At 41.5% G+C, this 1,011,690-nt stretch overlaps 13 protein-coding genes and 5 long non-coding RNA genes across 53 annotated transcripts; 8 read left to right on the forward strand and 10 right to left on the reverse strand.

Moving 5' to 3' along the window:
• Positions 1 to 136,362: 136,362 nt before the first annotated feature.
• On the reverse strand, positions 136,363 to 148,159 carry LOC310881145. Its single transcript, XR_014572140.1, has 2 exons — positions 140,300 to 148,159; positions 136,363 to 138,757 (listed from the first exon to the last, which is right to left on the reverse strand). It is a non-coding gene; the product is annotated as an uncharacterized lncRNA (long non-coding RNA).
• A 73,159-nt stretch (positions 148,160 to 221,318) lies between these two features.
• On the reverse strand, positions 221,319 to 232,500 carry LOC310880643. Its single transcript, XR_014571836.1, has 3 exons — positions 232,122 to 232,500; positions 224,911 to 225,135; positions 221,319 to 222,492 (listed from the first exon to the last, which is right to left on the reverse strand). It is a non-coding gene; the product is annotated as an uncharacterized lncRNA (long non-coding RNA).
• Positions 232,501 to 246,686: 14,186 nt separating this feature from the next.
• On the reverse strand, positions 246,687 to 492,797 carry LOC310880763 (uncharacterized protein). The gene is made up of 20 exons (XM_083797053.1): positions 492,695 to 492,797; positions 485,973 to 491,540; positions 484,059 to 484,217; positions 482,049 to 482,121; positions 480,541 to 480,713; positions 477,454 to 477,594; positions 465,068 to 465,469; positions 464,404 to 464,495; positions 439,199 to 439,269; positions 435,163 to 435,216; positions 429,061 to 429,124; positions 425,710 to 425,858; positions 416,417 to 416,537; positions 413,322 to 413,436; positions 406,337 to 406,433; positions 314,362 to 314,469; positions 313,880 to 314,090; positions 257,109 to 257,212; positions 255,812 to 255,899; positions 246,687 to 252,125 (listed from the first exon to the last, which is right to left on the reverse strand). The coding sequence occupies exons 14-18, from the start codon at positions 413,335 to 413,337 to the stop codon at positions 257,168 to 257,170; spliced, it is 477 nt and encodes a 158-aa protein (XP_083653179.1). The 5' UTR covers positions 413,338 to 413,436; positions 416,417 to 416,537; positions 425,710 to 425,858; positions 429,061 to 429,124; positions 435,163 to 435,216; positions 439,199 to 439,269; positions 464,404 to 464,495; positions 465,068 to 465,469; positions 477,454 to 477,594; positions 480,541 to 480,713; positions 482,049 to 482,121; positions 484,059 to 484,217; positions 485,973 to 491,540; positions 492,695 to 492,797; the 3' UTR covers positions 246,687 to 252,125; positions 255,812 to 255,899; positions 257,109 to 257,167.
• A 174-nt stretch (positions 492,798 to 492,971) lies between these two features.
• Positions 492,972 to 507,876, forward strand: LOC310880764. The gene is made up of 2 exons (XR_014571908.1): positions 492,972 to 493,111; positions 494,900 to 507,876. It is a non-coding gene; the product is annotated as an uncharacterized lncRNA (long non-coding RNA).
• A 10-nt stretch (positions 507,877 to 507,886) lies between these two features.
• SMARCA1 (SNF2 related chromatin remodeling ATPase 1) lies at positions 507,887 to 537,735 on the reverse strand. 2 transcript variants are annotated; one of them, XM_083797051.1, is made up of 24 exons: positions 537,336 to 537,735; positions 534,341 to 534,427; positions 530,846 to 531,012; positions 529,803 to 529,903; positions 529,578 to 529,678; positions 528,526 to 528,705; positions 526,930 to 527,085; positions 526,560 to 526,691; positions 525,761 to 525,829; positions 524,919 to 525,028; positions 523,972 to 524,198; positions 523,306 to 523,427; positions 522,766 to 522,918; positions 521,462 to 521,594; positions 520,339 to 520,487; positions 519,611 to 519,730; positions 518,298 to 518,408; positions 517,976 to 518,089; positions 517,149 to 517,271; positions 515,507 to 515,639; positions 514,447 to 514,565; positions 514,020 to 514,232; positions 509,027 to 509,137; positions 507,887 to 508,350 (listed from the first exon to the last, which is right to left on the reverse strand). In XM_083797051.1, exons 1-24 carry the CDS (start codon positions 537,432 to 537,434, stop codon positions 508,279 to 508,281), a joined length of 3,102 nt encoding a protein of 1,033 aa, XP_083653177.1. In that variant the 5' UTR covers positions 537,435 to 537,735; the 3' UTR covers positions 507,887 to 508,278. The 2 variants fall into 2 exon arrangements, with proteins under 2 accessions (XP_083653177.1, XP_083653178.1); XM_083797052.1 differs by having other exon boundaries at positions 529,578 to 529,697; positions 537,336 to 537,466.
• An 8,493-nt stretch (positions 537,736 to 546,228) lies between these two features.
• On the forward strand, positions 546,229 to 603,289 carry GAB3 (GRB2 associated binding protein 3). Of its 3 annotated transcripts, XM_083797395.1 has the most exons (11): positions 546,319 to 546,451; positions 565,309 to 575,820; positions 583,031 to 583,334; positions 588,530 to 588,746; positions 589,621 to 590,093; positions 592,549 to 592,604; positions 593,581 to 593,836; positions 594,858 to 594,939; positions 596,417 to 596,519; positions 597,718 to 597,831; positions 598,779 to 603,289. In XM_083797395.1, exons 3-11 carry the CDS (start codon positions 583,070 to 583,072, stop codon positions 598,893 to 598,895), a joined length of 1,683 nt encoding a protein of 560 aa, XP_083653521.1. In that variant the 5' UTR covers positions 546,319 to 546,451; positions 565,309 to 575,820; positions 583,031 to 583,069; the 3' UTR covers positions 598,896 to 603,289. The 3 variants fall into 3 exon arrangements, with proteins under 3 accessions (XP_083653519.1, XP_083653520.1, XP_083653521.1); XM_083797393.1 differs by lacking the exon at positions 565,309 to 575,820 and having other exon boundaries at positions 546,229 to 546,451; XM_083797394.1 differs by lacking the exon at positions 565,309 to 575,820 and having other exon boundaries at positions 546,229 to 546,451; positions 592,552 to 592,604.
• LOC310880917 lies at positions 598,828 to 616,188 on the reverse strand. The gene is made up of 2 exons (XR_014571989.1): positions 614,520 to 616,188; positions 598,828 to 607,430 (listed from the first exon to the last, which is right to left on the reverse strand). It is a non-coding gene; the product is annotated as an uncharacterized lncRNA (long non-coding RNA).
• On the forward strand, positions 616,142 to 646,463 carry LOC310880891 (phosphatidylinositol-binding clathrin assembly protein-like). 17 transcript variants are annotated; one of them, XM_083797384.1, is made up of 22 exons: positions 616,142 to 616,581; positions 623,317 to 623,459; positions 624,565 to 624,640; positions 625,448 to 625,550; positions 625,730 to 625,823; positions 625,924 to 626,035; positions 627,164 to 627,270; positions 627,815 to 627,856; positions 632,241 to 632,326; positions 633,169 to 633,292; positions 635,077 to 635,213; positions 635,480 to 635,583; positions 636,424 to 636,570; positions 637,028 to 637,087; positions 637,184 to 637,294; positions 638,136 to 638,267; positions 638,401 to 638,431; positions 638,931 to 639,051; positions 641,089 to 641,145; positions 641,480 to 641,587; positions 642,129 to 642,183; positions 645,059 to 646,463. In XM_083797384.1, the coding sequence occupies exons 1-21, from the start codon at positions 616,452 to 616,454 to the stop codon at positions 642,141 to 642,143; spliced, it is 2,040 nt and encodes a 679-aa protein (XP_083653510.1). In that variant the 5' UTR covers positions 616,142 to 616,451; the 3' UTR covers positions 642,144 to 642,183; positions 645,059 to 646,463. The 17 variants fall into 17 exon arrangements, with proteins under 17 accessions (XP_083653510.1, XP_083653509.1, XP_083653512.1 ...); XM_083797381.1 differs by having other exon boundaries at positions 616,278 to 616,581; positions 627,815 to 627,862; positions 642,348 to 646,463; XM_083797382.1 differs by having other exon boundaries at positions 616,278 to 616,581; positions 627,815 to 627,862.
• Positions 646,464 to 648,258: 1,795 nt separating this feature from the next.
• On the forward strand, positions 648,259 to 655,618 carry VBP1 (VHL binding protein 1). Its single transcript, XM_083797443.1, has 6 exons — positions 648,259 to 648,415; positions 650,228 to 650,352; positions 651,379 to 651,445; positions 651,905 to 652,003; positions 653,735 to 653,873; positions 654,396 to 655,618. The coding sequence occupies exons 1-6, from the start codon at positions 648,335 to 648,337 to the stop codon at positions 654,464 to 654,466; spliced, it is 582 nt and encodes a 193-aa protein (XP_083653569.1). The 5' UTR covers positions 648,259 to 648,334; the 3' UTR covers positions 654,467 to 655,618.
• Positions 655,619 to 656,935: 1,317 nt separating this feature from the next.
• Positions 656,936 to 664,892, reverse strand: RAB39B (RAB39B, member RAS oncogene family). 5 transcript variants are annotated; one of them, XR_014571979.1, is made up of 4 exons: positions 664,472 to 664,885; positions 660,295 to 660,515; positions 658,822 to 658,987; positions 656,936 to 658,056 (listed from the first exon to the last, which is right to left on the reverse strand). XR_014571979.1 is itself a non-coding variant. In XM_083797445.1 (3 exons), the coding sequence occupies exons 1-3, from the start codon at positions 664,684 to 664,686 to the stop codon at positions 657,824 to 657,826; spliced, it is 669 nt and encodes a 222-aa protein (XP_083653571.1). In that variant the 5' UTR covers positions 664,687 to 664,888; the 3' UTR covers positions 656,936 to 657,823. The 5 variants fall into 5 exon arrangements, 4 of the variants coding, with proteins under 4 accessions (XP_083653571.1, XP_083653573.1, XP_083653572.1 ...); XM_083797445.1 differs by lacking the exon at positions 658,822 to 658,987 and having other exon boundaries at positions 664,472 to 664,888; XM_083797447.1 differs by having other exon boundaries at positions 656,936 to 658,987; positions 664,472 to 664,886.
• Positions 664,893 to 670,139: 5,247 nt separating this feature from the next.
• Positions 670,140 to 742,733, reverse strand: LOC310880888 (synaptotagmin-like protein 2). 10 transcript variants are annotated; one of them, XM_083797351.1, is made up of 19 exons: positions 742,673 to 742,733; positions 739,580 to 739,654; positions 727,989 to 728,105; positions 696,791 to 697,351; positions 694,674 to 694,825; positions 690,023 to 690,116; positions 688,664 to 688,757; positions 688,081 to 688,174; positions 686,349 to 687,455; positions 684,924 to 685,022; positions 683,111 to 683,202; positions 682,614 to 682,715; positions 680,524 to 680,693; positions 679,578 to 679,680; positions 679,243 to 679,404; positions 678,892 to 678,970; positions 677,465 to 677,564; positions 676,111 to 676,316; positions 670,140 to 674,362 (listed from the first exon to the last, which is right to left on the reverse strand). In XM_083797351.1, exons 4-19 carry the CDS (start codon positions 696,889 to 696,891, stop codon positions 674,217 to 674,219), a joined length of 2,901 nt encoding a protein of 966 aa, XP_083653477.1. In that variant the 5' UTR covers positions 696,892 to 697,351; positions 727,989 to 728,105; positions 739,580 to 739,654; positions 742,673 to 742,733; the 3' UTR covers positions 670,140 to 674,216. The 10 variants fall into 10 exon arrangements, 9 of the variants coding, with proteins under 9 accessions (XP_083653477.1, XP_083653475.1, XP_083653478.1 ...); XR_014571967.1 differs by lacking the exons at positions 727,989 to 728,105; positions 739,580 to 739,654; positions 742,673 to 742,733 and adding an exon at positions 708,223 to 710,076 and having other exon boundaries at positions 670,140 to 671,068; positions 671,549 to 674,362; XM_083797349.1 differs by lacking the exons at positions 727,989 to 728,105; positions 739,580 to 739,654; positions 742,673 to 742,733 and adding exons at positions 699,957 to 700,166; positions 701,392 to 702,444.
• On the forward strand, positions 704,646 to 715,667 carry LOC310880912. Its single transcript, XR_014571984.1, has 4 exons — positions 704,646 to 708,170; positions 710,631 to 710,906; positions 710,984 to 711,118; positions 713,187 to 715,667. It is a non-coding gene; the product is annotated as an uncharacterized lncRNA (long non-coding RNA).
• VSIG1 (V-set and immunoglobulin domain containing 1) lies at positions 715,960 to 743,251 on the forward strand. 2 transcript variants are annotated; one of them, XM_083797434.1, is made up of 7 exons: positions 715,960 to 719,520; positions 722,421 to 722,581; positions 734,738 to 734,936; positions 736,381 to 736,536; positions 737,263 to 737,382; positions 738,043 to 738,169; positions 739,518 to 743,251. In XM_083797434.1, the coding sequence occupies exons 1-7, from the start codon at positions 719,472 to 719,474 to the stop codon at positions 739,699 to 739,701; spliced, it is 996 nt and encodes a 331-aa protein (XP_083653560.1). In that variant the 5' UTR covers positions 715,960 to 719,471; the 3' UTR covers positions 739,702 to 743,251. The 2 variants fall into 2 exon arrangements, with proteins under 2 accessions (XP_083653560.1, XP_083653561.1); XM_083797435.1 differs by having other exon boundaries at positions 738,043 to 738,156; positions 739,518 to 739,651.
• Positions 742,883 to 747,672, reverse strand: PSMD10 (proteasome 26S subunit, non-ATPase 10). Its single transcript, XM_083797444.1, has 5 exons — positions 747,501 to 747,672; positions 747,296 to 747,394; positions 746,270 to 746,416; positions 745,999 to 746,165; positions 742,883 to 744,991 (listed from the first exon to the last, which is right to left on the reverse strand). Exons 1-5 carry the CDS (start codon positions 747,633 to 747,635, stop codon positions 744,838 to 744,840), a joined length of 702 nt encoding a protein of 233 aa, XP_083653570.1. The 5' UTR covers positions 747,636 to 747,672; the 3' UTR covers positions 742,883 to 744,837.
• Positions 747,673 to 747,747: 75 nt separating this feature from the next.
• Positions 747,748 to 759,578, forward strand: ATG4A (autophagy related 4A cysteine peptidase). Of its 2 annotated transcripts, none has more exons than XM_083797422.1 (13): positions 747,748 to 747,856; positions 748,930 to 749,040; positions 750,174 to 750,245; positions 750,706 to 750,804; positions 751,591 to 751,692; positions 752,240 to 752,312; positions 753,666 to 753,745; positions 754,280 to 754,467; positions 754,577 to 754,655; positions 755,535 to 755,680; positions 756,702 to 756,758; positions 757,912 to 758,023; positions 758,299 to 759,578. In XM_083797422.1, the coding sequence occupies exons 1-13, from the start codon at positions 747,847 to 747,849 to the stop codon at positions 758,361 to 758,363; spliced, it is 1,194 nt and encodes a 397-aa protein (XP_083653548.1). In that variant the 5' UTR covers positions 747,748 to 747,846; the 3' UTR covers positions 758,364 to 759,578. The 2 variants fall into 2 exon arrangements, with proteins under 2 accessions (XP_083653548.1, XP_083653549.1); XM_083797423.1 differs by having other exon boundaries at positions 747,795 to 747,856; positions 748,969 to 749,040.
• Positions 759,097 to 890,063, reverse strand: COL4A6 (collagen type IV alpha 6 chain). Its single transcript, XM_083797341.1, has 46 exons — positions 889,931 to 890,063; positions 889,653 to 889,805; positions 889,506 to 889,560; positions 844,200 to 844,283; positions 806,435 to 806,569; positions 804,216 to 804,260; positions 798,693 to 798,809; positions 796,945 to 797,013; positions 795,485 to 795,520; positions 795,002 to 795,064; positions 794,395 to 794,430; positions 794,210 to 794,251; positions 793,249 to 793,341; positions 792,168 to 792,221; positions 790,731 to 790,790; positions 789,938 to 789,982; positions 788,852 to 788,905; positions 787,544 to 787,613; positions 786,684 to 786,794; positions 785,695 to 785,844; positions 783,522 to 783,626; positions 782,458 to 782,618; positions 781,399 to 781,578; positions 780,622 to 780,805; positions 777,963 to 778,034; positions 777,458 to 777,565; positions 776,116 to 776,337; positions 775,691 to 775,852; positions 773,548 to 773,718; positions 772,736 to 772,879; positions 772,367 to 772,492; positions 771,873 to 772,054; positions 771,545 to 771,608; positions 770,956 to 771,030; positions 770,439 to 770,546; positions 769,743 to 769,850; positions 769,247 to 769,318; positions 768,676 to 768,801; positions 768,200 to 768,316; positions 767,328 to 767,489; positions 765,796 to 765,894; positions 765,370 to 765,516; positions 764,280 to 764,396; positions 763,356 to 763,547; positions 762,842 to 763,128; positions 759,097 to 762,267 (listed from the first exon to the last, which is right to left on the reverse strand). The coding sequence occupies exons 2-46, from the start codon at positions 889,664 to 889,666 to the stop codon at positions 762,007 to 762,009; spliced, it is 5,085 nt and encodes a 1,694-aa protein (XP_083653467.1). The 5' UTR covers positions 889,667 to 889,805; positions 889,931 to 890,063; the 3' UTR covers positions 759,097 to 762,006.
• COL4A5 (collagen type IV alpha 5 chain) lies at positions 890,051 to 973,208 on the forward strand. Of its 2 annotated transcripts, none has more exons than XM_083797340.1 (51): positions 890,051 to 890,175; positions 912,625 to 912,684; positions 922,172 to 922,261; positions 923,502 to 923,546; positions 924,270 to 924,314; positions 924,420 to 924,482; positions 925,262 to 925,315; positions 926,961 to 926,987; positions 928,246 to 928,326; positions 929,356 to 929,418; positions 929,920 to 929,955; positions 930,109 to 930,150; positions 930,259 to 930,351; positions 932,562 to 932,615; positions 932,722 to 932,778; positions 934,867 to 934,911; positions 935,012 to 935,065; positions 935,240 to 935,281; positions 935,763 to 935,895; positions 936,727 to 936,900; positions 938,050 to 938,133; positions 939,387 to 939,479; positions 940,058 to 940,128; positions 940,335 to 940,526; positions 940,974 to 941,142; positions 941,797 to 941,889; positions 941,980 to 942,084; positions 942,654 to 942,751; positions 943,019 to 943,169; positions 943,815 to 943,928; positions 947,521 to 947,688; positions 948,537 to 948,626; positions 949,435 to 949,584; positions 950,806 to 950,904; positions 951,872 to 951,961; positions 952,675 to 952,814; positions 954,616 to 954,742; positions 956,066 to 956,146; positions 956,695 to 956,793; positions 957,369 to 957,419; positions 958,245 to 958,430; positions 963,881 to 964,014; positions 964,414 to 964,486; positions 964,635 to 964,706; positions 965,100 to 965,228; positions 965,492 to 965,590; positions 966,883 to 967,095; positions 967,432 to 967,609; positions 968,166 to 968,280; positions 968,644 to 968,816; positions 970,360 to 973,208. In XM_083797340.1, exons 1-51 carry the CDS (start codon positions 890,158 to 890,160, stop codon positions 970,439 to 970,441), a joined length of 4,995 nt encoding a protein of 1,664 aa, XP_083653466.1. In that variant the 5' UTR covers positions 890,051 to 890,157; the 3' UTR covers positions 970,442 to 973,208. The 2 variants fall into 2 exon arrangements, with proteins under 2 accessions (XP_083653466.1, XP_083653465.1); XM_083797339.1 differs by lacking the exon at positions 890,051 to 890,175 and adding an exon at positions 890,197 to 890,436.
• Positions 973,209 to 976,687: 3,479 nt separating this feature from the next.
• Positions 976,688 to 999,236, reverse strand: IRS4 (insulin receptor substrate 4). Its single transcript, XM_083797342.1, has 2 exons — positions 995,651 to 999,236; positions 976,688 to 979,052 (listed from the first exon to the last, which is right to left on the reverse strand). Exons 1-2 carry the CDS (start codon positions 999,003 to 999,005, stop codon positions 979,048 to 979,050), a joined length of 3,360 nt encoding a protein of 1,119 aa, XP_083653468.1. The 5' UTR covers positions 999,006 to 999,236; the 3' UTR covers positions 976,688 to 979,047.
• Between the last annotated feature and the right edge of the window lie 12,454 nt (positions 999,237 to 1,011,690).

Genomic DNA, 1,011,690 nt, shown 5'->3' on the forward strand with positions numbered 1-1,011,690 from the left:
ACTTTACTCCCAAAAAGTTGACTAACACACTTTTTTTCTATCCTCCATCAGAAATTCTGTGTGAACAGCTGCGCTCATAAATAGAAGACTGAGACTTAGAGAGCCTATAACAACAAATTTTGTAAATTTATTAAGAATTGATTACCACTGATTAAAGTGGTACCTTACACTAAACACAACATTGTATAATCACAGATGCAGTTTTATAACTTTTCATAGATATAATTATGCAACTTGATTTCATCATTTTGTCCTCAGTCAGGAAGTAAAAATATCTTTTTATGAAGGCAGAATATCAAATTCAGGTTTTGCTGACTGTGTAAAGATGAAGAAGAAATAATCAAGAAATACGTTAGCTGATTTGCCTCTGGATTTTCCTTACCCTTCCACCCGTACAATTTGTACCATGGTATGAGATTTTATCAGTGTTTGTCCCCCGTATTTCAAGACTGTCCATTGTGCCAGTATTCTCATTAAAAAATAATAAGTTATTAATAACTTATTTTATTATACTAAGTCTTTTCTTTAGCCAACAGACTTGAACATACAAACTAGAAATGATCTGGTATCATGCAATCCCCCTGGGTGAACTGGCAGCAATGCATGGATCTGTGGTAGGAACGTAGTGTCCAGATATATTGAATATTACTTTATCTGCTAGACATCCTGCCCTGGGCTGTAATTAAGAAACCTAGTTCCTGGTTCCAACTCAAGACAAGATATGTTCATACATCAAGAAATCATCTCTGTGTATTAAAAGGCTAGTCACAAGATTTTTTTGAAGTTTGATAATCTCTTATTAGGAAAAATAACCTAAAAACCATCAGAAAATAGTTGTTTGGTACTACTGTTCTCTTTCCAGAAAATCATGTTTTCACTGAAACAGACCAGCAAAGTGACCAACTTGAAATCCCAATGGTCAAAAACTTCTTGCAAATGATGAAAAGCAGTTATTTTCTACAGAAAATAAGTGTTTTCCCATTAAGTATTTACCATTCAAAGCACAAATACCTTTCAAAACACTTCAGTGGGATAATTTAGCTACCACTGTTGTGAATGTGTTTTTTTTTTTTGCAGATGCAAACGTAGGTTTACATCATCGAGAGAAGAGAGCGAGCTCTGTGTCCACAAGTGACCCGCAGGAGGACTTCTCCATAACTTCTGAGTCTGGAAATGGAAAATGTATTCCCAAATGCTTCGTTAGCCCACAGTATGGTAAAGTATTTAACCTGAAGTCCACACCACAAATAATTGCCCTTTTAAACTGATAGCTTTAAACTAATAAGTCTTCACTTATAACCCTGATAATTTACTATGTAAGGTGTCTTATTTTTGCATTAACTTTCATTTTTTTCCAGTATATACCATGAAGGAGTTTGTTTAACGTTTTTGAGGGAGAAAAATCTGAGTTGAAGAGTCATCGTTCCGAGTTACTGAGTTACAGGATGAGCAAAGAGCTGCCGCACGGATCACTGTCCTCCGTGCAGGAGGTCTGCCATATATCACATCTCAGCTGTTTAAAACAGGCATTTTGACTCTGCAGCCAAGTCATCTTGTTTGTAGTTATATCTACATAAGGGTCTGAAAAAGTCTTAGGAGCCAGCTATCGTGATACTGCCATGGTTGGTTAGATGTTTCTTCCTGACTGTATGTGCTCTGTAATATTCAGGGAAATGGGTTCCTATTCTGGGAGACACGTTTGCTCTCTAGAGCAAATCTGATACTATTGGCTTCATGCTTTTATTTTCATTTTATTTTACTTCTGCAAGTCTCGGTTCAAAGGACAAAGTGCGGTCACAGGCTGGGTGCTTTGGCATAAGGGGGCACATGTAGAAATTTCAGCAGCCTTACAGCTGATGGGGACCTGACAAACCAAAAAGAAACAGAGGTACACACACACATAAGTCCCATCTGGCATTACCCAAGGATATTCCCACTTCATTCTTTAGGAAGGAGAAGGAATAAAGAAGTTCTGCAGACAAAACAGCTTAAGAAAGTCAAAATGATAAATAGATTAGTGTCTGCTCTTCTGAAATTTTCCATTCACCGCTGATGAAAATGAAAATATGCATCAGTTAACTCTGACGGGGCCTGTGTCAAAGCACAACCCTGGCTGGACCCTCCTGGCCTTCAGAAACTGATCATGAGCCAAAGAGATCTGGTAGATCTTCAGTACCCGATTACGTCGGCAGCTCTTCACTCTGAGTGCATAAGGAAGATGAATATGAAGAGAGTTTTTGAAGAAAACACGGCTTACACAGGATTGATGCCCCTCACCTCCTTGTAAAGCAAACATTCAGGAGCTGCAAGTTAGTCACCTGGTTCCTGGGTAGCCTGGTAATTGCCTTCCACCAGTGAATTCCCCAAGCAGGGCAAGTGTCAGGCTACCCTGACTGTTCAATCACATATGTGCTTGATAAAGCACACGAAAATACAAGAAATAAAACTAAGAAGAAAGATGGAAAATACCCTCCAGCTGAGGGTGAGTGTTCAGCTTTCTTTCGCTGTGTCAGGAAAGTAGTTCACTTTTCTGTTTCCAGGTTTCTTTTTAACATCTCTCAAGTCCTTTCTTCATTGTATTACCTTCATTTTATATATACTGCCCAATAACATATCACATATTAATATTAAGCTTCAGGGCAAAATCCTAACTTCTCTGAAGTTAATAAGTGTTCTATCACTCAGCTTCCTGGGGCCATAATTTAATTGCTGGATGAGATATGACCAGTCTAAAAAATATGCAGGTGTCATCTCTGTAACTAATATACTCCAAGGTAAACAAAATCATGAAAATAACTTAGTATTAACACTATTAACCTAGCATTCCTTTAGCTCAAAAAAGGGCTTGTCTTCATTAAAATTACATCCAAATATAACTTATCAAATTGGCAGATCTCATTAGTTAGATTTTGCCTTTAAAATCTAATCAGCATCATGGTCCCAAATCATTTTTATGCTCCTTCCTCACCTCACTACAAAAACTGCTATTCTCAACTTAATCAGTTTTACTACTTAGTTATATTTCATTAGACACAAAAAAGCTGCAAGAGTGGGGCAGTCTATTAAAGAAAACATTAAACCTAGAGCTTGCTTTCAGAGAAACAAAGTGTTCTGCCGGACCCCTAAGAGAAGAGACTGGACAAAACAGCACTCTAACAAATTTAGGAACTGTACCTTGCTATTTATCATTAGGCTTAAAATGCATTCTGTTTAAAGGAGCTCTCAAATTCATTTAAGTGGAGTTATTGCCAGTGCTTAATTAGAGAGGCATGTTTATTTTTCCTGCTTGCAAACCTACTAATTCAACAGGAGTATCTCAGGTATGCATTCATACCAAAGTCTGATCATTTATCAACCTGACTGAAAAAAAATACCACTACTAGCAAACAAATGAAAAAAAAAAAAAATTTTTTTTTTGGAGGCAACAACTACAACAGTGAGCAAAATCCAACGGTTCTCATCTTGGTTTGAAGGCTATTAGATTACAGAGCCAACTTGGAATTCCCTCCCAACCCAATGAAATGAAATTCACAGGAGCTTATAGGAGACACATGTAACTGTTTTACCAAGCAAATCTCTATTACTCTGTTTTGATGTTCCTCTGATTACATAATACATATGAAAAGCTGACCAAAATATTTTTGTCTCACAGCAAAAAGAAACTGTTCGTTTTTTGTTCAAATCTACATCACAATTCTGTCCAAATGCATCTTGTATAAGAAAACTTAAAGAAAACTATAGAGGTGGTTAATTCAAAACCTGAAACCCCATAACAATACTGTGGCAAGACATTATTCCAATTCAAATTGGTCTGAACTAAGCGTGGTACTAGATTAGTAGCTTGAGCTCCATGAAGCTTGACACCAAGATTTTTTATAATAATAGTGAGAGCTGCCAAATGCTTAATTTGCACCTCCTTAAAAAGGCTGATTTTCTAAAAGCACCGAAGGTTAGATGAAAAATCAGGGTTCTACATGTTGGTTTCAGCTCATCACCTGCAGACTGCATCATTCTGTGCCAGTTCTTTCGTTTAAATCCTTGCTTAAGTGTCCAGCTGTCTGAGCTAGACTATCAGTAGCAGTGTTAGGAACACTGCATTTAAACTGAACATCAAAACTCAGTTCCTGGCTTCTCACATGTTAGGAGGAAAGTCACACATCATTAAATCTAAACTTTAACTAAGGCTGAGCCCTAAGGCACCTCCCATCCACACTGCGACCCCCTGGGTCCTATTTGAGTCTCTGACCATTTCCCAAAGCTCTTTCTCAGTGCTGGTGCAGCAGAAGCTAGGGTCTGACTTCTTAGAGCTTGTCCTAAGTGAAGATTAAAACGATGAGGCACTTCAGTTCATTTCAGTGTGGAGGCCATCTGATAGTTTAAAAGGTCACTGAGTACTAGTTTTGGTCAACTTGTTTGATTTTGCTCTGAATTAGATAAAAGCATTCAAAACTGTCCCTGTGTCACAGCTGAAGGCAGAGACCAAAGGCCACATGCAAAGGAAACTGCCCAAGGCTACTCTTATACAGGTACCATCTCCAAAGCACAACACACAGAGAAAGAAATTTAGGAATCAAATTACCAGTGAGGCAGGGTACGTGGTCCTAAAGCCAAAGCTTAGCTACCACACCTGCTGAAGATCTGGGTCCCTTTGCTGCTTGTACTGTGTCAGCATGTGTTGCTGCTGTGGACACAGTGACAGCGACATTTGCCCAGCCCAAACCCAATCTAAACTGTGTACCAGGAACAGATTTGCAAGTTCACATCAGTAAGACTGACCATGTGTCATCTTTGGCATAAGTCTTCTCCATTCAATTCTTTTACTTGCTAGGAAGGAATACATTTTCCTCATCATCACCATACAGAAGTGAGGAAAACTCTACATTAAAATAGCTCTTACAAAGGGCAAAAGAGATCAGATCACGGTACTGCTTGAATACAGGAGAGACTACATGCAATATAAACTTCAGACATGCGAGAGATACTACTGATGTGCCTGCTGCCCAGGAAAAATTTACAGCACCAATGTTGTATGAATCAGTGTGATGGTTGCTGTCAGCTACAAATATCATCTGCATATTACGCACCTACCACATGCAAAATACTCCCTCAATGATCTTATTAAGGAGGCTGTGCCATACATCAAAACAATGTTATACCTACAGCAGCCTGTAGCTACTAAATTATGCCCTTCCTGCTTATTTTGTACACAGTGAAAAATGACACACTTGTGGGTAAACTTGTTCATTAATTCTGACAGATAATTCAGAATACATGCTCGATACCACAACTTAAGTATCTAAAAGCTGTAGAAATAGAAATGTTTTAAATGTTAGAGAAAAAGAAAAAGAAAGAGGGATGACAACATAATTATTTGAGCTACACAGAATTTTAGATGGGTAATAATTAACTGCGTGGTGAGCAGCTGAGATGAGTGATAGAAAAATCTCAAAAGCTTTTTTTAGTATCTAAAAATAAACGGGTCTGAAACAGAAGAGAGTTTTGCAACAATCACTCTTGAGTTTCCTTCTTCCATCCAGACTCTCCTATGTACTTCAGTATCTAAAAAGCAAAAGAAGCTGGACACAAACGTGTAAGAATTGAGGACCAGCCTGTACTTGTCCACAGCCTTGAGATAAGCGTTCATTAAGATTAAGGCTAACCTGGGCAGGACAGCCTCCTCATTCCTACTCCATTAAGAATGCCCAAGTCAGAGGCTGAATGGAGAAAGAAGCCCCCGTCCTGCCAAGCATGGACAATACGGGGCCCAAAAGAGATGACAGCAGCAGCAGAAAATCCACAAGATGAGTGTTCGCTTGCATGCCAGAAAGCAGCTGCAGTTTCACCAAGAGCTGGGATGTGACAGAACAAAAGCATTTCCTGGAAGAGCTTTGTGCCATGAACTGAACCGGCTCCTCAGGAACCAAGTTGATTCCTCTCCACATTTCTTTGGCTGTAAAAAAGCTATGCATAACCCACCCTTTCCCACATTTTTCAAGCAGGGCCAATTACATTGTTCATCGAAAGGTCAGGCCAACACATATGGCATGCAATTCAGTGCAGTAAACATGACAACATTTATCATTAATTACTGTAACCCTCAAGTGAAAAAGTAAACGTAAATAGTTACCTACAAAAAATATTTCATTTTCTATAAAAGGAGTGGCAGTAGATGCTCACTAGCAACAAGTTTATGTACATGGTTGGTGCTCCAGCCAGCAAATAAAGTAGGCAATTACTGCTACTGTTAATGTGCCTGACTAATTTCTGGAGCCACATGTCGAGTGCTTTGCCCTTAAGGTGGCTTGAGCAACTGGCCTGTGTTTTAACAGAGAGAACCATATGCAACCAAAGTGGATCTTTCAGGAGACGGGCCATGGTTCTAAATTGTTCTTGTTGCCAGAGTAGCAATTGCAGTGAAATGGAAGAAAAACAAGTACACACCTACTACATGCAGATGGCTAATAAAAATTTGGGGCGCTCTTTCAATACAGAAATTTAATTTAAAAAGACACCTACATAACAAATGCTTGGACATGTGGTCTCGTTTTATAGAATGCTTGAAGATCTGCTCTCCAGTTCAGTAGTTCAACTGTTTTTTACTTTACTGCCTATTATAGGCAGAAGTTTCACAATACATATACATCCAATACTTAACTTTTATTATAGGTTATCAGACACATTCACGCTATGCATGCAGTAGGTATTAACTACTAATGTGCCATCTGCAAATATCATAATGAATTTGTATGTTAAACATCACAGGTTTCTGACCCATCATCGTTAGGTATAGAGTAGTCCTGATGAAATTAGCAGGTTACAATATCCAGTAAAAACATATCTTGGTCTGCTGAGGTTTACTCATGCCTGCAAATGTCTGCTCTTGTTTTGTACTTCCATCTGAAGACAAATATTTCCATTTCCTCTAAAACGTTGACAGGTGAATCAGTGTTTCAACATTAAAGTAGGTCAGCCCATGTTGCATTATTCAGTGTAGCAACATGACACTTCTAAATGATAAAATATGGTCTAATACAAATTTGAAGTGATACAAGCATATATCTGCTTTCTGCAGAAGAAAAGTTGCTTTAATTTGAAATTGTCCCTTCTCTATCTGGAAGAAAAATGTAAAGTTTTACAAATCAATTCTTTTTGCCTGCCTATCCTCTTCATGCTAGTCAATACCTGGACAAACAGTCGAAATGAGGACAAGCACATCTGCTCCAAGGAAGCACAAGTGACAGCTGATTTAAAGGAGTATCATCAGCTTCAAATATAGACAAGTAAAAGCAAAAAGAAGAATCAGGTACAACAAACTTCTTGGAGTCTCCCCTACCGATTTAGGGAGGCATAACCAAGCCATTTACTTTATTTTAAAATGCTTTCTCTCCCGTTTCTGTTTGAAAACTCATACCCCTAGGGAAGTCTCAGTGCTCTACATCATCTATACACAGAAATAATAGTCAGCGGGAGAAGGAAATGAAGTAAAGCTTGCATGTCACCTGCCTAATTTGCAATAATTCTGCATAGCACTTTTAGTCACAGGAAGCTGGATATTTTCAGGAAGTGTTTATCAAACGATTACCTGCCCTTGAAAACAATACAGAGAAATCAAAATTGTATCTCTAACAAGAAATCAATAAAATTATTTAAACCAAGAAATGCTGTTACATTTTCTTATTCGAACACATTATTCTGTCACAGACTGGTGACACCATGCACCTACTCTAAAGTTTCCTCCATGGAAAGGAACGAGATTGTTAAGGATGCAGACACAGACCTGGAGTGCTTAGCTCAAGGTGCACTTTTCAGAACAAGAACCAAATTCTTGTACACTTTCTTTTTTCTTTTTTACTCATGTCCTCTGCATAATTTAGGGAATTATTTATGAATTAGAAAGATCACTGGGTATTTGTGCACAGGCTCAAACAATAAACTATGGAGTACCCAGCCTGAAATGTCATTTTTTTGGGCATTGTAGAAAACAGGCTCCACATGCTTGTTCATCTTTATGTTCAAGCAAATATACCAAAATATACAAGAAAACATCCTTGCAAATGGAACAGCCCATGATCAGAGCTGCAGCTGATAAGATGGAAGAAAAAGCCTAGAACTTCCTCAGCAATATTAGCAGAGCAAACAGGTGTGGATTTATCCAAGGATAGAGAAGGAACAGCGAAGTCTGTTACCGCAAGGTCACCTCCTCACCAGCAGCGTGGTCTACTGTAGTGGCTTTATTCGCTTCTGACCCTGAACAGATTCAACAGCAGACAACTCAGCCCTTCTCCACCACACTTCATAAAACCTCCAAAAAGACAAAGGGATCAGAAGTGACCGGAGAGAGGGCACTTAGTCTCCAAATGTACAACAGTTAACTCACTGTAAAGGCCAAGCTGATGTCAACTGACATTTCTCTACTAAATTAACTGATTACAAAAAGGCTGTTTTGTGGTCATTTTTTTTGTTTGTTTGTTTGTTTTCCCCATTTTTTGGAACTTTTCAGATTATCAAAGGAACTCAGAAACCCTCCAAGCATGTGGCTGAAGGTAATACTCTCCAACAACTCCACTCTAGATATGTATACACACAGGAGCACACTTTGACATTTTCTGTACAAAAGGAAAAGATAAAAAGACTGCTGTTGGCAGCATTAAAAAATTTGGCCAAACATGTGAGTGGGGAGGCTTGGTTCTGGCTACCAACACTAGTTTTCCAACTCGCAGAAATTAAGGGGAGCAAGGAATCTAGCTGAAACGATAATGAATAAAATCACTGATAGTCTTTCTCTCAGTCTTTCCCCAAATCACAAATACTTTCTTTTCCATAAGCTCATTTACAGCACATGCCAAATAACCCAAAGCACAGTATGACAGCATGTATGCTCCTACATGCTGTTGATACCACACTGGTAAAGACAATAGCCAACTATTTTGATGGCATGGATTTCTATGGGTCTGCCTTCTTGAACATGAATTCTCCACACTTAGCTTAATGGCAAACAGGAGAATAAATATCTACTAAAACTTCAGAATCACGCCTCTGCATCATTTTCTTCCAACACTCCTATCAAATACCTACCTACTCGAAACCACAAAGATATTTTAACTCTGACCATGGTTGTTAGCTGCACTGAGATCATTCTTTTGTACTTTCTGATCAACCATAACTGAATACATTTAACATGTGAACAGGCTTCATTGCTCTGTCTGTTCCAGTCACTATATTTATCACAGAATGGCTCTTATTTTTTTTAAAGCAGTTTCTCTTTCCTTTAGTACACTTATCACAGTAATTTAGAGACTCAAAACATCCTATTTGACCAGCACATTGTCACACAGCACCAGAGTGGGAGCATTTAAAATGCTCTTGACAGCTCTTGCTTCCATCCAGGTAATTCTAATTATGTTGCAGAGCCAGATTCCCTCAATATTTATGGATTGATATATACTGTCATCAAAAAGCATGGATGAACAGGTTCAGGTTCTGTTTTTCCAAGCAGGAGTTGGCAGTGTCTGCACTGGAAAATGATAGCATTTGTTTGATTCCACCCCCCCCCCCCCCCCTCTGGTTTTGTTAGTCCTCTTTTTTTCTTTTTTTTTTTTTTTAATATATATATATATTCTTCCTCCTCATTTTCCTTCACTAACAGTAGGGGAACGTATGGCACAGAACAATCACCTCCTCACTGAAAGAAAACTTATGATAAGGTGACATATCAGTTACTAATTTTAATTCGTTTGTTTTTATTGTGTCTTGAGAACACCAAAACAAGATTGTTTTTCCAATTAAAGTGTGAATCTCCACAGAAAACTGACTAAACAGTGACACCATGGGGTGCCTTGCCTGTTCACGTTAATTAATTTTCACCTAAAATTACATACCATGCTAAGCGTTCCAGCTTCTGCCCCTGTGTAATTATTCAGGGGGAAACAAAAAGGGGGTATTTTTCACTTGCCACATCACTAAACAATAGGAATCAGGGAGCAGTCGGAGTGTAACGGTGATGGCAGCCGGACGGCAAGGCCCAGCCCTGGGCGGATGGCGGGCTGAGACGAGGTTTGGGAGCACTGAGGAGATCTGGAGGCCCTGCCACAGTGCCACAGACCTCGGCCTGGCAGGCCAGTGCTGCTCCAGGCCAAGGACAGCTCTCATCCCCTCCGTGTGCAAACTGCTCCTTCACGTGCGCTTTGAAACATCCTTATTTTTCACTGCTGTTGATGCTAAGGGATGCTAACCCATAAATAGGAACTTTTCTCTCAGGAGCTCAGCTCATTTCTCAGAGTTGTAACCTCTGACCGTGCCGTTACCGCCCGGGTGTGAGGTGACAGGGCTAGAGCACGGCTGGCATTAAGGCCAGGAATGAGGCTGCAGGAGGCCCCGGCCCTGCACTGCAGCTCGCCCTGCACAAGGGGCCTGCAGGCACATGGCTTGGGCACGTCCAAGTTCAAGTCACCACTGTCACACACTGGAGGGTCCCCTCCAGAAGGATTACATGGAAGCAGATTTTGTTATACATTATATTATTTGTAGGTCCCCTCATTCTGAACTATTCCAATTACATGCTAGTCAGTGACGCTGCTGTAATGACTTATTATTTTCTCCTGAGGTATCAGTGGGTCCCCATGCTGAACAACTCTGTGGTCAGGTTCTTACATTTTACACAGACATTGAATAAAAACTGTTTGATTGCTTTCTAAACCGATCTAAACCAAAATAGCAAAATAATGCTGAGTGCATATCAAGGTGAGGATGCTGCAATGGATCTAACTTCAGAGACAAAGTTGTTAAGAGTGATCATTAAAATGCTGGTGACAAATATACAGAGATACATTTGTTTTCCCATATTTTTTTTTTGTTTAAAGCACAAATTACTTGCATTCATTTTCACTAGGGAAAAAAAATCAAGTCAGAAATTCAGTTTTAAGAACATAAATTAAAAGATATTTCTGGAGATAAAAACTGAGGTACAGATGAAGTTCTGTGTTTTTAAAAACAATTATGATAGTCACATTCATATCTGACCCATTAATTTAAAGGTCTGTTATAATTATGGCTTTGCCTGTAAACTCGATATCTCTATTTCAACTAATTTACAAATCCAGAACTGAATTAATATTCATTATTCTAATTTTAGTCATATGAATGAATCCCAAATCAAGACTTAGGGTCACACTAGATTTGGCATTTTACGCACTAACATGACCCCAAAATCTCTAACACATCTTAATATGCTTAAACATAATTAAAACAATACAATTAATAAAAGATAAAGATAATTATAAAACAAAAGCAGACTGCAAGATATTTTTTTTCCACTATAGCCAACTGTTTTTCTCATTGTTCCTTATCTTTTTTTTTTCCCTCTTTCAATGGAATTTTCAGTTCTCACTTGCTTAGATGAGAAAAATGAGGTCGTTTTTCACAAGCTTCAGAGGCATTCCTCGTAGTATGCCTAATCCAATCCTTACTTTAACAAGCTGGACAATTTTCTTCAAACAACTCCAAGTTCAGTCTGTATCAGAAGTTGCTCCCCGTGCCCGACCTTGCCCTGCTAAAGTAAGTGGGAAGCTTGGTACTGACCTCAGTGAACCTCAGATTTCATATACTGCTTGAGAGGTCATGGAAGTTAAAGCTGAACCTTGAATTTAGTGATCCAGTTAAACCCAGAAAATGATCAGATCCAGTTGAACACTTCAAATCTAGACCCTGCCTCTAATGATAAGAAAAAAACAACCTATCCTTGTTCTGACTTCACACCAAGAAATATGAATCCAAGCTTAGTTTGCAACTGACACCTTTCAATTAAAGCAGATAAACTGTGAGAAAAGCACCCATACATTCAGAAATGCCATCAACCAACACACCTGAGGTGCCTATAAACCATGATGTCGATACTACACAGTACCTTCCAGATTTTCCTGCATTTAAGTTATAGTCCATGTGGCTAGCTGCTTTGAATATCTCAACTCTCGGGCACCAAATATGAGACATGTCATATCAGTTCTTTGAAACTAGATGCATTCAAGAGGTCAAAAGCTGGGTATGCCAAAAAGGGAGGCACTCAAAGTCATTTTGGAAAGGTGTGCTTTAGATCAGGAACAGACAGAGTAATATTGAAAAAAAGTTATGTTAACTCTTTCATAAATGAGGTTCACTCAAGTGGGCTGAAAAAAACATCTGCCCCAAGGAAATGAAGTCAGCACGCTGGTCATGTTCTGCCCAGAGCTCATGTGTTTTGGGTGCACATCTCTAGACTCAATGCCCTGGGTTATTATTTGTTTTCTGAAACTATTCTCCAAAGTGTTTTTCTGAAACCTGTGTCTCTGGCTTTCTCAGGATGACACAATACTGTGTGAGACATCATGTTTGATTACATCAGTCAGGCTGCATTAGGCTATGTCAGTAATGACTGCCAACTGGACTGATGTAACTGCGTGTGACACACCATCACATGGGTTCCTCATCCCTGCCACATGAGATGGATCTGGGGGAAAGGAGAACAGGAGAAAGGAAAATCTAATACAAAAAAGAAAGTGAAGTTAAAAAAAACCTGCTCCTGTACTCCCTTTCAAAACCAAAATTGTTTGAAAACCTTTCATTACATTAGGGACTAAAATAAGAATAATCAGGTGTAAAATGTCCCTGCGGTCAGGTGTGCAGATGTCTTTGTTGTGCTGAGCGTATCTTTTTAAAGAAGAGTATGAAAAGTGCAGGACAGAGCCATTTTGCATGTAAGGAAGTAGTACTGATTTAAAAGCCTGCACCATCACACATCCAACACTTCGAGAAGAATGCTCTCTTCTTTAAGAATTCTGTGTATGTGAGCACAGCAGGTAAAGCAAAGCAGTCTAACACTTGGACACTTCTGGAAAACTGTAAAAATTAGGTGGATCCTTAGGGTTCTGGTTACAATTGTACGATTAAGTATGAAAGTATTATTAATCTGCCAGTCACTAACAAATTTCTAAGAACTCTTCCTGTGCCCTTCTGATTCTTTTAGCACTGGCACAGGACCAGCAAAAGCGTTTGCTTCCCTCGGTGACTGACAGGGGATTACGGTCCGAGTATGCCCAGACTGCAGAGCAAAAGCCAGGAAAGCTTGCAGTAAGAGATCTTTAAAAGCCTCAGTCTTTCAGTACTAATGTAGGCTTCACAGATGAGATTTAAGCTACCTTCAGCAATGCCAGCATTACAGAAGCCAGCATATTATTTGCCAGGATACATCCTCCCCAGCCCTCAAAAAAAATGAGGCAGTCATGAGAATCCAAAACAAATCAAAACCTGGAAAGCAGCTAGGACTTTCATATGGTACACAGCAGGGAAACTAAAAAAAAAAAAAAAAACAAAAAAAAAAAAAAAACAAAAAAAAAAACAAAAAAAAACACAACTTATTTAAACTTCTTTCAAAGCAGAACCCCTTCTTAAATCCCACATGAAACTGAGACAAAAAAAAAAAAAACTGACTAGTAACAAGCATAGAAGGGTCATTTATCCTTTTAACTTCCTACCATATCTTTTTTTTTTCACGGCCACTTGGAAAATTCTCATGGCCGAGCCCTGAGACAAGCTAGCTGTATGGGAGCTGTCACACTGCTATTTCCAATATTAAGCACTTTACTTGAATTGGCAGAGCCACATCTTGAGCAGCAAGATGAATCTGAGGCTCTTCATCTTCCAGCTTTGCCTCTCTGCTGAAATTACGCGAGGCATGTTGACATCCTGTGTACCACCAGTGCTAGAAATTGGAGTTACCTAACAATTTGTGTGGGCTGACACTCACCTGGCCATAAGAGTTAACCAGCCTCGTAGTATTGTAGCAGAGGAAATCACACACAATCAAGTCACACTCACCAAACTAAATCTGAGTTTACCCTAGTGAAGGTTCACGGGAGGACAGTAGCCCCCCTGCCTTTTCTAAGGCAATAAAGCCTCAGCAAAGGACTTTGGGGTTTGACAGCACCCTGCGCATGGAAAGAGTGCAGCACTACCAGCTAAATTAACTCCTATTAATTAAATCCATTACAAATAGCAGGGATTACAACCCAGGTAATTCTGGGGAAAGATAGCCTGTTGTTGTTTGCTGGCCAGTTGCCTCAGCAGTTGAGAACATTGAGACCTACCAAAACAACTGTCACGCTGTGCCTTGCAGTGGCCAGAGGAAAGTGAAGTCACACCCACAGAGAAATGCATGCCACGTTCCAAGCCAACATATTGACCCTCAGTAGCCAATCTTCCATCCTGCTCTCTGCCAAGTGCTCAAGCCTGGATTAGTTTTAGCTAATGGCCCAGCTGCAGGGGTAGATGTGCCTGCCAGCAAGACCATACGCTCAGTCGGCAGTGCGATTCACAGGGAGGGGAAGAAGACTGCTGGAGTTAAAGGCATCTTTGTTCTGGTTACAGCAGTACAGCTGACAGGACTTCTACCCTGTCTATGAATTCCTGTGTGCAGGTCTTTAAGCCAGTCTTTTGGGTCAGCAGGGACTCAACCATACATAAGTAACAGATATAAACTTTAAAGAGTGCTTACCATGGGGGTAAAATAGAGTGAAATATGTTTTTATATGTATGGACAAAAATGAATCCTTTAAAAAAAAAAAAAGATTGACTTATATTAAAGCATTCACTTAAAAAAAAGATTTCACAAACATGGAAACACCTATTCCATACTACAAACACAAAGGCATTTAAATAAATTGACCGTGCTGAGCTTTCACCTCAAAGGCAAGTATACAACGAGCAGAAGAAGAAATAATTGGCCAATGTCGAGTCACACAGGTACATTTGAAGGTCCATCTCCATCCTCAAACTCCATTTCCAAACGCATCCGAGTGTTCTGATAAAAATCAGCCCTCAGTGTAAAAGAGGAAGTGAATGCATTTTTCCTTCATTTCAGCCTTATCTCCGAAGGTCATCTCTCCCCCCAACACATTTTGCTTGCAACAGAAAAGAGACAATATTTTCCATGATGTTGCCTCAGTAAATTGCATGAGTCAAATTAATTTGCGTGTCCATTTTGCACAAAAAGTTTTCTGAAGCCTAGAGCTCTGTACAAGAGAGTATGTATAAATTAACTGTCTTCGGAAGGATATTATGTGAATATTGAAACTGGGAACTTGGTATGCAAACTTTAGCATTAAAAAGCTGAACAGAATGCAGAGCATAAGCCCATAGATGGAAATACAATTTACTGCAAATACCTTTATATCTCATGCAGAAAAGTTGCATTTGCCACTTCTCCAACTTACACTCTGCTGAATATAATTAGAATTACAGGATATCCCTTGCTGGACTTCCAGTAGGAAAGGAGCTAGTGATATTTCTAACTTAAATTGATCAAACTTCAATTCTAACTTCTGATTCAAATTCTGCTTTCCACTTTTATAACCAGCCTCAGAGAAACAGAGTTTTCAACAAGTCTAGTTGAGTACCTAGTTCCAGTGACTTTCATCAAACGCCTTCTCCAGGACACAGCAATTCTTCCTGCTTTCAAGAGCTTTCTCCTGCCCAGCACAGTCACAAGGCTATAGGCACAAGGATACTAGCATCTGATACTACCTTTTTTTCAGAAATTACTCTTCTGAAACACCGAGCATCAGCCTCGCAAGCATCATAATCCAAATTTAGTAATTTCCAAACATTACCATTTCACAATTCTTCATGCAGCTCTTTCTGCAGAGAATGTACAGCAGGCTTAGTCCTTCTGTGGCTGCCCCCATCTTTGTCAGCTTAGCAGCTGAGATTCACTGGGGGAGTTTCCTAGTCCAGAATTTTAAAAGGAAGTTATCAACCCTGTCCAGAGTACACGATGATCTAAAGAGAGCATTAAACATGTTAAACAGTGGAGCAGAACTTATTCTCTAGAAAGGCTCGTGCTAGAAAACAAATTCATTGCCACTGGTGCACATATTATAAATGAAATTGTGAAGAGTTAACCAGCCCAATGACACCTTGATCCTAGTCCTGCCCAACAATGAGCAATGAACACAGACGTGGCTGAGATGTCTGCCTGGAAGCTATCCTCTAACCCAGATGACAGCAATAGAAAAAATATATTCAAGAGCTTGGCATCTGAGTCTTGCAGCTGTCAGAGCAGAGTGGCCACAGGTGTTACTTCCAACCACAAAATCCACTTGGGAGGGAGAAGGCAAATTAGACCACAAATGCTACCAGCAAACCAGGGAGAACAGGCAGACAAGACAAACAAACAAACAAAAAAAACACCTTACAAGTGCTACCATAGCAGCTTAGATGTCTTCTGCCTATATGTATATTGTGATGTAGACACGGCAAAAAAATTGGTAACCTTAAACTTGAGCATGTACCTTGAATGCAGGTGAGTTGGCACCTGCCAAAAACAAACAAAAAACAACAACACCTTAAAAATAAGGGGGGATTAATTTTTTTTAAATATATATATTTTTTTTCAGAACACTGAATGACTGCAAGAAAAAGAGTGGTTTGCTTTTTTTCCCCCCTCGGTGATTGCTCAGTGATCTGGAGATGTACCCCCTTTCCTATTCATTTTTCTTCTTGCTCTGTTTAGGCCTTCTCCTTTCATCCCCATGGTCAGCTGTCATTTCTCATTATATGAGCCATCCATGCAAGATGCTGCTTCTAAAAGTGTCACCCTTACTCATGTCCTTTCTACTGCCACGTAAATATGTGCATGAAACCTAGTAATGTTAGAGGTGAGTCTGTAAAAATCTAGGTATAGGCTTTAAAGCTCTGCTACCAAATTTAATAAAATGAGGGAATTCAAAAAAAAATATATTTAGGTCCAGTTTATAATTCTCTTTTTCTTTTTAAAAAAGTATGAGACTATGAAGAAGGAAAGCTGTAGAAGTAAGTCATCATAACAAATTTTGCGTTGGCTTATCTTTTAATAGCAGATTTAACAATTTAAGCCAGTGAGACACAGTGAAATTGGTCCAAATGCCAGCTCTTTATTTTATAAGCACTTGCAATCTTACGTTTAAGAGGTCATTTAACTCAAATTCCAGTGAATGGCTGCACAGGGACAATGATATCATACAGTCTACAAACACCCTGCATTTTCCTCTTGCTTTTAAAAAGAGACTGTACAAGGCAATATCCAGTAAGATTATTTTTACCTTGAATTTTGTCTAAAAAAATAAAAAGAAGAAAGAAAAGAACACTATTCAAGTTATAAAAGTAAACAATTTAACCATTTTTCTAATGAAATATGAATTTCTGAAATGCGCTTGCTCTCATTGTTACATGCAGCCTAATCCATCAGTAATTACCAGCAGCTGGAGCTGGCTTGCAGCGAAGTCATGGTTCTAGACACGCACAAGGGAAGATTCCCAATTGATCTTTCCACAGTTAACTCGCCTGAGCACAAAAATATTGCGTTAAGACAGGAAGGCACAGAGTGCAAGGGTCTGTGAAAATAAAAAAACCTGCTATCTATAAAGGCCAAGGAACTCATCTAAACTTCCTAAGGTTACAGAATGAGGGTAATGGATCACCAGCAGCATTCATAGCAGAAGAAAGGTCACTCCCAGTGAACCCCAGTAAAGTCATTCCCTCCTCTCTCTTTAATTCCCTCCAGAATACATTTGCGCATAAGGTGGAAAGCTTTAACAGCAGAATACTGGAGAAGTCATTGCAATGGCACAGTTCTGCAACACAGACGTGAATTGAAGGGTTTTACTGCTGCAACCACAGGAAGATGCAGGTCTCAGCTATCTTCCTATAAGCTGCTTACTCAATCCAGGAGTGAATTTCACCAGTACCTCATTTTTGTGCAGATTTTAACACCTTTCCCCACACCCCTCCACATCTTTTTTTTTTTTTTTTTAAACGTAGAAATCCACACAGATCAGTAAGAGAATTTTCCTTGCAAAAAATACCTTAATAGCAATAGAAAGCACTACTTCAATCATGTGAAGTTTAAATAAAAAATATCTGCTTTTCCAGCAACATAGTAGATAAAGATTTTTTTTAAATGTTATCAGATCCAAACGTTTTAACATCTAGATTCGTTTCCCTTTCCCTTTGTTCCCTTTATTTAGAAATAAATCTGTGATAATCAAATATATGCACAATGCTAATTGACTTGATTCCTTAATCCAAACAAATACTGAAAAATTAGCTAAATCCCTTCCTATCCAGCCTAAAAAAAATAAAAAATAAAAACAAAATAAAAGACACCTTTGCCCCAAACAAAACAGCTGGACCTAATTCTTCCATGTAGCCTTCTGAAAATACAAGAAAATAGTTGCTGTGTAACCACATCACAACAACTTTTAGATCACAGTCCTATAAATATGTGGAACAGGACATGGTTTAAGTGCCTTAGATTTTTAACTGTGGCGTGTTCGAACTATTAAGGCTAATGATATAGCTCTTAGAATTGTAAAAGTGGTATTCATGGAGAACTTTCTACAGCTAAATAAAAGAAAAGGCTAATTCCCCTAGTAGCCTATACAATTGGTCTCAATATCTATTTATTCCAAAGCCTTTGCATTTAGGAATTGCACTTTGCAACTTAAAGTCTTGGAGCACGAGATGATTTACTCAAACTGAACAGGTGATGCTGATGTTTAGCAGTTATTGTTTAGCCACTAGTTAAATTTCTTACCAGGGTGATGGTTACTTGATGTGGGGGTCCACACTAGGACCACACTGTCACACTTAGCGATAATGCAGAAGATCAGATAAACAAACACCATCCCAAGGACCATGGCTCCTTTTGGGTTTTGAGCGCCCCTACTCTGCTTATACATGTGAATTTCACTAGGCATCAAAAAGATGGATAGCAGCTAATGATTACAAATTTTTTTCAGTACACTGCTAGCACTTATGATTCTATATCTGTAGCAGAGCAAGTACCAGTGCTTCAGAAAATATAGAAGTTAGCGCGCACCAGTTTTACAAACTCTATTTTTAAATACCGATGGAATCTTAGCATGCAACTCATTTAGGTGATTTGTTATCTAATATCACCAGTTTGCAGCTAATAGTGCCTAAATACATTAATTGTAAATACATTTTATCTACATGCATGACACAGCCCAATTTAACTTCAGTAAAAAAAAAAATAAACTACTTTAATGGAACGGTTATTTATTATTAGATTTATTTTACATGGGTATGTGAAAGTATGATGAATTGTAATAGACTTGCAATGTTGAAAACCATTTACAGCTTTCAAACAGAAGGAAAAAAAACAGGTATTGTTGTTGTGTCCATTAATGCCCATCTTGAGATAAGAGACTGGCTTTCATAAAAGCCACAAAAAAGTCTATCACTGCTTTCCTGTCTTCGTTCTCTCCCCCTCCTCCACTCCAAGTTTAATTACAGACTGCAGCACAAGTTTTTCAGATCTGATGCCTGACAGTGAAATGGAGAGACTATTAAAGCATTGTATCCAATCATCATCCCAAGTCTCGATATAAGTTAGTTACAACCTACAACTTGCAAAGCCTCCTATTTCCAGTGACTATGAACAACGGACTAAATGGGGTACATTCTATGAACTTACATCACCAGCCTTTTCCAAAACTCTAATGTATTCTGCCTTGTCCAACATCTTTTCAGTGAGATGAATAGAGAGATCTGAACTACAGAGGCATCAGGCTCTGCAAAAGCCAGATGGGCAATTTAGAAAAATGGGGAATGCAGGAAAATGTCAAGGTAGGGCTGTTCTAGGAAGGACATGACTCATAAAACTCAGGATTTCCATACATTCTCTAGTGATATAAACAACCATCTGAAAATATAAATGGTAAATACAGAGGTCCCATCACAATGTACTAAGCTCCATCTTAGTGCAACAAGTATTTTTTCTGGAACAACGTATTTTTAAAAGTAATGTCAGGTGTTTTCCTTCCTGTCCCAATGCATGTTTTTGCATTACAATATGAGTTTCTCAGCCCCAATGTGATGGGACCCCAACCTGACAATTAGCTTTAAAAAAAGAAAGACTGAAGCAGCCTCTGAGAGTGCATAGACCAAAAGACGGAAGGAAATATGGTATTTATGTTCTGTTACCCTCATCTCTGCCTTGTCTTCATCATGATGGGAAGGACTATTACCTGTCACTATTGGAGATAACCTAGGGATCTGAAACATCCATGTAAGATCACATATAGTCATTATCGTGAGAGTTAGTAACAATTCCCAAGAATGCATGGTTAGCAAAACAAATACCAAACCACCATTATCTATATAATCCCCAGATAAATTAAAGTTTATTCAATTCATAATTTCTGTGACTTATTTTTAATTGTAATTTCAAGATTGTTATGCTCATGAACAATTACTAACCCAACGTGGCTTTCTTATTATGTTTAAAAATGTGTTGATCTTCTAGGAAATATACCTTCTGTTTCATAAAGCTAACTACTTCAGATATTTAGATACTTTAGATCTATTAATTACATTAATAGGTAACTAAGGCTTCAGTAAAACATTACTATGATAATTAAGGACTAGGTACTTCAAGATGCTAACCATTTCTCTAACCAGAAAAAATGGTACGATGTTGATGTAATTTATAGGATACTTCACTGCCGCAATGTGGCAACGCGTGACACTGCATATCTCAAAAACATTGTTAAAAATGTTAAAAACTTGTTAAAACTTGCTAAAAAAAATCACAGTCAGTCTAGACGATATCATTAAAAAAGCACCCTCGATTTGTTTTCATGATGGGACATTCATATCACAAAATATCGAGCAAAATTCACAACTGAAGTTCATACAGCTGTTTGTTTTTACACCTGCCTGCAACAAAAGATCTTCCTCAAACCTTAAAAAATCACATTAAGTAACAAATTATAATTTCCTTGATGACCTGTGCTCATTAAAATCTATGTTATTAGGTAGGATTGCTGTCTTGATGTCATTAATAAAGACTTGTTATTAAGCCACTTTACAGTGAAACTAACAGCAACTGAATAATTTTTCCATATTGTGGAAGTGGATTAAATACCAATTATGGACAGATACTGAATTTCCTGGAGTTGGATGGGAGATTTGTTGCTTGTGTTCAGGAGACCAGGACAACACCCTGCATGCTATTTGTGTTTTAAAGATCAAATTCCGTGTTCATTTAAAAGGCCATTTACTGCTGTGCTGAAGATTTTTAGGAATCTGAAAATGTGCCCAGTGATATGAAGCTGTACAGGAGCCTCTGTTCATGTGAAGCTTGGGTAACTGCTTTAGATTTTGTGTATGCTTTCTGTATTTGCTGAAGATAAATAACTCTCTAGTCAGACTTTGTCTTTATGAACCATGACTAAATGCTATGCTCAGTTTCAATTTACCAGATGAAGGCCCTAAAAATGCGTGGGGTTTTTTTTTTTTCAAATTAGTTTTTTTCTTTGTTAGCATTTCCATTTGTATTCCAGTGTAGGTGAAATTCAACAGCTAAAAGGCCTCTAAAGTACGCAGGCCCAGGTCATGAGGCAGATAGCATGGAAAGAAAGATAAGCTGTAGGCAAAGCACATCAGCTCCCAAACAGCATTTGGGAAAGCAGTCAGGTGCTCTCCATGTCCCCCCGGGATGCAGCAAAACTTCAGCATGACACAGTACAGTCAGACTGCAAAAGCTAGCCTGACTGTCAGAAATCAAGACCACTGTAATTCTAAAAACAAAGACCAAAGACCGCCATAAGGTTTGTTAGCTCACATATTAACTACCAGTTTCCAGCTAGCAAATCAAGAAATATTTCACAAGGTGAAATTCAAGCTCATCTGGCCTGGTTTAATTTGCTAAACTAATGATGCCCCTAGACTTTATTGCAAGACTAGCAATTAACTATTTTTTTCTTATGTAAATGAAAAAAATTAGCTTGGAACAAACCAAACCTGTGATGTTTTGTTTTTTCCCTCACACACAAGGAAAAACATATTTGACATGAAATGTTCCATTTGTTCTAACGTAAAACCTAAGGACAGCTTTGAACGTAACCATCCAGATGAAGGAAAGTGTGATACATAATATTACACAAGTATATTGTTTCTGATCATATCTCTCTAAATGGCTGGTAACCAAACTCCAAGCTCTTCAAAAGAATTACTAACTTTATGCATGTCCAAAATGTCAAAAATTGCTTTGCATGTGGTGGAAAGGGCAATGGAAAAGCACTTGTGTCTGAGGTGAGTCTCAATAACAGAGCTGCATAGAACAACTAGTGAAAAAAAAAGTCTCCGGGGGGAAAATCATGAGGGAAAGTTCTGTTATTTATTTATTTATTTGTTTATTTTGGCCAAATCCAGAAGCAGTACACCTGTACCTTTTCCTTAGGATCCCTCCTGAATCTCACACTGCATTTCCTCAGTCCTCTCCTTTGCCTTTCTTTCACTTCTTCAGATAAATGTTTATGATCTCATTGAAGTGCCCTCTTCCTATACTCTCCCACTCTCTATCTTTGCTCCCAAGTGTCTGTCCTCTATTACCTCTGGGCCCTTACTCAATTTCTCACCATCTATCATCTCTGCAGAAGTCTTCCCATCACCACATGAGCTTTCCAATATGTAGTTCTAGAAACTGTTTCTCCAGCATCTCCTTGGGAAAGCCTGCCTCCATCTTATACTATACACAGCAAAGCTGAAATTTTCGTATTACCTACAATTGGGGTTATTATAATACCGTCCCTCCTTATTACTTAAAACTTAATTTCTTTTCCCTGGGTTTGTTTTGGTGGAACTAAGATTTTCCTATAAACTAGAGATTGAAAATGCAAGAAACATCCTTGTACAAATCATCCAGGAGAGTGAGTTTGCTTGGCTCAGATTCCCACGCCCCTTTTGGGGATTCCCATGAGTTTCATCAGCATTCACTGCAGGCACAAAGGACGCAGTGTGCTGGGCTCTTTGTAGGACCAGAGCCAAACTCCAGTATAAATGACTACACAGTTCTGCAACACAGAAAATATATGTATGAAGATCTGAAACCCCCAGGACCTAGATAATTAATACATATAATTAATATTATGTTAACATAGGCATTTGCATGTTTTCTGAAGTATCATTTGTTTCTTTTTTATACTGATTTTCAAGGAGAGACTTAATATTTGATCGTTTACCCACAGAGGATTCTCTAACTATAGTATCTCCTATGTGCAAATTTGTTTACAATGAGGAACTCATTTGTTTTAGGGCAGAATTGTTGATAGCCTCCAAAAACAAATACAATATCTGACTTAATAAAGAGATTATATATCTAATGGATTTATGAGGCTATAAAAAATATTAAACCCATGAGAACTCAGCTTACAGTGGCTCATAAGTGTTATTTCCAACTGCTAAGTTAACATTTTATGGTATCATTATGCAACTTTTTCAGTCCCATTGGAGAATTTTTTCTATTCTCACTTCTCAAATGAATAGCCTGAAACAATGTACTCCCAAACTGTTCCAGCTGAAAATCTTAAAACACCCTGTTGAGAATCATAGTTAGGTTATTATCTCTGGAAAATACAAACATTTGCCTCCCAAAACATCCAGGGATGCCATATTACTAAACAGTTATTTCTTATTCATCTTTCAGCTATTTTATTAAACCTTTATAAAGTTATTTTCAAAACAGACAACTGAAAATGAAGCATTACCATGTGTCTTATTGTTAAGATAAAGTTCATGAAAAGCACAGGGATGATTAATTGGTCTTTACTTAGAATGTGATTGAAAGGTTTTCTGCATCTCTGTTGTGTCATGGGGAGTGAATGCAATGAGGATTTCCACGTGTAGCAGGTATCCTCTCACGGCAGTGCCACTGGTCACTTTACTGATTTGTTATCCTACTGCACTAGGAAATGCTCCATTTTGGAAAGATGCACACAAAAATAAAGAGGATATAACAAAAAAAACTACTAAAACCGGCTCAATTTGGAGACAGACCTTCAGCCAACAGGAGAGGGTTTTTTTTTTTTTTTCCTTTTTCTTTTTTTGACAGGATTTCTACCAGACTAGAAGCTAAGAGATTAATGCAAAGTTATGTTTTCTTAAAAATTGGGCCATTCTTTCAGCTGGACCCTTCAAAATTTGAGGGCTTGTGTGACTTATTGCCAGCCTCAATCTAGCTGCAGCACAGGTGAATCCACACTTGGGAATCTCAGTATTTCAAGCCCCATGGGGCTGAGAAATTATTACAAAAGAACTGAAAGTAAATTCAGCATCTTCTCACAGAATTATGTAATAACGTATCAACAACATTAAATAACAGAAATTTTAGGCACAAAAATCTTAGCTTCAGTGTCCGGCGATACAAAGAAATGTTGCTATTGAGGCATCTTTTTTGAGGAGTCAAGTTCCTAGTCAGAACAGAGTGACAATATTATCAGATTGCAGAATAATTTGGGTTGGAGGGGACCTCAGGGGAAATATGTTTTAATAACCTGCATCACTGAGGTCAGGTTGCTCAGGGCCTTGTCCAGTCAAATTACGAGCATCTGTAAGGACAGAGATGGCACAGAAAGCTCTAGGCAGTCTGCTCTGGTGTTTGACCACCCTCATGGTTTTCCTTTCGAAGTGGAATCTTCCATGTTTTATGTTGTGAGTCTGACTGTCTTCACATTGGCTTCAGCCATGGTATAATTCAACTCTTCTGCATTTTAAAGTGTCAGATTTTGAATACAGATGTGTCTTTGTAGCGTTGTACCGCTCATATCAAGACCCTGCTGCCATTGCCACTACAGCCTTTGGCTTTTGTTGGAGCACAAATATTTAGAGGAGCACAATGTAACAGGTCCTTAGTGAGAAAGTTCTTTTCTGTTTTGGCACTGTCTCACCTGGTAAAGGCATGCACTGTGCTTCCCTCCCTAGCAAATTTTCCATATTGTGTGACAGTGTTAGACATGCACAGAACACCACCTGTGAGTCCAAATCCAAAAGCTAATTTTATGCATTAACCTGTGGAGCAATAAAATATCTATTGTCTACCTGGCAAATTAAATTTTAGTGCTACTGATTCTATGGGGGTTGGACTTCTGATAAAGCCAAGGTCTCAGCCAGTGCCCTATCTGCTACCACTTACTCAGAAAGCTACCTGCAGCTCAATATCGTCTCCCCACAAGAAAATTCAGTTCTGGCTGGGACAAAGATTACCAACTTTTATGGGAACTAACAGAAAAATCTTACACAGAGCCACAGAGCTCCACAAATTTCTCATTAAAGGTAATTAAGACAGACACAAAGATTGAGACAGAAATAACTTGATAAAGCTTACTAGTCTGAAGTTTGGAATGAATCACACTAGATGATTTCAGCAATCCTTGTTTATAAACAGAAAATTAAGAAAAAAACGAAAAACAAATCAGTAAACAAATATGGGCAAGACCTAATGAGCTCCACCCCAGGGATGATAACTGTTGCAACAGTTTATTGTCAAATAGAAACCATGATGTTTCCCTTAAACACAATGCCCAGTCCTGCTGTGAGGGCAGTAAAGGGGATTTTGGTCATTGTTTTCAAAGATAACAACTTCTGTTCACTTCTACAATTTATTTGAGTAAAATTAACTGCAATCATTGGATTCTTATTGCAGCAACTAGTAAGGAGATGTACAAAACCAAATACATTCCAACATTGGCCACACCTCGAGTACTGTGTTCAGTTTTGGGCCCCTCACTACAAGAAGGACATGGAGGTGCTCGAGAGAGTCCAGAGAAGGGCAACGAAGCTGGTGAGGGGTCTGGAGAACAAGTCTCACGAGGAGCGGCTGAGGGAGCTGGGCTTGTTCAGCCTGGAGAAGAGGAGGCTCAGGGACGACCTTATCACACTCTACAGGTACCTTAAAGGAGGCTGTAGCAAGGTGGGGGTTGGTCTATTCTCCCACATGCCTGGTGAAAGGACGAGGGGGAATGGGCTAAAGTTGCACCGGGGGGGGGAGGTTAGGTTGGATATTAGGAAGAACTTCTTTACCGAAAGGGTTGTTAGGTATTGGAATGGGCTGCCCAGGGAAGTGGTTGAGTCACCATCCCTGGAGGTCTTTAAGAGACGTTTAGATGTAGAGCTTAGTGATATGGTTTATTGGAGGACTTGTTAGTGTTAGGTCAGAGGTTGGACTCGGTGATCTTGGAGGTCTCTTCCAACCTAGACGATACTGTGATTAGTTTGTTTTCCAAGAATATTATTCAGAAGTGTTTTTAAAAAACAAAAACATTTCCTGAAATTAAGTATAATTGTTTATAAGCTACAATCTTTATTTCTACTAAAATTGATCTAGCCCTTATTTTTTAGTAATGCCATGAAAAGCCTCCATTGCAGGTGACTGTTTCAGGAATATAGTAATTTCCTTCTCTGAATCTAATAAGGTTACATGCCACTGTTACTTCAGGATGACATATAATAGTCCTCTTTTTTATTTTTTCCAAATTATTTTGCAATCAAAAGTTTCCAAATAATTCCTCCCAGACATGGAAAAATTACAGCTAGGAAGCCAACTTTCTATGCTAGTTTTTTTCACCTATATCCATACTTCTGATTCAATCTTTTAAGATACCTAATTACATTCCGAAGTTAACTTTGCATTTTAACAGATTGTGTTTTGCATGCAAGCAATGCAGTTTATGACCTGTTTACATTTTAAATCTTTTGCCCCTCAATGTTTTAAAAGAAGCCATAAAATTTGTTTTCTGTTACAGTGCTGCAGGGGTCTTGACATTTGCTTTGTAATCTGTCTGTACACTAAAAAAAAAAAAAACTCACACATGCATCTTCTCAAAGCTTATTACATTACTTCAGCATTGAGCAAAGAGGGTATATTTTAAGTATAGCCACACATTCCACTGCCTTCAGTTTTGATTTACATTATTATTCTACACTTTAAAAGATTTTGAGCTTGTAAACAAGGTGCCAAACTCTAGGGCATTATGCTGGTGCAAACAGATGATCAACAAAAAGAATCAACTTTAAAATACTCTGATTTGATGTAGAAATGACAGACTGAGGTAAATTGAGGGGAAAAAAAAAAAAGTAGTTTGTATTAGGCTGCAAAGAAGCGATTACAACTCAATGGGGGAAAAAAGTACAATATGAGAAGCTTAAAAAAACCTGAAAATCACAGAGGTTGGTCTGCCAGAGGTCAAGTCAATAAGAAAGAGTCTAACTCCAGGCCCATACTCAATATGTCAACTTCTACAGAAAACTCAGAAACTGACTTTCTTCAGAAGAAGCATATGTCATTCTAAATTTAATTCATTCACTTCTGATCATAAAACTGAAAAGTACAAAAACACCTGCAAAATGTGCAAGGAAACAGAGGTTTGAGCACAAAGTCAATAAAAATGTTCAGGAAGGCACATCTCTGCAACCACCAGCAAGCTGCCCCACTAAAACCATACAGCTGACTACTGTCCCCCGCTGGTTTTACACACAACATGGGGCTTACCATAAGAAAACATTAGGACTGGGCATTAGTTTTATGTCTGTGATGCAGAAATAGCAGGGCTAATGCAAAGCAGTAGGATACAGAGAAATAGTTATGCCTGTATAGATCTGCTGGAAAGGAAGAAAGAACAATATTGCAGTCATTGATCCTCACTTGGCAGGACAGGGTCAGAGACTCAAATATTTTGTTTTATGAACTGATTACAGCACTCGTGCTTTTAATTTTTTGGCATTAAAATTTCATAAGAGCTTTAATGTTGACTTACTGCACATTTACAATAGCCACACTGATACCATCAACCACGATGACTCTAAAAGCTTTTTAACAAACTATATGGACTATAAACTAGCCTTGACAAAGTAGCCTTCAGAGACTTTCAAATGCAGTAATGTATGCTTTATTAGGGCTTCTTGCTAATTCTTCATGTCAGTCTGAAATTTAGGTTTTCTTTTTGTTAAACTTCAAAGTTTCTAAAAAGCTGTGTAAATCAGGTGAGGTGAGGACTTTTGGGATTGGTTTACAAACTTCTCATAGGTGCTGTAGCTCATATTACTTCAGTTTTCATTGAATTTCCATCAGTATCTTTCAAGATGTACAACAATAAGCTAGAACACAAAATGCTCCGTCCACCCTCCTATGTACTACGGAATACACTATGTGTATTCTGTATTCAATTAAGTACTGTATTCAGTTGTTTCCCCCCCCCCCAAATTTTGCCTCTATCCACGTGCTACTGATTCATGAGCAGCTTCTGATTTTCTTGGAAGAATTATTTTTATCTCATCTTCCTTTACAGCTAATAACTTAACTGCAGGAAATTTGTAGTTTACCTACTCAAAATTCATACTAAGAAAGTTAATTCCATTTGGAGATTCAGTTCACGTGATATTATTTCTCCTCCCAAACTGGATTAATGTAATTATTTTATTCAGTATGCAAATACCCACATTTAACACAGACGATTTTGACTTTTTAAATTTCCTCCAGTTTCTTCAACTTTTCTACTTGCTTTCCACTAACATGGTTTTATGTAGAGGAAAAAGTCTTTTTTCATTATTTTATCATTTAAGTAATATTTGCTAATTAAAACTAACCGTAATAATCACAATCATAATTTCTGTAATTTGCATCTTGACAAAAAGATTTCTTAAAAATACATCACAAACCAGGAACAATATGTTTCAGATTTTATGATTAATATATATGGATAGCGTAAGGCAATCCTCAAGGAAACTGAAAGGGAAAGATGAAAAAGATAAATGTATTTTAAAGCACCCTTTATATATAGTACCCAATCAACTAATAAGAAGGCTGTCACATTAATCAGAACAGCTTGAAGCTGCCCCATGTAATCTGAATCTAATAAAAACGGACAATCCCACCACTTAATTCAGGGTGTACAGGCTTCATCAGAACTCAAACCATGATCCTTGATTTCTCCAATCCACTTCAGTCAGTCTACATCACCTTCATCAGTCTGAAGAAGGTTATGACTACACCATCCCTGCCCATGGCAAATTACTGCCAGAGAAATGGTTTCACCCAGGGCACTTCATACCACATCAGGTAGTGCAAAATGCTGCCTCAGTAAAACCTTTGTTGGGAAGATAATTAATGGGCCAGAAACAAGGAGAACCCTCTTTGTGTATGCTGCTGCACTGCATATGACCACAGATCACAATTTTTTCATGTAGATATGTCACAGGTTTGAGCAGTATGAAAAATAAGTCAGCATACTTTAGCTTTCAGAAGAAAAAAAAAATTTAAATTAAATGATAGTTTACTATCGAGTTGACAGAGGATACTTCTCCCTCTAATCATAACCACTCTGTTTGTATATAAACTTTTTCTCTCCCTTCTCCCCCCCCCCCCCTTTTTTTTTTTATTTCTTGTTAATTATCCCACAGGATAAGGAATGTACGAGCAACATTACAAGTAGGATATTTGTTCGTAAATGGGATTGGAAAAGGCAACTGAAAGACAAGTGGAAAGGTGAAGAGTTGAAATATCTGCTGGAGTCTTGTTTGTTTAGATTAGCAACTGATTACCACTTGCCCACATCAACTGCAATCAACAGTACTTATATTTACCCTTGGCATTTCCTTCTGAGCTATCAATCAAACATTTCTTTCCGGTTTTCATGTTAATGTCCTCTTCTAATCTCCAATATATGTGCACTTAGTCCCTAATTTGACAACACAAGTATTATTAAAAGTAAGAAACACTCAAATAATTTAGTGAATATGGGTGAATTTTTGTTCCTGATTCAAAGCTTGTGCTCTCCTTTGGAGTTTAGCTGAATCGAAGCTTCATTAAGGTCAAAATTGCTCCAAATACTTGAAAATTTACTTTTCTAATAAAAACTAATGGAGAGTATTTAAAGACTATTATTCTGTGTGTAGCAATAAATTATCAAACCCCAGTTTGTTTCCTGAAAATAATGTTTTAACTGAAAATACACTTACAGAGCTCGAGCTGTAGATCCATCAGCTCTTCCTGACAACTTAAAGATGTTTCATCTTTATGAGCATCCTCTAAATGTGAAAAAAGTGTGCAGATTATTAGTTTATATTCACTACAAAGATTTAAAATATACACTCATGCGTGATTCATTTCTTGGGATTTTTTTTTCTTTTTTCTTTTTTTTAATAAATTCCACTAACCTATTTCAGCAACTATTTAGTGCTGCTGTCCAAATATGAGCGTAGCAGAACCTACCATTCTCAAAGACTGCAAGCAATGCTAGCGTGTTTCCCAAGTACAGCAAGTACAAGACATTTCACAGGAGAGCTGCAGTGTTTGCAGCTGCACATTTACATTGCATCTCTGGGTACACAGACATAACCTCTAGTTTGACCAGTTCTTCCAAATGAATTGCAACATGCAAAGAAATTTTCAGTGAGTTCCTAGTATTGTCAGAATTGCCTCCTCATTGTATGATAGTCGGCTCCCGAAAATGTACTGAATTACTATTTTAAATACAAATATACCAAACTTTCAGACAGATAGAACCTTATGAATGACTTTTCAAAACCTAAAAGGCAGGCAAAGACTTTGCATTTAAATTGATTTTTTTTTTTTTTTAAGGGTTTCCTGAAAAGCCCTATTTTCACAACCACACTTAGTGATATCTAGCAGGATACCATAAAATACGGGTAGCCTGGAATAGAACGGCATTCATTTACATACAGATGAGCTCATTACTATTGATTTTTTTTTATCAGCCTTGATTCAAAATTTGAAAGATGTTTTATGAAACTACATAAAATATTAAGCTATGGCCATTCTGTTATCAGTGTTTATCATTACTAACTATTTGTACAAGTTTTTACCTGCGTTTTAGTAACCATCATTTCATATGTTGATTTGAATCAAAATCATCCACCCGCCAAATCTTAATCTCTGTTAGGAAGTATTTACAAGTATAAAGTGCATTGCATTGCCTTGTCATGAGAAGTTTATGCTATAATATGACAAGCTACCAAAATATAAGCTCATATTTTAATGGAACCAATATGCTACACTTTCTGTCAGGGAGATGTGTCTTCTACCTATCACTTGAACCCACATCAAATTTATGGGCAATCTGCAGAAACTTCCTTGAATAAATGTTGACTTCAAAAGGATTGACACACATCTTTTCAGAAGCCAGTTCTTAATGAATTTTTTTTTTTTTTTTTTTTTTTTTTTTTTTACACAAACATGCACTGGCTCAGGAGATGAACCATTAAGAAATATCAACCAGAAGGATGCTGCACACCTTCAGTGGTGTTGTCAACTCTTTCCTCTGCAGAAGACCACCATAATTAAATGACTGTTGATAATTTAATATGAAAACCTTAAAAGTTATCCAGAAAAAAAGTGTGTGTGTGTGGGGGGGGATTCTATCCTAATGCAGCAGTACAGACTCTGGAATGTGTGCAATAAACTCGACCACAATGCCAAAAATTATCCCTAAAGAAGTGATGTCCTCCTAAGCTGACGTGGTGTAACTGAACGAGGAGTCCCATGCCTCAAACAGCAAAAATATGATGCTATGAATGTAATGAGAGGTAAAGGTATTCACACTGTCCAATTAGTGCCCTTAGTCAGAAGCCCCCAGTGATGACCCGTAGCCCCTCATGTCACAGAAAGCCCAGCTCCTCCTCTTGCCTCACTTAGGTCTGTCCCTCACCTCACACCCTGCACGCTGCCACTTCGATGTATTTTCACCCTGACAAAAGACAGAGTAAAGCCTTTCACTGCTGTGAGATCCAACTGGCTTAAGCAGCGATTAAGCACACAAAATCAAAAGATGAACAACGCAAAACAAAACAAAAAAGCTTGGATTTGGCCACATACTGACTTAAAATAGCCCAGCTTGAGGGCCTAACCACAAAATTTCAGCAGGATTTCAAAAGGTGGTTTAGACACCGACACTGTTTTTTCATGCCAGCTTTTGATTTTTCTAAAGGCGTGGCAGTGTACAATCCTATTCAGATAGCTCTTGGATTACAACCCTTCCCATCACTGAGCATGAATTAATAATTTCTGAAGTGGCAGATTTTAGTTTAAACGTTGCAGTGCATTATTGTTAACATTACAGCCTCTGAAACTGCAGATTGTGTACTATTGTTCAAGAGTTTCCTTCCTGCAGAGTTTTTGGAGGAAACGAGCGTTCATGAACAAAGCTTTGCTAATTAGCTCGGAGCCTGCCTGTCTGAAGGGGCCATCAGTAATGAAAAATGAGACGCAATCAGCGAGAGACTTTAGAACACAAGAAATTGGCAAGAAGATCACAGCAAACCAAAACATAATTGTATTCTAAATACTGCATCAGCTTCAAAATTAAAAATATATAAATATGGGAAAATTCTTTAACACAGATGATAAGCATAATTGGAAGGTATAGAGAGTTGATTAACACATTCAGACAAACCCGTTGTATTTGGAATACATTATTCTTCTCATGTGCTGGTGGGTAAGTATCTAGCTTTCATTTCAACACTTTTATATGAATTAGCCACGCTAGAAAACCATTGAGGGTATCAGCAAAAACTCACTTGAAATTCCATCTTTTGCACTTGAAATTTAGCTTATACAGACTTGACTGTTTGTCATTGAGAAGATCTCATATGCATCAAAACAGAACATTACACCAACAAGAGAGGTTTCTGCAGTGCTTAGCAGAACATTCCAGAGCAAAAGCAGAGATCTACCCCTGCGGAATGAAAGATGTCTTCCAGATATTACATTAAAATATTGATGCATCTTCACAATAATATAGCTTGAAACTGATAAACCACAAAAGGTATATCAAAAGTCCAGCTTTATAATCTGATTAATAACGACTATGTAATAGAAACACCCACTCCAAGATTAATCAACAAAATGATTGCAAACTTTGAGCACTGAGGACACAAAGCATTTAACAGTGATGCAGTTTATCATAAGGCCCTAATACACACGCAATCATTCAATTATGTCCCAAATTGTTTCCGAGAAACTGTTTATATTTACATGAAATGGTAGGGTTATCTAGACACCTAGACAGATTTTTCTAGGTTGTCTTTTTTTTTTTCCCCCCCTATGCTAAATTTCTCAGTAGAATTACAGAAAAAAAATCTCCAATAGAAGGAACTTGTTTTTTTATGCTCAGACTATTCCCATAAGAGAGATGTGTTATCAGAATCTCTGCACTGGAAATTAAAATAATTCCATTACATTTAACTTTCCAAAAACATTTTCTTTGAGCCAGGACTGTTGCCCTTTATGAATAAGCCAGCTAGAACTTGGACTAGGCTTTAAGAGAAGACACTTTCTTTTTCACTGTACCTTATATTTCAGTGATGTCTATACTCAATCCATGTTAATAGATGTGTCAAGGCAGACATCCAAAATAACAAAAGAAACTATTGCTGTAAATTTTCAAGTTCCAAGGAGAGAAAAAATAGTTGCTAACAAAAAGTCACATTTGGATTCTTCAGAGAAAAGCCACAGGCATGTATCAACATTTCAAATATTTAATCGAAGCTTTACTTAGTCTTTGTAAACCTGTCAAAGTTTGACTGTGACTAATTGTCTGGGAGATCACTGATAATTTCATAGAAGTCATCAAGGTCTATTGCATAAACTTCTACATGGAGTTGGAAAATCTATATTAGCATGAAAGAACATAAAATCTTCGATTTATAAATGGTTTGGGAATAGACAGAAGACAGAACTATTTAATAAAATACATACACCTATATAACACAGAAAATAGCTAATAACGTACAGAAAATACTTCTATGAGAATTGAAGGATTTTTGTTTGTTTTTCCTGAAAGTATATGGAAGTAAGGAAATTGAGAGCAAACTGTGTACTATAAAGTTTATGCACCACATGTATTTTCTATTTACAACTTTCTGGCTTCTGTCATCTTTTATTTCAGAGTCATTGTGTCAGTTCTTTCTCTTCTGAAGGGCACAAATATTGGCTTGCCCTTCCTATACTGCTAGCACAAAACAACAGCCCCTAGGCACCAGGAACTATTTTCAGAAATATCACAAAGCAGTATTTATGTACATGTACACACACAGATGCATCATGTATAAGCACCTCACACAACAGGTCATTAAATTGGATGGAAGTGACAGAAAAAAAAAGAGAAATGAAGTAGAATCAGTAATCCGTTATTTGCTTCATGCAGTGGTAACGTACTACAGAGCATTTCTGTAACCATGAAAAAAAATCATAAAAACTGGACTGTCTAAACCTTCATGAGTCCAATGGGTTATTCATTTGACCACTGTCGCTAATTGTTCAGACAAAATGTCTAGTAAGATACAGTGCACATACATGTGCTTATTTTTTCAAACAGGTATTCCCAAGCAACTTGCAGGGAATGCATTTTACTGTATATACAGTTTGTAGGGCAACAGCAACAATTTTCAGCTGAGCCAAACTTCTGGACACTAAGAGTCCATATTAACTAACAGAAAGCTCCATGCAAAACGTAGCAGTCATTTTATCATGAGAAGATCCTAGTAATAAAAATAATTAAAATACAAGACAACATAAATGCATGTCTTCCAGGGCACTCTGCTGTATACTTCTGCTGTTCTTTGTATAGCCAGACTATTTTATAGTCCTCCACATCAGAGACAACACACCAGACTGAACAGATCACTGCTCTATATGGAAACTCAAAAATTTCTGCAGAGGAATTTTCCTCCACTGGTAAAGTAGAAGCACTTGGGTTTATCCCACAGGACCCAAAGTAACCCTGGATACTTTATCAAAACATTATGATATAAAAAAACTTCTAGCTTTCATGAAGAATGATACTGCTCATACTAATACCAGTAGGACACTTTTTTTTTCTTTTTTCCAAATGGGGAAAAAAAGATTTATTTTGATTTATCATTGAAAGAACTTGTACAATTGGAAGAGATACATATGGGAAATAACAATGGAAATCATTTGATGATAGTAACATATTTACTAATTGCTTCAATCCACAGGAAGCAAAAAAATATCCAGAAGTTCCTGGCTTTAATCCCCTTCTCACATCAACTTTTTGTTAATTAGCTATCAAGTAAACCTTTGTACATTATGCTTGTACAGTCCTCTGATATTCTGGTTGTAATACATAAACAGTTCCTTTTGCTTCCTTACGCCCTTTGGACAGAGTCTTCCCTGAGTAAGTATGTGGAATAAATTGAGTGTTTTTTGTGTATTTGTGTACTCAGTCATACTAGGTGGAAAGACCAATTTTTTCTATCTATACTCAACAAGATTACCTTTCCTGCGAGGAACTGTTCAATATGAAAGTAAGGAGAGCAAAAGATAGTTCGCTGTAACGTTATTTTGGTTTAGGTTCCTCATGAGGGTTGATCACATAATTCTGCTCTGCCTTTTCATTGGAAATCTGCCTCGAGTCTTGAGGGAAGCATGCAACTAATCAAGTATGTGCATAAAACTACTGTTTCCAGTAACACACTGCTGAAATTTAAATCAAAATTCATGCTTAATTTCTACAAAAGGGCAAAGTTTTCTGATAAAGATACAAGAAGTTTACAGCATTCTTACTCATTTTCTGAGCATTTGTACATACATTTCTAATGTTCACTTTTAGGTTAAGATAGGTTGGTTTGTTTAATCCATGATAAACCTAAAGTATAATTCCACAGAACATATTTTGAATAATACAGTGCAAGGTCATCAAGAAGGCTAAATCTTCAAAATGAAAGTTGTTAGCAGGGAATATGCTCTTTCTTCCCCTCCAAACAGAGATTTATCATCTTGAACTAGTGCAGGTCCTTGAACCCTGAAGACAGGGAATAATCCTGTTCATATTTTTGTGCTCTTAGGGTTTTTCCTTTGTGGGTGTGTAAAGTTAATCATTTTGTACTATCCTTTTTGGCTAGCATTACATTTCTGTTTCAATCTTCAGGTATTCCCTCCAAAATGTTGCTGGAAATAAAAGGAGTTATTAAACATAGGACATAGTGACACTTTATGTCATGCTGACCTGATTTCCTGACCCTTCTTCATGTGTTATGACATTAGTTTATCTTTCTAGTATCCACCTGCATTATTTGCAACTGCCTGATTATCTAATACAGTAACACAGTACTTCCATGCACAAGTCTTACTTAGATTTAAATGCACTGTAAAACAAGTATGAAGAGGAGAGATCATACTTCATGCAAAACTTCGATATCACTATAAAGAAGAAAAATAGCCTAAAAATCATTAAAAATGAATGAATTAAAAGATTATAAATTTCTTTCATGAACTAGTGAGAAACATTCTTTTAAGTATTTTATTACAATAAATTACTTCATATTTTAAACAAAGTGCATTTTTCAAGACTGATTAACTATTATACATGTTTAAAATGTTAGCTAGAGTTTAACATATTTAAAAAATAAACTATAGATGTCTGCTATTGCTCAGTGTTTGAAATCTTGAATTTGGATTTAAAAAAAAAAGTCTTAATTTTTGTTTGAACTTGCCAATATTTGCCAAAATGTTTACAGTTCTTTCAACACAGAGAAGAGATTTAGAGCAGGTATGAGCAGTACCTGATTTTCCAGCCGTAATCTGTTTCATATTCTTTTTTTCAACATTCTAACTACGTGCTATGGATTTGATTTTTGAACGTACAAGTAACTAATGAGGGAAAAGGTCACATCAGATAAGGATTGGAAACACACCAGACTTTTAATCTGAGAAGTGACAAAGCAGAAAACATATACCTCCTTCCCCGTAATGCAAATCTTGATTTTTTCTTAAGTGCACTCAGGAGTATCATGAAATAGGAGACAGCTGTACAATCAAGCAAGTTTTCTTACTTTCTCTCTGATGCTTTTTTTCCCTGCACTTACATCCCTTACATACCTACAGCCCACTACTCCTTGCTGATTTAATCAAGTTGCACTAGGAGAAAAAACATTCACAGAACACAAACTGATTGCAGTTGTATGAAATAAGATTGTTACTTTCAGGTTTCTCTCAATTTTCAATATTAGGTTCCTTTGTGTTTAAGTTTCTTGCCTTTTTTTTTTTCGTCATTTCATACATTTAATAAAAAAGATTTCTTTCTCTGCTGAAGCAAATTCTATCCCAGAGAAAGTAAAATTACACATAAAATTAGAGTCACTAATACATTCATACATAAGAGCCCTAACATTTCCTCTAAGGACTTTCAATTTCATTTTTTAGGAAATCACAACAGGCGTTCAACGTTGTAAGACAACGTCCCATGGAGAATCCTTCACCTTTCTTGTTCTCTTCAGATTATAGTTACTGTCATACAAGAAGTCTGATTTGACAACTACTGTTTGATTTTGAATGGGAGGAACATGTTTATGTACACCCAATATTTTCAAGTTTCCGCTATGTTAATCATGTATAGCAAAAATACTCCACCAGAATCATGGAAGTAGAAAGGCTTTATTCTGTAGCTTTTATTTTTTGGAATTGCAAGAACAAACAAACGGAAAAAAAATACACTGAGAATACTTCCTAGATGATGATGATTTAGAAAGGACAAAGTAAGAAAGGCTGAGCATGCCTGCTGGCTACACCAACTGCATCCTTTGTACGTGCGCCAAGCCCCTAACACCAAGACTGAGGTGTGGAATATTCTTACACCCTGACAAGGCCTTGGGTGATTTGAAGAATACACAGCTGAATGGAACAGCTCATTTCTTTAAAAATATCTTTTTTTACTTAAACTGATTTGTCTCTCTTCAGCTAAGACCCCAACCACTGAGATGGATAGACTATTCCTTTTGAAATGTCTTTCAGATAACCTGAAATTCACAGCACATTTCCTTGATATTTGACCTATTGTATAAGGACTGGCATTTAAAATCAAGGTTATGTAAGTCATGAATTCCTGAGATAATATAAGTACCTTTAAAAAAAAAAATCAAATCTATTTTAGAATAGGGTTCTTCTAGGAGTCCGGGGTGTTAAGCTCAAACCCTAACATAGCTCTTATTAAGCTCAAAAGAGGTTTATTCAGATTTTTCTTGCCTCAACAAGTACAAGCAACAATATTTCCATTTACAGATTAACATTCTGCAAGCTATTCAATAACAAGTTAAATGTAAATATGAGCAAACCCAACTGCAACCCAACTAGGTATGTCCTCTGCGGAGGTATGGATGAGTTTCTCTATGCTGTCACAAAATGAGAAAATAGCTCACAGATCCACACATGCAAATCCATAAGAAGGCATGTTTTTAGGAAAGTTTTTGTGAAAGAAACATTTCATTCAGATATACACAACACTACCTGCAGCCAAAAGTGCAAGACTCGTCACGCACTAATGGTTTCTGAAATGTTAATAGCTCAATTAAATGAGAAGGGAGAACTGGATATGTGGAAAGGGACCCATATTTTCAAGCTGTATGATTGAGACATGCAGTACAGCGTACATCAGTCTTTTCTCAGGTGCTTAAAGGTTACTGTAACCACTGTGTAATAAAACTGCCAAGTTATTGGGACACTATGTCCCAATATGGTGATTTCTCTCACCAGCCCTGTTAGCAGCTCTGAATGCTTCAAACTGTAACACTGAATAACAGGATTACAAGAAAAGAGACTTATGTAATATCTTTCACCTTGAAGGAAACTCTGCACAGCAAACCTGGGCAGTTCTGTTGGAAAATCTCTTTTCCTTTAACAAAAGATCCTGAAGAATTCAATAACATCTTCATCAATGTGGAGCCATAGTTGCCACGGATGACTTTAGTCCATTCGAAAACATCAGGTTTTCTCAAATTCAAGTTTAGTGACTGTATTTCTTTGTTTTGCCTTAGGTCTCTGCTACTAAACAATCCTAATGCACAAATAGTCACGTTTGCTTTTGAAATATTCTGATTAAAATAACATATCAGCACCCTGTTCCACTAAAGTAATTTAGCATTTGCCAAATTTTACTAGCATAACCTTTTCCTAAACTCTTCACTTTTAAGCATATGCTACAATCTTACTGTTCACTTTTAGTTGTCCAAAATTAAATCTACACTTTTACCTATAGGGCTGCTGAGAGCTCCCATGCAGCAAGACCATCCCTTGCTGCTGACACAGTCTACCATGTGCAGATTGGAAAAGAGGCCTGATGGGAACACACATGCCACCTTTTCAGCAGGTGGAACCAAGGAACTAGAACTTAGCCTACCAGCTTATACATGCATAATCAGCACAACTCTGCCAACTCACTGCAGGTGATCCATCAGTATCAGAGTATTGGTACCATACAGTTTTCTCCACTCGCTCACTTGGGCAGACCAGTTCCGACACCAGAGAACCAACATTTTACTTTGTGACACTTAAAATGCCACTTGCATGGACTTCACTGGGAGGTATTTCCATGCAAATGTAATTCTAATAAAATGTTTGCCATTGAGTTTTAATTAACTCAAAATTCCTTTGGTTGGTCATACTAAAAAGAAAATATCTACATGAAATTGATTATATATATATATATATATATATATGCAACAGTACTGCTAAATTCTTTACCTAACGCATCATCTCTCTTGAATAATCTTATGCTTAGGCTACCCTGAATTTAAATCTAAGCCAAAACCACAGTAAGAACTTTATACAAAGTAAGAATACAAAAGTCATATAAATAAGAATAAGCAATACTTTCCTGCTTACATTTCTCTGAAAGTTAAAACAACCAAGTTTACTCCCCAAGGCAAGTTTAATACGTCTGGGATTTCTAAATTACCATTTCTTAGGTTTAATACACATCCCAGAGGAAATGAAAGAAAGTTGTCTTAATGTATTTCAGCAGAGAGGTTGCTCCCCTGCCCGAAAGAGCATTAATTTTAAGGCTCTGCAGCTTTCTAACTTCCTTTTCCTCAACAAAGGACGATGATGAGGTCACCCAACACAGGTGCTTGTCTATCTCCTGAACCTAAAGTCAGCTGAGAGTATTTAAGCATGTTCTCACGTACTTTAAGGATTTTGTAGTCTTTAGTAAGCATCACTGATTGTCCTGATTAGCTGGTTGAGAAATTTGACAAAATGCACACTAGATGCATCTATTTCTGTTTTAATAAGATGGATAAACATGACAATATATAGTTCATAGAAAAAGCAGAAGCCCTTACCAGCAGGTAGCACCTAATCTCCCATTCAACATACATCATTACTACAGATAAAACAGTTAAACATTGGCTCGCTATAGATAGAAAGGTGGAATTATTGAAACCAAAGCAGCAGAAAAAAAACACACCACCACCAACAAAAAACAACACAAAACCCACACACATTTTAAGTCATCAGATAGATAGTCTATAGTCTGTGGGCATATGCAGCCAGTGAGGTGACCCAAGGCTGAAGGAGAGGGATGGGGGGAAAAAAGAAGAAAAAAAAATATGAAAAAAACAAAACAAAACAAAAAAACACCAGAAGCTTGGAAAATGCAGCTAGGTCCACTAAGCACAGAAGTTCTAGAATGTTTCTGTTTTATCCTGTGATGGGGTTTGTTTGTTTGTTTTTTAATTCTAGCTGTGAAGACATTGACTGCAGAGCTAAGGTGAAAAATGCCATCACAAAGCAAATTAGGCATCATTTTGCCTTATCTAGCCTTGCTTTCCCTTGAAACAAATGCTTGAAACAAACAGAGGCAAGACAATGAAGTACATACAATTCAGCATATTTAATGCAGTTTTACCTGTAAACCTCCAATTTCTCCAAATGGTGCAATATTTACTTTTTTTTTTTACTTTTTTTTTTTTCTTTAAAGAAGGGAAAATCTCAACACTTCCATTTTAAGGATTTCTAGAAAGGCTTAAGTAGTATTATAATTCAGAAGTAAGTCCCAAATAACTTGTTTTGGCCCTACTTAAAGTAACTGGAAAAATTCTCAGGACTTTGGGTTTAGCTCCTTGCCATATTTGTTGCTTTTCCTGAAGCTGTAGCTGAGCTGCTGCCACCTCCTCACTACTTCTTTAGTTAAACTTGGACCAAATGAGAGCTAAAAAGTTCTCACTCACTACTCAGAATTAATGCAAGGTATCTACACTTGGCTTCTCAGTAGATCTGGAAACGGTGCAAAATCCCCTTGTGGCACTGCATGCACCCAACAGACCTGCAAGGGTTAATTTTGGTTCTAGTTCTTTCTTGCATGTGATCAGTAATGGTCTTACTCCTTTTTATGAGGTATATTCACCTAAACAAAACATTTATGTTTATCAAAATTACATTACTGGCCTTACAGGTGTTGCAATCAGACATGGTAGAGTTATTACAATTATCATGGCTACATACTGTGGCTCAGCTATAGCTGCACAACACCATGCGAATCCTGGCCCATAACAACATCCTTTCATCCTCTTTCAGCTAGATTAAAGCAAAAAACAACCAGTAATCACATCTCTATCAAAGCCATATTATAATTCTACCAATACTTTCTTGAATACCAAACTTTAAAAAAAAAAAAAGAAAAGTCTGCACTTGTTTCCTCTCATCACAGACTGATTCTTACAATGAACTACAATAGGGCTGCACCGTATTTCTTTCACTAGAAGTCAGAGAATGCCTGAAAAAGAGAATTCTTCCAAGTACACGCCTTGATGGACACTACAGAATTCACCCCTCAGTTCAGGTTTCATGGATTAGCTGCTGTCAAGCTGCAAACTCTGATCAAAGCCTTAATTGACATAGCCAGGACATTCACAATGCTCAATGTGATTTTTTACATGACATTAAAAATAATAATAATAATAAGAGAAATTTCACACTACATATTTCCATGCCCACAGTTAGATTTAAAAAAATAAAAATAAATTTAAAAATCTCAAGATGCCAATGAAATCAATGGCAACACTGAAGAAAACAGACATGTACCTCCACTCACTAGATTAGATCAGATGACATTATTTTTTTTAAATCTCTTATTATCCCTTTTCTCTGGAATTTGTAATACATACTTACATGCAATATACATGTATATACATACATATATATATAAATACACATATAATTGTGCTTTCAAAGCTTCCTAAAGCTATTCAGATGCTTAATTTCAAAAGAAGTTTATATAGTTAAAACTATGCTAGTCATGATAATTTAATTATTTTTCTACTGATATTTTTTACTACTGCATTTCACACTTTACTTGATTATTTATGGGATATTGTAATGAATTTCTAGTGCTTTATTGCATTTAGTAAACAAAATAGCAAATTACGGAAGTAGAGCAATAAAATTCAGGTGATTTAGCAATAAGGCTGAATTTTAAATAAATTATGGGAAGATAGTTTTGAAGATGCTAAAAGCAGGATGGTTTACTCAAAGGCAGCAAACAGTTCATTCCTGTCTGGCAAAAATGAAGAAAATGTTCTAGTAGTTTCATCTGAATTAAAAAGAAGAGGAAAAAGGAAAAAAAGCATAAAGTAATTTTCCCCAGCAGAATTAATACAGATTACTGCATATTGTAAGGTAGTTCTGGGGAGAAAATGAAAACGAACATTCCAGCAGATTCCCCTGCTATCAGCATTTCTTCAAGCTTTCATTCCCCTAGAGAGACATTCACAAAACGTACAAGTGATGATGGTGGAAAAAACCCTCAACCCCAATATACATAATCCAAAATGTCTAAAAATATTAATGCATGCAAAATATTTATACAACTCTATACAACTATATTTATACAGCTTGCCATTTATGTATAAGTTAGAAGATTTTTCAGATTCATATTCCCTTTTATAAGATGCTTCAGATCTGTAATATTGATACTGAATTTTTAAGGACAGCATTCCTGGATTTGCCATTACTTGGGAAAACTGCATTACCAGATTGCTTGAGTAGCGATGTTTCGTTCTTGGCTCAGGTACCATACACTGGCTCTACCTTGGTTCGAGTGTCCTGGTGATTCTTTGCTAGACACAGCCTCTCTGGCATTACAACCCAACTCTTCCACCACAGGAACGGGGTCGTTTCCTCTGGACAAATTCACTTTTGAAATTCCTAAAGAGGTCAGTGGCTCTTCTCTGAACCACAGGAAAGCTCTTCTTGTATTCTACCTAATTAATAAGCTAATGTCTTCTCTTTAGTTAAGACCTCAGCAATTTGGCTTCCCTGCAACATATGCTGATGGGTCGGGTTGTCTTTGGAGCGTCTGAGCAAGCCAGAGAGCAGAGCAAGCAGACAGATTAGGCTCCTTCCCTCTAAATGTAAATATGGTAATATCCCAGGAGAGTAGCCCATGATAATATAAGGCATGTGCACACTCTGTACAGGTATCACTCTGCAGGCAGTAAAAGAGTATCTATAATATACTACTTGTTATTCCTTGCTTAATATATATCTAGTATTCAGTTGCCATATACTCAAACAATTGAAGTTTTCCCAGAAATGAACGAAGTTCTAACAAAAAAAAAAACACTCAACTATTTCAACCAAAGTCAGGGTGTCTTCATTCTAAAAATAACATCTGCTGCTATGGCAAATTATATGCAAACCAACAATATTAGATTGTGCTTTTTTTTTTTTGTCTTAATATTTATTTTTCTTTCTCTCTCCAGCCCTCTCTATTATTCAAACAGACATTCCAGTTTACTTCAGCCATGGAATAAAATCCCTGGGTTTTGTGAACCTAATTTACTTTCATTCTAGATAACAGGAGCATGAGATTATTTTTGTTATTAGTATCTCCCTTCAGCTTTCTGAAGATAGGAGTAACAATTTAAATATGATGTTTCAGAAATACCATATTCTCCTGACTACACTAAAATAACCCAATTAAATAGGAAGACCAAAGGCTTTTTGTTGCTCATGCAATGACATTGTGGAGCTTTTATTCTCTTATGGAATATAAAGGGGAACAGAAATACAGCATACTATGTGGTCTAAGATAAAACAGACACTCTTCTTCCCTAAAAAGCATGCACCACTTGCAAAATGGTGCACATACAGTGAATGTAATTTTTAAAACATACATCTTTTTTTCCTTAGAACTAGTCCAGGTAGTGTGTTAACTTACACAATTGATGCATCCACACGTGAGATGGAGGATAGAAAGCTAGCAACACCGTGATCCAATATAACACAAACGCAAATGACAAAGTGACAGTGATGACTGAGATGACAAATGACAACATTCATATTAATAAGCGCTAGATGACATTCAATCACTGTTCAGTCCTGGCTACAATGAAAGATAATACAATGTTTAAGCACAGCAGCAGCAGAGAGATGACAGTGTGGTTTTTTAACAGCTTCCACAACTTAAAAAGTCAGCAGGAAAGGGACAAGGTTACACACATCTATAAAGATCTCCTGGAAGTGCTCCCTGTGCAGAGATGAAATAGGTTCTTACCCTGAAATGGAGGCAAGAGAAACCTCTGCACCTTCTACGCCACCCCTTCAATGCAGGTTTTGCAGATTCAAGTCATGGCCCAAATTGCTCAGCTGATCCCGCTCTGAGTGGGGACAGCAGGGCTCACAATGGGAACATTCAAACTCCCCTCTGCTCCTCGTTACCTCCCCCTGCCATTGCTCCCTCTCTCCCAGCCTCCCCACAGGGAGCTACAGCATTTATTTCAGCCCCACTGCCAACAAGAGCACGGAAAAATCCTACCCTTTCTTCAAAGTGGGTTACCTTTCCCCCTCTGGGAATAGACCCCATGCCAGCCCCAAACCATTCCATGGTAGAGCTCCCGGGTGCAAGCCCACGCCGTGCCCAGGGAACGACTAAGTTGGAGGAGCACTTCCCAACACCTGGCTCTGCTTACAGTGACAGCACAGGCACAGTCTGGTTGTCCCAGGCTTGGGAGGGCTTCTCCTGCTATGTGCAGGAGTGTTACAGCTGCGGCAGCAGCACAACCTCTGGCCAGCTGAAAGGCATTTAAGTCACACTGACATATTGACCCACTAGGCACAGGCTGGGCTTTCATCATCAGGGAGAACCACATTTCCCAAGAAAGGCATCGGATAAATTTAAACCTAACTGGAAACTCAATTAACAACATATGTAGGCATAGATTGATAACATTAAGGATCCAAAACTTGCCACAAACATCAATAAATTCAAACACTATGCAGCTGGCTCTGGTTTCCACTGACATGTGCACACACATTTCCCCAGTTAGCCCAAGCTCTTCAATGATTATAAACCTTTCCTATGCTCTGGTATTGTATAGCGTATCATCAAGCAATTTTTGCATATGGCCACGGAAGCCAAATATTTACTCTGTTACTTGTATTAGCAAAAGGTGTGTTGCACGTAGCATCTTTCATGCACAGGTAAATATTATATACAAATTAACTAGGAAATATCATGAGCTAAGTGCCACATTTTTGCAAAGTAAAATGGAAACATACGCAAGCAGCTTGCATTAAAAAAGAAATGGGATGTACACTTTTTTCCATAAAAGCCAGGAGATACTCGTTGGCAGCCAAGGGATTTGCTATTGCAAAAGGTGGAAAAAATCAAAAGAAAATGTTGACTAAAAGAATGAACTGCAATGTTCTGTTTGTTACTGCTGATGGTTTTTACTGCAGTTATTTGAAGACTGTGATAACCCAGACAAATCATAATTTAGGAACACTGAGGCACATACACTCCAAAATATTAAAGCAACATATATTTTGATACAGAGTGTTTTATCACCTTCCCCTGTAGAATTGCTCATAGCACATCAATAGAATAACAAAACACTTTCAGAAAAAAGCAAGAAAAGAAAGCAGGAAGTCTGTAGGAAGTTACGATTTTGTTGAAAAGCTGCTAATAATCAGGTATCTCAAGTAAAGAGTTCAGCCTGTGAGAGCTTGCTATTTATGTTTTGTTTCTTTTGTCTCCTCTCAACTTTTTTTTTTCCTTTTTCCAAAGGCCCAAATGGACATCATGATTGAAAGAACGACTAGACTCTGGTTCGACAAGGCATTTACCTTATACCTTCAGTGCAGTAAAAAAAAAAATAAAATAAAAAATGTGTAAGTAGTGTGTGGCTAATATACAAGATGGCACATTCGAGTCTCGGTAAATGCTTTGGTCTCACGTTTGAATTTGCTATGGTCTCTCTGTACTTGGAGCTTTGCAAACAGAGATTAACCCCACTAACAACGGAGTAGAACATGGGACATCGGGCAGGATAGGCAGCAGAGTCTCATACAATGCAGCAAAATGGCTCATAAAGACTGTGGAAAAGAGCACCCAATTGTCCATGGCTGGCCAAGTGGCCAATATGCTTAGAAGGAGATGCTGCAATGCACCTAGGGGATGTGCAGCTACCCCCTGTGGCAGCTGCTGCAGTGCTGGCTAAATGCAACGCCTTGCACTGCAGGAGGGCTTCCCCGCTGAGCTGTGCTTGAATGCTCACACTATAATGCATATGCTTTATAGAGCAACGCAAATTAGTGAGACAGTCTGTTTTCAGATTAAGCTTTTTCCAATAAAATCTATACCAAAGGATCCAGTCCAATGCCATTATTACATAATTCCTTGTTGGCAGAAGAGAGTCCTCTAGGTACTTCCAGAGCTCTTTCAAAACAACAAAAATGTATATGTATCTATGAAACATTGATGAATCAAGTCCTGCCGTGTCTGAGTAAACATGCAATTTGGATTTAGCGTAATGTTTTCTGAATATTCAACAATCAGTTGATTGTGGAAAGCACTTAGAGTTTAATAGCCGTATTAAAGCAAAATACACTTGCCAGGAAATTACTCAAAAAATTCTCATGATGTATTAGCAGGTATAAGGATGTGGTTTCTGACAATATTTGAGTTCTCTTCCTCAAGAACTGAATCCTCTCTCCTTCAGTGAAGATCTCTCCTCCCTTTTCTTTTGTATTATACCAAAGCCCGTTATATTGAATTGAAGATAAGAACAGCAGTACTAAAACAGCATTTGAATTTGCCATAAACATTGGGGCTTAATTTGACATTAATTTATACTTTTTCTACCATATAGCTTTGAACTCCAACAAGAAGAAAGAAGGTTTCTTTAGGGATATATCACTATTGTCTATGTTCTTTGCCTCACAGTTCTTCCAGCACTCATGGGCCTTGCTGGCCACAGAGATTAGGGAGTTCTGCCAAGGTCACTACTTCTCCTAGGACAGAAATTATTCCTCTTTCCTGCTACTTTCCAATGCAGCTGTTTCTCTGTTGCTTATTCCAATTCACATCCCCAGCCCCTCTCTGCCTCCTGTTCCTGTTTTGTTCAGGCTGCCACCTCCTGGAGTGGCTGTTTAAGTTTGCTGCCTGCTAACATCTGAAGAAGGTACCTTCTGTGCTGTTCCTTCAGTTGCACCTTCCAGACTGTTTTTTGGAGTGGTTACATCCCATAGTACGTCTTTCCATCACACCATAATTGTGTGGATTTTTCCCTTTGGTTCTGCTAAGAACACTTATTCCAAGCCAAGGTAAAAGATTCAGAAGCTACTAGATTCTGAGGGGCTACATACCACAGTGGGTCCAATAAGATAAATGAAGCACTTCCAATAGGACAAAAATGCACTCACAATAGCTGAGAGAAGTTTTAACCCTTAAGAAAAACACATTAAAACAGAGATGCAGGAAGACACAGGATATTGTTCCACGGGCCTTTGGACAGGGCAGCAAAATCTACAAGTCAGCTTCGGATGTGTGCACAATCAGCACCAGTCCACCCAGCTATAAAAGCCTTCTTGAGGCTGCCACCCCAGCTGCTCTTCAGGCAAGCTCTATCTCCCCAGGCTCATCTGCAGGCACTCTCCATCTCTTCAGGAAGAGAAATCAGAAATTGTTTTTCCTTACAAAAGGAAAATAAAACAAAGATACATCTCCTGAATTTCCTCAGTTGTGTTAGATCACAGTTTAGCTTTCAGATACTATACATTCCATTCGTTTGTACCAAGAAGCCTATTTCATTTAAAGAACTGATACTAAAATATGACCACTAGTTGCTGGGAAGCATACAAGTCCTAACGTACTCTATGATGACTCATAACTGTACAAAGCAGCCAAATTTAAACCCTGAACAAAGCCTTCTCATTGCATGCTCAGCCGCCTGAAAACTATTTGCATTTAAACAGATTATTTCATCCACTTTGCCTTAAAAGCAGATCAACTCAATGATCTTTCCCACCTGCTCTGTCTCTCCTATGATTGCAATGCAGAGGTATTCATGATCCAGAATCTCAGCTCTGTTCCAGAAGATTTTAGAGATCTGCCAGTTTCTCATCCTCTCACTAGGTTTACATCACTCAACAATTCTTTGAATTTTTTTTTCTGCCTACCAAAGAAGAATGCTAATAACCAACATCTGAGTGCTCATTTGTGCTACGCTGGCATATAAATCCACAGAGAAGATGGAAGCCTGTTGTCTTCATAAATTTCAGGAGCATTGCTCCAGCTGGGTAGGCACTATAGTATCAGAACATTACCAGAAAGCCCCCAGAAAACAGTATAAAACTAACCTAATACATGCGGTGAAGAATGTATGAGGAAAAAAAAAATCATTTTACATAAATACAGTCAAAACATTGTCATGTCTAAGTGCTTGGAATGCTCAGGAAAGCTGATGAGGCAGAACAGCCATGGAAACATTTTTTCCTGCTTTTTGGCAAAGGCAACAGAGATAGGAATTTTAGACCTAACTGATGAGTCCAGTGCGATACTAAATCCAGCCTGTTAGAACTAGAAAATAGCTTTTCATGTTGATGGGATGAATGCATGATAAGCTGTATGGGATCACTGCAAATTCAGCACGGTTTTAAAATTGAAAACTATCTTGAGATGTACAGCACAGCTGCCTAGACTCAGACACAATACTCCTGTGAGATACTCGGTGGTGGTTAAGGATGAATAAAAATCACATACGACTGACAAACTTCCTACAGAGAAGGATGCAATATGTCTTTTCATACTCCACTGAACCATGTAGTAGAAGTATGCAAAGATTGTGTTGACAATTTGTATTAAAAATTTTCCTTTTAAATATCACTTGTTCTCACTAAAACTGTAGTGTATGTTATCTATTACCTCTCAAAAGCATGTATAAAATATAAAGTAACTTGTTTTCTCCCTTATTCTCTTTCCGAGCCATTAGGCCACTTATCTACTCTCACTGCTGTCTTTGACTAATATCCTATTATTAGACTGCTACTACATTGAGACTTTTATAAACAGTTTCCTCTCAGTGCTGACTGGGATCAGTCAAGGTGGTAATTAATTGTAAGCACAACTACTTCATTTAGGTCCTAATCGCTTGATTGCAACAGTGCAGCACATGTTTGTACAACTAAATGCTGTCACTTTTATCTGTAACTCGTTTCATACATAGAACTGTAGGTGCCAAATTCCAAGCTATGAGTTAAATCTTAATAGAAAACAAATCTTAATAGAAAACAAACAGCAAACAAACAAACAAACAAAAAAAAAAGAGGAATTGTTAATGGGAATGCACCGTTAATCTTTGAAGATGCTATTCTAGGACATGCTATTACTTCTTCCTCTCAAAAAAAAGGATTTGCATGGAACTGACTTTGCTTCCAGCTGTGGGGGAGTCAGCATGGCTGGTACTGGTCTGCTATGAGCCTCCAGCAGTGGGGATGTGGGCAGGTGGATGGATACTACAGATGTTATAACTGGAGCAATATCGAGTCCATCTCTGACTGACAGACTCTCAAGGAATCCTAAAATTTATACAGATTACAACAGCAGCCAAAAAAGCTCCTAAAGCCTACAAATCTGGAGCAAGCATAGGCAGCTTTAAACCCATATGTTTAAGTAGATTAAACAAAATCCATATCCTTCCAGTCTAACCAATTTAGCCGAGACATCTTGGGGTTGTAGAGAGATAACCAACATTCACAAGTTGCCGTGCATGTACCAGTTCCCAATGCTAGTGTGCACTGCTGAGAAGGAACTTTGCAGGTTCTTCAGCTGTGCTGCAGTGCACTTCTCAGGGCACAAATGCATGCTCTGATACATAACAAAGAGGCAGTCCTCACAGCACTTACTGCAAAAAGATGTTCCTAAAGGTTATTTTATTCTATTCTTTCCCCTCATCCCCCAGAACAGCTATTAAGTGAAGGACATTTCACCCAAAGGATAGACTACTGTTTCCTTCTGTACAGCTAAAAGTCCATACTTAAGGTGTAAAAAATATCAATCATGAAGGTCTTTTTCATGACTGTTGCCACATCAGCATGCTCTATATCTTTTCTACTCAAGTGATTTAATTCACCTTTCTATGCATCTATTCTTCGGAGTTCACAATCTATTTTCTACTAAGTAGCAAGCTTACATTTATTAACTTTATTCCATCAAAATGCAAAGTTGAACACTTCTCAAATGCACACTTAACTACCACCATTTAAATACATCCATATTAGCAGACAAGACCCCACAAGACCTTTTTTTTTTTTTCCAAAAAAAAGTACAAACAAAGCCAGAATCTAGCTACAGGATACTTTTAAAATTATCATTACCATTCTGTGGAAAAGAAGGGCTTGTTCATCAGCCTCCCTTTCATGAGGAGGAAGAGATCAGTCTCCAGAGGAGCCCGACTTCCTTATCCCCACGTTGATCTGCTGCCTCAGCTGTTCTATGGAGACCTTGCTAACAGCCTGAGTGTACACGGACATGTAGAGCATAGCAGATTAGAAAGTTTTGAGTGAAATGGGCTGTGGTGCTTGCACATGACTTCTTCTACTGAATATCTAGCAGGGGGTTAACAATAAGCACAGAACAAGATGATACAACTGCAAAGAAATCAGTTTTGTAGCTAGCCTTGCCTCTAAAGAGAAGACATCATTCTTATCTTGTGGGAGTGCCTTTTACAGCCTATGTCCTCCCCTCAGGACCTAAGAATTTTCCCTACTGGTCAACTGTTTCATTCTTTTTCTCCACTCATTTGTTTTTCACCAGCTTTTGTCCAGCTATCAAAAGCAAATGGTCCACCACCATTGACCACATAAGCATTAGGGGTGTTTCTGAGGTTTTGTTTATCCTGAAAGCATGAAATCCCACACTTTCTTTCAGTAAAATGTATAATTATGTAATTATTTGTACAATTATAACTCCCTGCTCCTGCAATGACAGAGCAAGAAAAATGGAAATTAAAAAATGTTGTGTGGTGTTTGTTGCTGTTGTTGTTTAAAAAAGAAAAAAAAAATCAGATGTAAAACCTGAAACCTAAAGTGGGGAACTTGCTTAGTAAAGGTTAATCAGCAGACCTTCAGGTGAGAGAGAAAGAGCCTTATTCAGTACTTCACCCTCTCAGTTTCACCATATCAAAAATGAATAATTCAATGTACTCAGCTACTAAATGTGAGACTTGAAAAAATGGGACATTTCCTTTTATAAAGGACATGTATCCTAGATCAAACAATACATACAGCCAAGAAATAGGAGTACCACTGTTTCTAAGGCAGGAAGTACCATTGCATGAGTGATGCTACCGCTCAGCAGTTTGCAGCAAGCAAACTACCAGGTACGGTTCACAACTCTTGTTCTTGGCGCTGCTTGACCCCCATACATGTTACTCAACTTTTCTATCTTGATTTCTTCATCTATGAGTTGCATATTAAAACATTTTGCTGTAAAAATCAAGAAAATGCTCTGTTGAAAATAAGCATTAATAAGTTCTAAAACCAAATATTGTAATAAAATAAATAAATAAATAAATAAACAAAACCCAAAAGGATTCTCCTTTTGTCATTTACATAAATAGGCAAAAGAACCTGCTTCTTGTTTTATATGGAAAAGTCTCTGGATGTTGCTTTCAGCAGGAGTCTAAGCAGCGCACTCTCATAACAGCTGCCTCTGCTGAGAATGATGGATATCAAGGGCTGAATAAAACATACTTTCTCATTTCAATACACTATATTTTTAAAAAACTTTTTTCCTCTACCAATTGGAAAATCATTCCCACACCCTTGCACAAATCATTACAAGTTAAACCTATTTAATAATAGCTTGTTGGACACAGCTGAAAGAAAAATCACATATGAGGCTGAACAAACTATCATTTTACGAGAAGATATGGCTTTCACTTGATGAGCTATATGCAAAGTAGTCATATGGGAATCCTCACTACACTGTTTTGGGATTAATGTTACTTCACTCGAATTTTAAAAATTACTTTACATCTGTTTGATATCCTTTACAGTCAGCCTCCAGCAGCTGAGTATGATTCATAGCTGAATATGCCAGCACTTATTAGCCAATTACATGTAGTTCATGCTTTCTTGTATATTCTTGCGTTATTTATTCTTGCTGCATTTCCAAAGTGACCTGCAGACCACACTAATATTTAGCTCCTAAATCACAGCATAATTTTTCAGAAATGCTGAGCTTCACAACTCTGGGGAAAAGCTGCCGCTACCTCACATTAGATTGTCAGCCTCCTACATGACCATGCAGATACTGCAGATGTACTTTCTGCACCCTCACAAACAGAAGCACCAACATACTCTTTATGATGCTGTATTCTTTCAGTTATTACAAAGTATTTATCAATACAAACCGTGATATCATTATGGATTATTTTACAGTAATCATATTTTTCAAAGTATTTCTATAAAGTAGTAAAGTGTACTTTACAGGTATTACTGCAGTATGCTGGTTGGTGGTAGGTGAATTCTTAATTTAATAATACATATGTAAGCTTAAACAAACCTGAACTTAAATACAAAAACTGTTTGAAGGTATTTATAAAAGACTGTGTGTTTACACAAGGCCTTAAACATTAATTAAAACGACTAATGTTAATTTTGCTAAAATGTATTTTGAAATTACCTACTTTGTAGTGACACTAGAATGCTTCTTCACAGGATTTTGGCTATTAAATGTTTTGGTTACTTCTAAAATCTCTCTTTAGCATTACAACTGAGTGGTAGCATTTCTGGGAGCAATACTTGACAGTGAAGTGTGACACTGGGTATCCATATGCAAAGTTTAGGACACCAAACACAGCCCACAGCCCCTAGACAGCAGGAAGATTTTTTTTTATTTTTTTATTTTTTTTTTTAAGTCCCAAACCTAAATGATGTCAATTAAAGTATCACATGGCTTAGTTATGTTGGGATATTGACTTCAACCATTGCTACAAAATAAATAAATAATAAAGAATCTTGGTTTAACCACTTAGCAGTATTGAAAAGCCTGGTTTATGCAACAGATCACTTAACAGTGTCTTCTTTAAATAATGATCACGTTGGCAGAAGAAAAAGACTTAACTCTACTACTGCTTCAGCCAGCAGCTTTATTACAGCTAGTCAAGCAGTACACATCTTATTTGTAAAAGAATATACCACAGTTTGTGTCAAATATGTGTAATGGATACATTAAGAACACTGTTAGCTAAAAAGCAATAAAACAGAGACGAAGGATAAATTCAGTTTATCATGACTTTCCATGCAAGGACCTTAATTTGCTACCTTACCTGACAATCTCTGGAACCTGTCTTTCTTCTATTCTCCTAGTTTTCTATTAACTTTACTACTTTTCTATTTAACGTTAAGAACTACAGTGGAATCAGCTACACTGATAACAATTTAGAACTCACTATTGTTTTTTTTTTTGTTTTTTTTTGGTTTTTTTTTTTTTTACAGAAGGCAATTTATTGTATTAGTTATCTATGTGTCTGGTCGACAAAAAATATAGCTATTACAGATAGCTTCCTAGGAGGAAGCTTGAGTCAATGTATGACAGCTTATACCTTTAACATATAAGCTCAAGTCTTGTTGTCTTTTCTGTCAGGCAAGGATATGGCCATTTATATCTGCTCCATCACATAATCTCTGCCTCTCAGCAGTGGTCCTCACCCCAGTCTTCTGTATCTTGCAGGCATATAATACTACATTTAGTTGTCCTGTCCCTGGAGTCCCAAATTCTTATCCTAGAACCGGCTGCATCCTAAATGAAACTAGGAACTTCTAATAGATCTAAGAACAATCCATTTACCCTTTTTCTCAACTACATAAGTCTTGTAAGACTTAGCATTAAGCCTTCAGCTTTGGCCCTAACAATACAAAATCCTTCACCCTCAGGCAAGCACAGAAAACCACATTTACCCAGAATCTACCAGAACCATTCACTGTTAACAATACTCTCCCTCACTGAAAGCCAGTAAGACTTTTGAGCCATGAAGTAAGCCTGAGATTTATTCCAACTCTAAAACTAGCCTTCTCTGAAGCTACTGATAAGCTCTTCCTTCCTGCTGTCTTTTCACCCCAGCTAGACTTCTAGAATCCCAAACAAAAACTCTGGATTTTTATAATCAAATTACATTCAGAATCTGCAATATCCTATGGCCCTGACATTAGTCCAATACCTAAACACCAACTCAGGGCATCCTACACCAAAGAACAAGTGTAATTCATACGCTAACATCACCAGCTCCTCCCTCAGTCTCCAAAACTTTCAGGACAAGCCCTGCAATCCTTGACAATGACATTCAGTGCATACCTGAGGCTTACACAGAACTTGAACTAAGCCCCATGGCATCTTTGGCCCAAATCCTAGCCCTTAACTCCCAAATCCTAACTCTAGATTTGCACCAAGGCAATGGATTTCAGCCACAAGGCGTTATTCCAGGCTTATGGACCCTGCAGGATGGAGTGATAAAACTTTTGCCCTGAAATTCAAAGCGCTAAGCCCAGAGACTCCTTCTGGCCACCCAAACACATCAGGAACCACTAGTGACTTGATCGTAATCCCAAAGTCTTTCACTATTACCCTATTTCTTTCACCTTTTCCATCCCAAACCCTAATGTCATGGCCAATATAAAATCAGCCCTCCCCCACAACACCAGGTGACAAGGGTCTACTCATCTCTAATGTAAAAAGCAGTAAGATCAGTTTACAAAACATGCACTAATCCTAAACTGAATCTGAAGAAGAATCCTAAGCTTTATTTAACATTAGGAATTCTTCATGGTTATGAACCATAAGTTTTCCATCAGTATCCTCACTGGACTTCATCCTATTTCTGTCCTAAGATGTGGTCCAGAAAAGTGATCACCTGCTCATCCCATTTAAAGGATGTCACAAGGCATTCTTAGGACTAGGCTTTGAGATAGAGCTTGGGAAAGAAACAGCAGGCCTTGATTTATTAGTTGATCTTGCAAGGCTGCAGGACTAAACATGAACTGTGTGGCAACAGTAAAATAAATAAATAAATGTTACTATTATTTCTCAGAAGGCTGAGCAATGCTTATGGTAGAGTTTGAAACAGGTTTGAATTTACTGCAGAGGACAAACATTTATTGGTGGATCTTGAAAGGCAGTCTGAACTAGAATGAGTGCTGGTGCAAGATGAGACAGTTTATCCTTAGCTTCAAGCAGACATATATCCACTAGCCTGTGGTTAAATCTAGAATTAAAGGTGATTTGGGAAACAGAGGTTGAAGATCAAAATTTACTGCATACTTCTATACTTGTAAGTCTTCTGAAATCCAGGAATAAACTCAGCTGCTCAAACACCGCTTTCTCAAATGCCAGTCCCTATCTTACTGTTAACTTTAAACGTACCCTTAAAATAAATCTTGTGATTCTTACTCACCCGCACCATAAGGCTTTCATTCCACCTAAACCAACTCCTTCATATTAAATCATACAAGATCCAGAAACAAATGTAGCTACTGTCACTCTATAGTCTCCAATCCTAATCTTTAACATAACCCCAACCTTATTTTTAGCATTGTAGTGAAGAGACTTTACACATCCTAGAACTAAGCACAATCCATTTATCCTACCATATATCAACTCTCAAAATCTTGAGCAATTTGCCTGATTCAGGAAAAGAAAAAAGAAAAGAAAAAAAGGAAAGAAAAAAAAAAAAAGAGTTCTTCCACCAGTTCCCCATATTGCTGTTCTATATGTTTTATAATTAATTTTTACTTTGTGGTTTGCATTTATGCATGTATGTGTAAATCTTGAGGGGGTCTATATAAAAATGCTATCATTTCTATAACCGACAGGTGTATATAAAGTTGGAATGGTTCAACTTTTAACAAAATGATAGTCTGTGTTTTTAATGGAGTAATTAAAGTAATTGATAGTGTAGAGCATTAATTTGCTAGCTTGAAGTGTTTTTATCTGAGGTAATGAGGATATCTGAACTTCAAATGTTCTGAAAAGACATTGTGGAGTCATCCAATGTTAAAGCTTAAGTTTCTTAGAATGCCTCCAAGACGAAGCTCTTATAATGATGCAGATGGCTTTATGCTGCTATTAATATCCATGTAATGTGAATGCAGTGCTAGCTAACAGAATACAGTTTCCTAAATATACATGCTCACTTATCTGATAATATAAGTGGAAGATATTAAAGAATGAAAATATACATTTGAGAGAGCTGGTTTGAAAGGTCTTTTCTGAAAATGAAATCCCTTCCAAACTTATTCATCAAAAGCCGAAGAACTGGTGAGTATATGAAATCGCACTGTTTGAATATTTGTTTGATTCAATCCAGACAGAATACAGTTACATGTTGGCTGTTTTTCCCAAGAAAACATTCAACATTATAGTAACTAATGTTTTTCATGTGCCTTTTCTGGGTTTCAACCTGATCATGAACTATTTAATGGACTGATTTTTGACGCTGAACTCAACAGATATTTAGTCAACAGGCACTTATATATTCCTTTGTTTTATTTTTAAAACAATGATGCAAAGGATAATGAAAACATCAACATGCTTTCTTCACCTTGGTTCGAAGCTTAAAATTATCTCTTTAAATTCATTGTTCAGAACAAGGAGCCAGCAGCAGTTCAGTTCTGCAAAACAGCATACGCAAAGCAACTCCTAGCTGACTCACCCATTATCACGTACCCATTTGGCTTGTCAAGAATTTTGCTGCTACCTGGTCTTCAAACAGCTATTTCTATTTAGATATGAATGAAAAAAATTCAGGCAGGAATAAGAATATTCATCATTAATTATTTTTTACTGTCTTAAATTCCAGTTTACCCATCAAGATACAGCAAATGGACCATGAAAAATGGCACACTACAAATAAACAAACACTCTAGAAGCACGTAAAATGCATATAAGAGCTGCTAAAGTGGGGAGAGTACAGTGATTTATAAGCTCAGGAGTGGCATGAAGAAGATGAAACAAGAACAAAAGAGAAGACAAAAAGGGCAGCTGGACTCCAGCAAAGGAACTGAATTTGAACTGAACCCCAGGCAGTGCACAGTGCAGAGGACAGAACTCACACTGGTTGGGGTCAGCCCTGTGTATATGTTGCGTTTGGTTTGATTTGCTTATTCCCATGTCTTTTTGTGCTGTGTATTCAAGGTGTAGGTGAAGCACACAGAGGAGACGGAATTTCAACTTGCAGATTTTCTTTTTCTTTCCAGGCTTCGACCAGCTAGCAAACACTTCATTACAACCTACCCCATTGACATCACATACTTCCTTTTTTTTTCATTTGAAGATGTTAATATTTTAATAAAAAATATTGTTTATTAGCCAATGCAAGCCCAAATATTTTAAAATAGTAGACAATGAAGAAATTACAAATTACTCAAACTTATGTAGTGTCGTATCTTATGATTTTTTTTGAGGCAGTTTAAGAACTTATGATTATTATCATTACTATTCGCCTGTTGGAGAAGTAATAAATCTACACCATGGAATCAGCAAAACAAACCTGTGTAACGTAGGACATCGGACAACTGTGTTAATTTAAACCAGTCAGGAAGGCTGTTTAAATTAAACTGCTGGCTTTCTCCTATAGCAGATGAAGTGGATTTGTATAATGCTCCAATCCTAGAAGTAATTCAGAGGGGAAAGTCTCAGACTGTAGCGCACAGTTTCTCAGTGAACCTCTGGCCATAGCCTCAGTGTTCGTTGTCCTCAGCTCACAGCAGTTAACCATTGTGCCCACCTCATGGCCATACAGCCTGATCCTACTCCTCGCTGCAGGTGCTGCTCAATGAATACAATGGATTCCGGGACGCCAGCACAAACATGCAATTCCTATTAACTGAGACTCATAGACACAGTTATCTAAAATTCATGCAACAGTATAGGGAACTTTCAAATTCATAGAAGTACCTTTACAGGTAGTAATTATATTGAATGCATTTCTGAAACCAATTATGTGGAAAAAAAAAAAGAAAAAAAAGAAAGAAATATGGAATTAAAATATTAAAAAAATCACCAGTTGAAGATCTAGCATATACCACTGAACAGTCATGTCAACCAAAGCTCTGGCCCAATGGTTTCTAATCACATTTTGACTTAAAAAAAAAAAATAATAATAATAATAAAATAAATCTTGCTCTGTTGTTTGAAATGATACCTAAAAAAAACCACCTTATTCCTTTAATTTCAGAATTCCTTGTATGACATTAAATTGAAAACATGACAAAAGTTTGAAGTCTCAACAAAACAAGAAAACTAATTTTGATTGATATCTAGCATTCTATGAATATAAAAAAGGATATCAGCAAGTCTGTCACCATTCTCATTCATTCAGTAATAAAATAAACACAAAGCAAAACACAAACACATATTCTTAAAGATGAAAGCCAGATACACATTAAAAAAAAAAATTCTCTCTATTTCTTTGATTCCACTTTCATTCCAGCCTTCGTTACTACCTGTCTGAACATATTAGCCTCTTCCCAAGGAAACATTCCCAGCTTAGACAGACACCATCCGAACAGACACCACTGAAAAGAACAAAACACAGGTTTCCTGTCTTCTACAGGCTACATCCGTCCAACTGATCAGCATGACTACTGTGGACAAGGACAGTCCTTTCTTTTTCTTAACAAGACATAAGGAAGTACTCTTTGCAACATTATTTCCTTCCTGCTGCCCTGAAATACTGAAAATAAAAAAGCAGGATTCCTGTATTTTACGTTAAGTTATGCAAATATGCAAAAATCTCTTGTTTTGTCTCACAAACAGATTGTTGTCATGCAACGAAATGCCAAAGTGTCACCATTTTTCAAATCATATACTTAAGTAGTTTTTCAGTTCATGAAAAAGAACTGTTTTACAAATTAACAGAAATATGTATTTAGGGTTAAAAGACGTAATTTTTAACCACTATCTAAAAATGTCAAGACTTTCTAAAATACATATTTAAAACATTACAACAGACATCTTTTAAAATGAAAAATCATTTTAAGCTATGAAAGCCAAATGATTCCTATAAACTAAGATGACTATATGAAATTAAGATGACTATTTGAAATATTTTCTGCATTCAAAAAATAACGTCTGATAATATACATCTTTGGGATGGCCAAATCCTTACTTTTTGCCCAGTTCTTTCAAAGGTGAGCTACTCAAAAATACCTTTGTAATTCAGATCAAATTCTACTTTGATTTACTTTAAAATTGGTCTTAACAGCACTTTGTAGGTCTGGGTAGGTAGCCATGCTAGCCATAAATACAGGGCTATGGCAAACACAGAGCACAACTGCGGTAGCACAGCATCCCTCAGCAGAGTAGATTAGGTCAAGCAGAGCACTGCCCATCTAGCTGGGATATCTCAGTGCCAAACGACATGGTGGTGTGCAGAAAAAGTGCTAGGTACCTAAGTTGCTTTCGGAAAGATTCAGATACTGAAAATTAGAGGCCTAGATGACTTTTGAAAGTGCAACTCAACATTTCTTACAGCATGGAAATATGTCAAGTGTTTTAAAAACAAGAGCAGACTCCCAGCAAGTGATCATACACACATATCATGGCAGCAGGTGTGCCCTATCAGATTTCTTGTGCCACTCTTGCAGTACTTGGTTATTATTTTTGCACAGTATATTACTTCTCATTAACCAGCAGTCCTATTTTGAAACCCCACAAGCCTGCCTAATTAAAAAGTGATTCTCGGTTCCTTTTCACCTCACCTTTGGTAAACTTTGCATTCATTACTCCCTCAAATTTAGAATAATCAGCAGATTTGCTGCTTCACGTTTGCATTCTGCTGCCTGGGCCATTCATGTAGATTAGAAATAGGGCTAACGGGTAACTCTTACAAGAACACAGTCAATTCTCTCTGCAGATAAACGTACCAAATTAATCCTGTCTTGAGTACGTGTTTCCTACTATTTTAAAATTTCTTTACCTATCTTCATACTTGGCACTCTGGCTTTAAAATACATCCTGTGTGGAAACCTGCCATGGGGAACAAAGCTTTATGTAAACCCCAATGCTGCAAGCGCCACACAATTATAATCTAAGGTCAAACTGCTGCCTTTATTTGCACATAGTTCCATCCAAGCCAGCAAGTACTGTGAAGGAAACCTGTCTGTGCAGTTTTGCAAAACAAAACCAGGCTCTGTTATACGAGAAGCGTGGGAGGAGGACAGCCGCAAGTGCACGTTTAACTGCACATTTTGTGAAGAAACCCATCTACAGATGACATGGGTTACATACAGCAAGTCAACAGCATGGGGGAATCCCAAGAAACCTTCTGGAACAATTGTGTTAGCACTACAAAATATCACTTTGCAGGACAACAGATGGGAAGTGCAGAGACTTTTCAATGAGCAACATAGTTTGGAATAAAGAACCAATTAACATTGTACCATATTTTTTTTCCATTTTTTGAAACAAAATTATCTGACTTCTTAAAGAAATATTTTAGAATGAGTTGTTGGAAGGACAGTAAGTGACATCTGTGTAGATGTGATATATACTTTAAGTATCATAATGGATAGACTGAATACTATAAAGAAGCTACATGGGGCGACAACAGAGATTGACTAAACCACTTCTCCCCTGCATTATATGTCCATATTTACTCTGGATTTTTTCTCAGGTTCACCTTTATTCAAGCTCTAAACTTGGTAATTTAGGGACTTGACTCCTCATTGGTTCTAGAACAGTGCAAAGAGACATGAATTGAGACCTCATTACACCAGGCTTTGAAGATTATCCAGCTTTGAAGACTGCAGGTAAGGTGCTTCTTGCCTGAAGAAGCTACTGCGAGATGCCAGCCCTACAGCGACTATTAGAGCTCCATTGGGGTAGCATGCATAAATGCCAGTGTACCTGCACACAGCATCCTCCTCACACTGGAGGATTAGCAAGGACTGAATGAGAAGGAAAAAGAAAAGAGAGGGCAGTCCAGTACAACTACAGACACCAGAACTAACTGTTCTCCTTCTTAGGAAAGCCTGCACCCTTTTAAAACCCCATCACATTCAAGATAGCAGAGGCCAGGCTGGCTTTGCACATTTGCTCCTCTCCGAGGTCTGGTAGCATTAGCAATGCAGCTCCACCGCAGAACTCGGATGGGATGGCCCAGCAGTGCTTCTCTGACACTAGTTTCAAAACAAGCACGCTTTGCATTTCAACCACTTGGTTAGGGTGTCCTGCAAACTTGCCTTCATGAAAGTCCTGAGGACCACAGGGCAGTTCCTAAGTATAATACAAACAGATTTTTAAGTGATTTTAAATGTTGATATTTAATACGGGATATAAATATAATAACTACACAAAACATGATTTCAATTTCTGACCATTAGTAGTGTATGTTAAATAACATGTTTAAAATTGAAGTAATAACAGTGTTTATAGACAATTTTCTGAACCAGTAGAGTTTCAGTTGCAGCAAACAGAGAACTGCGATGTTTGCAGGCACGTTGGTAGGCTGTGAAATTTAGCTAAAGGAACAGCTAAATGCCATATGATACTACTTTTCAATGCCATCCATACGTTTCTCAGTCTGCATAAACATGTTTCCTTTCTTTTAATATTCTCACAACTCTTCAACCAGCTGCTAAGTAGTAATGCTTCCCATTGGTTTCTCAAGTCAGCAGCTCACAAGAGAACATCTGTATTTACCGTCTTTTGCTCTTTTTAATCTGTGCTGATTACAGGGTAAGTGGCTAACATCTCTCTCCTGTTCTTTCTCCACATTTGCTACCAATCTCCCAGATTTAAAAACATACCTAGATGATTAGTCCAGTATGCTAATAGTGTCAGAACGTAGCTACCATTTTAAACCTTGTTCTCCTACCTCCTTCTGTCCTAAAAAAAAAAAAAAAAGACCTCACATGGCATGCTTACTCCTGTAATGTAAAAATTGTTTTCTCAGGGAAGATATTGTGAAGTCAGTTCCAACGCCGCTATGTACAAAAACATCCTCGGGGCACAAGTGACTGACAAACAGGATCAGGTGGCATGAAAGGACAACGTGTCTTTTGTAGTGGCAACGTTTTCTATGTGGGCATCGAGGCTTAGATCTCCTGAGGAACATGAGTGCCATGCTGTAGCGATTCTCAGACACAGCAGATGCACACATGTACAAATTTCTCATAACAGAATATATGTCAAAGACAAAGCATTCAAATAATCAGGCGGTTTCAGTTCATTGCAGATTTTACCAAGCAAAGGACCAAAAGTCAGCTACGCTGTCATCAGTACAACTCCCTCTAGGACATCCAAAGTAAAAAGGACGCCAACATGCGAGTTGTACCATGGAGCAGCCATGCTCTATGTGTACTCACAGTTATTGATCTTCTTGTTGCTGTGCATGGGGGGAAAAAAACAAACAACAACAGAAAAACAACTAGAAAGTGCAACTGAAATCTTCTCTGAAAGGTCATCATATGCACAATCGGCTATTTACATTGAAAATACTGGAAATATCAATTGGGCTGGAAAGGAAATAGAAATGGTTAAGGTTGAGTCTTGTATTTTAAATACAGGAGATGTAAAACTGATGTAGCACCAGGGAAAAATTTGAGATAGGTAGCACAAGAACTCAAGAGTACTCTTTTTTATTTAGCAAACTAAATGAATGCTTTTGCTGTTGCTGACGAGGCACACGTGCCCCCAGATTTCCAGAGAGAGCTGGGGTGATGACACTGATGGGTAAGACCTTAGGAACTGCTGTAGGAAAACATACTCCCCTCATTTCCCTGTGGTTCTGTAGAAAGCCTGGCCATGGTCCTACTCCTTGGGCTCTGCAAGGACAGTGTCACGTTCAAAGGCTGTGGACAAGGTATTGGCTCAGCCTTTGTTCTTATCAACTATTGTAGCCAAGCAACTGGCAATAAAACCTGCATTATGTCCTACGTGCAAAACCAAAAAAATTACCTTCTCTCTAAACACATCTTACATACAAGAAAACTGGAATGGAGTGCTATTTTCAAAGTAAGACAGGCAAGCATATTTGTACAAATGCTTTTGCAAGGTGTTGTTGAAATAAACATGTGTCAATGTAACACCTTTTTTTTAGCATCTCAGCTAATTTTACTCTTGCGGAGCTCCTCAGCCTATTTCTAATTTTAAGGAGTTCTCAAAGTTCAAGACAGCTCAGAAGATTCTAATTTCAAAAGCAAAATGTGTGTTAACAGCAAAAAGACCAGATGAAACTATAACTACTGTATATGCTGACTGTAGCAACACTGAAGTCTGCATTTTATTGCTTTGACTCTGATCAAGTGCATGTAATCAATGAGAATTATTACAAAAGAGTTAGGAAATAATTCTGAGGATACATCAAAAATGCAAAAATTTGAAAGTTAGATGAAGTTGAGATGGCTCTATTGATTTTGAAAAGGTTTGTAAATTACACAGAAACATCACCCTGTTTTAAAGTGGATCTGAAATCTTTTTAAGCAAGCTCTATTATTATACACAGTTCCCAGTGCAGCATTTCCTTCTGTGAGCAAACTCATTCTTAGCCCTTAGCCTGCTATGTGCGTGCTTGTTTTTGAAAGTGGGAAAAAGGTCCTGTGTTAACTAATGCCAGATAACTATGGTCATTCTCTTTTGGAAGCCTTCTAGACCAGTATTTTAAGGAATATAAGCACAGACTCAGTAGCTAGTTATCACCCAATATTATTATTTTATTTCTGAGGAAATTTCAATGCACACTGAGGCTGAAAAGAAGGTATTCTGCTAAACCTACATAATCACTACCACAGTAATTGCCACCAAATTTGTGACCTAGCCAGTATGTTACTGTATTTTGTTTTTCAAAGGTTCATGCCAATGTTTTATTGTAGTTTCCAGCTATGTGAATTTCCCTATATCAGGCTGAAATCTTATGCAACTTAATAAAATAAATAAATAAAATCACAGTATCCATGAGATCCATACACAACTAAGCTTTACTAAGTCTTGCAGTAAATCAAGTCTACATTTTGAATTTTCTGTGAGATCCAAAGAGAACCAAATAACATAGGTGTCTAGCTTTCAAAGTAAACATTTCACAAAGTCTAGTCTAGAGGTTCTATGCTTGATTAAAGATCATAGCATGTCCTGAGTTGGAAGGAGCCCACAAGGATCACCAAGTCCAACTCCTGGCTCCACACAGAACCATGCAAAAATCAAACCATATGTCAAACAAAGATGTATGACAGTCACAGGAGTTTTGAAGTGATAGAGGCAAGAATAGAATAAAGTAGGGAATTTCCAATTGAAACTCAAGTATGTACATGAGTAGGTGTAATCTAACCAACATCCTTCTCTCTTTTGGGGTATTATTGTAAAATACTCCATAGGACCCAGGCTGAAGAACGTAAGGTTCTGTACTCTGATGTTCCCACCCTGAGCCCTCAGCCTTTCACAGGAACCAGTGAGGTTCACTGTAAAGCACTCTGTCTTATTTAACTAAACAACGAAGAGTTGAAGCAAATTGAAAGTCCTAGACAAATTAAACAAATAAGTATACAAAAATGCAATAATCTCCACAAGAGAAAAGACAATCTACCATTGTAAGACCAAGTTTAACTGAGTCTGTTCCCAATCATCTACGTCAGATCATTCAGAAATCAAGCATACTTTGTGTTTAATGACATAGACAACAGACAATTTTAAGAAACAATTCTTCAATCTTCTGTCTGATCTACCTATTTAAGTAGTGATAATATCAAACAAAACATCACGACTCTAGTATGTTCTTATAAAACACTGCTATTTTGCCTTGGGATTAGATCCTACTGAAGTACATGGGACAGGTCAAAAAGCTTGCAGTAGGACCAGCGGTATGTATTTAAAGATCAAAAATTGGACTCCAAACTCTGCAGGTAGGGCATTTTTTTTTTCCATTTGACAATAGATATTTATGGTGATCTAAACACAACAACATCTTACAATCAATAATTATGGAATGAAATAGGATGAATAACATCGAGGCTGACTATCATTTGCAAAGAGTGAAATATTTTAGTTAATATATGTCTTTGTTTGGCAATTTGACTAGTACTAAGCCTCCTGGCTTCTGCAAATAGACTTTTTTTTCAGGGCAAGAGAGTTCTTCTAAGCTGCTTCTCTGCCCCTTATAGTAGAAGAGAAACAGAGAAACAACATTGTAAAGAATAGTCATTTTCCACTTCACCTTCGAGAACCGTCTCCAAGAATTTTCCTAACCTGTAGGAGTTACTGTATCATCAATTTCAGCCAAATTTCAGTACCTTTAAATTGCATGACAGAACTGAGAATGTTACAATGAAGTCCAGAAGATCAGTAGCACAATACTTCACTATTGGTTGATTATGGTGGCTCATAGAATAAATTTGATCTGTGTGAAACACTTAAAATACACTGAAGCCATATAAGTAGAATGAACATAGTTTTTCAAAAAGGTAAATATAGTGCTAATATATTATTTGAAATTTGAATGCCCTAATATTTAATTACTTCATTTTCTGTAAACACAGCACAATTATTATTAAAGGGATTCAATTATGATTACTAAAAATATTACAGGTAATTGCAGAAGACCTTAATTGTAAAGATGAACTCATCTTCACAAGAATAATATTTTCCCTATGTATTGAAACTATGCCTTTATTTCTATTAACGAGGTGCATAATAATGACTCTGGCCATTTGAAAACTTAAAAGTCTGTAATTGAACAATTATTAGTGTCACACTGCCTTAAGGGCACTATTTATCAAGAGATTTACATGATGGGCAATTATATCCACTCAGCCTTGAAGGATAGATAATAATATCTTCTGATGGAAACAAATTACCCTTTATATTTCATTTTTTAAAAAAAAAAGTTAGAAGTTTAGCATCTCTATTTTATTAGTTAGATGTTCCATACTACAGTCTTTCAGAAGACTTGCTTTTCTGCTACAGTACAATAAAATTGCCAGCATCAATTCATTATGTTAGTTACCCCATCATACAGAGGAGGTAGGGGGAAAAAAACAAAACAAAACAAAATTTTAATTCATGTCTTTGACCTATGATGTTTCTTTTGCTAAACTTTCATGATGTGAATAGTTTTGTAACTGTTACTTCTGAAAGACAAAAGAAGCTTAATAAATACACAAAAGATCTTCCAACTTCTGCACATATTTAATTACAAACTTACCCCTTATTATTTAAATGATTACTTAAATGTCTTTAACAGATTGGCATGTTAAAAAATGCAGACATCCAAGCCTTTGACCTTTCTTTCTTAACTGCTTTTCAAGTCTTCAAGAAGTATAGACATAATCCTTGCCCCTCTTTCCCCAAATGTAGCTTTATCTCTCCCAAATTTATGAGGGGGGGAAAACAAACAAAGAAAAAAAAAAAAGCACACCATTGTAATCACCTCAAATAAGAAATGTTATGAGTGGACTCATTTTGTAAGGTCCAGATCCTAAAGCCGGGTAAAAAGAACTTTATGAATATAAATGCAAGATTTCTAAATGCACAGGATTTTTCTTTTATTTTGTGTTGGTTTTCCAGCTGAGACTGACTAAGTTCAAGGAACCTGATTAGACTGAGCAGGTTGTGATTTGAAGGAGAAACACTTAAGTACAGGAGCTTCAAACCCTGGCAGGACACCAATCCAGAGCCTCAAGGATACCACACAATAACGAAGGCATGTAGGTATGTTTTTCCCTCTATCTAAAGTGCAGAGTGATTAGTTCTGGAACCATTCATTAAGCCTTCACACTGTGTGCTTTAACTACTGCCTGTCTCTGAGGAGATGAACAACAAACTGGCAATCTTGCGATAGATTTTTAGATCAGAAAGGTCCATACGTCTCCTTAAAACATTTCCAACAAAAATAACCAACTTAAAACTTGCATGGAAGGCCAAAACCCAGAAATACAGTCTGCCACAAGGAGAGCAGAGTGATCTGCAGCATTACAAACATCCTGTGCTTTACTCCAGAAAGAATAAAATCGTGCTGTAACCAGTAGAGCCATCCTTTTGTGGTAGATAGGGCAGTGTCTAGCAGAGCACTGCCTAGTACTAACACATAGCTTATTTACTACAAATAATCACAAGCTAGATATAATTAGGACATTAATTATTTATTACATCAAGATTACTGTGACTGTTCAATGCTTCACAAGAAGATAGGACAGTCACTAGCCACCTTTTAAGAAGGACTGAAGAGCCACTTTAGGCATGAAAAGAATTCTTTCCCAGGAAGTCTCTGGGATCCGTCACTCTCATTATCTTTGGCAACCCAAAAGAAACGAGAACCAAGGCTGTACATTCTGTTTTTGGAAGACTTAATCCATGTGCTTCACTGACACATTACTATTATCAAAGCCTGAAATGCTCTTCATGTGTTATTATTTGCGTTAAACAAAACACAGTGGTAAACACTTCATTCTTTTCACAAATTCTGTTTCTGTCAGCTCAACCATTATTGTTTTCTTCTTGTCAAGTTTCAGCAAATAGCCTGCTAAAAAGCTATCTGCAACTTAATTAAAATACACATTATTAATGTCATGTTTATATGGGAAGTCTTTGGCAAAATAAGTAGCCTCTAGCTTTTGAAGGAATCGCAATTAAGTCTGTCAATATGTACTAGTTGCTGAAATACATGAAGAAAACAAGACTAAGTGAAGCAATTTGACCTGCTTCAACCACATCTGCATAAAATGGCATTTCACAGAGTATCTGATCTAGAAAACTACCAATGGATTAATTACCAGTAACTGTCAGTTGTGAGACATAATGCTAAACTAAAGGTGCTAGATTATTTAAAGCTGATTTTCTTTAAACAAAATAGGTAAAATCCTGTCTTGATTTAGATACATAGGAACTTTAGCACTAGTTCCAATATAAACATATTTTCTTTGGATTACAGAAGACGTAATCCTAATATAACTACGGCACTAGCAGTGGCTGTTCAATGCCCAGCTGAAAGCACCCCAGAGTTCCAAGTTTGTTTTTTTTTTTTTTTTTGGGGGGGGGGGGATTTTTAATAACTGAAAAGTGTGAATATTGTAAGGGGAGTTTCAAAATTTATGTTGAAGAAACTTTCCTTTCTAATAGGATTGCTCTCAGGACCGTTCCACATACTACCTTTCAAATATTTCTAAACTACATATAGGGTTAAAGAAACAGGTACAAAATTGCAGAGAAAGAGACCCACCCCACATTAATTTGCAACCTGTTTTAGACTTCTTGTGGTTATCAGTAAAATGCAACATCACTGAAAATCCTTTCTCCTCACCAGTACACGACACCACGTTTTGCCTAACGTACTTGTACTTGCCTTCACCTGGAAGGGGAACCCTGGGGAATGAGATGGAGAAAAAGCTCAAGAGGGCTTCTCCCCCTGGGGATGTGCTCCTGGGGGCAGGGGGGGCCTCAGCAGCTGAGAGGCTGCGCCAGAGCACTGGGGATGGTGCACACTCACCTGGTGGGGAGCACATTCAGGAGGTGGATTAAGGAGGTTCTTCAAATGGGTTTGATTAGCCAAGTGTTAGAGAACAGAAAATCAGTGAGAATTTCCTTCTAACTCAAAAAAAAAAACCCTCTGAAATATTATCCAATAGGAAATTTCTTATATATATGTTATATATACATAAACATATACAAGCATCAACCTGTCAGTATAAACATTAGCAAGCCAAACAATGCCACTGTTTGGGTACTGTGCATCTCACACCAGCTCCACCATTTTCAGTTTGGGCTTTTTCCCCTTTCCTCCAGCAAGACTGATGAGAAGGTATATTGAGGTTTGATTCAGTCAGCGTTATAATGAATGAGGTCAGGAATGAAAAACCCTCAGCATATCTTTCTCAGCCCCCTACAAAGTGGGGTCACGTAAAACGGGCAGGTGCACACAGGTGTACTCAATGGGGAATGACCAGAGAGGCAGGGAGAGAGGCAGCAATGAGGTGTCGTTAATGAACTGTTCTTTTCAAGGTCCCAGTAGACAGCACTGCCTGTAGCACAGATAAGGTTTACCAACCACAGCTGAAGCAGAGGGAAAGAGGGAAGTTGCAGAAGTGCCCTGTAAGCTCATGAAATGGAAGCACAATGGCAAGGTAACACAAGCACAGTCAGACATGCGGCACTCCCGCTGACCGCATGTGCCTGATAGGTCTATGAAAAAAGTTTTTCTTCATCCACTGGCTTTGTGAATGCCAACATCTAGTTATATGGTTTTGAACTACATAAAATCATAAATGTTATTAAAAAATGAAATTATTATGCAATTTAGAGTGAATAAAACATTAAACCACTGGCAGAAAGGCACTTAAGTAGAACATTTTTGAAGCAGATTCAGTGTTTCTTTTTTTCCTTTTTTTTTTTTTTAATTTTTAAGAAAAAGTGTTTGAAAGCTGGCATTTCCATCTGAGCTTTTGTTATTTTGAATTCCCGTACTGGTCTGAAAGAAAATAAACACCAAAGCTTCCACTGTTCCCTGGGATGGAAATCCCAAAAGCTAATCTGCTCCTTTGTTAATAAATACATATCATAATAACTGTACTGGCAAGAATTACAGATTGCCTACTAAATTTTAGATGATTTAATATTGCCTGTATCTTACTGTTTCTCCACATATGTACCAAATACAGGATAGAGAACAGAACTCTCATTCATTGTGACCAATTATATCTTTATTCACCATCATCCCTTTTTTGGGACATAAGAAAAACCATCTATACTTAAGGCAATTCTGATTTCTTGAATAAAATAATAACTGTACAATCTTTTTGTTTGTTTTTATCTCCAAACCAAAAACTTCTTGATATGGAACATGTTTGGAATTAATATAAGAGTGGAAGCTGACAACTGCATCCAACCTCACAAAATAGCCACATTAGCAGGATGTTTCCAGTAAAGATAATTAAAACTGTGAGCATTTAAACAGTGTTAACAATAAGATACAGAATTTTATAAGCAGGGAAATGACTTGTGATTCCATTAGTACTGATTTCAAATGTTTTCAGACTCAAGCCCTTCTTACACTATAATTTCTATCAGTGCTGCGATGCACACCTGTGACAAGTGCAGGTCCCAGTTTTTCTGATATAGATATAGCCAGACACGAAATGATAATGACTCTCCAGGTACCTTATGTAATAACACCCATGCAGAAGTTTTCAGAAACTGTGAATACACTGAAATGTCAGAAAACTTGGGAAAATCATAATCTCATCACAGTTTGGTATGACAGTAGCAGAAAAAAAATGATTTTGTATTTCCTGATTTATGAATGTTCAGGAACGATGAAAACACCCGCAAAACTCTGCCTTATGAAACAAACCCAGGGAAGCTCAAAACACATATTTTTCCTTAATGTTTTCTTCAAGAACAAACTCTTGCAGCACATTAGATGAAATTCTAAGACCCAGTGAATACAATGACATAACTCTTACTGATTTCAACAGAGAAACAATTTCATCTCAGGCTCACTCATGACGGCCAATACTCGTGTATTCCACAAGCTACTAATAGTGCATGTGACTGCTCAGAAACAAGAGGGATGCAAGACGATCCTTGCAGGGATCAAAAATGTGGAATAAGATGTCATATACTTCAAAAAATACACAGTAGTTAGATTAAGTATTAAATATAACTTATTAAGTGTTCAAGAACCATTTGATGATAAAACACAATACTCTATATTTGCAAATACAAGATAGGATTCTGGGGTTAGAAACAAGCAAGTACCTGAAATACCTCTAAAAAGATGGAATCAGTGCTATATTAGTTCACACTATAGTATTATTCAACGTTTTTGATAATATGAGATAGGAAACCATTTTATAATGAAAGATGAGGTGACCTCTGAGGAAAAAAAAAAAAAAAACAAAAAACCCTATTTAATGTCTTTTAATTATACTTCATCTTTATATTGCCCCAGTCATGGGGCAAGAATCACTTGGCAATGGAAACGTATTTGCTAGGTGTGGGGGAAAAAACATGGAATGTGAGTAGTACAAAAATTACAGTAGATTAATGTAAATAAAGACAGAAAATTAAACCTATATTAACTGTAGATGATTAAGCTTATCAATGCTGAGATGTTACCAGAGAACAATTTCAAGCAGCAAATAGACAAATAATTAATTTGACATTTTCCCACTTACATTATCCAACTATAGGCCCATACTATTAAAATAACAGTAAATTAACAATCACAATTTCTATAAGTTGGAGCATTGCAAAATATAAGAGTGGAATGCATAAAACACACCTTGCTAGAGCCTATTTTTCACTTAAATGTTGGATCGACATTTTAGTGTGAGTAACTAATGGATAGATATGATCAAGTACAAACAAAGGCTTCCCTCTCTATTCTCTGTTATGAATTCTGTTTAACTGTAAGAGTCATTAAAAACAAGAGAGTCATTAAAAACAACCCCCAAATTATTGAAATTGCCCAGGTAAACAAAGTCATCATAAATCAGAACAAAATGAAATATTGAAGCACACGCTGAAATTATTATCCAAGAACAACTCCAACAAGCTGCCTCTGATTACTGTAGTACCCACTTAGGAACAGTCTAGGTGAAGCCATAAATGCTGAGAATGAAAAGCTTCTTTTCTTGCCAAAGTGGGTATCGACCAAAATCGTGCAATACCCCAAACACTAGTTCAGCAGTAACTTAAAAAGAATCCTTAATCAGGTATCTCTTTCTCTTTCTTTCTTTTTTTTCTTTTTTCCTCTTTTCCTCAGATTGCCTGGTTACAGATATCCAGTTGCAAAAGATAACTTACAGCTTTAAAGTTTCGTTTTCACTAGTAAGAAAAAGTAGAAAAGCTTTCAGAAGAAACGAAGTATTTCACTTTTATTAAATGCTCCCTTCAAAGATATATTCACAGGAAGGCAAATTCCAAACTGTGTTCATGCCTTGAAAAACTTATACTAAACATTTTTCACTCTACCAGAAGAGCAAAGCAGATAATATTTTATCTTAAAGAATATCTGACGGGCCAGACATTCACCTTTTCTGAAGTATGTATTATTCTCTATGGGAGCAAAATACTCTTTTTTTCTCCATGTTCTAAAAATGTTTACATCTCCTCCCTATAATGAATTAGTGCAACAAATACTTCTTATTTCCTAAAAGGAAGACAGGAAAATTATAGGCATTAGAATATTTCAGACTGAGGAATGACTTGACTGAAGTGATGTTTGAGATGAGACAACTGCCTCAGGTCTCTGAGCTGTAGGTCTACTTCTATTTTTGTGCGAATGTTCTAGGCTATCAAAAAGCCCATTCTAACACAAAGCTATGAAATTACACTAAGTAACTTTTCAGAAGTGCTACTCTTATAATCCCATGGAAATACATGAATTAGAAACGTTTTATAATGCTAAGTACATAGAGTCCAAATGTAGTCTATTCACATGCACAAATACATACTATTAAAAAAAAAAAGCCAAGTATCTATCTCAGTGTTGTTGTAACAATGAATGTAAGCAACATCAAGTAAAAAATAAAAAATCTGTTTGCAGTAATGAGCATGCTTAAAAGAAAGGAAAAGCAGGACCAAAAAAGAAATAAAGAAATGCTCTCAAACGTCCTCCCACACACACAGAGAATGGTCAGGCTTACTACGCCTCTCTGATTTCTCAGGGTAGCTCAGTGTGCCGAGTGTTTCACAAAGCCCAGTGAGACAATATGCCTGTTCTCTGAATTACCCTCATCACTCAAAAGGTACAAGCTGTGTTTTATTTGGTATGACAATGTTTAAGTGAAAAGCCATAGAATGACTGGTAAGTGGGTTTATTGGATATTGCAACAAGTGCTTAAATATTTGGATTATGCCTCAACCTAAATCCACCAGTAATTGCTTACACCTTAAGGCTCTAAAATAATTCAACAATAAGCTTTCAAGTATCCTTGAATAAACTCCATTTCTTCTTCATCTCTAATATATCCATCTGCTTTGGGTTCTTCACTACTTTATGCATTGTGTGATAATTTTATCTGGCCTATGCAAATTCAATGCAGTCGTATGCTTCTGGAAGCATTTCACATCCCTTTTGCCCAGTACACATCTAGGTCAGAATGGGATCAAACACACTGTGGGCTGACAAGCATGTAATTGTAGTTCGTTTTGGTATTTATAGAATAAAACCACCTGAAATTAAATTCTTTCTTACAAGTGGAAGAGATCGGGCAATGTTTGCTCTGCATTATCTGAGAAGTATTTATAAGCCTTCAAAATCTAGAACAGGGACAACCTTTCAGAAAACCTTGAGACTCAAAAAAGGGTACTCACATTGTGGTGACTGACAAGGGAAACTAGAATCACTCAGCCTATGGAGGGAGGCTTCTGGCTAGAGGAGATATGCTGCAAGAGAAGAAAACTAAACTCAGATTAAGTCAATACACTGGACTTCATTAACCAGTGAGATATTTTTCAAGCTTCTTCATTAATAGGCACGTATTCAAAAAAGGACAGAGTTGTCAGCGGAATTTCAAACATTCTAGAACACGTCCTACATAAATGACACCTTTTATAATTCAGGAAAGGCAGGTCTAAAGCTGGACTGTCTTTCTATTTAACTGTCTGATTCGACTGACCTTTAGATTAAATTTGCTAGGGTAGATTTCCCATTAATATTAAATGATACCCAAAAATTTACCTCTGAACTCCACATTTGGATTTCTTTGGGCTCTTGATGATTTATGTGCTCCAGTTATTTACTTAGCCTATTAATACAAAGATACCTAAACTAGTATCATGACCAGCCTACCAATTTCAAAACTAGCTGAATTTTAATTACTTACGTAATACTGAAGACAAAACATTTTATTAAATGTTCTCAAGCAAAACATATATCTTGAGCCCTTGCCACATATTTCCTCTTAACAAATAAACATACACATGGTCAGGGTGGTGGGACAGCATGATCCTGCTTCGGAAGGAAGTCATAATACTGCAATCAACATTCCCTTAGACTCGTCATCCCACAGAATTCAGCAGAAAGTCTTTCCATGCAGTATGGAAAGAAAGGATGCCAACAAAATGTCCATGCATACACGTGGAGAAATAATGACAACTGAAGAACTACTTACGGGTGTGCTGGGAAGCCCCACATAGTCCCATTAGCAGTAAGTGATGCTGGTGGAAAGTCTGTCTTTTCTATATTCCACAGCTGTATGGCCAGCCAAATCTGAGGACCCTGCCAGTAATGCCTGCATGCTAGTTTCTATACTATCTGAGAAACTCTCAGCCTCTGTAGCATTTTACCATGTATTTAGATAATGCATGCAAACTGAAATCCAAAATTTTACAGGAGTCAGTAAGTCAAGAGGTTGAATTTCACAAACAACATGGCATACAAAGTATATGCAGAAATGCACACAAATAAAAAAGTTGCATTTCCCTATGAATACCCATCGGTTAATTTTATTTTACAGAAATTAAAAGTGAGGCCTCCCAAATCCATGAGATAGCTACCCTGGTCATTTTATTGACAAGAAATATAAATCAAAGAACAGCTCAGCTCAGCAGCTCAGCTTGACAGAAGCTTTGGGTTACAAGCAGAGAAAAAAAAAATAATATAACTCATCCAGCATGTAATCAATAGCCTAAAAATGACACCCTAATGCCTTCAAAAAATAATAGATACAAGTATAGAATACTGCATATTTATTTCAAGAAGTCCCTTGGCTCAGTACCAATATATTAGCTTTAAGGCAGTATTTTAGAAATTATTTATGCTTTCTTTCAAAAGAATAGGCTACACGTTATTACTAGCATACAAAACACACTGTTTTATATTTCCTGTACCTGGTAACAATTCTAGGACACAGGACTTTTCAAAAAAATAACCCCCCCGCAAAAGCAAACAAACAAACAAAAACCCTGCAAGCTAAATAGCTCTGTTTGAATTACCATTGTGTTTAGGTTTCAGTTAAGCAAATGAATTTCATAAAAACCTTAAACCAATTGATTTCCCCCTTTAGGAATCGGTCAGAGAAAGTATTTTTATGGTGGACCTTAGGCACTGAATCATGATTAGAGAAGCAAGCAAGCATCAAAACTTTCACAGTACCACAAGCTATTTTCTTCTCTCCTGATTCTTAGACAGTTATTACTTTTGACAACGAATTACAGAGAAATATTCCTGTAGGTATTTGAAAGTACGGAGGCATTCATTATTAACAGATTTTTTTTTTTCTACCTTGGTAAAAATATTGTGTCAGAAAGTACCTCTCAGGGAGCTTGAGGGAGAGGAGAGAGAGGCTGGACTTCATGTATGTTGTATCAGAGGTTTTAAAGATCATCCAGACTTTTTTTTTTTTTAATTCATTATTTATTTCTACTTTAAAAAAAAAAATTTTTAGTGACCACTGATGAACTTCACATATTTTCACTGTACAAGTAATCTACAGAAACTGTTGGCTGAAAAACTTGCCCTGATGTACACAAGTAAGCTTGTACCTTCACAGTAGAATACATAAATTTATGCACATTATTATATATATTTTTCTATTTTGCAGTATGCTGCAGATCATAATATACAAAACTTCAATTAAATTATGTGACAAATCACTTTTTTTTTTTTTTAATCTTATTCTAACTTCTGTTTTCTCTGAAAACTTGAGGATATACATAGATGTTTCAAGTATTTGGTAGTATATATTTTTTTTCCATAACTATTCTTATCAAAGCTTAGTGGTGAGAAAATGTGAGGAGAGACTTACCACTTCAGCTCACTGCCAGATGGACTATTCCACATACCTCTTTCCCACAATAGCATTAACTTTAGTTGATTCACTTAGAATATGAAACAGTGATTTTGGTAGAGGAGGCATGAGCCAGAACAAAGTAATCTGAGAAAACATCAGGTTCTTTTACAAGAACAAATTGTAGCCTGATACATAATATCTCAAGATTTGATGGTAAATTTTCTTCGCAATAAGTGTAGCTATTGGATCATTTACATGACTGATACTGAAAAATGGAACCACCTGCACTTGGGATGAATGTTTTAGAGTCTCACTCTAAATAGGTTAATGGAGCTGCTCTTTGAAAGTTAGTTAATAACACTGTCAAAAAATCACACTAAATTCACACTATTGTTTTCCAGCTATTGCTGGTAAACAGTTTAGGAAAACTGTTATACTTATCTTTAAGTGGGGATTTTCAGGTATATATATAAAAAAAAAGGCATTAAAATAAAAACCCTTACATTTCTTGCAGCCCTTAGGAAGGTTTCTTGTTCTCTAATCTGAAATATTTTCATGTTCATAACATGACAGGCACCTTCACATCACGTTCCTATTAGAAATAAGACCTTAATTTGACTCATGTAATTTCAAATCAATATACTCTTCCAAATGAGATAATGTGCCCACCGGTTTTCCTGCTACATCCACTTGTGCAGCATGGACTTTCACCATGGCTTAGTTACACTAATCAGGAGTTCTGTCTGTACCCCATATCAAAACAGTTTGTACAATAAATAAATAAATAGATAGATAATATTTCAGGATTCTGAAAACTACTTGTAGATGCACAGGGCTGTCAGATGTCTCATCACAACGAATATGATTATGATTCTTTTTCCATCGCTTTCTGACAGAAAGAAACTGAATATCACAGAAAAGAAGTCCTCAAATTATAGTACGTAATTTGTAGGTATATAGATTTATGCAGTAATATCATAAAACAAATGCTTATTTTACCCTTGAAAAGTGTTTTGATTTGTATTTTATAAAGAAATTAAACAACTGTTTCATCAGACAGTTGTTCATATTACATTAAAGTGCAGGAACATTTAACATGTACAGTAATGTTTATGATTGTACACCACTTTACCAAATGAAGAAAGAAGGAGCACAAAATAATGCAACTAATTCTAAAAAAAATAACCTTATACTTTCTTAATCTGTTATGGGGGGAGGAAGGGATTAAGTCTCCAAAGTCATTATAGGTATATGGTCCAAAAATACAGTCACAACTAGGCTTTATAGATCAAGGTAATACTTTTTATGAGACCAATAGGTTTGGAAAAAGCAGACAAGTTTTTTGGCACACAAGTCCTAGTTAAGGTCTGAAACAAAAGGAGAAAAGTATAAAGCAAACTGTAATTAAGATATTGAGAACAATTACTCAGAATATCATTAAATATGTATTAGACTATGCAGGAGAAGAGGAAGGTGTACCTGGGGAGTCAAAGAGACTCAGCAGGGAGGAGAGGCGGTTGCCTTTCAGGGGCAAGAGCTAGAGATAATTTATACCTGGTGGAGCAAGGTGACCTCCATAGCCGGTGGGGGCAGGCAGGGGGTGCAGGTAATGGGCCAGCAAAATAGCACCTCCAGTGAGTCTATAGCTTTTGGTATCTACTATGTTATGAATTGGAGTTTCTAGACTTGCAAAAGTATTTTGTAGGTCATTCTTTAATTAAGTCAGAGCAGTTGCTTCCAACCTGAATTTTGCTTTGAAGTTTGCTGCTTCTGTTTCAGACCTGAAGAACTACTTCTGTGCCTGAGAGCTTATCTGCTTTTTTTCCCAACTATACTTAGTCTAATTAAAGATGTTACCCCTACCTGTAAATCTCTTAATAAGCAACTCTATGGATTTGCTGATGGCAAGTGCAAGAGTGGATCATTCCACTGCTATCAAACCAACAGGGAATTAAACTAAACATGCTGACATGTTATTTCTTCATTTAAAAACACAATAACACCTTTTCCTTTCTAACAAGACTAAGACTTCAAAATGCTGCCCTACAAGAACTTAACATTCTTGTGCTGTCTAAGGGACCAGCGAGCTCATGCTGTAGTGGCTGCAGAACAACAAAGAAATGTAGTTAAAAACCTCTTTGAAAGTTTCTCTGGATTGCAGTTGTCACAAACACAGAAAAGATGAGATAGAAGAAGTGACATCTGGAAAGAGTTAAAACAAAGCTGAACTCATTGAAGAATAATATGTTGTTAGTGAAATGGAATAGGACATAAAATAGTAATGTTGTTGGACAAGACAAAGGGAGAGTAAACTCTGAGTTGATTGGCATACTGTTGAAGAGGTTAGCTCTCCATGTCCAGTACATATTCCCTACAGAAGATATGCAGGAATGCAAATCAAAGCAAAATTTTTTTCACTCTTGGGATTTAAAAACTTCCATTGAAGTATCTATCTTCTCTCCACTTTAAAACCAAAGCCAGAAGACTCAAAGGGCAAAACAAGCAGATGGGAAGTTGTGAGTGACGTGAGGAACAACTGAATTGTTTGTTGAAGCGCTGTACGTACAATGATGTGCAAAGATTTAAAATGATGAAGGGAGGCTATTGAGCTCACCTGAGAAATTCTACCATTAAAGAGAATCTTCTCCACACACCTCCCAAAGAGAATTAATCTGTTATTAGAGAACAGATATTTCATAATTTCACTGAAATATCCTTCAGAGGCTCTCAAACTTTCAGTGCTAACAAATCACTGGCTTTACTGCCTTGGTGGGGTAAGGGTGGGGAGGAGAATATACAGATGATCAATTATTAAACTCCAAAATAACAGCGACATGAAGCCTAACGAATATTTTTAGGTAGTTATACAGAAGATAAAATGTATCAAGGCTTTATCTACTACTTGTGTGTGTGTGTGTGAAAAAGAGTTAAGCAGTCAAACAATAAAAATGTAAGTGTATGTTCAAGGGCACAGAGCACAGGCATGCAGCTAAAACCCAATGCACTAAAACCCTTCTGGAAAATCACCACACCAAGTGTACACAATGAAAGACATCACAGAGAAGACCAATAAAGCAGCACACATTTCAGTGGTGACTGTCTCTTGCAGTGTGGTATATTGAATCCCTATGAATCCTTGCACACTACAACATAATTCTCCCTCTTTCTAGAATATGACTGCCATATACTCTGAGTTCAACAAGTCAAATATTCATTGTGGCAATTTGGAAAAGTTATTACAGATTGAATCTCATGAGTCACGGGCTCAGAGGACTTCCTAAAAACAGCTGATGTCCCTTTTTGGCATGGTAAAGAAGTGTACCAAACAACAGCTGCCACTGGTCACAGTAAGCGTGCTGTACCATGGCTCCTGAACTCATCTATCAGTGTTGCTTCATCTCCTTCTACACAATATGTTATTTATTCTTTCATCTAAAATAATAATTAGAAAATCTGTGTATTCATTCTTCATATTTTCAGATATTTTAAATCTTTAACTTGCATAATTTACGGATCTAATCTTTACAAGAGTAGCCCATGCTGCCACTTCTCCTGCTAGCCTTTCTTCAATAAAAATACATAAATAAATAAGCACTTCATTAACATTCACTTTGTGAATTATTGGGTCAACAATGGCTCAAACAAACTCTGGATCCCCATATGCTGTAATTTCTCTAACATTTGGATTCAGACAATACAGTCTGGGTGCATCATTTCTTTTAGTATTTATGGGAGTCCCATGTGTTAATTTTCACTTAAACACATCAAACTAAGCTTGTGAAATGGTTAAAGAAATGCACTGTAGAAACCAGTGATTCCAGAATAAGAGCTGACAGTGCTGACTTAGAGTACTGTATTAATTTGAAAATGAGCAGGAAAAAATAACAATGCATGATTACCATTCTTACTTGTCACGTATTTATCACATAACGTGCATTAAACACCTTTGATTGCCAGGTTAAATAACAACAACAACAAAGTATAGCTACCTTCTCCATTCAGGCTTTCTATTAAAACAAGAAAACAAAACAAAACAGATGCAACTCCAACCACAAGATACAAAATGCTAAGAAGGTGATTGGCTAAAAGCAGTGCAAGTGATAAGGACGCTGTTTATTTTAATCTGAACTCTGGAGCTTCTCTGCCATTTTCTTTCCTCCTATGAGAATGACCGTTCAATATTTTATATTACAGGTCAAATGCAGTTTCAAAAAGAGGTGAATGAAATTCAGCAAAAGGATTCCTTAGATAAGATTCCCCAAATTGAAATATGCATACAGTGTTATGGCAACACCTTAAGATGGTAGGCAGCAGAAACTTAGTTACTGTGTCTCGCCACTGTAAATACTGACAGACACATGAAATAGGATCCTGACTCTACCTACATAGAAATGAGCATTGACCAAAATATAGGATCAGTTCCAGCTGCTGCTTGGCCACACGCTGAGATAAGAGAAGCCAGATGCAAAGTCCCTGACTTGCATACACTAAGAGAGGCGAAAGCCAGATCATCCAGGGGATCAGTGCCCTTCTGGTGAAGGAGCTGGAGGCCAGCTGGGCCTACTGTGACTTAAGTAGAGGCAAATGGATCTCACTTGGTTTTCTCTGCATAGCAACTCACGTCCCTTTTATCTGGTACTAATGCTCATTTCTGGTTCCTTTCTTTCCCCCTAATCTACACTTGAAACTATTTTCCCTACCTTCCTTGCTTGCACACCCACACTACAACAGGCATTGACAACTTTGATTTGATCTGTGCCTTACACAGCTTCACCCATCAAGGTGACTAAATCCTAGTTTGCAGGTCAGTTACTTCTTTCTGGAGAAATCAGAGTTAAACTCAAGCTGCTGTTGAAGTGACTTACTTGCCTGTTTTACATAGTTAACTTTTACCAGAATTTCTAGAGCATATCCACTATGACTTGACAGATAAAAAATAATTTCTCATGGTGTTCTCTCAGGCACATCTGTCCTGTTATTTATTTTAGTCAGTGTTGCTTCCATACCTGCCTAGTGCAGAAGCTTCTGTCCCTTGCTCACAAGGGTCTCTCGTGCATGCTTTTAACAGATGTCTTCCCATAATTGTCATCTGCATGAAGCCCCAGTGAGATGATAATCATCCCTGCAGCTTTCAGCTTCCTCTAAGAATCTTCTCTTGCTTAAAACTTCTGCTCAGCCTCACAAAAATGAAACTCTTTTTAACAACAGAGCCCTTCTGTCAAGCACGTTCTCCTGATTTTAAATTTCATCCCTTTAATGAGTTTATAAAAACATTAGCCAAACTTTCTTTTGAAAAGACCAGTGTCTTTGATCCACACTTCTCTGCTACAAGGCCTTCTTACTAACTTTTGAAAAAGTAAAAACAAAAACAACAAAAAAAAAGAGCCACAACAACAACATGAAACCTCACAGTCTCCAGCACAATAGATGCAGTAATCTCCAGATGTCAGTTTATCGACCACAGGACTAGGGTCAGATCCCCTGTTCTCAGAAAGGAGGCATGGAAATCCCTGTATGTTGAGAACAGAGCAGCCCTGAAGCACACTAGGGCATGCATGTGCTCACCCATCTTCAGAACTCAGGATCCTTCCCCCAGGCTCCATGGAACTACAGTGATGACACGCAGTTTCCACCACAGTCTAAAACTGGAGTACTCACAAAAGAAGTTACAGAGCTTAAATCAAATCCTTCCTCATAGCCCAAGGGGATTCAAACCATTATCTCTTAGCTTTCCCAAGAATATCCTGACCATTGGACCATGGTGTTATCTGCAGCTGCAGGTAACCACACACCCTTTACAACCCCTATTAAGGTTCTAACACACGATGCAGAGGAATCCCAGGCTCAGCACAGATGGGAAACAAACAGGAAGAACCACCCACTACTCAGTAGAAAGAGGCCACCTCATGTTGTTGTCCCTCCTCTCTTAATTCATTGATATGCGACCCAAAAACAACTTTGGGAGCAGGAACTGGAACCGCCAACGTCATTGTGTCTCTCCTCCAGATGACAAGATTCAAAGACTAAATTGCTGAGAGCCGGGCTGGTGCCGTTGCATGCACAACACAACACTTCAGAACCTTCCAGGCCAAAACAGAGGTGCCTGGTAAATTTAGGCCCAGTAAATACATGGTGGCATAGGTGACTGTGGACTACTGAATTGCCATGTTTAAGTGCCAGTGCTGAGTGTTTCTTCATTTAGAGACCCTACTTTCTACTACAGTGTTTCCACTGCTTCCTATTTCCATGCTACTTCTCAAGCAGCAGGCCCTAATTATGCTCTCCTCTCTGAGTGCCCAAGCTGGGTAACTGTCTAGCTCTGGAGAGCTAGATTAGATGGACCCACTCTACTACGACTTGCTTCTTTTCTTTCTATCATCTCACTAGGAAAGATGCATCATATTTTGCTTGCCATCTTTGCTCGGTGTTTACCCATCTGATCATTGCTGCAAAAACACCTGAAAAAAATCACGCACAGAAAGATCTCTAAGGAGCAGAAAGTGTTGAAGCAGTCTGTGATTTTAATCATTAGCAATATAAATGCTCAAACACATCTTTCTCCTGTCCTATTCTCCTTACTTTCCAACATAAATGGCAGAGATGCTCAGTTTTAAATCTAGTGCAAGGTACCAGATGTGCTAGACTAACAGCACTGAAGCTAAAGAATAGTATTTGGGTAAAAACAACATATACCATATTAGCATACCTCTATGCCCATATTTTAATTTTGTAGAGTTTTATTGATGCGTGTTTCTCACAGAAGATTCACCATGTACAATTCAAGATACCTGGAATCAGTTTAAACACAACACACTGTGAAATCACTGAGGGCTCTGCACAACAGAGGTAGCTTGAGATATACTTTATGGAGCTACAACATAAAAGCAGCCTCACTAAAGCCAGCTGGAGAGAAAAACAAAACAAAACAAACCACAAACACATTTAAGCATGTATTCAGGCGTTTACTAGACTGGGGACTACTTCTCTATTAGAAATGAAAACAACCCCAATGTGAAGATGAGTATTAAGTCAAGCTCAATATACTAAATACACATGGCATTTTGGATTATTAATTCTTTCTGTAGCAAAGAGAATAGTCACAGCATAAGACATGATTGTAGAAAAGTTTTAGATGTGGCCTGGCTAATATTCTTGAATGTAAGGTCATGTACAGTGAAAGAGGAAAGCATCACAGCTATTTAACTCTTGGCTGATACCTTAAAACAGCACAGAACTTCAAGCAGGACTTAGCCAATTACCAACATCAAATTTATCACCTTAATAAATGACATGACACATTAAGTATGAAAGCCCACTTCAAACTGGACACTTCAAAGAAAGTCATTACCTTCTGACTGCCCGTACCAGATACGGAGTCTATTTAATATTATATGATTGTCTCATCCGGATTTTTTATGGCTGTGTAACCATCAGAAAATCCACAAAGGGGCTAATTGTCTGGATTCTTGTCTACATTCTTATACTTCAGATTAAGGTGCGAAGGTAGATTATTATGAAGGCAATTTCTATAAACCCCTGGTAGCACATGAGGAGGAGCACAGTGTAAAAAGAAGTCTGCAAATTTTAGTTTTAGTTTCTCCTGCTAAAACATACAACAGTATTGCTAAATGTCCAGACACTAGGACTAAATATTTCAAATGACTTAAGAGTGAAAGTTTAACCAACAAAGGCGGCATTTATACTTGGGGAAATGAGTCTTATTTAAAGTTAATGGCTGTAGGAGACTAAAACCATTTTGAAAACAGGACTTTGAACGCATTTAAGTGAACAGAACTGAGTTAGCCCTGCTTCTGTTTGGACAATACACCGCGGAAGTGATGCATGTCCAAAAAGCTCCTATTTTCTGTCAGGCTCTAGCTGAGCCACTGCAGTGTGTAGGTGCTGCAGCAGTGCAGGGAACCAGATGAAGGGCCAGGATGGACCAGTTAAAAGTAAGCTTAAAGTTTAAAAAGTTAATCTGCATAAGCTACAATTGATCCCTACTATTTTTGCTGCTCTTTTATTTGGATTCATTCATCTCTGGTCACAGAAAAGTTTTCAAAGAATTGGATGTCCTCTTGTGTCCTTCGTCACCAGGAGAGATACTGGTGTAACATTTTATCATCCTTAACCCCCATATTACCACAACCTTTTTTTCTAGTCCTTTCTTACAGTCTCTCTCTAAACTGATCACACCACAGCCACCCGTACGAAGGACAAAGCAAAGAGTCTGCATATCAGGAAACAAATGCATAGCTTACAGCTAAAGCCTGAAGACTCAGTTCTTAGGGATTATCCTACTTCATTGACAGGTTACTGCCGCACTCTGCCATTAACGGGTTACATTGACACAGACACTATATAATGTATGCCTATCTTTGCATGGGTTAGCTCTTTACTTGCCAGAGGGCAAATGACTGGTGATGGAGAGCTTTCTTTTACTTACCCTATAGGGACTATTTTATTTTTAAAATGCGAAGAACTGTTCCGGATGCTATTTCAGACAAGCTGACACTTGGAGATCCCTCTCTTAAGCTTCCCCCTTATTTACCAAGGGACTTGTTAAAAATAAAGAGAAGAGATGTTAGACTTTTGTTCCAGGTATTTAGCTTGTCCTATCAAAGGAACCCTTCGTTTCAGGATGCCTTTGTTGCTGCCGCCTCTGCCTCTTCCTGTCCCTGACATTACTGCATGTTCTCTACCAAGGGACATCAGTATCTGAAGTGATAACTGGCAAGAAACCTGGCACACAGACAAAATCAATATCATTTTTAAAGACTAAATTGAGAGGTGGCTATCAAAGGAACTCTGTCTGGAGGTAGAAGAAAATAGCTCCTCGTTCCCTCAAAAAGAATGCTTGTGAAAAACGTAAAATATAAACTAATGATTTTAAGTAAAGGCTAAACTAAAGAGCTTGATTTTCAAATGAGTGAAAAAGGAAGCATTCTGACTAACCAAATGCCAGCCATCTAGAGTTCAACAAAGCCAGCCCAGCCTGTGCTCTGGATTAGATTTATCATAACATTAGCTCATCTAATTAGGTAGCATGGACTAGCAAAAATTCTACATGTTAAAATCTTTTTTTACTCTTTTTGTCCTTTAGTTCACATTTTATTGCTGATAAACAATAGTTCATAAAAGACCCTTTATAAAAACCTAACTTCAATTTTAATACTCATTCAAAATGAAATGAGTTACATCAGACGCTTCCTAATTTTTCAGCTGAAGGTTAAGTGCTATTTTTGTTTGCTTTGCTAGAGCAGTAGAAATTGTTAACCCTGATCAAGAGATTCCTTACAAAAGACTGTGCTCCACCAGCAATGAGCTCCAATAAAATTCTCTACACTCTACACATGCCCCTACACAACCCTGATGCAAAGCTAAGTTCTTAACTAGACTTGTACTGTGCCTTTGAAAGCAGGACTTCACTGCCGAATGATGATATCTGTGCTGACTATGGGTCATTGAGCTCTCTGCATGTTTTGAGATACCTAAAGCAGCACATTTATTTCCTAGGTTTCACAGACACAATATATAAGCTGTGTCTTCCTGAACTGAATGGTTGCAAACACACTCTCCACAGTAATTTGTTCTCCAAAATCATGACTCCACAAACTAATTACTTATTCTGTCTTCTAACCTAAAGCTAATTTTTTTTTCCCCCCAGTGCTATGAATAAGGTTTAGCAGTTTACTTTGTTGCTTCAACTCTTCCATTTATAGAAACCATCTGTAGATAATGAAAACATGTATTTTTAAAGCCTACTAGAAAGCTTATAAAACAATATTTAAAAAAAAAGTTTTAAAATAAAACGTTAGTTAAAAAAAAATACAAAACAGAAAATACATAAAAGATTCTTAAACTCCTCTAATCACCAAAATGGCAATGCTAAGGAACATCGCACTCATATCTATTTATGCTCTAACTTCCCCTGCATCACCACAAATACAATCATGAAATTAGTACTTTTACCAGGTCCACCCCTGGCCTCTCTTTTATCAGATGCAAAAAATTTATAAGATCAAAGATGCCAATTGTATTCCAGCTCAACAGATTCTGCTCTTGCTCAAGTATGAGTAGATGTACATGACTTTCTATACTTATAGATAGCTCTGAATTTTTTTTTCTGAATCATAAAAATTCAACACCAGAAACACTGCATTTCTGTTCAGTAGTCTCCTCAAAGCTGAACACCATACCTGATACAGAATGTAGTAATTCAAACCATCATGTGATTCAACAACAATTGCTTGGGTATTTTGCAACACGGTGGAAACCCTATCATTTGACAGACAGCAAGAAAACTTATAACTGTGGTTTTGGTAATAAATGATGGATTAAAAAATGGACTAAAAATTTGTAATATTTCTGTATAGCCATTTAGAAGATACATTTTAAAAATATCATTAACATTTTAAAAGAAAAGATAATGAAAACTATTATAAGCAGAATTTTATTATAAAATGTACTAACTCTCTGTATCACACCTTACTGAACTGTCTTGCAACTGCTTCCACGGAAATCTTAATCCCACACATGGAGAATACCACAAACTTTACAATCCCTTGGTTATAACTGAGCAAAGTGAACTCGTGCAATGAGTGTCACTAAGTTCTAATTGTTGCCTGTAACTTGTTCTGAGTAGGAAAAAAATAGCAGTCTGGCTGAACTTGAGGCAATCACATCATGCAAAGAAAATGTGTTAAAAACAATCAGATTGCAATGTGGCTCAGTAGTAAAAGGTATGTATACCACGGTGACTTCAGCTAGCAGTGGTGTTCAGCAGTCTCAAAATCAGAACTGAAAATCAGCATTGTTTTAATGCAATGGAAATTTCCATAGGAATCTAATTGCTTTTATTAATTCCAACACAAGCTTGCCTCGTGTCTGGGAAGTTCACTTAGCAGTTCAAGCACTCAGGTATATCCCATGCTGCAGCAGTTGCAGGGTTTGAAAGCAGCACCATCTAGCACACAAAGAGATTCAGGGCTATTTCAATTAGCTTCAAAATAAACAGAATTTCAGCTTTCTCAAAATGACTTGAAATTCCTATTTTGCTTGGCTTAAAATACACAATTGTTAAACTACAGTCTTTCTTTTATTATTATTTCATTACCTCTTGCAATATGTGTATTCCAGGGCCAGCTGCTTTTGGGAGTCATTTTAACATTTCAGCATTCATATTTTTTGTTGAGAAATGATAGGCTAGTCTAACCTTGCCTAATAGAGATTTTTAGGAGAACCATAAAAGTAGTCATTAATCATATCACACCTGAATACTCTCATAGAAAATTATCCCATTTGAAGGACACGCATCTTGCAACCACTTGAACACAGGCAATTTTGCTCACAGGAATAAGCCAGCAGGACTCAGGGTGGTATACATGAAAATAATGCCATTGCATCTTCAAGGGTTCACTGAATCCTCACCTGTTCGGTGCCTGAATATATCTCTGCCTGTGCCCGGACATCCCAGTTTGAAACCAAACAGCCTGCAGGCTGTATCTGCTGGACTGTTTGATGAAAATTCAGCAGAACTGAACAACTGGCCTCATGTTCTGAATAAAGCTAGCTGTAACAAGTTAGAGTAACGTGATATTCTGTGATTCTGTGTGATAAGAGCCTCATTCCCATATGCAGAGCAAGCCAGACGCTGAATCCATAGTGAGTGTGAATGCAACGTGCTTTTGCTCTGCACTTTCATGCAGAGTACCCAGGGACATACTAGCACTGTACAAATTCAGTCATGGAAAGATAATAGAATACTGAATCTGTATTCAGAACCTTGTGTTTGGGGAGACTTAAAAGACTGCAGTATATTCTGCTTAGCTCTTTCGTAGGGAATGAACAGTGAAAATTTACCTAACAGACTGGAAACACTATGTTAATTTTCAAGTAGCAGAAAAAGCACGGCCCAACGTACCCCACCTCTGATGCCCCTCCCTTATATTGATAAGGTACTGGCCCAGTGAGAGGGGACAGTCTGGTTGAAAACTAATCGCATTGTTAGCAGGGTTCATATGGTTCAACAAACCAAGCTAACTCAACACATAACCTCGCCACTTCTCATTAGATAGCAGGAACACCCAGCTAGAGAAAAATTTCCAGCACAACCTTATATCAACCTATCATGGAACAGCACAATGGCTTCTTTTGCCTACTCTAATACCACAGTTTGTTCCAGCTCTCTTTTAATCTATTATTCTCATTTAAGTCTTTGGGATAGTGCAAGAAGTCTGCTCCTTACGTTATCAAATTCCCATGTAAATTCCTAAGAGAAAAGGCTAAATAGGTCCTAGGCCAGTACCCAAAGTGACTTGGGCAGCTCTCAGAATCTGTCTCGTGAAGAAGGTTCTCTAAACCTCACTGTGTTTGGAAAGACGCCCTGTGTCCCCTTGCTCAAAGGCATCAGGAATTGCCAAGTACTGAACATATTTAAACGTTTGGGTCCACTTTCCCCCCACACACTAGTACCCATTATCAGACTGTTATAGAATGGAGATATAAGTATATAAATAAAACTCCTCTGGTAACGGTTTAGGTATTTAATCCTTCAACCTTTCATCTTTGAGCTATCGTTATTCATGTCGGGATCTCTCAGCATGTGAGTTACAGCAGCTCAGGTCCAGAAGGAGTCTGCCCCTTTAAAATGCATCACTTCACACTGAGAAATGACTTAGTGGTTTTGGCTCTATTTTTTAAATAATGGATATCACAAGTTGCTGTATCTTACATTAATGCTAATGGGTAAAATTCTAAGCGAACAATTTAGTCCTGCTTCAACTCCCTCTGAGATGAATGAAAAAAACTTTGTTCTGCTTTCAGTGAAACAGGATTGGGAGTTCAGTTCTACCTCAGGCCTGGCTCCTGCAGGTTTTGCACGTAAGTCAGTGGGAACTAGCTTGAACAAAGATTAAGGACCTCAAGATCCAGCCTCATAAGATCTGAATCTCTCATTAACAGGATTAGGCCCATACACATTACTTGAATGCTGTTGAGAGAAAATGAAACATTTCCATTTGACTGATTCATATGAGATTTGAAGAAGAGGCCTATTATTTGAGAACAATATCAGAAACTACATTACAATCCAATAAAATATGAAGACATATAAAGAAGTCAGTTCATCTGTATATTTACCAAAATAAAACTTATTTGCAACTTATATGTCTACCAGCTCTAGCAGACAAATAACTTTCAAGCTCCAGCTATGGCATTACAAGCTCAAAGTTAGTAATACATTTTATCTATTTAATGCAGTAGAGGAGGCTTTGTGTACCTCTCCATTTATTAATTGAAATGCACAGTGAGGCTACATGAATAATGAATATTAAGAAAAGACACCTGCTGCCAAGGGTTTAAGAAACCCAAACCTCTAATACAAACAGGTTTAAAATGCATTTCTGAGCTTTTCCATTCTTCCCAACGTGACAACTTTGAGAAGGCTCCACTGAGCAAAATGGGTGCTGCTTCCTTTAAGGTTCACTATTTAATTTCTTCTGACATTTGGAAATTTTTTCACTCCATTCTGCTCTTTCTCCTCTTTGTTATTTGTTAGACTCACCTATTCCTTTCTTGTCTTTCATGTCAGAAAATAGATGAAATGATTTGTCTCATCACAGTAAGAGAATAGCTCATACCGTTTTTCTTTCAGTTCTGGTTCTCTATTACTTAACTGCAGCCCTGGCTGGTTCTTTGTATTACATTTTCCATCTTGGGAATTAATAAATTAAACAGAACAAAAATTAAATTAGACTTGGCATGCTTGCAATAGCTTGTGATTTAGGTACTTCCTCACATCAAATTGAGAGGGAATGTTTCAGTATCCTAGGGGAGAACAAATGGGGTGAATACCTTGAAAGAATTAAAATTTGTTAGGAAGATGGAAATAATAGGGAGCAACTTCGGAAAAAGATCTGAAGGACAGAAATTTTATTTTTTTCAAAATCTCTTTCAGAAAGAGGGAACCATTTGATCTACCCCAAGACCTCTTCCGAAACCTGGCACGCTGAGAAATATCAAACTATCACATACTTTCTGACAAGCTGATATCGCTTCTACCCGCAATTTTCATTTTTAACTCCAAGTAGGATAAAGAAAGCATCGGTTTTATTGGCAATATAATAAAAGTGAAATTGTGCCAGACTGTGACGGACTCTAGTTGATTTTGCTTGCTTTCAGTTTGCATGACACATTTCTTTAAGCACGACTGGGTCAGGGCAGTTCCTTGGAAAGACGTGGTGATTGTCCTGAGCAACATCTGATAAACCTGAAGGAGACTGAGCCACAGACTTCCATACAGGATGGCACAGACATGAGAGATGGTCACAGCGGGGGCAGGAAGCCTGCAAGGAGCACTCAAACCTCAGAGGTGACGGAAAGCCTTTCTGAAGGCTAGAAGGGATGAAGCAGTTTGCCACAACTCAGGAAGTCATCAAGTTTACTGAACTCAAACCTGGAACAAAGGACTTGCCTGCAAAGTTATGGAGATAACAATTCACACCCCCTCGCTTTCCTAACTGGTCATTTTGTGGTGTCTCTAATAAAGGAGTCATTCTTCCTATCTCATGAAACATTCAGGTTTCAAAGTCTTTCAGGAGAACACATTAAAAGGAAAACATCCCAGTACAACGGCCTCAAAACGTCTGACTGATTCAGCACTACCTCCTGGCGTGACAAGACATGGTTAGAACAGAACTGCATCACCAAGCCCGATTTGCTCTAACAAGAAAACAGCAGATCGTGCAATGACTTATTTTACTCGAAGCAAGCGTTGGGCCTATAAATTATAATGAGGAGACTGCACTGAATAATTTATAACAAATATTTATATCAAATGATTTGCTTTATTTTGCATTCCATTAACACATAGCCAACTTTCTCAAAAACTTCTGTAATATGCATCTGATCAAGATATTACTCTACTTCATGTTCATTTATTTTCTACTTGTTTATAGCCTTAATAAAAATTCCAATAGTGCTTCTTAGTATCAGCAAGTCATATCAAATGGTATTTTTACCTTTCTGATAGCTCATATATCTGCTGTTTCCATGGGCTAACCAGCAACCCCCTTGACATTCATGCAGGACAGCAGAACAGGTTGCCTGCGCACAGCCCAGGAGGCCCTAAGTCACAGTCTGGCACAGCAGCCTCAAGTGCTGGTATAGGTGATTTTTTAGAATATCAGGTCTGAGAGCAACATTTGAGACACATTACTTGTTTTGCAGCCTTTTTTGGGGAGGTAGCTGCCACCGAGAAGTGGTGGGTACCTGGAGGTAATAACGCCCTGTTGTGGCCGGGCAGTAACCCCAGCAACATTTAGCAGGGGTGGCTGGTCATGGCTATGATTCATCAACAGAAAGCACATCTCTTATCACAGCTTACGTGTTCATGCAACAGTACTGACATTCTCAAGGAGAAAGCATGCCCAGGCATGAAACTAAAGGAGAGGAGGCAGCACGTAGTGCACTTAACAGGAACAGTTTAGTTTGCCAAACCTGTTTTCACCTTGTCATAAATTGTAAGTTCTCATGCTAATCAAGTAAATTGGAGCCAACTCAGCATAACCCCCAAAATATTAAATATATAACTATCGATCCAACAGAAAAGTATGTCTTTGAGTTTTGACTGAAAATGAAGTCTAGTTAAATTGCTTGTGCCAGACAATACTTGCAGTCAAACTGAGTAGTATGTCACTGCTCTGCTCTCAGGAATAATAGCACAAATGTTTCAAACCCCAAATCTTAATCAGGTTAAAAAATATTCAAGTCTTTCCATGCTATATATTGAAGGAGTGTCACCTGCCTGCTGACAACATACAAACTGATGCACAGTATTCAGTGGAAAGGGCTGGAGAAAGGAAGAAAAAACAATGCTGGCCCAAATATTCAAAATTACATGTTGTTGAGATACAGCTTTTTTCTACCAATTAAAATGAAGGAACTATTCTATCACCTTCTCTTCATGAATTATTCCAGTTTCAAATGCCTTTTTCAATTATTCCTGAAAGCAGGACTGTAACCCTTCCATGAAGACACCTCTTCCTGCACTGACCTGTACTGTCTTATTTTTACAACTAACTGGAGGGAATACATGTGTTGCGATGGTCACACAAAGCTAGCCTACCGGCAGACATGATGGCACAGCAATCAAGCGGGATTTACTACTGCAATTCACTGTAACTGGGGCTATAATCACAGCCCTTCTTTTTCCAGCACAGCTAAGAAAACCATAAGGTGATTAGCTGTTATTTTTTCACTGTTTGCTTTGGGTTCCAAACACACGGGGAACTGTGCTGCTTCTCAGATCAGACACTCAATCCAAGCAGAGTCTCTTCTACGTGAATACAGCCACAAACAAAATTGAACCACAATATTTATTTGGCTTTGGGACTGGCCTGCTAGATAATGATCGAGATTTTTCATGGTAAATGTGACTAGTCAATGAGAAAAGTTAAATAAAGATATCTCCGTTAACGAGCAAAATTGGAATAATCCATTACAAAGCACACTCAGCTCTTCAGACCCTTCATTATGGAACCTAAGAGGTCATTTGATTAAAGCTGAACAGAAACATCTATACATCTCTCTTTAAAAGGCTCACTGAGTATAGTGCATTTAATAATGTTAGTTACGGTTGGCTTCTAGACCCAGATCTAGTAAGAGTTTTAGCACTGCGATTTCTAGCCCTCTGGGATGAGCCCATAACCCTGCGTTAGGTGCAAAGACAAACTATGCAACACACAAGAAAGCACAGACCCTTCAAACAGGAGTAAAAGCTTCAGGGATGAGAGCTTTCTCTTACCAGAAGAGTCACTTAATTTCCTATAGGAATAAATCTTAAATTTGCCCTTAGATATATTATCTAGAGCTGCATTGGGATGTTTCTGTCTGCGTGGCAATAGCTGCAATAGCCAAAGAGTAGTATCCATCTTTTGAAGAGCTGAACAGACTGGCACTTTTCTTTTAAAAGACTGCTATTAGTATTAAGGGTTGTCAAATAATAGTCTTTATCTAATTTATATAATTAGATCATTAGCCTGGAGACAACTCTACATGGGGAGATGTTAAGCAAGAAGGAAATGCAGCATGTTGAGTTGCAACTAAGTGGTGCTGTTAAAGTTTATAATTCTGCCCTCTGCTTTTCACCTAATCCTATTTTATATCCAGCCCCCAAGGGTATCAAGTAGCTGAGGAAAAAAAAAAAAAAAAAAACAGAAAAAATTAAAACCCCTTTTATTTATCCAACCCAGCCAACCCAGTCACAGACATTAGTAGCTGAAATCCCTTTGCAGTAACTGTCTAAACACTGAACTTAATTTTTTTCTTTGTTAATCAAAATGGTCATCTGAGAAATAGCAATCATCTTGATCACTCTCTAAAGACTACAGAGGAATTATCCTAAATTTAATGAGTGCTGGATAAGTCCACAGAGCATCTTCATTTTAATTTATGAAATTAGTATTTCATTTGCTGACCATTAGTACGTGGTTTTGTTTTGTTGTTCCCTTTCAAATCACTTTACATATCCAGAGTTAATTGATGTGTTCATTAAAACTGTATGTCCGTAAACTTCAAAGAAAAAGCCATACAATATCTTAAAAATATCCCGCTTTTTAAAAACATTACATGTAAAGGTATTTATTGAATTTCTGCAAGACTGAAAATCCATTGCCAAATGAACTTTGCAATTTCCACAACATAATTTAGTTCAAATACTTAGGCACTAATGCCCTTATAATTTTGCCAATTAATAACTACTGAAGAACTTTCTAGAAAAAAAGAAGAGTAACCTTTTCCACTTGGCTCAACATGTGATTCTCTGCAATCTCAACAGGAAGAAGATAAACAAGATCTACATTTTAAAGAATAAGGTTCTATGCTTTTTATTAATAATTGATGGATGCAGTTCTATCAAATTTCCTGTGAAATTTACTGAGCTGAACAGAGTAGTTGAAATACCTGTGCATCAATCTGAATCAATCTGACCTGAAGCTTCCTTTCTCATTTGGAAAACAGAGGATTATTTTATATATAGGTTTAATCTTTAAGGTCCGTTCCAACCTAAGCCATTCTACGACTCCATGATAACGCGATTAGCTGTTATACTCTGTTTCTTCTCAAATTCTTCTCAAACTACCTTCTTTTTAATAAAGTGTGAGTGAAATGTTGGCCAAACTGGGTAAAACAAACAAACAAACAAACAAACAAAAACTGACAATTCAGGTGCCTGAATTTCACCTAACATTTTGATACATATTAGTGTTTTGTGATCAGAGAATTTCATTATCATTGCAAGTCATAGCTTCTTTAATAAATAAACAAACAAACAAAAAAAACCTACTGTAAAATAGGAAGGCATCACTATCTGCATTTTAACAAGGGGATGCAAATGCACAAACACTGAAGTGAATTATTTCTAACCTTCCTTCCCTCCTTTGACGTTCAAATGCCTCAAGGCCATTGGCATAACCTAGTCATCCCCTGGCATTTTCTTCAGATTGGCACTTCTTCCCATAATGATTGAGAGTCTCTCAAGCACCTTCTTTTCAAATACTGAAATTATATTATATTCACTCCCACAACAAGGATTCTGAAATCATTCATTTGCTTACCATTATTACATGGGTTTGTTGTTTTTGTTGTTTTCTAAATCACTTTGTATATTCAGAGTTAATGCTCCAGTACCTAATATACCATACAGCATCACTAGTGATCAGTACTTGTCTGCAATGAATACATGCATCTACTTCAAAAGCAACATACCAAACAGCGTGTTTCTAGATAGTGAAATAAACTACAGCCTTTGCAAATTCTGCAAGATATTAAGATAGAAGGAAAAGAAGGCTATGAGGCTATGACAACAGCTACAGTATCACTATCGCATACATGTGATAGCTGACACAATAAAGAGCTCAGTAACTCCAATCTAACCACAACCACAGAAGACAATGACAAGTTGTAAATCACTTGATTGGTTTTCCAAGCCAGCAACAGTGGGTTAGGGACAATGTATGGTCAACATACCTAGAAATGGCTAGCTAACTAGAAAAAATACCCGGGGTATTCTATCAAATCAAAGATATTAGCAAATACTCTCATGATTATTTAAAGAGATGTAAATACCAGTAATATACTTTGCGCAAAAACCTAAGTATTCGAAACTCCCAGTGTTCACTCCTGTGCATTGCATGTTGCACCCCCTGCGCTTTTTCCTGTTAAACGGTAGTGCTCTCTTGAGGTTAAAGTCTATCTCAAAAGTGGGAATTTCCCATTGACAAGTGGGAGCATGATGCTTTTGAAGAAAAAAAGATGGAATATGATTTATGAAGATTTAATACCATTTGAAGCAACTCACATCTATCTGACTTAAAGGAGAGCCTAAAGGAAATTTAGTAAAGAACAAACCTTAAGTCAATCTGACATTTGCTGTCCTGTGTGTGAAAAAGCATGCCTTGTAAATATTAGGCTTTATAGCTTTATGAGAACCCATAATCAAAATTAATATAAAAGTTTGTTTTGTTTTGCTTTTTTTGGCAACAACAAAAACCTGAACAGGTTGATCATTTAGGTTCATCAAAACAGACAACCCCTATCATTATTTCTAGAAAACAAACACAGGACGGAAAGCAGACATTTAGCTCTAGCTCCCAAAGCATCAAATAGGGTGCAGCTGCTATCCCAGTGTCAGAACTTGTCTCAACATTAATCACACTGCTACTGATGAAAGATCTCACAGGATCTTGTTTTATTCTAAGTCCGTGAGGTCCAAGACTGTTGTCCTCTTGTCAGCTTTCAATAAGGACAGACCTAAACAACAGAAATAGAGGCTGAATACAAAACTATTCCCAACTCTTCACTATCTTCTGCTTTTGGTGCTTCAATACCTTGTACAGAGAAGGGCCAAACATGAGACTGTAGTTCAGATTTAGATTCTGAGTTCCTAACAAGTCTTTATCATTATAAATGTTGAAAGCTCTCCCAAGACTATCAAGGGCAACACTGTCATATCTTCTGCAAAGGATAAAATCTTCTCTTTGAATCTGTGCCACTTAATTCGATTGATTGTTAACTTTTGTTCAAATTCTAGTTTAGATGAGCATTATCCTCAGATGACATTCTCAGAAATGCAAGGTTAGACATATCTGATAAATTAATTCCCTTTGGATGTTATGAACTCCCTTTTCTTGCAGGCCTCAGCTCTATTAATTACCAATGTTTTGCTTTATGAGCTGACATTTGAAGCTAAACTCCGTTAGCTTTTTTCATGTGAATTGTGAGACCCCTGAACTTGTGCAGAGCTCACCAACTGTGTGCAGTACACATAAAGCAATTGCAAAAAGGAGAAAAAACACAACAGACATTCCAAATATTATCCTCTAAAAGAAAAAGAAGTCTGGGACAGAAAAGGAGCAATGGAGACTGAGTACTAGAAAAGGTGTTACAATTCATAAGCAAAATTAAGAAAGATGTTGAAAAATGCCCAAAATGTGACACAGTAATTCACAGCTCGCATATTGTTTGAACAGCATGACGACTTTTATATTAGAAAGCAGTCTATCATTGATACAAAAGTGAAGGAGAAGATAGGCACTGAGAAGACACCTTGTAAGTTAACCAAGACAAGTCATTAGTGATTTAGGAGAGGGCAATTTCTGTTTGGCTGAGGAGAGACTGCAGCATTAGCAGGTCCAGAGAGACCTGTTAGTTCATCCAGATAATAATGCTGTCTACAGATCCCACAAGGAAACCTTAGTTTTGTTCCTTGGATATTTATTTTTTCTATTTCCTGTTTGCTAATATGCTGACTTCTCTTGGGATTGACGGATTATGAGTTTGTTTGTTTTTTAAACAGATTAAATTCTTGATACAAAAGACGTGAAAACATACTGTGCTGTAACTCCCCTAGTTTTCAGTGAGTATTAATACATTTCAAGCTTGTGATTAATTTGGTTACACATAAGACTTTAAAAAACACAATGTTTTTATTTACAGGCCATATTCTCCCATATTCTTATGGGAGCAAAACCACATTAAAACAGACATTTTTGAACACCTATTAAAAAAACAGTAGCTTTCATTAATCTAATGGAGGAAAAATATGCGTTTTTTAGTATGACCAAAAAAAAAAAAACTGAAAAATGAGGTGCATTTGCCCTCTTATTACATTAAAACTTTATCAGTTCCTTTGGGATGGCGTTTAACACTAGCACCTGTTTTGTCGTGCCACATAACCCGCCTCTGTGTCCCATCAGATACTTCCTCTAAGGGCAAGCAAAATACCGCATGAATTCTGCGATTATTTCAAGGCTGCTGCCTTGTGTGAAATAGGAGACATACACAGCTCAGATTAACCTAGGGCTCCTACATCACTTTGAAAAGCATCAAGCTGTGTAACGTTGTACGTCAAACAGTAAAGAAGCCAAATACTAGTGAAATATTCTTCTTGCCAAGAGAATGAACTGCATTATTTTCTTTCTTAATAACAATTTTATGGAAGTTACCTTTAGCGTATTATCTTCAGGTCTTTGCTACCATCAGAGAAAAGAGAATCAACTACAACAGTTTTAGAAGTGATATTCCTTTAAAGTAAATTGATTTCTTAATACTTTTTCTGTCAGAACGGAAGTTATGATAACGTTATTAAAATACAGGCAAAATCTGTCCATATGGCATTTCTTATACGAGTATGACTGCATGCAAAGAATTCCTCTCCCACTACACAGATTAGTTTGTGATTTTAATGTCAATATTTTCAAATAAACCTTAAAAATAATCACTAGTGTGAATAGCAGAGAGGTTTGGTAAGCATTCTTTTCTTTTTCTCGCCCCCACATCCCCCACACAATGCCTATAGAAAGACAGAACAGACCCCATCCATCTAAACAAATGGAAATACAGTCAATTCACAAGATTCAGCCTGTTTGTTCTCAACTTTCTGCATGTATCAGGTCAGATTGTAAACTCGTTATGGTGAAGAAACCTGCCATGCACATCTCACACATCAAAGAGTCATCAAGCTTTCAAACTAGGCACTTAGCTACCCAAAATAGCCATAGCACCATAGGGCTCCTCCTAGGCCCAGTTTACGTTGCTTCTGGAGTGGTGTCCCTGGCAAACCACCTTGGGGACTTTCAACCTGCTGCAGAGCTGTCTTCACGCTCTTTGGAGAAAAGCCAGCCCCACTGTGACCACATGCAGCTATTTCATAGCGGGTTCCTAAGATCAGGAGGTGTAAAGGCAAGCACACTGCAGCCATGAACGGCGGCTGTGATATGGGTGATGAACGGGTGGCCATGCCCTGCTAACCCACCTTCACCTGCTGCTGAAAATCTGTGGTGTAACTGAATCTCCTGTGTCACCTCAGGCATGCTTCTCACATTTGATAATGAAAATAGCCTATGTTGCTATGAAATTCTCTTAAAACTCATCCTTGTTGCTTAAGCCATAGCAAGAGCTGGCTGCATAAGGACTGAGGGAGACACTGTACTTGGCTGGTTGGGAGGGGGCTGGCTGGAGAAATACTGTGCTTCAGCAGGCATTTTAAATATTTTTTTCTCCTTCAATGAAAAAAAATATATTTTTTCTTTTATTTTAGGGCTTACTTTCCAGCCATAGCTAAGTATTATGCTCAGTTTTCATTTCTTCAATATTAACCACTCTTGGTCATTAGTAGGAGATAAAACCTGCCTTCAATTATGCCGTACGCTTCGGTATTCTTTTTTACCACATTTACTTCCTTCTTACACAGCATAAAAGCACTTTTCTTTCAGCTTTTCCTCACACCTCCACAGACCCTCCCCCCGCCCCCCCGGTTCCCGCCAAACCCCTCACAGCCGCCCGCCCTCCTGTGAGCCCCGGCGGCGGCCCCGGCCCGCTCCGCGTCCCGCAGGCTGGGGCTGGGGGCTCAGGAATGCCATTTCTGTTCTCTTGTAAACGAAAGCGGTTGTACCTGCGGCTGTGTCCCCAACCCCGGCTCGGGCCGGTGTTTGTCGCCGTCTTTGTGGACTCGGGTCACCTCACAGCCGCCCCGCGCTGGAGACTGCGGGGAAAACCCTCACAATAGTGTTGCTTCAGGGGAAGGGGGATTTCAGTATGAGAGGGGCGACACTTTGGTGGAGAAGGGTTTAAAAAGGAAGACGGGGAAAAAAAAAAAAAAAAAAGTTTAAGAAGGCGAAAAGGAAAACGGCAGGAGGGGCTTCCTGTCAGCCAGAGCCGTTGCCCAGGCAGGGGCCGGCCATTTTGGAGCACTCCCAGCGTCTGGGAAGTGGCACACGTTTCTTCTTCAGCTCTTCTGCATTAGAATCGCTGTGAATTATGCCCTGTTAAGAGCTGTTCAGAAGTTTTGGAAACTGGATTTCCAACAGGAAGAAAAAAAAAAGTTGAAAAAATTGCCTGGGGAAATGAATATCTGGTTGTTCCCCACAGTTTGACTGGCAGAAACAGAGAGCTGTGTTTTCCTGGCCTGTTGGGCCTGTAGGGCTCGATTTCTTCCCCCACATACAACACTTCTGTAAAGAAATAAACCACCAGCTCCAGTGAAAAAGTATTCTAAGAATTGTTACTGATTCTACGTTAATGTAAAATTTTCATAAAGCAAAGTACATAGAATGTTGAGAGGTAGAAAAACTTCTGCTCTGAGTTAAGCTACCTCTAACTCAATTTTTCTTTCTAATGGTGGAAACGTTTAAGTCAATATTTACTCATTTTTACTGATGAAGAAGCTGCCTTTAAATCGTGTGTAGAGCTTACTTATTTTTCTGCCTGGTATGGGGAAATGCAAAAGCAGATACGTACACACTAGTACTCTTAACAAGTTATATTACATCAGACATTTCTCCTTCTGACACCAGATTTTGGATGGTCTGCTCCACCAGAAAAGCCTTATTATGGTCCTGATCCTGCAGGACACACAGTGCTTTCTCCTTCCATTCGGATCAATGAGATCTGAGAATGCTGAGCGTCTCCAAGGAGCCTGTTGATACTTCACAGAACTGTGTCTAAATTGACCCACTGCTGGTCCTGAGGAATTATTGTCTACAATACAACATGAAAGAAAGCCTTATTGATGACTTGCGGTTATTGAGATGTTACTAACCCTCTCAAAATGAGTCACTCTCTAAGCCTCTAAGGAGGAGAGAGGAAGTCAAAACAAAGAACATAAAATAATTTTAGCTGTTAATATTTAATATTTTACCTTTTTCAACCCCCCTTTACCCTGTTCTCATGCTAAAACAGCCGGGATAAAAATGACTTTTATTGTTCTTTAGGGAGACTGTTTTGTTATATTACATCTGTTCTTTAAACCCACAAACCCTGGAAGCTGCAGAAGCAGATAAATCTCTTTGTCAAGAAGACATACTCAAGGTTCCAGGGACAAAACTGATCTTTGCCTCATGGGTTAATGGCATTAATAATTGCCATTTTGCTAAGTCTAAATGTAAGAAGCCTGCTCAGACAAAAGAGTCAACCCTTCAAGAATGACTATCCATGATAAATTTTCAAGAGCAATGAAAATTGTCACTCTGCCAGCTTGATAAATTATAGCCCCAACTGGCAGAGCCATTTGCCTTGCAGTAAGCACAAAATGACAGATCTTTGCTGAATACAAACTATATGCTTGCACCTTTCACAGCTGGTTTAGCTTGTAAACGCAGCAAAAAGAGAGGCTTTAATAAAAACTGAAGGTTATGCACAAAAAAAACGTTTCTCAACTAACTGCTTCTCTCAGTTTAAGGACATTTCTTTTATATTGGAAAGTAGTCTTGAAAGAAACCCCTCAACTGTCTATGGGATCATGCTCTAAAATACATTCACAACTACACAATGGTAGTTTCTTCACTGAAATGATTCAACAGTGCAAGTGCAATCATTTCAAGGGGAAAAAATGGTATTTTTAGTATCACCTTAATATTTACGACACATACACATCCCTCATGTGAAGAAGATACAAATCCATATTGAACTGCATTTAAAAATAAAAATAAATTCAGTTCCATTGTCTAACTGCTGATCCATCTCCTCAATCACTCATTCTAATCTTCAAATCATTCAAATCTAAGAGCATTTTTAATATACATTTAAAAAAAAAAGAAATTGCTTTTTCAGATATGCTTAATTCTTGTCAATAGGTGGAATTCCTTCTCAAAAAAAAAAAAAATCACGCTTGCCTGAAGCCATTTTGCATAATATATTCATTATGCAAACACTGTAACATTGATATGTAATGGCTCTGTGTTGCTAAAAATTGATGTTTTATGCCTTCAGAAGGAGATTTCTACCTACCTGACACAAGCAGCCATTCTTAGTTCTAAAAGTACTTTGTATTAAATAAGAACAAATGTTAATATGTGATAACTACAGACTACTTTAGGGCATATTTAAAGATTCTAGCTCTCCTGAGCCATAGAGAAGTCACTGATGACTTTACTACCATACCGTTTGATAAAGAAGAACTTTAGAAACTCCATCCAACTTTCTTAAAATAAATATGTCTGTAATAGGCATTATAATGGTCAAGAGAGGTTTATTTTAAAGTCATTTTATTTGACTTAGCCTATCCAAAAGATCAGATTTTGTTTTCTTTTTAAAACGCTACCTCTATCCAGCATATCGTGTGTTTTGGTAAAATGTAGCTTCAAGAACTGGTAACCTTTTGGTGTGTTTAGACACGTTGACTTCAAAGAAACCTCTAGCAGCTCTACCTCGCAACTCTGGATGTGTCTGCATAGCTGTCGTACCACTATGGGCAAACATGCAGACCACCTTGAAAAGCGAGAAACACGTATTTAACTGGAAATTCTGAATGTATCAAGCACTGGTATTCCGTAATACCCTGATCTCTGACTACTTAATAATAAATAAATAAATAAATAAATAATAAAAAAGAAGCTTTAGAAAACAGAAAATGCCCTTATTTAACAAAATGGGAGAAGTATGGAAGAGTTTTAAACACTTAATATCTTTGAAAGTGGTAAATAACTAAATCAATGTCTCATCTCTTGGCAAGTTTTATGGCTCAGGAAGTCTCAGTAGTAGGGTTCCAAGTGTTTGCTACACCTATTTATAAAATCATAAAGGTTGGAAAAGGCCTTGAAGATCATCTGGTCTAACCATCACCGTACTACCAATGTCACCCAATAAACCACATCCATAACCACCAAGTCCAACCTTTCCTTGAACACCCCCAGAGATGGTGACTCCACCACCTCCCCGAGCAACCCATTCCAATGCCCGACTGCTTTTTCTGAGAAGAAATGTCTTCTGATTTCCAGCCTGAACCTCCCTTGGCATAACTTGAGGCCATTCCCTCTTGTTCTACTACCACTAGTTACCTGCGAGAAGAGGCCGATCCCCAGCTCCTCACAACTTCCTTTCAGGTAGTTGAAGAGAGAATAAAGTCTCCCCTGAGCCTCCTCTTCTCCAGACTAAACAACCCCAGTTCCCTTAGCCACTCCTCACAGGACTTGTGTTCCAGGCCCTTCACCAGCTTCATAGCCCTTCTCTGGACACGCTCCAGGGCCTCGATGTCCTTCTTGTAGTGAAGGGCCCAAAACTGAACACAGCACTCAAGGTGTGGCCTCACCAGAGCAGAGTATTAGGGGGACGATCACCTCCTGGTCCTGTTGGCTGTGCTACTCCTGATACAAGCCAGGATGCCATTGGCCTTCTTGGCCACCTGGGCACACTGCCGGCTCACGTTCAGGCGAGCATCAGTCAGCACACCCAGATCCTTTTCCTCTGCACAGCTTTCCAGCCACTCTCCGCCAAGCCAGTAGCACTGCATGGGGTTGTTGTGGCCAAAGTGCAGGACCCGACACTGAGCCATGTTGAAGCTCATCCCATCGGCCTCTGCCCATCGACCCATCCAGTCCAGGTCCCTCTGCAGGGCCTTCCTACCCTCCAGGAGATTGACACTTCCCCCCAGCTTGGTGTAATCTGCAGACTTACTGAGAGTGCGCTCTATTCCCTCATCCAAGTCATCAATAAAGATACTGAAGAGGATGGGCCCCACCACCAACCGCTGGGGAACACCACTGGTGACCGGTCGCCAGCTCAATTTCACTCCATTCACCATCAGCCTCTGGGCCCAGCTGTCCAGCCAGTTTTTAACCCAGCGAAGAGTATGCCCGTCCAAGCCATGGGCTGCCAGCTTCTCCAGGAAAATACCATGGGAGACCATGTCAAAGGCCTTGCTGAAGTCTAGGTAGACTACATCAACAGGCTTTCCTGATACACCCAAGGATGCTGAGGGAGTTGGCGGGTGTGACTGCTTGACCGCTTTCCATCAACTATCAGCGTTCATGGTCATTGGGAGAGGTCCTGGATGACTGTAGACTTGCTAATGTGATGCCCATCTATGAGAAGGGTCATAAGGGGAACTACAGGCCTGTCAGCCTGGCCTCGGTGCCAGGAAAGGTGGTGGAACAGGTCATCTTGAGTGCAATCACACAGCATATGTGGGACAACCCAGTCAGCATGGATTCATGAAAGGCAAGTCCTATTGACCAACCTCATCTCCTTTTATGACTGAGTGATGTAGAGCTTACAGACATCCATGTTCTCTCAATACAGCACTTAATATGCAACAAATTTTATCAATTATACTTTATTTTCTTAGTTATATCCTGTCAATAAAGTGTGTTTTCTGGTCTCATTTTACAAATAAGATTATAGTGAACTTACCTGACTTCTATAAGGCAGCAGAGGAAGCCTGCATCAAGCCAACAACAGAACTACTGGGTTCTTAGACCTGCTTGCAATCCTGTTTTGGGATAACTAGATGACGACATTCAATAGGACTCAGTATTTTGGGAGTTTATCATATACACCACATGTAAACAGAGTAGAAAAATGAGGTAGGGGATGAGTAATACCAGAAGGTGGGGGGGGGGGGGGGGGGGGAAGAAAAAAAAAAACTTGTTACAACGATGATCCCCAATTTTCTGGAAACATTTCACCATACTTTTAAAGATTTTTGCCCTGCGTGTATATGAAATTTGCCTAGAAAGAAAAGAGTAGTTTTGAAGAACAGAAACATACGCATTGATTGCTGAAGTACTTCAGCCTTTGATAGTATTCCAAAAAAGTAGAAGAATGGCATTTCACAGCCTTTTATGCTAAGGCTAGTAACAAACCAGGTAACATTACAGGGATGTGGTGATTGCTTTGAGAAAGTGCCAAGAATGCATAAAAAAGGAAACTTTCAGTGATTTAGTAGCAAAGATTGGGTGAAGATATCAAGCATAATCAAATAGATTTCCTTCTGCTACAGTCATACTTATGCATTGTGCTGAAGCTACCTATAAGACAGTATATAGTCTCCTGGGTCACTTTTCCCATGTTAGCCCCAGAAGAACTGTCTATATGCACATTGACTCATAGCATCCTCTACCTTTCCTGGAACTTCTCTTTGACAGCACATTAATGAGGTTAATTATTTAACACCCAGATAGCTTTTTTTTTTTCTTTCTTTTTTTTTTTAAAGGCAGCCAAGTGCTGCACAAGGCAGTCTTGCAGCCTACAGCTGAATACAGGTCTACATGAAATTTCATTTATCCTGTGATCAACCATCTCCTGAAACACAGGACTGTTTCACAGTTCTGGCTGCTATCATGAATTCTACCTAAATTTGTTAAACTCAAGAAAGTTGTTGTCTTGTAAAATCCTCATACAGGGATGTTGCCATCATCATAAGCATGATTTTATTTAGAGATTTACATTTACAGATGCATATGAATTGAGAAAAGACTGGAAAGCTGCTTTTGAGAATTGTACTGAGTCTAGGCTTTTACACTTCTGTGTTGTAGGACACATTTCCTTACAACACATCCCCAAACTCACTTGAAATGTAATTTCCTCTTAGTAAAAAGATGTTATTAATTTTAGCTGTCTCAGTTTTAATTATGCAAACTGTGTAGATCCAAAGAAAAAATGGGTTGCTGAGGTGGGGCATCAGATTAAATTATGACCAGTATTCCAGTATATTATCTTACTGACAACATACAACACATAGGGGAAAGTACCATAGTTCATGAGGACATAACTAATTATCACCTTACAGAGAATGTATAATAATACTCTTGACCCACTCCCACTGAAAATAAATTAAAGATTAAGTTCAAGAATGATGTCATGATGAAAAAAAAAGAGAACATGTATTTTAAAATGCATACAAAACATGCCACAGAAAACCTAAGATAAATAATGCTGTAGGTAATGATAAAAGTGAAAATAAGATAGAGCTTTCAAAAGAGGGAAATTTGCAGCATGGTGAAGTGTGTTTAGATGAGGAATCATGTTCAGAAACATATACCAATATCGCCTCAAGAGTAGCTTGACCTCAGATCTTTAGAAGTACAGATAACAGAACTGCTGTCCAAAGGGAGAGTTAATGGTTATAGCACGTTTGTTAATCAGGGTAGCATATGAAATGCTTTGGAACAATTCTAGACATTGTGGTAAAAATGGACACAAATTACTGTGGTTAGAGAAGGGCTAAAAAGATAGATCAGGGAAAAGGAAATGACTGTCCTAGAATACTTAGATAACCTATCCTTTTTGGCTTGTAAAACTGAATGGAGATAGGATAGACTGCTCTCCTAGAGCACTTCTATTTGAAGTAAAGACCAGAACAGAAGACAAGCTATTTAAGCTGAAGGACAATTTTGTCATAAAAAAAAATAGGTAAAAATGAAGCACCAAAAAAAAAAAAAGTATCTTAGAAAAGAGAAGGCAGTTTCTAACTCCAACACTTGAGAGTTCAAAGTAGCCCTCCAAAGGAGCGGTGAGCAAGGGAAAGACACCTAACTAATTTTAGAAGGAAAGATATATGATGTTGCTGGCTGAAATAATAGGATACTGTGACTTGACCCAGAAAATCTTTTCACTTCATACATTTACAGTACTGCCAATAAAAGCAAAGAGAACATGCAGTCAACAGAGAAAGAGGAAAATGGAGAAAACATCTAGGTTCTTGACTGAAGTGAAAGCCTATATTGTACAGGCCGTTAGAGAAAGAAGATTCCTCCTTGCTGTTCCAGCAATGAAGAACTTTTTTTTTCCCCAATGGATTTTCATTCTATCTGAAGTTTCTCTCACTTCTCTCATCCCTCTATCCCTCTTCCAACAATATTATAGCAGGAATTTTTAATCTGAAAAAGTCAGATAACTGCATGGTTACCTAAAAAAAAAAAAAAAATTATCAGTGGAGGTCATTTTCCTAACCAGTGAAATGTCAGACCACACACAAGCCACAATCTACCTTTATTTATTTTTAATTATTTGGAGTACTTCTTATGAACTAGAGAGCTGAATGTCCTTTAGCCATAACACCAGACTGGTTGACAAAGATACCTGAATGACATGCTCCAGACTCTGTATGTGCAAGTAACTCCATAGGCAGTGTGACTTCCTAAGCAGAGAGCTAGGAAAATGCTCCTATAGATTTAATATAACAAAGTTTTCTGGTCACAAGCTAAATAGATACCATACATGACGTACAGAAGAACTTCACTGTAGTAGACTAATAATCCAGGCCAAATTGTTACATTTACCAAGAAGAGCTTTTCTTCCCTCACTTCCAGTGCTTATCTTTCTTATATTACTTATCCAGCAGATCAGTTTGCTTAAAACGTAGCTTTCTTGAGTGAAGAAATAAAACTTTGAAATGAGAATACAGCTGTTTTATAAGGAGCATAAGGCTGATCACATGCAGTACAGAGGGCTTGACTGCCCACAGGATAAAAGGGCCTGGACCCTCATCTCAGCTCGAAGCAGAAAGAGACGTTTGCCCCCAACACCCACGGTGCCACCAACCCCCACAGTGTCCCTGGGTAATAGATTTGAGGCTCTCAGGCAGGAAAAGGAAGAGGTTGAGGGTCTGGACAGTAGTCCGAACCCAGGAAGCAACCCTGAGAAGTGTGTCAAGATTGGGGGAAGTACTGAGCATAGGGATCAGGGCCGGATGGGGCACTGCATCACAACCAGTGCCACAAAAAAAGGAGTCTTAGTGATCGGAGACTCCTTGCTGAGGGGCACTGAGGCTTCCATTTGTTGCCCAGATAACCTATCCAGAGAGGTGTGCTGTCTCCTGGGGCACGTGTCAGAGACGTTAGGAAGGCTCTGCCACAGCTCATTAAACCGGAGGACTACTATCCTCTTATTGTCATTCAGGTTGGATCCCAGGAAGCTGCAACTAGAAAAATGAGGAATATTAAAAAGGACTTTGCATTCCTGGGAAGGTTGTTGAAGGGATCGGGGTGCAGGTAGTGTTCTCCTCTGTCCTCCCGCCAGGTGACCAGGACCCAGAAAGAAGGAGGAGAATGGGACAGGCGAATGACTGGCTGAGGGGGTGGTGTCTGGACCAAGGATTTGGGTATTTCAATCTTGGGCAGTCCTTTGAGAAGCCGGGTATGTGGGCTGCTGACAGACTCCATCTCAGCAAGTGGGGCACAAGTGTGTTGGGGAGCAAGCTCTCTGGGCTGATTACCAGGGCTTTAAACTAGGTTTGACGGGGGAAGGGAGGGGAGCTAAAAGTGACAGGGAAGGGCTGGGGGAAGTTGTCTCTGCTGTCACTGTTGAAGATAGTAGGGAAAAACTTCTGAGTTGTCCCATAGGATTGTCTGAGAGCTCCTCAGAGAAGATAATGATCCCGATACCCTGTCCGGAATCTTCTTCTTGCATCCCTCCAGGGGTAACTGTGCCTGCTGCTTCCTTAAAGTGCCTGTATACCAATGCGTGGAGCATGGGAAATAAACAGCATGAGCTGGAGATCTGTGTTCGTTCGCAGGGCCACGTTGCGATCACAGAGACATGGTGGGACAGCTTGCATGACTGGAATGCTGTCATGGAGGGCTATGTCCTTTTTAGGAAAGACAGGCTGGGGAAGCGAGGGGGTGGGGTTGCCCTTTATGTGAGGGAGCAATTAGAGTGTACCCAGCTCCACCTGGGGGCAGGTGAAGGACAAGTGGAGAGCTTGTGGGTGAGAATTAAGGGGTGGGCTGGTATGGGGGACACTGTTGTGGGGATGCACTACAGGTCACTAGATCAGGAGGAGGAGGTCGATGAGGCCTTCTACAAGCAGCTGGTAGTAGCCTCATGATCCCGGGCGCTGGTTCTCATGGGGGACTTCAATTATCCAGATATCTGTGGGGTAAGCAACTCGGCCAGGCATGCACAGTCCAAACAGTTCCTACAATGCGTTGAAGACAATTTTCTGATGCAGGTGGTGGAGGAGCTGATGAGGCAGGGGGTGCTTCTGGACCTTGTCCTTACCAACAGGGGGATGTGAAGATTGGGGGCAGCTTGGGATGCAGCGACCATGAGATGGTGGAGCTCAAGATGGAACTTGGTGTAAGAAGTAAGGCTAGTAGCGGGATTGCTACTCTAGACTTTTGAAGAGCCAACTTCAACCTCTTCTGAGACCTGCTTGGGAGTATCTCAAGGACTAGGTTGCTAGAAGGCAAGAGTGCTTGTGAGAGTTGGGCTACATTTAAACAGCACTTCTTCCAAGCTCAGGATCGGTGCATCCCTAAGAGTAGGAAATCGGGGAAGGGGGGCAGGAAACCTGCGTACATGAGCAAGGAGCTCATCGATAAGATCAAAAGGAAGAGGAAGGTCTATCAAATGTGGAAAAAGGGCCTGTCCTCTTGGGAGGAGTATAGAAGTGTTGTCAGGGCCTGCAGGGATGCGACGAGGAAGGCTAAAGCCCACCTAGAGATGAGGCTTGCAAAAGAGATAAAAGATAATAAGAAGGTTTTTTTTAAGTATGTAAACAGTAAAAGGGAGACTAGGGATAATGTGGGTCCCTTGCTGAACGAGGGGGGTTTCCTGGTAACGGGAGGTGCCAAGAAGGCAGAGATACTGAATGCTTTCTTTGCTTCAGTCTTTGCTTCAAGGACTCCTTCCACCCCCCCCCCCCAGGACTCCTCAACTCTAGCGGGAGGAGAAAGGATCTGGGAGATGGAGGGCTCCCCCCTGCTTGATGAGAGAGTGGTTCAGGAGCATTTGAGTGGGCTCAACACACACAAATCCATGGGTCCCGGTGGGATGCATCCATGTGTGCTAAAGGAGTTGACAGAGGTGATCGCTGAACCACTCTTTATCATCTTTGAAAGGTCCTGGAGAACAGGAGAGGTGCCTGAAGATTGGAGGATAGCCAATGTCACTCCGGTCTTCAAGAAGGGCAAGAAGGAGGATCCGGGAAACTACAGGCCAGTCAGTCTCACCTCTGTCCCTGGAAAGGTGTTAGATGTTGTTCAGGATGCCATCTCCAAGCAATTGGAAGAGAAGAATGTTATGAGGAGTAGTCAGCATGGATTCACCAAGGGGAAATTGTGCTCAACCAACCTCGCTGCCTTCTATGATGGCATCACCAGCTGGGTGGATGGGGGGAGAGCAGAGGATGTCATCTACCTTGACTTTAGCAAGGCTTTCGATACTGTCTCCCATGACATCCTGATAGCAAAGCTGAGCAAGTGTGGGATAGAGGAGTGGGCAGTAAGGTGGGTTGAGAACTGGCTGACTGGCCGAGCTCAGAGGGTGGTGATTGGCGGCGCAGAGTCCAACCGGAGACCTGTGACTAGCAGCGTTCCCCAGGGGTTGGTGCTGGGTCCGGTCTTGTTCAACATCATCATAGACGACCTTGATGAGGGAATAGTGTCTGCCCTCAGCAAATACGCAGATGACACAAAGCTGGGAGGAGTGGCTGACATGCCAGAAGGCTGTGCTGACGTTCAGCGAGACCTGGACCAGCTGGAGAGATGGGCAGGAAGAAAACAAATGAGGTTTAATAAGAGCAAGTGTAGAGTCCTGCACCTGGGAAGGAACAACCGGACGTATCAGTACAGGCTGGGGGACAACCTGCTGGAGAGGAGCTCTGAGGAGAAGGACCTGGGGGTCCTGGTGGACGACAGGTTGACCATGAGCCAGCAGTGTGCCCTCGTGGCCAAGAGGGCCAATGGGATCCTGGCATGCGTTAAAAGGAGCGTGGCCAGCAGGTCAAGGGAGGTGATCCTCCCCCTCTACTCTGCCCTGGTAGGCCTCACCTGGAGTACTGTGTCCAGTTCTGGGCTCCCCGGTACAAAAAAGACAGGGATCTCCTGGAAAGAGTCCAGCGGAGGGCCACAAAGATGATACGGGGCCTGGAACATCTTCCCTATGAAGAAAGGCTGAGAGACCTGGGTCTGTTCAGCCTGAAGAAGAGAAGACTAAGAGGGGATCTCATCAATGTGTATAAATACCTGAGGTGTGGGAGACAGAGGGATTTGACCAACCTCTTTTCGGTGGTTTGTGGGGATAGGACAAGGCGTAATGGCCACAAGATAGAGCACAGGAAGTTCTGCACCAACATGCGAAAGAACTTCTTCACAGTGAGGGTGACGGAGCACTGGGACAGGCTGCCCAGGGAGGTTGTGGAGTCTCCTTCTCTGGAGATATTCAAGGCCCTTCTGGATGCCTACTTGGGCAGCCTGCTCTAAGGAATCTGCTTTGGCGGGGCGGTTGGACCCGATGATCTCTCAAGGTCCCTTCCAACCCCTTCAATTCTGTGATTCTGGGATAAGCTATACTCCTGCATAACGTTTCTGTGGAAGTCAGGAAAGTATTACTTTCATGATGTCAGATAATTTTCCTAGACTCTACAAAATATGTTTTAAATGTCAGAGAGACAAACACAACAGAAACCCAACATCCTATTGCATTGGTTGATACTTTTATTAATACATCTTCCACATGCAAGTTTTGCAAAGGATTTTCTTTAATGATTTTTCTTTAAGGTAGAGTCTTCTAGACAGCAATTATGTGTGTACTGAAAAAAAAAAGATTACAAGAATAAGTTGTGAAGCCAGGAAGTCCATTATGGTCATTTTACTGGTATTAATGTCCTCCCTCCTTTTCACATTTACCATTTCTCTGATTTCTCCATAATATGTAAACAGGAGCAGAGGTGATTTTGTGTTTTATTCCAGGCCACAAATACTAAAATGTCTAATCATAAAGGGCTGAAAATACCTACTTGGAGGCCTCATTAATCATACACCTCTACTGATACCTGTGTTTTCTAGTCAGTTCAACATTTACCATCAGTTTGTACAATTCTGTTGTCTCAGACAAAATGCTTTACAGCATCAAGTCAAACATTATGTATGGTTGTATTTATGTTACATTTATGCTGTTAATTTAGACAGTAAAATTAGTGTCATAAAAACAGTGTTCTTCAATAAGATCAAAATAAGTTTGCTTGTGTTGCCATTGTTGAGTTATTTATTTAATCAAGTCTGAGTTGTTCCTTTTTTTTTTTTTTTTAATGCCAGCACCAGTCTGGCATTCCCACTGTTATCACGGCTGTCTACCTTTAATCTTTATAAAATATTGTTGCAACATTTCTTCTTTATTTCTGGCCTTCAGCATCTGTTACCATACTAAAAGCTGACACTTTCTAAGCCAAATACTTCTTATCAAGGGGAAAAATAATTCAGGCTCTTGGTAGAACATTCACTCTGGTCCTGACATTCTTACCCATTTGGATCAACTCCAGAGAAGAGTAAACTACAGAACACGATGTTCTTACAGTGAATAACTCTCTGAGTAACGGGAAAATAAAAAGTACTTCCAAGAACCATATTAAAGAAGAGGTTTTTTGGAGCTCTGCACAATACTGAATCGTTAAAATTTTATTTGGGGTTTGTTTTGACTCCTTTATGAAATATTTTTATGGTCATGTAAATCTTCTATAAATGACCATGTCCTCTATCTATTAAAAGTAACTCTATGTCAATAACTTGGATAGACCTTACCAAGAACTGAAAGAAGCTTTGTATTTGAAACAGTAAAAGACCATTGCATCAATTATCCAATACTTAATTAATGGCATGGGCAAATAAAACTATGAATATGATTATTACCTTCAGAAGACAAGAGAGAAAAAAAATTAAAATAATACATGGCTTCAACGTGGCTTCACTAAGGGCAAATTGTTCCTGACCAATCTGGTGGCTATGATGGAGTGACTGCATCAGTTGGCAAAGGAAGACTGATAGATGTCATCTACCTGGACTTCTGCAAGGCCTTTGATACGGTCCCACATGACATCCTAGTCTCCAAATTGGAGGGAGATGGATTTGACGGGTGGACCATTCAGTGGGTAAGGAGTTGGCTTGAAGGCCGCACCGAGAGACTGGTGGTCAATGGCTCTGTCCAAATGGAGGCCAGTGATGAGTGGTGTCCCTCGGGTCTGTCCTCAGACCAGTACTGTTTAATATCTTTATCAATGACATAAACAGTGGGATCAAGTGCACCCTCAGCACATTTGCAGATGACACCAAGCTGAGTGGTGCAGATGATACAACAGAAGGAAGGGATGCCATCCAAAGGGAACCGGACAGGCTTGAGAAGCAGGCCCACGTGAACCTAATGAGGTTCAACAAGTCTAAAAGCAGGGTGGTGCACCTGGACTGGGGCAACACCAGACATGAGCACAGACTAGGAGAAGAACTCATTGAGAGCAGCCCTGCAGAGAAGGACTTGGGGGTTCTGGTGGACAAAAAGCTTGACATGAGCCAGCAGTGTGTGCCTTCAGCCCAGAAGGGCAACTGCATCCTGGGCTGCATCAACAGAGGAATGGCCAGGAGGTGGAGGGAGGAGGTTGTCCCTTCTCTACTCAGCCCCGGTGAGGCCCATGTGGAGTGCTGCATCCAGGTCTGGAGCCCCCAGCACAAGAAGGATGTGGGGCTGTTGGAGCGGTTCCAGAGGAGGGCCACAAAGATTATCAGAGGGCTGGAGCACCTATCCTACAAAGACAGGATGAGAGAGCTGGGGCTCTTCAGCCTACAGAAGAGAAGGCTCCAGGGTGACCTCATCACGGCCTTACTGAAAAGTGTCTTATAAAAAGGATGGAGAACTCTTTACTTAGGTAAATAATGATAGGACAAGGGGGAATGGTTTAAAACTAAAAGAGGGAAGACTTAGGTTAGAAGAAAATTCTTCCCTCAGAGGGTGGTGAGGCACTGAACAGGCTGCCCAGAGAAGCTGTGGATGCCCTTGGAGGTGTTCAAGACCAGGTTGGATGAGGCCCTGGGCAACTTGATCTAGTGGGTGGCATCCCTGCCTATGGCAGGGGTTGGAACCAGATGATCTTTGAGGTCCCTTCCAACCCAAACCATTCTGTGATTCTATAATTCTAATACATTACCACAGATAATCTTTCACAGCTGGAGGTGAGGATTTAACAAGAGCCTACACTTTAAATAAGGTTGAGAAAGGTGACACACTGACACAATTGCTATCAGATGACTCTTCCTCACTATATGTAGTCAATACTTTAAGACCATGTGATATCACAAAGTTTAATCAAAGAAAATATCTGGTATTATAAAACTCAAAGAGGAGGTGTTACTTATGTGTGGAAATACTAATTTCAAAAGTAAAACTCTTAAGAGCTACAAAGCCAGACTGTGATGGTTTAATGATAAAATGAATGTATTTCAGATTATTCAGAAATTATTCAGATTATTCAGCACTGTTTTAGTATGTGCTTCATGTACACCAAGTAATAATTAAAAAAAAAAAAAAAGAAGAAAAGTAGGTTTATCTAGACTTCCATTTAGAAAGCAGCATGTTGATGTGCAATATTCTATAAACTGCCAGTCATATTCTTGAATGCACAGCTCAACAGACCCTGACAAAGTTCTCTATTTTCATGTCTTTCAAGGAAACTTGCTAATCCCATAGCAGTAACTAATGGAACAATTCATCCTATTGAATTAATAGACCTCCTACAGAAAAAAAAATCTTTAAACACAAAGTCAAGCAAGGGAAGTACCTTCACTTTTTAAAGTGAATAGCTGATTTAGAGACAGTATCTCTTGTTGCACAAAAGGAAAGCTGATGTATTTAGCTAACATTCTGAAAACTGGATTGGATTATGATTGTTCACACCATCAAAACCAAAAAATATGTATTAATGTTTTCCTATGTTTCAGTTGCTATCCTTACCATCACGTGTACTTTCCAAAAACCCATTTGTGTTCTGATCTTGTAATTTCAGAAACTGGTTCATGCTAGTATTTGGATCTTACGAAGCTTATAGAAAAACTACAGTTACTATCAGTTTTCTTTTAAGAAGGATCAAGTCATACTCTGACATTTGTGAGCACTTAATGTTTTTCACTTCATTCTCGTACTAATCTTTGGGGGAGCATCTTCAAAACAATGCTTGTATTTTTTTTCCTTTGCCTTTGTACATGAAATCTTTCATGAAAATCCTTTCTATTCTATTACCGGCAGTACTCCCAGTTGTCTAATTTCTGTTTATTATATCGATATTATATAGCTGGATGTTTTTTCTGTTAAATGATTACAGTTGCTTCTGTAAATTTCTTTTAGGACTCTCATGCGAGTGAGCACAGCCTGTTAGGTTACCCACTGTGCTTAAACAAGGAGCAGGTAGTCAGTCCCTCCCGGAAAGCAGGAGGAATTTCAGTTACCTTCTAACTGCATCAGCAACAAGGAGAGAAAAGAGTTTTTTGTGGGGATTTTCTTATGGTGTATCCTTTTGTTAAGAAGCCAATTTCTGTTAATTTTGGGACATATGTAAGAGTATCACACACAGTCACGTACATATGACCATATCCCAGAACTGCAAGTATCACCCTTAACCCCAAATTAGTAAACACACAATTTCTTCTTAATTATGCACTTTAAGGAGTTCTTTAAGCTGAAAATATTTACAGTTTTTGTTTTGTTTTCGTGGCCTGTAATGACCACTTAAATTTCTACTATACAATTTAATTTTTCACTTTAGTTGAACCACAAAATGTCAGCTTGGCTATGGAGGGAAAGAACCTAAGTGAAAGACTGCCCAACTGCTCAACACTGATCAGGAGAAAACAGAGTTTAGGGATCAAGCCCAAAGGTGATATATGGCACAGTATAAACATAGGTATATACAGATCCATATAATAATTCAAAAAAGAGGCATACTTTACTATTGCTTTTTTGCAATCATTTCCTTGTATCTTCCATAAATTATCCGCAATTTAGATATCCTATTTTATCTCATGGTGTGACACCTAGCCATTCATTTATGTTCCTTCTTGATCTAAAGGTATTTGGACAGAATTTAGCTAAGAAACTAGAGGAAAAAAAAATGCAAGCTCAAGCCTGAAGCAGTGAAGCAGTGAAGTGACGACAGTGATCCTTACTAGACAGTGATGCCAATGGCACATGCAGCACAGGAATTTCACCAATAGCCTCTTTTTGTGGCCTTTTTTTTTTTTTTTTTTTTAAATTTTAAAACCAAGTCTTGAAAAATTATATTGAGGAGCGTAACTGATTTTCAAGTGTTTTTGAAAACCAGAAATTCCTAGTGCTCTGAGATTTTTAGTCAATGCCCTCTTCAGGTTTGAAATTGCTTTAGTACTGCTTTGTTACTCAGAATAAATGTAATGAAAGTCGCAGCAATTTCCTCCTTATGAAAACAAACCTTCTATTAAAGGCAGTAGGAATTTTCTCTGTTTAAAAACATATGCATCACATCTCAGTCCAAAATCCCTTCTAACCCACACTTAGCAACTTTGGAGTAAGGATTCAGACCTCCTAAATTTTCTTGAGGAAAAAAAAATCCTCAAAAAAATTCCTTTGTTTATTTTCTTCAAGAAAATTTAGGAGGTCTGAATCCAAAGGATTTTTTCTTTTCCTTTTATGAATCCAGTACCCTCCTGTTGGTAAATTACATTTTCAAACTAAAACTGCATTGCAGATAAAAGTACATTGTCTATTTAATAAAGAGGGCAGAAAGCCATGCATGGTTTTGATGGGTTACACGACTTAAAACACACATTAATTTATTAACAATATGAATGCTATGCACATAGTAGGCTGCAATTATCTTCAGGAAGCAATGCACTTTAAATGAGAAAGTTCTTCACTGCAAGAATACACATAATTTACTATAATACTGGAAAAGTAGAGATAAGCATGCTCCAGAAAGAAAGGATCCCTGAATGCTTTCAAGTTCAGTCTGGAATTTATCTAAAATAAGGTTTGAAAAATTAGGTTATAAGTACAAAACAAGATGTGTTTAGTACATTTTATTAAGAAGCTTATGAAGTATTACTTTCAGTTAAGTTTCCAATAATGTAATTAAACCCAGCACATGTTCTACCCCATAATGAATTGCAGCAAAACATGGTATGCTGAAAACTTAGGTGTGGACAAAATGTACTTACTATATGTACACAGGATTATCAAAGCAGAGACAAGGAAGTGAAAGATAATTGTTTTAGATAAGGATCCTACGGAGAATTAAGCAATGAAATCACAAAACTGGGTCAGCTTGCAATTTGGAAGTGCCTGTAGTTTGATGTACTCGACAGAAGTGAGGATCAAAAGCTGAATTTTATACCCAAAACCAGGCATAAAACCTTAACAGAAAATGTCAGGGTGCAAATCCAGTGCCTCGCCTTATAGCCTAGGTGTTGGCAGGGCTCCTTTGACTCAAATGAAAAAAAAAAGAAAAAAGAAAAAACTTAAAATGAAAAAAAATAAAAGATTATAAACAAATGGACCACAAATCTTGAAAAAAGAGCCTGCGAATAATAATAATAATAATTTTAAAGAAGTTCTCCCCATCAATTATTGAAGGTCTTTTATATCTGTGCATCATCTGGCTTGGTTTTTATGTGCCGTTGTTTAAAAATGTGAACAATGATAATTTTGGAAATGTAAAAGAATTTTCTTCCTGACATTTTCTTCCCTCCGTTAAAAGGCATACCTTGTTATTGAAGGAATGCTTGCAACTCGTCAATTGCTGGCAAAGAATTACCTATTTAAAAATGGCCCTGAAGATTGTTTGGAGTATAAAAAACACCTGAATAAGCAAATGAACTACAAAACATGACGGAAGAGAAGAACCTTAGCAGCCCCTAGACTAAACACTATCACTGCAATACTCCGGACTGAATCCGTGGAGGTTTTCACGCAAAAGTAACAGGAAAAATCAACTTTTGTGATCACTTTATACTTTGCTTTATCCTCCTGTTATTGTTTCTCCTGCCTTGTCCTAGGGCCATGTGAACAGGAGGACACAGCCCGTGTAACTCAGCAGTTTTAAACACTGGAGGGGGGTAGGAGGGCAGGGAAGAGGATGGTTTCAACCTCAGAGATAGCTCCAAATACCTGCTTATTCTTTCACTTGATTTTGAAGCTGAGCATATGGTGGTAATGACGTTCGAGAGCCACCTTCTCATAGAGCATCCTTTTTGCACCGACCCGTGGAAGGTTCTTGGCGGGTGACCTAGTGAGGTGAGGCGGGTCTGAACAGCCTGATAGGAGGAGCAGCAGCATGGGGACATGTGCTGCATGCTAGCTGACAACCATCTCCACTTGAGAGGCAGCTGCTTTAACAAGGAGGTTCCCTTAATATAATTAAGGCTAATTTGGGCTAGCAGTTTATGCAGCAAATTGTATAAATCACAGCTTAGTCATAAGGAGTCAAAATAGCTTCCAATGCAAACACGCAAGGATTCACATTTTGCTTAATTTTATTTCCATTATGGAAAAAGCAAATTATTTATTATGACTATAAAATTACAAAAGGGAAAGCTTTTTGCTGAAGTCTGAACCTCAGCTTTCTGCCACTGCAACACAGAGGGCTAGGACAACTGATAAGTTCAATTCAGCCCCATGCCTGTGGTGCACTGCTTGATCTCATGCTCTTAATACAACTCTCATTCTTCAGCCATGACGATTACAGTAATCAGCTACTACATATAAAACTTTTTAGTTTCTCTTCAGTTCGGTAGTCTCTATGTTTTTAAAGCCCATAAATAAGGAAATGTTGCAGTGGACTGAATGCCACTGTCATGATGAATGAGGCTTGCATTTACACTACAACACTGACAGGTGAACTGGAGCAGCAATAATGATTTATTTTTTTTTACCCCTCCCCTCATTCTTAGCACCTGGTGCTTGAGGGAGACAAGCTAGCACAAGAACTGCAGTTTCATAGTAAGGAATTCTCAGATCAAGGCAAATAACAGAAGTTATTAGTACAAAAAATAAGTGAATATATCAAAAAGGATCATTTCACAAGTAAAATCTGTTTGGGGTTATTTGTCACTGGCCACTTCATTTGAAAAGTCTCCTAGATTTTCATTATTTCTAGAAAACAATGCTATATAGGGAAAATGTGGATTTTTGAAACTCAACATTAGATCAGTTCATGTCAGTAGTAAGACAATTAATTGACTAGCACGCTGCCAGGTCTCTCTGAGAAGGAAGTAACGTAATATAACGTAATTTTTCCAAATTGGATTCTAAAAGGATCTAATTTCTTTGCAAATAAATACAAGAGGAACGGGAAGGAGTAAAGGAAAAAAAAAACCACAAAGGCAGAAAATAAACATTATTTCAATGGATCCTGGGGTCTAGGGTAGCCCAGTGCGCTGTTTGCAGCTTGCTGAGGATGTATTCAGCTCTCCCCTCTGAAGGCTGCTTGCACACTGTCACCAATTATTATTGTGCTCTGGAGCTCAGCAAGCTGCTAAGTGTCTTTTTAGCTACCGTTCGGTAACCTTTCCAAAACTGACCTTTTCATTATCATTTCACATCACTCTGTTGTGTGTCATAGAGACACACTTTTTAATGTCATGTTTATTTCCACCGGCTCTTAAGCTTTTTGTCAAATATACTGACTTACCATACATTAAGTGAAAAAGAACAAATTAATCTTTCAAATATACATAAACAAATAAACAAAACACATTTTTTTCATTCTCTTTTTCGGGATACCATTGAACCATGCTAACCACTACACAGTGTGTGAACATTATTGCCAATAGCTTCATACCATGACCTCAGACTTAGGTCTAGAAGCAATTGCTGGTTCACCTCAGAGAACAGCAACAAGCCCCCTTCCCAACCAAAACCAGCTGGAAATCCCAAATATCTTCATGGGAGATTGATTCTCCTAACAGCTGTTAGCATTCTGATGCATAGGCGCTGTTGAGCTCTCTAATTCCTTTACAGAGTGTGTGGGGTTTCTTAAAATGCCTTAGAAATAATCCTCCTGTGAAAAATCCTGTGGAAATGTGAGATGAGTGTTGGCAAAAAGGTATACTAAACAAAATTGTAATATGAATTTCTGTTTCCTGAGGTAAAATGCTTTTGACAAAATTCTTAGGACTGAGGCCAAAATTGTGGCTTCATCTGCATGGTTTTGTAACAAGTTGTGCGCAACTGATCCAGATAAATGGCTACTAGTTATTGGTTTCTGGTAGTGTTAGACTGCCACGTGATTTGCATATGTCCTTCCCTATTGCTGCAGAAGGCTTTAAGAGCAAACAACAGCTATCGTGTACTTTGAAAGTTGCAGTGTCCATCCTAAGCTTTCAAAAACCTGGCATCGGTACCCCTAAAATCTTCACAATTCCTCTAAAACACAGCACAGTACCCCCAGGCTCTAACATACATGAATACATTCTCTATTTTTCCTTTTACAAAATATATAGAAAAACAACTCTATGATGCCTTAAACTTTGATATCCAAGCTTTGAAGGAGGGCATACACGAGCACAAAAACCCCACAGCAAATGCAAGCTTCATACACAACAATTGCGGAAAAATAACCTTTTGTACCCATATTTCAAGTATGATTAGGATGAATTCAATGCGTGTGTTGAATATTTATGTACATAGCTTCATCTCCATCCACACGTAACTTTGGTGTAATCACAAGTACTGAAATTAATGTTCAAATGGAAAAACAGAAGCCTGGCATTCATCATTACCAAACAGTGCTGCAAATTTAAAAGATAAAACAGGTCCACCTAACTAACTCGATATCAGTTCACACAAATTCTCACCAAGACCAAGACCTGGATGCATAGATCAGTTTGACGGTTTATATTTCAGTGACAACCATAGCCTCGGTATCTAAACTCTGTGATAACTGAAGGACCGGGGTGTGCGAGCAGATAAGGGTTATTATATAAAAAGATTCTATGGTTACTTAGATAGTCCTTGTGAAATTAATTACGTTCTAGGTATAAAACTTTTAAATACCGAACATTTATCACAGCACAGATCCTTCTATCATCAATCACTTTTAATGCCTCTTGCCTTCTTAAAAGAGGTTCAGAAGATGTCATTAAAATTATTTGAACTTCTGCATTCCCCATCTCGGTGAAGTCACCATCTTCTCATAGCAATGAGTTTCTAGAGATCACTTATGTCTGAAAAAAAGTGAGCAGTCAGTGGATACCTCCTATCTCACCTGGGGGGTTTTCATGTTTTAGTTTCATGTTTCTCATACATGCTCTTCAAATACAGCCTACCCTCTCATTCCCAACTCTACATTTCCTTTGCTTCCCTTTGCCATACGTTGAAGACTATGTGCCTGGATGGGTCACACAACTTATTTAAAGATCTGCTTTTAGGTCCTCTGCCCAGAGGCCTATCAAAAAATTGTTGGTTACTCATGCTGTCCATTTTCTACCCTCGTCCCTCACATTCTCAAACACTTGTCTAGTCTCTGCTTCCAACAGTGTCTCTGTGTCCTTGAATCTTTTTTTCACAGATTCCACTAGTTTTCAGGCAACACTTAACGTGCAAACAAATATTGTCAAGCACCTACTTGAGGGTAATATTAGTTCTTCACCTTCTCCACACAGTTTTTTTCATTAGCTCCTCCACTTCAAACACCTCAACTCCTGTATCAATGGCCATCTCTTTAGAGAAAAGAAAGGTAACTTGGCTTCCATCAGCCCTCTCTTGCCTCCTCACTGCAACCAAAGAATAGAGTCACACATCCACTTAACTCCAAGAACAAGCTGACTGCCACTAAATCTGAACAAGTTAAAAAATCTCTCCAGGACGAAGTTAGATTTCAGTGGATGAGCCTAAACAAAATACGAGTTGAAAAGTTTTGATTCATGTTCTCTTCTTTTATTACTTTTAGAGCTGAACAAGATTCGTCAATTCTTTATAATCTTGAAATGATGATTGTTCTGTGTATATCCACCAGGCAGTACTTAGAGCCACGTGCAAAATGGAACAGCTCTATTTTACACAGCAGGACAAACAAAGCCAGATATTACCCCTTCCTATTAGCTCCACCCTCAGACCAGTCACAGTCAGAAATGGCTTTGCTTCCAAGCTGCCTTTCTCTCTTTCACTTGCTTGCTTCCCACAACAAGACAGACTCTTCAAAAGCTTAAAGACAAGATGCAGTGACAAATCTGTAAAATCCCTATTTGTCATAGCCATTTCCTTTATGACAGTTTTGGAGCTAAGGAAGAAAGTAATTACAGAGAACTCTAATAGAAGCTTATGAATCAAAAAATGGGTTTTTGGTGGTAGCTACAGTTTTAATTCCCCAGTTATTTACTGGGGAATCAAAGGATAATAGTTGTTTAAAACAAAATGAAACATAAAACCAGTTGCAAAAAAGGGGAATCAACCTTTCCATCTCTCCTTCCATTATATACAATTGTCTCAGTAGATTCCTCTTGTCCAGGCTCTGACCTTTACATCTTTTAAGTTCCCCACTCTTTCCTTGCCCCTCTGCCCCGCAGCACAAGCGCCCACTTTTTATGCTTAACAGCCCATGCCATTGGTCTCTTGAACATCAGACAAGCGCCATCTATTTATTCAAATATTTGACAGATATTCTTTTATTCAGAATTTGTTTGCTTTGGTGGCTTCTTGGGGGCAGAGGAATACATTAAGCAGCAAGGCAAAGCATTGGAATTTTAGCAGAGTCACTGTTTCATCGTAGTAAATTTTATTTCACTCATCTCTGTATCATGCCTAAGGCAGTGCAATTTTAATCTACATGTGCATTAATGCCCTCGAAGCATAAAGACACCTGGAAGTGTTAAGCATCAGGCTAAAAGAAATGAAACATTGAATTATTTGATACGCACCTCAAGTAAGGAACAATGAACCATCTGGGGGCAAGCTACAGGTAGACGATCTGCTCTTTATCATTACCCGTGAGTCCAGATGCTAGCATTGTTTAGTCTAACTCTACCTCGGCATCAGCAGTTTCATGTTATGCAGTGCTCCAGGCTATTAAAGCTTTGGAAGAACATACTGATACTATGCACCTGGAATATCTAAATGGGAGTAGCGCAGGTTGTTTCTCTTGAATATAGGAATCACATTGTTTATAAGGCACTACATGGCTCCTGGTCTGCGTCTGGGCAAGCACGTGACTGCTTCACCTTTTGCTCAACAGCAGAACCAAAGACTCAGTTACAACCTTATAGATAAGATGAAACTAAAAGAGTTTCAGTGGTACTCATCACTAGAGACAGAAATTCATTCTACCAAAAGTCAGTATGGAGAAAGAACATGGAAAACATTGTAGTGCCTAGTGGTAAGAATTATTTTGAATTTTGAAGGATTTACTGAAGAATAAGCAGTAAGCTAGCATAGGTCTTATACATTTCCATATACAGTTGAAACTCTGCTAAAGATATATTGATGGAGTATTTCTTTCTAAGAATAATTAGGATAAAGCTTCTTTTATGTATTATGAAAACTTTGGATTTAACTCTGGTCTTTCACACACAACATCTTTTGATGGTGATGGGAGGAATAGAAGAATTTAGACATTTCTCCTTGCAGAAATGTTTTGTTCCACCACCACCCCCCAAAACTAAATATCTACAACAACATATGTCCCAATGGATTCCTACACAGCTTTGAGACTCCAGTTCTATATTTAAGTGGCTTCTAATGATGAGCTGCTTACAGATGCAGAATATGCACAGTTTTTGCCCTCTGTGGCTCACCAGTCATGTCAGAAGGAGCCTAGGACAGAGAGAGAAATGGAATAGACACAGCATAGACTTCTTGTGTGCAGCAACTTGAAATGTGCTGGGGCTTTTTTGTTGTTTGTTTTTTGTTTGTTTGTTTTCTTTTCTTTTGTTTAAGGATTTAAGCTACCCAGCACTACATTTCCTAAGTCAGATAAGATGAAGCAGTCAGCAAAGGTGGTAACCACAGCCAATACACAGGTCAGAGGAAACATATCACATATGTTCACAAATACCATTTATGACTTACTCTAAAGGAATGTTGGAGTTGACTTTTACTGAGATGCTGCATGTTATTGAATTCAGAAACAGGGAAGAAAAATAATGCTAAGAATTTAGATTTCTTAACCTTCAGTGAATCATAGCTATCTTCATGGTACAGTTTATTCAGACAGTCCATCATGACCACAAGTACCTTTAATCACACAGGGTTTAAAACTACTTTCAAGTCACCAATACACCTGTATTTGTAGACACTGTTTTTGTAGATACAGTCCCTTTCATACAGACATAAGGAAAGTGTTTACATCATGCAAAAAAATAATCATGCCACAACTGAAACATGCACATGCAGGGGTATAAGACATAAATACATTGCAATAATCAGAAGTCAGTATTATTTATTCTTGTAAAAAAAAATAGAGGTAGCATTTGCTTGCAAGCTTGGATTAAAAGATTTCCTCCTGCTCTCCAGTCACTGTCTGGCTCTTCCATGGAGCTGTGTTTCTGGTCCATGCCAAATACTCCAGAAAAGGGGTAGGAATGCTTTCCGGCAAGGCTTCTGCAAACCATATCACAGCCATGTATGTTGCTCTGCTGTACAATCTCCTGAAAATTCTTATTAGCAGTATATGTTTTATGCTGACTTCCTGGTATCTTAATGAAAAGACTTTATTAAAGCAAAACTGTATAAACATGAAGAGGAAGAGCTGTTCTCCAGCAGTAAATAATTCCTGTTTCTTTGCTTAGCCCTTTTACCACTTAAAAACTGTTACTTTTTTATGCCTCAGGCAAATAAATATTGGAAAATTTATTACTAAAACTGGTAGATAGTATAGCTCCCCTAGTTATGCAGTACAATTTATGCTGGTTTAAAAAATTGGGAGCCTGACTGTGAAAATTATAAATGGTTTTAGAACACGTTGCATACATCAATAGATTTTATTGTGTAGAGGTACTGTAGAAGAACGGATTTCTGAGTTCATGGGAGATCAACTGTGGATTCTGTAGTCAGGATCAAACCAAATATAGACTCTGGATTAAGACTGAGCTATTCACTCAGATCCAAACGGTACATGTAGTTTCTCTGAAAGAGGAAATGACTATTCAAGCAGTTTTCCCCTTTTGCAGGGAATTAAGTGAAATTCTAATTCCTTTATTTGCAAGTCAGAGACACTCAGCTGTCTACAAGAAACATCCAAAGAAAGCTTTTGATTTTGGTAATTCGCCCCTTACATAAGTGAGGCCTGATGTACTCCAGAAGAAATTTAGAAGAAATGCAATAATTAAAAAAAAATAGAAGTTCAATTTACGGTATCAGTAAACTAGGTATGGACAAGCAAATTTAAATGACAGACTTAAAATGAGAGATTGACCTCAGTTTATTCAGCTGATATGAATTAAAATGACCAATTGTCAACACATACTATATTGCCTTCTGTAAGCCCAAATACAATGAGCTTTTTTCCTTTAGAAGGTGCTCAGTTTTGTCCTAGCTCCAGCTAAGACTTTACAACACCCCAGGACAGAAAAATAAATAAATAAATCATAGCTAGTAATTCTTGCCAAAAAAAAGTCATAAAACAGAACTAAGATGGAAGAATTATTAGTTCCCACCCTGCTCTACTTGCTGCTTATGCAGAATTGTTCCCTAAGGCACATTATGTAGTGTTTCATCCAGACTTATTTTAAGTGTTCAACTCAATTTCAGCCATGAAACTGCAGCTAACGAATGATCTCCTTTGGTTTATTTTTATCACATTCTCAAGTATGCATTAAAATTAGCATAATTGATGGTGTAATTAAAGACGTCAGCACAGCTCTGAATACGGGGTTTGCTAGTTAACACGTATTCCGCACCAGTTGGATGTTAGAATACGATTTTCCTCCTAGAAGCTTTCAACCAACATGACACTGGATTAATTTAAAGACACTTAGTTCCTGAATTATTAGCCAACAGGTTACAAGATTTATTAGCCAACAGGTTAGGACTAGAAGGTGTTTTGAGCAAATTTGCTGACGACACCAAACTTGGAGGAGTTGTGGACTCGGCTGAGGGTGGAAAGCCTTGCAGAGAGATCTGGACAGACTGGAGAGCTGGGCGATCACCAACCACATGAAGTTTAACAAAAGCAAGTGCCGAGTCCTGCACCTGGGACGGGGCAACCCTGGCTATACGTACAGACTGGGCGACGAGACGCTGGAGAGCAGCCCCACACAGAGGGATCTGGGGGTTGTGGTTGACAGCAAGTTGAATATGAGCCAGCAGTGTGCCCTGGCAGCCAGGAGGGACAACCGTATCCTGGGGTGCATCAAGCACGGCATCGAGAGTCGGTCAAGGGAAGTGATTGTCCTGCTCTACTCTGCACTGGTGCGGCCTCACCTCAGGTACCGTGTGCAGTTCTGGGCACCACAGTACAAAAAGGACATGAAACTGTTGGAGAGTGTCCAGAGGAGGGCAACGAAGATGGTGAAGGGCCTAGAGGGGATGACATATGAGGAGAGGCTGAGGTCACTGGGCCTGTTCAGTCTGGAGAAGAAGAGGCTGAGGGGGGACCTCATCACAGTCTACAACTTCCTCGCGAGGGGGAGTGGAGAGGCAGGTGACCTCTCTCCGTTATCACCAGTGATAGGACCCGTGGGAACGGTGTTAAGCTGAGGCAGGGGAAGTTTAGGCTGGACATCAGGAAGAGGTTCTTCACTGAGAGGGTGGTTGCACACTGGAAAAGGCTCCCCAGTGAAGTAGTCACTGCACCAAGCCTGTCTGAATTTAAGAAGCAATTGGACTGTGCGCTTAGTCACATGGTCTAAACTTTTGGGTAGACTTGTGCGGTGCCAGGAGTTAGACTTGGTGATCCTTATGGGTCCCTTCCAACTCGGGATATTCTATGATTCTGTGATTCTAAGATGCTGCACTAGCTTTTAGAGTTACAGTCATAGTCTCCTATGTGATGTACATTTTTCCTTTTGAATGGTTAGAACACAATTCAGCCTGCTCCGGTTCCACATATCCATTTGTGTATATAAATCTGATACCAAACATGAAGGTAGACTCTCCCTATGCTTTTTTAAAAAGTCTACCAGTACTAGCACAACAGCACAACCACCTCAACAAGCACAGCAATTTCCAGATGCCTAAAGAGGCATCAAAGCTTAAGCAGCTGCCCTTAAGACTTCTCTCTTTGAGGTGTGACATTAGTAGAGAAAAAAGCCATGGGCTCCATACAGCTGTAAGTGAAGTGACAGGCTTCCACTTCCTTTTCACATGTGCTCAGTGCCATCGGGATTCTAGGGACCAGTGCTGAAGTTCAGTTAAGGCTGTTAAAGTGACCTGAGGAATTAAGTTTATGAAAAACACTCCCACACTCCATACCAGCGAGTTTGTGTTCTTTCATTTATGCCCTCATGGACTTGGAGCGACAATTATCCTGCTTCAAAGATTACAGCAATTCCAAAAACGCTCACAGCTTAATATTTATTATATTAACATCTTAATTATATTAAGGCCAGCACCCATTTTACAGTCAACTGTTGGACTATGCAAAATCTTTGAACCTGATTTCAAGTATCCGATGTTCTTACACCGTCTCATCCATTCAGTAAGATGTTCTTGTACTGTCCCCATATGCTATGTAACACAAAGCTGTTGCTAGCCTCAAAAAAAAAAAAAAATTGACCTCAAGTTCTCACTCAGATTAATTCATGCTGGTAGCATGCTTTTGAAAATGTTGGAATTAGCAAAAGAAGTGATGAGGTGCTTCTAAAACAACAGCTCCCATTATACTTCTCCTTTTGTACCAGAAATTGCACAGCTGATAGTCCTAGCTCTACAAATCTGCTTGATTTCAAAAGACCTCACGAATAAGTGGATTCTGAGGAGTGTTTTGTGGAATACTGCCTCAAGTGTATACTCATTCAGATAGTCTATGATATAGTTATACCTGGAATGGTGTGTTCCAAATTTATGGAGAGGCCTAACTTCTATAAGTGAATTCACTACCATCCATGAGTTGTCCTCTTATCCTGAGATTAACTAGAAAGCAGACAGCAAAAATATTAGAATAAGATATAAAACAGTTCTCATTATTCTAATATAAAAAGCAAAGGTAGAGTTGGAAATGACCAAAAGGACCAAGTATGTTGGTCGCAATTTGAAGTGCCATCAAGATTAGCTCAAAACTATGCCTCATTTGGTACAAAACAGAGCTGTAGGATCTCCCTGTGCTTGATGATAACTGCACTAAGAGAAGATTTTAATCATGGGTGACATACAAGAACAGTGAGTTCAGTCGCAAAAGGGAGAACTATTTCTGCACTTGTATGCAAAATTTAAGAGCTCTTAATGAGAATTAATGGAAGGCATCCATCTCTAAATTGTTTATTCAATGAAAGATGCTCAACTTGCATGAAGCAGAAAGGGAAGTTTCATATCCGTACAGTTCTTCATCATGCATGAGTTTATGGCTTTATGTTCAAAAGACTTGAAGGAATGACTTGTGTTTCAACATAGCGTGTACATATGCTAAAAGTATATTTTTAAATACAGCACCTGATGTTGATTTCTGATATGTAAACCATGCAGAAGAATTTGTGCCTGTGATTTGGCACAATTCCATTATCATTTTCCATTTCATTCTTTCAAATACTCCTCTGCTGCATTTCATCTACCTTATAGATCTTCTCCCTCAGCTTCCTTTTCATGAATCCATTACAAGAGATACCTTACCTGTTTTATACTTCAAAATATCTTTGAAACAAAGGGAGAAGAAGATAAAAGGATAAAAAACATCAGAAGCAAGCCTTGATAACGAGGCAGACTTTGAAGCTTTGATATAAATACAGCACAATGCTCTTTCTAACAGATTTTTAATTTAAAATCTCACATTAAAACAGAATAATTACTAGACCCAGTGGCAATGCAGGAAGACACATGACTTAAGTGCATATCTAGAGAATGCTTCTGTGGTATTGCTTACTTTCCTGCTTCTTTTACTTTAATAATATTTCAGCTATATAATTGTTCTGGCAACTACTGCCTGTAAGAAGCTTTTTCAAAATGTAATCAGTCTACAAAATTGAATTGGTCAAGCAGTACAAGTTATATCAGGAAGTACACTTTGGCAAGATATGCTGGAGCTGCATTTGAATATAGTTTACTCTAATCCAAATGCATGAAGTGACAGGTTCATCCGCAAGTTCTTGGAGATCAGAAAATTTAGTGCAAAACTATTCCCACAAGCATTCCGTTATGTAATAGCAAAGCCCCTTTTGGTATTCATATTCTCACCTGACAGTTAATGACAGTCTAAATGTGATTTGCAGTTGGTAGTTATTAAGAAAACATCACATCTCTCTTGGTAACGAGAATTAAGAGCATAGGCCATGGAGGTCATGAGTTTTTATATAACTCAAAAGCAATTATAAATTTATTTGAGTTACCTTGGATTACTTTAAAATTAAAGCATTAATGGATTCACATGTAAGGTAATATTTTCAAATGAATCATGATCATTTGGGTGATAAAGTCATTTGGCCAACAAAAAAGAAATGGAAAATGTCACGTGAGAAGAACATGAATGTAGCAGACAAGGAGCTCACAACCTAGTGAATTGGGACCTCCACCATGGTCCATTAACCTCAGTGCGCCAAATGACTGCATGCTTAAATTGACTCTGAATCACAGAGACTCGAAACGCAGTCTAATTAAGTAGGAATTATTCAGTTAACCTATAAGGAAGAACTTATCTCCTAGGGAGACTGAGTCCTAAAGAATCTAGGTCTAATTTCAACAGGCATGGATATCTATTGGGTTAGTTCATCTAGATTTACTGTATTTGTCTCAGGAAGATATCTAGGTAAAAGATCTCTAGGTAAGAGATCTAGTTCACTTTAAAATGTCAAGCCTACTCATTTCTTAAGGCTTTTCAAAAATCACAAATGCATTTTGAAATATATATTCTCAAAATGTGCATGTACATACATAGTGTACCAATCTAATATAAGCCTAAATCTCATTTACTTGTAAGTGTTGCAATACCAGTAGGTTTGAGTAGACAAGTGCGTAGGCAAATCAGTTTTAGTTTATTCTGTGTTAAATGAAAACAGAAAGCGTGAAATGAGTTGTAAGAAGAGTCCAAGTAAAACTACTTCATCTACACTGCCTTTACAGCTATAAGTAGAGTCAAAACTCTTAGTGTGTGTATGCATTTACAGTCATCAGATACTGGCATAATCCAATATTATGTAAACTTATCTTTCTATCTGCAATTCTGGATGTGAATGAGAAAAAATGCCTGAGAATAATACATACAAGTTGGAGTTAACAGCATCAAATAATGAGAACGACAAAGTGAAATCACTGAAGACCTGATTGAGTGACAACTACTGACAAAACTTTGGAAGAAGAAAGGAACATGGAAGCAAGGAGACAAGGAAAAGTAAAAGCATTTCTAATCACTTTCACTAAGTATAAACCAATATAATGCTTAAAAATAACCAACATGCTGTCATCTCATGCTTCCAAATATGACTTCTCAAAGCAGTTTCTAGTGTGCATTCTGACAGCCATGAATCAGAGATCTTCTATTTGGCATTAAAATCCAGAAACCAAATTGTACACTGCCAGCATAAATGTACCAAAAGTAGTGAGAGTCTGAAGGCAATATGTCAACTTATCCACACAGTACTCAAAAATGAATATTTTGTTAAGATGTGTGTCGCATAGACAACTGGGAAATAGCGTAAAGGAATATAGCCCTGCTAGTGAAATACTTCAATGTAATTACAAATCTGTTATCCATCGCTGTGGATTACCTAGTGGTCTAGCACACCTTCAATGGACAGATTTTTCAACTTATTTTTTAACCTCCATAACAGGCCAATGCCCTACCCATCAATTTTACTCTCCCTTCCAGATAAATGAGGCAATGACCCTATTAACTATTTCCTTGAGCAGCTACGTGACGGCACAGCACTCGCTTTGCAGAGCCTGTTACAAATACAGCAGTGATACAGCCTGACAAGCCACTTGACTGCATGTTATTTAATGCTCAGAAGGCCGCTAAGTGTGCGGTGAAATTTGTGCTCATAAGATAAACTAGCCAGCACTGACAGTTGTTTCATTCAGTGGGTAAAGAGAATTCTCCGAGGAGGTTACCTAAATCATCCGTGCCAATGACCCAGCGTGGACAGAGGAGAAAAGGACAGAAGCAGGGAGGGCACAAGGGGTAATGCAGGGAGTTACAACAGTCTTGAATCAGACATGTTAAATAAATTCTGAACTCCAGTGTGTTTGAGGGAGGTATTCTGGAGCGATTGTGAAATTCCCAATGCAGTCAGAAAAATCTTGAAAACAGTTTTTAACGTGGCTCCATCAAACTCCTCTAAGCTTAGCTGAATGAGGATCACAGATCCAGTTTATCAGAGGTAACTGCAGGAATCAAAATTGGCAGTATTTCTTATTCAAAAAATGCTATTACTATGCCTCAGACAGCTTTCAGGTCAATTTAGAAGAGCCGAAGCACCTTCAGCATCTCCCTTGCACAAAAGTTTTACAATATTTTGAGATTGCTTTACAATAGCCATTTTTCTATGACATCACTACAGTCACAAATACGCATAGATACCCCAAGCACATCTCAGTTAAATAGCTTGAGGTTGTTGGTACAGAAGGCTGAAAGCCTGTGTTTTGTTTTTTTAATCATCGTACATGAGCTTTGCAGTGAGTGTTCTGAGGAATAAGTCTTTGAACACCCATCTGAAACAGTCAATACTTGCATCATTTGATTGCTTTCCATTTTCTTTTGCCCTTCTGAAAAAAGAGTTTTTATTTAGTTAGTTAAAGAGCATTATGATGAACCTGAAATAACAACAAAAATAATATGGCTAGCACATCCGGGACATTTCTTATAAGGAAGCAGATGTAGAATACCCCAGGATTGATTCCACTTGGCCATTTATAACTGCTGTTTAGAGAAGTCAGAGTGGAAAATACGGATAACGAGAATGAAGAACTGTTGCTCTCTAGTGCCTGAAAAAGTAATCCCTTGACAAAGAGCAAAGAGATACTGTACAGGAAAATCAATTAAGTGATTCGTATATCTCTAGCATTTACCTTTAAGCAACATGATGCATTTCATGGTATTCTTAACATTTTGCTCCAAGATAAAATATTTTCAAGAACCTAGAACTACACAAAATCAAAACAACTTCTTTCAGTCAATCATGTTCCAACCATCTTTCAAATAACTCACAGATAAGAGTTGAAAAAGATGACTTGTCAGAAGCTAGGTTGCAGTATTTCTGTTATGTGATTGCATTACAATATTTACTAAAAAGAATGGATTAGTTTTAGGTCATTCTCTTTGAATTTAGTATTTATTATGAATAAATTATCATGGAATTTTAATGCATTGGACTACTTCATGTATATTTTCATTTATGTATCAGAGTACAAGTGCAGAAAATAGTACATTTATCCATTCTTATGGCATTAAGAACATAATCTCCTTGCTCTTGTAAGCTGTTTTCTTCTATTTTATTTATTAGTTGACAGTACTTTGCTTTTGTATATTGGATTGCATCATTTGCTGGCAGAAGCTGAACTTGACATAATTTTAACTACTCTAGGCTTTTACTGTTATTGTAGTCAGCGCTCTGCTTATTTTCCCAACTCTGAAAATTATAATGCATTTTAAAGTAAAATTACACTTCCTTTCTCAAAGCTGCTTAAGCATTACTCTACAATTACCCTGTTTTAAATATACTGCCTCTGTAGCATACTCCCAAAGATCCGTTAAGACATTAACTAATGAATCACATAACATATCATCATGCCACGCATTTTGGTATTTTTATGCACTTTGAAGCAGGCCCCAGAAAACCGAGGACAGAGTCCTCTTGTTATGCAAAGCCTTGTTCCAAGACCAGACTGAAATGGACTCCTGCATTTATTTAATACTCCAAGGGTTTCACACAGCTCCTCTGCCTTTCTAGCTTGGAGGCCTTGCTCTTCAGCTGTTAACCCTGCCAGGCCTTGCATTGGCCTGCCTGCAGGAGTCAGGTCACATCTCATGTCTTGGGCTTTTTCCCGAGGGGATGGGCCTGCAGACCCCAAGGAGGACCATCAAGTCACGCGGAATTTGAGATTTCCTACTTAGTGGAGAGGTGAACCGTGAAAAGGTCAACATGCCCAGCCTCGGAAAGAGGGCAAAGAAAGAGAAGAGGTGCTTCAGCCTCACTAGCACAACCTCCCACTCCATGGGGATCATCCGGACGTCCAGGCAGACAGTGCTGGAAGGGGCTGGCTCTTACAATGCAGCCCCCAGTAGCCGTAACGCCTGCAAGTGTTCGCTCGTGTGACAATTGGAAATCAGCTGCCATACTTCATTGTGAATGCACTACGTTTGGGTTTTCTCACCCTTAGAAGGGAGCTAAAATACTAGGTAGAGCATTGCTTTTGACCTTGGCAGCATTTGAAATAGTCTCCTGATACTAACAGCAAGTTCTGGTCTGTTGTGTCCAGCAACAATGAGCACTACCTTAAAAGAGCACATATCGATTCTGCTGCCAGTTGTCAGCCCTTACTTATTCATTTCACAGCACTACAATAAGATCGGTGCTACAGCCATGCCACCCTGATCATCACACTACGATATAATACAGACGGTGACACATTTTGCATTTAAGCAACAGCATTACCAAAAAAAAAAAAAAAAAAGGATAGCTCAAACTATTTCTTCCCTTAAGATTGATGGTAACATCAAATAGGTAAAGTCTAATTGGTCTTACTCTGGTTTTACTGGAAAAGCACTACAGCCTGAAAATATTACCCATGTTGTTAATGCAAATGAATTCAGAAATTTAAAGAGAAAATATAATTATTAAAAATGAAATTTTAAGCAAGATCATTAGAAACTACTGTTTATTATTTTCCCCATAGAGCATGCATTGATCATATTTATGCACTATGGGCGACTTTGACTGATTGCAATCCTAGACAAGTTATGAAAAATCAGAGTATAAATAACCACAAACACCATAAAAAATAAAAACAAACCTAACCATGAAAGAGCTGTTTTCAAACCTCTGTACTTATACTCTCCCTAATGCCATTAGCCACTGTTCAATTGATATATAAGAACGTCTAAAACTAATGATTTTTGTAAAGACAGAAAAATCATAATCATTTGTGTATTTAATTTCAAGATAGTAAAAGTCCTTTTTCAGGATCAAACCATTAACACCCTTTCCTAAGCAGTGCAATAATGCTATTTACAAGAAACCTTGCCAAAAAGAAAAAAAAATGCATGAAAGAACTGAAAGAGTTTGGTGTTATCTCCCTTGAATCTTTCTAGGTTTTAGTTTCATGATTATATTAAGTCAGCTATTACACCTTTGGATTTGATAGTCTTCAGCAGATTTAGGTTTTTATGAAATTATTTAATCACCTTCTGAATCTATATAAACTTTTGCGTCCCACAGATTAAACAGCACAGAGAATTAGAGTTTAAAAATCTTGTTGAACAAACTTATTTGCTCATTCAAGTTCTGTCCCTTAATGATTTTATTTGTAAATACCACCCTCCTTCAAGGAGTTCTTTAGCATAAGAAAGAGTGAACTCACCCTCAACACACTTGTCTTAAGAATTATGAACAGAGCAACTCCTACATTTCCCGTTAGTTGTCTCATTCCTAAACTGCTCCATATCTTTGATCGTCCCCATTTTTACGCCCATTCTGGCATTGCTATTTTTGACGTAAATGAGGATAAGATGAAGAAAAGCACAATCAAAACGTACGTGCAGGTGATAGAATAGTTCACTACTGTCCTCTCTGTCCAGCCTCTCCTCCACCCCCAAGCTACCATAACAAAATTACCATTGATGACTGACTTAGAAAGTATCTGTATCTTTTTCAGGCTATAAAGGTCTTACAGGGAATTGTCAGCCAATCCCTAAGCAAAGACCCAAAGACTACCTAATATCACAAAGAGTTATTTAAAAAAAAATTCCCATGACTCTATGATCTAAGGATCACTCTACACAGCATGCAAATAAACAGTTAGTTTGTCACACCCTGTGCAAGAGCATGCTAACAAAAAGGCATTTCCATATGGATTTAGTGCTACAAACAGGCAAGATCGTGCACCGAGTTAGACTACTTTCTGAATCCCAAATACAGAGCTGAAATACTTTTCATACCAAATTATTGCCATTTTTAAATGAACATTTGAAACTGGAAACAAAACAAAGGCTAATCTAGTCATTAGAAGCACAGGGGTGCATGTTGCCCAAACTCAGAGGCTTAATCTGAGCAGCTCATCTTCCCACACCCCACACAGAGAACCGCAAAAGCCTGACCATCCAAGAGAGTCAGAGAACCAGGCTCCGAACTGCGAGCAGCACAGAGGATGCACAAAGAGACAGAGACAGGGATGATGGAGCTGTGACCATACCCAAAGCGACACCTGAGTGGTCAATTCAGAAAGGCGAGGGTGACAGCTCCCCAGGACAGACAAGTGGATTCGCTGGAATTAATCAGACACAGATCAGATCAAGAGCAGTGCCTTTTGACACGCTGATCCTTTGTAAGTAGAGCATGTAAAGACCTCTCTCAAACGACAGACCTCTCCTGTGCAAATGTTGAGAGATTAACATCTCTAGAACTGCCAAAAGCACAGACAGAGTGGGAGAAAATGAAGAGTCATGAAGTTATCACACGGATTCATTAACCAACTGATTGGCGCTTTCCCATTGCTCCTGTCATGAAAAAGGACAGGAAGACAGATTCACATTTATCTTAAACACTTCATAGCAGCAATTCTCAGGGAAAGTACTTCATCTCATCTCATCTCTGAAAGGTGTCTAGCACTAACATATTTTGAAGATAGCAGGTGCTAACTGCAGAGCAAGCAACTTTTATTAAGTACAGACTTACTAAGAAAACTTAGCATTTGCCACAGTATTTTTGGTATTTCCATTCTTAGTATAAGGAGTACAAATACTGAAAGTGCAACCACTAAAGATTCAAGTATTAAAGAGAAAGAGCGTAAAACTCAGATTTCCTTTAAGCACTTCTGTTTTGAAGTTCAAAAAAAAAAAAAGTAAATCGCATAGAAATAAGACTGAGAGATTAATTAATACTTAGTTTCATCTGCTTGCTGAGAGTTGTAATCATTAACAAAAATTTGCTGTAGCAACATTTTATACCAAAACTAAGATTACAAATCACCAAGATGCTCATTTAATAACAGGTGGTTCCTCAGGCTAAATTCAGTATTCTAAATTATTTGAGTATTGCTACAGTAACACAGCATTTACCAGTACATAATTCATACTGTGTTCTGGACAACAGCTTTCACGGACAACGTTCCTCTGCAGAGTATGCTTCAGAAGGCAAGTACTGTCATCTATTTTACCTTCAGTTTAGGTTCTCAATTCAGAATAGCCTAAGAGCATGAACAATGAGATTTTGCATCAAGCACACAAAAAATGATGGGGCATTAACACATCAGCTATGAAGATCCTACAGTTACACCACTATCTACTGGTAGATGTTTTCTCTGCGGGCTGTAGGAACCCATACAAGCATGTTAAGAAAAGTGGTTATTGATAAGAAATAGGTTCCTTGCTGTGATTTTTCCCTAAATAGAAAGTGACATTTTAGAAAACAAATACGATCGGTAATTACAGTTTTTATATTGCACGATTATTCAGTGCCTCCAGTTAACTGCGTGGTTGCATCTTACTGGATGCTGCAGAGAAGTCCACACAAAGTAGTGGCTGTCTATTAGAATAACTTAAAACCTAAACAGGTGACAAGAACCAGGAAGACAATACAAGAAAAGTCTACTGAAAGAAACACACAAAAATACTGAATGTATATGGAGAATGCTTACTAGAATTAAGCAATGAGGAAGAAGGCTCTGAGAAACAAAGAAATAGAGCTGAGAATCACAGCTCTCCTCCCTGCCAATACCAATGTGCAATTCTGCTTCGTTTCATCTCCAAGGTAAATGTATCGGTGTGACAGGAGCAGATGCCACAAGTGCTAACCTAGCAGGAACACTTGCTGTAACAAAGGAGAGAAGCAAACAAAGGAACTCAACAGCAACCAGTGCAAGTAACAGTTTCTGCATCAGGCATTACCCTTTTCACTCTCCCACTTTGGGGCAGCACCACAGCCTTTGGTTTTCCTACTCTCAAAGAGCATGAGAAAAGCTACCATAAGGAACTGCAAGCTTTGGGGTTAGTTCTCTTGCAACCCTGGGAGCACCCAAGTTCAGTATAGCAGTAAGAGCAGCACTCCAAGTTACAAATAAGTAGCCTGATGTACACTGTTGTGCAGAGTTCACTTTTTATCTGTTAGACACTTTCAATAATAAATGATGTGCTTCAAGAGGGTCAAGGAGAGTTCTCTTTGAAAAGCCCAAGAAACACCTTGATTGTTGTCATGACATTCCTTCTTTTCTGCCCTCATGGCTATTCTACATTTCATTCCCAGTAAGAATTTCAAATGCCTTAACAAAAAATGCAAGAAATTGGCTCCACTGAATGTATTTTTAATGTCTCTAAAAAGATTAAAAGTAATAAGGTATATTGGCATTTGGCTGCAATCCTGTTAATATCTCGCTTTCTCTCTCCACCTGCAGTTCTGCAACGTGACTGTTTGGTGCTGGCAGCTGGAGGACTCTGGTTTAAACCTGACACTGATGTTGTTGGTTAATATGCGACTACAACTAAGACTATCACTGAAGCTAATATAAGGCCAGTCTGTCCCAGTCTTACACCTCTGGATGCCCTCAACAGTACTGCTACACCTTGTTACTGGGCCTTATTTTTTCCCTAGTTCAGTATCAGCATGGCTTATAAAAGTCAAGTTTCACCACAACTATCTATTCTTCACACCTGCACCAAAAATGATTACTTCAAAAAGCCCAGGCTAAGACTTGTGTCTCTCTGAAGTAGGACACTTTATCCTAAATCAATTCAAGCAAAACTCTGTGAGATAAATTTATATGAAGTTTGTCAGCTGTGTGATTCAAGCTATAGATTCTTAATAGAGAAGAACTGAAACCCTTTAAGAGGCACAGGCAGAGATTGTGAAAGGTGTGAGAAGAGGTGGCAGACGTGAGGAGTCATTTCGATTGCTTCAGTCTTCTGTAATCATGCGTTTTCCTGAAACTGAATGTACTGGAAGTATGTATTCCCTAATCAGTCCTTTACAGTGCTTAGTTTTTCTACATGCTGCAGCCATTCTCTATATAATGCTATAAAAAAGTAGAAATTCCACGCTTCAAGAAAGAATACTGGAGTTTCAGGTTTTAAATTATTACCTTCCGAGTACTTCTCCCCCAAGCCAAGGCTCCACTTACTTGCTACCTCTTCTCACCTATTCAAGCTGCCAACAAAATCTAGTCTGTCTTTGCAATAGATATTTTGAGAGAATTGTGGATTTGGGGGCTCCTGGGTCTTTGGGTCTGCTGAAGAGATAAATAATATTTATTTTCTGAAGACGATGGGCAAGGTTTTTTCACAGTAAAGGAGGAGTTGTCTTGTCACTGGAACCGACTGGTCTAGAAAATATGGATAGAAAATTGCTTCCCACTACAACCTCCAGTTTTAAAAGAACTTGAGCAGAATCAACCTAAGAACAAAAAAATCAACAAAATAAAATAGAACATTCTTGAATAAGGCTACTTTTAAGAAATTCCTTCCTTATCTTCAGTCACACATTTTAAAAGACACTATCTTGGCTTCTGTTGCTGACCTAAAGACTGTCCATTAACAAGGTACAGCCAATAATTCAGCAGCAAAATCAGAGACAAATAAGTCTTGATACTGAAGGTGAAGAAGAAATAATAAAGAAATAATAATCCAGTGAAAATTCAAGATGAGTAGAAGAAAAGAAAAAGGAGACACCAAAAGAAAACTAAAAAAAAAAAAAAAAAAGGCCTGTACTTGAGCATGGTGGTTCTAAGAAGTCCCTCTTGGCAATACTAGTCTGACAATAAAACCACAATTTAAGCCTGCAATTACCATTTGACAGTATTGGAGGAACTTCAGTTATTATCTATTCTCAGAGCTACTCCAGTACCCTCAGGCATTGTGGAATAATAGGATACATTTCTATTGCTATCTCCTGGATGTATGCACACAGGCAGGGATCAGAGAGAGATGCTCCTGCATCTGGAATACAAGTATTCTAGAAGTGAAAGAATAAAAGATGTTCTCCCAAGGTTACTGGGCTTAAATTGATGTGGATCCCAAAGTGAAGCCTTGGGAAGGAAGGAAGGTAATCTTGTAGCACTACACAAGAGCTAAGTGAAGTCAGAAGATCTGTTTTCTGGGTACTCCCAGCACTCCTGTGCTCCTTTGTTGACTCCAGCCACTCGTTGCCCCCACAAGAAGTGAAGTGTCAGCTGCAGAAGGGTTCTCCTAACCCAGGAGAGTCTCCTGGTGAGATGGCTGCTTCCAGCCCACAGCACCCTCAGATGTGCAATGATGGTGAAAATAGCTTTGGTGAGATTAAACGTAAGAGGTGGCAAGACAGCCTGTGGAGACCACATTCTTCATGTACCAAGAAAACATGTCCAGGCTGGGTTTAAAGGTAGCCTTAAACAGACAAGTGTGTGATTGCAATCTTCTCTTGACACAGTAACAGCACTGGGCACTGCTGAGGACTAGACCAGCATACAGTTTGCATATTTAGTGGTTTTCAGAAAAAAAGAAAAAAAAAAGTAGTTTATTTTTTTTTACTTTACTGTGTAATAATTCTTCTCAACCTAAATTAATATTTAAAGGGATGATCTGCCATGTTTGTGTTGGTCTGTCTTTTCCTATTTTTCCCACCTCCTTCCCTGTTCTTCCTTGTCCAAGTTTTTATCTTCTGGCTTTTTCTGTCTTCTTTCTAGTTTCTCCTTTGCCTTTGTCACTTGAAGTTTCCATTCTTTTCTTCCCAGCCAGCTCTCCCCTCCTGTACTGAATGGACCATTCAGACAAAGCACCTCCTCCTGTTCTGTGCTCACTGATTTCACACACCAGAGATGAGATGTTGCTTTCCAAAGTACCAATTCAGCTCAGCAAGGGGAAAGTGGCTAAGACCAAGAGCAGCAAGAAATTAGTATCATTTCATTATGAGGCGAAAAAAATAATAAAACCCTACAAAGCTAAATTCAGATTAGCAGGATGGGAAAGAGATGGTAATTTTATGGGAGTCTATTGATACATTAAGGCACATTCTCAAGTAAAGGACAGTTTACACAACAGGAGTTCAAGCTTATCTTTGTTCTATTTGCAATTAACACATGGCCCCTGTGGATCTAAACAATGGAATTTGGGAAAATCAGATTAAAGTAGATTGATACCAAATATTTTATCCAAACAAATATGCAGGTAGATGTTTGCAGGGTATGTCTTTACAGAGAGAATAAATCAGTGAAAGTAGGCTGCATTATCAGTGCCATTACGACACTGCAACTCTTTCCAGTCAGACAACACTGTTCTAGCAATTTACGATTTATGCTGATTTCTCCCATCCTCATTGCAATCCAAGTAAATCAAAATTGAACCACACAAGAACCTTGCGGTATCTGAATTACAGAACTGATTTCAATATTGACCTCTCCTTTTAACTGCTTGGAAGCAAGACCTAGAAGTGATTGCTCTTGAGGCTAGCTCCCTTTAATCACAGGTAGGCAGGTTAGATTTTCCCTTTAAGAAATAGCAATTTCTCCACCTGGAAGACCAGTTAGATTTTCTGACTGCTATTCAAATTGGCTCTGGAATATCAAGCCTCTGAACTCCAGACACCTACTTGTTTCCATCTTAAATATATTTACATTGGCCTTTAACTTACTGTTCACCTTCTGAGAAATTTATTTGGCTGAACTAAACAAGACAAAGTCTCCTCATTCCTCCTCTTATGAAAGGTTTCCCATTCTCCTAAGCATCCTACTCAACTTTCTTCCCACCTGTTCCAATCTGAACTCCTCTGACTTAAGAGCAGGCAAAAAGAACTATTAAAAGAATCATATATTCTGGTTTCTGCAGGACCTCATGGAAAAGTAGTTGCTATTTCCCTCACTAATGCAAATATCTCATCCAGCACAGCTAAGATTTTATTTGCCCTTTCATTGATGTACTGCATTGGTGGCTTACAGTCATCCTGTGACTTTCTCCTACTCTGTCATATCCAATTAACAAGCTCCTAGCTTATAACAGAAATATATTGTTTTTGTGCATGATCTTGCACTTTGTCCTATTGAATTTCATTCAGCTACTATTACTGTAGCCCTCAAGGTCATCTTTCTCTTCCTGTGTGGTATTCCAAACTCCCTGTGACAGTGCCCACAAAACTTTGTGGGAATCAGAAGAAATGAGCAAAAGCAATTTTTTTGTCAAAGGAATTGTTGACATTTTTAAGCAAGCAATATCTGGAGCAATTCTTGAAGGACCTTTATGTAACCCCACGATAGTATTCTTTGTGTAGCTTCAGTTAGTCTCCAGCTGATTACAATAATGGGTATTATTACTGTGATGACTTTGAAAAGACTTGAAGCAATATTCAAGCTGACATCAGTTTTTTCTCTCTGAAGAACTACCATAGGTTTCACAGACATCTGAGCTGTTTTACTTACCAAGGAATCAGATGCTTTGGTGGAGGGAGAGAGAGCAGATCTTTTGCATTTCTGCTGATATCCATACACTGTCTAAACCAAAGCAGTTCAAGTCTCATGGCAGCATAACTGTAAGATAAATACAATGTGCAAATCTAACAAAAAGACAAATCTATCATTTATCATCTTAGGGCACTTGGAAAGTAAGTTTAGAATAAAACTGTGTGGTCATCCTAGCTCCAGGTCACTGGGAAACTGAAATATAGATCATGTTGATGAACAAACCAGTGCAAATTCCATAAGAATGGAGTGAGTCTTCACCGATCTCTGGTGATTTTTTCTGGGGGGTGTTCCAATGAAACATTTATTTTTCTTGCTTTTGAGCTTTCCAGTTCAAAGGATTGAATGATGATCTATTTTGAGAATAACTGTTTTCATAGTGTGGTGGTTTGTGGGTTTTTTTGTTTGGTTTGGTTTTTTAAACAATACAGCTTGAAAATATTTAGAAGATTTGATTGATACACATAAGGACTTCAGAAACATTAGCTACACAGGCAGTGATAACAACAGCAAAACTGAAGAGTGGAAAAGGGTATTTTTACTCCATAGCTAAGATATCAAAAGCACTGAAACTACTTGTCACTTTTGCCCTTGGTTTGTTTAAGCAACCGTAAATCAATATTTTGAATATCAGAAGTCGCTATCTATCCTGAAGAAAAATTTAAGTGAAACAGTCATTCTCCTATTACGTGTTTTAAAAATAATGAATGTGGAAGCAGGTGCTGCTATTGTGCTGCATAGCAAAAGCCAGCATCCCTTGGGAATCATTTGTTCTTTTCCCTTCACCCTCTCAGCATCCTTTTTCCTTTAGGAACATGCAGGGAGGGGACAATCTTTTACCATGGCCTTAGATGTCTCCTTCAATACTCATTCTGACTACATGTTGTTTCAGGAGGACAGACACATCTACACTTATCTTCCCCTTTAAGCCCCAGCAAGAATCCACCCAGTTGACACCCTCGTCAAGATGCAGGGAGTACATTGTGCAGATGTATACACTAATTCTTAATACCTCTTCCTAAAACATCACAGAACATTTAAGAAATTGAGTTCCTTTAAACATGACATTCGCTGGACTCTGTTGTCACATACAGTTATTCCTAAAAGTGTAAATGTAGCTACAAAACATTCCTAAGTAAACATGTCAGCTTCATCAACTTCAAGTAAAAGCGTAATTAATTGATAGTAAAGTGGAAGAATTGGAGCTCTTCCCAGAGCCTCCCAGAGGATTCACTCGAGTCTAATAGCAAAACTTTTCCATTGTCACAAACTCCAAACACAACAGCCCAAAGGATTGTAACATGAACAGATTCTGAAAATCTAAAGACTTAAAGGCAGGTACAGAGCTCTTACTTTTTTCTCCTCTCCTCTGATTTGTTACATTGTTCATAGGAATAATTGGAAGATTTGCCTTGACACAATTTTAAGACCTAAAAAATCATTTTTGTGCATACTACTACATATTTAGTTTTTTTAATAAAGAAATATTACAGCTCACTGTCAAATTGTCAGAAACAATTTTAGAGAGGAAAGCCACATGAAGACAGACTGTTCTGGCTGCTATGGCAGAAAGACTCTCAGAGCATGTGTCCTACTGTAAATCTCTCAAGAATTGCAAGAGTCAAGGCAGTAAAAATGTTTAATGTCCTGGGCTATTCAAGCTAGTTCCTATGAGCTCATTCTATAGGACAGTTGATTTTTAATTGTGCATTTCTGTAAAGAATCAAAATTAAACAGGCTTAAGTGACAGGGACTTGGTATTTTCTACTCAGTAACCCAAACCAGTAATTTTTAACTAACACATCTATCATTGCCAATGCCCCAAAACATTCTGATTTTTCTTTTTCTCCTGAAGGCATTCTGGCACCTAAGCCTGCTTTTTGCTTAATTTTCATTTGTTTTGTTTAAGTGTACAATTCATCAAGTGTCAATATAAACTGATCTTGACAAAACCCACATACACAAGAAAAGCATTGATTAGCAATCACTTGTGCTATAGGCACAAAAGAAAACTGTGGGTTGCACCGTACACTAAGACTAGAAGTACATAAACTATAGGCAAGAAATATTCTATGTTTGTTGTTTGAAACAACTGTTGACTTGTTTTTTACCCTTCTATTGTGGAATTACAACCAAGTTGGATTCAATTCAATTCTGAGGATAATTACTGATAAATTCTTTGATGTATTCTTTAGCTAAGGAATTTCAAGCAATGAAGTGTAGTGTACTCAAAACCTGTATATCTTCAGAATTCTAGAAACCTAGAAACTTCTCTAGTGCACCTGAAATTCATTCCTTAGCCAGGTTTACAATATGTAGATGTGGCTTCTCTCACACGCTTGTAAGCTTAACCAAGCCCCCATCACCGATCCTCACCCCCTTGTACCTAAACAAGCCCCCCAGCGAAAGCTGGGTGGCATTGTTATTCCTGTGACTGGCCCAAGTACCAGACTTTTGCACCTACCAAGTGACTGGAAGTAGCTTGCTGCATATTGTGAGTATTCACTTCATGAGGCAACAAATTACTACCCCAAGGTGCCAGTACTGCAAACCCAACTGAACTTAAGTCGTCACACTTCCCTACACCGGCAGATCACCACCAATAGCAGCTTCTGCAACTAAGCTGACAACAACTGCATTTGGCCTACATCACCCAACATACCAAAGAGGCTATTACAACAGACAACACTACTAAAGGGCATGGCTCACAAAGATGTTATTCTCACATGATATTATTTATTGCCTACTTTCAACCAAGTATTGATCTCTGTACAGTACCTGGAAACAATGGCAGTCCCTTCTTTAATTTGTAAATTCTATTCAAATTATACTTCAAGAACCATTTGGGAAGAATTAGTTCAATTTTATTTATTTTTTATTTTATTTTCCTTATTTTTAACATCTTGAAAGCATCTAGAGAGTTCAGTGTCTTACGAAACTAAACAAATACAGCAGCAGCCCAGATGCACCCCAGGAGGCTGGCATTACACTCGATGCCAGGTAAACAAAATGACTCTGGCATGGTGTGCCTGGGAATAAGACGGAAGGATGGACCAAACCAAGTTAGGAATCTCTTGTTGAGAGCACCATACATTTTTTTTTTTTTTTTTTTTTTCAGGAAACTCTGCTGATGAAATACTTGGGCAGTTTTCCTGTTCAACAGTGAGAAAGATTCACGTGCAGCTGGTTTTCTGTGTGGCTACAGAGGCACCCAAGGATGAATACTGGGTGAGAAGTCCAACGCAGCTGATAATTCAGCTCCAAGCAGTTGACCTTTGGTTTCTGTTGCAATAAAGTCACACTCAAGTGCTTGGGTTTCACATCAGTGCAACATATAATTCTGCCTGAATTATACCCACTTACGTTGATACTAGATAATTAGTTTATAGTAACGCACCAAAGAACAATTAATTGCAAATATTTGTGTACTTAAAGTCACAGTTTATTTGAAAGCCAGGCACTGATGTTTTTACCTGTATGTGCTGAGTAGTCTCTATGCTAGTTTCTGGAAGATCTACACAAAGTATTAATAATGTGTTACGTACTATACTAAAACAGAAAAACAGTTTGCATCTTACATAGTATTTTTTCTTTTCCTAGCAAGAGGATATAGAAGTCTGCCATTCATTTCTGCAGACCTAAAGATTTCATTATGTTACGTGCTGGTTTGATGTTAAATCTAGCAGATGTCCTGTAGGCAAACATAAAGGTACTAGCCAGTCAAGAGAACATGAGTTTGCCTCATGTTCACCAAAACACTGATGTCAGTAGCTCAAATGGATATGTACACCAGGAAAACCTACTTCATTTAAACAGCTGTCATTTTAAATAAATGCATCACAAATTGTACAAGTTTACTGATTTATTTATTTATTTTTACCTTTACTGCTTCTCTTTAATGATGTTTGTCTTCTCCGAGAGCTTTGCTTTGCACCCATCTAATTGACATTGAAGTGAGGAACAAGCACAGGAAACAGCCAACAGCACAACCATTTCACAAAGATCAGTTCTTTCTCAGAATTACAGTTGCTTACATTTTCTTCTTTACTGATAACTCCCAATTGCTATACACCTTGATAGGTAGGGTGCTGAACAGAGAGATCCTCCTTCTCCCCACCTCCTGTACATTTAACAATAAGTTGGTTTACCCAAAGAGGTACTTCAGAGCAACAATTATTATACCAATCTAACGCACTATAATGTAATAAAAAGATCAGTCTCCCATCTCTCTACCTCCGTTGCAGCTCTCCAATAAGGAATCTCAATCCTGAGAAACGTTACCAACCCTGGAAAAAAACATCAATCTTGGTACTGCTTGGTTACTTAAATTCAAAAATAAGCTCTTGTGAACTGTACAGAGCATGGTTTGTGTTTTCATAGAACATATACTAAATGCTAGCAAGACTTTGTGTTTTCAGAGTTTAAGCCCATTATGGTAAAATATATATATATATATATATGAGTATTTGCGTTTGGAAAGACGGTATCATTTTTTGTACTTGATAAGATTCAGACTAAAGACTCCCACAAGTCAGTGTCTTCTTTTATTACTATTTTTCTAAGTTACTTAGATTATATTTAACTTTTGAGGTCTCTTTTCTTCTGCCCACATTGTATTTGGGACTCATTAGATACTGACCTAAATCCATCTCCCTTCATTTCATTGTAACATGGCAAGTTTTGTGATGGTTCTAATCAACCCAGTAGAGCTGCCCACCTCAATTCCATTAACGAAAAGTCAGCTCAGGGTGTAAGCATGCACGTGTTATTGACTATTGCTGGATCAAACAAGTAGAGTACACACAGATAAACCAGCTATGGTACTTTAAAAAGTAACAATGATACATAGCTTGTTTCTCTCTCTTTCTGCAGCCACTGAAAACCAAGACAATGAAATAGAAAATGAAACATTAAACAATACTGGGACTTCAAGTAAACCTGTTAAAACAGCAGCTGTTCAGCTTCCTGTTTATTTTCTTGGTCTCCCACCATTCAGCTTTGCTTTTGGTGCAGTTTTGAACTCTGAACCAGGCTGAGGATAACAAGAAGACCAAAACATCCAAAACATTTTTTTTTTTTTTTAACTAGTTCTACCCGTCCTAAGAATGACCTACAGCAGAAAATTTTCCCCATGCTAAGCACTGCTTGAATCAGGTTGGGAATAAATTTCTATCCAAAGTCATAATTTTATTTATACAAAAATAGTCAGAGAAGTCTTTTTTTTTTTTTTTTTAGAATAACAGTATACTAAGTAATAAAGTGTGCTAACAGAAAACGCAATGAAATTTCAGAAGAAAAAATAGACAAACACATTTATACCTACTGCCTTGTAGGTATTATAAATCCAGCTTCATAATGACAGCTTTTCCATGTAACATCAAAGGATGGTAACAGAAGAAATTAGTGAGTCCCTAGCTACTAAAATATATAGGGCAGATAAAGAAAATATGCCACACCTAACACACAGGTGGAGCAAATACCCACCTCAGAATTTGCTCTTATTTTAGTTAACAGCCAGTTTGTTAGAGCATTAATGGTCCAGCAACCAACAAACCAGCAGTTAATAGCTAGTAATGATTGGTTTCTTGGGGATTATTGCCTAAATAAATCTCAAAAGTTTTGTGCTGTTAATAACTCACTATTTTCTTAAAGTTGGCAGTGAAGTCCAGTGGTAGTCATGTTAGTCACTTATCCAGCCCCACCATTAATTCTGATCCCCTGCATGCATAGAAAGCAAAGTACAAGAGTCCCTTATCTTCAAGTGTTCATCTGTAAAAATATTACCAAACACCATGACAGTGGGCAAAGGGATGCTCTGCTCCATACTCCCAGTAGAAAGAACACATGCCTGAGTGTGGACCTGTCTGTTCACCCTAAGCGTGCAGCTCTTGCGCCTCAAAGCATACCAAGATGTTTTTTTTTTTTTTTTTGAAAATCCTCTTGTATATATTTGCAGATTCATCATAGATTACTGGAACTGTGTTTAGTATTTTGCTTCCAAAAAACAAAGAGCTTGTTAAAATTAACTAAAGTTATATCAAAAGATAATGGCCACTCTGAAGACCCATAATAATACAGGATTATATCAACACCTACAATTTCTTATACTACATCTTGATAGTCCTCATACTAATGACATACTTGATTGATTAGGTATGATTGATTGAAATCTGCCTGCGTGATATCTTAATGACAACAGTACTGCAGTAAAGTCTCAGAAAGCACCAAGAAACATCAACTACTTTTGCTTTTAGAGAGAGAGACCTTATGTTTCATGTGTCATCATATGAGACCCTACCAACAAACCTGAGGCTTCCTTATCTTATTTCTGATGGCACTAGGTGACCTTGTTCTGTATCACATGGATGCTGGAAAAAAAAAGTCACTGATAAGGTCTGGAGCCAGTAGAAACCAATAGAAAGGTAGGGAGCCTTGGTCAGAGGCACTAAAATAAGGGGGTGCCCACTCATCGTTATGTGACTACTAGGGATGCCAGCAAGCAACTCCTCTGGTAGTCAGATCGGCTTATTTTTCTGATTAATAAACCCGATCATCACAAGTAGCACCATTTTTTTTTTTTTCTGAGAAATCCTAAGATGTGTGTCTGATCTACTCTTTTAGATATTTAGACATCATAGATTTGCTAGCTGTGACTCCTGAACTCCTGAGGAATCTCATTAAAAGTAATAGGATTCCCCAGTGGGCCAGGGCCAACCCTCAAACCCCACCGAGCTATCTGTAGAAAAGTAGTTTCCTCCAGGGCAGGGCTGAAGCACAAAAGGGATTTCTACTGCCTGTTTTTATAAGTGAAACAAGAGTTTCAGTCATGAAGGAACCAGTGGTTGTTCAGCAGGGTTACAGTAGGGTGAGCTACAGGTAATGTAAAAAGAGAGATTATTGAAGTCAAATTGATAAGCTACAGGGTAGTGTGTCAAAACAGCAAATCTACATAAAGCACCACTTGTGTGAATGGGAGTAATTTGAAAACTCAAATATGCAGTATGCTTCAAAATAGGCAGCTGCCAACACATGTATTTAACGTGAGTAAAAGAGGCATAGAAAGGTAGAGACCTGCAAGCAACACGAAGCTGAGAAGAAACCTATATATTCTGATGCTCAGTTCTCTGGTGATCTGCAGTGTGAAAAAGAAGTAGTAAAAACAAAAAAAACCAAACACCTGAAACGAAAGTCAAGATATAAGGCCTGAGTCGATTCACCAATTTTACTGAGAACGTATGAGGATTTAACGTTCTTAGGGATAGCATTTGGATTGGAGGTTAAATGAAGAAAATTAAAACAAGCAAACAAATAGTTATCCTTTGCCTTCATCTTCTCTGAAACCCGCATTTTATAAGTTTCTGAAATGCATTAAGGTGTGTTCAGCTTGCTACCCACTCTTCTTTAAGGCAATAATTCACTTAAGTATTACATCAAATCATACTCATTAGAATAACAGAAGGACATAGATATCATTTTCTTAATCACACAGTTCATATATCAAGAGAAACTGAAGTCAAGGTGTCACTTTCCCATTCCAGTTTTCTTCCTATGTCAGTTTCTAATTGAATCAGTACTTTGTAAGTGTGAATTCTCCCAAGCACTGAATTTCTCAAAGAGATGAAATGGGTACAACTCTCCTCAGCTGCTGCCAGCTCCTCTAACCAACCCTAGTCACTAGCTAGATCTCACCTCTATTTACAGCTATAACTCTCAAAGCCATTTCTTTTTTAAATCTACTTCGGTTTTAACTCTATCAAATATAATTCTCAATTTACAAGAACTGCTTTTTTTCAGTATGATCATCAGAAAGAAGACTATGGATTTACATCTCCTCAATAGCTTTTTGAGGGATAAGAGTCACAGGATAGCCCCCTATATATTGTTTAATGGTCTTTCTGCATAGAGGAATTACATACAGGAAGAAGTTGTGTGGGTATAATCATCACAGAGAGCTCTACTATTATCAGATATTTTGCTTTTTGTTACAGCAGTTGTGCTTAAGCTCTGTTTTAAGCAATATTTTCAGGTTTTCCTGCAAGCAACAGAATCTTTAGACATAGCATCCTTGCTCGTGCCACTGCTTACACTTTAAAAAATATATATTTTTTTACACTTAATAATTCACTGTTACTGGTCTGATTTACAGAAGAGAATGCTAAACCTTGCAAAAGTTTGCCGCAGATTCCCTTAGTGCTCAGAAGAGAGTGACTTAAATTGATCAAACTATTAAACTTTTAGAGCCCCACAGACACCACGGTGCACCTTGCAGGATCAGCTCCTAAGCTCTGAACTTGTGTCTTCATCACACACAACAGCTCCTCTTGCTTTTAATGAACTTACCAAGTCACATGACTGTCACGATACAGAGATTGAACAGATGTAACCAAAGCGTTCATTCACATGAATGCACACAAATACAAAATACTAGGAAAAAAAACACTGCACAAAAGGATCACAAAGCTTGATTGTAGGATTTTCTCCTCCTCCTCCCTTTCCCCTTCATCCTTCTGCAGTACTAAGATGGATAAAACAAGCAAATATGACCAAAGGCTTCATCCCACCCCAGACCTCAACCATGGCAGGACATACCTCCATTCCTGCACACTCTCCGAAGGCAATACTGTAAAGCAAATATTGTAACCAGCTCACTATAATCATTACATTCATTTATTAGCAAAAATATTAGTCTACCATGCAATACATAGCTACCTCAAGAAAGTTTAGAAAAGTCTTGATATAATATACATAATAACTATGAAAATATAGTAGACAGCTGTCAAAATAACTTGGAATATGCTAAAGCATATCTGCTTACTTTCCAGCACACAAAGAATTTATGGTAATAAGTTTTGGAAAGTAATACAGCAGTGTTGCTAAAAATGCAGAGCAGCTGTTTCTGTTATTATAAGATGGTTAATTTTTACTCATTTGTGACATGGTTTTGTAGACAGGGAACAGCTGCAGTTTCACCCAGCTGCATCCTGATGCTAAATGCACACCTCCAAGCAGTCAGACCAAAGTATAGATTGCTTTACTTAACAGCGCTAAGTACCAGTGCCTTTCCAAGAAATACCCTGAAGGTCATTGGCAATTAAAGCTCCCCAAGGTCTCTTTCACTCGGGGAATGGTGGCTAACAGACACAAGGTCTCCAGAAGTCAGCCACCACATAGTAACATAGCGAGTAGTAACTGAGCTGCATGAATTAAAGAGGATGTTGAAAGGGCTTCCTACCTGGTACAAGTTGCTACTCCCCCTCACAGCCTGGAACCCTAGATGCTGGCTCTTCTCCTTAATTGCTGAGATAACACGAATTTCTCTAGTAAGAAGTAGGAAAAAAAAAAAAAGAAGAAAGGTTCTATTGGCTGCTGCCTCCTCCTTAAAAAGGTTACTTCAAATGCCTCTCTTGCTCCCTATTTATTTTCTGTCCCTCCCAGAAGAGCAGTTTAGAGGGAGAGTAACGGAGTGTTTATCCTGGCTCTGAGGATGCACGCTTGTGCGATAACTGCCTGCTCCCTGCAGTATAGCCGGCATGATGTGATGTGCATACTAAAGCAGTTTGCATTAGGCAAGGCTTAGCAGAGCCAGCTTCCCAGTCTCCACCTTCTGTATCATAGAGCAAGCCTGCTTCTTCGAAAACAGCGGGGCTGTAACAACAAGGCGATCGGGCTCTGGTTATAGGATAAATGCATTTTCTTTGAAAACAGTTTTTAAGGATAAGGTTGTATTTATGTGTCACCTCACCTGTGAAAACACAGAAGGAGCTAAGACTGAAAACACAATACAGTCACACAAATGTGTAAAAATCCCCTATTATTTGCTGACAGATGATACTAAAACCAAAAACTAATAAGACATCCCCGGATAGGAAACATTTATCTGCTGCCTTCTATCAAATAGACAAAGGACTAAATAAATATATACAGCCCTGAAGAATACAGAGACTTAAATGTCTACAGGCTCAAAGATAAATGCGGGATTTTTACACACTAGAGTCACGACTGAACAATGGCTACATTATTATTACATATACATACATTAGAATTAGCTCTAAAGTACTACATTTATTGTAAATCTGAATAAATATTAGAGAAAGGATCAAGCTGTAAAACCCTAATTTGGATTTTGAACAGTCTAGAGCTCAAAAGTGCCTGAATCTGGGGATTTGACTCTGGACTGTCTGCATTAATATCTCACGCACACACTGACAGAAGTGTGCAAAAATACTAAGACCATACATGATGACATGAAAAATCCCATTTGTTGCACAGGAGTACAAACATGACAGTGAGTGCTAGTGCATGAGCCGCTTATACTTTTTTTTATTTTAAATCCATGATTCAGTCCTTCGTTATGAAGCATTTTCAAAATAGCTCATTTCTTGTCTGCAGGGGAGGAGCTCAAGATGGATCAAAGCTTTCGGGCCCAATTTTTCCCTTCTGAGTAATGTGGTAGCCAAATGCTTACATGGGTGTGCAGTGCTGCTTATTTATGCCAGCTGACTTTATTACTGAGCCTGCTCAGAACATGTTTCTTTCCCGCATTTTGTTTTGATTTTCTTGGGCTTGCTTCTCTCCCGCGGGGTGAAGGAAAGGTTCAGTCAATACAGCTCTATTTCCATAGAAGTAATGTTGCTGCCTGCTTCTCAGCGGCTTTCCAGTAATCACAAACCCACAGTTAACAATGAGAAAGGATGTAAAAACATTGACCGTCTTGCATGAATTGCCATCAAAAACACCACATGGAGTTATGTCTCAAGTTGTTGAAAAGGATACGTGGATAGATTTATTTCTAATGTGCCTATATGTTTTGCTTTTTAGAAAAAAAAGCAAATACGTTGGCTGTCCAGCTTTTGGCTTTTCTGGAAGACAGAGGACTTAGGCTGATACGTCCGTCTTCCCGTGTGGGAAAGGACGTTCAAAGTTTTAGCTCCTCTTTAAAACACCTGCAATAGTCCTCATTTGCTTATTTTCACCTACCATAGTAAACGCTCAGCTATTTAAACAAGAACTGAGAAGGTCGACAGGGTAGGACACCAAGTAACAATTTTGAAACCCAATTTAAATCCTTGACTTCTCCAGGCAAAGCTACAGGTACACAGCTTGTCCTCCACTGCAGTACCTCAGATGGGAAATGCAGAATATTTAGACAATGAGTCTAGTGAGAGTAGGATAAGAATATTTTCATTCATGATCCTGAGAAAAGAAAGTAAGTGAAAAGCAGAGAGAAAGGATTTTTATGCATTCATAGGATGCCAGAAGAGGAAGAAAAACAAAACCAATCCCTCACAACAGCAAAAGTTTGTATACTATGACAAAAACAAAATGCATGCCATGTGGCTCAGCACAAAGTAACAAACTTGTCCATGCTTTAAAACAGGATATCCAACTGCTATTTCACACTGCTAACTTGAAACTTCCCAAGTATACACTGGATCTGTCTACCAGGTGCTATGCTACAGGGGAAAGCAACATTTTCCTCTTAGCCACCCTGATTCGGCATGATTTCCCAAGTCACCTGCCAGACAAAGCTGGATCAGTGAGCATCTTGCTGAACTGTCTGGGCTCTTCACCCAGCTTGGATGGTGCTCAGGCTCCCAGGAGAACAGATCGAGGAGCAGCCATGAACACCCAGGGACACTGCTGCCATCCTGCCACACTAGACTGGCTGTCCTAGTGCCCGGGGACCTTGCCTCAACTCCCGAGATAGCCTGATTCATTTCAATAGCCACAGACTCTTTGGCTTATATTTCACTTTTCTTTAACTACTTTTTTCCCCCCCTCTGTGCTGTTTAACTCCAGCTTACCTGTATATTTATAAGAACACCTCAGCTTTAGGCGACTGATCTAAGGGAGCCAGTCTTAAAGTTCCCACCTCACACATCCTCATCTTGCACAAGAGTGACGAGGACAGCGCATGGTGTTCCAGCAAAAAGCTGAAAAACAATATTAGCATACCTTCCTCTCTATTGAAAATAATTTTCAGTGCTTTTAAAGATCACTTTTGCCTTTTTATTGTTCTATCACTCTGGCAACCATAATCATCTTATCAATTTGTATACCAAAAGCCTTCCCATTGGATGAGTTCTCACCTTACAGCAGAATTTAATGTTAGGATTTCTCATACATATGGATTTATTTTTCATATTAGTCAGTTTTATTTCCTTTTATTCCTGCAGTTCTTATGCTTCCCCCTCTATTTTGTGTATGATGTTCTAATACCCCTTTGTATTGACAGTACTTCTTATCTTTATGTGCAGCAGAATTCATCAGCACATCATCTATACAAGGATCATTCTTGAAAATATGCTTTTAATTGGTCCCAGGACTGATTCTTGATGAATTCCACTAGTACATTTCCTCCAGTCTATTACTTCCATATATTATGCAAATAGTCTTCAAGCCAGAAAAAAAAAGTGATTGGATATACCTTAGATTCAGAAAAGCCTATTGCGTAGTATTGCTGCTCAATATTCCTCTCCACAGAATCATACAGAATAATGACTAACTTTATACCTAGGCATCTAGATAGTGAACTCCCCCTTCGTTTGAATGGTCTGACTGAAAATTCTCAAAAATTCGTGTAACTTTCTGTTAAAAGCAAATCAAAAAATGCCCACATGAATCCTCACTACTATTTGAGAAGTGTCTATAGACCTGTTTCATAATTCTGTAATCAAAATCTAAAGTACTTAAAGCATTCATGCTATCCATACATTGGAAATTATGCACAAGTGTGCACAATTCACGTGCACATAGATGGTCCACAATAATACATCTGTACTATTCACAACAGCAAGCACTGAATCCTCACAAGCTTACAAGATTAAAAGATGACAGAAGAAAAATACTAGTGAAAGAATCCATATCTATGTGTACCATTGAATCTACTAAAAGATGTTTTTAGTGCACTATCAATTATCAAGCTTAAGACCTCTATAGTCAAAATTGATTCAAATATTGTCACCTTGGATATCAATGATAAGAAGTCAGAAGAACTTGACCGTTCCTTCGTAATTTTTTAAGACCTAGCATATCTTGACAGATATCTTAACAAATATCTTCAAAGTAATATATATCACACATCTCAGTGTGTATAAATATGCATGTATATATTTACAATACTGCTATTGCCATTAGATTTTCAGTAGAGCACTTTCCTATCCACAGACATTTAAAGAAAGCTTGAAAATAGCGTGTTTTATATATAATTGCTGCCAGGAGTTACTCAAAAGGCTAGCAACAAGAAAAAATGAGACTGCCTGTTGCCAATTTTAATACAACCTGTTATTCTTCCCGTCCCATGACAGACATGAGCTCTGAGTGAAGCAGAAGTAACATTTGGCTGGCTAAAAAATCTTTACAGACAACTCTGCCAACAGACATTACACATTAACATTGACAATGTCTGATGTTCATTGTGCAAACATTCTCCTTGTGTTTCAAGTTGGAGCCAAAAGATATTTTATGGCTTACATAAAGTTTAGTGGCAACAGCAGAGGCATGTTTTTATGGACCAGTACAGTAAAGTCCTACTGTTCCTGAAAAGGCTGTTGGGAAACTGCTGGCAGTCACAACCTATTGAGAAATATAGATATTGAAATAGAGAATAAATTATACCTGCCACCCTTGCACTTTCCAGGATGGACACAAAAGACCACGCTCTATACAGTTCTCTGAACATTGATTATGACTTCCCACAGAACTTGAGCTTACACTTTTGAAGTGGACTCAAAGATTTACAATAAAACCAGTTCCCACTGAAGTCAAATTAGGGGTTTGGGAGGGGCAGGGGCTAGGAGGAAGCAGTCATCCAAAGAGTCCAGATTCCTTTGAAACAAAAAGGTCAAATGCTCGCCCAGACCATCTAAAGCTGACAACTACACAACTGGACATTAACAGAAACACAAAGACTTTTGAAAGGCATTTTCTGCCTTATAGAACGAATGCAGAAAAAGCACATACTCAAAATGAAAATGAAGTCATCCAAAGATACATTCTTACAAATTTAAGTCAAAAGGTTAGTTCTAAAATATAAGGATTATATATTATTCATAGCAATCTTCATATTACTGTCTTACATAACTTAGTGTTACTATCTTATATAGCTAGACTTCAATCATCGCCTACCAAATTGTGACACACATTTCAAACATCTTAGTGTTTCTTCCCTTATTAGTGTTGGCAGGTGCCACAGTCAAAAAAATGCTCTGTACCTCTCTGTGTATAACTTTGTGAAGTCTTATTGTAGAATGGTAATATCACCATTCCATGGCGACAAGCTTTGTTGATGATAATTTCATTGCATGATAACCAGGCAGGCTTTACACATCAATGTAAATAGAAAACTGGAAATAGGGCAGTGCCGCAAAGCTGATCTCACTCCTCACTTACTCCAAAGTGAGAGGTGCTTTGAACAGGGCCACAGTGTGCTGGTCCACTAAGGTAAGTCTGAGACTGTTTTAATTTCAAGCCAATAACTTCTCAACATCCAGAGCTCTTCAAAGAAAAAAAAACAGCCTGCAAAGATATACTAGAGAAGTCTGCTTAGTAACTGGCATATGACCAGTATAAATATTTAAGTGCTTGCTACTCATTAATTAAAAAAAGATGGGAAAATGTCCCTTTTTGTCTCTCATATTGAATTTGCTTTTGCAATAGGCAAATCTTCATGCTTCTTCATTAAATAACAGCTATATTTGAAAAGAATGTTCCTGTTCATTACCTGACAGAGCTTAAGTGTAAAAAGGCTGAAAGCCAAAAAAAGTGCTCCATATGATTAGCTCTGATTCTCTGTTCTACATAAAGATCATCATTAAAATGAAATCATCATTCACTGTAACCAATATAATTCAATCCAACTGTTAGAATTCGCGTTTTCTCAAACCGTGTATTAGGGGAGCGATCCCATCTCCTCTGATATGCATTTTTCTAGGAACATAGACAAGCAGAGTACCCAACTCCCATTACATTTGGATGCAAGCCACTGGGAGATAGGTCAAAAACTTTGCACAGATTACTAGCTTCTTTGATCAAGAAGTTATTTAAACGGTGTTATTTAGTGGTTAAATATTCAAAATAGAAATAACCATACTGTGGCTTCACAGGATTTCTTCTCCTTTTTTAACTATTTAGGAGAACGGTACAAAAGATCTAAAGCATCAGAACAAGATAGCACTTTTTTCTTCCCAGGAAAGCTAATATATATTTAATAACAGAGCACTAAGAGAGGGACACTCATAACAGGATGAGAAATATTAAGGTGTTTCTCTTGTTAAGTAGTGAAATATAGCTATTAAATCGTTAAAACCTCTGTAGTGCTTAAATATGACAGAAGAAAATTGGTCCCAATGAGATGATATGATCTTGTTAGAATGGTGAACGTGGACAGAAAGATTGGGAACTTGAGTATTTTTTTCAATGAAATTTCAGGGCATATCCACAATTGCACTGAATCAATTTTGACTTCCCAGAGAGATTTATGCAGAGATGTGTAATACAGCACATTAATCCCCTTGTGTCCCCAGTGGGGAAACACATGCTTATTCAACAGCACTAAAAAGAGAAAAAATGGCTTTTCAGACATGTATTTGGCCTCCAAAACCAAAATGAACAGTTTGGATAATAGGAATATTTTCCCTGAAATAAAAAAACAACATCCCCATGTATGTAATGGTACAGCTACATACATCATAACACGAAGGGACCGCAGTTTATCATTTTGCCTCTGCCTGGGTGAAGCTCTGGGCACAATGTGACCAGGACACCTGAAATGTTGCTTTAGAAGCTCGCTTTTTGAGCCATGGACAGCTGGCCAAAATCTGAAGCAGATCTGAAGCTGATCAATGCTGCTCATGGAACAAGGCACAATCAGTCCCTTGATTCCCAAGGCAAAGGGGATGGAGAATAATGTTTTAAATATTTCCAAAGCACAGAGTTTCCTGAGTTTTCTTTTCATACCAGTTTGTGTCTTGCAAATTGAAGTAGCTTCCCAATAGAGAAGAAAAAAGTAAAGAGAAACCCTGCATTATATTGTTTTCCCTATAAATCAGTGCTATAAAGAGATGATAGAGTATCTGTAGCCTACAAGGCACGCAGAGTGCACCATCTTTCCTCTTGTGCATCTGCTCAGCCACGGTACAACCATGAGACATTAGCAGATGTTTCTGAAGACAGTAAGAGCAACAGTGAGGTACCAGGACTCAAAATGGTCACTTCATCAGGCGATTAAGAAGGAGCATTGCTCAGACTTCAGTTTAAATCACCTGTGTACTACTGTTGATACACATCAAAACCTTTTCAGATAGCTTTATCACCACTTCTGCATTTCTGTCATTACACATATCTATACATTTGTAAAAGCACGCATACTTCCTTACAATGGAATCCTACTCAGCCACCAAAAATGAAAAATATCAACAAATACCATTTCAACTCTAGTTTTATAGACCCAGACAGCCTTCAGCAGCTTTACCGTTTGCTAATTCCTTTAATAACCTTATTTTGCAGCATCATATGTTACGGTTTATGACTTCCTTTTTAAATCAGGTTGTATCACCCCAGAGGAAACAAAGCATCTACTCCTAGCAGTGTGGTGAAAACAGCACAGCTGGAGAAAACTAGTAATCATGAGACATTATTACTTCTCCAGCAATTCTACCACCAGTGGCTCCACAGTGCTTTGCTAAAGCATCAGGCTTTTTTTTTTTTTTTAATTAACTCCAATTATTTCATTTTTAATAACGGCATCAGAAATCGTATTTATGAAATTGATTGTATATTGCATCTAAGAACCTAATACCAACCCTGAAATCTTGATTTTGTACCTATTTTCAGAAGGTGGAGGGTATATTTCCGCATATTTAGTGGATATTTTATTGATAATGGGCTTGGGCCACATAGGTAACTGCAAATACTTTCTAAACACTTCTCCACGTATTACGCTACCCATGGTGGCAGGAGGACCCATTTTAAAGTAGTGTTTGAGACAACATAACATGTTTTTTTATTCTGATTCCTTATTTCAGGTTCCTCCACAGGTAATATTAGGGTGCCCTTGTAAGAAAGTCCTGACTCAGTGACCTTTGCAACGAAAGATAAGAATTTATAACTCATTGCAGAACTAAATCAAAAATACTCATGTACCTTCTCCACAGTCAGTAACGTCAAAGTAGGTCATAAAACATTAATAGAGGAAAGTGAAATTTAATTATACTTAAGACTTAATTCAATATCCCTGGTATCCCAAGTATTTTATTCTTATACTACTGGTCAATTTAACTTTCCCTTCTCCTCTTGTCTTTTCACCTTTTTTGCTACTTTGAATATAATAACCAATGCAGAACTTGTCAGGCTTTTTTCACATTTCAGGTTTTTTTGGATTAAGTTTTGTGGGCTAAATATTTTCTTTGCCCTCCAGATGCATGAGGGAGGCTTGTAGCTTCCCCACATGTTAAGAGACACAGAAAGCTATTTAGGAATTTAGCCAATTCTCTTTTCTGCAGAAATACAGGAATTCAGATACTCAGAAGCAACATGTTGCCTCCATATATTCAGGAATTAGTGGAATGGAGCAATTCTTTTAAGCATATTGGATTTAATGTCATATCTTTTCGTACTATGTTTTCTCTTGTGGTCCTCCTACATGAAGCATCAATATCATCACAGAATTAATATTGTGAGAAAACTATTTGACTTTACTGAAGAAAACTAAATTTTAATCAATATAATCCAAATCAGTGCCTCTGTTCCTTGTTTTCATTTCAAAATAAAATGAAAATGTGTTCTCATGGGTAGAGAATTATTATCTGTAGAGGAGAAGCATATGAGCTGATTCAACACAAGCGAGTGGCAGTAGCAGACACCTCAAGTACTCTTTCAGAAGCCCAGCGGAACTAAGAACTAAACACTTTTTTTTCTTTAAAGAGAACAGGTTTTTGTATTTTTATTTTTTTAAGCAGGCCTAAGGTTATACATAGCTCAATTGAATGAGAACAAGTCAACGAGCTACTAATACTGGGAAAACAACAGAATATGGTTGCCAGTGCATTTGACTAGCAGGACGACCACCTCCCTTTCCTCAGCACAGATAGCAGTGTTATTCACAGAAAAGCCTGGGGAACGGGGCCTCCCACAGAGCCTGGTGTCCATCCACACAGGCTAGCAGCATCCAACTGAGGTACTCATGCCAATGCTGCCCATCTAAACGCTGCACATGCTGGAGTGCAACTCACAGCAACTCCCAAATATCAGACACTGCACATCTGAAATATGCTGAGAAGCAGAGCTTGGATCTGATTTATTTACAGCTGAACCCCATGTTGTCATTTAGTTAGTGGCCAACCTCTCTGGGCAAGGAGAAAAGACCCCAACTTGTACTCCACTGTACACAAAAGTAGTTTATCACACTTCTATACCATAAATGACAATACCATCTTCCACACCATCATGACTTGGGTAATAAAGAGCCCCCTTTTATGGTCTTTCTGCCCCCCCCCCCACCCCCCCCCAGACACAGGCTGGGGACTTGCATTACATTACATTACAACACATGCATAGACCTAAAGACTTCTTTAGGTCCATTTCTGAGTCTAAGAAGCACCTGATCCATTGCACTCTAGTCCTCACAGTTTTTAGGAGCTGCTTAACTAATTACACCATTAACAAGACTATTTGTTTTCTGAGGTCAAGGTGGCAGGACAGCACATGAGTAACTGCCTAGACCGCCCCATCTTTCCAGAAGACTTATGCAGCTCTGTTTCATGTTGCTGTCAGTACATTTATCAGCTATACTAAAGCATTCGGTGATTTTTCATGCATAAACAGTTTCTACAGAGTCACCATACACAGAGAATTAGAAAATAGTAACTACCTATTTTAAAGACTCTGTAAACTTCCATTCAAACAGAATGCTGAATTTGCTTACTCTGTCTTGGTGGGCTTTCATGTTTGGTTTCTGTAACCCTCTAGCAGATGAAGATGCTTGCAGAAAGTACTGAAACGGTAAACAGAAACTTAGATGAAAAAACAAACACCAACTGCATATGAAGGAAATAAATGAAGCACATTGTAATGTAAAGCTATACCATCTTATCAACCTTCCCCAATTAAGAGAGATTATATTCTCCTCTTCGAACCAATAAAAAAGAAAAGAATCAGGCAGATCAGCTAGTCCAATAGAAGACACAGGACCACAACACTCCAGCATTGCTCTGTATCATGAGACAGGCATTCTTGCATACACCTTTCAATCTCTCCTCTGCCTACCACAATAGGTTTGGTGATTTTCCCACATAGCAATAGCTCATACCTCAGGATCCTAACCAAGTTTTATAAAACGCCCAGAAGGCACCTCTCAGGAGGTGGGGATAAACATAAGCTACACAGGAGAAGCATATTTCTCCCTGCTACATAGAAATGGACTAGCAGTCCCTGCCAGTGAGAAGAAATCCTAAATGGCTTGGAAGTAATGATTCTAATCATTTAATTTACACTTGCCGTTTCTGTTCCTAATTCTGCCTTTCACCAAGAGTGTATCCCTTCTTCATTGTTAGTATGCAAATACTGTCTCCGTTTCCTCATATAGCTGTATCATTGTTATACTGTAAGATATCGTACATTAATGCATTAGTTTGCCTACCCTTATTTCGGGAAATGAATTGATCTGTGCCCTCAGCCTAGCATGGCACGCTACAGACCTAGCCAACAGATTACACTATCACTGTGACATTTTTCCATCATACCACTGTGGGGGCTTTTCCCACCTGACTCTTTGGAATACGTGAAATTCACGCATAGGGAGAGAATTTACAGAATACAAACACTCATTTTGAAATTTGCCTGATTTTTATGCAAATCGCATAGAAATAATGCTGCATAACTAAGCTAAGAGGCAGTTCCAGAGCAAACCTTTTGTCTGAAGCCTGAAATTGCATGCACAAAAGACTAAGCAACAGAATATATTGTACACAAGTATCTATATTAAAGGAAGTTAGCATGGAAGCCAGGTGTGCTTAGCAAATAGACCTAGTTGTTTTTTTTTATCCTTTCTTGATAAATGTGTGGAAATTACAGCAAATCCCCCCCGCCCCAATATCAACAGACATGAGATAAAACCTCAGTGTTGTTACGCAGCAAGCAACAGCATGAAGTATATTCCATTTGGATTTGATAAACTGTATGTACTTCAGACCCAACTAAAACACATCTACATCAGGATTTCAAAATTATACCAACACAACAAAATTAAAAGAAAAAAAAGTCCATTAAAAAAAAAGATTTTCATTAAATTTGTTCATCTAAGTGCTTCCACATCTGAAAACAGCCATAAAGAAAATGTCTCCAAGTTTGTCTAAGAGGGACTGGGAATGCTTTATGAGAGCCACATGCTTCCTTCTCAAATATACACTGTATGTACTTATTTAGCTGTACTTGAATAATGCGTAGAGCTACAGCAATAGGATTGGAAGTTGGCTGTCCCTGCTGTTGAATAAAGCAATAACACCAACAAAAAAAAGATTGCTGCTTTCCTCCAGAGAGCTCATACAACAAGACAACAGGTGGAGACAGGAAAAACAAAGGGAGCACCAAAACCTCTGAGAACATACTTCTCAGTGGGGGAGGCAGTACTGATACTAAATCACCTGCTGCATCCGTGTTGTCAAGTTTTGCAGCCTTTCTAGCACAGGAGATCTCAAAGGGAGCTGTGAAGCAGGATGCTTGCAGATGTTTACAAAGAGCTTCTCTTACGTGAGCAGAACAGAGGAAAAATGTGACAGGCTTGTTTGGAAGCACACACAGGCAAACACGGCACTCCAGAATAAACCTGTTTTTATACACCTGTGTTTGTATTTGCTGTTAACCAAGAGCAATAACTTGGACTGCTTGTGTCACAAGGGAACTTTAGCACACCTTTACTTACATTTACAATTATCAGAATTGCAATAGTTTTTATCATAAATGATCTGTTCTTCCAGAGGAGCAAAGAGAAGTGAAATGAAAAGGAAAACTGTTTACCAAGCGACTATGTGAGGAGCAGCTCTACTAATTCAGGGAAGAGCAAAGAGCACATTTCTGCCAGTTTCCCTGACCCAGATGTAGATGACAAAAGGCATTAGCAAACCAAAATATTACCCATCAGCTATCACAAACCAAGAGTCCTAAGAGCTGGATTTGTGTGTATGTGCCAGGAGGGGGGAGAAAATGTGCCTGGTGAGAATAATCAATATTATTAAGAGTTATACTCATTCTGAGATTCATCCCCTTTATACCACCTAAGTGGCTCAAAGGGGCCTTAATCCAGTCCCAAACTGCCAATAGAGAACACCCTATGAATGAAAACTGCTGCAACATTTGTGTTGGGCTTTGATCCTACAAACACCACAAGATGAGACACGTACCAGTAGGACAGAGCTCTCTGCAGCTTCATCTCCCTATCAGGAACCACCTCTGAATTTGCAGAGAGCACAGCAAGCAGCCCCAAATACCCTCAACTCCATGCACATCTGAGAAAACCAGGTACTGTCTGCCCAGCAGGGATGGGGCAGAGTGATGGCTGCGTGCAGCCTGAAACTAATTTTTGGTTGTTTCAAACTGTACAGAGCTGCATGCTTACATGATTTTATGATCTCTCCCTATTTTTTCCCTCCTGTGGAATTCCTAGCAGCTTCTGACTGTACAAAGCAATGCTCCTGAGATGAAGAAACAGGCTCCACTACAAATTTCTCTAAGCAGGAAATCAGGAAATTTGGAAGTCTCATGCCAAATTTGAGCAGGAGTCTGTTCTCAGCATCTTAACTCAGTCTATGGTTGCTGCCAAAAGCCTGTCTCTTCCTAACTGCAAGGAATAAGTTCCCAGAAACATGATGGTTTCTATTGGTCATCAAGTGATAGAATGTGGATACTCTGTGTAGCACACATCCCCAACATCCACACAGTTGGCCAAGCGTGCCCGAAGATCTCGGTGTGATTACTTAAGTTTCCAACTTCATCACTACACACCTTAGAGGTAGTTAAATGGCACAATAGCACTTTTTTTCTTTCCATTCCAGACCTGTACCTTAAGAGAAGATCAGTCCTCCTTTGATGGAAGAGGGACAAAAATAAAACTAACAAAAATTAAAAAAAAAAATCAGATAACAGAGCTCTTGGTAAAGTTTGAAACCAAGAACAGCACTCCTTTATAGCTAGAGGTCTATAATAAGCTCAAATTCTGGAGTAATAAAGAGACTAGTCAATGTTTCATTCTTTAATTTCTTTAAAAGTCATTTAGAACTACTCTACAGAGTAGATCCCAATTTTAACCCCGTGTGAAGATAATGCTGTTGACCTACAGCCAGGATTTATCCTGTCAGAGTTTGCTGTAGTGTGCGTTCTGTGTGTATTACTTCCCCAAACTGCAAATACCTCTTTGCACTTAAGCAATGGCTGCTGGCAGTTATCCAGCTTATTTCTATGTCTGTGCTCCATCAAAGCTCAATTACCCTGAAAACTTCAATAAATGTTACCAGGATCTCTGCCACAGTTCTTAGAGGACATGCAAGAAGATTGGTTTTTAAGTAATATTACTGCAATGAGAAAAAGTAACTGTGAAGTCACATCTTTTCCAGGGTAGGGGGTAAGCAAAAATAAAAATCTGGTGTGGGAAAACATATTAAGAATGGAATTTTAAGTGCATCTTATAATGAGAGTCACTGTTTTTCTACATATATTCTCTGCACTGATTTCTGAAAGCACTTGGCTTTTTGGGTTGTTCACCATACTGTAGGTACTTTGTAATGGTACAAATCATTTGCTGTCCTGTTTATGTTTAAGTAGAGAGGTTGAACACGATACTAATTCATTTTTATCAAAGAATACCAAGAGGAAAGGAGAATAAGTACAAAATATTAAAATGAAAAGCACTATACAATATTAATATTGCAGGGGAATGTTAAGTATTTGGTGATGGCTAGTTGGTGCTGCTAACACTGGAGGCATGGAAATCGATGTTTTTTGCAAAAACACCTGACAGAACGCAGCAATTTTTGTGACATCCCAATGAGCCTTTGAAGCCACATTTGCAAGTGCAGAGAGGCAATGAAGGGTAGCCTCGAAGCACACAATGTGGCAGGCTACCACAAATGAACAGCCAGCCTGCAAGGGCTGTACAATAAATCTGAGCAAATAAAATTGGAAGGAATATGGCTGCTGGAAATCCCTAATGCATTCCTCCCAAAGCACAGCCATGCAGCCAGGTATATACTTTGACTGCAAAATAGAGAGATGAACATGTTTTTCCTTTAGTTCTGTTATGGATGAGCTACAAGGGAGCGGAGCTGAGACTCTCTGCAGGAAGGGCCGGAGCTCCACAGGAAGCGCTTACTGCTGCCGAGCCTCAGAAATGAAAACAAGCCCATCACCCTCTGGTTTTACATACTGACACAACCAGCTTTGCAATGACCAGACCAACACGAACAGTTTCTCATGTGAATATTCATTAAAAATCATTTTTTAATTTCATTTTTAATCATTTTAATCATTTTTAAAAATTTGCAATTTTTAGCTGCTCAGCTATCACTGAGCTAATTACAGAAAAGCTCATGTAACTTCATGCTAATTCTACATAGCCCATATTCCTCCATCACGCAAAGTCCAGCAAAAACCTGTTTTGAAACAAATATTAATGTCTGAAGAGTTCTACCATTGGAAAAAACTACTGCTGCTCCATAAAACAAGAGACTTTGTACATCCAGGCAGTATATGCTGTATAAGATCCTGAAGCAAACCACGTGCTGCAGTGCCTTAATTTTAAACTGAGAAAACTGACATCCACAAAGACATTGATCCAAAAACCAACAGGAGTGCTCAGTGGTGTAAAAAGCCTTAGAAAATTGCCTTATCCAGAACATGATAATTCGCCTAGGGTTAACCATTAATTTGAACTATTAAGTACAGTGATTGTGGCAGCTACAGGGGAGCCTCTCACCCTGGACAAGGAACCTGCCCCTACAGAGGATGTATTGGCTGCTGAAACCTGTGTGCACACCTACCTGTCTTCCCTCATGAGTTTTATATTTTACATTTGTGCACTTTTATGATTCAAACAGGCCAAAAGTTCGTCCTTGTTTGGATAGTCCCCCTTGTCAAAATTTATAAGTAATAGCTTAACATATGGGGTTTAAGTTCTCTGGTCTGAAACATTTTTTCCTCTTTGAGAACAAATGCAGCCATAAATCCTACAGAGACTAATAGTGCATATACCACAGCTGAAGATTTCCACAAAACCCAAAGGCCATGAAGTTTGCCATATTAGATTTAAAACCGGACGCTTTGCAATAACCTGTGTTTTAACAGTGCAGGACTGAAATTCACTGTGCACGTGCTTTTTATTTTTTATTTTTAAGCCAGAAAGAAGCTGATGCTCCAGGCCTTTAAAATATGTATTTTAAACTGTTCTTAATATTTGGTCTCCTAAAATTCAAACATTTATAGACATCCTAAGATTTTACCAAAATAGCCATCAGCACCCTGAGGGTACTAGCAGGTCCCCGTGACCACAGCCAACCTTGCCAGAGGCCCTCCCCAGCACCCACTTTAGGGTTATGGAATCATTAAGGTTGGAAAAGACCTCTAAGAATATCTAGTCTAACCTGTAACCCAGTACTACATCCACCACTATACCATGCTACTAAGTTTTAAGTCTACACATTTCTTGAAGACCTCCAAGTACAGTGATTCAACTACATCCCTGGGCAGCCTATTCCAATGCTGCACAACTCTTTCAAGTAAAGAAACTTCTCCTAATAACCAACCTAAAACTTAACCATGTGTGTTCGAAGTTGTGTCAGACCCTGAAGGCAGCCCTGGCTCTGCCACCTACCCACAGGGCTTCCCCCTGCTCATCCTCCCCAGGCATCCCCACACTTGCTCGTCCTTGGCACAGAGGAAAGGTTTCAGATGCTACAGTGTCACCCCAGTACAGAAGGACCAGCTTTGCTACCCTCAAAGCTGCCCAAGCTCCAGGCAGACACCCCAGCACCCGGTCTCTTTGGGCTATCTTTGCAAGTTCGATGCTAGAAGTTAAATAGGGCTTTGGTTCTGTACAAAGCTCTAGTTTTTATACAATATACTGCTCATCTTGTGCCCATTAAGTAGCAGCTGACTGGTTGCAAGGTTTTAGAGCAGATAAAAATTTAGAAAATGCTGGGGAGAAAAAAGAGAGCAGCAAAACCAGTTATGGAAAATATGAAATATCAATACTATTAAATGGAGTTGCACAAATTTGAGCTATAAAACAGAGATACCTCTTCTATACCATTCAGCAAACATGTCATTTTGCTGTACCCAACACCCTGTAGCTTTAAAGAAAAGATTCACCTGCCCTGTTTCAGCAGTATTTATACTGAGTTTTGTTTCTAAGGATGCTGGTAAAACCCTCCTTGGGTACAGTTTCTCTCATCAAGTGATGTCCAAGCATGCAGAGTTTGCAGTTGTTTGCATTTTCCTAAAGAGTAATACCATGTTTTGACCTCCATCTCCACTCCAAGCTCCAAACTAACCCCTGCATTTCTCCTGGAGAAAATACTCTGCTTAAAGTATGGATAGACAAATATGACTACTCACAGGTTTGCCAACACCAAAATATTTCAAAAGATTAATTTTGGGTTTGGTTTTGAAAGCATGAAAACAAACATGGAAATGCTGAGAGTAACAGTACTTTGTCATGTTCCTCTGTATATGGAAAACATGAAAAGAGCCCAAAGGCTCTGCAATTTATGGCTGCTGCCATCACCTTCCTGGGGTGTCACAGAGCAGCCTTGGCACGCAGGTGCAGCCCAGTGGCACCCCAGCAGTTAGCAAAGCACAACACACTCAGCTCATCCTTCCCTCCCACGCCATTCAACAGCCATCTATTGTTAAGGAGCTTACAGACAAGAAATGATAAGAATAAGAGTGCTTCCATCACGTTGCACACAGACAATAATTTAGAATCAGATGTATTAGCAGATAAGAAAAATATAGGAAGTCCAACAGCGTCAGATTTCTAGATGCTTCACACTAAAGTCATCAATCAACTTAAAAACCTAATAAAATTCGTAAAGGAATCTAATTATCTATAGTGCCCATTCAATTATAAAACAAGATGAAGAAAAAAATGACAAAAATAAGACTGCTGTCTTGTGTTTACTGATCCATCTAGGGGTTGCTACTTGTATGCATTAAATTAATATTTTCCTCATGCAGATAGCTGGAATATTTATTCCAGACACTGAGGAATGTAATCATTATTTAATAACAGCAGTGAAAACCTTGCCAGCACAGGAAGGTCTTATTATCCACAAATTCTTAGGGTAGATGTATATACATGTAAAGAATATATATTATGTGTGTGTATATATATATATATAAAATGCAGTTTTGATATGTTCTTGTGGCTTATCAGCTATATAAGAGAAGTTAGTCTGGCTTCTAATAACAAATGAAGTCAAACTTTTCTAACAGAGCTCATTCTTAAATGTTTATTTTCTCCAATTCCAGAGGGTAAAAATACAGGGTTTCATCAAGGTTTTCAGTAAGTTGGTACTTCAAATTTACAGATTTGGGTTGCTTATTTTGGAAAGAACTTTCCATAAAAACAACAATAAATGAACAAATAACAGAAGACCACTGCAACAACAGAGTTGGTCAGATCTAGTCCAGAAGCCACTGAGAGTGTGTTATTGTGAGATCCTTCCTCTTCCTTGAAACCAGTTCTCAAGAGTGCTGAGCTACCACAGCTTCCATCAACTGCAGCTTGAGCTGTGATTTCTCAGCATCATTAAAGAAAAGAAATCTCTATTTGGTTAGACATTGACGAGGATTTAGATTGTTCTGGGTCATTAGATTGACATGAAGGAGACTTTCAAAGGTAGATTGAATCTATGGTAAATGTAACCCCCAGTAGTTTGATATCTTCTTTGACTGATGTGTTTTTTAACTTGGACCTTGTCTATTCTTTAAGCACAGAGCCATATTAGTTAACATGAAAAATCAAATGACCATGTCTGGGGAGATTGAAATAGCACTAAAAATACTGAACTGTCCAAGTATACTTTGCACCTTCGGTCACTCAAAAAGTAAGTGGTCATATTTAGAAAGCACTAAGAATAACTGACTTTACTTGTAAATGGTAGCTTTTTTTGTTTTTAAACCTGTATCTAGAAACTCACATATTTACACATTTTAACTTGGTGTGAGGCATTTTGATGTCACTAGAAGTCAGCCAAATTTCTGAAAGAGGTATTTTACTAAAGAGCAAATCCCATAAAAGAGAAAAGTACCTGAGCAAAAAATAAATGTGCAGTAATCATTAACAGACTACTGCACAGACAACACCACAAAGATTTGAAGACAGAATGAAGTAGATTTATTGCCTGCAAAGACAGCATGCGTTGTTGAAACTTGAGAGTTGTGAGCCACAATCAGAAGCTCACAAAACTTGCAGAAGTTTAGTCTGAAAAAAAAAAAAAAATCAGCTGGCATATCTAAGCCTTTTAACAGTATCCAAATGGCTAATCCTGAGAAATCGGACAGGAGATATCCTGGGAAAATGTTTTCTTAGAAGAGAATTCTCACCGAGTAGAACATGAAAACAAGATTTCCAGCAACACTTCAACCACTGCTGGCTGAACTCGTAAGGTAGAGATGCAAGAATGTGTAAGCAAGGGACCAGATCAGACTTCTGCAGTACTCGTTAGAATGCAGCTGGGTTTCTTCAGATAGTAGTGCTGTTTGAATTACCTTCTCCAAGTTCTCCTGAACTTTCTTGCCAGGTTTTGCTGCTCTCTGTGCTCAAGAGAAGTCTAATCCCAATGCTGCACAGAAAAAAAAAAAAAAAGAAAGAAAAGAAAAAAAAAAGAAAAAAGAAAAAAGAAAAAAAAGGTGGCACCACTCACATACCACATTGCCATACATTTTAAGTGGTAACTGAGAGGCAGTTACTTAGTCCCCTTTCTGTTTCTGGCTGCCTTAATTTCTATAAGGCAAATATCAGTTCCTTGGGCACTGTTACTTTTCTTCTACTTGGCTTGGGCACTGAGAGATTTAAATTCAGAGACAGAGGTTTCTCACGAAATGAAAAGAGTTGTCATTTGATCTCCAGATATAGATATCTAACCTAATGCAAGCACCCTGGAAAATAAAGATCTGACACTATGTAGCTACCATAAAGAAACATCTGGTGTGATTTAAAAGTGTGGGTATGTTTACTGTTTCATGCTTTCTTCTTGACAGTAGAGTTGACTTTTCAAAAGTAAAGTTGACTTTTTCCTTACTATTTGCATGAGTGTTAAAGCCCCTTAAATGCTTTAAGGACAGAAAAATTAAAATAACCTCAGAAACCTAGCGGCTTTTAGGCCTTGAAGGGCCCTCCAAAAGTAAACTTAGGGAGAACATTGCCAAATCAGCCAAGGTTCTGAAACAAAGTAGTTCAACATGTGTGATTCTTTCATAAGACCAGATTCCGGATAGGCACAAAGTCTAAACTCCGTGTCCTGCTGTGTGTCTCTATCACAGAAAAAAACAAATGTCTTTGACACTTCTGGGCACTTTTTCATTTAGCAGTCTTATAAAACTCTACCTCTGAACTTGGCTCTTGCCTGTGGTTTTCATGAGAACCAAGTTTACCTGATTTCATTTTCATTTTAATTAGGAGGTAATATTTGATATGGCTTGACAACATAAAACTCACTGCAATACAGTGATTTATCTTAGACTATAACACTTTTCACCAAAGCCTATTAATGTCGCTATCTGTAAGCCAATTCCTCAGGTTGCTTAGAAGAGCAATAACTTGGAAATTAAATCACAATCAGATATTCTAAGCAAATGATTTCAAAATAGAATACATTAATCAAAAATATATAATTAACTGTAAATGCAATAGAACCAATTATTGTAAATCCTAAGGATACAATTACTTTTAAAAGGCAGTAAAAGAGGAAGGGAAAAGCAAATTTAATTTTGATAGAGTTTATTCTACTTGGGCACAAAATGTGGAAAAAATATCAGTATTTTCAAAATATGCTTTATCCTGTTTCCTATAAGTTAGGAATTTTGCCTTTGCTCAGGATTTGTGCTTAATGCTTCTTGCAGTGTGCCCATTTGGGGATATATACCTCTCCATCAAGCTCAAAAACTGTAATCTCTGTCCTTCCCATGAGTCCCACTGGCTGCGTTCTTGCCTCCTTATATTTAAAAAAAAAAAAAAGAAAATGAATTTTAACAATATCTAAGTCTGTATCTAGTTCTGGGATAGTCCTGCTACACTGAGAGGCTGCTGGATTTCTTTGTTATACGTGTCTTATGTACCCTAATCTGCAATCACCGAGGGGGGAAAAATACTATTCTTAAAACTATCATTCATTATCCTTCTAAGTAAAAATCAATTCATTAAAAGCAGAGTACAAGAAGCAGTACTGAAATCAGTGATTTAGAAACATACAAATATATCCTGAGCGGTTGTAACCTTGCTGAAATATCTTGCCTCAATCAAGTCTTCCTGTACATACACACAGCAGTCATACAGAAACCAAAAGAACCAACACTGAGTTGAAGTCTTAGTTCATTCCTGGAGGTGGTGTCATAAAATGAGTTGTTTTTATTCTCTCCACTTCCAACATGTTTTAATAGTAATGAATACTAATGCAATATCACTTCTTGATGGGATTTTTTTTTTTTAATGATACAGAGCACTTTAAAGGATTTTTTTTTTCCTCTCCACCAAGTGTAATGGTATTTTAATTATGCAGTTCTAAATGCTCAAGAACTTTAATGAGGAATTTGATAGACTAATTGAATGAGATGCAGCCAAATATAAAAACTTAAGTAGATGCTGTACACGCTTTACGATTCCTGGCAAAGGTGCCTGAAAAATGCGTTGACCCGTTTATGCATCATCCTCAGTATTTCACTTTGCTGTATTACCTTCTACATCAAACAGTCCAACAGATGACAGAGAACAAGAGGATACTAATTCAGTCACAATGTCACCATCTTCATCTGAGCACTTGCAATATAGAGGCAGCAGTTCTGCACATCGGGGTGACAGGTTTCATTAACGAACAGGATAGGCAACTGTAAGCAAATCTACTTATAGGCTTGCACTCCATCACAAACACATTAGGAGTACCTTTTTCTTTAAAGCAGCTCTGTCTTCCCTAAATTTGCAGTTTTTAGAGGCCTAACACCATCACTGCTGCAGGTGGGAATGCATGCCAGCCTCCCCAGCAATCCAACATGCCCTCCAATGGCAGTCCTGTAAAGTAATTTGGTCTGTTGCTTCTTACTGAGAGCTGCTCTGATTACAAAATGAGTGAATGATAATTGACAGTAAAGCCATCCTTACCATTTAATATTCATTATTACACATTATTACAACAACACACCTTATTGAAGTGCATTGCTTATTAAATATGAATATTCAAATAACTGCATATTTGCTAATTTACCCTTTCATTCTAAATATTCAGGATGTGTGCAGCACAAACCGAAAGTCTTCTGTTTATTTAGATATAACAATTTATTCTTGTGCAAACATTAGTTCACCTTCCATTGATTCACCTTCCAAGGAAAGGTATTTCATACTCAAGTTGTTTTAAATTTACTTTCATTTCTGATTTCTTACAATGCAGCCCCTTTTACCTAAAAAATTACACTCTAAAATGTAAAACAATTTTGCCTTCAATGCTTTTTAGGATAGGCAATTCTAAACAAACACTGAGGAACAGCTAGGTTGTCATTAAATCACTAATAAGAAAGACTGATTTTAACCTCACAGCACACATGTTCTGTCATACAGAATGCTGCATCTCCCACAGCAACCAGAGGCAGCTGCTGGAGACTCAGCATATCCTATAATGGATGATCATGGAATAACTCACTTTCTGGGGGAGGTTTCTTTTCACTTTGCAGGTTGCCCAGCAGTCAGATCTGTGAGGGTTACGCTGTCTATCACGCCCGTGGACATTCAATAACTGTATAAATACGTGGTCAATGGACTCCATTAAGAGCTTACTATTTTGTGGCAATGAGTTCTATGGATTAATTCAGCATTTGGTAGAAAGTAGGTACAATTAATTTGTAACCTAGCAATGTGCTCAAGTTGCTTTTGCTGGCACTACATCTGACCTGCCTTGCTAATTTGTTTGCATCTTCGTGTATATTTACATTTGTTTACAAGCTGTCTAGAAAACTACTAGCAGTACCTAAATAATTGTATTGCTAATGATAATTAGGACTGCATTGTGCCATACTGCTAAGTTTACTGAGTAATAAGACTTACATCAACAGCAAAGTAAAAGATAAAGCAAAATGCTGTGTCCAGGCCTTGAGGCCTTAAACCTTGTTATTAGATGGCCTGAAGCAGTGCTTTGCAGTTTTCAAGGCCATTGCAAGTGTTCTGCAGCCGGTCTGTAGATGGTATGTGCTTTGTAATGTTAAAAAAAAAGTGATGATTCACATAAAAACCTGATATGAGTGATATACTGCAGGATGACAGACTATTTTTAATATAAAACTCCTGAGGATCACCGGCTTAGAGAATCATCAGCATAATTTTAGGAAGAAATGTGTTGTGTGCATTTGTCTTTGTACACTTCCCTCCACGCGTCTATCAGCTAACCCAAAACAAAATGTCAGAAATCTAATGTCTCAGGCATTTCTAACCTTGGTACACATATAAACCTAGGAATCATCTACTGAGGCGATGTGTAAGTTGTCTTGTAGATGCTCTTCTCCACAGGTGTGACCTTTCTTCCATGAACCGGGAACATTTGTATTAATGACAAGTATAACACATCTACAGCTTTCCTAATGTGCTCCAAAACCCAGTGTATGCTTCTGTGACTGAGTGCAGTAACGCAGAAGCTGATGCAAATAAGCTCATGCTACATCCTAAATAACCATCTACTTAATATGCATATGCCATCCATCTATCAAAACAGGCAGTTTTCAGATAAACTGCATTTGGGCAGCCCATGAGAATTAAGAGCCCAAAGTGATTCTCAGGTCCAAATATGAAAATTATCTCTGTTGCATTATAAGATCAGGGCAGTACTTATCTCATTCTGACATCCACAAGATACTGCACTGAACTGAGATTCACGCCAGTGAAATTCAGTGTAATGACCTGCAGGAATTTGTGCTTTTTCATTGAAGAGATTGCACTGAGTTGTACCATTACTGCAAATACAATTCTAAGCTTTTCTGAAGATTGTGTTTCAATTTTGAATCAAGTTCTGTGATTGAGCCTAGCATTTACAAAAGGGTGTGTATACCACAAGAGTTTAGATGTTAACAAACTGATGTTAAAGAAAATACTTGAGTACTTAATTTGAAAAGGGGAAAAAAACTATAGGCACTGAAATTTTGTCCAGTAAGAAATTATTAAAAACCTCGTCTAGGAGATCCATCGAAGAGTCCCACTGATCCATTCTGTCCAGTGGCCAGATTTTTCCAGAAGAATCTCTCATTATTTGGCCTTTTTTTTTTAAGTGTTGTTGATTGCATTCCAAATTCCTGTAGATTTTTGCTGTAAGAAAAATACTTGCTGCAGGACATTAAGGCAAGTTCCTGTACTTGGTGCCATGGTCTAAGGATCTATGGGGCTGAAGACACATCTCGTTCCTTCTCCAAAAGCAACCTTGTATGTTTACATTGACTTTACACTTCTGAGGGAGCATATGTAAAGGGCACAGATGAAATACATTCAGCCATCCTACACTTCCTAGAATTCACATTAAACTGTGAGAACACAGTTAAAAGTCCATGCCGAAGAAAACAAAAAGCAGGTGCCTACCTCAGGCTGACAAAACTATAGAAACTGAAAACGAAGGCTGCCATGCTAGTGTGTATTGTACGCACACAAGTAAACCTGTTCAATACAGGTTTATTGAACAGGGTTCAATAACCCTTATTGAATAAGGGTTATTGTCATGGGGGACTCCCTTTTGAAAGGGACAGAGGGCCCAATATGCTGACCGGACCCAACCCACAGGGAAGTCTGTTGCCTCCCTGGGGCTCAGGTGAGAGACTTTGCTAAGAAAGTCAAGCACCTGGTACAGCCCACCGACTACTACCCACTAGTGGTCTTTCAGGCTGGTAGTGATGAGGTAGCAATGAGAAGTCCGAGAGCAATCAAAAGGGACTTTAGGGCGACTACTTAAAGGATCAGGGGCAGAGGTTGTATTTGCCTCTGCCCTTCCAATAGGAGGGATCGATGCTGACAAGCATACTCATCACATTAACACGTGGCTTCGGGACTGGTGCAACCAGCAGAACTTCAGGTTTTTCGATCACAGGAAGGTCTACGCGACACCAGGCCTGCTGGCACCAGATGGGATGCACCTCTCTCAGAGAGGGGTAAGGATTTTTGCTCAGGAGTTGGCAGGGCTGATAGATAGGGTTTTAAACTAAAGTCGAAGGGGGAAGGGGATAAAACCAAGCATGCCAGTGATGAGCTAAGGGAAGGTGCGCTAGAATCAGAGGGACTGTGTGCTAGTGAGGTCCTTTGGTCTGCTCCACAAGGTGCTCCGTGTAGGGAGGTGCATTTGAAGTGCTTCTACACAAACACACGCAGTATGAGGAATAAAATGGATGAGCTAGAAGTCTTGGCCCAGTCCCACAGCTACGACATCATCGGCATAAGCGAAACCTGGTGCGATGAGTCCTGTGGCTGGTGTGTTGCAATAGATGGTTACAGGCTCTTCAGGAGGGGCAGGCAGGGTAGGCGAGGTGGTGGGGTGGCAATGTATGTGAAGCATGGGCTGGACTGTGTGGAACTTCAAGTTGGTGATGGCAAAGTTGAGAGCCTCTGGGTAAGGATTAAGGGACGAACAAATAAAGGGGATGTGTTGTGGGAGTCTATTACAGACCACCTGGCCAGGACGACAACGCCAATGAATTATTCTTTGCAGAACTAAGAGATGCCTCGAGATCAACTCCCCTTGTCCTTATGGGGGACTTCAACTTGCCAGATGTCAACTGGGATCACCACATAGCTGACACAAGCAAGTCCAGGAGGTTCATAAAGCACCTAGATGATAACTTCTTGGTGCAGGTGCTAAGGGAGCCAACTAGGAAAAGTGCCCTCCTAGATCTGTTGCTGGAGAACAGAGAGGGTCTTGTGGGAGACGTGGCAATTGGCAGCCGTCTCAGTCATAGTGACCATGAAGTGGTTGAGTTTAGAACTTATGGTGACAGAAGGAAAACTGCCACCAAAACTTCAGCCCTGGATATAGGGAAAGCAGACTTCAGGCTGCTCAGAGAACTAGCCAGCAAGGTCCCCTGGGAAACTGCTTTTGAAGGCATTAGCGTCCACCAGTGCTGGTCAATCTTTAAGCACTGCCTCCTAAAAGCACAAGGTCAGGCAATTCCAAAATATCAGAAGTCAGGCAGGCGGGGCAGAAGGCCAGCCTGGCTGACCAGGGATCTTCTACTGGAGCTTAGGCGAAAAAAGAAAGTGTACGGCTGCCAGAAGGAGGGTCAGGGGACGAGGAAGGAATACAGGGATGCTGTTCGTGTTTGTAGGGAGAAAATTCACGTGGCCAAAGCCCAACTACAGTTGAAGCTGGCCATGTCTGTGGGAGACAATAAAAAAGTTTTTTTTTTTTAGATATGTGAACAGAAAAAGGAGAACCAAAGAAAACATAGGTCCGATACTTGATGGGCAAGGTTTCCTCACAGACAATGACATAGGCAAAGCAGAAACATTTAATGCCTTCTTCACCTCTGTCTTCAACACTGATGATGGGCTTTGGGACCCAGGGTGCCCTGAGCTGGAGGACCATGACGGTGGGAATGACAAACTCCCAACCGACCCTGAACGTATGCGGAATTTGCTGCTCCATCTGGACCCATACAAGTCCATGGGTCCAGATGGGATTCATCCCAGGGTGCTTAAAGAGCTGGCTGACGTCATCACAGGACCTCTCTCAATTATTTTTCAATGATCTTGGGAATCTGGAGGTCCCAGTAGACTGGAAGCTGGCAAATGTTATGCCAATTTTCAAGAAGGGTAAGAAAGAAGACCCTAGCAATTACAGGCCTGTCAGTCTCATGTCAGTGCCTGGTAAAATTATGGAGGATGATTCTTGAAGTTATTGAAGCACACCTGGGGGACAATGCAGTCATTGGTCCCAGCCAGCATGGGTTCATGAGGGGTAGGGCCTGCCTAACAAATTTGATTTCCTTTTATGATAAGATCACCCATCTAGCTGATCAAGGGAAACCAGCTGATGTGATCTTTTTGGACTTCAGCAAAGCTTTTGACACGGTTTCCCATAGGATCCTACTGGACAAAATGTCCAGCATACAACTTAACAAAAACATCATACAATGGGTGAGCAATTGGCTGACGGGCAGGGCTCAAAGGGTTGTGGTAAATGGGGCCACATCCGGCTGGCGGATGGTCACTAGTGGGGTCCCCCAAGGCTCCATTTTAGGGCCAGTCCTCTTCAATGTTTTTCTAAATGATTTGGATGTAGGACTAGAAGGTGTTTTGAGCAAATTTGCTGACGACACCAAACTTGGAGGAGTTGTGGACTCGGCTGAGGGTGGAAAGCCTTGCAGAGAGATCTGGACAGACTGGAGAGCTGGGTGATCACCAGCCACATGAAGTTTAACAAAAGCAAGTGCCGAGTCCTGCACCTGGGACGGGGCAACCCTGGCTATACGTACAGACTGGGCGACGAGACACTGGAGAGCAGCCCCACACAGAGGGATCTGGGGGTTGTGGTTGACAGCAAGTTGAATATGAGCCAGCAGTGTGCCCTGGCAGCCAGGAGGGACAACCGTATCCTGAGGTGCATCAAGCACGGCATCGAGAGTCGGTCAAGGGAAGTGATTGTCCTGCTCTACTCTGCGCTGGTGCGGCCTCACCTCAGGTACCGTGTGCAGTTCTGGGCACCACAGGACAAAAAGGACATTAAACTGTTGGAGAGTGTCCAGAGGAGGGCAACGAAGATGGTGAAGGGCCTAGAGGGGATGACATATGAGGAGAGGCTGAGGTCACTGGGCCTGTTCAGCCTGGAGAAGAAGAGGCTGAGGGGGGACCTCATCACAGTCTACAACTTCCTCGCGAGGGGGAGTGGAGAGGCAGGTGACCTCTCTCCGTTATCACCAGTGATAGGACCCGTGGGAACGGTGTTAAACTGAGGCAGGGGAAGTTTAGGCTGGACATCAAGGAAGAGGTTCTTCACCTAGAGGGTGGTTCCACACTGGAAAAGGCTCCCCAGTGAAGTAGTCACTGCACCAAGCCTGTCTGAATTTAAGCAGCGATTGGACTGTGCGCTTAGTCACATGGTCTAAACTTTTGGGTAGACTTGTGCGGTGCCAGGAGTTAGACTTGGTGATCCTTATGGGTCCCTTCCAACTCAGGATATTCTATGATTCTGTGATAATACGCAGTGTCACCCACTCTGGAATTACAAGTAAAGGATCAGATCACATCATCAACAGCTACCTGGAAAATGCTTATGATGTTCAGATGTTTATTTTTAACTATTAGATGTATACAGCTCAAAAATGCCCCATCTTGTGTTAGACTGTTACTGTAATTAATGCCTCACCTCTGGCATGATCAGAAACCCCTCACAATCAGCACTGATACCTTGTGCTGAAATAAGATGCATCTCTGTGCTTGCATCAGAAATGGAATAGCAATTCTTATTACTGATGCTACCAGCACGATGCAAATCTGAGCTCTTCAGCATACAACTGTTTTGCGTTTTTTCTGTTCTATTTCTTGATGTGTTTCTTTCCATATAAATTACATTTTTGAGCCTGTGTGTATTTACATGTATAAATATACTTAAGCACGTATGTCCTGAGTAGTTAGGCAGAAATAGGGATCTCCAGAATTGGAGGATGCTGGGGTATTACCAGATAATCATATTCCTAGGAAATCAAACACCAGCAGTTACGCTTTGTACCTTTAAAATACTCCAGGGCTTGATTATTTTATGATAATCACAATCCCTGCCATGCCTTATTACACAAATAGTCATCTCAGACTGTTTGTGAAACTGGAGGAACATGACCTATAAAGTTTATCTACTGCAGCAGTTTTCTTCCTTGGTGATTTTGCTGTCAACATTGCATTAATCTATGTCTATTTTTGAGCAAGACACAAACAGCATTATCATGGAGAAGACGACAAATGTTAATGAAGGAAACAAATCAGCTTGTGTTTCTGAATATAGGATTGCAGGACAGAAGAGATCAATAACTATGCTGTTGGTCTCTTAGCTCACCCATGACCCAAGACTTGGCAAGACAAAAGGGCCATCTTGTGGACCTACTTCATATCAAAGCTATTTTAAAAAATAAGCATAAATAAAATATGAGATTATTATTCAAGAATTAAAGAGGAACTAGTTTGTCAGATAGCAAGTAAATCATGGTAAATTTATGAGAAAAGCATTCTCATATGATTTAATGAAGAACAGAGTTTTGGCAGCATTTCTGAAGAGCATTAGAACAGAGTTCACCTGACAAGCAAACGCCGCATGGGTACCAGGATGAGGAGGTGTTGTTACAGTCCACCTTTGCTATGTTTTCAAATTCAAATGTTTGCTTGATATTCTCACCTCTCATCAGTCTCTCCAAAGTGCTAACAGTCACTTCAGAAATTAAGATTTATGAAAAGGCATTTAAGAAAAGTTTACCTTTAACACTTCAGGCTCTAAACACTTCTACTGACACTAAGTCAAGACATAAAGGGTCTCCATGGCTTCATCACAATCCAAAGTCATCATACAACTCTGATCAATGCATTGTCAAAGCTTTTCCCTGAAGATCCAGGTTGCACTTTTTTTTAAACACAGCATTTAAACCTCAATCAGATAAGTGCTGAGCTGACTCTGCTGCAGAGGTAATTGGTAGACAAAAAGAAATAGTAAAAATTGGTAGACAAACTGATTTAAGAACAGAAATTCATTTTTCCATAAGGAGTGCAGAATTTCTGAGTGCCTGGATTATCTGGTGAACACTTCAAGTGACATCCACTGTGTGGATGCAATACCAGTTATATTACTCTGGGTATTGCCAGTGCATCCTTACGCTCTACACAGGATTAGGAGCAAGATTCCCACATATCTACATTTACTGTAAGTGCATTATGCATTACTAATTATGCATTTTACATGCATGGAGATTATCTGCAATAATCTTTAATCACTTGCCATACCAGGATCACAGCACAACTACGTTACTCGAGCACTTCACCAAAAACATGAAGTATGGGGGAAATAACCAGTACTCTAAATGGCAACATCTTGCTGCAGGCACCTGGAAAGCCAGCCCCATATCACTGCTGTGCCCTTCCACATGCTGCCAACACTACCCCGGCCACTCTGTAGGTGTCCAAGCAGCTGCTCAGTGCTCATTAGTGGACTCTCCCGCTATGCCAGGTGAGCGCCCTGAGAAGCTGTGCTCTAACTACTGCTCCAGTCCCAGCTATCAACACCACGGTAGGTGTAATGCAACGCACAAGCAGTCTGGTAGGTGATGTGCAGCATGCCTTTAGGTATGGCTAGCAGAGGTCAAACAAATACTGTGACAGTTTCAAGGGTACTTGTTTTAGCCACACTTTCTTGCTCTGTAGTAGCTATTTCAAGGTGAGTAAAAGCAGAAAACACACAACCTGCTGGCTGTATTGTATGTTCCATATTTTCAATGCGTCCCTCCTACAGAACATCCAAGTAAACATCCTAATTTTCTGTGTCACATTCAATACCACTCCAGCTTAACAAGAGGAAGGATACAGCTGTGACATTATCACCCTAACTTTCCATAAGTTACCTCTGCTGTATCTCACTACTTCTTTTTTCTTCTATGTAAAAACAATACTCTTGGAGCCCCCTGATTACTTCATTTCTTTCCAATATCCCTTTATGTTAGGCTTAAAAAAACAACTTGAGAAAGTTCAAAATGCAGTTTTTCAGTGCTATAGCCAACATCTGTCTTGTAATAGTCTGTTCTGCATTCCAGCTGCCCTACAGAAACCTGCTATTTTGTTATCTTTGCCTATGGTTACAGTGCAAATCACTCCTTCCTTGAAAGCACGAATAAATCTTTCTAGTGATGCACTATGTCAGAATGGCAAAGTGTTGCTGTGACATTTTGTATCCTACTTAATTCGAAAAAAAAAAAAAAAAGACAATTAGAGCTTTTAAAGTGAGCATTACATTCTGATCTAGCCTGCAATTTACCCAGGAACTCTTTGCTTCCAAAACACGAATTTCACTCTTTCTGGTCCCAGCACTGCTATATTCACCCTAATGCCCAGGATATCTGACGAAATAAAAACACAGCCCCCACAAACATAGGCCATTTATCAGGCACGTACATAGCTGACACAGATCTAAACAAAACAGTGCTGGCAACATTCAGGTGCAAGTGAAAACATTTAGGCATGATGCACATTTAGTAAAACCCTTGAGATAATTATGCTATATCTTCTATTTCTATGGAAGTCCCTAACCACCGAGATGGGGGAGGCAGACTTAGCCTGGCTTTAAGTGTTATTTCCAGTGCCAGTATCTGTGGAGTTTCCAGATCTGGAATATGGGAAAGACAGACACTAAAAATCTCACATTATTATTAGAAAGACCTGCTGCGTATCTATTGCAATTACTTAAAAAAAATCAAATCTAAAACCTGAGGTATCTTAAGCCTGTTTTCTAGATGACGACTGTCATGAAAGAAAAATTAAAATTCAAGAGCAATCAAATTCTACCAGGCTCTATCCAGTAACTTTTCAGATGCTTAGCAGGATCCCATGCCTGAGGTTAAATATGCCTGCTTTACCCATTTCAATCCTCCAGCAACTTCTGGAACCACTGACCAAGTTCAGCCAAACCTGTCATATGAGTAAAGATCTCTAAGATTAACTTATAAAAAATAATAATAAAAGATTAAGTACAGGAGCCCCGTTCACATCAGCTGTGGGTCCACATGCAGTTGGTCTGGAGTCAAAATGCAATTTACTTCTTGCGTTCACCATAATACAGGAGCAAACAGAAACTAATTTAATAGAAATTAGGGGATACAGAACATGACTGGAAATGCTATGGGGAGGATGAAGTTGTAAAAGCCATGGAAGAGCACAAATTTCTAGAGACACGAGTAAGGTATAAGATGAGGTATAAGATGCAAACCTGTAGGTACAAGCATTTGTTAGTCCTGCTGCTCGTGCAAGTTTGCTCCCTGAATGTAAATTCCTACACACCATATGTTGTGCAGATTTCAGTTATCTCAGATTACTTTGGGACTTTCATACATCCGTTAAAAGCTTTAATCTGTGCCACACAGAGCCTGTAGGCCACTTCTGACCCCATTTCAGTACTCTTACAGGTGATTTTTCAATGGCGAGTTTGCCAGACAATCTACATTCATGAGGCTGTTAGTAGTTTTGAAATCAATATCACTACAGCGAGCTGCCTTCCCATCCTAAAAGCTCTGTCACAGTTATGGCTGGAACTCCTTTTTGTCGGATTAAAGCTGAAACTTGAAGTTGATCTTCAACCAGCATAAATCATAACCTATATGGCACCAGTGAAGTTTTAACTGCTAAGAACAGCTCAGAGCTTCTTCCTCACTTTCCATGCAGCTTCATTTTGCCAAGGTAAGGAATTTAGAGGCAAAGGCAATGGACCTTTCATTCTCATCTTCCATCAGATGTGAAATTACTGCTCCTATTCCACTTAGGGAAGCATCATAACGTAGCTTTATAGACAAAAGTGGGTAAGGACTCTCTCACACAATATGAGCACCATTACTCATAAAAAGTCCCCAAATGCCACGTGAATCAATGTGTTTCTATTCATTCTGTAATAGTTCATTCTGCAGATCGAATGTTGTTACTGCCATAGGCAAAAACCTGGAGAAGTAACTGACTATCTAAAAAGGGGTGCGCATCATGAACATTTGAAGGTTAAGACTCTTAAAGATAAATTGCAGGGCTAAGGTGAAACTGCCAGCCATAACACAGTTGAATTTTCAAAGCACTTCAAGTTTCTCACTCCCTTCAAATTCTTGACAATTTCTCAGCAGTACTATTTAAGGTGCTTTATCCCACTAACTTCCACATAACACTGAATGCCAGGAACGTTGTTAAACACCTGTTTAATTGTCCATTGCCAAAAACTGAGTACTGATGGCATTGATAGGATTAGCTGGTAATATTACAACATGCCTTTGAAGAGGTATTTCTTGCCATCAACTTCAAACCCATATTTTATAGACATATTTCTGTAGGTAGACTCAGGAAGAGTGCTTACGATTAGCTAATGGAATAAGTTCATTCACTGTTTCAGTTAAAAATTACTAACTTGCAAGTATGAGTTAATCTTGAAGTCAGTTTGGACACAGAGCCTCATCTGTTTTCATCATAGCTAGGGTAAAGGTACCCTTGTGCTCCACCCTCCCTTGCTATCATATGATTTCAACAGGGGACTTCTGTGCTGCCTCTTTTTTTTTTTTTCTTTCCTAAGTACTGAAGAAGCCTAGCAAGATGTATGACTGGTCTCTCCAGAAGAGATTTTTTTCTTGCATAAATTTAAGATAGTAATATTACCCTGAAGTCTGCGGAAAGCCATGTTGAAGAGGCCAGTTAATTTCCACTGAGCATCATATATGACCTCCCCCTAACACCCACCACTGAAAGCCTTAGGTATTAAGCTCCATCAAGCCATCTAAATCACATTCTCAGCTGCTGTCCATTAGGCAATACATGATGTCCTCCCTTCATGGCATGCTAGAGACAGTTTTTGCAGTTGCACGTTACCTCCTTAGAAAAAACTCTGAAGGTACATATTTTTGCTGCACAATTAAAGCATCAAGTCTTGCTGGTGCCTGCAAATTCTGTCAAAGACATATTTCAGATTCTACTCCCTCCACTTCTAACAAAATCCAATAGCATTTTGCTTACTGTATGCCAAGTTAAATAGCTGTAGAGATACTAGGGGTTTTACGATAGACTGTGATAGACTGCAGCAGATACCATCCTCTGCAGCCTCTCAGTTCTGAATGTGTTTTATGGTACCTTCATAAGGGGCAGTAGGTTTGGCAGTGACCCACATGTTTTCTCTGCATACCCCAGTTTCTTTTAGTTACTTCAGATCAGCACTCACGCATGCAATAAGACAGAGACAAGAAACGCTGCTTTACTCATCTGGTTTGAGCCTCCTGCTCAGAATGCAGTTCTGCAGGTTGCCTACGGCTTTTCAGTATCCTCCGCTGCCCTGCCGCTCTCCCATGCGCTGCTTTGGATCAATTACTCCAGTCAATAACTATTTCTGAACTGTTTCATTTTTACATATAATGCACTATCTAGTCTCTTAACACATCATTTAAATTATTTCTGAACTGACAAATTCAAGAATTGTCTCATTTTCTCTTTTGATCCTCTTCATAAAAACAGATATGCTCTGCAGATACCAGAAAGGTAATTCTGTACACCTTCCATGATCTCAGCAAATGTTTTGTCTGCTGATTTAATACCAGCTGTTAAGCCATACAGCAATTTTTAAGTTTCAGCCCTCATTCAATTAAGGAATGAAGTTCTCATTGCTGATACCACTTGTTATAATATATTGTTCCAATCTCCTGATAAGGATGAGTTGTCTATCAAGCTATCAACAACCACGTTTTCTCCAGTCCTTCTGAATTCCCCTCTATCCACGCAGTGTTTGCCATCCTCATCCTGTTTAATCTTTCTCTGCTGCTACATTCTTGAATCAGGCTTCCACATGCACTCTCTTGTCATGTTAAGAAGAGACACAGACAAAACTGGATTCCAAAACCTGTACCAAAACTCTGAATAAATACAGAGTGAGCAGACACAGAAAGATACTTCATAAGAACCTAGTGTCTTCTACCAAGTAAATAGAACCATCAGAAATTTATATGCTATTTAAAGGGATATTAAAAGAGTAGCCTGACCGGGTTTCGAAGACCCAATCATCATTTATAAATATAAACTGATATAAATATGAATTTATAAGTTTGTAAATCACATTTATAAATACAAATTAAATTTAATTCAGAGTCTGCACTTACTCTGAAAAAGAGATGGTCATATTCATGAGAACTGTGTTTGAGACACCAACCGCACATCCTGAGTTACATTCGGCAAAAGCAGCTACTAAAGGTTTGAATTGGTGCAACATACCTGCAGTGGGAATAGCTTACTGAGAAAAATCAGGACTTTCTGAACCACACTGGCAATATTGTCTGTAATCCTGAGAGATGGCTAGAAAAGTATTTACCACTGTTTATCAAATTAGTTAACAATGAACAAAGTTATAGAAGTTTTTCTTCCATCCGTGCAAGCCACCCATAATGATTTCTCTTAGGCTAAAAAAAAATTTAATAGAAAATTTGCTGAAACATGACATACTGATTCAACTTTCTTAGAAATGACTGTCGCCCCATCCCCTTAACTAAACAAACTTTTATTTTAAAAAAGTTTTAAGGTCAAAACAGTTATAATAAGAGCTTAAAATTTGGATGGTGTGTCAAAAATTAATAGATTGCTTAATTTAAAAAATAAGACACTACTACTGCCTTCAGAAAATGTTGATGTTAAGTTTGTTTTGAAAACAAGGATACATACAGTACTTAGGAATCTAAAATCAGCCCTTTCAAAGTACCTCTTTTGAAGGAATCTGATAAGTCGCAATTTTACAAAATCATTTTATGTGGGATTTAAATGTTTTCTGAGCACAAAAATGTCATTGCTAGTAAATAAATTAGTTTTTTAGAATAGCGATAGATCTAGGTTTAATTTTGAAACTTGGGATTGACTGGGTGAGCAAACAAGTGGTGTAAGTTATAGACTGTATATTTGGGGCTACTTAAGATGATAGATCATGGCACACAAAAATGAGTTTAAAGCCACGTGTTACTCCATTCCAGGAGATTTTCAGCTGTAAAATTTATCTGAGAAGAAATTAGGGTGAAAGGCTAAATGGATGAAGTTGCTTGAAGGATTATTAATTCCTTTCTGAGACCAAGAGATAAAGTCTACAAGAGGCAGATAGAGTAAGCGAGGGACTTGTGAGTATGATGCAACAAACTTGTGGAAGGAAACACAAGTGAGAGGAAGAGAGAAATGTTGAGATTAGGCAACAGCTCAGCTCAGACAGCAGAAATGAAACATGTATTGAAGATCTGGGAAAGGAGCATTGGAGGACAAGGAAAAGCAAAGACCAGGAAGTAGCATGACAAAAATCAATTAGGAACCTAGATAAAATGTTCAATTAGATCTTAATAATAGCTTCCTCCCCACCCCCCCCATCTCAGTTTGTATGTCAAAATAATAGGAAGAGACTGAGGTAATACATAACCATACTTGTTTAACAGAAGGCATTTGCCTCCACCCTGTCCCAGGGTTCCAAGATGCTCAGTGCCAGGAGGGCAGTACCAGTACTCAGTGCAATAGAGTCACAAGTTGGGCATAAACTTGTGTACACATCCATAGCTGGCATACAACACCATTATTTCTCTGATTTGGAAGGAGCTGAAAATGAAGAACTTCTTCCCACAACAAATGCCCACCTGTTAACAGAAAAAGAGACTGGGAACTCCCTTCAACACTTTGTAAAATAGCCAGCTGGAAGCGATTTATTTCCAGCAAAGAACAGGTAGCCAGAAAGATAAGAAACAAGAAAAAGCTCTCCCAACAGTAGTCTCAAGCTGTAGGATCTCCAGGCATAAATGTACTGTCTTTGCTCAGTGTACCCAGAGATGGGGAGAAATACTGCATTCGCTGCAAACTTTTTTAATGGAGAGAAATTCCACTGAACACCTCTCCAAAGGCAGGTCCCTCCAAAGATGAGCTTCTAGAACCTATCCATCACATTTCCATACATATCTGTGTTTATCTAATAGGAAATCTCTACTCCTAACACTCATGTTGAAAAGGAGAAAAAGGAACTTCATCATTAAGGCTGCAGATCTTCACAGGACCTTCCTTTGAACAGAGCATGAATGAATAAGCCAAGAAAAGAAAATAGGAAATGTATCTGAGAAGGACCAGAAGACAGACAAATAGACCCACTGTAAGGTACCCTTCAGGAAGAACTGGACTGAGGCCAATACGAACACTAATTGACATCACTTTTGTTCTTCGGGATAAAAAGAAAGCGTCTGTGTCATACTGACATTACTTCTCAGTATCAACCAAACCACTTACCAGCTAATTCAACATCTTCGTAGAGATAAAAATGCCATGGATTAGACTATCAGCAGAAAAAAATAATGAGGATTTCATCCTAGTGCTGTCTTAAATTAAGATGTTCAGAACTTCTTTTCCCCTACCCATACACCTGTGAGTATTTGCAGGAACAGAGATTTTTTTCTCCTAAGTCATTCCACAACCTGACTTGCACATATTTACCCCAAATCAGGTGGAGTGTCTCTGTTCCATAGGAAATGTCACTGTTAACTAGCAATTACCCCTTTAGAAGGCAGAAGGACCATCACTCCTAGGAACACAGTCCCAGCCAGGTAGCTATACACAAATGAAACAGGATAGAAGGAGGGTTTACAATTTACAGGTAACTGCAAATGCTCTCAAATTAAAAATGTGCTAGTGGGTAATAGGAAAACAAGAAAAATGAAATATTTCTGTTGACTAAAAGCAAGACAGCATTTCACGGATCTTTCAACTTCGTTTCAACATTGAGAAAACAGCATTATATAAACAATATAAATCTGTTTGTAGTGCTTAGAAACCCCTCAGATCCAGCAAAGTTTGCACTTGTCTGTGGGGAGTAGTGGAGATCTTTGTTTTCTCCATCTCTACCACATCATAACACTACAGGCTGGGAAGTCAGAAGTGATATCAGGAAACACTTCAGCTAAGCAATCATATATTTTACTATTTATTCGATTTTTTGTCATTTGCTGATCTTGCTTCTGGACCAGCATGGTTAATCTGTAAGAGCAAACAATAACTGATATTTTTAAGGCATCGAGACAAACCTGAAGATGGAAAGTTACTTGAGATTTTTCCTAAAACTTTACATTTTAAACAGATCATCTGCAATATTGAAGTGTAGGAAGCAAGAACTTTCATGTAGCAAAAAGAGGCAAAGCAGAAAAGTTACATACTGGATTCTTAATATTGAAAAAAACAATATTTTGATCCCCCAAGGATAAAACAATATGAAATATCTCTTCCTGATATTTCACTCACTTTTGTCTATATTTTTCCTAAGGTAAAAAAAGTAACACTTCAGCTAGCAGTCACTGAATGAAACATAAGCTAATATAACCAAAAAGGGAAGAGGAGAGAGAAAAACTGTGACTTTCACAGAGCGATTGGCTTGGGCAGGAGGGAAGTGAAGAAAGGATATAGACAGTGAGATCCATTTCACTTAAGCCTCACACAAAGGGCCCATAAAGGAAGGAAGGAATTACAAAGACATGGTTTATTGACTGTTCACCACTGAGATAGAGTTTTCCTGTAAAAAATTCTTCCTTAGAAGGTTAATTAAAAAAAGGTTAGGGCCCTGATCTGAAAACCCTTTATTCACTAGCGTAATCCTTATTCACACAAGGGATTCCATTGATTTCAGCGGACAAGGGATCGCTCATGTGGCTTAAGGTTTGCAGAACTGGACCCTGTGGTTTTGAGGCACTGAAAAATGGGAATGCTTTCAGGTAACAACACATGCAGCCTAGGCACAGCAGTGCAGCTTAGCTTGAGTACAGGAGCAACACAGAGCTCCCTGCACTATCGGCTAACTTTTATTACAGGAGTAATTACCTAGTAGTAAACACCTACATTAAAAACCAGCACGCATAAACACAAGACAAAGAAAGATCATTAGATAGTCTGGACTGGTTTATTAGCCATTAAGTACATTGGCATGTTGAAGTAACACCCCAAACCAAGAACGCCTCTCATTTCTGCATCAGAACTGGCCGCATCCCTGTCAAGCCCAGGGCTGTAGTAGGAACAGGACATCGGTGCGCACCACAGCACATCTCACAGCTGCCATGGATAGCTGTTGAAAGCATCAGCTCCTCACAGCGCCCCCATGAACTACCACAGTGTCAAGATTGGTAGCAAATATAGCTGGAACCCTCTGCTCAACAGGCAAATAAGCTTCAAGTAATGTTTACATCTCATATCCTATTCACAGGCCCCCCCTTTTTTTTCCCTCCACAATAAACTTGCTTCTTCTGCTTGCCTCACTGTCTCTTTATATATTCCAACTGTAAAATGCACAGGAATTTTATCACTTCAGCCTGCGATGTGTGCAAAAACAACATGTAAGGATGAAATCAGGTCTGTAGCATAACATCCACATACAAAAACCCTAATCAGTCCTACATCTCTTGGCTTCTGTTTGTTTCAATTCACTCCCTCATTTTACAAGTTTTGCAATTTAATTTTAATTCCTTATTTACTTCCAAGTAGCTTTTTTTCAGGTTTATAATAATATGGTCCCACTTCATCATTCATCACTGATGATCCTGAAGAGGGAAAGCAGTGGTGACAGTGAGACCACTGCTATCCGCCAGGCAGTATAACCACGAGAAGTCAGTCCCTGTATTTTCTAAAGGGCAAATATAGAGGGATTGAATGAAAAATGGACCAAGGATAGAGCAAGACACCTGTGTTCACTGTGTACATGCTTAATAAGGCTCTTCCATACATCACCACTGGAACGGACAGTCACATAAGAAGATACTTTTGTGTGTGATAGGTGCCTAGACTTCTTAGGAAAATTAAAGATATTACATAAGAAGAAATGTTGTACCTTATGTGCTAGCACTTTTAACGTTAAAAAAAGAGGATTTTGGAGGAAGCTAAATGGTTCATGGATACCAACTGTTTTGTAAGACTAGACCTTATGTAAAAGATCTTACATAAGAAGAGCTTACATAAAGATATCAACTTAATCTATATCAAAACTAGAAAAATACTATAATAGTCACTTTTAGGAGTCCTTTAATGTTACAGGGACAGAAAATCACCCATAGTATTAATGAGATAGCAAGTTTCCACTAATAATTACGTACAGAAAAGCTGTAAAATGCTCAGGCACAAGCCACCCATTGAGCATACACAGAAAATAGAGATTCGATTCCCTTCCATGATAACATAGTAAATCCAGGGACACAGGCTACTTACAGAGATACAATAATCATGAAATATATATATATATATATAAAACATAACATTGTTTCCTTCAAATCTCCTCAAACTTAAGTATAAAAAGATAAAAAAAATAAAAAAGTAAATAAAAAGGAGTTAGAAAAGAGTCACTCTATGAGTCCAGGAAAGGTGATGCAGGGCATGGCTTAGGGTAAGAAATCTTATCATACCTTTTGCAGCCAACTCTGAAGAACAACACTTCAAATGCAGAAAGGCCCCTGGGCAATCAATAAGTCCTCATGAAAGGAGAGCCAAAGCGCTCAAAGCTTCCACATCCCTGTGGCTAGCATTACACCTATCCTTTGATGGCAGGGTGATCCATGAAAACAGCTGGCAGCCCCCAACACAGTGCTGGTGCCACAGAAGTGAAACACAACAAACCCCACCACCCAGATCACTGCAGCACCCCCCTGAAAGCCCCCAATACCTTCCTCAAGGCACCACCCCAGCTGTAGGGGCTTATAGCATGCCTACAAGGAATTCACAGGTATTGCCCCTTGCCTGGTAAATTACCACAGGTTCAGGTAATCTGTGGGTGAGAGATGCCCTGAGTCAGCGGTTCCTGGTGTTTAATTGCCCTGTGTAGATTCATTCACTCAATAACCATGTTTCTTTAACTCTACAAACCTTCAATATCCAGAATATCCCTAAACAATGGGCACCACAGTTTAATTAAGCTTATGGAAGAAGAAAAAGGAAAAAAAAAGTGACTTTCTTCTAGGTTATTTTATTCTTTGAGTTGTATACCCGAGATGTTTACAAGGTGCCCCGTAAGAAAACCAGGAGCAAAGTAGCAGAGCTAGAGCAAGCAAGATGGGCAGGAAAGCTGCTGAGCTGCTGTGTAGGGAGCCTCATGGCACCTTCCTCCTGGGGAAGGAGCCACAAAACTACTGACAGGCACGGAATAAAAGATTATAAAACTGTAGCGCAGTGCAAAGAAGATGAATAGGAAGTCTTGCTCTTTCTCTTGAGATTAAGGTAATACTAGAGAGTCTATATTATTTTACATTCAAAACTGTTGCACCTAATAGCAAGTGTGCTGTCTTCTTTCTATAGCTGCATTTTGGGGAAAAGTATTTGGGAGTTACAGCTCCAAGAGTAATCAATGGCTACAAATATGCCTTATGATAAATTAAAAAAAAAAAAAAAAAAAGATGTAAATCTATTTATTTATTCATATAGAAGGTTTAGATGCTGGCCACCCAGAAGCCAGCACGTGGATGGGAAAGTTTTCCATTCTAAAGAAAACAAAAGCTTTGCAGTCACAACTCAACATTTTCAAAGTGAGAAAAAAAAGGTACATGTTTTTGCCAGTGAGGGTAGCTAATACCCAGGGTACCTACATGGATTTATTACTAGTTAAATGTTAAGTATAAACTTTTTTTTTTTTCTAACAGACAGACTTTGGTTCAAGTATTATTATTAAACCAGTACCAGGAACTAGAGGAGGGAAATTTTATGGTCTGTATTACAGAAGAGGCCAGAGAAGACAATAATCCCTTCTGGCCATAATATATATCAGTCTGTGACTCTATTAGCGTAACTTCAGTTTCCAACATGTACAGTCACCAGTGACAAACCTCCAGTGGAAAAATGTTGATAGCTGCACAGGTGTTAGAATAAAAAATGGTGAAATCTGTTTTTCTAGCTGGGAACAGAAGGTGGATTATGTTGGAAGTATGTTTGATAGTTATGAACACCAGATACAAGACGGTGTCATTTAAAGACAACTTGAGCAGATGGATGGCAGAGTGTGTGCACTGTGAAGTGATGTTAATTGAATGGCCTGGGATTATGTTTAAAAATCTTAAAATGAATCATAGGAAAACAATTAAAGAAGCAACTACAATCTGCAGATTCCAGGGCCGCCAGCTGGCCTAGGAGGTTGGATTGAAGATACATGAAACACAATTTCCCCCTCCTGATTTTCACATAAGAAAGCTCAAGATACAATGTTCTGTGTATTTCTCCAGGACATTAAACCACCGTTCTTGATGCAAAGCAGTTTTTTGTTTTATAATAGCTTTCACATTGGCAGGATCTCAACCTAATTTTATTTAGAACTGCGTCATTCCTGTAAGCAAAACATCAGGCTGTCAGAGCAGAGTTTCCTTACATTTTGTCAGGATAATTTGAATGAATGGGCTGCAGAGATGTGGGTTGCTGCCACCTCTTTGGAAAGAGCTCTGACACAGTGATATAAGTATGACAGACCTGGTACTGTATCTGTTTTGTCTGCTGCAAAGACCACTGATTTACACGTGCGGTGGGAGCAGTCTGGATTCACTGCACACATGCTGTGGAACTGAGTTTCACTGTGCAGGTGGCCAGAAGTGGCACACACATACTGACGCTGACCTCAGGTTTTCAGCCAGAAGAGCCAAATGGGAGAGCAGTTTCCACCTCTGTGTTCTTTTTATCAAAACCAGTGTAAATTTAAGCAGTGTCCCTTTCGCACATCCCTATCCTTCTTCATTCACTCTTTTCCTCCCTCCATCACTATTGCAAAGGCAGATTGTGGCCTTTCCTGGATATCAGGAAACGGTTTCTCACCAAGTGAGTGGTCAGTCCCTTCCAAGTTGGATATTCTATGATTGTCTTTTACTAACAAAACGATACACAAAATTTAGAAAAGGGATCAGATGTTCAGCAGTACCATGATAGTAGGGTTCAGCTGTGCAGACTACTTACTTCTCCTGTAGTGCTGTGGCCAGGACCTGCCTTCTGCAATCATTTCTGCAGTGCTCTCTTTCAGTCTCTTTAGCACTAGAATCCCAGTGCACCTTGAAATTATTGAAAGGCTCGGCTGATTCTTCTGCATTTCTGGGGCTGGTAACAGGTTCTTGTTTGTACCAAGCAAAATTGGGAAGGAAACAGCACTGTGTTGTAGTTCTTTTGATGACAGAGCATCTGGCACTTTGGAAAAAACCTTGTGGTACCCAGGGCCACTGCAGAGGATGGAGATGCTCCATCCCAAAAGAAGATTTACATGACAGCTTCAGCAGCCATGGAAACCTTCCTTCTGTGAAACGCTGAGAGGCACAAAGAACTCCAGCTCTCACAAGATTATTAATATCATTTTGTATTGAAATAATAAACCAAGAGAGACTGAATGTAAAATAGGTAACCAGTAGTGTGGTTAGAGTGTGACTTCTGCATTTATTATGAGGGAGCAGCATTCAGAAACCATCACAAGGGCCATGGCCCCACTTTGAAAGTTAATTCTGAAAACTGCTGTTCTTAAAAGACAAATTGAGCTGATGAACCTTCTGCCTTCCTTGAAATCCTTTCCTTGTAATATCAGTGATTTTCTGGAAGGACTAAGAACAGCATTTGGTTTTCCACGTGTCTGATTTCCAAGTTACCGAGAGTTATCACCCTGCATTTACTTCCTGTTCTAACTCCAGAGATGGGGTCACATGTGAGATGTCCTGCCTACATGATAGAAAACACCAGTGGTACCTCTGGTACCACTACATTGTACCTGTTGGGAAAGTGACTTTTCCAGTGCCCACTACAGTAACATCTTTAACCACTACATATTTCTTCCAATCCATCAAGTGCAAACTTCAGTACCAACTTAATTTGGAATGGCTCAGATTAAACACTTCCACAAGCTCCAGCCCTCAGTGTATTCCCCAAGCAGCCATCAGCACTCACAGGCTGTCTGCGCTGCTTCACAGCATTCCCATCCAGAGCGCCTCTGCTTCAGGAGATGCACTCTGGGGACTGTTAAGGCCCTGATGCCTCTAATAGCTCCAGTAAGAAGCAGAAATAAGTATAAAGAAGAGAGAGAGAGAAGCATTTGGGTGCATTGAGCATTCAGGCAGGTACTCAGCTGCATGTGTGGAAATAGTGTGGAGAGGGAAGCTCAGCTCCTTGTCACAGAGTATCTGCTGCCCAGCAAATGGCACAAAATCAGGCACTCACCTTCCTCTGTCACACAGTAATGTGTCAGTATGCTGGTGGGCGACGCAAGAGAAGGGGATGTAGGGGTGTCCAATGCTGGACTGATACCTCTTTCAGCAGCACAGGGTCTGCAGTCCCCAGCAAAAGCAGTGCCCTTTACTGGGCAATTCTTCATTCTGTGGGAACAGGAAAAATGGGGAAACTTTGCTTTTGGGTGGCCTCTGGAGATAATTTATCTTTGCTCACAACATCAGTAGATCTGCTTCACAGGACATGTGTTTTTTAACTTGCACCCCAGAGAGGAGACCATCAGGCAGGATTGATAACATGCCATTTGGGGAAGCTTATTTAGCATTTACTAGGGCGAGGGCTGTGTTAGTGCCTAGATCTCACCCCTTTCCATCATCGCCTCACAGCGGCACAACAGGGAGAACAGCACAAAAACAGTGAAACGAAAAACATTATCCAAATATTTTGAATTGCCACACTAGTGAATTGAATCCCAGTTTGGGCTAAGTTTCATGAATGTTTCTATTTTTCATGTAGACTTTTAGTTGATTTATTTCAACAACAGTCTCAGGTGGATTTTACTGAGGTTCATTCACCAGCAGATGTGGGATTGCTGTTCTCACACCTTGGCCACTTGCACTCCTCCTGGCCATCAGCCCGGGATAAGTACTGCAGGGGGAATTCCTACACAGACTCACATTCCAGTCCTGTTTTGTCTATTTCCCAAATATATTCTTGAAAACATGCTTTCCAGAGGGAGTATTTATAGAGGAGCTAATAAAAATACTTGAAATATAGAAGATCAACATTGCTGGTAACTTTGTGGGCTTTCAAACATGCCCCAAGCCAGCAAAATATAAGCGTGTATTTAGAGAGCATTCAGTAAAAAGATGATTGCAAACTTACAGCAGAAGCTGGGGTTAAAATCCTCCTTTGTATCTCTGAAAGGCCCGCGAAATGGCTGCACTGGGGACGGAGGTGTTATTATCATGCTTTTAAGCTTCTCAGATGCTTAAATGATATGAATTAGAAGTGTGCTTTATTTCCTGGAATATCTTGAAGGTTAGCCAGCTTCGTAGCTCTCCTTTCTAGAAACTCCAGTGAAAGCAAAGCAAGTTAACGCTTCTGAAAAGCTCTGCCTTTCCAGAAACTGAAGGGCTTTCCAGCCAACGTGGCAGAGGCTGGGGCTGGTGACCATGTAGCCACGCCCCAGGCTGTGGGGATACCCTGTGGCTCTAGGGGCTCTCCTTACCTCATGGGCAGATCTTGCCTTCCTCCAGGCAAACCTGAGACTTGCTTCTGGTGTCCACATCACCCCAGTAGAGCACTGCTGGCCCTGAACACAAGAGCAGGTGCTACAGCTGCTGCCCTGATAGGGTCTGGTTGCTCAAGGCTAGCTCTGATCTGGACTCCCGCTGCTGGGGAGAGATATGAGAAGCCTGGGCTGTGTCCCTGCCCCTAGTTTCAAGAGGAGTTTCTAATCTTAAGCCCTCACCCGAGCCCCACCAGGTGCCTCACTGGTCCTGACCCCGCCTTGCAAAGTCTCCACCTGGGACCTCCATGATGCACTCACTACCTGAGGCGGCCATTCCCACGGCCACAGAGCAGGCAGGGAGAGGGAGAGGAAGGTTTCAGACACTGAAAAGCCACACAGCCTGCAGAGAAGTGCCCAGGATTCCTGCAAGCACCTGCTCCAAAAGTCAAAATGTTTTTTGGAAAGATGGAGATGTGCTGAATTATCTCAGGGGATGGATTAGATCCACACCCTGGCGCAGACAACGGGGCTGCAGGGTGTTGTGAGGAGAGGCCGGGGCTGCCCCAGGCCAGTCACAACCAGTGCCAGCCGGCTCCAGCAACCCCACCACAGGGCCAAGCTGGATCCAGCAGCGGTGCTGGGAGCACTTCAGGGAAAAGGGATTTCAAAGAGGGCAAAATAGTGCCAGCAGCGAGGGGGGAATCGTGAGGAACAGTCCTGAGGTCAGGGCAGGAGGGGCTCCAGGCCAAGGGCTCCTGTGGCCTGAGGAAAGCCTGTGCTGGAGCAGGGGAGGGAGGGCAAAGAGGAGCTGCCCCAGGCTCACCGCAGCCCTGATCCTCATCCTGCTGCTCTGCTTGGGGTACAGGGGAGGGAAAGGAGCTGGCAGTGAAGTTGAGCCTGGGAATAAATGGTCACCCCCTTTCTTTTAAGGGTGCTTAAGGTTTTGTTTGTATTTCTTACCATCCAACTCTTTAATGGCAATAAAGTATTTTAATTTTCCCTGTGTCAAGTCTGTTCTGCTCACAACAGTAACCAACCTCCCTGTCTTTATCTCAACCCACGAACCTTTTCCCCTTGATTTCTCTTGCCATCTCGTTGAGGAGCGGGAACATGCAGTGTCTGGCCCCATGACAAGGAAACACCTACTGTGATGTTCCCCAAAATAGCAGGGAACATTGCTGGGGAGAGCAAGGTGACTTCTGATTAGATGAAGGAGGAGCTCTGTTAGCTACAGAGCAGCTCTCAGACAGCAAAGCAATACTTTCACGTAGGAAATAGCAGTGGCCAAGCCACATACAAGCTGCAGGGAATTCCCTATGAGCTGAAGCAGGAGCCTGAGCTGGGGTACAGCAGCACCTCCAAATCTCAGCAGAGTCCTTCTCCCCTCCAGAGTGCAGACAGCAGTGTTCAGCCTTGTATTTGTTCATGCTGGTGGCTAAACACTACCCACAGATCCGAGGGAGGTGATTTCAGTCAGCAGACCATGATAAATCATGTCATGTGTTTTCACTGACAATTTAAAGCACTTACACTCTTCACTTGTTATCCAAACAGAAATGACATTTAGTCCCAATAGGAGTACTGTGCATTTACGTCTCTAGACTACATCCTTATATGGTTTTAATACCAAAAAGGCCCATATTTTTCCGATAACCATATTGTATCTTTGAGGTATTTTTCGTCATGTCATATTGTGATGAATCACACAGTGCCGTGCCCATTACGTTAGGGAAGCAGATATAAAACAAATGTTGCTCAAAAAAAGGAGAAATGACACATTTATAAAACTACATATTAGATGTACTCTGTTTCAGCATTGCTAATATGAAGGTGCTGTTTTCCATTGGATACAGACTGTGCAGTCTGCAGGCATCTGTCTCAGCACCTTACAAACATGACTTCCTTATAGACTAACTCTCAAGTTCCAGATGGATTTTTTTAAGCTCAGGTTTTGAGAACCTGGGCTTTAAAACCATAAGGGAAAATATATTCTCTTACAATATCAATAGGTGAATCAGTCTGGAAAGACTTCTCCCTTAGGGATCTGAAAGCCATTATACTAAATTTGTGCTCCATAATAAAAAATGCATATTTTTAGAATAAATCAAAACCATAAGCACTTTTCTCTTCAGTTCTGTTAAGGTGAGTGAGGGTTTCAGGTGGCTGAATCCAATGGTTTGAGAGTTCAACAATAAATCACAGAGATAAGACAAAAAGCACCCTCCTATCCTTGCATTCCTAATATGTAATCAGCTGCTTGGGAAAGTTAAATGGCACTTTAAAAGACAAAAAATAAAGCACCACTTATCTTCTTACTCTTAAAGGTAATACAAAAAGGCAGATACCCAATCCCTCTGTTGCTTTCAAAGGAATATTTATCTTTTTCTTGGGCAAATGTGAGCAGGCAGAAATTGACTGCAGGTCATGTGTGACACAGCTTATACATCTGATTCCGTATTATTTCTGCAAGGCGTAGAGTAGCTTCAGGATGTAAGTATAGACCAGACAAAGAAAAGTGTAGTCTTTTGTCCCCAAAGGAGACAAGACATCTACCATTGCGTAAGGGAAAGTCTCACCATCAGTCTTGGTCCTTTGCATTAAAATAATAGCTGAGATTGTTAGGTTGTTGCTTTCCCACTATGTAGATGTGAAAACTAAGTTTGGACATACTGTTGCCCTACACAGCTAAAGAAAAGTCAGTTTTGAACATAACGTTTTTTTTGTGGATTTTTTTTTGTATTCTCTAAGCTCTTTGTTGCTGCTGCTATGCTTTTCTTGTTCTCTCCCCTACAGTTCTGCTCTTGCTTTTCATCTCCCCTCCCTTTTGATCCTCTCTTCTTCTGCCTTTATATTTTCTCTTCACGCTCCTCCTCCTCTTTCCACCTCTATCTCAATTTATTTCTCCTGCTAGATCTTTTTGTTGTCAGGGGTTTTCTTACTTTCTCCAGAAATGCTTGATTCCTCTAGCGCTGACAGGGCTCCCCGTTGTCTCAGGACAAGAGGAGCTCAAAGACGGTGTTTTAGGTTGCAGAGGAAGGCTGCCAGGAGTGAAACTCTCCTCCAGAAGAAGCAGAACGAGCAACAGAAAGTCTGAGGAGGGTATAACACATACACATGCCATGCATGGTACTTGTCTACTCCTGGAGCAGCCTTAAAAGTGTTCTTGCTGTTAGCAATGCTTAGCCTGGGGTTTCCTGCTATCACAGCTGCAGTAACCAGAAAAAATAATAAAAAAGGAGGCAAGTTAGTGATGCTCAGACACCAAGAAATACAGATTACACGAGGAAATATGATAGGGTGATAACGCTGCCAAGTTTTTCAAGCAATTCTATTCTGCAAACAAATAGCATCATCTGTAAAGTGAATGGGAGGCACTAGCTACAAGTAATGAGCCCTCATGCAGCGGGATTACAACGTGACTGCTACTCCTCTCCTTGTAAGCTATGCAAAATCCCAACTTCAGTTCTACAAGTGTCAATGTTTTGATATTTGTTTTCTTAAATTAATAATAAAAACTGAAGCAATCAGCATAATCTAGAGGCTTTCTGAACAACTTTAAGTTTGATAATGTGGAAATTATACATTTCTTTCCAAGGCCCCATTCAGCCACTGATACTCTTTTCAGCTAGAGGACAGTCAATGGTTCTGCAGGACCTCTCCCCACACCTCTGTGGCTACCCCAAAGCACTCTGTGCAGTTCAGAAAAGAGTCGGTCCTGCTGAAAGCTACTGGATATAGTTTTAAAAGTTTATGTTAATATTTTAGCCTGCTGATGAAGAAAAAGAATGAAGTATTCCTTTCAATCTCCATTCCCATTTATATCCCTCCATGTTAGGTGTATGCAAATACATATATAAGCAACAACAACAAAAAATACTTTAGCTCTTTGAAGCAGATGAAATATTTCAATTCAAGACAAATTTTCTCTATGGAAAAAAATCTGGAAATTTCTGGGAAAATTTGAGACGCTACTGGGGCCAAAGTCCAAAACTCTAAAATAAACTCTTACAGTTGGAAAGGCAAATCCAAACATGTCCTTTCTTTCTGCTCTGGATGATACACACTCCTTTAAGCCTACTTTTTCCAGAAGCTGTGAAAATGTAATATCTAAAAAGAAAAACATTTCACCACCCAACTCTGATAATAGGAAAATGAAAGAAGAAAAAATAAAAACACAGTCTTGATGCTAACATTGCTCAATGAACTAACGGAGGATATTCAACTACAATCAAAACAAACATGGTATAAAGGTCATATGTATGGTGTAAAAGACAAAAGCATCTCTCCTCCCCCTGGGGATAACGAACCCAAAGTGACTTTTCCTCCTGTTATTCTTACAATCACTTCCAGAAAGCTCAGGTCCAGCGCCCACAGAATTAAAAACGTTCAAAACGTCAGGGAACTGCCATGATACACTGGGGCTGATTTTCATGTAGACAAAAACCCCTTTATAGTGACTTTAAAGATATGTTTTTTGCACTGCAAAAACACTTTAAAGTAGCCTTTGCATGAATCAGTGTCAGCACTATGGTCTTTAATTGATTAAGATGCTGGAGGGTCTGAAAAGAAAATGGTTGTACTGTAAAAAGCACAGCTCCTTCAAGGTGTTAAAACCTAATGAGTTTTTTTCCCACTTGTTCATTCAGGGCATCTTTTGTAAAGCCTCCTCAGCTCCACTGCAGAGCTAAATGGAGCTGGCAGAGAAAAACATTTTAAGCTGCTTAATTATTGTTTCTTCCATTGAACATCAAGCCCAATTATTAGATATTTTTTCCCAAAACTATCTGGCCATCTCTGTTTTTTCATAGATGTTCTGAACCAGAGGATAGGATTCTGACTGAATTTATTGTAAACTGGTACGTATTTGGTAGTGATTCCCTACTCACCACATGAGTATGTTGTAACTAGCAGTCACACCAGGTTCCCCATTCTTCCAAATTTATGAAAGTTCAAGTTAATCTTTTTGAATGTGAAAGTCCCTCAATAAATCCTTTCGCTCGTTCCCTCTCAAGCAAGGCCTTGTAATACAGTAGCCTTGGTCTAGGGTTTTCATGCCCCTGGTAAGAGGCAAAAAAAAAAAAAACAAATGAGAAAGGAAACATGCACTTAAGGGGGAGATAAAATAAGGAGGAGAAAAAATGAACTGACAGACTGCAGAAGAATAAATTGTGGCAGTAATGACCAGAAAGTAAAAATCCATTCCCCCCAGTGTTTTTCATTTAAAATTTCACTCTCCTGATTAAAACTTTGTAAATAGTAATTATTATCGCAACAATATTCATAAACAGATGTTTTTAGAAATGCAAGTGACTTCACAATTCAGAAAATACATTTATGTGCCACAGGGAATTTAATCTTGGAAAACAGAAATACACCAGACTCCATTTCCAACATAATATAGTAAATCAGTACTGGAAGCAGTGCTTTTTTCCCCCCTCTCTCTCTACTTATTAAATATGCTAATGGAGATCAAAACCTATTATTTACTGAAGACTATTTCTTTTGTATTGCATTTGTATTCATAGGAACCTATAGAGTATATTTAATTTAAAGTCATTTTATTAGCATAACATAAAACTGATGTATAATTATATGAACAAAAATAAAAATAGTTTCTATTAATATCTATATGCAAGTATCTACAAATAATTCAAAAGGTACATTTTGCCTTTTTTTTTTTTTTTTGCACCCCCTGGAAAGGAAACATTTGTCTAAATCAGATGCACTTCTGGTAAGAAGAGCTTTCATAATTGTCATTTGTTCATGAAATACAGCATGAACTATTGTTTCTGTGAGGGTAATTGGGTGTGGATTCTTTTCTATTTCATATCATGAGATACTACTAGAAATGATGAAATACTATAGATTCTAAAATGAGTATGGTCACTTAATTTTAAAGCAAAGCAATTACTGTTCTATTACCAGGTATTCTGAATCAATATCTTGTCTTGCAACTTGCACTCACATCCAGAATAAATCTATAATATTACAAGTAATCAGAAGTAAATAGCAACAGAGCAGAATAGATATTCAACAGGAGTCCTTGGGTATAGTTTGTGTAGGTTATAGACTCGGCTAGGCCAGCAGTGAAAATATAGGTTGCTTATCGGTCTTCCAAACATCTCAAAATATCAAACTTGCCCAAGGATATACAGAATTGATGGAGCTTCTGGAAACAATAAACTATATTTCATCAAACAAAGAGGTAATTCTTACTTTATTTTCAACAGCTCGAGTTAGTCCCTTTGACATCAAAGGAACTAATAAAGCACAATTTGGATTGTGTTGGATTTGACCTGAAAGACTCGCACATGCTTTTATATACAAGGTAAAATATTATTGGTAAAGGTAAGCCTCATAGCTGAGTTTTTGACTGCTTTTTTTGTTCTTGATTTTTCTTCCTGCCTCTACATGTTGAATAAACACCATATTGCTCTCATTGCTCACTGACTAGAAAAAATCTCTCCCTCTCACCAGGAAAAATAACAGGATCCCAGTGTTTTCTTTTAGTAAAAACTAAAATAAAGAAGATGCATAATTAACAATTAGAAAAGCGATCACTGCTACAACTAAAAAAACAACGGTAGATTAGAAGGCTACTACTTTTTCTCCAGCAGAAAATTTTTTTTAATGCTATACTTGTTTTTTTAATTGGTGCTTTATACATTAGCACTTATAAAGTTCAAACATCTGATTTTTTTTAATACTTCAAAATAACACAGGGCTACACGTCTCAAAGCCCTGCATCATAACCTCTACTAAATTAAACCTCCTTGGGCCCTCTGTACCCGTAAAGCAGGTAAATGCCGTCTCCCCTACAGGAGCTGAAGCAGGGCTACCAGAGGTAGGGATGCTTCACCCCACTCCCATGGCAGGAGGGCACATCAAGGGGTGCCACGTTGCATTAATCACTAGGCAGTGTGGTCACATAACACCCAAGGAAACAGGCTTCTTTATTGGAATTTGGAATTGCACGGAGCAACATTACAGCCTGGGTTTACTGGGGAAAGTCTGTGCTGTGTGCATTCAGAGCAACACCTACCGAGGAAGTGTGTCCAGTTCCTGCTCATTCTCCTGCATGACATAGCCAAGACTGCAGAAACAGAGCACTGTGAATTTTATTTATTCCTACCCAACAACTTTTCCTATTCTAGTCATGTAAGCACACAGAAAACAAGAAGAAAGGCGTATGTATCACCAAGAATCTAACCAGGAGCTAACCCACGTTTATAAGGTGTGTGCTGCTATTTCCACATCTCTACATAGGCCATCTCCCTGCTAATTCAAGTAAAAGAGAGGTCATGGCTAGACGGTCTGTGTTGTTGCACTCGAAACAGGTGGACAGCAGGTAGAAGGGGAAGAAGTTTGCTCAGACAGCATAAGACTTGCTCATAGGTATGTTCCCATCACGTAAATAGGCATTTAGGGGGGCTCAGTTTGCAACTGGCCAATTTGAACATATTTTAAGATTCTGATCAGTCTGGCTTGGTTCACGTGTTTGCTCCTTTTCTCTGCCTCTAATTTAGCAGATGGCCAAAATGCAGGAAGTTCTGCAGTGCTGGTAGGGAAACTGGCATTATACTATGCTGCAACTTAAATCTACAATTAAGGCTATGTAAATAGTGCTCAAACACTGAAAGATATGGCTTAAAAAAGCAAAGTGAACTGGTCTTTCATACCTGACATACAAGGTGGTTCTGAATATTTGCAATTTAATCAGGGAAGCAGTAAAGAAAAAAAGATGGGGCCAAACTTTCTCATGTTCATCCAAGAGAGGAACCATCTCGTCAGATACCTGTAATAGTATACCTCAGGACATAAGCAGAAATTAAAGGGGTTTGTTTCAGATAAATGCTCTTTCTTCCTTCCAACCCTACTGAAATCCATTCTGTGACTCTTGTCCTGAGGCCACCTCCACAATTTCCCTCCAACTGGAGAAAGATCCCTTCTTACTTGGAGGAACTAATTCAGCCAGAAAGCAAGGCACAATCCCTATTTATTAATAATCACCTTAGCCACAGTCACACAGTCCAAATGCTCCTTTAGCATCTCCCTCCCTCCCTGACCACAATTCACCCTCCTAGGCTGGTTTCCTGTGTCCCCAGACAACCTGCTTCTGCACGTCTGCAGCATGTGCAGGGCATTTGTCTCCAACAGGAGGAAAGCTGGCTTTCCTCCTTTAAATCCAGCCCCTGGGGACAGGCAACAGACTTTTTTTTTTTTTAAAATAATAAAACAACAACAAAACCCACAAGCATAAGCTTGGGGATGATTCTAGTTTACATTCAACACTTAGTATTGCATGTTATTTACTGATGCTATGTAACGCCACATACCCATTACCTCCAAAATGAAAAAAAAAAAAGGCACGGTCACAGCTCATGGTGATACTTCCCACATTCAGCTCTTTAAAAAGAAACTTGTCATACCGTATGGGAGTTTAATTCGGAAGTTTGTCACTGAGGCTGCCCGAAGAGTGACTTTCCAAACAGTATTTCGACAGCACTGTTCTAGACAGTGTCTGAAGTAAGATTATAGCGTGTACCCAAGTTGTCAGCAAGTACTAAATCAGTCTGCCAGCATTTTTAAATGTATGACATTGTGCTCAGGTCCATCTCTCTTTCTGGAATTCCTAGTCAGAGGGAACAAAGCAATTCCCTCCTATCTGAATTCTAGGAGGACATCGGAGAACTGTGGGCCACCAAGAAAAAACATCCTCCTGATGGTAGCCTCCTGTTGATGCAGTCACAGGTTAACTCACCTCTTGAATATTGTAGGAAGTAAAAAATGGAGCTAAAAACTGCATTTCTAGGAAGATTCAAATGCTAGCACATGAATATTAGCAGTGCTGGTGTCCACAGGGATTTTAAAGAGTGGTTTTGAAACAATCTGTGCATCCATAAATACCACATTTTTCAATGAGCACAGGAAGTCTGCAAAGCTTTTTGTGCAAAAAGCAAGGTTAAAACTCATTAGAGCTCACATCAGGCATTTGATGGGCTTTACAAGCTGCCTTACTGTCTTAAAGTGAAAAATAACCGGTAGAAATTGGTTTATATTTTTAAGTGTCCTGGATTTTCCTTCTAGCCAGAAAGTAAAATTGCCCCACACCAGACCTATATTCCCCTAGTAATTCTCCTCTCATCGTTTTAAAAGTATGAGTTTTGACAAGGGTTATAAAGATTGCCATTAAACTCTGCTTTTGAGGGCTGCAGTGGAGTGCTGGGGAGAAGGTAAAAATAGTGAGGATTTGGGCCATACTTGCCTCCATCTTAGAGGGCAGAAGGAATGATGATTTCTATCTGGAGATCAGGTTTCACACTGGGATCACTTAAACATGCTTTGTAACTAGTCCTGGTCACTGGGACCGCATCTCCCAAGAGCTCCTCTGGATAGTATTTGCCTGGGGTGGAGGAGCCAGGGAATTTTCCCCACTGCAATCCTCCCTGCTAAGGAGAGCCAGACTTGGGGTTGTTTAAGGGATATGCATCCTCCCAAAGTTTTGTAAGGGACAGGCTGTTAGGGAGGGTGAATTTATTTCTAAAAAGTTAAACTGCTGGTGGATAGGCGCTGATCTAGGGGGTTTTAATATTTCTTAAATAAACCAGGAAAATAAATAACTGCATAACAAACAGTAAGCCTCAAGCTGCAGTTTATGAATAGTGAACATATCTAGTGAAAAAAATTTATTTAAAATACTAAAAAAAAAAATCAAGTGCAACATATTTTTAAGGTCTTAGATTATTGTTTCCTATTAAGTGGAATTTATCACTTGGTTGTGAACTGCACTGCAGAGAAGATGTGGTGCAGAGCACAGCTGAAAGCTCCCAGCACCCGGAGTGTTTGGGAGATCAAAGGAGCTGACTGGGGATGTTTTGTACTTCTGCAGTTTAGGCACCTCAAAATAAAAGCACGGTGGAGGAAATTCTGCTTTCTGCAGGTATATCAGTCTGACAGGCATCTGAAATAAGGCAGAGTAACTGGGAGTGTAAGGGAAGAAGATGCAACCAAGAAGAAGAGAAATGCAGACGGGGTTCTGGTGCTTGCTATTTTAAAATCTGACTCAACGCTCTCATGATCTCTTTGGTGAGGAGAGCTTAATGTACCGAGGCTCCAGGCAAAGTCACAACTGAAAATTTAAAGTAAATAGGATACAAATCAAACTCAACAACATTCCTGCTGTGATTAAAAAAAAAAATAGAAGGAATACAAACATGCCTGTGTATAAAGTATGCTATCTCTATAAACATGGGGAGAAAGACCCCAAAGACCAAGCCACGCAAGGGACATTTTGCTGCAGCAAAATCCTATAGTGGAGAGCATTGGGAAGGGCTCTAGTTAATTTTATTCTGGAATTCAAGGAACTAATCTGTATGATGAATCATATAACACCACAGGGTCTCATTACCACAGGATAACCCTATCCCCTATCGCTTATTATCGAATAAATAAGGGCAGTCAATCAATCCTCTGTTTATTTATGTAATTAATGCAAAACTCACAGGATTAGCACCACATTTTGGTAGATTTTATTACCTTGGGGAAGGATAAGAGTAACAACCCCTGTGAACTGTGCAGTTTTTGGAGAAAACTAAGACTCAGAGAACCTTTTTGGCATTACAACCCGCTGATTGTTTAACACACCAGGTAAAAGGAGCAAAACTGAGCACAGCAAAACAGGATTCAAGAACCAGATGACTCTAAACTGAGCCCTCCTCCACAGGAGCTGTAGAGCTCTGAAGTAGCACAGACCTGGCCAAACTGGAACATTGGGAAGAGCTGGAGGAATTGTTGGATTTTGGGATGCCCAGAATCCCAACAGGCACACAGAAGCTGGAAGCAGTCCAACGCTCCTATGGACATATTAGCAGGAGAAAAAACTACAATTTCCTGGTCCTCACACTGCCTAGACTCTTCTAACCTGACTGCAGAGAAGACCTCAACACCTTCCTCCTCCTCTCTCCTTCCAATCTCTTATTGCACAGCTCTTCCCATTATAGCAAAGTCATAGGTTGGCTCCCACCTAAAGAAATAATTTGCCAGGGAGGAAAACTTGTGAGATTAAAACCTGTGAACTAAAATTCCCAGTGTACGCAGGCCCAGATTAAGTTTTCTGTTTTAATTTTAAGAGCTGTCAAGAAAACTACAAAAAGAAAAATAATGTATACAGAATGAAGTTAGACAGAAGAAAACAATAAAAACATTATTGGTAAAGCAAAGCAAAACACTAATAAAACATTTACAACTCCTCTGTAATTTTTTAGTTCTTTTATCTGGTTTGGCACATGAAAAAATCCTTGAATTTTAATTTGGAAACTGACTGTAATTTTTCCTATATTCGGTAGTGTCAGTACACAAACCTGTTTGTACAGTTTACATTGTCCTTTGTAAAACTAAATTTGTTTCAAGGGAACTGTGGATGTGATCTAAATAATTAAGCAAGAGAATTGTGTTAAATATTTAGAAAACATGTATTGACATTTTGATATTTTACTGTACTGCCCTATTAAAATTTATGGTAAGAAAGATTCCGTTAAGCTTCTGAGACACTAAGCACTAAATAATCCCATGGGGAGAGGAGAGGAGGGAATTTAAGTACTTCCTTGTAGCTAGGCTGTCTCCAGAATTTTCAAGTAAGCAATACTACAATCCCATTTTCATTCAAAATTGTTAACACTGATTGGATGCAATGAAAATCATTTTGTCTAAAAAACAGCCATCTACCCAGACTTCATGAGTCTGCAAATACAAAGAATTCGACATAGATACAGCAGCAACTGCTGTTCTGTCTAAATGTTCCATCTCTTTACTTCTAGACTTGGGTAGAAATTAAGAGCTGTACAACTTGGATTCATCCTATACAGGCTCAGATGTTGCTTCACCTGAAGCACATGGATAAGAGAAGGGAAAAAAAAGTCAGGATAGCTGAAAAGTGAGGGAGGGGCAGGTCCAAGAAAGGGGAAGCTCAGTACTATTTCATGGAAGTAGTAGTAAAGAAAGAGGAAACCTCCAAAGTTACTTATGGCTGAGAAGTGAGCTCTTATTTACCCAGGTAACAGTTGCATTAATCACGATTACCATCACCAGTCAGATGAAGACAAAAAATAAATTAATTAATTAAAAAAAAAGGGGGGGGATTTACTGCAGATTAACTGTGGAAGCACAGCAGACACTTGTCCTAAGTTTTCTGATTTATTTTAGACAGAATCTTTCAAATATCTAATATAAAGTAACCCAAAGCTGGAGCAATCACTACCAGTGTAACTCTACCATCAAAAGCAGTCAGATGGTGGGACCTTAATGACAGCCTGAGAATTCTGAAATTATTTCTTAAAAGTTAATGTTCATACTGTTTCCTTGACAATTTTCCCTTTGGCTAGCGATAGAACTGACTCCTTTTCTTAATTACTTCTGTGACTCATTTGCCAAAAAAAAACATTGCAAGAGATGCTGCTTCAAGATGACAAGCATCTCAAGATGCCTGAAAATGTGTTTTGCAACACTGACAAGTGAGATTAAACAAAAGGTTGTGTCAAACAGTACTAAACAGGTCTGGGAGGGTCACTCCCTGACTTTCAGTTTCTGACGTTTTGTCTCAAATTGCTCCGTTTTTTCTTGTTTGCACTCTGCTGTCACTAGAATGCTATGAAATGTGTCTTTCTTTTTGACTACAGCTATTTAATTTCATTATTTCCCATTCTGCAGCTATCTCAACCACATTGCCTGTACCATAGTTCCTATACAGCAGCCAGCTAAACTCCAGGCATCACAAGATCACTTATAATTTTATATAACAGAGTCAATTCAATGACAGAGTAAGAAGGGACAATTCAGATTCACCAGCATTTGCAGACCAGAATGTCCATTTCATATCTGTATTGGGTGAACCTTGGCTTCTAACTCACCCTCAAACCTGTCTGAATCAAGCTATTTTAAATCAGTAAGTAAAATCTAACATAAAATATTCAGAATTTAATGCACATTAACTATCATTATACATAAGCCACATGACAGTGTTTATGTTCCCAAATTAGCAACTGTGCAGGCACTTTCAAAACAACAGCAATACAGATGTCAGAGGGACACCTCTGTGCCCCAAAAAGCAGAGGTCTGTGATTTCAGGCACTACACAGTCAGAGGAGTTGACAGTTCTTTTCATGAAGAGCTTAAAGTTAAAAGACAAAATTCAAATATAAAGAGCACTGAATGAATGAGGGTTGCTTGGATATTAGGTTGCTTAAATACACACAGATAGACACTGTACCAGCAAAACAGTGCTCTTGCAGATACTGCCACAAAAATGTTGCTCATTCACATAACCTTGATTTTTCTGGAAGTGTTAATCATTTGAAACTCAGTCACAAAAGTGCTAGAGGAATACAGAAGCAGAAATGACAGAAGGTTTAGCAATTTTGTTTTGTTTATTTCAGCACACGTGCTAATGGTTATTTTGCTGTATTTTCTCACCTGCAAGAGCAAATATTTAAAAGAACTTGAGAAAGAGAGGTCTTAGGGAAGTTGTAATTAAAATCACATGGTGAGGGGTGTAGGGAGCTTTGTGGAGATGAGACAAACTCCAAAAGTGTATAAGGCTTAAATTTTAGGATTCCATCAAAACAGTTAAATACTTTTTTAATAGGCACATGGAAAAATTAGTAGTCTCTGTTTCTACAGAATAAGATTAGACAAAACAGCTCTTTAGACTTTTTTTTTTTTAAATACATGTGTTCTGTCTTCATGCCTGCAGCCCAGGTTTAAGAAGGCTGCAGTTCCTCTTTGAAGCTGATGTTTCCCCAAGAGCAAGCTGAGCTGTGCTGCCCTGCTGGGCCTCCAAAGCCACTCACGTGCTTATTTCACCCATCTTCAAAGCCCATGCGAAGAGATGTTAGGTGCAGGATCCAGCCCAGCTTCAGCATCCACGTGAGGGCGTCAGAGCTGTTGGAGGGGAGTAACTGAGCACAAGCTCTCACAGCAGACCATCCAGAAACATTTTTTATTAGCAGATGAGCCTTATCCATCTCTAGAGCCTCAGTCTCATCTCTACAGAGCTACCCACATCCCTCACAATGAGATTTTAGCTTCAGCTGCCCTACCTTCCCTCTTCCTCCAGCTTCTACAACAGTCTTTTTCCCCTAGAGAGTCCTTGTGCAGGGCCACCTCCCTGTGCCACCTCACATAGCTATGAAACCCACCTGAGATCAAGGTCTGCTACCCAAGCCAAGAAAACACTAGCTTTTTTCTCAGCACAACCTAGAGAACCAAAAAGTCTGATGTTTTAAACACTAGTCTCATCTTTTCTCTTAGTTATACTGATTCTATAGATAAAGCATATATATGGGCATTTATTGCACAGAGAAAGAAAACTCCAAAAAAAAAGTGTGCCAAAGGTAACAGCTCCAGGCATTATATGCATAACATTAGAACACACTTCTAGACATATTGACATTCCCCTCACAATACAATTCACATCAAATAAAAAAAATCCCCTCATACACTCCTGTATCCTCTGCACATCAGCCCCCTGCACAGCAGCTCCCCTTCCCAGCTCACTCCCATACAAGTTCCATGCTACAGCATTGCATCTCAACAACCCAAATACCAAAACGGGCAATAGCAGGTAGGAGGAAGAAAAAGCACTTTAAGAAACCACAAAAAAACTTAAGACTCCACAGCCTTTAATCATTACCAAGTCCCTGTGCATACACCAGTGTGAGCAATACCCCCACCCCCCAAACTACTGCACCATTAATTCCTGCTATCACACCTACCTGCCTTACTATTAAATACCACAGCACACAGTGTTAGACTACATTATCTCATTAAGAAAAATGGGCTTCTCTTACATTTATGACAATTCCTGTGATAACTGAAGAGCAGCTGAGTGCTGCTGCCTGGCTGGCTGAAGCGCAGCGGCTGGGTCTATTTACACTGCTAATGAGCCTGGGATCCTGCCTCTGCTTTGCCTCTGATAAAAGTTTCAAAAACCAAGTCATTCTCACAGGTTTATTCAATGCCTGCTAATTAGCTAACCCAGTGCAATTAATCTTAGAATTAGAAACCAGTTGAGTGTTCATTGCTGTTTAATCAGATTATTAATAATACAAGCAGTCTTTTAATTATTCTTCCACAGTAGTCCTCCCTTTATACAAACATGTTTTGACTTTCAAAACACACTTATTAGGACCAAGTTATTTTTCCCCAAAGTAAAGTTTAAGTAACCCTGTCAATTGCCTGCTCTGGCTAGTGACATATCTCAAATCAAATCCCGCTAGATGTTCCTAAAATGTTCTGTATCTCCTGCAGACACTTTCAGATTCACTGAAGATTTTCTTTTTGAAAATTAAGTTCTGGTGTGTGATGCCATTACTTAATGGTATGAGCAAAAACACTCAGGCTTTCCATCCAAATTCAAATGTCTTGATGCCCCAGGGGAGAACACAGAACATAGCAAACGTGCATCACCTGAATGAACTGCACTGAGTAAAAAATAAAACGCAATTAGAAAAAAAAAATCACTTTCTGTGGAAATGATCCACCAAAATATACACAGCAGTGGAAGCAGCATTTGGCCTGAATAAGGGCTTTTCCCTGAGGATGTGACACCAGCTGGATTAAATCTCCTTCACCTTTGCTGCAGTCAGAGGGCAGACGCAGGGCACAAGGCGATCCCACGGGCAGGAAGCGCTCCACACAGCCCGCAGGGGGTGTCCTGCATCCCACCCCAGGCTCTGCAGTGCCCTGAGCCTGTGTCCTGATGACTGACAAACACTCATAAAATAGCTTACATAAACCTGAATTAATTAGCTCTGCATAAAACACAGAGATCATTTGCACCTTGCTGCCTCTTCGACCAAATGCAGCAAGTTATTAATGGCCATACGCAGCAGTGTTTACTGCATGCAACTTGCTTCCAGAGCTCTTATCCCAAAGAGTTTTTCCTCCGTACTTTTTAAATATAGATGAGTGGTTTTTCAAAAATGGTAGAATTATTCAGTTCTTTGTTATTGATAAAATACTCACAAAGGTCGCAGATGCAGCACTTTATAGATGATAAATACTCCCAACAGGAAAATCCACTGACAAAAAAATACTGTGACCTTTTATCCATTGCAAAATGATTTCCCAGGCAGTAACAGCCTCATTTTGCTTCCTTTTTTTTCCCCCCTCCCATGAACTTCAAGGATGTCTTTTATTAGTCATTGCAGGAAAAAAAAACCAGCAACACAGCTAGGAATATTCAGCAAGAGTCTTACGATAATTCTCATAACAGAAAAGAAAGCAAAGCACTGTTCACAAAGAAAGTAAGTGAAATAAGGATGTCCTTCACAATATTATTGCTTTACTAATTATACCACTGACGTTCTTATATTCTTTACTGCGTAGCCAAGATGTGCACCTATTCCAACTGTTTTTCTGTACTCACATTCATGCATTAATGTTCATACATTCATCCACATGCACCTAAAGAAAACATATGCAGCTACATATTATTTGCATAGAAAAGGAAGAAAGTAATATTAAAATATTATTTTTAAGCCAAACTCAGAGCTTTTAAGGTCCTAAAAGCAGGTTTTCAACTGCTGTAATTTGACAATGGGTAAAGACACTGCAGATGAGTGCTGACGGTGCTGGTTTGTTACTCCATACCATCAGGTGTACTGTATACGTGTACTGTACATATTATTTTATAATAAAAACTCATACATGCTCAGGAGTGCTTTACAATGTTAACAATACCATATTTTGAATCAGACAAGTATCATTCATAGCCTTGAATCTGACTACAAATGCTCTGAGGAGACAAGGAAAATATTTTTTATACTCATCAAGAAACCAATAAAGTTACTTAAATTAGTTTTTCTATAGATAACAAGACTACAGTGCTATGGTCTAGCATTTTAAGACACTGCTTCCCAGTATGAAACCCGGAAATGTCATTAATAAAGACCTAACCCAAAGCCCAGGAAGGGTTATTGCTGTGGAAGAGCAGAAGCCCAGGCAGGTGACAGCTCCGTGACCGAACCCTGCCCACAGCTGGGATGCACAGCTCACACCATACACACTGAGGCAAGGAGAGTTGATTTGGAAGTACTAGCTCTCTTACAGATTCATTCCTGCCAACATGACAATCAACTGTCAAGTGCTTCCTAACTAGCATCAGAAGGATTCAATGGACTTGCCTAGATTTTCCCATGAAAGGTTTACCCTGATATTGTGCCTGATTGTTAGGCAAAGCCCAAAGACTTTTTTCCCCCCAAGATAACATGCACGTATAAAATTTCCACCAATTTCCATCTCTCTCTCTGACAATGAATGAGAGTTCAGCTCTGCTTTCTCTCTTTGCATCCTACACAACATGTGGGGTTGTATTTTTCTGACTGGTTTGAGCCCTAAGAGACTGTAGCATCACTGTTTATGAACACCAAGATGAACAGGAGCCAGCAGTTTCCCTAGAGGCACTAGGTTTTGAGACAGGGCTACTCTGAATGCAGTGATTTTTGCTTACTGCATTACAGTGGAAACATCTTTTAATGCATATCCTTTGGGTCCTATGTTCCTGTAACAGCTTTATCTCTTTAACAAAATTAAGTGCTCAGTCTTACTAAGCAATCACATACAAATTAAGATGACCTAATAATCATTATTTTTGACTGACTGGCAAGGGTTATATGGCTGATTTATTCATTATTAGTTACAGTTTCCGTAGGTCTTCACTCTAAATTCTGGTTCCACACAGTCATTTGCGATATAAATACATTATTTAAACAGACTCAGACTCCTACCAAACCCTTTACTCACACACGTCAATCACTTGCATTTCTTTGCTGACTAACAGGCCAATGTACTCGAGCCAAGGCTACCTACATGGATAAGAGAATGCAGATCCAGACTTTTTTTTCATGTTTTATTTATGCAGACTTGGGGTTATTTGATGTTTAAAACATTGTTGAGACATTTCTCTATAGCTATTCTATTTATAATCCATTTATATAAAGGATGGTGTTACAACATCCTGTTATTCCAGGAAGAGCTTCTGGACTACTGGGATCGCTGTCACTGAAAGCAATGGATTATTTGGCTTCTCCATGTGTGAATTCCCTCACTGTCAGTGCTCAGGTTCACTTGGAAGACATTTGTGGATTCTTCAAGCTTCACTTTTAATTCTCCACTTGAAGAACAGCAGTACAAAGCATCCACAACTAAACCTGGCAAGAAACTTGTAAATTGAACCTTAGAGAGATATGGGTCTGTAGAGAGCAGAAATAAACAAAGCAGCTGGCTATGGCAGGGAAGTTCTTTAACTCTGATTTCTCATCTGAGTTCATCCCAGATGGCTATAATTAGATTCTTCTAGAGAGACTGTGGGGCAATATATATTGGCATAACCCCATAAAAATGAGAAGACTCTAAATACCAGGACAGAGATACAATACATCTGTCAAGGAGAAAATATGCTTGGACACAGCATGGGCAGGAGCTGCTGGAGGGCTCCCCAGTCCCAAAATGCCTGCCCAGGAAGGGAGTCAGGGCTGTTCATTGCATGACTGCACCATGAACAAAATCTCCTGGGGGAACTGGCACAGCTTGGTTTTGCCACCCACTCATGCCATATCCAGGCTATGGTTAGAAATACAGCAACTCTGGGCACTCCCCTCTGAGATTGATGTGCCTTAGCTGTCTTGCTGCACTAATGTCTGGTCTGCTGAGATTATGTGAGGCTAGAAATCCCTTCTTCTTATCTGCAAAACCATCTCAAGGTAAGATGAGCAGACAGCAGCACGTGTGATCCTAGAAATCCTAACCTATTGTGGGGTGAGGTGGTATCTCAAGACATCCTGCCTTCCTCAGCAGTCACTAGGTGGAGGACTGGTGGGGAAAGTACTACAATAACACAGAGATGATGCCACTTATGCAGCAGTGTATTTGTTATGATGGAGGAGAACACATTCTCAATGGAGTCTGAAATCTCAGTGAGATTCAGCCCAGAGTTACACTTCCACTTTTGGTGCCTACACCCAGGGCTGCAGCAGGGGGATAGAGTACCTGCGTCTGCTCCAGAGGGAGTGAAGGAGGCAAAAAATGAGGTAGGAACGCTTCCAGGACAGCTAAGAGCAATGCCGATGAAGCTCCTTTTCAGGGAGAATTTCTTGTCAGAAGTGCCGAGCCATAGCTCACTATTTAATGCTCGCCTGCAGGGTCCCTGCAGCAGGTCGTACCCAAACAGCACCCTTGGGGCAGTGGTGGGGAGGGCAGAGGGCAGCAAGGCTCTGAGGAAGAGCGAAGTCCAAGTTGCTCCAAGTTTTCTAATAGTTTCAATAATACATCATAGCCACAAGTAAAGCATGGCAGAAACTCAATAAAACTGAAGGGGGTTGCACAGCTTCAGTTTACCTGATTCACTTCTCCACATAACAAATTTCTGGATCCGACCTCACAGTGGTAGATGATGCTACCCCCAAACACCTCTGAACACCCATCCACACCTACCGCTGAAATGAGGAATGAAGTTATGAAGTTACCACTTTTTCCAAAGTACCAAGATCAGGAAACCTGCAGACATTTGCAAGCTGAAGGTGCTTGAGCTGAAAAGATGAAGAGGGGGGAGGGCATGCTCATTCTGCTCTGCAAATTATTCGGAGGCTCATCATTAGCGCTACCTGCAAAAGATGATCCTACTGCCAACAGCAAGCGGTCTGTATGCAAATACTCCGTCCTCCCATCACAACCAGGAAGCCAAACATTTGGAGCCCTTTGCCAGGGAAGCAGTCATAATAGGCACGATCATAACAAGTTATATTATAATTGGAAGCCATGGTACAATAACCTTAGATGAGTGATCAGTGCTTTCAAAAATGGCCAAGGAAAGGAAATACATCTATCTCCATATACTTTATTGAAGTCTGATTCAAAGAGCAATGTTAGTGATTTAACATAAACGTAATACATTTTTATAATCCTTATCAAATGTTCAGTCACTAGATCAGCATAAAGCACAGCTTATTAAAATGGATAAGAAGGGGATTATGTGATTCATATTGTCAAGAAAGGAAATGTATTTAAAATACAGGGATTCTTTAATCTGTTGCTCAGAAGGCACTGCACACATTGCCAGCAGAACAATATGTGTGCATCCAACTTTTAATCACACAGGTCCTGACAAAGGGAATAGTAAAATGATTCTTCCTAGCACACAAGATAAGCTTTTAACAATATAATCCTGATTGCATGTCAAACTTTGATGATTTTAGTTTGGTGACTGACATAAGTATTTAACTACGATTTGCAACTTATAACAACAAGGCTAAGATTTCAAAGAGTCTAAATGCTCGTTCTAAAATTTTGCATATCTACTTGGTGCATATCTAGTGTTTTCTAACAAAGAATTTTATGTGCTGATCTGCGACTTGGCATGCAAATTGAACACAAAGCTTATTTGAGCACTCATGAGTAAAGGCTACTTTCAATTTTTCAATGAAAATGGCTCCCAAATAGAGACAACTCTGAAGAAAGCAGCCAAATATTAACTGAGACCTTATTAACGAAGCTTACAATGAAATATTTTCAGTTCACAGTTAATAATATTGAATAGACATCATGAAAAACATAACGGCCTCAAAAATATTACTCAAAGGTTAGCTTTATTCAGCTGTGGTATCTGTAAAAATATAGGCACAGTGAGACACTTCGTTATGGAGCATTCTTATCAGCATGAAAATTAGTGTTGTATCAGATACACATGTGATGAACATCTAACACCCACTGCCAGGTGTTCAGCATGGGAGGTGATCATGCTGTCACCATCGTAATGATCTTAAGGGGAACTGTAAACAGTAAACAATTTCTCTGAAAAAAAAAGAAAACATTCTGCAAAAATGTAAAGGAGGAGGAGGATTCTCATCCTGGAAGGAGTTGAACCTGCATTGCCAAACTTCTCACCTGATGAGGCAGTGATGAAGTCTCTGGACAGTCAGATGCATGTACAGTATTAAAACGTTCTCTCCAAAGAAGCTTATAAAAAGTTGACCAGATTCTCACCATAGACTTTCTCAAAGGCTTTGTTCAATAAAGGTTTTCTTGTTAATATTGTCACAAATTGACTCAGTCTATGAACCGCCAGTGTCTTGTTAGAGGTACCAAAACTTATAAAGTTTATTTCTTTTGCAGAAAGAAAACTCAGCTTATACAAAATTCCTTACCATTTGTAACTTAGGTGCTTGTTACGTACTAATAATTTATCAATGACAAACATGCTTCCCAAATCTCTTCTAACAAGTAAGGTAAATTTACTTTACAATTGTGATGAGTTAGTAATGTACTCTGTATGTATGCACTGATAAGCAGTTAAAATGCTTAGCGATACATGTGTATATAGGGTAAACAGCTTTACCATGAACCTATACACTCAAGTTCAGAGAAGACAGACCTGAAGAACATTATCGCTTTTAGGTTTCTCCAAAAACCCAGTACGTAAACTCTGAAGACAATGTGCCTGGATGTACATAGGCCTGAAGAAGTCAACAAGAAATGTGGATACCTGAACATTTCAATATTGACTGCGGCCAGATACAGGGTAAACTGGTATCATGCAGCTTGACTGCTTGCTCTAGGACAAATTTTCTCTGTAAGTTGTCTTCTGCATGTAGGAATCTTTCTGGATGTCTTCTGCATGTAGGAATCTTTCTGGTGACTCACTGCAGCCATTAATTATTGCATGGCAGAACAGAACTGCAGGTCAGAACTTAAATCGATTTGAAGCAATTACTGACACTACCAGAGGATCCTACAGAACAACTCAGTCAATAGTAAAACTACCTTTTCAGACCCAGGGAGGAGGCAGGTATAACGAGTACATAGGTGCAAGATACGTAAGAAAATTTTTGATGATATCAGGCAGCTCCCCTTGAACATTTTTCCTACAGAAAAACATGGACTTGGCTTCTCATGTATATAACTGATTTATTTTTGGTTATACAAACACACGTGTACATACATACTGAGAGGCATTAGAATAATCAGACTTGTTTTGGCTGTATCTTGACAGCTAACAGTTTCTACAGTCTGAAAATAATGAAAACTGGTTTATATGATAAAAAAATTTAACGGGTAAGACAACCTACCAACCAAAACCAGAATTCAGAGCCTGATATGAGGAGCAGTTCTGGTTCTTCCTATACTCAGCACTGAGTTTTGACTTGGAAGCATGTTTGAAGAGAAGTTTGTATTTTCCACTTGGTATTTTGGGACAGAATTACCAAAGCCAGAAGTGAGAATGGAAAAAAGCTGAGGACACCACAGTAAAGAAAATAAGAGAACCTGAAGAGATTTTTGCACAGGGAGAGTATTGCTACTTGAACATGCCAATGCTTTCACACTGGGTCTGAAAATGATCTTGTGTCTTCAGCAGTTACATTTGCACTTAAATACTGTTTAATCACAGGATCTGTCTTATGACTGGGAGAAAATTAAAAGAGTGCTTTCAATTCACATCATTCAGGCAGGAATTAAAAAGTAAAGACAATAATAATGAGTCCTAACAAAATTATACCTTCCTTAAAGTGAGGTTATAGCAACATATTATCATTAGATGGTTTCAATCTTTTATTACATCCAGAAAATCAGAAAAATGCAGCACAAGTACTGAACCTTTCTCAGGAAGAAATTTATGTCAATGGAAGTACTTAAGCCATTATCAGACACAGAAGCCTCACAGTGCTGCTCTGCACAAATCCAAGAGCAGAACAAATACAAGCAAGGCACTAGGTGTAGGTCTGTTGGAGTACTTAGCTTCACACCCGCCACCATAAGTTTACATAAACTTACAGGGAATCTATTTTTTTTCAGATAGTAAAGCCCAACAGAAATACAAATACCTGGAACAAATTTAACTGACATGGCTGACACTTCTGACCAGACAAGAGATCTGTAATAGTTTTAATGTACTTTGACCTTTCAGTATCCTAGGGCTGATGGAGCATGGGTCCAAATATAAGTTCAAGTCTTACTCACAAGTCTTAGGCACAGTGCAATTTGAACTGTAATAACTATTTCATCTTCTTTCTTTAGCATTAAAGCCAGTTTTTGTTAAGCATACTTTTAGCTCTTCCCAACAAGATACACTTCCATGACATAAATCACTGTAGGTTAGAAAACCAAATTAAACAGCTACATTTCATGGTCTCTACAGTAAAATCACTGCTTTTGGAACATTTTACAATTCTTTTTGCATGCTACTCACCTGGAGTTAGTTCTACTTTTGCCCTGTTTCTTGCACAAAAGCAGCCAACACAAGGAATGCTGAACCAGCCAAACCTGTCTTCAATTACATCAGTTTTGCCATTTATTTAATCTTCGAGAGATTTCTCCAGGTAAAACATTAGACACCATTTTTACTTATACCAATAAAATAAATTATTGCAGGGCTATTTTATTCTTAAATATTGATTTTAAAAAGGGAATGCATGAGTTCCTTGATAAGCAGACTAGAACATCAATCATGCAATTTGCTCTGACATTGGGTGAGATACAAATACTTGAAGGATGAAAAAAGTGGGGATTTCTGAAGGTGGTAACTTGTTGATAAACGCCAGTGTTATCATAGTGTATGAGTGAAACAGTGGCCAACCTACCTCAAATCAGTGCTGTTTTCATTGCAAGCCAAAAAGTGATGATCACCAGTGACCAAAGCAGTACACAAGGTCCTAAGCAGGATTCCATTAAGTGAATCACTTCAGTGTTTACATAAAATATGGTAGCAATTTTCAAACATTATTTTAAATTGAAAATACATATTATGATAAAGCTGGAACATTCTAATATTTCAAAAGAGGCTTTGAAAACAATTTGGAGTAAAAACAGATCCAAAATAGATAGCAATAAATCTTGAGTTTCCAAGAGTCGATACTCTTTTGAAGAATCAGCACACAGTTCTTAGAGTAGGTCCTCTGTAACCTTGCTATAAATTTGATTTTGTATGTTTTATTCATTTTAAGAGGCAGTATTAACCACATAATTATTGTTGTAATTCATTCCTTATGTTGCTATGGATTAAACAGTAACTTATCTGCAGTAATTATGCAATAGGCTGTAACTAACTGAAATATGAATACTGCCAGTTTGTCCCACTGTGTTTCAGTTCTGCTACATAATTGTTAATGTTCACAACAGTGCAGTAATTGAATTACAGAACATTAGCCACATGATTATTATAATCATAAACTGCTATCAAATGGAAGACTGAAATAAGGCTCCAAACACTGAAGTTACAAAGTTCATACTGAAAAATGTTAAGACACTTATTTGAATTAGACTACCTTCTCAAGAAACTGAGCAGATGCCATTTGGGTTGTCAAACTGGAGACTTCCTCACAGATCTAGTGGGATTCATGTGATCCAAGGTCAGCTGTCAGTACATTTTGAGCCCAATTTTGGCAGATGTACAGTTACCATCATGAAGAGAATAAGGCATTACCAGGGAAGAATTCCTCACATTCAAAGGAAGGTGTTTGAGATCCTGCAAGCAGATTCTCCTTGGAAGTGTTTCTGGTGTGTGGTTTTAATTAAATCCCCATCTTCCTGACCACTGAATCAAGGTGGAGAAAAGTCTTTTGAAGCAGGACTCACTTCTTCACGGGAGACACGTAGTGAAGATTTTCTCCGTGAAATTAAGTGTTCATCGCCTTCATTAGGCCATGCATTCATCCTTAGCTTCCCTTACTGGGATACACAGAAGTCTTAGCTGCTTTTTTTTCCCATTGTATCAGTGTACAAAGATAGTTATCTTCTATAGCTTCCTACATTTGCTGCAATTCAAACAAGGTCACCAAGGCCAAAGAGACTGTCAGCTCGGCTTCTGAGGGCATCCTGGTTTCATCTCAAGCGCTGATTTTGATTTTATGTCACTTTTTCTAACCAGGAAGATTCTGTCACTGAGGTTCACAACTTAAATGTGAAATTATTCTTATTAGTCAATTTGTTGCATGTTCTCTTTGTTTTGTGTGGGTTTTTTTGTTTGTTTGTTTTTTTGTTTCAAGGTGGTCTAAATATCATGCAGTGGAAGATCATGACTGAGAGGACGGAGATAGTGTCTAAAAGGCTTCTACAGTGATTTATCCAGAATCTTTGCACTAACCAGAAAGAGATTTCAAGTCTAGACAGGCACATGCAAAGGCCATGCAATATCAGTCTGGAAAGAACAAATGTGTAGCCTACTGGGGCTTTCTACATTTGGCACCTCCACGTTGTACTTCCACCTCTACACACCTTTTGTGAGCTCTTAACATGTGAAGCTGCAGATCATTTGTGGTGAACAAAGCCCTAACAGATTACTCATTGTTAATTAAATAATCTGATTCTGTCCACTGAATCTAATGCATTAAAGTATTTAATGTTTGTTTGGTAAACTGCTTTGCTAAATGCTCCTTTGACTTTTATTGGTAATAAACATTAAGCATTTATGGTCTGTGAAAGCAGTTTCACATCTAGCTTATGCTGTTACTATTTACAGTTTGTTAATGAAATACTATTAACTTGCTTCAAACTGCAAGTTGTTTTTGTTCTACTCCTTAACTTTTATTATATAGAGTATATAGAATAAGTCAATGAAAATCACATAGGCTGTAAGCAACAACAGTACTTGTTACAAAAAACTTGCGCTATCAATGCAAAACACATTTTCAACTAAATAAAGCTCCTACTAGTATTTTTTACTTTGATTCCTGCTTATTACAAGCACACATTGCATTCAATTGCACTTGCCCACTCCCAGCCTGTGCTTCCCATGAAGGGGGGACACCACTCCCACGAGTTCCTGGAAAAATGGCATTTGAGATGCGAATGTGGGAAGCCTAGCTCAGTCTGAATTAAAAACTTTTGTGTGAGATAATGGCTACAGCTCTCTGACGTTAGTAGCTAAAATGTGCACACTTAAGAAATAGAGTTTTCCCATGCCAAAAATTATGCATGTACTCCTTTCTTTAAAATACCTCAGTAGAACTCTTGACGTGTTCTTGAAATTTGGGAAAAACTGCCTGTGCGTGCAAGCCATTTGTGTTGCCACACAAAGCAGGAGATGCATTTCATCTGTCAGGGGTATAAAATATAGTTTTCTGCCACTGTATTTGTGTCCTGTCTATCCTGCACAGCAGCAAACAACCTGAGTCTGACCCCCTGCTAGAAGGGGAAGATTGGGTTCTGTATCCAGGGAAAGAAAAAACACAGACATGGAGCTTCACAAGGTAGCTGCTCTGCTTTTGCATCTGCATGAAAGGAGCTTTCTTTGAATGTTAGACATGCATCACAACCCTTCTTACTGAATATAACTTCTAATCATCCCTTCTGTTCGCCTGCTTGTCCAGAGTTCACAGGAAGGAGCACGCTGCCCAGACATTTGTGTATTTACCTCATAACATGGATTTTTGACGTAAAAAGAGTGGGCTGGTTTGGTTGTTCTGATACATCTGTTTCCTGTAAAAATAACATTATTGTGACAGTGCCGTTCTACCTAATGTAAGTAGTAATAGGGTGATTCATTATTCTCCTTCGGAGGTATCCAATTTGTGGTAAGAAAATCATGAAATAAAAATCATGAAATAAATGGAATGGCAACAGTTCCAGCTGTTGTCTGCTTAAGAACGACAGAACATCTATCAAGCAATGACTAATTCGCAGTTTTGGAAGAGCTGACATGTAAAGCAGGCCCCAGCTAGCTGCAGGGCAGGGACTGGCTAGCGAGGCACCTGTAGGCCTCAGGCAGGGCCCAGGCCCAGCTCAGGCTCAGGCCAGCACCACCACTGAGGCCAGCAGACGCCAGCACTGGGCAGGTGTGAGCCCTCCACTCCTACCGGGTATTTAGAAACTTGCAAGTGTTTGGTCTGTCTCTTAAAATTCCTCTCCCGTAGGATAAAACCAGCCCCCTGGCGCAGCTGAGGAAGCTGACAATCAACCAAGCAGGCAAGGCAATGAGCAGCACCAAGGTTATGCCCGTGTCCAAATTAACTCCCTGCACTAAAAGAACAATGGGACAGACCCAACGGAGGGGCACAGACCTAAGTTAAAAAGGGAGCGGCATCTTTGCGCTGCCTGGTGGGTGGCTTCACTGACATTTTAAAGCCTCCAAATCCACATCACCACTGGGCCCATTCCAAGGGTGAGCTGCAGGATACTCCCTGGGTCTGAGCGACTGCATGGTGGTTTTATTTTTAAGTCCTTCTTGTTTAATATTGATTATGGTAGGGCGCTGTAAGGTTAACAGCATGAAAGTGTGATTAACATACTGGTGGGTTACATTTTATCTTTGGAAAATAAACATTTGTATGTGAAAATTTTAATCATCATCTATACTACTATGATGAGTAAGTGTTAAGCACAATGTTGAGAAATTTTGATTTTTGACTCAAGTTATACAATCACAAAAAACACAATCCTATCCTACCCCACCACCAAAATCCAGGCAGGGGTAAGCTAAGAGATGGCTAGAAGAAGCTAATCTATTCTTAACCTTGCTTCATAAGTGACAGCAAAATTAAATGGAAGCAATCATGAATCATAGGAGGATCAGAGCTGGTTAACTAATTGGCCTATTTTCTGTACTGTCAGAATCCTCTTGAGCAATTTTCCTCAATTATAACTGCAAATCAGCATGTTATTTCCTCCTTGCAAACTATGCATTGCTTAAGGACTAACTAGGTGTCCCAGGATATTTCCTGATCTATTGCTGGAGACCAATTCCCACTGTTAAATAATTACAGGAAGTTCAGAGTCATATGTTGGAAGAAAAAAATCTATTTTACCTATCAAGATAAGGCAAGTGAAAGCCTTAATTATAGCGAATAAACTTGATTTTTAATAGTAGGCTTTCCTAATACTTGGGGACTTTTGATCAAAGCGAGGGACAGCCTTAACAGAATATACTCAGCACTTCCTCTTCAGATATTGATTTCCCTTCAGTGTGAAGACTATAATACTAAAACTTTGTCAACTAGAGAGTCCACTTGAAAAAAGGACCACAGTTATTCATTGCTATTGTTCAGGGGCATCAAAGATATGATTAAACTTGCATGCAATTAGAGCAATCAAAATAAAGGCAGTTGCTTCTCTGCTGCATCTCTGGCTGCTAACTAATTGCACAATTTACATTTCACCTGTTACTTTTATTTTCAAGATGCATTATGATGTCTATTTAGTTAACACCAAACTTCCCTCACATGAAATAACACTGAAAGGATGGAACCTTATCTTTTCCAAAGGACAAATAACACCTTAGAGAGACCCGTGGGAAAAAAGCAAGGTGACAGAACAATTGACACTTCTAAATGATATTTAGATTTTCTCATTTGATGCAGACAACAAGAATGCATAAACAAAACTGATCTGGTATAAAACAGAGAAAAAGTAAGAAATTACTTTGTTTACTCACTTCAGAGCAGCGCTACGTGGGATGACAAAGCGTGTAGGCTTTTCAGGTGACAGGATGGAAGAATCATTGTAGTCTGGTGGGACCATGAGGAACACAGCTTTTGCTTTTTGTTTGTTGGTTTTTCAAAGTCTTTCCCACTGCTAGCCATATGCCTGCTCAGGGGCTGAGCTGGATTTGCTTTCAGAGCATACCTTCCAGCTCATTAGTAACTACAGGCTCATTTTCCCTGGTGACACCTGTGAGGGGTCTTTGCCCATCTTTCACAAATACTTGACATTAGAGAAGAATTATTTTCCTGTAGATAGTACACAAACGTCCTTCTTTGCTGCTTGAACTAAGTTTGCGTTTTCAGCATCACAGGTATAGTTTTAAAACCCATCCTGTATCACAAAAAAAAAATACTTTGATATTGGAAATGCTTTCATCTCAGGTAGTCAAGAACTAAAAAAAATCCAGAAAGTATTTATGAAACAGCTAAAAATCTTTACTTCATCAGTCATTTAAACTTTTCCAAACACTGCTGTCACTGTAGAGACTATTTTAAAGGTAGGCAGATAGCTGTAGACTAGAAGAAACTATGTTTATTGGAAGATCATGAAGGAATACTAGAGATTAAGGCTTCTTAGCATCAGTGACTACAGTTGCTCATACCACCCAGCATTTTGGGTTGTCACACAGCAATTAGGACAGTCTACCCAACAGGCTCTGTCATGAAATAGTCTGGAAACAGCTAAACAACAAGCAGTATCTCCACAAAGATTTTCTGAATTTTTGCTAAAAAATGGTACAAGTGCTGGATGATTATTTAATATTCTGTTTAAATAAGAGTTTGTATAGAGAGATTTAGGGAGTCTTTGTATGTAGTATAAAGATTCTACTCTGCAGATTATTTGAAGTTGTACTTCAAAAACCTCCAGTAGTTTCTACAAGTCATAGAAATATTGACCACATTTCTCAGTACTGCATTGCTTCTCTCTAACAGCATCTACAGCATCTGAAGGAGGCTAGTTTCATTGAAGGTGTTGTAAATGGTCTGAACTAGCTGCATCATTCATGTTTAAATAATCTACTTCAGGTGGCCTTGATTCAGTAATTTATAGTGAAAGCTGTGGGATATTCATAAGCTATATTCAAGATAAGTGGACAGGGTGAAAAGTGTTTTTGCCTTTACCTCTTTCACATAGAAATGTTCATCTGAGGTCAAAAAGGAAAACAACATTTGAAGACAGAGATAGAAATGATGCGAGAGATGCTTAAGCAAGTGTATGATCTGCCTATCCCTTCCTGTCCTTCAATTGTGCTTTGGAGATGAGCCATTGCAGCTCCAAAGCAGCAGCCTGTACTCAGCTGTGAACCACAGCATCTCCTCTTCTCTTTTGCCTGCAGGGAATTTCAGATATGCATTAAAAAAAAAAGGCAAGCATAGCACTATTGACTTCAGCAATGTTTTGCTGGTAGAACAGAGCACCATTTGGCTTCAAGCAAGAGAATGTGAAAAGTATTGAGAAACCCCCAAGGAGAGCCTAGGATTTACAGCTCTCCAGCAAAGACAAACTGACAGAAGGTTAAGCGATGTCGTTTCTAAAGCACTGTTTGGTGAGTGTAGCTACAGCACTGGAAAGGAGACACCTTGAGCCCAAGCATGATAGATGTACAGAATGGCAGTATGTATGCTGGGAAATTCAGACCTATAATTGTTTAGAATTTACCCCAAATTGTAAGAGTGATTTGGGCACCAATACTGTCTCTAGGCTCTACATACTTGGCCAAGAACTAAGGCTGTTCAATGGATGCCATTTCCTTATACCCCCATCAGTACCTCCTTGTCTAAGTGACCCATGCTTACCTTCACACCAGGTTACTGGGGAGAGCTGGGAAACCCCTACAGAAGGGCTGATATTTAGGGAATACAGTCTTTCTATTTGGGGGACAAAAATAGAACAGAAAGAGGCATTTGCTGTAAGAGACAGATGCACACTGAATTGATAATCCACAGCTTAGATGTAAATCAGGACACATGCTGCTGGGATTTTGATTGGTACTGCAGAAGACAAAAACCAGAGCTTACCCTGAACAGTATTTAAGCTCTCTCAGATTGGGCTACTGTATCATACGCTCATTTTAATTATTTCTCCCTTCATTTATTAAATGTACTTACAAATCTGTTGCCACAAGTATTTTTTGTGAGCATCAATAGTTCAGTCCCGCACATTAGCTGTATGATGCTACCAAAGCAAAACTGATGCCAGCTGACGACCCCACTACCTGATCAGGAAATAGTCTTCCTGGCCTCTGTTATTGCCACATATACTCATGGCCCTGAGAGTACCAGCAGTCCCTAAACACCCTGAGCAGCCTTGGATGGGGCCTCTACAACAGTCCTCACCCGAGCCGTGCTGCAGGCAAACCGGTGTCTGCTCAGCTCTGATCCTGGCTGGATAACTGGACTTCCTGGCTTGACCTGAGACCCAGCCTATCACCTTATTTCTCTGATGATCACCGGGCTGTTAACAGGACATGCCACTGTCCTCAGCCCTGTTCTGAATGGTGCTGTGGGGTTGTGCCCTCATGGATAAGGTCACTGCCCCTACCTGTGCATGGCCACCCTTGGCTTCTGGACTGCCGTCCTTCATGGAGCAGCCCCACTCCTGCTGCTCCCTCTCAAAGTACCCCCGTATTCCTCCCTAAAAAGGCTGCTTTTTGCATGGTGTGAAGTCAAGAATATACGACCGATGTGCATAATGACAGCTATATACAGTAGTGATACAATTTTTAAAAAAATCTATAAATGGCATCACCTTGCATTAAACTTCTGACTTGAGGAGAGCATGAGGTAGACTTGACATTTACATCTATTCAGGTCAGATATTTAACACCATGTGCTCCAGGTCCCTTTCTTCCCGAGGAAAGGCTGTTCTTCCTTAATGAATGCATGTGCTCACTTTACATTTTCCCAAAGCCCAAAGTGGTTCAGTTTGAGCTTGGCTGATATCCAGCTCAAGCTGCACAGGAACACGAGATGACTGTGAATACAGTAATCAAAAATGTAGAGTAAGGAAAGGTACAGTGCATTATCCCTTAAAAGAACAATGTGATTTTGTTGCTCCCCCTTCCCTAGTCTCATACCAATGTGGTATCAGTGATATTACTTCTATTCATGCCTGCTATGGGGAAAAAAAAGTAGATTAAGTGCACCCAAATCATAACAACAAAATACAGAAAGCTTAAAGTAAGATTATGCACTTACACTGGTAGCCTTTTTGAATTCAAGAATAAATATGGATGAGTAAGCTCCAAAATTAAGACCTGAATTTAGGAATATGTATGCCACATGAAAGAATGAACAAAAATGCAACCCCTCACAGCAAGACAAGCAAGTAGTTCCCTCCACCACCCTCCTTCCCCCCTTAGAGATTCAGTAAGGTGATCCTTTTTTGTTGGTATTTGGGTGAGGATTTAGGGATTATGTTCAGAGGCTTACAGGTGACTTCAGAAGAAACTAGATGCCTGAAAATTACCACTGTCAGGCTTACAAAAAATCAACATCACTGCGTTGCATGCCAGTAGGTAGACTAAGTAAATTCAACTTGAGGACACTTGGGATTAAACTTGCCTTTTTTTTAAGCCTGACCACAGTCTCATTTAATGTATTTATTACTTACATGGCTGGAAACCAGGGAAATACATAAATACACAAAGCAGAACCTCAATATTGCAAAAGACCTGGACAGCAGAGGAGCTCATTAAGCTACTTCATAATGTCAAGTTCTGCGTCTCTCAGCTCAAGAGACTGCTCTCCTGGAGCTTTCTGCTGGGCTGAAGCTTTGCCACACCTAAAGGAGTTGACACAACGTGCACAGCTGTGTTGAAAACAGAAGAAAATATTTAACATGAGAGACTTGTCAGAAGCAAATCCCAGGTACTCTAAGTGCCATCTCTTCAAAGGACTGATAGAGACTAAAGTTTCTGTCTGGAGCCCATCTCCCGTTCATCTCCCTGCAAGACTGCGTGGAGCCTCACTTCATCTTCAATACTCTAATGAGTTCTTTGATTTTATTAGATGTTCTCATTGATTTAATTTAATGATTTATATATGGCCTATACTCTTAGTGATTAGGTATTTTTTTCTGCTGAAGGTAAGACAAATTACAAAGACAACCCACAGTGGGTCACATAAAACAACCACAGCCATCTCCAAGGAGACATTAATTGCCTAGTTGTGGGAACAAAGTAACCAAAGAAATAATACAACAAAACTCAAACCAATTAGGGTGCTTCACATTATGGATTGAAACCCAAGGACCTAGGAAAGTAAGAGAGAACTTGAAAAACAGCTAAATTGGTGAGTCATTTTAATAACAGACTGGCAAGTTGGGCACATGGGGCTGTTGCAGCAGCAAGTTCTTCCAGCTCTCAGGCTGTCTGGTTCCAGATGGGAACCAGGGACAGATGCAACAGCGCAGGTGCAAGGGGCTCAGCCTCTGCCAACTCCTCACCACCCTGCTTCGAAGACCCAAATCTCAGCTGTCCTCTGAAACAAGATGGAATCAACAAAATCATTATTTCCCCAGGAAGAGACCAGGTACTCCAGGAGAAATGGTAAAATGATGTTTTCGTTTCAGAGAAGATGCTGTGCTTCAGTATACAAGAGAAGGAAGAGAGATTTATCTCTGATAATTGGTAACTTGGCACGAGCAATCCGAAAGCAGGAAAAAAAATATTCATCTCAGATAATTTGTAGTTCAGCATGAGCTTTATTACACATGGCATTAGAGGAATTAGCATTCCACTAACAAGTGGAGAAATAATTCTTTGGGAACCACCAACTGTTTCACTATTACTGGTTAACAGGCCTTCTTAGCTCCATCTGGACAGTGGCCATACCTCAGCTTGCTTCCAAGGAAGTCGTCTCTGTTTCTTAAGCAACAATTTTTAAGTACAATCATTATTACATCAAAAGTAAAAAGCAGAAAGAATTATCTTATGTATTGTAGCTGGTAAGTTGGGGGATTCACTTAACAGCTATGTTGGAATGAAGGTTAACAGCTAAGTGGAATGAAGGTTATGAATGGGGCGATAAAATGCAAATGCAGAACCTGTTCAACATGAGCTGGAGGCAACATACCCACTAAGTTCCAAGAGGAAACAGATGTGAAGGTTTCCCCCCAAACTGGTCCAGCCTGCACGCTGTGCTCTGCCCTCTTCCAGCAGGAGAAGTGCATTATTCCCTGGCAGAGGGTTTGAAAGTCATAGCCACCTTAGACAAGAGGATGGCACAGTCCTGCTGCCCGTGCTGCTGCTCAGGATCCCCACCATACCACGGGCTGGTGCCCAGCTTCGCCACTGCAGAGCTCCCCTCCGCTTAAGGGATGCGATGGGCTTTCATTACAGCCTGCCAGTCGTTCCGTATCTTTACTACATGAGAACTCATTGAAAAGAAAATACCAGTGTAATCACAGGGAAAACCACAAATACAAAAACAAACAAAAGGCAAAACAATGCCTGCAGGAGGCACCGCTATTCTGGTGCTCCTGTACAAATCCAAACAAGAAGCGGATGAGGCGGGAGGGAACAAGTCTGCAACAGTTCTCCTCTGTGCACTGCCATCCCTGTTAATATCAGCAGCTATTTCTCTAAATTGTGACTCAGAGGGATAATTAAACTATTGCTGCTCCCGTGCTCCCCACAGAGCAGCGCTGCCAGCCTCCCCTCTCCCTGCACAGCAGTCACCCCAGGGAGAGCTGCGCAATGCTGCAGCCCCGGCCGCATGGGAGGCACCTCAAATATATCCCAAAGTCAGCAGTGTTGCCCGCCTTCTGCTACAGCTTTCCAACATCAAAGCTGCCCTTATTTCAACATTTACTCAAGAACCATTGAGGTTATAGCAAAACTGGGACACTCATAAGCGATAGGAAGTTTGAATGAGGGAGATAAATGATTAAAAGTGCTCATGGTAGGAGTAGGTACTGTCTTTTCAGGAAGCACCACGTACTTACATTGACCATTTTCCTGCTCAGTGGCCTATAAATAATGTCACTGCAGGCTGCCGCGCTGGGGTGCAGTAAGGAACTCCTCTGAACGCTGCGCTGCTGGTATCGCAACATCACCTGGGTACAAGTCAGATAACATCGCCCAAAATACTGCCACACAGAGTGATTTTAATTTATTGAAGGGAAGGAGACTGCCCATGTATGCCTTTCTTTAAGAATTATCAAATCTGTTCAAAAGGAAGTTTCAGCTTAGGGGGATAAATGATTAAGTTCTGCTCAAGTTTCTCTACTTATTTTCATTTATAAGAACATCTGTGCTTCCTTTTTTTTTTTAAAAAAAAAATCACTTTCTCCACTACTTATCATAGGGCAATCACAGGTCAAATGTACCCAACAAAACACAAACAACCCTCTGCTGTGCAGCATAATGAAACTCAGCGAGGAACCAGTCATCAATGAAACAATCAATAGCACACATCTGAAGAAAGCAAGGAGGTTGTAATATCATCTGTACGCCTGGCATTAGCCACTGATAACATTAATCCCTAGAATTCTGCTATACCATATCTTTTTTCCCCATATACCATTAAATATCATTTTTCCCCCAAGAAATAGCCAAAGAATTAATTATAAAGTTGATTTCAAATAGTGCTTCAAAATGGAAATTAGTCTAGTGTTTAAATTAAGCAGTAGATTGAAATGGCTAATTGTTATCAGCCCAAAAGAGAACAAGCAAAAAAAGTTTGGGAACATTTTAAACCCCAGCTGAACTCAGGCCATGAGAATGAAGTCCTTGGACCCATGAATGAAGCTGTCTTGACCCATCCCTTCATTTGCCTTTCATGTAAAATGAACATGATTCGGATCCTGCTAATCTGGAGATGTCACGGCGTAAAAACCTGCCCACATGAGGAAAGGACAGCAAGAGCGATATCTTCATGCCATGCTTTCTTGCTCTATGCAACCCTGGGCACATAACTCAAGAAAAACTGCTTGAAATTTGTGCCTTCCAGAATACCATCTGTTGAATGCCTCTTGCCCCGCAGGAGGCTGGAACAATAGGTGAATCAAAGGCAGCAGGAAAATCAGAAAAAATCACCCTGTCAAGGGCAGAGAATGGGAGCTGAGAGGCAGATACCAGAAATAGCCAGAAAATGGAGATTACTTCAGTAAAAGGAAGAATTTAATGTTTTGCAGGGAGAGATGATAGAATAGTGAAAAATCCCAGACCAGAGCACTTCATCCCTCTGAAGCATCACTAAGGTATTTCTAGCCTAAGATGTGCTCTATCAGCCAAGCTGAACTTTATTACTTCCAGAAACGTGTTGGATGTTGTAGTTAAAACTAACAAAATATTGCTTTATCACAGAAATAAAGCACAATCTCTTTACCCAAGAAATTTTCAGAGAAGAACTTTATCTTCTTGGCTAATAGCAGAACTGCACCCACAATCCCTACCATGGTGTCCTCAGTGAGGTCATTCTCCTACTGCTTCTGGATGCAAAGCTGAGTTGCTTTACCAGATGATGCTCATGTCCCACAGAGCTCCCAGTCTCTCCTCCTCCAGCCCCTGTTAGCAGAGCACAGAGGGATGGTGTGGGGTTTCCGGCTGTGCTTTCCTAGCCATTCCTCATAAAGCTTCATAAATAAACTGGCTCTATCACTCAAGTAAATCTACAGCAGTCATCTCGATTGTCTTAACAGAAAGGCTAACAGCATTAAAAGTGGTAAAGCAGAGACCTGATGTACTGAGGAGTGTCAGAAATCAGTTCTGCAACCTCAGCTCACCCCTCTCAGGACACTTAGCAATATATTAGGGTTTAAGCATGCTTAGTTTGTCTTTTACTGTTCTAGAACAGCAATTTCCCTAGTCAGATCATGAAGGACTGTGGCATCAGCAAAAATTACCCACCAAACTATCAGGTATTATGGGGACAGGTTCTTCAGCACCCCAACCCAGACCTGTTCTCAAGGGCACAAAAGCTCACCTGAGAGGTGACATTTTGCTGCCAGGCTCCCATCTCCCTTCCAAAGCAAGCAGGAAACCATCATTTAAGGATGTACCAACACAGGCCAAGTTGTAGTTTCTCCTGAATTCATTCCCAGAAATGGCTGAAATATTTTTATTAAATACTCCTAAAAGAGGAGCATGTGATTCAGTAAATACCCAGCCAAGAGAATGCCAGACAGGATGATTTACACCTGTCAGAGCTACCAGGGACTGCAAACAGGACCTTTAAGGGAGAAGCAGGAAACCCTGGTTTCTCACACTTCACTACAGATACTGCCCTCACAAGCTGGACAGGCTGATCAGTAAAGGAGCCTCAGCAGTATACCTCGTGTGAGCACAAATTCTGGTATCTAAATGAATGACCATTTGTTGTGGCCACAACCCTTTGCTACTCACTGAGCAGTAAGCATTTGGAGCAACAATTACACAAAATTACAGGCCAAAATATTTTGTTATATTTGCTAATAGGAATATATTTGTACAAATGTACATCTGTTCAGGGTTAGCAGGGGTCCCCAAGCCGTTGTCATATTTGGCTTAAACATTACTCCACAAAGATCCTTGAGGCAGGCTCCTAAAGCAGAAAGCACTGGCCAAGTTGCACCAGGGCTATGTGCAGTTATCACCATCTCAGAGTTTCAGCCAGCCCCGCTTCCCCACTCTGTTTTACTAGTTTCCAGATAATTTGCATTGCATTCTTAATACCCTCTCGGTTATCCAGTCTCCAGAGCACCTCACATTAATAATGGATCCTCTCTGAGGACAGTGAAGCATTAGGGAGATCCCCCAGGCTGGCGTAAACAAAGGATGCCACAGGCTTGGAGAGCCTCACAGAGCTCAGAAATTAATTAATTTGCTCGCATGGGCAAGGGGGGTTCATTAGAATAGCTCTGCAGGCTCCGGATGGGGGTGGCTGCCCTTGCTGCTTGGCCTGGATCCACCCCACACGTGACAGTGGCTTGAGGCAGTGCTCCCATGTCTCTCCTGGTCCCCACTCACCTCCTCCTGCCCCAAGGCAGGAGGCGGCAGCAGCTCTCCTGAACTTAGGGAGGGAATCCCAGCCCAAGTGAATCCAGGGACAGCGTTCTTTTCTAAATGATAGCATAATATCATTTTTATAATAATAATAATAGATAACTCAGAGTAGAATGTTGTCTATTATTCTAGCAAGCCATTTGATGCATTATTAATTATACGAGAAATCTAGGATACAATGCATAATGAAGTCGAAGCAATTAAGCACAAGTTTTTGCACACATTTAGAGAGTCACCCTGCGTACTTCCAAGGTAGAAGGAAGAGTAAAGTGACAGGCAGAGCTACAGGGATATGATGCTGCTCAGGGTACATGAAGAATAGACAAAAAAGTGTTCAGAAGTCTATAAATATGTAGCTAAGGTAAAATAAGTCAGAAAAATCATAATGTTCCCAGGGTGTTTGGTTTTGTTTAATCGTAAGGCAAGCAAGTACGATATTGAACAGAGAGAGAATTAGGAACCGAAGCAGCAAAGAAGAGGTCACTATGGGAACAAGCCGTCCTACCCAGAGCAGAAAGCAGTGCTTGTTTGCCCTTACTGTAACCTCATTAGCTCTGTTCTTTCTAACTTATAATCACAAACATAACTTTAACCAGCATTTGTATTATTCATAAATCAGAGTTCCTCTCCCCCACAGAAAAAAACATGCATACTTGCAAAGTGAAAGATATAGTAGATATACATCTCAAAAGAAAGTGACATCAGCTATAGGAACCTCCTATGAAGCATCATACCTGAGCTGGGGCAGGTTCTTGCATTGATTATTCAAGGACACACTAAGAGAAAAGCCACCTCCCCGGCAAGGCTACCCTACTGTAAAGCCTAGAAATGAGTTGCCCTTTGCTTTGGGCTCATTACATTTACCACTGCCTGCGTCAGAGAAGGTGCCGTAATACAAAGCAGGAGAATATGGACAAAAACATGCATCCACCACCATTCTGGCTATCGCTTTTCCCTCTCTCGTTCATCTTACCTGTGATTAACACTCCCCAGAGAAGCTAACCTCAGTATGTGCAACACACAGCCAACTCCTGACACCCCCACACCCCTCATGAGCAAGGCCCACACCTTCAGCAACCCACCCACCCCAGGAGAAGCCTTTATAAGCTCCTCAGGCAAGACGCTCACATTCATGCCATGCACATGGGCCTCATCCCATCATTTCCCTGCACCCGCACCCAGACACCCTCACTTTTTCAGGCCAGCCACCAGCAGTCAAGTTCACTAAACTTTCACAGGTGGGGAAATAGGAGCCTCATTCTTCCTAGTGCTTCGTGTTTGCCTTATAGATAAAGGAGAGGAAGTCTGAAGTTGTGCTTTACACAGCAAAACCTGATTTTTTTACAGGGAGAGCAAGAAAGAAAGGCTTTAAGCTAATAGCAGCAAAGGGAACACCAACGAAAATTGTTCTAACGTCAGGAACAAGGAGACACTGAAAACTTGTTAAAGGATGCAAAAATCATCAGACATCTTCCTGTTTACTAGAGGGGTATTGAATGAATCCTTTGGAAATGAAGCTCCCCTCCACAGCTGAGCAGACCCCTGTGTGCACAGCCCTCTACCAAGCACTCTGACTAATCTCTGTTAATTCTACTTTAATAACAAGCTGGCAGTAAAGGTGCTGATACTAATTGCCGAGCGTTTCTTTGCTAAAATCAATCCTTAACACTGACCACAATAAATGAGTTAGGCTTTCATATAAAATTCATACTTAAAATAACTATGAATCTTCCTAATGTGTCATTTGACATTTGTTATTACTTGGCTGTGGACTGGCTTTGAATATTTTATGAAATATTTATGGCAGAAGGGGATATGGGATTCATAAGAGCAAGACACATACAATATGCTGAAGATTAGTGACAATTACCACAAGGGTAAAATTAGTATAATCAGCCATCACTTCCTTGTGAAAAAATGCAGCCTTAATTGGTGGCAGGTGGATATTTCTTCCATTTTCGAACTGCACTTTGTTGGGACTGATTTGCCTGGTTTTCTTCACTTTTGTAGGATTAAATAAAATTCTGTTTAAACATGAACTTTGGCTAATTAGCTCCTGGTAAACAGAGAAATGTTAGGTTCTCTTTCAAGAAACACATTTTTAATTCCTTTTTTATCCCCAATAATTTGTCAAAAGAAGAGAATAATAATTACATGCTTAGCGTCCCACTGATGTGCAACAGATTGCAAGCAGGTAACAGTGGACTTGGGGAAAGAAATTCAGGTTGTTTTGTTGTCCTTGCTGGAATGGGGATTGAATTCAAAACGTTTGATTAAAAATTGTTGCAGAAGGTCTGCAATTAAAAAAAAAAAAAAACATGTTTATTAACTGGTCCTCTGTGATTCTCTCCAGTGAGAGTGACAGATCCCACTTCACAGACAGAAACACTGAGCCAGAGGACATCAGCTCTTGCTGTAGTGTTTCCAGAGGAAGCTGTGCTTGGGACCTTGTGTATGTCCTGTATTGGCTGGTGCTGTGCAAAATGTTTGCAACCAGGTATCACAGAATGGCTCGGGTTGGAAGGGACCTCAGAGCTCATCTGGTTCCAACCCCCTGCTACAGGCAGGGACACCACCCACTAGATCAGGCTGCCCAAAGCCCCATCCCGCCTGGCCTCGGACTCCTCCAAGGATGGGGCACCCACAGCTTCTCTGGGCAGTCTGCTGAGTGCCACCCCACCCTCTGAGCTCCACTGGGAGCCAAACCGCTGCAACTTTCATTTAGTGTGGAAGAAATTGTGAAGTGGTGTTTTGTTGAAAAGGCTTTTCAGACTGAATGGAAATTCACCTCATTTGCGCGACGCTTGAGACAATGCACACACCTTGAAGAGGTGCTGCTTCTAGATTTATACGTGCTGCTCGTGCAGAGGCAGTGAAAATAAGTCAAAAACTGCTCTTGTGTACATCACTGCACCAGCCGCCGAAATCATATATTTAACTAGGGGCTGGAGCTTGCCTTGCGTAGAGAATCTGTACTGACAGTCCTGCAACAAGGCATTTCAAAGGATGGCAACGGCTGGAGGACCACAAAACACATGCTGGCAGACAGACCTTGGTAACAAGGACCAAAACCTTTACTTTCAGCAAAGCTCCCCTTGCCCACCAAACCAGTGTTTCTCATGCAAACACTTGAACACCCGTGATTTCGTTCTCCTGAAATCTCCAGGGGTTAGATGCTTCAAATCCTAATGGGATTATGATTTAAACACAGTGATGCATTTTGCATACTAACACCATACCTTAAGACATTTTGTTGTTTTTATCTAGAAGCAGACCTAAACAGCTGTCTCTTGAGAAAGAAAATCCATATACATTTGAGCAAATAATAACTCCTTTGGAGACCCCCAGCTTCCTTTCCAAGCACATCCATGCAAGGTCCATTAGCATTTAAAGGGACGTGAAGAGGGAGCGATCTCTCAGCCTGTTCCTTTGCTGTTGTGAATATCCCGCTTGCAGAAATGTTAATGTTTTTTATGTGTTACCTCCATCTGCTTCAATCTTGTTAAATTTAGGTGTGCTATTTATAAATATGAATACGTTTGAATTAGTATATGTTTTGCCTGTTGCTTAGGTGCTATTCATTTTCTTGGAGCCAGCACAGCTGTTCTTGCATTCATTAGCAAAGGGTACTTTTTACTTACTTTTCGAATTATAAGACCTATTTTTCGTCCAGCACTGCTGTTTGGTACTGTGGATTGCTAAAGGCCTCCGCAGATTTAAACCCTTGAAAATGGGGTGCGTAATGGAAGTGCTGGCACATCCTGAATGCCGCTGCCGTGAGCTGTGATGCTGCACTGAATGGATTGAGCCACACTGACCCTGCAGACTAAAGGTCCGAACGCCTTGAAATATAATTTCAACAACACAGTTACGGGGTGATACACTGCTCGGATTCAAAATAAATTCTATGAAATGCAAATGAGCCATTGGAGGGGATAAGTACAGCTGTAGAGCTGGGAATGGCTCACAAATCAATCAGCCCAGGTGTGAACAGAATTTCCAGGTTGGTTTCCTACATATTTTATTTTTGCGTGTTTCTTTGAAATTGAAATCCCTCCATTTGTAACACCCTTGCCCTTGAGTTTTCCTTCTCCTCTGAACATCTTCCTGATCCCCACAGCCCGCTTATTCCTGTTTAATGGCCATCCCTCCCTCAATGTGCTCCTCCAAGGCACTATGGCCCATCCAGCCACCCCTCATGCCACTGGTTTTTGTCCCTAGCGTGGCCACCATGGGCAGAAGCTGGGTCCCCAGAGCTCTTTCACCAGCTCTAAGGACACGGCAGCCCCCATGTCTTGCACCTCCCACCTGAGCAGGGCCTGCAGACCCTGCTCACAGGGCAGCTCAACCCGAAATGAAGTCGTGGTGTGCCCATACCTTCAGAGGAGCCCCCTTCTTCAGAGCTCATGGTCGGTGAGATATTTTACCGTTGCTAGTGTGATTATGTTCCCGTCAGTAAGCACTACACCTGAATGCGTTTTTCTATGGAGGATGTATAGACAACACCATACACACTTGCCGAGGCCTTTGCTTAATTACAAAAAAAAAAATGCAAACCAGGAAGCCTCAGAGGCATCCTGACTTTAGTAATATTCACATATGAGAACAAATAAATGTGGATTTTTTGGATGATATCCAACTGAAACATCCCGTCAGTTGATGGTTTCCTATTGAATGATGAAACCTTGTACCAAAGTAATTTTGGTGCCACTATTTAGGGGGGAAAATACGATCAGAGAAGCAGAGGGAATGGACGCACCCACAGGCTGCATAGCAGACAGCAATGGAGACACTCCTGCCCCTTGTTGTGCTCACCTCCCACTGTAGGGCACCCCAAAAACCCACTGGGGGATGCACCAGGGGGCAGAACCTGCCCCAAACCCACAGTCACAATGAGGTACTTTGCAGCGAGCACCTGGTGGACAGGGACCAGCCCTGATCACCTTCCCAAGGCAGCGCTGGAAGCGAAGGGGTTAAACGTGTGGCTCTTTGCAGTTACATTTTGCTTCTGGAAAGCTAGATTTTTGAGATACTCATTAAAAGATGAATTCAGCCAGTGTCCTTGAGACAGTTAATGAGATATGCTAATTCAAAATAAATAGGTCTGGTATGAATTCTTGATAAGAAAACATCTGCTTGGATCAGTTGCTCGCTTTTAGGGGAGGTAACTGGGTCTGAAGACAGTGAGATGCGATAAGGATCGTGCAGCCATCTTGAAGGCAACATTTTAAAAGGACTAATTGTTTTTTGAGTGGGCCCTGGAATAAATTTCTTCTGCCTGACTTCTTTCAGAAGTAGAGAATGAGAACCAGGCCTGTGGCCAGGAAGCCACCAAGAGGAGTAAAAAAGCCTCGATGGCCATCAGAGCCATCAGGGAGCAATGCTGGACTGGGGCACTGCATTTTTCCCAGACAGCTTTACTATATCTGGCAAAAAGAATGTGTTTTGTTTTGGTTTGGTTTTTTTGTCTGACAGTCACCACTACAAGGAATGACAGTGAGCAGCACCCACATTCACCATGTGACAGTGTGGGTGGCAAATGGTGCGCTCCTGACCTTGGCAGGTGAAGCAGAATGGCTTCATGATGCAGATGGACACATGGATCTGGGACCCAGAGCTGCTGCAGATTGTATTCTTGGTATTTTTTTTGCCTTCAGTCAGAGCAATGTATTGTTACACTTCTACGTAGACGTTCCTGCACCATCCTTTACAAAGCAGCAGAATTTTAAAGTAAACTTCTTGAGAAGTTTAGAGAGGTTACATATTCAGAGGTTACAGGTACTACCCTTTCAAAGTTTTCAGATCCAGCCATTTGAATTTTTTATTTAACTCTATGCACCATATGCTGCTATAGGTTTTAATTGTACAGAACATTCCCAGGCAGTGTCAAAAACCTACTGAATTACTGTATTTAATTCCCTGTACTTAATAATGCAAAATGAGGATTTTCATTGGGTGGTAATCCTGCCCAAAAGGACCGGCCAGGGTGTTTGGGGACATGGCAGTGCTCACAGCACCCCATGACCAAAGCTTCAAATCCACTTTACTCCCATTTTTAAGGTAGAGTTTGGCACCTGTGTTTATTTGTGACAATAAAGTGAGAGTTTTATAGCAAACAGTATGCACGGACGTACACTTGGTTAGTTGTGCTTATGGAAGATGATTGCCTCCTTCTCAGTTATTGCTTGCTGCTGCAGACGGCTGCTGGACTTCATGAATAAATAACACAGGTTCTGTTACCCTGAATATTTTGTTCAAATGCTGTAAGTACCAATACACAGTATATGAAATTTAAGTAGAAGTGGCACAAAATATCCTATATAATTAATGAGTCCCAAAACCATAATGCTGGTTCGAAACTCTATGCATCGTGTAAAATGGGAACAAGAAGACACCACATTTGCATACGTCTATAAGATTTGGAACCAGGGCCCAATTTCAAATTATTATTACCAGGTATTAACAACCACTTGCCTTTTATTCAAAAAAAAAAAATCAGAATAATATGTCCAGCTGGTATAAGTCAGTAAAACTTTAAAAGCTTCATCATATGTACCATTTATAGATGTTCAGAGACTCCATCCCTATGAATACATCTCACTCATCAACTGCATGTGCTCAAAGGAAAAAAAAAAACACTTAAACACTTCACACTTTTTTTAAGTTACCAAAGGCTGAACTTTACTGCATAAGGGACAACAAAAGTCAACTTACATCATGATTGCTGACTAACTCAGCACAGAAGGAAAATCCGTCCTGCATTACTCGTCTTTACATCGTATAAATTGTTTTCTGTCTTTAATGGGTGGGTTAATAATCAATCATTGATGTTTACATACTTCGCAATTAGTCTATTTTACAACCTTTAGAGTCACTTGGAGCAATGTCCTTGTCATAATAACTTTTAACTGCTGCAGCCTGAGAAGCGGAGAATGGGGAGATGGTGTGTGAGGGGCCAGGGCGGCCGTGGGATGGTGAAGAAGTGAAGCTGAACGTCCTGAAATGTGAGCAAAATGCCCTTCTCTCCCTTCCTTTCCTAAACGGCCAAGGATTTCCAAACCTCTCTGCGTTGCTCTGCACAGTAACTGTGCTGAACTCAGAAGCCAAGTCAGGGCTTTCCACATTATTTCTGGGTGACCGATCCAGAATCGCTAATCCTCGCAGATACCTGTGACATGCGGCTGCTTGCCAAATCCTGCTGGTGTCTGCGATGACATAATAAACTGACATTTTTATGTATGTTTTATGTCTTCTTCTGATGCATCTGGTGGATATGATTTTTCCTTTTTGCCGTAATCAGTCAATCAGAGAACAGGTACCTTTCCACGGACAGGAATAACGCACTGACACTGCTTGACCTCAATACATTAAAATTTAAATTACCCTCTAGTCTGCTGTACGAATCATATTAACTGGTCCTAAATACACACAAAAAAAAAGCAGTACAATAAAACTCACAGAATGATAAATCACTGAGCCTCTTCCATATGTCAGTAAAAAAGATTGGATAAGGGGCTCGAGTTTACTTTATGAATGTTTATAAATGCTAAGACTTTTTTTTTTCCCCTCATAAAAACAGTATAATATTCTAAATTAAGAACACATTCCTCTCTGACATTTCATTTGGCAGCTCTAACCACAGCCTGGGTGGAAATCAATTTGTAGCAGCTATGAATTGCTATTTAATTTGAGGGCATGCACAGCTTAATTGAGAAAGCGTGTTAGAAGTCGACAAGGCAGAGTCGCATCCAGTAACTTAAGTTTCCCGTGGCAAGCCCACGGTAATCCCAGGATCAACCTGTAGCACCTTTATTTCAGTATTTAGGCACACAGTGCCAGCAGAGACTAATTGTGTTCACAGGGTGAGCTCCCACAGCAGAAAGCTGCAGGGGTACAGGTGTGAGCTCCGCTCTGCACCAGCCCCAGAGAGATGCTGCAGATTTCATCACTTCCCTGGGTACGGGCATCTCTGAAAGGAGGTGCATGCTTCACTACATAAATGTTATTCTGGTCCCATTGCCTGGATCCTTCCTATTCTGATCATTTCAGTAAATGTGTATAGAAAATGAAATCATTCTCCAGTGGTTTTGCTTAAGCTTACCTATTTACATAGGGAAAATGGCGACCTCTGTATGCGTAGAAGTTTTATTACAGTTTATTAGCAAATAACTACATAGGGCACCATTCTGTTTGGCTTTTTTTATTTTATTTTATTTTTTTACCTGTTGCCAAGCTGTGATTTCCAAGCCAGGCTCACCTGAAAATATACTATGCAATGTTCCTGGCCTTAAAGACCATCAAAACCTAATTCCACTGAGGTTTTTTGGAAAGTCTTTAAACATCAGCAGCAGTGGCTTTGGTTTTGGGCAGGTACCCCAGAAACTCTCAGGAGATGGCTATGGCTGTGGGATGACCCACAGTAAACAGGTAGCTTCTGATTACCTGTATTTCCACGTACCTCTCTGGATCCTGTTAAATTGTTTGTGTCAGAAGAAAACGAGGCTGATGAACGCAGTCCCAGGACAAACTCTTGGGTTTTGGAATTGGCCAGGCAGTATGACGTGTCAGGTATTTTCCCAAAGGCTCTCCAGTTCAACACCATTTCTCCTCTGTCATATTCCTGCTCTTTCATGTGCTCAGCATATTTTCAAGGTATTTGCTGCAAACGCATTTTAGACTCATCTTGCTATGTTGAGTTGCTTTATTGTAACCACACTCAGCTCTACCGCATCACTTTATTAAGGAGCAAAGTAATTATCAGATTTCCCAGTCGAGCTGATGCATAGCCACCCCTCACACATGGCACACAGCTCAGGATTAAGGGAAAATTGCACAAAGCTGGCAGGGCAGCGGCCAGATTGGCATCATTAGCACAGTTTAGGTTTTTTTCAAAGTTTGAGTTAACAAACCACAATACAGCAGCACACACACAAAAAAGAAAAGGCTTGTGGCTTGAACCCTGCCAGATGGAATATGGAGACAGCTCAGGAGAACTTGCCAAAAAATGTGTGTACGTGCACACGTGTGCAGAAACCCTTTATAAAATCAAGCGATCTCTTGAAATTCCTCCACTTTTAGAAGCTTCAAATCAAATGTGCTTTCATTTGCCAACACCAAGAAAAAGTTATCAGCAGATACATTCACATACACATCAGTTCCGTGCAGCTACTTTTACAGACTCTTTCCTATACATGTAATGCACATTTCTGCTTCTGAGCTGATCCCAGTTTTGACATACATATTCATAATTGTACTGCCTGACAAGGGCACAGATAAATGCTTTCATGTCAATATATTAGCTTCAGGCCTTCCACGTTGGCTAATTGCCTGTTCTCTGTAGTTGCTCAGCTAGTCATAGGACACTGCTTCCATTTTAATTGCATGAATACAACTTTTTAGAATAGCAAAAAAAATATATATTAATTCATTCAAAGAAATAATAGTTTATGAAAGACCAGTAAACTCCTTACATAAATATTAGTGAATTGGGAACCAAACCCTCCAGGTCCTCCTGTAACAGACCCAAACCTCAGCCTCAGCAATCTGAAAACCTGCAGCAATCAGCAAAACTCTGGTGACTCAGGCAGCTACAGCAGCGTACACAAGCTAAGAGGGTCTGAACTTTTGTTTCTTCATGCCTCCATTGTATTCTCCCATTGTCACAGCCTTCTTACATTGAATACGTGTTAATTAACTTTAATTAAGATAATTGCATCATCACTATTCTATTCACACTTACAATGGTATTGAAAAGGTTCAGCTCCTTTAGATTTTTGCTAATGAAGCTAGTTCATGTAATGAGCCAAGTAATATTGCCAGGTCTGGCATCAGGATATTTTTTTTGGACAGATTTAGAAAATTGGTCATCTCCTGAAACTGAACAAAGGTGAAAATCTCCATATTTTTCAAAAACTGGGATATACCTAAGTAGATATCTAATACAATGCTGAAAGGGAACACATGGAAAATGTACATTAGAGCAGGTAACAACAGAAACAAATGACAAAAATTACAATAATAATAAAATACTTTTTCCAAGGGATTACATTTTGACAAGCACCAGTAATAACCTTCAATTTCATTTAGCCATAGATGTGTGAATCGACTATTTTTAACAGGTATAAGCCCTGCACAGGCTGTAAGATAAACCCTTGGCTATGAAAATATTTGCTTTAAATGGGCTGGGTGGGCAGGAGGCAGTGCTAGGCTCTCGTTGGACTCTGCTCTTGGTGTCCATTGGAAATCAGTTTGGGCTTCATTCCAGGGAGCATCTTCTGGCCTGTTCTGATGTGCTTTTGCCCCAGAAAATCATACCATAGCTATATGGTTGTGCTGTAATTGGTACCCCAACAACTGAAGTACAAAAGGGAGCATTTAGAGCTCGCAGTATTGGCTCAGGATTACCAGCTATCAAAAGTATCCCCAGCTGTTGGGTTGGAGCAGTCTGGGAGCTGCAGAAAAGAGCCTTAGCAAGAACCATTCCCCTCTAGTCCATAAATAATTATATACAAACCTCCTAATGACTTCCATTCCTGTTTATGTTATTAAGTGGTGCAGTGTTAGAAAAGGGGTCCTGTACCGTGCTGCAGTTCTGCTCGGTGCTTACTCAGTGCTTATCCCTCTCACACTCTCAGATATGGATTAAGCAGACCCGCGGATGTTTCTGCAGAGCACAGCTTTAGCAAAACCAGCAGTGAATTAATCACTGCAGCAATGTAATGTAGCTTGGCACAACTGTATTATACCATTGCATTCTTGTGCTGTAGTTAAGGCCCGTCAGCAATTTCATTACCAAGTCATATTTTTGGCTGTTTGTAACTTTTACAAAAATAATAAAAGCATTTATAGTGGAGGCTTAATCTTTACAGTATCTTTTTTTTTTTTTTCCCCTGGCTGGGAAATGTAATGATGTATATTCTATGTGGGCATGTCAGTACAAGTCATTTCTTCATCTACATAAAAAACTGCTGACTTCTGATCCTTATATTTTCCTGTTATTTATTGCCATTCTTAAATATATTCTAATAAAGTTTCAACTTATTGCAAAACTTTCATGGTGACCCAGTAGTATTAACACAAAATCATGTTATACAGGAACTCAGTAAAGCTGGGAACTCAGAGTGCATTCTTGTCTGGGATAGAGATGATATTAAGCTGATGATTACTGATGAAGACTTTCCCCTTGACTTCACAGATGAGGTATGTAACATAGCAGCCTTAAGCATCATTAAGGAAAGTTTTGTCATGCCAATAAATAAGAAGGATTTCATCCCTCTGCACAAAAAAAATGCAATGTAAATCCAGAGTAATCATGGGAAGAGCTTTGAAGCTTTTAGCATCTAAATTGATTAAGAGCCCTGCTTTCCATTTGCTTTCTATACAAAATTATTGTTATTACCTATTATGTGTTATGGGACAAATTCTGTGATGAATTGCAAGCCTAGAAATCCGAAAATAATGTAACGAATCTTGGTGGACTGCTTTTGACTCACTCCGGTTTAACTGGGAGCAGTTTGGCCTCTCTGCCTTGAAGATTTAGGAGTACAAGGTATTTTTCATGTGCCACTTGAGATTACAAAACTCAAATCAATTCACAACTTATGCACCATGACAAAATCCATCTATATATTGTTTTCTAAACAAAGGAGCGCTTTTAAAGGTAGCAATTACAGGTAATTGAATCTCTAATGGTGATATGTAGGTCGATTATAAAGCCCTTCCCTAAGAACTAAGCAGAAACACATGGAATAGCTTGCTTTTTATTTATTTTCTAACATCTTTATTTATTCTGAGATTTCTACACCTGCTGAAGCTGACTCCATAATGGCTTATTCTATTGCAACACTGATGGGAAAGTTTATTAATGGTTACTTAATTACAGAGTGCCCCAAAGTTCATTATTAATGTAAGAAACTAGGATAATTAGATTAAATGTTAAAGACTGAATTTATGCTTCACAGTATCTAAACATGCAAAATCTGCTCAAAGCCAGAAGCTCTTCATAGCACAAGTTCAGCACATTTCTAAGAGAATATTTGTTACCGAAGCAACTTCCAAGCCTAGGTCACCTCCTTCAATGAGTTCCGTTAGCTGGCACAGCTTTAGCTGCAGCCTGCTCTCAGATCTCTATATAAAGACCCTTCCAAAGAGGAGACTTTTCAACAACAATAAACACAGCAGCAGGTTAGCAAGAGAAAATCTGCAGCAACATCAGTTTGTGCTAAAGCATCCATTCTGATTAGTTGCTGGCCAGGAGCCCCAAGCTATTTTTCCATTTTAGCAAAGCTTTTTCAATTAATATTCTTTCTATCATTACTGTACAAACAAGGGCAAGTATCTCATCGGTTTAGTCCTCAGACTTCTGTCACCAGGTTTATCATGGAAAGTTTAGCATGGCTCTGGTTAGACTTTTTTACAGCTGCTCCTCTTCATCACAGCATACAGCTGGCTGGACTCCAGCAGGTGAACGAGAGGGAGCTGAGACCTGCCTGGTGTCAGCACAGCTGATGCTTGAAGAAAAAGTATAATTTAACAACATTCTCCATTGTCTATTAAACACTTGATGCTCTATGATCCCGGCAGAGAGTGCTTGTTTCCCATACACCCAGTGAGGCTGTGTGGAAAATCTGGGGAACCTGTCCTCAAAGTTAAAACATTTTGTTCTGTTGTGAGGACTCTCTATATGCCTCCTTACCAGTCTCCCAACTCCAACATGAAAGTGCTCATGAAAGTGGTTTTTCTGATAGTTTTAAGCATTTTCCCTGTCATATTCTTACCCCCATGGCAGGATATTTTTACCCCCATGGATATTTTACCACGGATGGTGTCCCGCATGGGCACATGGAAGTTCCCATGCTGGAGGTACGCAGCTAACCACACCAATCGCGAGGCTGTGCTTTCAAACACAACCTGAGCAGGCAGTCCCCATCTGGGAGTCCCCATCAAGCCATACAGCAAGGCAAGAGTATGGGCAGGAGCAAACTGTTGATATTTACTCTTGGACATTTTCAGCAGCTTGCCTGAGGACCCTGGAAGAAGCCATCTTCATCAGCACCACCAAAGAGGTCCCTGAATACTGCCACAGAGCCCTGGGGATGGTCTGACCACGTGCACCAGCCTCCAGGGAAGCCCTGGACAGAGCCTCCTGCTCCCTATGCCTCCCTGTGCAGAAGCCCCTCCAGCCACGACACCCACGGTGGTCGGGCAGAACCCCAGAAGCAGCTAACAGGGAGCAGTCCTGCCGGTGCCACCAGACCTGTGTTCGGTCCCAAACTGAGCTCTGGAGGGGCCAAAGTAACAACAGCCTCAGGCAGTTTCACTGGAGCTCAGCACTCTCAGCCCACCTGGCACTCAGGGTGTCACAGAATGGCTCAGGTTGGAAGGGACCTCAAAGATCATCTGGTTCCAACCCGCTCCCATGGGCAGGGACACCTCCCACTAGATCAGGTTGCCCAGGGCCCCATCCAACCTGGTCACAGCCTCTCTGGGCAGCCTGTCCAGTGCCTCACCACCCTCGGAGTGAAAAATTTCCTCCTAATATCTCATCTAAATCTCCCCTCTTTTAGTCCTGTTTGATTTCTTCTGTAGCAAAAATAAATAAATAAAATAAAATAAAATAAAAACACTAAAAGTATTTACATCATTTTGAAAGCATGTTTAAGGAAATCACTAAAACTGTTTGCCCAGATCAGAAAAATGTCACCTTGACAGCAGTTGCACATAGAGACAACTTCCATATTACTGTTACTGAATAAACCCACATGAATTCCACAGTAAGGTTGCAGGAAACAATCACAGCTTAACGTTGGCAAGCGGGGCTATCCTGTCATTTTGCGGAGGATGAAGATCTATACGAGTATATTTTGTCTCAGGAAAGGATGAACAGGCACCCACTGTGTTGGCAGCCCTTTACATTTTCTGGACTACTTTTTACCTGTGTAACTAATGCAGACCCTAATTCCCAGTGCGCTCAGATTTTCATCAAAGCAGTGAGTGCCTTATGCTAGTGAGCAGCATGTAGCAGTCAGGCAAATGTCCTAATAAGAAAAATGCAAGTTCTTTGTCTGTGCTGGAGAAACTTCATTTCCCACACCTTATAAATGGTTCCTTTACCTTATTCATGCCCAGAGGTGGAAATAGTTCTAATACACCATAACTAAAAATCTCTCCTCACTCTGAAAATGCTTCATGTATATATATATATATATATATATGATACAGCTCCCACCCAAATAACACTGTTTACTGGCATGAATGAATGAATTCCCTTTTGAACCCATTTATTATTTTTTGTCAGCACAGTAACGCCCCGTGGCAATCAGATCTGCAATTTCATTACCTGTTGGGGAGAACAGCCCCTCCTTGTAAAAACTGTTGCCTAATGTTTTCATTGGGAAATGTATTTCTCCAGCTAGAGTTTTCCTAAATTCTCTACTTTACAGACAGCAAACAATTCGTTACTCACAATTCACTTCCATAGTTTTGTTGGCTCCTGTTACATCCTACCTGCAGCCATCCCTTCTCCATTTCAGAAAGCTCTAGTCCAGTCAGGGTTTACTACAAGCAGATGCTGTTTCATATTTATGGTCATACTTGTGGCCTTCTCGCTGTCTTTTCTAGGTCTCCTACAGCCTTACGGAGATAGGGTAAGCAGGATTACATGCAGTATACATATTTATCACTGATTTATCCAGTAATATAATACATGCTTTGTTCTCTTAGTCTCAGAAACAGCAATCAAATTATTCTACATTAGGAAGGAATTACTGTGATCCTGTAGAGTTTCTTTGTCCCCTTCCTCCCCCTCCCTTTTTTTTTTTTAATCCACGACTATAGGTATAAGTTTGATTATCAGATTCATCAGATGAGGAAGAGGAGCTGAGGTTCTGATGAGGAGGTCAGAAAATCATTTATGCCTATGGTGTGCAAGAAAACAAAGCTCTTCTGGTTTGTACTTCTTCAAGTCCACGTAATCTAAGCCTCACCCAGCATGCAAAACAAATCCCCACAGGGAAAAGTCCCTTCCATCCCTGTAAGGAAATCTTTGGCTTTACCATAAAATGCCTGCAGGGTTGCAGTCTGCATTGCTTGTGCTGTGCTCGAGGAAAGGCAGTTATGCATCAGTTTTCAGTACTGTCGATATGACATTTTTCATCACTACACATCTATTTATAAATAAAACAATTAATCCAGTCTCGCAAAGACTTGAACAAAAAGTAACTCTAAGCATTGAAGCAGACCTATTAGCAAGACGCAATGCTACACATCTACCATGACCACGAGGTCCCTGCAACCAGCTACCAGGATGCAGCTACCCAACTGGCCTGATTCCCTTCTTGTTGGAGTTGTCAGCCACTAGGGGGAAAATATATATACATATTTTTATATATATATATATACACACACACACACACATTTGCACACGCACATATAGAAATATATATTTATTTTTTTTTTAAATCTAATGGATGAGGATTAGGACCTTACAGGTGGTGAAGAACTCACTGTCAGGATGTCAGCCCTGAGAGCACTCCATCACCTATAAGTATTCCTGCCTGGACAGTTTCTTTCAGAACATTAAATGGTTTTCACAGTCCACGCTATTCTGGATTTGTGACCTCCCAGGGAGCAGGCAGACACACATACTTCTCAGTTAGCCCTTGCTTTCACAGGATCCAGCAATAATCATCCTCACCAGGGAGCACACCAGAAACAGAACAGCGGCCTGCCCAGAGGAGCCACCACACAGACAGGCTACCCATGTCCCTAAAGAGCTTGGGGAAGGGCAGAGCACAGACCTCACCTTTCTCTCAGCTGTAATAAGTCAAGGTAAATGTGAACATATACACAAATTCATTTAGTCGCATGTAAGTCATTAATTCATGCATAAAAGCACTGTAGTATATTAATTCAAATCGACAGTGTCAAGGCCAGTGTCAATACCCCCTACTTCTCTTTCCAAAGGGAAAGTATCAGAGCTGGTACATTTGATTTCAAATTCTATCTACAGAGCTGTATGGATTTCAGATAGGTGTGTTTTAAAACCTCAGAAAAATACTCCTTGCACTTGTTTGTCATGCTTGAACAAAATATGATTTGAATGAGAGAAGATATGAAGCCTGCCAACTAATATATTTATTGTTATAGAGAGGAAATAATAAAGATAGACATTATGAGGAGATAATACATGGTAGGCATTATAAACAGAGAGAATTACAGAGAAGAGATATTGAACTCACTATTTGATGGGAAGGGAGGAATGGCATATACATGTCAGAGATCTTTTGTTAACCCCTCAGCAAACATAGCTCTATGCTGCCCCACCAAGCAGCAGTAACAGCAACACGTGGACCCAAGTTCTTTACAAGGGTTTCATAGTTCATTAATAATACCAAAGGACTTGAAAGAGACGTTTTTCCAGTGCAAGAGGAAAAGAGTTCCCTCGCAGCGCTCCATCCCAGCGCCTCTCCTATGCGTCATTTTACGTTGACTTCTTCCCTCTCGCACCTCAGGAGTAACCAAGCAAAAGTGGATTTTCACACTGCCTCACAAGAGGGAGATAATCATGATTTAATTCCTCACTCTCCCAGCTCTATTTTTTTTTTCACATAGTTTTTCTAATAATTGGATCAGCTGAGAATTGGAGCTTTCTTCCCCCTCTCATTTCTAGTAACCAGAATCACATTCACCTTTTTTTTCTTTTTTTTCCTTTCTCCCCAGAATTAATCCCCTGGAGATGGGAAAGGTTTTCTGTTGTGGTTTTCACTTCCATGTAAGATTTGAACAATCACTGGTGAGTTAGCTTTGACAGGCGTTAAAATATCTTGGAGCAGGCTGAACATTCATATTGATTAACTAATACATGGGCAGAGTTTTTTAGAACTGATTGTTTTTCTCTAAGCGTTTTAGAAGGAAGTGGAGAAAATGTGCTGCATTATCAATTTCTTTCTAATCCATTTTCATGTACTATACTCCGTGTTCATCTAGTTTAACTACTAAGCTGTCAAAGACCAGAAAACAGTGAACAATGTAGTTATGTGCTTATTCAGAAGACTGAATCCCTCCATTGCAGCTGTTTATTCATAATATAATTAGACAGAAATAACAGCTTATGTAAAACTTAATAAATTCCCGGGAAGGTCCTAACTGATTAATATTTTTCTACCAGCCTGCCTGATAGAAATGCCTTTTCAAAATGGAAAACTTTCAAGTTTGCAATTATTGGTGTCCCTTTGCCTCATTGCTATGGCTAAATAGTATTAGTAAATACAAGCCAAAAAGATTTATCTGGTAATCCAGATACATGACTTGCTGTGTTTTATACCTCAATTGTGACATGGTTTTCAGTGAAAATGCTCAGTGTACGAGGGGTGCAAGATGAGACCCCTTTAGGGGATAAAGCTGAAAGCTTCAACAGTGCCTTAAATTCACAGATGCCAACAATTTAGCAGGGTCTGATCCTACTGTTGAAGTACTCATCATGGTTTAAAAAGATGAGACTTCATCTTAGGAGTGGTGAAGGAAGTGTTTGTTTTGATCATTAAAGTGAATTTTAAATGGTTCAGTGCAGAGATAGCCCATAGCCAACCTCTCAGTTTGGACTCCAATGTGCAGAAAAAAATCTAAGATATTTTGATCCATTTTGCTCATACCAGTGGCAAATTTCTCCAAAGACAAAAATTCTAGGATTTCAGGGCCATGCAGGAATAATGTTACCAAAGCCACCTCCTTCAAAAGATGCTGCATACTCTTTTCTAAGCAAGTACATCCTCTCCTCTTATATGCCAGCACCTGTCTGTAACGTAAAAGCCAATTCCTATTTGAATTGCTAATACCAAATATATATGTATTGCACGGCATAAAAACCAGAGTTATCACTAGACAAAACATCTGTTAGGAGGGTTTGTTTTATTTTTAATATTCTTTGTGCCTGCATGTAAAGGTGCCAAGCAGCCAGTGCAAGGTCTTCTCTGACAAACTCTGGGGCAAACAAACAGACCTGTTTTATCTGTGTTTCACTTTCAGCATGGCCCTCACTAGATGGTGGGAAATGTTCCTTTTCTCAAGGAGAGATGACCTTTTCCATGCTGCATGAAACTCGTTCTGACAAGCAGAGGTGAAGGCTTTTCCTTCCATTGAAAGGTAGAACAGAAACAGTGAATTTTACGGTACTACGCGTAACTAATACCTATTTCACCTCGTTCTCAGCACGTCTTACGGAGCAACTCTTTTCTTAGCTTCATGACTAACAAATCCAAAGCTTTTTCCTGTCTGTCATATATTTCCCTTTAATGCTAGTACTGAGTTCCTATTACACTCTAAGGACATCTTCTAACTCAAATTAGAAGTTTACGCTCTCAAGTCGTGTGTGTATTGAAGTAAACAGTTCTTAAAGATTAATTATTAATTTTTAACTCAGGAACATTAAAAAGTAATGAGAGGCTTCTCTGGGCCACCCTTCTGTGGTGTGGTTTCAGACTGCTTCTAAACTTGTTTTGGGTTATTTGGGTTTTCCTCTTCTCAGGACTGATCCAAACAAAACACTTCAACACACTTACACAAGCCATACAGAGAAATATTTTCACTGAGGCATGTATGGATGTATGACTGTTACACTACAGTCAGTGCAGCAAAGCACCAACTGGCCTTTTTATTTTAGTTTTTCTCTCTAATTTTATGCCTTAAATCATTAAATAATTAAACAACGAGCTACTCACTCTTTACGGCTGCTCACAACAGCAACTTTTAGGACAGAAGGCAGGCAGCAGTAAGGACTCCTGGAGGGACTTGTGTTTCACTTGTACATGAAAACGAGGAGGAAAATTCTGGCCTTATTTAGGCTAATTTAAGCCTTGAAAAATATCACTGATTTCAATCCTATGCCTCTGGATTTACATTGCCATAACAGATTTTAAAAGTCTCATTTCCCTTTTTTACTACCAAGCAGGCTAACACTGGAGCTAGCATGAACTCACTTCTGGGTTTCAGAGCTCTATGAAACAGAAACCTAGACCAAAGCCATAAAAGAGTTAACAATTCACAAGGATAAAAAGATAATTCAGTGGGTTTGGGAACCACACAAACATTTTTATTTTTTTAATTTGTATTTTTAAAAACAAACTTCACTTTGGAATAGCAAAGACTTTTATTATCTGTAATGCATAATAAAGTCATATCACGTTAAAAGGGTGAGACAATGTCAGAAGAAGCCCTTTGTTTTTATTTCCTTATATATTCCTTACATTTAGTTTTTCCAGATAAGCACTGATATACTTCTTTCCAGAAATCCCTCACTTATTTTTACATTAGTTGAAGTTACGATGCTCTTAGCACAATTTGTGGTAATTTTGTTAATATTAAGCTTTACTACATTACCCTGTAGGTCTTTTGTCAAGTGTGAAGAGCCATTTGCACAATTTAATCTCGAATTTTCAGATATAGAATATAAATATATTTTCCTCTTTGAAATACAAGGAAATGATATAAGAAAAAAAAAACAGCTAAATCTACTCAGGTTATAGCCAAGATCCTTATTTAACCCCAATCTACAAATAGATAACTGTACAAAGTGCCCTGGCCTCTGCAGAGGGACATGGGGCAGCAGGAATCCTGCAGTCTGGAGCACGTCCAGCAGCAGCAAGGAGGGGGACGGCTCCCACTCTAACTGAAATTTAGAACAGCCAAATATTTGAGAACCTTTTCATCTCCTGACTCACTTTCCAAGACACATCTGAGCCGCCTACCTCTGTTGGAATGATCAGGAACCCCCCGTCCAGGCTGAGGTACAAACAAGGCTCCAGGGATGCCTGCAGCATTGGGCTGTTTGCTCACAGCATGCTTCAGGAGCTCCTGGGCCTGTGGCTTAAAACTGCAAACCACAAGGACATTTTCAGTGAAGTCCTGTTATGAGAATAAGAGGTGCTGAAGCAGACCAGTAATTCATACCTTACTGAGCTGATGGCTATCCAGATCTTTTACTACAGATATTTTTCTTACAAAGAACAATTAGATTGATGAAATTTATTTCTAGCTTTTTTAAAATGTTCATTCTTCCAAATGATCATCTAAGTCTACATTTGCACATTTTACTATTAGGAAAATGACTGTGATCCTTTTACTTGGAGAAACTGAAATGCTTAAATAGCTGCCTTTGGCTAATGGCCTTGGCATTTGGTGAATGGCCGTGGGTTATGAGATATGTCCAGCAAAGCAGTGTCTGCAACTCACATTTTCATGTTTGTACTCCACTGAAGGTATCTCAGTTTCCCAATTTGTTCCAAGTTTGACAATGACCATAAATATCCTTCCCCTGTTTGTACATTTACCTCTCCGGGAAAGGAGTTGGGAAGCAGGTCTGGAGTATTTAGGTGGATGGGAAAGAGTGTGTGCACATCCAGCTGTCTCTGTACAAGAGAGAGATGGAGAGAAACAGTATTATAAAGTCACTAAAAATCTTCCAGTGAGTGATTCAAAGGCGAGATTACAAATAGTACAAGATTCTGGAAGTCCCTACAGCACTCTCTGTATTTTAAGTTGGAAGTTTTTCTTAATAAGAGTCTGAAAATGTTTCCCTCTGCTTTATATTCATGTGCATCCCTGTTTGTCCCCAGACAAATTTGTCTTCAGTCAGATCATCATAACCCTTTGCCACGTAGATGACAACTCCCTGCTTTACAACACTGCAAGTAAAGATTGCCTGATCTTAAGGAGAAAAAAAAATACCTGATTTTTTCCTATCAACAGTTTCTTTATTTCAGACCCATAATATCACTTTTTTTTCTTCTTCTTCTTCTTCTTCTTAATTCTGGTCTTTCATCCTTTATCCTGATCATCCTGTTTATCTCTGACTGCGCTGGTGCCTCGGACAAATTGCTTGCACTGGAGAGAAGTTGTCCTGGGCCCTTGGCTTCTCTTCACCAATAGATGTTATTATCTCGTAACTGCGCATTATCAGAAGGCCGGTTTGCACTAGACTGTCCTGATATTTCACCATTAAAAAAAAAAAAAAAAAAAGGAAAAGAAAAACACAACAGACAGGTTATTACCCACAGCCAGGGCTTTCTGCTCCCTGCACTATTTTGTTGATGCTCATTCTGTATTTCTATACATTCCCCCTGAGCAATGAACTGGCAAATAAAACTGAAGCTATTATTCCTCCCTATAAAAATCTCACATGCTGCGCACTCATCCGGCTTTCATAACTCTCCTTTGGTTTTCCTACGTCGTGTGATTGGGTGCAAGAAAACAGCTCAATTATCTATTGGACATGGGCACTAATGAGGCCCAGTGCACTCGGAGCTAATTGGAAGAAGAAGTCCAAAGCTTTAATGACTGCAGCCTTAATATAGCTAATAACCAGCATGGCAGCAGGATTAGCCCCTGCCACTCTTTCAATGCTTCCCATTTTGCCCATTCTGGCACGTAAATTCTTCCTCATTGTTACTTGGGGCCGGCTGTGCTGCTAATGAATGGGGTTTCTCTAGGTTCGATGTTCAGAAAAGCAGCGGACTGCTCTGTGCAAGCCCCGGACACCGAAATGACCTTCCTTCAGAGCACAACATCCGCTCCATCTGAGGGATGTGTGCTCAGAAAGGCTGGTAAGCAACTTGCTCGACTGTGATGCTCCAAATTGTCCGAGTCACACAGAGCTCCTGGAATAATTGTGGCTACGTCCCGCTTGATTTTTCTTGTAGCTCTCGGGGCAATGCAATTAGTGGCAATACGAACATTAATTGACCTAACCTCTGAATCAGAAAGGCGTCCCCACAGAAGGGCTGAGAGTGACAGCCCTGGAGGAAAATTTCTGACATTTCTAGTTTGTGTTTCCACAAGCAGGTGAGGAAATGAATGGAAATTGGGCTGTGGCACCAAGTGTAGAGGTCCCATTAACAAGCCCTGGGGAAATACTTTCTAGGGCCATTAGTAACCGTGCTTTATGTGGCAAGCAGTCTGCTGCTCTGGTGAATGGATGCTTTTCATGCAGAGTCAGGAGGATCCTTTGTTTATTCTCTGCCAGGCTGTGTGCCATTCCCAGCTGTGCTTTAATGCCCTCTGAAACACAGCTAGCAACAATTCTGCTCCCGAGGAACAGGCCTGTTCCCTCGCTGAGGCATGGTGGCTCTTGTTTATCAGGAACAAAATGCTGCTAATAATATATGGGGTTTCTAAAAGATGGCATTTCTGGCAAAAAGTTTACAGCTTAACCTGGAAAGAAGAAAGGAGAAAACTTGCAAGCAAAACCAACTGTCATTCTCTTTAACCTGTTCGTATTCCATGTAACCTATGAAACACGAGCAATCAGAAAATAGCCAAATGTAAAGGCAAACAGCTGAGCAAAACCAAGGTGAAGTTATGACAGTGCCAAACAATCCCACACCTGGGAAAGAGACAGAACAGGGAAAATTGTGTTTGCTCGGGAGCGGACACAACTGCTGGCACCGAGCACGGTGCAAGGACCTGAGGTCTGCTTGTGTGCTCCAGCCTCTGACCCGCAGCCAGGGGCAGCTCCAGGCCCCAAAACCCAGGATCCTATCACCATGGGGAACAAGTTGTCATCATCAACCATTGATACAGCTTGTAACAACCCCCTTAAACATATATATATGTGCAGCTGTGGGGCTACAGGGTGTATGTGCATCACACACACACAAAAACCTCTGTGTTTTATCTGAAATATGTATTAGTGCAGCATGGGGCTTAAACTTCCCGCAGCTATCTACAGCTGCGAACTTTCAGATCTTGTCTAAAGGGATCCTATCTTGCCATTACTAAACATCTGATGTGGTAGAGCTAAGACAGCTGAAAATCAGATGAGGAAGGTGGCTGGACAAGCTCTCTTCAAAGAAAGAGACCTCTCTTCATGGTCACTGGGCTTGCAAACCAAAGTGGCCAGCAAACAAATCAGCACATGCAGGGCTGAAAGGAGCTTGGTCAGCTCTGTCTGCCATTCTTTATGATGGTTTTAAGTGTCTGAACACACTCTTTTGCTGTCACACTGACGACTAGGGGAATTTTTCAGGTCTAATATCTGTCCTCTCTCATAATCAGGCAATTTGGAGGACTGGATGTTCCCAGCACCACCATCCAGAAGGGTTAATGGGGGTTTAGCAATGGGAGCTTCAAATAAAGCCCTGCGTGACCATCTGTGCCTTGCTCTGCATGCGTGGCAGGCAGCAGAGGTCTGGGGACAATGTGCTATGGCCCCAGCGCAGTGTGTGAGCTCCTGCCTGCCCAGGAGAGTTCAGGGGGGCCTCTGCAAGTCCTTGCTCACTGCCTACCCCTGCTCACTTCACCATTGGGTATTTCCTTCCCTCTGCCACATGCACAGTGCCACCATGATGCTGACAGAGCCCAGAGGAAGGGGCAGCAAGAGATGGGCACAAGCTTCTCCATCCCAGCAGAGCAAGGAAGAGGAGGCAATGGGGCTGGGGCACTGGGGAGGCACTCGGAGCAGATGCTTTTCCCTCACCAGCTCTGTCCTTCCCCACAGAAGGTGCCTCTGCCACCCGTAACTGCCCTTTCCACTGCATGACAGCTTTTGGCACCTCCTTTAGCCGGCTAATTTAAGAGCCTGGGTCCGTCTCATTGGGTACTAACAACAAGTTGTAGTTAAGTGACATTTTCTATGCTATATTAAACTCTTTCAGTCAAAAAATATCTCATTGAAAAATCAGGAAAGAAGTCCCCAGGGCTATCATTATCCATCTGCTTTCCTAGCAACTTCAGGCAACCACGAGGAATTTTAAAATAAATCTATATAGGATGCCTCCTTCTCTCATGCCCTTCATGTCGTGCACTATCTTCCACATCACCCTCAGAGAACACGAGGATCGCAGCCCCCAGTCAGTGAGCAGTGTCCCCAGCCAGCAATGGGAGCAGCAAGCTCCTGGGGTCTCGGGTACCCTTTGCCTATGTCCATGCCTGCGCCGAGCTGCTCCTCACCGCCGTACAGAGCTCTTACCATGCGGAAGGCACTTAACATTTTGGGCAGGCAGATGAGAAAATAGCTGCCAGCTGATGCACAGTTAAACACAGACAAATAGAAACTATTTCAGTTTCCCCAGTGATTCGTTTTGGGAGGGGCATTGTGAGGATTTGGGTTTTTCCAGCATCAGGATGGATTTTAACATGACCACGACATGCTTTTTTTTAGATAAAAGCAGGATTTCAGTTCCATTCACAGAAGAGTGCTTGTAGCACCCAATGCTGCTCTGGAGGAGGTTGCAAGGCTGAGGAGGGAGCAAGTTAACATGTTTTAGAGAGGTTAAGAACAGAGTAAGTTATCCAAACAGCCACAGCATCTTCCTCCACTGACTATGTAGGCATCCCCTTAAGGCAGCCAACTGAAGCTGGGCAGCAGCAATACTCTCCCCTTGCAGAGCAGAATGTTTGCAGGAAGAAACTCAAAGGACCAAAGCAACCAGAACTGGGTCACCAACAGCTGAGCACAAAACTGCTGAGCCTGAACGTGCCCCCGGTTGTTCGCTGCTGGGCACAATGGAGTCCGGATGCTAAATTCAATTCTTCAGACAATAAAGACAACAGCAGCTACAATCCCCCAAAGTTTCTTTCAGCTTTCAACGTTATCCACTTATATGTTTCAAAAGCAAAAAGGAACTGTGCCCCATTTCCTATTATGCTCCATGGCTACACGTGCTCACCCACCTCCCAGCAGCAGGCCTTCGGCGATCCTGCTTAGGGCAGCGGGGGATCATTAATCTTTGCTTCTCGGTTACTTAGCTTCAAGTCCAAACTAAAGTCAAGACAGAGCATTACTTGCACAAATACCCAAGTACATCAAAATTCAGATTTGAACAGCATTCACTTGATATTATCACGTTAACAATTTTACCATCTAACTCCAAACACAAGTGAGAATAAAGTTATAAATAGACGCTTAAATGCTCCTATCAGCTGAGGCTAATCAGAAGTCATGGAAGAGAGAGAAGTCATTGCCTTTTGGCTCAGGATACAAAAGCTTTCCAGTTAATTGAAAGATCACTCAATTTTTACATAGCTTCCCTACCTCTCCACTGCAGCCTCCGAGGTGAGGCAGCAATGAAATCAGAGCACACCAAACCACTAAACTTTCCTTGCACAACTTTCTGGGTTTAATTGCAGCCTATAAAAGCATTGGAGTTGCTGCCACCTATAGACAAATGTTAAACATAAACATACATTTCTTGGGAAAATGGAAGTGCAATCTGACAACAAATAGATCCTAAATATCCTCATGTAAATTAAGTGAGCACAGACCCCACCATTCTTGACACTGGGCTTTGTGCTAATAACCCGTAGGTGCTCACTGAGCCCTGTTTAACATTTATGTCACAAACCAGAATCGGCTGAAAACACCTGACACCTCGCACTGGTCCTTGTGTTGTCAGAGCTAATGGAAAAGAAAAACCAGATTTCAGTAACATACTGGTTACTCTGCTCAGCGGGTTTAATCCATGATGAAAATGAATTACGGTGTTTTAGCTCTCTCAAATAGCCAAGTATGGATTAACCTTTGATTTAGACTTCAAGATGCACAAATCTTGTTGTGCAGGACTTAGCAGGACAACGTAAGATTTTCTGATTGACTCACAATAGCCGTGCATAGATTATTTAAAAGTACATTACAAGCTCTTAGGAAAAGAGATTTTCAACTAATGTCCTAGAATAATGAAAGAGTCCTTTCCTTTTTTCTTGCATATTATACCTGTGTCAGCCAAACAAGTGCAGAATGCAGCCATTTGCCAGAGGTAATAAATACAATTCTCAATATTATTGCAAGACAACACCAGGATAAATTTCATTGTTATTTCCACTGCTGTTATTTCTATAATGCATAAAGTGATGAACAAATATCTACTTCATATAAATCACCACAGGATTATCTGGAATCTCTAAAATCTACTTTTAAAAGAAAAAAAAAAAGATTTTTTTTCAACCTCCCATTTTTGTTTCAAATACATACTGGGGAGTCAGAAGGTCAAAATTCTCTGTGATGCCTGACTTTTCACAGATGCTGAACATTTAATACTCCATCCACGATCTTGGGATCTGAGGCCCCTGTAGCATCTGTAAAAAAAAATGAAATCTGAAATATCTGAAATAGGACACACAATATCCAAAACTTCTGAAACAGAGCTGATGTTTAAAAAATAAAAATAAAATCCTAAATTGCTTTGCCTAGAACAGAGAATTGGCAGACAGCATGACACATTTGCCAAGACAAGAATTCTCAGCTAAGTATTAGTTTCTCAGATCTGAGAAAAGGAATAGATCTTAAAAATAATAATAATAATTGTGAGAGATGAAAAGACTTTAAACTTGTGCTGTAGACATGATTTCTTTGTCTTAAATTTAAAGGTTCAAGAAATCACAGTCTTCCAAACTCTTTGAAGAACACTGAAGAGGAAAGGAAATTATGAATTGTTTCATCTTCCAGTCCTTCTGAAATGGAGATGTGCTTGGCTATGAATAGCTTCACTTTCTCCCCATTGCTGGAAGCATACCTAGCCTGTGACTTATTCTGGAAGAGCAAGGCAAGAGCATTCTGACAATGTTCTAAAGAACTACCTTGATTTCTGTGCTTATAACAATAAGAATATTAATGGTCAGTCTAAGTGAGGAACTAAGGGAGCTGGAAAACAAATGGGGAAAAACACTGTTGCTCAGAAAGTACAGGACAAAGGGTAAAACAATTATAAAATCACAGGGTAGGTGGTAAAAGGAGTATCCCTGGTCTCAGAAGCTAGAAGCGCTCTATTCTCAACCCAGGCAAAATCTGTTTTATCCATGTGGCTTTTCTGCCTGTTGGCAGCTGCTTCCATTAGGGTCTGCACCACCTCGAGGAATCTCTGTCCCAGGAGCACACCAGGTCTCCAGGGACCAAGTCCCACTCCAAATCCCACATGCCTCACAATTGACCATACCTGCTGGCCCGAAAACCTTTCTCCAGCACCAGGGGCCACACTCATCCAAAACCCAAGGCTTTGCACTGTATTGCCATGCAAGTTTCCTTATTCTGGGAAGTACCAGAGGTATATTAAAAACTGCACTGTGCATCAGTAAATGCATTATTTTGCTCATCAAAGAGCCCAGAACTGTTTCAGTAGCTTGGAACTTACTCATTTAAAAACATTCAGCTAGTTCCTTCAGGATGAAATCATTCATTTTCCTATTGACGATCATCTTCTACCATGTAGTTAACAACACAGTTAATTCCTTTATCCATATACAAAGCACACATACAAGTCTGAGTCATTAACAGCACCACATGTTCAGTTTGTGCAAAATATTGTAAAATGTCACATTCAGACATTTCCCAGCACCTCCACTTCAATGAGATGCCGGCGGCATCTTTAGATAATTTTTAAGCATTGAAGGGATTGGGGGCAGGCACCTCCTTCTTCTAATATTTTAAGCACCAGGCACATTATCCAGCTCCTCCCCACTTCTGCTGCACAGCCACAGCAGTTGAAATTCATTTTGGGGGGACTCCACAATATTAATAAAATGTATTGTCTTTTACTAGAACATGTCTGCCATGTCCTAGTGCGTTTCTAAGACTCTTGTCGCAAGGCAATAAAAGCTGGCTTGAAAAAACTCTTTAATGCCTATCACTTTGTGTGCAGGTTTTATGCTGTGACATATCTAGCAAGTTTGGGTAGGCTTTGAACTACTGAAGTTTCGAACATCCATCAGCTCAAAACTGTTGATGATTTTCTTGATACAAACATTGATGTGCTCACCATGGGAACCATCAGAAGAATATGTATCTGAGCTTCCTATTTATGAAGGCAAGATAGCAGAAAATTTTCCAGATGTTGGGTTCAGTCCTTTATTTTTTTGTTCTCTCTAGTCTCCTGTTGATTTAAAAAGCAGTTTCAGTCCTTTAGAAAACAGAAAATGAGGATGTAATTGTGGAATACATTATTCGACTACAAAGCAGCTAGCACTGATCAAATGTAATCAAAACTAACCTAGAAAATAATTAAAATAATACAGATTTTTCTTGCAGAATAATTTTTATACTACTTATTTCATCATAATAAATAGATTGCTGATAACAGTGGAAGCGTGTGAGGTCTGTAAATTATGGCTAAATACAAGTAGTTTTTAACACGGTGTTTTGGTTAGAATTAGTTTTTTTTTATTCCAGCGATCGGTATCCTGCCTGTTCCAGACCTATTCTGTGGAAACAACAAGGACAGCCCCAGGAAAATTTGTTCTTGGTCAACAGAAAAGAGTAAAAAAATGGAGAAAGCAATGTATTAATGAAAGTACTCCTCAAGTAGCTGTGGAGCTCGGGGGAGGGAAAAGATCATGACAGAGATGGGATAACAAAGAGGGAATCATTCCCTGAGGGAAAAGGAACTTGGTGAGAATAGACAAACTAGAAGAATGGTATTTGCAGATTTCCATCAAATTGAAAGAAAAATCCACCAACTGTTGATGCAGAGAGAAGTAAAGGGGCCTATAGTGCATAAAAGACACCACCCACAAGACGCTCAAAAAGCAGTAAGAAAACAGACATACATAAGGGTTTACTCTTTTCTTGGCTTTTCACTTCTCTTGACTATTTCTGCAAGTCCTTTGAATGGTTTTAAATACCCTCTGCAAAGCCTGACTCTGTTTGATATAACCTTCATTTAGAGACCAAGGTTAAAGCAAAGCCCCTCATGACCAAAGAGATCACCAAAATACATCGGTTTGGACCTGAGGTCCACATCTTCTGCACCTGCGAGAGAAGGCACCAGGGCTTGTGGAAGGGGAAGGTTTCACAGGAGAAAGTAAACAGGTCTGTGGCTGAGCTTTTCCTTAACTACTTCTATTATTAAGGCCATGCACGGTGTTTAAAAGCACTAAGCCTCTCTACACATTGCTGCACAAATGATATATCTGCAGGAAAAGCAGGGACTGAAGAGCTACCATCCAGCTGGTACAGTGGGTCCTTCTGTGACAGGGTTAAAGCATATCAGCAATAAGAGCATGAGTAGAAGGATTGCAGGTTGATGCCAAACAACGTGAATACCATTTTATTAATCCCATAGCTCTCGACTCAGTCCTGCTGCCATAAAGGGGGAAAAGACACAGCAAGAAAACTGAAGGAGACTAGAGACCAGTGATCAAATGAAAATATAAACCAAGTTTCACTTGGATGATTTATCAACACGGCTACCAAGTAGCCAGTCCTTACAAGTTTAGTGCAAACTGCATCATGCTGGATGTTTTTCTCAAACGTCCAGTAGCTGAAGACTCGTACCTGTGGGAAAATCCTAGGCTTCAGCGGAGGAAAGAACAAAATGCAACTCTGTTGTTCAGGGCTGCACAGAGCTGTGGAAAACGTCTAGCCTTGGGGCTGTTAGGATACAGAAGTGGAACTAAAGAAAGAAAAAACTAACATTGCTTAAAAATGTCACCTGGTTTCTGCAATCTTGGCTCTGCATGATATTACTAACACCACGAGTACATAGGGATATTTTCTTTTTCCTGGGCAAGATGAGACTTGTTCAGATCGTACCTAAATTTTCACACGCAGATAATGAAACAATCAAATCGCGGTCTCCAGAATATCTTTGTAAATGGATTTTATTTTTTTTTTTTGCCAAGACATTTTCATGTCACTGCATGTCAGTGAGGAGCACCTTGAATCACAGCCACCTACATCTGTCCTCCCTGTTTGGCAAGATGGAGTAAATGTTTCAGTGCTAATGGGTTCCAAATTTTCCAAGTTATCTAGCTTAGCCCTTAAATTTTTTTTCCCATTTTCTTAGTGTGTAATTGCATCTAATTGTACATTTCAAGCAAATACACATAATCACAACGTTATGACATGTAATTACCTAATTGTGATGTATAATTAAGTAAATAGCATAAGAAATTGTGCAGAACTTTAATAAATTTATTAAAAAGAAGTTAATCTTTTCTGCAGCTGACAGAAGACGACATTTTCACCTATAATGATCATAATCAGTTTAACATTTTCTACTCTAATTAGTGGGCACTCTGCAGGCATGTCCAGAATATACACAACTGAAGGAAAAAACAGCGTGATGACATTTGTGACTTTCTGTATGTATTTGCTGCATGCAATGACAAACATCCTTACGCAGAATTTGACAATCAGTTCTTAGGAAAAGAATGCAACATCAGGAAAATCCATGCCATAGTATACATTAAACATGTTCTGTTGAAAACCTTTAAAAAAAAAAATCACTGTAATAGATCTTTTGGTCTGCAGGGCTCAAAGTACGTTACCTATCTGTTGATGTACCACCCCATGTGCAGCTCCGTACCATTAGTACCTCTGTTTTCAGGGAGAGGCAGTCCTCCTGTGGCAGCCCCTTGGTCCAGCTCCGTGCCTGGTCCACAGTTTGCTGGCAGGTGAGGCAGCAATAGGGCTGAGCCCACAAAAGCAGGTGAAGGTTTGCCACCCTCTGGGGTGCCTGATCTGCCTTCACTGGACTGATCTTGCCAGTGACCTCAATGCACTGTCTTGTTGTCCACAAGACAAAACGCCAATTATTTTTACAGTTTTCCAGGGGCAATATTCGACACAGATTTCACATCCCAGCCAAGGCAGTATCTAATGGGCTCCTACCAAGGAAATCAATGTATTAACTCACCAGGAGATGGTATTGTCCCTGCTGCCCTTTGGTGTGGTGACACAAGTCTGTACTCAGCACCATTTTCTCATTAGGAGTAATGCTCAGTTTAGGATTTACTCTTCTATGGAAGGAGACTTCAACTTGGCAAGGGAGTTTTATTTGTTGTCATAGTTCAGTTTCTTTGGTATCCTGGGAAAAGGCTGTGTATTACCCAGTTACATGCATACATTTCATATATACCTGGTGAGAATTCATGCATGTATTTCATATACACCCAGTGAGAATTATTTTTAAAGGGGCTAACACACATCTCCTCCATTCTTCCCTGGACCTGTGGAGAGGTTAGCTACCTACACCAACCAAATACTAAACCAACAGGTCCCTTTCACATCATGCAGAATTTCACTTCCCAGGCAGTCAAGCAACACAGGATTAAAGACAAGAAGTGACTGGTAGAATTTAAGACAGGTTCTTACGATACAAAAAAGGTTTGTCCCGTGGTCCTTGTTTATATTTTTCCTCTCTGACAGACAAACCAGATTATGGGCTGATGATCTGTTCAAGATGGTTGGCAAGATATTTCTATGAATGGCTTACTCCATCTCCCCTAGAAAATGTGCAGTGTCATTAAGGTAACCTCCATATTTATGACCTTAATGGTACCTAAGTGATTGAAAGAGGGTTTTCTACATATAGCTCCTTAGGAAAGATCATATGGATACAGCTTTTAGTAACAGCTTTTCCACCTTGCCCTGCTGATATTGACAGTGATTTTAGAAACAACTGATTCACACCCAGGCTTTGGGAGCTTTATACACTTTATGTTTCCTGAAAGCAACTAAGCTCCAAATTGCCCAGAAATAAATTGAATCCACATGTTTTGGAGCAACTCTCTATAAACAGTATGTTTCATTTAGCAAATATTTTGGGAAGTAAGATCAACATGGGTTGAACACTGAAGAAGTGATTTAGAAGATTGTTGTAAACAGAGTAGCTACATACACATAACATTTGACAGAGCAAATATGTGACAGAGCAACATTTGACAAATACAAAGCATTTTTCAAGCCATAAAAGACAGGTTTTGTTTCTCCCTGCATTACGAAAATAAACTGCAACTGAAAAATAGCCTCAATTAACAGAAATTAGTTTTGCGGTGGGTATCTAATTTAAAGAGGAAAATCAGCACATTACACACACACTGCAGCTATCTTAACGAAAGCTGACACCCTCCCAAGAGGGCACGTAATGTAAATTGTTGGCAAACCATCTGAATGTCAGAATGAAGAAAGAAAGAGAAGAATCTGGGATGACAGTAAAAATGATACAATCAACCCAAACACAGATGAAATTCGCATTTGCTTTGCAGTTCCCAGTTATCAAAAACTTGACACCTTCTCTGTCACACCAGCATCCCAGGGAAAAAAATTAGCACTTCAAACACCTCCACCCACACCATCAAGCACAACTCCTATCCACAACAACCTTATCATTTTTTTTCCTTTTTTTTTCTTTTTTAATGGTAATACCTCAAACTAGACTGTACTTGGGAAAAAAAAAAAGCTTATGTGATTTGAAAAACAGAGGGATGGCCACATATCAATGTGGTGCTATGACAATGAAGCTTTCCATCACTTTCTAATCCACGTAGACCATAATAAAAAAAAATCTAGAGCAGTTACTGAAAGAATTTGGCTACAACAGTTATAATAATATCCATCTGAGAGAGGGAGAGAAATGTATGTATACACACACACACACATATTCTGCAGGAGACATTCTAGCTGGCCTTTGGGAGAGAAAAGGTCTCCATTTATACAAGCAATCAAAAGACATTTTCTAGATACGGGGCTAACTGGTCTTTTGTTTAATATAAACACTTTCAAAAACCGGAATTAATCCGGATTTGTTGGTTTAATAAGGAACAAAATCCAACTCACTGATTTAATGCACTAGATTTACTGCTATGTTCTGGCCATATGAAGTGCTGTAAATTGGATTCAGTGAACACAAGCGAGTCAATAAATGCCAGAAACAGGACAAGATATCAGTAAATCCACACCAAAACATTAAAAATCACTGCAAAGTATCTTAACCAGAAGGCAACAATCCTGATTTTCTGCATTCTTTTTTTTTTTTTTCTTATATTTACACCCACCCAGGACAAGTGTAAATTGTACTAAGTCAACAAATAGGACAACATCAGCTTCTCAGGCATGTAGGTAAGTCTACACCAACAGAGAAGCCTGTTCCCACTCACCCTGTAGAGAACATTGCTTGTCTTAGTCATCTCATCTTCCTCCACAAAGAACATGATAGAACTGAGATCTATCACCACCGTGTCATTAATTTATCAGAAGTATTCTTTTGATCATCCATGATACAGAATTTAACAAGAAGGTATTAAAGGTGTTGCAGAAACACACAGAGTAGTCTACAAATCCGCACCTATCACTGTATTAAACTCTCCTGTACACCAGTTTGGATCCCTTGCAGATATTTTTTAAGGTGAACAACCATAGATGCTCAGTGTGTGATACCTTCCTTGTAAATGCAGCTTTCCTCTCATGATCAAATATCAGGAGAGCCCACACAAACACTCATTTTTGCTTCCCAAGCACACAGGTACAAGGTCCACCACCAAGGTCCACCTACTCACTCCTCTCCTCTTTTGAGGTGACCAATTTCATTGTAAAACACCATAAAGTCGCCTTTAGTGGCAGATTCCTCTTCTCTGGCAATCCATAACACCCAAGTCACAGCAGGGGAGAAATTTCCTAGAATTCCAAAAGTCTCCTCTACCTCAGTTGGGGAAATTGATTCCTGCATAAAGTGGCATTTCAAGACAAATTTCAAAGAGTCTCACCATTTCTCATAGTGCGACTTCCTAAATCTACAAGGAAATTGGCCCTCTGGGCTTTCTCATGAATGCACATAAATCAGATTTAAGTTTACAAAACTAACCTATTGATTATGTCCTTCCACTCTATGTTTCATAAGATAAAATCTCTGTTCAGTTTGCTCTCTCAGTGAGAGCAAACAGGCATTAAACAGACAATGTTTTTTGTTGTTTCGTGAAGAATTCTGAACACAATTAATCTGGATTTAGATAGTTACATAAGCCTTTGGATTTAGGCAGCATGAGTATTACCAGATCCAGACAAAAATAATCTGTATTTTCCTTGCCCTGAGGTCATATAATCCTCTAGCACATTCAGTATCCTACTCTGAACATCCATTTCTCTCTCTCTCTCTCTCTCTCTCTCCATCAGGCCCTTTCCTTTGGTCTTCGCTTATCCTACAATCAAAACAATAGTTAAGAAAGTATATTCTGACTCTTCTTTCCTATCTGATTTTTTTGCATACTGCTTCCTAAATTTCTTTAATCCTTTTCTTAATCACCATCACTGCTGCCTACAAAAGACCTTTCCAGGATCCAGCAGTTTCACAGCATAAGCAGGACTTGTTAGCTCTGTATAATGAGTCTCTGAGTCGTCTGAAGACATTCCTAAAGGAAAGCAGCATTTACTGCTGAATAAAATACAATTATATTTTGCAAATAATAAAAATAGGTAGAAAAGAAGGTTATGTATTGATCCTGTTTCACTCACATACACAGGGTATGTATTTACTAGAAATGATATTCTTTTTTTTTCCCCTTAAGTCTCATCAATTACTAAAGGTGGAAAATAGGATAAAAGCCACACATCCTGAACCCTGATGCCAAAGCAGACCCCCAATTAAAACCCACTTCTCCCTGAAAATGCCACTCCTGTTCCCCTCTCAGCAAGGGGCAAATAAGCAGAACCTACCTTTGATGACTGTTAGAAACTCTTCAGTAAATGAGAGAACTGTGATAACTTGGGATCTAGCCTAGGCTACAAATAGCAATGGTTCACACCCAAAAAAAGTAACCAGAAATATTTGGTTAATTGTTCACCATCACTCACATTCAGTGCATGGTGTGTGGAGCGCAGCGTTAGGTGACAGGGATCAGTGCAGCCAGGATGGGAAACAAATGCACCCACTGCACACCTGCTACAGCATCACAGCTAGACGAGAATTTCATAGCTGCTGTATTCTTAAAAACATACTAGATGTTCAGGACATGGGATGGAATAAAATAAAGCCACGAGCTAATTAGCAGATCGTTTACAAATCCCAGACCCCTCTTCTCTCCAGTGGCTGTCTTAGCAAATACAGATACCAGCAGAGACTTCTTTTTTTATGCTTCCATCCTTTATCTAACTTCGCCTTTCATGGGTTCATTGAAGCAATGTTTTGTAATTGTGTCAAATTAGTAGAAAACCTGAGGTATAGCAATTTGACAATGATATAACTGTCATGATGGTTCTACTTTTTGCTTGTACCTACTCAGGCATAATTAGAATCAAATATCTACCTCTCAGCGTTTCTCTTGGGCTCATCCAGCTCTGAAAGCTCTCAGGCCATTAAGGCATATCAATTAGTAATGATTTTTTTCAGCCCCCAGCAGCCACCGAAGCATACATTAAAGGTGATATCTGTAGTCAAAAATTTAATGTGCACTATTTGAGAATATCTACTTTGTAGAAGAGAATATTATTGGGGAAACTCATTTGCTTAAAGTTTTATACCACAGCTATTAAAAATATTTTATTTGCTGAATAAATGTCCAGTGAACACTCCCATATCTGTTAAGTAATATTAAGTGCACACAGGTTTGGAAAACACAGGAATCATTAAAGGATAAATGTGGCTGTGCAATAGTCCAAAAGAGCTAACGTTACCACCTCCCAGGCCACTTTTACAACCTTCTTAGTAGGACCATCTTTAAATAAGTCATCATGACCTCAGGAAAGCTACTTTCATTTTTTAGTATATCTATCCAATTGAGTAGATGTCAGAGAGCCAGCTCATTACAAGCACCAGAATTAAAGGGCTGTCACATTCCTCGTGGCTAGGTTAAGTCTGTTCAGTTTGGACTGTTTGGAAAAACAATCCTTTTCATGTCCACAGTCATTTCCAGGCCTGGTAGGTCAGTTACCTCTTGTTTCAAATGCAACTCAAAAATTATTACCCAAGATCAGACTGCAACACAAATATAATGAACAGTATGGACACATATTTAGTGATAAGGTAACAATGGAACAGAAAAATCCCCATATGCAGGAAAGAAGAATAGAAATGCACTCTGTTCCAAAATGGATTAGGAACTGTGTTAGCTTGTCCCTTGTTTAAATGCTGTACAGGTAGTTTGAGAGGTTTCAGTAAATACTGGAGTGAAAACCTGTTCAGCTAATCAGCTAATCTTGGCACCAATTTAATCTTCATAAGCTTTTTTCCTGATAAACACATGCAAGTAATGTCTAATCTAAGGTCACCACAAGTACTAGAAAGGTTTCCACAGGCTCTGAATCAGACTTTGTATCAGAGATGGAAATTAGTACAGAAAATGATCAAAACAGAAGAAAAATGCTGAGGTTGTCTCCAAGGGAAGATGGAAACTTGTTTCCACCTTGCATGCAACTGGAAATCTACCCTGTAGTTGCTGCTCAGTGGCTGCTTTCTTGTCCTACTGCAGGTCTTGGCCCAGCCCATCCTGCTGCATTTCAGGGTGTATGAACATTAGTGAAAACAGGTGGCTTCATGACATCAGGAAACTTAGCCAAAAACCATAAGCATTACTACAGATTCTTTGTATTATGGCTTTGTCAGCTTTCAGAAGAGCTAATCCAGTGAATTCACAGCTTCTGGACCATCTACTTTGACCTTTACCTATGTTTATTTATTTGAAAATACACATACACACTGACCCTCGTAGAAAATGTCACAAACTGATGAGATGCCAGGAGTAAATCCTCGTAGATAGCAAGCATGAACCTTGCTATGAAGATAGAGATGCAATTGAATTTATCACTTATTTGAGTGACAGAGGCTCTGACTCCTCCTTAAGTGATGTGACCTGTAACACATTTGGAATATAAGCATAGCATTCATTTCCAAGTTTTTATCCTACCGTTATGCCTGTAAAACTATTTCCACTTGAATGTACTTGGCGTTAGTCAAAAATCTCTGGTCAAAAAAAGGTGAAGCAGGATGGAAATGCCATACACAGCATTTCCTTTTACCCTCAGCTGCAATGAACCTTCTTGCAGTGTAGCTGACCTAATAATCACTTGAAACATTTGTATAACGCCTTAATTATCTGTATAATCACCAACAAGTCTGACACCAAATTTCTCAGCAGGAGTTTGCAGACTCCTCAGTTAGTTAATGCACTACTTATATGAATCTGAAGGTTCGGTCCCAGCACAGGTCAAGTACCTGGTATGACTCTTTCGAATGAGGCCTAATTTTTTTTTCTATTTATTTTCTTTTGGGTCTAAATAGCAGCTCTGCTGCAACTGTATATCTTTTACATCTGCATGCAGGCTTCCGTACTAATGGAGCTCCTTTTTCTCCACACATGGAAATCCTCTAGACCAGACAAGCTTGCCATGAAAGAGTCATTTCAGTACATAGCTCTCCTCATGTCCTGCCACCCCTTCCCTTCCGCTCAGCCACTGTGGTCCTTCCTCCACCACAGTGATGCCTGGCCAGCAGCGCTGAACATACCCTTCACTTCTCCATCAGTAGCACAGTTAAACTCAGTGAGTACTGGGGAGTAATCCCATAAGATGCTGAATGAAAGCATATGTGGAAAACAGATTTACATCCCCTATTTTACAAGCTGGGACTTTTGCAAGTTGCAACCAAAAATAATAGAAGACTTGAACAAACACTCTATACCTCACTGCATTGCTTATGCTTTGATATTAAAGCTTCCTTCCAACCACTTAAAAATATTTCCAAACCAGAGGAAGAAACATACTTGAGCCAAAGTGACAAATAATCCATCTAGCATTATCTACACACGTATGCATGCAATAAATATCTACCACCCAGGCAAGTCTACACATCCCCACTCCCTTTTGCAGCCATCAGTCAGGTTTGACCTTTGGTTCAGACCTAAAATCTTCCCATTCACTCTATCTTAAGACGAGCGGCTTCTTCAGGGAATGAGATGATAATGTATCTGCAAAGGGCTGACTCTTTGTGCTGTTGGAGGGGGAAAGTGCCAGTATAACAAATTGCTCCTGTTCAAACCCATCAATTCAAAACAAGCATCTGGAAAACTTGACAAGAATACTCAAATGACCCTTATGTTTTGACAGCTGGAAAAGAGAAAGCACTCTCCGTGAGGGGGAAAAAAGTGTGCTCAAACTTTTTGCCTAGACAGAGAAACACATAGAGCTGTTGGAAACATTTTGCTTCAAAGCCCGTTAAATTAAGCTTTCAGTGCAAAGTATGATTAATGCAGGCAACTGTATTTGTGCTCACAAAACCGTGGTCAACACCACCAGAAGCTGGTCGTGGTGATGGGCAGGCCGAGAATTCCCTCCTCTCACGAATCCCCACTGGTGGAACTGATCACTCCCCACTACGAGAGGAACTTTTGTCCCTCTTGAGCCCTGGCACATTGAAGCTGGGCTCTGCTGCTTTCATCAGGGGAATAGCTGCTGCCCAGTCCATGCGGAGAGGCCACTGAGGATGTCTCCACAATGCACAGACTGCAGTTTTGTTCCTTCTCCCTAGTCCTGTGAAGAGAAACAACCTGAGATATTAAGGAGGGTGTACTATTACAGACTCCATTTCAGTTTGATTACGTTTCAGGATTTCTGGTTTGGTCAAGATCTGAGGCAAAACAAATGAAAACAAAACAGCAGTACCTTGCAACATCAATGAATTCTCCTTATTCAGAGGTTCCTGATCTGTCTTGGTCTCTGCAGATGAGACCTACTCATTACATTGAAACATCTTAAAACTGTTCAAAATGTGACCAAACACTGCCGGCATTTCACAGCAGCAGACTGTGCTGATTCTGTTCCACAGACACTGCTTTGCTGCTGTGGATGGTTATGCACTGTACATCTAGGATATGGGAAACAATTTACACAAACACTGAACTGCCCTGCAGCAAGAAACCAAAGGGAAATTGAGCAGCAAAATCCATGCTCCCACTGCACTCAGGGATGTTGTTTCATGGAAGATCTCTCTGCAATGGTCTTCTTACTGGAAGATACTCAAGGAAATAATAGTCTAAGACTACTCTTTCAGACTAAAAAAAAAAAAAAAAAGGCACTCTAGGAGGCACAGGTTTAAAGAGATGCTTGAACTCCCCAACAGGCAGCACCCCAAATCCTCCAAACCGCAGGTGGTTAGAAGTCTGCATTTACCTTAAAGATGCCTTGGAAAACATATAGGCTTGAATGCCAGAAAAACAAAGGCATAAGCCTTAGTACTTTACAGTTATTTGTATAGAAGAAATAACAGAAGTTTTTGAAATTACTTGGGTTTTATTACACTAAAAAATGGTCCTGGTTTTAAATTGTTTTTGATTAAAAGTAGTTCTGCTTGAAGGTACTCAGTAATGCATTCAGTGTTCAAAACCACCAAGAACCGATGCTTTATATATAGCGAACACTGGACTTCATTTTGTTGGGGGTTTTTTGTGCCACAAGAAAAATTAACCAAGTTACATTAGAAAATGGGTCACAACAGGATTTGCAATAAACACTATATACAATATCAGCCATTTGTACAGAACACAGCTGACACACACACAGAGTTTTCTGGTTTATGCCTTACTTCTACGACTCTAAATTGATTTACAACCCCATGTGAGACTCATAAAACAGCCCTAGGCAACTCTAGTCTGCAAGCAGACTATTTGCAACACTGTGAATTTCTCAATTTGCCCATTTAAAAACATTTTCCCTTTTCCTTCCTTTCAATAACAGATTTCTGGAGGGAGTAGGGCGAGAGATGAGAAGAGAGATTTAATGGTTACATAACTCGACACACAAACAAGTGCATCGCCTGCTCCAGCTCCTGATCCTGGAGGAAATCTGTTATTTGACTGGGACTGGGGGAATTACTGCTCTCTGCACACCCGCCCCAGCAAATACCAGTATCTGGGAACAACACCAGCGTCCTGACCACACGGGTCTGACGATGTAAACGTGGCTGTGAGATGAACCCCAACTTTAACGTCACTTTAATTAGAAGAAAGTTCTGATTTTATTAAGCCAGAAGATCTATAAAAACAGCAAATTTGTGTTTACACACATGGGAAGGCTTCCAAAATGAGACAAGGTTGGTCTATAAAGGAGTTTGTTTATTAACCCCACCCTAAGCGCAACCCTCTGATATCAGTAGATAATTATCCATCTGCTGTTTGGAAATTAGGTACAGAGAAATGGCACAGGGGGTCCCAAGGTGGCCCAGGAAATTAGAGACAGAACAAGAATTTGCTATTCTGATTCTTACTGTAATACTCTTTCTAATAGGTTCCTTTACACTACCACTTTCACTTTACTTTTCTAATGGGAAAATTGCTATGGAGAACATTTTCTGTCAGGCAGCAGGCATCTAGAGACCAAATACCAAATTGCACAATCACTTGTTTTGTTCAACCCCACTGCACTTCGACTGGGGTTACATGGCAAAAGCTTGGAGCTGACTTGCCTCCGTATCTACCTGTTCCTCTTGCTGTTACTCTCTAATTTAACACCTTGTGATGGAACAGGTATGAATCCCAGCTCCTCCTCAACACTTTGGCTAGACTGGTAAGCATAACTGAGGTGTACCTATTTTACTCTATCTCTTTCTGACACTGCAAACACAGATCTTTCATGTCCATGTTCTATTGCTTGGCTTATTTTAGGGCCCGATACCAATGAAAGATATACATGGGAACCAGCAAGACGTGACGAGTGATTAATACTGCCACAAACGTTCTTTTTGCCTGGGTAGATCACTCTTTGCAAGATTTTGGTTTTACTTTAGGGGTGCCCTTTCAGTGCTTTTAAGGCCGGGTCTATGGTCTGATGCACCATGGACACAAAACAGAAAAAATACCACTGACCTGTCCTGACAGTAAAACTCCACGGCATGCTGTCAGCTTCCATCCTGGCTCTGCAAACCTGATACATGCTCAGACAAGGTACACAAGCAAGGCTCACAGTGGGTACAGCGGAGCTCGGCAGCTGAGAGTGGCCCACGAACCCCATATGCAGAGGAAGGCCTGCTTTAGGAGGCCGGGCCTGCACCCCTAAGCCCCTGGGCCCACGAGCTGCCCGCCGAGTGCAGTCATTTGAATCCTCTCTCAGGTTGCATTAATAGCCCCGAAAACACTCTGCTGCTCTTTAATTAAAGAAGCCCTTCTGCTTGCCCACAGAACAACTGTTCCATAGAGAATGAAGTAACAAATCAGGCCCAACTGCCAATTCGTCTTTTGCAGTTAGTCATGTGAGGAACGTGACGATGGCAAAGACGAAAAGCCTTTTTTTTCCATGAGTCATAAATTTTGAAGAAAAACCTGCAATATTTCAGGACTGTGGGTTTTGGGAACAAAATTACAGTTAATCATAGAATCATAGAATAATTTATGTTGGGTGGAATCTGTGGAGGTTATCTCATGCAACCCCTCTCTAAAAGCCAGCCAACTTTTCTCAGGGCCTTGTCAAGCCTTACTCACAGCCTTGTCACACAGCTTTACCAAACAGCTGGTCTGCTTTGTACATTTTCTCCCTTTCAAATGACTTTCTTTAGAGAACACATACAATAGCAAATTGCAACGCAGACATACAAAGGCTTCTTATAATGCTCAAGACTCTATCACAACATCTATTTTGAGAATATTTTCAACATGACAAGTTTATTTTTTTCCTTTATTCCCAATAAAACTCACGCAAACATTCCACAAGATTCGATGTTCAAGAGATATCAGGAAAGAGCTAACGTAAGGCTAGACACTGCAGTCCATCAGCACATCACAAGAATTTTTCCTGATGAAGTAAACATTCTTCTCCCCTTGTATGAAAACAGTTTATTCTCCTGATGATTTTAAGGAGAAAATACACCACAGAGTCTCTCCCTCTCCCAGCAGCAGTGACTGCAAAGCTCTACCAACACATCCACCTACATGCAGACCTGTCCCAGATGTGGGAAAGATGTGGGACATGGGGCCAGGTGCCTGCAGCCACCCGCTGCCTGCCCTGGGCACAGCCCTTGCTTGTGGCTCCCTGGCAGCCACAACTGGGAGGACAACCCAAGCCTAAATCTGCTCCCAGATCTTTCAATAATGGTTGTTATATAAGTAAAAGTGGTTTATTTTTAAAGCGTAGCTGCATATGCGTTACATAACAATCCTCGACTCCAATTATTTTTTGCTGCAGTCAGCACAAAAGTCGTTCTTGCTTTTTCTGTCAATTAGACCAAGAGGGAGCTGTGTACGTCACATGCCTGTCTATACGTTTAAAAGAGAACCGCTGAAGGGTAATTATAAAGTATCAGATCATGAGGGAAGACACCGCTGGGAGAAGGACTGGCTTATGCAGCATGAGCTCAGGGCTGTAAATCCTAAGGCTAAGGCAGTGCACAGGAGAGAGCGATGCTGCCCCATGTGTCTCCATTTGCTCCCTGTTTTGGCCAATCAAGTCACTAGGAGTCAGCGTTTTTGGAAGAGACCTGCCATGGGAGCCCAAGTGGAAAGTGAACAGCTCTGAAACCACCTCCTCACCTCCCCGTTTGCAAACGTGTGATACCACCACTTCCCTCCACTGCCTTGGGCATATGCATTTAACGCTCTTTGGGCAAGAATTGTCTCTAATAATACATATGGTACAATGCCTAAAGCTGGCAGTCCTGGTGCTGACTTTGCCCTCCCAGCATCCATGCTATACATAATCCAAAATAAATATATAAATAAAAAGAGCCCTTTAGAATTTAAGAAAGAAGTCGACTCTGGCTAATTACCAAGAGCTTCCCATCAGGTTGACACACGCCCACAGTGGACGCACTCAGTGGTAGTTCTTTATTTCTGAGCTTTACTTTAATCCCTCCTCATTTCTCTTGTTTCATTTTCAGTTAGTTCAGGATCCTAATGTTTTTGCCAACTTATTTTAATGGGATTGTTAGCATCCAGGAAGCCTTGTCAAATAATCATTACATAGTTACTTTCAGGGCCCCCCACGGATGCTTCCACTTGTTGCTGTGCATTTCTCTCCGCCCTGTTAGCGGGGAAGATATTTTTCTCACTAGGAAAGCATCAAATTAAAAATGTAGCTCTTCAACCCTGTCCTGGCAGCTCAACCAAAGGTGTAGCTGCTCTGTCTGGTTGACGGACCCTTTACACTACTGCTTTGTCTTTGGTAATTCACTTTTACGCATTAGGCAACAAAAGGACATTTGTAAAACTTGTCTTGAGTAACAAACTGAACTCTCTCAGCTACTGAAAATCCACAAACCCACTGCTCTTCTTCATTCAAATGGACGAAATGTTGTTTTTAAATGAGACTTTCAGCCTTTCCCATCTAAGAACATCTCTGATTGCTCACCACCCTTTCGATAGCTATTACTTTTGCAATGGCCAAGCAGCATGTGGCCCATCTCTGGTACTTGACCTGTAAATATCTTCCTATTTTGACATTCCCTGCCACAAAGCTTACACCACAGCATATTTCCTTTCCACATGGTTTCATGGCATTTCTTTCCAGTTTTCTGTATAAACCCAAATCAGAATTACCTCCTATATATTCTTTAGTCAGAAATTTCGGAGGTCACAAAACTTTGAAAATGGAAGTGCAATAGAAGGTAGCTTGACCAAAATCTCAGGAGAGTCTAGCACCCACAAAGTGCCATTGCAAGCTGGTAAAGCCTGGTAGGCAGTAGTTATTGAGATACTTGGAAAGTTTCTGAGATGTTTTCCTCTTGGTGGCTGGGCCCACAACTACTCTCAGTGGTACCCTCGTACAAGAAAGATTAGTGTGTTACTTCATCAGATTTGGTCTGATGCTCGTGTAGAGACACAGGGAGAATCTACCTCTTTTCTGAGACAGTAAACCAGATGCCAAACTCTGGTTTTGTTGCATTTTTCTGGGAGAGACAAATATAGATGGGAACACCGTAACTACCCGGTTGATGGCAGTTTTCACTCCCAAGGGGAGTGAATCCAGCACAGAGAAGGTCAGCAGACATGTCCGAGGAAGGGTTTTGATGCTGCTTTCCAATGTGCCCTGCCTAGGCAGAATTAAAATGCCTGAAGTTTCTCTACCATCAAAAGAGCTCAAAAAAGAGACCAGCTCAAGCAGGGGATGCAGCCAAGTCACAAAAACACCTTTGTGTGTCTGTTTTTCCCTTGCAGGTCACATTACTGTACGTGGAAACTGAATTATTTATATTCAGACCAGTTTCCACCTAATTAGACATCGACCTTCATTTTATTTTTAGTATCCAAAAGCCTGAGAAAGCCTAATGCACCCTAGCTTTCTACATTAAGGGAAGTCAAGTTCCATTTTGGAGCCCCAGACAGCGCACCCTGCATGTTGTTTGCACTGAATTTCATGCCTGTCCAGCCCAGCAGAAATGCAGATAATTACACTCAATGCAGAATGCATCTAGTCTGCACCAGTCACATATTTCAAGGTGCATTTAGAGTTAATGACAGTAAAACAAATTGCACAGAATAATATCCTTGACAAACTTCACCCCTTTTGGGGTTGGCAAATCATTTGTGAACTAACTTTGATTATCCTGAATATATTTGTTGTTCATAAATATTCCCCAATTAGTTTCAATGAATAGTTTTCAACCTCTTAGTTGTAAACAATTGATAGCTATGAATATTTGTTATTCATTACTGATGTTGTATGACTGGTCATTTTTATTGGACAACTATTTAAAGAGGAGAATAATGCATCCTATTACAAACAGTGTAAATAATAAAGAATCCAAATGACAATTATCAAGTCAAAAAACACTTACCAGAATCCTTGACTCAGAGTTGGTGGGATTCCGAGAATTAAGAAGTCATAATTAACATAGCCTCACAAATCACAACGAACAAAATCATTTTTGTTCATAAAAGTATTCTCAAGCCACTGCTGTTAAGTGTTGTTTAATAACATACTGGGTCAGACATCATGCAACATTCTTTTAAGTGCGGCAGCTATTGTTTCAAATGCTAAGAAAATTTACATGGAAAGAAAAACTTAGTTCAGAGCACTTAAAAATACACTAATGAGTCTTTGCAGAAATAGCTATTCTTGACTGGTTATTACAACAGCTTCACAAGAGGATTGCCATCTTGCATAATTTAACAACACTGTTAAACCTTGTGAAGTAAGCAAATGGAAATGCTTTAATTTTTTTATATTTAGTCTCTACATTAACACTATTAGGAATTAAAACTATTACAAGGAAACCATTTATTAAGAGAACCTGTGTTCTAAGTTTCACTTGAACAAGCTGTGGTACAGATCTTGAAGCCACGACAAGGACTTTTTTGAACTGATACAAGGTGTAACCACTACACCCTGTTGATCCTAATTCGGTGTGTTCTTTACATGGAGAGCAACTGTCAACAAACTACACAAAAGCATGAGTTTCTTGAAGAACACTACATTAACGACTGCAAATCAAGCACCCAAAAGCTGGAAATGCCACTGATTTTGTTATTGATTCCTAGCTAAAGCCTTCTCATCTAATCTGTCCGCAATATTCACTTGATCTGGGCATTTTCCCAAACAAAAATAATAATAATAATAATAATAATGATTACAATTAACATCTGAAAATGGAAACTTCGAATAGGATGTATCTGGTAAAATCAAAAAGCGGTATGCTGATCCCATTTGTAATTACCTAGCACCATCTGTCAAAAAATACCAGTCAGCATGTACAACAATGTGAAATACACACTGTAAAGAGGACATTGGTGCTGACATTCCTTTGACTGGGATGCGGTTTCCCAGAGGGATTTTTTCCCCTGAGCCTTGCAACTAAAACACAACCATGAAATTCAACACCCCAGCAAAATCAAGCTTCTCTAAATTAATGAATGAATGTGAAAGCAGCAACGTAAGAGTATTTACAGAGGACAACAATAACCTTTTCAGTTAATTTATATCTTCGCCACCCAAATTATGACCTAAAGGCAAGACTTAAAACCAGACCGCTCTGCAGTAGATACGCTGTTCTGTCAAATGAGAGGTCGAGAAAATGCTAATATCATTCATCATGCTAATAAAGATCATCAATTTACAATAGTACAAGAAACAAAAAGAGAATTTTTCATAACTTCTGAAAAAGATTTTGAAGAAAAGTTGGTGAATAAATGACAACATTAGGAATTAGGAATAATCCCAAGTATTTCTGAATTGAACACACTGTGGTCTAGAAAACTGAACAAGGACCCTGGAGATCACTCGCTGGACATGTAACTGGAATTTGCCCTACTGCTATGACAAGTGTCACATCATAACTCCAGAGAAAATTAGAAATTTTCAGCAGACATGTGTGGGAAACCTGACAAATGGGGCCCAAGGCCACACACTGAGGAAAAGCAAAACTGAACATCTGCTCATTAACTGATCCCTGTCCATCATGTCCACCAAATGAGGCTGGGGCTCAGTGTCAGAACATGCTTATTTAATTAAAATCTCATCATCAGATACACAACATTGCACAACCCCTGATTTCCTCATTTAAAAACAAACAAACAAAAACACACTGTGGGCTTGTCTTTGGAAACCAGTAGCTCTTTGAGTATACTTCAGTGTGTAATTATTATAAACAAAGCCTTGTGCTGTAGGAGGAAGCCTAAGCTGTGGAAGCAGCAAAAGCAAATCTTCACAAAGCTTGAATGTCACCACCTTCACCAGAGAAAAGCTTAGTTTTACATCTTCCTATAAAACCATCCATGTCACTGATTTCATCTAAAAGCTAAGATTAGGTAATGGAAGGGTAAAGTAAAGCTTTGATGTTTAGATTTTAGGTCTGGTTGCTACGAGCACCATAAATTGGTTCTTCAATAGAAAGAGGTGAAGACAGACAATGGATTCATCCCTGAGCAAGATGCCTAAACTCAAAGAAGCCAATATAAATGTACTTTGGCCTGTCAAAGCGAGCCCTGTGAGCTAGATGGGCTATAGAAATGCAGGACTCACCATACATTAGCAATCACAGAGGCACTCTAATCAGGACTGCGCTTTAAACTTTTATCTCAAAGGCAACAAAAAGCGTAGGCTGTGTCTGATTGGAGTGAACATTCCTTGATTTATTTCATAGTGTCCTAAAACTTCATTCAAGGTTCTTCTGCAAAGGATAAAATAAAGTGGCATGCGGTAATTGCCTTGACATCCTTCAGGAAAAAATCAATAATGAATATGACGGAAGGGTCAGGAAAGAAACAGACCCACTACTGGCCTAACTTAGATGGTTTAAATCAAACTAGCTAGATTTGATAAACAGTGAAGTCTCTCTCCTCCCTCTATTTTAGGTGAACTTAGTTAATTACATTGCTCCTGAGAGTGAAGTGCTAATTACGTCCTGGCAGAATCCCCAGGCATAACGGGGTTGACACTGTGCACGTTTCCTCAGGCACTCAGCTTCCCAGTGTGTTGCGGTCTGGACCCGTGCACCCCTGCCCTCCCAAGCCCTCTGTTTCTTCCTGAGCAGTGATGGGCAGTCATGATCAATTATGTGCTGAACAGACATCCCAACCAACTCGGCAGACTGAGAACTCTCGTTGCCTGTAAGAGCAAAGCAATCATGAACCGGGAGGGGTGAAGGTGGGGGAAAAAGAAGGAAAGGATAATTCTGCTGCCAAATGCACAGACAAGCTGAGATGACTCTGATGAACTGTTACTTGTCTTGCAGATGCTGCTGATGCTGGTCTCTAGGGCATGAATGCACTTCTGAAAGCCATAACCTTTATCTTGGACATGCGAAACAGCAAGATACACGGCTTGTATTTTAAATTCCCTGGAGAAAGGGTAAAATCATCAGATGGTAAGATTTCTTTTCAGGGCTTCACCCTAAAGTGAAATTTAATCAAAAAAGTGCTCTTTTACTTCTGAACACTCAGAATTACATTCAGGAAAAAAATATATAAACATAGTTACCCGTGATGGTCAGCACCTCCTTGACGTTTGCATCAAGAGGGAAAACAGCTGGAGATTCTCGTCACCCTCATTGTCCAATGCAAAGGCACAAATCCCTCTACGCCTCTGTGCATAGAGGATTGCTGATTACTGTTATACTCTAAAGAAACAGTTGTTTGCAAGGGCCCCTAATTAATGGAGAGTGATACTGGATACCATTTTCCCAGAGTTCAGATACTAGCAGTATGCCTTCCCTTTGTGAGCACAAAGCTGATGAAAAGCCTGTTCATTTTGCAGCTCAAATACAGACAACATTTGTTCCTCTATTTTTTCAAAATGAGCATATAGTCATCAGACCTAATTGTTTACCAAATCCAATACATTTATACAGTGCCATTCTGGCGCTTGAACAAGAGCAAATAAGGCAGAACTGTAGCACACAGAGGAGGAAAGAAATTGCTCAGAGAATCCAAACGAGCCTTTATTGTACTTCATGTTCTTTCTAAAACACCGTAATCTGGTTGTGCTTTTTGTACCCTATTAGCACCATCTAAGGGAAGAACTTGGGAATCACCTAAAGGTGGCACATGAACTGTAAACAACAGTGAAATCTTTTCACGGTGTTGGAGATCAATGTCAGAATATTTCAATGCAAAAGAGACAAAAAAAAAAAAAAAACCATTTTAGTTCTCATGTGACTCAGGAAGAAAACTGATTAAAGCCTACTAGTGAAAAAATAATTCAGGACAGTATAACATAAATTACCAAGCTCAGATTTCAAATTAAGCTTAATACTCCCGTACAGAAATAAGTAAGAAACAGTGAAGCTCTTTTCCTCCACCATCACCAAGTTCCAAATTTGTGGAAAAGGTGTAGTATGTGGAGGCCTACAAAAGCCTGAAGTTATTGAAGAGAGATTGTGTTTTGTTTGTTTGTTAGTTTTTAAATAAACCAATATACACTATCATTTGGGAATGAGCAGGGGGGCATGTGGTTGTTAATGTTTATCCAATGTAAAAAATAAAGGCTTGGATCCATCATAATGACAATTTTGTGTGACAAAAGATCAACTGATAAATCAACTGGAAAGCTAATATAGCTCAGCAAGTGGCCATAGGTGTAGAAACTACCATCTGGTTGCTCAACAGGGGTATTCACCATCTACGTTTAGACTTTTAACTCAGCTACTAAGTTAGGGCTTTTATATTTAACCAGCTGAGAGTCACCCTGTTCCTAACTGGGATGCACTGGATGGGTGCTGGGAGGTGCCAGGACAATAAGGAGCCCCTGTATGGACCAGTGCCACAGGGGAAACCTTCCACTATCCTGACTGGCCCTGCTGGGAGAAAGAGCTGAGAGAGAAACCATTCCTGAGGAAGACCCTTCTGGTCATGAGTTCTAATATATTTCTTAAATTTTAAACACAAAACATCTATTATGCATTAAGCAATTACAAATGATTATAAAGATTCTTCCTTGTTAAAATAGTTTTACCAACGAATATAACAGTAATAATAATAAATAATATACAATATTATATTTATGAGAATCTGAGCCATGCCAGCTTGGATTTGCAAAATATTTTTCATGCTCAGTTTGTAAAATGAAGGGACAACAAATTGCAAAGTGAAATGACTGGAATACTGACAAGAGTGAAAAGCTGCTGATAAGAGGTTCTTCAATGTTACAAACAATTACAAATTGAGATACAATGACATAACACTAAAACCAGTGTAATTCAGGTTAGAAGTAAGGCACAAATCTAACAAAGATGACAAATAGCCACTGGCGTCCTTTGTGGCATTTTGTGCTGGGATCTCCATCGTGTTCATTTTTAAAGCAGGACATGGCATCTTTCCAAAAGCTCTGCTGTGCTTCAATTAAGAATTCATTAATCTAAGTCCCATCAACTATATTATAAAGGAGATCAGACCAAAAGATCACAATGATAAAAAATAAATGGAATTCCTCTTACCTAGACTGTGAATACTTTGTCAAATATCACTCTTCTTGTTCAAACATTAACACTTCCACATATTAATTACTAGCCCTGTAAACTCAGTCACCAGTGTTTATTGAGCTCCTTGTAAATGCAGAAATCTTTATCCATAAACAGTAATAGGGTGATCTATTGCTCACATGGTCATTTCTGGTTTTACCAAAGAAAACGCTCAAAAATGGATTTCCATTTCTAGTACTTCATGATTAAAAATGCAAAATTTGCTTTATGGCCTTAATCTAAAATATTCCTTTCAAATTAGGTATCGTAGCAAACCCTCCCACCCCTGAAGGTCTATTTCTACAGAATATGTAGAAAGAAAAAAAAACACAGATGTGAACGTAGTCTGACTGTATTTGTCCAGACGTCTAAACTTCCGTCAAAGGAACAGGCTCAGCTCAATACATAGGCTAATTCAGTATCCCAACAATGTAAAGATAAAGGATGCAGGAGCTTTTGCAGCTAGTCAGAAAAGAAAGACCCAAGATGTCTATGTAAACCATTACACGCAATCTCTTGCTGCACATCAACCCATTAATTCACGTGCTTTCCTTTTTATCTGACTCTGTAAACAGCTGCGGATTGCAGACAGTCAGCAGGTAAAACAAAAGAAAGCAAAACCCAAGGGGAAAAACAAGAGACCAAAGAAATCCAACTCAAGAAAAAAAGGAGCCGGTTCAATATGACAATTCCAGTCACTCTCAGAAACAATTTTCACCTGCCACAGTGGCGGGGGGGAACACGGCAGCAGAGCGTGTGCTCAGGTTTGGTTTCCAAAGCCTGTTTCATTCAGCAGTGTTACCTGACTCAGAAGAGAGAAGAACAATGACGATGAAGAAAAAATAGTGCAGTGGTATAAAGGATTTCTAATGGTTTATCAGCCTTTTCATTTTCTGAGGCTTCAGTTCGTATCTACCTATGCACAGTAGTAAACACGACGATAAAGCCATTATCCCCAGCTTGCTGGGGGCTGCATGGTGTGCACATGAAAAGAGCAGATAAGCTGAGCCCAGTTTCTAGGAGGTGCCATTATCAAAAGCAGAACTCGCTTTAGTTTCCCAGCAGAGAGGGTAATACACGAATTGCTGTTTCTCCGCGTTAAACCCATTTGATGTCCATCTCAAACAGCACCAATGCTTCTCTTCCCTCTACCTGCATTGCCACTGGAAAGTGCCCGTTACTAGGGCCAAACATTTTCTAAAGGTAAAACAAAAGTTTCTACTACCACATTTGTTGACGGAATAACTGTTCCTGAAGTCCATTTACAGCAGCAAGACTTCAGCCAACTCTGCGCGGTCTGAGCTAACATACAAGCCCATGGCCTCTCCTCCTTTCCCCAAACCAAGTCCTGAAGGACCATAAGAACCTCTCCAGCACACCCAGAGCCAAGGACAGCCTCTGACCATACCCACATGGCACATACCACAATGCTGTCCATCATCACAGTAAATTAAAGTTAAACACACCAATGCATGTGGCTGCCACCTTTCCTGATGCATTGGCCTCCCTTCAGCCTACTTGCAGCCACTGCAGACAAGCTGATCCCTAGAATAAATCTACTGATTCCATTACCTTTGCTCATAGTGAAAGGTACTTTGTGATATATAGACGCTAACACAAAGAAACAGTAAGGAAAACATATCCTAAGAACTCTAAAAAAAATACAGCAGTAGAGAAACATTATGATTTTCACCCTCTTGGTGCCCGCCCCATATCTAGGTTCATTACTAGAGCGTGTACCTATTCAGGATACTGCATGCTACCCACCATATATGACGTTCATTAATCTAAAAAAAAGGTATATATTACACTTCCTTTAGGGAACAACTTCTGTATTCATACCTACCTGCAAATTACTAAGAACACTGCTGGTGCTATAAAAATAATAAACTGCAGTAATAAGTTGTATTTGTGAATGCACTGAGGCTTGATCAACCCAATGCTCATGCCAGAGCAAAGATTTCATTTCCACTGAAAAAAGTAGTAAAATATTCCTCTACAATGGGCTCCAGTGAGCTTTTTAGATCCATCAAAATTATGTTCATCTTTCAAGAATTACATTGGCTTCAAATCCTCAGGTTGCTCTAGGAGCAAGTTAGCTTTGTTATTTTAGATTAGCTTGGACTCACGGTGCGTATCAGCTAACAACTTAACAACACAGATATTGAAACATTTATTTCATGAATCCCCAGATTTATAAAACTGCGTTTGCCTATACACCAACATGGCTCCAGCAAAGTTAATGCATCTTTACTAATTTGTGCCAAAGGGTAAAAATTATTGAGAAATTCTGACCGCACCGAACTCAGCGACAATTTCCATTGGCTTCAAAGCCAAGATTTTGCTTCTTATTTCTAGAACTCCTCCCAGCCTTTCTACAGCATCTCCTCTTTGTGTAACCAGAGGATCAGCTTCATCCCACCTAATTTCAGGGGTCCAACCGCTGTTCAATAAGGTCTAATAGGTATTTATAGGAATGAAAGGGGCTGCCTAAGGATGATTCAGCAATTCCAACTCAACTGAACTTGGAAAGTCTCTCTCCCCCTCTCCGTAACATGGAGTAGCTTTGCTCTAGACTGAAGTGAGGAGGCTTGAGTCAGAGAGGCAATGTGAATACTTGAAATAGTGTATAAAGGTTTAAAAAAAAAAAAAAAAAGTGACCAGAGAAGGATTCAGAAGAATTGGTCCAGCCTCTAATCAGAGCTGAAAACATAAATGCACAAAAACAACTAAAAAAATGAAGGTTTCAGGATGAGGGTTAGACACAAAGAAGATCCTTTATCCTGCCAGTCCCTTGTTCAGCAGTGCTGGGACAGGTTCCCGGGGCCAGGCAGCAGAGGGGACCTCCTGCCCTCCCTGGAAGAAAGGGTTTCATTCAACAAGAACATTTATTTAACCAAGAGCACGATATTATCTAATAACATTACTCCAGGGAGGACACCCGTGGGCTATACAATTTAAACAGGTATTTTAATAAATATCGTGAATAACAGACAAGGAATATGCACTGGTCCATGTGCTCAAGTAATAGCTCACTTCAGATGTGGAAGTCACTGTACAGCTCTTAGAGACTGACTTTTCCCTTTGATTTATCTAGGTCTTTCTGAAATTACTGACAAGCACCCAAGATGCTCTCCCCAGAAAGGAGGACTGTGGGAGCTTGGATTTAATCACCCCAACCCTTGTGTATGCAAGCCACATACTTACATTTGATGCACGTGCTGTAAATTTTTTCATCAGAGAATATATAAGGGGGGTTAAAGTAGTGCTCAGAAGATACAGCTACACAATTTCAAATCCTATTATTTGTTGACAGGATTTATGAAAGTCCCTCCCACACACTGGTTTTAAAGTTAGGCACCTCATTTCTTCCCACACTTCCTCAGGCATCAATCTATGGCCCTTAGATTGTTGGCTTGCTTAATTGTAATTCTGCAATATTTAGACACCTGCGGAGGGAACACTGCCATCACTTCACATTATTTTTGAAGCCTCCCTGTTTGTTCCCTTTGCTATTCTGCTTCCCTTCCGCCCCAGAACATGTCACAAGGGTGCTGTAATGGGCATGCTTTGTTAAAGCAGTTGTCTCCAGTCACGCAAACAGGGCGATGAGGCTGCAGAGCAGAGCATGCCTTACGCTTCTTCAGGCTCTCTAGCCTTCACAGGACAAAACAGGTTTTCTCCTGGTCACTTGTGAAAGATCTGTTTGGCAGGGACACCAGGTAGTTACCTGGTTCATCCCAAAGCAGGCTGAGCTACACATAAACCACCCTTAACAGGCATTTATCTAAGCTGTCCTTAAAATCAAGCAAAGAACCTCTCTAGGGAAGCACAGTACTTTATTGCACTTAGCATTAGAAAAGTTTTCTGAGGTCTAACCTAAATACCCCTGGCTGCAGGCATGCATAGATACTTTAAGTCTATTACAGCTTCTCACAGCGAGCACTTTTCCCTTAGTGGCACCTATCTATATATACTAAGATGATGTAAATCCTCAGTTTCTTCTTTCCGGAATTAAATTAGGAAAATTAAATTACAGTAGTTCTTCCAGAATTTAACATCTTGTAAGCAAGAAAACAAAGCCTCTTGCCATTCTCATCTATTACTCATCTTAGATAGAAAACAGATAAGGCCCCCAAAGTACCACAGAAGATAAAGAAATCACGCACCTTAAACACAGCTCTTGGATTCTTCCCAGATTTACGTTTGCCTTTGCTATGGTAAAGAAACTTTAACTCTTACTTATTTTGTGATGGGAAACCGTTGGGTTCGGTCAACTAATAATGCCTAATTAATTACTCCCTGTTTAAGCATTGCACTTTGGGGTGTTTCCCTCCTAAACATACTTTGCAGGAATATTTGAAAACTTGACCTTATCGATCAGCAAAAAGTTCCCAAATTTCTGGAGAATTCTGATCCTTTTCTGCAAAGTCCCTGCAGTATACTCAAATATGCTCAAATCCAGAAGCTGAGACCTTGATGAAAATATAGAAGCGGACCAGACCAACAACTGGAGTTCATTTAATATATGCCCATGCATGACTTGGCCATTGACATTGAAGTCTTATTTCCATACAGTTTTCAACCAGCTAGGAACATACACTACAATGATTTTGTCTGGAAATCACTCCCTTTCTGTTTTAGGAATAGCATGTTGTGTTAGGTCGCTTACCTCTTGTATCTACCATAAGAATGGAGAACATTAATTTATCATGACAACAACCTTGTGCATATTTCAAGCTGGCTTTCTCTTCCTGCAGTCTGCATACACAAATTCAGGCTGGCTAAGTACCACGTTCCTCCCAGAGCTTATTTTCTTATCCTGAGTTCATCTCTAGAGTTTTCTTTCAAACAGCTTTCTTGTTTAGAGCACAAAACAGAGTGCTCTTTTCATTCCTGGCTTTCCACCAGGTCACAAAGCATTTTCACCTCATTTTTTAAGTAGGACTTTTAAGAGAAATACCATTTGACTGATTTGGGGGGATGTATTGCCTCTCTGGTTGAGACAAGGGACAAGCACTTGCTCATCCACTTTCACCACAACTTCACCCACAGCCAGTTGTAATCTCTGTCACAGAGATCCTAAAGCATCTGACAGGAACAACTGGGTTTTACTGGGATGTGTAGAGCAAAACCACATGCAAAGTGTGGCCCCTTTGTGTTCCCGCTGAGCTGAGCTGACACACTGCAGATCACAAAGTAGAGTGCTCAGTACAAGAGTGTTTTTTAAAACTTTTACAGATTTTTGGAATATCTCCTGGGAACATCCACTGATGTTCTTCAAGAGTACTACACAAACTTGGAGGAAAAATTACCTCTGTGTCAGGAGGTTACATAGCAATATCTATGGAAAGGAAAGGAGAAATCACTCACCTCACCCCATTTAGTGAAAAAAAAGAAAAAAATCATCACTAGAGAAAGTACATCAAACCCGCTGCCGGTAGCCTGTCACCACATTTCTGTATCTAGGTGCTTCAGACAAATATTCAGGTACTTCATTTCCCCCTCCTCATAGCAAGAGCTTACATGAGAAAGGAGCCTAAAAAGAGCAGCACAGAGTAGGCAGCGATTTTTGTCACCCTAAAGAAATCCTTTTCTTTCTGTACTGTCAGTTCAGGCAGAAAAAAACACTGTGCACCATCTCAGCTTCTCCTGATTCACTGCTTTAGGCTGCAGTCCATTGTCTCAGGCAGTCTCCATCTTTTCCCATACTCATTGACAGGAAAGGATGAGGAGCTGCCAGAAAGTCATACTTTGCCCATCTTGACATATCTGCCTTATCCTCTGACACCATTCAGTGTCATCTTTGCCCTTTGTGGCCTTTCCTTTTGAATTTTCTCGTGCTCTTCTGTCACCTCAAAATGCTGTAAACAGGTTTCGACAGAGCTTGAAAATACAGTCTCTGAACCTCAATGATTTCCTTCACAAATACAATGTCTTTAATATTCAACCCCTCTCAACCAGCTTCTGCCATTGAGTAGTCTACCTGTTCTCTGCCATGCTACTGTGTTGGCAACCTTGGTGACAGCAGTACTTTATTCCTAAAACCTTCATCTCTCCAAATCCTGGAATTATGCATTCCAATGTCATGTCTGTTCTTTCCTGTGGGCCACATCTTTGTCCAGTCCAAAGACTTCAAAGTGTATCTTACCTTGTACCTTGCTGGTCTAATGCTCAGTCAATGCAAATATTATTGTTGCATAGATTTTAACAATTTTCAACCACAATTTCTTTCTGTTAATCTGAGAATGTAGTGTTTCACTGGTCCAGAACTGAGTCCTCAGTTTCTGGAATACTGTAGACAAAAGCAGCCAAGAGTAGACCTAAAATGTGCTACAAATGGATTCATTAAAATATCAAGCCAGGTTCTTCCAAAGCACGTTTCCCACAAAACACATATTTTCCCCAGGGCAGCCCTGCCTCTCACTGAACTCTCGCTGTGCCTTACACCCACTCCTTGATAGCTGCTTCTTTCTCTCCCACGCTCGAGTCTTTGATCTTGCTGGTGAGGAAGGAGGCAGCCTTTAGTCAGTCCAGCCTGTCTCGGCAGGTGGTTTCTTTACTACAGCCATCTGTGTGCTGTACCACAGCCAGCTGATCATTTCCTTCACTGATGCATAATGACTTATTTTGAACCCAAATCCTCAGGAGCCGTATGCAATTGAGCTCTGACTGATGGGCCTGGAGCACAGGAATTGTTTCCAGGTTCCCATTCTGCTCAACCCATGTGCTCCTGGTGGACGCCCGTGTTCATTGGGCTCACAAGAGACTGCTCCATCTACAATAAGGTCTCTGTATCCTCATCACCTGCTGAATGGGAGTGTATTACAGTTCAGCATGCAGAGAGCCTGAGGCCATCTTACTGTGTAGCAGAAGAAAAACAGGAGCACAGAGTAGTGGGACCTTGATAGCAGTATTGGATTACAGGCTTTGAGAAATGGAATAAAAAAAGATATTGAGACAGAAGAGAGGAAGAGACAAATAGATCACATTAATGGAACAGATATATTTGTTCTTGATATGCAGCTTGCCCTAAATAATCAGAATTGTTCTCTTCATTTGTATTTAGTTTGCAAAAACCAAATCTGATTCAAATTACTAAAGAATAAACTGCTTGGGTTCCAGTACAAGGACTGATAAATAGTTGCATTGGTCTTCAGCAGCCTGCATTTTTATCTCCAAATGGCTGAAATCTCCCAACCTTGAAAGATCTGTCTTCATTTCTGAGATTGACACATAGCAATTCCTGAATCGTCTTCGTAAGTGTTACAAGGCTTGTTAGAGCAGCACGGCGAGCAGCTCCGCACCCCACTGGGCCCCCGTCTCTACCTGAGCTATCTTGCTGTTGTAAGATGCATACACATCGTACTGCACTGCAGACAGCCCTACCATAGCATCTCTCACACCACAGGGAAGAGGGTCAAGATGCTGCCAAGGGCCAGGAAGAGAGCTGGAGAAGGGTTCAGGGGAGTGCTCCACTGACAGACCTGCATGGAGAGAAAGGGGAGCTGGGAGAGAGGGACTGAGGAGGAGAAGATAAGGTCATCTGCAAGGGCGGCTCTGAACACAGATTTTGACAAGTTTTGATATGTAAAAATTTCCTTTTCTGCAAGGAAAAGAGGCTCGCACTCTACAGTTACACACTCCTGAAGCAGTTTTGCTAGGAGTTACTTTAGTCCTTCTGAAGCCTGGCTTGTTTGATTCATTTCCCCACAAATATATTGATGCGATGTTATTCCCACCACACAAGGGCCAATATAAGGATGTTGTTGCATTTCAGCCTGGTTTGCTGTGAGTTGGTAGGCAAGAATCATGCAGCTAGCTCAAGGCTAGCTAACCACGATGTAAAACACATGCCAGACCATTGCTCAGAGGTCCCCTTCCTAACACCAGGTCCTGGGAACTGAAAACAGTGTCTGCCATATCCTGTGCTGCAGCATCTCTGCGTGACTGAGAACAAGCAGGTCAGGGGAGGCCTCTCAGATGAAGTCTTGAGGAATTTCTTTGCCATTCAGTAGGGTTGAACAGACTAACATCTGTCCCTGGAGGAGACTTTCAGATTGTTCTCCTGTATTTTCTCATTTGTTTTCTCAAGGACCTTGTCAAGGAGAATACTCCTAATGTATCTACTAGACAGGCATATACCCACAGCAAAGTCCTTTTTTATACAATGTATAGCTTTTCTACCTAGTTCTTCCAAAGCCTTAAATACAGAAAGTTAATAAAATAAACTTATTTTTCTCCCTCCAACTGAGTTGCCAGATTTTCTTTCCTCATTAACGCTGTATAATATACCCTTGATTTGCAGCCTTACTAAACTTGGCAAATCTTTTGTAATACAATTATAAAGTTTGGTTTAGAGATGAAACAGAAGGCATTTAACCTGTCAAAAACAAAGTTCAAGCCTGCAGCTTCCTGTATTTCTGCCACTAAAGATAACAGAACTGATCCTGGAGGTTTTTGGTTTTTACATAAGAAAACCTCTGAAGGTTGGGAATTTTGAATAAGTGAGGACTCACGGTGAATATGGCTTCAAATCCCAGCTATCCTGTCCAAGGGCATGATAAATTGCTCTCACATTGGGAGTCTAACAAAGATAAAGGGAAAGGAGTCCTCCCCTCAGTCTGGCATCCTGGTGCTGCTAATGAGTTGTAAGGGTTACAGCAGCAGCCAAAGCACCTACATACCCTCTAAAAGGAGGCTGTTTTGGTGGGAGCAATGCTAGAAGAGAATTAAATAAACATTGTGTCCCTGTCCCCTGCCCCCCTCGTCCCTCTGCCCCCCAAAAAAGAAAAAAAAATCCTCCATGTACATTGCTGAATATTAACTTAGTGTCAGGTCAACCAGTCACAACCTACTGCAGCTCCCTCCCTCCAGGGAGGAAATCTCAATGACAATACTCAGCTGATGACAGTGAAGGATGGATCAGAGGGCACAGCCAGCACAGCACAGCCTTGATTCCCATCCGTTTTAAAAATTTTCTTCCTTTTTAGACTTTACACTTCACTCTCAGTGTCACCAAAGAATTGAGTTTTTCACCCAGATGGCATTTTCAGGGCACAAGCTATGTCAACTACAATATTATTTATCTTAGTCTTAGTCTTATTTATCTTAGAAGCGAAACACAACCCATGATTATTCAGCTAAGGGAGTCCTATTTCTGTTTCTGAACATCTCTCTTCCATTCGCACATGCACTGCAAACACGATCCTTTTTCAGTACGTGCTAGGGTAAATGAGGATTCATTTCAAAGTCATGAAGATAACACAACCTAAAACTGACAAGCTTAAAACTGAACTTTATATTTCTGGGGCTGAGAGCTTTAGTTGCAAACTGATTCAGCACTGAAATTTTGTTGCCCAGTTCCAGCTCTCCAAGTTACCCTTTCTAATCAGATTATGCAGTTAACAAATGCCCTGTTTTATTTTGCAGTCGATTATTGCATTCACCTTGTATTCACCACCAAGCAAAAGCACCTCTGCATGTTATCTTACGTTATCACATTTTACTATTAACAACAGGCTATGTAATGAAGCCAGAAACTCAAAGAAACCCTCAATATAAATAACCTGTAGAGCAAATGGAGATAGAGGGAAAGCAGTTATGAAAATGCCCAAGAAGTCTGTTCTGTATAGACAGCATGCAAACATTATAGTGTAACACACCTGAAGGTATTTGCATGTGAAATCTTCCCCCCTGTTGGGTTGCTGAGGAGACAAACACCTTGAGCTTCAGGGTTCATGGAGTCTAGTCACAAACACCATCTCAAGCTTTAATTTACAGAACAAAAGAGAAATCGTGGGAGGGGGGCAAAGAAGAGCAGAATAGGCAGATAATGAGGGATTATTTGGCACCTATACCAAGAGTGAAGTCAACACCTCAGTCGTGGCAGACCTGCCACCAAATTGCTGGGGGGACACAGTAAAGGACTATGCAGCTGGAGAAATTGAGGAGATCTAACATTAGAAACAGGGCAGGCAGCGATGGTGGAGCCTTGTTTTTGTCACAGGTTAGATTTGACTGTGGGTAGCACTTGGAGTGAAATTAAACAAGGAGGGAAGTGTGATATATGGAGTAATAATTCGTGTCAAGAAGATGGTTGATGTTAATAAAGAATGGGGAGATGTGGGAGTGTGGCCATGGGGGTCGACAAGCCCCATGGTTGGTGATAACATCAGACTCTTAACGATGAGGCCATCAGGAATGTAAAGAGTTTAGAGGGAACAAAGAAGGGTGATTCAGGAGACGCCTTGCCGTCTCGGGTTGCCTGTTCTCCCGCCGTTAAGGCCTGGAAGTTGCTGGGGGTTTGCTGGTTGCCGGGCAAAGTTGTTTGACCAATGAAGAGTTAGTGGAAAAGGACTGCTGTGGGCCGAATGGTATAAGAAGGGAGCCTGTCCTCAGTATGGGATGCAACACGATATGGTGAAGTTCTGTCATCAATAAAGTTGTAGCAGTTACTGATCCTAAAAGAACCCTGGTGTCCGTGTGGTCGTTACGCCACAAACGGCACCCGAACAGGGACCTGAAGAAAACGAACAGGGACCTGAAAAAAAAAACAAGAACAGGGACATGAACAACAGGAACAGGGACAGGCTAACAGAACAGGGACCAGGACAGGAACAGGGACATTGATCGCGTAATGAAGATGGGTTCAGCCAAACTCAGCAAACCGCTCTAAGAAGCTCGTACAGAAAGTCGCTGGAAATAGGCGCACTGGAGCTGGAAGGAAGCTCAAGCTGAGGGAAGCAGACCCGCGCACACAACTGCCCCTCACTGGCCGAAGGTATGCAGTTGCGTGCTATGGGGAATCTATACGTCCTTAGAAACAAAGACTGTCCTGGTAACTTTACAGCTTATACCCTTTATTAACAATCAGACAGTTTATGATCCTGAAACATGGGACCAAACTGAGGTCAAGGTGTGGGACTCTGCTACTAAAAACGACAACGTTGCGGTGGGATTGCTCGGGACCTGGCGAGCAGTCTCTGATGCCTTGAAGATCCATGTGGGACCACAATCAGAAACGTGTGGTTTGCCAGACAGTGAGGGAGCTGCGGGCTCGTCCACCGATCCCTCTGCTACACCATCGGCCCCCCCCCCGCTACTCCCATCGCAGGCCTTTGCTGTTATGCCCACGGTGACCTGGGCGTTCCTTTTGATCCAGGCCCTGTAGGCCCTGAAAAGGAGCCGGATCTGTTTCCCTTCGATCCGGGAGGAATAGGATACATAAGGCCCGAAGGCCGAGTTGCTTAACAACTTAAAGTGAGACATATTGTTCCCACGACTAGCCCTGGAATTCTCCGGTGTTTGTAATCAAGAAAAGGAATGGAAAAAGGAGACTGTTATATGATCTGAGAAAAATTAATGAAGCCATGGAAGATATGGGAGCACTTCAACCAGGATTACCAACTCCAACTATGCTCCCCCAGTCATGGACATTAATAGTAATAGACTTAAAGGACTGTTTGTTAAACACTTGCCAGAATTCAGAAAACTTTGCCATGTTTATGTTTCAATTGATACCTTTTCTGATTGTACATATGTATAGGCGTACTTGGGTTTCTTACGTTGTAAAAGCAATGTTCTATATATTTAGAAAGTTCGACAGTTGTGTGTGCGTGTTGGTAGAGCGTAGACTCCCCGTGCAGCCAGTGCTGTTTACTTTATGAATATTACTAAATTCAGATTGAGTTGTATCTTCATTTATAACAGAAGGGAATCACTTCAGAAATGGCAAGACAGATGCTGTCCATCTACATGTCACAAACTGGATAACAATAGAAAATACCCAACTATCCATGTGGTTGGGATGTCTTTCTACAACACAGAATAAGGTATACTCTGCACACTGCTGGCACCAAGACCCATGCAAAAGTCTCCATTACTGTTTGAATCGACTTATGAGCTATTTTTCTTACAATAGCCTTTTCAAAATGTTACTAATAAAAGCATCTCCTGCTGCTCTGACAACACTCTGCACTGCTCAGTCCAAATCAGACTTCTTGTTCTTGCTGTCTCCTGAACCTTACCCAGCCCCTTTTCCACCTGCCAAGCATCTCTGCATCTTCCTATTCACTCCTAATCTTATGTCTCTCTCCTCTACTACTCCCCTCTCTCCAGGCCACCATCTCTCTCCAGCTTTTCCCACAAAACCTGCTATCTTTGCAACACTATTCACCCATCCCACCTCTTCTTCGAGTCTCCCCCCCCCTTAACACCTGCTTCTAACAGATACAGCACTACTGATTTCCTTTCCAGAGAAGAGTTTGTAATAATGAGCAAAGCCCTCTGATGTTTTGCAGATCTAGTTCCAGCTAGAAAAGCACCCTACTTCTTCCCAATTTCTCTTCTTAAAGGACATGAAAAAGAAACCTTGCTGCTATACAGGGGAATTAGCAAGTAATCTAGTGTCCTTCGCTGTGTCTGTTGTCTTTCCAACATCTTTGGTTTGCATAAACTGGATGCATTTCAGGAAAATAACAGTCTTATTAATTCAGGTTGAGTCTGGTTGGTGCTCAACACGTAGAAGTGAGTTAGCATTTAAAATGTTCATAGTTGTCATACGCATTTAAAGGACTGGCTCTTGACAGCCATGAACGCAATACAGCAACCTCATACTTTGTGACAGCAAGAGTACTTGAGGAAAAGAAGCTGATGATTGCTAACAGAGACTCCAAATGATTATTTAACTACTCCAGGATCCCGAGGTTAAGGTAGAAGCTTATCCATCAGAGTCCTACACCTGGAGCTACAGCAACACATGTTGGTCCCCTCCAAATTTCCAGTCCCCAAGTCCACTCAAAGTGATTAAAATCCTCCTGCACCAAGGTGAGAACAATCCCCACGTTGCCACCTGCACGCTTGCAGCAGCACAGCACCAGGACAAAAAATATGTCAGGCTTGCACTACAAACTCTCCTTTCACATTACCTACGTGGGAGGCTCATATTGGTATTTGCATGAGAACTTCAGACACACAGCAGCACTAGCACAGTAATACAGAAAATCAGGAAGTCTGTGCCCCCGATCCTTATAGCAATAAGGACATAAATAGAATTGAGCTGCTTACATAGGCACTTTCAGGATGAAATTATTTTCAGACAAGAAATATTACTTTTCCATTAAGTATATGTACCTAAAGAAAAGAGTAAGCAATTCAAATTAAAACATCTGCCATACCAGCACAGGAGCAGCCTTCTCTTCACACGTCTCCTTTGCCTGTGTTCCCCAGTGCAGCAGCCTCCATTCCCTTTTGGCTGGCCAGGCAAGTACAGCCCAAGCTGTCCCGGGTCCCTTGGACAGGACACATCTCCTACATCACGAGACAGTGCAGGTGATCAGGGAATAAAGCAGAATCAACATCCCTCCACCCTCGTTACAGAGCCAGTGCCCAAACAAATTCAGACCACAACCAGACCTCATTCAGTTCAATCCCCAGGAACACGTGCTCACACACACAGCCAAGTCACACCACCACCCAAACCTCCTTCAAAATTTATCCTCACCCTAATTTAATTAATCAGAAAGATATCATCTTGGTCTGCCACACAGGTAGCCAAGGAGGAGGCCAAAGCTGCCTTTTTCTTCTTCAGTTAAAGCTTATTTAAGAAAGAGAAAAACGAGTTTAAGAATAATCATTGAGTTTCCCCTCCTTCCAAATATTACTTTCCACTTTTAGATCGCAGTGTGTCATCTGGATGAGCACCTTATCACTAGCCAACAGGGGAAATTCAGTGTTTGTATTTATATTTGCATTTATATGGCATTTTCATACACTGTATCTCAAACCACTGACAGAGCAATGAATCACAGACCTGGGGAGTGGTGGCTACATGCATCGCAGCAGCAGCACGCAAGCGGTACAGCTGGAAATGCTTTGGGTGCTAATTAATCTTGGCTGCTACTAATTCACAGAGAGGAGAGCCTGGCCTGACAGATTTGGCTCTGCATTGCAGGTTGGAAGGGACCTCAGAGAGACAGCATCAAAAATTTGCTTTGGGAACATCTGACATCGCGTTTCGTTCAGGGGATGGGACCAGCATGGTGCTCTCAAAGGACAGCACGTGCTGTAGGTGCCTGACTATAACACTACAGTGTGCTATGGGGTTCAAGTAACTTCTTCTTTTATTTGGGTACACAAACAGAATACATGTGAACTATCTGGAACATACTAAAAACTCACTGGGTATGTTCAGGAGAGGAAGAAAAGGAAAAAAAAAAAAACACTACTCAGCTTTCTAAAGATACCACAAAAGCCATAAAACTCAGCCTGCACAGAATATGGTTCTGGATCTTTGCAAAACATGGATAAGGCTAGCAAAAACAAAGGGATCAGACCAGAGCACGTGGTTCTCATCCCTGAGATGAATCTTTAATTCAAGATGCGGGACTAGAGACAGCACAGATCTGGCATGACCACTAGCAGCAGCAAGACTTGCTGTGCTATGGGGAGCAACCCAGTGATCACGCAATTAATAACACAGCCACTTTGGATGTGCAAATAAGCTTGCTTCCCACGGAAACAGAGACACTTCCAGGGTCACTGAAACTGCCCTGTAATGCTAGCAGGCAGTAATTGCTGTATTCACGAGCAAGTCGGGATTCCCGCAGGACAGTCCCTTTCATGCAACTAAAAGGAGGGGGAGTGTCCCCTAACACCCTTATCCTGTGCCTCCTGCAAAAGGTTGCCCCATCAGGGCCCCAAATAATTCATGTTTCTCATTCCTCATCAGCCCTCGCTCTTGCTGTCCTTCTCATTCCAGCAAACTGGGTAGTACTGCCGAGGCTGCAGACTGCTCTGATTAATTGCTCTCATTACCAGCTCATTTTTAAATTTCCCTTCATTTTAATGCAGAACTTTCCTCTGGAACCTGAACTGCAATAAGTGAAAAGCAGCAAGGAGTACACCAGCAGGATCCAGTGGCTGGCAAGCAATGACCACTTTCCCCAAAGGGAGAAAAAGGAAAAGGCAACCCCTCCAAAGACGGGGTATCGATGAGCAGTTGAACCCAATGCAGACCCGCAAAGGCTGTACAAGTCCCGCAGCATCCCCACGGCCCTTCTCCTGTCTCTGGTGCTGCCGCAGAGGTAACGGCAGGGACTTGATGTTCAGTGAGAGGACAGGCAAATTCCTCTATAGAATTGGCACATTTCCAGCAGGATTTTCTTTGAGATATAGGTGAAAACTGTATAAAATGCCAAGCAGTTCTTAGAGGTGAATCAGGTGACTTGCTGTGACTTACCATAAGCATGGAAAAATAGCAAATATCACTCTTTTCACTTTAACATTGACAAACACACACACTGGAACAGAATGAATGAGAATGTAAACTTGAAAAATTAGGGAAACAGAAACATGTTTTTATCCTGAATGGAGGAAATCTTGAAGTCACTGCATACACCAGTCCAAAGCAATTATTCAAATGCACTACCAGTAAAAGGGTGAATGATGATTGTTCCTTATGGATTGCTTTTAACAAGTGCAATACTCAAGAAAGAGGTATTTTTCTACATAAGACTCGAACGTGCAGGCTTACCCCTCTATTGCTACCATTCAGCTGTACTGGGGTGTAATCAGTAATTTAACTTATCTTGCCTTGCCCTGGCAAATTCTGGAGTCATCCTGTTGCTATAAAGAGTGCGTTCAAAGTGTCTGGCTCACGAATTAGAGGTTCTTAACGACCGTTCCTGATTATGGAAAAGGAAAAAAGAAGGTCTGTCTTGTTACTGTCTGAAAGATGCTAACAGAAGAAACAGGAGAAAACTATTCTGTAGTGCTGTCAGTCTTTGAATACACGGATTCAGATCAGCAAAGAGTTCCCACTGTTCCCAAACTTCGCGCTTCATCACTGGTAGAAGCAGATGAAGGACATCATGAGCCATAGGCATAATACAGCTTCTCCAGATATGAAAATGGAGTTAAAAAAAATCATAATTAAAAAACAAACAAAAAAACCATAATAAAACACAGGTCCCAAGTCTAGTTCTTCTTCCAGTACAGTTTTTAAAGGCAATAAAGGCATTCAGTATTCTTCCTGTTGCAACTGAAAAGAAATTATAGTTTACAACACAGGCCACTTGTAAAATAATGCTAAATTAGAACAGAGGAGCACCTAATATGATGTAATTTGACACTTATTAAGTACCTGCTGAACTCTAACTTCAGAACTGAGAGATTTTTTGCACTGCATAAAGGATAAGGTACTCCTGTATTTAGGGAAATTAATAATTAGCTGCATGCTCAGTAAATTGCAACTGTATCCCTGGCCTTCCTTGTTGCTGGATGCTTAGTTAGCAGCCATTTAGGGATGATTGACTGCAAAGATCATCGCTATGTTCAGCCCATGATAGCTCAGATAGCCTGGCATTTCTCAGCTGCTGTGCACTGCTTTTTTTTTTTAAAAAAAACAAAACAAAACAAAAACTAATATACCAACTCAGGTTTCTTGTACTCATGCTCTGCATTTCCCCATTTTTAATTCTGGCAATTAAAATTATTGCTTAAAGGTTCACAGCCTGTAAATCCCAAGCTCCCCCATATGTCAGGTTGTGGTTCAGTTCTGAGAGAGGCAATTCCTCCGGAAAGCCCAGTCTGACACAATCAAATGCATCTTGTCAAAGTCCGGCTAATCACAGCCCCGCACTTAATCACATCAGCTCTTTCAGTTAAACCCAGACAGCATCACGTTGGGGGATTCTTGCAAAGTTCAATACAGCCTAGTGTTCAGGTGACCCAGATCACAGCTGGTTCTCCCACTTGATGCTGCTTTCTACAAATATTCATCACTCATTAAAGCTGGTGTCACAAGTTGATGCATTAAAGTTTCTGAGAACCCGGGCACATCCTGCAAGATGCCTGGCTAGAGATCGACGGCTCGGCTTAAAACTTCCATTTGCAGTCTGAGAACAGCTCGAGGAGCACCGCTGCGCTATAAAGTCAGATCAGGGGATGCACTTATTTTCTGATACTCCGTCTCTCTGCTCTTCGGAGATACAAACGAGCGGAAGAGATTTTCCATTAAAAATTTAAACCAGGTGGAATGCTGTGGTTGTGAGAATAAGGTTGCTCAGAGAGTAAACAGAGGAGATGAGAAACCTCTCTCCGCGGGAAAGCCCGCGTCCTGCGGGGAGGTGTAAGCAATAGCACACCATTCCGCTGTTCTATTTACAGAGCATATGGCTACTCCTGAGAGAAAGGCAACGGAGGATCTCTGCAGACCCTCGGCAGGAGTCTCTTGAGGCGACCAGAGGTGTTCTGCAGCTCGGAGAGCTGTGTGAGAGCAATCCCTGCCGAGCCCAGCAGCAGTCTGCCTGTGCTCCTTGTGGCTAGGACCTGCCGGGGGAAGATGCTGCAGCCTCCGGCCCTGACTGCCGAGCATCAGCACCAGCCCGTTTACCAGTCCTACAAATCCCCATACTTAAGTAAGTGTGGGTTTTGCTGGCTTTAGCAATTAATAGCACTCTAAGTCCCACTAAACAATCAGCAAAAGGCACCATAGGCAAGCACTAAGATGCTCTCATTAAAAACTTCCTACAATTTGAATATTTAATGGAGAAAATACTTTCAAAATATCCAGCTATTTTCAATTTATTCTAACCTTCAAAGCTCACATGCCTTCAAAGAGAATTTCCACTTCTTCTGAGGATTATTATTTAAACCTATTATTATTAAATAATACTAAATCAGCTCATTTTCAAAGAAAATAATTAAAGTGACACTAGGTTTAAGAAGAAGAGGAGGAGTGATCTGATCTTTTAATTAAACGATTAACACTAGTCAGCAACAACACAGAGAAATGACAAAGAAAATGTGACCTTTCTATGTCTTCACTAAGGATGGAACCAGGGCACCGTTGGTCTTATCAAATGGTAAGTTATAGAATCACTCACCTCAAAGATCATTCATAACAAAAAGCTTCCAAATTCTGCAATACTAAGACACGTACAGAATATATATGGAATACATACTCTGCTCAGTGCACAGAAAAAGAACAGTTCTTAAAAGTGACCAAGAGGAAAAAGGTCGGTCTGTCATATTTTGCTAGTATTTGTCATAAACTCTATTAAATTTATTCCTCTGAAACAGATGGACTCTGCGCCAGTGACTCTCTGTCAAAGCCATTATGGAAGCAAGTGACCAAAGTGTTTAGTTATATATTGGATTACTCAGTGAAGAAACGAATACTTAACTCTGGAAGCAGAAGACAGATTGTAGGGCTTTCTTGCCTAGTTGTAACTCCACAGTTATAAAGACAGAAATAAATTTAAAATAGGCATGGAGAGTCAGCACATGAAAGCTAGCTTAGACAAAGGAGTAAAATGTCTTTCTTTTTTTAAGAAAAAAAAAAGGAAGGAAAAAAAATTTAACTTCTCATATTTACAAATAGATCTCTTTCAAATTGAATCAACTGCACCTAGAGCAATGGTTTAAGATCTTCACATCAGCTTAACCCAAGGAATTTACAGGTTCTGCGTGTTTACACCCTGAATGAAGCAGAGTTCAAAGAAAATTGAAACTTACAGATTTTTCCTGGCTTTGGGGGTTATTCCTTAAATAAACAATGTAAGTGTCAAGCACACAACGACACTCAAGTATCTGCACTAGCTATATAGTAAATAGTTTGAAACGTATACTACCAAATATATAGGCTTCTTATACAATTTGCTTGTAAACCAAGTAGGTGGCGAGAGTATAGCACATGGTAAGCTGCCTTTTTGTACAGATCTCTGATCTAGTTGTACTTTAGGTAGCACATCTGATCTAATATCTGGAATTTTGTTTTACACATTTTTCTATGACTGAAAAATTCTAAGGCTGTAAATTCTGGCAGTATTTTTTGGACATGCACACAGTGCTAAAGGAAGCCTAAAATGTACTCCTATTTTCTTTGATCATCCCCAACCCTGTTACTAAGATCAAGGGCAATATCAGTTCAATACTTGGGATACCTTCTCCCAAGAGTCTCTGCCCAGCACTAAAAGAGAATAGAACTCAATGATATTGAAACTTTCTCATCACTTTTTATTAATATCCAAGTCATTAAAATCCATGGCCTTGTTATGAATCCAGTGGAACTTTTTAAAATCCATTTTAGTGTCAGCTTGTAGCTGTATATAGTTGGTACTCGTATGCTTATTTTGATAACCTATTTTTACATCCTTTATCATATAAGTGGTGTATACTTTCCTGAGGATGATCACCAGTAATTTAACTACAGTAAGCAATATGCACATCTGTATTTTCATAGTAGCTCATAGACCGTATTTCACGTTTTGTTTGCCTTTTCTTTTTCCTGCCACCACAGAAATAACTTCTCGTTCATTAGAATAATTTCAAATGTAGGAAAACATATAAAGGAAAAAAAATCATTTTTTCATTTAAACCACAGTCTTAGAAATCTGCAGCATATACTCAGTTGTATGTCTTCACAATAAAATACATCTGAACACAGAAGTGAGATGAGCTGTACAGCATCAAAAGAATCAGTGAAATCTCTAATTAGCCAGCTTTGCTGCATCTGACTTCCAGTTTGATTTCTACTGCACAAACATACTACAACCCTACATTATTACAATATTTTCAACTAGCATAATGTCCATTTCATTGACTTCTTTTTTTTTTTTTTTTTTTTTTTTTTAACTTTTGTAGTTATTCCCATCTAGAGACAAAATGAGCTCAAAAATATAAAACATATACCTAACAATGCTAAAAGCCTGGGGGATTCTCCTAAGAGTCAGACACTGGAGCACAAGACGCATGATACATGTCTGTGTAAGTGAGCTCACATTCAGACATTTTGTTCCTCAACTGTTTAACTGTTAAAACAGTTTTTAAAAAAAAAAAAATCTGTAGCTCTTTGCTGTCTTAAGTCTAATTTCCAGTATGTTGCTTTGAGAGCTTGACCAAGATGACGGCTGCTTGCTAGTGCCAACAAGTTACTGGCTTTTCTGGGGATTTTTTTTGACCTCTGCAATGATAATGCATGAAAAAGAAAGAAAATAAACTTACCTCTCCATTTCTAACTTATCAGGCTTTTGTTATCTAACCCTGAAGTGAAAGAAATTATATGCACTTTCCCACATTTCTTTCTCATGTTTGCAAATCCCAATGGCTCCACAGTCTCAAATGTGAGATAATCTGTAGATCAATGAGGGCGGATGTAAAACTCTTGCTAAGCCATGTTTTCCCAGCTGGGGGTAAATTCACTTGCCTGTATGTAAAATTTCCTAATTAGAAATGTCAAGTCTCTGTTAAAAGCTTCCAGAAATTGATGCGAAGCTCTACAAAAATTTAACTCTTCCATAGCTGGGTCATATCTGACTAGATAGGAGAGACTTTCCCATATTGGTTATAATTAGGGTTATATAAGTGGAAAAATCAAACCCTCTCCAATATGACAAACCTATAACACAAAATGCACCCTCTTTGCCTTGCAGGGTTAGATTTTGAACAGCTGCTGGCATAGGGCCTCTTGCTTATGGTAAACCTTGACAGAGCCTAAGCCAATATCAATACCTAAACTGCCTGCCCTTCAAATTTGACTAGATTTGAGTTTCTGCAGACCTGCCATAAAAACACCCCCTTTACACCCCTCTTGGGATGTGTCCTGTGAGGATCCAAGCTCTTGTACTCACTCAGGTTGTGGATTTCTATGGAGGACAGTTGCTTAAGTCCCAGAGACTCACCAGAGCCTGAATCTGGTTTGAACAGAGCAATTACGGAAAACCTGGAGAGATTAACAGGTAAGAGCCAGGCTTGGGGACATCCTGCAGCAACCCATCATCCCTCACTGAAAGCTTCATTCTTCCTGAGAAGGAGGCATCAAAGTTGGGAAATAAAGCAAGCTGTCAACTGGAAATAAGTCAAAAACACAAACTGTGAACACAGTAACTACCAAACCCCATCACAGATCAGTTCCTAGTGCTCCTTTCAGAGAGCCACTAAGGCTCAAAACCCATGGAAGTATCCAAGAACTGAGAGGCTGAGCCCAGTGTGGATTCTTTCATCTAGGCTGAGACATGTCGTCAGGATGGCATTGTGCACAACAAGAACACATCGAGTTTCATTCCCCAGATTAACAATCTGAAGTATTGAAGCAAGATATTCAGCTCTGCTCCTGGGCAGCCCACCACAACCTACCCCCACCCTTCACCATCTCCCCTTCCTCCAGCAGCCAACAGGGACTGTCAGGCTCCATGGTTCTACAAAAAGCAAACCAGAGAAGGTAGAGAGACCAGGTCTGGGACCTGCAAGAATAGCAGTAGTTTCAAAAAGCACTGTGTTTGCATGTATACAAACCATGTTCTCCATGAGCATGTTCTTGCAGGGATTACGTGGACAAAAACTCAACTTCAGGCAGCCAGTGACCTTACCATCTGGGAACAGATCTGGGAAAGGGAATATAGGAATAAAAATTCCCTTTTGAATATCAGTCCACAGCTGAGCTACTGAGCTCAATGTATGAGAGAGTAGGGGGAATCCAAACTGTATAATCTACAGGTTATACAAGTGACAATAAAAGTATATTTATTTTTTCAGTGCTTCTTTTAATGTCCTCACTATTGGATATGTGCCTTTTGTAATTCTGATTTAAATGGGAGGCTGGAAAAAGGTAACAATCAGAGAACAGGTTTTAATTAAATTTGAGTATTATGGACTTTTCATTACTATAAGACAGACCCTGGATGGGTCCTTCTGATGTTACTATACTTCCTAGCTCTCATTATAATTTGAAGGCATTTTAGTATAAGGGAACAGTTCAATTAATAACAATTTCCATTGTTAAAACTATTTTGTTCAGAATGATTTGGTAAAATTGCAGAATGTCGGTATTGTTGGAGGGGGTGGGGGTGGATATAAAGATTTGCACATGGAGTCCCCGCACAGATCTCACAGCAGGAACGAAGTACAAATAAGGAACAAATTCATTAATATGAGTGTGATAACAAAGCCTTGAAAACACAAACATGGTATAACACAGGATTCATGGCCCTGGCATTCATGTTACTCACATCCTAATTATGTAGCTACAGCCATGTTAAAACCTGATGCTTGGAAATCTGAAGTTTAAAATGCCTCTGAATCTGCAGAGACAAATTCAGGACGAGACATTCATACTCAGGTCAGAATTCCTTCAAAGAAAAACAAATCTGGATTTGAGTTCTCAGTTAAAGCTGGAAACTAAATAAAAAGAGATAAGGAAGAAAATGTTAACAAATGCCTGTCAAAGTGTTCAGTCAGACATTTTCTGAACTGCACGTTAGAAAATGGAACCTATTCTATTAGAAGTTATATTACGAATCGATCTTTGAATTGCCATCAACATTTGACCTAATTGTAGCAAAATACTCTGAAGCCTGAACAGCTTTAGCTCTCTCAGATAGACATCCTGGGCAGGAGAAAGCAAAGAAACCACAGCCAGCCCCCAATACTGCTGCTAGCCTCAATTTTAACACCCAAGAAATACAGCAAAAAGCCTTATTCTGCCTACTTATCTGAAGAGAAGTACTGACATTTTCCCAAACAAAATAATGCCAGAAGTCACCTGCACTTTTCCACGTATCCAAGCTTTCACATAGAGTATCAGTAATTGTCCTCCCTGCTTAGGCTGCTATCTCTGAAATAACCCGTGTTCCACTCCCACTCGCCGAGTTGCCTTTATTGCTATGATTAGGTGGTGAATAAGTATAGGGCTCCAGGCCTCAAGTGCTATTCTCTCCTTATGAACAATCAAACGACAACACTGTGTTCTTCATACAATAGCTGGAAAGCTTACAACTTGTGCTCATTCTTTCTCTCCCTACAAGAAATAAAAATTATGGAGGGATGGAAAAAAAAAAAAAAACACGTTAAAGCAGCGTCTTTTACACTTCAAGTGAAATAACAGGCTAAAACGTGATGTCGTTACCACAGTGTGAAATGGCTTTCAAACAATGGGAAGACATGAAAGTGGATGCCACAAATGATAAGTAAAATGTTTCCCAGAAAGACAGCAGTTTCATTACAGGAGGTAAAATATAAGCGCATCTTCAAAAAGCAAATACATTTGGACTGTAAACAGGGGTCCAAAGGATTGTTCAAAGGCTCACCATTTGACTCCAGTGCTCATACATAACAAATATCGTTTTGTTCTGTGTCATTCTACCCATATATAACAGCCACTTAGTGGGGTTCAAAGACGAGTAACAGAATAATTGAGAAAAGGAAATCAAATGGTTTATGTCAGCAGTGAAATTTCCATTGAAGAAAAGGCTACTAAAACCTGGTTAACCTGACCTTAAAAGAATAAAAGTTAGAAGAGCTCTAGTGAAGGTACCTAAGATTAAGGGAGACCATTACTTCTGCATTGTTATAAGAGCAGGCCATAGTTACAGCAGAAAAATAAGAGTGCAGGGTGGTATTTCTTCAGACAGAGCATAATCAGCATGTGGCATTCCCAGAGCAGGGCGCAGGCAGCTGTGGGAGCAGCAAGAGGCAGGAATTAATGTGCCCTCGGCAGCTCTCAGTCAGAGCAGGCGCTCATGCGGCGGCTCTGGGTGGCAGGTGATCACCACGGGGACTGGAAGAGAAAATCCCCCGAGAAGGCTGCATAATAACCTCTGAAGCACCAGGATCTGATGCCTGCCAGAGCTGGGTATTGACGGTGATAGTGTTTGTGTCATTGCTTCTGATTAGGTTACTTCACAGCTGAGGTTTTTCCCTTTAAACTGGGAATTCCCCTGACCCAAAGCCCAAATAACATGAGCAGAAGAGGCTTTGTGCCAAGAACTAAAAAGCACACAGGTTCAGAAAATGATACAAGTGCCTGCTGGGAATAAAATATTCCAGAGCAGAATATGACCATGATTTCACCGTTTTCTTAGCCGGAGGGGCAGAGTACCTGCAAGTGCTTCACCCCAGCCTACTGCATGCCCAAAGCTCTCCACACCTCAGCCACGCTGCCCGACACAGCCCCAGCCCTAGGAGGGAAGCCCCCCAGACGTCCAGTCTTTCTGGGCACGTGGAGTTTAAAACACTTGTTGTCTCTGGCAGAAGGAAATCAGCCCGTCATAGGTAGTTGTTCAGTGCTGGAAGCAGTACGTTGCTCCGATCGGTGGCTGGAAGAGCTACCGGGGCCATCCAGCTGCAGAAGAGCTAACAGATTTGAGTATTAGGCTCCTGGGCATCTCTGCTGGCACAAAGCTGTCTGTAGCAGGCATCAAAACTGTTAGTCACTGTCATGGGGAACTTGATGTAATTAGCTGCTGAGGGAACACATGTACAGCACTGGCACGGGGTAGGTAAACGGGGAGAGGAAGCAAACGAGGGCAAGAAAACCCAAGCACGAACCAGCACTGCTTGGCGATGCGTCAGTTTCATCCTCCACATCTTTCCTGACCCTCTTTGACAAGAAATCTGAGGTTAGCCCAAAATTTAGTAACAGTTTGTTTGTTGTTTCGCTGCTTGAGATCAGTTGAAACAAGTGACAGTCTCTTAACACCAGTATCATTAAGGTAAAAATGACCAACAGAAAGCCTTCCTTCATCTCAAACCAAGATCCTCCCATGTTCTTTCGGTACCTGTTAAAATTAGCCTTGACCTATTGAGGTGACTCATTGTGACAGACAAGAGAAAAATTCCACATTGTCAAAAAGCAGCTTTGAAATGTGCTTAAACTCAGGAGAAAATTGCAATTTGGGGAGCTAATTCTCATTTCTCGCTGACTGCAGTTTTCACAGATTTTAATTAGATATCTATCATTCTGATAATCACTACTGTAATTACAGAGACTTATGAAATGCTGGAAGTGGCTCTTTGTTATTCAAGGTTCACTTGGAAAAAAAAAGACAGAGACGGTCGCTGCGGTGACCCAAGTCATTGTGGTGACCCAAGCTGGGCTGTGATGGAGTTGCATCTGTACAAATCACAATTTGGTTTCGCATTTTGCTGCTGCAAAAATTAATCTTAACCAATGAGTTCTTCCCCTGGGACACACAGCCTGTGATTTACCTGCAGGTACACACTGCAGTTACTTTCCATCACTAAAATACTGATAGGTATGTGAACCGTGTTCCCCAGAGCACGTAGGAGAGCACAAAAGGCAACACTGACCTCAACTGTATTTGCTAAACACCATTAAATTCAGAAGAGGATAAAAGGTGTGAGTATGAGAAGGATTTTATCCTCTTTGATAAAATAATTGGTTTACATTGGATTTAATAACTTAGAAAAAACAAACTCATTAATAGAGAGATGCTTACTGTCTCACCGATAGATCAGATGAAAACCAAGTCTCACTTAGCAGCATAACACAACATATACTGAACATTTCCAGCAAGATGGACATGTGCTTATTTGACTTAAATCTACGTTCAGGAAGCAGACCTTACCAGCAGCTTCAAGTACAAGTACAAAACAAGTATTTGTGTGAAATGTTTTAAATAATGTGCATTAATGAGCATAAGCCTTCCCCACTAATACCACACAGACATGGAGAACACTTTACAAGAGAGTACAACAGGCCCTATAAGCTGCAAAGAGAATCTTACATTATGAAGCAAAAAATATACACAACTAATCAATCTGGGACTATGAAAACCATGCAGCTCCTGATTTTGACACAAGTGTTGTGCTATTAAATAGAACAATTCTATTAAATCAAGAAGATCCTTCAGGGGATCCATGTATTTTGCTTTTCTTCTAAAAAAAACAATGCTCAAGACCACATGGCTAAAAGAATTCATTAGAAATGGAAAATCAGCCTCACATCCACAAGGGATTCCAAATTTTCAGGATCACTATTCCATTAATTCTGTCTTTTGTCTAGCAAATGGATCGCTCGGAAAAGTTTTGACTTGTTACCATGATACTCCGTGCCAGTCATTTGCTCCCATAATCATCGGCAGAGCACTGCTCTGCTTTGCCCACGCAGCTCAGGAGTCACCAGAGGCTGTTCTTGCCCTTTCATCAAGACTCAAACCTAACTAAGTCCAATAAGAAAAGAGAAAGTCCTCCAAAACAAGGACTAAGTCACTCTGAAATATAATTTCTTCCACCAGGAAACTTATTCCAACACCAAATACAAAACTGCGAGCTCAATTCAGTGCTGTAGAAACCCAGTGCAATGTGACTCTCTAGCCTAAAATCCAGCCAGCTTTGGTAAATTATCATCACTATGTATTATTTGTTGCATTGAGAAGCCTTAGTTATTAAACGGCTCATGACTGCCTCAGTTGGATCACACACACACAGACCTTACTGTCTTGGAGGTAAGATTATCTTCCTATTTATGAAAATATAAATAATTCTGTATATAGTTATCCTGATTAAAAAAAAAAAAAGCTAGAAATATGAAAATACCACAGATTATCAGGTATGAGGCACTATTATAAAAGCTGTGATAGATACAACTCAGTATGAGAATTGCTCTTGGAAATAGCCAAAAACCAACCAAACAATATGTCACACATCTGCTTCATTCTGCTCTGTGCTGGGAAAAATGAGAAGCTCCCACAGCGCAAAGACTTTTATTTGTTTGTGTCCTTCAAGCCATCTGAGCTTTGGGGACACATGCTGAAGACTTGAGGTCAATACTAAATATTGTCTAGGTCAACTGTGCAAGTCCAACATTGTTCCTGAAAAGGAAAAAAAAAAAATTTCCTTAAAGCAGCCTCTAGGCTTTTATTTTGCCCTTTCCTAAGGGAAGATGGTTAAGCAGATATTATTTAACAAGTTTTCAAATTAACTATTTGGGCAGCAAAATATTATTTAACATAGATTTCATATTTCTTTTCAAAAAGAAAGCTTCAGAATAGAAATATTATCCTTTAACCCGTGCTCTGTAGCTCATGCCTCATTTCGACAACTGCATATTTTGGTTATAGCTTTCTATATTCTTACTTTTGTCTGGCACTGTGCCGTGGAGCAGATAGATTGAGAGATGCAGCAATACACATAACCTTTAGCTTAGCTGTTATCACAAGGAAAACAGTTACTGTTGCTATGGTTGTTTGGTCAAACTGTCACCCCATATCAGCATTGTTAGCATTCACACTTGATAAAAAGATATCTTTAAAAAAATAAAAAAAATAAAAAGAAGGAGAAGAGCCAGAAACATAAAGCAAAATGCTCTCTAAAAGGCAGCCCAATTCTCATCTAATCTCTTTTAAAAATCTGCTGTGCTGATGCTAGCCTATATGCCTATCACTGAAATCATATAAGACTTCAAATAATGGAAAAGATAGGTAGAATATAATGACAAATAGAACATCAATGTATATTTTTTCTGGTTACAGTGATGTTACATATTTATTTGCAAACCACCCATAAGGTATTTTCAAGGTCAGGAAGAACACTGGCTGAAAAAAAAAAGAAAAACGAAAAAAAACAGGGATGATCTTCAAGCACATCTAAACTGTGTTAAATCTCTGTGCTATACACTCTGCAAACTGAAACCAGCCCCGTATGAGCCTATTATTTCTCAGCATCGCGTTAGTCCTGTGGCACATAACCTTGTGAACCACTCAGCTTTCTGAATAGCTACCCCTGGCCCTAAAGCCATACCATCATCAACTTGTATGATTAGACTTGGAAATTCAAATTAAACTTTGTTTCAAACGCAGCTGTACACAGCAAGTGTTTGAAAGTATTCCTGCAAGGTACATTGTTAGACAGTTCAACAGTCTAAACAGTGAAATGCATAAGCCAAAACAAAATTAAACAAATCCCACAACAAACCCATTCACTTGAGCTCAGATAAAAGCTCAGAGTGCTTTTTGTTCACAGACTTCATGTTGTTCCAGTTGCCACCCCCTAGCAAGGGCCAAAGAGGATTACATGAAGAGCAAGGCTCCCATTAGCATAAATCCACTGCACACCCCCAACGCATATTGACAATGTGCTGTTTTCCTCATCTCTCCCATCCCCATCCATTTTCTATACAAATGCTCAAAGCCAGTCTCTGTGTTTCTGCTATGAGGGCAGTGAAGATATGGCACAACCCTGGGGTCTGTCCTCTCCACCCACCCCTCACCATGCTTCCATCACACGCTTCCTTTCCTTCATAGTTCGAGGTACACAGAAAACATCAGCAGCACCAATCCTGCATTTCCCCTATTCCCATTTTGCACTTGCACCTGGGGAGCTAAGTGCAGTGAATCACTGGGGCTGTTTCTCCTGCAGGTGATGCCCATCACCATCGTCACGGAGGCTGCCTGCTAAAGGCAAACACGTGCTGTGTTGGTAAATAAGGCAGGAGAATTTTCTGCCTAGCACAACTCTAAAAGGCAAGATGCAAAACCAGTGCACTCCCATTCTCAGTCTCAGCCTTTTTAACACCCAGCTAAACGTTTCTTACCAGGGACCAAGAGTGCAATGACAGCACACCATCTTGAGACTTCTGTAATGAACATCATCTGCCTCTTGGTGTTCACCATGGTCCAAGTCCTCAGAGCACTTCTCTGTACCTGCAGCGTGCTGAGGCACTCTGCACATCCAGCTGCATCTGCAGCAAGAGACAGCAGGTTGCTAGAGGAGTCTGTTTTCTTAAAATTCATTTGCTCTGCTGTCTTCAGGAAATAGGATGCCTGCTTCTGCCCTTCCAGGTATAATGGAGTCAATATTTTATCTGTTGCCTTTGTGTGAAAGGGTGAGAAAGGCTGGTTTATTCTGCTCTGTGGCTAAGGCAGAGCACCTGGGCATGCAGACAAACTATTGCTACAGATAAACAAGTGCACATGTAAATAAAAGTGGGCTTCATTAAAAATGGTGACACGTGATATTCTTTCAGATGTTTTCAGACAGACCCCTCTTGTTTTACCTAACTAAAACCAGCAGCTTCTTTTAATGCTGTCCTAAAAATTCATCATAAAATGGTGGCTTAGTCACAGTTGTCACCCAGTTGGAAGTGACAGCTACGGCTTTGCCTTGACGTACTGCTGCAATCCAGCTAGCCAGCTCATTGGTGAAGATTGATTAATACACACTCCAGCGGCACTAAAATACAATAAATAAATAAATAAATAAATAAATAAAATGTTTTTATTAAAAAGCTGTAGTTTGAAAGCTACAGAGTAGCAACTTGCCCTGGTAACACACGTGTGCTGGTCAAGTACTCAGCATTTTGCTACCTGGTTTTGGCTCCATCCTAAGGCTTCAGGTCTCAGAGAAGTCTCACTCTTGATCACTACAATACAGAAGTTCCCACATGCATGTTTTGGAAGGCTAAGGGGAGCTGTATGCTGACAGGTAAAGATTTGTATCGTTTTTGGAGAAGTGAGGGGCAGGCCATAACAGGCTCTCTGGAAGCACTAACAGCACAGTATATTTAAGCATAAATAATCACTTCTATCAGCAGGGTAGGCAAAACTGCCACTTGCTCTGACATTAACGCATTTATTGAGTTAGTGTTCCTGAACTCGGTGCACTAATTTATTTTTTACAGTGATTAGACCCCACAGGGAGCACACAAGAGCGAAGGGGTGACACTGACCACGTAGCTGATGAGCAGCTTTTCCCCCAGTTCATTACAAGACAGTTGGCAAAAACATTCTCCTCTCACACACGGTGCTAGTGTCACTTACCAACTCAGGAAAATCAAATGCAAAAGAAGAAATGCATCCAAGGCACGAAGGGAAGAAAGTCCAAGCAAATACCTATTTATAATGCTACTGCGGATCTAGCTCAGACATATCCGTCAGGCAAAAGGGTACGAACAAGCATTTTGTTCTCAATTCTCTTTTTCTTTCTCTCTGATATAAACTTGAGGCCCTACAGAAAAAAACAGAAAGCTACTTCAGCTCTCATCAAATCTCAAAACAATTTTCAGCTATAAGAGATCTCTGTGTTGTGGAATACAACATAATAAAACCCAAGTATGATATGTTGCTCAGCTTAAACTATCCCTCTAAGTCTGCCTGAGCCTTCTGTTAGCCATGCCAAGCTGAGCTCTGTGAGTCTCCCTCCCAGTTTCTGCAAGCCTGTAAGAAACTCCCTTGGAAGGTAAAGAGGTGTGTGTGGCAGGGGGTTAGGTTTGGGTTGTTGGGGTTGGGGTTTTTTTTGGTTGGTTGGTTGTTTTCTGAGTACACTGGTATCCTTTACGTGCTATAAAATTAAAGCAATTGCAGACCATTTTCTAAAGCTAGGAGCCAGTTAGGAAAACCGCTACAGCAATAGAAGGGAAATAAATTAGGAAAAGACAAAAACATAAGGAATGGAAACCTAAGAAAAAATATCCTGCTGTGGCATTACATATTTGAATGAGGATAAGAAATGGCAAACGCTAAGTCAGCCCTAGTATGTCAAGCTGTTGAAGTTACTTAATGCATCATGGAAGGAAGACCAGAGACAGGCACAAAGGGGGGAGAGGAGAAGCTGAAACATGAGGATAATCATAGGGTCAGGAAGAATGGAGATGAGCTCTGAGCTGTCTGAATAGTGCTGGACCATACACAGGTACAGCTACTGAAGAATGAGATGTTATTAAGGAAAAATAGTGGAACAGGGTGAATGGCCACCCAAACTTCCTTAGGCTCTTCTTCCAACTCTGTCTGAGCATGTTGATCTTTAGGATCTTTGCTTATCACAAATAAGCAGTAAGTTCTGTTTATTTTTTCAAGCCTTTTCACAATGCAAAGTCTAGCACAGCGCTCAGTCCTTTGCTGAGCTGGAAAATTAGCACCGTGGCTGTATGAGGACTTCTTACAAATGCTTAGTAGATGGCTCTGCTCTCCCTGCTCCTGCTTCCAGCCTGCAGGATCAGACCTTGCCCTGACCCAGAGCTGTGGGACCACGTTGCCGCAGTGGGTGCCCGGCTCTGCCGTGACGTGGAGCATGGGTGGGCTCGGGGCTGGCACCACACAGCGCAGACCTGCTCTAGCTCCTCTTATGCATCCCTCGCTTTGTTCTGGCTTTCACTGCTCACCCAAGAACAACCCCAGGAAGAGAGGCAGTGAGGCCGCTCATGGCACCGTGGCAAGCAGCAGGCAGTGGCTGCCACCAAGACTTTCAAGAGAATTTTGACAAGATCTTGTCCTCAAATGCAACCATTCATATGCTTCAGCAGCAGATGCTTTCGAGGTTATCCCCTAAAGCAAAGAGCTTACTAAACAACCAGCCAGACCCTCCTTTCTGAGAACTGCTTCTCCATAACATTAGCCAGTGGTGTAGCATTGTGTCTTCCATTTCTCTCCCATGCTGCTGTTTATCATTACTATCCATAGTCTTCCTCCATGCCAATTTTTACCAGGAAATGTCAGGCCCGATCCACACAGCGTTAAAATGCAATCGTTTTCCTAAAAGCAGAACAACTCAACTACCCTAGGCTGGAAGGGAAAATCTAGCTGCCTGCAGTAACACCCACAGCCATCACCCACCCACACCCATGGCCAACCCATACCGAGGCCCTTGGTCAGCCAAGGGTGCAGTGCCAAGAGCTTAAGCAAAACACAAATGTTAGGCAAATGTCAGCTTACAAGGAAAGGTTCAGGTTGGAAAAGCTTATAGCTGCTCCTGTACAACATTTAAAAGGAAAGCTGTACTTAACTTCACCTGGCAGAGGTTTGGCAGTGTCCAAGGCACAGCTGCAGAACAAGCCACACATAGGACAGGCACTTATCTGTCATTACAACACCGCTAGGATTTACCTAACAGACTACGAAAGGCATCGCAGACACATGCATTTCTAAATTTGGGAGGGCACACATCTTCTTCTGCATCTTGTCTGACTCATGATGCAGAAGACAGAAGAAAAAAAAAAAAACAATGTAAATGGTAACCTAGTCCATGTAAACCAGGATTTTGCTCTTAATGTCGAAAAAGGTTACTTTTGCTGTATGCTTTTACAGACATGAGGACCAAGGGGTGAAAATTGAAATTTGTTAATTACAAAGCAGAACTAAAGAACTGTTACCTAAAAGGGAATTAATCCACTAAGTTAAAAACAGTGATACTGCAAATTTTCTATGACATGGAGTATTTAAATGAATGCCAATGTTTTTGTAAAGGATGTTTTTCCACTGAGCCCCATTTATTTATTTTGGTGTGGGTCGCAAAACTCCCTATTTGCTATGAAATCCCAGATGACACTGTACCCCTTCCACTGCGCGGCAGAATTGGACCAGATCATAAAGCAGAAGCATCACTTCACCTTTTTTTTCTAAAGCACAAATCCCAAAATAGTAAAGTGAGGGAATTTTGAATGACACACAAACCTTTTTATCCAGAAAAAGTTTTCTGTCTAAACCTCTCATCTGGTAGGACTAGTAGGAGCTCTTTGATTTGATTAAATCAGGCTAGTAAGGACAGAGGGGGTCTCTGAATGAATTCTTAATGCTGTTTCTAGCCAACATGCAAAGCGGATTTCAAGGAGACCTTCTGTTCAACTCTCCTCCATAGGAAGCTGCGATATGAGGTAGATACGTGCACAGATGGGAAAGAAAGTAGAAAGATTCCTATCACTCAGCCTTCCCCAGACTTTGACCTTCCTTCACACTTCGAAAAAAAAAATCAAAAAAAAGATAACCAACATGACTGGCCGCTAGACTTAAAGTTCCGTAAGGAAAACTTGTGTGCAGGAGATATCAACCCTTCCCCAGACCTGGGCCTCTGTTCCTCCTCAGCTTCTCAGCCGCAGTGATGTGCAGCTGCATCTGCCATGAGGCATTACGTTATGTCAGCAATGTAATGCAATAAGAGATACAACTGGTTCTGGCACGTAAGAAAATGACAAATCAGTCTGGAGAATTTGAAGAGACAGTTTTCTGGAGGAACGCAGGTGCAGAAGCTGGGCTTTAACAAAAGTTCTTTCAAATGCAGGAAGTAAACAATAAAAAAGGCCATTTTACCCTAAGTAGATTTTAGAAAATGGGTTTTCTATCCAAATGTTTTGCTACAGCTGCAAGCTGCAGATTCAAAACCTGACAAACAACATTTCTTTCAAACTCCAAAATAAAGTGAATGGCAGAATGAAAGAGACTAAGGGCTTCATGTCCATTAGGACCCCACCACTTCATTTTAATCAGGAATCAAGAAAAGACTGTAATAAATTGTCCAGAATATGGCTGTATCTCTCACTGAGTTTTTGCTAGAGGTTCAACCATTTCACGTGTTTAGAGTCGCATCCGCACATTGGAATGAGGAGTTAGCAAAGGTCTTAGTGAGACTGCAAAACTTTTAGCACAGATTATACTACCTTTGAATGGTGCTGAGAAGAGGTGGCACTCCCTTTGTTATCAGCCCACTCTGTTCTCTCCTTGGTGGCCTCTCTTGCTGGCATGAAAGGTTCTGGGTTCGGCAGTGCAAGTGTCAAAGGATCCCATTTGATCAAGGTTAAGAGATGCTTTTGCAAGAATGGACACCTTTTTTGCTTCACTTTCTCTCCACTGCCATCCAGTATATTACCTCTTTCAATAAAATAACAATTAAAAATAAGATGGAGGTTCATGCAGTTCTTCCATCATCCTGCAGGACACAAAATGAAAGATCCTGCTAACTTTCCCCTCTGAAGCGTCACACAGCCTCCTACCTAAAGCCAGGATATATCCTCCAATGGTCTGGTCAAAGCCTTCACAGCCTGAAACTCGGGCTATGAGATCCTTCAAGTGTAAAAGTGACAGAAGAAGCCCTTGTGCCAGTGGAGGGGAGGAGACGGAGAAGAGGAAGGAGAAGACTGACCTCCATCCACGTGCTGGGCTGGCCCTGCTGGGTTGTTCCTCTCTCTGTACATCTGCTGACACCACGGGGAGCTGAGCACCAGGAGCAGGAAAATACAGAACATCAATGCTACAATGAAAAATAAGAGCAAATTATTATTTTTATATTAAAAAAAAAAAAAACACACCAGCAACGAGAATTAGCATGAGAAGATGTGTGCTGACTTGACCCAAACACCCCAGATACTTTGGACATGTGAATTTCGTACTTCAGTACAGACTGACTTGCTAATGTTTTGCCAGTACTAGAGATAATTTTTCAAATCATATTATGCGTACAGCATTAATTATGCTTTCAGCTTACATTGCAGCAGAACTGCACAGTTTGCATTTTATTATTTTTTTTTAAAGGAGGCGAAGAAAAGAAAAAAAATGTAGGCAATAACATGTCAAAACTGATTTATCAGAGATGCAGATAACTCCCGACATGGGGGGCATCTTAACTCACAGGATGCGTATGTATCATCAGTTAGACACACAACAGGTGTTACTCTTGGAAAGTTACTACTGGCAGGAACCGTCGTCACAGGATGTGATACTGCTTGAAGTGTCCTCAGTCGCTGCTTCTAAAGTTTTCTGAACATGAAAAATACTGGGACATACAATAAGGGGTTCACTGGCCTAACAAGGATTTATTTTTCCACTCACTGGCACGCTGATTTAATTAAATAAGATACCAAACTAATTAACAAGCCCTACTAATAAAACCCACTACCTATTAGCATACGAAGCTAAAGCAATTTCTTCCTGTGACTATTTATGAGCAGTTGGTAAGCGTTTACACAGAAACAGCACTAAAAAACGCCATTGTTTGTGGACCAAGTAGACAGGAAATTGAATGCTCTGTTTTAAATCACATCTTTCTAAATGTATATATATCCAGTGAGAATTAAAAGGGGAAAATTCCTGTAAATAAGGATGAAAAACAAAATGTGTCCTGTTTGCAAAGCCACTTGAGCCAACCATGTCCACACGTACTTAGAAAAACGTCCCCACGCCTTGGTGGCCCTGCAGACCATGACAGATGCATCAGACATCAAGGCCATAGCAGTAACAGGCCCTGTTAAAACTAAGGGCACATTTAAGCCCGTTCAGTTTTGTCACAAATCCTCATAAATTAAGAAGACTTAATTAGCTACCCCCCTCCTTTAAGCAGGAAGGCAGAGAGCACCGGTGCCGGCTCAGCCACCCAGGATGCTTCCTGCAGCGATGAGCCCCGTGCACATCATCGCCAAGAGTATTTCAGACCGACCCAGGCGATCTAATTTTGCAAACATCCCTGAAAGAGAGGATCATTATTCAGGAAACATTCTCTCCCAAGTGGTAGGCACAGTTTCATTTATCATCTTCTGTTAATTGCTGTCTCCAACCGTCTCGTTCCACGCTGGCGAGCAAAAGAGAAGCTTTCCAGGACGAGGCTCACCACCACAAGAAAATAGATGCAATTAGACCTTATATTTTTCACTCTTACAGGAATCTGTGAATTTTATTCCCACTGAACCCAATCTCTTCCCTCTGGGGGGGCAGGAAGAAGCCGCTGTAGGATTTGTCCCAGTTGTTCAGATGGGAAGCAGGGGTGAATAGAGATGCCAGGAGGATGGAAGCACTGGACACAGCCTCACTAGCAGTATGGAAGATTTTTCTCCCAGCATCGTACCTAATGTATACGCCCCCTATCGTAACTAATGTATACTGCTTATGCCAGGGTAGTAGAAAGTAACAGAAAGCCTTCCAAACCATGAGAAAACTTGGTGTTTTCCAGAAACTTCTGGACTCCCCAGAGAATTTCATCCAGACTCCATCCAAAATGAAAACGCTGCAACATATTTGCCATTCCTTGAGAGTTCCCAAATAAGCCAAAAGTGAAGCTGGAGGTGTATAACCAAGTCTATCTATAATTTACAAATGAAGAAGCCATCTAGCTGTGAAATTTATTAAGAGATTAAAAACACTTCTTGAACTCAGCCGTGCTGCCAGCTCCTAGCTGGCACCAGCTCCCTCCAGCAAAGCGGATGGCAACTGCACGTTTGGGGCTCCCTCACAGGGGGTATCGACTCCAATGCTGGTTCAGTAAATTTCCACTTTTACATCTTTGTGTGCAGGTGTACATATTGTGTATTTGCTTGAATGCCATCACTTGGCATAACTAAATATGTTGTTTCACACAAATCCAAGCGCACTTCTCCCCACCGGTTCTGGCTGTCTGTGCTGCTCTGACAAAGAAAGCAAGAGAAGTTTCAGGAGATTTCCCACACGAGAAAACACGGGAGCTGAACGTAAGTCTGGTGAGTTTACTGTTTGGGTGATCTTTCCGTAGAAGGAGAGCCAGCAAATGTGGAATCTACTCTTATTTTTAGCCAAGCATGTACTAATGGCAAGTATGAACAAAGTCAGCATCCTGCAGTGATGTGAGAACTGCACATCAGTAAATCACATAGGAAAAATAAATAAATAAAAAAATAAATATATAAAATAAGCCTTAGGATTTTGTGTCGGGGTGGTGGTGGGTCATTGCATTGGATTTTTTAATCCAGATCATTTCCATGGCTCTGCAGAATCTCCCAAGGACAGAACAGGTGGGGTTACAACCTGCAACAAGGGGCAGGAATGAAGGGAAAGAGCTGGAACTTGTGACCCAGACTTACCCCCCAGAAAGGGGACTAGCTAGGGAAGTGCTTCCCACAAAGAGAAGCACTTAACACACAAATTACAGATAATTCATGAAAAGTCTAAGTTTTTTTAAAACATGGCAGTTTGCAAATTCTGAGTGGAAACTTTAGCGAAGCAGAGATGCAGGGGCTGCTTGGCAATCAGGAAGCTTGAGATGTATCAGTAAAGGTCTACCATGTCCAAAACAACGGAGCTTAAAGCCACTTGGTGCATCTTGTGTAAAAATATTTACTGACCTGCTGCTGACAAAAGTGAATGCATCCTCTTACATCAGAGACAAATTATTTTTCCCAAAAGTGATTAATCACAGCAAATAAAATCTCTCTCGCATAGGTGCTAAACAGTTATTTGTCATTTAAATTTAGAATTTGGTCTTTAAGGCAATAACTTAAAGACAATACTTCAAATGAATTTTATTGCTGAGCTCCAGTTCTAGTCTGTAGCAGATATGGTATGGTACCTACCATAGCCCTTCAGGACATCCATTTGAGATTCACCTGCCTGAACACCAGAAATTATATTTGAGATGCTGTTGAGGAAAGTCATAGGACAGAGAAAGGGAAAGGAAAAAAAAAAAAAAAAAAAGGCTGTCTAAGGAAATAATTAAGAGGGGGTGGGTGGAAGGATCCCATGAGATGGGAAATACCCTCAGCACAGTTTCCAAGCTGTAGTCCAGAGGAAGGGGTGCCTTAAATCTCAGTGATGCTAGAAGATGAAGGAAAAAGGAAAAGGAAGGCCACAGGTTAGTGAGGGTGAGTCAGGAGCTGCCAGCAGGCTGGCACAGGGTCCCACCTGCCATGTCGAGGCTGCCACCTTGCCTTTAGGATGGACAAGAAGAGGCCTGGGAAAAGCTTCAAACCATGCACGTGACACAGGAAAGTGGTTTTAACAACAAGAAAGAAATAAACCCAATTCTAACATTTCTTCTTGCTCCTTGTAAAGAAATGAATTGCTACAGTCGCACACAAACAGGCAGAAGGTTCAAGGATGATTTTCTTTCTTTTGTCTTTTTTTTTTCCAGAAAGAAGACAGTAAGAAAAACTGTTGGCAATTGCAAGGTAACTTCTTCAAGCATCTTCAATGGTCAGACTGATCTTTTGCTAAAGACAAAGTGTTCAGACAATGTAATTTCCAAAGCTGCAGAAGACAGAAACCCAACATACAAACAACAGCTACAAAAAACGCAGACAATATCATATCCTGGAAAAGAATCAGTAATGGATCTCAACCTAATATTCAGCTAGTATTTTAATCATCAAGGACAGCTTCCTCCCAGTGTCCTGAATTCCATAAATCAGAGCCATTTTTAATGAGAATAGCTTCCCAGCAGTTCCCTGTACATATAGCTGTGACTTCAGCTAAAAAACTCAGAATAAAAGCATACACCTAGCTCAGCAGAGGCATGGATAAAAGACATGTAGCCTGAAATTCTTCATTTTCTTCATTTCTGTTGTTGCTGTTTCTGTTTTTTTTTTGTTTTTGTTTTTTGTTTTTTTTTTTCATTAGAGACTCCACCACCACTGATCTCCCTAAGGCAAAGCCTACGTGAATGCGGTCCTGAGCTTGCAGCACCTGATGCGAGCAGAAAAGTGCTTTTACAACTCCAGCAGGCTGTGAAAAGCAGCAACGGCTCAGGTACTGGCAATAGCCAACTCCTAGGCACCCCACGAAGTACCAGCCTCCTTCAAAAGAACCAAGTGGAAACTTTGCAGTCTTGTTTCTCGCTTTTGAAGGCCCATCGTGGCAATGGCTTTCCGCAGGGCAGGGTTATAGGTCGGCTCTGCCAGGCCGCGGTGACCACAGGGCCTGGAGCTCCTGCAGAGCCAGCCCCGCTCCCAGCACTTCAGGCTCTCTTCCCCGTGTTGCCACCTCCTGCTCCCCGCAGAAGGGCAGGACGGTACTTCCAGAATCCTGAAATCCTACAGCCTCAGCACATATTAAAAGCTTTGCTTGCTGTGAAACGTCCTATTTCTCTGAGTCTTGCGAGTGTTGACAACGTTGGTGTGAAGCTGTACAGTCCCCGCTACATTTTTGGTTCTTCTTAATGCCAAAATCCCCGTTTCTAAAGTCAATAAAATTAAAGAGCTCAGTGGTGCAAATATTAATCTTCTATACTATAAATATATTGATACCAACCAAAAATGCTGTCAGATTCCCAAAGCAGCTTAAGAGATATAACCAAATCCTTAATTCCTCTCGTTCTTGCTGATCCCTGGCATTTTTCACCATGCCACTCACGTTAAACTCCATCACAATGCTTAGGGGCTCCTACAAAGACACTTGGTTTCCAGAGCTATACGACTTTGCCTGGACTTGCCTTCTTAACCCCAGTGGAAAAGGCGATGGACAATATTGCACAAAAACTGTATTTTTTTTCCCCTTCAGTAAAGCACACTCCTGCATGGCACACTTGCCGACTTGCCTAAGCTTGACCTCACACCCCCTGTAAAATCTGCAGTTTGCGAGGAATACTCGTAACAGGTAAACGAAGCAAGCAGGGTCACAAAGCCCAGAACGGATTGGAAATAAAAACCTCAGGTCAGTGCCTCAGGGGGCTGCTGAAATCAGGAGTGCTTCATCTCCTTATACCAACGGAAGATTTGTTGCAGAAATACTGAAGTTTATACAAAAATATTTCTATTCAGTCTCGAATCTGCATTTCGGTCACCCCCATCCCAGACAAATGTGTCATTTTAAAATATATCATAAAACTCAATCTCTGCTCTATGGCTCTCCCCTTGCCACCATAATTGCCAGCATAATACTATTTGCTTGAAAGAAGTTACTCCCAATATATACCGGTGTAAGAAAGAGAAAAATCACTCCAAATGATTTATTTAGAAATGAAAAATAGGGGATCTGTAGATTTTATATCTGGGACTTGCATCTAGTGTACAGAAGGAAGAATGTATGGATAGATTTAATCTAGACCAATACTAGAAATTTCGTGTGTCCTGAATTCTTATCAATTCAACTCTGCGGGTCCTTCTGCAGATCAAAGGAAAGCTGGAAAAGCTAGGAATGGGAGCCAAAGTGATACAAAATTGGTACAATTGTTGTTTGGATTTTTTTTTTTCCTCCCCTAGCATTCAAAAGGGTTTTATTGTTTTGTTTTGTTTTGTTTTTAAGGGATCAATTTCCTAATAGGACTGAATTATGCACATCTCATTTACTGGAAGAAAACATGAGAAGAGTGGCTTACTGGAAGGGAAACTTATAAGAAAGGCTAAATTGGATCTCAAATAGCTGTTGTAACATAGCTATTCTTTATTTGGTTTTGACATTTTTTCAGTTGTCTCTGGAAAAGTACATTACACAGGAGGAACTGCTGATGAATTTTTGACAGTAAGCCTGTTTTTTTTAAAAGGCACCTTGTAACACAGTCTCCAAACTTTATATCATAATTGTATGATAGCTCAAATATTCCGGGAATCGTGCAAAATTAGCGTTCTTTCACATGCAATCTGAAACATTCGCTGGTTGTCCATACATAACTGCTCAACAAAGGTGGTTTTGTCAGCAGAGTTTTTGAGAATAAAACAGGAGGAGGTCCAAGAAAATTGCATCAACTCTGCAAGCCCAGTCAGGAAGGGCTAAGCCACAATTTGATATGGGTCCGTTCCAAGCATTTCTGTGGGATTTTGTAAACCACATTTAGTCTGGGACACTATCAAGCCTCAGCATCCTTTTACAGGACTGTTGGACTGTAAAGACCACACTGAAGTTGATCAAAATCAGCAATATATTTTTTTAATGTTTTATAAAATAATCTGCCTTTGGGAATTTCTTAAAAAATGAAAATCCAGACTAACACAAAGATTGCTCGGTTCTGCTCCGCAGGGACCGCGATGTAAACAAGAGGTGCTGTCACTGGCTGGGGAGCAAGCAAATACCAGGTTAACTGGGATCAACAACGAGATCCTACCTCCCATGGTTTGTAACAATGCTGATTTTGCCTTTAGGTTCAAACTCCCAATGATTTCTTCACCAAGAGGGCCTGCCAAGGAAGAACGGGGTGCTATCCATTATGTACGTGTCAGTAAGCTCTGGAAGGGAGAGAAAAAACTGAGATATTGGGAATCAACTGCAGACAGCAATGAACTCAGACACAGCCTGTAGCAATGTGTTTCATACTGTACATTGACAGAATTTTGAGTTTTGTAATTCTTGTGGAATTAGGGCTCATGGAGATGCTGCAGAATGAGCTATGGAACGAACAGATGAGAGTGACCTACACACCACCTCCAGGTGTGTGCCATTACAGCAACCCACCCTGGGTTAAACATGACATAGGTGCTGCATCTTTCCTAGAGCAATCATTTCAGTGCTCTTCATTTACTTCGCACTTACAGTAAGGTAAAAACGCAAACAGCTGTTCTGAGTTCTTACAAATTCACACCCTACCTTCTCCCTCAGTAATGGCATCATCTGCCAACGTACCTGAAAGGAACACAGACGCATGTCAAATTTCACTAACAGGATCATGGCAGGTGTCACTTTAATTTGGAATTATGGTAATGAGCTCTTCATCAGCATTTTGCTAATCCTATCTGCAAAGTGTAAGCACTCCCACGGCTTACAAACAAGTACAGATACACCCCTGTTGGGAATATCTGCATGGCTGTGTGCTGGGCAGCTTTTGTGTGTGCTGCTTGTGCCTTTTCCTACGCACGCTTATTGATACACACCTGACAAAAAGAAGCTAACCCGAAGCACGTCTGCTGATAAGTTCCTGAAAGGTTTTTTTCTCGCAATAGCATGGCCACTGTAAATGGCTGGTAAAACACTTTGGCACGGAATACATGAAGGGCATACATTAACATACATTGATTACTTGTATTTTTAAATGTAAATGCGGTCTGCTCAGCATCTAATAGAATTATGCCCGCAGCAGTTAGTAAACATCATTGACATTCAATTCACTGGTCTGAAGTATTGCACTACATCTGATTCTGCAGTTTTTATTGGGATAATATTCATCAGGCAAACAGGAAGCTACTCCAAAACCCAGCAGGTTCTGCTTCTCAGGTTTTCAGATTTCAGACAATTTCCCCAGGCACTGAACTCTTTACCAGAGGGTGCTGGGGATTCCTTCCACTTGTGGCACGGCACTGGTGGTGTGCACCTATGGGGGCACATCCCCAGCTCCATCTTCTCCTAACAATGGCAATTCAGGTTCTGGTTCAGCAGCACTTAGACCCATCAGCCAGTCCTCCTCTCCTCTGAGGAGAGGGTCACAGGCCATGATACATCTTCTGAAAGTATTGCAAGTGATAAAATATTGTTACTCTCACCAGTTCTCTTCCCAGCCAGTAAGCGGATGGTGTCATGCTACCTCTGGCTGCTGCCAAGCTGCCTGAGCCCTTGTCACAGCCACCTGCAAGAGAGACCCCCCTGCCCCAAGCCCAAAGCACTAACTGCAGCACCACATTCACGCAGTGGTACCTAATTCCACAAATACTAACAATCCAGAGGGAAACTGGAACTATTCTTACCTGTTTCTAATTTCTTCAAACAAGCGTGTCACTGGCAGGAATTTGAAGCACGCTAACAGTGATGCCTTGCCTCATGCTATAGCTGGTGCTGTGTGCCTTTCTGGCCTCTGCTCCTAACAACACGGGCAATAATACAGTCAGTATTCTCTCTCAGCATTCAAGAGCTTCAATCAGTGTCCCAGGGCCAGCCAGCAGCAATCAAGCAGTTAAGAGCTCACAGCCAAGCTGGTGATGCACAGATTCTCATGCCCAGATGATAAATCCATAACTTTCCCCTTGTCCTAATAGGAGACTCACCTTTTCATCCCCCCAGTCAATGCACAAACACAACTCTCTATCAGTCAATAACCCAGTGCTCTTTTGACATCCTTTTGAATCTATATAGTTAATTAAGGTACATACGCATATCCTAAATTTATACACATTAAGCCTGGATTACAAACCCCTTTCCTCACCCAGTCTGAATAACCACACAAAATATGAATATCCAGACAAAGAAAGCTGCTCTAATTCTTGTGTATTTATTTGCCTTGAGATCTGCCATCAAAGAAAAGGCTGTCAGTACTTGAGCACCAGGCCTTAAGTGATAGATTTCCAAGTGCATCATTTTTGGAGCCATTAAAGGTTATCAGGCCTATATGGTTGCTAAGAGACCATGAATCATGAAGGAAAATATAATATAATGGCAGTCAGACACTGTGATGTTTATCAGAGCATTTTCTCTGCATCTTTCTTAACAGCATCACGATTAGGATCATTTCCAATAGTTCCCATCTATTTTCCAGCTAGGTGCAAGAATGCAACTGCATTAAGTTGGCAAACATTGTTTATAATTCATATTTTGCCAAGAGTAAATGAATTTGTGGAAGTCAAGATTTGTAATTGCTGCAGCAGAATTTATTAATAAGTAAGAAGGTGTGCCTGTGTGCAGGTTTCTCTCCTGGCTATTAAATAGTATCTTCAGACTTGGAATGAAATCATCCTTCATTGATTTCAAGTATATTCTGCGATAACACAGACTGTGCTTTCAAAGAGTTTTTAAATTAAATTTGTAGCTGAGGTAATTGCTGCTGCAAAATTATGCAACCGAAGTAAAGCTTTATGCTGTAGCTTTCTTGATATTATAATTTAACTGCCTCTTTTCTAAATCATAAAAGTGGGAGATACCAGATTAGGGCAAAGCATTAGCTTATTACTGAATTATTTCATGTTTTATGCCTGGGAGTAGGTAGTGAGAGGCAAAGGGACAAACCCACAGCCCAGGGGGCACAGCGCTGCATGCCAACCCCCCCCAGGGTCTTCCCTGGGCTCACCTCCCACTGCTCGAAAAGGGTCAAGTCCAGGATCAGGAGAGGAAGGTGAATCAGCCACGCTTTCTTAGTTCCCCACGGGTAAGACCACCTATAAGGATGCACCAACAGACAGGAATAATCAAACATACTGATATTAGAAACACTTTATAGGTGTTTCTTATTTGCCACTGAGGAAACCACAGACTTGTGGACCGTGCCTACTGTAACTCCTGGTGCTAAGCCACCCATGACAACACCGGAGAGACCCTTGAAGTCAGCTTCGTTGGGTTCCAAGGTACCAAAGAGAAGCTTCCTGGCTAGAAAGCAACATTTCTCCACATAAAAATTCTAAAACATCATTTTGAATTAGATAGACTCTCCTTGGTTAATATATAAATAATATCTAGACTATGAAGACTGTAGATATCCCCACGTTAAAAAGGGGGGAACCAGACTTACTTTGCTGCAAAGCACTTCGGCCACTGTAATATCCATCAGCCAAAAGTCACAGCTCTTGTGTAGACACACTAATCTTGTCTATGTTCAGAAGAGGTCTTACTTTGGCAAAGAGTAGTAGAAGTTACACTACTGCAGCATTTTCCTACTGAAATATAATACCTGCCTTGTTTTAGAAGAACGGCACGTAACAGAAGACAAGAATGAGATAGATGGATTTGTCTCATCCGAGCTTTCAAATAAAATATCTTTGCATTCTGTGCTGGAGAGACATTTTAATGCAATTGCCAGCTGCCTTTCCCAAAACAAAGCAAAGCACTGCTAGGGTGAGGGAGGAGGCTGGAGACACACAGCAGGAGGCACCAGGCAGCCCAAGAGATCAGAGTGACATAATGCTACAATTAGCCTGCATCTGCTATGAGACTGAAATGACGTGTCCCACAAAACCTGACCAGTGACACCTTCCTGGAACTATCCCCTCTGTGCCAGTATGTCCTTGTTGTATTAGCTTGCAGTTCTGACTCAAAGCAAGGTTTTCCTGTCCTTGACAACAACCACAAAGTCTGCCTTATGCTCTAACACTTTTGAGAACACTGGGCATTTTTACATTCATTTAACAAACCAGGACACCAGCAGGGGAGCCTGAGAGAGATCCGCTCACAGCAAAGAAAAGGGGTGGCAGTATTTCTAATTTTCCTGGCACCTGCAAAGGTGAATACACATTGATGTCTGAGCACTGTAACTTTTTAAAAGTAAATGAGCCTTGAAGATTATCTGTCAGCAAAAATGTACCCAAGGGCTTGCTTTGCAATGTTTCTTTTTTAAAGAATATTTGTTTTAACATTATTGTTGCAACCAGTCGAAGAAAAATGTAGAGCCATCATAAAAGATATGAGTAGATACCCAGTTGTTAGGGCTGGTTTAGGAACAATCATAGGAGTGATGGACTGTGTGACCCAGGAGAGGTTCCTTCCAACCCTAATGATTCTCAGAATTGATTTTCTTTTGCAACTCACTTTCAGTTAGTGCTTTAGAAAAAAATAATAATAATAAAAAGGGTTAGATCAATGCTAGCTTCAATGACACAGCCATTCCAGCTCCTGCAGCATTTTCTCACCGTGGCAATCTCTTTATTTTCTTACTTGTATGAAGACCATTCTCTACTTCTCTGTTCCTGGTTGTGCATAAAAATAAGGGGTTGAACTCCTAGTTTGCTGGACTCCAGGGTTGAATGCAACATTAATACAAATTAGTTAGCAGATAAAACTCTGAGTAAACCTCTCAGAGAGTGAGTGTATAGTTATTCTGCCCGCAGTTCAGGAGATGTGATCTTTTCATTCATTACCATGCTTGCTAAATAGAGGCTTCTCTTGCCAGAAACTAGAGCAGAACTGCACATAGAAGAGTGCTTCAATTTCTAGACGGATGCACTCTGTGAATTTAATACTGCAGGGAATCAGCCCAGTTCTGTACAAACTGGTAGTTCTACTGCTGAAGGGTGGCAGACTCTAAAGGCCAAATGTCCAGAACTTCCTCACTTTCAGTCTGCAAGTCCAACAGGAGGACACCACGATACCCCTGATTCCTTCCCTTTTCAGTCCACTGACATAAGTCATAATCAAGAAAAGAAAACTAACCCTAAACTATCTCCCCTATGCCTTTCTAACAACTTATTTCTGCCTTGTTTTTCTATAGCTTCTGCCTTTTCCTTTGCTATCCCAAGATCCAGCTGGCAAAAGGGAGCTGAAACCATCAGGCTGCATCTGTGCTACAAGGTCCTTTCATGATCAAACCTGTGGCCTGAGCCTGCTGGTGCCGAAACATTCACCGCTCACTGAGGGCCACCACACTCTGAAACACCATCTGCATGTAGGAAGACTCGCTGACCTAACTGATACCCTGCAAGTCTTTGCCTCCACACTGTGGTGTGCATCTGCCACTTGTCACACTCTCAGCTGTTTGCCTCTGATGAACAAATTACCACCCCAGCGCCCACTGTGAGAGTTCGGCTCTCCAAGCTCTCCTAACTTGCTGCTTGGCTCACTGTCTGAAACCAGCTGCCTGCTACATCTGTGGCAGCTCCTTGGGTATTTTCCCACATGCTGCCTAAGCATGGGTGCCTGTATGGACTGTGGTGCTGTGGCTGGAGAACAGTAAGGAGTAATTGCTGTCTGCAGATCAGGTAAAAAAATGAATCAGGTAGACTCTGAGGTTATCTCTGTCTCCTGAGTCATGAAGATTTGGGGTGAGATTTAGAGCCTAGCATCTAGGAGGATGGAGCACAGTTGAACACAGAACAGTTTATGGGCATCCCGGGATCTCCCTATCAAGACAGCTGCCGAAGAAACGAATTGCAGAGCAGAAAGCCCAAACATTTCTTCACTTCTTGAGGGGTCAAGCTGTTTGGTGGTATAAAGAAATCTGCTTAAAAATAATAATTAAAAAAAAATCAAAACATCAATGGTTTTAGCATGCTGCATGGTGGCTTTCTCCAAATTGCCTCCCAGAGACATTCTGATTAAGCACGGGACAGCCTCCTTTGTGTCTTATTTTTGAAGAGAAGGAACAGTGAGATGGAAAAGGGAAATCAAAAAGATGTAACACCAAAATGCTCAACAAGACTGAATGCCGAATATTGAAATAGGTGGTTTACAAGACTTGGGCCTTTCTACCATGCTATTTCTCATGAGGTATGAGGGCTTCAGGGATACAAGATGTCCTGGAGCAGCGGGAACTGAAGTGGGTAGAGGGACACGAGCTACCCCAGGCTCCTTCTTGGCCTGCCCCATCCTCGGTCTGTAGCACCATCCCACCTGGAAAGCAGGGAGTTGCTGCTCGAGCTGGATGCTATGCAGCCAAGCAGCACGATAAAGCTGTAGACAGTCAGGACCCCATGTAGAAGTGTCAACCATTACAAAGTGACAGCACAGATGCACTCACCTTGATATAGTCATCCCTGGGAACACTGTCCTACTGCTTCATTTCTCCTACATACTTTGTACCTTACTGCAGGCAACCTCTCCCTGGCAAGCCTGGTGGAAATCTCCTTCAGGCAGTTAGCAGCAGTCTCCTCTAGTATTTGCCATCTCTCTTATTTTTCATTTCTCGCTTTAACAGTTCTCCATACCAATGAAAGCGCAGAAGCAAGCTATGCAGACAAAAATTGGCATGTCTGTACAACAGCAAGGCTGGCCATGTTTTTTTGACAGGTTTATATATGTTTATACTAAATGTTAGTACTAACTTTTGCTTTGGCTTCTCACATGCCAAGACATCTCTTCAGCTCCACAGGGAAAAAAAAAAAAAAAAGGAAAAAAAAGCACCTCTAGCTATGATCTCACCTCTGACTCGCGATGGCAATGCTCACTCCCTTTCTGTATTGCTCGGACAGCCCATAAGAAGTTGCAGCCCAAGACGTGGGATTCCTTTGATTTGTCACTCTTTTGTGTTGTCCCCATCTACGTGTAAGTGTTGATGCTAAGAATTAGCACAAGAAGTTTTGCTGTACTTACATGGTCTAATTTACCGATCTCCATAGGGTGGCTCATGAATTTCTGCACTCAGAGTATGCTGTCTTACATTGGTATGATGGGATATCATTCACCTTGTACCAATAAAACCAACTAGTTTAAATTACAGAACTAAGACTGTATTTTGCCTTTTGCATGCCATCTTTCCATTCAGCCTTCCAGATTTGTCATCAATGTACATTTTAACCAGTCCAAAATTACCTGCTCTTTGTAAGACACTGACAAAAGCCATGGCTTCAAGCACTGTCCTATGTCCAAGAAAAGTCCCTGGCTTGTGTAAGACTTTTTTCTCACAGTACTTCCTTTCTTATCACACACATATGCACCTTTTTAGCATTGTTTTCATTTTCTGTTTTTCCCTGTTAATACCCAGGAAGGTGTTTTTTTCCTCTTTCTCTCTCCTCCTCACTCTTCTTCTACCCTCCTATACCTCCTGTCACTTCTTAGATTGTCAACTCATCAGGAGGAAATATATCTAATACAATATAAGGAGTTGGTCTGCTCTGTTCATAATTTATTTTATCCCAGTCTTACTGTTCGTGTTGCATTTGCTGTTTTCCAGACAGGCAGTTTTTGGTTGATAAATGTATGGAAGCAGCACACATCCATAAAGTGCTGCCACTTCATGTAACACAGCATTTGGCATGGTGTCAGAAAAGTGTTGGTGGCCGTTCAAGGGAATTCAGGATTAATACCAGCTGGTCTCAGAGTCTGTTGTTTTGAGTCTCCTTGGTTTACATAAACCCACTGCTTCACTGATGCTGAAGTCCTATGTGATGATGTGGAAATAGCAGATGACAGCCCGTACATTGTTAGTATATTGTTTTGTAAATCCATTGTGAAATTTATTTATTCCACTATCCCCTATGATCCCACTTCTCTTTTTATTGTCATAACCTCACCTTCTCCTTGACTGATCAATTGCTTATATTTTTCTGAGGAAAGTATATTTATTTCAATACTTCATTTCAAGCATTTTCAATAACAATATCTATAACATCCCTTCAAATATCAGTTACCTGCTCCTGCAAATTTTCTTCTATTTCTTCAGGTAGTGTAAGACAATTTCATTTTTTCTTGAAGAAGTGCAAGACATTTTGGACAAGTTTCTGGGTTAAATTGGAAGGTGCAGTAGGTAGGCATATTACAGAATCACAGAATCGTCTAGGTTGGAAGAGACCTCCAAGATCACCCAGTCCAACCTCTGACCTAATACTAACAAGTCCTCCACTAAACCATATCACTAAGCTCAACATCTAAACGTCTCTTAAAGACCTCCCTCCAGGGATGGTGACTCAACCACTTCCCTGGGCAGCCTATTCCAATGCCTAACAACCCTTTCAGTAAAGAAGTTCTTCCTAATATCCAACCTAAACCTCCCCGGCACAACTTTAGCCCATTCCCCCTTGTCCTGTCACCAAGCACGTGGGAGAATAGACCAACCCCCACCTCGCTACAGCCTCCTTTAAGGTACCTGAGGAGTAAGATAAGGTCGCCCCTGAGCCTCCTCTCCTCCAGGCTGAACAATCCCAGCTCCCTCAGCCGCTCCTCGTAAGACTTGTTCTCCAGACCCCTCACCAGCTTCGTTGCCCTTCTCTGGACTCTCTCGAGCACCTCCATGTCCTTCTTGTAGCGAGGGGCCCAAAACTGAACACTGTACTCGAGGTGCGGCCTCACCAGAACTGAGTACAGGGGGACAATCACTTCCCTAGACCTGCTGGCCACGCTGCTTCTTATACAAGCCAGGATGCTGTTGGCCTTCTTGGCCACCTGAGCACACTGCTGGCTCATATTCAGCCGACTATCAACCAATACTCCCAGGTCCTTCTCTGCCAGGCAGCTTTCCAACCACTCATCTCCCAGCCTGTAGCGCTGCTTGGGGTTGTTGTGCCCCAGGTGCAGGACCTGGCACTTGGCCTTGTTGAACTTCATACAGTTGACCTCAGCCCATTGGTCCAGCCTAAGCAGATCCTCCTGCAGAGCCTTCCTACCCTCGAGCAGATTGACACACGCACCTAACTTGGTGTCATCTGCAAACTTACTGAGGGTGCACTCGATCCCCTCATCCAGATCATCGATAAAGATATTAAAGAAGAGAGGCCCCAGTACTGAGCCCTGGGGGACTCCACTAGTGACCGGCCTCCAACTGGATTTGACTCCATTCACCACAACTCTTTGGGCCTGGCTATCAAGCCTGTTTTTAACCAACGAAGCGTACGCCAGTCCAAGCCACGAACAGCCAGTTTCTTGAGGAGAATGTTGTGGGAAACGGTGTCAAAAGCCTTACTGAAGTCAAGGTGGACCACATCCACAGCCCTTCCCTCATCCACTAAGTGTGTCACTTTGTCATAGAAGGAGATCAGGTTCGTCAAGCAGGACCTTTCATAAACCCATGCTGACTGGGCCTGATCGCCTGGTTGCCCTGTAAGTGCCGCGTGATGACACTCAAGATAATCTGCTCCATGAGCTTCCCTGGCACTGAGGTCAAACTAACAGGCCTATAGTTCCCCGGGTCTACCCTCCGACCCTTCTTGTAGATGGGCGTCACATTTGCTATCTGCCAGTCAACTGGGACCTCCCCTGATAGCCAGGACTGCCGATAAATGATGGAAAGCAGCTTGGCCAGTTCCTCCACCAGTTCTCTCAGTACCCTCGGGTGGATCCCATCCGGCCCCATCGACTTGCATACATCCAAGTGCTGTAGCAGGTCGCCAACCATTTCCTTGTGGATAGCGAGGGCCACATATTGTTCCTGAGCTGCTAGTACTATGTAAGTGCTTGGGAAACCCTGCAGAGAAAGTCCCCTTTTTAGCTGCAGATCCAGTCTGGAATCTATCTCCAATAGTAGTTTTGCTGCTATGAATAAGTTGTGATTAAAACTGCCTAAATATCTTGACAATAACAGAAAATTTGACAAAAGTTCTAAACAGTTCATTTCAACATTTTCAAAAATCAAAGTTTCTGGTACTTACTTTAAAAAACCGTATTTATCCATTGAAAAAAACTGATCTACACTTGCTATTGAATTAAAGGTAAAAATAGTAATAAAAGGGTTATATGGCACAAAAAAGAAAAGGAACATTCCTTTTTTTGAGCAGCCATCATCCTGAACAAAATGAGACAGGCAAATATTCTGGAAGGAGGCAAGAAAAAGAAGTATTTCTTCTGCTTTATTGTTATTGAGAACTTCTCATCCAAGAACGTTAAAAGGTTTTTGGAAGAATTGTGTATTTCTCATAATGCCCCGAAAAGCATCTGTTATTGTGGGCAATGGGTTCAAACCTCAGCCTCTAGAACACCTTACTTCCCCAGGGGAAAAAGTTTGCCCTTGTAAGATTTTTGTTCTTGGCATAAGAGTTGATTGATGTACTGTTTGCATCTCACTCAAAATCAATGTTAGGAGGCAGAGGAGCTATACTGGGACATTTCACATGCACTAGCTCTCGAATTACAGAAGAGGAGGAACTGCAATTTGACCCTTTCACATCCTGTATCCGACTGATAGATATTTTTTACAAAATTATGTTCCCATTTTCCTGGTTTACAAGATCACTAACCCATAAGAAATAGCTTTCAAATGATGAGCTACTAAATGCACTAGCCTCATCATCATACTCACAAAATATTTTATCCACAGAGGTTTTCATGTTCTGTCCCACTTAGACTTTTCTTTTTTTATTGCACTCTTTAAGTATCAGATAAATACTGAGTAGCTCTTTCCTTTCATGATAGGAGATAAGAAATATCATAACCCAGCCTTTTTCCATCCACAGCTGGAATATCACACACATTGTCAGGTTAATTGTGTTCATTACTCAGATAGAATTTCACTTACTAGGAAAACCTACTGAGTTTACAACACTAAATACTTTTCCCATCTGCATCATAGCACACAAGTGAATGAACCGATGCATGCATTTTAGTGATTTTTCTGTGTGTGGTATGTTTTATTTAAATATATACACACCTTAACTATACAGTGAAACTGCCCAAAGCTAGGTTTCAAATAAGGTTTTTTTAGTAGCAATATCAAGCCAGCAGAACCTCACTGCAACCATACACACACTGGGGCTCTTTTTCAGAGAGAGGGTGTACCAGGTTCACTGATTGCCCCAAAGAAAGTTAGAAATTTGTGTCCTGGGAGCAAGGATGTCAGGCTCACTCCCATGCCCACACAAGTTTTATGGTTTATTTTCCATTGACTTTAGTGACATTAGATCAGGCACACTGACAGAAACATTATATATGTTCCAAAAAGCCTTTTCAAATGAGTGCTGCATGACAAATTTTGCTCAGACTTTTCTGTCCTCATCCAAAGCTTTTACTAATCAAGCATTCCTGAGACAGGCTTAAAAGAGAAATGAAAATACATTGTTTGGAGCATAAGGCAGAAACACTGAGAACACCGATTTTGCAAAATATTTTGATGTCAAGGTTTGTGTGCCATCAGAGGCTAAGAAGGAACACGAAATTTGGTAACCTGGAGAGAAATATAGGCTTTAGGTTCCCACTGAACTGAAAAGAGAAATGCATATCTATCCCAGAACTGATAAATTAATCCATCATCTAACAGCATAATACTGGTTTTATCATTTATGCCAAGTGCAATTAACATCAGATAGGGATGATCCAGTAAAATGGCTTAAATAATGACACCACTCTAATGGGAAGTCCCACAACACCCTTCCCCCCACAAAAACATACACAAACAGCAAATTAAAAAGCTCTAGTTGTAGTCCATCTATTGGCTTTACACATTATTATCACTCATTGATTGCCATCATACGTGTTTAATTATGAGGACAACGGTCTGACCAAAGTATTTGCAGCATCTATAATTGTGCAGGGTTTTAACAATGGACCCTGGCAGTCCATGCCAACTGGTCTCAAAAATTATAAAATAGTTAAGAGAGACCTGCAGTAAGCACTAGCGTTGCCTGGGACAGATGCACTCAGTGTCTGTTGAAGTTCTTTCACAGCAAGCCTCTCTGCTTCAGAGTTACACAGTCCTCCAGAGTTACAAGTCCTCTGCTTTGTAACAGTGAGATAAGTGGCCTTCGTTCCCGCTACCTCTTTCTGCTTGTCATTTCCATTGGTCAAATTCAGATTAATATAGCTAATATTGGACTCTAGCAGTAAGGTCTTTTTTGGTTGACTTCTTTAAAGACTCTTAATTGGTTCAGTCAGTTATGAATTATGGGCTCAAGACAAAATACCTTGAATTTAAGTGGACAGACTTTCCTCACCATGCAATAGCTTAAAGTCTTCTACCAGCAAGGGAATAAAACAAAGCCTTTTGTCATCAACTTCAATTTAAATTCCTACCCTTGTACATATCACAGTAGATGTACCCAGAAATTCAGCAAATTTTACAGCCTTTCTAAAGAAGAGTAAAAATGGCTTCACTGGGATTTCCTCCTTTTTTCCCCTCTCAGACATTTCAGGAGAGCTCTGGAAGGAGATTAAATGCAGGAACACCACAAATGGTCCATACACTTGGCACCAGCCATGTAACCAGTCCAGTAGCATCGCAAAACTTGGAGGCCTCAGGCTCCCTTTTACTGCATTTCTCTTACACCTCACATGGAAATTTTACCCCCCACACCTGATGAAATCCTGTATTTTTGTGAATAGTGCAACCATGGTGGAGAAGAATTGATTTGACTTTTACAGAAAACTCAGGAAAATGAAAAACAAACAAACAAGCAGAAATCCCCAAGCGGTTTAGTCAGATGCACGGTATCCTTGCAAACACCTTAGCATGTGGAGCCCCACCTACATTCATAATGCCCTACACAGCCAAGGACTCCTTTGTATAGCCAAGATAATAAAAGTCCCACCTCAACTTCGCCCATCTTCCCTGTAAAACTACAATTCTGGAGTCTCTGGTGACCTCCAAAACAGAAATAACCATCAGAGGGAAAGGAAGAGAGTCATGGAGAATCCTTGGCCTGGATCTGTATGGAGTGGAAGAAGCACCGAGACGTCAAAGCCCAGAAAGTGGAGAGCTGGGGTAGGGAAATGGGGGAAGGAGAGCAAAGAGAGGCTGTCCTCCTCTGCTGCTGTGGCAGAGGGGAAACTTCAAACAGTCCCCCAAATAACAAGGGAGGTTGAAGTTGCATGGCCTGTGTGTGGTGCTCTCAGCCAGTTTAGCCAACAGAATTATAAGGGAGGTGACCTGCCAGTTTAAAATCTTTTGTCTTAAGTACTTCAGGGCAAGAATCCTCCTTTCTTCTTTATACTTTCTCAGCACAATGAAGACAAATGCCTTTTTGCCCCTGTACAATGTAAAGAACAGGGACAGTACCTAGGGCAAATGAGGTGGCTGAATACATTGGGAAAAGAAAAAAAAACCACACCACTATTAACATTATATTTTTTCCTTCCCAGTGCCTAGTGTTTACTGTCCAGGGAATTTAAGGCTTGAGTTTTGCATTGACTTCCCCAGGACTGATGACAGGCTTGAAGCTAAACACACGTTTAGATGCTCTGGCACAGCGGTGACAACAAACCCAGCACAGCAGTGGATTAAATCTCAACTATAGTCACTGGTAGGATATCGAACTACAGCCTTCGTGTTGCTTTATTGCTAATTCCTGCATGTATGTCTGTGATCAGTTACAGGGCTCTGACATATGGTGGGTGCACCTGCTAAGTTAGCTGGAGCTATTGTCTCAAACAGCAATGGGCACTTACAGGGGAATGTGCCAGGGCTGAAATAAGGGATTATAAAGCCCCTCATGCTGCACTGCTTTGCATTCCTGAAACAAACACAGCACTACGGCACTGTAATAATCTCAAATAAACAGTCTAAAATGGTCTGTAAGCATGCTACAAAATAGATTCATCTCTCTCCCACAGTTAACCAAATTTATTATTAATTATCCATGATTCAGATTGGTAAAATATATATATATATATATTTTTGGTGCTCATTTGCATGATTTGGGGTGGAATACTAACACACCGCTTATCCATCCCACTCACATTTTCATCAATAAAATTATATATATCGCATAAGAAGCTGGCAACTGCATCTGCAAGGGGGAACCATAAAGTTCAACTACTCTTTATTACAGAGCTCAGCAATAGCATTCACACTGTTCCTTTAGCAACAAAATCCCTAACCCATATTCTCTGCATTTCCTGTTCACGTTAACCCACTATCCAATTAACAGCCCGTTAAACTGCTCACCTGCAGAGCCATCTATTCTCAGGCCACTGCAGCAGAGCTTTAATCCCTCTGCTCCATGTACCTGATGGCAGGACTCACGTGGTTGTAGTTCTGGATGCTTTTTCAAGCCCAAACAAATTGCCCCTCCAGCATCTTTCCCAGTATCTTTAAAGAGGTTATTCTTTACCAGATCTTTTTGGCCCTACCTGCACACTCGATTTGCTAGATCACACCTGTAGGCAGGTCTTTAAAACAATCTTTACATGGATCAGATAAGGTTATTTACCATGTTTATTCTTCTGTGCTTCAATAGACTTGTTTTGGCATCAGCCTCTCCTGCCAGCTTGGCAGCAGTGCGCCAGCAGCTCTGCGGCTGCCCGCACAGCAGCTCTGGAATGGAGCTTTTTAGGACAAAGAATCACTGAGACTCCAAGGCATTCGATATCCCAGCTCTAAACCTGTAGCCACAACCACAAAACAGGAGGATCTTGTAGGAATTCAAGTTCTTCTTACCTTTCAGGTAACTAACAAAGTGACTGACTGCTTCAGTCATACGCAGCAAGAAGACAGCTTCCAAGACATGAATACAATTAAATCCAAACCTCCAAATCTCATCTTCCCTTTGGACTCGAATCCTAATTTTTTTTAATGTTCTGGGTAGCCATACCATTCTATATTGTCACAGGTAATACCATATCTCAATTACAAGAAAAATAGAGAGAATATTTTCAATTCATCCACTTCTGTTTATTTTTCTATGGATACCGAATGCATAGCTAGCAACGCTGAAATAATTAGCACAGTTTCAGGTTTTCTTTCTGTTATTTCCATAACCAGCTCCATACTCTGGGGTTCTTTTTACAAGACTTAAATTACTCCCTGTGCTTACACCTGAATACACAGAATGTATAATTCTAGTGACATCTTTCAAACCCAGCCTTTTGAAACTCCCCAGTCCTAGTGCTGCTAGCAAGCTCCGTCTACGGAAGATGGGAAAACTCTCCAGAGCACGTTACCATCACCATCTGCCACAGACCCCGTGCAATATTAGTCAAAGCATCTTTAATAATGCAAGAGAGGGCAGCAGCCCGCAGAATATCAAGCTGGATTTCAAAGAATTATGAATCATTTTCTCCATCCAGATTTCATAGGTAGTCTTTACATTTTTTTTCTTGATTAATTTTATACCAGCAAAAGTTTTATTTTCAGGATATGCCAGAAAAACATATATTTTTCTTATCAAATGAGAGTAAGCAGTTGTGTATATACATCACTGCTCATACGTCAGTGTATAAAAATTAACATAGGGATCAGGTACCACACCGTCTGCCCAAAACAAAGTTGATTTCTAATAATTCAATTAGAAATTGAATTGTAGCTGCAGCTGAGAGAGGAAAAAGCCAAGGCTGACAGCAGCACAAGCTGCCCTTACTCCAGGCCATCAAACATGAGCAGCTAAATTCCCTGTTTTTTTCTTTTTGTGCCACTTGAGTGAACGTTGCTTTACAACTAACAGGTTTTTCCTGGAATGATTCAGGATATGATCACATAACAGGGCCCTGAACTTTTGGCTACGTAATGTTTTTGTGATCAATAGCACAGAAATTCATGTGTTTGTCATAACAGCACGTTTTAAAAATTTCATACATAGTCATGAATTACCTCCAATGCCCATGATACTGTTTGGAAGGGCTGGTCCAGTGCTTCCAAAATTCTGCACAGAAATAAGTTGAACTGGGCAGCCTGAAAAATCCAACCCAACTAATTTCTGCTGTTCTCCCCAGGTTGTTAGTCTTCATGGGACAAATTACTGCCGGCAGCTCAGCAGTGTGGCACTGATGGACTGGGCAGACAACAAAATCACTCTGCCATAACCGAGAGGAGTATTTGCTTTGTATCCACTGCACTTCTTCTGAAATTTCTCCTCATTTCCTTTGGCATTGTGGTGCAAATTATTATAATCTATGATTTTTCATTGGCCTGTTGTCAGAACCATCCGTTCCAGCTCACATTGAACAACCCTCTGCTGACACCTACCCAGCCACTTTGACTTTCCCCTTCTCAGAGAGATGAGCTCCTTTGCATCACAGCCTCCATTTGCTGAGTCAAAGGCTTGAACTCCAGGAAGACTTCCTTTATCACTTCCTTCTCCCCTGTTTTCTTAAGGCCCTGCAGCTTCAATGCTAACATTTGGGTTTTCACTGGCAAATGGTATTGACAGTGCTGTGCAGGAATCTGACAGTGTAATTTTAATACCAAAACTAAGGTCTGTTTGCCATGGTAAGGAGCATTACATACAGCAAAAACACATGCTGCCATAACAAAAAAGGGAACAACATAAAGTATCAGTGCTAATAATAATAATAATAATCTTCATGAGAGAGATGGAGAGAGAAAGAAAAAGAATACAACCTTCAACCTTCCCTAGAAAACTACTGGCAACTCAAATGCCAGAGCGTGTACGGTATAGTTTGTACATATTTTCATATTTGAAGCATGCTAAAAAAAATAACAACATAAGTATCTATCTTTTCTGCCAGACACCCACACTGATATGAAACACAGGCTGCTCATTTGGACCCCACCGAAATGCCTCAGGTGAGACCAGTGCTGCACTGGGATCCTCTCTGAAGGGGCAATTCCAGAAGTGGGGAGTCCCGTCTCCCCTTCAACTTTCATTTCACTCCCTACTAACATAGGAACATGGAAATAGTTGTCTGGTCATCTGTGTGTGTCATTTGGGGGGTATGTTTGTTGAAATGGTGTAATGACGTACAAGTTATATCACTGTATTACTTAGGACCAAGCAACTTTGTGAGTTTTATCTCTATTTACTTGTGTTTTTCTATCCTATGGTATTCCATTCTGCGTTAGAATAGCAGAACTCTTCTAAAAATGTTTACAACCTTAGAAATGACATAGGGTCCTGGTATAGTCTTAGAGGCACGATATTAGCACTAAACTCAAAGGCTGCTAGCTGAATTCAGGTGGTGGGGGGTTTTGTTGTTTGTTTGTTTTTGTCATGATGTGAGCTCCCATCACAAATGCAAACAGCGACACAGAAAGATGAGTCCCAACTTGTTAAAAACAAAAAATTAAAACCCTAATTAGAAACACAATACTATGAAGTCTATTTAATTTTCCCAGGCAGAATTTATGCTCTTTTGTGTGCGGTATGCTGTATGCACAAATTACCTTCAGGTCACATTTGCTTTTGTCTGAAAGTATAAGGGGAAAAATACACAAGCCTTTTTCTTTAACCTGTAGCAGTACAGTCAAAGGCACCAATGAGGTCACAACAGTACATAATAAACATTCAATAAAGAAAATGGTGCCATATGTTCCTCTTGCCCTGCTCTACTTAGTTCTCTGGAAAATGATCAACAATAGTCGCAGCCTAACTGCATCATATTCTTCTGGTATCAAACGGGGTTAAAAAGTCATGTAAATAAATATACATGAACTAAACAGGAACAGCTGGAAAGTTCCCAGAAGGGACCTCTAACAACCTCCAAGTTGGACAGACCATGGTAGATAAGGGATCATTATTAAGATTAAAGGCTTACACCAAACCTGCTGTGAAATTCAATCTGCTGAATTTAAAATGGCGATGGCACTAAGTGGTCACATTTATTAATTCTTAAAAAGAAAGGTGACAAAAGAGGCTACATTTTCTGTGTTTCCAGTGTGCGTGGTGCTATTTGCTGAGACAAACAGCTCCATAGGTGCCTCCTATGAAAATCACACATTTCAAGCAAACTCTTTCTCGTATTGATTTTCTGAAAAAAAATTACCAGCATCGTTAGCACTTCAGATTTTTTTTGTTTTGTTTTTCAATGGCTATAGACCAACTTCTTTTTAGAAAAACACTATAGCAGTGATTTGAAGCTAAATCTGAACTCCTAAGAGCAAGCTGATTTTTTTTTTCCTCTCTCTTTTTCCTTGGTAGTTTGACCTATGCTATTCCAATTGCATTTGACAGGATTATACTGCTGTGCCTAACAAATAACTAAGATGACAGCTGAGTATGCAAGCATTACTTGGTGCCTTACCGTCCTCATGGGGTACCTGCTCTCTCAATTCTGTTTCTAAACCAAGTTAGAGAAATGCCCTACGAGTCCCCTGCAACAGTCCCTTGCTCTGTGCCCCTCCCGTGGGGATATGTTAGCAGTGTTTGCACTGCCACTGATTTCCCCGCACAGATTGCCACCCTCCATAACTCACTCAGCTTCAAACCTCAGATCCGCCACCAGCCAAAGAGTCCAAATGTTCAAAATCTCAGAAATCTCTCTTGAACGTTCTGCAGTTCCCTGCTTTTGAAGCTCAACCGCTTATCTCCAAAGAAGACAGCATGACAGTAATTAGTTATACGTGTTGAGAGATTTACACTTGTTGAGAGATTTGAGAGAGTTCCCTCCAAAGACAGGCAGTGAAGAATTTATATATATTTGGAATAATATTTAGACTTCTGTGATGGCTTTGCTGTCTGTATTCATTGGCACTCACACTCCCTAGGCAAAGACCTCTGCTGGCAATGTAAATTAGGTCACAGCAGCCTTGGTCCTCTGGGAATGCCGGGAAGCCTCCAAACCACTGAACAATAAGTGCAGGCTGCAACTGGGAAGGAATATCCCCTCATTTGGGGCTCTATTTTCTGATGATGACTGTGTCCTGATTGCTGCTGCTCCAGCCAGCACACAGCCACGTCGCGTGGCCCTGTCCCCAGCACTTGGGCTGGCTCAGCCAGACCTCTGCCCACGGGACAAGTGGAAGATTTGGCTTGGAGCAGTAAGAAATATTTTACATCGCTAAACTCTCTGTTGCAACACTGAAAATATTTGTCTTTGAGAGGCGATTAGAAACTGTGACAACACGCTTGCTTTGTGCTTCAGCCAGTTCCCCATCGAGGCCCGTTGACAATATTTTGGAAGCCAATCAAACCAGAGCTACGTTTCTAAAAGCCTGAGCCAAAGAGGTTACACTCTCATCTGGCATATGGCATCATATTTCTGCGGGCTGTAAAGCTGCCATTTCAACAGGTCCCTCTGAACGGCCTGCTACCTGTGTGCCAAAAACCCAGGAGCTTTAGGAAAATCTGTCATGGGCCTGCAATGGGTACAGCTGAGGGATCTATTTATAGGCAAGTCATAGGGTTCAAGCTTTTAGCAAGGGCAGAAGTTTGGTAAAAAGACATGACAGGGAAAGCGAAACTTTAGACAGCTGTGAAGAGCAAGATTTTCTTTAGTTCTGCTACTTTTAGAAATGCATCCATTTTTGCGCACGCTGTGCAAACTACAGAGCTTTTCTATCTCGCTTTAATCTCACAATATTTGTGAGTAGGGCACATACTCGGGAAACTTGGAAGAAACCTACTCACCAGCTGGGCTTCCCCATGGAGGTCCCTCAGTTGAACCTCTCTGTGACACCGGCTTGGAAGCTAAACCATTATAAAGCACCTCCGTGAGCTGATTTGTGAGAATTATTGTTTCGGCGAGTAAGCAAATGTACTTCTTTACTCTTGATATACAGCCTCATTAAGTTTTCATAGAAGACCTGCATTATTCAAGTCCCTGTTGCCTCCTGAGAAATGGAGGTGTAGGCATCTCAGGCGATGCTGCAGTGCCCCTTGCAATATAGCTGCTATTTTTAACAAGAACACTTAGCAATGGAGCATGTGAGCTGTTTTTGCCAGATAATGCCCGCTTTTGCTGATAGGAGAGAGAAAGCCAACCAAAGGGTGGAAAGAAGCCTCCGTTACACAAGGTGTTCACCTGCCTTTCTGGCGTGCCTTGCTTGCAAAGTGCTTTTCAGAAAAGAAGAATACAGCCCAGTAAGGGTGTTTCAACGAGCGTCTCAGGGCTGGGGACTTCTTTTATAAACAAACTGTAGCATGTGGAAAGAAAAAGATAAGAAACCAAATGTATAAAAATATTTATTCCCACTTGTTTGGACTGACTCCTTGCTATAAAACATCAATCCGCTATTATCCTCCTGCCAGGTAAATAGGCAAGGCAGTTAAAAGCGACCTGCCAAGGAAACTTTTAACTCCGGAGTACATCATCACAGCAGATACAAGATTTTCCCTGATGACTGCAAATTACTCTAGGACTGGTGGCACACAAAGAGCAATGTGCTCTACCCGCATACAAGAGCGATTCCACTTCGCATGCTAACAAGCCGTTTGTAGCTTGGAAGTATCTAAGAAAGCAGCTCTGCAGGAGGCCCATTGTGTTAGCGTTCATTAAAGGAGTCAGATCTATAGATTAAGCCAAACAAAATGGTAGCATTGCTGCCTTGGCCTCCAGCTCCCTCTGCCCTCCCGAGCTTTATGGGAAGCTCTGAAATTAAAAGCATGAAGAAATGAGAATTTAGAAAAAAAGGAACTTAATTTTAAATGTCAGCACTCAGACAGAATTAAGGCAGAGGGTCTAGAAAGGGGGCTGCTCTTAGCATAAACCAAGGTTGGAAGCCTCTGGAAGCCAGCCGAGAGCTGCGACATCGCAGCAGGCACTGAGCGGTGGCAGCGGGGCCCTTGGGAACCTGTGCTCCCCCAGCAGCATCCTCCAGTCTCCAGGTAGTGCCTCACTGCCTCACCTGCAGACAAGTGCCCCGCTCCATTCCCCCAGCTCCCAACGACACAAACTGACCGTGTTTAAGGCTCACATCTTAGTTGAAATAAAATTGCTGGTGAAACTCAGAATAGGATGTAACTCACCAGCCCTATGCTACTTAAAATTAGTTGGCATGTCTAAGAAACTGTGCCAAGTACAAAGGAATCGATGGGGCTCCTGATTCATATAAACAGGTTTTTGTCACCCTTCCTCTTCTGGAAGTGATTTAATTGAAGACTTATACTAATTTGATCAAAATTCTGCTCCATTTAAGGATGTGAGGAAAACCCCAAGACAACAAGGAGCCCTTCTATAGTGGAGCGCAGTGAAAGGAGGAGGCCTGAGAAGAAAGGAAAACACTTCTAGAAATGAAGAATTGGGACCAGCTGTAAGAACTGTGAAGCACAGAGGCTTGGCACGGTAAAATCAGAGTATTTCTGCTATCAGAATGGGAAGTTATTACAGTCTGCAATCAGAAAGAAGATGAAAGCTGCACCAATGAAGTGAAGTGCCAAACTCACACTTGAGAACTAAGTGCCTATTAAAAAGCCAGAAATCAGATAGAGAAACATGCAAGGGACAAGGTTAAATATCATCAAAGAGAAGGATTGAAAGAAGGTCAATAACTGCTTGGACAGGAAAGGAAAATGAATAGAAAATTGTTCTGGACCACCTCAACCCTCTGTTTGGCAGAAAAGTATTGATGGGATTTGGAGTGAGCAAGAAAAATGTGAAAGCTGTGTCCTCCTTTCTCTCACAAAGTGAACCAAAAAAAAGAGAGAGAGAGAGAGAGAGAGAGAATGAAAGAAAAGCCAAACTCAGGGAAACCTCCTTGCAAGTTTCTGGGGGTTGCTTAAGACAAAGGACAGGCTTTAGATTGGACACTGTAAAACTGACTTTTTAGAAAAGTGCTTTACATACTTATATAATACAAATCAGCATATAGTGACTGGACAAGGAATAGACCCATCAGTGTACATTAACCATACAGTACCAGTTTTTACTTTTGATAGAGAAAACCTATTTGAAACCCTGTCAAAAACACCCAGTAGGTTGTCCAGCTTGCTCAGACAGACCCAGAAGAGAATACCACAACCTGAATACTGCAATAATCTCATCAAGAAAACCAAAGCAAAGACCACACTTTAAAAACTTCTTATGAAAAGCGAGGAGGAAGAAAGCTCCTCTGGTGAGACAGAAAATAAATCTGGAGCATCTAGAAGTCTTGCTTCTGGCACAGGCTACTCATGGAAATTTCAGCCCCTTTTATCACTGTACTTCACTTCCTCACCCGTACAGCAGAGGTAACAAGGTCACTGCTTTTTCTGCCTAGGTGCAAGTAATTTGGAGCTGAGATTACCTGGTAAAACAGGTGACTGCGGCATTTACTGCAATGAGTCCCTGAGGCAGCTTCTCAGCATCTCTAATACAAGTAACTTCACTCCTTTGTCTTTTCAGCTCCTTTTTTTCCAGCATGAGCAAATCTCAACATGCGATGGGAATTTGTTGGGGTTTTTTTGTCCACTAGAATCTTCCCAGAAATAGGTAAGAAGAAATGTCTGGGAGAGAAGGTGGAACAGCCTCCTGCCACAGGGAGCACGAGAGGGATCAGGAGGGGCCTTGGAGGGGGCTCAGAACCACTGCTGCCAAAGCCCCGAGTAGAGCCACCAGCCAGGCACAGGGGAAGAGCATCCCGTGCCAGGCAGCAATGTGCTGACCACCCCGAGCTCAGCAGGTCCTTCAGCTCTACCAGGGGGTAACAGATCCCTCCCAGTCCCTTCTTTCAGGTCTCATCACTTTTTCCTTTGATGCTCCAACACCAATTTGCTCACTGAGGAATGTTTCCAGGAACTACAGGCAGAGACCAGTGCAGACATGTCCAAACCGTGACAACCATCACAAATGCTCAGCCCCCATCTGCATTCCCTTGGGAGAGCCACAAAACCGATAAAGTATGGAGGGGACAGATACATTTCTCACATGTCGATGTGTAAAACCAGGACAGAGCTGGTGGGCAGAGATGGGCTGGTGCAAGAGGCAGCTCCCCCAGTGCTTGCCCCGTCAGCTGTCTGCAGACACCAGCACATCCTGTAATTGTCCCATATAACATTTCAAACTCTATATACTGAAAGAAGAGAGCTAGATAAGATCAAGGACAGCAGTATTCAGCTGTCACGGTGATAAAAGCTTGGGAGACTGGCTAGATGAGCACTTGATTCAAGCAAGCAATTCAAGTGAAGCAGGAGCCAGCAGGTGACAGCACGGCCACAACCCTGAACAAACCGAGCCCCTCCTGGGGTAACAAGCATTAAACAGGGTTTTGGCAATGTTTTGGGGAACGACTGAGCTGTAAGACCAGTGACAGAAAGGACAGAAAGTCTCATTTTCTCTGGGTTTCCTTTCCTATCCAATGGGGATGACAGGTTTTGGATAAGACACAGCACATCAAATTATTTTTTTTCCTTTTTTTTCTTTTTTTAAAGCTTGATCTCCACATTGCAGGAGTAATTGTGACGAATCCTCAATCACGATAAATTCAATCTGCGTGATGAATTTAAAGAGGTGAGGAAGACAACAACTGTTGGAAAGCACCCTAAGCAAATGATGGATGAGGCCAAGGAAACAAACGGATAGATTGTCAAACATACAAACTGACAGCACAACGGGAAATTGATGGCAGCTGTTTCAGCCAGAGCCTGGACCTACCACACTGCCTTGAAGCATCATTAACTTTAGTATAAAAGCTGTGTGCTACAGAGACTTTATTAGGCACAATCACAGGTGTTTAAGAACTTGATGAAGTATTTTCTCAACACAAGTGTTCTTGTTGCACATGCAGGTGCCTCACGTGTATACCAGAGTGACCTGGTGTGTTTGACACGCTGAAAGCATCTGGGGCACTCTGGTAAATGGCCTGCCTGGCCAAAAATAAAAACCGTGTCTAGTCAGGCAAAAATAAAGACCATTTACACAGGTGAAGAGGCCAATGAAGTGCTCATGTTGGAAATGGTGCCTTGTAGAAAGTGAAGCAAGAGGACAGCAGACAGGCTGCTTCAGTACACATTCGGGAATTCCTCCTGTAGCATTCATTCAGCTTTGGTTTAAGTAAAACATTCAGCTTGGGTTTAGGTAAAAACTAATAGCTGATTAATCCAGAAAAAACAAAAACAGGTTGAGCCAGTGAAGACAACAAAACTTTGCATAGGAAAGATGTGAGCTGTACAGCAAAGCTTGAGAAGTAACGGAGTCCTGCTTGCTCTGTCAGTAATTTTGCTGGCTATTTTTGATAATATCCTAGAAGCTTTTAAAGGACATTCAACAAAAAGGTCACTTGAAAGTGTTTGCAAAGATTAAGGGAGATCAGGATGTGTTTACTGTGCACTACCTGCTGCATGCTCTATTCACTGTCATGGAAGAAGAAAACAGCAGAATTAATCCTCACAGAGGAAATTAGGATGATACTGTGCTGGGTCACGTTCCTGTATTATAAGATTTCCACCAGTCAATCCTGAGTTATTGCTGTGCAAATACTCAACCTAATTTGATAGATACTCTGAAAAAAAAAAAAAAAAGAAAAAGAAAAAACACAATGGAAAATTACTTTCCTTGTGTTTCTGAATTGTGTTTGCCCATCTACAAGAAGGGCCAGAGGGTAGACCCGGGGAACTATAGGCCTGTTAGTTTGACATCAGTGCCAGGGAAGCTCATGGAGCAGATTATCTTGAGTGTCATCACGCAGCACTTACAGGGCAACCAGGCGATCAGGCCCAGTCAGCATGGGTTTATGAAAGGCAGGTCCTGCTTGTCAAACCTGATCTCCTTCTATGACAAAGTGACACACTTGGTGGATGAGGGGAAGGCTGTGGATGTGGTCTACCTTGACTTCAGTAAGGCTTTTGACACCGTTTCCCACAACATTCTCCTCAAGAAACTGGCTGTTCGTGGCTTGGACTGGCGTACGCTTCGTTGGTTAAAAACAGGCTTGATAGCCAGGCCCAAAGAGTTGTGGTGAATGGAGTCAAATCCAGTTGGAGACTGGTCACTAGTGGAGTCCCCCAGGGCTCAGTACTGGGGCCAGTCCTCTTTAATATCTTTATCGATGATCTGGATGAGGGGATCGAGTGCACCCTCAGTAAGTTTGCAGATGACACCAAGTTAGGTGCGTGTGTCAATCTGCTCGAGGGTAGGAAGGCTCTGCAGGAGGATCTGCTTAGGCTGGACCAATGGGCTCAGGCCAACTGCATGAAGTTCAACAAGGCCAAGTGCCGGGTCCTGCACCTGGGGCACAACAACCCCAAGCAGAGCTACAGGCTGGGAGATGAGTGGTTGGAAAGCTGCCTGGCAGAGAAGGACCTGGGAGTACTGGTTGATAGGCAGCTGAATATGAGCCAGCAGTGTGCTCAGGTGGCCAAGAAGGCCAACAGCACCCTGGCTTGTATAAGAAGCAGCATGGCCAGCAGGGCTAGGGAAGTGATTGTCCCCCTGTACTCAGTTCTGGTGAGGCCACACCTCGAGTACTGTGTTCAGTTTTGGGCCCCTCACTACAAGAAGGACATGGAGGTGCTCGAGAGAGTCCAGAGAAGGGCAACGAAGCTGGTGAGGGGTCTGGAGAACAAGTCTTACAAGGAGCGGCTGAGGGAGCTGGGATTGTTCAGCCTGGAGGAGAGGAGGCTCAGGGGCGACCTTATCACACTCTACAGGTACCTCAAAGGAGGCTGTAGCAAGGTGGGGGTTGGTCTATTCTCCCACGTGCCTGGTGACAGGATGAGGGGGAATGGGCTAAAGTTGTGCCAGGGGAGGTTTAGGTTGGATGTTAGGAAGAACTTCTTTACTGAAAGGGTTGTTACGCGTTGGAATAGGCTGCCCAGGGAAGTAGTTGAGTCACCATCCCTGGAGGTCTTTAAGAGACGTTTAGATGTAGAGCTTAGTGATATGGTTTAGTGGAGGACTTGTTAGTGTTAGGTCAGAGGTTGGACTAGGTGATCTTGGAGGTCTCTTCCAACCTAGACGATTCTGTGATTCTGTGAATAAATATTCCAAAAAAAACAAGAAGCATAAGAAGCATATAGCTTGACACCCCTGACTGCCCACCCCTTTATTAACACAGGCTATGTTTCAAAGTAGGTCTCCATCATTCTGTTGTTAACCCTCCTAAAAGGAAAGGTTTCACATAGTTAGCATGAACTACTCTGGGCTGAGGACACTCTGGGTTGGCTAGACTGAAGGTTGCTCTCATGCCTGTCTCTGTCTCCAATGTGCTCATATATAGGAAAACCTTTTCCTTAGCTGCTTTCCCTAAACATCCTGTTATCCCATGGAACAGTAAGCCTCAGTCACACGCTTTTCTGGAACTTCCACCCTGAAATACATCTTTTTCCATAGTTACTTTGCACAAATTCTTGTGAGACAGGCTTGTGCGAGTGACATAGCTATAACGGTTACAAAGCTGAAGCAGAATACTGAAACACATGGAGATTAAAGACAGTTTGACTTGCTGCTTTCAAGGTGACCTCAGCACCTAATAGAGGGCTTTCTAAGTCCCCTACACACATAAGGACATCTGCACTCACATGCTGTTCACGGGAATGTAACCCTGCAGGGCATCATCAGATTCCTTCCCAGAGCCCTTAAAAGTGATACTTTGGTAGGGTGGACAGGAAAAAGGTATTTCCAAAAGCACCTGTCTGGAGCATGGGAATCAGGCCGATCACCAAGTCCTATCACCATGCCAGATACAGCAGCTTAATGGCAATCGTCTCCCCCTCTGGCAGAGGCACAGGGAGTCTGGCACACTTCACAGGACCCTTCAAACCAAAAGACAAACCTTAAGCTTGTGGGAATCACGTGTGAAGGGTGTGCAGTGGGGCAGGGTGGTAGTCATCTGCTTCTGGAGAGGAACCAGGAGAAACAACTTCAGTGCAACTTGCTCACATGCTTTCTAGCCCCCTCCATTGCAGTGGGTAACTCAGCTCTCCCCGGTATATCAGAATTGTGGCCAAGATCATACCCCAAAGGTCCAGGATACTCAACAGCCTGGACATGCTTGGAAGGAGGACGACCCACAGAGCCTGAGATGAGCTGAGAACTCAGTGTCAGCAGTGACACTTCTCACCCTGGCTATTCTGAAATGCTCAGGCACATCTTATTAACAAATAAAACAAACTTAATAGACTGGTTTGCTTATCTACAGAGTGCAGTGGCTGCTCAAGCAGCACAGAATCAGGAAAGGCCATTTGGCCTGTTAGAAACAAAAGGACAAGCAAATAAAGGCAAAACTAACCAAATCCTCCCAAGCTGACATAGTCCAGGTGCAGCATTTTCAATGAGCGTGTAAACCACCCTAGGCTGGAGACAATAACAAGTTTGAGGAATAAAATGCTCCAGTCTCCGATGAGATCTGAATGGTGACAAAACATTTCTGCCTCTCTCACAAAACAGAGACAAAATAGCAGAAGCTGTCGGGGAGGTTTTCTCTAGGTAGGCACTCTTCTGGCCTGTTTTATGGGGCTCACTATTTTCTGCAGAAAATACTCCTTGTCTCTAAATCTTTTTGCCCAGTTTATTGGATTTTTCAATAAACAATGTCAAGAGTTGCAGGAGCTCCCAAACAATTTTTTAGCAAGCAGTAAGTAATCATAAGCTTTAAAACTGGGAAAAAAGCATTTCTTAAACAAAAGTGATGCAAAAATGCAAAATGATAAAGTCAAATATCAACAGAGAAAAATGACCATCTTAGGCAGTAGGTAGTCTGAGTAAAGTCTGCAAAGCCAGTGCCTTTATCACATCCAACTGAGGCCTGTTTTCAATATTATTTTTCCTTTTTATACTAGCAATACAACTTGGAGCGAGGTCTCATTGTGCAAGGCACTGCACAAACAGAAGAGAAAAACAGCATTTGCCCCAGGGAATTCGGGCTGTATTTAGAAACGACAGATGGCAAATGCAAGAGCAGAGGCTCAAAGGCAGCCGGTGGCTGATGGAGCAGCTATGCAGCTCAGAAGTCAAACCTCTCAAGTATTTGCCCGGTGACCAGTGCTTCAGATCTCATTGCTTCCTCAAGTCATAGCCCTGCCTGCAAAGTGAAATGCAAATGCCTCTAGGACTGCACTGGGATATATTTTCCTTTGCATAAATCTATGGAACTTCATCTGTCCTGAAAATGCATTGAATTTAACCAGCATTCCCGCACTATGTAAAATATGAGGTGTAGCATACCTGCACCAATTAATTCTTTTAATTAATTAAATTCTTTTGAACAGTTAAAACAACACCAACCAAACTCAAGAAAAAAAAAAAAAGCCCAGCAAAAACATACCCTACTTTGGAACACTTGAATTAGTCGCACTCATTTAACTCTAATATTCCTGCTGTATTTGTGTTTATGGTTCAGACTGCAAGCTCCTCACTTTTCAAGACACTCACAAAAGAAATCTGATTGCATTTAATGGGGTTGTTTGCATCAGTAAGAAATCAACAGCCTAAGTGGTTCACTCTTTGCTTTTGGCAGGGCTTTGCTCTGTCATCCACATTTCTTTTGGAGTCCTGTGTGACCAAGCTTTTCTCCTCGGTCACGTTATCGCTATAATTCCACCTTTGCACAACATCACAGATGGTTCCAGCAAAAATTTTCTTTGCACGACTTCCCAAGCACAGGCTGCACCCCTGGCTACCCTGCTATGTCCCTCCTTGTTTTGCAAGGCACCCGGAGCCAGCTCCTTGCACCAACAGCTCTCCAGGGCCAGCACTGCCTTCTCTTTCAGGCACCCAGCACCAAAGGCACTGGTGGCCCTAGACAAAGAATAAGCCGTAATAACGTTGCACATATCACATGTGGCTGGTGCAGTCTGGAGCTTCAACCTAGCAGAGAACACACACACTGCTTTCAGTTGGATTCCTCTGTGCTTGTGTCCAGCTCTGATTTTTTTTGAAGTTTGTGAAAGAGTTAAATGTTGATTTTAACGTGTGAGTGTCCATCCCACCAGGGAATTATATTTCAGTATACCATTATGGTGAATTTTACTAATGCTTGCCTATGGGAATATCTGGGTAATGGCACCATCTGACTCTTATCATAATTTGATTCAAACTCATATTGCTTTTGCATTTTATTTCTCTTTGCCATTCTGGCTTGTAACAGCCAACAGCAGGCTGAAATTTTACCTAAATGAGAGCATTTTTGCTCAGCGAAAGAACATTACTTTGTGCCATTTGCTTAATAGTTCACATTACTGGGTAGGGAGTGTTGCATCCTTAGGCCAAGTTCCTGGCACCCAGTTTGTTAAAAGTTTCAAGGGCAACATAACTGTAGCTTCTGCACAGCAAAAACCTTATTGTCTGGGCAAAACGATGGTTTCTTAGCTAGAGTAGAAGTCAAGAAAAATCTTAGCTGTATTTATGCACATGAAGAGGCAAATAAATCAAGGCAAGCTCAGCTGTTGCCACAAAGTACCCACGTTTCCTCATGAAAACAGCCTCTCTTGACACTGCGTTCGTATCACTAATACTTCAGGGATAGAAGAGATGGACTTGGCCAGCCTCGTGTTGACAGCATCCTTTTTGCAAGAGCTGTCATTGATATTACCTGTCCGTAATAAATAAATAAACAGAAAAGAAAGGGTGTATTGAATTGCAAGGAACAGAAGGAAACTGCTGAACAGGGGAGCTGAACCTGAAGCGGATCAATGTGGTGGTAACAAGTGGAACAAGCTATCAGCTTTCTGGAGCGTGATCCAAACCAAAAGGGGAGCTGATTGCAGCAGAAGGTAGGCCTGATCCTTCCTTGCTGGAAAGAGAGCTACAGAGAGGAGAGAGGCCACACTGAGGGCCAGCACCTGATGGCACAGCCCCCTGCACCTTTGCTGTGGCAGGAGGGACAGCACGGTGGGGACCACTGGCAGCAGCTGCTCTCACTCCCTTTGTAGCACAGCGTGCATTTAAGCACAGCATGCAGAAACCTCGCTGAATTTCCTTTCAATTCCATGGCAGTGGGTAGAGCCACCATTAATGCCACCAGCTGAGCTGTGAGCAGTGAACGTTCACGCTTCCTCAGTGCCTTCCGCATTTGGTGAGTGCTCAGGTGGCTTAAAACTCCCTGGAGCTGCTAGCACAAGGTCTGTGAAAATAAGGCAGTTTGTCTTGCCTTGTACAATGCTGTGGGGTGCCAGATACTGCTTTGTGTAGTATGGCAGGTATCATGACAGTACAAACATGTCCCAGTGCAATCTCAACTTGGAAGGAGAAGAGTGCTCTGCCTACCGAACCTCAGGCTCCCCTCTCCTTCCCCACAGGCCGTGAACTGCACGCTCAGCACTGCATCCCTGCAAAAATGGGGTGTATTCTCAGGGCAAGGAAAGTGGCTTTGATCAGGCTGGAAATAGGTTCAGATGAAAAGACACTATATAAAAATCAAAAACCAGAAAAAGGAGTGAGCTGCATCACTGAGAACAGAAAGGTGTTGCAGATGGGTCAGATTTTAAGTCCCATGTTCCACATCCTACATCTGCTTCTTCTGGCCCAGAAGGAAGATGGACAACAAAGCTGAACAAATCCCTATGGAATTATTTGCCCCAGTCCATAGCCCTTGGAAAGGTTAAATTAATTGCTAACATAGTTTAGTATTGATCCTAAAATATATCACCACAAATTATTTACCTTTACATATTACTATTTTTCATGCAAAAAAATCCAGGCCCTTTAAATATTTGCTAAAAGCTGGTCAGGTATCTAGGGAAAATGGAAGTAGCAGAATGTGTCTTAAAGAACAAGTTTTATACCTCACAAGTAGATTTAAGTAGATTTCAAAAATACAAATTTATGGCCAAAGCTGTATACATGAAATTTAGCTATCTTTTCTGTGTGTAAATGCCATCATTTCCAGTCATTTGGCATTATTTCATTATTTTTTCCCATGAAAATTTTCTGCTGGCCTACTGTTCACTACTTCTCCTTTGAGAGCAGTGCAGTTTGTGTTTTAAACTGCCAGAATAAGGCACCAAGTGCAAGTACCCACCTTCATCAACCCAGAAGTTAACTTAGGAAGAGTTATGCAACACTGAATTTACATTTGCCATCTTGAAAGCGGAGTTTACCAGTAAGCCGCTACATTCGCTTGTATAAATTGGGTCTAACGTAAGAAAGGACTGAAAACAAACCAGTGTTTTAAATGACACAATCAGATGCACACTTAAACAAAAAATAAAACAGTTTCTTTCTGAAGTTCCAACCTCCTTTCTCCCAGTAGATGACCGTATTTTTCCCCTGGAAAGGCTCAAAGGACATATTTAACAGAGTTTGATAAATATCTTGAATATCATGAGAAAGACATTAGTTATTGCCAGCCTGTGATTAGGGTTGATATTGATCTAGAAAGCCAGATATTATTTTTTTAGCCTCCTACGAAGTACTTCGGTGGCTTATGTTGAAATTATTTGAGGAACTGTTTTTATTAATACACATCTGTCTACTTCTAAGCAGGTGATAGAAGTTTGATCTTCAGCTTTAAAACCCTGAGACCCTTAGTTGCTAGGAAACCAACAAATCTAATTCCTGTGGCTCTTATAACACAAAAATATAATTATACAGTGATTCTCTCAGAGAAACTCACGCTATGTATTTTTCAGCTCCCCTTTGTCAGTGATTTGAAGCTTTCTTTTGATTCATTTAGGCTGAAGAAAAGGCACATCAGTTATAAAGATATTGGTAAATATGTTAACAGGAAAAGATAGGACATTCTTTTATAAGAATTTTTCATTTATCTCATTGCAGGAATAAGAAACGACTGAGTAGTAAGTTATAAGGTCTTGAAATTTACTTCTAATACAGATTCGCAGATTTATCTTTAATATTTCATGACTGTGATTGTTGATCATTTCTGGTTCATAAAATGTCTTTGCATACAATCAATCTATTGTCTTTATGAGAAACATTATTCATAAACATATGTAAAAGGTCTGTGCTTTCATTATAGCATAACCAGTTAACCATCTATCTACGTATGCCCATTTGACCTTGCAATTACTGGCTTATCTATATGATGCATTGCAATGGAGTTATTAATTTTACTTCCTTAGACTTTTATTCTTCGGCCTGGCAGGTCTACTAGGAAGAATAACACACATTCCATTAATAACAATTATCGGCTACATGACAGGAGCCTGAACAATATTTCATTCAAAAAGTGGTATTTTGTTGGTGGATGGAAGCAAATAGAAATACCTTGAATTCTGGGAACCTCGTTTCTTAATTGCATCAAAGACATGTTACTATGAAAGAAAGTGCTAAGCTTATGCTTTTATAAGAGAAATAATATTTCAACATATCTAAACATAAAAATAATATTCTCTCCACTAATTATCTCCCTTTTCCTCAATGTATGGCAACAAAAAACATACAGTGATGAGAAAGAAGTTAGGACAGTCAGCTGATTCCCCTTTTCTAGAGTTCTCAAAACTCCCAAAGTCACCATTTTCTGCCTGCTTTTCTTGGGACACCGCAGCCCCCCCGCTGATGGGCACCAGCTGAGTGCTGCAGCCAGCCCAAGGGCAAACAGCCAGACACTCTGAGTCCTCACCTCTTCCTCCCATCTCCAGCAGCACCCCAGGGGGAGGAAATGCCCCATCTTGCAAAAAATCAGAGAAACTCAACTCACTCAGAGTCCTCCTCTTCCTCAGTCTGAGAGCCTTTGCCTTTAACAAAACAAATAGGAAATCACCCAGAATAAATGGCAATAAAATATTTTGATTGCAAATCACACACTTCAGCTTAGGAAATGGCAGATTTTTATGCTGCCATGCAGCCTTTATTCTGCCCTTTCAGGTTTATAACAAGTTTTTTGAATTCCTTGAGCTGAACTACTTTTCCAAACAGTGGGCTTTGAGCAAGATAAGAGCTCAGCGTTGGAAGATAAGTGCTGGAAAAAATCCAGCATGCATAGAATTAAGATTGCACAAAGAACTATAAATTTAGATTTTCCCAGTTCTCCAATTCTTGACCTTGCTTTTGAGGGCCGCATTTTTAAACATATATCTTTAATGAAAGCATCTGCATATACACTAATGGTATTACATGCATATCTCAAATACATAGAAAATCCCATTTTCTCTCTTGAAAATATTTCTGTCAGGATAATTTTTAAACCCTTTGCCCACAAAAGTAGTCCTAACAGAAGGATCCTACTGCAGTGATGTAACTATGCCCTAAAAAGCTCACTGTGTACTTTTAAACAGCAAACCTCCATCACAAACAAAGCACCAACTACTCTCCAGAATAACATCTTTCCTTCACACCCTGCGGTTGCCCACCACAGTTCTGATAAGCATCACTAAAAAAGCTCTACAGAGAGTAGCAGAGCAGAGCTCTCATGGAAATAGAGATGGAAAAGCCTTAGACTGTTTACCTTCGGAGACGGATTTCTAAGGGAAGACATGGTGAAGGATTGTAAAAGATAGGGAAGCGGAGGCTTGGAATCTACCTAAGATGAGAACAAAAAGCTGAGTGCTTTCCTCTCCTTTAAAAATAAGTCTAATTGTCAGAGGCACCCTCAGCACGGCAAGCAGCACATGCCTTGCTACAGCTGTCAGGTGCACAGGGAACTGTATTACTATTGTGATTTTCTATTCCAGCAATAATATCTGAGAGAATAATGAGATAAATGCTTTCTTCCCTAAAACACAATGCAAAATTACAGCATGTATTCATCCTCTTTTCCTTCCCCTGATTCCATCAGCTGTAGGACTCCATCAACTGAATGTGCAGTACAAAGCAAGCTGTATCTGGACCAAAAACAGGATGAGCAAAAACTTGCAGAGGAAGGAAGGATCAGCCTGGCCCTCTGCAGCTGAAGATAAGCCACCTGAAGTGACAACGTGAGCGGAGCTCGGACGAAGCGCACAGCTCTCAGTCACTGCTCTCCATGCTAGGTCCCTGCACGAGCGAATCAAGCCGATGTTAGCACAGCTTTCATTATCTAGGCTTATCATTTGAGCTAGCTTTTCAAAGCCACTTAATGCACAGCTGAATCAAGAAGATTGAAAAAAAAATAAATAAACCCACAGAATTAATACTGACTGGTCAAAAGTGAAAAGGAGAACTCATTTTACACAATCAAGCACTGGTTTGTAAAATTGTTTCTGTAATTGAACTATAGTGAAGGAATATAACAGAATTAAACTTCAGACACCTTGCATTAAGCCACCCTTCGATCTCTGATCTAATAATGTTTTTATTTGTCAACGAACTTCATTGAAGTAAGTTGAAGAATACAGTTTGGAAGGATACTCATTTCTGGAGTAGATGGACTAATCTATATTAAAAATGCAACAAAACACATGTGGAGCTGTAGGTGCAGCAAGAAAGAAAGGAAAACAGAAGGGCAAGAGGCTGCCGTTCTTCTCATTAGCAGGAATGTGGAGAGCACAATTACTGGCAGGAGACTGGAGACAGTGCAGCTTCTTAGACTATAGTTTGAATACAAGGCAGGTAAATCATCTGCAGGTAGAATCCAGAAAAGAAAGAAAAACTATGAAGTGAGTCACGTTTATACAGTTTCTCTGAATTTTCTTATCATTAAAGCCCATGCCTTAAAGAAAATATCACAAATAGTTGCTTATTTAATTACCATACTAGTATAGTTTTCTTATCAACATTAAAAGAGAGAGCATGAGGCCCACAGATCCTCAATTTCCACTCTTTCTGTGCAAAATTTACAGGGCAGGAAAAAAAAAAAAAGGCAACTACAACACCACTTCTCCCATCCGCACTTCTCTAGGTCAGAATAGCACCTCTTTAGGAACAGAGGTAACAATAAACCTTACTTCAAACTACTAAACAGTTTGTCTTAAAACAAGACTAACAGCAATTATGCTCCTAACTCATGCTCCAAGCCTGAAATTAAGCTCAGAACATGAAGTAAAACTACTGCAGTTGCCTCCACAGCTGTTTCCACCACCACCCCTATTCAGAAGCAACACCTGGAGGTAAAAAATAGAAAAACACAACAAACACAGCTTAATAACCTGTATTTCTGCATGACGTACTATAACATGACCAGTCAGGTAGGCAGAAAGCTTCTCTGTTGCCAGAGGGCTGAAATGATTACCAAAAAAAAGGAAAGTCCAGCCAAAACCACCAGTCAGGAGCAGTAGCTGGATCTGTAGACCAGGCTGATGGAAAAGGCAGAGAGTGTCCTGGTCCAAGCTGACATAAGTACGCTCATTGCAAATCACTTTTGCAGATTTATTTCAGCTAAGGACATCTCCCAAATGCCAAAGAAAAGGAAAACTGTGCCATAAGCTTAAAAAAGATACATTGAGATCTATGCTTTTGCATCATATCTTATTGAGGAACCTCAATATGCCTTTGCAGCTCCTTCATTCCCTGGTACTCTCACAGAAATGAATCAGTATTGCTCCTCAGAGACACTTACTTCTTCCAGCATTGCCCCTATTGAGAGGGGACGGGAAGAGTAAAGAAAGTAGAAGTGTAAAGTAAGAATATCTTGAATCCTGAGCTGCAAGTTTAAAAGGCAGATGAATCTCCTTCTAAAATAATAGCTCTTTTGGCACTGCTTGAGGACACAGAGGACAAGAGAATTAATTTGGAAGACCTCCTGTATATATGACACATGGAAAAAAAAAGGTTCAATGTACCTTACCGAGGGGTATTGGAGTTTATCCACTTTATGATTAGAAATAGTCCCCTCCCCCCAGTATTTTATTTTGTTCCAGTGCTTATTTTATTTTATTCACATAACAGTGCTTTATCTAAATTATGCAATATATAGAAAAGCAGCCTAAGCCCACAGGTTTATTATAAGAAAAGTCATACGTAGTTCACCTCACAGAGAATCACTGTTAGAAGCTCAAGATTACATACACATTATCATTTTCACATTGTGTAATATAGAATAATACATCTGGTATTTTATACCTGTAGCCATAAGAATGGGTTAGCTCTAACCAATGGCTTTAGAAAACATGTTTCATATCCCCAACACCGTCAATAAAGCCGAACAACTAATCTTCCCTCAATAAACGTATCTTTTATAAGAGTATTTCCTTTTACAATTTCTGGCATAGAAACCGTAAGAAAGGAACATACAAGATTAGATGAGAGCAACTTGACCTAATATTGAAAAACAGATTACTGCTCTCCTATATTATAGAGGTTATAAAATCAGTGATTTCTATGTGGAAAACAGCTCACAAATATTAGTAACGATTTCTTGCAGTAGAAATTGGGAAGACAATAACGTGTCCCCTTCAGTCTGAAATAATGCAGGAAAGTTAGATTCTTTTCTGTCTCAAAGCACAAACATGACTTACAAATTATCTACTGTGCCTCAGCAATAAATTGAGAAAAAAAGGTAACTTGCTACCTGGAGACATGTACTTTTTCCATCATAATTAATAATGATAGTTTTATTAAGATCCATGTAACAGCTAATCAATAGGCTTTGATACTTGTTCAGTCAACAACAGCTCCTGTGTGTTGGCACGATGTCCACTATTAAACTTATAACTATTCAGCCTAATCACTTTACTACCTATCGCCCAAAGTCAGAAGAGAAACTTGTATTTAGACATCATACATCACTTGTAACATTTGTTCAGATTCAGAGCAAACACCTCAGAGCACAGGGAAGGAAGAGGAGGGAGCAGATGAAAAGGCAGGGAGGGGAAAGGAGGAGAGATAACTGGGGATTTAGAGGTGACAATTCTGCTACTTCTAGACTGAGTTTTGAGTTAGCTCAGAAGAGCTATTCCATACTTCATCAGAAGAAACAAACTGTAAAATAATCCTGCTTCTCTCACCATGAACAAAAATCACACACTGACCTAAAGGACGTGAACCAAAGCTGTCAGTAGACAGAAACAAGAACCCCATAAGCCTTGGATGTGTCTGTTTTTCAGCTATTACAGATGTAAGACCTATATCTCTCTCTCACCACATATTTCATTCATTCTCCAACCTCTTTTCATCTTAGTAAGAAGTCATTAAAAGCAACAGGATGTTATCTGTTAAGTCCAGAAAATAGTATTAAAAAAAAAAAAAACAAACAAAAAAACATAACACCTAAGTGGAGGTTGAGGTTCTTCAGATAACAATGTGGCTGGACTTGCAGACAAATGCTCAGCTTCTTTCTTTTGGCTTCTTCTCATTTGGGATACTGCACCTAGGATCTAATACTTGAATGTACTGAAGAACTGTAGGTGCCCATGACCTTCATTTGGAAGAGCTGATTTGGTTTTGAAAGCTTCAAATGCCAGACCCTATACACCTTCCAGGGCACTCCAAAAATAAAAGCTTTCCAACTAGATGTCTACACTGAAACCAATAGCTTCAGTATCTTTAGCCTTCCTGTTCCTCGGCTTTCAACTCCTTTCTCCTGGAAATGTGATGCTGCTAAAAAATTGTTGTCAGAAAGGCAGTTAAATGTAACAGGATGAAGTGCACTGCACAATGTAATACGTGTGTCCATATGCAGAGCTCCTATTGTTTTGTGACTTGCTGTGCTGAGACTTACAGATTTCTAGTACAATGGAGACTACAAAAATGACAGCAGCCATGACTTACGCTCAAGGTTAGAAAACACAGCCTGATGCTCAGGCTGTTTGGGGAAAATACCTTTTGTCATTGGCTCTCCAGTTTGCACTGTAGGAGCAGTGACTTTCATAAAGCTCTCTTGAACTAAGGACCATGGAAGGATGTTTGATATCTTTCCTGCTTGTTGGACCCTTCAGCACCTATAAAACACAAAATCCTTTTAGTTTCTACATAGCAAGGTACTAATTTTTCTCCCTTATTTTTTTTTCACTCATTTACGAGTATCTTCCATTTTAATTTTTCCCCTATTCTTCCCTAAATACTACAGTAGATATTAATTCTCAACTTCAGATATTGTGATTTCAATTTCTCCGCCTTTTTGATCTCTTTCCTACTCAGTGTAATCTTTTATTCTTGACTCTTTTATCCCATACCCCATTTTATCTACTTTTTATTCTTTCTTATGAGATGCTCTCTGCTATATGCACTATTTAATCACTACACTATGCTCTTGTGAGTTTTCTATCTACTGAAACACCCACCATCTCTTTTGCCCTCTGTCCTTCACTGCTTGTTTTACCTGACCACCTTACTACCTAGCCTCTCCATTTTCCACTCTCACCCCTGCTAATTTATGGGCTTGCCTCACCCACTCCTTTGCAATTAGCCTTTGATTATTTTTTACACAGCCCCAAAAAGCACTTAGCTCTAATCTTGTTTACTCTTCCAGCCTGTTAATTCATAACCCTTCTTACATTAGCCTAAGTGATAATTCAAGTGAGCACCTCTTGCAATTCCAGCATGTTTTGCATCTCTGGGTGGATATACACACAATATTGGTGTTGCTGAAGGAATTGTATTAAATCAGACAATGAAGCCCATGGGTATTTTGGAAGTGGGCACCTGAGGGGAAGCGAGAGTAGCACAAACTCCTTCTGCACCATATCACACACTACTCCATCAGCCAGGGAAAAACCAAAGTCATCTTTGTTTCTAGGCTGTCTGAATCCATGAAGTAATACCATTGGGAAGCTCATTTTTCCACAGCAGTTTCAGAGGAACTCACAAAACCCAGTATCTCTGGGGTCACTCTTCAGATCTTTCCTGATGAATCTCTTTGCTGAATTAGAGTGGATCCTCTCTGCAACATGAACCGTTGACTGTAAATCTCCTCTGCTAAGCCAGGAGGGGCAGGAAATGCACAATCAATTGCAGGAGAAACAAATACTGTACTTTAAGTTGCCCTGGTATTGACTTCACCTTTACTGGAATTCAGGCTATGTTCATCTGAGAGTTACTTTTACCTCATTAGCGTGACTATCATAATACTAGATTGGTACCATTTGCTTTAAAGCAACCAGCTTAACAGCTGCACGTAAGCTGCTGTGCATAAGCTATTGCACTGCCAAAAAAAAAAAAAAAAACAAACAACACTACCACAAAGGTAATGAGAAGAGTGATGATATCTGATCCTTTCCAGAGTAAGCAGTAGGTGAAAAGAACCAGGGAGCTCAAAAAAGGTGATCTCTATGCTGGGACGTGACAAGGTGCTTCCAGGGCTGCTCTCAGTTTTGGTGGCTCACAGGCCACCTAAGTGATCCTGGCCCCAGTGCTGGGACACATTCAGTTTTACACTGGTGTTAATATCAGTTTTACACAAGCTGGCAGATACAATGTAGGCATCAGATATACTCTGGGATCTTAAAGAAACTGTACATGTGCCCTCTGTCATCTTTGGTAAGTGATGTGTCGCGGTCATGCGAGATCCCAGGCTGTAAGCAGGGTCATGAGAGGGATGATCTCCCAGAACTGTTGCTAAAACACGGATATCCTAATACTCACCAACAAGATTACATTTCCATATAGAAGTAGAAGCCAAAAAAAAAAAAAAAAAAGCCAATGCTTGCTAAATGGTAAGGAAGAAGGCTTCTCTTCTGCAACACAGCATAAGAAAAAAACATGGAAATTGGGTGTTTTCGCATCGTGCGACCTCACTACCTTATGTCGTGGCCCAGTACCGAGAAAAAAAATATCAAAACTGATAATCATTTTAATTTCACGTTTACTGTTTAATCCACTTAATGGAATTTCACCCTGCGATTCCTGCATCTCTGGGGGAGGTCAGAGTAGATGATCACAGTGATGCCTTCTGGCCTACAAACCTAGGAAATCACTGGGCCATTATAGCCTCTCCAAAATATGATTAAGAAGTACTTATAACACCAGCAGCTGTCTGAGAATCGAAAAGCCTCAGAGGCTTATCTGGCTCAGGGAACTACAGGAGCATGGAAAAAAAAAATATTAAAATTTCCATAGTCTCCCAGAACTCCCCCTTCCTACAATACAGGTACAGGCTTCATACTTGAGATGAGATGATACCCAGACCACTATCTCCTGGATTCCTAGCACCATCAGTCTTAAGAAAATTAATCATTTGAACACCGTCCAGGCTGAAAGGCTTGCCGAAAAGCTGGTTTTGAAGAGGAACATTTATGCATGCTAGAAGCAGAAACTGTCCTGGATTAATTCTTGTCGGTGGGAGTTATAAAATTTTATTTTTCAGGGCCTGCTGCAGTTGCTGTATGGCTGAGAGGTGCAGCTGCTGCCCTCTCTCACACCTGGTAGCACATGGGGGCTGGCTGGAGCCCTGTTTGCAGTGTGCTGTATCCAGCCCTGTTTCAGAGGAGCAGAGGGCTGTATGTCCTGAGGAAAGAGGAGCAAGAATGGGAATGAGTTCACTCTTCTCAAAGAAGTTGAGAAACAGTTGAGTCCATGTATTTGGCCTTTACCAAAACAAAAGAGGCAGCTGAAGCTGTTTTTTGTTTGGCTGTTTTTTTAAAACCATTTCAGAAGATAGCAACGGACAGATGCCAAATTAGCAAGTGAGGCTGGATGTCATTTCTCAGGTCAAGAGGTATAAGAAAAAAACCTACAGACACTCAGATCACCAGTTTTCCACCTTGGAAACCCCACGCAGCAATCCAGCAGCTTCCCAGTATTTGGTGCTCACATCAGAGGAAGTTGTTTGTCAAAGCTGGATAACACTTTCACTGTGGTGCTGCACTTCTCTCCAGTACACATGTACTTCTCAGCTTATAAAAAGAAACGTGGCTGCTGCCCAGATTATTTTCCCACTATTGTACAGAGCTAACCGAGAGCAGCACTCCACCATCACCCTCATGCACCGATGGTAACAGCTGTCTCTGGCTGACCCTGCCGAGCACCGAGGTTAGATAATAATTACTTTGCTTGCTTTGCAGGTGAGATTTTATGTTACGTTACATGCTATATGCAACCTTTAACACATTAGAAGGTCGAAGAAGAGGCTGCTCAGAGCAGGGAAGTCTGCAGCACAGCTCACAGCCTTTTAGAGGGGAGAGAGCTGCGTCCCAAGCAGCAGGACAGGGTCAGCCCAGCTCCAAGAGGAGGCACAGGGAGTTTTAATACTGAATTCAGAGAAGGGGAAAAGACAGAAACGTAAGGAACAGAGCTCTGCAAAAGGGAAAGGAGCAGCAGAAGTGCAAGAGAAAAAAAAAATACTGGTACAGAGCTCTGAAGAAGCAAAGCACTTAGGAGGAACGTTGAATGTTTTCAGGGGAAACAGAAGAGCCAGGAGGAAATGGAAGAAGTGTATGGAAAAACAGAATGAACTTTTTAGTGAATACTTTTCATCCCCAATAGGAGGGAAAAAAAAATAAGAAGAAACTGAAAGCCATCTATACAAAAGCAAAGGTGAGGAAGGAGTTATGCTTTAATAAAAATGTACTGGATAATTTCTGGTTTTGCAGAAGGAAACTGGGTCTGAAAATATACAGCTCACCTTTTTCCTTAGGATCTTATGTTTTAAAGGTGACGAAATGAAAGGTCATCTCACTTATCAGCACCAACATTTACCAGCAGGCCATTTGTATATCCCAGGCACCAGCACCAGCAATTACACCTGGTGGTGCCCCTTGTTTTTAAAATAAAGTTTTTATTTAGCCTGTTTTTACAAACAACAGTTTCACAAATCTCTTTGTGCTCTGCAGTAGCTGAAGCATGCACGCTAAGTACCACACATTAAATAGCTCTCTTTATACCTTTCTATTATAGATATTCAGTAGGTGGAGGCTTAAGAACACACACCGTTTAAAGATAGGGTAAAAATGCCTTAACAGAGGCAGCGTTGCTAAAAAGAAAGAACCTGTGCTATTTACCATATGTTAAGATCAGTAATACATTAAAAGCCATCAAGAAGAAATTACATGCAGCCCACATTGTTTTCAATGTGTTTTTTTATTTTCTCTTTTTTATCGTCTTGATCCATATAAATGATGGACCAACTACAGAGTGCAAATGGTTTCTTGGGAGACATGGGTATAATGCCCATTATATGCTGTTGATTCCCAGTGTGTAAGGGAGGGTGTTACGCAGGAGATTGCTGCAATGTTAAATTTCACTGCAATCCATTTGCTGTGAATTGATGCAGCCAAATAAAATGAAAAAGTTTATTACAAGTCCTTCCATGAGAAGAAATAATCAGAAACCACCATCCTTTGAACTACACACGCTAGAGCTAGGTTAGACACTTGCACCTGTACTAAAGAACCAACTATGGACAGAAATTTTGTTTCCCATCACCCCACTTAGGAGCTGTTTCCGTACTGTTTGAATGATGTCTATTAAAGATAAATGAAAACCACCCGTTGAAAAATTTAAATCTAGACTCCCCTACAAACACAGAGTATCTGCTTCTCACAGACTACTGCTCTTGCACTCGGTGTAAACTGAGAATAAAGAAATACCTTCTCTGGATCCGTATTTTCCAAGCATCTCCTCAGTTTGCAGGGGGTCACTTAATGCTCTTGATTGGAAGAGCCTCAGCTGAGGAGGCATTGAATAGTAGCAAACAGCCAAAAGAGCAATCTGACTGCAGCAATACAAAGCATAAATCAAAACCAGCGCTGTAACAGACGCTGAAGTTGTGCTCGAGTGTTTCAAGCCTGACCCAACTCTCACTGCAGTTAGTGGCTGGATTTCTACCAGATGCCCTCCTGGCTTCATTTGCAATGCCTCTCGCTGAACAGGGTCTCATTAACAGTTAGGGATGTGCTCAAGGGACTTGCTGATTTGGGCTTTTATTCAAATTGAAAAGGGCTTTTAGTGTTCTGATTAGAGAAAACAACCAAGAGGATATTTGAAAACAACCAGAGCAAGCAAGATTTTCCTGTAGGTCTGCAAGGTTCTGGCCCCTCCTTTAACAGTGCCTGCTGTATAGGAAACATCCCGTAACAGGGAAACACCGGTGTGGCACGAGAACATGCCTGACCTGTCTGTCAGGAACATGTAGTCTGGGGGTCTCTCCTCATTTGTCATGCATTAATGAACCAACCACACATTTTAAAGCACTGGAACAACCTGTCTTCAAGAGTATCCTGGGTTTATTGGCCTAAATCCTCAAGTCCTGGAGTTAACCGATGAAGGACCACCCTACATTTATGCCCTGCCAGGAACCAGTGCTGTTAGGCAGGCTGTAAGTCAATGACACAGCTCCACGTTTGAGGAGAGCAGTCAGCCACCATTGTCCTGTGAGACCACTCTCAGCCTTGCACAATGACAACACCATGCCAAGAGCCATTCTGTTGATGCCTCGTGCTGACATTTCAAAAACATTTTGAGATTTCGGCAACTTCCAAAATAAACTGTCTTCACGGACATTACAAACCATCCAGGAGCTGAGTGAAAACAAGCTGCAGGGAGCTACTTGGACTCACAGCCTAAGGAGCAGAGCCATGGAAATCGTCCTTTGCAACAGTGTGACATCAGACACGATGATCACAGGGCTCTGCTTATCCTTCAAGCCTTTATATTGGAGATCAGGATCTGACTCTGTGGTCCCAAGTGGTTTGAAAAACCCACATTACCGGGAATTTAACCAAATTGCTGCTTTCGGGAATTATTCACTCAATAAAACATATGTTTCCCTCACCCATGGAGGAATATTACTGGGAAGCTGTTGATGAGAACTGTGTTAATCTATGTACATACTATGTATTTGTGTTTTAAAAATATTTTTACTCATCAGTTTAATAGGCAGAACCTAATTCTTAACTTGCTGTTTGTAGGTTTCCTCCTTTAATACACCACCAAAATGACAGTACCATCAGGCCACTAAGTTATAACATGACCATTTGTTTACATGGCATGTTTTAATGAATCATTAATATATTTTGTGGCACTTTAAGTAATCTGTCCTTTACTTTGGTACTTCACAATACACCCCAGGACTAATGGCCCATTAAAATATGCCCTGTTGTAACTTGTGGCTTAATTGATGCACTTTTGCTGTTTTGATATTATCTTCAGGAAATTTGTTTTTGTTTTGAGCAAGGAAGGACAGCACTAAATTTAAAATGAGCTCAAAAGGCCATCTATTAAGTGTAAATGTGGGTATTTTCCTTCTGATTTTTTCTAATCCTCCCGGTGTTCAAGATTATGGCACATTTAGATTTAAATTACCAGATTGGTTGATCACAGCGGGAAACAGAGTAAGCACATTATTTCTATTTTGACAGAACAATAGAAGACTTTTTATACATTTCATTAAGCAGAACTACTTAAAGTTAAAAAAAAAAAAGGAAAGAAAAAGTCTCACTGTGTAGCACCATCTTTTACTCATGACCATCCTGTTGAAAATCCAATTAGCATTTTCAGAAAGAAGTCCTGCAGTTAAACTCCGATGCGACAGCAGACACGAGTATGAAATGAAGCTCCGATATTTAAATTTTTCTGTGATAAACCTTTGCAGTGCCAAAAAATTATCATAAATTATACTTTACATTAGGATTTTTTCCTATCTGTTTTCCGAATTCATGCAGAGAAAATAGAAGCACATAAATAAGCTTCATAACAACTCTGAGAACTCTTTGCCTGCTAGCAAAGAGGAGCTGGTCAGAACAAATCCTGATGAGTGGGCATTTCCACACATAGCAACGCTCCATCCTCACTAATTGCAATAATGCTTTCTGAGGCTGTGTTTGTCTTTTCAAAAGGAGCAGATAAATCGAAGTCAGTCAAATTCTGTTAATTTTCACATGATTACTGGTCAGTGTATAATTATAAATCCCAAAGGGATTGGTCACTCCCTAATAATTATTTCTCTTCTAAATTGTATAAGGGACTTCATTTTTCCCACATTTTAAATCTGTTAGGCAAAACAAGAGCTACACAATGACTGGATACATAAGGCACATCTTATTCCATGAACGATAAAATCATCAAAGCAAGTGGCAAATAATTTGGAGGTGGTCAGCTTTAAACAGAAACTACCCCAGCAAAATAAGAGTTCTGGCAACTCCAGCACTGAAGGCTTCTTTTAAAAATTTTTCTGCTATAGTTTTGCTATACATTAAGGTAATGCTTTCTGATACCACTCAGATTTAAGAAGGAGCAGTAAGCATGTTTCAGAAAATGTTTACTGCAGAGCACCTTTCCCTCAGGGGACACTGTCTCAAAGAGGTACAGCAAGCAGACAGTTTGGGTGCCATGGCATTTTAATTTAGCCTAATATGGAGTAAAAGTCCTTAAAATTACATAATTAAATGCTATGCAAATGGCTATGACAGAGGCAGATGCAGGCAACTGCAGGATGAAGCTACAGATACTTGAAATACAGTGACACGAGGGCACAAATGGCGATTTGTGTTTGTTTTCCTCTCTGTTTTGCTCCTCGGTCATTCCCACTGAGAAAACAAGAAAAATGAAACTACAAACTAATGCTTAAAGTAATGTCTTGGGCTCAGACTTAATTCTCTACACTGATAGGGACTTCCCGGGGGATTCTGGACAAGTCCCAGGATCCCACTGTACCATGTTTCCCGATCCTAAAACCTGGATATCCCAGCTTCTTCCCCAGGGCTGTCAGATGCTCCAAGACTGCAGTGACTTGACTCCTTACCTGTAGTACCCCTGGCAGACCGTCTTTGTTCATTACCTTCTTTCGCCTTCTAATGCTTTCAGAAGCAATACCTGCTTCTGGCTGAAAACTAGCATGGGCTCTAAGCATAAACTAGGAGACCATGTGTAAAACACAGCCAAAATACGCTTGCAGTTGGGTAGCATAAAGATGAGACAAACTACTGCAAACAATACGATAGAAAACTAACAAGGGACTTACTTTGTCCCTAAGTACACTGCACAGCTAAGATAGCATTGTGTAAGGTTTGCATTCACTTAAAAGGAAAAAAAAAAGCCTATAAGTGCAGTTACTTTGGAGATGACACCTGCCAAACCACACCAGTGTCACAGAACAATGGTCACCTTCAGTTAATGCAGCACAGCAGAAGGCATTGCTAAAGAAAACAGCTGGGTTTGATGGACAACATCAAGCTGAGCGCATTTGGGGCAGGGAGGGGGAGTCGCTCACATCATCTCTACTCTAATCCAGTGGACAGAAGACGTGTAGCAGCTGGAGTACATCCTGCTCCAGCAGCACATCTTCCAGTCCAGCTTCATAATGAAATAATGCAGCCTGCTTGCTCCAAGTGAAGTGAATCAGAGCCTGCAGTAACTGGGGGTTACTGGGAGACTCATTTGAAAAGCCAGCAGCTGACCTGAACTACATACCTGAACTAGACATCTGATGTAGATGCACCTTTATAACACATGAAAATACTTTCAATGTGGCAAAAGACAGCCTGGGAACTTCAGTCTGCCTAGTGGCATCCTAAAATCATCCCAAAACACTGCAAGGCAGTATCTTCCGAGCAGTGAGAAAATATGCTACAGGTCGAGTGCCAGAAGCATGATTGCAGGTGAGCAAACAGGAGAGGAGAAGCCCCAGATTCCAGTAACCCAGCTGGCACACAACAAACAAATCAGCAGCACAGCATCTTCCCACAACAGCTCTGCTCCTATCTTAGCAGCATCCCAGAGAAGAACAAATGGGGATTTTGTAAGGCAACTAAAATGGTAATTGACCTCAGTGGACCCCAACCTTGCATAGCTTAATGGCAGGCTTATACCACTCCTATTAAAAAGGAGAGCAAAGGATAAAGTGAGGCCAGAGTGCAGCAGGGGTCAATGACCAGAATTTGTTTTTCTAACGCTTGTGGTTCTGAAAGCCTGGAAAGCTCGGTCCCATTCTATCGTCTATCAACCCCGAAAATGCCTCATCAAAGTCAGCCTAGAGGAAAACATCAACTGATGTCATAATAAAGTTAATTATGTCCTTCCAGCCTTGCTCTTCCCCTCATTTCCCCTATGTCAGTGCAAGCAGACACAGCTGGGCTGCTTTGGTGGGTGCTGGCCACCCAACAGCTGGCCAGAAGCCCTGGGGAGCACTGAACCAGCCCTGCTCCATCCCTGGTGCCCATTCTGAAAGCATAACTTGTGCTCCTCTCTGAATGCCGTGGCTGTGATCAGCAACTGCACCAGCCTGCATTGTCCCTGCCTCATACAGCCTAGGAGCATTATTCCAATGGAGACAACAAGAACTGTTCTGCACAGAAGCCACCAAAGATCAGCCTGTATTTTACATGGGCATATAGCACACACTTTTCAGAATCCAGACTTTATAAAAAAACCCACACTTTATTAAATAGCTTCAAGCTAATGAAGTGCACACAATATTAAAAAAGGCACTAGAACCAAAATATTCTGGTTTCCTCTGACCTCCTGTTTTCCATCAATATGCTGAAAACCAAAAAGGATAGGATTCTGAGTCTATGACAGAAGTTAAAATTACATATACAAAGCCAACGAGGAAATAACATACACATCGGGCTCAGCAATTACATTCAACAGGCAGATGAAAAATTGATACAGCAAGAAAAATACACTGCCATGGGAGCCTTCTCCTCTTCCTGAGGATAAAACAGGACTTTGAATTGCTTCTACAAACAGCATCTATATTCACTAAGGAAGCAACAGACCAACTAACTACACTTTGCGACTGCAAAAGCATGGATCTATCCACTGCTGCTCCACGGTTGCCTTTCTCTCTATTACATGAGCAGCATCAAATCCCCTTATACTCGGTGACCTGCCATGAATGTTGTGGCCTGTGAGATGTTTCCCAGCCCAATTTTTCCACTGCTGGATCCCGAATGCTTTCTCCTCCTTCTCCTATGAGAGAGGAACAGACAACTTTAGCTGCCCAGAGCTGATATGAAATCATAAATTCAATTTGTATTTTTATCCTAGCAACTCACACAAGTATCTCTGTGCTCCAACCTGCCCCGTCTGACTTAAAATCTCTGCAGAGATATCTAGTCATTATTTTAAGCTTAAGCTGGCAAGTCTCCTCAAATCTTTTTCCCTTTCTTTCCTCAGTCACTGTCAGTGCAGTGACACTTGCTGCGGTCCATAACCCGGGATAACCTTCGACTTGGGTGCTTCCCGGTCACTACATCCAGTGCACGTGTGAATCCTGCAGATGCTCTCTACGTAATGAATTCAGATATGGCTTTTCTAAACAGATCACACTGGAAAGGCTTTCTTCAGGCTCCCAACACCTTTTGCCTTTTTTAAAGCAACATTTTTCTTCCAGGCTTGACAAATGCAATTCTTGCCCTGCTCACATCCATTTGCAGTGCTTCTGAAAATATGACTTCCCTACCCTGTCACTTAGACCACATAACCCTCCCTATCTGTTCCCTTTTGGCTCCTTCTTTTATGTTGTATCAAACAAAAAACACCTTCACTTCGTAAGCTCTTCCTGGCCTGCCCTTGCCTTGTCAGCTCTCATTCCACCCTGCAGAACAGGCTGTCACCTCTCTTCAACCAGTGACTTCAGGCTTCAGCTGCACTTGCTGAAGTAATACTTGCTACAGAAATACAGAAGCAGCTTCGTCCCTTCTGTCAGTGACCCTTTTGCCAGGAGCCACTCACTTTAAACATCTCCAAAGTCACCTATTACCCACCCTCAGCTCTCTCCATGAAGATGTCCTTGCTGTTACAGCTACGGAATGACCAACCTTGGACAGTTGTATGTTGAGACCTCACATGTCGTCTACTATCACCACTCTGTTTGCTCATGTTCTGTCTTTTGGAACCATTTCTGTCTCCTCTTACAAAACCAATTCATTGTTAGTGCAGGGCACAGGACATTTCAATGCTTTCTAACCCAAGGGTTAGAAAAGGCTTCAGGGCACTGCGGCAATGCAAATAATTATGAACAAAACTGCTGCCTTTCCTCTGCCCTCAGCTCTGTTGCTACTCACTGAATAGCATCATTTGAAGACGGGCTCCAATTCTGCATTGCTTGCACAGATCCCAGTATATACATCTGGGAGTGCCACGTATTTACTAGTGCAGTCCAGGTTCTTGTCATTTTATTGGTGAGTGCTATGGGCTCAAAGGATTTTCAGAACATCAGGTATTGACAAGTAAAAGCTTTTATATTGGAGAAATATGAATTGGCAGAGGTCTTGGGCTTCTTTTAAGAAACACATAAGCCACAAGATTTCATTTCATATCATGAAAGTTTTGCTTTTAAAGATCAGAAATCTGTGCCAAAAGCCCCGTGCTTCTTTGCCCTAGCAACCATTTCCAGGGCAACAGACTGTCTTTTAGAGTTGAAGGTCTTTATGTCTTGCAAAATCAGTTCTTCACAGGTCTCAATTTCCCATCTTTTGCAAGTGATGAATGCCCAGATAGTTTATTATATGTACACCATATCATGAAGATCAAGTTTTATCGTTAGAAAACTAGTTAAATCTATAGCGATGCCCATCTTGGTTATCAGGTAGGACTAAATATGGGACATCCAGAACCAAAAAGCAGGTTTTGCACCTTCACATAAAGGCTATATAACAACCATGCCTGGGCACTAGTAAAGACACCATTAGGATATATAGCTTATAGTCTGCTTGCACCCTAACAGCAGATGTAAAAATAAAAGAGGGGGGTGGATAAACTAGCAAAAGCAGATAGAAAGGAAAATCCCATAGAAAATCCCATAGAAAAGAGCAAGAAAGTTCCAGATATTTAAAAGGAAAATCCTTAGAGTTCTTCAATTTTTCTTCCCCAGAGTACACAAAATGAACCAGAATCTTGGTTCGTAAATCTATGTTTAATACGCTTGACCTAATATACTGAGCTTTGATCTACTCACATCAGCTTTCATCTGCAACTAATCATTGTGCTCTGGGCTGGGTGGCAGCAGGACAGGTATATCCTTCCGAAAGCTATTGGACAGTAACTAATTTTAAAGATCGGTTTGCAGTTTGTAATGACATGGTTCTTGTATATGCTCCTTATAAATCAGTACAGTCTCGCATGCTACACTGAACAAATCAATAAATCACAAGTAATACTTGCAGACCCTTTATTATCAACTGCCCTTTGAAACACTTCCTGCCCCTTTCACATAATATTTCCCATTTTTGGTAGTTTCTGGAAAGGTATTTTATCATTTAACTCTCTGTCACACTGGAGCCATTTTGTGCTTAACTGACTAGTTGATAAAAGATTCAGAAGACACTGAACCTTTTTCCCTTGGTCTCAATACCCTTGAAAGTTCTGGTAGGCACCCCGATAAATATGGGCATAAGGAAATGTGACCCCATAACAGTTTAGGAGTAGCAATAAAATATGATGAGATCTGTTCAGTCACTCAAAAAAAAAACTTCTAGTTTTCAGTGGAAGTGGTTTGTGGAAAAGTGCTCACAATCAAAGAACACATGGAATATTATTTATCCAACTCATTTGCCAGACAAATTTGGAAAGCAAAACATTTGTTAATGGTGAAATGGTGAACGAAATAAGGAGTTTGATCCACTAAGTTATCAATTACAAACTCAGTTTTAATTAGAAAAATCACTCCTAGAAGGGGTTTATATGTATTAGAGTGATTTCTAAATGGGAAAGGATTCTCAGATATTCGTTCTAATTATGTGCCTCCATAAACACAAACACAGTCCATATCCCTCTGCACATTTCTGTATAAATGAAATTCCTCTGTCTTTTGAAATTTATTTTTTGCGGGGGGGGGGGGGGGGGGGGGGGAGATAGGGGTTGCTAATGGAAAACAATGGGTGCTACCCCAAAAGTAAGAATTATTTGGAATAAGAAGGAAATCTCATTTTTTTTTAAAAAAAGGTTTTAGCTTTTAATTTTTTTTTGGTGATAATACAATATAAGTCATCATTCTTTTCAAAAAGATCAACAAATAAAAATTCTGACTAGCTATATACAAAAAGATGGGTCACAAGTTTGTTAACACCATTTAAATGACATTTTCAGAAGGGTCTGTCTGAAATCTACGTACCCATACCTCACAGAAAATCAGCCAGCCATGCTGCTAATTCATTCACGTGTATCAGAAAAATATCTAATCTCTTATGCAAGCAGAAAGGGGCTGTGCTTTTAGCATGCACATTTTAAAGCCACCATAGCTCTGCCCCTTCAGTTATAGACCCCTGCTCAAGAAAGAGGGTAAATATGTTTAGATTCCTAAATAAGACAGAAGTGAGTGATTTTCTTTAAACACCCTAGTTGTCCCTGAAGGAGAAAAGCTTCCAAGAATCTCTTTACACTGCAACAACTAACTCAGGCTGATATCTACGGGGGAATGAGCAGAGGGAAACCTGGATAACATGTTTTGGCGGAAAAAAATAAATACAAAAATATAAAATCTGCTTTGAGCATTCCTCCATTATCAGTTTCTCCACACACTCATTTTCACATTCAGCTTCTCTTCGCTCTAAACTCAGGCTCACAAAGGTCAACTGCAGCTCAGTACGTCTTGGACAGACAGCTGGAACTGCCCAGGTCATTCACCCAGGCCTGCCTAGCACAAGTAGTAGGAGGTACTGTGTATGAAAATGAGAAACCAAGGTATCAAAACACAATAAGCAGTACAACAAATCCATATTCTGCAGATTTGTTAGTAATTCCAGTCAAATACTTAAGTCTCCAGCCACCTATCCTGAGGGACAATGCATCTGAATAGCAACATTAATGGATCCTTCCAGTCTGCTCTTTCCTTGAAGCCAATAAGGAGCATCACATGCACCTGTGCACTCCAAATTACACAGATCATTACAGAAGGGAAGGGATTTCCATCACACCCAGCAGCAAGGAGTGGATGATGAATTTTTTTTTTTTTTTTTTTTTTTTTTTTTTTTTTTTTTTTTTTTACAAACTTGAAACTTTTAGCAGAACCTAGAGCAACAAAACTGATCTGAGCCTTCATTTCAGGAGAAAGCAAGCTCTATTCCCCGTTGTGGGCATGACAGACTGGCTTGCCACAGCTAATGTAAGATCTCCTTTGGTCCTTGTGATAATTAGGAATTTGGCACAAAGGCATATGAAACTTAAAGTATTTGTAGTATCTGACCTAATGTTTCAGAAAGAGTAATAGCCATAAGTTCAAAACCAAAACATATTATCAACCTTAAAATACAGAACATATGAATGCATTTTATGAATGCATTTTTACTAATATAGTTATCAGTGTCATTCTTTCTGGACTACAAAAATTAAGATATTTGGATAAACACTCAAGGCTTTGGTATGGATGACGTCTTCCTCAGCATTTTTGTAAGCTGGCACACCAAATTTCTGTTCTACAAGGTAGTCAGTAGCCTTTCAAAATAAGGAATCTTTACAGAGCCCAAAGATGTCTCCTTATGTTATATAAAACTATGTATGTATTTCTAACGTGGCAGTTGATGAACTAGAGCGTGCTAGGATGTGAAAAATAGCATTAATGAGAATAAAGATGTAAGAAATAATGTTAACTAGGCCTTTTCATTACAAAGGAAGAGAGCTGTGCATGTGTAAAATGGGTACATAAAGTTTTATAACATATTGCCTGCTCAAAACCTCTAACATTTATAATACATTTCCATTACTATTTGCTGTAAATTGCCTATGTCTTTCACATTAAAAATAAATGGTTCCAGCTAGACAGCTAAAAGGTTTGATTGCAAGCAATTTTAGTTGACAGTATCAAACAGAAAAAGCCTATAACTTTGAACTCAAAGCAGAAAAGAAAGATGCAACTTCGCAGAGCCGATCACCACAGAATGAACTTTGAGCTCTTTTCCATTTCATAAATGCTTTGTCCCGCTTCATTGGGGTTACTCCCCCACGTTACTTTTGGAAAGCAAGTGAAGCACCAGCCTTTGTCCTCTTCACTCACCAAAGAGCTAGAACAGTTTTTAATTTGATTCGTTTTGTCAGTAGCAACAACTGCAATCCTCCCGAATCAATGCCCACGTAGAGCACAAGAGGCTGTTAAGAGTTTTAGTGGCTTTTATTTTATTAGTAGTTGGGGGGCAGGGACCCGACAATACTTCCTGAAGCTCCTGTTACTGTGTGAGCAGTTTAGAAGGCAGTCTATTTCTGCTTTGCTGAGGAAGACTTAAAACAGGGAAAAGAGAAAGTAGAACTAGTGGAGACAGCAGCCCTTGCTTGGTTCGTCTTCTCCAGGTCATATGCAGCCTGCATAGGGTATACAACCAAATGGACTGAACAGCTCTGTAACTCAGTCTCTTCATGAGCAAGGAAAGAAACACACAGTGCAAGTGCCCCCATCTATGTTGCTAAAAAAAATGTACATGTAAAAGCCAGAGCGTACATTGTTTGTTCACGCTCCCCTAGTTAAGATGAGGAGCGCTGGTGTCTGGCATGCCACTTCTCATTACTTCCTCACATCAGTCACTTGAAAGCGGGTGGAAGAGTGGCATGCTGCCAAAGGAAGTTAAATAATTGATGTAAACATAAAGAACATATACCACCAGGGAACAATTAAACCGAAAGTTCAACAGCAAAGATACTCTTATAATCTCCTTTTATCTTTTGTTCTTCCTCTCGTGGGCATGACCCATTTTATCACAGCTCCATGGACTGTGAGGGAGCGGAGGAGTCACCAGCAGAGCTGCCTGGGAAGACATCACAAATCTGATGAAATTTTAGGCGATTTTGTAGATTATGAGGTGTGGTGGAAAAAAAAAAAAAAAGTATTTCAAGCAGGGACATTCATTAAATCTTGCTAAAATGCACCAGTGGAACACTTGCACACAGCCAGCTGGAGTAGTAGCCCTACCTCAAGACTCCCTCTGCCATGACCTGCCATCACTGACCTCAATTCAGAGGGGAACTAAATATCTCAAGAGTAGCAGAAACAGATTATGACCACAGAGAAGTACAAGGAATTTTACTCTCCCAGAGCAGTTTCCAAATATCTACAGACTAGTGAAAGTGTTTGACTGATGGAGACTGGGAGAGAAAGAACTGGATTCCCCCTTACGATCACATCCATCTGTTCTTAAAATACTATTCTTCTTAAGAAGTACAATTAAGTGGCATTTTAAAACTCCCCCCCCCTCCCCCAAATACTGAGTGGGCTAGAAATTAGTTGAAGTCATTGATTCAAACAGTTGCATGAACCACGAGCACAAGCTTAGACTCTTTATCCTGCATATCCACTACTCAGTAATGAGTTACTGCATGAGATATATGAAGGGGAAAAAAAAAATCATCTTCCCAAGTTAGTCAGAAATCACATGGGGGGTTGTGCATGTGGGTTTTTTTCCTCTATTATTTGGCTGTTAGCTGGTTAAATGCTCATCATGTGACCCCAATCCCAGCAGCATCACCCTAGTGAAGTCTCCATGGAAATTGAAGTCATCTCATCGTGCCTTTTACCTTGGTGCCGGCACACTTCCTTATTGAACAAAGGTAAGAGTTTCATGACTGTTGCCATCTTCACTGTTTGACTGACAATTAAAAGAGGGATCTGTAATTGACTTATATTGGATTACGCTCTGCTGTGCAAAGACAAACACAGCCTTGATGACTAACAGGTGAAAGAAATTAGTTTATTCAGCTGTCTACAAGTTTCAAGAATAAAAGTCCTTCACACTTCATTCGGAAGCACAGTGGAACTAGGTAGCGTGTCTGCAGCAATTCAGTGCTCAGTGTCTGGAAAACTTCTAAAATGTATAGAAAAGATGAAAGAGGAATGACATAAATTTAGAGCCTAAAAGATGAGAGCAGTTTATTGCCAGATAATCTATTCTTGCTCAGAAGTAGTGTGCAGTGGAACAGCGAGGGGAACCTTTGATTCAAATATCCTACAACAGCTCAGCCTACCCTGAGCATTAGGCAAGTAGTACAACAAGGGTGCCCTACAGGCCGTGTGCTCTGCTGCAAGGACAGGCTCCTCTACTGGGTCACCTTTCGATTCCCACAGCTCTTGTTCCTAATCTCCGTTACCTGACCCATGTGGAGAGCAAGGCATGGGCCCTTCTCGCTCCCTGCTGAGTGGCACAAAGCAGTCCTGCATCCTCACCTGCTTTACAGGGAAATGCATTTCTCCCACTTAATGAGACATACCTTCCCCAGCTAGAGCAGGTGTTGATCTCTGGCAGGTGCCCTGTCAGAAATACATACTAATTTGGTGGCAGCACTTCCACTTGTAATGATGTCTGAATTATTCTCCATGCAACTTTCAAAACAGGAAACCCTGAAACAAGGAAAGCAAATACCGATACCGTGGCAAAATCTGTTGGCCCATCAACTGCACGTGCTCTTTAGACACCAGATCTCAACGTCAAGTGTGATGTGACCCAGTATCTAATGCCAGCAGCTACATACCCAGCCCTGGAATAATGTTAAAATACATGTGTTTCTGAAGTGAGGCAGAAAGCATGTGCACATACGTACAACTGCCACCTCTGAATTTTATTCCTGGATGAGTAATGCAAACAATGCAATCATAAAATATTCTTTTGGTACCTCTTTTAGTATTCATAGTGTGCTCATGTGGTCTAAAAACAATTTAGACTGAACAAAAAACTAGTGCTGCTTTTACTGATTCCGATATTGAATTCTTTTTTCTCTCTGCTATCCCCTCCATGAATACACAGCGAGTCAATCTGGTATGTCTTGATGGTTGAATAAGCTCTTTGATTTTTGAATTATTTTGAGATTAACTGAATTTGAAATGTGTGCTGCATGCAATGTCTTGCTGGCACAAAAAGATGAGCTTTGTTATTGACAGAGAAAAGTTGCAGAGCTACATTTTTCATTATTACTCTGTATTGCTGAACTTGTGTTCCTGTCAGACTGCTGTCTGCCATGACAGCATGGGCCACCAGGTTGAAGAGTTCAATTTCCAGTATTCTCTCCTGACCTGCCTGAACTTCAGCAGGTAACAGAATGGTCTTTTCCAGCACAACAAAATAAAAAATCTCTTATAAATAATAAAAAATAGGGGGCATTACATTAGGCCACTCGAAAGCTGCATAATGTCACGAGTGCCTCACACTCCACCTGGAAAACATGTTTTTATCAGTATAATGTTACAGCTTTGCAATAAGTTACTGCAGTTTCTACCAGTTCTCCCCTGTTGGTGTTTTGAGGTGGTGTTAATCAGGAGCTCTGAAGAGCTGGATAGAGGAGAGGGAAGTGCTGGAGCGGGTAGTTCTCTGCAGCATCCCCTGAACACACGTCCAAAACACCAATTCTAATATTACCCCTCTTTTCTGCCTTGAAACACCCTGATTTTCCTCTTTCTTTTTTTTTCCTCCAAGAGTAGCCCCTGAAGAAGTCTCCTGCAAACTCCGGGTGCTCCACACCTGTCCCCTTCCCACACACCACGGATACCATAAATGCCACTTAGGATCTTGCTGCAAGCTCAAGCTAAAGGAAAGGGTGTTGGTACAGGTACAGAAACCAGAGGACCCCAAAATAGTATCAGAAAGGCACGAGCACACCCATTATTATTCAGCCTGAGCTTCACCAGCTCTGAGGTCTGATTAGAGGGAGAGTATGACTCAGAAACTATGGGCTGCGATACGAAGGTGTGAAGCAAAGCTGAACAGACCTTGGGAGTGCTGCATTTCTTGAGGAGTGAAAATGATGGGAAATTTTCAGTGAGCCCACAAGTGTGGGAACCTGTGGAAAAACAGCTTTTCCTTCTCATCCCTTCAATATTGCCTACCAGTCCTTTTGTCCAGTCAATTTTTTTGTGCAAAAGAAAATGCTTTTTTAGTTTTCTGTCTTTTTGTAGCATTATGCACTCTCTCCCGTTCCTATCTTCTCTTCTACTCAAACTCCTCTCACCTTTCTTGGTCCTTCTCTCCTACCTACTCCCTTTCATTTCTCTCTCCCTCCTTTGTCCTTCCCTACTTCCTTTTAGCTCAAATTTCTGGTAAGCGCCCTAAGCAAACTAGATTAATTTCCCTGTACTATTTAGACCTGAGCAGCACGTAAACCAGGTGCTTTAAAAGATGGGAAAAGAGAGCTCTCGTCCCATAGAGCACAGGTCCGTCCATTTCCAGAAAATCTATGCTGGTACAGTAAAAGCAGGATTGCTAATATCACATTTCACTAGCTTCTCTGATGACTGCTGTAATTGAAATAAATTATGAATCCCACGTGTGCCACACTAACAGAAAGCAATAAAACACAATACTTATGAATAAAGATAGCAATTATATTATTAAATCAGACAGTAATGTTATTCCACCAAAGGACTCTTCATCTCACATTATAATCAATACTGATTATGAGCGTAAAGGAAAGGCTCTTGCCATTACTATAACAATGTCCCATAGATTTTAAAAGGTAGTGAAAGATTTTCTCCACAAAATAGGATTCAGCAGTTATATCTGAGATTTTGAAACAATCTGTTTGTCTTTTGAAGAAGAAAGTCTTGGATTTTAAGCCAGATTTTGACATCATTGACACCAACATTGTTATCTGAGACTGATGCCAGCACGGCTGAGGGCAAAATCTCAATCTTTAAAAAGTTCTTTAACTTATTTTTTTCCTTAAAAGGTTGAAAGAACTTAGTACAACACCAGAGATATTTCTGTAGGTCTATTTCAGTAGGTGGTAGTTTTCTGAGGTGTAGCACACAAGCTTGATTAAAAGATAATGATCCTAAATATGTGACAATTTCAGAAACAGCTATTTTAGTCATTAAAGCAAATATTATCTCCAAGAAAGTTACGCTTAGTGCCTCAGGTCAGGTTTGACCAAGACTTTCAGAAACAGTAAGCAATTCTGACATCTCAGCTTTATGCCTGTTTCCTTAAGATCTGTCCTGGTTTTCCAACAGATATACCTTTGTACAATTGCAGACATTTCCTCACCTGGTCCTAGGACATCAATGCACCTAACCAGTAAGGAATTATCTGTTCCAACTATTAAATACCCTATAAGCGTAAACCAGCTAGTAGCTAGAGACAGCTTTGAGTCCGGTGGCACGGAGGGAGAGAATATTTCTGTCCACCGCTGCCAGGGCTCTCAACGTTTCTCAAGGAGGGGATGGGAGATATGGGTCAGCAGGTTCTCGAAGCCAACAGTGCAATTTGCAGGCTGCTACTGATAGGAAGACTGAGAAGGGCTAGGAAGGAGGTGAGAGAGAAGGGGAACTTGTCAGATGGAAATGCTTTGAACCCCAAGAAGGATTTAATTATCTAACAGTTTCTTTTTTTGCTGGAAAACGGAATTGTAATGGCTACCATGGAGCATGAGAAAGCGTCACTTAACACGTGAGCTAAGCGTGAGCACAGCAATACAGCCATTTACAAACTTCTCACAAGCCACGCTGACATATGCTGGAAAACAAGCAGCTGCCAGTATATGAGCAGTGGCGGAAGAGCTCAGGGAAACGTATCAGGGTGGCGACATTACAGCTTCAGCCAGAAACCACGGGCACTGATTCCTGGTAACCTCTTACTCCACTACTTTGTGTTCAATACTCACCCACTCCCTTCGCCCTCTCCTTCTTGTTTCAGTTTAAAACCATCACTATCAGAACAACTCAATTAGGCCTTGTTTTTATTCTCCTCTTTGAAATCGAGTGCACTTCTAGACAACAACATTCACGAATGCCCCCTACTCTAAATTCAGCACAAGTAGGTTCCTATGCTCAGTAGGAGCCTGGCCGCCGGTATTAATAGAAGCAGAGCTATGAAAAAAATTCCCAGCAATTTGAAAAATCCTGGAAAAGTCCCCTGACCTCCTGTTCCATTACTTGCAAGTAACAAGCTTAGCCAAAGTTCTCTGACATCTTTTGGAGTTTGCAATTCTTTCAAATAACCTTTTACTAAGTTCTGTGTGAACCTTCCCAGATTTACAGCTTTAGGATTAAATCACTCAAACCTCAATGGGCTCCGTGTAAAAATGAGGTGAAACCACAATGGCTTTGAGTTCTGCTTGCAATTTCAGGCTTGCTTTGAACTCAATGCACAGAAAAATGCACTTTAAGCCCAAGCAAGCAGTCTTTTGAAATCCTGCTCTCTTGGAGGTAAGACAGACAAGCCATCTCTGCACATCACCGGGAGCTTTCTTCTGTGACACAGGGTCAAAAGGAGGAGTAACACATTCCTGCCCTTCTGACTGATGATCTCCGTGTCCCAGTTTTAAAGGCGTGTCCATCTCCATTGATCAGCTTTCCCAGCCAATCTCAAAGTTTCACCTTTCAGAAAATCTCACTTTCTGCAGTCTGATGCCAAAAATAACTTATTGTGAAGTCTTGAAAGCAGCACTCATTTCCTCCACTCCTGAAATCGGTCCCCTCCTTTTTTAACAGCCTGCGGTATATCCTATACCTAAGGAACATTCTGGTTGTCATCCATATTCTATATGCCTCCATCCCAGCTCTACAACCCCGTGCTGTAAGGGGCTCCACTCTATTCTAGTGTCTTCAGATTAGGTAGCTCATTAAATACTCCGGCGTTCAAAAACTCAGTGCTCCTCTCACACGACGCCTACAAGCAGGGTTATTCTAAAGGTTCCAACATTTTCTTATTTTTAACAGACAAAATAGAAATATTTCTGCTTCCACTAAAACTAGATTTAGCATGTATTTATCTAACCTGTCATTGGCAAGGTCATTGACCTTGATATTTTAGCCTTATCATACCCATTTTTTCTTCCCTCTCTCTCTCAAAAAAAAAAAAAAAAGTGAATTTTGGCCAAATGAAAGGGAAAAGGTGAAGTCTTCTCTCATAAACCCCATCTTTGTAACCTGTAACAAGCTTTGCTTTTGTTCTAGGATTTTCACACACTGAGACATTCTCCTGATCAGTTCACAGTCCAGAATGCACAGCAACAAATGTAAAAATAACAAGAAGTTGTTAATATATGTAGCAAGATTGCAAACGATATCATAAAATTAAGCCAAGTACTCCAGCAAGACAGTTAAGACATCTTTGTTCTTTACACACACAGAAAATAACAAGCACCAAACTGCTAGAATATCTTCAGATACCGTGCTGATGTAGATGAGAGAATTAGGCATTTGATGCTCTATTTCAGCAACAAGCACAATAACAAGTTTGCATTCTCGTACCAAATTTGAGTTCTCCAGAATAACAAAAACCTCATTCTTAAAATACTGGTACATTTCAGGAGCTATGATTGGAATAATTCCTTCTTTAACTTCTATGTAAAAGGTGTTCAGTTTCCAACTCCAATTTGTTGTGGAAGTTTTAGTTTTGCTTCAACTAGAAATGCAACCTGGGAACTCAAAATGAAGTGGTGCTTCTTCCCTATTTCACAAAAATCACTAGCAACAAGTATTGAGTAATCAATAATAAAGAATTAGTACTTAACTCATGGTTTCATTTGTATGTGAAGCAGAACAGAATTCACCACCCTCTCCCAAAGCTATATCGAGTTTGCAGCGTTCAGATTACCCAAGTGTAAAGTAATTTATTAACAAAGTCTACAGATTTGTCTTGAAGAGAAATATATAAGACCCGATCTAATAGTCTTAAATCAGTTCTACAATTCACGCTGATGTCGATAACTTAAGATCAGGATCATAATAAAAATATGCTAGAAAAAAGTCGCACTTCACACATAAGCAGATAAATTGCTCAAATGAGACTCTATGCAAAATTAAACCTTATCCAATCACTATTTTTTTTGAATTTATAGATTGTTTAGAAGCAAATTAACTGAAAAGATCCAATAATTCAACATCACATTAGACAAAGAGCAAGATTCTGCATTTGCTCATAAATACAAGCGTGCAGAATATGATCATGTGCCTGCCAAGAACATTTCCTTGTTCCAACAGAGCCATGCTTTCTCTAGATACTCTAATTGTTTCATTTTGGCAAAGACAAGTTTTCCAAATTAACTTTTACTGACCCTCACTCCCTCCACCAGCTTCATAATTCTCATCATTGCCTTCCGAATGAATAATGTTTGTTTATTTCAGCTTCTCTCCAGCAAATGTTTTCCATCAAACATCTGTCTCAAGATATGTACTAGCTGGAGGGTATAAGCAATGTGTTCACACTGTTTTCAATTCCTCACTGCCAGCCTTTTCAGCAGTAAGACTGTCTTGCAGCCTTGCAGGCCGTATACTCTGGGTGCTTTCTGCAGACAACTGTGTTTGCCAACCTCCCCCTTTGCTGTTCAAGGCACAGCCTGACATTTTTCTGTCTCCCCAGGTCAAAGCTAAGCCTTGCCAGGCTGCAGGTGTGCAGCTACCTGTCCGAAGTTTGCTCAGCCACCAGTCATCTCCCATCCAAACAACCATAGTTATTTCCTGGAACAGGTACACAATTACAGGCAACCTGATCTTAGAGCAGTCAAACAGCAAGAAGTCAGTGGACAAGGGTGCAAGACGTTATTACCTACTGCAAAATGCAAAATTTATGTGTCCACTTAATACTGCATATGCAGTTCTGATCGTGAAGTACATGCTTGCATTAGTAGCCTCCTCTTCTGATTTTTCAGTGCCAGGTAAGAAAAGAGGCGTCAAAAACCAGAAGCAAGCACTTGGTATCAATTTCCAGGCCATTTTATAGTCCAACTGGAGATGCTGACATTGGTCACAAGACCTGATCAGGATCCAGGAGCATTTTGCTTACCAAGACTGATACTTAATCTAGTACCAGGCCTTCATCTGGCAACAATTAAAAAATAAATAAAAAGCCCACCCCTTAGCTCCACTCCCCCTGCAGGAAAGACAAGAGGCTGATCTAGATCCTGGTGAGCCTGCCAATACACCTGGTTCCAGGGCCACTGAAAGGTGAATGCTGATTTCATGCATTTTTGACATCTGAAACTTGAAAGTTTATGAACTTGAGCAGGCCAAGAAAGGACTGGTCTGTACGGCTTCTTTTTGAGAGTGATAGAACAGTGCAAAATAGGAATGCACTAGGACAGTGCACAATACCAAGTTTAGTAAGGAGACAATTTCTCCCCACGTCAGACACCATAGCAGAAATGCGTAGAAAGACCACTAGGCGTTAGTGAAGATACTGCAGTACTCCAACACGCTGCTTATAGAATTAAGGCTTTAACTGAAAGGAAAGTGAACCACAATGCAAAAAGGGGTGGAAAGCTAGGGAAGGGCTGTGAAAAGGCTCTCTTTACAATCCCACCACAGTTGTACAATAGCAGCTGCTAATAGGAACTGTCAAGGTAAAGAAACTGTAACTGGACAGCATCAAAGCTAGGAAGGAAGCAAAAGAACAGTGAATAACAGCAAGCACAGGTAAATAGTGGTACAAAAGTGCCATCTACACTTATAACCAAGGACAGCACTTAGTGTTAACGAATGCATTAACATTCTCAGGTGATAAGCTCACATACTCATAGCATTAGAGCATTTTAACATATCTTGAGTAGCCTGTTAAAGGAGGAGGACAGGTAGTGCTTCATAAATTAAATCAAATACATTATGTGATCACATTTATTTTTATCTGAGCCTACACCTCTTGAATTTTTTATCACCTAAAAGAAAAAAAAAGAATATAGATATGCCCTGCAAACCCATCAATTTGTCAAGTTTAGACTTTGAAAAGCATATAAAATTTACACCCACTGAGCATATTTTTATACCCACATAAAAATTTATTCTGGCAGTGTTTTGCCAATATGTCATCTGTAAAGTTTTGTTTAGACTTTATATACATATATATATATGTATAGTATAGGGGGCTAAGGTTGCTTTTCTGTTGAAGAGCTTTTCATCTCTGTCACATCAGGCATGCTCTCAACATCACCGTGCTTACGTTTGAGATATAATGTCTTCCAGGTGAAGAGAAACAGTGACCATATGTGATCCTTCCCTAATTGGATGTCGGTTCTGACTACAGACCCAGTAAAGGCTCTCATTTTGCACTGCGTGGCCCTCTCTGGGCAAGCAAAATTCAGGGGCTGCGTGCCTTACCCCGGACATGGCTACCTGCCCGCTTGTTTACTCCACCTTGCAACGTAGGGACCCAGAGGCTGGGCAGTGATTTCACTGGCTGGGTCATTTATTCCTACAAAAGATGAAGCCTGTGTGGCAGCCTCAGTGTCAGAGCTCTGCACCCCTTGTTCAGGCAGGTTTAAGAACTGGCAGCTCCACACCCTACCCTGTGCCTTTACTGCAGAAGTCAGCGCTGGGGAAATATGCAACCTGCCTCATGGCTACACCTTACCCCAGCACACAGCTTTGTGATGCTCCCCAACACTGGGAAAAAGCAGAAAAGCACCAGGCGTATTTGTTGAATGCTGTATCTGCACCCAGAGAAACCGTCACAAAAGCTACGGACACATCTCTGTGTATTTCTGGTTTAGAGCCACAGTGCAGCCTCATACCTAACACGCAGTGTGGCATAAAACAAAGAGTCACCCAAAGCCACAAACACATACCGTGATGTAATAGCCAGTAACTAAAAGACAAAGAAGCTGCTGCACCTGATGTTAACTTCTTTTTTGAGGGGGGAGCGGTGAGGGGAGCAAAACGTCTTCAGATAGTAACTACAGATTTCCCACTTGAATGCAGAGTGCAGAAAATCACTTGCAGGGGTATATTTCTGATTATTACTGTAGCAGAAAACAATAACAGAGATATGCCTATTTTCTTTTTAAGCTAAGTACATGTCACATCCTGCTTGGTTCTTTTTATTCCCTTCCAGGTTCTATTTGATTAGTAAGAGATAACTTATGAAAGGCAATTTCAAAGGCTGCACAGTACCACACTCATTTTTCCAAATGTTTCTTTTAATGGGTTCTGCACACACCGTGGTGTCCTGGGTTTTGTATTAAATAACCATAGAAAGCCTCTCTGTGATACAGTTTCAATGATCAAATGACAGAGATCTGATTATATGACCAAGGAAAAAAAGCTTTTATGCTTCCTCTGGGCCATGGCTGTGTGGTCTCCTTTCCTTTGCTGTTGTATACTTTGTACTCCTGTCTGCTTACTACCACCAAGATAGCAATTTCAGTGAATCTACATGGTAGGTAACTTGGAAACACTACAAGCCAGTGAAAACTACCTTCTTGTTAACAATTTGCCTTAAGTTGGGCATTCATATCCATAGGATGGCATCTACGTGCCTCCACTGACTATGGACATGGAGAGTCACTCATCAGCTCCCTGGTGGCCACCTAATTCCCATTGTGCTCCAGGAACTTATTGGCATCCTTTAGCACGCAAATCCCTGTTTTATTTCCTTCCCGTGTACTTATGCTGACATCTGATACATTAAAAACAAAAACCTGACTTTGTCTATAGAAAAGAGTTCATGAGCTGGTGGTATATGCAAAGCAAGAATATTAAATCTCTTTCTCTTCAACTCATTGTGACTGGTCATGCTGTCACGTACACCTTTAATAGATGTAAAAGCATGACTGCCCATTTTTGGTTTTCAGGTTTTGATGCTCAGGGCGACTAGCTCATGGTACCATCCCACGCTGCCCTGTTGCAAAGTCCTTTAAGAGAAACACAGGGCCCTGCAGACCCAGGATACTCGCTCAGTTCTTGTTCCTGTCGATAAGAGCAGTGACCTGAGCAACAGAGACCATGGTAGGCTTGGGCATAACAGACAGAGCAAACTAGCAAAGCTGGACTGGAAAGAACGCCTTCTTCAGGAGGTTTAGGTTGGATATTAGGAAGAACTTCTTTACCGAAAGGGTTGTGAGGCATTAGAATGGGCTGCCCAGGGAAGTGGCTGAGTCACCATCCCTGGAGGGAGGTCTTTAAGAGACGTTTAGATGTTGAACTTAGCGATATGGTTTAGTGGAGGACTTGTTAGTGTTAGGTCAGAGGTTGGACTAGGTGATCGTGGAGGTCTCTTCCAACCTAGGTGATTCTGTGATTCCTTGAAGGGGGAGACCATGCCCTGGTCAGACAGGCCACAGGTAGCTCAGCAGAATTTGAGCCAAGCCTGAGCCCAGATCCGTGAGCAGTGTACCACAAGGCAGTCCTTTCAAACTCTGAATTAGTGAGAACACTGAAAATTACTCAATAATGTATTAACATTTGGCACTGGCACGTTCAAGAGCATGTGTCCTCATTAATTTAAAGCACACAGAAAACTCCCGTCCTCTTTGTTCTATAGATTCCATACATTAAACTGTGCACTTCACTCCCATACCTAATCCCTAAAACATTTTCAGATACGACTTTTATAACTGCTGTATGATTTCACCTGGGTTTGTGCTCCTTTGATATATGTGTATCAAGGAAGGCTATTTATATAAGTAAAAACACAATCACAATCAAATTTGTGTACATAAAGTGGCCAAAACTTTCAAAGCTCTGTTTTAACTAGCCTCTAGGGAGTTACTATAAATCTAAACTCTTTAGTTCTTTAAAAAGAGACTTTAAAAGGAGCCTAAAGTTTGACCATTGAATAGCCAGCTGCAACAGGAAGAATTATTTCTGTCCCCCATCCCTGCTCTTCCCCAACTATCAGCCACGCATCCTACACACACCACCACCACCCACCCATTGCACTTCTCTGATCCTGCAGAGCTTGCGTTCAAGAACCTGAACTAACAGGAGACAACTCACATGGGTTTTTTATGCACTCCCTCACCTCCAAAATTGATCTTTTTCCACAGTTCAGTTCAAGGGATCAGATGAGCACTAGTGTTACAGCAAGGAGGCAGCAGTCACGAGCATCCAGGGGAAGAGAGAGAACCAACCATTACTGTAATTCAGCTGCATTGCCAGAGCGGATGAGTAAAAATCAAGGGTAAAACTACTTTAAATTAGAACCAAATCAGGCCCAGCATAAATCTTTCAAGCACAGATTCAGTGTCCTAATAAGAACCTGGGAGACAAGAATGTTTGTAGCTCCTTTGCACTAACACTGCTTTGAGTGCGTGTTCATACGGCCTCTCACCAGTGTGAAGTTCACTCACTCTCCTCCCTGTAACTTTTGATGCTGTTACAGAGGCTCCAGTGTATAAACAATAATTAACATCTGAAAGCAGAGACTTACAAATGGCATTGTTTGATTTGCAATAGACTTCACTGAATTTTTCTTCTGTGTAGAGAATTCTTAAGGAGAATGCTGACAAACAAGCAGCATAAGGTCTGTGTATTATTAAAATTTAAAACACATGCTGCATACACAGAATGTCAAAAGAATATGTTAATCAAGTACAAATAAGAGCAAGCCAGCTTGATCAGCTCTTAGCTGTGATGGTGCAAAGCTGGGGGAGTTGCCAACAGCAGTTACTCTGTGCCTTTGTAACCATATTAGAGGATATAGCGAAAGACATTCAAGGAAGTATAGACATTTCCTCTTCAAACTCATGCATTTCTTATCATCATGGAATCCCACAGAATATAATTTAGAAAGTAATGTAAACCTCTGAATTTTGTTTTACCATAGGATGTTGCCCAAACCAGGATGCTGTAATAGCCACCCCATGCTAAAAGAGCAAGGAGAAAAGGGCCGTGAGCTGTAACTCCACACAGAGCTTACCAAAACATCCAGGCTTTGCTATCCTTGCTCCCTCCCCATCAGAAAGCCAGCCACAATATACAGTATTTTGCACGCACCAAGACCTAGTTGCAGGTTCATCACCTGGCTTTCACTTGGTCAGAGTGGTTCTTTCAGCTCCTCTCAGAGGATGAGCCCCAAAACCAGAAGACAAAAAACTTAAGTTGGAGGATCCATTGCACTTAGTTAGCAGAACAGTTGGCCCATCATTAATGACAGTACATTCCTTATCCCTCTCCTCGGTTGTTTTGTCAGAAAATGACAGAAATTAAAATACAAAGTGATTACTACATTCTAGATTCTTACTTGGAATAGTTTAGGATAGCTCCTTTGACCTACAGCAGTTGAAACTGGATTTTTGTTTCTAACTTGGATTTAGCTTCTACCAGAGAGAGAGAAGCATGTTCTACGTTTCCATGTCCTTTGCCGTATTTCTAATACCCAAGTCATCCATCACTCATCTGATGTTAAAGGCAACTAATCACTGAAGAACACTTTTGCTTTATAAAATGAAAACCAAGGAGAGCTTTTCTGAGCTTCTAGACACAAAATGCTTTACTCTTTAAGGGGGTGGGGGTTGGGGGGGTAAATAAATAAATTATAAATGCTGTTCATATGTTCATAACTACTTCTGGTTTCAGTTTACATTGCTTCATGTTTTTTGTTTGTTTTCTTAGCCCAGTAAACCCAAGATGACACAGAAATCTCAGATTAAAAGGGGGCTTAGACCCAAATGAGAACTTGTTGATGCCATTACCATGCAGCAGCAGAGCTTTAAGTCAAAATGTGATTCCCATTGATAATAATTTATAGCAGAAAGTCACAGACGCGATGGCACGTGCAGCGCTTCAGCCACAAACAGACACGTGTCCAAGGCAATTCCCTTTACTGCACATTCATTCTGAGAGTAAATGAAAATGAATGGAATGGCATTTTTGTACTAATACTATGGGGAATCTTGCTCTGCTGAAGCTGGGCATGTTCTGTGCCACTTAACAGCAGAGTCCATTGAAATGCATAGCTTTACTGCAAAAATAGCATGTTTTGGAGTTTATCTCAGGTTTTTTTCTCCCACCACCATCAAAAAAATGGTGAGTAATGAACAGAAATGCAGCACACAGGCAGGTCACTTCCCTTTTATTGTTGTATTTACACTGTGCTTCTTAAAGTGAAGATTATTCCTTTCAACCAAATTTTCCTATTGCAAATGCTAATTTTTACATATTGCACTGATTTTTTATTAAAATTCTTCTCTGCTGGTATTGCTTGCTGGGCAGAACATGCTTTTGCCAATAATTACTCCTTTCACAGAAGTTCCCTTAAGTGGACACCACCAAGTTACTGTTTATACCCCTGAGCTGCACCATAGGTTGGTGGGGAAAAAACGCACAAAGGGGCATGGAGAATACAGAAAAGATGTGATCAGCCAATTTTTGTGCATAAATCTTTTTCAGAACTCAAACATCTTTCCCTGTTAATGTAAGCCACACACAAAAGGAAGCATAAAAACCTGAGTGATTCAGGCCTTAAATGGTACTACTACAGGGAATTTCAACAGTTTACTCGTAACAGACCAAGCGGGAGAGCTGACGTAAAGCATGGAGCTCAGGGCAGGCACTCTTATAAGAAATCTGATGGTGAATTGAATTTATGAGTCCAGCTGCTTTTTGAAGGTGGAGGAGCTGGTACTTCACACATTAGCACTGCATTTCCTTAAACAGTGTTCCTTTCCCTAGGACAGTAATTACTACTGCTATTTGAATAACTGTCAGCAAGTTCTTTTTACCAATAAACTCTGTTGTCAATATCAGACTGATTCGACTTTTGATAACAGCTTTAAAAAAATAAACATGATTTATTTGTCAACAATTTTTGATCGATGCCTCCCAAATTTATATTCAGAAGGCATCATCACTTTGCTTTTAAACAAATAATTTCATCATAACCCACTTCTCAGTAAAACTACAATAAGTTTTCACATTATATTACAGGAGCAATGGCTATTCAGTTCTAAATAATGGCTCCTTTGCTAGACAAGTCAATGGAAATTGATTTGTTTCAGCCTCCCGTGCTCACACACGCAAAGCCTGCTTACAACAACCCTATTGACTTCTGCAAACAGTACTCAATGTGCATCCTCAAGGACTCAGCAAATTTTTTAAATCATTCCCCTCCTGTTTGTACCCGTTATGAACCAAGACTGCATTTAAATGTCAGTCTCCAGCAATAATACTATAAAGAGTAAAACTAGATTTTCAATTTGGTGACTAATTATATTGCAACATACAGCCCAGGATTTGATACAAGGAAGAAGAAAATTAAGATGTATCGAACTTCAAAATGAAAAGCATTGACTGTACATACGGTAAAAGGAAAGGGGCCCCAGCACCCTGTCTACACAAGAGAGTTTTGCAGCACAAGCTACCCTATGGGTTAGCCAGGCTGCCTGCCATCAAGCTCCCATCTGCACACACACTGTTCCACATGGCAGACTGGACTTTTCTGGGCTTCCGTGTACGGAATATTTTCTCTCTTCTATAAACAAGAACATTTAAAAACAATTAAAATAAAGATTAGGGATATTAGCATGGTAGAAGCATTAAGTGCAGTATCGAAGAGACAAGAGACCATATGGTCCAACAAAATCTGGCGTTCATAAGCCCTTAAAATACAAATCAACCATTTTCCTACCCTTTTGATCCTTCCTTTCCTATTTAAATGTGATGATCAGCTTTGCCTCTACATATCCAAATGAAATGTGTTATTGTTGCCATGTTTTTTATTTCAAGCATTCCTGTAAACCAAAACAATTGTGGAAAGTCCGTGTATAAATGCCTTCAAGACTGATGCTTGACCTCAGATTTTTAAGTCAGTTATCACCTCAAATAACTTATTGGCCCCAGGTTGTTTCACTCCTTTTTGATTTTTAGAAAACTTAAGAGTGAGCCTTGGCATCTGACAGGCTCCATGACAGCAGCTTTGTTCACGGACAGCACGGCAATATTTTCACTTACATTTCAGACAATGCCAAGTGTCTAGTGACTGTTACCTGTAGTGCATTAAGCTTCAGATTTCTTTATCTGATAAAAACCTCACAATTGGGCACTTAAATGTGTTTTGTGTTGCATAACCCCCATCCAAAAAGGATAAACAGATGACTTTCTTGTTGTTGTTGTTTCTATTATAGCAGTGCAAATACTGCACTATTTACTAGTGCAATGAGCTAAGTGACCTAACTGAAACCAGAAGTCTGGCAGAAATCAGGCCTGTTCTATTCCACAGGCTGCTTTGCTGGGTTTTCTTTTAGGAACAAAGAGGGAATTTACATTAGGACACAGGACAAAGCACAGCATGGCATTGGTCAGGTCATGGTGGGACTGTATCACACGTGAGAACAAACCATGGTAGGAAACAGAAATGAACGGCTGACCACAGAACATGGTTTTAGTTGAAAAAAGATGTGCAATGTGTTTACATGCAATCTCATTAGCGCATTGTTTATGTACATTCTATATAAAGGAAGGGATATTTAAACGTCCATACATAAACCTACAAACCCACAAGGGGGATGATGCCTTCTGGGTCACCTCAGCTGGAGGCTGGCCTTCAGACACCCTAGCGATCAGGTGTGTAAATCATAAATCTTTTGACTGTACAAGTTAGATACTTTCACTAATGCAGCATGGACTGATATGAAACTAGTGTACCAGACAACAGCTTTGATAGATTCAGCATTGCTCCAAGGATAGGTGAAGAACCTATCAATGCCAACAGAGATTGGTTTGATACATGACTCAACTTCCCTCCCTCCATTTGTTCTGTTTAAATATTTACACGTGAATTGCCTGACCCTGTGCAAAGCTAACATAACTTCGCTAAGCACTGGTTCTGTAAGCATCACTTTAAGGCCTTAAATCTCAGCATGCCTGAGAACGGCTTCCAGATAAGAAGTCACAGATAGGAAACACTTTGGGATTCAACTGTAGATATCATAGTGAGTCCTCTTAATTTTTATCACTGAACATTATTTCGAGATGGCCTTGATTTCTTTTCCTAATTTCCAACCAGTCCTGTTTTAAGGTATTTTACAGCAGAGCCTGTACTCAACTGAAACCACGATACTAAACTCCAGCCCAGACAGAAAACAGCATTATTCAATTTCTCCCTTCTGATAGATAGGATACAACTTTAATAAACCAAATTAATAACATTCTCAGGATATGTGAACACTCAGGTAATAATAATAAAAAAAAAAAAGTGCTTCCAGCTCCAGCTGGTGCTTCCTTTCATCTCAGGGCTCTGCAGGACCTTTTACTTTCCATAGTGATACTGCATGTAACAGGTACTGACCCCAGGTCAAATAGCTGTAACATGATTAGAATATTGGTTTCAGGTTTGTTTTTTTTTTTTCCTTCTGACCACTGAAGGTCACTCCAGTTGCTTCTCCTCTTATAAACACACAATTTTTTATATATAGACATACAGATGTTTTAACATTTTGTCTCTTTCTCTCTCTCCCCCCATGTTTGCTGCTGTATATTAAACTCCTTTCTTCGTCCAGGCTACAGAATAACTACTATTCATTTGCTTCTCCTAAGTAGCCCTACAACTCTTTCAAATTACTCTTTACACTTTCTGATCTAACCTAGCCTCTCTTCTCTCATTTACTTCTTAATTGCTTCATTAAAACAAGAAGTGTCCCCTTTTGACTGACATCACCTGAAGCAATATACTCAACAACTGGAAACAAGTGAAAAGGCCAAAAGACCTGACCGTAAACCACCAATGCAACAAAAAATCTTTTATACATCAGAAATGCTATCTCCAGCACTGAGATAAGCAAGAGAACGACAGGGGAGACTTGCCTACAGTTTTGGGCAGCTCTATTTAACAAGGAAAGAAGAAGCATTAACAGAGAAGGCTGATTTTAATAACAAAATTAAAGAATTAGGCTTGTTCACATGAGTGAGAACACAAAACTTCTCCATCAGTACATCACTGGGATAGCCGTCAGAATAGAAGCAAAATCATGTATAATAATGAAGATAACTGATAAGTAAAAAAAAAAGCTCAGGTTAAAAATTACTAGAAAGTTCTGAACCAGAGAAACATGGAGGCCATTACAATGCAAATGCTATTTTTCCTTTCCCTTTTAAAACTGGGGCTTGATCAGCTTAAGGAAGAAACTGTATTTTATAGACATGTAATAGCAGGGGATTAGACCTGGACATGGTGATCAACAAGACCTGTAATAGCCGATCCAGTGTTTATGTGAGGGAAAGATGTAACCTTCTGCGGAGTCTGTATAGCCAGACAAGCTTATGATATTTGGTCTGGAGTATTTGCAAGAAAAAAATACATCAGGAAAGATAAAAGCCATACATTTGTAAGGATGAAAGTCTTCTGCTCAGGGGGAAAATACATGCTACTTGGGGAAGAAAACTAAAAAAAAATGAGTAGAAAAAAGTAGCAAAAGATGGGCACGGCACAAGCACACATGCTGAAGGTAGGTTTCCAGCCCAGGAGGTAATGCCATGGCCGTACATACAACATCAGGAGGCCCATAAGCAAATAGAATTATTCATCACAATTTTCTTCCTGTATTTTCCTGTTTTTTGTTTTCTCATTAAAAGTTTGGAAAAATGAAATCTTTTCTACTACAGCTGCAAAAGATCTATATCTATAGCATTCAGATCTGAATCTTATATCTTCAGCCCATCTCCTTGTGGACCACCTCATAACTGTTTCACAGAACTGCTTGCCATTCCTTGTTACTTTTGAGAGGCTTCAGTACTTGAAAGCTTCAAGCAGAGGCTTTCCCTGAAGTCTCAACATTTAGTATTTCATGAAAACACCAGCTTTAATTTATGAATTAAATCTTCAGTCCTTGAGTTGGCAGGAGAAAGATGTAACTGTAACTAAAATGAACTCAAAGTTGAAAATAAGTCTGAAAAAAATCACTTTAAAAAAAAAAAAGACAGGAAAATGCATCTCTGATTATCAAGCAGATTCAGCCTGAAAGCTTGGTGTGGCTAACTGTGCCAGAGTACAGCACAGAGTGTAAGCACACCTCACTGCTGGTGGGTTGGAGCAAGAAACAAAGCTCATCCATATGTATAAAACCAGGTAGAGCAGGTGAATAGGAAGTAATTAACAGCATGAATATTAACAAGACCATAGACAAAACCTAAAATTGCAATTGATCACAACCAATAGGACAATTATTAATACCCAGGTACACCTAAACTTAATTTTCTTCCCCCTTTTTTTTTCCCCCACAGTGAAAGATAACCATCAATTCTTCAAATAAAACTTAACCACAATGTCCCACACTGCTCAGTGTGTGAACCTTCATGATAGGGAGGTGGCTTCTTTGTGGTGGCAGCTGCTCTGTACCATCTCGCTGCTAATTATTTAAAACCTCGTGTTAGAATTCACTGCACAGTATGGTTTATCAGCACAAAACAAGCAGCAAAAGATACACGTCTTTATCCTAGGAAATGATGACCAATTTGTGGAAATGCTACTTCTCTGTTCTCTGGAGTATCTTGGTGCTGCGACATAAAAGGTGCCTTGCTATTTCATCTCGGTAATGGCCAGCTCTTCAGAGAGTAATAACCGGATGTTAGTGTTCAAATACTCATGAAGAATACAACATTTACTTTGGCTGCTCAGAATCAAAACACTGCCATTCATGCTTCATATAGCTAGCAAATGTAAAACACAACCCCCCTCCTCTAAAAGCATTAACCCCGGATGCCCAATGAACACGTATAACCTTCCACCATCCTCTATTATTTCATACCTTCAATTTCTGGTGTAGATGAATGACATACAAGCTGCCTAGCTGGCATTGGGCTAGTAATAAAGGAGTTAGCAAACCAGCTATGATTAAAAAGAAACAAAATGCTTGGTTGCCTCCATTTTGTCACTGTTTTGCCTTTTAACACGTACCCTGAAGTAATTACTGAAAGCCTGTATTAAGACTCTTAACATTTAGACTCAAAGTTCAGCATAAACTCAGGGTCACTATTTACAGTTTGCCAGTGCTCCGTGAGCAAGCAGTCTTACTGCTTCGATGTAATGATGAATGTTAAAAGGTACAAGGTAACTATAATCAGAAATGAAACACAAAACTCTAAAAATATCCCCTTGATCTATGCATGTAGCCACACTATCTGACAAATTCAATTAAATCTGTCATATATCATTTCTACAGTGCTATTGATAAAGACATAGCAGTATTGAATTTTAATTATTCAGCTAGTATTGATCCCACAATAATCTGGTGGAAATCATCTCAGGTTGTCAGTAGCCCCTAGGAGACAACAGCTTTTATCTAATTACAAATCACACTGTGTCATTTGATAAAAGGTTGGGGCTTTCTTTTTTACACATTTTTTGCAGTCACATTCTCATACATAAATCAGAGTGCCATGATTTTCTTTAAATACTAATTTATTTATTTTTTGCAACTGAGTATCTATTCCATTATCATGACCGACTCATAGAACTGAGCTCTTAGTGTAGCAAATTCCCAGAGATGCAACAACAATTATGGAACTGCGATTTCAGATTTTTACTCCATATTGACCTTGAGCAAGCAATTGCAATGGTCACAGCACTTGCATTTCCTCCCAAGGAGGAGAGCAGGACATATTTGCAGCATGCACTCTTGTTAAGCATTTTTGATTCCCAGAGGAAAGCTGCTGAAGAGCAGCAAACTTTCCTTTGCAACTCTTATGCCAAGACCAAGAGGCTGGCCAGCAACCCTGCAGAGCCCTCTCCTTTTCTTCCAAACTCTTGGCTTCCCTCTGCACCCCACTACAGTAACAGGGCACTAGCTAGGTGACACTTTCCACCCATTATGTTTTTCAGGGTGACACATCACCCTGCAGCAGCAGCGGTGGCACTACGGGGCCAGGAGCAAGCACATCGACATCCCCATGCCAATGCCCCCTGTATGCCCAGGATCCCCGCGGCAGCTGCTGCTCACCCACGCTGCAGCCCCTGCTTCCACCCACCTCATCTTGCTGTCTCCTCTGTTTTGTGGGTGACAAATGGCTCCACTTTCAAGCGACTTGCAAGGAGTAGTGCAAGATGCCTTCTTGCCATCACTTCACTGCCCATTTCCACACCTTTCAATGCCAGGGAGCTTATGCTCAGCTGTAAACAGTTTTCTCACAAGCTCACCCCATGGCCTGCAGCTGGGGGGCACTGACAGATGAGAAGTGCTATGATATACTGCTGACTTTAAACACCTGAAAGTTTTCGAGGAGGTCTCTGCCACTCCCTTACAGACTCCCTTCCTCATCCTTTATTATTTGGAAAGCACATGCCGTGTCCAAAGAAACCTTTCACCGAATCTGGAAATCTGGGACCAGAGGAGGGAGTGCATCCCCAAATCAGAGACCAGCTTTTCTCTTTTATGACAATTGGCTCTTGGTTCAAGTACCCTCCGCTGACCAGCAGCTGTAGCACTAGCATGCAGGCAGAGAAGTGCCAGACTATTTACTGCTTCGGGGATCGTAGCCAGCATCAGAAGCTCCGCTGAGAGACCCAAGGGCAACCAGTGCAGCTCCCCAAGTAAGGCAGTCAGAGGGAATCTTTACACACCATCCGATGGCATATGACAGACGGTGTCCCTGCAGGGTACACTGATGTATAAGGAAAGAGGGTGATAAAAGTGCCTGATCATTGCTCCCTAAAATACAATGACTTAAACAACTGCAGCGATGGTCTGTAATAAAAGCACCATTCAGGGCCATTCTGGGACTCCCTTTTTTCCCTACACATGCCTTGAACTTTATGATACAGAAATAAGGATAAAATAAATGAGTAGCGACAAATGGCCTAAACTGAGAACATGAAAACTGAAAGAGGAGGTTAAATATTTAGAAAACTGTAAATGTCCTCCTTTAGATTTGAATTTTACCTGATTTGAAAGTGTCACTATTGAGTCAAGGACAATTTAGAGACTAAAGAAATTTTTCAGCTGAAAAAAGGGACATTTTGGAGAATCAGGTTCAAATGAGAAACACACACATGAAAGCGATCGCTTGGCACTCGTTGCAGTCTGTAAGCCCTGAGTGGGCTGTGAGACTCACTTTATTTTGGCAGAGGACATTTTTATACTTGTGGCAGAGACCTCCAAATTTGTGACATTTTCTGCAGCTAACGGATTTTGGAGATTTCACGGGGAGGCTGAGTAAAATCCTCCAGTCCCTAACACTACCCTGAACTGAAGGAACTTTCAGCAAAAAGGAGATACATCTTTAACAGCAGCTTTAGATTAGCACTAATTTACAGACTTTTTTTGAGGGGGTGAGGCACTGCCAGGGGACATTAAGAAGGTCCCCCTGGATGTGCCATTACCAGAGACTTCCACACCCACCATACGTTTTAGGTCCATGGGGGGCTGAGCTACAGTTTGAAGAGAGAATTGGGATGGAGTAACCCAAAGGCTTCATTTCATTTTTCACTGAAAAATAAAACAAGAGGTAGTATTAAAAACTCTTCTAGCTTACCATTGTAAAACCACTCCTAGCAAGTCTAGGTGAACCACACACATCCAAAATGAGTGCTGTGTTCACACCCAATTGCTTATTCACTCTTCATTTTCATTCCTCTAATTACCCCAAAGATCTTCAACACAATGCAGTAGAACAAGCCACTACAAATGAGATCAGAAAATCCCTCGTGTGATTCATTTCAGCTACCGTTTTCAGTCAATTTTTATACATGAGCCAAATTTATCTCAGACATCTAGCAAAAAAAGCTGTGTCCTAAGTTACTGCTACCCTCAACCACCTTGGTTCTTTAGTAATGTTTTATTTTATGACTCCTTTCTATCTTTGTAGGTCCTTTCTATTTTCAGTCCTTGCTTTATGCAGTATGTCACACACTGTGACCAGTTCTTTTCCATAATTAACCTCATGTGTTCACACCTGTCGGTGGTTTTTCTTACTCTGAATGCAACTTCTTATTTTGCTTCCTCTTTGGAGGATCCTGTGTTGTGCCAAAAACTTCATGAACATATAAACATACTGGGAAATGCCCACTCTCAGCAGGGCATACAGTTGTGTGTTGTTACTCCATCAGTGTGAGTAACAAAGCCAAAACGAACCTCCAGAACAAACCTAAAGGAAAGTGATGCCAAGAGTCTTATTGTTATGCTTATTACATGCTACTTCTGTTTTGCCTGCAGAAACTTTGCCTTTCCGATGTCTTTGTCCTTTCCACAGCCCTGCCCCAGCCCACCCATGACTCTAGAGCAGACTGTGCACACATCACCAGGTTTGCAGTAGGGTTGGTGATGCAGAAAGGCACCAATTCCTTCTCTGCACGGCAACGCCAATACCTCAGGTCTGACTTAAGAGAAAAAGCTGTACTTGCTCAGGCTGCAACTCAAAACCAAGGTTATTCCTAGCAACAAGGAAAGGAGCTTCTGTGCAAAACACAGAAGGAAGCCTACCTGCTAATTGTGAGGCAAAAGCCAAGCTGTAAAGAAACCCATACTTTAAACAGCCCAACAGTTTTCAAAAACTCGAGGGCCTGTGCGGTTTGAAAAGGTTACATGCCTAAAGATTTGAATTATCCCAACACAAATGAATACGTTTCACGAGCTATACAAAAACCTATAGACTGAGTAATGGGAGCTCACAGGTGTACAGGAAAACTGCATCTGAACAAAAGTAAAAATAAAGGAACAATTAAGGGAGGACTGAAGGGTCTGCCTTTGAGAACTTTCCCAGAGAGGCCATCAATCAAATACCACACTATGTAAGAACATGGCATCAGACCCATGCAACATGTAACATTGTTCAGACACCTGGCATTGTTTCAGATGTCTAACTGTGTGATTTTTTTTTCCTGAAATTTAAGCTGCTATTCAGTCGCATATATTTTAAACCTTTTGATTATAACAGTGTATTTCAATATTCTGTCAAGTGCAATATCAATGATTTAGAGATTAACAGCACAAATAAAATAGATTTCAAAATGGCATGTGGTAACCTTGGGTAAATAACAAGCGAGATATTGTCAGTGCTCTTGGGTCCCTCTGTATAACATTAGCTTGTGTACTTGCTCTGAAAATGTTGCTGCTACATCTTGGTACTTCTTTACATCCACCTGTCATCCTAGAATATGGGATAGGATCGCTTCAAAACTACAAAGCAGGAGTTAGAGTAAAAACACTAGGTGTGTCAGAGCAGAGAATCCAAGTGACCCATACTGGCCTTAGGCCAAGGGACTAAAACTTTCCCTAAAAACTTTTAACTCTCTTTGATAATTTTCTCTTCATGATGTCAGCATTTTTTGTTAAAAAGCTAACCTGAAAGTTTCATTTGTTTCAAGAAAAGAACTTAACATTATGGAGATAAAAAGGAAATCACCAGAAAGTTACTTTCCACTGAAATAAAACTTTGATAGAAAAGGTGTACTACTAGCATTGACAAACAGTAGCAGCATGTATTTAGACCAGTACTGAACACATATCTGAGTTCTAGTCTAATCTCATCTTTGCTGGTGGAGTATACAAGGGGGTTTTCATCTGATATCTGTACAATCAAGTGATCTGATTTACTGTAGTACATATTGAACAAGTAATCAAATCCAGAAAAAAAAAGAGCCCTTCAAGCAAACTAAGTGGCTTTCTGATGTCCTTGCTGACAGTGTTTCTGAGAATTACTGAGAAGTGGTGAAGACTCACAGTGAGAGACGGAATGACAAAACATGCACTTCAGTAGTAAGAGCTGCTCCTCCTCCCTTCCTGGTGGATATAAAGGGAACATTAACTAGCCAGAACTGTGAACCTGCGACATTTCAAACACTGAATTAACAAAACAAAACAAAAAAAAAAATTGTTTTCCAAGAAACATAACAGACCCGTGAATTCATTACTCCGTATGGGATGTTGGCCAGCACTCCTGCATTGCTGCAGCCACAGTCAGAACTCAGAACTGCAGGAGAAAGATCCAACAGAATCAAGAATATGTAAGGTATAAAATGGATGATCCAGGAGCAGCCCCATACCCTTGGTGTAGCCCCCTGGAGAATGCACTGCTCTGAACAAAAGTAAAAGTGGTGCTGGATAACCAATTTGTCCCCATTCACCGCTGGGCCGTGGGAAGGTGGTGAGCTTTTACTATATGTACCACTGATGAGCCAGCCTCATCATGCGTGATGCAACATTTCTCAGCTTGTCTCCGAAGGAAAAAGGCTGTTCTCATGTTCAAATCATGTCTATTATTACAAATGAAAGATGCCTAAATAGCATGCAGGTGCAGAAACGCACTTTGGGGTGAATGCATTATTGACTTCAGTGTCACAGAGGTTCAGAGAAAGAACGTGCCGAATCAGCCAAAGCTGATTTCAGAAAGAGAAGCACTTTTAAGAATGCCCCATGATTACAGAACAGGTTTTCTTCAGACACCACCACTTTTATTCAGGACACAGCCTAAGCAAGGACTTTATGAATTTTCATAGAACAAACCAGGATCCTATCTGTGCAGTAAGAAAACTTTCACAGGGACGGCAAAATTCACCAAGCTTAAAATTGCTTTCTGCTCCGTTTACTTGCAGGCAGAGTGGCGTCACTCATGTTGGAATCCAGATCCCTCCCACATCCTTCTGCAGGTTCCTCGAGGCTCACAATGAAACCAGCTTCTCTCTCTGAACTAGGCTGCAACCTCCATTGGACAGAGTTGAAAACAGGAGTTCCTAGCTAGAGTCAGTCAGAAGGGACACCAAAATTAAAAACTTTCCATAAATGAAATGTAAGAGTTGCTGCCTGAGTCACACCAAAGCACCATTCTTCAGCTTCTCACACTGGTGTTACTGGTTCAGCTCAAGGAGAGCCACATCCTCCAACCTTATTCATAGGCTCCTGGATGAAACCTCTCTGAGGAGTGCATAGTTCCCTTATATCTTAAGCCCACACCATTTGCCACAAGACTCATACTGCTCTGTAACAGACCAGGAAAAAAAAAAAAAGAAAAAAAAAAAAAGGATATTTGCTCTAAATTATTATGGGCAGACAGCTGTGAACTTTGAGCCTCACCTGAAACTCCCTAACCCAAACTGCTGTATGAACTACAGGGCTGCTTTTCACTCCCCTGGTAATCATAGATGATGCTGGGAGATTCTCCAGAGCTATTCTCTGTCTTCCCCGGGTGCCCTGGTCCTGCTACACAGCAGCTTCCTTCTCCAATGCCTCACAAAGATTTTTAGAACTTCGTGAATCTTTTTTATGCCTAAACCCTCTTGGGATCATGCGCAATGTTCGGTGGGTTGAGATCATTTTATTTACTGCCTTGTACTCAAAGATTCCTCCACAGAGCAGAACTTAGATGAAAAACATACAAAAAGTAACAACCTCAATCAGCCCAGGATAGACAAGGACAGCACAACCTTGATTGTACCCAAGTGATATTTTATGGCATGAAGGACTCCATTCCAGGTGTAACAATAAGCTGCACGATTGGCCAAGGAGTTTGCTATAAAATGACTTATTTCTGGCTCTATGAGTATTTATCTATAAATAACATCAGTGCAACTCATGGCTTTTTTGCTTCCTGACGGTTGACGCTGTTACCATAGTCACTTGACCCCTTCACGTATCACAGCTGAGCCTTGCGGGGACTTCTGCAATGCCATCTCCTCCACCTTTTCCTCTCAGATCCACCCCAAACTGCAGCATGGTGAAACAGCTCTTGTTGCTCAGCTTACACTTGCAGCCAGAGATCCAGTTAGTCTGACTCCTCCAGGATTACTCTGCTCAATCTGTTTCACTCCAAGGGTGAAAAATCAATGCTTTGCATTCACTTTCTTTTTTCTTTCTTCCCTTTTCTATGTTGAAGGAAATGAATTTACATCCATTCCAATTATTAGAACTATCTAAAACCTTTCTAATAACAAGGCATATGGACAGCTAAACATGCACAAACTAATCAGCTTTTACTGCCTGATAAAGTGTCACACTTGTCTTGTTCCCTGATCAGCCAAGTTTATTAGTTCACTGCATATGACGGTCCCAAATTTGCATCTATTATCCACTGTCTGGAGATTTAAGAGCTTCCTGTTCTACGAAGATTATCCATCAATGGAAGCAATTCTTAAGGGGGAAAAAAGAATATGTGAGTTCAGTGCTAGCTTTGCTAGGCAGGCGTTGTTCGATTTATCATCTTAATCTATTACATTGACTGAAAGCACTGCAGATGTTTTTATCCAGATTGCTCAGAACCAATTGTCGATGTACTAGCAATAATTGTACTAAATGCTCTTCTGAATCCTTAAGAACATAAGGCAAATGGGACTTCACTTTCTTTGGTTAAATAATAGTTCATTATGTGCTCAAAAAGTCAAGTAGGCACCCAAGCAGAAGTGAAGTACCTTTGGTGGCACAGTGTTTGGCAGTATTGTAAAAAGCTTCACCCCACTCTGCCATTGCCGTATCATCTGAGGCCCAGACACAGAGGTAGCAGTACAGCACAGGCTCCCAGCCCTCTGCAGACCCCACATAGCCAAAAAGATCTACGTTGTTTAACCACCTTTTGAAGGGAACACTGAAGGCTCTTATTATTCTTAATTTTCCAGCTTAGAGGAATGGAATTAAAGTGAAAAATCCTCATTAAAGAATTGGCAGGAGCTCCTTATTCCTTAATCTCCTCCCCTTGGACTGACAAAGCCCACATCATCTCTCTGCTGTTCCACTGCAGCCAGTGGCTTCCACAGTTTCGGTGCAGCAATCCTTCTGCTTTCTTCAGAGGAGTTAACAAGAAAAGTTTGTTAAAAAAATTAAAAGCCCTTTTTCATGTTCTGATCTGCAAAGCGCTCTTGGGGGTTTTTGCTAGTTGGTTCCCTGAACCCTCAGTTTAGTTGTCTCACATGTTTTAGGGATTTAGGGATATTTGCCAGTGTTTCACTCCTTCTCCGGAAGTCCAAATCCAGCACAGCCTCCTCTTCAGCAATCCACAGGTGATTCTTTAAAATGTATTGCCCTGTTCATCCCAAACATACCACTTATCTTTAATTTAATTTTGAAGAGGTTATGGGTGTGACTGTGCTCACCAGCCTCTGTGGTGCCTCACTCCAGTGCATAGCAGGTAAACCAGCTCCTCACCTCAAGCACAGAGTTTCACGTGCAAAGGCATGGTGTGCATGCAGTCACCAACAAGAAGTCAGGGATAATCTTTATCTATTTGAGTATTGCAAGCAGGGCAAGTAACAACTGGAAGTCAGAGCCAAACACAAGCAAGCATCAGGGCTAACCCACATGGATTTCTATATTGTTGATTCAATCTGGCTCCATTTTACTTCCCTGATAGTGCCAGTATCCTTTCCTTCTCATTAACTTCAGCCAGAAAAAAAGGCTGATACTTATTCCAGCCATGAATCAGCAAACAGAGGAGAGTACACGAGCATTCAGGCTGGCATCTTCCCTAAAGAGATTAGTTGTGGGAAGCTTGCTTGGCCTTCTGCCACTTTATACTCCTGCATAACAATCTTCATACGGCATTTCTGTTTGCCACCGTGCCCCTCCAAACAAACATAGTTAGTGTAATTGTGCTCTCTAACAAGTCAAAAAGAGGGAATTAACTGCCCTTTACATTCTGCTCAGGTCAGCTAATTCTCTGGGTGGTCAGGCAAGTTGTAGGGAAAATGTTGTACAAAAATCACGTCAGGCAGAGGGGTGAGTCCATTATCAATATCTGCCACGCTGCCTGCAAACCCAGAGTGTGAGGCAGGAGCCAGGGGACAGGGACAAAGGGAGCAGCAAGGCTGATGGGTGTATGAGCATCCCTTCCACAGACCTGCAGCAAGGGAAAGGAAAGCTGCACAATTAAATTCATTCTCTCATTGATCTGCTCAGAAAGAATGGGGCAACAGATTGAATGTGTCAAAAAAAAAAAGAGAGATGGCAGTGCAATTCTCAGATGTATTTGCAAAAAGTGTCTAACAGTTGGCCCCTTTCTCCCATTCCTTTACATATTTCCAAGCAGATATCCCTAGTAAGGGTCAATTTTGAGACGATTAACATAAAGTCTGCAAAGCTCAACATGCTCAAAGTCTTTCAGTAAAGATGTTACAGCACCTACTGACATTTATTCAGGTGTAGGTAACATCAGTGCTGCTGATGAATAAACACACATGCTTGGGCTGTCTAACATTGCAAACCTCCTTCCCACTTGTTCAAAGCTTCACAAATTCTGGTCTGACCATCACTACACCAAATCAAAAGTTGTATCAGTCACAGTGCACCTCTGTATGGCAGCCAGTGATTGCCAGGATTTCTGGGAAAAACATAAACATTATGGAGAACTCATATTTATTTTTTAATATAACCAGTAACAAAGAGTAAAACAGCAGAAACATCTAGGTAATTCACCACGGTCAACTATTTCAAGGCTAGGTGACAAATGAAAGAATATGGAGAAAGCTATTGTAACTTTGTCGTGACACTTGATGCTTTGCAAGATACCCCTTCCACAAAGGTGTTTGTCATTCATAAAGGCAGAGCCATGTAAGAGGTGAAGGAAGAGAATCGTTAACTCAATCATACAAGTAGAGCTGAGTGGTCCTGCAAACTGTGCAACAAGATATTGTTATTGCTCTTAACTCTGTTCAGGCAACTGACCTGTGCAGTTCAAGCACTGCCATCCCTGACCACAAGGAACGTTATGTCATGATAAAATTTCAGTAGTTTTCCTATTAAATCTACTTCTAAAACACACAAACAAACCAGGATGAACTGGAGCTGCCAGATACCACCATTTTATAGGCAAAGTGTGAAAGACACCGTGTAAAGAAAGTCTTCTCTGTTTGTGGGCCCCAGAAGAGAAAGATGGAAAAACATAATTGTCTCCACCTGTCTCCACCAGGGACTAGGAAGCTGAAGCAAAGACTACTTTGACAGTCCCACAGGTCCAAGCAGCAGCCAGTGTCTTGTTGTCTCATCCCCCTGCACCAGAACTTTATACTTCACATGGTGCTGCCGCGAGACTGGGTGACTAGGTGTTTATAAGAAAAGAACAACATATTTATAAAAAGGAGAGCATTAAAAAAAAAGACAAAATCTTTTACAAACTAGAAATAAACTGCCCCTGCTGTTAAATAGTCCATAACTAAGGGTACTGTGCAATTCTCTCTGTTCTTTTTCTCCCAAACTACTTAATTCCAGGGGGGATTTAGCTTTACAGGTTTAATTCTGTCTGAGAAGGTAACAAAAGATAAGCTGCTCATTTAGCCCATTTCCTTTTATAGCTCTGCTCATGAGTCTCAAGCCAAGTTCTGCCCTGGAGAAGAGGCACTCCAGTCTCTATTGGTAGTGAAAATGCAGCCAGATAAGCCCCAATTTAATTATAACTATTTAAATCACTGCAAAATAAACTGTTTTCCCAGGAGCTTCATGAAATAAAATGGAAGTCAAAACTATTTTTTATTCAAGTAAACAAACTGGAAGAGTAGACAATCTCGTTAATGAAAAATGCTGAAAATAGCTGAAAGAGTAATTCCAAGAGTTGCAAACACGACACACACTGTAGAGTATGGAGCGGCAGCTGATTAGCAGTCCCATCTTTGTTTTCTAATGGTGTGTAATTAGTGGTTTCTTAAAGAAGCTGCACATGGCATTTCTTCAAACTAAGCTCAGGCTCTGTTTGCTGAAGACACGGGGCTTCATTCTTATCTCAAACACATTGCAATGCCAGAACGCACCCCTTCTTAAGGCTGTGTTCTCAAATAACTATTGTACCACATTTCAACACTGTTAGACTTGTTCTCTGAAAAATCTTCTAGAACGTCACAGAAAGGAGTCTTTTTTTTTTTTAACTAAAAGATAATGTCTGAAATGTTAAAAGGGACACATAATACCAAGAGTATATTTGCCAAGGAAGCTGGCTGATTTATTTGAATATTTGCACAGCTTTTGCAGCAAATCTCTTTTACTGCTTCTTCTGCATTTTCAGGAAAAACAAAACAAAAAAAAGTATTTCAGCAGGATACAAATGGAGCAAACAATACCAGCCCCAAGGTAATAGGGAATAACAAAAAGCTTTAAGATATACATACACAGAAAGAACAGAAGTCAACTTTTTTTTTTTTTTAAAAATGAGTGAGGGAATAATTTTGTGCCATTATGGATCTTACTGAAACAGAGCTAGAATGAAACAACACAGTGTAGAATGTCACATGGCCAACCATCAGCAAAAAAAAAAGTAATAACAGCACGTACCTTTCTGGTGAAGATCTTAACAGTGTGCTAAAAGTTCAGAGATACACCACGAAGTGAACTTCAGTCCACATCCCATAAAGTCATCTTACTGCTCACTTTACCAACTATCACAATTAATCAGTAAGGGTTTGGCACTTCCCCCAACCAATCTGAGCAGGGGTAAATATCACAGCACATCCTAACGCCTGCAACAACTAAAAGGTGTACGTGTATATGTATCTGTGGCTGGGTATTTCTCCCCACAGCACATTTCTTTGTGCAACAGCCTGGGTGTTACATCTCCACACCAAGGTCCTCCCAGCATGCTGGAAGTACTATCCAAATTAAAGACAAATATTTCAAATGGCTGGGAGCCTGCATTTTGGGAAAAGTCAAATTCACAGAAAGGATTTCAGCCTGGAAAATCCCAGAGAATGAAACTGGGAATGAACCTGAGTCTAAATAAACCTGGAAATGAAATGTATTCAAGCCCCCTCACACACAAACACACACACACCTTTACCCATACCTCATAAGGCATACCCCTCACCTCACACAGATACTTGTGAGGAGAGAGAGCAAGAAGGGTGAAAAGCCTCAAAGTATCCTGTCCTGCCCTATTTTAAATCACTTTTTCATTTGGAAATGTCAAATTGTCCATTTCCACCTAATTCTAGAAAAAGCCAAGGGAAAGGCATCAGAAAGAACAACTTATCTGTTCCACCTTGTTCTCAGGCAGAAGCAGCCAGCCCTCCTAGGCAGGCTTTGCTGAGACAGAATTGAGATTATACCTGTAGGCTGTCCCTTCCTCTAAAGCCTTTCCTGTAAACACAGCTTTTTGTTTGCTTGGTTTTAATTATTATTTTCAGCATTCTAGCAGGACTTCTGGAGCCAGAATTCATCAGAAGAAAATCACCCACCACGATGTAAAAGTAGAAAACAAATGGATCTACAGTTCAAGTCACGTTTTGGTGATCCAGGAAGCTCACTGTAATTCCAAAGACTCTCCTTGACTCCAGGCAGGTCCCTTACAAGCAGAGCCACAAACTAATTTGTTCCTAAATTCAAGTATTGCAACCTCATGCCATAAGGCCTTGGTGCAGGACTCTGAATGCTGCATTTTTTTTCCACATTGCCTGTGCAATACTCAAGGAGCAAGACAAGGCCAGCATGAATTTTGTAGCAGAAAGCATTCACTGAGTGCGTAGTGGGCATGTGCCAAGAGTGCATCAGAAGCCACAGACAGGAGGATGCCCTACCTTACAGGTCCTTGTTTCTCTTGGAAGCAAGCAGAGATCATACTGTCGCAGTTCCATGAAAGCAGAGACACTCTGGACCGAAGCAGAACTCTTAGTACTGGAAAGCAAAATTAAAATAAAGACATGAGTTAATGACAAGACTTAACCATCTTCAGGGTTAAGTGACAGCTGAGCAGACATTCAGGATCATCATTTTGGATAGGGCACCCGAATCATCGCAAGGCACCTATCCTCAGCTTGGGCCCTGCTCTTCTATGAAAGCAGGCTAATGGAATTTGCCTGCTTTATGGGACATTGTAGGGATTATCACATAGTGATAAGGTAATGAAATACCTAGGAAAACCTGGAATTCAGCAAATTGAACATTAGCATGGAACAGGGTGTGTTGGCTCAGACAGAAAATACCCTGCTGGTTAAAGTTACTTCTGCTTTACAATATGTTAAGATCTCTCTACACAGCAGCATATAAATTTTAGGACTAATTAATGACTGCTTGCTTCAAGATGTAATACAACAACTATTATACCAGTTACCCATTATTACAGCAACAGAACTCAAGAAGAAAGCCACAAACAACTCAGCAAACAAAAAAGCTTTTCTCATTGGGCAGTAACTTTCATTATTTCCTCTCTTCACACAGCTGCTTACCACTACTGCCTCATTCTTCACATATCTTTGGCAGGAAGGAAAAAAAAAAAAAGTGAGTTAATAAGAACTGAAATTCCCTTCTCTGAGTTTCTGCCATAAATCCATTGTTACTACTCAGATCAGCTAGTCCTCTCTGGCCTACCTAGGCTGTGCTTTCAGTGACATTCTGCAGATCCTGAACCTGAGTCAATGGAAGGGAAGAGAAGACAGATTCAGAGGTACTGGCTGAAGAGACACCTCCTGCCTATGCAGTAAAAGCTGCCAATGGAAAAAGAGTTCACCGAGCAGCTCGTGTGCTGTTTGCAATAGAGCCACATGTGCTCTCAATCACCTACAGGCCACAAGGCAGCTTGAGATGCCCTGTTAGGACTGGGAGACTTCAATCCTCTTTTATCCTAGGCTTAGATACTACAGCCACTGTGGGCCAGCTGTTTTTTATAAAGAAAAAAGAGGTAGCACAGCACCCCTTTAGGAGTACACTTAGCATGACAAGCTCATTTATTCCCAGCAGTTGTTTACCACCCTGTACCTTTCCTGAAGCTTAAACATTGCTGTGGGAATGGGGGACAAGGGTGGCTGGATTCCTTTCACAGATTAAGTGCAAGACTTACATGAGACCTTCAGCAACTCGTTTCTCTCCTGTACCTCAGCTGCCCTCTACAGAAACCAGAGATACCCGTACGCACAGTGATATCCTGTTATTGACAAAATTAACATGAAATCTCAGCTGGGTGAGATCTCAGGACAGAAATGCCTACAGACCATCATCCGTTTGCAATTTTGCTCATTTTCAGCAAGGGAGTTTCCAGTCTCCCTCGTCCCTAGGAGGATCTGGTCCTCCCCACAGCTGGTGTGATGCGCTGAAGTCACCAAAGCTGTCACCGTACACTTGGTGCCAGGGTTATGGCTTGCAATGAGTCAGACTGAAAACAAAGTGCTCACAAAGGAGGTAGCCACAGGCCCTCACCTCCCCCAGCCAGATCCTGCCACTTCCCTCACAGTCACTGCAAGACAGATAAATTACACACCTGGAAACAGAACTAGTAGAAACCCAGAAAAAGTCATATTGCAAGAGAAAAAATATGTATTTATAGTCAACAACTGGAGCATATCTGATGCAGACTGTCTGAAATCTTCCCCCTTGTTGGTTCTCTGGTGTTTCGAGAGATGTTAATATTGAGTAACACAAATCAATTAAAAATTCACATACATGTATCCTTGGTGAATTTGTTATCATCATTCATTTAAACCTAAAAAAACCTACATGGCGCTGGTTTTCAACATCATACATCCATGAGGCTCTCCCACCCTCCTGCCTTCAGCTAGAAAGGCAAGTCCATGCCAGTCTTTCCAGAACAGGCTCAGCGGTTCTGAGGCAGTGAGCGTTTGACACCCGTGTCTACAGAGCCACCACGTCCCTGTTTGCTAACTTCACTGAATGCATTTTCTTTCTTTTAAAAGATAAAGTCATGTAGATCAGCAATTTCATTTCCTGGGAAGTGTTCGCCATCGCCACAGCCCGAGTTGTAGGGAAGCCCTCATCATAGATTATACTTATTACTATTTCATTTGAGTAGCTGTGGGTTGGTTAAGCAGAGTGGAAGAAGCTCAGTTAGTTCAGGACCCACCGGCAGCTCAGCTAGGGCCAGTGCCCACCTGGGAGCCTGCAGGGAGAGGTGCTGCTCGCCTGGGGACACAGCTTGCAGCCTGAGGAAGGGCCAGGCTCCTGTACCTGCAGGTGCTGCAGAGCCCCGCAAGCCCAATTTTCACCTTGAGAAGTCTTCCCCTTCTCTGCATGCCCTTTGAACAGTACCTAAAATCTAAGGGCAGAGAAAAGGGTAACATTTTCTGAAACTGCGGAGAAGTGATATATTACTCTCTCTATATGTGTGTGTATACTTCTCACATATATTTGAGTTATTGGGAAACCATTCCTCCTAGTAACAATGCTGAGAGGCACACGGATTTCACCAGTCACCTTGCAAGAAAGCACATGCTTTGGATATGGAGGAGCTGGATTTATAGAGTTGTTTTACTTTCACTAAGTTTTTCATGTGTTTCATAAAGCAGAACATGGTGTAACTTATTGCTTGTCTAGCAACTTTCATACCAAAAAGGTTACAAAAATGTTTCACTGCCAATTACAGTTAATCAGCTGGTATCAACCAGCCTCACTCAAAGGCAGCAGAGCTAATGTGCTGGACTCGCACAAACTCAGTTCATGGACAGAGGAAAGATCTCAAAGCTCAATTACTTTTCATGGCCTGAAGTCCCACCATCTTCCTTATAACCAAATCCTTCCCAGGAAGAGGGATCTGAAAGCTGAGGAGCTCAACAAACACGGCTTGAGAAGAAACCAGTCATCCAAGCTGGCTCAGAAAAAATCTGTAACATAGCATTCCCAGGAGCAGGATACGGAGATGAAGAAGCAGAAAGCTCTCCTCTACCCTCAGTGTCCTCAAAATGGCAAAAATAGAGCAGAAGAATGAGCTTTGTTAGAGTCATAGGACAAGAGAAATAGGCTGGAGCAACACAGCAGGGAGGTTTTTTAAATGAGCAGGATCATTTATATTTGACTTCGAAAAGAACAGATATGACTACCCTCAGCCCAGTGTGGAGATATTTTTATTGCTTGACTTTTACATGAACTTATCTAGCTAGTATTTGGACAATAAAAATACATTGCAAAGATATATCAGTATGTCTGGAGCGTGTCTGGCAGAGGCTTGCAGCTTCTCTATTCCAAGCCTCAGGCAATAATGTCCTGGGTGACAAGTTTTTGTGTTGAAACACAGAGTATCCATCAGATTTATGCAATTCACAATGCTCATGTGTCGACTTCAAAATCCATGAAGTATAGATGGCATTGAGATCTTTTTCTCCGAAAGAAAGGGTTATTCTTTTAGAAGATGGTTGGAGCCCCAGACAATACACAATGTTTTGAAGTCTGAGCTTTAATTAGAGAGCGAAAGAAATGTATCGTCTTTTGTTAAAAGGGAAGGTTGCATTGAATGCGTGACAATGAAGCTGCTTCCAGGACAACCACCAGAGCTGTTCCTGCAAGGAGCTCTGGAGAAGTAAGATAAAGAGCTCACTCTTCACAAGCAGGGGCTTTTTGCCATCTTTGCACTTTTGTGACTCATCTGCTACTGATTTCAGTAGGAAACAGAAACCTTTAATGTAAATAATACTTCTCATTGCAGTTTTATCGAGGGCAACGTCCAATGCTAAACCCAAAGTTAGTCAACTCTTTAATATTAACAATACCAAAGAGAGGAAGAGGTGTTCATGGGGAAATTTCTGGGACTATTGTCAAATGAATAAAATATTATAACGCATGAAAGATGAGAGGCCTTTGGAGCAGAGCTGGTTTAGTTCTCACAGTGCTGCTGCAAAGAGTTAAAGCAGCTACTTGCTCATTTAATATAGTCCCATACAACAATATGCCAGTCAAAGCATCGCGCCTTGCATCTGAGAGCTCGCTGTCCGGCACAGTGAGAGAACAGTGTAAACAGCACAATTCAGTCTTCTTCCTCGACACATGGCAAACAGCAAGCAAACCCTAAAACATGGGCAAACAATCCCAGCAAGCAGTGTGATTAGCTTTGTACCAGGACACCTGCACGCAAATAAAGAAAAGTGCAAACATGTATCCCTCTCTTTCTCAAAAAAATGCAAGATCTGGCCAAGTCCGTCCCTAGTGTGCTGATACACAAGAATGAAATGACTTCCACTGAAAAAAAAAAAAAAGTAAACAAGCTAAAGAAATTACAAAATCTTATATTCAAAACAAACAGCCTAAGTCTTCTTGCCTATAGACTTCAAAGAATAGATTTTCAAAGGCTGGTGTATTAAAGAACAAATAACATTATCGGTGCAACTCAAAAAACATGTGTATTTAAAAAATACTGTAATAAGGGTTCAGCTAAGGACCAGTTTGGAAATGCAGCCTCATGGGAATCTGGTTTTTCATGAAATTACAAAGATGTGCATAAAACAGAAGTTTAGCTTATGTGTGTAGTATTGTGTGGAACCAAGCACCAATAAAAAACATTTCTGCGGTATCCATTTACTGCTGGAAAGAATGAGAACTGACAATATGGATGCTTAAAAATAAGATTAACCTGAACCTGGTTAAAATTACTCCTCCGTTTCTTCCTAGGAGTTTACTGGTTCTCCCTCTTCATCCAACAAGCCAGACCACTAAAAATGAAGGCACCCCAAAAGGTACAAAGATGCTGTCGTTCTTAAGTGAGGTACAAGAATTTACTTAACATAAGGGCTCTGTTTTTCAGACTTGGCCACTCAACTTCAGAGCAAACATTTTTGAAAGTGATGTTTCAGATTGGCATTTGCTGATTTATAATGCAAATGGGAGCTTCTAATGGCTGCTGTGATAAGCTCTGGACAGGGCTGGGTGTCCCAGGATGCGATTGGGACCTGGTATCAAACTAGCGTTACTGCTCCCAAAACTATTGCTTCTTACACAGTGCCATATCCCTCTGTCCCTGTCTGCTCAGCAGTTTGTTCAGCACAGGAACCCCTGTGGTTAGGTAGTCCTCGAACCCAGAGCAATGAGCTGGAGCTGAGGGTACATCCAGCAGAGCTAAACTGGTGCATGGACTGAATCCTGCTGACAAAAGCAGCATGTATTGCTCTGCCTGGTGGAGAGAGAACATCACCATCTCAGTCTCAGCATCCTCAGGATTGTTTAATTCTCACATTTTAATTTCACTATTATTCACACTATACCTCTGAATGTTGTAATTATTTACAAAAAAAAATAGATCCCACCAACCACAAACAGAATATTTCAGCATGTTATCCCCCTTTGCCAGTTAGTGCATCACATGCTTTAATTTCCCTGACCTAAGGATCATCCAATTTGCTACAATGCTGCACAAAATAAATCACTAACCTCTTAAAACAACAAAAGAAGGACATTTAATGAGTCAAAGACAATACAGTATTACCAAAGCAAAGATTAAAGGAAATGAATTGCTCCTTTAAAATAAAATTCAAAAAGCTTTACAGAGCCTGAGAAAGCAAAAAAAAAAGCCACACATAAAGAAAACACAATTACTCCAACCACAGAAATACAAATTTTATTGGTAGGAAACATAGCAGGGCTTTTTGAGAGAACACCACTGAATGAAAGCAAGAGAAGCAAAAGCTGGATGAAAGGAAGAAAAGATGAGACAGATGAAAGAAAAGATGAGAGCTGGGTGAGAAAACAGGAGGGTCATTTCCTTTATCTAGATTTGCTAACTTCACTGTTCAGAAACAAAAGCAGTGACTGTTCTTCACAAAATTGTCTCCAAGGACTCTGTAGCCCGTTTGGTGATATTTTTTTAAAAATAGTTTGAAGAAAAGAAAACCTATATTCTTTAATGTCACTCAGCAGTAGTCCTGCAGCTGGGGATTTCTGTTCATACAACGGTTTGAATTTTTTTCTGCTCTAGTTATTTCATTACAACCATAGGATTTATTACATGGTAATTCCCTGAGCTCTTATAAATCTATTTGTTGTGTGGGCTTTTTTTGTACGTTGGGTTTTTTTCCTATGATTCCAGTCTGGCAACAAATTTTCCACATAAAATTTAATCTATTGTATCTCACTTTTGTATAATCAGATCATTAAAATGCATTGCTAATATGTAAATCTGAGCTAACCTCATTACCATAATTATGCTCTGTAATTATTGAATAAACAAACATTTTAGAGTTTCTGAAGTCTGCTGAGAATGCGTTTTGAGTTTGGGAGTGGCTTTAATTATGTGCTCCCTAATCATTATGATAAACCCTTGTGGCAATCCTGCTATGTGACTGTTTTAAAAGCTGCTCCTAATCTGATTGGCAAAGACCAAAGGTTCATGTGCTGAGACATCGGACAGCATCCTTCAGTCACAGCCCGGCTGCCACTCTCCACATGAATTACTGTTATTGTTTAATTTATAGACAGCACTTTGCTCGCAAGCCTCCGTGTACTTTAAGGAATTATAAGCGATGAGTCAAATTTTGCCTTTCCCTCTGGAAGGAGAATTAGTGAGCAAACATCTCTGTGTGCGACATAAGTTTATTGAATGCAAAGTATTCTGCAATAACATACTCACCATAGGTTTTACACCTGCACTGTACAGATGCCTGATGAAACAGCTTTTAAATGTGCTCCCTACTGAGTATTTTTTCTCTATTTTTTCCCCTTTTTGTGTGTGATTTTTTTTTAATGTATATCCCTAAATGAGGCACAGGGTAAACATCAGATCCCCAGCCAAAACAAGTAGCTCCACTGAAGCTAATAAACCTTTGCCAATGTACAGAAGATTCAGCCCATTACCTTTAGAAAGCATCATGAGCAGAGCCCTGCTGGCTTCTTCAATCCTGTTTCATCTTTAATAAGAAGCACAGAGTTCTGTGTCTGCCATTGTCAGAAGATGCCATCTCGTCTTGACCTAAGCAGAAAATGGAAACTTACTGCCTTTGCAGACCCCAAGAAAAAAATATCCACCATCTGTGGAGGATATGACCTTTGAACAAATGACTCATAAATGATCAATAAGGTCTTGGCAACGTTTGGGCGTCCTTGGCCCAGAGTGCTATAAACAAAACCATTCATGATATTGAGCTTTTCTCCTTTTACATGAGATTTTGTGTAGGAGACTTAATTAAAGTTTGTCAAAGTGTAAGAAGGTCAATAAGATTGATCCATATGAATTTTCAGAGTGAAAATGAAAAAACAAAATGTGTTTGATCTATATATTAGAAAAACCAAGCATAAAAAACCTAGTAGGCATACTAACTAATCAGTTTTCATCTATGCTAGCAGGTTAACAACTCCATAGTTCCCTGAAGGGCAACAGAAAACATAACACACATGTATGGGCAAGGGTCTTGAAACTCAATATATATATATTATTTTAACCGTTACCGTAGAGTCTCAAGGCTGTTTTGGCGTCATTTGATTTTCTTATAATAAACAAGAGAGAGTCTCAAAATTCCCCATCTCTCACAGAGGGCAGATCTCTTTTTCTAGTCCTTTGTAATAAAGTCCCTCAGCAGCCTGGCCTCTACATATTCAGTCCCTCATGTCTCCTTCCCTGGACAGTGAACTAGAAAGGAAGCTTAAATTAGATTCAGGCAGTGATGAACACTACCTTTTTGGTGAGCTGAAGCTTGTCAAGCTCTCTTATCCTTTAGGTGAGTATCACATTACCCGACCATGGGACAAAGATTTGATGTGAAATTACACTTCACTATGCATTTATAGGACAGACAGACTGTTTTATCTTAGATGGGGGAAGAAAGATCAGACCTTTATAGAAAAGAGAAGAGGATTATTCATGTTCCCTGACAATAGCGTCACCTCATAGGCAAAGACCAGCACTTCTCTATGTATGGATTTTGTGCCCTTCTGCACAACCTTTTTTTGAGAGCACTGGGAAGAAAAGTGACAGGAGTAAACACCAGTGAAATAAATCATTTGCTCTTAAGGAGTTCAAAATGTAAAATAGGAAAAAATCCAGGTGAATGGAGAAACACATATTCAGGGAAACATTTTAACCTGGAAATCAGCCACAAGAAGCTGGTTTGGATATATCACACTCAAGCTACGTTTAAATCCCTATTGATCCCACTAAATCTTGAGTCCATCCTTTCCATACAGAGGAATTTCTAGTGCAGAAAAACCAGCAGAAAGAAAGATAAGATCAGTGCTTTGTTCACTAGGAAAATCTCAGCACAATGCCAGCCTCAGAGCCCACACCAAGAATGACACTGAATAATAAAATAATACTTTTCATTACTGTAGGGCCTTCCAGCAGAAAATCAGGAAGTGCTTTCAGATATCCGTTTATTAAACTTCACTAATGAAATGATAGTTGTGTGCACATCTTCTGGATTTAAGCAAACTAACTGAAAAAGCTACATAAAGATCTGTGGCTATATCCCTTTTTGGGGAAAAAAAAGGCAAAATTGCAGTAATTTCAGGTCTTTCTTACAAGACTGTTCATACTTCCCCTTATTCTTTTTTTTTTTTCCTGCAGACTGCATCTTTGGTTCCCACCTGCATTGAAGTGCAGCTTTCACAGCCTGGACTGGTACCTCTGTTCCCAGGTGAGAGGCAGGCTTGAACCCACTCTTTCCTTCTGCCACCTCACTGAGCCCATCTCCCCCTGAGCAGCCCAGACAATTTCCGTGGTGATACACAGCTTTAAAAAGAAAGCAGAAACCCCAGGATGCAAGCAACCCGAGCCTGCCGGGGCACAACCATACTCTGAAAGCCGGTATCAGCACAGGTGACTCAAAATAGCATCTCTATTAGCAAGCTCTTCTGCCTGCTCACCTGCAGAGGTTCACAGTGCTGTGCTGCACACTGCTGAGAGAGGAGAGGGAAACTGGGGGGCAAGGAAGAGGAGCAGAGGGAGAGAAGATCCCGGCCTCCTTTGGGACTGGGGGCTCAGGCCCATGCAGAGCTGCCCCACTATCTGGGGAGGCTTTGCTGGAAGAAGCGCAGAAATTAGTCAGGTTACTCGTTAAGATGATGTTCGTTTTGGCCTGAGACATTACAGTCCTCAGATCCACTCCTTTCTTATGGCAAAGGAAACAGTGAACAGCAGCAGAGGGACAGCTAGAGGCGACCAGCAGAGGAAGGGAGCCTCCCATACCAGCTCTGCCACAGAACAAAACATACATGGACCCTCAGGAAAGGATTAGGAAAAAAACCTTATTGCATCAATGTTTCATCATATCCAACAGATCCATGCATTTTAGGGTCCAATTTCACAGGAAAATTGGATTAAGCCTGCAAGGCTGCTGGGAAGGGCTGTCCCGCTCTCATGCCCATGTCCCAGCCTGCATCACAAGATGATTGGGCTGAGTTTTAATCTTTTTTTTTTCCACCCTGTTTGCTTACTGTTATGGTGTTACATTTCAGCTGGATGAGCGAGGCTGGACAGCCCTGCAGCTGGCAGTCCCAGAGCCAGGGAGGTGGCAGGAACCATTGACTGTGGTGCTGGACAAGGCCACCTGAGCTGGCCAGCAGGATGGGGCCCTGCAAAAGAGCTTTTCCATGCTGAGGCACTGAGCTGTTTGCTCCTCCTCTGCTGATGCCGCTTGCAGGTCCTAACTCATCTCTGAAATGCTGTCCCTGAGTCACAACCAGTCTGGACGTTTGACGGTTTTGCTGCCGCAGATAAGCAGCAGGCATGCCAGCAAACTCTGTCATCCCATATGCTTCGTATTCTTATGAGAAAAAACTGTGCTGAGTCATCAGTAAAAAGAGCTATTTCCTTGGACTGCAGGGGCTGTGGTCACTAGGTGCACCCAGCCCCCAAAGCAAGACGGGGCATTCCTGTACCTCTTTCAGCCAGTTTGCACTGCCAGAATTGCAAAAAGGTCTGCCTGTATTCCTTACGTTGGGTGCTTATTACTGACCTTAGGATGAGATGCACAGAGAGGGACCTTCCCACTATCCTGGAGATTATTGCAAGGTGATGCTCAGAGCCTCAGACTCCGGTTCAAGTTCACTGTTTCACTGGCAATCTCTTTCAGCTGCCTACAGAAAAAAGATGCGGAAGAATTAAGAGTGAAAAAACCCTTCTGCCCCAGATTCCCCCACCTTCTTCCTCTGTACATTTCCTCAGCAGTTTCTCAGTGCAGAAGAGCTGTTAACGCACTCGCACATGCTTGTGACACTTGGCTTCAAAGGAAGAACTGCAAACCCCTCTCCCTGAAGCAACACTAAAACAGTTAATTACACTAAGCTAGTTAATAGCTTTTCATCATCAAGGGCTGGTTGTTCCACATACATAGGGACAGAATCCATTTATTTTTTATGTATATCCTTTTATTTATCTTGCTTCTACCAGCTGTATGGTAATTTATTCTCTGTCACTGTTCTTAACTCATGAGTTCATTTAAAGTGTGATAGCAGTGGAAATATATTAACAGTTTCCAGAGAATAAAACCTTTCTGAAAATGGAATCCAGCACTTTACTTTTACAAATACAGAATTTACACATTTTCACTTAGCTTAATTAATTAAATCCATACGGGAATTACTCAAGCAGCACTGTATGGCACAATATATATGCCAATACCTAATTATCATCAATTCAGGCAGAACAAAGCAGCCCGAAAACTGCCTTAATGCAAGAGGTATGCTGGGATCGGCCGAGGAGTGAGCAGAGCAGTCCCAAGCCAACAGCTCCTGCGTTGAGGTTTCTGGGATGTGGTTTCTCAAGCTAAGGCTGTGTTGTAGCCAGAAGGAATGGCCCCTGCCTTCTTTCCATCCAACCCTGCATGCACATCCCATCTGCTCTACTTTGCTCATTTTGTTTATTGATCCCACTGAAAAGTGAACAAGTTTGGAAAAGGCTGGCAGTTGAAGGAAGGCTGAGGTCATTGGGGCAAAGCCTGAGCAGCCCACGTAGCTGCTCCCTTGGAAAAACCTGGTTGCTTTCAGCCTCAAGTTTCTGGGATATCAGAAAAATATCTGTGAGCCCTTCCCCTCTGGAGCCATGGTACCTCAACGTGCTGCGGCCAGGTAAGGAAGAAAGGCCCTGAACAGCAACAGACTCCTCAGTGCCCCGACCCCAGGAAGCCCTTTCCATGGAGATGCTGAGCCCAGCAGAGTTTCCCTCAGCTCTCAGAGCATTCAGCTCAAGCCAGAGCAAACCAGCAGAAAACCTTCAGACAAACCAGCAGAAAACCCTGTCGAACCGAAGAGCTGCCGGCCTCAAGAGAGGCAGTGGCCAGGCTGCAAGGAAGCCTCTGGTACCAGTAAGAAAAAGGAAACTGAAGTGGGGAAAAGTTAGGAAAAGATGCACACATCCACAATCCATCGCAACGATCATTATTATTGATTTCACTGCTGTCTTTTAGGGATGCATCTATTACAGGAACCAATACTTAATGAAATTAGAAACACACACACTTTCCCATAAGCACGCTGGAGACAATTGCCCATCACTGTTCATTTGTTGTAACTCTCTAGATTCAACCACTATCTGGAAATACCATTTCGATATCGACACCCCTCTTAGGCAAACACGAAGTAACATAAATAAATAAATAAACAAACAAATAAAGCGAATTCTACAAATTCTCTTCCTCATCAGACTAGATGGGTTTGCACTGGCAGCACCTGCTGGAAACATTCAGCTCCCAACAAGAAGCATTTGTTGCATAGCTACCAATATGCTGTAGTCAATACCCTAGAGGAAAAATGGGTGCCGTGCACAAAGTATTTCAGTCTTCACGTTCACTGTTAATTTTGTAAAACGCTTAAAGATCAAATATTTCTCAGTTTTAAAACGGTAATTCTATTAATGAGACCGCTTTAGCTAGATTTTTCCTGTTGGTGTGTTTAAGTAAAAGAGATGCAAAACACAAAATTTCTCATACAGACCTTAAAGTTTTTTTTACTGAAAAACCTATTTTAGATGGTTTTCCTCAGGTCTCAAAAGTGGCTGTAAAGAAAAATATTTTCCAAACTTGCATTTTTTTCTTGTTACTCTTAGATTAATGTGAAACACAGGCAGTTGTTCCTTTCCAGACAATGTCAGTGGAGTTCATCACCAACCTTCTAGAGCTCTAAGTCACCTGCCATGACTCTAACTCCGAAAGAAGCTATCATGTACAACCTGGTCTTTCCCACAAAGGCTTTTAGCTACATCTCACTCAAAGTACGTGTTACACACTTTAGATGAAACAACATTTTCAGCTTCGGCTATTACACAGTTAAACAACATAGCTGCCCTCAGAAACACTGGAGAGCTTTTTTAGATCAGCTGTGTGTACCAGATAGAAGATCAAAATGCAAAAGCATTTTATTTGATTTACTCCAAGATCAAGCTCCCGGGGCTTTTCAGGTTAAAAAGGTGATTTCTGAAGTTCTGTTTGTATATAACAGAAAATTGCTGCACTTTAGTGTAATTCTTGCTTCTCCAAAATATAATGTCAGTAAAGCAGGGCTGGTACTAACATGAAAGTCAGGCAGTAGCACAGGCCCATCAAGCACTACCGTATACAACAGTTTAAATACCGTTATGGAAAACCTCTAAGGAATTTTATAAAAGATAATAGATTTTTTAAAAACGATGTTTTAGAGCAAGAATATTTTTCTATTAACTAGTACTACATGGTTCAAAAAGTTCAGAGCGATCTCAGTCTCTGTTAAATTCCACCTGCTTTCAAAATCACTTCCATAAAATGTTTTTTAGACCTAGTGTCATCCAAACACTTACTCAAGTAACCAACTTTACACATTTGACTTGCACCAGCCCAGCCCACAGAGTGCTTCAGCACGTGTTAATTTTGAGCATGTGCTTAAGGCCAGTAAGAGCTGTGCCTGTGCAGGCTTTGGCAGGGGGGCTTTCATTTATGCTAACCGAGCAATAATCATAGTGCCCCCCTGCCTGCCCTTCACCCGCAACAGAAAATGAAAATCCTCACGGCTGTTAGGTGGAAGAGAACATGAGCCCTACAGAGGCTGCTTTAGGTCCCAGAACTGCCACTGAAGGTAGATTTGTGGCAGGCCAGCCCAGGAACGGCTGCTCCCTCCCAATGGCTGCGATGCCACTGTCAGCCTCGGCACCGCTGTGCTCACCATTTCCCCTACCCAGTTACACACACTGCAGCTGCGTCTTCCTGCGTCTGCCTTTCTGCATGGAGAGAGATGAACCACAGTAATAAAAATGAATCTGAGTTTAGGAGCAAATAGTATCGCTCTTAACATTTGGAAGCATTAATATTTCTGAACGTACATCATCCCTTCAGAAAGCAGTCTTCAAGTAGCTTCATAGCACAAAAACTCTAGTTTAAGCTGCCCAAAAACTAGCAAACAATCCAGATTTGCCTGTTTTACAGCACAATGGTTCATCTCAAGAGGGACTGCAAAACTGGGCTCCTCTGCATACGCCATTTTAAAATCTGTGGAAGGCAGGCAATGGAGTTATACCAAGCCACATTCAAGCTTCACGCCCATGCAGAACAAGCTCAAAAAAAGGTTGCCAGTAAACCCTTCACAAATTTCTAGTAAGCTATGACTTCCACAATTTTTAAATAATGACAATCATGAAGACATCTGTGGCAGCAAATACATGGTGCTCTGTCACACTGTTGTTAGCTCTCTCCTCGCAGCAGCTCGACTTATCTGTGTGCTTTTGTGAGGAACTCCAGCATGTCCCGGGCAGCAGGACACAGAGTGAAGAAAGCTGTTAGCAAATCAATCCTAAAGTGATTTATTTCCAAGTGGCAGATACCAAGCAGGCAGCATATATTTATCATTTGGACAAGGCCTTAATAAAGATAAATTCAGAGTATGAGTCTCTCTAAGAAACGGCTTCAGCTGCAGGCAAATGCCAAAGCTCACTCCTCTGTTTAATTAGACACATATGCTTCGGCTGGGCTAGGTTTTAATATGGATGATGTTTGTTTTCAGTTATGAATATTACAACTAGTTCTCTAAAACCTGACGGTGCTGAGGCCAGAGTGTGAAATTCTTTAAAGATGGTGTTTCCAACACCAATAATGCACAGACATCACAAATCAAAACATGCTCTCCAAGACAATAATTAACATCTACTTATTACCTGAATAAAGATATTTTAAGACCTTATGAAAACACATGAGCAATACCAAATGCTGTGGAAGACTCAGAATAAATGACCAATTTAGGACAATATGAACATTGCTTTAGAAGTATTTCTGAGCACCATAAAACAAGGGGGGGGGGGGGGTGCAGCAGCAGGAGAAGAGATGCAGGGCAGCGGGAGAAGAAAGCAGGACACAGTTTCATTTCATTCAAAAAACACACCAAGCTTTCTTTTGTCTATGCCTAGATGGCCATCCATCACAAAAATCATCTATTATTTACTGTAATTTAAAATATTTTCTGTGCTCTGCAGTATAACTTCCCAGTTTCTTTGAGACTAACTTAGAGCGAACCCCATCTTCTTACACAGGTGATCTTTCTTTCAAGTCAGTGGAAGCTGTGGGAGCAGATGTGTTGCAGAAATGAGACTGAGCTACTCAAAGGGATTTAGGTACACATGTTCCATCAAAATGAATGAAAGGTAAACCTCCTGTGTGTGTTGAAAATCTCAATTACTGTTCTGAACTTAAATTCAGTGATAAAAGCCCCCATTATTCATCTGCTCAATAGCATCTTACCTAGACCTTTCTGCAGAGCTGCCATAGGGCTACATGCTCTGCGGTCACATCTATTAGCTTTGTAAAATACAACCACAACCAACCTGAGGCTAATGTCAAATTCCAGTTATAAATAACTCTGTTCTACCAAGTGACTGTCCAACACTGCTGCCCCACATGTATAATGCAAACCAGACTCATTGCTTGTCTACCCTGCCATCAGCCAGGAATAACCTTTCTGAAGCCAAGGGAACTATGTGGAATGAGCACAGTTCAAGTGCAAAGAGAAACAATTCAAAAAAAATTGCAAGGGAAAGTTTGATCTGTGATTTCTCAGAGACTCCTAAATCCACCATTCTACTGAAGGCAAAAATCTGCCTTAATATCTCTCCTTTCAACAGCGAGGCTAGAGCAGCCTCTCTAAAGACACAGTTTGAAAAGCAAAGATGCTTTTCACTGCAAAGGGGCACAGAAATAACCTGAGCACCTTTCCATTCCCTCACAATTCCCATCACTAACACCATGGATTCCTGAAGGAAAACCCAAGCCATGCTGCACCACTCGCTAACTGGAGAGCCAGCAAGGCCCAAGTGCTGAGCCCTCTGCTGTGGATCAGGGACCCACCTCCTACAGAAACTGGAAGACACGCTGACTTCAGATAAGACTTAGGAACACAGAAGCTTGACAATATGTTTTAAAGCAGCTGGAGAGGAGAGGAGAGGAGAGGAGAGGAGAGGAGAGGAGAGGAGAGGAGAGGAGAGGAGAGGAGAGGAGAGGAGAGGAGAGGAGAGGAGAGGAGAGGAGAGGAGAGGAGAGGAGAGGAGAGGAGAGGAGAGGAGAGGAGAGGAGAGCTTTTTACTAGAGTTTTCTGTTCTCACGTGCTTTCTTCAATGTCTTTTCAACTGAGAAGTCCAACCAGAAATGCACATAGGGGCTATCCATAAGTGTTCTTCACACCAAGAGCCCAAAATGGTTTATAACACGATGCTTTTCAGACAGGTTGTGCAGATAAACAGCCCTTCTCCTAGGTGAGTGCCTGGTGACTCCCCCCAGCCTCAAGAAATCCTTGTTCTCCTAAACCTTTTAGTGCATCTCAAAGTATGACAAGTGATAATAAGTCTTATCAATCTTGTGTTGTGGCACATCTCTTTCCTTAACAAAGGAGACCAAAAACACCAAGGAAACCCCAGCGGGAAACAGAGCTCTGTAAGGCTAAAACAGAAAAGCTTAATTCCCATAGGAAAGGAGAGACAAAGGAAAACACAAAGGATAAGTTCTCCTGCAAGTTTACAACAGGATAATCTAACAGGTGGCCATATGATCACAAAGCTCACAAGGATGCATAAAAACACTGATACTGAAAAGAACATGAGGGTTAACCCAGCCCAGGAGTCTGAAGGAGCTGCCTAAACTCAGGGTGGAATTTGACTGAGGACCTCTACCTGATTTTTCACACAAAGAACGCAATCAGAAGACACTAACATGATGGGAAATTTGCATTTTTGAATGATTAGATGTCATCTGTCAGCTTTATAGCTTTCCTTGATGCGTCTGGGTTAGGCAAGTGTGCTACTGCAGATCAGCTAACTTCAGGTAAACATCTCAAGGTAAAACACCAGCAAAGGGGAAATTTTACTATTTTATTTTTTAAATAAACACATTAACAGACCAACACTGAAACTCTATGGTCACTATCTCAATTTAGTAGTTTTGGAGATTGCCTTGCCCTCCCGAGGCAACAACTGTGGAACGTCAGGTGTCAGACGGATCAAGAACTGTAATGGCTTATACAGGCAGAGTTTTTCAAGTCAGCATTTACTGAGAATTACAAAGCCATTTCCCCTGTTACTAAGGATGTATTTTAAAAATGGTAGACGCCACCCAGCATACCCCATCAACACTTAAAAAAAAAAAAACAAAAAAAAAAAAACGAGGTCATACTTTATATTTAGGTAGCTCATCTGTAGGAAAGGAATGCATCCATGCACTAATGCAAACAGACACATGGAAAGAGAAAGACATGAAATAGTTTAGAGGGCATTATATAATAATTGTTGGCAAGTGTTGGCTTTTTAACAGCAATGGCTTTAGAAATTGGGCAGGAACCCATCAGCTTGCAGGTGCTGAGAGGAGAATAAATTGCTTATCTGTCCCTGCTGCTCATTCTCAGGAGAGATGCTATATCATGTCATTCAACGAGCTGATCTCTTCAGACAGATTTTTCCAGTGACAGAATTTTAGTGCTAAAAGTATTGGCTTACTAATAGGGAAACATGGCTTCTCCGAGTTGACATTTCTATATGCTGAACACATAGGGATACGCTTGGGAAGTCACAAGTAGCAACCATTTTCTAATTAATTAATCTGCACATCTCCTCTTTCAGCTACATCTGTATACATCAGTACTGACATCAAATTGTCTGTTAACTTCATCAGAAGTATTTCCTTTCCCTGAATTTCCCAGGGGCTGTATCAATACCTGCTTCCCTAAATAAAAGTGGCAGGCAGATGCAAAGCGGATACCAAGTGACTCCCTGGTTCAGCATATCTCCAGAGCAGACAACAGTTCAAAAGGGCTATTAAAAGGTCAGAGATTCTTCCAATTGACAACGCACCAAGTCCAGGTGACACTCATCCAAAAGCGCTAATAGAAATGGAGACAGAAATTGGAAAACCTGTAGGAGACATTTGACAAGCTCAGCTGAGTAAGGATCCCTGAAGGCAGACAAAGGACTAACATAAAGAGTATTTTAAAAAGACCTAAAAACAAACACGGAAACACATAGATGCAAATCTCCCTCCTTTTGCCACCTCCCTGGTCTTTACAACTATGCCTTTGCTTTCTTAGTAGACGAAAAACCCTGTTAGAGGGATCACGTTTAATGAAAAGGGGCTGAAAGTGAATTCTGATAGCATCAGATGTCAGGAGGTGATGCCACTCCTTATACATTATTTTATTCAGAAAATCCTACAAGTACTCAGGCAGAGAAAACTCCCTGACTTAAAATCAATACTAAACCAAAGTCCTTTATCCTGCCAGTAACTACTGTTCGCATGCAAAGCTGCTGCATATGCCTTCACTGGGAGAAAAACTAATAACAGTTTCCTTATATTGGCAGAAAAACAAAGAGCTCAGATATCTGCTCTTAGTGCTTTTGTGCAGGGGTGGATTGTGAGGAAGAGGCAATAGCCACATATCTCGCAGCTGAACCTGCAGAGCCGTGAAAGTCATGCAAAACAGCACTTTCAGTTTCTTCAGTAAGCTGCAAATCTCTCGATCACAACTGCCTGCATAAATCATGTCAGCCCATTCTGCTGTGGTCACATGCAGTCCCTTGTGTATGCACCCAATAAATGTAGTTCCTGAAAAGGGGTGCCCTGTTACCTTAGGGGACACACTGGGTTGTCAGACTGGAGGTCAGAATGGAAACAATCATAAATACCTATAGAAAGACCAGTTCTTCTCACAAAATCTGATTCGATTGGAACAAAGAGCTGAAAATTTTAATGCCCCTCTGGCCTGCTCAGACTGTGGATTTAGAAAAACTGTCCAGGAAGCCTAGTTATTTACTCAGCTCTACATCACTAAGGTCACATTGGATTGAGGATAGGAGTCTTTTCTGAGAACTGCAAAAATATCCACATTTCAAGTTCTTGCTTCTTAGACATCTCAGCTTTTTCCTAATAATACAGGAGTCTCCATGCACAGAGCCCTTTGGCACATTTGGGGTACATGTATGCACCACGCTCCCTGCAAAGGAGTGAATCCCAGGCTGCTGCAAACACTGAGTTTCTAAGCAGGGTCATGGCTGAGTGTGGGAAATAGCAGGAAACATCAGCTGCAGAGCTGCTATGCATCTCCATGGCCAATCTTCTTTGGGAATGTGTGCACCAGAGAGCCTGTCAGTGAGGCACAGACCTGCTGAACTAGGAAAATGGAGACCCAGCAGAGGGGACAGGTCACGCACCTCGCAGGCAGAAGTGGGCAAGGTTTAATCCGCAGTCCTAAACACAGTTCTTTGCATCCCTCGTTCCTTGTTAGTCACTTTAAAATGAAAAAAAAATGGAGGAAAAAAAATATGTTGCCTAGAGAATATCAAGAGAGGCTTGTTCTGTTTCTTTTCGAACAAAACAACCACATTTCAAGGAGCAGAACTGCAGCATCGAGGGTGAACTGTGTCATACTGAAAGGCTCCTGGTGTAGAAAGGCCATCCTCATCAAGGTGCTCAGCCTGTGCAAAAGACACTGACTCCATCCACCTCATATCCACTTGCTCTTTTTTCAGGAATAATATTCCTGAGTGGAAGCATTCAGGCTACCTGACTCCTCCCCTTACCCCTCCCCCCCACCTCCCCCCCACCATGCTCTTCCTTTGAAACTAACTGACTTTAGTTTAAAAGAAAGACAGTGAAAAGAAAAAGCACTGAATTCTACAGATCACATGTATTCCAAAGCTTCGTAGGATGTGTGCACTCCACATAGGAATTGCAATCTATTCGCTATAACATTTTCACCTGAGTAGTGTGGTTTGTTGGCCTTGCAGTTGGCCAGACAGTAAAGGATATTTGATCACCTCAGTTTGAAAGATCACATTCCAGTTTTTGTTCCTCCGTGGTTGCAGGGCCATTTTAAGCTGTATTTTCTAGCCAGCCTTTCCACAGCTTCTGCAGAAGCATGCAATTTCCATCAGCACCTTTAATGCCAGCGCTGTTTAATCCCTTCCTGAAATGCAATGAAAGGGAGTTTAGAAGCAAGTGAAAGTATCTGGATGAATAAAGCAGAATACCACACTGTCAAAGCCTGAATTAGTCGGTGTGCCTGCATGCACGTTGTTTTATTATAGTTCTAACTAATAAAAATGTGCCAGTGCACCACACTGGTGGAATCAGCTGGAGGACTTCATGAGCTCCGTCACTGAATCAAAATCACACAATCTCCTGTGTTAAATAACATTGTGCTGACGTGCTCTGGAAATGCAGAGGTGGCCTCAGCTCCCCACTCAGCTTGTTTATCACCTAAAGTGGTCTGGTATGGAAAGTACCTTTTGCTTTTGAAACTAATTGCAAAGGAAACAGCAATGTCCAAGAAAAAGCTAGGGCTTTGTGGGAAAGCAATTAGGTCTGTGGTCTCCCATGCTCACTAACTGACGGCTGGCATTCAGGTTTCAGGCATATCTGGTTTGTTGTTGTTTTTCTCTATTGGATAAAATAAGATTGGATGCTCTGATGTTATGCTCTGATGCTCACATAGACAACCAGACTCCACCTGAGTGGGGCCCTTCAGCCACATACTCTAGAATTCGAGAAGTCCCTGAAGTGAACCTGTGGTTTGAATACAGCCCATCTAAATAACCCCCATCACATCTGTTTCCCCAGCAGGATAGCCCCGGAACTCTATGGGGTTTTGAAAGCTCTCCTCTTCTTGATCTAATTTAACATGGGCATAGGTTGGAAATAACTCCTCAGATGTCAATAGCGGTTACTTGTAGCCCTGTCTGTTATAGAACAAACACCATATGTGCAAAACAAGTATGAAACTTCCAGGAGAAATTCTTCTCTGTTGGAACAAGATGGCATTTGGCACTCACTCAGAACTGCCTACTGGATTGGGCTGTAAAGAATCAGTCCCCTAAGGTGGAAAAACATTCAACCTTCTGCACTTAGCAAGAACTCTAGAGAACAAGAGGTTCTAGCAATTAAACGCTACAGGAACAACTAAAGCCATTGAACCCTTCCCTTGAAGACCCATGACGTTTGATTTGGATACAATCCTCTTCCAAATCCCATCAAAACCTGTGAGAACTGTATCAACACGTGATGCCCAAAGTCGCCTGTGTGAATTGGTGCTCTGTTTACACAGACATCCCTGCTCTGCCTCACCAACAGTTTAAAGACTGAAGCACACGAAAAACAGAGATAGAGGCTATGGCACATAAGCAGGTGAAGTGAGTGGAGAGTTAAACAAGATTTGTTATTTCCCATGTTGTACTATATTTTTATTAAATTCGAATACCTGCCTCAATAGCTGTTCCTCACGTCCTGCCAGCTCTCACCCTGACTCCTTTCGGCCCTCTCTCTCCTGTTGTAGCAGGGGACGTGGCTCTGCACAGCACTGCCTGCCCCAGGAGAGCCAGGCAAGATCCAGGGACATTTTCTGGACAGCTCCTTCCATGGCAGGAGACAGGCAGGCAGAGACGGGGACATGGAGCCAAGGCCTCTTTGCTGGGGCACTGAGTGAGCACTAAGCCTTCTTGACAAGTTCACATCTCTGAGTGGACATTTGCTTTTTATTTTTTTTTTCCTAATTACTCTTGGATTTCCCCTGGCTTGAGTGGTAAGGAGCTAACGGCAGTTGTTTAATTAATTAATACTCCAAGGAAGCAGAAGTCCTGCCATACTCTGAGCTGCATTTATATGTGTTGACCATGCTCCAGTCAGGTAACAGAACTAAGCAAGAGCCTCAGACTGTGGACTTCATACAGGCTGTTTCAAACTGGTATATGCAACTGAGCTCAGGAAAGTAGCAGTGATGTATGGCTCCAGGTAGCTGCTTACTGCACATTTCCTTACACGTCCCAGGCAGATCAATGGTCGCAACTATACTTTTGACAATGCTGATTTAAAACCATGTTATGGATTTCAGGGACTTGTAAGACCCTTGTAAGAAGAGAAACCCTCTGAAACTTCCCCTGAAATAATCTTTATCAAAGTTATGTCAGGGCATGCACATACACCCACAAATCTAACTAGTAACCACTCCTGCACTGTGCACCATATTCAGAAAACTCTGAGGAATGAAAGTAGTGACAATGCTGAATAACAAATATCAATGGTAGCTCTGCAGCAGCTCATCTTGTTAGCTGTCAGGAAGCTGGAGACTGGCAGGTGAGCCCGCAACAAAATACGAGGTAATGTTGTCCAAAGGGAGCGTTTCTCCATTCTGTTACTGCAGCAGGGCTTCCAACTTTTTTTTTTTTTACTGCAGTGACACAATACTACTATGAAGTGGTGCTTCACTTAATTAAGTCAAAACTGAGACTACCATGCATATTAATGAGCATCCTAATGAGCATTAATTTTTGATGTTCCTCGTTAACAAGCATTATAAACTATGACAAATTTCTGTTTGACTGAATGCCAGAATTTGGATGAGTGGTGGTTTAAAACTGTAAATCTGAATGTTTCCCCAGGGGATTAGAATGCAATGCATAAATACTCTGAGAGCTTGTAACGTCAAAGAGGATATATAAATGCCACAACAGGCTATCTTCCACTGCCCTTCTGAACACGTCTGGTGGAAAGGCACTTGCATCTTTCAAATTGAGGTAATTTAAATTCAGAGAATAAAAAAGGAAGTACCTAACTTTCAAATGGTAGAAGTGAATTATTCTGATCCCACTGAAAGCAACAGACGTGCTTTAATATTGAGAGCTGTGCATGAGCAGATGCAGACTCACCCCTTTGAGCCATGTTTGTGCAAACCCGTGGACTCATTGTCAAGTCTAGTAAACATGCATGTTTTTAATCTGTTGTAATGAGATTGGCATAAACAAATTAGACATCTTTAAAGGATGAACATCTCTTAAAAAGAAAAAAAAAAGCCTAGACCATGTCATATAACAGTGACAAGATCTATAGGACAACAACAAACCCATATATGTAATCCATGCAGATATTGTTGTCTTCATTGTTACCACAGCTTTCCCAAGACTTCAGCTGCCTGACTCAAGCAAAGAGCTATATGGCTTTGTCACCGAGCAGCTCTTCTGAAATATATTCCCGATGTATCTAAGTCACTGTTGCATTTTGCTCATTTACAGATAATCAAAGTAGCTTTTTTTTTTTTTTAGGCATTTTTGCCTTGCTTTTTTGTTCCAATTCTATCACGATCAAGCACCACTTTGAAGATAATAAACATTACACACCAAGTGAGGTTCGTCTGCGCTTCTCACGCTTCATCGGTTCAGAAGGAACAAACTGGTGTAAGATCTGCATTAGTAAACAAACATAAATAACATGTCAAGTCAGGAGAAGGAAAGAAGCAAAGTTAAGGGAGGCTGACCTGCTGTGATTTCACCAAAAGCTTCCAAAAGTTTTCTACAACCATGTTACCCATCTAACCATCCTCCAAGCATGAGATCGCCATCCAAAATCATACGAAAATGAGAACAAAAGTGGTACTCATGTTATAATTCACATAGCCAAAATTGAAGTTAAATAGAAATAAAATCACAGTTTCATAAAAAGTTCAACATTTTGAAGTTGTTTCTTTTTTATAGTATTTAGAACAAGCCAATTTTTGTGAGGTTTTCTGACTTTTTCCAATATTTTCCTCTGATTAACACTAAAATCAGTAGTGACATTTTGCTTGATCAAAATCTGGTGCTCAGTAAAGAAATATACTTATTTTAATAAATTTTGAAAATTATATTTTTCAAGAACAGGTGAGAAATTCAACAATGTCGACAGACTCCCCCCAACAATCACACAACTTTCCAAAAACTGATTTCCATGAACAAGAAGGCTAATCAGTCCATCATAGGTTGACCTCACAGCAGTTAAAACACCATGGATGAGATTCATTTTGTCCTAAAGCAGACATCTGAAATAGGTCAGATAAACTGCACCCCAGAAGCACCCGTCCCTCTTCACTGAATCCAGAGCCTGGGACACTCCATCTGTGTATTAAACAGGTTAAGTTGGGTAAAATGAATCCCACCAGTACCATGGAACTGATTTTTTTTAAGTATTTTTTTATATATATTTGTTCTCTAAAAAGGACATGCAGACCAATTTTAAGCGAGATCTTACGTGGCCTTTATGTCTGTGGAGCCTGAACACACGAAGTGGATAAACACAGCTCCAGAAAAACAGGTGACTATTATAGGGCATGATGTGTGAAAAGCAAAAGCACTTGGGAAGTGCCTGTGAGGTACTATCTGGGGTCATTACACAAACCTTGTCTATAATCATCGATACACTTGATTATTCAGGTAAACCAAGGTAGGCCCAGCAGCCTGCAGGGCCCTGTGAGGAGAGGCTGGGTCTGCCTCAGGCCGGTCACAGCCGTTTCTAGCAGCACCACTGCAGGCCATGGCCAGGCCCACCTGGTTTTAATTGGCAATAAACTAATTGTCCCCAAGCTGAATCTATCTGCACATGACAGTAACTGCTAAGCCATCTCCCTGTCTTCCTCACCACCAGCTTTTCCATTTTATTTTTTCCCTGACCTGTTGAAGAGGGAAGAGAGTGGCGGGGTGGCACCAGCCCCAGCCAGCACACCACACCAGGACCTGCACAACTCCTTTTGCTGCTCTTCAGTGTTGCAGTTGCTGTTATCCAATACCTCACAACAGCCTTTGGCTGATTACTTAATTTAATTGATGTTCCTCTAGCTGTACTTACTCACTGAGATTCACTCCCTTTACTGCTCTGACCACTGTTAATAAATTAGAAGATGGATATTAAAAAATAACTAGTACTGTCCTCTTTATTCATCAGCCAGTCCTGAATTACCAACTGGTTTTCTCTGTGGTTGCTGACACTTTAGACAGCAGAAATATTTCTGACACACTAAACCAACCCGGATGTTTTATACCTTCTGAACATCTTACAGTTCTGTCTCTCCAGCTGGGGAAGTGAGAACAATGTTGGCCTTTTCAAGTGATCCATCACAATTTTTCCTTTCTTTTGTTGCATTCTCTTTCTATTGGTGTGCCTTTGATTTCTACTTCGATATTGTTCTCAATAATTGAAATAAGATATCCAGCTTTTTACTGACATCTTTCAAAACCATCTTCAAATTATGCTGAGTTTCAGCATCCCAACAGAACAATTCAGAGAGATCTTCCATTAATATTTACACTGTAGGATCTCAGCTAAAGAAAAATGGATTATTTTACAGCCTTTGTTTAGGTCAGGAAAGTAATCTGTAATTGGCAAATAATGACATGCCTATTTTTCTGTCAAAGTTAATAATATCTGACAGCTAGATTTTCTAAATATCTTTCATTAGAGTATTATGAGGGGTTAGCTATTTTTCTCTTTGAATCTGGGGAAAAATTGGGGAAGACTAGATTAAATGGTAAACCAACAAACAGATAAAAGAAATCAGTTGTCCCAGGTGAATGAGGCTTTTTCAGTCACATTACTCTACCCTGAAATCTGTCATAAAAAAGCTCACACAGTTGTTATTTTTAACCTAAGCCACTTGAATAAGATGGAGGAGCACTCCTTTCAATAATCTCCCTCATGCATCTCAGAAAAGGAAAAGGAGATTAAGAATTTTTAAAAATCGTACATTTTCTCAACTGACCTGGGATTATGCTTTTTAAGAAATAACAGATAAAGGTGTGGTGTTTTTTTGTTTTTGTTTTTTTTTCCCTCCCAGTTTTTGTGTCTTTTATCCAGTGATTGGATAGAAGCACAGAGGAGTCTTGGAAGAGCCAACTGTGCACTGCCTGAAAGGGTCTCTCATTTTCAGATGAGTGAAATCAGAATTCGTGTAGCTGGCAGCAGAAGGCTATTTCATCTGATCAAGGCATGATTCACTAGCTGTGAAAGATATGCGAGAGACTGTAGAAAGGAGAATTAAGGTTCTCTGCCAGGAACAACGTCCCTTTAGGACCCCAGGAAATTCCCCAAACCACTGTGCAATCATCAAAGTACCAATTGTGCTTATTGCTTGGAAGTACCATTAAACCATCTCTGAGGAAAAAAAAAAAAAAAAAGAAGAAAAAAAAAGTTCAATTAATGGATTTTTGCTATTTGGCATAGCTCAGTTGACTTTCACCTCTATCAGCATAGGCAGGAATCCAGCTCTCCAACTCTGAACATGCTTTAATTCATTAGTTCACTTGTTTCAGGAATCTGGGGCAGCTCGGGGAAGAAACAGGCCGAAGTGCTGGGCCTGCACCTTGCTCCCACCCACAGACAGGATGAGGCCTGAAGTGGGCCGCTGCCAGGACAGGCCTCTGCTTCCCCCTGTGTGAAGGGAAGGTGGTGGGGACACCAGGACAGGCAAACCCCCTGGTCAGCCCACAATTCAGAATAAATTGCTGTCAGTCATGGCATGCCTGAGCTCAGGCATCCTGCTGGACAGCCATGAGGCCTTTCCCCAGGGGAGTGACTCTGCAGCCTGATGCTGAGGGGGATGGTGCAGGAGCTTCAGAAAGGCAGACAAATGACAGGAACTGGTGACTGCCTCAAGAGAAGGCAGCCTGCTCCCGTCTTCAGGGGTCAGCAGCAGCGACAGCATCTGCAAAGTCACCATCAGCTCAAAGCATGAGAGCCCCGCTGCTCTTTTCCCCAGTGCAGGCCCAAGGAGCAGTCCTTGTGCTCCCTCACCTTCCCAGAGAGCACTCAGGTCAGCAGAGCCCGACAACAGCAAGCAGTAAGCTTATGCGTTGGCACTGCATGGCTCAAATCGGTTTTTGTTACACAGAAATGAAAGGCTCAGTGGCATATTCCCCACTCCAAATACATTCTCATCGAAATCTGCCACCAGGATGCCAGGGCCAGGGGAATAGGACCAGCATCAAAAGCTGCTGTCATTTTCACCTCACCCCACTTAAACACAATTACAGTCAGCAGCAGAGGTTTGCTCTCACTGTAGTTACTGGGAGGACACAAATAAACTTTAATGAATATTGCCACATCCCAGGTCAATAGATAAACGATTCTGTTATTTAACATAGCTCTCGGAGTGATTTCTAAAAGCAGAAACCTACATTTTATACCTCCTTGTTCACTAACAAATGCAACAGTGAAATTTAGCTTGGCATTGGCTGCATTTTGTGAGTTAAAGAGATAAAATCCTTTAATTCTCTGCTGATGAAATGTTATTTTAACTCAATGCAATGTCTATTTTTCCCTTGCCAAGATCTCCTTTTTTTTTTTTCCTTGCTACTCTCTGTCTGCACTATAGGCTACGTAAAATCAAAGCTACAGATCTAGGCAGTAGAAGATATCTTTTATTGAAAAGTTTCCTTTATTGTCAGCTGATAAACTGTCAGCCTGCAGGGAACGATGGCAAGCAGCCCATTCCACACAAGAAGCCCCACAACTCGCTGCTGCACTACCACAGCTTTGAAGACCACAGTGGGGTTGCAAGAAATGCCCCCAGAGTTGCATCCTTCCCACAGCTTCCAAATGGTGAGATTACCCTTGTCTAAAGAAACACCTGACTTTCTAAACCCAATAAAATGCTTTTACATGAACAGTTGTACATGTACATGTACAAGCCATCTTCTAATCTAAAAAAAGAACATTTTAAATAATACAGTATTCTGCTTTAACATTTGTGACCGAACAGTTGGGCTAGTACATGAGACCACTGGGAACCAACCCAAAACTGATTTATCTGGTTTCATTTGCCAAGCTGAATGACAAGCTGAAAACTGAAGCAACCAATTACATTTTGAAAATAGTTGCCATTCCATCATTCCATGATGTAGGCCAGAATTAAGAAAGAGCAGCACCCATCCATATTGACAAACAACGCAGATAAAGCCAACCCTCTTACAGAAATCTCCTAAAAAGAACAATATAAATGCTGTCTTTTGCCTAAGGAGCTGGAGCCTGTGCTGGTAGAGGGGAATGCAGCAGCTCACACCTCTGAAAACATATTACTGTATGAAAAATATTAGTTAAGAGTGAGAAACTAATGTAGGGATAATCGGATAGGACAGTCAAGGTGGAGAGAAGGCAAATGAACAATTTTGCAAGAATATAACAAAGTGCTTTTCTTAATTTATTATATTTATTCATGACTCAGGCTACTAGTAAGAGTGTGCTAATGAAAAATCAATAGCTGATGATATCAGGTTAGGAGGCCTGATCAATACAAAGGAGGAATGGAGTATCACACAGGAAGAACTACAAGATCAAAGCTGACATCAGGCGTTTAAGAACTACAAGTTTTTGCTGTAAAGTGGAAACTCACCAGCTAGAGAAGACTGAGGAGGAAAAAAGCTTGGTTGTGTGGCTACAGACAAGGCAAATACAGTGCTAGTATGGATCAACCAGCCAGCTCCAGCAAGGACACAAACATACTAATGCAGCTCTCTAAGCATGAGAGACAATTCAAGGCTGAGAATAACATTGGTTATTGTCTTTAAATTTGTCACTAACAAAAGTCTCTTGCAGCTAACTGCTACTTTCACCCCCAAAATAAATGGATTCATATTGACCAAAAATTGATTAAATAAAAAAAAAAAAAGAGGAGTTGGGGAGTATCAAAGAAAAAGAAAATTCTAGAACAGTCTTCAAATAATTGCAGCAACAGGAAGGAAACTAGTTTAAGAATGAGTTTAATATACTTGTGAGTGGGGATATTTCATATGACATGAAATGAATGATAATTTCCTGCACTGGCAGGCTGGTGAACAGTGCTCGGGGAAGCACTTCCCAGCCCAATGCTCCTGTGCTCCAGTGGCAGGAGTCACCTTGAGTTGGATGATGTTGCAGGATTAGGGCCTAAAGGAATTCATCATATTTAATATTAAAGACTTTACTTTGACACAATTTCAATTGACTACAACAAATCAAAACAAACTCTGCAATAAATGTCTTCATAATGCCTTGTGCTCTAGCTGTACTTTGAAAGTCCAAAATCAATAAAAACAAAATGGTGACATATGTTTGTATTATTTGAAAAACTAAATGCATGCAAGGGGATCTGTCACTGCAGGATTAATAGAGTACAACATGTTCTGTTTGTTGGGCATCTGATTGTCTGTCTCATAATATGAATTTTGAAATAGCTAGGGATTTCTGCTAGTGCATTTGCAGGTTTATGCTGAATTTCACATTAACAATAAATCATCCTGTATGTATAGTTCTCTTTTTCAATTTACTGTAACATAACTTCATCAATTCACATAGGGAATAGGGCCATACGCATAATGAGTAGAAATCTGATAATAAAATATTAAGTAAGACAACGAAACAAAAACATTTGAAATATTAATACCAAGGCTCTGAAATACCCCTCATTGCCATTCAGCCTACATTTGGTGTGCACATACCTCTTACGTGTCAGTGGAGTGAGCAGGAGAATGCCAGGTATCTTACTCTAATGACTGCAAAATAATATATTCAAAATTAAGAAATCCATTTAACAGTGATGTAAATAAAAATAAGATACACTCCGTTTTGAGTTCAAAGACATTATTTTTACTCTACATGGTAAAATTACCTTCAAATAAGTAATTTTTCACTATATTAGGACCTTTTCCACATCCTAAGTGCTTCATAGAATGAACTTGAATGTATTTGTGAAAAGAATGATCCTTGGCTGTCTCCGTGGCTGCCCTAATGAGGCAGAGAAGGATTCCTGCCACAGCAAGATCCCTGTGGTGCTGGACTCTTGCATAGCCAGTGCTAAGCCTGTATTTAAGCATTCTCTTGACTTCAGGCACTCCTTTTCAGCACAGAAGAAGTACGTGTTTAAATTTGAGCATATGCTGGTGCATGCTTGACAGCAATGGGAACTCTGCATATGTACTTACCAGAAATCAGTGCACATACTTTTGCCCTTCCCTTTTTCAGTATCTTCTGCAGATTCAGATACTGAGGCCCCTGGAATTAATCCAGTCTTGGATTCATTTTTTTTAAAATGCATCTATATTCAAAACCCATAGGAAAGACTTTTTCAAAATCTAGTGCTTTCATTGTTCCGCAAAGTGCAGCTCTCCCATCCCATGTGTCACACGAGTAGGCTCATGAGTTGAGTAATTCTCCTCAGCTAACCAGGATCGTATTTACTTAACTGATGTGAAAAGACAAAGGAAAATATACCACTTGCTCAATGTGTGCAAAATTTATGGTATGTGGCTAACATAATGTGTTTAACAATTTTATCCAAGTTTCAGTCTAGGACAAAACAAATATGTTCACATAATCCCAAGCCATATTATAGCAGTTGTATGCAGTAAGTTTTAATTCATCATTAAGTACACTGTACACATACAGATTTTTCTTTTTAAATAATAATATACAAAACTTCCAGAGTCATTAACGATTTAATAAGCTGTTTAAACAAGAGAGCATTTTGAAATGCTTGATCTGTGCCTATGCTTTCTAAGCAACATGCAATAATTTATTATCATTTTCACAAATTGTTTGTCAGCTAGACCAAAAAACCTGTTCTGCAATTACCTCCATTCTAGAAATTCTCTACAAAAACTTTATATCAATGTGTATAAAAAGTATATGAAAGCAGATCAAATATTTTTGATTAAGAAAACATTAATTGGCCTTAGCATGTCATTAAGACTTGCTGTGTACCCAAGGAAGTTCTGCTGTAGGATCACAAGGCTGCAGTATCTACATTTTGTACGTAATAACAGTCAACAGCTATAAAGACCAAATAGATTATACTGGCCTTAACAGCATAAAGTCAACTGCAAGACGCTGCTCACACTCCTTAAGGTTTTCAAAGGGTCATCTTATATCTTCACCTGCAACTGAGGGTTTACTTCCCTAGGCATCCACCAGTCTCACCTCCAAGTTAGGCCCACATAGTGCTGAAGGAGGGTGAACATGTAATGAGGTTGACCTTCAGCACTGCAAACCATTTTGATTGTCCTTTACTTGAACTGGAGTTGTGTTAGCATGGCACAAATTTGCTATATGTTTGTCTTCTTGGGAAAGGGACACACGGGCAGAACTGGTAAAACACCCCTTTCCCTCTGGCACACTGAGGTGAAATGGTGCATTACAGATCAGCGCTACACTTTCTCTTAAACCTCTGCCTAAATTCAGTCACGATTTGTCCCATAATAGTGAATTCAAGATGAAGTCTGTGGCCTGTGCTCAGGAAAATAACATTGCTGAGAATTAACATCAGTTGGAGTGAATACTGTGACTAAAGACATACAGGGCTATAATTTGACACACGGCTCTGGCTTGTGTCAGGGTATAGCCACGACGTAAAACCAAACTTCTGAGAAAAGGAAGAGCACTGCAGCAATTCGACCAACACCAAAACTTGCTCCTTCTGCATCTACCTTTATTACCCAAGTATAACTATCCAAGGAGCTAGCTCTCTAGCTCTCCCATACTTCTACAAATAACCCCTTTACACCTTTCTATTATGCCACATCGTATTTAGTCAATAGAGGGAAAGTCCTGTGGCATTTCTGAAGTATAATACCAATAGCCATGTGCTTCTTACAAGACCAGCTGACAAGTAGCCATTACCATTTTACTCTGAGACTTTCATTCTGCCTTTATTGCTTTTTTAATTAATCACTGACACATTGTTAAGGAGAAAAATCTAACACTTGACCCTATGCATTTCAATATCCAATTCCCTTTGCAGTAGGTGAAACCTCCCATGGAAATCTCTGCAGAGAGTACAGTGACTGACCTCATTCAATATCACAGACCTCGGTGCACTGCACTCACAACTTCAAGCTCTATTCAATTCAAGCTCTATTTTCTGTGATTGTTTATAAAACCTTATTTTATAATCATAAAGTTTCATCATTTTTAACTGCAGAGGCGACAACAGCGCTTGTCAGGACTTGTGGGTCTCTAAATACCCATGCTGGCACATCACAATAGTGTTGCATTACATCTTGTTCTCAGAGTCACATTGCTTTGTTTTATGTTACTGAAGTATAAGAAAGCAACACAATTGACCTGTCACAGCAAAGAAATTGGAAAACAACTTGTTTTTTTGAAAATGCAGGTTAAGGAAGAACCTACAAATGTCTCCAAGCCTGTTCCTTTGAAAGTGTGCTTCCTGCAGTTTGCGATGGACTTGTAAGGTGGCTTTGACATTTTGTGAACACCCCCAACCAAGTAGTGTGAATTATTTTGTGCATTTCACATCCAAGATCCTACAGTTTTCCAAACATGAAAAGCATGTACTGCTGTATATAAACTTGAAGTAATAGGGCTTTGAACTCTCATTGCCTGCCATTTTAATTGCAGATTTACTACAGAATGGAAAACCTTTACAGATCAAAAATATTTCATGTTAACTAAGACAGCATTCCAAAACAGAGTAGCATCTGCTAGCAAAATGAAAGAAGGGAAAGAGAAGTAGCTCTTCTGGTAGAGATAAGGAGGCTAATATGGTTAATTTTGTTGCCAGCAATTAAAAATTGTGGTAAAAGAATTTTTATGTAAGATGTGCATGATAGGTAAACAGCTGGGGAGAGAAACACTGGCTAGAAGGTACCATGAAGACTTCCACCAATGGAAGAAGCAACCTATACAGCTTGCAGTATGCAGGATTTTGGAGCCATGAGTCAACACATGCATAGGAAATACTGTTGGGGCCACAGAAACAGCTTAATCCTATTCCCTTTAAGTTTTTGGTCCTGGGTAAAATGGGAGCAGGAGTCTGACACTGAATACAGACAAGGCTAATATTTCTAATTATATGATCCCATGGTATAATTTGACATGTGAAATCATCTACGACATCCTCTCTAACTTACATCCTGCAGGTCTCAATAAGGTACTCAGTAGTAAATTACCATAATGTCAGTGGGTGAACTGCACACAGCGAAGAATCCACTGCAGATGAGAATAAAATGGAATAGACTGTCATGTGGGACTCCAGCATTTACAAGCAAGGATCAACTTGATTCAAAGCACTGCTGAAAAACGTTACCTTAACAAAGCTGAAGTCTTACTCAGGTTGTAAGAAAAGATATTTTCTGTTTCAGATGCTTTGGGAAAAATCTCTGAAGACAATGTGGTGCTTAATAGAGATGTTTATTCTTAGTTACCAAAGTATATTTTTGCTCTCGTTTCAATACAGTTGATGCACAGTTTCTCCAGCCATTATGGACAAGTTTTTCACTACACAGTGTACCAGTCTCTCATTAATGCCAGTGAAATGCATGGAAGCCTCAAAAAGCATTCTGCATTTGAAAGGGTTAGGACAACTCAGCAAAATGAGGATTGAAATAGCTTTTCAAAAAAGACCAGCAGCACTTAGCACTGCAGGTGCATGTTATGTGCTGTTTGTATGGCTTGCTGAATCTTAACCATAAACTTCATTAAATAGGATTCCCTACAGAGAAGAATAAGCATGCATCTTACCTACATGCATTATAATTTTGAGGCCAGCTGAAGATGTATGATTCCTGAAGAAGCAAGGGAGATGACTCCAGCTGGGAAGGTAAAGCAAAATTAAGATAGACAGAAGCAAAGCACCACATCGCTAATGCAGTGGCATCCACTGAACAGATTGAAATGAGCTCAGAAAAAAAGGGGGGGGGGGAATCTGAAAGCACAGTGTGAAGCTCCGAATCTAGGCCCTTATATATCATACAAAGGAAATAAAATATCATTTTGACCTACATTGCTTGCCATGCCATCCATTAGACTGATGTTGTAAGACAAGAGTTGGGACAGATTTTGCCCCATGCATGTTGTCTTCCAAATACGAGTACATAAATTCTGGTATTCTGTCCCCATCTGAACACTCAAGTGGCACTGAAGTGAATATTTGTGCCTCATAGTCTCACTTTTCCACCAATATGCAGAAATGGGAATCCTCAGGCACCCATATTTACAAATTAAGCAAACATTATTCTGTAACAAATGACTACATACACGGAAATTATTTCAAAGCAATCAAAAAAAAAAGCCTATAGGGGCTCTACAGATTTATTGCAAAACAAAAACAACATTAAACCACAAAACAATGAGAAAAAAAATAACATCGTTTCCCATATGCTCAATGTGCAAAATGGATATACAGCCCTTTAGGTAGCAATAGTAATAAAGAAAACTCAGCTGGGTCAAATGGCATATTTGTATTGATTATTAGCATTATTTAAACTAGACTTAAGGTGTAGACCGTGCTCTAAAAACAAGTAGAAAACTGATGTATCCCTGCCCTGAAAAACATACAGACTGAAGTAGAAGAATCAATGGATAACATCTTTAAAGTTTTTGCAGTGAGGAAAAATGTCACAACAAAAATATGTTTCAAAATTTTTGTGTATGAAGGGAAAGGCTAATCTATAATTTTTCCATTTTATTACAGCAGTGGGTTCAGATAGGCTCCTCCACTAACACAGCTGAAGCTAACACAGGTCTCTCGCTTATTCTACCGAGCCAACATAAAACAAAGAAAAGCCCCATAAAGCAGAACAAACCTCAGCTCTCATTTGTTGGGTGCCAACAGCACACTATGGATGTATTTCTAAGGAACTCATGTGGAGTGAGCCAGAGTTTCCAAGATAAAGCAAGTCGCAGATGATCCCCTATGGTTAACCTAGCAGGGAGTGCTTTATTGAGCACGTCAGTTAGTGCTGCAAGAAGCACCAAATCCTGCCCGGGTTGTTCTCAGGGTATTGGTTGCCTCATACCTGCCAACAAGACCCCTGTCCTGTTGAGTAGATGACAAAGTCCTGAGGAACCACAGACTCTGAAGAAAATAAAATCAATAATTTATTTAATTAAAAAAAAAAAGATGCAAAAGTCCCAAATCTCCATTTGTTATGGGAAATATCTGATGACCTCCCAAATATACACAAATTAGTTTCTGGTGGTCCAAGGCAGAACAAAATGTATAGGAAATCCAGAAAGGACAGAAGTGCTACAGTTTTACTGAAAGGAGGAAGGGACATGGACTGCTAGGAAGAAAGTGTGGTAGAATTACAGACACAGAACACCTTTGTAGATCTGTGTGCCACTGCATATTTTTTATATATACGCATGCATACACACGCACAAAGATACAGAAACAAAAACAGCACACTAAAACATTCCTCTTCTGTTATGCATCCTTTTTTTTTCCCAATATTTTTCCAACTGCAAACACTGACAGTACCTTCTAGGTGAAGTAAGACGTTTTAATCACCAAATTTACAAGACAAAACAATCTAGTAAATAAGCTTAATAGCATATTGGCAGTTAATGGATTTTCTTTGTTGACAAAGAGAATGGATACAGACATAGTGACAGCATCTAACTGAGTGTCCTAGCTGATAGAAATGCCCACAAAAGAGCTGAGTGCAAGAACCCAACATTATATCCCCATGTCAAATCAAAACCTTTTTTTTTTTTTTTCCAGAGGTTCGTAATGGAGTGCTCTTAGCATGCGTCAGAAGACTCACTTCTCTCTTTCACCAGCTCTGCTGCAGCTGAATGAAATGACACCAAGGAAGGAATTCGCCTCAGGTTATTTTCTGCAGCCTTTTTGAAGGCTAAGGGCAAAAATACAAGCAGACCTATGAAGAATTTACAGTAAAACTCACTGCCAATGTTAAGGAAATGTGGGATTGTTCACTTAGTGAACAGTACATAGAACTGCTAAAAGCTGGAATATCAGCCCAAAACGTGCATGTAACTTGGCAGGTAACTGAGCAAGAGCAGCTCCTTTGTTGGGATCCCTCCTCTTCCAACCACAGTGACTCTGGTGTGCTAAGATTGAAGTCTACCTTCCTCAGTTATTTTTATACACTGAAAGTTACTTTACTAACATGAAAAGACTCCTTCCGTCAGTGGCAGCCACCAAATCCATTTTCAAGGGGGTCCACGGCTACAAGAGCCAAAGGGAATTTGATTTCCCCAGAGCTGGACAGCCTCAGAAGTAGCAGGAACCCCTCGGGCAGGGGCTGTCCGTCGGTGCAATTCCCCACGTCCCACTCCCAGCAATTCACGCCAGCAGAGGAGCCCACCCCCTGCACCTACTTTCCCTGCCACCTTAGTGCTGAAACACAATTCACAAAGAAATAATTTACATTTACAGAAGTGCAATACATAAAAAGTAATTAAAACCTCAAATCTTTCCAAAGAAATGTGATGTGCACAATTAAACTCAGCAGTTAGTACAGGGGAAACATCCCCTCAGACAAAGCCTGGTGATACGGTGAAGACCAGCCTCCAGGTCTTCTAACCAATTTTTATCATATCACCATACTTTTGTCCACGCCATTACAATCTCCCCCCAGCAGCCTGCATTAACTAGTTCACACTAACTGCAAACACTGCCTCCAGCCATGCTTACATGTGCTGATTTTATTTTTCTCAGTAATTTCTTTACTGGATACCATTTGCACTCAGGTTATTTCAGCTCAGATTTACACAGCACCACTGGTACTTCTTACATGGAAGCGTATTTCTCCAAATTGGATTTCTGAATATAATGCAAGAACATTTTGTTCATTAAAAAAAAAAAAAAAAAAAAAAAAAGCTTGCTTATTAGCACAGTAGAACTGTTAGTCGCTTATGCCCCACCTGTAAATACCAGTCCACGTTAACATAAACTTGCTGAATGGAGGGCAGGGGGGATAGTGGGCGATGTTCCTCACCATCCTTCAACGGAAGAACAAAGCAGAAATATAAATGGAGCGTGGTGGGAAGAGTTACTGTTAGCTCTTGCCATTCTGCCCTGAGACTCATGGCCTGCACGACATGAGCGTGCCCAGCCATGGCCGGTGTCCCCTTATTTACTGCTTTGAGTCCCAGCCATGCTTGCCAGCTTGACTTTACAGGAGAGCGCGTTGGCTCATCTTGTGAAAATATATTGTCAGGCTATATATTTTAGATGCTGTCTACTCTCCTTGTAAGATTCGAGACCTAATCAATCCTTTATGTTATAACCAGGTGTAAGTCATAAAGTGGTTGTTATTACAAAATTTTATAGAGTGAGGAGCTTAGGTACTCATGCAGGACAGAGGTATATAAACAACCCACAGTGCCCTCGTGTTTTCAGGCACTGGTGCCAAGATTTCTTCCCACTGGCCAATTTTAAGTACATTCAGTTACTTTCAACTCACTGGTCTCAAATTCTAGAGCTACATCTGCTGCTGGTTTATAAAAGCCAAAATCTCCAGCCATAGAGAGATCCAAGTAAGACTCACAAGGATGGCTTGGAGACCAGAGGTGACTGTTGGCACACCATAGCACTGAATTTGGCTTTGCACCCATTTCAGTGGAAAGAGGACACAAATCAGAGTAGAAAAACCAAGAAACTTTTACAGATTGTGCTCCGCATAAAAGATCAGACTATATAGACAGTAAACTAGTCTTAAAATGAAAATCTGAAGCAGCAATATTATACAGCAGTTCAAAAGTGCTGTTACCAAAACGTCAAGGCAACAACAATCATCCCACCTGAATTTCTATAAGCACTTGTGAGTTCATACTCATTTTGCTTTAAGACCATTTTTTTATCAGTATAGCTTAAATCACCGGAGCATAACTTAAGTTGAGATGAGAAGGTCTCATCTTGAAATGAGATACAGATTTACCTAAACTCATTTCACTACCAAAAATAAATAAAAATAAAAATAAACAAATGCAGTAAGTAAGAGAAAGTTAAACTTATTTTGAGAAGCAAAATGTATGTACATGGTATATCTGTAGTCCATGTTCAAGCGACCCGCTTACAAATCCCCTGCTAGAGCCTCCAAATTCCAGCAAGCCACTATATTAAGTCGTGCACAACAAGCCCAGCCTTTGGTGATGTCTCACTCTGCTATTTTTGTCCTAGGTGATTCTGCCTCCTATGTAATTTGTCAAAGTAGTTGCAACTCAAAGGATCCTGTTCCCGCCCACACAAATAGAAAAAAAGTTAGGGCAAGACAAGATACCAGGTATCCACAGTGCTATTACTATTATCTTGATAAAATAGCAGGGACACACATTCTGCCTGTCACAATTAAGGTGATAAATGCCTGTTTCTTTGAGGCTTGTTTGAAAGTCAATTATGCAGATTATTTCTAGAATACAGACAGATGGTCTTTTCCCCCATATGAGACAATCAATTTGAACTTTGATATGTGCATAAAAATATTGTAATTTGTCAAACTCCAATGGGGCCATTTTATCACAGATAACCAAAAGACTATATGGATTTTTGTATTTGCCTCTTTTCGATTAACACAGCCTATGTTCCTTTTTATTCAGATTTTTTTTTTTAAATGGAAGCTTTGCTATGTTTCATCTTGAAGCCAAATATTGATCTTTCAGTCTAGTCTTCAGGTTTTGATTAACGCAGAAGGTTGCTAAGCAAGCAGCTTTTTGTTTGTTTTCTGCTAATTCTTTTTTTATTATTCACTTGCCACAGTAAATCTTGCTTTTATTGTCCAACCACTGAAAAGAAAAAATAGATTGATTTGAGCACCTAAATAATTTACAATGCAGAGCTTTTTAGAAAGACTGATGCAATGTTGACCTTCATTTTCCCCTTTCTCTTGTTGACAATAGAACATTTTTGATTGACTTGAAAGGAAAAAAAAGGAAGAAGATTGATTTTGACATGTTAATGATGGTTTAATGCAACAAAAGCTTTAGAAAATGAGTGTTTAGTAAGACATGTTTTTTAACAAAGGAAAAATAAGCTGTTGTAAGTACAAAAATTATTATAATTTTTTTCTCGTCATTTTCCTTCTCTAACGGGCTGAATTTCATGCTCCTGTTTAAGAACTGAGTTATATTTATTTTTGATTCACAAAATGTTCTAACTGCCTGAATTCCTCTTCATCAACTCCACAATAGGTTTGCTAAGCACAAGCATGTGAATAAATGGAAAACTCTGACAAATGTAGGAAAGAATAGCTTGAAACAGAAACTGTGGGAGACAAAGATCCTGCTTCTTGCAGAGACCTTGTTTATATCATTGGGGGCAAATGACTTAGGCTCCCAGGCAAACACAACCAAGTCAAAGACCTAGCTCCAATCCAGCACAGTCCAGGGATGTCTTACGCCTGCTTCCAAAGCAATGCAAGCCCCCATCAAGGTATAAATATTAATGAATATTTTAATTCAATAGCATTTGGAGTCAATAGTAGGTACTATCTTACCACTCTGAGGCTTAGTGTCAAACTTAAAGTAAGGTTAATAACACCTGCCTAATGAAGGAGTATTTTCAAGGTCTCCACAATAAAAGTGCAATGGAAAAACAAGGTATTGTTAAGATAACTTTTTAGAAGCAGGAGTTCTTCCTTGACAGCTCTACCTAAAGCATATAGCACAAATCATTGGTAGACTAATCATACAGAGTTAGATCCAGCCAGATGTTAAGACAACAGGTATTCAGGTGGAACATTTTACCAGTTTTCACCATAAGATGTGTCAGGCTGAATATCAAGGTTCACAAGGAGATATGAATATCAGAGTCATCAAAACCCACATTTCTGCAAAAATATATAAATACACATGTCAAATAACTACTCTCCTCAATCTACTAGCCAAAGCACTTGTGTTGTCTAGAAGTTTCTGCTCAGCCCATCCCAAAAAAACATATAATGCATTTTGACACAGTGCTTAAAACTCAACTGAAGTTTTGCCAGGTCAGAAAGTTGAACTCACAGTATTGATGCTATCAAGCCTGATCCTATCCACCTCCCAAACTGCAAAACACTGCACAAAAATCTACCAGCCAATCTGGGCTGGGGTAGTTGCTCCTGAATGTAGCAATATTTTTACCATCTTTTCTGTTAGTGCAATTGTTTAATGTCCCTGGACATGTAGCACCTCCATCAAAGACAATGCAGTTACTCCAGACTTTCACTGGAATCACTACGGAAAAAAAATGGCTTCATAGCAATAAAATGGTATGTCAAGCTGGTAATAAATATTCAGCTTTTCTCTTGGGAATGTACTACTTCATTTCACTCCAATGGAACATATGACCAGCCAGTACTCAGAGGTCCAGTAATTCACGTGTTATTGTACACCTGCCAGATATACATGTGCACTAGCTCCATATGCTAAAGATTTTTTTTGTATTCTCTTAGAATACAAATTAAACAAGGCCATTGTCTCAGTAAGGTTCTGATTCACCAAATACTCAACAGCTCCAGAGAAGTAGTACAAGTTAAAGAAATTCTTAACTGTTTTCTGGAGTAGAGCCTAAATTAGATTTCTAAATAGAATAACATCTCATACATCAAACTACATCCAAAGTCAACACTGTCCTTATGGATTGCTTTATTTGTTGTTGTTTTATCACAACACAAGTTCTCTTCTACTCCTCTCTTAACCAACTTACAATCCAAAAAAAATAAAAGTCCTTAAAAAGAAACAATCATGTTTTTCAATTGTCAGCTCCTATTATATCCTATTCTAGCCAGATATTACTAATAATTTTCCTTACATGAATAATGTTATGTATGCATACTAAGCACAATTGTCTTCTAGGACCACAATTTATCTGATTTTTGCTGCTCACAAAAAACTTTGCATATTTGTTGGGTACTCCATAAAGACCAAGAGGGCTAAACAATAACAAGTTACACTGAATGCGGCAGTTTGCATGCAGAAAGAATATGAAGCCTGAAAAACTTGCATGGTTTGTAAAGACTATAAAAGGAAACACACCTCAATTTTATGAAACTCTCTTCATAGCCAAGTAATTGCAAATAAGACAACTCAGTGGTTTAAACTTCTCCAGGTAATGTGTTCATACAGCAGGATCACACAATTGGCTGTGTCTGTTTTGGTTTCAATGACAATTTGACATAAGTAGAGTTGTATTGATGCTATTGTATGTTGGATCAAACCATAGAACTGTTATAGGTTCTTTTCCTCCTCTACTCTGTATGAAAGGGAGAGTTTACCATAATCCTAAAATGAAATGGAGTTTTACTTAACCCATGCTTCAGCCAGGCTGCTAGTGCTTTGCAGGTCAGCAAGCCCAACAGGAGCATTCAGGCACACAAATAAACACATTCTCTGCTTTAACACACAGAAAAACAACTAATAAATAATAGTAATAATTTTAAAATGTTAATGGAACTGCAAAGGGTGAGAAGGACCATTGATATGGTCTTGCTGAGCAGAGATATGGTCTGTCAGGCAGAGGGAGGGGACCTAGGAGTTAAGGAGGAATGGAAACAGGTCCCTGCTCGACCTCACAGGAGATGTCCCCCCCTACCGCCCCCACCTTCCCAGGTGCGAGTACACAACAGGTTTGAGGCCCTAGAGCTTGAGAGACCGGTGGGTGAAGATGAGGTAGAAAGTCTACCCATGAGGATACCTAGGGTGAGGAGGTCGACTCCACGCCTCAAGACTGCCTCCACCAAGAAAGACAGAAGGGTAATTGTTGTAAGTGACTCCCTTCTCTGGGGGACAGAGGGCCCTATTTGTCAGCCTGACCCTACCCGTAGGGAAGTCTGCTGCCTCCCTGGGGCCAGGGTCAGGGATGTTGCCAGAAAGCTTCCCAACCTGGTTCGCCCCTCTGACTACTATCCACTTTTGATAGTCCAGGATGGCAGTGATAATATTGAAGAGAGAAGCCTGAAGGCTATCAAACTGGACTTTAGGGGACTGGGACGGTTAGTGGATGGAGCGGGAGTACAGGTGGTGTTTTCATCTATCCCTGCAGTAGCAGGGAGGGGTACAAAGTGGATACGGAAAGCCCACCTGATTAACACGTGGCTCAGAGGCTGGTGCCAACATAGAAATTTTGGTTTTTTTTGACCATGGGGCGCTTTACTCGGCACCCGGCCTGATGGCCGCAGACAGGTCCCTATCTCTAAGGGGAAAACGGATCCCAGCCCAGGAGCTGGCAGGGCTCATTGAGAGGACTTTAAACTAGCAAAGAAGGGGGACAGGGCTGAAATAAGGCTTGTTGGAGCTGTGCCAGGGAGAACAATGGCAAGGCCGGGGGAGAAGGCAATGGCCCAGCTGAAGTGCATCTACACTAATGCACGCAGCATGGGTAACAAACAAAAGGAGCTGGAAGCCATCGTGCAGCAGGCAGGCTATGACTTGGTTGCCATCACGGAAACATGGTGGGACCACTGTCATGACTGGAGTGCAGCAATGTCTGGCTATAGTCTCTTCAGAAGGGACAGGCAGCACAGAAGGGGTGGTGGTGTGGCTCTCTATATTAGAGAGTGTTTTGGTGTTGTGGAACTTGAGGCTGGGACTGATAAGGTTGAGTCTCTGTGGGTTAGGATCAGAGGGAAGGCCAACAAGGCAAGCATCCTGGTGGGGGTCTGTTGTAGACCGCCAAACCAGGATGAGGAGACTGATGAGGAGTTCTACAGGCAGCTGGCAGAAGTTGCAAAATCGTCAGTGCTTGTTCTCGTGGGGGACTTCAACTTCCCAGACATATCCTGGAAGCACAACACAGCCCAGAGAAAGCAGTCTAGGAGGTTTCTGGAGAGCGTGGAAGATAGCTTCCTGATGCAGCTGGTTAGAGAGCCTACCAGGGGAGGTGCCCCACTAGACCTTCTGTTCACAAACAGTGACGGACTGGTGGGAGATGTGATGGTCAGAAGCTGTCTTGGGCAGAGAATTGGTATGAAATGATGATTCTACCATGAAATGGTAGAATTCTCTATTCTTGGCGAAGCCAGGAAGGAGACCAGTAAAACTGCTGTCTTGGACTTCTGGAGGGCTGACTTTGAGCTGTTCAGGACACTGGTTGGCAGAGTCCCTTGGGAGGTGGTTCTGAAGGGCAGAGGAGTCCAGGAAGGCTGGGCACTCTTCAAGAAGGAAATCTTCATGGTTCAGGAGCTACGGTCTGTACCCACGTGCCCAAAGATGAGCCGGCACGGAAGAAGACCGGCCTGGCTGAAAAGAGAGTTGTGGTTCGAGCTTAGGAGAAAAAAGAGGGTTTATAATCTTTGGAAAAGAGGGTGGGCCACTCACGAGTACTATAAGGCTGTTGTGAGGCTGTGCAGGGACAAAATTAGAAGGGAAGCTCATCTGGAACTCAATCTGGCTACTGCGGTTAAAGATAACAAAAAATGTTTTTACAAATACATTACACCAAAAGGAGGACTAAGGAGAATCTCCATCCTTTACTGGATGCGGGGGGAAACTTAGTTACAAGGGATGAGGAAAAAGCTGAGGTGCTTAATGCCTTCTTTGCCTCAGTCTTTAGTGGCAAAACCAGTTGTTCTCTGGATACCCAGTACCCTGAGCTGGTGGAAGGGGATGGGGAGCAGGATGTGGCCCTCACTATCCACGAGGAAATGGTTGGCAACCTCCTACAGCACTTGGATGTATGCAAGTCGATGGGGCTGGATGGGATCCACCTGAGGGTACTGAGCAAACTGGCAGAGGAGCTGGCCAAGCCGCTTTCCATCATTTATCGGCAGTCCTGGCTATCAGGGGAGGTCCCAGTTGACTGGCGGCTAGCAAATGTGACACCCATCTACAAGGAGGGTTGGAGGGTAGACCTGGGGAACTATAGGCCTGTTAGTTTGACATCAGTGCCAGGGAAGCTCATGGAGCAGATTATCTTGAGTGTCATCACGCAGCACTTACAGGGCAACCAGGCAATCAGGCCCAGTCAGCATCGGTTTATGAAAGGCAGGTCCTGCTTGACAAACCTGATCTCCTTCTATGACAAAGTGACACGCATAGTGGATGAGGGAAAGGCTGTGGATGTGGTCCACCTTGACTTCAGTAAGGCTTTTGACAGCGTTTCCCACAACATTCTCCTCAAGAAACTGGCCGCTCTTGGCTTGGACTGGTGTACACTTTGCTGGGTTAGAAATTGGCTGGCTAGCCTGGCCCAAAGAGTTGTGGTGAATGGAGCCAAATCCAGTTGGAGGCCGGTCACTGGTGGAGTCCCCCAGGGCTCAGTACTGGGGCCAGTCCTCTTTAATATCTTTATTGATGATCTGGATGAGGGGATCGAGTGCACCCTCAGAAAGTTTGCAGATGACACCAAGTTAGGTGCATGTGTCGATCTGCTCGAGGGTAGGAAGGCTCTGCAGGAGGATCTAGATAGGCTGGACCGATGGGCTCAGGCCAACTGTATGAAGTTCAACAAGGCCAAGTGCCGGGTCCTGCACCTGGGGCACAACAACCCCAAGCAGCGCTACAGGCTGGGAGATGAGTGGTTAGAAAGCTGCCTGGCAGAGAAGGACCTGGAAGTACTGGTTGATAGCCGGCTGAATATGAGCCAGCAGTGTGCTCAGGTGGCCAAGAAGGCCAACAGCATCCTGGCTTGTATAAGAAGCAGCGTGGCCAGCAGGCCTAGGGAAGTGATTGTCCCTCTGTACTCAGTTCTGGTGAGGCCGCACCTCGAGTACTGTGTTCAGTTTTGGGCCCCTTGCTACAAGAAGGACGTCGAGGTGCTCGAGAAAGTCCAGAGAAGGGCGACGAAGCTGGTGAGGGGTCTGGAGAACAAGTCTGACGAGGAGCGGCTGAGGGAGCTGGGATTGTTCAGCCTGGAGAAGAGGAGGCTCAGGGGCGACCTTATCACACTCTACAGGTACCTCAAAGGAGGCTGTAGCGAGGTGGGGGTTGGTCTATTCTCCCACGTGCCTGGTGACGGGACAAGGGGGAATGGGCTAAAGTTGTGCCAGGGGAGGTTTAGGTTGGATATTAGGAAGAACTTCTTTACTGAAAGGGTTGTGAGGCATTAGAATGGGCTGCCCAGGGAAGTGGTTGAGTCACCATCCCTGGAGATCTTTAAGAGACGTTTAGATGTTGAGCTTAGTGATATGGTTTAGTGGAGGACTTGTCAGTATTAGGTAAGAGGTTGGACTCGGTGATCTTGGAGGTCTCTTCCAACCTAGACGATTCTGTGATTCTGTGATATCAAGACAAAGCCCAGGACAACAGCAACATGAACACAGCCTCTGTTCATAAGTCCAGTTCTCTCTCCTACTGTAGAGCAGGAACAGAGATTGTGATGTTGAGTGATCCATTCACTCAACCCCACAGCAACTGGGATTTTCAGATGGTGGTGGACCTGACCTTCTTAGTTTCTAAGTTCACCGAACATTAAAATTACTATGGCTATACTCATATGTGAAATTTCTTGACTTTATCAAAGAAGGATGAAACTTCATAGCATGAAACATATTACATGAAATTGGACCAAGTGCCAATTTGTATAAATCAATAAATCTTAGTTAAGGCAATGAACTTGTTAGGTCAACAGAAGACCTGAACAGGTGTGTAAAATAAGTTTTTCACTGCCTGACGTTCATGAATTTGGCTGAATTGTGGCATGAATTGTGGATAGTGCATGAGCATATTTTAATGTGGGCCCCCGGGTATTCACTGCTTGACAGAACATTACACCATGCCATTGCATGCAAAATGCTAGGAGAGTGAATGCAGGAAACAAGATTCAACTCATACTTGGAAAAATCCATTGCAGTATCACAGTATTTTCAGGGGAGGAAGCATAAGAAACAAGAAGGTGAACACACACAAACTATACAGGACTATACAAGATGACAGATGAAAGTTTTCCAAATTATTTTTAAAAGTACACTGTAGGTGGGAGAAGATGCGAGAGACAAGCATTTTCAATAAACAAAATTCATTATCATCAAGTAAGGGAATCAAAAAAATTGTTGAACCTTGCACATCCTTAAAGGTACTTGTTGTGCTGTTTTCAATTATGCTTAAGTTTACAAGGACAAATCAGACCTTTGAAACTAACAATTTCGTTTTCAAGGGTGTCCTTGAAAGACTGCAGCCATATACAAATAAGTTACAGGATACAAAAGAAAGCCACGTGAATAACAAAAAACTCAGGGTGAATGTCAGCAACTGAAAAACATACATGCAACGGCTGCAAAATAAATTACTATAGTCAAAGCCGCTCCTCAGACTCAAGAGCTTATATGGCAGTCTTTTAAAGGTCAACACTGAAGTCAGTCACATTGGAAAAGAAGTCCAAGAATATGAAATCCAGCGTTCAAATGATTTGTTTTCCCGGGGGTCCTTATTAGAAAGGTAATCTCTTCTCTATCACTGTTTAATAACATATCATTACTTTGTGAAGTGCTTTAAAATACCTGGAGTACAAAAGATGATATTTAAAAACAATTCATTCTATTCCATCCCAAACAATACATTAAAAAAATGGAGAGAACAGGATAAAGATATTAATTTTACTGACAATTTTCTAACACTCCACAAGAGACAGCAAACAGCCCTAACACCAAAATTACATTGTAACCACAGGCCTTTTTGTCATGTGAAAAGTACCAAGTGATGGTAATTTCTCAACTGACTTTAATTAAGCTTCTCATAGACTCGTTCACACACTCTCCTCCCTGCTTTCTTTGTTATTAAAAAAAAAGTAAAGTTCCACACCCCCCCCCAGGTGAATTTTGCCATAGTTCCAGTGTCAGAACCAAGCCTTGCAGAATAAAAAGTTTACATGAAAAGTCGAGGTTTTGATGAATGTCACACTTGAAAGCCAATTAAGTGGGCTGAAAGGAAGACACAATTTCCCATTGTCTAATTGCCTCACAGCACCTTCAAGGTAATAAATTTGTCACGTTGAATTATTAATGAGAAACGAATATTTGACTTACAGCCTTGAATAGAAAATAGTTCATTATCTGTTGGCATTGTTCCTCCCAAACAAAGAGTGGCATGACGGGCGTTAAGGAAAAGGTGTTGGAGAAAGCTTTTCCTCACGTCAGTGTCTCACGCACTGACTGTGCCTTTTGGTGTAACATCCTGAACAAAGGAGAGGGGGAACGATGGTAGCTCCTCATCCTCTTTGGCCTTTGCAGCCAAATAAAATGCCACCTGGATGCCCCAAAAACACAGGCGAGGCTTGGCAGGTTTTTTAAATTGGCTACGTCAATGTGCAAGGAGCAAGACATAAAGCAGAGGCCAGTTTTAGGATTACATGGCTCTGAGCGGCTCTCTGCCTTATCCCCTCTGCAAAGGGCTGCTCACAGATGTGGGACGAGACAGGCAGTGTCTTTCAGTGTATTTGTTTTTACTCCACAGGTGCTGAAACAAAGGTAACACACTTGGAAAGCATTCGTGTTGGCACAGGAGACCTTTGTAACAGCAACGGACTGCTGCCTCCTGTACACAATGAAAGAAGTCAAAGCAAAATGAAGCCTGGGTGCTTGGTGTTAGATCTGCAGCTATAAAGAGAATTAGGAAACAGAGCTCATGCACCCGTGCCTTAGCCTTCATGACAGCCCAGGCTTTGGCTGTGCCATGCCTGGGCCCTATAGCTGCCCTGGGGAGACAGGGAACAGCCACAGATTTGGGGTTGCATCGCTGCCCGTCAGCCAGGGTCCATCTCCTTCCCTCCCACCCAGTGTTACGATGCCACAGCCTGGCTGGGAGCACTCCTGCAAGCGTCCTGTGAGTGCTGTGGCTCACACAGCATGAGGCAGGCAGCACTGCAGGGGCATTCACTTGTGTCTTCTCCATGGGGAGAGAAACATGCAGAAAAGGGAAGCATTAAAATCACAGGCACCAAAAATGTCTTTAGAAAGACAATTAGAACAGTGCAAAACCAAGCATGTTCATGGAAATAATTATGGGTCCTGATAAAACACCCAGCAGTGGTACTGGTTCACCTCTCAGTGTCTGGACCCTGCTTACTCCAAGAGCTGCTACTCAATACAGCATGCTCTAGGCTATCGCACCCCACATTTACTGCTTTGTCTTTTGGGAAGCCACTGCTAGCTGGGAGGAGCACTCCTACGTGTAAAAGGTTCTTGGGGGAAGGAGGAGAGAGGAGACAGGCAATTGGTTTGTGTTCGGATTGTAAAGCATGACAAGAAAGCACGAGGCCTGCTGACCCATGAAGACGGAGCACCCGCACATACCCTTGCACGTTCAGCTTTGTATATTCAGCCATCATTTCAACAGACATTTTCTGGAATAGTTTTCATTTCTACACAAAACTTAACATCAGCAATTTGAACCACAGGGCTCGTGATGTCAGTAGGACTAGTTCATAACTCCAAGATATCAAACCCTCTCTTTTTGACCTCAAGATCAATACAAACAGCTTCTTTGATGCCTGACCATTCCAGAACTCAAATAATCCCCACCCCAGCCGCACTTTATACCCCAGTTCTCCTAGTGTTGTTTAAAAGCAAGATTAATGCCTGCTTAAGAGCTGTTTCCATAGCCAAGTAGTCACAGCTGATGGCTACAAATGTGCAGAGTCCAGACTGTCCCTGGACTGCTTCTCACCTACGTTGAGACCACCCTTTCCTACAGAAATCCTACAGAAATCCTAAAACCAGCTCAGAGCTCGTATCGCTCCTCCCTGAACACGGCAGCTGCCATCTGCACACGGAAGAGCGATGAAGAAACCCAGTGCTTGTGACAGGCCTTGCAGCACTGGGCACTGATATTTTGATACCTTTGTGTGGGGCCTGGCCACTGTCGTGCATACAGACCAAGCCTCCTTCCCCTTGGGCAGAAGCTGAAGTGCTGCTAAGGCTCTTTCAAGATGCAGCACTTGCCAGGGAGGTCTGCTGATCTGAAGAGGCGCTTGAAGGGCCTGTTCCAAACACTGGTGTGAGCCCTGAGGAAGGAACCTCTCGGTTGCCGCATCTCTGGCACTTCACCAGAAGGCTGCAGAGATGAGCGTGCCTCAGGGCTTCAGCAGCTTCAATTTTGCAATGAATTTGACTCAGTGCCTTTCATGTATGCATCAGTAAGGCCTGTAGTAGAAACCTTAGAAGTTAATGAATAAGACAGGGAGATTTAAAGGTTTGGGCATATAATTACTGTAGCAAAATGTGCTCTTTCCTGCACCACCATGAGATCTTCTATTAGGCATGCTGCAATACACCAAATAAATTGCCGGTCATGAAACACAGCAATAAATCCTGCCCATATTAAATTACAAAGTGATTAAAACTACTACGGTGTTTACATTTAAAATTCACTAATGACATCAGAAAAAATCTGATTATCAGTGCATCCAAAGCAGCCTCTCTTGCATTTGACTACTCCTACCATGAAGCTGTGCTTTTTCTAACAGGGCCAGACTCACAAAGATATTTATATATAAATATGCAGTAGGCACTTCCAAAGCTTTATAAAAGCTCGTTGACTTGGTAGATCCCTACTTCCATGGATGTATTTGTTAGTGAAATAATCATACATTTAAAGTCCACTCTACAAAAATCCACCAAAATTGGCATCTTCATGTAATTAAGCTTTTGTAGAGCACCAAACAGTTACTAGATAAACTGCTTACTGGCAATATGCCTTTTCATCTCTCAGTCCCATCTCCATCCAGGCTCAACCCAACAAGGCAATGCAAGGAGAGACAGAGACAGCCCCAGTGCTTGGGCTGCCCAAGGGCCTGGGCGGTGGCAGACCTTGCACTTCCCCTGCACCCTGCTAAAGGAAAATCCAGACCCTCAGCAAATAGGACATCTCAATTCCCAAAAACCTTCCAGTCCAGAATGTCACAGTTTTGAAATAACAGGCAAGACAATGAACTCACTCCAGCAAACTCTGACAAGACAATAGTGAAATACTCATTATTATCCCTTACTTACAGGGCTAGTCAAGCCTTTAGTCACCCTTGTCTTAATGTACTCTTAATACAGATGGTGAATAGCCTTCATCCTATTTCAGAGTAAAACCTACTGCTGATACACAGAAATTAAACTCCAGCTTTCATTACATCGATGGGAGATTTGATTATTTGATTGCTTTTCACATCAGTCACCTGACAGTAGCCGTGCATCCTCCTCAGAAATTGGGATGCAGCAATTAGGTCTCCTGGGTTAGACAATGATACTGCTCCATCCCATGCTTTCACTCAGTGCAGTGACACCCAGTACATCACCGAGTCACTTCTAAAGAGCAGCTGACACCTCCTGGCAACCTGTGAAAAATGTCCTAGTTTGAAACAATTTTGCCTCTGCATGATGTATGTGCTGTTTTTCCTTTCCCTTCACTCTTTGTTACTAACAACATTTGCATGAAAAATAGCATCTTCAGTCTTCAAAAAGTTCATCTGCTCCCGATGCTGCTATTTTTTTTTCTTTGCACTTGAACTCATAATCCTCTTTGTGCAGCTACAGCAGGATGCTGTGAAAATGACTGTGGCAGCAGCACAGAGAAGAACACATGGCCAGCGACGAGTCCTCAGGAGGAAGGCTGGGTGCCAGCACAGAAACCAAGCGGGCAGCTGCCAACACCTAGCAAGCATGCTGCCACACTCTGAATGTCACTCCTGAGCCTCCTTCCCTCAACCCAGCCCGTTTTGTATTCCTCGGAGACACCAGAGGGCCCAAAAAAGCAGGTTGAGAGCACCCAGCTTGGGTAACGCTGCCCCACGCCTCCCTGTGCTGCCAGGGCCACATCGACCAGCTGTTTCCTACCCTGGGATGTCTTCTTCTGGCCACACAGCATGTTTTGGTCCCCTGGGGCTGTGGTACATGAACAACACTCCAGCGTGCACCACTCTGGCACCAGGAGCAGCACACACAACTAATAAGCAGGGATGAACTATGGAAAGCACAGGCATATGCTTGCTTAACTCATCTCTCTGTGTTTCTGCTGGCCTTTAATCCCTAAACATCATGCCAAACAAAAACAAAATATTTTTTTTGTGAAATAAGATCTATGGGACTTGGTCCATTTGTACTTGGGTAAAACTAAGACACAAAACTGTTTCTAGCATAGAGCACTCAGCTTCCCAGGGAGAACGTGATTTCTGCAAGAACGCAGTCGAGGAAGTTTACCCCCGCACAGAGGTAGCGAGAACCACCTACACACGGGCAAAATTAGCCTGGAGTAATGTGAGTTGTGCACAGAGCCTGTGCTGGCCCTCAGCAGGGCCTGAGCTTCCCCCAGCGTGCCCATTCCACACAAAGAGATGAAGCTGCTTGCTACCAAAGCACCTGCCCCACAGCACCACTGCAGCCATCAAACCACTGCTCTCTGCTTTCTTTTTCCAGGATGCAATTACTCCAATTGCATTATGGCTGCAGAACAAAGTGGGGGGAGAAAAAAGTCAACAGGAGCTACCCCATGCTGCAAATCCTCAAAGGACGACTTTGGGGATCACGCTGTGCCTTTGGCTTTCCGAGGAGGAGCTCGCTGCCGAATGCCATGCTTTCCGTCCCTCCCACCTCCTCATCAGGATTACTGTAATCGTCTGATTATTTCTTTCTGTGCAGTGGACAAAAACATCAATCATTTTAACCAAATGTTTTAGGAAGGTAAGTTTAGCTTTCCGAAGGTGGCTATTTCCATGAAATATGTTATTATTCATAATGGCTTTAAACAGAATCTGTTTTCCCCAAACGCCTGAGCACAAGTTGAGAGCTCTTTCATCTTCCAGCGTTCACCCATTTTATTTTGTTTTTTATATGCATGGTGGGCTGTATTCATCCAGGCAGCTCTGTAAAATACGATGGGCCACCTACAACACCTGATTTACAGAGCAGGAGCAGGCGCCTCACACCTAGTAACATCAACAGGAACCCAGCCGCTGGAGAAAGGTGGGCCAAAATTAAAACACTGAAAAAATGGTGAGAAGAAACAGGGAAAGCCAGAGGTCCAAACATTTCTGTATGAAGTAATTATCCCTGTGAATTAACTCGCTATGGCCTGGCAATTTAGAAAACTTGCTTTGGCACAGCCAGCTTGGGCAGTGGGAGAAGAGCTATGCCCATGCCTGCCCACCAAATTTTTCCTCTCACTGGTTATTAATGCAATAAGCACAAAGGCAGAGAAGATGCTTCAAGGAAAATCAATGTTTTTAAGATAAAACTTCAATGTAATTCAAACAGCCTGAGTCAACTGCCTATAGTAAATTAAGTTTAAAATTTTAACAAACTGTCACGTAAAACTGGTAGTGTCTGACAAATTGAATTATGATAGTAATACATCACTCACAAAAGTATTATTGATAGTGACAGGAAGATATTGAATTTAAATTATTCATTTTTATTGATTAAACAGTACGTCTTCACCAAGAAAGGGGCAAAATGCCTCACAAACATTGGAGATTCATATTTTAGCTCCTGGAATAAATAGCTGTCAATCCACCCATGCTGGGCTTTTCCATATTCCTCTGCAGTGGATCAAACCAGCATTAAAACTTCTCACGCGAAGAACTATTCACTCACACCTCTGGCAGAAAACATCCCGCTGCAAAACGGGCTTTCCCTTTCCAAGGACCGTTTCAGAAGCTCTTTCTGCCAAGAAGCCCAGCACAGTGCCTACCTGCGAGCAGCTGCCTTCCTCCAGCTGCAATTTCGGGCAGGCATATGGTGCAGGTGGGGCTCCACAGCCCCAGATCAGGCACCAGTGCCATCACCCACAGCAAGGAGCACCGCTGGCTACCCCGGGCTCCTCGACCCAGTGCCAGTAAGACTCCAGCTGGAGACTGGACCTTCAAGTTGTTCGACAGAGCTGCTCTGAACTTCATCTCCTGCCAGCAGCTGGGAGACCCCAAACAAAATGAAAGGAGTAATTGCTTTCTGAGCTGGAAGACTAATCCAAGCCACGCAGAGAATACTGACCCCAAGCAGCTCTAACACATGTACATGGAGAAGAAAAATAATCAGGCAAAGGAAAGTCAGGTCGGCTTCAATAAGCAACATGCACTTCTTCGCCTCCAGCCATTACCTGCAAGGGGTTCTGGGGACTGGTATTTCATTTAAGCTCCCTTGTTTCTTGGCCAGCTTCTGTCTATTGCGGTTTGCACTACGATGGCACTGAACACCGTGCGTATAATGGGAAAAGAAATCTGCATCAGCAAGAAAGACAAAAGCAACAAAATAAATTTTAAAACTTGACCCAGCCCAAAACTGAGCAATGATCTAATGTGGGAAGGAGCCTCATACACCCAAACATTTGCCTTTTCTTATATTTTTCAGAACTCTTCAGCCATGGTAGCATTCACATGCCCACAAAATCCCAAGCTTTCCCTTATTGTAAGGGGGGGAATGTTAGGCTGACGGTTTTGATACATTTCTGCCATTAATACCTAAGCTTATCTGTGCAGTCTAAAGGGCTGCAGGGAAAGGCACCAAAATACACATCCTTCCAGGGGACCCTCATGCATAGGAAGGACTGGTGGGACGCAGTCCTTTGTTCCCTGCAGGAGCTCACACCAGAGCACAACGAATGAAATTATGCTTCACATGCATCCTACAACCTACACATAGGCTGTACATGTCATTAATATGTTTATATATGTGAACAAACATAAGAAACTTTTCTCATCATCATGCATTTTCAGGAGATTTGTAGGATAACTTGAAGTTATATTGTCTTTGTCTATGTCCCAGTGTAATACCACAATGCTGCTACGCCACACTTCAGGCTCAATAATTTTATGTGGTTATATATGATTAGTTTTCATTTTGAAACATTAGATTTGAGTCCTGATCGCTTCAGCACACATTGCTACCAACACTACTGTCATAAGGCCTTTAAAAAAAAAATTTATTATTCCAGACCAGCAACGTTCACATGCAAGCGCCAGCTAAGAAAAGGACTTATGGTTCCACTCGCTGGGGACGTGTGGCCACGACCAGCATCAGCCACGCAGCAGCCCCAGCTCATCAGTGGGTTCTGGGATGTGTGTCCCAGCATGTACAAAGCACGACTGGGCAGCCAGCATTCCCATTTGTCCATGGTTCTTCCTATGCTCCATCTTGTCTCACAGAAGAGGGTATTTACTCCTCTTCTGAACTGCCAAGCATCGTGCAACTGCTCTGTGCCAGTGAATGTTTCACTGGAGCATTAATACAGGAGCAGCACATTTTATTCTTTTCCCTGGCCTGTAGAACAAGGTGGAAGTAAATAAGATTATATTAAAGAAAAAGCTCTACAAAGTTAACGATCAAACTTGTTTAGATACTAGGCTGATGCAATATTTTTTTCAGAAAAAACTCCTCACCTGCCGGCAGTTGACATTTTTATTTCTTTTACATGAAGAAAAAGTGTCTTTCTGTACAAGAAAGTTCAGACTACTACCCAGATTATTTCTTTCTACATGAAATAAAAAGGAATTTGTTTTATATACTTGACCTTTGATAAACTACTATACAATAAATCCTTTTCATTTCCCTCTCTCTGCTGAATGCGTATTTGGGCAGTGTAAATACAGCACCTTTCAGCAGCTCTAAGAAGCTTCAACAAGAGACCATGGAAAATTAGTTTGTTCCTAGCATTACTATGCCCTTGTTTAAAAGCCCTCTGTGATCCATCAGAAAAATACATCAAATAAAAAAACTCAATGTTTAAATGATTCACAGCCACTCTGCCAAAGAGCAACGAATCCAGGCTGTTTCAATACCTCTTAACACCTTAATATCCAGTTTAAATGTTTGCTTCCTAAATGTCCTAGATTTAACACTTTTCAGCCATTCAACAGAAAGATGTTGAACCATGAAATCAAGTGGGACTTCTTAGTCCTGATTTCCTACTGCTATTTCACAATGCATCCACTTCATACCAAATATACAGTAGAGACCTATGGGAGAGGCTTTGGATCAATCCCTGAATAGACATTCAAAACACTGGAAGAAAAACGAGGACAAGATTTTTGGATTCCTATTGAAATCCAGAGGCCAAACTCCCTATTTTGCGGAGAGTCAAATGAAAGCTGGGTTCCTCTGAGCCCCAGCCTTTGCAGACTCTCAGTACCATTAGCAGGATCTCACCTCATACATGCTGAATTCAGCCATCCTGCTGCTCATGGCAGAAGAATTAGCTGTGGAAACCTCAGAACGAGCAGATGAGATGTTTCTTCTGCTAATGGTTGGGTAAGAGAGTCTATGAGTGCCAAGAGGGCTGAGCAAGACAGAGATGTTGGGAGGAAGGCAAAGAAGTTGCATTCCTCCAACAGAGGAAACTCCTCTTCATTTCCATGGTGAAGACTTTCCAGGCACTTCTGAATGCCTGGCTTTCAGCAAACAACATGAAGACCACCCTAATCATGCCAATAACCCCTTCACCTCCACCCAGCCAAGGCACCGACTCTCTTATGCTCTTACAAGAGAACAGCGACATGGGTCAGTCCTTCCTCTGCAGGATGGTTTTGCTACCTCCTGGGTAGGATTTCCTGAACCCTTACATTTCAGGGAAAAATAACGAATTTCAGAGAAGAGATTGTAGGAAAAACTGTAACAATTTTAGATCATTTCCTTAATTATTCAGCAAACCCTACTTCTCTTGTTTAGCTTTTATTGTTCTGCACATCTGTCCTGTTATCATCTAGCGATCACCAGTGCTAAAAATAAAGGCAGCTCTCCAGATCCTCAGGAAATAAGTGCTATACAGACAACCACAATTAAAACACCATAAACCTGCTGGGGGCAGCTCTCTCAGATGCAGAAATGTCCAGCTGCAAGCATCCCTACAGCCCAGCTGCATCACTGTGCCCCCAGTTGCATCACCACATGTTTCTGCAAGCACGTGAGGCAGCCCATCAGCACTGATCAGGAAAATTTCTGCGCTGCTCCTCCAAGAGCCACAGGACTCTGCTCCCAGGGCTTTACCTCTGCCACCAAGCTCCGCCACAGCTTTGCCACAGCACAACTGCTCACTGGCACAAACCCAAACCAGTCCCTGTATCTTGAGGAAAAGCACAGGGAGGCGAGGGCCCTGCCAGCATGTGCTTCTTGTGATCACTGCCACCACTTCAAAAGGGTCATCTGAAGCTGCTCTTGATTCCCCACAACACCAAAGGCCAAGGAATAGCAAGCACTGCTAAGAACACTAAATGACAGCCCATCCACTTGAGCAAATTCTTGTTGCTGATGGAGATGCTCATGAATTTAGCTGAAAATTATTTGCGAATAATGTCTATTTCTGAGGTTGTGGTGTTCACCATCATTTCTCTTAATTATTTATGACACTTGCCATATAATTTAGGGCCACCGATGACACTGAGAGGTAAACACTGAATCTTCTTTAAAGAAAATGTGCTGAGCAACAGAATTGAATGTTGCACATTTTTATTACTGCACCCAGACCTCTGAAGTAATCAACCCAGTGCACACAGGGTGGGAATAACATTCAAATGCCTACGTGTGGGATCAGCGCATCCTTAGGCGGGTTTTGCTTTCCAGTGTCCTCATCTAAACAACCAAGGGGGCTCCTGAATTTCCAAGAAGCTTCATCAGCCCACACTGATAGAGAGCCAGTCCCAGCATGGTTTGTGTGAGAGACTTAAAGGACAATAAAAGCACTTCCCCCAAAAAAAATCTCACCCCAAAGGGCATCAGTCTGGAGGTGTCAGTTCCAGCTGACCCAGAATAGGAACAAAATGCCAGCCTCCATTCATCCTTCCCCCAGGATTTGCCCACACCTCCTGTAACAATGGCTCCATTTGGCATTTTCTGACCCATTTGAGATTTCTCTGAATGTCATCGGTAGCTTCGGAGAAGAGCATCCGTGATGTGCTTTGGAAAGTTAATGAAACCTGCCCACCAGAAAGGCTGAGGGATCGTTGTCCTTCAGCTGTATCATATTTGCAGGGCTATTTCCTTTTCCAAGTCGTGTGTGGGCAGGAATAGCTTTTCTGCCTCTGGCAGGTACAGGTACATATAATCCATGGGCAAATTTTTAACAGGGGTTAGGTGCCAAAGGCAGGAACTGGAACTTAACTCTCACTGGCTTCACATCCACTGAGCTCCTGGACAGCTTCTTTTATATCCAAGTCTTCCCACAGGGAGCACTGGAAAGATGGCCAGAGAGAGGGCAAGAGCCTAAAATACATTCTCTCAAGGATCATTTGAATTCAGAGTTGGGCCCAACCATATTATCTCCCTGCTTTATCTGCAGCCTGCAAACATTTCCACAAGCAGATTTGTATGCACACAGATGCCTGGGGAATGGTTGTTCTTCAGACACATTTGAATGAAAACCAGGCAACATTATGCACAGATCAGAGCCTCTGCAGCTCATTAGCACCTATTATTGCTAAGTAGGAAACCGCAGACAGAGAGACGCACAGATGCAGCTCCTCCACCAGGACAAGGATGCTGCCGTGCCAGGGCTGTGAAACAGTCCCCACTCTGGGCACCACGCGCCCAACCATGCGTGGTGAGATGTGCCCAGTGGCTGGGGCACAGCAAAGAGGGGCATGATGGAAACACAGCCATGACATTTACCATAACAGTCAGCTGCTTCATAACTGTCATGGCATAGGGTCTTTAAAATTCATTTTCTTTTCTTTTTGTTTTTTTATTAATGCCAATCTTGATGAAGAAGTGAGTCCTGTGCTACTAGGCAGAGCAGTCAAGTGGTCTGCTATCAGGACTGCACTATCAGCAGTAATGTGGTATGAATAGTCCAAGCATCTTCATTCATCAACCCACAGCCCTAAATAAGTTTCTACAAATAATTTCATCAACTAATAAATGATTTTTAAAGTGGTTATAACTCACAAAAATGAAAAGGGCTAAATTCACGGAATCTTAAGAATGATTAGAGGATTGCATTGACCTGACAGCACTTGATGACACTCAACAAGCAAATTGGCTGCATTAAAATGTATGAAGTCACTGGCAAAGCAGACGATTTGGCAAAAAGAAAGAATACTGAGAACTTTTCCCCTTTCCATGATTAACTTGATCAAATCAAACCCATAAACGAAAGCCCTGACATGATTAAAACAGCCATGAAAATGTTAAGGGATGCTTAATTGTCATACAATTCAGCATAAGATTTAAGAGAAAAGAATCACATATGAAAGATGAGCATTAAGAGACAGGTAAAGCAGGGGATAGGATGGCCTTTTAATCAGCATATCAGGCCCCATATCAAGACAAGGACTTGGCACAGGCAGGAAGGTGACACATCAGCTTTCTGGGAAGACGAGGTTTGTAAGGACCCTCTATACCCACATTTCTATTGAAGTCAATCTTTTTGAACTACATCTGCAATATTAAGGAAAAATTATTTATCTACCTTTCCAAGGCATTGGGAAAATTATCAAAGACAAAGCACCATGCAATCTTCACGTAGAAGATGGCAATAAATGTCTCCAAAGGACAGGCATCAAGCCAAAGCAAAGCAGAGATTTTAGCATTTTTAATTTATTGACTAGCAGGGAATGATATCATGGGTGCCTGACTGCAAACAGAATAGCTGCTTCAATTCATTGGTATAACTGTCAGCACTGAATCCAAGCAAATCGAAAAATGTGACACCTTTCAGCCAAACTTAATAGGAATATAAATGGGTTGAAAGAGAACTTCAATTGGGTCTACAAGAGAAACATCTAGGTGCTCAGACAAAAATAACTTGTTGTGATAACACAATAAGTGTGATATGAACCAATAACTCACCGAAGTCGTCACTGTTTGGGAGATAATTTTAAAATATATAGCTTTGCAGTTGTTTCAAAGTAGGTAATGGATGTTTTCTAAAACACCTGACAGGCAGTAGTATTTTGTATAGGCTCAGGCAAATTTCACATTTATTTCAGACTCATTATCCTAAATAAATCATAACCTTTCATGCCGCTTAGTTATCTAACGAGCAAGAGTGTGCATATAAAATAAAAGACCATACTGGCCCTTCAACGCACCAGCAATTGTTCCCTTTCATTTTGAGGGAAAGTTTACATTTGAATTATGTGAATCCTATTACAAACATACCTGAAAGTCGAAGCAATATTTTTTTCCTTCTGCAGAAGCTCTTCGCACAAAGAAGCTGCTTTAAAGCAGGAAGGACACAGGGTGCACTTGGGCTGGAAGAAAAGTCAAGAAATCAGTCTTGTCTGGCCCATACCCTCAAAACAGAAGCAACCAGAACAGAGCCATCACTGACTCACCGTTGCCTAAATTATAAAATAAATAAATAAATAAATTTTGAATCAAATCCTTCAGCATGTAGAATCCCTACCTAACCCATTCCAAGGCTATGGCAACAACTCCAGCTCAGCTTGCCAAACAGAAACATTTAAAAGCCATGTGTCAAGATCCAAAAATCACTAACTTTACCAGTAAATAAATAAATAAATAAGAAATAGCAGATGTTTGATTTTTTTTCACCTTCTACTTTTTGAACCCTGCAAGTTTATATTTCCCAGCCTTTCTGAGATCTGATCACTTATTAAGAGGAATTAATACGTTTTCGTAATCACCTGACTCCAGATGCTGGAAGCTGGGACACAAAATCATATACTGCTTCTAGCATCGTCCCTAATAGCTGTGTTTCTTGCAGCACAGGTGGGCAGAATGACCACCTGTCAGCCCCAGACCATCCCTCCTGTTTGCCCTGTCCCACTCTGCTGTTCTTGGGGGTGGGAGAGATGAGTACCTGGTGCCCATTTTGGCTCATTTTCTTCTTATGTGGATGTTTGTCCAAGGAAGAGGGGAACTCAGAGGGCACTTCACACACTAAGGGGAAGCACTGACACGTGAAGCTGGCAGGGCTAAGAACACACGGTCCTCTCCGGGCTGCAATGCTGAACAGCAAAACCATTGCTGCGCTCCCCTCCTTCTCCTTCTTTATGAGCACAGTGATCCTGTGAGCTTTTGTCTGGTCCTGTGCTCCATCTGCTGCTCAAATGTTAGATAAGGAACAGCCGTAGCCCCTGGGCTGAAGCAAGGATGCTGCTTGGGGTGTGCTGCTGCTGCGGTTCTCGCTGGCATCACCATCCTGAACTGAAGGCAAGGTGCTTGGCAGAGATGTCCAGGTTTTCAAGATTTTGTCTCACATCTGTTTGGACAAAACAACAAAAAAAATCCAGATTCCTTATGAGAGAGAGGAACCTTTTCCATTTCGGGTGTTACTGCACAGCTACACAGGACAGGTGCCACCCCCCAATGGGAATGGGTGCCCACACAGGGCCCATCTCGACCTTTCCTCCCCCAGGACACTGCCCTAACCCCATTCCTGTCACCTCTGCAGCAGGACACCAGTGGCCACAGCACGGGCTCATGAGAAGCACAAGAGGCTGGGGAAATGTGCTGAAGCTGGAGGGAAATAATTGGGGCCAGTTCAGCAAGATAAAAATTAAAATACTTGGAAACCTGTGAGTATTTCCTTTTACTATCTGCCAGTTTTCTAGAACTTGTTACAATCTGTGGCAAATTTTGTTTTACATGGATTTTTCCTTCCAGTTTGGATGTATTTATTTTCTTCCTTGATTGAGGAAAAGAAGCAGGAGCAGAGTGGTTCAGAAGGGATTTGCTTTTTCCTTTCTAGCACTGTGTGCCCTGATTCCCAGGCCTGGGCTTCACCATGTTTTGTGTAAAACATAACTCTGTTCTTGCTGAAAAAGCCTTGGGCACGTTGCTTTGGTCTTCAGAGGAAGAAGCAGCTCTGGGCATTTACCATTTCTGTTTAAAACGAGCATACAGCACAGCTACATTTTTGTGCATGTATGCTTCTCCTGCATGGGTACTGTAAAATTCAGTCCCAGCCTCGTGCTGCACAGGCCTGACCATCTTCCACTGGGCATCTCTCAACAAAACCAGAGGCTGTTTTCAAGAGGAGCCCAAAAATGCTCCTCTAACCAGGCTAAAATAACAGGGCTCTTGTATGGAACTAGGCATAAATGGATACCAGACAAATCATTGCAATAAATAATAGGAGAAGAAAAGAGGGATTCAAGTCAAGGTGCAGGTTTATGAACTGTGGAGGTAGGAGACCCAGCAGCTGTGCAGCAACAAGCAGGTACGACAGGCTGCTCTGTTCCATTTGCAGATGAACTTAAGATGAGTGTGAGCACAAAGAGAAGAGCAAAACAGCCCAACACCAAAGCTACGGCACAAACTGGGAGGCAGAAGTTGATGCAGCAGGGCTTTGCCTCCTCCTTCCTCTGGCAGTGCTGTCGAAGGAACTAAACCGCCAGTGTGGCCATCTCCAAAGTCTCACATGATGCCTCTTTTTTGGATCACTGTCACTGCTGTTGAGCTTGAGTTACAACGCTCAGGTTCCTGTGGCCCCAGCCAGCAGCTACCCACCCTGCCTCTAATGAGTCCACATGGATAACGAGTGGGCAGCACCCAGGCCGAGCATCGCCCCCTGCCGCGGCAGCAGGGGCCAGCCCGCCAAAGCTCATTAAGGGAAAATAAGCAAGGAGTGCCTGGAAAGGATCTGTGGATCTTGTCATCATTAATGATGTCAGGCCCATTTCTGCCTTGTCTTTTCATGTTTAAGTTTTCAGAAGAACATGGGAGAGTTGCGCTTGACAGGACCTAGAGTACCTTTGATATTCTGATCAAGCCTAGCACCTACTTCTTGCTCTCTGGAGTAAACGATCTTTGCCGCTCACATGTACCTCACATATTAGCATATGTAGCTTTTTGATATCTACTTGATATGCATTATTCTGTGTAGTTGTATACAGATACACACCTACCAATTCTTCAGCCTTTCTGGTAGAGGGTTTTTGGGCGAATGGCTCAGGTCTGCTCAAGGACAGGCCAGGGCCTCCTGCCAGAGCACCAGGCCCCACGCACGGGCTGGCCACCTCACCTCCACCACTCTGCGACCACCAGAAACCCTCTTTTCTGATGTTAGCTCTCCCGACACCTTGAATGTAGCAAGATCATCTCCCCATCTTGCTTATATTACAAAACAAATTAGAGATATTGAAATGAAGTGTGTTAATCCTGTAATTACCGTAGTATTAATGAGGCAGTTTAATGCTCTTGCTAACTTTGTTCAGCGAGACTGGATTTAGAAAACACTCCTTACCCCAGCCACCCTTTTAATTCTGCTGCAATCAGATATTCCCTGTAACTGAGTTGTGACTACGTTTTTCACCACCCCATCTCCGAACTAATGTTTAAAAATTGCTGTAGGTCTACCCAGAGGCCAAACATTATATCGTAACCAATGCCTGTGTGGCTCCAGACGGCAGCTATTCAGCTATATATTAATTCAGACAAGATTGCCAGAGGAAGTAAAAAGAGATATAAAACACCTACACAAGGACTAAAATTCTCTGTATTGATTGCCCGTTAAGGGTCCTAAAATTATCAGCTGCCCGAAAGCCGCGGCTGCGTCACCAGCTGCCTCCTCTGCTGGCCCTGCAGGGCTCTGCCCCAGGAAGCCCCCACAGGGCCATCAGAGGCCCATTAAAAATGGACTTGAAAAATCATCAGGAATAAGCAGAGAAGGAAGTTGATGCTGCGAAATGCGTGCCTCCAGTGCATCGGCTGCTCTGCCAGAGCCGTCACACACGTGCTGGCTCTGCAGCAAAGAAGTAAAGCAGCGAAGAACAAGGTACCCCATAGGCACTGAGGTGCAGCCATGCTTCCCCTGCCATCACCTGGTCCAGAACCCACACCTCACCTTCCCAGCACTCCAATATAAGCAAAGTGAACCCAGTGCAGCTGTAACAGGCTATGTTTACCAGGCATCCCAATGGGGAAGTCCTGTTTGGAGACTGACCCCTATGTCCCTCAAAAGAATGACGGCACAAGAAGTAGACAAGAGCGGATCTAACAAGGCCTCTAGCAGGAAGGTCCTTCTGCCACCAGCACCTCTCCTGGAAGGGGAAACCTGCTCCCCGGGCCTGCAGCTCCAAAGCAAAGTGGACTTGCCACCAGCCATGGTAGCAGCAGCGCTGTGAGCAGTCACCCAACACCAGAGGCTGGGTTCAACCTGGGAGTAAAACAGTGAAGCTCCACCAGCCACAAAATAAAGCAATTTACCTTGAGGACCAACCCCAAAATCCAGCAGCCTTTGCATCATGTCACACAGGCAAACATCCCCAAGCATGTATGTTACAATACCCACTGCTGCACGTAAGAGGCAAAAATACGCAGTTATCTCTCACTGTAACCATATCTCAATCCTCAGTACCTACCAGATATTGTTTCTAGCACATTTGACACGCTACAGAAATAATGAACAGTAATTAGAATTAATTGTTGCGAGTTCCAGTGCAATTAACAGCAACAGTGTTTAGCATGCCGATTTTTTACAAACACAGCAATGACACACTGGATCAGCTCAAAGATTTAGCTAACCCACTACCCTGCTTTCAACAATTTCACATCCAGAGAAGGGCTACAAGGCTGGTGAGGGGCCTGGGACACAAGTCCTGTGAGGAGCGGTTGAGGGGAAGCTACCTGAAAGGAAGGTGTGGGGATCTGGGGTTCGGCCTCTTCTTACAGGTAACTAGCGATAGGACTAGAGTGAATGGCCTCAAGTTGTGCCAGGGGAGGTTCAGGTTGGAAATGAGGAGACATTTATTCTCAGAAAGAGCAGTCAGGCATTGGGACGGGTTGCCCAGGGAGGTGGTGGAGTCACCGTCCCTGAGGATGTTCAAGGAAAGGTTGGGCCTGGTGCTTAGGGACACGGAGCTTTCCCCAAGCACTCCTCCAGCCCACAACCCCTTACAGCTCAAGGATCCAGCCCTGGAGGTGCTCAAGGCCAGGCTGGACGAAGCCCTGGGAAACCTGATCTAGTGGGTGGTGTCCCTGCCCATGGCAGGGGTGGAACCAGACGAGGTTTAAGGTCCCTTCCAACCTGAGGCGGTCCACAGTTGCCTGAGGTGGAAGCCGCTTCCAGGCACACACAGGTAGCCCAGGGGCATTTCTCTGACCAGACCTCGCCTCTGAAGCCCACAGGAAGGGGGCACAAGGCTGGACTCAGCAATAAGCAGGGCAGACGGGCACTGGATTTTATTAAACCAACCACTATAGGTTAAAAAAAAAAGTAAAAGTACAGCCCTGCCAGCTCTGGCCCCCAGCAGCCACTGGCTCCCAGGGCAAACCACCCTGCAGGTGGGCCAAAGGAAACTCATTTGGAAATTTCAGGCAGGTTTGGGCTTAAGCTCCAGCAGCCCTCCCCGGGCGGCCGCAGAGCTGCCCTGGTGCCCTGCGGACAGCAGCACCTGCAAAGCAGCTGCTGCACCTGCGGGAGGTGCCCCGGTGTGAAATTCAGCATGGAATACATCGATTTACAGACATATTTCACAGCAAGGAAGCCATCGGAGGTGGAAAGCTTTCTTTCTTTTTTCTTTTTTTTTTTTGCTTGTTTGTTTTTTGAACGATTATGATAAGAACCACTCCAGAACAAGCTGCCACACGTCAAGTGGCAGACTCAGTATTACATTTTAAATAAAATAATTATTTCTCATTGTGCCTTCGAAGCCCTAAGTTTCTTGATTACAGGATAGGAGCCCTCAGCCTCAGAAAGCCTCACGTTATGAGGTGCTCTGCTGCCAAGGAGAGCAGCAGCAGCTGGGTTGTTACCATCCTCAACGTATTGCAGCACCACAATGGGATTTATTCACATATCATTGATATTTCGGGCCCAACACAGCAGAAACTGCTAGTTCTGCCTGCGCTGCACCCAACACTCATTCATACACCATCAGTAGCACGTACTGGAGGTGAGTTTGGGGCAAAAACCTGACAAAGAGGGATTTAAATGAGAGACAATATTTAAAATCTGAAAACGCACTGCAGCCCCCCTGCTCTACCCAGTGCCTCGCCACAGCAAATCACTTGGGCTCCCCACATGCCACACCGTGTCAGCTCTCACCAGCGCTGATAAGAATCCCACAGCTGTGTTTATGTGAAAGAGAAACTAATAAATGAAAAATTATGAGTGGAAATTGAATCTGCTAGACGAATGCTCAGCAATAGATTAACATATGCTGCATGTGCAAAAAAAAAAAATACTTTAACTCCAGCTTATATTAAATATTGAAATTGCTGAGTTTTCCTCGGCATTCTGTGTGTCTTGATATATTGTGAGAGTATTTCATTAGCTGCATATATCCATATCTCTCTAATAACTTCCAAACTCCTGGACTCCTGTCATTTGGACTTATATTTGAAGAGGCACTTGAGACCTATAAAAGAAAAAAGAAAAAAAAATGACAAAAGCCAATACTAAAAGCTATGTGCTTTCACTGCTTCTGTCAGTGGAAACTTTCCTTTGAGCTGTATAATTGAAAAGCAGTGCAGTTGCACAAAATATTACATGACGTGAGGAACATTTCAGTGACAGACTTACAGTCCACAAATCAAAACACAAAGCATTGTTTATCACAGATAATTGCAGGCTTTCCATCCCATTTTAATCCTTTTGTTACCTTTTAAACAAACTCCTTGCCCCAATTTTAGAGACAGGAAATAAGAAAAAACATTTGCATCTTTTCTGAAGCATATTCATTATTCAGGGTAACAGAGAATAAACTGGGTCTTCTGCAGAATTCATGATAGCTACCCCTTTTTTCAAGATAAGATACAAGCCAATGAATCATCACAATGCATTTTCTTTATTTAATTTTCAGAAAACTGTAATTAAGCTATAAGCTCCTCTGTTTATATCGCTTTGCTTTGTATTTGTTTTCCTTCTTATTTTAATATTTTCCAAATTCAAAAAAAAAAAAAGAGGCAGACCTTTTTGATACAGATCAGGATGCTAAGAGGTATTTCAGTAGCAAATTTATTCATTAGAACAGTATTGTTTTCTCTTCTTTTTTAAAAGCATATCTCCACTTTGAATCTTTTACAGAATAAAAGGGAGGACTTGGGGAGTGGGGGTGGTTAAAATATTTTTCCTCCTGCCTGGACTACTCTGAAGAGCAGTCATAGTCTGTTTAATTAAACTCTTAACAGCTGAAAAATCCACAATTCATTCATAAAAGTAATTCAGACACCAATCTTAAAGCCTGATTCAGTCACCAATGGGAGAAAAGGAAGAAAAAAAAGCTCGGGGTTCAACAGCCAGAGAGCACCTCAGGGAAATCCTTGCATTGGTGTTACTCATTTCGTAGACATCAACATTGATGACTGCTCTTATTTTCATTTGTACCATAGCTATAGGTATCCATAAAAATTACAAAAGGGTACAAATTTAGCATCTAAGTGCATTATACACAGGAAAATAAAAAAAGCTGAAGAGCAGGAAGGTTGTCTACCAATAAGCATCTCCTGCTATGAGCGTTTGCTTCTTTCTGCTTGCTGTAGTTTTCAGTCGGGATAAAAGCCCAAGGGCCTGGGTCCCTTGTGGCAGAATTCATCAGAAAACAAGATTATTTCTATCTTAGCCTGCACAAGTGCATGGTCTGGTATCAGTCTGGGGATTATGTTTACTTTACAGCCATACATAAGCTTTGTCTCCTGTGATATCTTTCCTACAGATGTCAAAGTTAATCCACAGAAATGCGATTTCTCTTAAAAATGAAAATTAATGCCTGAGACCTTTGTACTTACACCTTTACCCATACCTCAAGGATTTGCATGTTGACTGGTGCAGCACAGCCTATGGAAGTCAGTGGGACTCCTCACCCACTTGCTGTTGCTGAATCCTGGCTGACTTTACCATCTGATATCAGCTTCTTTCTCAGGGTGACCCAGCTCAAACCTTACACACATATTTAACAAAACCTCATTTTCCTTCCAATGAATGACCACTGTGCTCGTTTAGTTATTTTATGCAAACACAAGAGCTAGATAACACAGAAAAACTTGCACAAAAATCAGCTCAGTTTGCTGACGCTGCTTGTGGATTTTTTTCTTGCAATGCACCTGCTACAGCAAGATTTGCACTAGATTTTTTAGAAGAACACTTGGTTACATTAATACCGGTTAGCTACCATGCAATTACATACATAATACAGTGTAGCAGCTCTGAAGATGTAGTAAGGCCATACAGATGAGCATCCACAGCACTAAATGAAAAGTACAGGTTTCAAACAAACCTCATGCCTCCAGACACCTGCTATTTAATCTCTGAATTAATGGCAAACTATCAGAAATAAGTGCAGGCATCATCACCAGATTGTTTGTAAGTTCGTGTTCTGCCTCGCATGGTACAGGGTCTGCAGCCCCTGGCTGTGGCAGCGCTGCTGCTGTCCCCAGGACACGCAGGGAGGAAGTCCTGGAGAAATCCCGACCCAGCCTTGGTGCAGGGATGCTTGAAGGACAGCTCAAAAGAGGAATGTAGGGCTTGGGCATTGATGAAACATGACGGAGGACAGCAAAGGTCTAAAGCAGTAAATGTTAATTGTGTCTTGGTCTCCAAAGGAACTGCAGAGATGGGAGGATGAATCTCAAATCCTTGTGCTTCAAAGGCACAAAGCTTCTGCCACTGAAATGAGGAAGGGATGGCCCCAGGCTTACCTTAGTGATACCTGATCTAGCACTTCTTTTTTTTTTCCAAAAGAAAAAAAAGAAAAAAGAAAAAAAAAAAAAGCACAGAAAAGAGCAACACACCAATACAATAGGGTTTGAAGTCACGGCTTTATAGAATTCGATATTAACCAGGTTATGGCAGAGCTTGCTATTAGGCACTATTGCTTTTAGTTGCTTCTTTTGGCATATTTATTAATTCTGGGCTTCTTAAACATTTCTGTACAAAACAAAGGATGGATCTTAGACTTTTGGGCTACATTCTGCCCTAGTTCACTCTCATTTCCCACTGCACTTCCCTTAGGATAACCTCACGAGTGCTCCAGACTGAAGCTGCCTGCTCAAAATGCCAAGTGTGCTTTGGGCTGTGAACAGCAGCAATAAAGAGCAGGAGACTCCACGTACTGCTGACCACATCCCGCTGCCCCAGGGACAGACAAGCATCATCCCTCTGCACCATTCCCCAAACACGGAGCCTTTGTGTTCTCAACCAGGCATTGGTACGGCTGAAATAACACCAAGAAGCCAAGAGCAGGGTCACAAACTGATCATTCCAGCTTCTTCCTCATTTTAAATCAATCCCGAACACTTCTACCTGCTCCAGCAGCTGGAAATTGGAAGTCATGAGTGATCAGAGCAATTCCCACTGCAGCTGGATAAACCCTCCTTTCCCAGCCTGCTACAGCTGTAACAAGATAGATGTGGAGAAATAATGTTGATCAAGGTGGAATAATATTTAGAGCAGAATGTCAGGTTCAGCCACAACTAGATATGCTTGTGGAAGCAGCTGCTCCATCCATTAGAATTTCCTAATAAACTGTTATGAAGATTGACACCTTGGAAGTAATTAAGTATTAGGTATTTTTAGGTAATTACTGCAGCAATAACATAAGACGTGCTCATTTTCAGAATGAGGAATTATCTGTAGCTCCCGTTGCTGCGTCTCTTTTAATAATTCATAATAGCTTTGACACCAATGATTATTTTTGATTACACCAGCTTTTCAACTTCCCAAACAAACTACTAGGAGTAAAAGAAACAGTTTACAGGCTGGGGAAAATCCCATCAGTTCATCTTTACTAGGCTATATGGGATGTCTTGGGCCAAGGAGCGTGCAGAAGATTGGGCGAGCATGCAATGATGAAGAGCAAGACAGCAAAGCCATCCAGGGCACCCACTTGCTGCAAGGCACTTGCAGAGGGCTGTGGGCAGAGCAGCCCCAAGCCCCCTCCTTCACATGGACAGAAATCATCAGCAACCTTGCTCAGAGCCACACGATTACAATTGCACACAGAGCCAGGCTTGTGTGGCTTCCAAACAGCGTTTTATCTGGGAATCACCAAAAAAACTACAATCCAAAGTTGTACCCAAATACACTAGTTACTTTTGCTATAAATTGGCCAGTGAACAGCAACAGGCACTCCGTGGGGTAGCTGCAAGAGGATCTCAGCAGATGGATGTCTCTCACATTTGGAGAAGCTTACCTGCAGCCACCCTGCAGAGGAATGGGCACACATACCCCAAACCCACGCTGAAGAGCAGGGCGAAGGGACACAGCCCAGCACAGCAGAAGACGGGAGGGAGACACCGTGCCCAGGCACCATTCTGCCAGTCTGCAAGGCTTTGAGATCAAAAATAAAGAAAATTCTCTACTTGTCTATTCAACAAGAAGCCCGAAGTCTGAAAAATACTACTGAGCGAAAGAAATACAAGAAGGGAAAGCATCTTATTGGAAAAAAAATGGCTTCAATGGCTTTAGAACTAACTTGTAGTAAGGTTTTGGCCTTTTTATTTTTAGGTAAACCTAGAGGTTTGATTTAATTTATAATGAAGTAACTTAAATGTCAAGATAAAATGCACTCAATTTCAAATACATTTCAAAATAACTTCTTTAAAAAATGGAAAATTCACTGAAACTAACCTTTTCCCATAAACAGGCTTGGTTTTGGCAGAAAAATACCAGCATAAAACATTCTCTGTGCTGAACAGTGGGTCCCTAATGGAAAGATATTCCTAATCTGGTCTTCAAAAAGCGTATCTGCAGTGCCGACCTACCCAGGGACTGCCAGCCATCCTTCGTCAGCAGTTTGATGATGCTCAGAGTCAGGATTTACGGCACCTGCCCCACTCTGCCCTTCAGGGGCATTATGGGGAAAGCCCAGATGGGAGTATTTGTGTTTGGGAAGGGTAGATGTACTGCAACTAATTCCCACTTCGTCTTCATTCGGTGCCATCACACCAAAGACAGGAACATCTAGCCCTGCACATCCCCTGCCCAACCCCATTAACACTCGGTTACAATAGGCACCAAAGGAGAGAATAACTGTTCCTCATTTATTTTAAAATGTTTCCTGGTTTGTTTTTTAAATACACCATCTGTGCTTCCGCCGTGATGCTCAGCCTGGTGTTAATGAAACGCGGCTCTTGTTTTTTGAAGGCACGGCAGTGATTTTAGTGCACTTGTAGCTCAGAGGCTGAAGGCAGCCCCATCTCCACAGCTGCTGGGGGCTTCCTGGGCTCAGCTCTGCAAAACCCACCCACAACACCCAGCCTCGTCCACAATTAAGACATAACGAGGCCAAGGAGATGCTGGTATCCATAGATCTGAAGCAATGGTTAGATTCAAACAGCTGGAATTGAGACACTCTTACAGATGGTTCTTATGTTTGTTTTAACCGGCAGACTTGGGGATGAACATCTCTTCAAGATCCCAAGACTCTAATAAAGTTGCATTTCTCCTCACCTCTATTTTATTTGCATTGCTACATGAGATACCTTGGCATCTGCAAGACAAAGGCTCACAGAGTGGATGGAAGTGGAGGATTAGGGCACTAGTTGACTCTTTAGATAAATACACACAAACTGCAACTAAACCGTGCTTTGGAGAAGAATTTGAAGTTTTATTAAATGTCTGCTTGGTGCTCTCTGCCAGTGTGTACTCAAGACAGAAACACAAGATGTTTATCCTGCTTAAGCAAGCTGCAGAGGTAGTCGAATTCCAGACCAACTCTCTGAGGACACGCACCAAAGTTTTGCAAATGCTTCTCCATGGGAGATAACCCAGATCACGCTAACAAGGCAGAGCATTAACTTCTCATCCTCAAATGGTAATGCCCTTAAGAACAACATCATTTTAAAAATACAAACAAAGCCAATGACACTGTCTTGGCTAGCAAAAGCCCATCAGTGTTCCACAAAAATTACTCTTATTAAATAGTAATAACTTCGTCTGCTCAGAAATTACGTCTTCTGGGGGAGCCAGGGAAGGAAGGAATGGAGGCAGCAGAGGGAGGAGGGCAGAGGTTTTCGCATCTGCCTTTAAAGATATTGTTCTGCTTGGCTTAAATGACATTGTTATGTATGTAAACAGATCAAAATCTGTGCCTAACGCTTTAAGCATACTTTTTTTTCTTTATGAACAGTGCCATGAATTCCATCATTTTTTTTCTACCCATAAGGTGAAGTGGTGCCAGTTATCATGGGAGAAAGATAAATAATAATGCTTCACACCCAGATGAAAAATTAAATAAGTTCTGAAAAGCCAAATGTGGGATTATTGTGGATGCCACATGCAAAGTTTTATTCCACATTAAACATAACACACAAACCTACCATAAAGCTGGGGGCAGCTTGAATTATGCCTGAAGAGGCTTTGGCCATATGTGGTGCAGTACTCAGAAATTTCTTATTAGGCTGCTATGGCACTGTTCCATTTGTTAAATTATTTTATGTTAGTGAGAATGATTAGGTTTCTTGTGCAGTTATTGGGACCCGAAAGGCACCTTTATTTACCTCATTTATCACGTACAGCAGCATTCAGCTGAAGCATAGAGGTAAACAATTTTAAATAGCAATACTCTTACTGCAGCGCAGTCATCTTGACCACAGGAGCTTTGGAAAAATGCAGATTTAAACTGTTCACATTACTGTTTTATCTGCATTTCAGTCTGAATTACTAATTTATCACCAAGCTCAGCAATAAAGAAGCATGGAGAGGAAGGTATTAAATATTTATGCCTACAGTACCTTACAAGGTTTCATCAAAATATTAATTGTAAAACAAAAGCACAACTGCTCTAGCCACCAGGATGGGAAAAGCAATACTTAAAGCCAACTTGACAGTGCCACAACCAATTTAGTTTGCAGTGCTTAAAGAATTTTTTTGCTCAAATTAAATTTGGGGAAGAAAATACTTTGAAGATATATATTGAAAATAATCAGCAGCAGCCCTGAAATCAGAACCTGCTAGAACTTATAAGCTTTCTGCATGTCATGGTTTAAAATTGAGGTAGGGATGCATCTCCCTACCTTGCCTCCCTGGTGATATGCTGAATTATTGTCATGGGTCATCCCAACATTCAATTCCAGGGATACCTGCTCGGTGCAGACTTTCCCTACAGCTGAAACAAGGCACTAGTGTAGCTCCTGAGCTGTGCATCACCTACAGGAAACGTGATTCCCTGTGTACACACCGACAGCCTTGCACTGCTCTGGGGAAAGGCTGAGTTGGGGAGAGGGTCACCATCACCTTGCCAAGGGGACCTGTTAGAGTCACCATGACCTCTTGTCCAAGCAGAGGTGTCCTGTAGTCCTTACCCTGAGTACAGGCATCTGGATCCACAGAGCAGCCCCAGGGAACAGCAGCCCTTCCTGCAGACCTCTGCGGCATGCTCAGCACACAACGAGCCATCAGCAAAGCATCACTCAGGCCCTTTGAAATGTCAGCAGGGCTTCAGGCTGAAAATAGATTTCTGATTACTAAAGAATAAGCATTAGAGGAAATGCTAAAAAAAAAAATAACATTTAGCATTATGTTAGGTTGGAAATAAATATAATAAAACATGTATTGGATATATAACAGTTTATTCAGAGACAAAAAATGCTTGTTCACTCTGGGGAGCAGGGTCATGCTTTGCATATGGATTTAGGCATCTGAAACAATGGTGACACTCCAGAGAAGCCAAAAGAAGTCACACAAAGCCAGTATAGTTGGGCAGATTTTTTTGTTAGCTGCTCTTTACGGTGACTTGTGTGCCCAAGAAATATGCAGCAGAGACCAGGGTAATGGGGAGAAAGCACAAGAAAGCCTGAACACATCCTGGATGAACACCAACAGCTACTTAAAGGCTTTTTTGTATTGCCTAAGAAGGACTTAAAAAATGCAAAGGCAAGGGAGAAAAAGTCCATCTCCTACTGTTCAGCTCCTGCCATGCTTAATAAAATGGAACCTTAAGTGTTCTTTTAAAAGAAAAAAGTACATCAAAAATAAATGAGCCCTTTCATCAAATTCTGCTAATGGAAACAATCAACACGACTCCAAATGTGACCAACTGAAAGGGCAGCAGCAGACTGCCAGGCAACATGCCCCCTGCTCTCGGCCTCCAACCTTTGTCAGCTGCAAAATGTTCACACCTCACCCGGCCTTGCACCTGGAATTGTGGAGACCCAAAAGGCCGTGGGGGCTATTTCAGAGTCATCACTCATCAGCCAGCTTGTCTCTGCCACAGTCAGATGTCAAAAGAGTAAGAAGCAGAGTCAGGCTTGTAACAAGCAGATTTTCACAAATCCCATCTTCCACTGACAAAACAAGAAGCACAGGAAATCCAGAATGACCATCTCAAACCAATGAGCTATTGTCTACAATGGCTTCTACTAAAATACATACGCAAAAAAGAGGAAGCCATACTCTTTCTAGATACATTTTTCCAGTGGTTTGGACTGAGACTTCTTTATTATTATTCTGTAATCACAAACATTCTGAACAATTAGTTTATTCTGTAAGTCTTCCTGTTTATCGTCACTAATAAGTGAGCTTAGATGATGGAGGTCAAAATTAAGTAATACAAAGTGTTTGAATCCAAGTGACTGTGAAGAGAGATTGATATCTTCATCAAGAGAAAGGGCATACCTTGAACTTTGCCCCTCATAGATACCAGAAAGTCCATACAAGGGCAATGCTAGAAATATCCAAATCATGGGAAAGGCTTCAAAATTACATATATACAAGGGAAATTCAAATACAGAATACACAGAATACAAATTCATAGAACAAGGCTTTGTGAATAAAGTTATTTATGGAAAAATATTGATTGCAGTCGTGAAAGCCACATTTTAGACTCAGATAAGAAATCTCCAGGAGCTTTACTGATTTGGTTCATCTTGCTTTGGGGCAGATCTAGAAAAGCTACACCACCCTAAAGACTTAGCCCTGCATAAAGACATTAGGTTGATGAATTGCCAAAGCTTATTGCACACGTGGTCTAGCTTGACTTCAGTAAGGCTTTTGACAGTGTTTCCCACAACATTCTCCTCAAGAAACTGGCTGCTCTTGGCTTGGACTGGTGTACGCTTTGTTGGGTTAGAAATTGGCTGGCTAGCCTGGCCCAAAGAGTCATGGTGAATGGAGTCAAACCCAGTTGGAGGCCGGTCACTGGTGGAGTCCCCCAGGGCTCAGTACTGGGGCCAGTCCTCTTTAATATCTTTATCGATGATCTGGATGAGGGGATCGAGTGCACCCTCAGAAAGTTTGCAGATGACACCAAGTTAGGTGCATGTGTCGATCTGCTCGAGGGTAGGAAGGCTCTGCAGGAGGATCTAGATAGGCTGGACCGATGGGCTCAGGCCAACTGTATGAAGTTCAACAAGGCCAAGTGCCGGGTCCTGCACCTGGGGCAAAACAACCCCAAGCAGTGCTACAGGCTGGGAGATGAGTGGTTAGAAAGCTGCCTGGCAGAGAAGGACCTGGGAGTACTGGTTGATAGCCGGCTGAATATGAGCCAGCAGTGTGCTCAGGTGGCCAAGAAGGCCAACAGCATCCTGGCTTGTATAAGAAACAGTGTGGCCAGCAGGGCTAGGGAAGTGATTGTCCCCCTGTACTCAGTTCTGGTGAGGCTGCACCTCGAGTACTGTGTTCAGTTTTGGGCCCCTCGCTACAAGAAGGACATGGAGGTGCTCGAGAGAGTCCAGAGAACGGTGACGAAGCTGGTGAGGGGTCTGGAGAACAAGTCTTACAAGGAGCGGCTGAGGAAGCTGGGGTTGTTCAGCCTGGAGAAGAGGAGGCTCAGGGGCGACCTTATCTTACTCCTCAGGTACCTTAAAGGAGGCTGTGGCGAGGTGGGGGTTGGTCTATTCTCCTGCACACCTGGTGACAGGACAAGGGGGAATGGGCTAAAGTTGCACCGGGGAGGTTTAGGTTGGATGTTAGGAAGAACTTCTTTACCGAAAGAGTTGTTAGGCATTGGAATGGGCTGCCCAGGGAAGTGGTTGAGTCACCATCCCTGGAGGTCTTTAAAAGACGTTTAGATTTAGAGCCTAGTGATATGGTTTAGTGGAGGACTTGTTAGTGCTAGGTCAGAGGTTGGACTGGGTGATCTTGGAGGTCTCTTCCAACCTAGATGATTCTGTGAAGCATATGTACACAACAGGCACAAGGCCAGGCTGGATGGGGCTTTGAGCAACCTAATCTAGTAGGAGGTGTCCCTGCCCATAGCAGGGGGGTTGGAACTAGATGAGCTTTAAGGTCCCTTCCTACCCAAACCATTTTATGATTATATGATTCTGTAAGTGTCTTCTAGTACCAGCCAGGTCCAAGGCTTCATGGCAGACCTGAAAGCAGGCAGCAGAGCAAATAGCAAATTAATTTTCTGTAATTCTCTTCAGCTTGACACACAAATGCAGACATACCAGCATGTTCACTCAAGCCTCCATGGTCTCACCCAGGAGCAGAGCTGGTACCACTGCACAGCAGCCACAGCAGGGACTGAAGTTCTCCATTGCACCAGTGGCCTGTACAACCACAGGTTGTCTTTTACAGTAGGTCACAATTATATTTGCCAGCAATAAAAGCTTAGTGCAATCTGAAAGAAATAAAGCTGGATTTTACTGAAAAAGCTTATAATAAAGGTAACCTGCGTGGGTGAAAAGGGGAGGAAGGGCTAGATGCCAGCTGAAATGGGCTGGAGAGAAAAATCAAAGAATGGTTGGGATAAATGAAATGCCACCTCTACTTCACAGAGATTAAATTATTAATTACTCCTGAAGAAAGCCCCGTGTTTACCTCACGTATTTTCAGCACCATAACAGTAGCCACCACCAGCGTGGCATTATAACAGCACAGCACACACATAGCTGGAGTGCAGGCTTACTGCACTACAGTGGATTTTAAGTACTGCTGCTCCTCAAAGGCAATGATACAGCGTCAAGAACATAATACTTGTTGCAGAGAAATTGATTCCAAAGCTGGGAATGTCTCTTCCCACCCAAAAATGGCTGTAGGTGTTGAAATGAATCCTGAATTACAGCTGAGCTTGGGTCAAAGTAGAAAGTCTGACAGATTTATTACTACCTTACCAAGTGACTTCATGGTTTCAAAAAAAAAAAAAAAAGAAAAGCATATATTCTTCTAAAATCCATTTATCCAGGGGGAATTCAATGGCTACATGAAGCTTGCTGGTCTAACCAAGATTCACTCCTTGCATGGGGGCTCCTGCAGCACCCCACCGCCCATCTTCCATTTAACACCGCATTCAAGCACTTCCCTTCATGCCTCCACATCCTCAGAAAATTGCTTTTTACCTCAGGTCAGCTTCAGTTTTGACTTTATTTCTTAGGCAAGGTTTTTAATCTGCAGCCGCCCAGCATTCGCAGCCTCATTTTGCAGGGCAGCTCCTGCGGAAGCGAAGGAAGCGGCCCAGGCCTCAGGGCCCTGAGGCAGCCAGCTGTGTGGCACTGAGGAGACAGGAATGGGGGTGCCCAGTTCAACCTAGGTCCTCCTCAGCCCCTGCTGCAAAGCACAAATACTGCTTTGTAATGCAGGATTTCAGGACATGCTCATCCATAAGCCCACTGGACCAGTTACTGTCTCAGGGCATTTCACATGTACAAGCCTGGTGATTAATGAAGGAAGCTAAGAGCCCTTCCACGAGCTAAGTACAGGCCTGGAGAAGGGCAAGCGGCAATCAGCGCTCAGCTCTAAGTGTTCAGCTGCACTAGGACATCTGAAATAACTTCAAGTACAGGCTCATCTGATTCGGGTCACCTCAAAGCCAGCTGAGAGGCTGCAGGCAGCTTCAGAGATCTGGCCCAGCTGTGGTGACACCTCCAGGAGCACTCAGAAAGCACAGGGGAGGAGCAGGGCCTGGCAGAAAGGACTTAGGCCCAGTCACCATAACTGCTGTGCATCAGCCCCTTACCTTGCTTCAAAGGTTGGTCATGAGGTGTGGTAGTGTTCACAACATGCTTCTGGGCTGGGGGTGTAATGGTCTTCTGTAAAAGAAAGAACAATGCTCAGTTTGGAGAGGCTACCTGCTCTCCCCACCTCTCTTGACATCACACACTGGCAGAGCCTATATCCCCCTTTTAACAGAATTTAACACTACTTCTGTGTTAGAGACAGAAGAAAGTGGCAAAAGGAGAGCAGATGTGGCTCCCAAATGCCTATTTTAACTCCAGTCTATTTCCAATAACCTTCTCGTTATCAGAATGCAACAGACAGTGTTCCTCTTTGTTTTGGATTCATAACAAACAGGTATTTATTGCAAAGAAATAATGCAGAATAAGCAGAGATACTAAGAAACCAGTGTTGCATTTAAATGAAGGAAGACTCCAAACATAAAACAATGCTTTGACTAAAAGCACATTACAAAAGAAAATCCTGACAATTGTACAAATGATTGATTACATCCAACACAAGGATATAGGCTATGTACTGAAGTTCTAAAAGTTAAGTACGAAGCTTTTTACATACATATATTGTACTGGTTTTGGTTTCCGCAATATATTATTAACATAGAGGAGCTGATGTTTCATATTTCTTTGTCCACTTCCAATCACAGTGCCAAGTGCACTTATCTGAAGGACATTATTTTAATGAAGTCATTTATGCCCTTAAAAATTAATATGTCAGAGCAGTTAAAGTCTAGTGACTGTAACCAAACCAAATAATGTATAATGGAGAAGTGTAATGAGAAAAAAAATACAGCCTGAAGTCAAGGTTAAGTTGTTAACCTTAGGAAAAAAAGTGAGAGAGAAAGAAAAGCCAACACCAATTATATGTTCCCTTGGCATGCCATGAAGGATTCCATTATGTTGTCATCGCCCCCTTGTATACAGTTGCAAACTGAGATATTTAACTATCACTGTGCTGTACACTGGGGGCAACAGGACTTTTATTTGCATTTGAGGAGATAAAAATGATGCTCTTGTGGTCTAGAAACATTTGACCTTAAAAGAGCCCCTTTAGCAGCACAGTACCAGAACTTCTCAGAGTCTCAACTAAATCTGCCCTTTTTGCAGTAAAGGAACATGCAAGTAAAGTTCCATGCAAGATCAATATGCTACAAAAATATAATGAAACATTTATTCTTCCCGTTCTTTAAGATAAGTAATACAGAAACCGCTCTTTAATTCCATCAGCACACAAACACATTTCATTCATCATTTACATAAGGCCATTACACACTATTATTGCAGCAGCTCCTTAAGGTAGGACAGCTCCAAGTCAGGGCTTCCTGTATTTAAATAATTCAGCTTTTCCTGCTTTCAGGAAGCAGGATTAACAGCAGGAAAGTTACTCTGCTGTGAAATGAAAGGAAGGGTTCACACCCAGAGCTGGGGTTCCTCCTCGCAAACTCCACCAGATGTGTTGCATGAACTGGCTGCCTTGCTCACGTAGTGGACAGGATTCCCAGCTAAACACACAGGAAGTCCGAATACATGAAGAGTTACTCCTTTATCCAGACTTCCTGATATCCAGCCCCCCCAGCAAACTGACAGAGTTTTTCTCTCCTGCAGAGAATGACTGTGTCCACTGGCACACAGCAGTGCATCAGTAACCTAATAAATACCAGGGCAGTTCACTTAAGCCACTGCTCACATAGAATTGCTTTCTTCGTTATTAGCTCAAAGTGTTACCAGACAAAAAGGCAAACAGTCACATTTGCAGAACCTATCACAGATATTTACATATTTTTCTTCCTAGTCCATAGAGCTTGCTGGTTTTATGAGCTTCCTTCCCCTCTCCAACCAGCTTAGCAGCCTCAGAGATGCCTCTCCGAACTGGGTTAATGTACCTCCAAAACATTCATAAGGTGAAGAAATATAATTTAATTTGCAATTGCATAAACCAGTCACGGAAGCCTCCCAAGAAGCCCAAGCTTTCATTTCTTTCATAGAAGATGTTTAATTATATGATAATTACTTACAGCTTGCAGCTCAGCTTCTACTTTTATGAAATATAAATTGGACTTCACTCAAAAGTGCAGGATGAGCATTTAAAAGGCTTCATTAAGTAGGTTTTAAGATTTTCCTGATGACTTCAAGCCATGGAACAGAAAGCAGATGTACCTGTAAACTGAAACTTGCTTCACAGAAGAACAAAGTATAATTACTAATGTAATACCAAGAGGGATGAGCCTTTAAAAATATATATATAAACTTTTAACAAACACACTTTTTTTAAATAACAAACAAAACACTTCCATCAAGTTGCATGATGAAAGGGACCAGGAGGACAGAAGCATGATTGCCAACTCTCAGATATGAACAAGGCTCTGTATTCCAAATTTCTAGTGCTGAAAACACCTGCATTGGGGTCAGACCCACACCATCATTAAAGACCAAAATATTCAACAGACCAAAACTATTCAACTTGCTTGTAGCATCCCAAAAGCCTAGCAATCAGAAATCATGAAAGTAGAAATGTAAAGGCAAGAAAAATAACTTCATCTGAACATATTTATTGTAATCTTGTGACTGTTCTTAACTTCAGTCTTGGTTTTGGAGCATTAGGAGATAACCTTCTGCTTTGTCCTATCTTCACAGTTCTGCAAACTAGGTTTATCTAGGTTTATCAACCTAGATAAAAGGAATGAGGATCCAAAAAAATCAAAGACAGAGCTGCTACAAAACAGCATGCAGGTGTTACTGTTATCTGGTGGCCATACAGATACCATGCAGTGATCATAGGAAGAAGCAGTTTGCTGCAAATCCTGAAGGGAACCATTATATGGACAGGAAGAGCAGCCTTCTGCTGCAGGATTGTGTCTCTTTCCATCCCAGGCAGGAGTGATGAGCTGCAAAAGGTGTTAAAATACCAACTCTAACTTTCAAACTTCCAACAGGTAAGTTTTTCTTATTTTAATTTAGCAGATGAATATGCCCATACGATTTGCTACATCTGCTACATGATTAATATACTCATGTTTAATGAAATAAGATAATAAAGCAAACATACAGGAACCACCTGCAAATTCTAGGAAATATTTGTTCCTTGAGAAAAGACACACTGAGCTGCACAAATACTCTTGTGCAATTACACCAGGCTGCCACAGAAAAGGCCACTGAAATTTGCCTGTGAGTCCACGCAGATTGGGGAAAAAATAAATAAATAAATAAAAAAGCCTAGGCTACCTTTTGAAGGCAAGGCAATGAAACATTCATTAGGAACAGAAGCTATTCTAAAATGAAAACTGAAGAATTTGTAAAATTCACTAATCAAGTCCTGCCCACCAACAGCTGAATTTTAGTCTTCTGCAGTAGCATAAAAAACAGATGTCCCATGTTCACGGAGTCCAAGTCAAGACATGGCCCATGCCGTCTCCCAGCTCAAGGCCAAGACAACAGTGAGATATCACTTCTAGAAGCTTGCAACAGTTTCCACCAGCTAAAACAATCAATCCCAAATGACTGCTGACATAGACTGAGTTCCTTAACTGAAATGAATCTCACTGCGGCATTACGTGTCATTAGTAGCTGTTAACGGCATTAGACACAGAAATAAAAATTTGCATTGAAATTATTACATGCCACATCCCCTCCCTAGAATGATTTTGGTCTCCTAGTGACTTTCGCAGGTGCATCTAATTGATTTATTTGGAAGTAACTCTAGATATCAACTGTTCAACTGAGATGCCAGAGTGAAAACAGGCTACTGGCTTCAGCTGACCTGGGAGATCTATAAATACATGTGCTATTTCGTAGCAGCAGAAAAGTGTGTTAAGTATTTTGGATATGTTAAGCTTAATACTTAATACACTCTTGAAGTCAAAGCAGTTTTGCAATTTTGTGTGTTCTAAATTTAATATTAAGCATTTAAAGCATTCTGTCCAGCATCTTACCCTCTCCAGCAAACCTAAAGACCGAGCTGAAGCTAAGGTTGAACAGTAAATACCACAAAGAAGTATGGCACAGCCATCCTCTGAGTTAGTGCCAGGGCCAAGGAGACAAACTACCTCTGAACTGGAGGAACACAAAACCGGGGACTTGCCTAGACCAGTGCACTCTTAAGGAAGCTAATCAGATCTGAAAACACAAATTGAAAGGTTCAGTTAAACTGCATTAAGTCCATGTGTGGACACTCATTCAAAATTAAAATAACCTGAATTCAATTAAGGTTAATTAATCTCCAAGAGAAAACGAGCTTACAGAAATTTTAGCCACTTAGGTTCTGAAGAAACAGGTCTACAAAGAATTGGATCATTTTGTTTAAATGATATTTTGGAATAATTTTCTTAAGGGCTCACGGGAGCCAACACGCAAGTGCAAGGTGTGTCTGGAACGAGCGGGGAAGTTCATCCTTATTTCATATAGTTGAAATACATACAAAAGAGCATACATACATGCTCTATACAAAAGAGCATAAAATGCCACGCCATTTTCATTCTGAACAGCTTCTTCCACTATCTACTGCAGCACGTAGTACTTAGCAGTTAAACAACAGCAAAGGAAGGAAATTAAGAAGCACAGAGGACAGAAAGGTGCTGTATTTCAGCTGAGACGTGAAGCGAATTGAGACAGTGAAAGGCTGCTTCATGTCAGATTGAACATATTCTCCATACACTTAATCACACCAACGCAGTCTGCTGGGGTCAGGCTCTTGCATACCCCGCGTTGGTCAGTAATGTCTCAACCTGGGAAAATCAGCCTAACACTAAAGCAGAATCCAGATGCTGGGCCACAGCATATAAAAGTTTAGAAATATTTTGTGAGGACAAAAACCACACTAAAGGGTGACAGAAGCCTGGAAGGGCCTTTCCCACAGGAAAAAAGCCACTGAGAGCAGGACCAGAAGTGCTTTCAGTCACTTGCATCACCCAGAAAGAGGATGACAAGCTATAGGGACATGTGCATGGAGCCCCAAACCCCTGGAGGCCCCCAGGCATGACAGCAAGGCTAAGGGCCGCTGCACAAGGAGAGACCCAAGGGTCACAGCCCCAGGGCCAAAAGCTAAATCCTAAGGCAACAAAAGCACATCACAGTAAGTGCCTCTCCAAAACCACATCTTACTTCTGAGGTAAAGCTGGTACCAACACCAGTACTTTATCCTCCAGACCTTGTTGTCCTCAACCCAGTGTCTCATTCCCTCTCACTTATGTCCTCCATAGCTGCTTTTCTGGAAGGTGTCTCGTGTCCAGAGAGGCAAGAGGTGGGTCAAGGAAGAGGGGGAACATTGTGGACTTCTCTGTCCTGGCCTTTCTCCAGTGCTTCCCTGTCCACCGTAGCCCATACTTTTACAACAAAACAGGTCCTTCACTAGGAGGATCATTGTGTGAAACATTCAGAAGACAATGGGGAGGTAAAGAGAAGGTATCACACAGCCCCATAAAGGTAAAAGGTTTCTCTTCATCTCAGCTGCTGCAGGTTCCATTAAATCTGGCTGGAATTTTGCATCTGCAACAACTACAGAATTAAGACTATAGGATATAAAGTTGTAATTTAAGTCTACAATTAAAACAAAACTTTTCAAGAGCTATCTTTTATACTTCCCAATCTGTGCTTCTAGCTTTCTATCAGTTTGAGGCATTTTTAAAGCCCATTGCAAGGCATAACGCCGCACCGTTCCTGGGAAGTTAAGTGGCAGGGCCTCAGACAACATCTGCGACCAGGCAGGTGCACTTTGTGCTCCACTGAAGAACGTCCCATTTTTCATAGTTGGATACTGCTGGGGAACCTCATTAGAAACCAAATTACTACCTGCATCAGGTTTACACTAATGTATTGACATCTACAGCGCTTGTTAAATGAACCGTAAATCCAATACACTAAAGTCATTTTCAACTGAATCAAATCAGGCTTCAGTCAAAAGAATTACAATTGTTATATACTTAATGCTTGGCACTTTCATGGTGTCTCCAGCTAGATCATTTCAGACACAGAGAGAAAATTGTAAACCTATGAAACAGTACAAGCTAAATTGGACACACTACAAGCATACTAAACACAGTGCTAGGAGTTTAAGGATGATAATTGGCTCTAATTGACTAGTTGGTAAAGCTATCCAGGCATCCACAGGCATGCTCCTTATTAATCTGTTTTCAACATGCAATTTCCTTCTCCATAGTTAATTTATACTTTCTTATTATAACACCACATTGTTTGCATTTCCTAGAATCTTTGCTTTTTAAATCTTTAACTCTTTGTCCCTCAGAAGGATTGGCTTTGTAGGAGTTATGCAAGACATACAGCTGCAAGACAAGGGAGAAGACAGAGCAGCAGCACTGCATACAGCCATCCTCAGACCTATATTATATCATGTAATTCTCTGATTCCTCAGACTGCTTCAGTCTCAGCAAGAGCCAAGATGCTGTCCTGGAGTTGGTAAGCCAATTCACTCATATTTTCTCTTCCCCTCACAGCCATAATTGATCATTTTTTAATGCTGATCTAGAAAACCTTGAGCCATGTGGGAGTGAGGACAGCATGAACCCCACATTTCCTTTTTGCTCAGTGTAGAGGAGCACCTGGTTGTGCCCATATAAACCACACAAACGGGAATGCCAGAAGAGGACAAAACCAATTTCTGTGAGGTCAGCTGGAGGAATGGGACAGCTTGGATAAACATAGACATTTAAAAGACCTGATTGCAACTCAGTACAGGTATGAAATTGAACTAGCAGATTTATCCAGCTGGATTTTTCTTCAATCTCATACAGATTCTCTCCTAAAAGGTCTTGTATCTGCTTAAGTCAGAAATCAAAGACAGTGAGGCAAGATGGAAATTAAAATCAAAAATATACATAAGCCAACTCCTCTATCAGCATAAATCCATCCTGGTACCAGTGAGTTACACAGACATATTGCATCTGAAGAACCAGCTCCCAATCAAGAGTGTAGAGATTAAATTCATTTACCATGCCAGACTCTAAACAACCTTCTCTGGCCTTTTGCTCACTAAATCCCAAGCAGATCATCTGTACTCGCATTCGTCTTCCCCTTTGCATTCTTCAGCAAAGAGGTGCTCCTTGGAAGAGATAGCCATGCAAAGGAATAAACAGCTACATTACATTTATCGAGCCTAGAAGCAGTTCTGCCAGAAACTAACTGGTGGTTTTCTACTATGTGAAGAAAATATCCATAGAAAGGGTGGAAACTACTTACTTCCACTCACGTGGAGAGTTGGATTGGCTGGAGAGCTGAGGCTGCCCAGCTAAACAGTCATCTCTTCTCTGGCCCTTTCCATTCCTGTTTACCATTTTTCACATAGTCTGTGCTGTTTTTTGGCAGTTCACTATGCTATTCCCCAGGGACCTTAGCAGAAAGTCACCCTGCCAACGTACTGAAGGACAATTTTTCAACACACTGCTGCTCATCTGACACATTTAAAGAGCTTACAGTGAAAGAGCAGATCGTTCACTTGGTGCATCCCACTCCCCTGCTGTTGCTCCAGTACCAGACCCGCTCCTGAAGTGGGGCTCCTGAACCTCCCAAGTCAGGCAGCAACAAGGTGGTTGACCTGTCCTTTGAATAGATCTAAACCAGCACAGGGGCAGGTCTGCCACCATGAGAAACCAATACAGCTCTGCTGAAGTCAGTGGGCTGCTTCTTTGGTATGCTTTCTATTGAGTGCAGGGCCGGCAACTCATGGAAAAACATAGAAAATGCTGATGAATTCAGGTAAAGCCAGAGACTCAAGCAGAATGAAGATGGTTAGACTGGAAGGTCATACTTGGAACAGTTTTGATTTTAAATGTTTCTTACCTTTATTTCCCAAACTCTTTTTTACCCCACTTGGTTTTCCAGCACATTGTTAGTTCTCTCTCCCCTCTGAACAAACATCACACATACAAGTTACACGCAGGTTATTTCCCTGGACTGCCCAGTTTGCAGCAGCATCCATCAGGAGGTGGATCACAACAATATGCTGCTGGGCATGCAGGATCAACTCTCTGCAGCCATCTCTTTACAGAGGTGGTATCTGGGCAGGCTGTGCCCTCCCTGCTGACAAACAAAGAGGGTATTATTTCACACAGCCCCTCCTACACTTTTTCTACTGTGTGGGTTTTTTGTTCCTCTAGTAAGAGTAGTTACTGCTTTACCAGACGTAGGGTTGCTTGGCACCCTACAGAGCCAGCTACAGCAGGGTACATACACTGGATGCTTAACAGACAAGTCAAAGTGTTAGTGGGATAACATGGAGAATTAGGAACTGGAGATCTGTTACTAAATACATAAGCTGCTATAGCACAAGAAAGAATCAAGCCTGACACTTCATTGTAGCTGAGTCTATAACACATACATCATCTGTGAACCCAGACATGGCACACGCATTCTCCAGAGGATTAGGGGACCATAGGACTACATCGGGCTACACTTTACAGATGACAAACAAGCAGCAGGGCAAGTGGAGAACAGAGTTCAAGGAAAGGCTGGTCCATTCGGCAAGGGGAAAGAGCTTCAAACTACATACCAATGAAAGGGCAACATCAAGAAATTGAGGTTAGCTCTCAGCCAGCTGCAAAAGCTCAGGAACAGTCCAGGAGTGTCTATAGGAGACTTTAAAAACTAGTTGCAGATCCAAATATCAAAGAACCAAGTTGTAAAGGAAACTTGAAATCCTAACACAGTAACTGAACAGAAAGGTTGTTTACAGATCTCTTCAAATATAACACCACAAACAAGACAGTAGGTTAATTGTGTCCTGGAAAAGACAATAGATTTGTTGCAGCACAACATCCGTGCCCAAACGCAGAGCAAGCCAACTAGCAAATCCAGCCAGAGCCAACACATCGAGGCCCATAATCAGTACAGTAGATCAAAATACCTTCTTCAAACATCTCTGATGAAGGCTTCTGCCTGTTGAATTAGCTGCTGTGCTTCAATTTATTACTTTTGATGACTGCCTTTTGTCTTCATCCAAACTAATTATGCCTAAATCAATGGTAATAGTAGATTTGGCATTGATCATTCCTGTAGATGCTCTCAGCTTAAATTATGTTTTTGCACAGGGATAATTCCCTTGATATCTCCTGCCAGAGCATTGACACCTGAGTATTTATTTAACTAATTATTTTTATGCACATGTCATCATGGGCATTTGATGTAAACTGCAGGAATGCAAACAGCTTCTCTATCCTATATTGCCCAGAGACATCACGAGATGAATTCCCTTAGCAGTGAGCTTCTGTCCAATGCGCTAGTCAGAAATGTGGCCATGTTCACAAGACCAGGTTCCTCAGCCACAGACTGTGCCAGGCAAGGTGTCCACGCAGAGCATGGTGGAGTCTTAGCAGTATGGGACCAAATCTACTGATGCAATAAACTGTGTCTACGTTGACTGCAGTGCCAACAGTTCAAAACAGCTGAAAACTGTCAGCATTTCTGGTGATATAAAGACTTCTGTATTGCAGTTGCCTCTCTAATTACCTGGCTATTCATCTCTTCCCTTGCTCAAAAAGGAACAGCAGATTCTGAAAGAGAAGTGAAGCCCCCAGTGATCAGGATGACAGTGGGTCCATCTGCAGGTCCAATCTACCAGAAACTAAACAATATGAAAGGTGTACGGCACTTATGGGCATAACTTTTCTGTCTGCTCCACCTTTAAATTAAAAAAAAAAAAAAGAGAGAGAGAGAGAGAGAGAGAGAAGCCTGCCTGTACGAATGGAAAGGTTCCTACATTGTCAGAGAGAAGTACCATTGGCCACCTTCTTATTGATACAAAGATTACTCAGATTGAAAGTACCTGATTAACTTTACCTACAGAAAAGCATAACCAAATAGATAAAACAAATTCTGACATTTGAAACTCAATGTAAAAATTCTCATAGTCCCTCTACATTTGAAATTTGTGTTGGCTTGTAAAACTAGCAGGATTAGTTTCACTGACAGATTAATTTGCTTTTTGATATGGACAAGGTACTCTGCAGGATGAACACAAACACTCTGCAAGCTCCAGAGGATTGCAGCAGCACATTTCACCTCCAGGTCAATGGTTCAAACTCAGTCTGGGGGTAGGGACTGAAAAATTTTTAACATCTAATGGTTGCTCAATGGTCCATGAGAAATTAGTTTTGTGGTTGTGCCTTTACTCCAAGTAACACTTGGGAGCATCCTAGCAGCAAACCCTCATGCTTCCCAAGAGGATCTTTACTTTAAAGGCAAGTCCACCCTTGAGCTGGCTGTGATACAGTTGTTCAGGATCAAAATAGGGTTTCATGGCATCAGGGCTTATCAGCAGAATTCAATTTAAGTGAACATCCAAGACAGAATTAATAACCAAACAGCTCCTGTTAGAAACAAGATCTGATTTGGTGGTGAATAAGCTATTCCCCTCTGAAAGTTTCTTATTCCCCCCCCCCCCCCCATTTGCAGATACTTTTGTTTCTCAGAAGAAATTAGTAGGCCTGAAGCCTGAGAGACTGTGGACAGTTTTGGAGCACTTCCAGAGGCATCAGACAAAGCACAATGCACCTGGAAAGGCCAGCTGTGGGCAGATGGAAATGAGCAATAAGCCCGTTTTCCTTTATGTAGTCCCACACCACCGGTAATACTACCCAGAGGCCTCATTCCGTACCTGATCTATGAATACTGAGTCACTTTTGTCCCAGTGAGATAACACACTTACTGTATTTTAAAGGCAGAAGGCTACTTGAGATTTTCAAAACTGGAAAACTCATTTTAAGGCCAGAGCTTGAGACACGTTGCCTTACTGAGAGAGAACACCTGCTCCCACAAAGGCTGCTCTGAGGACCTTGGCAAAAATCACTGCACTAATAAAAGCTTCACAACCAGGCAAGGAGAACAGCTGTGCTGAATGCAGTGCTTTGCAGAGAAGCTGCATGATCACACCTTCAGGACTTCCCACACCTGGGCTGCAGACACCCCTGTTCCTCAGGGGAACCAAGAGATGCTTTGAGGCTTTTCTGATTTTCTTCTCCTGCAAAGGGAATGCTTTCAGGGGAGCTCCAGCCATACTTCTTCCCCTTCTCTATGCACACTACATGGGAGAGAAGAAGAGAAGCTGTGCCACACCTCACTTGCAGTAAGTAGAAGAAACAAAATCTGAACTTGCATGTTTGCCAGAGCTTGCCCTAATAGAAAAAAACAGCAGATGGTTAAAAAGGTTCTTGCCCCAGCTACCCACCTGTAACAATTTATAGCACCTGATTTGGGGGCATTAACCTGTGCGTGCAAAATGTATCCATTCTTATTATTCACTGTAAATGTGTCATAAGCATGGAAATATGCCCAGCAAGGCTACTGGTGCTGGTACTGAAATAGAAAACAGCCCATTAAATAGAAGCAGTAAATACTCCAAAATGCAGTAGATCTTGTTCAGTTATATAGCACCAGACAGGCATTACACCTCGAAAACACTTGGCTCCATCTAAATCCTCTCCTTGCCATCCAACCTAACTCTGCAGTGCAAGAAATTGAGGGGAAAACCAGCCAGGTAAAATCCACACAAGGGCTGCAAATACATCAGCACTTCAGTAACTGCTGGCTTCTAGAGCAAACACCTGTTGCCATAAGAAACAGGCTCCACTAAAAGGTAATAGAGGTGCAACACAGACAGGGGTTACTCTGCCAGACCTCCTTGTCCAGAGCACAGACACATTCTGTGCGGTCCAGGGAGCAGAAACACTAAGCAGAAGGCTCTGCTGATGGTAGCCGGTGGTTTTGTGCTGGAACACAGGACTGTGCAAGAGGCAGAAAGGAAACCATCCAACGAGATAATGGGAAAGGAGGGAGATAGCTCAACTCATACAGAAGTATCATCAGATGATCCTGAGCAAAGAGCCAGTGGTTTTTTTTGTTTGTTTGGTTTTTTTGCAATTTTTTCTCTGCGCTATTCTGGCCTGACTTAAGCACGTGGGGGTTTTCTTTGTCAGGCTGAGATGTATATCAAACCTGCCACGTGGAATTGAAGTAAGTTTTTCATTTCAGGGCTCCCCATATGATACAAATACCTTCTCTAAGGATCTGGTATGAAGTTCATAGGCAGATGTTTGTTAAGAGGAAGGCCCAAACACATAATGCAGCTGCCTCTGGGTAACCCAGCCTCTGGACCAGCACAGACACAGGGACAGGACAGGCACCAGTGTCTTCCCAGCACCGAAGGGCCCAGACATGCTACCTGACCTGCCTACTGCAGGATGAAACCGGGCCATGCCTCACGGTACCTTGTGCTGTTGTCAGCCCCAGAACCCACATGTTTTTCTCTACCAAAGACCACAAAACCTCATTTACTCCCCTGATTGCATTAGCCACTATGAAACAAAAGTAATTTTTAATAAAGTGTGCCATGGCAGAGAAAAATTGATACAATCACAGAGCCGGGATAATAGGATTTAATTCTGCTTCAGATGTGCTAGTTTTAATAAAAAAGGATTGAGCAAATCTAAAATAAATTACAGTGAAAGGTCAGGCTTATTGCTTGTACAGCTATGTTAACTCTTCCACAGACACTTTTACAGACTGTATTTATGAGACCTTTTGATTTTCAAAAGAGGTATAAAGTACATCTGCAATTTTCCCATTATTTGCGGCAATGTTTCTTCTACAAGTGTCATTTCCCAGTGCTTCCATACAGATTTCTTTAACCGACATTTATAAGAAATGATGAGTTATTTATGGGGTGGTTTTGTCGAATTAGTGAAACTAATCCCCACTGGAAAGTTAAACCCAACCAGAAAAAAAAAAATTGTTAAGGGAACGATGATTCCCATTTGTGTGCCAGCGACGCTCGTGATTTCTTATTCATTAATCATTCCACTGGCATGTCATTTATTCAATAGGAAACTAATCAATTACTTATTTTTATATGTAGCTATGGCCCCGATACTGTGAACTACTCAAAACAGACATGAATTGAAGAGAACTGCAGCCACTGAACCTTATTACCCGGCTCTTATTACTATCACAGCAGCACCTAGAGACCCCAGCCAAGATCACAGCCCATTTCGCTCAGCACTGCTGTAATGCAGCTCAGTATCCATCCTACCCCTGAAGGATATACACAGCACACACAGGCCCCAGCAGGGGAGAGAAAGCCTGCAGGCTGCAGAGGAAGGAGCTTGTCATGGTCACAGCAGAGCCACGGACATGCAGCAATGTCCCAGCTTGCAGGGATGCGCTGCTGCCAACTGGACCGTGCCCTCCCCAGCCTGGGCACCACAGCGGCACACATACTGCAGGCACAGCCAGGGACTGACGAGCTCTACAGCCAGCTGAACTACACCCATCCAGCCCCACTGAGCTGCTTGCCTTTGCCCTGGCTACACAAATCTACCATGTGCACATGGGTGTTCTTGCATGCTTCTCTGTGTTTTTACACACCTTACATATGGAAGAGAAACCACCTGTTTTACATCAGACTTGAGATGATGCTGAGACACAACTGGCTCTGCAGTTGCTACCAGGGAAATCCTGCTGATTTTGATTAAAGGAGTTATTGGAAAGAAAAGAAAATCTCATCCACTTGTTGGTATCTGTCTGTATCCATGCTTTCAGGGAACCTAGGTACAAACCCATCAGCTGTGAGAACAGACAAAGTAAGCTGGAGTGTGTCATCAAATGTTAAAGTAAAATTAAATCTTGGTTTCTCTGCGAGTTCTGCTCAAGACCCCAGCATCAGCTAAGAGCAGCTCCAGTAGCACGAGGCTGCACACAAACACTGCCAGAAGCCACAGGGCAACAAGGACCTGCCACAGGACCAAAGATGGTGCCTGTGAAGCCCCTTGACAAACTCTGCTTAATTTCATCATTTCTGCTTTAGACAGAAAATTTCTACTTTAGACAGAAGAAAAAAAGTGGAGGTAGAATGGTACTCAGAGCACAAACTTGTGTTCAGCAAGTACAAATGATGGACAGGATGTGTGCATTTAGAGGAGCAGTGCCTGCAATAGAGAGGAATTGATTAGCTTTTGAGTCTCTCTCTGAAGAAACAAAGAACACCAGACCAGATCCTGGCCAAAGGCAGGAGACACAGCACAGAAGGAGTAAAAGACAGTCCCAGTCACAAAATAATAGAGCCGAGGAGATGAAAGAGGTCAAGTAGGAACAAAAGACATCTAGAAAAAGCCAACAGCACTTGTAAGATCATTGGGACAGAACATGAAACGGATCTCAGTGAACAAGTAAATGTCAGCTGTCAAAAAAAAAATCACAAAAACAAAGTTGTGTGGTCTTTTTGATGATGATTATTAGATGACTAGTAAACTGGAACAGGATGTTGTCTTCATTTTTCTATCTGGAAGAACATAGCAACTCTCAGAGATACCCTCCTCAACTTCACTTCAGCAGGTGAAACATCTAGCAAGTTCAATATTTTGATAGATCTGTTCACATATACTTTTCCTTCTGATGCCACTGACTCTTTGACAAGATAGCCGTATCTATTTCTAGCTAGATAAGATACAGACATAAACTACAGCCTTTGCACAGGACCTACTATTTATAACCTGTAGTGACTTCAGAGGATTCACATCAATCACAGCAGATCTCCAGCAGGAATGTGGTCCCCATCTGACAAAACTGACTATCTTATTTTGTCTTTTATTTTAATGGGTTTCCTGCCAGCTGGATTCTGCCTCCATTTGATCAAGGGTACTAAGTCTTCAATCAACTCTTCTTGTTTTTTCGCTCTATTTTTGAGAGCATTGACCTAAATCCATAAAAAGCAGTAAAAACAATATTGTTATTTCACAACTTATTACTAAAGCTAATTCCCAGAGAGAACAGTAATTGCTATAACAACCCTCAAAAGGTGGTCTCAAAGCTCTTTAAATCAGAAGTAAATTGTGTACATAGGCAAGCTAGCAATGCTGCTGATCTCGTGTTCTAAGCACCTTCCTTTTCTGAGAAACAACACAAAAAAGCAGGTACATAATCCACCAGCAGCCTTAGCAAAGCTGTATTTCCTCCAACTCATCCTGCTGGAGTAAGTGCAAGGCAGACTCTCCTTCGCTCTGCTGCACCCCGGCACATCAGGCAGGCTCTGAATGCCAGGTGTTTGGGGTTGCTTCATCTGGTCTAGTCCAGAAACATCTAGGAGCAAGGAAGAAGTGTGACAAATGATGAAAAGTCTTGGAATAACTTGGAGTGCAGTCATTTAATTCCAATCCAAAGGAAAAATGTTATTTTCCCACTTGCTGTTTTAGCAGAAGATGTTATTAACTCTGTGTTACTTTAATTTCCTCTGCCAATGAAGCCTTCCTGACCACATGCAGACAGCCTACATTCAACACTGCATTGAGCCCTTTGTGCAGGAAAGGTGCAGTTTTCTGAAGAGTGATGCCCTCAGCCCATGTACAGGATTCAAAAGGCAAATACAATGAGCAAGATAGAGGTAAATATTAAGGAAATCAGGTGGGCTTCAGCCAACCAAACATCCTTTTCAAAAGGAGTTCTGTATCTCAAAAAAGCAATACCAAACATACAATTCACTGAGACACTTTTTCCACCTACTATGATTCAATAACATCATTGTGCTCCTGTTTTACATTGTGCTCCTGTTTTCAGTGAATTACTGCCCATAATCCTCCCTTTCTGCCTCTGCACCCAAGATTGGCTCTGGGGAGTCCTTATTAGACATATTTAGTCCATATTAGACATATTTTGGTCATTAGACAGATGACCAAAGTAGAATCAGGATTGTTAAACACAGTGACTGCGGCAATCTGTCAATACAGAGAGACTATTAGGAAAATAAAAATAGTAAGTTAACAATGCACAGAATGCTATACATCTTACAGCAGTCCAACAACTGCTGCCTGTGTTCTACCTCCTGCCAGGGATTCGGTCTCTTTATAAAATCATTGTGCCTGCCTTGCCAATTCAAATCACCTTTATTGCTGAAAAGAAACACTGAGCATCAGAAAGGAACAAGTTTTGCCACAGCGTACAGAACTTGGTGCTTTTAATAGCAGAAAAAATGATTATGGAACTATGTTCTGTTTTTCAGTTGGTTTTGGCTGATTTCTCACTCATCCAGAGCTGCTGCTTGTAAGGATCCCTGGCAAGAAATTGTGATGCTCATCTGATGGCACAATGAGTCTCATTCCCTCTGCCTGGTAGGGGCTCCAGGTGATGGTAAGGATACCCCCAATTACCTGATAGGCTGTTCTCCAGCACCGTTGGCATGAAGTTATCTGCACTTCAGGGTGTGGTTGGTGGGTTACCTTAAACAGCCTCCACCACTACTTCGTATTCAAACACTGGGCCAGGCTTCCTGGCAAGGTGGTTGATGCCCCAGGCCTGGCAGTGTTCAGGAGGCAGTTGGATAATGCTCTTAATGAAAGGCTTTAACTTCTGGTTAGCCCTGAGGTGGTCAGGCAGCTGGACTTGATCTTGCTAGGTCCCTTCCACGTGAACTATTCTAATTCTAACTTTTTCCAGTCACAGCTGCAGCATTTTAAGGAATTGCGGGCATAGTCATCTCCTTCGACCATTATCAATCAGGCCAAGGCATGCCGGTTTGTAAGGCAAGAGCCTGAGCTTGGCCCCGTGCTGCTGAATCAGCACAGCGTGGCCATGGCTCTACCAGCACCTGCAGTTGAGCACATGCACACAAAAAGCACAAAACCATGCTTAAAAGCATTGCACTCAGGATGACTTCCCACTTTTCAGCCCGTCCCACCAAGGACTGGATAGGGATCAGGACCTGTGTTCAGACAGCAAATCCTTTCACTACAGAACTCTAAATACACTGCTAAAACCTAAATACACTCCTAAAGCAGGGCGCTTGTCAGTGTTTTAACGAAATCCTATTAGCATCCAAGAAATAAGTGGCCTAACATCATTTTAGTGCTTCTGATTCTGCCTCAGGTTCACTACAAAGCAACTTGCAGCTCGATAAACTTTGACATGTTCTCATGTTATAAAAACAAAGTCAAAAACTTATTTATTCACTTTTTACCTCATAAGTCCCAAATCAATAATTGCACCTATTGATTAACAACATAAATTCAAAACATTAATTTACACCAAGTACCGTAATGTAATAAGAATGCAACAACTGTATTTGTGAAATTGATTTTCCTTTTGTTACTAGCAGAAAATCTTCAAGCCCATACAATAATCAGATACAGCACACAGAGGAGTTAATTAGCACTGAATACCATAAAAAGCAAAAATGAAATTTCTTTTTAAGTACGGAAAGGAAATGTTGAGTCTCCAGGGCCAATGTTTAAACAAAATAAATTTCTTGTACCTCTTCTACATGCGCATTCAAGAAATGTGAATCACGGAAAGGTGAATTTCAGAGCCTGCTAAAATCACTTTGTAATGTAAACAAGTAAAATGATTTCAGAGGTACAGATGCACAGAAGCTATAAAGTAATGCTGAAGCATTATTTTAGAAGGGCGGTATTTTGTGGTTTTTTTTATTATTATTTTTAATTCCAGCAACAGTTTTAACAGTAAGTCACTGAAGCACAATCCAAAGCGATGCCATGATGTTTATACTGTTTTTTTGGCACAGAGGCTCCTACCTTCAAGCATCAATCGAACACAAGTGCATACAGAGCTCAGTTCTTGCAGGCTGGCTCCGAGCTGCTTGTGGTATTGTTCTGAGCACTGCATCCATGGGAACTGACAGCTCAAACTCTGGCAGAGATCTTTTTAAGTTAAACTTCTACAGTCTTGGGGCAGGCAGGGCTATCCAAGCCCTCCCTCATGTGATCCCTATCCATTCATCCAAGTACTTTGCAGGTACTTTTGGCAAGGAGTGGCAAAATGGGAGGAGACGGCTGGACTACAGTCTTACCCAGATAGAAATCCGGGCAGGAGCATCTCAGCACAGCCACGGCACCAGCCTCACGCACAAGGGAACAGAGCAGCTCCATCCTCATGGTTCCTCCTTTCAGCTCCACCAACATCACCTGGGGTCTGAACAAGAAAAGCAGAACAGAGAAGTCTAACGCTGTTTTTGGAAACTACACTGTTCTGAAACCAAACACACCGCTCCAGTGCCTTCAGAGGCAACTCCACTCACTCAGCAGCAAATTACAGTGGCTTTCCTTTAAATTCCAGTTTATTACCAATAAAAATAGATAGAGTTAGCCATCAATCTCCAGATAATTGCACAGAGTTTTCCATCACAGCTCTTGCCCTAGCCTGGCGCAGGCAGTTGTTTTGAAGCTCCAACCTTTTCTCTCGGTGTTTCAAACGCTAGCAGAAGAGCCTGCTGCGGGAGCTGCCTTTGCACGATAACCAGGAGTCATGCCAAGACACCCAATCTGTTAATTTGGACAGGTTTCCAAGGCGACTCCTTGTGAAAATATCCACGATGTCAACTGGCCCAGCAGGATTTGAAATAAGGCCTGGATGCAAAAGCTTCCTCTCAACCAAGAGCTGCATTTATCTTCAGGGCATCTCACACACTTGTGCGACTCTGTTGGTTACAGGGACTTGCCCACCCCACTGCCCAAAAACAAAGCTCCAATGTTTAAAACAAGTCACAGTTTGGCTGCCCAAACCCAGGGTCTGGAGAGATAACAGACGCCAAACAGATCTACAAGCAGCTCTGAGATGGGTCTGTAGCACCCAGAGATACTCAAACCAGGCAGCTACAGGGCACAGGAGAAGAGCAGACAGGCAATGACCTCCCTTGTGATGGGACACAAGGTACCCAATGAAAACACTAAGGCATATAGTTAAAATCCTATGGAGACACTGGGCGTTTCCAAGATCCAGGAGCAGGCACAAGTGTCACCCCAAGACGGAGGAGAGAGCCACCAGCTCAGAGGGCTTCTCCTGTCACCCAGAGCAGAAACCAGGCAAGCACAAATCACATCAGGTTAAGTTTTATTGAGAGGAGATGACTGAAGCTGTGGGTTGATGGTGCACAGCACATGGGAGAAACACATCCAGCTAAAGCAGCCTTTTAAGTCAAACAAAAACACCCATAAAACACATATTTAAATATATATAATAAAATATATAGATATATAATAGATAAATATATAGGAAAAAATTTAACTGTTCAGTAGCACAACTCAAATTATGTACCGAATCAGGGCTCCAGGTTGACCCTGCCACCAAGTGATTAGTACATTTACCAACACATTGAGTTAGGGCCCCAAGTTGTTGAGCAGTATTTAAATACTTATTTAAATACTCAACTAGGAAAATGTTGGTCTACAAAAGGTGTATCAACCTCTAATGAGCAGCTGTTTGGTTTTTGGTTTTGGGTGGGTTTTTTTTGTGTGTGGTGTTGGTTTTGTTTTGTTTTTTCCCAGAAGACGACAAGAGCACTTCACTCACAATTTCTATTCAGATATTTTGACTAAATAAAAGACTCAGTATCAGCGAAGAGCTGAAAATCAACAATTTTCTCTGATCTTATTGTGCCTACTACCACATACAGAGTTCATTTTAAAAAGCGGCAGTCAATGAACAGATATTTCAGGCAGGAAAAAAAAAGAGCAATTAGCAAGTTCAAGTTCTAGCCATATGTATATAAAGGATACAGCTAGTGACACATAATAAATACGAAAAGGACGTTTATGGTTTACCAATATAGTTACTTACTATATTGCTGACTTTACTATAAGATAATAGAGTTTTATAACCCGTTCCTCAAGGCAAATGAGGATTAAATTTTTGTGACAGTAAATTTCTTCAAAAACCTTGAACTATAATCAAGTTGGTACCTGAACAAACCAATGTGTTACATTTCTTTGGAAACAGGCACTGACCACTTACACCATAGGTATACCCTTGGTGTTTTGTAAAAGCTCCATGAAATTCAGAAGCCACCAGAGCGCAACAGTTGGCATGATTTGTGCAAAAGCTCAATTGCAGTTTTATTAGTTGAAGGACTATGATGCCTAGGATTACTGGCATAATTTCAAATACTCAGCAGTCGAGCCTTTTTTATTTTCCTACGTAGAAATCACAAAATAAAAGGGAAAACCAAACCAACCAACCCCATCCCACCCCAAACCACCAAAGAGATAAGAACCTACGTAACTGGAATTTCAGGCCATGTTGAGAAAACATGAAAGCAAAACATCTAAGGAAAGAAGTAAGAGACTTACTGGACTGCCAACCTTTACCACAAAGCAGTCTCACAAGGAAGGCCCACCTTTAAGTTGGAGAAAGACAACACATAATTAATGCTAATTACCAACATCCTGAGCAGATTTTAAGACTTTGTGGCCTTCAGCAGTATCCAACTAATTAACGGAGAAAATAAATGAAGGTGACTTTTCATGCTGCTTCCTATATGCAAGAAACTGCCCTGTAGAAGCCAAAAGGTCTGTTCCCTGTAGAAGCCAAAAGGTCTGTTCCCTGTAGAAGTGTCTGTAGTCTGACCTCCCCAGCCCCTCAACGCCTACAGCACGAATGACCCTATGCCACCACCAGCAGACACCTCTGCACTTTTGGCTCTTTCTAAGCTAGCAGCAAGAGCTGCCCCTTGTCACAAGTCTCAGTTCCACTGTGCTGTTTTCCAGGTAATTTGTTTGCAGTAGTGGATGTAAAGTTCCCCAAGGAAGAGATATAACCGGAGAGCAATGCTCTGCAGTTAGCCGGCTAAGTGTACGAATGCACTCCAAGCAAGACATCGAGTTTCTCTGGCTCCCCTGCTTAAGTGGGGCTCCTCCTGCAGGCATTTCCTGTGCCCAAACCCAAGTGTTTGCATAATTCCCGTACAACCACAGGTCACAAAACAACTGCATTAGTGGAGTACGACGTGGTTGACAGTCGGCTGAATATGAGCCAGCAGTGTGCTCAGGTGGCCAAGAAGGCCAACAGCATCCTGGCTTGTATAAGAAGCAGCGTGGCCAGCAGGCCTAGGGAAGTGATTGTCCCCCTGTACTCAGCTCTGGTGAGGCCGCACCTCGAGTACTGTGTTCAGTTTTGGGCCCCTCGCTACAAGAAGGACATGGAGGTGCTCGAGAGAGTCCAGAGAAGGGCAACGAAGCTGGTGAGGGGTCTGGAGAACAAGTCTTACAAGGAGCGGCTGAGGGAGCTGGGGTTGTTTAGCCTGGAGAAGAGGAGGCTCAGGGACGACCTTATTGCACTCTACAGGTACCTCAAAGGAGGCTGTAGCGAGGTGGGGGTTGGTCTATTCTCCTACATGCCTGGTGACAGGATGAGGAGGAATGGGCTAAAGTTGTGCCGGGGAGGTTTAGGTTGGATATTAGGAAGAACTTCTTTACTGAAAGGGTTGTTAGGCATTGGAATGGGCTGCCCAGGGAAGTAGTTGAGTCACCATCCCTGGAGGTCTTTAAAAGACGTTTAGATGTTGAGCTTAGTGATATGGTTTAGTGGAGGACTTGTTAGTGTTAGGTCAGAGGTTGGACTCGGTGATCTTGGAGGTCTCTTCCAACCTAGATGATTCTGTGATCTCTTCAGGCCTGACTTCAGAAATCTTTGTTTATTAACATTAGGTTTATTACAACCGTTTAGTATTTCTCTCCAGACTTCAGCCCACTTGGTGGCACAGAGCTGTCCTACATTTTTCAAGTCCTCCAACAGGAGGAACTACCAAGTAGCTCTGCAGACAGGATGGCTGTTCCCATTACAAGTTCTGATCTTTGAACAGAGCAGCTTCTCCAGAAGAGTTGGTAGGCACTGTTTCCATACAAAAAAAAATCTTGGAAACAGTAAACTTCAGCACTTGCAGACCAAAACAGACACAAAGAATATGTAAGAAGCAGAATCTAGCTACGGGATCATCATCAGCCAGGTACTAAGCAGAGCTATCTGAAGCACTGTAGTTCTTGTAGCCACATCTACTACTAGTGACCAACAGCTGCAGTGATGAAATTCCTTGGTCCCTACCATTCTGCATCTCATAGACTTCGGCTCCAAACTATTTTATTTTAGTAACACACCACAGGTATGGGAAAAAAAAACAGTAATATACTTTAATAAAGCATCAACATACATTGTATCATATCAAGAGACAACACAGGTAAGGCTGTCACAAAAATACAGGCACTACTAGTATTTAATTTGAGATCACAGGAGATGAGAAAGTTTGAAAGCAGATGAGGAACAGCCACACACACCCCTTATATTCAGCTACCATAGCCTGAAAGCTATGAGAGGTACAAAAACAATACAAACAAATCCAGCTACTTTGAACAGTATCCAAGTACGTGGGTCAATTCGTACCAGAAGTATAGTTACCAGAAGACATAAGGTTCATATCAGTTTTTATATATGTACAACTTAAGAAACAAATGTAATTTTTAAAGAGTTCAGAAGTTAACTTTCAACAACACAATGTAGACTTGAAGGCAGTAAATCTTACTCCTATTAAGGCTATTATGAAAGGATGGATATCATGCAAATGCAATTAAAACGTTACATTTCAAAATATGCAAAAGTTCAATTTTAACTTTCAGAAAAAAATATATCAAACATTATAACTGTGATCCGCCAAAGCATTTTACAAACATGCTTGAAGCTAAGTACATGGACTAAACTGACAGAGAAGGTAATGAATACCAAACTTGAGTATCTCAACCAGACCAGAAGTAATCAGTTCCTTCCAACATCACCACAAATGCCAATGCCTGCACCAAACATTTGTCATGTCATATTCACAGGCTGCAGCTGGCTGCAAAATTCAACGTGCTTTTTCAAGCTGTAAGGCCTGCATAGCTTGTTGTTGGTTGGTTTTTAATAGCTCTGGCATTAATTTGTGATCACTGAACATACTTAACACCTCCAATGAACATGGGGAAGAGGCATGCACAGAAAGAGCCTGTGGATTGACTGCGGACTGGGCAGCACACAGCTGGAAGCACGTAACAAGTTACTTCCATCAGGCATTCAGACAGATTCTCCTTAGCTCCCATACACTGTACCCCTTGCTTATGATCTCAAAGAGAAAACTGTTTTTAAACCATAACCTGCATTAGCACTAAATCCAAGAAGCAAGTCCAATCAACAAGAAATAGAATCTTAGTTAATATTTTAGTATAGCGATGCTACTTGTTCAAATGGTATCTAAAGATGGCTTACGTTACCAGCAGATAGAAAACTTCATTTTTTCTTTAGGTCATTATAATAATTTGAAATTAAGTACAATGAAGATGGCCAGCTCTGTAACTTTTATCACCACTCAAAAATAAAGTGTTGATAACTTGAAAATAACTAAAAGAAAAAGAACACAAGAACCGTTGTGACCTTTCCCAGGATGTTACATGCACCATGAGAAGTGCTAGATTGCTGCACTACTTTCCTTCTTCAACCCCAATGCTATCATAATCAAATTGTAGTTGTGTACTCCAAAGGAGACAAGTTATTTTCAGACCTTTTATATCGTATTTCTTTAGCTACTATCAAATTGCCTGAAGGTTCGGACTTTTCAGAAGTTCCTCCTATGACATTACATTCAGTGCTTACAAGTTTCTTAGAAGCAGTATTCCTCATCTAAGAAAAAATTAGTTAAAAGTAAGAAGATTCCTTTATTTCAGTCCATCTAATTTTGAGTCACAGCAGCATATCATTTGGATTCTGCTAGGCACATACTGTGTAGATATGTGCAACATGAAGAATGAAAACAGAAAAGAAAGATCCATTTTACTTTAATCCTGACCAGCAGCTGTTAGCAATTTTCTTTAGTTATCACTGTGGGACATGATGGATGGGAAGACTCAATATGCTGAGGAACTAGTATATAGCATACAAGTGCTCTCAAGGACTGTGTTCAACAGCACATTTAGTTTAACTAGGAACTACAGACTGTAAGAGATAACAGATAGTTCCTGGGAGTATCTATCATTCTTCAGAGAAGGTGTCTGATCAAGAGGATAATATCTGGAAGAACGACTGCATGATCTTTTGCTACATAGCTAGCATACCATGTCACTGAGGAAGAAAAGTGAATATTAACTCAAGTGGTAATGAAAACCAAGAAATCTGCATAAAAGAACAAGTTGAGATATTACCATTTTAAGTTTACATATACTTTGCAAAGAATACAAAAAACAGATACACAAGAACATGCAAGTGAAACAAAGCTAATCTGCAATAAACAGGAAAACAGAATACACATTTTAATACTTAAGGCATTAAAAAGTTCACTTGATTATGCTAAAGAGTAGCAATGGAATAAGGTCTAGACCTAGCCAATGTAATTAAATAAAAATTCATTTGGCTCTTCCAGCCTTTATTTCCCTCCTCCTTTTTACTTGTTTTTATAACTTCAGATCATAAAGTTACCAAGTGACATAGGAGAGGAGAAGTAACTGTAAATAAGGCATCTTCCTCTATTAGTAGCAATGCTCCAGAGATTTGTGGTTATATAGATGTAGCTGCATAGCCATTTTACAGACCGTGATTAGACTAGATGTCCTTCTACCAAGGATAAAAGAGGATGTCGACTACTCTGATACCAAAAATATTATTTGAAAAGACATCCTTTTCCGAGTTCACCCTATCCTACCTGGGGTGCATACTCATTTAAAAACATATTGACACCCATCACTAGCCTTCTGTCTGAAAGATGTGCCCCATCATCATTATTAGGCATACCTCTCAACTCAGATGAATCTCAACAGATAAACACCCTTCTTTTTAATCTACAAGCTTTACAAATAAAAGCCCAGTACAAATAATTAATGACTTGGTCCCCAAACAAAAGCTCTACACCAAAATACAAAATCCAATTAGTAATCTTTCAAGATGCCAGGCCAAGCCATCACACTCATTTTGCACAAAACCTTAAATGCAGACTATCAAGGAAGTCTAGAAATTACTCATCAAGCTTATAGAGATTAATCCCAGAACACTTCAGAGCCATTCCAATAGATTTTAATTGACATGAAACAATGCAGACAGAAGCGTGTCCTAGAATTCAAGAGAAGTTTTATGAAACTCAAGAATATTTTATGAAAGCCAAAAGTTTTACAAAATTAAGAGAAAGGTAGCCAACACAAGCATGAAATACAAAGCAATTTTATCACCTCAAACCACTCAAGAAGGAAGCAAACTGTACTAGTAGAAATTTACAGGTCGTCTTCAAGGAAAGTACCATGTAAAGCACACTGCATTAATCTAGACTTGACATTATAAGGGCAAGCCTCACTGTGGCAAGGTCCATACTAAACACCAGATCAGAGACAGAAGATTAAAGTAAAACATTAGATGTCACAGTCACTGTTCTACTGATCTGGGAAAGGCAGAGACTCCAAGGTGAACAGAAACTATGAACCTGCCATTCTCGCGAAGTCAAAAAAAAAAACAGTACATCCAACACTTTCATCCCTTCATTAAAATAGAAATACTAAAAAGGAGCACTCCATAACATATCCCCATTGCTTCTGACTGACATTTGGAATCAAAGGTAAAAGCAGAAAGTTAGCAGAGATAATTAGAGCAACAGAGATCTTTTAGCACAAGGCAGCATATCTGAGCAGCCTACCAACCAGGAGATGATGAACTTTGTTTGCTACTTAAAAAAGAAGCTATTAGTCAACTACTTCAGTTCATTAGGCGTATAAAAAGTTCCATCTAGAGGTCATTCCAAAAAACACCTTGCCTTGTGTTTAAGCATATATGCAGCCCAACAGAAACCGATGATAATAAGGAAAAAAATATAAGTATCTGCTGGCTTTCCTTCTGAGTATTTCTGAGAAAAATGTCAATTTAATGCTGACAGCAAACAAGGATGTCAGTCTAATTAGATTTTTTGTTTTGGCATGCTCCTGATCCTATCTATATACTCTGAAGAAAATCTGATCGATGATGAAGGCACAATTATACAAACCTTAACATTCACTCTAGGTGTAGCTATGCAGAAAAGGGATGGGGGGGGGGGGGGGAACAAAGGTGAAGTACATTTCTCTTCAAATATTTTTAATTCAGTTTATTTTCCCACAGCCATATAAATTTAAAATATGAAACAACAATAATACAGCTATAGAATCTAGGTTTCCTTTCAAAGCAGCAGCATATAAAACATATAAAAGCTAAAACTTCAGCATAAGCTTAAAAAAACAAGGACTGAGTGAATTTTGCAGAAGACATGAAATTCACAAAATACAGTACACAAAAATACTGGAATGCATAAAATATAAAGCTACACGTTCTAGGTAATGAAAGACATTGTAAATATACAAAATTTGCTAAATTAAACCAAGGGATTTGTGAGCAAGTACCATGAATACAAAGAAGTTGGCAATTAATACTTGTAGATGAAGACAAGAAAGGGGCAGTTTTATATTTAGCATTCATTTTGCGAGTTCACGACTTCACTTTCTTAGCATCTTTTTTTCCGGAGTTCTCAGTAGCCAAATCTGCTTTTCTCTTCTGTGACTAAAAAGGAAAAGAAAAAAAAATTAATTCCAGCAAATGGTGGCATCATACCACAATGTTTTTAAGTACATTAACTATTTTAAAAGATAAGTAACATTAATGCATTCTATTTTTAAATTCAGTTTTGTGGGAGTTAACAGAAGGGTAAACAAAAATCCCAGATTTAGACACTTAATTCTGCTACCCTTTTTGCTTTTTTGATGTTCTGCATTACGTGGTCTCAATGGTACAAGTACTATGCACACCATGAATTGGATGAGAAGATCAGGACCTTGATTTATTTATAGTTTTGCTGTTGATAAAGTGACAAATCTTTAAAATAAAAGGAGCACTTCTTACTTCTTCCTCCAGAAACTAGTACGTAGTGGAGTAACAACAATTTTAGATTGAAGTCAACATATCATGTAGGCAGAAAGAAGAGCTATGCTTTCTTAAAAAGTGCCTTAGCTACTTACACTAAAGCCTCTTCTCAAAAAAATAAGTAAGGACCCAAAATATTATGAATTGGGAACATCTGCATAGAATCTAAGAGAGCTGTGAATAGACAGATATTTGTTTAATCTCTCAACTAATGGTTTATATTTAAACAATCAGTTACTATTACCTTCTTTTTCATCTCCTAACAAAAATATAATTGAATTCTACCACCCTGGAAATAAAGTGCTGCTCAACATACCGATGTGACTTTTGATCCTCTTTTCTTCTTTTCAGCTCGTTCTTTCTCCTCAATTTCCATATTCTCTTTTTCTATTAATGATATGAGAGTATTACAGCGTCTCTGAAACTCCTGAGGAAACAGAAAACAACAAATTTTAAATGCATCATACAAACTCTCTCATCTACAAAAAAAAAAAATACTGTTTTTCCAGAAGTGTTCAATACCCAGATTGGTAAGATCAACTTTGTTATTGCACATCCGTCTTTATCTTAGTGCAACCTTTTCTATAAGGAGAGAAAGGCAAGATATTTACTGAAATATTTGGCTTCCTGACAGTTTTCAGGACTGCCTATATCTTCCAAGGTGATGTTCCTAAAGACTGATGCAATCTTTCATCATGTTTATGTGAAGCAAATAATATACTGCTGCCAGCATACTATGCCAGATTTTAGGAAGAGGGGTCTTCAGGTACATCTTTAAAGCAGGAAGAAACCAAAGCTATCTTCAGCAATATTTTGCGGTGGCACACAGACCTTTTTGTGATGAGGTAAGACACTTTAGAGCTCTAAACTGGCAAAAATCTATCCAGTTTTAAGCCTTGAACTCACTGTCGTATCTACCTTCAGTCAAAAAGCACCCAAAAGGTAGGAGGCCTTAAATGCTTTTAAGCATTAAGACTTCCAAGCCATCTGAAAATGTTCAAGATTAAATGACAAAAATGTCATTTATATATTAAAAAATATTTCCAGTACAACTGTCACAATACTTCCATTGTAGTTAATAACAGTTGGCTTGGTAGCAGAAATCATTTGATTCTTGTATCCCATCTGGAAAAATAGTTCTCTTACCAAATACAGAATATGTACTTATTTCTATTATTATTGTTTTAAGTATGTTGAAAACAGCAATTCCATGGCTAGCTCTTTCCAGCACAAGGCAGGAAGGTTTCTTCTGATGAAAAAAGCTGGAAAAGAGCATCTTACCTATTAAACTCAGTGAAAAAAAAAAAAGTAAACCATAAGCTACCCGAAAATTACCTAGTAGCATAAAGCTCAACCTACAACTGGTCTATTCACCATGAAGTGAACAGGTGACCTTTTTGCCCAGGAATTAGTCTCCGTTTTCTTAGCATCTGTAACCTGCATACTGCCTCAGCCATCATGCATGCTTTCTTGATCCTGATCGTTCTGAAACAGACAAGCATATGACTCATCTTGGAGAAGTTCATGTCCTAAGACTAACAATTTTCCTTAAGTTCTCAAGGTGCCACAGATTCCTCTACAAATCGGGCTGCAAGGCCTTGGATGAAAGCTGCACAATCCAGAATGAACACAGAATCCTTCCACCTTTCTTATAAGCAAAGAGAAAAATTCAGGAAGTTTGTCTTTACAACTCCCTGCTGGAAAGGTTCCAGTCCCACGCATGTAGTTTTACAGTCATTTCTGCCACATCCGTGTAAAAGTAACCCCAACCCCCCCCACCACAAACACAACCATAAATATTCTCCTGTCAACCAATAAAACCCCTCAAATTTCATGCAAACAACAGCATTCAGATAAAAAGGCTACAAGTCTGAGAAAACTTGGGTGCAAGCCATCCCAAAATGTATTGCATCCCCAAACACAGAACAGAGATCTGTCCCCAAACACTTCACAAATCAATAGAGGTGACTGAAAAGAGGCAGAAGCAGAAAAATGATTGCCAGTATGTCAGAAGCATTTTCCATCATTTGAATTTGTGCATGTTATACTCGAAGACAAAGGAGCTGTAGGTAGAGACTGATGACAATCTGTTCCACAAAAGCAAGCAGTTCAACCTTCCTGAGTGTAAGAGAAATTACCTGGTGTTAAATTCAAGATAAACAATTATCAGAAATGCACCAAGAAATAACCTCCAGACATTTGCCTACAGCACTGAGAAAAACCCTCTTATTTGCAAGGAAAAAAAAATGCTTGTATAGATGCGTATGTTTACTATAATCAAGTGTTCAGGTTGACATTTAGTCTTTCCAGACTGCTACCCCAGAACATGCAGAGGGCAGAGGATGGACTCAAAAACAACTTTCTCAGGAGAATCACAGAAGCAGCTGACAGTAGCATGTGGTATGCACACAGGTTTCTGCTACACCTACTATCACAAAGAGAATCTGCATTACAAATTCTGCCCTGAACTCCTGAAATTTCTGTATGGACTGATCCTGGACTGAACCATCTCATTTCAGTACTACAAAAATACACTTCAAGTGTAAAATGCCCTGCACCTTTAGAGTTGCAATTTCATTCAGTATGGCTGATATTTTTCTCCTTAGGATTGAAAGAGATGAGATGTACTTTGCTCTTCACTTCATAGTTATAAAGACTAGTATTGCAATAAATAAGATGGGAGCACTGAACCATCACCTTCTGCATGACCGAAGGCAGAGATGTTGGCTTGATAGAGAAAGTAGAAGTCTGAAGCTCTGTCAACAGGCCTGTACGTTCCTGTATTTACATAATCGTTTCTTACACTGGCTAGGGTTACAGAAAGGTAAAAGAACGTACATAAATTACGCCCAGAAAACAGATATGTGATTCACTATTGCCATGATATTCTGCATTCTTTCTGCATGGACAGAAATAAAAGAATAATTACTAAACTATAAAATTAAGCTTTTGTGCATAGTTTAAAAAAATCATAGTTTTAGGCACTCTCAAGCTCTGAAAATTTACATTTTGGGTTAAAAAACTGTTTACGGAATAAATCACTGAAGCAGAATCTTTGTTTTCCAAAGAGAAACCTTCAGAAGGAAAAGAAACCGAAATAAGAAGATGGAAGATAAATAAGCTACTTATACGGAATTCAAGAGACATCTAGTGGTTAGTTGAACACAAAGTCTGAGAGCCCAGTAACAAGTACTTGTCAGAATTACACTGCCCTTCCTATCCTGTTTCATGAGTTTGAATGCAATAAAAGGTAATTTTGAGGTCACATGAACTTCAGTGTTCTAAGAAGGCGTTAATTTATCCACTTTCACTGAACTTACTACATAACTCTTTATAAAAAGATTTCTATTTATACTTAGTACGTTATTCTCGGAATCAAATGACTTTCCAACACTTTTCATCATAAAAAGCATCAAGCCAGTGCAAAATAGACCCACAGAAATGAATACTCCCCAGAAATACCATGGTATTTGTATGCATAAAGTGTATCAGTTACTGGCAATTTAAACCATACATATCATGGCCATTTATAACAATTAAGAAAATTAATAGATGCATGAAATGAAAGATTACTTTATCTTTGTATTTTCATACCATTATTTCAGCTCCATAACAGTAGAAAAATAGTATTAACAGGTAGAATTTTGAGAAAATATAAGCTAAAATTCACTGTATTTCCACCCAGTCTCTCCATTTCAGCATTAGATACCACAGAACACGGTTCTACATGTTAGGAAAATGATTCCTTTCTCCTTTAAAAAGATTTTTTTAAGGAACATAATAATCTGAAAGAAGACTTAGAAGATTTAAGTCTACCTCTGACTTAAAAACATCAATTAATCTTAAACGTTGAGCTATATTTTTAATTTCTAGTACCAATTTATATTATTTCCTTAAGCAGATTCCTCCAAAGACAACTGAAAAGTAACTAAAGTTAATATTGGAGAGGTTTTTATGGTCACAATTTTAAATCCAGTATCTATTCAAACAGACATTTCAGCAAGAAAAGTCTTCAATTATTTTTAACTAAGAACATTTTATGAACATTCCCTAAGGCTGGAAACAATGAGTGAAAAGTAATGCCCAGTGGCTCTGCAGCTACTGAACTATCCAAAAATGCAGATTTATATACAAAATGGCATGAAAGTTACGTGACCACAACATATCATTTAATTAGAAGTTTGCTTACAAGGCAATGGGAAGTATCTATGGGAGTTGTGTAAGGGACAGGGTGCTCCAGTATTTTGTGTCAGCCATGCACATATGGTTTTGTGTTCAGTCAAACCAAAAAATAGGTGTTTCTTCTCTTACTCTTTGAAAGTAAGATCAGATTATTCCAGGTATTATAAGAAAAATCGGGAAGTACACGTTCCCCTTATAAATACATTCATATTCCAATTGCACATACACGTGGTCTTTAAATAAGGTACAAACTTGTACTTTTTATCTGTAAGAAGGAACTTAATCAGGTAAATTTGACCGAAGATTCCAGGGCTGAGCTAACAGTTTCCTTAAAACCATCCCATACTCAGAGGCTAGTGCCTACATAGCTTATCATTTGCAGCCACCAACACTCCCATTAGTATTATGTTCTGTTACTTAATATCTAAATTAAAAAAAGAATGCCTCTGCTCTCCAGAAAAAGGAAAAAATACAGCCAAAATTCAGAGTACTAGTCCACTTACTATCTAGCCAACTTATTTTTCTGAGTATAAACAAAATCTGCAGAAAACTAAGTGAAAAAAGCACTTAAATATGATAATCCTTATTCAAAATTACAAAGTTAATTTTAAACCAATAGCTTCAATGATTAACTCACATGAATCTCTCTGAAAATTTTCTCATGCTTTTAGAAATTAAGTAGGAATATTAGAAAAGCTGTTCCTTCCTCCAAGTATGTAATTCAGATGTTTTGAGCCTTTAATATAGTCCAAAAATTCTGAAGAGCAGTCATGTTCTAGGAAATATTGTTAAAACTTTCAGTTTGCAATAAAAGTAACATTTGTAAGGCTAGTGTACTTCTGCGTTAATCCCTTCGGGTAACACACAACTTCAACTTGGCGAGTTTTCTAATCTGTTTGTTTCAGCTCTACTGTGTTGTTTGCTGTACTAAGGGAATAGGTAGTTTTATTAAAAATAAGGAATGAGAATGAAAACGAAATTATTTTTGAGAATGAAAGCCAAAATTATTTTTTCAGCACTTATTTCCTACTTTCCAGTATTTTGGCGAAAATCCAAATTATGTGATAGAGCTTAAAAAGTAACAAAATTCTTCAGATGCCTACTTGGTCCATGTAACTGACACCTACCATTGCAGTTCTAGATTTGATAAACCAGTCAAATCTGAACTGAGGAGCATTGCGCACACACTGCCGTAGTTCTTCATACACGTTTTCTTTGTCAAAGCCCATCTTGTGTAACATGCATATCAGAAATCTGTCTTCTTCTTCTGTGTAATTTTTCCCTTTGTTTGTTCCATACTGGATACGCAACTGATGGAAAGGTGCTTTATACCTTGCAATCTGAATGCAAAGCAAAAATATTGATATTAAACATACAGCGCTACATCATGGATTTATTACATATTCATGTGGATTACTGATACATAAAAACAGAAATCCCATCCCCAACTGTTCCCTTTCTGAAGGGATGTAAGAGATTACATCCACCTGTAACCACAGAGTTAGCAAGAAGCAGTCACTATAAAAAAAAATTAAAAAATCCTGCAGTGATTACTTTGGCATCAAGGGCTTTCTTGATACTGATTCTCCGTTGAATTCTTGCCTCTCCTCGTTCAATTTGAGCCATAATCCTCTCAATGTCCTGCAGTTCGTTGCAACGTTCCCAGAAAACAGCTAAAAACAAAATTTGTAAAATAAGACCTTTTGCTTTACTGTTTCGCCTTTACTCAACTAAAGCACTTCAGCAAGAAAATGTAATGCGGTTTGTAGATCCACAAAACCTTAAAGATTCAGTAATACTTTCCCTTTTACTGTGCTAGCAAAGAAAGCTTGCACAGACCTTCATTCACTGTCTTTAAGTTAACTATAAGCAACAGCTTAGTAACAACTGTAGGACAGTTTATATCCAATACAAATAGCTGGAGTTAAGTAAAATTGGGAAAAATTACTTTTAAAGGTAGTTAGTTATAACCATGGTTTAATGCTGCTAACCTGTTTCACCATTCTTATTCATATGTCAATTTTTACTTGCTATCTCTAAAGTCAACAGGAACTACCTAGCGTATGACTTATAAAAAAGATAGTAATGTGTGGCTTCTCCTGATTCTTTGGGTTGGTTAAAAGATGTAAATTCAGCACTTCATAGGGAGCTCTTGATGAGCTGTTCTTTTTTTAAGCTAACATGCAAAACGTTGCAAGGCTACATTTTATGAAGGATTTTAGGAAAACTAAACATAAGGATGAAACAGGAAGAATTCTGAACAAATTAAAAGGTGTTGTGCAAATACCAAAGACAAAGACACAGCACACTAGCTAGAACAGTATATAAACCTATAAAGAATTATGTTGGCACTATAATGCAACTTCATGACTCTACAAGACCACCGTGTCAATGTAAATCAACTACAACGTGTTCTAAATTTCTGCTGAGGAAAAAGGATAGCTCAAGACATGTTTATGCTGCAAACTTAACCTTTAACACAATTAAATTTGCTGGGGAGAACTACAATATTCTTCCTATACACATCCAAATTCTACATTTTGTAGAAGAACATGTAGCAAAAACAATGGCTATTCGACACGACTAAGAAATGTATTTTGAAATATACACAAACCTGAATACTCAATGACCTCCTCGGGTGACTTTCCTTCCACCTCACGGGCAATATTATCTATATCATCACGACCGTATTTCTCATTAGCTTTAATAAACTGATTAAAATCCCTTTTATTCCAGTTTGTAAAACCCTGTAAGCACCAAGAGATCAAGAAGCTATTACTAAGTAGAAAGGAAACATTTTGCAAAATTTTGCCTTATGTATCATTTGCTACAATTGCCAATGCCTCTGCAATGTCACATAATTAGAGTGGTTAATGGTCTTTCAGGATTTCCGTAACTTCTATTATTCAGGGCTTATTACTGAGTCATTAGAAGTCTAAAGAGTTATTTTCTTGCATGACTCCACATGCATTAGTAAGAGCTTTTTATTTTGCCTCCTTTTTAAATCTTTTATGAATTATTTCTCCAAAGAAAGTCTCACCGACAGGTTACTGTAATTTTATTTAAGCAACAAAAAGTCTTTGGAATACAGGAAGCTCCAGTACGAGTGTCATTACAAGTTCTTCAAATAGTTCAAGTATCTAAAGCAATAGCTGCTACTTAGTACACGTACAAACCTTGAACCAAACAAACAGCTGGATGAAAGCTTAAATATATCAAGAAACAATCTTTAGTCCAAAAAGATGCAATCAAATGGCAACTCCATAGCACTGTCAAACAGGAAGTTTATTGTGTGCTGAAGAAATTAATCCAAAACTGAACAACAGTTAAGTGTGATGCAATGCATGGAAACATGACCCAAGAACATGGCACTACATTTTAAAGACAGTGAAAGGAGAAAACATCAAGAAAAAACAACAAAAGTCACATCTACAAGGAACTTTGCCAGTTCTCCAGCTGAGTAAGATGACTTCTCAATTAGATTGCATCTTTACAAGTTCAACATACACAAATATTTATTTCTAGACATCAACAGACATGCATATTTATTTTCAGACATCAACAGACATGCATACCAACAAAAGCTGAAGTATGTCCTCTGCTATAAACAGGTGAGGTTAATAGTCAAATTGGGACCTTGCAGGGCTAGGAACACTAGCCCGCTTTCTTGAGAAAAATTCCTGAATCCAGAAAGTCTCAGCACTTCAAGACACACCTTTCTCCTGAACAATTAGTTTTTAATGAGCCTAGACAGCAGGATAACAGTCCCAAGAAGTCAATAAACTAGCCAGTGACATGGAGACAGTCCCAGCAGAAAAGGAACATGCCGAACCAAACTGGGGCAGAATTAATGGATGTGACATGCCGCCTTATACAGCTGTGTAAAAACCATATGGTGATGGAGGCTTGCCTTCTCTGATTTCAGTCTTGTCTGATAAACTCAGAAGACAAATGCACATACAAGAAAGCCACTGACTAGATTTCTACATGCATTGCTGGGTAGTGGATTCACTATACAAGTCTAGCTTGGAAACATTGCAGACATTCAAAGAACAGTAGCTGACTAAGACAAACTTACTCAAGGACAGGAAAGGGGTCTCAACCAAAAAACAAGCCAAAATCATTACATCTTGTGTGCTTACATCTCTATAACATTGATGTAGCTTTCCTGTGCATACATACCATCTTTAGTACTACACATTTACATTCCATGCTAGTAAAAAATACACAGTGAAACACCTGACCTATTATTTTACCTGTGTTAGTAGCTTTTCTTTCTCTTCAGTTTCTTCAGGAGTCAGAGGCATAGAATCATCTATCTTCTTTTGTTCTTCTTTTTGTACCTGGGCTGCATTCGGAAGGTCAGGGTTCCTGGGTACCTAAGATCAGAGGTATCAGTAAGCAATAGTGCTGCAATGTTAAAGACACTTTTCCATGGACCTTGCTTTACAATCTAGAAGCACATGTTAAATTTCACAGGAATGACATAGCCCACACCTACTAAACATTTGTTGTCACAGAACAAAACAAAACAAAAAGCATCCCAACCCTGGGCTACTCTAAAGAAATGAAACCATAACAAAAATATCTTTAAAAAATTACCCAAATATTTTTATACAAAAGTATTGCAAAATTGCAAAACATTATCCTTCAAGATAAGGTGATGGATTAAATATTGTCATTAAGTCACTAATATAAGGTCATCTTATATTAGTCAAAAATGGTTCTCACCTTAGATTATGTATTTTTTTTGAGGAAAAGTACACAAAGCATCAAAAGCATCTTCACTTTTTACACTCGATTTTGTTGTTAGGAACCCTCCACAAGACACACAAAGCTACACAGATTAGTTTTTAATGAAGGAAGAAATTACAGACAGCTTTTTCTGTTTCACAGTGGAAAATAAGAAAGAGAACAGAGGTTTTAAGCCATTTTCCTTCAATTTGGAACAAGACAAGACCAAAATGATATATTATTTCACGTAGACTCATTGATTGTATTTAGCTATTTTCAAGCTTGAAGCAAATCTGCAAAGAGGAATACAAATACATTTCACTTATTTGAAGGGGAAAAAAAAAATTACCTTATATCCTATAGTCTTACGGTAATATAGAATTTCTTTTTCCAGAAGTTCAAATAATCGTGGTGGAAAAAATTGGAAATCCTGAATATTTGGCTGTTTTGGAGGTCGTGGAGCCTTCAAAAATACATGGGTATATTAACGTAATGTAAGTTTGACTTCCGTGCATTTAAACTGCCATAAATCAGCAGTATTGACAGCGTATTACTTTACAAGTACATTAATTCTATTACCAGAATAGGGTGAGAGCAAGGGATGCAACATGGGAGAGCAGAAGAGCAAAAACACAACATAAAAATAAAGACCATTGTTGCCAACATCCTACCTTTGGGACTTTTGGTTCACTAACACGTAGGGCTTCTCTGAAATAAGCATCAACTGCATAATTGGCTTTGCGCTCTCGTTTTGGAGGCTCTATCCATTCCATCATGCTCAGCTACACACAGAATTGAAGAACAATGTATTAAAGTAACTGTATACTTTTCTCAAGTCACAAAATAATTACTAGTGTGGCGCTGCCAAACAAGTGTTTTTTCTCGCTAAGTCTGGTGCTTGTGCTCAACAGCACAGATAATACATCAGAGCTCAAAAATAAGCCAGAAGTTATAGCTAATTATAACATGTATTTAAGCACATTAAAAATAATACACCACTAAAGGAAGACTGTTGTTTTGCAGTGGCATGACTAGACACCTTTACAGTAATCTACAGACTTCAGTCACCTGAGTGAAGTTATGCTTCCATCTGCTCAAATACCATTGAAGGTCTAGGGACTTGGGCTTTACATTCTATTATCTATGATGATACAATGATACAAATTTATTGTGATATTCATAAGCTCTACAGACACTACAACATTGTTAAAAAAAACATTAGACTGGAGTGAATTCTCTTACAAAAGGACTTCAATTAAACTTAAAGCATATTTCAAGGCAATGCTATACTAAAATCCTTACAAAAAGGCAGCTTATCAAGATGAACAGTTCTTATTTACGTATATATTTATATACACACCCATTCTATTCTCAAGAAATATTTAATTTTTCTAAGTGTTTCTTCAAAATTGGTAAGGAACCTGGATTAGAATTGCATCCTGTAGTTAACATGTAAAGAGTTCATATAATTAATTCCAGATAAAACCTTAAGGAAATCTTATGTCCCATATCTAATGTAAAGAGACAGAAGTAACATCGTGGGACCATGAGTAATACTTCTTCATTTGGATGACCTTTCTACATTTAGCTAAGTAATTGCACAAAACTCTTCACATGGATGCTTGCGACTAAAACCTTCACTGCAGGAAAAATCCCACACACAAAATTCTAAACAGGACTGGTTTTTCTTTTGTTACACGGCAGTAAAACAATACCAGCTGCAGCAGTATAGTAGGATGCAGAGTAGTATTTTTGCTGCAGGAAGGATAAAATTTGAGTGATTTTATCAGATTTTCCCATTAAAAAAACAGGGGGGGCCTGAAAGCTCGTTTAACACAAATTAACAATCCCAATGGTTGTGCAGAGCTAAGTGAATTCTTCAGGTCCTACTTCACTACCATAACCTTTACAGCTATAACATTGCTAGCATAGCCTGTATGCTTACACCTCTAACATCTCCAATACTTGTCTTTAAAAAAATTACCTTCTGTTTTTCTCTATAATCTTCACCTTCGAAGTTGTATAAGCTCATCTCTGTGTCCATAGTGAAGTTTCTTAAAGAGCTTTCCCCCATTTTCTGCAATCGTTCGTTCATTTCAGCTGTCTGAAATAAGAGACAACATTTTTAGGCTTACTCAAGCTGTTCTATGTTTTCTGCAAAAAAACAGCTTTCATCATTAAACATATTTCATGTATTTTTCTACTTTAAAATTTTACTTACATTTTTCTTATTAAGCAGGATTTGCCCACTGTGCTTTCCAATTTTGAACAAACTAAGGCTTCCCGTTATACTAAGTTTATTAATGCTGCGATGTAGCCCTACAACTATATAACTTTTAGATTTAAATGAAATTTGTGCCCAGCACTTCATTTTTTTCCACAGCTACCAATTCCCTAATAAAATTCCATAAAGATTTCGTGCCTATTAGAATTGTTGGCATAAAATTTACATGTTTCTAAGAGTTCATGAAATAAACAATACTTAAGATACAATGCACTTAGTTTGAACTAGTGAAAGTAATTACAACTCACTACTCCTTCCAGGCTTTCATAAGGTTTGAAATATTTATGAATAGTAAAGTAATATGTGGGCATATAAAACAGATTTACATAATAATTAAAGTGTTCTTGTCTTCTTCTATAAAATGTATTTTGCATATCTATGTTTAATGTTTGACACATCACAAATTCTATACAGAACTGCTCTCTAACCTTCTTTTCACCTCTTTCTAAGATAGTGGTTATGTCTTCTTCTGTCAGCTCACTGTCCTTAGATGCAAAAACATGGGTAGCTCCGTGCCGGATCATCTGCAGCATTTCGTCTTTTGCCAGTTTGTTAGACTGTTGGTCTATGAGCCTTCCTAGAATCAGAAGAAATATGTTGAAAGTTGTAATACAAAACTTCCAGTATGAACACGCAAACAGTGGATTTTTTGAGTCCACCAGCAGAACAAGCAAGCAAAAAAGAACTACAGGAACAAATTACATTTCACTTGAACTGAAAATAAACAAACTGGGAACTTCAAGGTAAATACAAAAAATGACTATGGTACAAGACATAACAAAGAATTTGTTTCACATGAAGATAATCCAAATTTATATTTAAGATCTTATTCTTGCAAAGTCAGCTGGACTTAAGATTAAAATCCTACTTCAAGATGAAAAGTGACAAGATATTATAATAATTAGAAGTATTGAAGATTTTTTAACTCTCACTTTACTGATCTCAATGCATTTCTGAATACTTTCATTTTCCCCAGAACTCTAATTTCTGTCCCAAAATTCCACCAATCCTGTCTCGTCTTCATAGACCATCACAATTTTGACTATTATCCACTAAGTAGACCACTCTCAGAAAAAAGAAAAAAAATAAAGTCATATGGCTCAGAACCTGCACAAACTTAGGCAGATAACTTCAGGTTTTGACAAACTATTCTTCCCAGAGCTTCTAAACAAAGCCACACAAAGCAGTTTTAATGTTCAGACAATTCAGATGTAGTAAAAAACACTCCTACATAATTATCTTTCATGGAAGATATCTTTTTTCTCCTCTTTTTCACTGTCACAAGAACAAGTAATACCTAATTCAGTAGCACTTTCTTCATTTAGAGTCTTACTTTGAATCTAAGCCCACATCACTCAGGATAACAACTCCTTCAAAAATTAAGCTGAACAACTGAATAACTTATACATTATAATTTAAGTTGATTTAGTGTACTATTATTATACACAAGGCCTGTTTTCTCTCATACTGTATGCTTGTACAGTTATTTAACCCATAATTTAAAGGGACTGAACAATTCTGTTGCAGAAAAACATATAGAGCAGTTGATACCTTGTTGTATTACTATAGAGTCCAGTCTCAGTTTTATTTCAGCTCTTTCTACAATCCTCTCTTCAACAGTATTATCAGTGATTAGTCGGAACACCCGTACTGGTTTCTTTTGACCAATACGATGCGCACGATCCTAACAAACATAAATCAATGAGTGTTCAGCAGCAAATACAAGCAATATGCAGTTTGCTATATAAGCAGAAACATCAGACTGAAGCTAGCATAAATTCCTTGGCTCCTTCCTTACACAACAGTATACAAGAGTTATCTACTTATAAGTGGCTATTACACTTTTTAAGTCGGGGTCATTCTATTGCAATAAACACATCTACCTCATCATAAATGCAGAAAACTGAATGCCTGTCTGAACTGCACATAGGAGGTGGAGATACAACTGCATATGCAGACAGACCTGCACTACATTCAGTTCACGTGGCAAAAGTATTGTCCTTTGACATCCCTAGATTGATAGTATTAATTCCATGTGCAAAGTCATGTAGCTACAGCTTCAATAACAGAGCTGTCCCAAATTAGCTATATTAAAGCATCAGTATGCAGCTCACATTGTACAGGTCTAGTGCACAGCAAATGAAGTTAGGCCAAACATACTTTATTTGTTTCTATCAAAACTTGTGGCTCTTCTCTCCAGAGAGCTTAAATAAAAATTTGTCCTCAGAAAAGAAAAAGAATAATCGTCCTTCAGACTGCTGGCACCAAAACTGAGTGTCCTTTAAAGAACAGTTGTTAAATCTTTTACTCTCCTGCATCATATTCAGTAGCTTCCTGAAAAACCTAAAGCTCACAAATCACCCTGGTCAGTTTCCAGGAATTTAGTCTACTATTGGTAATCAGTCTGCATCTCAAAAGAAGGCAGAGATATTCACAGTAAATACTTGATTCATTTCAGAACATTAGAAAACAGAACCAGTAACCCCCCAAACATGCAAAAAGGCTCATGAGATTTTTTTAATTCCAGAATTACAGACATTGATTTTAGAAATTAACTAGCAGTCAGAAAGAGAATATAAGGGTTTCTTTTCATAGTTTTGACCTTATTTGCTGGCACATTTATGCAGAAACAAGGTGGTTTGCAAAAGCATAAGCCTTCCAAAAGGGCTGAATATAATGCTGCATGCTTTTAATTCTCTACTATTTTGGAAATAGCCAAAGTATTATTCATTATTTGACTCCTTAGTTTGTTGGTAATGAAGACAAAAACCAACAAAAATGCAGGTTCTGGAAATACTTATACAAAATTGAACAATCATAACTAATTACCACCATGTATTAGAAAATTAACTCACCATGGCTTGCAGATCTACTTGAGGGTTCCAATCTGAGTCATAGAGAATCACCACATCAGCAGTTGCCAAATTAATTCCTAGACCTCCAGCTCTGGTACTCAGCATGAAAATGAATTTACTGCTGTTGGGAGCATTAAATGTGTCTATTGCTTCCTAAAAGACAAGCGTCATTAATACATTAGAGCTGTTTCCAATATGTTAATTGCATTTCAGTGAAACTTCTTGGAAATTTAATTTTCAGTGCAAAAAATCTTTAACGGAGAATGTGGATATTTTCACTTGTGCAAACCTACTCCGAGTTAACAAAATATGAAGTTGTTCACTTAGTTAAGGAACACAAGAAATCTACTTTATTATGAACTTACGGTTAGAAAAAGTATACAGACTCAGCTGCCTTTTTAAATTGTAACTCTTTTTGTTTTTAACATGATTTCTTTTAAGGAATGATAACATATTTTAAGGAATTATAATCATCTGTAAATAACAGCTTCTTAATTGAATGCTTAAAACAGACATTTCTTATTTACACATCTTTCCTACCTCTCTTTCTTCGTGTGGTGTCTGTCCATCAAGTCGGCAGTACTCATATCCACGCCACATACAATAGTCTTCCAAGATATCCAATAAACGAGTCATCTGGCTAAAAAGCAGAACTCTGGAACCTGACAGAACAACACAGAAGGTTTTGTTGTTGATTTTACATTTTTACATTACTCAGTATAGAGCTTACTACTGAACATCAGTAAGAACTCACGTGCAATATTCTGTACTATGCTAACTTAAGTCTTTCTTTTGAAGTTACTTTTCTGGTATTGATTTAACTTCTCCTCAAGGCCCATTGTTTGATAATTTATACATAAGAAATATGCAGCTGAAGAAACAGAACATGTGAAAACATAGTAAGATAAGTAGCTGACAACTGGCGTACACAAACTAATACTCTCATCAGAAATGCTCTTCAATACAGCAGGTAGAGACTTTTTCCTTCCTTTCTACTGCATCGTATCACTAGTCTTCCTCACCATTCCTGTAAGACCTCCTTTCCTCTATGTGTTAATATCTACTGAAAATAGAATTTCAACAAAAACCTCATTGAAAGTAACGAATGCTCTCATTGGAGGAAAGACAAGAATGAATCATTCAAGTTTTACAATGCAATTTTACTTATGATGACTATTCAGAGCGTTGTTTATAAGCACTACTCACCTTGCTCTCTGAGTTTTGCTAGCAGTTTATCCAGAACTAACATTTTACCACTGTTAGTGATGAGATGTGTGTCAGTGGTGTAAGGAGGGCCAGGTTCAGCACCATCAAATAGGTAAGGATGATTACAGCACTTCCGCAACTGCATCAGAATATTCAGCAGACGCATCTTATCCATTTTCCCAGCTGAATTTAGGATATCAATATCTTTCATCAAGATCCTTGTATACCTGAAGTTTTACAGGCAATTTTGAATAACTGTTTTCATTTTATACTTAAGACATAAATGAAACCCTGCAAATCCTGATTACTAATTACTGGAAGTGGGAGTTGGTTTTGTTCATATAATAAAATGGTTCATTATTTATAAAACTTGAAGAAAATATCTGACTGACAAGGATTTATAAATCCATACCTAACATAAACGGCAATTTGTCTTTGAGTGATAGTGATCTGTTACTTACTATGTTTTCTTACCATTTTTTTTTATTTTTTTTAGGACTATGAAGTCAATTAAGATATCACTGATTCTACTGAAGCCACTACATTGACCTGAGATCTGCATAAAGAAATAGACTGAATTAAAAAAAAAAAACGCGCACTTCTTTCCTCACTTTTATTCTCGGTATGTGGCTCCTGAGGCCACATTAATTTCAACCTTGAGACTTCTACTGGCACGTATATATTTGGATCAAAAAATGAAACTTATTAGGCATACATTCTTTCAAATAAATTTGAGAGGAAAAGAAGATTCTGCTTTATTCCTTCCATCCCTTTTTATTACAGTTCCTGAGCTCTTTGCAACTCGTGCACCCTTAAAATGCCCCCAAAACAGCTATAAATAGGCTTCTCCATCTGACTGTTTTAATATGCAACTGCAAAAATATCAGTATGAAGAGCTGTACTGTTCTTCATCAGAAAAGAATCTTACTTTAATGTGAATAACTCACCATTCCCTCTGCATTTTGCTGAGTCCAAGATAAATTTTTACTTCCTTCTTTGGAGGCAAACTCTTTTCTACTTCTGCTTTTATGCGACGTAATAAGAATGGCTTTAAAACCTACAAAAATTGAGTTTTTTCAAATATACATTTATTTGAAACTGATTGCCTCAAATAAAAGAATAGATTAATTTTTGTGACATTTATCCAAAACTAACCAATATCTATTGCTCTCATACTGACTCCCTCAGAACAATTGTGCTACAGTCTGAAAAATTAAGTTGTCCACTACTAAGCTGCCAAGTTCACACTTGAAGTGTGTAACGTTACATTAAAATTGTCATACTCATCCCAGTTGCTGTACTGAGCAAGGACCAAACCCATGAGCTCATAAAATCTATTTCCCTCTACAGTCTGTTTTATTACCACTAGAAGCATATACAAAATACACCACTTCAAAGATAAGCAATATACACTGGACTTCCTTATGATTTATTTTATTACCCTATTATCTTGTGCACAGCAAAACAAAGATAAACACGTGCCTTTTCAGGCTAGCCTGAAAGATGTATCAAGATAACAATCAGGATAATAAATAGTTTTCAAAAGGTCTCAAAATCCTCTTTGTGTTTTATGTGCAGACTGTCTGCTTCAAACAGTAACATTACAGAAAATAGTGACTGAAAAAAATAAGTTATGGTATTTCATTCATAAAAATTCAGCTGGGCATTTCTGTAAGTCAGTCCACGTTCATCTCTTCAACTTGAACTTAGATAAATATGTAAATACTCAGTTCTTCTTTGTTACTGTGTATGCTAATGACAACACTTGATTAAGGCTTTAATTACTTACAGCATGAAGTCTTTCTACAAGCTTCTGATCACCAAGACAATTTTTAGTATCAAACCATGAGTCAAAATCCTGTGGGAAGAAACAGCACAAGTATGAACAGTTTATTGTTTGCCTTTTTAACAGACATACTGACTTTTTTGCTCCGAGAGCAAAATAAATCTTGAGAAAAATGACTTCTGTGAGTTAAGGAAAATCAGGCCACAATTCTGTGCCAGCTACCCAGCACATTATAACATTTAAGTCATCCAAACAACTCCACTGACAAAATATTATTACTATTCTCCACTTCCAACGTTATCTATGCTCACCAGAGGAATACTCAAGCTCTTATCCTTACTGCTTGTTTAATGATGGGCAAGAGTAAGAGAGAAAACAAAACCTTAAGTAAATGTGATAGAAAACATGACAGCAAAAAAACACAGAAGTAATGCATGCATACAAGGGAGCATTAACAGTAAAAGAAGAGAAAGATGACTCAAATTCTAAATGAAAAAAGGCTTACGCCTATTTGGATGCTCCATATTCTTCCCTCTAAACTGCCTTCCCAAATTTTGCTTCACTTTGCATAATTCTAGAACTATGCAAAGTATTAGGTTTGTTATCACTAGCACTGCACTAACACAATGTATTGTTTTAACTATATAGTGCAAAAAACAGTCTATATTTCAGCAAGCCACAGAGCTTCAACTGAAGCCAGGTCTTTCACATCTTACGTCTCTTACTAGGCTGGTCATTCTCTCCTGCAGAAACCAGCCTAAGAATGAAAATAACAAAATTTTATTTCCAAACCTCTACTTACATCTGCAGAATTAAAGACATCAGGTAAAAGGAAATTGAGCAATGCCCACAGCTCATGGAGGTTATTCTGTAAAGGTGTTCCAGTAAGCAGCAATCGGTTCGTTGTCTTGAACTCACGGACAATCTCTGACAGCTAGGAATACAAAAAATAGTTATCATCACATATTTGAGTATAATCAATTTTCATCTGTTTCTGAAACCTGAAACCATATGAACTGAATTTATAGACAGTGAGCTACAAGAAAGTCATATTCACAGCCTAACAGCTTACTGCTTATAGTTAATATACCACACTTAACATTTGAAGTTTACAAAAATCAGGTGGAATCTTGTGTCAAAATATCTTAAGGATCAAATAATTCTAATTTTACCTTAGACTTCTCATTCTTTATTCTGTGGGCTTCATCAATTACCAGGTACCTCCAGTTAAATTTTTTGAAGACTGACTTCTCTTTAATTACCATTTCATATGATGTAACACAAACATCCCATTCACCAGGCATCATAACATCACGGATAAAGGCAGCCTACAGCAGAGCAATTGAATTAATAACATTTATAAATATATACAATATATTTGAAATTCAGTAAAACCTACCTCTGCCAACATTAACAAAGTACTAAGTTAGCACACAAAGGAAGTCTGAAAAATCTTTTGCATAACCAAAAATTACTGTAACAAAAGCTTTCAATCCTTTGCACTTTAGGCACAGACACCAAAAAAAAACACAAATTCTTCTATTTGAAGTTCAATATTTACTCTCCAGTATTTTCTTCTGTAATTTAAACACAGTAAAAACTACCAATAATGAAAAAAACATCTACACTATCCAGCCCAAAGACACACAATCCACAACAAAGTGTTTTGAAGCAGCCCACCTAGCCCACTCCTACCTCCTCTCTTTCCTAAAAATCAGTCTCCTCTGTCCCATTTATTGATAGGTATACAATATCCTTCATATGAAAAAGTCACAACATGCTGCTCTCCAATAATGTTTTTAGTAGGATGCATAGATGACCCTAACTAAAAGGACTGATGCAAAGCGTGTTGCCTTGAAGAACCACCTAATAAGGGAGTTCTCTACAGCACTCTGCACTGACTTGCTATTGCAACTATAAGCTCAGAGAGAAACTGTCTCTGTGGTGGCTAAAGTAAAAAAAAAAAAAAAAAAAAAAAAATGAAAAGTTTTGACAATACCAACGTAAGACTCTGAAAGCATGGAAAGTATAAAGTGAAGGTACATGCTTCCCTTCACCACAATCTTAATTTCATCCCATGGAACTAGCAACAAACACTACTGTGGTACAAGTATTATCAGATTCCAAATTAAAGCAATCTGGAAGAGAGTGTTCTTGTCAAATCTGACATTGCAGCACTGGAAGAAACTGTCCAAGTCATTGGCATGCCCAGCAGTTCCTCTCAGAAACAGGCAACCATGCAATCTGTATGAGGGTACCACAGAATTCACAGGAACCTCCAGGTCATTCCCCCCCCTAAGTAACAAACCACCCTATATCTAACTCAAAGCCTTGACTATGAAAGATGAAAACTCTGTGATAGAATCCTAGTTAAAAGGCAAAGCATGGACATTACATGTAAGTACAGTCAACTAAAAAAAAAGTGAAGAAAGAGGCAGCAAGGTAAGGACAATAAAGGAAAATTAATAAATGCTGTGACAATGCAAATACAGAAGAAATAAAAAAAAGGTGCAAAAATCAAAGAGGAAGACAACAGAACAGGCGAGTAACAGACAGCTGCACCTTGATTCCAATCTATCATTTCACTCACTGATTTGCATTTTGTCCTCATAGTTACAAGTCTAACATTTTGCATTTTCAATGCTAATATAGTTAAAGATCACTGGAAAAAAACGGTAATTAAGGAAGTGGTTTACTGAGAGTTCCATGTCCCCAAATGCTACTTTCTGACAAATAACATATACTTCATTTCAATGTACAACACTTACTCTGGCATCTTTGTCTCCAATAAGGCAAACAGCACGTAATGATGGTACCCAGCGTTTAAATTCATTCATCCAATTGTGCAAAGTTGATTTTGGAACCAGGACCATGTGTGGCCCAGGAATGTTTCGGTAATGCTTCAGATAGCCTAATAATGCTATTGTTTGCAGAGTCTTACCAAGACCCTACACAGACAAAGAGGGGGAAAAGAAACTTTCTAAAACAAAATGACATACAGAAATAGTTTCAAACAATTTTCTTAGTATATCATTCTGCCACTAGAGCAGTATACAGCAAAATACACACAAGAGTTTGCAACACAGTATCTTTCATTATATTACAGTCCCAAATGTGAAAATCTACCTGTTGTAAAACGATCCATACTACTGCATATACAGTCACTACTATAGGTAGTTTAATGTTTGAATTTTGCTCAGAATAACTACTACTACTGAATGTTAATATCCATGTTATATACATATCTTGTTTAACTATTCAAAATTACTTTATTTTTTACCAAATAATTTAAAAAATACTTTTAAGATGTATTAAATTGAACTCCAGACGCAAAGAAAAGACATTATGATATTTATCAAAAGCATCAAAATCTTGGACATCAATCTTGCACACATTCACCCTTCTCGGCAGTGCTGAAGAAAGACATTTGCACACCTCTGTTACATTTGAGCATTAACCACATATACAAAAAAAGAAACGGCAATTATACATTTCCATGTATTTGAAATATACACGGACTCTAAGTTACCATTGACACCACTGGGGCAGTAATTACTTGAATAATTCTACCTTTTCATCTACTTTTTACTATAAAGAGATTAATTTAATGCACAAATGCCATAATTTACATTCACTGTTAAGTACTTGGGCAACTGAAGGATATACAAATCAGAATCATTTCAGCTGAAGAAGACCTCTCAGATCTAGTCCAACCTTTAACCTAGCTTTGCCAAGTCCACCATTAAACCATGTCACTAAAATGAGTGTCAGAAAATGATGGTTAAGTTACAAAAAAAAAAAAAAAAAGATTGCTGCTTACCATTTCATCTGCCAGAATGCCATTAACACCATTTTCATACAGTGAGATCATCCAGTTCAAACCTCTAACCTGATAATCTCTTAGTGTTCCTCCTTTCACATCTGTAAATGTAAGATTCCTCTAAGTAGAAAAATACAAATTCTGAGTATAAAATTTTAATTGTGTTCTGCTCATCAGCTTTTAACTACATCAAAGCAATCAGCAAGCCATCAGTAGAACACTTACACGAAGGAGACTCCTCAAATCGGATGCACACATTAGATGTTTTCCGACTTTCTGACAACAGCTCTTCATCTTCTTCTTGTTCTGTGCGCCTGTGACGATAGCTGAAGAACACAAGATGTGTGTAGATGAAAATTTCAAACTTTTAAAACTAAGTAAGAACTTATAAGAAAACCAAGTAATTTACCTACAATGTGCCTGTATGTTCTAGCACCCTGACCTTTGACTAAAGTCACATCCTTCTAATTCACTGTTCCTCCTGGCTCATTCCAGCTTTAATTGAAAGGCTGATGTGAATCTCTCTCCTCCATAGTCATAGCCATACTCTAACAAGTACCACGAGTTCTCTGAGGCACTTTTTAATAAGCAACACGGAAATACAACACCCACATCAGAACTGGCCTTAGAATCAACTACCTGGTAAGTATACCATTCAGAAGATTCACACATTTGATCCCCAAAATATTTTTTTAACAATTGATAAGGCAGAAAACATCATTTGGTTAACATTCCAGAAATTTGGTGTTAGCTATGACAAGACTCCTCACAAACACTACTTGCAGGGTGTGTCTGGATTAGTGACTAATGTAGAAGGACTTGTGCAGTGAGGCAATTCATGCTGAGGATCCAACATCCACATTACTCGTATGTTTTATTTTAACTTGATTTAATTCCACTCTGGTCCCACTGACATGTCCACTAGCAGCTGGAGCATATCAGGTGCATTTCTGGAGCGCATCTTCTGGTTTACTGTCATGCAAAATAAATTCAATTCATGCCATCCAAAACCACTCCACAATATAGACCAGAATACGGTAAACGGCAATAAACAAGGATTTTATTTTAGAAGTGCCCTCTTGATCCAAGCTCATACTAACCTATATGAACCAGTATACATATATCAACCCATTTTTAATGGAATTATGATACACCATTATAGGAAAAGTTCTAGACTCAAAGCACAATCTCTATGCTATTAAATATGTGTATTAAAGTGAATAACTAGCTTGAAAGTATAGCAAGTCAGAAATAAGAATAAGACATACTCCCCAGCTGAAATCAAACACTGCTTTTCATCTTTCTTTATCCGTGGCCGTCCCAGCTTGACTTTCAAAGGAGATGTTGGTGATTTTTGTGCCGCAGGCTGGATAAAATGTGCAAAGAGTTCTGTCTGCTTCAGGAGGAACTCAAATCTTTTTGCTCTATCCGCTTTCTGGTTTACGAAGTGGGAAGAAATATGAAAAAAAGAAAAATCAATGATTTAATTTAAAAATGTATTTTTATTAAGAAACAGAATTGAGACACTCATGAAGGCAAGTTATATGAGCAAAGACCGACAAGACCACCTGCTTACTCTTAGCCAATTAAGAAGGCTACAAGCATCATGAAATAGCTCTTGAGCTGCTTCAGATTTCAGCTTAGCATGAATTGCTTTAGAGCACCCCGATGTGAATTCCGGTAGTTCGAAAGACCCTTCATGAAAACCAGAGCAATCTGGAAGATAATCAAGAGCTGATACCCTCCTCTCACCAACTCATCCCCACTCAAAACCCCAAAATTAGTAAAAACAACTCAAAAAGAGTTTACTCATGTATTCCTTAAGCCTGCAGGGCACACGAGTAATTGTGAGGGCATGTTTTAAAGGATTCTGCACAGAAGATATTTAAAAAGTACAGTTCTGACTTGCGGTAGAAGACGAAATCCGAGCCTTGCTCATGTCAGTGACAAAACTTCCATCAGCTTCAAGGTTATCACGACTAAATCCAAGACAACATTGTGGTAGCTCTGCTTTTGGAAGTATGACTAAAGTAACAGGGATGCACAAGCTCAACACTGCTTGCACTGAAGTTCATGACTTTTGCTGTCAGATTTCAAAAGGATCTGGTTGATGCTTGCCTGAACATGCGCCAGCAGTGTGCCCAGGTGGCCAAGAAGGCCAACAGCATCCTGCTTTGTATCAGGAATAGTGTATCCAGCAGGACCAGGCAGGTCATCGTCCCCCCCCGTACTCTGCTCTGGTGAGGCCACACCTCGAGTGCTGGGCTTAGCTTTGGGCCCCTCACTACAAGAAGGACATCAAGGCCCTGAAGTGTGTCGAGAGAAGGGCTACAAAGCTGGTGAAGGGCCTGGAACACAAGTCCTGTGAGGAACAGCTGAGGGGACTAGGGGTGTTTAGTCTGGAGAAGAGGAGGCTGAGGGGAGACCTCATTGCTCTTTACAACTCCCTGAAAGGAAGGTGTGGGAAGCTGGGGATGGGCCTCTTCTTGCAGATAACTGTGATAGGAGTAGAGGGAACGGCCTCAAGTTGCACCAGGGGAGGTTCAGGTTGGAAATGAGGAGACATTTCTCCTCAAAAAGAGTGGTCAGGTGTTGGACCAGGTTGCACAGGGAGTTGGTGGCGTCACTATCCCTGAGGGTGTTCAAGGAAAGGTTAGGGACATGGTTTAGTGGGTGACAGTGGTAGTAGGGGGACAGCTGGACAAGATGATTGTGAAGGTCTCTTCCAACCTTAGTGATTCTTTATTACTTATTACATTTGTGACAAGGCATATGCACACATTTATATCAACATACCAAAACACGTCATCCTCTCTATATAAAAAAACTTGATTTTCAAAGAAAAATAGTGTAAAAGGCAAATGCTACCAGATAGAACATAATTGCTATCAGTCTTTCTATGCCATTTCTAAGCATCATGTAACACTACCATTTAAAGCACTTTTCATGTGATCTCATTTATCTATCTTGCCGTAAGCTACAGAAGTGAAGCTAGTTTTGTACCATAACCTTTTTAGAAAAGTGTGAGCAAAGCTTTTCTGTGGGTAACTTACAAGTGTAAGCACTCTAACAGCTGTAACACCAATCAAAGAAAAAGGCATTAAAAATGAACATGCATGCAATGCAACATCTTGCCACATGAGGGCAATGTATTTACAATGCATTTATTTTAAAAGTGGATGACTTATGACCAAATAAACATCATCCAGCTCATTCTGAAACAAGTTTACTTGTGTCTTCTGTCTAGAAGAAATAATTATTAATTCAGTTGGTATCAATTTGTGATAGTCACACTCTTCCCTGGACCCCACAAATTCTGTGGGAATTCTTAGGCATCCATTTAATGCTAGATCTTTTTAGATGCAGCAGGACACCAATTCCCAGCTTTATCCAAGAACTTCATACATGTGTCACTCAAGAACAAAGCTTGCAGTGTCCACCTGGTTTCTTCCTCTATGTAATATAGGAGAGGTCTTCTCTCTTCTCCAGCACTATAAGCTCCCTAAATTTTGGTCATGGATAGATCCTCTTTTGCATTGCTATGAATCATATATTATGAGGAATGTCAATATTTAAACCCTTTGTATTTTTATACGACAAGAAACTGGCAGCTTCAGTACTTCTTTCATTTAGAGAGCTTAAGGAAGCCTCTGACATGACTTGTGAGGTCAAAGAACTATCAGATATTCAAAACAAAACAGTGGTGTCAAGTGTAAAGTGCAGTTGACTAGAAACTCCTTACCACAGGAGGGTCTCAATATTAAATCTACCTAAGAAAAAAAGGAAGTGATCAAATCCATGGTGGGGAAAAAAAACACTGGCACCTAGTGAGTACAAAAAACACAACCTCCAACTCCAGAAATCAACACAGACAAAAATACTTGTGAGAACTACCACAGAGATAAAGGCAGGGAGATCACTCATCAATTACCATCACATGTAAAATAAACTCAGCATAAGGAAGAATAATACAGTTTATTGACAACTGATAACAGACTAGAGCAGTGAAAACAAAAAGCAGCCTAAAAACATCTTCCCTCCTTCCACCCTCTTCTAATTCCTCTCCCAGGCAGTGCAGAGAAATGAGGTTTGTAGTCAGACCCCGACGCTTCTCTTCACTTCTCCACACGGGGACCTTCCCAAAGGATGCCATCCTTCACAAACTGATCCTGTGTGGACTGCCCACCGGCAGCAGCTCTTCAGGAATGCCTCCATATGGGTCTGTACCACAGGGCCCCCCGCTGCAGCATGGAGATCTGCTCCGCCGTGGGACCCATGGGCTGCAAGGGGACAGCCTGCTCCACCATGGACTGCAGGTGAACCTCTGCTCCAACACCTGGAGCACCTCCTGCCCTCCTCCTTAGCATCTGCAGGGCTGGTTCTCTCACACTGTCTCACCCCTCTCTCCCAGCTGCTGTTGTACAGCCGTTTCCCTCCGCCGCCGCCCCCCCCCCCCCCCTTCTTCAACCTGCTCTCAGAGGCACCACCAGCATCACCCATGGTCTCAGCTCTGGCCAGCAGCAGGTGCTTTTCGGAGCCAGCTCTTCTTTAAGAGGGGGCAGCTTCTGGACTCCTCCCAAAGGCCATCCCTGCAACACCCCTGCTACCAAAACTTTACCCCATAAGCCCGACACATCCATTTGTTTTCCTTTTCTGACACACCCTGCCTACAGTAATTTTTTGTTACTTGCAATTTTATTGACCTAATTCAAGCAAAGAAGTGTTAGAAAAGCTGCAGTATGCTTTGTTGTGAAAACACTTACCATCTTCTCTTCATATTCTGGATCAATTTCTTTTTCAGGCCTAGCCGCCTTTGGAGGAGGTTTGAGTTGAAATGGAGGATCATTTTTCTGAAATTCAAATTGTAAACACTCATAAATATCAGTATCTTTATTTAAGAAAGCAGAAATCATTTCCTTTTAAAAATCTGATATTTCAACAGGGAGTGACCGCATTAGTCACACTACTTCACCCAAAAGAGAACCAGTTATCTATGATGTAACTGAAGAATGACCAGATAAAAATGTAAATAGAAGGCGAGTCTCATTCTCATGTTTATTTCTGGAAATAGGATCCAAGGTGGAAGAATTGAAGGAAAGTACTAAAGAAGGGCCAAGCTTAGTTTTTCATAGAGAAGTTATTCTCAGCTGAAAAACTCAAAGCATGTTTCTACAAATTCAACTACTGCTTGTTTTACAAAAAAAAAAAGCTAGCAAAAGTCATAACGCTGGCAGAATATCATTTCTAAAAAAAGTATCATAGGAAAAAATGTTTTGTGCAGTTGCTTTCCCCACCACCACCACCCAATTCAGTCTTGTAGTATGCCTTTTTACACATCTTCAAGTAAAAATTATTAAATACTTCCATTTTTGAAATGCACTAAAAGATAAAAAGTGTTTTTGAAACATATTTAACAATCTGAAAGGAACAGGCCAAGTGCATGCCTGCGTAAAAGCAGGGTCAGAGGCTGGCAGGCACCTTAAGCATCAGCCCACTATAAACAAAACAAAATGAAATAACCTAAACTATACAGGGTCAGGTAGCAAAAACAGACCAAAACAGTACTAAACACATAACAACTTGTAAAGCAGCGTTCTACTTCAATTCCAGAACCATTACTGATAAATATATATGCCAACTTACTCTTTAACGTAAGACAGAAGGATACAAATAGGAGGGATGCTTTCTAAAGCTCTAAAATACCTTTTAAGTTTTGGCCCGAAGACCTAAGTCTCAGCAAAGATGAACAGCACTAAGCGCATAACGAAGCTGTTTGACAATTTAATGATTTTCTAAGAGCCCCAGTTCAGTTTTACAAGGCCAAATGATTATGTCAAAAGCAGACAGCATCCAAGACTTCCTACAGCAAGTCACTCACAACTTCTTCAATCATATAGATAACTAAATGCAACAGCCATGCCTCCGAGACAAAGCAGAACAGTTCTGTGTGCTACAAATCCCTTCTGGCTGCAATGAGTTGCTCAAGTAACTTATCTTGCTAAGTCTCCAGGGCAGATGGCTCTAACAGGGGTTCTGCTGTTACATTTCCCCAGAAGAAAACTTCACGGTGGCACACTGAACACACTTGATTTGTGTATTTGTGAATAACACATTTCTTGAGTTAAATAAGTAAACAAACTGACATTAAAAGTTACTGCAGCTACAAGGCTTCAGGTCCTACACCTTGACTCTCGGTATAAAACACATTTGTGTCCCTGCTCCCCTCACTGCAGTGGAGCTGTGGAACGCTGATGGCCCCAAAATATTAGGGAAAAACACACAAATAGAAGGAGACTACCAAAAACAGATGAAGAGACAACGTAAGACACATGCATCCTTTCTCTTCTGAGAGTTCAGAAGGGAAAAGCATATTGTACTTTAATTAAAATGCTATTCTTCATTCAAAAGTTACTCTGTGCTGGTGGAGCTGGACACATAGTCGGAACGAGCATCATCTCTGAACTTGCTTCTGGGTAACGTTCTGAGTTATTAAACCTAGACCTTACCAATTATTAAGTTCTGGTATTAATAATACCACCTCTTTTACTACCAACAATATCACGTACCTAACATAACCCAGAATCACAAAATATTTCATTAAGTTTATAGGAGTTTTACCCTAACAACTGCAGAACGCATCTTCATCGCTTAAAGGGCCTGTTTAACAGGAAATAGGAAGACTAGCAAAATCCTCGCTGCAAACAATTAAAGCAGCAAAAGAGGACTCTTGCTTTTAACTCATTTTGTTCGTGGAGCTGGCTGGTAACAGCCTGCTTCTACCGCAGAAAAGTCTTCCATGACAGATGAAACCCTAGATATGAGCCCCCTGAGAAATGGTGCCATTTAAATCCTCACAATAAACAGGACCATGCAACAGCTTCCAAAATAACAGACCTCAGCTGCTTCAAGGATCCAAAATACTTCACCTTGAAACCTCTGCCAACCAGCCTAAGCAGAGCTACCAGCTCCCAGCAGCGATGTAAAGCAGTGAAAGGGGCCAGGAGCTCAACAGGCTGCATATTAACATTATTATCATGCAGGTTCCTAACTGTGTAGTACCCAGCGGACCTGTGGCCCAGCTGAAGTGAAATTCCATGGTCAAAGTAAGAACTCAACGAGCACTCACCAACACTTTCCCTTAAGAAACATGATGATCACCATGGCACAGTAGCACAACGTTGGTAATATTCTAAACCATTAACTGCTTTCAATTGATTTATAGAGAACCTCTGAACATTTAATACTCTTTTTGTATCAGTTAAGATAAAATCTTGCAGAATAAGCTGCAGGCTCGTACAGAAACCCTTAAACTTTTTCCTCCCCTTAACATTGCTACAGCATATTCCACAACCCTTCCCGCACCAAGGTAACGAAACACAGGATTTGGCATCCCTTTGGGGCAGAAGGTGACTTCCACTAGCTGGAATTTCGGCCCTGACCCCGTAACAACAGCACTTCCCGCAGGTTTCTGCGGCAGGCAGGGCACACGACCACTGCCCATAAGGCAGCGCCCGCAGCATCCATCCCTCGGGCCGAGCCCCGCTCCGCTTCCAAGGACACCCGACCACGACCCCCGGCACCTCACCGGGGGTCCTGCCGCGACCCTTCCCCAGAAAGTAAAAATAAAACGGGACCGGGAGGAGGCCGGCGGCCGCCCTCGCCCTGCCGAGGGGCTCAACCCGAGGAGCGGCACCGAGGGGAGCAGCCCGGCCGCCGCCCCACACCCGCCCGGGGCTGCCCCCGACCCCGCAGCGGTACCTCCTCGGAGCCGGGCTCCTGCGCAGCGGAGGTGGAGGGCACCTCGCCGTCCGAGCGGGTGGCCGTAGGCACTCCGGGGCTACCGGGGCCGGGATCCATTTTGTGCGCGGCCCCTCCGCCCCCAAAACGCGGCGGCTCCGCCCCGCGCAGGCCTCGCGAGGCTTCCGTGAGAGGGGCAGGGGCCTGCCGGGGGTCCCCGGGCTCGGATGGGGGTCCGCGGGCTGGGAGCGGCGGTGTCCGCCGTGCAGGTCTCAGTGCTTCTGTCTGAGGCTCTTCCTTGGTGCTGGAGCCCTGTGGAGGCGGCAGGTGTGTGATAAGGGGTGGCCCAGGCCGTGCCCCAGGAGGAGAGCCGCCTCTTCATGCCTTCAGGGCTAATGTGTGTCCTAAAGCGCGGGCCCTATAGCAGGTGTAGCTTGTAGGGAGAATAAAGATTTATGTTTCCTGAAGGCCTGCCTCGTTCAGCAGTGTGTGTGTCTGATGGTGGAAATGGCACTAATGGAGCAGCTCCGGATGGCTCCTCACGCAGTGTGTCCGGATTGCCAGCTGCTGAGCTGCAGTTTTGTTCGTGCTGCTGAAGGAAACCCAAAACAGCCCTTGGGACGCCACACAGAAAAAAATGAAAGCTTCAAATTGGGTGTTTTACCCAATGACTACTCACAAAGGCAATACTGCAAGCTTTTTGTCCACAGAAAGATCAAACCCCAGCCCTGTAGGCAGAGTGAGGCATAATTGTTTTCTCCTTCTAATAACAAGCCCAGCAGCTCATCAAGATCTTCCTGCATAAATCAACAACTGAGCTGAACAAACGGGCTGTGTGGCTCATGCACTGCGTTTAGACAGACCTCAGAGACGTCTCTTCTATATATACCTTGATTCCAATCAAAGGTGCAATTTGTGAAGCATTGCTCTGCAGTTCTGAACTGATCCTATGACCGCCTGATTATTCTGAAATGGAGCGTCTCATCTAAGTGATGGTTCCACATACAAAATTTAAGCCCCAAACTCTCATTTTCCCTGTTGTGAGACATCTGCAAAACAGTGCTCTTCCAAATTACTTAGCACCCTATTGCCATCTGCCCCTGTTGCATAGTTTGCAACAGGACAAGGCCCACAGCACCTGCAGTAGCCCTTCCATCTGATTCATTTACAAAGGCTTTGGGAAGTACATTTTTCTTAGCACAATTGAGACGAGTGACATGACTAGTTTTTAGAGAGTAATCCAAATAGCTTTTCCAAGCAGGGCTCTCTAGAAAATGAAGCTTAACATCAGCGATGCAAAAGGTCTTTAAGGTGGGAAAATTCCAGTCTCTGATGCATTAGTTCTTAGACTTTACGGAAAATAGCCTACTAACTGTTTTTTAATATCTGGCTTTCCTACTGCAGTTTCAAATGCTTGTAGCTTCTGTTTATACAAAACACTCTCAAGTGTTTCTCACAGCTTGCTTTTTACTTGCAATTCACAGGAATATTATGTGCTGTACAAAACAGTCACGGTGCTGCTTTCATGAAAGATCCCCTTTGGATATTTTTTTGCTTGTGTGCTTGACATTTGCATTTGGCACTTTGCGTAGATGTGCCTGGTTACTTCTCATAGGTTATGTTGTGTACTCCTGAGGGTCCACAGGCCATTGTTTGAAAAATCACTTAGTCATACAACAGTATTTTCAAGTGATAATCTGATTAATTATTTAAAATGTACACAAGTGATTTTTGTATTTATCTATTCTTTCTTCTTACATGATATCTTTTCTAATATATTTGCAAAATTTCACAGAATTTCTCCTTTTTTTTTTTCTTTCTGTGGTTGGGAGGCTGGGATTTAGTAGTCATGTAAAGCTGTAGATGTGGCTATTAGTTCTTTGCTTTTCCAGCTTTATCCCCCCTTATTTTACAGTCTGCAAACACAAATAGAAATATTGTCCTGAATGCACAGTCCCCTCCACACAGAGGTTTCTTAGCAATGAAGAAGGCCTCCTCTGTCCAACCCAGAAAGATGGCACTCAACATATTGTATGACAAGAACTATGTTTTCTTGTCAGAAACAGGAAGAGCGATTGCGTATCCTTAGGCTCACTGTTGTCCATTTTTACATTTTGGACACTGCTGAAATATAGAAAGAGTTGATGACATGCAGATCCGGAGGCATTTTAAGTCCTATCCAGATAAGACTGCAAGACTTCTGAGCTCTTGTACTGTGGCAACTCAGCCTCTACCAAACAGGGACTATTTGTCTTACTGTGGTGAATAAGAGACTAACCGTGATGGTCTTCGTTTTTCTAACACAGATACATTGGTTTGGGGTAACTTTTAAAAACTGAACCATGCGAAATATGAAATATGTGTATGCACAGCATGAGTAGTTATCTGCTATCAGCAGTGAAATCTTGGTTCTCTCAATAATAGAAGCTTAAATAATAAAAACTGCTGGAAATATTGGTTGTGATTTCTGTCTTCTCTGATGTGAAGCTCTGTAAGGGACGATTGTACTTAGAGCAAGCGGCAGCACCCTGCGCAATGTCACTAGGTGGCAATGACACGCTGCGTGGCCTCGAGTGGTGGCTGCAGAGCACTGGTGCCAGGTGACAGGGCGGCCGGTGCAGCATTTCGTGGGAAGCTGCCCAGTCTTAAAGCTGGTCTGATCAAGAAAAGGAACAGGATTATGCAAGTCCGATTTGTAATGCATGCTGCACCTGCTGCTGTTTAGTCATTCCCAGCGCTGCGTTGCGCCAATGCAGCAGTATTGGGTGAACCCAGCACTGCAGGTTGTTGTTAGAAAGGGCTGGGGGCCCTCTCCTCGGATTTGGGGTCTGTTGGCTCCCATGTGCACCACAAAGAGACACTCCATGGAGCACTGTAGCCTAAAATCCCCATCAACGACGCTAGTCATTTCTAGCTCGAATGTACGAGCTATGAGTTCAGACCACAAATGCTGTGCGAGGCCTGTCCGCAACAGCCGATTCGCAAATACATCATTCAGCATTGAAAAATAGGATAAAATAGCTAACACATCCTCTATATCTGGTTCAAAGGACTGATGGTAGCTGTACAAATACCCATTGCTTTTTCCCACCTTGTATGCAATATTGAATTTTTAGTTCCAGGTTTTAGCAACTAAAGCTTTACTGTGATATTGCAAAGGCTTCAAACATGCCTGAACTTCCCAACCACACGGTTTTTTTGCTAAACCCTTTTATCACTTGATATCCACTTTTGGGGGCATTTTTATCCATTTGTAAAGGGAGAAGACTGTCATCTCCTCCTGGCCATGACAAGCAATGTTTGTGCGGTCACATTAGAATGTGTAAAAAATTTACCAAGCCCCATCAGCAACTTCTTGCAGATACCTTAATTGACTATAAGCATACCTTTAGCTCTTTGCACTCTGAAATTCAGTGTGGTGGCTCCTTCCCCTGTGCTGTGCCCCCCTCTCCTCCCTCTGCGCTCCCCAGCCCTGGCACCACTGCTGGTGTTCCTGCAGCTAAGCAGTGAGTCTGTACAAGGTCTGAAAATCCAGCCCAACAGGGAGGAATACTCAGCTCAGCTTAGCAAATCTCTACAGCTGCCCACTGTCACGAGGTAGAATGTGTCCACTTAAGCTGCCATAAACCAGGCTCTAGTAAGCAACAGTACCACTGTGTTTTCTGCCCTGTGAAAGACACTTTAAAAGTGTTTTTTAGGTCAAAGCAAAAGGTGTCAAAAAAAAAAAAGATTTTTACAGCTGAAATAAATCTGAGTAGTACTTTGCTGTTCAGTGCAATTGCTTCCCTTTCTCTCCTAACCTGTGCAGTGGTTTTGCAATATTGAAAACCTATAAATAACCTGCCTAGAGCAGAGACAGACAGTATCTCACAACATTTTGAATATTTGTGAGTATCCAGAAAGCAGTTCAGTGCAGTATAGGCTTGAACTCTCTTTAAAGCTGCTTGAAATTGTTTCTTCATAGATTCTATGCCCCAAATAAATTATCTTAAGTGAAAGGTTGTTTCTGGGGTTTGCTTTTACTTTGTCATCCCTAAGCTGATGGCAGGGTGTTTGTAAATGTAACAGTTCTTGCTCAGAGGTTTTAGTATGCACCAGGATTTCCTTTAAGTACAGGAAACGTGTGGAAGGATGCTGCACAAGTACTGCCTCCACCAGCCTTGCAAGCATGGCAGCTGCATTGCGTAAGCCAAAAGCTACCACTTCATTGCCTTTTTCTTCTGTGGAAGTCCTTTTGCTGCCAACCTTTTCACCTATTTTTATTTGCTAGCATCCACTCACTGTGGAAGACCAGTTCTGCTTAAGGAGCTGGAGTAGCTGTGCTTCATTGATTGTAGCCCACAGAGGATCTGCTTCTGCCCCCCATGCTTTGCTGTGGTGCTTCCCTGCCTGCCTGACCGTCTTTCTTCCTCATCCTGCCATCAGCCTTCCTTTTCTGCAGCAGTCTCAAGCACACAGCTGCCACCAAATCGTTCTTCCTTCCCGGCACTTACACTCATTACACAGGGCATCCTCTTACGCACAGGGTTCAGAGGTCTGAGCTGCCTGAAATTTGGTCTCCTTGCCGCAGTACCCTCTCATAACTACACACAGGAGCATTTCATTTTTCCCCAGTGTTTTGCCATCTTCATGAAAGTCTCTCACAAACCACACTGTAAGTTAGGTAGGGTTCCTGTAACCATCAGTAAGGCTTTTATTGAACAACGCCAACGACAGAGGCAGGCTGTGTCCCACTTCAATTCTCCTATCTCGGTTTTCCCCTCGCTCTGAGGTTCTCTGGGCTCAGGACGGACGTGCCAGGAGAGCCTCTCTCACACAGGCTGAGCATTATTTATTATTATATATCAGAAAGGAAGTCGGCTTTTCTTAGCCTCTGCACATAATGCAATTAGGAAAAAAAATAAAAGGCTTAGATTCCTGAAAAGAAATCATCATCTTTCCTCCTGTATGTCCTCCCTCAGCCGTGAGGACTAATGGGGCCACTGATAGAATAATATATTTGTGTGGTGAGGACAGGCTACAAAAGAAGAGAAGGGGCTGAACCGTCCCCTGCGACGTGGCTGAATTTGTCCTCGTGAAGGGACAGAGGGCGAAATGCGCCGTCTGCAGCGGGGAGCGGGCTGGGAGCTGTCAGGAGCAGCTGGAACATGCAGACCGTGTCACGGCTATTCGGGGGCACGGGGCTTTCTGCCTGCTGTGGGAATGCCGCAGAGGCATGCGAGCGTTTTGCTGAGTAAGTGCAGTGCGAGCTCCGTCTGTAAACAGGGCTCGGGCACTGGGGGAGAGAACAGGGCTGTTCGCCCCGGGCTGGGGCTGTCTCTCGCAGGCATCCAACCTTTGCGGCCTCTGCGGGGTTTTGTAAATCAGCGTGGGGCTGGGCTGTTAATTGGACACTTTGGAGTTATGAGCCAGTTGAAATTGTACATTTGATGGCTATCAGAGAGAGTACGGTGTGGTAAATACCATTCCTAACTCTGTATACAATTCCTGGATGCCCCTGTGAGGTTTTTTATTATTATTTTTGTTGTTGTATTAAGAAGAAGACACTATATTATGTACACAGGCAAGAGAATAGGAGCTCAATGGCAATGCAGTCACCTTCAGCACCCAGCTATTCTGTCACAGCCAGCTCTGCAGCTTCGGTGGCCAAAACAACAAAGAGATGCTCAGTGCTGAGGGCATGCTAGCTGAAAAAGATAAGGAAGGACAAACAAGAGGCCAGAAAAAAAGGTACAGGGGCAAAAATGCTCACAACGATGGGTTTCTTCTTTTGTAATTTAACACAGGCAAGTACCAAACAGAAAAGAACACAGATTATATGATGGGAGCACATCTCCCTAATCAGTGTCCCAGGAATGTCTTAGTGTTGCCATTTCAGTTGCCTGAAGATGAATTCTTAAAGCAACACAGTGAGAAGCAGAAAACAACAATATTGTCGGTTACATAGAAGGGTTGAGTAGGAAAGTGCAAGTCAGTATTAGTGAAACTGTGACCAACAGAGTAGTGGATACCAGCTCTGGGCTCAGCATTCCAAGAGCGAGATGGAAATAGCTGGAGAGAATTTGAAGGGGAAAACATAATATTATTCAGACACCAGTAAACAATCCTTATAAACAGCTGCAAGGGAGCTCAACCCACAGATTACAGAGGAGAAGGTAAGAGGTGATGTGATCCCTGTATGTGCTTGATATTTATTATGGTGGACCTGTTTAATATACTAAAAGTCACAGAGAAGAGAAAATTTAGAGGTTAAATTTAGATAAAATAAAATGTAATTGACTCAATAGACCACTGGAACAAACTACAAGGAAAGGGTTTTCTCTCATCATTGTTTGGCATCTTGAAGGTCAGATGAGGTAGCTTTTTAAAAGATATCCTTTAGTCCGGGCTGTGGGAAAACATATTTGCTTGTGGGAATGTCAGCCTAGGTTACTCTGGTGTCTCTTCCTGCTTTGATACCCACAAATTTGTGAACCAAATAAGTCCTCCTGGTCCTTCCTTTCCCCTCCCTCCCTCCCGATTACTCTTCTTTCCACAGGGGAGGAAGGATTTTCACTGCTCTCAGCATTCATCATAACCCTGTATGCCTTGCAATAATATGGAAATGGGCAAGTTTAAATAGAACGCTTGCTTCAATCAGTTGTCTGTGGGGTCATGAAGGAATTTCCCATCAAAATGCAATTAGCCAATCTGCTCTTTTCTCTTTTACTAGTAGCCAAGTGCTACTTCTCTCTGAAACATCAGGAGAGGAGCAGAGCATCACTTTCACAACGAGCAGAGAGCTCTTGGGTACCAGGCTGAGGCGAACTGCACCCACATGCGGGGTCAAACTGATCGAGCCCATGCTGGTCTTTGCTAGGGGCATGTGTCAGATTAGTTTGGTGAGGACTTCAGCGCTTTGTTCTCTCTGTAACAATGGCTACTGTTGGTATCTACGAAGGCTTCTCAGCTTATGATTTTATTCCAGGAAGTTTCACTGCAAGAAATAAAATCTCTCAGCAGACTTTGAAGATTTGGTGAGGCAGGTTCTGCTCTTGTACAGGAAGAAAGGAAATTTCATCCTTATTGCAAGTTCTTTTTCTTTTTCCCAGTGGTCAGGAATTTTTTTGAGAATATTCCTGTAGCTCTGCCTCCAGCCGATTTTGCCTGGAGGCACCATCAGCCAGCAGAAGCTGCTCTCTTCCCAGGAAGCACCAGCTTATGTGTAAAATAAAAGCTTCAGAAATGAGACAAACGAACCTAAGCAAACAGCCAAAAATCCTACAATTTCAAGCCTTTCAGCATTGCAATAAAATTAAGATTTTTTTTTTTTAATTGGGGTTTGCTAACGATTTCTGCTTGTATACTTGAGACATCCTTGAAATCCCAAACAGAATGCTAATGGACAAGTGCAAAAGCTGGAGCTAACACAGAGCACCCCAAGGGTTGTGCAGGATTGTTCAGCCAAAATTGACTTTCCTCTGGTATTCTTTCCCTTCGCTTTCCACTTGGTTTCCAGCCTCAGCTCGCTCTCTACAAATGCTTTCATTTGGTAAGACTTTTAAAACAAAGACCCTGGCATTCACCATCTTGGTGAAGCGTATGCTTAAGTAAAGGATGTTGTAACTTGCAAGTGGTTGAGAAATTTGTGCACAAAGCAGGGAAAGAGTGAAATCCCTCTTCTTCCATCAGGGCTAGATACCGCTCGTTTTGAAGCCTGCTCTTGTCCGACACGTACCCGGGTGACATGTTATCAGCACAGCGAAACCTGCTAGGCTGAGAAAATAACTTTGTTTGGAGCACAAATACCAAGAAGGCACAGCAGCTTTCATAACAAACACGTTACCCCCCCCCCCCACGCTCTGTTTAATTTTGCTTTCTGGCTTCCTGCATTTCCCCCCAGGTTACAGGCACGATGAGTAACCTGCCGTGGCTTTCATTTATCCTGAACACACTGGGGAAGTGTGGGCAGGAGCCATCGAGGGAGCAGCCACACGGCCAGCAGGGAGCAGAGCCGCTGTGCTCCTCCTTGGCACCATAGCTACTGCCCAGCATGTGTTTTGGGGACAGAAGTGACAATTTAAGCAAGTGTTGATGTCTTTTGACTGCCCTGCGTCACCCCCTCTGTTGGTCACGTACGAGTGAAACTAGTCTCAATCCTGCTGAAAAAAATAGCCTTCTTTATTTTGATTTTGGACTTGCTGTGTTCCCAAAAGTCACTTTCCTGATTCTGTTCATCACCAACCTGTCCCATCCCTCCCTGTCTCTTGTGCCACCACACGGCAAGCAGCATGGGGGAGCTGGTGGGGACCCGATCGGTCTGAAAAGGATCTGGAGAAAAAAACGGGCGTTGTTATGGCACTGCGGGGACAGCACATGAGGCATGCCCCCCTCTGCGCTGCCCTGGTGAGGCCCCACCTGGAGTGCTGCATCCAGGGCTGGGGCCCCAGCGCAGGAAGGATGAGCGGGTCCAGAGGAGGCCACGGGGATGATCAAGGGGCTGGAGCACCTCTGCCGTGGAGGAGGGCTGAGAGAGCTGGGGATGTTCAGCCTGGAGAAGGTCTGGGGGGACCTCGCTGCAGCCTTTCAGTACTTGAAGGGAGCTTGTAAAAAGGATGGAGAGGGACTCGGGCTGATAATGACAGGACGAGGGGGGATGGCGTTAAACTAGAAGAGGGGCGATTCAGATGAGCTGTTAGGAGGAAATTCCTCGTTCGGAGGGCGGTGAGGCGCTGCCCGGGCTGCCCCATCCGCGGAGGCGCTCGGGACCAGGCTGGACGTGGCCCCGGGGCTGACCCCCCCCAGCCCCAGCCCCAGCCCCGCGGGGCCGCCTCGGCGCCGGGCTTCGCACCGGGGGCGGCGGCCGGGCGGGGCCACCCCGGGGAGCCGCCCGGACCCGGGGGTGTCGCAGCGGCTCCCCCCGGCCTCCATCACGTGCTCGGCGAGCCGCGGGGCGGCGGCGGCGGAGGGAGGGCCGGCCGAGCCGGGGATCAATGTCATGACTTCCTCCAGCGCGCCCCGGCCGGGGGAAGCCGCTCGCACAGCGCCGGGGAGGCCGGGAGGCGCGCCCCCGCGGCGGGGGGAAGATGAGCGCCGGGGACGTGGTGTGCACCGGCTGGCTCATTAAGTCGCCCCCCGAGAGGAAGCTGAAGAGATATGTAAGTGGGAGACGCTCCCCCGCCGCGCCGTCGCGATGCCCCGGCGGCCCCGCGCGGGGACGGCTCGGGGGGGCACGGCTCGGGGACAGCCCCCCGCGGGCGCCCCGGTGCCCCCCGAGCGCTGCTCGCCCGCTCCGCTCTCGTCGTGCAGCGGCGCCGAGGCTGGAAACCGCGGCTCGGTTTCGGTTGGCGCTGCCATCGCGGCCGGCCCGGTAACGGAATTGCGGGCGCGGCTGTTGCGGGGAAGGGCAAGGACCCCCCCCCCCCCATTTGGGGGCAGGGGGGAGAAAAGGAAAAAAATTAAAAAAGGAGGGGGAAAGGGGGAAAAAAGGGGAAAAAAATAAAAAAGGGGAAAAAAAAAAGGAAAAAAGGAAGAAAAAGGAAAAAAGGGGAAAAAAAGAAAAAAGGGAAAAATAGGGGGAAGAGGAAAAAAAAAGGAAAAAGGGGGGAAAAGAAAAGAAAAAAGAAAAAAAGAATAAGGAAAGGAAAAAAGGAAAAAGGGGAAAAAGGAAAAAATAGGGAAAATAGGGAAGAAAGGAAAAAAGGGGTAAAAAGGGGAAAAAAGTAAAAAAGAAAGAAAGGAAAAAGGGAAAAAAGAAAAAAGGGAAAAAGGGGGGAGGAAAAAAGGAAAAAAAGGGGAATTAAGAAAAAGAAAAAAAGGGGGAAAAGAAAAAAAGGAAGAAAAAAGGGGAAAAAATTTTAAAAAAGGAAAAATAAGAAAGGGAAAAAAAACACCCTAATACTTGACATCTTAAGTCCCGGCTTTGTTCAGATGCTCGGCGCTTTCCGTGCCATGTCTGTGCCGCTGTCATGCACCAGCTCGGTGCACGGGGGGCGGTCACTGGTGAAAAGCGCTGCGGGGGGGCTTGGGGACCCCGGTGGTCTCTCGTGGGTCGCGGTGTCCCCAGGCACAGCCATGGAAGTGGCCTGCCACCTGCCCCGGCTGGGCTGCGCGCCCTGTGGGGCTGTGGCCACGCGTGTCCCCACCGCTGCCCGCGTCACCCGCAGCGTTTGTCACGCTTGCTTCTGGTTTATCAGCGTTTTTCCCCGGGCTGCTGATGTTGGCTTTTTGTCGTGGCATGAGGAATAGCCGCCCGGCAAAGAATGCAGTAGAGACAGCGCTGGGTCGGGTGTTTTTCCTTTCTGCTTAACAGCGAGGAGAAGGGCTCGGCTTCTGCTGTCAGCATTGACTTTTAACTTGGTGGAAGGCAGAGTTTCTTCTCTTAGATCATAGTGTGGCATTGAAACAGCTGAATATTGCTTTGTTCCACTAACATTTTCCAGTTCGAAAATAACCACGCTGATGTGTCTCGAGGGAGCTGCAGATAAAATATGGATATCTAATTTTTGTTGTATTTTATAACGAGTGTGCTAATGGCCCTTCAGAGCAGACACCAGACAATGCAAGAGCCACTGATTCACCCAGCTGGTGTCATTAGTAACTCTGTCAGTGAAGCTATTTCTGATGACTCTATATTCATAAAAGGGCGAAGCAGAGAAAACAGAATGTGATAAAAAAAAAAAAAGGCTGGGATTTGAAAGCCCCCATTATATGGTTGCGAGAGGATGGCCACAACAGGGGCTCTGCTCAGCCTGCAGGACTCTGCAGCCTGCTCCGCTGTGATTTTGCAGTACAAAACCTGGGGCGTTTGGGTCTGTGTTACTCTGCAAACAAGAATCACTGGATTAGCCCAATCTCTGTGGACTAGGCTTTGTTTTCTGGTTAGGGGGATAAACTGCTCCGTAATAAAGCAGAAAGAAATCTGCTGGAAGTGCAGTAGAGGTTAGTGCCCTTTCTCATCTGCCTGGTGACACAGGCGATGCTACAAACCAAGTGGAAATCACCTCGGACCTGCTGGGAGCTCTGTTTTTCACTTTTTTTGTAGTTTCACCAGTGTGGCAGCTCGGGCATCACGCGCAGGGTGGTGGGCAGCCCGTGCTGAGCCACCCTGACTGCTTTAAACCAACACGAGCTTGGAAACAAAGCCTGTGTAAACCGACTTTGGTAGGTGTCGAGCATCAGCTGTTCACAGCAGCCTGGCGTTGGCTCGGCTCCTGAGCAGCCAGCAGGCGTAAATCCCCAGCTTTACTCCAGCCCTGGGGCTCAGCTGGCACAGCCCAGGGTCTGGGATGGAGCTCGCAGGGAGCTTCAGAGGGGGGCCTGCCCCTGCCCATGGGTGCCCTGCTCCCACCGTGCTCCCCCAGTTGCTCACACTGGGTCATTTTACTTTTCCCTGAGCTCAGCATTAGGCCCAGGGCTGTCTGCCTGATGAAGAGATCCGTTCGCAGTACTCAGGCTCTCGCCATAAAGCCCAGTTAAATTCACTGGGAACTGTGGTGAGGAGACTGGGATCAAATGCTGAATTCAGGTTGGGAGACCAGGAGCTGCAGACAGCCCCCTGAAGCCAGTGGGAATATTTACAGTGCTTATAAAATCAAACCAAAGTGCTTTTGCAAAATGGGACCCCAAAGACCGGAGCATGCCCTGCTTTATGTTTGTTCTGTGATGAAACCAATTAGGTTTTCTACACATAAACAAGGTCGGGATTTGGCTCTAGGTGAGCAGGACGTTGTTTTCCAAACTTTGAGAAACGAAAAGCAGGTGTTAGGAGCCTGTATTTTTCCTGTAACGTCTTACAAAGCTGATGCTCTCAGTAGTGCTATTCTTAGAAGTGTCTTATCATTCCCTAACAAAGGCTGCTCTCTTACATGTGCAGGAAACGAACATGAGATTAATTACCCGCGTGTAACTTTCTGTAAAAACACAGCGCCTGATGCTAAATGCTGAGAATTCATTAGAAAGCACAGGGAGCCTCACTCCAGCAGGCAAATACACCAAGTGTTTTCGTAGCATGCGAAATTCCGACACTGGAGACATGAAATCTGCCACTCCAGCCTATCTTGGAGAGGCAGAGGACTCTCCCAGGAGAGCTTTTGGTGTTTGCTGCAGTTCTTTGTCCCCCACATGTGACCTGAAAGCTGTGCTGCTCTCCTCTCAGCTCCTGGGTTCCTCGTCCCTTGGGGCTGGGGGTGCTGGGGGCTCCCCAGGCTCGGGGGAGCTGGGTGTGGGGAGGGCAGGAGGGGAAGAAGCTGCTCCCCAAAACTGGGAAGTGGCGGCGGTGGAGGTGAAGTCTGTCCTGCTCTGACTGAAAATGCGAAGTTTCAGGTGCACTCGGCCCTGCGGGAGGAAAACCTGGCCCCGCTGGAGATTTCTGTTATTGGAAATTAGGAAATTGGATGTTGTGGGAGAACCTGCTCCAGGTTCGAAGGGTTCCTGAGTGCCCTGTATTAGAGCTAAATACATCCAGCCAGGGGGTTAGGTTAGACACAAAGAACCTCGAGGGGAAAAGGTGTTTGTTAAGAAGAAAAATCAGAAGGCTCAGGATGGTGGTGTTCACATATCCCAATTCTGTAATGTTAGCCTTGAACAGCAGTTTTTTTGGTGCTTTTCATGTTGAGATACCGCTGATCGCTGACTGATAATATCTGTTTTCTGCTTAGTGGAGTCAGGGAGAATAGTTTCATGGCCTAGAAAACAAGGGAATTGCTGCAGCTAGTGCAAAATGTCACTACCAGGGAAATAAAGGCACAGGGAGGGCGCAGAGGATGATGCTTAGTGAAGCAGGAGCTCGATGACATGCAGAAGACACATTGTTCGTGTGCTGATAAGGAGACTGCATTTTTAGCAGGTGGCCAACTCGAACCTGCCCTCAAATCGCTGTGCTGTCGTTCCTCACGCCTGGGAGCAGCAGCAGGGGTAGTCAGCAGCCTGCCCGAACACCCTTGAGTTCGGTGGTTTGCAGGAGCAAAGGGTGACGGACAGATGCTTGCTCAATGTGAGTCAGTGCAGCTCCGCTGAGGGCAGCACTGCACAGCTGTACCCCAGCTGAAGAGCTATTTTTAATCTTCAGTACTATACGAATTGATGAGGGAAGACCACTTGCTCGAAAAAGGCAAGTTTCCCACTTTACTTCAGGGACTGCATTCTTCAGACCTTATTGAAAATCAAAATTCCTTCTCAGCATCTCTAGAACGAGAGTCCAAAATGGACTTGGGGGCAGAAAACTCAATATTGCACTTCTTAACTCTCTACTCGTTGAGGTGCTTGGGCTGGAAGGGCAAACAGAGGGCTTAGCTAGCCCTAGATGAGCTAACTGGCCAGGCTGAGACTAATTTTTGAGTGTGGCATCTATGCAAGGCCATACAGGGTGTCTGCAGGGAAGGTTTGGCAACTCAGGCCAAGTTTAAGTTAGAGACCCCATACCTCACAGTTACTGCTTCCACGGCAAGTCGGGTAGGTTCACAGAACCCAAATCAGCAACGGCGTAAATTAATGTTTTTGGCTGCAAAAAGGTAGGAAAACGGTGTCCCTGCTGTTGTCTCTGCTGGAAGGGCCATCGGAAGGGCACAGCAGGTAGCAGGAGACAGTCGCTCCTGCCCGGGGGGATCAGCCAGGCCACAACCATGCACCCATTGCCAGGGTTGTACGAGGTAAGAGAATCTAGACGACTTCTCCATTTTTAGCTGAAGTTCTGGTATTTATCAGGAGAACAAACGGGAAGTTACTGGCCACTAAGAAGAAAAAGTAAAGTAGAACTGTGGAAGAGTTTGCTGAAGTAATAGGAACAAGACTCCCCCGGCACAGCGAGGGGTGGGTGGGACGCGGAGCGGCTCTCTGGTCTAGCAACGGCTGGTGTCAGCAGAGGACACTGCCACCCTCATCTCAGAGAAATCCCCGGGTGCTGTATGAAGTCAAATACTTCTGCTGCTGCTTTGGGATTTGGGGGAATTCTCCAGAAAATAGCTATAAAAGAGAAATCTGAATTTAACTTCTATCCATCAGCCTTTTTATTCAAATGTGTCCTACAAAGCCTCACCTCTCGTGCTCTGCCCCTCTGAGCAGAGTTATGGCCACCTTTCATACCCTGGTGAAATCAACATCTCTAGATCACACTGAAATTACTGAGGTTATTTAACCAATTTATGCAAGTTTGTAACCCTAGTTTATAGGGCGGATGGGAATAAGAGTACCCTGTGATGGAGAAAGATCACAGAGCCATTTATCTGCCTGTAGTTTTAAGCTTTGTACCTATGTTTTTCCTGTTCTTACTTCATTTTAAAGGCCAACATAAATTATCTCTGGTTTGTGTATAGAGGAAAAACTCGATTTTGAGAAAACTATATACCAGATGAAGACTTCTTTAGTATAGAAACTCCTGTGTTGCAGACTCTACATCCCCTTCTTTGTGAAACCCTGAACAAATTAATCTCACTGGTAAAATACCAGCAGAAAATTTATTTTAGGGAGGAGTTTCCATCATTAAACATTTTTAATTAGCTCAGTGCAAATCAGACTGTGCTCCAGCATTTAACCATGTTTTGGTAGGTTAAGTGGGATGTTTATTCTAGACTATTTTCTTCCATTTCAAACATGTTTTGGTAGCTTAAATGCAATGTTTAATGAGATAGGCTGACTTCTAAGAAAAAAATAATTTCTAAAAAACACTGCTGTTCTTGGCAACCTGAGTATCAGAATGTTAAGCAGAATAATTTCCCTTGGACTATTTATTTGGGTGGGGCCGTAATAGCTCTGAAGCCCCAGTTTAATCTTTGCCTACATGTTTTCAGTGCACAGGAATGTCCAGCTATTGGTTTCTATTCAAAACAGAAACCCACAACTTATCAGGTCTTTGCATTCAAAATAGAGACTTTAAAAAAACATGCTTGTTTCAAATAGAGAAGGAAATGTTAGCTTGAGTAGTAATTAAACTTGTGATGCAATCAAACATATATTAGAGGAAAAAAGCATTAAAAGTAGCACTTCGGTGAGCCATTTGTTGCAGCATGAAAACTATAATATGAGTAAACACATTACTTTTAGCAGCAATGCATCAAAATGCTGTGAACGTGCATTATGCCAATTTAGTTTTTTTTTAGGGAAGGGGAGAAGTTTACCCTTACAATGTTACTTAGTAGAGAAACAGTTGCTGCATTTGCTTGCTCCTCCTTTTCATTTGAGTTGGAAATGAATTAGGAATGAGATAAGACAAGAAAAAAATGCCTTGTTTGAAATAAAATTTGCATGTCAAAACATTATGTGCAGCCAGATAAAATAGATTTTCCTCTTTCTCATTTCTTGTTGAATAAAATTCAAGATTTCAATCTTTTATTATTTTGAACTTTACAATATTCCTGACTTGTTTTAGTTTGCGTTGCATCAGAAAAAAAAGCCCTAAACATATAGCCATGCAAAGTTCATTTTTAAAAACTGCTGCATAATTTAGTACTTGATATTTCTTAAAAGTAAAACAAAACTGATGTCTAGCCTCCAGGCAGCAAAGCACTCTCTTTCCTTTCTGAGGTTAACTCATTAATACCTTTCTAATTGCTAGAATGAAACAACTGTTCTTAGAGATGTTGTTATTCCCTTCCTCTGAAGCAGCTGATGCCAAAAACCCCACCTGAGCCCTGCAGTCAGAACTACCTTGCAGCCTTCTGCCAGAGCCTGGGGAGGTGCGTTTCAGCTGCTCGGTATCTGTTCCCATAGAGCGTTTTACGAAAAGACAGTAAAATGTCATTATTAGTATGAATTTAAAATTACTTAAATGAAGGTGTTAATTTAAATGGAACTTGGATTGACACCTGAAAGCTTTTGACTCATTTTTGACAATGCATTTTAAAAGACAGTAGTTTCTGTGAGCCCCATTAGTGGCAAATATTATTTGCCTTTGAATCCCGAGTCTCGGGGATCGTGGGTTATGTGTTTGTATTTCTGTTGGGCAGAATAATGGTCATAACGGGGCACTTTCTGAATGTGCAACTGTTGTAATCTCAGCAGAGAGCATAGTTTGTGAACAGTCTGTTTTCACATACCAGACTTGCAAACTGTTTGTGGAAGGTCAAGGATCTTGCAGTTGTGAATCCATTTGTTCAGGCTGACAGGAGCTGGTGGTGCCAAGGAGAAGAGGCCAGTAGTACGGAGCAATCATCGGCCATTTGTTACTTGCAGACCTCACGCTCTGGGTGGTAAAGCCGCTAAACTCACAGAAGCATTGAGCTGATGCCTTGTGAAATCACTTTCTGTAAAGGCTGGGGAGGCTGGGCGCACACGCCTGTGGATGTGCAGACACGCATCTGCCAGCCAGCAGCTCCGGGCTCTGCCGCTGACCCCAGCATGGAGCCGCCAGCAGGCCGGGGTGGCCATGTGCTGGCCAGACCTCTGGAGACGAGAAGAAGCATCTGACGAGGTGCCAGTGGGGCTTAGAGAGGCAGCGAAGCTGTGGTTGCACAAGAGGTCCCACGCTGCTGCGTGAAGTGCTTGCTGCTGCTCCAGCTACTACATCTGTGTTGTTTACTAATATTTATAGTGGAAGCTTTGCAATCTTAAGTTTTATTTTTAATAAGTTCAACATTTTGAACCCATCCTAATAAAATGATTGAGTTCGCACTGAGGACTTAGATTAAAAATAAGAAGCACTTAAGCAGCTGAGGGAACTCCTTTTCTGAGATACTTAGGCATCTTGCTCCCACTGAGATAGGATTTGCAAACTGTTCTCAGGCGGTACCCCTCTGATGTGAGGGGTGTTTTAAAGCTCTCCACTCACTTTCTGTCCCTGTAGTGGGATTTGAACTGCTAAATGTTGGCTGTAAATGGGACTCTTACTCCTATTTCACTTGGATGCTTTCTGTAATGTCCCTTCTGGACAGATAACCCTAAGCATCGTATCGCCCTGAGCTGTGGATCATATGATAATGGGAAACTGTTTTTGAAAAGTGAGGGGAAAACACCAAATACATTCCAGCATTATTTCAGTATCCTCCCCAAACTCCTGCTTTCGTCTCTGCTGAGCCTGAGAAATGTTCAGGCTGAAACATCATTAGGACAAGCAAACAAGAAGGTCAGAGGCGAGTCGGACTTGCATAACGAGGAGCCGTCATGGTGGTGACACTGCCTGCTTCCCTTGGGCATCTCTGCGCTGGGTTTGCAGAGTGGAAACCTCATAATACTGGCTTGTAAAAGGGAAAAAGCATTTACTGAAGTGTTACTAGACTGCAAGGCTTTAGCAGTTTGGTTATGAAAAACATGCTCTTTTTTTTTTTCTTCTTCTTTTTTTTAAATTCACAACTGAAAGTACTGTTGCTATGTTACTGCAATGGTGTGTAGGCTGCTAAATAAATAGAGGCAGTTTAGTCCATGCCAGAAATAGAAAGCCAGGTCAGAGGTGACATTTGGGACATGTTGAGAAAAAAAGAATATATAATTATTTCTTTCCTTCCTATCATTCTCTTCAGTCTCATTAACCCCGGGCTTACTTAGAAGGAAATTACAACAGAATTTTGGGGCATGTGAGAGTACTAAAAAATGACACCTCTGGCGTTTCACTGAGGCTTTTGGTTTTGTTTCTTGCATGATCAAATTTGTAAGGGAAACTCTGGTGGAACCATGGCACCTCACACGCTTCTGTACTGCGTGGCTGCTCCGGGGTACCCGAGGGACGGGGCACTGCCGAGAAGTCCCTCTGAAAAGGTGTGCTCGGGAGGGAAAATGCAACAAAGAGAGCAAGCTTTGAGAAAACACGCTGCCGTGAAGCCAGAAACAGGAAATCTGAATCCATTGTCCTTTTTGGGACAGCCTGGCGGGTGACCAAGGCCCAGGCATACAAAAACACGCGTAGGCCCTTGCGCAAGTGCCCCTGGGTACCTGCCGGAACCCTTGGCCCTCTCAGCTCTGCTGTAGCCTTCAAATCACACACGAGCTCTGGGTTTCACTCACCCAGAGTCACCTCTGGTGGCACCCCCAGCCTGTGGTCATAACCCAGCCACCGAGGGGGTCTCTGGGGGCAGGACCCTTCCCCGGGCCTGCTCTGGCACCGGAGCGGCAGTGAGCCGCCAGGCCTTGCCCTGCCAGGGGGCGCGGGGCAGAGCACTCTGCTCCTCCGTCGGTCAGTGGAGCGGCTTCGTGATTAATCTGGAAGATTATATATACATATATACATAACTTACAAATACATATCTTCAGTTGTAAACAAATTATTGATGTGGCGCAACAAGAGGCGTCCGGTTTCTTTGGGAATTAGGGGAGAAGCCCACAGCCGTAACCTAAAGCGGTTTGGTGCAGGCAACCCCTTAGAGGTTTCTTTGTGGTGTTTTTGTAGTTCCACAGATCTGCTGCTTTCCTACCAACCAAAAACGTAAATGTACCTCCGATCCAAGAGAGCTTTGGATCCAAAGTGGGAATCTGAGGCATTCCAGAAAATGCCACATTGACCATAAAACTTAAAGAGGAGAACTAAATTAGTTCTCAACAAGAACCAATGATGCTAAGTACAGGTTTTCTTGCTCCAAAATTGCAGGGCTTTTGTAATTCTCTTTTTATTTGTTAGCATATATTGAATGGAGGGCTGGAATTTCAATGGCTAGGAATATTTCCTTACATGATGGATTTGAATAGCTGATTTAATAAGAAACTTTTCCTGATTTTCAGCTACAATCCAACTCCTGGGTGCCTTTAGACCTTGAGCCACAGAACCTTGATGAGGCTCTGTGTCAGCACATGAATGAGTTGTTCAGGACCATCAGGTTTTTTTATTTATTTACATGAAGAATTTGCTGCTGCTGTGATTGGAGGCATTTCCTTTTTCTAGCACAGCCAGTATTCAACCTCAGGCTGAAGGAGCAGGGTGTCAGAGGCTTTCTTGTCCCCTGTGGAGTTCAAGCTCTGGTTTGGGCTCTCTCAAATCCGTTACCCTTGCCAGAGGTTGCATTTATCTCAGACTCTAAGGAGCAATTATTATGATTTATCTGTCTTTGGAGTGAAAAAGATTTTACCAGGCATTTCCTACACAGAAGTCTTCAGCCGGGAGAATTGCAACCTACAGCCCGTCCTTTCCAGAGCTCTGTTGCCCACGCTCAGTAAATTGCCCAGCCTTCACCACCACCAGCAGCATTGCTAAATGGAAAGGAGGATGAATTACACCCTCTGCAGCTCTGTTATGTTATCCTCCTAAAGGATCTATTTGTCTCTCATTGTATTTCCAGGCCCTCTGTGTTTGACATGATCTTCTAAACTCTAAATTTGGTGTATCAGCTGGTGAGTTAAAGCTGTCTGCCCATTAGAACATTCCTCGTGGGCTGCAATGATGTTTGCCAGTTCTCTTTGCTGGGGCTAGCAGCTTGAATGAAAACTTATGTCAACCAGAAGATGTCTGACATGGCCAGGTTTCGGATATGCTATAGATAGCCAGGTGAAGTGTAAGTTTGTTTACACCGCTGCTTTAAGTCCCTAAGGGCTCCCCTTACAGCGGCGCTTACCTCATGGTGGCTTCAGAGAGGCTTTGGTGAAACCCGCCATCCGAGAGCAGGGGATGCAAGCTGGGGGGGTGAAGAGCCAGACAAAGCTTTCTCAAAGCTGTCGCTGTATTGTCCTTTCCAGAACAGGGATGGAGAGGGAGAGTCACAGAGATGCGCTTTGGTGCTACGTCTCAAGAACATTTCCAGGCAAATGATTTGCATGCAATTTAGCAGCCTGAGCTAGGTGAAGATTTCAGCAGTGTTGGCCCTAATTCTCAATGTTCAGAACTTACTGTGCACCCACAGGCAAGTTTCTGTTTGACTCGTTCCTCAAGGGCTTACTGGATTTGGAAATGGAACTGGGATCTGTATGAACATAACAATGTAGATTTTCATTCAGAGATTGCTGGATTTTTTTTGTTGTTTGTTTGTTTGTTTGTTTAGAAGAAAGGAAGTGTTTTACACACCATCCATGCTTAGGAATAAAAGATAAGCAGAGGATGAGCAGAGGAAAGCAAACTCAGACATAAGACCCCATCCAATTAATAGCCATGGCACCCAGGACCACTGTGTTGCAGGACAGCTGGTCACTTCTGGCGTGAATCTAGCATTGCTGTGGTCAAGGCACTTGCTTGGGTTGGATAGGTGGTCATGCAGAGTCACTCCAGGTCTGGTTCACAGTCTCAGCGTAGGGCAGGATCTTCATGAGTCCTTGCTGGGACTGGCAAGAAAAGGCAAATGATGCTGCAGAGCAACAGCAGCAAATAGGTACAGTGATGTAGCACAACTCAGTCTAGACTGTCAAGCAAGAAACCTTTGCTTTTCTGAAAAAAAGTGCACCTATAATGGACAGAGAGGCCAAGTAACCATTATCTTTAATAAACTGCTGGAATTGGGCAGGTCTGTGGTCATGCTGGGGCATTAGATCTGAAGCTTTCATTTCCATTTATTGGCTTGCACAAAGCTGTATGAAATACCTTTTTGTCCTCTCTGGAAGGATTTCAAATAAAGAGTACTGGGCTCATCAGAAAAAAAGTCCTGAAATAGAAATGGCACCTCATATTCTATAGAAATACCAGTGCTTCAGAAGAAACCAGAAGCCAAAAAATGAAACAGTCTCAAATTCTAACCCATTATGACTGCATTTCTGGGCAACATTTAAATAAGTTGAGCTGTTTCCCCCACATATTCCTCACAACTAAGAGCAGTACCTTATGACTGCTGATATCTTGTCTTCATTAAACACTGAAGCTGAATATGAGTTGAGAGCCAGGCTTCTCTCTGCAGTGGGTTATCAGCTCTTGTACCAATTGGCTGGGTAGAGATCAAGGACAGAGCCGTGGTCCTCAGCAGCAAGGGGATGGGGAAAGGAGGGCTCTGCCTCCAGGTAGGGACCCTCACCTCTGCCATTATCAGAGCTCCTGGTAGCTCCAGTGTAGCTGGAAGAAATGGTATGAGATATAGGAACTGTGGCATTTATTAGCTGGCAATTGGAAACGGAAGATAATGAATGGATAAGTTAAAATGCAGAGTTTCAGTTGATTTTATGTTACATCCTTCACACAAAACATTTCCACTCAAAGAGACTAGAGCCAGACAGCATTATGGCGAAAAATAAAAGTGGAGTTACACAGAAATGGGTAACTTCTTCAAAAGAGTAAACTGTCACTGAAAAAATCTCACTTTCTATTTGAGAGATAAAATCTATGCACGGCACAGCCATTTTTGCTTTGCGAGGCGTAAGATTTGCATGACTCACGGCCAGCAGCACACCAAGGACCCAGAAGCGATGCATAATACAGAAGCAGGTGCTGGCTGCTGGCTGGGGGGATTCCCGCTGGTTCTGTGAAATAGTGATGCTGTTTGGTGGGGCAGCACCAGTCCGTAGCTTTGGGACGACATCTTCAGCCTCTCTCTGCCCTCGACCGCAGCTGCTGGGCTATAGGAGTGCCTCCGCTTTGGGCTGTAGAGCAGCTCTCTCCATGTTTTGGGTTTATTTCCTACAGTTCCAGCTCCTCCAGCAGTGAAGTCCGGTGGCCTGAGAGATTTCATGTGCCCCCTGCGTGACTTGCACCTTCCCTAATGACTGCAGCCCTTTGGGAACTCTGGGGAAATACTCGTCCACTTCAGAAAATCTCTAAAAATCCATTCTTTGTTTAAAAACTGACCAGACTGCATCTCTCTTCCTCCAGCATATCTGTTTGTTGTGTCTGTGGTTATTGGGCTCCATTTGCAGCTATGCCATTAGAGCTAGATTCTGGAAAAAGCATCTTCAGCACTAATAGCCCAGAGCAGCCATCGCCACCTCGCAGTCATGTTGCACTGCCATGCACCATCAAGGCTGTTAGGAGCTGCTTATTTTTTCTGGTGCCTGTCTAACAAACCTCTGTTAATCCAGAGCAATATATTCCTTTGGGAAATTCCAATAATCCAAGCTTGGTGATAGAGCAAAATTCTGTCTTGCTAACCAGTTTATGTCTACTGCTGATGAAACAACCACCACTATGTTGTTTCAAGAAGTTCCATTTCCAATGTAGTCATATAATCTACAGGAAGATTATATACCTGCATGCTGATGCATGGATTTAAATCAATATAATTATTCTCATAAATGTCTTGCTCATATGTTCTTGGTCCAAGTGACATGTTTTTCCTTTATCTTAAGCCATTTCCAAGGCAATATAAACTAAACCAGGAAAAATGCTCTTTTTTTCCCACTATCAGTGGCGTAGTTATGCCAACAGATACACGGCAGCTGTGCTGTGCTGGTAAAACTACAGACAAGCCCTTGGATTCAAACAGCGATGACACAAGCTGTCATAATCCCTGCTTCCCCACAAACCATCTTGACAAAATTCCTTTTATTATCTTGTGTCTTAAGACCACAGTTCAGTTTTGGTGGCTCTTTTGCCTTTGCTGTATTGGACTGTGAATAAAAAAATCCTCGAATCCCTCCTGGGAGCCCCCAGCCAGGGTGCTTGGACGTGGTGGTGCACCAGCATCATCAGCCGACGATATTTTGATATTCCACTACTGGACCTTTAAAGGGTGCTTAGCAGGGAGCCTGCTATGTTCTGGGGATTCTCAGGAAAATGTTGTTTTTTTTCCCAGAAAATCATGCCAAAATAATGATCTTCCATAATTACGTTCCGTACGTACAGCAGCTAAACAACAACAAAAAATCCAGGTCTGTATTTGCTGTTGGTAAAATAATACTCTTGAGAGTATCTGTCAGCATAAGGACTGTGAGTCAAAGTGGAAGGTTTTGTGTAAGTAAAGGAAAAATTAAACATCATCCCCTGTCTTACTGTAAAGAAGCAGAAGGATGTGAAAAAATACGTTATTCTGGCTCACATTTGTTCTACATAAAGTGAATTTTTGGGACACTGTACGTGCTTGCTGCAAAACAGTTAAATAGGAAATAGTGAAATCCACCATGAATTTTACATAACTCTGTCTTTCATAACATACTTGGGCAACAGAAGAGTCAATGCAATAATCTGACCATGGCTTTTCCATGCTTGAACATTGGTGACTGTCTGGAAAAGTACGTGAAGTACGTGCTACGTGTGTTTAGTGAATTGGCTGAGCGGGAAAGCCCCTTCCAAAGAAACTTGTTTTATTTGCTTGGGTAAGGTGACTTGTGCTGGGAAGGTACATAACGAGGTAAAAAAAAATTAGTTTGCTACCATTCCTAGTTGGAGATGGTACCAGCTGGCACCGGGAGCTCTCGCTGTGCTCAGACCCAGCCTCCTGGCTTGTCGTGGGGCTGCCCTCATGGGGCTGGGGGCTGCTGTAAAGGCACCGGAGAAGCCTCCAGGGCAGCAAATGGAAACACCCAAGTGCTGGAAAAACAGCAACCTTCTTCAGGAAGAGAGCAGCCTCTCGAAGAAACCCCATCGGTTTGAATCCCCCAAGCCGGGCTTGGTACCCTTAGTCCCAATGTGAGCCATCCTGTGACTGCAAGAAGATCCACAGGGCTATTTTCTCCTCTTCACCCCGGTGTGGACATTATCAGCCTGTCTTCCTCCCTTCTGCCTTCGGAGGGGGTCTGGAGCGTGAGAGGAAAGGCTGATGACTGCTGACAAGGGCTCTGCCATCGCAGATACCCCTTCTGCTTGTAGTGCTTCTAATTGCAGTGCGACGGCTCCCTGGAGGAGTGCTGGCCGGGGAGGGCAGTTATCGTCCCGCTAGTGCAGGGTGGTGCCTCCCCTCTTCCCAGTACCCGCACGCTGCCAGCACCTCTTCTGGGAAGGGGCTGTGGGCACCGCTAGCCAGGCGTCATCCGCCGACAGGAGGCCCAGGCAGCTTCACCCCCTCTGCTTTTGCAAGCTGTCTGGCTATGTCATATATCCTGTTTATCCTGGATTTGCTCAGCTTTTTAGTGAAAGTGTCATTAATTACTAATTTGGAATAAGAAAGGCTCCATCGGTGTACGCATATTGCATTTAGTGGTTCAGTTTGTAATTGCGTTTTACTGAATACAATGTCTTTGGGAAAACTCTTAGTTGCACGGAGTCAAGCCATTAATTAGCCAAGGACCAAGCCAGAAGCTTGGTGAAGACCCTCAGCTATCCCAAATCACTGACAGCAACTGTTGGTGAATCTGGTGCTTGGCTGCCAATGGGGATGCACCTCGCTGCTGTGCAACCACCCTGGCTGCAAATGCAGTGAGTACTCAGGTACCCCCAAATTCCTTAAAACTCCATCCTCCTTTATTTTATTTTCCCTGTAAATCATTATGTATGTATATCGTAACTTCCTGACAGCAGTAGTGCAATAATATAACAACAGTGCACTACATGTGCCGTAAGGCTCAACTTTCTTTAAGTATTAACACTGTCATAGAATAGAATATGAACATAATGTGATGGGTTTGAAAAATGAATTCAAGCAATCAGCAATACCAGAAGCTCTGTAAGTGCCTCATTATTGTTGCAGAAGTATTCTCTTTTATCTGTGGGTCATAATTTCCAAGAAACAAGTAAAAAATGTAAACACTTCCAAGCATTCGTCCCTTTGGGCATAGGGTGTGTTAAGCAAAAAATAGAAAGAAAAAAAGAAAAAAAATCTTTATGGACAGAAAAGAATTGTTGGCCAGGGCATTTCAGACAGAAGCCAACAATGGCTAACCTAGCAAACAAGAAAGAAGAAATTTGCAAATGGTTTTATCACCTTATTCATGGAAATTCACCATTCATGTCAGCCTTAAAATGAATTCTTCTTCAAGTTTAAAAAACCAACTAGAAACTTTTTTCTGGAGTGGATTTCAATGCAGGACATGGTTGTGGTAATTACTGGTAAGCACATAGTAAATAGTCTGAGAGGTAGAAACCACAGAGCTGGAAATCAGACCTCAGCTAAGCTGGGTCAGATTCTGTGCTTGATTACACTGCATGAATACGTTATTGGAGGGCAAATTTCCAGCTTTCAGAAGTGAGAAAATAAATTCAGATCTTAATTTTTGCAAAGCAGACCAGAAATTGCAGAAGAACACTGCATCATTACTTTGCTGCACTGCTTGTTTAGAGGTGCCCTTTTAGTAATACAGGTAAAAATATCCTCGTGCTTCCAGGCTACATTGTAAGAGCTGTAAGATTGTATGAGTTGTTTAAGTTTCTCAGTCCATTTTGTTTCCCATGTCAGCTCTTTGATGGTGGTTTGTTCCCACAACAAAAAGTAAAACAGTACATCAAAGATAGGGTGAACGAAAATTGGCAGCACCCAGCCTTTTGTTGATATGAACATTAACTGGGGGCACGAGGACCGTTTCATCTACACCAAGGTGCAGATAGGAACGCCATAAAAATTAGTAAGGTTGTTTTTTCTTTAAGACCTCTTGGAAGCCAGCTGAGCAAACATTGCACCTCAGGAAGGATCAAAGGTGGAGCAAAATTCTTTGTGTTGTACCTGGCGTAGACCAAGACCATCAGGAACCACAACTGGCAGCCAGTGGTGAGCGCAAAACCAGAAAGTGGCCGGGGCTTTTCTGCCTGTTGCAGTCCTTGAAATTCCCCCAACTGAATACAGTTTGCTGTGCAAGGATTTGTGTTGTTAAAATCTTCCTTGGCTTCTTTGGAAGCTTTTTCAGTTTTCCTCTGTGACTCAAGGTGAATCCATCAGCTCTCTGGAAAGAGTAGTTATCAGAATAATTCCATAGCTTGAGATACTACGATGTATTGTTTACCTTTATCTTGCACAGCACGTTTGTTTGTTTTTTTTTTAATGTGTCTAATTGCTCTTGTAACTTGTTGAGATCAGATAAGGAATTCTCCCATTTTCCCCAAGGCCAGGGTGCCATTCACAGCCTTCCAGTGCGATGCTGTTTTCTCCCTCCCTGGTTTTCCCTCTGAACCAGATCTTGCTGAGAGCAGAAGAGACAATTCCCTTGGGGAACTCCTGGGAAGCAGCTCCCTAGGATTTTGCGATGGCTTCTGATGCACCAGAGAAGACAGCATCACCATATGATTCTTCCTGGGCCTTGTAAACAATTTAAAAATATTTTCTGCTTAGGAAAGGCTTTTCTATCCACAGCAGGATCAGATCAATGATTAAATTTTCTCACAAGTTCACATATATCCTCGACTCTTACTGTATCTCTTCGCCTGTCCTTTAAAAGCCTCCTAAATCCCTCAGCACCACATCATCATCCTCCAAATGGCCAGCATCCACGTTGCAGCCACATTTACTGCTTGGCTGAAAAACTTGCATGACTTTCTATTTCAGAATTCACTTACTTTTGGCTGATTTAGTATTGCACACTTTGGTAACACAGGTCTTCGTTCTCACCAGCGGGTTCTCTACCTCCCAGCCGGTTTTATTTGAATCGAGTATTTTAGTCTGGAGATTTTAGGAACTGCATTTACAACACTCAACCTGGTTCATTTAACTCACATTGCTTGTACGCTGCATCCTAACAAGTCACATTTACAAACTGCTTCTCTGAAAAACACAGTAAGAAGGAGTCAGAAGCGAGGAGAAGAGTAGGAGTAATCCCGCATTCAGATCTAAATTTGAGTCAAGTGTAGGATGCAGTTTAAAATAAGAAAAGATAATAGTTGGGGTTCTGTTGTTTCTTTCCACCTCTTCCAAAAGTCAATTTTGATAATACTCCTTACCTCTTAGAAAAAAGTAAATACAAGTGATGGACCTTCGTTGAAGTGTTTCATGAGTTAAAATTAACCTCGAAAGTTTGCACACTCTGTTCTTTGAACTGCGTTTATTTCTATTTTATTTGTTCATATCTGACCAGAAATGGGTAGCATGCAAATGTCTCCTTGTGGTTTAAACAAATAAGCCATGAAGTCTAAAAATGGAAAGCAGTTACTGCATTCTGTGTACAACCACTGCTTTCAGATGTCTCTTTTGTAGCTGCTAGTGCTTGTGACTATGGCTCCATTTTTACTCAAAAACACACAGTTTTCTGAGTTGCTGGGGGAGGAGGGATCCAAGGAAGGGATTTCACTACTCTGGTTTTCTCCTTGAAAGAGAACTCCTGTGGTATCCCTGCTCTGGCAAGGACAGCAATCAGCAAAGACCGAGGATGAACCTTGCCTTCCCCTGCAGAACAAGAAAATTTGTTATTCAAAATGTCAGCTAATCCCCAGCAAAAAGCTGCAAAGATCTCAGATGCGGTGCCCATCCCTGAATTCCCCTGCCAACGTCCGTTGTTTTACAACCGTCCTTCCGACACGCTGCTCTCGGCACTGTTGCTGTGTGCAACACCCAGACAACGGGGGCAATGCCATAAAAAAACCCTGTATTCTCAGCAGGGCCACCCTTCTGGGAGACCACGTGCAGGAATTATCTCAGCCTTTGCAGGACAGAATTTCTCCTCTCCTTGCAACTTGGCTCCCAGATCGTAGACAGCATTTTGCATTGGGACGTTTTAATGAAATCCAGAAGAAAAAAACTAACTTTTTCCTTTTCCTCTTTAATATATTAGTTTATTTTTGTCAATTTTGAGCTTTTGGATTGAGTTTAGTTTAGGTTGTTGTCAGTTAGGATGAGGCATGGGCCTCTAATGAATTGGGAACTCTCAGTGCGTTAGCTTTGCTCCTATACTTTCTCGATCTCGTTGCTGTGCTGGAAGGTTTGATGGAGGGTTTTTATAGAGAACAAATAAACCAGAAACACAAATAAAGGCCTGATGGCCATTCTCTTTGCTTACAATATATATTATTCTTTATATTCAGAGTCGTTAGGCATTCTTGGCACTTTGAGAGGTTGCCACAGATTAGATCAGCCCTTTATAGAAATAGGAGTTAAACATGCTGCAAACCACTTTGTTCTTCATTTGTGATTGATCTGGTTTCTCACATTGCACTTCAGCCTTTGCTTTGCATTCTCAGGGAGTATTTGGTTACTGAGCACTCTTTCTTTGTAAAACCTTTAAAAAATCAAAATATATGGTAAATTTTGACTCTTAGAGAGGGAGTTGAAGAAATCCATTGTGCTAAAGCAGCAGTGCAAGGCAAGGGCTTGCATAAGGAAATGCATTTTGGTTAAAAACAAAAGGTAGTGGTTTTGAGGCCCAAAGTAAACTGACAGCTTTCTGCTTCTTCTAGAAGAGCCTGCCCCTTCGAACGGTTGACCCAGCTGACAGCGAACTGACTGCTGCTGCGGGCACGGGAAGGCAGAGAGGGTGAAGGGGGTCTAGAGCTTGAACAGGATCTTTCCCATAACAGCAGCGCAAAGCCCTTTAAAGAGCTTTCTGAAACGTATGGATTGTGGATATACAGATGAAGAAGGATGAATTTACAACCTTCATTAACCTCAAATGGATTTACAAAGCATGTCTAATGATATTCTGGTAGGGGTTGCCCGTTGTTTCAAGGCAGCTGTGCAGGACCTCTGTGGGCAGCATCTCCCATGGATGGAGTGAGCATCTGACAGCATCTGCGCTCAGCTCAACCTGCTGAAGGTGTCGAGCTAGAAGATGGCTCCTAGAAGATGGTGGCTAGAAGGTGTACTACTGCCTTGTTATCGGGACTTAAATTCCTTTTCATAACTATAGGTAAAAAACAAGAGTGTGATTCAGAGTTTGGCTTCAGCTGACCCATGGGCCCAACTGTTGTTTGTTGCTGTAATTTCTATAGTTACACTGGAAGCACTCTGGGCTCTAGGTATTTTGACTGCCGAAAGCCAGAAATAACTAGTTGGAATAAAAGTGTTAATAGCCTGATGGCTGTGTGAGTCATAGTCACAGTGGCCTTTGAGACAAAAGAGATTGCTCTGAGCACAGCAGTGGAGAAAGCCCTTCCTCTGTGCAGCCTTATTGCAGGTCAAATTTAAACTTCCTTACTCAGAGCACAAACAGCTCTTGTATTTATCCAGTCCAAGCTCCCGTACCCCAGGATCCCGTTCAGCCAAAGCAAACGAGGAGACCATTGCAAGGCCTGCAGAGGCAAACCCCACCTGGTGCTCACTGCAGAGCCCTGGAGAGATGTCTTCCTGGGCAGCTGCCGGGCAGGGAGAGGTTTTGCACAGCCCACTCGCAACTCAAAATTATGGAGCATCCAACGTTCAACACCCAGGAGGATTCCCACATAGCTCACACACATTCATGTATGGTGCTTACTTGCATCTCCGTGGTGCATTCTGCTGGCTTTTGCACGAGAAGAGGAAGTGTCCTCTCAGTTTCACGACACCATGCACAACATCTATGTTTCAAATGAATACTGTAAGATTGCATTTTTCGGGAAGAAAACCTTTACTGTCTTCAAAGTGAGGAGGTGGTTAAATGGGAGCTCAGTGGTTGGTTGGCGTCAGGGTTCTCACTTCATCTTGCCAGGCACTGTTCAGGCTCCAGGTAGAAAATGGCAGGGAGAACTTGAACTACAGCCCAAATGAGTACGGGCTCAATTCCTCAAAGTATTTTAGTTTAACTGAGGTCAAAAGACTGTTCTGAGCTTGCTGCGAAGTGCATGCCCAAGTAGCTTCTGGATCTAAACTGTGAAAGCAGATTTGGTTATAAATGGTTTGGATTTTTTGGTACCTTCAGGAACCAGACTGCAAGGAAAGAGTTTCTGTCAGGTTGAATTTGGGAGGTTAAATAGTGCATTTATCCTTTTGGACTTGGGAGAGAGGTACTACCTTTCTACTGGTACTAACCATCCTGAAGCTGCAGGACCAAAATGCTCTAGGGCGTTTGTTTGTTTGCTCTGTATTCAAAGTGCCCTTATCTCACATCACGCTTTGTGGGATCCAGTTAGCAAAAACAGCGACTGTGAGCTTCACACTTCTGCTTAGAGCTCCTGACACGATCACTGCTTTGTGCGCTCTGCAGATGGAGCAGATCGTCTTGAGTTTTGTTGTTGTTGTGAAGATACAGTAGCAGGGGCACAGCTTCCTGCTCTGCGGCCAAGCCTGGAACTAGGTCAAGTGGCAGAAGCAAATTGCTAAGTGTGAGATGTGTGTCTTCAGGAATGGGAAAGGGAGCTCTCAGCTCTGTTGCCAAACTGCAGGCCAGTTTTTGCAGAGACTTCGAGGAACTTCATTGGAACGCATGCTGAAATTCAGGACAACCTAACATTTTTGCTGACACCACATTTGCCTGTTACACTGAAAGTTCTCTTGATGCTGAAGGATCACACAAGTGCCATGGCGTGGGATGCCTGTCTGGGTTTGTGTCAGAGGACCAAGAGCTTTGGACCGAAAAAATAACAAATCCTAGGATGCTTCGCGATGATGAGCAAAACTGTACAGAAAGGGAGCTGAAGTCTGAAGGAAGTGTGAGGAACAGGCTCTCTGTTCTGGGGCTTTGTTTTGCCAGTTTAGTAGAGAAACAGCCTGAGTCTACAGAGAGTGAGCTGCAGCATTTTGCATCTTTATTAGTGTTGTCTATTTGGGGGATCTGTTGTTGGTGTGGGTCTGGTGAGAGCTCTCACACCTACACACGGAGTTACATTATACCTAGACAGACGCCGCACCACCGGACTACTTCACACATGCTTACCAAAGTGTGAACTATTACATACATGCTATGGGCTGGTCTCTTTATGATAAAAGCAGTATCAGGCTTAATTGCATATTGGCCCTTAAATAAAATGTGAGGTGTGTCTGCAGTCACCAGCTCAGTGTCTGCTCACAGGGTGGGAGGAAAAAACCCACGCATATGAGAGTCAGAAGAATCTGTCAAAGTGCATTGTTCTCATGTATATATGGATATATGGTACATATAGGTATGTATGTATTGATATATGGTGGTTTCTGACCCCAGAGAAGCAAAAGCAGTGGTCAAATTTTTGGAATTACGGTGTGATGAGGACTAATTACTCAACCCTCAGATACCTTTTAAGCTGCAGGTGAATAGATGCTCCATGCTGTGACAATCCCTCGCTGTGTTTTTGGCATTAGTGACCGAGGGTAGAAAAAGAGGACTGTACCCAACGTCATGTATCACGGGCTTTAGCCTCTGGTTTTCAGACTGTTAGCACTAGTAGTTTTATTTTCAACTACTCGCCTCACAATACTTCCCTAAACTAGTCTAATCCCCTTGATGAAGTTTCCCTATATAGAGCCTTAGTTGATGTTGACCAGTTGTATTGCAGATTTCAATCCCGATTTAAATGAGAGGGTAGAAATCTGTGAATTAAATTAACATTTGTTAATGCCATTTTCTCCATAGGTACTTTTAATTTTTTTCATTGAGATATGCTTTCATTAGTTGCTCTCTAATGATTTACCACTAAATGTAGTTTTTAGAATGAATGTGGCACTTATTTTCACTAACAAGGATACTCTGTACCTGTCCATGACTATCTCAGCATTTGTGTAGCTTAGTATACAATTACTCACATTTTTTGTGTTATCATTTTGATATTAAAGAGGTAGCATTGTGCAAAGCTTTACTCCCTCAGCAGGGATTATTTTATATGATTTGAAACAAGCTGCATTTGAATGAAATTGGAATTCAGTAAAAATGCACAAAAGCATTTAAAAAAACTTCTTAAAGCATTTAAAATTACTTATTTATGTGAAGTTAATAAGCAGATGAGCTAGGTTGTTTTTATGCATTAAATCGACCCCCTCCTCTTTGATTGCACTTCTTTTCTTTGTCTTCAAACCAATTTGCATACAAAATTTCAGTTTCTTTGACACTGCCTGTTTAGAAAGCAGTAAGTGGAAGAGACATCGGAGTAAGAACTGGAGTGCAGGCTGAGAAACGGCGGAGTCAAGAACCGCTTCCTTCGGCTGTTTAAGAGAACTGCTGTGCACTGCAGCTCAGAGCCATATTACAAAATCATACTGTAAATCTATGCTGACACATATCAGTAACACTCTTGAATTCCCTTGAAGCTGAAAACCTGTGAAGGGTGTCCATGCATGGAAGTGCTAAGTATGCTGGACGTGTGTTTTAGTGCTTACTTTCAAAACAAACATGACGTGGCTTTGGGATAGCTTTGCTTTTGCTCGGTAAGCCAACTAATCCTCTGCAAGACATGCTTGCAGGGGGGAAGGCACAAACACAACCTCCAGCTGCAGCTGTAGGGAGAGCCCTTGACCCAGGCAGGGAGACCCTGGCAGCAAATACCTGCAGAGCCCACGGGGGAGCAGACAGGGCTGGCAGCTTGGGTAGCCTGCATGGGGCATCCCCAGCTAGCTCTGCTTGGAGACTGATGGCCAGAGGAGTGCTAACCTGCCTTTTTCAGCCCAGGATTCAGCCCACCTGGTGACAGTATGCTCACTTGTTCAAAGGAATATCAGTAAAAGGCAAAGATCGATCCTACTCCAAATTTCAGGGAGGCAGAAGCAGCCAGCCTGCCGGGTGAGTCACGCAGGAAAATACTACCACACATGACTTGTTCACAGTGATTTTGCCTACTGATGAGCAAAATACAAGAAACAACTAAAAGCTGGCTTTGAAAAGCCTTCCTTTAAAGTACACATTTCCTTAATTCCCTGAGAGCTCCTGGCAGCTCAGCCAAACAACAAGAGGCCATCAAGGTTTGGTCCTGCCCTGCCTTTCCCAGCAATGGCACAGCGTGGGAATAGGACAGTGATGGCAGCTCAGGCACTGAACTCTTACCTACAGGCTTTTTCTAGGGCTCAAGCTGGAGCTGGCTGGCTCTTGTTTACCTGGGAGCAGCAGAGCTCTTGCAAGTGCCATTACAAGCTGCAGTGCTGTGATTGTAAACTCCTTGGGTCAGAAACCAACTGTTTGGGGTTTAATATTTTTATCTAGTACAACAGAGTGATGGATGAAGGCCATTAAGGTGTACAGTACAAGGCTTGCATTTAGCCTTTTTTTAGATTCCTGAGGATGCACGGGTTTACCAGACTGAAGGCATTAGCTTCCTTCATGGTCCAGCCTCCCTCCAGGTACCCCCCACCAGTGCCAGAGCCACCAGCCCAGCACAGGTGATGAGACTTCTCCTCCTCAGCCAAACTGCTCTGCTGAAAACATCAGACCTGGCAATGCCACTGTTAAAGTCAGGCAGGGATGTAAGGAAAGATGCACGCAGCTGCTAAAGGTGCATTGAGAACAGAGCAGAGCAGCCCTCAGCCTCAGCCTCGGCCCCGGCCCAGCCGCACGGACAGCTGGGGGAAAGCTGGAGGAGGAGGGGAGGCTTGCACAGCAACAATCTGCTCTCATCATCCCAAAGGATCGATTCTCAGACCATTATCTACATTCCCACATGTGCAAACACACGTGCCTTAGTGATCCAGGGAGGATTTGTGAGTTACCACCCAAGGAACAACCATCTCTGTAGGACATTTGCTCAAGGGGTTGCCAGTGGCTGCCCAGGCCCCACTGCCCGACCACGGACAACACACAGTGCTGCCAGCTTATATTTCTCTGGGGCACATGCAGTGTCTTTGGGATCTTTTAAATCTGTCTTCAGCCCAGCCGCAGGGCCGAGGCTTTCTCCGTTCCTACGCCAGCCTGACAGACACAGCTATCTAGCAAGTCAGACTAGCCCTCCCCAGCACAATCGCAGGAAGTTATTCCAAGCCTCAGACAAATCCCATTTCTATCTCTGGAAGAGTAAAAGGTCAAAAAACACCAGGCTGTAGCGGTGCCAGCAGCCGGCGCAAGCCGCTTCCCCGCGGGGCAGGGCTGAGGCATGAGGGGCGCCGGGGGGCTCGGTCATGGCCAGCCTGGGCCCACAGGAGGGGAGGCCTGGCTGGGGACAGGGAGATGGCGTCCCGGGGAGCCCACACAGCTCCGGGCCCACCCGCCCCGCTGCTGGCTCCCAGCCACATCCCCATGCTCTGCCGGCGATCAGCAGCATAATTAGCACAAGTCCTGATTAGCTCCTGCCCTCCGCTTGCAGCGTGCTAGCAAAACAGGAGCTGTCTGGGGCTCGGGGCCATTCTTCAGCAGCGGCTGTGGTGTCCTGAGGTGCCCAGGCCTGGGCAGGCCATGCTTTGGCCACAGTCACAGCAGGGACGTGAGGACATCTCTCGTCATTCCCTGCTGTCCTTCCGGGACTTCAGGAATGTCCCCTTCCCTCCTGTCACGTTGCTTTCCTTTCTGCTTGGCCCTAGTGAGAAGGAACCCCCAACACCGGCCAGGCAGGGCGCTGCCGCCTGCCCTGCAGCTCCTGGCTGGGGACCCAGCGGTTCCTCGCCCAGGTTTTCCATCTCTGCCGACGAGTCCATTCATTTTATGTTTGTCCTTCAGCTTTCCTGCGCCTCCCATTCCTGCCCATCCAAGTTTCTTGCCAGTTGGGGCTCCCCTGCTGTCCCCCAAGCTCTTGCTTTAGCTCCCCTTGTGAAACCTCTTGCCATTACCTATTCCTGCTCTGCTGCTAGGACATGAACTCCTGAGCCACCCGTTTAAACACAGCCCTCATTGCTCCTCACGTTGCTACCTGCTGTCACTGTTCAATTATCTGATACAAACACGGCCTGCCAAAACAGAGGTGGTTTGAGACTTGCAGCGTCCACGTGCAGAGCTACGGGCCGAGGCACATTTTGGTCACTGGCTGAAAGCTCCCACAGCTCCACTCCTGCCCACATGGGTCACGTCCTCTCCCCGGGTGTTGAGCCCTTACAAATAGGGCTGAAAGACTCCACACAGCTCCGGAGCACCCGATTTCAAGTGAGGGCAGCAGCAGGGAAAGTCTTGTTTGTTTTTCTCGAATAGCCTGCACACAGTGGGATCAGCCCCAAGCGAAGGCCTTTTCATATGGTGCCTTTGTGGTGAGTCTGCCTCCACACCCTCCCTCAGACGAATGCTCCGAGCAGTGGTTTCTTTGTCACTGCCATGGCATAGACTGTCAAGGGTCTACGCTCTTGGAAGCAAACTCACAGCAAAGGGTTGGGCACGAACCGTCAGTAATTTAACCATTTTGCAGCAGGAGCACTCCTGTTTGGAGGAGTGGGAGAGGTCAGGCTGCGCAGGGCAGATGGGCTCTGCTCTCAGGCTCAGCTGAGCAGGAACTGGTGATGTCCTCAGAGCACAGCACTGGGAGGCTTTGTGCGTCTGCTGCGTCCTTTAAGCAGATCTCAACGTACGGGGCTGCCTTAGCATTGCTGCTGTTGGTTTCCCTTTCTTCATGGATCTCTCCCATGGGGTTAGAAGCAACAAAAAGCACTTAAAAACCGAAAATGAGGTTCTGCGATTTAAAAAATCAGCAGAGGAACTCCAAGCTAGGCTGAATTTCACTTCAGCTCCTGTTTTGCAGTTCAGGTTGACAGTGTCACGTTAGCAGCAGCAGCAGCCACGCTTAACTTCACTTCCTTCTGAAGCACATGCAAGCACTGCAGACTGTACAGTGGACTGTGCTCCTTTGGTTTTGAGGATTTATGAATTTTGGGCTGGGTTCAACAGAAGGGAATGGCTTTAAGATCAGTAATAAGACCTGTGACAAAGCTTTCCCATCAGAGGAAAGCGAAGATGGTGAGGCCGCACTCAGGTGTGCCTCAGGTGCCCCATTTTGGGGGCAGGGGGAAAGAAGGCACGTTCGTGACAGTGCTGGTGGCACCCTGACCCTCTGTGACCATCTGAGACCATCTGTGACTGGCTCACAGGGCGTCCCAAGGCCCCTCTCCCTGCTGCAGTGGCAGGGGCATCCTCCAGGCTCGATGCCTCCTTGCCCCTTGTGCCTCCAGGGCACCCAGCGGGACAGCTCTGGCAGCACCCAAGCAGAAAGCATCCGCATCCCGAGTGCTGCCCGGTGACCTCATCTTCTGGGTGTAGCTCGGCGTGCAAAACCCACGAAAAAGGGATAGGGAAGGGAGGAGAAGAGAGAGAGAAGTTGCAGAAAAGCAGAAATAAATGCTGCAGTTTTGAAAATGACTGTGGAAAAACCCAGCTGGCTCATTGTCCTCACTTTTGTAACAGTAACATTGATCCTATTTCACCAGCCCACGAGCACATTCTCGGCGATAGTTTTATGGTTTAAAGGAGATGAAGATCCGGGTAAGCTGCACACCGCCCCTGCCCGCCACCGAGTTTACCCGTTTCCATTTGGTAAGGCTTTTGGTGTTTTAATAGATCAGTGCTCTGACAGGCTGAAAAATGATGGAAAGGGAGCTATTACCCTTCTCCCACATTGCTCATGTTTGAGATATTGCTGAGTACATTAATTGCACGTTGTTCCCAATAGATCAAGCTGAACTTTTGTTTCTGAAATCTGTTTTTACTCCCAAACCGTTCCACTCTTTGCGGAGTTTGGCAGAAACTTTTACTCCTGCTGCACTCACAGAGTCTGCGTTACAAAATACTGACAACTGGCCGAACGTAACCCCAAAGGGAAGGCACCTGCTCAGGAAAGCCAGCCCATCCTCTGGAGGCTGGAGCAGGGAAGTTTGGACCCCGTCGGTTTAGTACCACGTTGAATTTTGCCTTTCCACACTACAAAGAGAGCGGGACAGCAGCCACTGCTAGGGCAGGCACACAGCTGAAGGGCACCGACCCGCTGCCCTCAGGCCAGGGGTAGGAGGCTGGTTTGGGGCATCCTGAACTCATCGCCTGGGCTGGGCACTGCTGCGGGCACCCAAAACACAGGCTTCCAGGCAAGGCTAGTACTTGGCAAGTCCAGAGATTTCCTAGGAAATGAATTATGGCACGCAGTTGTTTTCAGTGGTGCTGTGATCAGAGTGCAAATCCACAACACGAAGGGGCTCCAGAATACGGAGCGTTGAGGCAAAAGAGCGCAACGTGCCAAATGCGATTGTTTTCCTTTCGCAGCCTGTTATATTCAGATGTTGAGGAAATGATTTAATATTTCTGAACATGTTGTGATTTCATCGGTGGGTCCAGCAAGGGAAGTTTGAGAAGTCATGCAAATTAAGATAAACATTAAGCACGCTGTTGGTGCTAGCTTTGCCATGCTGTTTTCTGGCTGTGAGGCTCAGGAGGTGGAAACAAATGACAGTGCTGCACAGGGCACGCCAGCCGAGGGCACAGAGATGTCTTCATGACAAGGCAGAAGCTGCAGCATTAACAGGGGACTGGAAAAACTTAATGAAACTGTGGGTCACAGCTTGAAGGTCCCATCTCAGGAGGGCAGAAGAGAAAGGTGTGAGGGTGAGCGATGCAGTCGGGGAGCGGTGCCAGCTCTGGTCCTCACTCCATCTCTGCCAGAGCATCTTGCCCCTCATGCTGGTGTGAAGTCAGCAGGGCATGAAGCAGTACAGTGAGAAAAACCACGCGGATCTGCAGAATTTCACAGGCAGGGCAAAGAAATGTGCGGCTGCCCCCGAAGCATGGGAAGTTTACGTGATGGGTGTTTGGATACTTGAGCTGACTTTAGCCAGCTGAGTTTGTGAAACGCGCCTCGAGTGCAGAGGGAAGTGGAGCTCACAGGGTGTTAGCCCTTCAAGCCTCGCCCTGAGAGCCCTGCTTCCTTGGATGAGATGCAGGACGCAGCAGCAAAAACTCCGAAAAAAACTCCAGAAAAACTCTGGCAACTCAGAGAGGATTCTTAAACAAACAAAAGAAAACCTGGCACGGGGAGCGTTGTTTATATTTTTCCTAACATTTATGTACTTTAAAATAAAAAATGACGGGCAGGAGATGCTGTATGTTAGGAGCCGTATGAGTGATGACCACTTTTCCACAAACTAAGGAGAATGAAAGTATAATTCTAAAAATGTCTAAAAACCAGCTCAGTCTCCTGTGCAGTGTAAAGCAGAGAAGATTAATTTAGGAGAGCTTTTAAAGAAGGAGAACCGGTTCTTAAAATGTACCACTGCCTAGCAGAATACTTACGGGCAAAGCAACCCAATGTACTGGTGAAAAGGCAGTCCAAAACAGCAGAACTGCAATCAAAATAGATGTGTAAACTCCTTAGCACAGCTGCTTTTCTAATATTGTACTTCGAAATGAGCAGGCGGGTGTGAACCCAGCCACTTAGCACTTCCAGCCTCCTTCGGTGTTGTGGGGCTCGGTGTGGCCACGCTCAGCCCCACCCGTGCCCCCGCAGCCATATCGACCCATGCAAGGGAGCTCACCCAAATGATGTCACCATATATTTTGGTTTGTCTTACCCACACTCCTAGTGTACTCTTAATTGCAATTATGGTATTTACTGAAACGGCCAGGCAGGTAGCACCCAGCGGTGGGGAGGGCCTGTGTCCCCCCAAAGTGGGGTCTCGTGCCTGAGATCACCAGAAGACGCTCGCTGTCCAGCTGGAGAAAAGTCAGGGCTGAGGGCAGCCTGTGAGTAACCCACAAACCCCAGGCTAGACCCGTGAAGGGTGAGTTCATCGTCTGATGTGGTAGATAGAAAGGCTGCTCATCTGTCCAAGGCAGATTTTCTTGATTCAGATTATTCCTTCGGCTTGTGTTTCCATTTTTGGGAATCTCTGCATTTCTCAGAGCTTCCTGTCGAGAGGAGGACCTGGCCCTCTCCAAGCAAGTGGGAGCTTTGCCATTTACTTCAATAGAGTCTAAATGTCACCGCGAAGGCCGGGTGGCTCCCGCGGGACGGCTTGCGAGCCAGCACGTAGATCCCAGCGGAGATCTCCAGCGTCTGCACAGCTGGGAGCACGCCGAGCCCTCCGAAACCAGTGCCCCCTCCACACGCCTGGATCCCAAGCTCTTCTGGACACGCAGCGGTTGCTGTTGTGACGTTGGACCTCTCTCTTTTTTCCTTCCTATCTCCGTACATGTGTCCAGAAAGGTTGGTTCTTGTTTTCAACACACTTGGCCTGCTCTGCAAGACAAGCCCTCCCACGCATGTGCACCTCCTCCCCGCTCTGCTGCCTGCCTCCTGCACACTTCCTTTCTCCAGGCAATTTTAGGAGAGAAAATGAAGTGCAAAGGTCGAAGCCTTTGCAGCCTATGGCAGGGAATAGGACGCGGGTGGACAAAAGGATGGCTGAGATTTGGCCCACGGTGGATGTGGGGGCTGCATCCGATACCAGCTTGTTCCCTGCGTGCCGGGAGATGAGCCCAGCTTTCGAGCACAACCCAGAAAGCGGGGTCATTTCGCTGCATCGAGCACATTGCTATCATCAGGCAGAAGTGTCGCACCGTAAACATCTGTGGCTTTTTTTTTTTCTGATCGTGCTGGCTACTCTGCTTTTCTTCATCAGATCCAGCAGTGTGTTAAAGAGTTTAGGCACCGAAAAAAGAAAAAAAAAATGGTGTTGTGGTCCCCTACTAAAAGAGTCACTTTGCCCAATTTCCTGTTTATGTTCCTTCTCTTCAGAGCCATAGCATCATGTGAGCTCAGACAGCTATAGATAGGCTGCGTGACTGTTGCTGACCTCACACCACATGTTCAGTTAACAAGGTGAAACAGCAAAATTTGTTCTGTTGGTGTAAAAATACTGAGAAAACTGCCAGTTCCCAGTAACACAGAGGAGAGGGACTCCAGATAGCCCGAGGCAGGGCGCAATCTCCAGGCTTGAGAAACCTGCAGTTCCTTCTGGTCTTTAACTGCTTCGCACATCTGTATTTACATCGTGCTGGCGAGCTGCAAGGAAGGGGATTAGCCCCAACTCAATTTCTTCCCTTAGCAGGGGAGGTTTGGAGTCCTTCCATAAAAGCTATTAGTTTAGCAAATTTGCTCAAAATTTGTCCAAACTTCGGTCCCTTTAGTGTATACATTTTCCTATGTTTGCTTCCAAAAATAACTGCAAACTCCTTTGACTTGAATAGCTTCGGCCATCCAGCAGATGCTTATACCCAGCTTCTGTGGTTCAGAGCTGCTGCTCCTTAACCTGCGGGCAGCCTTGCTTTAGGGGGATCTCAAGGATCTGCACGGAGCCTTCTAAAAATCCTTTAGGATTATGCAAGAGTTTTGGATGAAAGCCTATCCAAGAACTTGAAATTTACCTCTAGTCAAGATTTTATCTTATTACTGTGTTGGTGTTAAAGAATTTATTGTGAACAAGTCAGAAAAGCCCTAAAGGTTTCCAGGCTGTCTTACACAAGTAGTTTTCATGCAACTGTAGGGATCCCTGCCATGCCGCGTGAGGTTTCAGTGGCCCCTTTCCCACTGATAGAAAATTAAATTACGTTGTCAAATCCAGGAGGGCCTGGAACAGCGTGTTAGTTTCTCCTTTCTCCCTGGTTTTAACTCACTTCTGCAAAAAGCACAGTCCTGAGAAATGGGGATTTCATTTTGTAGCTGAAAAAGGGGTGGCACCAAGCCAGACCAGGGGGTTTCTACCCGTCATCCTCTGCCACATCACACAGGAAAATGAGGATTTAGGATGGAAGAGACCAGCCAAAGCCAAAGGCATGAGCATCCTGGCCATTGGGAGCGTGGCATGGCGTCGGCAGCAGGTGTACCCTGGGGCAGGTGAACCAGTCACCGCATATGTGGCGTGTAACAAGCGTGTACCAGCTGCCAAGTGCTTCAGGACTTTGGGGGGAAAGAAAGCACTCGAGAAATCCAAGCTGCGTTCAGGACGATAATATTAATGTCATTTGAGATACTGCACATAAGCATGCTGCGAGGGAATATGGAACTAAAACTCTTGGCTAGCTGGCGAGGCTGTAAACATCCTCATGTGAAGAGCCCTGCCTGTAAGTCTTCACTGTCAGGGAGTTTAGCTGCCTGCAGAAATGTAGCAGCAGCCAGAAGGTGTCAGCTGGGGGGCAGCGGGAAGGGATTCATGCTTCGCAGTGCCTGCCCTCGGGAAGGAAAAAGTGTGCCCGAGCAGCGAGGAGGGGTTTGCTGGAAGGAGATCCTTCGGTGGCTCCAAACCAAGCCCTTTGCCTGATGGTTTCGGGGCTGTCTTCTGTTGCTGGGATGTCTCCTCTGAACTCTCTTAAAACAGACAAAATGAAACAGAAAGGAGAGTACAAGGATGCTGAAGGCATGAAGCCACGTCCCCTTGAGATGCTGGTGGGACAGGGTCCAACAGCCTGCCACGGGTGGGCAACCAGCAGGGGCAAAGCAGGCTGGCCAGCGCCAGCATCCCTCCACACGGGGCTTTTGCAAGCCCCTTGTGATGAGTGATCCACCAGGAGGGCTGGCAGGCTGCTGGAAGTGGTGGCAGCTCAGGTTCAATCCCACCTGGAGACATAGAAGTTTCTGTCACGTTCTGAAAGCACCTGAGTCCGTCTTCACTGCCTCGTTCGTCCCAGTGATGCGTGGCCAGACACACTGGGGGAATTATTTTATGCATTTATTAGTGGTGTCATTTTTAATTCTGCTTTCAGAACTTGTTTGCTTATCTCCTGCAAGGTTTCTAAGAACTTAAACCTCCCAAGTTTCTAGGTCGCTATGACTTTGACCCTCCGTGCCCAAATGGACCCATTAGCTTTACAAAGAATCTGCATGTTTATTAAATAGCAGTGACTCATTCGATTGCAGATGTTTGTGTATGTAAAGCACCATAAATATTATGGATTGGGATGTGGAGCAGGCAGTGGGAATGTGTGTAGGTTAGCAGACAACATTTGAGTCCGTGTCTTTTTCTTTTTTTTTTTCATAGTATGTGTCATTTTTTTCTACACAAACCACAGGCTTCTTTTTGTGAGAAGCAGAAACAAAGGAAACCTCCCTGGTTCTAAAGGATGTCACCTTAGATGCTTTATTACGAAGCTTTCGCTGCATGTACAGTGCAGGAAATTTTTAGGGTAGCATTTTTAGTCAATTGATGTATCTATATCACCTTGCAAAGAAGAAGGTATTTCCCCTTCCCCTGCATCTCCTCCGAGGAAGGCTCATGCTGACTTTCCTGAAATAAGAATCATTTAGACTCATACTGAAACCACCACAAGCAGATAGGCAAGTGACTCAATCAATGACTCACAACTTAGCAGATGGAAATAGGGTGTTAGACAGTAGCCCGTCCCGATATCATTGTATTATGGTCCTGTGTGCGGGGCGCACAGAGCAGTTGTACGAGGCTGTGCTGAACGCTGCTTGCTGTGGGCACGCCGGTGTCCTTCAGAGCCTTTCCCCTTGAGAAAACGGAGCTGCGAGGGCAGGGGAAGATTCACTGACTTTTCTTTCCCAGCCATAAGCTTTCAGCCTCTCGCCGCTGAAGTTTTTGAGATCTGAGCAGAAAATACGAGAAGCTGGGCGCAAGGGAGACAAAACCCAGGCAAAGTGCTGAAGCCGGGGGTGATGGGCAACGAGCTCCGCTGTCCCCCAGCAAAGGGACAGGCTGGTAGCCTTGTTAAGGAGATTTATTACGCAGAGCTGATGGGAGCCACAGCCCTACAGCCAGGACTGAAACAGCAAAGCCGTCACTCCAGCTGGGGGAAGGCTTAAGAGGTCTTTTTCTTCTCTGATTTCCACAAGTGCATTAATTGAGCCCGACTGCCCAGCAAGGCGGGCAGAGAGCAGGAGGCAGGAGTCCTCCTGTGAGGGGCTGGCCCTTTGCTCCTGCAAAGCATGAATTGCTCCCTACAACACCCTTGGGCTCTGTGAGCACGAGGATGCTGGTGGGAGCTGACCCCCTCCTGGTGCATCGCCCTGCGGGTGGGAGCTCTGAACCTCCACGGTGTCGACAGGCCGAGACATCAGCTGCTCACAGGGCTGTCCACGTATGAATTTGAACTTCCCCTTTGAAGTCATTTATAGGAAACGCTATAAAGTTCTGCCTTGTTTTCTTTTTTTTTTTTTTTTTTTCCCTAAAATAAGACGTTTTAAAGTGGTTCTTTGAAAACTTCAGTCTCAAACGCCGGCACGGCTGCAGGACAATCGCCCCGCGGCTCTGCTGGTACCCAAAAACACCCCGCGGCTCGGGCAGCCGAAGGAGGTGCACGGCGCACACTGGGACACCCAACCCCGGGTCAGACCCTCTGCTATGGCACCCGCTGCTCCCGTTCCTCCCAGCACTGAGCTCTCGGCCTCTCCTTTCCCTGCCAGGCCTCCCCACAGAGGCCAGCATGCTGCCAGGCCTCCAGGCGAGCGAGGAGTCGGCGCACCTTGTCCTGCTTTCCCTTGGTTTCGCTGTGCCCAGTGAAGATTATCCTCGTGGGGGGAGTCACGAGCATTAATTCAGCTGGTAAAGAATGTCAAGTTTTTGGCCATCCCCTGGTTTGTTATTATTTGTTTTCTGGTTTGTTATTCTGGACTCACGTTAGCGCTTGTCTGATTGGGGTTGTGCTGTTGTGCTGCAGCCAGAGGTACAGGCGCATATCGGGGAAAGGTTTGGGATGGAAGTCGGCCACTTGGGGGGAGAGAGCAGTGGCACTGAAGGTGCAGAAGGGGAGAAGAGGTGGAAGAGATGGTGCCTGCTCCCCACGGCAAGACTTTTTGGTTTCTGCTGGTTTTGCTGCCTTGGCGGCGGGTGAGGAGCAGCCCTGGCAAAGTCCCCATCGCCCTCCCCTTGCACCCACACTGATTTCGTTATTTCCACGCAGCCCTGTGCTCTGGCTGCCCGGACGTGATAACCAGGGATTCTCACACAGCCTCGGTGCCGCTCTCCTCTCCTGTCATGGACCACCAGCACCAGGCACCTCCCGATCTCCTTGCAAGAAGCCTGGTGGAGCTGCCTGCCTGCAGGGAGGGTCATGGGGCAGCCCCTGTGCTTGTGCCAGCTTGCAGAGCACAGCTGAGGGTTTCTGCTCTCCTCTCACCAGCTGCCCAGGTTCTCCTGAAGCCCACAGATCCCATTAGGCTCATTAAAGTCAAAATGCTGAAGAAATGGGGACAGATGCTGTACTGTCCAGCCTGACCCAGGGACACCCATCTCCTCCTCCCTCACCGTGCTCCCATGCAGGTGATTTCCACCCACTCTCCATCAGGAGCCAAATTTAAGTTGCAGGCCCAGCAGCCTGAGGGCAGTGGCAGTGCCCTGGGGGAGCTCAGGTGGTTCCTGCTGGCTGCTTTAGCAGCCAGCTTCCCTGGAGGGCAAAGGAGATGTTTTTTGGCTTATTCCTCCCGAGGCATTTCTCTTCTTGTTGCCTGGGGTGTGTGTGTGTTAGGGGAGCTGAGCTGTCAGTCCTGGTGCACCAGCAGGGTGTGCATCAGGCACGCATGGTGCTTGGACTGCAGGTGGTGGCATGGCCCTGTCCGAGGCTATGCAATGCAAGATGCCTGCTGGGCTGTGCTCTACTACTGAAATTTGCTACTCGGGGAGCTGTTTTCTCCTTTAAATGCTTCATTTTTGCTTTAATTTCATTTGGGGAGGGTGCGTGTGTCACTTTCTTCCTTGGTTCCTACACAATCCAACTTCTCTGCGAGATCTCGGTGATCTGATGTTGCCTCTAGCTACTTCTAACAGAGACCAAATCACTTTCAAACCTTGACAGGTCGTATAGGTGAGCCTGAATTTTCTTTGTGCAATACTTGGCACCTCACCTCTGCTTTGCATCCGTTCCTGATGCAGCCCTGCTTTGAGAGCCACTCCTGTACATCAGCTGCTGTGTGTTATTCAGCCTTGCAAGAGCTCCCTCTAAAGTACTCCAGTCTCTGGTCCCTCTATGTTATTTATGACTAGCCTATTGCTTTCAAAATAGATTAAGGTACTGCCAGGCCGAGTAGATTCATCTCTAGATAAAATATCAGATGCGTATAGAAAGGCAAAAGCTTTGCACTGTGAGGAAACCTCTGTTAAATGCGGGAAAAAAATAAATCAAACACCTCCTAACAAAGGATTGTTATTTTTTTGTTGGTTGCTTTCACTGTTGCTGTACTCACAGGAACTATCGGTGAAATCTGTAGTGCCTGTACTGAGCCCCAAGTGTCCTGGTGAGGATTTGTACAATGTAGTGACAACATCCTGAAATCAGTTACTTTGCACCAAGGCCAGATGGTTGGATGTCAGTCCAACAACAGCCGCTCTGCAAAAGGAGCACTGTGTTGAACCCAAATGCAAGCTAGTGCCCAGGTTCGTGTCGTGACGAGTCGCTTTGCGGCGAGCACCTGCATAATGCTCAGGCAGGGGGTGGTTGTTAGATGTTTCCTTACTAAACTTTTAACTAATGAAGGCAATTAGAGCATCTAGGGCTCTATGGTGACTGCGGTACCTGGGCATTGTGCGAGCCCCTTTGCCCCCAAGAGGCTGCCGTCAGAGCTGGTTTTATCCAATTGCTATTTGTAAGGAGTTTGCTGAAGGGAAGCTCCCAACACCTTGTTTCAACTTTCCTCTGCGGAGCAGAGCTCAGGGTGGATTCCTTCTGGCCCTCGAAGTAAGCGTGCTGGTGACAGCTGTAATCAACACAGGGGCTCTCGTGCTGCTGCTGAACCGGAGCAGCTGCTGGAAGAGCGGAAGATGTTAGTTTTTTCCTAGAAACTTGCGTGTAGCTTAATGAAGTGATGCGGCATCTCGGTCTTCATTTTAGCCTGTGTGGGTTCCATACCTTCAGCGATGTGGGCCCAGGAGATGCCGGTGCTGACAGGGTTTGGTGCAGGTTGCAGCGTCCCTGGAAGCAGTGTCTGGGTAAACAGATGTTGTTCTGCAACGCTGGGGAGGTTCCCGTTTAACTTCTTAGCACTACAGCTCCCTTAGGGTTTGCTCTGGGCTTCCAGAAGTAGCTGGCAGCTCATTAACAGCTTTTTCCTGGCCCTGGAAGCCGAGAGGGAAGCTGTGCGGGTCATCCGGAGGCCTCGCTTTGGGCAGGAGGTGCATGCTGCCAGGTGTTAGCTCACGTGCTGCAGCACATGGTGTGGTCCCAGCTGAAAGGAAAACGTGTTATAATCTCTTCTTGGCTCACCCACAGTACCTAAAGGCAGGTGAAGCATCAGAGCCGTCGCACCATGCTGGCAGGCTGAGGGCGAGAGGAGAGAGAAGCCGTGTTCCCTGTGCTCCCCCAGGTGACAGCCCTTCTCCTCCTCATCCTGCCCCAAATGCAAGCTGAGAGCAAACGCTTCAGGTCCCAGTCCCACAGGCTTATTAAAAAGTGCTAAAAGTCCTAATGCCAAAAAGTGCTGCTGGCTGTGTTGCGAGGCTGACGGGCCCTGTCTGTGCCATCCACAGGCATGGAGGAAGCGCTGGTTCGTGCTGCGCCGAGGCCGCATGAGCGGGAACCCCGACGTGCTGGAGTACTACAGGAACAACCACTCCAAAAAGCCCATCCGCATCATCGACCTCAACGAGTGCGAAGTGCTGAAGCACTCGGGGCCCAACTTCATCAGGAAGGAGTTTCAGAACAATTTTGTCTTCATCGTGAGAACCACCTACCGCACCTTCTACCTGGTGGCCAAAACCGAGGAGGAGATGCAGATCTGGGTGCACAACATCAGCCAGATCTGCAACTTCGGGCATCTGGAAGATGGCACAGGTAGGATCGTGCTCGTCTTGGGGCTTGGGGTTGGCTTGGGGTTGGGGTTTTCCATAGCATTGCTCGGGGCAAAAGGAAACGTGGGGCTTGTTGGGGTGGCAAGGGATGTGGGACTTAACATTTCCTACAGCTCCACGTGGTCCTGAGGTGGTGCACACCCTGCTCTGAAGGTTACTGGGGGTCTGGCTTCTGCGGGGCGGAAATAATAGCTGGCCGCTTGGTCTCACGTCGATGAAGCAATCGCTGCTAGAATAAACAGCAGGTCCTTAATAAGAAAAGGTACTGTTTATGTGAAAAGCTGATTGAGTGTTATCTTCTGGGGTTGTTTATTTCATTACACGGCCCATGTTTATTTAGTTTGGCTTAACGTAAGACACCTGTTCCAGGAAAGAGTTCTGCAAAACTCGCGTTTTCTCAAGCTTTGTTGAACGTGGAACGTGCACAGATCTGGGTGTATGTGCACACATAAATCAACGACAAAAATGCTGAACTATCTTAGCCTATTAATGAGAAGAAAAACAAAGCAAAGGCAGAGGACAGGAGAGCGCTAGGGGTGTGTGTCTAGGCTAAAGCGATGGTCCTCCAGTGCAGCATGAAGGCGGCCTGTTCTGCCAGCCCTACACCTGCAGGCAGTCAGTGGGGTGAGTTTCCTGGAGAGCTTCCAGGAGTTAACCACTCCAAGAGGGATCTAGTCAGTAATTAAAGCCAGGACCCATGTCATCATCAACTTACCTTTCAAATGAGAAAATCAGGCTCAGATAACAGCAATCTGTCTTTCCCTTGACATTTCCAATGGGCAGATACAGCAGCAGTTTCAGAGCTTTGTAGGAAGTGAGTCAGAGCTAAGCCCTTTGCTGTGATAAAAGTCAGCTTGAGAGCAGAAAAGGGTGGTGATGGAGGGACTCAGCCCCGCCAGAGGACTCAAAGGGCAGCAAGATGTTTAGGGGTGTCACAGCATGGCTGGGTGGTCTATCCTGCCATGGTCTGTGTGCTGCTGCGCTCCCACTGCTACATGGGCATACCGTTACCTGGTAGAGAGGAAGCAAAAAGCCGTGAGATGTTTGGTTTTAACGTATCCCAGTTCCCCGCTTTCTTTAATCATCTTTTCAGTAGTTTATTCTGAGGGAAAATGGGAGTGGAAGAGCTCTGCAGTGTTCCTGTTATAAATCTGATGTCTGCTGTTTTCACGTTTGCTCTAGAGAGCACCAGGAAAACTTGCTGGCGTGTTCTTGTGCCAGTACACGCTGCCCATGGGTATAGCTTGAAAAGTCGAGCTGGTAGCTTTGGGGGATGGCAGTCAGTAGTCCATAGGAGTCTGGGGTAATTAGGGACCGTTCAGTAACCCACTTCCTGCTGGTCTGCCCTTGCTGAAACGGAGATGTCGCTCTTGTGTTGCTGCTCCTGCTGCGGTGCTGCGTCGGATATAGCTTTACCAATTAGCCTGAAATGAAGGTAAGTCTTCCCTTGCAAAACAAAGAAACCAAATGTATTTCTTTGTCTTTCCAATGTACGTGTAGACTTCTGGCACTGCATTGAGGATGTGCGCAGGGAGGTGTGATTTGAGGCAGAGGATCCAAGGCTGTCCCCAGGAAAGATGCATTATTACTAGAAACCTCTGTTATACTGGTCGAGCGTAGCGTTGCTTGTATGTGGGCAGCACTGGCAGTATCCCACGGGTGTTTCCCAGCCAAGACCACCAGTGTAGATGCTGATGGATGAGAAGTGACAGCTCTTGCTGTGGCGGGCTGAAGAGCTGACATCCCAGCTTTCTGCTCTGTTCCTCGAGGCAAATATCCCCCACAGTGCAGAGCATTTGTCTTGGTTCAGCGTAAAGTCTGGCATCTGAGCCTGCAGTCTGCATCGCAGGCAGTGTAAGCTAAGCTTCCAGGCATACACTTGCTACATCTCTCCTGGCAAATAACACCTCCTATTTATCCTGCAGCTCCTGCCAGTGTGGTCCGGTCTGGTGTGGATTCGGGTCAGGCTGCAGGGCATGTTCAGCTCCTATTCCTACCCTCTGATTTCAGTCTGCACAGTTGCACAGGTTGCACGGCACGTTTCAAATACTGATAAATTGCTTCAGCTTTCTGGAAGCACAGAAATCCCCCAAGAGGTTGGAGGTTTAAACAAATTACTCCCAAAAATTAGCATAAGAAAAGCTCTATTAAATGCAATACGCTTTTTTAACGTGAACGCCACCGTTACAACAAGTCACAGTCCCTGCAATGAATCACCACAAGGAAGACACACGCAGAGCAGGAAATCTTACCAAGCTGCTCCGGGTTGAGATGACTCTCACAGCCAGTACTACAGTGGGAAATCAATCGCTCACAATCCTGGCATCTCTCTGAAAATTCACTGCAGCTTTGAGGCCAAACCCTGAACTAATGAACCCCCAGACTGATGCTCTGTGGGCACAGACAGCGTGGTCATGGCTCTGTGCCGTGACTCAGCCCCGGATGGCCACGACGAAGCCAGACTCACAGCCAGATCCTCCTCACTGGAGGCCTCGGGTTTGACATTTAAGCAGCCAAGGCGAGCTCAGAGCTGGCCCCGTCAGGACAACGTTTTAGTCAACAGGAGGGGCCGGCTGGCCGGCGGAGGGGAAGCGGTGCGAGCTCCAGCAGATGTCAGGAAGCACCTGGGCGGGCGGCAGGCGGGACAGGCTGGCCACCAGCCACCCTCGCCCCATGGCACTCGGCTGCCACAAGGAACCGTGCCCATGGCTGTGCTGAAGGCAGCAGCGTGGGGCTGGCACCCCCAGGGAGTTGCTGGGGGAGGAAGAGCCCCCCTGCATGTTTTGGGGTGAGGCAAGGTGGCCAGGGGACTCTGGCTACAGTTCATCGCGTATGCAGATTGAAAGTGTGATGGGCACAACACAGGACAGCAGCCTGTGATGAGAGAACACCTGAGCCTGATTCATTAGGAAGCCTTACTTACCAAGCCTGTAGCTGTACACAAAATGCTCCCCCAGGCCGTGCCTTGGCAGGCAGCTCCTAAGCTGAAGAGGAACCTTTGGTCTTGGGTTCCCTCTTGGTCTCCTCCCCGGGCTCCAGGTGTCGCTCCGCATCCCGTGTAAACACCTTGCTCCCTCCCCATGCAGCCCCTACTGATCCCCGCCGATCTCCATCGCCCCGCTGTACCTCCACCTTCTCCCACAGCACGATGGAGCCTGACGCCCAGGATGTCACCGCTGTCACCTGAAGCAACCAGTCACCCATGGTCCCTCCTGGCTGCAGGAGGTTGGACAGGAGCCTTCTGCTCCTGCACTCCATCCACCTCTCCCTCACCTCCCCACAGCTCTGGTCACTCCTGCTTGCACCCATCCTGGGACTTTCTCCCTTCCTGCTCCTTTCTGATGGTTTCTTTGCTGCTTTTAATGCCTTTTTTTCTTTTTAAACCTTGATGAGAAGTGGTTTGACACCCCAGGAGCTCGCTGCAGCCACCCTGAGGACACCTCTGGCAGCCAGGGCAGCGTGCTGGGACGTGGGGAGCCAGGAGCCCAGTTCCCTGCAGGGACCCCGCTCTCCCCACAGAGATGCTTCCCCTTGGGGTCTCCCCTTCATGTCCCCGCTGTGCTCCCACACAAAGCAGCAGGCCTGCTGGTGGCAGCGCCCGGCCCTTGTGTGGGAGTCAGGGGAAGTGTGAGGGCTCCTCCCAGCCCTCCTCGGGAGGAAATCCCTCTCTGCGCTCCTCAAGGCTGCTCATGTCAGCCTCTGGCAGTGTTTCTACCTCCCTGCAGGCCGGTGGGGTGGGGGGGAGCTGCAAGCAGGGACCCCCGCTTTCACCGTGTCCACTGTGCCGTTGCACAAGGACAGTTTTGGGGCTGGGGTCTGTAGCAGGAGGGAGAAGCCGCCTGTTTTTCCAAGACCTACATTGACAGGGAAAGTTGATGGGGCATCCTCCATGGTGAGTCTTCCCGTCAATGCAGGGCAGAGATTTTGGGGCTAGTACCCACCAAAACAGCTATTTTGCCAGCTGAAGCTGTGCTCAGCCTTGCTGGCAAAGGGGAGGACAGAGGGAGAGAGGCACAGAACCTATTCTCTGCCTGCTCTCCCTTGAAAATGGGCATGCATAATTCATTCTCCCCAGCTGCCGCCGCAGTACGACTTTAATGCTCGCTGATTCGGTTACCAGCAGAGCTGGCAGGGATGGGGATGGCCTGCCAGGAGCTGGCTCTGGGTAGCCACGTCCCCAAAGGCCAGAAAAGGGCAGCCACGGCGAGCAGGAGGGACGGGGACGGTGCAGACCTGCCATGTGTTGTGCAGCCCGCAGCCCTTCCTGATGGGATAATCTGAGGCTAAACCCTGCGAGTAGCAGATGGAGCTCAGGCCTGCTCAGTCTCTGTGTTAGTAATCCACAATGTCATTTATTTTTCTTGTGCATGGTGTTGGTTTTTTTATTTCTTTAAATACATGGTCAGATGGTGATGTTCACATGCTTGCTGAGGTCTCTGTGGAGTTAGCCTAGTGCATATTTGATCGCCCTCAGCTTGCAAGCCAGCTCCGAGTCCAAGCTCTGCAGGCCGAGCTAGTGCCTGAGCCAGCAGGATGGAAAAGAGAAGTTATTTTTCAGCTGGGAAGGCTTCAGCCGCCAGCCCCGCTTCACAAGTGTGAAAGCCTGGAAAAGCTGCTCCCTTCAGATGATCGCTGGGGCGAAGAGGGCTGCTGAAGTCCTGCTGCTCCAAGCACCTGCTGAAAATTAAGCAAACGCTTTGCTGAATAAGCTCGAGTTGAAGCATGTGTGCGAGTGCTTTGCAACCTGGGGTTTGCTGCAATACTGCAAATCCAAGCTAGCAGGAGGAAACAGCTGGTAGAGAAGGAAGGAGATGGCTCCCCCTGCTTGAAAGGGACGAGCCACGGGGTAGGGCGAGGAAGAATTCGGCCTTTTTCCTGTTTCTTTTGGCTTAGAGGGGGAAGGAGCTGGGGTGAAGCCTGCTGTGGCTGATGTGGAGGTGTAGTGTCACTGGAGGGGTGGGTTCCTTGCTGGTGATGTTGCCTTCCCCATACACTCCGGGGCTGAGGAGTGACCACAACAGCCGAGTGCGGTGCAGTCACTGAGGACTGGGTTGACCTGCTGGGGACCTCGCATCTCACCTTGTGGCACAGGATCTGGCCCACAAATCCACGCTCCCCGCGATGCGTTGTCACCTCGCCCCACTGCGGCTCAGCCGGGGCCATCGCTTCTCCTTGCAGGTTCGGTGGAGAGCCTGTCCCACACCACCTCGTCCCCGCAGCCCTCGCCAGCCGCCTCCACCCACGCCTCCCGCATCGCCGATCCCTCCTTCTCGGTTGACCACGCCGCTGCCGACGCTTCTGCCGCAGAGGAGACCCCCAGTGAGTCGGAGTCGGTCTTCCTCCCCGACTACCTCTTCCTCTCCAACTGCGAGTCGGGCAAGCTCAGCCACACCAGGTAACTCCGGGGTCCACCACACACATCGGGCTGCAGCCACCTCTGCGTGCCCCTGGGAAACTGGGGCAAACTGGTCCTTGAGTCCTGCAGCTCCTGAGCCCGATGGGACCATCAGAAATGCAGTTCTCAAGGGGGCTTTCTGTAGTGGAGGTGAGCGGTCAAGCGTCAGCTGTTGGTCCTGGCCCATGCAGTCTCCCTCCAGGTGCTCTTTCTGCCTGCTGCTGCCCCAGGTGCCCTACAAAGTGCCCCGTGCTCAGCTCGGGGGGACCCTCCCTGGCCACAGGGAAGGGACAGATCTGGGCTCAGACTGTGCTTTTTGTCACACGCTGTCACTCAGGAGGAAAGAATGGGTGAAGCCTCAGCAGGACAATGCTCGTGCTCCTCCCCTTCCTTCTCTGAAATTCCCCCTGGTTTTTAACCTGGGTTCCTGCAGCACAACAGATGCCTCGCTGGGCGAGCACGCAGCTTTGGGAGCCACTTCTCCACTTGCCTGGTAACCAGACAGGGGGAAATAGAGGTTGTAGCAAATGCTGCAGTGTGGAGGTTGAAATTTGAGGCATGGTGGTGCAAGGGCTCCTCACGCTGAGGGCTCAGCCTTACAGGGCTGGAAGCCCTGGGCTGGTGGAGGAGCATCACTGCTGGCCACGCTCCCTTGGGGGTGAGGACAGGGCCCGTACAGTGCCCTGAGGGTGTGCAGGGCCAAGTACGAGCAGAAAGGAAACCATGAAGTGGTCAGTGGGCATTTTCCAAGCTGGGAGTGAAAAGCAGCCCAAGGAGCTGCTCCCAGCAGGTTATACCCCTCAAGCCCCACACGCTCACCTGGTTGCAACCAGGAGAAAAGGCAAGCACCAGCCCTGCTCTCTGCCCTGTGCAGGTGTGACAGCTGGTCCAACTCGGACAGATCCCTGGAGCAGACCTCATCGGACGACGTGTTTGTCGACTCGCTGCAGTCCCAGCCCTCGCTGTACCTCGTGCAGCCCTGCAGCGCCGTGCACCAGGATGCGGCCCTGCTGGCAAACCCTGGCGCCGTGCCCAGGAGCACTGACGTGAGCGGGACGCCCAGTGACTTTTCCTCCTCCTCTCCGCTGCTGGGGACACCGCTGACGCCAACCTTTCAGATTGACCAGAGCCAAAGTGCGCTGCCCTACGGCGTGAGCCAGCTGGATGTGCTCTCCAACACGCCCCCCCCGCGGCCCCCCAAGCCCACCCACTTCTCGGACAGGCGAGGGGACGAGGCGGGCAGCGGGGCGCTGCAGAACGGCCATGCGGGGACCTGCCGGGCTCCAGTGGCGCTGGTGCCCAGGAGGATCTCCCTGTCCAGCCTGGACAACGTGAGGAACTGGAAAGGTGAGCGTGTCTCGGAGGTGGTGGCACTGGGATGGATGGGAGGGTGCCCACTGCCTGCTCTCCTGCTGTGATGCTTCATGTCAGCTTCAAAATGGTGTGAGTAGGGTTTAGACCTGTCCAAGTAGGGTTTAGACCTGTCCATCGCTTGCATTCAGCTCCTGCCCCTCTGTTTCTGAAGGTCAAAGCGTGGGCTTGCCCAGGGGAAGTGCCTTTGTGGCTCCGCACACTGAGTCCTCTCCGTAACAGCAGTATTTCTTTTCTCATGCTTAAAGGACAGGACGCCAGGGAGATGCTGGGGATGGGATGTAATCCTGGGTGAACTGGGGACTCGGTGTCCTTCAGCAAATCCCCCTCTGTCCTTGCATTTCCTCCTGGCTAGCCTGGAAACCTGCTGCAGAGGGAGATGGCTGCAAAGCAAGCCCTGCTCCCAGCTGGGGTGCCTTTTTTGTTCTTGAAAACCATCTCAAACCAAATAATGGTTGAAAACCAGGAACATCCAGGTGACAAAATCCAGTGTACACAGTAGATGTGAGTTTTATTTTGTGGAGCCGCAGAACAGAGGGAAGCAGCTGGCTGGAAAGGATCAAATAGTTTGCAGTGACTATCATTTTTGATGAGGAGACAAGGCAGGGTTTTATGGATGAGCATCCTTCAGGCCCCTGTAGTCTGAATGAGCTCTCAGTGTCTGGGGCCGTTAGATCTCGCCCTTAGAGCTCAGGCACCAGAGCAAGGAGAGCTCTGCCCAGGCTGTTTATCAGTGTACAAACAATTCTTGGAAGGTTTCTGCAGAAACACCCATCGGTGGAAATGCTCTTCTTCATTATCAGTTACGCCTGTTTGCTCCCTGAAAAACACTGCTTTTGGTTCCACGTATATGCTGCTCCAGCACTGCTGGCACACGTGAGATGGTTAATGTTTCTCCATCCCAATTTACACCAAAAGGTTCTTAAGAGGATTAAGTGTCCAAATGTCATGTTCTGCTGCTGTGCTGCAAGGTTATCTCTGCCTGACAGGGGGCAGCAATGAATTAATAAGTGCTGCTGTTTTTTTTTTTCTTCCCCCAAGTGCAGCTGAAACTATTTGAAAGGTTAAACTCTGAATTAAAATATGCTTCACAAAGGACGGTCTGAAAAAGAAACAGGGAGAAAGCAGCTGCTGCTCGTGGGCTCCTGGAGTGAGCCCACTTGAGTTTAGTTCATTTTTTTTGCCCTTAGCAATGTGTAAAAGCTGAACAGCTGTGAATCAACCTGCTGCAAAGGTAGTATGGGCTGGTAAAGCACCTGTACCCTGGCACCTACCAGTGTGCCTGACTGCTTTTGTGCCAGAATAAGGAACTATATCCATCCCAGGACAGCGCCTGCCCACCCCAATGCATGTGCACCCTCACCAGCAGCGCTGCTTCCTTCTCCTTGGCACTTCTGCGCCGAGCCCTGAGCTGCAGTGCAGCACGGACATCTCCCCAGCCACAGCAGGGTGCAGGGCTCGCCGTGCTCCTACCTGGGGGCTGAGAGCACAGAAAAGCACTTTCCTGATCAGAAAGTCATTTTCCAGAAAAGGATGGTAGTTGTAAGCACAGGTGGAAATGTATGTAACCGGACACGTCTGTGTGTGTGCTTGTATACATGCCCATGTGGTAGGAGTGACAGCAGTTCTGTTTCCTCCAATTTCCCCAGTTCCTTTTTTCTGCCCTACTTGAAAACAAACTGTAACAGCCTTCCATTATTTACTGTAAAATCAGACAAAAAACCTTCCAGCAGCTACCACTGCTGATCTAGATATTGAATGCCATTTTTCAATTTTTGTTGCCTTTTCCTTCAAAAAACAAGTTGACCTACACCAAGAGGAGGCCAGCCTGCACAAGGGGACCTTCCCTCTGACGGTTTGTCCCCCAGCAGCTCGAGCCACGTGCATCATGTCAGCATTTCTGGGTGGCAAAGAGAAGAATTTCTCCCCTCCATTAGGCTTGCTCGTGCACCCTTGCTAGAACAACATGCGTTTCCCAGGCACCCCACATCCTAGGCACCCAAATGCTTTCCAAACAGCAAAATAACCTTCCCTACGTCCCTTTGGTATAATTCCTTATCTGAGAGATGGGAAACAGAGGGACTAGAGCAGATATTGGGTTCAGATGTTAGTCTGCTTGGTTGCTTGCTCTCTGCACCACACCAGTCTTTCCCCCCACCTGCTTGTGACTATGGGAAGCCTCAGTTACAGCAGGGTTACACGAGTATGTTCCTTGGCTTCATCATACTTAAAATAGCCAAAATTGCTCTTGAAACGCTACCAAGTTGGTTCTGGTCTTGTGTGTCATTGGATTTCCTCATTTAGGGTAAATACCAGGAGTTTGGGAATCTGTGTAACTCTCTAGTTAGTTTAGAGCCATGTGTTTTACTCCAGCATTATTGCCGTCAGGTTGGACTACCTTGCATGTTTTTAATTGCTTTTTTCTGTGCAGCAGACATGGAAGGCAGTTCTTTAAGAAGTCGGGACAAGAGGCTTAGCTTGAATTTGGTAAGTACTCTGCTTGCATAAACTTAAAGACTGATGCATGCAGGCTTCAGAAAGTGAGTCATTTCACATTCTGGTAGTCAGTCATCTGCTGGACTCAGCAAAAAAAAAATATTTAAAAGTAGGAAGAAGCAGCCCTTGGCTTCAGACAACTTCTGTGTTGCTTCTTTGTGGCCATGGGAAGAGGGAGGCCACAACATGGAGCCCCTGATTTTAAAGCAGACAAAGCCAGGTCTGCTGTGAAGGACTCCAGTAACCTCAAGAATGAAGCTCTTGACCACAAGCACCTGAGAAAGCCACTTCCCTCTTGGGGAAAAAAGAGGTTTAAAGAAGCCTATTGCTTCCTGATCCCGAGGGATATCTCCTCTTCAGTATGTAGGAAAGGCTGTGATCAAAGCCCCTGTGATTCAGCACTCTGTCAGCCCAAAGCTCCTGGCCCAGCTTGGACAGATGTGGGTTACGTGTGGCACCACCAGGCATCACACAGCCAGCCTGCTGTCTGGCATCGAGCGCTGCTTTCTGTGTGGGAGCTCCTTTGCTGCTTGTATGCAAGCCCTGGTGGTGTGCAGCTTGTGTTCCTCTCCCCTGGAAGCTTGCAGGGTTGGTGATCAACCTTTAGTGTTTATTTTCAGCTATCAGAGGTAACTTCTATGTCTGTATCTCTGCTCTCTTGGCTTCTACATGTGCAAAAATCCAGTTGTTTTCCTTTCAGAAGTTTTTTGTATGAAAGGATTTCCTTCATTCTGTAGGTCAGAATTGCTGCTGGGAGAAGCAAACCTACTTAAGTCACCCCTAAGTTTGGTCCTAGAGTCCAGCAGCAAGTTGCTGAGCTCCTCCCAAGCTGGCATAAGCACCCAAACCGAGTGTGTCTCCTGTCCTTGCGTGTCGTGGCAAGGTCTCAGCAGGACCTCCCAAGCTGCTCGGGGCGAGCTGTTTGTTTACCACCGTTTCTTTCTCCTTTCCTCCCTTGCCGCCGAAGCCCTGCCGGTTCTCCCCGCTCTACTCGACGGCCGCGGATGGCGCGGAGGACAGCTACGTGCCCATGCGCCCCAGCACCTCTCCCTCGGCGCCCGGCTCCGACTGCTCGCCTGATGGCTACATCCCCATGAGCCCCAGCTCGGCCACCTTCACCTTCCCCGTCGTCAGCACTGAAAAACTCACCAGCCCCTTACCCGAGCTGCCCTCCGACCTGGAGCCACCTCCGGTGAACCGAGACCTCAAGCCTCGCAGGAAATGTAAGGCCAGAGCTAAAGAGCACCTGGGATGCGGGTGGCCTTGGCACGTTTCAAGGCTTTTTCCATCTATAGAAGGGGCTGAATCCCTGTGTAGGAGCCTTGAGTACTGTGGCGTAGCAGGGTGCATCCATGGGGCTGCTTGCAAGCAGAGGAAAAGCATCTGTGCCCGCTTCTGCAGCAGCCACGTCAGCATGGGGCAGGAGCGGGGACCCACTCTGTAGCAAGGCAGGAGGCTAACGCCTGCGTGCTGCTGCCTCACCAGCTCCCTGGCCTCCCAGGAATGGGGCATCCAAACACTCGAATCCTCCACTTCATGTGTGGGCTGTTGGTTAAACCTCTGCTTGGTGGGTGCAGCTGTCTTGGTTTCATCAGGAATTTCCTGCAGATAACTGTTACTTTCCATTCCAGCTTCTCATAGCACTTCCAAAATTCAGGTTGATGATATACTGGTGACAAAATATGGCTGTGCAGAAAAAAAATTGCCAAAGCCTAGCCTATGGTAAAGCTGTTTGGGCTACGGAGCCACAGGGGCACTCAGAAATGGGTTGAGGAAATGCTACGTGAAGCTGGGGGAGAAATGCAGAGCACTGCCAGCAAGCAAAGCAAGCTCAGGTCCTTGCTTAGAGGGTTTTGAGAACTGAAAGGAAAACATACGGAGGTGCGAGGAGAGATCTCCATGTGTAGGACCTTTGGGTTTAGGAGAGAGCCCAAAGCCGTGACCTGAAGGCTGAACTGTCCATTGCAGGCAGCACGTGCTGGGCTGCTCTGAGGCAAGGGTCAGACGTGGATCTTGCAGGGCGTTTGCTCTCCTAGTGCCCGATGTATTTATCCTGTTGGTTTTGAGTAAATGAGGGACTTTGCTTTCCAGCACTGACTGAAGAGGTCATCTGTTACTGACTTCTATCTCGGTTATATCAGTTACAGTCTGTGAAATACTCTATTTCTTGCATTTTTCTAATCCATTCATGCTTTTCTTGAGCCCTGCTTTTGCAAATGTCGTTCCTTTTGTGTCTCCCTGCAGCACGGCCACCTCCTCTGGACTTGAGGAATCTCTCCACAATCCGTGAGCACGCTGCCGTGACCAGGATGTGGACCGTGCCTTAGTAAGTCGCCATGAAATCCACCGTTGCAATCTTTCAAGCATTAACACTGTGGGATGGAGTTAAAAGTAACTTATCACATGCCACGAGATGTAGCTTCCTGGCGAAGTCCACATACCAAAATTCCCCAGGGCTCCTTCCAGCATCCCCCAGGCTTTTGCTGTCTCTAAAAAGCAAGGCTCCCTTTCGAGACTGGCAGCTCCAGTGAGTTGAGCATCACCCAGTGCTGTCAGGAGGGATGTGTTTTGGGTATCTTGCAAATTAGGGTTTGCAGGAAACTCGGTCTCTTGTGAAGGTTCCTTTGGGAAAGGCCAGAGCTAGTCTGCTCTGGTGTGGCTGCTGTGGTGGCTGAAAGCTTCACATGCCTCAATTATCTGTTTTTTTTCTGGAGTGATAGCATCATTTTTGTTTCTGAAAACTGAGATAGAAGAGAACTAGTTAAGATCAAGATCTGCCTGACTTGTAGCCTGGGTGCAGGCTTCTGCGCTGCCACGTGGAAACTGAGGTTTGATCCGCTGGTGTGACCTTGTGTCCCTGGAAGCGAGCTGTGGGGAAAAACAAACACTTTTGTTCACACAGGCAGTGCGAACGGGTGGTGCTGTCGGGCTCCAGCTGCACAGAGATTCAACTTGAGGGAGCTCGAGAGGAGGGGAGGACACAGTGAGATGCTTGGGGGAAAGCTCAGTGGCTGCAGAGCCCTCTCCCAGCCCATCCTTTGCGAACCAGTTAACCCCACGGGCTGCCTGTGGGGGCAACCCAGCAGCCTGCCTCCCCAGCAGCTCTGCCAGAGCGCCGCGGTTAATTAGTGCTGAGTCCTGAAGGATAACGAGCTTGGGGGGAGTTTGCATGTTTCGCATTAACAAAACTAAAAAAGCAGGCTGCCCGGAACTAATAAAGCAGAAGGACTTACGCCGTTCATGCTGCACCAAGTAGCCACCCAGTTTCCTAATAACTAACCCCCCTGTGCCAGCCTGCAATCGTTCACTCATGGTACATCTCTGACAGCTCTGAGGGTGGAAAAGATTTCCTCGAACAAGGGCCGAGCTGCAGCCATCTTCACGGCACAGACAGCCTGTGTTTACACAGGTTTTGGAGCCAGCCAGCTCCTCTGTGTGCCCCTCCAGTAGCTGTTTAATTCGTGTCAGCCTCCAAAAAGGGAGTGCCCCTGCAGCTAGCTGCCCCAGCGGCACTTGTTACCCTAATGAGTGCTGTCTGTGCCCTTGCTGGAGAACGGCTCCAACATTTTATGCTTTCTGTCATACCAGAGATGGCAAACTTTCATAAATCCTCCCCAAAAATAAAAAGACACTTGGAGGAATGTAACACTTTCTGGAACTAAGGAATGTTTTTGGACATCCTCTCCATAAAGGCTGCAGCGTTAGTGTGAGTTTATTCCCCATATGGACTGTGTCAGGCTTTGGCTTCATTTCAGAGCATCTGTAAGATGCTTCCTTAACCTCTCCTGTGTTTTTCTTCATAGCAATCGAATGAGCTTTATCTCACCAGAAAGAGACGGTATTAATTCAGCAAGAATATTTGCCAATTCAGTTTCCGGAGAAGAGGAAGAAAGTTACATTCATATGGTAATCTTCATTTTCACACAGCCATCCTTTGCTTTATTCTGCTCTGTCACATTGATGGAGAATGCAGAAGTTTGTTTTCTAAGAAAAAATGTCGAGGAGGTTTGTCCTTTGCCTTCTGTTTGAACAAAAAATGATGAAATGGTTTTAAACCCAAGACAGTGGGACCAATTTACAGAGAGATAAGGGGAGCCCTTCTTCTGCTCCGCAGAACTCAGCTGTTCGCCCACGAATGTTGCTGAGCAGTTCCAAGAGAGCACAGGGATCAGCCATATTTACATGAGAACTCATTAAGGCGAAGGCAACTGAAATCTTTTCACCTTTCAGAAGTGTGCCCTGCAGAAATCTCCTAGGAAATGACAGAAAGCCGTTAGCGCACTTCCTAAAGAAACACACCAAATATTGTGCAGAAACAGAACACCCATTGCAGTCTCCTATTGCTTCTGCTTTGGCTGGTGGCACTAACCCCACTTCCCATCCCACGAGAGAAGAACATCTGGCTTTGTGGCTTCCTTTTCTTCATTCACTCTCTAGCCATATCTTGCAAAAGACCAGAACCTGGGTTTCCTTTGAGTTTTAGGTGGAAATTGGCTCAGATCAAGAGATTTGAGATTCACGTCTGCCAATCTGGCTCCAGAGCCGAAGCCCCGCAGCAGTGGCCATACAAATGCATTGCGAAACTGACCACAGCCTCCTTAAACAATCGTCCCAAATTTCAACCCACACCGTTCCCAGACCAAAATCTGCTTGGTAGGGCAGTTCCAGTTGTAACTACTCCCCGTTTGATTTTCCGGTCAATGAAAACCTTCCACATGCTTGTGGTCACTTTGATTTCCCTGGCACTAGATGTGGACAGATACCACCACGATGGCTCAGCTGGCACCCCTGTGAACCTGAGCCTTCCAGGGTTCGGGGCGAGAAGCTGGGCTCCTGCCTGAGGATATTGGCTAAATCAGAATGAGACTCAGCACGGTTTGCTGGTTTTGCCATAATGACCAGGAGAAAAAGGCACTCTCCATTTCCTTGTGGTACCCTCCAGCTAGTCAGCGTTACCCCGCGGGTCATCACCAAAGGCTGTCCTGTGGGTGCTGGCCGGCCTCACTCGCGCGCTGCCGGGAGAGCCTCCTGCTCCCGGTGCTGTCCTGCTTCCTCCTGGGATCGTGTTCTAAGAGCATTAAAAGTTTCTCTTCTTTCCTGACAGGAACACAGACAGGCAACATCTCCATACAGTGGTGCTTTTCCATGGACAAGGAAATCTAACCTTGATTACTTAGCATTGGATTTTAATTCTGCTTCCCCATCCCCTGTACAGAAGGTATGAGTCCCCTGTGAAAAAAAACAAACCTCCTCTCTTTGTGTCTGCTGGGAGGAAAAGACCCAGAACCATGCTCTGTTAGGTACCAGTCCTGTTTCCAGTGGCAAGATTAACCCCATAAAAGCAGAATTAGGGTGATGGCAAGGTGTCCTTAGCTTGCCTTGTAGGGCTGCCGTTAATTTGAGCTCAGCAGAGGGCAGGAGGCTCCACTGGGACATGCAGTAGAGGGGCATGTAGGTGAGCTTGTTGGTGCTTGCAGGATCTCAGCATGCTCTTCCGTTTTCATAGTCTCCCTTTCCTACTGGTTTTCCCCCCAGTCTCTCTGCAGTAACAAGTTTACAGCCCACGATAAATTCATCAGGTAAAACTGTACCATCTCTCGTAACACGGCAAAATGTGCACTTTTGTTCTTGCGTCTCCAAAAGCATTTTAATTTCTTTAGCAATGCTGAGAAACTGCAAACCCTGTTCCAAAGAGCTTCCAGCCTGCCCAGGCGGTGAGCAGGTACCGCAGCAAAGCCAAGACTGTTGTCTGTTGGGGAAGTTTGGTGTCCTGTATAGCTTTTTATCCATCAGTTAATACTCCTGAAGGCAAAAGACTTGGGACACCAAAGCTTCCTTAAAAGCAAACCGTTCCTCTGGTTAAACACAGGCAGGTTATCCCCAGCAGGATGGCCTGCATGACAAAGCAGTGATGATCTGCAGGGGAAGAGCCAGGGCAGCGGTTTCCTTGCTCAGCAAAGCAAGCTGGGCTGAGTGCTGGGGTGCCAGGTGGGTGATTGCAGCTCTGGCAGGCTGTAAAGCGGCGCTTCTGTCAGCTGATGTCACTGTGAGCTTCGAGGTGAAGCGAGGCAAGCAGGGAATAAGGGGTAACAGAAAATCAAGCCAGGTTTCGCTCGCATCCCTTTTCACAGCCTAAATAAATACGCTGTTTTTTGTCTCTCACAGAAACCGTTTCTTTCTGAGGAGCAGAGAGTGGACTACGTGCAGGTGGATGAACAGAAGACGCAGGCTTTACAGAACACTAAGCAGGAATGGACAGATGAGAGGCAATCAAAAGTTTAAAGGAAGAAGGTTGGGATCTGGAGGAGATTTTTTTTTTTTTGCACTGGAACCACGACGTTAATGAAGCAGCTATCACAGAGCTCAAAGGCGGAGCTGTAAGATGCTTACGATCTCCCGAGGAGCGGCATTTTTACCAGAAACCTTTGATTTTGGCTGGAAATAGTATGTTGAATGAGTGAGTGGTTCACTGGTGATTGAAGGAATGCATTACCCTTTTTACTGCCCTTACTGGTAAGCTACATGGTACCATTTTCTGTCATGATTCTGGGACGAGTCGTACACCTAACCTTAACAAATCCACTACACGTCACATTAATCTAGGTAGTCCTGCCTTCCCCCTCTGTTGCATAATTCCTAGTTGCTAAAGCTATTTTTTGATGTTCCTACATACACTGCGGGTGCTCGGGCTGCTTCTGGCAGCAGGCACCTGGCAGGTAGCGGTGACTAATCAACTAAGGGCTAAAATACTGAAACAATAAAAAGAACTTTTTATATAGCGCTCAAGCAAAGAGAACTTGGGGAAATAGCTTTTTTACCCTGGGATTAAAAAGCCTGACTCCGAGCTGCTGCTGTCAGAAGCTCAAAACAGGAGTATGGACCGACGGGACCGGGACGCGCGGTCGCTGACCCTCCGACTGACGGTCATCGTGTGAAGCTTCTGCCCTCCGTTGTGGCTCGTGCTTGTCGCCTCTCTGTCTGATTACTACTGATGTTTTCTTCCTATCTCGAGGAGTGTCTTCAGCACAGCACAGCTGCTCCTCTAGCAGGAGGCTGCTGACACACAGCTCTTGGCTGGCCAAAAAATAGAAAGGGAAGCTGTGAGCCTGTTTCTGCAAGTCTTGGGAGACCTGGCAAAGGATCAAGAATGCTTTCATCCGAGCTGCAGAAGAAATGCAATTGGAATTGCTGGTAGCAGTCATCAAACTGATTGTTTCATCAGACCCACCCCAAAAAAAAAGGAGAATTAGGAAGCGCAGCGTGGTCTGCGAGAGGCTAGCGAGCCTGCCAAAAGCAAACAACAATGCGCTCACGCGGCGTAAGGACCTCTGCGTTCAGGAAGCTTATCTACCTTGGGACTTGTTAGGGGCGCTATCTCAGGATCACATATGTGTATAGTTTATGACATATTTAACTTTGAAAAGCTTGGCTGCGATCTGTGTTTTAAGGTGGCGCACAGCCACTCGAGCACTGGCAGCGTGGCCCACACTGGATCGGACCTGGCAGGCTCTGCTCCTGCAGGTAAGTCCCACTGGCCGTCGAGGTGTGATCCAGCCGGTGAGGACACCCAGCCAGGGCCCTTATGGAAGAAATCCTCTTTGACAGGGCCAAATCACTGGCCTCCCTCGTGTGCCTGTTGTACCACGATCATCTGACCTCCCCGAAATGCTTACAGACCAAGCAGAGGCTGTAGGAACGTCACTGCAGACGTCGCTGGCACTGAAGGTCCCTCCTTGCTCTTCTCCCTTCTGCCTCCAGCCCCTGAGCTCTCGCAGGGTGGGAGACAGGGCCAAGTTGCATGTCCTGCTGGCAGGGGCAGCCTCGAGAGCAGAAATGCCGTTTTCCTCCTACCTCAAGAGAGCTGAAGTGCTCGCAGGCCTCGCCATTTCTTTAGAGCAGATGCAGAGCTGGGAGCTCCGTGGTGAGCACCCTGTAAGAACGAGTTTCGCCAGCAGCTTGGCTGACTCTCGGGCAAACTGGGCACTTGGCCCCATCCCAGAAATTGTCCTGGGTTAGAAAACAAGCTGCTTGAAACAGGGGGTTTACGCTGCAATGAAAGCTGATGCTCGGAAAAGCTTTGAAAATAGTCCAAGCTTTTCAGTGTAAATCTGGTGTGAAGTTTAGTTATTGAACCCCTTTTTTTTTGGTCCTAAAACTGATGTAGGCGAGTGCTGCGGGCGTAGCCGTGGGAGAGGGGAAGTGGGCTCAGGGTGGGGCTGTGGGGATCCGCACCTCTGCAGAGCTGTGCCAGAGAGGGCTGCAGTTAGAAACACGTCTGCCTCTGCTCAGAAGAACTGCCGCTGCAAGGCATACAAATAACAAATGTCACTGAAAGCTTTCAGCGTATGCTGCAGTATGGAGTTACATGTCTGGATGAGATGTGTATTGCATCAGGGGACCATCATGCTCAGGAGCCTTGCAAAGCACAGAAAGCATCCGCAAAGGGCAAGCACAATGATGCTAAGCTGCTGCAGAGCCCCAACTGCAGAGGGAGGGCATGCCAGCCTCCAATTCAGGCTGCGGCAGCGTGCAAATCAGTGTTTTACCGGAGTGTTTCTTTTCATGCTGTCAGAAAACCTGAAGTGGAAAAATACCAAGCTATCGAGAACAACTGTCACACTTGTTATTCTAGTTTGTTGTAAAACTATTTAAACTTGGACAAATGTGGCTACTGGGTCATTCAGAAGTTTAGGAAAGAGCAAGCTCTTTCGGTTTTATTTTCCTAAAAATATATAAATATTCAGCTTGGAGGTGGCTGTCCTTAGCTCAGTCTCCCCCTCAAACTTCCGCATGTCTCCTTCCTGCCCCTGGAGCTATCTTATCTCCATCAAACACAGCTTACTGGTTTCTAACTTTCACTTCTAAACTAAAAGCTATGTATGGGGTTTTGTTCAGATTTCTCATTTAAGGTCCTGCTCCAGGGTCTGTGACATGTATTCCTGTGCAAGTACAATGCACAAAACAGGAGCAATTAAAATGCAGAAGTTTAAAAGCAGAGCAGTCCTCCCCAAATGCTTTTTGTCCCCTCCACATAGTCAAATTGTGCAATACTCCAAAGAGGGTATAGAAAAGGAGGGTGGTGTGAGGATGGCAAAGGCTGACTGCAGAGGTCACCCCCATCATTAGGGATTTCAGTCTGAAATGGAGCCACCACCTCGCCATGGTCCACCAGTGACGCACCCGCATGCTGCTGTCAGTATCCCTGCAGCCTGCTGGCAGGAGCAGAGATGTTGCAGTGCTCAGTAAATTCTGCTCGCTGGCCAAAGAGGAAAGAAAAACTGTGAAAGCACCTGAAAACTGAATGAGCTTTTGACAGTGCCGTGTCTGAAAATGTAGTTCAGGCAGGATGCCAGGCACGCCTCTGGCAGCCTTCCCTGTTTGCTGCAGGGCTATTGTTTCGTCATCTGTATGTATTTCGTAAAAAAATCAGGGGAGTTGATGCAGAGGGAGGCTCTGCGCCTTTGTGAGCGTGGCATGGCCAGCAGCCCCTTCTGAAGCTCCTGTCTCCTGGGGAGCTGGCTTTGCCCTGCTCGGGACCTGTAGTGCCTTCTCCAGCACCGCTGGGGGTTCTTGGTCAAAGTGGAGAAGCATTAAACAAGCGGAGTGGGTTTTGTTTAATTAGCAGCGTCGCCGTGCGGGGTTTGCAGGTGCAGCTGGACTGCGTGATGAGGTGGAGGACAGGTGGACGGTGCTGGCGCAGTGGTTGCTGTGCGAGCCCCGCGAGGAGGTTGTGGGGTCCAGCTGGTTCCTGCATCGCTGGCACCGTGGGGTGCTAGCCCGGCACGGCACAGGCGGGAGGAGGTCGGGGCCGGTACGGAACTCTGCTGCCAAATAGTCTGTGGCCAGTGGGTGCAAGAACACCTGCTGGAAATAAATCCTACGGAATAGAAAGAGATTAAACTGCTCTGAACTTCTTTCCCGAGGAGAGCAGGATTTAAGTGCTTGCTGGGAGTTGCGCTCGGTCCCGAGGTCTTCGCTCAGTTTGAGTTTAACACAGCCGCATTCTGCAGTCCTTCAGTGGTCACGCAGAGCATAGCAGGATCCAGGACTCTTGCTTTTTGGACTAAACCGTATTTTCCATTTATAACTCCTTTATTACAGGAGACAGCATTAAATACCTTACCGTCAGATAGGAACACTTTACCTGAGAAATGCCAACAGCCATTTAACTCGAGCCAGGTGGTTTCCACCCGCTCGCTTTTGCCAAGGGTAGTGCCCGCTCTCTTCCGTGCCGCTGATTACATCATAGATGTACATTTTGGAGTTGCGTTGACTTTCAGTGATTCAGTGGTTGAGGAATTCAAAGACCATCAGATGCTGTGATGAGAATGAAGCACAGGGCAATGCCTTTCCTTTGTTCCCCTGTTCCGCGAGAATTGCTCAGGTTTGAAAAAAAAAAAAAAAAGCCACCAAAATAGCAGACTTTGCCATTTCGAAGCCAGAATATTTTTTGTTCAAATAAGAATAAACTTTTTGTGTTGTGCAAATGAAGCATTATACTTTTTTTTTTGTATTTGTAAATCTGTGGGGAAGCATTAAACAGTCATCTGTTACGAAGGAGTAAGTCATTGATAGAGCGAAGGGGCTCTCCCTGACGTTTCATTGTAATGTTGGTTGTATATATTTGCACATTAAACTGTGTATCTTTTTTTTCTAATAAATTAATATAAAACATAGCTGTGATCTTTATTTATTTTGATAAGCAAAGGGAAACCTCCCACATCTTTCATTTCATGCTTTCTCCATTTTTCAGCCATTATTAGGCTGTGACTTGTTCATATAAACTATTTGAATGTGAATTCAAACAAATCTGCAAACCGATGTCACACACCGGTGTGTCAGGAGATCATCTGCAGGTGCCTTGAGGAACAAGCAATGATGAAGCTGTGGCTGCATCCTCCTGGGATGTGGGTGAGTGGCTCCTGCTGCAGCCCAGGGGGAAGGGGCTGTGCTTTTGCTGCCCAAAGAAGGAGCCTCCAAACGCTAGTTTGCTCAGGAAATGCTCTGGGTTTGGATACAAAGACTGGTCGCTATTTCATCTGATCCTTTAATTGTCCTGTGCTGAGGAGCTTGGATGCTGTCAGTGCAATTTCCCCACTGAGCAGGTGAGGTGGGATCCTCCCAACACATGCATCTTGGGATTTCACAAATGAAGCGAGGCAGTCCGTGGGAGCAGAGCTGCTAACAAGACAAGCGAGGTAGTTTGGGATGCCGTTTATTTATGGCTTTGGGCACAGTTACCTTCTGGGATGGGGGGGCTTCATGGTCCTGGTGGGACACCCGCTCCTCCTTGGGCACCTCCTAGCTCAGGGGCACCCCAAGCAGCTTGGACAGGGGCAGCCCAGCCTTGGGAACGTGCCTGCTGAGCTCCAAATCACACTCGGGGGTCAGCAGGTAATGGGACTGGAACGAGGTTATGGAAGGCTCAGGAAGCTCTCGGGCTTCTCGTCACTAAAGTACAAAGTACTTTAGGGATTTTTCAGGTGTGCTTGGAGGGGCAGGGACTTGCCCAGGCCCAGTGCCAGCAGCAAAAATCCTCTGGGTGTGTTGGGCCATAGCCCTGTCCTTCTGCCCCCAGTTAATGTGGGCTGCCTGCTGTGTTTTGATGGGTCTTAAGATCTGCATTTCCCCCAGACACCATCCAGAGCTCCTCTCCTAGTTGTTTTGGGCAGCCAGGGACTTGGCTGTACTGGTTACACGCTGACAGCCTTGGGTGTCAGCAGCAGCACCTCCAGCGCCTGGCAAGGAGCAGCGGGGCAGGGGCTTGGCCCCTTCCACCCTCTTGTAATGCCGGGCTTCCCTCGGGAGGCCCGGCTCTGCTGGTGGGCTCCTACTGAGGGTTTCAGAGCTTGATGTGTGACCTTCTCAACAGCGCAAGCCAGACCAAGAAAGGAAGCCCCCTAGAGAGGAGGTCTGAGCTGCTACCCTGCATAAAACCACCTATTCCAGGCTCCCGAGCCTCTGATTTAATTTCTTAAAGAAGCATTTGCTCCATAGGGAGCACTCTTTCAGCCTGCAAGCTACTTTTAAATAACTGCTGGGCAATTCCACTGAAGCTGGCAAATAAAGCTCCCAAAAAAGCACAGGGGCTTTCCAGCAGAAGGTGTACTTGGCTTTGGTGCATGTTTTATCTGTGAGGATGAGGCCATGAGCAGGATAGCGGGCAGGCTGTTTGCAGCACAAAAATAAGAGACGTCAGGGTTTTTAAGTTATTTTAAAAATAAAAAAATGGAAGATTCATCATTTCTTTGGCTTGACTTCCTCTGCAGTTAGTCAGAAATCATCAGGAAATGCCACCTAAGGAAATCCTTCCCCATCTGCATGCTCAGCAGAAGGAGCGCGTGCATGCGGAGGGGAAGGCGAGGGAGGTTTCTGTGTTCCCAGGCGAAGAGCTGCGTGACCCTGCAGGGACGGCTCGAGAGCAAGCCGCTGACTGGCGCACAAAGCAAAAAGGACAGGGAAACAAAGGAAAGATGGACGGGGAGATGAGCAGCAGAGATGGGCGAGGGTTTGGAGCAAAGAGAAGAGCAGCTGTGGACATGGAGTTTGATTCCTGTAGATGAGATGCTGCACAGAAAAGGCTATGTAGGTGAACAACCCCAAATTCAGTTTTACAGGCTAGGACAAAGTCTAGATCTTTCCTAATTTCCTTATGGAGAAAAGGACCTGTATTGCATTATTCTGTAGCAGTGATTAAAATGTGGTGGGGTTTTGTTGTTTGTTTGTTTTAAGCTCCATTTTGCGTTACCTTGAGCTCCCTGGCTTGTGCAGACCCAGCCTTCAGAGCTCACCTTCAGGGGCTCTTTGGCATGCAGGACAGCAGACCCCAACCCATGCCTGTAGGCCCCCAAGCCGCTGCAATACAGATTTGCTATCAGAAAAGCAATATCCCCCATGAACAGCCAGAAAAGTATTAAAAACTTGATTTCCCCGGTAACTCTGCCGCTCACACCTCTGCCGAGTGGAGTATCTGGGCAGAAGGCGCTGGCACAGAGACCTCAGTGAGTGGGGCGGCAGCGATGTGGTCAGAACGTCAGCCCGGCGTTGAGCAACCTGTTTGTCAAACACCGGCCCAGCCGCTTCCTGGGGCGCTGCCCGCTTCCCCTCATGCAAGCTGTCCCAGTACAAAGGGCTAAGGTCGGGGCAGGCGGGGAGGAAGGCAGCCAGAGAAGCTCCCGGTCCTGGAGCGAGGCCGTGCCGGGCAAAAGCGAGCCCTGGTGGGACTGTGAACACACAGCCTCGGGAAGTGCCAAGGGACGCACGGGAAGCTGGCAGCAGGGCCTGCCTGCGGCTGAGCCTCCTTTTCAGCCCCCAAAACCTTTGGGGGAAGTCTTAGATTTTTAACTATCATTTGGAGTAACTTTCATGGAAGTCTCCAAACAGATCTTATGGCTCTGCTAAGAACTGGATGCTGGTTTTAAGCTAAGTGAACATGGTGCTGTTGCCAGAGATGGTATATAGTCAGGGAGGGTGCTGGTGGAAGATGGCGTTTGGCAGGATTCCTCGGTCTGCTCGTGCTCACAAGCAGCAGAGGGACGTGTGACCAGCAGCAGTGCCTGCAGCCCGGCCCAAAATGCACCGGGCAAATCCTTAGACCTCAAGTAAAAGCAATTCCTTTGGATTTCTTTTTGCAAAACAGCATTTTTCATCAGTGTTGCCTACAGGATTAACTGCAGTTGTCTGTTTGGGTTTGCCAGCAGCGGGTGCCAACGTAGCAGCTGCTGTGCCAGGATGGGAGCAGTGGCACAGACCCTGCAGCTGTACAACAAGCAGTTCAGCTGCTGCCATTCCTTCACACCTCCAGCAGGACAAAGGTGTGTGCACCCGGTGAGCTGGGAGCACGGGTCAGCCTCGGTCCAAACTCCTCTCCTGCAGTGCCCGGGCTCCCCTGTCCCAGGAGACAGCAGCATCTCGCTGTGCCGTGGTGCTGCACTTGCATGTGTGGTCCATACAGCATCGACGTGCTCTGTGATGTGCCGTGGCCACCTGCTCCAAGCCACTGGTGTCCCCGTTCTGCCTGCCGAGCTGTCCTCCCTGCTGTGCATTTCTGTAGGGGATTAATTCCCAGGACTTTTCCTCTTCTCCCGCTGGAGCTGCAGCAGCTGTGCAGGCTCCCATCCAGGGAACACCACCAGTTTGGGATGCAGGAGGCTTCGTAGTCCCTGTTCTTGTTATCTTTACCACTCTCCCACTCTCACTTCTAGGCAGGCAGACAAACGTCCACGTTAATGATATTGTTTTCACCCTGTGGCATATGGGCTTTTGCGGTCTTTGGGCTGTTTGCAAAACACCCAGAGCAGGGCACAGCACCCAGCACAGCTAATCCGGGGCTGCAGCTGGTCCCTTGACCTGCCCTGGCACAGCGGTGGGCGGCGCGGCCGTGTGGGGCAGCCCGACCCGTGGCGCTGCAGCGGGTGCTTCTGCCCTGCCGCAGCCCTGCTTCCCTCCCAGCCGCCGCCCCGGAGGAGAAAGCAAGAGTTTTTCCTTCGTGAGCTGTGATGTTCCTTGTTTTCAGGGGTGAGGACACCTGTAAAATCCCAGATGGAAATAAGCCGCCAAACCGGTGAAGAGCAGGCAGGCCACGGGGTTCACGTGCGGGCTGGAGAGGAGCAGGACAAGCTGCCCGAGATGTTGTCGGAAGCGGAGTGTTACTGGGGGTTGCCAGGATTCAGTTCTCATTTCCACTGATTATTGTTATAGGCAGAAGAGGAACTGCTCCATGGTGGAAAAACAGGGTTGTGAGTGCGGTGTGAAGTTCAAGGGTGAAGGGACGGCAAGGCGTAGGGTGAGAGGTGGTGTTTGACAGGTACAAGGGAGCTGGAGAAAACAGAGAGCAGCTTTCAGCACACAAACGTCTCTGCTGTTGTCTGCACGTGCCACCAACCCGGACAACTCTAGTACTGCAGGAGAAAACAGGAGCCAAAGCAACTGCAATGTGAAATCCCATCCCTAACTGGCCATATCAAAGAGGTAAAGTAATAACACCATAAACAGCTAATGAAAGCCTTAATTTTAACTTATCACAATGACAGGCAACATAAAAACATACTTGCTGAGAGTGAGACATGTATGGGCCGGGCCTGTTAACACGTATGGGTTTCAGAGTTTGGAAACGTGCATGAAAAGCAGTCACAGGGATTTTAGCGGCCAGGTCAAAGTGGCCTGCAGTGCCACGGTGCTCGCTCAGCACCCCCAGCACACCTGTGCCCAAATGGCAGAAAAAAAGAAGGTGTGATGGAAGAAGCATCAATCTGCAACTGAGAGGCAGGCCACGGAATGAATTAAACCCTGCGAAAAGCCTTTGTGGGAGGCCATGCCTTACAGGACATGAATACACCACTCCTCAGTCAATGTTTCTCTCTCACGTGGATCCCCTGGTGCTTCATACGGTGTGAGCTCCCATTAGGCTGTTCCTGGGGTTAGGATGTTCACAAGTTCGGTCTGTCAGTCCCGAGACAAACCCCTAGCAAGTTATTTACTAGTTTATTTAATTGTCCTGCGGCCATGGTGCTGCTTGCTGGATCCAGCATTTTCCCATAAAACAGACAGAAGGAAGAGCCGGCTCGGGCCCCCTCCCCACCACGAGCACCCCCTGTCCTCCCCAGGTGCTCCCAGCAGGGTTAATTTTATGTTATATAAAAAAAATCCATCTCCTGGACGGTTTTGAATCCACTGCATTCCAATGGCATTGAATTAGTTCTTGTTTCACTTGCAAGGACAGGGAATTAAAATAAGCATCTCGGTATCAAACACTTGTAACTCACTCCTATTTACTTCTACTTCCACTTCTTGCTTTCAGGATCAGCTTTTCAAAGGTTTGTGAGCACCTAGTAACACAGGGAGCTGCCTCGAGGGCATGCACAAGTGCCTGAGCTTGTTTATCCGTGACCTTTTTATTTTTTTGACAGTCAAGATAAAAGATCTGTGCTGGTTTGCCCTTATCTTCTGTGCTCCTGCACACTGAAGGAATTTTATACATTACAAGACGGAAGATTTTCCTTTATACACTTCTGCATCTTTGTCCCTCTGAATTCAAGCTTAGCTAAATGCCTCGTATTTAGCCGTTATTTTTCACTCCCATTCATTTATTTGGTACACAAATAATGCCCGCTGGACTGTAATTTCCAGGACTGCTTTAAGCTGATTTTAATGCAAGATTGTTTGTTATTGTCAGGTTTATATGTGTCTGAAAGCTACACTGCTGGTTCCTTCCTTTGTTGTCATGGTGGCAGCCCCACAATCCAATCAGTGCCCCAGCCCGAAATCCTTCTTTTGTAAAGCAGGTCCTCTCCTCTTCCTCGGTGGGGATGGGAACATCTCCAATCCTCTTTGGTCCAGTACAACAATTTGTGTAATTTTATTAGCTGATGAGTTTAGCTGTCCTTGTTCTCCGCGGTTATTAAGTTAAAATGATTGGTGTTAGAGCAGAAGAATGGCTGTGCTTGTCCTGACCAAGGCTCCTCCAAGCAAGGTCAGAAAGCAAACACCAAATCAAGAACCCACCAAAAATCTACAGATGGCTTTAAATGGCATTTCTGCCCCTTTGTCTCGTGCTCTGAGACACAACCTCAGTCATTCTGCTCTGACTTTTCCAAACCACGGTGTCGGGCTGGCTGCAGGCTGAGGGGATTGCAAGGCTCCCACTCTCCTGCTTGGAAAGGTTCCCAAAAGTTCACTAATTATGGCCAAATCAGCCCCAGACGTATGGCTGCAGCACCTGCGCTTACGTGACGCTGTTGGCTAAGCTCCCCAAAAAGCCTCTTGCAGAGAAGCACCCTGAAACAAGTGCCAAGGTGATGGGAAGAGAATGGGTGAAGCCGTTCCTTGGTCAGCTGTCAGCCCGAGACTTCTGCAGTGCCTGGAGGAGGGCTAGAAAGCCACTTGCTCAGATACCAATTAATTACACTTTATTAGGTGTCAGGTAATGTGGGCAGCACCTGTCATGATCAGAACTGCTCACGTGTACACACACACATACAGGCTTCTGGCCAGCCAACAGCTCATCCTGGGGGAGCCCCAAAGTCGAACCTGTGCTCTGGACCCCTACTGTTACACGAGGACTCATCTTTCAGCCTAAACTTCAGATCCTGAATTTCCGTGAGATTCCTCCTGCTTTTCTGAACCGACGAGCCATTATTAAATTCATAATGTAACAGACCAAACTGGAACAGTTAAAGTAATTCTATTACAGTGTTTACTTTGTGTTGTGGCATTCATTTTATCCTTTAAAAAACACTGAATTGCAATGTCAAGAGGTCAAAGAAAGGGTCATAACTCCAGATTGTTCTTTCCTTTCCGTTCTTGCTTTTCTCCTTTCTGTAGACAAAGTCAGCGATTTAAAAGCTGAAACTTCAACAGCAGCTTGGATTTCCCCGCAGGTGTCAGGGCCGCTCTGGGTGCTGCAGCTGGCTGGAGTAGCAGAGGTATCCCCTTAGAAGAGCTCCAAACTCCCCCTGGGATTGCTCACAGCCACTCAGGTGGTGTCTCTTGATGGCAAGCTTTTCAATGAAGATAAGCTTTAGCTTTCCGACCGTGCACCTGATTTTGGAAGCAGCTTTCTTTCGGACTTTAGAGAAACACACATATCCGAGGTGTTGAAACTGCTTTCTGTTGCATTTCCAAGAAGCACACTTCATCGAGCTTTCCTCACGGCGCTCCCAGCCCCATTCTTTTTTTCCTAAGAGCAAATTTCCTCCAACCAATCTCTCTCTTGCCATTTTCAGGCCACATTTGTTTGCCAGTCTGTATGTTTCAGTAACTTCATTGATGTCAGTGAAACAGAGGTAAGTGGATCTGTTCCAGGTTTACATAAAAGTAAGCAAGCTCCATTTAAAAAGGAGCTTTTATGATTTACTTGCCCAGCAAACTTTTCTCTTCTCTTTCATCCATCTCTTTTATGATTCCTCTTTGTGCACCACTTGTGTCCTTCCACACAGAAAGTGAGCTGGGAATTGCACTCTTTGGCACTGATCTTCCTTTGCATCTTCACCTTTCTCCTTGTTTCATTACTCTTACACTACATTTTTCTTTTAAATTATTCTCTGTAAGAGCTGCTTATTCAGGCCTGTCTCTCCCTGGAATTCTCTCTGATCCTTCACTAAAAAAAACAACTCAGACATAAAAATGAGTCTGAGTTTCAGCCAGGCAATGAAAACTTCCAATGACAGACTCTTGATCTGATCTCTTGGTATTTTGCAGTCATGCAAGATTTGGATGAATTTAGCCATAAAGAGTCCCAGTTATGTAGCTAAACGTCTTATCCACATTTTACAATACAGATGGAGGGAAATGAAGACCTTTAAAAGAAGACTGGCAGAATATCGCACCCACAAATCCAAGTTGGACAAAAGCGTGATATTTTTTTTCTTTCATGTCTCTGCTAAGGGAAGAATTAATCTACTAGCAGGTTAAGGTTCTCATTTTGGCTTTAGACTTTTTCACACAATGCTCATGTCTCATTTCTCTCCTGGAGACCTTTGAATCCAGCAGCCAATAGTAACTAAACCTAGCAGCAATAAAGGTCCCACAGACACTCTGCTTTTGCAAAGTTTGTGGAAAACAGGCAGCCAAGCAGCAAGGCCTACTAGTGCCTCTACAGAGAGACTGGCTGTGGCAGGAATTCTCCCCTTATCGGCTATCGGAGTGCTCAGGCAGGAAACCAGCATGGAGCCCCCATGGCAGCAACGAGGAAACCAGGCCCTGCTACTTCTGAGGCTCACAGAGTTGCATTTCCTTCCCTTGTGGGCAGGAGTGACAGCAACTCATTTTTCAGACACTTAAGTGTCAGACTTAAGTGTCTGAATCTGTGTGAGAAGCAGCTTTACTTACAGCTTACACTTCTGCTAGGATGCCTTGCTGCCCTCCAGGAAAGAAGCTAACTGCAAGTCTTCAGTTCTCTCAGACTTAAATTGGGATTGAACAACTCTCATTAAATGTAGCGTGTCACACCTTTGAGATCAGAATCACACTATTTACAAAAAATATGTGGTAGGCATTTTTATCTCACCTGTATGTAGCAAAACAGCAGGCACCGGTAAGGTGGGTTCTGTCATAGCTTGGATTCCATGCTGCTGAGCAGATGGTATTTATTGTCAAAACTACTGCTAATCTGTTTGCATTCTCCAGGCTGTAGGTGCAGCCAGCCTGAAGCACGTTCAGTACTCATTACTGAAATATTCATTTTCCCAGAAAGCCATCTGTGTCATTCGGTCATGGCAGAAGTCCAGAAATGTCCCATTCTCTCCACCACCACCACCTCCCCCAAACTGTTTATTTGCTGTCAGATCTGGACTATGTTTCCTGTCTCCTTTCTGCAGAAGCCCTCGTCACTTGGGCTGCAGTAAGCACAGGGCAGCAAAATGAATGAATTATATCATTTCCAGTTTTTCATCCTCACAAATACGAATCTGAGAGTCTAAAGGTGCAAGAAGCGTGGCTAAGAAAGAAGATTTGCTAACAGAGCAACCTGAACTGAATTATATCATGTACTGCTTTCACATTAAAGGGGGTAAGGCGAGAGAGAGAGGAAAGGAGCATTATAGAGGTACCAATTTGGTGTAAAAACAAGAGCTGCCAGCTATTTCACGTAAAGCGCGCTGTCCTTCTGGCTGCAGCCTGCCAGAAGCACAGGTGCAGAAACAAGCAGGCCAGCTCGAAGGGCTCCTGCAGAAACACACTCTGCAGAGCTGCTAAGAGGAATAATATCTGCCCTAAAAACATTGATACTTCCTTGTCTCCTCGGGACTAATGATGCATTCAGCACAGGCGAGCTGAGGAGAGGTGGGTAAGGTATTGCTTCTTATTTACGTACCTCCCAATTAAATTTCTATGCAACAATTTGCATAGCTAATTGTGCATCATTCATAGTGCCATGGCACAGCCCTCTGTAAATATGCCTGCAATTTAGGATGATGAATGCGCCTTGTCATCCACCCTAGGGGGTGGTAACTGAGACTTCTTCCTTATCTGATGTGAAGGGTGTAGAATTTCACCCAGACGCACCTGTTACTAACAAAATAAAGTTCTGTGTTGCATCAGAAATGTAGATGTGTATCTCAAGGTGCATGGTTGACAGCCTGGATTAGCTCGTCACTGATTTCTTCCCCTTCATACTAACATAAATCCCCTTTTTGCCTGTAGGCCCTTCGAACTGCAGGACGTAAGAGGTGTTTGATGGCAGGGTGCAACATCCCAGAGAAATGCAGGGGTGAACTTGAACCAAGTCCCCACAAATTATTTCTATTATTTCTTCTTTATCAAGCACTTCTGTATAATATTAAGTATTTTAACACATATCTAGGAATAGATGCACTTGGAAAAAAAGCAAATGGTTCTGGTTTCCTTATAAATGTATAAGCAGCAAGTACCTCATTTCCTTATACATATAAATTGTGTTGCATAGCAGAATAATTTCAGTATCGAAGAAGAAGCAGCTTCTGAGAAATGTTTTACCTGCTTTACAGATATTTATAACGATTCTTTCCCAAGTACACTGACTGTGTGCTAATACCTCTGATTTTCCTTCTGGACAGACACCTTGGTCTTCTTGACCACACTATTTCCAAGAATCTTACGAGAACAACAACATAGATGACTTTTATCCTTTTGTTGAAGGTTGCTGAAATTCACCAACAGATCCATAAGATATCAGGTGTCTCTGATGGCTATTAGCCATCTTGCCTACCTAAGTTTTGCTCCTTCTGGAAAATGTGAGTAACACCATATTGACAATGGATATGAATAACAGAGGTTGCCCCCAGTAGCTGGTGAGTCTCCTTCCCTGGAGATCTCCAGTGCTGTTCTGAATGGGACCTGAGCAACCTGATCCACCATTGAGACCAGACCTGCTTTTAGGTCAGGCTGAAATACATGATCCCCAGCGGTCCTTCCCAAACCAGATTTTCCTATGATCCTATGACCATGGCAGATGCACCTGTAATATGTTTTATGATTTGGAATAATTCTTTTGAGTAACCTATCTCCCCGTAATCTGTCATCTGGAATAGGAATCATGCAGGCACTCAGTTTAATTAATGAATTAAACTGGCAGAAGGCATGTTTATAAAGCAATCCGCTGAGGTGGCCTCAATACAATAAAAAAAAAAAAACATGCCAGTGTTTCCTATCGGTTTGCTTCTAGGTTTCACAGATTGTTTGTTGTGATAGCCTGGGCAGAAGTTCATGCTGAAGGGCATGATCTTCAGTCACCCAAGTTGTGCGCAAGGTGGACTGAATTTGGAGCGAGCTTAACGGCCTGAATAAAGACAGAAATTTGAACTCATATTTGGGCCTGACCAGTAAACCCAGTGCAGACAGATATAGCTGCTTAGCCAATGGGACACACTGAACTCTGACACTTTTGTGAAATTTTGGCTTTTTGAAATAGAACAATATAGGAAATTCCCTGTTGGGGATGAAGGTAGTGCTGAATAGTTGTTGTGCTTCAGCTCACACCCTCACTTATTTCGAAATAGCTTCCCTGTTTAGACAAGCCCTAAGAGACTGAGACATTTATAATGAGTATTTAATCTTTCCATCTCTTTTCTTACTGTTTTGATGTTTCCTCAGGCTTTGAAGCTTCAAAATTATTTTTCCAGAAACTATGAGTCTTAAGGCAAAAATAAGGCAACTAGAAACTGACTGCTGCCAGTAGGAATAAAAAGTTTATAAGCTTTTTCTCCACAGGAAATGTTCATGATCTTCATTAGCAGTGACCACGTTTTAATGCATTAATGCCCTTAGGGTTATAGAAATGCTTCATTCACAACTTTATCCACCCTGGATCATAGGACCGCTAATATTTCTACGGTGGCATCATGCCTTTCAACAGGATCTTTATTGTATGCATGTTTTGAAGGACAAATGGCTACACGTTTTTCAGATAAAATCAGGTCTGAAGACACTCACCGAGAATGCAGCACCTGAGGCAGTGGTCTCTTCCGAAGTTTTCCTGTGCAGTTGAGTACTGAATGAGTCCTCACCGGGGCCTCAAGGCATGACGGAAAAATAATTAATGATTCGCAGCAGCAGCAAAACTTCCTCATTGTCATTCAGGGAAATACTGTCTTTGGAAACCATAATGCTAGAATAACAATCACGTCACAACAGCCATTTGGAGGGCTGTGTGGAGCAGCACAGAATATAAGAAGTAAGCATTTGCTTTTCGTGGTGGGGATGGATGTCCTTTTCAGGCTGGAATCATAAATCAGAATTATTTTTACCTCAGTTTCCCTGTGATGTCCAGTTTGAAGTAATGTGCTATCACTTTATTGATACTCTTGAACTCTATTGCAGAAAACACCTCTCCTCACTCTGCTACATGTTCAAAAGGGAAATTCCTCATCTTGGTCTGGAAACTCAAACATACTTTCACAGAAGGCAAAGCGTGTGTGGTCACCAAACAGGCAAAGGAGCAAATCCCAAGTCAGATGTTTTCTCCAGAAATGCTTTTTGCTCTCTCTTCTTACTCCAGGAAGAGATGCCATTTATGTGGATGAGAAGAGATGATGGCTTCTTAAAGAATATTTTGAAAATCAAGCTGAGCTGACCCATTTGAGCGAGCCAGATCCCAAACAGGACTATTGATTTCCTGGTGTAGAGCAGCTCTCCTCAGGAGAAGACCTTGCTCATTTCTCTCATGCTGTGTAAATCTCTGCCGTATTTGTAGCCAACTAATGAGTTGGTATGAAGACAGCCAGGACAGCAGGATCAAGGGAATCACTTGTGAGCGACTGAGCCTACCAGTGTTAGGCTGTTTGTTTAAGTCTGCTGGCGAGGTGTCATTAACATTTGATTGATGATTGTTCGAAGTATTTTGCTGGTAACAGTCCAGCTGTAACAGGCTGGTGGCCGCATGACAGAAACCACTGCCACGCTTGGCAAAAGCTAAGCACGCTCTTGCTCGCTTTCAGGAAAATAGCAAACAAATGAGCTCCCACACAGTGAACTACCACTCCTCACCCCAGTTTTGGCTGCACCCCTCACCCAGTTCTTGTCCTGCCCAGTTCTTTGCTGTACTTTAAGTAAACAATGTCCTCAATATTGGGTCAATGCCCGCCACATGGGAGCAGGCCCCAGGGTCACCTCCTGTCAGGCTCCTCAGTGGCCCTGGGGTGGGTGCATGGCCGAAGGATGGGGACTCGGTGTCAGACACTGGATGTGCCATCGGCTCTACGAGATGGGCCGTGTTTCATCCTGTTATGGATCTGCTTGTGCAGATAAATCCAGCTAGGGACAAGTTTTTTGAGGAGCACTTATTCCGACAGCATGAGGTGATACTGTACGGTACTTTTACACCCCCACGATCCCGCAGGAACCAATGTCACCGCCCAAGGCAAACTGAGACTACCTGGCCCACAAAAACCTGTGGTGAAAAAGTGCTATTAAATCATTTCTTCCACCGCTTCGACGGTGCTTCTCCTCAGCCGGGCACAGGAGGGTCGCCTCGCTCCGCGCGCAGCCCCTGGGCAGTCACTGCCGCAGGGGACACCTCGGGCTACGGCTACGGCTACGGCTGCGGTGCGTGCATACGTGGTACGGGGAAACCGAGCCGGCTCCTCAATCCCCGCACAACCCCGGGGGGCCGGCGGGGAGGGCCGCGAGGCTGTGGCAGGGCTCCGGCCGCCTCCCGGGGCGGAGCGGGGCGGCCTCTCGGTCACCTGACGGCTCCGCCGCCGCCATTTTGTCGGGGAGTGGAAATGTGAAAGGGGAAGGCGCGGCGCAGCCCGGGCCGGCTGCTTTACTCCTCCTCCTCCTTCTCATCCTCCTCCTCCTCCTCATCGTCCTCGGCCGTCTTCCTCGCCGTCGTCCTTCCCCGGGGGAGGCAGCGGGAGCCCCGCCATGTCGGGGCAGTCGCTCACCGACCGCATCGCGGCGGCGCAGCACAGCGTCACCGGCTCGGCCGTCGCGAAAGCCGTCTGCAAGGCGACGACCCACGAGGTGATGGGCCCCAAGAAGAAGCACCTGGACTGTGAGTAGGGGCCGTGTCGGTAGCCACGGCTTCCCCCAGCTCGCCTCCACGTGGGAGCTGCGAGCCCCGGCCGAGCCGCGGGGCGATATTTGGGCGGCAGCAGCCCCTCTGCCCCCTGAGAGCTTCCCAACTCCCGAGCCCTGCACCCGGGGAGAGGCAGTTCATGTGGTAGGGGATCTGTCTGAGACAGAAGTCAGGCATCCGGTGGTGCTGTCGGGCACTTTTGTGTGCCTCTGGTGGGATGCAGCTGCCTCTAGCCTGTCCTGAAATACAGTTGTCTTGGGGCTGTGCTGGAAGGCTGGAGGTGAGGATGGGAGAAGGTCGATTGCATCTTCCCTAAAGGACAGCGCCTTATTGCTGGTGTATGTCAACTGAGTATGTTGAAACTCCTTTTTTTATATACCAAAAGATGCCGGAAGCTGCCCCCGCTATCTGCAGAATTATCAGTGGTGTTGCTTTGTTTCAGTTTTTAATAACTGCATAGCACTTGAAGTTGTTCTTTGCTCAATTGTGCAATGAATGCTGCAAACATTGTGTAGTACCTCCATGCACCTTCTATGAAAAGCAAACTAAGTGTGTGCCTTTACACTAGGGAGAGCAAAGGTGAGGCGGAGCTGGTTACTGCTCCCTTCAGAGTTCGGGGACCAGGCTGGTGGCTTTGTGGGACTCCTTCCAGCTGATGGTACCATGGAGAGTCTGCTGTTCAGGCTCTCAGAAGAAGCATATTCTGTTAATTGTTGAGGACAGTTTGGCTCTTTGGTGCTGTGGCACTCATCTGTTGAAATAGACATCTTGCATGAAAGCCTTTGACACAGATCAAATAGATAAACCAAGTATATTTCTTATTGATCTGGATGCGTGGAAGCCAGTTGCAGTAGTAAATATTGCAGCTACTGGGTTGAAGTTGAAAGCCTTCAAGCTGGGTAATTGATGATTCTTTTCATTATACCGTTATGTTACCTTGTTTCATTTTCTGCCTGAGGTAGAACAACTTTGAGGTAACCCTTATGTCCAGAAATGGCAACATGACAGGAAGCCAGAAATCGGTGACAGTTTGCTCAATAGTTTGAAAGTTTCTCAAGCTGAGAAGAGGTAGTGTGTTGTTCGAAACTGATGTCATTCACTTCGCAAAGTAAGAAAATGGACATCTGGAAAAACAGTATCTTGAGAATAGGATACAGTGGCATTGTGAGTGTCGTATTCCTTTGAATATCTCTTGATAGAAATCTGTTCAGAGTTGTCAGTATCCTTGAAGGTTCTTACATCCCAAATGAGTTCTGTGTTTTGGTGTCAGTTGTTTTCTATCATTCTTTTGTCTAAAAAAAAATAAAAAGCTTGTTGTGCTGACTGTAGCTCTGGAGTACAGGAGGACTGTGGTGGGGTGGAAGAAGATGATGTGAAATGTGGTACCATGAATACCTTTGCAAACAGCTTTAAAAAAAATAAATCCCAGTAAATATTCTTCAGTCTTCATTCAGCATATGCATGTGCTGCTTTTCAAACATCTGCAAGCCTACGTATTGCACTTAAATTTTTTTTACTTGTACATCTGTAAGCAAAACTTAGTTGTATTGAACGTAAGCAGATGAGATACAAGTTTAAATACTGTTATCTCTGGAACAATCACACAGCGTAGTTTCAAAGACACAGTGCAAGTAGTTTTCAAAGTACAATATGAAATAAAACATAGCTTGGACTTAATGCAAAACACTACTAGTTGCACCTTGGTCCCTGCATGTGCATGTCACTAAAAATGTATGCCATCTGGTATTACTTGTAATTGCTGCTCAAAAAAAAAAGTTCACCAAGAACACGTTTTGAGAGTTGACAGTTGTATTGAGGATCACGGAGGAGTATCAGTCTCTGGACTCGATTCAGATAATTTCTTAAAGTCCCCTTATTGCTAAACTTCCTTAGCAAGGGAGACTTTAATATTACAGTATGGGTATAAGCAGGAAGATGTTATGCATACAATATGTAAGCTAGTATTTGGAGCCTCGGGTCTTGCCTAGCTGCTGGGTGGTATAGTTATTTTTCTTAAAGAGAAAAAAAAAAAGAACCTAAGCAATGTCAATGGGGATACTTAATGTATTTTTTTTCTTTTAAAGTAGGTCGCAGTGTTCTAGATAAGTCAGCAGATCTATTTCTGTAGTATTTTGTAATATTTCAGGATAAAATAAAATGTTACACAGTGGTTGTTCTTTTTCCTCAGTGAAGCTCTTGAAGCCTTGTGTTTTCTTCCCCATGTTTTTGGCTGTCTCGCTTTGCCTCAGCCTCCTGAATTTGGGTTGCAGTGGAGTGGGGCTTGGTGCTTCTTTTGGTGACATCTCTCTTCCCGGCTAACTGTGGAAAAAACATTTTAAAAATACATAACTTAAAGCTGTAGCCAAGCTGGACCAAAATTTAGAAAGCACAAACCCTAAAGTGAATTGTATATTAAACTTGTAAATGAACACAGTAAAACTGCAGTTTTTTTCTCTCTTTATACCTTGTACACGGTCCTCTTAAGAAGCAGATGGGAGGGGAAAGTGGTTAATGTTGCTCATCAAGACTTAAGACTGCTGTACATGTACAGGCTTTAGAAGTCTTGTAAGAAGTGATAATTTAGGTACTTCAAAATTGTATTATGTAACAAAATTGGGCTATTAAGCCTTTCACTTCAGGTGAAAGTTGAGGGTTCCACCAAGCCATTAGGGATTCAAATGTTGCCAGTAATGTCACATTGTGACTGTCACAGGTCAGGGATGTTTTGTATCTGCCCATTCTTTTGGCAGCTGGAGCTCATGACTGGCTGGCAAATGCTGATGCAGTTTGGCTCTTAGAGATATGTCCCTTGTGATACCGCACAGAGACATACGCCCAGGCAGTAAGGTGCCAGTCTTTAATTTGAAACTCTCTAGTCCTTTGTGAAGCTGTTCAATTTGACTCAAACAACAAAATGAAAACACCAATAGAAATACCTGAGTTAATGTTAGAATCTGTAAATGCTTTATTTTATTTTTTTTTTAAATGTAGCAATTGCTTAAAACTTTTTATAAAGGCTTTTTGAAAACTTTTTATCTTGTAACCCTGTTTAGTGGGGGAATGGGACAGAATACCTGAATTAATGTTGCTTCTAGCAACTGTAATTCTAAGACAGTTCAGATTTAGCTACCATGTAAAAGAAATTTAGGTTGCTATCAGATCTTCACTGTAAGAATACATGGACATAAACACGTCTATTAATCAGGTGATATCCCTTAATCCTCCAGCTGGAATTGTGACATTCCCTAGACTGCATTGAGAAAGTCTGCTCAGGTGTTCCTTCTGGTTTTACTTCACAGTGTAACTTCCAAAAAAGTCATTTTTTTAAAGACTGCTGGGTTAAGACAATTGGTCTTAATTCTTATATCTGCCTGTCTTAGAGCTGTTTCTCTCCCGTGATGGAAGGGAAGAAATATGGGAATATTCAGCAATTGTGGTTGCCTTAACTCCTGTATTACAGGTGTCTTGCAAGAATTATTTCTGAATGAAGAAAATGATTGCTTTCTTGGTGCTTTAGTGTTGAAAAGTATGTTGGTTTTTGTCAGTGCCTGGCTGAGGAATTTCCAGCAAACTGATTTTTATATCTGGATTTACACATGCTGCTCTCTGAAGAGCTGTGTGGTTTCACAGATGATGTGCCAGTATTTCAGATGAACTGTCAAAGAAAAATCCTTAGTGCTCTTCTAGGCAGTAAGGTTTCCACAGATGATCTAGGCTGCTTGAAATCCCCTGCAGTGCTCTTCTGGTTTAAAGCTGATTGAGTTTATTTTATTTTTCCTGTGTGATGTTAACAAGTTTCTAAATTGTATCCTAGAAATTGCACCAGGGTTTCATTTGCAGTGGAAGAGATTCCTCTGTGTGACTGGCAAAATGTTTTGAGTTAGAAAGTGTTTATATAAGTGGTGCTATAAGAGAGCGAGCGTCGCTTGCCCTACAACACCTTTCATCCCATTCAAGGCAGGTTTTGCAGCCAACATCCCTATTACGGTTGCCCAGCTGTCAGTCTCTCAGGTGCATGCGTTCCTTTGTGTTTCCAGATGTAGGGTGTTAATAGTCTTTTCCTCCTTTACTGCCAGCTTTAACAAATCCATGCATTTTGTTTTTTATGTAGGGATCCTACTGCAGCCTTTAAAAAACAAAACAAAAAAAGACAAATTTTTGCTTTTTTTGTTAAAGATTTTGAATGCTGGAATTCAAATGTGGGATTAGCCCTTAATAATATTGTTACTAATTGTGTGTTGTTTTTTCTTTCTTAAAACAACAAAAAAAGACAAATACAGGCAGGAAATCTCCCAGGTGTTCAGCATCATCTTAGCCTTAGCTGAGGGCAGGTGACAAGATTGCATGAAACAAAAATCTCTCTAGTAAAATACCCCAGAGATGAGCCTGGCTGCTGTTTCTCTCTGAGAGCAGAAAGTTGTTTTTAGCTTGGATCTTCCTTTACGGTTCTACTTATTAAATAATAAGCACTCTTAATGTTCACTATATCATCAGAGAAAAAATTGACTTGCTTCGTGGTCATGGGAAGGAGAAGAACTTTATGTGGAAATGCTGCTTTCAGCAGGCTATCTGTGTGGTCTTTGACCTCAGCAGTTTAATGGAATGCTTTTAACTGTTACCTATTAGTAGTTACAGATACTGCTCAGCGTCCTTCGTGGTGTTTTTTTGGTGGTGGTGGATTTTTATTTTTTTTATTATTTTTTTTTGTAAACTGAGAAGAGGAATTACAACTTGTAAGAGTTCTGCAACATTTTTTGCTGGTTACAATCCAGTTGTATGAAAATACTGAGCTAAAGCTAACAGCAGTGTCTTGATAATGCTTATAAAATGAATGGATTCAGGAAGACTTATTTGTCCTAATGTGCTCTGACAGAATTACGTAGAAATGTTATAACAAAGTTCTCATTCAGTGGATGAGACTATTGAATTAAAATTCAGGTTTTTGTCTATGTATAAATTTTCAAATTGGATCTTGCTTCATTATATGGAACAATAATTGTCTATGGACAGTTTGGGCTTCAAGAGATCTTAAAATATGACTTACTTTGACACAGCATCTGAGGATGGTACAGCCATAAGTGGTGAGAGGCATCTGTAAAATGACTCTTTGAGGTTCTTCGTATTTGTACAGTGACATATTTTACTAAACAATCCGATTTTGATGTATAGCTTGCCTCAGGCTCCTTTTCAGGGCTCTTCTATCTGTACAGTTATTTTGGTGGTTTTGCCTGTTATTATTAGGGATGAAAGTTTTCATCCCAGCTTGAGTGTTTTGTATGTATTTGGAAACTTCTGATGTTGGAGTGACATCAGTAAGGTTATTAGTGTCTTCAAGTATCTTATTGAAGCAGAAAGCTGCCTAAAACTCTTAATAGACAGAGATTCTGAAAGTAGAATTACTCAAAGTATCCATTAGTGATCCTTAATTATAGGACTTTAAAATATGCTCTTATTAAACAGGTTCCTAATTAAGTTACATCTGTAATATATTCACTGCACTAGAGCAGATAAAAAGATGAAATGCAATATTTCTATCGCATAATCTGTCCTAAACTATCTCAATACGTGAACTTCCAAGTTTGTTCAAGTTGCTGTTGATAATGTCATTGGTCCTCTGCATGGTGCTAACAGCGTGACAGCGAAGCTGGTGGTGCTGGCACCTGGGTGCTGGGTTTGCTGCCTGGCTTCTCAAGCACCTGCCCCTCTTCAGGTACTTGCAGAGAAAAACCAGAGGCAGCAATGCTGAGCTCCAGCCAGTGGGCTGCTCCCAGACTTGGCTTGAAGAAGAAGCCACAAAGGAAGCTTTTCAAAGTAGATGTTTGTTGTGCTGGCCTTGCCCAGTCCTTGAGGCGTGCTTTGATCACACCTGAGCCAAAGTTAGCTCAAAGAGAATAAATCAAGTGTGCATGTCTCGAGGGGTTTAGAATAGTCCTGCTCGCAGTTCTCTGTGCAGCGAGTGCCTTTGTTTCTTCCCTGGGTGTCTGCTGGAGCCTGCTCTGGTTTTGTACCAGCACTCAGACAGTGGCTTGAAGCTCTCTGACCTCCCGAGTTAATGTTTTACTGCTGAGTTTATGATCAGTCTCTGACACAAAGAGCTTTTTTGATGCAAAAGCTTGAAATCTGCCATGATCCACCACAGTACACTCAGCAGGTTGGTGATTAGGTCACTTGAGCTGAGTGGAGAGGTGTGTAGCGCAGGCTCGTGCCCATAAATCTGCCGGGGAAGAGGCTTAGCACAGGTTTGCAGCATCTCGTTTGCTCTCAGGTGTCAGTATTCAGGCTTGGACCTGAGCTCTAGGTACTTGCTGCTTGCTGATCTTGTGGGCTGCAGCTGTCTCAGCTTTTCTGCTCTTGTCTCTCTTTCATTTTGGTTAGATTGAACGACTCCAGGCGCTGGGTATTCAGTGTGTCTGCACTGGCTTTTGGATGGTACTTTGGGCCTAGAGCTTCTGCTGGGGCAGGTTATTGGGGCAGGTTATAAGCTGTTGGAACTCCATAAAACTGTTGAAATGCCTTTGACTTTATAATCAGTGTTTTTCAGTAAAATTTAATGAGTTTGAGCAGGGAATGTAAAACAGCTCAATTATTTCTTAAAGAACTGAAGTTAAATCTTCCAATATGAATTATCCTGTTGCTTAGTGTTTTTTCACATGGATAATCATCTTTGAGCATGCAACTAATGCTTTAATTTTTGTTTCTTCTTTAATTTAGATCTAATACAGTGCACAAATGAAATGAATGTGAATATTCCACAGCTGGCAGACACACTCTTTGAGAGAACTGCAAACAGTAGCTGGGTTGTAGTGTTCAAAGCTCTAATTACAACACACCACCTCATGATGTATGGAAACGAGGTAAGACGTGATTAGTTCTGTAAAGGCCTACTTAACAGTGTTTTTTAACCTGTTTCAACAGATGACAGGCTGAAATTAGGGGATAATCTGAAGTAAAATTCACTGCTTGGAATTCACTAGGTAATCCAAATATAAAGCTAAACTGAATGCTGTAAATCAGTATGTATATTTTAGTCTCTACTTCCAGTACTGTTCATATTGAAACTTGAAAGAAAGAAAAGCTGACGTGAGACCATAGAAAAAATTCTGAGCATAGAGTCCCAGGTTACCAGTCAGCATGTGTTTGCCCATGCAGCAGTTTGTGTTGGGAAAGACGTGAATTTCTGTTTGTACCAAAACTGCTCCTTAGCTTTGAAAGGATGCATCCAGGGATTCAGATCAAAGGTGTAACAAGTCTCATAGGCCATACTGATTGTAATCCTCGTTTATGGATTCAAGCATATTTAAAGAAGTTAAAAAATACAGAAGTCACAATCGTAGAACCGTAGAAATCGTAGAATCGTAGAATATGGGAAAAGTGGAAAGAGAAACTTTTAAAACTACCTCACTATCTGAATGTGTTGTTTCTTACTCTAGTATTATTTGTTGAGCCAGCTATTATTTGTCAAAACTTAAATGTTATTTACTCAGATCAGCACAACTGTAAGTCTGAATTATACCATTCCCCAGTGCTGCTGTTCACCAGGGTTCTAGAATTACTGTTGTTGCTAATTAAACTTTGTAACTAAGCTGGTCCCTGACTTTTACAGCAGCAGTGGATGCGTGGAAGCTCAGATAACTTAAGTGGAGCTTGCATTTTCCAGCTTCTCTGTTCTAAACTACAAAGTTAACCTAAACAGCTCCCTCTAGGATTGCTAGTCTTGCTCATGGGCAGCAGTGACTTTTTATTTAAAGCCTCACTTTTGCCAGATACGCAACTTTGTATTTTGATGCTTTGTTCATCGGTAGTTTCAAGGGTTTTTTTGTGAATTCTTTAAAGTAATTTCTATTGTTGGCAGAGGTGATTAGAAACAGTTACAAGCTAAGTGTAGTTTTCTTGTAATATGCATAAGTGTGTTGGCTCTCTCAACAAAAGTTAGATTCTCAACTTTTTCTTCACCAACAGCGCTTTATCCAGTATCTTGCATCGCGAAACACATTGTTCCATCTAAATAACTACCTGGACAAAAGTGCCATGCAGGGTAAGGATTTTTCACTGAAGGAAAAAATTCTACTGCTTTTTTGCTCTGTGATTATTAATGCCTGTGTCAGTGCGCTCTGGGAGACAAGTGACATTTAAATGAAAGAGTATTATGATTTGTATTGCATCAGGCACCAAAGAATGTCCGACCAAGAACTTAGACACAAGAAGGTGAGATTGGGTTACCTAGCTGAGTAGAAATTTACCTGCAATGTATGTGTTGTGCTTACAGAGCTGTCAATTTGAAGTAGTAAACACTTGCACTGCATAGAGAAACCTGATGATTATTAGCATGCTGATCTATTTCTGAATTATATTTTAGTGTCTCAGGAGTAAATATGAACTGCTAAGGTGCATGGAATGCACTGTATAGATAGCAGGGACTCCCTCAAGTCTCTGAGAGACATTTTGGTTATTTGCCAGTGTTAGAAAGCATTAAGTCTTTGTGTGGTGTGAGGCATTGCAGATGAGCTACCAAAGACTTTGGCATTTTACTAGGAATATATTTTCAGTCTGCTTTCTAGAACATCACAATAAGAGCTGCTTGGTTCTTGCCTTATATTTTTTGTTGTAGGCATGTATTCTGATAAGTGCAATGAAGGCTTTTCTAATTTTAGCAAGTTGGGAAGAAGCTGTAACACTACACTGCAAAGAGAAAATAGTGAATCTTAAGACCCTGGATTGTGCCTGTGAAGTGCTGCTCTTACGCAAGTTGATACAAAATGGATTAGTAGAATAGTTCTTGAAAAGGACTTGAAGGAAACTGTTCCTCTTCAAAATATCTAATCTATATATTCTTAACTTTTAGGCTACGATATGTCTACCTTCATTAGGCGATATAGCAGATACTTGAATGAAAAAGCACTTTCATATAGACTTGTAGCAGTTGACTTCACCAAAATGAAAAGAGGGTAAGACACTTACTGCTTCTTTTGCCTGGTCTTTCATATGGGCAGGGGGAAGTACCAGCTGTTCTCGAGCTTATCATGGGTTGGTGCTCCTTTTGACCCCTTGAGGCAGTATAGTAGTGTTGAAACAGCATAATGTGCTGAGGTGTCTTGGTAACCTGTAAACGTCTTCTACCCTGCAGGATAGATGGAGTGATGAGAACCATGAATGCTGAAAAGCTTCTGAAAACCCTTCCAATCATACAGAGCCAGCTTGATGCACTCCTTGATTTTGATGTAAGTACTTTAAGCTCGTTGTTAGGTAACAGTCACTCATTTTGAAGTGCAAGTTTATTTCATTAAACACTAATTTATTTTCTTATTGCTTTCTACACAGGCAAATCCAAATGAACTAACAAATGGTGTTATAAATGCTGCCTTTATGCTCCTCTTTAAAGATTCCATTAGACTTTTTGCAGCATACAATGAGGGGATAATTAATCTTTTAGGTATGTGGAATTATTGTTGTTGTGAGGTTTTTGTTTTAGCTTTTGAAATTGTGTGCAAGTTGTTGAGAGAAATAACGTAGATCATTTCTGACTGTAATTAATAAACTGTGTCTCTGTTCTGATGAAATTAAGCATGTCTTAGTGTCACTGGCAACTGGTTTAGGCTTAAACATATGCTTTTACCTTGAACACAGCCTGAAACATAAATGGAAGTGAGTGTGTGACTGGTGAGACTAAAACAAAGATACCATAAATATGCAGTGTGTAGTACTTTTACAGTCCAATTGCTACAGGTTAGTGAGATACCTGGTTTGGTTTCCTTAAACTCTGATGTTTGGTCCGTGACAGTTAGCAAGCCTTGAGTGTTGAACACTCTTGAATGTTTAGTGCACTCACAACACAAATGACTTCTGTTTTCCCATACTTTGTATTTTGCCTGGTTACTTGTAGCTGGTACATGAATCTACATGAGCCTGGTACATGGCATCTACAGTGCTTTGCTCAAGAGTGACAAGCTATGAGGAAATTCTTATAACGACTATTCAAACGAATTTCTGAATGAAAACATCATCTGATTGGTTTATTCTGTTAATTCAGTAATTTTTACTCAGTGAGATATCTGCAGGCGTTTAGGGCAAAACCACAAAAAGTGAAGGGTGTGGTTGCTATTGGCAGTTCAGTTTGATACATATACCACTTCAGTAGTCATTCTGATGGTTTTTGGCTATTGGGTTCACTTACAAATAGTAAAATATGTTAATACAGGGTCCAGAAATGTAACTATATACCAGGAATATGGTATCTACATGATTTCCTGCTAATAAGATGAATACCTTAGAATACTAGTGCAGATGCCTAATTAAACAATTGCAGTGATTTACTTCTGTGCTTGTAAAGCTTTGCATTGTATTCTAAGGTACTGAATTTCAATAATAGCATTTTTCTATTAGCTGAGGATTTATTACAAAAGGTAACAGGTATTCATGTCACCTTTAAAACTTGGATAGCTTTGAGTTACTAGTATCTTCTCTCCCCAGAGCTTGTCTTAAACTTAGACTTAGAATGCTGTGTCAGCTTTTTGCCAGGACGGGTGTTATCTTACAAGAGTGTTTTTATTTGCATCTTCAGAAAAATACTTTGATATGAAGAAGAACCAGTGTAAAGAAGGCTTGGATATTTACAAGAAATTTCTAGCCAGAATGACCAAATTGTCAGAATTCCTCAAAGTAGCAGAGGTAAATAATTCAACATGTGTGGGATGGCTAACTTTTAGCTATATGTACTGGTACAGTAGTCTGTATTCATAATCATGTAACATAACCTTCACTATGCAGGGAATTATTCTGCAGATTAGGTATTTTAAATTCTGTTCACTCTCATTAACACGAAATGAGATTCTCAGGCATCTCTTTTAATAGCCAGACAACATATTAAAACTTCAAAAAGATTATTATAAATTTGATTAATGGTCTAGAATGAACTAAGTGTTAGTGTATTTACAGTACGCTCCTTTACAGTAACTGCTTAAAATGGAGTAGCTCCAGTAAGCAGTGTCAATATTTCTAATGCTTCCAATAAGCTTTTCTGCTGCGAGATGCAGAGTAATGTGCTTGAGATTTCTAAGGTGTGATCTTAGCTAAGCTCATGCCAGTTCAGGAAGTAATTAAGAGCCATTTCAATGTGTTAGCCTCTGTGTAACACTCAGACCTCACAGATTTTATGTTTGTTGTCACAGCATGTAGTAACGTGCTTCTTTTTCTCCTTTTTTTGTAAACCTAGCAAGTTGGAATTGATCAGGGTGACATTCCAGATCTTACTCAGGTCAGTGTACGTATCATACTGATATAATCCAATTATTTTGTCCTCTGCGTTTTTTGAGATCGGTGTGTATCATAATAATTATCTTCAATGTGTTCTATTAGTCTCTGTTTATCTGAAGGAAGTATATATGCGTGTTTTCCCATGGATCAAATGCGCTCAGCATTTTTACTTTGCAGCTGTTAAGACTTCTTTTGATTAAAACAAAACTCAGGGAAAAGCTCTTTTAGGAACTTTTGTTTTTTGTGTTACGACAAAGGACTAATTGGCTTATAAGCTACAGACACCTTGGCATGTCCTGAGGGAAACCATCCATTTCACTGTAACTTTAGGTATTCCAACACTTAAAGATTACAGCTAGCTCATGCAGTCATGAGTTGTTTTTTTATTTTGTTTTTTTTACAGCTGCGAAGTCTAAATAGATTCGATGTTTCTATACTAGCTCTTAATGTTGTCTTCAGTATTACCCAGTAGTATGAGGAACTTGCAAGCACGCTGAAAACTTAGTCTAAAAAGTGGAATGCAGGCCAACACATTTCACTGAGGATAAATTTGAGGGGCAGAGAAGAGGTGAGAAAGGTGGTTTGATGTGGCGAGTGGGAACTGCTGAGCATCTGCAGAAGTACACAGTTATTCTTTACAAGTTCCTTCAGTTCATAGGAATACTGTACTTCTAACCTGGGAGCAGCCCAGTAGGACTAGGGTTTTTGGTGTTCTTTCTGTGGTGTAGCATAACCTGACAGTCAGGAGACTCAGACAATGCTCTGGAGTGCCATTGAGGCCTACAGTACTCAAGGTGTTGGATTGGAGTCAGTGTGAAACAGTTAAAAAGCTAACATGTAAATTTTGGTGAATTGTCCTACCTAATCCTACACTAACTTCATGAAATTTAATTTAGTGGGTTAATCAAACTCTTGTGAAGATTTTCTTGAACTTCATTCAGTGTCTTTTTAATATGAAAATCAAATCTAAACCACAAACTTGCATTGTTGATTTTTTTCACTACTGATGAAGGTCAGACGTCCCCCTCAAGTTGTACACGTACAAATCTCTAATACTTGCTCCCAGCAGTAATATTAACCTTTTTAAGAACTTTTAGGCCTTTGCAGTAGGAAAGAAATATGATTGTAACCAGCAAGATAAGGGCAAGTAGTGAATGAAGACAAGCATCATGTTTTCCATTGCAGTTTGATTTTAGCATCTTACTCTCTTCTGATCAGTACTGGATGTTCAGCTGGTCTGTAGTATGTTATGAAATGACACCTGAGTTTCAGGTGGTACTTCAGGACGTTGGCTTGTACACTGGGTTTGTGTACTCTCATTTGCCCAGTTAATTGAATATAAGATTCTTCAAAGCATTGGGGGGGGGGAACTGATTTACCAAGAATAGGATACTTAACTGCGTTTTGCTGCTCCTTGTTACTAAAATTTCTAGTGAGCAAAACCTGTTATAGTTACTGCTGAAACATCTTTTTTTCTAATAGCTGAGCTACCTTGTTATAAGTTCGCTTAAATATCTAAGGCAACTGTCTGAAATGTGGTGGTGGGTGTCAGCATCTTGTATATTGTCAATTTCAGCGCCATTGTCAGTTAAACATTCCAATTCCATTCTGTAGTAAATTTCAGGACATTTAATAGAGTTATAACTGTACATCAGTTTAGTGCCACGTTAAAACGACTTGCTGAAATCTCTTAATGGTGGGCTTTCACAAAAATAGCAGTTTTCAGTGTGCTTGTGGCACTGAGTTCTGACAGGATCGTGGACAGTAGATAGTAACAGTAGTCTTCTGTTTTTTTTCAGGTCTTCCATATTTAATTTTTTTTTTCCAAAGTACTTAGATGTTTAGATTTCTGGTGTATATTCTGTTCTGGGATGTGCATGTTTCAGTGTTTCTTTAAGCTGCTCCTGGGAACAATTGATTTCTCTTTAGGCAGAATTGAGGAAGAAAAAAAATGTGTAGCAGCAGTGTTAATAAATTTCTCATGTTCACACTACTGCTGCTTTTGCCAGTTTCTATAGAGAAAATATCTTCCCTTGTAGTTGCCCTGTTTCATAATGTTGTTGAGTATTTTCTGTTTATAGCTGTTACTGTATTTCATAAATGCAACCCAGTCACTTTCATCTGCATGGATGTTAGTCTGGCAGATGTCTTTGGGTGGAGGGAAGTAGTCTGAGTCATAAAGTGCAGACTTTTTCGAGTGATAATATCTGTATTAGCCCAGACACTTCTTCTGACACAAAACGATTAAGTTCTGTTCACTTTAAAAATAAATAAATAAAAATCTGTAATGCTCTGCTGGATGTCTGCAGCAAAGAGAAAGTTCAGAGAAAGCTACTGCTTTGTTTTGTTGGGTTTTATGGTGGAGGAGGGGATCAGTTAGAGGGTCTAAAACAAAGCAGAAAAGTGTGGAATATTCTTTTTCCACACTGGTAGGTTTTAGCATTACCTTGAAGAAAAATGCAGACCAGGAAAAACTTACTGGAGTTAGTGTTAGTAGCAGAGGACTGTATTCTGTATACCTAAATGTGTCGTGTAATACCTTTTACAAAACTGGTGTTTTTGGTAGGAAAAGGGTGTGGTTCTTTTTTGGTCCCTAATATCTTTCTAGAAAGGTATTTCAACAAAATTGTTACCTCTTGGGGTTAGTTGTCTTAGCTGGGATGCTGAATTTATTCATGACCAGTTACTGAGGTACCTACACTGTCTTAACTTGCTCTTTCTGTAAACAGAGCTACATATCAACTTGCCCTTAACTTTAAAGCAGGATTTTTTTTTATAGGATTATTCTAATTGTTCTTCTTTGCATCTCTTGTGGCTTGACTCAGTTTTTATGGAATGTGGGAAGTCAGATTGTGTTCAGTATTGCAGAGGGGAACTTGCCAAAGGCTTGTCTGATTGTTTTTCACTCTCCAGGAAGTATATCGGTCTAGCTTTTGGTATGGAAGGGCTAGTGCGAGCAAGCTTGTTTGCTGGTATGTTTTTCTTTCTTCCAGATAATTCCATCATATTTATTTTACCCACTGCAAGTTGGTAAGTGGCAAGAAAGGCTTAAAGCCTCTGAAAACCCTGCCAGCTGAGTTGGCAAGTAGCTTAAAACTTTGGAGGTCTGTTCCCTTCGTCTGAACCTGCTGTAGGATTTAAGGCACTCGGTCTGTGAAGCATGGGCTGTGTAGTTAAAAAGCCATGAGAGCAACGTGGCTGGAACAGCAAGGCACTGAACTCTTCCAGCAGTGCCAGCCGAAGCATTTTGCTTTCTGGAAGATTTTTCATAGCATGATTTCTAAGATACCTTACTTCCTGCTAAGACTCTAATTAAGGTCGGTTCAAATTCTGTGTGAGCTGTGAAGAGGTTTCCTTTAGCATGTAAGAAACGTTTCTGTAGTAAATTCAAGTATATAGTGGAAAGGAAACATGTTGTGATTGGCACTCTTTTTTCCTTGCTTTCTGTAGGAATGAAAGCACTTCGGCTGTGGTTCAATCTTTATATTTTAAGCTTGCTCTTTTCTTGTTGCCTGTCAGTTACGTATTTGTCCTGGCTATTGAAAGATGTCATCACTGTTCTCAAGTCTTCATAAGCTCATGAGCAGTGTTCACTTAACTCATTTAGATGTCCGAAGTTTCACCTTGTGTTTAGTGTGGCATTCTAATACCTGGCTTGCTGCTGGGTTCAAGTGGAGGGAAGTCTGGTTTTAGGAATCTTCATTTCTTTAAACACGTTGCTTAAAAACTTCTCATAGGTAACGCATTTGGGGGCATGGGATCTGTAACTTTGATGTAATGTTGTTAGTTTCTAATTAGGCTGCCAAAGGCTTTGGAGAAATGGGGTTGGTTTATTGTATAATGGTGTGTTGGATAGATATTGTCTGTGGTGATATTGGTGGGATAAGGTTGAGCTTGATTGGTTTTTTTTTAATCCAGCTTAACATCCTGTGTTAACATCTAATGCAAGCCTTTGTGAATGTTTGATTCAATAGAAGTGATTGGCTTTTTGTTGTGATGAGGGAGGGGATCAGTGATGCACAGGGCTTCATTTCTGCAAGTTTACAGAATTACTGCTGAATGAGCTATGACTACTGGATAAATCTTAACATATTGGATTAATCTTAACTTAGCAAATACTGTTGCTAAAACCAAGAGTCCAGTGTGTGCACACAGAAGCAGACCTGCTCTGAGAGGATCCTTGCTTTGTGTCTCTGGCGCCACTCCTTTTAAAGAACCACAACTGACTGGATAGAATTCAGGCATGCAGGTTGACAGCAGTACCCAAAGGCACAGTTAGTGATGTGGGGTTTTTGTTTGTTTTTTATTTGATGGGGAAGATGACCTGTGTACTGAGCAATGAGGTCCTGTCTAGAAGCAGTGGTTTATGAATACTCTAATTTTAGGCACCCAGCAGCTTGCTTGAAGCACTGGAGCAGCATTTGGCTTCTCTGGAGGGAAAGAAAACAAAAGAAGTCTCCGCTGCCAGCAGGTGAGCACCAAATGAAGGGCAACAATGCCTCTTCTTAGGATTTGTCATAATCTTATTAAGAAGTTTTGGGATTCAATCACTTGGGATTGTCCTCTTGAATTTAATTCACTTCCAAATGTGTTTTCTTAGAAGTGTAAATGATGCATCTAGTAATATTCTGATTGCTTTGTCACATTTGATATTTAGATATATATTTCTCTGTGTCTGACAGGTATTTACTGTTCTGTAATAATCCATTGAGCTGAGACCTTGTATAGTATTCTTTGTTCCTCTTGTTTGAAGTCCTGTGGCTTAAAAGACTTGTACAGTATTGGGGGGGTTAAGTTTTCTTTTTTTTTTTTTTTTTACCCAAGATAGGCTGGTATTTGTCTTTATTGTCAGCTGTTTACCTCTGAGACCGTGAATCTGTCTTAACCTGCTTATGAAAGTTCTTCAGTCCCTTCTCATAACTACTGAATTAGCTAAGATGCTCTGTGCTGACAGGAGTTGTTAACCTTTCTGTCAGGAAAGGTATCCATGTATGTGAACAATACTTCCAATTGAAGAGGGTGAAATCCTGTGTATCCATGGCACATCTGTGGCACCAAAGGGCATAGCTTAGTGATGGGACTCAGGAGGTCAGGTTGACGCTTGAACTTGACAGTCTTGAAGATCTTTTCCAACTTAAATGATTCTGATTCTTCATCAAACCCCCTCAGTATTAGGGTGTCTGCTTTTCTGCACCCAAGAGTAAGGTAAGAAAAGACCAGGGCGGGAGGAAATAACATACAATTTGGTATTTAAACTATGTGATGTATACCTGACTGGTTTTCTTAATAAAATGTTATTACTTTTTTTTTTAGAGCTAGTGCCTTATCCAGTGCTGTTTCCACACTTTCCAACACAGGAATGTCATTTAGCAGGATGGATGAGAAAGAAAAGCAGCAGGCATTGGAGGAGGAACAAGCTAGACTGCAGGCACTTAAGGTACTGTGTGTGTATATATATTTTTAAAGTTTATATTCCAAGATGTTTTTCACTGGATAAGAATGAAAAATGGGATTGGCTTAAAATGTTCTGTGGTGGGAGGACTGTCATCTCAGTGGCCAAGCTTCTGTAGGATGCAGGTGTGATGGCTGCCAGTAATATGGTGACCCCTCTAAGGAACGTGATCTGAATAGCAGATAGCTAAAGTAGATCAATTAAAGAACAATCTCTTGTAAGGAAGAGTATATCTCAAGGATTCATGACACGAGTGTAGAACAGCTCTAGGTTCTGTCTCAACAGCTGAACATTCAACATTGCTGTTGTAAGACTGATTATTGGTAGGAGGGAATTATTTTTCCCTATGATGTATGGAACATTGCTGTAGTGTGATTCTTCAGTACTGTTACTCATAACGAAAATATTTGCTATAGTGCTGTCTGAATTTATCTGCTTTTTCTTATAATTCTATCTTGCACCATTTGAAAGTATTTATGAGTATTTAGGTATAATTAATGGACTTTGAACAATAATGCATGAAAGAGAACTGGTGTGTTCTCTTTGGTTCCTTAATGCACTTCATTTTGCTTGCTCATACCTGTTGAATTGCCCACTTAGTAAAATCCTTTCCTTAAGATCTGAATCCTGGTCCTTCAGGTACTTTTAAGCTGTTTATCACTGTTTACTGAGAAGATGCATAATACAATCTCCAACAAGACATGATGATTCTCTCTTGAAAGCTGAGTCTGTAGTTCTGTTGTGTTCCAAGCTGCGCACAAATGGGGCAGTTGACAATTTTCCTTGTGTTGCTTTCGTATCGTTAGAGACACGTAAGCAATGAAGCATCTCTACTCTTACCATCAGAAGGCCATGCTGTGAGACCTTTCAAACTATTTGGAGTGTGAAAGTAAACTTTGGTAGTAGTTCAGAGTTGAGCTTTACCCCTGGAGTTACAGAAGTCTAGTGAAGTGTCTCCACTTTTCTCACTGTATGTAAGGCATACTTTTCAAATCCATGTGATAGAAGTTCTTCGCTATAAGATTGCTGCCAGCTGCTGAACTGCTTATTTTGAAAACCTCTGCAAGTGTTGTGGTGCTGCTGTGTTTCTTTTTTTCTCCTTGGGGGTTCTATCAGGTGTATCCTATCTTTCCTGCTTCTCCTGTAACAGGAGTTGTAGCTGCTGTAAGTGACAAATAAAATTGGGGAATTTCAGTCGGGTTGGGGGCGAACTTGCAAGCTAACTCAGATTCTTCCACTTGCCTAATGTAAGTGGTATAAAAAAGACACCTCTGCTTTGACACGTGCTGTGTAAGTGCAGTGAGCACGTCTAAAAGCAACAAGGGATGTGACCTGAAACTAATAGCATAAACTAGTAAAAGAAAAATCAAGTTTAAAAGCAACACCACATAGGTGATATTAGGATGCACACTGTCACTTTAACTTTTGAGAATCTGGATTAGATTATAAGGGATCTTTCAGAACAGAGGTCCATTGACCTGTCTCTCTTACTATGAAGGTAGCCTAAAATGTGTAACTTTAGTGTGTTCTGCTTCTAGACAGTTATAGGTACCAAGGTGGGACTTGAGGCTTTCCAAACTCTCTTTCTGTAGCCTATTAAGGCTATGTTAAAACAAGTACTCCTATCTTTAACTTGGATTGGCTTTCAATTTTCAGTACTTTAAAGAAGAATAGTGGTTTTTTTTAAAGACTGTGCTTAAAATAGCCTTTTGGAAAAGGTATGAAGGGTTGATAACACTAAACTTCAAACTGTATATCTTATCTTTCAGGAGCAGCGATTAAGAGAGATTTCTGTAGTATCAAATTCCACTTCCACATCAGCATCCCCAAGCACCTTATCAGGAAAAAGTGTGAATACCACTGTAGCTGTTGACCTCTTTGCAGTACCAGCACCCACAACAAATAGGTGAGAGGTAACTTCTTGTATTGTCTTGGCAGTTTGCAATCAGTTGTGAAGTGTTGACTCTAGATATTTCAGAAGTAATTCTGAAGAATAACTTCTTGCTGTCCTGGTGGACTCACTGGATTCTTGTTATCGTTTGATAAATGCTACAAAACAAAAGTAATTGGGGGGGGGGGGGGGGAGATGCGATTGGTATGAATTTGTGTATGACACAAGGATATGATGCATATTATATATATCTTCATTTTTCTCTCTGTGTTCATTTTCAGCATGCCCAATCTGTCTAGTGATCTTTTTGATCTTCAGCCTGCCTTTGTTCCAACTGTACAGAGTACCCCAGCTATATCAACTTCAGCAAGCAGTGCGTGGGGAGGTAAGCTGAGAAGGATGAGTTGGCTAAATGATGGGTGAATTCTTCCAATGCAGAAATGAAATACAAGTTCATAGTTAATTGAATCTACCTCTTAAACCTTGATTATTTTGCGCCCAAACATTTCTAATCTTGATAGAATATAAAGACATTTGACAGTCTGACAGAGGTGTCAAGAGAGAAGTTACTTTCTAATATTTAGCAAGAGCAACAATGTGTAGTATATGGAATGAAGGAGCTATTCAGTAAAGGGGATAGGTGGAAGAAATGTAACTAAATCAAAGTTCAAAAATTTTGAAATGTAAATTAAGTAGGTTTACTTGAAAAGGTGCTGAACTACTATCTTCTTTTCATTAAGCTGTTACTTAATACATTCTTCATTAAAAGGATGTTGGTGACTTCAGGGTCCTTCTAACAAAGCTGTCATTCCCAGTTTCTTGGGCACAGCTTTCTTTATACCCTCACTTCTTCCAAAGAATTATCAGGAGACATGTCAAATGTCTTGAACACTGAAATAAGACAATGGAAGTCTTGGTATTTCAATAGGTGGAATTGATACCTTAAAAGTGTTATGCTCCCAAAGCCAAAGGTGGAGCAACTGATTTTTTTGGTAGATAACTGTACTGTCCTTCTCCCCCTTCCACCCAATGGCACTACTGAAATTATATTAAGTTAAGAGAACTGTTAATGCTTTTATCTGAAACTGAGAGTTCTTATCTTAAGTGGTCTGATTAGTGTGTGGGAAATTTACAGTTTGTTTTTTGTCTAGAGATTCTCACATGAAGTCATTTCAGTCTGTCTTCTCTGTTTGTACTCTGTATTCTTTCCTTCTGCATCTGAAAGGTCCTTTCTCGTCTTCAAATGGTTGTGTTGGTTCTCCACCTCATCTGGACATCTTTGACATGAAGCCAGTTGAAGAAGCTGTAAAATCTACCGCCCCTTTCATCAATTCTGCCTTTTCCTCCAAACACACAGTGGAACTGTTTAGTGGTAAAAAACGAACAAAAACCCAACCATATTATTTCTTTGCAACTGAAGATAATAATACTAATAAACTGGGTTGTGCAGCCTTCTTGTGTTTGGACCAATCTTTAATTTTTGTTAACAAGTGAAAATGATGCATTAATTCCAGCTGTAGTAGACAACATGTGGTTTCTTAAAGTTTTATTTCTAGAGTTGAAAAAACTCATTATCTTGTTCAACTTCCCCAACCTAAACATTCAAAGACTTGCATATTTGCTGGAATTCCTGCTGATTTCTTTTGAAGTGCAACCTCCTTTTTCTTTTGTAGTGGGGAACATAAGAGAGATTTTAACATCAAATTTGCTGGATAAAAACCCTTTTTATTCCTAAATATTCTTAAATTTTAACTGCAGACCTAATTTGGGGGCCCTTTCTTTCTTTTTCTCTCTGAAGCTGACTTTATTTTCTTCTCTCTTTCACAAAGATGACTTCAGTGGTCATAAATCTACATATGCTTCTGTGTATCATCCTCTGCCTGTTGATGGTAACTTGCTTTTTTAAAAAATAACTTTCTGTTTTTACTATAGTGAGTGCTATTATTTCTTGGGTGTATTTGATTTACCCTAAATTTCTTTTTCAGGTTTTCCTCTTCATTCAGCTCCTCCAAGTACAACCCCTTCAACAATTAATGTGGACTTTGATGCTGTTTTTGGAGGAAAATCTACAGCACCAGAGTATAGGACTACAAGTGGTAAAAACTAGTTTATGACTAATTCATACCCTACAGGCAACAGTTGTTTAACAGTTTTGTATAATTGCTCTTGCAATGCAGAACTTAATAGCTTAATCCATTTGTAAGCTGACTGTAGGGCTGATGAGATAACAGGCAATCAGTTGAATTGTAGTTATTTAAAATTAGCTCTGACTTATCTCCTGCTGTGTACTAACTGTTTCCTCTCTCTTTTGGGGGGATAATTTTTGAATGCGGCCCACTGGATATCTCTTAACGGGTAAGCTTATGGTAATCTGTTTTCAGTGCTTATGACTTCAGTGTTTTGTATTAATACATGATAATGAGTTCCTTCTAACTTCACTGAGAGGCATTGTACTTACAGAAATGCAAAACTACTTGTGTGCATGCTTTGCTTTAAGAGTAACTTGAGTTACGATCTTTCTCTTGGTTGGCTCTATTTTGTCCCAAAGTCCTTATAAACGTATAGCAAAGGAACACTTGTATACATTCAAGATGCCTGCAGTATTGTGAAATTACTGCTAGTAGCTACTAGAACACTTTGAAATTATCTTTAACAAATTTTGTTCTGGAATTTTAGGGGAGTTTCTGCTTAATTTTAAAATAACAGCAGTTACTGCTGAAGTAAAACTGAAGACTCTACTAGAGTGGCAGATCAGTATTCTATAAAATATAAGTGGTTAAGTTCTACTTCTGCCTAAGTCTTAGACAATTCCAGCATGTTGAACCTCCATGTATGAATACTCAAGCTGCTTAGTGTTTGTCTCTCTAGTTTGTGGATGTCTTTTTATTAAATTTGATGCAACTTCTCTTAAGAGTTGGTTTTATGTTCTTTGTTTAGCTTTTAACATTCTAGATGATGTATTGCAACCCACAGTACCACTACAAAGTCAAAAAGCCCCTTCAACCAACCAGCAAAGTGGAAAAATTTTGGCAAATGACCTCGATTCTTCTCTTGCTAATCTAGTGGGAAGTAAGTGTGAAGCTTTTAGATTTATTTTCCCACTTGTTACTGAAACCAACCAACCAAAAGCTCCCCTCTACTATAAAACAAACAAACAAAAAACATTGGGGTTTATATATCTGTTTCTTTCCCACCCTCACAGATCTTGGCTTTGGAGGAACTCCATCCAAAAAGTAAGTGCATTTGTATATTTATAACATTCTGACATGACTGCTGCTAGTCAGTAGCACAGTTTACCAGCACTGACATGGCAACAGTCTCTGTTCTACAAAGTAATCTGCTACCAAGAACAGCATTGAAACAGTGAGTCTGTGGTCAGTCACCATAACAATCAGCCTTTAAGATTTGAAGTAATTTAGTTAGTCTTGCAATTGCTCTATATTTAAGTCTTTGAGGCACCATAAAAGATCTTGCAATTATATAAAACTCTAGTGAGCATTGCACTGTACAGTCCGGTAATGATAGTAAGATTGCTTGCATATCTCTGTTGCAATGGGTATAGTATAAAGTCTGGGGATTCTGTTTAATGTTACAAGTAGTTACTGAAATCCTGAGTGGTTCTACTACCCATAGCTTTCAGATGCCCCCAGGCTTTAAGGCATGTGTTCGTTATGTTTTTGTTACTGTATCTGTTGGCTCTGCGTGAAAATTAATACCACAGTTTCCTTTTAGATCAGATATGCAGTGGACCCAGCCTACTGAGAAAAAACTTACTGGTGGAACAAACTGGCAAGCAAAAACAAGCACATCAACCACGTGGAACCCTACTCCCCTACCCACTATGCCACATATGGTAATTTCTGTACCGCTGAAATTGCACTTTATTCTATCAAATGTCTTTTCCTTGCATAATTTAATTTAAAAAGAACAGCAAAGGCTGTTTAGGACAAGATTGGGGGTGGGGGAGGAACGTTTGCGGGATCACTTCTCAAACTGAGCAAGGCAGAGGTTTTAGTGTATTTTATTTCCTTGCAGTGTCAATATTGTCTGTTTAAAAAAAAAAAAAAACTTGAGAGGGAAGCTTTTTACTTGAGACCTTTAGAACTGCTTGAGCTTTTGCTGTACCAGAATGACCCCAAGACAAACAAAACAAGTGGTGTGTGTGTCTGAGACATTTCCACCCCACCCATGTGCATGCAAGAATGCTAAGAACATATAAAGGGAAAAAAAAACCACCAATGTTCATTCTGTTTTTTGCAATACTGTTTCAGTTTTGTTATATGAAATAGTATTGCACCCTAGCAAGGCACCTCAGTTATTAGTTCAAGCAGCACTTTGGATTTCTAAATATGCTTAACAGCAACTTCATCTCATTTCTAACACAATACAAAACACTGAGTGGAAGCTTTATAGAGTTATTTCAGTGAAGGACTTTCAATTCTTGGAGGGCTGTTTTTAGGCAGATGAATTTTCCTATGCTTTTAAGACGCTTTCCTGGTGTTTTTCATACAAATGTAGTTTGTATTTGTATGAGTACTTCTGAAATATTATAGCTGCCTTGGAGGGAAGTAGATTGTTCATCTCAGTTATATATAACATACAACAGTTGTACATATAACTATATGTTAAATGTAACTATATGTACAACTGCCATGTGTTATATGTAACTGTTATATGTAACTGACATATTTACTGTGAGTTTTAGACTGCTGACTTGTTTGTTTCCCATGAGAATAGATTTGTCTGTAGTGCCTTTTTTCCTCAGCTTATGAGAGTCTGCTCACTCAAAATTCACACTGTTGAATAGACTATGAAATCCATTATTGAACTCAAATGAAACCTGACAGTTCAGGTGAAAGAATGTCGGTTGTATAGTGCTTACATATGAGGCTTCTGAGACCATAAAGACTTTTTGTTCTCTATTGATGCTCCAGCACATTAAGTTAGAGTGCTGATACATTTTTATTTCTAAAAGATAAATGACACCTTAGTAAATACGGAACACTGGGTTTGGGTTGTGTGATTTTTTAGTTCATGTTTTCATGCCTAATGCTGTTTGGTCTTAGGCATTTGAATGCTTTGTGCCAGGTACTTGTTCACACACTTGCTTGGAATTCCAGCAATGTAGGACGCAAAGAACTAGCTCAGCTATGAACACCCTTGAAAATCAGTGCCCAAACATTGGAAAGGTCCAAGTATGCTAGTTTGGTCTGTGGCATTCAGAGTAGTAACCCTCAAGTTCATGTATAGTCTGTATAATCTTTCATAGTGAAGTCCTTTAACTCTCATTTCTAATATGATTAGTACTAGTTAATAACATACGGCACTATGAAATGCATATAACACTGTCTATGAACATAACCTGATTTAAGAAATATATATTATCAGCTTAAGATGTTCACTACTTTTTTTTTTTCATATTGTGATATGTTGCAGACATCAGAAACTAGTATGTGAGTAGTGTCTGGCTGCAATATACTTAGATCTGGCTAAATTTAGTAAAAGTTCTATTTTTGCTGTAGGTCTTATTAGTGATAGCCTCCTAAGCTGAGAGCCTATCCAGTTTAACAGTCGCTATCACTTACGTTACTGTCCTTGCACTTCCCTCCCTCCTCCCCCTAATGATTTTAATTAGTGAGATGAGCATAGTTAGTCAGTCATGTTATGAGACTTGAATCCATCCCTTGGTTAGAATTTCCAGTTTGAATACCTCCTTAAGTAATTTTCTGTCCTTACTCCTTTTGCTGTGCCAGAATGGAGTACATTATCCTGGATATGTAAGTCCATTTCTTGTAAATGTTGGTTATATTAACTATATGAAAAATGTTTTGTGTATATTACTAGTATGTACGAGCTTATCTAAAATACATAATGATTTTCTTGATCGAAGGTACCTGCTCCTATCACCTACCCAGTGACCACACCTCAAGTGCCTGTATATGGAATGGTAAGAATTGTGACAGTCTGACGTTCTTGAAAACCTAGATGTCTACTCTTGCCGGCTCATGGCAGGCATTATTGTTTGAATTGTCCTGCAACTTGTGTGTTGTTTTGCAACATCAGCAGCGTGTGAAATCGGATTTTTCACTGTGTGTTGGAAGAAATTAGTTTAAACTTCATACAGAAAGCTTTTTTAAAAAAATCTGTGCTATGTATGTTTGCATCTACCCAATTATTTTCTGTTATACTTACAATGCAATAAGAGAGCTTCTAGAATTTGAATTTTATAGAACTGTTTTGTGGGTTGGTTGTTGTATGTTTTTGTTTTGTTTTTCTCTCAGGTACCTTCTCAGATTGGAGCTGCTCCTTTGATGGCACCCCAGTCAATGATATATACGCAGCCTGGTCTAAGGCCAACGAATCCTTTTGCACCTGTCTCTGGAACTCAGGTGAACTGTTCTTTTTAATGAAAGATCACATTGAAACTTCAATCTTAGCAAAAGCAACTAAATACCTCATGAAGGGCTACTAATATATTTCTGCATCTGAAAGGGGGAGGTTCTCAGTCAGGGGCAACAGCTTTTGCTGGTGAGGAAGCAAATTCAGACAGTAAGGGCATGCAAGTGCAGGAAGTAAGGAAGAAACTAAAAATCTGAAATTTAGTGGCTAGATTTTCACTGTGTCGCAATTAAGAAAATGAGAATGATGAAGGCACGTAGACTTCCTATGGTATTAGCTAGATACTTCCTTTAGTCATGATTGGAATACGATGAAAGCTTTCTGAAGGATTGGGCGGTGGTGGAAAAAAAAGGAATGGAGAAGGGATCATTGAAGCTGAAGAAATTGTCATCCAAATATGTTGGTTTTAATGTTCTTTGGGACTTCTTGAGGTGCCAAAACCCAGCTTGCAAGTAACAAGGCATACAAATAAATTCATAGTGAAACCATGTGCTAAGGAAGTGGCATTAACATGTAATCCCTGTTTCACAGATACAGTTCATGTAGAGCTGCCAAAGCCACAAGATGTGAGAACAACCAAATACTGGTAAAAAAAGAAAGACTGAATTTCATTCTTTTCATGATGTATTCCTGAACAGGGCAACCGTTTCTCCCCTGTATAATGTAATATTATTTTGAATTGCAGTGCTTTAGAGATTCTTGTTTATAACAGTCACTGCTGTGTGAAATTGTGTGTTCACTGATTTCTAGATTGCTCAGCAGAAAACTCTATTCTTTGAGGTTGACTTGGAAGGCACAAGCTGGATTCTTATCTTCAGAGCTGAGAAGAGGCTTACATGATTGCTCTGCAACCATGTTCATCAGTGGATTGCATTAGGAAGCTAACTGAGAATGTCCAATCTTTATTTTCTCCATGAATTCTGTGGCTGTTGTAACCAAGACACAACTCAAATGAGGTTGAGCAATAAAACTTTCATATGCTCTAATAAATACTCTGATAGAGTAATGCTTGCGTTATAAGGCCAATGTTGTGCAAAATCAGACAGCTCTTTCCGATTAGAATAGTTTATCGTAATTTGGAAACTTTATAATGTGAGTTTTAAATGCTGTGAATCAACAAGATATATACATGTTAAATATATATATAGAGAGAGTAAATTAATAAATTGCTCCATTGGGTTGTCAGCGTTACATTGCTAGTTGAAAGGGCCAGGCTCTGGTGTGGGCTGTTGTGGGGTAGGGGAACCAAGTGTGTTACAGAATAGCACGTGTAGCCTCCAACAGGTGACAGTATGTGCACTTCCATTGAGCATCTTCTCTGCAGATGGCATCTCCTCTAGCTCAAGGAAGACCAGGTTTTGTTACAATGAACGTAGGTGCTCCCAATAGCAGCAAACGGGAGCAATTCAAAGATCTGTTTGCCAACTGCTAATGAGGTAAGAGATCCAATTTATTAAAAAAAAAACAACTTCAAAAAGAAGTCTGTTAGCTCCAAAAAAAAAGGCAAACCTTGCCATAATGCTGACACTTCAGAACTGTCAACTACATTGAAATTGTCCCACTCTAGAGAATGGCTTGTGCTGCTTTTCTGAAACAAAAACCGAGTTGCAAATCATATAAAAGTAAGTATTTTTAAACGTGTAAATATGTGCAAACTTTTAAATACCTTTTTCTTTAATGCTGCAGTAATCTTTTTCTTCTATAGTATTTTCAAGATAGAAATGCTATATTAAGAAACGTGGGCTTCTGAAAGGAAAATCTTGTAAATGAACTAATTTCTGAAGTACGCTGTTGTTGATGGGTCAGATGTACACACTTCTGGCACATTCCGAGTATTAATAGTATTTCCCCAAAGCTTAGGTGGGCTATGAGATCACCAAATCTTGTAGTTCTCAACGTCCAGTAAAAAGTGATAGTATAAAAGAAAAAAGTGGCTAATAATAAGGATTAAACAGAATGGGGAGCAACCTTTCTTCCAGAGTTCTGTGGCAGAATACAGTGAAAACCTCTTCTGTAAGGTGAATTCTGTGAATGATAAAGCTGGGTTTTCAAAAAAAAAAAAAAAGAATAGTTTTCTATTTTTACCATAAATGGACCTCCAGAGTAGCACATTTTTATCTGTAGATAGTAGGCTATGTAACTGCAGAAATCTCACTCTGACTGTAAATGCAGATAGTCCTGAACATCTTGTCAAACTGTCTTTTAGAGAATGTATGAAATGCAACGTTTTCTACATAGTGGGAACAAGCCTTCTCTTTGGACAGATTAAGCGTTTAGAGTGCAAAAGTAGTATTTCTTAATGCTACAGAAGTGTTTTTGTCAAGTGAAACAGTGTAAAAATTAAAAATGATAAAAATAAACTTGGAATTTGTAGCCGCCAACTTCCTGGGAAACATGACATTGCAGGAATTTACAACAGACTCTGGATGCATATTGATTTAAAAGAATTTGGACTGGTTTAGCATGATTCAGTGTTCAAGTTGGAATTACAAAAGGGCTTTAAGCTTTAATCCGCCTTCCTTGGGTTGAACAATTGTATAATTTTAAGCCCATGTTCTTCAGTGCCTGTAGTTACCCTCTACATGATGAGGGAACAGATGCCATTTAGAATGGGTCATTGTGTTGAGGAGGCTGTTTAAGAAATTGTTAATTCCATCGATATATTCAGCATTGGAAAGTCGTGACTTCCAATTAAACCAGTAGTTCTAGTAATAAATATCTGGGCATTAATGACAGAGTGCTACAGCCAGGCAGTTTCTAGCACTGCAGCCTGCTAGATCTTTCTCATATTGAGTTGTGTAAGTAATGTTCAGTTACTTTAATAAAATACAAATAAATACCTGGCAAACAGTGTATATATTTGTTAGAAATTTTATTGCAGAGCACTCTGAATCTCTGGAAAGGACTTCACTCAGAAATTGATTTAGTACTAGCTATAGTTTGCACTATCTTCTGGTTTGCTCTGGATTTTTTTAATGGTTCTCAGTGTGCTTTCTTGTAGCAAAGCTGTCTGCTAGCAGTTTGTTTAGTATTGGAAAAGGGGAAACAGCCATAAAGTACATCCTAAAAACTCTGCTAAGCTACCTTTTCAGTCTTGTTCAGAATTATTGGTACAATAAAACAGTTACTTTGGATTTATTCTTAGGAAGAATAGGTTGCTTTACACACTTCTCTGCACAAAAGTGCAGTGCGCTGCTTTTTTATCAACCTCTTCTTTGCACTGTGTTGTAAGTAACAACATAGTTTGTATATTAGAAGTAAAAACAAAGACTTAGGGTGCTGTCAAGGCTTTTTTGGCTCTGAACTTGTTCTCCAAAAACACTCTGGAGACAAAGGTTGCTCTTGAGGGTAACTGTAATAGCCTGCAAGAGTGCGACTAGTGGTTGTGATGCGAGAACTCTGAAGAGAGATGTATATAAATGTGACTTTCCTTTTTGTTTTCTTCCAACTCCTTTGATCAGAATCCTGTTCTGAATGCTTCAGAAAGCAGTTAACTCAGCTGTCACTCCGTGTTTGTCTGAGCAAGGAGGAAGACTTTTGAAGTATGCTGTGTGCTTTGCATTATTGTGCTTTAGTGGGTCATGCGAGCCTGCCTGTTGGGACTTAGCGCTGCTGCAGGAAGGCTGTCTTTCGTGGGGTATACAGTAAGATAACTTTGGGGGGTGTTTGGAAAGGGTGATTGTGTTCGGCCTATTGGGCTTGAAAAGTGTACCTCTTTTTAAATAACTGGGGTTTTATAGTGTTCTTTAGATATAGTTTGACTTTGCCTCCAAGAAGTTACTGAATTCAACTTTTTAAATTTTGGACAAATTATGTACTAGAGAAATCTCAGTTCTGTGCACATAGTGGTGGAATACTTGTAGGTAAAAATTACAAATGAACTTTTTTAAATAAAAAATAAATAATAAAAAAAACTTCAGACTACAAGATTGAATACAGGGTGTATCTACATCTGTGTTTTTTTTCTGTGGCAGGGAGGGTGGGGATACAATTAGAATAGTAAGCACTGTGGATCGGTGCTGAATTTGTATATAAAAAGGAAAACTTCTGTTTTGGGTAGTTTGTATTGTAAGGACAACATCTAAAGGCACTGTATCAGTCATTTATTTCCATTTTAAAGATTATATTTTTGAGCAATGGAAGCTGTACATGTTATCATTTATACATTTACTGGTAGCTAGGAATATAGAAAAACTTGCTATTACTCTGAAGACATATTTGATTTGTCATTGGTATTTACTGCATCACTACTTTATGCAGATGGTTTGTTTAAAGAGATTGTAGTAACTTGTGCAGTTACAAGAATTGTACCATCAAATCTTTCAGTATATCTCCAACTTGTAACTTTGTGATTGAATTTAATCCTGTACCAAATGTTTGGCTGGAATTTCATCCTGGAGTAATGACAAAGTAGGTGCTGGAATAGATTCCCCACCCCTTACATTATTTATTTAATAGGTGTTGTTTTCTATGTTATGTTTTTCCCCATAACAGGTTTGTGCCTTTATTGGATATTTATTTTAAAAAGCTACTTCAATTTAGGCTTTTCAGGCTTTTTTTTTTCAGATGTGTTCTTGTATTGGCTGTTCCTGTACATCAGTTCCTTCATTTTACCAGAGTACACAATGTGTGGGAAAAATACTATCCACAAACTGGAAGGGAAAAAAATTGAGGGTTTGTTCTATTGATTAATATTCTTTTTGTAAAAAGAAGCCTAAGCACAAGACCAGCTGTCTGGCTGTGTTGATATTTTAATCGTGGAACTTCACACTTTGTTAATACACAAACCATTGTTTTTTTAAGATTGTTGCTCATATCCAATCATTTGAAATGTTTTGAAAAATAAACTTTGGCACATGCAAGGCATGTATGTATGAGACTGTTCTTTAAAGTGTTTGTGGTCTCAGATTTAAGGCTTTCTGTAGTACCAATGGCAGACGATTATCCTGTTACTTTTTTGCACTTAGATTTAATGTGATGTCTCACTCAAATCTTAACTACAGCAGTTTGCAAATTCATGCCAGTTTTCCTTTGAGAAGCTGTGACTGACTTTGTGCAGAGGTCATGGGACTTGATCTGGAGGAGGGGAGTGCAGGGGAAGACACGGGCCTGCTTGTATCAAATGGTGAACCCAAGGGAGAACCTGTTCTCCACATCCAGGTGTCAAATCAGCTTTGGTCAGTGCAAAGTATTTGGTAGTCTCATAATTGTGTACCCTTGGTCACTGTCCTGCAGAGAGTAAGTGTTGTTTTCTTAGATTTGTTTGTTACCCTCAAATCCCGCATGAGCTGTGTGAACAGTCTCAAGATTAAAAAAAAAAAAAAGCATGACAACTTTTAATTGTGCAGTGTTTGTGTGCAACTGCCTGGGAGCCTTCTGTTGATTTAAAGCCCTTCTGTATGGAGCATTGTGGGTGCATGTTCTGTTTTTTTTTTTTAGAGGTGTTTTGGTTTTGTTTTAGCTTGCCCAAAGTTAGACTTACTGCCTAGCCAGTCAGCATTTCAGTGAGCACTGAGGGCCTGGAAGAGGCATGCAAATGAGCCCTGTCTTCTGCAGAGGTTTCTGTTTCCAAATTAGAGGCCTTGAAGCCCAGGACTTCTAATAGCTGCATTTTTTATTTATGTAGTTGTAGAGATGTGCTTTGTTCTGAGCTTGCGCTACGCAGCAGCTTGTTCTTGCTGTGTCACTGCCAGCCCAAGGCTTCCCCTTGCTGCTGAAGGACTTGGCCCTAGCACTCAGCTGTTAAGGGATGGGGCCAGCAGGCATTTGCTGCACAGCGGGTTGTGTTCCTGGGCATGTGGGCGTGAGCTGGGTTTGTGGAAGCTGCAGTGCTCCTTCCCAGTAATGATTGCACTAAACTGTAACCAATTTTAACTTTTGTAGTAATGAGCACATGATGAAAGGGGGTGGTAGAAATTTAAGTGTATAATCGCACAGCAACCATTTCCAAAGGAGTGGAAGTAAGGCTTACTGCTATTCTTGTTCCTTGTGGTTCTAATACACGAAGCTTCAGTTCCTCTCCAGGAGCAGCTGGGAGATGCAGCTCAGGTAACCCATGTCCTTGTAGGAACAGCGGGGCCACTGTGCACAGCTGCAGTTGTGGAGGCTGGGGTGGGCTCTGGGGAGCTACGTGGGGGAGTTGTGGTGGTGGGAGCTGGAGCTTGCCGTGGGCCTCACTCACGCCTCGGCAGCAGCCTGCAGCTCCTGGCCTTTGCCTGCCCCAGATGGAGGTTTGGGCTGGGACAGCTGCTGGTGCACAGCAAGGGCAGCAACCTTTGTGTGCAGGTCAGAGCGGCACTGCCTCCCTTTGGTGTGTTGCATTGTTGGTGTTATTACTTTTGTCCCCCTTTAACAAATGAAATGAAGACAAGTCACCAGGCCCTACTCCTTTCCTCTCTCCGGCTTCTGTTTCCAAGCTGGGAGCGGTGCTTTTGCTACGCCCTGCTCCCTAAGGGCTCCAGATCCAGGGGCAGCCCCCGCCCCCCAGCTCCTCCCCGAGGCGCCCACCCCGTTACTCCCCCCTCCCCTCCCTGAGCGGCCTCGCGGGCCCCGTTTTATGAATGGCGAGAGTGGCCCCGCCCCCTGCCGCAGCCCCGCCAATGAGCGCCGCGCAACCCCGCGCCCGCCCCGCCCCCCCGCCCCCCCGCCGCCTCCTCCCCTCCTCACCCCGGCGCCGCCGTGATGACGTCGCTCCCCCTCCCCTCTCGCGGCGGCGCGCGCGCAGCGGCGGTTCTAAGATGGCGGCGGCCGGCGGCGAGGCGGCGGCAGCGGGGGGCGCGCGGCGCGGGCCCCTCGGCATCCCCGAGGCCGTCTTCGTGGTGAGCCGCGGCGCGGGGCTGTCGCGACAGGGGCCGAGTCGCCGGCCGAGGGAGCGATAGGCCGGGGGATGGCACTTCGGGGGGAGCCCCGCGGGGCCGGCGGCGTTGTTGCCGCGCGTACCGGCTGCGTGCGGCGACACCGAGCAGAACGGCGCCGCCGGGCCGTGCCCGCTGCGGGCCGGGGCGGGGCGGGCGGCCCCCGCCGCCTTCCCCGCGGGCTCCCGCAGCAGCGGGGCGGGTGCCGGCCGCGGTGCTGGGGCCGCCGCTCGGGAGCTGAGCGCACGGCCGCGGGAGGGTCCTGCCGCCCCGCGGGGAGCGCAGCTTGCGGCCGGCCTGGGCGTCTCCTTCCCGGGAGGACACCGCGGGGCCCCGGCGGGTCCCTGCTGAACCCCTCCGTGGTTTTACAGCGGGGTGCTGCGACCCAGGCGGGAGGGCCGGTGCCCGGCGCTGCGCTGGGCCGAGGCCCCGCCGGGAGGAGCCGGGCCCCGGGCGTTGGTGCCAGGAGCGGGCAGGGACCAAGCGCTGCTTTTTCTTCCTGTCTCGGGTGATGTGCGCGGGCGGGATGGCTTCCGCAAGAGGGAGTTTCATTTCAGTATCCTCGGGCCTCGCGTTTACAACGTCCATCTAATCCCTGGGTTTTCAGCCAGAGCTTCGTTACAGGCCGTCGGGAGGCAGGGATGTTTCCTGCTCTCCTGCTGGTGCAACAGCTCGAGGCGTTCCTCAGGCAATTAGTCTGAAACGCGGTCTCGTGAGTCCCGACTTGCTGTTGTGCTGCCGAGCTCACTGTGCCTGCTGAAGTCTGTTGCGGAGTTCGTATTTCTGCTGCAGCTCTGACGTCCTGACAGGTTGAGCAATTTTGTAACAAGTTTCTTTAGCTGAGAGAGTTTAGCAGGCATCAGTCAGGAGGAAACCAGCTGAGTGTCTGAGGTTACAAATGTGTTATAGTCCTTTTCTGAGGTGAAACCTCTGGAAGGTACACGTGTAGTTGTAAGAGGATCACCCAGAGAGGCCTGCGAGCTGTACGGACAGCAACAGAGCTGCTGCCACGGCCAAGCACGGTATTTGTGAATTACACAGAGGCAGCTGGTGTCGGGGTCAGAAGCCTGTGACCGAGGCATCTTCCCCTAGGCTGAGAGCATGGACCTGAAAAAAGGACCTCCCCGAAAGCTGAGCTGCTTTCCGGGGGTCTGACAGAGGACAGCATCCTCACCTGCTCTGGCTTCTTTTCTGGTTGCTGCTAGGCCTGACACGAATTGCTTGTTCGGGGACTTTCTGTGGCTTTCTGCCGACTGCAGAAGGACCTTCCGAAGACTTGTTACCAGCAGAAAGCTTGCTTGAGCTGTTACTGGTTTTCTCCCCTTTGCCTCTCTCTTCTCTGCCACTATGTACAGTTGGTCAGGCCGTGATTCTTTTGCTTCATCAGTCTTATCCTAAATAGCTCCCAATCTGACCAGCCAAAGAGAAGCGTTATCCCTGCTTTGTGGGCAGGGAGTCAAAATTTAGCCACGAGCTGGGGGTTTCTCCTCATTTAACGCCAGCAGGACTGATACCACCACTAACGAGGCACTAGCAAATACAGGCAGGAAATATTCCCTGCATCTGCTGTGTAGTTCTCTACTGAAGAAGAAGGGTGGGTGTTGTGTAGAGGTATGAAAGAAATCAAAATGATTTTGTACTTTACTCCAGAAAAAAAAGAAGTTTGTTTACCTAGAAAAAAATCTAGACTTAGCTGCGAGTAAAATGATAGCACAGTTATATCTGGGATTTCTGCAAAGCTCTTCTAACGCTGAGGGTTTTTCTCTCCCCTTAAAGGAAGATGTAGATTCGTTTATGAAACAGCCTGGAAATGAGACAGCAGACGTAGTTCTTAAAAAGTTGGATGAGCAGTATCAGAAGTATAAATTTTTGGAACTTAATCTTGCTCAAAAGAAAAGGAGGTAAGTCATAATTTTTGCAGAACTGGGAAATGTTTAGCACAGTTGTATTTTTTTGATATAGCCTAGTTTATTTAAATATCCCAATAAGTAAAAAATAGTTGTTAGAGCTAATATTGGCAGTACTTTTGGGAAAAATAACAGCTTTCTTTTTCTTATTCCTGAGAATTGTATGCAAAAAAAAAAACAAACCAGTATTGTTGAATTGGTCCTTAGCCTCTAAGGCTAAAAAGGCTTGTTTTACTGTTGTAATTTCTTCAGCCTAGTTCAGATAAGAATACATTTTATCAGCATCTACTGCATCAAGCCTCTAACTTTTGGGTCAGTAATCTCTTACCTCTGCAGTAGCTTCAGTCTTGATCTGAAGCTAGGTAAGAAGCAAATTCTTAAACCCAGAATCAAAGCGTTAAGTAAAACTTCATTTGAGTTAAACTTCTTCCCTGGAGACATGCCCCTGTTAATTCACGCCTGGCAGCCTGATTTGGTGCTCGCCACGGTTGGAGCCTGGCAGGTTTGGGAGGACAGGAGGGCCAGGGAGATCCCTGAGGAGGCAGACCCCTCAGCTCTGGAGGGAGCTTTCAGTTTAACAGTGCCAAGTCCTGTGGCTCTAAACCTTGTGGCTTGTAGACCTCAGTAGAAACACGCTTGATTTGTTTTACCTGCAGTGGGTTTTGTCTGTGTTCTGCTGCGGTTTCCCTCTCCTCTGTGGAGGTCAGAAATATGCAGAAACACAGCAGTTCGGCAAATAGGTCTGTGATACTGTATGTGTTTGTTACACTTTGAAATCCGTGTGTGTTGCTCACTTCAGAACGCTGGTGAGCCTCAGTATGCTAAGAGGCAGATGAAGCAGTAGATGAGAAGATGTCTTTACCTGCTATAATCTTTAAAATTTGCATTTATAGGCCTGGAAAGCTGTTCAGAGTTTCAAGTGTTAAAATGGAGGTTGGATTGTATAGTAAAGCTGATCACTTGTTTAGGAAACTTTGTGTCTCTGTAAAATAATAAATTATGACTGTTGTTAATTCACAGGCTAAAAAGTCAGATTCCTGAAATTAAACAGACATTAGAAATTTTAAAACACATGCAGAAGAAAAAGGTAAACTATTTTGAATATCTAACGAGTATGAGAAAAGCTAACTACCTTTCCACCCTAACAGAACACATTGCAAGAAATGTTTTGGAGAGCACACTTAATATGCCTTTATAAATAACAGAATTGTTTTTAAAGGTATGTAGTACTTTTTGAAAGCTAGTTCAACACAAGTAATGTTTGGAATGCAAACTTCACTTCTAATAGTGCATAGATTGCAGCTAAGCTTTGACTTTCTCTCCAGTCTTTATAGAGATTTCTGCATTGCTTTTAAATATTTTTTAAAATGCTATAGTCTTGGAACTCTTGACTTGAATGTTGAAGTAAAGTTATGTTTAGTTCCACCAAAGTTAATACTGTACCAACGGCAAAAAAGCAGAAAAGCGTGCTCCTTACTGTACATTTTGTCTCTGACATAAGTTTCTAGTGAAAATAGTAATTTTAAGTTTTATCATTTGTCCCAAGGAATCCACAAATCCAATGGAAACCAGATTTTTATTGGCAGATAATCTCTACTGCAAAGCTTCAGTTCCTCCTACAGATAAAGTTTGTTTGTGGTTGGGGGTAAGTAAAATGGAACTCCTGAAACTGTTTCAATAACGTAGTCTTACAAAAGACAGAGTTTGTTACTGTCTCATCTGTTCTCCTAGGAGATGGGGGCATAACTGTGCTCGTGTGTACATAGTAGTGCTGCGTCTTGTCGGTGAAGCAAGCCTAGGAAGACCATTTCAGCACGTTAGTGGAGCTTGTGTTTCTGTTTTGTTTGATGGCTGAACACAGTAAGACCGCAGAGATTTGTAATCTTGCTGAACTGTTTTTTCCCCAAAATCGTATTTGTGACTATTTTCCTTATCACATTGTGGTTCAAATTACGATGGTAATTGCCTAGGATTGGAATGTGCCAAACAAAACAACTAAGTTTGTTAACTAGCTTCTTGTCTTCTTTACGTTATTTGTATTTAGCATGTTGCTTTCCCTCTTCATGCAAGTTTTGGGGTAAAGATGGGATTTTTGTTCCTCACGGGTACCTGCCAGCATTGAGAGTGGGGTCTGTGCTGAAGACTGGTGGGATCAGAGCTCGAAACACGGATTTCTAAGTACTGAAACAATACCAGGCTGGGATGTTCCGTAGCAGAGGCTTCCTTATCTGTAGCGATAACCTGCTAGTGTTTATTCTGAGACTTCTAAATCCCTGGTGTTCCCACGTGTTGGCTGCCAAACCAAACAGCCTGGTTAGGACAGAAGCGTTGTTGACACGTACAGCGTCCTGGCTGATTTGGCAGTTACTCCCAACCTTCTTTTCCATCATAAAAAGATTTCTGTCTGATACCCATTGCTTTCAAGAGGCTGCCTTCAGAATTCACAAACAGAGACTTTCACAGTGCTCCAGGTTTATTTTGATAGAGAATATCAAAGAAAGTTCATGCTGGTTCATACAGAAAAGCTCTCATGAAATACCACAAATGATTTATTCATCATCTTTAGGTGTTCTTGGGCTTTCTGCCTTTTATCCTCCACGTTGCTTACAGTCTGTGTGTTGGGCTACGCATTTTACTATTACTGCAGAAATTATGTCTTCCAGTTATTTAAAAAAGAATGGCTTCTATCATTCTTGCATCCATAGTATTTCCTGGACTCGTGTCTAGTTAATAGTACATGGCTCTGTTTAATGTACAGTTCTTAAATGGGACAAAGCTTCATGGGCACGTCTTTACTTGGTACCACTTTTTTTCCCCTCTACATGGTAGCTCCTTACTGAAATGAAGATTTGTATATTAAAAATCACCATGTTATCATATTGGACTTTCATACATTTTATATCTTTACCTGTAATAATTTTTGTTAATAGCCATATGTTTTTCCATATTATACATAGATCCTAAGGTTAATCTTGAATGCAGCAAAAATTGTTTGTAGAGTTGTGTGACCCTTGAAAGATGCTGCTAAGAAACCTGAGGAGGCTCTTGCTTTTCAAACATGGTGGAGATGAGATACTGATACCTAAAAGTTGACTGCAGTCCACAGAGAGAGGAATCCCCTGTTGCTTAGCAATAGGAAGAAAACTTCAAGTCCCCAGGGGGGTTTGTCACTGCTTTGCTGAAGTAATGGAAGCCTCAAGTGGTTTCTGGCATTGCTGGCCCTCCATCTCGTTGTCATGGTCTGTCAGGACATGCTCTGTTAATGTGATTAGTTACAAACAATGGTATGAAATACAACAGTATGAAATATCTGTGCTATGGCTTAGTCCTTACCACTCAAGAGTAAAAGCTTATACAAATTTTTTTTTTTTTTTAGGCCAATGTGATGCTTGAATACGATATTGATGAAGCTCAGGCACTGTTAGAGAAGAATTTGTCAACAGCCACGAGAAACCTTGATTCTCTAGAGGAAGACCTGGATTTTCTTAGGGATCAGTTCACCACTACAGAAGTCAGTATCCTTTTAATTTGCAGGGGAGGAGGTGTATGTGAAAGGTAACAGACAGGTAGTTACTTGTTTCCAGATGTGCTTTTATCTGAGACTGGCTGCCATTAAAATTCTGTAGCACTCCAAGAACTTTGTTTTAGCAGGGAACAAGGATACTGTTTTCAGCACTGGGTGAGGGCTGGTGGCTGGGTGTACAAAGCTCGACTTTGTAGTTGGGTTGCTGTGAAACCTGCTGCGGTGGTTGCAAGCCTGGGCTGGGAGTGAGCTGCAGTGGTGGGTCAGTGCTGTGGACTGATGGCCAGGCAGCCATTGCAAAGCAAAACGACCCTTCCTTCCTTCCTTCCTTCCTGCAATTACTGGTATTCCCGTGTGTTAAGGCTGTGCACCAACTCAGCTCTTTCATTGAGAGGTTTCTGTAGACTGCCATGAGTAAGCAAAGTAGTCTGGCCAACTGTATAACCTGCTTTTTCCTTTTTCTCTTTTCTTTCATCTGAATGCATATGCAGTTTCCTTAATTCCACACCCTCAGATATGGCTAGAGTTTATAATTGGGACGTAAAGAGAAGAAACAAGGAAGACCCTTCCAAAAACAAAGCATAGTTTTGCCAATTTTAAGTGTGGTTTCAATTTGCAAATATTTTTTATTTAAACACCCCCCAAAGTTCATTCTTAAGGGACTGAGTTACTTTAAGCATTTCAGTAAATGGTAAAATATATAAAAACTAATGGTGAGCACCATTTTATTTATTTGTAAACTCAAAATTTGGTTTCATGCATGCTTGATGAAATTACCGATTATTCGAAAAGACACCAAGCGGTCCAGCAAAGGACGTATTTTGATCAGACCAGTCTATCCTAAGTAAATTTCTACCTGGAAGTTTGTCTGAAAAGGTGAGGTGCATGTATGAAACCGAGTCTGACATTTTAGCAGGTTAAGGTAACGCAAGGGTTTACTTTTTCATCTCTGTGTGCAGCTGATAAAGTCAAAGTCAGCACGGGCTGGGAAGACATGCAGCTATATTGTTCTAGGAAGCAGGAAAAATACCGTCACGTCTTGGATTTTGTTTCTGTCAGGTACTTCTTTGGCAGCATCAACCTACAAGCATTCCTGAATATACACTTTGGATAAACGTGGTTTTAATAATTATTTGTTAGTTAACTGCCTGTTACTGAACTCTCAGCACTTTACATACAACAGTTTGCGACTTGTCTTCAGAGAAAAATGGTAAATGGAGTAAACAGCACAAGCTATGTCAAGACTGCAGGTGCTCTCACCCTGTTCTTTTTCATACACATGCACACGCTGCTTACTTTTGCAAATGTCTTGAACCAGGACACAAAAATGCTGGCAGCCTGTAAACACGAGAATCCCCATTTGCGATCCCTTAGACAAGATGTCCAGTTGAAATGTCTTAACACTCTCAGCCTCCTCAGTGGTGAAACCTGTATTAGAGAAGGATGGTTGACTGCAGTCTGACTTCTGGTGTTAAGAGTTGGAATGGTTTTTTTTGGTTCTTATGAAGCCTTGCAATATTGTTGCCTTTTACCTCTGCAGTATCTCTCTAAAATGAAATGCGAGTTGGTGATGTCAGTGGCTAATATTCACATTCTGTGACTAGGAATACAGGTTTCGCTGCGAAATAAATGCAAATGTTAACTGTTCAAACTTCATGTAAGAAACAATATACCTGTAAAGTTTTTGTACTTTTATTTCATGATACTAAAATAGTAAAACTAAACAATTGTGGCAAACACCAGTTTTTGCGCATCTTTCTTTGTGGGAGAAAGTCACGAATTTGAAGCACAATTTTTTATAATGTTTCCTCTCTTAATTGAGGGCAGGGGAGTGAAAAATTTGGTTGAAGCAGCAGCAGGAAGTGTAGCTGTTGAATACCAGAGTGAGTGAAATGGGGGCTGTGAGTCAGCACATCTGAGTTGTGAACAGAAGCAATTGATTTGACAGCACCGTGGCTGTGGAAGAGTCAGAGCTGCAGGGATGGGAATAAAAGATGCAAGTCCTCAGTGCTGGTCACAAGTACGTACCTGGGCTTGGCTCATCCACACCTGTTTTTTTTCAGGGAGTTGCTCTTTGTTCCGGTGTCTTTGACTAGAAGAGAGGCGTTGAAATCTCAGGTGTTATCTGACTAGCAGGGATCTCTGCCCCTTGCTATGCTAGGCTGAAGCTGGGGCTGCTCACACTGCAGGCTTCTTCGCTCCCTTTCTTTTTACGCGCATCAGCAATGACAGGAGAGGCAGCTGCAAACGTGTCCTGATTTCTTTTGCAATTTTCTCTTCTATTTGGACTAATGAGATCCCAACAGGCTGAAGCACTTCCCCTCCTCCCCCCACTGCTGCTTCTCTCGCTGGTCCTATGGCAGCAATTGCTTTTCTTTGTTGTGCACAATGAAATGATGAGTTAAGCATTTATGCACTAGCTAAAAAAACCCGACTGTGTGCGGCTCCCAATGACCTAATGCTAGTACTGGTGTGGGGGAGGTGGGCAGCATCAGAGCTGGAATTGCTCAGCAGGGTCAAAATGTATCCGGCTGTGGGAGGAAGGGGTGAGATGGCTCAAAACTCTGGTTTTGGTGTAGGTTTTTTTGTTTGCTTGATACCAAGTTAAAAATTTCACAAACAACTCTGGCTTCCATACAGCTGATCTGTCCAGTGCTGCCTTGTCCTTTGTTGTTACATTTTTGTTAAGAGTACAAACAAGGGTCTTACCCTGCTACTTTGCTGTGTGACAAGTCCTGCCTGCTGAGAAACGCCTCCTGGAGGGACTACAGCTTTTTTTTTGGCTACTGCTGTAGGGAACAGGGTGTTGTTGGTTTCAGAATGGCCAGTGTTTCTAGAGTTGCACTGGTTCCCTCAGCACCGTAGCTGGCTGGTTTTGAAGATCTGCTCAATAACGTATAGCGGCTAGCGTTGCAAAGATCCTGTTTATTGTTGAGCTAGTCAAATACCAGATTTTTCCGTTAGGGTTGTTGTAGAGAAGTGGGACAGGTACTAGGTAGCTTACTGGTAAGAATGGGAAGGGGGAAAAGGAAAAAAAAAAAAAAAACACCAGAGTTTCTTCACAAGTTTTGAATTCACATTATCACAGTAACCATTTTGCTAAATACAAGCATATTTCCAGTCACATACAGACAGCTAAATACAGCATTATTTTCACATTTCGTTACAGTGCATAACAGAAAGCGAGGAAAGTGTATAGTATGCTTTTATTCTGGAGGTTCAGAGCAATTTCAATCTAACATGCAGATTGTTTTTAATGTGTGGTAGAGACCACAAAGTGAGCTTTTTCTTTTTTTTTTCTTTTTTTGAAATTTTTGTCCTAGAGTAAAAGAGCTCCTGACCTTTATCCTGTGAAAGGTATGACCTTCTGGTTTCTCTAAATCCCTCTTGTACTAGAAGTCAAAGCATTAAAACCAGTTGTTAGAAAAGAATTCTTAGCATAGCCTGTAAGTTCATCTTAGAAAAAACATTCCAAATTTTGTACAGATGAATCTACATCTCCTATATTTTAATAAGCTGTCTAGAAAATGCAAGGAATTAGAAAAAGATGTATATAATGATTTCTCTATCATTTAATATAACCACTTATTACCTCTAAGTAGTTAAGACTGCATACATTTCCTTCTGTACTGTTCCTTGTCAGAATTATGATACTTGTACTTTTAAATTGAGTATTTACTCTGAAGATCTGAAGGTACTTACTTATTTAGGTTTTCTGGAATTTCTCTCTGGGAGCAGAAAGGCCCTGAGAGGGAGAAGGGGAATGTCCAAACCCATTAAATAAAATATTGGTCGCCTTGTGAAAAGTGATCTTTTCCCTGCTGGCCAGGTTCCTGCACAGAGGCTTACAGGATTTTACTATTGCTAAAACTCTGTTTGATCCAAGTTTTAACTGCCTTTAATGTAGCACTCGAGCTCTGCCCTTTAGGACAGCTGCTACCCTCAGCTACGCAACCCAGGACGCACCTTGTGAATAGCCAGACCTTGAAAGAAGAGAATGAAAGAACTGACCCTTTTGTACGTGTTTGTCCTTGCCTTTGTGAAAACAGGACTAACAGTCCCGGTCTGAGCAAACCTTGCGCTCTCCACTGGTGTCAGCAGAAGCTGAAGGTAGAGAGCCCATGGTAACCACGCTCCTGTGGTGCTCTGCATCAATCTTCTCCAGCTTTGCTTACCTAGAAAGAGATTTTGTAAAGAGAGATTTTTTTTTCTATCTTCAGGGCACTCAACTTGACCAGCACTGAACCTGCCTGGAATTCAGTGGGCCTTAGTATGAGGTTTTCAATGTATTTGTAGCCTATTCAAGACTAAGCAGGGGGCCTCAGCAGTGACAAGCTTACTAAAAGGTGCTAGACCATCGCCACCCCTCCCTCAGTCTCATTTGCGACTGGTGCCCTCCCAGCAGGGTCCAGGAACTGAAATTCTATGAGAACATTCAAAAAAAAAATTTAATTTTCAGGGTAGTTGGTTTGTTTGTTTTTCAGCTTAAATATGGAAACCTTTTTTTTAAAATTATTACTCATACAGACCTGCTCAAGTGCTGCAAACTAGAACAGGTTCAAGGGAGACATAATCTGAACTCAACAGCAATCAAGACCCCCACTTTCATTGATGGGGGTAGCTTAAAAATCTGACTATTATTTTATTTTCTACTTAGAGGCCTAAAATCAAACACTAGATGCTTCCTGTGGTTTCACCTAATCCCTCCCACCCATTAGTAGTTTGGTGTATAAAGCTTGCACACTGAAGTAAAAAAGTCACTATCATTTTGTTTGTTTTTAATAGATTGAACTTTGCTACAGGGGCCTGGTTACCCTGCTGCATTTCAAAAGCTGGTTAAAACTTAGAAGAAGCAAAGCTCAAGTGTGGAACAGCATTCCCAGAAAACAGCCACCTACACAGAGCTTTTGTAACAACAGCTATCACCCACCATGACCAACCTGAGATGGATCCTCTTTTGTCAAATTAAAACATGGAGGAAAACAGATTTTACTCTTGAGCTTGTCTTGTGGCTTTCCTTTTCACCTGCTCGCACACTTCTGTTCTGTGCTCCTCCTTCCCCGTGCTAGTTCTCTTCGTCCACAGATGCCAAGAAAGAAAATGACCCTTTAACAGCAGAAAGTAGTGATGGAAGCTGTTGCTTTCCACACCATTTAACTTCTATAAAAGCAAATCTCACCTTTGAGGATGTCTGATACACCTGAGTTAAGCTTTTCAAGTTTGTTTCCTTCCCCCCCCCCCCCCCCATCTTTCCATTCCTCCTACTGGCCTTGGTTGGCAAGACACCCAAAATGTCAGCACAGTGCTGTTGGCAAGACAGAAATGTTGGCGTGCCCCACCTGGACACAACATTCCAGCCTTAAAACCCAGCATATGAGCACATGGGTCTCTCTTTATGCTCCTGACCACATAACGCTATTGGAAGCCCTGAACTCGGGGTACGTTCAGGGTACACACCTAGGCAATAAATATTTTTAGAATGCACTGAATAATTACTACTGGAGCAGGCATTGCCACTTGCAATCCCAGTTCAGCACACCAAGAAAAGCACTATTGGAGAGGTCCTTTGACTTTTCATTACCAATAAAATAACTGTTTTCCTCTTGAAATTCCACAGAATAGTCTTTACTATTGAACTATGTTCAAGAATGTACGAAAAAAAAAAAAAAAGTGTGCATACTATGTCAGTAAACTTTTCCTGTGGCGTTGGCCTTATAAGGAAATGGTACCCATGCTGCCTTTACACCTTTCTGGTAATAAGCAGCTGACACAAACTAAGCTGTCCTCTTTCTTTCTCGCTGTCTGCCAGTTTGTCAGACTACCACACTAGCTGTACTGTGGCTTCGATACCCAGCACAGAGCTATAGAGTTACTTAAAACAGGACGTGTACAGTACCCTGGCATGTGCCAGCCCATTCAGAGCTGCTTATGTACTCTCTGTGCCCTGCTGCCGCCCCTCATTTCCGCTGCCTGTCTCCTTACAACGACTGCATGCACCCTCGCTCACTCGCCGTTAGGTTTGTAACCCCCAGTTCTGAAAGGTCAGATGGAACAGAACATCGCTTTCCTGGGGCTGTCCTCGTGTCCAAAACAAGGTGGGAGGCTGTTCACAACGGGAGTGTCGCTCTCCCTTCTGTCACACTGAGTTCACTTAGTAAAGTACATTTGGTTAGTAGAGTTCATCACCACTTTTCTCGCTAGAAGAGCTCAGCACAAGCACCGCCTATCTGATTTCACCACTTCTTCTGAAGAGTGCACTACGTTTGGGACAAACCCGCTCTTTACCCCTTCCCATCCCTCCTGGATTGAAATTTCCCCCCTTTTAACAAGCTCGTATATATCTCGAGTCAGATCAGTGAAGGCCTTCTCCACGTTAATGGCATCTCGAGCAGAGGTCTCAATGTACTTCATACCATAAGCAGCAGCCAGTTTCTCAGCCTCGTGCCTGGTGACCTGCCGCTGCGTGTCAAGGTCACACTTGTGACCTACCAAAACGAAGACGATCTGGTAAGGCTGGACGTGCACCTTGGTCTCTTCTAGCCACTCATGGACGTTCTGGAAGGACCTGCGGTTTGTAATGTCAAAGAGGAGGAGTCCACCAACCGAGTTCCTGTAGTAGGCTCTGGTGATGGACCTGGAAAAGAATGAGCCACAAGAAATATGTAAGTCACAGCTAGCTGGGAGGAAAGGCACAGCAAGTTTCGCCTGGTTTTTTGCTCATTTCTCTTGGTTATTTTTTTTTTCTTAACCAAAACGTGGCACTTCTGAACGTTTGTCTGTGCTTTAGAAAGCAGCATTACTGCCACCTTGTCTGCCCTGCAGACTAGAGGACAGAGAATGCCATTCTTACTGCTTTGGCTTGTGCTCTGGAGATCTTGTCATTCAAAAAAGAACCAATTTTGGCTTAAAAACTTCATCCTCGGGCAACTGCTCCACTGATTCATTACTGCTCTGTTCAGAACCTCCCCATACACCATTTTTGGCCTCTCCTGTCTATCGAGGCTTTCCATACGCTCTTTGCTAGTAGTCGAATGAGTCCCCTCCAGCTGTATCTCAGTACCTGGATCGGTTTGGCTGACCCATTGGTTCAGCAGCACTGTAACAACTCAAAGGGTTTATTTGGACCCAAACACCCACTGATAGAAATATAAAAGGCAAGGAGGGAAGCCACTGAGTCTGAAGGCAGCTCACGGAGCTGCACACCCCGCATCCACCCAAGGCCTCGGCACACGCACACAGACATCCACCCTGTGCCTTCTCCTGCCACTTGTCAAGCTGACGGGATGCACGACTCCAGCTAACACACTAACCGGAGCATCCAGGTTGATCCCCCACGTAACAGCAACCTGATACAACAGCTTCCAAGGGGAATCTGCATTAGTGGTGGTCTTGTTCCTCCCAAATCCTGAAAACATTAAACAGTAACCCGGAAGCCACCCAAACCACCGGCTGAGAGCTGGAGACCATCTTCCACAATTCTTCAATGCAGCCAGAAGCGGCACGACATCAGCTAACAGAGGGCTACAGAGAATGCAGTTCAACGACTACTACACGTGGGAAAAGCAAGACACAGTAAAACTGGTGTTTCTGCAAAGTCATGGACTAGTTCTAAATCCAGAAGCACTGATCGATTTCAGTCCCTGGAGGAATTTACACTGGGACATGAACTTTTCTTGCTGGGAAAGTGTAGGCACTACTGCAGGTTTACCTTGGGACAAGTCTTCTTCAGTCATTCAAGACTCTTGTTAGAGGTTGTTCTGTCCTATAACGTGCATAGCTAGTGAAACTGCCCCAAAAAGGACTAGTTGGCTTTTTCAAGGTTTGCTTTATCAACAGACATGCAACAATGAGTGAAAATCCACAGCCAAAATTGAAGAAAGCCAGAAATGGGGACAAAAAATAAGAGTTGGCTGCGCTTGGACAACTTCTTCCTCTCCGTTATCTGGCCCGGGGACAACAGCAGCTCTGCACATTTGGCACCGAGGGAATTAGATCTGCCTTTTGCTCTCCAGCCAACTGCAAGCAGATACTGGTGCTCTGAAGCCCCCTCACCACTGTCACAGGCATTTCTGCTTCTCCCTTGTGTTCAGCGCATCAGCCCTGGCTGCTCCTGCCAACATCAATGATGCCTCAGGTACTCCTGAAAGACATGACAGGATCTAAGCTGAACGCTGCTTTGAGGTAAAACTAGGTGAAGGTCTCAGTGCCTTTTCTTAAAGCCTTTTCCACAGACTTACTGAGCCCTTACTGAGCCGCAGGAGGCAAGCTACACTGCCTTCACACTGCACATCACTGCCCAGCTCCCTTCCAGACCCCTACCCAGCTCCTACCATCCCTCATCCCACCACGCTTGCACCGCAGCAGAGCAGCAGGGCTACTCGCACCCATTTTAACCAAATATTAACATAGAAGTGTTGCCTCTGTGTGGGAAGCCTCCCCTGCTCTGCTGTGTACTCGTGGTGGGGCTCCTGTACCTGGGGTCCTCCGCTGTCTGAGTCTTTCCCTCTCAGCCAAGGGAGAGCTGCCAGCTGAAGGGGAGCAGCTCTTCCGTAGGTGGTGGTACACATTCCCAGCGGGTGAAGGCTGCACATGCTTCTGCTTTTGTTAGCATTACACAACATCACGTTTCAGGCAAGAAATCAGAGTATTTGAGCAACCCGAGGTGGGCAAAACCTGCCGGATCCAGGAAGAAATGGACCCTGCTCTTCAACAGCTCAAGAACAGCCTCAGCGCTGCCCCAAAGAGCAAGGTTTTGGGGCTGATCCGGCAAAATGGCAAGGCACATGCTTAACCGTAATTTAAGCCTTGACTGCACAGAAATTGCTTCTCATTTATTGACAGTGAGACAACTCACAATAGGGGTCAGGAAGAGCAAAAACATAGCACAGATGCAGACCAGCAAATGCCAACAAGGTATCTTCAAGATAACTACAGTGGTTTCTTTCGTGTGGGACAGCCTTCAAGCTAGTGCAGAGCAGGCTAGAAATGCTAAAAATCGAGAGCTCTGTGAAAAAGGGGAGATTATTCTGAAGAATTTCCTTCTCAAGAGATTTCCTGCACTATGACAAAAAAGTTTAAGGGTTCTGGAGAGCACGTGCACTACCATGTTTCTTGTCTATGCTCACAAGTCTGAGAAGCTTCTGCTTATCCCCCAAAAAGCTGTATTTTGCCTTTTGACAAGAAAAACAGCCTGCAGGAGAAGCCCAGGAGCTTTATGGGGCATGATTTCTCACAGGGTTAATAATGACTTGAAAGAGATAAACACAAAACAGATTTTTTTCACCCAATTTTGTCATAGTTCACAGTATACCACAAAGGCAGCTGGGTTTGCTCACTTCGCTCTGTCTTTTCACATTGGGAATCTAAGTCTGCACTTTGGCAAGGGCCTTCCAAAGTGGCACAATGCCTATTTTTGTGTCAGTCACTGCTCCTGCCCCTTACACTCTTTCTGCTGAATGCTGCTGCCCATCGCAGCGGCGCAGCCTGCCCTTGTGCTGAAGGTTGCCTGCTCATCACGCTTACAACCCGGAGCCAGGCTGGGTCAAGCACCAGCACGAAGGGTAAGCAGCCTCCAGGGCCCCAAACCTCCTGGCATTTTAAAGAAAGCAAACTGAAGCCATCTGACAGCTTTTGCTCCTCACAGCGCAGGCACAACCAGGGGACGGCATACGGCCGTGTTTTCTGAAGACTCAAAGCTGGAATCTGACGCAACTAAACGTTACAGTGCCACCTCTCTCAGCGGAATAAGGCACCAGCTCCTAGCCCAAGGTACCAGACAAAAAACCTGTCTCTGGATAGGGACCGAGTACGGCACATCCCAGGCCAGGCGCCAGCACCACAGATGCAAGCGAAGGCTGGGAGGCGGGAGCAGGGGAGATTTCATTTATTCAATGAAACCAAAACACCCCTCAGGCGAGTCATCACAGCACAGAGGCAGAAGCTATGTGAAGCTGCGCAGAGACTGGGAGCAAGGCAAGTGCTTCCGGAGGGAGCATCACGAAAGAGCAGCTGAGGGTCAAAGATGCATGAAAAATACATGCAAACTACACGGGGAGCTAAGGGTACACTCACACCCCTTCCGAATTAGCACAGTCGGAGCAGGACTTGTCCTGTGGCAACGCCAGCCCTTGTTTAGATGGGGTCGAGCCTGCTCCGACCACATGAGTGGGATTTTGCCACACATATCTGCAGGAGCTGCTGGCACAGCCCGACACAGAGCCCTTATTTCTCCCAGTCGAGCCTTCAGGGGTATCACTGACGCTCTGGCACTGCCCGTGCCCTCGCAGCGTGGCACCCTCCTGCACGGCCACAGCCGAGGGCTGGTCCTGGCCTTTCTGCAGCCGATACCTACCGCAGGGCTTACAAAAACCCGACTGTGTGCTCCTCTGCCCTAGTGAGCCTACACGCAACCGCGGTCCGTGGTGACAACAACAGTCCTGCTCCTCACACTGACGGCTGCCAACAGATAAATAAGCCAATAAACGCAAGCGATAAGGAGCCATGAAATGAAATAAAAAGCGAGGGGTGAGGTTCGCCTCTCCTTTGTCTCACCCGCCGGCAGCAGCGGCCCCGGCCCGCCCCACTCCTCACCGGAACCGCTCCTGGCCGGCCGTGTCCCAGATCTGCAGCTTGATCCTCTTGCCCGGCTCGATCTCCACCAGCCTGGAGAAGAAATCCACGCCCACCGTGGGGTCGGAGATCTGGGCGAAGCGCCCCTCGGTGAAGCGGCGGATGAGGCAGGACTTGCCCACGGTGGAGTCGCCGATGACGATCAGGCGGAACTGGTAGAGCCAGATGGCCTCCATGCTGCCGCCGCCCGCCTCAGCGCCCGCACCGCCACCGCCGCCGCCGCGCCGCCTCCTCCGTGCCGCCCATACCCGACCCAGGGGCGGCCGCCGCCGCCGCGCCGCTCAGGCGGGCCCCGTGGCGCGGCCCGGCCCGCTGCCGCTGCCGCCGCCGGGCTGCGCTGGAGGCGCGGCCGAGGCGCGCTGTAATGGCGGCCGCGCTGCACCGCACTGCCGGGAGGAGCCGCCAGCCCCGGACCGCCGCCGCCGCCGCCGCGGGAGCCGGGCGGGGGCGGAGCGGGGCGGGACCGTGACGGGAGGCCGGGGGGGGCAGCGCTGAGGGGACCCGGGGCTGAGGGGAGCCCGCGCAGGGGGAACGCTGCGCTGAGGGGAGCCCCGGTGGCTGAGGGGAGCAGGGGTCCAGGCGGACCCCGAATTAAGGGGAAGCGCAGGGCCGAGGCTGCTTCTTCCGAGCTCTTCCCAAAGCGTGAGGGGAGCGGAGCGGGGTGCGCGACGCCTCTACGCGTTTCAAACCTTCCTCTCAGTTTCAGAAATGTAGGGTCCTCACCGCTTGTGAGGAAGCGAGTTGTGTGACTAACAAACTGACGAAACGCAGCACGCACGCATATATCTGCACGCGTATGTGTTTATATGTGAGGCACATAGAGTCTCAAAACTGAAAATACCTGGAAATTAAACGCCCCAGCACCACAAATCTTAAATCCATTTTCCCTCGCTCTGTTCAGCCATGCTCAGGCCTGCGCAGAGGCGAGGCACACTGCTCAGGAACCCGACAGCAGCACCCTTAGCGCTGTCTGCCATCACGCAGCATTTCCACACATCCCCACACACCCCTCAGCTTTAACGCCCCAAATGTACCTCAGACTTGAAGATCTCAGCCAGGGGCAGCACACGGCACGTCCCGAGCAGGAGTGGTGCCATGCTCGTGGGGTACAGCTCGGTTCAAGCTTCTTCGGCACTTCCAAAGCAGAGCTGTGGTCTCTGGAAGGGAAAACGATCACGCATAATTATTAAAAATCTTGACTATATTGTGTGTATTAAGTTATACAAGCATCAAACTTTTTTTATTATTTAGGAAACATGTTTTTTAATAAATTGATTTCATTAAAGAGCCCTGCCTGCATGACCACTATTGAAATAAATGCATTTGCAGTGACTGTTATACTTCTTTAATCCTCAAAAAAGGGCATTTATATAGGTATGAGCTAGTTAGCCAGCTTGCAAATTGGACGAGGACATCAGAGAGACCACTTCAGGGCTTGGGGAAAAATGGCAAGGAACGTTTTCCTTGAAATATGGTACATTTATTAAAAAACAACCAACCCAAAAGATCCTATTTTACAGTACCTCAGGACAGGAAAGAAAACTGATGAAGCAATCTGCACAGCAACAGAAAAAATATTAAACCTATAAATCCAAGTTACCAGTACATTAACCAATGACTCATTGCCAGCACGGCTTTGTGGGGATCTGTTACATTTAGCTGTGTGATTTCTGAGCGTTTGATGCCCATTACTTCAAGCCCACAACAAATTGTGGTTTCTCTGAACCCTTTTCCTTTCGCTCATCCTCCCCACACACTCACCATCTCCCCGGTCCGTTTCTCTGACAGGTTTCAGTGTGGTTTCTCTTCAGATCCAGCGGCTGTTTTTTGGCAGTTTCTGGTGGCTGTGTGGCAGAAGGGGAACCCAGGAGGGGACACCCATCCAGACAGGGTGTCATGGGGGACTTGGCTCACCTGTGGGCGGCTGCTGCAGCGTGAGCCCTGATGGGGAGCAGCTGAAGCACCCTGAGTTTTCCCAGGCTGTGAGGAACCAGGGAGGGCACAGATGGGTGGGATGGTGCCCAGCAGATCTAGATCCCAGTAGGATCTAGAGGAAAACTCTAGACATTCCTGGAGCATCAGGGACCCGTTTTCCCAGCAAATAAACCCACAGGATCCCGTGACACAGACGGTATTTTCATCTCCTCTACCACACGCATACAGACGAACACGCGCTGCGTGACCAGGCAGCCATGAGATTTATTAGCAGCAACAGGGCAGGTAGGAGCAAATGGGATCCTGGGAGAGCCCTTGTTCTGGCACCATTTTAGAAAATGGAAAATCTGGTGTCTGGAAGGGAGAGTAACCTAGATTTGATGCAAAAGCAGGTTTATTGGCAGGGACAGGACGGTGAGCGCCACTAGTGCTGGGGGAAAGCTGCCCGAAACAACCACAGCACAGGGAAGGCACGTCTGGCCCCACGCTGGTGGGATGGCTGAAAGTCAGACCCTGCCCCAGGACTCAGCACTGCCACCCACGGGTCCTTCCCTCTGAATATTTTGCCGTTTGGTTGTAGTTTAGTCTTTCTCTAAAACCTGCCGGTGTCCTTTGTACCTCTTGGATGTCAGCTGGAGATCGAAGCTGTCTCCAAGCCAGTGGCAGCACTGCGAGGAGGAGAGTGCATCAGCACTGCACACACTATGCAATTTTAATGCCCTTTCAGTTTCCAAGGCTACAAAACACACAATCAATCAGCTGTCCCTCACTGTGGGGCTGCCTGCACAGGATCCGTACAGGACAGCCCCAGCCTGCGCCCACCCTGCAAGGGGCAGTGCGTGAGCGAGGCACCCAAAAGCACAGGCGGACGTCCCCGGCCCTCGGGGGTTTTACCTCCCAGCCCCACTCAGCACCAATGAGACAAACTGCACCCAAGGGGAGCCCCGGGAGCACACAACACCAAACAGGCCAGACCAGGCACTTACTGACGAGAGTTACAGGTCACAACGGGGCTGGCTCACACCATGTAGCAAGCAATTTATTAGCTAGTTCCAAACAAACAGCCCTGGTAAATTAGGCATGCCCAGGAGATGTGACATCGAGACAGACTGCACCACTGACAGGGACGTGATGGCACCCCTGACCTGCTAGCTGCCGTGTGCCCCTGTAAAACCCGGGGCAGAGGGAAGGTACTAAGCAAATTAATGTTTCTTATTTATAGGATGCTCACAGTTAGTCCGGGTGGTGCAGACAAGTGTAAAGCCAAGGGCACTACACGGTGCTTAGGAACTGACAGCCATGCTGACAGCAGGCACTGGGAGCATAATTTAGGACTTTGTGATGAGGTGACAGCCCTAAATCCAACAGCAGTAGCCTGGGAAAAGCACAGGCAGGGCTGATCACCAGGAGACACAGGATGATGCTTCTGTCCCTTGGCTTTTGGCTGGGCTGAGGGGCCTGTTGCACTGGCGGACTTCTGTGGCAGAGCAGCAGGTGGGATCACACCAGAAACAGTCGAGCAGACGGAGGCTGAGTGCTGTGAAATAACCAGAGAGGTGCACACAGGACTCAGCCTCCAGCACCAGCAGCTTGTGCAAGGAGCAAGCGTTGGCTGGGTTTCTGAAGAGACGTAAAACATTTTCAGAAGGTTTCCCTGATAGAATAAATTAAAAGTCGGCTCATTACCATGGGATGGGTTACTCCAGATGCAGTTCCCAGTGTCCTATTTCAGATTACAATCACATTAAAATGGGCATGGGTGGGCTAGTTGAAAAAGGGGGGCTCCCATCTAAAGATCGTTAAGTCTGCCTGAGTCTGGCTGAATCCAAAAACAGATCCTCCACTGGGAATATTATGTCCCTGTAGCTGTTCAGGTCTTCCTAGGAAGGGAACAGGATCTGCTTAGAGCAAATAGAAGCCATTACAATCATGATAAATTAGTAATGGTGAGTGGGAGAGAGAAGAGGAGAGGAGAAGAGGTTATTGTGATTTTTCTTTCTACAGAGTGGGTGTCTGAGCTACTGACATTACCAGAACACAGATCCCTAGCTTCCCCTCTGAGCCCAGTGCTCAGGCTGCTTGCTTACAGCTCAAGAGCTACTTGGGATTGTTTGCAACTAGCGGGATGGCATTATGGGTTGTTAGATGCATGAAATCTGATTTCGGTTCCTACCGGTAGCACCTCAAGTTTAATGACAGCACAGGCAGCTCTGTACAGTAAGAAAAGGCAAAGTATACTTGTATTTGCGCTGCTCCACGCCTCTAAACCCAAGCCTTTTTCTTTTTTTTTTTTTTAATCAGAAACTGCAAAGCTTGCTTAAGACTAATTGTAGGGGTCTTTCAGGTACTGCAGGGGGTAGGACTGTGGCTTTGTGGTGTTATACATTTTGCGTTGTGTATAATAAAGGCCACCAAGTAATTCACTAAATCCTGACTGCAGCCCTGGCAAAAAATCTGAAAACTGAGCAGCGGGGAACTGCCTTCATCCTCAGGCCTCCTTCTTTTCCTCCTAGGGTGATCTATCAAAGCAGGGCTGGTTTAGCTAACTTTGGTCCACAATGGAGGCTGGATCGCCACAGCCCAGAGACAAGTCCAGCCATAATATGATTTTACAGCATTTTAAAAAGCAAGTATCTGCCTGCTTAAGCATGCCACAACTGCCAGCCCATCTGCGGCAGGACTGCCAGCTGGAGCCCTCTGGCACAAACCCGGTGTGACCAGCAAACCTTGCAAGCTCAGCCCCTGCTCCCACTAGCGTTTTTCCACTCCTGCTAGGATGATGCTGCGCCTGCTAACATCTTCACCTAACTTCCTTCAGTTTTTACTATCTGACATGAGGAATTTCTGTGGATTGACAGGGAAATTAATGCAAAATAGAAGGGAGATTGGTCTAGGGCTGCTGAACTCCTGTAGGCCTCCTGGTGGAGACATTTCCAGCTCTCCATGCCCATCCCTCCCCAGAAAAAAGCCATTAACAGTGAGTTCTCCATGGCCCTCCTGGAGGCTGATGCTCGGTTTTGCACCATTCTGAGCTGGCCCAGCACCCTCCAGACCAACACATTCAGAAGGGTGGGAGAAGCTGGCAAAAACTCCAAAGGTAGGAATTGGCACCCCCATGTCACCTGCTCTTGCTCAAAACCTCATCACAAATCAGCCCTCTTCTGCTCACAACAGAGCGCGAGCTGGCACTGCAATACCAAACACACTCAAGAGCCCCGCTGTGGCCCCACAGACTTCACCCAGACCCTCACTGGGACAGCTGATCCTTGTGGCAGAGCTGCCGGTACGAGGAGCCTCCCATAAAAGGGCCACCCCCTGGAAAGAAGTGGCTGATCCTCCTGGCAGATCCCATGGGAAGGGATTTCTATCTTGGGAACTTCCCACACGTCACTAAGATCTTGTGCAGCAGCAGCACTGCTGAGACAGCAGCACAGTTCCAGCAACACATACCTTATGGCATCTTTGCAAACGCGTTTTTGCAGGGTGCTTTACAGGGAGCTTCCCAATGTCTTCAGAAAATCTTCACAGCAACACCGAGGGACATCTCCTCCTGGGCATCTGTTTTAACCATAACAGCAGACAACTAGGACACCTGAGGGGTGGAAAATAGGCAGGTGAAAAAAAAAAAAAAAAGGATCCAGCTATGAAAGCTACAGCAAGTACAAAACAGCCAAACAAAACCAACCAACCAACCTGGTGCTGAATATGCACGTTCTTATCAGGAACCAAAGTGTGTTTATTTATTCAGTTTTTCATACACCGGTCTATTTGATACATTTCTGAGTTAACAAGCTTTCAGAAATACAGCATTTCATATTTCAATAGATGTTATCACATGGGTTCATTTAGCCAGCATCATTTTCTCCTCGAATCACCACAACATTTCAACTTATTTTTTCCTGCCTTGGTGAAGGATAAAGCTGAGCAAATATTTAGTAATGGATAATTAATTCAACCACTTATTTTCCATCTCCTCTGAGACACTCATTCACAGGATATTGTTCAAGATTCAGCAATTCTTTCTTTTTCTTCTTTAATTTCTGAACTATTTTGGGATAGTTTCTGATACCTGTAACATGAACAGTTTTGAATGGACATAGGCCACATACTATATTTGTCTGAGCAGGCAGAAATACTCCCAGAATCTTGCCTTCTCTCATTTTCTTGCTTGTAAAGATCTCCAAGAAAAAGTTGTATAGATAAGGCATAAGATCAAAAGCAGCACATTTACTCTCAGATGCAGAACATTTATGGAAAGCAGTTGCCCACCTCTACTGTAGTCACAGATTTTATTTTCAGCAGATAGTGCCTAAGGGGACCAGCCTGCGACCTTTCAGCCTACTCACTCCTTGGGGTTACTTCTGTACCCAGCAAGAGATCGGTGACTGCAGGACGTGGCACCACGACTTAGATGTTGGCATCAGCACAGATTTCTGCTGGTACCTGCACGCTCACGTTCAGGGAAATGTTTTAAAAGACATTTACTATAAGCATTGAGTCTTGCCTTCTTATGAAACTTTGCTGAACCTATTCTGTAATGAACTAGTAAATACAGCCAGAAAGCCATGTACAAACAGGCAGTTACCCTTATATTCACAAGCTCCTCCACTCCTGCACATGTCACTGTGAGAAACACTCCGTAGCCAATAACTTAGGCTCAGGCGAGGATCTCAGTGAAGTAGTAATTTATCCGCGATTGCAATGGCGGGCGCCCCACAAGCAGGAGAGCGCACCCACTAGTTCCAAAACACAGTTTATATACTTTTTGATGACAGGACCCTCCCCTGTTTCCCCATTGACTGGGTAATCCAGGTTCACAATCTATCTGATGCTTCACAGACAATGCCTGGCCTTCAGTTGCTGGCCTGTTAAATTTCGAGCTTCTTTTGACTTTTTTACTGTTTGAAGTGGTAATGTTTCATCACTTATCTGATTTGACTTGACACCGTGATTTTCACCTAATTGCTCTAAGGAGTCCGGCTGTCTGCATTTTACAAGGTTTTCTGTTAAGCTTTCTTATCACCGTAAGCATATTTCAATACCACATTCCTTCCTTCTATACAATGTAACACTGCAAAAACAACATTTCCATTCCCACATCACTGACAATAAAAGTGCCTGATTTTATTTTTTTTTCCTGATAAAGTGCTTTCTGCATAGTAAGTGAAACAGATACGACATGGCAAATTTTACTCCCTCAGATTCAGCTGTGTTACAAATGCGTATGTGGTTTGGCAGTGTAATCTTTTACTCTGATAAACCATTAAATGCCAAAGAAAGATGCCAAAGAAAGCTCCTTAAGTTAATCAGGGCTTAATTTAAATAAACAAGCTAGCGAAAGATTAACAAAAACCCTCAATGAAATCTGAATACAGAAGTAGTTTGTTCACAAAGTCCTGAGCCAAGTTCATAAAAGCAACTACTCTGGGATGAAAGTGGCCCACTGACACCCTTTTTCTCCCTTTATTAGCACCACTAGTGAAAGAGATGCTAATGTTCTGAAACACAAAACAAACACTTCCAGCTCCATTTCTGTAAACAGCAGCATTGGCAACATCGTCACAACCGCGTGTGCTAACTCTGCACGTGAGGAGGAGGAGGAGGAGGAGGAGCAGGCAAGATGACTCCATTTTTGCAATGAAGAGCAGTCGGAGGAGCCTCCAGAGAGAGATCTGGACCTGCCTGAGCCATAGCCCCTGGTATTGCTGACCACATCTGCAGCCACAGCAGAAATCTCCCTGGGAGGCAGGCTGCAGGATGAGGAAGAGTTTGGGGTGAGAGCAGCAGTCCTGCAGGTAACTCCGTTGCACCAAACCATCCGCTCCAACAAGCAGGCCTCCTCGTCGAAATTAAGTCATATGTATGCATCAATATTCACATGTTCAGCACCTAAACAGGTAAAGCTAATCATTTAAAAACTCTTACCTTTGGCCCAAAAATTGCTATTTTATCCCACAAAGGTAAAAAATGACCAAAGCTTGGTGAACAAATTATGCAAGGCTGGAACCCATACAAAGTATCTTTGGGTTGACATGCTATATATATATATATATGAGGTCCTTCATTAGGCTAGTCATTAATTAATTCTGTTGCTGTACGGACTTTCTGTTAGTGCTTTCATTAGTATAACCGGTACATTTTCAAGTTTTATATTTTTCCAATTGCAAAACCATATTTTTTTTCCCACAAAAGCTGCTGGTTATCTCCCAAATGTCTTCATTTCATGAAAAAGTCTTGTCACTTCAACCATACATGTTTTCTTTCATTTATTTAGAACCATCTTTGTTAAGCTGAAAATGAATCCTGTTTGAGTTTAAAAATAAAATCAATACACTAAAGACAAATATCAAAATATTCACAGAACCAGAATCTAAGACAGGATAGCTACAAAAAATATTTCTCCACAACATTTCACTTGCCCTTGGGTTCTTTTTTGACGTGACAAAATATAACACCTCTTTTGCTTGCTATTTCATTACTCAGACCACGTTAAAGACAGGTACAAGGAGACCTGCTGATGACTAAAGAAAACCATTCAATTTAATCACAATATGTACATCCAAAGTAAAAATTACACAGCTGCATTTCAAAATGCATTCGTAATGCCCCTCGGCTGCTGTTAATGCTCCAGACGCAAAGTTCTTGCAAGCTATTGGCAGGGAGGTGACTCCAGCTCCGAACAAGAGGCTGAGAGGCATCAGGTGAAAGGTAGATGAGAAGGGCAGCAGGATATGCAGAGGCAGGAAATCACCCCAGGCCTCAGCTCTGCAGCTACCCTTTGTCTTCGTTCACTCGCTGCTTGCCTCTCCCAGCAGTTGCCAAGACCTCCTGAATTCCATGGCGGTTCTGACCTTTCCTTCCTGACCCACTGCGCCAGGCTAACACGAGACTGTTTTCTACATCATTATTTCATATTGAAATGTTTTGCACACAAGGCATTTCGAAGATGCTATTAGGTCCATTAGCAATGTAACAACATTTTATATTTGGGCGAGCACTTCAGTTTATATTGCACTGGAATTGTCTTTTAATAGAGCAACTTGCCTGAGGTCACTGAGGAAGCCTGTGGGACAGCTAGGAAAGCAGCTCCTGGTTGCAAAATCCCACTAGCTGCAGGATCGTCTCTTCTCTCTTTCATTTTAAAGCAGAAAAGATTTAATGCATTGAATTCCTCATTGTTATCCTCCTCAGGCTGCTTCATTTTCTGCTTCAAATAGTCCTCTCTTTCTTTGGATTCACCTTGGATCTCAATTTCCCTCACATTACAGACGTGTTATCACCAGCGACAAATGCAAAGCGCTCATTCTCAGACTGCTGGCTGGTGACTTGGAGCGATTCTACATCAAGTACAAAGTGTACCACTTGCAGGGAAATATGAGTAATTCCGCACGGCTGCTTTAGTAAAACTACATCTCTGCACAGGAAAAAAAACAACAGCACAAGAAACAGTAAAAAAATAAAATATCTATACCTCCTCTTCCCTGACAATGTTCCCAGAGCTTAATGGAATTCAAATACACTGAATATAAATGATTAAACAAAAAGGCAAACAAAGTTTCTTCTTGGTCAAAATCAAGTATAGCGTCAGTTAGGCACCTTCCAACTCCTCAGTCAGGGAATTAGTACTTTACGTTTAACTTTTCCAAAGTGCTGTCCATCAATTGCCTCATTAAAGTGACACCTGCCAGCCCCATGGTCTCGATTACCTCGGGGCAGGAAGTTTCCGAATTCTAACAAATGTGTTCAGCCTTTCTCTAGAACATACAGTAGGTTATTTCAGTTTTTTCCTCCCTGCCAGCGAACGCAGTGGCAGTAACCCCTCAATCCATTCATTGGTAGCAGACATCATCTCCTGCCAAAAGGCCACCTCCTCTTGTGTGGAGTCCATCCAGTCCACAGAGATGCCATAGCTCAAACCTGAAGAAAAATGAGGAGACAACAGCGTTGGGAGCTGCCTGAGGAACTTTGACTCCATGTAAAAAATACTCAGCGGGGTGTAACTGCTGCAGGTAGGGTCTTAACCTAAAAGATGCTGACTTCCTCTCACCAAGTTCCACTGTAAGCACCTTCTGTTCTGCTAATGATCTCCATTTTACACCAGAGTTCAGAATAAAGTCACTGTAAAAGCCCCAAAACACAAGAATCCTAAATATAACCTGCCAAGGAAAATAATATTGGGCTCAAGCCCTGCATTGCATCTTTCAGAATGGTAAAGAAGTTCTACAAGGCTTGGTCTTCCCCTCGATCTTGCTATGGATGGTGGGGGAGATATTTGTCAAAATTCTCTTGCTCTACACTTTGTTTTTACAGGAATAAAACATACAATAATGTAAGAGTGTGTACATTAATTCCAAGTTGATTTATTCAACCAAATTTCACATGCTAACTGCTTGCCAACTAGATAAAGGTCTAAATTTGGATCACAGCTAATCTTAGGGTTGGTGTTTTTACATCTTGTTTATGAATTTATTTTTGTTGCCACTTCCCACCAGATAATTCACAACCCTTCTGGTGACATGCTAGAGACTGAAAACAGAGAACACAGAAGCAAATCCAATAAACAAATGCACCTGCAAGGCATACCTTCCAGTTACAATAAGTCTCTTCCTGATACCCTCAAGGGACAGTGACTCTTTATTACAAAGCTCTGACACCTTCTTTTTGTCTTTCATCTCTCAGAGACTCCTCTTGCTTCATAGTAAGTATACTTTGTTTAAAAACCCTTAGACCTCCCACTCGCCAAAATACAAAGATGAACATGCTATCCATCAAAACCTAGGTATGGGGCTACACTGAAAGCTTGGACAGGATGATTAGAGAGGGACAAAACCTCCATGATGGACTTGATTATGGGAGATAGTCCCATCTGTTTTTTTCCAATTTAGGCTTAAGAATATTGGAATTTTCCTATCTTCAAGGGTGAGTAACCCCAATGAGGTAAAACACTTCCAGCTAACCACAGGTTTAAGTCCTTCTTTCAACTGGAAACTCATGCCATAAACTCCCAGAGACAGCAACTCTCTCCCAGTGTAGCAAATGGCACCTCTGCTGTTGTCTTTTAGCACTTCATCATCTAAATTAGTAAAATCAAAAAAAAAAACACAAACAAAACCAAAAAAACCCACCTCAGTCTACACCCGGACAACTCAATTTCTTTCAATTTGTGCTTTGATCAGTGCTGGTGTTCTCTCAGTAATGACTGAGACCAGAACAACTAGTGCATCTATCCCTGTTTTTCAAATATTAGTTACTGCTCTTACTAAAGCATTTCAAGGGAGGAGGTGACGATGGAGTCACCAGGTGGTGCTGTCTCACACGGCATTCAATTTCTTTGTCTTCAACTCTGAGCACTCTTCACTGGGAGGAGCAGCAATATAATGTTGATTTGTAATGCAGCCTGGATTCTGCTGGACTCAAGTTGATTCTTGAGTTTTGCTGAACCTCGGAGCTGATGTTGGTAGGAAATGTGGGCATAGAGGGTTGCTATCATAGTACCAGGGCCCCCTACAACCCTGACACAGTGCATGTACCAAGACCTTCACCAATTACTGAGATTCCCCATACCTCGTTTCTCACCAACAGGAATTTTCCTGCAACTTCCCATTATACCTCGTGGCTCAGCAATAGAGTAAAGGCATTCATTTAATGTAACGGAAATCACTTACCCGTCCCAAGGCCCAGCCTGATTCCTCCAAGGAAATGATTGGTTAGTTTTTCATGATCCCACACAGTCAGCTCAACGCACGCATCCTTTAGATCCTCTGTATGAAAGCCATCATACACAATAGTGTGATTGAAAATAGGGTTTGTGTCTCTTTTGATGACTCGGGTCTTTTGGTAACTCTTCTTACTCGTGTCTGGAAGCACATAGCTTTGAGAGAAGAAAAAGGACAGCGTGTAGTATAGAACATCACATGAGGTTTGAGTTGTTCCTACAAACTTCCTCGGTCTAAACAAGGCTCAGGCCTGGAGAAAGGAGGAATTGGATCTCAAAGTAAGAAATCTCTATAGATTTAATGAGAAATGTTTATAATTTGCTTTGAGGGTGGTGAGGCACTGGAACAGGTTGCCCAGAGAAGTTGTGGATGTCCCATCCCTGGAGGTGTTTAAGGCCAGGTTGCGTGGGGCTTTGAGCAACCCGATCTAGTGGAAAGTGTCCCTGCCCATTGCAGGGGGGTTGGAATCAGATGAGCTTTAAGGCCCCTTCCAACCCAAACCATTCTATGATTCTCTGATAATCCCTGGGCTATTTTTTTTCCCCAAGAAAATCAATTTTAAAGCAAACATTTTTAGGAAGGAAGGGTACTTACTTTAAAATTTCCTGCTTTAGGTATTTTTTTTCAAAGTAACACTTTACATTTTAAAAATGGACACTATTTTCACATATTTCTGTTTTCATAAATATTCATCAAACAAATGCCCAAAAGATCATTTCAAAACAGACTGTTAAGCTTCCTGAGCAACAAACATTTTTGCAGGAATACTCTCTTAAAACATATAAAAATATACTGAGGACTTCAAAGAGCCAGAAAATCTTAAAAATCTGAGTTATTTTTAATTTTTTGAAGTATTTGTAGCACCTCCTGCCATATAACAGGCAGTACTGATGTCGCAGGCTGCAGAACACGTGCACACACTGAATTCTGGACAAGATCAAAGCAGGATCCAACTGCATGTATGTCAGTTCTGGCAAGTCCCTAATGCATTCCCAGACTTTGCATGCAAGTCCTTATCACTTCGAAATTCACGACTTCATATGAAAACACTGAAGCAAGGTACAGGGCCCCCCATATTCCTTTCACTCAGGTGTTATTGATGCTGAGTGAGTCACAGACAGAGCTTTACCACAGCAATGTTTTTTCTAATATGGCCACAGGATAGTAACAAGGGCAATTCTCTCCTACACAGCTTTACAGTACGGAAACACAGGTAAGTAAGCCTGAGAAAAGAGAAGAAAACATACTGCTCTGTGGAGGCACAGACCCATCATCTAAGACAAGACCGTGCTCAGGCACTTACCATTTCACAAAGGAGTCAACTCCAGAAGGACGCAACTGCAGCAGGTCCTTGACATCTTTGACCCAAATGTGAACTTCACCAGAGGGAGGATTCTTGGGACCTGCCATTTAGGACAAGAGAAAAATTCTGATGTCAGTTCCTGCAATAGCTAGCAAGAAAATAGGCATCCTCTCCAGGGACCTGAGGGAGCAGCGACGTGACCTCTCTGCAGACTCAGTCCCTAGGAGCTCTGCACTCCTCTGCCTGGGTGCTGCAGCATTACTTGCAGCCCTGTGCAGCTGCAGAGGACTGCCAGTCCTTGACATAACCTGCCAGTGCTGCTTAGAAGCAGGAAAGCAGAAGGCTCTGCTGGGCAAACCCGACCTCCTACCTGCCCCACAGTAAGGGGGGTTGTGTGCTGCTGCTACAGCATCACAGCACCCGACAGTGCTTGCAGTGTCCATAACAGCTGGTGAGTTTAAGCTTCACAGAATCACAGAATCACAGAATCACAGAATCACAGAATCGTCTAGGTTGGAAGAGACCTCCAAGATCACCTAGTCCAACCTCTGCCCTAACACTAACAAGTCCTACACTAAACCATATCACTAAGGGCTATATCTAAACGTCTTTTAAAGACCTCCAGGGATGGCAACTCAACCACCTCCCTGGGCAGCCCATTCCAATGCCTAACAACCCTTTCAGTAAAGAAGTTCTTCCTAACATCCAACCTAAACCTCCCCTGGCGCAACTTTAGCCCATTCCCCCTCGTCCTGTCACCAGGCACGTGGGAGAATAGACCAACCCCCACCTCGCTACAGCCTCCTTTAAGGTACCTATAGAGAGCGATGAGGTCTCCCCTGAGCCTCCTCTTCTCCAGGCTAAACAATCCCAGCTCCCTCAGCCACTCCTTGTAAGACTTGTTCTCCAGACCCCTCACCAGCTTCGTTGCCCTTCTCTGGACTCTCTCGAGCACCTCCATGTCCTTCTTGTAGTGAGGGGCCCAAAACTGAACACTGTACTCGAGGTGCGGCCTCACCAGAGCCGAGTACAGGGGGACAATCACCTCCTTAGACCCGCTGGCCACACTGCTTCTTATGCAAGCCAGGATGCTGTTGGCCTTCTTGGCCACCTGAGCACACTGCTGGCTCATATTCAGCTGACTATCAACCAGTACTCCCAGGTCCTTCTCCGTCAGGCAGCTTTCCAGCCACTCATCTCACAGCCTTGTTGAACCCTCCCTCCGTTTACCCAGTTTCCCCCTAAATCTAGATGTGAAAAGCAGATGTAGTCTGCAGGTGGCACTAGCAAGCACTGGTGGTTGCCCCCGATCTCTAAGATCTTGCTCTAATGACATTACTCTTTAACAAGCCCATATACAGATGAGGCATTGCGAGCTGCACGCCAACATGCAGGCAATGCTTCTTAATGTATGAAATGAATTTTACCTAGACTTCCTGGAGGGACGTACTTAATAGACAAATTCATCACTCCTCGATGATCCACACCATTAACAGCAGAAAGGCTCTGAAACAGAAAGAGTTATGACTGAGTAAGCAAGGGCTTTTGTTAACATAGCAGGGCAAACAGCTTTTGAGTTTAATGCAGGGGCACAAATGGACAAACTCTGCTTTTGTATGGCCGGGACAGCTCCTTACTTTGTGTCTTTGCTCTCACACTCAGTCCCTCAGAACCAAAAGCCTGAGGATTCAGAGCAAGGTTACCAGGAAGGACTTCTGCCACTCCTAAAGGCTTCAGGGTTGGGCTGGGAAGCAGGATTGGAGCTGAGCTGCACTTACCCGGGGCTTCAGCGGGTACCAGTTGAGTTTCCTGTTGCTCCAGTCCCAGCTGGCCAAGTCTATTTCAATCTCTCCCAAGAAACTGTTACGTCCCAGTGGGTCATTGTGCCAAACAGAGAGGTTTAATTTTTGGATAAGCAATACCATTTTCTCTATTTTGTACTAGAGGAAGAAAAAGAAGTCAGATTGCTCAGCTTTTTTCTCCAGTTTCTCTCACAACCCAAGGGGAGAGCAGTGCAGCAAGAGGCAGGTGAAGGAGCCCAGCCAATAAGGCAGGCTCCTTCCAGATCTGCCCTGGTACCACACAGGTTTTCAGGGCAGGTATGTGTTCTTACCCGTAACACCTCATTGTAAATGGGATTCACTGTCCTTTTCTTCACTGAGGTTTTCCTCTTACCCATTCTAGCTTTGTCTGGGAGCAGATAAGTTTTAACATACCTGGAAAAGAAAAAAAACTTCAGCTGGATACCGTTCAGTATTGCCATGCTCTAATAAGTAAAGACTTCTGGATGGTGACATGGGATTTATGGGAACAAAAGACCTGGAGTTGACTCTTTGGAGGCAAAACTAATTAAGAGACCTGCTAGGATATTAACTTGGCTTGCACTCGAAGTTATAAATCGCACTGGGCACGGGTGGATGCTACCAACATTCAGAACAAGCAGCTCTCTAGGCAGCATAGGAAACCAGCAAGGCTGTATACCCATTTTCTGAAATGCCCACAACTACAGCATTTCTTTCTGTTCAACATCAGGGTGAAATTAGAGAGAAGAAGTAGAATGTCTCAAGAAGCCTGATTATAAATCTCTCTATTTCAAGGTTCAAATCCAAGGTTCTTTTCATCATCCACCGAACAGAGATCACTAGCCTTTGTTCAATTATCAGTGTGTCCTCTAATGACACTTCTTTTCAGACTTTCTTCCCATATAAACATGTGTCTACATCACTGGTTATTACCAATGTGTATTCACCATGGAGAGACCAAGGTTCACATGGATACATGTAGAACATATTTCAGTGATAACAGGAATTGTCCTTGTAGTGAGCAAAGCTTTCTCAATCCTATTCAAAACTAAGTCTATGACAACATATTTACTGATGCAAATGGCTCCAGAACCATCAGCTAGGAAAGACCCAGCAGTAAACACACAACAGAATTCTAGAGGAAGGAAGAAATTATGGCATTTAAAAATAAAATTCATAAGAAAAAAAGAAAATTCTCTAGAACACAAAATTCAGCATTAGAAAAGCCATGAAGCACCAGAGGGAAGCATCACTCACGGGTCAGATCTGCCTTTCTTCTCATCCACGACAGCCAGGTCCTTGCACTGGGACACATGAACCTGGAACTCCCGGTTCTTCTCGTCATAATCTAGTGCAAACTCCACAGTACCTTGGGCATCCACACTCCCAAAATCGCCACTGTACACACTGAGCACACTGCCACTCACCTGCCAGGTGGAGAACAAGGTCAGTGCCACTGAAATAGGCACTCTTCCGACTTGTTTCTGCACAAAGATGTGCACTGCCAGAGAATAAATAATCTGCTCTCTCTTCCCTTGAGTAGGTTTGAGTCCTTGACATGTCTGCAGCTGTGCTCACACAAGGGTTTGGGGATCTGAACAAAGGTCTCACAAGGATGTGCTGTCCTTGACCAGCAATAAGAAGCACTGTTCTCCCAAATGCCCACTGAACAGAGAAGATTTTCACCTCTAAATCCCAAAGCCTTGGGAAACAGAGCCAAATATTTCTTGTGGGAGCACACAGGTAATTTCCCTTTCCCTACACTAACCCTACAAACAGCTGCTTTCCTGACCCAGTCTCATCACTAAGAAATAAATATACTGAGAGAACTTGAACTATCTTTATATAAATTTATTACTTCTGGTAGATACAGTCACCTAATTGTCATTCAATTTTAAAAATAGGCTACTAAGAACCATATCAGACTAGAAATATAGGAGAAAATAACACTATCTTGTTGCTTGCTCACGAAGTGCAGAGAGCTGTGCAAAACAGAAACAGAAATAACCCCTGTCCTGAAGAGCCACTGTCCCACCAGAGGCAGTTTGTGGGAATCTACTTGCCACAAATGCACAGGAAAATGAGGTTTCTGCAGGTGTAACAGGAACGAGGCACCAAAGAGTCTCTTGCTTTCCCAAAACAAACTGCATTTGCCAACAGGCCTTGACTTTCTGTTTTCCAAGGCTTTAAGTCCTTCGCTGGTAGAAAGTGATGAAACAGAAATAAAACACAGCCCCAGAAAGATGAGAATTTTCTATCAGGCCAATCACTCATGATTACTGATGGGATAACATAAAAGCTAATGCATTTTAACCAGCAAATAATTAACCCTCTTGGCACTCTTCTGTGGTACAATCCTGAGCATTTATCAAAAAACTTTCCCAGTAATTAACTCAATTCTTCTCTGTCACCCCTACTTCTTTTGTTTCTCAATTTCTTTCTATGGTAACCTACAAGAATCTGCTAAATATCTCCCCTCAGTCCTTGGAGCTACATTTATCATCCCATCAGGATATTAAATCCAACAGAGAATCCTAAATGAGGTCTTCAAGAACACCTACATGGCTTGGACACAAAAGGCTCATTTATAGCTCTCAGACTCCGCAGACTACGAGAAAGACTCATGCACCCCAAAGTTCAGTTTTGTTTTGTTTTTTAACATATTTATCTACAGTCACGACCTCTCTCTACATGCTTTGCTTCACTTATATTCTTTAAATCTCACATATACAATTTGGAGATACCTATAACAGTAGTACAGCAAATTAAAGCACTTTTAAGCAGCTCCCAAAAAACACTGTGCCTAAGGAATCTCTAAGGAAGCCTTTTAAAATGCCTAACTAAACACGCTCAGCTCTTGTCAACTCTCCTTAGAAGGCAAATCTCTAAATCATACTGCTGCTGTTCAGTTCTGAGTTCCCTTTAATTTGCTAACAAAGTGAAGGAGGAGCTTGCAGAGGTCACCAGTCTGCAGTCTCAGCTTTCTGGGAGGTGGACCACAAACAAGTCACTTACAAGCTGTGTGCCTCATTTCCCCACCTAGAGACAGACCACCCCTCTCTCCCACATGCTGCCAGGCTTCAGAGCATCCACACTTTGGAGCAGGGGCTATTGCTTACTCTGAATTTGTCTAAGAATGACCCAGTGGCTCCCTAATTTGAGATGGTACCTGAAGACACTTCTTTAATGCAAGTAAGTAATTAAACATCACCGTTCTTTTAATAAAGTACCATGCAGAAAACAGCAGGATACTCCAGAGGCCACATCATCGGTAACAGCCTAAATGCAGCGTCACTGTATACAACGGAGAAACCCTTTCTAGAGAGACGTACGTGTTAAATACCTACCGAGGAGACAGATGCCATGTCGGAGGAGTGGCTGCCAATGCTGGGCGTCTTTTTGTGCTTGCTAAACTGGAAGCTGATTTCCGAAGCCGTGTCTGATTCTGTCTGCTCAGAAAATAATAAGCATCTTTAAGCTGTGCTGTATGAGCACTTTGCAACACTACAGAGAAAAAACAATAGCTCAGCAGAGTCCCATTAAGCAGCAAGCAGGTTACGAGAGTGGAGGAGAGTGCAGGGAATCTCCCCAGAGGCATTGCCTCTGACCGGCAGCAAACGTCATCATTAACTGCCTCCAAGCAGAGCTGCATGCAACCACCTGGGTTCTTGCGAAGGGCAGGTAATAGCGTGGTTTGAGGCAGAGGGAAACATTAAAACTCCTACAGGATTGAAGGGTCAAAAGCAAATACTGTCAGCCTCCTGGAAAAAGATTCTCATGAACCTGACTGCTATTTGAGGGATGCTGTGAACATTATTCCAGCCATTTCTGGTATCTATCCTACCTCAGACAACAGGAGAGGAGAAGATCTGCTCAGCTCTTTGACTCTTTCAGGTTCAAGAAACTGATGAGGTATCAGATGAGGTTTATTGTATGCTGCAAGTACAAACAGAAAAACGGCATCAGGATAAATTGTCAGAGTCAGGAAAATACAAGACAGTCACATTTTTGTTAAAGGACACAAGGAGGGAGGAAAAGCTTGTGAGAGGCACTTGCCCCATCTCTGTTGCTGGCCACTGAAGCTGAGCCCTCCTCAAGACACAGACTGCTAGCTAATGCTCTAAAGCTATTTTCAGCATGTTTTCATTTGATGTGTGGGAGTGTGCAAACTCCCCCTAGTGGATAATTCGATTCATTCATTAGCTTAAAGATGCGTGACTACCAGATTCTCTAGCTGCATAGATTTCAGTTAGAATAAAAGCATCCCTGTCAAAAAAAAAAAAAAAACAAAAAACAAACCACATATTTCCATCTCATAGCATCTTTTAAACAATATAAACCTATTTGTTCTATCTTTACCTTTTCTCAATAACTTCCTTGATGACTAATTTCATCCCAAAACAACTGGCTTGTTTTTAGGTGACACATGCACAAACACACTTGCTGTATTAAGCCTGGATGAGACACCACTCAATGCTCAAAATGCCCAAAAGCTGCTCTGATAGCAAAGGCATTTACTGTTATCTCCAACCAAGAGTAAAGTGTTACATTTAGCCCTCTCTGCAGGGTTATACCGGAAACAAGTAGGAGCAACTCCATAGGAGAGGGTTTCCTAGGATGAGGTTTGTGGCTCTAAATAAGCTGTGATGGGAGAAGTCTAAAATCTTGGTTGCCTGCATGAAGGCCACATCACCGAACAGCAGCACAGCAGGACTGGAAGCTTTGAGCCACCGTGCTGTGTGACAGACGTTGCCGCACCATCTGATGGGGCACGCATTCGGCACCAGGCTCCAGGATGGTGTGGTTCAGCCACGAGCAGACAGGGCAGTGCAGCACGCCCCATCCACGGGCTGCTTTTGGCAGCCTGAAGGGGACTCTCCATCCCATAGCCAGGGGTCACGTTCCCTTAAACAAGCCCTATTGTTTCCTCTAAGCTGCTTTCCCCTTCCTTGAGCATTGCTTTCCTAACCTTTCCACCTCAGTCCTGGCAGCCTCGGCCTTACCACTTTGCTTTTAAGCAAGCCCTTAGCTGCCCTCTTGGGCCTGTCAGCTTTCGTCTTCCGTGGATTTCTACTGCTTTTCTTGGTCACCGAGGCTGCTGCTGCTGCCTTCCTTCAGTCCCTCTCCCTCGGCTGCTGCTTTATTGGGCCACTTGTTGGCACAGCCAGGTTCTTTGGCCATGGGCTAATTCAGCTTTGCTGCTGCTTTCTTGGTTGCCTTCTCCTTAGCTTTTCTTGGTTTCTCCAGGAGGAACTGGCACCATGAAGTGTGTCCCAGCCAGCAGCTGAGGAGATCACACCAGCAAACTGGGTCTGCTCTGGGCGAGGGGAGAGGCTGATCAACCTGCTGAGCAGGCTGCCACCCAGGTCCCACAGTACTTAGTGGGAGAAGAGGAGAGATGGGTACAATCCTCTTGCCAACCCGTTCAAGCCCTCACAATTTTTTGCTGAACACACTGAGTAACATACCATCAATCTAGCTGCAATTTCCTGGCTTTGAATTTAATTTTAGGCACTATAAGCTCTCTAATTTGATGATGAAACCATATGTCATCTTTCTTGCCTAGTACAAGCACAGAAGCACCAGGGATGCAGAACTCAGGCATAATATATTGCCTTCAGGGAACATAAACCAAAAAGCAGAAAGATGTTACTCACTCTCCGTGGTTGTGTAAATGTTCACCATGCTCTTTGCAAGATTGATGTTATTTGCTCGGGCCAATGCCTGAGCAGCAGGAGAACGATCTCCATCTTCCTCTGGAATATATGAAAAGCCAAATCAACACAGTAAATAAAAAACACAAACGGGCAGTGTGTCAACAAGCATGCATGTGTGTTTCTCCCCTGGCTTGTTAGCTCTGCTTATAGCATGCTGTAGTTACATTACACAGGGCTACCTTCATATCATCAGCTTTAACATCTCTCCTTGAAAAAAACTCTTCACCCAGTCCCCAAAAGAGACCAGCACTTGTGAAGAGCTTCCAGTGGAATACAGCCATCTGCTAATACCAACCTGAAATTAATGTAATAATAATGAAAAAAATGAGAAATACAACAATGACCTGGTATAGAAATGAAATGTTTGTGTTTAGCTGAAGTGCAACTGAGGATTTTCATGGACATGTTATAAAAAGGAGGGAAATAAGCCCAGAAATGCCACAGTTACAGATCAAAATTAGATGAGTCCATGGAAAATCCTCTCAAATAGGTGTTACCCAGGTACACGAGGACCGAAAATTTGGAAAAAGGAGATAGGGAGATCTCTCTTCATAGGTAAGTTTTTGCTTGGCAGGGAGCAGAGATGTGGGCAAGCAGAGCTCAGGTTTAAAATGAACTGCAATTAACATGAACTTTTGCCCATAATAGCAGTCACTACAAGAGCCTGTCAACCCAGAGGAAGAGGCTGATAAAGTGCTGGTATTATTGACACCACTGTGATAGAGAATATGGAATCAGAACCCCGAAAGATCAGGCTCCTTGTTCACTCCACTCTGCAGTTTAAGATGCAAACTCACCCGTGGATTCCCAAAAGGCCCAAACTGTCCTTTAAACACTGATGGCCAGCAGCTATATCAAAGTAGGATAATGGCCAATGTATTCATTAAACTTTGTTTCATGTTTTATTTCTGCTGTTTGTGTCAGACTTATCTTTACCACCACAGGGAATTCCTCCAGATTCACACTTGAAGAAAGTTGTAGCGGATTCACATGGCAAGTAAACATGTTTACAGTCTTCCCAGTTAGTAAAATAAGTTCCTGTGACCTGCTGTAGGTAGGGCTAAAGAAATGAAGAGCTGTCCTGAGCTGAGGTGCTTGCAGGTAAGGTATGAGGGCTGGCAGTAGGGAGAAGGAAAGGGAATATCACACTGCCCACTTTTACACTTCACTGCAGTACACAGAACGGTTGTTTTCAGAGCTGTTTGCTAACCACATTCCTCACATGCTAACTCTGCACAAATTTTAATATAGGATAAATGTAGAAGAGAATAAAATGTGCAAAACACAGAAAAGTTGGGGAAGAAAACAGGTGTAGGCATGACTCCCTATTGGGATTTCCCAGGGTGCAGTTACTGCCCTCAGTACCTGAGTAAACAGCTGAGTCCGTTCCCTGAACAATTTCTGTCTCTCCGCCTGGTGCTCTGCCTGTTGGCTTGTCTGAAGACTCACATGCTTTTTCCTCAGCTGGCTCTCCATTTATTTCCATTCTGTCATGAGTACCCATGTCAGCTCCTTGCTCTTTCTCATCATCTGTAAGCGCAGGGTCAATGAGTATCTGCACCCTGCTCGCCAGGCAGTTTGCATACTTGCGTTTTTCTGCCACGACAAACTTGTCTGCAGGCATCTCTGGCTCAGACATGCTGCCAGGCGCTTCTTTGGTAGGCGACTCGATTTTGATGGAAGGTGCTCGCACAGGCAATCTGGATTTCTTGGAGCTGTGCTGTGCCACCTTCTCTTCCTCTGGCACTGGAGGCTTCCCGTTGCTTTTGCCCAGTGAGCTGTTTCTTGTAACCAGGCCTCCTTTGCTCTTGGCGTACGTGGATCTGGGAATGAAGGCAACCGAGCCCTTCCTTGAAGGGGCTACGTAGCTTGGTTCTTCCTCGCTGGAAGACAAAGTTATTGTCCTTTTGTGAGGGGCTCTTGTTTTGTTGAAGACACTGTGTTTTTCTTCACTGTTCTGGCCTTGAGCTGACTGCACAGAGAGCGAGCGGCACAGCTTGAACTGCCTTCCATCTGCCTCCCCCGAGCTCGAGTCCTCCGGTGTACTTCCCACCATCACAGAGTCTGCTCCCTTCTCCCAGAAGTTCTTCAAGTTCTTGAAGTGTTCCCGATCAAAGCCGATATCCTCCTCTTTATTACTCATTGACGAGATTGTATAGTTCACGCCATGCTTCACAGACTGGCTGCTTTCCCCCTCTGCAGTCAGTGATTTGGGGCTTTCCAGCAGCTCCCTCTTTGCCACGCTGTTCTCTGCTGGCCCCAGATGATTCACGAACTGCTCTGACCTGGGGAGAGTTCTGCTTGATTTCCTCTTAACTGGTATCTTGCTGGGAGCATACGCTTCTTCGGGTGGAGTTTTTGGTCCTGCTGTGGTGCCAGTGGCCCCATCAACAGCTTCTCCTCCAGCTGCACAGCTGGGCTGAGGCACAGCATCCTCTGAAAGCACGGCAGGCAGTGGAGATCGTCCGTTACCTACAACAACAACAACAGAGGCTCACAACCTATCACATCACATCTTATTCACCTGGAAGGTCTGGGCTGCAGCTTCTCAAAGGGAAGCCAGGAGGGGTTTCCAGAAACCATCAATATGTTTCTAATTCTTCCCTATTTTGAGAGTCCAGCAAACCCCCTTCCCTCTGAAGAAAACCCTGAAAAAGCCAGCTCTTCTTTCTGCAACAGGACAGGGAAAAAATCCACTGAGCTCTAAATTGTTGCTGTGAGTTGGAATTTTTTCACAGCTTTGCTTTTAGCTTGACAGCTTTCCTGCTGGCTATTTGCTATGTACCAAAAATACACCACACATTCAAGGCAGAAGAAGAAAGAGAAGGTAACTTGGATCTGTGCATTAAGGAGTTGTTAGCCAAGCACTCAGTGTAAAATATACTGACAGCCAGGAGAAGTTTTAGTCATCAGAGATTTTTTTCTTGGTTCCTGCTGCCTTGGGCATATTTCACACAAATGTTGGCAGCCCATTCTTATACACAAAGATAAGAAATGTTCTTTGTTATTCATTTGTACACAATGAAAAAGCAAGGTGCTTCTTGGTGTTGACTCTGAATAATGAAATAGCCAGTGGTTCACTGAACAAAAACCTTACCTTTTCTAGACAAATGTAAGCTGCCTGTTGTAGCCACAAATGGACTTGCTCCAGTGTCACTCTCTGACAAAGAGACATCATGTATACTGGATCTCTGAATGGAAGACAAACCCTGTCAATGTTTATCATAGAATTACGGAATCCTAGAATGGCTCGGGTTGGAAGGGACCTCAAAGATCACCTGGTTCCATCCCCCTGCCATGGGCAGAGATGCCACCCACTAGATCAGGTTGCTCAGGGCCCCATCCAGCCTGGTCACCTCCAGGGATGGGGCATCCACAGCTTCTCTGGGCAGCCTGTTCCAGTGCCTCCCCACCCTCTGAGTGAAGAATTTCCTCCTAACATCTCATCTAAACCTCCCCTTTTAGTTTAAAACCGTTCCCCCTTGTCCTATCATTATTTGCCCAAGCAAAAAGTTGCTCTCCATCTTTTATAAGCCCCTATATACCCTGGCAAGTCTGGAAAAATGTTTATTTGAGCACAGATACCAGGGCATACAGTCTGTGGAGTCCTTGTCAGTAGATACAGACTGTGAAAATCCAAGGAATAACCAATCCAAACACAGAGGCTGTGGCTACACTACCTTGTGTGATGCAAACAGCGGGACAGAAAGTCTCGGCTTCGGTTTTGGCAAGATTTTATGCTCTTCTGCAGCATCAAGAACGGGTGTGCTGGATCTGTGGGAGAAGAGAAGCATCTGCGCAAGGAGATCAGTGGTAGGGGTGTACTTGATTGGGCATCTTCTGAGCATGCAACGTGACGGTCTTCAGCACTGGGTCTGTTCTGCTCAGCTGCTTTGCCACTTTTAGCTAAGAACCCAGCCCAATACAAGGCTACCCGGAGCTGGTGCCAGAGGTATAACTGGATTAATTGAGCATACAGAAACTCCAGGAATGATTATGCCATCAATAGTCAGGGCAAAACTACAGTACGGGATATAGATCTTCACACATGGAATATAAGTTAATTACTAACTGCATGGTAACTAAATGAAAGAAACACATATCACAGGCAGTTTGCCTCACTGCTTCTCCTGTCTTTGGTAGTGTCTAGTGGTGGCTGCTCTCCAGATGGAGAACTGTCAAGTTGGACCACTGGTGAGAGTTCAGGTGGAAATGCTTTGTGTTTAGGGCTGAATGAGGAAGACAAAGCAAACTTTTCAGGATTTAGTAAATCCTACAAAAACATTAGGACCAAAACAAGCACAAATGTCTTGGGCATGTGACTCTGGTCCTCCATCGCACAACACCCATTGTTAGCTGCAGGAGGTCTGGAACTGTTGTCAAGGCCCATATTTAACAATTAATTGTAGCAACTGCTGCCTGTAAAGAATAATTCCTCATTCTGCTGACAAAAGAATGCAAATGAGATAGGAGCAACAATAAATGAAAATGTGGGTATTTAAATGGCTTCTCCATAGTCCACAGACATTGAGTGAGGTCACTGATTTGCTCGCTGAGGTTCTTTTAGTGGGTGTTTCTGCACAGTCAGCACAACTCGAAATCTACCAAGCCATGTCGGTGAGTGCTGAGCACTGGATGCAGTGGTTGGCACCAGCAGGAAACGAGCAGTTTCTAAAACAGTTCATTTAGTTAGCTTTGCTCCATGGCCAAAAATAATAAATAAATAAAAATAAAAATCATAATTACTTTGAAAAACTACCCAGAATATCCTGGCATTAGAGACAGCTTCCATTTTACTGACCCCTTATCAAATCATGCAGGAAAAGACCTTTCTGGCATAAGCACATTAGCACTTAGTTAGTAGTAGAGGATTGATACTCTGACAATTCCTGGAAAAAGGATTTAAAAAATATCCTATATAACCTATTACTAATATGGGCTTGGAAATTCAGTTAAAGAGCAGGATTTAATGGGCAGCATTCAATTTTCATTAGAAATGCGAGCAGCAGCCAGAGCACTGCACGAGCAGTGGCAGTTACCTCTCCTCTCCCATGCCAGCAGCGTGCTCGTGGAAGGGAGGACCTGGGGCGTCTTTGCTGTCCAGCCCTCTCCGGATGTGCTCGTTAACCTCATCTGTAATGTAACAGAGAATTGAAAAATTACATTTAATTGACCTTGCAATGGCCAATGTGTGCTATCTGAGGAAAGCAAAGGCTTGGGAAATGAGTCCCACCAGCACTAACCCTGGGGATTCAGCACTGCCCGCTGCCTCCGCAGAAGGGGACGCCCCATGGCAGTGTCACCTATGTTCCCCACGTGGCTCCTCCGGGCCCCACGTGCCCGAGAGCCCAAAGATTGCTGCCCAACGCCTGGCTCATGCCAGGAGCTGCCACATTGCTGGAAACCTTAGCAGGACCCTGCCCTGGCTGTCAATAAAGTTAATCCGTTCCAGGATTTAAATTCAGCCGCTTCCTGTTTTGACTCCAAGTCATCCGATCTTGGCAAACAAAGGAGGAGGCTAATACAGTTAATGAAGAGAGCCCTGTTATTTTTACTGGCACAAGGCTCAGCTATTTCTTCTGAGCTCTCAAAGACCCTGAAGAAAAAAAACAATAGAAGAAGGTAACCTTTAAAGCAGCCTGCCAAGGTATAAAGTTGCATTAGGCGTTCAGCTGGCAAACAGACTTTTTACTGCAAAACCAGAAGGATTAAACTCTCAAAACGACAACAAACTAAGCTTAGTCTGGTCAAAAAAAAAAAAAAGGTTTGCACATATTTTTTCACTTGCATCTAGGTCTGTTTTAAAGAATAAATTTACCTTTTACAAAAACTGCCAAATCTCTTTTGGTTATATTTCATTCTATAATAGAAGCAGAGGCCCAAAGGATTCAGATGTGACCTGAAATAATCCAGCCTTGCTTGCTATTTGTGCAGAAAACCAACGGGCAGATCAGTCCTGCAGACAGGCTGTGACAGCAGTGCTGCTCCAGTGCATCTTGTGTGCTGCCAGCACAGTCAGCCCAGGGTTAAGGGGCGTGTCAGGAGATGGAGCATCACTCCCTGCTGTCTGTGTGTCCTCACTGACCAAAATGCTGCTGTCCCAGCCCTTCCCACCTGCCTTGCACCCAGCCCTGCTGTCCCCGTGTCCCCACAGGTGCTGCTTGGGGCTGTCTGTGCAAGGACCACGCGCACGAGATTGCAGCTGGGTGTTCCCCTGGTTTCCGCAGTACTGGGAACTCTGTGTTTCATCCATGGAAATGTCACTGTGCAAAAAACATTGCGGAACATCATTGTGGGACAGAAAAGCTGTGACATGGCTGGTGGCACATGCAGGCATAGGAAAACGCACGGAGGAGCATTTGTTTATACAGTGAGCCACATCCTCCTCTTCTGCTCCAGTCCAAGGCAGGGAGATGCCAGCACATAACTGCTGGGGAACCAGAAAACCAAACGCAGGGCTCCCACATTTTCCCTCTGCCTGCTGTGACTGAGAAGACCTCAACAACCAAAGTCTGCATTCATTTCTCACCTCACTTCCACAGGCACTGCACGAAATCTGCTTCTCACTGACACATCCCCCTCAGAGACTTCCTCAGACAGCTCCCACCTCCGGCTGGCAGCAGCAGCAGGAGGTGTTCGCTTCCCTGTCCGTCAAAACAGCTCAGCCACCGACACAGCTACACCTGGCTTCGACAGCCACAAACAAAAAGGTCAACAGTGCGTTATAATCCATCGAGATGAGCAAAACACCCCTGGTAACTTCAGCAGGAGACAGACTAAGAGGCAAATTCCAGCAGAAACTCGCTGTGGTTTGACCAGTTCAACTCGTCTGTAGGTGTATTTACAGAGCCACCCCTGCTCCAATATTTTAGCTGCTTCACCCATTTCCTACCACTCTAAAGCACAGACACCCAACACTCGAGCACTAACTGTGCTGTCAGGAGTGACTTGCATGGGCAGGGGAATAAAACAGCCTCTCTGCTAGACAATTTTTAGCTCTCATCCGTTGCACACAAGCTCAAGGAGCAGTTAGCACCAAATTCATCCATCTGTGCCGCTCTGCAGACTGTGAATACAGGGTATCTATTTTATAGATTTATATTGATGCCGATTATTACTGCCATCTGTTACAATCAATAGCAACTGTGAAATCCCTTAGGGAACCACACAGCCCTCTCCCTTCTGAAGGTTAAAATCCACCTCGAGAAAAGGTCACTGGGCCTTTTTCTGTGCAGGCATGGATGCCCACCCTCCTCGGTGCATTTGCCATGCAAAGGGAATGCCAGCAATTACCCTGGTGGGGCTCTTCTGGGCAGGAGTTCTCTCATTTCACTCCCTAACACAATCGTCAAAGACTTAAATCAGCACTAACATCCCTGGAGCCACAAATAAGTTACGTTTATTTGAGTAAATGAACACAAAACCCTTCATCACCTTGAAAAGGTGTCAAGGTGGCGAGCAAAGGCCCTCATCTACTGCAAATTGAACAGGAGCTGCGCAGACAAACCACTCGCAAACCTTGTCCTTCCCCAGTGGGGCAAGTGCTGCTTTCACCAGAGCAATCCTGTTGCTGGCAAGTCAACGAGAGAAGTGCTTGCCCTCGTGGGCAAGGGGATGCAATCCCTATACAATAATGACTGTGGGAGCTGAGCATGCAAAAGGTAACAGCAAGGTGAAAATACGAGCTGCAGAGTCTTGGTCCTCGACCCCTGCTGTAAAGTAGCTGTGAGCAAAGTAAGAGGAGGCAATACAGTCATATTATACCTGTGCTTTACCATAATAAGGTTAGGAATAGAAAAAGAGAAAGAGAGAGGAGATAAAAAGGTACAAGAAATAGAGGACTAAGTCTAAACATAATTGCTACAGTAGTTCAGTAATATTTGCTTCATCCTTCTTAAAACAGCATTAGCCAAGTACTGAAAATGCACATGCAAAAATGTAACTTGTATACAAGTGCTGTATTAATAAAGAGATTATTTTAGATGATAACCTGAGGCCATATCTTATACGTACACAGGCCATATCTCACACATACATGTTGGCAGTAAGAGTTAAATCACAAATGCACATCCTCAGCAAGCAGAGTATGCCCTGCAGAAATGGCCAGGCAACTCTGCCAAGCTGTAAAAGGTTTTACATGTTTTAGCATTCTGGAGGGATGACAAAATAGTAAATTTAATGACATTATGAATCCTTAATACCAAGGATAAAAGCAACTCTATGTGAAATATGATGGGCCAGTTCTGCATCAGAGGCTCCAATGAATCTATGCTGAGTTACAAGAGCTGTGAGGGATAAGCAAAATGCAAAAAGAAAATGAAGCTCTCGGTTAGTGAAGTCCCTGGCCACTGCTTAGCTTGGAGCGTGTCTGAGTAATGTGGAGCTAAGAGGGGTAACCTAAATGGGTTCGGAAAGGGGAGGAAATTAATGTTACAGAGAAATCCTGGCCATTGAGGCCCAGCAAACAAAGGAGTGATTTATGTTACTGCAACCCCAAGAAGGAAATATGGACCCAGGGAAGATGGCTGAACCAAACTGGTGGAGGAGACATTTGAGTTTTGGACAGATGGAAGACAACCCTGACCTTCCAGAGCCCCGTTATAAGGTCTTTGTTTTAGGACTTTGTGAGGAGCTCTCTATTATGGCTATTGCTTCCGAGCAGCAGCAGCCACTAACGCACCACCAGGTCTGAGTATCTGTGACTACCCACCCTGATAAATAAGCAAGGAGGTTGTGGGAGGCTGGGCTGCAGTTCCACAGTCCTGCTGTGGAGTCGGCTGGCCTGTCTTCACGTTGAGGACTGGGTGTGAGTCAGTTCTGCCTTGCACAAATGTTCAGCACCGAGTGCCAGCTCCAGGCTGGTTACCTTGGCCTCAAAGTACAGCCCTGCTCATTTCACATCGGGCTGCTCTCTTCTCTTCAGTGCCCTGAGCCAGCAAATCTGATCTGTTCTATTGTGTATGCCACCACAAGAGTCCAACTGCATGTTGAGCATCATGCAGTACATCTGCTTCCAATCAGCACGTGGTGCCAGACGAGCCACGCTACAGCACAGCAGCCTGGGTACCACTCAGACTTGGCCCCAAAGCCCTTTTTACTTTGAAAGCCACATCGTGCCTTGGAATTACTCCCAGGTAAAAAGCTAGGTATGGGCCATCACTCTCCTCTTGGAGAGGGCAAATTTCTGCCAGGAGACAAGAGGCAAGCCCTCCCTTTGCAGAGATGTGACTGACCCCTCCATCCTGGAGGCCTGCCAGAGCAGCTGGCTGTTTTCCATCAGATCACTCTAGGAATTGGAGGGGGCTTTGACCCACACGTATCAGTTTGATGCCAGAAACTGCCCCACATCATCCCTTTCACTTCCTGCTTCCATGACAAGAAATGATACGAGTGACCTCTGACAAATACATATTTTGGAATAAAGTAGTTGAAATGGGGAAAAGGCATTTACTGCATGGAGCTGGTAAACAGCTTTTATCTTGGTCCTCTGCCACACTGTAATTTTTATTTTGGGCCCTGATTTTGATAAGCAATTTTTTTTTCTAGTACTGACAATTTGGCTGAGAACCTCTTTCTTAAAACATAAAGACTGGTCCCCAAGAGGCTCCCAGTACAGGGAGACCCACACACCTGGCCACTGTTTCCTGCTCCATCAATTTGTTTACTTAAGACGCACAGTAACATGCTTACTTTCTAGTTTGCCCTTTTTCCTTCTGATCGATGCCCGAAGCAGATCCGACCCCTCCAAGTCTTCTTGAAACCTTTTTGCCTTCACTTCCGAAAACCATTCGCCTGTCACAAACTTCTTCTTCTTTTCATCTTTGATGGAGCCTTGTATCCTCCTGCAAATCAACAAGAACATTACACACTAAAAAGATCTCCAATGCTTCAACTTTCCCTGAGCTCTTTCATAACAGCTTTATGTACAATTCTCCTATATGCTACTACAAAGGATCCAGACGTTATTCCCTATAATCACAAGGGCCAAACAAGCATAAAAGTGAAAGCTGACTTTTTTTTTTTTTTTGGAAGAAGGAACAGCACCTTGTAAGCACAGGCCTTCACCTCTTACAAACTGCATGTTCATAACTGAGTCACCTGGCAAGGAGATTTGTCCATTTCCTTTGCAGCCCTGAGGGTTTGGAAAGGTGTGGGGTTGTTTACAAGTCCTGCACTTCTTTATTTTATTTGTCTATTCATGTCGTTATGAGCTGCTCTTTATGGATCAAATCTGATGCACACTGGGAGAATAAATTCTGTCATCCAGGGCGCTGGCCTGGCCCTCAGCATTCTCCCCAGAGCCTGCTCCTCTCCCTGCTCCTCCTGCCATGCTGATTTTGGCACACAAACAGTTAGCTCTCCTTCCTGAGCACAGCTTCTCTTACTGTAACTAGCTTGGGCACACCCAGGGCTGGGTTTTGGCACCTAAATCCTTCAGTGCTCTGTTTGCTTACCCTGGGCTTTTAACTCTCCTCCAGTCATTTTGTTTTTATACTACTGCTCAGCGGATTAGCTGCCTTTCAGCTGGCACTGCCTCCTGCAGCTTACCACAGCTCAGGGGCCCTGAGAGACCTCAGAGGCCAGAAGAAACCCCTACCACAGGTCGTACTTCACTCAGCCATGCTGATAGCAAGGGGCACCTGACACCACTCCGCTTAGGGTTTAACTCACTTTGCTCCCAAATGAAAGCCTTTTGTGCAATAGCTTCCAAACCAAAATCATCCAAATATCTTTCCCCAAACCTCCACAAAAGAGCAGAAATTTTAGTGCATTACAGAAAGAAAGGAAAAAAAAAGGAAAAAAAAAGGAAAAAATCTTAAGAAAAAAAACAAAAAGGATTTCTTTTTAATGTTTCAGTTCAGGGGAGAAGCAAGAGCATGCAGCCACACACACCTCAAGCCCAAGCTGCTTGTGTGCCACCACCAGCTCTCGGCCCCGAGCAGAGGGCAGGGCACAGAGGCTCCCCAAAGCCTGCTGCAAACCCACTCACCCCTTCGAGCCCCGAGCATCCATCCTACAAGGGGCTTACCCTTTTTTTTTTTTGACTCAGTGGGAAGTCAGAGAATCACATCCTTAACTTGGGGGGGAGGGGGGGTTAATGTGGCACAGTGCCATCCCCACCCACTGAGCTACTCATTCCTAGCCGTAGGGAATTTGGTGCCAGCTTCCTGAGCCCAGTGCATACTGTCAGAGCAGATGGTCAAAAGGCTGGCATTTAAAAAGTGACAGCAGCAACAAGCAATCCCGATCAGCCCGAGCCGAGCCCCAGGATGCCCGGAGGTGAGCGTGCTGGACTCACAGTGATTCTTGGCTCCCTGCAGACCTTTGGCAGATCACGTAGCCTCTCACTGCCCCTCTCTGCCTGCTGTGTACACACCCACCTTGGGGATCAGGATGTAAACTCTCACTTAGAAACTCTGCAAGGGATTCCTGCTGGTGAGTGAGGAAAACAAGGCGGCAGCTACTGCCCTGCTCTGACCCCTGACACTGAGAAATTGGCATCTCCCCCCCGAAGCAGGAAAGGGACATTCCCCTTCGCATCTCTGAGGGCTACTGATTAAGCAAAAGGAGAGCCCAGCCCCTCAGTCGCACAGAGCAGGGGTGGCAGCACAGCAGGCTGGCTGGAAAAGCAGGAGGTGCAATGAAAAGATCCTTCGGGATCCAGGCATGAAGGGACAGCACTGCTGCAGCCTGCATCTCTCCCTGTGCACACACACACACACACACTCACACATCCTCGTCTAAAAGAAGTAAAGAAATCCCCCCAGTGGGAGCTCACGTCTGGCTGGTTTTGCACGCTCTCTCACCTGATGCGATCCCCGTCCTTCTTCTTCAGCTCCGCATCTCTCTGCAGAACCTTCATCAGCTTCTCATACTCCTCCTCGGTCAGGAAGCTCAGGTCCAACATCTTCCCTGTGCTGTTCTTCAGCTCTTCAGCCAGCCGAAGCAGTGACACACCGACAACTAATCCAGCCCAGCGTGCCGCAGTGCCATGGGCAGCCCCTGCTGCAGCCCGCCCCGGTGCTGGGGAAAAAAGGGCTTCACAGCAGCATGGCCAGCTTGGGTGGAAGTTGTGCTAGCACCTGGACCCGCACTTGCAGGCACTAGGCAGCTCTTCCCTGGCACATTTCTCTGCACCACATGCCTTCCCCTGCCAGGAAATTTCTCCCAGCAAAACGATGCTCCTTCGCTTTTCTTCAGGCACAGTCGCAGCGATTTGGGAGCCAATGTCAATCAAGCAGGCATGCACGGCAAGGAGCGAGCTCACCGCCCGCCTTAGCTGCGTCGTCTCACCAACGGCAACCCCGGCACCTCCAGCATGCGCTTTCCTCAGCGGCGAAGTCTGCCTCCGTGGAGTTCAAGCATCCCTGCAAAGAAATAACGCCGAGATGCCGTTTGTGATAAGCGCGCCATATGGTAACTGAATGTGTACATTGGGGGTTTTTGTTTGTTCTTCAGCACAAGTTCCAAAATGAGCTGCCCTCCTTTCCTCCCCGTCCTACAGCTCCTCACACGGTGCTACCCTAACCCAGGCGGGATTTTATTTTAGCTGCTTTCCTGCTAACAGGTAAGCAGTTGACTCAGCAGGCTGTAAGCAAGATATGCATATGAATTACCAAATTGCTTGCTTGCTTTTTATCTCCATTCTTCTATTCCTCGCTTCTTCCTGCCCTAAATGAGACCGAGGGTAAGTTGCTTTGCCTTTGCAAAGCAACTGGAAAACGACCGAACAGCAATCTGCAAGTGTTACTGCTGCATGTCAGGCCGTACAATGCCAGAGGCTGCTCATCTTCTAACATCAGCGCACTGTGCCTTCTGCTGCACTGATATTTGCCGTTCAAACAGAGCACTCGGTATTTCAGCAGGCACCAAAAACAGCCAGAGGCTGCAGGGTGTGGAGGAAGAGTCAATCATGTGTTGCTCTGCTGCTTTATCCCTCTTCCTCTCCCCGGCCAACCTGAGGGCAGGAAGGTGCACCTCCAAGGGAGGAGAAGTTCTGCTCCCGTCCGTGGAAGCAGTTTCTAGCTCACCAGGTGGGATTTTTCCACCGTGTCCAAGCCCGTCAGGTGACTGTGGCTTTCATCATGTGGCTTGTTCTCCCAAAGCCACAGCCTTGGGAGCCAGGTCACTAAATTCTCCCCTGATGGGGGAAAAGCTAACTGCAGCAGGAAGCCTCCTCTGCTGCCTGTCCCCAGCTTGTCCTCCTGCCCACGGTGGCAGCCAGCCTTCCCGAGCCACCCAGCACCACTCCGGCTCCTTCGAGTGCTCCTCAGAGCTCTGCTTCTGAGCGTTTTTGTCACCCTGCTTTCGACTGCCTCCACACGATGCACCTCTTCTTGAGCTGGCCTATGCAAAGTCGAGCGAAGATATTTCCTCCTTTGACATCATTTTACAGATGAACAGAGTTTTCCAGATGATACATTCCCACATGTTTGTTTCAAAAGGGTGTAACAACATGTAGAAGAACTGGCATCTGTCTGTAATGCTTACAACAAATACCACAGGACATAAAAGAAGTCTGAGCACTGAAATGAATGGACCTTGTCATAAAAACACTGTCATTATTGTAAAACATTTTAGGGAAAGAAGAAAATTTACCATTTCACATATTTCTTTAAAGCAACCACGGCTGTGCATGTCACACTACGTTTACAACCTTTATCATCAGAGAAACTATTGATACCACTTCATTTGGAACAAAAACAGTAATAAAAAAAAAAAGAAACTGATGAATTTCTACCGTTTAAACCTGCATTTCATCCATCTTGGCAAGGCACTTCCACTTCTGGTCCCTATCTCCTATTCTCTCTGGCTCTCAGGCACAATCTTACTGCTAAAAAAGACAGGCTAACAAATTTCTGGGACAGATTTTATTTTTTTATTTTTTTTTAAAAGGTATCTAGGGACACATTTCTCGCAGTATTTGCTTCTCTAGAATTTTTATTTATTTTTAACAACCCCATGACATGTGGGCTGGAATTACTGCAGAAAACATTTTCAGCAGAAGCTCATATTTATTCATCAGGAGGGCAGTCAGTTAGACAAACTACAAAAAATGTTTCTTTGTAAATGGCCCTTTTCTGGGAATGCTTTATCTTCTTGGAACAGTTATGCTAGAAGGAAAAGGTTAACAGAAACCAAACAGCCAACTCCTTCTTTTGTTTCAAAATAGTTAAAAATCAAACCACTTCACGCGCTTTCTGTGGGAAAAAGGGCTGCTCCAGCAGACTGCTGCAGCTGGAGGTTTTGCTGGCAGCTCGGGAGCCACAAAGCTGCTGACCCAGGCCCGCAGGAGCAAACACAGCTCACATAGGATCTCCGCACGCGGCACCATCACTGCTGTGCCTCGAGCCACGCAGTCTCCGATGGGCACACCGTGATGTCGCGTCTTAGCCTCTGCAGAGCAAGCCTTGAAATGGGAGAACCCCCCAGTTAACCCCCCAAGGACACAGGGAGAGTGCATTGTTTGTTTGCTTGGCTCTGTGACTGCAGTGGATTAAGGCTAAAACTCCCCCAGGTTGCCTAACCCCAGAGCTGACACTTTCACTCCTTCAGCAGCACCACACAGCTTTGATTTGCTTTGTGATGTTACCCAGAACCCTCTCCCCTCTCAAAGCCCCGTTAAGGAACAGCTCAGAGAGCGCGGGGATGAGCAGTGTGGACACCCACCTCTGCAGAGCCGCAAGAAAGCTGGGACCCCACGGGCCTCACGCAAGGCATGGGAAACACGAAATCCTTGTAGATTTGTAAGGCGATGGTGGGAGTCATCAGGCAGCGCCGGGGCAGATTTTGTCCTAGACTGGGACTTTCCCAGCGCAAATGTCTTTGTTAGCCCACCGAAACAAATTGTCTTTGGACAAACAGTGCTGAGCACAAAGAAGTTGCTCCCTCCTCTACCCCTGATGGTGGGAGACCCCTCCCAGCTCTCTGGCAGCAGGAGCCAAACTGGTGAGTATTGGAAGAGGGAATTACCTGGGTCTGGATCAGTGGCATCCACTTAAATCCACACAGAGCACACTCGGGCTGCTCTCAGGCACTGCAGTGCCGTGATGGGAGCAGCCCCGCAGGTCCTGCCACTTGTCATGACACAAGGGTGGGCAAAGCAGCTTAACGTGGCTCCAGTAACAACCAGAAATCTGAGGACACTGGATATCCAATGTACTTCCTTCCAACTGCTTTTTTCTGGGGAAGAGATTATCACAGAGATCAACCTGCACGCCCAGCAGTGTTGACAAACGTGGGTGCTGAGGGCAGTGCGGAGACAAGCAGAAGCACGACCTACCGTGTGGCACAACTGGCTGCATCTCATCCTGTGCTAGCTTTTGATTTCTTTTGGCTGCCACAGCAGGAAGCAGCAAACACTCCAGCCAGCAGCAGAGACCTGTGACAGCATGTTCGGCTGCTGTGCAGCTCAGCAAGCCCGGAGCCCAGGCACTGGCGAAGCAGCGAGGGCTGCCATGTTAACCCAGCCCGGTGGGAGCTGTGCACCTTGTCCCCCGGCCGGTTCTCCAGTGTCCAATTTAACAACAGAGGGATGGCCACAGACAGCTAGATTGCCCTGTGACACACGAGCTCATCCTCAACAAGGGCTAAGGGGAGGCAGCTGGGGAGAGGGCAGCAAGCCAGCCTGTGCTCAGCATCCTGCAGGGGCAGGGCAGGGCCTCCCTGCAGCAGGGGCAACCTCTGTGCACTTCACAGATCCTCCTCAGTACTTGCTGAACTCACATCAATTTTAAGCATTTGCGATATCCTCAAAGCCCCACAGTCCCACCACGCATTCAGTGAAAAAGTATCTGCCCGTGTTTCGTTTTGACCTGCCGCTTGCTTGCTTCATCTGATATCCCTGAGCGTTTTATCAGAAAATCCAGTAACAACTGCTCTGCTTCCACCCACCCCACGCTGCTCGCTTCGCAGACCCGTGTCATGCTATGGTTTCTCTTCCACAGGAAGGGACTTTGATGCTTGCTCGTTCCAGGTGTTACTCAGGGAGCTTCCATCATTCCTCACACCCCTCTCTGCCCCCATCTAGCGAACCAGAGAGCTGCCTACCAGCATTTAGGTGCAAAAAGCCTTTTCCCCACAGCTGCAACTCCTGTTGTCTTCACCTGCAGGGCCGGTTTTGCAGTGCCACGAGAGGCAGCGTACACCGTGCCCTGCTACAGCTGGGCAATGCCAGAGCCTACAACTCTGCCGACCCCTCGGATGGAGGAGAGCACCGACCACCTGCAGAAAAGCTAAGAGAGACAGTAACAAAAGGAACAAACCTTCCTTCAGACGTGACAGTCTCTAACCTGTCCAGAACTGCCCTTTCCCCCTCCAGCAAAGCACCAAGCAGCAGTATGACGTGCATTCCCCGGCCCCAAACCAACATCCAACCCCCAGCTTGGAGGGGCAAGCAAACACCAACCTTTCTTCAGCAGAGCGCGACACCCTCTCGTAGCAGCGTTGGGGCACACCAAGTGCAAGCTCGCTGGGACAGCCCACGGCCCGGACAATGCTCATTTCCTTGTTCCTCAGCGCTCGGCGTGTGCCCACACGTGACCGAACGCAGGTGAATCACCCCCAGGGGAGCCTGCTGGCCGCGCGGGGTCACGGGCATGCAGCTGCGCCCGCAGGAACCGCTCTGCAAGGTGCAGCTCTGGAGAGCCTTCCAAAATAAATAGCTTGTCCAGCGCCGGGTAGGGTTTCTGCAGCTGTAAGAGCTGTTCATGAACAAAGGAATGTTACAGACCTCTCGCCTGGAGTAATGCATCCTCTGTCTTCGAGTTACTTTTCTTTTTATTGCAGAAGAAGGGTGTCATTCTAGAGGGTTTTGTTTTTCTAGGAAACTCACCTCCAAATAGTTTTATCGGGTGAAAATTAAATGCTTGGCAGGCACGAAACATAGCTCCTTTTGGATAGACGGATGCTGAAGGGGCTGCCTCCTTCTTTATGCTGCATTTTCATTTTATTTCTAGGAGATTTAACTCAGCTCCAGCTCAAAACAGAACTGTGTTAATGCTCTTCATAACTAGCCTGAGCACAAACTGCTCGGATGCACGTTACCAGCTCAGTGCCCTTGCTAGCATCTGCCTACAGACACAAATTGTCTACAGACCATCTGCAGGGCACTCCACGCTCAGATGTGATTTCTCACCGTGTACTTTCCCTCCTTCCCAACGCTGCACATTGGGATGTGCCCAGATGAACAACAGACCCCACGAGCAGATCGCGAGGACTAGACACTGCTTTGCATGCAGAGGAAGAGAATGGCTTTAGGAACTTTAACCTCCCAATTAGCTAGGCGGGACCCACTAGTGACAACAGGGTATTTAACGCCCCCATTTCATCACCTAGGTCAGTGCAGGATCATTCAGACTCGCCTCAGCCTCGAAGAGCAGGGGCTGCACATAGGTCCATGTAATAAAGATATGAAAACATCCCTCCCCAAAACATAACAAAACCCGGAACAGATAATACTGATCTCACCAGGCTATTCATAGCCAGATGAAAATAGCAGCAAGCGGGAAAGGCTGCTTGCCTCTGTCCATACCTCTTTATCACATATCCTGTCACAGTGTAAGGAAATCACCTCCTTATGCTTTACAATGTGTGGACATTTCCCAGTACCCTTATTAGTCGTGACAGCTCTTGTAGGGCAGGTCAAAACCAAAAGCAGCATTGTATCACTGACGATGGATGTGGTCCTGGCACCAGAGTCACACTGCAGTTCCCAATCTCTGCTGTAATGAACGGGACCAGAAGTATTCAGCACCAAAACTTCCATAGCTGTGCAGGGTCCGTCATCATAGGATCATGGAATGGTTTGGGGTGGAAGGGACCTTAAAGATCATCTCATTCCAACCCCCTGCCATGAGCAGGGACACCTCCTGCTGGGCCTTGTGCCTCTCCCTGTTCCATGCTGGAGGGTCCAGCCCCACTCCTTCTCTCACCTTATTTCTTCTGGTGTCAGCACCATGAAATATGCAGCAGCATTGCCATCACTATCATACAGCCAAAACACTGATGGCCATTATGCTCACGGGCATAATACGATGATATTTGGTCGGCCTCCTTTAGCAGCAGAGAAGAAATAAAAAGCAAACTACAGGACGGTCTTTCTCTTTGGGAGGGATGGGCTGAAAAGCAATACAAAACCTGTCTGTGGGGGCCGGTCTGTGCCTCCTTGCCCTGAGGGGTGCCAGCGAGCAGGCAGTGCAGCCTGCACACCACCAGGTTCAGGTGCTCTGATGGCAGCCGAGGGCTGTCCTGCTGAAACAGCACATGGCTGAGCAGCAGATGCATTTGGCCTGTGGCCATGGTCACACCACCAACCCTCCTTCTTCCTTTCTGTGCTCACCTCGCCCCTCTCTCGGTCATGAAATGAAATACTGTCTTCTGGTTAGCCACTGCAAGGCGCAGCTTGGCGGCACCACGTGGGCTCCTCCGCGGTGCACCCTTTTCTCTTTGCACTGCCTGGTTCTTCACAGACAAGAGTGGTTGTGAGATAGTACAATGTATGTAATATAATTTTTTTCTACGAGTTGTCCCACTGAAAATGCTGCGGCTGCAGATATTTTGTCTGACTTGTCCCACTGAAAGGACAGAAGAGAGCACCACGGAGGGCAGTTTTGGCCAGATGCGAGGGGCAGGCTGGAAGATGCTGGCTCTGCCCCTGGTGATGGCTTTTCACTCCGACGAAGGAAAAATACCACTCAGTTCATCGAGAGCACAGCCTTGGGTGGGTTTCTCTCAGTTTCAGCCATTGTCTCACACGACACTTCTCTAATGATGGAGAAATCCAGCTGCTTTATTAAAACCACATTCCTCCTCCTCCCCACTGATCAGGAATGGCACTGAGATGCTCCGGGCCTTAGGAACGGCAGGAATCTAACAGAGCAATAGGGTCTCTAGCCCAGCCCATTGGTCATGGACATTTTAGAACACCACCACCATGCCAGGCAAAAAGACGAGTACACTCCCCTCTTCAGCACACCTGGGGAATGTATAATTGAGGAAATACGCCACTGACCACATCAGAAGTGGGTGAAATCCGCTTATCTGCATTTACCCTCAGAAACACCTCTGCTTCTGAAGAAAGGACAGACCCACAACATTAGAGAAAGATTTGTTAAGGCTTCAGTGTCCTTTTGTAAAGAATGATGCACGAGGATTTTTGTCCTTTATGCATTTCTACCCAGCCCGATGTAACTGTCACCTGAATAATTACCTACACTGGGCTCTACCCATCTCCCTCCAGCAAGGAATTACATAGTGAAATTTGCATTACAAGCAATTTACTTCCTTTTATCCATTCTTAATTAAATGAAACATCCTACCTAGGGTAAACAAAGTCTGCGCTTTTCAGTCTTTTGCCATTATTTCACAAAGCTGGGATCACCAAAAGAAAAAAAAAGCCCCATCAGAGGAAAGGTGTGACTCAGCCTCGGTAAGGTCAACAAAGCCCTTCAGTGGTAATAAACAGGCAGTCCAATGCTTTAGTTTAAATATTTGAGGCTTGTGTTTATTTCATAGGTGGGAACTATTTGCAGATCTTGCAGGATGTAGTTCACTGTAATTCCGCGTGCTGCCAGAACACAAATAAACAAGCACAGCCCCAGGCCTCTGAGCAAACCTCCAATACCCCGTTGAACAAGGACGGCCAGGTCTCGGCTGCAAAAGAGGACGGCAGCATTTCAGAGGCCTTGCTGTGAGCAGACCTGCTCTGCCTCCATCCAGCCCCACATGGGGCTTTGTGTGCAGGGGAGAGGGAAGCTTTCATTTAGGGTTGCCCATAAATGCGCTTGGCTGTGGGGTAGGGAGCAGAGGCTTGCGCTAAGCCTGCACTTCCAGGCAGAAAGAGTAAGGCAAGAAAGGCAAAATAACAGTTTTAAAAGAAGTTTTGGTTCACAACAACCCATCATCCCCACAACTTTGCTGTGAACTAGTGTTGAGCTCCTCACACACTTTCTGTCCCGCATCGCTGCTGCACTGACTTTTCCATCAGAGAAATACCCTGCTGTCCTGGCTTCCCCCTCAGCCAAGGGAGAAAAGTCACGTTGAAAGAACTCAGCTCTCCTGCTAACATTCTTTATAGACACCACACACCTCTAAAGTTACTCCTAAGAGCATCTTCTTAGCTGTTAATTCGTGACACATACTTGAAAGTGCAACAACAAATAAATACCTGGTAGCTGCAAGTGGGAAATTAGCAGCAGCTTAAAGCTGGACCCTTGCAGGCGAAGGTTTCTTATCCAGACCAACCATCCCCTGTCACCCTTCTACTCACTCCTCTTCAGAACCTATTTTCACTTGGTAGAAAAGACAGAAAATAAGTTTTGTTTGAATTTGGCCAAAGAAACTTCCCGGCCTGAAGATGAAGGAAAAAAAGCAGCCACTCATGACAACTGCTGGCTGTTACTTTTTGACCCTGAAAAATATTTGCTGACCTCAACTTTGCTTTCTTCCAAGCACGATTTCCCTGTGTTTGCTTCCAGTGGTGACCTACCATAAATTGCTTTCCTGACCCTGCCTGTTCTGCCCCAGTAACACTGAGTGTGCACCTCCTGCCTGGTGCTCTGGAGTGGGTTAGGGCCCACGGGGTCAGTTCAGCCACGCACAAGCAGAGCCCCCATCACCGCACGCATTTCCACCGGGGTGGCTTGGTGATTTTTCGCTCCCTGTTCCTCCAGCTAGCGGGCCTTGGCACTGAGAGCAGAACCTCAGAACCTGAGGCTATTTCTGCTGTAAAACAAACAAGAAAAAAAAAAAAACAACCAACCACCTTTTATTTAACATGGTATGAGCTCAGAAGTCAAAAACATGGGGGGTCCAATTCCTTTGTACTCCTTTGCCTGCTGAGCTCGATGACATGAGACAGAGCACGGTGCTAAAACCCACGGGAAACCGGTGCTGTCTGCTGAGGAAACTTTGGATGCTGCAGCATCCTCCCTTCTGTGTCAAGGATGACTTCTAAAGCTCCAGCCACGAGTGGGTGATTCTGAAATAACTCAAAAATGGAATGAAGGTGGCTGTAAAACAGTAATCCTGTTACCGAAGCAGTGGCTTTACTGTCTGTCACAGATCTTTTTCCATGAGAAAACAAATTCACACATAGGAATAGTTTTTAATAAACTGGCCACTTTTTTCCCAGGGATAATGCAGCTTCCCAGGCGTGAACTCGTTTAGCGGAGCCATTTATGTGCTCCATGAGCCTGATGACTTGCATAGGACAGGAGATATTTTGGGCAGCACTTGTTATCTACAACAAGAAAAAAAGCACGCGATCCCACTGTCTGTTCCCTACCGCACTCAGTTACATGGAAGATCTCGTATTTAAATGTCCCCAGTGAAGGGCGATGTGCAATATCCACAGACATGAGGAGGACAGGAAAAAGTTTCAGCGAGCTAACTAACTGCAGGCGTGATTCTAGACAGGTGTGTTTAAAGTAGCACAAACCTGCACGTGGACAGGAACCACCATTTAGTTTAGCTCAAGAGAAAGTTTAGGTAAACTCAAGTGAGAAATCCAATCACAGATTGTACCAATTTAGTTAAATCAACCAAAAATAAAATCAGTTTCAGATGATGATCTGGCACCACTTTCTTGCACAGACAAGGTGTTTCTGCCATCTGTGCAGCTCCATGAATACCCACACATCTTGCAAGGAGGTGGCGAAGCCAGACTTTCTGGATAAGAATAACGAGATCACCTGCAGCATTGAACGACACTGTTTGATTTCTGGGTGCTCAAGCTGAGTAAGTGTTAGGAGCTTCTATCTGAGCAGTGACAGCTGTCCCTCTGAGGATAGCTGCCCCTGGTCCAGCAGCCATGGCACGAGCAGAAAATGTCCCCTGAAAGGGAAAACTCCCTGACCTGGTTGCTCTCTCCCCTCCGAGGCGAAGCTGGGGCTGCCTCACAGAAAGGTAACTTCATCCTGATCCAAGGGGCACTGCCAGGCGCTCGCTTCCCAGTGCGGGCTGCTGCCTGCTGGCAGCCCCAGCACAGCCTCGTGCTCCCTTCGAGCAGGGAGCATCATTGTTCTCCCGTCTCTGAAGCACAGATAACAAGATTGATTTGGATGCAAAGTGAGCCTGCCGCACAGTGGACGCTTAGCCCTTGTCGTGCCATCCCGTGGCAAGGGCTGCCTCTTTCCTGGTGATGTAGGCTGGTAGAAGGGACATGATCTATGGGTTCAGGAGGAACAACAAGTTTGCACTTCAATTACTGAACCCTGCAGGAGAGCAGAGACTTAGTCCTCTACACAGAGCTTCTCAGATATTCTACCAAAGGTGGGACAGGGAGGAAGACAGCAGGAAGGAGGGGAAAGGCATGAGGTCAGCCCTCGTAACCAGCTGATCCTCAGGTTCTGACGTCCCCAGAGAAGCCCCACAGCAGCACGACACCGGCTCTCCACTGTCCTGCCCACACCGTGTGGTCTGCCCCAGGACAGAGGCACACAGGTACAGAGCGGTCCGTAACGTACCTGGGCAGGACAAGCTCTGCTGCCAGCTGTTTTGTTTAAGAAGCATACACAAAGAAAGCTATGCAAGACGTAACAAACAGAGGAGAGGCAGCCACAGGGTACCAGAGCTTGTGTAACAGCATCGATCACAACGGGGAACAAGGGACCGGCTGCAAGGGGAGCAGCAGTTAACGAACACCGCTCCTGTAGCTGTGCCAACTACGTACAACAATGCAGCCCAAAGAAGGAAGTAAACAGAAGCGGGTGGAGGGGGGAGCTATGGAAGTACAGACAAAAGAGCAGGAGAAGTGACGGGGCAGCGATACCTCATGCCCCGGGCTTTCAAAAGTAACTCGCAATACAAAGCAGGAAGGCAGCAGCAGAGTGCACTAGGCAGCGTCCCGTGGGAGCCACCGTTTGCGCAGCAGGAACCAGGGACACCCCTTATTTTGTAGGGCTGCCCAGGCACCAGAGACATCCTTTATTTTGTAGGGCTGCCCTCTTTTTCCAAACCCTGCCTCAGGTCTCCTCCAGCAGGCAGCTGCACCTTTAGCCCTCATTCTCCTCCCCGAGGGCCAGCAGCTGCCTCTCAGATTCATTCCTAACGCAGGCCACAATCCCCCTCTGCGCATGGGGGCCGAGCCAGGAGCCCCAGGTGGCCACAGGGCCCAGAGGGCTGCGGGAAGGGCCCTGGGAACCACCACCATGACGCCCAGCAGCCGGCAGAGCCGAAGGCAAAGAGGTGGGTTGGGGACGGAGGGAGGGAGCGGGGAGGGCAGCGAGGGGAGCGGTACCTCAGCCGGCATCTTCTCACTGCTCTTCCCACCCAGGAGTGCCAGGGCTTTTCCTCCGTGAGCTCCTTTCTGCGGTGGCCCCAGCCCTGCCGCTCTCTTCCCGGAGCACTGCAGAACTTGCCTGGCTTCTCGCGTCCCGGCTGCAGTGAGCGGCAGCAGCGCAGAGGCAGGCGAGGTCACTGAGAGCACTGTGCTCGTACCAGAACTTGGCTGGAATGCTCGGAGCCCGTTCGGGAGGGTTCGGCATCAGATTAATCAGTGCAAAACGGATCCTGCAGCTGCAGGAAGAATTGTGACAGGATGTTTCGGTACAACATAGCTTGGATTTGCAGCCTGTGCTTTCATGTTTTTAGCCAGGTACCTTATACCCAGGCTGCTACAGCCTATGTCTAACACAGGTATAGAATAACAGCCCTAGAGCATGCCATAAACTCTGCAAGTGGCAGGCTTACAGAGCCTCCAGGCATCACTGAGAGGTGAATTTCTGGGTGCTGGAGAGTCAATGCTCATGCATTAAGCAAAAGAAGGAGCAATAGTTTAGTAAAGGTTCATTTTCTGGCCAGCCCTGATCAGTGACAATGAAAAGCGGCACTTCCAAGAGAGTAAACACAGTGGGAACAACTCTACAATGGCTTGTAAAATCAGGGAAAAAATCCATTTTATTACTGTAGCCAGCTACTCTTACGCTTTTCGCAACTTTCACTGTCTTAAAGTCTTTGTGTGAACAGCTGGCAGCAGCCACGTAAAACACTAAACAGTTTCTTGCAATAGTCTGGCAGGTTCCTTGATGGCCAACATACATCCCTGGTGATTGGTATGAAGGATGATACTGCCCAAGTGCATCAACCTCCATGCCCAGGAAAGGAGACCAGGTATTCTGGGGCTGGATCAGTGCCTCTGCCAAGGACTCCCAGGAGCACCCAGCCCAGATGGGAAAGCAGGGAGAAGTGGGAACTTGGAGTTGTCTAAGCCCTCACTAAGTTTAAAAAACAACAAAAAAAGCTTTGGGCTTGCTCCAAGACACCAGTATTTCTGCAATAACCCTTAGGCATTACTCCTCTGCCAGAGGTCTGTCTGTGGGGTGCTTCCTCCTCTTGTGCCATGGTTGAAGCGACAAAGGTTTGTCCATCCATGTTACATTAAGGGAAAAAAGTCCCCCAAAACCTCGACAATGTTTTGGAGTACAGTGGCTGACTGCTTTTTGGATCAGGTGTGCCTTTAACACGATGAACAGTCCTTTTGCTTTCCCACCTACACCGAGGCCTCAGCAAGTACAGTCATGCCATGACTCTTCCTTCTCAGTCATCTTATTTCTACGCTATCCTTTTTGTTAACTCAAATCCCACTGAACCTAGAGTGTTTTCAGTATTTTTAGCTGTGACTTTCAAAGGCTGCCAAAAGATAGCTGAAAAGTATAGAGCAGTGTGATTAATGCTGTCAGCATTTCTTCACGTTTGGCTCTGTGTTAGAGGAACTTCAATGTGGAAGCACAGCAGAAATCACTAGCTACTATTTCATCGGGGTTTTTCATTCAGATTTTTGCTATCCCAATGGTCTCTGTAATTTTCCTCCCCAGCTATTTAGCTGGGGTGCTAAAATTGCTGGGATCACCAAGGGAAGAACGTGGTGCTCGTAGATGCTGTTTTCTTCCCACTGTCTTGTCACAAAAATATTGGATAGAGAACAAACTGGTGCTCAGTTTGGTTTACTGGGTGCTAAAATGTTAGCTTACAGCATGCTGGAATAAAGAAAGAGACAAAAAGTTCTCATCCATTACTGCAGACACTTCACCAGCAAGCCATAAATGTAACTTCGGATTCCAAAGCAAAAAAAGAAAAAAAGACAGTAACAGTGTATAAGCAGGACCCTACCTGTATTTGCAGGAGCTGTGCATCTAGGGCTGAACAGGTACAGAAGAGCTACATGTCTCCTCAGACCGATCCCTTGCAAGCCTGTTGTATGTCTTGGTTAGAGAAGTAAAGTCAGGTAGCAGCTAAAAGCCAGCAAGAATAATACAGTGCAGGTCCACTGAAGCTACAAGGAGCCCATCGAGTTTAAACCAGCTAAGAACCTGGCTTTATTTTACTTGGCACTGAGGACCTCAGTTTTTACTGATGAAAAAACAAGTTGATTTAAACAAAAACTGAGCCTCCGTGTCCTTTGCACAGTAATGTGCAAATCTGTATTGGTTGGCAGTGAGAACTGTGAATGATTTTGATGTTATCTGGCTGAGCACTGTTAGTATTGTAAGGCTTGTAGGTTGTTTTTTTTCCACTTAATAACAGTTTTAAAAGAGAAACTGGCTCATGCTTCAGGGAACTTTCTGAGAGGTTTACAAATCACGTGGCCAAGTCATGGGAAAGATGTTACTAATCGCCTACTAATCACAAAGCCACTAATTGTCATAGGGCCACAGTCGTACTGGTGACGGAGCGGGAGCCACAGGAGGGGCTCGAATCTGCACCCAGTCACTGGGCGAGGCCCTGACTTGCACCTGGAGGGGGGAGCTGGTTCCTGGAGGTGAGGTTTCTCTGTAGGACACAGAGGAACACAGGCACCTGCAGGGATGAACTGCCCCATCCTCCAGAAGGCGAGGAGGAGCACGCACCTCCTTCCTGAGGTGCCTTCACCAACTGCGTAAGGAGCTGAGACAACACGGCCAAGGAGTTCTGCTCCTAAATGAGGTGAGCAGACTCTAACCCCAGATCAGTGACTCCTTTGAGACCTCAGGTGGGTTTTAAGGCTTATTTCATTCCAACAGCTAAAAAGCCATGCAAAGTAACCATGCAAAGCCTGGCAGGCGCAAGGAAAATCCTTCTGGAAAACAGATCTTGAAGCCTGAGACCTCCAACCACATGTCAAGACCAGTATTGATCAGTGGTAGCAGAGGAAACAGGTGAGAGTTTAGATGTGCACACGATAAAATAGCATTGATTCTATACAGATACACACTGCTCTGGAAGCAATACACATATTTGTGGCCATACATGTTTAGGTTGAGGGCAGTGTACAGCAGAATGAACTCACCACAGAGAAGGAAACACCGTGCAGCTCTGCTTAACACCACCGTTGCTCCAGTGCTGAACTGAAGAGCTGTATTTTCAGGCTAGGCATAGGGTACCTGTGCCAAAAGCATCTTGAGAAATCTGTTCCCTGCCTTCCAACACATGCAGTAACCTCCCTTATAGCAGAAGACACCAAGCAGCAGAAGGCAGCTTCTCAAAGAGAGACAATTAGTAAAGGCTTTCCATTTGCAGACAGAAGAGTGCTGCGGGTGGTGAAGTGAAGCTGCCTGACACCCCTTCCACGTGCTGTCCCATCCCTGCCCCTGGATGCACTGCCCGCTCCCTTCACATCAGCAGGAAGCCACCAGAAATGCACGTTTGCTGCTCACTGGCTTTCGACATGGAAGGAAATGGGCAATGTAAGCAGCAGTGTTGCAAAGCAATATGAAATTTTGCTCTGCTCCAGCACAAGGCTCGGCACACACATTTAAGTTGCACCAAACTCCTTGGCACGACTGGTCAGCTCTGCCATTTCCTCTTTTTGCACCCTCTAACAGGCATACACAGCATAACCTGTTTCAGAATAAATATACTGCGTGCACTTCAAAATCACAGCTACATCTGTGCATCACCCAGTCTCTCACTTAGGCCATTTTTATGGATTGCACTGGGCCTTACACCAGACCCTTAGTAACATGCTCAATTTGAACTAGAAGTCCACATTTGCCCAGTAGATCTTCAGTGCTATCAGTAAATGTCTATTTTGTGAGGAGTCCCACTGAACTGCCAAACATCAGCGCGAGAACCCTTGTTCTATGATTTTTTTTTCAAAAACAAATGGATTTTAAAACTGCTTATAGCCAGAATTTTCAAGGACAAACTGCATTTTGTTTAGTGTCTTTATAAGCAGTCAGAGCAGAAAATTCTACAGAATAGTTCTTAAAAAAAGAAAAAAAGGAATAACATTCATTAGAGTTTCTCATTGCTAGAAATCAGGAGCACTTCTCTTCCTGCCCCCTTGTTACAGGGCAGCATCCCTCCCTTCCTCCTGTGCTCCCTCCACCAAACCAAGCCAGGCTGACGTTCACCTGTGTGTTCTCCAGTCTCAGATGGGTGCAATGAGGTTTTTTTAACCTACCAGTTACACAAAGCTTCTGCATCATAAAGAAAAGGTGTCAAAATAGGCTGTATGCTTAACATTGATGGAATAAAACAGAATTGGGCCCGAAGTTTATACAATTAAGATATTAAAAATGCCTAAATGTATTATGCATTTATTTGCATAGAGGAAACAATGCTTTTGCTGTATTTGCCTTCAGGGACTAGTGCACAAAATGACTTTACTTACAGGAATGAGAACACAAAAATAGCATTTTCTAAGGAAACAGGAAATATTTGCTTCTCGTTCTCTGCAAGTGCAAATCAAGCTGCTACAGAGAGGGATAGGATAACGCATTTAAGGCATGTGGAGTTGCGTTCAATCAAAATTACGCAAGTCTGGTGTAGGTGTCAAGAGCCCATCCTCGCGATGAACTCACAGACTGCCACCCTTATCCCTTTGCTCAGTTCATGTTTTAAAAAAGGAAACACTTGCAAAAATGAAAGTAGCCTATGAACAGTATGGGAACTACAAGATAGATTTTGTTATTCACATAGATTTCTTTCTACAAATTATCAAGTAGTTCTCAACTATTCTACTATTATTGTTGTTAATGCAGTTTTGAAGTAGAAAAATTGGGAATAAGCATTGTCCTGTTTGCCTTCAAAGTCCAAATTGCAAGAAGCTGCTAATCTTTTTTAATCCTTCTTAAATCCATATGATGGCACATTCATGGTAGCTCTGTGCTTACACAGGGCCACTCCAAATAGTCAAAAACTATGAAGAGGACTATAAAAATAACAAAAATATTAAAAATAAATGTACCTAGTTGATTTGTTTTCTGTTTAATGTTCTTTTAGGATGTATTTGGAATTATTTCAAGATTTTTTTCACGCAATCAAAATGACAGAAACATCCTTACTTTAAGGAAGAAGAGAATACAAACTGAACTTTCACAACATTATTCACTACCAGCGTGCCTGGAGCTAGGGATTTAGGGAAAAGCATCAATTATTACATGGCTCATGAGAAACTTGACAGTCCTGCTGCATCTTAGGTCACTGCCATCCCCATGCAACGCATTACCATGATGGAACGCACCGGTTAGATAGCAGCTCTCCATAGCCCGTGTGCTCAGCGGTGTCCTCCTCTCCTCCAGCCCCCATCCCGACGGCTCACTTCAATGCCACAGCAGTCTTGCTGACGCCACAGGACTAAAATCAAGGCTCCAAGTGATTGCTTGCAAGGTCAAGGTCTTGCTGTCCCAGGAAGCCACTTTAATTACATGTAATTACTGTTAGCAGCGTACAACCACTCTAATCCATCAGCTACAGGTCAGTTGTCCACTGGGGCGTGACCTGACTCCCAGAGGCACAGCAAACTGCAAACAAGCTTTTTGTAGAGATGCAAAGACAGTGATCATTATGGGTGCTAAGGAAACACCCCCCACTGGATATAGGGCATTAACCTGCATTTCAAGGCACAATGAAGAGCTAATGCTCGTTCAATGCTAGTCACATCAGTGGTGCAGAGGATATAAGTCCATGAACCAGATTTTAAGCCATTATTTCTTTCTCTGAGCCGTCTGCTTAGCAAATTGGAAGCTTTTCAGCATTTCATACAGGCTCCAAGAACATTTCACTTTACTCATCGAACATTACAGAAAAGGCCACCCAATAGGAGTTTTACATCATCCTTGGCACAGAAGCAATATTCAGTGGTTGGGGCGGAAAAGAGCAAAAAGAGTCCCACTACACTTCTGATCAACCTGAAAAGCAATGTGATTCCTTGGGGAGGCTGGTGCAAACCTGAGGCTTTTCGTTTTTATCTTGTGAGAGCCGGAGAACGACGGCGCAGCTTACAAATGGAAGCCGGGAAGTTGCAGGGCACAGAGGCTGCCCACGGGGCTGGTGCCCGTCAGCTCGGAGGAAGGCAGCTGCCACGTGGGAGCCAGGAGACAGCACGGGGTGCAGCCGTAGGGGCTGGACCATGAAGCCAGCGGTGGTGTACAGCGTGTCCCAGCTACAGGCCAAGGGTCGGTGCTTTCTCCACTAGCAGCACGTTTGCCTGGCTGCAGGATCCTGCTGCCGCGAGGGAAGGCAGGATGGGGGTGGAAGCATGCCAGGCCAGGCTGCCCCGCTGCTTTTATTAGTTCATCCCAATCACATCGCTGTGTGCCACTGGACAAGACAGTTGTTACTGAAAGGTTACACCCTGCAGCTTTCCCAGCTGCTCCCATAGCACACAGGCTGCTGGCAGTTTCATTTTCCATCACTTCCCTCCAGTTTGCAAACTCACTGCCCACCTGCCCACCTCAGGATATCAAGTGCTCCCGAAGAATTCAAACTGCTAGTGTGTGGTGTGCAATAAAGCTGCTGGGCTGCAGGATCCGAGTCCCGATCAGTTGATGAAAAACTTTGGTTGTCTGCCCCAGGCAAATCAAAAACATGACAAAAATGTGCTTAGGTTTCTCTCCACCAGGTCTTCTGCACTGTCTTTTTATTCAGGATAGCTGATCCTCTGCTAGACGACTTTGTCACGTAACACCATTAGACTCTGCCATACTCAGTGTAACTCAGATAATTAAGGCAGCTATAATGGGATTACTACCAAAGCAGGATAGGAAGCATCATATCATTCTCAGCCAGAATTAAAGCTAATTAAACCAGCAACCTTCTCCCAGTACTGTGCTCCTATGCTAGGTTTTCAGGGAACGCACAGATACACATTAAACATGCTGCAGAGTGATGCAGCCATGTAAAGAAGTGCACCAACATCTGTGTCCAAGTATTTCCTTGAAACAGTGAGAATTAAAAACTATTTTTTAAATAACAAGTGAGATTGCCTTCTATTTGACAACATGAACTGGTCTGTTTAAAAAGCACCAAACTCTAACATCATTTTAACATATATCTACCCAAAACCTCCATTTCAGAGATGACAGAAGCAGGCGGAAATCATCAAGTTCACGACAACTGCATGAATTTTATCTCAGGTTTTAGCTTGGCCTTAAAATTACATTACCATACCTGTTAAGACATGCAGGCACCATACAAATTGTACAGTTATTCACACTGTTAATCTGAAAGCACTGTTCACTTCAGACAGGTATACAACAAATACTGCCACTCAAGGAACGATTCCACTTAACAGTTTCAAAAATTGTTCGCTTATGAAAATGCAAGTGATGATTAGAAAAAAGACCTTTCCCTCTGATAAGGGAGACAGTTTAATCCCCAGATCCTCACTGTGAATTTTCCATTTTGTTCTGCTTTATTAGCTTCAGTTTCAAAACAACATGAAAAAGAAGAGGGGAAAAAAAAAAAAGGCATACAACCAAAATTAATCATAGGCATTAAAAAGGTTATGCAGCCAATGCAAATTCAAGGGAACAGCAATTCCACAGAGACAGAACCACTGTAGTGCAATTTACCAAGCAGCAGAGAGCTTGCTTTGGTTCTGACACAGAAAGGGTTTCTCTGATGGCGGTACTTTTTGTTAGAAAGTCATTCTTCAGCCTGAGTCAGCCAGAGCACTCGTGGCGCACAGCTCACTGGCCAAATGAGGGGGGCAAACCAAACATTTATGCTACCACCACGACTGCTGTGAACCCTTCTGCTTCTGCAACAAACCTCTCTCTAGCACGCCCAGTCCAGCACAAGCACCAGCAGCTGCAGCTGTTTTGCTTTTTGTAGGCTTTTCTCAGAGCAGGAGGCAGGAAAGACAGAAAGAGAGTTACCATCAACCCCAAAGGCCTAAGCCAGATCTAAAACTGTATCCAGGTGCTTAACTCCTCACCAATTTCACATGAGACTCCGAGGGGTAAATAAACACGTGTGTGGAGACAGGTGTTGTGGCTCTGTTGCAATAGAACAATTCAGGGTAACCTTATTGCGGCTTCTCAATACTTAAAGGGGACTTATAAAAAAGATGGGGAACAACTTTTTGCTCAGGCAGATAATGACAGGACAAGGGGGAATGGTTTTAAACTAAAAGGGGAGATTTAGATGAGATGTTAGGAGGAAATTCTTCACTCAGAGGGTGGGGAGGCACTGGAACAGGCTGCCCAGAGAAGGTGTGGATGCCCCATCCCTGGAGGTGCTCAAGGCCAGGTTAGATGAGGCCCTGGGCAACCTGACCTGGTGGGTGCTGTCCCTGCCTGTAGCAGGGGGTTGGAACCAGATGATCTTTAAGGTCCCTTCCAACCTAAGCCGTTCTATGATTCTGTGAATGCATTGCACACAAATAAATCCCTTCAGCAGCAGCAGGCATCAACTTCCCACAGCTGATACAGGCTAAGAAAACTTCCTACCTCTTCTGTGGCTGTCAAACAGGCCAGATCAGATGGCAAAGGTCTAGCATTTTGCATGCTTTTAACAAAATCCCACTGAATTAACTGCCTGCCACATTTTGGAAAAATTCAAAATGTCCACGCTACAACAACTGCAATAGTCCAGGGTTGTGGGAATGCTGGAATAACATCCCAGGCCACTGCCAGCCCCAGGGGGGCTACACGCAGACAGCTGATCCAGAGCGACCCTCTGCACCAGATTTGGCACCCCCTTTCTGTGAGCACGGCCCCTGACATGGGTTGTTAAGTACTAATCAAATAAGAAAAAGGTCTTGGAAATTGATACAGAGGGCTATGTATATTTATGACCAAGTTATTTTGAGGGAATAAACCACAGTGCTCTACTCAGAAGAGTTTATATTGTTGGTACCTTTACAGACTTCCACTATCTGAGAGCCCGAAACTAACAATGAGTACAGAAATTTACTTTTAGGCTCCAAATGCTCCCACGAAAGCTTATAAATATTTTAAGACAACAAACAAGGTTGCACAATAAGTAAGTAAACTGTAAAGTGTAACTGAAAGTCAATCTGATGATGGATTTAGAGGGTTAAGGCAGCTCCTTTACTGTATTTGTTTGAATTTTTAATTACATTCCTCTCTGCATCCCCAGCAATCAGGTGTGATGCAGAACTAGAGAGCTTTGTGAATCACGTTATGCTGGGTTTGGTGCCTTTGAACAATAACCTACTTAGAATATTTCAGAAACACAAAGCACTCAAAGTGCTGCTGAGCTTAGTCAAGCTAAATGTGGAATTCTACAGCAAGATTAAAATTGGGTTTTGGGCCAATAGAAGCAACCCAAGTGTCACCAAAGTGCTTGTCTAGGCAAGGCAGCGCAGAAAGGCCTGCTGCTTTGCTCCAGGTGTGCCTCCGGGCTTCATTTTTGTAATGACTGACACTTCTATTTATAGAGTGAGCACAGGGGAGTTCCTTGGAAGGCAACATTTCTGAGTATGTTTCAGTGTACACAGACCTGAGTCACAAAGTCTGTTAACATACAGTTCCTGGTACTGGCCCCTTCCATTTTATCAGGAGATAAGAGTCTTTGCTCCACCTCTGGCATACCCTTTCCACAAGCGGATCAATGCTTTGCCTACTCAGAGTTTGTGTGTACATCCCTGTGGCTTCCCTGCCCATGGAGGAACCAGGTATCTTTAAGGTCCCTTCCGACCCGAGCCATTCTATGATTCTGTGATATTTCTCTTTGGACTCGAGGTCTCCTGTGCATCCACGGTGAGACATATGGCTGTTCCAAGTCTTGTCCTCTTTGTCACGAAAAGGCAAACACTGCCTATCCCGTGGGAACACTGCGTGAAGCACTGAAAGTCAGAACTAAGGAAAAGACCTCTTTTATAAATTGTTTTTGAGATGGTTCATATAAAAATACAATCAAACACTGACGTCCACCCAGAGATTATTCAGGAATCTCCACAGCAATAGCAGGCAGGATAAAATTCACTTAATTACATAAGCCTGATCCTGATTATAATTGACCCAACAAGAAACTCACTGCTTCTACTGTGAAGAATCTACTGCCACGTCACAAGCCATCAGAGATGAGGGTGAGCCTGGAAATCCCCAGCTGTCCCACTACACATGGCCAGAGGCTGAGCCCCACTTCCCAAAAGGGCTTCCCCAGCTGCAGCAAGGCCCTGGCCGTGGAAAGGGTGGCTCATCACTAAAGAGGCTGGATCATCAGGCATGAACTAGGCCCGTGTTTTCGCCAAGCACGGAAAAAAAGTCACTGCCTGTTTTCATTGTCTTGGGGAGAGGTGCAGGCACATATCTAAAAGGCAATGCTGCCCTCTGTTACGTCTTCAGCTACTGCCGCATGGCTGCATGTGCACAGCCAACTACTCCCATCTCAGCCCAGGGCTTTGCACTAGTGTCAATCAAATGACATGGAATAAAGACAGCAAAGCTGCCTTCTTCAAGAAGCTGAGCACCTTGTGTTCCTCACGAGCCTCAGAGAACTAGAGAAGGTGTTTTAAATTCACCAAGGACAAACAAATCTACTGTAACTTACTGCAATTAGCCCTAACCTTCATCCACTGCTTTTTTGCTAAATACATCAGGTATTAAGATTTAAATAAAAATCAATATATTCACCTTGACATTTTGTATTAGCAGCATCCAACCTCATGCGTTCAAACTGGATGAAACTAATTGTATTATCAGTTTAGAGGATAAACTGTGTTTTATTTTAACTTTATTTTGGTGTGTTGTCTTCCTGATGAGTTCAGTACAGAAATTTCAAGGCAATCATGAGTCCAACATAACCATTCTGTATAAAACGGTATGAGAAATAAATTTTAAAACAGAACTGTACTAGCCAAGTATTATCTCCAGATACACATTTTAAAAAAAATTGATCGAATTAACAGGAAATAAAGATTATTCCTTATTCATATTAGGCCTGACTCCAACACTGGTAATCAGATTGACTGTTAATAGATCCACAAATACTTTGGTTGTGCTCAGTGGGAGTACTTATGAGGGCAAATACTGCTGGGCCTTGGTAAAGGTGGGAGAATTGGGGCTTCTCTAATTCAAAAGTTTAATATTAACAAAACACTCAGTTGCTCACACCCCACAAAATGGTTTCAACTGAACAATCACACCACTAGTCGGAGAAAAGCATACATGTGATAAAGGAGAATAAAAAGCTTATTGACGTGTTGATACATAGCTGATAAGGAAAACAAAAACCCACTTGAAAAAAAACAGTCACGGTTGAGTTTTAGTCGAACTCAGGACCTGCATCTGGTCTCTTTTCTCTCCAAACATCAAGATGTTTGCAACGATGCTGAAGATACTTCCAATCCTAGCCACCCTTGCAGGTAAGAATAACAAACTGATTGAAATAACACTGAAGTAGAGGAACTTGTTGAAATAAGAGAGCAGGTCAACCTGACTGGCAAACTAGGAAAATGCTCGGGATTTATTTCTAGATGGAATGAATATTGTGGCTACAATTCCACGCTATTTTGTGGAAATCAGCAAGCTGCCCTCTGACTGGTAATAATTTTTTGCTCAAGAACAGAATTTTAGCTTCGGTAAACCAGTGCTTTGCTTTACAGACAGGAGGAGGCAACGAGTTCACATGTAGAGTGCTAGACTGTTTCAAGAGGAGCCAAAAGCTGAATGTGAGAAAACCTAACCTTCAAGGCTGGTTTCATTACATTTGGCTTTTGTCTCCTCTTCAAGATATTCCTGGGAAATGATGCCTTGGGCCCACCCCCACCAATTTTTTGGGGGTATGCTTAACTTTAAGCATGCAAATAATCATTCGTGTTTCCATGAAGTTAAGTGAGGATGTAATACTCGTTGGAATCTAGGAAATATATGGTATATTAAAGATAATATATTATTCATGTTTCAAAGACAATTTATTGTGCTAAGCTTTACTTTTAACATATACAGGAGTAGATATTTTAAGTCTAATTCTCCAGGAGGAGATGAACTGTGTCCACTAACGAAAATGAAAGTTAGATTCCGCATTTTCTTTTCAAGATGGAATTACCTATTTTGGATGCCAAAGAAATAATTTAAATAGTTGCTCCTAGTATTTCAATGTCACCTCTCTCACTCACACAAACTCCACAGATTTTTGCCTTAGAAATTAAAAGGAATTCAGTGCTGGTACAAATACTTTGCAAAACAATATCCTCCAATTCCACAGTTGTGGACTTAAGGCTAGCAGCATGGCCGTAGCAAGGGGAACCACTGACTGCAGGTTTCTGTGGAGGCCAGCAAAATATCAGCAAACTGGTATTTACTTGTTAGCATTAAAAACTTCATGGGACTGCAATGAAAGTGGATGATTCCCAGTTAACTGCAGTCACTTTCTCTGTAGCAAGGAAATGCTCACACAGTTATATTGCTGAGTAAAAGACAGAGCAATGGTTTAATAAGAAGTTATAGTCCTGCTCACACCAGCCTTTTTTATGGGGTCACTTCTTACTCATGTGCTTTTTTCACTGAAATCAAAAGAGCTGTATGGATGAGATGGGATTATGAGTTTGAAACCATAAAGAGTGAATTAAACACAAAGCAAAGCTCTCACTAACTTCCGTGATGTGGGAATAGGCTGCGCAGTTCCAGCTCACTCCATTTCCAGTCAAAAGCACCATCTTAGAATTAGCAGTGGCTTTTAACAACCTTGCTGGACAATGAAAGTTTTATAGGTTTTGGCCTTATATGTTTACTAGAACTATGCAAGCGTATTTCAGCTGAATGTATTTATTCCAAACATACAACTTTACAGAAGATGGAGTCATTTCTGCTAAATTCTCATGGAAAAGCTTGTAATAGCCAAGCTGTGGCACTCCTGACTCCAGACACAGAGAGTGATGAAGGAAACACAGAGCAGATGACTGGAAAATGGATGTTTTCAGTAGTTTGCCATTGTGTTGAAGGACCGTAGCTTAATTCCAATGAAGAAGAGAAAATTAATGCACATACTTGCAAGTATTATTGTGGCAAGAAACTAATCTTCTGGCCAACTCTAATTGTTAAAGCTGAGAACAATGAACTGAGACAGCTAAAATAACATTACATGGCTTTCATATTAGATTACAGTAAGGATCAAGCTATTGGGAACTCACAGGACAATCAGGACTTACACATAGCACTGGGATCCTCTCTTTCCCCAAGGCAGGATCCACACTAATTTAGGTCAGTCTGCAACCGTTCCTGTGAGACTGCCCTCACATATAACGCAAATCTCGCTGCAGTTAAAGCTCGCTAGTTCTCATCCTAGCCAACACTGACATGGAAAGTGAATTATTGCCTTCTTCCTTCCACTGAACTTCTAATACTCAAGCTATCAAACAAGGAATTCAAACCCCAAAGAGATTAGGTTGAGATAGGCTTGCCTACTGTAGGAGCAGATGAATCTGCAACATTTGCATGGTTAAAAATGCCAAAATAAATCTTTCTTAAACTATGTTTTCTCTCATGTGGGTGATAGTGATAATTTGAGCAAAATATTCTTTTGATGTTGCTGAAGGTTCTGCTTAAATTCTAAAAAGCAGCACCCTAGCCTAAGATGCACAGATATTCTATTAAGAGAAGAATATTTTGTATGTTTGCCTCTATCACTCATACATTGGAAAAAAACACAGCTTCTGCATGGAAGCCATAAGGAACCTAAACATATGCAAAGTAGTTAGCAAAAGGAAAATGGAGAAAGGCTGCTAGGCTCCAAACTGGGGGAACCCAACAGTGCCACTGAGTCAGAAACAGAACATAAGAATACAATAAGAGACAACACTGTAGCAGATGGTGAGCCACGGATAAAGATCAGACATCTGAAGGAGTAACTGCAGAAAAGAAGGCAAGAAAGGTGTAAAAGAGGCCTCAGGACAGCTGTGAACGAGAGCGTGAGGTTCAGGAGAGCGCTGAGAGTGCAGAAGAAAGGTTCCGTTGAGCCGCAGGCTCTCAGTGAGAAGACAAGCCTCTGCAGGTGAGAACAGGCCTGCTTTCAGGAGCTCTGCTTTGTCAGAATATTATTGGTTTTAAGGGGACAGCTATTCTGGGGGTTTACGTGCTTGTTAGCTTTACCCACTCCTAGCTCGTTATCATGAAAACTTCCCCACCAAGCCCAAGGGAAACTGCTGAAAGGAGAAGGACAGACATCTCCTTCAGGCTGTTTGGATAAAGCAGGAGCAAGGCTCTCCTGCCCAGCCCCCAGGGCTGGCCCCAGTAGTTCTCTGTTCACCGTGCTTACTGCCCACAGGTCACGCCAGCGGCGTTGTGGTGACCGTTCCTGAGAAGATAGTGAATGTCACGACAGGCGGCAACGCAACCCTCCTTTGTACGTACGCGAGTTCTCAGCCGCTGGGAAATTTCTTTATCCAGTGGAGCTTTTACAGTGCCAAAGAGAGCCAGCTGCACACCGTAAGATATTTATTTGTTATTAATATGAAGATATGTTTAAGATGTCCTGACGTCCTTGAAGAATCTTGTTATGTTTTATAGTGTTATCCTCGCTAAGACCTGGGGGCAGGTAACCTTGGTGTTCCCACACTAAAGACAAAGGACTGAGGTGCAATGAATTTTAGGGCAGATATACAAAGCTACCAAGGCTCCCAATTCCTACTGCATGCCTGAGCTCCCACGGAAACTTATGAGAAGGTAGGAGAGGCATTCAGATGCTTCAACAACTTGCTCCAAGTCACACAGGAAGCGTGACGTGGAGTAAAGCTTAGGTGTCCAAAAATCACACAAGTGCTCCAGCCCCTGGACCAGCTCCTTTTTCTCTTGTCTGGCAGACACTTCCTTCTATTGTGAATGTGGTTTTCCTGGTGAGACGCCCTTGCCTATGACAATGAGTTCCCCACCTCAGGGTCAAATGCGAGCTCCATTATCGCTGCTATTGGGCGGCTCGGGACGAGAGCAGTGCGTAACAACAGACCACCAGCCCAAGTCAGCAGCAGTAGTGGGAAATCTGCCCCAGTTAACTTGTGTTAGCATTTTGCAGCATCCCGTGGGTGTCATTGCAGTAGCAGAACAATTACAGACCAAAGGCAAGTGCTCCCTGCCCTTCCTGAGACCAGCATCTCCCCCTGCAGCACTACAGCATGGTAGGATGGGGTATCAGTGTGGAGAGGGCAGCAGGACTGCGAGGGACACCAAGCACTAGGCAGCTGCCTGCTGTAACCACTGCCCCAGCCCCTCACGGGGCTCTGAAGGCCTTGCAGAGCAGCCTGGCCTGCCTACAGGGAGTCAGGGATGGGATGTGCAACTTCTGTACATACCCACACTAGCAGCCAGACTACAAGAGCTACCAATTAATCTAATGTTTGGGTGTGAAATTAATCCAGCATAACATGCAGGTTCTGAGTTCCCCTTAGCTCACCCAGCAAGGTGCTGAGCAGTCAGCAACAATTTTCTTTGTAAGAAGAAATGCTGCTTAGAAGTGTCACTGCATCCTTGAAGACTGTGACTTCTTTCCACACCCTAGTGTCAGACTTGGCCTTTAAGACAATCAGCCCCTGTTCTCCCCCCTAGTTTTAACCTTACTGCTAACATTTTTTTCCTACAAGTTCAGTTTTCCTGCTCGGTGTTACACCTGAGAGCTGATGTAAACAGGTTTGACTTAGATCACTGGCACAGCCCACTCTGATGATATTCCTGTCGTGTTTAACAACTTCCTAATAACATTACGTTCGGAGGTTTGCCACAGCTGATAGAGTTATACCTTCTATTCAGTTTATCAATTAGAGCAGAATTAGACTGTGTGCAATTTGCAGAACGTACAGTACTTACTACATTTGGCACTGAGCAATAGCCAGTATGCAAGAAATAGCAATTTAACAAAAGTCAGGGGAACTGCTTACCCTCCTGCTGTATATCATAGCCATAGATAAAGCCTCTAGCAGTGACAAGCACAAACAGTGGGCCCGTCCCAAGTTCTGACTCCAGCTAAATGACAGACTGATATATGCACACCTTCCTGACTAATTGTATGAGTAGTTGTTACTCATATCATTTGCTTTTTTCAAGTCAAAACTGTTTTCTTAAATAAAGAACTACTCACAAAAGGGTGGCAGCATCAGGTTTCCTAACTAAGTTGTGCATAGAGTAATGCATTATAATTTTGATCCAGTATGTTGTAGCACAGACTTCAATCACTCCTTCAGGTGGGAAGTACAGCACCAAGACAGGATCGAGCCCATATTCTCCAGATTCAGTTACAGTCTCTCCATTTTACTTGCATTAAATTTTCCTCATTGCAAGACAAAAAATGAAATACATTTTCTGATCACAACCAGGAAAAATAAGAAGATTGTAGCTGAAAGTATTTCAGAGGGAGCATGGGACAGCATCAAGAGATCCAAGAGGGGAAAAAACATTTGTAAGCTGTGATGGATGATGAGAAAATATCCCCTAAGGAATGTAATCAGAACATACTGTGGGGGGTTTGGAATATGCTCCAAAAAAAATTAACTGATGCGAGGCTCTGAAATGCCAGGGAAACCTTATGGATCAATCTCTTTAGCACTCAGTCCTGGATTTTGCAGCTCCCACTGAATTCAGTGGGGAAGCTGTGCCTATAAGAACTGGAAAAAACGCATCTGGTTTTCTCCCCATTTGAAACTAATTTCATGGTAAATTCACTTTCACACCACAGCACACATCCATTGGTAATGGATGATCTGCACTGTCAATAAATAAAGTCGATACAATCTGGCACGGCGACGGGGTAGTGCTAATCCCATCCTCCTTGAGGACAGAGGCAAAACTTCCCTTCGCTGCAGTGCCCGCTATCCTCGGCTCTACACTCAGCAAGGCGTGGAGAAAACCCTTCACTCTGCTGATGTATTCAGAGGGTGCATGCGTGTGCAGAGCTGCAGGACTGGGGTGCTGTAATTAAAATGCTTTTAGCAACCCGTTCAGCCCTGTATTATTTGGTCCCGCAGCTTTTTACCGCAACACAGTGATTCCTTGGCATTTTGAACCTATTCACAGCAAAATTAATCGTGTTAATACAAACAGTGGTAAGAAAGAATTGTGACTGCCTGTGAAAAATACCCAGTTAAAGAAATCACACAACACGGCTGAACATGAAATCGGATTTTCAACCTGTCTCTAAATCCACAGCAATTTGAGGCTGCTCTTTCCATTTCGCACTGGTGACTTTTCTGGATTTCAGAAAGGACAGAGTGCCTGGGAGCATGTATACTTTTCACCTACAGGTTTAAACAAAATATAATCTTTGTCTCTACAAACCTGGCTTTGCCCTGGTTGCTTGGCATGCAGCTGAAGTTAAATTTCATATTTTCTTCCAAGTAGAAAGTATATTCATTGCAGTGGAATAGACTGCCAGCTTTGGCTTACGTTGCTTAAAGAATACTAAAATGCAAGTCAAAAGTACATTCGATATATTGGTGAGCTGACAAAAGCAACGGAATTGAACATGTTGGCACTATAGCTTACTGAATACCAGAACAGCAGCTTGCATTTTAAGTTGGATGAAATTATTAAATTTTATGATATACTTAGATTCTTCTAACACATCTCAAATAATGAATACTTCCTTATAAGTAGCGTCTATTTCCTCCAGAAAATTTTATTAAAATTATACTGTTATTAAAATTTGCCATTTTTTCAACAATTAAATGGATACATTTTCAGCTTCCATTTTTTTAGAGTAGGAAATGTCTGCCAAACATTTTAAAGATAGGAGACTTACGATTTTTCAAAAAGCTACAGAAAATACTTGTTATCTCACCTGCTACAATCCTAAATATTCCCAACACTTCACTAAGTGCTAGCTGCCTTGAGGACCCTGTTATTCATGTGGCTAGTATAAAAAGAATTAATAGGGGGATATTCTCCGTAACAAACATAATGAAATCTGCATCCTAATAAATAATGTGTATTTACATAACTGGTAATATGGCCATTTCTCTCTGCAGTGGCAGCAAATAATAAAGCTAACACTGTAGAATGTTAGAATTAATTAAGGCAAATTTAGGTCATTAAGATTCTTTTGGCTTTTAAAATTAATGACGGTGAGCCTTACATTATTAGATTTTAGGACATTATATATATTAAGTATGGAGGCCATAGGTGTCCTTTTAAAAAGAACGTTAATATTTTATACCGTCATTTTACAGAGTTTGCAGTGTTCTGAGATACGTAAGCTCAGCCGCAGTTCTGTTTCGAGGGAAACCAATAAGATCAGTGTGAGGACTGGTGCCAGTGTTAATTTAACACCCCGGAGTATTCAGCCACAGATTTTACCTTGCTTCAAGCTTAGGCAATGCTGTTCATCAATGCACAGACCCAATGCTTCCCAGCGCTTGCTTTGTGAAGCTAGCTGGTGTGCTTCGCTGTTTGTTGTGGTGTTTTCATATCCTGTTCCCCTTTGCCACAATGCTGGCACAGGTGCTCAGCAGCTAAAAGCCATGGCAGTTACACGGGCGGGGAGGAGATACCGCAAACAGCCGGCTGCTTGCAGACACTGCGATGAGAAGGAAGGCAGCAAACAGGGGAATGGCAGGTGTTCGCTGGGCTAGTTTGAAGACAGTGCAGATATATGTAGTGTAGGAATATAAAACTTTTCTCTAATTGGAGCCTAATTTTGCTCTTATCCTGAGAAGTTCCACCAGTGGAAATAATTCGCTTCATTTGAACTAAATATTGTAAATGTCAACTAATGGAAAATGGGAAGTTATGTGTATTTTTACTTTTTTTTTTTTGCCTTTTTCCCCCTTGCAATATGTCTTTTTAATGATGAATTTTATTTTTAAATAGCTGCTCCCAGCCAAGGATCTTGAGAAATTTCCAACTACCCAACTCTCTGTACTTTACCTATAGACAAACTGAGGCAAAAACTACTTATTCAGCTCACCCAGGGTAACAGAATATATCACAGCCTGGCCTGCTTCCTAAGGTAGAGTCACAGCTCCTGCTAAGATCTACATCTGTGCTCTGAGTCACTCGGCTGACCTCAGTATAAAGCACCTAAATAAATGTTTGAAAGACTGAAGCTTTCTGTTGACTCTGCACAGGCGAGGCTGCAGCCTGGCAAGCCTAAATCCAAGTCCTGAACCCAACCAGCACCACACCTCGAGCCTCCAGCCCAGGCCACCCACAGTTAAAGCAAGTGAAATTGTCAGAGACACTGCATGGCTACCCAAGATATGCTCGCTGCAGTATTATTGATGGAAATTTTGAGTTAACTAGAGGAGTAAGGGAAAGGAATGACTGTTGTTTGTAAGAGATGCTGGGTGAATTATTGATACGCCTCTCATGGAATCATTGTCTTAAAAAAAAGCTAACTTGAAATACTTGCAAATGATGACATCAACACTGCTTTGGCAAAACTGCTGATGGACGATAGTGAGGGAAGGAATGTAGCAGCCTGTAGCAATGGTATCTTCCATTTGTTCTGTATATTGGCTTTCATCCTGAGGGAGCTCTGCATTTTTCTCCTATCTGTACTACCAAGGACGTGTCATTTAGCAGCAAGGGGCAAGATGAGGTCCTGAGAGCCCACCACACATGCTTCCAGCCACAGATGCCTGAGGCTGTGTGCTGCAGGGGCTGTCAGTGCTGCAGGGGACGCTGGCTCGGAGCAGAGCAGCCCATTCCAGCCCCCGAGTGAAGACAAGCCTCTGCAAAGCACTGCCTGGAGCACTACAGAAAACTTACTGGAAGTGGCCTCTCTAATACATGAGCATTTTGTTTTGCTTAAGGGTGATGTTTTTAAAACCAAGTCTTATCTAACACTTCAATGACCCTGCAGGCACCAAAAAACATAGCTTCATTTAATGGCAGAAAGCAAAGACAATACCTCCAGTGACGGGAAGACAGACCCTGCTGTCAGTGTCAATGCAGTCAGAGCAATTCCTGGATGTCACTGGGGTTGCTGTTGGCTGCCTGTGGTTATCTCTGGTGCTGGGGTGACAGTCTGCAGAGAGAAGGTCAAATAAACTGGCATGCTTATGCAGACAACAGAGCAAAAAGGAAAGTGGAGACAAGTAGAAAAAGATCAGGTTGTAACTTACGTGTTTGGAGCCAATAGGAGACTTAGTTTGCCTAATTTTAGGTAGAACTCAGCACTAAGATGGTATTGCATCCTATTCTGTTACTCAGGGCTTAAGACATCTGCAAAATGTGCTGAGCATGAGGCACCCTGCCCTTGTGAACAGCAACACTGCCTTCAGGGGAGTTGTGTAGAGAACAGGCTCTTGGACTTTGGGGGCACATTTCCAGTCTCATTTAACTCTCAGACCAGCCCATTTTTACTCAAATACAGCACTCCCCGTGTCACGGTATTCTGAGTATGGATGAAAAGTCAGTCAGTCATTGTCAAAAGATGGTGTATGTGACAGATGCACGGGGAAGATGTAGCTGGAGATACAAGGTAAGAAAAAAACAAAACAAAACAAAACAAAAACAACCCACAATCTTAACAACAACATAAAAAGAGCTAAATAGCTTCTGCTAGATTTATACTGCTATAAAAATTGTAATTATGTTCTGGGTTAAAATCCTAACACCGACACATGATTGAGATGAGCTCAATCAGATGCATCACTCAGAATTTTTACCTCATGCTAATTTTTACTGCATTTTCCTCTATCAGAATTATTGTGGAAGTAGCTGTTGCTTTTTTCCCACAGCTATTCAAGTGGCTGAACTAGTACCTGATCCTTTGAGAATATTCTGCCCAAAGAGTATCTGAATAGCACGTCCACACACCAGGAGCGTCTGGGCCGAATGTGAGCAAGTCTGAATAGCCCAGATTTGGGGCTAGATATTTACAGAGAGAAAAAATGTTCCTCCTCGATCCCCCCTCTAGAACATGACATTGTGGGCTGTGACGTACAGAGGAACACAAAGCTGCCTGCTGAACCAGCCTCCTCTCAGCCATCAGCTGGCCGGTGTCCCAGCCAGAATCCCTTCCAAACCCTCTTTGAGTGGGATTCCTGACTCACCGTGAAGTACAGGGTGCAACCCAAAGCAAATTGAGGTCTGATAACTGCCAAAGGCACTGAGAAAGCATGTTTGTGCTTGATACGCCGTAGAAATTACTCACTAATAGTTCAGCCACAAGAATGACACTGTGAGAACATGAAAGAGATGATCCTCCAGAGCATTTTGCACCAGTTAAAGCTGCTGAATGATTAATTCTCTAAAGGCTTCTGACTCCATACCTTTCTTCTTCCAACGTGCAATTGTAACAAGAGGCTTCCAGTCATCCTCGGTTACCCATGACAAAAATCCCAGTAATGTCGGGGATATATCCCCGCTGCAGTCTGGCAGATCAAAGTTTCACTAAAAATGTGTAAAAAGCAGCTGTGGATGAGCCAATGCATTTGGGGCCAGGCTCAGTCACACGGCACACGTCAACGAAACCAATGCACATGTGAGCTTTTGCCTGCTTATCTAGCAAGTTCAGAATCCGCGCCTTGGGCTTTAATTAACACTTGGAGAGTGCAGCATTTGCTCTCTAATTAGATGGTAAAATGCTTAAGGGAAAGATGAATACATTTTTTCCCTTGTTATTTTATAAATTCTGTCTGTACTCAGAATTCAGAAAGAGATGATGATATCTATCTGCTAAAGTTGTTAATATCTCCCTTTGCACTTATCGGTGAGAAAGAGAATTCAACAGTTCTTTTTATGGTAGCCTGAGAAAATGACAGAGAAAATGATAGAACAACACGCATACATCAGCCTAGAGAAACTTCATCGGACAGGATGCTCCAGCTTTGCATCTGCTGGTGGGAGAAAGCGAGATGGGCTTGGGGAGGGAAGACGAGTATTAGACAGGAAGCCATGTCCTCGTTCTGCCTCACAGTCAGGAAATCAAGGCTACTGTGCGGATTAAGTGGGACGTTTTGTAACGCATCTTCAAGTACGTCTGTTTTTACAAGTTTGACACCCAGATGCACTAGGCAATACAGCAATGTGGTGTGATGGCACCAGGAGATGGGAGGAACACTGACCTGGACTGAGTCCATCCAAAGCCATTTGAAAGACACACATTTACACTAATTCTAGCATTTATTTGTCTGGCCCCAAGAAGGGAAAGGAAGCAGATGGAGGCACGTTTCTTCTAATTTTCTGCCTGCTTTTTCACACGTGTCCTCTACTCCCCAAGGAACTAGATTGCTGTATGGGAGACGCTGTATAAACAAACCTGTAGGTGGGTTTCTCCTTTTCTGCCAGACATCCGGCAGCCATCGAAAACCCTCAACGCAGCTTTGCCAACTGCTTCCTCTTCAGGCGAGCACTTTCCTCACCATCACACAAGAAGGGGAACAACCTGCCCACAAGTCAGGTGAAGGTAGAAAAGGATGTGTGATTTCATGTACCAAATCCTTCTGAATTCACGACACAAATGACCTTGCCTCCAGCATTGAGGTTACCAAGATTTTCTTCCAAACTAGCATGACCATTCCCACTTCCTTCCCTGTCCTGTTTGTAATACGTATTTCCTGAACAGGTACACAAATAGTTCAACTGCCTTGGAGCTCTATGACACCAAATCCTCTTGGTTGTAGCAGACACTGTGACTCTGGAAACACAGACTAACCATGCCATTGCCTTAGAAAGACAGGAGGGATGACTGCTGACACCGCTGGGCGTTAAGCAAACCCTGGCCCACAAGTTAAAGAACAAACTGCAATCCTTTCCAAGACCAAGGAGAGACTTTCTGGACAGCTTTTAGCTGTTTTGCAGAAACTGCTGTTTCAGATTGTGGAGTTATTAGGGACAGCATTTTTAGGAGTGATAATCTCACATTTTCTTTTTTTTTTGTCAGTTATTTGATTAGTCATCCGAGGCAGCTGCTCCCTTGAAATGTGAAAAGGCATCATTATATAAAAACTCGCATGAGCAAACTAGCTGGTAATTAGAAGTAGCAACCATTACTACATCCACAGTATTGTTTTTCCACTGGTAAATCATCGACTTCACTAGAGCTGCTCATGGTTTGCTTGAGGACATTAAGTGCTTACTTTTACAGAGAACACAGCAGATTTCTTGGGTACTTTTTACATTCAAGATACTGGACTTTAAACATATTTATCACGCTGATTTAAAAAGGCCTCTGGCAAAGGACTGCCATTGACTACATTTATACTTTTTCCCATGTAGACATTTTAAGGACATTTTAGGTAAAACAGAAAGAAATGTCAATGAGATGCATACTTGTGGGAAGGGATATCAGCTGTCAGTTGCCAAAAAAAAAAAAAAGCTTTATCTTCAACAGAAAACAAGTTTTTGACTTCTGAAATGGAATAGATACATTTTTGCAAATATTTTCTTATCAGTTTTTTGAAAGGCATAAACATGATCTTTTCAAGGACAATATACAAACTTTTTATACAAGGGTTTAAAATATTAATTTTGAGTGTATTGTTTCAAACGGGCTACAAATTCGCAGCCAATTAACTGAAACATGTTCCTCTTAAATGAAATTTCCTGTGTACACAATCCAATCATACCTCTGGGACAAGATATACACTCGGTAATTAATCACAACATTACTCAGCCTTTTTGGTGTTTACCACCTTCCTTCAGGCAATGAACTCCACAGCTAGCGAGATAAGCATCATACAGGAGCAAAAGAGAGAAAGGACAGGAGCCTGCAGGGGAACCGAGTGCATTTCCTTAAGCTGTTCAACTGTGTTTATATATTCATAGTTCAAACAACAACAAAAATACTAAAAGATTCGGTTTAAATCCACGAAGAGAAGAAATATTCTCTGCTGTGCTGACACCTGCCTCAGATTTAACGGTGTACACAAAATATTTCCTCTGTGTCCATTCAGAAAGGAAGAAAGAGCGCTGAGGATTAATTTTGCAGTGAGGTATGCAGTGAGTATGAGGGCTTAGATGCATAATTCACCCTGACATCAGACGAATTAAACCATGCTCACAGGGAGCACTTGCTCCTCTGTGTTGTTTACTGGCATGCTCTGACTGCATTTACAACTTGCAGTGCCAGACTTGTTTCCCAGGAACATGTGCTGTAGCTGAGCTGGTACACAGCAGGCATAAATCCCAAATGACTCTGAGGTAGGCTGAAGAGAATTTAGACCTTTTTTCAATAGTGAAGCCCTATGAAAGGATACAGTGGACCTGTCTCTCCTCTCACGCTGCTGCAAATCAGGCACTACCTCATACAAGACATTGTGCAACTGAATTTCACACTAGTATGAAGCTGATGGAAGCTCCTGCCCTTACCCTACTCAAATGACCATCACACTACCGACTGAGAGGAGGCACAAATCCATCACTGCTGGGATCTATAGAGGAATATCTGTTTAAGAGATGCCTGAGGTCAGAATTCACAGGTTTTGTAACTTCAAAGTCATGAATTGAGCAGTGTATGACATTCTGTTGTTGCTTGTACTATGATAAGTAGAAAATGAAAGAATTGTGGCCAATAGCTTTTTTTAATTACAGGCATATCAGTTTTATATTAGCAAAGCATAAAGCCGCTTTTAAACCTGATGGGCTTGCATGGAAAAAATGGAAGCTGGAGAGTCTCTCCAACAGTCTTGCAGACTGCTAACAAAGCCCACGCTGTGCTAACATTAAAGCTGTTATCCTTCCCCGCTGCAACACCAGTTTCCCACGTGCTGGCAAAGCACGCAGTAGCTCTGGTACTCAGAGCCCTGCCTCAATTGTACCTGGTGTTTGCAATCCTGGGGCAGGGACAGATCAAGTCTGGCTGGAAAGCAGACAAAACTGCACTTGAGAGGGGGCCAAGCTGCAGTACCGAGGCTGCTGGTGCTGTGCAGCCTTGCATTTTGACCTTCATTTCAAAGCTTTATCACTGCATACACCAGCTATGTTCAGGCAGTTTTGGGGTGTAGCTTGCCTTAAGCTAATAAAGGTTTTGAGATAACATTGCTTAAAGATTTCAGTCAACACTGTATCAGGGTGGATAAATAGAATTAAGAATAAATATTCTTAATTCAAAAGGCAATCAGTTGATCTGCAAGGTAAAGCAAATTATACTCCTTGCCTGGGGTTTTGCAGTGTCCCCACAGGCAGGAAGCTTTGACAAAAAAGAACTTTTGATATTAGTCAAGCATGAATGGCATTTTACACCAGTCTGTGAAACTTTTTCCCACAAGCATTTTCCAACTATTTCCATTAAAAATATGTTGTCGGGTCCAACTTCCATAAATACATTTACAGTGCTGATTCCAGAATACTGTCAGTGGGACAAATGTTAGATCCATTTGGGTGCCAACCTGTAATTCTGTATGGTTACCACTCGTCAGTGTGAGAAAATGGTTTATGGATTGTGCTGCAGCCACTCCATTTGCCTAGAAAATGGCGTTTGTGCACTGGGGAGCATACTGCTTATCCCAAGCACTACCACTTATATATAATACTATTAGTAATATCTGAGAGAAGTAATTAACGTTCCATAGTCTTTCACATTAGCTTTGTTCTTTCAGATCTAGATTTCCCAGCAGAGTTAGACAGGACAGATTGCACGTACTCCTTGAGAACTATTATATTCACCCCAAAGCAGATGAAGTATCACAGCTCATGGCCCAAGTCTCAAACTACCAACCAGTCTCCATAATGAACACAATTTATCCCTCTGTTCAGTCGACGAGTTTGGGCTTATAAGCTTATGAGGCCAACTCTGTTCCCAGAGTGCTCTTAAGTACAATTCATGCTGCTGAAATCAGTGAAATCCGTCAATGTTAAATAGCTAATTTTAATTTAAATGCTGCATTCCTTAGATACATTTTTGCTTACCATGCCTTTAATTCTGCAAAAGTTTACTACTGTATAGTAAAAGTGGAACTTCTTGATCCCAAATAGGTACGACTTCAAGCACTGAAGCCAACAGCTGTTCTTGACTTCCATCTACGCTATAAATTCAAAAAAAAAAAAAAGAAAAAAGAACAAGATAGTTCATGACACTGACTCTGATCTTGATTACACAAACAAGAACAGCATAGTTGCTCTAACTGCACGTGTGATGATTCTGCTGGTGTTCTTGTACTGCACTATTATTGCTTCCAGATTCACTGCAAACAGATCAGGCACCTTGTTTGCTTAGACCTATGTCATGTGGATTCACTTCAGTTCTCTGTTTGCTAGCTTCTATATTTGGAAAGCTCTGCAGCCACCCCCTTTTTGCAATGACAAGTCCATTCCTGTCATAATCTTCTACTAAGCTGCGTATTAATATCACAAATGATCAGTGCTTCAATCAGTGCCACTATTAATTGCACATAACTTAGCATTTGTACACAGATTTGTCATACGATGGTCAATGATCTTAAGTCTGTGACTGAAGGACCTACAAAAAATAGCTACTGTCCATTTACACAACTAAAAAAATCCCTGTCCTGAAAAGTTTGTCATCTAAGAACCATTAGAAATATATATGCAAATGTACTACATGTTTATCTCTGTTTTCTTGGGGAAAGGTGCAAGAAAGGGGGTGACCTTGCTTCACTTAATCAAAAATCAACCATAATCCAGTTACGAGTAGCAAACAAAGTGGCAGTAAGATCTCTTGTTTTGAAACTAACAATGGATTTTCTACCACAGATCTATTATTATTCAGGAGGACAGTCTTACTCCTATGGAGAGTTTAAGAACAGGATCACAGCTGCAACAGGTCCAGGGAATGCATCGATAACAATCTCCAACATGCAGCCCTCTGACACTGGTTCCTACACCTGCGAAGTTTTCAGCCCACTGAATGATGCTGGCCAGAGCCAAAAATCAGTGATTGTCAATGTGCTGGGTAAGTGCCTTTCCTCTGTACTGCTGTATTGTAGTTTTCCTGCCCTATTACAAAAAAAATGAATTCACGCCTCAAAATATGCAGCAGCAGAGGGAATGACGGGGCTGTGATGAACAAGGCCTGTGATGCAGAAAGAAGGGCTCACTTGTGTACTGATGCGGAGCTTTTCTCCATGGGCTTTGAAGGTAGGCAGAGCTTGTGGTGCCATCTAGCTTCCAGACGAAGCAGACCTGCCCTGATACCACTCATGAGCTACACTTGCTTGACCTACAGTAAAATCTCATGGTTCCACGAGAGGCCTTCAGATTCACTTTGTGGTCTCGAAAAACTACCTGTTTTAAGCAGGTAGCTGGAATTATCCGAGTTCACTAGATTGTTCGTGTTGGAAAAAGAATGATACTGTTTGATTAAAATAAAAAGCCCTTCTAATTGTAAATGACAACTTCTCTGTGAAGCCATTACTTTTAAGCATAACCCAGGCCCAGCAAAGACCAAAATTTCAGAAAGGAGGAAAAAAGAGCAGAATGACATTTACTTCCTAGTAAGTCAAAAGTTTGTACTAACCCCATCTAACCATTGCTTTTGTACTGAGAACTCATACCTGGTCAGAGGTACGAATCAAACCCTTATGAAAGAGATTGCAGTATCAGTTGCCTGTCTGCCACGTATAGGACAAAGACACATGTAAATTTATTTCCTGAAAGTCACATTTTCACAGTACAATTACTAATTCTCATCTAAAATCTCCCAAAGAGTAAATCTTGGAGCAGTTAAGGGAAGAGACTGTACTTTTCCCATGAAAACTCACTTATGCACATAAAATTTGGCTGTGTTCATTGCCAGTATAGTTCCAGTGATGGTACTCCAAAGAACCACAACAGCATGCGTAGACATAGGAAATGAAAAATAATAGCTGTAAGCAGAAGCAAAATCTTCAGTGTACAAAGTGAGGAAACTATCAAAACTGTTTGTTTTTTTTCTTTTCTCCACATAACTATAGTTGATTTATTTATTCCACAACTGCAAGATACTGAAGAATCAGGCCTTGACCCTCTCTTTTTATGTGGAAAAGCTCCAATGCCCTGAAGGAAAGATGTTGTTATGTGGCAGAAAATGGTAGAGAATGAATAGTGACTGGTCTAGTATAAGTAATTGATAGTTGTCATCAATGCCTAAAATCTCACCATCCCCGTAATAGTATTTATTTAGCATGCAAAGGAAGAAAAGATAATAAAAATGTATCCTAGGCCACATGTATATATTTAGTATTACTGAAGTCTTTACAGGAGAGCTTTTGGTCAGATGCATAAACAAGACTATGCTCTTGGACAGAAATCTGTAACTGTGGTTTTATTCTTTACTACAGCAGCACAGAAATAGACCTCGATGTGGAAGCTTGCAGCCCTGGGTGTGAACTCATGTGTCTGTTCTTGTTCTTTTACAGTCAAACCATCAAAGCCTTTCTGCAAAATAGAAGGAACACCAGAGAAAGGCCATCTAATCTACCTCTTATGCAAATGTGAAGAGGGATTGCCTCACCCTACCTACCACTGGTACAAAGTAGACGACAATACCCTCACGCCTGTGACTGAGCAATTCAGTACGTAACTACAGGACTGCCATACTGTGCTCAAGAGCTGGAGTGCCGTAGTACCAGCTCGGATTTCAAACACTTTGCTTCACATAGGGCAGTTAAATCTTACCCTCCTCTTCTGATGTTCAGTATCACAAATTCATATTTTTACACACTCAAATTGACTGTTACAAAGAGCTATTTTTTCTTATTTTTTTTAAACTTTTTTTGTTTGTTTGTTTTAATAAAAACTGTGTGGCACATTAAAGTCTTGTCTATACCAACCATTACTTTAAATTTAAACAATGTTAAAATGGGAGAAATGTTCATACCTTTACATCTCTCTTCCTTTGGAATTTTGAGTGAACTTACATTCAAATTAAGGCAATTTGTCATTCAGTTGCTAAGAAATCCATCCTGAACATCTTCAGTACCTGTTAGCTTTTCATTTATTAAATTACATTGACAATAGTATCAGTGCTGGTGAAACATTAGACAGACTTACTTACAGAGTATGGGCATACTACTCATCTTCTAATATGTTCCTACAGGATCCACTGTAGTAATTGTCAAAGAAGGTAAATGTTTTGGATTTAAATAATATATGTATAAAGAATGAAAGAATAATGGGAAAACCCTTTAGCTTGTACTGTTTTTCTTCTCTTAAAAGCTCTCAGTAATACCAACTAAAGAAAACCATTTCCCTCTAAAGTATACGAATGTTAATCTGTACCTGTTCTCTGTTTGCCACAGATCCAACCACTGGCATTCTGTACATTGGCAACCTCACTACCTTTGAAACAGGATATTACCGCTGTATAGCCAGCAATGTCATGGGGAACAGTACCTGTGAGCTTGACCTAACTTCAATGCGTAAGTGAAAATAACCCCGTATATGATCTATGACATACTCTTTGAAGAAAAATGCTGTAATATCTTTAAAACAGATTTTTTTGGGGGAAATACAGGCAGTAGTCAACCATGCCTGTTTGCAGATTTTTCATGTAAACAGTAACATTTAACAAGAGCCAAGTGTATATTGTATAAGCAATCACGAGATATGTCCCTGAAATGAGTACTCAATTACTCAGTGGTCTATAAAATGAAAATGGCAGGTCAGAGCTAGCAGCTGTGCTGAAGTGGAAATAGGTTTTTAGGGTTCACAATCAGATCATGCAGCTGAGCAACAGAGATAAAGGCAACCTCAATTTCAGAATTTGTTTGCAAGGACTGAAGAGCAAAGGCTTTCGACTACTGCCAATGTTAACAACCCACTATTTCCCTTAGCCAGTCATAAACATGGGGCTTGTTGTGAGTAGGGTGCTAACTGTTAAGAAAGGAGGCAGCAAAGGTCATAAAAGCCCGGTTCTCTTTTTCCTAGAGTATCTTTGGCGTCTCTCCTGGAAAAACACACTTAGTTTTTTAGGTCTTTGAATTGAATGCCTTCTTTCTGGTAAAGGATCCTCCACTAAATTTCTATGGGATTTTGCTGGATTAATACTTTTTAAAAACTCTTTTTTTTTTTCTTTCTAGATTCAGACAGTGCTATTGTTGCTGGAGCATTAATTGGAGCAATTGTGGCAGCTGTTATCATTTGTGTTGTCGTCTGGGTCTTAACCAAGAAAGCAAAGAAAAAGAAGTCATCAAGTAATGAAATGCAGTAAGAATTTGTTTGTTTGCTTGATTTTAAGACAATTGTTTCTGTAAAGCACTGCTGATAAACTAGAGCTAAAGTAAAACATAAATACTGTAAACATTTATAGAAGAGTAAATAATACAAGGCTTGAGAAAACTTCCAAAGTGAGAGTATTTGCTTTTGTGTGACTTTTAGGCTTTTGCACTTATAATATGGGTGATCATTACCCTCTTCCTTATGTTTACAAGCAGCTACTACCAAACAATACCTAAAATATAGGTTGGAAAAACAGTGTTTTGTATTTAAAAGTTTATCGTGGTTGTTAATAGCAGGTGGATGAAGTCAAAAAAGGTATAGCAGCTAAGGGTTTCTCTTAGAGAATTGACTACTAGACATGACAAAGGGCTATGGGACACATGCTTGGGATACTCTAAAGCATCTCAAACGGCTGGAGCCACTAAGGTTTAGGCAAAGAATGGAGCTCAGAATGTCCATTTTGATCCTGCTTTGGAAATGTCTTTTTCTCTGCACTTTGGTTGCTCATTTCTCTCCTAAACTGCCAAATCTCCACGGTAAGTATCATCTCATATGCTACACAGTCAGCTCCATGATGTTAAACGTTAAATTAATACACGCAGCTGAGCCAGCAAAGATTGTCATGTCGTCTGGACGCTGCCCTGTAGCAGGGGTCTAAAACTTCCTGATGGGGATTACTGCTAATCCAGGCCAGTGGCCACTCATGCACATGATTTCTGCTTTGAACTGGTGTAGCTTTAACTTCCGATTAAGTGCTTGGACCCTAATAAACCTTACTACATTGAATTAACCCACTAGTATCTGATATTTTTTATATGTGAAAGTACTTAAATATTGGGAGTTGATTTATTATTTTTTCGATAAGGGAAATGGAATTCATATCTATTACTAAAAATATTTTTCTAGATGTCAGCCTTTTCACAGCTCTTTTCTGACTGTACCTTATTTTTATGTATTTGAATGGGACACCAGATCTGCGTGCAGTTTCCCTGAAAGTTCACACCAACCAGTTTATTTTGCTCTCCCTTTTCAGATACTGTCAGACACTCAGTTTCCCATTCTGCTTTAATGAGCTGGCATTTAAACATACTAAACCCCACTTTTTTTCTAATAAAATCACTTAAACCAGTGGTGCAGATCAGTCTTATTATCCACCACTGTCAATCTCTGTCTTAACAGCAATTTTGTACCTTCTCAGGTGCTCTCGTAACAGTCCTAATAATATGGGGGTTACTGTTCAGATGACAAAACTATGAAGATACATTCTTTTGAAAGACTCTAGTGTAGATGGGATTTCAATACATGAAATTACAATCCTCATCCTGTCTCCCTGCAGAGTAATGGCTCAGAAACAATCCAATGCAGAGTACGTTCAGGTACCGAATGAAGAAAACATACCTGCAACCACAGTTCCATCAAGCAATGCGACAAACGAATACCCCAGTGTTGATGAAACAGCAGCCTCTGGAACACCTGAAAATGATGAGAAGCAAGACGTGGAAAAAGAAGAAACAGCCTAGAGTTTATTTCAACAGTTTTCCTTGTCAGTTTTAGAGCCCATTATGAAAAAAAAAATAACAAAAAAGCAAATTTGTCATTGAATTAACATAGCATTGGGACTTAAACTTAAATCTGCATTTGTTTTGGGAAACATTGGGCTGGAGATTGAAAAGGATGCTACACCTGCACTTTGTGCGTAGCAGATTGGGTCTTTAAGTTAACCAAATTTCACATGTATTTATAACTAGATAATAAATATAAAAAACTACCATCCACAGTTATACAATCTATTTTACAAAATTAATTAGAAAATGGTGTCAAGCATTGAAGAAAATATGACGTTCCTGTCAGCTATCAGTAATGATGTATGTGTCCATACAGTTCTGAGCCACAGAAGCCTTCTCCGTGAAGTGTTGGCCAACCTCATGTCTCCTGTGGACCAAGAACTACCATCATGGCCGGTACACTGCAATGTTTAAAGGATCTGATTTTGCACTTCAGAACTAAAAACACGTTTCATCAATTTCATCAGAGCGCAGAAACAGATTTAAAGACCTGGACCAATGAAATCTTGTGTCTGAATTCCACTTAAAGTTACAAAACCAAAACAGTCCTGGAAACGTTTACCCTGTTGCTGCCTAACATGGGACACACTTTGTTAACCACAACCTTCTGACTTTAGAGTTCCCAAGACATCAGCATTCCAGAGCTGGTTCAGGGACCAGACACACAGCCTCAGCAGCTCCCTAAGACCTACATGAGGCAGATACTCACTGACCTAAGGAGACACCACTTCCAGTCTTGTGCACTGCAGAGAAAACTGTCTGACCTGGGGATCTGGGACGTTTTGGCACTTAAGTCTTCTATAAGATCTACTATTTCTCCTTTGGTGACTGTTTCTAGCCTGTAAAAGTTATTGGTATACACCAGCCATCTTTAAAACAGATTGAAGGATACATCTGAGCTAAAATTTTCAGGTCCAGCTCCTACAGCTCTAAGTATCTTTACTGACAAATAAGGCATTAAGTCCTCATCAACATGCCCATTTTACCTGGGCAGCCTGCTCTAAGGAACCTGCTTTGGCAGGGGGGTTGGACCCAATGATCTTTCGAGGTCCCTTCCAACCCCTACAATTCTGTGATTCAGTTTGGATCATTAAGCTAACTGCATTCACTGTCCTTTCTACATAGTGTTGTGGCTTTCAAACATTTGACTTTGATACGTGCAGCCTAGTGTTTCATTTCAGAGTAAAAGATCACTTACAATGTTCTTACAACATTGTTTTAGCTAAAAACTGCTCATGCTGGACCACAAGTATCAAACTCTTACTAGTGCCAACACTGCTGCATCCTGTCAGTGGATCACTGTTCTCTCTCCAAAATATCCAAGGCAAACATTAAGTCATGACTTGTATACAAGCTTCTTCTTAGGCAGGCGTCTTTTGTTAAATGAGGTGGCAATTTTACCGAGCAAAATCTGCAAACTCTTAACCATGCAGTCTAGGTGTAGAAGCTTAAGGAAAATTTCTTATATTCTCGCTGATAGTTTTATAAGCATGGTCAGTAACAGCAAGAGAAGAGCACGTACAGCCTTCTCCTGTTTGGGTGCCATTTCTCACCACAGGTGTTTCCTAATGAGAAAATTCAAATGCATTGTTGGTCCAAGGGAGCTTATAACCTGGCTGAGAGTGCCATTAACTTGTAATAATTTCTTCTCCAACACTCCTAGGCATTCTTTTACTCTTGCCCTTCATAGAAGAATATACACAGCTCCTCATGACACTGCTTTATTTGCATTAATTATAAATGAGATAGCGTATTTTCAAAGAAATCTCCTGTATATATGCCAATTGCATTTTATTTACTGCAACGCTCTTCCAGATTTCAGGTGTCTGCAACAGCACTCTCATTATTATATGGAAGGACTACATTAAGTGGTCACTGTCACTGGGTTTTAATCTTTCCTTAATCTCAACTTCAGAAGCTTCTCTGCATCTATTTCTTATATAACTTCTAAAATAGGGGCTTAGTCTGGTGAAGTTGTAATTGCATCATACAGCTAACACAGACAATGTTCCTAGACTACCCCAGGTCTTACATGTGCTAAAAAACTACAGAGATTGCTCAATGTTAATGCTTTTATACATTCAATTGTTCTGTTCATTTTATAAGTTCTCTTACTTCTAATCACCAGTTTGTTATTAAAAAAAAAAAAAACAACCACCAACCCACCCCAAAAAAAAGCAGAACAGACTGCTGGAGGCGAAGAGGAAGGTAAGGAAAATACCAAAAACATTTATTCAGAATTTCCTAGCATTCTGAGATATTTTTGTAAGCCTTCTGACAGATGTTTGTCCTCAGTATGAAGATTCTCTCATGTAAAACAGTTTATTGTAAAGAATGGGACACAGTTCATAGCTTTCCACTGCTGCTCTTGGCAACGTACAAGCCAAATCAGATACTGAACCATGGCATGTAGCTCAAAAACCCTGCAGAGCTATGCAGGACACAGTGTTTTTCACAATTTGCTTCAGATGTTTTAACAGTCTTTGCTGCATGGCCCATTTATGTCCTCCTGAGGGAGTAAGAATCATTAGCATGGAAAGCAGATATTAAGCCAACATCCAAGCCACCATCTTCCAGGGAAGGGGATTTAAAAAAGCTACAGAGCTGTGGCAGGGTTTTTTACTTTTTTTTCCTTCTTTTTCTCTATACAAAGATCAAGAACCACCACAGAATTTAACTTCAGCTTTTCTCAATTCAAGTTTTCAGCAGCACCTCCATAATGTATAAAAAACATCATTTACTCAGTCAAGTTCCTGCTTCAAGTAAGGTCTGCACAGCCAGGGGTTACTGTAAAGGCAAGTTTTCCCCACTGCTCTCTGTGCAATGTAACCTGCATTTTGCTTTCTAGGATAGACTTAAAAGTACTTAGTGAAGATTATGTTTGGTTTTAAGTTTCTGTCTTGCTTATCAAAATAAATTGCATTACCTTAATCCCTACAAGTTAAACTGTAAAAACGGTCATCTTCTGTTTCAACATTTCCTTGCAGCTGAAGAACAAACATGTTCTGTTTCCATACTGTGTAATGGATGGCAGGCTTTCAGCTGACTTGCTCTCTTCATCCAAAGCACAAAAGCTAGTTAGGAAATATTGGTTTTGTTACACGTAAGTTTAATAAAGTTTTATAACACCAAAGACTGCTGTTTAGGAAATTGTCTTTATTTCACAGAATTTCATCATCAACATTTGTTCAGAACAGAGAACGCTATTCCACCGGTGCCACAAGATATCTTACCAACATCAGAACAGGAGGTCACATGTTGAACTTCGTACTTCCCTCTCAAATATTTCTGCCACAAATGTTAGTTATTAAGTTATATTAAGCAGTAAGAACTCTCAGTTCTATCGCTGAATACTAAAACATTGAATTTAATTCCCATCATACTAAAAAGCAAACAAAACAAAACACAAAATCCCAACCTCCCCTATGTCAATTCAACCAGAGATTACCAGCACAAAAGTAAGAAACAAACGCAGTAGTGACAAGTGCATGGAAGCCTTCAAAGATTTGCATGAAAAAGCAATTTAGAGAATAGCTCCACTTCTCCCCTGCCCAAGGAGTACCTTACATGAATACAGTCATCACAGAAGCTGCTAGAATGAAGTTTTTCTAATAACCTACATATAAGGAAGCTCACTCTCCTTATTCCCATATGCTCTGGAAGAATTCTGCAGGAAGTCACCTTACAAGCATGCTTTATCCCTTAAATCTTTATCTGAAGCAGAGAGAACAGGAAAATCTTTGAGACTCCTAAAGCAATAACCTTATTCTTTGCTGAAAAAAATATGCAAAGCACAACACCCCCTAAACATGCTTAGTTTCTCAACTATTTCAAGAAAATTCAACACGACAGCTTGGCAGCACAGTTCCTGTCCTCTCAGTAAAAAGAACACTTCTAGTGGGGAGCTTTCCAGCGATTCAGTCCTTAGAGGGGTACTTAGGAGGAGTTTCCATTAACTGCAGTTTTCACAAGCATTCATAGCAGCAGGAAAAATCACAGGCAGCTGGTTAAAGAGCAAGTGTTACAGTCACCACGAGGGTGCAGTTGCTGGGGAACTGCTGCGGCAGTTCTCACTCCACAAAATCACGTTACTTTTAACACTGAAATGAAGTTTTAACTAACAGTCTGCCAGATCAACCCAGGGGAAGATTATGGAAAAAAAAACAACACACAAAGCACGGTAGATTATAAAGTGTCTCAATTTGTGCTGCAGTCACAAACACTTTTCAACTCAGGTTCATTGGGTCTACCTTCTAATAACTTAATACCAGGATTTGCTATGAGTAAACAGGGATTAACTCAGGCTTCTGTTATAAAACACTGTCAGTGCTACACAACGCAAGTCAAACAGAACAGAGAGGTCCATGGAAGGAACAACAGGAAAAAAAAAGATTCAAAGCACATCCCAGCGAAGTATCCAGAGCATATAATTATAGTATCTTTGCAGAGGTAACTCAAGCTGCACATCCATTCTGCAGGCAGCCCAGTGCACTTCATCAAATGAATTAGATTTAAAACTAAACTAAAAATACGTAAGAGAGAAGCTTAAAATACTACAAGTTCACTCAAAAAGACTAACAAGGGTAAAAACTGGTACAATTATTGAAGTAACTCAGCAAACTGCCTTTGACAAAAGGAAAAAGAGTAATTTAGAATTATCTGAAGGAAGCAAATCAGTACCCAAAAAAAGACAAACAAAAAGCCCAAGCACAAATGCTAAGAGAAAAACAAAGATGCTGAACACGCTTCCAAGACAAAATTGACTTTAAACAGGTAAAGCACTTTTGGTCTTGTTGTTTGAAAGAAATAACCCTAAACTAGACGCTGAAATAGAAGGAATGACATACATGATCATAGTGTGAACTGAAAGCAAACTGCAAGTTAACAAAAATACTTTAAAAGCAGTGATCTGTACAATCGACAGAAGTACAAATGACTGTTTTGGCAGTACACTTGAAGCAAACCTAGAGAAACACATTTTATTACCACATGCTGATGCTCATACATGACAGCCTAGTTGAACTACGAAAACATGAAGTTTGCAGTCTTAAATACAAGTGCAACAGGGAAGAGTCAAGCTCAAAGTCCTCACTAGCCTTCCACCATTCTTTTAAGTATGGCTCCCAGGCCACCCTTTGCCACTTTCAGGGGCGTCAGCTCTTCTTTGTTCTCAATGTGAATACTTGCACCGTGAGACACCAGCAGCTTTGCCTCATCCACTCTCTCTTCATCGCAGGCTAAATGACTGCAATAAGAACAAGAAACCCACAGCCACTTTTAAGTAGTCCAAGCTTATAAAGAGCAATAATTATCCTTTGTCAAAATGACAGCATGAATGTCAGAAGGGAGAGAAACCCTAGAACAACAAAACCACACGCAACCAACTACCTAAGCAGACTTCAAAGTCTGCCATCAGGTCACTCTCGTCATTAAGCAACTCAAGAGCGCTCCTCCTGCTACTGGCTTCACAAATTTAAGGCACTTCTTTAGGTCTGGGTTTGGCTCTGCAGCCAACAAAGCTAAGGAGCACATAATCCATAGCGAAACTGGAAAATGGTAATCTCTAGTTGAACTTAAAGTGATCAACTAAATTTGTAAAGAGTTACTACAAATGCAGCAAAAGCTTTTTTTTCTGTGTAGCATATCTTGAGAATAAATGCATGTATTCTACAATAAGACTGGGCTTTATGTATGAGAAAAACATACTGCTTGCTCTTACTCAGGGCAAAACCCTTCTTGCACTGCAGACAAGGCAGAGTTTTGCCACCAACTTCAAAACAGTTAAGGTTTCACCCATACAGATTCCAATTGCTCTCTAAGGTAATACCAAACACTGGACTGGCTGTACATAAATTACATCTTATTTTCCTTAGAGAGGTGAAGAAAAGCTTCCAAAACCAGCTCCTGCTTGGCAGGACGGAGTAAGCCAGCCTGTACGACCAGTTCCCTCTGACTTTGAAGTTATTAGCATGCTTTGTACCCCCTAGTGGCAACTGAACGCATTCCAGGCAATTAAAAAAGGTGTTCCACACTTCGTAAGTAGACGCAGTAACACAAATTAAAGTATGTAGGTACAGACACACTTATGCAAAACACTAATTATGATTTTCTCAAGTTCTTTTTAATTACACAGAGATGTGAAGCAACGGACTATTCTGAGGCAGCTAGAAGTTTTTAAAAATTTGAACTGGAGTTTCATTTCATAGAGACCATGCTGTCAGCAAAACAAACATGAAAAAAATGATCACTTACAGAGGCGTATTCCCTTCCGAGTCCTGTATATTAACAGACGCCTTGTGCCGCAGAAGGATCTGTATCATTTTTAGGTTTCCTTTGGCTGCTGCTCTGTGTAATGGGGTGGATTCAAAGTGGTCTGTTGCATCTGGATCAGCTCCATTCTCTAAAAGCATGATTGCAATCTGAACATGCGGGAAGAAACAGGGGGTTGGAAAGAAGAAAAGTTCCTCTAATTAAACACCTCTTCCAAGAGCGACACCACCCCCAGTAGCACAGGGAACCATACCTCCTGCTTATTTTTGGAGGCTGCATAATGCAGGGGCGTACAGCCGTTCTGATTGACAGCATTTACGTGAGCACCCTTGTCAAGGAGGGCTTTCACAATTTCATCACGGCCTGCCGAAGCGGCAATATGCAAGGGAGTCCAACCAGCCTGCAGAGATAAGAAGAAAAAAAATAAATATTAAAACCAAGAATTTCAGGGGGGAAAAAAAAAAACACAATGAAAACATAACCCCAATGCAAAGCAGATTACGTGCTAATCAAATTGCGCATGGTGTTATAACTGCCGAGCTAAATGTGATTGGTATCACCTCAGGTCTGCTTGTATGTCAGCACTACCTGACAGCAGCGAGCAGGTAAATGGCAGAAATCGCTTCTGTTCCCGTTAGGTACAGCACCTTGGGGGGCACCTCACCCCTCCAGACCCAACGGTGTTGCTTTCCAAAGGAGATATTTTGAGAACAAACAAAAGTGGCAGAAAAGGGCATCTAAAAGTTTCTGCAATGCCTTCTATATCCCACCCTCCCATTACACTAGCAGGACAACGCTTCCTTCTTCAAGGGTGACCTTTAGGATGCTTCACAACATAAATATTTTCTCCTGGACAGTAACAGACCACATCCTCTGGAACCGAGCAATCACTGAGCTTGGGATCTACTCTGTAACGCCACCCAGAGCAGTGAGAAGCCTTCAAAGTAAGTCCCTCACCATGAGGCACAACATAATGCCCTCCTCAGCACCCCCCCCCATTCCTCTCAGATCCTCCATTCCCCTCAGGGCCCCCATTTTTCCCCTCAGCCTTACCCTTCCCCTCAGCTCTCCCTTTCACCCCAGCACCCCCCTTCCCCTCAGCACCCGTTTTTCTCTCAGACCCCTCCTTTTCCCCTCAGACCCCTCCTTTTCCCCTCAGACCCCCCCCTTTCCCCCTCAGACCCCCCCCTTTCCCCCTCAGACCCCCGCCCCCTTTCCCCCTCAGACCCCCATTTCTCTCCCCCCCCCCAGACCCCCGCTCCCTCCCAGCCCCACTCACGTCGTCCTTCTCGCTGACAGGCACCCCGAGCCCCAGCAGCAGGTCAGCGACAGCGGCGTGCCCGGCCGAGCAGGCCCAGTGCAGCGCGGTGCGGCCGGCCTGTGGGGAGGGAGCGGGCGGCGGTCAGCCCGGGGCGCCGAGCGGGGCCGGCTGCCGGGAGCCGCCGCCTCACGGGGCGGGGGGAGAGCCCGCAACCCGCGCTGACCTGGTCGGCCGCCGTGGCCAGGCCCCTGTCGCGCTGCAGCTGGGCGCGCAGCTCGTCCAGGCGCCCGCCGTACGCCATGTTGCACACCGCCACCTCCGACACCGACACCGCGCCCGCCATGGCGCCCGCCGACATCGTCCTCCCACCCTCTCGGCTCGCCCGCGGGGCGTGCTGGGGGTTGTAGGCGGGGAGGGGGGAGGGAGGCGAGGAGCGGCGCCGCGCTCCTCGGGGGGAGGACTACAGCTCCCAGCGTGCACCGCGCGGCTGCTGCCGTGTGCCTCCGTGTCGGGGCGAGGAGGAGGAGGAGGAGGAGGAGGAGGAGGAGGAAGATGGTGGCAGCGGGAGGATGGAGTCAGGTGAGGGGCGGCGAGGGGGGTGGCCGGGGCGCTGCTGAGGTGAATGCGGCGGACTGGGGGGAATTGGGGGAGCTGGGGAGAACTTGGGGGACTGGAGGGAACTGAGGGGGCTGTGGGAACTGGGGAGAACTGGGAAGACTGGAAGGGACTGGGGGGGGGGGCTGGGGGTAACTGGGGAGACTGGGGGGATTAGGGGAACTGGGGGGGACTGGGGGAAACTGGGAAGGACTGGGGAGACTGGGAGGGACTGGGGGAACTGGGAGGAACTGGGGAGAACTGGGAGAGACTGGGGGTCACTGGTGCTGGTTTGTACGCAAGCGGGGTCCCCCCGTGCTTGCCTGGCAGTCTGCTGCCTGTACCACGTATACGTTCTGGACTTGCAGAGCAAATGATGATCGTCATTGCTTTTGCTTTCCACTCACAATTTTTTAGCAGCATTTTAAGGTTGTTATCTAAAAGATAACCATCAAAGGCCCCTTTCGCTCTTCCACCAAATGCTGCTTTAATTATCTAAAAAAACCAGCCTTCCTTCAGTACTGTCAGTTATCCCCTGTTATTCTACAGCCAGCAACAGATCTAAGGTTGAATACTTTTTTTTTTTTCCTGAAGTGTTTCCAGTCTCTGGCTAGGAAAGCAAAACCCAGCCCCGCTAACACTTTTCACGTGCTTCCCATTAAGCATGGGGCCGTAATCGCTCCGAGCAGCACTGTGTGTGCATCTGATCACGGACACACGAGCCTTGATGCCTGCAGTCCTCCCTTTCCTCATTTCCCTGGGTTATATCTTCCCCTCTCTGCAGTAATCCTGAACTTCTGCTGCCGGCTTCAGTCAGGCTGCTTGTGATCACAGTGTCAGCCATGTTATTCTCTCAGAAGTTGCTGAGGAGCAACATATAAACCAGCCAAGTCATTGGATAGCTCAGCTGTTAAGGGAAAGTGTAAACACAGCTGGCAGCGGGGTTCAGAAGATCCAAAGGCTGCGAAGCTGCAATAGCTCAGTCTAAGAACTCAAAGGTGTGCGTGAAAGGAGGAGGGGACGGAATGGGGTTTGAATGTTCCCGTATTCCTGTTCAGTTTTATCTAGGTATGAAAATCAGATCACTATTTTGTCAGACTACTTAGAAGAATTTCCAGAAACTGATGAGCCGGTGTGGATTCTAGGAAGGCAACACCACCTAAATGCAGGTATCTGTAAAATTCATCTGTAAAATCTGTACAGCATTCACAGATGCAGCAGCAGCTCCTGATTTCCGTCCATTCCTTAAATGTCTCATGAGAGAAGCTTTTTTTTTCCCCTATAAACAAGAAACCAACTATGAATAATGGTATTCCTCCTAATATGACATTAGAACTTTACTGCCTGTCATAGTTCATGCAAAGAGATCATACTTAGGGCAGAAACTGTCTGGTCACTTCTCATCTTCAAATGTTTTATAAATTAAATAAACAACAAAACTTTGAGGAAATGTCTGGTATTGCTAACGTTATTTTGCCTTGAGGGGTGCTGTCTGCAGTCTGCTATCTGCAATTAAAGTGAGATTTCAAAATAGTAATAATAATAGTAAAACTGGGGCATGTACTGTATTTCGCTGAAAAGAAACATACTGCCTAACAGTCACTGCAGAGTGATGTATTTATACATCATACACAAATCAGATTTCAGAAATGGGTTTTGTTTCTTGGGGAGGGGACAAGGGCACAGTCCCGTGTTACGTGTCAGAGGCAGTGGCCATCGATGCAGCCTTGGTATCAGGACATCCGAGGGTGCCATGTCCAGCTTCGGCTGGCTGAACAATGCCTTGAAAGGGCAGTGGGTCTGAGCAGCAGGTCAGATCCTTAAGAAACCTTTGAGAGCCTTTGGGAGAATTCTTTAAGCACATTTATTAAAATGAATAAATTAAACTTAATATTATTAATCTTTTCTAGAAATGACATTGTGTTGGGTTTGGAGGTAATGCCCAATTCTGTGTTGTTTTGCACGTAGAAATTCTTCATCTTAACTCGCTTTACCAGTTCTTTCCCGAGGACATAGTTCTCCATTGTTGTTTCAGTCAAGCTGGACATAGTCATCCCAAACACCTTTTAAAACTTCATTGCCTAATAATTATTTCATTCGTAATAATTCAACTTTAATTATAAGTCCACAAAAGCTCTCAGGTTTTAACAGCTAAAAGATATTTTAAGTATTAAATATCTTCTATGTACAAGCTAACAGGAGGCTTCCGTGCACTCTGTATACTTACTATGTAGGGAAAGCTAGAATTTTCCAGCTTTAAAAGTTTGTTTTAATGATTTCTTTCCTTTTAAAAATATTCCAGACAAATCTAAGTTATTGTTGGATATAAGTGCTCGTCTGTGGTTTACGTATAGAAGAAAGTTTTCGCCTATTGGTGAGTATACTGCAGATCTACTGCCTTGTTCTAAATTAAATAGCATGATAAGTGATGGCATCGTAGGCTGGGAAAATATTTCTAGAGTATTAGAACGTTTTGAGCATCATTTTAACTGTTTATGCAGACATGAAGAGTATTAAAATCAGTGTTTATGTCTTACATAATCAGGTCATCGTGTTGTATAGCATGCAGTAAATTGTTTGTGAACGTTGCTTGAAGAATGAAAAGAGTAAGTTAGCTCTACAAGGAATAAATGAGTTTTGTTTATTTGTGCAACGTAGAGATTAGAATTAGACCAACACCACTGAACCAAAAAGTCTTGCTCTGTGCCTTTTATCTGTAGGACAGTTCATGGAGGCTTCAACAGCCCTAGCTGTTTTCTAGCACTCTGAAATGTCCTCTGTGGTGCTGCACCCACTCGAAAGCCTGTACTGATTGTGGTGAACTTTCCTAACAGGAGGCACGGGTCCTTCGTCAGACGCCGGCTGGGGATGTATGCTGCGATGTGGGCAGATGATGCTGGCACAAGCACTGATCTGCAGACACTTAGGGAGAGGTGAGTGCTGGTCCTGAGGGAACTTCTGTATTGTCTGCAGACGCTTCTTCGTAGTACTCCATTAAAAGCACAAACCCTGAATTTATTAGTGAGACTTTCTTTGATGCCCTGGTAACAGTTCCTAATGGATTAATTCTTGTCCAGCTGGGTGAAATCATCCCAGCCTTAAGCAGAGAAATAGGTGTAGAAGGAGAACAAATGGGGAATCCTGTCGCTGTTACTTTATAAACCTTTTAGTGTAACACCCAAATTGAGGCCAAGGGAAAACCTGCCACCATAGGACAGAGCTCTTACCCTTCTCTTCACCTGTCACCAGCACGAGGTCCAAACCCCCCAGGTGCAAGCTCTTAAGCCTCTATCAGCATGTCACATCCCAGGATGCTGCCAGCGCAGCGTTTGGACTTTCCGTATGGATCTTATATTGTTATTTAATGGGTGCTTACAAATCCAACAAGGTCTAAACACAGCCTGTAGTTTTAAATAACCTTGGAAGCTCATAGATACTGGAATAGCTATCAATGCTCAGCATGATCGGTCAGAATATGTTTGCAGTTGACATTTTTGTTTTATTTTTCCTGTTTTTACAATCTAGCCTATGATGATAAAGGGCAGTTTGATAATAAATAACAAGCTTTGAATTCTAGGAGCTCTAAACAAAATGTAAATATTAGAGATGAGTTGAGATGTCTTTTAACATCTCATTATAAGGCTTTCTACTGTCTAGACATTTGATCAGTATAATGAAAACATCACTGTTTTTTATTCTCTATCAATTTTTCCTTTCAGATTGGCAATGGGAAAAACACAAAAAACAACCAGAAGAATATCACAGAATCCTACGATGCTTTCTCGACAGGAAGGATTGCTGTTATTCAATCCACCAGATGGGTAAGAACAAACATAAACTTTCAGGTTTTTTCCACTGAAATTTCTACCGTGTTGAATCACTAATTTGCAATATGTTAATTCATAATTTTAAAAAGTGGATATGAAGACAACGTATATGCTTATATAAAAATAAAAATGTATGCAGATGGGTGCAAAGTCTAGTAGTACAGAAACATTCACTGAGACCTAAGTAAAGCCATGTACTAGAATCTAGCTCTTGATAAACTATGTAAGCCTTGGGTACCAGAGTCAGTAATGTTAGAATAGACAGTCTTGTAGCGTATTGCTGTAATTTGTAATAAAGGGCACTAACATTCGTAATTCTCGTTATAGTTTAGAAACCTTTTGTTTATTAAAGAAACTAGCACTCATTAAGTTTTGAAAAGAGCATAGATTGAGAAAATAATTGTTATTGCTAAGTACAGATTGCAGTTACTCTAGAATGTTTGACAGTCATGGTATTTACTGTATCTTGTTACCACATTCTTTATGGTCTCATTTTTCTTTGATTTTGTGTATGTGTGTCTTTTTTTCACCATAAAAACAGCACAGATGGGTGTTGGAGAGGGGAAGTCAATTGGAGAATGGTTTGGACCAAATACAGTTGCTCAAGTACTGAAGTAAGTGAGATCATACCAGTCTCATTCAGAACGTACTCCCCTGGGGCAGCCAAGATAAGGCCCAGGCAGAGTTTTGAAGGCTGCATCTCCCACTGTCCCACAGTCAGGAATGTGCTTGCCATCTATTTACAAGTGCAGCATGGAATACGATGCTGAAGCTCGGTGAGCAGGTACTGAGTTGGGAATGGGTGAGCTCTAAATTTTAATAAAGGAAGAGCCTGGGGAAAAGAAACTGCAGGAAGGTCTCTCCTGCTATGCCATCTGCATGCCCTCACCAGTCACACCACAGATGTATATTCCTTTCTGCACAGTGGCACAGCTCCGGCAGGTCAAGAGTGCCACCATGTAGGTCAGAGTGGTGGTGTGAAACATCAGAGAGAAGCCATCTCGGCCGAGGAGGGAACTGAGCTGCAATTCCTCCCTTTCTGAGCAGCAGTTCTGCCAGCAAGGCTGCTGTATAAAGATGGGCAGCTCCTCATAGTCTGGGAGCCACACTTAAAGGAACTGAAGCTGCTCAGTTCTCCAGGGGTACATGGAGGTGTCTTACCTCAGGCAGAGGCTAGGCTACAGGTCCTGCGAGCTCAGCAGCAAGTCTTTGACGTCCTGGAACAGACACATGATCTGAAGAGGGAGGGGAGATGGAGCATGCCCTGGACTCCAGATCTTTCATGGCCAAGTTTTTCATGGTGTAGCGCTCACACCCAGTTTTTTCTGGCTTAAACAGCTAATTCTGCCTGTGCAGCTTAAGAGGGTAGCTCCCTTCCCCAAAGGTTTGGATTTCACAGAAGTGGACATAAACCTGCATGCTGCTGTCTCCCACCTAAGTTTTGGTGCCCCAAACCCTTAGCTGATTTAGCTTTTAATGCCCCATTTCTGCTGTGCACGCAGGCTCAGGCAGAAGTAATTCCACTGAATTCAGTGGAACTTCTTAAGCAAAAAGTAATGTGCAAAACTGGCATAGGAATTTTTTTCTTTTCCAGACGATAAAAGACACAATTGGGCAAGAAACCATTGCAGAGACTGTTAAGTGCAATAAAAAGTAATAAATTTAATGATGTAGTTGAGCTGTTACTATCACTGCAGTTGGCAATAAGACAAAACAGTTTGCACATGGTACAGTGCATATGTTTTTCCTGGTACCACTCAGTACCTATTTTTCTAAAGATATTGAATATTTAATATTTAAAGTTTTCTTTTTCTTACATGGAGACTTTAAAAAATGCAGAAAGTATGTTTTTTCTTAAGAAAAAAAAAAACATTTTTTAAAATCAAGAACCATCTAATGGTTCTGAGTGTAAAGCTACCCTTTTGATCCAACTAGTTTATATTAATTAGTACCTTAATGTTTTCTAGGAAGCTTGCTTTATTTGATGAATGGAATTCATTAGCAGTTTATGTATCTATGGACAATACTGTGGTCATTGAAGACATCAGTAAGTGAAACATCAGTTTTCTGGTAACAGTTTCTGATTTGACTCCATTTGCCAGAACGTATCTAAACATGAACAAATACTTGGGGGCCATCTGTTTGTCTTGCCAGGTTAAGAAAAGGGAAGAAGGACATACAAACTCAGTTGTGGTTTTTTGGTGCCTGATGCCAACTTCGTGCTCACATCATTGGATGTGAAGAGCTCCTCAAAGAATTTCTACTGTCATCATTTCTGCCATTTCATTTCTGTGGCGTTTTATGGGCAAAGCTTGACAGTATTAATAACATTAATAGTACATGTCACTGCAGTCTTAAATTGTCATCCCCCAATCATTTATCTAACGTCTCACTTGAACGTGCCAGCACATACTGTCTGCTAGAATTACTTCTACAAAATAGCTGTAATTGCCATGCCCTGCTCATTTTGTCTTGTGTGCCCTATAAAGATCTCTGGCAAACTAGCTTAACTCACTGCTGAGAGGAAGATTTACTTTGTGTTCCTCTGTGCATTGACTGATTTCTGTTTTTTTTCTTGCAGAAAAAATGTGCTGGTCCCCTCCTCAGAGCAGCAGCGCGTCCCACAGCAGCGCACATTTGCACAGAAGTGCTCTTGGCCAAAACAAGAACACAGCAGGGCTCTGCACAGGCTGGAAACCCCTCTTGCTTATTATACCTCTACGACTAGGGATAAATCACATAAATCCAGTATATATTGATGCATTTAAAGTAAGGTTTTCTTTCAATTCATTGCTTGTTACTGTCAAATAAGTTCGGGTATCTGTGATGTCAGTAAACAAATGAATTACAATTTCCTTTATTCCTTTTGAACTTGTAGGAATGCTTTAAGATGCCACAGTCTTTGGGAGCATTAGGAGGGAAACCAAATAATGCCTATTATTTCATAGGATTTTTAGGTAAGGAAAAAAGAAACTTATTCCAAATGTGCAGATGAAAAAAAGAGAACATTTTTTTGAAGGGGAAGTAGTAAGGAATTTAAGCATGAAGCTCTAGAAGTAAAGAAAAATGAGAATAGAATAAAATAAATGAAGAAACCTGTCTAAAATACTTTAGAAACAGCATGGTATGATCCTTAACAGGAGCAGAAAGTTAACAGCAAAGCTAGATGTAAAAATAAGTGATGACATAAACAAGAGCAACATACTAAGAATAGCTGATAGCATTTGACAAGTGTATTGGTCAAATGTCACTTTTATTTTCTTGTATTTCAAAACTTTTTCTGATAGCAGTATCTTTTTCACCTTCTTGCATATCTTCTTTTATCAAGTATTGCTCTAATTAATTTAAAATGCATTCCTTCAGATTTCACCCCAGTTTGGGCCAAAGTTTTGCAACCCTATTTTGTTCTTTTGTAAAACCTAATCTGTTTTAGTTAGGCTTTTTTGTTCCAATTTCTGAATGAATGCCTAATGGGATTACAGATTGCATCTGTGAACATCCTGTACCTTTTAATCTGTGCAACGTTAGGGATTGCAACACTTGAGATTAAAAAAAAAAAGTACTGGATCTCACATGGAAAAAGAAAAGTATGTGACAAAGATAGAACATAACCAACCAACAAATTACAGTAATAGGTCGCAATAGGAAGTTATACTAAATACCCTGTGGGAAACATTGTGTCTAAACCTTCTGATTCTCTTAAAGAATCCCTAGCTGGAAAGTCTCGATAATATTGACTGCGATGGCAATCTAATTTCTATTTTACAGTTCTGGACCAAGTGCTTATTAACGTCACTTGCTTATTTTTAACATACGGATTTTACCCATCCATCCAGGCAATGAGCTGATCTATTTGGACCCTCACACCACTCAAAGCTTTGTAGATACAGAAGAAAATGGCACAGTTGATGATGAGAGTTTCCACTGCCAGGAAGCCCCGCACAGAATGAAGATCATGAATTTGGACCCTTCGGTAGCTTTAGTAGGTGTCAGGAAATCTTGAATGTATATAATTTATCTCAAAGTAATGCCTCTCTATATTGGTAAGGGCAGGAATGCATTTCCTTGAACAGAACCAAGATCACAAAGCTGTCTTCTGTGGTAAACACATAGTAGTTTGTACATAACTACATAGAGTACACGAATCTTAGGGCAAGTGGGGAACTGTCTGTACTGTAGGGAGCTCGCTTCGTTTTCTTTACTGAGCAGCTTTTACTTCTTTCAAGAGGCATTATAATGGTTAGAGCAAGGAACTGAAACAGGTTTACTTGTTTTATTCTATCACTACTTTATGTTTGGTCACCTCTAGACAAGTTACTTAAACTTACTTTACATCATAATTTAAAAATGTTTAAGTGGAGATATTTGTAGAATTCACCCAAAATGTCACAGGGGTACCGTGGTATTTGAAAAAGTTGGATCTGATCCCATGCCAGTATCCTGTGATTGGGTTACTGACAGTTGTCACCAGTGGGATGTGTTTCTAAAGCTTTAAACAATCTGTAAAGATACCGGTATCTTTCATTCATTCACATACCAGTTTTTTAATACTGCTGCTTTTTAGAAAGTATTTTATTCTTTTTTTTTTTTTAATACTTAACTATGTAACTGAGCAAAATGTGGAATGATGCAGTGAGACAGACAAAATCATAAGGAAGAGCAAATATTTTCAGTATAGATACCAGAGTGGAGATGTTCCTTAGGGGGTCCATCATCTAAGAGGTTTCAGCTTCTGCTGATACCTGGACTGTAGGAACTGGGTGGCACTCCATGGAGGAGCACCCAGGAGCTGCTGCTGTTTTTTGGTTGACTATTTCGTTAGGGTTTGCAGGGCCTTGTTCTCCCCTCAGGGTCTCTCCCTAGAGCTGCCACATATTTTGAGTCTTATTTTTAGTGATCGTACGGGGTATTAGTGTATCAGAGGTCAAACCGCCTTACCTGCTGGTACCTTGTACTTACCATCTGCAAAGGTAAAACTCTGTGTGTTTGTTTTTTCCCCTCAGGGCTTCTTTTGCAAAGAAGAATGTGATTTTGATAACTGGTGTAGTCTTGTACAAAAGGTAAGAGTGGGAACTTAGCATCTTGATTTGCTCTTTATAAAGTCTTGTTTTTATTGTCTGTTTTTTGTAAAATGGAAATTCCCCTTGCATTTTCCTTTGTATACAAATTGTATGAGCCATAGAGAAGAATGCATTAAAGCATCAGGGTAAGACAATACTACTGAATTGCTAATCAGAAATTGTTCAGCACTTTACTGGCCACAAACCCTGCCAGTTGGAAAATGGGTGTAAACATACACCCTTGAAGGTTTTCTTAGCACTACTATGTTACTGGGTGACACTTGCTTTTAACTTCTAATTCTCACTAAATGACTAAGTTTTAACTGCCATATTGTAGTGACTTATGATTTGCTTCCTGATCCTTTTTTATTGTTTAACATAATATATTGCGTGTTCTAATTATGACTGTTAGTCCCTGGTATCTTAAAGATCTGATTCTGTAAGTGCTGAAGGCCTCTAGCTCCTGCTGATCTAGGGAAAACAGAAGGTGCTGGCTGCCACAGGAAACAGACTTGAGGATATTTCTGCATGCAGGTGTTAAAACTAAGCAACAGATGTCTGAATGTCAAGTACCATCAACCTCTAAAGGCATTTATTTAAAAAAAAAATCAGCTAAGGAAAACAGTTTGTAAATAAGTGAAATACAGGACAGGAGGTAACATCTCTTTGAAGAGGAATAGCGTTTGGCTTCAGGAACAACTTTTCTCCTGACCAAAACCTGTCCTTCAAAATCTGTTGTTTTTTTTGTTTTTGGAGGAGCTGATAGATCTGTCTTTTGTGCTATTGATCAGCAGAAAACTTGAGAAGAGAGAGTTCTATGCAAGTAACTTCCTCTTAAAAAGCAGAAAATATTGTACCTTCCTGGTGTGCTTGCTAAATGTAAACAAAATTACGGGTGTGTAGATACCAAAGCTAATTATAAGGCTGATAATTTGTAGTACAGTTCAAGAGATCTGTCTTTCAGATGTGTTTTTAACTAGGGAAGTATTACAGAGACCATGGTGCTTGGATTTCACAGTATGTCTGCATAAAGCCTTTTTTTTATTTCCTGATGGACATATGTAATTAAAAAATGTTTTCAATTAAGTATACACGTTTTGTGTTTGAAGCTTCTCCTGAGCCAGCTTTTAAAATGGAAGTATTCTGTCCTCAGGAGATTCTAAAGCAGCAGAGTCTACGGATGTTTGAGCTGGTCCAGAAGCACCCACCACACTGGCCTCCTTTCATACCTCCAACAAAACCAGAAGTGACAACCACAGGAGCAGGTAAGGCACTGATTAAAAGCACAATTGTGCAATGTAATGTTCCTTGTTAGCAAATAAAAGAATAATCACAGGTAGAATAACTATCCTTTGTAAGTGTCAAGCAATATATATCAGGCATGTATCCAAACAAGCCATACAATTGCTAGCACAGATTTTTTTTCGCTCTTACAAAACACTTTTCTGGAATGCATCTTTCAAAGTTTTTTTTTTTAAGTAAACAAAACCAGGCATGTCTTTAGAAGCATTTTTTTCTTTATCTTTTTATTTTTTTACAGAACTCATTGAATCTACCGACAAGCTATTTGAATTGGAAGAAGAATTTGAAATCCTGAGTGTGTGAAGGGAACTATGGTGACTCTTCTGAGTATTGAATATATTGGTAATATTATTGCATTGACTTAAACAGCCATGTTAGCCCCAAAGTGCCTGAAATTATGGATAACAGAGCACAGAAACGTAGTAGCATCCAAAACTCCAATGGCAGTTTAACACACAAGCTTCCCCGGATGGAAAGGCAGTAAGAGATCTTGTGATAAGATGCTTAAAGGGAATCTCTTTTTAATGTATCTTACCTGAAGACAAATGGGCCTTTGAGATTAAGGCAAAAATACGTGTATCACTGGGCACTATGTTTGGAGAAAGGGATAACCCAAATGGATATTTCTTGCTCTCATACAATAATGCAATAGTTTAGTTCTTAAAGCAAAACAGTCTTCAGTTAAGGAGGATGTTTACTTCTGTTTCCTCCTGTGGGCTACATCATAGGAAAAATACATTGTCTTGTTTAAAAGATCGACTGGATCAGGAGAAAATTGTTTCCTTGTTAAATATTTTAACATGTATTTGAGCAACCAGACTTTATTACAAAAATGTTTCTGTAAAAGGAACTATGTCTAATGTATACATTTTGCAATAGCCTTCCTGTTTCTGGGAGACCTCAAGAGGAACAGGAGACTCAAATAGCTGATACAGATCACAACCACTGTTATAGTTATGGTATATTTCACCTTGACCTTAAAATTCAAATGATTAAAACTTAGGTTATTTCTTTCAGAGTTAAAATGAGTCAAAGGTGGTTTAACTGTACCTTATTTATTTTAAAATTGATTTACACAAGTTTCTCTGTTACAGCACTTTATCTGTGCATCTAATAAATTTCTTAAGCTTTTCTTAGGTTGTATGCTGCTATGTTTTGTTAATTTGTGTGAACTAAATATAAACCAGGTTATCTTAAAACTTAATATCTAAGCGTACACAGATTACTTAATTGTTGCTTTTGGACTTTTTGCCTTTTGAAATCTGTTTTGGTAGAAGTGCCTTAACTCTACAGGTTTATCAGAACAGCCTGGGCAGTTTTATTTCTAAGGCAGAGCATCTCTCTAGCAGCCATAAGAAAAACAGTTCAGAATAAAGAAAGGCGCAGATTTTTAATCCATGCTAAAGTTCCTTTTCACTACCAGACAGTCCCCCTTGTGGTCATTTTGTCATGCTAGTGTAATGAACATGAATTGCAGACTTTCATCTTCACCAATAAATGACAACATAGAGAAATACTGAATACTGTCTCCTCTCACTTGCACCTCTCGATCAGGGCCAGTGTTTTTTCAAACAAAAGAGTTAACGAGATCCTATTTCATCTTGTTTAATGTTTATTAACTACAGCTTGGAAACCACAAATGTAGAAAAAAATATAATTTTCTTCCTTCTCTCTCCAGGGATTAGCTGCATGGTTTTTGAGGAGATTCAAGAAGTCTTCAGGGCCAAGCCCTCCTCATGCAGCAAAAGCTCGTGAGGCCCTGCAGACTTCTTGAAGAAGCGTTCTTGGTGGGGGTAACCAAACTTCTGAAAATAGGGCTGCTGGAAGAATGGCTGGTGATAGGAATTCACACCCTCAGTACCTGACTGAGAATGGCTTATGTGTAAACAGAGGAGGAACAGGCTGGGTTTGTTGAACTCGACGGAAGGTTGGGTATTGGTATCAACAGAGCCAACTTACTGCAAGAGAGGCAGGTCCCTAAAGATACTGGCACTTAAAATGCATAAAGCTCTGATCCTGGAAAAAAAACAAAACACACTTACATTTGCATGCGTCCATGTTCAAAAATAAAACCAAGTCCGTGTTGGAGTTTCCCAGAGTTAATTGCAGAAATTTTCAAAAAACAGTGAGCTTTACTGTGTGCAGACAGTTTTTTAAAGTTGCATTTGTTTAAACCAAGCTGCAACTACCATATGATCTGTATGTGCTAGGACAGCTAAGAAGTAGATTAGATAGTGTGCACAAAAGGATTGTCACTCAGGAGTGTTAAAATGCCTTAAAAATATTTACAAAATACATCCAAAGCAGTTGCAGGTCTTTCACAAGTAGGAATATGTTAAATGAAAGACTAAATCGTGATTCAACTCTAAAATAGGCAGAGCTCTCTGACCCTGATCTGGGAAGGTAACATCACATTATGCATATAAATCTACAAAATCCTAGTTATGCAAAATCCAAATCCAAAAACCATTGTTTGGGTTGGAAGGGTTGTGACCTTAACGATCATCTAGTTCAAATCCCTCAAAGGTAAAAATACTACCTGCTTAAAACTAAGCACTTTCTTAAATAGTTTGCGGGATAGAGCTAGAGCTCTAAAACCTAGTAAAGAAATAACACTTTAAAATAATGTCTCAGTCTTGTATTAGTAGTAATTTTCTGAAAAAAATATCTTTAAAATCTTTATGCCAAGGTGATAGTGTATTTGCAAGGCACTTCTTTTAAATGTCATGGAATGTCAATATATAAGGATTTCATATGCTTCCCTCTAGAAAGAGGGATGGATAACAGCTTTAGCCCAACTAAATGAATTCATGATATATATTACATTTGCTTGCTTTTTTCATGGCTTTCCCTCAAAATATGTAAGGATGATAAAATTAGTAACATTTGTCTTTAATTACGCCCTGAAGGTAAGTGGAACTACTTAACAGTGCATACAATAGAACTACAGTTTTTTAAACTGACAGAAATAAAGCCTAGAGGAAGAAGAATACAACAGATCGTGACTGCAGAAATAAAAATGTACATCATAACTGCTTTCTTCTGTGTTTGCATAAGCCTGCGTGCTATTCAATAAGCCTCTACTTTTAAATACACGCAACTTGAATAATTACAAGATAACTGTGCCAAGGCTACCTCAGAAAGAAGATTTATGTTCATAATAATGAAGCGTTTCTGCCTACATGAAGATAAGCACAAACCCTGAAGTAGACATTTTACCTGGAATATAACTCAACAGAAAGCTATAAAGAATGCTAGGGGTGTTTTGGATTCCACATCAAAAAGTGTATTTTTCACTGGGATAGCTCTTATATGTCAGCCGTGGGTATGAGTCTGGATTACAATTGATTACCTATCAAAAAGCCAAGGAATGTCCCATCTGTTGAACAAGCAAAGCAAAACAAATTCATCTTTGACTCCTCCTAATGAAGTCAGTTATCAACCATTAATGCTTAAGTCATTGATGCTAAGTCATCTACAATGCATTATAAATTTTAGCTAGTTCTGTATTTCATAGGAGAATAAGTCTTCATTCCCTTACACTAGACCAAATACTGTTTGCAAAGACACTAGTAAAGCATAACTTTTGAGAAGTCTCTTGATGGTTGGTGTGTGCCTTGGACAGAGGAGTGGTGTAACGTGAGACAGCAGTTACTCTTCAGTCTGAATAAGAAACTCGCAGAGGCTTTCTGAGGTAGCCATAAATGAGGAAAAATAACCCAAACAACATTAAAGTAAAAGCATAGCACCGTGTTCCATAAAACAGGTTTCAGAGCACTGGTCTTCCCTTCTGTGTGTGCAAACTCCTGGACTTGACACTTGATTTTTGTGGAATTCCGGCCATCTTGATTCATCCATCAAGCACGCACAAAACCAGTTTGAATTTATCTTTCTTCACATCAGTGATACCTGCTCTTAGGTAACGAGTTATTTTTGTGCATTTCTGTTACAAATTCTTCATGCACACCTGGCAGCGGCTGACCCTTGTTCGAAGCTGTCCTGCTTTCAGGGTTTCTGAGGGAGGGGCACTGACAAACTGCTGTGACTGTTCGACGGTCGTGAGCCAGAAGCTGTATTTGTTTGCAAAGTAATGGCACGTCCCCCTGGCACCGTTGCATTCAATGAATGGAGTAGCGCGGAAATCCTCCAGGCAAGAACCAGGTGAGACGAGGGACTGACCTCCACCTTCTGCACCAGCAGCTGTGTGCTAAATAAAGATGTTTATTTAAATGAGTTCAAAGGAACAGAAAATGAGGTGAACAGGGCAGTAACTCAAGTTCTGTTGCTGAAATGAGTAAAACAAGCAACCAGCTTTATGGTTATAACCTTGGCTGTCTGTAACTGGGTTTGGAATCAGGGCTAGAGGTAAAGAAGCAAAGGAAGGTACCTAGGCTGAGCATACAGCCCTGCTATAAAGGAAATCAGCTTGTCACTTGCAAACTGGGAAAACTGGGAGACAATAATGCTGACTTAGTTTTCCAACAACCTCACACCGATGGGCTTCTAGGAGAGCATAATAAAATACTGTCCCAGTAGAGAGGGGATTAAGACAACGCTGTAGTTTAATTGGTGTTTCTGCATTTAAAGGTTTGAAGCACGAGGAGTATCTGTGGCAATGCAGAACTACTGATTCAGTTTTACTACTGGACTTGAAGCTACAGGACAGCCCTGTATACAGTTTCCTACATGCAACTCAGAGAATTCAGCCTCAGTGACCTAATCTCAAAGAGGAGATCCAAACACGTTTAAAGCTGCCTTTGCATTAGCAGTGGCATCCTTACCATGAGGAAGGAGTATCCTATCCAGAGGCTGCGCCAACCGAGGGGACACTGGGGGATGGTGATATCCTGGCTGTGCACGGCCACAGCCTGGGAGGGCGCTTCGCAGACTGAGCAGCGGCTGATGTACTGGGGGATCTGCGTGCTGTCCACCGGCATCATGGGGATGGGAGCAGTGGTGGAGAGCCAGTAGGACTTGTCGTTTCGGCTGGCGTAGTAGCACACTTCATTGATGTTGCAGTAAATAAAAGGCATGGTGCTGAAGCGAGGCAAACAGGAGCCAGCAAAACCTGGAAGAATTGGAGAAGCAGTCACACCAAGCAGCTGCCAAGAGTTCAAACTCATACACACCAGTGAGGTGTGGCAGAGCACGGCACAAATAACATTGCTTCCAGCACAGATTTTGGCCAAGAAGACTTCCTCCACCACAACTTTCAGCAGTACCCATGAAAATTGCTCATTAGAAATGGGATTTTGACCTACGTTGTTTATGCCTGAGAGAAGATTGTCAACTCACCAAGATCCTGGTTGTGTGATTTTTCCTGCCCCTCCACGTACAGTAAGCTGTAGCCATCCCAGAGCTTGTTCATTCCTATGGGGCAAGGTGGGATTTGGTCTGACTGGCTGTGCTTCACTAAGGTGTACCCAACGCCCACGCTCCGACCCGGCATTCCTGGCAAACCAAGCGAGCCTGGCTTTCCAGCGACACCTGCAAGACAGAAGAGGAATCACTAACAGGCAATGTAGACATCAGCTGGCTCTGTACCTGAATTTGGCAGTGCTGTCCTACTGTTTATGTCAGCATTGTACGAAGAAGAGGCCAAATTTTGATGGTTGTATGACTGACTAGATGCACCAGTTCTAAAAGCAGCCGTTTCACAATAGTACCCACCCATTTCCTACCTCATTTCATTTTCTGTCTTTCCCCAAAAAACTCTAGTACCAAAGAGTTAGCACATATCTCATGGTACAGTAATTCTGAGGATCTCAAAGCACCAACCAAAACCTAACAAATTCATTTTCACTCTAGTACTCTTCATGGTAATATTCTTTTGACACAGAAAGGCCAAAAGCCATACAAATCTGTGGCAGAATCGAAAGCTTCTCTCTCTCACAGTGCCTCTACCACCCACCCTGATAGCTATGAATACCATCTTGCTTTTTCAAACCTTCAAGATGGCTCCTACATGCACAAAACATTAAACCCAAAAGATGTTCACAATTGTACCTAGCTAAACTTCAGCAGTGGTAGTCAACGACATGTGACATAACCCTCCTCACTGAGAATTAAATCTATTTCATTGCAGATACAAGACAGAAGATCATGTACATCCCTCAGTCTTCCTAAGGTAATTCATTTGGTGTTGGGGAGGATTTCTTCAGAACCTGGGGGCAAACAGAATTCTACTGATTGCTTTTTTTCCCCAAATCATATAATTACCTTCAAATCCCTGTGGTCCTGGGGTACCCACAGGTCCTGGATCCCCAACGGTGCCAGGCGATCCAGGTAAGCCATCATGTCCTTTCAAACCAGATCTGCCTGGCAGACCTTTTGTACCTGAAATTAAACACAATTACTACTATCATTATTTCTTTATACTAACGCCTTCAGTCCTACAACTACAATCACAAAGAGAAATATGTTATGAATTTGTTGTCAGCGGCCATGCTGAGAGCTCACTCAAACAGCTGTAGTTACAAACCCTTACCTCCATACAGTGATTCCTCTGGGAAACAGATGGCTGTACATTTGAACAATTTCTGTAATGACTGAGCATTAAGGGTATAATTAGATTTCCCAACGAGTTTCTCTCTTTGCACTGCTCCACAGTGCCTGGTACCTGATCACCTTACCAACAGCATTAATAAAGGCTTTCTCAGATTTGACTCCCTGCATGTTTAATTCACTTGAGAAACTGATGACAAAAGTCAGGATCCAACACAGATCCATTCACTGTGGCAGGGATCAGGACAGCATTTTGGGGAAGGACTGATGCTCACTGAGGTTCCCTGTCTAAGAGTTTTCATGAATAAAGGAGAATATGAACCTTTTCAAATTGGATAAATGGCAGCGTTAAGAAAAGCATCACTGGTACTTGCTGAGCCCTAGGAGATTCCTGGTGCAGAACCCAGTAAAGCCATTTTGCCAAATGATACAAACTGCAGTGGTGCTGGCTGAAGTTCCCAGCACAGTTACAGTATTTTATTGACAGTATTTTATTGACAATACAAATAATTCTCAGTGGTGCTTCACTTTCAGGACGACTCCACCTGCTAGTACCAAAGCTGGCATCACACCAGCTATACCACATGCTGCTGCTCCTAATTCTGGAAGCTTAATTCAAAAACTATCAAAGTGCAGGAAAATCATTTATCAAGCATATCCTAATACTAATAAAACATGACATTAGTATGTATTTTGCTGGAATTATTTCCATTACTAGAAAAACCTGTAAACCTTCCTAATGCATTGAGAAAGGAGTGTTGTTCTTCCAGAAGGCAGCATTTCAGTGATCTGACTGTGTTTTTACCTGGTTTTCCAACCGGGCCTTGGAACCCAGGATCTCCATCAAAGCCAGGCACACCATCAATCCCTGGCAGACCAGGTAAGCCTGCAGGGGCTGTGATTTCTTCCGGCTGTGGGGTTATACCTGGAGCCCCTGGTCGGCCAGGGAGACCTGCACACAGTGTAAATGACAGTGTAAGTACTTCAGGAAAAGGTTCACAGCTTTGATGATAATACTGACACAAAGGAGACGTATTTTAAATTAAGGCTGCCTTAGTACACCAGCACTGGTTATCCTTCTGAAAAGTGATACGTCAAGTTCTTTGTAATTTATTTCAATCTCTAAGAAGCCAAGAAACCCCCAAACAAGCCTATTTCGGGAGCTCTAAAATTTTTCCCAACCCAAAGCTTTTGCAACAAAGTACAGCGTCCCAAATTCTCTGGCACTCACCTCGATTGCCCATTTCACCTTTCAGGCCAGGGTAACCAGGATCCCCTGGAGGCCCATCTTTACCTGGCATCCCCATTAGTCCAGGCTCACCTCTTACACCTGCAAAGATACACAGCTGAAGACCTCAGAGGCTAAGCATGGGGCCCTGATTCTGACCCACAGCTGAGGCACTGAGGAACACACTAACGGCAGCAATGAGAACACCATTTCAGCTCTGAGACAGAGGGGACCGTGACCCTTCAGGAGCTCTGTGCCCATTTTGATGTCCAGAATGGCTGCAGAGCCTCAAGACAAGAATTTCCACTGCTACATAACTACACTTTATGGAAAGAACTCTTCCCCTTCCATGGGGTAACCCAGGGAAAGTGTTTGCGGAGCATACATCCACTCTATTTGGAATTCTCCTCCATGCACAGCACAGAGCAATGGGGAGTTGTCAGCCTATGCAGACAGACAGCATACCAGCTTCTCCTGGCAATGGTTCTCCATCCTTTCCTGTCTTTTGAGCTGTTCAGTCCCTTTGAAACCTTGCTATTAGAGACCTTGTTTGCAGCTGCCCTCTGGTTTCCTTTGGTAGAGACCAAAGGGAGAGCAACATGCTTCCTGCCTTAGCTCATAGCAAGATCCCTTAACTCCTACAATCCTCTCAGCCTCTTTGGGAGACCTAAATCCACCACATTGTGCCTCTAAGCACACACACATTGGTGCAATGGTCCTCTAGAAACAGCATCTCCAGTCTTTGCCTAGATAAGGGCAATGAAGCTGGTGAGGGGTCTGGAGAACAAGTCTGACGAGGAGCGGCTGAGGGAGCTGGGGTTGTTCAGCCTGAAGAGAGGAGGCTCAGGGGTGACCTTATCACACTCTACAGGTACCTCAAAGGAGGCTGTAGCAAGGTGGGGGTTGGTCTATTCTCCCACGTGCCTGGTGACAGGACGAGGGGGAATGGGCTAAAGTTGCGCCAGGGGAGGTTTAGGTTGGATATTAGGAAGAACTTCTTTACTGAAAGGGTTGTTAGGCATTGGAATGGGCTGCCCAGGGAAGTGGTTCAGTCACCATCCCTGGAGGTCTTTAAGAGACGTTTAGATGTAGAGCTTGGTGATGTGGTTTAGTGGTTTAGTGGAGGACTTGTTAGTCCTCCTAGGTCAGAGGTTGGACTAGGTGATCTTGGAGGTCTCTTCCAACCTATATGATTCTGTAAGAGAGAACCACACACATGTGAACGGGTAGCTGTATCCAACAAACACAGCACAATTGCATGTGGGCATCATCTACCCAGAAAAAAAAAAAAAAGAAGATTAAAAATAAATAAATCATGAGGGAGACACTGAATAGCACCTGGAGCTGGCCTCACTTTACTGCTTTTACAGTCAGTAGGTAAAACCTGCATGGGCCAAAAGGAAAGAGGCAAACTCAGCTGAGCTCACACCTGAACGAGGATTTGTTTCAAAGCAGTCACACCACACTATAGCCATTCACTCTGTCAAGGTGATGGCTGCCAAACCACACCCAGACCCTTTTCAAGGCAAGATTACCTTTGAATCCAGACACTCCAGGGAGCCCGATTGGACCAGTGGGTCCCACGTCGCCCTTAATGCCTCGCAAGCCAAGCACACCAGGGAAACCTGGGTTGCCTGTGTCACCTTGGTCAGAAGCTGGGCCAGGGGGCCCTCGTGGTCCTGGAGGACCTGGAAGACCTAGAGACAACACAGGTAATTAGCACAATCTCCTCTTGGGGCAAAGTAAATGCTGTTGCTAACCCTAAGAAGTCATTCTAAGGGACAGTCACTGTTTGTGTGTCTGTATTTCCAGGGTTGTCCTCCTCCCAAAGGAAAAGAACCAGGCCCTACTTGCTTATGTAAACATAGGTACCAGCAACCTTTAAATCTTTTAAATCTTTTTAGACAAGGCTGTTAGGTGATGAACGTGCACCAATGCCATCACGACAAATCTTTGGAACTGTACTTGCTGCTGACATTAGGATGTGCTCCCTATGTACCTCTGAGTAGCAGTGAAGCTTTGCTGCCTCCCAGCTCACACAGAATACTTCTAAACTTCTCTAGGAGCTTATAGGTTACAGCTGTAGAAACCACAGTCTAATATGGAGCTGGTCTCCAAATGTAGACATAATGCGTTGGAGCAAAGCATCTATCTTACTGCCTGAGCCTGCCTTCAGTATAACAATAGGCGAAATGAATATGGAGCAGGGAGCTTTAATAATGGTCTACATCGAATCCAGATTCAACAGTAGGAATTGAAAACAGAGCTCTTTATTCTCAAACCCTGATCTAAAAAACAGATGATTAAGGTGACGCTACTCGAAGTCATTTATATCCCCCCAGACCCAGAGTTCTTCAAAGGAAGCATAAAGAAACAGAAATCCTCTTAGCTAGTTCACTCTCCATACCTGAACTCCCATCAAGTCCTGGATGGCCAGCATCCCCAGGCCTCCCACGTATATCAGAAGGAAGAGAAACTCCAGGAGTTCCTGGCAAGCCTGGCAGTCCCACAGGACCCGGGGGACCTAGAACAAGAAATACAAAGTGTGAGAGCACATCCCCAGCTCTTCCATCACCTTCACTGACATGGTCAGAAGTAGTGGCTGAGCAGTATTCATACTGAGGAGAACAAACAGACATCTCACTACCTGTGGGGAACAAAATACAATATACTCCTGTTCAGGGGAGGTACAGACACTGTAATAACCATGTAACTAACTGTTTCTCAACTATATGGCCACGTCACAGATTGAATATTTACCTGTCAAACTACTGCCTATTTCTGTGACCTTAGGAGTTCTCTTTGGTAATTGCTCTAACTGTGCAAACCCGCTAACCTGAGCTGCAACACATTTCAACAGGCTTCCAGAACATCAGTGTTTACCCATGTCTCCTGATGAGCCTTTTGGTCCCGGAAATCCTAGAGCACCTCTACCCAAGCCTGGAGAACCTTCTTCACCCTTCACACCTGGGAGACCTGCAGGGCCTTTCAGTCCAACTTCACTCAGACCTAATTAAAGATAGTTAAAGAAAGTAAGAGAGCTTATTCAAACAATTTACTAGCAGTTAAATCATTACACAAGCAGACTTGCAATAAAAAATTAACCATTTACCACCCTCTTTGCTGTTTTCAGTAGAGCAGCAGAAAGAGGTCTGGTGCCTGCTGTGCTACTCTGTGCAGAGTGAATTTAATCTGCAAGGTGCTGAAGGAGAAGCATAGTACTGTTCTGGACTTCCCACAGGCTTTTGCATAAGGATGTGAAGAAGAATTTGCTCATGCTTCTTAAAAGGAGAATTTGCTCATGTACATACAATATTTTGATATTTTTTCTTCATACTAGGATTAAATCCAGAACTGGGTAAAATGGAGCAATTTTGTCAGGAACGTTGCTCCCATGATAGACCAATGTAGGCATTTCCCCAGCTATGATGCTTCTACTACATGTTTCCTTTACCTGGTGTTCCAGGAGACCCTTTTGTGCCTGGCAAGCCATTTAGACCATTTAAACCTGGAAATCCATGAAACCCTGAAAAGACATTGAGAACACTTACGTAAGTGAGCAAATAAGCAAATAATTTAGTTAGGTAGAAATGCACAGATGCTTCATGGAGACTACAACAGGTGTGAGAAACATGACACGGGGGAACACAGAATGTAAAGCCTCCCTTCGCACAGGCCCCCTTCGTGGAAACTCTTCCCACTGCTCTCTGTTTTTACCCTCAGTGAACCCCAACAGTGATCCAAATCCAGTGAGAGCCTCTCCCTTTCCGAACACTCCTCTGCTCATTTCTAGCAGCTGGTGCCTGCACTAGCATTGCCAAGAAATGAGCTGATTTCCCACGCACAGCTGGCCCACACATAGTGTGCTGCCTGCCTGCTGTGATATACTTGGATGAAACCCTAGTTTTCTGACCCAATTTCTGCCCCCTGAGTGCAGGCTCCAGACATACCTTTGGGTCCTGCTGTTCCACGAGCTCCAGGGAATCCGACAGATCCCGGCTGCCCTGGAGGCCCTGGTGGCCCAGGGATTCCTCTCAGCCCAGCATTTCCAGGAATTCCTAAAAACAAGCAGCAAAACGTTCTTGCATCACACATTCAGGACAAATCAGCTCACAACTCCATATTACAGCTTCTGATCCTGCACTTAACTCATAAGATAGGTGAATAAACTATTTACATAAAGAAAAACCAGGTCCAAATCTCTTTTCACCACCACTACTAGCGTAGCATTTATCCAACTATTTATTTGATAGTTGCTTTTTTTTTTTAAATCAGAAATTGCATTCTTCATCACCCACCAAGTGACAGACTGGAATAGTATGCACACTGAATAACTAAATAGATTACATGAGTTTTCAAGTAAAATATTCCAACAACTTCCACTGTTCTTTCAAATTGATATCTTGATAACAATGTGAGAGCATACCTGCTAGTTACACCACTAACCAAAGACATTTTTAGCCATCCTTCTGGGTAGGTTTGGGTCTAGAGAGGGAGTGGACTCAAGTGTTGCAATGGAAGACTTTAAACAAGACCTTCTTGTTTAAGCCTCAGCTGAGACAGGCCAACCAGGGCTAAGGAAACAACAAGGTGAGGTTGTTCCAATCATGCAACAAACTGCCGAACTTGGGTGCCTTGTGCAGTACCTGCTGGTCCTTCTTGGCCAACATCCCCTGGGCCACCTTTGAGTCCATTCACTCCAGTGCTTCCTGGGTAGCCTGGTTCACCCTTGAGCCCTTCTCTCCCTGTCTCCCCTGAAATGATAAAAGCATAGAGCACAAGTTAAACTGGAGGTAGGCCTGAAGAGAAAGAGAAACATGTTAGACTGCCGCTGCAGCACTTGTGTCTGCTCAACCATTGTCTGGGCTCTGGACCAGACTCCCTGGATGGCAAACACCAGCCCAAGTTCCCAAGTTCCTACTCAGGAAGTAAAGTGGGACCCAGCATTAGAATTGGGCTGTTTTTCTTTTTTTTTTTTTTTCTTTTTTTTTTTTATTCATCCATTTGTGGCCCACTTGGATTAGACTCCTCAAATCTCATTTAGAGGACAAGACTGAAGTATTTAGATTTACAGATCACATACAGCCCCAGACTGGGCAATGTTATCCAATTTAATTTCCAGAACTTTGTACTCTTGAAATGAACCACCAAGGGCTACTTCACCTGGGAAACCCGGGCCCCCTCGCTCTCCTTTCACTCCAGCACTGCCAGGAACGCCGAGAGACTCTCCCTGGTCACCTGGAAAAGGAAGATGAGGTGAGGAAGCCATTCTGTAAATGAGTGTGGGGAGCAGCTCTCAGGGCTGCTCAATAGCCATGTTTATGAAAATAAACCTTGCTTATACTGCAAATTCAGGAGGTAAAAAAGACAACAGTAAATGATGTACCTGAGGTGTTTGAAAATGTTTATAAACAGCAATGGAAGTAAATACACTCAGGGCATGTTCAGACAAACATTTATGGGCAATTTCACAACACCCTACCCTTTATGTCACAAGCTGATCAGAGAGGGTGCCTCTTGTATTGTCCAACATGCTTCATACAGTGCTGTGGCCAAGATTTCAAAGGATCATAAAGTTTTAAGGCATTTGGCTTGGAACAGATCTCATCTGAATGAATGACATCACAGGGGGACTTCTGAGCCAGTCACTGGAGAGCAACGGACACTTCTAGAACACCGCCTATTCATTTTAGCCATGAATCTTAGGACTGCATGTACTGAAAGACCATGTAAACTGTGAAAGATTTCTTACCCTTTGGACCAGGGAGGCCAATAGGTCCTGGGAATCCAAGTGGTCCTGTGATACCATCTGAACCCTGAAATAAAAGCCCAAAGCTAGCCTCTGCTTTTTATTCTTGCTCTTTCAACTTTGGGTCATGGGGGATAACAGACTGCAAAGATGTAGGAAGAGATGTTATCCAAAGTGTCATTCATCAGTACGAGCCAAACAAACCCCAAGTTTTGTGAAGAAAAATCCTGCCAGCTTCTGGACAGCTGTTTTGCTACAGAAGTACCAATTAGAACAAAGGATTTTCCCAAGAGCTCTTTGAGAAAATGAAGATACTTAAGAAGATATTTACCCTCTCTCCTGGCATTCCTGGAAATCCTATGATGCCACGTGCACCCTTCTGTCCTGGCAGCCCAGGCTGTCCAGATGGACCAGGGAAGCCTGGCTCACCGTGAAAACCTCTCTCTCTGCTTGCTGACCCAGCAGGTCCAGGGAGACCCGGCTGTCCACGGCTTCCTGGGATTCCTTTATCACCTGAGTTTATATAAAAGAGTATAAATCCATTTCAAAATACAGACATTCGCTTATTTAGCCAACTGAGCTGTTACCCAAAGCTCTCCTTAGAGAGGAGAAAGGGATGAGATAAGATCTGCAGAACAGAGCCTCAAAGGAAAACTGTTTTCTCAAAATTCAAAGCTGCCATATGCAAATCTTGCTGAAATGTGAATGGCAGAACAGAAGACAGTAATACTGCAGACTCTGTCAAAAGGGCAGGCCACGATCCCCCAGGAGTAAGCAGTTTCTGAAGAACTGGTACCAGCAACTAGCGACAATGTTGTGACATACCTCTAGGTCCTGGGAATCCTCCAAGTCCAGCTAATCCAGGATCTCCTTTGTCTCCTTTGAATTGCAGTGCCTGTTCTGGAGGCCCAAGAACAGGAAGACCAGGTGGACCTACATCGCCTCTGTCACCTGAAGAAACACAAAATCAGATTATTCTGCAATAAGATTGCCTAACAGAGAAAGGGTATATCATTAGAAAGTGGCAGACAGTAACAGAACTTCAATTCCACCTTTGGCAACCAGACCGAAGAATTTCACAAGAACAGAACACATCACCCAGAAGAAAACATTAAATATATGCAGACATCTCCAAGAGGCCTCCCCAAAGTCCCTCTGCTGCACAGCCAGCAGAGCCTTTTAACTGTTTCTCACCTTTTTGACCTTGCAGTCCCAGAACCCCAGGGCTTCCTTTTCCTCCAGCTGCACCAGGAGCTCCTTTAAACCCATTCACCCCAGGGACACCAGGCAAGCCTGGCATGCCAGGGAAACCAAGCAGGCCAGAAGATCCCTTCTCACCTGTATAGAAAAGTTGAGAAATAGAGAAAATTAGTCTCTTCTGGTACGCTGCATACCCACCTAGCTGGCAGGTGGAAGCAGGATGGGTCTGGCCAGTAAAACGTGGTGGTGTAAGCACAGCAGGGCCACTTCTCTCATGGGTCTCCACTCATGATACTTCTCAGTTTGGCTTTGAGAGCTTCACCTTGCTTCCACTGGAGGGCAAAACCCAATCAATTTCCAAGAGAGCAACCTGCAGTTACACACCTGTACTTCCCTCCCCCTAAAATAACACTTGCTTAATAACCAATTACTGTATTTGTGCTTAGTGGCCATACAGATGGTAAAGCTTTACTTCCCATTGGGATTGTGCTTCATGTGCTCCCTCCTATGATATTTCCCTTACTTCATGATTTCATTCACTGTTCCTCATTTCTTCAATTTTCTTGTCTTTCTTACATGATTCTTTGTACTTAGGGGCCCACGTCCTTAAGCTGGACCTCCTCATGACTATAATTTGATAATTAAATCCATCATACATAATTCACAACTCAGCAGAAAAACAAATGCATTCCAACACTAGTTGAGAAATCATTTTCTTCTGATGAGGATGGCTTAAAATCAATGCTAACAAGGTTATTTTTTGTTGGGCACAGCAATCTCAGACTGTCCCCCGATGGAACACATACCTTTTGGCCCAGAGAAACCTGGACGTCCATCGTGACCAAACGGCCCAGGTGGCCCCAAGAATCCTCTTTCCCCAGGAGATCCTGGAGCACCATCAAGACCTGGGAAGCCTTTCATTCCAGCAGGGCCTTGAGGACCTACATCCCCAGTCAATCCTTTGACTCCAGGAAGTCCTGAATCAATACAAGAAAGAACTCAATAGATTATGTCACACAAACACTGGGGCAGTTTAGTTGACAGCTTTCCAAACTCTTTAAACATAGCATTGTTCTAATATGACAAATGGACCTTAAGGCACATGCAGCCTACTAGAAGGCATAAAGTTTAGAACTGCAAAAGCATTAGTCATCTAATAATAAAATACCTATGAAGAGGGTTACTGCCTACATCACTACACCACTGGCAAGAGTGAAACCCCTTATGATGTATCCATTTTTGTCTCCTTTAACAGATACTAAAGTGTAGAGCATCAGTCTTACCTTTACCATCAATGCAGCCAAACCAGGATGGGGAGCATCATTAATGACAGCTTCTGCTACCTACCCCATCCTTTGGGTGAACCAGAGATCAATTGGAGAGGTTTTTTTTGTTTGTTTTTTTTTTACAAGTTTCTTTTCCACCTTGGTAGTTAAAGTGTTACTTCTCAAAAGCAATTGCTTGCTAAGGGAACAAGCTTCTGATTGTGTTGTCATAAAACCAACATCGTATACACTCAGTTTTGCCTCTAAATGTTTCAGAATGTTTCTAGCTGAAGCTTTGTAATGGTTTACAACTTTAAATAAAGGCTGAAACCATTGAAAACAGAATGCTTAGATCCAAAATAAGGAAGAGAAGAAAAAATCAAGTGATTCTGAAAAATGTCATTTGCAGCAGTTGCACCCAGTATACGAGCTTCATTGTACCCAGGACAAACATTTTAAGTTACAACCCAGTATTTTTTATTTTTATTTTTAGCAGAAGAAAAAATGGCTGCTTCATTTAAAAAGACAAAGAAAATGCACACTTAAACGTTGTGCATATTAAGGATTTCCTTATAAGTTTCAGGCTTTCTTACCATCTGAGCATTCTCACTACAATGGTTCTTTGCCTTCTGGCTTGATTAGCAATAATAAGGGGTATCACCTATAGTCAATGCAATTCTTGTAGCATTAAAAGCTAGGTTGTTAGTCCATGAGCTTTTATGCTACACTGCATTTTCTCACCTTGACAGCCTATGTGAAGAACCCATAACCAAACAGTGTGACATCAGAAATGGAGAGTTGATGATAAATGGAAAAGAAACATGGTGAAGGAAAAAACAGATAAAATATGTAAACAGAAAGAACAAGGATAAAAAGAAATTAATGATTCAGAGAATACAGCTGAAATATCTTAGTCATTTGGAGTTTATCATCCTAACAATGGAAGGTTTTTAAAAATAGTTGAAGGAAACGGTCATGTATGGCATACAGTCCATAAAAGTAAAATAATAGGGAAGTGAAAGTCATGTTAGCATTCAAATAAAAAACTTCAACACTATAATTTTCATCTAGAATGAGGTTAGTGCTTTCATTCGTTGCCACCATGTTCCAGCACTGTCATTGTGCATGTCAGAACAGAATTACATCACAGACCATTATCTACTAATTCCCAGGTGCCTCTTTGCTTGATTCTTAAGTCTTGCATTTACTGTTATCATGAAACTCTCTAGACAGTGCAGCTTGAGAGATACTGTTGTACTCGAGTATTTTTTCCCTGTAAAGCGAATGGAAATAAATTTCTTTTCTGCCCTCAGTGTAGAAGATATAAGTGCTTCTTCTAACAAAGCCAACAATTTTCCAATCTATCAAAATCATGTCTCAAACAACCTCAAACATTAGAAATTAATCATCATGAAAATGGGAAATGAAGATACAGCCAGACTGTAGATGCAGAGCTGTTAAAAATATCAGGATACTTTCTCCTATCTTTCTGCTGTATTTCTTACAGCTTTGGGGCACCATTTCTAGGCAGAAAGATTCCAGCAGAGGCAAAAGACTCAAATTCTGCACTCAGTTACCCCTGAGCGGGGGTAGGAGCGCACTCCCAGCAAATGTTATGCCTCTCCCACACTTCCTCAACATTGCAACGCTCAGCTACTTGTCTTCATTTGAAGACGTTACGTACCTGGAGCTCCTGCCAGGCCAACCGATCCCAACGGTCCTGGTTTTCCCTTAATGCCAAAAGGACCTCCAGGGCCAGGAGGTCCTCGCAATCCAGGGACACCGGAATAGCCTGGATTACCCAGTTCGCCTTTAATACCTAGGAGGCCTGGTCTCCCATCCAGCCCTGGGAACAGAAAGATGGGAGGTTACAGAACAAATAAAATAAAATGAAAAAATGAGTTGTAATATTCAATAATAATTCAATGAAAAAGTGAGTTGTAATAAAAGTCTGTAAATTGCATTAGATTCTAAGAGAAAACCACCAAATCCCCACCTGCAGGCAGCTTAGAAGATTGCTGACAGAGTATCTTGAAGAGATGGTAAAGAGGAAAGATTTTTGAAAGAAACAGTTTGATATTCCCAGATACAAGCAGCAACAGTGCTCACCTTTTGGTCCTGGAAATCCAATATCACCTGCAAGCCCTTTATCACCTTGGAGTCCAGGTCGGCCACGCTCTCCCTGGGCTCCACTCTCAGCACCAAACACATCTCCAGGAGCTCCTTTAGTTCCAGCTAAGCCTGAAGGACCCATCTTCCCAGGCAAACCATCTGTCCCATCCAGTCCTGGAAGTCCTTGGGACCCTTGCTCTCCTCGAGGTCCAGAGAAGCCTTGAAGAGAAATACAGTAAATGTCAGACAGCAGAAGTACAGGCTATCCACTCCCAATACCATATCCAACCAAATCAACATTTAAAAAAAAAAGGCTGTTTGGAAAGCTGCAGAATGTTTTGGTACTGAATTAGAAACTATGATTGGTGAGAAAATGTGATGAAAATGATAAAAACAATTGAACTATCCTTTCAATTTTTCTTTTTCTTAGAAGAATACTTTAGGAGTAACTTGAAGCTGCAGCTACAAGTCTTACATTTACAGGCTTGGTTTCACTAGACAGCAGATTAGGCAAAAAGGACAAAAAAGGAGGAAGATGACTACTTCAGGCAACAGACAGGCACTATCTCACTACCACCACCATCCACAAAAGCTGCAAAGATATTTTCACAGCTTACTTTGTCCTCTACATCAGACAACTTCTGGCACTGTGGGACAGAAGACACTGACAGCCCTGGCACAAGGAGGACTGGAAAGTACTCTCCCTTTGTCAAGCAGACGCTAAGTAGCACTGCTGTGTGAATGTTTTGTGCTGCTCAGCAGTTGTATCACAAAATCAGTGACTCTGTAAAATTGACATCCCCATTTAATGCACTGAAATGATAAGAGATTTCTACAGCCATATCCACAGAGAAATATGATTGATATCAACCTAGCTTAAAGAGTCTTCCCTCACCACCCCCTGTTGCTCTTTATTTACTACAACCATTAGAAATTCCCACAGCTAAAACAAACCCAAGCATGGTGTACAGACTTTTACCAGAATAACACATGGCTTAAAACAGGTAAACGGGTTTTAAAATACTTTGTGGTTTCTAAACAGTTACAAAGCATGTGATGATAGTCTCTGAAGAAACGAATTGTGTTGGTCATCCTATTTAATTCCAGCAGCAGTATAATACTAAAGGCAGGTAACAAGTATAACAAACATTTCTTCTTCCTTTTTTTTTTTTTTCTTCCAAGCTGCAACCATTTGGTTGCAGAGAGTGCATTTAGAAGGATCACAGTGGAGCTCACAATGGAGCGTTATGAATGTAACAGGTGGAAACACGGCCTACATTTTAAGACAACTCTTTTGATAAAATATTGTATACATTAATCAGATAACAAAAACTCTTACCAGGTTCCCCTTGCAAGCCAATTATTCCTGGAGACCCTGGCTGTCCTTTTGACCCATGTAATCCAGGTTGCCCTGGAATGCCAGGAAAGCCTTTGCTGCCTTTGGGACCTGAAGATTAAAATATTAATGAATGAATAGCAGAAGACAAAAGTATAGCACCAGAAAACAGGATCAGATCTTTTCTGCAAAGCTAGTGCTTGAAACACTCACTGGATGCACAATTTAAGCTAAATAGCTTCACAAAACCATGGCTGTTACATCAGCTATGTAAACACAGAAGATGAGGTTCAGAGGCTACTTGAAAGGGGAAAAAACGGTGCAGTCATTATGATCCTCCATGGGATTTAAGCCCAGCCCCTTTGAAGAATAAAGAATACTATGCTGTCAGTTAACTCTCTGGAATAACTATCACTCATAGGATGTTAATTAGCAGGTATTATCTTCAGTGAGGACTAGGTGCTTCTTGGTAGTCAGGCTGTGCGTGAGGACCAGCTTGTCTCCATACCTGGCAATCCTGGGAAGCCGGGAATCCCAGGGGGCCCATACGCTCCAGGGACAATGCAGGGCAAGGTGATACCTAAAAGAAAGAAACACTGACTTTGCACACAGACCTCTTTGGAGACTTCTAACTACTCAGGGGCTGCTCGTAGACATCAGCTCCAGCTCAAAGAAACGAGCGAGGCTCCTCTGCAGTGTGGATGTGGCAGGGAGCGAGAGGGAAGACAACCTCATGGTGTCTGATCTGCTCCCATATTGAGATGTTATGCAAATGTTGAAGGAAACTTCAGGGCATTTTCTACTTTGACATGAGAGGATCAAAGGTCAGTTCTCAATTCATTGCTGTTACCTTGATTTAAGGCATCCAGTGACAGCAAAGCTCATTTAAAAATGATTACACTCATGATAACATATCTACACAGAGCTGTAATAACACTTCCACTCTTACACAACGCCAAACTGCTCTATTTTCATCTGAGAGCAGCTCCTCTTCATAGTCAGCACTAGCTTTAAGGACAGAGATTCAAAACCGGAATATCTGTGATCTAATTTGTGCTTAGAATGGATGCAGGCACCTAATGCCACGATTGCGAGATGTAATACATGCTTTGCTGCCTGCACTTGGGTAAGTTTTGAGAAAGTATTTGTTTGACAAAGTAAAAGTTAAAATGGTACTAACACAACATAAAAAATCCAGCTTTGCTCTTCTGCAGTCCTGTGTGAGCCTAATGTGGAATGCTTTATAAAATAAAAAGTTGAGGTCCATCTCTGAGACGTTTCCTTCTCAGACACAGTATAGTAAAAATGACATTTTCAAGCAGCAGGGCAGCAACTGGCATGGAAAGGGAAGTTGAATTAATTCTGTTGTATTCACATCACATGGCCTTAAGGAGTGTCTTATGTGAGTTTTCCAAAACCAGCCCTGTACAATAGCATATTCTATGTTTTATGTTATTAGCCACAGGCAGAATGGTTGGACAATGATTACTTCATGTAAGGATAACTGAAAAGCAAATAGGGCTGTTTCCTCATGTGTTTTGCAAAATCATGTAAGCAAGGCTTAGTGTAAAAGTTATATAAGCAAAACTGTTCCCAGCTAATTAATACCCTACAGAATCACAGTTTACAGAATAATATCCCAATATCAAGGAAATTAATTACAAAACGATCATGTCAGGCATAAAAGCAAATACGGACAACTCCAACATTTTTGAGTAATCATCTTATGCTGGATAAAATCAGTCTAATTTTATAAATACTGAGCTAGACTTTTCCAAAGGCAAGACTGTTTCACCCTGATTTACTGCAAAATTCCTCAGTGGTCTTTGACGTGGTAACTTCAATAGCTCACAGTCTCTTTTTAAATGTCTTTCCTCATTTTCACGATAGGGCCTTTCAGTCTGGGTACTATGAGATAGGATTATTTCTTCCACCCACACACATTTCTTTAATATTAGATGAAACTTACTATATCAAAGGGTCTTTTAATGCTTTCCTAGTATTGAGGGCATGATGTATTCACAAGCTTTCTTACACATTTCCACGGGGGTGCAAACTGAACTGGCTAAAGACTTTTTCACACTTTCCTATATTTTGACTAGAGATAATTTCCACAAAAGACCATTCACTTTTAGCAAAGCTTTGACGCAGCATTCATAGTAAGCTGACTTCTGATGTGCTACACAGAATATCTAGAGTTCACATCATGCACAGAGCAGTTTACTTTTACTTATCTTACAATGCAATTTTAATTCAGTGGATTTTGTAAGAGACAATTTACCAAAGATGTAAGCATTCATAGTTATGAATTAATAAAGCTTTCAGCATTTAACATGTTACTTGGCTAAGAAAAAAAGCTTATGTAGACTGTTCCAGGAGGACACTAATGCCAGCTCTCTCCTCACCCCACAACAACAGCACAGCATGACACACGTCAGGTAATGTGCCATCCAGCATGTCTGTGCAGCCTTCCCATTGCTATTCTGGCCTACCTCTCACCTCTCTGTGGGTTTAATATTCCTCTGCCAAGCTCCTCAAGGTGTAGTGGTCTTATCACCAAGATTTTTGAACTCAGAACAACAGTTTATCAGTTCAGAAACATATGCAACCACATCATCTGCAAATATACTGTTAATACTGTATTATCGATGCTTACAGAACTACAAAAGCAGAAGCCTACATATGTAAAATACTCATGTAATACCTACTCTGTAAAAATCTAGAGCTCTTTTTATTTCAGTAACAGTTCTGAGAACTAATTCAGAAGTCCCAGATACCAGTGAGTTACCATTATTACCTAGACAATGAAGTGGGCTGTGCTTTTTAAAAACTTCATTTTAACTGTCTTCCTAATTACCTTTGGTGTAAAATGGCTCTCCAGCAACAGTCAGTGAGTAGGCTCCATCCAAAACAATTAGTGTTTGAGTATTCAGCTCAGATACTTGCTGCTTATTATCTGTGTCCTCCTGAGCATGACAACTTGACAAAGCAGTGACTGCTATGAGAGGTCTAGTGAGCCCACAGAGCAGTTTTAATTAATTTAAAGAGCAATCTTTAACCTAATGCCATCTTCTTGCCTGGTACAAGAACAGCAGTAGGTTTAGTGCCACTTAACTTGTAGCAGCTTTGCACCTTTTCAAAGTGAGAGCAGATCCAGCAAAACCTACCTGGGGGTCCTGGAAAACCTGCTTGTCCTGGAAGGCCATCCAGCCCTGGGTCACCTGGCGGCCCACGAACTCCACTAGGACCTGGATATCCAACACCAGGAGAACCAGTCTCTCCGTGATGGCCCTTGGTGCCAGGTAATCCTGGCAGTCCTTTCTCACCTGGGAATCCCAGCGCACCATCCCCCTGTGCACAGCAAAGACAATTAGAGCTGAAAATCCAAGAGATGTGGAAAGAACGTACATCACTGTTACTTTAGCAAATGCATAAAAGTTTGGTCAGCTCTATGCAAGTTTCAAATGTGCCTGGGGAAGTACATGAAAACCACTGTAAATCATCCACCATTATTTCAAGATGCAGATACTCAGATACTATTAGAAAATATTTTTTATGTTGTGTTTGCCAAAACATTAAGTATTACATATTCTGAAAGATTAGTTTGTGTGTTATTGTAATTAATTAAAAAGATTCTGGTGTGGTTTTTCTACTCCAAGATTTGACTTGTGCCGACAGGGTCTTATCTATCAGGACACAACGTAAAACGGCATTAGGGCCTCCCCCACTACAGGAACTTTATTGTTTGACTGGGCAGCCAGAGGCATTGGCCAGTGCCAATTATTAATCTTGATCAAGACAAATCTATATTCAGGAATGAGCTCTTTTTAATGTATTTGGAGACTTACCACACAGATAATCAGGGCTAGTAAACCAGGCCTTTCTGATCTCTCTGCTCCTTATTGCAATCCTAAAGCACTGCTGCTAAATTAATCTGAACTTACCGGAGGGCCTGGCGGGCCTGGCAAACCTGGAAGTCCATCCCTACCAGGAGTTCCTGGGATGCCTGAAGGTCCTCTGGGCGCCGTCGCACCACGGTCCCCACGAGCACCTCTGCCTGTTGCATAGGATGAATCTCCTTTTTCTCCCTTAAGGCCTGGAAGACCTTGCTGGCCAGCTGAAGCCTACAGAGCAAAAGATTAAAAAAACAAAACTGCCACCACCATCAAAAAAACAAACAAACAATCAGGCATACGAACATGCAGAGAAAAGCCTTTGCTTTTTAAAAATGTCATATGAGGTCAGGACACAATGACTGGAGCTAGAAAGAAGCTCTAAAGGGTTTCCTATTGTATACGTTATGAAAAAGAAAAAAAAAGTTTGAGTATTTCCAAATGTTTCAGTTAAGTCACTACAATTTTACAGTGGCAAGCCAAACCTGGGTATATAGCACTATAGTGATCCAGCAGTCTTGGATGGCATCTGGGAACACTGTATCAGTCATGATTTAACAGGGCCCAAGTATTGGAGGATTGAGTATTTATTATTACACCCTATTACTTGGTGTGCTGCATTCACTGACATTGATGAAGATACTCTGAAGTCATTTAGTGTGCTTAGACTGCATCTGAGACAGACAACTTTTATAGCTATGAGCAATGATGTGGACAGAGCTCATCATTCGATTTCAGGTCTTCTCTCCATACAGCAGCATATCTGCTTCCACGGGTGGCCCTCACTTAGAGAGAACCCTGGGTCTAATCTATGCGTCCCAAGAAGCCCTCGGATGAATAATTGTTACTGCTTTTACCCGTGACTGCTAAATTGCAGTTCTCAGACCTTAAGAACCATTTCTTCCCCCATTTTTACATGATAACTTCTCTACTTTCCGATTCTTTCCACAGATTCTTTTCACAGGGTTTGTTGATTTTTTGTCCAAGCAAGTAGAAGAAATTATGCCAAAAATATGTTCTGGTTTCAATGCGATCCACACCAGGAATTGCACAGGGCCACTTTTTCTCCTGTAATTCATGACAACCGATATAAACTCTTCCTTGTCTTACCAGAGGGCCTCGCAGTCCTGGTGCACCCACAGTGCCTGGGTCTCCACTAACGCCCTTGATCCCAGGCACGCCAGGGATTCCCGTTGGACCTTGTGGACCTGAGATGCCTTTTACACCAGGTCTCGTAACTCCTCCATCACAAGCACAATCACCTGCCTCTCCTGGAAAATACAGTCAACACCTCAAAGTCAGTTTCATTCGGATAAAGACCCTTTTATGGTTTCAAGAGCTCCAAAAGCAATATTGGGACAAAACCATTCAGACATGATATGATGTTGTGCCTACTCTGTTCAGGCCATGAGAGTGTCAAGCAGGGGGAAGCTTTGTCCATGTTAATTTCTGTTCAACACCCACCACCAAATTACCACGTGCAGCATGAACCTCAGCATTTTATCTGGTACATCATGCTTATTTCCTTGACCTCTTCCCAAGGTTTCGATTCTCCAAAGCAGATGATTTTAAGGAGAATTTTAGGACAGAAGTCTTGTGGATCTTAAGGGACGGTTGCCTGTCAGAGAAAACAAATCTGTACTCCCACTCACAGGAGGTTACAGTGACCCTCAGCTGGATATCTTTATCTTTTCTGGAATTGTAACTGGGCGCAGATCCAAACCACCACAACGCACAGTGATGTTTACATCATCCCACTTTAGTGTTCCATTATGCACTAAACCCCAAATTCTCATAATTTTTAGCACAGAGGTGAATAAGATTACGTTTCTCTGTCATTTCCAGCCTATATTAATTACAAAAGCAGAACACAGGGCTTTATTTCTAAGTCTTGTTACATCTTATGGCTTTAAAGCACAACTTGTTTAGCTAATTGGGTATGAGGTGTTTATCTGCTCATTTGCCTGAGAAGAGCAGGAGGTAGAAAATAGGATTTTAGTGGCAGTGCTGGGCACTACTCTCTCTAAAACGTAAAGGCTGCTGCTCTTCTTATCCACCTCCAAGCTTCTCTGATTTGTCATAAAGACATTTCCACCTCATCCCTTAGGTTATTAATCACATGGAAGTGAGATCATTCGATTGTTGAAAGGTTCTTCCAAAAAAGAGACAATTACCTTTGTAACCCTTTGGACCCAATGCTCCTGGAAGCCCTCTCTGTCCAGGCTCCCCGGGGGCCCCAGTCCTTCCATCCAAGATTGCGTCCGGGAGGAATGAAGGGCCTACATGTGGAAAGCGAGCAAAAGCCCTGAGAAGGCTGTATTTCCAGCTCATTAATTACTTATAATGGCAGGGATGCAATTGACAGAAATGGCACTGGATCAAGCTGCAGCTGCCTAAGTTACACAAAAAGATGAACCTGATATTATGGGCTACAATCCTCTGCTACATGTTTGCCTTTAGCTTCCTATACAGAAGAGCAGAAGATCTTACAAAGTGGATGCAGCAGAGTTTTATTCCTCTGTTGCTCTACTATTGCAATTTTTCAAAGACTTAATAGCTGGCCAAAGAACCAACCCAACTGCAAACAGGTTGAATAGAGAAGCACAAATGAATTCGTTCATGGCCTGTCCCCACTGCAGCATTATGCAGAGGATCAGATGTGCCTTCACAGCTCTGGGACAAGCTGACACTCGCATGCAGGGACTCATGTGGACAGAAGTTGAAGGAGGAACTAACCAATGTGGTGGTGATTGTGGTGACTGGCTACTGCCTTTTTGTTGGTGCAGAAGTTATTGCGTATGAGCAACGTCTCTGCTACTGCTGGCATGGTAGAGTCATTCCCAGGGCTACCTGCCTTCTGCAGAGCTTCTCATCAAGTCCCTGCAGTTCAGGAAAGAGACTAAGTGGCAAAATGGTTATGGGAATTCCCCTGTCCCTCACTTTACGCTGCAGGACTATTCTATCTCTTTATATGCTGAGGAATACAATGAAACATGAGCTGGCAGAAACAGCAGAGGGTGATCCAATAGTGATCTAACATCATCTGAAACGATGGTGTCTGAAAGCCCTTCCCCTCAGTGACAACAGCAAAATGGAGTGCCAATGAGCACGTCTGATGTTCTGTGGAAACAAACTGCAGCCATCAGCTAAAAACAGCTACAAGAGTTTTACTGACTCTGCAGAAAACTTAGCAGGATTTGACTGACAAATAGTTATTGGTAAGATGGCAGTTATTTCTTCTCTATGGAAAATAGTTTCATCAGAGTATGTTCATTGGCTCCATCGCTGGAGTGTGTCCTGGTTTTGAAAGTTTCACTCTCAAGAATAAAACAGGCTGCTTGAACTCAGTTTATGGCAGAATATTAAAACATAAGGTTTGCATACAATCATCCCTTTTTCATTTACTATTTATCTTCTGAGGAAAACAAAACAGTACATAATTAACCCAATCAGGACATATATACAAATGAGCATGTAAATATGAAATCACATTTCTTTAGGTTCATAAACTGTCTCTTCAGGCATCCTGTCTGATTCCTGGTGCCCGAAATACCTCCTCACAAGATCAGGCATTTACTTCAGGTACTCATAAGGTCAAGGTCTCTTCTTTATCTAAGCCAGTACCAGGGCAAACATTATTTGGCTTTTCTCCCATCATCCTGCATGCTATATCTCTAACCTCCTTTCTTTTCCCCAGCTGAAACATGATTCCTAGGAGTCAACTGAGCTGGCTAAGTTTCATCCTACTAAAACAGTGCAAATATAGAAAGTTGAAGAAAAAACTGTACATTTTAACAGCAGACATCTGAGGGTGTTAGCCTTGGGGTTAGTTATTACATTTGCTATATGACAACACTACATTCACTGGGAGAAATCAAGTAGCTACATTTTCATGCTACATCCTTACTATGGACTACCTTCTCAGATGACTGCCTGTTAATAGACAAAATAATCCAAACTGAGTAGACAGAACTGGTACTTAGTTTGGGAGATGCAGCACCAGTCAATGCAAACCTATGAAATATCAGGCTTGATCTGCCATGCTTAGGAGACTAGCCTAGAACTTCAAAGTCCTCTGTTTCATAAATTGTGTCGATAAAACCTTGTGCTTCAGTCTATCAGGTTCCCACTTCTAAAATTGTAACTTTTTTTTTTCAGTTACATTTTTTTTATCCTGCTGATAAATATGTTTAAGGTTGTGAGTTACAATTACAATGGGATGTCGACCAAGCCTTTAAAATTTACAGATGAATAAAGTTCACTGGCAAATAAACAAACACATAAATGATTATTTGTCTTGTTTCACTATGAATGCAATATAAAAACAGATGTTAAAAATGTACATACGTGATGAGCCAGGCAACCCTGGTGCTCCTGGCAGACCCGGTAAACCATCTCTACCAGGACTGCCTGGTAATCCAATCGTTGCTCTTCCTGGTTCTCCCATTTCACCCTTCACACCTGGAATCCCTGGAGACCCTCCAGTGCCCATTCCATCTAGACAACATTGACACAATGAGCAGCTATCCAGCAGCAAACATATTCTGGTATTTTTAATGTTATGAAAATTACTACTGTGTCCTGAACTGTAACCATGTTAGCAAAGGACAATTTATAATATCATACAAAGGAAAACTTATTAATTGTAGCTACCAACTGGCTCCCATTTACACACTCCTTTGGACATCCAAAAAACTTTAGAGGGCTGTATTCAAGTCCCACTAATAGGTTAGATCATGAACTATGGAAGACTGCAATTTGTTTATTTTCATATTGCGTTTGAGTGAGATATTTATATGTGCCTTAGTAGTTCCTAGCTCTGGATCGTTGCTGGTCAGGACTTCACAGATGTATTCAGGTGAAACAAAAACTTTCACATGAGATTTTTGATGGGACAAATGGGTACCAGCTACAGTGGTTTTATGTAGCCAATCTGATAGCTCTCTATTGCAAATACGAGAAGTCATTAAAAAAAACCCTCATTTTCAACAACACTTGCAATTGTTTAAAATATTCCGTTTATAGCAAAGGTTTTGCCAATCAACTCATTTGAAATAGAATTCAAACGACCTTCCGTGCACCAAATATTTACACCTGAAGCCTTGAAATGGACTGTAATCACTGTAATTCTCCTCCATCCAAGACAACATACAAGGTTTTCCAGTGCCATCCCTGACTCATACTTCTCACAGGGCAGCTTGCAAATCAGCCAGCTGAAGGAGCAGGGAGAGGCTAGATCCAACACCTTCAACATCTTCAGGCTGCTACTCAGAGTCTCTTCTCAGCAACAAACACACAGAAAACAGCCTGCTAAGGGCAATTAGCAGACGCTTTACCTCTCTCCAGGCCTGGAAACCCTGGAGCTCCCGGAAGGCCTGGTAAACCACTGCCCCCTTCATCTCCTGGAGGACCAGGTATTCCTGGGTTTCCAGGGTCACCTGGGGCACCTATTAGACAAACACAGAAAGACAAAGAAGAAAAACTTGTGAGAATTTCTGCTGAAAGGCTCTGTTCAGTCTTCTAACTCAGTGGCCACTGATATTGCCAGTAAAGGCTGCAAAGCCATTAGCAGTAAGGCTGTTAGTCCAAGTTAATGGTCAAAACTGGTTAGTCCAAGTTAATGGTTAAAACTTCCTCCTGAGCTCTGGAAGAGGTTGTTTAAAACTTGACTGCATGTGAAAGCAGAATAAGAGACATCACTCAGCTTGTCTTCTCATTTTTATAGCTTCAGAGACTGTTCCTGCCCAGGACTCATACAGCTGTGGCATTAACCAAGCTCCTTTTCCCAACAGTATTCTTAGCACACTGAATGTCAAATAATACAGAATGACATTCAGAGTACCCATTTCCATGCAACATAAGAAACCATTTTTCCATGGTAAACAGAAATAAGACACACAGGTAGCCTACATTTCCCCATGCTCACACACAGTCAGCCTCCTAGGAGCTGAACATTTCATTCTGCCTTTAAACATATCATTCTGCAACCTGGGAATGAAAGGTTTATTGTAATCTCTGGTATTATATACCTGGGACCAAATGTATCTGTATGCCACCAAAACAGAACTGAAAGGGGGAATAACAAAGAGATATTTCCAATTTGCAATGTGGAAAAGTGGTAAAATACAGTAATAATGAAAGTTGGGATCAGAGAAAGTGCTTTAAACTAGTTCCAAAGCAAAATGGAAATGTGTACCTGAAATGACTACACCTTCCCTGTCAACAACGATAGGAGGGCCTGGGGGACCCATGTCACCTAATTCACCCTGTAGAAGAAAACAGATTCACACCATTATTAGAGATGGATGGTAGAGGGGAAGACTGCTTGTCATGACACAGACTGTATTGTGGTAGCAGGGTCTGGTCATTCACTGACTAAACATCACTCTTTTCCTTGATGAAAAATTCACTTGTTCACTTTGATATTCTGCTGTTCACAACTATCTGCAGTCCTCATTTATCTGCTCTTCCTGTCTGATGGAACTGATGGCTGCTTAAGACAAAGTGCTTGCTAGTATCCAGCTATCCTCTGAAGGCATCCTGTTACCTCAACAGAAAGCACAGACATGTACACACCATGTGTACTGAAGACCAGTAACCATGTTTGCATGTAATTACCATGTAATTTGCATGTATTACCACGTAGACCACTTTTTTTCAACTTGTGGTATGAATATGAATTCATAGCTGCTACAAATATAAACATTTTTAAAAGTATCACTGCAGATACCTGTTGCCTTGGAACCCTGAATTTAAATAACAGGAAAATTGATTCCTCCATAAAATCACATAAAGAGAACAAGCAAGTTGTGACAAACAGTAGTATCGCTCCGCCTTCTCACTCTAACACAGTATTAAATCCTATTTAAAACAGGAAGTACAAAATCTGACTGTTGTCCAAATCACCATCATACGTAATATATAATAAACACAATTCAGTGTGCCAAGGCAGTGCAACACTTTGATGCTTCTTCCAGTATTACTGCTCTGTACATAAACTTCTACTATTCTTCTGCATGTTCTTCACAAAAAAACCCTTCAGCACTTGCATTTCTCATGCCTGCCAACCATATAGCAATTTTGGTGGCAAATAAGTTGTTTTCACAGCAAACTACTATCCCACCATTTTCCACTCAGTTTCCAGATGTCTGAAAGCCTTGGCAGCTATCTTAAGCATTCACTTACTTCCATCTAATCTTGCCTCAATTGCCCAGTACATGTGGCATTTGTGTAAGGATGAAGGAGACAGGAGACACTATATATACAACTGTAAGTCATGAAATTACGTGAATAAATGTTGTAAAGGTATTAAAATATCTGAGTGTTCACAGTTCAGCAACCGTTCAATTTTATTCTCATCGATAAAGTAAACGAGGAAGTGAAAAATACTGAATATTCACAGTCATACAAAGGTAAAGAGGGGGGTCTGACTGGGGCAAAGACATTTATTCATGCAAGTATCTTTACAAAAGCAGTGCTTCAGTGTTTTCATGTGAGAATTTACCTTTGTGCCTTCAACTCCATCCAGTCCTGGATAGCCTGGAATACCTGGATGACCCTGTACAGTCACACAGGAGAACATTTTTACACAGTGAGACAATAAGCCAGTGGCTAACTGAGACACCTGCAGTGCTTGGACTTGAACCACAAACCCAATTCATAGTATTACAAACACTTCAAGCATCTGCAGAAGTAATAAAGAGAAAACTGACGGCATCAATTTCTCAGCACTCACAAAATACCTGAGCCTTTAGGCCTCCTTGTGCTGGAAAAATTCTGAGAACTTGTGAACAGGCATGGTGGTGTCTCAATGAGGAGACACTTTGGAGCTCTCACAGAACTCCAGAAATGCTTGAAGAGTCTCAAATGCTATTTTCCTTGCACCCCACACTTTCTCTTCACTTTGTTCCAACTCCGTCAACCCATTGGTCCTAAAATTTTTTCAATGCCACTGGGAGATCCAGCTTTCTGCTACCCATTTTCTGGTAGCATTCTCTCAGACACCAAAGCTCCCCTTCTGGATGCATGACTGGAAACCTACACTGAAGTGATCTATTTTTCTCTATTAGGTAGTGTATCAAACTGAGCCTTGAGTACTGAGTACTGCAACTGCAGAAAAAATGGAATATTCCAAGAGCTCTGGAGCAGGGAACCTTAATTTTAAACTCCTGCAGTTGTGGACAGCTGTCTTTGACAGCAGCTCATGTTGCTTTCTTGAGCAATTTCCACTGGTGCATCTGAAATTAGAAGTGCTTTAGCATGCTTTCAGCCCCTTGATCACCTGGCCATTTCTACTTGGTACACTACAAAAAGGTATCTGCAAAAAAGACAAAAGTGAGAGAGTTTGGTTGTTCCATAAGGAAATGTAATTTCCAGTCTGTGGAGGTGGTCCCTTGAACACATAGGGATAACTACAGAAACAGTTGAAGAGATCTAGAGATGGACTTTCCAGTTAGTGCTCACTAGTTTTATAGGGCAGATGCATTCATGCATCAGAGGAGAGCTTGGAGCCAATAAAGAGATCAGAAGATCGTAAGCAGGTAGATGGCTTCTGCAATTGTAAGTACAGTAAAAAATAAAAACATTTCACCTTTCTCCCTGGAATCCCATCAGATCCATCCAGTCCCAGAAGACCCTAAAACAGCAAAACACATTACGTAACTTTCAAAGGCTCCATGTCAGTCTGGTCTTATTATATCAGGCTCCAAGATCTCAGTACCAAAGAATGAAAAGGTAAACTTTCAAAAGGAGAAGGTACCACTAATATTCCATGTCTTCCATATACTAACAATCATCACTGAAAGAATTCAGCAGAATGATTGATAAAGGACCTCTTATCTTCTTTAGTCATTGTCTTGCTAATCAGTAGTTCAAGTTAAGTAAGTCACAGTGTCTCAACTTAGTAGAAAGGTAGGTAGGTAGTTTGTAATTACAAAGCCATGAAACTTAATACAGACAAATGCTTTCTATCTTGATGATTTGTTCTTCACATGCAGAACAGAATGTCTTGGTCTTTCTGTTGTGTATGAGCACCACGTGTCTGCAAAATCACAGTGATTTGAAGAATTTATGGCTGGCTTTCAAAAAAAAAGCTTTCAAAAAATTGGAAAAACACAGGCCTGGCAGTGTCAAGACCTCAATTAAATATTTCTGTATGATTTTCTTGGACTGCCATGCTTGTATTCATCTTTAATCTCACCTTTAGTCTGAGACTTTAATGAGAGAAGAACTATCTGTTGGATCTGTTGTTGTATGATGCTGACTACTATGGGTCCCAGTCCTATGACTGGGACTTCTACATGCCTTGGGAATGCTTGGTGAAAAGTCCACTTCATGAGACTAGCTCGAGAACAGAAATGTAAGGACTTTATAAGGTTACCTACCCTGCCACCTGGCAAGCCAGGCACACCTTTTTCTCCTTTTTCTCCAACACCTCCAAACCCCTGAGGAAAAACATCAACATTAAATCCATGATCTGTCTGCAACTTAACAGCACAGCCCTAAGACAGAACAAGCACAAATGCAACTATTACTGTAAACTGTACAACAGAGACACATAGAAAACTGACTTTTTCTTCTGAGCTTCTTTTGCCCCAGAAAGAAATCCCGTATCAAGCAGTGCAATATGTGCAGTGCATTATCTTCTTCATTCAATGCAAGTAACACCCTGCTATAAACACCCTGCAAGTCCTGCTAACTCCATATCATATTCTACATTTTAAAGTGCTTTGAAATCTTATTTCTTAACAGCAGTACCTCAAGGCAGTGCTCAGAGCATACTTTTTCACTTCTAAAGCCTCCGAATGACATAAAAATAGCATTTTCACGCTCAACATTTGGAACTGTTTGGTGGCTTTCCCACTCAGCAAAAAGTATCAAATCCAGAGATGGAACACCAGGATTTAATTTCAGCAAGTTACAGTAGTTAGGCAATTTTCAGGCTTCAATCATGAAATATCTTATGCTTGTGGTTAAGTTCACACATATGTTCAACCCCATCAGCTTCAATGGGTCTCTTGTGATGCATTAAGCTAAACATGCACATAATGGAACATGTCCAGAAAGGCTAATAACAAACTGTGCTTCATGAATGTGTTTTTTTTTTTTTTTTTTTTTGCACACCATTATACCGAGAACAGCTGTAGGTTGGAAAAACTGGAAACTGGCAAACAATTTATCTTTTTGGTCAGAACTTCCATAAAATATTTATTCCCCAAACTTATCTAAAGAACCTGTGTTTACAGTAGGTTATAAGCTGGGAAATAGCTCTCTGGAATCCAGAGATAAATTGTTGTTGTAAATTCATACAGGGAAGATACTACACATTCCTGAGTTTATGAGCACTAATGCTTAACAGGCCATTTAAAAACTGGATATACATATATATATAGAGAGAGAGACAAACAGTCAGAAATAAAGATATGCATATGTGCTTTACAACTTTAAAGTAACAAAAAGTATGTTTAAACGTAATTAAAAATAAATAGGATTTTTAAAATATATCTAGCTCTGTGGGACATCAAGGAACATTGCCATCAAGCGGCCATGTAAAGGTTATGTCTACTTGCAAATTTCCTCTTGCAAATGAAATGAAAATTTATTCAATCTCTAGCAGTACAACACTGTCTTCTTCATATTTCCAGGACAAAGACTGATCAGATTACAGTTACACTCTTCAAAAATCCTGTGGACATTTGTATCACATTTTCAAAGTTCTCTGGTGCCTTGAAACTCCTGTAGAGATTTTATGAGCTATGCAGAGGCTTCTGAACCATCTAACCCATATTAGGCAAAAATTAAAAACTCTCCTCTGCTCTTACCGGCAGGCCAGGCAATCCTTTTTCTCCAGGCAATCCTTGAAGGCCTGGCTCACCCTGAAACGGGGAAGAGGTAAACATAATAAACCACTGAACCCATGAAAGCAAGACTTACCCCAACCCACCCATCATACTCCTGACTCCTAAAGCGAGGCTTTGTAACTTATTTGGCAGCAAGGAGGCTTGATTTGTGTCATCATTTGCCAAATATAGTCTCTCAGCAGCGTACTGATGCATGCAGCAGATTGTCTGTGACCACTTCCCATGGCTACACAGACCACTGCTTTGGAACTATTGTTCTCCTTTCCTCCACTGCTAGAAGGCAAACCAGAAGCATCTCAGATTGTCGCCTAGGGACTTCAAACATTCATAGTACTTCATAGAAAGCAGCAAAATAGCACATAATGAGACAGAATAATGTCTTCACAATCCTGCTTACAAATTCAAGAGCAAGCCAAATAAACTGCACTTGTCTGAGCATCACCTCATGCTAATGCAACCCCACCAAGTAAGACAGTGTGCACCATGACTTATGCAGAGACTCGGCAAACTCAGGCTTGGCTCCCAAACCAGCCTGTGTATGTCCTACACTAATTCAGCATATGTAAATTCTACGTGTGAACAGAATCTTTAACTCAAGATCCATACAGCTTCTGTAGATACACTGATGATCTAAATATGCATCTTAGTAAATGCCTGGATAACAAAATATACGCGATTATTTCAAAGTATTGTGCATCACAGGGAAAGCAAGAGACCTGGAGCTTTTTATTTCTTTTCCCAAAAGATTTTTTTTTCCACTTGTGTTGACAGTTTCACATTTCACAGGTCCAACACAAAGAAAGTACAGTTCATTCATTTAGGATTAATGATGGAAACCTTTAAATAGCTTTAAGATTTTTCTTTCTGAGAGGTATGGATTCTCCAGTGCTCCACACTGCTCTGAGCTAACAACATTTTTATTCAATAGCCATCTGACAGATTAAACTAGTGCATAAAATGAGTATGATTTGGCAATATAACAGCCCTCACTGTGGTATTTTTTTCATAGCATGGGCAGGAATAGTAAATTGTATTTACAGACCTTTTCTCCTTGCTTCCCTTTGGGGAATCCCATGAATTCTAGTATTCCAGTGGATGGTGGGGGACCTGGAGGGCCAGGTAGTCCTACGTCGCCCTGTAAGCAAAAGAGGAAGCTATTAACATAAGCAGAGCTTGTTTAATTTCCAGTGAAAGTTGTTTCTGAAAAAAAAGGCCACTCCAATTTTATCCCTCATACATAACAACCGTGTGCCTTAATGCTGGCACAGGAGTTTGGTCATGGAAGCCAAAAGTCAGACTGAAAATTAAGATGAACAAAACATTAAACTTGTTTCACAGGAGCTGTGGATATAAAACACTGAAAGATTAAAAAAGAAAAAAACAAGGCTCAGCTTTAAAATCAACAGAAAAATAAAAAGGCTCCAGACACACTTTGAAGAGCAATATGAGAGGAAGGCAAGAAACAACTAGAAATGTAGCATGCTGAGAACTCATTTTAACAGTAGCAGAATCAAGCCCCAGACTGAGAACTCCGAGAAGCTGCATTATGCCAGCATAAATCCTCACACAGACCGCAGGATGCCTATTTAGGATAGTAAGACTGCAAATTACACATCAGTTGACCTAATGAATGTTATGCAATCCAAAGAGAATAAAGTCTGTAGAAAAATTCAATACAAGAGGTAAGGGTCCATATAAACTGAAGGACAGATTTGGAAGTTGTTTAAGGAAGACCTCATATCTTGATAGCCATGAAAACTCTGCACTGAAATGAGATTTTCTTCCCCCCTTCACCCAGGCAAAGCTCTCATCCTTTTTTTCCGTGTAAAAACAGATCAGCAACCAGCAAGGTTCTTCAGTATTTGGACTGTCACTCAGTCCAAAAGAAGAAAAAGGAAAAGAAGAAATTGCTGTAATCTAGCCACCTTCTAGAGATTAAAGCTATGATGGAACACTGGAGTATTGCTTCACACTCTTTCCATAACTGAAAAAGTTTCACTTACCTTTTCTCCTTTCTCTCCTTGAAAGCCTAATCCCATATTACCCTATGGCAGAAAAAAAACCAATAATGAGTGAAAAGCAAAACAGCAGCAAAACAGCATTACTAGCATTACCATCTAGGCCCACAGGAATGACAAAAAAGCTAACAATCAGGTGTGAAAAGACAACAGAAAGAGCAGGTACTTACTTTTGGACCTGGTGGCCCAGGGGGACCCACTGGACCCTAAACGTGAAAAAGATTAAGATTTTATTTTTTTGACTTAAGTAGGATGCACACAATGAGAGCAATGTTGTAATCTTCTAGTCTTCACATCTATGATAGACAGCATAGCCCCTTGGCACTATGGTTAATTAAAAACAAACCTTAATTTAAAGCAACAAACTTTTAGTTTGCTTTTACCTCTGCCCTAATAAAACTCTCTTCTAGTATCTTGAAAAAGTGACTTTTCAGCACATTTCATGATGACAAAGGCTCCAAACATGCAGAGGTCAGCATATTCCCTCAAGTCCTGAGACGAGGAAGCGCTCAGAATAGTATCGAGTACTGATTGTAGATGGTGCTCTAGGGCTTTGTTGGAGCTCTCATTCATGACTGCTGCTCTGAACACTGCTCCAGAGGAGAAATTGTGACTAGTTTAAACAGTTTAAGTATTCCACACCTGAAAAATGTGCTTAGTACTTCTAGATGCACAAATGCTTTTGCTCATTGTCATGAGACAAATATAGGTAAAGATGAAAAACTGCCAACATCTTGAACTGTTCTGTCAAGAAGTGCGACAGTCAGGGTCTCTTACTTGCAAACCTGGTAATCCTATAGGGCCTGCAGAACCTGTTGGACCTGGAAAACCTTTTGGGCCCTATAAGAAGAACACAGGAGAAATATAGAACGTGTAGTAATTATCCCATCAAACCCCAACCAAACACTGTCTCTGAAAACATGAAGCAATATCCCCTAATTATGTAGGTTCATTTAATTTCTATAATAACCTATTTCATATTAGTATATTTTTTGAAAGTCAAAGTTAAGAGTTAAATGGTAGAAGGGAGTTTGATTTTAAAAGGGAAAAATAGAACAGATAATTGCAAAAATCTGACTTCCTCTAACGTAATGTGGACCGAAGCATACCATTAGAAAACTGTAGTTATTCATGCAATTGGTATCATGCAAATACATGTCCCATTAATTTGAAAAGTGTTCTTGAGAATCAATACAAGAAGAAATACTTGCTTACTATAATATTTTTTAAAATAATTATCCTCCAAATTAAATAACTTACAGAAATTCCATCCAATCCAGGAAGACCATTTTCTCCCTAAAAATAATAAATGCATTAATAAAAATGCCACTATATTATTGCAACAAACTAGTCAGGGCATTAAGTTTTGTATAAATAGAAATATTTGGTTTTTGTTAATATTAGATCAAGTGCACATGGGAAAACATTTTGACACCTGTGCTTCCATATTTAAATTGGGCAATGGAGAGGTTCCAAATCTCTGGAGAAATGACAACCGTTTTATTTACGGGTAGCGAGAGAAGCTAAAGTGGCATTAAAAACTTGTATTCATCATAAAAACACTGGAAAACACACATACAAAATCTTTCCTTACAAAAACAGTATAAAATGTATTATTATTTCAAATTATCTTTATTTTCCACAAACAAAGGTTAATAAATAAGGATGTATTTAACTTTTACAAATGGACGGGTGTATATGCGTGGGTAGAATTTTAGAAAAGTTGATAATTTCGACCAAAAAAATCAGTGTGAGGGGTTAGGCCTTACATGACAGAAAAAAATAATCTTAATATTTTCAACATTTAATGAATCATGAGGCTGCTGAATGTACCACAAGAGGCACAGAATCCTTTATAGTGTTTTCCAAGCCTAGTCCTTCCAGCAAAAATCAAAACCAGTGTAAGTCAGTGAGTGTATGTTTCAAGGCAACAAAGAACTAAATTTTTCACATGAGTATAGTCAAAGAACCTATTACTGTTCTGAACAATAAACTGATACCATCTATCCATAATTTGTATTCTCTGCATAGGAAATAAAATTACAGACATGATACAGACATTTTAGGGAGAGGTCTTTATTAAACAGAGAGAATAAAATCCTGACTTCATAGTGGTAAATGATGGACTACAAGTGGGATATGATATCCATGTATTTAAACTCAGAGTATAACTGGTTACTTACTACTATCTCCCAGTAAAAAACACTGGGAGTCAATGGGGATTTTATGGTAGAAATCTTAACATGCACCCATGAATCTCCTGGGTTGTTTTTTCAACAGACTTGGCACATGTGAGGACGCTAGTTACAGGAAAGTTTGGCATCTAAAAAAAATATGCTCTCTCACATGAGTCAGGATAAGCTTACAAGAAATTCCTCATATCTTCGGTTTGAGGCCAGCAAGGAATAGTGATAGCTGTCCAGAGACAGCTGAAGGACCAGCAACTGCTCTGAACACTAACAGTATGTGCAATGTCCCAGCATCCCCACGTGGGAGGAACAAGATATGTTTGTGTTGCAAAGATCAAGCAATTCCAAGTTCTGAGAGCATTCAGTGCTGTCATTAAGTAATTAGAGGCCTTTTTCACAGCTCTGCCTTCAGACATACCTAGGATACCCACGTCTAACATCATGAGCAATATAAACTGCACCATCAGCCCTGCAAACTCTAGGACATCAAAGTGTTTCTCACATTGCATCTTCTGCCATGACAAATCTTACCTTCATTCCTTTAAGGCTGCCTTGAGCAAAAACAGGTTCTCCTTTAAGACCTTTTGGGCCAGGACGACCCTGTTAAAAAATGAATGTCAAAAGTAAATTTCTGGGGAAAAAAAAAAAAAAGTTACAGTTTTGGTTTTGAAAGAAATTATATTCAGTATTCTGAGCAGGGCAAACTCCTGGCTCCAGTGAACTGCAAAAGTAGCAATGCAGTTGTGTCAAAGAAGCTGTGGTATTAGGAGAACTTAAGACTTCCTGGGGCTTTAGAAAAACAATGTTCTGCAAACATTTTCTCTGCTATATTCCTGTTTATATTAGATTTTCCTTTTATTTTAGGCCTTTGACAACTTTTAATATCCTATTTGAATTTGTTTGACATACTGTAACCCTCCTGTTCATATACATGTCTCTTGTGCAGCACTGTAAATCACCATATTTATTTAGAAACAATAAGAAAAAAAATGGTAAATCTCATGAATCTCTGCAGAAGTGACTGTTATAATTCTAGATTTACCCAATTTATTTTAATCTTGATCATCACATTCAATTTATCTGAGATGATTTCATTTAATTGCCACTTTAATTTGAGAGGGTGAGCTGATCCAAGCAGCTTTCTTTGCCAAAAATATAATCCTACAAGCATTACAAAAGAGAATTTTGACCAGTAGGTATGAGTAAATCAGTTACTTTAGAAAACCATACTTTAACTTGTTCTTGTTGCTTTGTGTATTTTCAACATTATATGCACTCTATGTCTGGACGACATGTAAAGATTTTTTTAGCATAGCTTAGAAAAACTGAAATAAATGGCAATACTTATTTCTGGCAGATGTATTTTCTTCTTCTTCTTCCTGTGTAAATGCAAAGGAGCTCCACTGCTGGTAAGATTAGTCACATAACTTGGGCTTCTAAGATTAGGCTTTGAATGTGAACAAATATTCAAATATTTGTCAAATACTTGAATATCACACCAATTAGTTTCTGGTTACATTTCGAAACTAACTCCATATGTTTGTATGTATATATAAACAGTATAATTCCCCCTAAATATGTAAGAGTGGAGTTCTTAGAACTAATCCTACACACTTAAACAGGGCATAGAATGTGAACCGGCTACCTCCACTTCCACATAGGTATTTCTCCAAAGACAATTCATCCGGTAAGGCAAATGGGAAGATGTTGCCCTTACAAGCGTCACTATGTGTAAGATGGGAGTCCAGATAAATAGCCTGTCCAGTGCAGACTAAATCAAACTCAAAATTGGTAGGGAATTGTTTTCAAAAGTAAAATACATACCTTAGGAAAGTAAATCCTACTGACACTCAGTGATACCAAAGCTTTTAGCTGTCTTAACACCTGAAGGAAGGTATCCAATATTTGATGCATAGACCTGAACACGTGGTATCTTCCTTTTCTGAATCAGCATCCACTAACTTGAAACTTGCCAAGTGCAAGATATTTGCCACTTTATGGTTCTTAGAAGCTTTATCATGGTCTCTTATGAGTCAGCTTGAACGTTGCCAGTTGCAACAGTATAACTTGTGTGATCACGTTGTCACAGGATCTTTATTTTATCTTCAGAAGTTAACATTTAGACAGTCAATCAGAGTGGAATTCCAATAAGAAAATGACACTGAGCTCCAACAATGCTAATGAAATGAGGGTTCTTCTTAAGAAATCGGGAGTCACTTTTCCAGAAAAGCAAACCCTAGCTTAGTGACTACAAATGCTATAGTTGCCTTGGGACGTACCGGCAGCCCAGGAATGCCAGGAAATCCATCTGTTCCAGAAAGACCAGGACTCCCAATGGTACCATTGCAGCCATCAAGGCCAGGCAGACCTCTGGGTCCAGACTGGCCAGGGTGACCCTGTGTAAAGGGAAAAAGAGAAAATGACTGACAGGAGGCATTTTATTAGTAATACTGCCCCCCAGAAAACTGATATCTTCCAAATGGCAACATAAAACAAAGGAAATAGACAACTCCCACTCAAGTTCAGTGTATGGTAGACTGCAGTTGAACTAGCTTATTCAGCCAGCATTGTTTATCCTCCCAAAAGCTTAAATCCTAGAACACTGGCTGGTTTCATTTAATTATCTTTTCCTCCAAGGGATAATTTTCTGAAGTACATAACTTGTGCATGAGTAGGTCCTGAAAGTGCAATACTGGTCCCCTAGCAGTCTGAAATACATGGTGTGACACAGCTCAGCACAGCACACAAGGGTGCACCTGACACCAGGAGTGGGAGTTGCTCATGTAAAAACAAGGGGAAAAGGCAGGTTCGACAATACTGAGCATTTATAATTCTAATCTGCTTAAGTTTCAGTGGCTTCTCTTCCTCTGCACTGTGGATTCTTTCTTTTAATAGTTCAACAGATGTTCCAGCTCTAGCATCACACCATTCAAGCACAACAGCTTTTCTCGTTATATTACACTTAAAACCTTAGGCAAAGCAACCAGGACAAAAACCTAATAAAACTAGCAGTCTTTAAAAGAAAGTATATGTAATGGTCAATTAATAAGAAAGAATTGTACCTAATTCTGATTTCACACAATTTTGCTCTGCTATGCCTCTATTAATTTGACTCAACACTATACTGCTGCAAAGGAGAGAAAAATCAGAGCCTTTAACTACTTTTTCTTCAGTATCCTGTGGGTTTGCATAGACATAATAAAGAAAGGCAAAACTGTCAGTCTTACTGCTCAGGTATCGACTATCTCTTTATTCTATCCATCTTTTCACAGAAATGAGCTCTGCGGCACTCAAAGACAATGTTTTGTGGCAAGAGGAAAAATGAAACTTAGGGAGAGAGTACCAGTAACCAACAGTTCTCTCCCTCCCTTTTGTACACCCTGATCTTGAATCATCCCCAAAGTACTTGTGTTTGATCCCAAAGGTTCATCCCTAAGACACAGCGTTAAAGAAGTTATGACTCATAGTAGGAAAGTAAAAAATAAACACGGATAAAATGGGGATAAAACAGAACATTAACAATCCTTCATGCCAGACGCTTAAAACAAATCAGATTTGTGTTACTAAAGGTCTTCCAGTCCAAGCCAATAATATATCCTCTCACCAAACTCAGTGAGAACTTTGGAGTAATGTAAAGCCTTTTGTCTAAGGATTTTAAAATGCCTTGCAAAAATGAATGCTGTAATCTTCATTTTACGGATGAGAAGCTGGGAGCACACAGTAGCCAAGTGCCATTCCCAAGGATGCAGAGCCACTTGGACTGTATTTATGTAAATGCTCAAACTGCTCACCAGTCTCAGCTGCTGCTAGAAGGGCCATTGCCCACTCCTGGCTGCTCACGCCTACCCTTTCATTGTGCCAGCATAAGCACAGGCACAGAAGGTAAGTCAGAGCAAGAAAACAACACAGAAGAAAAATAACTGTTCTGTTTCTTAAGTGTTAATTTTCAGCCAGATGAGTTCCTTGGTCCAGTGCATCTGGCAACCGCATGGTGATTTGTGCCAACAAAATGGAGAGAAGAGGAGAGAGCCCAGATCTGCACCCTGTCAGTCCACAAGGTGCGAGCTGAACCACTGCAATGTGTATCTCCGCTGCAGGATCGAGGCAGTTCACCCAGACAAGTACAAATGTGAGATTAAACACAGCCTTAGGACATGGAATGAAGTCATCCCAAAACATGAGCATCAGGCATCACTGGGTATATAGTACCAAGAGCCCTGATGATTAAAGTCTGTTCTTGAAAGCACCCACTTGTGGTGTGCAAGCAGAGGACTTGCCAGGCTCCAGTCTAGCAACAGGAGAAGGCTGAAGCACCAATTTTGGTTCCCAAAACTGGATAAGTCAATGGCAACCCACCTTCCCCTCCATCCATACAGCACGTCATAGCCAAGAGCAGCAAGCCTCTGATGGGACAGGCCGTGACTGCAGAGGAAGGCCAGTGGTCAATTTTGATGAGGCCTTTCTCATTGTTTACAGCATCAACAACACAAAAGCTGTGTGAGAAGAGCACATGTATCTGCTTACAACATAAGGTGGCCAGCTGCTGGGTTTAGCAAAGCTGAACCCCCAACATCTGTCCCTCAAACAGATGAAGAACCAAGCTGCTGAGCCTCCAGGGTGGGCCAGGAGCCAGCTGTGGCAGGCAGCTGGCTGGTAGGCCTCACGTCTTGGGAACAATCTCTTAAATCTTGGCACAACACAGTCTCTTAGGGCCCAAAGGGTTTTGGTATCCCCTTAGTATGTGAGGAGGGCTCACAAAGGGGATATAAACTGTACTGACAGTGATTGTTTATGTGTATTAAATACATCTGTGGCCCTGCCACTTAATCCCATAGCATCTGTGTCTCTGGTCCTGAGCCAAAGCATCATCTCCCGCCCCCCCCCGTCTCTCTTGCTTTAGAAAAATAATATACAATTTCCTACCTTCTGGCTAAAGTGCAATCAGAATTCATGATGGTTTGTTTTAAGAGTCTTACCTGAGCACTCACGACCAGCTTCCTTGAGAATCATAGGAATCTGGCTTAAATGAAGCTTTTCGACGGGAATTTAAAACTCTGATTAAAAGAGCTGTTTTGGTCTGAAAACCAGTGGTTAATAGTTTCACTCTATTAGTTCTAACAGTTTCACTCTATTCACTTGTTCTCACTTCCTCTTATTCCTGTGTCAGACGCGTTAATTCAGCTCAAGCACTTCAACTGACTACAGCAGAAGACTTTCACTTATGACATGGCAGGGTGACTAGCTTACAAACCTGAGCTAAAAAACAGGATGGAGAGATCACTTGTGCTCTCTGTTCTCACAAAAGGAGACATTCCCCGGGAGCCAGATAAGGAAACTTGAATTGTTCATCTAGGCTCTTGCTTTATCTGACTCTCACATACACTACCGCTGTGATCCCAGGCAGCCTCTTTTCTAAATCAAACAGGCTTAGCACAAAGGACATCCCAACAGGAGAGCTCAACAAATATTTAAAAACAGGGAAACAAATGCAATCAAGGGTGAACACAAAACTAGTTGAATAAGCGGGTTCATAGATTGCTACGGTGAAGTGGCCTCTTACAGCCATTGCCAAGTGCTTGCACTTCCTCTAGGAGGGACACAAAATAAAGAGCTTTGCCTTTTCACGTAGCTCTAACTTTCATTGTGCAGACAAGAGCTCTTTCCTCATAGAAATATTTTCTTCTAGAAACCTCTGGGTTGCTCATGAAAAGCTATGTGCATCTCCCAGCTCCAGTTTCAGCCCTTGCTAGAGGTTGTCCTTGAATCCTGTCCTATGGGAAAAAATAAACTTCCCAAGCAGGGCCAAGGATTTGAGGGTTTCCTCTGCAGTGTGACACAGAAGGGCTAGCGATAAACACATGCTGCTGCTGTATTTACTAAGTTAAAGGGATTAGTCAGTCCAGCTGCAACAACAGGATTTACTTGCCACCAGCATTCCCCAAGGGAACTCTGTGGAACACCACTTCCCCTAAGGTCAGCAGCGGGATTCCCCTCTGAATCACAGCCTTGCAGCCTTTTGGCCTTGACTAAAACATACCTGCCCACGCTAACATACCTGCATACTCCAAAGACACTCTCTTCATGTTGGGATGTTAATTCTTGTGCAAAGATAGTGACTTATTTTCAATTCTCTCTTAAATGTATCAGCACACCTATGCTCTCTGTCCCTTTGCATTTCGCACAACTATGTAAGGTGCGTATGTTCATATACATTTCACAACAAACCTAAGCTACTCCCTATCCTGAAGTGCAACTATATATGTAAATATTTTTTCAAGCAGTGGTATTTGCTACTTTCGTCCTGAATGGAAATATTTGTCTCAATGGCTAGAAGGTAAACAATATGCATTAGTTTCCCTTCACCCTTTTTCTGTCCTGCAGTTGTGACACAGAAGAGCCGTAGGGAGAGCATTTTGCTGTTCACGAGCAGCAAAATGTACCTCTTTCCCATTCACCCACCTGCAGAAGATTGTATATCAGACAATGTAGATTGGGATATGCTGGAGGCTTTGAATCCTCTCATCTACCTTTCTCTCTTCTTGGAATGCCTGCTGCTGCCAACTACCTGGCAATGGTTGTTGCCCTATTTCTCTCCTCCCCTCATTGTTGGGAATCCCCTTTCTCCAGAGCCTCATCTGAAAAAATACCCAGAGAACAGCATGTTCCCACATTGTGTTCAATTAAATTAAGTATTATGGGAACAGCTTGTTCTCTTCAGAGCTAGAAAGTTAGTTGGCTGGTGGGAAAAGAAAAAATAGCAGCAAGGGAGTGGAGCAGGAGAGAAAACAGGCAAGGATGAGCAGAGGGGGAGAGAAGGACAGAGGCCAGGAAGGAACTGGAATCGAGCAAGCTCATTTACAGGGCCAAGTGTGCATTTTCAGCCAATCTATCAAAACAATTCAGTTTTTGATAGGAAGTCAGGAAACACAGCTCCACTCTGTTGAAGCTCTTGGCCAGCTGAGGAAGTAAGGAAGATGGGAATGAAAAACATGAGTGTAGTCAGAAGGCACAGGTATATGGAAGATGGAAAAATGTCATCAAAAAAGGAAAAATAATTCAATACCAGAAGGAGAAAAATGAACTAAATAGTACTGAGAAAGCAATGAAGTTTGGGGCAACTTCTAAAGCTGGCCCAGCTAAAACTTCCCTGAGGCAAAGTGTCTCTAAAACACATCTTTGCAAGAATCACCAGTGAAAAACAAAGCAAAAGACAGCTGGTCAAGATACCCTAGGCACCTAATTTTGTTATGAAGTAGGAAGCAATTGTCGTTATAATGTTCAAGTTCAAAACAAACAAAATATTCTTGATGGTCAGGGAAAAGAGTTACCTACTCCTATCACATGCCAAATACAGTAAATTACCTCTTTTCTGTCTTAGGTTTGAGAGAGAACTAGCACCTAGTCGGGAAGCAAGGATTCTCTGGAGGGCCTCAGCTCTAATCATTGTTTTGGTTCACATCATAGGAAAGGAAGATGAAGGGAGACATGATAACACTTACCACATACAAGAAGACTATTAGAGGGAAAAATGGAACAATCTGCCCCCTGTGACCATGATGAGTAAGATAAGAACTATCAGGTTTAAACTATGGTAAGAAAGATTGAAGTTAGGCTGTAGGATTACTTTTTTTTCAGCAGAGAAGCTAGAGCCTCCATCATTACAATGTTTGAAGAATTGGTATTTCCTTCCAGAGAGAAGCAAGACCTTTACAAGATATATTGTGCATGTGCTAAGACACTATCATTGTGCTTTTGGTTGTGACTAACATTCTGGTGACTTATATTTACATACGAAAACTCACTGGGATCCCGTTGATTCCTTGAAATCCTGGAACTCCCATTGAGCCCTGAAGAAAAAAAGAATACATGTTATTTTTCTCTTTTTCAATTTCTGGTCACTGGACTATATATTTCAGTATATCTCAGTTACTGACAAGATACTTTTCACTCCAACGTTTTCAGTCATGGACTTCAGCTATCAACACCAAGAGGAACAAACTATCTCATATGGATTTTCTCTGACTGCACGGGTCACTGAGCATCTGAGCTTGACTGGATGTCAAACGAGTGTTTCAGGAATGTCTTAATCAGGCAATTTAAAGGAAAAATATAATCTCCTACTGCACATCTGAGGAAAATAAGATGCCAGAAAAATAAACAATCCAGTATAAATTTAACTCCCAGTGTAACGCTTGATCTTCCAAGAGTTTCAACAGGTCTTACCGTTGTTTTTTTTTTTTTTTTTGGTCTATATTTTGGTACCACCACCTAGAGATATGCAGATCATTGTATTACTTTTAGACCACCCCATCTAAGTTGTAAGTGAATTCCACTTAATTGGTTCTACTGCTCTGCTCCAAATCCTAGCAGAACAAGCTATGTGAGCACAATATCCAGCCTAAACTGTTCTTGGTTTGGAAAGGTAAAGTACATTGCTTCCATGAAGGAGAGGGAGGTAGAATCCTACTGCATGTTGGTACTGCACATGCATCCATTTCAATGGATAGAAACAGAAGTTCTGGAGTAGTTAAGGGATTATTTCAGTGCAAGGTAATTGGTTCCAACTGTTAGAGGCTAGTTCCAGCTCTGGGTTTCTGTCTTTTCCAAAAAGTGGGTTTATTGATTTCAGTGTTACCTGCTAGAATTGTGAAAATGCTCACTCATATCAGCACCCATTGTTTTGAATCCTCCTTTGCCTTTCAGATCAATGCAACACTGAGGCAATGACTTTCATTGTCATCATTTTCAGTTTACATGGTTCTTTGTCTGATGAGAAAGGGTGACCAGAACTACAACATGCTGACTAATATTAAGCAAAAGGAGAGTGTAACTGCAGCACATTGAAGCACAAGTGATCTAGTTTTCATCTAGCTATCTCACCTACCAGCAGCTGGCAAAACAAGCTCTGCTCTGCTGGTCCTGGTTCCTAAACTATCTAACTTCTTATGTGCACACATAACTTGAGCACCTTGCATCAGTAGACTGGTAAGATGTTCTGGACAGTCCAAGAACACAAGCCCTTATCCTGATGTCCCAGACTTCCTTCAGATTTTAGAAAAAAGGAACAGCATACAGAACTTCTGTCTTAAGTTTTCAAACTATTGTCCTTGAAACATGTCTTTTGTCCAATCACATAGGCATGAGAATAGAAATCTCATCCCAGCCCTCGCATCAGACAATATCAGACATCCCCATCATACAACCCACTGCATACCCTCTGTTAGGCTATGGGCTATGTGGTGGGAGCACATGCTCTGCATTGGCCTTTGTGGTGGGATAAAATGAATCCTTAGCATGCAACCCCAAACTTATGATGCAAACACGTCTGGGGCGTAATGTAAACTTCCCTTAAGGTAAACTACCTACACGTATCCACTTTTTATTACTGAAAGTATTTGTTCGTAATTCCATTGACTCTTCTGCCTAGCTCTGAACTCCTCCTTTGATACTTCCTAAGAAGAAACAGCAGAACAAACCCTCAGGGCTTTTAAACATTCTACATTTGCTATTGTGCCCATTCTTGGGCACTGCATTCATTGACACCTACATCTTATGCTGGGTTATTCTATTTAATATGACATAGTTTATCATATTATTTCTGTTACAAATAGCTTTTCATCTGCAAAACTGAGTTACAGGTTCCATTCAGTAGCCATTTCCTTTGCTTTTCTAGACACCAGTTCAGGATCATCTACATGGGGATCAGCTCCAGGTCTCTCTGAATGTAGTGTGATTACATTTATCCTGGGCAGGTGAAGTGAACAGAACAACAGAACTCCCAACAGAATATTTATTTAGCTATGGTTCGCCTCCCAGCATGGCTACAACATTCAGCAGCTTTGGAAGCTGTGTTCTCACTTTAAAATATAAGCAGGACATTCTCTAAATATAATAATGAAATACTCTTGTTTTCTTATCCTCTGCACAAATAGTCCAAGACTATCTTCATACATTCAAAAATGTATTCATGGCCATAAATCTATTGAAGGGGAAAAAAATGAAAATTCACTGTTGAAACTACCTTGATGCCTTTGTGTCCAGGTGGTCCAGGGGAGCCCACTGCTCCTCTCTCACCTTTTGCTCCTGGCAAACCTTCTGGGCCAGTAAATCCAGGAGCGCCTATCGGTCCTTGAATCCCAATCGGTCCTGGTCGACCCTAACAAAAAACAAAAAGTAAGTCAATGCACCATGTTCACTAACACTTTTTTTTATTCCTTCATCCAGCTCGATCTATAACATAATTTGATACCTCTCAGGGTAGTTAGGGCCTTCTGAAGTTTTCGCTGTACATTTTCAGACAAAAGTTGTTTATAGAGGTATTTCAGGTAAGTCATGAGAAATTTCCTTTTTTTCCTTTTTTCCCCCTGGAAGATTTATTAATACCCATATTGTTGTAGGAACCTGGGAAAACAACAGTGTTTTGAGATGAAGCTGACTACTACTTACTAAGTTTGCAACCTCTATTTCCAAGCTGCAAGACAAAAAGATTTTTTGCTTATGCTTTAGTTCATGAGTATAACAGAAAGTCAAAACAAGATGCAAGAACTGCATCATATGCAATTAGAAAGCACACTTTAGATAACTTGAGACTAGTACCATAGTTGGCCCAATACTGGGATTAATTCTACTGTGAATTACTTTATATTCCGCTCTGATTACCTTATCAGAGTTGGTGTGGATTTTGATTTCTTAGGCTCAAAAAGAAGAGTGCATTGACTAAGCATTGCCTGAAGATGGCAACCTTTTCTAAAACTGCAGACTCATATGTGACTGATGAACTTTTATTGTTCTATTACTACGTAGATGTACAGAGTAGTCTGGTACTTGTTTATTTAACAAGCCAACACTAAAGAAATTTCACTGTAGGTGCTCCAGCATCTTCTTAGCCACTTGGCAGCTGAATACTTACCACAGTTTTGTGTTAACATTTTTACACTTCTCAGTTCAAGAGTATCTGAAATAGATCAATAGTGTCTAAGATCCCAAAGTATGGGCAGAAATTAGCAGTTTAGGTTCATGTTTTCTAGTGGCAAGACCCTCAGTGGATTACATGATGTTATCCATGCAAAGAACGAAGCCTTAATTAAAAGATATAGAATGGAGGAAGAAGTTTTAAATGAAAATAAATCCTCCTTCCTTCACTCCTTTTCTAGTGCTCACATCCATGGTAGTGTATTTCTCTTCTATTTCCCTAACTCCTTAAAACAGCAGAAGGAATGCAGCTCCCTGCTGGAAGGGGTTTAGTCATCTCAGCTGGAGACATACAAAGTCCTGACTCTGCCTTGGCAGGTAGAAGACTTTGCAGTTAACTTAAAAATGCATTTTTACATGTTAATAATCAAGCGATCTGAAACAGTCAGAAATTCACTTTAAAATCCTTCTTCCAGGATCATTTTTTGTACCTGTTTAGGTTGAAACATTTCATCACTTATTCCATATTCCTTCACTACTGGAGCAGGTTTCTTTTAAACTTCAGCACTTCCCCCATTCAGCCCTGCTGTTGCCATTGTTTCACCCTGGCCTTTTGACAGAGGTCAAGTGCACCTGTTTTACATTTCATACCTTTCCTACCTAGACACTACGCACACTGTGCACTTCCAGGGGAGCAGACTCCCATCTCAAAAGGCTTTTCTGTCGATTATTTTTAACTTTTTTTACTCTGGGATAATCATCACTGAAATCCTTTATATTAGGAAGCACACAATCATAACATTAATCCCCAAATCTTCAGTGGCCCTTGGCAACCACACCAAACAAGGAACATGTTGTGAAAATCACATGCTTTGCTCTCGCTTACAGTGTCAGACTTAACTTTGTAAGTTCCCATGGTCACAAGCTATTTAGACTCTTGCAGGCAGTGTTTCGCTTCCAAGACATGGAGTGAGGACTGTTCACCTCCGGGCAAGACAGTAAGGGAGAGAGAGAGACACTAAAATGGGCACATTAATGTTCTAGACAAACACCACCCTCAAAAGCTTCAGCACCCAAGCATCCACCAAGATTTCTAAGGAAAACACACTCAATTCCCCACTTGTTTGAACTGTTAACACTTCTATATTCAATTAGTTTGTCCACTGAATGATACTGCTTCACAAGGACTGAAACTGATAGCAATTAACATTTTAGGAGGCTTTTCTTTTGCACAGCTGCAGATTACTTTGCCAAATATATGTAGATGAGAGAGTAAGGACCAGTGACTAGAGGTCCTGCCTGTGTTCAGTCCTGCAGGGGACAGAAAAATTAAATATGTTTTCTACAATGTCAGTGTCCACAGGTGAAAACCTTCCTTTTGTCTTATTGAATAAATATTTTAACAGAATCTGAAGATTTTGTCCAGTGCCTTAGTCACAAACTATAAAGACACAGCGAAGTGCTTCTAATCTCTCTGATAATGGGATTATGCCATGATAATCAGGCTCTCAAGAATTTCTACTGGTTCTTTTGAAGTCTTTGTGGATGGAAATCATATTTTCTATGCTGAAACAAAGGACTTTCCTTCACTGCTAAAAAAGCTGCATTTTTCATCACTCAGTAGCACTCCCATGAACTGTCCCGAGATAAAAGCATTTTCAAGAGCAGGCGCTGTGATGCTCAGGCACAAATCCAGGATTAAAGTACGGCAAAGACTCAGGTTTTACCACAAGGTAAACTCTAGGGTTCAAAGCCAGGTAGAGCTACTGTTTGACCCCACTGAGTTTACCTTGTGGTAAAGCCTAAGTACCTAGTCTGTACTGTACTTTGGCATCAGGTTCAGCTCTTATACTTCTTACTTATCCCGAGGATAAAGAGAACAAACATCTCTTAACAGTGAGGACAAGATTAAACATAAAATGTGAATTATATCAAATGGAAACTTCAGTGAATTAACAGAGCCCTCTATTTTTAAAATAATCTGTTATATACATATATATATATACATATATATATATAGCCTAGTAGACTGTAGAAGAACCATAAGGAACTGAAGAAAATGGTATCATTTTGGTTTCTTGGCTGCGTGACAACTTAAAAAAAAAGTATAGAATTTCAGTAACATCAAGCAAGGACAAAGTCTATGAAATTATTGCAACTTGCAGATGTTTTCACGGATGCCCACTAGAATTCCATATATTTGAAATCCATGACCTGTATCCTCAAACACATTTGTGTATCAAGCTTTTACTACCCAAGCAGCACAAAGTTAGGATGCCTGACTCTCTGTAATGAATATCTCATTGGTAAATAACAAGAAAAATGGCACTGTATACCTTTCCATAGATTAACTTCAGAATTTTGTGCCACAAGTTGCGTGTTATATGCATCCCTGTAACGTGCTTAGCCATTGCAACCATTAAAAATACAGAGATGCTTCCCAGGAAACCCAGCTTTCCATTCTTGATGTAACCAACAGGAAAAAATGACAGAAGTAGGAACCACGCATAGCTTCTGAATCTATACCCGCTACAGAAGGTAGTAAAATCAAATGGCCCCAGAACATGCTTTGATCAGAAGGTCTTTCAAGATGGAAAAAGTTCCGTAATGCGCCTTCTTCCCTTCACCCCTGTAATCCATCTGCAGCCCTGGGTGTCATGAGGAAAAGCCAGTAATGATGGGGCCTCTCTAAGGAATTCGCTGCTACACAATCAAATACATCAGTTTCTCCATTGTCCCTACCCCTTTTGCCAACTCTAATATCCCACATAAATTTTTGCTCACTGCAGCAGAGCTGCTACACATAGCACTGCGAATTCCAAACATTCCTGTTTCCTTTTTTTTTTTCCCCATTGCCTCTGCTAGCTTGGAGAATAAAGTGCAAATCGATTTGATTTTTTCACTGTGCAATGGAATACATGGTAGTGGTATGGAACCACTGGACATGCCCCTAATTTCAGGGACAAAAGCTAATACAAGTGCCTTCTTATCCGGGGGTCAGTTCGACTCTTCTTGCTCACTACCAGATATTAACTCAGTGGTTCCTCAGCAAAAACGGATGCTGAAACTCATGAAATGAGAAAAGTTTAAGAATATTGCTAACCAAGCAGAATGCTGCTGGTCAAGTAAGGCAGAACCAATTTCTCCTGTGCTAAGTTTTTATATCTCCCTATTTCAAAGAGCAAAGCATTACTGTTATTACTTTAAACAAACTAAAGATCCAGTGCATGTAAAGAGCCATTGGATTTAAAGATGTTCATGTTTTCTCAAACTAAAGCGTAAATCTCTCGAACAGATTAAGGGCTGTTTTCTCTAGCACGGCTTTTGATCTCTGTTCTGTACAATATTAAGTTGTGCAGAATCCCAGGCTCCTTCCCTTCAAGGAGAATTCAGTAGCCACATTTTTTAGAAGTGTTTAATTCACTCTCTTTTTCTTCATCCATCATTTCCCCCATAAACACTACTTTATCAACAAAAAAAAGACATTAGAGACAATGATTTACTTCACAGTACATGGTTTGTAGTCTGAAGCATCTTATACTCAGTTGATTACACTAAGGCAAACCAAAGAGTCATCCATTAAATCATTGTTGCCCTAGAAATGTATGTTCTCATATCCTGTATACGCTAAGCAGAATCTAGCCTGAAACTTTCAAGGAAGATCTACACACCCTGATTCCCACGTTGTGCATGGTGACCTGTCAAGGGACTGATCCTTTTGCAGAGGTCAATGGCAGGACAAGGCACTTCTTCCTTACTCACTCAACTCACAGTCACTCTCCGATCAGGGGTGCCACGTTACAAAAGCCAACACATGACGGACACACCGAACTCAGAAGAAGTGCCTACAGACCTTAGCACTGCCAGGCAGCAGTGCCCTTCAGCGTGTAGGAGCCCATTAGTTGCACGACCCTTTGGTTAACCACTTCTGCTTTCTGCGCCTCCGTTTCCTCTCCTCTTCTACAGGTTTCCTGCAGCGATGATTATCTCCTGCCTGATATACAGTGCCTAGCACAAGAGAGCCCTGGCCTCACAGTTCTACGGTGATAATAATAATTACTGATGAAAAACCCTTTGCTATTTTCCTAAATTACAGGTCAGGTATCCCATGCTCTGCTCACATTCCAGCACAAGTAATTATTTTCTGTGTTGAAAAATGCTTTGTACTTTTAAAGGAAAATATTCTTCCATTCTTCTTCTAAAGACTTAGGGAACCTCTTGTTCAAAATGGCCTCTTTATTTCTATCAGACAACCTGCTGTTCCTCTGCACAGCTCCTTTTAAATCTTTTTTTTTTTTTCTTTCATGCTTACTACTTACTTTCAAGGTAAGGTGTCAGGGTGATCATTTCTTGATTTCATTTTTGAGAGACCTTATTCCTGTACCGTGTGGCACTCTTTAATTTCACCGTTCATTTCAGAAGCGTTCAGCTGATGTGCAGCCGCGTTTGGCACGCTCACACTGCAGCCTGTTACGGCTGCTCCGGTCATCCCAGGAGCAATCTCCTAACGAAGTAATGAGCAACTGAAGGCTGCTTCTCATGAGAATTTCCAATTCTAGTTCACGGGATAGGCTCCATTTTCAAAAATATATCTGTTATTTCTACTCAGCCTGACTAGCCAGGCTGCAAGTAGAAAATCTATGTGGTAAAAAATACGTATACATATGGTTTTACACACTATTTTTAATATGCTTAAAAAAAAAAAAGATTCCCGTAAATGATTTCCTTCATGAATCTTGTACTTCAGTAACAAATAAGGCTGCAGTTGAAGGTTTACCACAGAAATACAGAATTGCTTACTAGTTCTATATAATTTAAAATCTGTATTTTTAAACTGGATATTTAAATCTCTGAAAAGTTTTTTTCTGTAGAATACTCAACTTCCAGTTGAAAACTTTCATGGAACATCCTGATCCAATCAATTCCACATATTTGCTATTTCTGTTTGTAACACACAAAGAGACCACATACTGTCCTCTTCTTCCCCACCACTGACAATGCCACGAGTGACTCAGTGTTACATCTAAGCAATTGTTCCATTTTATACTTTGCAACCTTTAAAGAAATTACTTTAATAAGTCAAAAATTACTTTAAAAAAAATCAAAAGTCAAACAACTTGTTGTTTTAACTCAGATTGCTTTTCTGCATTGATGTACCAAAATCTCCAAGGTGGAAAAGAAAGGATGAGCATGTGGAAAGGCTCTGGGCCCCAGAGAACACAGACAACTGGAAAGCAAGTGCAGGTCACTCTTCTTTAAAATAAAGAGCAAGTAGTGGGATTTATGAAGTGTACTGGTGTCATATTGTATTTCAACTAAGCAAATAATGGTTGTATGAAAATTATAAGTTGAAGCTTATTTTAAGGGGCTGTACTATATAAGTTGAAAGGCATTTACTGGCCCCTCTGGCAAAGATATAAATCTGAGCGATGACCGTATTTCAGAAGAAACAATGTGTAACAGTTATTGTGCACTAGGTGCTGGTGCATTACGTCCCGGAGTATCACATCAGAGGTGATCACCCCCGAACCCTCTAACTTACCTACTGCTTGTTTAAACTAATTGGCCACGAGGCCCCAGACAGCCTTGCTCAGGTGATATACCCATCTTTTCACTACTTGCCACGGCAAAGGAGTTTTTTGGCTAGCTTGACTGATCCCTTTAGTGCCTTTTCTGTTTTAAGCTCCAAGGGCAAGGCTGGGTTCATACACAAATGGAGAGCAACTCATTTAGGCAGCAGATGAGAAGTGACAACTGGCACTACTCCTCCGAAATCATGCATGCAGAAGCCTGACAGAGGCAACTGAGGAAATGAGGCATGAAACAAGGTGAGCAACACTGGGCAAGAACTGCTCCCCACACCTCTTACAGCTCTGGCATGATGCTATGCTCATTAACGTTCCAAAAAGCAGGGCTTAGAGTGAGAGGATGCATTATACAATTATGAAATCTTAGCAAAAAAGTTGCAGCAAGTGGGGCCTGACTTCAATTTATTTAAGAACTAAGCATTTTTTCTTTAACAAAAGAGCACTGTGAAGCCAAAGGTTTGAATGGTTTATGAGATTTTATGGTCTTTGGCAACCTCAGTTCATCTTCTCTCCCTCAAGTCTTCGGTGCCTAATCTCTAAAATATGTTTTAGAAAGCTTTTACAGTTCCCCGACCTGTTTGCTTCAGACAGCAGCTGTCATAACATTTTCCTGCCCTTAAGTAGGGGAAGGGCACTTGTGAATACTGTGTACACCTCTTGACAGCAACACAAGCCATGAGCTGGATTTTAATATAAAAGTGTTATTCTGGAAGAAAACAGGGGGTTGCTGTAGGTCTTCTTTCCATCTTCCTCATGGCAGCACAGGCCAGTAAAGCATCAGGTACCTACAAAGGATCAAAAGGATCTAGCAGAGGATCAGCTAACTATCTGTAATTAGTTTATATGTTTATCAAAAACTACGTGAATTTAAAGCATAGTTAAAATTGCTCCATTCATGGGCAACCCAGAGCGATGTGCTGCACACAATGGTGACCTGCAGAGAGGAGGTAGTCCATGGTTACTGCCAGCTTCAGTCTGCATCCTCCTTCATATTCCTTATTGTCCTTGCTTCTGGCAGTGCTGTCCTCGTCCTCAAACACTTTGCTGTCTGCTTTTAAGTTTTCTGTTTAAAGTTGTCTCTTGCTCAACAACTTGGCTGTTTCGATCAGCCAGTTAAATGGGGTCTCTCGGTTTTAACTGCTTCTACCAATTGCTCTTTACGTGACAAACAATACGGACAAACTTCAGAAGCACAGCAGGGTTTAGGAACTGAGCCCACACAATTTGCAACACCTGGCCACAAGCTTTGCAGTATCTGTCACATAAATATATATACATTTATATAATCTCTCCAATAAATTTGCTAAGATCAGGCACGCTATTTTTCACAAACCACTTAAAGAGGTTTTGCCTAACTCATTATTAAGAAAGATACCACACTAATTATAACTATTAGACAAGTCCCTTGGGGAAAGCTGGTTTGTAGTCACGGTGCCTTGGTGGGCTGCTACAGAACAATCAACAATAATTACATTTCTCCGGTTAGCAAGTCCTATCAGGACTGCTGCCCATGAAACCACAGCTTCTGACTCTCCGGGTTTACCTACACCCTTGCACGGTTTCTTCAGGGATCAAGAAGAACATGGAGTTTTGTGTTTTCTTCCCTTCCACTTGTCCCTAGCATCCTACAGACCAAACCCCAAAGCCCAGCGTGTTTCTAAAGAGCTGTTCACCCGACCAACTACAATGAACTTTTTGCTACCTCCCCGTCTGGCTGGCATTTCCAAGCTGCCTTCTTCATGGACTCAAGTGACAGAAGATGCATTGTTGCAAAAAATGTTGTCAGTAGAAAATTAGCTGTACTGAGCAGTGTACTGAACAAGTGAAATCTTGCCAGTGTCTGGCCTGTTAAGACTATTAAAGGGACATTGTATCTAGAAAGGCAGGACGGGTTCAGCCACATGCTGAAGCCGAACAGACTCCAAACCTCCTGAGGGTCTGCTGGGTCCAGATCTGTTAATTTGCTTTGGGCTCCTCTCCAGCTCTTGCTTTTGCAACAAACCCAATTTTTAAATTTCTAATTCCCCTTGCAAGCTTTAAAAAGGCTTTAAAAAGTTGGTGTTTCCTCATAGACAGGACACGGACGTGGGCAGGGAGTAGATCTAGCAGCAGGACTGCCTGTGCCAGCGTTTTCCAAGTTCTGCGGGTCCTCAGCAGAGAGGGTTCAAGTCTTCTCTATTGCAAATGAAGAGTCAGCAAATGAGGAGGAAGAGCTGCACAGCCCAGAGAATGCCCATCAGCCTTACAGTGCTCTTCAGGAGCTGTGTGATTCTTTAACAAAAAGGAAAGAGACAGCAAGGAAGGGAAAAGGGAATTGGTGGTAAATAGGCAATAAAAAGCACCTCTCCAGTGGCCCACAGTTTCTAATAACATCTTGTAGCTTCCTGCTTTTCTCTTTCTGCCTGGGAACTGAAAGCCCAGCACAGGCAGGACATGTCCTGCTCCCCCAGTCACACAGAGATAAGGAGATAACAGGGATGAGGAACAGACCCAGCAGCATGAGACTATACAGTGGGATGGTGGAAAAGGGATTACAGAAGCCCCTTCTGCCCTGTGGATGATACAAAGAGCTCTCTATTTCCCTCATGCTGTGGGAACAGAGCGTGTCCTCTTGCATTGGAACATCCCCAAACATGACTTTCCATGAGTAGAGAAAGGGACAAGTATGAAGAAACTGGTAACGAAAACCAAGAAACCTTAAGGTTCTCATACATGGAAACAGTGACAGAGCTCTAGTGAGTACTTACCTTACATGATGCCTTTTTGCATCTAAAGGGCCTCCTGCTAGAGGCAAGAAAATAGTTCATGAACCTTTTAGGGGAACTTCACTCACTGGTGCTCTTCCGTGCAGCCTCAGCTGCAGATAAGCTATTCCCAGATTTGGTTTTTATCAGCAGCTGAACTGAATTCCCAGTCTATTTAAATCCTGGCAATTATCCTGGGTAACTAATTTCCACAAGATGCATCCAAGACCAGCTATTTAGGACTATTTTTACAGGAGCAGCCGCACAGAGAAGACACAGATACACGAGAACAACTGAAAAAATGGCAGTTAAAGATTTCTAGCAAAGATTTAATGCCTCACGCACTCCCAGAGAGGAACCAGCCCCTAATCAACAGGAGCTAGGAAAAAGTTAAGGGTACCAACCTTTAGGACGCTTATTTCATGCTCATCATCTGCTAAACGCTGGATAGGCAAGAGGCTACCCTAGTTTGTCCTGGGCTAGCAAAGCAACGTCCCCCTCTTTGGGCAATTTTAGACCTCGCTCTGGTGTGTGTACCCTGGGCCAGACACATCCATTTCCAGACTGTGGCAATGCCGGATCAAACCCATTTTACAATTACATTTGAGGTTTTGATCATTCTAAGAAACTTCAAAGTATTGTTTTACTTTGCATAGATTCAAAAACCTGCAAAATGTTTTCTGCCAGGCAAAAACTTTCAATCTGTAAGTGGTATCTGAATAGCTCAGAAACCCTCACTTCATCACAGCTGCAAAAACAGTCTTGTCCTTGACTCCAAAGACTTAGTAGTTCCCACTTGATTTGACACTTCTACTTTGAAAGTGGCTATCAATGAATCATATCAGTGGGCTGATATGTGGAAATGTCACTGGACTCCAGTTTATCTGAAGAGATAAAGGTAAAAAAAAATGGTTAGATATAATCCAAGCAAAGGACGATAATGTAGCGTATGACACATTTTGAGGGAGCCAGATCATTTATTTTCCATGGTAGTTACTCTAGGGCAACAACGTCTCTCCAAGGATACTGAGGACTATGGTAATGGAGATACCATAATATCCCAATTATTTGTTAACTAGTAGCTGTAGCTCTACTAAGGCTATTCCTCTCCTACTTTCCATGCTTTTCATGGAAGTTTCATGTGATGCTGTAAACCTTCTCAACAATTCAGCTGAAACAGAACAACATATCTTGGTTTAAATGCCGCAAAATTATCAATAAACTAATCTTCATATTTAACTCCTTGACTTTGAATCTTTATAAAAGTTGTTCAGTCCTTTCTTTGTCTATTAGCAGATATTCTGGATAGTAATGTGGCTGTATTAAATTGATATTAGTTTTCTTGGTGTATCTTGTAACAATTAACATATTGAGGTGAGCTGGATGCAAAAATGACTTAGTACTAAAATAGCACAGATTTATTTGGAATTAAATATAGCTGTGGTTTCTTTTTTTCAGGTGGCAACTAATAGAGTAATTAAATGAAAGACGACTTTGTTATTACATGTTCTCTATTTCTCAGAATGTAAAGTGAATCATTAGAATAGGAATAATAGAGACTTGGAGCACAAACGTAACACTGGTTTTCTAAAAGCAGATTTAAATGCCTGTACCCAATCTTGCCTTCAGGAGTTTATCTTAAGTTCCTGAGAGATCAACCTTGTAAGATGCTGAGATAGCTGAATTTAAAATCTGAACCTTTCCTCTAACTTATCTTGCTCCCCAAGTCATAGCTTAACCTACTCCGAACCAGCATCTGAACACTGCTTTTTTGGCTCCCTCTTATCATCCTGGAACATCTAATTATCCCACTAAACACCACTGCTGCCCAGAAGATGCGTGCCTATAAATTGGGACAAGTAAAACAACATGCCAGAAAAAAAATCTTGTCTTTTTTTCCTCTGCTCTTTCTAATGCATTACTTATGCACCTTTCCCTGTCCGATACCCAAATATTAATATTAAGTACAACGTAACTTCAAAACCAAGTCTGAAACTGGTATGTGATCTATGCTGCGTGGAGCTACCTCACTTGAGTATCTTGTATTAACATTATTCATCTGGTGAATAAAGTAGCCTTTTCTTGGGGGGGGGGGGGGGGGGGGAATCAATTTTAGTCATCAGACCATGTCCCACATGCATAACATGCTGTTTACAAGAGAGAAACACAGCAAAAATTCTCATTATCCTCTAAGGTCATTCAGCCCCAAAGGATGCTTCCAGTTAGAAGGCAGGCGGTGAAAGTAGGCCATTCACAGATCTGTCCAGTGAGGGGTCAGGGGCAGAACAATAGATTCTCTGCAAGCAGTTTCCCCTACATTTTGCCTCTCAGAGCCTTCCCAGCATGTTCCTGGCACTTCAGAAAGGTCTGCGCGGCTTTCCTTGCACAGACCTCTCTGCTGCAAACAAAATTATCTGTTTGAACAGATAATATTAGTTAAGATTTAAAGCTCAGATGGGAACCATTTGCTTATTCATGACAGAGAATTAAGAAGAAAAACTCTTCCCAGAGACCTGTTAGGCAGCAGAGCCAAGCGGAGTTTTGCAAACACATAAACAATTCACTTTAAAGGGGAAAAAATGGAGTCTGTGAATTTTCATCTACACCTTGCTTGGAAATGCCCAGCCCAAAGCAGGAGTGGAAGGTAGCAGGGGCCTGTAAACCTACAAACACACCGCCTGGTGAGGTTCCAGTTATCTCTAGAGGCTTAAGCAGAGCAGGTCCAGGCAAAAATTTCCCTGTGGTGCCTGATAACAAGAAGCGCCAGGCAGCCAGAGGCTGGTTCGCCAGGCAGCAACAGAGAATCGCTGCAATCAGTACAAATAACTTCAAACCAACATCAGGGAGAGGAAAAAGAGAAGATTTTTCATTTGTCCTAATAAGTATTCCATATTGATCAAGATAAGGGCGGAAATGAACTCTTCACCTACTTGAATTCCCACTGGCTAAGGTATATAGAATAACTGATTAATACCAAAGTTGCTCGTCATCACTTAAATTGTATGTTTAAGTCCTTGGACATTTACTACGTGGTTGTATTAACACTCCAAAAAGCTTCATTCATTTGTTGGTATAAACTACACTTCCAGTCTGCTTAATCTTTGACAGACAGGTCTCATTGTCCCTGAAATCCCTCGCCACACAATACAACAAAGACTTAAATGACTGGGTAGGCCTGGCCTGCTACCCACAGTGCCCCGCGCTTCCTGCCCCTCTATCCCTGGAATTCATGACCACGCAGATTACTAAATTACACACTAGGCCAGGGATTAAGCAGGGCTCTTTGTATGGGAGCATCTGAGGTCTGGAAGAAGATTTTACCTGTCACGGTCTGTGCTCATTAGGCCTTGATGAGAGACAGAAGGAAGCGGTGCTGCAGAAGATCACAAACGCTGCTGCGTGCTAATCAGCTAGCTGGATATGATGACAGGGTAGCCTGCCTGGTGCTGCCCTGCACACAGGTCTAGGAGCTTTGCACAGACAATAACCAGCCCACTACTTCCAGAGCAGCCTCAGCAGCTACTTCCCTCTTAAAATAAAAGGAGAAAATGTTCCCTGTTCTGATAGACTGTGAGCCAGATAATGGCCTTCAGCCTACCGAGTAGAACCGAAACGTCTAAGGGTTAGGAATTTATCCTGCAGTTAAGCAAACATACCAACAAGCCAAAGGGAGGGGTATGCTAGCTCATCAGTTGTTTTAAATTAGCTGCTAATCAAAGCTGGAGTTGCTTCTGATTGCTTTCAGAATGGTTATGAGTTACGTATCTGAAAAAAAAAAAGGCTTGAATTAACAGCTTAAACACTTCAAAGATATCAGGTATCTCAAATATCTTTTACCTATTTGCACATGCTAAAGTCACACTTGAAAAATCATAAGCCTTTAGTTGGTCTTAATTCTGATGTCCAGAAATGACAGAGGAGAGTGGTCTTTATCCCGTTGCATCTTACAGATGGCTGGCAACTCCCACCTTTGGCTACAGCTGCCTGGAAGTTCAGTAGTGAGAGTTAGTTATGACAGCCAAGAAGGTGTAATAATGGAAATGAGGAGAAATCTATACAGTAGCAGAGCTCATTTTACAAAAACAAGACTTTATTTTCTTTTGGGAGTAGGTGTCACTTGTCTTGTGTTCCTTCTCTTTCCTTGCATATTCTTCATTTCAAACAGCAAACGTTGTTTTAGTTATGTTGATGTCATCCATACTAGTCTGAAGGAGGATATTGCGTTTCTCACTGTAATTTGCACTCACTTGGAGCTCAGCAGATAATAGAAATTATCCAATGCCTCAGAGATACAAAGTTTACAGCATAATCGGGCTTATGGGTTTGTTTTAGAAAGCAAACTCTACATTCAATATATTTAGTTAGTAGACTAGTACACTGCAATACTGTGATGCTTTGGTTCAGCATCATCCTATTACATCAAAGAGCAGCATTATTACATGCCAACATGACGACACATCATTTTAGAGGAACCACAACAGCCTCTGATCTGCAAAGAGCCTCCTAGCAGCTCATAAAGAAATGCAAAACCCCAGAAACCCTGGGAGGACAGGCACTGGAAGTGGATGTTGCTCTGCACAGACTCAGCAGGACTCTTTGGAAGTTGCTGCCAGTGTTACTTTTGCAGCCAGAACAGCCACTGTTGAGCTACACAAACTACCCTGAGCTCTTTCCCTAGAGCCATTAGCTAGGGAGCAAGCATTTGACTGCTGTTTGAGAAAAATAAGCAAAGCATACTTTAAATGAGTAGAGAAAAAAGAATCCGCTATTGATCACTGCAGCAAAATGACTTTGTACTTCCCTCATTCATGAAATGATTCCAATTTCAGTTAAACCACTGTTAACTACAGCAATGTTTTTCTGTAGGACATTCTTTTAAGCCTCATGACACAGTGTATTTGCATAGTGTGCAATAAACTATGCCCTCGGCCACACGCACACATACACCATGCCCCTCTGGACAGCGGATTAAGTTGCTCATAAACCTTGTAGGCATTCATGATGGCCTTTTAGCCAGCAAGAAGAGCAAAACAGTGGCTATGAGTTAATGCACTCTCTCATTTCAGACCTCTGAATAAACATTCACTTCTACGGAGTTTCACACCACCTGAAGACTCCAGCATCTTCTCGCCGACATCAATGCAGACAAGTGAAGCACAACACTGAAGTCAGAGGCAGAAGAATCCAGCCCAGTATGCATCACTCCTTCACTGCCATTGCTGTTGCCAGTCCAGCTGAGCTTTGTCTGGCAGAATCGGCAGAAATGTTGTCTTCTATCTGTCACTGCCTGGAAATGCCAGCACTGCTAGTGTCTGCAGACCAAAGCCTAAGAGGAATCAATCATGCCCCTGAGGAAGGACAAGGTTCAAGCCTTAGAAGCAGAATAAAGGAAAAGGAAGAGAAAGGAGATATGAGATGTAAGAAATAGAGAAGAGGCACAGCTCTACTGTCCACCTTCAGTTTGCAACAGACTGAAAGTGAATGGTACACTTGAGTTAAGCTCCCAGGAGTCAAGAAACAGCCCTCTGAAGTGTCTCACCTTGCAGCAAGGGAACGAAGTGTCTCCTTGCTCCCACCATGCAACTGAGCACTGAGAATGAGCACGGGAGACACTTGCTAGAGGTTCTGACACAAATCTGGTGGCTACTTCCCGATTTTTGTTATTTTTCCAAACACTAAAGCTAAGAAACAGTCACAAACACCGAGTGTCAGTCCCACCACCACTCTCTGGGATAGGCAGGCTGCAGAGTCTAGGTTTCATTGCCCCACTTCTCATGGAGGACGTGCCCGAGAACAGGACTTAAATCCCAAACACTAGGAATTTACTTGAACCTCAGAAGTTGCATCATCTTCTCTCTTCATTCCAGAAACATTTTTTTTCTGCTGATACAAGTAATGTTGTAGCATCAAAGCTCCTACCTGTCAGCTAAAATCCCAGCTATTTTCTCCTGGGGAAGAAAAATTAAACTGTCCACGGGCTGGGTCTTTGCTGAACAAACGAAGGAAAAGAAAAATGTTTTTCATTTCCTCATGTTACTGGATGCAAGAGAATCTGGGACTCCTTCAATTCTTCAGATATTGATTTACCATTAGTATCAAATCACTACTAAGTTTGATAGCAGTTTCTTTCTATCACTGCACTACTACACAGCTCATATTGTATTTGATAAAGAAAGATCTAAAAATTAAGACTGAATATTTTTTTTCCTTTCCATTGAAGCAATGTGAAGTGCATATCCTTTTCAAAATATCAGCAGCCTCAAAGGCTTTATCATACCTTTTTTCAGTACCTCCAAGTCCAACAGCCTTCCATGAAGGCAAAATAGATCAGATCCTCCCGTGTTCAGCACTTGGAGAGACAATACTATCTTGAAGATATCTTATTCCACTGAATAAAAGTCCAAGTTATGCAATCTACATGCCTTCAGTCATCAAACAATAATCAAATTAGTGATTTTTTTAATTAAACAAAAGAAGGCTGAAGCTTAATCCATGCTCTAATGACTAAGCATAGGACATTCCACAGCTTCTTGTGGTGTTTTCATTGCTCCTTAACTCTGTTGAGAGTGTGCATACTCTGAGAACACACTCAGGTGCTCAAGTACAGACATCTGTACGTTCCCTGTCCCCACTCCGAGCCCACATCAACTCCGGGGTAGGCTGCAAACATATCAGCATGTGCTTGCCTTAATTTCTCCATACCAACATACTCTCAGACTCTTCCTCTGGTTCATGTTCCTTGATTGTCTCATCCCTCAACACTGCTCGCATGCACACTGGGGATCATTTTAAATGCGCTGTGGATCCACTAAATCCCTATTGTGCCTGCAGTGAACATCAAATCCAAATGCTCCACAGTTTAAAGCAGATGGATGAAAATCCAGCTTGGTTGTTGTGTCCAGCTACAGTTTGGGATAATTCCATGGTTTTGTCCCAGCTGTTTTTCCACAAAAAAAAAGAAAAAAAGAAAAAAAACCAGTAAATTTAATGCTTCGAAGAGAAGTTTTTTGGTGCAAGGCTTTTTGGCTTTTTCTGTTGTTTATACAAAGCACAGTTGATCCTGATGCTTAACTGAGGTTCCTGGGCCTGCTGTAATGTATCGGAAACACTCATAAGACCAAAGAAACTAGAATCTTTGCACAAATGTTCTTTGTAAAATATGGACCATTTGGATGGTGTCTTCCCATCCTGCTGGAAATAGTGTTTTACTTCCTAAATGAATATAGATATTTCTAACTCACTGGAATCATTTGATTTTTCTACAAAGATTGTACAAGAAATCTCTCTAGTACTTGTAGTGGTATACAAGTTCGATGCAATGAAAAAGTAATTAATTAATTAATAAGTAAAAAGTAATTAATTTAGAGAAAAACTCATTCATGATTATTATTTTTTATTAGGTTTACACACATAGGTATCAGGAAATACTGGTATTTTTGCACTGACATATCAACAGAATAGTATCTCATACTGTGCTGTGTGGCAAGAACCATATAAATTAAACTAACCAGACAATTTGTAAATATGCTTTTTGTTTAGACTGGAATGCAAATTTTATACAGCACATACAACTCTTAAATCCTATCCAAACAAATTCAGAGACAAAGCAGACTTGAAGAGTACGCACCTAGAACTGTAGGTTTTGTTTACTTTCAGAACTTGTGCAAAATATTTGGAAATTAATTTAAACATGGGAAGTATTAGCTCAGAAAGACTCACCAGAAAAAAAGCAAAGCACATTAGTCATAACCCCACGTCACCAGTTCTTCGTCTTGCAAGAATAAGCCTCCTTTACTCGTGGAATACAGTGGTTAAAACAGTTAACTCCGCAAAGCTAAAATCAGATCAAATGCTATCTATTTACCGAAAAAAGAGTGAACACTACTAGTTCTGACAAGCAAGTGGTATTTGCTATGGTTTTGGAAACCTTCCAAAGTTTGTAACTTGAATAGCTAGTTGTGCTTAGAAAGAATTAGGGTAGGGACTTTATGATACCCAGTGGCATTTACGAGCAAGCAAAGGGCACTAGATCTTAGAAATGGGCATAGATTTGTTCAGAGGGCATTTATATTAAAAGCTGCCCAAAACCCTGAGGCCACTACATTTGAGACAAGTAGTTGATCTTCAGAGTAGTAGTTCACATCTGTTCATGGCTCGTGGTGAAGAGAGCAGATACTTAGCAAGTAACCTAGCAAGACTAGAGTTAAATAACTAGCTCTTACTTTGAATGGCTACAGCTTTTGCTCTCCAAATCAGTGAAGCTTTTCACTTACACTTTTGTATTTTAAATATTGTTAAGGCTTTGACATGTTTCTTCAGGTGGTAAAACTGTTGAACGCACGAGCAATCAGTGTTTCAAGACCAATAAATTGGATTATCCACTGCAAATTAAGTTTAGCTTTCTGCCCAGGCAGTGAAACTGTTTTTGTACTGGTTTTAATTCTGGATATCAGAGTGTATGTACAGTTACACCCAAAGGATAGAGAGGAAGGATAACTGTACAGCCTCCCAAGGAAAGAACACTTTATATAGCCAGAGCACCTGTAACACTGGTTCAGGATCCCATTCATTCACTTTTTACATAAATCATGAGTAGCATCACTGAAGTCAGCCAAGTGACTTCACAATACTAGCAACTGTTTTTCACTAGCGTAAAACCAGACCTCCAGCAAGCTAGACTAGGGGAAACTCTAGAATTTCTCTCATATTTCTAATACTTCTCTGTAGGAGAAGAGTAGGAATGCAGCAGAACCAGAGTGAAATCAAGACCTGGTATTCACCAATATTTTGTTAATCGCATGCCTGAATTTTAGAAATGTACTTCTGGAATTGATGTTTCACTTCAAACTCTTCCATCACATACTCAGTCATTCAGTGAGCTCAATCTTTAATTTGGAACATGGAAGCAAACTTAAGACCTCACTAAAGCCCAGGTGTTCTGGATCTTCCCAATGCAACTCTCCTATGAGGTGCAAAGTAAACAGTCTAGCCCAAGTATAAATATTTAATAAGATGCTTGCATCTGGAGCAAAATGGAGCTAAATTAGTGTTCCCTACTTATAATGTAAACAGATTAGTTGCATGACAGTGTTAGTACAAACTTCCCTTGACTATAAACATTTGCTGATGTATTTCACCAATAACGTAATGTATAGGAGCAGAGGAAGGATTTATTCTGAAGAGGGGATGTGGCTAAGCTCCAGTTTTGCAGCCTCATCCCACCTGACTGCGCCTGTTCCTGAGAACCTGTAAGGGACAAGTAAGTATCCTGTGCAACACACTCCTTTCTACTGGCAAAGAAGAAAATGAACCCAGTTAAAAGCCAATGGCAGACACCATGAGAAGGTGCTCATGAACCTCCATTCAAAACAGATACTACCATGCTCATGATAGTCTGCTTGCTGAAGGACTGGCTCACCATTTACCCCAAATGAGGACCTGCAAGTCAGATTTCTTAAAACTAAACAACTGTAAATATGTTCACGGACTTCCTTAAGGAAAATTGGTTCTGAAGACATAGTCCTGCAATGTCCTGATTGTCCTCAGCTTTTGTTTATGTCTTCATTGAGGATGTCAGTTGTATTACTGAGTTTGGGCCTGGCAAAGACAACTAACTAATGCTGAAGACAACAGAAGCAATGGCATGAAAACCAGCCCCATTTTAGTTTCCTTCTCCCACAGCCTCCCTTCTTTTGACATTTATGTTGCAAGCATGAATGTCTCCCTGGAGCTCTGGCTATCGTTTACAATGCTGCAAGTTTCCCATACCTACAGAGTCTCATTTCAATATCAGAGTGCAGGATACCTTAGTACCAGCATTTTTGGAAAGCCTTCTCTGTGCAAGCTGGTTGTGTTCTACTATCAGCACGGACTCTCGGTGCTATCTAGCTGCGCCAGTTCCTCACTTTGCACAAGCGATAACAATAGAGGATGTTGTCCTTAATGCTGGAGGGAAGGAAATAAAAAGAAAAGGCAATAGCAGGGAAAGTGACATCATAAGCACATGCTGAGTTGGCAGGTAGATTCCATCAGAAGCGATGAAGCATTCCCAGAAGATGACTGGTACAACAGGCACTCTGTAGTCACTGTTGTGTCAGAAGAAACTGAATAACCACACCTCCTTCAGCAGCTCATCAGAAAACCAATGATATTAGGAGGTCCAAATACCATTAAATAGCAGGAACAAGAAATTCAGTTCAGTTTCAGAACTCCTCTTAGAGGGTTCTTGAAAAACACAAGCCTCAACTCACAAGTATCTGTTAAAGAAAATTCAGCTAGGAACAAGAACAACCAAAAAAAAAACCAACAAAAAACTAAAAACACCCAGATACAACAACTGTACTGTTTTCTTCCAGAAGGAAATTCTCATTCCTGCTTTACTCTTCCTTCAGCAAGAAACCACTGAAAGGCGGGTGGCAATATATTTTCTCCTCCATCCCTTGTATTAATTCTATTTGTATTCTATAAAATCAGACCATTTTCATGAGGCCTTGAGACAGGATGACAAGAGAATAATTCTGTGAGTGCTTTTTCTCATGCAAGTTTCATATGCCAGAACCTTAGTTCTTAGTTTTACCATAGCAAAACCACACTGGCTTCAGGGCTCCTTAACCAATCTAACTTTGATGAGAAACAGTGCCTTTACAGGGGATATTTCTATTGCTGAACTCTTGAGGGGATGGAAAAGCAGCTATGAATCTTGTAGAAGCATGCAAGTCTCTTCTAACCCTCATGTTCACAGTTTAGATTACATCTATTCCCAGACCAACATCTCCACACAGAATAGGCACATGAGAAATGAACTCTTTGTTGAAGTGAATTGATGTACATTTAATATCTCAGAGAGGATTATTTTAAGAAATAACCAGATGGACAGGCAGAAAGTAAACGATTTATACTGACACTTATCTTGACCAGGGCTAGTCAGCCTCCAGGGGATGGACATTTGCAACTCACAGAGCCATTTTTTCACTCTATGTGCCCACGATTGGCTGTAGTTTCCAAAGCCAGAAGCAAATTACAGACTTATGAGGAACTGCAGCTACCTTTTCATTAACAAGCCTTCCATCCTCAAACAAGACAAGACTTTGGAAGGGATAGGTCCAGGTCTGAGCCATATAACTCGACTTTCCTTACAGTTACATACCATACAGCCTGCGTTGGTCAGTTGAATTGGACACAGGCCCCCTCTAAAAGACAAGATGTGCACTGATGAGACGGGTGAGCTGCTGGAGTTCATGACAACGTACGATAGGTGTGCCAAGTCACTTGCTGCTGCCTTAGGTAGCACCTGACCTGAGCTCATGAAGACAGTACAGACACAGCCCTAGGATAAACAGCTGAGCCCAGCAAAGAATGGAAATGCAAACAGTCGCAAACATGAAATGACTTTTCCAAGGTAATTTCTGCCAGGTTCTCTAAGAATTTTATGGCTGTAGTCTGAAGCACTCAAAGCAATTCAGATTAACATAGTTGGCTACTAAGATAATAACTGCAGCTGTACCGTTAACAGTGTGGAAACTTGCCATTGTTTTTTGCCATTTTTTCCAGTACCTTCCCAATTATCAAATAGGGAACTTATGATACTTGTTTGTCCTCACGTACTTACAAGACAGAAGCCAGTTGTACCATCTGCTTTCAAATACATAACCAAAACAGTTATAAAAATACTACAGATGGAGCTTTAGGCTTCAAGTCAAATATTTTTAATCTATTAGGCTTTACTCATACGTAACCCCAAAGTACAAAGAGGAAATGTGAAACAAATGCTGAACTTGTTAGTAAAGCATAAGTGAAAACAAAATTAATTATGTATATGCCAGACGGATCTTATCAGAGCTAAGTCAGTATTCCTCAAGAATCTTTATTTTTGTTTGTCACAGTTATTTGTTACTGTGTCCAGTTAAAACAGAGGAAATTTAATTAAATGTAGGATTATTTAATGAGGATGTTATTTTTGTTTTAAATGAAACACTCCCACTTCAATTTCCCTTGTACCAAGACAGGCATTTACTGAAAAAGTGTAAGATAGAAGAAAAGTCAAAGGCTGCCTTTTCTAAAAGACCTTTGCAGGTCTTTATAAGTGATTTGGTGTATCATTGAAAGACACAACAAGCACCATGACTGCTCAGAATTCATTAAGTCATGCTACAAATGAACAATAAAAATCCCAAACTCATTTTGCAAGGGTAAGGAAACCACTCTTCTGATGTGGCACAGCAAGTCCCAGCTTGGGAACACAGCAAAACTGTGCTGCTCAGAGAGGAGGCCTGGAAAGGATCTCGGATCTGGAGGTTTCTAAGAAGCTTATTACACGAGATGGAAAAACCATGTAAGCTTGACCATCCTTCAGGGACACATAGCTTGTTTCCTTCTCTAGGACAAACTACATGGTGATACTGTAGGACAGGAAAAAAAAACCACAACCATGTTCCTACCTTTTCCCAGCCCATTCCTGTATGTCCATCTCCTGAATAGAAAATCTTCACCTCTTGTAAGTAATCAAAATCCTTTGCGAAGTCAGGAGTGAAATCAAGAAGCGTAAGGTTTTGCTGTCAGAGATGGAGGCTGAGATGGTAGGCTAATGAGCAGATGATACTTTCCTGTTTTCCTGTGGCCATGTCAAGCGTCATGCCATATTGATATTTTGAAAGAGATTGAGAGTTTTATTCTTCCACTCAATTTGAGTGATGAAAACAAGTGACTACTGAGAGGCCGTGTCAATGTTACAGAAAGATGTCATGCCCTAGCGATGGAATAAGCAGAGTAAGTTGTTTACACTTCTCAGCACACTCATGTCATGACCCCTCAAAGACATGGAGATGAACCCCAGGAATGGGAAGATGCCAGGGATAACCTCTAAAGGGCATTCTAGTTGCAAGTGGCCTCTCTTCCACCAGCTTAGTGGAAAATCATTATCACAGAAGATTTTTACACATTTTCTTTAACAGCAAAGAAACCACAACCTCATTAGAGGGCCAGCACACTTTCTGCTAGCCTGGCTGAAAATGAGTAGATTGTCCATATACAACACCACGTAACACACTGCCTTAAGTGTCCCATATGTACCCACAGACATGCACCTGTATTTCATTTATTTCTACTTTGTGAATTATTATTCGTGCACTGAACGGATTCACAAAAAATATTAAATAACACAGGGGCAGAAAGGAGGGTAGAGTATGTCTACACAGTCTCTTCATAGGGAGAAAAGTGTCCCATGTGTGTGCACGCGTGTGCTGATGAGAAGTTCAACCCTGGGAACCTGTGTGTGTTTCCAGCAGGCAGCTCACAGAACAGTTCCTGAGACCTCCTCCAAGGGCACCTCCTCCAAGGGCACTGCCCTGGACTGGAGCTCAGTGAAGGCTGACGGACACTGCTCTCAAGTGCCACATCTACCCAGCATGGCCACAATCATCACTTCCAAAATAAAATCTTTATTTTGCAAAGGAGATTGGGTTTCCAGAAGTGTACTTCCTTCAGCTGTAACATCCTGCCAACATCACATGTAGCATGTGCACAGCTTCTGTTAAGCACGTGTGAAAAAAAATATACCAGGCCATGTTTCTCTTATCTGAAATTCACATAAAATGGCCCACATAAATAGCTGCGTGAGCAGACATTCTTAGAAGCCTGAAAGCAATTTGCTTTAAAGGCTTGAAAATGAAGTTCCTGGCCTCCTTCAGTATAGCAAAGAGTTCCTAACATCGGTAACAATAAAAACATGCAGAAAGCCAAGGCACTGCATAAGGCAGATATGATGTTATCAGATGAAATAAGTCTAAAGACACCTAAATGTAATACACCTGACATGAGCGAGGAGGGAAAAAATGCAGAATACATCAGCTACGTTAACACTGTGAAGAAAACCCTGCCTGCTTTCTGTCAGGCTGTGCACAAATAAAGCTGCTGTAAGCAGAACTGTGATTTAGCCAAATGTTCTCAGGAGTTAACACACATTCCGACTGATAAAGAGAAGGGGATGGTTAGAATAGATTAGTTCAGGTTTTAGTCTCTTATGTTAGAAAAACAAGGAAGTTTAGTTACTTCACCGCTCTGGAAAAAATCTGGAGATAACACTTACGTATGTCATTTATTGTTTCAAGAGAAAACGTTAAATCTTAGGAAAATTTCCTTTAATGTCCCAGGAACACTGACCAAGCCTACAGGGAACCAACGGGTGTCCTGCTGCTGGTTTTGTAATGCTTTTGGATTTACAGCTCAAGTGCAGCTGGAGTTATACAGGGAATGACCACCTGCTGCTTCAATTTTGCATGCAGACTTTATTTATTTCTTTTGAATTTGCTGTGAGACAGGCTGGATTATACTTCAACTGCTAGGGATATTCCAGAGGCTGATAGCCTCCAAAAACATTTTGTACTGTTAGGAAGACGTGCCCTAATTAAAATGAGGCAAGAACAATGACTTTTGCTATTTTGTCTTTCACATGGCTCCAAATTGGGAGAGTAAATATATTTCAGAGGAATACATAAACTATTTCTTAAGATGAGACCTGTGAAAACAGAGTGGCAAGCTTCTGGTAGTTGATGTCAAAAGGTTTTCTATAAAGATACCTGCTTTCCTGAAAATACAGTTGGGTAAGTAAAGATTCTTGACTGAAACTCGAGAAAACACAACTAAGTAATTCTCAGAATGAAAGGTCTCTGGAGCACTAACCGTCTCCTACTGTACGTTTGCAATTGCCCTGCCCTGCAGGACTTCCCCATCTCAGCTGGGATCCTCAGTCATTAGGCAACACAATAAAAGAAAGGGCACAACAACATCACGTCAGTATTCAAAATGGTCAGCGCAATCAGTAAGTATCAAAGGAAATCAAGCTTCACACAGACCAAAAAAAAATCTGTTTAAAGATTTGCTAGCAAATACCTATTACCTATATTTCTCACATACAAATACGCTGTTTTATATCCCAGCTATTCACAAAGCGTGATTTCACAATGACAAGGCAAGCTGTCCTCAACGTACTTGTGGAAGTACAGTAAACTGTGTTTCCAATGAAAAAAACTTACTGATAAGCCTGCGCCGTGATACACAGGAAGGGCTGAGGCTGAGCATTACTGCGCTGCTCCCAATAACCGGGACCTGTTATGCTGTGCATCTCCCAGAAGTATAACTTCTGCATTTCTGACAGTGATTTCTTTCATTGTTCATCAGTCCAAACAAGCCATCGCTTCAGTTACAAGTTCAAGTTAAAAAAAAAAAAAAAAAAACAAACACCAACATATTTATGATAAACAAAGAAAACGACGTTACTGAACAGGGCTGTTGATGAAGCTTGCAAACACAGGGGACAGGACTCTCAGATCCAAGACACCTCCTTGGCTCTGTAACCTATATCCATCATGTCTAACACACAGGTGCAACCTGAAAATATGCAATAAAAAGTGACTGCCTTGCAGAACTCAGGCTCTGCATATATAGAAACTGTTTACAGTTCTTTTTTCACCAAAATCTATTTCCTTAACTGTAGCAGTTTACATTAAATGTACCTATGGTAAGAATGCCCTGGCTGATGCCTTTGTTATTTCTTTTTTCCTCATTCAGAACTTCTGCTTGTATTTTTGGAATCTGCCAGGAGAATGAAATGCTGAGCTGCACAGGCAGACTTATGCTGCTGGTCTGGTAATAGAGATGTGAGCAGAATTCATGTGGTGTTGAAGCAGAATTGCTGCTGTGCTAACACGTACTCCAGCTTCAGGAGCAGGCGGAAAGGACACAGCTCAGCTAAAAAGCAGAACAAGTTCAGTTAGACTTTTCCAGCACAGTATTGCATATACATGGATGTGCACACAAATTTGCGAGATCTCAAAAGATAACAGCATTACAGAACTTTGGAAGACAAAACTAAGCACAGTTGCATCACCCACGGCTCTGTAACTGGATGCTAAGAAATTCATTTACTGTTCACTGAGGATTCAGCACATGTTGAGTGATTTTATTTGGGATCTTTCTTTGATCATTCAAAAAATTACAAGCTTTAAAAGACAACTATAGATTTTTTTTTAATAGTCCTTCAAAGTTGTGCATTGTTTGTACTGTATTTAACGTGGATTAAAAACAGATATTTTTAAAATTACTTGGACTTTTTGTTTATTACTTTTGGCAATGCTCTACTGATTAAAAAAAAATAATAATAATTTCAAAATCACCCACTATTAAAAAGGACAAGTACATCTAGGCTGCTCTTCAGAGCACTAAAATGGTACGACCCAGACATCCCCTTCTTGTTATAGTCCTGGCCTTACCTCCAAGTTTTCTGTGTTGGCAATCTCACAGGAGGTCAGTGTGAAATGTCACCCATAAAGCGAGCTTAACATGAGATAGAACAAGCACATTTTCACAACTACCTAATGGATTTACGACATATTAGACAGCAACGGCTTAAACGCCCCTAAAGAACAGCCTAAAAGGAAGAGAGTAGCAAACACTTGAATTTTTCCTCTTACTTTTAGAGAATAAGGTGGAGGGAAAATTGATGCTCCTCCTTCTTGTTATACTGGTTTCTCAGTTTTATCATACTTAAACTCTGAAGTCTTTCATACAGCATCTTTTAGAAACCGCAATTTTTCCCCTCCATCGTGCTACATCTCATTCCTTTGTACAAGCTCAGAACACACCATCCTGCCCACTGCTCTCTCATCTTTCCTAAGGGTTACATGCTCCATCATTTTCTAGATGTTTTTATATAACTTATATCCAGATTCACAGCCAGACCATTTTGTATCCTGTACACTCTTTATTATCTCCTACTCCCACTGTGTTCGGTTATTTGAATGCCCCCTTTTTAGTCCAAAATAAAGCCACTAATCCCTTTTCTTTTTGGTTAGATCTCCTATGTGAGATGTCTGTTGCAATAACAATCCCTGCTTCTCTCCTTTGTTTCATTTTCTTCACCATCAAATATTTAGAAAGTCAGTCCTTGACTTCTTCCTGGACACCACCAAGCATTCACATTCTTGGTATACAAGGAAATACCTTCTCCCCTTTCTCCTTGCCTATCAAATGCAAGATTTATACCAATCTTGCATTTGTTCTAAGAATACTTTGTAATGTCGATGAAGATCAATCATAGACAAAATTTTAGGTTCTTCCTATTCATTTCCCCAAATCACTGACTTTTCACTTCTCAGATGACTGGCAAATGGTTCCCTCGCATTTTTCCATGATCTTAGAATAATTCCTTCCTACTCCCAGACAAAATTCCTTTTTGAGGAAGTCATCTTTTGTTTGAAACCTACCAGACAGATTGTGTCATCAGCAGGATCAGGTAATAATCAGAACCCAGACAATTCTAAGCAATAAAAACTCATGTTTGAAATAAACTCTTTTCCACCAATAAAGCATAAACAGGGTTGTGATTCAGACTTCCATTCCTTTTGTTGTTGCTTTTTCTTCTTCTTTTATTACCTTTTCCAAGCTTGGAGAATGTCTGTTGATCTCCATTAAAGGCACATGAGGTATTATATACCAGAGTTAAAAAGAAGCATTAACCTACAGCTATTTCACAGGTACTATCGATTTATTTATTTATTTTTAAACTATAGATACACGTCCTTTTCTCTTCAGAAGCAAAGAAACTACCTCCGAACAGTTTTCCAGCCTCAGTCACCATAGAAAGCTGAGATGCATCAGGATGTTCTCCTATTTTATGAGATGTGTGGTTTCCCATTCAGGAAAGGCTGTGATTCACACCAAAAACACTGCACATTTTTCCCAGAAAAGGGGACAGCTAGCCTGGGGGACCCATGGATTTGGCTTTACTTCCAACTAATTGGCACTATAGCCTCTTTTACCACTACAAACACAGTTTTGCCTGGTTAACCATCTTCATTGTTTGCTCTATCTGGCTGCAGGCTCCACGACTGGCGTACTTCCTGCCTATCTATTGCTTAATTAAGTTTGCTTTGTAGTAATCCCTGCTGTCGGCTGTTTTCCTGGCTCATGAATCGAACTCCTACCCTGACTGTCAGCCAAATCTCCTAGAACTGGGCCTTGCTCACAGATTGGTTCTGTGATAACTCCGTTCCTGATATGCTAACTTACTCGAGTGAACACAATGAAAATCTGTCCTACCTTTCATTTCCTGCCAACAGAAACTCTTTAACAAAGGCTCTTGGTTCTGCAGAGGGTACCTCTTCTTGTTTTAAGGAGCTTAAAAATAATTAGTACCATGTATAGGACCAAATATGCAGAAACAATCACAGTTAGACGATGGGCAATTTTGGGACAGGGTGAGAGAAGTAGGAAGAAAATGGGGTCTTAAAGAGAAGTTAACCTGGAGGAAGACTGCTGGGACACAGTCTCAGTGGCAAAGCCTATACACGAATGACATAGAATGGGATGGAAGACAATGCCAACTGGGTAATTTTGAGGCAGGATAATGGCTCTTCTTGTCTGTTAATTGCTTAGAGAGGAAAGGCAAAGTCCTGTGTGACTTTGCAGATCTAAGAGGGCACTAATCGTCTCTTTTCAACCAAGACATTGTTGCAGGAAACATCAGACAAAATTCTACAGCCTTACTTAAGCAAAGGCCCAACTAGAGTTCCTAAGTTTTTGAGGCTCATGTTAACATTTGCTTTTCCTGTCTTTGGCAGGATATTGGAGAGTTTCTCTTTCTACAGGAATTATTATTTGTTTTCTGACTGCTAGGTGAAGTGGCTGATAGAAAACAACTTTAGGAACATTTACAGCTCTTTATGTGAAAATACCAGTGAATGAGAGAAACTGAAGCATCAATGTTGTTGTGGTTTAACCCGGCTGGCAGCTAAACACCACACAGCCGTTCGCTCACCCTCCCCCCTCCCTCTCTGGGATGGGGGGAGAGAAACGGGAAAGTGAAGCCTGTGAGTTGAGATAAAGACGGTTTATTAAGACAGGAAAATAATAATAACAATAATAATAATAATAGTGATAATGGTAATAGTATTAACAATAATAATGTGTAAGAAAACAAGTGATGCACAATGCAATTGCTCACCACCCGCTGACCGATGCCCAGCCTATTCCCGAGCAGCCGGCCCCCCCACCCCGGCCAGCCACCCCTATATATTGTTTAGCATGACGTCAGATGGTATGGAATACCCCTTTGGCCAGTTTGGGTCAGCTGTCCTGGGTCTGTCCCCTCCCAGCTCCTGCTGCACCCCCAGCCTGCTCGCTGGCAGGACAGAGCAAGAAGCCGAAAAGTCCTTGGCCTGGTGTAAACACTGCTCTGCAACAATTAAAACATCAGCATGTTATCAGCGCTCTTCTCATCCTAATCCAAAACATAGCACCCTACCAGCTACTATGAGCTACTTAACTCTGTCCTAACTGGAACCAGGACAATGTTCACCCTGTTCTAGGAAGTTATATGCAAACTAAAACATCACAGATTCATCAAACACTTCGTTTCATAGCCATGGAAGACTTGATAATTTTTATAAAGGAAAACAATTGGGTGTGTGGATGTTTTTTTGCTCCAATACCTAAGAAGCAGAGGTGCTTACTAGGGAGACTGTTGTTGAACTCTCTGGTTTGTCCATCTGGAGCAAATCTGTAGTACAAGAAACTGTTATTATTGGGCTTAGAGAAAGGGGTCTTAGAGGAAGATACAACACTGGAACAGAAGTCCAGCCAAGGCAAGGCTCCATGGAGAGAGGGAGAAGGCTCATCTGGTTCTGTTTTCTGATCTGCCTTTATACATGAAATGAAATCAGAGGGAGCGACAGCACTGACCTCAAGGGGAACAAGACTCTACCCATCCAGATCACCAATGGTAGCCATGGCAGATGGTATAATAAAAAAGAAATTACAAAGCATTTATTCCTAGGGTAACATGCCTGCACCCTCAGCTCACAGCACCTGCATCAGAACAGAGAGAATCAGTTTCCTATTTCTTCCGAGGAGGAGGACACACCACAGTACATGGCAGAGCAGTCTGACTCAGCCAGCAGCTGACTACGTACCTTTCAGTACTCAGGAACAGCTCAGTTTAAATCCATAGCAGTAACACCTCACTTTTGAGAAGCTCTGAGAAAAGCAGAGATTTTTTTTAGACTAGAAAGGAGAAATAGAAAACTCATTCACCCAGTGGAGTGAGACTCCATATCTTCTCAAGCTAGGACATCTCGCAGCACTGTAGGACGCAGCAGCAAAGTTTTTAAATGCTCCAAAACCATAGGAAAGGAAAAAAAAAAAAAACAAAAAACAAAAAACAAGAATCCTAGTTACAACTATTGCTTGGACAGTGACAGATCCCTCTTTGCTGGGATTCTCCAAGCCATCTGGAAGTACTCTATGGAGCACAGTTTGAAGACCCATGTTCTGGTTGACTTCATAAGTAAACACAGGCCCCCAGCACAATTACAAAATGCGCTGCCCTTGCAGACAGATTTAGAAACAGTTTCAGGTCACAGAGTCACCTCAGCCACCCTGGTGACACCGCAATGCCATGGTTTCTGGTTAGCTTCCAAAGCTGTGCAAAGCTTCTTAATGGGATATGTTTCCTAGAATATATTTTGCCTCATTTAGCACACAAATCCTTTCAGCCCAACTGCAAAACAAATCATCTAAGTGGCTACCTGAGACTCTCTTGGTAACTTGCTTAAATACAGTTGTACACCAGCACCGAATTTTAAGACTACTAAGTAAGATAAGATAAGGCTTGTCCCCTTGAAAAGTCCTTACAAATGTACTCACAGTTATGTGAAATGACATTGGACTGTACATACAAGCAGGTTTAGTCTTGATACCCATTGCACAAGGGATACTTTCAGATGCAATGAGACCTGCTTTATCCATGTTGGTTTAGTATATGATGTGGTTCTCATCAGAGGACTAGGCTCAGTGTGTTTAGGTTGGGTCAGGAGGATATGTACAATAATTGCTTAATGCCGCACTTGGCAAAGTTAGCTTTATTACTTCAAAAAAAAATTCTTGGCAGTTGTTAAAAAAGCAGCTGGTACATAAGTTGGTTGACTTAACTGTTACCTCATTTTCTCTCAAAATATTGCCAAAATTTAACAACAGAGAACAGATGGCCAACGTTTTTTAACTTTATAGATAATCCTCTTCCCAAATCCAATGATGGTGCTTTAGTTGCTTACCCAGAAGGGGATTTGAACAGCAATGTGTCGTCATTTGCATAAATTCCATGACCCATATTTACTAGGGGTGAAAGTACTGCAATATCGTCAAACACATCGAGACAATTTAAAACAAAATCCAGCTCTCTTTCACATCTGAAGGTGAAGGGTCTGCCTTCTGGATGACTGCTGGTGCTCAGAAGCCTTGGTAGACAGCAGCCTTGCACCCTAAGCTGCTGTGCACATTCTGTCCGCCTTAGAGTTCAATCTAAGGCTTTACACAGTCAACTGGTATAGAAAGGATGTGGAATGGAGAGAAATTGGAAAGGCATGGTGGAGACTCTTACATGAAGCAGACATATGCAAAAGTCCAAGATCTTTCCTCTTCAGATACAAGTGAAGGACAATAAAATGACACAAACAGATGAAACAGAGAGAAGGAGGCCAGAACTACATTATAGGCAGTACTTCCAGGCACCCGTCAGAAAGGGGATTATAGTTTGAATATTGAGACCTAGCACAGTCTACCAGATCCAAACTCCTGAGGTCTGGACACAGGATTTTAACAAAGTTGGAGTGCAGGTTATCTACAATGCAACTGGAAAGAAAGAACAGACAATAACAGTTGCAGAAGCCTGGAGACCACTGTCTTTGGTTTTTACGAAACATACACATAGCCTGCTCCAAACTTTTGGATTCTTTTGCAGCAGGAAATAATAGCTGGCTGTACTTATCCTAAAGAGGAATGATCCTGGAGAGAAATACTTGCATGTAGGTAACAAGCAGAGAAATTCAGGCTTCACATATCAGTTTAATCTGGATGACGAAGAACTCAATCTAGAATAAAGCAGCATTTCCTTCCCACCTGATTGATCTAACCTCCTTTTCTGAGCTCACACTAACTAGAGAACTGAGTCCATCATCTTGTATATGAATTCAGTAGCATTTGCCACTGTATATTGTCTTGCTTGACCAAGCTTAAGCATATTACAATAACTAGCAAGTATGATCACTGTCAAATGGCCAACATTTCTCAAGAACTTCTACTATAGCGCAATAATCCCTCCTTATCTTGAGTGTGAAAAGATCTTCCAAAATAACTATATGGTGATCCCAGCACTAAACTCTACTATGCTGATTAACTCCAGTTAGTACACTAAGATAAATGTAGAGCTGGACATATCATGTCACTGCTGGTTTGAAGGAAATGTCAACATCTCAAAGCCTGCTTCAATTCTAATTGGTACGGTGAGCCAACCGGCAGCCCACAGATACTGAAATGGCATCACTACGTCCTGAAATGTTTGGCAAGCCTGATAGAAGGAAATCAGACAGAAAAAACAAAGAAGTTGGAACCAATGGCTTAACAGAATTTTATCTCCAGCAAACATGTTTACGTAAAACACTTGTGAAAAAAAAAAACTCTTGTTGAGCTGACATTTCCAAAGAAATCATGTTTCATCAGAAAATCCCTAAACTGCTCCAATTAGAGTGTTTAATCAGCCAAAGCCGAATTCAGCAAATATTATTCAAAAAATACAAGTTGTAATTATCACAATTTCATAGCAAAGAAACGTCAACTAATCTTCAACTAATTATCACAAGAGAGACACTTTGTGCACCCTGTATTAAGTTGAAGGGATTAGTTCCAGACAAACATTATTCTAAGATCTCTTGCCAATGCGACATTAGCTTATACTAGACAACAATTACATTAAATCATCCAGAGATATGACCTCAGGTTATGCTGTTCAGTACCTGGACAGTGGGGAGCTATCATTTTCAGACTGTTTGATTTGCAATAATTCTATTGGAAACTCTTTGACTGTCCACACAATCTGCGCTACACTTACTATCAATTTCAGAGAACCTGTGGACTCGCATATATCTCTGGGTATACTAGCCTTTAACTCACATTATGACTGCATTTTCTGAGAAAAATCTCTCCATCTTATTCAATTTTTCCTACTTACTGTGCAGGAATCCATGAACAGGATTTCTTTTGAGTGAGGCTAGGCCAGGAGATGAGCTCCAAGGCATGATGCACAGCAGCAGTTCTTTACTTCATGTGACCAGACAAGATTTAGCGTAAAGTGTCAGTCATGTTCTCAGTACCATCTCATCCTAAAGACACACTCCTTTTCCACCACATCAATAGCTAGAAATAGGTTCTGTGTGGATTTTTTCCTGTGTGGACATGAAAGATCATGTAGATACCATGAATATTTTTGTAATTGATCGTATTACATTTTATGGGCTTTCGAGAACACACAATGCATAAGAAATGAATTATTTGACATGACAACATATGACACCAAAAAATAATTTAAATAAAATATATAAAATAATATAAATATAAAAAATAATATAATTGGAAACACCAAGCTCTCCCATTGTACAGTAATTCCAAGCTATAAAAGCTGCCTGGGATGCCATCTCTGCTGATCAATTTGGGGAGCTTTTGAAATAATTTCCAAATATTTTTTCCTTGAAATTCTTCTTTTGGAGGGAGAGGTGAGGACAGGACTTTGAATCAAAAAATGAAAGATTAGTATCAGCTGAAGAGCTCCAGCACACGTTGAGTACAGTTTAAAACAAATCCTAATACTGTTTTAAATTCCATGATAAGTGAATGGGCAACAAGAGAAGGTCTACTTGCAATGAGGACTCTGGCTGCTACTTTATCTTTGTAAGTGTTTGAAAGTAGATGACAGCATATGAAAACAAAAAAGCCAGCACTATCATAAACTAATGCAAAATGAGCTGCAGAGATGAAATGGTGCAGGCTGTCTACCATTCCTGAAATTGCGAACTGGGAAAAACGTCCTCCTGTTACTGCTGACTTATCTGCAGAGCACTGCTTACCAAGATAGTTATCAATACAGAACGAAGTTTTCAAAGGGCATCGTCCCTACCTGTAAACTATGGATCAAACAGTGAGAAAGGGGAATGAAATTTTTGTTTGTTTTGTTTTTTAACATTAATTTCTCCTGACAGTCCCACAAGTCTTCTAGCTGTAGGTTACTCACCTGCAATAGGACTATATATTTTAGAAATCCAGCCTTTTATTATAAACAAGCATAGAATGGCTTGTGTTGGAAGGGACCTTAAAGATCACCCAGTTCTAGCTCCCTGCCATGGGCAGGGACACCTCCCACCAGCCCAGGCTGCCCAAAGCCCCATCCTGCCTGGCCTTGGGCACTGCCAGGGATGGGGTATCCACAGCTTCTCTGGGCAGCCTGTTCAGTGCCTTGCCACCCTGAGAGTAAATAATTTCCTCTTAATATCTAACCTAAATGTCCCCTTTTAGTTTAAAACTGTTCTCCCTTGTCCTATCACTATTTGCCACTGTAAAAAGTTGCCCTCAATCTTTTTTATAACCCCCCTTTACGTACTGAAAGGCTGTAATGAGGTCTCCCTGGAGCCTTCTCTTCTCCAGACTGAACATCCCCAGCACTCTCAGCCTGTCTTGGAGGGTTCCAGCCCTCTGAGCATCAGGATTTACACTTCCTCACTTCCATTATAATTTAATATAGTTGCTTTTTCCACCTTTCCTTTTGTACCCATCAACTATTGCTCTGAAACAGAAGGATTGCATGTAAAAATATGCAGAAATGGGTTTAATAAACGTAAGTTTGTGTTCAGACTGCCTCCCTTTCCAAAAGACTGCATGCACACACATTTGGGTACCTCCACTGTCAAAGCGGACTTTCTTTTAAAATTGCCAGGTTGTACTAGTTGATAGCTGGCATCTCAGCTGGCCAGAAAAATGAGAGTAGGGACACAGATTTAGAAACCCCACACTTTCCTCTAGAGACTCCAGCTGTAGTGCAGGCTTCTCAATCTCTGTGATGCTACTTGGTACTTTTTACAACATTATGTTAGATTTCATATTAAAAGTCAGCCTAAGTTCTAATAATGCAGTTTAAAGGAACTGAAACAACCACATCCTAAGTTCTTAGATTTATAACCAGCCAAAATCAGTTTGGTGGGCTTCTCCTGCTCTTACATTTACTCTTAAAACTGTTACGTCACATGCAAGCTAGCTTCTCTCACTGCCTCAAATGAACATGCTAAGGGGAATCAACTGGATATCTTCTTGTGAACTTAAATGGTGAGAGCCACAAACTCAGTTTAATCTTTTCATTTGACCTCCAAGAGAACTTCCAGAGGAGGTCCTAGATGGGGCCTTTCAGAGAAGTTGACATCTCTTCACCAAGAAGTAGATTCCTGTACAATCACTGTACTGTAACCGATGAATCTTTACCGAATAGGAACTGATAAAAAGAGGCCACAACGTGGCCCAAATTACACAGAGCCAGGCTTTCATCAGATTGTCATTGGATACAAGGACCAATTCTGAATCACCGGCTAAGATGAAGGATGGTTCAATAACTGATTTATTCTCATGTGGGCTTTGACATACTACATGAAACATTATTAAACAGCCTAAAATGCGTATCAGCTACCATTATGGCTTTTCCAAGTTAATGCAAGCCACAGGGACAACTAACACAAACGAAATTTTGCTCTTGCAGGTGTACCTTACCTCTCTGATAGCAGAACTCCCCAACAGGGTGCTAGGCAAACACTGAGCCACTCTTCCTTCTAAAAAGAATCCCATCCCATTTCACAGAGAGACGACTCCCTTTATAGAGATTAGATGTCTTCCAAGCTCTATCTTAAAGATGAGGGGGTTAGAAAAATGAAAACAAGTATCTTGTACTTGCATTAACAGTCTACAGCAAAACAAGAACATGGAGATGAGGGGTTTCTACATGCCTATATCCCATCTCATGAGAAGTACCTAACTCACCTGACAGCAGGACTTGGACATTTCTGTCATTTTTCTTGCCTAAATATTTTTTTTTAAGTATCTGTTCAGAAACAAGTTCATCACAGCCTGATCTGATCAGCAGTACTTCCAAGGAAGAGGACATTTAAGGACATTGCCAATATTGTTTCCATTGAGGTGTCAGCTTATCGTCATTTTTATTGTGCATTTTAGTTATTCCTTCCTTTTAAAAATAAAGCTTAGCTTTACTCTGGTCTAGTTAGTTGTGTAAATTGACAGCTTGACAGCTGAAACTTTTTTTTTTTTAAACTAAAAAAAGGATTCTGGGCATTGGCAGAGTCCCGTCTCCTACTTGCCTGTCCTGAACTCAGAGGTCTTGCAGCAGTGGAGGAGAAGCTAGGCAGGAAGCCAAGGAATTAGCCTCCGGCTGTATGGTCTCCTCCAAGAAACAAGCAGTGCTGTAGGATAGAGAATCACACCAACCCCTTTCCCAGTTCAGCCAGTCACCTCCCTGTCTTCTGGCATGGCAGGACTCCAGCAGCTGTCTGCAGATGTCCAAGAAGGTGTCAGCAGGGCTTGGTATGGCTTGATGGAAGCAGTGTTGTAAAAGGGACTGATTACCACTTCTAGCAGACAATTTACTCCACAGACAGGCCTCAGTAGGATGAAACATATGTTTAAAGGACTGAAAATGCCTATCGATACAGGTCATGTAAGAAACAAGCTAAAAGCCAAATGAGTTCTCAGGTCAGCAATGAAAACAGACTGAAATCTTTGTGACATCTTAACAAAAGAGATCCCAAGAGCTCAAACAGCAAGGTCAACAGCATTGTGGCCAGTTCAAACAATCACGTTGAACCCCAGCAATATAAAGAGACAGAAGGATGATGCTCATTGCTATCCAAAGGTCAAAGCATTTAGAGGATATTCTGCTCCAGAACCAAACCAGGCTTGTGCCTTACCGCACCTAATCACGTAAGGTGTTGAGTAATTGGCTTTAGCCCATATTTTAGGTTGAGAATTTCCTTGCAAAGTTCTTTCACTTATTTGTTTAGGCATGTTTGCACCACATGATGATTTGAAAGAATTTTTATCCTTCCAGAGCAAACATATCATCAGTTATCAATTAAGAATTCACGCTCAAGTCTGTCTGCAATTAGTGAAGCATTTAAGCACCTGCTTAGGTTCATTTCTATGTAACTACATTTTCCTAAGCTCAGTCCTAGAAAGTGATGTCTGGAGTTTACCCATACTGCGTCACTGAAATACACATGAAAAAAAATCAGGATTGCTAATGTTTAAGACTTAATTTCTTTTCCTTTTTTTTTTTTTTTGTTTGTTTTTGGTCTCAGAGGACAACTTTTCAATAAAGAAATAAATTATTTCCAACCTGCTAGCATCATATTATTTTAGGAGAGCTAATGATTTTATTAAGTTCTCAAGTGGGGTAACAGCTGCAAAATACATCATTTTCACATTATAAGCTTTGCTTCAGAAATTAAATGGAGGAACTGAGAGTTGAAGAAATACCTTTAAAATGAACAGAAAACCCATTGTATTATGGTATGAATCCGACACATTCATCTGAAATAAATAGCTAGAAATTATTACTGAAATATTAATGACATACTGAACAATGAATTGAAATACTGGAAAGTTGATCACTTCAGTGAACTGATATATTGTTACTCCTATTTTTACCTTATTCCTGTTCTATAAATAAACAATACATGCAAGGATTTTTTTCTTACATGACAGAATGAACACATCATATGTTTTCAGTAAGAATAACAAAAATAATTTTATTACCATTGACCAAGACAAATGGTATTTCCCCCCAACTTAAACCCTTCCAAATTAATTCTTCAGGTACCTGCAATGCAGATCTTTCCTTTTCTCATCTCTGTAAGCAAAATCTATCAGATTCATTTTGATACATCCTAAAACATTTCAGAGAGCTTACGAGAAATTATTAAGTAGATACTGTATGGATAAAAACTAACACTGTAATTTAAGGTAAAGTGAAGTCAGCAGCTCTGCATTACCCTAAGCCTGCAAGTAGCCAGCTGCATTAACATAAAGGTTATGACCCTTTCACAGGAACAAAAGAAATTAAGCAGTCTTAGAGAAATCTTGCTTAAACATTTGATCACTTCAAATGCAGACCTCAAAGAGAGGTGCTCTTCCCTCAAAGGGAAGCACTTACATTCAGAGTTACTGTTTCTTCACAAGCAACTACTGAAGTCAAAAACACTTCAACAAACTAACAGAAGCTATTACAGTTAAAAAAAAAAAAAAAAAAGAAAGAGTAAAATCTGTACTGGAAACCCACAGTACTTAGATTTTCCTTTTCAATTGTTGTAATCTGCTTTAAAAAGTCTGACTTTTTTTTAAACTAGGGCTCAGATCACATAAAGAAATGAGATCCCATTAAAGAGCTGTTGCAAAGCTAACAATTTGTAAAGCTTTCAGAAGAGATTTTGAAATCTTGGCCAGGAACATTAGAAATGCAGCTGGTCTTCTTCACTTCTCTGGTTTTATGAGGTCATTAGATTGGGAATTACACGTATTAACTTGGTTCTCGTTCACGCTCCCCTTCTCCCTCCCCCCCCCCCAAATTGGTGAGGGACACAAGAAATTGCTGTATTAATGAAAACAAACTTACCCTTGCGCCCTTCTCTGGAAAACATTTGCACCCAGTGCTGCAGTCACGGCCCCCACATGGCCCAGTGTAAGACTTCTTTCCACCCTGTTAAAAGAAAAAAGGCAATTTGATGGTATAACTATTTGTCTGTTGAAGATCTTCAATTAATTTGCTCAAGTTTCAAGCCTTTCTACCCATGTTGCATTTGTCATGTGAATTTATTGGGAAATAAATGGCAAAATGTAATCACATTTTAACTTTGCTGTAATTGGTTCATTTTCAGAATTAGCAAATCTCTGTGATTGGATCATTTTCAGAATCATCAAATACACCAAAAAAAATTTTTTTGGTAATACTTAGAGGACAAGTAAATTGACAGGAGCTGGTGCTATTCTGCAGGGTGATGTGTGTTTTCTAGGGCTACCAAAATCCAGAAAACTACACAATGTTGGCAATATTCAGCACGCTAATTAGATTATGATCATACTCATTAATTAGAACTTGCACCTCAGCCATCCTACATTCCTAAATACCTCTACATCACGAGAAATACCAAGACAGAAATAACACTGTGACCCTTACACGTTTCTGTCAGTAAGCAGCTGCAGCCTGAACCACAGGTATAGAGAAACCAGCAGGTGAGAGAAGATGGTGTTTGTAATAACGGGTCTAGAAGAAGAGCTAGGTCTGCTCTTATTTCCTCCCTTGTTAACACAGACATGCGCTTTTTGCCCTTGATCCTTGTCCTGGTTCCAGTTAGGACAGAGTTAATTTTTCCTCCTAGTAGCTGGTAGGGTGCTATGTTTTGGATTAGGATGAGAAGAGCGCTGATAACATGCTGATGTTTTAATTGTTGCAGAGCAGTGTTTACACCAGGCCAAGGACTTTTCAGCTTCTCGCTCTGTCCTGCCAGCGAGCAGGCTGGGGGTGCAGCAGGAGCTGGGAGGGGACAGACCCAGGACAGCTGACCCAAACTGGCCAAAGGGGTATTCCATACCATCTGACGTCATGCTAAACAATATATAGGGGTGGCTGGCCGGGGTGGGGGGCCGGCTGCTCGTGGATAGGCTGGGCATCGGTCAGCAGGTGGTGAGCAATTGCATTGTGCATCACTTGTTTCTTACGCATTATTATTATTAATACTATTATCATTATCACTATTATTATTATTGTTGTTATTATATTCCTGTCTTAATAAACTGTCTTTATCTCAACTCACAGGCTTCACTTTCCCGTTTCTCTCCCCCATCCCAGAGAGGGAGGGGGGAGGATGAGCGAACGGCTGTGTGGTGTTTAGCTGCCAGCCGGGTTAAACCACAACAATCCTAAATGCATATTTTGCTGTGGAGGTGGATTTACATGAAGGTTGTGGAAAGACTAACCAAAGAACAAGAAAGGATAATAACAAGCGTCATCTCTCCAGGGATGAACTTACACCGGAGGGACACCATGCCTACTGCACTTTCAAACCGCCACGGATCTGGATTTTATCTTAAATTGTATTCTGAACTAGCCACACTGGTGCTAGTTATTTCAAAAATAATTACAATATTTATATAAAGTTGAGGTTCCTATATCAGTAGCTAACATTAGGCCAGAGATGAAAGCCAACTACATCAGCTTAGAGTTTGACCTATTCCCTGCCATGCTCAATGGGCTCAAAATACAGGGCTGCCAGAAGCCCTGCAATGCTCCGTAACAGCAGTATGCCTGTACAACTCCGTCACAGTCCTGGGACACAAATGCAAGCAGGAAGAACATCCTTCTCTAAGGGAAGTGTCTTTCAGCATCAAATGTGCTCAGGTACAGTCACTGGGTTTGGAAAGTCTGAATGAAATTGGGATTTAACTTCTCAAGGTGACCAAGCTAAGTGCTGAAACAAGTTTTGACTGGAATTGAACATTTCCTTCCTGAAAGCATTCACAGAAAATATTTTTAAAGCCTTTAAGGTTTCCTGACATCTGTCGAGTGAGAAACGTGAAAAATGAAAGGCAAGACATGCAACTTTCTTGTGCACCTTTGAACTTCTTTATGTCAGCTTTCTCAAAGAAAGTGACTAGTCTGATAATTTTCCTGCTAGAAGTAAATGTTATTAGTTTACACACTGATGTTCACATCATTTTGCTAAACTAAAACCCTCTGTTCTTAAGGCAGTGTAGAATGAACAGAGATTATACAAAACCTTAAATCCAACCTCCCATATTTCCCTAGCCTGAAGGGAGCTTTACCTCTTGCTGCAAAGCAGTCATAACCACCTTCAAGCAATTCTAAAAAGGCATCAGGTGGGCAAAAAACAAAAACCCAAGCAAACAGTATTTTCACAGACTTGTTTAGATGAAGCCCCACTAGGGCTTTTGGACTATTCATCAATACCATATGGTAGCACCTAAAGCAATACTTGAGCAGAGTGATAAATTGCGAGAGTCACCATAACACAGTGCACTGCAGACAGTTCTGACCCTTGGCGGCAGGAAATAAAAGTAAGCTTAATGCAGTAATGGTTACCAAAAAATAAAAAAATATTGCATCTAGAGGATAGGCAGTGAGAGCATCTCCAAGCTGCCTGCACAGACAAGGAATGAACAGCAAGAATTTGAGTCTGCAATGTCCATAAAAACTGGTCCCTGTTGTAACAGACACACCTCTGAGAGGTCACTTACAACAACAAGCATTACCGAGAGTTTAGGATCTGATTCTAAGACCCAAGAGGGAAGTGCACCAGGACAACTTCAGGCATGATTATGTGCATACTTTGCCGTGGAAATCTGGACTCATTGCACACCAATGTATACCTCTTCTCCTGACACTTAACCTTACATTCACTCAGTCTACAGATAGCTTCATGCCTCCAGGGAATTAGATTATGCCTTTCCAAATGCTTATTCAACTCAGCCTTAATTTCTTCAAAGATTTTGGCTTCCAATTATTTTTTCTTCCCAGATCGTTCTTTGTTCCAACAGCCATTTCCACAAGCCTTCAGGCCCTAAGGTTCTGTTAATTGTGCTTTCCTCCCAGGAGCATGGTATGGAAGAGAAACACTACTTCAGTGCAGGTCTGGATTCCTCCACGGTCACTGCCACGTGACAGTTGCCCTCTTCGAGCACTGAAACTCATGTTGGCAGAAGTCAGAAATCTCTCATCTCTGGCGGCAATCGGGTCCTTCCCACTGGCAGAGAACTGGACAAAATTCACAGACTCTTTCCGTGCCCGCTGCTCGCGCCACTCCCCATTGCTGTGGTTAGCGCACACGGTCCAAGACAAATGCCCACCGAAGTCAGAAGAAATCGTTCCGTCGATTTTATTGGGAGCTGGATCAAAGTCTCACTGAGGTTTATTAAAGAAAAACGAAAATACGGCCATACTTTTTATAAAATTGTGTTCACAATCCTAGAGATTCCTTTTCATCACACGAGGAGTCATTTTGCTCATTTATGAATGAAAGCATTTGGGAAGGAAGCAAACCAAAGCCAGTTGGCTCTAACCCAGGTGTTACATGTCCCAAGGATTTTATTTAAAGGAAGGAGCTGACATCAGACACTCCAGGACTACTTAAATAGCAAACAGCCATGTGCATAATAGTTATGTATACAAGGCTAAAGGCTACTTATAACATTCTGGAGTACAGTGATGTCTTCTGAAAAGCTTCAATACATTTTTCCATTCAAATGTACAAATGCATAGGTTATGCAAACATTTACAGATAGGAATCTGAATGTGTAAGCACGCGCCCTTAATACTTGTTCAGGGGGAACTCGTATTGACGGCATGTATTCGGAGATGTATTTCAGAAGTAAAGAAATGAAGATGTTTGTTAACAGTGGTAAGCACCACCAGTTATAACAAATTAATTAAATCGTTAATTTCATTGGCTAGAAGTAGATCAAGGATTTTTAAACAGAAAACCTACAAAAAAAACATAAAACATGATAACAAAAAGCAGTTTCTGAGATGTAAATAGCTGCAATATAAATGGAGTAACACACATACTGATTTTCACTGAGTTCTTGCAGGCTCATGTAAGTACCACTAGTGCTTCAATGTAGGAAAAAACACTAAGAAACATTGACAGGAGCAAAAAGATATTTTTAAAAGGCCATCAGAAACAGGAGTCAGTATGCACACAACCTTCCTCTCCCGCCCCTGGTGTCCCTCCGCCAGGCATTTCTGCACCGTTGGTTCATTCAGATGGAGCGCTGTCTGAATCTTTCCATGGGCTTCAGCACGTCCTGGAGCCGAGCCAAAGCCAGTAAAGAAACCTAACAGCTGTGATGCCCTCGGAGGTGCCCCAGGCTCCCGTTCCTTCCAGCTCTTCTCTAGCAACCCACAGGACCACAGAATAACTGCAAATGGTACCGAAGGCCTTGTTTGCAGCTCCAAAGCAAGCTGTACCTGCAGCACAGGTGGGAGGAAACCACTAACACAGGACCTCAGTGAGAGGCTTCCACGAGGCACAGCTCAGATGTGGGAGCTGGGCACTATTTGGCCTTAAAACTTCTTTCCCCTTCTTTCTTATTTCCAGTGACTTCCAAGCGCCAGTTAAGGACTACTCTGGTCAAGATCAAAATCCTGACAAACTGCACAATCACAAGCTGGAAATGAAGCACAACGAAAGCTTCTGGAACCTGCAAATAAACATTTTTTTCACAAAGTTCAGGACCCTCTTATCTGTTGATGACTAATAAGGAAATTATATTTACAGGACCAGACATTCGGACACCCTGGTAAAATGTCAGAGTAAAAAAACTAGCAAAACATAATATCTCTGTTTACTTCATGCGCTAAGTAACGTTGCTCTGTTAACCTTACCCTTTTTAGCTTCCATGGCTTTAAATAATTAAACCCTTTATAACATTTTTTTCTATTATTCTTCTAGTTATATTACAGAATTTAGAGCCCAGCTCTGAAAACACTTATCCACATGGTTAACTCCTTTCTTGGAAATCAGTCAGGTTCCACTTTGCTGTGCGTGTGTTAAAGAGAAGTTGCCTTAGCGATTTGAAACAAATTTTTCAAAACTAAAAACCCTTGGCAAAAGAAAATGATAAACCAGGAACTGCAGCAACATCTGCAGTCAGAAATGGCAGTGTGACCCAGCAAAGAGCGTAACGTCATGCAGCAAACAGATTCAGTAATTCTTCCTAACACACGAGGTGTCATAGAGCAGAAATAAACCAACAGACTTGCCAGTTAGATTGTAGGAGAACAGTTGCTAGGGTTTGTTTGGTACTGAAACACTGAACAGGTGAAAATACTATTAATCATGTCAGCAAAACATCAGATAAATACAGACACATTTTTCCCATTAAGAATATCAAGTGTTTGAACTCATTTCAACTTTTTTCTTAGTGAGATGCCCCAAACCTTGACTTGCCTGTCTGCTCACATTGTTTTGTGATTTATTTATTTTTAATAGTACAAAGAGCCAGGTCAAGCCTAGGAACTGCTGACAGGAGTTTTGGTCAGATTGAGGGGTATGTAATCAATGGGAAGCAGCAGACAAAGATAAAATCCTGAGTAACTACCAAAGGACAGAAGGATACAAGCCTCTGAGCAAAAAAACTCATCTGACACATCCCTGGAACTCATCTTTTTCAGGCCACACATCACAGCACTGCCCCAGAGCTGTACACACACAGAGAAAAAGTAACTACAGAGGTATTAATGATGCTGTAGGCACACGAGTAGAATTTTAGCTGGAATACAGTGCACAGTTGTGTCACTTTCAAGAAGGATGAACTCAGTACAGGCACAAAGCTTGAAAATCCCTCAGATGATAAACGTGTGGTCTAAGATCTGTTCCTTCCTGCTACAGAGCATGGTTCATTTGGACCAGCAAAATGAAGACGTGGAGGTGACGCAAGTGCCATCCATACATTCATCGGAAAGGTGAGCGTCAGAAGTGAGCGTACCTTACCTAAACAATGTTCTGGAGACCACCCTGCTGCTTTGGAGCATTTTACACCTCTGCCTGCCAGTAACTGAAAAGGTATGTCAGCAGAAAGCTGCTTGTGGTAGGAGTATGTAAAATGGCACCACAGTGACTGTCAGGGGCTGAACGCTGGGTTAGGTTATACCCACCAGTTAGACGAAGGGACAGGAGAGGCACAAGAGCAAGTGTGTATATGCTTCCAGGAATATATGTAGGAGAAAAATATGTAAGCAGGGAGCAGCAGCCTTCCAGCTACAAAGGCAAGAGACAGATCTATGAGCTGGTAATCCCTTCCAATGGAGGTTGTAAAACCGTGTAAAACATTTTTCATTCACTAACAAGATTAAAAATATATGAAAAACCACATTGAAAAGTAAGAATTGGTACGGTTTCAATACTAACACACAAACCACACGTAAAGCCAGACAGCAAGCCCTTCTCTCACCCAGGTACCACTCTTCTTGCAGTCCCACATAAGCGAATGGCCCCCAAATATGACAACAGTAGGAATGTCACTTTGTTGTGTTTTTTTTTTTTTTTTATGTAAACTGATTCAGACCTGGTTCTGTACTGCTCTGTCCTCAGGTTTTCCAGCTTTGTTGATAGGATTACACAAAGCAGTACGTACTTTTTTCTGAATACCCTACCAGTCAATGAGCACGTAGTTAAAACCAGACAGTTTATTTACAGCCTACATGAGCAAGGACACAACACAAAGCCACAAGCTTATCTCTTACTGCACAAAAGGCCTTTCAAACGCAGCTATTAAATGTGAATTTGTAGCTAAGATACTAATTCATTTCAGGGTTCACCGATTTCTTCAGTAAACCAATTTCCTCAAACATTTTCATTCATTTCATAGAGCTGGCAAACATCTAAACTGGCAGCTGAGACTAACTGATAGTTTCTAATAGAAACCAACCCTCCTCCAATTCAAGTGGCACACGAGGTTACAAAACTTGGAGGAAATCCTGGCCTAGAGAAACCAGCAATAAATTCAGACTCAATCGAATTCCATCCCATATCCACACCCTGCATCTAGCCCTGCCAGTGAGACAGGAGTGCTGCCACACTGAAAATGAGATTGAAAATGTAATAAAATGAGTGTTCAAGGTCAATTCCTCAGCTTTATACAGACAGCAAAAATGACCTGACGTCTTTTGAACAACGTGTCTTTTGAACAATCCTTGAACAACTGACCCACTTTTTTTTGAGGAAACGTGAATTTTTCATCAGTTGGCTGCAGTCTGAGGATAGAACTCGCAGATTTTTTTATTCACTGAAGTCATTTAGTGGCACTGGCAGCTGTTAGGCTCTGAGCATCCCCCAGATATTCCAGCAGCCACCTGAGTGCTAAGAACACTGGCCCAGCCATTTCATATTCAAGAGCAGTGAGCAACACTCATGATGAAAGCGCTGATTTCCAAATCCTCAATATTATGACAAGTACCATAACACATTGTACACTACCCTAATTTCTTTAACAACTTCATCCACACTGAGAACATTTCCAGATCTGTCAGAGATCCTCGAAAAAGAAAGGCACAGCCAGCTTGCTGTTTCCATTTAAATAGAAACTATCCATTGATATTGTTTATGCATCCCCAAATTCAACCATTTGCATGGAGTTGATGAGGAACTTGCATGAAAGTGGATTTTAGAAGTACATTCATATATTGCTGCAGCACAAAGCTTAAGAAATTCTACTGGCAAAGAATTTGCTTTCTTTATATTACTTTCTATCAAGGCTGGGCACAAGCCAAATGAAGAAAGAAAACCCATTGCCCTGGTTCTGGAACTACACAGAGCTCTAAGCTATGGAGCCTAAAGATTCCAATCTGTTATTGATAGTATTTAGCACAGCTATTTACCAAGTTTGTACCTGCCCAACAGCTTCATTAGCCTCACACAACCCTCTGCCACAACCCCCAGCTAAATCCAACACATATTGCCATCAGTGAAGATATTTATTGTACTAAAGTTGCTAAACAGGTCAACATTTAGGACACCGAAACCCTTGCTAGCATATAGTTGGATATTAAAAGAAATATCGATGTAGCTGAAGGAGGTGGGCCTTATGATTAATACATGTTGTGCAGTGTACATGTATGACAGACACCACCAGGAACTAAATAAGCCTTTATAAGCAACACTAGCAAGTTGGCTAAAAGCAGTTCTTAGAAAAAACACACACACAACCTCCCAGCAGAGGAATGTGCACTCTCCCATCAAACAACCTGCTTTTAGACAACTCACTTTATCCTTAAATGTTCCTGTGATACGCAAAGGATTGCACACAACTTTAGAGGTTTGCATGTGGCTTGGAAACAAACCTTCACAAGCAGTTACATTCCTCCATCCATGGACTGAAGGTACCAGATGATTCAACCAACCCTTCTACTTGTGATTCCTTTTAATTTACAGACAGCAGTGTGGTGGAAAAAATGTGATTCCACCCCCCCAAACCACTCAGTTTTATCTCTAAGTAGCTGAAGCTTCCAGAGTTGTAGCTGAAAAAGTCCCAATGTAGATAGCACGCTCTCAAATTACCTCGTATCTTGTAGAGCCTTCTTTAAAACTATTTCTTCTTACCACTTGCCAAAATGGTAGCACAAATTTCAACAACTGTAGAGCACTTGCGAGCAATATAACGTTTCACTTTGAAAAAGAAATCCCAGTTACAAGCCCATAGAGTTTTCTGCAAAGTCCCTATGAACCTAACCATTCCCCTGTCAATCCCCTTTCTTTGAAGGGGAGGATAAGTCCTGCAGTATATTTTGTAAGGGCATTGCTTGACCTATGCACCAACTACTCAGATTTTCAAGCCTGCTTTTCTGTACTCAACACCTACGTAGTTCTGTTGCATGAGAAGTCAGTCACTGAAGACATTTTTTTTTCCCAAATGATATTCAGTGAGGTTTTGAACACAAAAAACTTTTCATTTGACCACAACAGAAATAAGTAAAATAATGAGTAACTCCAACAATTTCATCTAAAATGTTTGTCCATAGGTTTACATAACTGAGGTGAACTCCTTACGCAGAATTATACATTGCCTTACCTTTGCCTTCATTCCAGATACAGCTGGTCAGTGGACGAGCACATCCTGCATCTGACTCAGCTCCTTCATCTTGTAAATATCTAACAAGTAAAATACTACAGAAGGAAAATTTGCACCAAAATGTCAAGGAAGGGCACATAATGCTTAGCAGCAAAACATGTACCAGAAGGTAAGCTGGAACATGTCCACTGTGATTCATCTTCCACTTTTATAGTCAACACAGCCCACCAACTGCGAAAATATTGCAGTAATTTATTATTTGCATTTTATTTCAAAATGCATCATTCCCCAAAGCTATCAGCTACAAAAATGTTTCTTTTTTGTTTGTTTGTTTTGTTTTATTTTTAAATCAAAGTTCCAGAGCTGACAACCAAATAATGATCACATTTTAAAAGTAGAATCCAAGGACAACGTTGGTAGAAACTGGCTGCACTTTCGGCGATGCTCTTGGCAAAATGTTGATGGATTAAGAGAAGAGGGAGGAAACTGCACCTGACCTTCCACTCCAAAGCTAACTACTAATCTCTCTCTCTCTCTCTCTCTTTTGGATTTGAGTCAGAGAAAAATATCTCTGGTGTAACTGCTTACAGCGATGCAGTTACACTAGGGGTCAACACAGCCTTATGTGTGGGAGCCAGCTGGTACAAGGATGCTTGATTCATCTCCTGGGGACCCAGCGAAGAGTGGGAAGAGCACAAGGAAATACAAAGCTGTGAACATGAGTCCAGCCTCTTAGCAGAAGTGACCTTTGACCCTCTTCTGCACTCAGACAAGTTGGTGTGCAGGCTCAGCTAACTCAGCCAGCATCAGAACACTGTCTGAAACAAATGGAAATTGTAAAATGGGAGCTACAGCCATTTAACCATCGCTGCACTTGCAAAAAAACACCAAAACCTCTCACCAATTCTAGTCAGGCTCCATTTCCTTTGCTATTCTGTTTGTGTTCTTCAAGATAGTGTAAAAAAATACAATTTGTGTGACCATCACTTCCTGAAGACACCTTGTGCAAAAGGACACTATTGGTTTCAGTAACTTTCTTGCCAGTATCTTCAAGTAGTTTCTCATTTTTCTCCTGTAAACAAAGTAAATCAACTAGTAGTGAATGAAATAGCCAAACTTTACCTAGTTCTGCTTTGTTTCAACTTTGTGCACATACAATGCACATATCAGCAGTTCTCTGAATCTCCTTCTCAGCTACTACCTTATTTCCCCAATGAACACACTACCTTCCACATTGCTATACACTGTTAAACATTTTTAGTGAAGAAACATTAAAAGACCCAGCTCCTCAATGCATCGAGATCCATGCTTAATTCTGACGACCTCCATGAGACCCATCACCACAGTGGCACGCCTTACTAAACAGAAACCAACTTAGGCATGTGCTTTTTTTGCTCACTAAAGGTCTGGGAAAAACGCAATTTGTTCTGTTCTCTCTTGAGGAATAATCAAGTTCTTAAAGTTTAGACAGATGAAAATACCTTTAACAGCAGAGCAGAAGCAGTGTTATTCCAAAAACACAGGGAGGGAAGCGTGCAAAACTCACTCTTATCTGACACTTATTTTAAATAAATATGCCATGTAGGTTTTAGCTGGAATGTGGCATACATTTTGTGTGATTAACCCAAAGGACAAAATAAGTTGTTTAGAATATTTCAGATTCCTTCCTTGTCAGGATTAGGAAAAAGGTTGCCCTCAGCACAGTATACTCAAGTATGCACATTTCTAAAGATACTGAAAATACCTAGACAGCTAATTTTCTCCACAATGAAGTGACAAAATAATCCTGAAATAGCCACGGCCACTATTATTTCCAGAATAGGTACACAAAAAGCCTCCTGTATCCATGTACGTGATTAAAAACTACTGAGGACTACTTCAATCACCATGCTACTTTGACACATAATTCTCATTTTAAATAAATGCATTCCCTTCCCCAAAATACGGAAGCCTCATTAATAAACTACAGTAGATACTCCCAATCTACGCTAGTCTCACACAATGCTTTGCACTCAAATTCCCTGTCACATTATCAATAGACACTGATTAAGAAACTCTGGTATCCCGTCTTAATTATGAAAGAACTACAGTTTTGAAAATGAAAGTGAGCAATTAAGAACTGAATTTACTTCAAAAAAGGTTCCTGCAACAAGAAATCAGTGCTAAGAGTGTCAAAAATAATGGAAGTTACTGGTTGGTTGAGCACTTTCCATTTTTATCATATATAATATTAGTTATATGAGATTGGTGGGGCATGTCCATTTGGTACAAAACCAGTTAGCTCTGCCTGTAACCCAAATTAATGGTTACGGACGTGGCATTTGTCTGTTCAGGTTACTAATATACCCACCCCAGATTAAGTTTCTGAAATAGGTTGACACACATCAGCTGCAGACAGGGTGGAACCAACTAAGAGCCACTCCCATGGGCAGAAACGGTTTAGTTAGCAAAGTTTTATGGCCCAAAGGCAAAAGGTTTACCTACCTTTTCCAGTTCACTTACGATTTCTAAATTAAGGTCACTCGTTTTGGGGATGGGACACACAAACAACTCAGCCCATTCATTTCCTCTCACTTAACCTTTTATTCTATTTTTGAAATAGGAGATCTACATCCCAAGTTACAAATGGATCAAAATGACCAAACAGCTGGAAGTCTATGTAAGTATAGTTTATCTAAATAAAAACATATGCAGTCATCTTTGGGAACAGTTGGGAGACTATCTGTTATAGTACCAATATTATTAACTCTTTAACCTCTATCTGTATAGCTTCATCTGTTTGCTTTCTTTCCCCATTTAGTCATTTAATCTCAGCTCACCTTGTACTCCGTGATCCTGCAAATATGAGCTGGCTGATGTTTGGATACCTCCTCACTAATATCCCTGGAGGTTTTGTCATTGATTGAAGCAAGAATAATCTAAATCCATAGCAAATACCACTGCGGGGCATCCCACTGTATTGAAGTTCATAAGTCTTCTTGTAATGACTTACTACTTCAACTCCAGAAAGTATCAAGCACTTTGTGTGTTCTTGGTTAATAAAATCACAGAATAAAGTAGGGAAGCACTTGGTGTTCCACCCACAAAATACCTCAAATATTATCACTGAGAAATTACTCTCCTTTGGGGGCAAAGGATGACTGCTTCTCTTTGTTTCAGGCAGCGCACAATGGGTCTTTGCTGTTGATTAACCTTCGGGCACCATAGTAGCAACCACAATTTAAGTAAACATTTTTGGAGCTGTTCCTCTATACTATTTCGAGGATTTTCAAGGAGTAGACTTGTCAAGTCAATGTGTGTGGTTCTCCTAGGAATGCACAACTGTTGACTCTTGGCTGTTAACTACCTTGCAATCTTGATCAGTTGTTTTCCAGAAAGGTAAGATGCCACCCAGTCATCTGTGTCACCTACAAAAGTTTTTGCACTAGCATAAATGTCAGTGTAAAATCAGTTCCTTTACGTTAAAATGAAAAAATAATGCATGGTAAATATAGTATAACTTTAAAATTGTATACTCTCCTGTATGCACATTAAACTGACTGAGCAAGCAAACTAGAAAACACAAAAATCAGACGTCGTTCTTCTGTAGCCCTACAACTCTACAAAAGAAAAGTTACATAAAAGGCCCAACCAAGCAGCAAATGCAGTCAAAATGCCCTTTGAAATCCAGGTTTCCCATTTAGACCCTGCAAGAGGATAAAACAGTTGATAATTAAGACCTTTCCAGAACTGTGAAGGTATCAGAAATACAAAGAGTACAGAACGGGTGCAAAATCAGGAAAAGCAAATTATATTTAAAAAACAATAGTATGCATCTGAGATTGCCTATACCACAATGCAAGCATGCTTACATAATTAAACGTGGGTTTATTAAGGTAGTTCCCTTTTCTTGCCACAGCTGCTGCCAGTAAAGTGACTTCAGTGAGTCTTCCCATCATAGCGATGACAATAACCATGTGGTTTGAAACATGGCTTATCTGTAAGCACATTTATCCTCTACAAACACAGTGGTTGACCTGCAAAGCATTTCTCAAACAAGCCATCTCTGTTACAGCTGGGAGGAGACAGGGAGGGCAAAACTTACTCTCTACTGGAAATACTGCATTTTAGTCATTTTTTTCATTCCATGTGGAAGAAAGGTTAAAAAAATAAAAATTCCTGTAAAACGGAAGTCTTTTCAGGATAGAATAAAATTGGTGTTTCTAGCACTGGAAAAAGAATCTAGGGCTCACCTTTTTAACTCTGCAGCAAGCCCCAGGAGCTCTGGTTTCAGCAACTTGTGAAATTAGGAGCCCAGAGGCCTAGGCTACTGAGCAGCTGGGAAGAGAGAAAAGCTGTCAGAAACTAGGTAGGTTTTCTAGAGACAGAACTTGCCAGCTTCCACCTGCTTCAAGAGATTCCTTGTGGCCTTTCAAGTGCTACCTGAGTGGCATTTCCCAGAGACAGACCATTCTGGGCAGGTTTTTCAAAACCATCTGGGCAAATAAAACAACTGTCCATTACTTGGAACCAAGCAAAAGCAAACAGCATCCCAAAATACAGATACAAACGGCAAGGATGAAGGAGTGCAGGGAAGAGACAGAACACCTCCAAATCAGGCAGAGAAGAACAAGAGATTGGAGGACACAAGACTTGGAATGCAAGACTTTTAAATGACAGAAGCAAAATCCTTTTCCAGTTCCACCCACTGGGAGGAAGCAGAGCAATGACCCAATTCCTACAATGTCCACTTCCTACGCCCCAGCAGGGTACTACTGAGTTGTCTGCAGACAGCCAGCTCCTGCCTTCTTCTGAGGTCCCCTGTTCTAGCTTTGAAATCATCCATCAGCTCTATGGGGCCCACTCCTGTGCCTCTGAAATTCAAGAAGGGGGGCAAGCCAAATTTGCAGAGGAACTTGTAAATAAAAGCGTATTTCTCTGTACTTCTTTCTGCTCAGGAGAGCAGCAATGGCATGGCTGCCCAGACGGCGTTCCTGGACCCTATCTTGGAACCTGGTTGGATCCGAGTACAGAATAAACACAGTACCATGGTCCTGAATTTGGGACTGGCACTCAAGACTTTGAGGACTGTGGTGTGTCTAAGGAATCCAAGACATGAAATCACCAAGTTTCTTACTACACAACAACTCCTCTTTCATCATACTTACATATAGCATACCGCATGCACAACGGGATGTTGCTTTTGGTATCACAGCTGTTAGTACAGTGATTTTCTGAGCTGCCCTTCTCATTTCACAGAGGCTTTGGCCTTGCAAGAGAAGGCAAGACAACTGCCCTTTCATAGTAAAACAACCCTTTCACAGTAATTCAGCCAGTCAAGCCCTTCAGGACAGATTTGTTTAAGGATTCCTTCTCTCCTGTCTACCCAGGGAGTACACTACTACATGGCTAAGCCAGATGTGAAGATGTGAAGGTGTGTATCCCACACCTTGGAAAAGGCCATGACTATCGTGCTAGTGCCTCTGCCTCCTGACGCGGGTAAAGGCGAAGGGAGAAAATATAAACTGAAGTAAACAACTACAAAACGTCAAAAGAAATTGAAGTGTTTCCATTGTGTACCCATGTATTTAATTTACTGTTGGGACTATTTAATCTCAAGTAACACCTCTAAGCAAAGCGGATGTCTATTCATCATCTGGGGATGTTGCAAGCTTCTGCCAAGACAAAATGTACAATCTCCTTTATGGATAATCTTACCTGTCTGGAACGGGAAAAGACAGAATGCCTTTCTAACATTTATCTAGATTAAACAGAACAGAGGAGGTAAGGCTCGATGCAGTATTTTGACAGGATGAGAATGTGTTTGCTGAGGAATAGGCACTGATTAAATCTGAGACAATGTGTGCCACAAACATTTCTACTAAGAAAACCAAAAAAGGACAAAACATAGAACTGGCAGAATAAATGCATGATTTTATTTACAAATATCCTATTTTTAGCATGTATCTAGGCTACTAAGCAGACTATTAACTTTAGAATGATATATTACAAAATAACAAAAAAAACTGTCATAGTTGGAAATTATTTTTAGCAACAGCTAAAAAATACAAAAGGATAGTTCTTTGAGGCATCATTATCAAAGCTCCACAATTTGAGAACAATACAAAGGATTTGTTTTATCTTTTATTTTTTTTCTAGACTTGTAACTTTTTTCTTTTGGAATTTTCATTTCCTGTATTAGTTCAAATGGGAGGGGAGGGGTGGAGAAACAAGGCTTTTTATTACTTTATAGACCAAAAAAAGGGCATGTAGTAAGCATATACAACACCAGCTTCCAGTTGTCTAGTTTGCCACAGAACATAAAATTTTTCCAGTCTTTCCTAAACCATGCAAAGGAAAATCTGTCATCAGAAGGACTAAAACTACGAAATTAGACCGGGGAGTCTGATGCAATTTAGAACTGAAATATCTACTTAATATAATCTCCAGAACTTTTTTTGCCAAAGGCATAGATCTTTATCAATAGGTGTGTGCCCTTGCAAGCAACTGTTTGAAATGGTGACTTGTTAAAATGCTTAACCCTCTAATCCCCATATACCTACTAGATACAGTACTGCCTAACTAAAGACATACTGCCTGGACTAATCCAGCAACTCATATGGGTAGACGAAAACCAAAGCAGCTCAGGAAGTAAAAGCAACTAAAATGAAGTCTTAACCAATTAATCTAAAGAACCAGGCATGGCTAAATACTGATTTGATCCTGGAAGCCCAAGCAAGTAACTATACTTAGAGAAGTTCGTTTGTAAAACAACAAGTTACCTGTAAGAACACATTTAATCTGTTTAAGGCTTTACCATGCCCCATCTTTCATAGAATCATAGAACATCCCGAGTTGGAAGGGACCCATAAGGATCATCAAGTCCAACTCCTGGCACCGCACAGGTCTGCCCAAAAGTTCAGACCATGTGACTAAGCGCACAGTCCAATCGCTTCTTAAATTCAGACAGGCTTGGTGCAGTGACTGCTTCACTGGGGAGCCTGTTCCAGTGTGCAACCACCCTCACAAAAAGGGTTTTTCATGAAACCCACTAGAGCTGATAATGGACAGATGTCATCTAAGCAGCAAAAATGAAGATGGTGGTGATAAAAATCACAACATTTCACTGAAATCAACATCTTACAGCCTGCTTCTATAAATCCCCTCCTTAAGCAGTCCCTCAGGACTCACTGTGTTATCGTGGTAAGAGCCAGAAATGCTCCAACACAGAGGACTTGGAGGGGAATGCTTTTAAGAAGCAGTTGCTGCCATATTCAAAACAGCTTCTGCCAAAAAAGAGAAGTTTAGTACACTACAACACTTTCAATTCTGAGCATTAACTTACAGAATGAGTAACATCAAAAAAAAAATCTTAAGCTTTCAAAACATCCAAAACTGTTCTCAATTTGAACATATTTATTTCTTCTTAGCTATCAGGCATAGCACAATAATGAGCTGTATTAGACACAGAGCACTGGTGCACCTAGCAATGCAACTGAGAGGCACTGTACATGCAACGCAGGAAGCACACTACTAGAATATACTTGGTAATTTAATATCCAACCTTACACATTATCACTCAGAACAAACCCAGCAATTCATGAAAAAAACTGAAGAAGGAATAAAGATTAGTGCCATGAGCAAAAAACTTCTTGTCTGGTTGTGTAAAATGCTAGCTAAGCACAGATGGCTGTTCTGAGACAGTAACACCCATGCTATTCCAAACAACTTTTTTCAAGGACATTGCCAACTAAATAAAGGCTCCTTAAAGAGTAATTATTTTAGCTACAAGCATCATAAATAAAAAATAACACCTAGGACAAATATAAATAGAAAGACTAAGAGAAGAACAAACGTTTTTCTCTATGTTGGTTACTAATTTTTACTATGCGTTTCTGTACAATTTGCCTCATTCTCCTCTGTTCTTTTTAGTGTGAATCTTTTATACATAAAGATGTAATAGGTCACAGAATTTAAACTGGAAAGTGATATCATAAACAGGTGACTGCAGGCAGAAAAGGACCAAGCTTTCGTTCGAACAATGACTATTTCAAGTTTCACTGTTTTGAGAAAAAGACTACATTTTTTCCTTAATTGGAAACCTCTACTGGCTTCAGCTGAAAAATATCATTGTTTGTACCAAGAAACAACAGATGTATTTAGAATAACAGCCTGATATTTCCAGCTGGTATCACACACAGAGAAATGCCAAATAACACAGGGCTCACCCAGGTCTCGTCCCACAAAGTGCTGAGCCACCTGGGCAGATTCAATGAGAGGGGAGTGCGCTCAGCAGTTCAGGGACTATCTCAGAGCCGACAGAAATCATGCCCACCAGTATTGCTGAAAAATCACCACGTTTTTCTAAGTGCCAAACTGTGCCTAGGCTTGCACAGCTACACAAGGGAATAAAAAGCAGAGAGTCAAAGCAAGCAGCCCCTGTGGTCCCACGGAGACTGCTGAGCACAAATAGCCTGTACGTGCTCTGCCTCTGGCTGCGATGCCCGAGGGGACAGCGCAATAAAAGTATTTCCTTGTGGAGCGGGTGTGCTAGAGGCTGCATATCTGGCAGCACCAAGCAAATGCATCACTTTTTGACTGACACATTCTTCCCATTGAAACACAGACGATGCCCTGACAAGTGACACAAGAATCCAGTACAAGAAAGTTGCTGAGGCTTCCAGGAGGTGCAGAGGATGCCTCCTTTAGAAACCATTTACAGAGCTTGCATCCTTCTGCAAAACTGCAGACGTAGTTGGGACTGGGAAAACGCTTGCTTGCTTTCTCTGTGCCGCACGCTTGGGAAGATAGAGAGCACACAGTTCATTTCTGGAAGACCTCACTTCATGCTGGGGAATGCTGCGCAGCTGTTGGGACTCTCCCATTAGGAGAGCGATGGATTTTCCCAGTGAACCTTTCCCCGAGTCAGACTTGCATCACTCATGAGTCAGACCTGCATCTTGCAGTGCTACAAACCCAGGACTTCTGGAATCGTCTTGTACCACGTCCCAGTTTAATTCCTGTTCAAACTAGAATGTATCTTTTAGGAAATCATCCAACCTTGATTTGCATATCTAAACATCAAAGTTCTAACGACAGAACTAGATGCAAAATGTTTTGATTTTTATCAAAATGTTTATAATTTCCCGTACAACAGGTCAACAAAAATAGATCCATCATCTCAAATTCCTTGAGTTCATTGAATCAACATATTTCAGCAGAAAAACCATTCCATCTAAACTCTTAAACAGTTTTATTAGACGATGTGTTGGTTCTAATAGACAGTGTGTTGTTAGGTACTGAGTAAAACTCCTTAAATGCATGTGTAGGTTTTATTAAACAATTTAGCATCATCTTTTTAATCGTGCAGGTTACAAATTACCACCAAAAGTACCTCTTCCTTTTTCATCTTGTTAGCTCCGTAGTACTGCTGTGGATTTTAAAAGTTTTAAAAGCGCTCTGCTTGCTTCACTTGTTAAGTGCATCAGCATGTTAATCCAACATCAACTTTCCTGTGTCACACAAATTACAAAGTGCGAGTTAGCAGCATTTCTGTTTTTCTGCCCTACCTCTTTCAACCAAGGCTTATCCCAGAATTTTATTTTCACTCCTTATATTTCTTCATCTGGTTAATCAAGTAGGTCCTTCACCAGCCTTTAGTCCAACCAAAGCCACTCACAGATCACCTGTGCTAATTTGCTGAAAAAACTTCTGAGATTACAAGCGAGTGTCATTCAGGAAGGAAAACACGCTGGTTCCATGGAAACGTGCAAGTCAATGAGCCCACCTTGAAACCTGGAAACAATGGTCCCTTTCAGAACACCGAGCAGAGGGGAGGGACTGTGTCTTATTGAGATGTTGGATTCTTTCAGATTATTTGAGGATTTTTCCCTTCCTTTTTTTCTTAAAAGAAAAAGAAAAGGCACACCGCAAATTTGCCTTGCACGAGTTGGTAATAGTTTCCAAAAAATCAAATCGATTCACTGTTGAATTTCCTCCTTCTCCATCCACCCTCCTCGGTCCTCTCCAAAAAAGCAGCAGCACATAGCACAATGAAAGGCACCGCCACTTGATTCAGGGTACACACGTTTATAACATCAAACACACAGAAATCCTGATCCTAAAATGACTGAGGAAAAGGGATGGCCCCTAGAATGATATGCTATCCTGAAGAAGAAAATCTGTAGAAATCTCGTGGGGAAAAAAAATCAGCAAATTTTGCGTGAAAAAAGAAACTCTGTCCTCCTGAGTTGATAGAAAATTGACAGAGATCCACTGCACTTCCCAAAGCTAGTTCTGCCTAGCCATTAGGTATTTCAATCCAGGAGAATATTGCACAACAGTGGCTGGTCATGGCAGCCTGCTTTTCATTTTTGATTTTAGGTTTATACTACTGCTTTCCATTCCAAAAAGCTTTTCCATATTCTCTTTAGTATTCGTGGGAGACCCAGGCTAAGGATGACCCAAGCATTTGTATGAACACGTCGTTTAACCAGCTCAAAGGCGGTCACCTAATAACTGGTTCAAAACAGTAGATAAGCACAACACCGCGCTGCACACTGAATCATCTTGGCTGCTTTTCAACTCCTGTTTCTCCAGCTTCGTCACGCAGCAGAGGCTCAGTGAAGGGGGATGCTGCACTCAGCCAGTCCAATAGGACAGGATCTGTCCCACCGCTTGACACAGGCAGACTCGGTGTTGTATTCAGGAGGGTCACCGGCTGTGGGCCACAAGAAACATCCACGGCACTAAGGTCCACGGTGCTGCTTTTTTCACAGCGTGGTAGCCTTGCTCCTTCCTTCACCTCCTCCTGGTTTGCCTCCTTGTAGCCTGCTCCAGCACCTCCTTCCCCTCTGGTTGTTCTTCGGCTTCTCAGGTACCCTGGGGACAGCCGTGCAACAATCTATGTTGCAAAAAGATGGGTAATTTTGTGCTGCACTGTCCCTACCAAAGACAAGGTTTGGTTTTGTTGTCAGTGGTCTGTCCAGCTCTAGCCACCGGCAGCCTCCAGGCTGTGCTAGGTTTCCAATCCAGATGACAGGCAATCTTGCTCCCATTGCCTTTTGAAAGGGTTAAACGAGGAGCAAAACACAGTCTAGACCCTGACAAGAAATATGCTGATATTTAAATAAAAGTTTCTTGTTTCTTAGAACTTCAGAAAAAACAGGAGTTGACAGAATTTATACCTTGTACTGTCCAGTGAGAACAATACTCCTTAACACAGTTATTTAGGTAACTTCAGATTAAATACATTGGCTTTTTAGAAGATGATTTTACTCATCAGCTCTCAACAGGTGTGCGTCCCAGAGCTGCGAGATCAGAGCTGGCATGTACTTACAGATGGACCTAGCCATTACCTTGCAGCTTATAATTACAGACCACGACTGCCTCACCCACAATTTGAAGAGACCAGGTGTGTTCTGCCATTGAGTGTGTTTTAGTTCAACTCCCCGGCCTCCTTTCTTGCCTAGCTCCTTTTTTATTTCAGCTAGAAAGCCGCTACATAAGGATGGCAATGCTTCCTACCTCACGCATCATTCCTGCACTTCGTACAGCGTTACTAACACATGCTGAAACTGACCGTACAGATCAGAGGCAGTCAGCACACCAGCCAGACTATTTCAGCAGGACAGCCTACTACAGGACAAGTCTTGGTAAAATCAGGTATATTCGGCTCTATTCGAGAGAACGTCAGTGAAAGGAAAAGCCGATGATTTTCTTTGAAAGGACTGCTCATCTGAGCTCAAAATGCACTGAAGCAGAGAAAAACTTTCAGGAGAACAACCAACAGAATAAGAAACGTATTAAAATATATCGCCACAATTTGCTTTTGAGTTCTTTCATTGATAACCCCCCAAGAAAGAATTCAAAAGCCCTTCACAACAGATTATATACACTATCATATATCTTTAATTACCTGCACACAAATATATTTGATTCCCTACATGTTTACCTGTCTCTCAGAGTGGCAGAAGAGCACATCAGCCTAGACCAGACCTTCAGATAATTCCCGACAGCCGGTGGCATGAAGGTGGGCAAAGTACAAGTATTTATGGAGATCTTCCCCTTTTTGAAAGATATCTCCAAAATTTTTAAGTTCAGAGGCATCCACCACAAACAGACCTAACTCCGGGGCATAATACAGAAATTGTGAAGAAAATCTTCAAGCAGTTACTATGGTGGGAAAACAAAACAAAAAACAAAACCACCTCCTCCAGCTGAAACAAGTACTTTTAAATAGCAAAAAAATGTCGCTTGGAAATGTATGGTTTTTTCCAGGACACAGTCAAGCATCGTCATGTCAGTGAGCACTCACATCTTTCACTGCCATTTACAAATGACAGGAGGAAGAACCTTCACAGCAGCCACACTTGAGGCAACCAGTGCTCCTCTACCTTCTAGCCGATACCTGTCTCAGCAGCCAGACCAAGTCCTGGGGTCTCCGAGGACACCTACAACACAATACAGGCACTGCGTTGTGCTCCAGAGGCAGCATATCAAGCAGTGGTGGGAAAGCTGTGCAGTTCTTCATCCCCTCAAAGCATCCTGCTGGAAGCAACCTATTGGTTATCTCTGCCACAGTATCACCTATGAGATAAGGCACACAGCTCTATCTGGTTTCAGTGGCACCAGACAGAGAAAGCACGTTTGTTCGAGAGGCCCTCTTTATTTGTACAGTACTCGAGGTTAAAGTTTCGGCATCTTACTCATTTGCTTTAGGAAAACCACTAATACAGCCTCCGTTGAAATCACTGGGTATTTGTCCTGACATGAAGCGACTGGAAAGTTGGTATCATGAGGCGAAGGGAAAAAAAAAAAAAAGGACAAGCGTATAATCATTTATTCTTTCCACCTTTACCACCCAAAGTACACCAATGTGCATTGCTATAACTCTTCCTTCCTCTACCTGAAATTTAAGTAACAAGGTCAATGAAAAGATTTTGAAAAACAGATTGTTTTTTGGTATATTGCTTGGAACAACGCTTGACCAATTACAAAACCTTCCTTGGAGAAAACAGCATGTACACCTGGGCTTATCTCAGCCTGATGCAACTAGAAATTGGTGCTATGTTAGCCCTTCAATGTACGGGACAAAAGACAGCTGCTGCGACATTAGGAGCAGCTTCACTGCCACAATTCTGGCAGACTTGGTCCTTTCACTCTGCTCAGTCAGTACAGGTTTGAGTAAGTTTTTGAAGGGTTTTGGCTGCTGAATAGGCCAGATCGAGGGTTCATTTTGACAACCTTTACTCATAAGAGTCTTGTTAGTTTCAGGTTAATTCCACAGGACTGAAGGCTGATGCCCAAAGTCTCATTTTCATTCCTAGATCCCACTCCTCCTCTTCTCCTCTCTGCATTCCCACCTCCTCAGAGGTAGCAGTCATGACAGTGTAGCAGTAACAGCAGGTCAGATTATCAGCAGGGTCTGACTCCTGTCAGAGCAACAAGACCACCTCACCTTGTCTTCGCCTGATCCAACATGAGGTAGGCAGGGAACCATCATCGGGAAGAAGGGAAGCCCATGCTTAGACTGGATTAACTGCAACACAAGACTGCACTTCAGAGAAGACAGAGAATATGAGGTTTGAAATTAAGTATTCAATTATATTTAGTTCCCCCACATTGATGGGCTCAGATCTTTGTAGGGTTAGTCCTTTTCTTTGCTGGGTGCACTGGCACAAAGGGCAAAGCATCTGACCTCACTAAAGACTTGCAATTACTTGAGAATCCTGCACTCACTGAAGCCAATGGAAACTTCTGGTTGACTCCAAAAAAGGCAAGATTGGGCTTGTTATCAAAATGTCCTCCTCAGGCACGTCCAAATGCCATTTTATTCAGTGACTAAGTATAGGCTGCATCCTGCGTGTGCAGATTATACTGTGTGCCCAACCAGAAGTCCATGTTTAGACAAAGCACCTGGTGCATGCACCAGAAATTTTATTTATATAGATACATACACACACACAGGTGTGTGTACATAGATATATTAAAAAAAAACACAACACAATAAAAAGTTTCCACGCAGCTCACATTTTAAAGCTATGTATAGGGAACAGCCATGACCAGTATTTAAATGCCTTTTGGCAGGTATCACTTTTATCAGCAACAAGAGAGGACGTATAGGTTTTAAAATTAGATCTCTATAAACGTACTCCACTATAAGAAAGAACAGGCTTCTATCATCTTCTATCTCACTTGCTTGTTCTTGTACTTATGCTGTTGCTCCCTGGCACTTGGGATTTCCCAGTCACCTCCTGCCCAAGCACTGGAAAGGTCCACAGCTACTCAGCTCTCAAGATGAGGTATATTTAACTCTAATCACAGTTACTTTCTTCCCCTACTGTGAAAAATGACACATTTCATTTCAAACCATACCAACAGCTATATAGAGAAGGGTGGAGTAGGTGGATCTGACACACCAGACAACTGGACAAACACTCCAAGGCTGCTGCTGACCTCGCAGCATACTAGGATGAGCCCAGCAGCACGTCCTGCAGGGCAGCAGCCACCGCATATACCTACCCCAATCTAGCGGTCTCACAGTATAAACTGTGGTGCGGGGGAACTACTGATACTTCTCCAAGACTGGAACCACTAGACTACATACACCGTGCTCTTTCCTACACAAAATTTTTAATATAAAGACTACATATGGTGTAGGAGTACTTTTCCCAGCAACTACTAGCCACCAGATCATCAAAATCACCATCATAAAACAGTAAATAATTACATTGAGATTGATAAACTTCCTTGCCTCAGCTGTTGGATGTTAAGTCAAGACTAAACACTGCTGTACAGCACTAGTAAACTTTCACCATTTGAATAGCTTTCCTGTTATTGTCAGACCCATAAGCAAATAATCCTTCTGTCTGAGCATATGGCAGGAGTAAGGCAGCCCTGGGAAGGAGCAGTATGGGAGAGGAATTTAACACGTCAGTGCAGTTTTGTAGAGGACCCTCTCAAAGCAACGAATAGCCAGTCCTTGTAATGACAGTTCCAAAAATGTCATTTTAAGAACAAAATGCTCTGGACTATAGTTCTGCCTGACACCCTGTCTTTACAAGCAGATGTTTTAAAGGTCACTTTAGGTCCTTTTATAAACTAACTCAAAAGAACAGCGACGTTTGTTCATTTCACAGCTAGACTCTAAATCTTACCCTGCTCATTGCAGTCTGTGAGACCTGCCCTTGGTGGAGGAGGATCAGGACAGGAAACATTTAAACAAGCTACAGATGGGATGTAGAAGATGCAGAAGTCCATAGGATGTGACAAACGCACCCGGGAGCACTGATGTTACTGCAAGGCCACTCTTGATCATCTCTGAATGGCGATCAGGAGAGGTTCCCATGGTCTAGAGGAAAGCAGATGTTGCTCCTGTCTTCAAGGCCAGCAAGAAGGGAACTACACACTGGTCAGCCTGACCTCGGTCTCTGGGAGGCTAGTGGAGCAAACCCTTCGGGAAACCATTCCCCCACATATAAAGGACAAGAAACATGGTCAAGGAAATGATTTTAATTTTCAACTCTGCACAGATTTATGAAGGGGAAATTGTGTTTAACCTTCCTGATAGCCTTCTAGGATGAGATGACAGGCTTGGGCGATGAGGGGAGTGGCTGGAGTTTATCATGAGTTCAGTGAGGCTCTCAACACTGCCTGCCTTTACACCCTCAGAGACAAACTGATGAAGCACAGTGAGATGCACTGAAAACTGGCTCAACTGCCAGGCTCAAATAGAACTTTAAAGCTAGTGCAAAGTTTTACTATTTATGTACATAACAACACAAGTGAAGTCCTCATGATCAACGAAGCTGAACACCATAGAGGATGGGGACCTTTGTTTCCATGCTTACAATTTCAAGAGGACCTGATGCAATCCAGCTGCAGCTGGGATGAAGGCACCCAGTACAAGTGACAGCCACGTCTCAGATGTCCTTATCAGCTAAAGATTCCAGTTCCTTGTCATTTGAAGGCTAGTAAATAATTAGTTTCACTAAACAGAGGAACAATGGAGTAGCAAAGGCCAGCACAGGTGACTGACTTTAAAGAAGATAGCAGGGTGAATGAAACACGGGTCCTAATTCTGACTTCACATCACGACAACCATGCCATGCTACCACTAATGCCAGAGGTAGAAGTAGTTCAGTAGAGAACCCATTCTAGACTTCCTGAGAGCATCCACTAGTTTAAGACAAACCATAACAATTTTACTACATTGCTTTATGTTGTAGAAGATAAGCTTTAGCGCTACCCAAGTTTTTGGGCTGCGTTAAAAACTTTTCTCTACTTCCTATACAAAAATATTTTAGATAAGTAATTTACCTAGCAAAATTCCTTCCTTCCCCTGCAAAAGCCTTTTCTATTGGTTGATTTGAGGACAGCAGAAATAGTTCCTCTGAACTCAGAGAACGCCACTCTAAAAACCAACCTGCAGGCAGAACCTAAGACTTGAGGACAACTGCTAAGTCAGTGTTAGCACAGGGACATTCTAGACTTGTTTTCTGGCAAAAGGTCTCTCCATACAGAGCATCTGCTGATATTTAGAGCTTGAAGTATGTTGGAAAAGCTATATAATTCATCCAAGTTAGCCAGCAACTTTTCATCACCTATCTCACAATTCCCATGGACAGCTGCAGAGTGAGATGCAGAGGGGAGCTAGAAAATGACTCACGGTCATACAGCACTTCCACAATCACAACTCTGACTTTTTGGACTCCAGCTTGGCACTTTTACTGTGACTCAGGGCTGTTTATCTTGCAGTAGACCATCTTCAAAGACTCCTTTTATGTCAACAATGAGAAGCAAATGAGTTTTCAGAAAACAGGAACTGATCAGATGCAAACAACGATGAGAAAACATCTGGGAGGATATAATCTAAAGACACCACACTACAGTAATTTACATTCATTCACAGAAAAAGGTTATTCGTTTTCCAAGCATCCACATCTTGATTAGGCCAATTCTGCCTTCATTTGTACATATCCTTTCTGTCTTTAAGCAAATACGTGGTGTCTCTGTTAAAGCTAAGCAAACAGAACTCTGTCGGCCACGGAGATATGTTTAAATCACTTTTTGTTTCTCCGGTGAGGAATTTCAACAGGAGGCTTGAGCTGTTTGAAGGAGACAGCTCAAGGACAGCTTTACAATCTCTGACATTTTAAACAGTGAAGACACTCCAGACCCTCTTAAACCCCCAAATCTCCCCATCCAGCTCAATGGCTGGAATACAAGAACAACTGGATGTTCTGCCACTTCTGCTCAGTTTGAACACAGCAGAAGAAATCAAGCAGTGGAAGCTAGAAGCATAAGAAAATGGTCAGACGTCTGGGCTTCCTGACCCTTAAGGTATCCTTGACCACAGATTGAATGACTGCATACCAGCAGAGGAAATGTGATGACTTTACAACTTTTAAACAGTTCCTTTGAACTGAAAATAGCATCTCTTCTAAGCATAATCAAATTCTTAACAAAAATTTCTGCTAGCCTAGGTAATATACACAGGCTGCCTGTTCCTGCTACTCTTGAAGAGTCTACGCTACTCCCTCACACATGCTTTGTTTTCTTTGCTCAGCATACAAAGCAAAATACAAGGAGTACAATCTGTAAATAACAATCCTATCCATAACTATCATTGCATTTAGAGCTACTCACCACATATGCACTTAACTCTGGTTTCACTAGGACAGCTGTAGAGTCTTACTGGTAAGTCATTTTCTCCCCTGTATTCAGGGCATTCTTCGTACATTTTTGAAAACGCAAGAGATACAGGGAAGAAGGAGAGAGGAAGGAGAACGCAGGAGAGGCCACTTCACCTGGCGCCCTTATTCTGAGAAAGGTATGTATTTAGATGAAGGCTGGGATCCCAATTCACAACTGGTGCAAGCAGAGACATTAAAGACACCACAACCAAGAACACATTCTGCTCATTTTTGCTACTGCTGCCTCATGTTTCTTTTGACTTGTTTTGACACTGACATGCTTAGGATGGAATACATCAAATCGGTGGCTTTCATATCACGGCTCTGTAAATTACAGTACTGACGTTGTCCAGCATATAGTGGAAAATAATGGTGTCTGTGTTTCTTTTTAAAGAAACATGCAAACTTCTTCTGCAAGCTGTGTACCACAACATAGTGGGTCATTTAGACCTATTTGAAGTCAAACAATCTCTCATTACCTTGAAGACCGACCTCTTTTTTTCACCTGAGCAATTTCCCAGAGCCATACCTAGCCCCTTTATATGTAGTAACTACACGTAGAGAGAAATTTCTCTCTTAGCTGATCTAAGTAACATTGCAAATGTATGAGCTGGCATTAGTGTAGGTCAGCGAAAACCCCAAACAAAGAAAGAGGTAGCCGCCTCACAGCTCAGATATTGTAAACTGTCCATCCCTGATTTTGTGCTTTATAAAAAACTATTAGAAGTGTACACACACACAGAGTACGAGCCAGGATACAAAGAACGCTCAACTTTTGTGCTAACATATATATGAGCAAAACCTGTTACCTACTCTGCGCAGTAGATACATGCATTAACGTGGGACAAAGGTAAAGTTCGGTTTGAATACTCCTCCCACGTAAACTTAACCCTGAAGCATTCTGAGCATTCAGTAGTAACAAAATCCATCTTTTGGAAGTGCCTCCTACATCAGAAGCTCACAGCTTTGCAGGGGATCAGAGTATTTTTCACTTTGAAACATCTAGTTTTGGGCTCAAGCTGCTTTACACACACAGTGTGCAATTTCAGCGTCATCATCTCACTGCTATAAACATTTCCACAAGGCAAACAGATTTCAGATTTTGAAGATTTCAGTTACACTGACTGAAGACCTCTGCTGGATATAAATTGATGACCAGGAAAAATCAATCTTAGACTCTTTACCCCCCGAAGCCTCACAAATCTTTGGAGTTCAAACTCCCCTATTAAAAATAAAAAAATAAAAAAGAGCCACATTCAATGTGTTGGACACAAAGGATCTGTAAAGCTCAAGATTTTCCATGAATAATTTAAAATGGTTAAACAACCACCCATTTCTCATGCAGTTTAAACCAGAACTTTGAATTGAGGAATTACATTTCCTTAGTCATTCTTTACCATCTTGACCATCAACCTATGGCTCATACGCTGAGCTGGATTCATAAGACCAAACTGAATATATAACTATCAGCTTCAATCATTTCAACTTCAGAAGTATTTTTCAAGAGCTGCAGCTCCTAGTCTCCAGACCACCTTTAATGGTCAGGATGAAAAGCAAAAAGAGATCATTCATTTTGAAAAGAAAAATGAAAGTACATGCAGCTTGAAAGAGGGAACAGTAGGTCTTGATCTTGGCAGCTTCCTTTGGAGTACAAATGTAGCCTACACAGACATTTCCAAGTCAGATATAAGAGATATAAGAGCTGCATGGATATCTTGACAGCAGCAGTACTGTCTTCTTGACAGAACGGGTGAAAATGGAAATGTTCAAACCACCTTCTGCTTTTAGTGCTCAGGTTCCAAACATGGCTGTGGATGTACCCAGCTACCTGCAGCTGCATTTTAGTAAAACGATTGCATGGAACTTAAAAACAGCTCAATACCTGAAACAGTATTTTGATGCTAATGTTTTGATAACATACAAGATTTGCACGTATGCAGGACAAGCTTGAATGTGCAGTTGATTTTCTCATCATATTTTGCCCCTGTTCAGGAAGGACTCATCCTTCCTAGCGGGTAAGTAGCTGCTTAAGGTAAGGAGGAAGGGAAGATGTATAGTACTCATAAACACAGAATCAGAAAACATTTCCTGAGGTTTATCTGAAAGGTTCCTCCTACTTCTGGTTCATCTCACTGGGCACATGCAGACCATTCACTACATTTGTATTGCACAGGAGCTGGAATGCGATACCCTACAGCTCAGCAGGCAGTAGGATGACTCTCCACAGGCTCATACTGTCCCACAATAATACCTTTAGCTTTTTCTGCATATTTAGTCCCACTCACCACTGAAGAGGAGAGAGATAGCAGGCTTTGTTTTTGGGGTGACTCTCCAAGCCTTGTTAACAAAGACGTGACACAACAAGGAATTTAAGGGGTAGTTCAAAATAGTGGACACAGAGAAAATTTCTACTTATTTAACTGGAAGATACGTACATGGCCAGCTCCTGTATTTACAGGTCATTGTAATGGCTGAAGAGACAAACCAGCTGCTCACTAAGGGACCTACACTGTTCATCCTTCTTTTAAATGCCAGCTAGAGTCTAAGATTTTAGCTGACAGAAGACTAACATTTGTTTCTGGTCACACAACATTCAAGAAGGAGAGTTCACAATTTTTCTTTACAGTCAAGGGTAGCTTGGTCCTAGGCAGCACAACATTTCTTCATAACTGTAACACCATACAGTTCTGTCTTAAACACAGTTGGTTTTGTATTTTACATGTATCTATATAGCTATAGAAATACAGAAAACAAAAACAATACACGGTGATTCTCTTTCCAAGAAATGACTATTAAAAGGGAAATGTTTCTTGGTTTTCAGTTGAAAAACTTGAACAAGATAGTTTTTATCCTCTTGTTAGAATGTAATAGAATCATTATCAAACCTAAGAGGGGAGAGAAATCAATATATTTATTAATATTAAATACCCTTACTGACTTAAAGTCTGGAAAATTATTCTACAGCCTGTTTGCCAAGCTCCTGAGTGCAGGTGTCACACATCGACGCAGTGGGATAACAGCCTGGAGAAGGAACATTATTGTTTATGTATTTATGTAGGCCAACAAATACACAGACTACAAAACATTCCAGAATTAGGCCTTCTGAAGAAGGCTTCATCAAACACTTGAATTTTCTTGCACATGGCCAACTATTTGATTTTCTTAAAGGTAAAACAAAAGGCAAAAGAAGGCTCATGAAAAGAAGAAAAGATGTAGTGAAAAGTCACCCACGAAATCTCCGCGTGAAATTACTAGCAGCAAGACGATTTCTCACCAATTCTGGCTCAAAAACTCCTAAATTCGTCACTGAGCACAAATCCTCATAGCTTAAAGACTGACCATTAACTTATTCCTGGGGGAGAAATCAAATATTTTTAAAAGTATTTTAGAGAAATGTGTTTAGATTTATTTTGTCTTTGTTATGACAATAATCACCACAAGCCTTGCCTTGACATGACGGAATGTATATATCTCACAGGAAAGCTGCAACCTTTTGCACCTAACCCTTCAGAAATCCCAATCTCAGCACAACAGTGTTGTCATAAGAAGCTTCCACAGCAACTTCAGTGATAGAACAGGCAGGGCTGGGAATTCGCAGGAAGCATTTATCTCAGTCTGTCCTGAGCTATCAGGGGTTCTGATGACTTACCCTTTGTTTCGGAGGAGATAAAAAAACAGAGGTCCTGGCACCTGGTGACCATTAGGAAACTAGATTTATGGGGGTTATTAGACACTGCGTCCTGGTCATATTCCAACACAAACAATTATATTTGGCCTTCTTAAAATTCCTTGCTGTTTCAAGATAAGTCGTATATCCTTCTGCCCATCCAGAGATGCTGTGCAATGTTTACTGGTGTGCTACAAAACACTAACACTGCACGAATCTAATATACAGTCCTACATGACACTGCCTTCATCTATTTACTACCTGAAAATGTCAGTATTAGGTTGTGCTACCTGAAAAACTATCAGGAATCCTCATTCCACAGAGTGACGGAATGCAGAGAGGCTTCACGCTCTGTAATGGGACCATGGAAATAGCTCACAGGGATGAAATCCTTTAGAGCTACTTGTGCATCACAGCAAGAAAAAAGAACAGAACAGCAGTACCACATACCAATCTGCACCCTTTTCTGCTGATATCTCAGATACTGCTGCATCCACATGCCAGCTTACAAGAGGGTTTGTTAGAGCATCTAGGATCTTCATGTCAGAGGAATGCATTTATGTTCTTCTGTCAGTTATCTGGCCTTGGTGCTCCACCTTGACCCTTTCCATTCTTCATCGGCCATGGAAAGGACACTGGTTGTAAATGGTCATTCCTGGAGTCCCATGTCAGTTAAATGGGTAAATTAGCTCAAAACCAGATTGGGTAAATATCCCATTCAACCTTCTTCCAGAGACTTAAAAAGTTAGGAAGGGATATTGGATAATTAATCTGGATATGATGTCAAATGTACCCTGAAAACTATTTTGACCTGCTCTTACTGCCATTTGAGATTTCCAAGAGGTCAAAACTAAGCAATAGCTGTATATAAACATACACCCACATGCATTTTTACTTGATTCAAGTATAATAGTTTTGGATACTTTAATATTAATCTTACCCAAGGATTATGACCCTAATTAATTTCTTTATTTGTAAGAGGCATGTGTATTGTCCCCAGGGTGAACACCGAGATGTATTTTCTGGCTTGAGCAGGTTTCCTGTATATTTTGGCCGCACACAGGAACATTTCTCCTGTTTATATGAAATAATTTGATGTTTTCTGGAAGACCAATACTTGTGCTGTTGCAAGAAAGGAAATCAGAACGATCCCTTTGGATCACTGATCGCTGACTCAAAAGATTTATGATCTGAGCTGTCACACCAACGATCAGCTTAACAATAAAATACTGTTGCAGAAAGGTCCTTTATTTACTGTCTCTATTTACATGCCAGCAACATAAAGCACAGCTGTGCTCTGAGCTCACAGGTCCTGCTGCTACTTTGTTGTCAGGCTGAGGAGAAAGAACAGTTTCTCAAGAAGTGACAATTGTTTTCAGGACTTTCCACAGCTAGCTAATTACCAGCACCTTCCTCCTGCAATATGTGATTTTAAATTGAAATCAGGCTTGAACCTCCACATCTATACCCAGGTAAAACATTTAGCTCAGGTTGTCTCTATGTTTTAAGAGGCAGAGGAGCTACCCTTAGTGATCAGAAGAAATATCAGGGAAAGCTCTGCATATACAGCATCTTAAACAGCAGCAGTGCAATTCTGCACTTGGTGGGATGAGACTGCCCCTTGCTGAGCAATATTTCCTTTTCTTTTTTCCTTTTTTTTTTTTTTTTGGTTAGGTTTTGCATGCATCTGGTGGGTTGCAAATTTTTGGAGTAGGGATTGTATTTCAATTCGGACTTCTCGTGTACAACGGTACAACAGGGTCATATCTGCTGACCTAAATTCACAGGTGCCAGCATTACAGAGGTAGTAATAAAAACGTGAGGAGGCTCACAACTCTACAAACTGACATTTCAGAACAAATTATTCCTTGCAGTGATTTTTAAACATCACACATTTTTAACAAAGTGGACATAAGTGCTATCTGAAGGGTCTCTTCAAAACGTAAAATCTCAATAAAATTACATGCTTGGGACTTCTGATAAGCACAACATTTCCTTCTCTTAACCATGAGAAAACAAAAGTCACAGCTATCTATATTCCCACGTTAATCCCACAGACCAGGACTGATATAAATTGCAGTGGGAGAAATATAACTAGACCTAAAAGTACAACCTATGAGCTGATGCAAGCATTAACTTCCTAAAATCCCTCCCAGGGGCAAATAACAACTAGGAACTGAAGAACAGGGGTTGTACATTGTACATCCTGACACCCTACAGATTCCTGTGGTACAGAATACATTAAAAAGGGCAAAAGGTTATTTTCCAGCAAAGTTTGTAAATTAAATTCCATAGAAAACCAAACAAAAGGTTACATGAGCATTCACTTATCTATGAGCTGTGAAGTCAAAAGAAAATATTTCATTTCACATTTTGCAAAGGTGCCCTAACAATGGCATCTTACACACCACGGGTGTAGCAAACAAGGTTAAATTAATTGATATCAAATTTCAGCCAAAGGTGCTGGCCTGAGAAGGGTCTTAAAGGATTTTTTTTTCCAAATGAATTTAGGCTTTAAGACCTTTGCTAACAAATAGTATAGAAAGCGTAACTGAAAACACTCACGTTTTAAGTGGATTACTTTTCAAGCACACAGGCTTGCACAATGGCACAAAAGGGAAATAAGAGATGGGCTAGGAAGTTATTTAATTTAGTTAGATAAATTACCTTATACTAAGGTATAAGTTGTCTAACTTATTTAGATTTAAACCAGCTACAGCAATATTCCTTGTCTCACATTGAAGGAAACGCCCTGCGTTTGTTGTGTTGGAGGTGTAGAAGTTTGCAGCAAAGTCTACATAAAACCACAAAAAGGAACATAATGGGTTTAATGAGGAATTGCCAATAAATATTGCCTTCCTTTCTCTCAGACACATGCACCCATGACAGGGCACAGCCTCCTGCCTGATACCAGCAGCAGTGAACAGGATTTCTGGCACCTGCACCGCAGGCCTCTCTCGCTCCTTTTGACAGCCTTTCTCCTCCCACAAACTTGAGTGCCTCCATAGACACTTCACAAAAATAAAATAAAAATAAAGAGAACACAATCAGTCAGTGTCTCTTTAAAGGCTGAACTTTGTTCTCAACACTTAAGTGTGTCCAGCATGCATCAAATATGATATAAGTGACGCAGCCGGTCCTGCAGGCCAGAAAAGTATGATTATTTGTTTTTTGCTCTTCAGTCCAGCCCTATGTAAACAGAGCTCCCTCCAGCCTGTCAGAGATCCCAGCTCCAGCAGCACACCAGTGCCAACCGTTCTGCACACAGACCCAAGAAATCCCACAGCTGGCAGGTCTGAGATAGTCCAGTCATGGGGAAACCTTCTGATTGCCGCGATGCTGCTCAGGTCAAACATCCAGATGTTGCACAACAATCCCCCACAGTCAAGCACCTGGCTTAAAGGCTAGGAAAGAAAATATGATACTTTTAGGACCATTTTGTTTCCCTCAATTTTTATCCAATATTTAGGGCCAGAAGGTGAGATTTTATTTTAAATAAGAACGGTCGTTCTCATCTTTACATGATTCCAATATCTATAACAATTAGTTTTCTTAAATCTTGCAATAAAAATGAAAGTTGGAAACTCTGCAGGATTTCTTGAGATGGGCATGATTTTTTTTCAACCCTTCAGGAAAAAAATCACATGTATTATTGTTAAAAGCACAGCATTCTAAGGCTAGTACAATTAAGATTCAATAAAACCTTAACAGCACTAATTCCAGCCCTCTTGTAATCCTTTAAAAGAGCTGGCATCCCACAAGTCCCTAGATAATATAAAATATGTTTTTATTTACAGTTTGCCTTTTTAAGTTGAAGTAACACCAACTTCGTTCTGTTGCTTTACACTGATGCCACTTGTTTGGTACAGGCTAGGTTTTCATCTAATCCTCATTTTTAACCATCCCCATGGACCTCAGTGGTATATATGTACAGAAAAGTACAAGATTTGGGTAAAACTTTAAGTTTTGTGGAATTAAAACATTTTTTTTCTCTATTTTTTAAAATGAAATAGCTGTTTTGTTTGTGATTGTCATTATTCTCCATTCATACGTGTTAGAAGCTGGTTGATTATTCATGACAAATCAAGAAAGCAAAGTACTTGTGTCATCTCAGGAAACTTGAGGAAAAAAATAAGCAAGCATACAACCAAAACCCAAAGCACTAAATTGCTTCCAATATTACCAACAGTTACCTGTCCTAAGGTTAAAGCAGACTTTCCCTTAGGCCAGTTTTTTCTACTACAATGACATGAAAGTATATTTTCCCTTTTTCCAACCCCTTTCAGCACAAACCTTGATAAACAGACATACAAAGCACCAGGAGTATGTACAATCATTTTACACATAGCCCTAAACATGCTCCATGATAGGGAGTGGGTAAGAAAGTTGTCTGAAATCATTCATCAAGCAATGCTGAAAACAGAGCCCAGTTTTCCTGATTCCTTATGGCACAACCGATGCCTCCCGCGTTATCTGCAGAATGCCTTCCTGTCCCGGCATAAAATAGCTGGCAGAGGTCAGTCCCCTGCTACAGCTTCTTTATACCATCAGGCAGGAATCAATAATTTCAGGCTTATGGAGAACAGAGGCTGTGGCAGATACAAACCAAGCAGTATAGTGAATTTCACAACTCCACAAAGTATTTGGATGTACTGCAGCAGTTTCACCTTACAGAAAGAATCTGGCTTCCAACAGAATTAGAATTACTTTCCTTTGCCAGTGTTACAATGAACTTGTTTGAGGGCAGCGTTTTAATTCTCTTCTGCAATGTTTTCTAGATATAATTTGATACTAGTGTTACTGTGATACAGCACAAGGTAATAACTAAATAACCAAGCATAGGATGCAGCCGACACTCTCTATATTAGAAAATAAGGAACACTCGTGCCAGACACCAAATAAATTCCAAAACAAACCTGAGTATAATAAGTTCAATAAGGCTCTCGATGAGATACTGCGTAAGGTGTGTGCTGGATCCTCACTGACTTCAGCTAAACACAACAGCATATACACTTACATACTCTCTAACGTAGTCTTTCTTGTTGTCTCTGCCTTTCTCGCCACATCCACAGCTTTTATTGGATTCATATCCTCCTACAATACGCTTTTACTGCCTACCTGTAACAAAGTAAAAGGAAACAATTCCCATTATCTGAAAAGTAAACTCACAACAGTCTTTGTAAAGACTAACCCCGCCGTCACCTTCTCTTTACACAAACCTGCAGATAAAAAAGCACTGTAAATCTGCGAGCTGCAGGGCTGCGGAAGGGCCCCTCTGAACAAGTATGTCGTGGAGCTAGCCTGTACCTGCGTCTCGCTGCACATTCCTCCAGCAAAGGAATTCAGGCCCGAAACCCGGTACCCCTCTGCCCTCCTGTGTGTGAGCTCATGATACCGGAATGAAGAGGAGGAAAATTACTTTCTCACAGGAATTTCTTTAATGGAAATTATTAGCGTGCATCTTGATGGATGGGATGCTGGGTTGTATTTTGTCTGGTTATTCTTACCCACGGAACACTTACCATGCAGAGAACATGTATCCAACTACCTCAGCAAAACTAGTGTCTGGTAAATTCAGGGATATATTATCCCAGCAAAATCTGTGACCAGTATCACCGCACAAAAATCACTGGGCTGACAGTCTTCTGTGCAGGAAAAAATATCAAGTCATTCTAGATCTGGACAGCAACTTAAAAATAAAAAAGGCATTTTTCTTCTCCTTTGTTTCACGAGCTAGAAGGTCACAAAAAGGGGAGAAGGATCTGAAGAGCTACAGCCAGCTACAGAATTATTCTATTAAGAGCTCAGCATGAGAATTATTAAATTCTTATTACTGAGCTTTGAAATTAAAAAGTTGCCTGAAATATGCTCAACAGCTATTGTTTTATGAATCAGATTTATGTTTGGGGGAAAAAAACATTTAAAAAAAAAAAGTGATGTAGTCCTAGTTTATTTCTATCTAAAATGCTTGGCAAACATTTCAGTTTGCTGTTTCATAAAGCATCCTTGAATAGAGTTAAAGAGTCATAGTAAGATCTGATCTAAGCATTAACCAACACTACTGTATCCCTGCCAGACCAGAGCTGAGACCAACTAGCTGGTTGTCAGTCCGTGCCACTCCTCTGGGACATGCAGAACTTGGCTGGGCAGCGTGAGGCTGAAAGATAAAAACCAGCCAGGCCTCTTTGGAAACCTCACAGTATCGTGCTAGCACATAGAGTAAGATTCAGCTGGACAGAGGATCTTTAAATAGCCACAAACAACTGATTACATTTCTGTGCCTTACTGGTTAGGGGTTCAACCCTTCCACAGCTCCAAAGGCAGACAGTCCAAGACTTCCCATTTATAGGAGACCCTTAGGGCATACAAAGGGCTACCAATTATCCTGGGACAGTTCAAAGCAGCAAAGCTCCATAATAGACCTGGGTTCATTATGCAAAGTGCTGTTTTGCATTTCCCAGCTCTAACATCTGTTCACATCACATGTTCACATCTCATGCCGGAGCAGAGAACAAGGAACCACAATCCAGCCCCACTACTGACTGGCCATTTGATCTGGGGCAAAGCTTTCTTCGCACTAGGAAAGGAGCAATACCACTATTTAATCTGCCACAAAACAACATGGCCAGACACTGTGGAAGGACATCTGCAAAGCACTCAAAACCAGGGGTGAAAGACAATACAGTAACATAAACAGTGGTTATGTATTTAAAAGTTAAAACTGCAACATACTACTTTGTATTTATGTAAGAGAAAGAGTCAAATAGGGTCAAATGAATGTCCATGATAAAAGAACCCTAGAAAAGGTATAAAACTGACTACATAGTTTAACAGGCATGTTCATTTCAGGATTCAGGCTATCCTGCGAGTCTCATCACTCTGGAGGGTCCGCAAACGCATTTTTACGTTCAATGGAATATGAGCACAGTGACATTAAAAACTCTCCGACCTAGAGCCCAGTTTGTACAGCCTGTGATGAGCAGCTTCTGCAAAGCCTCAGGTGGTTTTCTGCAGCTTACCTGAGGAACAGGAGGCCCTCAGTTCCCAGAGACCCTGCTGAGGGTTCTCAGCGCTCCCCATGCTTCAGGGCCAATACATTAACATGGAAATTGCTCCCCAGAGAGGTATTAGGTCAAACCACAGTTCGGAGCTCACTCTAATTATCTAGTCAGATTTCAGTTTAATCCTAACAAGATTATAGATTCACAGAGATTAAGGTTGTTAAGAGTACCACAGAGCAAACCATATAATCACTACCTTGAAGAGACCATCCAAAGTATTCTGTTTATGGTCACCAACTCTTTTAACTTCAAAACTCTGTGGAGTTTAAAGAATATTTCCTGTATCTACTTAGAGTAAAAGCAGGCTCAGGAGCTGGTACTTGCTCCAGCAGCTACAATGCTCTACTTCTCCAACAGGAGTGGCTTGAGAGCTTCTTCTCTTCACCACTCTATTAGCATCTTTTCTCTCTTTTTGTTAAGTTTACACCTTACACCTTCCCCAGTGACAGCAAAAAGCTTCATACCATCTGCAAGAGGAGATCTCACGGGCAATTTCCACTTTAAGCCCAAACTACTGTATTAGGTTGAAAATGCACTACTACTCCTTATCAAAAATGATCACATAAAGCTTACAAAAAGAGAGAGGTCATAAAACTGCATTTCAGATTAAAATAGATTTAAAAAAAAATGTTAAATGGAAAACAACTCATTTTTGTTACACCTATTCCCCTAGTGAATCAAAGTAAAAGCTTGTGTATTTCAAAAGGAAGCTGGAAATAAAGCACCTTACTTTGCGCACTTGTGGCTTACTGCAGGCCACCAGCCATGACCACAAGCTCGGGACTCAGCACACTTAGATCCTTTCCTGCAGTAGGAAGGAGTCAGTATGTTCTGTACACCACGCAATGCAATGCAGGACTTGCCAACCAGGCTTTCCAGCCAAATCCACGCTTCTACTTAGAAAATATTTACAAATACATTAATTTTACAGATAATGCTCCAACTTTTCAAGCCCTTCGCACACATTTTGTGATAGTCTCGAATCTCACATGAAGGGCTAAGGCTGGAAGCCTACGGGCTCCTTTTATGGAAAAGTCTGAAGACTCCTATAAATTCTTAATTTTACAAGCTTGTTTTTTGCCAAATGTTTTTGCTCCTGCAGGCTATGTTCTTCTAGCGCAGTTACACCCTGCTCTGTGAATAGGTTTAATCATCAAAGTACAGTATAATGATTCACCTTCCTATTGTTTTGATGTGTTCCCACTATAGCAATCACAATAATTCCAAATTGCTTTTAAAATGTGTGTATTTTACAGAGTAAGTGATTTCTACGTATTCCACAGCAAAATTTCGACCGATATGAGGAGAGCTATTACAACTTCAAGGTCCTGTACCTCTTTGGGACTGTCAAGTAATTACTCATTGTGTCAATGAATCTATTTAACTTCGTTACCGTAATGAGATACGTATATATACGCATTTCTGGAAAATTGACTTGCCAGGCTATAAATTCTAAGCATTAACTTAAAAGTAAAGTATTAAGAGCAACAGATTCATCATCCCTTTTGTAATTATATCGTTTTCTAAAGAAACACTTCTTGGTTTAAACCTCCTTTTTAGAGCTACACCTCATTTCATGTCTACAGAGAGACGGTCTTTCTACGTGTGAGAGCAAAACCTTTCTTAATAGGAAATAATACCTTTAATGATTCAAACAACCATTTGGTGCAATGTGAACAGGCAAAGTGCATGCAGTAATTAAAAAAAGTTTGGAAAAGGCAAAGCATAAACTTATCACTATTTAGAGCTTTAAAAATGATGCCAGGAGGAAAAGAAGTAGGACAGTTATTTTATGTTTCATTGACATACAGCATTTATGGAGTACTTTTAAGAAGCATAGGAACATTTCTAAGTCCATCCTTTCTTTAACTGCACTCTCATTTTCCTCTCCTCTGCTTTCTAGATCAAAATCAACCCCTTCTAACACTTATAAATGTGTTTATGCAGATGTCTTTCAGCTCACTCTGTACAAACATTTCATCCAATCTGATTACTTTCTAGAAAGTGACAGGTCTTGATCTCTCTGCCAGCCAAAGAAACTTTTAAGGTTGCTGTTGCTACCTTGCCTCCAAGCTCTTTCCCCTCCTATGGAAACGGGAAGATGACGCACACAGAGTTGAAGGAAAGGCAAAAAACACATTTAGTTCTTACAGAAACCTCAACTGATGTATTACCTTTTCTGGCTAGTTCATGATTAGTCCAGATGCAATACGTAGATGACTTTACCTGCGGTATACGTCACACTGAAGTCTTGCCAATGTTTCTGTCAAGGATGGGATCGTTTGTTCCTATTACTAATGGGCAAAGCAGCAAACACTAGGTGCAAGCTTCTGAAGCAAATGCGTGCAGAGATTCCTAGGTAACAGGCACTGACACGTCCTCACCGCTGCAAAGAGCGAGGCATCAGAAAAAGCACGGAAAGATTACTGCCAGCAGTCATACTGGCAGCTCCCTCGGCTAAGACACAAAGGAGAGCTAGAAAGGCAGAGGAGCTTAAGAGCACGTTGAGGCAAGGGCTGGAAACACAAAGTACAGTAGGTTCCAGCTAAACAGGAGAAAACAGACTGGTAAGTGAATCATAAGGCAAACTCAGAGCACAGCTGCTACTGACATCTCAGTGGACTGAAGCAAGTCCAATTTCACCGCACTGATCCTCTCAATACCAAGGTAACCAAGTGAGCAGAGACTAAGGGAACAGGATGGGGCTGGTTCGGTCACCTCGAAACACCATGACATCTCACTCTACAAAATAAGAACACCAATTTTTGTTATTTTTTAACAGAAAAAGTACCTTCATTTTATTACTTTCAGGTACATGCCCTAAAGGAATTTATAATTTCATAAAAGGCACTGAAGAAAGCTTAAAACTATCTAGCATCTCTGAAATATACTTGTTTCCTCAGCACCAACACAGAATCACTAGCTTTGTAGCATTTTGAGTTCTCTCTCTTCCAAGTTCATCTTCAAAGCAGCTCAAAAACCAGAACACAGGTCGTATTTCCCTGCACATAGCCAGAACTCCACCTGACAAGAGACTGAGTGGATATAACATAGCAGTCAGAACTCAGCAGCAGCAAAAGTACTTGAAGAAATAATGCAGAGCATCTGTATGAATAGTGAGCAGCCTTTGGATCGATCACACCCTTTTCAAAAAGCACAGCAGCTTCCTATGGGTTGAAAACTTGTCTGATTAAATACCAGCAGCTGGTGATAGCTCGGCAGCCCTGCCTGAATAGATGCTGCATCTCTGGGGTTCTGGGGGAAAGAATTTTCTCCCTCTACGAGTCAGGGAGTCACCAGCTCTCCTCTAGGAGCATCTGTGTGTATGCAAGTGGAGCGTGACTATGAAACATTACGGTGAGGTGGAGGTGAGACCTTGGGCACTTATGGATTTGCAAGCCACAGCCCTCTTAGTACCACAACTTTTTGTAATCTGTACATTCTCAAAACATCTGGAAGCACATTACTGTAGTTCCCTCAGGAAGAATTAGGATGGAGTAAGGTACCAGACCTGTACTTACCTTGAGAGCATCCCTGCTGTGAGGCTGGAGACAGGACAGAGACCCCACCACGAATTGTCCCTACCTGAGGGACACCAACACAGCACCGGTCCTTCAGGCAGGGGAACGCTAGGGCTGGCACTAAAGCTGGCCTGCCCCAGGGGAAATAAGCTTCTTAAGTCACATGCTGCCTCTCACACCTACGCAAAAGGCAGCCACCACCTTAAACAGATAACAACATGAAAAAGATCTCTTCAGAACACAACCACACACCTTACCTCGTTTCTTAACTGCTGCAACCTGATGCAATGTTCGAGTAAGAAATAAAATGCCATGTTTTATGCTCAGTTATCTTTAGCACCCAGAAGACATTCAGCAAATAAACCAGTCTTTGTTTAGATAGGAGAGAAGGGGATATTCAGCATTAAGTGAAATTTTCCATAAAATTTGACATGTGTTGGCAAAGGCTACACAATTAGCAATTTTGTCTCCCTTGTATATTTTTATGCTTCAGATAAAAATAATTTTCATTATTTTTCTACAGAACCAAGGATTAGCAGACTTACTGCTATTAAAATTCGACCTTTCCAACACGACCACTCTCATTGCAGTACGCATCTTTGCCAAACAAGTGCCTCTGCACCCACGCGTCCTTACAAATAAGAAGCTGCCTTGCCTAGTAAGCAAATTGAGAGGTTTACAAGATCAAAATTGCATTTTACATTATTTCTTGAATTTCTAGAATCCTTCCTTACATGAGCAATTTTATCAGACATTACTTCTTTCTTTACAAAGGTCAAAGCTATGTAAAGACATTATAGCTGTAAAAAGTGAGTCTTCAGGAGGGTCACATACCTATAAATGGTGATCAAAAGAACAAAGAAATGGGGAAAAAAGAACTTTTAAAACAGATCTTAATGGATAAGATCACATTTCCAGAAACTGAATTGTAGAAAGTGGAATGATGAGAGCGGTAACTCTGTTTTTAGATATCCATAATTAAACAGCTATTCCCCCCCCCCGGCATACAGACCTCCAAGACAAAATTTATCTTTGGTGTGAGGCCACTGAAAATGAGTTTGGTTCAGTTAAACCCATCCAGTACATATTAAATTAAAAGATATCAAGAAACACTTGTACCATAAATAAATGCACAGAAAACCTGGGGTATGTTAAGAGAAAAAAGAAACAAGATCACCTGGACTAGCTTGCCATAAACCAGTGAGCTTTAGTTACTCAAAATAGAGCAGACTGCCCAGAACTGGTTTTATCACGTAGGGTTTGGTTTTTTTTTCCTTACTTGTATATTTCCAAATGTGCTAAATGCATTGCTGAAAAAAGACATTAAGCACTTGAAAAGAGAATATCTCTAGTTAATCTGCACATTTATTATCAAGAAGAAAAAAAAAAAAAGGAAAAAGATTTGGAGGAGTAGCAATAGTACATGAAGTCCAGACTCATGAAATAAAAGCCAACTGAGCTCTGTCTGAAAGCTCAACTGCTCCAGAAGAAGCTCTCCAACAATAAGTAGTTACTTAGGACGTCACATCAATACTGGCCCATATTCCAAATGTGCTCAACTAGCTGAACAGTAAGATAAAGGACATAAACAAGGAGTTATCATCTCACCTGTATACCAGGTATGCTCTCAGGTGGGCACAGAACAATTCCTAGAACTACTGATACCATGAAGCACCTCTGAGAGCCTTGTAAAGAGATGAGAATGTCAAATTTCACTGCAAGAGGCTATCTGTGGTCATTGTAACCATCTTTATCCCATCCTCCACCACGTTTATAGGAGGACATCCCCAAAGCATCAGCAAAACTCTGATTATCCTCTTTGAAGTCCCTCTTCTAAAAGCTGCATTTTGCCCTGAAAAAGCCCCATTAGCAGTCAGTGATTAGCTGAGGCGAACACCTGCCACAAGGATTGTTCCAATGTTTTGTCATACTCCCTCCAGCTCTGGACCAATTCTTGCCATTTGCCTCGGAGTGCAATGAAAGTACTGCCTTTCTGGTTTATACTTACGCAATTTCTTGCACTGACACTCCTGATACACGATCAGTGTAAAATACTAATAATAAAAGATTGAAAACTTGAATGAGGCATAGCTTCTGAGGTGACTTCAACTGACAGCTGTAAAGGGAAATTCTTAGGTCACTCCCAGAAATTAGCCTACAAACAAGGTAACCCTCTCTTGCAAAGTAACCACAAGGATAACAGTCATTTATACTTTCATCATTTCGTTCAAGAAAACTTAGATTGCATTATAGGCCTAATTTTGTACTGCCATTCAACACAACATAATTTATACCCAGGAAAAATAAGTACAAGCTGAGAAAATAAATATGATACACTTTTAAATCCCATTCTTAGAAAGGGATGAATAACTTGTAATCGAGACTTCTGAGCCAAAGCCATCTTTGATGCAACTTTATGCAGGATGTTGGCCTGACGTATCAGCCCCTGCCTAGCCACGTTCACAGAAATATTCTGGAAGAACGCTCAACAAATTGGTGCAATAGTTGTGAGGTTTGCAACAGATAGGTGATTGAAATCAGATTAAATGAAGAGAAGGTGAACAAAGTTACACATCACACCACCTTCAACAAGAAGTGCTTCAACTGTTGACCATCTCTTTGAGTAGCCTTTGGGAAGCTATTGTTCTTTATTAACCCAAAGCTTTAACTGCATTCTATTAACATTGTATTTCACAACACCCAGTCACTTCAAATCACACAGCTGAGGACTATTCAGTAACCTTACAGAGATTCTTCTTTTCACAAAAAAGCTCTGCCTACTGCAAAACCAATTTCAATTTAGCATTTTCTCTTAAGGTCTTCATGCTGGAAGGTGTTAGGGTGTGGCTGGTTTTTTTTGTTGGTGGTGGTGATTTTTCATTTTTTTTTTAATTCAGTGGTACAAGAAAGCCAATTACCCACCGCTCTATCTGAAAAGATGACAAAAACATAGTTGTCTATCTTTCCTGTTGAGCATGTTTGCCAGCTTTTTAATAACGGTAATTAAGTGCATTAACCGCTTAGACATATAAAGTACTAAAACTAGATGTTTTAGGGACCTCTTTCTGAATCTTTTTGATACCTGTAGACTGCTCACACAAAAACAAAGATCTTGTTTGTTTTCTAACTATGCAGAGAACTGCCAGGAGGACTTAGAAACGGCATGCAGATATTCATCTTACTCATTTCAATAGAACTTCCATTGACAAAGTCCCTTTGCATGCAACAAAACATATCTAGAAGCAAAAGTCTGACTGCTTGAAGGTTGCGCTTTCCGACAGGTATAAAGCGAACCTGGAACAGATAATTAAAAAACGGATGTTGGTTACATCCATCAAGAATAATTTCACTAACATACTGCATGAATTTATAAAAAGAACCACAAAATATGGCTTGCCATTTTTGTTTCAAAAAGCTTTGAAAACATGCGCTGTGTTTCCACGTAGATTCCACAGCATTAAGAACACTCAGAAGAACAGTTGTTGGTTTTGTTGAAGGAAAAAAAAACACATGAAAAGTAACTCCCACAGCTTTGCACGTTGTCTAATCTTTTAATCTTTGGGAAGATTAAAGCCTGTAACTACCACCTGATCAGGGTAGTGAAATTCTACCAGTCCAATTGATTATAAAAAGTGAAAGGCAGAAGCGAGTCTTTCATATTTATAAAAAATATAAACTCCTCTGCTATTAAAGCCTTTTCAAGAGACTTCTTGCCAGTTGTACAGGAGGAATTTAAGTCCTTAAAAGTTTAATCAAAAGAGTAGCAAAAGCACTAGGAAAACATTGGCTAAGAAATCAAGAGCTCGTGTTTTAAACTGTTTTTGTTAGAAGCCTGTTAGAAGAAGAATTTAAATAAACATTCGCAAAACATATTATACCGACCACTTACATTAATTCATTGTAGGTTATGCATGGTGAAATCGGGACTACAAAGACTAAAGGACATTGTGCAGCCTTCATTTCCATGACAATACAACACGGAGATTGTTTTGAGCTGGCTGTACACCACTTGCACGCTTGATTCATGGTACAGGTTCTCCAAAGGACTCTTTCAGTCGCTGCAGCCGAGTGGGCTAACTACTTAAACACCCCAGTTACAGAAAATTATGAGACCAAAAAAATGAAAGCAGTGAATGTGTAAGAAGCCACGATCCCTCGTCAAGCTGTTTAAACGTTAATTAACCCTTCATTTCCCCCCTCAGCTAGGAGGGGTCGGGGAGCAGCCCCTGGGGGCAGGGACCCGGGGGCTTGCAGCAGTCGGCCCTGAGGAGACGGGGGCGGTGTATGGGTCAGGAAAGGGGGCAGAAAGCGCCTGTACTTGTTGTCCACCACCCCAAAAAAGCTACATGAGGAGAAGCCCGAGGGGGACGGGGGCAGAGAGCACAGCTACCAGCTCGGGCGCCACTCACTTACCCCGCTCGCCGGCTCCATGCCCAGGCAGACAAGCAGCAGCAGCACCCACAGCAGCCTGAGGGGAAGCGAGAGGACAGACAGGGTCACGGCAGGGCCGGGGAAGGAAGGGAAAGGGGAGCGAAGGGGCCACCGCGCCCCAGCACTCACCCAGCGCAGCCCATGCCGCCAGAGGAAGGGAAGGACGCCCTGCGCGGCTCAGGGAACGGTGGGTCTCCCCCTCCCAGCCGCCTCTCGGTCACCTCCTCGTCCCTGCAGTGCGCGAACAGCGCAGTTCGCGCGGCCACAGCCAAGACGTCGCACCTGAGGTGAGGGTAACTCAGCCGGCGAACAAACCCCCACCCAGCCCCGCCGCCCGCCCACTCCTGAGGTGCAGACCCGGCACCGCCAGCGGCCGGCACCGCCAGCGGCCCCCTCCGCCGTCGAACCTCTCACACCCCGCTGCCTCCGCCGCGGAAAATAGTCCGGGGTTCGACGGCCGCCAGACGAGGCAGCGGGGAGAGGCAAAAGGCTCCCGCCCTCCGTTCCGCCAAAACCCCGACGCCCGAAGCGCGAAGGGCGGGCGGGGAGCGGCGGGCGGGGAGTCACGGCCCCCTCTACTCAGCGCGGAGCGGCCCCTTCCCCACAGACGCGCTGGGGGCCGCCTGTCGTGCGGATGAATCTCGCGGGGCGGGCAAGTAGTCCCGGGAGGACTTGAGCCGGGAGGAGCGGGCGAACGCGGCAGAGGGGCGGGTGGCGGTGGGGTGGTAGGGGGGTGCTGCTCGGAGAGAGCCGTGCAACCCCCGCCGGGCTATGCTCGCGCCTCACGCCCGCTCCCGGACCTCCTGAGGCGGCTGTGAGGATGGAGCTGCGGTGGCGAAGTCGCAGCCCAGCCGCTGGGTGCTTGGTGGTGCTGCTCTTGGGGTGCTGGCGGCTGGACGAGGCGGCGGCGGCGGTGAGTGTGGGGCGTCCCCTGGATTCTCCTCAGGCGCTGGGGGGGAGCTTTGGGGTCCCCCTGAAGGGTCACCGCTGTGGGAGGCTGACTGGAACCCGGCTCGGAGGGGGGCTGAGGTACTGGGGGAGCCGTGTGCGGGAGGTAGGGGGACAAAGGAGGCCGGACGCCCCCCTCCGGCAGGGCTGGGGGCGCCCCGAAGGCCCAGGGGTGCTCCTCAGGTGGTGCTGGGCGCCCTTGGTAGGGGAGAGAAGGGAGAGGAGGAGGAGGAGGGCGCTGTGCTGCCTCTGGGGTGCCCACCCTGCCTTCCCTCACAGACCTGGGGGCAGGAGGCACCGGCTGCTTGGTCAAGTGCTTCCCAGGGACCTGCTGCTGGCAAGGGATGGGGCAAGGAATGGGCTCCTGCTTCAGCGTGCGTCAGCTCCTATCTGCTTTTTACAATCCACTGCTCGGGGCGATAACTTTTCTGAAGCTTATGTGGAAGAGAAAATGAGTTCAGGTTTCTGATGTTTCAGATTGTTCCCCAGTTGAAAAGCGGTCCTAATGAGAGGTGTAAAGCACCTCTCTGCTGTGGCCCTACTACATGTGTGGTTTTGTAGATAGAGCTGACAAAATCCTACTTGTCTGGAGCTCCTTTGAAGTGCATTCCTTTACTGTGAGACTTTGTAGACCTTTCGTTTGCCCTTCCAAAAAGTAAAGATTGGCTGTAATGCTCTCTTCTACTCTTCCACCCCTCCTTCTTCCCAGGAGTGTACCCAAACGTAAGTGATACTAGTGTGTTATCAGTGCTTACGGCTTTTGAGAGCTGCTTGTCTTCGTGTTGCCTGCGGTGCTACTTCTGATGCTGTGTGAAGTGCCACCGGGCCCCAGGCTATTTCCCATAAAATTTCCCCACTTTTTACCCCTTAAAGAAGGGACTGGGTCAGTTCCACCTGCAGGATTTCACTGTTTAGGAGGTGGGGATTGAAGAGGGGTGGGTTTGTGTGCATAAATATGGCCTCTTCCCCCTCCTTTAGGAAAGCCCTGGAGCAGAGATGCGTGTCTGTGAGTGGTGGGAGTCTGTGGGGTCCTGGAAGGGGATGCTGCTGGGCTGACCCTGTAGGCAGCCCTGTGCCTCGAGAGAAAAGAAAGGAAAAAGCAAAATGGTAGAGTTCATGGATCTCAATGCCACCTTGTGCTATAGGCTTCCTTTTAGGATGAGTCTCCTGGGGTTTTACTGCCCCACAGTGAGATGAGATTAACTCAAGACCTGAGGGCTAGTGGGGATGGGAGAAAGAGACAGGCAACTCTGTTCCCAACTTACACAAATCCTGCTGACTCTTTGGTTTCTTAGTACTCTGGTGTTCTGATGTCCTTGAATCTCCCATGATGGTAACAATGCTAAATTATACTGACCCGTATCAATTTGGATCGGTGTTTTACTCTTTTGATGGCCAGAAGAGGTAGAACTAACGTTATAGCAGTATGCGTAATACACACAGTCTCTTTGTGAATAGTGTTTTGGGGCCTTATGTTGGGTTTCCCTACCCCAACAGGATAATCCTGGTGGGATGATTTGAAGTCATTCTGGTGTCCTCACTAAAATAGCTGAGCTTATTCAACCTCATCATACACATTTTAAATGTAAAAATCATGATGTCTTTGCGCTGGATTGTAGGACTATCTATGCTAAGTGATAAGTACAAGGTGACAGAGCAATGCTGTTATCTGTCCATGGAGACAATGACTTAATAAAACCACCAGAAGCTCATACTCAGTACGGATGAATTTAATTGTTCCAGTTTTATTACTGGATTTCCAGTGCCCTTAAGCCATAAACTCAGCTTGGTGAGTAGGATATGGGTCATGCAGTGCACTTGTACAGACTGAGCAGTGATGTAGGGTGAAGCATGTAAGCGCTGGCTAGCAGCGTAAAAGTAGCTGGGAGTCAGACCAGTGTTACTTCAGAGTGGGAGGAGGAAAGGGGTAGGATATGGTGCCAGTGGTGCATGGAGTACAGGAAAGGTACTTATTTGCTGTCATCAGAGTATGCGAGTGCTTATGTATGCAAAGGGGCAATATTGTTGCCTAAATGACTTGGTGTTTCTTATATAATTCCACACATGTATATAAGTCAACTAGCTTCTATTATAAGCAAAGTGCTTTTCCCTCTCCTGGCAGGCTTACTCTTCTCTATAGAGAAGTGATCTTAAGTTACAATTGTGGAAGTTCTTTAGTTAAAGAATGGAGATGAGCTAGATTATTGAGATGAACTAGATTAACACAAATCAATAATCTATGAAACTCTGTTGAAGTTAATGCCTGCTTATTAGCTTTTACTGGGGGGGGAGGGGAACCTTTATGGTTAAGGCCTAGATGTTTAGTGTGTGTAGATGGGCTTTGTTTGCCCTGAAGTTGTCCAAAATTTTTGTGATGTCTTGTTTTCTTTGCCTGCGTTTTTTATTCCAGTTTGACATGAGTATATGCATATATCTCATGTAGTTAATTACACTGTACTTAATATTCTTGATGTGTAAATGATAGTCATTTCCTTTGGACCCAAATACTTTTCATGGGATTGGCTACCATTATGTTGCATTTCGTAACTGTCTGGCTTGCTAGTTATGAAAGCTAGCTCTTGAAAAGCAGGATGGAATGGATGCTCGCCTGCGGAATTCAAACAATATTTCATCCTGAAATTCCGAGGATGTGCACAAGACTGTTGCATAACATCAAGGCTCAAGCCCTCACACTTGTAACTTGTCACTTGTCATGTGTTTTGCTGTTGACCTTTCATGGCTTGTGAAGATGCACAGTAACAGTTGTATCTCAGGATGTGCTCTGGTGTATACTGAAATGCAAATAAATCCAAGGCATTCTGCATGAAACCTAACAATACTCCTTCGGACTGTAACATCTAGTCTTTTGTGGCCATGCATAAAAAGTAGTTATGGATCTTATTCAGTTTTCCTACATGATGGAAATAGACTGATAGTTCAGCAGAAACTCCTAGCATGCTCCTGGTGCCTCTGCTTAGGCACTTTCTGGTGATTTCCTCATTATGAATGGATTCATCTACTCACTGTAAGCAATTATCTAAGCTACGTACCCTTTTTCTTCCAAAGAAGGAAGGGGAAACTTTCCTAGGATGAAGTGTTACTTGGTTTATTTAACAGTTATGTAAATTTACAGTGATCTTTCTACACTGAATAAGCAGTAGTGCTTACCATAATGCAGTTAGCTGCTCTTAGTTTTACTTGAACACACAGGGACTTATCAGTCTTACAAAACAACTGAAATCAGAAAGAACACCCCGGCAAAATTACCAGGCGTATTTTCTCTCTGGGACAAAGTGCAGCGAGGAAGCCGTTCTGCAGGCCGTGAGGATGTATGGTGCACTTTGACCCTCCCTCCGCTTAAACGAAAACTCTCCCCTAATGGCATCAACTGTGTGAACTCTCCCCTGCGTATCACCACTTAACAAGATATCTAGATAACGCTTGCACGTTCGAGGAATAGCATTACGCAAGCGTGCCCAAGCAGCCTCCGCCAATAATAATACCAGACAAATTGCTGGGAATGAAAGCGCTTTTTGCCTGACTGTTGCATCAGGCTGTCTGGACTTGAACTCACGGGGGTGCTTTTAAGCTGGTGCTCTACCCAGTTTTTGGCTATCTGATGTCAACTTCAGGCTTCTATGCTAAGAGCAGGTGGCTTACAGCACCGAACGTGTAAAAATTTGTTCAAGAGGTGTACTAGTATGGTTTTAAGCATCTTTTACCTTCCTGTGGGAGGTTAACAATGCAATTAAACAGTATGAAGTGTCACTGATGCAGTGCAGCTTTCTGAAAAGGAAACTTGCTGAAAGCCCTGGTTATGTAATTGCAGATGGGTGGTGTGCAGAGGAAAAGCTTCAGTGTACCAAGGACTTACCAACAGCATGAACGCAGCTGAGCTGAAGTAAGGTCCTGAAAAGGTCCTGTTTTAAAAAACAAGCAAACTCCAATACTTGTAAACTAATTGTAAAATAACTTTTGTTTTAAGCTTTTCTCACAGAGTTTATATCTTTCTTGGAGAATTTGTGAAGGAGATGGTCCTAAATTTAGGATACTGCATGTGGGGGATATGTTCTTAATTTTAGGGTGAAGAGCTATTCCACAGTCACATAATTTTGAAATTATATTGCAAATTAACCATTTTAGCATTGACTTGGTGATAATTTATTTTCTCTAAAAGTCTGATTCTTAAACTGTACTATGGACATCTTTAGTATTCTTGAATAAGGCACTTGTATTTTGTCTTTCGTTTATGAAACCGTGTCTCTGTTCCTATGCTCCAAAGGGGAGTCTGGGGTAAATACCGACCTGAGGCCCCTTCCAACCTGAATCATCCCAGGAGTCTAAATGTAACTATGTGAGAGTAAAGCCGTGCTCTGAAGTGTGCTTTAAAACTACTTGTGCATCCTGTAGTCAAGAATTAATTGTAACTGTATGCAATTGTAAGTAGGAGGTCTCATGATTACTTCCAGTGAAGATAGCTGCTGCTGTGTTTTGGTTGCAACTCCTTAAGAAGCCATCTCTCAGACTGTCAGCATGGCAGCATTGAAAACTGTAACTTGTATTCTCTTTTCAAACTTCAAAGTACGAGTTTCCTTTTGTGGAGGGTGTCTTGCACAGTGTATGTGTACATATGTTACTTTGCTATAATGTAACAAGAGGGAAAAAAATGTAGAGGTAATATTGATAGTGTTTTTTTAACCTGAAGCCTCTTTTAGGAGTCAGGAAGAAAGGAACTCTAAAGCTATGGATTTGAGCTGACTTTAGCGATACCCTTCAAGGCTCAGCTATTGCAGCTCCAACTTCTGTGGTTGGATTTCTCTTCTTGTCTCCTTCTCCCATTTGGGGGGGTAAGAAAATAGTTTAGTCTCATCAGTATTTTGTTTCTTTTACCTAATCTCTCTAAGGAGAATTAAAATGACAGAGCTGAATTTCAATGTTCCCTCTCCTGGCACTGTAAAAGACATCTACGTACAACACTTAGACTAGCACTTAGTCAAAGAGCTGTCTACAAAATGATTTTTTCTTTGAGGCATATGGTTAGCCCTGCAGAACTCCTCTCCTGTGGTCAAATGTGGCCCCCTGTATGCTAGATAAGCTTTGCTACTGCAGCTCTGCTGGAAACCCTACCTTCCATTGTCTTAGCTTTCCTTGAGATAAGTGAAGCTCAGCCAAAAACAGCCTAATAAGTCCTTTTTTTGCCATTGTCTGCCTTTGTTAAGGCTTTGTGCTGAAATGCCCTAAACATCTGTTAGGGCTCTGTGCTGAAATGTCTTGAACATGTTGGAAAAAACCTGTTTATTCCAGTACTGACCTTAGCTGTTACCACTGTGAATCTTGCTTTTAAAATGCCCCATTAATTTACAGGAAGTTTACTTATGTTGTAGTGCTTCCTGGGGAATTAAGATGCTTTGTGAAACTAGACTTGGACAATCCTTACTTAGAGCTGTGGTGTATGTACATGATAGTATACCAAATGAATCTCCAAGAAACAATAAGCAAGAAAATCCTTAGAAAATTCCTTAGTTTTTTTCCAAATGCTTCACCGATACCGAATGAAGCTTTCATCTCTTTCCATCTTTTGCTAACTCTTGCTTTTTGTACCTCTTTCATGTTGTATTTGGAGATGTAGTTACAGTAGGTATGATCACCTTACTGACTCTGGTGTCAACTGGCAGGCTGACAGGTCCTTGGGGAGCTCTTGCCTTGGGTTAAGGGATGATGGTTCTGGTTGCCTACTGGGCAAGTAGCGGGGCTGTGGTGGAAAGGCTTCCTGTGAGCGCTCGGGGCTGTAGGGCAGCTTGTGGGAAAGGCGAAACCGGACAGGTATCTCAGCGCAGAGTGCTCTCAGGACTGCTGAGATAAGTGGCTGCTGAGTTCCTCCAAAGCTATACCATATTTTTAGTACTCCTACACAGAAAATTGAACAGAACTACACAGACCTTCCTTTCTAGCTTAATTTTCAGTTGGTCAAACTGGCTTCTTGCACAGTTACTGCACTAGACAAGTATGCAAGAACCTTCATTTGCGAGCATTAAATTGGGCTTTATGTAGCAACTGGAGTGGTAGTGAAGCAACATGCCAACATTTGTACTGAGAAAAAGGCAATGAGGCTTGAAGAAAAACCCCAGTGTTGATATTCTTCTTTCTGACTGACTCCTGTTTCTACCTACTCCTTTCAGGTGCTTGAAGCATCTTAGAGCATTGGCAGCATTGAGTGGAAGGGAGGAATTTTGTAGATGATATCAGAGGTGTTGTGTCTTACATTTCATAACCTGCATTCACCATGTGCTGTCTGTAACTGGTAGTTATATGACCGGGAAGTCAGTCTTCTCTTCATCTTGTAGCATTGTCTCAAACAGAAATTAGACTTCTTATACGTAAGTATGTGCACTGGTAATATGCATTGGTGTGTTGTATTTTAATATACTGAAGTGCAATTTGCAGTGTTCCTCAAACAGAAGGAAATAAGATAAGTTTCCCTTACAACTCAAAACTTAAGGAAAAAAATCACTTGGCACTTGATAACAATGATCGTTTTTGAGTGAAATTAATGTTTCAGCTCCTTGATCCAGTGTCTGGAATAACAATTTGCCTATGCTTCTTTCACTATTGTACTTCTGAACTTGGAAGGTCATCCTTTTCTGTGCTGTTACTCTGCTTGGTTAAAAGTCTCGAACTCACATGTGGGAAGGGTAAGTGGTTTTGTTAGCCTATTGTGCCTGAGGCTAGCGATTCTTTCCCCCACCTCCTGATGTCATCTTCTCTATGCTGTTCTTACTCCAGGAGATTACTCTTTTTCTGTGCCTTAACCTTGAAGGGTGTCACTTTTGCTTCTTAATTTGCATGCTAGTATAAAATGTGATGTGAACATGTTTTCTTGGAATCCAGGAATCCTTAAAAGGAGACCAGTGCCAGATGGATTTCTTCACCCAGCCATGGACTTGTGGGTCATACTGTTTTAATAGCTACCTGTTGCTAAAACAAATTAACTTTATATTAAACACTTTCTGGCACTATTTCTCGTCTCCATGTGTGGGAAAGCTCTGAGTTCATACCCAAGTAATGTACAGTCACTTCATCTCTATTCTAAATACTGTTTTCCTGGCAGACATATACTTTTCCCTATGTTTTCTAATCAAACTAGGCAACTCAAGAGTGTTGATTTTTGATAATTCATACTGGGCTTCATTATTTCTCCAGTACTCTGGATGTACTGTAAACTTTTTGACACTTTTTTCAGAATAGCTTTATTGCTCTTCCCTTCTGGCCCTTAATCTCTCCCAAACTCCCACATTTTGGATGGAAAAAATAACAAGCATTTGTTATTACATAAATCTGTCAAACTTAAGCAAGTTGAACTTGCATTTGATTTTTTTTAGCTTCACCTGTCTAGCAAAGAAGGCTAACATTCTGTCATTAAGGAGTGAATATGACAGTTTGTGAATAAGACTGTATAGTATCAGTATGTGTTTACTAAATACAGTATCAGTTCTTCAGAAGCAAGCCTCTCTATGCACTGAAATCCTGCAGGTGTCCTGTAGAGGAGAATAAAATGAGCACCCTGGGCAAAGAACTTTGCCCTTTATACACCATGAATTCAAGTAGCATTTGCTAGAAACCACAAATAGTTTTCATTTCTTTAGGTGACGCTAATGTGACCTGCAGGCAAGGCTAGATGGGCCTTCATCCCCCAGAACACACAATTTCCTATAAAGTGCCCCTGCAAAATGATACTTGGGTGAAGGAGCTTATGTTCTCAGTTTAAAAACCTTTTAAAATGAACCCTTTTTATGGAGCAGTGATTTTCGTAGTTCAGTTTATTCTGAACCAACATATTACACAGAATGACAGGAGACGCTGTCCTTTCTGAAAGACTAAATGACTCGCAGCTGTCATTTGGATATGAAGTGACTCAAAGTTTTCTGAATTAGTCTAAGAAAAACTCTCATCTATTGAACCTTGAAAGACAAAGGTACTTGGAAGGAAAAGGAGGCTCTTTTACCAGTCTGAAGAAGGTAACTTGTATTTGACTACTCATCTCTTCATCCAGTCACTGTGTATTCACACATAACAGAACCTTAAGGTTTCTGCAAAGCCATTCCTTAACTTTTTTTATTCTTTAAGAGTTATATACTGAAACACAGTATGGAGGAAAAAATGGAGAGATGAGGAAATGGATGAGAAAAGTTTCAATTCTTGTGTTTTTGTATTCTAAGTGAACGTAGAAAATAAATTCCTTAACTTTAATGAGGAGAGGCTTGTTGACAGGTCTAGTCATGCTCAGAACATGTCTATTTTTGGAACACCAGAGTACTGTACCTACAAGTGAGAGTAATCAGACAGGTACTGTTTCTCTTTAATTGATGAATTATTAATTGACATTAAGCACATTTGCTTAGCCTGTCAATAAGACACCTAATGGCTGTGGATGTATTGTCCTAAGCTTTGCTTAAGGTTTTCAGTGACTTTTGCATCTTGATGGCAAAAAGACATGTATTAACAGACTTGGTATTTGAAACTGCAAGGAGGCCCTTAAGCTCTTTGATTCAGAAGTGTACCAGAGGCCACTTCTGAAGTTTTCAGATGAAATGAACCAAATGCTGTATTATTGTCAGTTAAGAGGCTCAAAGGACAAGACAAATACAGAAGGGGGAGGCATCAAGTACAAAGACTAATTTCTGAAAGCTAATTGTTACAAACAGATAATGAAGTCTGGGGGGGCAAAAATCTCCAGTCACAGTATTTTGTTATACTTGAGTCGCAGCTACGTAACAGAAACATGAACATCACTTTCCATTGATCACTAAACATGCTGCATAACAAGCTTTCATTACTTGTCTCAAAACACCGGTGCTTCCTCCTGGGAGGAGAAAACTCCCATCCAGACCCATATGTGAAGTCAAAAGGCTGTCATCTTTGGACAAACTTCCCAAGCTTTTTGGCTCTCTTCAGATGGGGCCTTTTATTTTGTTTCATACTGTGGTGACTGGTAGTGATCGAATGTCTGAGGTAGTTCATGTATGTGAATGTGAGTTGCAGTTGTAACTTGGTAGCTTTTAGTCCCAATTCTGTGCTTCACTTGGCTCTGCAGAGCTAGGGACCTCCACTACCTTTACTATCTCTGGCCCTGACAGGAGAGTGTAAGCGCACAAAATGCTGTGGGATTTAACTCTTGGAGTACTTTAATGTAGAGAAGAAAATGAAATTAAAAAGCTAAAATGCCAAGCTTGTCTCTTCTTCTAGAATCAAAGAAAAACTCAGACTGAAAGTATAATCCTGCTGCTCTGGAGGCTAGGAGAGACGACCTCCTGCTCAAAGCAGGGGGCTGTCTTCAAAGTTCTCCATTTATTCTTCTTGTAGCTGCGAACTAAAAGGACATTGTAAAAGTATCTTCCATTCCAAACCTTGCTGACTGGAGGAACACAGTTAAAACTTTCTGGCAACGCTCAGTACTTAGTGCTTGCAATTAACCTACCAGTCACTGCAGGATGCAGAACATAGATCACAAACTTGCAGCAGGTTATTTTCTTGGACTGCATCCAGCTCCAAATAGCACTTGTGGGAGTTGGTGCACTCCCTAAAACAGGGTGCCTCGGGGAACACTTTCCCTTTGAGAAAGTGACTGGCTGGGTTGGAATGTGTGCAGATGCCAGGGGCAGCTGCTCATTCTTCCCCAAATTCAGGCTGAGCTGCATCTTGAGGTTTAGTAAGGCTTGAGTTGAGGGCTACTTCTTGTGAATGGACATCCCCAGTTCAGTTACTGTTGGGACAATGTGGGTTCTCTCCTTGTCTACCCTCACTTTTGAAAAACTGATAATGCTTTAATGCAGCATTGCACAGAAGACAGCCTGACATCCTCAGGCTGGGTCAGAGGATTGTCTTAACCAGGTACTCTGAGTTGGGTATTGTTAACCTGCCTCCCAGCAACCTCCAGAGCAACTGGGAATAAAACCGACTGATAAGAAAGCAATAATAATGTAATTGCCGAAGCAAGGAGGAGCTTAACTTTACTACTGAAGACTCCTTTTCCCCAAATAAGTAGTACTAAACTATTTATACAGCATCTGCTGAAAGTAACGCTTCTAAGTTTTCATGGGTGGTATCCCTCAAAGTATTTCAAAAAAGGAATTTTTGAGTAATACATTTTAATTTGTCTTTATTAAAACTGTCTGGTTCATTCTGTATACACTAATCATACTTCTACTAAAATCCTTTTGATTGAATCTCTTTGGATGAATATGTCATTGTTACAAAATGATCTTTTTCACTGTTGGTGGTGGGAGGTAGGGGAAGAGTAGAGACAAAATATAGAAGAAAATATTATGAAGGCTTAAGTATCAGCAGGTGTTTGAAATAAAAATCTAAGGTGCATTTTCCTCCTTCTGCCTTTCCTCCCACCCCCCTTCCAGCACTGATCAGATTTCTTTTGCCTTTTTTACTACAGATACCATGTTAATACTTCGAAAAACTTGTTGGTTTTCAAGGCCTTTTGTAAAGATCTTATCTGTGGTCCTTTTAGCTCACTTTTTGGCATGGGTTCAATTTTTTTAAAGTAGCAAGCCTTTGACAAGTGCAATTGAATTCCTAGGGCATGCTTTCTGTTCAGGGATGATCAGTGCAAACCGAATGTAGCGATTCTTGTGATAATGTAATGTGTAGCCTCTAGATGTAGCTTCCCACGTGTAAGGGAATGAAATCCACTTCTAATCAAGTCTGAGTATCTGATTCCAAGATCGTGTGTCCCAAATAGACTGTCTATTAGCATTAGCCTGCAGCTGTCTCTTCTAGCACTTTAAAGGCAATAAAATAGTCAGTCCCACTTTTCCTTTGTCCCCACTAAATGCTCTGGGAGAATACTGCTATTGTGATCCTCTGTATCCCTGTAAACTTGCTCTTTCACAGCAAGGTACAGTTTGATCATCTTCCCTGGGCTTCAAGTGACAGATGCTCTAAGGAGACCCCAAGCTCTCATTAGCAGGTAGCTGAACACTGGGGGCTAGAGTATCCTACTATTCATCTGCTGAAGGTAAACATGCGAGTTCCTGAACAGGCATCTAATGCCCACTAAATGTCTCCAATTTTTATCAGCTTTAGGGATGTCTGAAGCCTTGTGGATAGAGGAAAAGGACCTCCCAACTCACCAGCTCCTGATGCTCTTTTCTGTTTGGAAGTGACTTGGAGAGGGTTAGGACAATTGCTTTGTATTCATTGCTTCCTTGTCTAAATTGGCCTTCTCCACAGCCGCATACGTTTTCCAACTTTGATTACTTGAGGCTGGAGGGTAGTTTCTATCTGTATTTGTCAATACAAAAAAAGCACTGACCACACTTAGGTTTAGGTATTAAAATGCACACACTGGGTATGCTGATGCTACAGGCATAAACAAATGATGAAACAGCTCTAACTAGAAGAACCTTGGAGCTATGATACTTGGTCCAAGAACTGAAAGAATGGCAAAAAAAAAATTCCCCAGACATCTACCAAGCTTCAAGTGAGTTAGGTCTTGTTCTGACAGTGAGGAGGGTGTGTACTACTTCAGATAACATCTCAACACAATATCGCTGTGCACAGCCTCTATTCTTTTCAACACATATACTTGCTTAATCTTTGGTATTAATTTAGTGCTTTCTGTAGTTTCAAAATAGACCACAGAGAGGTTGTTAGATTCATCTGAACTGCTGTTCTATTTTTTCCTTCTTTCTCGGAGGAAGAAGTGGAGTTCTGTTCACAGGTGGTCTGCTTCATGTGCACACCACATGAAGGTGCAGTTGTTAGTGTCAAATGAGTGGCTTCCACTAAGGGACTGAAGCTTCCTCTGTCTGTACAACGTGCAAAGGTGAGGAGTAGGACATGTTCTGGGGAGTTAGTCTAGAGCCTGTGTCTTTATTCTGTTTCCTTACCCAGGAAATAATTAGAGACATGCTGCCAGAGCGAGCGGCGTTATGACTCTAATACTTGGCTCGCAGGCAGGTGAGGCTTGCAGCCTGGCTGACAGTTAGCCTGAGGTTTGTGTTACATTTGGACATGGTTATAGAAAGTGGAAACATCTAACACCTGTCACTTGGGAAAGGTCCTAAATGACTAGTAAATCTTAATGTGTAATGGGTGCCATATGGCACTTTTTATTTGCATCTGGAAAAAATCAGGAAGCCTCTAGAGGCTAGTGATTAGAGACATGTATGTAAAATTCAAATAAAACTGAGACTTCCTGGAAAGCAAAGTGACTTACTGTATGCTGCTGCTGTCTGAATGTCAGGTGTCTTGGTGCTAGAGCTACTCGCAGAAACGCGTAACTGGACAAGCAAAGGTAAAGGCATGCTTAAATGAAACTGTTCCCCTACACTGCAATGTACGTGTTTAAGGAGTTTGGTTACGGTCTGTATATAAGCCAGAGGGTGATTTGATGTGAGTTTTTAATGTTCACATCAATATATGGTACAATAACTAAGCCAACAGAAATGCAGAACTGACTTCATCTCTTGCGTACTGTGGCTATTTCCCCACATAGTGCATGTTTGTGCTCAGACTTTCCCTGTATATAAAGGTGCAACCTCAGTGCAAGTTTTTATTTCTTGAAGTCTTAGCTGTGGAGCTGTCATCAAGGTGTTATTTCCAGTGTATTCATGGAAAAAACATTTCCTCATATGTATGGTATAGAGTAAAAACAAAGGAAATGCATTTAAAGCAGCTGTTAGGATCTTTTAGGTTGGTTCCAATGTCTTTTAAATTGCTTCCAGGAAAGAATAGAATCAGAGTTGAGCATTTAGAACTGAAATCAGAAGTAGTCAAGTGTGGGCTGCCTACAGAGGTGGTATGTCATTCGCCCCTGCCCAAATCTCCTATTGCAAAACTGAAAGCTGAAGAGTTGCTTTAAGGTGTTTCTCTACCGAACCTGTCTGTTCAGAGGTTTGTGCAGGTGCTGCAGTGTCTGCTGAGCAAGGAAATGGGTATGGCATCTGTGGGCTCATGTACTTGAAGGCAAAGTGGGCAGAAAAGACCATCTGGTAGTTTGTGTTCTGTCTTAATTTCTCTCTGCTTGCACTCCTTTTACCAGCTGTGTACTTGTCAAATCTAAACATAGCGGCAGCATAAAGGCGGTACTTAACCTGAGCTGCCACTTAAGGACACTTTCACAAATTCTTACAGCAGAGTGTTGAGAGGTTTGGAGAGTTGAGTTCATTAGGATAGAAGTAAAAGTACTTGGCTTTTCAGGTGTCTTCAATCTCACCTTTGAAATGTTTGTGAGATTGGCAGTGAACCTTGATATGATTATTTTACTTTCTGTGTATCCCACTCAGTGAACATACAGAACAAGTGGGCTTCAGTGTAGTAAGTCTTACAGGCCACAGAAATAGGAGTTCTGAGAAGCAGTGAGAACTGTCCGGATCCTTCTCTTTGCCTACAGTTGAGTTCAAGTCTGGCAGCACTCATTAAAGCAGGGTGGCAACTATCACTTTCTTTTAGGTTCCTCTAGAAAATGAGAATGAGCTACTGTGAGTTGTGAGGACTGGCAGTTCAAACTCTGCTTGAAGGGTTTCTGCATGTCCTGGGGAGTTCTCAGCTCTCCTCCTCTTAGAGCTAAGTACGGAGAAAGGGAGCAAGGTCTGGGAGCTGACAGCATGCCCAGCTCACTTCCTGTCCTTGCCTTGGTTCAGGAACCAAACACCGGTTTACAGACTGCAGTGCCCCCTGCTCCTGGGGGATAACCTCTGTGTACATTTGCCCATTGCTTTCACATTTTTTTGTTTAAAAAAGGGAGGTGGAAAGCCCTGAGTTCTGGGAGGGTAAGGATTGTTTCTATGTAAGCTTCCCCCTGCTGACTTGCATCCTTCTGCAGCTTGCTAGAGAGGGACCCTTCCCCTGTTTGTCTGATTCTAGCTCTGCTCAGCAGTTCAGGCATTGGGACAGCCTGCTCCTACTCAGTGTATTTGCTGATCGAGTCTCCCATGCAGCAGCAGCTGCTGCTGTGTGGCAGGTCACTTGACCAGCCCAAATCTGCAGGTGAGTGCTTCTCTAGATCTCTTCTCTGAGCTGTCCTTAGGAGCTTCCAGGAAAGGGAGGAGAGAGCATTCCCTGGGGTGCTTGCAGGGAAGTCTCCTTCACATGGAAAAAGTTTTCATGGGCAAATAATTACAGTTTAGGGATGGATGAAAGTTACACAAGCCTTGGGCTTGAATTTAGTAAAAAGACTGAGTCTGTAATTTGGTGATGGCTTTTTGTGGTGGCAATCCTTACATGTCACTACTGCTTTAAAAGCAGGAAAGACAATATAAGTGTTCAGGTGTCTAAATACCAAACCTAATATTGCCTCTTAAGAGGAGAAAAGAGGGTTGTATATCAGTTCAACACCTCAATCTGTTTAACCTGCCTCTGTCATGTTTTCATTTTCAGTGGCCAGAGCTATGGCTACTACAGCTAAGAATTTCGTCTGCAAGTTTGAACAGATACTGTATTGTGCAGACTTCAAAGAAAGATGGTGCCTCAAGGTGTAATGGGTTAAGTTATGCTTCAGAAGTTCCCTTAATTTAAGTAAAAAGCTGGTCAAGAACTTCTGTAAACATGTGTTTTGACTTGCATTTTAGATCAGGATGCTTATTCTCTCTTACTATCTTTAGGTAGGTAAAATGAGGAAAACGATTACTTAAGAGTATGTAATGATACGCTTTGAAATCAGTTTTGCTTTAGAAATGTTCTTGCTTATGAAGATGCCACTTCAGTGAAAAAAAGTGGCCACCTGAATTCTGGAACTGTGAGGTCTTGTGCTGCCATGGCTGACTTGACAGTTAAGTATTCAGATCTGTGAGATCTGCAGACTTGTACTCTTCTTAAACCTAAAGAGCACGTATGTGGAAATCATAATTAGAACTCACAAAAGCAGTTTTAATTCTACTTGTCAAATCCCCACAAACCCTTTTGTTTCTCGGTTATATTCATGTCCAGGCAAGTGAAAGGAAAGCTCAACTTGCTGAAGATAAATGGTGAAATCTTTGACCTGTCTGAGTAGTAAATCCTTAGCTAGATAACTGTGCAGGTGTTTTGTTACACAGATCTTGGCCAGTTAATAGATGTGAGTATATGTTCTTCAGGACCACCACCAAAATCAAGCTTAATCTTTGTGTGGAATGTCAAGGCTGAACTTCTTTGCCATTGTAAGTAGAATTATAAATGAATTTGAAACTTCTGCATGGCTCCAGCAGGGTAAGTGTGGGAGCCTTCCTCATAGGGCAAAGACATTTGTAATGTGCTTTTCTGTATGTTGACTTCACCGTTTTTAATCGGGTAGTCTTGATATTGATAAAGTACAAATATTTATGCTCCCTTTTTTTCCCAATGTTAAAACACTCTTATGCCCCTGTCTGGGGAAGCTGCCATGCCTCAGTGCAGAGGGTAATAATGGTGTTTAGGCACTGGAGCAGCTGGAAGAACTGTAGGAGATGCAGAATTTGTCCCACTGCTTAGAAGCTTCCTTCTAGGAACTGGGCTTCCACAGTTGTCCAACAAGTGAAAATAGCTTCTATCAACTTTAAAATGTGGCCAAGGGCAGGTGATGAGTGGCTGGGACTGAGCTTGGGGATAAGCAGTTACTGCAGTGTAATTGAGCTGCAGGATGCTGTTAAACTGAGCCTTGGCCGTGCCAGCTGTGTGCACCCGAGCTAGCCTGGTGTTGTAGCAGTGCCAGGAAATAAGTTTGTTTTCCCCATATATGTGATCTAGAAACAGACGTAGTCAATCGTGACTAGAAGATCTCAAAACCATGGATTTTAGCCAAATTAACACTTCCACTGTTTCTCCCAGCACCCGTTCCTCCTTGACTACAAAAAAATGTTGTGGGCATAATGCATGCTGAGGGAGCACTCAAGAGGTTTGATGTACCTTTTGTTCTTCTGGCTCTGGGCTCTGTGGCTTGATATGACTATCAGAACGCAAGGCAGTGTTTCAGTCAGCTCTTCTTCTTTGCTTTGCTCTCTAAAGCAAGTAGTACTGTTTTTAATTCTTATTGCCTGATCAGTTTGTAGTCTCATTGCAAACTAATGGCTAGTCATGTGGTGCTGGCAAATCTTAAAGGGAGAGACCTAAATCTGAGGCTGTTAATAATAAAAGCGGGACTCTGTGTGAATAAGTGCTTTTTACAGCGCTTGGAAGGAAGGGGAAGCATCAAGCCTGAAGTACTTGGTCAGCAATGTGTCCATCCTGAGGCTGAGACCTACACCTTTCAAGAACACTAATTCATTCCCTGAGCAGCTGTGCAGTTCAGCCTGCTGCAGGTAGCAGAATGACTCAACCACACCAGCCTTGCCCAAGTGCTTCTGTTATTCCTGTGCTTTGTTGCAGGTGTGGAAAGAACTGTGATTTTCATGTTTGAGAGCAGTTATGGGGGACAGTCCACAGGTGTGTGCCCTGTATGGGAGGGAGCCCTTGAAGCTGAATTGCTTTTGAATGGTTTTGTGACTGGTTCTTCCTTGGGCCATTCCAGTAAATGGGAGTCTTGGTAAAATGAAACTACAGACTTAATCATAAGTGTTCAAGTAAATTCTAGAGAAGTCATTAGGAAAAAAAAAACTGTGCAAGCATGCAATTACAGGAGATAAACTGCAACTGCTGCTTAGTATGGCCTGAGTGTGTACGAACTGTTTAGCTTTTGCTGCTTGCTCTCTTCTCCTTCACAAACTGGAGTATCATTCCACAGCTCAGTTAAGCTCCTGTGATCTAAGTATGTGTCAGACTTTCTGAAATGGAGAATTTTGGCCAATTTCTCCTAGGTAGGACTTGATTTCAGTGACTTGTGTGCATCTCCTCCCTGCTGGAGGGCACTCTCTTACCTGTCAAGGTGGCTTATGACATAGTGGTGTCAAGTAACTGCACGGTTCCCTTCAGGACATCTGTTTTGTGAAGCTGGTTTGTGCACATTGATCCCCACAGATGCCTCATGCTGAAGATCAGTGCTCCTTGAAATCAGGAAGGAAATCTTAATGCACTGCAGGCCACAACAGCATTTCACACCAGTGGATACCCACTATCAATTTGATTCCCCCTTGACCTCTTGCCACCACCAGAACTGAGTTGTCCCGAAACCACGTAGCCTGTCAGTACAAACTGTGGTGCTAGGTAGATAAATAACATGGCTGTACTCTTTGAGAAATGGAAGGGCTTATCGCACAGGAAACTCGTTCATAAAAGAATATGTAAGGGGGATGGAAAGGAGCTAGGGAATTTCTCAGCTTATAAATGCTGAGGCTGGGCTTTCTTTCTCTAGCTGCTCGAGATACGGGTTGAGAAATTATTTGTAAGCAGTTCTGATTATTTCAGAACACCTTTAATTGTTTACAAGAACACCACCTCGATTCACTAACTGTGCTTCTGTAAGAAGTTGCACCTTCTCTTGATTATTAACTTCTAATGTGTAAATTTCAAGTTCTGTCAAATGACTAGCATCCCTCCCTATATTTAACTTCTACAGTAGAAAGAGCATTAAATTCTTGTTAAATAACAATGGCCAAGTGCTAGTGCGTAATTTAGATACTGATGTGTTCTTTAGCTTGTGGGTTTTTTAGATTTTTTTTTTCCCCCCGTTGCCAAGTACCTTCCCTGCAGCTGGGTGGCTGTAATGGTAAATCACTCCCAAAGCACAGTTAAGCCTCCCATCTATCTGCCTCTGTAGTTATGTTACTAATGTATTGATTAACTGTGTTGTTACTTCGATTCTGCCTTTCGTATAAAATCAGGGTAATCTATCTGAAGCCATCGAGCAGCCCACTATAACTTTTATTAACTTGTTCTTGGTAGTCAATAAAAACGATTTGCCTTTCCCTTCACAGTTATAGGAAGTCCCAGCTGCAGGTCTCTCCAGGAATAGCATCATCTGTCTTGTGTGTGTTTTATTTGTTTATATGGTTGTGAATGGCAGCTGGGAGGTGGGGAGGGAGTGGGATATGCTGAAATTGCCTTGTAACTGACAACTCTGGGCTTGATGAGAAGAGGGGAATGTGCCTAATGCTCAAAGCAGTTTTCCAGCCAAAACAAATCTTGATAACTTAGGTTTATTCATTCCAGTGAGCCAACTGTTACAAACGTGTGGCCAAGAGTAAGAAGTGACTTTGATTTCAAATGTGTACCTCTTCAAACTGGAAAACAAACCAAAAAATAAAAAAATCAATTCCGTTGGTGGCATAAAGCAATTTTTTGAGTCCATGTAAGACACAAAAGACTGAGCTTGTTCTGGAAGAATTATCCTTTGACTAGAAAACCAATACCATCCCTCCTTTTATACCCTAATGAAAAGAGCTTGCTCTCCACACACTAGTTCAATGGGGGAGAAGCTGTCAGGAAAATCCAATGAAAGGATTAGCTCAACTTGAATAGATTAATTAGAGCCCTTGATTGTGTCCTGCTATGCAAAAGTCATGGCAAAGGAAATGGCAGTGATAGTCAGTGAGTTCATCCTTACAGGTATATGAGGGGGTTGTCAGCGGGCACACAGTAGGCAAGAAGCAGATCTAAGAAGCTGCAGCCTTTCTTACAAGCTGTATCCATTTGTTGTCCATCCTCCTGTAGTTGAAAACTAAAAGATTTTAATGGTCATAGAGCTTACATGATCAAATCTTTATGATCAAGCCACAATTCATTATTCCATCCAGTATCTTTTCTGTCGCAGAAGGTCTACACTGCATCCTACTGACCAGAGCTAGGATTTGAGCTACTACTGAAGCCACAGGTGCCTTGTTCAGTTTCCCTAACCTGTAACAAATGTACCAAGTGCAGCTTGGAGTTCCAGGAGCTCCACTGAGGCTTGAAGTCATTTTTTTTGTTTGAAGACACAGCAAGTTAGCTAACAGGCACTCGTTCTGATAATGAAGCTGTTACTGAGGGCAAACTACTAGCAGCCGCCATCTAAATCTTGATTTTAATGTAGGCTTTCTATGCTTGAAATGTAATCACTACTGTGCATAGCACAGAGCCTGGATTTGATTCATTTTTGCATTAACATGAGATACAGAGTTAAATCTGTGATATCAAGTCTCTTGCCTGTGGCTGCAAAGTGGCTTTCAGACTTGTGCTGGCTTGTTACAAGGTTTGTGTTCTCCTATAGCACAATTCTTGTGCCTGCTTTCCCGTGTAAAAAAAAATAAATAAAAAAGACCTTGAGATTATTGAAAAGTCTAAACAAGAAGCAAGCTTTTATTTAGAATAGGTCATTAAGCTTCTTGGTTTTTGACTGTGCCAAGATGTTGGACATGGTTTTTGTTAGATTGCTATATGACCCATAAGTGGTGTGAACTGATCTTGATAGTGTACAAATTCCTAGGGCTTTCTCTTCAAACTGCTTGGTTCAAAAACGTTAATGTGGTGGGGATAGAAGTTAATGCAGAATAAAAAACACAATCTGTCCAACTACTGCTTTTGTACAGGAAGATAAGTGACTCTGCTGAGGGAATGCTGCTTGATAAGCTCGTGGGCGAATAGATTGTCCCAGGATTTAAGCCAAAAACTCCCATTGTTTGACTGCAGTGAGTATTTGAAGAGAGCTTTCTGATTACAGGCTGTTTTCAGCTCTCCTTACTTCTGTCTGGGAAAGACCGTGTTCCTTTCCTGTGGGGAAAACATCTGAACTGAGTACGCAAAACAATCTGTCAAAGTGCTCAGTGAGTACACTTGACTCTTTGGGGTGGGCTAATTGTCTAAGTTAAGTGGCTGTCCAGTGTCCAAATCCAGCCTGAATATATAAATGACTTTGGAAGACAGTCACAGGGATGTCTCCTTTAAGAAAAGGAAAAATCTTATGGTAGGAGCTATAGTGATTAACAGAGCACTTTTTCTTTAAACTAAAAATGAGATAAGGGAGAAGAATACTCTTTAAAGTATCTTGTATAGGAAGACCCGTCCTAGTAAAAAGCTGTTTTTAATGGCACAATTTTGGGAAGGGTGCACTTAATCTTTTGGTGTTATATCCACCATTATTTATTACCAGCATATACAAAAAAGATGCTTTGTCGGCTCTGTAAAGAATGAAAATCAGCACAAGTCCCTGATCATAAACAAGCTGACTTAAAGATTGGGGCTTTGATTCATTTTGGGATGCCCGGATTTGAGAGGGTGGAACCTGGGGTGTATGAGGAGGTACTGGGGAGACTTCCCCCCTCCAGATCAGAATAAAGCTTCAGGGGAAGTGGGGAATCTTTTGGCTTTTTCATTTCTTAGGTTATAATAAAGATGGAGCCAGGCTCCTCTCACCCTGTATAGGGTAAGAGAGGATGGGTACGGATTGTACCCTAGGGAACTCAGTGGGATTTGGAGGGCACGCTTCACCACGAAGGTCTTCCTTGGGCTATATGGGATCTTGGTTGTGTTGGTTTAGATTCTTTTACCGCTGCACAGCTTTTACTTGTTTTTAGTAAGTGCTGATGTTTCCCCCCCCCCTGCCTCTTGGAGGCAGCAAAGACTTTCAAGTAGATCTTGGTGTGTTGTTCTTGCAGTGGGAAACTCACTGCTGCATGGCACGGCGAGACCAGTAACTTACTCTTTGGGTTAGTTTTGTACTGTGAGGCAAGGGAATATTACATGTAACTAAGGTTAATCCCTTTTAAATGAAGCTTTATTAACAAGATTAATCCTAAAACTGATTCAAAAGCATCTTGCCTTTTTTAAATATGCTTCTGAAAGTGAAAAGGCTCGGATACAGAATTCATGGGGTAACTTGGGCTGCAGGGGGACTTCAGAAGGGCATCTGGCCAAACACCCTGCTCCAAGCAGGGTCAGCTATGAGGGCAGGCCAGGTTACTCAGGACTTTGGTCTGATCATTGAAAAACCTAAACTGTCTAGGAAGGTTCAACTTCACTTTAGGAAATAGCTCAATAACTCCCTGATAACTGAGAGAGAATTCTGAGTTTTCATGTACATCAAATCAAGAAACTGATTACAAAAGCGAAATGAAAGGTGTGGAGATACGTCCTAGTTGTGTTGGGTAGCACTACTGCCCACTTAAAACTCAAAGCTCTGCCTTTTGCCCCAAGATAGTTTATCCAGGGTTTGTGTAGCTCCTGGTGAATTAAGCTTGGGTGTCTTCCTTCTGATGCTTGGTAATGTGTTTAGGCTAAGAGCCAGGACGTTGCTAATGCCAGGTAGGTGATGGGTCATGTCTCTGGGATAATGAAGGCTCGAGTTAGTGTGGGTGTACTTGAGAACTGACAAACCAGCTGCTCTCCTGCCTGCCTGAAACTTTCTCTGTACGTACTGTTCTTTGCAGGGGTTACTTGGGGTGGGGGGACCTCACACCCTCAGCTTTCCAAACTTCCAGTGTTTGTGTTGTCATCTTGTTTAGTATAATGCTGCACATGTCCTCAGAACAAGTTAAATCCTCAAGTATGTTGGGTAGCGTATCATCTAACATTGCTTATCTTTTTCACTGAAAGAGGCTTGACAATTGTCTGTGTATTATGTACAGGTATTCTACAAAGTTTCATTTATTCTAGAAATCTCAATTCTTTGAACAGCTCACTTCTGAAATCAGCAAGGAATTGTAATGAGTATCATATGTTGAGTGGGGGAGAGTTTAAACTGAACAAATAGTTACCTGATGTGCATCATCTTTGTGAAATGAGTTTCTATATCTCCTTCCTCTGACCCCCCTTAGTATCAGCCTGTGCCCATATGTGAGGGAACATTTTAGCTGGCTTGTCATTCTTGGTGGAGAGTGAATGCAACTAGATAAAATCTAATTCTTTAAACTCTTCTCAATAACTGAGTTGTGGAAGAAAGAATTAATTGGGTAGTAAATATCTTGCCAATAACTACTATAAATAAGCTCATAAGCTTTAAGCTTGGTTAAACTCCTGTTCAAAACCTGACATCTACTGGTGGGAGCCATAAACGGACACTCAGTGTGCAGGCCATAGGTGTTGGGTTGTACCTAGCCCTAGAATAAAATGTGCTTAAGCATAGATCTAAAAATCTGTAAAATTGCCAATAAAACTGTAATGAGTTGAAGCACGTCTGTTAATAGAGGTGGTCAAAATTCCTATAGATTATTTTTGAACACATGTATAAGGTCTAGATGACAAACATTGTAGGCTTATGTTTTAGAATATCTTTTCCAGTAGTATTGTAGACTTTTTTGTCTTACAGTGATTAACGACATTTAATCTTATGTCTTTAAAGGCTTGCCACGGATGTACATCTTCATCCAAATGTGATTGCAGTGGAGTTAAAGGTGAAAAGGTAAGTATATCTTTTTTGTGTTGGACTAATGCACAGACCACTGAGCCATATGCCATCTCGAGATAACTGAAGTTTATGAATAAATTATACTTGTTGCTCCTGTCTTGTTTTCTTTGACAATGTTGTAGGCATGCACCAAAGAATATAGCTGTTATAACAGCTTCAGGCACTGAGTCAAACCAAGTGGTCCATGGTGTACAGAGCTTCATATCACTGTTCTATCAAAAAATGGGGAATGAGAATTCTGCAGGAATGTGGGAGTGTAAAGCAGAAAAGAGATAAATTTAGTAATGTAGAAATAACTTCTAAGGCCTGGCTACTGTAACCAGTTTCTATGGGCAAGCTAAGCCGTGGATTGTACAGTAATGCCCACTAGTCATGTTTCAGTAGGGATTTTAAACTAGTGTGGGTTTTTTCCACTTCCCTTGCATTGCCTGATCTAAGTAGTTGACAATCACTATTGTGCTCTGGACTTGCACCATTTCTAACCCACAGCTTATACAGCTGTATGCGAGGGTGATTGCTGTTGCTGTCTAGTTGCTCAGCTGGAAGTTGGAGGTGACCATTCAAATGCAGCTTTCTGAACATCCATAGCTGCCAAGTGACCAGTCGATTAGTGGCCAAAACTGTATTCTCAGATCAAGTAGAGTAACAAAACCTGTGTGGCTGATCCGGTGCAATACGCTGACTGGGCTGCATGGCCAGGAGCCTAAGGTCAAGAGATGCATGTTGAAATCCCAAAGCTTTCCTGCTTCCATGCAGCTTGGATTTCCACTCTTGCTGTCTGAGCTCTATATTTTTAATTAAGTCCTTCATGCTTCTTTTGCTAATACTTATGGTTTGAGAAGTCTGTCGTCTGAGGAAACAGTGGGTACTCAGCATTTCTTTCAGGTACAGTGCGCAATGTAGCCGTGCAGCTCAGGACTTGCTCAAATTGGGTAACTGTGGGAGCCTGCTTCTAAGTAAATTCTGATTAAATAGTCAGCATGTAACTGCTGTCGTTGCAGGGTACGGCTGTAATATGATCACAATGAGGGAGAGAAAGTGCCTCAAACACTTCCATAGCCGTGTAAAGTTTGCCTCAGATGCAATGGAGGCTTCTTAGATGTGAACTTCTAAGAGTTTGATAAGCCTGTCTTATCAAAGCACTTGGCCCCTCTCAGCAAGGTTCTAAGAGGGTCTCAGTGCTCTAGATTCATTTCTGAAACATGTCAAAGGTGATTTTGAAGTTATATGAATAAGCATAACATCAAATGAACCAAAAAGATGCAAAATATTCAGTCACTGCATTAGCACAACGTGGTGTTGATACAGAATTTTACTATTGGCTGAGGTTAAACAAGGCAGATGTCCAAAATTCAGAGTGATTCATGGTGCCAAATGTACTGTCCAGATGGTTCCAAACAGATGAGGTCATTCCTTAGCATTTACTTGCTTTTGTTTTATCAAGTATATTCCCAATTTACATACCTAGTGAAAGACAATATCCCCTCAATGGAAAGTTTTCTAACTTAAATTTGCTTAGCCAAAACCTGAACCTGGTCCTTGCATTCCTACAGGATCTTCAAATGCAGGTGGCTAAACCAGATGTATCCTAACACTAGTTACAGAACTGTTTCAGGTTTAGTTTGAAGGGGTTCAAGCATTAGGGTTACATTCCTAGTACAACCACAGCAGGTGCAACTTTGGAGAACCCATCTGTAATGCATAGTTAACCTTTTTCTGCACCAGTCACAGCTATGTTGTGAATCCAGTGAACACAACTACTGGCTGGCATGGATAAGAAACATCTAAAAGTACATCTGACGTTCTAAATAAAACCAATTAATTGTTTTCTCTCAGTGATTCAGTGTTCTGTATGCCACTTACACATGCACTGGGATCATGGCCCACTTGACATGTTCCAGTCCTTCAATGTCATTTAATGACATGGTGATAGTCACTTTATGGAGAAAAAAATCTTGGAACTGTTTGGAGTCACAGGGAGCTTTTTGTCCAAATATAGTCAGCAAGTGGAGTGTATGATATTTGTCCACAGTCAAGCTCTGAAGTGTCATTATGTATTGTGGGCTTTGTTTCTGCTCCTCTAGACTGTCCAAGCCAATCATCTAGGAGAGCTGCACAGGAGAAACTCTCACACTTCCCTACAAAAGTTGACCTTTTTGTATCTTTTGTAGAGCAGATTATAGTTAGTCTTGAGTAGAAGAGTGAGAGGCTTGATAACCCTTTGTAAAAAGGGTGAAGGGGAAAAAAGCCTTCAGTAAAGCAAGCATAGCAACAGACCAGATACTTATATAATGGTTCTGCATCTTGGAAAAAGCTTATATGGTTGCAACCTGATCAAAGTGAAATATTATCATTTAAAAAAAAAAAAGGACAAGGGAAAACAAAACTTCAACTATGGTAAGAATTTCTTTCTTTGTATGTTTGTGAGCCCTTTTAGAGAATGTGGAGGGAGGTGTAAACACCTCCTTAAACCGGTGGACATATCTGACATAGACTTTCAGCCTTAGAATGGAAGACTTGCTATGTTTGCTATGAAATCTGGGAACTGTGGTTCCTTCTCCACCTAAGTCAAGTTAAACACGGCATAATACTGAGGCATGCCAGACATTTTTTTTATTAAACAACCCTTCAGAAGCTTACAGACCATCCTAGTGGTCTGATGCGTTGACAGATTCCACAATCCATATCTGGGGAACCACAAGAGGTGTCTGTCACTAATGTCCATAGCATCTTCTGTTATTTTTTAACATTAAACTTTTTCTGAAATCTTGTATAGCTGCAAGACGTCTAGGGCTGTCTTCAGATAATGAAGTTGATCAATCAGTGTCCAAGTTTTTTACATGTGATGCAGGGTTTCCAAGCCTGATACCATTTCGAACCTATCTTTCTTGCAAATATTATCTCTGTTCCAGTTGAGTGCAAATTGCTGCTGCAACAACAAGCTACAGACTTCGCTTTGTATTTGACACTCAGCGTATGGTGTTTCTGCTTCCCTCTCCAGTGAGCTCTGAACCTCTGAAGCCGGAGTCAGACCCTATAGTTCCTCGTCTAATTGGCAATGAACAGCGTTAGGCAAGGAGCTGTATAAATATTCACCCCTTTGGTTCTCCCCTTGGAAGCGTGACAATGTACTTGTAGAACTACTGGAAGTCGCGTATGGAACCTGGTACTGTGCTGGGAGGACAGGAGAAGCCTTATTAGATGCACTCAGCTGAGCCCTTCCCTTCTGTTTCATTATGGGCCTGCAAACAGCTTCTGCGTACAAGTTGCTGTCCATTTGCATCAAGTCAACTAAGAAGTGCTGCTTTGTTCAGCACAGCACAGCCTCGTGTGTCCCCTTTGTGACTCAGGAGGAGCCTTCTTTCTCAATATCCTAGCATTTCCTTCAGGATATCCAAATTCGAACACACTGGGCAAAGTAATACAAATTAAACTGTAACAAACAAGAATACTTTACTGATCTTGCCTCAGGGAACCAAAATATGATAGCTGACAAAAATCAGTGCAGTAAAGGTCTTCAGCTCAGGCCCACCTTACTAAACTAAATCATTAAAATTGGTAGTATAGGAAATATACAAACAAAACAAGAAATTACTGAGTTGGAGAAAATTGATCACAGCCAAGATCCACAGTGCTGTTCTCTGCTTTCAGTAAGCTGCTTCTCAGTGAACTGGATCTGGTAAGGTTCTATTCAAAATTAAAGATTAATCTGCCCTATACAGATACTCATAGGAATTGCTTGCACTTTTCAACTGGATGTGTACAATTTCTTCTTAGTTCAGAGCTGTCAGTGAACTCATCTCACTGAAAACAGGTCTCTTTGTACACTGTATTAGTTTTCAGCTAGATCAGGTCTTTGAAGCATGCTGAGTTGCAATGCAACTATTTGTGTAGTTTCAGTAGAAACATGTGGCTCAAATTGGGAGGGGCTGCGTTGGTGTGGATTTTTTTACGGCATCTAAGGTGCAGTCCCACCTCAACAACTGGGCATACGTGATGCTATTCTAGGTGATCGGGCCTATTTGGTTCTATCCATTCAAATTAAGCTAATCAAATCAGTTAAGAAGCTGCCCTTTAGTTACTACATGTGATTAGTCCACAGTCATTTAAAGGAAATCTTCAGAAGATGCCAAGTTTACTGGGTTTGTTGATCATAATGTTGGGGTGCTAAAGACCCTACTGGGCTGCAAGCTCCTAACGTACTCAGGTAACAGTTCAGCGCACAAGACTGTGGCAAGAGCAGCCTTGTAATGCCAGAGCTCTGGAGGCATTTCAGATGTAAGAAATCCTTAGCCCTCTGCAAAAGAAAAACATTCTTGGACTCCTTGGATGCATACAGTTGGAGCTGAGCCTCAGGAGAAAATATCAGTAAAATCCTCAAGGTTCCTATTTCTTTTTGTTGTCACAGCTTAGTACAGACGTGACTCAAGCTCCTTTTTTTCCACTGTTAGATTAAAAACTGCTAAGAAATAGTTAAATTCTCAAACTTTAATCACTTTATCATGTATAATTGTGATTAGTGTCTGTTTCATAAGCATTGGCCTGAAATGCATTAAAGTGGTCCTGTATTCTGAGAAGTTTACAGCCCTAGCAAATGACTGACCATTGAACTTGGACTGCAACTGCTTTTGCAAGATAAAGCAAATGCTCTTCTGAAGAAACTGGTGTATTTTGAAGAATACAAATCATGGCTGAGAACTTCTTTCATTGTGTTCTACCTCAGTATTAAACTATCTTTAAACACCCCTGTTTGTGGCTGGCTGCTGTGTGCTTTGAATAAAGCCTTTGTTAGATTCTGTAGTTTCATTTAAGTTAATGCTCTTTATGTTGAAGAAATTACATTGATTAATGTTATATTGGTACATGAGACGGGTTGCTGTAGCTTTCACCCTGTTGTCTAGGAAGGGGAAGAATAATACAGCTGCTTCTTGCATCACTTCTTCCCTGCTGTCCATCTTTTATTACTACAGACACTAGAATATTAATCTAGTTTTAAGCAGCCACGTGTAGTCAACTGTCTTTAGACTTTCTGATGCTTGCTGTTTTTGTAGCAACAGCAGGAAGCGTGTATGTGCCTTTGTTGCCAAATCTATTATGAGAGGTGGATTTTGTGAAGTTGAAAATTGGAGTACTTTGTGCACTCATCTTTAATTGCTCAGATTGGGAGTTATCATGTTAACATCTTGCAAATAAAAAAATATAATAATATCTGAAGTTAAATGTTTGCATTAATAAAATTTCAGAGCATACCATAGGCAAAAACTGTTGAGGCCCCGTGTTCAGAATCTCAGGCATCTGCTCCCATCTTAGAAGAAGGTGGATTTAAAACTAGATACGCAGTGCTTACAGAATTTACAGAATTGGCAGGTCAAGCAGGTGTTGTATTAGGTGTTCTGAGTAGTTCTTGGTTTGTGTGTTTTGTCCTTTAAAATCAATTTTATGCTGTCTTCCATTGTGGTCTCTGGTACTTGTAGTTCCAAACTCATGTGATTCTGACATTGTGCTTTGCATAGGGGAACATCCTAGTTCCAAATGTTACAGCTGGTCTCTTACAACTACTTAGCCACCAGAATAGGCTAGCTATTGCTTTCCTCTTTGTTTTTTGTTTGTTTTTCTCGTACTTTTAAAGTCTTGTTTCATGAGTATACCACATCTATGTAAATAACCTAGTTTCTCTCCTCATAAATCCTATAGCAAACATTTAGGTTTCGGGAAGAAATTTGAGACATGTACATGACTGCATACCTTAGAATTGTACCTATCCCTGATTTTATAAATACTTCTGAGCTATTATTAGAGTCACTGGAACTATGCCCATTTTTTCCCATATCCCTGTTTAATAGGCTATATTTTGCTGTGACTTAAAGCACAAGTTTAGAGTGTTCTTAACTATTTTTTAATTCCTAACCCCAAAGCAATAGTCATGTTCAAGCATATAAGCTGATAGTTTTGCCACATTTGTGTAGCCGATTGAGGGCAGTTGCACTGGGATGACTTTGGATTCATCTGAGATCTGAATCTGACTCCTTGCTCATTCCCCAAGGTAATGATGGTTTATAGCTGAGAAATCTTTATTCTGCTATTAAAAGAATCCTGTACCTTCAGGACTAGGAGATGAGATCTGAGTTGACCTAAACCTTTCCTGTATATGTTTTTCTTCAGTAGCTTCAAGTCCAAACCAGAAAATATCCAGAGTTTCTCAGTTTCCTGTGCAAGTAGAACTGGCTGGCAAGTCTGTCAGTTTTTGTATCTGTAAGAAAATATATTGCATGCTACCCAGGGACGTGAAGCTCACTCCTAACAATATAGGATCCTTTCATTGCCTTTGTCATTTCAGTGAAAAATTTGAAATATCTTTTCTCTTTCAATGTGTGTTTGCAAGGCAGCAAGCATTTTTCTGTGGCAAATTCAGCATTGTAACATCTGAATCTTGATGAAAACAGTACAGTATATACAAGGTGTGCAATAGGAAAGTCTGGAAAAAAGAGCTGTGTCTAAAAACTGTTCTCAGTTATGGGATGCTTCTATGCAACATCGAATAGAAGATAGTTCAAAAAAAAAAAATCTGTGTTCCAGAGAGCTGGATCAGGTTAGTTTCTCCCCCTAACTTCCCTACCTTTACTTATCCAATCAGTTTTTTTGATCAAAGATAGTGGTTATAGTGCAAATATTTCCTTTATAACTAGCTGGATAGAGTTTCTTCAGGAAGCATTTGGTGCAATCCCTCATTTGTTCCTGGGTCTAGTCCTTCAAATCTTCTCGTCACTCTCAGGGTAATTTGCTGGAAACTCCCCTGGAGTTGCTCTGGCAACAGTTTCGTCACGTAATGCTCACATTGTAGCTGTTCACCTTCAAAGTGGGCCTGGAAAATGCTCATTTTGTAGTTTCAATAGAGCATCTGTTGCCTCCTGTGTTTCTTTTGTGTAATTGTTTGGCCTTGTATGTTTCCCTCTTTCACTTTTAAAGGTCTTGGTTTCCCAGCTCTGCAACAGCTTGCAGCGGAGACATCAGGGTAGTTGCATTTTAGAGAACAGTTCTTCAGCAGCAGATGACACAAGGCCACCCCTCTGCTGAAAGTCAGTTCTAGTATCCATTTGCAGATGTTACTTTCTCTAAAATAAATAAAGGGGAAGTGTGAGCAAGTTGAGATTAATAGGCACAGCGTAGCCTAGCTAGTACCTGATCCATCTGACACACCTCTTGTATGCAAGTGTTTCCTTAGTGTGCAAGCACAGTTCTTGCCAGAGCTTGCTCCGAAGTCTGGCTCTGTCTGATGTTTTCTTTACTGGGCACTCCCAAATTCCTTATTCTGTCTCCTTTGGGGGCACACTAACCCTTTCATATCCTGGCCCAGGATAATAACACTCCTCCAGTCTTGCTTTTCAGATGAGGCAGCATACTGGCTGTAGAGCTGCACACAGAAGCAGAGCCTGGCATCTCGTGTGCAAAAAGACAGTCTGGACTCCAGTTGTCAGACTTAAGCTAGCCTCAATTTATTTTGCAATCAACATTTCCCCAGGAGAGAAAAGATGTCTGCCTTGTACAGGAGAGCAGTATATGACCTAGAGTAACCGAGGAGCGTGTTTACCTCCTAATTACTAGGAAGCCAGCTTTAGCAGACCAGTTAATGAGCTGTCCATCCCTATCCAAGGAGTCTTTCTGAATCTCACTGTCTAGAGCTAAGGCTGCAGCTCAGGCTTGCTCACAGCCTTTAGGTTGTCATCCAAAGCAGTGTAGCAATTACTGGAAAAGCTGTGAGGAAGAGAGGCCGTGTTAGTTTTCTCTGATTTTGGAGGGGTTCCTGACATCTTGTGTTGAACACAACTGGTAGTTTCCTGTCCCCTGCAATGAAATACAGAGCACCTACCCAAGTAGCACACTGAGAAAATTGGGATTTAAGAATGAAACCTAGTGCTATTATCTTGCTGAGTATCTGAAATCATGTTCAGTGTGGAGCTACCATGGAAAATAGAGGGGAGATAAGCAAAGCCATAATGTTGGCTTTTGCTTATTGTGTTCAAGGCTGCATTTGGATGCTTCTGTCTGCTTGCAAACCCCAGTTTTCAGTTCTCTGCTGACGTTGTCTTCTTGAAGATAAGAGATTCCTGCTTCAGTTCCTTCCCTTGACTGAGGATCTAGGCAGGGCCTCCTGGTTCCCTAGAGAATGTCATAGCTGGTAGACTGCCAGGTAATAGATGTGGGAGCTACTACTCCCATTCTTGCCGAAGCCGCACAAGAAGATAAAAATTCAAGATGAACAGAGAATACAGAAAAGAATGCACAGCCCTAACTGTATGATTAAGGTGCTTGTCAGGATGGAACAAATCCAGGCACAGGCCTCTTTCTTTGGTGGTTCATGTAGTTGTGAAAAAAATAATTGGGGCAAATCTACAGAAGTTGTTTTGCAGGTGGGACCCAAACGATCTGTAGAGCAATAGGGAATAATGCTGAGCAATTGCCTGTTTCGTAAGCATTGTTTTATGTACTGGTTGATATAACAGTGTACTGGTTGATATAACAGAGCTGTAGGAAATAGGTTTACACATTTGAAAAGCGTACAATAATCTATATGCAGAAAAAAGTGTCCTAATTCTGATATTTCTGAACCATTCTGTACTTATCAAAACCTTAATATTTGCTGGTGTTTATGAATCTATTGTATAGAAGGAATACAAGTAAATATTTATTGAATTTGCAGCTATGAACACTCTGAAACTGCAGTAAAGTAGTGTATCGCAACACTGACAGGTTACAGGGTGCTGTGTGATGGTATGTGGTACAGGTATATTTGTTGTAATATTTATAAGCTGTTGTGATTTATCATTGCATAAATATTCAGCAAACTATGGTTGCTGATTAAGAGCTTATAGTTTTAGCATGAGGTGACAGATAAAAGGGATAAATGTTTCTTTGTTGTCTCTTGATTTAGATCATAAGCACTTTGGGCTGGAACCATCTTTACATTCTGTCTTTACACAGTGTTTAGCCGACAGTACACAACCAGGATCTCAGTTACTTTTATGTTACAAATAGCAATCTTGTATCTGTGAAATGATAATGAACAGCAGTCATAGTATAGCAGTAATCTATACCCTTAGGGAGTTTTTATGCATAGTGCAGTACAACGGAGTTTTTAGGAGAGACTTGGTGACTAACGAAGCCATGGTTTTATAGGAAGATGGGAGGGTTCTATGTATTTGGGAAGCACAGAAGAACTACTGTTGAATTATTTCTGTAAATAGGTAGCTTAAATAGTGGCTAATCATTCTATGAAACCTGTTTAAGTGGCTCAATTAAATGCAATGCGTGTGTACGTCCAGGAATTTCTGTAGCTAAGCAGGTGAGATGTTTAATCATGACGTTAATGAGTTTGTCTGTATGGTAACTTCCTACTGAAAGCAGACAAAGTGTGTTTTCTGAACATCTCTAATGTTACTTGTACTTTTGCTGTATTATCTTCCCACACCCATTCTTTGTGTAGGGTGAAAGGGGATTCCCGGGCTTGGAAGGACAGCCAGGTTTGCCTGGATTTCCAGGACCAGAAGGACCTCCTGGTCCAAGAGGTCCAAAGGTAAGTCCCAATTTACTAGAATCGCGTGAAAATGCTAGTTAGCATTAGCTTGTTTTTAATGCTGATCCCAAATCATCCCAGAATTCTTGATTATCCATTAGTTTAATAGGCAAAATCTTCAGAAGTTAGGATGTTAGATTAGGATATGTTAGTTGTTCTTTTTTTGTTTGGAAGAGTCAACCATAGGAAGAAGATTGCATGAAGTTTCCAATTCCTCACCTACATGTGTGCTTCTAAACACTGTGTGTATACCTCTGTTCTTTCCCTAGCAAATTAAGGTCAGAGAACGGGTTTGGCAAGGTGCTGTAAAGCAGCTTTATTACTCCTTGCAATAACGCACTCCATTACTTAGTTTACTGATGAGAGTGGTGTTAGCTGCTGGAGGGGTCCCACCATGTGGGCAGTGTTGCATACTCGTGTTTGCACCTAGTGGTATTCGTGGGCTAGTTTTGTGTGGGGTGATGCAAATGAAGGCCTCATTGAACCATGCTGAGGCAACTGAGGAATGCTCCTTGCTTTTCCTGGATGGTTTCAGTTTATTTTTATTTCCTACTGAATTACATCACCGTGCTCAGATGGTATGGCATAGCATTAAAATGCTGAAAAGCCTTCCTTTGAGTGCATGTATATTTAATATGCATAAGCTTATCCAGGATCTGCCTATTGCTGTTGCAAATACCCAAAATCTAAACTAGCAGAAGCACAAAAAAAAAAGAAGAAAATAATGGTTAGGTGATAAGAAAAAATGAAAGGCTATGCTAAGAGAGAAAATTGTGTGTAACGAGTGAAATGAGAAAGAAATCTTCTATAAGAAAGTAGTCTATTGTATTTGGACTCCATAAATATCTTTTCTTCTCAATATTTTACTATGAAGCTTAATCTTGTATATCTTGTTTTGACCACACGAGGTCACTGTAATACAATTGATGAAAGTAGCAAGCAGACGGTTTCTGCTTACATGCAAGTTTAGGTGTTTTTGATGAAAAAAACATTTCCTCTAAGTCATGGTTTATCAGCTGTAACAAGTGCTTTTCAATTCAAGGTGCAGTGCCCAAAATAAAATTATTTTGAACTCATTTACTCAGTAAATGACAACTTATGTAACCTTTAGCCGTCTTATCATAAACATGTAAAATAACTTCTGTCATGCTTACGGTTTACTTTGATAGAAAAACTGACTGCAAGCTTGAATGTTGTTTTTTGTTTGGTTGGTTGTTGTTGTTGTTTGTTTGTTTTTTAGGGTGATGATGGACTGCCAGGACCTATTGGACCCAAAGGAATTAGAGTAAGTATCGGTGCAATTTTAGGTTGATGTACTGGAGTTGTGGATAAAGACTGCCAGGTATAGAGTGGGTCCTCATAAAAATGGTGATTTATGGGGGGAAAAAAATTAACTTATTCCTGACAAAACATGTCTATCAGCTAGAAGAGAGTGTATTACTTTTTATAAGGAATATAAGATTATATAAGTAATGCAATTAACGCAATAATTGGTTGTATTACACAATCTTATGTATTGCTTGTATTACTTTCCATAAACTCATTAGGGAGAGTAATCCCAATACTGTGTATGCATTTATATGTGTATAAAGGGTCAATATGTGAGACACTGAGTCTGGAAACCCTTTATGTTTTGTGCCTCTGCTTTTTATTTTTGTCAAACCCCTCAGTGGGTGACAACTGTTGTGTCACCAACTTCAGTGGCATGCATCCATCTTCTGTGCCACGAGTATTTCTTTTCTTTTCTTTGTATATCTACATGGTCTCACCGTAGATGTTCTGTTACCTTCATCTTCTCTGTGTTTTCATGGATATTTTCCTGACAGAGAGGTGAGAACCTTGATGGCTGTCCAGTATTGCATTCTTATTTTTTGTGTGATTCTGATGCTTCAGTTTTTCTTGTGTATATACATGTAGGCTACATTTAGTCAAATCTTAGTCATTCCTTTTGTACATCTAATCACATCATACTGTTTAAAACATACATCTTTTTTTTTTTTTTTCCTAGGGACCGCCAGGGCTTCCAGGATTTCCAGGAACACCAGGACTTCCTGTAAGTAAGACTGGGCTATATAGTTATGATCTGGTCTATTTTGTCTTTCTGACACAGAAGACCATCCTGCAAGCTAACTGTTCTTTCCTGTTTTCAACTTCAAAGGGATTACCAGGACAAGACGGGCCACCAGGACCTCAGGGTATCCCAGGCTGCAATGGAACTAAGGTGGAATCCCTTTAAAATTCTTACCAGGACAACAATAATATGATAAAGAGCTCTTGTTCTTCTGACTCTAGCCAATGGGTTTCATTTATTGTGTGAAGTAGCACTTGCTGTTGCTGATTTGTGCAGGTAATTCCAGGCACTTCCACATGCATCTGAGAGAAGAGGTCATGATCTGGTAACTAAAGCACCAGTTGCTGGTGATAAATTGCCAGCATCAAGTCACATCATTTGTACTCAGCGAACTTCTTTGTCACTTTCTTCCAATCCTTAATTTTACAGCTAACAATTGAGAGGAATGTGTCATGATTAGAATCATGTGCTGCATCTGATCTTTGTAGTAGGGTCTTGCTACCAAGGAAAACATACTAGCAAACAGTGGGACTTTTTAAGTATTATTTTTTAATAATATTGCATTGAAAATACTGATTCAGTGTTTTCTGATCCTTGTTGGAAGGAATCACTTTCATTCAAATATGTTACTTAGCTTCACTTTTTGATCTTTCTTTACGAGAAGCTGATCCTCTGTAGCAGTGCGTGTGTTTTCCCTCTCTGTAGTACAGCAGTTTGCCTGGATGTATGTAGGAATATCTGAATTTGGAAAGTTCTGTTTCAATCACTTGTATGACTTTGCAAACCATTTATCCTATAGCTGATTCCAATACAATTTGCTATTCTGGAGTCATAAGTTAACAATTAAACTGGACTTTTCAATAAATACTTGTTAATCTTTTTTTATGTTTTGTTTTGCTTTTTGGCTAATGGTCTTCTTCATCCCTAAGGGAGAGCGTGGATTCCCAGGCAGTCCAGGTTTTCCTGGCTTACAAGGGCCTCCTGTAAGTAAAAAAATTCCAGATCTGCTTCCTGTAATCCACTGAAAGATTTCTACCTAGATCTGTGAAAGATCAGATAAATATCAGCCTCTTTTTGCAGTTGCTCTTTTAATAAACAGGAATCTGTTTTTTATGGTTAATCAGAATATTTCAGATGTCCAGCAGAAAAGTGAGCTCTTCTGCTGCGTGCTGTGGCAAAGCTAATAAAAAGCCATTTGAATTCTCATGTGCTGAGATGCTTTTGTCACCTGCAGAAAATAGAAATATATGCATATGTGTCAGAGAAGGGAAATCTTGTTACTGTCATTGTGTGTGTATGTGTATATATATAGTGTTGCTGGTGATAAATGGGGAAGAAAAAAGGGACAATAGTATAGGGTATAAGCAACTGTCAGAACCAAGTCATAGAATGGTTTGGGTTGGAAAGGACCTTAAAGATCACCCAGTTCCAACCCCTGCCCTGAGAAGGGCACCTCCCACCAGCGCAGGCTGTCCAAAGCCCCATCCTGCCTGGCCTTGAGCACTTCAACAGCTTCTCTGGGCAGCCTGTGCAAGTGCTTCACTGTACTCATAGGAGAGAATTTCTTCCTAATATCCAATCTAAACTTATCCTCTTTTAGTTTAAAACCATTGTCTCTTGTGCTATCACTATGGTCCCTGCTAAAGAGTCCCTGCCCTGGTTTTGGCTGGATAGAGTTGATTTTCTTTCTAGTAGCTGGTCTGGTGACAGTTTGGATATAGGATGAGAATAACGCTGATCCCACACCAGTGTTTTAGTTGTTGTAGAGCAGTGCTTACACTAAGTCAAGGACTTTTCAGCTTCTTGTGCTGCCTCACCAGAAAGTAGGTTTGGGGTGCGCAAGAAGCTGGGAGGGGGCACAGCCAGGACAGCTGGCAAAGGCTGACCGAAGGGATGTCCCATACCACAGGGCGTCGTGCTGAACAATAAAACTGGGGGAGTTGGCCAGGGCAGGAGGCAGCGGGTATTGAGCAATTGCATTGTGCCTCACTTGCTTTGTATATTATAGCTACAATTATTATTATTTTCCCTTCCTCTTCTGTCCTATTAAACTGTCTTTATCCCCATACCACCTGGGGAGCAGGGAAGTGAATGAACGCTGTGTGGTGCTTAGCTGCCTGCTGTGGGTCAAACCACACCGCCACCTTTCCTGCAGGCCCCTTTCGGTACTGGAAGGATACTATAAGGTCTCCCTGGAGCCTTCTCTTCTCCAGGCTGAAGATCTCCAGCTCTCTCAGCCTGTCTTCACTGCAGAGGTGCTCCAGCACTCTGAGCATCTTTGTGGCCCTCCTCTGGACCACTCTAGCAGGCATGTCTTTCTTATGCTAGGGACCCCAGAACTAAGCAGAAAGTAATGTGGGAGACAGGATAGTAGGAGGCAATGAAAAGGCAAATTGTTAGCAAATGGAAATGTAGTCCTTTTAATGCTCAATGTTTACTGTGAAAGTACTTCTAAAAAATTTTTCCAGCTGATTCTGAAGATCATAATTTTTAATTTCATCTCTTTTTTTAGCCTTCTCCCTTCAACGCTTGCTGCATGCTGTAGATCTGATCAGTGGTTTGCAAATAACATACCAATGATTAATTTTTATTGATCTTTCTTCTCTTTTTCATTTCTTTTAAACAAAGGGACCTCCTGGCCTGCCAGGTATGAAGGTAAGTGTTCTAAACTCTCACATCTAAGTATTAATCAGGCATGGCTATGCAGTGTGATCTGGCATAAGTAAGCTGCTTGCATTTATTGCAAGACCACGTATGTCCATTGGGATCTGGAGTGACGTTCTGCAAAAAAAAAAAAAAAAAAAATTGTTTCTAGACCTCTCCAGTGCAACTACCTAGAAATTCTGCAGTAGCTTGTCTCAGTTTTGGTGAGCAGACGTAGCAGACAGTTTTCTGAAGGTCGTTCCCTTGGAAGTGTGAGGGACAGCATCTGTGTTGTGAGGCATCAAGTTAGAAAAATGCTACCAACACCAAAATGCTCTAGTAGTCTACCTGTGCATGCTCAGTAATGCTATTAGAGATTGAGCAGTAGCGACTAAAAATATTCAATGAAGGGAGTGGTGCAATATTTTACGTTTCTTTTGAAAATGTGCTCCTGCTGTATAGATCACTTATGTAAATTACTTTTTGTTTCCTAGTGTAAGTAGTCTCATACTCTGATTTTGGACCTTAAGGACTCTTTTTAAGTCTGGTGTTGTTTTTTGTTTTTGTAGCCTTGACCTGGTTTGAGCATGGGTCAAAACATTAGTTTCAGTTCAAAGCTATTTAAAAAGAAGCTTGACCTACAGAGTTATTCCAATAAACTCCTGAAAGGATAGCATAACACGTTGGTGCCAGGAAATGATGGCTCTTAAGCTGAATTGTTCTTCTCAGCCCCTTTCTTTGTGAAGATACTAAAATGCAAGCTGTTCACAACACTTAGAAAAGAAAAGATATTCCCTGAAACTGGTAACAAATTGTACTTTAATTTTAGCTTGTGAAGCATGACTATTATACTCAATATTAATCTCATGAGGTGGGACACTGGAAGAAGCTGAAAGCTTTTCTTCTGTTGTGTCCTATCTGTTGCTTTCACATGGAGCTAGAATATCTCTTTCTGAAGCATTTGTATTTCAGTCCCCCATAGTCTTTTGGAATTTAGATCCGTGCTGATATATTTGTACACACAAAATGAGCTCTTAGCAGTTGGTAGTTTAGCTATTTAGAAAATCCTTCAAATATGCAAGGATCTCCCTCTTTAAAAGAGTTATTTCTTTGAAGAATCTAATGCTTAAATTGTAAGAGTACTGCTAGGGTATAGGATAACTCTGAGTCTATCAGTTTTAAGAGCCACTGTTTGCATTCTTTGGAGTCAGAATGGTGATAAAGATTTGTTGAAAGTGCTAGTAATTAAAGCCGGCTGTTTTTCTTCTAGGGTGAAGCAGGTGAAATAATTACATCCTTGCTGCCAGGACAGAAGGGCGACCCAGGTTTTCCAGGTCTTCCAGGGATACCTGTAAGTTGTGTAAAGTACTATTGAATTGTGTTCTGCCAAAGAGATGCAATGAAGAGTATTTCAATTACAGCACAATTGGAAAATTTGGTGCTAGGGTTATTTTTAATGTACCTCTATTTTATGGCTTGAGGGAAAGTGCTTCTCTTAATGGGGTGGCCCACAGAGGCCAGAAAAGTCCCCTTTTCAGGAAAGCAGTGTCCAGCAAACAGCAGTACTCAGTTACTGGCTTGCTTCTCTGTTTTCCTTTCCTGTTACCACTTCTCAGACATTCTCTGTATCAATTCTGGATTTTTCCTTCCCTTCCTTACCCTGAGGTAAAGTAAGTAACATCTACATTTTTGAGCTGCAGCCACTATTTTCAATGGTGGGAAGAAAGGGCAATGTCTCAGCTGTTCTCCTCATGTTGCACCTCCTGAGTAGTGTTTCTGTTCTCCCAGCAGTCTTCTGTGAAAACAGCTAGTGACTCCAGGCCCTGTGCTTCCCCACTGAGCCATTCATTGCTTTAGTGTAAGAACAAGGGGAGCAGAAAATGAGTCTATCAGCCTGCACTGGAGAGAAGCCAGAAACTCCCATTTCCTGGTACAGAGAGGCAAGCCCCAGGCTATTCTGACCAGACTGAGCCTGTTAGCATTTCTGTTCCTCTGATCTGTGCTTTCCTATTGTCTGTTTCTGGCTGGGAGGAATTACAAAGTTTTTTGTTGTTCTCTCTCAGTGCATTGAAGAGAAAGAAAGAGCAAAAGTAGTTCAAAACAAACAAAAAAGCATTCCCTTATCCAAGCCAGAGAGATGTATTGATGTTGAGAGCAGAACACTCCTGGCACAGCACACACTCCTTTAGGCTTTTCATCAACAACAAATTGGTAGGTCAGTGGTCAGCAACTTTGATTTGACATGCGTGGGATGTCAGCTGTGGGTTGTTCTTTTTTTTCCATGAAGGTCTTGCATTTGGCCTGCTATTTTTATTTTATTTTATTTTATTTTTTTTGTAATAAGGTTCCTCTCTGATAGCCTCCTCCACTTTTTCAACAGGGCCCACCTGGCTCTACGGGAATACCAGGTCCAGTTGGCCCTCCAGGGCCCCCAGGTTTGACGGTAAGTTTCTTAGCCTGTTACCCTTAAAATGTTAAATGGGGCGGTTGCTTCTTTGTTTCATGTCCTCAGAGGCGCAAATAGGCAAAGTGCAGAGGTTTTGGTAGCTGTGACTTGGTATGAATACAGTAGCAACCATGCACTCAGTTGACCCTGGAGCTGCTACTGTGCACATTTAAATGTGATACATTTTAAACACTCGGCCTGTTCCCAGAGCTCTTTTTGCTTTAAATCATCAAATCTTTGTGCAGGCCCCATATCGGTGTGAAACCCCAGAATCAAGGTTTAGCTTATTTAGACCTGTATTTTTACTCCTTTCGTGTTTAATACCTATTTAATTGTATTTGAACCTCTCACTTAGTTTCTGATCTATCCGTTAAGTTTAGTAGCATGAAGAGCAGCACTTAAAGGCAGGCATATCCATGTGCCTTGTCAACACGGGTATAAAAGTGGACATGCAAAGTGCTTAATAGAATGACTTTTGTTTTCTTTTTTTTTTAATAGGGACCTCCTGGTCCACCAGGGCTACCAGGACCTAAGGTATTTTCTTTCCTTCATTGATGGTGGTGGTTGGCTTTGTTTTGTTGTTTGTTTTGGTGTTTTGTTGTTTGTTTTGGTGTTTTGTTGTTGTTATTTGTTTGGCTTTTTGTTCATTTGTGAATTCTAAGGTCTGACAAGTTTGGCTTCTTGCAGGGTAATATGGGTTTGAATTTCCAAGGACCCAAAGGTGAAAAAGTGAGTAGGTGATCATGATGATATTTTTCGTTATTACTTTCAAGATACTTATGCATGCTATTTTGGCTTGTACTGCCTGTAGCAAACTGCTGTCTTCTTGCACATTAGGGTGAACAAGGTCTTCAGGGACCTCCAGGGCCACCAGGACAAATTGGAGAACAGAAGAGACCAAATGACATTGAGTTTCAGAAAGGAGATCAGGTGAGTGGGAAACTGTACCCATCTGCAATGAATGTGATCAAGCTGCAGCCTCCTTTGGTTTGGCTCATATATACTCATGTCCTGCTCACTGTACAGAGCTTCAGTTATTTTTCCTAAAGTACAGAATGTTTCAAGTCTGAGTAGTTTTCCTTTAATAGAAGGCATGCCAGTTGCATTAGCTCAGTTACTTCTCTTACTAAAGTAACTGTCCTGCAGAACAAACTGTCTCAGAGGAAGTTCGTAGTAACAGTAAAAGCAGTTAAACTGCTCTCATTCCTTGGAACACTGAAATTGAGATTTTCAAAGCTGTGAGGATTTTGATTCCCACTAATTAACCAGCTCTGTCATCTATTGTGAAGAAGCCTTTCAAAAGTTTTAACTCAATTTCTTTTTTCTTTTGTCTTATTTTTATTATTATTTTTATTATTAGTGATGTCCTTTCTTCCTTGTGGTCTCAATAAAGTGTTTTCCCTGTTTCTGGCCTCTCAAAAGTAATATCAAGCCATATTGTGGCAGTAAACTCAAACTGTTGGTTTGATTTGTATGGGTAATCAACCATACGCCACCCGTAAGTGCCAAAACATCACTGGGACAATGCCATTTTTAATGTCACTACGTTTCTTCCTTTTATCTTCACTGGGTTCTGGGTTCAAGTTAGAGACAATCTGAACACCACCAGCAGGGTTATGGGTGCATGAATTTCATTTTTTCTTTGAAGCATCTGTGGTATGTTCAAATACCACCCTGAGTAGTAGAAGGACTAAGGTAGACATTTTGAGGCAAGAGTGGTGAGTGGCCATTTTTATGGTCTGGTTATTTTGCAAATGTCACTGTGGTAACTGAGCTCCTACATAACTTTAAACTATTAGTTTCCTCCATCTGTTTTTGGGTCAATTTCTTGCTTTCTACCTTTTCATCTTGAGAAATGTGTCTGAGAGAAGAAAGCTTTGGTGGGCAGCAATATTTTGTGTTGATGGGGTGTAGGACTCTTCTGCTGTCCTTCATCTTTATCAAAACCATTTGTTACCCTGCCTTTCAGAAGAACATTAGGCACCAGTAAGGCATTCCCTAGAGCTATCCACTGATGCACATTTGCAATGTGCAGTCATCCTAGAAAGGTCTCAGTCCCTGGTTTTGGCTCTTTTTTTTGTTACTGAATGGTAGGAGAGAGAAGGTAAAGAGCATTGCATGTCTGTATAGTTCTAGCAGGACAAGAGGTAATGTTTTGACCACCCTATAGTTGAAACAAAAATGCAGCTGATTTTAGCAGGGTCAGACTAATGCATCTGTGTCGTCAGGGATCTCTGAAGGATTAATTTTGCTGAAATTAAGTTATATAAAAGTACAAAATCAAAGCATTCTAGCTACGTTTCCATATAAAGCAATAAGACGTAGTCTGAGCACATTGTCTTTGACCAACGTTGACAATGATTTCAAGGTTTAAAGACTTATTTATATTGCAACAAAAGTTATACTTGGTAGTGTAAAATGAGCAAAAAAAATCATATTACGTTTAGGTTTCTGTGAAGCACACACAAGGTTCTGATGTGTATCTCCACCTATGACCTCTGATGACTGAAAAATCAAGTGTAAGAATGGGCTTGTATAAGTCTAGGAGCTGTGGAAGGGAAAAAAGACTGCACAAAAAGCTTTTGTTTAGGTTGATGTTGAAGAAAGATATTTTATTATCTTGTTTATAGGTGTAACAAGACAAAACGGAAACCCTAACTTTTTCACACAGTGATTTTGACGCTTTTCTGACAAGCATGCTCCTAATGGCCTCACAACTTCAGCAACTGCCAGCAATCTAATGACTGTTGCTCCTGTAATTTCAGCAGGATCTGGCATTTGTTCTATCTGTCCTTCCTTTCTTTATTCCTTCTTTTTATTATTGTATAGCAGCTGCAGACCACCAAACCAGCTGCTGCAGTGCACGCAGGAGGCATATATGTCCTAGTGGAGTGAATCATCTAAACAAACAGGATGAGCAGCTAATAAACTTTACAGTTGCACTTGACGATCTGCACAAATAAAGAATTGATGAGATCCCTTACTGGTCATAGTACTTGGAAATCTAAATGACAGAAAAAAAAATTATTTTAAAGTGTGCGTGAATATATATATGCATATGTGCGTGTATATGTATATCAACTGAGATACTAGGGAGTGGTGGAGGCTTAATCCTCTTTTTCTTTTCTCATGCTTGACAGGGTATTCCAGGTGATCCAGGCCCACCAGGACTTCCTGGGCCACAAGGCCCTCCTGTGAGTAGTTCTCTTCTAGTTCTTTTTTGTTTCATCTGTATCAGAGCTGTAAATTCATTCTACTCAGGCTTATGGGCTCAGTTTAAGATGATGTTTGTGTGTCCAGGGTCTTCCCGGTGGCATAAAAGGTGAAAAAGGTGAGCAAGGAGAACCAGGCAAAAGAGTAAGTAGTCTATTTAACCAAACGTTTATCTTTCCAATCAATGTTATCTTTGAGAATTAAACAAATGTTGAAATCAGGTGAGGCCTTCAGCCTCTGGGTAAGAAACATTTTTTTTTTTTTCCTCCCCATAACCTGGCAACCTAATATATGACCTATCTGGTTCATGGTGTAATGCTTCTAGCTCCGGATCTCTCAGGGCTTTCTGATAGAATTATCTATATGTAGATCTTAGTCTGGGGGGATGGAAAACTAATTTGAATTATGTTATCTGGTTACATGTGGAGACCTGCTTCAAAGTTGTTGGACTCCTTGGCTGAAGCAGCAGTTTTCTGTTTCCTTTTAGAGAGGGGCTTCATTCAGTTTGCTATTTACTGGGTTGCCCATGCAGCATGAGATTGCTGTATTTCTAAGCTGGTCTATGTAAACTCATTCTCAGTGGGTTTGCTTGTGAGGTGAGTCACAAAAACAAGTCTTTGAACATCGCATTAAGACCAAAAGTCCATTTGCCACTTCTCAAGTGACTACTTCTGTTTATGTACTAACTGGGGAGGGGACGAGTCAGGATAGCTGCATCTGGGGACAGCATGAATCACTTTGTTCCTGTCTAGACTCAATCCATCCTGAAATTTAAATTTCCTTGAATATCACAGCTCAGAAAAGCTGAGGAAGACTATAGAAGTGTTAAGAAATAGAATGAAAATAACATGGTTTGGACTGGCAAAGAAAAGAAAAGCTGCTACCAGTTCAAAGCATTCTGTATTCTCACTTTCATAGCTCCTGAACCTATATTGATGTCAATATAATGGGCTTCTTTGAAAACCATGACACAGGTCTTGCTCTGGTTAATTGGACAATATATAAACACTGTTTAGAAACCATACTAGTATTAGGTTTTCCAACTTCCATAGGAAATAAAGGACATGGAAGAAAAATCTCCAGTGTTCTAGATAAATTTCTTGTTAATTGCTGAGATTTCTGGGTAGGCTTTGATTTGCCTTCTCATATATACATAAGAAATTAGGCAGATTTACAAAGCCAAAATTCTCATTATATTTTGAATTGTATTTTCCAAGTTGCTTCTCTCTGCAAAAGTAATTGGGAACCACATAAATTTGCAAAGATGGGAAAGGATAAAAATCCCAAATGGATATGTCAGATGCTTTTTGCCGGAAGTTTGTTTACCAACATTTTTCTTTTTTATTGCTCTGAATGTTGCATATTTAACATGCAGTTTTGCTGTTAAGTGACTCTAAAACTGGATTTTAGAGTTTCATATTATGTTTTATGGCTGAGACACATTTCAATTTGTTTATTTTTGAGAATCAGAAATAATCACAAATATTAAAGACTTCACAGATCACATTATAGTATACTAGATCTGTCTGGTCTTGCTATCAGCTTCTCCTTGATTGAGAGTTAATCGTGTCACTATGGTGAAACTGAATCCCTAGTGTATTTCCACCAGGTGTCCCCCGTTCTTACTGCTTCTGTAATGCTAACAGCAGGCTTCTGTTTGTCTCACCCAGCGGATGGTCTGGAATAAAATGCAGCTTGCACTACTTTCATTGTAGCAATGACCAATCCATTCAGCAAAAATGTTTTTAGAATTTGCTTTGAGCAGAATAGGACTTTATATTTTTATTGATACTGTTCTTCAGAAAATTGCATTTAGTTTAAGGGATAGTTAAAATTCAAACACAGACATATTTGGTTTTAGTTTCACTGGCCACAGTGTGCTAATTTCCTAATTACATACTGTGTTCTGTTTTCCAAGTAAAGGAACTTCTCTAATGTTAAAATAAAGGGAATTATTAAATGCAAGAAATTAGTTAATTGAAGATCATTTCATGCTGTATTCACACAGCATTTCTTAGAGACTTGTCATGTTTTCGTGCCCTGTTTTTCAAAAAGAAAACCTCACTTCAGATAGCTCAGTTGATTCTACTTGGTTAGTATCTTTGAGGTATATGTCATAAGAACTGCATTCTAGAGAAAGTTTAGTTTCTTAAAAAATGGGAAGTAACTTTATTTCCACAAAAATTTTTCACTTTTGAAGCATTTTATTTCAATGCGTATTTGTCTTTGAAGGGAAAGCCTGGCAAAGATGGAGAACCTGGTCAGCCTGGTAGGGATGTGAGTACCTCATAAATTTCTAAACTCAGCGGACTACCTACAAGTTTTTTTTCTGATATGAAGAAGATCTGATTGTGATTATCTTTCTCCTTTCTTGAAGGGTTTACCTGGTGGGCCTGGAGTTAATGGTGCTCCAGGAAGAGATGGCGAAAAGGTATGCCGAGTTGTCATTATTGCTATAGTAGCTTGTAAACCTGCCATCATTTAGTTCAGTTCTGGCTGAGTAGTAATTGCATTGCCTGTGCTGCTAGAGTGTTGAGGAATATTTGCTATAATTATCTTGTATTCTAATGTGCAATGTAAAAAATGCTCTTAATTTCATTTGTAGGGTGAAAAAGGTGACACTGGTCCTCCTGGTCCCCCTGGAAGTGTAAGTTCCTGTTCCATTCTTTTCCCTCTGCATTTGGTTGACAGCGTGTCTCATCATAGTTCTGGGGTGACAGTGAGTCACATCTCCAGGTACAAACAAAAACTAACAGCACCAGCAAAGTTTTCATATGCTCACTAATAGAAATAATGATATCCTTCTTTTGAGATAGATCCTGTGCTCTAGGATTTGCAAGGCTACAAAACCAAGGGTAGACTATTACCTCAAACCAGCAGAAATTGAGGCAGCTCCACTGAAGCCTTTTCTAACCATATTGTCCTGGCAATAAAGGTACTTTCTATTGGAAGTACTTTTTGCTGTAATTTTACTAGGTAATTCAGTGGAGTGGGAAAAGCATCTTGTCATTAGTATAAGGTTCAAAGTACGTTTAACTTTTCGTCCCTTACATCTCTTTATCTTTTCAGTGACTTTTCTTGGCTTAGTAATTAACAAACTGTTTCACATGAACATGAAACATTTACAGGTCATTTCAAGACCAGGCATTGATGCAACAGTGGGACCAAAAGGTAGCAAAGGATTGCCAGGACTCCCAGGAGCCAAAGGGGAGCGTGGATTCTCTGGTAGGCCAGGCCCACCCGGCTTGCCGGGTTCTCCAGGTAGGAGTGTAAGCATTAAAATAAGTTGTATATTCAAATGTATGAATGGATATTTAGCTTCATGGTCTTTTCACATTCCTTTTGACAGAAGGACTGAGCAGAAAGTAAAGGCAAAACTATTTAGAGCTACTTCTAAATGTCCTTTGCTCATGGGGATAATATGAGGAATTCTGAACATTCGTTACCCCTGCTGTGGTGAACAAAGGATGCTAATCATCAATGCTGTCGAACATCCTAGCTTAACAGTCTTAGAGTTAATTTATGTCATATCAGTTACCCATAAGGCTCATTATGCATTGCATTGTACAGAGAAAGTACTGTGTACCAGAAGTCTGGTACCTGGCCATCAAATCTAATCTTTGCTGCAGATTGGCCAGTAACAAAGGAAGGGGTGATCTGAGTCTACAATGGAAGTGCATGATGACACCTGGATTTATCTTATATATGCACAGAGAAGAATATTATGACTGTAATGTTACAGCATGTAAATGTTTTAAATGTGGTTTTTTTTTCCATCAGTCCTTCCTTTCATATGTCTTTTTGTGTTTTTTTGGTTTGTTTTTCCTTTTTTTCTTCATAAAATGTTTGCTTAGTTGTTGAATTTCAGCTCAATTTTTCAAACAAAAATCTCTGCAAATAGAAAATGTGCATGTGTCAAACTGCACGTCAACATGTAGATTTTAATTCCATAAAAAAAAAATCATGATGTACTTACACAGAAAGACAGAGCCTTATCTGTAGCTTGCTATTCGTCATCTATCATTGTCATCCTTACAAAAAAGGTAATTTAAACCTTTGAGCTATCAAGTAACTAAGTTCTTCCCACCGTAGGGGTCACTACTGTTGGGCCTCCTGGCCCACCTGGCTTACCTGGTGAGAGAGGACAGAAGGGAGATCCAGGTTTACCTGGTGTTTCTATTCCTGGACAGCCTGGACTTGATGGACCACGGGGACCTCCAGGACCTCCAGGTCCTCCGGGACCACCTGCACCATCTGTTCCTCCTGGTGAGTGATGATCATATAGACAGCAAAGAGAAGAGAGTGAATAGCTTTGACATCCATTCTTGTTGTTGTTAATTCTTCCTCCAGAGATGTAGTTTATCAGCAGCTGAAGCCCACAAGGTTCCAAGCTATTCATATGTCCTCCAAGTCACTCCCATTGCAAATCAGGACATTTGTAGGAGAGCTCTAGCCATAAAGATGATTACAGAATTTTTGAATTCAATAGTGTGGGTTGCAGTCTGGCTTTATCATGCTTCTTTCTACCTCAGGTAGCCCTGCCTTGACTGATCAATGAGATTCAGCTAGACTGGAGGAGGATAAATCTTTTCAGGCTTGCGGGACCTTTGTGCTAACTCGCACAGTAATGACAGTTCTCCAGAGCCAGACAGATCTGGTCCAGTTGTACAAAATTAAGTATTTTTCCCAATTGATGTTAAATCCAATTTGATCCAACTAATGAAAATTACATTAAAATTTACACATAAGGCAGGAGGTAACCACTTTGCTTTCTTGAATAAACTTAGCTTTTGTGATATCATCTAATCCGTGCTTGGAGGGGCTATGGTACCAGAAGAGTCAGAGGAGTAACTTTTGACAGAATTCCAGTTTCATTTCATAAATATTCTAGTGTGTAAACCATACAAAATTAGCTTAAGAGTGGACACTTGGGGTGAAAGCTTCTAGATCATATCTGGGATGAGGGAAGTGGGAAATGGGAGATGGAATTGAGAACTGGAAGGCTGTGGTGGAGATAGGCTAACGTGGTTTGAAGAGGAATCCAATGTCTAGATGGCATTAGCATCTTAATTCCCCTCAATTTGATGACATTTTGTATGTGTGTTTTCATGATCCTAAGCTAAATGTAGTGTAGAGGTGGACATGGACAGGCTGTGGGAAGGAGGTTGTGAAACAAAGCTGTTGATTGTTGTATAATATCCACTGATTTGTTTTCTTTGGAGTTTGGATTACATAGATGGGTTTTAGTAAGCAGCCTAGTGTCTGAATTACAACAGTGTTTGGTCCGTGATCATGTGTTTATATTAGAATATACACACGCAAATACTCTAAGTACTTTTTTTTTTTTCCTGAATACATGTATTTGGTGCTGCTGTCAGTCTAACACAAACTGATGGTTAAACTTCTGCTTCTTAGGTGAAGGGTTATGTGAGCAGGGGCCACCAGGTCCTCCAGGAATTCCAGGACAACAAGGCTTTACAGGGGAGCGAGGCCAAAAAGGTGCAGTGTCATGGCTATGGCTTTTTTTTTTCTTCTCTTTTTGTTAAAGCTTGTTAAAGAATGTAGCCTGCATTAAATGAGGGTGAATAGTGTCTCTTTCCAGTAGGGTTGTGTGCAGATGTTTTACATTTCTGAGCAAGAAATCTTTTTGTTTGAGCTTAGGATAGTCTCTAGTGTAAAAGCACAGGAATCTCAAAGTGACCGAGGGTATAACCAATCTGAATGCAAGCCTAGTATGGGTCGTGATTAAAGTAAAATGGAGCTTCAGGTTTATAAGTACCTTCCAGGTAGATAGAAACTAAATATGTTTGTAACAGCAATTGCCAACTCCATGTGAGAAAGTTTTATACTTCATGAATAATTTTGACAGTTTTTATGGAAATCAACACTGAAATTGTAAATGCAACATTCATAATTTGAGTTGGTCAGTCTAGAATGAGTTTGTCTGTTTGTTCGGTAAGCAAAGAAAGACATCTTTAATGTGTATCCTTGTTTCCAAAAAGACAACCTTACAATGAGGATGCTGATATGGGTAAGTGAGAATCTTTTCCTAGCTCAACCATGGACATCTTAGATGACTTTGAGCATCTTGATTTTGTACTTTATTCAAACAGAAGTATTTTTTTTTCCTGGAGATTGTAAGGATTAATTATCCTTAATGAAGTCCTTAGATACTGCAGTGATGAATGTCATAGAAACATCATAGAATGACATGCCTGTATGTGAATGAAATTCCTAAACTTCTTGAAACCGTTCCTTCTGTGTTTTTTGGTTGTTTTTTTTTTTTTTTTTTAATTGTATATGTTTAGCCTACTGTCAAGTCAATGAGATATTCCCAATATTTATTTTGCACTCTTGGAGTTTAAAGTTTAGGATTTGGGTATATGTGTTTTAGAGTTGTAGTTTAAAGTATCAAATACCTACTTTGGAAGATGACTCTTTTGCTAAGAATCCACAGTTTCGTTCTTGATTATTGAAAGCATATTTTCTGTTCTGTTTTGTTTCATTCTGCACAGTCCTAAGTAAATTCTAATCATATCTGACTGTTGGTTCTCTGACTCCTAGCAGCCAAAAAGCTTCAGTTTGGCCTTCATGGGGGAAGCCTTCTAATATTTAAGCCATCATATAATTACGTAAATTCACTTTGAACTTGATACTACAGGCCAGTAGCAAGAAAGCAGTTGCTGTTGTGCTAGAATTTTTAATGTTTTCTAAGATGCTTAAGTATACTTTTTTAATGCAACTCTTCATAGGTGATCAAGGAGACACATGCTTCAATTGTATAGGAACCGGAATATCTGGGCCTCCTGGGGAGAGAGGACCACCGGGACCTCCAGGTAGTCCAGGTAAGGCTATGGTCTTCATTATTTTGCTTAATATATTCCATAAAGCTACCTTCATGTTTGAGTATCTATGTATAACACTAATAATTTATTGTGTATTGTGTGCAAATTCAGTTGCACAGTTGACACCTCTGATATATAGGTGGTCCATGTCCTATCTTGCCCAGCTGGGAAGTGTTATAAAGAAACAGACTGCACATATGTAAAATAAGCACTTAGTTTTGAAAATCTGGTCTTTCAAAAATAATTTATCTGATCAAAGATGGGCTTACAAGCATTCTGCCCGTTGAAGTTGTATGGCTTGACGTAGATTTAACTGAAAGAGAAAAATTAATTTCTATTGCTTGCTATTCCTGAAATGATAGAGGAGATGGAGCTTTGTAAGTGGGACATTTTTGGGCACTACTGATTTAACTTAGAGTTACAAATTTTGTTCTGCCCAAGTAAAATTAAGTTTTCCAGAAACACTTGCTAAACCTTGCCTGGTTTTAAAACAACTTAGATATTATCTTGTAGAAACAGTATGTTTGGTATTTACAGGTTCTATAGTTTTACATTTTAACTTTTTCTACACTACTCAGGTTCTCCTGGTTTTCCTGGACCAAAAGGTGAAAAGGGGCTTCCAGGATTAACTGGCCTTGTAGGGCCACCAGTAAGTGGTGCTGTTATGTTTTGTTGGGAAAACAGTATGTCATTTGTCTTATATATTTGGTAGAGCTGCATACAATAGATACAAATACTTGTCTTGTTTGAATACTTCTTTTTTGTCCCTTAGCTGGCTTGAATGCATAATTACTATATTGTACCAAGCTCAGAGGGGAGCTGAAAGGAAAACTAAGTATTTTCTTTTCCTCTCAGGGATTCCCAGGGCCCCCAGGTGCTCCTGGAAGACCTGGTCCTAAAGGAGACCCAGGGGATGTCCTGACTTCTCCAAAAATGAAAGGTGACAAAGGAGACCCTGGCTTCCCAGGACCTCCAGGTCTTCCTGGTATAGATGGTACTCCTGGACGAGATGGACTGCCAGGTCTGCCTGGCCCTAAGGGGGAACCCGTGAGTTCCATTTTATGCTGTATTTGATGGGACAAATGTTTTGGGAAGTCTTGGATGAGTTTGGGATAGTGCAGATAAGAGAATGGTAAATACATTTTTTTCTGAATGTGACTAACTCAGTAATTCTCTTCAGTATATGCTAATCTAGTGATAATGTACAGAGTAGTCCCTGCCACCCATCAGTGACTAAAAATAAGCTGAGACTTCTCTAGGATAGAGTCAGCTGGTCCCTTCTGCCATTCTCTGTATTTCACCTATATGGTGTGAGGAATTAATTAGGTTTAGACCTTATCTCTACCATGTTAATAAGATGCAGACAGCTAATGGCCTTGAGGGTTAGAAGGGTGAAAGTTGCAAAGAGTTTCAAAACAGAGCTAATGAAGCTCTTTGTTCCTCCACTAGTAAATATGTGTTCCTCTTTCTCATCTTGCTCTTCCTTTTTTTCAGGGCAGTGTTGCATTCAAAGGAGAAATGGGAATTCCAGGTGACCCAGGAATACCAGGTCTTCCTGGAGACAAAGGACTTCCTGGACCTCCTGGTTTTGGCCCACAAGGCTCACCTGGTGAAAAGGGCATCCAAGGTGTATCAGGTCGCCCAGGGCCTCCTGGAGTTCCTGGTAAGTTAGTCTCTTTGCTCTTGAACAAAAAATGTATGATCAAGTTTTTTTCCATTGGCTCTGGGTAGCTTTCAGAAGAAAATGCTGCTTTTAAGCTTCTCCCAAAGGCAGTGTAAGACCTAGCGTTTGGAAGCTCCCTTACTGAACTGAACCACAGAGTCGCAAACTGAGCAGAATTTGTATATGTTACTGTAGCCATTTGACTCGCCCTTATGCTCTGACATCTGGAGAAGCTTATCTTGATTGACTATAGTGGAAATGCACTGTAACTACTACCTGGTTTATGCTTAATTATGGTGCATCTACAACTTTTTGAAAACAAGGGTTTGCTTTGAACGAGTTTGCTTTTGTTACTTTGTTGTCAACTGTACAGGTCCTTATCAAGTTGTATTGATGTCAGCTACGGAAAATACTATTCACGTGATGGTACCTTGGAGGAAGCTAAAAAATGACCTTTCAAGAAAACTCTCTTACATAAACTGTACTTCTAAGCCTATATGGGGCTTAGGGGCAGACAGCCTACTGCCTAGTCTTTCTGGTCTTTGTAAGTTCTTTGTAAGCTTGGGATGTGGCTAGCAACTTTTCTTTCTCTTCGGAGAATTACAAAAAATAAACTCCCTTTGACTGATACATATTTCCTTTTCTCTGCTTCAGGTCCGAAAGGTGAACCTGGTCAGACTATTACAGAACCAGGAGTTCCTGGCCCCCCTGGTCCTCCAGGAAGAAACGGTGACCCAGGTCTTCCAGGTAAAGCAGCAACTAGATAACCATGGAGTTCCAGGAGCTTTTTATTCTGGCTGGCTCTTGATAACTCAGATGATTTTCTTCTTTTTACAGGGGATCCTGGTCAGCCAGGTCAGCGAGGGTTGTCAGGCATCCCAGGTGCAAAAGGAGAGCCAGGTATTCCTGGCATTGGACTTCCAGGGCCACCAGGCCCAAAAGGTATGTTTGCAGCCATGTTGCTGTATTGTAGCAGCTGAGAAAGGGGACATTGGGGGTTGTGCCTCTCCACATTGTTGTAGTTAATTCATATCTCTAGAATCCTTTTAAAAATGTTTGTCTTGAATTCATACATATTTAGACTTTCAGAAATATCAGAAAAAAAGCCTATGCTGAATTCTCATTCCTCTGTTGACTGTACTCCATTTTATGATAGCTTACATTTTTCAGTAATCCCAGGATTACTGAAATCCCAGGACTCATTATTGATAATTGATCTCCAAATGCTCTCTCAATACTGTATTGTTTCTAATGTGAATTGTTTGTAATTTTTGTTAGAGCACACAGAAAGGGAAGTGCCCTCTTCTAAGTAGAGTCCCAGAGGTCCTCTGTGGGATAAGCTGCATACTCAAAGCTTTCTCAGCCAAATGGGTACCCCCCACGTATGCCTGAGCTAACAAAAAACTATTTCTCAGATTGCTTTTCATGATCCCTGAACATTTCTGGAAGAGTTGTTCTAATGTTCTCTAGTGTCCTCTCCTCTGCTGCCCTAACCTCCATGTCACATGTAGGTTTCCCAGGAACCCCAGGCCCCCCCGGAGCTCCAGGAACTCCAGGTCGACCTGGTCTAGATGGACCGCCTGGACCACCTGGCTTCCCAGGCCAGAAGGTCTGTGCTTGCTTGTTTAATGTAAAATTTAATTTTCTTGGAAGTTTTTTTGCATTAGTGTGAAGTCAGTAGGGAGTTTTTCACCGCTTGTTGTCAGCTTTTGATGATGGGGAAGTCACATGCTCTGTTTGGAGTTTGAATGAGGGTAGGAAAATGAAATGCAACTCTTAAGACTATGGGCATTTTTTCTTTGCTGCTGTAACCTTTTTGGGAGAGGCTAAACTCAGAACCCTTCCCTTTTTAAAATGTGTTGATTCTAATCAACAGGGGGATCGTGGATTTGGAGTTCCAGGGCCACCTGGACCCCCAGGACCACCAGGCATAAAAGGAGTTCAAGGACCCAAAGGTGATCCTGGCTTCCCAGGAAACCCTGGTCTTCCAGGACGGGCAGGTTTTGATGGAACTCCAGGGCCCAAAGGTATGGTGGAGTCTTTCTGTTCTCTGTTGAACTTTTAAAACTGTAGATGAAGTGGGAGTCACATGGCAGTTAAATACAAGTAATACAATTACTTCAGGGTCCATTTTTCTAAAGCACATATCCCTGTGTAAATGGAAACTTGTGTTCTCAAAAGGAAAAAAAAAAAAGCAAGGGAGTAGATACCAGTTTGTGGGTTAGTATCTGAAAGTCTGTTATCTAGCGTCAAATATTATTATGGGGTGGGGGGGGGTAAAACTTTTCCAGTAGGATAGTTAGTTTTGATACTCTGCAAGTAGAAGCACTGTGCGTTAGCAATGCGTGAATTCCTACTGTTAATCATTATCTGTGTTACACTGCAGCGTATGTCTGGTGTGCTAGAGAGCATCTGTTGAGTTAATGGAGATTGTGATGCAAAACTATGTCTCTGTGTAGTCTAGAAATGTAAACTGCATGCAGTCCAGAGAGAGAGAGCACAAATCTCTGGCTTGCAGAAATAGCCTCTGAAGTGTGTTTTCTTTTCCTGTATCAGATCCATATTTGTTTGCACGCAAAGACAAGATTTCAAGTACCATGTGCAGGCTTCATTTTGCAACTGTAAGCAAGCATCTCTGAACTGAATTCACTAACTAAAGCATGTTCTTTTAGGTGACCCTGGACCAAGTGGACCACCAGGACTCCCAGGCCCACCGGGCATCCCTGGCATCGGAGGACAAGGTCCACCTGGACCTCCGGGACCTCCAGGTCCTGTTGGCCCACCAGGTAAAATTTACATGAATTGTACCCTCGGGTTATTTCTGGCATATAGCAAGCAGACACTTAAGGTCTCATTGAACAGATAAAGAAAAATAGCAAGTTTGTCTGTTGGTTTGGTTGTCTTGCTAGTTAAGTGGGCAAAACTTGGTGCATCATGTTTATCACCAAATTACATTCAGTCCTGCTGTTTGCATTATGTAGAGAGGTCTCAGGGGTGTAAAAGCCTGCTTTGGAGAAGACTTAGAGAGCCTCAGCGGAGATTCTAGGAAGTGTTGTGCACAGGTAGTGGTAAAATCTCTGTGAAGGTGTTTATCACAATACTGTTTAGTAGCACAATGTCAGTGCAGAGGTTTTGAGGGGACAGACAAGGAAGAAAGCTGCCCTTAGATGTCTGTGCTGTTTCTGAAGGGAAATAGATTGTATTTCATCTAAAATGAGTGCTGACTAATGAAGATAGGAACTTGTTGCATCTCTGTGCACAAAGAGTACAAGTGCTTGCACATAGTTCTATTCTCAAAGCTTATTTAGGGAAGTTCCTTGTTTCCTGCACTCAGTGAATGATCCTGCTGTGCACCAGCCCCTCATGTTGCAAATGCATGGCTGTCAACTAGTGAGAACATTCTCTGTGGACTTAAGCCCGCCTACTGCTGAAACATTTCAAAACCCATCTGGTTCTTGCCGTGCCTGTATGACTGTTTACGTTGCATGTCTGTGACATACACTTTTTGTATTTGTTTGGATGCCACTACGGGAGCTGGCATCGTTCATAATGCATGTTGAAAAAATCATGGTCAGTTGTTAAGAGCATGAATCACAGACTGGCTGGTCTTACTCAGATCTTTATGCACTGCAAGCTGAGATTCAGCAAAGTGCTTCTCTTTAAGGTAGGCAAGTGTTGGAGTAAATAGGCCCCATGGAGTTTGAGTTCTGCTCCAGTACGTAGAGTGTGGATCATACTTAAATATATTATTTCCACTAGTTTCCCAGTTGGGAAAGGAATGTGTGTGATTGCTGCATCAGTAAGCCTTGAATGTGTTGAGTGTTAAAAAACTATGGACTGAGGGAGTCTGAAAAATGTGCACAGAAGTTTCCTGAGCCATCAGGTAGGTTCTTCACCTGGCTTACTGTGCTTATTATACCTCTCCTGAACCTAAAGCTGCTTTTGAGGCTAAATGGAAACAGAGGGCAACTCAAGTGTGTGTTGCTGGGGAGAGGTATTAGTATGGTATTAGTTTGAATGTTTCATCCTATGCATGTTCTTTTATCTTCCTGTAACATCTTTTCAGGTATTGGCCAGAGCTTGATTTCATGTGATCACTGATTTATTCTGCAAAATATCAGTTTTGACAAATGCAGAATTACTAGTAGAGTCAGTGTGCTGAATTGCTTATATTTTCACTCTTCATGTTTGCACTGACCAATCATTGTGGCTACTAATGGCATGGTGGCTCTGAATTCTAGTGCATGGCTGAAGCTCCACTTGAGTAGTCCTCGTTATTTCGTTTGACAGCACAATGTGCTTTCCATTCGTATATCCCAACCCTTTCTTCTTGTCTTACAATTCTGTTTTGATTCTGCTTCTTTACACAACAGTAATGTTTCTGGGGGTCTGTTTTTCAGGTAGTTTGGAAAACTCTTGAAAGGATTTCCTTGTTCAAATTTTCCTTTCTCTGCACCACCACCTCTTCAAGTAATTTGCAGTAACTCAACAGCCTTCTTTTTCTTTTTTTTTGAATGTGTGGCAAATTCCTCTAGAACTTATTGTGTTGTCTATATTATTCCAATTGTGATATGGTCAGACTTTTGAAAACCAGAAATTCAATCAGAATGAATTTATATTTGCTAAGTATCTTTATCGTGCTAGTTACTGAGTTTGTTCTACACTTGGGGTAAATGTTATTTTGACTTTTTTTTTCAATTTGCTGATAGAGACCCATTTAAACACAACACATACAATCCCTATCCATCCTCTGGTATTGTTTTTTCTCTGCAAAATAAGCAGTTCCAGGCACATGACACCATAGTTTAATGCAGTGGTAAGCAGCTGCCAAAGGGGAGCATGCTTATAATTAACAAATACAAGTCTACAGCCTACGCAGTGAAGAAAATTTGATCTGCCTTTTTAGCATGCAAAAAGCACATCAAAACATCACTTCTAAGTTTGTTCATGCCATTGAGAATGGGGGACCCCATCTGTTAGAGCAATACTTGTGGTTATTTATGAGGTTTTGGCATAATGTCATAATCCCAGTACGTTATGCTAGGGCATGTAACATGCAATATACCATCTCTGCAAGTAAAAAGATGTACATTTGAATAATAGAAGACTGGGAAACCAAAACAAAACAAAGAAAAAACATATTTAGTGTTTTGTGTGTGTGTAGAAGCATCTTTTTGAAAATCCCTATTTGAAGGGTTTTACAGGCATACAATGGAGATCACCAAGAAGCTAACTGGTAGGATGTACTCTGCTGTTCAAAAGGTGTCCAAGCCAATGTCTGCTACAATTTCATGTAAGAGTTCAGAAGAATCTTGTTTCCCGGTTGTGAAGAGAGAGCTAGAAAAGGAGAGGGAGTAATCCAATTTTTCAAAGAATGTTTCATCAATATTTGAAAATAGCTCATTTGGTTTTTTGTTTCTGTGTACAATGGTGGCTGTGCTTTGAACAAGACCCCCAAGTTTCCTTACAGTCTGGTTTCTCTTACTGCATTAGTGTCATATTCTTTGTACTTTTGTATTTTTGTTTTCGGTAACTTTAGGGTAGTGTTTTAGTTTTTGTTTGCCTTTTTTTTTCTAATCTGTATATGCTTTATTTTGTTTCCTAACTTAACGACTATTACAACTCCTTATTGCTACCTGTCTCAACTTCCTGATGAGCTCTAACTCGTTGGCTTTTGAACCTCAGGTTCCCCAGGTACTGTGGTTTCTTTACCAAAGCCTTTTCTTAGCTTCAGATTTAAGAAAAATCAATTTTTGTCTGCTACCTTTCAAGAATGAATACCATCACTGATACAGTGCACTGGAGGGAAGCAAGCTTCCCACTTGCTTCAGCAGCATCTTGAGCTCAGTATCTTTAGTATTAAACAATGTTGAGCATGTTTTGATAATTCATATTTTTCACTCAGATAAATGTAATGCAATGCAGAATGCTAGCCTTCAAAAATATTGAGCTGATGTTGTCTTAGAATGCTATAAAATGGAATCATTAATGGAAACATAAGAATCTCTCTATACTTAATGACAAAATACAAACCAGACTAATCAATCTTGGCTTCTTATTTTATTAACCAGACTTAAATGGTTAATGAAGAAAGTTGTTCTTTTCCTTTTGAGAATTTATTCAACTGCACTTGCTACAGTTTGGTAAAATTTTAGTAACGCTTCTCTTCAAGAGAAGCTTCAGGAGAACATGTCCTTTAATGCCTGGAACATAATTAAAAAATAAATGGTTTCAGAAGAATTGCAAGATTTTCATCAGTGCTAGGAATGTACTGCAGATAAAACTTGTCTGTTTGTACAGTACCATGTCCAGAGAGAGAGAGATTTCAGCTTTGCCTTAATTTTTGCTAAAAGATTGTGTTTTAACAATGTTGTCTAGGGTTGCAAGGCGTTCCAGGTGAGAAAGGAGATCCAGGTCCTCCAGGCTTCGATGTTCCTGGTCCTCCAGGTGACCAAGGAACCCCAGGCTATCCAGGGCCCCCTGGTCTCCCAGGACCTCAGGGTTCACCTGGACCACCGGGCCGGGATGGCATTCCTGGATTTCCAGGTGAGTTCCCATTTTTTACCTGTGGACAAAAACCAAAGTCTAGTTATAGGTGGATGTTCTTTATGCTTGGACATGTCAGCTTAGAGAGCTTCAGTGTTTATTCTATTCACTTAAAGTTGGATACATGAACTATTAAATTTCATAGTTGCTTTTTTTAATTATAATTTCTTGCATTAAAATCCTTGTCACCTTTCCACTCTTCTCTCTAACTTGATACATATATTCTCCATGTTATTGTTTCATAACTTTCAAATATGACTTGATGATCATCTTCAGTATAACAACTTCCTAGTTTATTTTGTGATAGTTTTCCAGTTAATGCTACAATTTAAAATTCAAATTTGTTTAAAGGAAGTTATGAGAAATGCTATCAATTGGATCCAGTACATAGTTTTAAATACTCATTTCCTTATTCTTTGTGTTAATGTTTTCAGTTATAGCAGTCTGTTTCTCCCTCTGGACGGGAAATCTCAAAATTGAGTTTTGAGAATCTGTCTTTGGATAAAGGGGTCATATAAAAGGTTCTAAAAGTACTGTATTTGTAGTTGTCTTTTTGGCTTTCAATAAATTCAAGTTTGCTTTCAAGCAAGTATTTATTTTTCCAAACCAGGGGACTAAACTTATTGGAGGTATAAATATGCTTTTTACTGAAATGATCACTGTGCTGCTGATTTTCTTCCCAGGACTTAACTGTGGAAAAATTGGTAACGTTTTTGAGTATTCTTTCTGATTTAGATCAATGAAGAATTGAGTGTTTATAATTTCCTTAAAACATAGTTCAGGCTCTATATGCCTGTTTAATAATAGCATAATGATGCAGAATGACAATGGTGATTCAATGTGTTCAGGTGCCAAAGGTGAGATGGGTGTCATGGGAGCCCCTGGGCCTCCAGGGCCCCCAGGAACTCCTGGAAGAAATGGCCTTCCTGGCTCAAAAGGTAATGTTTGTTTTATTTTTACACTGAAGAGAATGCAGAATGTCCTATGTGGAAAAAAGCTTCATAATGCTAATATCTACAGTTAATTACCGGGATCCACAGGCACTATCTTCTCAACAGTACTGATGTTCAGAATTGCTTTGCAGTTTTAACCCATAGCATTAAGTCACTTTTTTTTTTTTTAATTGATGTCATGCAATGTTAGCTATTTTAAAAATATTATCTTTGGATTGATGGTGCCCGAGTAGAGCAATATTTCTGAAATACGTTGTAAAGTTTGCTCAAGCAGCAGAAAGAAGAAAATTGATAGCTTTTGGTTATGGAGTTATTCCCAATCAGGTCTGTAAGCATCACAGAGAAGTGTGTTCTAGCTACATTCTTCCAACCCACTTTTTGGAGATGAATTTTGGAGGAGTGTGGTTAAAAAAAAAAAAAAAGTCATCTCCGCAGAACAAGGGGGCTGTGAATCCAAAGCTGCTGTAGCCATTGCAACTCCTCTGTTCTATTGGTACAGCGTGGTGGACCTCTTGGAGCTCTCTCAATGAGGGTCACACACAGCTGTTTCCTCTGGGCTGTCCAGAGCTGACAGACTGCCTTCCTGCAGCATACAGACATCCCTACACACTCCACCTACAGTTGTTCCAAGGCTTGAGATGCTGTGGAGAACCCTGCATAAACTGACCGATCGTTCAGTGGGTTCAAACTTCATGAATAAATCACGGCCAACCTATGTAAGAAAAAGGATTAGAAATATATTAATCTACCTTATGGACTGTATTGTTCCCTTTTGTTGTCTTACCTCCTTTAGGTAATAATGGATTACCTGGCCCACCTGGGCCTCCTGGACCAGTAGGACAGAAAGGCATCAAAGGTGAAGCAGGCCTGCCAGGTCCACCTGGAAAAATTGATCCAAAACAACTAGGAGCAAAAGGAGAAAAAGGCGAGCCAGGTGTTCCAGGTACAGAATTTGGGTCTGGGGAAGTGGTTTGTCCTGTAGAGATAAGTGACCTGTACCTAAATCCATTGCAGTTCATTCTTTCTTACAGAACAAAAACTCAGAACAGGGAGGTGGAATAAGGTTTTCTTAATTTAGGCTGTCCTTTTAAGGGGTTCTATGACCAAGGTACTCTGTGTAGGCACTAAAGGACTCTCACCAGGATTAGGATTGAGTCTTCTAGATATTATTCTGAAGCACAATGAGAGATCATTGTCAGGGCTGCTGTGCTAGCTGCATTCCTGCTGTCTCTTAGGCCACTGGGGCTTTGCCTTGTAGGATGGACTTGCAGAGGTCATCTGCTCATGCACCACCTCCAAATTCTCCCTTTGGGTGTCTCTGTAAACTCACCCTCAGCTGAGCAGAATGTCATCTCTGTGTGTGTCACCTCAGGATGCTGGTTAAGCCTGGAAGGTTTTCTGAGTTCACTCAAGTCTGTTTTCCCTCTAGTTTGTGTTTCCACTCCCCCTCCCTTATCCCCCCAAGTGTTCTGATGTCTCCTTTGGACTCTAATTTTGTCTTGAGAAGAGTAAAAATATTCTACCCTTGAGAGAACCAGAATGCCTTTCTCTAATGTTGGCCCAGCCATGATTATGCTAATTTATCTATTGTATTAATTTCTGCAAAGCCTAGGTAAGCTCCTAAGACACCTGCCTTTTTATTTTTTCTCTGTTAAGTGAGAGCTGTAGAGGGCAGACTTAACTATGCCTTCAGGGCAGTGCAAATTTATTGTATGAGATTAAAACCACATGATATCTGTGAAAATCTGCCAAAATACTTGTGTTACATTTTGCAACAGCTCAATCCCAAAGTGCTTTTGGTGTAGTAATGTAATTAAACATGTATATAAATAATCCGAATGAATATACAGAGGTTAGCATGGAGTCTGCTCATCCAAAAAGAGTCCCTTCTGAGTGAATTGTATTAGCATTAGTCAAAAAGTTGCTTTTTCCCCTACTTACAGAATATTACTTCCATTTTGTAGTCATTTTACACTTTCCAGAAAGAGTATGTTTTTGTTCTGTGATACTTCTCCTTGCCAGAACTAGGAGGAATTATGTTTAATGAAGAAAAATCCCTATTTGGATATTTATTCACACATGTAAATATCTGATCATCTAGCAGAAAAGCAAATATACTGTAGAAGTAGTAATAATAATAATGAAATATATGTTTTTATTTAAGGTATTCCTGGTCTATCAGGGCAGAAAGGTTATCAAGGTCTCCAAGGCGACCCAGGACCACCAGGACTTAGTGGTCCCCCAGGTGCACCAGGGTTGCCGGGTAAGTAAACCAGGTCTCAGATAGTTTTGCTATGTAAAAACATTTCATACATTTTTGTACTATGAGATTGGGATGTTAATCCAGGCATATCTAAGCAAAGCATAAGGATTTACACTTAAAGCTGCAGCACAGTTTTGGGCTATAAAAATCATTATCCAAACAGCATGCTTTTGAGCTCTTTCCTCCTGAAAGACATTAGGACTACCTGTAGGATGAGTGGATAAGTGCTTGTTGCTTGAATAAGCAACGTGACTGCGGGATTTGCCAACAGGACGTGCGTGTTCTTTTTACCTTCATTTCTTACATTGTTAATCATTATACTTGCACTTTGCAAATGGCCAATTGAGTGTATTTTGAAGGCTGTCTGGATGTCGTATCTTTGCTTTCAAGAATTGCAGGGATCAAGAAAACAAATTCTGTCTTGCAGTGCTTTTTCCTACAGCTATCACACATGATCTGAAATCTTGAATCTTTCCTCACTATGTCTGATGTAGGTCTTGCTCTAAATACCTTGCTGGGCTTTGGGAGCGTTTTTTTTTACCATCCGGGACTCAAACTAGTTAGAGCATTGTAGGTCACATTTAATTTCCTGATAAAAGCTCCTGAATACCTATTGCAAATGAAGAAGAGATAATGTGTTCATTCTGCAAAACAATTCACAGGAGACCAAGTCACACTGGTACTAAATTATTTCAGATGGTTACTAAATCATTGACTGAGATTTGACCCATTTCATCAGACTAATCTTCAGAGTAGAGAAGAAGTTGTCCTGTCCTGGCACAGAACTGAAGAAGTTTAAAATTTCACTACAAATGGAGAAAAAGCATGTAGAAGAAGTTTGAGGCCTAAACCAACTCAAAATCCATTGCCTTTGTAATTAGATAGCAGGCATATTTGTATGACAGCACATAAATATCAGAAATTTTTAATTATTGTCATTAATTAACTAAACCCACAACTTTCCTAGGCATCAAAGGAGACACGGGGCTTCCTGGGCAGCCAGGACCGACAGGACCTCCAGGGTTAAAAGGTGCCATGGGAGAGATGGGCCTTCCAGGTTAGTTACCAGTCTTGTATTTTACGCCATCTTGGCTAGTGCTTTTCATTTATATGATACAAAGGTGGACCTGCTTGTGTGCAGTACCTAATAACAAACTTGAATAGGAATGCACATGAGGAATATAAAAGTCCTATGTACACATTGTTAAAGTAGTACATAAGAAATCGGAAATACCCATTAAAACAGAAAATTCAAATAGCTCATATATTGTAAACGTGTATTATTTTAAAGTGCTTGCAAAAGTAGAAGCAGATTTATCTACATCTTGTAATTTTCATCTTCTGATTTCTCACACTCCATTCTATGAAACAGTTCAGGAAAAAATTGATAAACCCAGCTTTTGGTAGAGAGATATCAGATAGAATGATAAAAGGGGAAGGACAAAGTGAATTCATTTCTTTAGAAAGGCTGCTGAAACAAAACTTTCACTTTCTGAGGATTCTAGTATTAAATTGTACCTAGGTAGTAAAATTAAGAATGAAAAAAGAAATCTTAGAGGTGTCATGAAAAAGCTGAGAGAGATTTTAGATAATTGTTCTAGTTTTTTAAACAAAAAAAGACAACACACACATTAAGTATTCAGAATCAACCGGTGATATTGTTGGTCCTTTCTAGTTCAGTTGATGAGTGGGTATAATTTGAGTGACTTCTCTAAACCACTGCAGAAGTTTGTTTATGTTTATAAAACGTGCATCTTATAATTTGGACAGGTCCCCCAGGGATTAAAGGCAGCCAAGGAATAGCAGGACGTCCAGGGCAGCCTGGGCCTGCTGGATTTCCTGGGTTGAAAGGGGAGAAAGGTGACCCTGGACTTTCAAGCATTGGTATTCCTGGTATCCCTGGACCAAAGGTACATTTTACAAAATTCTTCAATAGAAAATTAAATGAGAAAATCAGATTCTGTGTTGATTTTTTAACTATATTTTAGTATATGTTACAATAAATATTATGTTAATGTTATGTTAATGATAAATATGTATATAAATGTATTTATAACAAGCAGGATTTCCTGTAGTCAGTTATTTTCAGGTGGGAGCAAAAATTTCTAATTTTACTGGTGAAAACATTTATATAACGTTTAACCTGGTTAGAGCAGAAGACTGTTTACCAGACCTTCCAATTTGTGTTCAGTTAGTAGCCTGGTTTGCATTGATACCTGCTGACATTTTGATAGTTGATAGGGATTTATACAGTGAGTATCTTTGTTCCTAAGTCTCATGAAGCAGTTAATTCTAGAAAAAAGTTAAAACAATATGCACTTAAGAATAAATTACTAAGGAATTGATATATCATGTTTAATGCTGATTAAAATTTGTGAAACACTTGTACTAACACTTGCCTATATCATCCTTTCTGTCACCCACAAAAAAGTGACAGAAACGGAATAGCTAGTAGACTTCACTTGATACCTTATAAGTGATGTTGAATAGCAATTAATTTACCAAAAACAATGCATGATTGAAGCTCCACATATTTCTTTTTTATTTCTGCATTATCACGGGGTACTGCCTAGTCAAAGAATCTTGGCTTCTTAAAATGTGCTGCTTATTTTCCAGCTAGTGCCATGATCCTCTCAGTTTTGTTGTGAAAGTAGTTTTGATGCTCTAGGGGGATTGTGCAGCTTGGGCAGAGAATAAACCACAATAGGGAGTAGAAGATTGCTTTTAAATCCCTACAGCTAGGTAAATAGCAGGTGGCCTTAAACATGTTGAAAATGTTATGTGGGTCTGTCAAGACAAAAGCAATAGACCAACTTTTTGGTAGATTTTATAGAAGACCAAAGTTCTCCTGGTTTTTGTTCATTTTCTAATTGTCACATACATCATTATGTGTAAATTCAGAAGTGAGGCCATTTTTCTTCTACTTTAAAATGCTTTTAATTAATTACTGTTCATTCTGTTCAAACACTATACACATACTGTTCAAAACGTTGGTAACCCAAATAACCTTTAAGGTTTAACATTTGTTTATGGCTAAAACTTTTAAAGTTGTCAAGGATTTTTGGATGTCAAACTTCCAAAACATCTAGGAAAGCCCAGTAGATGAACTGGCATGTGAGTACAACAGTGTAGAATTAAATAGGAATGCATCAGGATTGCACAGGTGTGTGCAAAATAATTTGACTTTCCTTTCTCACATCATCACTAGTGTCAAAGAGCTAGAAAGTGCTTGGTTTTCTTAATAGAAGTCGAAGATTTGCTTAGGAGAAAGCTCTGCTGGCAAACTGAAAATGTTGATACAACATTGAGGTGCTGTATGATTGAGATACAGCAGTGACGTTTTTCTGGTTACATTCAAAATTAAACTCCACTGTCAAAGACTTAAAAATCTGGCTATTCTGCAAGAAAAGAGAATAGTTCTGTTTTGTGGTGTGTGTTTTTTGTTTGTTTGTTTGTTTTTTTTAATGTATGTTACTTTTGAAAAAAAGCTATGATATGGTATATAAACAAATTGAAGGGGGAAACTGTTAACGTCTTTGCATATGCTATTTGCAACTCATTTTTTGTGAGATTGTTAACATTAACTGGATATAAGAAGAAATGTGCACAATATAATGGTGGCCTTTTTGTGACAGTAAGACTGGGAACATACAAAAATAAATTAATCATCCTACAAAGACTGGCTTCTTATTTCTGCTTAATATTTTCCAGGGTGATCTTGGTTTGCCTGGATACCCAGGTAGTCCAGGCAGTAAAGGTGTAGCTGGAAATCCTGGTTTGCCTGGACTGCCAGGCAATCCAGGTGCAAAAGGAGAGCCAGGCCTTCCTGGATTCCCAGGTAATTCTGAACAGGATTTTTTTTTCTTTTCCCTCTTGCTCTTTTATATTGGTGTATATGTGTATATATATATATATATATATATATATATATATATATATCTCTAAACACAGTGGGTAATTGGTGGAGGGCTGCATCTTCTCTCGAAAGTTTCTAGCAATCTGGTGTTTCTAAGCTTTGTGCTGTTGGAACTGTCACTGCAAGTGTAAGTGTGTGAATGCATCACTTCAGACTGCCTTCTGAAATCACCCATCTGCTTTGAGGGGAGGTAATAGTTGTGTGAGCCAATGCTTTCCACTCCCCGCAGTGGTTGTATTCTCCTCTCCTGACCCACAAAATACCTGTGTTTGGCTCTGTTTTTCCTTCATGAATCAATAAAGAGAAAAAAGTGTAATCAGGAAAGCTGGGCTTTTTATCGTGCTTATTGTCTAAAAAAATGTTCTAAAGAGAAATCTTTCTGAAACATAATGAAGTTAGGTTTTGTACTCTTCGCTGGAAATATTAATAGAGATTGTTCATGGATGATATATGTCAGTTCTTTCACTTCTCAATTTACTGATATCCTAAATATAGCTTAAAAAGGCAAGGTTTTTGTTTATGCTGCATTTGCAGCAATAAAGGCTGTTCTGCAAGCATGCTTGAGCTTTCTTTAACATAGGAAATCAGGGAATTTATAATAGTGTAGTCATGGCAGCAAGAAGCTTAGCAGAAAACAAAACCTGGCCGTGAACCTGAAAGCATTTAACCTGTGCTTCATGTCATGCCTCAAAAACTGTGAACGGTCAAAATGGTGCATTCGGGCACTACCTTGCTCAGGCTCAGATGATGTTCAGAGCAGACATATTCCAACAGGTTGATTGTTTTTTTACCTTCCACTCAGTTCATGCTGTAGGGGTAAGAATCAGTTATAAATACTAAGACCATTTTCTTAAGATCCTCTTTCAATAAAGGAAAAGAGGATTGGGGAAGGACTGGCCAGCCGTAGTTCATAATGCCTGCACTTTTTGTCAACAAGCAATACTTGTCTCTAGAATGGTTATTTTCTAACAGACTGCCAGACTGATTCTGTCCTCAGCCACTGGCACTCAGCAACTAAGAAGAGTCTTCAAAGTAGCAGTAAGGACAGTCATAGTAGTACATTTTGTTTCTGTACATTCTTTGCTTTATAATTCATCTCCTTGATCAGCTCTAAATCTGAAAAATGGGCATAAATGCAGTATCTTGATACAATTAGCTGATTTATTGCTCAGAGCATCTCAGCTTATAGTGTTTCAAAATCTGCTAAAATGCCAATTTTTTAATTGAAATGTCTGTACTGTACAGGCACTCCAGGAATTCCAGGACCAAAAGGTATCGAGGGGCCTCCAGGTAACCCTGGTCTGCCTGGACCACCTGGGCCAGTAGGTGAGCATGAGCAGTGCTGCAGAGGTCAGCTGCTTCTGTGAAAAGCATAACACATGAAGCCACTTCCTTTCTTCTTATTAATGTGGTGAAAATGTATCTATGTGTACATGCATGCTCAAACACCATTGTGCACAATCTTTTCACTGAAATGAAACAGAAAAGAAAGAAGTTTTAACTTGTTTTTCACAGCTTTTGACTGCTGTGGTAATCATATCATAAGCCATTGAAGCAAGTAGCTAACTGTTTCAGTATTTACCAGCTTTGTTTGTGTATTCCAGTGGTCTAACCTCTTTTTATAGGGGAAAAATTCCAATTTATGCTAAAGAAAAGCTTTATATTATTTTTAGTCAACTGCTTAAAAGATCATGGGCCTAAATGTCTTTTCTAAATTGTCAGGGGAGAGATAGAGAGGTTTTAATTTTAAGATTACACCCTTGTAAATTTGAAATTACACCGTCACGCTTCCAGATTCAGGGGATGCGTGCTATTTATTTTATTTTATTGCAGGTTAGCCATTATTGTTCTAATGTGTTGTATACTCCTTTTAGGTGATATTGGTCGTCCTGGCCCTCCTGGTCCTCCAGGGGAAAAGGGTCAGCCTGGTCGAGACGGCATCCCCGGACCAGCTGGTCAGAAGGGCGAGCCAGGTTAGGTGTCCTTTGTTCTTGTTTTCTCCTCTTCAGTCTCTGCTGTAACATCCTGCTTTATCTATTCCATTTTTCCTGTAACTACCCATGCACCTTTAAAATTGCTTCTGTGATTCCCAGCTGCTGAATGGTTCACAAAGGATGCTGCCAAGTTGCCTGTGAAGCACAGGATGAGAATTCAAACAGCTCTTGGATTTTTATTCCATGAATTCAGCATGAAGCCTTATTCTTGTATTCAGTGGTACCTGTACTGCTTCAGCTCAGTTACAGAATGAACTAGTGGCATAACGTCTGCCCTAAAATGAGAACCCCTACCAGAAATGCAAATATATTAAACCACAAAGTCTGAAAGAGCATCTTGGGAAGGAATGGAAATATTTATGAAAGTCACAGATACATTTTGAAGTAAAATCTCTAGTTTTGGTGTGGACTCTGGGAGTAAATAAGAATCCTGATAGTCTCAAGTAATCAGAGATTTAGATGAACTGCACTTTCATCCTTTGCAGTCTTGTATTCCTACTTGTGGAGACTTGAAAGCTAAATGTTCGTTATTAAATGAAACTGTCTCTTTTCAGGTCTACCAGGTTTTGGGCGCCCAGGACCTCCAGGACTCCCAGGATTATCAGGTAGAGTTTCTTGCTGTTCTTTGTTTAAAAAAAAAAGGTGAATGGAAATTGTATGTACTTAAAAAAAAAAAAAAAAAAAAAAAAAAAAAAAAACGTTTCTTCTGCGACAAATGAATGTAGAAAAGAAAGAACCTTTCTTTTTTTTTTCCACGGTAGATCATTTTCAGTTAACAAAGGTAATAAAGACACTCATTAATGAGTTGAATTTTGTAACTTAGAATTATGCAGACAAAATAAATCCACCCAGGACAATTGAGTCTACTGCATTTTGTGGAACTTTGCTGATCTGTCTCAATAAATAAAGCATTCCTACACCGGATGGCAAATGAAGCTGCTTTGAAAATGTCTGCTATATTTTCAAAAGCGACTTTACAACCTAAGTTGTATTACTTTCCAGTAGCGTTCCTAAATTCCCTAAACGTATTTGAAAATTTTGCACATCTTTCAGTGGCGTCTCCAAAAAATAAAGAAGTCTTAATATTCACAGATTTCTTTGCAGGTATATAAAGCTCATAAAAAGCATTGCTCATAGGTTCATAAACTCAGAGGATGATTATAGATTAGTGTCACTGAGTAGTAAAGTGAGACTTTGTAAGATCTTTTAATGTTTCAAAAGCTATAGCACTTTGTCCTGCAAGAATTATTGGCCCCAATTCTTTTCTGAATTTGTTAGTTTGATTTTTGTACTTTCTGACTCCAAAAATGAGATGAGTTGTGGCCAGACTTGCACCTTCTTAATCAAGAGAGAGAAATAGCTCTGCAAACTGACATTTCCACATATCAGTTTGTAACAGTATTCATAAATACGTCTGTTTGGTTTTACAGGGCAAAAAGGTGAACTGGGGTTACCTGGCCCACCAGGACCCCCTGGACTTCCAGGTCTGAAAGGAGAACCAGGTTTCCAAGGATTCCCTGGCCTACAGGGTCCACCGGGTCCACCAGGATTACCAGGGCCACCTCTGGAAGGTCCTAAAGGTAGCCCTGGCCCACCAGGTGTTCCAGGAAGACCAGGTAAGAGTGTGATCCATACCCATCAACATCTGCCAGTACTCTTGCATTTTGCTGCTAGGTTATCAGTGTTTAGACTTTGTTAATTTATTTGGATGGTAAGTTCAAGCCTCATGGCATAGGTCTTTTTATGGGCAACCAGAGGATTTTGTTGCCAGAAGTGACAGTATCTAAAAATAAAACATCCTCAGTTTCTATTCGTTTCTGATACCTGGCAGCAAAAACGTGTTTTAATAAATGTGAGATTCTCCGCATGCTGTCACAGAAATCATCTAGCGAGCACGATACCGACTTTTGAACATCTGATACCTTTGCTGATCATGTGACAATCCTGCAAATGTCATCGCACACAAAAAACAAAAGTAACAAATCCATCATTTTAAGAGTCATGAAAATCAAATTCACGTTAGCATCACAGCATGATCAAATTGGATAGCTGCCTCTTCATCCTCGGGTCATGTAACATAAGTCATTGCTCCATTATGTCATGTGGCTCCCATGGATTCAGTGCACCATCATGCTGTGTTCATCCTTCCATTCCATGTTTGCATTTTGTTCCTGCACCAACTAATTCTGGGAATGAAAAACTCACCATGCTGAGTTAACATAGCTGAGCAACTTCCTTGCTTGTTTTAGAATTTGATTTTTGTCATAAAATGTTTGTTTGCCTCAATTTATTTGCATTCTCAAACTCTGACCTCAGATTTTTCTGTTGTTCAAAGATTTGTTTGGGAAAAGTCAGTTTTGAGCTAGTGTATTTGTAAAATAGCTGCCACAAGTGTGTTTTTCACTTTAGATATCAAGGGATAATTTAGTTTTACAGTGAACACTTGGGAAGACTTTAAGATTCCTTTTTTTTCCTCAGGCTTGATTCTGATACCTTAAAAAATAAAAAAACAGTAAACCAGCTAAGCATCTCCTGATGTTTAATAAAACTACTAATTGAGATTCTATGCTCTGCTGTAGCACTGCTGTTTTTCTGAAGCTTCTCATCCTGTTTACACCTCTCTGTATAAATTGGGTGGTTACTGACTCAAATTGAATGGGGAAGCAGAGGAGTGGTGGTACTCATTTTGTGTAGTTTTATGAGCATTGGGGAAAAAACAACAACCAGTGAGGTTCTGCTCAGCCATGTTCTCTCTCTTCCTCTCTTTCTTTCTCTGATTTCCATTTTTGTTGCATGCAATGAATAAAGTAAAGCATTTGTTTCACTCAGTTATGCGTGAACTAATGTGGACAAACCAAACTATTATTACAGTTCTGGTACAATCAGCACTCTAGCCTTTTGTTTCAAATGATAACACAGTCTATTGTTGAAATGCTGATTTTTGTAACGTTTCAACATAAGGCAGCTAGTCATAAAAGCAGTTGTCTGGCTGTCAAATTACTCCCCTTCCAGGGACATAAATAAAAACAGAAGTTGTATTCGTATACTGTTTGTTGTTGACTTCTGGGTATATTCTAAGATTAATAAAAGCGATGAGGTCAAACATGGTAAAGCGCTCTGACTTCAGCTGGGTTGCCCCTAAAACAAATTTGGATAGATGGTGTTGGGAGGGATTGATTAATCAATGATAAAATGAAGTCAATTTCCAGGGCAACATAACATTGCTGTTATTCCATATGTCTAGTTTTCATTGCAATGAATAATAATAGTTTGGTGTTTTGCATACTGTATGTAAAGGAATATTGAGCTAAATCTAAAAAGAAAGGTTTAGTTGAATATGTTAGTTTGTTGACATCTCTAACAATTTTGATGTTTTTCCCTTGTTCTAATGATGACCTTGGTGAACTCTGACCCCCTACTCCCAGGTCCCTCAGGTTAGCCCCTTAACTCCAAAATAATAACTTTGCATGAAGATATGAAGTATGTACTTTTTTAGTGTCTAAATGTAGATATGCTGAGTCATTTTTCATACGTACCTTTTAATTTGTGGTAGAAAAGAAGAGTTTAGAGCTGGCTTTCAGACTCTTCCTCCATGTTGTTGTAGGACTGGAAGGACAGCGTTCCCCATGATGGAGGGTCATGTCATGTGGGTCCAGATTTGCAAGGCTTTTATAGTGTCCCTGACTGTGAAATTTGTTTTAGCCTATTTATTCCCAGAGCAGCTGAAAAAAAAAGATAGACTATTTTTCCTATTTTTTAAGCGTACTGTGCTGTCTTCCTGTGCCTTTGCTGTATAATTGTGTTTTGCAGCTTCGACAAATGACAGTATTCATTTTTTGTAACACCTGCTGCTGTTGATTTTGGATGCTCTGAAGTGACATAAATGAATTAGGTGCTTCTATACCAAGAGGCTCCATAGGAAAGTTACACAGAGCAATTGTAATGTTTTACATTCCCAATGTAGAGCGTTTTTACATTGTAGAGAAATCCTTATTTCCATTGTTTTGTTTCACCAGCACATGGTTAGAGGAAATGAGGAAAGCTCTTGCTCTAACATGTATTTAATGAAAATGAAGCACACAGCCATCTCCTCCGTACCACTAGGGAGGAGGAGAGGAGGAGCAGGAACAGGATTGGCAAGAACATGGTAATTTTCACAAGCTTGTCTTAATTTTACCGTATCAGCATGTAGTACAAGCCAGCTCTTGGGAAGACTCTACCATTTACGTCTAGATTAAAAATGACTTGGCATATCTACTTAATAACGCAGTTTTTAAGTTTTGCTATGATGATTTTTAGGAATGAAAGAACTGCGAGTGAAATTCAACAAAGGAAGATTTTAGCATGCTGTCTTAAGCACTGAGAGGTATCAAATGTGGTAGCCCCTGATGTTTCAAAACCTAAATACACATTTAGCTTTATGAAATCACTGGGGAAAAAAAATATGGCTTTATCTTTTAACTAAATCATGGTCACACAAGCAGTAACCACACTTTCGAGGAGGGCTCCCATTATGGCTATGCGGAGAGGAACTTACCCATTGCTTCGTATTTTGTTCCACGCTGTGACTGTACCCAGCCAGCATTCAATAATTGACACGTATAGGAGAGACTGATAAATCATAGCAAAACTTATCTAACAGTAAAATAAAGTTTATGAGTACTTAACAGCAACAATGAAATGTCCATGTCATTATTTTTAACAGCTGTATTACACCTAGTATTTAAAATGATTTACCAAATATGTAAGAAATAGTGCACCAAGGTAAACCTGATATGTATTTATTGTAGTTTTTAGCTGTAAATTGCATGGTTATACATTCATACATTTAAATCATTTCACTGACATGAAAGATGCGAGTGGGACAGGAGCCATATTAATATTACATATTAATTCAGGAGCATGGTAGGGACAAGCAGCTTACATTTAAACCATTTTTCTAAGGATGTTATCACATGTTATGTGTTATCAAATGTTATCACATTTTCCATAACTTTAAACAGGTAAATTAGCATCTTGGGGTATTTTTATTAAGAAAAAGTAATGCTAACAGTAGATGACAAATTACAAATTTGTTAATTCCCCTGTATTTTTGCTGATAGCATTTGCAGCCCTTCTGATCCATATCAATTCTGCTTACTGTTTTGGGGAGGATATCTGCCTACTTTTCAGTCCTAGAGTTTTATTCACAGTTAGTTGACACTATTACCTGATTAGTAGTGTTAAGTCCCTGTATTAATCACACTTCTGCCCTGCCCAAAGCAGATTTTTTTTCAAAAATAAGCTGTCATTCACAATTTCCCTGTGTATTTGCCAAGCTCCAAGCCCTGGGAGTGCTGAATATTGTCAGTGAAATGGTTACATAGCCTAAACCCCATTGTGAGTAGGACTAACCAGTGGCAAGCCTCAGCCGTAGTGTTAAAGCAATAACACATTTAGTAAAGCTTTAAGTTTGCCATTAAATGAAGTGTCAAATTAGTCTTAGTAGAGCCTAGTCACCAGAATAACTTGTATCTGAAAATACATATTGTTGTGTACTCATGTATGGTTTTATGCATGCATGTGGATTATATTGTAAATACAAAATATGCTGGTGAAATGGGTTGATGTGTAGTGTATATGCTGTCATCTGTACTATTTCTAACTAGTAATCTTGTTTTGTACTGTGTGATGTCTGACCCTTCTAACATCGATCATTGGGCTTTGGTGAACTCTGATCCTTCCAGGTCCTCCAGGTTAGACTCTTAACTCAGTCAATTTATTTTACTGCCTTGCATTTGATGTAAGAGAAACGGATGTTTTCCTGTAATTCTGTGATTAGTTTTTTAAGGACTGTGGTTACCCTGCAAGATTGTATGTGTTTGATTAGCATGCCTCAGATGGTAACCTGTTATTATTTGCATGTGTACAGTACTGGACCGGTTTAAAAGAACAGAATGAACACAAAAAACTCTTGCATGATGGGATGTTTTCTGTAGCTGAAACTGCAATAGGATATGTGTGAAATACAGTACAAAATGGCTCTTATTTTAAAAAGGTATTTTTGGAATGAATTCTACACTCAGATTTGCATGCATAAATACAGCTCATCAAATTTATCCACTGAACATAGACCATGAGGGTTTCAAAGGACATTTTAAATTCTTAGAGGCTTCAGAAGAACTGAAAATATAGCACACTGCTAAATGTTATTAGATTTGTTGTACTACGGGGGAGAAATGTCATAGTGCTGTCCTGCAAAGAGATCCTTTTGTTAATCCAATTATGAGATCTAACTTGTAAAGTGTTATTAGCCGTTGCTGCGCTTGCTTACAGTTTGTTTTGCCATAAGTTGCTTTCTATTTAGGCGGTGGCATAAAGATGGGGTCTCATTTTCCAGAGCTCCAAATACCTAGGTTTCATTTAAAACCACTCCTTTCCTTTTGATTAACATGGCCGTTTCAAAGGGAAAATATTTAAAGACTGGCCCAGTTCTTCTTGGATTTACAGAGCATAATTCTACTAAAGACAGACAAATCAGCTGGAGGGAGGGTCACTGAGCAGAAGGTAGTGCCTGCAACTCCAATTAGTATTCAGGCAAGACAGAATGAGGGGCTTCCTGCTGCCCAGCAGTCAGTAGACAGTGTACACTAGACTCCTCAGCAGGTATTACAAATTCCAACAGCAAAAAAGCAGCAATATTTTACATTATTGAGTCTGTTAAGAGACAGTGAATGCAACGCAGGTCAGCGGAGGGGATATTTGTACCATCTAATTTGGGGTTTCTTGGCTTCTACTAAAGCCAGCTGCCTGGTCACTGGTAAGCCTCTAATGCAGGTGAGTTGCACTGCCTTCCGGAAAGACCTGCTCCTCTTCATCAGCTATACCAGGAGGCCTGGTTCCTGATTTGGGTAGTACAAATAATCCCTCTATTTGTTTTCCCTTTAGTTTATTCTATTTGAATTCAGCATTGAAATATAAATGGGAAGTCAAGCCAATTTTATTTGTTTTTTTACACTGAAGGCACAATCCTGGGGAGAACAGTTGACAAGTACTGACATGTGCATATTTGTTCCACAATGTTAAGGTTCGCCAGGCCCAGAAGGTCCGCGGGGGCCACCAGGCAATGGAGGACTTAAAGGGGAAAAAGGGAATCCAGGTCAGCCTGGCCCACCTGGCCTGACTGGTCAAAAGGGAGATCAAGGACCACCTGGACGCCAGGTAGGACAAGAAATGGTTTTCTGTTAGTTTGCTTTTAAATGTAATAAAAACTGAACATGTTTGGGTGGAACATGCATTTTACCGTGGTAAAATAAAAGCCAAAATGTGGTGGTAGCTAATATCCTGCCTCGTATCAAGATAGGGGGTCTTACCCTTCATTATCCCCCAGTACCTGGGCAGATTTTCCCCATTACATTCCCATTGGAGCTGTTCACGTTCCAGTGTTCTCTGACAGCACCTGCTGCACCAGGCAGGGAGCAGGCAGAATGCAAGGCCTCAGCCTTCCAAAGCACTACTTCAGAGACCCAAAATGTGCTTATTTGTCCCCTAGCCACAGCTTTTTTGTTTTTCTGAAACTACTGGAGAGATGAGTGAATAACGTGAAGCTGTTCTGTTCAGGGGGATCCTGGTCGTCCTGGTCTGAATGGAATGAAGGGCGATCCCGGGGTTCCAGGTGTTCCAGGATTCCCAGGTATTTAACTACCATTTTAAGTGAAAACCTGTAGATTCAGTAACAGCCCCTCAGGGAGGAAAGAAGCCTTATTTTGGCCATTCCTGCAGCAGATTTTGTAAGACGGCATGTTCCTTCACTGTGTGACCATATGAACTTTATGCTTCAGGTATGAAGGGTCCCACTGGACCTGCAGGACCCGCTGGCCTCACGGGCAGTCAAGGATTACCAGGCCCACCAGGTAGGAGTCTTGGGTAGCGTTATTGTCACTTTGGTCCCTTGCTGGTAGATTTTGTTATGCAGATGTAGGACTGTGCGGATCTCAGCCAGCAATGGCAGTAGTTAAGAGAGCAACACCTTAAACGATTCCAGGCTATAACTTTTAGCCCTACAATTAATCCTACTGTATTTTATACTCTGCATCCAGTCTACCTGGATTAACCCCTGCAAGAGGTGTCTTTTGTGCCACCAGGAGCACTTTTTTGCCTTTCATATACAATTACACTTTTTGTAGTGATAGAGCTCTTGGCTGCTGACTTTGCAGTAAAGAATTACAGAAATAGTGTGCTACTGCAACCATCTTTAATGCTCTCTTCTGCCTTGGGTTACCTAATACTAAGTTGCTTTCTTTTAGGTCCCCCAGGTTTACCAGGTACCATTGGACGAAGCATTGTTGTCAAAGGTGACCCTGGTCCCCCTGGTCCTCCAGGCCAGCCTGGGTCAAAAGGGCCACCCGGATTGCCAGGACCACAGGGATTGCCAGGTATGGTTCTAGGTGGCTGCAGGGAAAACAACTAAGCAGTATAGCTGACTGCAAGTTGCAATGTGTGTCACTTAGTATGGGCTGCAGAGACAAGTTACTGAATTCAGCAAGAGATAATAGAAAAATGTGGGATTGTAGCACATACATCTGGTTTAATGGTCTGTTCTTGTCTAGTGTATCTTGAAGAAACGACAGATGAGCCCTATGTAGTTTAAAGATTTCTGTAGTGAGATTTATTTCACTTTCACATTTGCCTGTTCTAGGTCCAATTGGTGTTCCTGGGGATCCAGGCAGAGATGGTCTCCCTGGTTTTGATGGTCCATCAGGACGTAAAGGAGAGAGAGGTCTTCCAGGCCAACCAGGTACCGTGTTTGTCCTGTGAGGACCGACTGGAGAAAGACGTGCGCCCTGTTGAGTGTGGGCTAATACTGGGAAGCAAGATTTGCCTCATGAGATAATAAAATAATAATTTTGGGATTTTCTCAGTGAAAAAATGTGACGCTGCTGAACACACTTTGGTTTGGAACATTCTTGGAAATCAGCACATTGCTAGTCATTGCTGAGTAATACTGTAGAACACTTCGTTTCAAGAGTAATGGCATCCCCTTTGCAACAATGATGGTGAACAGCAAAAAATGAGGAAAGTAAGAAACAGAAATGAGAGATTAGTGAAATAACTTTCACTTTACAAGGAACTTGTGAATGGAGAAAATCAGACTTAACAAAGGAAAAGATTTCATCATATGCAGAGATGAAGCTACCATGCAGCCACTGTTTAGGATTACTCATTTGAGAAAAGAAATCAGATTCAGCACTGGAACAGTTTTCTAAAGCAGAAGATGCATATCATGGTAGTTCTATATTGCAGCTTGGGAGGAAAAATATTAGAATTTAAACAATTAAAACAGTACAAAAATCCGCAATGCTTGTTTTCTTTTTCTCTGAATACCTCTATGAAATCTGTTAATATTATTTTAAGTGAAAAAACATAATAATGATCATGGGATAAAATAGTCTAAATATTTGTAGTTATACATTCTGATATTTTTGTTGTTCACGAACAAATGCCTTTTCTGATATTTTGTTCAGTCATACGACTCTTCTTGGTCTCATTGAAGATTATTCTAGCCCATTTCCACTTTTTGTCACCTACTCCAAAACTGAGACCAGCTTTTCTGTTCATTTTGGTGGGCTTTAGCTCAGGTGTTGTCAGAGCACGTTTCAGTGAGAATCGTTTCTGTTCTGGCTCTGCAATCTATTTTGTGATTTTGAGCAAGATGTTTCAGCTTTATCTTACCAAGCTGCACAGGCAGATGAGTATGTTTTGGATTTGGGAAGCTGCTTTGGACTTATTTCAGTGGCTGCCATGTCCATTGCAGTTGTTATCTTAGTGCCTCACAGCTCTGAACATATTTAACTTCACAACGCCCCTATGATGCCAGAAAGTTGCACTGTTATAATTAGTTCATGATTTGATCAACCTCACAAGAAAAAAAAAATGGTTTAAGGAAGATGGAGTTAGCTGATACCAGGGTCCCCGAACTTACAAGCACCATAATCACTACACCATCCTTCCTTTCAGAGCTACGTTATTCCTGAAAGAGCAAGCAACAGTGTTAATAAATACCGTGTTGTGTTTTTCTTGTGTGAATAGGTTCACGAGGAATACAGGGCCCCCCTGGTCCTGATGGCTTACAAGGCCCACCTGGGCCTCCTGGAACAGCTTCCGTTGCTCATGGATTTCTTATAACTCGGCACAGCCAGACTAGAGATACACCATTTTGTCCACAAGGAACGTCAAGAATATATGATGGATTCTCTCTTTTATATGTGCAAGGAAATGAGAGAGCTCACGGCCAGGATTTGGGTGAGAAATGTTGTATGCTGTCTTTAAGGGGAAAGAGGTTGTAGATGTTTCTTCCGATGCTCTGGTTCTCTGAAGAAATGATCATCCTGGAGATTACTTAAATGAGGATGGGGAATGCATGCCAAGATCTACTGCCTCCAGAAGCTGTGCATAATAATTCAGGATGAAAGAATGTAAACCAAATCTGAGAGTTTTTTTCCCCACATGTGACAATTCGATAACACATGCTGTGCACACAGGTGAAGAGGAAGAATACACAATTACTGTTCTTGAAAAACTGCTAAAAACAATGAAATTAAAACTTTACTGTCACATTTTATGTATCTTATTCTTTAGGTACTGCTGGGAGCTGCCTTAGACGTTTTAGCACTATGCCCTTCATGTTCTGCAACATCAACAACGTTTGTAATTTTGCATCAAGGAATGACTATTCCTACTGGCTATCAACTCCAGAGCCAATGCCAATGAGCATGGAGCCACTGACTGGGCAGAGCATTCAGCCATTCATTAGCCGGTGAGACAAAGCAGGCTATCACAGTCTCTTTTTTAAGTATCTAGATAAATAAATAAAATGTCTTAACCACATGGTTCCAACCTGCATGTTGGATATTGTGAGATTAATGTCCTGTTTTGCTTTAGGAAATACTGGGAAAAGAGTCTGTTTTAAAGCGTCCGTTGTCTCAAAAGGCTGCCCACATGCAGATCCTTAGAGGCTGAAATGTTCTAAGAGCTCTTCTCGCCCAAGGAAGTATGAGTGCAGGATCATCATGAACAGGAAAGAGAACATGGGAGCCAGCAGCTCTAGGATTAAGGCATTTACCTGGGGACTTGGAGCTTCCACTTTTTGTTTCAGGAACTGCTGCTGTATTTTACCCAGCGTTGTTAGTGGAAATAGAGGCAGATCTTGCACTCGGAACTAGGGTCTTACTGCAGTTACAAGATACGTTAAGAAGCTGAAATCTGGATTAATAGAACAGCCCCTAACCAGCTAGTTCTCCCTTTCCCTGTGTTATAACTCTTAATAAAGCATGCATTTTAATGTCACGTTTCTCTGATTATTCTGTGTCCAGATGTGTTGTGTGTGAAGCTCCTGCTATGGTGATAGCGGTCCACAGTCAAACCATTCAGATTCCTTCGTGTCCTCCAGGCTGGGACTCCCTTTGGATCGGTTACTCTTTTATGATGGTAAGAATTGCCTCCCACTCCAGAAGTGACTATTACCTCTTTGTATCCTCAACTAGCTGCTTTAGGACTTTCTGTTAAAATCAAGTATAGTCGTCATTAGAGAAAGCCTTTACCTTCAATTACCAACCTTGGTAGCCAAGATTAATAACAATTTTCCAAGATACAGAGAGCAGAGTAACTAATAATGCTTTTTAAGTCCTGCCTTTGCAAGGGTATTTATGGAGGTGTCTGGTGTCACAACTTCTCAACCAAGAATGAAAAAACAGTGGATTTTCTAGCAGTTGAATGCTATGCTATTATTTTTTAGCTCCTACTCTAAGTTTCTTGTGTGCATGTGCATTTCTTTCTTCCCTACTACCTCAGCACACTAGCGCTGGAGCAGAAGGCTCTGGACAGGCCTTGGCATCACCTGGATCCTGTTTAGAAGAATTCCGCTCAGCTCCGTTTATCGAGTGCCATGGTCGTGGCACTTGTAACTACTATGCCAATTCATACAGTTTCTGGCTGGCGACTGTTGAAGTGTCAGAAATGTTCAGGTAAGAAAACCTGTTTCTTGTATAGTGCTTTATTCCAGACTTAAATCTTTAGAGAGCAAATTTATTCCTAAGATCAAAAGAGATGTGTTTACAGGGTATTAGGGAAAGAATTTATTTTGTTTTTCCCCCTCACAACCAGTTTTTCAAGTGTGTGCTAGGGTAAGCCTTTTATATTATGTAAAAACTTGTGAGGGCACATTGTTCTGGAAGGAGTCAGATTCTTTGTAAGTCAACTCTTAATTCATATTTAGTAGGACCTTCTCTGAGAGTAGTCTGACTGTAGTGACTGTAATCAAGCCTAAAAGATTGATTTTGTTGTTGTTTTCTTCTTTGCATGCCTTTAAATAGACTGAAATATTTAAACTTGAGGGGAAATTGGGGAAAATCTGCATAGTCCATTCTCAGCCCCAGGGCAAAATCAACTGTACTTAAACCTTTTAAGGTAGATGGTCATATAACCTGTTTTTAAAAATCTTGTTTGAAGGAGGTTCCATACCCTCCCTAGCAAGCATTTTTTCCAGTACTCTACAGAAAGTACTCTACAGAAGGATCAGGACACCACTGGCTTCTCTGCCATCAGAATTCCAGTTCCTCCAGATTTTCGCTTTCTAATTGATCAGCATACTCATTTTTTTCTTTGAAAAAGCATCTTCTTTCATAGAACAAAATGCTACTGTTTTGTTTGTGTACCTAATAAAAGCCTCATAAATCTTTCCACTGCCACCAAATTGGAAAATATAGCCTTGTGGTACAGGACTGGCAATGTGCACAGTCTTGATAGGGTAGTAGTGGCCTCTGATTGGGTTTTGTGTAACGATTACACTGTAATATTTGATGTACATTAAGTAATCATCACCAAGTTTTCAGGGTAGTTTATTAGTGGTAATTCACTGGTGAAAACTGCCTACTAGTAATTATTATGGACTTTTGAATTTTCTGGTCTCTACCATTTGCTGTCACCCAGAAATTCAACTTGCAAAAAAAAAAAATCAAGAATGGCTCTTATTCTGTGTGAACATTCATATTACATAAGTATGTTATATTACTACCTCCTACCTTCTACAGAATAGAAGAAAATTACTTGTTAAATTCATCACTTAAATATACAAATCTCACTGTAGCAGTGTTTCTTATGGATTGTTACAATACCCTTCATCTGAGGAACCAACGATTCCAAATGCATTTTTCATGAAAGGGGCAAAGTACACTATGGCCCCCAGAAATACTGTCTCTAATGTACAGAATTTGCTTTCTACTCAGTTGAGTATTCATCTGTGCTTTGGTCCATCACATGCTGAACTGAAGTAGTTGATTATAGCATACCTTCTCCATATGGGGATACTGGACAAAACTGAGCTTCTGTCACCTGCTGTGAGGATACCCAGAAAGAACCCTCCTAAGAAAAATCCTTAAATACTGGACTAATTCCCACTTATGCACTTCCGTTTTACCTTCAACTGTTAAATTAAGTAGAAGTTTAGAGTTACAGTTCTGTTAACAAAGAAAAAGCTAACCTAGCCTTACCTTTTTGTCTGTCACCCAGTAAACCTCAGTCAGAGACACTGAAAGCTGGAGACTTGAGGACGCGTATTAGTCGTTGTCAAGTTTGCATGAAGAAGACGTAACATCTTGGAAGATGTTTTATAAAACAGTTGAAAATTCCTAAGATGCACTGTCCTCCAGCTGTAACAATGGTGCTACTGTGCAGAAAGAAAAGAAAAAACAAATCCAAACTGTTTTAACCACGCAAATTCAAGTGTACCTCACTCGTGCCAAGCTAAGGGTTGTTTGGTACGTATTTGACAACAGGACTAAGATGAGAAGAAAGAATTGACCTCTTGGAAACAGAAAAGAGGCTTGAGGTTCACAAAGGATCAGAAGATGAAATTTTTCATTTCTCTCCCTGTACCAAAATGGCACCTTTTTGATCTACCAAGAGAATAAAGAAAAACACAACGCACTGAGTATGTTTAAAATAACAAGACTGCAGTTTTGAAAAACATTTTTCATGGTGCTACTAACCCTACTGTATCCCAGGTTTTTAATATGAAATTTTAAGCTTATTTCTCTGTAAGTAATGAAATGTGTATATTGTGTAAACACCTTTTTAGCTGAAACTTTCAGTCATTTAGAAACAAACCAGACTCACGATATGAAAATGCTTATGTCTAAAGTTAAAATATACAGCAGTATTTTATTATAAAATTTGTGGTACGGAGAGAATTTACACCTCTTACACCTACTTATTCATTCAATATTTCATTTCCTTCCTCAGTTGCCAACCTGTTGTATTTGGGGAAATGCACAATTATTCTGAAGTCATTTTGATCAGGGTTTTAAGTGTTAATAATGTACACCATGCTATCAGTGGTTTTACTTGTGCTTAGAGAGCCCAATCCACTTGAAAAGTTTTCTTTTTTAATCTTGTGAAAATATGTGAAATGATTAGCCATATACTATATCCTTCTATTCAGAATAATAGTCACATTCACATTTTAGTAGTAATCAGTTTGGTTCAACAAAACCTGTTCCTTGGGAATATCCAGTTACCAAAGCATTTAAGATTATGCTTACATGAAACCTCTCTTTACTCTGAAGTGGTGTCACGCATATTATCCAGAATAGTGTACATGCTAAGAAACCTTCTGAATAAAATAAAGTGTAAACTGGTGGAAATTGATCTTTTCCTATTTACAGATTAATCCTTTCCTTTGATCTTATGTGAATTTATATTCAACCACGATGTATTCACAATATATAGTAACTCTTGTGTATGTACAGTTCACATAAGGCCTTGAAAAATGGTGCATGCAGTTCCTTGTTTCTGATGTCATTTTGTAAAAATCCTACTGTGTATGTCTTAGTGTGTCACTACTTGTGCAATAGCTGAAAACTGATCACTTTTTGTATGCGTAACTGTCCGTGACTGGTCAGCTTTTATGGTCAGTGCTGCTTCATTCACATTTATATATAAATAGAGCTCCCTAGCCAAAGCAAGACTATTTTTCAAGTGTTGATACTTCTAACATTTTCATTGTATATTGTCACCTCCACTATCTATCAATACAATTTAACTTGTGAATTAACATATAGCTTTATACAGGTGAAGTATGTGTGTTTATATTGACTACTGTTAAGTAATTTATCTGCTAATGGCTATTCACTCTTACCCTTCAGTTGTCCTTGTAAACCTGGAGCATAAGAAATCTTGTTTTATGCATGTTTGAAAAAAGACATAGGACTAGTGACTTACCAGGTGGCAGTGATTTTTGCAATGAGATTGGTGCTGATTTCAAAAGCTTTCAGGTATGAAACAGATTATTTAGTTTAAAATGCAAAGTCATAATAGCTTTATCCTTTTTCCATTAGCTGCAGTTATCTACATTGGTAGATAATGGCCTACTCAGCAATGTGCATCTTTCAACTTCGTTTACTTTGGTTTGCTGATGCACATCACAATAAATGGAACCTGTTGCTATCTCCAAGCCAAGAACTTGTTACCAAAGCTAAAATAAAATGTTATGTCTCTTGTAAACCCAAGCCCGTATCTTACCACTGGCTCCTCCTCAGAAGTGTAAAATGAATATAGGAGCCTATCCCTAGCCCCAGAAAAGAGAATAGAGGCTAAGTTCAGACAGTGCCCAGGGTGAAGAGCTCTCCTGCATCTCTACCAACTCTACCTGTCTTGCCTTGATTGCATTCACCAACAAGGAGCTGTGTTCATATATTGGGACCTGGCAAAGGGCAGAACGTGTTTGTTCTAGTACTGCATCAGTGGTACTGTTTTCTAAGATTTGGGCCTCTTTTGCAGCCTGTAAAACAAAACCTACTGAATATTGACAAGACAGGAATTACAATTCCAATCTAACATAGATAGCATGCAGAGCAGCTTGTCTTGTGGCAGCTTTAGCTCCCAAAGCTGTGAGATGACCACAAAAAATGAGAAGCAGCTACACTTCTGACACGTATGTTCTTTGTTCTACTCCTGCAGCTCTCACCTTGACTTAGAGAACAGTCCTGAACTTTAATCAACTTTAGGATGAGATTTCTCAAAGAGCTAATTGTGATTTTTTTAAGAGAAAAGTAGCGTAGAGCAGAAGGAGCATCTTTTAACTGAGACATGCAGTAGAGACTAAAACAATGCTTGCTTAATTCCCACCACAGTCTGTGCCTTAGAACAGGCAAATCACTTGACCTGTGTTAGATCTGAGTTTCTCTTCTACAAAAGAAAGCATGGTTATTATTTTCTGCCACTTCTGGACTACTTAGACTGTAAGCTCTTTGGGGCAGAGACATGTCTATATGCAACATTGAAGGGGACCTCAACTGTTGATTGGGGCCTCTAGGTGCTATCCATCAGTATATAAATATTAAACTACAGGTAAAACCTTCTGTTTGCAGATTTATTATTTTAAAAGTAATTGTTTTGACCATGTAAAGCATTATAGTCTTCAGCCTAAACATGATCTGGATCAGAACCCCACTTACACAGCTATAGTTAGGCTTTCTTCCTGTAGTTTGATTTGTTTTTAACTAAAGGTTTTATTCTCTTTGCTAAGTATGTAAAAACCAGTCTGTTTAGTTAAGCAAGAACCTGGAAGCTAACGTGATTGCATTTAGTAAGCTCTGTGGGGGAAAAGACATGCACTTCAGCCACTCGAGGGCACCATGCAGCTTTCAGAGAAAGCTAGAGCAGAAACAGGACTGAGTTCCTGGAAGTGCCTGGATCAGCAATGACTTATTAAAGCTTGCTGGAAGGGGGGGGGGGGTGCACTACCTCTCCTTTCTCACTGACCAGTTCTTCTTTGAAAGCTTCTTGCAGAATGGAGTTAAAGACAGTCTGCTGCCAGTTGCAATAGGGTTGATTAGTTAAAAATGCAGCTTTCTGAAGGAATACTAGTGTGCAAATCCTAAAAACCACTAACCTTATGCATAACTTGGATTTATACTGTTAGAGTAGTAAAGAATGAAATTCTGCTTAAGACAGGCTATTCAGGAGCTTCCTGCACTCTAATAATTTCTATTATAGGCCATGATTAAAAGGGAACTGCTTCTTTCAACCTCAAATTCATATATAATGCAGAACTTAAGCTTCTGAAAGAATTCTCCAGTCAATCTATAAACTAAGGTGGGCACACAGAGCACTGCAGCATGATTTGAAATACATTGAACTAGACTACTGCATGCAAACTTCGTGCTTTAGAAGCTCTTAACCATACAGGTTTTTTTGTCCTCTACTGTAGAGGTCAGTCCCTCAATGGCTACGGATTTCTTGTCTCTAAGGCAGAGGAAGTACCTATTTTAGAAAGCAATTTTAGAACCTGAAGAATTTTAGAACCTTTAGTACCTGAGTTATTTTTTTTTGATCTTGCAAGTAAGAAAGGCCAAAGCTCCAAAATTTAATCTTTTGCATTTTCTATGCACTTTTCTATCCAGATTATTTATTTTGTAGCATATATTTCATAGGTTCTGTTTTGCTAACTGCCTGAGTCAGTGTGGTGCCTGCACTGTAGAGAAGTGCCATCACAGGGGCACCGAGGGAAAGCTGTTTTGCAAGATTTAGGAGCATGCTGCTGTGGACACCATTAGCTGATTTTTTTTTTTTTTTTTTTTACAGTTCCCTCCCAGAGAAGTTATCCTTTAGACAATCCAGCGATGTTGCTGGACACGAAATACTTCTGCTGCTGTGGCTACTTCCACTACAAGTGCAAGCTGGGCATTGTGCAAGACACAGCAATAACTTAGTCTTTTCAGGGCAGTTTAAGTGACAAAAAGCAGGACACTTGCTAATGAAAGGCAAGAGCAGTAATTAGCTCAGGGGAGTAGTAGCAGTGTTCTACATTTTAATACATAGGATAAGTATCTGGAATTCTTTGCTTTTGAAGGAAAAATTATTAACTCAACCCATGTGCTGCAGACTGGTGACCACTGCCTAAGAACAGCCCCAGCTGGCAACAAGGTCAAGATTAACTGGTTATTAAAGCAGACAAACTGCTGGCTGTACTAGAGGTGCTCACTATAGCTCAAGGATGGAGCACAGCCCAGCAGCTGCTGCTACAGTGCCAATGAATCGTTTCTGCGCCCACTGAGCTAGAATTTCCTGAGAGTCAGTCTCTATAGCTTGCAACTCTTCTTTCAAAGGCAATTAAAATAATTTAATTAAAGATAAATTAACTCCGTATCTCAGAACGAAAACCAAAGAAACAAAACAACTGCCCGAGTTTGGGGTGTTCTTCTTAAAAAAGGGAGGAAAAGAGTTCCTACCTCCCAGATACATGCAGCAAGCTCAGGGCTCCTGCTCTCCTCCTCTGAGATGTTCCTTTGTGACCCTTCATGGAAAAATTAGAGGAGAAAATAATTTATGTTTGAAGGAACACTACTGCTAGAGCCAAAAGAGGATGCAGGGATGGGAAAAGTAGAATATAAGTCATATTACCTGGTAACTCTGAATTGGTCCTTCTTCTCCTGTAATTTCTCACTGCCAGATACTTATTTCCAGTACCATATTGCTCGAGGAGATGCAAGGTCCATTGGAATTGGTCAATGTATTTCAAAACAAAGACTTTGAATGTCTATTTTAGTCACTGCCTTCAAACTCAGATAGGAAGTCGTACTGCCTTCTGGTTTTAATTGAGGGCTTTCATCATGCTTCAGAAATTGTGAATTCTGTCAATGATTCGCCCAAAGGAGTTTGAAAAATTAGTGCAAAACTGTGTTCCCCTCCTCAGCCTTCCCCTTCCCTCCCTACCCCCCCCCCGCCAAGGAAAAAAAAAAAAAAAACTCAAGCAGTTAGCTGATTTCAGGTCTGCTGAGGCTTTCAGTCAAAGGTCTCTTAAAGCAGTTATTGTGAGACTGTTGCAACAATCTTGACAGTGTTTGGATAATTTTCACTGTTTGTTTACTGGTGGTAGGGCTGCTTCTGCCATGTATGAGAAGTACTGTTTTCCTTCTCTTCCCGATACAGGCTACATGCTATAAAATGAGGCCCTAAGTAAGGGGGCTGGTTTAGTTGGAGAAAACCCTATTCTTACAGCAAACTTGACTTTTACCGAGTTGTTTTAATGCAGTATTCTGAATAACAGAATAAGGAGGAAATTAGGTATTTTTAAAGAAAAAAATATAATCCAAGGCATTTCGAAGTAATTGCCCACATTTCTGAAAATAAAATACGCTCACATCTATGGATAAAAACTCTTTCTATATCGAATTGACATATCGTTCACATCAGGAAGAATCTGAAAAGGCATTACACTTTATAGATATTTTTCAGCTTAAACTCAGTTGTTTGTACAAGTTGGGTACGCTACCTGAAATTACGAGATCTATATATGTTTTGTTTTTACACAGTGGGACCATATTTAGCACATCTCAAACCAAAGCACTGCTATGAAACTTAAAACAGCAAGCCATACTTGTCTCCTTTTACCGTAAACTCTAAAGGCAGCCACCTATGTGATACTCTGCTGCTAAAAATTCCTCCCAAGACTACTACATGCTGATAATAAAACTTCCATACCCAGTCATAGACAAAGCTACGAACCCAAAATTGACATAATATTCTGCATTTAAAGCAGAAATTCTCATGCACTGATTTCCACCACCCCCCAGTCAACAACTCAGTTGCTTACCAGCACTACAGATCTATGACAAAGAAAACTTCTGGGTGTTTTGCTGCCTGTAACCTTCTACGCTAAGTGGCAGAGAAAATTGGAAAGGCTGAGAATCACTCCCCTGAAATATGCTAAAAGCTTCTCCAAATCTTCAGGGAAGCAGGGTGACAAAACCACTCTAAAAAGAAAGCAGCAGCAGGAAATGCATTTTTGACAGAATAAAACAAAAGTTTGTTTAAAAATAAAACCCAGACACAGAGCTACATGAACACGTATTTACTGCAAGTAGCTCTATGGAAAGCCAAGTCAGATAAATATAAACACTATACAGAGCTTCAAGCCAGTCTCCCAAAACCGCAAACGCGATGTGTTTTACAAAGAAAACAACATAACAATATTTACAATGGAAGACAAAGCCAGATCAATCAGCTCAACTTTAAAACAGATCTGTGAAGCAGAAATAGCAAATATAATGAACAGTTTCAACCATATATGTTTTAGTTTGTACAGACAATAACTGTCCAATATCAAATTAAATTTACAGGACAAACATTGTTCCATCATTGGTATTTTTGTACTATACAGCAGCATAAACGGGTAGCTGGAAGGAAGTATATATAGTGATATGTTTTACATATTCTGAAAATGTTCTTCCAGCACAATACTGAATAAATTAGTTGCTGTAAACTAAGAGATTCAAAAAGATTGCATATTTATTATGCCGTACCTGTTAGTATTTGTACCACTCTACTTGAGGTTACCCATTTAATTATTTATTCAGCATTTATTAAATCAGTGCTGTATATTGTACAATGGCAGCCTCAGGGATCTAATATGAAATAAGTGTGTAAGATCATTATTTTCTTCAAAACAACCTTTTCCTTTCACGTTAAAGGTTTAGAACTACCTTCATCCAAATTTTGATTTCCTAAAAAAGATGTAAAGCTTTATAAAAAGCTGTCTACATATTGCATTATTAATTTACGAGACCAAACGAAAGCTATATGGCGAGACAGTATCGTGGTCTAGAAAAGTGGTCATATTTTTAATTAGTGTATGTTTAGCAGCAACAAGGAACTGTACCAACTTGAACTTCTCTTCCAGAATCAAAAACAGGTCTGTGCTTTTAAATCCTCTAGCAACAGCTTTTCCTGTCACTAGACACTGTGTAAACTGATTGGTACCATGTGTCAAAAAAAAGTCTTCATGTTTTTAGTGACATGTACATTTTAATACTACTCAAAATAGATTTGGGTACACATCACCGAACAATCAAAACTGTACTAGTATTTTCAAGGTTGTATGTTAGAGGTGAGGCAGCCCAACAAATCAGTTGTACAATATACAATGTAGAGGATTACCAGCTGTGTGGTGCAGTACAGCATGAGGATTTGTGTACCACTTCTAAATCCTTTATCAATCGTCAGTGCCTTTTATTATACATTGCATGTACCAACAACTAGTGTCACGCTCTTTAAGTTTGTAGCAGTGTTAAAAAGCCTAAACTCATTTCAACAAAAAAAAAAATCAGTACAAGAGTAAAGCACTTAAGCCCTGATTTTTCTGCAATTTATTTTAAAAATGTCAAATCGTCACTGTTCGCGCTTTTTTAACCAGGATAAGGACAACTGATGAGCCAGTATTTTACTTCTTCCCATTATGCCACGAAGAAAGAACAAAAATAGTCCCAAATTAAAATGGGACTTTGGTTGAAAGTAAGATCAATTAGGGTGGTTTCTCTTTAAAAAGCTACAGCTGACAAATATAATGCAGAAGTCACAAACACTGGATATGACTCTGCACTTCTCCATTTGAATGCATGAACAAAAACCTCATTTTACACAATTCATATTTATAAACAAGTATCTTGAGGGTAAGAACAAAAACAATCTACAAGACAACCAGCCCATTAATCCTACTTTGTACATACCAAAATTCTGAGCAAAAAAAAAAAATTCAGTTTAAGCTCTGACAGACGCTTGATTTAAAATACTCTAGCCTATGATCAAGAAATACCTCTTGTACCATGAAAGCAAAACATTAAAAAAAAAAAAAGGCAGAAGAGGTCTCTCCTTTTCAGACCAGTTCAGTCCCACGGGTTCTCCCCTCAAGCTCATGTGCACCTCTCCATCCCTCCTTCCGCCCAGCCACCTGAAAAAAAATAGCCTGAACTGCCAAAATATTTCTAAACAACACATGTTTTAAGCTAATCACTTGTTAATGTACCAGAGAAGCAAAACCCATGTTAAACAGACAATCGGAAACCAGCTTTGACTTCTCAGAATATAAATAAAAACTAATTAATGGGAGAGGCAGGAGGAAGAAGGGGGCATACAGGAATCTCCTATTAGCATTCATGCTGCCTCCCAAATAGATATGACAGGAAAGACCAAATTCCATCACCAAAGCACAGCTATGAAAAATCTCAATTCAAATTAATTCAACTGTAGAGAGCTGATGTCTATGAAAAACTAATTAAAAGGATGTGTGTCCATGTCCGTGCTGGTGGAAATGAAAGTAGCCGGCTGGAGCTGAGCTTTGCTTCCAAAAGCACCACACAGTTTCTGGAGTTACCAGCAGAAAAGTCTTCTCTTCCAACAATGGTTTCCATGGCAATGCAGTCAGTCTAGAAAGGGGAAAAAAAAAGTCAGTGACATTTTAAGTGCAAGTTATATTGGAAAAAAATGTTTTCTAGTGAGGAGAATACATGGAGCTCATCCATTGCAGAAGTGACAGCTGCTGAATACAGAACAGGGTTTTCTCGCCGGGGAGGAGGCACTACCAGATGATGCCACGCTCAGACACCCTGCACGGTGGGGAAGAAACTTGAGGGCTGAAGCAGGTGCCCGGGGACCACTGCACAGCACTGAGCTGACACGTGGACACCGGACAGGACCTCGGACTGCAGCCAGCGCCATGCTGCTAACCCACGCGCTACGGGAAGGATCAAAGCTTGCAGTTTGCCATCGCCGATTTCACTATCAATATTTCATTTGACAGCTCGACGCTCTCAACACACTGGGCTACGCGCATAGCAGAGGCTATTACTAAGCACGCAACACAGCATGAATGCAGAGCAGCTCTGTTCACCCAGATATAATTAAGGCTGCGGCAAGCACTCCCATTCACAACAGGTACAGAACTGCAACATAAACATTCACTGCAACTCCAGCTCCAAACAAGGAGTGGCAAGTCACGACAGCTGCATGCCCTGTCCTCAACTTTTCAGGAAAAAACTTAATTTAGTTATAATAAGAAACACCTCAGAGGGCAGTTTTCCTCGCTAAAAGGCAATCTGCCACACAAAAGCACACAGCAATAGTACAGAGACATCTTTACTGCTGTCAGCAAAACCCAGTGGCTTCAAACTGACTGGAAAAGATAAAATACAAGAGCGCTCAGTAAGATGGGGAGGAAATCATCACCTTGTGTTACAGGAAGATACGGGTGGGTGACAAGGCAGAAATGCAAGCAGGAGGGAGGATGACCTCGAAGCAGAACGCCAGCTCTGCAATTAAACGTGCATATGCCAAGGTGAGAGTGACTCAATGGGCTCCTGAGATGGGAAAAAAAATGATGAAGGGGAAGGTAAACACTTTCTGAAGTGGTATGAACACAACTTGAGGAACATACAGGAAGTCACATTTCAGCTCATTACAGACCCTCTCCACTCCCAACAGAGCAATTAGGAACACTAATTTTCAGTCTGGAGTGGTACTATCTGCCAAATCACTGCGTTACAGACTCCCAGTCCTGACAGACTGTCCTCTTCCATCATTTTTATTCATTTTACTCTTTGCTTATCTAAGCACAGCACTTCCTTCAGCTGTACATCCTCCTCCTGGACCACTTAGGTATCCAGCACTGTCTTTTCCACTTTGCATTTATGCTCACGAAGCACATGGTCTGCAGCTACTGTGTCAACCAACATCTCTACTCTTCCGACTGCTGTACCAGATTACAATTCCTCCCTCCTGGAAGTGCAGAGGCAGCATTTGCAAACCCTTCTGCTTCTGTCCTCTTGGGCAAGACTGAGGGCGCTGTCCTCTGCCAGGCAGTGGTGTGGGTCACTTCACTCACATCTTTCTACCTCCCCTTCAAGGTCTGGTGCACATGTCTGCAGGGATCTGTCTCCTGGCATTACAGGGGAGAAGGGAATGGCAAATTTGCTATCAGAGCAAAAACAACAGCTAGCATAAGAGAGTAAGTCTTCAGGAAGCACCCAATACAGAAGCACAGCGTAATTTCTCCTCCCCAAACCACACTCAGGGAGAGCTCCCTGCCAGTGAGAAGAACTGCACTACGGGAAGGCTTCACTGCTACCCGCAGAGAGGGCAGCGTGGCCTGCAGGAACAAAAGAGGGGGTTCTGAGCTTAATCCAGGCTGTGCTTTCCTGGGGGGGGGGGGTCACAAGGAAATCAGAGCTCAGTCTTGTTTTAAAGAAAGCTTAGCACTCAACTACCTCTGCCCCAGGAATATGCTGATGAAAATGTGACCAACTAAAGAACAGGCAAGTGTTATGTATTATAATGCAAACCTGTATGTTTACTTACATATCCAATCACATAAAGTATGCACTTGTTAAACACACAAACTCCACCCTAAGTTAAAGAAGTTCTGATTTCAGTCCAGCTAAAAACACCACCTCTTCAAAAGAAAGAAAACACAACAAAAAGCTCGGCTGGGTTGCCCCTGCCAGGGTAGCTGTGGCACCCTCAGCTCAGGCACCGACTGCTGGGACTGACCCCGCACGGCGTGAAAGGCACCAGGGCTGGAAGCACTGCAGAGGCACAGAGGTACCACAACTTCAGGGGGAGCCCCCCTGCTCTGTCCCAGCACCACCCACCCCAAGGTTTGAGTTGCTGAGCTTCGTTTTTTCAAATGCAGAGCAATTTCCAAAATAAAGCAACTTGCTTTTCATAATTCAAGGAAAATACAGCCAAAAAAAATACACCCTCAACCCAAAAATCTCCATTTCTATTATTTCAGACATCATAAGATCACTACAAAAAGCTATTGCTTGTTACACACAAAGTGTGATGTGGTTAGTGATGGCTTTGTTTTTACAAAAGCCAAGTGAAGCTATTATTTTTGAAATAGTTTTCCTCTTTAGAAAAATATTTTGTTGTTGTAGGACCAAAGGATGAAAACATGCACCACAGCTTGCAATGAATCACACCTCAACAACGCATGCAAGGGAACCATTAAAACAGTTGAAGCTTCTACATTAAACTTACCTTCAGTAAAAATTAATATCTACCAACATCCCCCCCACCCCTTCCTTGCTTTGCACCTATGAGCTTACATGAAAGGAACTTCAAAAACCGTCTCTGCTTTCGTCAGTGCATTTTTCCTCCACGCCTAACACACAAGGCACACCTGAAAGCTGTTTGACAAGTTATTCTAATCTCTCCACGCATATCCCCAAAACATTCTGAACAGCAAGGGACCAGTTGTTTGAACAGGACAATCCCATATGGCAGAACTCACTGTTTATACCTAAAACTTTTTGGAAACTTTTATAAACTCATGCCAAATTACATTTAAGATGCTTGCCAGGGCCGGGGGGAAGCTTAAGAGCAAGAAAACCTGCTTAACTCCTAACTTTGGTTCTTTGAACAAACCTGGCAAAAACCAGAAGGCAGCACAATAACTGATTTGGAGGTAACTCTCATCACAGCCCCAAGTGACACAGATTAATTTATAGGAAACCAGAACAAAGTATCCTCAGATAAGCTTTGTAACAGCTTCTGAATTCCCTGGATTACCTGGCTCAGGTGCAGTCTTACACCACCGTAAAGTGGCTTCAGAACTTCTCTGAACTCTATGCTGTGTGTTAAACAAGGTCTCATTAATTTGTTCCCCTTCTCCCTGTGATTATAAACCACACTTTTCATGGTTCCTCTTCATTTTTAAGCTAAAACAAAATTGTGGCACCTGCGAACAAACAGAAGGGAGTCTCACATAAACATTACCTACAAGCTGACAATAACTTTATAAAGCCTGGAGTGTTTCAGACCTGGAGCTGTGGCTTGGTACCACTTCTTTTTACAAGCTGAAATTTCAGTATTGCAGTTGGAGCAGAACAGCTGGCTGATGCCTGACTCATCCCCCCTTTTGGATGGGGGGGATAAAAGCATCAAGCATTTATTTGTAGATATAGATTGAAATTGATATATGTATAGGTAGCAAAAGAACTCCTGAGACCTGACCACACCAAAAAATCCCACCTGAAATCCAAGGCGGGGCAGCGACTGAGGTCTTGCAAGGTTCCCTCCACCAAGTCCCTGCAGCACGTCTGGAGCCATTCCTCCCCAGCGCCAGAGAGGGCCACCAGTCACCCACCGCCACCCCAGGGCACCAACACATCCCTCCCTGGAACCCGAGGCCAAGGGGCCAGCCCTGCAGAGCCAGGGGCTATTTCTGCAGTCGCAGCCACAAAGCCAACATCCACTTCCAACCCATGAAGCTGTACGAACTCCAGCTGATGCTGTTCCCCTGGCGGCATCCTCCCAGGACGATCTGCAGCGATCCCCTCATGCTACCATCGCCGATGGGACCACCAAGCGCTGGCTTCGTTCATATGAAGGCACCTCGAGCTGCGCAGAGCACCGCACGTGCACGTACACAAGAGAAGTTAATCAAAGAGCTGTAAAATGGGTTTTGTGTTAATGAGAACAAGGCTGATGTCTGTTGTGCTGCTGATACCCAGAGCCACCTCTGTGGTTCCTCACTAGAAAATGCTTAGGAAAAGACATGGGTTTATTTAGCACGGCTACAGGAGTGCTTGGGCACTCCCCAGGGATCCTTCTCCCCGACACCTGATTTTCTTCTACCAGTCAATGAAGGTAAACTAACGGAGGCCATGAAGTGCTTGAGGAAAACAGCACAGCTTCTGGAAAGTCATATATCTTATTTCAGCCTCCCTAATATACGATTCATCAGCCGACAATTTGCTATGTTTGTAGTACAAACATGAGACTTGCTGATCAACAGTAAGAAACAGATTATTAGCATTTCATTACAGATATCGTATGAATGTATTTGACTCAACACTGAACGGTAAATGAAGCAACTCTTCTAAAAGGAAAGTAAACCCTAGATGTGAACTAGCTAGGAAAAGAGGAATAATGCTCACTGAGTAGCCCAGCCAGCCCGAAACATGTATGCCACCAAATAAAACTCAGTGCCCAGCTCAGACATGACAACTCTGAAGAAAACTTGCACTTGCAGAATCATCAGTGTAAACACGTCCCTGTTCCTGGACTTTCATAAGCTTTTCCAGGAAAATCTGCTCAGTGTACCTTGAGGGGAAAAAAAGATCTGATAACTGATCATGGCAACAAGTAAGGAAAAAAATGAACTCAAAACAAAACCCTGTATTTTTAAATACTGCTTAGAAATATTGTATTTGAAGTAGTTTTTGTAGCCCCATACACCAGACTCTTCTGTTTATTCAAACTTCAGCTTTATGAAGAGTTTCTATACAAAAGCTCCATCCTTTATTCAAAATTGACTCAGAATTTCAAGAATTAAAATTCAACTTCCTACGAGCATTTAGTATGGAAAATGAATGCAGAAAGCATCCATAAATTTTCACAGATCACCTCTCAAAATATATAAGCAGAGTTTAGATAACTAAGCCAACATTCTCCTCGTTACACAAGTCTATTTAAATTCACCGGTTTAAGATGAGATCGGATTATAAAACTACACACAGCTGTCATCTTCCCAGGGAGTAAATAATCAGAAGAAAAGGATCCAAAGGACAGAAAAGAAACTAAGAGGGCAAATATGTAAATTGGGATGGCAGCAGGCTGTTGCTCAGAAAAGCATTTAGCTTAAAATTAAGAAAGGCACAGAGAAAGAGCTCTGCAAGTTTTCTATGAAAAAAAACTATAGTTTTATAAAAATTAGGGGCAAAGGTTTAGATCAATCTTAATTATTTAGCCTGCAAACCCCGCGTGTTCCATTTGAAAATGTATCAGACGAGAGTATATCCAATTTACACTTCATTTCCTGCATCTGAATTATTAAGGTCGTACAAGTCAGGCCACTTTAAAACAAACCAAGAGGTTTTAAGAACAGAGCAGACATCTCCTATTTCTCTCAAAGAAATCCATTCTAAATAGTGTGTTTTTACAGGAAAGGCTTTTACTGACATAATTTTGCAACTGATTCCTAAAAGGATAAAAGCTTTGCTTACAGAAGATATTAATTTAAGATAATTAAATACTTAAAATCTCCATGTCAAAGACTAAGGCAATTTAATGCCTTCTGGAGAGCACCACTGAAGTTCTCCATTTCCTGAACTTCAGGTTGGGGGGAAACCAGGGTTAACTGGACTCGCACAGATCAAAAGCATCAGAACAGCCCCGGCTCTTCCTGCACACGTGGCCACACCATACTGCTGTTGTTCAGTAGCCCACCAAACCCCAGCACGCTGTTTGTGCTACCAGGACAGGGCAGGACTGTGATGGATTGCATTTCAAGCCTTCCTCAGAGCACGCAGGCCTGGCAGGGGGAGGCAATTTGCTCAAACACATTCTTCACAAATCAGTAAGAATTATTTTTTTTTTTTCCCCCAGATCTTACCAAATACACAGTTACTATCATATACCATTTTCTTATTTGAGATTGATTTTAATGGCATAGCTTTAGACCTTGCTAGAGGCAAAGAGGTGTTATTTGTGAAAGGAATTTCTGCTTAATTTGCACGCTCGGACACCGACTCTACAAACACGTAGCAGAAAGCCCGACATTTACTGGAGCCACTGTGTACGCAGTTACTCTACGTAGGTAACCCAATCAAGGCCCTGACACAGAAAAACATCCTTATTTGGGAAGTATGTTAAACTACATGCTTACCATTAAGCACATATTTTGCATACTTTCTTCATTCAACAACAAAGCAATCATGTTCGACTTAAACTAATGAATATATTTTGTACCTATGATTTGACTGACCTTTCCACAGGCAAAAAAAAAAAAGCAAAAACTTGTTTTAAAAAACAAAAAGCAACTATTACATGATCCACTTGTCATTACATAAACTATTTGAACTGACTGGTAACAACACATACAAGTAAATTACGTTCCTCTTCCTCCTTAAGATGTATTTCTAAAATTTACAAGACAAAGTTACTCCTACAAATACTGCATGTACAATAATTCACTCAAAACATGGTTCCAGTATCCTTACTGCTCAGCAACTTCACGAGCTAAAAAAACCTCTCCCATGCTTTAAGATCATTTTTATTTATTTCGCAGAAACGCCTTATCTTTTGCAACAGCGGCTTCTTTTTCTGTTTTAATAAACAGTAGTGGAGTTTCTAGGAAGGCATTATGCACAGTCCCTAGCTTCATCTCCTTTACCAATCCTATTCCTAGAATTAGGAAACTTGCATGCAGTTTTGGCAGGGCCTGAACACCAACTCAAATTGCTCTCAACAGCTTGATAAGTTGTTTTTTCGTTTTTCTGAAAATTAAATTTCTGTTTCAACGTAGTAAGACGATGCTAAGAATTAACTCCTCTCCACTTAAAGACACACAAGTTCTCAATTTCAGATTTTCATGTTGCAGAAGAATGAAAAAGTCCTGCTTTCTCAAAAACACTTTAACAGTTTTAACACTTTAACAGTGTGTCAAGGTACTTTGACTGACCTCCTAAATTGCACAAAACATAGCTAAATTTTAGCCCCAAAAACCCTTGTTTGTGCAGCTTATGGCAACACGACCTGCTACAGTTCACTCTGCTCTCGTGACAAAGGTTAGGAGTCTGTAAATGTCAACAGAGAGGAATACATTTCCTGCCCGTGCTCCTTCTGCAAGGCAGATGTTAAGAACTGTTGGGAAACAAATAGGAAAAGCAAACAACCACGTCAAATACGGGCACTGAGCAGCACGTGCGGTTCCAATTCCCTCATTCAGAAAGGAGCTGGAATAACTAGAAGAGTCAAGAGTAGTGCAGAAAAACTCATGAAAGGTGTGCAACAGCTTCCCTGTGAGGAACTGCCAAGTAAGAGCCTGCACAGAGGTACTGGGATGTATCAGGAAATTAAAAAATACAGATATACTGTACGTCCCTGCTGCGTGAAGGAACTGCAGGAAGCCTCTGACAGCATGCAGGCTAAGGGTATGGCACAGGAGGATACGACATCCTAAGTGTCATGGAGAGAAAAGATAGGGTTCATTATCTCTTCCAATACACAAACAAGGGGCTGTCAAACAAAGCTGGGTCCAAAATAGACACTAAGACGTCTGTGTGCAGCATGCGCTGCCTCTGACCAAAGGCTGCTGTCACTACAAGGCGTTACACAGGATCAAAGAGGTTGGAAAAGTACTTGGATTAAAGATCCATAAAGGATTATAAAACAGACAAACTGCATCAGGCTCAGGAAATCCCCCAAGCTGAAGAATCAGAGGCTGGAAGTATGCTTGTGGGGAGGTGTTCTGTCAGCCTGCCCTGTTCTTCCTCTGCGGGGTGGCGTCTGCTTGCAGGCACAGGTCTTTGGTTTGAGCGAGCAAAACTATTCTGATGAACACACCTGAGAGATAAAGGACTGTCACCCGTGACTAAATAACCAGCTCCCCGCCTTCCAACTCACCTTTTGTGATACTTTTCTATGGAACGCATCGCATCTGCCAGTTCATCCTTAGCTCTTCCCAACCCCTTTAGTCACTGACACTTGAAAGCACTCAGCACTTTCTCTTCTTTCGCCTCTATTATCGTAAATGACCATCAGAGGCAGAAGCTTGCTACGTGGCCACACACCACGTAAAGACACCATCCTCAGCCATGCTTTTAGCCCACGGGTGCCTGCACAGAAATCTTGCTATCAGGCACTACGTGCTCCCACACGGAGCAGTGGCACACAATGCTTTCTTCCATTTTGAAATCATCACATCACTGAGGATGCGTTCAATACCCCAAACCCTGGTTTATGCTGTGGAGAAAGAAGACTGTGCACGAAGTAAACTTCTCACTCCCAGCACATGCACAACAACCAAGGATAGGGCCTTCAGCTTCCAGGAGCAGCTCAGGGGCTCTCCAAGGTCAGAATTAAACAGTGCCTACACACAGACGAGTTTTAACCAAGCAAGCAACTCCTGCTTAGTGTTTACCACGTGGAACTTGCCAGCATTAGTACTTCAGTCACTTACACCCGCAGCAGTGACATGTGAATCAGGCCTCGCTGCTACCACTACCAGACCCACCCGCAACCACCAGTGTCTGTTCAACCTGATCTACCAACACAAAACTCAAGTCATTTCCTCCTGCCACAGCTGTTGTGTTACGCTCTGGCTTCCACAGGCAGTTCTCAAGCAGCTGAAAGCACCACAGTGGCGATCAGCTGACCCAGACCTCCTCCTTCCAAGGGGCTCTGCAATACAAATCCTGAAGGTGGATATATCCCTGCAAGCCACGCTACTGCCTCCCAATCCCAAATCCCCACTACACCTCCTCCCCAACACCGCAAGACCATCTGGATCCCAGAGATGCCGCTCAGAAAGCTTGTGAAAAAAGGCAACAGTAATGCCAGAGCAGCTTCATGACCCCAGCCGCTTTTGGAGCCAAGTCTCAACACGGGGTGCAGGTCCACATCGCATCAACCGTGCAGCAACACTACCTAGGGTGACCCCATGCTTCACTGCACCTTCCCGCATCCCTGCTGGCACCACGTCTGTCAGTCCCATGTCTGTCAGTCCCACAGCTGCAGGAAACCGAACTGACAAGAAGAAAACAACAACATGCATTCCACATCTGAAAGGGAGAAGTAAACACCGGGATACGCTCCTGACTCGGAGATTCGTGTTGGCCCACATTCCTCTCACCGAGATTAATATCCTGGCCAGTGTTCTGACATTTACCTCATCCTCTTCAAGTCACTTAAACCATTACAACCGCTGTATTTATAGCTCTCTACCTTCCATCGCTCCCTGCCATGCGCGTACCCTTCCAAGCGCCTCTACCAGCCTCCTCTCGCAACCGTTCGCAGGCAGCCTTTTATCTCTGCGAGGCTCACTCTTATCTCCACTGCCAATGGCAGCAGCCTTGATCTTTATCTCACCTCCACCCCAGCACATTAAGTTTCATCCATCTCTTCAGTTTCATCTTCTGAACTGTAAGCTCTTGAGGACAGGGACTACCACGTGTACACCCGTGGCACAGTGCGCGGGACCTCAGCCCTGCCTCCCCGCTCAGGTTCTGCAACAAGCACGAGTATGGGGCACGTCTGGAGCTACAAGCTTTCATCAGCAGATCCTCTGTCCTACTAGAGCCCCAACCACCTCAAGAGCCAACCTATTCAGTTTTTAAACGCATTTCTGACTGCTGCCCTGCTCACCACAATCTGCAACTTAAAAACATCTGTTTCTAAAAACAAACAAAAAAATGCCACCACCACCCAGAAAAACACCAGAGTAAAATACGGATGGCAAATACCTCCTCAAGTCTCTCACACAAAAATACTCTGGAAGCCCAAACTCAACAGTGAATCCTGCTGTTGAAAACCCAAACAGCTTGCAATTTTTTTCTAACCGACCTAAAACACAAATCCGTAAGTATGGAGCAAAGTATCTTTCTGGCCCCCTAACCCTTATTTGTTTAGACTACTTATAAACAAGCTGAAGATGAGCTGCAGTACTTCAAGCCAGTTCCTGCATCAGTGCTGATGGGTGTTTTACCAGCATCCAGCTTGTGCGAAGGAATGCCTTCAGCCCACCCGCCCCCATACGCTCTGGTTACTCACACAACGAAACCACAGGTGCCCAGACCTAAGCAGAAGCCTTTCTGTACTGTTTACTGCCTTACTGGGGCCACATTAGCTCAATCAACAACAAGGTGCCACAAAAATCCTAATACTTGTCAATGGATTAAATAGGGTTCTCACACGGCGCACGTTGGTAGCTCTTCTTGCTCTAGCATACGGCAGGTTCTTATTTAACGAAGCATAACGTTATTAAGAGCTCTACAAACTCCGGGTATCCCAAGGTATCTGTGTGTAAAGGAACATCAGTTCCCAAAAGCATTTCAGGCTCAGGCTATCCGGTGTCCAAGAAAGTTATACTGCAAATTCAGCTGTTGAGCAAGAGCTATAAACAATAAAGCGTGTTGGCTCAGCACGAGCACGGGAACAGAACCGCACTACTCCCTGTGAAAGGAGGATATCATTCATTAGTGCCTCAATAAATTTAGAAGCAAAGTTTACCAGTTTGATATTTTTAAGTTCATGACAATCACACGCACACGATACAGTGAACACAAGCAGCATTCACCTTTCAGCAGTAATTAAAAAGTTCTGAATGTTCCTGAGTCACATCAAATTGTATCATCACCTTGGAATTATAGCTAAATCTTAACCATATTAATTTCAGTATAAACCATCTCTTTCAAAAGCCCTTTCTTCTCAGAAGATTAAGATTAGCCCTCACACTTAACTCACAAATGACTGGCACACAGCACACGCATACTCATGCGCAAGCAAGCTGGATTGTTAGCAGCCAGCTACATAGCAAAATTACTAGGAAAACAATCTTTGGAATTAATCAACTTTTGTCCCTCAAGATACAGTTCATGATTTAACCGGGGCAGAAAACTCTTCCCAGCAGTCTATTACACTGCTGCTCCTGGGCTAATTAATGTTCCACCCAAAGCAAAATCTCCACAAATCCAAACACTTGTATGTTCAAGATCTTTTAGATAAGATATTCCTATGATGTCGAGCAACACCTCTGCGATGCCTTTGATGAGTCAGGCTAATTTACTTTTGTCTTCCCCCTGCCCTCAAGAATGTCACAAATCCCCACTGATCAAGGTTCTCAGCTAACCTGTTACCACCTCGAAGCTCAGTGACCTTTACAGAGATGCAGGGCTTGATTAAAGCTAGAACATACTTTTTCCTTTTCCCCTATTAATTGCTTCAACCTGTAAGGCCCTGCTTTAGCCAGTAAGACAACAGTGTACCATCATCATCAGATTGTTGCTAACGTGCAAAAGCTAAACATCAAAAAAAGCCAAAGAGCAACTTGCAGGGTGGACAATAGGACTCACCTCCAACCAGGTTGTTACTGACCATTTGAGGATGACTCATAAGACAGTACTATATTTTTAGGACAAAACAGCAATAATAATACACCCCTGGGCTCCAGAAAGCTTTCCTCTCTCACCTCCTGCCTTTCAGTTTTATCACTCCACTTTCCTTTGGATTGAAGACTGGCACATGTGATCACAATAGTACTTAAAATTGTAGGATTTGGATCAGAAAAAAACAGCAAATTTCTTAGCACTACACACAGGACAGCATTCAGCAGGTGTTTGGGAGCACCCCGTGCCCACACACAGCACACAAGCACACACCAAGTCACAACACAGCACTACGATCTCCCAGCACCATCCAAAACCTCAAGGCATAAACCCTCCCTTCCCAGCAATCAAAACGAAGAAAACTTATTAAATATCCTTTAATAAAAAAGAGCATACGCAGAGCCTAAACCCCACCGAGCTGTACCTACTGCTAGCAAGGGGCCCTGGGACATCACGGGAGGGGACAGCATGAAGTTGTGGAAACAAAACTGAAAAGGCAATGACACATTCAAGATTTCACTGAAAGACTGAAGGGGAAAAAAAAAAGCCATTTGAACCAGTACTGGTTTCTCCTGGAAATCCCAGTGTCTTGCAGCGGTGCTTTAACCTACGAGACAGCTACACGCAGAAATTTTTAGACTTTCAAAAAAAAAAGACACGTGACCATTAGCTGCAACTATGGATGTAAAATCTGGAGAGCTGATTTTCCAAAAGCATTTCAACACTCACTACCAGTACTCTCTCTCAGCAGCAGGGGAACATTCTCAACTCAGATTTTCTCACCCAAGCACCAGTAAAACCTAGCTGATTCTTGGTCAAATATGTCATAATTAACTCACTCCCACACCACAAGACAAAAATCTGTTCTGCCTTCAGTAGCTCGTATCCTACTTGAAAAAGTTACCCTGGGTATTTTTAAGCATAGCAGTAAGTCACTCAAGACTGTTAAAGTGGCATCTGTTACAGCAAGATTTTTTCTTTTCCTTTCAAGAATTATTATCCCTCCGTCACTTACAAGATTCAGGCTACATGGCTGCGTTCAGATTATTTCAGAAGGGTTCTTCAAGTTATTTTTAAATGGGTCCCTGCCCTAAGTATTCCTCCGATACAAATGAGCCTCAGTTTGAAGCAAACTTTCAAAAACCACTGGTCTGAAATCCAAAAGGGGCAGTTATTTGTCTGGTATCCTGCAAACTGTAATTTACTATATTAGTAAGAGCTAAAACCTCCAGCTGCTGAATTTCTCAAAGTGCATATTGTTTACCATATTCAAGATTCTGCATTTCAAACACACCAGCTCCCATAAAGGATCTGGACAACTTAGGCTCAAAGTTTTGCTCTACAGCTGTACTTGTTTTCCTGCCTCTCAGCTCCCCGGAGAACACACAACATCTCACACAAGTCTAACACAGGAGTAGATTAAAAAGGTGAGGAACATTTAAATTCTAATCCTGCACTTTAGCAAACTTCTGAAATAGTATCTTAACATGCCACTAGAAAATCAGGTAGAGATAAGATTAAAGAGTGGGTGTAAAACAGGCAGGTAGCTATGAAGCTGAACATTACATTTACTCTGAACAGTCTGTTTTGTTTTTTGTAGTCCAGGATATCTTTGTAGGTTTAGTATTTCTAATTATGTCTGTAGAAAATTTTATTATACATGACCCATTATGCAGTTTATTACCACCCTGTTCTCATTATCATCCGCAGTTTCTACGAGGTCCAATAACAAGGTGTACATTAGCTAAGCCCTGTCTGAAGTAGCTTTTGTGTTCTGTACTCCTAGCACAAAATTTCATGACTCAGATTCATGTAATCAAAACTGCAAACCGCTTGCTTCAATATTGTGTAACAATTTCATGATGAAACTGTTTTGCTAATGACCTCCTTAAACTTCAGGCATTGAGGATCACAACCTTATTTTCCCTTTAGCGTCTTTTTCATCGTAAAACCTGACCTCAATTTTGCCTAAACCCTAAATAAAAGTTAACAGCCAGCCAGATCTATTTACTTATCATGTTAAGTCAGTGCTCTCCTTCTCCTCCAGCCATTTCATGAATGGAGAAGGGAAAAAAAAGTTAGATTCACATCAGTGAACCTGAACCAGAAGTAGTTTGGGAGTTACAATGAGGGGCAATGATGCATTGGAAATCTCTCTCCATTTCACTCAGCAGGTAGGAGAATGCAGTTGAGTCACTGCACACAATATACCATTTAAGCAAACAAAAACAAAGCAGAAAAGCGAATGATCAGATGTTGGGAAGTGTTCTCCTTTGAGTGTAAGTGCAGTTTAGGGAGAAGAGATTAAAGTTCTTTACCCAATAGAATTTAAAAAATACGGGATAGCTCCTTCCTAGGAAGTAAAGGGTAAATGCATCTGCTAAATATTTTCCTTAAGAACGTATTTGACCACACAGACGATTTTCCAGGCTAAGATTAAAACAGCTGGGATGTAGGAATAAAGACAGCACTTCTGCTAAAAGTCTGCAAAAGTATTAAAAATATTAATTACACATAGGAACACACTGCACCTCTTCAGGACATAAGAGGTTTAAGAATGGAAATTTATTTCCACTATTCAAGATGGAATTTGAAAGTTTTTTTTCTGGATTACACATTCTCTTAAGTATTGAATAAAAGCTTCACTGCATTAGAAACTGATAAGCTGTTTAAGGAGTACACTTCTACAATTATGCTTGCTATAGCACAGAAACCTGATTTAATGTGAGAACGAAAACCAGTATTTTTGTGATCAGTAACTTTAAGTCATTGCTAAAGAAACAGATACACACCACCAATTTACACCACTGTATTTACATTTGGCAAGCTGCTTTTAGCCTGGACTACTCCTAAATCTATCCGCCCCTCTGTGAGGCACCTAGAAATGAACAGTGTCCACACCCCATCTGCCCTCCTCCTATGCACCATGAATACTGGATGCTGTCTTTGTTAAAAACTGATAGACCTTGTTTTGAAGTAGTTTTGTTTCTTCTTTTTAGGACTAGAGGGAAGCCACCAACCTAAGCTCTTACTATTCTCATGCTTTATTTCCTGCCAGCGTCCATGTTTTTATACGCAGCTTCTCTCACTTCATTTTAATGCATGTCATTCCCAGAAAACAGACTGACAGCAAAACACACCAGCAGCAAGTCTCCTTCCCCTCCGGACCTTGTAATAGACAAGGAAAAAGCCCCAAGCACAGGCCTGTGGATATTTTGCTGTAGCTGCAGTAAGCAAATCATTTAACGTAAATACAATTCCTGAACAGTCTCTGGAAAAATGTTTTTAAACACAGTATTTACAATACAGCCAAAATGAAATCACCTGTTTGGTGTTCCCCCACTTTTAAGAAATTTTACAAGTTTAACAGTCATATGAGGGGAATAAGGTCAAGTAAGAATTCTGCTGTCTTTGGGGGTGCTTCTTCTAAAAAAGAAATCCACCATGGCAATCAGTGTGCCTTGGACTTAGCGGACAAATCTTTGAAGTGCTGAAAGACTAACTTTGGAAGAAAGCACTTCTTGGACTGGCAACTTTCAACGTCTTCTAAATTTGATTCCAACCAACAAAACAAAGCAGGGAAAAAAAACCACTAAGGCAAACCACACATTTCTGAGCAGCCCCAAGCACTGCTGCCAGACTTTGAATGGCATGCTAGCTGAGTCAGGCTTACACCTTCCCCTATTAAAGGCTACACAATTTTAAGCTCCTACACTACCTTCTGCCTTTAGACAGTTTTAAAGTGAGACTAGGAAAAAAAAAAGCTATCATTTCAGTGTTTAGAACGGTAATTAAAAATATAAAAGGCAGGAACAGCTTGCCCCTTTACTGCTTTCTCTATTGACAGAGAAGTAGACAAATATCAACGTCCAACAACGATTAAATATTTCCTCTTAGTAGTCATCAATTATTGACTACACACACATTTGCAGAGAGGAAAACATTTCCAACAAACAGAGTTTTCTGGCTGGGTAGGTGAATTACTGTAAGGAGCTGAGTGGGCCACTAATACCAAAATATGGATTATGCTTCCAAGGAAAACGTTACAGTGCAATGCAGCCAGCACTTGCATAAACACTGCTGGTTAGGCAGGGGACATACACAACACCCCCAACAGCTAATTATCTTTTGCTCTCACTATGAGAGCAAAAAGCTTAAGCCATGAATAGGAGCGTCCCTATTCTTCCTGCCCATCCCCAACACCCTAACTTTTTAGGCATACCTCTAACTACTTTACCTTAAGCTTGGTCAAGCTCTGAAAGCTAGCAGCCTGCTCTCCAAAGCTTCAGACATAAAATACACCCCTCTGAGCCTGCTCTTCCTCTACGACAGGCACTCCTCATAAGGCAGATCACTGCACGGCAGAAGCATTACAGCTTGGCTAAGCCCCCGGACACTGCAAAAAGGCAGCGAACTCGAGGGTACAGGCTGCAAGAGCCCCTCACCACCCTCCCAGCCATCAGCAGATGGCTTCTCCTGAGGTTACAAGGATACTTAGGGGACCAGAACTCAAAAGCAGCATAACAAACCTTCAAGGGAAAAAGAAATGTGAGTTGTTTACCTAAGATTCAATTAAATGCAGGCAGGTTTGCACACAGAAAGCCCTGAAGTACGCATTTCACCCACATTTATTGACATAAACAGATCTAATCCCCAACTTCTGATTTCTGAACTCCGTTTAGCAGTTCTCAGCTCCCTATCCACAACACCAATTACAAAATTTCAATCTCAAACCAGTTGAGGAGTCATCTAGTTATAAGAAGGAAAGTTATCAGAAGGAAAGAAGAGGAAAAGGAGGTGGTGAAAGAAAAAAAGCTATCATAACCTCAGGACAAGAATTCACAATACAAAATATGATTAGTGTTTATACTATGAAAATTCTTTCACAAAAAGTCTGGGCAGATGACAGTTTGATAACACCTCCCAGGAGAGTTCCATCACCCTTTAGGCCAAGGACCACGTCCTTTTTTTGTGTTCATTCAATGTTTAGGTGACTGCACTACTACCACTTGTACTACAATACAGAAGATTATAGAAACATTTACCCTATTTTGAAGACCATATTTCAGTATTAAGTAAACAATCTAATTCCTATAGTTAAGAAAGCATGAAAGGAAAGTGCTTTTAAAGTTACAAACCTTTTCGCGCAGCGTTACACTTCAGACCATCGGACCTGGTGAAATCTATGCTTACGTAAGCTCCACTGTCCAAACTCGAAGTACCATTTTGGAGATGGCAAGTTGGCGTTGCAGTACTTGCCTCACAGCTTATAGGATCATCGCGTAAATTCAGAGCTATGTAGTTTAAGCCATTCTGAAATCCAGTTGAGGTATCCCTGGACATTTTGCTTTCCTGACCATCAGAAATGTTTTCATCTGGTTTTAACCAAACATTGTCAAATGAGGCAGAGCTGTGTCTTTTGCTACTATCAGTAAAGAAAGAGGAGGAAGTCGTCACAGTCCCAGCAGAAGAGAATGTTTCAGAACTGTGTCTCCTCCTGCCTTGGGGATCAGCTCGGATCACCTTCGGTCCCATGGGAGGATCGGCACTAGGAACAGAGAAGCTACTGCTACCAGCGTATCGATCGACAATGCACAGTCTGTTAACTATGGAAGAAGGACTATCAATCTTTACTCCGTCGTCAGATTCAGAGGCAAACGGCCGTGGTGGTGTCGCTGCCATGTTGAATGCCATCTCCGTGTAATCGTCAGTCCTGTTACTTGCAGCGCTAACACACGCGGTACCAAAGGAGAGCCTAGCATAGTCAGGATTTGGTTGGTTTCTAGGAATACTGGAACTTGCATAAATTGAAATATCTGTTAAAGAGTTGGAAAGTTCTTTCGCTACTTTTGGCGACTGTACATCCAAGTCAACGCTCATATAATCAGAGAGCGGGGACTGTCTGTGGTCACTACTCGAGCCCAGAGATGACGGTGATCCCTCTGCAGATAAGGAATACGGTGTATTACTTGCCTTTTCATTAAAATCGATATTTATGTATTCACCAGGACTTGCTGGCTCAGGTGGAACAGTACGATCATACATTCTCGGGATAGTATTACTTCCCCTTGTACCGAGCGGGAGCCTCGTTGGCCTCGTAGCCCTGTTCTGCACAAGTCCTTCATCTGAACCTTTCACCACTGGCGACTTCGAGATGCCGTTAGACAGGGCTTCGCTGTTGATGCTTTTTACATTTTCTGGTCCACCATACAGGAGTTTTCCAGGTGAAGACATTGGAACATATTCGCTGTGGTCACCATTTTGTCCTGATAACGCCTTAAAACTTCGGGGCAAAGAAAAATACGAACTGAAACCTTTGGAAACAGAATTGTTATGAATGTAATTTGAATCACCAGGGTGCTTTGGAGCTGAATTACCGGGAGACATATCCATATACTCATTGTTTACAATCTTCTCATTACTTCCTTTAGAAATAAATCCAGTTAAAGGACTTCGTACAGGTGAAGAGCTCGCCTTTGGAAACATCATCATATATCCTCTGGAGTCAACCTGAGATGGTGACCATGAATTGTTTATCTGTTTCGGAACAGACATACTTTTAGGAGTCATTGGCAGATAATCACTGCTACTTGACAGAGAAGATGCAACTCCTGGCATCATTGGCATGTACCCATCGTCTCTAGCTTTACTCCTGCTTTGGTTGCATACAGAGTCAAGATTACTGTCATTGTATTCCAATTCATGGTTACCTTTCAGTTTTGGTGTTTCAGAGTACAGCAATCGCCCGTGATTTCCCACAGAGTCTTCATCTAACGAAGCCGTCGTTTGTGTCATTTTCTGCTGCACTCCTACAGAAGTTGGTTTAGTTAGAGAGTAAGTTCTTTTCCTGAAACACTTTTCAGCCTCCATATAATCATCTCTCGAGCTATCGTCTGCTTGCTGCTTACTCATGGACATGTACTCACTCAGACAATTCTCCTCTCTGATAGGTGGCGTGTTTCCCAGGGAATCTGGTGTATTACTCCTGACCCGAAAGTACCTGAAATCTCCAGGGCTGGAGCCGTACTCATCAGAAGAGATAAACCCCCCATCGCTTGGGGAACCACAGACAGAGGAGCTAGAAGGCCTGGTCAACATGTCTGAAGCAGAGCCATGGCCACTACTGGAAGAAACACTGATGGGACTGGTAGTGGAAGGAAAATGAGACACGGGCAGTGACGCAGACCGGGTGTGATATGACGAGCTGAACGCAGCTCTAACGTACCTTCCGCTCCCTTCTTGCCGGCCCAAGTTCATCCTTGCAGTATTCAGGTGGATGAGGCTCCCCGTCACTGACCTAAAAGGCCTGGCCATGGTGCCTTCTCCTTCGCTGGATGTTCTGAAGCGATAGGAGTTGCTGCTTTTGGTGGTCGGAGGAGTCCCTCCAACAACGCTCTCAGTTCTAGATCTTCTCTGCAAGCCTGTCTGGCTGGGGGGCAGGTTGCCCAGGTGCCTCCTAGTGGTGATGAAGGAGATGGGGTTGGTGCCGCCACCGCCACCAGAAGACTGGCTTTTGCTTCGGGGCCGGAACTCCGCAAAGGCCTTTAATGCTTTCATGGTCTCCAAAAAAGTCTCGTGCATGTTCTGGGCAACCACCGAATCATCCACTTGCATCCAGAGCTCTCCAGGCCCGATGGAAGCAGACCTGCCCACTTCAATGAAAAAGAAGTTCTCCGAGTGCCCGCATCGGCGGATGTTCATCAGCTGCAAGTGGACGGAGGGCACCTCCGAGTTCAGCTTGACGAGGTGGATGGCCTTGCTGGAGAGGCACAACCTGTACACCCCAGTCAGGTTTTTTGTTTGGCCCAGTCCTTTGGGTTTCACGTTGACCTGCCACACCTCCTTGAAGACGGTGCCGGGCCTCAGGGCTGCCCCGTAGTGCTCGTCATCCTCATCCACCTGCTGATCCGCCTGCTCCTCCTGCTCCAGAAACCCCCTCTTGCTCTGGCTCATCAGCTCGCTGATCGCCTGGTACCAGGCCTCCTGCTCAGCCTCGTTCTCCGCCAGCATGGCGAAATACTCGTCCTTGGTGTACAAGGCGATGATGTGCTTGTGCTTGGCGTCCGCCCGCCGGCTGACGGTGAAGCACTGGTAGAGGGGGATGACCCTTTTGGGCGGGGGGCAGCACAGCCCCGCCGCCCCGCCGGCGGCCCGCAGGCTGCTCTTGAACTTCTTCTCGCTGTCGTAGTACTCCAGCCGCGCCGGGGCCAGGCGGCTCTCGGCCCGCAGCACGAAGTACCGCTTGTGCCCGTGCTTCTGCTTCCTCAGGTAGCCGCACTTCCTCACGTCCTCCCCCCCGCGGGCCGCGCTCCCGGGGGGCTGCCCGCCCCGGGCGGCCCCGCTGCCGCCGGCAGCCTCGGGGGGCCCGCAGAGCGAGGCGCTGGGCGAGCGGCGGAGCAGCAGCAGCAGGTGGTGGGGCTGTGGCGACGGGCAGCGGCCGCCCTCGGCCGGCTCCCCCTCGGCACCGGCGGCGCCGTTCACGCCGCTCGCCATTTTAGCTGCCGGCCGGGCGGCGCAACGGGGCCGGGCGGCGGCAAGCCGGCCTCACCGGGAGAGGAGCCCCCCGGCGGCGGGTGGCGCATAGAGGGGAGGGGACGCCAGGGGAGGCGGGCGGCCGCTGGGGCCGTCGGCGCGGCCGTTGGCTCCGTCGGTCCGGCCGCCGAGGTCCGTGGCTCCGGCCCCGTCCCCCCGCCGCGCCCGGCTCCTCGCGCTCCCCCGGGCAGCCGCGGCGGCGGCACGGCGAAAACATCACGTGACCCTCCCCCCGCCGCCGGAGGGAGGGGGGAGCGCCCCCGCGCAGAGTGGCGCGGTGGGCGGCCAATAGGGAGCGGAGGTCTGACGCCGGCGGGCCAATCGGAGAGAGGGGGAGGGATTTAAGGAGGGGAGGGGGAGGCTGAAGGCCCGAGGGGGTGTTTCTTGTGCTGGAGAAGCCGGCGCTGATTGGGTGAAGGGGTGCTGAGTGGCGGGGCTGTAGCCAATCCGCGCCTCACACACACAGCGCCGGGAGGGCGGGGGCGAGGCGCTGCGTGGAGTCGGCGGCGCGAGTAACGCGCAAGGCGGTGCGAGGGGCGGGGAGCTCGGATAAGATTGGCAGACCCTCCGCCCAATCAGCGCCGCGCGGCGAGAGCGAGCGGCTGACGTCGCCGTCCCCCTTCCCCGGCTCCTTTTTAAAACGCTCCCGCCCCCTCCCGGCGGCTGGCGCTGATTGGCCGGAGGGCGGGGAGTAGGCGGGCCGAGCGGGCGGCAGGGGGCCCCGAGGACGTAAACAAGGCGTCAGGGCGCAGGCGGCCGTTGGGGCGAGCGGGAGCCGTTGGCCTTTTGCGCACGGCCTCGCTCCCCTCAGGCGGTCGGCGGGTCCAGGGAGCTCCCCCAGCCGCCCTCTGGTCCTAAAATGCGGGGGTTTGCACCCGAAATTCGGCCGTTGGGGCTCTGTCTGGCTAGCACGGGCTCTGTCTGGCGGCGCCGAGGCGGCCGCGCTGCCGTGAGGCGCCGCGCTGCTGTTGTATGACGAGTGAAGAGCAAAAGTCCTTTTATTTTGGGGTGGACACTTGTGTGCCGTAAAATTTTCTTCTAGATTAAGTGGTTTTTTGTTCTAGATAGTGTCGTGCCCTCAAAACGCAGGGCTGGATGTTGCCAGAGGCACAGATGTAACTCGAAAGCTGTGCCACCTTTTAAGTCTAATATGTGAGGGAGCAGAACCGCTTCTAGCCCTTCGTCTACCTCCGTGGTGCTTTCATTGTCTCTGAATCTGTTCTTTCCGCTGCCAGCTCTCCAGTGTCCAAAGAGGCAGTCAGTGGGCACGGGAGCACAGCACTTCTGTGACGTTACCTGCGAACTCCTGCAGCTATGAGCAGAAAGTTGTTCCGCCCTACTGTGCGGTATGGCAGCTCAGTCACTCAGCAGACGTCGGAGTTGCCCATCGATGCAACCCCCATGGTCTTCACCTTCTTAATAAAAGTCCCCGCACCAAAGTTGGATTTAATTGGAGTTAGGGGGCTGTGTATATCAGTCATGTAAGTGTAAAAATATCCCATAGTCCAACTGCAGAGATCATTTCCCTAGCCATTACTTTCGACCTTTTGTCTCTTTACTAGCTCTCCCTTTTCTGTCACTCAAGCATGACGTACTTGATTAGCTTTCAAGACTGTTCTTTGTCTACTTCACCTATGATTCATTATTGAGATGACAACTCTAACCAATTCTTGACACCAACTTCCACCACCCACTTGTTAAATTTTTGGATAAGTAGCTCAGTGTTTTCTTTCATTCTGCCTCTTAGATGTGGGAAAAGATATTTTTTGGAGTCTCCAGTAGCTCGGTTTGGAAACTGGCATGTCAAATCTTGTACATGCTATATTGATAGCTAATGTCTCATCATTTCTTTGTACTTCTCTGTTCTCTTTCGGTTCACTGCCTGCTTATCATGTTTAAACAGCAATCATTTTTGTTGTGTATTCTTACAGCACCTAATACAATGTGTTCTTGTCCGTGATTCTAGCTCCTAAGTGTTATGGCAATACAGTGAATGAGCTGTAGCTTCAAAAATGTAATTATTCACAAAGCAAGTATTATAGACACTAACAAAAGGAGATAAATTTTTTGTTGTTTTTTGTTTGTTTGTTTTTTAAATCAAACAGGTTAGCATGAAAACATACATCTCAACATCCGAATAACATTGATTCTGTCATGTGGTGGTATCACATAATAAATGTACATTTATATTCCTTTATATTATTGATAGCCTCTGGTAGGATTAGACTAGACTAAATTAGAATATTTTTTTATTCTTAGTACCTCAGTTGAGTGGATTTGAGATTGCTTGGGTGTTTCCATATATTGTTTGGATTTCTTTCTGTACTTCTACATGAAAATTCAAATTGGTATTAAAGTTTTAAATAAATTAAACCCTCAAAACTATAAAGCAAGGTGAACTGTGTTCATTTCATGCTTATTCCAGCTGGTTGCTTAAGGATATGTGTGGGTGGAAGAAAGGAAACGATTTAAAAGAAGGGGCTTTGGTTTTCTATTTTGTTTATGGTGGTTCTTTGTTGGTTTTTTTTAGTCATCAACCTCTGGGCTTGCTTGACAGTAACTATGAATAAGCTGCCTTTGGATGTAAAAAGAAATACATCAGTGTTTTCTGGTCTTTTTAAGTCTTTTGCTCCTGCATTGCACTTACAGGGTTTTTGCTGGGGATTTGAGAAAGTGATATATGCGTAGCTCAGTCATGTAGAATTTGGGGCCAGGAGGGAATCACGTGTGATCAGACCGACAGGTAGCTGCGAAAAACAGAGCTGATAGAAACAGATTTTTCTTATGGGATTTCTCTGGGTTAAAAGGAGTGCTTAGCCCTCCTCAAAATTTAAGTTACTCAAATTTTTCTATGTGACTATTAAGAAATACTTCCCCAAACCGCAAACTAATCTTTAATTTGCATATGCTTTCCCAACTTCCATTATTAGGAAGAATAACAAATTTGTTTACTTACTTTTCAAATAAATGTTTAGAGTCCTTGATGCAGTTATTGGATCAAATTACTGATTTTCTGTAGCAATTATTTTTTATTTTTGCAGTTCAGAAAATAAGAGAATACCTGTTAGTAGATGATATGCTTGCATTACTGAAGTAGTTTTCTAGAAATGGGATATGATCTAACTTTGTACCTTTTATGCCACAAATTGTCGTAACTTCCACACAATTTTTGTAGGCTTCCATCTCATTGTACCTCTGGCTCCTGGTCTAGCACATAGTTGTAGTTTACTCCGTAAAGCCAGTGCCCTACTGTTATACGAAGTCAGTTTTATATTCTTCAGTTTTACTTAAAGACAGCAGCCTAGCCTTAGTATCAAATGCTTCCTTAACTGTGGTTGCATTGTCTTGCAGCAATTGTAAAGGGAAATCAAGATCCCCTCTTCGTGTCTCTTGATCTTTCACCAGACTAGAAGAACCTGTAGTTCCTAAAGCTGGAGGTATGTTTGCTTTGTGTTTCATTTATTTGCTGTTTCTACCCTTCCAAGTGCCTGCCTGAAGCAGGCACTGTAAAAGACCAGAAGTTTGGAACCATTTCACTGTAGTTTCCGCAATTTGCTAAAACGTCTGCAATGTGAAGTAATTAAGAGGTTGGTAGTTTTACTGTTGAGCCAAATGGAGGGCCATATGTCATCTGCTGCAGAAACACTGAGAGACAAATAATGGGTTCTTGTAGGTGTCAGCTACAGTTCCCCAAAGAGCAGTGTTATTAATTCAGTTATGATGCAGAAAGGTAAATGGTTTTTCACACAATGTTGCAAGATTTATTGCTCATTACTTCTAGTTATCACCAGCCTATGTTATGCCCATCTTCAGTTGCACCTGCTCTTGTTCTGCTCAGGTAAGAGTCTGATAAACAACAAAAAAGAATTTATTTTTTTTTGAGTAGTAAAACACAAACCTGGCTCAGTCTTGCATGTGACATATAAAAAGGAAAGGAAGTCTCATTGACCTCTCTGGTAATTTAGAGTAAAAATAGTGCAGTTGTATTTATCAGTTCTTTGTAACAAAGGATGTTGAGTGAATGCTAAGCGTTCAGTTTTGTGTTACACTATTTCACTAATTGTGGATTTGTGTACATTCCCAACATTTTTTTTAACTAAGTTCACAAAATAAATTATTATAGCTTTTGTTGCAAGTAAGTATTTCTGTCTCAGACTTTTCCTGTAGAAGTCTTATTTTCTCATTACGTCTCCTGTGTAGCCTACTCCACTAACTTCTTAGCAGTTCTGTTCTCAGTATGGGCATACTGTGATAGGCAACATAAGCTCAGAAAAGCAAAAGGAATAATGGTTTTAAATTAATCAATCATAGCTAGGTTATTCTGCAAACAGGAAAACTTTCCCATTCATTGTATGTCTGTCAGTGGAATGAGAAAATGAAATGATTATGACATTACTTAAGATCTAGAGGACAAAAACACTTTCTGTTTAAGGAATTCAAAGCTTTCTTAGGTTTCTTGTAAGTGTGCCCCACATCCTTGGGTAAATCTCTCCATCTACCTTGGTCTTTAATTCTTCAGTCATTAAATGGAAATGGTAATTCCTCCCTTTTTCTTAAAAGAGCGATTTTGGAGATAAAATCTGTTAATGACTGCGAACTTCAGGTGTTGTGGTATCAAGGGCTATATGAAAATAATTGTAAAGCCAACCTGAGGGCTTTCTTTATCTTTACAAATGCATAGAATCCATTGTGTCGCGTCCCCTAAATGTGCATTTACCGATCGTAGGCTACATGACCTCCTATTTCTCTCATCCAGCTCTTCCTTGCTGCGTGTAAATAAGATACCTGAACCTCACAGCATTTGTTATGATGCTTGTTTATGAAAATGTATAAATTTGAATTTAAGATTTTTAGGCACAAAGATTAAAGGCAGACATATTAAAGAGTTGCCCAATCTAATTTAGAGGGAGCTGTGGGTGCTCAGCACCTCTCTGATAATGAAGATCCGGTTGTTTACTTGTTCCATTCTACTCCTTTCACCATCTATCTAATCCTATCACATAATTGTCTACAGAAAATGCTCAGACGCTTGGTTTCTTTACTGTTTTGTATAACTGGGGATAGTGTCACCATGCAGTGAAAAGAACCACAGAATGCTGTTTTTCAAAGGCATATGCTCAAAGTTGCAAAACGTTTTTTCACTGGATCAGGAATGAATAGTAAGATTATTCTGCCTATTTGTTTTGCTATTTATGGGTAGTTGCTACTTGATGTTTTGGTTATATAGCGATGATAGCTTTGAGATTATGTGGAATGTTATGCAACTGCTGTAGTGAAAGACACAGATTTCTTATGTGATATACAATTCTTGGCTGTATGTCCAGGTCAGTAAGATGTGGAGAATACTTAAGCAACCAGAGTTTACTCACTGAACTCACAGACTGTCTGTGGAGAATAGCAGGTTGGAACAGAAATTTAAGACATCCATTTATATAACTAGAAATAGAAAGTGGTGTAATTAGTGCCAGTTTTTAAGCTAATGAGCAGTCAAGACTGTTTTGATAAAGGAAAAGCATTTATTCCCCAGAGTGAGTACAAATGACCCTTTCCTTTCAGTTTCTTTACTAGTATATTAGATTTACTGAAAAGATGTTACATATTGATTAGACAGCATGTCTTTAGTTTTGATTTTAAAAAATGATTAGTGAAAGTCTAAAAACATGGCCTCTAGACAGTTTATAAATGAGAAATGTCAGTATTGTGCTGGATGATAAAAACCTTTGTAACTCTTGTAAGAACCTTTGTAAAAATGCTTCAAGTTAAAAAAAATATATGGATCTATTTGCCTCAGTTTCATTTTTTGACACGTGAAGATGTGAAGTTGCAAATAATTTCTTTATTTCTTTCCTGATGTAAGTCACTTTAGCAGTAAGGGTAAAAAAACAGAAGTTTGCAAACATGTTTGTGTTTGATACATTTACTTTTTCTGATGAGGACTTCAGTCCTGCAAAGTCAATACTTGCATGCCAGTGAGTCAGATCGTTTTTAACCTGTTTTTAACCTTCAGCAATATCTGAGGAAATGAGTGTTTGTGTGCTTGTCTTAACAACAGCCACACTTAATAAAATGGCCATTTCTTATGCAATTTTTGTGTTAAGTCGCTTTCATTTAGCTTCTACACTTCTCTTTTATTTTCTAATTGACAGAAATTGTCCTTTCTTCTTGATACAAGAGAAAAAAACTTAGATCTATTCTGTGCATTAAGATGTAGAATTTTTGGTCATCAAAATAATTCCTGAAAATAATTCCTGGGAATTTTGTTAGAACAGTCGTGTTTCGTAATGGAGCAACAAGTGACCACCTGAACTTAAGAAAAGTATTTATCAGAAGAGAAAAGATCATCTAACCTAAGGGAAAATATTTTAGAGAGGGAATCCTGGCACGTGAAATCCTTTTCCATGCAGAAGCTGGTACTCCTACCTGTTTGTGTTCTTCAGCTGGGTCTGAACATCCTGTTGGAAAAGTGGGGCTGGTATTTTTCCTGCATGGTATCTTTGACCAACAGCTCAGAAATGCCTCCTTTTCTCATCTAGAGGCAGCATAATTGGCTTCTAAAGATACCAGACCTGCTGTCAGAAAGGAATGTTTTAACTTCACTATTGTCAGTATTTTTTAACACGTGTGGCCAATTTCCATTGCAGAATAAGCATTAGCTTAGAGCGATGTTTAGTCTGCTTCAGACTATAAGTAATGCATGCTAACTGCAGTAGGCAGAGCATAGAAAAGTCTGAGTGAAAGTGCCTTTGCTCCTCACTGTGTGAAGCCATTTTTACACGCTCGCAGGAGAGGATGATGGTGGTTTTGCATGTGATTCTCTGGCACACTCTTACCTGACTACAAGTAGCGCGCATGCAATGGCAAAGGCATGTTTTATTGTCTCTCTGTTCTCTTGAACAGGGTGTTAGTAAGTCTCTCTACTCCATAAGTGTTGCTTTTCTAAAATGCAACGCCCTCCATGCCTGAAGAAGTAAACTAATCGTGTAGAGCTCTGCAGGAAAACATAGGGTGACGTGAAGAACAGAGCTCCTGTCTGTCAGGGTTGCAAAAGTGTTATGTGCATCAGCATTTTAAGACTAGGAGTTGACTTTGGAAGAGGACAGTCTTGGTGCATGTGAGCTGAATTCCTTTCTGATGAATTTAACCAAAAGATCCGGTCCAGGAGTACAACTGTGGTGTATCTACATCGTTCTATTAGAAGCAAACTTTAATTTCTCATTTGTCCCTAATCACCTTGCTTTGATTTGCACTGTGGAACAGTCTCAGAGTGCACAAACTGAATTCCTTTCAGATGAAATTAGACCAAAAGCTGTGGTAGAGTGGCGTGGCTAATGCATTGCATGCTAACAGCTTAGCTGTTCATTGAGCCAGCCTAGAACTGCTGTCAGGTAAACTGCCAAATGCACATAGAGTGGACATCAAGTCTTCAGCACTGACTTGGCTCTCCAGATCTACCCTGCTTGTCTGGAGTTCTTGTTAATGTAGGCATGGCCTTAATGCTCTCCAGCTGCTAGCGAGTCCATCTGTAGGACCAAATTAAAGTTGGTATAAAGTAAAACTGTGGAAGTGCACACAGCATGAACTTTGTGACCTCAGTGCAGTATCTTTTTGTGTTGTACTGCACTGCTTGATAACAAGCTAGCTAGTTTCAGACTAGCAGGTAGCGTCAACAGGAGTAACATGGAGTAAACAAGGCAAATCAAATTTTTGGTGTCTTCTCTATAATCCACTGAAAAAAAGCCTTGTTATGGAAAAGCTGAAACCTTGCTCTGCAATGTCCCTTGTCAGAGTAACATTCAGTTTGGGGAACAGATTATTTTTAGTGATCCCTGAACTGTGATATATGTTGGGTACCTCAAGAAATGTTTTTCAAAAATGTTTCGATGAGGTCATCTAAAAATATAGAAGTTTTTGTTAATATTTAAATTGCAAGAATATAAAGAAATAATTAAAAAAAAAAGAAGAAGAATATAGGTGAAGACAGGCAAGACAGCTTTGCCTGGTTGTGGAACTTCTTGGTTAAAGTACTGCTTGAATTTGTAAATGTGGAGATGTCTCAGTACTTGAGAGCTTCAAATAAGCTTACATTGTGCCAAGAGAAAAACTACTTCATAGCAGTGCAGTACAGCTGCAGGAGGCATTTTTCAGTGTAACAGAACTGATAGAAAAATTCCAAGTGTTCATAAAACACTGGATGTTTGATCAGAAGGGCCCGGTCTTGTTTTCAGTTTAGCCAACATGAACATCCCCTGAAGTGGGAACAGGATGAAAACCCCCAGGCGCCAGACTTAGTGCCTTCTGATCATCAGCGCTGTCTTCTGCAATGTATATTAGCAGTAACTCTGTACAATTTTGTGTTAATTTGGTATTCCAGGATGCTTCCAATGTTGTTTCAAATAGGTTGTTGGGAATTATTCCTTCATTTAGGCTGTTTTGGTGTCATGTCCTGCAACTGAGTAATAGTTGAGATCTATTTGTAGTCCTTGATTACAAAGGCAATTATTTGTAATGCTTAGCATGAGTGATTTAGAAAGCTTAGCAATGCTTTCCCTGTTTAGGGGACTCTTTTAGTAGAACAAAGACACATTGTGGTGCTGTTAAAGAAGGATGTTTTCAATATCTCTACTTGCCATAAAGAAACATATTTACAAGTATAACCTTTTACAATATAAACTAAATTGATTATGATCTTCTCTCTAACATAGGCTTTAAAAGTTAATTGCTATTAATACCATAAGTTACTGTCCTATTTTAATCCATATGAATTAGTTTTGTTTCTATAGAAATTACTTGTTAATTTTTAGCAAATGAATTCCCTCCCTGTAGCTTTAAAAGGTAAAATAGTAAAGCTGCTAAAATGGTAATTCAAAGTGAAGTTGCGTATTTACAATTCTTACTAGTGCTTATTTGATGACTACTTGATATAAGATCTCTGTAAACTTTAGGTAATAAGTCTCAGCTTTCCATATATATGATGGATATATATATATATGCGCTATGTAATTATCTCAGCTGTGCAGCAGGACATTTTAGGAAACACTAAATATGCTTTTTTGCTGTTTCAGTAGCAGTAGGCGGTCGTGCTTTTTTTGCTAATATAGAATATACTAGTCTTGCTAAATTACTGCAAAGTGAAGTAATAGTGAGTAGAAAATCATGTGTTAGTGCCCCTTGCAAAGTTAGTGCTTTTGATCTCCTTGACACATTTCAGAATTTAGGATAAGATGGAAGCCTTGCGTGTAGTTCCAAGTATGGGACAAAACAGCTTTACCACTTCAGAAGGAGCTCAAAAAGAAATTATGACTCAGAGACAGCCCTCTGAATCATATTTCCCCTGAGCTGTAGCATTGCACAAGTGGGGAGTATGCTGTCGGCCCTCTGCCAGACGAAGCATATTCCCTCTCCCATGGCCAGCCAGCTCTGTTTGCTGACACGGGAGGAAAGTGATGGGTATGTTTACTTCCGACCCAGTTTCCCTCAGCTTCTGTACTTGCTTATGGAAGAAAACAATGTCTCTTCGAGGCTTGCTTGTTAAGGCAGTGCCCACAGTAGGGCTTTCAGGAGACGTGGCGTGGTGGCACAGGCCTTACAACTTCGTAAAGAACTTTGCTAGCAATCCGGTGCCTGGTGTATTAGGTAGTTGTGTTGCTGCTCATTTGTTGGTGGGACACTACTCTCTTGCCAGGTCTGAAACTAGTTCTTGTTCCTTGGGCACTCACTTGGCATCCCAAACAAATAGAAAGCAAATCTGTGGCATTGAGGGAGTCTATCAGCAACACCTATGTAGCATCAAAGTACTGAATGAGTCTGATCTCAGGCACATCTGGCAAGACTAATAATCAGCAAGGAAAATACGATTAAACAAAGCTGAGGTGTTGGTATTAATTTACAAAAAAGGAATTGTACTCACATGTAAACCAACAAAAATAAATATTTCCTGTGTGTTGAATTTAAGAATTTAGTAATAGAATAGAATAACCAAATAAATCTGATCAGCTAATTAAACTCTGCAATGACTTTTAACAGATTTAGTCAGCAGATTTTGTAGATGAACAGTGATTTACCTGTAAATAATTGAAGTTAAAGTATTCATTTGTTAGTATTAGATCACCTAGCAATGCAAAGGTCCATTGTTCTTAATGGTTAAAGAGGTTAATGATTCTGGTAACCTACTTAGAATCAAGCATTTAGAATTTTAATTTGCTAGCAACAGTAATTATATGTGAAGCCTGCCACTGAGTAGTATTTATTTTCTTACTCCATAAATGAAGGAGGAAAATCTAAGTAGGATAGCATATCTTGAAATTACTCATTTCTATATTAGACACCAATACTTTTATAATGAAATGTTAAGAAAATTTTACCAGAACTGTATATTCAAGGGGCAAATTAAGCACCCCGCAGTGCATGAGGAAATATCAATTTGTCAAGTTTCGCCTGTAGGACTGCTGGGGTAAGTAGGTACAATCCATTTTTTGCATATGTAACTTGGAATTCCATCCTGCATGATCCTTATAACCGCCCTTATTCTTCAGAAAGAGCTTTTGCAGATTCACAAGTCATTTTCACAAAACCTGAAAATCATTACAAAAAAAAAAAGAGATGACGATAAAGCCTGAAAAAAAAATAATGTTACAATGAACTGTAACAGCAGGAGATTGTCACTGAATATCTGCTCCTGAAATTCTTTTGTCAGGGCCATTCTGTTGTTATTACTAATCTTTTATGCTTGTCAAGTTCTACTTTACATCACTGTGAAAAATGAAGAATAGATCGAATAATAAATTTTTATTATCACAATTATCACAATTGTGATGTGCCTCTGTTTTTAAGAACCTAACAGTCACTCTGAAAGACACACCAGTATGATAAAACTAATAAGCCTCATCTTGACTGTCTTTGGTTGGCATACCTTGTGGCCAGCAAACAACTGCCAGCCTGCTTGACTCTCATGGTATTTCATATTTCATAGTTTTATGAAATTCTAAAAAGAGGTGTTTTCTATAATTCTTTTTCAGGTAACTGTGACCTCTGCAATATGATTTGTATTATGCTTGTTTTTAATACATCAGTACACATTAACTCAGCACTTCCTGGTGCTGATGCATTTTGAAGAATAGGGTGATTTTTCTGTATACTCACAGCTTGATTTATTTTTATTAAAAATAAATGAGAGAGAGTAGGGGGAGAGGATAAAGTGTGTGTAAGTACATTGTATCAGTGCAAAATCAATCACCTGATGCCTTTCAAAGCTTCCCTTCCTACTGTTCTTTCAGTAATGGGATATTCTGTTACTTAATCTTGTTGGCAGTTTAGTGTTATTTCTGTGTATATTTATACAATATGCAACATAATGACATTTAATGCAGGGCCAATGAGTCTCTAAATCATCTTATATATTTCATTCTAGATTAGCAAAGGCTTACCTCTTTTTTTTTACAACAGCATTTGATATATTTTGAAATAAAGTAACTCTCTTAAAATTCCTATCCTAGAACTTCTGTTGATAAAGTGTACAGGAGAGGAGAGCATTTGTATCATTCCATTTCACAGCACTGTATTTCTCATCTCCAGGCAGTTTGTAAAGGAATGGTGTTCAGAAGACTTCAAAATCTTACCCAACATTCTTCTATTGCTTCTTAAATCATATTCTGAAGTGTTCATTTTCCAAGTTTCAATTATTTCTGAATCTTACAGAGTGAACCTGGCGCTGTATGCCAGTCCCTTCAGCGTAAAAGTGTTGTATGATGTAATGAAACTATTTCATACAGTCTTACAAATAAATATGTCCCAAATAGGTTTATAGAATTCATGACTCAAGATGTCATTGTTAAACTGTGATAGCGGTGATATATGAAAACATTTATATTATTATTTGTGATTTAGATGCGAAGACATAGAACAAAATCAAGGATACACGTGTTAATGACACAAATAAGTTTAAAGAATGAACAAGTGCAACAGATGTTTATTCTTATTTATATATTTAAGTGTCTATTGATAAATAAGTCAGAATATGAACAGGTGACAGGGAAGGATGCAGAAGAAGTCATATTTGTAGCAACTAGGCATTTGAGGGGTGTTATCCTTAATGCTTTCTTTAGAAAACAAATGAAATAAAAATAAATGGCCATAATACTCCTCAGGAAAATAACTTAGAGACTAATATTTTAAGCTGAATCAAGACATGAGCACTTGCACGTTCTTTAATATGCTAAAGCCTTCATGGTCTGATGAAGAATAAGGAGGGCCCTTGTGAAAAGATATCTAACATACTGTTAGGAAAGGGGAGCAAATTCAGGCCTCACACTGGTGGTAATAACTCAAAATGGCCTTAGAAAAAGCAACACTCATTTGCTATAACTTATAAGTGGATTGGGTCATCATCCTTCTCCTTCCTACCCTAGAGTTCAGTACTTTTAGCTTTCATGTTATATGCTTCTTTGTTGATCCACATAATAGCATTAATACAGCTGTGTAATTCAGAGAAATCTGATCTTTTCTTCAAAGATGTCTCTTATGTTTTTTCCCCTAGAAAGCATCAGGATTATACTGTTGTCTAGACACACCATTTGGACTACTGTACTTTCTATTGAAAATAGAAAACGGTGTTTACATGTGTAGATGTAAACATATACAATAGTAATAC

This window comes from Anser anser, assembly GCF_964211835.1.
Source record: "Anser anser genome assembly, chromosome: 13".
Taxonomy (NCBI): domain Eukaryota; kingdom Metazoa; phylum Chordata; class Aves; order Anseriformes; family Anatidae; genus Anser; species Anser anser.

Coding starts and splice junctions, on each gene's coding strand:
- LOC310880763 (XM_083797053.1), bottom strand. Junction 314,470..406,336: donor GAGAAACAAGGACCTGTAAG/GTAGGGCATCCT, acceptor TTTTCATTGTAG/CATTGATGTTCTGTATTTTC. Junction 314,091..314,361: donor AGCCCAGCACGTGGATGGAG/GTCAGTCTTCTC, acceptor TTTTATTGAAAG/AGGTAATATACTGGATGGCA.
- SMARCA1 (XM_083797051.1), bottom strand. CDS start 537,434: ATGGATCCCGGCCCCGGTAGCCCCGGAGTGCCTACGGCCACCCGCTCG. Junction 534,428..537,335: donor AGGAGCCCGGCTCCGAGGAG/GTACCGCTGCGG, acceptor TTTGAATTTCAG/AAAAATGATCCTCCATTTCA. Junction 529,679..529,802: donor ATTTGAGGAGTCTCCTTCGT/GTAAGTGTTCTA, acceptor TTACATTTACAG/ATGTGAAAGGAGGAACACTA.
- GAB3 (XM_083797393.1), top strand. CDS start 546,380: ATGAGCGCCGGGGACGTGGTGTGCACCGGCTGGCTCATTAAGTCGCCC. Junction 588,747..589,620: donor GGCAAGCTCAGCCACACCAG/GTAACTCCGGGG, acceptor TGCCCTGTGCAG/GTGTGACAGCTGGTCCAACT. Junction 590,094..592,548: donor CAACGTGAGGAACTGGAAAG/GTGAGCGTGTCT, acceptor TTTTCTGTGCAG/CAGACATGGAAGGCAGTTCT.
- LOC310880891 (XM_083797372.1), top strand. CDS start 616,452: ATGTCGGGGCAGTCGCTCACCGACCGCATCGCGGCGGCGCAGCACAGC. Junction 632,327..633,168: donor GAAGTCTCCGCTGCCAGCAG/GTGAGCACCAAA, acceptor TTTTTTTTTTAG/AGCTAGTGCCTTATCCAGTG. Junction 639,052..641,088: donor TACCCACTATGCCACATATG/GTAATTTCTGTA, acceptor TCTTGATCGAAG/GTACCTGCTCCTATCACCTA.
- VBP1 (XM_083797443.1), top strand. CDS start 648,335: ATGGCGGCGGCCGGCGGCGAGGCGGCGGCAGCGGGGGGCGCGCGGCGC. Junction 650,353..651,378: donor CTTGCTCAAAAGAAAAGGAG/GTAAGTCATAAT, acceptor GTTAATTCACAG/GCTAAAAAGTCAGATTCCTG. Junction 652,004..653,734: donor AAGTTTGTTTGTGGTTGGGG/GTAAGTAAAATG, acceptor TTTTTTTTTTAG/GCCAATGTGATGCTTGAATA.
- RAB39B (XM_083797445.1), bottom strand. CDS start 664,686: ATGGAGGCCATCTGGCTCTACCAGTTCCGCCTGATCGTCATCGGCGAC. Junction 660,516..664,471: donor GCCGGCCAGGAGCGGTTCCG/GTGAGGAGTGGG, acceptor ATTCTTTTCCAG/GTCCATCACCAGAGCCTACT. Junction 658,057..660,294: donor GAAACTGGCTGCTGCTTATG/GTATGAAGTACA, acceptor ATCTCTTTCTAG/GTAAGCAAAGCTGGAGAAGA.
- LOC310880888 (XM_083797351.1), bottom strand. CDS start 696,891: ATGTTGGACCTGAGCTTCCTGACCGAGGAGGAGTATGAGAAGCTGATG. Junction 680,694..682,613: donor ACATGGCATCTGTCTCCTCG/GTAGGTATTTAA, acceptor TCCACCTGGCAG/GTGAGTGGCAGTGTGCTCAG. Junction 674,363..676,110: donor CAGGCTGGGCCTTGGGACGG/GTAAGTGATTTC, acceptor ATTTTTCTTCAG/GTTTGAGCTATGGCATCTCT.
- VSIG1 (XM_083797434.1), top strand. CDS start 719,472: ATGTTTGCAACGATGCTGAAGATACTTCCAATCCTAGCCACCCTTGCA. Junction 734,937..736,380: donor AGTGATTGTCAATGTGCTGG/GTAAGTGCCTTT, acceptor GTTCTTTTACAG/TCAAACCATCAAAGCCTTTC. Junction 738,170..739,517: donor TCATCAAGTAATGAAATGCA/GTAAGAATTTGT, acceptor GTCTCCCTGCAG/AGTAATGGCTCAGAAACAAT.
- PSMD10 (XM_083797444.1), bottom strand. CDS start 747,635: ATGTCGGCGGGCGCCATGGCGGGCGCGGTGTCGGTGTCGGAGGTGGCG. Junction 746,417..747,295: donor CTGTCAGCGAGAAGGACGAC/GTGAGTGGGGCT, acceptor TTATCTCTGCAG/GCTGGTTGGACTCCCTTGCA. Junction 746,166..746,269: donor CCTCCAAAAATAAGCAGGAG/GTATGGTTCCCT, acceptor CCGCATGTTCAG/ATTGCAATCATGCTTTTAGA.
- ATG4A (XM_083797422.1), top strand. Junction 754,468..754,576: donor TATATATTGATGCATTTAAA/GTAAGGTTTTCT, acceptor TTGAACTTGTAG/GAATGCTTTAAGATGCCACA. Junction 754,656..755,534: donor TTATTTCATAGGATTTTTAG/GTAAGGAAAAAA, acceptor CCATCCATCCAG/GCAATGAGCTGATCTATTTG.
- COL4A6 (XM_083797341.1), bottom strand. Junction 785,845..786,683: donor GTTTCCAGGCCTGGAGAGAG/GTAAAGCGTCTG, acceptor AATGTTGTCTAG/ATGGAATGGGCACTGGAGGG. Junction 783,627..785,694: donor AGGGTTGCCTGGCTCATCAC/GTATGTACATTT, acceptor TTCCACATGTAG/GCCCTTCATTCCTCCCGGAC.
- COL4A5 (XM_083797339.1), top strand. CDS start 890,344: ATGGAGCTGCGGTGGCGAAGTCGCAGCCCAGCCGCTGGGTGCTTGGTG. Junction 929,956..930,108: donor CAGGGCTACCAGGACCTAAG/GTATTTTCTTTC, acceptor GGCTTCTTGCAG/GGTAATATGGGTTTGAATTT. Junction 952,815..954,615: donor CTGGTATCCCTGGACCAAAG/GTACATTTTACA, acceptor AATATTTTCCAG/GGTGATCTTGGTTTGCCTGG.
- IRS4 (XM_083797342.1), bottom strand. CDS start 999,005: ATGGCGAGCGGCGTGAACGGCGCCGCCGGTGCCGAGGGGGAGCCGGCC.